The sequence below is a fragment of the Mobula hypostoma genome, chromosome 7 (assembly GCF_963921235.1).
Source record: "Mobula hypostoma chromosome 7, sMobHyp1.1, whole genome shotgun sequence".
Classification (NCBI taxonomy): Eukaryota; Metazoa; Chordata; class Chondrichthyes; order Myliobatiformes; family Myliobatidae; genus Mobula; species Mobula hypostoma.
In genome coordinates, this window is record NC_086103.1 from 4,642,812 (window position 1) to 5,796,244 (window position 1,153,433).

General features: G+C 42.8%; 1 protein-coding gene, 1 long non-coding RNA gene and 1 pseudogene across 6 annotated transcripts; 2 read left to right on the plus strand and 1 right to left on the minus strand.

Moving 5' to 3' along the window:
- Positions 1-65,864: 65,864 nt before the first annotated feature.
- Positions 65,865-65,962, plus strand: LOC134349978 (U6 spliceosomal RNA; annotated as a pseudogene).
- Positions 65,963-237,684: 171,722 nt separating this feature from the next.
- Positions 237,685-761,966, plus strand: LOC134349117 (protocadherin-1-like). 5 transcript variants are annotated; one of them, XM_063053002.1, is made up of 4 exons: positions 237,685-238,273; positions 240,044-243,055; positions 570,678-570,897; positions 757,266-761,966. In XM_063053002.1, the coding sequence occupies exons 2-4, from the start codon at positions 240,068-240,070 to the stop codon at positions 757,649-757,651; spliced, it is 3,594 nt and encodes a 1,197-aa protein (XP_062909072.1). In that variant the 5' UTR covers positions 237,685-238,273; positions 240,044-240,067; the 3' UTR covers positions 757,652-761,966. The 5 variants fall into 5 exon arrangements, 4 of the variants coding, with proteins under 4 accessions (XP_062909072.1, XP_062909071.1, XP_062909073.1 ...); XM_063053001.1 differs by lacking the exon at positions 237,685-238,273 and adding an exon at positions 238,895-239,784; XM_063053003.1 differs by lacking the exons at positions 237,685-238,273; positions 757,266-761,966 and adding exons at positions 238,897-239,784; positions 726,191-726,210.
- On the minus strand, positions 420,883-506,207 carry LOC134349118 (uncharacterized). The gene is made up of 5 exons (XR_010018592.1): positions 505,921-506,207; positions 493,910-494,047; positions 488,579-488,645; positions 466,355-466,709; positions 420,883-421,828 (listed from the first exon to the last, which is right to left on the minus strand). It is a non-coding gene; the product is annotated as an uncharacterized LOC134349118 (long non-coding RNA).
- Positions 761,967-1,153,433: the final 391,467 nt, after the last annotated feature.

Sequence of the window (1,153,433 nt, forward strand, 5' to 3'; positions counted from 1 at the left end):
TCCCTCATCCAAGTCATTAATATATATTGTAAACAACTGGGGTCCCAGCACTGAGCCTTGCGGTACCCCACTAGTCACTGCCTGCCATTCTGAAAAGGTCCCGTTTATTCCCACTCTTTGCTTCCTGTCTGCTAACCAATTCTCCACCCACACCAATACCTTACCCCCAATACCGTGTGCTTTAAGTTTGCACACTAATCTCCTGTGTGGGACCTTGTCAAAAGCCTTTTGAAAATCCAAATATACCACATCCACTGGTTCTCCCCTACCCACTCTACTAGTTACATCCTCAAAAAATTCTATGAGATTCGTCAGACATGATTTTCCTTTCACAAATCCATGCTGACTTTGTCCGATCATATCACCGCTTTCCAAATGTGCTGTTATCACATCCTTGATAACTGACTCCAGCAGTTTCCCCACCACCGACGTTAGGCTAACCGGCCTATAATTCCCCGGTTTCTCTCTCCCTCCTTTTTTAAAAAGTGGGGTTACATTAGCCACCCTCCAATCCTCAGGAACTAGTCCAGAATCTAACGAGTTTTGAAAAATTATCACTAATGCATCCACTATTTCTTGGGCTACCTCCTTAAGCACTCTAGGATGCAGACCATCTGGCCCTGGGGATTTATCTGCCTTCAATCCCTTCAATTTACCTAACACCACTTCCCTACTAACATGTATTTCGCTCAGTTCCTCCATCTCACTGGACCCTCTGTCCCCTACTATTTCTGGAAGATTATTTATGTCCTCCTTAGTGAAGACAGAACCAAAGTAATTATTCAATTGGTCTGCCATGTCCTTGCTCCCCATAATCAATTCACCTGTTTCTGTCTGCAGGGGACCTACATTTGTCTTTATCAGTTTTTTCCTTTTTACATATCTATAAAAGCTTTTACAGTCCGTTTTTATGTTCTCTGCCAGTTTTCTCTCATAATCTTTTTTCCCCTTCCTAATTAAGCCCTTTGTCCTCCTCTGCTGAACTCTGAATTTCTCCCAGTCCTCAGGTGAGCCACTTTCTCTGGCTAATTTGTATGCTACTTCTTTGGAATTGATACTATCCCTAATTTCTCTTGTCAGCCACGGGTGTACTACCTTCCTTGATTTATTCTTTTGCCAAACTGGGATGAACAATTGTTGTAGTTCATCCATGCAACCTTTAAATGCTTGCCATTGCATATCCACCGTCAATCCTTTAAGTGTCATTTGCCAGTCTATCTTAGCTAATTCACGTCTCATACCTTCAAAGTTACTCCTCTTTAAGTTCAGAACCTTTGTTTCTGAATTAACTATGTCACTCTCCATGTTAATGAAGAATTCCACCATATTATGGTCACTCTTACCCAAGGGGCCTCTCACGACAAGATCGCTAATTAACCCTTCCTCATTGCTCAAAACACAGTCCAGAATAGCCTGCTCTCTAGTTGGTTCCTCGACATGTTGGTTCAAAAAACCATCCCACATACATTCCAAGAAATCCTCTTCCTCAGCACCTTTACCAATTTGGTTCACCCAGTCTACATGTAGATTGAAGTCACCCATTATAAATTATAGACCTGTTAGCCTGACATCCGTGGTTGGGAAGTTGTTGGAGTCGACTGTTAAGGATGAGGTTACAGAGTACCTGGAGGCATATGACAAGATAGGCAGAACTCAGCATGGATTCCTTAAAGGAAAATCCTGCCTGACAAGCCTATTACAATTTTTTGAGGAAATTACCAGTAGGCTAGACAAGGGAGATGCAGTGGATGTTGTATATTTGGATTTTCAGAAGGCCTTTGACAAGGTGCCACACATGAGGCTACTTAACAAGATAAGAGCCCATGGAATTACGGGAAAGTTACATACGTGGATAGAGCGTTGGTTGATTGACAGGAAACAGAGAGTGGGAACAAAGGGATCCTATTCTGGTTGGCTGCCGGTTACCAGTGGTGTTCCGCAGGGATCAGTGTTGGGGGCCGCTTCTTTTTACATTGTACATCAACGATTTGGATTATGGAATAGATGGCTTTGTGGCTAAGTTTGCTGATGATACGAAGGTAGGTGGAGGGGCCGGTAGTGCTGAGGAAACAGAGAGTCTGCAGAGAGACTTGGATAGATTGGAAGAATGGGCAGAGAAGTGGCAAATGAAGTACAATGTTGGAAAGTGTATGGTTATGCACTTTGGCAGAAAAAATAAACGGGCAGACTATTATTTAAAAGGGGAAAGAATTCAAAGTTCTGAGATGCAACGGGACTTGGGAGTCCTCGTACAGGATACTCTTAAAGTTAACCTTCAGGTTGAGTCAGTAGTGAAGAAGGCGAATGCAATGTTGGCATTCATTTCTCGAGGAATAGAGTATAGGAGCAGGGATCTGATGTTGAGGCTCTGTAAGGCGCTGGTGAGACCTCACTTGGAGTACTGTGGGCAGTTTTGGTCTCCTTATTTAAGAAAGGATGTGCTGACGTTGGCGAGGCTACAGAGAAGGTTCACTAGAATGATTCTGGGAATGAGAAGGTTTACATATGAGTCCACTCTTGGACTGTATTCCTTGGAGTTTAGAAGAATGAGGGGAGACCTTATAGAAACATTTCGAATGTTGAAAGGCATGGACAGAGTGGATGTGGCAAAGTTGTTTCCCATGATGGGGGAGTCTCGTACGAGAGGGCATGACTTAAAGATTGAAGGGCGGCCATTCAGAACAGAAATGCGAAGAAATTTTTTTAGTCAGAGGGTGATGAATCTATGGAATTTGTTGCCACGGGCAGCAGTGGAGGCCAAGTCACTGGGTGTATTTAAGGCAGAGATTGATAGGTATCTGAGTAGCCAGGGCATCAAAGGTTATGGTGAGAAGGCGGGGGAGTGGGACTAAATGGGAGAATGGATCAGCTCATGACAAAATGGCGGAGCAGACTCGATGGGCCAAATGGCCTACTTCTGCTCCTTTGTCTTATGGTCTTATGGTTGGGGGGTGGCTGGGTTAAACAGTCAAAATGTAATTGGCAATTGGTTGTATTGAATGTAATTTGTTGGTGTTGCAATAAAAAATTAATAATAAAAAAAAGCAGTAATGAAAACCACTGTTGGTCCCAAGAAAAAAACTGAATGAACTGAAAACCATGGGCATTCTAGATGTGAAACCTCAGGATGTTATGCCAATAGTGTAAGCATGGAAAATATTTCAAAGCGGTGTTGGATTAGCGTGTAGAATTCTTATTTTTCTTGTCTCTTTCTTGAAGTTTAGCTGTTCGATATTAAATGTTATATAATCACCTGCAGTATATACATGTAATTTTTCAATAAATTTTCCAATTATTGTCGTAGATCCGATTCTGTAATTTTCTAGAAGCTTCTCAGTTTTTCTGCAGCACCTCAATAAGGCTATTTTATAGGTTAGTGTTATCAATGGAATCTTGTTTATCTTTAGTCTGCTTATGACACAACCACAACATCGTTTTCTTTCTTTGTACTTGCAACATCTCATAAACGGCCATACTCAGCAATCTTTATTCTTCGCTTCCAAAGGACCCCCGGATCAATATCACCAGTTCCAAAAGTGGCAAGTGAGCATGAGATATTAATCTTGAGGCAATCACCCTAAAAAGACATGTCAAAGTCTCAGACCGAGACCAGATAAGGTAACCTGAAGCTGAGGCTAAAGAAAGAAATTGAGACCAGATGAAAAGAGACCCAGTGTGAGGTTGGTCCTGTTCTCACACAACACTCCCATATGCGAAGATGACTAGACAGTTAAGGTGATCAGACCTTAAAATGTTGAAAGTTCAAACTAAAGTTATCATCAATGTATGCATATGTATCCATATACTAACTTGAGATTCCATAAGATCATGACACCATAAGATAAGGAAGCAGAAGTAGGCCATTCGGCCCATCGAGTCTGCTCCAACATTTAATCAAGGGCTGATCCAATTCTTTCAGTCATCCCCACTCTCCTGCCTTCACCCCACACCCTTTGATGCACTGGTTAATCAAGAACCTATCTATCTCTGCCTTAAATACACCCAATGACTTGGCCTCCAAGCTGCTCGTGGCAACAAATTCCACAGATTTACCACCGTCTAAATGAAGTATAAAGATTCATTGTCTTATGGGCATTCACAATAGAACAGAAAATACAATATAATCAATTAAAAACTACACACAAGACTGACAAACTGAATATGCTTAGAGTAAGAAGACAGACTGAGCAAATGCAAAAAAAATCATAATAATACATAAATAATAAATAATATTGAGAACATGAGTTGTAGAGTCCTTGACACAATTCATTACAATGTTTTAATCAGCAAAAAGGTAGTTATTACCAAGTTTGAAAAGTGCTGCATTATCGAATGCATTCATTCCTCACAAACGTGAGTGGTTACCTTCTGTAAGAGAGCAGAAGTTTCAGCCAGCTTGGGATGAACAAAGTAGTCAAGAATTCTGACGGCCGGTTCCCAAGCTGTATGACTCATTCACTCCAACTTTTTCAGCGTAGAACTGGTTTGCTTGTGTGAGCGCCAGTCACAGCAAGGATGCTGTTCCTTACCCTAAGCTTTTACCTCAGTTTAAAAAGGTACCTGTACTGTTAATTCAAATAACTGATCAGTTTTCAGTACCTTAAAGAAAGATGGTAGTTGTACATCCTATCCGATGATAGCAGGAACCCCTGTGTGGGGGAGTTTTTATAGGAGAATAGCCATTGCATTGATGCACAAGATCCATTCTTGTGTCCTCGGAAGTCTGGGTCCTGTCATATGAGTAAGCATCACAACTGGGGTCTTCCTTCCTTGCAGTGGGTGACCATATCTTCTTCTGTGCCTCGTCATGCCTTTCATTCTCGACAAAGTGTTGCAGAGCCACCTTCCTAGCCTTTGGATCTCACTGTTGATCCGTGGGAGCTGAACTCGCATGCTGCGACAGGCATGTCCCTATCTCACCAGGATATGAAGCCCGTTGGCTATCCCCACCGGGTTTAGCCTGCCTGTCAAAGCAACGTACCGGAGTGTGCCTGCTGTCACGTGCAAACAGCTATTGAGACAGTTAAATACTGAGACATTTTAAGAACCACTTTTCCTTGCTTTTCAATGTCAATGGAGATCCATTGAGAATGGATGCAGAAACGTTAGCTCCATCTCCCTTTCCACAGATGCAGGACAACCTTCTGGTTGTTACTAGCTTCCTCTGTTTACCCGTCTCAAAAATAAGTCTGTTCCAACAAAAGATCATTGGCCTGAAACAATAACCCTTACTCTATTTTCCTGTTGAACATATTTTTTAATTATAGAGCCATAGAGCACTACAGCACTACAGCACAGAAACAGGCTCTTTGGCCCATCTAGTCTATGCCAAACTATTATTCTGCCTCGTGCACCCAGACCATAACTCACCATAAACTCCCATCCATGGAGTTATCAAAACCTTTCTTCAGTATTGAAATTGAACCCACATCCACTGGCAGTTCATTCCATACTTTCTCCACCCTCGACTGAAGGAATTTCCCCTCATGTAACCCTAAGCATTTCACTGTTCACCCTTAACCCATGACCTCTAGTTCTAGCCTCACCCAATCTCAGTGGAAAAAGAATCTTTGCATTTAACCTATCTATATTTCTCATAATTTTTGGATATCTCTATCAAATCTCACCTCATTCTCCTATGCACCAAGAAATAAGCCCTAATCTATTCAGTTTTTCCCTATAACTCAAGTCCTTAAGTCTCAGCAACATCCTTGTAAGGTCTTTCAATTTTGTTTATATCAAATATCGATTTCATATTTCCAGCATCTGCAGTATTTTACTTAGAATTAAATTAAGGTCTATATTTTAATTCTCTGATCCTTGAATATTGAATTCTATTCCATCTATGCCAAACCTTTTTTGTTTCCATTGGAGACTCGGATTATAACCTCATCATAATACCTTTTCTATGTCTTGCAAATGCCTAATTTGCCTCATTATGTGCCTACTAATGCTAATATTAATTCAAGCATGCAACCAGTCTCAATTTATTTTAAGCATTTTTAGCAAGTGTATTTTTTTTTCCTTTTCTCCTTTGTTTGTTCACCTCTTGTAGAATCATTGGAATATATGAAATAACAGCAGGACCTGCACATAACAGCCCTTCAAGCTCTCTCCTTTATTTAATAAGGAGGCTGCTACTGCGTCTCATCCACTTTCATGTCTAATTACCTTATCTCTTCATCACATTAATATCCAAACATTGAGCAATTTCAGTCCTAGATTTACACAGCTACCAGAAATCAGAACAATCACCGGAAAGTTACGGCATAGAAGGAGGCTTTCTGCTTCAAGTTCATCAGACTCTATCCAGCTGATACGTCTCCCCTGCCTTTTTCCCTTTAACCTGTTACTCCTTTCCTTTACAAATACTGTGCTGTATTATGCAAAACTCAGAGGCATACAAATTGCTAAGGTGCCTAGAAGTTCTGCACAGTACCATAGAACCATAGAAACCATAGAAACTACAGCACAGAAACAGGCCCTTTGGCCCTTCTTGGCTGTGCCGAACCATTTTCTGCCTAGTCCCACTGACCTGCACACGGACCATATCCCTCCATACACCTCCCATCCATGTATCTGTCCAATTTATTCTTAAATGTTAAAAAAGAACCCGCATTTACCACCTCGTCTGGCAGCTCATTCCATACTCCCACCACTCTCTGTGTGAAGAAGCCCCCCCCAATGTTCCCTTTAAACTTTTCCCCCCTCACCCTTAACCCATGTCCTCTGTTTTTTTTCTCCCCTTGCCTCAGTGGAAAAAGCCTGCTTGCATTCACTCTATCTATACCCATCATAATTTTATATACCTCTATCAAATCTCCCCTCATTCTTCTACGCTCCAGGGAATAAAGCCCTAACCTATTCAACCTTTCTCTGTAACTGAGTTTCTCAAGTCCCGGCAACATCCTTGTAAACCTTCTCTGCACTCTTTCAACCTTATTTATATCCTTCCTGTAATTTGGTGACCAAAACTGAACACAATACTCCAGATTCAGCCTCACCAATGCCTTATACAACCTCATCATAACATTCCAGCTCTTATACTCAATATTTCAATTAATAAAGGCCAATGTACCAAAAGCTCTCTTTACGACCCTATCTACCTGTGACGACACTTATAGGGAATTTTGTATCTGTATTCCCAGATCCCTCTGTTCCACTGCACTCCTCAGTGCCTTACCATTAACCCTGTATGTTCTACATTGGTTTGTCCTTCCAACGTGCAATACCTCACACTTGTCAGTATTAAACTCCATCTGCCATTTTTCAGCCCATTTTTCCAGCTGGTCCAAGTCCCTCTGCAGGCTCTGAAAACCTTCCTCACTGTCTACTACACCTCCAATCTTTGTATCATCAGCAAACTTGCTGATCCAATTTACCACATTATCATCCAGATCATTGATATAGATGACAAATAACAATGGACCCAGCACTGATCCCTGTGGCATACCACTAGTCACAGGCCTCCACTCAGAGAAGCAATTCTCTACCACCACTCTTTGGCTTCTTCCATCGAGCCAATGTCTAATCCAATTTACCACCTCTCCATGTATACCTAGCAACTGAATTTTCCTAACTAACCTCCCATGCGGGACCTTGTCAAAGGCCTTACTGAAGTCCATGTAGACAATATCCACTGCCTTCCCTTCATCCACTTTCCTGGTAACCTCCTCGAAAAACTCCAACAGATTGGTCAAACATGACCTACCACGCACAAAGCCATGTTGACTCTCCCTAATAAGCCCCTGTCTATCCAAATGTTTGTAGATTCTGTCTCTTAGTACTCCCTCCAATAACTTACCTACTACTGACGTTAAACTCACCGGCCTATAATTTCCTGGATTACTTTTCGATCCTTTTTTAAACAACGGAACAACATGAGCCACTCTCCAATCCTCCGGCACTTCACCCGTAGACGCGACATTTTAAATATTTCTGCCAGGGCCCCTGCAATTTCGACACTAGTCTCCTTCAAGGTCCGAGGGAACACTCTGTCAGGTCCCGGGGATTTATCCACTTTAATTTTCCTCAAGACAGCAAGCACCTCCTCCTTTTCAATCTGTACAGTTTCCATGGTCTCACTACTTGATTCCCTCAATTCCATAGATTTCATGCCAGCTTCCTTAGTAAATACAGACGCAAAAAACCTATTTAAGATCTCCCCCATTTCCTTTGGTTCCGCACAAAGCCGACCACTCTGATCTTCAAGAGGACCAATTTTATCCCTTACAATCCTTTTGCTCTTAATATACTTGTAAAAGCTCTTTGGATTATCCTTCACTTTGACTGCCAAGTCAACCTCATGTCTTCTTTTTGCCCTCCTGATTTCTTTCTTAAGTATTTTCTTGCACTTCCAGCACTTCTGTACTGTAGTAATTTTATGCTTCGCATTGTACGATGGTGCAAAAAAAAAGAAACAAATAAATTTCATGACATTTGTGAGTAATGATAAACCTGATTCTGATATGGGTCTCTATTGTGGACGAAAGTGAGAAGGGGGCAGGGAGACGGGAATCACGGATGGGAAGAGAGGAAGGAAGATGGGTGGGAGCAGGAAGCACTAGAGAGACATTCTGTAATGATCAGTAAACCATTTGTTAGAAATCAAATGACCTTGCCTTGTGTCTCAGGATTGCATGTGTCTGTACCCACACCAAACCCTCCACCCCCGGCATTCCTTCTCTGCCTCGACATTCATGGGATTAAGCAATATTTCCCCGGAAAAGAGAAGGTTGAGAAGGATCGAACTGAAACACAGTAAGTGTCTCAGGCTAATCTGTTTCAACCTCCTCTATTCCTGTAGCAATAAATTGAGCCTCTCCTGTCAATCCACATAAGTAGAACATAGAATATTATAGTTCAGATGGGCCAGTAGATGTTCTTCAGTCCATGATGCTGTGTCAACTTTTGAATCTACTCTAGCATCAATCTAACCCTTCCCTCCCACCTAGCCCTCCATTTTTCTATCATCCTCGTGCCTAGCTAAGAGCCTTTTAAATGTCCCTAATGTATCTGTATCTACCTGGCACCATGTTCAGGCATGTAGCACTCAATGTGTGAAAAACCTACCTCTGCCATTCTCCCCAAACTTTCCTCCAATCACTTTAAAATTATGCTCGCTCTTACTAGCCATTTTCACCCTGGAAAAAAATTTCTGGCTGTCTAACCTTTAACCTTTGTTGGACCCTTCTTGGAGTATTGTCTTCAGTTCTGGTCATCTCAGTGCAAGAAGGATGTGGATACTATAGAATAGTGGTCGCCACCCTTTTTAAGCCCAACATCCCCTACCTCAGCCTTAGTGAAGGGCAAGATCGACCTACTAAATCATTTAGTCACACGCATGCAGACTGGGCAGAAAAGACCGGAAGTAACATCCCGCAACCCGGAAACAACCTCTCTTTACAAACAGCTTTCCGTAGCGGGAGTACTGCTATATGACCATTATCTTAATTAGTATTACTTATCTCTGCCACATCTGCTCCCAGGATGAGGCGTTCTGTTCCAGGACATCTCAAATGTCCTCTTTCTTTAAGGATCGTGGTTTCCCTTCTGCCGTCATCAATGATGCCCTTACGCGCATCTCCTCCATTTCCCGCACTTCAGCCCTCACCCCATCCTCCCGCCACCACAACAGGGACAGAGTTCCCCTTGTCCTCACCTGCCACCCCACCAGTCTCCGGATCCAGCACATTATCCTCCGCAACTTCCGCCACCTTCAACAGGACCCCACTACTAAGCACACCTTTCCCTCTCCACCCCCTCCACTTTCCACAGGGATCGTTCCCTCCGCAACTCCCTGGTCCACATGTCCCTCTCCACGGATCTCCCACCTGGCACTTTTCCCTGTAAGCGTAAGTGCTACACCTGTCCCTACACCTCCTCTCTTGCCACCATTCAGGGCCCCAAACAGTCCTTCCAGGTGAGGCAACACTTCACTTGTGAGTCTGTTGGGGTCATCTATTGCATCCGGTGCTCCCGGTGCGGCCTCCTCTACATCAGTGAAACCCGACACAGATTGGGGGACCGCTTCGTCGAGTACCTCCACTCCATCTGCCACATCAAACAGGATCTCCCGGTTGCCACCCACTTCAACTCTGCTTCACATTCCCATTCAGACATGTCCATACATGGCCTCCTCTACTGCCATGATGAGGCTAAACTCAGGTTGGAGGAGCAACACCTCATATACTGTCTAGGTAGTCCCCAGCCCTTGGTATAAACATTGAATTCTCCAACTTCCGGTAATTCCCTTCCCCTCCCTTCCCCTATTCCAGTTTCACTCCGCCCCCTTCCCTAGCTTCTACTCCTTCTACTACCCATTGTGCTTTCCCCTATTCCTTCCTCACCTTTCCTGCCTATCCCCACCCTGCTTCCCCTCCCCCACCCCTTTATCTTTCCCCTTACTGGTCTTTCACCTGGAACTTACCAGCCTTCTCCTTCCCACCCTCCCCCCACCTTCTTTATAGGGCCTCTGCCCCTTCCCTCTTCAGTCCTGACGAAGGGTTCCGGCCTGAAACATTGACTGATCATTTCCACGGATGCTGCCCAACCTGCTGAGTTCCTCCAGCATGTTGTGAGTGTTGCTTTGATCACAGCATCTGCAGAGTATTTTGTGTTTACTTATTTTTATAATGCTCACATTACAACACCTTTTATTCTATGTTTCAACATATTATTTTTATTTATATTTATTTTTATTTCAACATGAAAAATAAATGAATAAAAATTGACTGTTGCTTTCAGTGTGATGACTGGGGCTGAATACTTTCTGCCAGTTCCCTGAAATTTGGCTGATAACTACAGGCAGCCAGTCTGACACAATCTGTGAGGTGTCTGTTGGTAAGACAGCTCCTGTACTTAGATTTCATAATTTTCATCTGTTGCAGCACAGTGCCCTCACAAACCTTCTGACAGACTGAATATTTGAATGGACAGTTTCCTTTGTTAGACTGAATGTTGAACCTGCCACGTTTTTCAGGTATTTTGTATCTCTATAACTATAGAGAGTGCAGAAGGGATTTACAAGGATATTGTCTGGATTGGACAGCGTGCCTTATGAGAACAGGCTGAGTGAGCTTGGCCTTTTCTCCTTGGAGTGAAGGAGGATGAGAGATGACCTGATAGAGGTGTATAAGATGATGAGAGGCATTGATCGTGTGGATAGCCAGAGGCTTTTTCCCAGGGCTGAAATGGCTAACACAAGAGGGTATAGTTTTAAGGTGCTTGGAAGTAGGTATAAGGGGGATGTCAGAGGTAAGGTTTTCACACACAGAGATGGTGGGTTCATGGAATGCACTACCAGCAAAAGTGGTAGATGTGGATGCAATAGGGTCCTTTAAGAGATTCAGATAATACCTGGAGTTTAGAAAAATAGAGGGCTATACGGTAGGGAAATTCTGGGCAGCTTCTAGAGTAGATTACATGGTCGGCGCAACATTGTGCTGCAAAGGTCCTGTAATGTGCTAGAGATTTCTATGTTTCTATGTTAATTTATCAATGCCTCTTGCTATCTTCTACACTTCTATCACTACCGCTCATCTTTCTTTGCTCCAAAGAAAAAAGCCTTAGCTCACTCAGCTTATCCTCAATAGACATACTCTGAAAAATCAGACAGCAATTCTGGTAACTCTTCTCTGCACCCTCAATTAGCTTCTGTATTCTTTACATCATGAAGCAACTAGAACTAAACACAGTATTCCAAGTATGGAGAATAAACTTACTAAAATAATTTCACAGATAAAGTCAATTTATGTGTGAAATCATTTTACTAAATTTATTCTGCACCATTCTCATCTTTTCTAAAGTGTAGCAGCTCAAAGGTTCATCATTATTTCTTTAAAACTATATTCTGTAGCTTTGTTTATGAAGTCTAGGAGTCAACATACTCCATTAATCACTTTATCAAGTGGCTATGCAGCTTTCAATGATCAAAAAAAGTTCAAAGTTCAAAGTAAATTTATTGTCAAAGTAAGTATACGCTACCATATACAGCTTTGGATTTGCTTACTTTACAAAAAAAGAAATGCAATAGAATTTTATGAAAAACTGTTCATAAACAAAGACTGACAAACACCAATGTGCAAAGAAGACAAACTATGCAAATAAAATAATACTGAGAATGTGTGTTGTTAAGTGTTCTTGAATGCACATATTTTGCTGTGTCTCTCTTAACCTGAATCCCTCTCAAAATTATGGTCTTCAGTTTATATTGCCTCTCCTTAGCCTTCCTACTGAAGAGTAAAATCCTGTTGTTCTTCCCCCTGGGTTTCATCTGTCATATGTCTACCCATTACATCAGCCACTCCACATCTTCAGTTCTGAGAATTTTGAAGATTCATATCCTATTGATTGGTATTGGTATTTGCTCATTATTGTCACAGGTACTGAGATACACCTTTTCTCTTAAAACATAGAAACATAGAAAACAGGTGCAGGAGTAGGCCATTCGGCCCTTCGAGCCTGCACCGCCATTTATTATGATCATGGCTGATCATCCAACACAGAACCCGGCACCAGCCTTCCCTCCATACCCCCTGATCCCTTTAGCCACAAGGGCCATATCTAACTCCCTCTTAAATATAGCCAATGAACTGGCCTCAACTATTTCCTGTGGCAGAGAATTCCACAGATTCACCACTCTCTGTGAGAAGAAGTTTTTCCTAATCTCGGTCCTAAAAGGCTTCCCCTTTTTCCTCAAACTGTGACCCCTCGTTCTGGACTTCCCCAACATCGGGAACAATCTTCCTGCATCTAGCCTATCCAATCCTTTTAGGATTTTATACATTTCAATCAGATCCCCCCTCAATCTTCTAAATTCCAATGAGTACAAGCCTAGTTCATCCAGTCTTTCTTCATGTGAAAGTCCTGCCATCCCAGGAATCAATCTGCTGAATCTTCTTTGTACTCCCTCAATGGCATGGATGTCTTTCCTCAGATTAGGGGACCAAAACTGCACACAATACTCCAGGTGTGGTCTCACCAAGGCCTTGTACAACTGCAGTAGTACCTCCCTGCTCCTGTACTCGAATCCTCTTGCTATAAATGCCAGCATACCATTCGCCTTTTTTCACTGCCTGCTGTACCTGCATGCCCACTTTCAATGACTGGTGTATAATGACACCCAGGTCTCGTTGCACCTCCCCTTTTCCTAATCGGCCACCATTCAGATAATAATCTGTTTTCCTATTTTTGCCACCAAAGTGGATAACTTCACATTTATCCACATTAAATTGCATCTGCCATGAATTTGCCCACTCACCCAACCTATCCAAGTCACCCTGCATCCTCTTAGCATCCTCCTCACAGCTAACACTGCCACCCAGCTTCGTGTCATCCGCAAACTTGGAGATGCTGCATTCAATTCCCTCATCCAAGTCATTAATATATATTGTAAACAACTGGGGTCCCAGCACTGAGCCTTGCGGTACCCCACTAGTCACTGCCTGCCATTCTGAAAAGGTCCCGTTTATTCCCACTCTTTGCTTCCTGTCTGCTAACCAATTCTCCACCCACACCAATACCTTACCCCCAATACCGTGTGCTTTAAGTTTGCACACTAATCTCCTGTGTGGGACCTTGTCAAAAGCCTTTTGAAAATCCAAATATACCACATCCACTGGTTCTCCCCTACCCACTCTACTAGTTACATCCTCAAAAAATTCTATGAGATTCGTCAGACATGATTTTCCTTTCACAAATCCGTGCTGACTTTGTCCGATGATTTCACTGCTTTCCAAATGTGCTGTTATCACATCTTTGATAACTGGCTCCAGCAGTTTCCCCACCACTGACGTTAGGCTAACCGGTCTATAATTCCCTGGTTTCTCTCTCCCTCCTTTTTTAAAAAGTGGGGTTACATTAGCCACCCTCCAATCCTCAGGAACTAGTCCAGAATCTAACGAGTTTTGAAAAATTATCACTAATGCATCCACTATTTCTTGGGCTACTTCCTTAAGCACTCTGGGATGCAGACCATCTGGCCCTGGGGATTTACCTGCCTTTAATCCCTTCAATTTACCTAACACCACTTCCCTACTAACATGTATTTCGCTCAGTTCCTCCATCCCACTGGACCCTCTGTCCCCTACTATTTCTGGAAAATTATTTATGTCCTCCTTACTGAAGACAGAACCAAAGTAATTATTCAATTGGTCTGCCATGTCCTTGCTCCCCATAATCAATTCACCTGTTTCTGTCTGTAGGGGACCTACATTTGTCTTTACCAGTCTTTTCCTTTTTACATATCTATAAAAGCTTTTACAGTCAGTTTTTATGTTCTCTGCCAGTTTTCTCTCATAATCTTTTTTCCCCTTCCTAATTAAGCCCTTTGTCCTCCTCTGCTGAACTCTGAATTTCTCCCAGTCCTCAGGTGAGCCACTTTTTCTTGTGTTCATATTGATGAAGGTGGAGCAGTAGATATGATGTATATGGATTATAATAAGGCATTTGACAAGGTAAACTTGGTAGGTTCATTCAGACAATCAAGAGGCATGGGATCCAGGGAAACTTGGCTGCACCCCAACACTTCCTTAGCATTGTATAGCTCCTCTACTGACATAGCAATAGTAAATCCAGAGGATTCCCTGCAGCACGCTTCCCTCAATGGAAGGGCAGGTGAGGCATTATATGACATTGGTCATACTGCACTTGGAGTACTGAATCGCTTATCTGAGATACGATGTGCTGGCATTAGAGAGGATCCAGAGAAAGTTCACAAAAACGATCCTGGGAATGAAAGGGTTAGTATGTGAGGAGTGCTTGTTGGCTCTGGGTCTGTATTCGCTGGAGGTTGGAAGAACGAGGCCTAGATAGAGTGGATGTGGAGAGGATGTTTTCTACAGTGGGGCATCTAGGACCAGAGGGCACAACCTCAGAATACAAGGGTGTGCCTTTAGAACAGAGATGAGGAACTTCTTTAGTGAGAGGGTGGTGAATCTATAGAATTCACTCACCGATGGCTGTGGAGGTCAAGTCATCAGGTAGATTTAAAGCAGAGGTTGCTAGGTTGTCAAAAGGTTATACAGAGAAGGCAAGAGAATATGTTTGAGAGAGGTAATAAGTTGGCCATGATGGAATGGCGGAGCAAACACAATGGACAGAATGGCCTAATTCTGGTCTTGTGGATGATGTGAAGGTGCTCAAACCCCTCTTGTGTTGTTCAGCCCCAACAATTCTCTCCATGGTCTAACTTGCATCTGTCTATATCACTGTCATAGAGTCATAGAAAAGTACAGCCCAGAAATAGGCCCTCTGGTCCATCTAGTCCACGCTGATCCATTTAAACTGCCTACTCCCATCAACCAGAACCCTCCATACCCCTACTATCCATGTACTTATCAAAATTTCTCTTAAATGCTGAAATCCAGCTTGCATGTACCACTTGTGCTGGCAGCTCATTCCACTTTCTCACAACCCTCTGAGTGGAAAAGCTTACCCTCATGCTCCCCTTAAACTTTACACTTTTCACACTTACCCCATGAACTCTAGTTGTAGTCCCACACAATCTCAATAGAAAGAGCTTGCTTGCATTTACCCTGCCTATGCCCTTCATAATTTTGTATTACTCTATCCTCTCATTCTTCTACAAGGAATAAAGTCCGAACCTATTCGATCTTTCCTTATAACTCAAGTCCTCCTAACCCAGCAACATCCTCATAAATTTTCTTTGCACTCTTTCAACTTTCTTTACATATTTCCTGTAGGTAGGTGACCAAAACTGTGCACTATACTCCAAATTAGGCCTCACCGATGATTTAGATAACTTCAACATAACATCCCATCTCCTGTACTCAATACTTTGATTTACGAAGGCCAATGTGCCAAAAGCTTTCTTGATGACCCTATCTACCCATGGTGCCACTTTCAATGAATTATGGAGCTGTACTCTCAGATTCCTTTGTTCTACCACACTCCTCGGTGCCCTACCATTCACTGTGCAATGTCTACCCTAGTTGGTCCTACCAAAGTGCAACACCTTGCACAGTCCTCCTAATGTCCTATACTATCATGCTTTCAAATTACTGTGGTGCCAAATTTCGTACTGCCTGAAATTCAACATTCTGCTGCCTATCTCCTGAACTAGATTATTTTCAAAAAAATAGTGCTAACCCATCGCCAATCAGATAAATTATCTGTTTTCTATCTCTTATCTAATTTTGCATCTTTGTTAAAATGCCTATGGTTCTGACCATGATCCTTCATTTCTCACCTAACAAAAACTAGTTAATCTCAATTACAACATTTCGAGTTAGACTGCATTTCAATAATTTTTGAAGAAAATTCTGTTTTGGCGAACAATCTATTTGTATTATTTTTATACAGTATTATATTATATTTAAATTAGTCCATTAATATTAATTGTGAGTGCTTATTTTTAAAGTATATGTGTATTAGTTTGCGTATATCTGCACATTTTTGATTACACATATATGTGTGCATGATAGATGGGATTCAATTCCCGCTGCTCTCTGTAAGGAATTTGTACATGACAGCATAGGTTTCCTCCAGGTGCTCTGGTTTCCTCCCAAAGTCCAAAGACATCGGTAGGTTACTTGGTCATTGTGAATTGTCCCATGAATTGGCTCAGATTAAATCAGGGGTTGCTGGGCAATGTGGCTCGCAGGGCCGGAAGGGCCCATTCCACACTGGATCTCAATAAATAAATAAAAACTTCTTTATTCCACTTTAAGGGCTGACGTGTTGTGTGCTCAGAGATGGTTTTCTATCCACTATGTTATAACATGTAATTATTTGAGATACCATCACTTTCCTGTCAGCTTCAACTGTCTGGGCTCTCTCATTAACAAGGCTCTCTTTTTGTTTATTGGGCCTTTTTTTTAATTCTAGAGACTGAATGCATGAAAATCTCAGGAGGTAAACAGTTTCTGAGATACTGAAACCATCGGGTCTGGCAGCAATAATTATTCCACAGTTAAAGACACTTAGATGACATTTGTTCCCCATTCTGATGTTTGGTCTGAACAACAACTGAACCTCTTGACGGTGTCTGCATGATCTTCTGCATTGAGTTGCTGCCACATGATCGACTGATTAGAAATTTGTATTAATGAGCAGGTGTACAGGTGTACCTAATAAAGAGTGCAAAGAAACTTCAGGACATTAGTTGAGCATCAGGTCCCTTGATGAGTCAGATGGTGGCTTGATTCAAACGTGTTTTTTAACAAGTGCATCTGCTACTGAAGTTGATGCAATTGAATGGTATACATCAAATCAAATATCTCTTTTCGGTACCTTCTCGGTTATTGCCTGATTCTTCAATGCAATGCCACTGAGACTGAATACTCTTTCAGCTCAATGGAGACAAAGCTAGAATATGTTCAAAACATTTTTTGTTGGTGAATGAAGGGTTAAACAATTGCATTTCAAGAAAGTGTTTTATTTAAACTAAAGCCCCTGAATTACAATTGCAGCCGGAGGCTGATAAACAGAAGGTATTTATAATGATGTTTCAATCCCAAAGTTCACAATGTTGTGTCTTCCTTTGTCTCATGCACATGTGCACACACGCACACACACACACACACACACACACACACGCACGCACACACACACACACACGCATGTTTAAACATGAACGCACAAGCTCATACGTTGAAGCACGTGTACAAACCTATCATACAAACATCCATGTACAGATACATACATAAGTAATCACAGGAACCACACATCCTTCCACACACAGATGAGCGAGCACACATAAAAAAGCAGCCACTGAGTGTATATTTCTCTCCATATTGTCAGTGTATGGATCTGCAGTCACTGTGGGTCACTGAAAGTCCGGCTCTAGCCGTTACCATGAAAATTCTTATTAGACTCCTCTGTTAGTGCCCATTCATTTCTTTCTGCCTCTTCAGAGAACAGCAACTATGTTTCAACGGCACAATATGCAGCCAGCTGAAGCTTTTTAATGGCATGGTTTACCCGACACAGAAAATAATAATTGAAAACAAAATTTTTCTTTCAAAATTTCATCTGCCATTATTTTGCTGCAACCAATACATCAGCAATGGGAAATTCAATCAATGCATTGCTCTTCAGAACATTTTTTTCCTCATCTACCTGTAAATGAATCCTCTGTTATGATTATTCTTTTATTTTGTTCATTATGTAATGTTGGACATCAATCTAAACACCTACGTTCATTTCCCTGGCTGTGGGACAACCTGGTGTCTTGGATGGGGATTGAAGAGTGCATCACATTGGGTGATGGAAGTTACCTACAGGCCTGGGGATAGGATGGTGACCGCTGTTCCCTTTTGTTCTCATCACTTCCATGAAAGGACAGCTTTATTTATTGTAGGCAAGCAATAAAGCTCACAGCCAAGAAAACTCACCAATGACTCTCCTTCCTCAGGAGGCTAAAGAAATTCAACATGCCCCTATTGACTGTTAATCTATTTTTATTGATGCCTCATAGAACACATTCCGTCTGGACGCATAATAGCTTGGTATGGCACCTGATCTGCAAATGACCATAAGAAACTACAGAGAGAAGTGGAAGGTGTCTCCCCACTATGGACACCGTTCACATTTCTCGCTGCCTCAATAAAGCAGCCAGCAAAATCAAAGACACCACCTACCCTGCGCTGCTGTGATGCCCCAATGTGGCACTGATAATGCACTACCCACCCCCGTTCAAGCGCATTGCACCCTATTCAAAAAATCCACTGAGTGTATATTTTGCAGTGATCTGCAGCTCAGTTGTTCCATGTGATTGTCATACAAGTGTGACAAAACTGGCAAGTAGACCTCATGATCCATGACTGGTTCTTATCAAGATACCAGTGAGAAGTTCAAGTTTCTTGTCATTCAACGATATACAATGTATACAGCCAAATGAAACAACATTCATCTCCAGACCAAAGTGCAGAACACACTACATATAACTTCCATGCATAACACATAAAGTAATATTACCAGAAATAAACTAACAAAGAATAAGTTGCATATATGATGCAAGTTAAAAAGAAAACAGCATAGCGCTACTTGTACTTCATATGAGATGAGACCTGGGTGGTGGCAGGGAGTTCTGTAGTCTTACAGGCATGCAGGAAGAAACTCTTTCCCGTTCCAACAGTTCCTGTTCTAATACTATGGTTCCTCTTGCTGGATGGTAGGGTATCAAAGACATTGTGAGAGGGATCACGGAGAGTAATGTATGGATCTAGTTCTTGTAGCGCAATGACTCCCCAAGTACTAATTGTTGACTGATAACTTACACATGTGCATTCATTTGATGCTTTCACTGCAAAGTGAATACACGAAGTGAGTGCCTCTATTTATTTGATATGTAGTTGTATGGACACAGCAAACTGGCAATGAGTAGGAACCTGAGTGACAGCAGATATCACCAACTGCTCCGACAGTTACGAGGTAACAGAATTCAGAGGAAGGAAGGGAGGCAGCGAGAGGAAAGAGTGAACTGAGCCAGTCTGGAGAAGGCGGTAATGGATGTTAGAAAAGGGTGCATGAGTAACAGTGCACAGCATCAGTACGCAATGAATGGCGCATGGCTAGCAAAGCAAAAATAAAAGTAACATGACAAAGGCCTTAGTCGGGAAAGTCGATGAATTTGATACCGCTATTGAGGACTGAGAATCATATATGGAGAAGGTTGAACAGTATTGTAATGCTCATGATTTGGATGATGTCAAGAAAGTCTCCACACTTCACAGCTTAGTGGGTGCTAGAACGTACAGTCTTACGCAACTTAGTAACACCTGAAAAGCAAGCAAGCAAGATGATCAACAAAATTGTTGCAATTTTGCAAAATCACTTGAGCCCGAGACCACTTGTGACAAATGTGACATTAAAAAGTGTGTATGGAACCGGAGGAGACAGCAGAGATACTTAATGAATACTTTGCTTCAGTAATCACTATGGAAAAGGATCTTGGCGATTGTAGGGATGACTTACAGCGGTTTGAAAAGCTTGAGCATAGAGACATTAAGAAAGAGGATGTGCTGGAGCTTTTGGAAAGCATCAAGTTGGATAAGTCACCGGGACCGGATGAGATGTACCCCAGGCTACTGTGGGAGGCGAGGAAGGAGATTGCTGAGCCTCTGGCAATGATATTTGCATCATCAATGGGAACGGGAGAGGTTCCAGAGGAATCGAGGGTTGCAGATCTTGCTCCCTTATTCAAGAAAGGGAGTAGAGATAGCTCAAGAAATTATAGACCAGTGAGTTTTACCTCAGTGGTTGGTAAGTTGACGGAGAAAATCCTGAGAGGCAGGATTTATGAACATTTGGAGAGACATAATATGATTAGGAATAGTCAGCATGACTTTGTCAAGGGCAGGTCGTGCCTTATGAGCCTGATTGAATTTTTTGAGCATGTGACTAAACACATTGATGAAGGGAGAGCAGTAGATATAGTGTATATGGATTTCAGCAAGGCATTTGATAAAGTACCTTATGCAAGGTTTATTGAGAAAGTAAGGAGGCATAGGATCCAAGGGGTCATTGTTTTGTGGATCCAGAAATGGTTTGCTCACAGAAGGCAAAGAGTGGTTGTGGGCAGGTCATAATCTGCATGGAGGTCAATGACCAGTGGTCTGCCTCAGGGATCTGTTCTGGGACTCCTTCTCTTTGTGATTTTTATAAATGACCTGGATGAGGGAGTGGAGAGGGGTTAGTAATTTTGCTGATGACACAAAGGTTGGAGGTGTTGTGGATAGTGTGGAGGGCTGTCAGAGGTTACAGCAGGGCATCAATAGGATGCAAAACTGGGCTGAGAAGTGTCAGATGGAGTTCAGCTCAGATAAGTGTGAGGTGGTTCAAATAGGATAGTAGCATATAGTATTAATGTTAAGACTCTTGGCAGTTTGGAGGATCAGAGGGATCGTGGGGTACAAGTCCATAGATCACTCAAAGCCGCTGCATAGATTGACTCTGTGGTTAAGAAGGTGTACGGTGCATTGGCCTTCATCAACAGTGGGATTAAGTTTAAGAGCTGACAGGTAATGTTGCAGCTATATAGGATCATAGTCAGACCCCGCCTGGAGTACTGTGTTTATTTCTGGTCACCTCACTACAGGAAGAATGTGGAAACTATAGAAAGGATGCAGAGGAGATTTACAAGGATGTTGCCTGGATTGGGGAGCATGCCTTATGAGAATAGGTTGAGTGAATTCAGCCTTTTCTCCTTGGAGTGGTGAAGGATGAGAGATGACCTGACAGAAGTGTATAAGATGATGAGAGGCATTGATCGTGTGGATAGTCAAAGGATTTTTCCCAGGGCTGAAATGGCTAGCATGAGAGGGCACAGTTTTAAGGTGCTTGGAAGTAGGTACAGAGGAGATGTCAGGGGTAAGTTTTTTATGCACAGAGTGGTGAGTACGTGGAATGGGCTGCCTGCGACAGTGGTGGAGGTGGATACGTTAAGGTCTTTTAGAGACTCTTGGATAGGTACATGGAGTTTAGAAAAACAGAGGGCTATGGGTAACCCTAGGAAATTTCTAAAGTAAGTATATGTTCGGCACAGCATTGTGGGCTGAAGGGCCTGTATTGTGCTATAGGTTTTCTATGTTTCTAATAACTGAGAGATTTAGATTTCATAAAAGGAACCAGTCAAAGGATGAAAGCATTTCTAAATACATTGCAGAACTGCACTAACTTCCCCAATACTGTGACTTGAGAGATGGACTTTCTGATGCATTAAGTAACAGGCTTGTATGTGGCATGTATAATCAAAGCACTCAAAAGAGGCTACTGTCTGAAAGAGACCTAACCTTAGAACTGGCATTTTACCATTGCAATTTTGTTGGAGATTGCAGCAAATGATGTGTCAGAACTTTTTAAAAAAAGAGTTTGGAATGTGAAAAGCACAAAATGTCCCTGAATGGTGCAAAAAGCCAAAAATTTTATCTATGTGGTAAATCTTCCCACAATGAAAATAACTGTTGGTTCAAAGTAAAAGTTTGCAGAAAGTGTCACAGACAAGGCCACATAGAGAGAGTTTGCAAGTCAGACAAAAAGCACAACCAAAGAGAAAAACCACACAGAATCAAAAGTCTCAAATACAAAATTAAACATATGCATAAAGTGACTGAATGTGAAACTGAATCAGACAACACAGAGTCTGTTAAGGTGACCTGTTCTGCCTAGAACTGCGGAGTATTGCTGAAGCAGATTGCAAAACCATATGGATCACAACGAATGTGTCTGGTGTAAAACTGAAAATGGAGCTGGATACAGGGTCAGCTTTGTCAGTAATCTCAGAGGCTGACTACAACAGATTGTTTTCTATACTACCATTAGAAAAGACCTCAGTGATCCTAAAGACCTACACAGGTGAAAAAAAAGTATCTCCCAAAGGCAAACTGGAAGTGAAGTGAATGCACGCAGATCAGGCACAACAGTCAGAGCTTTATGTATTGAAAAGTGGAAAGCCAACACTTTTCGGACATGTGTGGTTGAGAAAATTCCAAATAGACTGGCACACAGTCAAAGCTCTCAATGAGTCATCAACAGACAACTACAGCGCAAGTGGTAGCACTAACCAGAGGCTGTCAGCTGCTTAATGCTAATGAGAATATGTTTTTGAAGGGGTGTTAGTAAACTTAAAGGTACGAAGGCCAGAATTGAACTGGATGAAGCAGCAACACCAAGATTTCATAAAGTGCATCCAGTGCCTTGTGCACTACGTCCTAAAGAGGATGCTGAACTTCAGAGGTTGGAGGCATCTGGCATTCTCTCCAACACTGAGCAGAGTGATTGGGCCATGCCCATTGTCCCAGCGATCAAGAAAAGGAAGGCTAGGGCCATTCGCATATGTGGGGACTTCAAAGTGAGCATCAACCTGTTGCTGCATACTGTGTAGTATCCCATCTCACAAATAGAAGATATATTTATGTCTTTGCAGGCAAGGAGAGGTTTTCAAAGATTGACTTGTCATAAACCTATCTGCAAATGGAGACTGAGGAGTCAAGCAGGAATTTCCTCACAATCAACACTCACAAAGAACTGTTCCAGCATAATTGTCTCCATAAGACCATAAGACAGGAACAGAACTAGGCCATTCAGCCGATTGAGTCTGCTCCACCTTCCATCCTGGCTGATCCTGGATCCCACTCAACCCCATACACCTGCCTTCTTGCCACATCCTTTGGTCAGTTAATGATCAACTGCCACCTTAAATATACGTATGGACTTGGCCTCCTCCACTGTCTGTGGTAGAGCATTCCATAGATATACTACACTCTGGCTAAAAAAAAAATTCCTCCGTACCTCCGTTCTAAAGGGTTGCCACTCAGTTTTGAGGCTGTGACTTCTAGTTCTGGATAGCCAACCATAGGAAACATACTCTTCACATCCACCCTATCTAGTCCTTTCAACATTTGGTAGGTTTCCATGAGATCCTCCCGCATTCTTCCAAATTCCAGTGAGTAAAGGCCCAAAGCTGCCAAACGCTCCTCATGTGTTAACCCCTTCATTCCTGGAATCATCTTTTTCTACCTCCTCTGGACTCTCTCCAATGACAACACATCCTTTTTGAGATATGGGGCACAAAACTGTTGACGATACTCCAAGTGCGGCATGATAAAGTCTTATAAAGGCTCCACATATTTCCTTGCTTTTATATTGTATTCCTCTTGAAATAAATGCTAACATTGCATTTGCCTTCTTTATCACAGACTCAACCTGTAAATTAACCTTGGGAGTCTTGCACGAGGTCTCCTAAATCCCTCTGCAACTCTGACATTTGAAGCTTCTCCCCATTTAGATACTAGTCCACTCTATTGTTCCTTTGACCAAAATGTATTATCATACACTTCCCAACACTGTATTCTATCTGCCACTTTTTTGCCCATTCTTCTAAGTCCTGCTGCAATTGCATTGCTTCCTCAGTGCTACCTACCCCTCCATATATCTTCGTATCATCCACAAACTTTGCCACAAAGCTATCAATTCCATTATCCAAATCATTGAAAAACAATGTGAAAAGCAGTGGTCCCAATACTGACCCCTGAGGAAAACAATGAGTCGCTGGCAGCCAACCAAAAAAGGCAACTTTTATTCCCACTCGCTGCCACCTGCTATCCACTAATCAGCCATTCTGCTATCCAAGCCAGGATATTTCCTTTAACACCCCAGGATTTTATCTTGTTAAGCAGCCTCATATTGTCACTTTATCAAAAGCCTTCTAAAATCCAGGCAAATGACATCCATTGCCTCTCCTTTGTCCACCCTGCTTGCTACTTCCTTGAAGAACTCTAACAGATCTGTCAGGCAACATTTCCCTTCACAGAAACAATGTTAACTTTGACTTATTTTATCATTAGTCTCCAAGTACCTCAAAACCTCATCCTTAATAATACACTCCAACACTTTCCCAACCACTGAGGTTAGGCTAACTGGCCTATAATTTCCTTTCTTTTGCCTTTTTCCCTTCTTAAAGACTGGTGTAACATTTGCAATCTTCCAGTCCTCTAGGACCAAGCTAGAATCAGGTGATTCTTGAAAGATCATGACCACACATTGACCTCCTGAAACCATATCTATGCTGGGAAGTGAAGAATAAACAGTTCAGCAGGTTGTCAGGTAAATCAGCAAGGAGCTTCGAGGCTGGGCGGGTAGTCCTAGCTCATGATTACCAGGAAGACAAATGGACACCCAATAGGACACATTACAGCCACCAGACTTGGCTTTCAGTGATGATCATGTCACTAACAGTAACATAACACCTGCAAAGGAGGAAGTTGTCTTTGACAAGACAATGGAGAAACCCGATGCCTCTCCATAGATCCAAAAGTGCTATCCTGAAAGAAACAGAGTGCCACCCAAAAGCTAAGTCTTTAGTATAGTGAAGTTAGTTACAGACTGTTATTGTGAAATCATGTTTACGTATTTAAATATGGCCTGTTAAAGGGAAATTGAATGTTTTGTACATGTACAGGTTTATGTTACATTAATCTAAAGGGAAGGAAGTGTAATCTATAGATCTGCTTCTATTCCTTAGCACTAATTATTGACTGATAGCTTACACGTGAGCATTGATTTGTTGCTCTCTCTGCAAAGTGAATACACGAGTTAACCACCTCCAAATGTGTGCCTTTATTTATTCACTATGTAGTTGTACAGACACAATACTGACATTGCTATGGACCCTGCATACATAGTGCTCCTGATAAATATCTCTAATGGGTGAAAGGGGGACCCCCGGTGATCCTCTCAGCAGTCTTCATAGTCCTTTGTAGGGACCTGCAGTTCGATGCCTTGCAATTCCCGTACCAGACAGTGTGCAGCGGGTCATGAGAATCTCAATGGTGTTCCTGTAAAAATTGGTTAAAATAGGTGGGTGGGGGAGACTCACTCACCAGAATTTCCTCAGAAAGTGGAGGTGCTGCAGTGCTTTGTTGACCAAAGAGATAGAGTTGAGTCTGGCTCCTTTGACATTCCCTTCTGAACTCATAAAGGCTCCCTGTATCTCACCATTTTGATTCATAGCCTAAAGCTCATCATAAGCATTGCCTGGGCCATCTCGACAGCTTTCGAGCCAGAAAGCAATAACACATATCAAGGTTTCAACTATTAGAGCATTCATAATGCCAATACATCTCCTTCGGGGCAGAAACGAACTCACCACACATGACCTGAATCCCGACCATTAACTCAGACTCACTGGTAGCCTAAACATTTTGTATGATGGTGATAGAAATATTCTGAAACCAACTGGAATAAAGATGTCAAATCTGCATACATTAAGTAAATAATAATGTTAATCATGGATTCTCGGCCCCAAGTAGCTAAAGTGGAAAGAAAAATAACTCAATAAATTCATAGTAATTTGCTTTATATTGAACACCAATGAAATTTATACAGTGACGATATTAAAAATTGTTACTTTTCCACAAACTAATATGAGAAGGGTTACTAAGCAGCATTACCTCCCCACATTCATTTGTTTGCCTAAAGCACATCAGTAAAACATTAGCCTCTGAGAAATGTGACTTAATTTTGCAAGCATCTTCCTTTTCAAAGGGATTGATATTCATTTTTATCTTAAATGAGCTCAAGGTCCACAAATTCAGACGTGTTCGTAAATGACACTGCAATCCATCAGCCACTCATTTTGGGCGCCCAGATTAGTCAGAGGCACTCAAGCAGAATGAATGACAGGAGAGCTGATGAAAGAAAACAGCCTGGTAACAGCGATGCTCTTGTTTCTAAACGTGTTTCAGGGTTCTTCCTAATCCAAGATTGATGAAAAAGGATAACTCTATTAAGGTGGAGAAGCCAGGTTAAAGGCAGCAGATCTGGCTACACAAGCAGAATGCCGTACGCAGTCTTTCACCCAAGGCAAGGCTCCCTCACAAAATAGCCCTCATGCTGAATCTCCATCAAGTGTTCAGAAAGTATCTCTAACTTTCAGCAAAATATTTTCTGTAGACTCATCGTTATCATCATCATCATCATTATGTGGCATGTCGTTTCACATGGGTGATCACCGTCTTGACCATGATTGTTCTTGGCAAGTTTCCTTCAGAAGTGGTTTGCCTTCGCCTTCTTCTGGGAAGTGTCTTTACAAGTTGGGTGACCCCAGCCATTATCAATATTTTTCAGAGATTGTCTGCCTGGTGCCGGCAGTCGCATAACCAGGATTTGTGATATGCACCAGCTGCTCATACCACCGTCCACCACCTGTTTCAAGTGACCCTGATCAGGGGCTCAGCAAGTGCTACCCCTTGCCCAAGGATGACCTGCAGGCTAGTAGAGGGAAGGAGCACCTTATACCCCCTTTGGTAGAGACGCATCCCCACCCCACCACCCATCTACAGACTAGATACTCCAATAAACTCCCAATAAACTCCAAAGTAAAAGAAAATTTGGTGGTCCGTGCAGTACTTTGTGTGTAGTTTTTTCACTGACTCTATTATATTTCTTTGTTCTACTGAATCGAGATGAAGAGGAATTTCTTTAGCCAGATAGTCATAGTCATAGTAATACTTTATTGATCCCGGGGGAAATTGGTTACCGTGAGAAAAAAAATACAACAACTAAGTTAAAAAGTTTAAGAGTAAGGAACTACGGAGCAACTGTAACCGGCTGCATGCACAACCAGCGCTTGCGCACAATCTAGATGGTGGTGGATCTGTGGAAATTCTTGCCACTGACGGCTGTAGAGGGCAATTCACTGGGTATATTTAAAGTAGAGGTTGATAGACTCTTGATTAGTTAAGACATCAAAGGCAGGAGAATGGGATTGAGAGGGATAATAAATCAGCCATGATAGAATGGCAGAGCGGACTTGATGGGCTGAATGGCCTAATTATGCTCCTATGTAGAAACATAGAAACATGTGTTGTGTGTGTGTATATATATATATATATTTGATTAAACATTCTTGTTCGTTTACATAACTCATTACGGGTTATATGCGTAAATATGTGCATTGCATATGTAGTGCACCTCACTTAAAGTTAAGACGAAGTCAGACCCACATTCTGGGACTCCATGTCTTTCTTTGAATTAATTTACTATTTTAAAGTTACAAAACATAACACCCTAACTTACTGAGAACGCCTCCAAGAAAATGAATTCCAGTGTTGGATATGGCAATAAATATGTACTTTGATAATGAATTTATTTGAAAATTTGAACTTTGACCTTTCTTGAAGGCTCAGTATTGTTGTAAGAAGAAGAAATCGAAGGTCCATGTGCCAGACCTTATTAGGGGATTGGAGATGGAGAGAGCCAGTAGCTTTAAACTCCTTGACGTTACCATTTCAGAGGATCTGTCCTGAGGCCAGCATTTAAATGGCAACACAAAGAAGGCAGAACAGCACCTTTGCTTTCTTGGAAGTTTGCATTCTTTCAGCATGTAACCAAACTTTATGGATGCACGGTAGAGGGTATTCTAACTGGTTGCATCATGATCCGGTATGGAAACACCAATGCCTAGGAACGGAAAAGTCTGCAGAAAGTGATGGATACAGCCCAGCCCATCACAGGCAAAGCCCTTCACAGTATAAGGAGCACTGCCACAAGAAAGCAGCATCCGTCATCAAAGACCGACAGCATCCGGGCCAAACTATCTTGCAAAATCCATGTAAAACCCTGGAAATGAAAATGTAGTAACACTAGTAAAAAGACCAAAAATATTTAGCAGTGCAATGCATCATAGTTCTATTTTTGCTAATGACAAGGAAGTATGTCATTCAGAGTATGCCAGCCTCACCTACACTTGGGGGCAATTACTAATTAGCCCATTAATGTACTGCCACTATATCATTGCCATTTCTGAGGAAATTGAAGTCTCAATGGTGCTGAAGTCGAAAAAGTTGAAAAGTTAATGTTACCAGGAGTGAACCTCATCAATAGTGTGCCCTGGCATAACAGATGCCACAACCAAGAACATGCACTAGTACCCCTACTTCCTCAGGAGATTGAAGAAATTAGGCATGTGCTCTTTGACCCCTACTAATTCTTATTGATGCACCATAGAAAGCATCCAAAGCTCAATGTTCAAAGTAAATTTATTATCAAAGTACATATATGTCACCATGGACACCCTGAGATTTATGTTCTTCTGGGCATACTCAACAAATCTACAGAATAATAATTATAACAGAATAAATGAAAGACTGTCCCACTAGGGCATTCAATGAGAGTGTAGAAGACAATAAACTGAGCAAGTATAAAATCAGAAACAGAATCAGGTTCATAGTGTGACGAAAGACCAAGTTGTCAGAAAATTGATGCTAATGAGAGAGGTAAGAGAGACAATGGAGCAGCATTCAGACATGTTAATGAGAGACGAGAGAGATTAACGAAAAGACACACAGTTCCGAGAATTGTCAGACCGGTTGCTTTGAACCTGAACTGTTTGAAGTTTGATGGACAGGCGATACCCCAGCAGGGGGATAAAAGGAACAGGTTCGCTAAGGCAAGACAGACACCACGAGATCACGAGATAACGAGACCCAGGAAGTGCGGTGTGCCCCCACAAGTTGGTGGAAGTTTTGGAGGTCTAGTCGCGGGAACGACCATAGACGCACAGGGTGAAAAGGTACTATCGGCGGGAACCTGGTGTGTGTGTCTGCCCTTGCCTGGGTGCCGGGTTCACCGTGGAAGAACGATTGTATCCGGAACGGAGGGGTCACAGACAGTGACCTCAAAAGACAGTAAAAGGGCTTGCCCGAAAGCTAACTGCGAGGAACATCAAAGGTCTGTTTGAATCAGAAATTTGCATATTCGCTCTCTCTCTCTCTCTCTCTCCAACGGCACAACAGCGATTACTGCGAACTGTACTCAGCTGAACTGAACTCTGCGTCACTTGAGACTGATCATTTTACCCCTAGACTGCGATAGAGCTTGATTGATTCCTATTATCCTAGTTCTGTGTACATGTGTGTTTTATCATTGCTAACCCGTTGCATTTATATTCTTACGATCAGAGTACTGTGTTACTTATTTCTTTAATAAAACTTCCTTAGTTCCAGTAATCCAGACTCCAACTAAGTGGTCCATTTCTGCTGGTTTGGCAACCCAGTTACGGGGTACGTAACAATAGTCACCGACATGTTTCATGTAATTTGTTAACCTAGCAGCAGCAGCAGTACAATGCAATTCATGATAATATAGAATGAAAAAAATATAAATAAGTAAATCAATTACAGTAAGTATATATGTATATTAAATAGATTAAAATTAGTGCAAGATCAGAAATAATAAACGGAGGTGGTGTTCAAGGGCTCAATGTTCATTTAGAGATCGTATGGCAGAGGGGAAGAAGCGGTTCCTGAATTGCTGAGTGTGTGCCTTCATGCTGCTTATCTCCTTCCTGACGATGACAATGAAAAGAGGGCATAATCAATAAGAATAAATAAGCAATAATCCAGATGCATTAAGGTTTGGTACGGCAACCGTCCTGCCCAGGAAACTGCAGAGAGTATGGACACAGCTCAGCATAACACAGGAACCAGTCTGCTCTCTATGGCCACTGACACAGTGCTTGCTGCCTTGGTAAAACAGCCAGCATAATCAAAGATCCCACCCTCCCTGAACATTCTCTCATCAGGCAGAAGTTCGAAAAGCCTGAAAACATGTTTCACCAGGCTCAATGACAGCTTGTATCTTTCTGTCATAGCATTATTAAATGGTCCCCTTGTACAACAAGGTGGACTCTTGACCTCACACGCTACCTTGTTATGACTGTGCACCTTAGTATCGGACAAGGTGTAGCATCTGTTTACTCCCCCCTGATCAGGGTCATGCGAAGCCAAGGGAGTAGGTGGTGAATGGCCGTATGAGCAGCTGGTACATATAACCATAACAATTACAGCATGGAAACAGGCCATCTCAGCCCTTCTAGCCCCTGCCTAACTCTTATTCTCACCTAGTCCCACCGACCTGCACTCAGCCCATAACCCACCATTCCTTTCCTATCCATATAGCTGTCCAATTTAACTTTAAACGACAACATCGAACCTGTCTCAACCACTTCTGCTGGAACTTCGTTCCACACAGCTACCACTCTCTGAGTAAAGAAGTTCCCCCTCATGTTACCCCTAAACTTTTGCCCTTTAACTCTCAACTCATGTCCTCTTGTTTGAATCTCCCCCCCCAATGGAAAAAGCCTATCCACGTCAACTCTATCTATCCCCCTCATAATTTTAAATACCTCTATCAAGTCCCCCCTCAGCCTTCTACGTTCCAAAGAATAAAGACCCAACTTGTTCAACCTTTCTCTGTAACTTAGGTGATGAAACCCAGGTAACATTCTAGTAAATCTTCTCTGTATTCTCTCTATGTTGTTGACATCTTTCCTATAATTCAGTGACCGAAACTGTACACAATACTCCAAATTTGGCGTCACCAATGCCTTGTACAATTTTAACATTACATCCCAACTCCTATACTCAATGCTCTGATTTATAAAGGCCAGCATACCAAAAGCTTTTTCACCACCCTATCCACATGAGATTCCACGTTCAGGGAACTATGCACCATTATTCCTAGATCCCTCTGTTCTACTGCATTCTTCAATGTCCTACCATTTACCGTGTATGTCCCGGTTATATCACAAGTCCTGGTTATGCTACCGCTGACACCAGGCAGAAAATCTCTGAAGAGTATTGATAGTGGCTGAGGTCATCCATCTTGTAAAGATACTGCCCAGAAGAAGGTAATGGCAAACCACTTCTACAGTAAAATTTGCCAAGAAGACCACAATCGCCCATGTCATGTCACACAGCATATAATGATGATGATGAATTTAAACACCAAGGGGAAACCATGAGATGAAAGTGAGAATGGGCAGACTCCACATAGTCAGGACCCAAGGTCAGTACTGAACCCTACACAAAGGTGCAGGAGGACCAATTACTGCACCATACATGATGTTCAGACAGTGTCTGAGAGCAGGATGAGCCCTGTAAGTTGGGAATCTTTTCAGAAAATGCAGAGACACTCAGTTTTCAGTGCTTTATTCGGATACAGTGATTGAGTGGATAGCCTGAGACCTTTTCCCAGGGGGGAAATGACTAAAACAAGGAGGAAAATACAGGGCGATGTCAGAGGTGCGTTTTTGACGCAGGGAGTGGCGGTTGTGTGGAACGTGCTGTTAGGGGTGGTTATAGAGGCAGATATATCACCGACACTTAAAAGGTAGGTGTATGCATTATAAGAAAATGGAGAGCTATTTGGTAAGGGAGGGTTGGATTGATGTTGGAATAGGTTAAGGGGCCAGCACAACTGTGGGCAGAAGGGCCTGTACTGTGCTGTAATAATTTACTGATGTTCTATCGCACAGTGCATTAAGTTAGAACATGGTAAAACAACAGCAATAAAAACATTGGAGCAGAATTACACCATTCGGCCCATCGAGTTTACTCCGCCACTTCATCATGGCTGATCCACTTCCCTCTGAAGCCCATTCTCTTGCTATAAAGTGTCGCAGCCACAGAAAATATGCGGTGCGGGTAAACAATAAGGCACAAGGCCTTAACAAGGTAAATTGTGAAGCTTCCAATTTATCGTACTAGGGAAATACTTTATAGCCTTATATTAGTGTGGTAGAAGCTGTCCTGGAGCCTGCTGGGATGCGCTTTCACGGTTTGTATTGTTCCATCTTATTGCAATACCTTTTGCCACAGCCCCCAAGAGATGGCTAAACTGGGGTCCCCTGACCTGAAGACTTGATTGGCTCTTCTCAAACATCCCCGCTGACAATTCAGGGAAGCTGCTTAGCACACCATGCATGTCACAAAGTTCTGGCACCGTGCTCAAACAACTGTGTTGGAAATCACCTCTGGTTAGCGATCTGAAATATAGCTTTAATATACTGAAGGCTCTTTTTTATTGCTATGTTGTTTGGAGACTGATTCACTCCATCATATCTTCCCTCTGCAGGCATTTGTTGTACAGAAAGATGATCTGCAGCCAACTTGTCAGAGTGCATCCATTGCCATTTGTCAGCCTTTCTTGGATTTGGGTCCGTTCCACAAGTAGTGTTAAGGTAGCACCATGTTAGCTTGTTAATGGGTCATAATCTCAGTTCTGAGGCAATGCATTTGCAATAATTCTCTCGGCATCGTTTATATGGGGAGATGAGTTTTCATCAGCACATAAACATATAAGATATGTAAGATCCTGAGAGATCTTGATAGTTGAAGAGGATGTTTCTCCTCAAGGGATATTCAAGAACCATTCAAAACTAAGGCATCAAAACTGAGCCATGCAAGGTCAACATTCATTTCGAGAGGACTAGAGTGTATTCAAAGATTCAAAGCTTATTTATTATCCAAGTATATATGCGGTATAAAACCCTGAGATTCATCTTTCCACAGAGACATGAAACAAAGAAAACCATGGATCCTGTTCAAGGAAAAATATCAAACCCCCGACATTAAAAAAAAAGAACACTCTAAAAAGAATGAAAAACACAGAATATGAAACAACAAACCACAAAGTTATTGGTACAGTCTAGGTATGTTCAGCTTAGTTCAGTTCAGTTCAATTTTCTGCTGTTTCGTTTGTGACTGCAGGCAACAGGGTTAATCCACCCCAATCAAAATTGCACAAAATAGCAATAAAAAAGGAGTAAACAGAGACTTAAACACATCATGACATGAACTACAAAGTCCAATCTACAAGCCACGCCAATTCAACCTTGCCCAAGACCCAAGGTTCCAGCACCATCCCCTGGCAACATCAAGCAAGAGGGAGAGAGAAAGAGACTGGTCAAATGCAGGCTGAGGGCACTTAACAGCCACTCGCCTTCTGCTCTTGTCCTCATTGATTTCAATCTTCCTCGACACTTTAATCAGAGAGATCGGCAAGAAATTAAATCGACCATGGGTTTGCACGCCATCTCAGGCTCCTTGGCCCCCAGGCTGTACACTTCACTCAGAGCCTTACCAAAGCCTCACAGTCAGCATGGGTTTGTGAAGGGCAGATCGTGTCTAACAAGCTGATAGAGTTCTTTGAGGAGGTGACCAGGCATATAGATGAGGATAGTGCAGTGGATGCGATCTATATGGATTTTAGTAAGGCATTTGACAAGGTTCCACACGGTAGGCTTATTCAGAAAGTTAGAAGGCATGGGATCCAGGGAAGTTTGGCCAGGTGGATTCAGAATTGGCTTGCCTGCAGAAGGCAGAGGGTGGTGGTGGAGGGAGAACATTCAGATTGGAGGATTGTGACTAGTGGCGTCCCACAAGGGACCTCTACTTTTCGTGATTTTTATTAACAACCTGGATGTGGGGGTAGAAGGGTGGGTTGGCAAGTTTGCAGACGACACAAAGTTTGGTGGTGTTGTAGATAGTGTAGAGGATTGTCAAAGATTGCAGAGAGACATTGATAGGATGCAGAAGTGGGCTGAGAAGTGGCAGATGGAGTTCAACCCGGAGAAGTGTGAGGTGGTACACTTTGGAAGGACAAACTCCAAGGCAGAGTACAAAGTAAATGGCAGGATACTTGGTAGTGTGGAGGAGCAGAGGGATGTCGGGGTACATGTCCACAGATCCCTGAAAGTTGCCTCACAGGTGGATAGGGTAGTTAAGAAAGCTTATGGGGTGATAGCTTTCATAAGTCGAGGGATAGAGTTTAAGAGTCGCGATGTAGTGATGCAGCTCTATAAAACTCTGGTTAGGCCACACTTGGAGTACTGTGTCCGGTTCTGGTCACCTCTCTATAGGAAGGATGTGGAAGCATTGGAAAGGGTACAGAGGAGATTTACCAGGATGTTGCCTGGTTTAGAAAGTATGCATTATGATCAGAGATTAAGGGAGCTAGGGCTTTACTCTTTGGAGAGAAGGAGGATGAGAGGAGACATGATAGAGGTGTACAAGATAATAAGAGGAATAGATAGAGTGGATAGCCAGCGCCTCTTCCCCAGGGCACCACTGCTCAATACAAGAGGACATGGCTTCAAGGTAAGGGGTGGGAAGTTCAAGGGGGATATTAGAGGAAGGTTTTTTACTCAGAGAGTGGTTGGTGCGTGGAATGCACTGCCTGAGTCAGTGGTGGAAGCAGATACACTAGTGAAGTTTAAGAGACTACTGGACAGGTATATGGAGGAATTTAAGGTGGGGGCTTATATGGGAGGCAGGGTTTGAGTGTCGGCACAACATTGTGGGCCGAAGGGCCTGTACTGTGCTGTACTATTCTATGTTCTATGTTCAAACTCACTCAGAGACAGCAAAGTGCCATATTGTTCAGTCGGCCCAAAAACACACCATCAAAATGAAAGTCATTGGTTCCAAACATAGCAATATCATATTTGAAAGAAGAAGAATAAGTAAATGAAGTAAAAGAAGTAGTTTTGTGAATTGTCAGAAGGATGTCGCCTTCAGTCGTGTTATTCACTGGTGTCATCTTCTTCAGTCTCCCAGCACGAAAATGCAAAAATACAATACTGAGACTTTTTAAGGCATTGGTCAGGCTTCAATTGGAGTATGATGAGCAGTTTTGGGTCCCTTATCTAAGAAAAGATGTGTTTGCATTGGAGAGGGTCCAGAGGAGGTTCAAGAGAATGATCAGAATTGAAAGGGTTTACATATACGTGAGGAGTTTTAAATCGTTCCGGGCCTGTACTTGCTGGAGTTTAGAAGAATGAGAGGGGATCTCATTGAAACCCACTGAATACTGAAAAGCCTAGACAGCACGGGAGTCAAGGACTAGAGGTCACAGATCAGAATACAAGGTTGTCCCTTTAGAACAAAGATGTGGAAAAATGTCTTTAACCAGAGAGTGAATCTGTGGATTTCATTGCCAGAGATGGCTGCTGAGGCCAAGTCACTGGGTATATTTAAAGCAGAGTTTGACAGGTTTTTGATTAGTTAGGACATCAAGGGTGATGGGGAGAAGACAGAAGCATGGGATTGAGTAGGATAATGTATCAGCCATGACGGAATGGTGGAGCAGACTTACGGTCTTATGGCTAATCTCCCATTTAATAAAAAAATTAGATATTTTTTATTCTCTCTCTCAGAGGGCTGTGTGTCTTTTGCATTTTCTTCCTCAAAGGGCAGAGAAAGTACATCATCTGAACATTTTTTAGAGGCAGAGGTGGCTACATTTTTGATAATTAAGAGGTCAAAGGTTACTGGGTGTTGGGTAAATGCAGAGTTGATTTTATTGAATGGAAGATATGACCCAGGCACCTCCCACTCTCCATATGTGAAAAAAATTAACTTGTATGTCTCCTTTAAACTTCGCCCCATCCACTTTCAGCTTTTGCCTCTAGAATTTGACATTTCTAGTCTGGGAAAAAGACCCTGAATTTCTACCCTCTCTATGCCCCCAGTGATTTTATATACTTCTATCAAGTCACCCCTCTGGGGCAAAGAAAACAATGTATCTTTGTAAATATTGCCTTATAAGGACTAATACATATGGAATCCCCTTTCTGGGTTCTGACTAAACTTATCATGCCTCAGCAAAGCAGCGAAAGTAATCTAAGATGTTACCAACCCAGGACATTCCCTCATCTCTACTTTCCATAGGATAGAAGATACAAAAACCTGAAAGCTCTTTCTCCAGGCTCAAGCACTGTTATCAGGCACTTGAACAGGCCACTTGTAGGATAAGATGAACTCTTGGCCTCACAATCTACCTCACTGTGATCTTGTCTTTATTGTTTTCCTGCACCACACTGTGTCGGTAGCTTTTGCATTTTCTGTATCTTTTCCAAAGCCTCCTCATTTTTCCTATAATGTGATATCCTGAACTTCGCACAGTTCTCTGGATATGGTAAAACTAAAGCTTTATACAACTGCAAAATGACTTGCCCAACTTTTTCCTGCACCAGTTAAGACAAATATGCTTTATAGCTTCATTGCTACTCTATACACTTGCGTTGGCACTTTCAGAGAGCTATGAACTCGCAACACTTCAGAAGCATTTGGGATTGTGTACAGTTGCTGATGTTAGAAATATTAGGACAGGAACTATTCTCATTATTCAATAGGAACATGGCTTCTCTGGAATGTAACTGCATATATTTGCACTTTCCTCATATTCTTTAACATTAAATTTGATCAGTCTCAGATCAGAAATCTGCATGTGGTTTAACATCAGTTGCCATTTGACAGAGGGAGTTCCAGGTTACAACTTTGTAGATGTTTGCATATAGGTATATAGAAGTCTTTTGTAACATGATGAGGGAGGGATGAGAATTCATATCGGGAAAGAAATGACCGGAAGTAAGAGATTTTAGAGGGGAGATGTTGATGGAGAGAGATCGCGGATAACAAAATAATGGAGGAATTGGTAAAGAGATTGTGTGCTTTGTGATCTTAGAGAGAGATGACCTGGGGGGAAAGTTTTTCTGGAAGGAATAGGCAACCAGGTCTGGAGGAAGCCAGGTCTGGAGGAAGCTAGAGGAGAATAAGACAAAAAGGGAGAAAATGACTTTATGGAATAATATGGAACCACATGCTGGTTATATTGGCACACGTAATACATTTTATATACAATCAGTGGCCACATTATTAGGTACACCTCTACACCTGCTCGTGAGTGCAAATATCTACTCACTGAGTCATGTAGCAGCAACACATTGCATAAAAACATGCAGACATGGTCGAAAGGTTCAGTTGTTGTTCAGGTCAAATATCAGAATGGGGAAGAAATGTGATCCAAAGAGACTTTGACTGTGAAATGATTGTGGTGCCATACATGGTTATTTAAGTATCTCAGAAACTGCTGACCTGGGATTTTCATGTACAGCTCACTAGAGTTTACAGAAAATGGTGTGAGAAATAAAAAGAAATGCAGTGAGCAGCAGATGAAGTTGTTTTGGAAGTGCAGCTGAGATTCTATGATAGAAAACTTGGCAGGTAGTCTGTGGATAACAATAACCCACAAACAGAAGTGAGATAACGAGAAGAGTAGGAAATTTGACAGACGTAGTTCAATTTCTTAGCAGATGGATCTTGGAGTTCAGGTCCATGGATCCCTCAAAGTGACCATGTAATTTGATAGTAGGTTTTTAAGAAGATGTACGGTGTGCTGGCCTTCATTAGTTTTGGGAATAAGTTCGTGGACTATGTTACATCCCTAAGAAACGCAGTTTAGACCACTCTTGGAGTATTGTGTTCAGTTCTAGTTGATTCATTTGTGTTGGGCACGTGGCCAAGTGGTTAAGGCGTTCGTCTAGTGATCTGAAGGTCACTAGTTCGAGCCTCAACTGAGGCAGCATGTTTGTGTCCTTGAGCAAGGTACCTAACCACACATTGCTCTAGTGTCTGTGAGAGGAGTGGCGCCCTACACAGACTTCCAATCTGTGCCTTGTAAGGCATGAAAATGCCCGACGCAGGCCTCTCATGGTCTGAGTCGACGTTCCCTCCCCTCCCTCCCCCAATATAGGAAGGATGTGGAAGCTTTAGAGACAGTGCTGAGCGGATTACCAGGATACTGCCTGGATTAGACAACATGTCATACATGTGACAAATCAGAATCAGGATCAGGTTTAATATCACTGACATATGCCATGAAGTTATTTTGTTCTGTAGCAGCAGTACATAGCCATACATAATAATTTCAAAATTTACAAATTACATTAAATATACATAAAAAATAAATTAACTAATTAGTACAAAAGAAGAGTGCAAAAAAAAAGAGAAATAAATAATGAAGTCGTGTACACACACAAAATGCTGGAGGAACTCAGCAGGCCAGGCAGTATCTGTAAAGAAAAGTACAGTCAAGATTTCGGACAAAGACCTTTTGTCAGAATCAGCTGTCTTACCAAAGGGTCTCAGCCTGAAACGTCGACTGTACTTTTTCCACAGATGCTGCCTGGCCTGCTGAGCTCCCCCAGCATTTTGTGTGTGTTGCTTGGAATTCCAGCATCTGCAGATTTTCTCTTGTTAATGAAGTAGATTACGTGGGTTCATTGTCCACTCAGCCATCTGACGGCAGATGTCTGAGGGGTAGAAGCTCTTCCTGAAACATTGAGTGAGTGCTTCCAGTTCCTTTCCCTCCTCCCTGATACTTTTTGAAGGTGCCCTCAGTGCTGGGGTGCTAGTGTCCATGATGGAGCTGGCTGAGTGTTCCTCTTCCTGCAACTTTTTCCATTCCTGTGCAGGACAGGAGGAAAGGATATGCAAGGCAGGGAATTCTCTCCGGAGTGTTGAAAGATGAAGGTGACTTGATAGAGGTGGATTGGTTTATGAGAGGTATAGATAGAGTAGATAGCCAGCACGTTTTTCCCAGGGCTACAGGAATACCATCTGACATCCATTTCAGGCAAGTGGAGCGAAATTTAGGGGAGATATTAGAGATAGATTTTTCTCACACAGAGAGAGGTAGGTAACTGAATGCTTTGCTGGAAGTGGTGGAGGAGGCTGCCAAAATGCTATCATTTCAGAATCTCTTAGATAGGCACATAAATGTAAGAAAAATGAAAAGGTTATGGGGTTTGTAGGAAGGAAGGGTTAGATTGATTGTCAAGTAGGTTTACGTTGGAGAACAACATTCTGGGACGAAGGGTCAAAACTGTACTATTCTGTGAGATGTTCTGTGTTTTAAATCACTGCTTCAGAGAGAAAAGAATTTGCTTTCAATGGTGAAAGGGTGACAACATGGAAAGCAATGATTATGGGCAGCAGAACAAGTGATGAAAGGGATGAACCTTCTGTTCACAATGGTTGATTTGGATATGCATGTTACTGGTTTGGAAATGGCCCAGGTGTGGGGTGAGAGACACTGAAGCAGACTGATAGTTCACAAACTTCAATGCGAACAGCGTTAAAGGGAAAATAAACAATAAAGGCTAGGCTAGATAGGGCTGTTAACTAAAACTCTCAAATGGGAAACGAAGCTTACACTGTGGCTGAAAAGAGAATCCAAACGTTAAACGAATACTGCTAGTCTTCAGAGTCAGTTGACTTGAAAGTCCAATTTCTCAGGGAAGGCCAAAAGCAAACAGGAAGTGAAGTGTTGCTGTGCTCTGTCCAAGCCTCAGCAAGCACTACAACATCAAGTATGGAGTTAAATACTATCACAATTAAATAATAATTAGCTGACACGTGCAAATTCACAGACGCAATTGCCGCATCTACTGCGCTGCCAAATGTGTAGTTGTGACAATATAATGCACAACCTATAAGTGTGTGAGACAGATGTGATGGTGATATTTTAAAAGGAATTGGATGAATGCTTGAAAAAGAAAAGAATTCTGGTGATGCAGTGAAGGAGTCCCACAGTAGGAGCGCTCCATGGTTTGGAGTTCAATTCCTGCTCTGTCTGTATGCTCACACTGTGAATGCATGGGTTTCCTCTGGGTGCTCCAGTTTCCTGCTACAGTCCAAAGATGTACTGGTTAGTCGGCTAATTGTTCATTGTCAATTGTTCTGTGATTAGGCAGATGTTAAATAGGTGGGTTGCTCTACAGTGTGATTTGTTGAGCCAGATGGGCCTGTTCTGGACTGTATCTCTAAATTTTTTTTTAAATTACAGAAGTGGAGAAATGGGAGGAACTGGAAAGAGATGGCACACATGCAGTTGCCTGGGTTGGGCTGTCTCTTCTGTAAAGCTAAGGCCATTTTGTTTCATTGCCACGTGCCACTTGGGGGCGTGGGGGGTGAGAGATTTATGCAAAAGTTAGTTCCTGGAACATCCAGCAGTCTGGGCTTAGAGACTGCAGATAATGGGATCTGGAGAACAAAATCAAACTGCTGGAGGAACTCAAAGCGTCAGGCAGTATGTGTGGAGGGAAATGAACAATCAACATTTCAGAATGAGTCCTGATGTTCTTGACCTGAAACATTAGCTATCCCTCTGACCCCACAGATGCTGCCTGGCCTGCTGAGTTCCTTCAGCAGTTTGTCAATCGCTCCTGTCTGTTCAAATCCCAACATGTGAATATAAATTCAAAATAATTAAATAAATATGGGACAAAGAGCTGTTATAGAGAAGGCCAACCATGAATCATTCAAAGATGCGCATCTGTTTCACCCACACACAGGAAATCTAATCTGAGCCAATTCATGCCTTCAGACCAAACAATAAATTGTTGTTGAGGAATCAGTGACAGGCAAGCCTCCCTAGATCAAGACCCATCACTGTGTCTCTTTGTCCTCCTCCACCCTCTCATCCTCCACTGGTCGCCCTCCTCCAGTGTGCCATTCTATCCTTCCCACCTCCCTCTTTTCACTCCATGCTCCTCTGTCCCCTCCCTACAGATATCATTGTCTTCACCCTTTTATCAAATCCATCTCCTGACACCATTCCCGCTCTCCCCCTTCTCCATCCACCTATCTGCTTCAACACCTCCCCTCACCTGGATCCCGCCTGTCACTTGCTGGGTCTTGCTCCATCCCTTCCCTCCACCTTTTTATTTGAGGGACTTTCTCCCCTCAGTTCTCCCCTCAGTTGCCAGATGAAGGGACGGGAGCTAAAATGTGAACTGTCATTTTCCCTCATAGATGCTGCCTGACCAGTAAAGTTGCTGCTGCAGTCTTGTGTTGCTTCAATTTCCAGCATCTGCAGTCTCCTGTGTCTCCAGATTAACATCTTCTCGGACTACAACTCAGCTTGTTGTCTCCTCCTCGAACTAGTTCAGCTCAGCAGATCAGTTCCTCCTCCCCCTAACAATGTTCCTACCTCCCACCATCCATCTTCATTCTCCATTGACGTGGAAGTACGATCATCCATGCTTCTCTGTCAGGGCCACTAGTGAACTCGAGTGCAGGAATCGCAGAGACATAGGCAATTCAAACAAAACAAAAGATTTATGACAGAAATTAACCAGTTAAACTAACAGGAACTCAAACAAGCTGTTCAGAATCTTGAAGAACTAGAATCAATCATGATGCACAGAATTCGGTTAAAGTTTCAAGACACAAGGACCCACAACGACTGAACAAAGAGAGGTTGGCATGCCCCCCTGAGATATACCCCAGAACATGCAGGAATTCCAGACCAATCAGATAGCACATTATCCAGAAGCAATAACCCACAAAGATAACAACTATAATGCAAGACATTGAAAATCCCATGCTAACTTGATTACCACAAATTGAATAAAAGTGATAAACACAAGGCGAGCTTAACAATCCCCATGATCCCAAACGAGACAGCTGCAACACAAAGTGAAAACTCAGAGCTACTGCAAAGACAAACAATTAGACATAAAAGTGTGAACAATGCAAGGAACATTGCATACCCACTCAGTGACACTGAGAGAATACAATTCTCACACCAACTGAAAGGCAATCTTCGCAGTCTGAGGCAACATTTCACCTGTGTGTCTGTTGCGGTCACCTACTGCATCTGATGCTCCCGGTGTGGCCTCCTGTATATCAGTGAGACCTGACGTAGATTGGGAGACTGCTTCACCGAGCACCTATGCTCTGTTCACCAGAAAAAATGAGATATCCCAGTAGCCACCCATTTTAATTTTACTTCCTATTCCCATTCCGACATATCTGTCCATGGCCTCCTCTAATGCTGTGATGAAGCCACACTCAGGTTGGAGGACCAACACCTTATATTCCAACTGGGTAGCCTTTAACCTGATGGCATGACGATCGACTCTCGAGCTTCCGGTAATGGACCCCGCCACCCTCCTTCACCATTCCCCATTCCTATTTCCCTCTCTCACTTTATCTCCTTACCTGCCCATCACCTCCCTCTGATGTTCCTCCCCCCACACTTTCTTCCATTGTCTCTGAGATTCCCTCTTTTCCAGCCCTTTATCTCTTTCACCAATTGAATTCTAAGTTCTTTCCTTCACCCCTCCCTCTCCCAGTTTCACACACCACCTTGTACTTCTTCCTCCCCTCATTCCACCTTCTGACCTCTGTGATGAGAATACACATAAAATTAAGATGTTTGCTGGCCTAGGTTAGCATCAGTGACATCAGCAAGTGGTCTGCCACCTGCCCTCAGGGGAAGGAGAGATAAGGAACAATGGAGCAGCGTCTGGAGATGTGTAATGAAGGGACGTGGGAGAGAGAGAGCTGTCTGGAGCGGCTCCCCCTTTGAACCCTGAACTGTTTGAAGTGATGGACAGGCGATACCCCAGCAGGGGGATAAAAAGGGACAGGTTCGCTAAGGCAACACACACGCCACCCGAGGTAACGAGACCCTGGAAGCGGTACGCTTCTCACGAGTCGGTGAGAGGTACCAGACAACGGCCAGGGTGGAAAGGTACGATCAGCGGGAACCCGGTGTGTGTCCGCCCTTGCCTGGGTGCCGGGTTCACTGCAGAGGATCGACCGCATCTGGAGGAGGGGTCACAGTCGGTGACCTCAGGTGACATCACCAAGGACCCGCCCAAAAGTTGCTTGTGAGCCATATCGCCGGTCTGTGTGTGAAGCCGTGTCTGAATGATCAGTTGTTCCTGTTCTATCTCTCTCTTCCCCCACGTTGTCCATTGCCATGGCAACGATTACTACGAGTTGAGTTACTAAACTGGACTGAACTTTGAGTCACTTTGAAATTTGGTCATTTACCCCTAGACAACGATAGAGCTTGATTGATGCTGTGATCTTAATTCTGTGCACATGTGTGACTATCATTGCTGAACTGTTGCATTTATTATCCTTTCGATTACTGTGTTGCTTGTTTCTTTAATAAAACTTTTAGTTCTAGTACTCCAGACTCCAACTGAGTGATCCATTTCTGCTGGTTTGGCAACCCAGTTACGGGGTACGTAACACTTCTCATCATTTTTCTCCAGTCCTGATGAGGTTCTGGGTCTGAAATGGTGAGTATTTACTCTTTTCCATAGATGCTGCCTGGCCTGCTGAGTTCCTCCAGCATTTTTTGTGTGGTACTTAAAAAACGATCTTTTCTTTTTTTGAAAAACAACCCTGGCTGTGATACTCTCTTCACATTGGCCAAAGTAACATGATGTTTCATTGTGACCTTAATTGCATAAACACATAGTAAGTTTATCAACCTAATTCTTTCCTTGTCCTTTGGTGCATTGTGAAACAAAAAATCTCCTCCAGCAGAGCTGAGGTCTTAGAACTTAGATTATGAACTCAGCGGCCAATTTATTAGGTACTTTCTGTACCTAATAAAATGCACAGTGAATATATGTTCATGGTCTTCTGCTGCAGTAACCTATCCAATGTCTTGTATGTTCAAAGATGCTCTTCTGCACACCACGATTGGAACATGTGGTTATTTCAGTCTTCCTGTCAGCTTGAACTAGTGTGGCCATTCTCCTCTGACCTCTCTCATTAACGAGGCATTTTTTTCCCACAGAACTGCTGCTGACTGAATGTTTTATGTTTTTCGCATCACTCCCTGTAAACTCTAGAACAGGGGTTCCCAACCTTTTTTATACTATTGACCAAAACCATTAAGCAAGGGGTCTGTGGCCCTAGGCTGGGAACCCTGCTCTAGAGACTGTCGTATATGAAAATCCCAGGAGATCAGCAATTTCTGAGATACTCAAACTGCCCCATCTTGTACCAACAATCATTCCATGATCAAAGTCACTTAGATCACATTTCCTCCCCATTCTGATATTTGATCTGAACAAATGACCCTCTTGACCATGTCTGCATGGTTTTATGCATTGAGTTGCTGCCACATGATTGGCTGATCAGACATTCACATTAAAGAGTAGGTGTACAGATGTACCTAATAAAGTGGCCTCTGTGTCATCATCATCACTATGCGCCTTGTCGTATGACATACTGTAGGTGTCATGGTCCAGTTTGTGAACTCCGCATTCCGGTTCACGGTCCAGTCCGTGGACTCAGGACTCCAGGTCTTCCAGCTGTCCCTCAGTTGATTGAGTTAAGCATAGGCACCTGATTCCCATCTTGAGGCTTTGAATATAAGTAGCCTTGGGGTTCAATGGGTGGGGTGCTCCTATTAAAGGAGTGCTGGGAAAATGGGAGGTTTCAGAGGGATACCTTTAGTTGGGTAGGGAATAATATGGTGAAAGAATGTGGAGAATTTGATCTGAGGATAAGTCCTTCAGTAGTTTATCCGGTTGTAGCTCCATGGAAGCTTGTATGGCCTGACATAGACTGGCATTTGTTAGAGGTAAAAAGGAAAGAAAGATATAAAACAGATTTGGTAAATGTATTTAACTGTCATGTGATGGAAAAGTATAGTGATTATACTCACATTTATACAGATGGTGCGAAGGAACCTGAAACAGGAGTGACAGGGTTTGGGGTGGTAATACCAGCAAAAGAAATTGGAATCAGCAGAAGAACATCTAATAAGTTAGGGGTGTTTACAGTGGAGATGCTGGCAGAGTTGGTTGCGTTGCAATGGGTGCAGAAAGCCAGACAAGCCAAAGCATTGATATGTTCAGATTCATCCTCAGTTCTAGCAAGTTTAAGGTCTTTTCACACAAACAGTCGGCAAGATGTACTTTATGAAGTCAATCAGTTAGTTACAAGAATTGCAAATCAGGGAGGTCAGGTAAAATTTCTATGGGTTCCAGCACATGTAGGGGTGAAGGGGAATGAGAGGGTGGATGAGTTGGCAAAGAGGGTGTTAAAGAAAGAAAATGTGGAAATGCACATTAGTATCAGTAAAGCAGAGGTTAAGTGTGTAATCTGGGAAAAAGTCAATCGAATGTGGCAAGAAAGATGGGACAGGGAGGGGAAGGGAGGCATTTATATCAAATACAAAAGCGTGTTGCAGTTACTAGGGTAGGCAATGGAAACAGAAGAGAGGAAACTGTGTGGACTAGGTTAAGGCTAGGACACTGTGCATTAAACAAAACATTGAAAATGATAGGGAAACACCAGACAGGATTGTGTGAGGAATGTCAGGAAGAGGAGTCAGTAGAACATGTAGTTTTGTGTTGCAGGAAGTATGGGATACAGAGAAAGATGATGAGAAATAAATTAAGGGAGTTGGGGATGCAGGAATTCACATTAAAAGGGTTGCTGGGCATGGGTGAGAGAGCATAAGTCCAGGTACTTTTAGTATTTTTAAGGGGTACAGGGGTTTTTTATAGAATATGACGAATAAACAGGAATAGGATACTAGGATGGTCAAAGATGGGAGGGTGAAGTGTAGGCTTGTGTATGTATGTGTGTGTATATATGTGTGTATATATATACACACACACATACACATACACACACACATACATCTTTCCCTCCCTCCCTCTCTCTGCATTCCGCAGGGATCGCTCCCTACGCAACTCCCTTGTCCATTCGTCCCCCCCCCATCTCTCCCCACTGATCTCCCTCCTGGCACTTATCCGTGTAAGCGGAACAAGTGCTACACATGCCCTTACACTTCCTCCCTTACCACCATTCAGGACCCCAAACAGTCCTTCCAGGTGAGGCAACACTTCACCTGTGAGTCGGCTGGGGTGATATACTGCGTCCGGTGCTCCCGATGTGGCCTTGTATATATTGGCGAGACCCGACGCAGACTGGGAGACCGCTTTGCTGAACATCTACGCTCTGTCCGCCAAAGAAAGCAGGATCTCCCAGTGGCCACACATTTTAATTCTATGTCCCATTCCCATTCTGATATGTCTATCCATGGCCTCCTCTACTGTAAAGATGAAGCCACACTCAGGTTGGAGGAACAACACCTTTATTCCATCTGGGTAGCCTCCAACCTGATGGCATGAACATCGACTTCTCTAACTTCCACTAAGGCCCCACCTCCCCCTCGTACCCCATCTGTTACTTATTTTTATGCACACATTCTTTCTCTCACTCTCCTTTTTCTCCCTCTGTCCCTCTGAATATACCTCTTGCCCATCCTCTGGGTCCCCCCCCACATTGTCTTTCTTCCCGGACCTCCTGTCCCATGATCCTCTCGTATCCCCTTTTGCCTATCACCTGTCCAGCTCTTGGCTCCATCCCTCCCCTTCCTGTCTTCTCCTATCATTTTGGATCTCCCCCTCCCCCTCCAACTTTCAAATCCCTTACTCACTCTTCCTTCAGTTAGTCCTGACGAAGGGTCTCGGCCTGAAACGTCGACTGCACCTCTTCCTAGAGATGCTGCCTAGCCTGCTGCGTTCACCAGCAACTTTGATGTGTGTTGTCCGGGTATTTTTAGCGTTTTTAAGGGGTACAGGGGTTTTTTATAGGATATGACGGATAAACAGGAATAGGGTAATAGGATGGTCAAAGATGGGAGGGTAAAGTGTAGGTTTGTGTGTGTGTGTGTGTGTGTGTGTGTGTGTGTATGTGTAGGGATTTAGAATATATGTCCAGTGCACATTCCGGAGCAGAGGGTGGTGGTAATGCACCATTAAGCTGGATGCCGACTGCCGTAAAACAAGATACAGATAGACAGTGTGGGGTGCTGGTTTGTTTTGTCAAGATCTCCTGGGGTGCAACCTGCTGCTGGAAGGCTAGGGTAGCCAATTGCCATCTTTAGGCTGTGTTGGGGAACCACCCCTCATGGAGCCTTGCTGTCAGTAGTTGGAGCTGTCTTTGTGGTATGGATTTGGCTGTTTCTGTAGTCAGCTGAGGTTGCTGGCTGAACTGAGACTTGGAGCTACCCCGGAGCAGAGACGGAACTGTCTGTTGTTCTTTGGTGTTGTCTCTTCTTGTCCTTGCCTCTGTAGGGTAAGTCAGGCTTTTTACTGTTGCCCTGTGGGAGGGTATCTGTCTTGTCTTTGCCTCTGTTGGGTAAGTCTGGCTGTTCTGCTGTTACCTGACAGAGGGACCTGTCCCACCTTGGTGTGGAGATGAAGTTGAGTCCCAGCTTGTCTCAGGATAAGTCCTGGCTCATGTTAGTGTCATGTTAAAGATGAGTCCTGGCTTATTGAAAGATAAGTCCCGGCTCTATGTTGATGTTCTGTTCCTAGTCTGTCTCTGAGCTCCAGGAGCCCGAGCCCCGAGGGTCCCGCAACCGAGCTCAAGACCCCAGCCCGAAGCCATGTCATGTCCTTGCCTGGTTCTGGGGTCCGAGCCCGAGGCAAGACCCAGGTTCTGGGTCCTTGACCAGTCTTGGGCTCGGAGTTGTAGCCTTGCTTCCTAGTCCTGGTCCCGCTTTCCCTAGCCCAAGTCTGCATTCTTGTCCCTTCTCCTGGTCTTAATCCTGTCACATCCCTACTCTAGTCAAGTCCGGTTCCTTGTACTTCAGTGTCTGTGTCTTGCATTTGGGTCAGTTCCCAGCACCCCATTGTGACAGGAGGTGATATTCATCTTTTGCCCATGATTGTCCGGACACATTTTTCTACAGAAGTGGTTTGCCATTGCCACCTTCTTGCCAGTGTCTTTACAAGGCAGGTGACCCCAGCGCCAGCGGGCTCAAAACCAGGACTTGTGATCTGCACTAGCTGCTTCCACAACTTCACGTGACCCTGATCAGAGGCTAAGCAGGTGCTGCACCTTGCCCAAGGGTGACGTGCAGGCTAGTGGAGGGAGGGAGTGACTTGCACCTCCTTTGGTAGAGGCCTATTTCCATCCTGCCCACCCAGTCTCTGTTAATAACTAATACGTTTAGCAGAATACAGGCCCTTTGGCCCACAATATTGTGCTGACGCTTTAATCTACCCTGAGATTAATCTGCCCCTTCCTCACCCACATAGTTCTACATTTTTTAATCATCCATCAGTTGTACCTTTTAGTTTAGGAAATTCAATATTTTTTCCATGGAATTATTTTGGGATTAGAAAGTTAATTCCCCAGTAAGATAGAGGGATGAGAGAAAGCATAACTCTCATTGTTTTCTGTATGTCCTCAGCATATTGCTGTCAAAATGCTGGATGAGGACTCTTTGACTTGTAATAAAGGCCAAGGTTACAGTTAACTTTAAAATTCAAAGCCAATCAACATTGTTCTTGACTCTTTTAAGAGATTAGTGTAACACCAGGACCTTTTGATTAAGTCTGGCTCTTTCCATTCCAAAAAAATGCACCTGTACTATCTCAAAGAGCAATTGAAATGCTCATCCACTTTCCTTCAGTTCGTCTGTGGGAAGTGAGATTTAGTGTGTGTATATTCACATCAAAGTCAAGGGTAGGAGCTGCTTGAATCTAGAGACTAATTTACCGGCTAAAACTCTTCAGCATCAAACCAAGACTCAACTTTGTGTGCACTTCCATACAATTTCACTTTACTCACCAAGATGAGAGTGAGTCATCAGCTTTGTTCCAGTTTGGTCAGTGATATAGTCCTGAGACGACACCATTAACATTGATTTCTGTTTATAGCATTGAATTAAAGTATTTCAGATACTCCAGTGGCATGAAAAGAAAAACTGAAATTTTCCCTTCACCTAGTTGCATCTATTACCTTCTAGCTTGTGCTCTTTCCTCTCCCCACACCCTCGTGTTCTGGTTTCTTCCCCTTTCCTTTCCAGTCTTGATGAAGAACCCAGCCTGAAACACTCGCTCTTTATTTGTCTCCATTGATGCTGCCTGACTTGTTCAGTTCCTCAGCATTTTTATGCATTTATTTATTGAAATACAGCACAGAATAGGCCCTTCTGGCATTGCAATCTATGCTGCCCAGCATTCCCACAATTTAATCCTAGCCTAATCCCAAGGCAATTTACAATGTCCAATTAACCTACCAAGTGGCACGTCTCTGGACTGTCAGAGAACACCAGAGCACCCGGAGGAAACACACGCGGTTGCGGGCAGTACATATGAACTCCTTATAGGCAGAGGTGGGAACTGAACCTGGGCTGCCTGAATTGTAAAGTACTGTGCTAACCACTGTGCTGATGTAGCTTTGCTCTGGATTTCCAGTATCTTCAGAATCCCTTGTGTTTACACTGAGCTAATTGCCTGATTCCATCTCAGTACTGTTCTTGATTCATGTATTTTAAGAATTAGTAACGGAATTTGTTTACAAGGGTACAGCAATTGACTTTGAGGCAAATATGGAAGGTGAACAAGCCTGAATAGTACCGGTCTGTTGCAGGCAAGGCTCATGTTTGATTCATTTCCATTGTGTTTTTGAAATGTCTCCTTGAGGACGTGCAGATGAGCCCGTGATTTGGGAGTATATGCTCCCTGTGCTTCATTTCTGTACATTGGTTTGTGGATTTAGAGCAGCAGTTAGTACTGCTGTTTTCCACAGTTCCAATGGGCCGGGTTCAACATTGACTTCAGTGCTGACTAAATGGAATTTTCATGTTCTCCATATCAATGTGTGGAATTACAAGTGCTGAGGTTTCTTCCCATGTGTCCAAATGTGCTTAACGGTAAGTAACCGGTGTAGAGGATGCTTTATTACATTTGAGTACCCCTTATCTGGAATGCTTGGGGCGAGAAGTGTTTTGGATTTTGGATTCTTTTCATTTAGGAATATATATGGAGGCAGCTTGGGATCACTATAATTTCTGACTCTGAATTTGTGCTACCAGTAGCAGTCTGTCTTACACTTGTTCAGCTATTGAACACCGACAAACAATGGCAGGTTTTCAGTCTCCGCCTACAATCTCACCTTTAGATTAAAAGGTTACATACACTGTGTTTATATTTTAGATTTATTTAGGTTTTATGTAAGGTATAAAACCAGTCAGCATTGTAGGCTTATTCTGGTGTTAGATTTTCATCAGCGATGTTCTTGGCAAACTTATCAATACATTTTTCTGCTGCTTTGTGATGAGCAGACACTGTAAGATGTTAATATAGTCATAGAAAACTACATTGCAGTAACAAGTCCTTTGGCCTATTCAGTCTGTGCTGAACTGTTTAAACTGCCTAGCGCCACTGACCTGCACCAGGACAACAGTCCCCCATACCCCGACCATCCACGTCTTTTAAATTTCTGACACCAGCCTGCTGAATATTCAGTTACCTTCAATTTTCAGTTTTTGTGAAAGTTTTTGCTTGTTTCATGATCAACATGTCGTTAAGCAGCAAATGTTCACTCTGACACTGACAAATCCACTTTTTCAATACAGTGATCTTTATTTTTCACTTTATGCAGTGTTTTTCTGGTTTTTTTATTAACTTCTGTTCATTACATATGTGAGGTCACTTTTCAGAACTGACTGTGGTGCAGAGACCAGTGAATCGCCTGTGAACCTTCCAGCGCCCTGTGAAATTGACATTATATCAGGACTCAAAAAAATTTCAGATTTTGGAATATCTTGGATTTTGGATTTTCAGATAAGGGGTACTCGACCTGTATTATATCCATTATTATTTGTATCATATTACTGTTATATGTTAAGATACAGTAAGAAGTGTTTTCCACTAAGCTTGGGTGAAACAGTAACTAGAGGTTAAGGGTAGAAGGTGAAATGTTTAAAGGGAGAGAGGTGACCTGATAAAGGTGTATAATATGATGAGAGGCATTGATCGTGTGAATAGTCAGAGGTTTTCTTGGAGGGTTGAAATGGCTAGCACGAGAAGGCATATTTTTAAGGTGTTTGGAAGTAGGTACAGAGGAAATGTCGGGGTAAGTTTTTTTTATGCAAAGAGTAGTGAGTGCGTCAAGTGGGCTCCTAGCGATGGTGGTGGAGGTGGGTACGATAGGATCTTCTAAGAGACTCCTGGATAGGTACATGGATCTTAGAAAAATAGAAGGCTATGGGTAACACTAGGTAATTTCTAAAGTAAGTACATGTTCAGCACAGCATTGTGGGCTGAAGGGCCTGTACTGTGCTGTAGTTTTTCTATGATTCGATGTTTCTATGGAACATGAGGGGAAACTTTTTTACTCAAAAGATGGTGGAAGTGTGGAATGAGCTGCAAATGGAAGTGATGGATGCGGGGTCGATTTCAACATTTAAGAGAAATTTGAATAGGTATATGAATGGGAGGATTATGGAGAGTTATGGTCTGGTTACAGGTTGATGGAACTAGGCAGATTAATAGTTTGGCATGGACTAGATGAGACAAAGGGACTGTTTCTGTGCTATAGTAGACCAAAAGACCACAAGATATAGGAGCAGAATTAAGCCATTTGGACCCTATCTCTTCATGTCCTGAGTAATCAAGAATCTCTCTCTGCCATAAATTTACATAAGCAATAGGCCTTCATAGTTGCCTGTGGCAATGAATTTCACAGATTCACCACTCTCTGGCTAAGGAAATTCCTCCTCATCTCTGCTCTGAAAGGACACCTCTTTATTCTGAGGCTGTGTCCTTTAGTCTTACACTCTCCCACTATAGGAAATATCCTCTGCTCCTCCACCTATCTTCATTCCGTCCACAAACTTGGCAGCAAAACCATCAATTCCATCATCCAAATCATTGACATAACGTAAAAAGAATCGATCTCAACACAGACCCCTGTGGAACACCATTAGACACTGGCAGACAACTAGAAAAGGCTCCCTTTATTCCTACTCTTTGACTCTCGCCAATCAACCACAGCTTTGTCCATGCTAGAATCTTTGCTGGAATACCATGGGTTCGTAGCTTGTTAACCACCCTCGTGTGTGGCATCTTGTCAAAGGCCTTCTGAAAATCCAAGTACACAACATCAACTGATTCTCCTTTGTCGATTCTGCTTGTTATTTCTTCATAGCATTCCAACAGATTTCAGACAAGATTTTCCCTTAAGGAAACCATGCTGACTATGGCTTATTTTTATCATGTGCCTCCTAGTACCCTAAGACCTCATCCTTAATAATTGACTCCACCATCTTCCCAACCAGTAAGTTCAGACTAACTAGCCTATATTTTCCTCTCCTCTGATTCACTCCCTTGAAGAGTGGAGTGCCATTTTCAACTTTCCAGTCTACCGGAATTCCAGAATCTAGTGTTTCTTGAAAGATGATTACTAATGCCTACACAATCTCCTCAGTCACTACTTTCATAACCCTAGGGTGTAGACCATCTTGTCCAGGTGACCTATCTACTTTCAGAACTTTCAATTTCCCAAAAACCTTCTCTCTAGTCATGGTAACTTCAAATAATTCATGACCACTCACTCTGGATCTTCCACCATACTGCTAGTGTCTTCCACAATGAAGACTAATGCAAAATACTTACTCAGTTTGTCTCCATGTTTTTGTCCCCCATTACTACCTCTCCAGCATCATTTTCCAGCAGTCCGTTATTCACTCTCGTCTCTCTTTTACACTTTACATATCTGAAGAAACTTTCGGTAACCTCTTAAATATTATTGGCTAGGTTATTATATTCCATCTTTACCTTAATTACTTTTTTAGTTGCCTTCTGTTTGTTTTTAAAGCTTCCCAATTTTCTAACTTCCCACTAATATTTGCTCTATTATATGCCATCTCTTTGGCTTTTATGCCGGCTTTGACTTTTCTTGTCAACCACAGTTGTCTTCTTGCTTTTAGAATACTTCTTCCTCTTTGGGATGTATATATCCTGTGTCTTCCAAATTACCTTCAGAAATTCCAGCCATAGCTGATCTGCTGTCATCCCTGCCAATGTTCTTTTCCAATCAATTCTGGCCAGTTCCCCTCTAGTGCCTCTGCAATTTCCTTTACTCCACTACAGTAGTGTTCTATGACTCTATGACTTTAAAATGACACCAGCTTGGATAGATATCTGGGTTGGCATGGAAGAAATCGGCCAAAGGGTCTGATTCATGCTGTATGACTTCAGGCAAAGTTTACTGAACCAATAGAATGAATTGCTCGAGGAGGTAGTACAAGCAGGTCCATTTTTTAAAATTGGACAGGTAGATTGATAGAAAAGAGTTATGGGCCAAGCACAGGTAAATGGGATTAAATGTAGCATCTTGGCTGGCATTGGTAAGTTTTTCTGAAGGGCCTGACACCATGCTGAAAACTCTATTAACATCTGTGAGTCTATGAAGTGGGATAAATAAAAACTTTGGTGACCTTTATTAAATAATCAGTGCAGTCAGTGAATATTTTAAGAATATGCAGATGTGGAGCTTTACTTACACCTTTTGCAGTGAAAACAATGACACATTTATCTTTTTAGAACCCTTTCATTCACCTGTGCAATGCTGCGTTCAGTTCAGTGTATTATACCTGACCACAGTCCATTTCGCAGTGAAGAAATCCTTACAAGTTCTCTCTCCATCTCACTCTGACCATTTTAGCATTTGGCTGTTACAAAGAATGTCAATATAGTGTCAAGAAATGCACCTCATTCCCTCCACTGCCTGTAGGACCACATCCCAAAGAAGTCTGGCTAGGATTAGTAAATTGAACCATGCAATGTTGATGTTGGAAGTATGGCAACACTCACAAACTGCCCAGTACAATCCTCGTTGATTTGTTTTGATGTTAATGACACATTTTACTGTCGGATTTGATGTACACATGACAAATAAAGCTCTGGGTACCCTCCAACCTGATGGAATGAATATCGATTTCTCCTTCTGATAAACAAAATCCCCCCACCCTTTCTCTATTCCCCACTCTGACCTTTCATTTCCTCTTACCTGCCTATTACTCCTCTCCTTTTTCTGTCATCCACTCTCCTCCCCCATCAAATTCTTTCATTTCCAGCCCTTGACCTTCCGCACCCACCTGTCTTTACCAATCACCTTTCAGGTAGCTTCTTTCCCCTCCGTCCACCTTTTAATTCAGGCGTCTGCCCCCTTCCTTCTCAGAGCTGAAGAAAGGTCTCAGCCTGAATCACTGATCACTGGATCTTTTCTATGGATGCTGCCTGACCTACTGATCTCCTCTAACATGTTGTGTGCTTTATTTTGAATTTCCAGCATTTGGAGTTTTTTCATGTTTGGAATCTCTATTGTTAATCTTTTCCCACTGGTATATTACAGATGGAGGAATCAGATAATTGGCCCTTGCAACCTTGTACCTTATATCCCCAGCGCTGGTGCTTTTCAAAAATAGAAGAAAATACTGAAGGAACTCAGTAGATCAAGAAAGGTCTGTGATACAGAAAAACCGAGTCAGAACTTTTCAAAGTTCAATGTCTATTTATTATCAAAATATGTATACTTCATACAACCTTGAGATTTGTCTCCCTACAGGCAGCCACAAAACAAAGAAACCCAATCGAACCCATTTTTTAAAAAAACAGTCAAACACCCAATGTGCAGAGATTTTTTTAAAAACTGTGCAAACAATAAAAGTAAACAAGTAGTATTCAGAACTGAAGTTCACAAAAGTGAGTCACAGTCATGAAGCTGGGAATCACTGTAGCTGACTCAAGAATCCATAGTTGCAGACTACAATCTCAGATCATGGAGCAGTGAGTTGAATTGGCCCATCCCTTGTCTTCAGCCCAGACAATCTGACCTTTTCAATTTGGCCCGGTGCTTAAGCAGATCAAACCTCAGGTCTTCACTCACCCTCAGGCCTGGGCTCTGCCTCATCTCTGCTTTGTCTCCAGACACCTCGCATTATTTCTGCTGCATTGAATTGCCTCCAAGTCCAGTCCAACAATGGCCATACATTGACTCATTTCTTACTCACTGACCCAGACCCTGCTGCCTCAAATTGGCCCATACAAGCCACGCCACCTTCAAGACTTCAGTTCACATTGCAAAAATGCCAGGTCCTACAGGCAGTTCAAAAGCTCCACTCTGACAGAGAAGTTGCAGGCTATTATTTGCAGTGATTGTTTACTAGAATGAAGTCTCTAGATGTTTTCTTTTTGTTTGCTGGCTGCAAATAGTCGCTGAGCTTCAGCCTATCTTACTTTCTGGTATTCTGGTTTCTCCCTCAGCAGTCATTACCTGAAAATGTTGAATGCATCCAGCATTTTCTGTTTTTTAATGAAGAAATCTCTTGTACTGCTTCATTCAAGAAGTCATAAAATCGGCCTATTTCATTCTCTCCCTCGCTGAGAATTTTGAATTAGTTTTTCGATTAGCTCTTAAGCCTGCAAGAAATCTAGCTCAGATATGGCACTTGAGAACATATCTCTTGCTTAACACTTCAATGCAATTGTTGGAAGGAGCAGTTCTGTCATGGTGGTCACCCCTCGGCTGAGCAGGTTTCTCAAACAGACAGTTTAGTTTCTTTGTGCTATTTTGAGGAAAAGGAGGGGAGTTCTCCCTGATAACAACAATTAATGAGATTTCAATTAGTTATTATTTATGTGACTTGTGGAACCTCGACTTGAAAAATTGGTTGTCCTACTATTCATTTCTGGTGCCCCACTGCTGCCATGTACTTAGCCTGGTTCCTCTCCAATGTTTTAGGGTGCCTGTTTAGAAAGTAGTTCATGTCTCCAAACCATAAAACAATGGGAGAGATGACTGCAGTCCAGTTGATTATTAGTCCAAGTTGTAAGGACTTACTCTTCAACCACATTGTTGCTCTGTTGACTAAAAGGAGCTGGTGGTAGACCTGAGGAGAGCTAAGGTACCGGTGACCCTTGTTTCCATCCAGGGGGTCAGTGTGGACATGGTGGAAGATTACAAATACCTGGGGATACGAATTGACAATAAACTGGACTGGTCAAAGAACACTGAGGCTGTCTACAAGAAGGGTCAGAGCAGTCTCTATTTCCTGAGGAGACTGAGTCCTTTAACATCCGCCGGACGATGCTGAGGATGTTCTGAGTCTGTGGTGGCCAGTGCGATCGTGTTTGCTGTTGTGTGCTGGGGCAGCAGGCTGAGGGTAGCAGACACCAACAGAATCAACAAACTCATTCGTAAAGCCAGTGATGTTGTGGGGATGGAACTGGTCTGTCTGACAATGGTGTCTGAAAAGAGGATGCTGTCCAAGTTACATGCCATCTTGGACAATGTCTCCCATCCACTACATAATGTACTGGGTGGGCACAGGAGTACATTCAGCCAGAGACTCATTCCACAGAGATGCAACACAGAGCGTCATAGGAAGTCATTCCTGCCTACGGCCATCAAACTTTACAAGTCCTCCCTTGGAGGGTCAGTCACCCTGTGCCGATAGGCTGGTCCTGGACTTATTTCCTGGCATAAATTACATATTACTATTTATGGTTTTATTACTATTTATTAATTATGGTGCAACTGTAATGAAAACCAATTTCCCTTGGGATCAATAAAGTATGACTATGACTAAAATGTTCTGCTAGCACAGCTGGGTTAAACCTCAGCAGAGAAATTTCTTTAGCTGGAGGGTGGTGGATTTGTGGAATACATTATCATGGATGATTGTGGAGGCCAAGTCACTGAATATATTTAAAGCAGAGGTTGATAGGTACTTGATTTGTAAAGGTAACAGAAGTTATGGGAAGAAGACAGGAGAATGAGGGGGTGAGGGAAAATAAATTAGTCATGATCGAATGTTGAATCAGATTTAACTGGCTGAATGGCCTAATCCTGCTTTTGTTTTATGGTCTTATGAAAAATCATCAGTGGTACCTGCTTTTTCCACAAGTTGACTCCTGAGATATGGAAAGTAAGCCATGTTAAGTACTTTGTTGAGGCCCTTTATTGTCAGGGCTGATTTTGTGTAGCTGGTAAAGGCTGTTAGAGGACCATATTATAATTGGAAGGGGAATTCTCTCATACATTTCTGTAGAGAATGTACAATGATTTGGATGCTAGCCATTGATTTGGTAAACAGACAAGGATGAGAGCGGAAAGGCTTGGAATGGTATGGGCCAAATGCAGACAAGCAGGACTAGCCCAGAAGGGAATCTTGGTCAGTATGGACAAGTTGGGCCAAAGGGCCTGTTTCCATGCTGCACAACTTTGATGCCAAGATTCGTCCAAGTCGTGGAAGGCTCGACCTAAAGCAGATGAATGGAATCAGTGCAAATAGGCACAAAGACCAGCACAGGATTACAAGGGCCAAAACTGGTTCTCTGAAGATCAGAGTGGTAATCTATGTGGGGCCAAAAGAGATGGGAGAGACTTTAAATGCAGTTTTTTTGCATCTGAATTAACTTAGGAGACAGACACAGTCTATAGATGTGTGGCAAAATAATATCAACTTCATCAACTCTATACGGATTATAGAGGAGGAGGTGCTTGCTGTCTTGATGCAGATTAGGGTAGCTAAATCCCCAGGGCTAGACCTAGTGTTCCCTCAGACACTGGGAAGCAAGTGCAAAAATTGCTGGAGCCCTAGCAGAGAAAGTGAAAACATCCTTAGTGACTGATGAGGTGCCAGAGGATTGGAAGATAGCCAATACTGTTCATTGTTTAAGACAGGCTCTAAAAATAAACCAGGGAATTATAGGCCAGTGAGCCTGACATCACTTGTGGGAAAGTTATTGGAAGGTATTATGAGGGACCGTAAATATGAATATTTGGATGGACATGGACTGATAAAGGATTATCAGCATAGCTTTGTGCGTCCAACCAATATTATAGTTTTTTTTTCCAGGAAGTTACCAGTAAAGTTGATGAAGGCAAAGCAGTGGTTCTTGTCGACACAGATGTTAACAAGGCATTGGACAAAATACCGCATGGTAGGTCAAGAATGTTAAGTCAGTTGCCATTCAAGATGAGGTAGCAAATTGGATTAGACACTGGCTTTGTGGGAGAAGCCAGAGAGCAATAGTAAATGGTTGCCTTTCTGTCTGTGACTAGTGGAGTGCCACAGGGATCGGTGCTGGGTCTGTTATTTGTCATTTATATCAATGTTCTGGATGATGTCATTATCTAGATCAGGAACCTTACAAGTGACACCAAGATTGGGAGTGTAGTGGACAATGAGGAAAACTCATAAGGCTTGCAGCAGGATCTAGAAAGCTGGAAAAAAAAGGTTGAAAAATAGCAGATGGAATTTAACGCAGACAAGTGCAAAATGTTGCACTTTGGTGGTACCAACTAGGGTACAACATATACAGTGAATGGTAGGGCACTGAGGAGTTAGTAGAACAAAGGGCTCCAGGAATACAGGACCAAAATTCATTGAAAGTGGTCTCGCATATTGATAGGGTTGTACAGAAAGCTTTTGACACATTAGCCTTCATAAATCAAAGTATTGAATTCAGGAGATGGGATGTTGTGTTGAAATTGTCTGAAACCATAAGATATAGGAGCAGGATTAGGTGTTTTGTCCTCACTAGTATAGGACTTTGGTGAAGACTGATTTAGAGTATTGTGTGTATTTTTTTATTACCTACCTTCAGGAAAGGTGTAAATCAGATTGAAAGAGTTGGGGAAAATTTACAAGGATGTTGCTAGGTCTGGAGGACCTAAGTTATATCTAAAGATTGAATAGGTTAGGACTTTATACCTTGAAATATAGAAGATTGAGATGAGATTTGATAGAGGTCATGGATTAAGGGTGAAAGCTGAAAAGTTTAAGGGGAACATATGGGGAAGCTTCTTCATTCAGAGCCGTGAGAGTAGATTGAGCTGCCAGTGCAAGTGGTGCATCGATTTCAACATTTAAGAGAAGTTTGGATAAGTATATGGATGGTGGGAGTATGGAGGGTTATAGTCCCAGTGCAAGTCGATAGGAATGGACAGTTTAAATGGCTCAGCACAGACTAGAAAGGGCAGAAAGGCCTATTTTGATGGAGACGTTGCACATATAGATGGAGATGTAATGTAAAGATTTTTACTCATATATGTGAAGGATGTAAGAAATAAAGTCAATTCAATTCAGTGTTGTAATTTTCTATGATTCTATGACTAAAGTCCAATTGCAAATTCCCCATCAACCATACACCACCTTAACTCTGAACTATTCACCATGTAATATCATAATGGTGTCCATGCTGTTGGCAGCTAAAGTCCTAAACTGCTGACTTCACACCTTATTCCAGGAATGTCTTAAAGGAGGAGAGGTGAATGAGAAGGGCAGAGTTATTTTTCTTGTAGTTTAACTTTCCTACGTTTGCTGGTATTTTTACATAAATACCTATTTCCACTTAGTGGCCACCTTATTAAGTATACCCGTATTCCAGGTTATTAATGAAAATATCTGATCAGCTAATCACGTGACAGCAGCTCAATGCATAAAAGCAGACATAGCCAAGCAGTTCAGTTGTTGTTCAAAACAAACATCAGAATGGGGAAGAAATGTGATCTAAGTTACTTTGACTGTGGAATGTTAGTTGGTGTCAGATAGGGTGGCTTGAGTATCTTAGAAACTGCTGGTCTCCTGGGATTATTATGCACAACTGTCTCTAGAGTTTAAATGGTGTGTAAAAAAAAACAACAAACATCCAGTGAAAGACAGTTTGGTGAGTGACAATGCCTTGTTTATGAGGGATGTCAGAGGAGAATGCCACACTGGTTCAAGCTGATAGGAAGTTGTCTCTAACTGAAATAACCGCACATGACAACAGTGATGTGCAGAAGAGTGTCGCTGAATACACAACACATCAAAACTTCAAGCAGATGGGCTACAGGAGCAGAAGACCATGAACATACACCCAATGGCCACTTTATTAGGTACAGGAGTTAACTCACAATGTGTCCACTGAGTGTAGATTGGAAAACTCACCAATGAAAAATTGCAGAATTGTAGCAAGAAAAGTTGAAATGAGAGTTGGAACAAAGTTTCAGCCTTATTTAGCCCCAGAGTGCACTGGGAATTGATCTGTAATATAGAGTACACCTTGGCCAGAATAACAGAATGAATGAAGAGATACAGAATGGGAATGAAATTTTGAGGGAAACATTTGAAAAAATTACAAAAAAACGAAGTAGCTTGCTGATGTTGTTTATCTATTCCAACTGAAATGTTATACAGAATGCTGAAGACTAAATACATTATATTGCTTATAGCTGTGTACCTAAACATTATTTTCACTCTTACTGAGAGAAAGCATACAAAATGAAGCATAATCTGTGAAAAATGAAATGTCTCACTGGTGTAAATTAGCTTTATGTCATCTTGTCAAAGCACAAATTTAGCTTGAAAAATGCTTCTGCAATAACTGTAACTTTGATCCCCTCTCTTCCCTTATTAACCACCTCACTTAATTGGCATACAGTACATCTCCTGATGTAAATGACTTTGTGCAAAATTTAACTTTTGCTGGCTTGCCAAAATGAAAATGAGGGGGCGATTTCGATCAGATTCAAAATATAAGATCCAAGTGGTAAGGGCTACTTCAACATTTCCCAAGAAATGTTGCTGGCTGTAAGTTAATTAACATGGAAATCACATGTAAATAATGCAAAAAGCACTGGAGGGTAATCTTCTCAGAGGAGCTATCCTCCGCATTTCCTGGAAACTATGATTCAATGGTCCCAACAAGGGGGTTGGCATTTTGTTAGCTACAGCCAAAAGCTGTCAAAAAGTATATCTCTTCACCTCCCTCTGATAAGGTTTCATTAAAAGGATTTTTCATTTAGAGAGGATGCGGTGGAGATTTACCAAGATGCTGCCTGGTTTAGAGAGCATGTCTTATGAGGATTGGTTGATCGAACTAGGGTGTTTCTCTTTGGAGGGAAGGAGGATCAGGTGTGATGATTGAGGTGTACAAGATGATAAGAGGCATAGATCAAGTGGAAAGCCAGAGACGACTTTTCTCCCAGAGTAGGAATGGCTAAATAGAGGGGACACACTTGTCAGGTGATTGGAGGAAAGCATAGGGAGGGTGTGAGAGGTAGGTTATTTTCCACAGAGTGTGTGGAATGGCCTGCCAGGAGTGGTGGTAGAGGTAGATGGTGGTTGTCTGTAATATCCAGTGATGACTGGATACCTATTCAGGAGAGTTTTTAAGGTGGAAAAACCATTGCACTGGGCAGTTTCATTCTCTTGACCTCAGAAGTCTGGGTCCAGTGGTACGAGTAGTCATCACAACTGAGGTCTTCCTTGGTGTCAGTGGATGACTTCTCCTGTGCCTCGTCATGCTGTTCACTTTCTATGGAGTGCGGCAGAACTGCCTTTCTGGCTGTTGGATCTCACTGTAGATGTCATACCTCCAGTCTGCCGGAGCTGACTTCACATGCAAGGACTGACAGGTCCCTATCTCATAAGGGTATGAGGTCTGCCAGCTACCCACACCTGGTTTAGTCCACCCGTTGAAGCGGTGTATCAGGTGGCTGTTATCACGTGAAAACAGCTACTTGCAGCCACACATGAGAGCTGAGTGTTTGGTGAGGACCAATTAGACATGACAAGTTCCTTCACCCTTCATTCCTCCCTGGACATCCAAAAAACCCCAGGAGAGGCAGATACATCAGGGACATTTAATAGACATATGAATGATAGGTACATGAATGAAAGGAAAGTGGGGGGAAATGTGGGAGGGAAGAGTTTGATGGATCTTAGAGTAGATTAAATGGTCAGCACAACATTGAAGGCTGAACTGTGTTGAACTGTTCTATGTTCCTCTTCAGGCAGGAGGGACAATAGCCTTACATACTACACCTCCAGGTTCAAGAACAGCTATTACCCAACATCAGGCTTCTGAACCAGTGTGGATAAACTCAGTCACCCTAAGTGATTGTACAAACTACTGATTCAGTTGCAATGACTCTACAACTATTGTTCTCAATATCTTTTTATTGCAGTTTGTCTTCTGTACATTAGTTATTTGTCAGTCTTTGTCTGGTTTATGTATAGTTTTTTCATAAATTCCATCGTATTTCTTTGTTCCTGTAAATGCCTGCACGAAAATGAATCACAAGGTAGAGCAATACGCACACAGTGCTGGAGGAACAGGTCAGGCAACGTGCATGGAATGGAATAAACGCTCAACATTTCAGGCTGAGCCTTTCATCAGGACTGGAAAGGAAGGGGGAAGAAGTCAGAATGCGAAGGTGGGGGAAGGGGAAGTGTACAAGCTGACAGGTGATCAGGTGAAACCAGGCGAGGGGGAAAGCGGGAATGAAGTGAGAAGCTGGGAGGTGATAAGTGGAAAAAAGTGAAGAGCGGAAGAAGAAGAAGGAATCTGATAGGAGAGGGGAGTGCACCATGGAAGAAAGGGAAGCAGGAGGGACACCAGGAGGTGATGATGGCCAAGTGAGAAAAAGAAAGGGTAAGAGGGGAGCCTGAATAGGGAATGGAAAAAGAGGGAAGGGGCAGGGAGAAATGAATGGATATTTCAAACTTATAACGTGTGCCTTCCTACATAGTTGTCCATTTTTTCTTTCATCCGTGTGCCTAACTAAATATCCTTAAAGATCCTTAATGTATCTGCCTCTACCACCAGCCCTGGCAGTATGTTCCATGTACCCATCACTTTCTGTGTAAAAATTAAAAAAAACCTACCTCTGACATCCCTATTCCACATTCTCGCAATCACCTTAAAATTATGCCCCTCATATTAGTCATTTCTATCCTGGGAAAAAGACACTGGATGTCCACTCAATCTATGCTTCTTATCATCTTGCACCCACCTCTATTTTATCCCCCTTTGATGCAAAGAAGACCGTGGGTGAGGAGAGAATTAGGATCGGCTGTGACAGCTTTCAAAATCAAGCAGCCAGTCAATCAGCAAAGTCTGACCACAGGTGATGCCCTTTAGGGGAAATCCTAAATAAGACTAAAATCATAAGTCACAGAGAGAAGAAAGCACCCCAGTGCCAAAAGAAAGCATCGAGGCAATCTGAAGTGTATTATCTGAGAGGAAATCTTGCTTTCTAGGAGCAATTATGTCCTCAACAACAGTGGCCAGGTACTGCGCTTCAGCATTAATGATAGCAGAAGAGAAATGGAACAGAATCAAAGTATAAAAAAAGGTCACCTTCCATTGCCATCACTGAGATGTTTTGAAAGGTTTTAAAATATCTTGTGAAGTTAAAACGCCAAAGCAAATTTCACAAGAACAAAGCTTCTCTGTGAGCCTGGTAGCACACTGGCTTTTTGGAGTCACATTTAGGTGTGACATGTGAATTTATTTTGTCAGAACTCTCAGATAAGGTCCAAAGTGCTTTGCTCTAATGATGTTCACTTGTTTTCTCTACGATGCACTTATTTAAAAATGGTGCATTGCGGCAATCTGTTTTACATTGCTGAGCATTTTAAATAATTTCATCATCACCATCATTACGTGCCGTGTCTTATGATGTGGGCATTCTTAATCTTCTGACCATGATTATTCTTGCAAATTTTTCTGCAGAGTAGTTTACTATTGCCTTCTTCTGGACAGTGTCTTTACAATATGGGTGACCACAGCCATTATCAATATTCTTCGGACATTGACTGACATAAGTGGTCACATAACTAGGATTATGATATGCACCAGTTGTTCATATGACCATCCACCACGTGCTCCCATTGCTTCACATGACCCTGATCGGGGGACTAAGCAGGTGCTACACTTTGTCCAAGGCTGATCTGCAGGCTAGTGAGGGGAAGAAGCACCTTATACTTTTTTTGGTAGAGATGTATCTCCACCCTGCCACCTACATACCTAAGGTCACTATGGTTAAATGTAGGAGTCTAGAAATTGGATGACATCATGCCTCTCTTATGGGCACCACACATCCCCTCGTGTATCCTAAACAATATCCTATCCAGATGCAACTGCTCTGGCCCATAACCACAAGATACTACAGAGAGCTGTGAACACAGCTCAGCACATCATGGAGACCACCCTCTCCTCGACAGTCTCTGTCTGCAACTTTTCATTGCCTCAGTAAATCAGCCAGCATAATCAAACACCCCACGCACTCTGGACATTTCCTCTCCTCCCCCCCTCCCATCAAGCAGAAGATACCAAAACTTTGAAAGTATGCTCCTCCCAACCTCAAGGACAACACATATCCACTGCCGTGGGTCTATGGAACAATTCCCAAGTACGTTAAGGGGGTGTCTCTCAAACTTATTATGGCCTTGCATTTTATTGTCTACCTGAGTTACACTTTCTCTGTAGCTGTAACAATTAATTCTGCATCCTGTTATTATTTTTCCTTGTATGCCTTCGCTGCACTGATGTTATGAAATTATCCATATGGATGGCATGCAAATGAAGTACTTCACTGAAACTTGCTACATAAGATCATAAAACTATAAGATATAGGAGCAGAATTAGGCCATTTTGCCTTGAGTCTGCTCTGCCATTTCATCATGGCTGATCCATTTTGCCTCTCAGCCTCCACAGCTGCCTGTGGCAATGAATTCCATAGATTCACCGCGGTCTGGCGAAAGAACTTACTCCTCATCTCCATTCTAAAAGGACGTCACTCTATTGTGAGGGTGTGCCCTCTGGTCCAATTAAACCAATATGCTAATTTACAACACGATTTTAATAAATGCAGGGTAAATCATGCTAGAGAATATTTATTATTAAGACCACAGACATAATATTGGACTGGGGAATTTTCGCACTCTTAAGGTCACTAGTTAGATATTGGAGCCAGAAGCTTACATTGTGCCTCTTTTTCGGGCAATACACATCCTCTGGCATTTTAAAAAGCACACTAATTTATGCATTATAGCTTGATTTGGAACCTGCTCTGTTTCCAAACCAAGTCAGGGTGGCAAGGTAGCATATCAGACAGTACAATGCTTTACAGCACCAGCAAAAAGATTGGGGTTCAATTCCTTCCACTGTCCGTAAGGAGTTTGTACATTCTCCACATGGCTCCATGGCTTTCCCCAGGGTGGTCCAGTTTCCTCCCATATTCCAAAGATCTACAGTTAGGGGTCCTGAGTTGCATGTTACATTGGCACACTTGCTGACTGCCCAGCACAATCCTCGTTAATCCTTGGACTATCATAGTAATGATAGGGGTCCATGGCATAAAAAGGTGGGGAATTCCTGCTGCATCTCCTCCAACCTTTCCTTATCTTCTCTGTAACTTCCAGTTATGTGTTTTCAATATTTCCCAGTTCAATAGCTTTATTTAATATCAGAGAAATGTATTCAGTATACATCCTGAAATTCTTGTTCTTCACAGACATCCACAAAAACAGAGGGGTGCCCCAAAGAATGAGTGACAGTAAAAATGTTAGCACCCCAAGGCCCTCCTTCACTCACCCCTCCAACAGACAAAAACATCAGTAAGGGAATGACCATCCCCCTCCCCCACTTAGTTCAGCAAAAAAGAGCATCAGCATGCTCCACCCGCCAAGAAAGCAATTGCAATGCCCCCAGGAAAGTTCATGATCTGCAGAACAAAAAAAATCTAATCATTCACCTAACAATTTGACATACCACGGGCTCTCTTTCTCTCCCTAATAAAGGGAAAAGAGATGTCATCCTTTCACAGTGAGATGGGAGACATAATAATACAACTCACTGATCTACGATGATAAAGTCAGTCATGTCGCTGTTTTTCCCAGTTCTCCAACCCAAGAATTGGCAACAAAATCCTCCCACCACTGAGAGAGAGAGAGCGTGATTCGCCAAGTACGGATCCTCCAACAGCTGATCCGCTGCTCCTGATGTTCCGTTTTCCTCCTGTGACGCTTCATTCAGCAGCACTGGCATGGAATCAGCCCATCCACAGGTGAGCTTACCTGCTAGGCTGCGTCCTTGTGATTTCAAGAGTGGTCAGTTGTGACTCCTAGGAGCCAAAGTCTGAGTATAACTCCAGGTCAGGATCTTCAACTGAATCCCATCCACCTTGAAAAGGAAAGAGAGACATCAAAAGTAGAAATTAAGCTGTGAACTTGAAGGATTCACCACTGAGGTGCCATTGTAACTCTGCCTCCACCTACATATCTTTGCTCTGAAGCATTAAGACACATTCTCCTTCCACAGATGCTGCCCAACCTGCTGAGACTTTCCAGCATTTTGTGTTTTTATTTCAGATTCACTTCATGTACCGAAATTGCAACAATAGAGAAAAGATTACCTTTGCCCCTGTGCAAGGATGATATGCAAATTCATGAAGTGTTCCATTTGGAGCACATGGTAGTGTAATGCTAGAATAGTGCCATTAATTCAGGTTCAGTTACCAGTGCGCTCTGTAAGGCATTTGTATATTCCCTCCATGACCGCGTGGGTTTCCTCCAGGTGCTCCGGTTTCTTCCAACATTCCAAAAGATGTATGGGTTAGTAGGTTAATTGGTTATATGGGTATAATTGCGTTGCTCGAGCTCGCTGGGCCAGAATGGCACATTTCTGTGGTGTATAATCTAAAATGATGTAAAAATCCAGCATTTGAAGTTTTGTTTTGAAATTCTGTTTTGCTGTTCATATGAGCAACACTGACAATATCTTAGGATCAGACCTGTGGTCAATAGCTTGTATCACACACACTTCCACTCTTATCAGCATTAAATGGAGCAGGAAACCACAACTCAGAGGGCATCTTGGAACAGATTCAAAGGAACCACACGCTCTATGTAAAAGTCAGTTCTTTCTTCACCACTTAAAGGGAGATTCAGATAACCTCTGGAGAGTTGACTGGGCAGGTTCAGAAGTGACTACAGGCCGCTGAAAGATTTCTCAGTTAACCACAGATTCCGAGATTGCTTTGTGGAGCATCTGGACTCAGTCCAAAAGGTGATTTTGATCTTCCTGCTGTATGCTTGTTTCATTCCCAATCCCTGTTTGTAGCCTCCTTCACTCACATGGTGACACCCAACCTAAACGAGAATCTATCATAAACACAATAAATTCTGCAGGTGCTGGAAATTCAAAGCAACACACAAAACATGCCAGAGGAGCACAGCAGGTCAGGCAGTGTCCATGGAAGTCAACAAATGGTGGACGTTTTGGACCAAGACCAGGACCAGAGTAGAAGGGGAAAAGACAGCAGAACAGAAGGGTGGGGAGAGGGGAAGGAGGTTAGCTAGAAGGTGATGGGTGAAACCAGGCAGGTGGGAAAGGTAAAGAGCTAGAGAGGGAGGAATCTGATCTGAGAGGAAAGTGGATCATTGGTACAAGGGAAGGAGGAGGGGCACCAGGGTGGTTAAAATTTTTTCTCCCCTTCCTCACTTCTTCTACTCTTCATTCTGGCCTCTTAACTCTTCTCAACTGCCTATCTGCTCCCTGTGGTGCCCCTCTTCATTCACTTCCTCTTATGGTCCACCCTCCTTTCCTATCCGACTCCATCTTTGGTGCATCTTGCTTATGTTGGCACATTATCGCATCGCGAAAGAGATAAAGGGAAAAGGAGAGAGAGAGAGAGAGAGAGAGAGAGAGAAAAGAGGGATAAAGAGTGAGATGGAGATTCTGTTGCAAAGGAGGGATGGATATTATCTAATCTGGACTGAAAAGTCAATTTGAGTGGAACAGGGACAAATATACCAGGCAACTGAATGTGATACTAAACAAAAGCAGCCTTTGTCCTCTTGGAAATAAAATGCCTCATGGCTTTAAAGAGTTAGGCAGCTTCCCATATTGCCCTGGTCAGTACTTTCTGTTTCTTTAAACAATATTATTTTGTTCACATGACCTTGCTGTGGACAAATTTCCCTTTAACTGCAGTTGAGCTTTCAAAGTGTTGAATAGTTTTCGAAGGCCAGTGAAATTTGTGAATAGTTATAACCCCAGTCTTTATAATAGGGTAGAGACAATAATCTGTATCTGCGAGCAAATTGGTAATGACGTTTCTCCTCCATAATTGGCAGTGCCCAATAGAAATGTCTAACTAACTGCAGCAACACTGACTCAGCATATGGACTAATATAGTGGCTCCAATATCTGAAACCATGAAATGCTTTGAGAGATTTGGCATGGCTCCCATCAGATCCAGCTCTTCAGACAACCTTGACCCACTGCAATTTGTCTACCGCCGAAACAGCTCTACAGCAGAAGCCATCTCCCTAACCCTACACATCTCCGGAGCATCTGAACAGTAAAGGCACCTACAGTCAACTATTTGTTTATTGACTACGGTTCTGCCTTTAATTTTAGTTATTCCAAGCAATCTCATCACCAAATTCTGGAACTGGAAGTCAATGCCTCCCTCTGCAACTGGATCCTTGACGTTCTAACCAACAAACCACAATCAGTAAGTATAGATAGCAACAGCTCTCCCGTGATTATTCGAAAGACTGGTACTCCACAAGGTTGAGTACTCCACACCCTACTCTATTCCCTGAACATGCAAGGCCGTGAGGCCAGACTCTGCTCCAACTCCATCTATATTCAGGAGTTCCCAACCTGAGGTCCACGGACCTCTTCCTTAATGATATAGGTCCATGGCATAAAAAGATTGGGAACACCTGGACAAGTTTGCAGATGATAAGAATGTAGTGCACTGGATCTCAAATAATGATGAGTCAGAGTACAGGAAGGAGGTAGCCAGCCTCGTGACGTGATGGCATGACAACAGCCTCTCCCTCAATGTCAACAAAACAGAAGAGTTGTTTATTGACTACAGGAAGGGAATGGTGCATATGTTCCTGTCTATAATCGGTGTTGATTTTGAGAGGGTTGAGAGATTCATGATCCTCGCGGTAAACATCACTGATAGCCAATCCTAGTCCAACCACGATATCGTGACTTAGAAAGCTCACCAAAGCCTCTACACCCTCAGAAAGCTAAACATATTTGGCATATACCATTGACTTTTGCTAGTTTTTATTGATGCACCATAGAAAGGATTCTGGTCTGGATGCTCAGTATGGCAACTACTCTACATATGACCATGAGAAAATGCATAGTTGTGGACACAGCTCAGCACACCACAGGAACTAGCCTCCCCTCTATGGACTCTGTCTACACTTCTCGCTGCCTCAGTAAAGTAGCCGGCATCATCAAAGACACCACCCAGCCTGGACATTCTCTCCTCCCACCCCCCCATCCCCCCGTTGGGCCGAAGGGACAAAAGCCTAAAAGTACGTACCGTCAGGCTCAAGGAGAGCTTCTACCCCACCATGAACAGACTCTTGAACAGGCCTCTTGTACAATGAGATAGGCTGGATAGATACATAGGCCTTCATAAATCAAAGTATTGAGTACAGGAGATGTGATATTATGTTGAAGTTGTATAGGACATTGGTGAGGCCTAATTTGGAGTATTGTGTGCAGTTTTGATCACCTACCTACAGGAAAGATGTAAATAAATTTGAGAGGGTACAGAGAAAATTTATGAGGATGTTACCTGTACGGGGAGGAGAAGATGGCGGCACGATGCAGCTCGCAGTGGCCACTCCGGTGAATGATATCTGTTATCTGTCAAGTAGGGTGCCGGCACGGAGGAAAATCTGTGAGGTTTCCGAAATGCCTGCTTCGCTGCCACTGCTACTGTGTGGTCCAGAATCTCCGGAGGGGAAGGCCCCGAGTCCTCGGCTTTGCTTGTTGCTCGGCGGCCGGGGCGGGGTCGAAGCGCTCGGCAGAGATGGTGCTCGGTGCTCGGTGTCGGAGGGCTGGTCGGAGGCTCGAAGTTTTCAGATGGACTCAGAGTTAGCTGTGGTCGGGTGCTTCCAATGCATCGGCAAGTTTGCGGCGCTTGGAGTTCAGGGCAGGGAGAGTTTCTCCCTTCTACCGTCTGCGTGAGATGATGGGGCTAACAGGACTAGAGACATTCTTTTACCGTGCCCATGGTCTGCTCTTTATCAAATTACGGTATTGTTTTGTACTGTTGTACTATATGTTATAATTATGTGGTTTTGTCAGTTTTAGTCTTGGTTTGTCCTGTATTTCTGTGATATCTTTCTGGAGGAACATTGTATCATTTTTTTAATACATGCATTTCTAAATGACAATAAACGAGGAGTGAGTGTCCTCATAATCTAATCTACTAGAGGAACTGAGTTATAAGGAAATATTGAATAGGATAAGACTTTATTCCTTGGAACGTCAGAGAATTGATAGTGGCATACAAAATTATGATGGGTATAGATAGGCTCTTTCTACTGAGGATGGGTGGGACTACACCAAAGTCATGGGTTAAGGATGAAAGGTGAAAAGTTTAAGGGGAACATCAGGGGAAACTCCTTCACTCAGACTGTCGTGAGAGTGTGGAACAAGTTGTCAGCACAAGTGGTGCGTGCGAGCTCAATTTCAATGTTTAAGAGAAGTTAGGATAGATACCTGTATGGTCGGGGTAAGGAGAGCTGTGCTTCCATTGCAGGTCAATGGGAGTAGGCAATTTAAATGGTTTGGCATGGACTAGATGGGCTGAAGACCCTGTTTCTGTACTGTACTTTTCTATGATTCGGTGACTCTTTGATTCTGACTCTATATTGGCCTTACAGTCTACCTCGTTAAGATCTTAGAAACATAGAAAACCTACAGCACAATACAATCCCTTCGGCTCATAAAGTTGTGCCGAACATGTCCCTACATTAAAAATTACCAGGGTTATCCACAGCCCTCTATTTTTCTAAGCTCCATGTACCTATCCAAAAGTCTCTTGAAAGACCCTATCATATCCACCTCCACCACCATTGCCGGCAGCCCATTCCACGTACTCACCACTCTCTGCATAAAAAACTTACCCCTGACATCTCCTCTGTACCTACTCCCCAGCACCTTAAACCTGTGCCCTCTTGTGGTAGCGATTTCAGCCCTGGGAAAAAGCCTCTGACCAGCCACATGATCAATACCTCTCATCATCTTGTACACCTTTATCAGGTCACCTCTCATCCTTCGTCGCTCCAAGGAGAAAAGGCCGTGTTCACTCAACCTGTCTTCATAAGGCATGGTCCCCAGTCCAGGCAACATCCTTGTAATTCTCCTCTGCACCATTTCTATGATTTCCACATCCTTCCTGTAGTGGGGTGATCAGAACTGAGCACAGTACTCCAAGTGGGGTCTGATAAGGGTTCTATATAGCTGCAACATTACCTCTCGCCTCATAAATTCAATTCCACAATTAATTAAGGCCAATACACTGTACGCCTTCTTAACCACAGAGTCAACCTGCACAGCTGCTTTCAGCGTCCTATGGACTCGGACCCCAAGATCAATCTGATCCTCCACGGTGCCAAGAGTGTTACCATTAATACTATATTCTGCCATCACATTTGATCTACCAAAATGAACCACTTCACACTTATCTAGGTTGAACTCCGTCTGCCACTTCTCAGCCCAGTTTTTGCATCCTATCAATGTCCCGCTACAACCTCTGACAGCCCTCCACACTATCCACAACACCCCCAACCTTTGTGTCATCAGCAAACTTACTAACCCATCTCTCCACTTCCTCATCCAGGTCATTTATAAAAATCACAAAGAGTAAGGGTCCCAGAACAGATCCCTGAGGCACTCCACTGGTGACCAACCTCCATGCAGAATAAGACCCATCGACAACCACTCTTTGCCTTCTGTGGACAAGCCAGTTCTGGATCCACAAAGCAATGTCCCCTTGGATCCCATGCCTCCTTACTTTCCCACTAAGGCTTGTGTGGAGTACCTTATCAAATGCCTTGCTGAAATCCATATACACTACATCTACTGCTCTACCTTCATCAATGTGTTTAGTCACAATCTCCAAAGATTCAATCAGGCTCGTAAGGCACGGACTGCCCTTGACAAGGCCATGCTGACTATTCCTAATCATATTATGCCTCTCCAAATGTTCATAAATCCTATCTCTCAAGATCTTCTCCATCAACTTACCAACCACTGAAGTAAGACTCACTGGTCCATAATTTCATGGGTTATCTCTACTCCCTTTCTTGAATAAGGGAACAACATCCGCAACCCTCCAATCCTCCGGAACCTCTTCCGTCCCCATTGATGATGCAAAGATCATTGCCAGAGGCTCAGCAATCTCCACTCTCACCTCCTACAGTAGCCTGGGGTACATCTCATCCGGTCCCGGCGACTTATCCAACTTGATGCTTTCCAAAAGCTCCAGCACATCCTCTTTCTTAATATCTACATGCTCAAGCTTTTCAGTCTGCTGCAAGTCAGCACTACAATCACCAAGATCCTTTTCCATAGTGAATACTGAAGTAAAGTATTCATTAAGTACCTCTGCTATTTCCTCCGGTTCCATACACACTTCCCCACTGTCACACTTGGTTGGTCCTATTCTTTCATGTCTTATCCTCTTGCTCTTCACATGCTTGTAGAATGCCTTGGGGTTTACCTTAATCCTGCCCGCCAAGGCCCGTTGCAATTTGTCAGTTTCTTTCTCTGCATTTTTTCGTTGTCATGGTCCGGTCTGTGAAGTCCGGATTCCCGTCCACCGTTCCTTATTCCAGGTTTTCTGGTTTTCCCTTTTCCTGTTGGATGCTCTAATTGAGGCAGCTGATTCACATTTTGGGCTGGCTACATAAATAGCTCTTTGATTCAGCTTCAGTTGCTGGACTGTTCCTTTCGCCTGAAGTCCGAAGCCCGAAGCCCGAAGCCAAGCCTTGCCTTGCCTTGCTGTGCCATGCCATGCCGTGCCTTGCCGTGCCGTGCCGTGCCGTCAAGTTCTATTGCTGGAGCTAGACTGGAGACTTGCTGTGTCTAGATAAGGAACTGTCTTTTGTTCTTTGGAACTGTGTCTGTGTCCATGCCTTTGCTTGGTAGGTCTGGTCATTTGCTGCTACCTTGTATTGGGAACTGTCTCTTTGTCCATGCCTTTGCTAGGTAGGTCCGGCAATTTGCTGCTACCTTGTGTTGGGAAACTGACTCTTTGTCCATGCCTTTGCTAGGTAGGTCCAGCTGTTTGCCGCTACCTAGTGTTGGGAAATGTCTCGTCATGTTCAGCATTCTGTGTATGAGTCCTGGCCCTACTTGTTCCCAAGGAGGGGTCCTGGCTCTGCGTTCCTGTCCTCCCTTGACCAAGGCTGGGCGATCCTGTTCTCCCTCGACCAAGGCTGGGCATTCCTGTTCTTGTCCTGCCCATGTGCCTCGCCCAGCCCAGGAGTACCTCACCCAGCCCGGTGCTGGAGTTCCCTTGTCCTGTCCAGGAGTCTCACGTCCAGTCCTGTAGCCACACCACGTCCTGTAGCCACATCTTGTCCTCGCCTAGATCTGGAGTCCGAGCCTGAGTCAAGACCTAGGTTCTGGGTCCCTGTCCAGTCTCCAGCTTGGAGTGCAAGCCCAGGCTCCTAGTTCCCAGTTCCTTGTCCTAGTCCCACTTTCCTAGCCAAAGTCCTAGCCCAAGTTTATGTTCCTGTCCCAGCTCCTAGTCTGAAACCTAGTCCTGTTCCTTGTACTTCAGTGTCTGTGTCTTGCGTTTGGGTCCACCTCTTAACAACCCCCCCGCCACCCCCCCCCCGCCATTATGACATTCGTAGCTTTTACACTTCATTCTGCATTGTTATTGTTTTACCTTGTTCTAATTCAATGCCATGTTTATTGATCTCAAGTCAAGTCAAGTCAAGCAACACATATCAAAGTTGCTGGTGAACGCAGCAGGCCAGGCAGCATCTCTAGGAAGAGGTACAGTCGATATTTCGGGCCGAGACCCTTCGTCAGGACTAACTGAAGGAAGAGTTAGTAAGAGATTTGAAAGTGGGAGGGGGAGGGAGAGATCCAAAATGATAGGAGAAGACAGGAGGTGGAGGGATGGAACCAAAAGCTGGACAGGTGATTGGCCAAGGGGATATGAGAGGATCATGGGACAGGAGGTCTGGGGAGAAAGACAAGGGGGGGGAACAGAGGATGGGTAAGGGGTATAGTCAGAGGGACAGAGGGAGAAAAAGGAGAGTGAGAGAATGTGTGTATAAAAATAAATAATGGATGGGGTACGAGGGGGAGGTGGGGCATTAGCGGAAGTTAGAGAAGTCGATGTTCATGCCATCAGGTTGGAGACTACCCAGACGGAATATAAGATGTTGTTTCTCCAACCTGAGTGCGGCTTCACCTTTACAGTAGAGGAGGCCGTGGATAGACATGTCAGAATGGGAATGGGATGTGGAATTAAAATGTGTGGCCACTGGGAGATCCTGCTTTCTCTGGCAGACAGAGTGTAGGTGTTCAGCAAAGCGGTCTCCCAGTCTGCGTCGGGTCTCGCCAATATATAGAAGGCCACATCGGGAGCACCGGACGCAGTATATCACCCCAGCCGACTCACAGGTGAAGTGTCGCCTCACCTGGAAGGACTGTTTGGGGCCCTGAATGGTGGTAAGGGAGGAAGTGTAAGAGCATGTGTAGCACTTGTTCCGCTTACAAGGATAAGTGCCAGGAGGGAGATCAGTGGGGAGGGATGGGGGGGACGAATGGACAAGGGAGTCGCGTAGGGAGTGATCCCTGTGGAAAGCAGAGGGGGGGGAGGGAAAGATGTGCTTAGTGGTGGGATCCCATTGGAGGTGGCGGAAGTTACGGAGAATAATATGTTGGACCCGGAGGCTGGTGGGGTGGTAGGTGAGGACCAGGGGAACCCTATTCCTAGTGGGGTGGCGGGAGGATGGGGTGAGAGCAGATGCACGTGAAATGGGGGAGATGCATTTGAGAGCAGAGTTGATAGTGGAGGAAGGGAAGCCCCTTTCTTTAAAAAAGGAAGACATCTCCCTCGTCCTGGAATGAAAAGCCTCATCCTGAGAGCAGATGCGGCGGAGACGGAGGAATTGCGAGAAGGGGATGGCATTTTTGCAAGAGACAGGGTGAGAAGAGGAATAGTCCACTCAGGTTGGAGGAACAACACCTTGTATTCCGTCTGGGTAGTCTCCAACCTGATGGCATGAACATCGACTTCTCTAACTTCCGCTAATGCCCCACCTCCCCCTCGTACCCCATCCGTTATTTATTTTTATACACACATTCTTTCTCTCACTCTCCTTTTTCTCCCTCTGTCCCTCTGACTATACCCCTTGCCCATCTTCTGTTCCCCCCCCCCCCATCTTTCTCCCCTGACCTCCTGTCCCATGATCCTCTCATATCCCTTTTGCCAATCACCTGTCCAGCTCTTGGCTCCATCCCTCCCCCTCCCCCTCCCACTTTCAAATCTCTTACTAACTCTTCCTTCAGTTAGTCCTGACGAAGGGTCTCGGCCCGAAATGTCGACTGTACCTCTTCCTAGAGATGCTGCCTGGCCTGCTGCGTTCACCAGCAACTTTGATGTGTGTTGCTTGAACTTCCAACATCTGCAGAATTCCTGTTGTTCAAGTCAAGTCAAGTCACTTTTTATTGTCATTTTGACCATAACTGTTAGTACAGTACACAGTAAAAACGAGATAACATTTTTCAGGACCATGGTTTTACATGAAACAATACAAAAACTACACTGAACTCCGTAAAAACAACACTAGACTGCAGCGCTACCCAGGACTGCATAAAAGTGCACAAAACAGTGCAGGCATTACAATAAATAATAAACAAGGCAATAGGCAAAGTAGAAGGCAGTAGGCTAGTGTCAGTCCAGGCTCTGGGTTGAGGTATCTGATGGCTTGGGGGAAGAAACTGTTACATAGTCTGGTCATGAGAGCCCGAATACTTCGGTGCCTTTTGCCAGACGGCAGGAGGGAGAAGAGTTTGTATGCAGGGTGCGTGGGGTCTTTCATAATGCTGTTTGCTTTACAGATGCAGCATATGGTGTAAATGTCTCTAATGGCGGGAAGAGAGACCCTGATGATCTTCTCAGCTGACCTCACTATCTGCTGCAGGATCTTGTGATCCAAGATGGTGCAATTTCTGAACCAGGCAGTGATGCAGCTGCTCAGGATGCTCTCAATACTTCCTCTGTAGAATGTGGTGAGGATGGGGGTTGGGAGATGCACTTTTCTCAGCCTGATCTGATCTGTATGAACAGTGTACAAAACAAAGTTTTCACTGTACCTTGGTACTGTACATGTGACAATAATGACCCAATATTCAAAACAGAGATACATATACAGACACATCCGAAGAGCAGCGCAGATTTATCTGTTTACTTAACAAACATCAAAAGCTATTCATAACAGAGGAAGCTGAACACTCACTCACTCACTATGCTACTTGGCTTACTCCCTGGCTATCAAACACACAAAAAGATCAAAGCAAACACCAAGCAAATAAGAAAGCTGAGGTAATATCTTCAATAGTATTTACCTTATTAAAGATGAAGGGTTTACAAGGGAATGGGGGGAAAAGATGCACAGCATGACTCCCAGTAATCATCAAGGATGCCTGTATTATATGAAAACCAAGAAAAACCGAAGGATGCTAGACATTTTGTGTGAAACAGAACTTGTTGAATCACAGGAGGTCAGGCATTATCTGTGGAAAGTAAAAACAGAATTAATAATTCGGGTCCAATTTAATTTCGGCCCACGACGTCACTGGCCATGAGGGCAGTAATGAAGGCCCTCCATCTCTGCAAGTATTCAGGTCTTCCTTCATCATGTCAGTAGCTTCCTTTCAGTTTTCACTAATATCAGTCATGCAATTCACCAGCTGCAGATTCAGGAACACCGTCACACTCAGATGTAGGAGGATTCTTCATTGCTGCTTCCGTAACAATTCTGTTTTACTAGTCAGGATTGTTAGTCCTGAGCTGAACCCCCAAACCTGGTGGATGGTGGACCACTCTTAGTCTGGCCTCTAGCCTTTGACCTGTTTGGTATGGGTGCCTCTATCAAGAGCCAAAGCATAGAGCCCTGACTCCAGCAACATACATTGAGGAGTGCAAGCCTCCAAAACCTACAAGTTTGCTGTCTTCTTGGAGGATTTCAGGTCCAAAGTGGATCTGTTGATCAAGTGGATAGTCAGAGGCTTTTTCCCAGGGCTGAGGATTTCAGGTCCAAAGTCCAAACAAAGTATCCCAGCAAAGGTTCTCGAATATGATGCATTGGACCATAAGACCATGACATGGACAATCTGTTAGCTGCTTCTCCATAAGACTATATGACCATTAGACATAAGAACAGAGTTAGGCCATTCAGCATATCTAGGCTGCTCTCCCATTCCATCATGGCTGATTTGTTATCCCGCTCAACCCCATTCTCCTGCCTTCTCCCAAAACCTTTGACACACTTAAGAGCCTCATTCTATTGAGGAGTATACTATCAGAATCTGTAGCTCCATCTCCAGAGGCAAACTGCTGACAGACTTCTTTTATAAACCTTCTGATTCCCGTGGTTAACTTGACTATACCTCTTCCCAAATTCAAATCACCATGTTTAGCACCAACAACCATTTCTTGTTTAAAGTCACTTAGATCACATTTCATGTCCTGGAATGGAAAGCCGCACCCTAGGAGCAAATGTGTCAGAGACAAAGGAACCAAGAAAAGGGAACGGCATTTTTAGAGGAGACAGGCTGGGAACCATTGACTGTTTGCTCATTTCCATAGATGCTGCCTGACCTGCTGAGATCCTCCAGCATTTAGTGTATGTTCCTCTGGATTTTCAGCATACAGTTATAGAAAAATACAGTACAGAAACAGGCCCTTCGGCCATCTAGTCCATGCTGACCACTTAAACTGCCTACTTCTGTTGACCTACAGCAGGACTATAGCCCTCCATTCCTCTACCATCCATATAACTATCCAAACTTTGCTTAAATGATGAAATTGAGCTCACATACACCACTTGAGCTGGTAGCTTATTCCACACTTTCATGACCCTGAGTGAAAAAGTTTGCCCTCATTTCCCCCTTAAACTTTGAACCTATGAAGTAAGCTGCAGAGAGTTGTAGACTTAGCCAGCTCCATCATGGGCACTAGCCTCCGTAATATCCAGGACATTTTCAAGGAGCGATGCCTCAGAAAGGTGGCGTCCATCATCAGCCAAGACATGCCCTCTTCTCATTGCTACCATTAGGAAGGAGGTACAGAAACCTGAAGGCACACACTCAACAGCTTCTTCCCTTCTGCCATTCGATTTCTCAATGGACATTGAACCCATGAACACTACCTCACTACTTCTTTAATTTCTGTTATTTAATAGAACTATTTAGTATATATATACTTACCGTTTATCAGTTCTATTTACATAGAAACATAGAAACATAGAAAATAGGTGCAGGAGTAGGCCATTCGGCCCTTCGAGCCTGCACCGTCATTTATTATGATCATGGCTGATCATCCAACTCAGAACCCAGCCTTCCCTCCATACCCCCTGACCCCTGTAGCCACAAGGGCCATATCTAACTCCCTCTTAAACATAGCCAATGAACTGGCCTCAACAGTTTCCTGTGGCAGAGAATTCCACAGATTCACCACTCTCTGTGTGAAGAAGTTTTTCCTAATCTCGGTCCTAAAAGGCTTCCCCTCTATCCTCAAACTGTGACCCCTCGTTCTGAACTTCCCCAACATCGGGAACAATCTTCCTGCATCTAGCCTGGTGTGGGTGGAGAATTGTTCATTCTTCATATGAAAGTCCTGCCATCCCAGGAATCAATCTGGTGAACATTCTTTGTACTCCCTCTATGGCAAAGATGTCTTTCCTCAGATTAGGGGACCAAAACTGCACACAATACTCCAGGTGTGGTCTCACCAAGGCCTTGTACAACTGCAGTAGTACCTCCCTGCTCCTGTACTCGAATCCTCTCGCTATAAATGCCAGCATACCATTCGCCTTTTTCACCACCTGCTGTACCTGCATGCCCACTTTCAATGACTGGTGTATAATGACACCCAGGTCTCGTTGCACCTCCCCTTTTCCTAATCGGCCACCATTCAGATAATAATCTGTTTTCCTATTTTTGCCACCAAAGTGGATAACTTCACATTTATCCACATTAAATTGCATCTGCCATGAGTTTGCCCACTCACCCAACCTATCCAAGTCACCCTGCATCCTCTTAGCATCCTCCTCACAGCTAACACTGCCACCCAGCTTCGTGTCATCCGCAAACTTGGGGATGCTGCATTTAATTCCTTCATCCAAGTCATTAATATATATTGTAAACAACTGGGGTCCCAGCACTGAGCCTTGCGATACCCCACTAGTCACCGCCTGCCATTCTGAAAAGGTCCCGTTTATTCCCACTCTTTGCTTCCTGTCTGCTAACCAATTCTCCACCCACACCAATACCTTACCCCCAATACCGTGTGCTTTAAGTTTGCACACTAATCTCCTGTGTGGGACCTTGTCAAAAGCCTTTTGAAAATCCAAATATACCACATCCACTGGTTCTCCCCTATCCACTCTACTGTTGTGCTGCTGCTGCAAAGTTAACAAATTTCATGACATATGCGGTAATATTAAATCTGATTCTGATTAATCCATGACTTCTGGCTGAAGTCCCATCCAACCTCAGTGGGAAAAGCGTGCTTGCATTCACCCTACCTATACCCCTCATATTTATGTATACCTTTATACTATATGCAGACTGCCTCTTGTTTACCAGAATCTTCTGTTTATAAATAAATCCGCCCTTTGCAATAATACATAAATAGTTTAAGGAAAGCCTTCTATAATGCTACACTGCTGTTCACTTATGATTTGATCACTTTGCACTAAAATGGACCTTGCTTTTTTGCTCTGATGGCGTCCTTGTAAAAATTATGTCTAATTTATGTTCAACTTATGTTGTTCCTGTGAACGCTACTTATCTGATACTAGGCGCCTGTGTTGCAGCTGTAAGGAAGTGTTTCATTGCACCCGTGCGGACATGTGCAGGTACTTGTGTTTCTGACATTAAACTTAACTTGACGTGAACCAAATAAGGGAAGTGGGGTGGGGTTTGAGGTCTGCCAGCTGTGTGTTTTCTTGTTCTGTTGAGAGCTGGTACAAACAGCCCTCCATCTGTATTGTAATAACAATGCAATCAGTCCCGCACCTTGGTTTTCACAAAGGGGAACGACAAAGGTAAAGAACCTTTCTGTCATCGTTAGCCCATCATTTGTATGATGGCTGCCTATCCTCCTTTTCAATTTGCCTGATTATTACAAATGTTAACTTTTCTGTATGATTTAATTCCTACTTGAGACCATAAGTTTAAATAGTCATACAGACATTGGGTGCTACAGCGACAAACAATCTCTTCAGCCCAACTATTATTCTGCCCAAACCAGAGGTTCCTAACATTTCTTTATGTCATACCATTAATTGAGCAGTCCATGGGACTTGGGGTGGGAACCCCTCGCCTATAACCAGTGATCAGCACCCAGACCATAGCCATTTATACATCTCCCATCTGCGTACTTTTCCAAATTCCAGCGAATGTACTTGAATCCATACATCCGTTGGAAACTCATTCCACACTTTCACCATCCTCTGAGTGAAGAAGTTCCCTCTTATGTTCCCCTTAAACATTTAAATTTTCAGCATTAACCCATGACATCTAGTTCTAGTACATGAATTTAATTAGTTAATAAAATTTAAAAAAAAACAAATGCTAGATGAACCAGGCTGGTCAGGCAGCAACGGTAGATAAAGAAGTGGAGTTAATTTCTCAGGGCCATGTCCCTTCATCAGAATTTGAAAGATTTATTTATGTGTTTGTTTGTTTGTTTATTTGATTATTTATTTGTTTGTTTATTCATATATTGGAAATCAGCGCAGAAATGGCCCTTCCAGCCCTTCAAGCCATACAGCCCAGCAACCGGGATTTAACTGTAGCCTAATCATGGGACAATTTACAATTACCAATTAATCTATCAACTGGTACATCTTTGGACTGTGGGAGGAAACTGGAGCACCTGAAGAACCCCCCGTCAGGGAGAATGTACAAATTCCTTCCAAAAAAGTGGCGGGAATTGAACTTGGGTCACTGTTGCTGGAGGTCATTGTGCAGGTACAACAGGTAATTAAGTAGGTCATGACAAGGCAGAATGAGTGAAGAGTCCACTAGTCACTAGCAGCCAACCAGAAAAGGCTCCCTTTATTCCCACTCACTGCCTCCTGTCTGTCAGCTATTCTCCTATCCATGCCAGAAGATCACTTGCAATGCCGTAAGATTATATTTTTTAAAGCAGCCTCATGTGTGGCACTTTATCAAATGCCTTCTGAAAATCAAAGTAAATGACATCCACTGCCTCTCCTTTGTCCAACCTGCTTATTACTTCCTTGAAGAACTCTAACAGATATGTCAGGCAAGATTTCCCTTACAGAAACCATGTTGACTTTGACTTATTTTATCATTAGTTTCCAAGTATCCTGAAACATCATCCTTAAAAATATACGCCAACAATTTCCCAACCACTGAGATCATACTAACTGGCCTATAGTTTCCTTCCTTTTGCTTTCCTCCCTTCTTAATGAGAGGAGAGACATTTGGAATCTTCCAGTCCTCCAGGACCATGCCGGAATCAAGTGTTCCTTTAAAGATCATGATCAATGCATCTGTTATCTCTACAGCAACCTCTCTCAGGACTCTGGGATGTAGACCATCTAGTCCGGGTGACTTATCCACATTAAATCTTTACAGTTTGCCTAGAACTTTTTCCTTTGTAATGGCAATGACACTCAATCCTGATCTCTGATGCTGACAAACCTCCAGCACATTACTAGTGTCTTTGAACATAGAACGTAGAAAAATGATAGCACATTACAGGCTGACCATGTAGCCTACTCTAGAAGCTGCCTAGAATTTCTCTTCCGCATAGCCCTCTATTTGTCTAAGTCCCATGTACCTATCTAAGAGATCCTATTGCATCCACCTCTACCACCTTCACTGGCAGTGCATTCGATGCACCCCCACTCTCTGTGTGAAAAACTTACCTCTGACATCCCCCCTGTACCTGCTTCCAAGCACCTTAAAACTAGGACCAAGGTGTGGACCACTTCAGCCCTGGAAAAATCTCTGTAACCTGCTGTAACCTCTGACAGCCCTCCACGTATTCCACAACACCCCCAACCCTATGTGTCATCAGCAAAATTACTAATCCATCCCTCCATTTCCTCATCCAGGACATTTTTAAAAATCATGAAGAGTAGGGGTCCCAGAACAGATCCCTGAGGCACACCACTGGTCATTGACCTCCATGCAGAATATGACCCGTCTGCAAACACTCTTTACCTTCTGTGGGCAAGCCAGTTCTGGATCCACAAAGCAATGTTCCCTTGGATCCCATGCCTCCTTACTTTCTCAATAAGCCTGGCGAGGGATACCTTATCAAATGCCTTGCTGAAATCCATATACACCACATCTGCTGCTCTACCTTCATCAATGTGTTTAGTCACATCCTCAAAAAGTTCATTCAGGCTTGTAAAGCACAACCTGCCTTTGACAAAGCGATGCTGACTATTCCTAATCATATTATGCCTCTCCAAATGTTCATAAATCCTGTCTCTCAGGATCTTTTTCATCAACTTACCAACCACTGAAGTAAGACTCAATGGTCTATAATTTCCTGGGCTACCTCTACTCCCTTTCATGAATAAGGGAATAACATCTGCAACCCTCCAATCCTCCGGAATCTCCTCTGTCCCCATTGGTGATGCAAAGATCATTGTCAGAGGATCAACAATCTCCTCCCTTGCCTCCCACGGTAGCCTGGGATACATCTCGTCCAGTCCCAGAGTGTTATCCAATTTGATACTTTCTAAAAGCTCCAGCACATCCTCTTTCTTAATGTCTATATGTACAACCTATTCAATCCACTGTAAATCATCCCTACAATCATCAAGATCCTTTTCCGTAGTGAATACTGCAGGAAAGTATTCATTAAATACCTCAGCTATCTCCTCCTGTTCCATACACACTTTTCCACTGTCACACTTGATTGGTCCTATTCTCTCATGTTTTATCCTCTTGCTCTTCGCATATTTGTAGAATGCCTTGGGGTTTTCTTTGATTCTGCTCATCAAGGCCTTCTCATAGCCCCTTCTGGCTCTCCTAATTTCATTCTTAAACTCCTTCCTGCTAGCCTTATAATCTTCTAGATCTCTATCATTACCTGGTTTTTTGAACCTTTCATAAGCTTTTCTTTTCTTCTTGACTAGATTTTCAATAGCCTATGTTCCCAAGTTCCTGACTAACAGCATTATATTTCCCCCTACTCCAATTAAATGTTTTCCCAAATTTCCTGCTCCTATCCCTCTCCAGCACTGTGGTAAAGGAGCTAGAGTTGTGATCACTATCTCCAAAATGCTCTCCCACCAAGGCATGTGACACTTGACCAGGTTCATTTCCCAATACTAGATCAAGTACAGCCTCTCTTCTAGTTGTCCTATCTACATATTATATCAGAAAACCTACCTGAGCACACGTAACAAACTCTACCCCATCTAAACCCCTTCCTCTATTGAGATGCTAGCCAACATTAGGAAAGTTAAAATCACCCATCACAACAACGCTATTATTATTGCACCTCTCCAAAATCTACCTCCCTATCTGCTCCTCGATGTCTCTGTTACTACTGGGGTTTCTATAAAAATCATCCATTCGAGTTATTGTCCCCTTCTTGCTTCTGACTTCCACCCACAATGACTCTGTAGACAATCCCTCCATGACTTCCTCCTTTTCTGCAGCCATGATACGATGCCTGATTAGCAGTAGCACTCCCCTACCTCTTCTGCTTCCCTCCCTGTCCTTTCTGAAACATCTGAAGTCCAGCTCACCCAGCAGCCAATCCTGCTCCTGTGTCATCCAAGTCTCTGTAATGGCCACAACATCATAGTTCCAGATATTGATCCACGCTCTAAGTTCATCCACCTTGCTCATGATAATCGTTGCATTAAAATAGACGCAACTCAAACCAACTGACTGAGTGCTTCTTTGCTCTGTCATCTGGCTATCCTTTCTCATAAACTCCCTACAATCTGTCACTGCTTTTGCGCAGACCACCCCATCCTCTGCCTCTTCACTTTGGTTCCACCCCACTGCAAATCTACTTTAAACCCTCCTCAATGGCATCAGCAAACCTCCCAGCCAGGATATTAGTTCCCCACCAGTTCAGCTGCAACCCGTCCCACTTGTACAGGTCTCTCCTTCTCCAGAAAAAGTTCCAATGATCCAAGAACTTGAAGCCCTGCCCCCTGCACCATCTCCTCAGCCACTCATTCATCTGCGCTATCTTCCTGTTCTGACTTTCTCTAGCTCGTGGCACTGGGAGTAATCTGGAGATGACCACCTTGGAGGTCCTGCCCTTCAGCCTCCTTCTGAACTCTCTAAACTTACTGTGCAGGACCTCTACACCTCTCCTGCCTATGTCATTCCTACCAACATGTACCATGACTTCCAGTTGCTCACCTTCCCCTCAAGAATATTCTGCAACTGCTCAGAGACATCCTGGACCATAGCAGCTGGGAGGCAACACACTATCCTGGCATCTCTTTTCCTGCTGGAGAATCTCCTACCTGTCCCCTAATTATCGAGTCCCCTATGACTATTGCTCTGCCTGACTTCTCCCTTCCCTTCTGATACTCAGAGCCAGCTGCGGTGTTATTGGTCTGGCTGCTGCTGCCTTGCCCAGATAGGTCATTCCCTACAGCAGTATTGAAAGAGATGTACCTTTGCTGAGGGGATTGGCCGCAGGGGACCTTGCGCTGCCTTCCTGCTCCCTTTACCTCTCTTGATGTTCACCCAGCTACTCCTGAATTTTGCACTCTTGGTGTAACCACCTGCTCGAAAGTCGTATCTATCAATCGCTCCGCTTCCTGGATGATCATAAGTTCATCCAACTCAGCTCCAGTTCTTTAATGCGGTCTTTCATGAGCTGAAGTTGGCCGCACTTCCGGCAGGTGTAGTCATCAGGGAGACTATCAGATTCCATGAATTCCAACATCTGGCTGGGGGAGCATTCCACTGTCATTTCTGCTATCCTGCCTGCATTGTTCGATGGGCAACCAATACCAACTCCTCTAACCTGTTTCTTTGGCCTCAGCCTCTTCTCATCGAAGCCTCTTGAGTCAAAGCCTGATGCTCCTACTCTCATCAATGGCCATCCTGATAGTGGCTGCCCCACCTGTCCCTTCTGTATTTTTATAATTTTGCAGTGCTCTGCTCCCAGAGCTGATTGGACCTCTGGAATGTGCAAACGCCCGTGAAGCTCTCTGTTTTTACCCCCTTCGCTACCCTGCAAATAAACTGTTCAAAGGGCACTGTTTTTGACACTGATTAGGTCTCTGGAATCATTAGGTTCACCTGCCAAAATTTTCCAGTGGTCCAATACCAACTCTTCTTTCATCCATGACTCAGTGATGCCCATAATGTCCTACCAACCAGTCTCTAATTGAGCTATAAATTTGTCCACCTTATTCTGATTGCTACGTGTATTTAAATACAGTGCCTTTAGTCCTGCATTCTTCACCCTTTTGAATTTTACCTCTGCGGTACAACATAACTCTTTGCTCTGTCTGTATTTGTACCCAATCATTGGCTTGTCATTCCTTACATTCATGTTGCAGCCATGATCTACTTGTAAACCTGCTGGGTCATCCTCAGCTCTATCATACTGGTTCCCATCCCCCTGCCATATTAGTCTAAACGACTCCCAACAGCTCTAGTAAACCTGCCCACAAGAATATTGGTCCCCCTCAGATTCAAGTGCAACCCATCCCTTTTGTACTGGTCACACCTGCCGCAGAAGAGGCCCCAATGATCCAGAAATCTGACCCCCTGCACCTGCTTCAATGCTTCACCACACATTTATCTGCCACCTCATTCTGTTCCTATCCTATCCCCACTATCTGTAATAATTCTTCCTTTTCTTGAAGAGAGCTGATTTATGCAACACTGAAAGAATCTTAGTAGTCTGCAGCTCAGAATGAAGCCGATCACATTCAGCAACTAAATTTAAAGTTTGCGCTAATCCCATTTATTTCATTATGGGCACTAGCCTCCCCAACATTGAAGGCATCTCCAAATGGCAATTTCTCCAAAAGATGGCATCCATTGTTAAAACCCCCACCACGTGCCCTCTTCTCATTTCTACAATCAGGGCAGAAGTACAGTAGCTCGAAAACACGCACTTAACATTTTATGGCAAGTTTCTTCCCCTCCAACATCAGCTTGCTGAATAGACCATGAACCCATGACAGCGCCTCACATTCTTTGCTTCCTTATTGCTCTATTTTTAAATTTTTATCTATTTTTTATAGAATATTTAATATATTGGATTGTACTGCTGCTGCAAAACAACAAATTTTTTGACATTTCAGTGATAAAGAACCTGATTCTGATTCTGTTAATGCTGGAAATGATCTCTTTTTCCTGTTTCTAATCAAGGTTCAACTCAGGACTTTGGAAGTTTCTGGTGGTGAATTCCAGACACCCACATGTGAAGTGAAATAGATTCCTTTTTTTAATTTCTCTCTAATCCTTCTACTGAATAGCATCAATTACTCATGTCTAACATCATAGATCATGAATGATTTATTTATTTGGAGATACAGAGCAGAACGGGCTCTTCCAGCTCAGTGAACTGCACCAGCCAGCATCCCACTCATTTAACCCTAGTCTAATCATTGGACAATTCAATTCAATTTACAATGACCTGCAAACTCATACGGCCGGGAACCGACCATATCGAAGTGGCAGAGCCCCAGTCCGAGAGCAAGGAACAACCGGCCATTTGGACGATTTAATTGCCAGGCCAAATTGAAATGGCCAGGATCGGAAGTGAGAGACAGGCTGGTTCTGCTGTCTACTCTGTTGGATTTGCTCGAATCTGCGGGACTGAGACAGTGGCCTGCAACTAGTGGACATCTGGATAGGCTGGTGTGGTGCCTGGCATTGTCAACTTCAATTTGGAATGCTGTTTGCTCGCTTGTATTGTTTGCACAATGGGTGTTTGACAGTCTCCTTCTGGTTCTATTGGGGTTCTTTGCTTTGTGGCTGCCTGTAAGGAGATGAATCTCAAGATTGATATACATAGATCTTTTTTTTTGAACTTTGAGCTTTGGACTGAAGGAAGAAACCAGAGCACTTGGGCAAAACACATGTGGTTCATGTGGACATGCTTACAGAAGATACCTGAATTGAACTCCAAACTCTGACACCCCGAGCTGCAATTGTGTCCGGCTAATCTCTGTGCGACTGTGTCATCCAGAAGTGTAACAGCCTGCGCCACTGTTCTTTCCAATGGAACCAAAAAACTGCAAAATGAAAGTTTAGTGTGAGTGGTGAAACTTGTAAAAGGGACCTGAATGGCCGCCTTCATGTGGAGGATGTTGGGTATATGGAGTGAGCTGCCAGAGGAACGGCTTAAATCAGGTCCATAAACGATGGTGGTGGACAGTCATGTGAGCAACTGGTGCATATCACAGGTCCTGGTTTTGCAACCAGTGATGCCAGGCAGACAATTATTGATAATGGCTGGTCACCCATCTTGTATGGATACTGCTCAGAGCAAGACAATGGCAAACTATTTCTGTAGAAAAGTTTGGCAAGAGCAATCATGGTCAAAAGATGATAATCGTCCACATCATACGACACGGCCACGTATGATGATGATGAAACAACATTCAAAAGACATATGGATAAGTACATGGAAAAGAGTGGTATGGGCCAAATGCAATCAAATGGGACAGGATGGTAGGTACCATGGTTGGGATGGATGAGTTAGGCCAAAGGGCCTGTTTCCATAAGACATAAGAACTGAATTAGGCCAGTTGACTTATCAAGTCAGCTCCACCATGCTGTTTCCATGCTGTATAACTCTAGTTACTGCCCTCTCTGCTGAGAAAGGTGGAACCTTAATTTTCATAATCTTATACAAAACCAATTCAATCCCCCTTTAAGTAATTTTTGCCCCAGATAAAGCCGTCTCAGCCTGGGCAGTATTTCCTCAAGACTAGAGTACCCCAGGCCTCACGACATCCTCATAAATTCCCACTGCACCATCTCTGAAGCCATGACAGTTTGCACTGGTAATGCTATTGTGACACTGTAATTTCCTTTGGGATCAATGGAGTATCTATCTATCTATCCTTCCCTCATTGTGATAATTGGAGCTATACATCAAACGCTGGCCATGTCCTTACTAATACTTTAGAATGTAAGACCACCTCACACTTAGGTTCCAAGACTTGCTAAGAAAGACCATAAGACCATATAAGACAGAAGAGTAGAATTAAGCCATCCAGCCACTAGAGTCTGTTCTGCTATTCCACAATGGCTGATTTATTATCCCTCTTAACTCAATTCTCCTGCCATCTTACAGTAACATTTGGCACTTTACTAATCAAGAACCTATCAACCTCCACCTTAAATATACCCATTGACTTCGTCTCCTCAGCCGTCTGTGGCAACGAATTCCAGAGATTCACCACCCTCTGGCTAAAAAAAAATACTTCCTCATCTCTATTCCAAAAGGACATATTTGTATTCTGCGGCTGTGCTGTCTGGTTATAGACTCCCCCATTATAGGAAACATCTTCTCCACATCCACTTTATAGAGGCCTTTTAATATTCAATACGTTTCAATGAGATTTTCCCTCATTCTTCTAAACCCCAGTGAGTACAGACCCAGAGCCATCAAATGCTCCTCATATGTTAACCTTTTTATTCCTGGGATCATTCTTGTGAACCTCCTCTGGACCCTCTCCAATCCTGGTGTATCATTTTTTAAATAGGCACATCCTTTCTTAGATCCATTGCCTGCACAAAGTGGGGTTGTACCCTTTTAATCAGCTTTTCTACCTGTCTCGGTTACTTCGAGGATAACGGGGCATCCACTTCGAGAGTCTCTGTCTTACATTTTTACAAGCATCAAGCATCACAGCATTTGTTGGGAATCCCTTGGTTTTTGTACTGCCAATAGAGTGGGCTTTCAAATGTGTTATCACCAAAACTGATCAAAGCACTCCAAAATAAATTCAAGAGGCCGGTGGTCTCAAAGGTTGATATTGGCATATCGTTATGGCACTCTAGTTAATAAAAGTCTTAATAATATTTCTTCTTCTACAACCACTTGCACTCCAGAGGGATGATAACTCTCCCATATTTACAATTGGATTGTGTGTGTAACATTTCTCTCCTTAATCATGAAGGAGTTCTATAAATATCATTAAAGGCCGACTGCTCTTCTGACATAATTCTGGAGGCAGACGGCAAAGACTCATATAATAACCTGCAATTTTATTTCTTCAGAATACATTTCATTTAATTTTGTTACTGTTTTTGAAGGAATACAGCATTATATTTATTCGAAGAATAGTCTTTCTAATGGAAACTATAACTTGTTCAATTCATACTTGACAGCTGATCCTTTGTCAAGTTGCTCCAGGATCATATTGCAATAATGATGGTGCAAGATAATGATAAAATAAGATTAGGATTCATTCCGTGCCCTCCACCCCCCCCCCCACCCCCCGCTTCACTTGCATTTATTCTTCAAAATGAAGAACCTCTCATATTTTAAAGATCAAAGATGCTCACACCTCTTTGAACTTTGAAAAGCTGGAATTTTACAGCAGGAATGGAGGCCGTTTGGCCCAAGCTGGCTGCTTGAAACACCAATCCAATTAGTGCCGTGTCTCAGCTCCTTCCCTCGGGGCCTGCATTTCCTTTTCCTTTTCATGTTTGCATCGAATGCCCTTTTAAAAGTAAAGATTGAATCATCTTCCTCCATCCTTTTAGATAGTGCATTCCAGACATGTTTTAAGTTGACTCTTATAAAAATAATCCCCTCATTGCCTCTCCACTACTATTAGCAATGATCTTAAATCGTTTCCCCTGTGGTTACTACTAATGCAAGCATACTCGCTGCAATATATCTAGCCCTCTGTAATTTTAATCAACACGATTAAAACTCTCATCAACTTTTGCTGCTCCACTGATAATACGATTACACTGTTGCGAAAATCGAAGTACAATAAATGCTGGAGTTACTCAACAGGTCAGACAGCATCTGTGGAGAGAGAAATTGATTAACTTTTCACATCAATGTCCTTTCATTAGAACCCAAAATTCAGAGTTCAAAGTAATTTATTACCAAATTACATATATGTCAGCACATGCTACTTTGAAATTCCTTTTCTTGCTGCCATTCACAGTAGGAAAATGAGATAAAACGGAACCAATGAGAAACTACACACAAAGACTGATTTGCAAAGTTTGTCAATCAATAAATAGGTAAATAATACTGAGAATATGAATTGTTGAGTCTATGAAAGTGAATCCATTACTTGTAGAATCAGTTCAGAGTTGAGGTGATTTAAGTTATCTGTCAGTTCATGAGCCTGATAATTGAAGGGTATTAACTGATCTTGAACTTGATGGTGTGGGGCTTACGACTCCTGTCCCTCCTTCCCGATGGCAGCAGTGAGAAGAGAATGTAATCTGGATGGTGGGAGTCCTTCTTGACAGATGGTGCTTTCTTGTGGCATTACTCATTGCAGATGTGCTCAATGGTGAAGAAGGTTTTGTCTATGATCCACCACTTTTTGTAGGATTTTCCATTCTTGGGTTCCATTCATTTCCTTTTGCATCTATTGAGACATAATTATCTACAGTATAATAGATACCAGCAACATTTGTCATTGTCTTTGCATGAAAGTCGTGTATATTGTCAGAAGCACAAGTAACGTACATGCATTGTAAGCAATCTTGCCTGAGTATCACAGGGACACAACATCATAGAAAGAGTGCTCACAAGAAACACACAGGTTGTACAAAATAATTCAAGAAAGAACAGAATGAGAACAAAAATAAAACAAAGTCCATTGTAGTGCCAAGGTAAGTGTAGGCATTCTATGTTGGCGGTGGAAGCCTGGTGCAAGTTGCTGGCTGTTCCCAGCACACCTTCGAACTGAGTTGGTCGTTGATGCAAGTGATGCATTTATAGAATATTTAATATATTGGACTGTACTGCTGCAGCAAAACAACAATTTTTTTTTGACATTTCAGTGATAAAAAACCTGATTCTGATTCTGTTAATGCTGGAAATGATCTCTTTTTCCTGTTTTTATCAAGGTTCAACTCAGGACTTTGAAAGTTCGATGGGCCAAATGGCCGACTTCTGCTCCTTTGTCTTATGGTCTTGTCTTATGCTTTGATGTTCATGACACAAATAAACCAAACTTTAAATCTTTAGTGCAAGGTGGTCATAGTGTTGCAGTACTGAGGTAGGGCTGTGCAGGTTGGATCAAGAATCAAACATTTGTGTACGCGGTCTCTTCTTTGTATGTTAAATTTAAAATGGTTTCTTTGTTATGTTAATCTTTTAAACTGCTGTGTATGTGGATTAAAATGTCTTCTATGTTATGTTAAATGGTGAGAAAGTCTCTAGCTGGAAATTTGCTTGAGTTAATACAGACAGCAGGGTGCTATTAGCCAGTGGGTGTCCATGTTATTATTTCTTGGGGTGATAACGCAGTCTCATATGACTGGGAACATGGGTTTTTGACGGAGAGTCGGACGAGAGACAGCAAGGACAACGGACGTAGGGAAGGCTCCGATCGATCACTCCGGGTGGTCCCAAGCCGCGAGTCGACAGGGTCCAGGTGGTCCCGAGGAACTTTCTGAGCTCCAGTTTGTGCACGAAGAACTTGAACTTTGATAAGTCTGGTGCCTTTTTCCATTACTTCTTTTTCTGTATCGAACTTACATTAATTTCATAGACTTAGTAATATCTATAAAGTGTACTTGGTAAAACGTACTGTGTGTGCTGGTTGATGATTCATGTTTGGGATTGATTTGAGTGACAGTGGTACAGCAACCGACCCAGCGGGAGGCGTCCAGGTGGGCACCGGGCAGGATTTCCCTTAGGTATATACAAGCAAATATAGCAGAGCTTTACATTGTGGGGGCTCGTCCGGGATTTGGATTTTCAGTAAAGCTGTAATAGTCAGTGCATTAAGTAGTGCGAAGATGGATTGAGATAATATTGTAAGCTGGTGTGAATTAGAGGACGTACCGGTGAATCAGGAAAAAAAGTGGGAAGGTACGCATGCGTGTGGACTATAGGACCCTGAACTGGCGCACTGTCCCCGAGGGTGGAAGACGCATTGGGCTGTTTAAGTGGGGCGCAGTGGTTTAGTGTATTCGATTTGAGGAGTGGGTATTACCAGATTCTGATGAGTGAGGCCGATAAAGAGAAGACAACCTTTATCTGCTTCCTGGGAATTTTCCAGTTCGAACGAATGCCCCAAAGCATATTGGGGGCCCCAGCCACCTTCCAGCGGCTCATGGAGAGGACAGTGGGGGATATGAACCTGCAGGAGGTGTTGGTGTATCTGGACGACCTGATAGTGTTTGGATCTACATTGGAGGAACATGAGGAGCAGCTGCTGAAGGTGCTGAGTCGGCTGAAGGATGAAGGGTTAAAACCTTCCCTGGATAAATGTCAGTTCTGTAAGACGTCGGTCAGCTATGTCGGACACATAATTTCGCGAAATGGAGTGGCCACTGATCCACCTAAGGTAGCCGCAGTGACCTCCTGGCCGAGACTCCAGAAGGTGAGCTCATTATGCTCATTTTTGTGGTTCTGCGGGTATTATGGCGATTCGTGAAGGGATATGCGAAAATGAGTCACCCATTGAACCAGCTGTTGTGTGGTTATCCACCTGTGGGGAGGAGGAGGAAGGGAGACCGAGGGTCGGAGGTAGGAGGATACTTGAACCCAGGGGGGGAGCCTTTTGGATTGAGGTGGGATGCTCAATGTGAGGAGGCGTTCCAATCTCTAAAAAGGTCGCTGACGCAGGCCCCAGTGTTGGCTTTTGCTGATCCCCAGAAGCCGTATGTTCTACACACTGATGCCAGTCGCGAGGGTCTGGGGGCTGTCCTGTACCAGGAACAGGGCAACGGATTGAGGCCAGTGGCGTTTGTCAGCCAGAGCTTGTTGCCATCTGAGAGAAACTATCCCACTCACAGGTTGGAGTTCCTGGTGCTGAAATGGGCGGTGGTGGACAAGTTGAGTGACAATTTATACGGGGCCAAGTTTGAGGTGAGAACTGACAACAACCCTCTCACTTATATTCTGACCTCGGCAAAGCTGGACGCTACTGGACATCGGTAGTTAGCGGCCTTGTCTGCCTATGAGTTCAGCCTGAAGAACTGGCCGGGGAGTCGGAACATCGATGCAGATGCTCTATCTCGTCGGGCACGGCTGAGGAGTGGGAGAGTGTCCCTGCCCCGGGAGTGAAGGCCATGTGTCAGTTTGCGAGCAATGCGGAAGCAGGAGCCCCGATGGGGCCGGATCGGGCCGTGGATCAGTTGGGGGCAGATGATGACGCACTACCCACTGTTTACTGTGATTTGACTGCTCTGAGGAACAGGCAGTTGCCGGAGTTGAGCCCCCAGGAAATGGCACTATCTGGTACGCGGTTAGACAGGGGGATATGGCTCAGGTGGAGAAGGCGAAGCACGCCTCCGTGCCCCCACTACTGAAGGAGTGGCTTCGGTTGAAGCTGAAGAACCAAGTCTTGTACCGGGTCACGACGCCCCCGGACCACCCCTGGCTCTGGTAGCTGGTCGTGCCTGAGAAGTATTGGAAGACTGTGCTCCAGGCACTACATGATGATTCTGGGCACTTGGGGGTGGAAAAGACCTATGGATTACTCAAGGACCGGTTTTACTGGCCCCGGATGAGGGGGGAGGTGGAAGAATACTGTAAGACATGCAGTCGCTGCCTCCGGAGGAAGACCCTGCCTGCGCGGGCGGCTCCTTTGTCCCACTTGCAGAGTGCGGGACCCATGGACCTGGTGTGTATGAATTTCCTGTCTATTGAGTCAGACACCAGCAACACCGCCAATGTCTTAGTCATCACAGATCACTACACTAGATATGCGCAGGCTTTTCCCACTAAGGACTAGAAAGCGACTACAGTGGCGAAGGTGTTATGAGAGAAGTACCTTGTTCATTATGGCCTCCCCCGATGGATCCATAGTGATCAGGGATGGGACTTTGAGAGCAGGCTTGTCCATGAATTACTGGATATGCTTGGGGTTGAAAAGTCCAGAACCACCCCCCATCACCTGCAGGATGATCCTCAGCCCGAGAGGTTTAACCGGACCCTGCTGGACATGCTCAGCACTTTGGAGACCGGACAGAAGAGTAAGTGGAGTCAGCACATTGCCCATTTGGTTCACTGTTACAATTATACTCGCAATGACGCTACGGGGGTACTCATCTTATTATCTGATGTTCGGGTGGGAAACGAGGTTGCCCATTGATCTGTGTTTTGGGACTGAAGTGGGTGAAATACCTTTGAAGCTATATCTGAAGTACGTGTCCGATATGAGGAGAGTGTTGAAAATGGCGTACGAGTTGGCTGAGGCGGCAGCCACCAAGCAGAATCAGCGGAATAAGAAGAGGTATGATCAGAGAGTAAAGTTCGCCCAGCTATTGCCGGGAGACCGAGTCCTTATCTGGAATTTAGGACTACCTGGTAAGCACAAGTTGGCAGATCGTTGGGCAGCCACCCCCTATGTGGTGGAGAGTCAGATGCCGAATCTCCCGGTTTACAGGGTGAGACCTGAGGGTGGGCAGGGGCCTGTCAAGGTACTCCATCGGAACCACCTGTTGCCTCTGGGGCGAGAGGTGCAGGTAGACCAAGAGCCCGAATGGAAGTTTACGGCTAGTACGAGGAATCTGCGAGGGCGCGGGGCAGGGGAAGAGCCCGCTGCGAAGGAGACGGGGCCGATCCCCACCCCGAAAAGGGATACGTCATCGGAAGATGATGATTCGGACGTGTGGTACCTGTTTCCGTTCGCTGATCCCTGGTGCCGGGAGAAGAGACTCTTGGCCCTTCCATCACTGAGTTAGGTGAACCGAGGGGGTTGCAGAGCCGCCTGTATTGGGGAAGAGAGGGTGGAACCAGAAACTGAGGCAGAGAGCTCACAGGTGCCGAGGTGTCCCCGTGAGGGTGAGGGTCCGACAGGTAGGCCCGGAGTGTCACCTGGGTGTCTGAACTGGAAGAGTCAGCAGAGGAAGTACAGAGGTCTCAGAGGAGTAGGCACCCCCCCCCCCCCCGGAGAGGTTGACCTATACAGCGCCGAGAGAACAGGGTGTGTGATCTCTACTGCCCTGGGAAATTATGTCACTGCTTTATGCACCTGGGTTGGGTTTTGTGTTTTGAAAGGAGCAATGCTGAACCCTGTTAACGTCATGAGGGCATGACTTTTATTTGGTGGGGGGAGAGTGTACAGGGTCTCTTCTTTGTATGTTAAATGTAAAATGGCTTCTTTGTTATGTTAATCTTTTAAACTGCTGTGTATGTGGATTAAAATGGCTTCTATGTTGTGTTAAATGCTGAGAAAGTCTCTAGCTAGAAATTTGCTTGGATTAATACAGACAGCAGCGTGCTATTAGCCAATGGGTGTCCAAGTTATTATTTCTTGGGGTGATAATGCTGTCTCATATGACTAGGAACGAGGGTTTTTGCCAGGGAGTCGGACGAGAGACGGGGAGGACGACGGACGTGGGGAAGGCTCCGATCGATCACTCCGAATGGTCCCGAGCCGCGAGTCGACAGGGTCCGGGTGGTCCTGAGCCGTGAGTCGACGGGGTCCGGGTGGTCCTGAGCCGCGAGTCGACAGGGTCCGGGTGGTCCCGAGCCGCGAGTCGACAGGGTCCGGGTGGTCCTGAGCCGCGAGTCGACAGGGTCCGGGTGGTCCTGAGCCGCGAGTCGACGGGGTCCGGGTGGTCCCGAGCTGTGAGTCGACAGGGTCCGGGTGGTCCCGAAGAACTTCCTGAGCTCCAACTTGTGCACAAAGAACTTGAACTTTGATAAGTCTGGCGCCTTTTTCCATTACTTCTTTTTCCGTATTGAACTTATATTAATTTCATAGACTTAGTAATATCTATAAAGTGTACTTGGTAAAACGTACTGTGTGTGTTACTGATGATTGATGTTTGGGACTGATTTGTGTGGCAGTGGTACGGCAACCGACCCAGCAGGAAGCATCCAGGCGGGCGCCGGGCGGGATTTCCCTTAGATATATATGAGCCAATATAGCGGAGCTTTACATTTGGAAGGAAATTCTTGATGCAGCACCACATGAAAATATTTTCAATTGTGGGGAGGGATGTGTCCATGAGATGATCTTCTGGCCTTTAGGTTTTTTGAATGGCATATTGTTGGGATTACAAGAAGGTACTAACACATACACTCAGTGGCCACTTTATTAGCAACCTCCTGTTTGGGGTCTTCTAATGCTGGAGCCCATCCACTTCAAGGTTCAATATGCTGTACATTTTGAGATGCCCTTTTGCACACCATTGTTGTAGTGCATAGTTATTTGAGTTATTGTCACCTGTCTGTCAGCTTGACTATTCTGCTCTGACCTCTCCCATTAAGAAGGCACTTGTCCACAGAACTGCCGCTAACTCGATGTTTTTTTTTTCTTACACACCATTCTCTGTAAATTCTAAAGGCTGTTGTGCACAAAAATCCCAGATCAGCAGTTTCTTAGATACTCAAACCATGGCGTCTGGCACCATCAATCATTCTAAGGTCAAAGTTACTTAGATCACATTTCATCCTCTTTCTGATGTTTGGGCTGAACAACAACTGAACCTCTTGACCATGTCTGCATGCTTTTATGCATGGAGTTGCTGCCATGTGATTGATGGATTAGATATCTGCATTAACGAGCAGGTGTACAGGTGTACCTAATAATGTGACCACTGAGTGTATTGTAAACATAGGCATCTGGGGTGAAAATGAGAAGAGAAAAAAAAATATCCACACAGCCAATCAGACCTAAAGATAATGAAACTGAAGGACAATGTTTTTGTTTTTGAAGTTGAAGCAAAATACAGGTTAAGTCACGATTTTTAGCAGTGTGGAGGAACAGAGGGAGCTTGCAGTCTATGTTCTTGGATCCCTGAAAGTTGCTGCATAAACTGATGGGGTAGTTAAGAAAGCGTATAGTGTGTTAGCCTTCATTCACAGGGGATTGAATTCAAGAACGATGAGGCAATTTTGCAGCTCTGTAAATCCCTGGTTAAATCTCTCATGGAGTATTGTGTTCAGTTCCGGTTATCTCATTATAGGAAGGTTATGGACACTTTCGAGAAGTTGCAGTGGATATTATCGAGGATACTGCTTGGAGTAGAGAACATGTCTTATGCAGATAGGTTGAATGAGCTAGGGCTTTTCTCTTTGGAGGGAAGTAGGTTGAGAAGTGACTTGATACATGAGTACAAGATGATAAGAAACATTGATCGAGTGGACAACCAGAGACTTGTTTTCCCAGGGCATAACTGGCTAAAGTGAAGGAACATAACTTTCCGGTGATTGAGGGAGGATATAGGGGAGATATCAGAGGAACTTTTTACACAGAGAGTAGTGGGTGCATGAACCATCCTGCCAGTTTGGCAGTAGGGGCAGATACTTCAGGGACATTTAAGAGACTCTTAGATAGGCACATGGATGATAGAAAATGGAGGGAAATATGGGAGGGAAGGGTAGATTGATCTTAGTGTAGGTTAAATGCTTGGCACAATATTGTGGACTGAAGGACCTGTATTATGCAGTGGTGATCTATGTTCTACAAATTTAGCCTAAAGTTTATCCTTCCACCAATTCCTAGACATATGGTGATCTGTGAGCAATCATATTTTGGGCCCGTATGATTTTGATAAATGCAAACAGCAGGTCTTGTTTCTTGCATTGCAATGAGTACACTTCAAAAGTGCTTCACCATCTGTAAAGTGTTTTAGGAAACCTCAGAATTATCAATATAATATGTGCATCTTTACTCTTGAATATAGTCTCTTTGCTCTCGAAGATATTCACAGCCAGAGTTTACAATCAATATGCAGTAATAGTGAGATCACTTATTACTGTCCATTTTACATCAAGGAGATAGAATGATAGGACAAATTGTATTGGACTAGTCTGTGGTGCTGACCTGCTCTCCACTGTACCAACCAGCACTGATCCTCGTTCTTGAGATGCAGTGTTTGAATTGAGTTTATTTCTTAATCCTTCACATGCGTGAGGAGTAAAAATCTTTACGTTTCGTCTCCATTTAAATGTGCAATGTGCAATCATAGTAGTTCGTAATAATTTATAATAAATAGAACAGTCAATGTAATATGGAATACATTCAAGTCAGCGTGAGTTAATCAGTCTGATGGCCTGGTGGAAGAAGCTGTCCCCAGAGCCTGTTGGTCTTGACTTTTATGTGTGGTTCCGCTTCCCGGATGGTAGCAGCTGGAATAGATTGTGTTTGGGATGGTTTAGATCCCCAAAGATCCAATGGGCCCTATTTACACATCTGTCCTTATAAATGTCCTGAATCATGGGAAGTTCACAACTACAGATACGCTGGCCTGTCCGCACCACTCTCTGCAGGGTCCTGCGATTGAGAGGGGTACAGTTCCCAAACCAGATAGTGATGCAGCCAGTCAGAATGCTCTCAGTTGTGCCCCTGTAGAAAGTTCTTAGGATTTGGGGGCCCATATCAAACTCCCTTAACCATCTCAGGTGAAAGAGTTGTGCCTTTTTCACTACACAGCTGGTGTGTACAGACCATGTGAGATCCTCAGTGACCATCCAAGTTGTCATATGATGCTGAACAAAGCCATTTGCCCCGTTGATGCAACACTACCTCATATAGCAATAACTTCCTGTCCCTACTGGGGCATAGCCCATCACCCACTAGCATCCTCTGTACTGGGGCTGGTCTTTCAAGTTGTCCAGATGCAGCCTCTTTTCAAAGATCCTTCCCCTCCTAGGGATAAGATCTTTGGAGTATATATTAGTGTTCCCGTAGCACTGGGTTTTTATGGGATGGGGTTGCTGGTCCCATCCCAGTTCTCCTACTTTCAAAGCCTTGCCTGGGACCATCCATAGTGGAGTAATAGGGCAATCTCATTGCCCACTAACTTTTCCCAAAACCTACTCTTCCCCACATTCCCTTCAAATTCTACCACTCTGCTGTGAGTTAAGTGCAATTCATTAACCAATTAACCAATCAAATAGCATGTCTTTGGCAACAAGCACAAAATGCTGGAGGAACTCCACAGGTCAGGTGGTATCAAAGGAGTGGAATAATAAACAGTTAAAGTTTCAGGCCAAGACCCTTCATCAGGAGTGGAAAGGAAGGAGTAAGAAGCCAGAATAAGAAGGCGGCGGAAGGGCAAGGACCACAAGCTTCAGGTGATAGGTGAAGTCTGGTGAGGGGGTAGGTTGGGGATTGGGGGTTGGGAAATGTAGTGAGAGGCTAGGGTGACAGATAAAAAAGATGCAGGGATGAAGAAGATTGAGTCTGATTGGGGAAGAAAGTGAACCACAGGAGAAAGGAAGGAGGAAGGGTGGAGCTCTAAGGGGAGATTTAGGAGTTTTAGAAGAGATCTAAGAGGAAAGTTTTCTTCTGCACAGAGGGTGGCTAACATCCAGAAAGTACTGGCAGAGGAGGAGGTGGAATGAGAGATATTTCAATAGTGATTTAATTGGGAAAGACATAGAACACTGCCTGATATGGAGGCTACATAACACAGGATTGAAAGAGGCTGCAACCTCAGCCAGCTCCATCATGACACAAGCCTCCTCACATCTGAGGACATCTTAAGAACTGTTACCGTCAGCGACATGCTCTTTTTGTATTACTACCATCAGGGAGGAGATACAGGTGCTTGAAGAATCACAATCAGTTATAAAACAGCTTCTTCCCCTCTACCATCAGATCTCTGAACAATCCATGAATACGTGAGGGCTTCCCCCCCTTTTCCTCTGTTGGGCTATTTCAGAATCAGAATCAGGCTTATTATCACTGGTATAGAAACATAGAAAATAGGTGCAGGAGTAGGCCATTTGGCCCTTCGAGCCTGCACCGCCATTCGGTATGATCATGGTTGATCATCCAACTCAGAACCCTGTACCTGCCTTCTCTCCATACCCCCTGATCCCTTTAGCCACAAGGGTCATATTTAACTTCCTCTTAAATATAGCCAATGAACTGACCTCAACTGTTTCCTGTGGCAGAGAATTCCACAGATTCACCACTCTCTGTGTGAAGAAGTTTTTCCCCATCTCAGTCCCAAAAGGCTTCCCCTTCCTCAAACTGTGACCCCTCGTTCTGGACTTCCCCAACATCAGGAACAATCGTCCTGCATCTAGCCTGTCCAATCCCTTTAGGATTTTATACATTTCAATAAGATCCCCCCTCAATCTTCTAAATTCCAGCGAGTATAAGCCTAGTCGATCCAGTCTTTAATCATATGAAACTCCTGCCATCCCAGGAATCAATCTGGTGAACCTTCTTTGTACTCCCTCTATGGCAAGGATGTCTTTCCTCAGATTAGGGGACCAAAACTGCACACAATACTCCAGGTGTGGTCTCACCATGGCCTTGTGTAACTGCAGTAGTACCTCCCTGCTCCTGTACTCGAATCCTCTTGCTATGAATGCCAGCATACCATTCGCCTTTTTCACCGCCTGCTGTACCTGCATGCCCACTTTCAATGACTGGTGTATATAATGACACCCAGGTCTCGTTGCACCTCCCCTTTTCTTAATTGGCCACCATTCAGACAATAATCTGTTTTCCTATTCTTGCCACCAAAGTAGATAACCTCACATTTATCCACATTAAATTGCATCTTCCATGAATTTTCCCACTCACCTAACCTTTCCAAGTCACCTTGCGTCCTCTTAGCATCCTCCTCACAGCTAACACTGCCACCCAGCTTCGTGTCATCCGCAGACTTGGAGATGCTGCATTTAATTCCCTCGTCTAAGTCATTAATATATATTGTAAACAACTGGGGTCCCAGCACTGAGCCTTGCGGTACCCCACTAGTCACTGCCTGCCATTCTGAAAAGGTCCTGTTTATTCCCACTCTTTGCTTCCTGTCTGCCAACTAATTCTCTATCCACATCAATACCATACCCCCAATACTGTGTGCTTTACGTTTTCACACTAATCTCCTGTGTGGGACCTTGTCAAAAGACTTTTGAAAATCCAAATATACCACATCCACTGGTTCTCCCCTATCCACTCTACTAGTTACATCCTTAAAAAATTCTATGAGATTCGTCAGACATGATTTTCCTTTCACAAATCCATGCTGACTTTGTCTGATGGTTTCACCACTTTCCAAATGTGCTGTTATCACATCTTTGATAACTGACTCTAGCATTTTCCCCACCACTGATGTCAGGCATGTAACGTGAAATTTGTTAACTTAGCAGCAGCAGTTCAATGCAATACATAATATAGAAGAAAATAATAAATAAATAAATAAATACGTACATACATTTTATTCAGTATATACCGTACATGTATATTGAATAGATTAAAATCATGCAAAAAACAGAAATACTATGTATTAAAAAAAAGTGAGCTACTGTCCAAGGATTCAATGTGCAGTTAGGAATCAGATGGCTGAGTGTGTGCCTTCAGGCTTCTGTAACTCTGATGGTAACAGTGAGAAAAGGGTATGCCCTAGGTGCTGGAGGTCTTTAACAATGGACGCTGTCTTTCTGTGACACTGCTCTCTGAAGATGTCTTGGATACTTTGTAGGCTAGTACCTAAGATGGAGCTGACTAGATTTACAACCCTCTGCAGCTTCTTTCGGTCCTGTGCAGTATCTTCCCCCACCACCCCCCCCCCCATACCAGACAGTGATGCAGTCTGTCAGAATGCTCTCCACAGTACATCTATAGAAGTTTTTGAGTGTATTTGTTGTCATACCAAATCACTTCCATCTCCTAATAAAGTACAGCTGTTGTCTTGCCTTCGTTATAACTGCATCGATATGTTGGGACCAGGTTAGGTCGTCAGAGATCTTGACGCCCAGGAACCTGAAACTGCTCACTCTCTGCACTTCTGATCCTTCTATGAGGATTGGCATGTGTTCCATTGTCTTACCCTTCCTGAAGTCCACAATCAACTCTTTCATCTTACTGACGATGAGTGCCAGGTTGTTGCTGTGGCACCACTCCTCTTATTGGCATATCTCACTTCTGTTATTTATTTATTTGTAAAGTTAGCTAATTTTTATGTCTTAATAACACATTCCATGACATACACCAATGATAATAAACCTAATTCTGATATGGTTATAATGCAGGAAAATGGAATTAGTGAAGTTGGGCAAAAAATCTGCAGGTACAGGAAGGGCTGAAGGGTGTTTTTCCATGATCAAAATAAAGATAAACCAAAATAAAAAAGCATTCACATCTGGACAAATGTGGTTGCTGTCTGTGTACCAGACTCCAGCCAACATGAAAGTGATCGTTCATATTAAAATACACCCTCCTCCTTTCTTAATGATACCAGTAAGAAAGTCTTTGACTTCAAGTACCTGGGATCAAGAATGATGAGTTTGGAGAAGGACATAAAGATACAGAAGGCGTTGGCGTGGAGGGCTATGAACGACATGAAGGAAATCTGGAAGTCGAACCTGACCAGAGGGCTTAAAAATAGGATATTCATAGCAGTCATAGAGTCCATTCTCATGTATGGATGCGAGACGTGGACACTCACCAAGACTATACGGAAGTCTCTAAGTGGTTGCTATACACGAATGCTCCAGATGGCTCTTGACGAGAGTTGGCAACAGCACATGACGAACGTCGAGCTCTATAACAACCTACCGATGCTCACCACTAAAATCGAGGCGAGAAGACTGCAACTAGCGGGGCACTGTCTACGCCACCCCAAGCTACCTGCCAGCCTAGTCATCATATGGGAGCCCAAGCACGGGAGGATGAACCCTGGGTGCCCTCCCAAGACTATGGTCAACACGCTCCTAGAAGACAGTGGCGCGGCTAATGTGGATGAACTGAACACACTGATGAGGGAGAAGGAGAAGTGGAGAGTCCATCATCGTGCCTGACGCCGACCCCCTAGGCCTGTGTCGATGTAGTAGTAGTGCTCCTTTCTCCAACAGGTCAATACGCTTCAGAGCAATTGAACAGATACACCTGTACCTGAGACCCAGAGCACAGGTGAAAGCTGGAGACACACTGACCAGCGGATGACTCGTAATTCCTTCTAGAACTGCTGGCTGTCAGTCCACTGAACTTAACCCAGCTTTTCATTTTTCACTCTGTGCCGAAATACATTTACAGTCTGCATTTACACAATTGATAGTGACTAAACTTCCAGTGGTAGGTGAAGTATTTTGTCCATCTCTGTAGGCTACCTGGTTCACAAAATGAGAGCAGTTTCTGACCAACTAACATCTATTGAACAGAAGTTGTGAAGAATTCCCAAGTTCAACTTCATCATCATTCAACTGTAGTCATGTATACAGCCAAATGAAACAACGGTCCTCTGCGTCCAAGGTGCAAAACACAGAAAGCATATCACCTAGCACACATAAATAATATTAACACAATAATATTCAGAAATAATAAAGGAAATCTGATTCCTTTGAAATTTAATTGTTGGAAAGAACTGTTTGCATTATGTCCTGACAAACATTCAGCACTTAGATGAAGAGTAATAAGACCACACAACATAGGAGCAGAATTAGGCCCATCGGCCCATCAAGTCTGCTCTCCTATTTGGTGATGGCTGATCCATTTCCCTCTCGACCCATTCTCTGTTGCCTTCTTCAACAGTAATGTACTGGTTTGGACATAATTTTCTTTACTGCATTATTTGTGCAATGTTAACTTTAATATGGAAGAAGGAAGATGGAAAAGGAAGAACACTTTCCTTCCACCTCCTTTCCTGATGAATGGTCTCGGTCTGAAATGTCAACTGTTTACTCCTCTCTGTAGATGTTGCCTGACCTGTTAAGTTCCTCTAGGTACTACACTGTCTACTTCTCTTACCTGTCAATTGTTACTGGTCTACTTCATAGTGTGTATGGTCATGTATCCACACTAATTTTCAAGAACTGATTTATACTCATCCTGTTTTATTCTTTCCAGTATCAACTTACTCCACATTCTACAGCTTACCTATACACTAGACACTATTCATCAACTTTATGTGCCATGTCATATGAAGTGGGTGTTTATGATCTCATGAACATAACTATTGTTGGCAAATTATTCCACAGAAGTGGTTTGCCATTGCCTTCTGCTGGGCAGTGTCTTTACTAGATGGGTGACCCCAGCCATTATCAATACTCTTCAGAGATTGTCTCAATGGTCACATAATGAGGACTTGCGCTATGCACCAGCTGCTCATACGACCATCCACCACCTGCTCCCACAGCTTCATGTGACCCTGATCAGGGGGCTAAATAGCTGTTACACTTTACTCAAAGGTGACTTGCAGGCTAGTGGGGAGAAGGAACACCTTACACCTCCTTTAGTAGAGATGTATCTCCACCCTACCACCCATAGAGACTATTTACAGTGGCCAATTAGTCCACCAGCCCTCATTTGCCACTATCTTTGAGCTAGCTTCCTCAAGCCATATCCAGGCATTCCTTAGATGACACAGGTAGTTTACTGGAGATGCTGAAAATGCAGAATAACACACACAAAATACTGCAGGAACTCAACAAGTCAGCCAGCATCTATGGAAAGGAATAAGAGTCTTGATGAAGGGTCTCAGCATGAAAAGTTGACTTTGCTTTCTCCTTTCCATAGATGTTGCCCGATTTCCTAATTTATCCCAGAATTTTGTGTGTATTATTTACAAGCCTCATATGAGGATGTTCTCAGTTCATAACCTAATCTGGCTCTGATGACCCTGATCCTAAGCTGTTGCCACAGGAGAGCACTGTACAATTAGAAGAATGAGGCATTCTTCTGTATCGTCTTGTAAAATAAGATATTTGAAAGGAGAAGTATATCCTGGATAATAGCTATCCCTCCAAGAACATCAGTGACACAGTCTGTCTTTTTTAATCCAGCATTTGCTGTTGGGGATCTTAGCTGTTTTCAGATTAGTTGCTGTATTTCAGAACTATGCCAGCGGCTAGACATCAAAAAATTATTTAATTGACTGCAGGTTGCTTCATGAAGTCATAAGGGTATTTGATGAAAACAATATCTTCCCTACATCTGTGTGCATGCAGGTAGCATCTTGGCCAGATCCTGGGGTGGCGTGGAAATTTGTAAATAATCAAATTTGTGCATCCGAAGACTTCCAGGTGACTTTTCAATCAAAGATTCCATGAACTGAGACTAGGCACAGCAGTGACCGACAGGAAATGATAAATTAGTGGTAGTGGGGGGTGTGGAGGGGTGAGTTAGTGGGTGGGGGCATTGATCAGCTTTACTGCTTGAGGAAAGCAACTGTTTTTGCCTCTGGTGGCCCTGATGGGGATATTACATAACTTCCTCCTTAACGGCAATGGGACAAACAGTCCATGAGCAGAGTGGGTGTGATCCTTTATGATCTTACTGGCCCTTTTCCGGCGCATTTCTGTATTCATGTGCTTGATGGTGGGTAGGCGGGTGTCCATGATGTGTTGGGCAGTTTTGAGTATCCGTTGTAACGCCTTCAGTTCAGTAGACTTCAGTCAGTCCGGATCAGGAGCAGCATCTCCAACACCATCACATTGAGCATGGGGGCCCCCCAGGGCTGTGTGCTCAGTCCACTGCTGTTCACTCTGCTGACCCACGACTGTGCTGCAACACACAGCTCGAACCACATCGTCAAGTTCGCCAATGACACAAGCATGGTAGGTCTCATCAGCAAGAACGACGAGTCAGCATACAGAGAGGAGGTTCAGTGGCTAACAGACTGGTGCAGAGCCAACAACCTGTCTCTGAATGTGAACAAAACAAAAGAGATGGTTGATGACTTCAGGAGAGCACGGAGCGACCACTCTCCACTGAACATTGGCGACTCCTCTGTTGAGATCGTTAAGAGCACCAAATTTGTTGTTGTTCACCTGGCGGAGAATCTCACCTGGTCCCTCAACACCAGCTCCATAGCAAAGAAAACCCAGCAGCGTCTTTACTTTCTGCGAAGGCTGAGAAAAGTCCATCTCCCACCCCCCATCCTCACCACATTCTACAGAGGTTGTATTGAGAGCATCCTGAGCAGCTGCATCACAGCCTGGTTCAGAAATTGCACCATCTCGAATCGCAGGACCCTGCAGCAGATAGTGAGGTCAGCCGAGAAGATCATCAGGGTCTCTCTTCCCGCCATTACAGACATTTACACCACACGCTGCACCCGTAAAGCCAACAGCATTGTGAAGGACCCCACGCACCCCTCATACAAACTCTTCTCCCTCCTGCCATCTGGCAAAAGGTACCGAAGCATTCGGGCTCTCACGACCAGACTGTGCGACATACCCAGAGACTAGACTGACATCTACATCATTTATTATTTTGTAATTTGTCCTCTACTGTGCCTATTGTTTATTATTTATTGTTCTGCCCTGCATTGTTTTGTGCACTTTATGTGGTCCTATGTAGGTCTGTAGTCTAGTGTAGTTTTTGTGTTGTCTTATGCAGTCTAGTGTGGCTTTGTGTTGTCTCACATAGTCTAGTGTAGTTTTGTGATGTTTCATGTAGAACCATAGTCCTGGAGGAACGTTGTTTCGTTTTTACTGTGTACTGTACCAGCAGTTTATGGGCAAAATGACAATAAAAAGCAACTTGACGACTTGACTTCCTGTCCATTAGAGTGCAGTTTCCATACCATGCAGGGATGCAGCTGTGTTAGCATGCTCTCTGTTGCGCATCTGTAGCTATTGTGGTGTTGCACTAACCACTCAGCTACCATGCCGGCAGCTTGTTGGGCCAGAAGAGACTGCTACCATGCTGTATCTCCAAGTTTAAAAAAAAATTAAAAGTTGGGGCCATTCTCCTTGGAGCATGGCAGGATTATGAGTCATTTTGAAGGCACGAGTGGGAAGAAGCTATTGTCTTTGATCATAGTTATATTTTTAAAAAGTAAAAGTTTACAACAAAAGCAGAAGGGAAAGTGAACTTTTACTTGTACACTTAACTAGAAATTTAACCCTAGCCAGTGGCACCAACCTTGATAGTAGCACAATACTGTCTCTGAAATTTACTCCTGTTTTGATGGAGACTATTTTTGGCAGGGCAAAGAACACTGATGTTTCTATAAAGAGTCATGTTTTCCCTTTCAACATTTACAAGCCAGCGGTGTAAACATGTTGTCAGGGAAGCATACAAAAAGCAAAAATCCACTTCCCCCTCTGATAACTGGCTTCATGGTTGTGAACTCACTTTTGTGAACTTTAGTTCTGAATGTTATTATCATGGAGTGTTGATGAAGGACTGGACCCAGGTGCAGAGGAACAGCAGGATCTCCAGGAAGAGACAAAAACAAAACGCTAGACATCGGGGTTTCAAGAGAGCCTTGGAGGAACAATTCATTCTTTCAGACACAATGACCCCACCGCCCAAGGCACTGAATGAGAGTCCTCTTTAAATAATCACAGAATGCAGGAAACATGTGCCAGCCACAATTAACTTGACAAAATTAAACTGAAAACACAAGGGCCTAACAACTCTAATTAAGATATTGATTAGTAAATACAAGTGCTCAAAAACCCAAGAAGCTCAATGCTCGATGGTAAACTGCAGGGCATATGACAGTTCCTTCCCCTCCTGCGGTTGTCACGTGACAGTCCAGGGAGCTCTTGAAGCACCAGAAGTTCCACAGCAGTTTTGAGAGGCCTGAGGCAGGTCTGAAACGTGCATGACAGAACTGGAGCTTGAGACAGCGCTGGGAAATCTGGACAGATCATACAGCACAGACACATAGCTTATGACTTCGAAACAGCATATAACTTGGAAACATAGCACATATAGCGCCAATAAAAAGTATTCACCCCCAATCTCCCTGGAAGTTTTCATGTTTTATTGTCTTATAACATTGAATCGCAGTGGATTTAATTTGGATTTTTTGACACTGATCAACAGAAAAAAAGATTCATGTCAAAGTCTCTAAAATGTGATCTAAATTAATAATAAATATAAAATACAAAATACGAGGGGTGATTGATAAGTTCGCGGACTAAGGTAGAAGAAGTCAATTTTAGAAAACCTAGCACATTTATTTTTCAACATAGTCCCCTCTTACATTTAAACACTTAGTCCAGCGGTTGTGGAGCATACGGATCCCTTCATTTTAGAAGTCGGCGTCTTGGACCTCCAGAAGTGCCCACAGCAGGGGTGATTTATAAGTTCGTGGCCTAAGGTGGAGGGAGACGATTTATTAAGGGCCAAATGGCCTACTCCTGCACTTATTTTCTATGTTTCTGCACCTATTTTCTATGTTTCTATATTAACTTCAAACTTGCTGCATTTTCATTCAAAGAGTTGAACTGCACGTGCACATAACAAGAGCTGTATAACTCATCTCCTTCCACCTCAGGCCACAAACTTATCAATCACCCCTGCTGTCGACCACTTCTGGAGGTTCAAGATGCCGACTTCTATAAAGAACGGATCCGTATGCTCCACAACATCTGGACTAAGTGTGTAAATGTAGGAGGGGACTATGTTGAAAAATAAATGTGCTTGGATTGAAGTCTGGACTGACTTGCCCACACCAGGACATTAACTCTGTTGTTTTAAGTCACTCCTGTCTAGCTTTGGCTTTATGCTGGGGGCTTCGTTTTACTGGAAGGCAAATCTTCTCCCCAGTCGCAGTTCTCTTGCAGACTGCATCAGGTTTTCCTCCAGAATTTCTCTATATTTTGCTGCATTCATTTTATCCTCTATCTTCACAAGCCTTCCAGTGAACCATCTCCACAGCATGATGTAGCCATCACCATGTTTCAGGGTAGGCATGGTGTGTTTTTGATTATGTGCAACGTTTGGCTTACACTAAACATTGAGCTTAGTCTGATGGTCAAAAAAACTCAACTGTGGATTCATCACATCACAGAACCTTCTTCCAGCTGACTTCAGAGTCTCCCATATGCCTTCTGACAAACTCTGATGAGATTTCATGTAAGTTTTTTTTTCCCCACAACAAGTTTCTCTTTGCCACTTTCCCAGAAAGTTGTGTCTGGTGAAGCACCTAGGCATCAGTTGTATGTGCAGTCATTCTCATCTCAGCCACTGAATCTTGGAACTCCTACATAGGTCCCCTTCTTGCACAGTCTCTTAGTTTTTGAGGACAACCTGCACTAAGCAGATTTACAGTTGTGCCATATTCTTTCCATTTCTTGGTGATTTATTTAACTGTACTCCAAGGGATATTCAGTGACTTGGAAATTTTCTTGCATCCATCTCCTGACTTGTGCTTTTCAACAACCTTTTTGTGGAGTTGCTTGGAGTGTTTTTTCATTTTCATAGTGTAGTTTTTGCCAGGAAACTGACTTATCAGCAGTTGGACCTTCCAGATCCAGGTGTATTTTTACTACAATCAATTGAAACACCTTGACTGCACACAGGTGATCTCCATTTAACTTCTAAATCCAGCTGTATGCACCAGTGATAATTTGATGTGTCATATTAAAGGGGGTGAATACTTGAGCAATCAATTATTTTGTGTTTTATATTTTAATTAATTTGGATCACTTTGTAGAGATCTGTTTTCACTTTGTCTTTTTCTATTTTTAGTGTCAAAAAAGCCAGATTAATTTCACTTTGATTCAATGTTGTAAAACAATAACACATGAAAACTTCCAAGAGGGTTGAATACTTTTAATAGGCACTGTAACTTGGAAACATAGCATATAACTTGTGGGGAAAAAAGCATAATATGGGAGACCTTACAAGCCTTGTTGATCCAGAGAACCTTGGAAAACGTCTTGAACTTAGACTGGAGAAACTCAGAACCTCCCCTGCATATTGGGGTTATTCTGTCATGGTGTTGTCTCAGAGGACTGGACCCAAATGTGGAGCAATAGCACAATCCCAAGGATGGGACAGGAACAAGAGGTTAGACATTGGAATACCAGCAGAGCCTCAGAGGAACGAATGAGTGACACCAAGAGATAATTCATTCTCTCCGACACAATGGCCCCACCTCAGGCACAAAACGAGAGTCCTCTTTAATAATCATAGAATGCGTGAAACATGCCAGATTAACTTGACAAGATTAAACTTAAAACACAAGGCCTTAACAACTCTAATTAAGATATTGATTAGTAAAAAGCTCAATGCTCTAAGGCAAGCCACAGGACTCATTGAGCTAACAATATTTGCTTACTTTTTACTGTTTGCGTGAATTATTCTTTTTTTTATGCATTGGGTTTTTAACATTTTTTAACAGGCTCTGTTGTGTTTCTTTGTTTTGTGGCTGCCTGTAAGGAGACAAACCTCTAGGTTGTATAGAGTATAAATACTTCGATAATAAATGCACTTTGATCTTTTGAACTTTAATCTTAACTGAAATGCCAGTTCGCTACCGTTGTTACTGCGTGATCGAGAAATCTTCTGGAGGGAATGCCTCAAAATCCCCGGCTTTGCCTGCTGTTGGCGACCGAGATTGAGGTCGAATATTTCGGTTAAAGATGGTGCTCAGTACTCAGTGTCGGAGGGCTGATCGGAGGCTCGAAGTTTTCGGACAACTCAGAGTCAGACTGTGGTCGGGCATGACAGGAAGAGTTTTCTTTCTTCTCCCGTCTGCGTGAGATGTGGGACATTTGAGAGACTTTGAACTTTTTACTGTGCCATGAACTGTTCTCATCAAGTTATGGTATTGTTGCATTGTTGTAACTATATGCTATAGAAAACATAGAAAACATAGAAAATAGGTGCAGGAGTAGGCCATTCGGCCCTTCGAACCTGCACTGCCATTTATTATGATCATGGCTGATCATCCAACTCAGAACCCCGCCCCAGCCTTCCCTCCATACCCCCTGACCCTCGTAGCCACAAGGGCCATATCTAACTCCCTCTTAAATATAGCCAATGAACTGGCCTCAACAGTTTCCTGTGGCAGAGAATTCCACAGATTCACCACTCTCTGTGTGAAGAAGTTTTTCCTAATCTCGGTCCTAAAAGGCTTCCCCTCTATCCTCAAACTATGACCCCTCGTTCTGGACTTCCCCAACATCAGAAACAATCTTCCTGCATCTAGCCTGTCCAATCCCTTTAGGATCTTATACGTTTCAATCAGATCCCCCCTCAATCTTCTAAATTCCAACGAGTACAAGCCCAATTCATCCAGTCTTTCTTCATATGAAAGTCCTGCCATCCCAGGGATCAATCTGGTGAACCTTCTTTGTACTCCCTCTATGGCAAAGATGTCTTTCCTCAGATTAGGGGACCAAAACTGCACACAATACTCCAGGTGTGGTCTCACCAAGGCCTTGTACAACTGCAGTAGTACCTCCCTGCTCCTGTACTCGAATCCTCTCGCTATAAATGCCAGCATACCATTCGCCTTTTTCACTGCCTGCTGTACCTGCATGCCCACTTTCAATGACTGGTGTATAATGACACCCAGGTCTCGTTGCACCTCCCCTTTTCCTAATCGGCCACCATTCAGATAATAATCTGTTTTCCTATTTTTGCCACCAAAGTGGATAACTTCACATTTATCCACATTGAATTGCATCTGCCATGAGTTTGCCCACTCACCCAACCTATCCAAGTCACCCTGCATCCTCTTAGCATCCTCCTCACTGCTAACACTGCCACCCAGCTTCGTGTCATCCGCAAACTTGGAGATGCTGCATTTAATTCCCTCATCCAAGTCATTAATATATATTGTAAACAACTGGGGTCCCAGCACTGAGCCTTGCGGTACCCCACTAGTCACCGCCTGCCATTCTGAAAAGGTCCCGTTTATTCCCACTCTTTGCTTCCTGTCTGCTAACCAATTCTCCACCCACACCAATACCTTACCCCCAATACCGTGTGCTTTAAGTTTGCACACTAATCTCCTGTGTGGGACCTTGTCAAAAGCCTTTTGAAAATCCAAATATACCACATCCACTGGTTCTCCCCTATCCACTCTACTAGTTAAATCCTCAAAAAATTCTATGAGATTCGTCAGACATGATTTTCCTTTCACAAATCCATGCTGACTTTGTCCGATCATTTCACCGCTTTCCAAATAATTATAATCATGTGGTTTTGTTAGTTTTTTCAGTCTTGGTTTGTCCTGTGTTTTGTGATATCACACCGGAGGAAATATTGTATCATTTCTTAATGCATGCATTACTAAATAACAATAAAAGATGACTGCGTGTCTTCATAATCTAAAAGTCAATAGAAAGGAACTAAAATGGTATAAAAAGAGAAAAGATTAATTACAAAGTTAAGCTAGCCAACAATATTAAAGAGAATACACTTTTGTTTCAGATATATAATAAGTAAAAGAGAGACTAGATTGGAAAATGATGCTGGAGAGATAGTAATAAGGGACAAGTAATGGTGGATGAAATGAATATGTATTTTGCCTCAGTATTCTCTGAGAAAGACACCAGCAGAATGCTAAAATTACGTGAACCTGGGCAGAAGTGAATGCCATTGCCATTACTAAGAAGAAAGTGCTAAGGAAATTGAAAAGCACGAAAGTAGATAATTCACCTGGACCAGATGAACTGCACCCCAGGATTCTCAAAGAGGTAGCTGAAGATATTATGAGGCATTAGCAACAATCTTTCAAGAATCATTATATTCTGGAATGATTCCTCAGGACTGGAAAATACCAAATGTCACTCCACACTTTAAGATGGGAGGGAAGCAGAAGAAAGGAAATTATAGTTCAGTTAGCCTGACCAGTGGTTGGAAGGATGTTAGAGCATATTATTAAGGATGTGGTTTCGAGGTACTTTGAGGCACATGATAAAATAGGCCAAAGTCAGCATGGTTTTTAAAAGGGAAAACTTGCCTGACAAATCTGTCTGAAATCTTTGAGGAAATAACAGGCAGGATAGGCAAAGGGGAATCAGTGGATGTTCTTTATTTGGATTTTCAGAAAGCCGTTGACAAAGTGCTGCACTTGAGGCTGCTCAACAAGGTAAAATCCCACGGTATTACGGGAAAGGTACCGGTGTGGATAGAAGACTGGCTAACCGGCAGGAGGCAAAGTGTTGGAATAAAGGGGGCCTTTTCTGGCTGGCTCTGGTTTGGTGTTGGGACAGCTACTTTTCATGTTGTATGTCAATGATTTGGACGAAGGAACTGGTGTGAAATTTGGTGAAGAAAAGGTTTTGTGACCAAGTTTGTTGGCAATATGGATATAGGTGGAGGGAAGATAGGATTGAGGAAGCAGGGTGTCTGCAGAAGAACCTAGACAGTTTGTGGGAATCGGCAGAGAAGTGACAGATTAAATGTTATATAGGGAAGTGCATGATCATGTACTTTGGCAGAAAGAACAAAGGCATGGACTTTTTTCTAAACGGGGAGCACATTCCAAATTCAGAGGTGCAAAGGGAGTTGGGAGTCTTTATGCAGGAATCCCAAAAGGTTAACTTCAAAGGTTTCAAAGGTACGTTTAATGACAGAGAAATGTATAAAATATACATCCTGAAATGCTTTTTCTTTGCAAACATCCACAAAAATAGAGAAGTGCCCCCAAGAAATGAATAATAGTTAAATCTCATTGCAACCTATTGAATATTGAAAGGTCTGGATAAAGTGATGTTTCCTTTAGTAGGGGAGTTGAAGACCAGAGAGCACAGCCTCAGAAATGAGAGATGTCAATTTAGAACAGGGATGAGGCAAACATTTCTTTAGCCACAGGGTGATGATTTGTGGAATTCATCACCACAGACGGTTATGCAGGCTAAATAATTGGGTATATTTAAGGTGGAGATTGATAGGTTGTTGATTAATCAGGGCATCAAAGGTTATAGGGAGAATAAGGTTGAGAAAAATAATAAATCAGACATGATGAAGTGGCAGATCAAACTTGGTGGGCTTATGTTCCTATGTCTTATGGTTTTACGGTCTTCTTGGGTGTGACTTGGAATGAGTCCAAGTGTGTGGATGGCAGCTGAGGACTGGAGCTTACCTGTGAATGTGGCAAAGTTTGTGGGAAGGCACAAGGACGTCAGGGAGTGGGGCAGGGGTGGAAGCAGGGCTGAGTATGTAAAATGATGGTGTCACATGGCAGGAGAGACTTCTTCATTTTCTCTCTCTCTCGCTCTCTCTCTGAAACATATAAACTCAAACACCACACACACATGCACACAAACACACATACACAGAAGATTTCACAAATATTGTGAGCAGTTTTTGGAAGCCATTTGTAAGTAAGAATATGTTGGCATTGCAGAGGTTTATGAGAATGAGCTGAATGAAAGGGTTAATGTATGAGTATCATTTGATGGCTCTGGGTCTGTATTTGCAGGAGTTTAGAAAAATGGGGCAGGTTGGGGAGGATCTAATTGAAGCTTTGATAGAGTGCTTGGGGAGAGAATGAAGGAACCTTGGACCAGAAAGCACAGCCTCAGAATAAAGGGACATCCAGTTAGAACAGAGATGAGGAGGACATTCTTTTACCAGAGGGTGGTGAACCTCAGGTGGCTGTGGAGGTCAAGTCATTGGATAGATGCTAAAAGCCGTAATTCTGCTCCTGTGTCTTATAGTCTTAAATATAGTGTCATAATGATCTTCCCAAAAATATCTCTTTTAATTCCATGCTCTACTTACAGTGTATAATTGAATCTTCAATGCATACCAATATAACATCAAGTCCCAGGAACATAAATGCTGAATAAGAATTCTTGGGTTCTAACTTATGAAATATCTTTTCTGCATCCACCTTCAACAACCCAGGTCAACTGCAGCCTCAAGGTAAACCAGTGGGTCTGTCAATCACATTTTTTCTCTTTCAAACCATTTAAAATCTTTCCAATAATATATTGATTTTCCAAGTGCCCTGATACCAGTGTCCCGGAAGATACAGACTCTGTCGCTTTCCTTCGCATTGATGTCAGACTAAATGGTGCAAATCCTTTTCCCAATTTTGATGGAACATGCTTGTCGTCATTCAACATATGGAACCACGTTGGAATCCAAGCAAGATTTAATGTATTGGAGCACACACAAATGCAGCATCTATGGAAAAAAGTACAGTCGATGTTTCGGGCCGAGACCCTTTGGCAGGAAGTAATGGAACCACAATCTCCAAAAAGTCCTTTTTAATTTTCCAAGATCTCGGTCAGCGAGTACGAGATTTCTTGAACTTTAACCCAATTATTATTGACTGAATAAAGTTCAAAGTAAATTTATTATCAGAGTACATATCTGTCGCCATATACAACCCTCAGACTCATTTGCTTGTGGACATGCTCAATAAATCCATAATAGAATGATAACCATAACAGAATCAATGAACGTGCACTTGGGTGTTCAACCAGCATGCGAAAGGCAACAAACTGTGCAAATACAAAAATAGCAAAATAATAATAATAAATAAATAAGCAATAAATATTGAGAACATGTAATGAAGAGCCCTTGAAAGTGAATCCATAGGTTGAGGGAACATTTCAATGATGATTGAGGGGTAACGATTTTTCAAACTGGTGGTGTGAGTCTTGAGGCTCCTGTACCTTTGACCTGACGGTAGCAGTGAGAAGAGAGCAATGCCTGGATGATGGGGGGTTCCTGATGATGGATGCTGCTTTCCTGCGACAGGGTTTCACACTTTAATTTCTTAAAATTCCTCACTCTCATAGATCATTGGTTCTCAATTCTTTCCAAAAATAATCTTATGTTTTCCACCACGGTGACAGATGCAAAGCATCTATTTATTTTTCTACCATTTTTGTCTTCCCCTTATAATTTTCCTGTCTTTGCATGTGAGGGGTCCATATTTACCAGAGCTAATACCTGCATTTTATATGCCACTAAATGTTTTACAATTTGTTTTCATCTCTTAGTGGTTTACTCTCTCTCCCTTAATTCCTTGACCAAATTTTACACATTTCCAAATAAGAGTATATAATGTGGAAGTGCGCAGCAAGGGGACAGGACTTTCAGCTGACACGTCTGTAACAAACATGATGCCAAATTAAGCTAAATCTCTTCGACCTGAATATGACCTCTATTTTACATTCTCTGTATATTAATATGTCTATCCAAAAGCCTCTTCAATGCCACTATCATATCTGCTTCCACCTCTAGCTCATTCCAGGACCTACTATGCTCCACGTCAAAATTTCTTATACATTTCCTTGAAGATTTCTCCCTCTCAGTTTAAATGTATGTTCACTGGTATTTGAAGTTTCAACCCTGAGAAAAAGATACTGTCTGCTTACTCTGTCTCATTTGTTCTGTACCGTGTCGTATTGATGTGGGCGATCATGGTCTTTCCATAAGCATAATTGTTCTTGCCAATTTTTTCAACAGAGGTGGCTTGCCATTGCCTTCTTCTGGGCAGTGTCCTTACAAGATGGGTGACCCCAACCATTATCAATAGTCTTCAGAGATTGTCTGCACGGCGTTAGTGGGTGCATAACCTGGGCTTGTGAGGTGAACCAGCTGCTCATATGACCAACCAGCACCTGCTCCCATGGCTTCAGGTAACCCTGACCGGGGGGCTAAGTGGTGCTGCACCTTGCCCAAGGGTGACCTGCAGGCTAGCGGAAGGAAGGAGCACCCTACACCTCCTTTAGTAGAAATGAATCTCCACCCTGCCACTCACCAGTCTATCTATGCTTCTCATTATCTTATAGACATCAATCAGATCTTTCCTCAACCTTCAATACGCAAGAGAAATCAAAGTTCAAAGTAAATTTGTTGTCAAATTAAGTAGATGGTGTCACATACTACCTTCAGCTTCATTTTTTACAGGCATTTATAAGAAAAAATAATACAATTCAATTTTAGGAAAAAATATTCAGAAGCAAAGAGCGACAAATAGTCGATATGCAAAATAAGACAAAATGTGCCAATATTGAAAAAAACTGAGAACATGAGTCTTAAGAGTGCTTGAAATTGAGTCTGTAGGTTGTAGAATCTGTTTGTAGTAGTGCTGAAGGAAGCCATCAGGAGCCTGATGGTTGTAGTGTAATAAGTTTTCCTAAACCTGTTTGTGTGTGACCTAAAGCTTCTGTGCCTCCTGTCCAAAGAACTGATCATGGACTTCAGAAAGGGTAGGATGACAGAAACACGAACCAATCCTCTTAGAGCCAACAGGAGTGGAGAGGGTAAGAAATTTCAAGTTCTTGGTCCCAACATATCAATGCAGCTATAAAGAAGGCAAGACAGTGGCTTGTTTCATTAAGATTTGAGGAGATTTGGTTTGTTACCTATGATACTTGAAAACTTCTACAGCTGTACCATGGTGAGCATTCTGACAGGCTACGTCACTGCCTGGTATGAGGAGGGAAGGGGTTACTACTGCACATGACTGAAAGAAGCTACAGAAAGTTGTTAAATTAGCTCCATACTGGCTATTAGCTTTCATATTATCCAAGACATCTTCAAGGAGTGGTGCCTCAGAAAGGCAGTGTCCATCATTAAGTATCCCCACTACACAGGACATCATGCCTTCTTCTCATTGCTACCATTAGGATGGAGGTACAGAAGCCTGAAGACACACACTCAGTGATTCATGAACAGTTTCTTCCCCTCTGCCATTCGATTCCTAAATGGGCATTGAACCCATGAACACTTCAGCACTTTTATTATTCCTGTTCTTGCACTATTTAACTATTTAATATACATATATATACTTACTGTAATTGATTTACTTATTTTTTTCTATCTCATCATGTATTGCACTGTACTGCTGCCACTATGTTAACAGATTTCACAACACATATCCGTGATCTTAAACCTGATTCTGATTCCGATAGTAGTAGCAGGAAGAGGACATGTCCTGGAGGGTGAGGGTCTTTGATGATGGACACTGCTCTCCTGTGCAGTGCCCCATACCCATGTCCATGTCAGTGGTGGGGAGAGCTTTGCTTGTGATGGACTGGGCTGTATCCACCACCTTTGTTCTGCTCCTCTGCGCAGCTCAGCTCCTCAAATCAGACAGAATCCTGATAAACATCGACTGCATCATCCTTCATCAGAATCATTATGTGCCATGTCGCCTTGACTGCACCCTCCGCAGAGCCTCAACATCCTTCCTAAAATGGAATGACCCGAAACATCAACTGTTGATTCATTCTCAGAGATGCTGCTTGAGTTCCCAGTGCTATCATGTTTGCTGTTGTGGGCTGGGGCAGCAGGCTGAGGGTAGCAGACACCAACAGAATCAACAAACTCATTCGTAAGCCCAGTGATGTTGTGGGGATGGAACTGGACTCTCTGACGGTGATGTCTGAAAAGAGGATGCTGTCTAAGTTGCATGCCATCTTGGACAATGTCTTCCATCCACTACATAATGTATTGGTTGGGCACAGGAGTACATTCAGCCGGAGACTCATTCCACCGAGATGCAACAGAGAGTGTCATAGGAAGTCATTCCTGCCTGTGGCCATCAAAATTTACAACTCCTCTCTTGGAGGGTCAGACACCCTGAGCCAATAGGCTGGTCCTGGACTTATTTCATAACTTACTGGCATAGTTTACATATTACTATTTAACTATTTATGGTTTTATTACTACTTAATTATTTATGGTGCGACTGTAACGAAAACCAATTTCCCCCGGGATCAATAAAGTATGACTATGACTATGACTATGACCAAACCAGGAGGGGCATAAATGAGGTGAATGTATACAGTTTTTATCCCAGGACTGGGGAATGAAGAACTAGGTATGGAGTGAGAAGAGGGAGGTTTATTAAGAACCTGAGGGGCAACTTCTTTACTCAGAGACTGATCTGCCTATAAAATGAGCTGCCAGAGGAAATGGTTGAAGCAGGTATATTGACAGCATTCAAAAAGCACTTGGGCAGGTGCATGGATAGAAAATGTTTCCAGCGATATAAGCCAAATGCAGGCAAATGAGTGGGAAACAATACACGCAACACGCTGGAGGAACTCAGGCAGCATCTCTGAGAATGAATCAACAGTTGATCTTTCGGGCCGAGACTTTTCACCAGGACTGGAATGGAAGGGGGAAGATGCCACAATAAGAAGGTGGAGAAGCAGAAGAAGTATAAGCTGGAACGTGAAGCCAGAAAGAAGCAGAGAGGTGATTAGTGATTAAGTTAAAGTGCTGAAGAAGTAGGAATCTGATTTGAAAGAAGAGTAGTTCATTGGAGAAAGGGAAGGGCGAAGTGATGGGCAAGCAAGGAGAAGAGTCTATTGAAGGTGTATTATATAGAAACATAGAAACATAGAAAGTAGGTGCAGGAGTAGGCCATTCGGCCCTTTGAGCCTGCACCGCCATTCTGTATGGTCATGGCTGATCATCCAACTCAGAACTCTGTACCAGCCTTCTCTCCATACCCCCTGATCCCTTTAGCCACAAGGGCCATATCTAAATCCCTCTTAAATATAGCCAATGAACTGGCCTCAACTGTTTCCTGTGGCAGAGAATTCCACAGATTCACCACTCTTTGTGTGAAGAAGTTTTTCCTAATCTCGGTCCTAAAAGGCTTCCCCTTTATCCTCAAACTGTGACCCCTCGTTCTGGACTTCCCCAACATCAGGAACAATCTTCCTGCATCTAACCTGTCCAATCCCTTTAGGATTTTATACGTTTCAATAAGATCCTCCCTCAATCTTCTAAGTTCCAACGAGTATAAGCCTAATCAATCCGATCTTTCATCATATGAAAGTCCTGCCATCCCAGGAATCAATCTGGTGAACCTTCTTTGTACTCCCTCTATGGCAAGGATGTCTTTCCTCAGAATAGGGGACCAAAACTGCACACAATACTCCAGGTGTGGTCTCACCAAGGCCTTGTACAACTGCAGTCGTACCTCCCTGCTCCTGTATCTTTTACAAGAGTCCCCAAACAGCTGAACTCTCAGGTATGTAAACCTAAACTCTAAAATTCTCTCTCTTTCTCTCTCTCTCTCTCTCTCTCTCTCTCAAGAACATGAATTATAAGGAAAGATTGAATAGGTTAAGACTTTATTCCTTGCACTGTAGATGATTAAGGGGAGATTTGATGGAGATCCATAAAACTATGAGGGGTATAGATAGGGTAAGTGCAAGCATGCTTTTTCCACTGATGTTGTGTGGGGCTACAACCAGAAGTCAAGGGTTAAGGGTGAAAGGTAAAAATTTTAAGAGGAACATGAGGGGGAACTAATTCACTCAGAGGGTCATGCGAGTGTGGAATAAGCTGTCAGCACAAGTGCTGCCTGCGACCTAGATTTCAACATTTAAGAGAAGTTTGGATAACTACATGGATAGTAGGGGTACGGAGGGCTGTGGTCCTCGTTCAGGTCAATGGGAGTAGGCTGGTTAAATGGTTTTGGCAAGGAATAGATGAGCCAAAGGACCTGTTGCTGTGCTCTACTTCTCCAGGACTCTAAGTTAAGGGATAGAAAAAGAGGAAAGAGAAAGGGGAAGGGAAAGGGAAGGGGAAAGTCAAAGGAAAGAAAAGGGGACAAGGAAGAAGAAGGAGAATGGCGAAAGGTCAGGGAAGGGGATGGGGAAAGGATGGGGAAGGGGTGGGGAATGGAGAGAGCAGGGGAAGGGGAGGGGGAAGGGAATGAGAAGAGGAAGGAACGGCCCATTTATATTATCTCCTCCTGCTTTACATGTCAAATTTTGTTTGCTGATGTTAAGGGGGGGGGTGGAGATAAAGCAAAGGAGAAGGGGAATTGAAAAAGAAGGAAAGTGGAAAGGAAAAGGGGAAAGGGGTGGAGAAGGGGAAAGGGGGGGAGTAGAAAGTAAAGGGGAAATAAAAGGGATGGGTAAGGATAGAAATTGGAATTGGAAGGAAAGAAAAGGGTGTGGGTAAGAGGAATAGGGAGGGAAAGGGAAGGGATGGTGAAAGGATCAGGAAAAGGAAGAGGAAATGATGTAGAAGGGATGAAAAAGGGATGGGGAAAGGATGAGAAAGGGATGGGGAAAGGATGAGCAAGGGACCAGGAAGGGGAAGAGTTGGGGAGGGCTGGGGAAGAGGTGAGAAAGGATGAGGAGGATGGGGAAGGAATCGGGAAGGGGGAGTATTGGAAAAGTGATGGAGAAGAGATGGGTAAGTACCTTAGGGACAGGGGTGTCAAGTGTATGGTATTCATGTGCAACATAGCGCACACAAAACTTTTATTGGCATGCACCACGCAGTTCTGCCCCTCGACTCTTTAAACCCCCCCCCATAATAAAGAGGTACATAATGATTATCTTTACTGCCAAATGAAACAGTGAGTAATATCCTTCAAACTGAGAGCAGTGAGATGCTTTCAGAGGAAATGACCCTCACCAGTTTTTTGCACCAACGAGACATTTGCGAGAACCCATTACATTGGATGATATGTTTTGAAATCCTCACAGACCTGGTCTACACGAGTATTTGGATAGTAAACTGCTATTTAGAAATGATGCTGATCTCCAGTTATCTTTTTAAAAGAGTAATATTAATAATTTTTGAACAGGTTTGCTAAAATGCTTCATTTATTCCTCTTTGTCTACGATACACTTTCTTAAAATAGTAAAATTATGAAAACACAGAAATAAGCAACAGGACTCATCTTTTTTCTTTAAAAGAAGTTCATAATTATTTGTCCTAATTCATTAATCAATAATAATCTCTGCTCAGAATTGTCATGGTATGTGAGAGAATATTTTGGAAGATTACCTGCAATATGGGCACATGGTTACAAAAGTGCTTACCGCGCTGCTTTGAATCTTTCCCTTCATTAAAGCTGCAACAAAGTTACAAGTTTTTGTTATTTTCTAGGGCTCAGTTATCATAATCCAAATATGAATTCAAGTTCATGTTCAAGTTAATCGTCATTCAACCATACAGGAATACCCATGAATACAAATGAAACAGCTTTAATCTGGGGCCAAGGTGCAAAACATAGTAACAACCGTCATGCACAGCATAAAAAACATATAACACATTCAAGATACCAAGCACATATAAGATAGCAGTAAAATACAGTCACACAAAAAACATATAGTCAAAGCCCCTGAGTCCACGAATGTTGCAACAGTCTTCAGTTGAACACAATATAGCGGAAACTGGGGGGCAGCATGGACACCCACCTCCTGCACACCAGCGGAGAGCCTGATTCCGATGCCTTCCCTGGGTGACACCGTGGTTTGAGGCCTAGTGCTCACAACAAGTGAGAACACATAGCTTCCCCACTGTTCACTAATAAACCAATGAAATGGACTTAGAAACATAGAAACATAGAAAACCTACAGCACAATACAGGCCCTTCAGCCCACAAAATTGTGCCAAACATGTCCCTACCTTAGAAATTACTAGGTTTACCCATAGCCCTCTATTTTCCTAAGCTCCATGTACCTATCCAAAAGACTCTTAAAATACCCTATCATATCCGCCTCCACCACCATTGCCGGCAGCCCATTCCACGCACTCACCACTCTCTATGTAAAAAACTTACCGCGACATCTCCTCTGACCCTACTCCCAAGCACGTTAAACCTGTGCCCTCTTATGGCAGCCATTTCAGCCCTGGGAAAAATCCTCTGATTATCCACATGATCAATGACTCTCATCATCTTGTAAACCTCTATCAGGTCCCTTCTCATCCTCCATCGCTCCAAGGAGGAAAGGCCGAGTTCACTCAACCTATTCTCATAAGGCATGCTCCCCAATCCAGGCAACATCCTTGTAAATCTCCTCTGCACTCTCTCTATGGTTTCCACATCCTTCCTGTAGTGAGATGATCAGAACTGAGCACAGTACTCCAACTGGGGTCTGACCAGGGTCCTATATAGCTGCAACGTTACCTCTCAGCTCCTAAATTCAATTCCATGATTGATGAAGGCCAATACACTGTATGCCTTCTTAACCACAGAATCAACCTGCACAACTGCTTTGAGCATCCTATGGACTCGAACTCCAAGATCCCTCTGATCCTCCACACTGCCAAGAGTCTTACCATTAATACTATATTCTGCCATCATATTTGACCTACCAAGATGAACCTCTTCACACTTGTCTGGGTCCCATCCACCACATAATGTACTGGGTGGGCACAGGAGTACATTCAGCCAGAGACTCATTCCTCCAAGATGCAGCACAGAGCGTCATAGGAAGTCATTCCTGCCTGTGGCCAGCAAACTTCACAACTCCTCCCTTGGAGGGTCAGACACCCTGAGCCAATAAGCTGGTCCTGGACATTTCATAATTTACTGCATAATTTACATATTACTATATAACTATTTATGGTTCTATTACTATTTATTATTTATGGTGCAACTGTAACGAAAACCAATTTCCCCCGGGATCAATAAAGTATGACTATGACTATGACTATGACTATTGAACTCCATCTGCCACTTCTCAGCCCAGTTTTGCATCCTATCAATGTCCCGCTGTAACCTCTGACAGCCCTCCACACTATCCACAGCACCCCCAACCTTTGTGTCATCAGCAGACTCACCCATCCCTCCACTTCCTCATCCAGGTCATTTATAAAAATCACAAAGAGTAAGGGTCTCAGAACAGATCCCTGAGGCGTACCACTGGTCACCGACCTCCATGCAGAAAATGACCCGTCTACAACCACTCTTTGCCTTCTGTGGGCAGGCCATTTCTGGTTCCACAAAGCAAGGTCCCCTTGGATCCCATGCCTCCTTACTTTCTCAATAAGCCTTGCATGGGGTACCTTGCAGCAATCCACACCAACTTCCTGTAGGGTCTTATGTTCACAAGAAAAGTAACTAAAATGGTTAACCATCTGACCAATTATGTGCTATGGAGGGCCTGCAAGTGTTGACATACTTCCAGTGCCATCATAGCACGCTCACAACTCACTGGCCCTAACCATATCTCTTTGAAATGTGGGAGGAAACCCACACAGTCACGGGGTGAACGTACAAACTCCTTACAGGCAGTGGTGGGAATTGAGCCTGGGTCACCTGTACAGTAAAGCGTGTTGGTTAGCACAACGCTAAACGTAAATAGCTGGGTTGCGGGTGGTGCAGCTTATTGGACCAGAAGAGTCTGTTCCACACTGTAACTTTAAATAAAAATCTCTGATGTTAATCTGCATCACTTTGCCATTATTCAGTTCTTGTTGACTTGCTTTATCTCCTGGTCCAGGCTTCTCCCCGTTCCAATATTCCTGTCCTTGGTTGTCCTTTGAAACAAATGACTATGGAATTGAGACATTCAGTACAGTGTGCTGACCCTCAGCCAAGATGACTCTCTTGAAGGCAGAGTCGAGGAACAATAGAGGCTCTGCTTCATTTGAAGATCTGCCTCTATATAACGATTTGACCATTTAAGTTTGGGCTGAGGAGGAATTTATTCAGAGGCCTGCCTGTCTTTGGAGCTGTTTGTTACAGAAGGCTTTGGATTGAAAATATTCAAGGCTATGTTAAACAGACTTTGGGTCCCACATTCCAAAGATATATTATTAGGGTTAGTGAGTTGTGGGCTAGCTACGATGCTGCCTGAAGAGTGACAACACTTGCGGGCTACACCCAGCACAACCTTCACTGACTTGGTTTGATGCAAGCAACGTATTTCACTGGATGATTTGGTGTATGACTGACAAATAAGGTTAATTTTTATCTTTATGGATAGGGAAGTCCTAAAACTGAACTTGAGACCAATGTTAGTTTAGCTGTGTTTTTACAGAATGGCAAAGCTGATTCAGGCATCCAGGTCTTGCCCCAGCTCCTAAGTTCATAAGACCAAAAGACATAGGAGCAGAATTAGTCTATTCAGCCCATTAAGTCTGCTCCACAATTCCATCATGGCTGAGTTATTATCACTCTCAACTCTACCTTCTCCCTGTAGCCTTTGACATTCTTACTCTTACTAATCAAGAATTTATAGATTTCATCATTCATCACCCATTGAATAAAATCATGCTCGAACACACACTGATTAAGTCAAACCACAATGCAATGTCTCTGTGAATAATTTGTGTCCCTTGACCTTAATACTGTGCAATTGTGTCTTTCCATCTTTTACTTACGAAGACTTTAAGCTTGATTTCATTATAAGGCTGTGTCCTGAAATATGTTATAATTCTAATCCTCCTAAGCTCAGTATAACTTCGAAAGCATGTCTTGCTACAATTGGCTGGGTTAAACCATGAAACTATAAGACATAGGAGCAGATTTAGGCCAGTCAGACCATCGAGTCTTCTCTGCCATTCCATCATGGTTGATTTATTTTCCCTTCCAACCCTATTTTCCTGCCTTTTTCCCATAACCCTTGACACCCTTACTAATCAAGAACCAATCAATATCTGCTTTAAATATGCCCATTGACTTGAACTCCTTGCATTCCACAGATTTACCACCCTCTAGCTAAAGAAATTCCTCTTCCTTAATTAGAGTAAACGGTAGATTTAAACACAGTACAGGACACCATAAAAGATGTTTCAGTCTATGTTTAGAATAAAGTAAATGTAGATAATTAGATATCCTGGACATTCAGTGACAAAAATAAGACAATAACACCATAAGACATAGGAGAAAAATTAGCCTTTCCAACATGGCTAATTTATTATCCCACTCAACTCCATTCTCCTGCCTTCTCCCCATATCCTTTGACATCTTGACTAATCAAGAACCTATCAACCACTGCTTTAGATTTACTCAATGACTTGGCTTCATAGCCAAATGTGGCAATGAATTCCACAGACTTACCACCCTCTGACTAAAGAAGTTCAGAATCGGAATCAGGTTTATTATCACCGGCATGTGATGTGAAATTTGTTAGCTCTTCATCTCTGTTCTCAATGGATGTCTCTCCAGATTGAGGCTGTGCCCTCTGGTCCTAGACTCACTCACTATAGGAAACATTCTCTCCATATCCACCTTTCAATATTTGAAAGGTTTCAATGAGATACCCCCTCATTCTTCTAAACTTAAAAGAGTCCATGCCCAGAGCCAACAAACACTCCTCGCCACTAAGAATCCAACCAGAAAAGGCTCTCATTATTCTCACTCGTTGCCTTCTGCTAGTCACCCAATCTTCTATTCCTACTAGTATCTTTCCTGTAATACCATGGGCGCATATCTTGTTAAGTAGCTTCATGCACAACACCTTAATGAAGGCCTTCTGAAAATCCAAGTAAACAACATCCACAAGATTGTCTATCTTACCTATTATTTCCTCAAAGAATTCCAACAAGTATGTCAGGCAAGATTTCCCCTTAAAAAATTCACGCTGACTTTGGCCTTTTTTATCATGTGCCTCCAATTACCTTGAAATCTCATCCTCAGTGATAAACTCCAACATCTTCACAACCACAGCAGTCAGGCTAACTGACCTATAACTTCCTTTCTTTTGCCTCCATCCCTTCTTAAAGAGTGGTGTGACATTTAGAATCTTCCAGTACTCCAGAACCATTCCAGAATCTAGTGATTCTTCAAAGTTCATCACTATTGCCTCTACAATCCCTTCAACTCCCACTTTTAGACCACAATCTCTTCAGCTACCTTTCAGAGCCTTGGAGTGTAGTCTTTTTGATCCAGGTAACTTCACTGCATCCAAACCTTCTATTTTCCCAAGCATCTTCTCCTTGGTAATAGCAAAAACACTCACTACCGCTACCTGACACTCTCAAATTTCTGGCATACAGCTAATATCTTCCATAAGACCATAAGACAAAGGAGCAGAAGTCGGCCATTCAGCCCACTCTTTCCTCGCTTTTACTCATCATATATTTGAAAAACTTTTGGTATCTTCTTTTATATTATTGGCTATCTTCCCTTCATTTTTTATTTCTTTCCTCATAGAATAAGCTGCAGAAAGTTGTAAACTCAGCCAGCTCCATCATGGGAATTAGGTTCCCCAGCCACCAGGGAACCTTCAAAGGCAATGCCTCAAAAAGGTGGGATCCATAATTAAGGACTGCCATCACCCAGGACGTGTCCTCTTCTCATTGTTATCATCAAGGAGGGGGTACTTTATTTCCTCTCTTTTTGCTCTGCTTATTTAATGTAATTTTCTTTTTTATATATATATACTTTTTGCAACTTACAGTTTTTATTGTTATGTATTACAATGCACTGCTGCAAAATTACAAGTTTCATGACATATGCTAGTGATACTAAACCTCATTCTGACTCTGAGCCTTTGAAGTACAGGTTAAAACTCTCTGCTCTGGAATTCTGTAGTTTGCCTAGTTTTGAATCTGTAGTACAGATTATCCAGATTAACTAATTTACAAACGTGTAAAACAGGATCTAAAATTAACTAAGATCTGTAGCTAAATAGTCTACCAATGCAAATTCTGCAATCTTAGCCAACATTTACAATTTACTGAATCTTTGGATTACTAACAGTTCTTGGAACCTTTACATGGCCAGGAAGTGTCTATATATAAAATGACGGGAGGAAGGTGATCAGGAGCAATTTCTGTGGACCTGGATATCCTGTGATCCGACAACAGTCACGTCCGCATAGTGTATGTGAATTTTGCTAACTCTTTTGTGAAGTCAGGAGTTGGCTATAGAGTCATCCCTTTCAAACTTTGGTGAGGAGGAATTTCTTCAGCAAGAGGGTGCTGTTGGGGCTAAGTTACTGGATATATTTAAAGCAGAGGTTGACTGGTTCTTGTTTAATAAAGGTGTCAAAAGTTACACAGAGAACCCAAAAGAAAGGGTTGAAAAGGAGAATAAATCAGCCATGATTGAATGGCAGAAAAGATTTGATGGACTGATTGGCCTCATTCTTCTTTTATGTCAGTGTCTTATAATAATGTCTTAGTAATGCACTGAGGGATCTCAACTAAAGTATATTAACAAAATCGAGAGTGTTCAGTTCCTTAAGGTTGTTATAGATGGGGATGGTAGTGGGATAAGTTCCCACTACCTCTTAAATGCCCCCAATGATGTGCATCTTAAATAGTCTCTAACAACTAAGTCCAGCTCCTGGGCTTCATGTGTGGCTTAGCTATTAAGTCTGGCAGAGCTGTTTCTACTGACCGGAGAAAGGGCAAAGGCAGATTACTGGTACCTTAAAACCAATGGCTTTGGGCAGATGGGTCTTGTTAGTTGTTGTTGGCAGCTATCTAGGAGAAGGAAAGCTCCAATCTCAAACCCCTGCTGCCCTGCAGCTGTACCCAGTCATGGAGAAGGCTTTGGAAGAAACCCCGAGAAAAAACCTGAGGCAGTCTTATGTTGAGTTCAATGTTGACCGGCAACTCCTGCAACGCCACTGGTGCCAAACAGGATTGGTCTCTACCATTCCCTTCAATTCATGAGCTGAGTGGAGAGGAGGAGCTTGCTGCATGGGCAATTCGTAGCTCTCCATATTATACTTCCCTGGCTTGTGTATCATGTAGACACAACATCCATGGTGACCCTAACCAATGGAACCCCTCACTGATGGAGATTTTAAATGTTTGATGGCATAAGGTCTTCAGAAAGGGTAAGATGAGGAAACACATACCAGTCCTCATCGGGGCAGCAGAAGTGAAAAGAATGAGCAATTTCAAGCTCCTGGGTCTCAATATCTCTGAGAATCTAAACTGGACCCAACATATTGATGCAACTACAAAAAAGACACAACAGTGACTACATTCCATTAGAAGTTTGTGGAGATTTTGTACGTCACCAAAGACATTCACAAATTTCTACAGATATATCATGGAGAGTATTTTAACTGACTGCATCACCGTCTGGTATGGGGGTGTGGGGGGGGGGGGGGAAGGTGAAGGTGGTGACTACTGCCCAGGATCGAAATGAGCTGCAGAGAGTTGTACACATAGTCAGCTCCATCATGAACATTAGCATCCGTAGTATCCAGGATATCTTCAATGAAAGATGGCAGCATCCATCATTAAGGACCCCCATCACCCAGGTCTTCCCTCTTCTCACTGTTATCATCAGAGAGGAGATACAGAAGACTAAAGGCGCACACTCAATAATTCAAGAACAGCTTCTTCCCTCTGTCATCTGATTTCTGGATGGGCATTGAATCCATGAACACTACCTCACAATTTTAAAATTTCTATTTTTGCACTACTTACAGACATTTTTTTCCATAATTGTGCATTATGTTGTACTGCAGCAGCCAAGACAACAAATTTCATGACATACTGTATGCTGGTGATATTAAACCTGATTCTGATTCTGACTCTGTTTAAGATGATGAAACTTGTTGCCAGTCTGTGAAACACTGAAACTGTTTGATGAACAGACATGCTGAATGGAAATGCAAGGAAATGCAGATGCTAAAATCTGTAGCAAAAAAAAATAACAAGCTACTGGAGGTACTCAGCAGTCAAGCAACATCTGCTTGGGAATGGTGGGGAGTGGTGAGGGGGTAAGAATTTGACAGTTAATGATTCTGGTCAGGGCCCTTCATCTGGACTGAAAGATAGAGGGGAGGTGCTTGAGGAGTATAAGAAGTGCAAGAAAATACTTAAGAAAGAAATCAGGAGGGCTAAAAGAAGACATGAGGTTGCCTTGGCAGTCAAAGTGAAGGATAATCCAAAGAACTTTTACAAGTATATTAAGAGCAAAAGGATTGTAAGGGATAAAATTGGTCCTCTTGAAGATCAGAGTGGTCGGCTTTGTGCGGAACCAAAGGAAATGGGGGAGATCTTAAATAGGTTTTTTGCGTCTGTATTTACTAAGGAAGCTGGCATGAAATCTATGGAATTGAGGGAATCAAGTAGTGAGACCATGGCAACTGTACAGATTGAAAAGGAGGAGGTGCTTGCTGTCTTGAGGAAAATTAAAGTGGATAAATCCCCGGGACCTGACAGAGTGTTCCCTCGGACCTTGAAGGAGACTAGTGTCGAAATTGCGGGGGCCCTGGCAGAAATATTTAAAATGTCGCTGTCTACGGGTGAAGTGCCGGAGGATTGGAGAGTAGCTCATGTTGTTCTGTTGTTTAAAAAAGGATCGAAAAGTAATCCAGGAAATTATAGGCCGGTGAGTTTAACGTCAGTAGTAGGTAAATTATTGGAGGGAGTACTAAGAGACAGAATCTACAAACATTTGGATAGACAGGGGCTTATTAGGGAGAGTCAACATGGCTTTGTGCGTGGTAGGTCATGTTAGACCAATCTGTTGGAGTTTTTCGAGGAGGTTACGAGGAAAGTGGATGAAGGGAAGGCAGTGAATATTGTCTACATGGACTTCAGTAAGGCCTTTGACAAGGTCCCGCATGGGAGGTTAGTTAGGAAAATTCAGTCGCTAGGTATACATGGAGAGGTGGTAAATTGGATTAGACATTGGCTCGATGGAAGAAGCCAGAGAGTGGTGGTAGAGAATTGCTTCTCTGAGTGGAGGCCTGTGACTAGTGGTGTGCCACAGGGATCAGTGCTGGGTCCATTGTTATTTATCATCCATATCAATGATCTGGATGATAATGTGGTAAATTGGATCAGCAAGTTTGCTGATGATACAAAGATTGGAGGTGTAGTAGACAGTGAGGAAGGTTTTCAGAGCCTGCAGAGGGACTTGGACCAGCTGGAAAAATGGGCTGAAAAATGGCAGATGGAGTTTAATACTGACAAGTGTGAGGTATTGCACATTGGAAGGACAAACCAACGTAGAACATACAGGGTTAATGGTAAGGCACTGAGGAGTGCAGTGGAACAGAGGGATCTGGGAATACAGATACAAAATTCCCTAAAAGTGTCGTCACAGGTAGATAGGGTCGTAAAGAGAGCTTTTGGTACATTGGCCTTTATTAATCGAAGTATTGAATATAAGAGCTGAAACGTTATGATGAGGTTGTATAAGGCATTGGTGAGGCCGAATCTGGAGAATTGTGTTCAGTTTTGGTCACCAAATTACAGGAAGGATATAAATAAGGTTGAAAGAGTGCAGAGAAGGTTTACAAGGATGTTGCCGGGACTTGAGAAACTCAGTTACAGAGAAAGGTTGAATAGGTTAGGACTTTATTCCCTGGAGCGTAGAAGAATGAGGGGAGATTTGATAGAGATATATAAAATTATGGTGGGTATAGATAGAGTGAATGCAAGCAGGCTTTTTCCACTGAGGCAAGGGGAGAAAAAAACCAGAGGACATGGGTTAAGGGTGAGGGGGGAAAAGTTTAAAGGGAACATTAGGGGGGGCTTCTTCACACAGAGAGTGGTGGGAGTATGGAATGAGCTGCCAGACAAGGTGGTAAATGCGGGTTCTTTTTTAACGTTTAAGAATAAATTGGACAGATACATGGATGGGAGGTGTATGGAGGGATATGGTCCGTGTGCAGGTCAGTGGGACTAGACAGAAAATGGTTCGGCACAGCCAAGAAGGGCCAAAAGGCCTGTTTCTGTGCTGTAGTTTCTATGGTTTCCATGGTTCTATGGAGATAGCTGGTGTAAATAACTGAGGGGGGTGAGGGGGCAAGAGCTGGCAGGTGGATAAGTGAATCCAGAAAAAGAGAAGTTTGAAGTTGTAGTTGAACTTGAGAGGGTAGAGCCGCAAGGTAGCAGAGGCCGAGGTTGGAGCTTTCCTTCAACTCAATGAGCAGCCAACTACAGCTCAGAAGAAGCTTGAAAGGTGGATTCAAATGGGATATTGAAGGGTTGAGAGAGCAACAGAGTTAGGCAGCTGACAGGTGGGAGAGACAAATGGCTGTAAAGAGAGGTTGTAGGCAGATGGAAAAAATAGGGGCAGGGAACCAATGGGAGGAGTTGTAGGTGATGGTCAGAGACTAGGTGGGGAAGGAGAAATAAATTGGGTGACAGGGGGCTGGGCATTGAAAGAGGGGAGAGTGTGAGATGATCTGGGTAGATCAGAAGAAGAGAGCAGGGGAGAGAGGTGGAGCAGATCACCTGAAATTGGAGAATTTAATATCCATGTGGTTGTATTGTAGACTATGCAAGTGGAATCTGAGTTGTTCTTCCAGTTTTCATTTAGTTTTTCCCTGACAGCAGAGGAGACTGAGGAGAGATATATCATTGTGGGAAAAGTACGGGGAATGAAAGTGGTGACCAAGAACCACAGAGAGCTCCAGTTGGCCATTGTGGACTACATGCATTGATGATTTCCTCAGAGGACCTGCCCTGCACCCAGCACATAAGTACAATTATGAAGAAAGCACGGCAGTGCCTCTACTTCCCTCAGAGTTTGTGAAGCCTCAGCATGGCAACTAAAACTTTGACAAACTTTTATAGGTGTGTGGTGGAGAGTATATTGACTGGCTGAATCACAGCCTTCTATGGAAACACCAATGGCCTTGAATGGAAAATCCCACAAAAAGTAGTGGATACAGCCCGGTCTATTACGGGTAAAGCCCTCCCTACCTGTGATGAACTGGGCTATATCCTCTACTTTTTAGAGGATTTTCCATTTGTGAGCATTGGTGTTTCCATACTAGGCAGTGTTGCAAGTAACCATTACAATCTCCATCATGCATCACATGGTGCACACACACTATTGACCGAACCCCAGCAACACCTTCTTCTCCACTGCGAGCAGATTCTTGAACCCACCTGAAAATCTATAATTCTTCCTCAGACTGTTTTGCTCAACTTGTAATGACATGCTTATGCAATGTTTTTATTCAGTGTGACATATACTATTATGTATAATTTCTATTATTTTAAACTTATGCAATGCACATTTGACATGTTTGTTATGTATGGTGTTGTTCCTAATTTTAAAGGCATCTATACGCTGGGTAAGTATGACTCTGACAATAAACGTGAACTTGAAGTATTTCAGTGCTGGAGCAACTCTACAACTCATGTTCTCAGTATTATTTATTTATGTATTTATTTATTATCTTTTATTTGTATTTGCACAGTTTGTCTTTTGCATGTTGGTTGTGTGTCAGTCTTTGTTTTTGTGTAGTTTCTCATTGATGCTATTGTATTTCTTTGTTCCACTGTGAATGCCTGCAAAGAAAATGAATTTCAAGGTTGTAAATGGTGATATATATACACACACACACTTTGATAATAAATTTCTTCAACTGACCATCTCAGGAAATCCTCCTTGTTATTCCTCATTTGCACTAATTCATTTTTGATTGTAAACTATAGTAATTTGTTAAGCCCATACTGTATAGCTGCCACAAAACAACAAATTTCATGAACTTTGACAGTGACAATAAAGCTTGATTCTGTTTGTCCACTGGTCCAATGAATTCATTGCTCCACCAGCCCTATGCACAGTGTCAGGAAAGTACCTGGAAGAAAGATAAAGGGTTTCTTTTCCTGTCTTCCTGTCCAGTATTCATCCCTCAGCAACCATCTTTATGGTGGATTATCTGATCATTATCATGTGGTTGTATGTTGCATCTTGCTGACTGCATGTCTTTCTGCTTTAGTTGAAAAGGGAAGGATGACGTCAAAATACTGAGATATGAAGGGTCCAGCTCAACTGAAAGTGTTTTTTTCTTCCTTTCCTTTTTTGAATCATTTACATTTACTAAACTTCTCTCCATGCAAATTGCTACCAGGTTTAACCATCTCAAATACAGTACTGTGCAAAAATCTTAGATGCATATATATGATAGGGCGCACAACTCTTTTGCATTGTACTGTATTTGTCCAAAGTGGAGCGAAGACCAGGTTTTCAAATTGAATTTATTATTGGATTCATTTCAATCTTCCATCCATCCCACAACGTAAAGAAATAAAAATCTTTGTGTTGTGACTCTCTCACAATGTACAGATAAGTGAATTTGTAAGTCTAATGGCTTGTAGAAAGAAGCTGTTCTGTAGCCTATTGGTCCTGGCTTTAATGTTGTGGTATCATTTGCCAGATGGAAGCAGCTGAAACAGTTTATGGTCGGGGTGACTGGAGTCCCCGATGATCTTCCAGGCCTTCTTTCCGCACCTGCTGCTGTAATTGTCCTCAATGGAGGGAAGTTCACATCCACAGGTGCACTGGGCTGTCTGTACAACTGTCTGAAGGGCCAACGATCAAGGTTGGTGCAGTTTCCGTACCAAGTGGTGATACAGCCAGTCAGGGTTCTCGCGCTGGTGCCCTATAGAAGGTGGTAGATCAATAAGATGTTGGCAATGGCAAGGGTGGAGCACCATGGGAGGGGTGTGGGACAGGTGGTAAGGAAGGAGCACGAGGGGTGGGGTTGGCATGGGAGCAGACACACCCAGTCCTGAGACACCAGGCAAGGCCATTTGATTCCAAACAATTTCTTTGTTGATCATTACAGAATATCTCTCTGGTGCTTCCCATTCCCTCCCCTCTCCCTTCCCATTTTCCGAACCATAATTTCTCTCTCCCTGCCCGCTTTCCACTCTTAGTCCGCAATGGAGACTCACATCAGAATCAGATTTATCATCACTCACGTGTCATGAAATGTGTTTTTTTTTGTGGCAGCGTTTCAGTACAATACATAAAATTACTGCAGTACTGTGCAAAAGTCTTAGGCACCCTAGCTATATATAGGTGCCTAAGACTTTTGCATAGTACTGCAGGTCAGATTCTGACAAAGTCATGTATGAAGTTCTTTGAGATATTTCTGAGCATCATAATAAGACACTGTGAATGAAGAGAAAAATACAAGGAAACTTCCCATAGAATGAATTCCTCAACAGAGATCACTTGCAAATCACTTTGGTGACCTGAACATCACTGCTGTGTGTCAGTCACAAGCTCAGAAAACACTCTATCAGAATGAGTAGGACTGCATCCTCAACTGTTGCCATGGTTACGGACTCTGCAAAGAAGATTGATAACGAATGAAATAATTTTACTTCCCTGGATGGGATCAGGTGAAGCACTCTTAGTGAATACAAGCAGCTCTGCTTATTTTTTTTTTAAACAGAATGAATATGGAATCTCTTCCAATTTATTTTGAGTTCAGCCTGTGTCGTGAAAGCATTGCTCTGTATAACAATGGCATCAAAGCCAGGAGAATGGAAAGCTATGGCTAAGGACAGAGACTGGGATTGTGTTCTCTGATGCGTCTACAAATAATAGCCCCAGTGCTTGCAACTCTGCGCTAGTTCCAAGAGTCCAAGATTGTGCTCAATCTCAACCTCTGACTAAGAAACACACAGAAAGTGCTGGAGGAACTCAGGAGGCTGGGCAGCATCTATGGAAAAAGAGTATAGTCGACATTTCGGGAATATAAGGAACGGAATATAAGGTGTTGTTCCACCAATGTTAGTGTGGCCTAATCACCACAGTAGAGGAGATCATGGATTGATATATCGGAATGGGCTCATTGCCACACGTTGGTGGAACAACACCTTATATTCTGTCTGGGTAGCCTCCAACCTGAGGGGATGAACATCAATTTCTCGAACTTCCAGAAATGTTCCCCCACAACTCTCCTTCACAATTCCCATGCCCTTTTCCCTCTCTCACCCTATCTCCTTGCCTGCCCATCACCTCCTTCTGATGCTCCTCCACCCTTTCTTTCTTTCATGGCCTTTTATCCTCTCCTGTTCGATTCCCCCTTCTCCAGTCTTGTGTCTCTTTTACCAATCAACTTCCCAGCTCCTTCCTTCATCCCTCCCCCTCTCCCACTTTCACCTATCACTTTGTGTTTCTCCCTCCCCTCCCCCTCCTTTTAAACCTACTCCTCATCTTTTTTTCTTCAGTTCTGCTGAAGGATTTTGGCCCAAAATTTCACCTGTACTCTTTTCTATAGATGCTGCCTGGCCTGCTGAGTTCCCCCAGCATTTTGTGTGTGTTGCATTTGAAAGATAAGGGTTGATGTCAAAGCACAAAAATGGAATTAAGTGAAATAAATATAGTGTAGGGTACTGTCGTCCACTATATTGGATAGCATGGGCATTAGTAGAGAAGGTATGATGTGTTAGCTGGGTTGACATCACTTGTCTTTTCCCTGGCACATAAAGATTGGTAACTTGCTTGGTAAGTTGGTTTATTATCGTCGCATGTACCAAGCCAGAGTGAAAAACTTTCTATTTCATGCTATCCGTACAGATCATTTCATCACATCAGTGCGATGAGATAGTAGAAGGGAAAAGTAATAACAGAATGCAAAATATTGTCTTATAGCGACAGAGAAAGTGCAGTTCTGGGAGGCAATATGGTCACAAGGTTATGACAAGGTAGACCATGAGATGAAGAATCCACCTCCTCATACAAGGGTCCATTCCATTGTCTGAAAACAGCAGGGTAAAGAGTGCCCTTGAGCATGGTGTTACGGACATTCAGGCTTTTGCCTGATGGCAGGGGAGAAAAAAGCAAATATCCAGGGTAGATGGGATCTTTGATTATGTGGGCTGCTTTACTGAGGCAGAGAGACAGAATCCATAGAGGGGAGGCTCATTTCCACGATGTACTGAGTCACAACTCTCCATCCATTCCACTTGGACACTGGTACGGAGGATGGTAATGTGATGGTAAATGTAATCAGCCATGATTGGCAGGGTGCCATTTTTCCCTCGTGTAAGATGATGGGATGTACAGATTTCATGCTTGAATTAAACCACATTGTGTGTTTCTTTCCATTGACGACCAATGAGCAACCTCTAGGAAAACAGGTTATGCCATATGTCATATGCCATATGCCTTAAGGGGAAGTGGAAGAGGCAGATATATTAGGGATATTAAGAGACTCTTAAATAGGCACATGGATGAAAGAAAAATGGAGGGCTTTGAAGGAAGGAAGTGTTAGATTGATCTTGGAGTAGCTTAAAAAAATCGGCACAACATAGTGGGCTAGAGGGCCAGTACTGTACTGTACAGTTCTACATCCTATCACTTGTGACGAGAATACACATAAAATTAAGATGTTTGCTGGCCTAGGTTAGCATCAGTGACATCAGCAAGTGGTCTGCCACCTGCCCTCAGGGGAAGGAGAGATAAGGAACAATGGAGCAGCATCTGGAGATGTGTAATGAAGGGACGGGGGAGAGAGAGCTGTCTGGAGCGGCTCCCCCCTTTGAACCTTGAACTGTTTGAAGTGATGGACAGGCGATACCCCAGCAGGGGGATAAAAAGGGACCGGTTCGCGAAGGCAGGACACACACGCCACCCGAGGTAACGAGACCCTGGAAGCGGTACGCTTCTCACGAGTCGGTGGGAAGTACCAGACAACGGCCAGGGTGGAAAGGTATGATCAGCGGGAACCCGGTGTGTGTCCGCCCTTGCCTGGGTGCCGGGTTCACTGCAGAGGATCGACCGCATCTGGAGGAGGGGTCACAGTCGGTGACCTCAGGTGACATCACCAAGGACCCGCCCAAAAGCTGTTTGTGAGCCATATCGCCGGTCTGTGAGTGAAGCCGTGTCTGAATGATCAGTTGTTCCTGTTCCCTCTCTCTCTCTCCCCCCATGTTGTCCATCGCCATGGCAACGATTACTGCGAACTGAACTACTAAACTGGACTGAACTTTGAGTCACTTTGAAATTTGGTCATTTACCCCTAGACAACGATAGAGCTTGAATGATGCTGTTATCTTAATTCTGTGCACATGTGTGTTTATCATCGCTGAACTGTTGCATTTATTATCCTTTCGATTACTGTGTTGCTTGTTTCTTTAATAAAACTTTCTTAGTTCTAGTACTCCAGACTCCAACTGAGTGATCCATTTCTGCTGGTTTGGCAACCCAGTTACGGGGTACGTAACAACGACCAATGAGCAACCTCTAGGAAAACAGGTTATGCCATATGTCATATGCCATATGCCTTAAGGGGAAGTGGAAGAGGCAGATATATTAGGGATATTAAGAGACTCTTAAATAGGCACATGGATGAAAGAAAAATGGAGGGCTTTGAAGGAAGGAAGTGTTAGATTGATCTTGGAGTAGCTTAAAAAAATCGGCACAACATAGTGGGCTAGAGGGCCGGTACTGTACTGTACAGTTCTACATCCTATCACTGCATGAAACAGACACGGATGCAACGTCATTGGGTATATTTAAAGCAGAAGTTGATAAGATCTTGATTAATCAGGCAGAAGGTACAAGTGCCTTAGGTCCCATAACAGGAGGTCAAGGAGAGATCAAAAGATGTGCATAAAATCACAGGAGAGATAGACAAGGTAAGCAGGAAGAATCAATCGAGACCTCTCTGCAGAAAGGTAAAGAATGTTATGCTCTAGAAGTTTATAATTGGTCGAAGGAGAGATAAGGGAAAACATATAGAAGACAGGAATTCATGCCTTTAAAAGAGAGAAGCATAATCCCTCATCACATTTATAAAGTACAGAGAAATACAACACAGAAACAGGCCCTTTGACCCATATCATCTATATTGACCAAGAGGTCCATCAAACTTTGACAGATTTGCCTATGAATTAGTACCAGTTCCATTATGGGCACTAACCTCCCCAGCATTGAGAATATCTTCCAAAGGTGGTAGTTGAGAAAGAGGCATCACCACTAAGAACCCTCACCATCCAGCACATGCTCTCTTCTCATTATTACCATCAAGGTAGAGGTACTAAAGATGCACACTCAACATTTTAAGAACAGCTTCTTCGCTCCCCATGCTATTTTACTCTCTTTTTTGCACTTCAGAATTATTGTTTATGTTTCTTTTTTGTAAGTTATAATATTTTTAATGTATTGTACTGCTGCTGCAAAGAATAAATTTCACGACGTACTGTCTTAGGCAGTGCACATCTCAGGTACCTAAGACTTTTGCACAGTACTGTATTGATCAACATGGGGCAGAGAGCAAGTTTATAAATCTGGCAGGAGCAAAGGATGTTGGGAATGGCAAGGGTGAGGCACCGCGGGGGAGGAGTGGGGCAGGTGACAGAGAAGGATGGCACAACTGCAGATTCACCCATCCCTGAGACACCAGGCAAGGTCACTTGATTCCAAGCAATTGGGTTATTGATCATTACAGAATGGCTCTATGCTGCTTCCTGCTCCCTCATGATTCCCCTCTCCCTGTCCCCTCCTTACTCTCGGTCCACAAAAGAGACCTGAGAGTAATCACGTTTATCATCACTCACACATGTCATGATATTTGATTTTTTTTTGTTGCAGCAGTAAAGTGCAATACACAGAATTGCTACAATACTGTGCAAACAGTCTTGGGCACCCTAACTAAACACATGCTCTTTTGCAAGGTACTGTATGTCGGTGATAATAAACCTGATTCTGATTCTGGGTTAAATAGGATTGAACTGCTGGAGTGATATAGCAAATAGAACTGCTGTGAATGGACTGCGAACTGCTGGGATGTAAGAGTAACCTAGGCAGATTCTTATTTGACTGTCGTGGACATCATGTGGTAAAAGATTATGCACTGTGCTTCTGGTAAATTTATCCATGCATCTCTGGCCAAGTCCCGAAATCTAGTGCATAATGGTATTTGCAGCATGATGGAGCAGCTCAGAAGTTGGAAAATGCACTGGTTGTGCCAAGTTAAACTAGGGGCAAGCACAATAACCACACTGAAACAATTGGAAGGAATCTGTGGGACAATGGTAAGCTGATATTTTCATTTTATGCTATTCATTTAATAATTTTCTGTCCTTTTTGTGTTTTGTATTATGAATAATTTTATATTTTTGCATTATTTTAGCTATCAAGGACATTCACACACATTCAACTTCAGTGAAAATATTGACAGCTGGTGATCCTGGGACGGGGTCTCACCAGCTGTTAGTGCAACCAGCTATTTGCGTTGTGAGAGGCCCTGAGCACCCCAGGTCCTCGCGGATATCTTAGGAGTGAGACACGTGTAGAAAGCTGAGCCTAGTAACGGATCATAAGCCACAAGGACAAGGGACCAGTTTTTATTTCATTTATTTACTAAGAGTATATATAGCGGCTATACTTCATTAGGAGTTGGAAGTGATTTGGTATGACAACAAATACACTCAAAAACTTCTATAGATGTACCGTGGAGAGCAGTCTGACAGGCTGCATCACTGTCTGGTATGGGGAGGTGGGGAAGTTACTGCACAGGACCGAAAGAAGCTGCAGAAGGTTGTAAATTTAGTCAGCTTCATCTTGGGTACTAGGCTACAAAGTACCCAGGAGATCTTTAGGGAGCAGAGTCTCAGAAAGGCAGCGTCCATTATTAAGGGCCTCCAGCACCCAGGGCATGCCCTTTTCTCACTGTTACCATCAGGTAGGAGGTACAGAAGCCTGACAGCACACACTCAGAAATTCAGGAACGGCTTCTTTCCCTCTGCCATCCGATTCCTAAATGGACATTGAATCCTTGGACATCACCTCACTTTTTTTTAATGTGTAGTATTTCTGTTTTGTGCACGATTTTAATCTATTCAATATAAGTATACTGGATAAAGTATAAGTCATTCACTGGATAAGTGAATGATATTGACTCAGTCAATTATTATTATTATTATTTTATTTTTTTCTCTTCTAGATTATGTAGTGCATCGAACTGCTGCTGCTAAGTTAACAAATTTCATGTTGCATGCCAGTGATTATAAAGCTGATTCTGAATACTTATTGAGACAAGCGTGGAATAGTCTCTTCCAGTCCTTTGAGCGATACCACCCAGATTTAACCCTAGCCTTACCACGGGACAATTAATCTACCAACTGGTACATCTTTGGATGGTAGATGGAAACCAGAGCGCCTGGAAAAAAACCCACGCAATCACGGGGAGAATGTACAAACTCCTTACAGTCAGCGGTGGAAATTGAACCCAGGTCACTGGCACTGTAAAGCGCTGTGCTAACCGTTATACTACCAGGATTCAGTTGTTTGGGAATAACCAGAAAATCGATCCCAATATTAGATATTCAATATTCAACTAGAACTAAAGGTCATGGGTCAAGAGTGAAAGGTGAAATAGTTAAGGGGAACATGAGTGGAACTTCATCACTCAGGGAGTGGTGCAAGTGAGGAACAAGCTGACAGTGGAAGTGGTGAATGCAGATATGATTCCACCATTGGATACATACATGGATGGGAGATGTGTGGAGAGCTATGGTCCAAGTGCAGGTCCATGGGACTAGACAAAATTACAGTTCAGCATGGACTAGATGGGCTGAATGAGCTGCTTCTGAGTACTAGTGCCCTAGGACGCTAAAGCCAGTCAATAATTTGATCCTTTTGGGATCTTTCTTCCCACAAATTGGCTCCTGCGCTTCATGTTATTGAAGTAACTTTTTTTTAAACATGCTTCGTTGAATATAAAATGCTTTGGAAATCATGAGGACATGAAAGACACTTTATAAAAGCATTATTCGTTAACTACCCTAACTGCAGAAAGAACAGATTAAATGGGTTTAAACATTAACACCATATTTACAGTACAACAGTTGGCAGGCCAAACTTCTAATCAACAAAGGTCCATTATCATTGCTTGCCTTCTGGCATTCTATCTCGTTCATTTATACTTGACAGTCTGTCGTGCACTTAACATAGCTCAATGGCATCATCATTTAATATTGGGAGAAAATTTGAACAGTTTATTCGCGATTGCTAATGTGTCATTTGACAATGCCGCATATTGACTCATTTCTGCGCTACATCTACATGGAGCACTGCCCCAAGAAAGCAGCATCCTTCATCCCGCAGACAACGCTCTCTTCTCACTGCTACCATTGGGAAGGACGTACCACACAACCAGGTTCAGGAGCAGTCATTACCCTTCCATTGTCAGACTCCTGAACCAGGTTGGATAACTTCACTCACCTCACTACTGAACACAACCTCTCGACTCAATTTCAATGACTCTACAACTCATGTCTCCATATTATATATTGCCTTTTTTTCATTTACACAACTTACCTTGTATTGCACATTCGTTGCTTTCCAGCCTTTGTGTGTAGTTCTTCGTCCTGCTGTGAATCCAAGAAAGTTAACTTCAGGGTAGTAGATGGTGACATATACAGTATGAGCTATGTTAATAAATTTACCTTTAACTTTGAAATTTACCTTCCTTCGGTGACCTCAGATAGCTAAAGCCTAGAGATTGGAGACTGGAGTCCTGTCCTGGAGTTGGAGGGCTCTCTGTGTGGATAGGAGGAAAGGGGCTTGTTTGCTGTTACTGTTTTGTTGCGTGTTGTGTTCTGTGTTGTTCTGCTGACCATCGTGGATACGCTATGTTAGCATTGAAATGTGTGGCAACACTTGTGGGCTGCCGCCAGCACATCCTTGGTTGTTAACAGGATTAGTGCATTTCACCATATGTTTCCATATGGTGGTTGTCCATCATGTCCGATGATGACAGGAAACCTGTGGGGAAAATGTTTTGCACAGGGGCAGTTTCACTCTCTTGACTTCAGAAGTCTTGGTTCAGTGGTACGAACAAGCGCCACAAACTGGGGTCTTCCATGGTTGCAGTGGGTGACCATGACATCATCTGTTCCTTGACATGCTCTTCGCTCTGCATAAAGTGTTGCGGTATTGCCTTCCTTGGCCATTGGATCTCACTGTAAATTCCACTGCAGTCCGCCAGAGTTGACTTTGCATGCTAGGACAGGCATGTCCCTATCTCACTGAGGTATGAGGCCCATCAGCTACCCTCACCTGGTTTAGCCTGCCCGTCAAAGTGGTGTACTGGGGTATGGCCGCCGTCTCATGCACACAACTACTTGGAGTCGCAGGTGACAGCTGAGCATCCGGGGGGGACCAAAGATGAGTGAGCTGCCCCTAAATGGACATGACAAGCCCCTTTAGCAGAGGTGCTAGCTCTTCTTGGCCACATGTTTCCAAGTACATGTGATGAGACATGCTCGCTGCTCCTGACGGAAGTTCCTTGAGCTTGAGTGATCTCTGTCTCTCCCTTGATGCAGTCGGAGCAAGGTTTAATTGCCGAGGTTTATAGATTTGGAGTCTAATTCAGGTTTATGATAGGTTCTAGTTTCTAGTTCTAGTTCTGGTCACTTTTTTTTGTTACTACTTTTGGGTGATTTTTGAATCAGAGTAGCCAGCAGATGATGAACACTGGCCTTTTGATTTTGTGTTTTCCCTCTTTTTTTTTTGTTTCCATTTGTGTGATTTGTATTTTTTAGATTGAGGGTGGGGTGTTTTTAATGTTTTCCTTTGAACAGGTTGGTTCCATGGTTATTTTCTGTTTTGTGACTGTCTGTGTGGAAGACAAATTTCAGGGTTGTACAGTACATATACACTTTAATAATAAAAGTACTTTGAATCTTTGAATCTTCAGATAAATAAATCTGAATCTGGATCTGAATCTCAGATTTCTAGACCCAGGAGCATTTGAAAACAATGGTGACCCAGCATTACACACAAACAGCTTCTTTCCCTCTGTCATCGGATTTTTGAATAATTCATGTACTCATGAACATTGTCTTTTTGTTCCTCCTTTTACAATATTTATTTATTTTTATAATTTATAGTAATTTTATGGGTCTGCACTGTACTACTGCCATGAAAAAAGCTAGATCTCACGTGATTTAAATCAATGATAGTAATTCTGATTCTCATTTCAGTTACAGAAATTCATTCTTACAGATAATATGAATCATTGTCCAAAATTTGAGAAATTGAGCAAAATTTATTCACACAGAATTAAAATCGATTACCTTCAACTCTGGTTTCTTGATTTACACACAGATCATGTGGCTTTGTGATATAGAACATTGCAGAAGGTCCTATTTTCATTGAACACATCCCAGCTGCCTCCATAAGGCAGGAGCCTCCCATAGTGGAAACATTCAGCAACCAATTGATTTAATGCAGTCATACAAAGCATGCTTTCACTCTCTCCTCACTGCTGCTATCAGGAAGAAAGTATAGGAACCTCAGATCTCACACCACCAGGTTCAGGCTCTTGAGTCAAAGGGGATAACTTCATTCAACTTCACTTGCCCCATCATTGAAGTGGACTCACAAAAGGACTCTTCATCTCACGGGATCCCACCACTAAGCATATCTTTCCCTCCCCCCCTCTCTCTGCATTCCGCAGGGATCGCTCCCTACACAACTCCCTTGTCCATTCGTCCCCCCCATCCCTCCCCACTGATCTCCCTCCTGGCACTTATCCGTGTAAGCGGAACAAGTGCTACACATGCCCTTACACTTCCTCCCTTACCACCATTCAGGGCCCCAAACAGTCCTTCCAGGTGAGGCATCACTTCACCTGTGAGTCGACTGGGGTGATATACTGCGTCCGGTGCTCCCGATGTGGCCTGTTATATATTGGTGAGACCCGACGCAGACTGGGAGACCGCTTTGCTGAACATCTACGCTCTGTCCGCCAGAGAAAGCAGGATCTCCCAGTGGCCACACATTTTAATTCCACATCCCATTCCCATTCTGACATGTCTATCCACGGCCTCCTCTACTGTAAAGATGAAGCCACACTCAGGTTGGAGGAACAACACCTTATATTCCGTATGGGTAGACTCCAACCTGATGGCATGAACATTGACTTCTCTAACTTCCGCTAGGCCCCACCTCCCCCTCGTACCCCATCTGTTACTCTTTTTTATGCACACATTCTTTCTCTCACTCTCCTTTTTCTCCCTCTGTCCCTCTGAATATACCTCTTGCCCATCCTCTGGGTCACCCCCCCCGTCTTTCTTCCCGGACCTCCTGTCCCATGATCCTCGCGTATCCCCTTCTGCCTATCACCTGTCCAGCTCTCGGCTCCATCCCTCCCCCTCCTGTCTTCTCCTATCATTTTGTATCTCCCCCTCCCCCTCCAGCTTTCAAATCCCTTACTCACTCTTCCTTCAGTTAGTCCTGACGAAGGGTCTCGGCCTGAAACGTTGACTGCGCCTCTTCCTATAGATGCTGCCTGGCCTGCTGCGTTCACCAGCAACTTTGATGTATGTTTCTCAATATTTATTGTTGCTTTGTTTATTATTATTATTATTTCTTTCTTTTTGTATTTGCAGTTTGTTTTCATTTGCACATTGGTTGAAGACCCAGTTGGTGTGGTTTTTCACTGATTCTGTTGTGGTTATTATTCTATTATGGATTTATTGAATATGCCTACAAGAAAATTAATCAGAGTTATATATGGTGAAACGTATGTAGTCTGATAATAAATTTACTTTGAACTTTGAACTTTCAGAAGCTGGACGTTCAGCCTTTTAATATGCTTGCCATTTCCGACCATACATACACTACATTAGTAGGCGGTCATCGATCACAGGGGATCATGGGTTTGTGCCTCCAGTGGACTGTGTCCTCTCCAGGGCACAAGCTTGGGCGGGAAGGTTTGAAGAACTGGCTGTTGCCCATGCAGTGGGTTCCCCCCTCCACGTCACTGATGTAGTCCAAGAGAAGGGCAAGCGCTGGTACAGTTTGGCACCAGTGTCATTGCAGAGGTTGCCAGAGTGAAGTTGTAAACAACATCAAACTGTCTTAGGGACCCTGGCTCCGGATTTCTTCCTTGGGGTTTACTCCCGAAGCCTTTCTCATGGGTGGGTATGGCCGCAAGGCAGTGGAGGTTTAAAATCAGAGTCTTCCTTCTCCTAGGCGGGCTGCTGTCCAAAGCTGATGAGCCCCACCTGCCCGAAGCAACTGGTTTTGAGGGCCCAACTTTGCCCCTTCTCTTGTCAGCAGAAATAGTTCTGTTGGGCCACACGTGAAGGTCAAGGGTTGGACTTGGTTGTCAGAGGCTGTTAGAGTCGCACACCATTTGGAGCACTTTATAGGTAGTGGGAGTTTATCCCCACGACTATCCTCAACTACGACAACCTCAGGAACCTGCAGTACATTATCAACTATATTAACGTACAATTTAAAGCCAATATTACTTCCACTTTCAGCTTTTAGGGCATAATATGCACCAGAAAAGAGAACCAGCTGGATGTTGAAAAGCAGTGACAATCCTGTTCTTCTCCTATCATCTTGGAACTTTGTTCATTGTATAACACACACAAAGTTCTGGAGGAACTCAGCAGATCAGACAGCATCAATGGAATGGAAGATACAGCTGACGTTCTGGGCTGAGTGTGGACTAGTTGTATTTGACCACATTTGGCCCATTTCCATCTAAATGCATTCATATGAAGGGAACTAGAGTATAAAAGCAAGAATGTCATTCTGAGACTTAATAAGGCATTGGCTAGACTGCACGAGGCATATAGTAAGCAGTTCTGAGCCTCTTATCTAAGAAGAGATGTGCTGGCCTTGGAGAAGGTCCAGAGGAGGTATATAAGAATGATCCCAGGAGTGAAATGGTTAATGTACAGCATGAGAAGCATTTGAGGGCTCTGGGCCGCTACTTGCTGGAGTTCAGGAAAATGAGGAGGGATCTCATTGAAACCTGTTGAAAATTGAAAGGCGAAAGTAGATAGGGTGGACATGGTGAGAATGTTTCCTATCATGGAAGAGTCAATGACAAGTGGGCACAGCCTCAGATTAGAAGGACAGAAATGAGGAGACTTTTCTTTAGCCAGAGGATGGTGAATTTGTAGAATTCATTGCAACAGACAGCTGTGGAGGCCAATTCATTGGGTGTGCTTAAAGCGGAGGTTGATAGGCTTTTGATTAGTACGGACATCAAAGATAATGGGGAGAAGGCAGGACAATGGATTTGAGAGGGATAAAAAATCAGCCATGATGAATGGTAGAGCGGACTCGATGGGCCAGATAGCCTGATTCTGCTCCTATGTACAGTATTACGATCTTGTGATCTATACCTATCCTATCCCTGTTCCTGCCCCAGTACCTTTTAAATCTTGTTACTGCTTCTGTCTCAACATTTCCGCTAACAGCTCATTCTAGATATGTATCACCATTTACATGAAAAAGTTATCCGTCGGGTTCCTTTTAAAGCTCTTCCTTCTCATCTTAAACCTATGCTCTCCACATAGAACATAGAATAGTACAGCGCAGTACAGGCTCTTCAGCCCACAATGTTGTGCCGACCCTCAAACCCTGCCTCCCATATAAGCCCCCACCTTAAATTCCTTCATGTACCTGTCTAGTAGTCTCTTAAACTTCACTAGTGTATCTGCCTCCACCACTGACTCAGGCAGTGCATTCCACGCACCAACCACTCTCTGAGTAAAAAACCCTCCTCTAATATCCCCCTTGAACTTCCCACCCCTTACCTTAAAGCCATGTCCTCTTGTATTGAGCAGTGGTGCCCTGGGGAAGAGGTGCTGGCTATCCACTCGATCTATTCCTCTTATTATCTTGTACACCAGACTTGTTAGACACGATCTGCCCTTCACAAAGCCATGCTGACTGTCCGTGATCAGACCATGATCCTCTAAATGCCCATAGATCCTATCTCTAAGAATCTTTTCCAACAGCTTTCCCATCACAGACGTAGGCTCACTGGTCTATAATTACCCGGACTATCCCTACTACCTTTTTTGAACAAAGGGACAACATTCGCCTCCCTCCAATCCTCCGGGACCATTCCCGTGGACAACGAGGACATAAAGATCCTAGTCAGAGGCTGAGCAATTTCTTCTCTCGCCTCGTAGAGCAGCCTGGGGAATATTCCGTCAGGCCCCGGGGACTTATCTATCATAATGTATTTTAACAACTCCAACACCTCCTCTCCCTTAATATCAACAAGCTCCAGAACATCAACCTCACTCGTATTGTCCTCACCATCATCAAGTTCCCTCTCATTGGTGAATACCGAAAAGAAGTATTCATTGAGGACCTTGCTCACTTCCACAGCCTCCAGGCACATCCTCCCACTTTTATCTCTAATCAGTCCTACCTTCACTTCCGTCATCCTTCTTTTCTTCACATAATTGAAGAATGCCTTGGGGTTTTCCTTTACCCTACTCGCCAAGGCCTTCTCATGCCCCCTTCTTGCTCCCCTCAGCCCCTTCTTAAGCTCCTTTCTTGCTTCCCTATATTCCTCAATAGAACCATCTGATCCTTGCTTCCTAAACCTCATGTACGTTGCCTTCTTCCACCTGACTAGATTTTCCACCTCACTTGTCACCCATGGTTCCTTCACCCTACCATTCTTTACCTTCCTCACCGTGACAAATTTATCCCTAACATCCCGCAAGAGATCTCTAAACATCGACCACATGTCCATAGTACATTTCCCTGCAAAAACATCATCCCAATTCACACCCGCAAGTTCTAGCCTTATAGCCTCATAATTTGCCCTTTCCCAATTAAAAATTTTCCTGTCCTCTCTGATTCCATTCTTTTTCCATGATAATGTTAAAGGCCAGGGAGCGGTGCTCACTGTCCCCCAGATGCTCACCCACTGAGAGATCTGTGACCTGATCCGGTTGATTACCTAGTACTAGATCTAGTATGGCATTCCCCCTAGTCGGCCTGTCCACATACTGTGACAGGAATCCGTCCTGGACACACTTAACAAACTCTGCCCCATCTAAACACTTGGAACTAATCAGGTGCCAATCAATATTAGGGAAGTTAAAGTCACCCATGATAACAACCCTGCTATTTTTACACCTTTCCAAAATCTGCCTCCCAATCTGCTCCTCTGTATTTCTGCTGCTACCAGGGGCCTATAGAATACCCCCAACAGAGTAACTGCTCCCTTCCTGTTCCTGACTTCCACCCATACTGACTCAAAAGAGGATCCCGCTACATTACCCACCCTTTCTGTAGCTGTAATAGTATCCCTGACCAGTAATGCCACCCCTCCTCCCCTTCTTCCACCCTCTCTATCCCTTTTAAAGCACTGAAATTGAGGAATATTGAGAATCCATTCCTGCCCTGGTGCCAGCCAAGTCTCTGTAATGGCCACTACATCATAATTCCATGTATGTATCCAAGCTCTCAAGTCATCACCTTTGTTCCTGATGCTTCTTGCATTGAGGTACACACATTTCAGCCCTTCTACCTTACTATATTTACACAGTTTATTCTGCTTCTCTTTCCTCAAACCCTCTCTATATGTTAGATCTGGCTTTACTCCATGCACTTCTTTCAAACTGCTCTATCGCTCTGGGTCCCATCCCCCTTGCAAATTAGTTTAAATCCTCCCGAACCATTCTAGCAAACCTACCTGCAAGAATATTGCTCCCCCTCGAGTTCAGGTGCAACCCATCCAATCTGTACAGGTCCCACCTTCCCCAGAAGAGATCCCAATGATCCAAAAATCTAAAACCCTGCTCCCTGCACCAACTTCTCAGCCATGCATTCAATTGCCATCTCCTCCCATTCTTACCACCACTGTAACATAGCACTGGCAGCAATCCTGAGAACGCCACCCTTGAGGTCCTGTTCTTCAGCCTTCTGCCTAGTTCCCAAAACTCACACTTCAGGACCTCATCCCTCTTCCTGCCTATGTCGTTGGTCCCAACATGTATCACGACTTTTGGTTGCTTTCCCTCTCGTACCAGGATGTCGTGCACCCGGTCAGAGACATCCCGGACCCTCGCACCCGGGAGGCAACAAACCATGTGGGTGTCCTTCTCACGTCCACAAAATCTCCTGTCTGCTCCCCTGACTATAGAGTCTCCAATGGGGACAGCTCTCCTCTTCTCCGTCCCACCCTTCTGCACCACCGGGTCAGACTCAGTGCCGGAGGCCCTGCCACCGTGGCTCACACCTGGTTGGTCGTCCCCGCCAACAGTATGCAGGACAGTAAACTTATTATTCAGTGGAATGTCTACAGGGGTGCTGTGCACTATCTGTCTGCTCACCTTCGCTTTCCCCCCTCTGACTGTCACCCAACGACCTGCTTCCGACAGCCTAGGTGTGACTACCTCCCTGTAGATCTCATCTATGACTGCCTCATTCTCCCTTATGAGTCGAAGGTCATCCAGCTGCTGCTCCAGATTCCTTACACGGTCTTCCAGATCACCCAGCCGTATGCACTTCTAGTCCTTGTTTTACCTGCCAAGAAGAAAAGTGGGAAATTACCTCTGCTGGGATAGTTTTCTTTAAAACTGAGTGGGGATTTAAATGAAGTGCATAAGATTATGACCACCTTGGAAAGAGTGAAGAAGAATTATTGATCGATAAGGCAGAAGGTTTGATAATTTGGGAGCACAGATCTAAATTAATTGGCAGAAGTGTTCAGAAAGAATCAATGAAAACAAGTTTTCATCCAAGAGTAGCGATGTGCCTAGCCAAAGCCATAACCAAATTTAAAATGTATTTGGATATGCATTCGAAATTAGATTGAATAGCTTTTCACGCAGCATAAATTTATTTAGAGATACAGCATGTTAACAGGCCTTTATCACCAATGAACCCATACCACCCAGTTACACACATGTGACCAATTAAACAGCTAACCTGTACATCTCTGGCATGTGGGAGGAAACCAGAACACCCATAGGAAATTCACAATGTTCATGGAGAGAACGTACAAGTTTGTAGCAACATGTAGCAAAAAAACACAGCAACACATACAGAACGCTGGAGGTACTCAGTAGGCCAGGCGGCATCCATGGAAAAGAGTAAACAGCTGATGTTTTGGGCCAAGACAGTTCCAACAGATGTTGGCAAAAGTGAACTTTGGTTAGCATTATGCTCAGCGCTGTGCTATTATGCTATGTTGACTGCTAAAATTCTTATTAGTTGGCAGCAAGTATGTGCAATGAATTATAGCCTTGGCAACATTGGTCAAATCTTTCAACTAAATCTGCTTGAGCAAAGTAGACTGCAGTGGAGTGAGTTATACCTTATTTTTCTATCTTTTGTAGATAGACACCCTAAAGAATCTCACAGCTTCTATACTCACTTTATTGCTTTCTCTTTTCACTACTATGATGCACTGATATATGGAAAGATCTGTCTGGATAGCACGCTGTTGGCCAGAAAGAACTACATAGAAACTTAGAAAACCTACAGCATAGTACAGGCCCTTCAGCCCACAAAACTGTGCCGAACATTTTCCTAGCCTAGAACTACCAAGGCTTTACCCATAGCCCTCTATTTTTCTAAAGCCATGTAGCTATCCCGGAGTCTCTTAAAAGATTTTATCGATTCCGCCTCCACCACTGCCGCCGGCAGCCCATTCCACGCACTCATCACTCTCTGCATGAAAATCTTACCCCTGACATCTCCTCTGTAGCTACTTCCAAGCACCTTAAAACTATGCCCTTTCATGCTAGCCATTTCAGCCCTGTGAAAAAGCCTCTGATGATCCACACGATCAATGCCTGTCATTATCTTGTACACCTCTATCAGGTCACCTCTCATCCTACATCGCTCCAAGGAGAAAAGGCCGAGTTCACTCAACCTATTCTCATAAGCCATCCTCCCCAATCCAAGGCAGCATCCTTATAAGTCTCCTCTGCTCCGTTTCTATGGTTTCCACGTCCTTCCCATAGTCTACAGACTACAAATCAGTGGATTGAATTGAATCAAGGAAGCAGACGGACTAACTGCCTTTGTTCTTTCTATGAGGGAGGAGGTGGAAGCTGCCACTTTATGAAGAGACGCAGTGTTCTCCATTTTGTGAGATGAAGTTGCTTGGCTTGATCAGTGTTTTAAAGTCAACACAAGGAGGCCTCAGGTAATCTGCTGAAATAGGGAACTTTTCCAAAATAAGAAGTTATTCGTGAGGTGTTCTTTAGTTAGATATAATGTGCAGGTTTGCCACTGTTGGAATCTGTATCTTCCCTGTGTTGCTGGTTGCTGATTGAACAAAAAGCCATAAATTATCGATTGTCAACACGAGGAATTCTGCAGATGCTCGAAATTCAAGCAACACACATCAAACTTGCTGGTGAACACAGCAGGCCAGGCAGCATCTCTAGGAAGAGGTACAGTCGACATTTCAGGCCGAGACCCTTCATCAGGGCTAGCTGAAAGAAGAGCTAGTAAGAGATTCGAAAGTGGGAGGGGGAAAGGGAGATCCAAAATGATAGGAGAAGACAGGAGGGGGAGGGATGGAGCCAAGAGCTGGACAGGTGATTGGCAAAAGGGATATGAGAGGATTCTGGGACAGGAGGCCCAGGGAGAAGGAAAAGGGGGAGGGGGGAAAACCCAGAGGATGGGCAAGGGGTATAGTGAGAGGGGCAGAGGGAGAAAATGGAGAGAGAGAGAAACAATGTGTGTATATAAATAAATAACGGATGGGGTACAAGGGGGAGGAGGGGCATTATCGGAAGTTAGAGAAGTCAATGTTCATGCCATCAGGTTGGAGTCTACCCAGACGGAATATAAGGTGTTGTTCCTCCAATCTGAGTGTGGCTTCATCTTTACAGAAGAGGAGGCCGTGGATAGACATATCCAAATGGGAATGGGACGTAGAATTAAAATGTGTGGCCACTGGGAGATCCTGCTTTCTCTGGCGGACAGAGCGTAGGTGCTCAACGAAACGATCTCCCAGTCTGCGACGGGTCTCGCCAATATACTATTTCTCTTCTCACCCTGTCTCTTGCAACTATTCCTCTTCTCACCCTGTCTCTTGCAAAAATGCCATCCCCTTCTCGCAATTCCTCCGTCTCCACTGCATCTGCTCTCAGGATGAGGTTTTTCATTCCAGGACGAGGGAGATGTCCTCTTTTTTTAAAGAAAGGGGCTTCCCTTCCTCCACCATCAACTCTGCTCTCAAACGCATCTCCCCCATTTCATGCTCATCTGCTCTCACTCCATCCTCCCACCACCCCACTAGGAATAGGGTTCCCCTGGTCCTCACCTACCACCCCACCAGCCTCCGGGTCCAACATATTATTCTCCGTAACTTCCGCCACCTCCGACGGGATCCCACCACTAAGCACATCTTTCCTTCCCCCCCCCATCCCTGCTTTCCACAGGGATCACTCCCTACGCAACTACCTCGTCCATTCATCCCCCCCATCCCTCCCCACTGATCTCCCTCCTGGCACTTATCCTTGTAAGCGGAACAAGTGCTACACATGCCCTTACATTTCCTCCCTTACCACCATTCAGGGCCCCAGACAGTCCTTCCAGGTGACGCAACACTTCACCGGTGAGTCAGCTGGGGTGATATACGGCGTCCGGTGCTCCTGATGTGGGCTTCTATATATTGGCAAGACCCGACGCAGACTAGGAGATCATTTGGCTGAACACCTGCGCTCTGTCCACCAGAGAAAGCAGGATCTCCCAGTGACCACACATTTTAATTCCATGTCCCATTCCCATTCTGACATGTCTATCCACGGCCTCCTCTACTGTAAAGACGAAGCCACACTCAGGTTGGAGGAACAACACCTTATATTCCGTCTGGGTAGACTCCAACCTGATGGCATGAACATTGACTTTTCAAACTTCCGTTAATACCCCACCTCCCCCTCGTACCCCATCTGTTATTTATTTATATACACACATTGTTTCTCTCTCTCTCCATTTTCTCCCTCTGCCCCTCTCACTATACCCCTTGCCCATCCTCTGGGTTTTCCCCCCCTCCCCTTTTTCTTTCTCCCTGGGCCTCCTGTCCCATGACCCTCTCATATCCCTTTTGCCAATCACCTGTCCAGCTCTTGGCTCCATCCCTCCCCCTCCTGTCTTCTCCTATCATTTTGGATCTCCCCCTCCCTCTCCCACTTTCAAATCTCTTACTAGCTCTTCTTTCAGTTAGTCCTGACAAAGGGTCTCGGCTTGAAACGTCGACTGTACCTCTTCCTAGAGATGCTGCCTGGCCTGCTGTGTTCACCAGCAACTTTGATGTGAATTATCGATTGTCACTTGCTGGGAATAGGGCAATAAATGGATTCTGGCCTGAAGCAGAGTTGACAAAAAGGTGTTAAAGGTCAAGAACATGACCTACAGCCAATGACTTTGGAATGTAACATTTGAATTGGTAAAGAATGAATATAAAAGCAGACACTTCAGGTGTGCTGCAGCAATAACTCAGTAGGAGATTCACCATTGTGGATGGAGGTGCCCCACGAACGTGAAGATTAGAAACAGGTCTATGAGAAATATGTGGCCAATAGCGGAAACTCCTTTTTAATTGGTATTATTCTTTGACTGTTCATGGAAGGTCAGGAAAACTCAGAAAGTGTACACACAGGTGCTCGGTTGTGTAAGTTCATGCGTTCTTCTGTTGAGACTTGTCGATAATTACAGATGCTCTCTTGCCTCCCTGATCATTATTACAAGGGGTGATTCTTGTAACAATGCAAACAAAAGATCTTTTCTGTACAGAGTACAGGTGACAGCAATAAACCAATAACTAATTCAACTTGCTTTGTCTTCACCGTTCTTCCCTTCTTTCAAGCATGTATCAACAAGCTAAACCATATATGGATGATGACAATGTATTCGACTCATGGATGATGTTGACAAGGTCAACAGTCCTGTTCATAGTATTTGTTTGTTTATTTATTTAGAGATACAGTGTTGAATAGGCCCTTTGAGCCTTGCCATCCAGCAAGATTTAATGCAAGCCTAATCATGGAACAATTTACAATGATCAATTAATCTAATAACCGGTACATCTTTGGACAGTGGGAGGAAACTAGAGTACCTGGAGAAAACTTACGCCTTCCACAGGGTGGATGCACAAACACCTTGCAGAGGACGCCAGTATTGAACTCTGAATTCCTATGTCCCGAGCTGTAGCAGTCACATGCTAAATGGTGTGTTACCGTGGTGTCCTGTTGTTCTCACCTTTTTTCCCTCCTGCTTCCAGCATTTGTCAATAAACTAAAACATAATTGGATGGTGACAAACACCTACTAGCCTCAGGGCTGATGTTGATGAAGTCAATAGAGTTAATGTGACTCATATTATAGCTCCTTATTGAACAACCCTGTTACTCTCATCTGCCATTGACAAGAAATAGACAACATCTCCTCCAAGAGGACCACAACCTTGTGGTAGGGTTTGGAGGCTTGCGTGTCTCAATGATCTGGACAGCTACGTTGGCTGGAGTCCGTGCTTTATGTTTTGGCTCTTGGTAAGGTCCATGCCAAACAGGCCAAAGAGTAGAGGCCAGACAAAGAGTGGTCCACCAGTCTTCCAGCATTGGGGGTTCAGCTCAGGGCTAACAACCCTAACTGGTCAAAAACAATTCTTACAGAAACAGCAATGAAGAACCCTTCTACATCTAAATATGATCATGTTCGTGAGTTTAACAGTAGTGAAAACTGAGAGGAAGTTACTGGCATGATGAACGAAGCCTTGAACAACATCAGAGATGGAGGACCTTCATTACTGCCCTAAACACCAGTGGCGTAACAGGCAGTAAGTAAATAGGGGAAAATATTCTGCATAACTTAAATATTCATACAATTTCCTCATTAAATTTGTTTCATATTTATTCAACATATAAACCAAGCCCAAGTTTTTCTTATACGGCCTTATGGTGGCATAGCACTTAGCATGACACTATCTCAGGTCAGGACGGTCAGAGTTCATTTCCAGCACGGTCTGGACGAAGTTTGTACATTCTCCCCGTGAGCACGTCGATTTCCTCCATAGTCTCTGGTTTCCTCTCATAGTCCAAATACATACTGGTTATGGAAGAGGACTGGCGAGGGAAGAGGACCGGGTCGAGACAACAGAGGCTTATGGAGAAGAGAAGTTATAAGCCGTGTCTCCCCTCTCTCATTATGGGCAATGTGAGATCGCTGGGTAATAAAATGGACGAGTTGACGGCTCTAGTCAGGAGTCAGAGAACATTTCAGGACAGCAGTGTTATGTGTTTTACTGAAACGTGGCTGCACGACGACATACCCGATCAAAACCATTCCATAGAGGGCTTCCAGACCGTCCGGGATGACCAGAATTGCACTGAGAGCAGTAAGTGTAAAGGAGGGGGGCTTGCTGTTGTGGTAAACAACAGATGGTGCAATTCTGGTCATGTTACGATCAAGGAACGTGTTTGTAGCCCGGACATGCAATTGTGGTTGTTGTGTACATTCCTCCCTCTGCCAACCCGACGTCAGCGTGTAACATCATTTACACCGTCATAGCCAGATTACAAACCCAGCACCCGAGTGCCCTCATTACCATCTCGGGCGACTTCAACCAGGTTACCATGGCTTTACTTTTTTCTTAACCAAGTTCCCTCGGGATCAATAAACTATGACTATGACTATGACTATGACTAGTAGATTAATTGATCACTGTAAATTGTCCTGTGATTAGGCTAGGGTTAAATAAGTGGGTTACTGGACGTTGCGGTGTGTTCAGCCTGAAGAGACTGCTCTGTGCTGGTTCTCCAAATAAATAAATAACTCAACAGGAATGTTCAGGTTCTGTCAGCAAATCACCTCATTACTTATCACAATAAATTTACAGCAATCCAATTTTGAATGGCTGACCCCCAAGGTTTGTTACTGAAATGAATGCATCAAGAATGCTGAGATAAAGTAATCCTTTCCATTATTTCACTGTTTTAATGATTTCCTTTAGTCTGTTCAGTAAATCAATGACTTGGTATTAAACAGTTGGCACATTATAAATATCAGTTGTTGTCAGCCCATGCAGTCCATGCAGCATCTCAGCGGATGTACACTACTGTGCAAAAAGACATACATAGTGAGTGAGGGTGCTTAAGCCTTTTGTACTCTTTTTGTTAGTGTGGACCATAGAGCGAGTTTGTAAACGTGCTGGGAGCAAAGATGTTGAGAATGGTGAGGGTGGAGTGCCACGGGAGGGGTAGGGGACAGGTTGGCAGAGGAGCAGACACACCCAGCCCTGAGTCGCCCGACAAGGTCAGTTGATTCGAAACATTTGATTTATTACCATTACAGGGTGCCTCTCTGATGCTTCCTTCCTCCTTCCCCTTTTCCCAATGATGGTTCTCCTCTCCCTGCCCCCTTCTCACTCTCAGTCCATATCAGAATCAGGTTTATCATCACTCACATACGTCATGAAATTTGTTTATTTTTGTGGCAGCAGAACAGTGCAATACATAAAATTACCACAGTACTGTGCAAAAGTCTTAGGCACCCTAGCTACATATATATATGCCTAAGACTTTTTCACAGTACTGTATATGCTGGGCCCACCATATTTATGCAATCATGACAAAAGCATGCCAGTGGCTGTACTTCAATAGTATTTTGAGGACATTGGTATGCCACAGAAGACTCTGGCAAATATCGTCAGATTTAATATGGGCAGAAGAAGGATCTAGTGCTTTCCCAGCGTATATGATGAATAAACTCTTCCTGGGCTTCTTCAAGATTAAAATTGATACCTGTACCTGGCTGGAAGCTCGAGAAGAGTTTATTCGTTAATGAGGAGAGTATTTGCACTGGTTGCATTATTGTCTGAATGATTGACTGTGTGCCTTTAGGCTCCTGTACCTCCTTCTTAATGGTAGCAATGAGAAGAGGACATGTCCCGGATGATGGGGTTTCTTAATGTTGAATGCCCCTTTTTGAGGCATCACTCCTTGAAAATGTCCAGGGTGCTGGGGAGACTAGTGCCCATCATGAAGCTGACTGAGCTTACAACTTATGCAGCTTGTTTCAATCCTGTGTAGTGCCCCAACACTAAATGGGCACTGAACCAATGAATACTACCTCACTATGTTCTTGCACTACCTTTTTAATGTAACTATTTTATATATACTGTAAATTATATCTTACTGTAAGTCACAGCTTTTTTATTACTATGTATTGCATTGTACTACTACGGCATAACAACAAATTTCACAACACATTTTTGTCTTCAATTCCTCACTGACAGCACCAGATGTCAGGACTAAACACAGACAGCACCGGAGGTCAAGACTGTAAACAGACGACACCGGAGATCAGGACTATGGACAGACAGTACCGGAGGTCAAGATTATACACAGACAGCACTGGAGGTCAGGACTAAAGACAGACAGCACTGGAGGTTAGGATTATACACAGACAGCACCGGAGGTCAGCGCTAAACGTAGACAGAACTGGAGCTCACGACTATACACAGACAGCACCAGAGGACAAGATGAAACACAGGCAGCACCAGAGGTCTAGACTAAACACAGACAGCAGTGGAGGACAGGACTAAACACAGACAGCGCTGGAGGTCAGGACTGTAAACAGACAGCACTGGAGGACAGCACTATACATAGACAGCAGCACTAAATGCTACACCACATATTTTCTGTTGCCTTTGCTCTGTATAATTGCTTACTAATATTCTATTAAAGTAATTATTATGGTTTGGTTAATATTGTTGACTCAAAAGAGGCTTAGAGTTGATCTCCGTCACCAGATTAAGTCAAGTGACTGTATAAGCATGGTGGGTGAATGCTGTGCTTATCCTACTTTCTCATAGAACAGGGGTCCACAGACCCCTTGGTTAATGATAAGCGTCCGGAGCAAAACACCTGTCCTAGAGGGTGCTGAATCTCTGCAACCCTCTGCTCTAAATGAGTGTGGAGCCTAAAGCATTGGGATATTTAAAACAGAATGAGATTGTGTTTGAAAGATGAGGGAATTCAAGCTCAATTTTATTGTCATCTGACTTTACATGTATATTCTTCGGTTGTCCATCAAAATCCGATGACGACGTCCACTCCTTTAACGGTGAGATCTTTGATGACTGTACAGTCCCATCCTGGACCCACAAGCTCTATTGCAGGTGGGACATGTATATGTGGTACTGGTGGCAACCATGGTTGCATTTCTCCTGGCTCTCTTTTGCTGTCTTCTGGTTGTTCTTTCCATCTCCAGAATACGAACCCCATCCCTACACAGCTGTCGCCAAGTGGTACGGTCAGCAGCAACCTCCTCCAGGTCCTCGGGTCTGATCTTGCACTTCCTGAAAGCATTCTTCGTCTGATCCTTGTAGTGCTTCTTCAGCCCTCCAGCTGAGCGTCGACCACGATGTAGCTGGCTGTATAACACTCTGCGGGGTAGCTGACATGGGGGCATCCTTATCATGTGCCCCAGCCACTGCAGTTGGCGCTGGATGATCATGGCCTCAATACTTCGGCAGTTGGTCTTTACAAGTATTTCAGTGTGAGGCACCCGATCACACCAGATAATTCCCAGGATGCACTGGAGGCGGCTTGTACATGTATAGAACCAAATGAAACAAGGTTGCTCCAGGTCATGGCTTACCCACAAAACATAAATCACGTAACAGCACATAAAGCAGAATATTAACACAACACAAATAAGTTAATAAAATATAACCTGAAGTGCATTTAGTGGGCAGCACAAGTAAACATGAAACAGTGGACAGCTGGTTGTCCTAGTGATGAGAGCTCGGTGGTGGCAGGAGTATTCATTAGTCTCTCAACCTGGAGAAAGAAGCCATTACCCAGACTGTCAGTCCTGTAACCCCTTCCTGAGGGTAGTGGGTCAAAGAGATTGTGGGATGGGTAGTAGGGAGCTTCAACAATGGCCCTTTATATACAATGGTCCCAGTAAATGACACAAATAGGGAGGAGGGATCCCCTATCCTCTGTAGGGTCCTGCAGTCTGATGCAACTGAGATTAAGAAGAGGAGATGAGGCCTGGAACAGTTCCACCATGACTGTTATGCTTTGTAATTCCAGAACATAAAATTATTGTAAAAGAAAAACACAGAGAATCAAGAATGTGACAATAACTTTGTTTCTATGAACATGTATGACGTGGTGTTGTAATGACGTATGCTATTTATGCACTTTTACATATCACTCCCAAGGCATTATATAAACAACGAAGAATGGTTAATCAAACAATATATTTTAAATTTTACTCAATTACTGAAATATTAAATGTACAACAATGACCATATTGAGTAACAGTGCAGTCACAAGGACCCTGCTGCCATACACCTGATCCTGCTTTCCACCATAATAAAAATGGAAATGCTTGGAATACTCAGATCATACCACAACTGTGGGAAAAGATTCAGAGTAAATGTTTCATGTCTTAGGCAGGCTGTTAATGGGAGACAAAATAAATTTGTTAATCTGCAGGGAATGTAAGGGAGGGGAGGAATGTCTCTGGTGGGGTAAAACCAGGGTGGCGATGGGTATAAGCTATAAATGAAATTATAGATTGTAAAATGTAGCACATAGAACAGTACAGCACAGTACATTTCCTTCAGCCCTCAATGTATGCCAACTTTTTAACCTACTCCAAGATCAATCTAACCCTTCCCTCCCACATAGCCCTCCATTTTGTTTTCATCCAAATGCCTTTCGAAGAGTCTGTTAAATGTCCGTAATACATTTATATATACCACCACCCCCTAGCAGCGTATTCCATCCACCCATCACCCTCTTATGTAAAAAGCCTACCTCCGATATCAACCCCACCCCCCCCATACATTCTTCCAATCACCTTAAAATTACACTCCTTGATTTGCCATTGCTGCCCTCCAGCTATTAACTCATTCTATGACTCATAATCCTTTACACCTCTATCAAGTTTAGGGTTGCCAACTTTCTCACTCCCAAATAAGGGACAAAAGTAGCAGTCAAATACGGGACACTTGTGTTTACCCTGAGAAAGACTACCATGGCGATGAAGCCTTGCGCGGGTACCTGTGAGCGCATGCGTGTCCACGCCGATGTTTTTCTACAAATCGGTTTTGGCTTTATCTTCCCGATTCTGCTTTTACTATATGTTCGTGTTATTTTAGGTTTTATGTGTTATTTGATATGATTTGGTAAGTTATTTTTTGGGTCTGGGAACGCTCAAAAATTTTTCCCATATAAATTAATGGTAATTGCTTCTTCACTTTATGCCATTTCGGCTTACGAACTGTTTCACAGGAACGCTTTACATTAACGGGGGAAATATGGGACAAGGGCAGTCCTGTATGGGACAAAACAATTTAGCCCAATATACGGAATGTCCCAGCTAATACGGGACAGTTGGCAACCCTAATCAAGATACCTCTCCTCCTCCTTTGATCCAAAGAGAAAAGCTCTGACCTGATTATCCTATTCTCAGTAGACATGCTGTCTAAACCAGACAGCTTCCCAGTGAATCTCTGCAATCTCCCTGAAGCTTCCACATCCTTCCTCGAATGAGGGCTCCAGACCTGAACAAAATTATCCGATCAACTGGTGAATGGGATTGTTGACAGATGAGAAGGGGACAGAATAATGTAGGAGTTATGAAATGAAGAGGAGGAGAACAAACAGGTTGTACTGGGAACATTTTCCACCGCGAGAGGAATACAGAGAAAAAGACGGGAAAGAATAAACTAATGTTACAAATGGTTGATTGATATTGACTGAGAAATCAAGTTACCTGAAGTTGTAGAAACCAATATTGAGTCCAAAAGGTTATAACAGCCCAGAGGCAAGATGAGGCATTTCAAAGTTCAAAGTTCAAAATAAACTTATTACCAAACTACATATATGTTACCTTGTACTACGTTGTGATTTGTTTTCTTGCAGGCACTTAAAGGAAAAATAAATGAAATAATTAGAATTTATGAAAGACTATACATATCCAGACAATGACAATACAAAGGAAGACAAAACTGCAAATAAAACATGATTCTGAAAGCATGAGTTGTAAAGTGTCCATGAAAGTGAACTTGTAGGTCGTGTAATCAGTGCAGAGTGGTGGTAACTGAAGTGTACTAAGGCAGTTCAAGGGCCTGATGATTTGGGGGCAATAATCCTTTCTGAACCCGGTGGTGTGGGACCTAACACAAGAGATTCTTCAGATGCTCGGACTCCAGAGCAACACTCACAAAATACTGGAGGAACTCAGCAGGTCTGGCAGCATCTATGGAGGGGACAAACAGTCATCAGGATGGGAAAGAAAGAGAGAAGAAGCTAGATTAATTTAGGAGACGTGAAGGAGTGCAAGCTGGCAAGTGATAGGTGAGACCAGGTGAGCACCAGGTGAGTGGGGGTAGGGGTGAAATGAGGTAAGAAACTGTGAATAAATAGAAAAAGTAAAGGCCTAAAGAAGGGAGAAAGAGAAGGAGGAAGGACACCAGAAGGAGGAGATGGGCAAGTGAGGAGAAGGGAAAGGGTATGGGGAATGGAAAAAAGAGAAAGAGGAGTGGAGAGAAATTACTGAATGTTAGAGAAATTGACATTCACGCTGTCAGGTTAGAAGCTGCCCAGGCAGAATATGTTGCTCCTTCAACTTGGGCAATGTCTCATCATGGCAGTTGAGGAGACCATGGACTGACATGTTGGAATAGGAATGGGAAATAGAATTAAAATGAGTGGCTACAGGCAAACCCCACCTGTTCTGGTGGATGAAGCGAAAGTGCTTGACGAAGTAATCTCCCAATCTACGTTGGGTCTCGGCAATGTAGAGGAGGCCTCACAGGGTGCACTGGATACAGTGGATGACCCTGAGAGATTGGCAGGTGAAGTGTTGACTTACCTGGAAGGCCTGTCTGGGGCCCTGAATGATAGTGAGGGAGAAGGTGAAGGGGAAGGCGCAGCTACTGACCTTCTCCATCTCCAGTTGCATGATGAGGAACGGTTTTCTCCTTCTGTAGTTGGCCTCATGCTTGTATTGAGCCTCATTGTATCAGTGCTGGAAGCCACAGGATTATAGGGTGGTAATGGGAGCAGAAAAGGAAAATTATAGTATTGGGCACAGTAAGCAGTACCTCACTATGGACAGAACTCAGTCTTCTGTTCATCCAGAGACAAAGATTATAAGATGATGGGAAGGGAAAAGGTTTTCACCAAATCTGCTCTTGGTTTCTCCATTGTTGAGAAGACCACATGGTAAACACTGAATGGAGTGTGTGGGACTGATAGAAGAGAATCGCTGCTCCATCTGGAAAGACTCTTTGGGTCTGAATGGTGGAATAGGAAGAGGAGAAAGGACTGAAAGGGAAAGTGCAGTCTTGATAAATGGTCTTGACCTGAAACGTCCTCTCCATTGATGCCACCTGACCTGCTGAATTCCTCTTTTACACCTTATCATTTTATCTTTATTTATTTATTTGTTTGCTTGCTTGCTTGTTTATTTATGTACTATGTATATATTCTTCTTACTGTAATTCATAGTTTTTATGATTATATATTGCAATGTACTGCTGCCATATAACAACAAATTTCATGACATGTGGCAATGATGAATAAACTCTTCTAGAGATTCCAGCCGGGTAAGGCATTGATTTCAACTGACATTTTGATGACAAACTCTACCATCTTCATCAGGGATGATGGCTGGGCATGCCTATTCCACTGGTGTATAAGTCATTGCAAATGCAGTGTTCTGCTACTGCCAATTTCTCTGGGTAACCCAAATGGATACACCTCTCGCGTTCCTTAAGGCAGGTTTACACCGTGCATCCCATCTGGCCGATATGCGCTGCTCCACATTCATAGGGAATACGTAAACGCCAACCGTCCTGATTCCCAGGTCATCTTTGACCCACATAAACTGTGATTGGAACTTCCTTACGGGCTTGTGGATGGTATTAATCTGCTATTCCTCAGGATTCTGGTGATCCTTCTAGAAACCTGATTCTGATTCTGTAACTTATGGTAATTTTTTACATCTTCCATTGTACTGCTGTCACAGAACAGCAAACTTCACAATATGTGACAGCTACAATAAACTCGATTCCGAAGCATACTTATGAAAAGTACTGGTTGTTAGTCAAAGGACCCAAGAGTCTCCCGATCACGATACCCAGTTCTATTTCAGTTGTCTATGGAGCAAGTGGATGGTCAGTCACATTTCAAGCTCTGACGCACATAACTTGCCTTACATTTCAATGGTTATCTATTGATGTGGGTGCTATAAATCATGCAACATAGTACTGGAAAGTGAAAATGGTTCTGTTAGCAAATGAAATGTATCTGGGTTAGAGATACTAAGAACATTGAAACTCATATTCTCAGTATAATTTTTATTTGCAGTTTGCCTTCTTTTGTACATTGATTGTTCTACTGTACTTAGACCATAAGACCATAAGACAAAGGAGCAGAAGTAGGTCATTCGGCCCATCGAGTCTGCTCCACCATTTTATCATGAGCTGATCCATTTTATCCTATTTAGTCCCACTGCCCCGCCTTCTCATCATAACCTTTGATGCCCTGGCTACTCAGATACATATCAATCTCTGCCTTAAAGACACCCAATGACTTGGCCTCCACTGCTGCCCGTGGCAACAAATTCCATAGATTCACCACCCTCTGACTAAAAAAATTTTTTCGCATTTCTGTTCTGAAAGGGCGCCCTTCAATCCTGAAGTCATACCCTCTCGTACTAGTCTCCCCCATCATGGGAAACAACTTTGTCACATCCACTCTATCCATGCCTTCGAAATGTTTCTATGAGGTCTCCTCTCATTCTTCTAAACTCCAAGGAATACAGTCCAAGAGCGGACAAACGTTCCTCATATGTTAACCCTCTCATTCCCGGAATCATTCTAGTGAATCTTCTCTGTACCCTCTCCAACGTCAGCACATCCTTTCTTAAATAAGGAGACCAAAACTGCCCACAGTACTCCAAGTGAGGTCTCACCAATGCCTAATAGAGCCTCAACATCACATCCCTGCTCCTATACTCTATTCCTCTAGAAATGAATGCCAACATTGCATTCGCCTTCTTCACTACCGACTCAACCTGGAGGTTAACTTTAAGGGAATTCTGTACGAGGACTCCCAAGTCCCGTTGCATCTCAGAACTTTGAATTCTTTCCCCATTTAAATAATAGTCTGCCTGTTTATTTTTTCTGCCGAAGTGCATAACCATACACTTTCCAACATTGTACTTCATTTACCACTTCTCTGCCCATTCTTCCAATCTATCCAAGTCTCTCTGCAGACTCTCCGTTTCCTCAGCACTACCGGCCCCTCCACCTATCTTCGTATCATCAGCAAACTTAGCCACAAAGCCATCTATTCCATAATCCAAATCGTTGATGTACAATGTAAAAAGAAGCGGCCCCAACACTGATCCCTGTGGAACACCACTGGTAACCGGCAGCCAACCAGAATAGGATCCCTTTTTTTTTAAATTTTATTTTTATTTGGATAAGGAGTTCACAATTATAATGTACTTTTTTCACACATATAACCTTTTCCATTTTTTTATATGTATAAAACTACAATTATTTATACATTCTTAAGTACACATTGAGATGATATAAAAGCAAAATAAACATTTAAATAGATAATTATGTACTGTGGTAAATCTAACCTATTAGGCTAAGTAATGAAATTAGTTGTTAAGAAAAATGGTAATAATAGTTTCCATACAACCCTTCTGGACCATTTCCACTGGTCCAAAATGTTGCATACAAGCCTATATACCAACCATTGTAGGTCCAAAATGTTGCATACAAGCCTATATACCAACCATTGTAGGTGTTTATATCCCAATTTGTTCGTGCTTGTTCCTGCCCGCAGACATAATTATCCAATCCCTATGTATTTATTTACTTAATTTTTTCATTTTTTTTTATCCCTTTCCCAAATCTTTCCCTTTACTTGTGTTAATTCTCTATTTTCCAAAAAAAAACAACAAACATTTAGACTAGGGGTGCTTACGTTAGCAATATTACTGTGTTGATGAGAAGAGCAATATAAATCATTAGGAGAGTCATCTAAAGTCTGCTCGCATTGGGGTTATATATTCAATCCATTTATTCCAGATTTGATAAAATGTTTCTTTTTGAGTTCTCAGGGAGTAGGTCAACTTTTCCATTTTAAATATTTCCAAGATAATTTCGTACCAATCTTCTAATGTAGGTGGTATTGGATTTAGCCATTTTCTAGTGATTGATTTCTTACTTGCCGCAAAGAGGGCCTGCAGCAACTTTATATCTTCCTTCTGTTCAAGGAACAATACATGCCCCAAATAGAGCGTCTCAAAGTTCAGAGGTATCTGGGACCTAAGTACATAGAAACATAGAAACATAGAAAATAGGTGCAGGAATAGGCCATTCGGCCCTTCCAGCCTGCACCGCCATTTATTATGATCATGGCTGATCATCCAACTCAGAACCCCGCCCCAGCCTTCCCTCCATACCCCCTGACCCCCGTAGCCACAAGGGCCATATCTAACTCCCTCTTAAATATAGCCAATGAACTGGCCTCAACTGTTTCCTGTGGCAGAGAATTCCACAGATTCACCACTCTCTGTGTGAAGAAGTTTTTCCTAATCTCGGTCCTAAAAGGCTTCCCCTCTATCCTCAAACTGTGACCCCTCGTTCTGGACTTCCCCAACATCGGGAACAATCTTCCTGCATCTAGCCTGTCCAATCCCTTTAGGATCTTATACGTTTCAATCAGATCCCCCCTCAATCTTCTAAATTCCAACGAGTACAAGCCCAGTTCATCCAGTCTTTCTTCATATGAAAATCCTGCCATCCCAGGAATCAATCTAGTGAACCTTCTTTGTACTCCCTCTATGGCAAAGATGTCTTTCATCAGATTAGGGGACCAAAACTGCACACAATACTCCAGGTGTGGTCTCACCAAGGCCTTGTACAACTGCAGTAGTACCTCCCTGCTCCTGTACTCGAATCCTCTCTCTATAAATGCCAGCATACCATTCGCCTTTTTCACCGCCTGCTGTACCTGCATGCCCACTTTCAATGACTGGTGTATAATGACACCCAGGTCTCGTTGCACCTCCCCTTTTCCTAATCGGCCACCATTCAGATAATAATCTGTTTTCCTATTTTTGCCACCAAAGTGGATAACTTCACATTTATCCACATTAAATTGCATCTGCCATGAGTTTGCCCACTCACCCAACCTATCCAAGTCACCCTGCATCCTCTTAGCATCCTCCTCACTGCTAACACTGCCGCCAAGCTTCGTGTCATCCGCAAACTTGGAGATGCTGCATTTAATTCCCTCATCCAAGTCATTAATATATATTGTAAACAACTGGGGTCCCAGCACTGAGCCTTGCGGTACCCCACTAGTCACCGCCTGCCATTCTGACAAGGTCCCGTTTATTCCCACTCTTTGCTTCCTGTCTGCTAACCAATTCTCCACCCACACCAATACCTTACCCCCAATACCATGTGCTTTAAGTTTGCACACTAATCTCCTATGTGGGACCTTGTCAAAAGCCTTTTGAAAATCCAAATATACCACATCCACTGGTTCTCCCCTATCCACTCTACTAGTTACATCCTCAAAAAATTCTATGAGATTCGTCAGACATGATTTGCCTTTCACAAATCCATGCTGACTTTGTCCGATCATTTCTCCGCTTTCCAAATGTGCTGTTATCACATCCTTGATAACTGACTCCAGTAGTTTCCCCACCACCAACGTTAGGCTAACCGGTCTATAATTCCCCGGTTTCTCTCTCCCTCCTTTTTTAAAAATTGGGGTTACATTAGCCACCCTCCAATCCTCAGGAACTAGTCCAGAATCTAACAAGTTTTGAAAAATTATCACTAATGCATCCACTATTTCTTGGGCTACTTCCTTAAGCACTCTAGGATGCAGACCATCTGGCCCTGGGGATTTATCTGCCTTCAATCCCTTCAATTTACCTAACACCACTTCCCTACTAACATGTATTTCACTCAGTTCCTCCATCTCACTGGACCCTCTGTCCCTTACTATTTCTGGAAGATTATTTATGTCCTCCTTAGTGAAGACAGAACCAAAGTAATTATTCAATTGGTCTGCCATGTCCTTGCTCCCCATAATCAATTCACCTGTTTCTGTCTGCAGGGGACCTACATTTGTCTTTACCAGTCTTTTCCTTTTTACATATCTATAAAAGCTTTTACAGTCTGTTTTTATGTTCTCTGCCAGTTTTCTCTCATAATATTTTTCCCCTTCCTAATTAAGCCCTTTGTCCTCCTCTGCTGAACTCTGAATTCCTCCCAGTCCTCAGGTGAGCCACTTTCTCTGGCTAATTTGTATGCTACTTCTTTGGAATTGATACTATCCCTAATTTCTCTTGTCAGCCACGGGTGCACTACCTTCCTTGATTTATTCTTTCGCCAAACTGGGATGAACAATTGTTGTAGTTCATCCATGCAACCTATAAATGCTTGCCATTGCATATCCACTGTCAATCCTTTAAGTGTCATTTGCCAGTCTATCTTAGCTAATTCACGTCTCATACCTTCAAAGTTCCCCTTCTTTAAGTTCAGAACCTTTGTTTCTGAATTAACTATGTCACTCTCCATATTAATGAAGAATTCCACCATATTATGGTCACTCTTACCCAAGGGGCCTCTCACGACAAGATCGCTAATTAACCCTTCCTCATTGCTCAAAACCCAGTCCAGAATACCCTGCTCTCTAGTTGGTTCCTCGACATGTTGGTTCAAAAAACCATCCCGCATACATTCCAAGAAATCCTCTTCCTCAGCACCTTTACCAATTTGGTTCACCCAGTCTACATGTAGATTGAAGTCACCCATTATAACTGCTGTTCCTTTATTGCACACATTTCTAATTTCCTGTTTAATACCATCTCCGACCTCACTACTACTGTGAGGTGGCCTGTACACAACTCCCACCAGCGTCTTCTGCCCCTTAGTGTTACGCAGCTCTACCCATATCGATTCCACATCTTCCCGGCTTATGTCCTTCCTTTCTATTGCGTTAATCTCTTCTTTAACCAGCAACGCCACCCCACCTCCCCTTCCTTCATGTCTATCCCTCCTGAATATTGAATATCCCTGAACGTTGAGCTCCCATCCCTGGTCACCCTGGAGCCATGTCTCTGTGATCCCAACTATATCATAATCATTAATAACAATCTGCACTTTCAATTCATCCACCTTATTACGAATGCTCCTTGCATTGACACATAAAGCCTTCAGGCACTCTTTTACAACTCTCTTAGCCCTTATACAATTATGTTGAAAAGTGGCCCTTTTTAATGCTTGCCCTGGATTTGTCGGCCTGCCACTTTTACTTTTCTCCTTTGTACTTTTTGCTTCTACCCTCACTTTACACCCCTCTGTCTCTCTGCACTGGTTCCCATTCCTCTGTTGTGAACCAACCTCCTCATGCCTAGCCTCTTTAATTTGATTCCCACCCCCCAACCATTCTAGTTTAAAGTCACCTCAGTAGCCCCCGCTAATCTCCCTGCCAGGATATTGGTCCCCCTAGGATTCAAGTGTAACCCGTCCTTTTTGTACAGGTCACGCCTGCCCCAGAAGAGGTCCCAATGATCCAAAAACTTGAATCCCTGCCCCCTGCTCCAATCCCTCAGCCACGCATTTATCCTCCACCTCATCGCATTCCTACTCTCACTGTCGCGTGGCACAGGCAGTAATCCCGAGATTACTACATTTGCGGTCCTTTTTCTCAACTCCCTTCTTAGCTCCCTATATTCTCTTTTCAGGACCTCATCCCTTTTCCTACCTATGTCATTGGTACCAATATGTACCACGACCTCTGGCTCCTCACCCTCCCACTTCAGGATATCTTGGACACGATCAGAAATATCCCGGACCCTGGCACCAGGGAGGCAAACTACCATCCGGGTCTCTGGACTGCGTCCACAGAATCACCTATCTGACCCCCTTACTATCGAGTCCCCTATCACAACTGCCCTCCTCTTCCTTGCCCTACCCTTCTGAGCTACAGGGCCAGACTCTGTGCCGGAGGCACGGCCACTGTCACTTCCCCCGGGTAAGCTGTCCCCCCCAACAGTACTCAAACAGGAGTACCTGTTTTTAAGGGGCACAGCCACCGGGGTACTCCCCATCACCTGACTTTTCCCCTTCCCCCTCCTAACCGTGACCCACTTGTCTGCCTCCCGTGGCCCCGGCGTGACCACCTGCCTTCCACTCCTCTCTATCACCTCCTCGCTCTCCCTGACCAGACGAAGGTCATCGAGCTGCAGCTCCAGTTCCGTAACGCGGTCCCTTAGGAGCTGCATCTCGATGCACTTGGCGCAGATGTAGACGTCCGGGAGGCTTGGAGACTCCAGGGCCTCCCACATCCGACACTGAGAACAGCAAACTGCCCTCACAGTCATAATGCCCCTCTCCTCAAATAGCAACAGAAAATGAATGTCAAACCTTCCTCGCCTCGCCCGCTTCCGCCTAAGCCCGGTGAGCCGAAGCCCTTAAGTCTTCACTCTGCTCCCGGCTCACTCCGCAGCCCGCAAACTACGCTGCCCGCTCTATGAGGCTTTGTTCCTTTTAAATCTGCCGCGCTGCACTGCCGGACGTCACACACCTGCGCAGTCCCGCCTCACAGAAAGCCGTTGGAGAAAAAAAATAACGAAAATTTCAAAAATCTCCTTAACTAATGTTCTATGAATACCTTCCCAAAATAGACTTAATTTAGGGCAATCCCAGAAAATATGAAAATGATTTGCCTCCTTGGAGCCGCACCTTCTCCAACACATCACATTTGTATCTTTATATTTTTCCTGATATGGGGTCTTGAAGTATCTTATAATGTTTTTCCAACAATGTTCTCTCCAAGTCAAAGAATTAGTCGAGGACCATTAAAAGCTGCAGATTTTCCCCCAAGCCTCCTCTGAAAGTACCAACCCCGCTTCTTTCTCCCACTTCTCTTTAATATACAGTGTATTTACATTTTTAGCATGGGAGAGTGCATTATATAGGCGAGAAACTGATTTACTAGGTATTAAACTGCAAGCCGAATTCAGAATCTTGAAAAATTCTAATTCTACTGTTGATAGGTCTGTATATCTACAACTCTGGTTAACATAGTTTCGTATTTGAAGGTACCTAAAAAAGTCATTATGTTCTAGGCCATGTTTGTCCTGCAGGATTTGGAAACTTTGTAATACTCTTTTATCTATAAATGAGAGGTAGGTTGTAAGACCTTTCTTTATCCATAGCTCAAATCTTTTATCTCCTCTGTTGGGAAGGAATTCGGTATCATATGCACACCATCTAAAGAGTTTTAGCATGTTATTAATTCCACATGAATTAACCACCTTCTGCCATACTTTTAATGTAAAATTTATCCAGGCATTATTAAATTTTTCCAACTGGGCCATCAATCCTTTGTCAGCTATTGAGACCTGAAGAGGAAAACTGTCAACTAATCCAAATTCTATTTCCTTCTATCTAGCCTTATATTCCCTATTACACCAATATAACAGAGGGGTTATCTGTGAGGCATAAAAATAATTTCTCAGGCAAGGAAGAACCATACCTCCTCTTTCCTTCCCTAACTGTAAAGTGTTATATCGAATTCTAGGTTTCCTTCCCTGCCAAATGAAGCGGGAAATCCATTTGTCCCATTCCCTGAATTGATTATCATCCACCTCCACTGGTAAAGTACGGAAAAGATATAATAACCGAGGAAGAATATTCATTTTTATAGTATTTATCCTTGAATTTAAACTTAAGAATAGGATCCCTTTATTCCCACTCCCTGCTTCCTGCCAATCAGCCAACACTCTATCCACGTATGTAACTTTCCTGTAATTCCATGGGCTCTTAACTTGTTAAGCAGCCTCATGTGTGGCACCTTGTCAAAGGCCTTCTGAAAAACCAAATATACAATATCAACTGCATCTCCCTTGTCTAGCCTACTGGTAATTTCCTCAAAAAATTGTAATAAGTTTGTCAGGCAGGATTTTCCTTTAAGGAATCCATGCTGAGTTCTGCCTATCTTGTCATATGCCTCCAGGTACTCCATAACCTCATCCTTGACAATCGACTCCAACAACTTCCCAATCACCGACGTCAAGCTAACAGGTCTATAATTTCCTTTTTGCTTCCTTTCCCCCTTCTTAAGTAGCAGAGTGACATTTGCAATCTTCCAGTCCTCCGGAACCATGCCAGAATCTATTGACTTTTGAAAGATCATCGCTAATGCCTCTGCAATCTCCACAGCTACTTCCTTCAGAACATAAGGGTGCATTCCATCTGGTCCAGGAGATTTATCGACCTTTAGCCTATTCAGCTTCCTGAGTACTTTCTCTGTCGTAATTGTGACTGCGCACACTTCTCTTCCCTGCCACCCTTGATTGTCCGGTATCCTGCTGTCTTCCTCAGTGAAGACTGATGCAAAATATTTGTTCAGTTCCTCTGCCATCTCCTCATCTCCCATTACAATTTCTCCAGTATCATTTTCTATTGGTCCTATATCTACTCTCACCTGTCTTTTACTCTTTATATACTTGAAAAAGCTTTTAGTATCCTCTTCGATATTATTTGCTAGTTTCCTTTCATAGTTAATCTTTTCTCTCTTAATGACCTTCTTGGTTTCCTTTTGTAAGGTTTTAAAGACTTCCCAATCCTCTGTCTTCCCACTAATTTTTGCTTCCTTGTATGCCCTCTCCTTAGCTTTAACTTTGGCTTTGACTTCTCTTGTCAACCACGGTTGCATCCTTTTTCCACTCGAAAATTTCTTCTTTTTTGGAAGATACCTGTCTTGCACCTTCCTCACTTCTCGCATAAACTCCAGCCACTGCTGCTCTGCCATCTCTCCCGCCAGTGTCTCTTTCCAGTCAACTTTGGCCAGTTCGTCTCTCATGCCACTGTAGTTTCCTTTACTCCACTGAAACACCGACACATCAGATTTCGGCTTCTCTTTTTCTAATTTCACAGTGAACTCAATCATGTTATGATCACTGCCTCCCAAGGGTTCCTTCACCTCAATCTCTCCAATCACCTCCGGTTCATTACACAATACCCAATCCAGTACAGCCGATCCCCTAGTGATCCCCTACTTCTTTGTTAACCTGATCTCAATTTTGTGTTATCAGCTGTGACAGAGCTAAAGATGCACTGTTGGTGTTGATGCAGGAGGAAATGTTAACTGAACAGTATTCTAGGTAGGGACAAAGCTGCGGATTGCATGCACATGGAGCACAGCCTCAAGAAAGCAGCATCCATCATCAAGTGCCCCACCATCCAGGCCATGCCCTCTGCTCGCTACTACCATCAGACAGGAGGTACATGAGCCTTAGGTCCAATATCAGGCTCCTAAATCAGCATGGATAACTTTACTCACCGAACCAATTCTACGACCTACTTTCGAAACCATAAGACCTAAGAACAGAATTAGGCCATACAACCCATTGAGTCAGTTCTGCCATTCCATCATAGTCGATTTATTTCCCTCTAAACCCCATTCTCCAGCCTTCCGCCCATAGTAGTTGACACCCTGATTATGAACCTCTGCCTTAAATGTTCCTAATGACTTGGCCTGGACAGGACTTATTGAATATGCTCACAAGAAAGTGAATCTCAGGGTTGTACATGGTGACATATATGTACTTTGATGATAAATTTACATTGAACTTTGAATCACAAGATCACAACCATCTGGCTAAAGAGATTTTTCCTCATCTCAGTTCTAAATGGACGTCCCTCTATTCTGAGGTTGTGCCCTCTGGTCCTAGCTTTCCCCACCATAGGAAACACCTCTCCATGTCCACTCTATTCAGACCTTTCAATATTCGATAGAAATATTCGATTCCAAGGACTCTTTGTAGCTCATGTTTGCAGTATATTTTTAATTGCAGTCCGTTTTGCACATTGATTGTCAGTCTTTGTCTGTTTCTGTAGTTTTTCTAAATTCTACTGTATTTCCCTATAAATGCCTGCAAGGAAATTAATATCATGGTAGTATATGATAACATGTATGTACTTCGATATTAAATTTATTTTGAACTTTGAAATCTGAAGCTGTAGTAACAGAGAATTTTTACTCCTAGTTGTTGTGTTTTCTCTACATTTTCTGCATTCTGAGACAAACTAGCTACTTAAATCTGACTAACTAACAACTGAGCTTCAATCCTGAAACGATGACACTTGTTAGGTTATCATGATGTCATTATGCTTTCTTTCTCCATCAACCAATAAGAAGAAGGCTGGAAATTCACATTCATTGAAACGTGATGATGTGACCAGTTGTCTCCTTCCTTCCAATGCTGTCCTCCTTCCATGGACAGGTCTGAGTAACTTCAATAGACCAAACAGTACAAATTTCAATCTGCCAAAAGAATTCAACGGGCTGAGCAGTAGCTGTGGGAAGAAAGACACTGCTGGAGTTTCATCTCACAATCCTGCATCATTACTATCATCAAGAGGAGGTAAGGGAGCCTGAAGACACAAACTTAAAGTTTTAGAAACAGCTTTTCCCCTCTGCTATTACATTTCTGAACGGTCCATGAACCTATCAACACGACCTCATTATCTTGCTCTCTTTTTGCACTATTTTTTATATATATCTTCTAAGTATCAAAGTAAATTTTAATATCAAAGTACATACATGTCACCCTGAGATTCATTTCCCTGTGGCAAACCTGTTGAATTGTAACTATAACAGGATCAATGAAAGATCAACCAAAGTGCAGAAGACAACAAACTGTAGAAATGTAGATATAAATAAATAGCCATAAATATTGAGAACTTGAGATAATGAGATAGAGTCCTTGAAAGTGAGCTCAATGGTTGTGAGAAAATTTCAACGATGGGGAAGTGAAATTCAGTGTAGTTACCCACTTTTGTTCAAGACCCTGATGGTTGAGGAGTAATACATGTTTTTGGACTGGAGATGTGTGTCTTGAGGTCCTTGTACCTTCTACCGAATGGCAGTGGCGAGAAGAGAGCATGACCTGGGTGGTGGGGATCTCTGATGATGGATGCTGCTTTCCTACAACAGCACTTTATGGAGATATGCTCAATGTTTGGAAGGGCTTTACCAGTGATGTACTGGGCTGAATCTATTACCTTTACTACGATTTTCCATTCAAAGGCATTGATGTTTCCAAACCAATCAATACACTCTCCACTACCCATCTATAAAAGTATGTCAAAATTTTAAATATCGTACTGAATCTCTGCAGACTCCTAAGGAAATAAAGGCTCTGCAATTTATTTTCTTCACAATTGCACTTACATGCTGGGTCCAGAACAAACCATATGAAATAGTAACAGCTAGGAATTTAAAGTTACTACCCTTTCCACCTCTGATCCTCTGATGAGAAATGGCTCTGGTCTCTCTCTAGAATTCTATAATTTTATTGTAAATTACATGATTTTTTTTATGTATTGCCCTCTACTGCTGCCAGAAGACAACACATTTCACAACATACTGTACATCAATGATAATAAGCCTAGAGTCATACTCATAGTCATACTCATTGTATTCTGTCTACAGCACAGAAACAGGCCCTTCAGCCCATATAATCTGTACTGACCTATTATTCTGCCTTAACCTATTGACCTGCACATGGACTATAGCCCTCCATACCTCTCCATCCATGTACTTATCCAAACTTATCTCAACCATTGAAATCAAAGCAGTATCCACGACCTCTGCTGACAGCTCATTCCACACTCTCACCACGCTTTGACTGCAGATGTTCTGCTTAAATATTTCACCTTTCACACTTAACCTATGATCTCTAGTTTTATCTCACCCAACCTGAGAGGAAAAAGCCTACTTGCATGTACTCTGTCTATACCCCTCAGAATTTTGTATTCTGTCTACACCCTTAGAGTTTTGTATATCTGATTCTGGTAATATCAACAGCACAATGTTTGTAAGATTTGTGTTCTAATTTTGGTATTCTCCTATAAATGAATTGAAAATGCACTCGAGTTCCACTGCATCTGTAATCCTTGAAGCAACGGTCATCTTGTCTTCAGGTGCCAAGAACCCAAGCTCTGGAAACCTCTCCTCAAATCTTGCCCCTTCTCTAACTCTTGTATTGAAGAGTTTCTTTAAAACCTACCTCACTGGCCTTACCTGTGGTTGTTTACTACAATACAATGTGGGGGTATGTCAATGAAGCCTATTGAATAGTGAAAGGTCTTGATAGAGTGGATGTGGAGAGAATGTTTCCTATGATGGGGGAGTCTAAGACCAGTGGACACAACCTCAGAATGGAGGGGTGTCCTTTTAGAATGGAGGTGAAGAGGAATTTCTTTAGCTGGAGAGTTGTGAATCTGTGGAATTAGTTGCCAAGGCACTGTGAAGGCCAAGTTATTGGATATATTCAAGGCAGAGGTTGACAGATTCTTGACTAGTCAGGGCATGAAGGGATACAGGGATAAGGCAGGAGATTGGGGCTGAGAGGAATATTGGATTAGTCACGATGAAATGGATGTGATGGGCTAAATGCCCTAATTCTGCTCCTGTATCTTATGGTCTTATTGGAATTTGAATAGTCTTATTATTGTTTACTATACTGAGATACATTATGCATTTAATGTACCGAGCCAAGAGGTAATGTTGCAGTTATATAGGACCCTGGTCAGACCCCACTTGGAGTTCTGTGCTCAGTTCTGGTCACCTCACTACAGGAAGGATGAGGAAACCACAGAAAGAGTGCAGAGGAGATTTACAAGGATGTTACCCGAATTGGAGGGCACGCCTTATGACAGTGGTCCCCAGCCACCGGGCCGCAAAACACGTGCTACCGGGCCACGAGGAAACAATATGAGTCAACTGCACCTTTCCTCATTCCCTGTCATGCCCACTGTTGAACTTGAACACACGCGAGGTCATCAGGTGGGCATTAACCTGCAACTACTCAATGAGTGAAAAACAAACCTCGCTTGAGAGTTTCTTTGGAAGAGATGGTAGGGGATATAAAAGGCCTAACGATGATGATCACGCAGAGACAGCTGAGGCCGAGACTGCAAAAAAAAAAGCTTCCTTCAACAGAAAATACGACGAGTCGTACATAAAATATGTCTTTATTGCGACCGGTGACTCGCACGGTCCAAGCCCCGTGTGTGATATGTGGAGACAAGCTGTCTAATGAGGCAATGAAGCCCTCAAAATTGCTACGGAATCTTGAGTCCAAGCACCTTGCACTTAAAGAAAAATCCGTTGAGTTTTCTGAGCGGAAAACACATGAGCAAGCGGGACAGAAGCAAGTGCTGAGAGCCACCAGCTCTACAAATGCTGCTGCTCTGAGAGCGTCGTACTTAGTGGCTGGCCGTATTGCAAAGGCTAAGAAGCCTTTCACTGTTGGTGAAGAATTGATTCTGTCTGCTGCCGAGGACATGTGCCGTGAACTGTTGGGAGAAGCTGCAGCTAACACGATGGCACAGGTTTCTCTTTCAGCTACCACAGTTTCAAGGAGAATCGATGACATAGTGGAGGACATTGAAGCACAGCTGTTGGAACGGCTTAACCAGTCTGGTTTCACTACCCGAGTCAAAGCGGTTACTCCTGAATGCCAGTCTACACACTGTGTCACACACAGGGAAATGCTGGCTAGCCAAAAAATGTCACCTGATCTTAACAGTGTATTGTGTGACGTTGTTGAAGTTACCAATCACATCAAAGCAAAAGCCCTTAACTCATGTCTGTTTGAGCAGCTTTGCGAGGAAATGGATGCAGAGCACAAACGCTTTCTCTTACACACTGAAGTCAGGTGGCTATCAAGGGGGAGAGCCCTGGCCAGGGTTGTTGAGTTAAGAGAGCAGCTACAGAGATTTCTTTCAGGAAAAAAGTCACCACTGGCAGCACACTTCAGTGACGAGGAGTGGAGAGCAAAACTCGCTTATCTGTGTGACATCTTCAACCTGCTCAATGAACTCAATTTGTCACTTCAGGGGAGAATGACAACTGTCTTCAAGTTGGCAGATAAAGTATCTGCTTTCAAAGCCAAACTGGAAATGTGGGGACGGCGAGTGTATGGGGGCATATTTGACATGTTCCCAACATTAGCTGGGATTTTTGGGGAGACTGAGGCTGCACCATCTTTCTCACAGCTGGTGGGCGATCACCTAACTTAGCTGCTGACAGAATTCGAGTGTTATTTCCCAACCGCTTATGACCCAAGATGTGCAAAGGAATGGGTCCGTGACCTATTTGTGAATGTCCCCGGTGAATCATCCATGTCAGCGCGGGAAGAAGATCAACTCCTCGAGCTTGCAAACGACAGTGGGCTGAAAAGTATGTTTGACATTAACATCTCTGCCGGCATTCTGGATCAAAGTCAAGGCTGAATATTCTGAGATAGCTGCGAAAGCACTGAAAACGTTGCTTCCATTTCCAACATCATATCTTTGCGAAGGATAATACGCGCTGTGTGTTTAATATCCAAACGTTACTTAAAATGTTATGATGCTATTGAGTTATAAGTGACTTATAACTGACTTATCACTATATTCACGGGAAGAAAATATGCGCTTTGTGTTTAATACTAAATTCGTTAGATAAACCCTTTTAGAAACAAAATTATTAACCACTTATAAGTGACTTAGTTTCACCTATTCCGTTCGTGATTAACAACCCCCCCACCACCTCCCCCCTGGGTCGGCCAGTCCGCAAAAATATTGTCAATATCAAACTGGTCCGCGGTGCAAAAAAGGTTGGGGACCCCTGCCTTATGAGAATGAGTTGAGTGAACTTGGCCTTTTCTCCTTGGAGCAACGGAGGATGAGAGGTGACCTGATAGAGATGTATAAGATGATGAGAGGCATTGATTGTGTGGATAATCAGAGGCGTCTTTCCAGGGCTGAAATGGCTAACACGAGAAGGCACAGTTTTAAGGTGCTTGGAAGTAGGTACAGAGGAGATGTCAGGGGTAAGTTTTTTATGCAGAAAGTGGTGAGTGCATGGAATGGTGCCCACGACGGTGGTGGAGGTGGATACAAAAGGGTCATTTAAGAGACTCCTGGATAGGTACATGGAGCTTAGAAAAATAGAGGGCTATGGGTAACCCGAAGTAATTTCTAAGGTTAGGACATGTTCGGCACAGCTTTGTGGGCTGAAGGGCCTGTATTGTGCTATATGTTTTCTATGTTTTCTATACAGTGACAACCTTGTCTTACATACTGTTCTTACAGATCAAATCATTACACAGTGCATTGAGGTAGAACCATTCCAATATCCCCTTACATGGCCCAGTACCACTTTCACTTTGATTAGGAATTGTCCTGAGATATTTTGCCATCTTTAAAAGGTCCCATATAAATGCGATTTATGCCTTGTAGTTGCTGTTGACTTTTCATTGAAGTTGTAAGGTTCCTCTCAGTTGTCTTTGCCATTTAGGTATGTTGGCAGTTCATAAATTAAAACAAAGATCTGCTTCATATTTTCTCCATCTTGGGTACAAAATCCATTAGTTAAAATTGCTTCTCTGCAAAGCTGGGACAACTGAATTATCTATAGCCTAGAGGGAGCAATTTGAGATATAAATTCTGAAAGTGGGTGATTTATAATCATCACTAGTAATGTAGATGTTGGCCCAGAAGTGAATAAAGCATTGGACCTTCCATGTTCCACATCTCCAAGCACAATTTCCTCTTCAATCAATAATTTTTTTCCCATTTCTCTAAAATATAAAACTCTAATTAGGCCACTCTAATTAGTTGAGTCTTTGGAGAGGGTACAAAAGTGGTTTACCAGGATGCTGCCCAGATTAGAGGGCATGTGCTAAACAAGAGTTGGGCCAAACTTAGGTTGTTTTCTATGGAGTGGCAGAGTCTAAGGGGAGATCTGATACAGGTTTATGAGATAATAAGAGGCATAGATAGAGTAGAGATATAACATCTTTTCCCACAGCTGAAATGTCTAATACCAGAGGACATGCACTTAAGGTGAGAAGAAGTCATTTCAAGGGAAATGTGAGGGGCAGGTTTTTTACACTGATGCTTGGAATGTTCTATCTGGTTAAAGGTAGAGGCAGATACGTTAGGGACTTCTAAGAGATGTTTAGATAGGCACATGAATATGAGAAAAATGGAATGATATGAACATTGTGTAGGCAGAAGGAAAGAGTTCAGTTGCCCATTTGATGACAAATGTAGTTGGTTTGGCACAACGTTGTGGGTGAAAAGCCTGTTCCTGTGTTGCACTGAAAAAAAAGAGGCGAGAGTAGACTGCTGGAAAACGATGCTGGAGAGATAGTAATGGGGGACAACAAAACAATAGATGACCTGAATAAATATTTTACATCAGTCTTCACTGTGGAAGTCATTAGCAGTATGGTAAATGTTCCATATGTCATGGGGCATGAAGTGTGTGAAGTTACCATAACTATAGAGAAGGTTCTTGGGAAACTGAAAGGTCTGCAGGGGTATAAGTCACCTGGACCAGATGGTGTACACACCAGGGTTCTGAAAGAGTTTGCTAAAGAGATTGTGAAGGCAACGGTAATGATCTTTCAAGAATCACTAGACTCTGGAATACTTCCAGAAGACTAGAAAACTACAAATGTCACTCCACACTTCCAGAATGGAGAGAGGTAGAAGGAAGAAAAATATAGTCCAGTTAGTCTGACCTCAGTGGTTGGGAAGATGTTGGAGTTGATTAATAATGATGAGGTCTCAGGATACTTGGAAGCAAATGATAAAATAGGCTGTAGTCAGCATGGTTTCATCAGAGAAAATCTTGACTGATAAATCTGTTGGAATTCTTTGAAGAAACAACAAGCAGGATAAACAAAGGCAAATCGGTTGATGTTGTGTATTTGGATTTTCAGAAGGCCTTTTAACAAGCTGCCACACATGAGGCAGCTTAACAATCTATGAATCCATGGTATTATTGGAAAGATTCTAGCATGGAGAAAGCAGTGGCTGATTGGCAGGAGACAAAGTGTAGGAATAAAGGGAGCCTTTTCTGACTGGCTGCTGGTGACTAAAGATGTTCCACAGGGGTCTGTGTTGGGACAGTTTCCTTTTACATTATATGTCAATGATTTGGATGATGGAATTGATAGCTTTGCTGCAAAGTTTTCAGACAATATGTAGATAGGTTGGGGGCATGAAGTTTTGAGGAAGAAGAGAGGCTAAAGAAGGATTTTGACAGATTAGGATACTGGGCAAAGGAATGGCAGATGGAGTATAGTGTTGAGAAATGTGCAGTCATGCACTTTGGTAGAATAAATTAAAGGGTTGACTATTTTCTAAATGGAGAAAAAATATAAAAAACTGAGGTGAAAGGGACTAATTTGCTGGTTGAGTCTGTGATAAGACAGGCAAAGGCGATGTTAGCATTCATTTCAAGAGAACTAGAATACAAAAGCAAGAATATGATGTTGAGACTTTATAAAACACTGGTGAGGCCTCATTTAGAGTTTTCTGAGCAGTTCTGGGTCCTTTATCTTAGAAAGGACATACTGAAGCTGGAAAAGCTTCAAAGGTGGTTCACAAAAATTATTTCAGGATTGAAGAGCTTGTCATATGAAAAGTGTTTGATGGCTCTGGGCTTGTATTCACTAGAATTCAGAAAAATGAGGGATGGGATTTGGGAGAAGGCAGGAGATTAGGGCTGAGAGGAAAATTGTATCTGCCATGATGAAATGGTTGAACAGACTCAATGGCTAAATGGCCTAATTCTGCTCCTATATCTTATGGTACTTTCTATGTTCTATAATGGCTGGTTTCGAGCTCAAGCATTTAATGGACTGTTTCACCTCATTGAGTTAAGGAGTTGGAACATTATGTTGAAATTGTTTAAGTCATTGGTGAGACCAACGTTGGCGTACTATGTAATGTTTTGGTCACCGTTATAGGAAAGTCATGGTTAATCTGGAATAAGTGCAGAAAAGATGTATGAGGATTTTGGCAGGACTAGAGGGCCTGAGTTATAGGGAAAGGTTGACCAGACTAGATCTTTATTCTTGGAACATAGGAAAATGAGGTGCAACCTTACAAAAGATTATGAGAGGCATAGATAGGGTGGATGATAATAGTCTTTTCTTCACGGAAGCATAGACTTGGAGCAGGGGTTCCCAACCTGTTTTATGCAATGGACCAATAGCATTAAGCAAGGGGTCTGTGGAGCCCAGGTTGGGAACCCCTGACTTAGAGAGGGGAACAATGTAAAATTGAGCTGAGAGGCAACCTCTTCATGCAGAGGGTATTGAGTAGATGGATGGAGCTGCCAGAAGACATGGTGGAGGCAAGTACAGAAGTATCATTTAAGAAGTATTTGGATATGTACATGAAGGGATGGGTTAAGAAAGATGTGGACTGAATACAGGAACTGGTGCTAAACTCGGGGCGGGGGGGGGAGGTTACTGTAATCGGCATGGAATAGTTGGGCTGAAAGCCTGTTTTGGTTCTGTATTGCTCTTAACTCTGTGACTCTGGCCCAGGTAGACAAAGGAGGGGTGCGGATGTAAATGCACACTAAGATACGAGTAGTTTCCTGTACAATGTATGGTTGCTTAGATGAATGCAAGAAGAGGAAAAGGCCACCAGGCCCCTTAAACCTGACCCACTGTTGAATACGATCATGGTTTACCTAGGCCAGCCTCAAATCCACCTCCGCAGCAGTCCCTCACAACCTTCATTCCAAGGGTGTTGTTCAATAACGTATCCAGATGATCGATTAACAGCTAGGGTAATGATACTACAATGCCGGTGATCACTAGTTGAAGTTTAATTCCCATCATCATCCATAAGGAGTTTATACATTCTCTCTGTGGCCATGAGGCTTTCGTTTGGGCGCTCTGCTTTCCTCCCACATCCCAAAAGGCACAAGGAGTAGTGTTAGTGTGTTGTAGACATGCTATGCTAGCACCAGGATTATGGCGAAATTTCCAGGCTGCCCAATACAATTTTCACTGATTGATTTGATATATATGTATAGATAGATAGCTTGAGTGCCTAAGACTTTTGCATAGATCTTATTTGTGGAGTGGAGAGCAAGCATGTAAATTTGGTGGGTGCAAAGGACATTGGAAATGGTGAGGGTGGAGCGCCGTGGGAGGTGTGTGGGACAGGAGGCAGAGGAGTGGCAGGGGTGGGGGGTGGCACGGGTGCAGACACATCCAGCCCTGAGACACCAGGCAAGATCATCTGATTCCAAACAATGGACATATTGATCATTACAGAATGTCTCTCTGGTTCTTCCTGCTCCCTCCCCTCACCCTTCCTCTTTTCCCAACCATGATTCCCCTCTCCTTCCCGCTTTCAGTTCACAATAGAGACCCACATCAGAATCAGGTTTATCATCACTCTGGCTACATATATATGCCTAAGTCATTCGTGCAGTACTGTATGTCTCTGTCAAGGGGTCCCTCATACCTCTAAGCTCCAAAGAACACAGATCCCACCTGTTCAGCCTCTCTTCATTGGTCACTCTTCTCATACTGATTATTATTGTAGTAAATTTCTTTTTGGATTGTTATTGGAATTACAACATTGTTTTTCAGATAAAAGGGCCAAAATTGTACACAGTGCTTCAGTAAAGGAATGTTTATTGAAAACTCTGCCAATATGATCCAGACCCGAGAGTGAGTAGTCTGTGCTTCTTGCTATTGGATAAAATAATTAAAAGAAAACTGTTAACCACCTAACTGTAAAAGGAAGAAGAGTACATGCATCAAAGAAATATCTTGTGTTTTTGAGGCAGCTTTAACAGTAAAATATACCAGTGCCTTTTACTGGAGTATCGTCAGACAAAAGGCCACAAAAGGGGTATTGAGGCAGAGCCAAACACTATCCACTGAGTATGACTGACTTTATGAAGTTATGATGCTTCTTCTGCTGAATTACTCTCTCAGGGTGACGAATAACTTGCTTCCATCTGGTTTTGTAGACTCTAAAGTGACCATCAGGGAGTCAGAGATACAGAATGGATGCAGGCCCTTCAGCCCATTGTATCCAGACTTGCTAAAGATGGCAGTCTGATTTTATGAATGAAATGGGTGAAGCAGATATTTTTTTTATACAACATTCCAGTAGGTTCATGGTTACCAGGACTGATTCTAAATCCAATTTAATTTAATAACTAGAACATAAACCTTGATCTGCCTAGGTGAGACTCCAACTCTACTTCTGGAGGAAAAGGTTCCATGTTAGTAATTTAACGGTGATGCTTCCTAATACCCTAAGGGTTCAATGTGGTACATTAACTCTTCAGTGAACAAAGCCAGAAAGAGGAAGATGTCTTTCTCTTCACTATAGTATTCTTCAAAGGAAAACTAAATAATGAAGTTCCAACAGTATGGGAATTCATTCGTTCATTTTGTGCCATGTCGTGTGACATGGGCGATCATGTTCTTGGCAAATTTTTCTACAGAAGTGGTTTGCCATTACACTCTTCTAAGCAGTGTCCTTACAAGACGAGTGACCCCTGCCATTATCAATACTGTTCAGAGGTTGTCTGCCTGACGTCAGTGGTCACATAACCAGCTGCTCATACGACCATCCACCTCCTCCGCCCATGTTTTCATGTGACCCTGATCAGGGGGCTAAGCAGGTGCACCACTTTGCCCAATGGTGAACTGCAGGCTAGTGGAGAGAAGGTATGCCTTACATCTCCTTTGGTAGAGATGTATCTCCACCCCACCATCCTGGAGTATGGGAGAAGAGATTAAAATTGCTCTAACAAACTGTGATATAGGCTCAATAAACCAAATGGACATTTATATGGCTTTATCTTTCTTGCAGAATTTAGTGTAGTGTGATACTTATTAAGGAGGGAAGGCATGCGATAACTTGAACATAATTTCACAGCAGGAATTAGACAGAACCAAAGTAAGTATTGTTTTTAGTTTTCAGTGATACAGTATGGTAATTGGCCCTTCTGGTCCAATGAGCCCAGGCTGGCCAATTACTTAAGAAACAAGTTCCCTTAATTGTTTTTAAAGCTCTTAATGGTCTGGGACCAGAGTACATCACAGAATCTTTTTCATTTTATAATCCTGCTCGAGCTCTCCTAGGTCTTCTTCTACCAGTCTCTTAAATTTAAACAACCTCCCTCAAAAGATACTTGGCAGGTCAGTTTTTTTGAACCACACTCCAAAACTGTAGAATTCGATATCTAAATCAATTAGGGTTAGAGACCCAGTTGACACTTTCAAACACCAGCTCAAAACTTATTTATTTAACCTTGCTTTAAATTAACATGCTTTAAATTGCCATTAACAGTGGCAACAAAATACTGTGTAGGTACAAGATGGTTCCATCTGAATTCCAGTTTCACTGGGTATCTGATTCCAACAAGACCAACTGCATCTCCATTCCATATTATTTCATAAAATGCTCCGTAAAGTCATGTGAGAAATTAAACGAGAAACATAGATACAGAGTAACACACACAAAGTGCTGGAGGAGCTCAGCAGATCAGGCAGCGTCTATGGTTAAGAATAAAGACCTGACGTTTTGGGCCAAGACTCCTCATCAGGACGAGAAAGGAAGGGGGGAGAACCCAGAATGGGAAGGCTGGGTGTCAGGGGAGGCGGGGAGGAATACAAACTAGCATGTGATAAGTGCATAAAGGTGAGGGCGAGGGTAAAACTGGGGAACATGGTTTGTGATTAAGAGTGAGATAAGCTGCATATTTTAAAATAAAAATTACCAGATCTCATTATGAGTTCCATTGACCTAATTTCCACTGATTAACAAAACACTGATATTCTAACACATAGATCCCCTTCAGCAGTAAATTTATCAAATTGACGCAAGCAAATTCTTATGAAGAAGTGCTACCAGCTACTGTCCATGGATAGCACAATAAGCCAGTGGGTTGTGAGTGTACGTTCCACCCCAATCCTCCAAATGAAAATCTAGGCCAGCTCACCACAAAAGAGTTAAAGCATCAACATGCTATCCATCACATCAGATATTACCTGAGGCTCTATCTGATTTTTTTTTTAATTGATCTCAAGGCACTGAAGCATTCCTCAGAAAGAAAATCTGTTTTTTTTTTGTTAACAAATTATGTTAATATCATGTTCACTTATTTATAACCTCAGTTGTTTAAAACAGTGTTTGACTACCGTTAATTAGGGTGCCACGGTGTCAGAGAGGTCAGCGCGATGTTATTACAGCCAGGGCCATTGGCATTCAGAGCTCATTCCCCGTGTCCTCTGTCAGCACGTTTGTATGTTCCTTCCCGTGTGCGTGTAGGTTTCCTCTGGGTGCTGCAGTTCCCTCCCACAGTCTGAAGACGTGCCAGTTGGGATGTTAATTGGTCGGTGTAAATTGTTCTGTGATTAGGCTCCAGTTAAATTGGTGATTTGCTGACCAGAAGGGCCTGTTCCTTGGTGCATCTCGGATTAAATAAATAAATTCAACAGGAATGTGCAGATTCGATCTCCTTCACTTATCAGATTCCTGCACTGGGAGCCCTTTGTGTTCCTGCTTATCTTACTCCAGCCACGACCTCCAAACTTCACACGTTCGTCTTCTCACCCTGTCCATCTGCTTCTCATTTCTCTCTCTCTTTGCCACCGCCTCGCAACTCCACCTCTCCCCTCCCCTCCACCGTGCAACTTGCCCACCATCTTATGTCCCTCCACAGTCCAGCAAACACCTCAGGGTCCTGCCTCACCACTCTCCCCTCTCCCTTTCATACTGGCCATCTCACCTCTCCACTCTCAGGCCTGAAATCTAAATTCAAGTTTATTGCAATTCAACCGTACACATGTAGACAGCCAAACAAAATAACAGTCCTCAGTGCCCAAGGTGCAAAACATAGTACATACTGTATATCATATGCATCACATAAAATAATAGTGACACAATAATATTAACAAATAAATAGGTATTCTGTCAATGTACGAGTCGACAGAAAAAACATATATGACATATAGTTAAATATACAACTGCGTTACTGCTACTGGAACCATCATAAGCAATGTGCACTGGGTGATAGCAGGGTGTTCACAGCCTGTGGGAAGAAGCTGTTACCCAGCCTGACGGTCCTTGTTCTCATTCGGTGATACTTTCTGCCTCATAGGAGGAGATCAAAGACAGTGTGGGAAAGATGAACCTGAAACATAATATGGATGCTTGACCTGAAACATCACAGTGCATGGCCTGGCCAGTAGTATAGTGGTATCAGGACTGGATTTCAAGGCGGGTGGTCCTGAGTTCGAATCCGACCTGGGAAGCAGCAGTGTCTGTGCAGAAGAAAGGCCTGGCAATCTACTTCCGTACCTTGCCATGGAAACTCTGTGGATAACTACACTGTCCATGGGGTTGGCATGAGTCGATGGTGACTCAATGCATTCAACCACAACATATATATATAGCGCAACTCCCAGAGTGTTATGGCTTGTAGATTGATAGTACAATAGTCCTCATCGCAGTCTCAGATGAACACAATCCAACTCATCTTCCACTGAGCGGATACAGGGGGCAGCATCCAAACACTGCATGACTCCAGATCTCGCCCACACCGGCCCTGGCATCCCCTTCCCTTGGCAGATGCAACAGGAGGGTCAGCTCTGTACAACAATCGAGGCCGTGCAGCTCTCCTGCCGTTGGTCTCACCTGTGAACAAGTGAACTGGACCTGCAGTGTTCTGCATTACCGATGTTCCTCCAGCAGATTGTTTGCTGCTCCAGATTCCAGTGTCTTCTCCAAAGGTGAGGAGGAGAAGATGGCGGCGCACCTGCATGTGCACAGCCCTCTGGTGAAAAATGATATCGTATCTGTTAAATAGGGGCCGAGGACAATTCTGATTTGATGGAGAATGGACGTGAAAGCACAGAGGAACATCTGGAGAAATTTCTGAAATGCCCGTTCGCTGCTGTCGTTACTGTGTGGTCGGGAATCTTTCGGAGGGTAGGCCTCAAAATTCCCGGCCTTGCCTGCTTTTGGCGACCGAGAAGGAGGTCGAATCGTTCGGACAGAGATGGCGCTCCGTACTCGGTGTCAGAGAGCTGATCAGAGCTCAAAGTTTTCGGATGACTCAGAGTCGGATTGTGGTCAGCATGGCAGGGAGAGTTTTTCTTCCTTCTCCTGTCTGCGTGAGATGTGGGACATTTGAGAAACTTTGAACTTTACTGTGCTCATGGACTTCTTCATCAAGTTATGGTATTGTTGCACTGTTGTAACTATATGTTATAATTATGTGGTTTTGTCAGTTTTTTCAGTCTTGGTCTGTCCTGTGTTTTGTGATATCACACCGGAGGAAATATTGTATCATTTCTTAATGCATGCATTACTAAATGACAATAAAAGAGGACTACTTGTCTTCATAATCTAATCTAAAAAAAAGTGAAAATCTCCAACTACGCACACACTTCCGACCTCCAGAATCAGAATCGGATCTAGGTTAAGTATCATCAGCTTATGTCGTGAAATTGGTTGATTCTGCAGCAGCAACACAATGCAATACATAATAAGAGAGGAGACAATTGTATTGCAGTAAGTAAATATATATTAAATATTTAAATTGAATAAGTAGTGAAAAAACAGAAATTTCAAAGAAGTAGTGAGGCAGTGTTCATGGACTCAATGCCCATCCAGAAATCGGATGGCAGAGGGGAAGAAGCTGTTCCTGAATCACTGAGTGTGTGCCTCCAGGCTCCTGTACCTCCTTCCTGATGGTAACAGTGAGAAGAGGGCATGACCTGGGTGATGAGGGTCCTTACTAATGGACACCACCTTTCTGAGGCATTGTTCCTTGCATTTGTCCTGGATACCAGTGGACAATTCCTCCTGTGGGCTCCACTCAGATGGTCCAATAAGATTGCCTCAATCCCTACTTGTGTCTAATGACATACAGTTTATCTCTCTCAGTGCTTTTCTTCCACTGCAGATAACATTCAATGTTGTCTCCATAGTGAAGAGTACTATTTTCAGATTTTTTGAAAGGGATGTAAAAGATGCTAGAGCAATGTAAGTTTTTTGCAGAGTAACACATACAAAATGCTGCAGGAACTCAACAGATCAGGCAACATCTATGGAAAGGAATAAGCTCCGTTTACTGCCCATTATGCCTCTGGTGTTTAGGCAGCTCTATACTCTGTCTGTGTAGAGGGACTCTTCATTACTGTTTCAGTAACAATTCTTTTTTGCCCAGTCGGAGCTGTTAGCCCTGATCTGACCCCCTGAACACGGAGGACCAGTGGATCACTCTTAGTATGGCCTCTACCCTTTGACCTTTTGGCATGGGTGACCCTACCAAGAGCCAAAGCACAAGGGCCTGACTCCAGCCAACGTCACTCTCTACATCATTGAGGCACACAAGCCTCCAAAACTAATGACAAGGTTGTGGTTCTCTTGGAGGGAAAAGGAATAAACAATCATTATTTCGAGCTAAGTCCCTACATTCGAAAGGAGTCTCTGCCTGAAGTATCGACTGTTTATTCACTTGCATAGATGCTGCCTGACTGGCTGAGTTCCTCCAGCATTTTGTGTGCATTACTCTGGATTTTCAACATCTGCAGAATTTCTTGTCTTAACATTTTTTTGCAATCAAATGATTGAGGACCATATGTGAATCAGTTGCCAGCAGCTGAGAACATATACCCAAGGCAGAATTTAATTTTCAATTTTTAATAATGCTGGAATATTGAATTGATGTTTTGTTTGGAGTATTTATTTTGATTTTTATAAAATTGTAAGTTTTCAAGGCTGCAAAAACTTAGAGGTTTGAGGGCAGGTAATTCATCAATGGCAGTCTGCCTTTGAAAGTTTTATGCAATCACTTGTTAAAATACAAAAACATAAAAATACATAAATCAATATTGTAAAGCTTAGCTCATTTAAATCATGACTTTCATTTGACAATCCCATCATATTTGTGAAAAAAAAATATTAAGTATAAATGCAGGTGTAGTATTAGAGTATAAATGGATTCTGTCATGGTTGATTTATGAATTAATTGTAATTATTAAAAATGGAAATTTTCTTCTGCATTGAGATCAACATATATCAACATTTACTGATAAAAAATCGCTTACTGTCAAAATTGATTATACACTCAGTGGCCACTTTATTAGGTACATCTGTGCACCTGCTTGTTAATGAAAATATCTAATCCGCTAATCACGTGGCCGCAACTCAATGCATAAAAGCATGAAGACATTGCCAAGAGGTTCAGTTGTTCTTCAGACCAAATTTCAGAATGGGAAGAAATGTGATCTAAGTGGCTTTGGCCTTGGAATAATTGTTGGTGCCAGATTGGGTGCTTCGAGTATGTCAAAATCCATTAATCTCCTGGGATTTTCATGCATAGCAGTCTCTAAAGTTTATAAAGAATGGTGCGAGAAACAAAGGAAACATCCAGTGAGCAGCAATTCAGGGGGCTAAAATTTCTTGTTCATAAGAGAGATCAAGAAGAGAATGACCAGAGTGGTTTAAACTGACAGGAAGGCAACAGTAACTCAAAACTGTCTGCAGAAGACTACCTTGAGGCCCTCCACTGGTCGTGGTCAACCATGGATGTTTTGTCGCAGCTGTTTAGGTGATACGCCATCCAGTACACAAGCCACAGCAGTACAATATGGAGAGCAAGCTGTTGCCCATGCAGCGGGCTCCCACTCTCCACGCAGCTGAAAGATCCAAAGGACTGATACAGTTTGGAGTTGCCGGCCAGCATTGGACTCAACTTAGGACTGCCTTAGTGTCTCCAGCTCCAGATTTTTCCTCGGGGTTTTCTCTCTTCCCCCTGAGCGTGTATAGCCTCAAGGCAGCAGAGGTTTGAGATCAGAGTTTTCCTTCTCCTAGATGAGCTGCCAACCGTGGTTGACGAGCCTCACCTGCCTGAAGTGACTGGTTTTAAGGCACCAGCAACCTGCCTCTGCCCCTTCTTCTGTCAGTAGAAAAGGTTCCTCCAGGCGTAGTAGCTTAGTACACATGAAGCCCAGGAGCTGGACTTGGCTAACTGGGAGCATTTAATAAGTAGTGGGAGCTTATCCTCACTACCACCCCCTGGCTATAACAATCTTAAGGAACAAGGAGAACATCTTTGAATGCACAATACATCTTGAAATGCATAGACCACAGAAACAGAAGACCACAAACATACACTCAGGGCCTACTCTGTTGCATACATGAAGTACCGGATAAAGTGGTCACTGGGTGTCAAATCAGATCTAGTGAGGACCTTTGACTTCCTTCCCCACATAACGTTAACAATCCAGATGGGCTTTAACAACAATCCAGCTGTTTCCTCATTACTTTAGTAGTATCATCTTTTTTTAATTCCAGATTATTTAGTTAATTAAATTTAAATTCCCCAGCTGCCATGGCACATTTGAGCTCACAGCTCTCAATTTTCAGGCCACTGGATTACCAGCCCAACAGTTTAACCACCACAAGCCTATATCCTGTCATCTTCAGGGTTCAAGACAATGAATAAATTCAGCACTCTCTGTTACAGATTTCCAGCATTCATACTTTTCAAATACCTAATTATTTGCCTGGTGAGCCTTTCTCTGGAACTGCTGTGGAATCGATACGGTCTGATGTTGGATTGAGTAGTTCTGCCACACTGTTATCAGAATGCTTGGTAATATTTGCAGCTGAAGATTGCAGTAAGTCACCAATTCCAGCAATATTTAATACCCAACAGAACAGAGTGGCAGAAGCTTCACGTTTGTTCAGTTTTGGAGCTGGTCCCTTTCAAGAGACACATCACCCTGCATATGGGGTTGCCATTCATAATAGTAACAGCTTTTGCCGGTCAGACCACTGTGAGAGAGGATGTGCTGACATTTGAGACAGACCAGAGGATTTTCACAAGGACGGCTCTGGGATTGAAAGGGTTAACACATGAGGACCATTTGATGACTCTAGGCCTTTACTAGCTAGAGTTTCGAAGAATTGGTGGAGGGTGCGGATGTGGGTGGTGGAAGGATCTCATTGAAGCCTGAATATTGAAAAGCCTAGACAGAGTGGATGTGGAGTGAACATTTCCATTTGTGCAGGAGTCTCCGGCCAGAGGGCACAGCATCAGAACTCAATGGCATTCCTTACAGGAGTTCCCAACCTGGGGTCCACGGACCCCTCCGTTAATGATAAGGCTCCGTGTATTAAAAAAGGTGGGGAATCCCTGCTAGAACAAAAGTAAGGAGGAATTTCTTTCACCAGAGGTTGGTGAATCTGTGGAATTCATTGGCACAGATGGCTGTGGAGGTCAAGCAATGAAGTATATTTAAAGCAGAGGTCGATAGTTTCTTGATGAATAAGGGTGCCAAAGGTTATTGACCATAAGACCATAAGATATAGGAGCAGAAGTAGGCCATTTGGCCCATTGAATCTGCACCACCATTCAATCATGGACTGATCCAATTCTTCCACTCATCTCCACTCCCCTGCCTTCTCCCCATATCCTTTGTTGCCCTGACTAATCAAGAACCTATCTCTCTCTGCCTTAAATGCACCCAATGACTTGGCCTCCACAGCTGCTCGTGGCAACAAATTCCACAGATTTACCACCGCCTGACTAAAGTTATTTCTCCTCATCTCAGTTCTAAAAGGATGTCCTTCAATCCTGAAGTCGTGCTCTCTTGTCCTCGATTCCCCTACCATGGGAAATAACTTTGCCATTTCTAATCTGTTCAGGCCTTTTAACATTTGGAATGTTTCTATGAGATCCCCCCTCACTCTCCTGAACTCCAGGGAATACAGCCCAAGAGCTGCCAGATGTTCCTCATATGGTAACCCTTTCATTCCTGGAAACATTCTCATGAATCTTCTCTGAACCCTCTCCAATGTCAAAGGCAGGACATTGTTATGAGGAAAAGGCAGGAGAATATGTTTGAAGGGGACTATAAATTATCCATGAGCAACTGGCAGAGCAGATTCAATAGGCTGAATGGTCTAATTCTGCTCCTATTTTTTTTACAGTATTATTATCTTCTGGGAAGAAGAAAAGAGCATTCATAGCTGCATTAAATCTCATGTATAAGAACTTAAGAAAGTAAGAGTAGAGGAAACCACTCAGCCCCTCAAGCATGTCTGTCATTCAATAGGATCATGGTTAATCAGACCTGGCCTCAACTCTGCTTCTGTGACCATGCCGTGTAATTAATTTTAACAGTTATGAATTCTTAAGCAGCTTTAGGAACAGCCTCATCCCGTTTGTCATCAGATTTCTGAACAGTCCTTGGACTTCCCTCGCTGTTCCTCTTTGCATTCTGTATTTATATTCACTGTAACCCACAGTAATATCTATGCTTTGCACTTTATTATTTCCTTCTCCCTTTTCTTTGCACAACTTATTTATTTTGTTGCTTGTAGAAATGTTATGTCTCTATGTTGTACCATTTCCACCAAACAAATATTGCATCAATTAAGTCAGTGATAATAAACCTGTTTCTGATTCAAATCCCCACCACTTTCAACCCCTTGAGCTTCCATCAGGGCGGAGAAACAGGAGCCTCAAGACCCACACTACGTGTTTACGAACAGATTCTTCCCCTCCACCATCAGATTTCTGAATAGTCTATGAACCCATGGACACAACCTCTGTTTTAAAGTTTTACTTACTTATTTACTTATTTAGTTACTTTCTTACTTACCTAGCTACCTACCTTACTATCCTGACTCCCTTAATTAACTCGCAAACAACAGGAACTCTGCAGATGCTGGAAATTCAAGCAACACACATAAAAGTTGCTGGTGAACGCAGCAGGCCAGGCAGCATCTCTAGGAAGAGCTACTGCCTGGCCTGCTGCGTTCACCAGCAACTTTTATGTGTGTTCCCTTAATTAGCTATCTACAGTAATTGTCAACTACCTTACTCAGCTCCCTACCTGACTTACTTGTTTACCTCTCTACCTCTCTACTAACATACCTACCTAAGTTCCCTAGTTTACTTACCGCCCTAACTTACCTACCATACTTACCACCCTACCTTACAAAAAGCACCCACCTACCAACATTACTTACCGACCTAGCTTATATACCTTACTTACCTACAATACTGTGCAAATTTTTTAGGCATTTTGTACTTACTTACTAAGCTAGGCTGCTTAAGACTTTTGCACAGTGCTGTATTTGTGAACATGGAGCAGAGGATGTTGGGAATGGTGAGGATGGAGTGTTGTAGGAGGGATGTGGGACAGAGAAGGGGTGCCAGGAGCGGGGGGTGGTGTGAGCGCAGACACACTCGGCCCTGAGACACCAGGAAAGGTCATTTGATTCCAAACAATTGGTTTATTGATCATTACAGAATGTCACTCTGGTGCCTCCAGCTCCCTCCCCTCTTGCTTCCCCTTTTTCCCACCATGATTCCCCTCTCCCTGTCCCCTTCCCACTCTCAGTCCACTATAGAGACCCATATCAGAATCAGGTTTATCGTCACTCACCTATAACATGATTTTTTTTGCAGCAGAAGGACAATGTAATACATAAAATTACTACAGTACTGTGCAGAAGTCTTAGGCACCCTCGCTATATATATGTGCCTAAGAGTTTTGCACAGTACTGTTCCTACCTATCTTACCTACCTTCCTAACTTACCTACCTGTCTAACTTACCTACCTTCGTAACTTACCTACCTACTTATCTTACCTACCTATCTAACTTACCCACCTTCCTAACTTACCTACCTGTCTAACTTACCTACCTTCATAACTTACCTACCTACCTATCTTACCTTCCTATCTAACTTACCTACCTCCCTAACTTACTTACCTATCTACCTTACCTACCTGTCTACCTTACCTACCTTTGTAACTTAGCTACCTACCTATCTTACCTACCTGTCTAACTTACCTACCTTCCTATCTTACCTACCTATCTAACTTACCTACCTTCGTAACTTACCTACCTACCTATCTAACTTACCTACCTTCCTAACTTACCTACCTACCTATCTTACCTACCTTCCTAACTTACCTACCTATCTAACTTACCTACATGTCTATCTTACCTACCTTTATAACTTACCTACCTACTTATTTTCATATTTTAGAGTAATTTTTATACTGTGCCACAAAACAACACATTTCATGACACATGTCAGTGACAGTACACTTTATTCTGATTGTGATTCCTTCAAAAATGTATCTACTTCCTCTTTAAGTATCACAGTGAGCCGTGTATAAAAAGCGCTTGTCCACCATATCACCTGTCATATTAGGGTGGCATGCTAGCACGGTGGTTAGTGCATTGCCTAACAGCACCAGTGACCTTCGATCAGAGTTGGGTTCCTGCTGTTGTCTGTAAGGAGTTTGTATGTTTTCCCTGTGACGCTGTGAGTGTTCTCCAGACGTGCCAGTCTCCTTCCACATTCCAAACATGTACAGTTAGCGTTAATGAGCGCGGGCATGCTATGTCAGTGCCATAGTCATGCTGACAATTGTGGGCTGTCCAACACAGTCGTCGCCGACTGGATTTGACGCAAACGATGCATTTCACAGTATGTTTCAACGTTTTAAGGTACATGTGACAAATAAAGCTAATTCGGAGGGGTGGAGCTTAGGATGATGGTGCCTAACCACAACCCCTTTGTTTCCATCTTCGGAAACAGCTCCATTTCTATCTTTGATATCTCTTTTTTCCCCTTTCAAGGTCCTTTTGAAGACCCTGACCTGCAGTTAAACGCTGACTTTGTTTCTCTGTGGAAATGGGACCCGCTCTCAGGGCCTCACAACCGGCCGCTTTTTGATATGCCAAGGACGCGATCTGGGAGACTAGTGCTCCTTCAGGGTGCCGGATTTTCATGGCTCTGGAGACGGGCTGATTCAAGGCCAGTGCCGCCGACTGATGTGTCGTGGGAGTACACGGAAGATCAGAAGCAGCAAGCTGGCTGCTGGATATATGCCCAGAGACCTGAGTTCTTTGGGCACAGAGCTTGGAAAAAACGACACAACAGACTTGTAACACCATAAACCAGTGAGTTGTTTTGTTACATCTCCCCTCTCGCTGTGAAATGGGACACCTCTTTTTCCCTTATTAGGAAGAGAGAGAGCCTGTGGTATGTCAAATTACCGGGTAAACAAGTAGTCTATTGGGTTCTGCAAGTATGTGTCTTTACTGATGCTTTGCTGCACGCTTGAGTGCTCGGTGGGGTGGGGGGGTGCCAATGCTATTGCTAGTGGGGGAGGGGAGTTCATTGCTTTGCTGCTGTTTATGCGTGGGAGGGGGAGCTGGTGGGGGCTTTGGGGTTCTAACATTTAACTGTCATTTGTTCTTTGGGGCACTCCTCTGTTTTTGCGGATGTTTGCGAAGAAAAAGAATTTCAGGATGTATATTGTATACATTTCTCTGACATTAAATATACCTATTAATCTTTAATCTTCAAATTTTCCCCCTCACCTTAAATGCATATCCTCTCATATTTCACCATGGGAAAAATGCCTACCTTAATTATGCTTCTCGAAACCTTATAAACTGAATTGGATATGGTACGGATATGGATTAATTTTGTACCCAAGCCCTGTTCTGCATAGAAAATTAACCTTTCACAGCCACCCCCAAGGAGGAAAGTAATTCTTCCTGCCAGTCCCAAATGGGCAACATTATCCTGAGACGACTTGCCTTTAGTTAAGATATACCTTAACTTATCTGTTCCACTAGCACAAACAATGAACTCAAAGCCACACACAGAATCAGATAAGAACCCAAGATACTGAAGATAAACATGCCTGGTGGATCATGTCCTCGTATAGCTTTACAGTCTCTGCATTGTAGACGATCTTCTGATGACAGTCCAGGTGTATTGCCTGATCAGACGTTGAAACTGCCTGACAGTAGCAACATGTACACAAAGGATATCATGTGACAGATCCTGTTTCAGCCAGCGTGTAAGGATAGATAGAAGTAGCAACGGGTCTTTTTCTCAGAACATCTCAAACTGACTCAAAGCAACACACACACAAACTGCTGGAGGAACTCAGCAGGCCAAGCAGCATCTATGGTAAAGAGGAAGCAGTCGACATTTTGGGCAGAGACGCTTCAGCAGGACTGGAGAAAAGAGAGAGGAGTAAGAAGGTGGGGCGAGTGGAGGAGGAAGAAGTACAAGTTGGTAGGTGATCAGTGAAACTGGAGTGGGGGGGTGAAGTAAAGAGCTAGGAAGTTGATTGTTGAAAGAGATAAAGGGCTGGAGAAGGGGGAATCTGATAGGAGAGGACAGAAGGCCATGGAAGAAAGAGAAGGACCGGGGGAGGTAATGGCAGGTAAGGAGATAAGGTGAGAGGGGGAAATGGGAATGCTGAAGGAAAGGAGGGAGCAATTACCTGAAATTAGAGTAATCGGTGTTCATTCCATCAGGTTGGAGGCTACTCAGATGGAATAAAAGGTGTTGTTCCTCCAACCTGAGTATGGCCTCATCACAGCAGTAGAGGAGGCCATGGACTTACGTGGGAACTGGAAGTAAGATTGAAATGGGTGGATACCAGGAGATCCCACTTTTTCTGTGGATGGAACGTAGATGCTCAGTGAAGTTGTCTTCCAATCTACATCAGGTCTTACCAATATACAGGAGGCCACATCTGGAGCACTGGATACAGTAGATGAACCCAACAGACTCACAAGTGAACTGTCACCTCACCTGGAGAGACTATTGGGCGACCTGAATGGTAATGAGGGAGGAAGTGTAGGGGTAGGTATGGCATTTGGTCTGCTTGCAAGGATAAGTAGCAGGAGGGAGATCAGTGGAAACGGATCAGTGGACAAAAGGACTCAAGTAGGAAGCGATCCCTGCGGAATTGTCTCCCCCTTTCCTTTGCTATACCCCATTCCTGTTTCCCTTTATCACCTTATCTCTTTACCTGCCCATCACCTCCCTCCAGTGCTCCTCGTCCTGCTCTTTCTTCCATGGCCTTCTGTCCTCTCCTATCAGATTCCCCCTTCTCCAGCCCCTTACCTCTTTCACCAATCAACTTCCCAGATCTTTACTTCACCCCCCTTCCCAGTTTCACCAATCACACACCGCCTTTTACTTCTTCCTTCGCTCCCCTTCCCTCACCTTCTCCCCTTTCTTCCCAGTCCCAGTGAAGGGTCTTGGCCTGAAGCATAGACTGTTTACTCTTTCCATAGATGGTGTTTGGCCTGCTGAGTTTCTCCTGCACTTGTCTGTTGTTTTGGTTCTCCAGCATCTAAAAGATTTCTTGTGTTTGTCAAACTGACTCAAGATTGCTTTAAGTTTTATCAGTCAGTTCCGGGTGTTTTGCACTGTGTTCCTGAAGTGAACAGGAAGGCCTGGAATCATATCCCAAGCTGAGAATAGCTTGTGCACAAATTAGCAGTGGTAATTAATCTTAAATTCAGTTCCATTGAAATAAATATAACAGAAATGTGATACGTACAAAATGCTGGAGGAATTCAGCACGTCAGACTGCAACTATGAAAATGAATAAACTGTGGATATTTCGGACCGAGACCCTTAAACAGAACTGGAAAGCAGGGGGAAGATGACGAATAAAAATATGGAAGGAAGGGAAGGAGGGCAAACTGGAATATGATAAATAATACCCTGTTGGTGGGGTTGGGGGAATGGTGTAAGAAGATGGGAGGTGATAGGTGGAAAAGGCAAAGGGCTGAAGAAGAAGGAATCTAATTGGAGAGGAGAGTGGACCATGGGAGAAAGGGAGGTAGAAGGGGCACTTGGGGGCGGTGGCAGACAGGTGACAAGAAGAGGTAAAAGGCCAGAGTGGGGAATTGATGAAGAGGGAAGTGGGGGATAAATTACTTGAAGTTGGAGAAATTAATGTTCGTGCCAAAGGTTATAGTTTTTTATAGAATTGTGAAGCTGGATTAATACATTTCCTATAATCTGACATAATAGGTATCAGAGAGCATGGAATTCTCAGGCAGATTTATTTTTGAGCGATCTGAGCATTGTTGTCAGGGCTGGTATTTATTGGCCATCAGTTATTGCCTTGAGAAGGTGGTGATGAATTGCTGCAGCTCTTTCAGTGAAGGTGCTCTCATGATACTGCCAAATGGTGGGATTGGCGGGGGAGTCAAGGACTTGAACTATGAAGGAATTGTCCTGCCTGATGGACGGAAGAGCAAATCTTATGAGGATAGGTTGAGTGAGCTAGGCCTTTTCTCTTTGGAGAAAAGGAGGATGAGATGTCACTTAATGTAAGTGTATGTAAGGGGGTTTCGACTTTTATGTTACAGCGGAGGCTAATTAAAATGGCGTCTTTGTTATGTTAATCTGAGGAATGCGGCTTTGTTGTGTTAAACGCTGAGAAAGTTTGCACTAGCAGCTTGTTTTGGTTTCGAGTGTGATAAGAAATATGTTATTAAGCAATTGGGATAGTTGTTATGGTTTTGGTCTATTTGAAGATACTGTATGTGCGGGGTTTTGGGGCAGAAGGCGGGAGAGCGAGACAGAGGATGGACAAGGTGCTGTGATATCCGCTAACGGGGTCGGACCCCGAGGAGGGCGTTTGGCGAGGAGACGGAGACGGACTCGTGTGGAGCGTCTGGTCGACCACCGTTGTTGGTCCCAGGCGGCCGGTCGAGGTGGTCCGAGGGGTCGCAGGGTGAAGAAGAAGGTCCTTGAGCTCCAACTGTTTTGCGCACGAAGAGATTGAACTTTGATAAGTGTGGCATCTTTTATTTTCCTTTTATATTTTATTCTCTATTAATTATATAGTTCCAGTAATATCTATAAACTGTAAATCATTTAATCGTATCTGGTGTATTGTCTGTTATTTGGGCGGGGTGGAGTACGTCACACAGCATCCACACAAACTATTACCCAGTTTGGCGGGGCTGAGGGCTGTTTCCCTAGACGACAGCGAGCTGAGTGACCCTGAGGGTGGCCGGGGGGGCAGGGGGGGGGTGCACTACATGTACAATATGATAAGAGGCCTTAGTTGAGTGGACAGCTAGAATCTTTTTTCAAGGGTGTAAATGGCTAATACAAGGGATCAATATTCTAAGGTGATTGGAGGAAAGTCTGAGGGGTGGTAAGCTCTTTACACAGAGGTATGCATCTTTTTTTCTTCACAAAGGCTTCAATACCTTTCATTAGCCAAAGTTCCCTGAACTTACCGGGTTTACCCTTCACTCAAACAGGAACGTGGTGCTCCTGGAATCTTGATATCACCTTTTTAAAAGCCTCCCACTTGCCTTTTAGTCTTTTTCCCTTCAAAGAAGTTCTCCCAATCAACCCCTACCAGATCCTACCTAATTCCTCCAAAATTAGCCCTGTTTCACTTCAGCATCCTAATCTGTGGACCTGTCCTATTCTTTTTAATCATTATTTTGTCCGGATGTGCTACACACAGAGCTAGAAATAACGACACGCAGTCTGTAAGTTGCACTCGAGACTAGTTTATTCAAACTTTGCAGCACTGGCTTTTACGCAGTTCCGTTCCCACCCTTTCCAGGCGGAAATGATGTCAGAGGTGCGTTACAAAATTCTCTTCCCGCGCGCGGGCTTTCTCCCCTTGCTGGTGAAGAAGAAGGCCCAGAGCCATTTTGGGGCTGGCCTCTCTGCCGACGCGCGCACCATTTTGTGAGCTGGTTCGGCTGCGTAGAAAGTGGGTCGCCACAATCTTAAAATTAATGGAATTATGGTGACTAGAGCCAAGGTGCCCCTTGACTGCCATTTCAAATACCTGCTCTAAGAGGCGATCACATTACAGCCTCCTGAGTGGTGCCCTCTATGTCCTAACTCAGGAAAATTTCTTGGACACAGTTTACAAACTCTACCCCAACCATTCACTTGACACTCTGGGTTGTCCTGTCAGTACTGGGGAAATTTGAGTCTCCCACTCACATAACCCTATTATGCTTACAACTATGAGCAATTTCTCTACACGTGATGGGCACCAGAAGTTCCCATTGATTACGTGGTGATACAGATCCACTAGAGCAGCGGTTCCCAGCCCAGGGTCCATGGACCCCTTGCTTAGTGCTGTTGGTCCACGGCATAAAAAAGCTTGGGAACCCTTGCACTGGAGTGAACCTTGCCTTATTGCTTCTAAGTTCTACCCAAATGGCCTCCGTGGACTATCCCCAGTACAACTAAGCACAAATGTTATATCATCTCTTATGAAGAAGACAGCAGTATAATCAAAGACCCCACTCCCCCCCAGACATTCCCTCTTCTCCCTTTTGCCAGGGGGCAGAAGATATAAAAACCTGAAAGCACATACCACCAGGTTCAACGATGGCTTCTATCCCACACTTATAAACTGGTTTCCTAGTACCATATAGTGGACTCTATACCTCACAATCGACCTCATTATGATCTTGTATTTACACTGCACTACACTTTCTCTAAAGCTTTTACACTTTATCGCAAATTATTATTGTTTTACAATTGATATTGTTTGGGGCAGCACCTTAATGTAGCACTTGGTGTTGAACTATTACAGTACTGGTGACCTGGATTCAATTCCACCACTGTCTGAAAGGGGTTTGTCCATTTGACCCATGACCACGTGCATTTCCTCCAGGTGCTCCAGCTTCCTACGACATTACAAAGACGTACGGGTCTTTCATCACCTGGGTGGCACAGACTTAGTGGGCCAGAAGACCCTGTTACTATGTTGTATCTTTAAATAAATATTATTGTTCTATCTCAATGCACTGTGTAATGAATTGAATGCTGAGTACAGGGCTACGGTAGGAAACTTTGTCACATGGTGTGAGCAGAATTATCTGCAGCTTGATGTGAAAAAGACTAAGGAGCTGCTGGTAGACCTGAGGAGAGCTAGGGTACCGGTGACCCCTGTTTCCATCCAAGGGGTCAGTGTGGACATGGTGGAGGATTACAAATACCTGGGGATACGAATTGACAATAAACTGGACTGGTCAAAGAACACTGAGGCTGTCTACAAGAAGAGTCAGACCCATCTCTATTTCCTGAGGAGACTGAGGTCCTTTAACATCTGCTGGACGATGCTGAGGATGTTCTATGAGTCTGTGGTGGCCAGTGCGATCGTGTTTGCTGTTGTGTGCTGGGGCAGCAGGCTGAGGGTAGCAGACACCAACAGAATCAACAAACTCATTTGTAAGGCCAGTGATGTTGTGGGGATGGAACTGGACTCTCTGACCGTGGTGTCTGAAATGAGGATGCTGTCCAAGTTGCATGCCATCTTGGACAATATCTCCCGTCCACTACATAATGTACTGGGTGGGCACAGGAGTACATTCAGCCAGAGACTCATTCCACCGAGATGCAACACAGAGCGTCATAGGAAGTCATTCCCACCTGTGGCCATCAAACTTTACAACTCCTCCCTTGGAGGGTCAGACACCCTGAGCCAACAGGCTGGTCCTGGACTTATTTCATAATTTACTGGCATAATTTACATATTACTATTTAACTATTTATGGTTTTAATACTATTTAATTATTTATGGTGCAACTGTAACGAAAACCAATTTCCCCCGGGATCAGTAAAATATGACTATGGCTATGCAAGACAACCTTTTCACTGTATCTTGGTACATGTAACAAATGGTAGTAGTGGTTAGTGCCACACTATTACCGCTTAAGGCATCAGAGTTGAATTCCTGCGTCCTCTGCAAGCAAGCTTGTATGCTCCTTCCTGTGCTTGTGAGTTTCCTCCAGGTGCTCTGGTTTCCTCCTGCAGACAAAAGTCAAAACGGTTGAAAGGTCAGTTTGTCATTGTAAATTGTTCTGTGATTAGCGGTGGGGCACTGCAGAGGATCAAAATAAGTTGTAGAACGTTGTAAACTCAGTCAGCTCCATCATGGGCACTGGCCTCCTCAGCATCTAGGACATCTTCAAGGAGTGAATGCTCAAAGAGGTGCTATCCATCATTAAGGACCCCCATCACTCAGGACATGCCCTCTTCTCATTGCTACCATCAGGAAGGAGGTACAGGAGCCTTAAGACACACAAACGCTGATTCAGGAACAGCTTCTTCCCCTCTGTCATCAGATTTCTGAATGACATGAACAGATGATCTCACTACTTCCTTTTCTGTTTTAGACTACTTATTTAATTTAATTTACTGTAATTTATAGTTTTTATTATTACTTTACAACATGGCCAAGTGGTTAAGGCATTGGACTAGTGACCTGAAGGTCATGAGTTCGAGTCCCAGCCAAGGCAACATGTGTTGTGTCCTTGAGCAAGGCACTTAATCACACCTTGCTCTGCGACAACACTGGTGCCAAGCTGTATGAGTCCTAATGCCCTTCCCTTGGACAACATTGGTGTCGTGGAGAGGGGAGACTTGCAGCATGGGCAACTGCTGGTCTTCCATACAACCTTGCCCAGGCCTGCGCCCTGGAGAGTGAAGACTTTCCAGGCACAGATCCATGGTCTGGCAAGACTAACGGATGCCTTTACTTTTACAATGTACTGCTGCATAACAAGAAATTTCATAACATATGTCAGAAATATTAAATCTGATTCTGATTGGGCATGGGTTAAAATCAGTGAGTTTTGTCTTGCTTTGCTGGAACAGCCTGTTCAATGCTATACCGCCAAATAAATAAATTAAATAATAAACCAGAACCAAGAAGGTGCAAAGGATTGCAGACTTCAAGCAGGTGCTATAGTATGCCTTTGCTAATCTTGAATATCAAAGCGTTCTCAGTGTTAAACAAATTCTTCCATTTTCACGTCCAGAGAGTACATCAGATTAGGATTTTGCTGGAACAGTAAGGATTGGGATGCAGCTCAGAAGGTGCATGAATATACAAATAGAGCTCCTGTAGTACTTCACATCAAAGCCTGGGGAGTAAGAAACAGGACACACTCCTAAGCATGGTGTGAACTGACAACATCAAAGGAAAAGGCTTTGGAATTTGGTGGATAAGATAAGATTCACCACCTAGAAGGCTTCAGAGTAAGAGCTCACTCGACAGATGGAAGTCAAAGAAGCAGAGCCTGATTGCCCTGGATGAGTTGTAAGCAATTAACAGATAAACACAATAGTTGGACTGTTAGCATCCCACTGATAACTTGGGTCTGGACAACAAGCTTTAACCTGAATGACGAGCATTCAGCTAATAAGTTTAAAGAGAAGTCATTTTCAGTATGTGAAAGGTATTCAACATTAGTTTAAAATGTCTCTGATAGAAACATTTAAAACTGCACAAGCGGGTATAAGTTATTAGGAAGTAAGAATTAATAAGCAAGTTTCAACAATACAAAGTAATCAAAAGCTACATAAAATACGAGCAACACACAAAATGCTGGAGGACCTGAGCAGGTCAGGCAGTGTCCATGGAGGGAAATGGACAGATAGATAGATATATTTTATTGATCCCGAGGGAAATTGGAATTCGTTACAGCCGCACCAACCAAGAATAGAGCATAAATATAGCAATACAAAAACCACAAACAATCAAACAACAAAATGCAAACTGTGCGAGATGGAAAATAAGTCCAGGACCAGCCTATTGGCTCAGGGTGTCTGACCCTCCACGGGAGGAACTGCAAAGTTCGATGGCCACAGGCAGGAACAGCCTCCCGTGCTGCCCAGTGTTGTATCTCGGTGGAATATGGCCGAAGTCCAACAGCAAAAAGTTCAATATCCGGTCTACAAACACATTCCTCGATCGTAATATGACCCAGATTGCACCATCTGTTGTTAACCAGAACAGTAAGCACCCAACTCCTTTACGCTTACCGCTCTCAGTGCACTTCCAGTCAGCCCGAACGGTCTGGAAGCCGTCCATGGAAAGGCTTTGATTGGGTATGTCCTCGTGCAGCCCCGTTCCAGTGAAACACATCACACTGCACTCCCAAAATGTTCTCTGACGCCTGGCTAGCGCCGTGAACTCGTCCATTTTATTACCCACCGAACTCCTCTTCTCCATAACAGTGACATTTTGGGTGGAGGCCCTTCATCATAGAAACATAGAAACATAGAGAATAGGTGCAGGAGTAGGCCATTCGACCCTTCGAGCCTGCACCGCCATTTATTATGATCATGGCTGATCATCCAACTCAGAACCCAGCCTTCCCTCCATACCCCCTGACCCCTGTAGCCACAAGGGCCATATCTAACTCCCTCTTAAATATAGCTAATGAACTGGCCTCAACAGTTTGCTGTGGCAGAGAATTCCACAGATTCACCACTCTCTGTGTGAAGAAATTTTTCCTAACCTCGGTCCTAAAAGGCTTCCCCTCTATCCTCAAACTGTGACCCCTCGTTCTAGACCTCCCCAACATCGGGAACAATCTTCCCGCATCTAGCCTGTCCAATCCCTTTAGGATCTTATACGTTTCAATCAGATCCCCCCTCAATCTTCTAAATTCCAACGAGTACAAGCCCAGTTCATCCAGTCTTTCTTCATATGAAAGACCTGCCATCCCAGGAATCAATCTGGTGAACCTTCTTTGTACTCCCTCTATGGCAAAGATGTCTTTCCTCAGATTAGGGGACCAAAACTGCACACAATACTCCAGGTGTGGTCTCACCAAGGCCTTGTACAACTGCAGTAGTACCTCCCTGCTCCTGTACTCGAATCCTCTCGCTATAAATGCCAGCATACCGTTCGCCTTTTTCACCGCCTGCTGTACCTGCATGCCCACTTTCAATGACTGGTGTATAATGACACCCAGGTCTCGTTGCACCTCCCCTTTTCCTAATCGGCCACCATTCAGATAATAATCTGTTTTCCTATTTTTGCCACCAAAGTGGATAACTTCACATTTATCCACATTAAATTGCATCTGCCATGAGTTTGCCCACTCACCCAACCTATCCAAGTCACCCTGCATCCTCTTAGCATCCTCCTCACTGCTAACACTGCCACCCAGCTTCGTGTCATCCGCAAACTTGGAGATGCTGCATTTAATTCCCTCATCCAAGTCATTAATATATATTGTAAACAACTGGGGTCCCAGCACTGAGCCTTGCGGTACCCCACTAGTCACCGCCTGCCATTCTGAAAAGGTCCCATTTATTCCCACTCTTTGCTTCCTGTCTGCTAACCAATTCTCCACCCACACCAATACCTTACCCCCAATACCGTGTGCTTTAAGTTTGCACACTAATCTCCTGTGTGGGACCTTGTCAAAAGCCTTTTGAAAATCCAAATATACCACATCCACTGGTTCTCCCCTATCCACTCTACTAGTTACATCCTCAAAAAATTCTATGAGATTCGTCAGACATGATTTTCCTTTCACAAATCCATGCTGACTTTGTCCGATCATTTCACCGCTTTCCAAATGTGCTGTTATCACATCCTTGTTAACTGACTCCAGCAGTTTCCCCACCACTGACGTTAGGCTAACCGGCCTATAATTCCCCGGTTTCTCTCTCCCTCCTTTTTTAAAAAGTGGGGTTACATTAGCCACCCTCCAATCCTCAGGAACTAGTCCAGAATCTAACGAGTTTTGAAAAATTATCACTAATGCATCCACTATTTCTTGGGCCACTTCCTTAAGCACTCTGGGATGCAGACCATCTGGCCCTGGGGATTTATCTGCCTTCAATCCCTTCAATTTACCTAACACCACTTCCCTACTAACATGTATTTCGCTCAGTTCCTCCATCTCACTGGACCCTCTGTCCCTTACTATTTCTGGAAGATTATTTATGTCCTCCTTAGTGAAGACAGAACCAAAGTAATTATTCAATTGGTCTGCCATGTCCTTGCTCCCCATAATCAATTCACCTGTTTCTGTTTGCAGGGGACCTACATTTGTCTTTATCAGTCTTTTCCTTTTTACATATCTATAAAAGCTTTTACAGTCCGTTTTTATGTTCTCTGCCAGTTTTCTCTCATAATCTTTTTTCCCCTTCCTAATTAAGCCCTTTGTCCTCCTCTGCTGAACTCTGAATTTCTCCCAGTCCTCAGGTGAGCCACTTTCTCTGGCTAATTTGTATGCTACTTCTTTGGAATTGATACTATCCCTAATTTCTCTTGACTGGAAAGATAGAGGAAAGATAGACAGTAATAAAAAGGTGGAGGGAAGGGTGGAGCAAGGTGATAGGTGGATCCAGGTGAGGGAGTTGATAGGTAGATGGGGGAGGAGGAAAGTGGGAACGATGTAAGAACTTGGGAGCTGTTATGTAGAAGTGAAAAAGGGCCGAAAAGATGGAATCTGACATGCTCATGACAGTCATCTTTGCTGAAAAGCACAGCAGTGGATGAGAAGTGCAAAACAAATATTCCTCAGCACATTAGCACTCCATTGTTGCACTAAGACGTATGACCATTTGCCAGCACAGTTGTGCTCCCACCCATCCCAGAATCACATATTTGATCTGTGATGGTATTGGATTAGGTGACTGCTATGTTCTAAACTCAAACAAAGATCATAAACCCTATCGGATATCAATAGCCACAAATACTCTCACTAAAGGGAGATTATGATGTAACTACCCAATCTTCAAAGACAGCCTGCCAATAACAACTACGAGAGTGGTGGGTCCCCTCTCCCTACCAAGGAGAAGATACTTCCAACTAACAAAATAGTTTAAAACACAGTTCATTTTTGATTAAATTCAGAACACATTCTTAAAATATATTGAAAACACACAGAAGATTTCTATCTTATAAAACACAAAGGTTTTCCAAAACTGGGGTACAAATTCTATAAGCTAAAACCACATACCCTTGAGCCACAGATGAACCAGTCATCTGTTGCAGAAATCGAAGGCAGAGGAACGGATTCTAGTCACCCGGTGCTTCTGTCATGTTTTGAAGTTCCTGGAGACCATTGCTAATAAGCCTGAGCTGCTGTCTTCATTTATACTCTTTTCTGCCACTTGGGTGACTTCACACACATTTGATTATTTTTCAGATTCCCTTTAACGCAGGCAGTCTAAAAGCTTCTGGAGACACATTTCCCAGGTACCCACCATTAATGCTGTGAAGCTAACTCTATGTGTACACAAACTACTCAGTTTAGTAATAGATCAGCTAATAATTTGCTGATTTGGTGACAGGATGCAGAACTGTACCTTCCAAACACTTTTTCCTTCTGCTATTCTGCAGGTCACCTTTAGGCAAGGTGTAGCACCTGCTTAGTCCCCTGATCAGGGTCATGTGAAGCCAGGGGAGCAGGTGGTGGATGGTCATATGAGCAGCTGGTACAGATCACAAGGCCTGGTTATGTGACCACTGATGCCAGGCAGACAATTTCTAAAGGGTACTGATAATGGCTGGGGTCATCTATCTTGTAAAGACTCTGCCCAGAAGAAGACAATGGCAAATCATTTCTGTAGAAAAAATTGCCAAGAACATTCATGGTCATGAGACCATAATTGCCTATGTCATACAACATGGCATAAAATGATGATGATAATAATTGATATGCTAAATGATAATTTTAATCTGATCTGCAAGCTTCTTTGAACTAAACAACTTATCCGGTCTTGTCTAATTTGAAACAAGTCAAATTACATAACCCATTGTCTTATACTGCTCTTCTTGAGCAATTAACCTAGGTGTTGTGGGGCCAGCATCTGCTCTATAGATAGTGCTTGTTTGCAAAGTTGTCTTTTTAACTTCAAACTGATTACTGCTTCCACTTACATTGAGAAATGCAGATTTGCTCATGTTTGTGATCACAAGCTAAACAAAAGATATTAGTTAGAAGTTTAACTTATTCAGAAACAACTCACAGCTGCTGTGTTTAGAAAGCGGAGCTTGGAAACAAAAGAGGACCCCTGGCCCAGTACAGTGAATATCTGTCACAGATCACACTTGTGTGGCAATTCAGTATGTTCTGGGTGGGGAAGATCTTTGATTATGTTGGCAGCCTTACTGAGACAGCTAGAGGTGTAAATGAAGTCCACAGAGGGGAGGCCGGTATCTGTGGTGCTCACAGCTCTCTGCAGTTACAGGCAGAGTAGCTGCCATGGCAAGCAGTGAGATGCATCCAGATAGGACGCACTCTATGGTACCTTTCTACGTGTGTTGGTATATCTGACCGAATAAACCAATCCCAAGATCTGAGTGAATCTCTTCTGCACTCTCACTACTATTACTGCCTCCTTTGTGGGTCGATTTATTTTTTATTTATCTAGAGATGCAACACAGCACAGGCCCTTCCAGCCCATTGAGGCACACTGCCATTCTGGTGCATTTGATTTAAATTTAACAATTGCAATGACCAAGTAATCTACTACCCAGTACATCTTTAGACTGGTGAGAAGAAACCAGAGAACCCGGAGGAAATCCATGTGGTCACGGAGAGAATGTACCAACTCCTTACAGACTACACTAGAACTGAACTTCAAGCTCTGATGCCCCAAGCTGTAATAGCGTTATGTTAACAGCTGCACTGCCATGGCACCCTGATAGAGTCCATGGCAAGGGAGCTGGTATACATGATATGCTGAGCTGTTTCCACAACACTCTGCAGTTTCATGTGGTCACAGGCAGAACAGTTGACATAACAGCAGTTGCCGTACACCTTGACTGACACTGTTTCCAATTCAAAGGGCTTCGTGTCACTAATCCTAAGAGAGTGTGTGATTGGACACACCATTGCCATAGCAATATGAGCTGCCATTCAGCAAATAAGGGATGGGAATATACAGAGGAGTTGACAAGGATGAATGATAAGGGTAGGGTAGTGGATATTGTCTATACGGACTTTTGTATTGAAATTGGAATTGTTTATTATTCAGAGCCTTCTACTGTAAAACCTCTTAGGAGTCTTTGGAGTTTGGGAGGAACAAGATATGGTAAGGCTAGTACACAAAATGCTGGAGGAACTGAGCAGGTCAGGCAGCATCTGCAGAGGGAAATAACTTGTCGAGATTTCAGGCCAAAACACTTCAGAACGTCCGGTGATGTGCTGAGCTGTGTCCACAACTCTCTGTAGTTTCTTTCAGTCAAGGACAGAGCCTTGTTGACTTCCTCCAGCTTTTTGTGTATGTTGCACAAGAATTCCAGCATCTTCAGATCTCTGGTGTTTAAGGCTAATCCATTGAACATTTTTCCCTTGTTGAAGTTGGTTGTGCTGTAAATGTGATACTGGAAGCAAATTCCATCTGCCCATCAGCAATGAGCAATTGCTTTTGAAAGTAGTTCTTCACTCATCAGTCTGCATCCTGAAACCTACAGTGCCGGGATCAAGCAGGTTAAAGTTCTGACCCCAGGAACACTATGGGACTGCAAATATTTCTAGCCTATTTTTCCTTTCAGTGAAGTTTGTTATATGTGTCCTGTTTTACAGTCTCCACAGGACAGCATGGTAAGTAGTGATAAGCACAACATTTTACAGTACCAGTGACACAGGTTCATTTCCCACGGCTGCCTGTCAGGGGTTTAAATATGCTCTCCGTGACCATCTGGTTTTCTTCTGGGTGCCCCGGTTTCCTCCCACAGTCATTGTAATTATCCCATGATTAGGCTAGGACTAAATCAGGGGACTGCTGGGCAGTGTGGCTCATAGTCATAGTCATATTTTATTGATCCCGAGGGAAATTGGTTTTTGTTACAGTTGCACCATAAATAATTAGATAGTAATAAAACCATAAATAATTAAATAGTAATATTTAAATTATGCCAGGAAATAGTCCAGGACCAGCCTATTGGCTCAGGGTGTCTGACCCTCCAAGGCAGGAGTTGTAAAGTTTGATGATCACAGGCAGGAATGACTTCCTATGACGCTCTGTGTTGCATCTCGGTGGAATGAGTCTCTGGCTGAATGTACTCCTGTGCCCACCCAGTACATTATGTAGTGGATGGGAGACATTGTCCAAGATGGCATGCAACTTGGACAGCATCCTCTTTTCAGACACCACCGTCAGAGAGTCCAGTTCCATCCCCACAACATCACTGACCTTACGAATGAGTTTGTTGATTCTGTTGGTGTCTGCTACCGTCAGCCTGCTGCCCCAGCACACAACAGCAGGGGCAGCAGGCTGAGGGACAGAAGAGCTGTATGTCAATAACTTTTTTTTTAATTCGCTGGCGAAAGAGCATCAAATACGCAGCAGAGTTTAAAAGGAAAATGAAAAGACTACAAAGTTCACTGATACACTTTCCTGATTAACAGATAAGAAAAGTGGGACTTTGTTCATGAAATACAAGATTTGAAAACTAGTCTGCACAAAGCTGTCCATCTCACTCTCTCTCACTCGCTGCTCCCAGAGGAAAGTGTCTGTGTACGAACAGTCTCTCTACCCCTCTCGCTCAATACTGCTGGTCTCCATGGGCCTTGCACAAGGTTTAATCGATGTGGTTTGTGGAATGAAATATGTAGTTCACACTATGATGTGTTTCTTGTTTCTAGACTTCTCTCTTTTTGTTGCTGTTGTGTGCGATTCCAATTGGGGAAGACTAGATCTCTGGCCTGCAGGAGGCAAGAGACATGGCACTGGATTGAACTGAACTGAGCTGAACTGAATATGCCTGGTCTCTTTTGATGTCTTTTTGATAGTGTTTTGCATTCTGTATTCCTTGTTTTTTTTTCTTGCCATTTGAGCAATTTGTTTTTTTGTATGTTGGGGGATTTGATGTTTTTCACTGAACAGGTTCCATCTTTTTTCTTTGTTTCTTGGCTGTCTGTGGAAGACAAATCTCTGGATTGTATACTGCATACATACTTTAATAATAAATGTACTTTGAATCTTTGATTAGTTTTATTTGTTACATGTGCTGTGCAATGAAACATCCAAACATATAGGGAAACATGTTGTTTGCCTCAAATCAAAGCAGTGAGGATTGTGCTGGGCAGCCTGTAAATGTCACCACGCTTCTGGCACTAACATAGCATGCCCGCAACTCACTACCCCTAATTGTACCGATTTGAAGTAAGGGAGGAAACTAGAGCTTCCAGAGGAAACCCACACAGTCACAAGAAGAATGTAGAAACCCTTTGCAGATATTGTCAGAAATTGACACCCAATTTGCGATCGCTGTAAAACAATACACTAACCACTGCACTGCCATGCAACTGTCTGACAAACATCTAAGCTTCAGGTTTATGTTTTGAGATTGTCCTCCCCAATTTTGAGTGCATACAGTTCCTCTAACTGCAACGATCAGAGATCTGAAGGCTTACAAAAGAAGAAGACGGCTTTACATGGAACTTCATGGCAGCTAGATTGTGTAAAGTAAGATCCCACAAACTGAAGTAAGGGTGGGTTACTGGTTCCTTAAAACCAGTCTCTGAGCAAATGGGGCTCGTCAACCATGGTCAGCAGCTCATCTAGAAGGAAAACTTTGATCACAAACCTCCACTGCCTTGCAATTATGTCCACTCATGGGGAAAGCTTTGGGACTAAATCCCGAGCGAAATATCCGAAGCTGGAGTCGCTAAGGCAGTCGTACATGGAGTTCAATGCTGACTGGCAACTCCTGCAACACCGCTGGTGCCATACTGTATCAGTCTCTGGTGTTCCTTTGGGTTAATCAAATGCATGGAGAGGGGGAGCTTGTTATATGGGCAACAGCTTGCTTTCCATATTGTACAGCCCTGGCTTGCACATCTAGACATCTAGGATGCAACACTCATAGTCGACCCTGACCAATGGAGGCCAAAGTAGGTAGGTATTGTCCACATGGGATTAGCTCAAAATACTGTGAAGGTATCTTTTACATATACTTGAGAGAATACTTGGAGTCATTTTTATCTTCTTATTCAAAGACAACACGTCTGGTAGTGTGACAGTCCCTCAAAGCTGCCTTCAGCAGTTCAGAACATGGGAAGCCCTGTTGACCTCTAGGATGCTACCTGGATTAGGGTCGGTATCTTATGAGGAAAGGTTGAGCAGGCTAAGGCTTCTCTTTTCAGAGTAAAGGAGGATGAGAGGCAACTTGTTAGAGTTTATGGTAGAGGAAGGGAAGCCCCTTTCTTTGAAAAAGGAGGACATCTCCTTCATCCTGGAATGAAAAGCCTCATCCTGAGAGCAGATGTGGTGGAGGCAGAGGAATTGACAGAAGGGGGTGGCGTTTTACAAATACAGTGAAACCCCGTTATAACGCGACCGTTTGGGTGAGAAGAGATAAGTTTTGGTGTACATGTGACAAACAATGCTAGTATTTCATCTTTTTCATTTATCTATCTCTTTACTTATTTGTGGTAAATTAAAGTAATATTTACATATTGCACTGTACTGCTATGATTAAACAACAAATTCCTGACATGCAATATATCAGTGATAATAAACCTGATCTGATTTGATTCTCTTTTCCCTCCTGATTTCTCTCTTAAGTGTGTTCTTAATCTTTTTATACACTTCATGGGATTCACTCATCCCTAACCTCTTAGGATCAATGTGGTCAGGCTGGATCTTTGCTGCTCTCATCTCTGAAGTGGAAGTTCACTCGAAAAACAGAGTATTGAGTATTCAAGTCTAGTACCCACACTCCAGACGGTTCAGGAAATGACTTCTTTCACTTCCCTTATTTCTTTTTTTTCAAATGTGCTTCTGCTGCTGTTGTAGTCTGTGGTCTACATTTTGGCGGTATGTTTTCAGGCCGATTGAGCGATTTGACGCTCTGCTATCTCTGAGGTTGTCCTGTGAGGCTTTGAATGAAGGGTCCAGCCTCGAGGCCAAGAAGCCTGGAGATGGGGCAGAAGCCCGTGATCAACTCCATCATCCACCAAGGAAGATTGAAATCATCAAGGCGAGTGTGGAGGGAAAGCGGGTGTTCAGTGCCATCTACCAGCACCTCGCTCGCTGCGGCTGGAGGAAAGGGTCTGTGTGTGATGGTCTCTCTCTCCGTCTTGCTCACCACTCCTGTAGGAAGTTCCCTGTGTCCAAATGATTTCTCTCTCCCTCGATGCTGTCGGAGGATGGTGCTGGAGTTCGGGCCTTGGGCAAGGTTTAACCAACCTGATCTGTGCATTGGACTCTGTAGTTCACATTATGATGTGCTTCTGGTTTCTGGTTGCTCCCTTTTTTGTTGTTATTTTTGGTGATTTTGAATCATAACAAACATTGAGTTGATATGAATATGCCTGGACTCTTTTGATTTGTGTTTGATATTCTGTGGTTTTCACTCTTTCTTGCCATTGGGGCCATTTGTTCCTTTTTTTGTGTGGTGGAGGGGGAGTTGTTATTTTTCTTTGAACATGTTCCATGGTTTCCTTTGTTTCATGGTGGTCTGTGGAGAAGGTGAATCTCAGGGTTGTATACTGCATACATACTTTGAAAAATGCCAGTCACTCCTGTTATTCACCATGAAGAACGGGTGATTGAGGAATGCACCAAGGGGTAGGCTGGGTCTGTTGTCACCTGTCAATCATAACACTGAGAAAGAGGCATGAAATCAAGAGGTTCAGAAACTAAAATTCAGCAGGTGCTGTCAATCTGAGGTAAAACCACAAAAGGCAGGAAATATTCAGCAAGCCAGGTGCATTTGTGGCAGAGAGGAACTTGCGTTTCAGGCCCTTGACCATTCATTGGTGTTTGTCAGTCTTAGTCTGTTTAAGATTCAAGCTTGTTTAATTCATTTCCAGTACACAAGTGTAAAGGAGAACAAAATAATTGTTACTCCAGATCCGATGCAGCACCAAAGAAAAACAAAATAAATGTAAATACATAAGATAGCTTATATACATTGATTGATTGTCTATAAAGAGATGCGAGGCACAAGAGTGACTCTGACTGGAAATGATGAAGCAGCAGTGGTTGGGGGTGTGGAGGGGTGGGTTAGTGGGTGGAGGTGTTGATCAGCTTTACTGCTTGGGGAAATTAACTATTTTGAGTCTGGTAGTCCTGGCTTGGATGCTATGAAGCCTTCTCCATGATGGGAGCAGGACAAACAGTCCATGAGCAGGGTGGATAGGATCCTTAATGAGGTTACTGGCCCTTTTCCAGCACATTTTGTTCTTACATCCTGATGGCAGGTAGGGTGATGTGTTGGACATTTTTGACTATCTATTGTGGAGCCTCCCTGTCTGCCGCAGTTCAGTTTCCGAACCGTGCTATGGTGCAACTTGTCAGGATGCTCTCTACCGCGCCTCTGTTGAAAGCTGTGATTATGGATGTGCATAGTCCAGTTCTCTTTGGCCTCCTCAGAAAGCTGTTGGTGAGGTTTCATGATTGTATGGAATATGTTCTGGGACCATGAGAGGTTCTACGAGATGTGCACTCTCAAGAGTTTGAAACTGGTCACAGTTTCCAATGGTGTGCCTCTGATGTAAAGTGGGGTGTGAGTGATGCAAGTTCTCCTGAAGTCGAGCTCTTCCACCTGTAAACACCAACAAGAAAATGAGTCTCAAGGTAACATATACAGTATATACTTTAATAAAAATTTTACTTTGAACTTTGAACTCAAAGAGGTGAAAAAATGAATAGGAGATGGTATGCCTCATGAGACCTCGGCTGACAGATTGCACAGGCATACAATCCATAGGTTTCACCTATCAACTGGCAGCTTGTACCCCCTCCCACCTCGTTCTTATTCTGGCTTCTTCCCCTTTCCTTTTCAGTCTCAGACTGAAACATTGACTGTTTATCTTGCTCCATTGATGCTTCTTAAAATGCTGGAGGGACTCAGCAGGCCGTGTGTGCGTTGCTCTGGATTTCCAGCATCTGCAGAATCTCTTCTGTATACAACCTATATCACTTTTGTAAATTGCAATATTAGAGCTTAAAAATAATTGAATGTGTGTGTGGATACAACAAGTAGAAATGCTGAAGTAAGCCTTATTCAGTTTTACATTTATTTCCACTGGTCACATCGAGTGAGGTTTTCATCATTTTTGTCGCCAGTCTGCCAATGCAACATCTCTGCAGATTCCTAAATAGAACTCAGGTTATGATAGGTAAATCCAGTGTGAGTGAAGAGGCTATTCTGTCATCATATCTACCGTGTTATTAAATGACATCATTGCTATTCCTGGGCCTTGAGTTCACTTAACGAACTGTTCCCTACACTTATTTAGGGCTTCAGCATAGTAACATGCCCAATTATACCTATTTGACCAATTAACCTGCTAAAGTGGGAGGAAAGGAGAGCACCTGGCGGAGACACAGGGAGAACATATTGTAGAAACTGCTGGCAGAAAGCGGCGAGAATTAGTCCCCAGGTCACTGGCACTGTAATAGAGTTACTCTAACCACTAAGCTAATGTGCAGCCCTGTAATCCTGTAATATCCTCACTGTCCATAGGTGTTTCCTTGTTAGTCTGAGTATATTCAACAGCCTTTGGAGGCAAAGTACAATACCAACATTGAAAAATCACTAGGATATGCACATGGATAAAGATAAAGATCAAGGTTAACTTTACCTGTCACACTGATGTCAAAACAAACAGTGTGATGTGTCATTTGTGTCAGATCAAATCAAATCAGCAAGGTTTGTGGTGGGCAGCCCACAAGCGTTGCCATACTTCTGGCGGCGACATACCCACATGGTCTTGTTCAATAGCACAGCAGGTGTGATGGACTGAATGGCCTGTTCTTCTTTCAATCCCATCTCTTTTACACTGAATTTATGAACAGGTAGCCAGTAAAAATATGAAAATTCATATCCCATCGACTTTCTTTAGGAACCTGCAGAGATTTTACATGCCCACAACACACAAACTCTAATCGCATATCTTTGGAATGAAGGAGGAAATCAGAACACCCGGAGGAAACCCATGCGGTCACGGGAAGCATATACAAATTCTATACAGACAGCAGTGGGAATTGAACCCCTGATCTGGCTGTTGTTTTAAATCATTACGCTAAACACTGCACTACCATACCCATCTGTGCAAGGTAGTCTTAGAGGGATATGGGTCAAACACATGTAAATGGGGGCAGCTGTGATGGGAATCTTGGTCAGCGTGGACGCGTTGCACTGAAAGATCTTCCTCTGAGTTATATTGCTCTATGACTATAATTATATAACTCAGAATCAGGGGTTCCCAACTGGGGTCCATGAACCTCTTGCTTAATGGTATTGGTCCATGGCACAAGTTTGAAATGTTGCAAATGTAAAAAAAATGCTGGAAGACAGGGTATCTGGGAGGCGGCGGGGGGGGGATGGGGAGAAGAGCAGAACAGGGGAGAGATTGGGGCTGCCAAGAGTTCACACCAGACAAGAATAAGTACGGATCTATTATTGTATTTTCTTGTAGATGTCTTTATGTAAATATTGGCATTTTTCTTTTCACTAGTTTTTGAAGTTTGATTTTTTTTATGCACCTAATAGTCACCCTTACACTAAAGTGTTAAGTGATGCCAGCCATTTTTTTCTTTGGTCATAACCCACATACTTGGGGAATTGCAAAAGATTGGGACATAACAAAGAAACTTTTCCTCATCTCTGAGCTGCCATCCTATCCTGAAATGATGTCCCACTGTTCGGAACCTTGAGAATTCACTGAGATCATTTCCTAGTCTTCCAACTCCAGTGAGTGTAGATCAGAATGTGTGTGTGTGTGTGTGTGTGTGTGTGTGTGTGTTTGTGTGTGTGTGTGTGTTTATTTGTGTGTGTGAGAGAGAGAGAGAATGGCAAGACTATAAGATATAGGAACAGAATTAGGTTATTTGACCCATTGAGTCTGCTCCGCCATTTCATCATGGCTGATCCATTTCCCTCTCAGCTTCAGTCTCCTGCTTTCTCCCCGTATCCTTTCATGCCCTGACAAATCAGGAATCCATCAAACTCTGCCTTAAATATACCTGATGACTTGGCCTCCACAGCCACCTGTGGGAACGAATTCACAAATTCACCACCCTCTGGAGAAATAAATTCCTCCTTATCACCGTTCTAAATGGATGTTCTGATGTTAACCATGAATATAACATTGCTATTCCTATTTTGAACTATGTACTTTATTTTTTATTATTGTAACTTATTATAACTTTTTATATCTGCACTCTACAGCTGTCACAAAACAACAAATTTAATGACTTATGTCAGTGTTAATAAACCTGATTCTAATTCTGATTCAGATATGCTGAGTACCAATGGGCAAAATGGCATTTTCAATAGCAAAAGATAAAAAGTCAATCAGCATATCACAGACACAGACTGTTCATAAAATCATTACTGATTTGATTTGATTGTAGCTGGACTGAAAACTCTACATTTCTGTCTAGTCACGGTAACCATTCCCCTTCATTTTTACCAAGTGTCTGTTGAACTAGAAGAAAGATGTTGTGGCTGCCTATAGATCTTGTCTTCATTCAAAATAATCTCTGTTTTACACCAACTGGCTAAAGGGTTTACTTTAAGTTAGGCAAAAATCTGCCTTGTTTTCCAAATGAATATCAATGCTTTCAAAGTTCAAAGTTTATTATCGAAGTATGCATATGCCTCTGTCTATTACCCTGAGATTCATTTTCTTGTACGTGTTCACGTAGAACAAAGAAATACAACAGAATCAATGAAAAACTACACACAAACACTGACAAAAACAATATATATATATAATAAGTAAATAAATAATATCGAGAACATGAGTTGTAGAGTCCTTGAAAGTGACTTCATAGGTTGTGGAATCAATTCAGTGTCGAGTGAGTGAAGTTATCCAGGCTTGTTCAGGAGCCTGATATTTGAAGGGTAATAAGTGTTCCTGAACGTGATGGTTTGGGACTTAAGACTCCTGATGGCAGCAGCGAAAAGAGAGCATGGTCTGGATGGTGGAGGTCCTTGATGATGGATGCTGCTTTCTTATGATAGCGCTATTTGCGGACGTGCTCAATTGTGGGGAGGGCTTTTCCTCTGATGGACTGCACTGCCTCCTAGTTAATCCTGCATCAGCCCTGTCTCTGGCCAGCCGTGTACAAACATCAATAGACTGAGGGTGACTAAATTCTTCCACTGATATGCAAGTGCTCCACTGGTAAATAGTTAATGCAAGACTTGGAAAATAGATATCTAGTTCAAGTTCCTGGGTGTAATCAACTCAGAGGATCTCAGTAGGAGCAGTATTGCGATCACTCGAGGCGAGTATGGTGTTCTGCGAAGGCAACGGTTCCCAGCCTGGGGTTCACTATTCCTCAGCTAATGCATAAAAAAGGTTGGGAACCCCTGTCCCAAGGGGTTATCTATTGGTTGGTCCTCAAGTGGCAGTAGAGGCCAATCCGGACCCACTTCCCCACTGTGCTCAGTAAGGAGTGTGTACATTCTCCCCGTGACCGCCTGGGTTTCATGAGGGTGCTCCGGTTGCCACCCGCAGTCCAAAGGTATAGTGTTTGGTAGGTTAATTGGTCGTTGTAAATTGTCCCATAATTAGGCCATGGTTAAATCAGGAGTTGCTGGGCAGCACGTCTTGAAGGGCCTGATCTGCACTGTATCTCAATAAATAAATAAATTAAATAAATAAAGATTCTGGCGCCGTGTGGACACGAGTGAGTGGCAGCTGTGGTTTGTGGTTTTGTCTTTTGCATTTTGCATCTGCTGCTAGCTGTCTGGTCAGGGTCTATCCAAACCAGAAACACTGGATCGACAGTTCTGTGCGGGCAGCACTTACCACGCGACACGGAGTTTACGTTGCCATTAATCAGCAGGAGCTCAAGAAATGCAACTACAATCTGCACAAAGTCATCATGGCAGCAAAACAATACAGAGACAAGATTCAGACTCAACTTTCCACCAGCAACTCTTGCAGCTTATGGAAAGGTCAACACACCATCGCAGACTTCAAAGCTCAATGCAGTGGAGTTTCCAACATCGATGTCTCTCTCCCAGAGAAGCTAAATCTTTTTTTACGCTCGATTCGACATTGCCAATACTGAGCCCCTGAGGAGACCTGCAGATGACGCGACTGGCAGCTTGGTCATCTCTGAGGCCAAAGTACGCAGGTGTTTCCAACAGGTGGACAGTCGCAAGGCCAAGGGACCGGACGGCATACCAGGGTGAATACTCAGGACGTGCGTGGCACAACTGGCAGATGTGTTTACAGACATTTTTAATCTCTCCCTCTCCCAGTGTAGACTGCCCTCCTGCTTCAAAACATTCACCATTGCTCCGGTACATAAAAAGACCAAGGTAACCTGTCTGAACGACTGGCATCCTGTTGCACTCACCTCAATAATAAGCAAATGCTTTGAGAGACCGGTCAAGGACTACAATTGCAGCATGCTGCCATCCACACTGGACCCCTTACAATTCACCTACCGACACAACCGATTGACAGACAAAACAATAGCCACAGTTCTGCACACACCATCCTTACACATCTGGAGAAGAGGGATGTTTATGTGAGAATGCTGTTCTTGGACTACAGTTCAGCATTCAACACCACAATTCCCTCCGGGCTCGACAAGAAGCTCAGAGACCTCAGCCTTCACTCTGCATTGTGTAGCTGGATCCTGGACTTCCTGTCAGAGCACCAGCAGGTGGTAAGTGTGGACTCTCTCACCTCCGACCCTCAACACAGGTGCCCCTCTGGGCTGTGTACTAAGCACCTTCCTTTACTTTCTGTATACCCATGACTGTGTCACCACCCACCGCTCCAATCTGCTAATTAGATTTGTTGATGACACTGCACTGTCTCAAATAACAATGAGGCACCCTACAGAGAAGAAGTCATCATCCTGACACAGTGGTGTCAGGAATTATAGACTAGTTACCCTGACATCAGTGGTGGGGAAGATGCTGGAGTCAATTATAAAAGGTGAAATTGTGGCATATTTGGATAGCAGTAACAGGATCTGTCCAAGTCAGCATGGATCTACAAAGGGGAAATCATGCTTGACTAATCTCTTGGAATTTTTTGAGGATGTAACTAGGAAAATGGTCAAGGATGTAGTGTACCTGGACCTTCAGAAAGCCTTTGATAAGGTCCCACATAGGAGATTAGTGGGCAAAATTAGAGCACATGGTATTGGGGGTGTTGGAAAATAGTTTGGCAGACAGGAAACAAAGAATAGGGATTAACGGGTCCCTTTCAGAATGGTAGGCAGTGACTAGTGGGGTACTGCAAGGCTTGGTGCTGGGACCGCAGCTATTTACAATATACATTAATGATTTAGATGAAGGGATTAAAAGTAACATTAGCAAATTTGTAGATGACACAAAGCTGGGTGGCAGTGTGAAATATGAGGAGGATGTTATGTGAATGCAGGGTGACTTAGATAGTTTGGGTGAGTGGGCAGATGCAGTTTAATGTAGATAAATGTGAGGTTATCCACTTTAGTGGCAAGAATAGGAAGGCAGATTATTATCTGAATGGTGTCAAGTTAGGAAAAGGGGAAGTACCACGAGATCTAGGTGTCCTTGTTCATCAGTCACTGAAAGAAAGCATGCAGGTACAGCAGGCAGTGAAGAAAGCTAATGGCATGTTGGCCTTCATAACAAGGGGAGTTTAGTATAGGAGCAAAGAGGTCCTTCTGCCGTTGTACAAGGCCCTGGTGAGACCACACCTGGAGTATTGTGTGCAGTTTTGGTCTCCAAATTTGTGGAAGGACATTCTTGCTATTGAGGGAGTGCAGCGTAGGTTCACGAGGTTAATTCCCGGGATGGCAGGTCTGTCATATGTTGAAAGATTGGAGTGACTGGGCTTGTATGCACTGAAATTTAGAAGGTTGAGAGGGGATCTGATTGAAACATATAAGATTATTAAGGGATTGGACATGCTAGAGACAGGAAACATGTTCCCGATGTTGGGGGAGTCCAGAACCAGAGGCCACGGTTTAAGAATAAGGGGGTAGGCCATTTAAAATGGAGTTGAGGGAAAACTTTTTCACCCAGAGAGTTTTGGATCTGTGGAATGCTCTGCCTCAGAAGGCAGTGGAGGCCAGTTCTCTGGATGCTTTCAAGAGAGAGTTAGGTAGAGCTCTTAAAGATAATGGAGTCAAGGGATATGGGGAGAAGGCAGGAATCGGGTACTGATTGTGGATGATCAGCCATGATCATAGTGAATGGCGGTGCTGGCTTGAAGGGTCGAGTGGCCTACTCCTTCACCTATTGTCTGTTGTTTATTGTGTATAAAACAACCTCTTGCTCAATGTCACAAAAACAAAGGAGCTGGTTGTGGATTACAGGAGGAATGGAGACAGGCCAACCCCTATTGACATCAATGGATCTGGGGTTGAGAGTGTGAACAGCTTTAAGTTCCTCAGCATAAACATCACTGAGGATTTCAAGTGGTCTGTACATACCGGCTGTATGGTGAAAAAGGCACAACAGTGCCTCTTTCATCTCAGACGGTTGAAAAAGTTTGACATGGGCCCCCAAATTCTAAGAACTTTCTATAGGGGAACAATTCAGAACACCCTGACTGGCTGCATCACAGCCTGGTATGGGAACTGTACTTCCCTCAACTGCAGAACTCTGCAAAGAGTGGTGTGGACAGCCCAATGTTTCTGTAGATGTGAACTTCCCGCTATTCAGGACATTTACAGAAAACATTGCCAAGATCTGCCTTGTCTCCCTTCTTGAATATGGTCACTACTAAAGCACCCCTGAGCTCGGAGGGCAGTTGTTCCTTTCCCAGATCGTCAGGAACAGAGAGGTGATGCAGGAATACTGGTCCACCTTCCTTGATTATCTCTGCTAGGATCCCATCAGGAGCAAAGCTTTGTTACTTTTCAGGATCCTGATGGAATCACTTACCTCTTAAATACCATTAAGATAGCACCATTCAGTGATAACTCTTTGTGTACCGCTCTGATGCGACTCATAATGTTCCCATTATTAACTACTATAACTGAAATCCACATTCACAGCCATGGCTACTTCAGTAAACAGCATCGTTTTCAGACATTTAAAAAATCTATCAATACTCAAAATCAATGAACCTTGGACAGCAGACTCAGATTGTGAGTGCTGTTCCCCTTTAAGAAAACAGAAGCAGGGATGGAGCACCAATCAACAGGTACGATTAAAATGCAGAGGCTTTACACTTACAGTCGTGACTATCCTTCTGGCAGATGTACAATCTCTGGAAAATAAACCTGAAGACACCTGAAGAAGGCAGCATCCTAATGAAGGACCTTCCCATCCAGAACATGCCCTCATCTCATCAATCACTCTCATCAGTGAGGAGGCACAGGAGCCTGAAGACCCACACTCAAAGTTTTAGGAACAGCTTCTTTCCCGCCACCGTGGAATTTCTGAATGGTCCCTGAACCCACAAACACTACCTCATTTTCAAACAAGAGAAAATCTGCAAAAGCTGGAAATCCAAGCAACACACACAAAATGCCGGAGAACTCAGCAGGTCAGGCAGCATCGATGGAAAAGAGTATTGTCGACATTTTGGGCCGAAACCCTTCAGCAGAACAACGCTACCTCATTAATCAACTTCTCTGTTATTTATTTATTTTTGTTCTTATAGTAATTTTTAAGTCATGCATGATATATCAAAGTTCAAAGTAAATTTATTATCAAAATACATACGTGTATGTCACCATACACAACTCTGAGATTCATTTTCTTGTTAGTATTCATAGTAAATACAAAGAAGCAAAAAAAAGCGATAACTATCAAGAAAATTAGATGAAGAGCCCTTGAAAGTGAGTCCATAGGTTGTGGGAACTTTCAGTATTGAGGTAAGTGAAGTTATTCTCTTTGTTCAGAATCCTGATGGTTGAAGGGTAATAACTATTCCTGAACCTTGTGGTGTGGGTCCTGAAGCTCCTGTACCTCTTTCCTAATGGCAACAGTGAGAGACTTCAATCAGGCTTGTTTGAAGGAATGTCACTGACAATAAACGCTATTCTGATTCTGATTCTATAGCCTCTGCACTGTGTCTGTCTACCTGCACTGTACTGTACGTTCCCTGTAGCTGCTACACTATGTTCTGCAGCAACATACACAAAATGCTGGAGGAACTCGGCAGGTCCAGCAAAACAGTCGACATTTCGTCCTGAGGCCCTTCTTCAGGACTGGAGAGGAAGGGGGAAGACACCGAGTAAAAAAGATGGGGGGAGGGGAAGGAGAATAGCTAGAAAGTGATAGGTGAAGCCAGGTGGGTAGGAAAGATAAGCGGCCAGAGATGAAGGAATCTGATAGGAGGAGAGAGTAGATGATAGGAGAAAGGGAAGGAGATGGGGAACCAGAGGGAAGTGATAGGCAGGTGAGAAGATTTAAGTGGCTAGGGTGGAGAATAGAAGAGGATTTTACCAGAAGCAGGAATTGATATTCGTACCATCAGGTTAGAGGCTACCCAGAAGAAATATTCTGCTTTCTGTTTTCTTTTTACCTCTTCAATATAATTATGTATGGCACGATCAATACCCAACATTTGAAATAACAGGTTTAAGTAATTCAAAACTATAAATTATTTTAAGAATCAAGAAAAAAGTGGACAAAACAATTCCTTAAAATTCTCAAAATCAATGAAAGTGTGTAAGATTAGTTAAAATAAAGGGGGAAAAAAGTAAATAGATAACTTCAAATTCAGGATGAATGTCCCTCATTCAGATGAAAGTGGATATGTTACTTACATTGCCCTTTTTTGTAAAGTCAAGTGACAGATTCCAAGTCCATCTGGGCACTCTCTTCACAACGCCAATGTTCTGTTGCTTGACTCAAGGGTGACTCCATTTGTGAAGCAGAAGATCAGTCTCACAAGGCGCCTGACCTTTTGCTCATCTTTTGCACTTGCAATTCTATGTGCAGTCACATTCTGTGCGCGGAGGGTGAGCATTGCTGGGTAGGGCAGTGTTTAATACCCATTCTTAACAGCCATTTAAAAGAGAAAAATTAATCCACTTTTATCTTACAGTTAGCAGGGCAGGAACATGGGAGTGAATGGCCTATCTCTACTTCTGTTGCCTGATGCTCATCAACATGAAAGATTAAAAGACGCCTCCACAAGACCGCAAGAAATTATAGACAGTTGTGGACACAGCTCAGTAAGTCACAGAAACCAGCCTTCCTTCCATGAACTTAGTCAATGCTTTTGACCTCCCCAGTAAAGCAGCCAACATAATCAAAGATCCTACCATCCGAGACATTCTCACTTCTCCCCTCTCCTGTCAGGCCTAAGATACAAAAACTTGAGGCTCAAGGACAGCTTCTATCCCATTGTTATCGGACTCTTGAATGGACCTCTTGTACAATAAGATGGATTCTTAGCCTCACAACCTATGATCTTGCCTATAATGCAATTCCTTGGTAGCTTTTACACTTTATTCTGCATTGCTGTTGTTTTACCTTAATATACTGTGTAATGATTTGATCTTTTTGAACAGTATGCAAGACAAGCTTTTCACTGTTTCTTAATTCATGTAACAATAATAAACTAACCATCACCAAAACAATGCACGTCAAAAGAATCTGCTTTTCCCAAAGAGTAGTGAATTTGTGGAATTCTTTACAGGAAGCAACTGAGGCAACCTCATTAAATGCATTTAAGTTCCAGTGAGATAGTTTTTTGCACAGCAAGGGAATTGAGGTCGATTGGGAAAAGGCAGGGAGGTGGGGCTGAGTCCATGCCCAGGATCAGCCATGATCTTATTGAATGGTTCGAGAGGCCAGATGGCAGACTCTTGGTGGTCCTAGTCCTTATGGTCTTATGTTCACTTGGAGAGCGCCTTGGTGTAATGTCTGACGGCATTCGAGGGAATGCAACATGTCTACAGCCCTGTTCTGAAGGCCCAGCCTCCATTTTATATTCATACATGAAGAGAAATTGTGAGGTTCATGTCAGTTTCATGATGTATGGACAATGAGCCCATAAGACATCACAGCAGAATTATGCCGTTTGGCCCATTGAGTCTGCTCAGCTATTCGAATCATGACTGATTTATTTTCCCTCTCAACCCCATTCTCCTGCCTTCTCCCCATACCTTTGATGCCCTTACTAATCAAGAGCCTATCAATCTCCACTTCAAATATTCCTCAATAACTTGGTCTCCATAGCCATCTGTGGCAATGAATTCACCACCCTGACCAAAGAAAATCCTCCTCGTCTCTGTTCTAAAGGACATCCTCATATTCTGAGGCTGTGCCCTCGGTCCCCACTATAGGAAACATCCTCTCCACATCCACTCTATGTAGGCCTTACATTATTTAATAGGTTCCAATGTGATCCTCCCTCATTCTTCCAAACTTCAGTAAGTACAGGTCCAGGGCCATAAAACACTCCTCATGTTCACAAACATAAGAGATGGTTTCATTATCACTGGTGCTGCAAATTCCAGGCCAAAGAACCTCCATTGCTCTCTGCTTAGAATCTAAGGTTAAGTTCACTGGCACTGTAAGTCAAATGCACCCCCTTATGTAATGGCTGGGACAAGATCACTTCAATGATTTGAATTGAATTGAATTGACTTCATTACTTACATCCTTCAAGTACATGAGGAGTAAAGATCTTTGTTACATCTCCATTCAAATGTGAATGGTGTAATTCATAGTAATTTATAATAAATATTATGTACAATAGGATAGTCAATATAACATAGAAATACAGTAGCGTCAGCATGAATTAAGCAGTCTGATGGCCTGGTGGAAGAAGCTGTTCTGGAGCCTGTTGGTCCTGGGTTTTTGCTGCGGCACCGTTTCCCAGATGGTAGCAGCTGGAACAGTTTGTGGTTGGGGTGACTTGGGTCTCCAGTGATACTTCGGGCCCCTTTTTGCACACCTGTCTTTCTAAAGTCCTGAATAGTGGGAAGTTCACACCTACAGGTGTGCTTGTCTGTCCACACCATTCTCGGCAGGATCCTGCAATTGAGGGAAGTACAGTTCCCATACCAGGCAGTGATTCAGCCAGTCAGGGTGCTCTCATGTAGAACATAGAATAGTACAGCACAGTACAGGCCCTTCGGCCCACAATGTTGTGCCGACCCTCAAACCCTGCCTCCCATATAACCCCCCACCTTAAATTCCTCCATATACCTGTCTAGTAGTCTCTTAAACTTCACTAGTGTATCTGCCTCCACCACTGACTCATTCCACGCACCAACCACTCTCTGAGTAAAAAACCTTTCTCTAATATCCCCCTTGAACTTCCCACCCCTTACCTTGAAGCCATGTCCTCTTGTATTGAGCAGTGGTGCCCTGGGGAAGAGGCGCTGGCTATCCACTCTATCTATTCCTCTTATTATCTTGTACACCTCTGTCATGTCTCCTCTCATCCTCCTTCTCTCCAAAGAGTAAAGCCCTAGCTCCCTTAATCATGCCGCAATAAAAAGAACTTGGGGGTCCATACCAAACTTCTTCAGTCATCTGAGGTGAAAGAGGTGTTATTGAGCCATTTTTCTTAACCACACAGCCAGTAAGTACAGACCAGGTGAAGCATGGCATGATCCCAGTGTGTCATCCAACCTGACAGGGAGAAATTCTGAGAATGTCAGAATTGCAAAGAGAAAAATGATAGAATATAAGGTAAGCAGAGCTAGGGGTGTCTGTACTTTACTTACTTACACCAACTAGTGGCCAGAATAAAAATTGTTCCTACATGAGATGAAAGGGAAGCAAAATACTGTCCATGCTGGAAATCTGAAATAAAGCAGACATGCTCAAAGCAATTGGCACGTTGGGGTACATCTGTGGAGAGAGAAATAGGATTAACTTTTCAGGCTTGTGATTGCTCATTGAATCTGCCAGACACATCATTCCATACACACGTACATCAAAGTTGTGAAAAGTAAAACAGAAAGTAGAATATAGTGTTGCAGTTACAAAGTGCAGTGCAGGCAGACAAATCAAGTGCAAGGGCCATGACGAGGTGGATTGGGAGGTGAAGAGGTCAGCTTTTAGTGCATGAGATCCTTTCGAGAATCTGATTTACTGGCTAGGAGAGCCATTTTATTGAAGTGGAAGGATTCTAATCCACCTACGGTCTTTTACTGGCTCTCCTCCATTATGTCCTGTTTAAGTTTAGAGAAAATAGGAAGTTGGACATTTGGCACATCCTTTAAATTTGAGCAAATCTGGTGACCTTTTATCCAATATTTTCATTTAATTTGATTTATTACTCTTTTAATTTTTTTTCAAAGTTTTAGATTTGATCAGAAAGTCTTTTTTTTTATCGTATCCTCAAAATGGACTGCCCAGTCCCTTTTTTTCTGTTTTTTTTAATATATAGTGTACAGTAGGGTTTTTTTTCCTTCATTTAAAACTCAATGCTTTTTCTTTTCTCTTCATAAACTGATAGGAGGAGAATTGCTACTTTCATTTTTTTAATTTATATTTTATACTATTTTAACAATATCTATGATTTTGACAACGTCTATCTTAATCTTGGTTTATATTGTTAATGATATATATATTTGAGATAATTCTCCTCTTGATTGTATTTATGCTCCTTTTAAATCAATAAAAAGATTAAGAAAGAAAAAATCTGATTATTGTTATCATTTCAGAATTATGGAGTCATACAACATAGAAACAGGCTCTTCAGCCCAATTCATTCATGCTGACCACTCATTCATATTTCCCATCCGCCTGTGTTGACACAAAGCCCTGTAGGCCTCTTCTATCCATTTACTTACCGAGATGGCTTTTAAATATTGCTATTGTGCTCGCCTCAACTATTGTTTCTGGCAGCGCGTTTCAAGTATGAAACACCCTTTTCATGAAGAACTTGATGTGGCGAGGATATTTCCTATGGTGGAGAGTATCCAGAACGAGAGAGCAGCGCCTCAAAATTGAGGGATGGCCCTTTAGAACAGAGGTAAGGAGGAATTCCTTTCGTTAGAGAGTAGTAAATCTGTGGAATGCTCTGCCACAGACTGCAGTGGACGCCAAGTCCATGCGTATATTTAAGGCGGAAGTTAATTGTTTCCTAATTGGTCAGGGCATCAAAGGATATGGCGAGAAGGTAGGTGTAAGGATTTGAGTTAGATCCAGGATCAGCCATGATGGAATGGCAGAGCAGACTCAATGTGCTGAATGGCTGAATTCTGCTCTTAGCTTTGTGGTCTAATGGTTTTATTGTCTTCATTTAGATGAGGAAGAATTTCTTTTTACAGAGGGTAATGGAAGTGTGGCATTCATTGCCACAGGTAGCAGTGGAGGCCAAGTGATTGAGTAGACAGAGAGGAGGTTGATAGGTATTTAATTAGTAAAGGTATCAAAGGTTACGGGAAGAAGGCAGGAGAATGCCGTTGAGAGGGATAATAAGTCAGCCATGATGTAATGGCAGAGCAGACGTAATGGGCCAACTGGCCTCGGCTTTTCCTACGTCTTATGGTCTTATGGTCTAACTTAGCTCGAGTTTGAGAAGAGATTTGACAGTGGTACAAAAGACCACAATAAGTTTAGACAATGGGATAAATGCGGAGAAGTTGGTCCCTCTAGTGAATGGTTCATCCCAGAGAATGCACCTGATGGACTCGGTTATAGAAGATGCTATATGAGACAATATATTTTTATGCAGTGGGTGGTTCCCAGAGGAAAAGAGAGCTTCAGTGTAATTCCATTAAAATGAAAAGAACACCCGACAATGGTGTAAACAGCCAGTATGTCAGGCAACCTCTGTGGGGAAAGAATTAATATTTCATGCAGTAACACATCTCTATACATGGCTTTTCGCTGTACCTCAGTACACCTGCTAATAATAAGCCAATTCCAATTCCTCTGTTGTTAGTTGAAGTTATTCTTGGTATTTGGTCATTGAATAGCCTGCTGCAGGATGGCCACGTCTCAGAAGACATCTTCCATGTTGGGGCTTCGCAGCCTGCAGTGCATGGACCGCTTGTTTAATGCTATTGGTGCATGGCATAAAAAAAAGGTTGTGAACCTCTGCCCAACAGTGAGTTGGCTTCAGCAAGAGCGTCGCTGGCTGCCTACAGGATGTCTGCAAGTGGGACACCAAGGTGTTGGCATCAACTATGAGTCCTGGGAGTAGAGAAACACCCTGAAACAACACCTTAAGTCTGGTGTGGTTATCTACCTGGCACGGTTGGCGAAGAAAAGTTCCTGAAAGTGACAGAAAACAAGTGGGCCCACAGAAAGGAATGCTACCCAAAAAGGCTCAATATTCAGTACAGGCATCCATATCATCACCCTGGCTTGGCTTCACCAACGAAGATTTAGGAAGGGGGCTGCCCACGTCTTCTGCAGGCTCGTTGGTGGCTGACGAGGCCAACACAGGACAGGCAGGCCCAGCCACAGCGGCTGTGAGGGAAATTCTGTTTGGGGAGGATGGTTGTAGATGTGGATGTGTCCTTCAGCCTGTGCAGTAGTATTTTAGGTGAAGTGCAGTTTTCGCGGTACTGGCCCCACCCTTTACACGCGGGGTTCATCTGCCATAGCCGAGCAAGCTGGGACAGTGACAGCGGGGTCCTCGGGTCGTAGGAGTTACGTCGGAGTGTCCTTCTCCTGGGTGGATGGCCTGACAAGGCTAACGAGCCCCGCGTGCCCGGGTTTGGATTCAGAGTTGTCCTTCTCTTAGGCTGGCTGCCAACCAAGGCTAACGAGCCCAGCCGACCCATCCAGTTATACCGCCGGATACTCGGTCGCGCCATGACGTAGCAAGCTCGGTGGAAACGGGGGGGCACCGACGGGAAGGTGTTGCTACGGATGCAGTAATGTAGGAGAGGCCGTTTGCAGTGGCCTCCTGCCTAGCAGGCCAGACAGTGACCACGCGGCGATCACCACACTGGGAAAGGAGAGGCGATGTATTGCACGTACACTTTCCCTGGGTGAGCTGGACGTCAGGCCCAGACCTCACCCGGGACCCCCCCCCCCCAGGCATTCATCTATTTTCTAAGATATTAACAGCTTCACAGTATGTGAGCTTAGTGCAGGAAAGTGTTTTTTGAAGTAAACAAAAAAAAACATGATCTTGTATTGAAAAGGCACAAGGAGCTGAATGAACTACCCCTGCTTCTGTTCTTACGTTATTGCATGAAATATTAACTCCCTCCCCACAAATGCTGCCTGACATTGAGCTTTGAGCAGAGATCACTACAGCATTGTATAGGCCCTTCAGCCTGCAATGTTGTGCTGACTTTTTAATCCACTCTAAAATCAATCCAACCCTTTTCCTCCCACATAGCCCTTCATTTTCCTTTCATCCATGTGTTTATCTAACAGTTTCTTAAACATCCTTAATGTATCTGCCTCCACCCGACCTCTGGCAGCATTTTCAAGCACTCACCACTCTCTGTGTAAAAAACCTCCTCTCACTTCCTCCTGTACTTTCCTCGAATGACCTTAGAATGATACTCCCCTCATGTTAGCCAGTTGCATCCTTCAAAAAAGTCTCTGACTGCCTACTTGATCTAAGTCTCTTACCAACTTCTATACCTCTAACAAGTCACCTCTCATCCTCCTTTGCTCCGAAGAGAAAAGCCATAGCGCGCTCAATCTGTCTTTGTGGCACGTGCTCTCTAATGCAGGTAGCATCCTGGTAGATCTCCTCTGCACCCTCTCTGACCTTCTACATCATTCCAATGTTGAGCCTGCCAGGTATGTTTGGTATTTACTGCACTGCTGGTTGTTCATTCAAAGGTCTTGATTGATTCTATTTCTCACACCCTTTAAGCAGTACTTTCCAGATGGGAAACACCCTCTGTGTAAAAATGTTTTGTCTCACGTTGCAGTGTCTACCACCCTTAGTTCATCAGATGTATCCCCTGGGATAGACTATTCAACAGAGGGAACAGCTTTACCCCATTGTCTAGACTCTCACTGTGATACAATAATGGTGTCTTTGCTGTTAGTTGCCAAAGTCCTAAACTCTTGACTTCCCACTTTATTCCAGAAATGTCTTAAAGGATGAGAAGGCAATAAAGAGAGAAGAATTATTTTCTTGTAGTTTAACTTTCCTATGTTTGCTGGTATTTTTATATGATCACCTATTTTCACTTTATTAGGTACAGCACTCTTGTTAATGCACATATTTGATTTGCCAATCATGTGGCAGCAGCTCAATGCATAAAAGTATGCAGACATGGTCAAGAAGTTCAGCTGTTGTTCAGACCAAACATCAGAATGGGGAACAGATGTGATCTAAGTGACTTTGACCATGGAATAGTTGTTGGTGCCAGACAGGGAGGTTTGAGTATCTCAGAAACAGCTGATCTCACACACAATAGTCTCTATAGTTGACAGAGAATGGTGCAAAAACAAATAATGTCCAGTGAGTGGAAACTCTGTGGGCAAAAATACCTTGTTACTGAGAGGGGTCAGAGGAGAATGACTAGACCTGGTCAATCTGGCAGGAAGGTAACCATACGCTCTGAGCATCTCTGAATGCACAACATGTTGAACCTTGAAATCAATAGGCTGCAGCTTCAAAGGACCTTTGAAGTGCATCCACACCAGGTAGGCATCAGGCCGAGTGGTCCCAGGTTGAAGTCCAGCTGGCTCCTTGCATGTTTTCCATCCATGCAGGCCTGAGTATCAAGCTGCCAACTCAGCCTCATAAAAAACAGACAAAACCACTAAAGAAACAGCAAATTTGCTGCCCGGAGCACCACAAGACATGAAAAGAAACAACAACAGTTGCTTCGGTATTTTTCTAGAAACTTCTTAGTTTTCAATAGCAGGTTTCATGACACTTGAATCTAGCTATTTTATAGGTTAATTGTTGTTATCTCTAGTCTGAGTACCAGATGACCATGACTTCTTTCTCCTTTGTTTTTTCTTTGTTCCCTTGTCTACTCTGTCTTGTTCGTAGCCCACTCTTGTAACACTCTGTAAAATGGTCATAAGCAATAAGTTTTATGCCTAATTCTTGACTTCCAGAGAGGATTGGATCACAAAATATCAGGATCCATAGATGCAATCATTGCTGTACAGATTAATTTCAGGAATAATTAGGAGAACAGATTCAGAGATGTGCAGGGATTTGGGAAGGTTATAAACCTAAAGGAAATGATACAGTGGTGACTCTTTCAGGAGAATTGAAAATAGGAATGAATATAACACTTAGAACTGGAAACATGCCAGATCATCAGTGCCAGGCAGAAAGCATTGAAGTAATGTGTAAATGGACCAAGTGTGGGTCTTCACACAGGCATAGAGCTCTGGATGACCTCAAGCTGTATGTATTCTCCCATGGCTGGCAAATAAACTCGCAGTGCAATCTTTTGAAAATTTCTCAGAAATATCAGTACAGCATCCAAATTTATACTTAATATCATCATTGCAATTTTTTTTATATAATGTGCAATTGATTAAAACAGCCAACCAATTCTGAACCTAAAATGGGTGCTAAAATCTGGGTACTCGGGAATTCTTGCCAAAGTAACAAGATTAAAATGCATAAACTCAAGAGATTATGCAGTTCCTGGAAATCCACAGCAACACACATAAGATGCTAGAGGAACTCAGCAGGTCAGGCAGCACCTGTGAAGAGGAATAAACAATTGATGTTTTGGGCTGAGACCCTTCATCAGGACTGGAAAGGGAGGGGAGAAAGAAAAAACGAGAACAGAATAAGAAGTGGGTTGGGGGTAGAGGAAGGAGTACAAGGTAGCATGTGATAGGTGAAGCCAGGTGAGCGGGAAGGTGGGTGGGTGAGGGGGATGGGTATGAGTTGAGAAGCTGGGAGGTGATAGGTGGAAGAGTTAAAGGGCTGAAGAAGAAGGGATCTGATAAGACAGGACAGTGGACCATGGAAGAAAGGGAGAGACCACAGGCAGCAGAGAGAGTGGATGGGCAGGTGAGGCGAAGAAGTTAAAAGGGGAGCCAGAACAGGAAATGGAGAATGAGAGAAGAGGGTGGGTGGAGAAATGTCCAAAAGAGAAGGTGCATGATAGGGGTGGAGGATCGGAGCAATGAATACAACCAGTGAACCCATTGTGACTAAGTCAGGGACACAACAGGCACTCATGACAAAGAGATATATTGAAGCAAAAATTGCTGGAATCAGCAGCAACACAGAAGGTGCTGGAAGCACTCAGCAGCTCTCCACCTGTAATGTTGTCTGTCCATTTCCCTCTGTAGATACAAAGTTCAAAGTAAATTTTATTATCAAAGTATATACACGTCACCATACACGGTCCTGAGATTCATAGCAACACACACAAAATGCTGGAGGAACTCAGCAGGCCAGGCAGCATCTATGGAACAGAGTAAACAGCCGACTACACTTCAACTAATTCATCTGATAAAGGGTCTCGGCCAGAAACATTGACTGTTTACTCTTTCCCATAGATGCTGCCTGATTGGCTGAGTTCCTCCAGCATTTTGTGTGTGTCGCTTTGGATGTCCAGCATCTGCAGATTTTCTCCTGCCCAATATTCACTTCCTTGCAGGCATACTCAATAAATACAAAGAGAAATAAATAATAATAAATAAATATCAACAACAAGAGATGAAGAGGCCTTGAAAGTGAGTCCATTGGTTGTGGGAACATTTCAATGATGGAGCAAGTGAAGTTGAGTTAAGTTATCCCCTTTGGTTCAAAAGCATGATGGTTGAGGGGTAGTAACTCTTCCTCAACCTGGCGCTGCGTGTCCTGAGGCTCCTGTACCTTCTTCCTGATGCTGCCTGATCCATTGAGCTTCCCCAGTGTTTTTGTGCTACACAAGTGTTGAGACATCTACTTAATCTCATTCTCCAGCCTTCTCTCCATAGACCTTTAATTCAAATATTTATTCACTTCCCATTTAAAAGCAATTATGGATTATGCTTCCACCACACTTTCTGCTGGTGCTTTCCATTTTCTGACTACTCTCTGTGCTCAAAAATAATTTAATTTTAATTCATACATGGGATGTGGGTGTTGCTGACAAGCGCAGCATTTTTTCACCCATCACTAATTTCCCTTGAGGAAGTGGTAGTGAGCAATTTAAAACACTACAGTCTGTGGGGTGAAGGATCTTCCATTGTGTTGTAAAATATCCTGACTTCTTTCTACATCCCTTTTTGCATTTAAACAACAATTCCTGCCCACTCGCTTCCAGAAAGCAACACCGGCACTGAGGACATTTCTAAATGCTTTACAGTCTGTGAAGTACTTTTGAAGTATGGTTGCAATTATAAAGTAAGGAAAGCAATTGTAATAGAAGGCAGTCATTCAATCAGCAGGGAAACAGGCCATTTGGCCCATCTGTTCTGTGCCAACCAAGATTCACATCTAAGCTAGTTGCATTTACCCATGATTAATTGATTTTCAGATTCAGATTCAGATTTACTTATCACATGTACATCAGAACACCCGGGAAGTCAGAAGGCCAGGAAGCATCTATGGAAAAGAACATACACGTATGGTCAATGTTTCAGACTGAGACCTTGGAAAAGAAGGGAGAAGGAGTCAGACTAATAAGGTGGGGGGGGGCGCGGGAGGAGGCAAGGAAGAACTACAAGGTGGCAGGTGATAGGTGAAACCGGGAAAGAGGAAGGGGGTGAGGTAAAGTCGATTGGTGAAAGAAATAAATGGCTGGAAAGTGGGGTATCTGGTAGGAGAGGAGAGTCCCTCCAGCAATTTGAGCGTGTTGCTTTGGATTTCCAGCATCTGCAGATTTTCTTATGTTTATGGCCACCCTCTGCTTGAAAGTGTTGCCCCTCTGGTTTCTATTAAGTCTCTCCCCCACACCTTAAATGCATGCCCTCTTTTTCTTTGTTCCACGACTTGAAAAACACTGTGTTTATTGATCAATTTTATATCTTTTATAAGATGTTTGAACAGAAAATTCTACAAAAGGTAGTGGATTCAGCCCAGTACTTAATGGTAAAGCCCTCCCAGCCACTGAGTGCATTTACCTGAAATGCTGTCACAGGAAAGCAGCATCAAATGAATAAAGTCCCAACCTGCTCAGCTTCTTTCCAGAAGTTAGTCCCTAGAATCCTAGCAATATCCTTGAATAAATATAAGATTCTGCAGATACTGGAAATCCAGAGTAACACACACAAAATGCTAGAGAAACTCAGCAGGTCGACAGCATCTATGGAGAGGAACAAACAGCTGACATTTCATCAGGATGAAGGATCTTGGCCCAAAACATCCTTGAATATTTGCTGTGCACTCTTTCCAGCCAAAAGCAGGGTGACCTAATGGAAAGTGAAAACAAATATTGCTGAACGATTGACTGCTGTTTGACCTGCTGAGTTTCTCCAGCATTTTGTGTTCGTTGCTCTGGATTTCCAGCATCTACATAATCTCTTTGTTGTTTTCAAAATGTGGCTCACTAATGTTTTGTACGATTGCAATGTAAAATTCCGGCCCCTATACTCATTGCTCTTATTGGTAAAGGTCAGTGTGCTAAAGGCTTTCTTCACCAGCCTGTCCAGCTGCAAAACCTTTTTCAGGGAAGTTTAGTCAGCATGTATACAGCACATTCCCACCTGCACCATTGTGATAATGTCACAACCGGGGATCTTTTTAAAAAGAAAAGTTTTTTGTCGGTTGGTATGTGGACTGTATTTTTCTCAATGTCACCTCATAGGTATGCATTGTCCTTGGATTGTTTACCTTTTAGGTCTAATTGTTTGCCTTTGCACCAGTCCTAACTTTGTCATTTGGGATCATTGGGGATTGCTAAATTCTTTGTTTTTATCACTTTCATTCAGTTTGGGATCATTTAATGAGCACGGTATTGTTAATTGTTCCGGGGTGTATTTCGGAGGGGCATGCCAACCCCTTGTTGGGTCATGTGGTTCCTTGTCAGGTGAAACTCAAACCAAGTTCTTCTGTGTATCGTCAGTGGTTTCTGTTTATCAAGATTCAGTATAGCTTGCCTGAGCTGTTGTTAGTTTTCCTAGTTAATTTTTGAAATAAACCTTTAGTTTTATTTGAATTGCCAAAGTCTACTTGATTCCTGCACTTAAGTTCACTAGTGATCCTTACAGATAACGGTTGGAGTATTTGCTTTTGTATTGTTGATAGACAGATAACATAGATACAGTAAATGCAAAGAAACACAATAGAATTAATGAAAAACTACACACAAAGCTGGACAAACACCAATGTGCAAAAGAGGACAAACTGTGCAAATACAAAAATAAATTAATAATAACAATAATAATAACTAATTAATAATATCATCAGTTGTAAGGACCTTCAAAATGAGTCCACGGGCAGTGCAATCAGCTCATTATTGAGATGAGTAAGTTATCTATGCTGGTTCAGGAAGAGTAATAATTGTTCCTGAAGCTGGTGATGTGACCTAAAGTGCCTGTACCTCCTTCTCTATGGTAGCAGCGAGAAGAGAGCATGGCCTGGATGGTGGGAGTCCTTGCCGATGGATGCTGCTTTCTTGTGGCAACGCTCTTTGTAGATATGCTCAATGGTGGAGAGGAATTTTCCTTTGATGGACTGGGCTGTATCCACTACTTTTTGTAGGGTTTTCCATTCAAAGATGTCGGTGGTTCCATACCAGGTCATGATTCAACCAGCCAGGATACTCTCCACTGTGCATCCAGAGATGTTTGTCAGAGGTGGTGTAGGTCAAGTACCAGTCTTCACTGGAAGGCAGCATTCACCACCAAGGAGACCCACTTTCCAGTACATGCCTGTCATAGTTATTATTTTACTATGGATTTATTCAGTATGCCCACAAGACAAAGAATTTCAGGGATGTACATGGTGACATATATGTACATTGATAATAAATTTATTTTGAACTTTAAACCTGATTCTGATACCACCAGTCAAGTCAAAATAAATTTCTTATCAAAATACGTATAGTATATGTAACCCTATACTACCCTGAAATTCATTTTTCTTGCAGGCATTCATAAGAAAATAAAGACATACAATAGAAGTTGTGAAAAAAAATTGTAAGTTGCAATGATGGACAAACAAGCAATGTGCAAAGGAAGACAAATTGTACATGTAAGAAAAAAGTAAATGAATAATACTGAGAACATGAGTTGCAGTCCTTGAAAGAGAGTCTAGAGGTCGTAGAGTCAATCCTGCATTGAGGTGTGTGAAGTTAGCTGGTTTAGGAGCCTGGTGGTTGTCGGGTATTAAATGGCAGGGCACACAATCAATGATTCGGAAATAATACCATCACCCCGCCCTACCACTGGGTTTCTGAACCCATGAACTTTACCTCGTTATTCATTGTTTTGCAGTTTTTTGTGATTTATTTTAATCTTGTCTTGCACTGCACTGCTGCTGAGGAACAATAAATCTCACTTCAGACATGAGTGATCACAAACCCAATTCTTATTCAGCATTTTGCATGAACACTCACTGGCCACTTTATTAGGTATCTCCTGGCGGTGACTGGGTGTATGTCCATGGCCTTCTGCTACCATAGCCCATCCACTTGAAGGTTTGAATTGTTGTTCTTCAGAGGTGCTCTTCTGCACACCACTGTTCTCACCTGTAGTTATTTGAGTTACTGTCATCTTCCTGAATCAGTCTGGCTATTCTTCTCTGACCTCTCTCATTAACAAGTCGCTTTTGCCCATAGAACTGCCATTAACTAGACGTTTTCTTGTTTCTGGCAATATTCTCTGTAAACTCCAGAGATCGCTGTGCATGAAAATCCCAGATCAGCAATTTCTGAGATGCTCGAACCACCCTGTCTGCCACCAACAATCATTCCATAGTCAAAGTCACTCAGGTCACATTTCCTGCCCAGTCTGATGTTTGATCTGAACAACAACTAAACCTCCTGACCCTGTCTGAATGCTTTTATACACTGAGTTGTTCCCACATAATTGGCTAATTAAATATTTGCATTAATATGCAAGTGTACAGGTGTACCTACTAAAGTCACCACTGACTGTAGGTGTTTAGAGACATGAACCCACGACTTCCTAAGGGAGTTATGAATGAGACCCACTCAGCTATGACATTGTATAGCGCGGTAACCACATTTTCTCTGTCATAAGCTTTTACGTGGCAATCAATAATGTACTTTATCTTCAGAAGCTAAAACTTTTATTTTGATATATGTAACCATAACCTTTCAATTTTTATTCTGAAGAAACATAGCAAAACTGCAAAGTTGCTGTTTCTTTTTAAAAGTAAAGCAGGGCCTCCCCGAACCCGCGTCAACTGCGGGAAGAACCCGAGACCTGCGAACTGCGCCTGACAGAGATGCATTGAGACATTACCACACAGTCCGAAGCTGTTTAATCACAGCGCCTCCGGTGGCTGAGTGTGGTACTGCAGTTCCTAACGTACCACTGAACCTGAATACTGCACAGTATTGTATTTGGAAACTTTCAGCGAAGGCTGTGCGAACAGGGACGTAACGAAGCACCGTAGATTAAGGTTTCGCGGACCCGGACTCTGGAGAAATTGTGGCCCGGGTCTCAGCAAAAAGCCACCACGGTGCTGTAACTACTCGCTGCCACGATACCTCATGTTGCCGAATAGCGTAGCTAACCTTTGTGTGTTTCCCCAAAATATTGGGGGCTGCATTGCAATGTGTCAAGAAGGGCAGGTGAAATGTTGCTCAACTCCCTCCGAACACGAGCAAAATCTTTAAATAGACTAAAACTTGTTTTTTCTTAGTTTCTTAGGCACATGGATGAAAGAAAAATGGTTATGCGGGAGGGAAGCTTTAGACTGATCTTAGAGCGGGTTAAAAAGTCGGCACAACATCATACGAGCCGAAGAGGTGTAGTGTACTGTTGTATATGAAACCATTAAAGGGAATATGGACTGTGGTTAAAAAAAAACGCCGTGCAACTTAAAACAGCTGAATTATTTGTTTTATAAGAGCAAATGGTCTGTAGCTGAGCGGTCATTAGATGAGTTATTGCATTAAATACAAAGTTAGTGGGGTCTCTGTCCGAAAATCGCTCATCCTCTTGCGTGGAATTTAGTTAAGGGAAGAATTTCTTGCGAGGTTGACTGTAGATGGCGTTCTCTCTCGTTAAAACGGGGTTCCTTTAAAGCTGCAACAAGTATAAACAGCTCTTGGAAAGCCGAGAGCTCCCTCGTATACAAGCACCACTCTCTCTCTCCCCCTCTCTCTCTCTCTCTCTCGCTCACTCGCTCTCTGAAGAAACCAGTAAGGTGTTCAGCGAGGAATCTCTCTCTTTCATTTGACTCAATGCATTTGTAGAGGGATCCCCGTACACTCATCCATCGCGATACACGCGAGAAGGAACCGATCGGGAGAATCTACCCGTAAAGGTTTAGATTTATTTCTGGAAAACGAGGTGGATTTTTATTTTTTTACGAAAGAATAACACAATGCGTAAACTGAGGGAAGAAACAATTTAACGGCACCGAGCTCCTGAAGTCTCTAACCAGTGGAATGCGGTAAAACAAGATTCAGTCTCTTATAATCACGTGTTGCTAGTCCGGATTTTTTAAAGATTTTTTTTCAAAAGAACTTATTAGCCTAATTTTATTTAATTTGAACCCGGATCGCTCGCATATTTAATGTGCATGCGATTTGTGTGTGTGTGTGTGTAGCATGTTTTGATCTGCTTTTGGTTCTGTCCGAAGAGTTTGTTTATTAAAAACAAGTGTGGACGTTGACTGGGTTGAATCATTTACACACACACTCACACACACACACACTCACACACCCCTCACCCCGATTACATGGAGCTGAGTTAGTTAAGGCTTGTGACGCGCAGGGCGGGCGAGGCAAAAAAAAACTGCGAGACTGATTCGCTTTCACTGGGAGGAGTGAATGCGAGGGAGGGAGAGAAGGAGAGAGAGAGAGGGTGGAAGAGAAAGAGAGAGAGAGGGTGGAAGAGAAACATTGAGGAAGCGAGCGGACAGCGCCAAGCAGAGAGAGAGAGAAAAAAACAAGCAAAACTCCCAGACCCATTGCTGCAGGCTTTCGCTTTGCTACTGACCCACTCTCTCGCCGAGGTAAGGGACATTGCAACAGAGACCCTTTAAAAAAATTCGGTTGCTTCTTTGGATAAATTATATTAATTTCAGGGACCCTGTGTTACGTGTGTTTTAAGAGTGAAAATGCACCTGTGTTTGATTAGCAAGACTGGAGGTGCATTTAAATCGTGTCTCTGCTAAAATCCGAAGCTTGGCTTTAGAGCGACTGAGTACGCGCAGTGTTTAATAGCGGAAGATCGGACTTGCTGAAAAAAATACAGTAGCTTGGTTGGAAAACCTCGGTCATTTTAAAAGAGGGAACCCGCTTCTGATTTAATAAGGACCGGATCGGGAGGAATATCTCAGATTCCCACTGATTTTATTATAATGTCTGCGCAGCTCGCTCCGTGAATGCAAGGCGTAATGTTAGCGTGGGATTTTGTGTTTAAAATGATTACAATCTATCGTCCCTACTTCCTCATTCCCATCGCCCGGCATTGCAACAGCGAAGCAATATCTCATTTTCCCTCTGCCACTGTGTGTACTCACACCGAGACTACAGCTTTGTGCGTTCTCTCTCTCTCTCTTCTATTCTTCCCTCTCCCCCTCTCCTATTCTTACTTTCCCCACCCCATACAGTCCTGGGAGATGTTAATCCCCAGCCGCCCTCCCCGAATTTGCCAGCGATGGTTTCTGCCCGCTCTGTTATCTGCATGTGCACTCTAGTGTAAGCAGACCCACAAAACCTCCCCGGCGTTTGCAAGCGGAGGGCTTTCTGAAATGGATTGTTTCAGTGAATGAGATTTTCTCAGCCGGGTCCGGAGCTTGTTGTAGAACGCGGGAGTGTCAGCTTCTTTCCTCACTGGTATCCACTTTAAGAGCCAGGCATTGCTGGAACCTTTGCGTTCGCTATTGAAATGGAGTGGTCTCGGAGCCGCATGGAACTCGGTGTATTCTCTTCAAATAAGTTGCATTGCAGTATTGATGTGAGCGATTAATTCTTGTTATAACACAGCATTTACAGGATGTAATATATAGTTTTGTTAATATTTTCAGCTGGATTTGTGAATTTGCTTTTATTCATAGTTTTTCTTTTGAAATCTCTTTCCCTCCCAACCATCACTCTTTTCCCTATACCTCACCCACCCACTCTCTCCACCTCCCTCCCTCTTTACTCCCCTATTTCTCCCCTTCCTCTCCCTTTCCCTCAACCCACCCCCTCCCACCACCCCTCCAACTTCACAGCTGGCAGCGCACTTGTTGACGCCGATGGCCCGGCCGCTCACCCCCTCCCTTCGCGGCTTGCCGCTCCTGTTGCCCCTGCTCGTCGCCCTGTACCCGGTGCCCGGCTGCGTGGCGCAGGGCTCGGTGAAGTTCACCTTCCCGGAGGAGCAGCCGCCCAACACGCTGATCGGTAACCCGGGCGAGACACTGGGTCTGGAGCGAGAGAACCGGCTATTCAAGTTGGAAATGGGCCAGCCTTACCTCCGGGTGGACGAGACGGGAGGCAACCTCTACACCACCGAGACCCCCATCGACCGCGAGCAGATGATGTGCGAGAGCCCCACCGAGTGCCAGCTAGAGTTCGAGATCTCGGTCACCGACACCTTGTACAACACTGCCACAGTGCTCGTGGAAGGCAAGATTTCGGTGCAGGACATTAACGACAACACTCCCACGTTCAGCTCTCCGGTCATCTCCATCTCCATTCCGGAACACACACCTCCGGGGACTCTGGTCAATATCCCCACGGCCAGCGACCGCGACTCCGGCACTAACGGAGTCGCCGGCTACGAACTGTTGGGCAACGAGGGACAGGGTCTGTTCAGCCTACAGGTGGCCGAGGAACATGGCGAGAAGTTGCCTCAGCTGATCGTCACCGGCTCGCTGGACAGGGAGCAACGGGACACTTACGATCTGACTGTGCGGGTGGTAGACGGGGGTCAGCCACCCCGGAGCAGTACCTCGGTGTTGCGGGTTACCGTGCTGGACATTAACGACAACGCACCCCGCTTCGAGAGGTACGCCTACCAAGGAACGGTAGAGGAGAACAGCCCCGCCGGTACCTCCATCCTGCAGGTGAGAGCTACCGATATGGACATGGGAGAGAACTCCCGCATCGAGTACACTTTCGCCCAGGCGGCGGATAATGCCCGCCGTCTACTCCGCCTGGACAAGAACACCGGCTGGATCACGGTGCAGGGACCGGTGGACCGTGAGCAATTCAGCCAATTCCGGTTCTACGTGCACGCCCGCGACAAGGGCCCCATACCCAAACAGGACAGGGCGTCGGTGGTGATCACGGTGCGGGACACTAACGACAACGCGCCGGCGATCGAAATCCGAGGCATCGGGCTGGTCACTCACCGGGACGGCGTGGCCAGCATTGACGAGGACGCGCCTGTCGACTCCCCCGTGGCTCTTGTCCAAGTTTCGGACCGCGACGAGGGGGAGAACGCGGCGGTGACTTGTATAGTGGCCGGGGACGTCCCTTTCCAGCTGAAGCCCGCCAGTGAGTCGAGCAGTGAAAAGAAGAAGAAGTTCTTTCTGCAGACCACCACCGCCCTGGACTACGAGAAGGTGCGCGAGTACCTGATCCAGATCGTGGCAGTGGATTCGGGCAACCCACCTCTTTCCAGCACCAACACTCTAAAGGTGAAGGTGGTGGATGTGAACGACAACGCGCCCAGCTTCGCGCAGAGCCGCATGCAGGTGGGAATCTTGGAGAATAACCGGCCCCCCACCTCGCTGCTGCGTGTGGAGGCCACGGACGCCGATAGCGGAAGCAACGCCGAGCTACTCTACTCCCTATATCCCGACCCGGCCATCCAGAACTTGTTCCAGATTAACCCGGACACGGGCGAGGTGAGAGCCATCTCGGTGCTGGACCGCGAGCAGAGGGAGCGCTACGAGTTCAAAGTCGCTGCCGCCGACAAGGGGACCCCTAGTCTGAAGGGGACGGCCACAGTGGTGGTCAATGTGCTGGACGAGAACGACAACGATCCCCGGTTCATGCTTAACGCCTATAACTTCTCGGTGCGGGAGAATTTGCCCCCGTCCAGTCCAGTGGGCATGGTGACGGTGACGGACCTGGACAAGGAGTCGAATGCGCGGTTCACCCTGTTCGTAGAACCGGATAATGGCGAGTTTGAGATCCAGAACGGCACGGGTACCATACTCTCTCGGATCTCCTTCGACCGGGAGCGCCAGAGCACCTACACCTTCCAGCTGAAGGCAATAGACAGCGGAATGCCCCCCAGGTCCGCCTATGTCAGTGTTATCATTAATGTTTTGGATGAAAACGACAACACACCCTTCATCACCCAACCATCCAATTCCTCCTTCCAACACATCAGTCCTCTCACCTCCATTGGCACAACAGTAGAACGAGTCAAGGCCGAAGACATGGACATTGGCCCCAATGCCAACTTGACTTATGAGATCGTTGGAGGTAATCCCTTTGACCTGTTCCGCATCTCTGCTGTCGGGAACGTGACCCTGGAGAAGGAACTCGTGCGCAGGCACTACGGGTTGCACCGGCTTGTGGTTCAGGTTAGGGATGGGGGCACGCCAGCCCGCTTCGCCACCGCTTTGGTTCACTTGTATGTCAACGACACCATGGCCAACGTTAGCCTGGTGGAAGCCCTGGTGGGCCACAGCCTCAACACTCCGCTGAACGTAGACATCGCCGGAGACCCCGAGTACGAGAAGAGCAAGCAACGGAGCAACGTCCTATTCGGAGTGATCGCTGGGATTATCGCAGTCACGCTGGTGATCGTGGTGGTGGTCCTGATCCGCTACTGTAGGCAGAAGGAAGCCAAGAGTGGATACCAGGCCGGCAAAAAGGAAACCAAGGATTTGTACACACCCAAACAGACCAATAAAAATACCAAGCACAAAGTTAAGAAAAGCAAGCCATCCAAACCCTCCAAACCTCTGGACGCCGAGGAGAGCGGCGCCCAGAGGGGATTACAATTCAACTTGATCAACGAATCGAGCACTGACAGTCCACGGATTCACCTGCCGCTGAACTGTAACCCGGGTAGCCCCGACCTAGGGAGACACTACAGGTCGAACTCTCCTCTCCCTTCCATCCAGCTGCACCCGCAGTCCCCGACTGCGGGGAAAAAGCACCAAGTCGTGCAAGACCTGCCCGCAGCCAACACCTTCGTCGGGACTGGGGACAGCAACTCTACTGGCTCGGACCAGTACTCAGATTACAGCTACAAGACCAATCCGCCGAAGTACAACAAACAGGTAGGCAGCCTTGTGTGTGCCTCTGGCACCGAATGTCCCTTCAAACATTAACGAAACCTGGCGGGAGGGGGGCGAGTTTGACTAATGTTTAAACAATGCAAGTCTCTTACCGTGTCATTAATGTGGATAACTTAAAATCTGCGTGCGATTTGTTTTTTTTAAATTATTATTTCAAGCCTTTTCATAATTGCACTGTAATGCAATGTTAAAAGCTGAAACGGTGCAGTGCGTTCTCAGAAAGCAGGCGCGTACGCCAGGATAGAACACCTCTCTCAATATTCCTCCGGAAAACCGGTACAGCCCTAGGTGGTTCGTGCGTGCACACGTCCGGCCTATAACATTACAGATTGTTAAGAGCCGGCAGATTTAAATTCCGGCTCACGCCCCTGCTTTCGAGCGCGTCACGCATTCTTATTGAAACCTACGGTATTCAGTCTGGGATTGCTTTGCCTCGTTAGTGAGATGACTTATCCCCAGTAATAACCATTATGATTCGAATTGGTCTGATGTCAGCATCTTTTCTAGAACTCGTGGTTTAGAAATGAACTTAAGCTATTCAGTTATTTTGTATTTATTATTTATTTCTGTCTGTGGCGTCCGCTCATTCGCAGATCTGTGCGCCAGTTCTCTGTATTTTTTTCAATTGAGTGTCTTTGCAGAACCGCTTTCCCCTTTAAAGGAGCCTTGTTTGGGAAAAACGTTGAAATGCTTGTTTACTTTTTTTTAATGGGGCGATATTTTTCTCGCCCTCCACTTGTGGATTCGTAGCTGCAAACAGACAGTGGTATCAACACTTCTTTAAAAATAGTATTTAGCTGATTAGTGCATTCGTTTCCATGGGTAAGAATTTGGTAGCACTTCAAATTCAATAGAAAGAACTGGCTTATTTGAAATTATGTCTTATTTCTTTGCAAAGGATAGCATTTCTTGACTGCCTTGTTTTACTTTGAAATTTCCTTCTGGTGGTGTTACAGTTCAGTTTAGCATTCAGGGTGCTTTGTTATTTATCACATAACATAGACACTCAGCCACAGTACTAAATTATAATTTCATTAGTATGTAACCCTTTCCGCAATAAATGTATAATGTAGTATCTGAATTTGGAACCTTGCCTATGCCGATCAGATTGGCTAGTTGCTTGTGTTGTTTGCTACATATTAAGTGCGTGTAATGTCAGTACTGATCCATTAGCTAGGGTTTATTGTATATGCTGGACAATTGCCAAGTGTTATATCTGTGGAGAAATCTCTGTCATGCTCACTTTCTCTCTCTCTCTCTCACTTACACATTAACTTTCACTCTCACATAAAAACACACCAACAATCTCGAAGAAGGGTCTCGCTGGAAAGGTTGACTGTTTACTCTATTCACAGATGCTGCCTGATATGCTGAGTTCCTCCAGCATTTTGTGGGTTGCAAACAGTCTTCTGTCCTTCTCTCACTCTCTCTCACTCTCTCTCACTCTCTCTCTCTCTCTCTCTGTCACTCACTCTCTCTCACTCTCTCTCTCTCTCACTCTCACTCTCTCTCTCTCTCCCTCTCTCTCATTCTCTCTCACTCTCTCTCTCACTCTCTCTCAATCTCTCTCTCTCTCTCACTCTCTTTCTGTCTCTCACTCATACATTGATATGACGCTAAATCACATTAGAAATTGTGTGTTGAACTGGGAGCAAAATTGTGTCTATAGGAAATAAAAATGAAAAAAAAACTGGGAATAATGTGTAGGTCCAGTAGTATCTGTACAGAGAAATTGAGTTAATATTTCAAATTGATGTCTGCTGACTAGAACTAAGTCAGAGAGGAAACTAGTTCTAATTCGAAGGATGGGAGAGTGATGGAGAAGTCAAATAGAATATCATTAGTAAGGCATATTATCATAAATATGTCAGTTGTCAAATATGTCAGTTGTCCCAGCCATCTCTCGCACATTCCCTCTGCAATTTAAAACTATCTTGTTTTCCTTCTTTCACAGTCCCGATGAGATGTCCTAGACCTGAAAGATTTACTCAATTTCTCATTACAAAGATGCTGTCTTGATGCATTTCCTTTTCTTTATGTTTTACTTAAGATTTCTACCATGTCTTTGTGTTAATTTATATTTCCTGTTTTAACATTAACACCTTTCTTGATTCCAAGATCTTCCCAAAGTACATTACAGTTAAGTATATTGCAGTTATTGAAGTATCTAAGAAATTTAGTCACCATGCAAATATGGCAGTTAATTTATATCCAAGGTCATGGAAACATTAGTGATGCCACAGTATGATGGGCTACAAATTGGCCAGGACAATAAGGAGAACTGGAGCTCCATTTGGGTGTCATGGGATCATTGATTTAGTTAACAGAGTGTCTGAGAGTGCACCAAGTATCTCAGCATTGTGATGGAAAGATTAGCTTTAAGAGCAGAACTTGAAATCAACTACTTCAGAGTGTGGTTGTCTCTGACTGCATAGCATGTTAATAGGTGTTGATAGAGCCTTAGAGTTTCAGTAACCTGGATTTGAGTCTGACCCTGCTCACTTTGTCGAGTTTTTACCTTCTACTTGCGGGCACATGGGTTACTCCTATGGGCGGTCCAGTTTCCTACATTATCCCAACGGTGTGCATTTTAATAGGTTGATTGGCCACTAATTCACTCCTGATGCATTGAGTGATAGACTCCATGAAAGGCATGTGGAGAGAATAAAGTGGGATTGTGGGATTGGTGTAAAATCCCATTGATGGTCAGCATGAATACAATGAAGGATCTGTTTCTTCTATACACTTAGGGTGGCATACACCTTAAAACCTATAGTGTACAAAATATGGCCAAGAAATTTCATGAGGTAAGGTCAGCTACATTTACAAGTCAAGTTAAGCTACGTTTATTATCATTCAACTATACACACATACACCGTCTAAACAGGACGTTTCTCCAAACCAGAGTTTAGATACTGTAGTATGCACAACATGCATAACATATAATAACTTATGAAAGTAAGATGAAACCTACAGATGGATGATACATAAATAAGTAAACTGAAGTGCATAAATTAAATATGGTAAGGTACAAAACAGATTAGCCAGTGACACTCTGAATGTGATGCTGCAGGGAGTTCTGAAGCCTAAAAGCCTGAGGTAAGAAACTGTTTCCCATCCTGACCATTCTTGTTCATTCCAGGCTACATTGGAGTCAAAGAGGATGCTGGATGCATGAGTGGGGTCTTTAGTAATGCTAAGGGTCTTGCAAACGCAGCACTCCTGTTAAATGTCCCCGATGGATGCCAGAGAGACCCTATGATCCTCTCAGCCGTTCACAATATATTGAGTTTTGTACTGTAATCAGAACATAAGAAGATGGATTTTGAAGATACCAGAAAAGAAAGGATTAGGAATAATTTCTAAAGCTAGAAAGTGTCTAGGCAAAAAGCACTGTTACTTTTTCTTGGGCAAAAGGGGAAGAAGCACAAGCAATGAGATCTGGGGAATGGGAAGGCGTGAGGACAATGAGAGCTGGGGAATGGGAAGGTGTGAGGACAATGAGAGAGAGGGAGAGAGTTGTGGAGAAATCTATTTGTTGGACAGTGTTTGAAGGCAAGACAGGGCTGGGGCAGGCTTGAGGTTTGAACCATATGAACCTAAATTGAGAATGGGAAACCGATGAACAAAAAATTAAATCTCACTGAGGATTGGCAAAGTATTGATGGTATTTTCTCAAGATTTAAGATTGTTTATTGTCATTCTTCAGTACACGAGTGTGAAGGAGAACAAAATGATTGTTACTCCAGACCCAGTGCAGAATAAAAAAAAACACAATCAACATAACGAAGTTGATAATAAAAAACAAATAAAAATAAATTTAAAAGCAACACAGAATTCAGGAGGTCAGACAGCATCTATGGAAGTGAATAAACAGCTGACCTTTCAGACTGAGACCCTTCTTCAGAATTATCAAATTAAAAGCAATCTTATAAAACAAAATGTACAAGTAACTGTGTGTGGATGTACATAAGATTAACTTATAGACTGATCATATGCTCATAAAGTGACACTAGGTGCAAGAGTTTCTGTCCGTAGGGTGCTTCTATAGGAAATGGTAAATTGAGTCTTGGCAAGAGGAACTCCTCTAGGTAGCAGCAGGGCAGATGAAAGCACAGTGATTTGTCAGTGTAGGTATGAATTGTGGAGTGTAAATGTAAAGTAAATGCCTGGGAGAGATGAAAAGTCTTGTGTGACTGATTGCTGCTGCTTGTGCATGGGAGATGTGCAGGGGGCTTTGGGGTCCCTTTGTTTTTTCTGTCATTCATTCTTTGGGGTTTTTCTTCTGTTTTGTGGATGTCTGTGGAGAGTAAGAATTTCAAGTTGTATACTGTATACATTCTTTGATATTAAATGGAACCATTTGAACCAATGATGTTGACATACTGGTAGTTAAATGCAGTGGAATGAAAAGGGTGCATTGTGGTGGAGGCAGATTTGACCACCCTCTGTGATGGGCAGGTGCCGGTGTGAAGATTAACTCCAGATCAAACGAGACATTGTGCTTCACATTGTCTTACATTGCTTGAGGTGGTGGGCAGTAAGTGTAAATGAGTCAGCAGTTCACTTAGATGTGTTTGCTTTTTTGTGCTGAGTTATCCAATCTCACTCACTCCCACAACCAGGTTGCTAAAATGAGCTTTACTAACGAGGAACATGGACAAGTTTTCTTTCCGTGATTGCCACCGTGATTAGCTAGGAAAGAGTATAAGGTTGAGAACAAGTTGCAATAACTCTTTTTTTGTGGATGTGTTTAATTTAGTTGTTGGGGCTCATTGTCCAGCTTTATGCATGAAAAGGTGTCGTTGGTAGGTAGTGAAAGGTCTTTGCCTCTCTGTTGGTGTAAGACCAGAAGACATACGAGCAGACTTAGCTCATTCAGCCCATTGAGTCTGCACCAACATTCTATCATGGTTGATTTATTATCCCTCTCAGTGTCATTCTTCTGCCTTCCCCTATAAGCTTTGAAGCTCTTAATAATCAAAAACCGATCAACCTCTGCTTGAAATATACCCAATGGCTTGGCCTTCACAGCCGTCTGTGGCAATGAATTCCATAGTAAACTGTTAACTGGGGCTTTTGCAAGAGGGCAAGATGTTATATCGGTAGGTCAATTTATTGTTGTCATGTGTATTGAAATATAGTGAAAAACTTGCCTTGCGCACTGTCCATACAGATCAATTCATTGCAACGTTGCAAGGTAAAACAGCAATCGAGTGTGAAGTGCAATAGTTGCAGAGCAAGTGCAATGCAGGTAGATAATGAAGTGCAAGGTCATATCAAGGTTGATTGTGAGGTCAAGAGCCCATCTAAGGAAGGGGTTCCCAACCTTTTTTATGCCATGGACTGCAACCATTAAGCAAGGTGACCGTGGAACATTCTAGGGAAACATTCAATAGTCTTAAAACAGTGGGATAGAAGCTGTCTTTGAGCCTGATGGTAATTTTTTTCAGTCGAATGTATCTTCTGTCTGATGGCAGGGAAGGAGTGGTGGGGGAGAGAGGATTTCTAAGGTGGGTAGGGTCTTTGATTATGCTGGATCCTTTACGTGAGGTTGCAAAGCTCTACAAGTCCTTTGGGATAGTTAAGGCCTAATGTCTGTGTGTCCGTGTCTGAATCCGAGCCTGCAGGAGTGTGGAGGCTGGCGAATAGGGACTGTCTTGGGGTTAGAGGACCGTGAGAGTGTGTGGCAGTGGGGGAAAGGGGCTTGTTTTGCTATTGTTGTTTGCTGTGTTTTGTTTGGTTGTGTTCTCTGTTGTTCTGCTGAGCATTATGGGTATGCTACGTTGACGCCAGAATGTGGGGTGACACTTGTGGGCTGCCTCCAGCACATCCTCAGCTGTGCTGGTTGTTAATGCAAATGACACCGTTCACTGTACGTTTCCATGGACACAAAATAATCTTGAATCTTGAAAACTGTAGCCAGAGCCGCAAAACTGAGACTGCAGTTTTTCATTCCCAAGGTTTATAAACATCAAAACTTAATGTTGAATCATAAATGATTTTTGCCTATTTGTTTAATTTTAGAATTTCATTTGAAAGCACCATATTGGCATTGCTGTGGTCATGCAATTTGTGCAACTGTTACTGGTTACTTTCTTTATACACGTGCATGGATATTGCTCTGCACACTGTTTCCACCACATTACAAATCAACCCAATGACTTGACTGTCAGGACAAACCATCAATCTTGGTTCATTAATAGCTCCAAAAAGGAACTGAATCGATATCTATTTAGAAAGAGGCTTACAGGCATCAAAAGGGCCCGGAATCTATCTGATTTGCATTGCTCGGGAAGTGAGCATTAAGTTCAGGGACCGACACAGTAGACACAGCAGTGGTTAGTTGGCAATGGCAGTGCCGGCGATCACCCACTCAGCTTCAACGCCCGTCATTCCTGTGAGAAGTTTGCGTGTTCTCATTGATCACGGGGTTCCTCTGGGTGATCCACGTGCCAAAGATGTACAGTTAGGTTTTGTGAATTGTAGACATGCTATGCTGGAGCTGGAAGCATGGCAGTGCTTGCTGGCTGCCTAGTACAATCCGCATTGCTTTGGTTTGACACAAATGACACATTTCGACATTTCTGTGCACATGTGACAAATATAGCTAATATTTCTTTAAGTATATTGAATGGCGGAAAAGGAAGTAAATGATTGATGCGGCTGTAGAAGGGGAGACCTCTTCCCATTCCTGACAGATTCAGGGGTTCCCAAGAGTCAAAACATGTTTTGCCCTGAGTTTAATATATAGACTACAAAGTTTCAGGCCTGGAGTTCAGGGTCCCATTAATGGTGAGTCTGAAGTTTAGGGTCCTGTCATTGGCAAGTCTGGAATCCAAGGCCCAGAGTTAGGGACACTGTCATCAGCTAGTCCTCGGGTTGATGTCAAAAGTCGAAGCCTGGTAGTCGAATCTCTGGCGAGTCTGCGAGACCACTGGAGAAGATGGAGGCCCACTGTCTGCCAATCCACTGGAGGTCTGCAGGCTTGTCCCGAGATTGGAGGACTGTGCGTGTGGGGGGGTTTGGGTGTGAGGAAGTGTGGGAGAGAGGGAAAGAGCTTGTTTTGCTGCTGTTGTTTTGTTGCTTGTTGTCTTCTGTGTTGTTCTGCTGAACATTGTGGGTTTGCTGTGTTGGTGCGGAAATGTGTGGCTACACTTGTGGGCTGTCCCCAGCACATCCTTAGGTTGTGTTGACTGTTAAACATAAGCAATATATTTCACTGTATGTTTCGATGTACATGTGATAAATATTCTGAAATATAAATATAAATATTCTGAATCTGAAGCTGAAACATAGAACAGTCCAACACCGTAAAAGCCTCTGCATGATGTCTTGATTCTTATATTCAGTGGCGACGATGGTAAGCACAGCATACACCACCTTTGTCATTCTTAATCACCTGTGTAGCCCTTTCAGAACTTGGACCTCAAGATCCCTCTGTGCTCTTAAGGTCCTTGCCTTTTCAAGTGATTACATTTAACCTCCCTTGATGTAAGCACCTCATACTTGCCCAGATTAAACTTTATTCACTATATCTCCACCTGTATTTGAATCTGAACTATATCCTGCTGTGTCTTTTGTTCAAAGTCCAAAGTAAATTTATTATCAAATACCTATATATCACCATATACTACCACGTGATTCATTTTCTTGCAGGCATTCACAGTAAAGCAAAAAATACAATAGAATCAATGAAAAACTACACACAAAGACGAACAAACAACCAATGTGCAAATGAAGACAAATTTTGCAAATAATTAAATAATAATGAGAACATGAGTTGTAGCATCCTTGAAAGTAGGTTGTGGAGTCAGTTCAGGGCTCAGGTGACTGAAGTTATCCGTGCTGGTTCAGAACCCTGGTGGTTGAAGGTAGTAAACGTTCCTGAACCTGGTGGTATGGGACCCAAGGCTCCTGAATCTTCTTCAAAATGGCAGCAGTTTGGATGTCAGGGGTCTTCGAAGATGGATGCTGCTTTCTTGCGGCTGTGCTCCTTGTAGACGAGCACAACGTTGGTGAGGCTTTGCCCACGATAGACTGGGTGGTGTCCACAACTTCTTCACTGTTCACAACTCCGACAACTTTTGTGACACCCACAAAGTTTAGTGGTGGGGTTTGAGGACCATTTCTGTGTGAATTTTGATTCATGCTGTTGGGCGGGGGAGTGGAAGAAGAGACATTTTATTCTGCCAGTTGTTCAGTGTTTGAGAAACCCACTTTGAAGGGTCAAGCATCTTCCCATTCAGTGGTTTGGTTTAGGGGTAACGTAAAAACATGATTAATCAGTTGAAAATCCTACCTGCAGTACTGATACTGAAGGTGAGTTAAAAGGGGTAGGCTTATTGTTGCTCTTATTCCTTTGAACAGTGCAGAAGATAACTGACTCAGTTACAGTCCAGATCTGCTAACTTTGCAACCTGAAGCCTTTGGATCACCTGATACTCTTGCTGTCGTGCTTTACAGCACACAGTGGTATATCTCTTGTCCTTCAAATGACTAACTAATTTATTGCTGTGAAAGCTGAGGAAACAAGCTGACTTCGATTCTTTTTGGGGTCTCTCTCTCTCTCTCTCTCTCCAGATGTTCGGGTAGATATGGATGAAATATTATTCTCTACATATAAACTCGATCCTAGTCAGCAATTGAGCAGTGGTGGATGCAAATATCTGCTGAGCAGCTGATTTTTCAGCGCTACAGTCAGCAAGAGTTTTTTTGTGATGATAGTGGTATCTTGTGACTTATCAGCTGGTTCTGTTGGACTATCTTTGTCTACCCTTCTTTGCCTTGACACCAGTGTCCCTTGACAGCATTGCCGATGACAGGCTGAGAGAATAAACTTGAAAGCATAGAACATGGAACAGTACAGTGGTGGAGCTGGCTACGTGTCCCACAATATCTACGCCAAACACAATGCCGAATTAAACTGAATCTTTTCAGCCTGCACCCGATCAAGTCCCTTATTGTCTATCTGCCACCCTATCATCGCACCTCTGGCAACCCATTCCAGGCACCTACCACTCTGTGGTTTAAAATGAAAATAATTTGCTGTGTGCACATCTCTTTTAAACTTACTTCCCTCCCCTTACGCTCCCCCCCACCTCCCCACTTTCATTTGAAATCTTTAAATGCACGTCCTCTGGTATTTGACCGTTCTTCAGGTCAGCATAGTAGCATAGTGATTGGCACTTCGACTTACAGTGCCAGCAGTACGATTGAAGTTCGTTTCTTGCTGGTGTCTGTGAGGAGTTTGTATGTCCCCCCTGTGATTGTGTGGATTTCCACCAGGTGCTCCGGTTGACTCCCACGTACCAAAGAAATGCAGTCAGGATTAGTGAATCCTGGGCATGCTGTGTTAGCACCAGAAGCATAGCGACATTTGTGGGCCACCCAGCACAGTTCTCGCTGATTTGATTTGACACAAATGGCACATTTTATTGCATGTTTCAACGTACATGTGACAACTAAAGCTAATCTTTAATCTACTCCAGGGAAAAAAAAAGATTCTAACTGTCTCTTATGACTCTCATAATCTTATAAGCTTCTGTCAGGTTTCCTCTCAGTCTCCGCCGTTCCAGTAAAAACAACCAAAGTTTGTTCAACCTCTCATTATAACTCATGCCATCTAATCCAGGCTGCATCCCAGTAAACCTCTTCTGTAATCTTCTTTGCGTCAACACTCGTGCTGTCTTCAAGTATTCCTTGGCAGCTTTACAGATGGCAGTTGAGGAAATAAACCTCATAGCAGTGGGCTCTGAGGTACTCACGCTCATTTGATCTGATTTTTTCATAACTCTCTGTTTAAACTCCTTATAAACAGATTATCTGATGTTCAATATCAAAGGGATGTCTTAGTGAATTTATTATCAAAGTACATATATGTCATCATATACTACCCTGAGATTCCGTTTCCAACAGGCATTCAGGAAAATAAAGAAATACAGTAGAAGTTGTGAAAACATATACATAAACGAAAATTGATGACAACCTAATAAGAAGACAAATTATGCAAATAAAACAAATAATACTGAGAGCACGAGTTGTAGAGTCTTTGAAAGTGAGTTTGTAAATTACGGAATCAGTTCAGTGTTGAGGTGAATGAAGTTATCCACACTGATTCAGGAGCCTGATGGTTGAAGGGTAATAACTGTTCCTAAGCTGGATGCTGTGGGTCCTAAGGCTCCTGTACCTCCTTCCCAATGGTAGTAGTGAGAAGAGAGCATGGACCGGATGGTGAAGATTGTTTTCTATTAACGGAGTGAGAAAGCCAAACCAGTTCTCACGTTCGTCTTGTGCTGGGATCACAGCAGGACGATACCAAATCATTAATAGAGAATCGGATATTTTAAATCTGTTACTGCACATGAGGAATATATGCCAGACTAATAGATGGTTACATTGTGCACCGTGTGTCTAATCCACCTTCTTCTGACCCCAGCTCATTGACAAGATCTCAACTGTGCTATCAATGCCCTTGGTCATCAGTATGGATTGAGGGATTCGTATGCAATGTACTGGATAGATTGCATGGAACAAAGATCATTAGATTCTGCAGAGGGACTGAGGGATTGGAAAACACCCGGTGTAATCACTTTATTCAAAGAAGGAAGGGAGACCTTGTCAGCTATAGAACAGTTAGCCTATTGCATAATATAAGAATAAGAGATGGGAGATTTGATAGAGGAATACAAAATTATGAGGGAAACAGGGTAAATGCAAGCAAGCTTTTTCCACTGAGGTTATGTGGGGCACCACTAGAGGTTAAGGGTGAAAGGTGAAAAGTTTTAAGTGAAAAATGAGGGGGAACTTGTTCATTCAGAAGGTATTGAGAGGATGGAATGAGCTGCCTGCGCAGTTGGTGGATGGGAGCTCCATTTCAACATTTAAGAGAAATTTGGGTAGTCACATGGATAGTAGGGTTATGGTCCCAGTGCAGCTCGATAGGAGTAGGCAGTTCAAATGGTTTGGCACAGACTAGATGGGCCGAATGGCTTGTTTCTGTTCTGAACTTTTCTATGACTCTATGAATCTATTTACTGTTTCTTTAATAATATGATGCCTTGATTATACAATATGCGCTATAAGAAGAGGTTGGGCAGACTAGAGTTGTTTTCTCTGAAGAGACAGAGGCTGAGGAGAGAGACCTGATAGAGGTTTGTAAGATTGAGAGGCATAGATAGACAATCAGTTATTTTTCCCAGGGGCAAAATGCCTAATACCAGAAAACATGTGTTTTAAGGAGGCAGGAAGTAAGTTCAAGGGAGATGTGTGGGGCAAGTTTTTTTCACGCAGAGGGGCGGGTGCCTGGAACGGGCTGTCAGAATGTTACTGCAGGCAAATACAACAGACACACTTAATAGGCTCTTAGATAGGCACGTGAATGTGTAGAGAATGGTGATTTGGATATTGCATAGCCAGAATGGATTAATTTAGTTAGCACTTAATTACTAGTTCAATTAGCTTGTTGCAACACCATGCATCGAATGACCTGTTCCTGCACTGTACTGTTCTACATTATATTTTTATTCAGGTTGTATTAGTTAGCACTTAATTACTAGTTCAATTAGCTTGTTGCAACACCATGCATCGAATGACCTGTTCCTGCACTGTACTGTTCTACATTATATTTTTATTCCGGTTGTATTAGTAAAACATTTGGAAGTTATCATCTGATTAAACTGGATCGGGGAATCCTGCCTGACAAATTTATAGACTTCTTTGAGGAAGGATCAGCCAGAGAGAAAAGGAATTATAATGTGATTGGATATAATGTGAAAGGCATTTGACCAGGTGCAGTACGAGAGGTTTCTCTGTAAGATAAGAGTTTGTGATGTTGGAGCTAATATGTTAGTATGAGTAAAGAATTAATTAAGTAGCAGGAAGCGTTTTTTATGGATAAGGGCTTCATTTTCAGGTTGGTGTCCTGTAACAAAAGGAGTGTCACAGAGATCACTGTTAAAATGCTGCCATTTACAATATAAATGGTTCAGAGGAATGAGCTGTAGACAGACTTGTAGATAATTTGAAAGCAGGGTGGAGGATGAGTTGTGAGGAGAATAAAGAGAGATATTGATTAAACGTACGGAAAAAATGTTGGTGAATGGAGTATGATTCAGGAAAAGGTGATGTTGTTCACTATGGAAGGAAGAATGATTTTTAAAAAACTGTTAGTTTGATGGTGAAGAAAATACAACAGAAGGGTATTTGGAGGACCTAGTATGTGAAATATAGACAGCCAATATACGAAGACCAAATTATTGCTGGCTTTTATTTCAGAATCAGAATCAAGTTTATTATCATTGACCTGTTGCGAACTTTATTGTTTTGCGGCAGCAGTACAGTGTAAGACATAAAATATACTAGGAGAGGTACGCGGACGGTAGGGATATGGAGGGCTATGGTCCCGGTGTAGGGTAATGGGAGTAGGAAGTTTAAATGGTTTCAGCATGGACTAAAAGGGCTGATGGGCCTGTTTTGTTAATGTACTTTCCTACGACTATGACTCCAAGCTATTCTTAAAACGTTCTGTGTGTGTGTGTGTGTGTGTGTGTGTGTGTTTAGGCTCCTGTACCTCCACTCTGATGGTAGCAGTCAGAAGATGGCATGTTGGGTTAGTGGGTGTCCTTAAAGACGGGTGCTGCCTTCTTGAGGCATTGCCATTTGAAGATGTCCTTGTTGGCGGGAGGCTAGTGCCCGTGGTGGAGCTGGTTTTGTTTGCAACCCTTTGCAAATTGTATTGATCCTGGGCAGTGGCCCCTTTGTACCAGACAGTGATGCAACTAGTTAGTATACTCTCTATGGCATCCGTGTAGAAACGTGGTCAAGTTTTTGATGATTTATCAAATCAAGGAGGTTGAAGTATAGAAGTCAGAACGGCTGCTGTTGAAATCACTAATGAATGCACAGCTAAAGTTGCATGTATAATTTTGGCTCTCCAAGGAAAGAGAAATTATTAGTGGAGACAATTTGGAGAAGGTTCACACTAGGATGATCCGGAATATGGAGAAGTTGTCTTATTAGCAAATATTGAATACTTTTTGCTTGCTGGAGCTTAAAAGAATAAGTGGCAACTTACTGATTCACGGAAGATTATTCAGAAACTTAACAAAAAGTCCTGGGAAAGTCCAAGACAGAATAATGAGACACCCAATCAAGGCAGAGATGAGGAGGCATTTCTCCTCATAGGGATTTGAGTCTTTGGAACTGATCCAGGATGCTGTGGTAACTGAATCCTTAAATATATTCCATGCTATGGTAGCGTAGAAGTTTACAGTTCAAAAGTTCAAAGTAAGTTTATTATCCAAATACTATATACAACCCTGAGATTCATTGTCTTGTGGGCATACTCAATAATTCCATAATAGAATGACAACCATAATAGAATCAATGAACAGTGAACGCACAAACTGGGCATTCAACCAGTGTGGAACATAACCAAACTGAAAATACAAAAGAAAAAGAAAGCTATGAATATCGAGAACATGAGATGAAGAGTCCTTGAAAGTGAATCCACAGATTGTGAGAACCTTTCATTGATGGGGCGAATGAGGTTGAGTGAATTTATCCCCTTTAGTTCAAGAGCATGATTGTTGAGGGGTAATAACTGTACCTGAACCAGGTGGTGTGAGTCCTAAGGCTTCTGTACCTTCTTCCTGATTGCAGAAGTGAGAAAAGAGCCTGACCTGGTTTGGTAGGAGTCCCTGATAATGGATGCTGCTTTCCTGCGATAGCACTTTGTATGGATGAGCTCAGTGTTGAGGAGGGCTTTATCTGTGATGGCCTGGGCTGTATCCATTACACTTTGTATGATTTTCCATTCCAGGGCATTGGTATTTCCTTACCAGGCTGAGTTGCACCCATTCAATATACTCACCACCACACATCCATAAATGTTTGTCACAATTTTCGTTGTCGTGCTGAATCTTTATAAACTGCTAAAGAAGTACAGTTACTGCCATGCTTCCTTTGTAATTGCACTTATGTGCTGGGCCCAGGCAGATCCCTTGACATGATAGCACCAAGAAATTTAAATTTGCTGACATTCTCCACTTCTGATCCTTCAGTGACCTCTGTAATCATGTGATGCTATTACAGCTCAAGGCATTCTGGAGTCCAGAGTTCATTTCTGGCACCCCCTGTAGGGAGTTTGTACATCCTCCCAGTGACCATGGGAGTTTCCTCTAGGTACTCTGGTTTCCTCCCACAATCCAAATATAGATGACGTGATCATTGTACATTGTCCTGTGACTAGGCTAGGGTTAAGTTGGTGGGTTGCTGGGTGGTGTGGCTCATTGGGCTGGAAGGGCTGTTCCACACTAAATAAAATTAAACATTAAAATGGATTTTTAATCAGTAAGATGACCAAGGATTATTTTAAGAAGGCAGGAAAGCAGATAAGGGAAGTTGGGTTAGTCATCATCTTACTGAATGTTAGAACAGGTTCAATGGGCTGAATGGCCCATTTCTGGTTCTGTTATATGGTCATAAGTTTGGGATTCTTGCACTCATGAACACTTGCATGAGATTTTAAACACTTGCATGCCATTAGCTAGCCAGCCGGTGGTGTCGTGGCATCTGCACCAGACTTTGAAGTAAATGGTCCCGGGTTTGAATCTGGCTGGCTCCTTGCTCCCTTTCCATCCGTGCTGGGTTGAGCATCGAGTTAGCAACTTGGCCTCATAAAAAAGCAGTCAAAGGTGCTGAAGGAGGCAAGGTTGCCATTCGATGTGCCACAAGGCTCAGAAAGGAACAACAGCAATGCCATTAACAGGCTAAGAGTGGATATTTCCGACCGGCCGATTGTTTTTTTTACAGAACAACAAGGCCAGTGTTGAATATTTTGTTTTAACTTGAAGCAGCCTTACCATCTGGGTGGCATGGTATCATAGTGGTTAGCAGTGCCAGTGACAGTGGTTCAAATCCTGCATCTGTCTGTAAGGAAATTCTACGTTCTCTTGGCTTTCTTCCGAGTCCTCCGGTTTCCTCCCACATTCAAAAGACTCACGCGACAGTCGGTTAGTTGGTCACATGGGTGTAATTGGATGGCATGGGCTCATTTGGCTAGAAGGGCCTGTTACCGTGCTGTATCTAAAAAGAAGTCTGGACCATTTAAATATTCTCCTTCCCTCCCCATGCGCCTTTATTTGTAAAATGGTCGCATTTCATTGGGACTGGCTGTGAATTAGCAAGTTTCTGTGTTGCTTGGCCCCTGGATGGAATCTGATAAATGGGAGGATTTGTACAATCACCAAGGTGTGCCAGTTAACAGCCTTGTACTGCAAGCACCAACTGACGATGGGATGCCAGTCCATATGGTGATGACGCTCTGGGCTTGTTCTACTAAATGTGCTGTAATATGTCGGTCTACACAACACTACAACATCTGTTCTACATAAATATACATACCTCTATCTGTGCAGAGAGAGAGAGAGAGAGAGAGAGAGAGAGAGAGATTTGTTTCTAGTGGCTGTGGCCTTTGCCTATTTGACTGGGAGGTGAAAGACCCTTTAGGACCCCTGCCTTGTTATAAGGGCTACATGTGTGTTCTTTTCTTTCAAACAATGTTCCATGGCAAATAACAGCCCGTCGGGAGTGCTGCGTAAAGGCACTCAAGCGGCAAGATTCCAGGACCTTATTGCAGCATTCCTTTTCACAAAAAAAATCTAAATGTATGTTTTAGGCTTTTATTCATTTTGGCTGTTGTGTGTCTCAGGGTCTTTGACTTTCATGTCTTCCTGCCAATTTTAATAGTGCGGTAAAGCACCAGGGGGGGAAATAATACAGATTATAGTCTGGCATCGCATCAGTGGACTCCAGTTGTACAGTGTAAGTGTAAAAGGGCAGAAGTAATAGAGTGGTGTCTGGTGTCGGCACTGCAGACTCAAAAGTGAGGTCATTTAGTGTTCCACTGCCGTATCCGAATCGCTGTACATGGCTGTGATGTCTTTATGATTCACTTGTTTTATTTGTGCATGGATGATTACAGAGTTATAGCCCCCAATTTTCTCCTCCTTCTGTCTTCTGCTCAGGGACTGGTCTACATCAACGCTTGCTGAATTTACAATGCAAGGCAGCAAATGTTCAGTTGCACGTGCCCCATCTAAAGCAAGCTTGCATTTCTCTGCATAGCCTACCTCTGCTAATAGCTGAGGAGTTTGAATAGAAATTAATCAGAGCATGAAGGCAGGAGATTGGGGCTGAGAGGGAAAATGGATCAGCCATGATGAAATGATGGAGCAGACTCGATGGGCCAAATTCTGCTCCCATATCTTACGGTCTTATGGTTTTATGAATTGAAAGATTAATCTTATTTGTCCGATGTACATTGAAACATACAGTGAAATGTGTCTTTTGGAGTCAAATCAAATCAGCAAGGATTGTGCTGGGGGCAGCCTACAAGTCTCTACATGTTTCTAGTGCCAACATAGCATGCTCACAACTCAATGACCCGCGCCATAAGGCTGTAAGACATTAGCGGAGTCGTACAGTATGCAAAGAGGTCCTTTGGCCCAGATTCATATCGAGGGCATCTGCTGGGATTGAAGGGAGAATAAAAAGAGATCACAAAATTATGGAGTGATTACCTGCCAGAGCAGGTCGCGCTCGTGAGCACTTACGTGAAACTTCCAACTTGCAATCTATTAGCAGGCTAAGACTGTCCATTTCTGACCGGGCTGATTGGTTTTTAGCAGGAGATTGAGGCCAGGCCAGTGTTGAACATGTTGTTTTAACTTGAAGCATCTCCACCATCTGGGCAGCACGGCAGCATTGTGGTTAGTGGAACGCTATTTACAACACCAGCGACCGGGGTTCAAATGCCGCCCGCCGCTGTCTGGAAGGAATTTGTGCATTCTCTGTGTGACTACATGGGTTTCCTCTGGATGCTCCAGTTCATTAACAACATTTAAAGAGCATTTGGACAGGTACTTGGATAGGAATTATTCATAGGGATGTGGACCAAAACTTGGAAAATGGGACTGGCTTTTTCGTCAGCATGGATCAGATGGACTGAAGGGCCTGATTTTGTGGTATATAACTCTATGCCTCTGTTAATGTAGGATTACTATAAGTAACAGGTTGAGGAACAGTGATTATCCTTATTCAACAGGCTCTTGAACCAGAACTTCACTTGGCTTCATTTGCCCCATCACGATCTATGTAATCACATTCATGGCCTTTTCACCTCATGTTCTCGCTATTTATTTATCATTATTATTTCTTTTCGTGTCTGCACGGTTAGTTACCTTCTGCACTCTGGTTGAACGCCTGAGTTGGGCAGTCTTTCACTGATCCTGTTATGGTTATTATTCTATAGATTTATTGAGTATGCCCAGAAGAAAATTAATCTTGGGCTTGTATATAGTGACATATATGTACTTTGATAATAAATTTACTTTGAACCCTGAAGTAGGTGCTGGTTGACCTGCATGGACTCATTAGGGAGAAGGGCCTATTTCACTCTGTGAAAAGTAGCCCATCACTTTACTGTCCCATAGCAGTTGACACCCTTTTCAATGCTAAGTCTCGCTGTTTTGACCCTACAAATATTCAACAAATCCATTTCCTTAGCACTCTGAAGCAGCGCATTCCGAAGGTTAATACAGATTTTTCTTCTCATGCTGTACTTTCCAATTTTCTCTTCTCACTAGTACCCTTTATACTCGTTCACAATAGCAGGTGCTGAAGAGGAGCCAAAAATTCTTCTCCAGAGATCCCTCGCACAGTGCTACTGCTGTGCTCACTCAGATTCCCAGTGCCTAGTCTTTGATTTAACCAACGGCCTTCCGTCATCGGCTGCGTTCTTTTAACATTCTTCCCCAGTCAAGCGGAGAGGACCTTGTGTTGCATAAACACAAGAGGTTCTGCAGGTGCTGGAAATCCAGAGCAACACACACACAATGCTGGAGGGATCCTGCTCAAGCTCTCAGGTCGTCATCTACTGGTCTCTTCAGTTTAAACCATCTCCCTCAAAAGATACTTAGCTGGTCGGCTTTTCTGAACTATGCCCCTATACTGTGGAATTCAGTACCTAAAACTATATGAGATACAGACTTGACTGACACTTTTAAACATGTCTACATCCCGGCCCCCAGCCCCCTTTAAGCACCAGTTTAAAACCTGTTTCTTTAACCTTGCATTTAACAAACATCTTTCAGTCTTTTATTTTCATGTTTATTTTTATTTATCTTTTTTTCATTTGTGCTCTTTTATCCTGTTGTAAATCACTTTGAACTGCATTGTCATATGAAAAGTGCTCTATAAATAAAGTTATTATTATCTTTATTTTTTTCTCAGCTCAAGCTGGTAAGGCAAGCACACTCATTTCTCAACTACTAGAAACTTTCGGACTATTGTAGTGGTGTTTAATCATTCTGGAGATGTACATAACATTCGCTGTGTCAGTCTAATGGTTTAATGCTATTGTGCGGTGCCTTTGGGATGATAACAGTTGTAGACATTACTATCGGGACAATCTATTCTCGGTATATTGAAAAAAGATGTATGTAAAAAGCAGTAGATCCTTTTTCAATATATACTCTGTTCATGTTCCATAGTCTTTCAATTTCCACTTTTAATTCAGCATATTTGTGGTGTTTTTCACTTTTGATTTTTCTGTAGGTTATGTGTGTTTGGAATGACTATTTCTATTAACTAAGTTGTTCTTGCTTGTTTATCTTGTAATATTCAATCCCGATGGTTATTATGGATTGTCCTATCTGTAATAATGGATCAGTCGTAATATAATTTATAGAATTCTGACTCTAAGACTGGATCAGGTTGTATTTATAGTAAGGTATGGTGTCTTTTATGAGTTTGTATTTTAAAACAAGATTTTGGGGAATGATGTTCGCCACTTGATTGACCCTGTGTAAGTATTCAGATTGAGTTAAACTACTTCAGGATTCTGGAATGTGTTGGATTGTTTCTGGTTTGTCTTGGCATTTTCTACATTTATCGTTTTGAATTTGTTGGTGTTTGATAATTTTTTTGAATTTGTGTGCTTGATAATTTTTTTTGTGTTAACTACCTGGTCCTGTATGCCACAAGTAACCTCTCTGTTTCTGGAAAAAGGTCTCCAACTCTGAGCCAGGTGTTTGATACCTCTTTGTTAACATCTACTCTGCTCAGATTGCAGAGTTGTCTTCCACTGAGGGTCATACATATTATAATTATTATTATTCTCCCTTCTTTGCCAGTCCTGATAAAGAGTCTTAGTCCAAAATATTGACTGTGTATTCATTACAACAGATGCTGCCTGATCTGCTGAGTTCCTCCAGGTTCTTGTGTTGCTCTGGGTTATCTAACAATTATATGTGATCACAACCAAGGTTAAACCATTGAAAATATGGAAGTTTATGTAGCCTCTTCCTAAAGTTAATTAAATTGACAGTCAAATTTAGAATCTGGTCCAAAATGAAACATTCTGACATTTGAAGAGGCGTTTGAATAAGTACAGAGAGGGAAAGGGTTTGAACAGTTACCGGCTGAGGATGGACAACTGGGACTAGCAGGGAGGATGCTATCGTCAGTTGGGCTGAAGGGTGAAAAGGCCTGTTTTTATGCTATATTTCTTTAACTCTAAACCCAGTTTGTTGTCTAATTAGGACCTTAGTGCATTGTGTATTTACCCTGGAGAGCTTCCGAAGAGCTGGACATTGCTACCTTCAGCATGGGTGTTTAATGAGCTAGTTGAGACATTAATTTAGCCTCCAATTTAAACTCCAGGTTCTTAAGTAAAGCTGCAGCAAATTAGTATCTCTCATGTGGTTGGATTACATCTCCAACATGCAATGAGTTGATGGCAAGTGCACGGTTTAAGTAAACAAATTTTCCTCCTCTACATGTTTGAATAATGGGTAAACATTACCCATTCATCTCTTGTACCCCGAATGACTGTGTTCAAATTCAAGACCTAGGCAAGATTCAGCTATAATTCCATAAGACACAGGAGCAGAATTAGACCATTCAGCTCATTAAGTCTGCACTGCCATCCCATCTGAGCTGATTTATTACCCTCTCAAACCCAATCTCCTGCCTCCTCCCCGTAATATTTGATGCCCTTACTAATCACAAACTTATCAACCTCCGCTCCTCTTCTAGTGAATAGAGCCGCAACTCGTCTTCATCATAGTTATATGCCCTGTCGTATGATGTGGCCGAGCATGGTCTTCCTTCTGATCGTTGCATGGGGTGAAGACATCCTTCACGCTGTTGTTCTTATTCTTTACCCATGACCATGACTGGTCTTGGCAAATTTTTCTACAGAAATGGCCTGCCATTGCCTTCTTCTGGGCAGTGTCTTTACAAGACGGGTGATCTCAGCCGTTATCAATACTCTTCGGAGATTGTCTGCCCAGTGTCAGTGGTCGCATAACCAGGACTTGTAATATGCACTGGCTGTTCATACAACCACCCAGCACCTGCTGTGATTGCTTCACGTGACCCAGGGGTGACCTGCAGGTTAGCAGAGAGAAGGAGTGCCTTTAGTAGAGACGTATCTCCACCCCGTCACCCGTGCCAACTCTTGCCCAATGTGATGACACTTGGTGAAGTCGAACGAGTTGACGTGAGTATGAACCCTGTTACTTTGCTACTCAATCCAGTCCCTGATTCCCAGCCTGTCTTTGTCAGTTTAGAGAAGTTGGTAATTCCACCAAAGCTACCAGGCAGTTTCGTCAAGTCGTCATTACTATTCCCAGGATACAAATCAGTTTTATAAATGCAGCGGCAAAATTTAGGAAGTATTTGTGCCCTGAAGGCAGCCTTATAAAGCATGACAGCAACTTGTAATTTACCCACAGGCAAAGTAGTTGCTTGTTTCCGCATTTGCTTTTTCAATGAGAAGAGAAGTGAAGGTGCAAACTCTGTATGATGGAGAGGTGCTCCAAAGCTGGGGAAGATAGTGGTGATGCGGTGATGCAGGTGGGGACACGACTGGGCAAGTGAGATGCTCAGCTTCATCAAGATAAAAGTGAAATATTTAAGGGGAATACGAGGGGGAACTTATTCTCTCAAGAGTGGTGTGAGTGTGGAACAAGCTGCCTGTGGAAGTAATGGATGTGGGTTCGATTTCAAATTTTTAAGAGAAATTTGGATAGGTACATGGAAAGGAGGGGCACAGAGGGCCATAGTCCAGGTGCAGGTTAATGTGACGAGGCAGATTATTAGTTCAGCATGGACTAGATGGGCTGAAGGGACTTATGGTGCTGTACATTCTATGACTCTAAGACTGGCGAATGCATCATACAACACTACAGCATAGAAAATCCCTTTGGCCCTTCCAGTCCATGCCAAACTGTTAGTCTGCCTAGTCCCATTTAATGTGTTCAATGTTAACAGGTGTACTTGGCTCTTAGATATTTGCTTCCATTTAAGACTACCTGGGGTAAGTACAGTATGCATACTGAGAAGAAGATCAGGGTTGCCTGCTGTACATAGAATGCTCAGTGCTAACACTCAAAATGTGGCTTGGTCTCTGATTCTATGAACTTGCTTTAACTTACTCTCTGTCTCGGTAGTTAGTTGGTCAAGCATTACAGTTGTACATCCTGCTATCCATATCTTGTCCCACCCCAATATCACAAAACCAGCCAGCTTTCTGGACCTTCGGGTGGTTGAGTTCACCAACACACTGTTGATTTTTTTTGATTTACACAGTTATACAGTAGAATAATACATCTTTCAGTGAATCAGGTGAGATTAAAGGAAGCAAAGAAAAGCAAGTCTGCTAAGTTTAGAGAGAGTGTAAGGTATGAGGCCCCAGTGTGAGTTATATGGAGATGTTAACAAAGAAAATTCATTGTCAAAGTATGTATATGTCACCAATTACTACCCTGGGATTCATTTTCTTGTAAACATTCACGGTCGACCAAAGTAATGTAATATGATCAGTGAAAAACTGCACACAAAGACTGACAACCAATGTGCAAAGGATGACAAGCTGTACAAATACAATTAAAAAATGAATAATAAACAAATAAACAATACTGAGAACATGAGTAGCAGAGTCCTGTAAAGTGAGTCCATAGCTTGTGTTCAGTGATCAGCTCAATGGTGAGGTGAGTGAAGTTATCCACACCGGTTCAGGAGTCTGATGGTTGAAGAGTAATACATGTTCCTGAATCTGGCAGTACAATCCCAGAAGCAGAATTAGGCCACTCAGCCAATCGAATCTTCTCTGCCATTCCATCATGGCTGATTTTAATATCTCTCTCAACCCCATTTTCCCAGTAACCTTTGACCCCCCCCCCCCACCCAACTAAGCAAGAGGCTATCAACCTCTGCATTAAATATACTTATTGACTTGGCCTCCATGGCAATAAATTCTACAGATCCACCACACTCTAGTTAAAAAAATCACTTCCTCATCTCTGTTCTAAATGGATTTCCCTCTATTCTGAGGCTGTGCCCTCTAGTCCTAGACTCCCTCACTATAGGAAACATTCTTTCCATATCCACTCTGTCAAGGCCTTCCAATATTCGATAGGTTTCAATGAGATCCCCCCCACCCCCCCATTCTTCTTAAGTCTAGTGAGTACAGGCTCAGAGCCATCAAAAACTCCTCATGTATTAACACCTTCATTCCCAGAATAATTTTTGTTAACTTCCTCTGGACCCTCTACAGTGGCTGCTCATAATACTCCAAGTGCAGTCTGACCAATTCTTTATGAAGACTCAGCAATACATTTTTGCTGTTATATTCTAATCCTCTCAAAATGTATGTGAACATTGCATTTGCCTTCTTTATCACCGACTCCCAAGTCTCTTTGCATCTCTGACATTTGAATTTTCTCCCCAATTAGAAAATAGTCTATGCCTTTACTCTTTCTAACAAGTGCATGGCCATGCACTTCCCTGCACTATATCCCGTCTATCAATTCTTTCCCCATTCTCCCAATCTGTCCAAGACATCTGCAGACTTCCTGCTTCTTCAACATTACCTGCCCCTCCACTGATCTTTGTATCATCTTTAAACCTGGCCACAAAGCCATCAAATCTGCCATCCAAACTGGTGACATATAATGTGAAAAAAAGTGGTCCCAATACAGATCCCTGTGGAACACCACTTATCATCAGCAGCCAACCAGAATAAGACCTCTTCATTCCCACTCCTTGCCTCTGGTCAAACAGCCAATCTTCTATGGTGTGCGACCTAAAATTCCTGTACCACCTTTGCAATGGTAGCAGTGAGCAGAGAGCATGACCTGGATGGGAGGGTCCTTGATGATGGTTGTTGCTTCCTTGTGGAAGTGCTCCTTGTAGAGGTACTCAGTGGTGGGGATGTGACAATGATGTCTTGATGAGCAAATGAGACCTGTTGGATTTATAAGGAGCATTGTACCAAAACTTTCTTTCAGTAGAGTGAGAGAATGGGACTGTGATGCGCTGGATGCCAAGCTTTTGGCATATTTGGACAATGGGTGAGTAAATTATCAGAGTTTTACCACATTGTAAAGTCTAACACCAGAAGAATTAAGTCAACAAATTATTCAAAGAGATGAGTTTAAGTTCCAGCGTTGTAGCTGGAGATTCAAAATTCAGTGAGCTGAACAGCTCTAGAATCTTACATAAGCATGCATCTCACACTTCATATCAACTAGACAAGTCTTCGCGCCCTGTCACTCATAGGCTTGTGCTAATACTACTTTGCAACCATGTGTGCTGTACGTATGGTGTTTTCTACCTTGGTTTCAGAGGAATGATGTTTTCTTTAGCTGTATACATGGGTATGGTTAAATGGCAATAAACTTGAACTTGTATTGACAGTATTTATGAAGAACACAGAACTGTGAAAGTGGCCCTGAATAATAAAAAAAATAACTGCTTTATTCATATACTTTCGGGAAAGTAACTGAACACCTTTAATTGTTCTGCCGAAAATGAAACTCTGGGTATGGAGACAGAAATAAAACAATACAGATGTTGGAAACCTGGAATAAAACAGAGAAGTAAAAATATCCAGCAGGTCAAGCAGCGTTTAAAGAGAGGGAAAATCCTTTAAGACCATAAGACTTAGGAGTAGAATTAGGCCATTTGGCTGTTTGATTCAGCTCAGCCGTTCCATTATGGTTATTTTATTATTCCTCCCTTCTCCTGCACAACCTTGGAGGCCCTTTGTTGGTCTGGCTTGACCATGGATGCTGTGTCCCAGCTGTCTACCTGATAAGCAGGCGAAGTATAAGTACCATACGGAGAGCAAGCTGTTACACATGCAGCCGACAACCCCTCTCCACCCAGCGGATGAATCCAAAGGAACAGCAGACACCAAAACAGTTTGGCACCAATGGTGTTGCGGGAGTTGCCATTCAGCATTTAACTCAATGTAGGAGTTCCTTAGGGACTCCAGCTTTGGATTTTTCCCTTGGGGTTTACTCCTGAAGTCTTCCCCATGAGTTGGTATAGCTGCAAGACAGCAGAGTTTTGAGATCAGAGTTTTCCCTCTCCTAGATGAGCTGCCAACCGTGGCTGATGAGCCCCATCTGCCCAAAGAGACTGGTGTTAACGTGCCAGTAACTCACCTTTGCCCTCCCCTTCACTTGTGAGGAAGAATGGTTCAGCCAGGCTTAGTAGCTAAGCCACACTTGAAGGCAGGAGCTGAACTTGATTGTCAGAAGCTAATTGTGATGCACGCCGTTGGGAGTATTTGATAAGTAGTGGGAGCTTATCCCCATTACCACTCTTGACTATAACAACTTTAAAGAACCCAGAACCTTCGGTGACCTTACTAGTCAAGAACCTATCAACTTCCACTTTAAATATAGCCAAGGTTAAGGTTCTGTGTGAGTCATTGACTTCTCATGGGAAATGCGGTTCTGCAAAGAGACATCAGCTAGAGACAATGTTTGTTTTTCACCGTAGAAGCTGCCTGACCATCTGGGTATTTCCAACATTACTGTTTTATTTCAGATACACCAATGTGGTAGACAGTTTACTGCCTTATAAAATATCTTAGCAAGGTACATAATCCAAGGATAAATGGGGATATGAATCAGATGCTGGCTGAGATGCCCAACTGTGAATGAAGATGCTGAGAAATTCCGTGAAATGCAGATTGATTCTCTTCTCTGTTTTTCATCATCATGGAATTTAGACTTGGTTTTACGTGTGCAGATCCTGATGGTTGGAGGAGTACCATCTGTTGCACTGGTTTCCAAATCCTAATCTTATCTGTGGGGTAAAGAAATGCCTCATTACTGGTGGATTAGCAAGCTTCCCAAGAGTGAGGAAGGAGGGGAAAAGGAAAACCCAGATAACCCTGTCCCCCAGGAGGAGAAGCAATGCACAGCACTGCACCTGTTCTATGACTTCACGCCCAGTGCCAGCTGAATCGTTTCCAAGCAACTACCTTCACCTGCATATCCCACATCCGGCTTTACGCTGGGGAAAACCAGTCATTTATGCTTCTTTTAAACTGGGTTCTTTTTTTATTCCTTTCTCCTTCTTTCTTTCTCTCTATCTTCAATTCAATTTCTTTCTCTCTCTCTCTCTCTATCTCTCTTCAATTCAATTCTCTCTATCCATCTCTCTTTCTCTATCTTGGTCTCTCTCTCTCTCTTTCTCTCCAACTTCACATCCAAGAGTGAAGTACATTATTAAATAAAACAAATGTATGATCTAGGGAAGAGTTTTAGATAGATAGATACTATATTGATCCCAAAGGAAATTACAATGTCACAGTAACATTACAAGTGCACAGATATACAAATATTAGAAGAAAATTAAGAAAGAATAAAAAATAAATAACTTAAGACAGTCTAACAGAGGGGATCATCACTATAGGCTGACTCATTTTAGATTCCAGACCTAATCAGTTCCCCTCTACCACCACTCTGCTCCGTCTAGCGGAATTAGTCCTTACTCGTAATAATTTCTCCTTTTGCTCCTCCCATTTCCTCCAAACTAAAGGTGTAGCTATGGGCACCCGTATGGGTCCTAGCTATGCCTGCCTTTTTGTTGGGTTTGTGGAACAATCTATGTTCCGTGCCTATTCTGGTATCTGTCCCCCACTTTTCCTTCGCTATATCGACGACTGCATTGGCGCTGCTTCCTGCACGCATGCAGAACTCGTTGACTTTATTAACTTTGCCTCCAACTTTCACCCTGCCCTCAAGTTTACCTGGTCTATTTCCGACACCTCTCTCCCCTTTCTAGATCTTTCTGTCTCTGTCTCAGGAGACAGCTTATCCACTGATATCTACTATAAGCCTACTGACTCTCACAGCTATCTGGACTATTCCTCTTCTCACCCTGTCTCTTGCAAAAACGCCATCCCCTTCTCGTAATTCCTCCGTCTCCGCCGCATCTGCTCTCAGGATGAGGCTTTTCATTCTAGGACGAGGGAGATGTCTTCATTTTTTAAAGAAAGGGGCTTCCCTTCCTCCACTATCAACTCTGCTCTTAAACGCATCTCCTCCATTTCACGTACATCTTCTCTCACTCCATCCTCCCACCACCCCACTAGGAATAGGGTTCCCCTGGTCCTCACCTACCACCCCACCAGCCTCCGGGTCCAACATATTATTCTCCGTAACTTCCGCCACCTCCAACGGGATCCCACCACTAAGCACATCTTTCCCTCCCCCCCCTGCATTCCGCAGGGATCGCTCCCTACACAACTCCCTTGTCCATTCGTCCCCCCCATCCCTCCCCACTGATCTCCCTCCTGGCACTTATCCGTGTAAGCGGAACAAGTGCTACACATGCCCTTACACTTCCTCCCTTACCACCATTCAGGGCCCCAAACAGTCCTTCCAGGTGAGGTATCACTTCACCTGTGAGTCGACTGGGGTGATATACTGCGTCCGGTGCTCCCGATGTGGCCTTTTATATATTGGTGAGACCCGACGCAGACTGGGAGACCGCTTTGCTGAACATCTACGCTCTGTCCGCCAGAGAAAGCAGGATCTCCCAGTGGCCACACATTTTAATTCCACATCCCATTCCCATTCTGACATGTCTATCCACGGCCTCCTCTACTGTAAAGATGAAGCCACACTCAGGTTGGAGGAACAACACCTTATATTCCGTCTGGGTAGCCTCCAACCTGATGGCATGAACATTGACTTCTCTAACTTCCGCTAGGCCCCACCTCCCCCTCGTACCCCAGCTGTTACTCATTTTTATGCACACATTCTTTCTCTCACTCTCCTTTTTCTCCCTCTGTCCCTCTGAATATACCTCTTGCCCATCCTCTGGGTCACCCCCCCCCCCCGTCTTTCTCCCTAGGCCTCCTGTCCCATGATCCTCTCGTATCCCCTTTTGCCTATCACCTGTCCAGCTCTCGGCTCTATCCCTCCCCCTCCTGTCTTCTCCTATCATTTTGCATCTCCCCCTCCCCCTCCAGCTTTCAAATCCCTTACTCACTCTTCCTTCAGTTAGTCCTGACGAAGATTCTCGGCCTGAAACGTCGACTGCGCCTCTTCCTATAGAAGCTGCTTGGCCTGCTGCGTTCACCAGCAACTTTGATGTATGTTGCTTGAATTTCCAGCATCTGCAGAATTCCTGTTGTTTTCATTTTAGAGCCTAATGGCCGAGGGTAAGAATGACCTCGTATAGCGTTCTTTGGAGCAGCACAATTGTCTTAGTCTATTACTAAAAGTGCTCCTCTGTTCAGCCAAGGTGGCATGAAGAGGGTGAGAAGCATTGTCCAGTATTGCCAGGATTTTCTGCATGGTCCTTTGTTCTACCACAGCCTCCAGTGTGTCCAGTTCGACTCCCGTAACAGCCAGCCATTCTAATCAGTTTATTGAGCCTGTTGGCATCGCGCATGTGGATGCCATTGCCCCAGCACACCACTGCGTAGGAAAATTGTACTGTTGTCAACAGACTGCTAGAACATATGAAGGAGAAGCCCACGTACTCCATAGGACCTCAGTCTCCTCAGGAAGTAAAGGCGACTCTGGCCCTTCTTATACATAGCCTCTGTGTTAGGGCTCCACTCAAATCCGTAATCCAGGTGCACTCCCAGGTACTTGTAGGTCCTCACCACATTAATGTCAATAGTAACAGGGAGACAGGGAACAAGGCAAGCTTGGTCTTCCTAAAGTCCATCACCATCTCTTTTGTCTTACTAATGTTGAGCTGCAGATGACTCAGCTTGTAGGATTTGACAAAGTCCTTCACCAGGATTCATCGTCCCATCTTTCCTTTATACACCGAACTATTGCTGAGGTATACAGGGTAAACAGGAAGGGAGCCAATGCAGTCCCCTGTGGGGCCCCAGTCTGACATGCAGCTCTGAAGCCACACAGACTGTGATCTGCCAGTCAGGTTTACAATGCAGGATACAATGGGAATGCCGATCTGCATTGAACAGAGCTTTACCCCCTGCAATGAGGGTTGCACTTGAGAAATCAGAAAAACATGATCCTCACAATGCTGCCCTGTTTATCCAGTTCAGCAGGTTCATGACAACACTGTTGACTCCAATGTGCTCCTGGTGGGCAAACTGCATTGGACTGGGGGGCTGATCTGACCAGAGGTCAGAGGTGAGCTAGGACGAGACCGAAACCGCACATGATGTTGTTTGGTGAATATTGGGACTTCAGCAGTTGGTATATGGAGGTGTGGATGATAGGTGCAGGGCAAGGAGGGAATGTAGACGTAGCCTGTGTTGTTCATCCATGTGTTGAACTGGATGGGGAGGAAGAAGGAGAAGAGGCATTGGTGCTGAGGAGGCATTGGGTGCCTCGGCACCTGGACAGGTGTGCTGAAGGGGTTGTGAAGAGGAGGGCAATTGAAGAATTGGTTCTCATTAGCCCATCCACAGCTGCATTCTGAGGCTGTACAGTTAGGCTGATTGAAGCCAGTGATGTTCTTCATGTCTCTCCACATCTCCCAAGTGCTACTCTGCCCAAGCCTGTTCCCCAACTCTCTCCTGTATTCCTCTTTACCCACCTTGATCTTCTCCTTTAGCACATGTTTCAGTTCCTCCCTCTATTTTAATCTAAAGGCTCTCTTTTTGTGGTTGAGAACAGCCTTTAGATCACTGGTGATCCATGGTTTGTTGTTAGGGAAGCCACAAACAGTCCTTGATGAAATTACAGTGTCCACACAGAAGGTGAAGTAGCCAATGATGCAATTAGTGAGTCCATTAATGTCCTCTCCATATGGTTCACAAGCACATTCCAGCAGTAAACTCAAAGCAGCCCTTCAAGGCTTTGATGGCCTTTGGAGACCATTTCTTTACTATTTTGGTGAAAGCTAGCTGATGCTGTACTTATACAAGAGCATGAGGTGAACCAGGTTGTGATCTGATCTTCCAAGTTGGGGGAAGAGTTGTGGAGCTGTATGCATCTTTAACATCTGCACACAAGAGATCCAGTGTTTTGTTTTCTCTTGTATGACACTTGACAAACTGATGGAAGGTGGGTAGGGATTGAAGTCTCCCAGTACTGCAATGAGCATATTGGAGTGTTGAATCTGGAGTCTTGCGATAGTAGTGTGTATGATGTCACACGCAGCATCGGGACTGCGTCAGGAAGGCGGAATGTAGACAACAAGCAATTTAGCGTGGTTGACCTTGTGCGGTAGATAAAACAGATACAGACTCTCAGCAAGCAGATTGATGTCTGGACTGCAGATTTGTTCTTTCACAGAAATGTGACCAGGATTGCACCATCTGTTGTTCATAAGCACAGCAAGCCCACCTCCCTTCCTCTTACAGCACTGTCGATTAACTCTGTCTGTACAATGAGAGAAAAATGAACAATATCAGCAGTAGCATTCAACTGCTGGTACAGGTGAGAGCAAAGAAGATGGTTCATGAGTAGGGATAACTGAACAACAGCCAGAACAGACAGTCTGAGCTTGGTCTGAAGGGAAGGAAAATGTATCATAAGAGAACCGGCTGCCTTGGGGATAGCTTTGAGAATGAACCTCTGGCCTAATTCTTGGCCTTTGTACCACAATTGTTCCTACAAGATTGTCAGTGCTCATAAGGCCAGGATGTCTCATCTTTTCTTGGTTGCTCAGACAGTATGTTTTATGCATTTTGCTACTAACAACTGGGTCATGTTAGAGGGAGCCTGACACCTGATCCGGGTTTGAGAGGCAAGTTATGTGCAAGAGCCCAGACATATTAAAGGAGGCAGATTTCCTCCACCTATGAAATCCTGCCATTTCACGATCTCCCAATGACCATGTGAGTTTCCTCTGGGTGCTTCAGCCTCCTCCCACCATCCAACGACGTACTGGTTGGTAGGTTATTTAGTCATTGTAAATTGTCCGGTGATTAGGTTAGGGTTAACCTGAGGGTTCATGGGTGGTGCGGCTCAAAGGGCTGGAAGGGTTGATTCAACGCTGTATCTCAATAAATACATAAAACAAATCAAATTTAATGGCACCGTGGAAGAGTTGCTTTGTAATGCACGTTGCCCACTGTGCTGCAGCCAGGAAACAACAGGCAGCAGGTGATTATGGCATTGTGCCAACTGCTTCCTGACGCTGCTCATTTCTGGACTGGCTGAATGTCTCTCAGAAAATCTCATTCTGAGAAATAGGAGCAGCAGCACAATCTTCAACAGGAAAGGTACAGGTTTAGTAAAGGCCTAAGCTTTATGACTAATAGCTAAATTGGTTTATTACTGTCACATGTACTGAGATAGAGTGGAAAAACTAGTCATAAAAAGATCAAAAGATATTTGTAACTTCCATGTTGTATTTTCTCATAGTCCCATCAACACCCTGTGAGAGTCCGCCAAGCAGTCTTACATTTTCACTCTGGCAGATATTATTATTTGTTAATTATCAAAACAGGTCATACAAAATAAATTTTACATTGTTTAAATTTAAATCCTGGAGATTAATGACTCCTAAGTGATCTTGGAGGACTGGTGAGCTGAGAGCTGTGTCATGCCTCAAGATCAGACAAAGGAGCTGGTGAGATCTAATTTGGCTCAATTTTCGTGGACTTACTGAATCACCGAGATGAGGCATGGGTTATTTAATTAATTTATTTATTGAGGTACAGCGTGAAATAGGCCCTTCTGGCCCTTCAAGCCACACCACCCAGCAATCCCCTGATTTAACCCTAGCCTAATCATGGGACAATTTACAATGACCAATTAACCTACCAGCCGATACGATACATCTTTGGACTGTGGGAGGAAAGTGAAGCACTTGGAGAAAGCCCGCACAGTCACAAGGAGTACACACAAATTCCTTACAGGCTGCAGTGGGATTTGAAACTGGGTCGCCAGTACAGTATAGTGTTGTGCTAACCGCTACGCTACCATGCCAATTTGTCATGGAGACACGAGAGACTGCGGATGCTGGAATCTGGAACAACAGCCAATATCCTGGAGGAACTCAGGTCATTGATCAGTGCCTGTTGGGGAAAAGGAACTGTCGACATCCTAATGCAGTTTTTGACCCCAAACGTCGGCAATTCCTTTCCTCCACACAATGGAGAAAATTCTACTTTGGAGTTTTTATCACATGTATATCGCAACATATAGTGATGTGTCATTTGCGTTAACAAGGTTCAAAGTGCACTTATTATCAAAGCACGTATACTATATACAACTTTGAGCTTTGTCTCCTTACAGGCAGCCACAAAACAAAGAACCCCAATAGAACTTATTAAAAAAAAAGACCGTCCAACACCCGATGTACGGGAAAAAAACAGATCATGTGAACAATAAAAGTAGACAAATAACATTCAGACAACACACATCAAAGTTGCTGGTGAACGCAGCAGGCCAGGCAGCATCTCAGAACATTCAGAACTGAAGTTCATGATAATGAGTCCACAGCTTCGAAGCCAGTCATCTGCAGCTGGTCCAGGGGGCTGTTTCAGGCCACAGCCTCAGTTCAGCGCAGAGACGAGTAAAATTCATGGGGCAGCGGGCTGAACACTGGCCCACCCCTTTCCTCTGGCCCCAGTACCCTAACCTTTTCACTCTGGCCTGGTACTTAAATAGACCAAGCCCCAGGTTGTTCACCTGTCTTGGACCTGGCGCTATTGCTTCGATACACTCTCCGGCCCGAACTCCGTTGTCGCAACTCTGTCTTGCCTCGGTTCTGCCAGTTCGAATCTCCCCCAAGTCTGCTCTGGCAATGGGCAAACATTGGCTCTCTTCCTACTCTCAAGCCTGGGCCCACTGCCTCCACTCGGCCCACATCCGCCACACAACAACCATCCGTACCTCGAGACTTCAGTTCACACCGCTAGAATACCAGGTCGTACAACCAGTTCAAAAAATGAACTCCGAGAAGGAAGTTACAGGCTATTGATCGCAGTGATCATTTCTGAGGCAATGTGTGACAAAAGAAGTAGTTAATAGTTGTGTTTTCTGCCAGCAAGTCGTCGCTGTGCTTCACCAGTGCCATCTCAAACCGGAACAGCAAACACACTCCGAGATGTGGTGAGGGCACCCGCAAGTTTCACCTCAAATTCCAACGTCAACATAGCACGCCCACTATGCTCAGCCGAGCAACACCAAACACAACAACCGACAAAACAACAGCGAAACGAGCCCCATTCCTCCCTCCCTCTCTCTCTCCCAGCCGATGTACACCGTCCTTTAACTCCTGGACAGGTCAATTACTTCAGCCTTAGCCTCCACACAGACACCAGGCCGTGACGTCCCTAGCAGACTTACAAAGATTCACAAACTCAGGCTCCTGTTTGGTCCAGTGCATTGTTTGTTGCTCGTATCTGTGATTAGCTACTTTTATTGCTACATATTTGAGAAAAAAAACTGTTCATCTCGCTTTCAGTTCTGGTCCACCACTGAAGGTGATAGTACTGAGAGTCATTGGCACGCTTGTTTGCATTTGCTTTTATTGTAACCCTAAGCAAAAACAGAATATAGTTGAAATAAAAACCATAATTGCATTCTGCAAACCAAGATCTAGGTTCAAGTCGAGATTATTGTGTTGGCTATTTCCAAAAATTATCGCCTCCCAGTTGGTGAATGGTTTGCATTAGGGGCTACCAGAATTAAATAAATAATTTAATACGTTATCAAACATTGGTAATTGATTACCAGAAGTAAATAATCAAAGCGTTATAGATTATCCTTGTGACGAAGTTTGTTGACATTACTGAGCCCAAATTCTTGTCTTCTCTTCTCCATAGAAGTGCTCTTTTAGAAGGACCATTATGATATAAGAAAGCAATACACTACCATCTTCTTGAGAATAATTGGTTGCCAGTGATGCCCATGACTAAATAATATTTCGTCGCTCTTGATTTCAATTTATACTAAATATCTTCTTCCTTTGTATCATCCATATCTCTCCATTGCCTTCATATTCATGGGTTTATCTAAAAACTTTTTAAGCTCCATCAAACTGTCTCCTTTCACTTCTGCCCCTGCTCATACCTTCCAGGCACCCACCATTCTATCTGCATAAAAAAAACACTTATATGTCACCTTTAATCATTTCACCCCGCCCATAACCTTAAAAGCATGTCCTCTGGTATGTAACAGGAATTCTGCAGATGCTGGAAATTCAAGCAACACACATCAAAGTTGCTGGTGAACGCAGCAGGCCAGGCAGCATCTCTAGGAAGAGGTACAGTCGACGCTTCGGGCTGAGACCCTTTGTCAGAACTATGGATGCTTCTTGACCTGCTGCATTCCATTGGCATTTTGTGTGTGTTACTTGAATTTCCAGCATCTGCAAATTTCCTCGTGTTTGCGAAAAAAACTGTCAGGTTTGTCCCCAGCCTCCGAAGCTTTAATTCAAAGTTCAAAGTATATTTAATATCAAAGCATCTATACCATAACAACCTTGAGATTCATCAATCCCAAGTTTGGGAGAACAAGCCAAGTTTGTTCTACCTTTCCTCTCAGCTCATACCCTCTAATCCAAGCAGTATACTTGTAAACCTCTCCTGAACTATCTGCACAGTGTCTGCGTCCTCCCTATAACAGGTCAAATAGAACTGCATTCGTTACACCAAGTGCACTCTGATTAATGTTTTCTGCTTATTGTATTGAGTATTACAGCTATATTCATTCGTTATGTGCCGTATCATATGATGTGACCATGATTGTTCTTGGCAAATTTTTCTACGGAAGTGGTTTGTCGTTCTCATCTCCTTGGCTGTGTCTTTACAAGACGGTGGACCCCAGCCATTATCAATACACCTCAGAGGTTGTCTGTCTGGTGTCAGTGGCCTAACCAGGACTAATATGCACCAGCTGCTCATATGACCATCTACCACCTGATTCCATGGCCTCGTGTGACCCAGATCTGGGGTCTAAGCAGGGGCTGCACCTTGCCCAAGGGTGACCTGCAGGTTAGCGGAGGAAAGCTGTGTCTAACATCTTACATGGAAGAGACGTATTTCCACCCCGCTACCGTACAACAGTATTATGTAATGTAAACTGAAATATAAGTGTAATTGGATATTATAGTTCTAAATATAGGTTATTTTTACTGTAATCACGTTCATTGGAAAGCTATCCTTCCTACTTTAAGAACTCATTTTTAAACCAGTGCCTCTTCTGGTACATGAGATGCTGTCGTAGCTGATCAGCCCTGAATGGCAAAGGGCCTTGTACGCTTTCTTTGTGCTGACCTGCTCTTGGTGTGGTGCGTGCCAACAGAGAAATAATCTCGCATCTGTACTCCCCGTTTTCTCAGTGTTGTAGTTCACAGCAGCCTCTGTGAAATAAAGATCACGTGAGGTTTTAAAGGTTTCAGCTCTGCCCCTTTAACAAAGCATTGCTTGTCTAATTTTAATACTAAAGCAGTCCTGTATGTCGAGTGTGTGCTTGCGATGTCCGAAATGGCTGCCTCTCATAATTATGTGGGGAAGTCCCCATCATATTGTTGGGTTAGGGAGTAGAATTTCTATTTTTCTAATTTTTCAAAGATTCAAAGTACATTTATTTTTAAAGTATGTATGTGGTATACAACCCTGAGATTTGTCGTTCCTTATAGTTTATCTTCTGCCATGTTTGCTAGTATATTCATACAGTCACCTACATTCATATAGTCATTCAGTACATTTTCCCGTTGTTATAATATAGCTGATTCTGTATTTTTCTGGAAGCTTCTGCAGGTACAAGGGCAGCACAGTAGTGTAATGGTTAGAACAACACTTTGCAGTACCAGCGAGCTGGCTTCAGTTCCTGCCATCGCCTGTAAGGAGTTTGGATGTTCTCACTGTGACCACGTGGGTTTCCTCCGGGTGCTCCGGTTTCCTCCCACAGTCCAAAGGTATACTGGATGGTAGGTCGATTGGTCATTGTAAATTGTCCCGTTATTAGGCTAGGGTTCAACTGGGGGTTTGCTGGGCACCATGGCTCAAAGGAGTGGAAGAGCCTATTCTGCGCTGTATCTAAATAAATAAAACAAAAGGAGTTTCAAGGGTTACACCACTGGGTTCGAGAGCAGTTACTACCCCTCAGCTATCAGGCTCTTGAATAAAAGGGGATAAGTACACTCACTTTCCCCATCATTAAAATATTCCCACAACCAACGATCTCACTTTAAGGACTCTATATCTCACATTCTTGTTATTTATTGCTATCTATTTATGCTTGTGTTTGCACAGCTTTTTGTCTTCTGCACGTCACTTGACCTTTCAGTAATCTTGTTATAGTTACTATTCTATAGATTTGCAGAGTATTCCTTCAGGAAAATCAATCTCACGGTCGTATATGGTGACATATATTGCTTTAATTAGAAAAAAATACTTTGAACTTTGAATTTTAAACTTTGAGCACTGACTCTGTCTGTTTTATAGGTTAATTGTTATCACTAGTTTTGATTATCTCTAGCCTGAGTATGAGATGACCCTGACCTTTTTCCCTTTGTCTCATCTTTATTTGTTCTTCATTCTTGTAACATTTAATTAGATGTCGGTAATCACAATTTCTATGCTTCATTGTTGACTTCTGAAAAACCTTGTGTCAATAAATGTAGATTAACAATTTGCAGCTTGCAATTGGAGCTCCTCTATCATAGAACATAGAACATTTGAGTATAGTACAGTCCCTTCTGCCCACGATGTTGTGTTGATCTTTAACCTACTCCAAGATCAATCTAACCCTTTCCTCCTACATTTTTCTATCCTAACACTTCACTTTCTATCGCCCATGTATGTTTTATAAATGTCCTTAATGTATCTGCCAGTACCACCACCCCTAGCACATGTCCACATCTATAGATCCCACAAAGTTGCTGTGTTAAGTTGATGTTGTTGTTAAGAAGGCATATGGTGTGTTGCAACATGCACAAAATGCTGGAGGAGCACAGCAGATCAGGCAGCATGTATGGAAATGAATAAACAGTCGATGTTTTAGGCTGAGACTCTTCTTCAGGACTGAGAAGGAAGTGGGAAGACATCAGAATAATAAGGTGGGAGGAGGGGGATTAGGCTAGCAGGAAGGTGATTGGTGAAGACTGGTGGGTGGGAACGGTCAAGGGTGTTGGACTTTGTTATTCAAGGGTATGAGTTCAAGAACAGCACTATAAAAGCCTGGTGATACAGCACTTTGATTATCCTTACAGGACTTGGAAAGCAGGTTAAGTCAAGCAGAGAAGCATAAAGTAGGGTAGGTGGTGGTGAAATGGTTAACAGGACCACATTTGGCTTTCAATGCTGAAGAATCTACATACATGAGAGAGAAGAAAAAATTGAATTGGGCAGAGATGCATAAAATCTTTTGAAGTATAAATGATCAGAACATGGAATCTCGTTCTAATTGGTTACTGCCTATTATAGTACAATCTTTAGAAAGGAGTGAACATTTTGGTCACTTGTATTTCAATGAATAAGTCTCAGATTGAGAGGTCTATTGAAAGGAACCTTTAATGAACTCGATGTTCATATGACAAACCATTTCTGAAGCCTAGCCATTAGTACAGCACCCAATTCACTAAATTTTGATTTTAACATTGAAGAGATATTTGGCTGGGAGGGGTTTCGAGGGCTATGATCCAGGAGCTGGTTGATGGGACAAGGCAGATTAATGAGGCACTGCGGATGCATAGCAGTTAGCATGACGCTATTACAGCTTGGGGCATCGCAGTTCCAAGTTTAATTCTGATGTCATCTGTAAGGAGTCCATACAGTACCCTGTGGAAAATGTAGGTTTTCTCCATGTGCTCCGGTTTCTTCTGGTTAGTGGGTTAGTTAGTTATTGTGAACTGTACTGTGATTAGGCTAGGGTTAAGTCAGGGGTTGCTGGGTGCGTGGCTCAAAGGGCCGGGAGGGCCTATTCTGCACTTTATCTCAATAAAATAAAATAAGGCAGTTCGGTGTGGACTAAATGGGCCGAAGGGCCTGTTTCAGAGCTGTAGTGTTCTAAGACCATGACTGAAACAGACCCCTCCGCCCTTCCTCTTCTTCTTATCAGTGAGTGCAAGTAGAATGAAAACCAACATCATCACAGGCACGAAGGTTTGTACAGGCAACCAGGTTCATCTAATTCCATTCACCAGAGCTTGATCTGTAGCTGCCATGCCTGGTGCTGTGGCCTTCAGTGCATTTGTTGGAACACAGAGCATGTCATCAGGAAGGCTAAAGACATGATAGCCTTTGTTGTAAGGAGTATGAGGAAAAACAGCAAGGAAAATCTCATGCATTATAACAAGGCCTGGCAAGACCCTAGATTACTGCATACAATTTTGGCCTCCACTGAGAACAGTTGTTCGAATAATAGACTGTGCGGAGAAGGTTCATTAGCTTTTTACTTAGGACAAAATGTTAATCAATTAATTTATTTAGAGATACAATGTAGAACAGGCCTCCGACCAAATGAGCCATACTGCCCAGTAACCTCGCTAATCCTAGCCTAATCACAGGTCAATTTACATTGACCAATTTACCTACCTACGGATATGTGTTTGGTCTATGGGAGGAAACCGGAGGACTCTGAGGAAACCCATGAGATCACGGAGAGAAAGTACAAACTCCTTACACATAACACCGGAAATGAAATGCAAACTCTGACGCCAAAGCTGTAACAGTGTCGCACTAACCGTCCCACTGCAGTGGCGCCCCATATTGAAATACGCTCAGTGGCCACGTTTTAGGTACACCTGCACACCTGTGTGCAAATATCTGCACAAAAAAACATGCAGAAATAGTCAAAAGGTTCAGTTTTTCAGACCAAACTTCAGACTTGGGAAGAAATGTGATCAAGGTGACATTGACAGTGTAATGACTGTTGGTGCCAGATGGGGTGGTTTGTGTATCTCAGAAACTGCTGATCTCCTGCAATTTCCATCCACACCATTCTGTAGAGTGGGGGTTTCCAACCTGGGGTTTACAGACCCCCTTGCTAAATGGTGTTGGTCCATGGCATAAAAAAAGGCTGGGAACCCCTGCTCTAGTGAATGGTGCAAGAAACAAACCGCATCCAGTGAGTGGCAGCTCTGTTGGTGGAAACAGCTTGTTATTGAAGGAGGTCAGAGGAGAATACTCACACGGGTCCAAGCTGACAGGAAGGCGACACTAACTCAGATAACCACACGTTACAACAGTGGTGTGCAGAAGAGCATCTCTGAATGCACAACCTGCCAAAACTTGAAGCAGCAGAAGACCATGAATATGTCCATAAAGTGTATGAAAAGGGCTGAGCAGGTTGTTGTATTCCCATTGGCAGAAGAATGTTGGATGATGTTATTGGAGTGCCTGAGGTTCTGAGGGAGACGAAAGGGGGACAAGCTGAGATATGTGGGAGCATGTCAAACTCACAGACAAAACTTCAATTAAATCAGGGTTGCCATGGTAGTGCAACACTATTACAGCGCCAGTAACCCAGGATAAACTCCACTCACTATCAGTTGTCCACAGAGTTTCCTTTCGGTGTTCTGGTTTCCTCCCACATTCCAAAGACGTGCAGGTTAGCAGATTAATTGGTCACATGGGGGTAATTGTGCGACCATAAGACATAGGAGTAGAATTAGGCCATTTGGCCCATCGAGTCTGCACCACCATGCAATCATGGCTGATCCTTTTGTCCCCCTCCTCAGCCCCACTCCCTGGCCTCCTCCCCGTAACCTTTGATGCCATGTCCAATCAAGAATCTGTCAAGCTCTACCTTAAATACACCCAACGACCTGGCGTCCACAGCTGCCAGTGGTAACAAATTCCACAAATTCACCACCATCAAGCTCAAGAAATTTCTCCGCACATCTAATTTAAATGGAAGCCCCTCTATCCTGAGGCTGTAGCCCCTTGTCCTAGAAAACCCTAGCACGGGAAACATCTTTTCCACATCTGCTCTGTCTAGGCCTTTCAACATTTGAAAGCTTTCAATGAGATCCCCCCTCATCCTTTTAAGTTCCAGCGAGTACAGACCCAGAGCCATCAAATGTTCCTCATATGATAACCCTTTCATTCCCAGCTTGTGAACTTTCTCTGAACCCTCTCCAATGCCAGCACATCCTTTCTCAGATGAGGAACCCAAAGCTGTTCTCAGTACTCAAGGTGAGGTCTTTCCTGCAATACCATGGGCTCTTCTTAATTTGGTAAGCAGCTTTGTGTGGCACCTTGTCAAAGGCCTTCTGAAAGTCCAAATATACAACATCCACTGCATCCCCTTTATCTATTCTACTTGTAATCTCCTCAAAGAAATCCAACAGGGTCATCAGGCAAGATTTTCCCTGAAGGAAACCATGCTGACTTTGTTGCATCTCGTCCTATGTCACCAAGTACTCCATCACCTCGTCCTTAACAATTGACTCAACATCTTCCCAACCACTGAGATCAGACTAATTGGTCTATAATTTCTTTTCTGCTGCGTTCCTCCTTTCTTTAATAGTGGAGTGACATTTGCAATTTTCTGGTCTTCTGGCACCATGCCAGAGTCTAATGATTTTTGAAAGATCATTACTAATGCCTCCACAATCTCTACCATGACCTCTTTCAGAACCCTAGGGTGTAGTTCATCTGGTTCGGGGTGACTGATGTACCTTTAGGTCTTTCGGCTTTTTGAGCACCTTCTCCCTTGTAATAGTAACTGCACTCACTTCTCTTCCCTCACACCTTTCAACATCTAGCACACTGCCAGTGTCTTTCACAGTGAAGACTGATAAAAAAGTACTCATTTAATTTGTCTGCCATCTCCTTTTCCCCCATTATTATTTCCCCGGTCTCATTTTCTAGTGGCCCTATATCCACTCTCATCTCTGTTTTATTTTTTACATATTTAAAAAAGCTTTTACTATCCACTATGATATTGTTTGCTAGCTTGCTTTCATATTCCATCTTTTCCCTGCTAATGATTCTTCTAGATGCTTTCTCTTAGAACTGAGATGCGGAGAAATTACTTTAGTCAGAGGGTGGTAAATCTGTGGAATTTGTGGCCACAAGCGGCTGTGGAGCCCAAGGCGTTGGGTATATTTAAGGCAGAGATACATAGGTTCTTGATTAGCCAGGGCATCAAAGGGTATTGGGTGAAAGCAGGGTAGTGGGATGACTGGATGAAGTGGATCAGCCCATGATTGAATGGCGGAGCAGACTCGATGGGCCGAATGTCCTACTTCTGCTCCTAAATCTTATGGTCTTATGGCGTCCAGGTTTTTAAAATCTTCCTCATCCTTTATTTTCTTGTTAATTTTTGCTTTGTTATATGCCTGTAAGGAGTTTGTACATTCTCCCTTTGACCACATTGGTTTCCTCTAGGTGCTCTGGCTTCCTCATGCATTCCGATGTCTTACATGTTGGAGTTTTTGAGTTATGGATATGCTATGTTGGAACTGAAAGCATGCTGACACTTATAGGCGGCCCTGCAAAATCCTTGCTGATTTGATTTGACGTAAAATGACGTAATTCACTGTATGTTTCGATGTACATGTGATAAATAAAGTTAATCTTTATTTTTGGAATGCTAACATTAATGCCAACAAAAGATAGAGCCCAGGTTTAATACCTTGCCTTAACAAGGTTAATTTTATAATAACAATAGGCTAGTGGTTATGTTATTAAGCTGATAATCCAGCAACTTGGGCTTTTTAACAAGCACCATGAGTTCAAATCCCACTGAGGTATTTAAATTCAGCTAATTAATTTTTTTTCTTTTTTGTATTGCTGAAGACTGTAATGATAAGCAGAAAATTAATAACAGATTCCTTTAAAATATCTAGTCTGCTCAATATGTGACTCCAGAACCACAGTGACGTGCCTGGGTCTTAACTGTCATTCAATAACAAATCGCAGTTCACTACCACCTTATTGGCGACAGTACTCTCTCAATACTTCACGAGAATCCTTCACCTGAATTACATCTGTTCGGAGAAATCTGAACCCATGACGCCAGACCAGAGCGCAACGTACCTAACCAAGGCTGAGGGAGGATTAGCGAACATTTATTTAATCAGAACTTTATATTATGAATCATTTTAAACACACTGCCCTGTAACCTTGAGAGCTGTCAAACAGCAAATTTTGAAGATTAGATATCTTTAAAATCAAATTTTTAAAGTTATATAAAAGTATAACAAAGAAAGAGCGGGGGGGGACAGGGATGTGGGCTTTGTGACGAATGGATTCTTGTATTTGTGAGAATCTGTACTTTAACAACAAAAGACCAGAGGATCAATGTGGGTTGAAAAAATAGTAGGGGTGAGAATAAAGATGTGGAAGGGAGATGGCAGTTTAACTGTTACCATGGACAGGAGAAGAGAGGAGACACAGGCATTTCAGCCAGTGTATGTATAAATCAGCCCTGATAGAATGGTGGAGCAGGCTCAATGGACCAAGTGGCCTCATTCTGCCCTATGCCTTATAGTCTTGATGTAGGCTTGAGGGGCCAAGTGGCCCAGTCATCCTTTCAATTGTAGAGATACAAGAGACTGCAGATGTTGGAATCCAAAGCAACACACAATGCACTGAAGGAACCCAACAGTTCAGCATCTGTGGTGAGAAATGGACAGTCAATATTTTGGGTCGAGAACCTTCAAAATGCTGGCTGTCCATTTAGCTCCATAGATGCTGCCTGACCTACTGAGTTCCTCCAGTGCTTTGTGTAAAGATCCTTTTCTTCTTTCGTGCTTCTGAAGTAAGTTTGCTGAAGAGAAAAATCTAAAGGATAAGAGTACCTGTATTAGTTGTGCAGCTGAAACTGTAGTCAAACTTCAATGTAACCTTATTATCAAAGTACATACATGTCACTATATACAACCCAGAGATTTGTTTTCTTGCGGACATTCACAGTAAGTACAAAGAAGCATAATAGACAGACAACGAATGTGCAAAAGACAATAAACTGAGCAAATACAAAAGGAGAAGAAAGATTAATAATAACAAAATACGCAATAAGTGTCCAGAACCTGAGATGAAGGGTCCTTGAAAGGGAGTCCATAGGTTGTGGGAGCAGTTCAGTGATGGGGTGAGTGAAGTTATCCCCTTTGGCTTAAGAGCCAGATGGTTGAGATGTAGTAACTGTTCCTGAACCTTGAGGTGTGAGTCCTGAGGTAGCAGCAAGAAGAGAATATGTCTTGGTTAGCTGGGAGAGACAGTGAATTGAAGTATTGTAATAGCTAATCTGGTTCCTGAGAGTCCGTTTGTCAACCCTCCTGGGAGACTTCTAGAGAAGACTCATGTCTTGGGTTACTTCTGATGATAAATGGAGGTTAAGACCAAAGGGATTCACAGATACCTTTGAAAGTTTTATGCTGTTCTAAAAATACTGGAGACAGGGAAGTAAAAAGTTGTGCCACGGTCGTGTTGTGGTTAGTGTGGTTCTGTTATAGTTCGGGGATTTCTGAGGTTCAGGGTTCAATTCCGGCACCGTCTGTAAGGAGTTTGCACTTTCTTGCAGTGAACTGCATAGCTTTTCTACATACTCCAGTTTCCTCTCACAGTCCTAAGACGTACGAGTTAGTAGCTTAATTGTTCCTTGTAAATTGCCCCATGCTTTGGCTTGGGATAAATTGGTAGTTTGCTAGGCAGTGCAGCTGATTGGGCCAGAAAGACCTGTTCCAAATAAAATATAAAAATACCTAACACTCACAAGATAATCATAATATATAGAGAGTCTCTAAATAAACATATATAAAAATGAAATAATCCAATTGTATAACTGATCTGTTTCCTGACTGGCCTGGACAGGATGATGGGTGACCATTGGGTAGCTTGTGGGCAAAGGGACCACAGGTGACATCTCAGGCATTCATCCAAAAATTGCAGGGCAACCCTGGACAAAGTATCTTGTGAGAATCCAGCAACGAATACCTCGTCTGTAGTTTTCAAGTCATCTGATAAATGACTCTTACGTAAGAACCCTGGTGTCAGAACAGATCTCGGTATTTCAAGCTGACACACAGCAATGGATAATGACTGTATTCTTTGTTTTTAAAATAAAAAAGATTGAGAGGTGACACATTTTATTTTGTTCCTTGAACTGCACCAAGTAAATGGAACCAATTGTTTTCAGCCATCTTACAAAGCACCTCGCTTAAAATTTGAAAATTTTTAGTTATGTAATCCCACTGTCACTAATAATGTCCTTATAATTCTAACTCCACATTCAGTTTTATACTCTGAATTTAAGAAGTCATTCTAGTCTCTGGATTTCAACATTAATCAATCTGTTTTTGTGAATTTAGCAATTAAATTAAGCATACAGTACTGTGCAAAAGTCTGGGGCATATATATATATATATATATATATATATATATATATATATAGCTAGGGTGCCTAAGACTTTTGCACAGACTGTAATAATTTTATGTATGAAACTGTACTGCTACCATAAAAAAACATATTTCATGATGTATGTGAGTGATGATAAACCTGATTCTGATATGGGTCTCTGTTGTGGACTGAGAGTGGGAAGGGGGCAGGGAGAGGGGAATCGTGGTTGGGGAAGGGGGAAGGGAGAGGGGTGGGGAAAGGGGAAGAGGGAGGGGAGGGAGCGGGAAGCACCAGGGAGAACTCCGTAACGATCAGTAAACCGGTTGTTTGGAATCAAATGACCTTGACCTTGCCTGGACAGGATGTATCTGCACCCGCGGCACCTTCTGTCCTGACGCTCCTTCTCAGCCACTTGTCCCGCACCCCTCCTGTGGTGCTCCACCCTCGCCATTCCCAACACCCACCTGGTTTACATGCTCTCTCACCGATCCACATTGATAAGTACAGTAATGTGCAAAAGTCTTAGGCACCCTAGCTATGTATTCTGTTTGTGCCTAAGACTGTATGAGCAATTGAGACAGTATTCACTCTGGTGGAGTGTGTGAGAGAGCTTGCCTTGTCTTTGTACCAGTATGCAGACATCCCACCTCTCCCGGAAGTTCCAGGAGTCTCCCGCATATTAATAGTAGCTCCCTGATGCCCGCAAATTATCTACAATGTCCCGGAAATCTTTTTTTTTGAGAGAGCGAGTGCGCGCGCGAGAGAGAGAGAGAGAGAGAGAGAGAGAGAGCGAGACAGCACCATGGCAGAGTGTTCCAAAAAAATATATAAAACACACATCACCCCAGACTACACTAAAGTGTACCCCTGCCTAATAGGGGTCAAAAATAATGACAGTGTTGCTCACTGCACTGTTTGCAACAGTGACTTTTCTATTGCCCATGGTGGGTTAAGACTGTAAAAGACATGTTGAGGTGAGTTTAACAGGTGTCATTCATTCATTAGCATAGCTAACGTTATTTAAACTAGCTGGCTAGCTGCTAAGGAGCTACTCTATTGCAGACATCCCACCTCTCCCGGAAGTTCCGGGAGTCTCCCGCAAATTGATGGTGCTCCCTCCCTGAAATGAGTTTTTGCCGGGTGGGATGTCAGAGATGAAAAAGCAGAACATTACATCTGCCTTGATAGTGAGGGATGCTCTTAACCTAAAGCAGTGTTGGGTCAGGATGTTTTTGATCCAAGGTTCTTTAGTTGTCAAGAATGAGGCATAAAGCTTGTTACTTATCGCCATTTTTATTAACGACAAGAACAAAGAATCAAGGTAAAAAGGAAGATAGGAAAGTCAGAGCCCAATGGCAAGGGGGAGAAAGGGACAAAGAGACAAAGGGCATCAATGCGATTTGGTCCTCTTATACCAGATTGCTGATAACAGCAAATTCCATTCAAATTCCAGTGCTTAAATTAACCAATAAAACAGCCCTATTCAAGTAATGTGATATTTGTTGTGTATTAATATTTTGATTGTCATGCGATAGGTTAGATTACCCTACAGATAATGTAAATATATTGTTTGATTAAGCATTCTTGTTTGTTTAAATAAATAATTATGTAAATATGTAAACTATGTGAATTGTGTACATCATGATGCTACCGCATCATATGTGACGACTTGCTAAAGTAAAAAACAAATTAAGATCCTCTTCTAGGCTTCCGTCTTTTTGCTTTAAATTAGTTTAATGTTTTGGAGTTACAATTCCCGCCTCTAAAAACTAAGAATTTTCTAGAAAGGTTCAAAGGCGACTGCAACCACTAAAAACACAGAAAATAGACAATTATAAATGTACAAACAAGCAAGTTAAGAAAGTTAAACTCCATGGAAAATAACAATTATACACTCAGTGGCCATGTTATTAGATTTCCAATATACTGTTTCAAATAAAGAGGCATCTGACTGTGCGTTCAGCGTTGCCCTTCTGAACACCGCTGTTGTAACGCGTGATTACTGGAGTTACTGTCACCTTCCCTAGACTACTAGACAGGTATATGGAGGAATTTAAGGTGGGGGTTATATGGGAGGCAGGGTCTGAGGGTCAGCACAACATTGTGGGCCGAAGGGCCTGTAATGTGCTGTACTATTCTATGTTCTATGTTCCCATCAGCTTGAATCCAATCCGGCCATTCTCCTCTGACCTCTCTCATTAACGAGGAGTTTTTGTCCACAGAACTGCCACTCATTGGAAGATTTTTTGTGCTTTGCACCATTCTTTGTAAACTCTCGACTATTGTGCCTGAAAATCCCAGGAGATTAGCAGTTTCTCAAATGCTCAATCCACCCCAATCATTCCACGGTCAAAGTCAGCTAGATCACATTTCCCCATCCTGATGTTTGGTCTGAAAAACAGCTGAACCTACATGCTTTTATGCATTGCGTTGCTGCCACAATTGGCTGATTAGATATTTGCATGAACGTGCAGGGGTACAGGTGTACCTAATAAAGTGGCCACTGAGTTTACAGTCCAATCCAACAGTGGAGAAGATATAATAAACCTCAATTAGTCAACCACAGCTGGAGCATTACGTTGGGTCCTAGGCACAACACTTTCAGGGATTGACTTGCACAGAGACTGATCCAGGACATTGCCCTCTTCTCATTTTTACCTACAAGGAGGAGGCACAGGAGCTTGATACTCAACATTTTATGAACCGCTTCCTTCCCTCTGCCGTCAGTTTTCTGAAGGAACAATGAACCCATGTACACTACCTCACTTTTTTTTTGCTCTTTTTGTGCTAATTTAATTTATTTTAAGACAAATTCCTTATTGTAATTTATATGTGTTTTATTATTATGTATTGCGATTTTATTGCTATGGCAAAACGACAAATTTCACGGCATATGCCAATGATATTAAACCCATTTCTGTAATGTTTGGATATGAATTCCATGGTGAAATCAGAGAATTTTTCATCCTCCTTCAGGATGCAGGGAGATTCAATCAGCGATACGCAAATCGACTCAGCATCTTAGCAGAGAGTATAGTTGCAGTGGCAAAAGGATTAGTAAACAGATAACACTCCTGGCAAAAGGTGCAAGGGTGGATAAGAAAAAGAAAAAAAATTGTGACCATCTAGAAGAAAAAAAATTACCTCACCTTTCTTAAATAGTTGATCGTTTATTCTTTAACAGTGATTGCTAGTTTGAGATATTTCCACAAGAGAAACCATCCTCCCTCATCCACCCAATGAAGATACCTCAAGATCTCATATATTCGTATGCAGAAACTATTAGCAACATATCTCATGTTGACATGCATCCATCCATTGGTTTATAAGTTGTCAGAAGTGCCTTGTCTCTGGTCATCCATTGGTTAAGTTACTGGGTTGGCATCCGGTACCTAGTAACTTCTGCCCTTGAACTTAAATCTCACCCTGGCAATGGACAAGCAATGAAATATGTTATTAACTTACTGTAGTTTTGAGAAAAGCATAAATGATAGCATAATGCTATTACAGCACCAGTGACCAGAGTTCAAATCTGCCTTTGTCTGGATGGAGTCCGTAAGCACGTGGGTTTCTTCCAAGTGCTCCGGTTTCCTCACACATTCCAACACGTGCGGGGTGGTAGGTTAATTGGTCACATGGGTGTAATTGGGTAACGTGGGCTCGTTGGGCCTGTATCTCTAAATCAAAGCAATCTGTTGGACAAATTCAGCACGTTGAGCAATATTTGTGTCCTGTTGCAGGGTTTCATCCTGAAATGTTGACAATTCCTTTCCCCTTGCAGATGCTGCTCAACCCTCAGAGTTCCTCCAGCAGATTGCTTGCTGCTCCAGAGTCCACCATCATGGGAATACCTTCACCAGAAGGACTTCAGTGGTTCAAGAAGGTGGCTCCTCACCACTTTCACAGGGGCAGTTAAGGATGGACAATAAACTCTGGCCTTGTTAATGATGCCCGAATCCCCCATAATCTGAACAAATAAAATTCAATATTTATTCAGTAACTTCAACATGCGTGACTAATTATCATTATTAATAACTGGCAGGTGTTCAAATTAACATTGAATAAAACAAATTGCTGATCTCAAGATGAGGTCTAAATATGGAAGAGAAAGATTGGCTTTCTTTGTCACATGTACGGTACTATGCAAAGTCTTATGTACCCGTAAAACAACCCTGTAAAGTGAAATCGCTTTCAAAAATAATGAAATGAAAAGTTTCTAAATATCAAAAAAAATTACTAGAAGGAGCAATAAACAGTAAAAAGAACAGTAAATCAAATCAATATTTGATGTGACCAGCCTTTGCCTCTAAAACTCCATTAATTCTCTTAGATACACTGTTGTGCAGTTTTATTGGAAAATTGGCTGGTAGGTTGTTCCAAGCATCTTGGAGAATTTGCCACAGTTTTTTGCAGACTTTGGCTGTCTCTGTCTTTCTAGGTAATCCCAGATAGTCTAGATGATGTTGAGATCAGGGCTGTGGAAGCCATAGCATCTGAAACTATATAAAGAATCAGAGGTGCCTAAGACTTTTGCACGGTACTGCATATCAAAATATACAGGGAGATGTGTCACTTGCATCATATCAAATCAGCGAGGGTTGTGCTGTGTAGCCCACAAATGCTTCTTATGCTAACATAGCATGCCCGCAGCCCTCTAACCCTAACCTGTATGCCTTTGGAATGTGGGAAAATACCAGAGCGTGCGGAGGAAACACACGTGGTCACAGGGAGAACAAGCAAACTCTTCACAGGCCGTGGTGGAAATTGAATCCTGATTATTGATGCTGTAAAGTGATTGTGTTAACTCTCTGCTACCCTGCCATCCCGAGCGAAAGGGAAGGAACGCTTCATGGACTTGCATGTAGGAAACACATGGTTGGACAAAATGCAACATGCACCACTCTGGTCATGATAGTCCTCAGGGACTGAACCGCTAGTGCTTTGAGATTCGTGAAGTAAGTATTTTTTTGTTAGTCTGTTCTTTCATATCCCCAAGATCACATGTCACTATTATCAAGCAGTAGAATACATCAGGGATCTTTAAGGGACTCATATTATAAGGACAAGGATGTAAGAAAATGGAAAGTTATGGGCTGTGTTGGAAGGAATGGTTAGATGTTCCTGCAGTAGGTTTATAGAGATAGGCACAACATTGTGGGCCAAGGGTTATACCACGCTGTAGTGTTCTATGTTTAACAGAGTGCTGTTTATATTTCATTACGATGACACCATGGGAACTACTGCACATACATTTAATTAGATTTATTTTGTACCTTGGAGAGCATTCTATCTGCCTGCATCACTGTCTGGTATGGAGCGGCAGGGCTACTGCACAAGATCGAAATAAGTTGCAGAGAGTTGTAAACTTAGCCAGCTCCATCATGGGGCCCAGCCTCTGTAGTATCCACGACACCTTCCAGGAGCAATGCCTCAGAAAGGCGGCGTCCGTCACCCAGGTCATGCCTTGTTCTCATTGCTACCATCTGGATGGAGGTACAGATGCGTGAAGTCACCCAGTCAATGATCCAGGAACAGCTTCTTCCCCTCTGCCATCCGATTTCTGAATGGAGATTGAACAGTTAAATTAAACAGTGTAAAAAGAGGAAAAGGAACGTAGTGAGGTAGTGCCCACTGAGCTGACTGCGTTCACAACTTTTCTGCATACTTATTTTGATCCTGTGCCTTGGTCACCTCCCCCGCCCCCACCCCCATACCAGACGGTGATGTAGCCAGTTAGAATGCACTCCACAGTCTCAAAGAGCCTTCCTGCGCTCCATTCCGTCTGCTCAACAATGAATAGTGCAGATCCCATCACCCCCCCCCCAGATAATCCAGCAGCAATATCTTGTGACGAGCTGAGTCATAACACATAGGAAGATTGCAGATTTCTTCTCATCCTTTCCCGAAGGAACTTTTAGTCTTGCTGACAGTCAGGTAATACATGGCAGGTAATGCTTTCTTGTACAATCCCTGTTAGTCCTGTATCTCTTCCTAGAGATGCTGCCTGACCTGCTGCGTTCACCAGCAACTTTGATGTGTGTTGCTTGAATTTCCAACATCTGCAGAATTCCTCGTGTTTGGTCACCACAGAGACTTCTTTATCCAAGGAGAGGAAATAATTTTTGATACTGTACTTGAATAAATGTGGGTCTATTTGCACTGCTTAATTTGATGTCATCACTGACCCTGTCTAATAAGTATTCAAGTGAACTGTCCACTTATTGACATAACTGAAGATCACTGAAGTCTGTTCTTGCAAAGTCATCCATACTTTGGCAATGGGTTATGTAAGCAGTAATTAGGGTTGGCTATTTGAAAGACTTCTTAATTGGTTTGTTATTGCCTTGGTTTTTTCAAGTCATGTATACAGATAATTTCAAATCAAGTACAAAGGGGTAATATAAAGGGAAAGCAATAAAAGAATGCAGAAGGTAGTGTTGTAGTTACAGAGAAAATGCAGTGCAGGTGGACAATGAGGCGCAAGGGCCACAACAAAATAGAAAACAAGATCAGAAGTTCACAAGATGTCTGTTCAAGAGTCTTATAACATCAGGATAGAAGCTGTTCTTGAGCCTGGTGGTAAGTGATTACAAGTTTTTTTCTAATCTTTTGCCTGAGGTAAGGTGGAAGGAGTGGAAAGATAACCAGGGTGGCTGGGGTTTTTGAAAATGTTGGCTGCTTTCTCGAGGCAGCAGGAAGTGAAGACACGGTCTATGGAGGGGAGGATGCTTTTTGTGACGGGCGGAGCATTGAGTGGAAATTTGCTATCAAAGTACATACACAGTGTGTCACCGTGTACCACCCTGAGATTGACTTTCTTGTGGGTATTTGCATAGTTACAAAGAAACACAATAAAGTCAATGCATAACTGTACACAAAGCCAAACAAATAACCAATATGTAAAAGATGACAAATTGTGCAAATACAAAACTAACAAGCAAATGAATGAATGAATTAATTAATTGATATTGAGAAATGGGTTGTGGATTCCTTGAAAGTGTACCGATAGGTTGTGGAATCATTTCACGGTTGAGGAGAGTGAAGCTAACCATGCTGGTGAGCCTGATGGTTGGAGGGTAATAACTTCCTGAACCTGGTGGTGTGGGATCTAAGGCTCCTGTATCTCCTTCCCACTGACAGTGGCAAGAAGAGAGCATGGCCTGGATGGTAGGAGCCCTTGAAGGTGGAAGCTACTTTCCTGTCCTATGCTCTATGTAGCTGTGCTCAATGGTGGGGAGGGCTTTTCCTGTGGTTTAATGCGCTGCATCCACTACATTTTCCATTGAGAATTCTTTCTTCGAATACAAGGTCACTCTCTTGGAGTCTAGATTTCGGAATAGGTAATCCACTATTTTGCAAACTAAGAATCAAAGTGTCAAAGTCTAATCGTACTTATTCTGCGACGACTCCCTCTTTCTGATTGTCTGTAGAGGTTGCGCGAAGAAGTTTCTTACACTGTAGATGTGAGTGTTGGTTCGTTTAATCCCAGTCTACGTGGTATTACTATAGGGTCATTGAAATGCAGTGAGATACACGGATAAACAGCTTCTGCAGCAGGGTTTAATGGATTGTATTAACCATTGTGGAGAAAATGGGAATGGAAATGACAGTGTTGAAACTCCCATTCAGCTGTGAAATTTAATTCAGCTGCTGCTGTAGAAAATCAGAGTTTAGACCAGGAGAATTATTGAAATCCGTGAACTGTTCCCTTCCAGACATGTTATCGCTACTTGACACAGTGCGGATGCTGGGAGCAGGATTTGCATATCTGTCACAGACTGTGCATCCCAACAGCAGCTGTCACAGTTGCATGTGATTCCATAGACTGGAGGATTTCCTACAGCGGGATGGGTAGTCCGAAGCCAGTGTTAAAATGCTCACCTACCCCAGCCTTTCAATAAAAACTTATGCACTTTAATCGGCAGATACCCGTGGTGATGGGAAACGGATAGTTGCTCTGACAATTGAACAGCTTTTCGATTATAGGCAACTGATCAATATCTGTCTTAATTTTTTAATTGATTTCTGTGTACCTTCTGTCTATGCTCTTTGTAATCATCACATCACATGTTTCACTGAGTCTCTCACCAACAATTCTTAAAGTTTACTGCTGGTTACAATGTCTAATATCAACGTAAATTTATTATCAAGGTACATATATGTCACCATATACTACCCTGAGATTCATTTTCTTGTGGGCGTAATCAATAAACCTATAGAATAATAACCATAACAGAATCAATGAAACACACAACCTGGGTGTTCAACCAGTGTACAGAAGACAACAAACTGTGAAAATGCAAAAAGAAAGAAATAATAATAGATAAATAAACAATAAGTATTGAGAACATGCAATGAAGAATCCTTAAAAGGGAGTCCTTTGGTTGTGGGAGCATTTCAACGATGGGGTAAGTGAACTTGAGTAAAGTTATCCCCTCTGGTTTAACAGTCTGATGGTTGAGGGGGTCACAAATGTTCCTGCACCTGGTGGTATGAGTTCTGACGCTCCTGTACCTTCTTCGTGATGACAGCAGTGAGAAGAGAGCATGTCCTGGGTGGTGGGTGTTTTTGATGATGGACGCTGCTTTCCTGCGACAAGGCTCCATTAGATATGCTCAGTTGTCGGAAGGGCCATATCCACTATTTTTTGTAGGATTTTCCATTCAAGAGCATCGGTGTGTCCACAACAGGATGTGATGCAGCCACTCAATATACTCTGCACTACACATCTTCAGAAGTTTGTCAAATTTTTGGATGTAATGCCTAATCTCCACAAACTCCTAAGGAAGTAGAGGTACCACCATCCTTTCTTCGTAATGGCACTTACATGCTGGGCCTGAGAAAGATCCTCTGAAATAACACCACCATGTAATTTAAGGTACAATTATGAAGACATTTTGAAATGTGATGACCCTTGTTGCCTTTATATAGAACATAGAACATTATTCCCCTCCCACCACCTTCCTTCGTCCTGTGCACCAGCCCAGAATGTCAACTGTTCATTTCCCTCCATATGTGCTGCCTGACCTGAGTTCCTCCAGCATTTTGTGTGTGTCTGTCCATTAACAATACTAAGTCAGTGGGATAGGACCCACTTCTGAGAAAAAAATTGTAGCTGGAAACTCTTCTGGTTCGCCTCAGGGACCCTGCTAATTTATGAATAGAACCCCAGGCTACCGAATAGAACGTAGAATATTACAGCACAGACAAGAGAAAATCTGTAGATGCTGGAATTCCAAGCAACACACACAAAATGCTGGAGGAACTCAGCAGGCCAGGCAGCAGCTATGGAAAAGAGTACAGTAGACGTCTCGGGTTGATGAAGGTTCTCAGCCAGAAACGTTGGTTGTTTACCCTTTTCAATAGATACTGCCTGGCCTGTTGAGTTCCTCCAACATGTTATATATATGACAGCACAGCGTAGGCCTTCAGCCATGATGTTGTGTCGACATTTTAACCTACCCTAAGATCAATCTAACTCTTCCCTCCTACTCATCCTCCATTTTCCTATCATTCATGTGCCCATCTACGATTTCCTTAAATGTTCCAAGTGTACTGTATCTGCCTCCATCACCAAGCATGATGTCCAAACGTCACACACTTCCTGTGTAAAAAAATTTATCTCTGACACCCTCTCCTTGTATTTTCCTCCAATCACCTTAAAATTATGCGGCCCTTTATTTGTCTTTCTCCCTGGGAAAGAAGTCTCTGGATGCCCACTTGATCTATGCCTCTTATCATGTTGTATGTGCACCTCTATCAAGTCACCTCTCATCCACCTTTGCTCCAAAGAGAATAGTCCTAGCTCACTCAGCCATTCCTCATGTCTTAGTCTTTAGACCAGGCAGCATATATCTTCTCTGGACCCTCCCTCAAGCTTCCATATCCTTTCTATAATGAAACGACCTGAACTGAACACAATATTCCAATGTGTTCTACCTAGAGGTTCAATATTACCTCGCAGATTGTCCCATTTAAATGAGTAACGCAAGAGATTCTGCTGATGTAGAAAATCTACAGTAACACACATAAAATGCTGGAGGAACTTAGCAGGTCAGGCATCATCTATGGAAGGGAATAAGCATACAATGTTTCAGGCCTAGATGACCTGATGGAGGGTCTTCTGGTTGTTCAGTCTCTCTTTTCACAGCTGCAGCTTGTTCTCCATGGCACAGCAAAGGGCGATCTCATGTAGTGCAGCTCCCTCTTGAATAGTGAATGGTGATCGAACTCATGAACACAAGGTTCATCACCCGGAGGTCAGATGCAAAGTTGAAACCTGTCCACTCCTGACCATGGCCAATCCAAACCTGACCCAAGCCAGAGGTTATCATTTTACTGATTTCCAGTCTGCCCTTAGCCAGATGTACAGTATAGTGTTGTGTCTTGTGCTTGTTACACATTAAGGCTCTTCCGATAAGCTTGAAGCTAACAGTAACTGTCCCAATGAAGGGTCATGGCCCGAAACGTCAACTGTTTACTCTTTTCCATAGATGCTGCCTGGCCTGCTGAGTTCCTCAGTGTGTGTTACTTTGGATTTCCAGCATCTGCAGACTTCCTCGTGTTTGTGTCTAACAGTAACTTCCCTGCTTAAATTTCAGACTACGTGCATTATCACCAACACACGATCTCTCGGCACTAACATTATTTTTTCAATTACTTGCCAAACTCGTTTTACAAGGAGTGTCTTCATAACACAGTACTGGGGCAGGTGAGCAGTGCCTGCCACGTATCCTAAAATAGATGGTTTCCTTTCGGGAAAAATACTCTTATACCTAAATCTCTGTGAGCTGGTGGGCATCGTACCTTTATGCAGTGATCTGGTGAGATACAAAAAGACTCTTTAGTTACTGAATATATTGTCACATCAGATTACTTCAGTGTGAAAATTCTCTGAGCTAGCTGCCTTGCTGATAAGGGGAGAGGTTTGTGTTCAAAATGCTCATTTCACAGATTCTTGAGGTCCCACATCAATTATAAATTATAATGTCAGGATGCATGACAGCTATCTTGCACGTCACTAGCTCCCACAAACTGCGTGGGGCAAAACCAATTAGTATTACTTTATTGATGTTGACTTGAGGGACAGCGAGAATCCAAAACACTTAGCCACTCTTTAATTTTGCTATGAAGTATACCATGGGACGTTCACCACTAGAGGGAACACAGGGGGCCCAGGCGAGGGTCTCAACCGAGAGATCGAGGGTGAGTTTTGAGGTAGGGATTTGGGTTTGAGGTGCAGTGGCAGCCAGTACTGGTGATGAAATTATTCCCTTCCGTATCAAAACCCGTCATTTTGCCCCACAGGAGGTAAGGAGATACCTGACTACCAGCGAGGTCTGAGTGAAGGAAACGGAAAGTAACTAAGGCAGCAGCAAAGGCACTGGGGTGCCATGATGGGAGAGACGGGAGCCAAAGGAACGCTGAGAGCGAGAGAAGCCGCTGATGGAAAGGTCCGAGGGGGGACACTCCCCACCTCCTCCAGCCCTCCTCCACTGTGCAGGAAGCTTTGAGAGACTTGACGAGGATCGGAACTGACCGCCGCTGTGTGTTCACAGAACTGATCATCACAGAACTGCATTTGAATGGACGGTACAGAGAAAAGGCCATCAGGTTTTGGCTTATCTATTCTGGTCTTTATGCTTCACATGAGCTGCCTCTTTCCACTGCTGTCCCGTTCCCTCACCACCTCCACTCCATCTACTCCTGGCTCCAAAATCCAGCTTCACCTTGACTGTGTCTCTGCTATTTACCTGTGGCTGCAGATTTCACCTTCTCTCAACTTCTCTGGGTAACGGATTACCTGATGGATGTATGGGTGATTCTCTCTTGTAATTATGGACTCACCTTTTTTGTCTTCACAAGTCAAGGGAACATCTACAGTTTTTGTCACTTTTAAAGAATCCTCCTCGGTTCACCCACCCCTCGTCAAATACATTTGTTTGAACACTGATATGTCTGTGTCCTGTCCCCTACAGGTGCAACTGTGCAATAAACGTGATGGCTGCGATTTTTACAAGAATGAATTTAAACTTTGCTGACACAAATCATTTGATGTTCTAGCCATGTATGGATTTTTTATTTTATTCAGACACACTTGCCTGCCATGGCTTAGATCTCACTGGAGTGCAGTTCCTTGAATTGATCACCAGTCAATAAGGACTACACGTGCTCAGCACTAAAATTTTCTGGGATATTCCTCACTGTTGTTCTTCCCCGGTATTCACCTTCACTCTGGAAAGTTTGGCTTTTGAGAACACCAGTTTTGCCTTCTTCACTTTCCCTTCACTAATTAAAATAAAATTTACTTCCATTTTGAGTACCACCCTTAGCAAGTCCAGTCCAGTCAATTCTATTTGTCGTATGCACAATTATGGTGAGCTACAGGGACAATGAAAACTTACTGACAGCAACACCTAGATTCAGACACACAGAAAACATGAGTCGTACATAACTTGTACAAGACAGTGAAGAAAAATAACTGTGCAAGAGGAGATATTCCAATCATGCAAGAGGTGTTGTGTAGCCCGTCAGTTCAGGACCTGAATGGTGTAGACACACCAACATATCTCGGAGCTTTGGAGAGCTACTCTCAAACAAAGCTTAACTTCGCACAACTTGAGCGATTGTACTGGGAGCAATTGTGTGCCCCTTATCTAAGAAAGGATGTGCTGGCATTGGAGAGGGTCCAGAGAAGGTTGAGAAGAAAGATCCCAGGAATGAAACAGTTTATGTATGAAGAGCGAATGGTGGCTCTGGGCCTGTACATGCTGGAGTACAGAAGAATTAAGAGGGATCTCATTGAAACCTATAGAGTAGTGAAAGGCCTTGATAGATTGGACCTGGAGAGGATGTTTCCAATAGTTAGGGAGTCTAGGACCAGAGAGCACAGCTTCAGAATACAAGGACATTCCTTCAGAAAGGAGATGAAGAGGAATTTCTTTAATCAGAGGGTGGTGAATTTGTGGAATTTTTTGCCACAGATGACTGTGGAAGCCAAGTCATTGGGTATATTTAAAGCAGAGATTGATAAGTTCTTGATTAGTAAGAACATCCAAAGTTATGGGGAAAAGATAGGAGAATGGGGTTGAGAGGGAAAATAAATTAGCCATGATGAAATGGTGGAGCAGATTCTATGGGTGAATGACCTAATTCTGCTCTTATGTCTTATGGTCTAATATTTCAATATTATTGGGCACTGAATGGTATAAATTTCAAGGAATCTTAAAGGAAGAAGAAAATAGGCAGAGAGGTTATGGGAGAGAATTGCAAAGTTTTGGGCTTGGACAGTTGCAGGTATGGCTTTTAACAGTGGACATATCTATTTGGATAATTGAAGGGAGCTTAAGTTATCAGTCATAGTAACCGGAGTTGAGGAGTTTTGATTTAAAGGGTTCCAATCTCATTCTGGAAGCTGGAGAATTTAAATTTAAATCATAAAACAATTTTGAAATTTAACATTTAGGCAAGAAAGCTGAACTTAGTAATAGTGATCGTGAAACTTCTGGATTCTCAAAGTCAAAGTAATTTTTTTTAACCATAGTATGTCCTGTATATGTCACCATATACTTGAGGTTCATTTTATTGCAGGCATTCACAGTAGAACAAAGAAGTGTGATAGAATCAATGAAAAACTACACACAAGGAATGACAAAAAAAATCTTCAAAGAAGACAAACTGTGCAAATACAAAAAAACCCTAAAAACATGAGTTCTCGAGTCCTTGAAAGTGGGTCCAATAAGTTCAGAGTTGAGGTGAGTGAAGTTGTCCACACTGGTTCAGGAGCCTGATGGTTGAAGGGTAATAACTGTTCCTGACCCTGATGAAGTGAGACCTATATCTGTGAAGGACATCTATCACACGTGCCTGGTGTAGCCTTATATGACTCCGGATATATTAAGTTCAAACATTGTTAATTAACCATACACATGTATACCAACATTTTGTGGCTGATTCTTAAGTACCTCCTCAGCTCAAAGAGAATTAGAAATAAACTGTATTTGCCAATAATGTTCACATCCTTATAAAAATGTAAACACACAAAATTCCGCAGATGCTGGAAATCCAGAATAACACGTACAAAGTGCTGGAGGAATTCAGCAGGTCAGGCAGCATCTATGGAGAGGAATAACAAGTCAATATTTCAGGCCAAGATCCCTCATCAGGATCGATCCTGATGAAAGGTATCAGCTCAAAATATTGACTCTTTATTCCTTTCCGTGGATGCTGCCTGACCTGCTGAATTCCTCCAGCACTTCGTGTGTGTTACACTTGGAGTCATATGTTGTGATTTCTGTGAAGATAGGTCCTTTCATTCATGCTTTCATTGACACTGGGGACTGATTTGTGTGTGGCACAGTAAAGCAAGTGCATTAAGAATTATAGAAATTGGGCTGTGATATTAGAGTCGTACAAATCATTAGTCAGATTGCGTACTTCTGGTCGCTGCACTATGTAAGTTTGTGATTAGGCTAGAGAGGGTGCAGAAAAGATTCACATGAACTTTGGCAGCTCTGGAGGTCTTGAGTTATAGGCTGGATAGGCTGGGAGTATTTTTTCTGGACGAAAGGAGGATGATGACCATATAGAAGTTTATACAATTAGGTGGGGTATGGATAGACTTGATAGTCGTTGTCTTTTTTCCAGGGTAGGGGAGTCTAAACAAAGGGGCATTGGTGAGATGGGAATAATTTAAAAAGGACCTGACCTAAGGGTAAAATTTTTCAAACAGAAAATTGTGGGTAGATGGAACAAGCTGCCAAAGGAGGTAGTAAAGGCTGGTATAGTTACAACATTTAATGGACAAGTACATAGATAGGGATTCCTAACCTTTCTTATACCATGGACCAGCACCATTAAACAAGGGGTACGTGGAGCCCAGGCTGGAATGCCTGTTGTAGAGGAATATGGGCCAAGTGCAGGCAAATGGGATAAGCATAGATAGTTTGGTCAGCATGAACAAGTTGGGCTGAAGGGTCTGTTTTTGTGCTGTGTAACTCCATGAACCTTCAAGTCTATGAGAAACACATTACCACACCAGACACCAGCATGCCACATAAGTGTTGCAGTGAGGGATTCCTTACATCAGCTCTGGATTTTGGCTCATCTCTCGATCCCTCCTGTATCTGTGTTCTCCAAGCCAGTCCATACAGCCTCATCGCCTGAAACACCTTGCAGAGAAAGGTACAGGGACAAGACTCTGAATCCTCAATTATTAATTCATCAAGCAGTGCAGAACAAGGGCTGTAGCTAAATTTCTTTGCAGTTCAAAGTTCAAATCCAAGTTGATTATCAATTGTTCAGAGATCTATTTTCTTGTGGGCATTCACAGTGGATACAGATAAACACAATAGATCCAATGAACGTCTGCACACAAACTGATGGACAAGCATCCAATATTCAAAAGATAACAAATAGTGCAAATACAAAATATTTAAAAAATAATAAATAAGTAACTAAATAATATTGAAAACATGAGTTGCAGAGTTCTTGAAAGTGAGGCCGTGGGCTGTAAAGTCATTTCTAGGTTGGGGTGAATGAAGTTATCCACTTTATTCTGATGGTTGAGGGGTATTAACTCTTCCTGATCCTGGTAGTGTGGGTCCTAAGGCTCCTGTACTTTCTTCCAGATGAGAAATGAGAAGCGAAGATTGCCTGAATGACAGGGGTTCTTGTAGATGTGCTCAATGGTGGGGGGAGGGGGGCTTTAGCTGTGATTGACTGGGTTGTATCCACTACATTTTGTTGGCTTTTCCATTCAAAGACGATCAAAGCCATTCCTCTGTGTCCTGGAGTCCCGGAACAAGGCCAATTCCCTCATTCCAGCAAGTAAAGCTCTGGATACTTAAGCGGTTACTAGATGGTAAAGCTGGGCACCTTGCTGAATGCAAATTTTTCTACATTTTCAGATGTTCCTTAAAAGAAAACTGTCAAATGTTTAATAGTGCCTCATGTGACTCGGTATCAGGTTTCATCTGATAATGATCCAATGAAATGCTTGGTGTGTTTTCCACTTTTAGAGGGACTATGCAAATACAAGTAGTTATTAATTGTGACAGTTCTTGGACTGGAGGCGTTTATTTCTGGTGGGGAGTGTGGGGGAAGACAAGAAAGGAATAAAGTGCAGTGAGATGTTAGATTTAGAACCCTAAATCAAATAATGAACGACAGATGAAGTTATGCAATTTGCTTTGGGTTAGTATATCCCAAAATGCAATTTAAGATTTATTAATGTTTCAATCAATTACTGCTGGTTTGGCTGACTATCCTAGTTTAATCTTGCTTGAGAAATATAGATAAAGGAGGTGATGGAAGGGAGCAATAATGCTGGATGATTCAGTAGGAAAGAGAATGCCAATATGTTATACTCGATAAATATCCTGCTAATAACATAATTAATATCTCAAATAGTATCTGGAATGAAGGCAGAAAAGAAGGTGTTGTTATTCCACGTGTCCTGGACAATATCCCATGCCACATCTGTGAAACAAACTTAATTTATTAGTTACTATGGAGGAGCATGTTGTTTGGAGTCAGTCGCCACATTTCCAATACACTCACTGGCCAGTTTATTAACTACTCCTGTACATTTGCTTGTTAATGCAAATATCTAATTAGCCAATCATGTAGCAGCAACTCAATGTATGTTCATGATCTTCTGCTGCAGTAGCTCATCCACTTCAAGGTTCAATGTGTTGTGTGCTCAGAGATGCTCTGCTCCACACCATTGCTGTAATGTGTGGTTATCTGAGTTACTGTCAGTTTGAACCAGTCTGGTCAGTCTCCTTTGACCGCTCTCACTAACAAGGCGTTTTTGCCCACAGAACTGCTCACTGAAAGCTTTTTGTTTTTTTGCACCATTCTCTGAAAACTCTGCAGATTGTTGTGCTTGAACAATCAGCAGTTTATGAGATACTCAAACCACCCCGTCTTATCACCAGCATTCATTCCGTGGTCAAAATCATGCCAATTACATTTCTTCCCCATTCTGGGAATGCCCGTGCCCGCATGCTTTTGTTCATTGAGTTGCTGTCAAATGATTGGCTGTTTAGCTATTTGCATTAACAAGCGGGTATACCTAATAAAGTCGCCATTGATAAGTTGTCCAACACGGATGGTGTTCCTGGATGGGACTTGCCATGTACACAAAGTAGTTATAAGGGCAGAGATTAAAGATACTGCAGAATTTAACTCACCTCCTAACTAATTGGAACACTCAAGAAGCTGGACACCATACAGTACGTAGGAACCAAGTTGATAGGCAGCCATCCACAGCCAGTCACTCACACCTCACTCCAAGAGCTGTGATGGTAGAGAAACATACATTAGGGTAATTTATGAAACTTGTAGATAGAAAAATAAGGGCTATGTAGGAGGGAAAGGTTAGATTGATCTCATATGTTAAAAGGTTGGCACAACGTCAGCCGAAGGTCCTGGTCTGTGTTGTGCTTTTCATTAATGCACAGTAGCAGTTTTTTTTAAACCATATACTGGGTGTACTGCAGCAACTCACTGTGGGGGTAGCATAGAGTTAGCACAACACTTTACTGTGCTGGCAACCCGAATTCAGTTCCCATCACTGCCTGTAAGGAGTTTGTATGTTTTTCCCGTGACCGCATGGGTTTCCTCTGGGTGCGCCGGTGTCCTCCCACAGTCCAAAGACATACCAGTTGATAGGTTCATTGGTCATTGTAAATTGTCCCATGATTAGTCTCTCATTAAGTCATGGAATTTCTGTGCGGCACAGCTGAAAAGGCCTATTCCACGCTGTATCTCAATAAATAAATAAGGTCTCCTTGGGCAGCACCTTCCAAACCCACAATCTCTACCAGATAGAAAAAGGCCAGTAAATGTACGGGACACAGCACCACCTAGAAGGTCCCCTTGTACCTACACAGGAGCTGACTCAGAAATATATTGCCGTTTATTCACCGTCTCTAGGTTGAAACCTGGAGCTCTCTCCCTAATATCATGTGGGGATATCCACGTGTCAAGGACTGCAGCAGTTCAAAACGACAGTTTGCCACCACTTTCTCAAGGGCAGCTTGCCAATTAACTTCAGTCTGTGAAACTCACATCCATTGAATGAATTCATAAAGCCTTTACATGACACATGACCAAGATCTAGTCTAGTCATCCATCATCACAATGCACCAATTACAAACAGAAGAGATTTTGCAGATGCTGGAAATCCAGAGCAAAGCACACAAAATGCTGGAGGAAATTAGCAGGTCACGCAGCAGCTATGTGCAGGAATAAACAGTGAAAGTTTTGGGCTGAGATCTTTCATCAGGACCTTACATCATAGTTTAGATGAAGTGTCTTTGCCCAAAACATGAACTGTTTATTCCACTCCATAGATGCTGCCTGACCCGCTGAGTTCCCCCAGCAATTGGTTTGTGTTGCACCAATTACAAAAACCTCTTTATCACCTAATAGAATATCAAAATACTTTTGCACAGTACTGTAGATAGAGAGGATGATTCCTGCAGTGGGAGAGTTTAGAACCAGAGGGCACATCCATTTAGAGCAGAGATGAGGAGGAATTTCTTTAGCCTGAGGATGGAGTTCATTACCACAGGTGGGTGTGGAGGACAAGCCATTGGGTATACTTAAAGAAGACTTTGAATAGTAAGGCTGTGAAAGGTTACAGGGATAATAAGTTGAGAGGGGTAATAAATCAGCCATGATGGAAAGGCACAGCAGACTCGATGGGCTGAATGGCCATGTGTTTTATAGTCTAAAAAATCATATAGAGAGTAGTTCAAATCTAGTAATGGGTGGAGGATATCAGTTACACTCAGCACATTCAAGATGCTTTGAGATGAGTTCCCTGAAATAACATTGAAGGTTGTAGACCACCTGCTGGAAACTGGGATGAATATAGACAAGTACTTTATGATGAACATAGACACGGAGAGCCGAAGTACCTGTTCTTTGTTGTATAATTCTATAACTCATTGCTCAGAGCCTCGTAATCTGCTTGGCGGATCTCTCTTTGGAATCAATAAAGGGCAGCCATACCTTGATTTGCAGAGGAGATAAGTTCCTAGTATTTGTTTCTTTGGTGAAAACTTGTAAACTGGTTGGTGAGTGTGGAATGAGCTGCCTGCGAAGTGCTGGATGTGGGGTCAATTTCAACATTTAAGAGAAATGTGGGTAGTTACATGGATGGGAGGGCACTGGAGGGCTGTCGTCTGGGTGCTGGTTGATGGTACGAGGCATAGTAATTGTTTAGCGTGGAATAGATGGTCTGAAGGTCCAGTTTCTGTACTGTGGTGTTCTATGATTATGGTTCAGATGTATTATGGGTGTTTTGGTCCATGTTTTGCAAGTTTAATTTTTAAAATTTATTTATTGAGATCCAGCGCAGAGTAGGCCCTCCCAGCCCTTCGAGCTGCACAGCCCTGCAATCCCTCAAGTTAGTCCTAGCCTAATCACGGGACCACTTACAATGACCAATTAACCTACTGACTGATACATCACTGGACCACCGTAGGAAAATGGAGCACCCAGAGGTGAAGCACGCGGTCATGGGGAAAACGTACACACAGCAGCAAGAATTGAACCCTGGTCACCTGTACTGCAAAGAGTCGTGCTCACCGCTGTGCTACCGTTTGACCCCGTGGGTGAAGAAAGGCATACTATTTGTTGCAGCGATGAATCGCTTTAACATAGAATAATTGGCATTAGAAAAAAAATGCATAAACAGAATTTGGTAAACTGGTATTGGTCCTTTACTGTCACAAGTACTGAGCCGAAGTTGTTTTGTGTGCCTACCAAACAGACCATGCCACATATCAATACATCAACAGAATAAAAGGAATACAGAAGTTATTGAGCAACAAACACAAAATGCATACTTTGATTATAAATTTACGTTGAACTTTTGAACACACGTATTTCCTCAGAGATTAGATCAGAGGTTTGGCTCATGGAAGAAAACAAATTGGAAGACAATGTGGGAGAGAATAGTCAGATCGATCTTAGCGTAGGTTAAAAGAAACACACATAAAATGCTGGAGGGACCCAGCCAGGCCAGGCTGCGACTATGGACAGGGATGGAGTCGATGTTTTGGGACAAGACCCTTCTTCAGTACTGAAAAGGAAAGAGGAAGAAGCCAGAATAAGAAGGTGGGGGAGGAGAAAGACTACAATTTGGCAAGTGATAGGTGGGAATGTAAGTTGGGGGGAATGGGAGGTGTGAAGTGAGAAGTTGGGAGGTGAGAGATGGAAGAGGTAAAGGGCTGAAGAAGAAAAGATTTGAGTGGACCAGAGGTGAAAGGAAAAGAGGAGGGGCGCCAGAGGGAGGTGATGGGCAGGTGAGGAGAAGGGAATGGGTAAGAGATGAGCCATAATGGGGAATGGAAAACAAGTGAAGAGGAAGACGGTCAAAATTACGGTAAGTTTTAGAAATCAATGTTCATGCCATCGGGTCGGAGGCTACCCAAAAGGATTATGAGGTATTGCTCCCCCAACACCTCATATTGCATCTGGATGGCCTCCCGAAAAAAAAGACACCACATACTGTATTCTGTGACCTGATTCTGATCCTGAAGTCTCCATTCTGCTCCAGTGTAGGAAGTGGGATTTGAAGGGACAGCATTCTGACATCAAGACCACCCACTGCTGATGCTCAATTCACACTCAATCTATTGTGTCTGACAGAATCTTCCACAACAGCTATCCAATTAACTATCCCCACCAGAAATGAGCTCACACCTTCAGAGAAAGCCATGGAGGTGGGGAGACATCAAAATTAAACTGCTTATGATCTAGATAGTTTGATAGCTCAGATTGAGGTGGATTGTAGTTGGTTTTTTTTGCGTGACCTTGAACAATCTGTGTTTGTAAGCTGCTGTGTGGTCTTTGTCAAGAGGGACATTTACCTCATGTACATTTCCATTTAATTTGTTTTGAGGAAAGGATTACAATCAGGTTTATTATCACAGATGTTATGAAATTTGTTGTTTTACAGCAGCAGTACAATGCAGTACATAAAAATTACTATAAATTACGATAAGAAATATGAGAAGTAAATAAATAGTGCAGAAAGAGTTAATTAGTGAGGTAACACACACGAAATGTTGGATTCAGCAGGTCAGGCAGCATATATGGAAATAAATAAGCAAATATGAGAAAGTCTATATATGCTGGAAAGCAGAACTTCTCAGTGGCCAATCATTTTAATTCCCACTCCCATTCCCATTCTGACATGTTGATCCATGGCCTCCTCTTGTGGCACAATAAGGCTACCCTCAGGGATGAGAAACAACACCTTATATTCCATCTTAGTGGCCTCCAACCTGATGGCAAGAAAATCAATTTCTCCTCCAGGTATACAAATTTGCACCCCCCCCCCCATTCCCCACACTGACCTTTCACTTTTTCTCACCTGCTTATTACTTCCCTCTGGGTCCCCTCCTTCCCTTTCTCCTCTGGTCCCCGTTCTCCTCTCCTATCAGATTCTTTCTTCTCCAGCCCTTGACCTTTTCACCTGGCTTCACCCATCACCTTCCAGCTAGTCTCTTTCCCCTCCCCCCAACTTTTTATTCTGGCATATTCCCCCTTCTTTCTCAGTCCTGAAGAGGGGTAGCGGCCCAAAATGTTGACTGATTATGCATTTCCAGAGATGCTGCCGGAACAGCTTAGTTCCTCCACCATTTTGTGAGTGTTGTTTTAGATTTCCAGCATCTGGAGAATTTCTTGTGTTCAAAATAGTGAGGTATTGTTCATAAACCTGATGGTAGAGGGGTAGAAGCTGTTCCGAAAAGATTGAACCTATGTTGCCAGACTCCTGTACATTCTCCCTGATGCTGGTAATGAGAAGAGAGTATGCCCTGGACGAGGGTCTGCAGTGATGGATGCTGGCTTCTCAAGGTACTAACTTTTGATGATGGAGAGATTAGTGGCCATGATGGAGCTGGCTGATTCGACAACCCTCTGCAGCTCTTTTCAATTCTGTGCACTAGTCTCTCAATACCTGGTGGTGATGCAACCAATCAGAATGCTGTCCACTGCGCATCTGTTGAAATGTGTTAATCCTTGGTGACATATCAAATCTCCTCCAACTGCCATTGAAGTATAGCCACTGGTGTGCCTTCTTTCTCATTGCGTCAATATATTGGGCTCAAGATAGATACTTTGAGATGTTCAAAAAGTTCAAAGTAAATTTATTATCAAACTACATATATGTCACCATATACAACTCTGAGTTTCATTTTCTTGTGGGCATACTCAACAAGTCTATAGAATAATAACCATAATAGAATCAATGACAGAACACACCAACTTGGGCACCCAACCAGAGTGCAGAAGACAGCAATCAGTGCAAATAGAAAAAGGAAGAAATAATAATAATAATAATAAATAATAAATGTAAAGAAAATTTGATGAAGTGTCATTGAAAGTGAGTCCATTGTTTGTGGGAACAATTCAATTATGGGGCAAGTGAAATTATCCCCTTTGGTTCAAGAGCCTGATGGTTGAGGGATGGTAACAAGATGGGTAACCCCAGCCATTATCAATGCACTTCAGAGATTGCCTGGCGTCAATGGTCACATAACCAGGACTTGTGATATGTACCAGCTGCATCATAAGACCATCCACCAACTGCTGGTGTGAACCTGATGGTGTGAGTCCTGAGGCTCCTGTACCTTCTTCCTGATGGCAGCAGTGAGGAGAGAGCATGACCTAGATGGTGGGGATCCCTGACGATGGATGCTGCTCTCCTGAAATAGTGTTTCATGTAGATATGCTCATTGGTGGGGAGGGCTTACCCATGATGGACTAGGCCTTGTCCACTACTTTTTGTGGGATTTTCCATTCAAGGACATTGGTACTTCCATACCAAGCTGTGATGCAGTCAGTCAATATAACTGGCAATGAGGAAGTAGAGGCTGTCTTCATAATCACACTTATGTGCTGGGCCCAGGGGAGGTCCTTTGACACCCAGGAACTTAACACTGCTTACCACTTAATGAGGACTGCTGCTCATTCTCCTGGCTCCCCTTCCAGATGTCCACAAGCAAGTGCTTGGTCTTAGTGACATTGAGTGGCAGGATGTCGATGCTTGGTCCGGATTAAACACATGCGTGCAGGCAGAGGCGCATTTGAGCTAACATTATACATTCAGTGTCCATATAAGCCTCATTCCTGGCAGGACTGCTCCTTTCCTTCCTCATCATTGTGTTCCATGTCGTGTGACATAGGCAGTCATGGTCTCATGGGCATGATTGTTCTTGGCAAAATTTGTCGACAGAAGTGGTTTGCCATTGCCTTCTTCTGGGCAGGTGACCCCAGCCATTATCAATGCACTTCAGAGATTGTCTGTCTGGTGTCAGTGGTCACAACACCAGGACTTGTGATGTGCACCGGCTGCTCATACGAGCATCCACCACCTGCTCCCGTGGCTTCACATGTCCTTGACTGAAGGGTTAAGCAGGTGCAACACTTTAGGCAAGAGAACCTGCAGTCTAGCGGTGGGAAGGAGCACCTTACTCCTCCTTGATAGACACGTATCTCCACCCCACCACCCCACTTTCCTTCGAGGCTGGTTCCTTGTTCTGGGCGGTGAATTTTCTCTGGGCTTTTTATCACATTTGTTGCGACTGCTGAAATTGATGAGACCAGTGTACTGGGACCAGAAAGGAGTCCTTTAGTCATGAGCAGCAAGTTAGTCTTGATGGATTGGTCAGGCTGGGTTACTGACCATCTGTTCATCGTTGTGTTTGGCAGAGGGGCGAGGAACAATTGTGTTAGGGTTGGCTTGTAAACAGAGCTATAAAAGTAACCCTTCTACCCCACATGTTTGTAGTTTAATAATGCTTTCAAGTAGAGATTGAAATTAGTATTTTGTAAGTCATGCAGCACAGTAACAGACTTTTCAGCCCAGTGTTTCCATGCTAACGAAGGTGTCCACCAAACTAGTCCCATTTGCCTGATTTGGCCCATCTCCTTCCAAACCCTCCTATCCATGTATTAAGCCAAATGTCTTTTAAGTGTTATCATGGTACCTACCTCAACCATTCTCTCCGGTAGCTCATTCCAAATCGCTGCTGAGGCCTCACTAGCAGTATTGTGAGCAGTTTTGGATCTGTTTTCTCAGAGAGGATGTGCGGACACTGGAGATAGTTCAAAGGAGGTTCACGAGAATTATTACAGGGTTGAAAGGAGCATTTGCCATATGTAGAGCATTGGATGGTTCTGGGCTTCAATTCAAGAGAATGAGGGGGGACTTCATTGAAATCTTTCGAATGTTGAAAGGCCCGGATAGAATGGATATGGACAGTCTGTTTCCTATGGTGGGGGAATCTAAGACCAGAGGATACAGCCTCAAAATAGAGGGGCATCCTTTTAGAATGGAGATGAGGAGGAATTTCTTTAGCCAGAGAATGTTGAATCTGTGGAATTCATTGTCACAGGCAGCTGTGGAGGCCAGGTAATCGGGTATATTTAAGGTATTTAAGTTGCCATTCCTTGAGACCTCTTATTTTATATACCGCTGTGAGGTCACCTCTCAGTTTCCTATGTTTCAAGAACTAAAGTCCAGCTTGCCCAACCTCTCCCTTATAACTTTTGAATATTTAGCAGTCAAAGGTTGCTATGTTGCCATTGGCAACACTGTGATAGGTACTGAATAGAGTCTAGGGTGGGGAGGATGACTGGACGTTCAGCAAACAGATGATCGCACAACAAAACAAAGTTATTTCACTTGGAAAACTGTTGTGCTGGAGAAACTCCCTTAAAGCAGCACACACACAAAACCGCTGGAGGCACCCTGTAAGTCAGGGAGCATTTATGGAAAGGCATAGTCAGAACGGGAAAGGAATGGGAAAGACTACAAAATGAGATGCTGGGGCAATGGGAAGGAGGATAGTTAGAAGGAGATAGCTGAATCCAGGCGGGAAGAAAAGGTACAGGGCTGGAGAGGAAGGAATCTCTTTAACGAGTGATGTAATTAGGGCTGATCAATCCAAGAAATGCAGGGCGTGGCTAAATGTTGCACAGGTAGTGTGCTTCATATCAGTTTCAGCAGCCTGAGGAACTCATGATAGCAATGTGGCCTGGTAGTGTAGAGGTTAGTGTAACACTTTACAGCACAAGCCGTGAGATCGCGGCTCAGTTTCTGCCGCAGTCTATAAGGCGTTTGTATGTTCTCCCCCCCAACTGCATTCGGTTTCCTCCCAGAGAAGGAGATAATGGTTGGTGGGTTAATTGGATTTTGTAGATTGTCCCGAGATTAGGGTAGGGTTAAGTATGGGTGCAGCTCGAAAGGCCGGGAGGACCTGTTCCGTGCAGTATCTCAATAAATGAATAAATTACCGCTTACTACCTTCAGATTCATTTTCTTGCAGGCATTTACAGGAAACGTAATTTCCCCCAGGATCAATAAAGTATGACTATGACTATGTAACAGATTATAATAACTATGCACAAAGACTGACAACAGCCAGTGTGCAAAAGAAGACAAACTGTGCAAATAGTGAGATACTGTGAGAGCATGAATTGCAATAGTGAGAGCAGGAGTTGTAAAGAGTCCTTGAATAAGAGTCTGCAGTCACAAAATCAGTTCGGAAAGTTATCCATGCCTCTTCACGAACCTGGTGGCTTTAGGTGAACGCAGCAGGCCAGGCAGCATCTATAGGAAGAGGTATAGTCAACGTTTCGAGCCGACACCCTTCGTCAGCACTAACTGGAAGAAGATATCTTTTTTTACGTGTGTTGCTTGAAATCCCAGCATCTACAGATTTCCTCGTGTGTGCGGCTTTAGGGTAATATCAGTTCCTGATTGATTACTGTAGAATGCCGGAATAATTCAAGCCAGTGGCACTGATTAATACCATTAAAATGATGTTTCTTTATAAAGAGGGAATCAATCCTAATTTTTAAGGTTTCTGCAGTTCACTATTATAATATTGGCTACAATACGTAACAAATAGAAAGTATATGGCCCCTCCCTCTACCTTTTTATTCTGGCATGTTCCCTTTTCCTTTCCAGTCCTGGAGAAGGGTTTTGGCCTGAAATGTCGATTGTTTATTCATTTCTATAGATGCTGCCTAAACTACAGAACTCCTCCAGCATTTTTGTGTCTTGCTTCGCAGAATTTCTCCTGAAAAAGGATATGGTGCAGGTCAACCCAAATGGTTTTAATTGGTTTATAAACTAATGTTAAAAAACATCAGACTTGAGGATGACATTTGTACTGCAACATTAAAGGAATTTTACACCCTTTTGCCTGCCATTTGGCCTTTATTGTTGACTTGGCTCCTGAATTAATTAGTGGCTTGCATAACTGAGGGTCTGGAGATTCTTTGTGGCATCACCTTATTGGTTTGATCCTCTGCTGCCTAGTTCACAGTGTGGAGCTTGATCAGTGACTGAATGCATTGTTCCACAGGCAAAGCGGAATGAGGTCGTGAAGTAATGAGTTTGACAGGACGTGGTTTAATTAGGTGCAAATGTGGCCCTGCTAATCTGGTTGGGGTTGTGTTCGTCCTTTGTCTGTGCAGCTTGATCCACAGAAAGGTTATGGGTTTGAGGAATCTCTGGAATGTAGCTGTCTGCATCTCTTTCATCCTTTTCATTGAAAGACATGCGTGCACACACACACACACACACACACACACACACACACACACATACACACACACAACCACAAAATGGAATACATTTTTATTAGAACAACACACACAAATTACTGGAGGAACTCAGCAGGCCAGACTGCATCTATGGAAAACAGTACAATCAACTTTTCGGGCCGAGTCCTGATAAAGATTCTCAGCCCAAACCTTTGACTGTACACTTTTCCATAGATGCGGCCTGGACTGCTGAGTTCCTTCAGTCATTTGTGTGTGTTGTTTGATTAAAAAGACTTTGCTTTGTTGTTCTGCCCACACGACAGGTGAATGAGTTGGTGCCAGCCCAGTGCCCCTAGAATACGCTGCTTTTCTTCACAGATTGGCATTATTTCCTATTTCTGAGCCAGGAAGCCGTGTGTTCAAATGTTGACTGTGAAATTTGAGCAGGTAAAGTGGGCTGTTACCTTGCCATTGCTGAGGAACACCACTCTGTTTTGAGGCTCCCTGTCATATTATATCTCCCAAAGCAGGACAAAACTCCTTCCACAGGATGATTTATTTATTTGTTCATTTATTATTGAGATACAATAAATAATAATAAATAGATGCAGTGCGGAACATGCTCTTTTGGCTCACCAGGATGCACCACCCAGCAATTCACCGAGTTAACCTCAGCCTAGTCACAGGACAATGTACCATGACCAATCAATCTACTAACTGGTACCTCTTTGGACTGTGGGAGGAAACTGGAGTAGCCAGAAGAAACCCACGTGCACACGGGAAGAACGAACAGACTCCTTACAGAGGACGCCGGAACTGAACTCCAAATGAAATCCCAACACCCGGGGCTGTGAGAGCATTACACTGCTGTGGCACCCCATGATGTCAGAAAGGCATATGGAGTGTTCGTTCCAAGTCTCTCGGTATGTTTAAAGTGGAGGTTGATAGGTTCTTGATTAGTAAGGGTGTCAAAGGTCATGGGGAGATGGCAGGAGAATGGGGTTGAGACAGAAAGTAAATCAGTCACGATTAAATGGGAGAGCAGACTCGATGGGCCGAATGGCCTAATGCTGCTGCTATATATTATAATCCTATGTTCTTGCAGTATGACAGTGATCTTTGTTACATTTTCTCAGATTCAATAAAACAACAGCTGTGATTTACTTTGATTTGAAGGCTTTTGTCAGGCATAAAGTGCCCAAGTAATTTAACTCCCCACCCTGTACTAACTTCCATCTGGCTGAGTACTGTACGACTGATAAATGAAGATTCATCTTAAGAACAATGCTCAGATTTTTGATTCTTCAGTAACAGTTTACTGCTGGACAGGTTCTGAAGTTCACGAAAATGATTCCGGGATTGGAATGCTTGTCGTAAGAGGAGCATTTGACTGTTCTGGGCCTGTATATAGGCTTTCGTTAGTCTCATGAGACCATGGATTTGCGCTTTGGAAGGTTTCCAGGGTGCAAGCCTGGGCAAGGTTGTACGGAAGACCAGCAGTTGCCCGTGCTGCAAGTCTCCCCTCTCCACGACACCAATGTTGTCTAAGGGAAGGGCATTAGGACCCATACAGCTTGGCACCGGTGTCATTGCAGAGCAATGTGTGGTTAAGTGCCTTGCTCAAGGACACACACGCTGCCTCAGCCAAAGCTCAAACTAGCAGCCTTCAGATCACTAGACGAACGCCTTAACCACTTGGCCACGCGCCAACACACTGGGCCTGTACTCACTGGAAATCAAAAGAATGAGGGGATCTCATTGAAACCCATGGAATTTTGAAACGAGTCAGTAGAGTGGATGTGGAGAGGATGTTTCCTATGGAGGGGGAGGCTAAAACCAGAGGACACAACCTCAGAACAGAGGGGTGTAGGGTTGCCAACTGTCGTGTATTAGCAGGGACATCCCATATATTGGGCTAAATTGGTTTGTCCCATATGGGACCGCCCTTGTCCTGTATTTCCCCTGCGAAGGCAGAGCGTTCCTATGAAACCTTCCATGCCAAAATGACGTAAAGCAAAGAAGCAATTACCATTAATTTATATGGGAAAAATTTTTGAGCGTTCCCAGACCCCAAAAAATAACCTACCAAATCATACCACAACACATTAAACCTAAAATAACACTAACATTTAGTAAAAGCAGGAATGATATGATAAATGCACAGCCTATATAAAGTAGAAATAATGTATGGACAGTGTAGTCGGGAAGATTAGGCCAAAACCAATTTGTAGAAAAAAATCGGCACGTACACGCATGCGCTCACAGGTAACCGCGCAAGGCTTCATGGTCATGGTAGTCTTTCTCGGGGTAAACACAAGTGTCCCGTATTTGACTGCTACTTTTGTCCCTTATTTGGGAGTGAGAAAGTTGGCAACCCTAGGGGGGTGTCCTTTTAGAATGGAGATGAGGAGGAATTTCTTGAGCCAGTAAGTTGTTAATCTGTGGAATTTTGTTGCCAAAGGCAGCGGTGAAGGCCAAGTGATTAGGTATATTTAAGAAACAGGTTGATAGATTCTTGATTAGTCAGGGCATGAAGGCAAGAGATTGGGTCAGAGAGGGAAAATGGATCAGCCATGATGAAATGGCAGAGCAGACTCGATGGGCCAAATGGCCTAATTCTACTCCTATATGGTATGGTCTGAGTGCATTAAAATCTGAGTTAGTTTCTTATTGTCATAGAGGTATGGTGTAAAATAGGTACGTGTAGCATGGTAGCAGCATAATGATATGATTACGGGGAGAACATACAAACTCCTTACAGACAGCTGTGGGAATTGAACATGAGTTGCTGGCACTGTAGTGACATTATCATGTTACGATGCCAGTGATAGTCATAGTCATACTTTATTGATCCCGAGGGAAATTGGTTTTCGTTACAGTTGCACCATAAATAATAAATAGTAATAAAACCATAAATAGTTAAATAATAATATGTAAATTATGCCAGGAAATAAGTCCAGGACCAGCCTATTGGCTCAGGGTGTCTGACCCTCCAAGGGAGGAGTTGTAAAGTTTGATGGCCACAGGCAGGAATGACTTCCTGTGACGCTCTGTGGAATGAGTCTCTGGCTGAATGTACTCCTGTGCCCACCCAGTACATTATGTAGTGGATGGGAGACATTGTCCAAGATGGCATGCAACTTGGACAGCATCCTCTTTTCAGACACCACCGTCAGAGAGTCCAGTTCCATCCCCACAACATCACTGGCCTTATGGATGAGTTTGCTGATTCTGTTGGTGTCTGCTACCCTCAGCCTTCTGCCCAGCACACAACAGCAAACATGATCGCACTGGCCACCACAGACTCGTAGAACATCCTCAGCATCGTCCGGCAGACGTTAAAGGACCTCAGTCTCCTCAGGAAATAGAGACAGCTCTGTCCCTTCTTGTAGACAGCCTCAGTGTTCTGCAGATTCATCTCCTGCTGCTGCCTGTAAGGAGTTTGCATGTTCCTCCCCGTGACCATGTCGGTTTCCTCCTGGTGTTCAGGTTTTGTCCCACATTCCACAGATGAACCAGTTGGAAGGTTAATTGGTCTTTATAAATAGTCCTGTGAATAGGATAAGGATAAATCCATGGATTGCTGGAGGATGCGGCTCGTTGGGCTGGAAGGGCCTGTTCTGTGCTGTATCTCTAAATAAACACATAAATAAATACATAAAAGTATACCGCATTGTGGTGCTTCCTTAAACTCTCAGCTGAAATCCCTGGAACATGACTTAATCTCAACCTTCTGACCTCAAGGCTAGAGTGCTACCAGCTGAAAATAATTAGCACAATGGTGGGGCAAATACCAAAATGTATTTGTCCTGACCTTGTCATAATTATCCTCAGGCTTTTTCAATGTGTCTTTCAAGTTTCAAAGTTAACTATGTTCAGAAAGTCATAAGATATAGGAGGATAATTAGGCCATTCAGCCCATCAAATGTGCTGCACAAATCATGGCTGATTTAGTATTCCTCTCAACTGCATTCTCCTGTCTTTTCCTCATAACTTTTGACACCCTGACTAATCAAGAACTCATCAACCTCTGCATAAAGCTGGTGTTCCCAAACTTAAGCAAAGGATCTGTGCACCCTGGACTGGGAACCCCTGGCTTAAAATATACACAATGGCTTTGAACGATCATTCTCAGCACAAAATACTCTGCAGATGCCGGGGTCAAAGTGACACTCACAACACGTTGGAGGAACTCAGCAGGTCGGGCAGCATCCACGGAAACGATCATTCAGCGTTTCGGGCTGGAACCCTTCGTCAGGACTGAAGAGGGAAGGGGCAGAGGCCCTATAAAGAAGGTGGGGAGGTGATAGGCAGGAAAGGTGAAGAAGGAATAGGGGAATCTTCTACAAGCCCACTGACTCTCATAACTACCTCAACTATACCTCTTCCTACCCTGCCACATGCAAAAATACCATTCCCTATTCCCAGTTCCTCCGTCTCCGCCGCATCTGCTCCCAAGATGAGGCTTTCCGTTCCAGGACATCTCAAGTGTCTTCTTTCTTTAAAGATGGTGGTTTCCCTTCTACCGTCATCAAAGATGCCCTCACCCGCATCTCCTCCATTTCTCGCACTTCGGCCCTCACCCCATCCTCCCGCCACCAGAGCAGGGGCAGAGTTCCCCTTGTCCTCACCTACCACCGCACCAGCCTCCGGATCCAGCACATTATCCCCCGCAACTTCCACCACCTTCAGCAGGACCACTGAGCACACCTTTCCCTCTCCACCCCTCTCCACTTTCTGCAGTCCCCCCGCGACTCCCTGGTCCACACGTCCCTCCCCACAGATCTCCCACCCGGCACTTATCCCTGTAAGTGTAAGTGCTACACCTGTCCCTACACCTCTTCTCTTGCCACCATTCAGGGCCCCAAACGGTCCTTCCAGGTGAGACAACACTTCACTTGTGAGTCTGTTAGGGTCATCTATTGCATCCGGTGCTCCCGGCGCGGCCTCCTCTACATCGGTGAAACCCGACACAGATTGGGGGACCGCTTCGTCGAGCACCTCCACTCCGTCCGCCACAACAGACAGGATCTCCTGGTTGCCACCCACTTCAACTCGGCTTCACATTCCCATTCGGCTATGTCCATACGTCCTCTACTACCATGATGAGGCCAAACTCAGGTTGGAGGAACAACACCTCATATACCATCTAGGTAGTCTCCAGCCCCTTGGTATTATAGGGCCTCTGCTCCTTCCCTCTTCAGTCCTGACGAAGGGTTCCGGCCCGAAACACCGACCGATCTTTTCCACGGATGCTGCCCGACCTGCTGAGTTCCTCCAGCGTGTTGTGAGAGTTAAATAATCATTCTTTCGGCCTGTCTGACATTATTTGGTAGAAGGAATATTGTCCAGTTTGGGACATAATAGGACAGGGAGCCTCAAAACAGAGGGGTGTTCCTCAGCGATAGCATGGAAGCTGTCGAGTTTAGTAGCTCAAATTTTAACACTGCCAATGTTTTGAATGCACGGCTTCCTTGATCTGAAATGGGGAGTAATGCCAGCCTGTGAAGAAAAGCAGCATATTCCAGAGGCACTGGGCTGGCACAGCAAATTCACCAGTGGTGTGGACAGAATAAGGAAGAGCAAAGTCTTTCTAATCTACAGTGCATGTCTTAAACAGCAATTACTGGCTGTATCATTAAAAGATCAGAAACAAAATTAGACTGGCCACGGTTTTGGCTCCTTTGCCATTCCAGTCAATAATTTATTTATATTTTGCACTGAGTCCTGCAGAGAATACCATTAATATCAATGGTAGCAACAAGTGGCAGGATAGCAGATCAGCACAGCGGCTTAGCATAATACTTTAGTGTCAGTGTCCAAGGTGTTGAGCCTTTTAGCTTTTAGTTGTGCTCAAAGGATGTGAATGTTTCTGCCAAGGGTGGTATTTATTGCCTATGTCTAGTTGACCTTGAGGAGCAGCTAGTAAATTGCCGTGGTGCAGATGTATTACTGGTGTCATCTCAGGACACCTTGCAGTTGGCCACATTGTTTATAGACCCAATAGCCAGCTTTACTTCCAAGCAGCCCATCCAAAGTTTAACTCCAAAGTAAATTTATTATCAAAATGCATATAAGTTACCATATACTAGCTTGAGATTCATTTTCTTGCCGGCATGTACAGTAAAATGAAGGAATACAAAATAATTTCTGAGCACAAATTTATAAAAAGAATTAATACATTAAATAGACCGACAGACAACCAATGTGCAAAGGAAGACAAATCGTGTGAATAAAAAAATATAATTAAGAATGAGTTGTAGAGTCTGAAAATGTGTTAGACAGGAATCAGAATCAGAATCAGGTTTATTATCAATGGCATGTGACATGAAATTTGTTAACTTAGCAGCAGCAGTTCAATGCAATACATAATTGGATTGAGAGGCAGGATTTATGAACATTCGGAGAGATATAATTAGGAATATTCAGCATGGCTTTGTCAAGGGCAGGTCGTGACTTATGAACCTGATGGAACTTTTTGAGGATGTGACTAAACACATTGATGAAGGAAGAGCAGTAGATGTAGTATATATGGATTTCAGCAAAGCATTTGATAAAGTACCCCATATGAGGCTTATTGCGAAAGTAAGGAGGCATGGGATCCAAGGGGACATTGCTTTGTGGATCCAGAACTGGCTTGCCCACAGAAGGCAAAGAGTGGTTGTAGACGAGTCATATTCTGCATGGAGGTCGGTGACCAGTGGTGTGCCTCAGGGATCTGTTCTGGGACCCTTACTCTTTGTGATTTTTATAAATGACCGGGATGAGGAAGTGAAGGGACAGTTTAATAAGTTTGCTGGTGACACAAAGGTTGGAGATGTTGTGGATAGTGTGGAGGGCTGTCACAGGTTACAGCGGGATATTGATAGGATGCAAGACTGGACTGAGGAGTGGCAGATGGAGTTCAACCCAGATAAGTGTGAAGTGGTTCATTTTGGTAGGTCAAATATGATGGCAGAATATAGTATTAATGGTAAGACTCTTGGCAGTGTGCAGGATCAGAGGGATCTTGGGATCCAAGTTAATAGGAAGCTCAAAGTTGCTGCGCATGTTGACTCTGAGGTTAAAAAGGCTTACGGTGTATTGTCCTTCATCAATCGTGGAATTGAATTTAGGAGCCAAGAGGTAATGTGGCAGCTACATAGGACCCTGGTCAGACCCCATTTGGAGTACTGTGCTCAGTTCTGGTCGCCTCACTGCAGGAAGGATGTGGAAACCATAGAAAGGGTGCAGAGGAGATCTACAAGGATGTTGCCTGGATTGGGGAGGATGCCTTATGAGAATAGATTGAGTGAACTTGACCTTTTCTCCTTAGAGCGACGAAGGATGTGCGGTGACCTAATAGAGGTGTATAAGATGATGAGAGGCAGTGATTGTGTGGATAGTCAGAGGCTATTTTCCAGGTCTGAAATGGTTGCCACAAGAGGGCTCAGGTTTAAGGTGCTTGGGAGTAGCTACAGAGAAGATGTCAAGGATAAGTTTTTTACGCAGAGAGTGGTGAGTGGATGGAATGGGCTGCCAGCAACGGTGGTGGAGGCAGATGCGATAGGGTCTTTTAAGAGATATTTGGATAGGTACATGGAGTTTAGAAAAATAGAGGGCTATGGGTAAGCCTAATAGTTTCTAAGCTGGGACATATTTGGCACAACTTTGTGGGCCGAAGGGTCTGTATTGTGCTGTAGGTTTTCTATGTTTCTATGTCTCTAATCTAGCAGAGAGGAAAACAAAAATAAAATTTAAAAAATAGTAATAATAAATAAGTAAATCAAATACAGTATATGTATATTGAAAAGATTTTTTTAAAAAACATGCAAAAACAGAAATACTGTATATTAAAAAAAAAGAGAGGTAGCGTCCAAAGCTTTAATGTCCATTTAGGAATCGGATGGCAGAGGGGAAGAAGCTGTTCCTGAATCACAGAGTGTGTGCCTTCAGGCTTCTGTAACTTCTACCTGATGGTAACAGTGAGAAAAGGGCATGCCTGGGATGCTGGAGGTCCTTAATAATGGACGCTGCTTTTCTGAGACACCGTTCCCTGAAGATGTCCTGGGTTCTTTGAGGGCTGTACCCAAGATGGAAATGACTAGATTTACAACCTCCTGCAACTTCTTTCGGTCCTGTGCAATAGCCCCTCCATACCAGACAGTGACGCAGCCTGTCAGAATGCTCTCCATGGTACAACTATAAAAGTTTTTGAGTGTATTTGTCGACATGCCAAATCACTTCAAACTCCTAATAAAGTATAGCCGCTGCCTTGCCTTCTTTATAAATATATCAATATGTTGGGACAAGGTTAGATCCTCAGAGATCTTGACACCCAGGAACTTGAAACTGCTCACTCTCTCCACTTCTGATCCCTCTATGAGGATTGGTGTGTGTTCCTTCATCTTACCCTTCCTGAAGTCCACAATCAGCTCTTTCGTCTTACTGACGTTGAGTGCCAGGTTGGTGCTGCAGCACCATTCCACTAGTTGGTATATCTCACTCCTGTACGCCCTCTCGTCACAACCTACAATGGGTGTATCGAGGGCAAATTTATAGATGGTATTTGAGCTATGCCTAGCCACACAGTCATGGGTATAGAGAGAATAGAGCAGTGGGCTAAGCACACACTCCTGAGTTGCACCAGAGTTGATTGTTAGTGAGAAGGAGATATTATCACCAATCTGCACAGATTGTGGTTTTCCAGTTAAGAAGTTGAGGATCCAATTGCAGAGAGTGGTACATTGGCCCAGGTTCTGCAACTTCTCAATCAGGATTGTGGGGATGATGGTATTAAATGCTGAGCTATAGTCGATGAACAACATCCTGACGTAGGTGTTTGTGTTGTCCAGGTGGTCTAAAGCCATGTGGAGAGCCATTGAGATTACATCTGCCATTAACCTATTGTGGCGATAGGCAAATTGCAATGGGTCCAGGTCCTTGCTGAGGCAGGAGTTCAGTCTAGTCATGACCAACCTCTCAAAGCATTTCATCACTGTCGATGTGAGTGCTACCGGGCGATGGTCATTAAGGCAGCCCACATTATTCTTCTTAGGCACTGGTATAATTGTTGTCTTTTTAAAACAAGTGGGAACTTCCACCTGTAGCGGTGAGAGGTTGAAAATGTCCTTGAGTACTCCCGCTAGTTGGTTGGCACAGATTTTCAAAGCCTTACCAGATACTCCATCAGGACCTTCAGCCTTGCAAGAGTTCACTCTCTTTAAAGACAGTCTAACATCGGCCTCTGAGACAGAGATCACAGGGTCATCAGGTGCAGCAGGGATCTTCACAGCTGAAGTTGTGTTATCCCTTTCAAAGCGAGCATAGAAGGCATTGAGTTCATCTGGTAGTAAAGCGTCACTGCCATTCATGCTATTGGGCTTTGCTTTGTAGGAAGTATTATCTTGCAGACCCTGCCAGAGTTGCCGTACATCTGATGTCGCCTCCAACCTCATTCAAAATTGTCTCTTGGCCCTTGAGATAGCCCTCCGCAAATCATACCAGGTTTTCTGGTACAGGCCTGGGTCACCAGACTTGAATGCCACAGATCCAGCCTTCAGCAGATGACGTACCTCCTGGTTCATCCACGGCTTTTGGTTTAGGAATGTACAATAAGTCTTTGTAGGCTCACACTCATCCACCCAGGCTGTTGCCCCAGGAGCCTGAAGGTGAAGGCACACACTCAGAGATTCAGGAACAGCTTCTTCCCCCTTGCCATCTGATTTCTGAATGGACATTGAACCCGTGAACACTACCTCACTACTTTTTTATTTCTGATATTTTGCACTACTTATTTTAACTGAACTATTTAATGGACACACACTTAATGTAACTCATTTTTTCCTCTATATTTATTTATCATGCATTTAATTGTATTGCTGCCATGGATACCCTCCACTGTGCATCTTTAGAAGTTCATTAACGTTTTTGGTGACATGTTGAATCTACACAAAAAAAAGTGCCTTCTTTGTGAGATCACTCTTGATGGTCCCAGCACAGTTTCTCTAAAACAAGGGTTCCCAACCTGACCCCTTGCCTAATGGTATTGACCCATGGTAGAAAAAAAAGAGTTGGTAACCCTTAGCACCAAAGAATTTTCACACAACATATATGTTTAGTACAACAACCAGCAGTTTCACAGTCACTATTTTCTATACTAGCAATTTATTCTGCATATTTTGAACAGAATTCAAATTTCACTGCCCTGCTCAGATTTGAATTATTCCTTTACATTGGAGTGGTCTTTGACTATTGCCTAAATTTCCTGGTGACCTTGGACACTTGCTGTTGGAAATTTCCTGTTATTTCTGTAGTGGTTTGGGGAGACCATAGACATAGGCTTTAGAACAGAAGTCTTAAATCTAGTACAAGTGCATGCTTGCATTCTTATGGCATTTCTCACCTTCCCATTGGGGAATTACTTCTTGCAGTAAGGTGTAAAACACAGCAGCAAGTTTGCATATGAACGGCACTTTGCTCATGATGATATAATCTGCTTAATGATGCTGTACAGAGGGGAAGCTATCGGCTGGAACATCCCTGTTCCTTTTTGAAGCAGTGCTCTGATTAACATCTCTGTCAAAGGGCAGCAAGGGGCAGTGGTGAATTAGCCTAGATATTTTATATTGAGGTCTCTGGAGTTGGATACTGGAAGTAAACCTTACAACTGAAAGCTGATGATGCAGCCTGCACTGAGTGCTCACAAAAATGACAGAGATGGAATTCTGTCTAAGTTACAACATCACTTTATATCTCTTCACAATTATCACCATTATGTGCCGTGTCGTATGACGTGGGCGACCGTGGTCCTTTTGATTATGATTGTTCATAACAAATTTTTCTTCAGAATTGGTTTGCCATAGCCTTTTTCGGAGCACTGTCTTTATAAGACGGGGGACCCCAGCCATTACCAATACTCTTCAGAGACAGTCTCCCTGTCATCAGTGGTCGCGTAACTGTGATATGTATCAATCTATATGCGACCATCTACCTCCTGCTCCATGGCTTCATCTGACCCCGATCAGGGCTGGGGATGGTACTAAGCAGGTGCTACACCTTGCCCAAGGGTGACCTGCAAGCTAGTGGAGGGAAGGAACACCTTATATCTCCTTTAGCAGAGACATATCTTCACCCCATCACCCATCCTTTCACTCTGATTAAAGTAAATTCAGAAGGATGCAAAATCTAGACATATTGTGATTTGTGATGGCATGTTAGTATAACGCTATTACAGTACCAGTAACCCGGGTTCATTTCCCACCACTGTACTGGAATCCCTGATAAGAGTCTTGGTCTGAAACACCGACTCTATTCCTTTCCATTGCTGCGGCCTGATTTGCTGAGCTCCTCCAGCACTTTATGTGCGTTGCTCTAGATTTATGGCATCTGCAGATTTTCTTCTGTTTGTACCTGCATGCTAGTCTTTGTGAATAATGCACTAGGTCACCCGAAGGATGGAGTTACCTTTGATGATGGCAGATCTTATTGTCTATCTCCAATCTTTCCTGAACTAAGAAGCAACTATGAATCAACCACTCCCTTAGGAATAGAGTTCCCTAGGTTGATTAATTGGATAAATTAATCAACCTGATAAAAGTCAGGTTGATTAATTGTGGCAGAACGGTAGCGTAATGCTTTACAGCACTAACGTTCCCGGTTCAATTCCCACTGCTGTCTGTAAGGAGTTTGTATGCTCTCCATGTGACCGCCTGCATTTCCTCCGGGTGCTCCCACATTCCAAAGACATGCGAGTTAATAGGTTAATTGGTCACCTGGGTGTAATTGAACAGTGTGGGCTCGTGGGCCAGAAAGGCCTGTAACTGCGGTAGCTCCAAATGAAACAAAAGTAAAGTCAGGCTGTTCGGACAATAAGATTCTTGGAGTAAGAAGAGTCGAAGTAAAAGGGAACAACAATCCAGATTTTGAAGCTGTTTATCTTCAGCAAAGGGGGATGTGGTATAACAGGAGCCAAGTTTAACTAAACTGAATTATAATTTAAAACTGTCAGCTACTTTCCGTGACTTCACTATTTGAATGAACTCAGGATGACTAAACAATACAGCATTTTCAATCATCCTAAATGGATCTGGAACTAGCCATCTAGGGAAGAATTGCTCAGTTAAGTTTCTCTTTCATATTTAGCAGCTCTGATATTTTAACCATTAGGCATCTGTACCAAGGGATATTAATGGGAATATTACTTGGATTTAAATTTGATTCTAGTTCATTGGCTACTTCCTTAATAATCCTAAACACAAAATACTCTGCAGATGCTGAGTGTTCCTTAATAATCCTGTGGTTAATTGGATATACAGTAGAGACGATTCTACCTGGCTTCATCGCAGCCTGGTATGGAGCCTCTAATGGGCAGAATCACAAGGGGCTGCAGAGGTATAGCCTCAGCCAACTCTCGCAGGCACAATCCTCCCCACTACCGAGCATGTCTTCAAGGGGCAGCACCTCAAGAAGGCGGTATCCGTCATTAAGGACCCACACCATCTTGGGCATATACTCTTAACATTACAGCCATCAGGGAGGAGGTGCAGGAACCTGAGGACCAACACTCAATGATTTGTGAACAGCTTCTTTCTCTCCTCTATTAGGTTTCTAAACCGTCTATAAACCCGTGAACACTGCCTCATAATTCAGTTTTTTTGCGTTATTTATTTACTTTTGTGATTCTTAGATTTTTATGTCTTTGTACTGCTGCTGCGAAAGGACAAATTTCAGAACCAGAAACAAATTTATTATTACTGATAGATGATGTGAAAGGTGTTGTTTTGTGGCAGCAGGATTACCATATGGCAGTGATAATAAACGTGATTCTGATTCAGATATATCCCCACTTTTCTGAAATTATTGCCAATTACATAGATTTGTCTTATCACATTGCCTGATAGGGTAACAAACCAGAATAATTATTTAAGCCTTTCCCAACTGTGGAAGTTACTGTTAGGTAAAAGTTCTGTTGTACTACTGCAGGGAATACGTCAAGTCATTATCAATAGTACCAACCCACTTGAATGATCCATAAAGTTATTCCGCCCCTGAACAGTTTGCATTGGAAGGGGAGTGTCTGGTCCAGAATGAGATTAGACGGACTTTGTCAATAGGTGCAAGAGTACATTGATACAGAATTGAACTTTATTGAGTGGGTAGCATTATTCTTTTGATATCAACCCGACAGACTGATATGCATTTATATGACATTGTCTTTAGCTAGTTTTTTCAAAGGGTTTTTTTAACAATTGAAATATCAGTTAAAATGTTTGAACTTCAAAGTTCAAAGTTCAAAGCAAATTTATTATCAAAGAACATATATGTCACCATATAATACCCCAAAATTCATTTTCTTGGGGGCATTCACAGTAGAATGAAAAAAATGCAATATTATCAATGAAAAACTACACACAAAGACAGACAAATAACCCATCTGCAGAAGAAGACAAACTGTGCAAAAAAAAAATGCTCTGAATATGAGTTGTAGAATCCTTGAAAATGAGTCCATGGGTTGTGGAATAAGTTCACAACTGAGGTGAATGGAGTTATCTACTCTTCAGTAGCTGATGATTGAACTGTTCCTGATTTTGGTGGTGTAGGACCTAAGGTTCCTCCTTGATGATGGCAGCAGTATGAAGTGAGCATGACCTGGACGATGTGGTATAGGCTTATTTCTTGAGGCAGCAATGCTTGTAGATGTGCTGAATGGTGGGGAGGGCTTTTCTTATGATGGACTGAGTTTTTCCATTCAAGGGCATTGGTGTTTCCATACTAGGCCGTGATGCAACTGGTCAGAATATATCTCCATTGTACTTCTATAGAAGTTTGTAGAAAGAAAGGAATTGCCATTGTTTCTGGATGGATGCAGGGTTTTGTCCCAAAGCATCAACAATTCCTTTCCTCCCAAAGTTGCTGCTCAGTTCCTCCAGCAGATTACTTGTGATTTGTTCTACTCAAGAACTAGCAAGGCTGCTTGAATGAATATGTTATCTGAAGACTAACTTTTCCTGATAGACAATGCAGTCTCTCAGTAGAACTCTCTCGTCCTATTGGAATAGGATGAGCCTGCAACCTCCTAACTTGACAGTGTTGCCATTGAGCCATGGGAGACGCTTCAAAAAGCTTCACATTAAAAGCAACTCCGCATAGTCTTGTACTTAGTTTAAGCTGAGAGTTCAATACAACAAAGATAGAGTGAAAGAAAAAAAAGATTAGTTTTATTTGTCCTATGTATATTGAAACCTACAGTAAAATACATCATTTTTGTCAAATCAAATGTGCAAGGATTGTGCTGGGCAGCCTGTAAGTGTCGCCAAGCTTCTGGCACCAACATAACATGCCCACTACTCACTAACTCTAGCCATACGTTTGGTAACGTCGGCAGAAACCAGAGCACCCAGAGGCAACCCCTGCAGCCACAGCAAGAATATGCAAATTCCTTACGTACAGTGGCAGGAATTGTACTCCAATCTTACAGCTAATGTTGTAGAGCACTGCACTAACTGCTACACTATCGTGCTGCCCTGCAAAGTCAAAAGTAGTATATTTAGATAGACCTTATATGGTTCCATCACGATGATGTAAAGTGTGCCAAGTTCATTCTGTGCTCAGTCCAAGATTTTGACTTGTACATCAATTAAAAGTAAGCAATGGATTTATATTTTCACTAGTTGAAAAACTTTGAACATTCTCTGGAAAACTTGGAACATTCTCTATGTAACTGTCACTGTTTTTCAAAAGTAATAAATTAGCCAAGAAAGATTTGGGACTTCCGAAGATCATGACCAATTACCTGGCCAAGAAAAATTTGGGACATCTGACGATCATGGCCAAACACTTTTAACCTGAATTTCTTTTATGCTTGAGTTGCCTCTTTCATTCTCACTTTCAAGAGGACCTAGCAAGAGCACAATAAAGTGAAGGCCAAGTTCTTCAATTTGACATTGAATAGGACAAAGTTGCATAGTGGATAGCATAATCCTATCACAACGCCAGTGATCCGGGTTCAATTTCTGATGCTGTCTGTAAGGGGTATGTTTTCACCATGACCATGTGGGTTTTCTCTGGATGCTCCAGTCTTCTCCCACATTCCAGAGATGGACAGGTTGGTAGGTTACTTGGAGTACTGCGCTCAATTCTGGTCACCACACTACAGGAAGGATGTGGAAACCACAGAAAGGGTGCAGAGGAGATTGACAAGGATGTTGCCTCGATTGGGGAGCTTCCCTAAGAGAATAGGTTGAGTGAACTTTGCCCTTTCTCCTTGGAGCAACAGAGGATGAGAGGTGACCTGACAGAGGTGTACAAGATGATGAGAGGCATTGATCGTGTGGATAGTCAGAGGCTTTTTCCCAGGGCTGAAATGGCTAGCACAAGAGAGCATAGTTTTAAGGTGCTTGGAAGTAGGTACAGAGGAGATGTCAGGGGTAAGTTTTTTATGCAGAGAGTGGTGAGCACATGGAATGGGCTGCCGGCAGTGGTGGTGGAGGTGGAAACGATAGAGTCTTTTAAGAGACTCCTGGATAGGTAAATGGAGCTTAGAAAAATAGAGGGCTCTGAGTAAGTTTAGGTAGTTCTAAGGTAAAGAAACGTTCGGCACAACTTTTTAGGCTGGAGGGTTTGTATTGTGCTGTAAGTTTTCTATGTTTCTATGTTAATTGGTCACATGGGTGTAATTGGGCGGTGTGGGCTCATTGGGGCGGAAGAACCTGTTCTCGCACTGTTTCCAAATAATAAATAAAAAAACAATCTGAATTTATGTTGCCTCTTTACTATGATAAAATCTCAAGAGACTTCAAAGTTTAGTCCAAAATAATCAAAGTATATATATGTCACCATATGCAACCCTCCTCGTAGGCATACTCAATAAATCCATAATAGAATAATAACACAATAGAATTAATGAAAGACTGCAGAGGAGAATTGATAAAGTAGAATTGTTTCTGAGCTACATAAGGAGGTGTTGAGGGTAATTATGGTCCTGGTGCACTGCATATGTTACTAGAATACTAACTCTGAAGTTAAGGATAACATTCAGGGGACTGAGTTCAAATCTTGCGATGCCATCAGTGTAGATTACTTTCAGTTGATAATCTTTACTTTACTTTATTGTTGCCAACCAATTGATACTAGAATGTACAATCATCACAGCGATATTTGATTCTCTACTTCGCACTTCCTGAAGTACAAATTGGTAGTAAATAATAAAAATTTAAGTTATAAATCATAAATAGAAAATAGAAAAGGGAAAGTAAGGTAGTGCAAAAATCTGAGAGGCAGGTCCGGATATTTGGAGGGTATGGCCCAGATCCATTCAGCAGTCTTATCACAGTTGGAAAGAAGCTGTTCCCAAATCTGGCCATACGAGTCTTCAAGCTCCTGAGCCTTCTCCCGGATGGAAGAGGAACGAAAGGTGTGTTGGCTGAGTGGGTTGTGTCCTTGATTATCCTGGCAGCACTGCTCCGACAGCGTGCGGTGTAAAGTGAGTCCAAGGATGGAAGATTGGTTTGTCTGATGTGCTGCACCGTGTTCACAATCTTCTGCAGCTTCTTCCGGTCTTGGACAGGACAACTTCCATACCAGGTTGTGATGCACCCTAAAAAATGCTTTCTACGGTGCATCTATAAAAATTAGTGAGGGTTTTAGGGGACAGGCCAAATTTCTTTAGCTTTCTCAGGAGGTAAAGGTGCTGGTGGGCCTTCTTGGCAGTGGACTCTGCTTGGTTGGACCAAGTCAGGTCATTTGTGATATTGATTTGTGATAATCTTGAGTGCTTTTGATGGAAAGAACTGCTGTTCTTCATAAGAATGACCACAAAACTATTGGATTGCTGGAAAAGCTTATCTGCTTTGCTAATGTTCTTTGGGGTTGCAAATATGCCATCCTCATTAGATGGCATAATGCTACAGAACACTACAGCATAGATCCTTTCACCCATCCATTCTGTGCTGAAATGTTAGTCTTTCCAGTCCCATCCACCCACACCTGGGCCAAAGCCCACCATCACCCTCCAGTCCTTATACTTACCCAAATCTCTCTTAAATGTTGAAATCAAACCTGCATTCACTGCTTCCACTGGCAGCTTGTTCCAAACTCGCACCACCTTTGCATGGAATTTTCCCTCATGTTCCCCTCAATCCTTTCACTTTTTAGCTTTAACCTATAACGTCTAGTTCTAGTCTCACCCAACCTCAGTCGGTTAAGACAAGAAAATCTGCAGATGCTGGAAATCCAAGCAACACACACAAAATGCTGGAGGAACTCTGCAGGTCAGGCAGCATCTATAGAAAAGAGTAAACAGGCGACATTTCAGGCCGAGACCCTTCATCGGTACTGGTGAAGGGTCTCGGTCTGAAATGCTGACTGTTTACTCTTTTCCATAGATGCTGCCTGACCTGCTGAATTCATCCAGCATTTCATGTGTTCCTCAGTGGAAAACTCTTGCTTCTATTAAACCTATGCATACTCCTCATTGTTTTGTATACCTGTATCAAATCTCCCCTCATTCTCCTACACTCCAGGGAATAGGCTTAATCTATTCAATCTTTCCTTATAACTTAGGTTCTCCAGTCCCGGCAACATCCTTGTAATTTTTCTCTGTACATTTTCAGTCCTATTGATACCTTTCCTGTAAGTAGGTCATCACAAATGTGCACACAGTACTCCAAATGTGGAAGGGGGGATGTACCCATGATGGGTTTAGGAGAGGAGTATCAGATTTACACAGTATTGGTAAAAAAAAAAGCTTCAAAGGTTAGAATCAGAGCACAATCAGGTGATAGGTTAGGTTGTGGTATGAGAATGCCAAGTAGGGGTTCTCAACTTTTTTTATGTCATGGACCCCTGCCATTAACTGAGGAGTCCTCTGTCCCCAGTTTGGGAACTCCTGATGCCAAGTCTGTGTATGTGTATGTATATGTATGTTTGTGTTTGTGTATGCGTATGCGTGTATAATTATGGGACAATTTACAATGACCAATGAACCTACTGACCGGTACATCTTTGGACTGTGGGAGGAAACCAGAGCACCCGGAGGAAAGACGGAGAAAAACGTGTGTGTGGTGTATAGTGTGTAGCTGTATGCCTGGTGGTATTTTTAGGGTGTTTGTGTTTATGTACAATTGTTGGTGTATGTGTGATAATGTATTTCTTCAGGGTGTGTGTGTTGTGTCTAGTGCGATGTGTACACCTTTAATGTGTGTGCTTGTGAGAGAAGAGAAGAAAGTGAAAGAGGATTGTACACAAGCATTTACTACTTTTATCTGGTGTCTCTTATAGACCTATTTTTAATTTGTTCCGTTCACATGGTTACCTGGGCAACCACAGGCAAATTAACTGATTAAACCTTGCTTGTTCAGGCAATTAGACTTTATCATGTATTTATTTCAAATCTAGTTCAGAGGTAAAAAAAAAGCAGCTTGCAATCCTATTAACTTGCAGACACTATTTATAAACAGGGATGGGGAAAACTTCTTCAGATTGACAGATGAAGGGACATTAAAACTGTTACTGCTCCTGTATTTTCTCCTTGACTAGAGCTTTGCACGACGACCCCCAGTGAATGGGGCAAATTTAGCAAATGGAACTTGCCTGTAAATGTCAAGCGAGCTGTCAGGGGTACTCATGTCATGCAATAGGTTGTTAAGGCTTCAGCTTCGATGTTAGTGCCAGTGTGTCAAGGTTAGCAGAACTCCAAAGAGACATCCAAACACAAGAGATTCTGGTTGTTCTCCCTATTTAGTTGAAAAATGTTTCCTCACCCATGCAAGGAGACATCATCAGTGCGCTGTTGATTCTGGTGTGTCCTCTGAATGCTTGGCCTTTATATACAGTCGACCTTCACTAATCCGACTACCTGTAATCCGGTTCCTTCGATTATCCGGCACTGATTTCAAATTTTCCACGCAACTGTAATTTCAAAATTTCCCGGGCCAGCGTACCAATCTGCCGCGGTTATGCTAGATCTGTTCACATGTTGGCACGCTCTTGTAAGCACAGACAGGCGATTCCTGCTTGTTTTTCTGCATTTATTAATAGCATTGGCTCTTTTTTTTAGCCCCAATTATGGCCCCAGTGAGTAAAAGAAATGCACCTCATGCTGTGAAGAGAAAACACCGCACATTATCCATTAAAGATAAGGTTGAACTCTTGAAAAAAACTGGACTGTGGTGTATCGGTGAGAGGTTTGTCCGAGTGTTACAACATTGGCTCTTCCACAGTGTACGATATAAAGAAACAGAAAGAAAAACTGCTACATTTTTTTGCTGATAGTGGCTCAAAGAAACAGATGTGTGTAAGAAAAACAATGAAAGATGGAAGAAGTTTAGAACTAGATAAAGTGCTGACAACGTGGTTTAATCTTCATGTAAGTGAAGGTGAGCTATCTGGAGATCTGGTGAAGGAACAAGCAACTTTTCTGTATAAGTTAATTCCTATACATTTACATTTACCTGTACTCTTTATTTTATCTGTGCCTGTGCAGTATATTACTTTATTAACATTTCACTTGCTACTCATTTAATATTTCTGTTTCATTATTATCTGATTTGTACTGATTTACATGATATTTTAAAGGTATGATGAGGCGGTTAGCTATTGCTTAATGTGATCCTTCTGTAGTTCGGCATTTTTACTAATCCGGCACTCCTCAGGTCCCAGTGGTGCCGGATTAGTGAAGGTCGACCTGTACTTTTCAATCAGCGATTGGCCGTCATTTCAGAAACTTAGTTGTGATGTGAGGAGGAAATCTCATTGCTGATTGGCAGTGTGGCAGACTTTGTGCATCGTGGTCTGGAATTTTGCCCACATCGGCTCAAAACTAGGATCAAGCATTTGCAGGGCACAGCAGAATCAACAGTGCTCTGACAATGCCACCGCACATGGTGACGGGACTTTTGCAAGTAAATTGCCAAGATCAGAGAACAACTCACCACATTCTGCAGACGCTGAAAATCCAGCGTAACGCACACAAGGTGCTGGAGGAACTCAGCAGGTCAGGCAACATCTATGGAAAAGATTAGAGTCAACGTTTCGGGCTGAGACCCTACATCATTACTCCACCAAATTTATTATTCTGAGCTGAACTATTATTCTGCCTAGTCCCACTGACTTGAAACTGGGCCCATGAATATAAACATTTCACCTTTCACCCTTAACCCATGCATAGGACCAGGATTTGGCTGTTCAGCTGATTCAGTCTGCTCTGCCATTCCAACCTGCCTGTTATGTAAAGCCTGATTTATACTTCTGCGTTAACTGGACGCCATAACCTATGCAAGTGACTTATGCGCGTTGTCAGCATTTATACTTGCGCGTTGGTGTGTCTGTGTCAGTCTGCAATTCGTGCAAGTCACGCATGCGTACACACCTGCCCGTGCAAGTCTTCATGGTCATGGTAGTCTTTCCCGGGGTAAACAAGAAGCGAGCGAGCATCTTTTTTCGTAAAAGCGAAATATGTCCTCCATAATTTTGGAGTTCTGTAAAGCTTTATGGAAAGCATTGCAGCCAGAGTTCCTTCCCTGCCCCTCAGTCACCCAATGGGAAGCTATTGCAGCGTAGGATGAAATGCGATGCTACCAAGTGGACCAATCACAGCTGTTGCGTTCTGCGTTGCTGCAACGCGCGGTTACATTTTGGGGGAGGTGCGCATTGCAGCAACGCAGGCTCTGGCGTAGGGATCTGCGTCGACTTTGCATAGGGTTTGTGGTGACGCAGTTCTTAGGGTGTCGCGTTGATGCAGAAGTATAAATCAGGCTTTACCCCCTCTATTTCATTCTCCTGCTTTCTTCCCATAACCTTTGATGCCCTTACTAATCAAGAACTTATCATTATTGATTTTAAGTGTACAGTTCTGTGCAAAAGTCTTAGGCACATATATATATAGCTAGGGTGCCCAAGAATTTTGCATGGTACTGTAGTAATCTTAAGTATTGCACTGTACTGCTGCTGCAAAAAAAAACAAATTTCATCACATATGTGACTGATGGTAAACCTGATTCTGATATAGGTCTGTGTTGTGGACAGAGAGCGGGAAGAGGGCAGGGAGAGGGGCATTGTGGTGGGGAACAAGAAGCATTAGAGAGACATTCTGTAAAAGTCAGTGAGCGAATTGTTTGGAATCAAATTACCTTGTCTGGTGTTTCAGAGCTGGGTGTGTCTGCACCCGTGCCTCTCTCCCCACCCCACCCCACCCCACCCCTGCCACCTGGCCCAAACCCCTCCTCTGGTGCCCCAACCTCACCATTCCCAACATCCTTTACTCCTGTCGGATTTACAAATTCACTCTCTGCTGCACATTGACAAAGACAGTACTGTGCAAAAGTCTTAGGCACCCAGACTATATATAGATACGCATCGAAGAATTTTGCACAGTATTGTACCAGATGACTTGGCCTCTACTGCTGTCTATGGCAATGAATTCAGAGATTTTCCACCCTCTAAAAAAAGACTGCGTGCATTTACCCTGTCTATATCCCACATCTCTTGTGTACCTGGTGAGCTAAATTCTGTTACTGTGTGTAGTAGACTGCAGATATAATTTTTTGGTTTTTTTTGTCTGAAAGGGCAAAAGAAGGGCAGGATTTGTGGAACATGTTTCATTCATTCAACCCGATGTATGTGTAGGTGAATCTGTCATTTAGGTTTGGTAGGGTATGACATTTTTCAAAACGCTGTGACGTAGTGCTATGGAAGCCTTATGAGTAAGAATTTCACCCTCCGCAGGATTTAAAGGAGTCTACAAGCGCACCAGAGTAAAGCAGCCAGTATAATCAAAAACCCTACCCACCCCAGACATTCTGTTTCCTCCCCCCCTCCCATCAGGCAAAAGTTATAACCACTTGAAAGCATATACCTGGCAGCCCAGTTGAATCGGGAACAAGAGAGGAGGCGACTCACCGGCCCTTCAGTGAGATTTTAAAAAGGAGTCACTGAGTCGTGGCTGAAAGAAGATTATAGTTGGGGGCTTAACATCCAAGGATACACATTGTATCGAGTGTGTACCTGGTATCTGGTATCCATGTAAAAGAATTCATGGAATAAGTGCCGTCGCTGAGGATGGGAGACCAAAGTAGTTTTAGTTTATTGGCAAGCATAGGGTTAAAAATCAATAAAACACCACAGATGCTGTAAACCTGAGAATAAAACAGAAAATTCTAGAGACACAAGAGATTCTGCAAATCTGAAAACATTGAGCAATGCATACAAAATGCTAGAGGGACTCAACAGGTCAGGCAGCATCTATGCAGGGGAATAAACAGTTGATGTTTTGGGCTGAGACCTTTAATCCTGATAAAAGATTTCTGCCTGAGGCATCGACTGTTTATTCCCCTCCTTAGGAAAATCTGGAACTGGTCAGCAGTTGGGGCAGTGTCTGGAAAGAGAAGCAGAGTTCAAAGTTCAATGTTGAGGCTTTAGATCAGAACCTTGGAGAGAGGAAAAAATAGGGTCATTAGTTTAAGTAACTGGTAGAGAGATTAGAGGGAAGAAGAGGAAAAGGTTTATAACCCAGAAGGTGCCAAGATTCTGTAACTCAATGGACTCATGGACTGAATAGCTGATTTATGTATTTGTAATCCTTTGTAAATATTACTTGTAAAGTGTCCATATGTGCATCAAAACACAAGTGTACTGATTATTAAAACAAATCCTACAAAATGTGCAATCTGTTTATAATGTGTTTTTAATGTTTTATTCCTACCCTTGTGTTGAACACATAGAACAAAGAACAGAGAAATCAGGCCCTTCAGCCCACAAAGTTGTGCCGACCATGTAACCTACTCTAGAAACTGCCTAGAAATTCCCTACCACATACCCCTCTATTTTTCTAAGCTCTATGTACCTATCTAAGAGGCTCCTAAAAGACCCTATTGTATCTGCTTCCACCACTACCTCCGCCAGCAGTGTTTAAATAAGTTATTTGCTTTCAGCCACATCACAAAAGTGGCGTTTTTGAGAAATAACATTCTTACACTCAATGGCCACTGCTTTAGGTACACCTGTACACCAGCTCATTAACGGAAATATCTAATTTACCAATACTACGGCAGCAGCTCAATGCATCAAAGCGAGCAGACATGGTCAAGAAATTCAATTGTTGTTCAGACCAAACATCAGAATGGGGGAAGAAATGTAAACTGGATGACTTTGACTGTGGAATGATTGCTGGTGCCAGATGGGGTGGTCTGAGTATCTTAGAAACTGCTGGGATTTTCACACACAGCAGTCTCTGGAGCTTACAGAGAATGGAGTAAAAAACAACAAGGTATATAAAAAACATCCAGTGAGCAGCAGTTCTGTGGGCAAAGATGCCTTGTTAGTGAAAGGTTAGAACATAATAGACAGACTGGTTCATGCTGACTGGAAGGTGACAGTAACTCAAATAATCATGCACTACTGTCAAGCATTACAAGTGTTGTGTGCAGAATAGTATCTCTGAACCTTGAAGCAGCAGATGACCGTGAACTTACACTCTGTCACCACTTTATTAGGTATGGAAGGCACCTAATAAATGACCACTGTGTGCATGTCAGATTTGTGTGTGTAAGTTACACTATCCAGTCACTTATCTAAGCTACTAAGGCAAATTATTGGTAAGTTTTACCCAAACAAAATTCTGTGGTGTTGTGTTTGAAGGTTTGTTGAAGTGGAACCTACTGTGTGTTGGGCCAGAACTGGAGCAATGGTATCTTTTTCAGTTCTATTGTCTGTTTTTCATTGGAAGTCAGCAATACTCCCTCGGAAGATGAGTTCAATTTTCTAGCCTTTATTTTGCAATAGTGCTTTCGAAGACAGATGTTGAAAGAGGAATTGCTATCAAAGAAGGTTTGTTACTGCTTATCAGTTTTAGTTATACCTGCTCTCTGCACTTTTGGGTCAGTGGTGGAAGTCCAGTTGTGCAGTTTCCTAACAATGAGGGCTTTATGACCACTAGATTCAGTCAACGCTGCGTCATGACTTCATTGGCAGGAATAGGATCAATGTCAAGGTTCAAGGTTCAGGGTTGTTTAATGTCATTTCTAGTACACAAGTATAAAGGAGAACTAAATTATTTATTTATTTACCTATTGAGATACAGCGCAGAATGAGCTCTTCCGGGCCTATTGATTCCCTGATTTAATCCTAACCTAATCAGAGGACAATTTACAATGACCAACCAGTACATCTCTGGACTGTGGGAGGAAACCAGAACATTCAGAGGAAACCCACACGGTCATGGGGAGGACGTACAAACTCTTCACAGGTCAACACTCACAACACGCTGGAGGAACTCAGCAGGTCGGGCAGCATCCGTGGAAAAGATTGGTCGACGTTTCGGGCCGGAACCCTTCTTCAGGACTGAAGAGGGAAGGGGCAGAGGCCCTATAAAGAAGGTGGGGGGAGGGTGGGAAGGAGAAGGCTGGTAGTTTCCAGGTGAAAAACCAGGAAAGGGAAAGATAAAGGGGTGGGGGAGGGGAAGCAGGGAGAGGATAGGCAGGAAAGGTGAAGAAGGAATAGGGGAAAACACAATGGGTAGTAGAAGGAGGCGGAACCATGAGGGAGGTGATAGGCAGCTGGGGGAGGGGACAGAGTGACATAGGGATAGGGGAAGGGAGGGGGAGGGAATTACCGGAAGTTGGAGAATTCTATGTTCATACCAAGGGGCTGGGAGACTACCTAGACGGTATATGAGGTGTTGCTCCTTCAACCTGAGTTTAGCCTCATCATGGCAGTAGAGGAGGCCATGTATGGACATATCTGAATGGGAGTGTGAAGCAGAGTTGAAGTGGGTGGCTTCTGGGAGATCCTGTCTGTTGTGGCGGACGGAGCGGTCCCCCAATCTGCGTCGGGTTTCACTGCTGTAGAGGAGGCCGCACTGGGAGCACCGGATGCAATGGATGACCCCAACAGACTCACAAGTGAAGAGCAGGTAGTGGTGGGAATTCAAGCAACATACATTAAAGTTGCTGGTGAACGCAGCAGGCCAAGCAGCATCTGTAGGAAGAGGTGCAGTCGACATTTCAGGCCGAGACCCTTCGTCAGTGGTGGGAATTGTTGCTCTGGATCCAATGCAGCTCAAAAATAAAGCACAATAAGACAAAAAACAGAATAATAAAAAATGTCAAAATAAATATCAATACAGAAAGCGTCAAAGTAACTTTATTATTGAAGTGTGTGTATGGTACCATTTACTACCCTGAGATTCATTTTCTTGCAGGCATTCACAGTAGAACAGAGAAATGCAATAGAATCGATGAAAAACTACACACGATGACTGGCTAACAACCAATGTGCAAAAAAAAAAGACAAAATGTGCAATTAAGAATAAATAAGTACTTAAAAATAGTACTGAGAAGATGAATCATACAGTAGAGCCCTTGAAAGTGAGCCAATTTATTGGGGATCAATTTCTCCTCCCTCACAGATTCTGAGGGAAAATTGTTACCCATTTGTAAAAAAAAACACCTCAGCTCCTCAGCACCTCAAACAAAAATGCCAAAGTTCCTTTGACTTGGTGGCTGTAACATATCGGTAGTACAGTATTCAGCAGCCGTGCAAAGTGCTTCAGTCCGCTGGGAGCAAGATGCAGAATTGCATTACAATGGGAGCACACTGCTGTAACAGACGGGCTCAGTGCCAGCAGTTCCTCACTTGCCCTTATCTTTAACCTAACCTGCTGCTTAAAGTAAACCACGAAACTGGCATTAAGACATCCAGATGCCTCAGAACATCTTTAACCTGTCAGTTAAGTGCTGTTCTGAAATGTGCCTGGTGTTGCAATGCAGGAAACAAGGCAGGTAATCTGCACACAGCAACTCCCATGATTGACGCTGTGGTAAATAATGAGCAACATAGGCAGAATGCTGGAGGAACTCATCAGGCCAGGCGGCTTCTCTGGAAATGAATAAACATAAGTGAGCAATTTCAAAATCCTGAGTGTCAACATCTCTGAGGATCTATCCTGGCCCAGTGACAAAGAAGACACACAACAACGACTATCTTTCATTTGGAGTTTGTGGAGCTTTGGTATGTCACCAAAGACAATCGCAAATTTCTACAGATGTACCGTGGAGAGCATTCTAACTGGCTACGTCGCCGTCTGGTATGTGGGGGAGTGGGGGGTGGGGGAGGTGTTACTACTGCTCAGGATCGAAGTAAACTGCAGAAAGTTGTGAATAGTCATTCCATCGTGGGCACTAGGCTCCATAGATTCCAGGACATCTTCAAGGAGCGATTCCTTAAAAACGTGTCATCTATCAGTAAGGGCCCGCACCAGTCAGGACATGCCCTGTTCTCATTGCTACCATCAGGAAGGAGGTACAGGAGCCTGAAGACACTCACTCAGCGATTCAGGAACGGCTTCTTCCCCTCTGCCATCGGATTTCATTAAACGCATGAACACAACCTCGCTACTTTTTTAACACTGCTTATTTAACTTAAGTATTATATATAATTCACAGTTTATATTATTAGGTATTGTGTTGTATTGTTGTCGCAAAAAGCAACAACTTTCATCACATATGCCGGTGATATTAAACCTGATTCTGATTCGGACATTGGGTCGAGCCCCTTCATCAGGACCGCTGCTCGACCTGCTGAGTTCCTCCCGCCCTCTTCAGCGTGTTGTTCAAGATTCAAGATTGTTTACTCAGTACACAAGTGTAAAGAAGAACAAAATGATTGTTACTTCTGATCCGATGCAGCATAAGAAACACAATAATCATTGAAAAAAGCTCGCAGTGATATAAATAAAAAAGAATCCTAAAAAACACAAACGCAAGCTGTTGAGTGTGGCCGTAAATACATGAGGTTTCCAGCATCTGCAGGATCTCTTACGTTTGTGGTAAATAATAGATTTTTTCAGGAGTGATCTATCTTGTTTTGAGGATAAATATTGACCAGTTAAGCAAATCCCTTTCTTTGAACTAATACATGGATTATCCTTTATCACCTGATCAGAGACCAGGTTGGCTGCAGTTTGAAATTCAGTGAAATAATGGCAGTGTCATGCTTCCTCAGTTCCATGCCAAGATTGTCAGCCTGTATTTTTGGTGGTGGGATATTAGATATCTTGAGATCTCATGCAAGTTCTTTTTTAAACTGAATCCTTTTGGGGGGGTTTTGCTTTAGTAGGGTTTTCCACTTCAATGCAATTTACAGAGTTTGGGTGAGCTTGGATTGTTTTCTCTGCAGTTTGGAAAACTATTAAAGTCAGAGGCATTGTAGGTAATCAGAGCAACACACATAAAATGCTGGAGGAACTTAGCGGGTCAGGGAGCTTCGATGGAATTGAATAAACTGTTGACATTTTGGGCTGAGACCCGTTGTCAGGACTGGGAAGGAAAGGGGAAGAAAAGCCAGAATAAGAAGGTGGGGTAGGGAAAGGAACACAATCTATAAGGTGATAAGTTAAACCAGGTAGGTGGGGAGGGGGATAAAATAACAAACTGGAAGATGATAGGTGGAAAAGCTAAAGATGGAGAAAAATGAATCTGATAGGAGAGGAGGTTGGACCATGAGAGAAAGGGAAAGAGGAGGGGCACTAGGCAGAGGTGACAGGGAGGTGAGGAGAAGAGAAGTGGCAAGAGGGGGGCCAGACTGGGGAACTGAAGAAGAGGGAAGGTGCTGGAGAAAGTGAAATTACTGAAGTTAGAGAAATCAATATTCATGCCATCAGGTTGGAGGCTACCCAGACAGAAATCAGGTGTTGCTCCTACAACCTGAGAGTGGCTTCATCGTGGTTGTAGAGGAGGCCATCGACAAGCATGACAGGATGGGAATAGGAATTAGAATTAAAAGGGTTGGCCACCTGGAAATCCTGCTTTTGGTGGACTTCAGATAATTCGAGTCTTCTTTTCCTAGGATGGAAATGGCAAATACTAGAAGGTATTGTTTTAAGGTGAGAGGGGGAATATTTAAAGATAGTTTTTGAGGCAAGTCTTTTTCACACTGAGAGTGGTATGTGGCTGGAACATGCTCTAAATGAGGTAGTGCAATAGTTAAGAGGCATTTAAATTTAAAGTTCAAAGCAAATTTATTATCAAAGTACATATCACCATATGCAACAGTGAGATTAATCTTCTTGTGGGCATAATCAATAAATCTATAGAATAAAAACCATAACAGCATCAATGACGATCATGTGAACAGGCAGGGAATGGAGGGGTAAACTGAATGAAGGCAGATATGTAGCTTAAAGTTGGCAGAATGGAAAACAGAGAGAAGGTGGACCGAAAGGACTGTTTATATATTGTACTGTTCTGTGCGGTGCCATCCAGTCTTAGTCTAGTAGCTACTTAATTTATGGCTCTGTGTAAGCCACATGTTAGTGATTTTTCTGAACTGTGACACCACACTATGGTCCGGGAGCAGATTGGTGGGAGTCAGTAGTTTAAATAGTTTGGCACAGACTAGATGGGCAGAAGTGCCTGTTTCTGTGCTGAACATTTCTATGACTTATGACCCTAAAAGAGGGACAAGATGAACTACACATCCATGCCACTATCAGAGAGAGGACGATCATTGCAGATGAGTAACTAATATGGTAGGAAGGTGGGAGGGATGGAGAGAAATGGACTGGACACTGCCAATTCTGGAAATCAAACGCTGACTCAGTCTTCCAACTCTGAAACATAAAACTCATTTTATCTCCCAGCTGTTCACCAAGAAATCCAAATTAACATTAAAGCATACTTTATGCACGGAGCAGGTTTTAGTATCCGATTATAAAAAGATAAATGTAAGCCTTACGGGAGGTTTTAACTTTCTGATCTGGCTTTTGTTAAATGTTGCGAATCAGCTCAAATTTGAATCAACATCTCAGGATTTACTTCAAGCTGGCAGCATGCCAGAATTTTATTTCCTAATTGTGTATTTTTAAAAAATATATTGGGTGATAATAGCACAGCTGGAATGCTGTGGCAGAGAGAGATTGAACAAGTCGTACGTTCTGAAACAGGAGAAAATAGGATTTGTTTCCTTGCAGTTCACTTTCGTTGCTGTAGGTTCAAGTCATTTACTTTCTGTGGGCTCTCGTCATTCAGGCTTTGCAATGCTTAGTATTAAAACAGTGAAAGATTTTCATGTCACTAGCATAGAGTAATGCAGTACAGAAATGAATTCTTCTGCCCAACTCCTCCATGCCAACAAGGTCCTAGTGCGAGGGGTGAGCCGGTGCTACAATTTAAACACTGGCCTGGATGGATTGAAAAGGCTGGGTGTTGGGGACCAGAGGAGAGTTTTACTTGCCGCTCTGTGACATTTACTCTGCTCTCCGCGGCGCTGAGGCTGTGGCCGACTCCAGCTACACAAGGCTTCGTGATGATTTGCCCTACCGTGTGATAACTGAGGCTGAGTTAAAGTTAGAGTTTGGCTTATCAGGCCGGTCCTTATGCCGGTTTCCGTGGTGTGAAGCGACTCAGAGTACGAGACTCCCCCCCACCCCCGGATAGGACACAAGGTTAATCACCAGCATTTTGGTGGTGCCCATTTTCAGCTGGGTGGACTGGAAGCAGTGTGTGGTTAAGTGCCTTGCTCAAGGATACAACACGCTGCCTCAGCTGGGGCTCGAACTCACGACCTTCAGATCACTAGTCCAACACCTTAACCACTTGGCCATGCACCACACAACTGAAACTGAGGCTGTGGCTTACTCTGGCTGCTCCAGGCTCTGTGATGATTTGCCCCGCTGTGTGATGATCTAAGGCTGAGGCTCTGTGATGAACTGAGGCTGAGGCTGTGGCCTACTCTGGCTGCTCCAGGTTTCATGTCTACGGTCTCACTTTCATTTTGAATGCTGGTGCTCTCTTTTTTTGTTTGCATGATTTGTGTTTTTTTTTCCTCTCTCTGTGTATTGGGTGTTTTTAGTTTTTTTTAATGGGTACTTTTGAACTTCTTGTTTTGTGGCTGACTCTAAGGAGATGAATCTCAAGGTTGTATAATTTATAATTAATATGATAATAAGTGTACTCTCACACCATTCCCGTTTCCCCTGACTTTCCACTTAACTTACCCTTCTCACCTGGAATCATCCATCATCTGCCAGCTCGAGCTCCTCCTCCTCCCATTCCTCCCCTCTTCAATTCTGCTTTCTGCCCCCTTCCTTTCCAGCCCAGAGGAAGGCTCTTGGCCCGAAATGTTGACTGCTTATTTCCCTCTGTAGATGCCGTCTGACCTGCTGAGTTCCTCCAGCATTTTGTGTACATTGCTCCATTATTATCACTAAGTCAGTGAGGTAAAGTGCTTCTCCAAGAAAGATTTTGGCTGGCAACTCTCCTGATTCATCTCAGAGACATCAGTGACTTATGACGGGAACTCAAGATTACTGGATAACATAGGGTAAAGTCTCTCAGCTATTATGCAAGTAATTTGGTTGACAAATCATCAGAGAAGCGGCATCTTCTGTCATCACGTGTTGGATCGTAGGATTCACCATTCAATTTTACTCGCTGGCTGTGACGTGTGGTGAGGGGAAATTGTATGAATATAATATTTTCAGTCTTCCTCGGGACATGCATGACTGGCCCAGTTATATCAGACTATTCAGAGTGGAAAACCAGAATCAGGCTTATTGTCACATATGATGTAAAATTTGTGGTTTTATGGTCGCGGTACAGTGCAAGACAGAACAGTACTAGAAGATACAAATTAGATGGACAGGTTGATAGATAAATAGATACATCCAGGAATGTACAAGATCCCTTAAAATTCTACTGCCTGCATTGCCCACTAGGAGTCTGTCGGCTGAAGGGTTTCTAAGTTAGGAGCTGTAACCTGGATCCATAGGTGGAGTGGTAAATAGTTAAATCAGTAAGCTTGTTGCAATTCTTGGTTTAAACCTCTTGTTATAAGTTACCACAGCTTTTGTGCTGAAGCTATAAAGTAGTCATTTGAAACTTTGGACCCCATATGTCCTAAGTTTAATTTTCCCAGATAATCTAAGGCAGCTCTGCTTATGTAAATTTTATTTATTTATTTATTGAGATATAGCTTGGAATAGGTCTACATCCTTTCGAGCCACACTGCCCAGCAATCCCCTGATTTAATCCGAGCCAAATCACAGGACAATTTACAATGACCAATTTACCTACCTACTGGTACATCTTTGGACTGAGTGAGGAAACTGGAGCTCTGGAGGAAGCCCACGAGGTCACGGGGAAAACGTACAAACTGCTTACAGGCAGCAGCAGGACTTGAACCTGAGTCGCCTGTACTGTAAAGAGTTGTGCTAACCACTGCACGACTGTGGTGCCCGTGGGTCTGTACTCCATAGAAATTCTTTGTAAACCACCAAAAATGGGCTGAAAGAATGGAGAGTTAGCTTGGGATACCAGAGAAGTCACCTACTGTCTGTCCTGGCTGGGATTAATAATGTGGCAGATGTGTTATGAGAACATCATATCCTCTTCAGAACGTGCTGATTTTGGCATTGATTTGTGGTAGAACTGATGACCACCATGCTCCATCTGAAGAACAATTCTTTGGGTTTGGAGGTTGTTGGAGGTTTCCCATTGCTCAGTTTCAAACCTTTACTCTGTCCTAATTTCCAGTTTTATTAGCCGCAACGTCGGTGAGTGTCTCCTCATCGGCTAAGGGGCAGAGCCCTGGCTTCTAGTTCCTCATTTCATATGTTACCCATCCTGATTCACACCGCATCCTATTCACTAGACTGTAAGAACATAAGACATGGGAGCAGTATTCAGATATCCCACCCTGCAAAAACTCATTTCAGGGAGGTAGCACCATCGATTTGCGGGAGACTCCCGGAACTTCCGGGAGAGGTGGGATGTCTGCAATAGAGTATCTCCATAGCAGCTAGCCAGCTAGTTTAAATAACGTTAGCTTTGCTAATGAATGAATGATACCAGTTAAACTCACCTCAACGTGTCTTTTACAGTCTTAACCCACCATGGGCAATAGAAAAATCACTGTTGCAAACAGTGCAGTGAGCAACACTGTCATTATTTTTGACCCCTATTAGGCAGGGGTACACTTTAGTGTAGTCTGGGGTGACGTACGTTTTATATTTTCTTTTTTTTTGGAACACTCTGCCATGGCGCGCTCTCACACTCTCTCTCTCTCTCTCTCTCTCTCTCTCGTGTTCTCTCTTGCTCTCTCTCTCTCGCTCGCTCTCAAAAAAATCGATTTCCAGGATATTGTATATAATTTGTGGGCATCAGGGAGCCACTATCAATATGCAGGAGAGTCCCGGAACTTCCGGGAGAGGTGAGATGTCTGAGTATTATCCACTCGGCCCATCCAGTCTGCTCCAACATTCCATCATAGCTGATTTATTATCCCTCTCAACACCATTCTCCTGCCTTCTCCCCTTAACCTTTGACACTTTACTATTCAAGATCTCATCAGCCTCTGCTTTAAATATATTCAATGACTTGGCCTCCACAGGTGCCTGTGGTAATATATTCCACAGATTCATCACCTTCTAAAGAAATTCCTCCTTATTTTTGTTCTAAAGGGTAGTCCTTGTATTCTGAGGCTATGCTTTCTGATTTTCGACACTCCTTCCATAAGAAAACATTATCCCTGCATCCACAATATTTCGGTCTTTCAATATTCAAGACATTTCAAGGAGATCCCCTGTCAGTCTTCAATACTCCAGCGAGTACAGGTGTTCCTGTTTACCTCCTCTGGACCCTCTCCACTGCCAGCACGTTGTTTTTTGGATAAGGGGCCCAAAACTGTTCACAATATTCACCTCTCTGGCTTTTGAATTCACCACACTTCCATTTTCATCTGGTTCCACTTCTCACTTGCCAGTTCATGCTCCTTCCCCTCCCCCACTCTCACCTTCTTCCCCATTCCTTTCCAGTCCCGATGAAGGATCTCATTCCAAAACGTTGACTGTTTATTCCTTTCCATGGATTCTGCCTGAACTGCTGAGTTACTCCAGCATTTTGTGTGTGTTGCTCTGGATTTCCAGCAGAATCTCTTGTGATCATTTTTTTAATTTCCCTCTCAAATTCTCCATGGGCACTGATCTCTGTCTATCTCTACACCCACCTCCAACATTATAATCCTCCAAGAGAGATATGCTCCTCTAATATCAATCCATTGATAATCCCTGCATTTAATTGCTCCCCCATTTGGGGTTATTCCTCTATTGCCAATCTCTGGAATTTAAACATCTTGCTGCTTCATCTCTCTTTTCCTCTTTTATGAGGTTTCTTACAGTCTTCCAACTCTCAGTTACCTGCCCTATTCTGCAGGGAATTGTTAAATTGTATATATGACAACGTTCTGATCGTCAAGATTCAAGATAGTTTAATGTCAATTCTAATACTTTGGTATAAAGGGGAACAAAATAATTGTTGCTTTGGATCTGATGCAGCACAATAAGAGTAAGAACACAATAATAAATAAAAAATAAATTAAAAAAACACAAGATACCTTATCTACACAGAGTGATTGTATGTCCGTAAAGTGACGTTAGGCACAGGATTGTCTGTACACAAGGTGACTGACAGGGAATGATAAATTAGTGATGGTAGGGTTAGTGGTTTGGTAAGTTAGTGAGTGGAGGTGTTGATCGCCCTTATTGGAAGAGCTGATGGATTGTGCAACATTTTTTTAAGCTGCAGCAGTTGGTGTAGGTTTTATTTCCATATTTGGCCAGGATTGTTGCAATCATTTTCTGACCTGCTGAAATCTGAATCCTATATCCATTTCCCTTCATTGTCATCCAGACTTCATCACTGTATGGAGAACACGGAATTCAGTTCACTGTTTGTTCAGGAACGTTTTATTTGCGATTCACAGTCCTTGCTAAATTTCTCATTGAAAGTAATCAAATATTGACGACTAGAATACAAAAGTGACGATGTAATGCTGAGGGTTTGTAAGGCATTGGTCAGACTGCTCTTGAAGTTCTGTGTGAAGTTTTGGGCACCTTGTCGAAGAAAAGATGTTCTGGCATTGGAGAGGGTCCAAAGGAGATTCACATGAATGATCCCTGGAGTGAAAGAGTTAACATACCAGGAGTGTTTAATGGCTCTACGCCTGTACGCCTGTACGCCTGGTTCAGAAGAATGAGGGGAGCTTTCATTGAAACCTATTAAATGTTGAAAGGCCTGGATAGAGTGTACGTGGAGAGGAAGTTTTCTAAAGTGGGGGAGTCTAAAATCAGATGGCACAGCCTCAGAATAGAAGGATGCCCCTGTAGATTGGAGAAGAGGGGGAACTTCTTTGGCCAGAGGATAAGTCTTTGGGTATATTTAAAGCAGAGGTTGATAGGGAAAATAAATCAGCCATGATGGAATATTGAAGCAGATTTGATGGGAAGAATGGCCTGATTCTTATAGTCTCCCTGACATTACACACAGCTCCCTTCTCCATACCTTGTCTAGACTCAAGGCAACAGTTTTTCATGTGCACGAGGTAACAAGCTTTACTTGCATGCTCTCAGTTGCTGCTGAAGTTTACAATGTCAAGTTCATGGTTAAAAAAAGATCATTGGCATGATGGCAAAACAACACACCCACTGATGTGAACCAGAATTTCCAGTCAAATGCTTTGTTCGCTGTGAAAATTTGGCAGGAAATTTGCTCCAGGGCTTGTACACTTGAAGTTCAAATAAATAATGGCGTAATGTTGCACAAAAAAGGGCTAGAGAGAGCCCCAGCAGAAATCGACACAGATTGATGGAAATTTAAGTGTTCATTGGATCCTGTGTTCTTGTAAATTGGACTATAGTGGCTGCTGAATTGGGTGTTGCAGCCAGTTCTGCTTCAGGGTCATGATGATAAAGGTAATCAAAAAGTTCAGTGGCTTTCAACTCAGTTCTCTGTTCTCTGAACGTGTTGTTGCAGGTCACTGGCTGAAAACTGGAAAGCTAGACTGAGGCCAAGGCCTCAAGGCTGAAATAGAGTGGACATTTCCTATAGTGGAGGAGTCTCGGACCAGCAGGCACAGCCTCAGAATAGAGGGACATCCTTTAAGAGCAGAGATTAGGAGAATTTATTTATTTATTTTTCTGTTTGTTTGTTTATTTATTATTATTATTTATTTTGTATTTGCACAGTTTGATTTCTTTTGCACACCTAGTGGGTGTAGTTATTCATTGATCCTGTCATTATTATTAGTTACTTTATACTTCATTGTCGCCAAACAATTGATACCAGAATGTACAATCATCACAGTGATATTTGATTCTGCGCCTCCCGCTCCCTGGATTACAAATCGATAGTAAATATTAAACGTTTAAATTACAAATCATAAATAGAAAATAGAAAAATGGAAAGTAAGGTAGTGCAAAGAAACTGAGAGGCAGGTCCGGATATTTGGAGGGTACGGCCCAGATCTGGGTCAGGACCCGTTCAGCAGTCTTATCACAGTTGGAAAGAAGCTGTTCCCAAATCTGGCCGTACGAGTCTTCAAGCTCCTGAACCTTCTCCCGGAGGGAAGAGGGACAAAATGTGTGTTGGCTGGGTGGGTTGTGTCCTGGATTATCCTGGCAGCACTGCTCCGACAGCGTGCGGTGTAGAGTGAGTCCAAGGATGGAAGACTGGTGTTTGTGATGTGCTGCGCCGTGTTCACGATCTTCACGATATTTATTATATTATGGATTTATTGAGTCTGCCTACAAGAAAAAGAATCTCGGGATTGTATATGGAGACATATTAAACTTTGAATTTCGTTAGCCAGAGGATGATGAATCGGTGGAATTCATTGCCACAGATGGTTGTGGAGGTCAAGTCATTGCGTATATTTAAAGTGGAGGTTATTGATTAGCTGCAGCGAGAGGGCAGGCGAATAGAGTTGAGAAGGATAATAAATCAGCCATGGTGGAATGTCAGAGCAGATTCGATGGGATAAACGGCCTAATTCTGCTCCTATATCTTATAAGATGTAGGAGCAGGATAAGTCCATTTAGCTCATCATTTTTTTGTGGATGATATTTTTTCTTCACACTTGCATTCTCCTGCCTTCTCCAGTAACCCTTAAACTCCTTAACAATGAAGAGCCTATCAGTCTCTGTTTTAAATGCATCCAGTGACTTGGCCTCCACAGCCAGTGGGATGGGAATTCCACAGATTCACCATCCTCTGTCTTAAGAAATACTTCCGTATCTCAGCTCTATAGGAGTACTCTTTATTCTGAGATTGTGCCTTCAGATGTTTGACTCTTCAACTAATGGAAACATTGTCTTTACATCCACTCTATCCAGGCCTTTCAATATTTGAATATCAAATGACTGGAGTAGATTGGTGTCCATTCAGGAATAGGTAATCTGGTTTGGCAAACATGCCCTCTTGCTAAAGGCAAAAGTAATTCAGATATTCAATATTACTATAATATTTTTGCATTTTCTACAGTTATTTTAAACCTTTTCCTTTTAAGATCACATGGATGCATTTACAGATCTTAAAGTTTTGATTTAAGTCAGAGAACTTGGGAGACAAAGTGACGCAGCAGACTTTAACACTGTAATCAGTGAGTTGTTTGCTTTTCTTGGTCTCCCTTCTCACTGTGAAAGGGGGACAGCTCTCTGTCCCATTATTAGGGAGAGGAAGAGCCTGTGGCATGTCGAGTTACTGGATGAATGATTAGCTTTTGTTGTACTGCTGATCACGGTTTCTCTTGGGGGCTTTGCTATTGCTTGCTTGGTGGGTGCTTTTTTTTGTTGAAGTAAGTGGGGCAGGAGGTTGTTGCCTTATTGCTGCTTGTGTGGGGGGATTTGGGATTTGAACATTTTTACTGTCATTCGTTCTTTGGCGCAATCTTCTGTTTTCATGGAGGTCTACAAAGAACAAGAATTTCAGGTTGTATATTATATACATTCTCTGATACTAAAAGAGCTATTGAACTATTGATTTGTCACATGTATTGTGAATTAAAACATTGAAACATAGAGTGAAATGTGTAGTTTGCATCAACGACCAACGCAGTCCGAGAATGTGCTGGGGGCAGCCCACAAGTAGGAGAAAATCTGCAGTTGCTGGAAATCCAGAGCAACAGACACAAAATGCTGGAGAAACTTGGCAGGTCAGGCAGCACCTGTGGAAATGTTTCAGGCTGAGACCCCATTAGTCCTGATGAAGGATCTCATCCTGAAACATTGGTTGTTTACTCTTTCCCATGGATGCTGCCTGGCCTGCTGAGTTCCTCCAGAATTTTGCATGTGATACAGCAGCTCACAATTATTGGCGTGCTTCTGGCACCAGCATAGCATGCCCACAACCCGTTAACCCTGACCTGTACATCGTTCGAGTGTGGGAAGAAACCAGAGAATTCAAAGGAAACCAGTTTGATCATGGGGAGAACAAACAAACTGCTTACAGACAGCAGCAGGAACTGAACCCCAATCTTCTGATCACTGGCATGTAAAACAATGTGTTAATGTTATGCTACAGTGCCACAATTATCCGTTGCTAGAAACATTTCATCTCAGTGTAGCATTGGTTGGAACCCTCTCTCTGGGCGTTGCTGGAACACCTTCCGGGATGATTTTGAGGTTGTTATTTATCTTTTTCTCCAGCCTGTGCTGAGGTGTACCTCAAAAATTTGTCTTTTCAGGAGTAGAAAGTTTGCAATGAATTTTAATGCTTTCTGCAACATTGACATGGTCCAAAACTACTTACATTAAATGACATGCTGGTATGGTCAATTTCTGTTCTACTTCACTTTGGTTTTAGACTTCTGGGATACACTAATTGGCCACTTTATTAGGTACACCTGTACAAATATCTAATCTGCCAATCGTGTGGCAACAACTCGAGGCATAAAAGCGCACAGACGTGGTCAGGATATTCAGTTGTTACTCAGACCAAACATCAGAATGGGGAAGAAATGCAATCAAAGTCACTGTCAGTAGTAAATGGTAGTTGGTGCCAGATGGGGTGCTTTGAGTATCGCAGAAATTGTTGGTCTCCTGGGTTTTTCACATATAACAGTCTCTAGAGTTTATTGAGAATGGTGCAAAAGCAAAAAAAAAACTGTGTCAGTTCTGAGGGTAAAATGCCATGTTAACAAGGGAAGTCAGAGGAGAATAGACAGACTGCTTCCAGTTGACAGGAAGATGACAGTAACTCAGTAACCACACGTTACAACAGTGGTATACAGAAGAACATCTCTGAATGTGCAACATGTCGAGCTTTGTAGTGGCAGCAGAAGCTCATGACCACTTAACGTACACTCAGTCGACAGTTTATTAGGTACAGGTGGTAACTAATAAAGTGACCACTGAATGTAAACAAGATCCCATGAATAGCAATGGCTGAAATAAACATTAGCGAATTACTTTTGAACAAAAGGGGATAACGTCACTCTTCTTCACTTGTCCCATCACTGAAAGGTTCCCATAACCAATGGGCTCACTTTGAAGGACTCTCATATTTTTGATATTTATTTATTATTATTTATTTCTCTTTCATTGATTCTGTTATTGTTATTATTCTACAGATTTATTGAGTAAATGAATCTCATGGGTTGTATATGCTGACATATATGTACTTTGGTAATAAATTTACTTTGAACTTTATGTAATTGAAGGTTAAATGTTGGTCATGACATCTGGATGGACTTCATTTTCCTTTCTCTGTGATAATGCAATGTAACTGGTACGTCAACTTAATGCACCATGCAAAAGATGGCTGTGCTAAAATGTGCAGCACCAAGTGACCCTGGGTGGGAATTCACATGCTGGCCAGAGTCCAAACTAGTCAGCGACAGTTTTTCTTTAATGATCTTCTTTAACATCAACAAAGCAGACATTAGAATCTATGCCAAAAAAATGTTTTCCGGCTTGTCATAGTCTTGTACAGCACAGAAGGAAGCCCCTCGTGCTATTGTACCACTATGAAAGAGGCTTCCCCATGGTTATACTCCCCTTTTCTTTTCCCTCAGCACAGCATACATTTCCTTGTAGTAGATTCTTCAACTGTTCTAGCTCAATGGATCCATCATTGAGGATACCCCACCCCCCATCACCTAGGATATGCCCTCTTCTCATTGCTACCATCAGGATGCAGAGTGGAGGTACAGGAGTCTGAAGGCACACACTGAGAAATTCAGAAATTCTTCCCCTTTGCCATCCGATTATGAATGGACGTTGAACCTGTGAACACTATCTCACTACTTTTTTTTTATTTTTGCACCATTTATTTGATTTACCATTTTAAATATATATACCTACTGTAATTTGCAGTTTATTATTGTGTATTGCAATGTACTGCTGCCACATAACAACAAGTTTCACAACATATGCCAGTGATGTTAAACCTGATTCGGATTCTGGATAAAACCCTTACACTAAGTGAGAAAATTAGTGATCCTAATCTCACTTCCCAAAAGTGAATTTGCAGATTTATTGGCACTGATTTAAATGATGTGGAATTTGTTATTTTGCTTTGGCAGTACAGTGAAAAGACAAAAACAAACTATAAACGACAAAATTGCACACAATGGCCACTTTATTACTTTTGTTCATTCGAGCAAATATCTAATCAGCCAATGCATAAAAGCATACAGACATGGTCAAGAGGTTCCGTTGTTGATCAGGCCAAACAAACATCAGACTAGGGAAGAAATATGATTTAAGTGATTTTGACTGTTGTATGATAGTTGGCGCCAGACGGGGTGGTTTGAGTATCTCAGAATCTGCTGATCTCCTGGGATTTTCACACACATCAGCCTTTAGAGTTTACAGAGAATGGCGTGATAAACAGAAAAAAAAACATCCAGTGACCATGAAATGTGTGGGTAAAGACACTTTCTTAATGAAATAGATCAGAAGAGAATGGCCAAACTTGTTCAAGCTGATAGGAAGACCACAGTAACTCAATAACCATGTGTTACAAAAAGTGATGTGCAGAACAGCAACTCTGAATGCACAATATTGTACCTTGAAAATCCTAAAGAAAGTACTAGAAACAGCCCAGTGGTTAAAGCCCTTGCCCACTATTGAGCACATCTACATGAAACACTGTTACAGGAAAGCAGCATTCTTCATCAAGGACCCCCACCACCCAGGGCATGGTCTCTTATCACTGCTGCCATCATCAGGAAGAAGACGCAAGAGCCTCAGGACTCACACCACCACAAGCAGGAACAGTTAATACTCCTCAACCATCAGCCTCGTGAACCAAATGCATATCATTAATCAACTTTATTTGCCCCATCATTGAAATGTTCCCACAACCTACGGACTCACATTCAAGAACTCTTCATTTCATGTTCTCAATACTTATTGCTTATATATTATTATTATTATTGTTATTATTATTATCATTATCATTTCTTGTTGTATTTGCATTTTTGTTGTCTACTGCATACTGGTTGAACACACAAGTTGGGGCCATCTTTCATTGATTCTATTATGGTTATTATTCTATGATGGTTTTATTGAGTATGTCTGCAAGGAAATATGGTGATATATATGTACTTTGATAATAAATTTCCTTTGAACTTTGAATGGGTCTCTTTTGCCACAAAAACATGAATTTATCGACCAGATCACTTTAACTGTGTTAAAAAAAAACACTTCAAAGGATTGGAACGGAGGAATGTGGATCATGTGCAGACACTTGGGTTATTTCAATTTGACATTATGATTGACAAAGACATTATAGTTTGAAGAACTTGTTCCTATGCTGTACCCTATATGCTTCCAATATGCCTAATTAATCAAAAATAGCTGAGCCTCGTGAAGACATAATGGAGAAAATGGTTAAAGTGTGGGTCCGACAGATCATTTTTAAGGAAGGATGAGGTGTTTTGGAAGAAATTTCTGGAGCTAATGGCCTCATCATTGAACTAAATAACATCATAAAGTTTGGAACTCAGCCTGCTGCATCATGGTCCCTGTCCTCCCCAGCACTGAGGACATCTTCAAAGGCGATGCCTCAAAAAGGCGGCATCCATCATTAAGGACCCCCATCACCCAGAAATGCTACCATGAAGGAGGAGGTATATGAGCCTAAAGACACTTAATATTTTAGGAAACAACATACATCAAAGTTGCTGGTGAACGCAGCAGGCCAAGCAGCATCTATAGAAAGAGGTGCAGTCGACGTTTCAGGCCGAGACCCTTCGTCAGGACTTAGGGTTAGTCCTTAGTCCTGACGAAGGGTCTCGGCCTGAAACGTCGACTGCACCTCTTTCTATAGATGCTGCTTGGCCTGCTGCGTTCACCAGCAACTTTGATGTATGTTGCTTGAATTTCCAGCATCTGCAGAATTCCTGTTGTTTGCGTGATATTTTAGGAACAGCTTCTTCCCCCCCATCATCAGATCTCTGAATGGACAATGAACCCATGAACACAATCTCATAATTGTCTTTCTTTTTTTGTTCTCTTTCTGTGCTATGTATTTAGTTATTTTTTAAATAAATAAATATTATAATTTATAGTTTTTGAAATTATGTATTGCAATGTACTGCTGTTGCAAACAACAAATTTCACAACATATGCCAGTGATATTAAACCAGATTTTGATTCAGATTCTGAGCTGAAGGGAAGGTTGCCAATTGTACTGCAATTAAAACCAGTCCTGAACAAGGGTCCGCACTCTGATACATCAGGGGCCGGAGGTTGTAAATCTGAAGAAGATTAGAGACCATGGTAATATTGGAAAAGGAGAAAAAAATATCAGATGTGAGGAGATTGCTTACCCAGAGCCAAGTTAGGTCAACAAGTGCGGGATGATGAGTAATCTGAACATAGTCTGCACTGGAACATGAGCTGCGGAGTTTAAATAACAAGTTCAGTTTTTGAACGGTGGAATGAGGGAGAGATCAACAGTGGACTAATCGTGAGCAAGAGCAACCTAAGTTTTGCTATTCACTGTCAGCAGATTTCACGGCGCTTTTCATATTGATTGACTGTGTTCATCTGTCCAAAGCGACCAGCGCCCGTGACGAAAGTGTGCACTGTTTGCAAGTTCCAAAGCAGCAGGACATTAAGCGTTTCTTTCTCTGCAACCCCTCCAATCCTTCACCTGCTGTGACCTGGAAATACAAAACCAGCAGGTTCAGCCAAAGACCAATGCAGGAAGTCTGCTCTTAAGTTTTAGAGTAGACGGACAGTATCTGGTCTTTTTTCCCCCCAGGGTTGAAATGTCTAATACCAGAGAATATACATTTAACGTGAGAGGGGTAACTTTAAAGGATATGTGAGGATCAAATTTTTGTGGTGGGTGCCTGAAATATGTGACCTGGGGTGATGATAGAGGCATTTTAGTTACGTTCAGATGGGCAGAAGAATGTGAGGAAAATAGAGCAATATGGTCATTGTGTAAGCAGAAGAGATTCATTTATTGAACTATTTGTTTACTAATTTAGTCGGTTTACACTAGGATGGTCTAAGAACATAGAACAGATCATTACATTACAGGCCCTTCGGCCCACGATGTTGTGTTGACTCTTTAACCTACTCTAAAATCAACCTAACTCTTAATAGACCTCCACTTTTCTATCATCCATGTGCGCATCTAAGAGTTTCTTAAGAGTCCTTAATGTAACTGTCTCTACCACCACCCGTAACAGGACATTCCATGCATCCACTGCTCACTTTCTGACAAAAACCTACCTCTGACATTGCCCCCTTTACGTTCCTCCAATCACCTCAAAAATTATATCCTTGTCATAGTTGCCCTGGTAAAAATGTCTATGGTTATCCACTCAGTAAAGTCATGGGCCATTCTGACCTGGATTGTAATGATCCCTCAACATCAATGGATTGGCATTTTTTTTAAAGATTGTGACCTTCTGACTTCAAGGCAGGAACACAATGATCTGGACAATATCAAACCGTGAGGTAAAGGAGTTATTGGGATTCATAATCAGAATCAGGTTAATTATCACTGATAAATGTTGTGATTTTTTTTGTTTTGTGACAGCTGTATGATACAGCACGTAAAAAATCACTAGTTGCAAAACAAATAAATTAGTATATAATGCAAAAGATGAATAATGAGGTAGAGTTCATAGGTTCATGGGCCATTTAGAAATCTGATGTAAGAGAGAGAGAAGCTCTTCCTAAAACATTAAGTGGAGTTCTCCAGGCTCCTACACCTCCTCCCTGATGGTAGTAAAAGAAGTATGTATGTCTCAGGTGGTGGGGATCTTTTATGATGGATTCTGCCTTCTTGAGGCTCTGCCTGTTGAAGATGTCCTCAGTGGTGGGGAGGGCTGCACCCATGATGGAGCGAGCTGTGTCTATAATCCTCCGCAGCCTCTTTCAATCCCGTTCATTGGATCCTCCATACCGCACTGTGATGCAACCAGTCCGAATACTCTTGACTGCACATCTGTAGAATTTTGTAAGAGTCTTTGATGATCTACTGAAGCTCTTCAAACTTCTAACGAGGTATAGAGGTTGATGGACCTTCTTTGTAATTGCACTTATGTGTTGGGCCTGGGATAGTTCTCCTGTGTCAGTGGGATCTTTCCGTCTGCGCTTGGATTTCTGTGTGTCATTGGTGGTAACCTCGCAATAGGTACCTTAAAAGAGATCACATGAACACATGAATTTCTGGCTCAAGTCAAAATGGTTTGGCATCTCTGGAGTTAATGAAAACCCAGTGCCAAGTTCATCAGCGGGGGAGAAATGCATTCCTAGCTTGGTGTCCCACGGGTGGTGTTGTAAGCTTGCACGGGGTGAGCTGAAGCATAAAAAATCAGCTTGTATTAGGCCAGTCGGGTAAATCATTGTGGTTTGATACGCGATGTAGACGTTGGCGCCTGTGGCAATGCCATCCATTTCAATGAACTCAACTGATTAGTACCTTCATTCAGAAAAGGTCATTGTTTGGATTAATTATTTAATTATCGGGGGTGTGTAAGGCACAGATTACTTAAACCAGCTACAGTCTCTCCCATTGAAAATCCAGTTAAATAAACAACTATTTTGGTTCACACATATACAGACACACACACACACACACACACACACACACACACACACACAGAGACACACACACACAGACACACACACACAGACACACACACACACACACACACACACAGACACACACACACAGTGGCCACTTTATTAAATTCACCTGGTCACTTGCTTGTTAATGCAAATATCTGATCTGCCAATCATGTGGCAGCTTCCAAATGCATAAAAGCATGCAGATATAGTCAAGTGGTTGAGTTGTTGTTCAGATCAAACATCAGAATGGAGGACAAATGTGATCTGATTGACTTTGATCATGCAATGATTGTTGCTGCCAGACAGGGTGGTTTGAGTATCTTAGGAAACTGCTGTTCTCCTGGGAATTTCATGCACAACAGTATCTAGAGTTTACAGAGAATGGTGCAAAATACCAAAAAAGGAACATCCAGTGAGTGGTAGTTCTGTGGGCAAAAATGACATATTAATGACAAAGGGCAGAGGAGAATGGCCAGACTGGTTCAAGCTGACAGGAAACCGACAGTAATTCAGATAACTATGCGTTACAACAGTGTGTTGAAGAGCATCTCTGAATGTGCAGCACCTCTAACCTTGAAATGGATGGGCTACTGCAGAAGACCTGGAACGTACACTCAACAGCCACTTTATTAGATGCAGGAGGTCACTAATGAAGTGGCCACTGAGTGTGTATTGCAAACTAGTCCACGAAGTCTGAAATACTTCCAGGTAAAATTAGATTTGCTAAGTAAGATGAGCTATAGTTTTAAAAAACCTGGGTTATATTTTTAACAATGTGCATTTGTTCAAATTTCAAAATAAAATTATCATCAAAGTATATATACTGTGTCTCACCATACACTGGATTCAATTTTTTTGCAGGCATTTACAGATAAATTAAACAAATACAATGGAAATATGAAAAAAACAGACACAAGACTGACACACAATTCATGTGCAAAAGAAGAGAGATTTTGCAAAAACAAAAATATAACACTGAAAATATGAGTAGTAAAAAAGTGAGTCTATGGATTGTAGAAATATTTAAGAGAAATTAAGCATGCTGGGTCAGGAGCCCAGTGGTTGTACAGACTTATGGGACCAGCATAATGGAATACTCTCCACTAGCATAAAACTTGAAAGAAGCTCAACTCCTTAGAGGTCAATAAGCTCTCTTGACTGGCACTGTACACATTCGCTCCCCCATCACTGTGGCACCGTGGATGCAGCGTGTGCTATCTACAAACTGCACTGCATTGTCTCCTCACTTACTGTTGTATATTCAATATTTCAGTGGTATTTGAGTAATATTAGAAATATATTGTTTGATTAAGCATTCTTGTTCATTTAAATCTTGTTCATTATGGGTTATATGTATAAATATGTGAATTGCATACATCATCACCCTACCACGTGACACGTGCGCGGCTTGCTCAAAGTAAACATGAAATTTGACTTCATTTTGGTCTCCCGTGTCTTCCTTTCAAATAAGTTTACAATTTTGAAATGACAAAATATAACAGTTACTGTATGTTCCGGACCCGCATCCTCCCTTATTGAGCGGGACAATGACTTCAGGTGAATGGCAACACCCATGAAAGCTCATACCTTCTGGAATGAGAAAATTATTGCTGGTCCCTCATTGGCAGTGGGGATAAGATTTGGATCTCTCTACTTAACAGCCCTAGGGGGAGTGCTCAAAGAGATAATTCATCCCTTACTTCTCAAGCGCAGAAGAAATACACATATCTGTAAGTTCTGGCCTTCAGAAATGTCCTGTTGAAAAAAAAACAATGAAAATGGAAATTATCATGTAACTAGGCTTTTTTTTTACTGAGAATGGGTGAAACTAGAACTAAAGGTCATTGGTTTAGGGTGAAAGTTGAAATGTTTAAGGGGACCCTGAGGGGGAGCATCTTCATTCAGGTTGGTGCAAGTGTGGAATGAGTTGCCAGCAGAAATAGTGGATGTGGGTTCGATTGTAACCAATAAGAAAAATTTGTGTAAATACATAGGTGGGAAAGGTATGGAGGGCTACGGTCTGGGTGCAGGTGATGGGACGAGGCAGAGTAACAGTTCAACAGGAATTAGATGGGCCGATGTGCCTGATTCTGCGCTATGACTCTATGGCTCTGATGATCAAGCCTGACCATGTGAGAACATGTCAGGCCGGATGAGCAGAAGGCTGATCAAAGCATTGTGATGGGCAGAAGCATTGTTTGGGTGCACAACTGTAGTGTAGCGGATTAGCACAAAGCTCCTACAGCTCAGGGTGGTTCCGGAGTTTGGAGTTCAATTCCAGCACTGTTCTGAAAGGAGTCTCTGCACGTCCTCTCTGTGGAATGCATGGATTTTGACAAGTGCTGCGAATTCTTTCCACAGTACAAAGACATACCGGGTACGTTAATTGGTCATTGTAAATCATCCCATGTTAGAGTTAGGGTTAATCAGGTTTGTCGGGGGTTGCTGGGGTGGTATGATCTCGAAGGACTGAAAGGACCTGCTCTACACTGTATCACTGAAATAAAATAAAATATTAAAAATTACTTTTCTACTATTTTAAAGGGGAAAAGGAAGTCTTTAACAGAGGACATTTCACTGCTGGGGAGTTGAAACTGACAAGCTTACATTGTGCTGACAGACTGAGGAAAATAGTTAGTTTTCAGAATAACTCCATCATTTTTAATGAGAGAAATAGAAAGACACATATTATAGTTTGCTAAAATTGAACTGTCGTTAAATTTATACAACTATAAAGATGACTTTGACTCATTAGACACATGTCGTATTATATAGATGAGAATTGTGAATATCAGACATCCCACCCGCAAAAACTCATTTCAGGCAGGTAGCAACCCCGCCCCTCGCAACCCCATATCCCCCACCCCCGTCGACCTCCAAGGGTGTATGTAATACTTTGTTTAGTGATTTTGTCTAATCTGTAAACCAAGTTGGGTATATGCAAAAAATGTGCCATTAAAACATATATTATATTATCATGTTTATTCTATTACAACTTTAAGCAAGTCTACAGGGAGTTTGGCCTCATCATGTAGGACATCAATAGCGTAGCTCCTTGGCAGCTAGCCAGCTAGTTCAAATCAGGGGTCCTGACCTTTTTTGCACTGGTTTAATATTGACAATATTCTTGTGGACCGACCGACTGGTGGGTGGGGGTGGGGGTGGGTGTTAATCACGACCAGGATATAGGTGATAAGTCAATTATAAGTCACTTGTAAGTGGCTCATACACTCAATTTCGTTTCTAAAGGGGTTTATCTAACGAATTTAATATTAAACACACAGCGCATATTTTCCTTGCATGAATGTAGTGATAAGTCAATTACTGTATAACAGTGGTCCCAAACTTCTGGGCCGCGAAGAATGCAGCGGTACAGTGGTGGCCGGAACGCACCCAGCACATCTTTAAGAAAAAAGCTGAAATAAACAAGCTAATTGATCAGGTGCTGCCCGGCACGTAAATGTCGGCCCAGATCAGAGACAACGCAATCGGCAATCGCCTCTGATCTGGGCTGACATTTACATGCTGGGCAGCACCTAATTAATTAGCTAGTTTATTTCGGCTTTTTTCTTAAAGATGTGCTGGGTGCTTTCCGGCCACCGCTGTATTTTTCGAGGCCCGGAGGTTGGGGTCCACTGAATTATAAGTCACTTATAAGTTAAAAGCATCATAATATTTTAAGTAACATTTGGATATTAAACACACAGTGCATGTTTTCCTCGTATGAACATATAAAATCATTACAACACACCAATATCGCTGAATCAGTGGGAGCCCTGGGCTTGTTTCCCTGCAACAAGACAGTCCTATCGAGGGGGATGGGAGACAGCGATACTCGAAGGGGGTTCCTTATGTCCAGTCTATTCTGCAATTTAGTTTTCGTTGCATTCATTGCAGAAAACTCCGCTTCGCAGAAAAATGTTGGAAATGGAAGCAACATTTTCAGTGCTTTCGTGGCTATCTCAGGATATTCAGCCTTGACTTTGATCCAGAATGCCGGCAGAGATGTTATGTCAAACATGCTTTTCAGCCCGCCATCATTTGCAAGCTCGGGGAGTTGATCTTTTTCCCGCGCTGACATGGATGATTCACCGGGGACATTCACATATGGGTCACCGACCCATTCCTTTGCACATCTTGGGTCACTGATGACCTCGCGTGCATTAAAATTCAACAGTGCGTGACAGGGAATGAGGAAAGGTGCAGCTGACTCATATCGTTTCATGTCACCAAATCATATTGTTTCCTCGTGGCCCAGTGGTTGGGGACCACTCTTAGCACGAACAGAGACCAATCAGGATGCTCGCTCTCCCTCTCCCTCTCAAAAAAAATCGATGTCCGGGATATTGTATATAATTTCCGGGTGTCAGGGAGCCACTATCAATATGCGGGAGTCTCCTGGAACTTCCGGGAGAGGTGGGATGTCTGGAATATAGACTTTTTCAGTGCAGAAGGCTCCAAATAAATTTTAAGGGATGAGAGAAAAAGATATGAATTTGCTCAAGGTCCTCAACAGTTCCAACTAAAGACCTCGGACATGAGATGCAAACTCTTTCTCTTTCTACAGATGCTGTATAACTTCCTTAGTGTTTCTGGCTGTTCTTCCAAATTAGTTAATGCAACTTCTTTTTTAAAAAAATGACGTGTTTTTTTAAGCTCTGTGCAACTTTGCATTACTGCTTCTTGTTCTGGATAGTACTTGAATCCGTGTGGAGGGAAAGGAGTGTGTATTAGTGCATGGGTATATCTCTGTGGTGCCTTACTATAAGGGCCTGTATTGTGCTGTAGGTTTTTCTATGTTTAATGTATATGAAACTTAAATGAGTAGCAGTAAAGTTGGTTCTTCACGCAAATGATTTGGGAAGGTCAAAGTTCAAAGTAAATTTATTGTCGCAGTATGTATGTCACTATTTAATACCTTTAGATTAATTTTCTTATAGGCATTCACAATAGAATCAATGAAAAAAATATACACTAGGACTGACAAACAACCAATGTGCAAAAGTACTAAGAACATGAGCTGTCAAGTCCTTGAGAGTAAGTCCATAGGTGGTGAAATCAGTTCAGAGTTGAGGTGAGTGAAGTTCAGAACTAGTAACTGTTCCTGAAGCTGGTGGCAGCAGTGAGCAGAGAGCGTGGCCTGGATGAGTGGATTTACGATATCCCAAGTTAAATGATCCCCTTTTAAGGAAGATTTTAAGAGGAAACATTTAACCCATAAACACATCAATAAGTAGTTTTTATGTTGTAACCCTATTTAAATGTTTAGGCTAGTTTCTGTTAGCTGTCGCAGTCTTTATGTCTCCAAAGTCTTCGTACTTTATGAGGCCAGCATGTGCACAATATAACTCTTTAACTCTTTCACACCTTAATTTAAAATGACTGTCATTTTTTTTCATCAGTTTCTAAACACTGCTAAGATATCACCAGAATTGGCTGTCCTCCAGCCTAGAGCAATGGTAATAGACATTGAGGAGACACAACAGGATTTACAGCTCCTTATTAACTTGAAACACTCTAGTGCAGACATGAGTTTCACTTGTACTCTACAGCACAGATGATGCTTGCTCAGATTTGCTGCAGGATTGTCAATCTGAATTTATGAAAGTTTGGATTCCTAAAACATTTTCCAGGCAACCTTTTCTTTTGAGAATGTTGACCAGGGCCACCGTGATGAATATACCACTGGGGGAAATGCAGTCTTTTTTTAAGTTATTTTGGTCCAGATGTTTTCCCAGTAGGGGTGTAACACTCTGCCTGTGAGATCTCGTATCCCACCTCCTTCCCACTCATCATATTGACAGCCTTTAGAGATTTCACTTTGCCATACATCCTAGAGTCAATTGCTGCTCCGAAGATCGGGACATACAGCTATGATAACAGAACACTGGCAGGCAGAGATCAGTAGCATTGTTAAGATTTAGAATGTTACTACCCTACTTGATCTTTCCCCACTCTGCTAAGTTACTGAATAAAGTTTGCTGGAAATCTGACATGAAAAACAAAACCTTTGAAAAGCTATAACAACTTAAGGACTCTCAACATCTGAGACATGCCCTCTTATCATTACTACCATCAAGGAGGAGGTATAGGAGCCCGAAGACACACATTTATTGTCTTAGGAGCAGTTTATTTCCCTCCACCATTACATTTTTAAACAGTCCATGAACCCATGAATACTACTTCACTATTTTCTCTTTTATATTTCCTTTAATTGTAACTTTCAGTTATTTGTTTATGTTTTGTACTGTATTGCTGCCACAAAACAACAAAATTCACGATATATAGTTCTGTGCAGAAGTCATATATATATATATATGTATGTTGGCGCGTGGCCAAGTGGTTAAGGCATTCGTCTAGTATTTGAAGGTTGCCAGTTCGAGCCTTGGCTGAGGCAGCGTGTTATGTCCTTGAGCAAGGCACTTAATCACACATTGCTCTGCGACGACACTGGTGCCAAGCTGTATGGGTCCTAATGCCCTTCCCTTGGACAACATCGGTGGCGTGGAGAGGGGAGACTTGCAACATGGGCAACTGCTGGTCTTCTATACAACCCTGCCCAGGCCTGCGCCCTGGAAACCTTCCAAGGTGCAAATCCATGGTCTCATGAGACTAACGGATGCCTATTATTAATATATATATATATATATAAGCTAGGATGCCTAAGCCTTTCCCAAGCCTTTTTTATAGTACTATATTTGTCAACGTGGAGTGGAGAGTGAGTTTGTAAATCTGGTGGGAGCAAAGGAGGTTGGGAATGTCAAGAGTGGAGCGCTGCGGGAGGGTGTCAGACAGTTTGCAGAGAAGTAGTGCTCGGGGCGGGGGGGGGGGGGAATTGCACGGGTGCAGACACACACAGCCCTGAGACAACAGGTAATGGTCATTTGATTCCAAACAATTGGTTCATTGATCATTACAGGATGTCTCCCGGGCGCCTCCTGCTCCCTTCCCCTTTTCCTTTCCCTGCTCTCTTTCCCTTCTCCTTTTCCCAACCATGATTCCCTTCTCCCTGACCCCCTTCCCACTCTTAGTCCACAATAGTGATCCACATCAGAATCAGGTTTATTACTCACATATGTCATGGATTTTTTTTTGCAAAAGTACAGTACAATACATAAAATTACTAGCATACTTTTCAAAGTAAATTTACTTTGACCTTTGAGCTTTTGAACACATTTATAGTATTGTGCAAAAGTCTTAGACACCCTAGCTACATATATATGCCTAAGACTTTTGTACAGTACTGTAGGTTTGTTCAAAAGTTCAAAGTTTGAAGTAAAACTTATTATCAAACTACGAGGGTGATTGACAAGTTTGTGGCCTAAGGAAGGAGTCAATTTTAGAAAACCTAGCACATTTATTTTTCAACATAGTCACCTCCTACATTTACACACTTAGTCCAGCGGTCGTAGAGCATACGGATCTTGGACCTCCAGAAAGTGTCCACAGCAGGGGTGATTGATAAGTTCATGGCCTAAGGTAGAAGGAGATGAGCTTTACAGCTCTCGTTACGTGCACATACAGTTCAGCTCTTTGAGTGATTATGCAGAAAGTTTGAAGTTAATAACTCATCAGGGGTGATTCATACGTTCGTGGCCTAAGGTAGAAGGAGATGAGTTATTAACTTCAAACTTTCTGCATAATCACTCAAAGAGATGACCAGCATGTGCGTGTAACGAGAGCTGTATAACTCATCTCCTTCTACCTTAGGCCACTAACTTATCAATCACCCCTGCTGTGGACATTTTCTGGAGGTCCAAGATCCGTATGCTCCACAACCGCTGGACTAATTGTGTAAATGTAAGAGGGGACTATGTTGAAAAATAAATGTGCAAGGTTTTCTAAAATTGACTCCTTCTACCTTAGGCCACAAACTTATCAATCACCCCTCGTGTGAATATGTCACCATATTTGACCATGAGATTCATTTTCTTGCAGGCATTCACAGTGTTGTATAGTGAAGAAATCCAATGAAATCAATGAAAAGCTAGAGACAAAGACAAACAACCAATGTGCAAAAGAAGACAAACTGCAAATACAAAAAAAAGGAATAATTATATTTATTTATTCATTTTATTTAGAAACATAAAAACCCTACAGCACAATACAGGCCCTTCGGCCCACAATGCTGTGCCAAACAAGAACTTGCTTTAGAAATTGCCTAGGGTTACCCATAGCCCTCTATTTTTCTAGGCTTCATGTACTAGAGATACAGAGGGGAATAGGCCCTTCTGGCACCTCAAGCCACTCGGGCCAGCAACCCTCCGATTAACCGTAACCCACTCGTGGACCAATTAGTCTGCTTGGCATGTCTTTGGACTGTGGGAGGAAACCAAAGGACTAGGGGAAAACCCACGCATACGGATTTACGGAGACTCCTTACATAGGACGCTGGGATTAAACTCCAAACTCTTGATGCCCAGAGTTATAATAGGGAAAGGGGAGCGCAGTCCTCAAGAAAACTTACAGAGAATGGTGAGAGAAACAAGAAACATACAATGAGCATCTGTTCTATGGGTGAATATGTCTCGTTAATGAGAGAGGTCAGAGGAGAATGGTCACACAGTTTCAAGCTGACAAGAAGGCGACAGTAACTTAAATAACCACGTGTTACGACAGTGGTGTGAAGAAGAGCATCTCTGAATCGTCAACACGTCGAACCTTATGGTGAATGGGCTACAGCAGCAGAAGATCATGAACATACACACAATGGCAGGAGGTATTGAATAAAATGGCCACTGAGTGTATGCCTCTGATATTGACTCTCCTATTCTTCTGACACTTTGAGACGGCATGGATTAAAGAGCAAGAGGGAGCAGATGAAAATTCACCTCCCCCAACCTCCACTGGGTATATATCTTTTCTGTTTCATTCGCAGCTAATCTTGGCCTCTTAGTATTTAGGTTATGCATAATCAGTGATTCAATGAGTAGGTCACGCAGGAACTAATGACATTTAAAAGGGCTTGAATGAACCTTTCACCTGCTTTAACGTTTTCATTAAACACGTTATTAGGAAATAAATGTTTTTTTTCACTCTCTGAAAATGAGTTGGGCGAAAGAAAGCCCTTAAACGTTGGTAGTGATTGGAATATTAAAGAAGTAATTAGCAGTTCTGAGATCCCATTCATTGTTTAGGCAATTTGATGCTGGTTCTATCCGAATAAAAAAGAGGGGGTTGTGAGAGAAAACTTACAATATAAGCTATTAACATTAAAATGCATCATCTGTAGCTCCGACTACATTGAAATCAGGGTGCAAGTACCACCTACAAAAAAGTAGTGGTTATGGCTCTCAGTCCATCATGGCTAAAGGCCTCCCCACCATTGAGAACATCTGCACGGATTACTGTCGTAGGAAAACAGCCTCCATTATCAGGGACGCCTACCATGCTCTCTTCTCACTGCTGCCAACAGGAAGGAGCTACAGGAGCCTCAGAACACACACAACAGGGTTCAGGAATACTTATTCCCCCTCAACTGTCAAGCTCTTGAACCAGAGGGGATAACTTCAACATCACTGAACTGTTCCCACAACCAATGGACTTGCTTTCAAGGACTCTTCATCACATGTTCTCAGTTTTTATTGTTATTATTATTTTCCTTTTTTGTATTTGCACAGTTTGTAGCCTCTTGCACACTGGTTGTTTGTCCGTCCTGTTGGGTATGGGCTTTCATTGATTCTATTGTGCTTCTTGGATTTACTGTGAATGCCCACAAGAAAAAGAAATTCGGGTCCATATCACATGGTTGTATATGGTGACATGTATGTACTTTGATAATAAAATTTACTTCAAACTTTGAACCTTCAAAAACTATCATTCGAATGTGTCAGTGATTGCAGTTCACAGTGGGTATGTTGCTTTGACATGTTTTTCCCTGTGCTTTCCAGTTCTCTCGGCAGAGCTGACTAACTGAGGGAAAACCAAGAAAAAAACTGCAGGTGCTGGAAATATAAAATAAAAAGAGAAAGTTACAGACACATGCAGAAAGTTAAAGATTGCATTTGGAAAGAGACAGAATTAAGCTTTCAGAGTGAAAACCCTTCAACAGCAATAAAATAAAATAAATAAACAGAAGAATCTGCAGATGTTGGAAATCTAGAGCAACACACAAAAAGCTGAAAGAACTCCACGGGTCAATCTTGGGTCTAAAGCCGAAATGTCAATTCTTTGTTCCTTTCCATAGATGCTGCCTGGCTGCTGAGTTCCTCCAGCTTTGATGTGTGATACTTAAAATGAAAGGTAGTTTTGACTTGAAGGGAAAACATCAGGCTGATGGGAATGACAACAGAAACCTCTGTGACACCAATATCGCCATGAGGATGAGTTACAGGGGAGTCACCTGATCAAATGGGATAACAAGGAGGGTTAATACAGATGGAGATGTGGGATATCTGGCTAATAGCAAAGTATACACTGCAGGTTGAGCTGTAAGATCACATGAGCACCACTGCTCAATACAAGAGGACATGGCTTTAAGGTAAGGGGTGGGAAGTTCAAGGGGGATATTAGAGGAAGCTTTTTTTACTCAGAGAGTGGTTGGTGCATGGTTCATTCATAAGGCCGGTGATGTGGTGGGGATGGAACTGGACTCTCTCATGGTGGTGTCTGAAAAGAGGATGCTGTCTAAGTTGCATGCCATCTTGGACAATGTCTCCCATCCACTACATAATGTACTGGGTGGGCACAGGAGTACATTCAGCCAGAGACTCATTCCACAGAGATGCAACACAGAGCGTCATAGGAAGTCATTCCTGCCTGTGGCCATCAAACTTTACAACTCCTCCCTTGGAGGGTCAGACACCCTGAGCCAATAGGCTGGTCCTGGACTTATTTCATAATTTACTGGCATAATTTGCATATTACTATTTAACTATTTATGGTTCTATTACTATTTATTATTTATGGAGCAACTGTAACGAAAACCAATTTCCCCCGGGGTTAATAAAGTATGACTATGACTATGACTATGACTATGAATGCACTGCCTGAGTCAGTGGTGGAGGCAGATACACTCGTGAAGTTTAAGAGACTACTAGACAGGTATGTGGAGGAATTTAAGGTGGGGGCTTATATGGGAGGCAGGGTTTGAGGGTCAGCACAACATTGTGGGCCGAAGGGCCTGTACTGTGCTGTACTATTCTATGTTCTATGTTCTATAGTACAGATGGATAACCATTCTCTCCTCTCGCCACTGCCATCGGGCGGAAGATACAGGAGCCTTCAATCCCACACCATAAGGTTCCGGATCAGTTATGACACCTCAACCATCAGGTTCCTGAACTAGAGTGGATAACTTCACTCACCTTGACACTGAAGTGAATCCATAACTATGGGCTCACTTTCATCTACTCTTCATCTCACATTGTCAATGTCATTTATTTATTATTTTGTTTTTAGCTTTGTACTTGCCCAATATGTCATTATTTCCACTTTGGTTGTTTGTCCATCTTTATTAGTGTGCAGTTTTTCATTGATTCTGTTGTGTTTCTTTGTATCTACTGGGAATGCCCACAAGAAAATGTATCTCAGGGTTATATATGGTGTCATATTCATAGCTTGATAATAATTTTACTTTACTTTGAACTTTGACTTACAACAGAAACAACTAGTTTCAACAGAACTGAGGGACTCCAACAGTGTTAGCATTGCCCTCAAAGGCATCATTCTCTGAATGGAGATACAGTCGTGTGTGATGAGACTGTCAGTCCTTTGACTGGTCCATCTTTAAGACAGACATATAAATGTTTGAGGCAGTGATCCAGAATAATAATAAGTGCTACTTCATAGCCTTGAGGTCAACTTTTTTATTTTCTTGAATTACACTTCGCCAATTGTCTTGTCCATCAAGCGAGCTTCAACCTCTTGTACTGAATGCAAAATAAACAGTTTTGTCTCTTTCTTCTTCAGCCTTCAATCCACCCTACTGCCCCCTCAATTCCATTTAGTTTATCCTTGAAAGAAAGAGCTTGCATTCCCAAGGCCACCAGGTGTTCCAAAAAGTTTCATAACCAGCTATTACTAGAAATGGACAAAGAATTACAGGGAAATATTTTTCTCACCCAGAGAATGGTAAAGGTCTTGAACTTGAAAGGGGTGATGAAGGCAGAAATACTCATCTCATTTACGTAATCAGTTTGATTACAACAGGAAAGGAGGCCATTTTATCCATCTTCAAAAGGTGGTATCTCGACGCAAATTCGATCATCAAGGACCTTCACCATTTGGGACATGCTCTCTCCTCATTTCTACCATCAGGGCGGAGGTACAGAAGCCTGAAGACGCACGCAGTTTTAGGAACAGCTTTTTCCCCTCCAACATCAGATTTCTGAATGGAGAATGAATCCATGAATACCACCTCACTATTTGCTCTTTTTTGTACTGATGTATTTTTTATATTTGTTAATGTACTGCACAGTATTGCTGCCATGAAACAACAAATTTCACAACATCCAGTACAGTGCAAACGTCTTGGGCCCATATATATAACAAGGGTGCCTAAGACTTTTGCATAATACTGTATTTGTCAACATGATGTGGGTTTGTACATCTGGGAGCAAAGGATGTTGGGAATGGTGAGCGGGTAGCACCGCGGGAGGAGCGTGAGACAGGTGGCAGAGAAGGAGAGCCGGGGCAGTGGTGACGTGGGTGCAGACACACCCAGTTGGTCTATTGATCATTACAGAATGCCTCTCTGGTGTTTCCTACTCCCTCCCCTCTTCCTTCCCCTTCCCCAACCATGATTCCCCTCTCCCTGCCCCCTGCCTGCTCTCAGTGCACAACTGAGACCCATATCAGAATCACTTGAGTTATAAAAGAGTCATAGAAAAGTACAACACAGAAATAGGCCTTTTGGCCCATCTAGTCTCTGCCAAACCATTTGAACTGCCTACTCTGATCAACCTGCACAGGGACTACAGCCCTACCATCCATGTACCTATCCAAACTTCTCCTAAACTTTAACATTGAGCTCCCTTGCACCAATTATGTGGGCAGCTTGTTCCACACTCTCACAACCCTCTAAATGAAGAAGGTGCCCTTCATTTTCCACAAAACTTTTCACCTTTCACCTTTAACCAATGGCCTCTAGTGGTAGCCCCATTTAACCTCAGTGGAAAAAGCCTGCTTGCATTTACCCTATTTCCCTCATAATTTTGTATTCCTCTATCAAATCTCCCATCTCTTATTCTTATATTATGCAATAAGCTAACTGTTCTATAGCTGACAAGGTCTCCCTTTTTTGAATAAAGCTATTACATTGGATGTTTTCCAATCCCTCAGTACCTCTCCAGAATCTAATGATCTTTGGTCCATGCAATCTATCCAGTACATTGCATACGAATCTCTCAATCCATACTGATGACCAAGGGCATTGATAGCACAGTTGAGCTCTTGTCAATGAGCTGGAGTCAGAAGAAGGTGGATTAGACACACGGTGCACAATGTAACCATCTATTAGATGGCAAATTTTTCTCATGTGCATTTGCCAATGACAGATTTAAAATACCCGATTCTCTATAATGATTTGGTATCCTCCTCCCATGATCCCAGCACAACATGAAAATTGGCTTGGCTTTCTCACTGTGTTAATAGAGAACAATACCCACTCCTCACCATCCAGTCCATGCTCCCTTCTCACTACTATCTTTGGGAAGGAGGTACAGGACCCTTAGGCCCTACACCACCAAGTTCTGGAACAGTTATTACCCTCACCCATCGGGGTCCTGAACCAGTGTGGACAACGTCACTCACCTCAACACTGAACTGATTCCACAACCTACAGACTCACTTGCAAGAACTCTGCAACTCATGTTCTTGGTATTGTATTATTTTTACTTGTATCAGGTTTGTCATCACTCACTCATATCATGAAAAGGCCTACCCTTACCTGTACGCCTTTGGATTGTGGGAGGAAACTGAGGAAACACACAGGCTCATGCAGAGAAAGTACAACCTACTTACAGGGGGCAGTGGGAACTAAACCTTGGTCACTGAGGTGTTGTAGTAATCACAATACTGTAACAAGCTGACAGAGGAAATGCTCAAGGGTAACTTTTATGTCACTGTTAAAAGATTAGTAAATGGTTCCCTAGTATGATAAAATGGGCTCTTGACCTCACCATCTACCTCAATATAATCTTGCACCTGTCTGCTTTCCCAAACTTTTTTCACAGTTTTGGTCACTTACTTACAAGAAAGATGTAAATAAGGTTGAAAGAGTATGGAGAAAATTTACAAGGATGTTGCCAGGACTGGAGGACCTGAATGATAAGGAATGATTGAATCGGTTACAACATTATTCCTTGGAACATAAAAGATTGAGAGGAGATTTGATAGAGGTAATTGAAATTATGAGGGGTATGGACAGGTTAAATGCAAGCAGGCTCCTTTCACTGTGGTTGGGTGTGACTACAACCAGAGGTCATATGTTAAGGGTGAAGTATGAGAAGTTTAAGGGGAATATGAAGGGAAAGTTCTTCACTCAGAGGGTTGTGAGAGGATGGAACAAGCAGCTAGCACAAGTGGAACAGACGAGCTCGATATCAACGTTTAAGAGAAATTTTGATAGGAGTATGAAGGGTTATGGTCTCACTGCAGGGCAATGGATGGTTTAGCATAGACTGGATGGGCTGAATGGTATGAATGGTTTAGCATAGACTGGATGGGCTGAATGGCCTGTTTCTGTGCTATACTTTTCTCTGACACTATGTTTCTAACTGTATTTTGCTGTAGCTCTTACCCTCTGTTCTGCATTGTTAGTGTTCTACCTTGCTCTACTTCAAAACCCTGTTTAATTATTTGATCTTTATGTACAGTATTCACCTCGGTACACATGACAAAAATAAACAAATTCTAATTCCAATTCCATTACAGCAGGTATACATTTAAAAGTCATTTGGACAGGTACGTGACTAAAATAAAAACTTTAGAGCGATAATGGTGAAATGTTGAAAAATGGTTTGGCTCAGTTAGTTATCTTGGTTGACACAGATGAGTTGGTCTCATTTCTATGCCATTTAACACGATGAATCAAAATCAGAATCAGGTTTAACATCACCAGCGTATGTCATGAAATTTGTTAACTATGTGGCAGCAGTACAAGATTCAAGATTCAAAGATTCAAAAAACTTTATTGTCATTCTAACTGTACATCAGCTCTGCAGGGCAGAATGAGACAGCGTTTCTCAGGAGCAGTGCAATCATAATATAACAAACGCAACACTAAATAATAAACATAACAATAAATAGTAAAACACAACAGCCACATGTCAGTTAAAATCAAGTTATAAGTGTCCAGTGCAAGTTAAAAGTGTCCAAAGCAGAGTCAGATAGAGCAGCTATTTAGCAGTCTGACTGCCTGTGGGAGGAAGCTGTTTAGTAGCCTTGTGGTTTTAGTTTTGATGCTCCTGTAACGTTTGTCTGATGGCAGAAGAACAAACAGTTCATGGAGAGGGTGTGAGGGGTGTTTTCTGATGTACCGTCTTCGGGAAGCATCGACTCTGAAAGAGGTCTTGGACAGAAGGTAGGGAGACCCCAATAACCTTCTCTGCTCCCCTAATCACCCTCTGCAAGGCTGTTTTGTTGACAACACTGCAGCTGGAGTACCAGGTTGTGATGCTAAAGGTCAGCACACTCTCAACCACGCCTCTGTAGAATGTAGTTAAGATGCAATGCAATACATTAAAAATAGAAAAACATGAATTATATTTTTAAAATAGTTAAATAAGTATGGCAAAAATGGAAATAGTAGTGAGGGAGTGTTCATGGGTTCAATGTCCATTCAGAAATTGGATGACAGAGTGGAAGAAGCTGTTCCTGAATCATTGAGTGTGTCCCTTCAGACACCATACCTCCTTCCTGATGGTAGCAATGAGAACAAGGCATGACCTGGGTGATGGGGGTGCTTAATGAGGCCTTGACGATGTCCTGGAGGCTGACTAAGTTTACAACTCTCTGCAGCTTATTTCAATCCTGTGCAGTAGCTACTCCCCCACCCCCTACAGTGATGCAGCCAGTAAGAATGCTATGGCGATGCTCTGAGACTCTATGGGATCTACAGAACCACAGAATGAAGCAAAAGAAATTACGCCAACTGGTTCACCATGCCTGTGCTTGTTTTTTTTCAGAACAATCTACCTAATTAGTTTCAATCCTCTGGCCATTCCTGTAAATATTGTCACAGGGTTGATATATCACTCACACCTCATGCAGCCGCACACTGCATTCTAGGTAATTCTGGGCTGTTGGCTCTTCTAATTGCTGCTGAAGTCAGCCTTCCTGAATGTAAACACTAAGGACGACTTGTTCTCTGTGATAGTTGCAAAGAATATTTCAACAAAATATAGCCAAATAGGTGAAAGAGTTGTGAATTTATGCCCAGAAATAGCTTTGAAATTAAAATAAAACTCAAAAACCAGATTTAAAATCTGGGTGCCACAGTAGCATAGCAGTTAGTACAGTACTATTATAGCTCGGGGCGTCAGCGTTTGGAGTTCATTTCTGACACCGTCTGTAGGAGTTTCAAAGTTCAAGGTAAATTTTTATCAAAGTACATATATGTCACCATATACAAACCTGAGATATATTTTCTTGTGGGCATACTTAATAAATCAATAATAGAATAATAATCACAATAGATTCAATGAAAGCCTGCACCAACTTGGACATTCAATCAGTGCTCAAAAAACAACAAACTGTGCAAATACAGAAAGAAAGAAATAATAATAATAAAAAATTAAGCAATAAATGTTGAGAACATGCGAAGAAGAGTCCTTGAAAGTGAATCCACAGGTTGTGGGAACATCTTAATGATGGGCCAAGTGAAGTGAAGTGTACTACATTCTCCCCATGATACACACGAGTTTCCTCTGGTTTCCCGCCACATTCCAAAGATGTGCCGGTAAGTAGGCTGTTAGTTGGTCATCGTAAATGAACCAGCAATTAGGTTAGGGTTAAATAGGTGAGATTGCTGGCAGCACAGCTCTTTGGGCCAGAAGTACCTGTTCTGCACTGTATCTCTAAATAAAGTTTAATAATCTCATCACTGACAGAAGCCGGAATAAGGAGGCTGGAGGAGGGGGGTGGGTGCAGAAGTTGGGAGGTGATAGGTGAGACCACGTGGTGAGGGGAGAGATGGATCGGCTGGGAGTGTGAAAGTGAAGAGCTGGTAGGTGATGTGTGGAAGAGGTAATGAGCAGAAGAAGAAGGGATCTGAGAGGAGAGGGCAGTGGAATAAACAGAAGGAGTTGGGAAACTGGAGTAAGATGATGGACTGGTCATGAGGGTGGAGGAGGAGAAGATGGTGATCACCAACTGCTGCACCCCACCACTCATTGGGATTGGTCAGCGCAAAATAGTCCCACATTATGGGAACTAGCCTCTTGGCATATGGACAAAATCATTGCAAAAAAGATGTCATTATTTATTTATTTAGACACGCCGTGTGAAACGGGCCCTTTGAGCCCAGCGAGCCGCGCCAGCCAGTGACCCACTTATTTAACACTAGCCTGATCAGGGACCAATTACAATGACCAGTTAACCCACTAGCTGGTTGGTCTTTGTACTGCTGGGCACCCCGGAGGAAACCCTCGCGCATACAAGATGGAATGTACAATATTAATTACGGAGGATTGAACTCTGAACTCCAACGCCCCGAACTGCAGTAGCGTTGCACTAACCACTACACTAGCATGATGCCCCTTCCTGCATCATGGAAACTGGCCCTTTGGCACATGGACAAAAATATTACAAAAATACTTCATTATGATAAATGGCCCATTGATTTTTATTTCTTTCACTCGTCACTAATTAAAGAATTCTTGCAGATTCATCTTCAGGCTTCAGATCAGTCCTGGATTCTGGCCAGTCGTACTGGGTCCCGTTTACGTCTACAACTTTTCATTTCATGATAGGACTTGGTGATTGACTGGAGCTTGCTTTTTTTCTATTTTATATTCCAATTACTTAATGAATGAAAATAATCTTGGATATAGCGCTCGTGCAAGCTTAGGTATGGAACAGTGAATTTGGAGAATTGAGGTATTTGCAAAGCTCAGCCATTTAAAAGGTTTAATGTAATTAGGCTGCATAAACTTGGGTTGTTTCCTCTGAAGCGGCGAAGGCTTCAGGGAGATCCAATAGAGGTTTGTAAGATTATGGGAGGCATAGAAACAGACAAACAGCATCTTTTTTCCCCCAGGGTTGAAATGTCTGATATCAAAGGGGCATGCATTTAAGTTGAGAGGGCGGTGTTCTTTGTATTATTTATTGTTTATTTTTGTACTGCGTATAGTTTGCTTTCTTCCACACATTGGTTGCTTTCAGTCTTAGTGTGCAGCTTTTCTATAGTATTGCTTTGTCCTACTGTGAATAAAGGGAGAGAAAGTGGAGAGGAAAAAGAAGAAAATAAAGTAAGTGGGATAGAGAATAAGGAGGAAAAAAAGATGAGAGAAAATGGGAAAGAGCAGACAGAGTGCCACAGTAGTACAGCAGTTGGCAGAACGCTATTACAGTCCAGAGCTTGTTTGGAGTTCAATTCTGTGTTGCTTGTATGAAAATTTATGTGTTCTTCCCATGACCGCATGGGTTTCCTCTGGGTGTTCCAGTTCCGTCTCACAGTCCAAAGAGGTACCAGTTAGCAGAATAATCGATCGTTGTAAATTGTCCTGTGATTAAGCCAGTGTTAAATAGGAGAGTTGCTGTGTGGCATGGCTCGTTGGGCCAGAAGGGCCTGTTCTGTGCTGTATCTCTAAATAATTCAGTATGTATGTATGTACAAATAAATAAATAAATAGATAGATAGATAGATAGATAGATAGCTGGATGGATGGATGGATGGATGGATGGATAGATAGATGGATGGATGAATGGATGGATGGATAGATAGATAGATAGATAGATAGATAGATAGATGGATGGATGGATGGATGGATGGATGGATGGATGGATGGATAGATAGATGGATAGATAGGCAGGCATGAACAAAATGGACCAACTAGCTTCCTTCTGTAGTTTAATTTTTGATGATTTTGTTGAGTCAAAGTGGTATGTAAATATGTGTTGCTAAGTCTCTGCGGAGTGCAGGAGAGTCAGTGGAGCATTAGATGAAATATTCCCTTTGTTCGGTTTGCTAATATTGCATGCAATCACCGAAATTAACCTCAAAATAATGCAGATGGAGGACTAGCAAATGGAAATTAATGACCAGGAAATTGAAAACAGATACCATTTGAGGTTTTGTTTGCTCATTCTGATGAGTATATAGATTTATCATCTAGGATGCAAAGAACAGTCTTAAAAACATGTAGGTTCATTCAAAGTTAATGATTACAGTTGGAGAAATGGAACAGCCAAGCAGTTTAAAGCTTTCAGGGATTGAAAGGCTTCTCGTATGAGGAGAGTTTTAAGGCTCTGGGCCTGTACTCAGTGAAATTAAGAAGAGTGGTGGGGTGGGGGCATGGTGGATCTCATTGAAACCAGTTGAAAGTGAAAGGCCTCAATAGAGTGGATGAGGAGAGGTTGTTTTCTATAGGGGCGAGTCAAGAACCTGAGTGCACAGCCTTAGAAGAGAGAGGTATCCATTTAGCATGGCGATTAGGAGGATTTTCTTTAAGCACAGACTGGTGAATCTGTGGGATTCATTGCCACAGGTGGTTGTGGAGCCCAAGTCATTGGGTATCTTTAAGGTAGAGGTTGATAGGTTCTTGATTAGTCAGGGCATGAAGGGATATGAGGAGAAGGGAAGAGGTTGGGGCTGAGACAGAAATGGATCAACCATGATGAAATGGTGGAGCAGACTCGATGGGCCAATGATTTATGGTTTCTATTTATTTTTAAATAAAGTAATACTAGTTTGAGATTTGGCGAAACAGCAACATGGATCTCACATGAAACCGATAATGGTGTGATGGCCCAAAGTCCTCCTTCCACAATGCTGCAGTTCTGAGGTGTTATAATCAAAATGCTTCATCTCAGATGGAGGTAAAGTATATTATGGTTCTATATTAAAGTACAAATGTGCCTAGACAATCTTTATTCATCATAGAACTTAAACACAATAGAATTTGTGAAAAATCATACATAAATGAAGACTGACAGACAACGTGAAAAAGAAGACAAATTGTGCCAATAGAGAAAAAAATAATACTGAGAACATGAGTTATAAAGAGTCTTTGATAGAGAGTCTCTGGGTTGTGGAATCAATTCAGATGATAATGATGTCTCAGTAATGATATCTTGAAATTTCATCCCATGCACAATGCTATATAATTGAAACATGAAGCATTCGAATGATCTCCAGTTTAATTTTAGTAATGTAAATGTTAGCGTTTGGACAAGGAGGTGCAATTGCTCAATGTAAGAGAAATTGGTTTAGATGCCATTGTATGTTAGCCAATCAAAAGCATCAGGCACAGCAACGCAACTAGTGTGTTCGGCAGAGGATGTAAATAAGTATAGCAGCAAGCGTGTCTGGATACAATTCTACACAGTGTTGGTGTGCAAGAGACCAGAAATGCTGGAATCTGGAGCAAAACTAAACTCCTGGAAGAACTCAGTGGATCAAACAGCCTCTGAAGAAGCAAAAGAATGGATGACTTTGCAGGTCAAGGCCCTTACCTCAGGACTGGATACAGGATCTCAATCATAACATCTATAATCTTCCACAGATGCTGCGTGGTCCCCAAGTCCATCCAGCAGTTTGTTTCAGCACCAAGAATCTCTTTGATGTCTTCCCTCTTCCTTCTCATTCCTGAAGTTGGTTCTGGGCCCGAAACGTCGACTGTTAACTCTTTTCCATAGATGCTGCCTGACCTGCTGAGATCCCCAGCATTTTATGTGTGTTGCTCTGGATTTCCAGCATCTGCAGACTTTCTCATGTTTATCTCTTTGATTTGATACGAGTCACAATCACCAGATCTCAGTTGACTCAAACGAATGGTTGTTACCACAAAGCATTTTCAGAGGTGGAATTACAGATTTTGAAGGGATGATCAGGATCGTAAACATCGGACTTTGTGCAAGAAATCATAAGTGTCACAGAGGGTTCACCACAGCAAGGCTTCTTCATGGCAGGATTATGGGATGGTATCTGCAGAGTGAAATGTACCATGGAAGTGGTCACTTAAGAAAAGATGTGCTGGCATTGGAGGGAGTCCAGAGGAACTACAGAAGAATGCTCCTGAGAAGAGAAGGGATGATTTATGAGGAGTGTTTGATGGTTCTAGACATGTACTCGCTGAAGTTTAGAAGAATGAGTGGGGGGATGATCTCATGGAAAACTATCGAATATTGGAAGGCCTAGATATAATGGACATTAAGAGGCTCTTTCCAATAATGGGAGGAGTCTAGGAGCAGAGGACACAACCTCAGATTACAAGGACATCCCTCCAGAAGAGAGAATGAAGTATCTTGATTATTAAGGGTGCAAAGGTTGTGAGGGAAGGTAAGGGAATAGGGTTGAGAGGGATAATAAATCAGCCATGATCGAATGGCAGAATTGACATGTTGGGCCGATGGCCAAATTCTGACCCTGTGTCTTATGGTCTTATAGTCATACACTGAGGGCAGTGGATCACTAGGAAGATTGCTCTCAGTATATGGTTTTGCCTTCTGTAGTCACACTGGGGACTTGGATTGCATTGTTTATAATTGGCTGCACATTCACTGAGAGTTATTGAGCCCTACAGCACAGAAGCAGGCCATTTGACTCATCCAGTTGGTACTCTGCCTCATCCCTCCTACCTGAACCCAGCCCCTAGCCATCCATGCCTCACTCATCCAAGTACCTCTCTAACTTACTTCAAACTCACAATCAAACCCACATCTACCACTTCCACTGGTAGTTCACTCACAGTCACACCACCCTCTGAGTGGAGAAGTTTCCCCTCAGGTTTCCCTTCAATATTTCACATTTCACCCTAAACCTTGGACCTCTAGTTCTCATCTCACCCAGCCTGAGGAGTTAAAGCCTGCATGTGTTTGCCCAATTTACATCCCTCTTAATTCCACACACCTTTATAAGATCTCCCCTCATTGTCCTGCGCTACAGGGAAGATTCTCTTATTCAAGCCTTCCCTGTAACTCAGGCTCGCAAGTCCCCGGCAGCATCCATGTAAATTTCCCCTGCACTTGCCTAAGGTGAGGAGAGTCATTTGGGGTTTCCAGTGTTGCAACATAAATGTCGGGAAGGGTTTGGAGTCGCGTTTAAGATTCAGTATTCAAAGTACACGTATTTTCAAAGTATGTACACTGTGTACAACCCTGAAATTTGTCTTTCCCACAGACAGTCTTGAAACAGAAGAACCATAGAACCAATCTGTTCAAAGTAAAACATCAAACATCAAACCCTCCTCCCCAGCCCTTCATGCAAAAATAAACCGCACAAGTGGCAACAGAAAAAAAAGAGCAAAAAACACAGAATATAAAACACAAAATTAAAAGGCTTATTTCACTACAGTTCAGCTCAGTGTTCATTGTCTGCAGGCTGGTGTGATTCGAAAATCGCCCAAAAGTACTACAGAAGAATGACCAGAACTAGAACTAGAAACTAGAGCACATCATAAAAACTGAATTAGAGTCCAAATCTTCAATCTGCATTGATTAACTGACCACAGCAGTGAAATCCTGTCAGGAAAATGACATTGTTTGGTCTATTGGTGATGAGTGGGGCGTTCATAATTACTGGTTGAAATTCCTCCAATGGATATCTGTAGGTTTGATCTAGTTTCATCGCCTTAGTATAAGACTTGTTTCTGACTTTGATGTTAAACTGCGTCATCCAATGAGTGCTATTTTCCCAACTGTGCCACACGGACCTGACATTCAGCGAACTGAGCCGTGATCTTTACTGATGCAAAATATTTCTTGAAATCTAATTACGTGCTTCCACCTGCAAGCTCTTACAATGCTGTTTTTTTACATTAAAAAAATAGACCGCTGATTTTCTACTCTGTTCATATTCTTTTGTTTAAACAGACCTTGAAATGAAATTTGTGCTCAATGGGGGTGGGAGAGGTTACAGGAACAATAAATGTTATTAGTTTATTCCTTTCACAGTACCTCACTTTTCTCTTGGTTGATTGGGCTCTTTTATTTGCCTGCTAGCATCGGCACAACATTGTGGGCCGAAGTGCCTGTACGACGCTGCACTCACTGATCAGTTTTATTTGGTACCCCTGTACATCTGCTGGTTTATGCAACTATCTAATCAGCCAATGAAGCGGCAGCAACTCAATGTAGGAAAAAACATGCGGAGGTTCAGTTGTTGCTCAGTCCAAACATCAGAATGGGGAAGAAATGTGCTTGAAGTGACTTTGACCATGGAATGATTGTTGGTGCCAGACTGGGTGGTTTGAGTATCTTAGAAGCTGATGATCTCCTGGGATTGTCACGCTCAACAGTCTTTAAGCTTCACAGAGGAATGTGTGAAAAACTTAAAACATATGGTGAGCAGTAGTTCTCTGGGTGGAAATGCTTTGTTAATGAGAGAGGTCAGAAGAGAATGGCCACACTGGTTCAAGCTGAGAGGAAGGTAAATAACCACACGTTACAACAGTGGTGTGCAGAAGAGTATCTCTGAATGCACAACGCATTGAACTTTGAACTGGATGGGCTTACAGCCACAAAAAACCACAAGCATACAAAATGCAATGGCCACTTTATTAAGTACCTCCTGTACCTAATAAGCTATCCACTGAGTCTAAATGTCTTTGGTTAAAGAAGGAAACCAAAGCAGCATGCTGTTCTCCAGGTCTATCCTCACAAAGACTTCCTACTTTTGTAGTTCAACCCGCAGCAATAAATGGTAGCCACATTGCAAATCTGCAACAGTGAGAAGTGAGCGTTAGAGCATTCATAAAAGGAAATTTAATTCAACTACTGTTGGTTCAACATGGAACTTTATTATCACCGAGGAATGTTGAGGATTATATACTTATTCATTCATTTAGAGATGCAGTCCTTCTGGACCAACGAGCCTTACCAACCAGCAATCAATGTATTTAACACAATTCATGGGACAAATTACAATGTCTGATTAACCTAGTAACTGGTACGTCTTTGGTCTGTAGGGAGAAAACCAGACCTCCTGGAGGAACTGAATCCATGAACACTACCTTACTACTTTTTTTATTTCCACTTTGCACTACTTATTTAACTGTTCGTATATATACTTACTGTAATTTATATTTTTCTATTATTATTATTATGCATTGTTCTGCTGCTGCAAAAGTCAGCAAATGTCATGGCATAAGCCAGTGATATCAAACCTGATTGTGATTCTGATTCAGGGGGAAAACAAGTAAACTCCATTCCAGACGGCACCCGAAATGAATTCCGAACTCTGGAACGCCCTCAGCTGAAATAGTGTTGCGCTATCTTCATATTACTACCTTTTGACCAGTATTTTATGTGGGACATTAATAGGGACCTGTTTTGGTCTGGCAGAGTAGATGCAACACTGAGAGCAGAGATTGAAAAGATGTCTCTTAATTGGGCCACAGTCGAATGCTTGATTTCTCCAAGTGATTTACTTTTCACAGCTTAACCCAATTATCTGGTTCCCACCACACCAGTGACAGACTACTGCTGGACCAGAGCATTATCCATTTCCTGACATGTCCTTCTTTCTGACACCCTTAATTAAATCGGAACTTTTTCCAATTCTCCTCCTGCAGTCTTCGTGAAAATTGGATAGAAGATAACAACGCACATATACTGTGACATTAAGCGCAGGTCAAAGAACAGGTGTTGCTTCTTTGGTGTTCATCTCACCTCCTGACACCTCAAGACCTTCCATTGTTTATAAGGCACAAGTCAAGAACGTGATGGAATATTCCTCAATTGTCTGGATGAATGCAGCTCCCACATCAGATTCTTGAGAGCTTTTCATTGGACCTGGGCATACAAGTACTTATCTATATGACAATAAACTTGACTGTGACACTGTTAGACAAAACATTCCACTTGACTGGCAGTGCATTTACTTGCCTAAGCTATTCTGACACCATCAAACATGGGAACTAGCTTCAAGTACTTTTGACTGAAATATCTTAATGCCATTTAAAATAAAACCAATAAAATAAAAGAAAATAAACATAATATTATAAATTAACAAAGGCTTTGAAAGGAATGTCAAAAACACTAACCTTAATCCCTTGTCACTGTTGGCTTAGTGACACAATGGATAGCATGCTAGACTTCTATTCATGCGTGATCAAGTAATTCAAAGATTGATGGTTCAAGTCCCACCAGAGGCTTTAGACTTACTGGGATGCTCTTTGCATTAATGAGGGTTTCTTATGAAGATAGGCAGAGCGAGCTAGGGTTTATCTCTTTGGAGTGGAAAGTATGAGAGGTGACTTGACAAGGGTGTATAGTGTAATAAGAGGCAATTACAGTACTGTGCAAAAGTCTGAGGCCCTTATTTACCTGTATGGCTAGAGTGCTTAAGACTCTTGCACAGTACTGCATCCCCCAATAAAACTAATTTTGTGACATATGTGAGTGATGATAAACCTGATTCAGATATGGGTCTCTGTTGTGTACTGAGAGTGGGAAGGGAGCAGGGAGAGTGGAATCATGGTTGGGAAAAGAGGAAGGGAAAGGGGAGGAAGCAGGAAGCACCCAGAGAAATATTCTGTAATAATCAATAATCCAATTGTTTGGAATCAACTAACCTTGCCTGGTGTCTCAGAGCTGGATGAGCCTGCACCCTGGCCACCTCCTGCCATGGCACTCCTCGGCCACCTGTTCCTCTCCCCTCCCATGGTGCTCCACCTTCATCATTCCCAACATCCTTTGTTTGTGCTAGATTTGCAAACTCAATCTCTGCTCCATGTTGACAAATACAGCACAGTGCAAAAGCCTTAGGCACCCTGGCTATATTGTAGATATAGGCAAGAGGTTTAGTTTTTGTTCAGACCAGACACCAGAATGGGGAATAACTTTAGTCTAAGTGACTTTTGTTGTATCTGTGCACAACTACATATCAATTAAGTAAAAGCACACACGTGGAAGATGGCTTTAAAAGGTGCATTCACATTGCAGTGACAGTGAGAGAGAACTATGTGCATGAACAGACAACAGATCAATACTTAGTGTTGGGGGGGGCGTTATTGCTCTAAAAGAAATAGAACCATACATTACATTTTCTCCCCCTTTAGATTAATGCAACATAAAACTGTATATGTACAAAACATTCAATTTCCCTCTGACAGACCATATTCAAATAAACATGATTTCACAATAACAGTCCATAATTACTTCACTATACTAAAGGTTCAGTCTTTTGGGTGGTGCTCGGTTTCTTTCAGGGTAGTTCCTCTGGACCAGTGAAGTAGCATTGGATTTGGTAGGTGTCTTGTCTTCCATTAGACTTCCTGTCCAATCGCAAAGCTCCTTGCTGATTCATTTGGCAACTGGCTGAACTGTTTATTCTGCACTTCCTTCCATCAGACATCCCACCCTGCAAAAACTCATTTAGATAGATAGATAGATAGATAGATATACTTTATTGATCCCAAGGGAAATTGGGTTTCGTTACAGCTGCACCAACCAAGAACAGAGCATACATATAGCAATACAAAAACCACAAACAATCAAACAACAAAATGCAAACTATGCCAGATGGAAAATAAGTCCAGGACCAGTCTATTGGCTCAGGGTGTCTGACCCTCCACGGAGGAGCTGCAAGTTCGATGGCCACAGGCAGGAACGACCTCCCGTGCTGCCCTGTGTTGTATCTCGGTGGAATATGGCCAAAGTCCAGCAGCAAAAAGTTCAATATCCAGTCTACAAACACGTTCCTCGATCGTAATATGACCCGGATTGCACCATCTGTTGTTAACCAGAACAGTAAACACCCAAATCCTTTACGCTTACCGCTCTCAGTGCACTTCTGGTCAGCCCGAACGGTCTGGAAGCCGTCCATGGAGAAGTTTTGATCGGGTATGTCCTCGTGCAGCCCCATTCCAGTGAAGCACATAACACTGCACTCCCGAAATGTTCTCTGACACCTGGCTAGCGCCGTGAACTCGTCCATTTTATTACCCACCGACCTCCTCTTCTCCATAAGTCTCTGTTGTCTCAACCTGGTCCTCTTTCCTCGCCTTTGTGATCCCCCTCTGCATCCTCTGTGTGTTTTCCTCCAGATTTCAGTGATATATGTATTATGGCTACACTGTGGTCCGGTCAGAGGTTATTTCGTTTGTGGACAATCAGCCAGTTTACAATAAACTTGAACTTGAAGATACAGAACTTCTAAATCACTCATGCTGTTCTGATTAACAACATTTCAGGGAGGTCTCAACCGGAAGTCTCAACCTCACAGCAGTCTGTGTCAATGAATTTGTTAATTTTGCAAGACATCAGATCCACAAGTGTTTTGTGAGACAGCTGACTTCTGAATTCTGTCTTAATGTGCCATGTTCACAATAGCTGCTGTCTTGGTTGATGAGCAGGCATAGTTTTCTGCTATTTCTGAATCAGGAAACAGTTTCCTGAATAGCTTGCCTGTGTGCTGACACACCTGGAATGTCAGGTTATGCTCAATGATGAAAGATGTAAAGTACACTTCAGCTCTAGTGGCCTTCTCTGTCAGACTTTGGTTTTCTGCTGAAAAGAACTGTGAAATACTTGAGCAGCCTTCCCTGTGATTAGCCTCCCTAATATGTTGTGGTCCCTAAAAGAAATAAAAGCATAAGATGTATCCTTATTACAGGTGTGCGCCACTTAACATCCATTTGGACAACGTCCGATAGCATATACGTCCGTAGTCACACAAACACACACACACACACTGCCTGCAATAGTCAGGATCAGAACTTACTTTTTTACATCGAAATGGGAGATTTTAAATGAGTGATTTAGAAATTCTGTATCTTCAAGTTTAAGTTTATTGTCACCTGGCTGATTGTCCACAAATGAAACCACCTCTGTCCGTACCACGGTGTAGCCACAATACATATATCACGCACACCACATAAAACAATATATTACCATATTATTGAATAAAGTGTAATTCAAAATGCATATGAAGTGTGCAGCACAGGTAAACAGTTCGCTGTCCTAATGTCGAGACCTCGGTGGGGGCCGGGTATTTATTAAAATCAGTTTTTCTTCTGAAAATGGCTGCGCTTAAACCCAGCCCATCGTGGACTTCGATGTATCTGTAAGTGGAAGTGTTTCAGGAAAAAAAACCCAAAGAATTTGCTTGCTGCGAGCGCATAATAAAGATGTCTTAGTGGACGATTTTGGAATTTCACTCCGATTTAAACTCCGCTGTAGTCCCCTTTAAGACACCAACGCACCCCGCCCGTATAGGACAGTCAGGTTGTCACCACCAGTCTTGGGAATTTCTTTGCCAGGCTTTTGTACTTCATCACCGATAGTTGTCCGAATGATTTCATCATCATTACAGACAGCAGTAACTGAACTGATGGACTATGGAAGAAAGAGAGACGTTGACTGCAAAGCCCGCCCGCAGAGAAAACTGATAGTTCTACTTAGCACAAAGAGAGATCAAGCAGGATTCATTCATTTTCTTTCTTTCTTTTTTTCCCTCTCCCTCTCCCTTTCCCTCTCTAAAAAATCGATTTCCGGGATATTGTATATAATTTGCGGGCATCAGGGAGCCGCTATCGATACGCAGGAGACTCCCGGAACTCGCGGGAGAGGTGTGATGTCTGCTCTATTAAACTGTTTTCAGAACGTCTATGCGAGATCTCAGATTCCTATTCATGAATATGAACAGAGTTTGATTTGTCTTTGCGTGAACAGAGTTCCGAAACAAAAGTTGCTGGGTAGTGAGGAGCTGACTTGAAATGTCTGATGCCATTTTCCTTCATGATCAGTTGGAATTCCTCTGATGTATATTGTCGTCCATTGTCTCTCACAATTTGTTCTGTTAAGCCATTTCTGGCGAAGATGGTCCTCAGGGCGGAGACAATTTTTGCTGAGATGGGTGACTTCATTGGTATCGCCTCTGGCCACTTCGAATAATCATCCTCAGCAATCAGAAAAATGGAGTCCATGAATAGCCCAATATAGTCAATATGTACTCTTTGTCATGGTGAAGACAGCCACTCCCACAGGTGTAACGATTCCTGTGGGGATGTATTTTAAACTTCTTGCATCCTGAACAGCTTTTGGCCAGGTCTCCAATGTGTTTATCTATTCCTGACCACCACACATAGTTCCGGGCGAGATTCTTCAACTTGACTGTAACCAATGCCTTTACTTCCTGAGTTGACCCACCAGCGCCTTTACTTCCTGAGAAAGCTAAAGAAATTTGGCCTGTCCCCTAAAACCTTCACTAATTTTTATAGATGCACTGTAGAAAGCATTCTTCTGGTATGGAAGTTGTCCTGTCCTAGACCGGAAGAAGCTGCAGAAGATCGTGAACACGGCGCAGCACATCACACAAACCAATCTTCCGTCCTTGGACTCACTTTACACCGCACGCTGTCAGAGCAGTGCTGCCAAGATAATCAAGGACACGACCCACCCAGCCAACACACTTTCAGCCCTCTTCCCTCCAGGAGAAGGCTCAGGAGCTTGAAGACTCGTATGGCCAGATTTGGGAACAGCTTCTTTCCAACTGTGATAAGGCTGCTAAACAGATCCTGACCCGGATCTGGGCCGTACCCTCCAAATATCCGGACCTGCCTCTCGTTTTTTTTTGCTCTACCTTACTTTTTATTTTCTATTTTCTATTTATGATTTATAATTTAAATTTTTAGTATTTACTATCGATTTGTAATCCAGGGAGCGGGAAGCGCAGAATCAAATATCACTGTGATGATTATACGTTCTAGTATCAATTGTTTGGCAACAATAAAGTAAAGTAAATGTCTTTCATGCAGATTTTCTAACACTCTGGTATGCACTTTAGAGGGAACCGCAACACAAGATCCACACATCAGTGTTCTTTGACATGCTGACAGTTGTTCTCATCTCACTGAGAAATCTGGAAACATAGAGTTATCATGAGCTGGCCATTTCTGCATGATGATTTCATAGACTTCTGACAATGTCGGGTCATTCCTTGTTTCCCTTTGTAGTTTGGAATTTGTTACTGGCCACTGGTCCATCAATGGAACACTTCTGTTGAGTCACAGTATGAAGATGTTTCTTCTTCAGTTGCGAATAGTGGAAGACCTGACAAACCATCAGTGTTGCTGTGTTGTTTGGCACCTTTGAACTCTGATTCTGTTTTGCATTTGCTCAGTTTTATGTTTGAGACTTTTCACTCGGTTAGGTCTTTTGTTTGCCTTGCACATTCTCTCTATGAGGCCTTGTCTGTAATACTTTCTGCAGACTTTTTCTTTGAACCAACTGTCATTTGCATCATGGGAGGATTTGCCACATTGACAATTTTGGCTTTTTGTACCATTCAGGGACATTTGGTGCACTTCACATTCTAATCTCCTTTTCTGTAGCTCTGCTGCATCCTTTATGGTGGTCTCTAATGATTTTGCAATGATGAATGTCCATTCTAACGTTAGGTCTCTTTCTGTCAGTAGCCTCATTTGAGTGCCTTGACTATGCATGCTACATACAAGCCTGTCACTTAATGCATCAGAAACTCCATCTCTAAAGCCACAGTACTGGGAAAGTTTGCACAGTTCTGCAATGAGAAAAGACTTTCATATTTTGATAGGCTCTTTTTGTAAAATCTAAATCTCTCAGCTATTACTGAAAGTTTAGGGCTCAAGTGATTTTGTAAAACTGTAACAATTTCATCAAACGTGTTGTTTGCTGGCTTTTCAGGGGTTACCAGGTTGCATAAGAAAATCTGCATCCTTGCGCCCATTAAGCTAAGAAGTGCAGGGGATTTCTTTTGATTCCCCATGTTGCCCGCAATTACAATACAGTTCAACCCTCTCGGTATATGACCCCCAGCCGTCATTGGTGCTATCAACTTCGTCAGTTTTCCAGACTGAAACTATCACCACATTATTTTCAGTTTAAATTCAGCACGTTTTTCACTGTTACTGTGCACTGTACTAGCGTCAATGGCAGCCTTCTCTGTACTGTTTAACTCTCGCTGTTCTGTCGCATATTCATGCCATTACTGTTGGTGTAGTTTGTGATATTTTCTAACATTCAGGTTCGTACTCATTGCCAATTTGTTGTGTCTGTGCACAACTACACACACACACATATATATAAAATAAAAGGACGCACGGGGGAGAAGGCTTTAACTGGTGTATTTACATTGCAATGAGTTCAATATGAGCTAAAGGGTGGGGGTCATTGTTCCCAAGGAAATAGATCCAAACATTGCAACTTTGATGATGGAATGATTATTGGTGCAAGACGGGATGGTGTGAGTATCTCAAAGACTGCTGATCTTCTAGAATTTTTACACACAACGGTCTCTTAAGTTTACAGAGAATAGCGCGATTAGCAAAGAACGACTAGTGAACAGCGGTTCTGTGAGCGAAATGCCTTGCTAATGAGAGAAGTCCGAGGAAAATGGCCAGACTGGTTTAAGCTGACAGTAACTCAAATAACTTTGCATTCAAACTGGAGTGTTCTGAAGAGCATCTCTGAACACACAGCACGTTGGGCTACAGCAGCAGGAAATCGCAACAGTTTTCAGTCCTGTTGCCATTTTATTGAATACAGTTTTATACATAATAAAGTGGCCACTGAGTGTATATTGGTTGTCTTCTTTTGCTGTATCTCTGAACGCACATGTCGAACTTTGCAGTGGATGGGCTACAGCAGCAGAAGACCACGGATATACAAACAGTGGCCACTCTATGAGCTGCAGGAGGTACTTAATAAAGTGGCCACAGAGGGTGTGTGTTTCTAGCCAGATAAATGCTTATTTCATCTATACCCTTGAACTGAATGGCTTTCTCTGTTGCAATGGCCTAATTCTGCTTTTATGTCTTATGGTCCACATGGTTATTGAGGTTGGACAAGAGCTGGCCTATGAGTCTGGAATCACAAGCAAATCAGCCCTGTAAGGACAGTAGTGAAGGAAATAGGCCTTATCATTAAAAAAATTCATAAAATATTTAAATAAATGTATTTAAGTTCTTTAGATGTCATTAGCAGATTTGAACCCCTGCCTCTGCGTAACGTCAGTGCTGCTAATCCAGTAACTAAATCAATACGCTGCTGGACTCTACAATCCTAAAGGACTTGACACAATCACAGTCTGTTGCAATTTGGTGCTGAGCCACATTAAATGATATTAGCCCTGGCAATGAAAGCCTGGTAAATATGGTGGGTTTAAAAGTTGCCTTAAGTGACAAAAAAGCGATCGAGGGAAACAATTTCAACATACATCTGAAATCACGATGGCTAATCGAAAGAAAGATACAGGAATTTTTAAAAACTTAATTTTATTTAGAGATGCACAGCGATGGGCCCTTCTGACCCAACGGGCCCAATTACATACGTGTGACCAATTAACCTGCGGACTCTTTGGAATGTGGGAGGAAACTGGAGCACCAGAAGAAATCCCCTGTGGTCAGGAGGGGAACGTACAAAGGGAAGGTTTGGAGGAGAAGTCCATCACTGACTAGGGTCAACAAATCTGTCTATAAAGATAAGACACCTAATGTCCTCGAAAGAAGGAATCAGAGAGAGAAAAAACAAACTGAGTAGTGGTGCAAATGACAAGGACCAAGCCACATCCAGTATAAAAGTCAAAAGCAGTTTGAAACAACTTTTATTATCTTTCAACTGAGTGCTGAAAGAGAGCATTAAATTGTGAATATTAATCTTGTTTGGCAGGAGTGTACGGCAGCTAATTTCTGCAGTGTTTGAACTGAGACAGACATCATAGTCATCCAGGTTTGCAGAGTAATCTCCAGCACCTAATAGCACATGGCATTTTACACACCACAGCTTTCTCTTCCATGCATCACCATGGCTTGCTCGAGTCACCGGCTCCACCTTCTGCATTTCAGCTTTTGTTGTCGTGTTCTCTGTACACTGTCCTTCTGACTGACTCACTGTTGAATCCTTTGTTTTTGTGCTGGAGATGTAAGACAGCACAGTAGTTCAGTAGTTTAGAACAGTTGATATGGGAATTGCAAGGCATCTGACCACAAGACCCTACAAAGGATTGTGAGAATGGCTGACTGGATCACCCTGGTCTCTCTTTCACTCATCTGAAATATTTATCAGGATTGCTGTGAACGCTGGGCCCTTAGCATTGTCATCGATCCCTCCCATTCATCCCACTTTGACCTCCAACCACTAGGCAAGAGATACCATAGCAAGAGAACATAAACTGATAGGATAGAAAACAACTTCCACCCACCGGCTGTAAGACTACTAAACTCCCAGCCACCACCCGGGTCTCATCGTCTATGAAGAGCCAGCAGCGTTATACAGTTAAGGCAACACACATCAAAGTTGCTGGTGAATGCAGCAGGCCAGGCAGCATCTCAGCCGGAGATGAGATGATGCTGCCTGGCCTGCTGCGTTCACCAGCAACTTTGATGTGTGTTGCTTGAATTTTCAGCATCTGCAGAATTTCTCGTGTTAGCGTTATACAGTTTACTTTTTAACGTATGTGGTAAACTTATGCTAAATGTCAATCTTCTGGACTATATTTTATCATGTGTTAATTCATTTGTGGTAATGTAACTGTATGTGTTGTGCGTGAGTGATACGTACTGTGTGTGAACCTTGGTCAGGAGGAACGTAGTTTCGTTTGGTAGACATGTACAGGATACTGTTGAATGACAGTAAACTTGAATTTGAACCTGCTCACTTTACAACACCAGTGATCTCCAGTTGGGGTTCAATTCCCACCACTGTCTGTCAGGAGTACATACGTTCTTCCCATGTGGATTTCGTGTGGGTGCAGTGGTCCTCCTGCACCCCACCACCCCATTCCTGATGCAGGATTTTATTCTGAAATGTTGACAGTTCTCTTCCTAACACAAATACTGCTTGACCTACTGAGTTCCTCCAACAGATTATCTGTTACTGTCATAAAGACTCTCTGTCCGGCCTGTGCTAGTCGTGACTTCAGACTTGGAAGACCCACCATTCAAAGTCATTGGGCAATGAATTCCTGCCTTGTCAGATAATAAATGTTGGGGCTTTGGTCAAATGGATGAAAAAGAAACCTGTGAAATGAAACTCAACAGGAACTTTTATTTTCCAAAGTCTACCTTACTACATTGGATAAAAAAGTTCTGAAAAGTTAACATTTGAGGACACATTTTTAACCACAGCATGGTAGAGTAGCAGTTAGTACAATTGTTTAAGGAACATCTGCAGGCATTCTGACCTCTGCAAGGGACTGGCAGCTGTTGGTGGACCTCGAAGGGCAGCTGAAGTTCCCCAACCATATCGCAGCCACCACCCTGTGACCAGACATTGTCCTAGTGTCTGAGTCTGCTAAGCAAGTGGTGCTGCTGGAGCTGACAGTCCCATGGGAAGATAGCTTGGAAGAGGCCTTTGAAAGGAAGCTCTCCAAGTACACAGGACTGGTCAGCAACTGTCAGCAGGCTGGATGGAAAGCGAGGTATCTCCCAGTGGAGGTTGGTTGTAGGGGATTCATAGCCCGTTCTTTAGTTAGAGCCTTCAGCATTTTGGGCATCGAGGGAGAGAGGAAGAGGAGAGCCATCTGCAGTACCACCGATGCGGCAGAGAGGGCGTCAAGATGGCTGTGGCTCAAAAGAGGGGAGCCATGGAGTCATAAGCAGCTAGCCACCTGGACACAAGCTGGGGTCTGATCAGCCCCGGCTGGGTCACCTGGAGGAGGTTGTATGATGTCGAAAGACGCGAAACACCCGATGATTCCAGGAACATCACTGAAGATGTGTCCGGAAGCATCAATAAATGTATGTACACAGCAGTTTAGTGACAATGATCATCGAACAGCGTTCAATCCCCACTGCTGTCTCTAAGACGTTTGTATGTTCTTTCAATGATGACATGCTTCCTCTGGGTTCTCCATTTTCCTGAAGATGGGTTTGGGAGTAGTGGGTGCTGGAAGCACAATCCTCGGACTATGTTGATTATTGACACAAAACCACATATTTCACTGTTTGCTTTGATGTTCCAATGTATAAATGACAAATAAAGCTAATCTTTATTTTTCTTTAGAAGTGTCAAAAATAGGCAAATGTGGTTAGACTGCAAGAAGCAAAATGCTGATGTGGTTTATAGTCAGTGAAGCTTAATGGAGTGGCAGGATTTGAACAACTGATGTTGATTGAATATTAATCTGCATTTCATAGTAATCCTGTTGAATGAAAAGTTTATTTTCAGTCAGTAATGGCTATTTTTTATGAGCTTAGTCATGGAGATTTGTATGAAAAAAATAGAAAAATGATTAAGTTCTGCAAACAATTAACATATTTCAATAGCGGGGAGTTATGACACTGAAATTTTAACACAATTTCTCTTTGGATAGTTGCTGCATGATTTGCTGAGCATTACCAAAATATTCTGTTTTTTTTTCATTTCTCAAGCAAATTGTACTTGTATGCTTTATTACAAACAAGATTTTGTGAATGATTGTGGAATTTGAGACTATGAAGAATTGGCAGAGAAGAGTTGAGGTCTGGGACAGATGTTGCAGTGCAGAGAATATTTAGGACTTGGGGACAAAGTTTGAAGAAAAGGTTGGACAGGTGAGGATTTCTCTCCTTGCAGTGTAGAAGACTGAGTGCTGACCTTATAGAGGCGTGTGAAATCATCGGGGACATAGATAGGATGAATGTGCATAGTCCTTTTCCCAGGATTGGTGAATCAAGTACTATACAGCACAGGGTTAAGATGACAGAGGGAAATTTAATTGGGATTTTCAGGGGTGACTTTTAAATGGGGATTGAGTTTCCAGAAAAAGGTGCTTGAATCAGTTACAATAACAGCTTCTAGACATCTACATGGTGAGTAAAGTTTTAGATGGCTCTGGACCAAATGCGTTCTATTTTGCTGTGCTCTGTTTCGTGCTGCCAAGCGTTGGAGGCATGTTATAGTGGGGCTAGAATGTACAGTGATACTTGTGTGCTGTCCTCAGCACATCCCTCAGTTGTGTTGGTTGATAATGCAAATGACACATTTCAGTGAACAGCTCGATGTACATGTGATAAATAAATCTGAATGTGAAGCAGGGCCAGCTTGGATGGGTATCTCGTTCAGTTCTTTCCATGCTGTATTGCTCTATGACTGTATGACAGTGATTATATTGACAGACTTAAGGGTTCAGCTGGTCAACCCTTGCACCCATTTGATGATAATCACAAATTAATCTGTTTTAACCACTTCTGTAGAAATATTCGTCAAGAACAATCAGAATCAAAATCAGGTTTAATATCACCGGCATAGGTCATGACATTTGTTAACTTTGCGGCAGCAGTACAATGCAATACCTGACCAAAAGTTTTCCATGGAGGGCTTCCAGATCGTTCGGGCTGACCGGAAGTGCACTGAGAGCGGTAAGCATAAAGAAGTTGGGGGCTTGCTGTTCTGCTTAACAACGGATGGTGCAATCCGGGTCATATTATGACCGAAGAACGTGTTTGTAGACCAGATATTGAACTTTTTACTGTTGGACTCCGGCCATATTCCACCGAGATACAACACTGGGCGTCACGGGAGATTGTTCCTGCCTGTGGCCATCGAACTTTGCAGCTCCGCCCGTGGAGGGTCAGACACCCTGAGCCAATAGGCTGGTCCTGGACTTATTTCCATCTGGCATTGTTTGCATATTGTTGTTTGATTGTTTGTGGTTTTTGTATTGCTATATTTATGCTCTATTCTTGGTTGGTGCAGCTGTAACGAAACTCAAATTCCCTCGGGATCAATAAAGTATATCTATCTATCTATATGATATGTTACGTACCCCGTAACTGGGTTGCCAAACCAGCAGAAATGGATCACTCAGTTGGACTCTGGACTACTAGAACTAAGAAAGTTTTATTAAAGAAACAAGCAACACAGTACTCTAATCAAAAGGATAATAAATGCAACAGTTCAGCAATGATAAACACACACGTACACAGAATTAAGATAACAGGATCAATCAAGCTCTATCGTCATCTAGACCAGTTTCAAAGTGACGCAAAGTTCAGTTCAATTGAATTCAGTTCAGTTCGCAGTAATCACTGCCGTGGGAGATGGACAGTGGGGGGAAGGAGAGAGAGAGCAAAACGAGTGAATATTCAAACGGCTTCCACACAGACCTTCGATATTCTTCGCAGTCAGCTTTCGGGCGAGCCCTTTGTGATGTCTTCTGAGGTCACCGACCGTGACCCCTCCGTTTCCAGATACGATCGTTTCTCTGCGGTGAACCTGGCACCCAGGCAAGGGCGGACACACACCAGGTTCCCGCTGATTGTGCCTTTCCACCCTGTGCGTCTATGGCTTGGTCCCGCGACCAACCTTCCAAAACTTCCCACTGACTTGTGGGAGATGCACCGCTTCCAGGGTCTCGTTACCTCGGGGTGTCATGTGTGTCTTGCCTTAGCAAACCTGTCCCTTTTTATCCCCCTGCTGGGGTATCGCCTGTCCATCACTTCAAACAGTTCAGGGTTCAAAGGGGGAGCCGATCTTGACAGCTCTCTCCTTCTGTTACTCTCTCTCCCGTCCCTTCATTAACATCTCCAAATGCTGCTCCATTGTTTTCCTTATCTCTCTTTCTCCTGAAGACAGGTGGCAGACCAACTGCTGATCCCACTGGTGCCAGCACGGGACAGCTAACATCTTAATCTATGTGTATTCTCGTCACAGATAATATTGAAGTAAATGTCTGTGAAGTACAGTAAGTATATATAGATGTATATTAAATAGTTAAATTAAATAAGTTGTGCAGAAGCAGAAATAAAAAGTAGTGAGGTAGTGTTCATGGGATCAATGTCCATTCATAAATCAGATAGCAGAGAGGAAGAAGCTGTTCCTGAATCACTGAGTGTTTTCCTGATGGTAACAGTGAGCAGAGGGAATGTTGTGTGTGATGGGGGTCCTTAATGATGGAAACTGCCTTTTTGAGGCACTGCTCCTTGAATGTGTCTTGGATACTACGGAGGCTAATGCCCATAGTGGAGCTGCCTAATTTTACACCTCTGCAGCTTACCTCGATGCTGTGCTATAGCCCCCACATCATGGTCAAAGACAATGATCACCCACATTATACGACATGGCACATGATGGTGATGAATCTGTTTTAGGTGTTGTCAGAGTGGGTGTGAGTCATGCGAGTTCTCTTGACGGCGATAAACATCTCCTTTGTTTTATTGACATAGAGGAAAAGGTTATTTGCCTGGCACCAGTCCTCGAGCTCTTCCACCTCCTCTCTATTAGCCATTACAAGGTGATTGGTGATGAGTCTCACCACTGTGATTGCTCGGGTGTTTGGCCATTTTTACTGCATATCTGGGCGTCTTTTGGGCCTGTTTTTGGTGTTTTATTTGGAATGCTGCATCTCCAGCGCTGTAGCACAGACTTCGTACTAGAATTGCAAGCCTACATAAGTGTGGTCCATGTCCACCGAGTTGTATTACAACACATATCAATCTGAGTGTGGGATCTGATCAGCCAAGAAATCAAACAGAACAACAAAGAGGGAGGCCAGCTTTAACGGGAGGAAGTGTCCTATTTTTAGCTCATTCTTCTTCATTTTCAATTGCCAGTTTAGTCTCAACGTGTGCTCTATTACGTGCCAGATGTTACACTTAAAGCTAAAAGGGAACTTTTAAAGAGAAGCAATCCAGTCTTTAATCCTCAGGGCATTAAATATACAAGAAAGTTACTGATCTCTGCTACGCTGCAATAATCGACACACACATTTGTGCTATGAAGAAGAGCATAATAATGTCCTTAAAGGGGCAGGTGCTTGCATTCTCTGCAAACAAACAAACTGCTGGACTAATTCTAGATATAAGGCAGGATCTGTGGGTGTGAAATGGACAGTCAATAATTCAGATCCAGACCCTTTAAAGATTAGCTTTGTTTGTCACACGTACATAGAAACATACAACAAATTGCATCATTTTACGTCAAATCACATCAGCGAGGATTGTTCTGAGCAGGCTGCAAGTGTCGCCATGCTTCCACCGCCAACATAGTACAGGGGTACAGTAGCGTACAGGAGATGGGATTGATGTTGAAGTTGTATATGACATTGGTGAGGTCTAATTTGGAGTACTGTGTGCAGATTTGATCACCTACCGACAGGAAAGATGTAAATCTTGGGAGGAAGGAGAAGAAGGCAGCGTGACGCGTGCGCGCAGCTCTCCGGTGAAAATGATATTGTTTCTGTTAAATTGGGGCTGTGGACAATTCTGATTTGATGAAGACAGACATGAAAGCACAGAGGAATTTCTGAAACGCCGGTTCGCTGCTGCTGTTACTGGGCGATCGAGAATCTTCCGGAGGGAAGGCCCCAAAATCCCTGGCTTTACCTGCTGCTGGCGACTGAGGCTGAGGTTGAATCATTCGGATAGAGATGGTGCTCGGTACTTTCGGTACTTGGTGTCGGAGGGCTGATCGGAGGCTCGATGTTTTCGGACGACTCAGAGTCGGACTGTGATCAGGCATGGCAGGGAGAGTTTTCTTCCTTCTCCCGTCTGTGTGAGATGTGGGACATTCGAGAGACTTTGAACTTTTTTACTGTGTCGTGGCCTGTTCTTCATCAAGTTATGGTATTGTTGCACTGTTGTAACTATATGTTATAATTATGTGGTTTTTGTTAGTTTTTCAGTCTCGGTTTGTCCTGTGTTTTTGTGGTATCACACTGGAGGAATATTGTATCATTTCTTAATGCATGCATTACTAAATAACAATAAAAGAGAACTGCGTGTCCTCATAATCTAATCTAATATGGTTAAAAGAGTACAGAGGAAACTTACAAGGAGGTTGCTGGGTCTGGAGAACCTGAGTTATAAGGAAAGATTGAATAGGTAAAGACTGTATTCTTTAGAATAAAGAAGATTGAGAGGAGATTTCATAGAGCTATACCTACAAAATTTTGAGGGTTTAGATACAGTAAAAGCAAGCAGACTTTTTCCACTGAGGTTGGGTATGACTATAACTAAAGGTCACGGGTTAAGGGTGAAAGCTGAAAAGTTTAAGGGGAATGTGAGAGGAAACTTCTTCACTCAGAGTGTTGTGAGAGTGTGGAACGAGCTGCCAGTGCAAATGGTGCATGTGAGCATGATTTCAATGTTGTTATTATTATTATTATTATTATTATTATTATTATGATTATGAGGACACGCAGTCCCCTTTTATTGTCATTTAGTAATGCATGCATTAAGAAATGATAAAATGTTTTTCCAGAATGATATCACGAAAACACATGACAAACCGACTTAAAAACTAACAAAAACCACATAATTATAACATATAGTTACAACAGTGCAAAGCAATACCATAATTTGATAAGAACAGAATATGGCACAGTAAAAGTCTCAAAGTCTCTCGAAAGTCCCATCATCTCACACAGACGGTGAACCTCCAGCGCCGCCAACTTGCCGATGCAGCATCCTGGAAGCATCCGACCACAGTCCGACTCCGAATCCGTCCGAAAACTCTGAGCCTCCGACCACCTTTTCAACACCGAGCACCGAGCACCATCTCTGCCGAGCGCTTCAACCTCTGCCCCGGCAACAGGCGATCCGCAAAGCCGAGGATTTGGGGCCTTCGTCTTCGGGGATTCTCGATCGCACAGTAGCAGCAGCGGTGAAACAGGCATTTCAGAAGTTACTCCGGATGTTCCTCTGCGCTTCTCACAGCTGTCTCCATCAAATCCGGATTGTGCACGGCCCCCTAGTTACATATAATCGATACTCATTCAGAACAGCCACGCATGCTGCGTTGCGCCACCATCTTCTCCTCCCACAATGTTTAAGAGAAGTTTGGAGAGGTACATAGGTGGTCCTGGGGCAGGTCAATGGAAGCAGGTAGTTTAACTGATTTGGCATGGATGAGATGGGCTGAAGGGCCTGTTTCTGTGGTATACTTTTCTATGAATTTATAGCTCCATAGCAAGACTATGACTTACTAGCCCTAACCTTGTGCTAATGTTGGAATGTGGAAGGAAACCCACACAGTCACAAGAAGAACATACAAACTCCTGAAGGACAGCAGTGGGAATTGAAGCCCGAGCAGTGATCAGTGATACTGTAAAGTGATATGCTAACTGCTGCACTTCTATGTCATTTCTGGCCTGAAGGGGGAGATAGCTGGTATGAGGAGGAGATGGGAAATAGTGGGGTAAGAGATAGTAATCGGTCGGTGGATTCAGATGACGGGGCACTTGCCAGCTCTTTTCCCTTCCCTCCCTTGCCTCTTTATACTGTCCGGATGAAGGGTCTCGGCCCAAAATGCCAACAGTCCATGAGTTCCTCCAGCAGATTGTTTGTTGCTGCAGGTTCCGGTACCTGCAGACTCTTCTCTCTCTCTCTCTCTTTGACTCCTGTATTGTGACCATGTGGGTTAGCTCCAAGCACTCTAGTTTCATTCCACATTTAAAAAATGTAAGGGTTAGGCTTAGTGAGTTGTGGGCATGCTATCTTGGTACCAGAAGTGTGGTAACTCTTGCAGGCTGCACAGCACGATACTTGCTGATTTGATTTGATGTAAATGACACATTTCACTGTGTGTTTTGATGCACATGTGACAAGTAAAGCTAATCTTTCTTTCAGAGTACAGAGATACAAAATTAAAAACAAGATAATATACAGCACTGTGCAAAAGTCTAAGGCATATGTATAGCTACACTGCCAAAGAATCTTCAACAGTACAGTAGTAATTTATGTATTGCACTGTACTGCTGCAAAAAATAAATTATGACATATGTGAGTGATGATAAACCTGATTCTGATATGGGTCTCTATTGTGGACTGAGAGTGGGAAGGGGACAGAGAGAGGGGAATCATGGTTGGGGAAAGGGGAAGGGAGTGGGGAGAGAGAGGGGAGAGGATGGGGAGAGAGTGGGGAGAGAGAGGGGAGAGAGTGGGGAGAGAGTGAGGAGAGAGTGAGGAGAGAGTGGGGAGAGAGAGGGGAGAGAGTGGGGAGAGAGAGAGGAGAGAGTGGGAAGCACCAGAGAGATATTCTGCAATGTTCAGTAACCAATTGTATGGAATCAAACGCACAGCTCAGTTTGTCTGCAGCCGCACCACCCCCCAACCCTGGTACTTCTCCTTCGCCACCATTCAATCCTACACTCCTCCCTTGGCACACGACCCTCGTCATTCCCAACATCTTTTGCTCTTGCCAGAGTTGCAAACTTGCTCTCCGCTCCACATTGACAAATACAGTGCTGTTCAAATGTCTAAGGCACCCTAGCTACATATTTGTACAGAACTATACATCACAAAATGCTGGAGGAACTCAACAGGTCAGGCAGCATCTGTGGATGAAAAATTAAATGTTGGCAATTTCAGCCTGCTTCGATAAACGTGTCCTGTCAAAGACATCAGATCCCATCCTGCACGATCAAGTGATGTTATTATAATTATGAGTAATTCTGAATCTCATGTTTAATGAACCCCCCTCTTGACTACATTTTAATTAGATTCCAAATTGCACAGTGGAATGGTTTTTTGTTTTAGAGCAATAGGTCACTCTTTCTGCTGCCACGGAGTATGGCCTGTGTCAGTCACAAGAGTTCCTTCTCAGCAGCTCTCTCAAGTTATTTAACTGGAAGTGTGGTCCTCAAGGATCTGGCTTTTTTTTTTGTGTGATCCATGGGTTGGGTTTCTCTACCTTAATTATTTCCCTTGTCTCTATAATTAGTTTCGCTCAGCATCAGAAATCATTGCTGAGAGGAAGAAGGGGAATTAATTGGGTTTGGAAAGGTATCTGAGTGTCCTAGAGAGATCTGAGAGAGTTGATGATGAAATTACAATCTTTAACCCTTACCGTACTTCATCTCTCTTTCCTGAGCCTTGGGATTGGAATTATTGTTTACAATAGTATGAGGGGTATAGATAGGGTAAATACAAGCAGGCTTCTTCCACTGAGATTGGGTGGGACTAAACCAGAGGTCATGGGTTAAGGGTGAAAGGTGAAAAGTTTAAAGGGAATATGAAGGGAAATTTCTTCACTTAGAGAGAGGTGAGAGTGTGGAATGAACTGGAAGCACAAGTGATCCATGCGAGCTGGATTACAATGTTTAAGAGAAGCTTGGATAGGTAGGGATATGGAGGGCTATGGTCCCGGTGCCAGTCAAAGGGACAAGGCAGTTTAAATATTTTTGTCATTGACTAGATGGGCTGAAGGGCCTATTCCTGTGCTGTACTTTTCTTTTATTGGTCACATGTACAGCGGAAAGTTTAAAGGTGACCTTGCATTCTGGACAGGCAGTTTAGTCCCCGGCACAGTGCATTGAGATAATACACGGTAAAACAATAACAGAATGCATGTCAGTCCATGTCTTCTTCTGTCATGAAGAGAACACTCTCAGGTTGGAAGAGCAACACCTCATTATCCATCTAGGTGTCTTCCAACCTGATGCCATGAACATCGATTACTCCAAGTTCTGGTAATTTTCCCCCCCTCATACTTGTCTCTTCTTCAATTCTCCACTTTGGCTTCTGAACTCTTATGCTCGCTTGCCTATCACCTCCTCCTGGTGCCTTTCCTCGTTCCTTTTCTCCCATGGTACTCTCTCCTCTCCTATCAGATTCTTTCCTCTCCAGCCCTTTACCTTTCCCACCCACCTGACTTTCACCTATCACCTTCCAGCTATTCTCCTTCCCTTCCCCCCATCTTTTTATTCTGGCATCTTTCCCCTTGATTTACAATCCTGAAGAATAGTCTCAGCTTGAAACTTCGACAATTTATTCATCTCTTTAGATTCTACCTGACCTGCTGAGTTTCTCCAGCATTTTGTGTTTATTGCTCTGGATTTCCAGCATCTGCAGGATTTTTTGTGTTTACGAGTTAGTAAGTTAATTGGTCACGTCGGTGTAATTGGGCACTGAGGGTTCGTTGGGTCAGAAGGGCCCGTTACCATGCTGTATCTCTAAATAAATTAATTAAAAAAATAATTCCTGTATCTTTCTCCTGACTGGCAATCATGATTTCGGATATACGTTGAAATTATTTACCTCAGTGTTTTCCTTTATGTATATTTAAGGCAGGGGTCGATGGATTCTTGATTAGTCAGGGCATGAAGGGATACGGGGAGAAGGAAGAAGATTGGGGCTGAGAAGAACAATGGATCAGCCACGATGAAATGGTGGAGCAGACTCCATGGGCCAAGCGGCCTAATTCTGCTCCTATATCCTATTGTTTTATGGCCTTAATCCCTCTTTTGTCATTTAAAGAAACCTTTAAAACCTGCTATTTTTCCGGGTTTTCATTGCCTGTGCTAATACCTCTTAATGTAGCCCAATAGTAGTAGCAGCAGTGCGATCGCTCGAGTGGAGTATGCTGTCCTCCAAGGAGGTTGTCTGTTGGTGGGTTCCCAGTTCACTGTAGTGGCTGATCGAGGATCGAGGATTCTGCTGCTGTGTGGGCACAAGTCGTGACTGTGGTTATTGATGGGTCATTTGGTTGTTCAGTCACTCTTACACAGCTGCCACTTATTCTCTGCAGCAAAACCTGCAGGTCCAAACAAAACTTGGGTATAGAGCAGTCAGGCTTTCTACTTTACTCTGTGAAGCTGAATCACAGATTACCTACAGTATGCATCTGAAAGCCCTGGAACAATACCACCAAATATCCTTTTGAAAGATTTTGAAGGTCATTTGTAATAACTGACTGCAGCGTACCAGAGGAGACCAACATGAACGACATCTCCACCGCGATAAAGCAACACCATCTCCAACGGATGGGTCATGTCATTCCGATACCTAACTCACTCCTCCCCAAACAGATCCTTTACTCCCAATGACAGGGAGGCAATCAGGCAAAAGATTATAGCAAGGTAGATTGCGAGGTCAAGCATCCATTTTATTATACCAGGGAGCCATTATCATACTAGGGATTGTATTGGTAAGAATTTTTTTTGTAATTCTGTTCAACATTTTGATTGCTATCTGCCATTTGGTACAAATAATTAATTAATAGCAGGGAAGATCTTTACCAATATGTGCTGGAGGAAGTTTCCATTATGACCTTCAAGAGGGAATTGGCTAAATCCATATCAGACTGGGCTCTTGACTGATGAGAGGAGTAACCGTTCAGTCCAGAACTACAAACATTTCTGGTCTCTGTCTTTAATCTTGAGGAAGAGACAGGGGACAGAGAAGGGGCAGTTACTGGAAGTTGGACCATTCAATCTGTTGCAGACTACCCAAGTGGAAGATAAGTTACACACACAAATGATGGAGGAACTCAGCAGGCCGGGCAGCATCTATGGACAAGAGTAAACAGTCGACATTTCAGGCTGAGGCTCTTCATCAGAACTGGAGAAAAATGATGAAGTCTGAGTAAGGAGGTGGGGGGAGGGGAGGGCAGGAAGAAATACAGGGTAGGGCAGCAGAGATCACAGAGAGGGAGTTTAAATTTTCCCTTCGACGGGAGTTGGGTGAAACCCTCTCTCACTGCTCCCTCTCTGTGATCTCTGCTGCCCTACCTTGTATTTCTTCCTCCCCTCCCCCCACCTTCTTACTCAGACTTCATCTTTTTTCTCCAGTTCTGATGAAAGGCCTCAGCCTGAAATGTCGACTGTTTACTCTTTTCCATAGATACTGCCCGGCCTGCTGAGTTCCTCCAGCACTTTCTGGCTGTTGCTTGGATCTCCAGCATCTGCAGATTTTCTCTTGTTTGTGAGTGAGATATAAGTTATGTATTTGTGTTATGCCTCCAAATATAACTTTAGTGCAGTCTTCTAACTGGATTCTGTCCATGGTCTTACTCCTGGGGCACGTCGTCTGCTGCACTCTCGGGTCAGACAGTGAGGTTGTCAAATCATTTAAAATTCAAGATTCAAGATTCAAATTTGTTTATTATCATTCATCGGTCCCTGAGCATAAACGAGAACAAAATAATTTTTATTCTGGATCTGATGCAGCTTAAAAAATGCAATAAACATGAAGAACACAGTAAAACACAATAAAATGAGTAAGTAAGATTAGCTTGTATATAGACTGATGACACTAGGTACAGGAGTTTCTGTACATAAGGTGAATCCAACCAGAAGTGTGAAGAAGTGGTAATGGGGGAGTGTGGTGGGTTAGGTTACTGGGTGGGGGTATTGATCATCATGGCTTGGGGGAAAGTAACTGTTTTTGAGTCCGGTGTGCCTGGCGTGGATGCTCTGTAGTCTCTTCGCTGGTGGGAGCGGGGCAAACGGTCCATGAGGAAGGTTGGTGGGATTCTTCATGATAATGCTGGCCTTTTTCCATTTGCACGTGCTTAAGAAAAGCTAAGTACATTTCAATGAGCCAACTAAATCAAATTGTGTGGTTCTCCTGACAGCCATTTCTTCCTGCTGACTACTGTGCTAAACCAGTTTACCACCACACCCAGAGGCAGGCTAAGGACAGAGCTGTTCTCATTGTTAACGACGGACTCATCCCATATTTACACTAACTGACTCACTTCTGCATACGTTTATAGAACAGAGAAGTGTGTATGTATTTAAATAAACCGTTTCACCAACTCCAGACAATCGGTTATACTCTGCAGCCACCTGTAGATCTCTGGTTACTGTTGCCAAGTGGGGAAGTGCATCAGCCAGCCTGTGGGCATTTGGCTGCCATGATCTTGCCTACCATGGATTCTATTCCTCAAGCAACAGAAACACTCATAATACTGGAGGAACTCAGCAGGCCAGGCAGCTTCTATAGAGGGGAATAATCATAATGATTTCTGCCCCATTTCTTTCTAGTCTTGATTAAGGAGCTTGACCCAAAATGTCAAATGTTTATCCTTCCCCATAGCTGCTACCTGACCTGCCGAGTTTTCCCAGCATTTTCGTGTGTGTTTCTCTAAATTTCCAGTACCCGCAGAATATCTTGTGTCTTCCACTTCTCATGGGTGGTGGTTCCAATGAGGGTAACTGACATCCTTCCCTAAAATGATGCTTCCTGATCCCTTCTGTGCAATGGAGTGAGCCAATAGGATAGTCATCACCCTTAACTGTTTGTTCCATAGAGAAGATGGAGTTTCTGGATTGGAGCTAGTATTACAAAGTCTAAAAAGTTCAAAGGACATTTATTATCAAAGTATGTGTACATTATACAACACTGACATTCAGAATCCAAACTCGCAATGTGCAAAAGAAAAACAAATCGTGCAAGCAATAAAAGTAAGCAAATAGCATTTGGAATGACAGTGCGTTCTCAGGCACAAAGTGTGGGACAGCCAGCGCAGGCCGCGGCCTCAGCCTCAGAGCAGCGAACAGCAGAGTAAAAATCATGGAGAAGAGAGCAGAACCAGCCCGACCCTCGCCTCTGGTCTCAAACCCTGCCTTTTCAATCCATCTGGCCCGGTGTTTAAATCGTCCAAATATGGTCATTCCTTGCTCTAAGAACAGGGTCCTGTCACATCGATACACTCTGGCCTTGATAGTTGGTTTACTAATATCACATGTACTGAGCATCCCATCACATCAGTACATTGAGGTAGAACAAAGGGAAAAGCCACATGGGAAAGCAGAATAAAATGTTACAGTTGCTGAGAAAGTGCAGGCGATAAGATTCAGGAACCATGACAAGGTAGATTATGAAATCAAAAGTCCATCTTAATGTACGAGAGGTCCATTTGATAGTCTTATAACAGCAGGATAGAAGGTGTCTTTAAGCCTGGTGGTATATACTTTCAGGATTTTGTGTCTTCTGCTTGATAGGAGAGGGTAGAAGGGAGGATGTCCAGAGTGATGGGGGTCTTTGATTATGTTAGCTTCCTCACTGAGGCTGTGAGAAGTGTAGGAAGAATCCTTGGAGGAGTGTGTTGGTTTCCATGATGCGCTGTGCTGTGTCCACAACCCACAGATATAACTATAAGACCGTAAGACATAGGAGCAGATAGGGCCATTCAGTCCAAGTCTGCTCCGCCATAACATACTGATAAGAACAATCCAGAAACTGCTAATGGTAAAGAATCTGCAAATGAAAGTATAATGTCCGATGTATATTATCAGCCAAATCTCTAATTTACACAAGAAAGCTTTAGAGTCAATAAGAGCAGCACAGAAACAGGCCTTTCAGCCCATTGAAGCCATGCTGACATCCATTAACTGTTAATTAGTAGCCAGTTACTTATCAATCCGTGCACCTTTGGGATATAGGAAGAACCCCAAACGGCCAGAGGAAGCCTGTAAACTGATAGAGAAAACATGCAAACTCCACACAGTCATCAGCACCAGATGTCAGGATTGAACCCAGGTCTTTGGAGATGTGAGGCTGTGCTCACAAGCTTTAATTCCAGAATATGAAAGCTTTATTTACTGGCTTTCCATGCTTTATGAAATGACTTAATGAGATTCAAAGCCTCCACACGCCAAGTGGCAACTAAGCTGTGAGGTGCATGAATAATTTTACTCACGCTTTGCAGTAGTAGGAGAAATTTAACCAAAATATATGATACATAGCTATCATTTGTTCATTATGTGCCATTTTGTATGATGTGGGCGATTCATGACCGTGATTTTTCTTGGCTAATTTTTCTACAGAAGTGGTTTGCCAATGCCTTCTTCTGGGCAGTGTTTTTACAAGACTGATGACCCCAGCCATTATCAATACTGTTTGGAGATTGTTCATCTGGTGTCAGTTGTCGCATAACCAGGACTTATGATATGCACCCGCTGCTCATACGACCATGCATCAGCTGCTCCTATGGCTTCATGTGACCCTGATCAGAGGTGCAAAGCAGGTGCTGCACCTAGCTATCTACAGGCTAGCGACGGGAAGGGGTACCTTGTAACTCCTTTGGTAGAGATGTATCTCCACCCTGCCACAGATACATAATTATAAAAAGCCTTTTAATTATTGGATTGATTGTATTGATCGGTGCATTTTTTGGGAGTGAGATTAATCAGAATTTAATGGAGTAACTAGACTGTGCAACTAGTCAGAGTGTAGTATGGTGAAGAGTTGCCAATGCTGGAGTGTAGATCTGAAGCTATTGACTCCAAGATGCTTAACAATTATTGCCTCATTGTTCTCATTTATAGTACTGTACATTCCGTTGATTATATTTTCGTGAATGGTGATTGGTTTATTGTGACAGTTATGGCATTATTTATCTTGCAAATAAGAGGAAGATTGTCAGGAAGAACAGGAGCCTTAAGTCCCACACTACCAGGTTCAAGAACAATTACAGTAGTTTAAATGTCTTAGGAACATATATATAGCCAGAGTGCCTTAGACTTTTGCACAGTACTGTAGTAATTTTATGTATTACACTGTACTGTTGCCACAATAAAAAACAAATTTCACGTCATATGTGAGTGATGATAAACCTGATTCTGATATGGGTCTCCATTGTGGATTGAGAGTGGGAAGGGGACAGGGAGAGGAGAATCATGGTTGGGAAGAGGGGAAGGGAGAGGGGAGGGAAGGGGAAGCACCAGAGAGACATCCTGTGATGATCAAGAAATTAATTGTTTGGAATGAAGTGGGCTTGCTTGTATTCTCAGGGCTGGGTGTGTCCGCACCCACACCACCACCCCTCCCCGCCCTGGCACGCCTTCTCTGCTGCCTGTCTCATACCCCTCCTCCGGAACTCCACCCACACCGTTCCCAACATCCTCTGCTCCTGCCAGATTTATAAACTCGCTCTCCATTCCACATTGATAAATGCAATACTGTGTAAAACTTTGAAACCCTTCAGGTATTTATATGTGCCCAAGACTTGCACAGTATTTTATTACTGTTCAACCTTCAGGCTCCTGAGCCAATGTGGTTAACAACACTCTCCCCAACGGTGAATCATTCCGCAATCTAAAGACTCACTTTCAAGGACTCAACAACTCATATTCTCAGTATTATTTACTTACTTTATTTTATTATTTTTATGATTTGTCTTTTGCACATTGGTTGCTTGTTGGTGTTTGCTTATGTATAATTTTTCATAAATTCTGTTGTATTTTATTTTCCTATGAATGCCTACAAGAAAATGAATCTCAAGTTATTTAGTACATGATAATAAACATATTCCGCTTTGAGCTTCATTTTCTTGCATGCCTTGATAAATTTATTTTGATTTTGACTTTGAAAATGTCATGCATGCGTAAATATGGATCCCTCAGTCTCCTGGGCTTTGGAGAGGCAAATAATGGCAAGTGAAGAGTTGAAATTACCTGCACCAGTTCTAGCTTCCAGCGCAATTCAAATAGATGTTCTTGATTTACCTTTCACATTTTCTAAACTATTTACTCAATTGTGTTTAAAAGGTATTCTAGGTTTGAAAGTTACCTCATGGAGCTGCACTTTGTCAACTAAAGCAGGGTGGGGTCTTCATTTTGAAGCAGAGGGAGGGGTCCTTCATTTTGAAACTTGATATTGAAAGGCTGGCTGGCTCCCAAGATCTGATTTTATAATTTATGTTTGTATGTTAGAGCAGTGTGTTACATTCTTTGGGGAAATATTAGACTGAAGCCCAAGTTGCTCAGTTAATCAAGTCACCTTGAATGGATACCTCAACTCTGCATTGTCTCGGGACCATGATTGCCTACGTCATACAACACGGCAGCATCGAAACGTTCAGTGAAGTGCATTCTTTGCATCAACAACCACAATAGTCTGAGGACGTGCTGGAGGCGGCCCGAAAGTGTGTCTGTGCTTCGGGCACCTGTAGGAGATCAGAGGGATAGGTTGTCAGGGTAACTTGGCAATTAGTGTGACACTATTACAGCTCTGGGTATTCTGGAGTTTGGTTTTCCAGTTCTGGTGCCATCTGTAAGGATTTTGTGCATTCCCCCTGTGAACCGTGTAAATTTCCTCCAGGTGCTCCAGTTTCCTCCCGCAGTCCAAAGACTATCCGCTTAGTCAGCCAATCGGTCATTGTAAGCTGTCTTGCGATTAGGGCAGGGTTAAGTAAGTAGATTGCTGGGCAGTGTGGCTCGTTGGGCTGAAAGGCCTCTTTTGCACTGCACCTACCAATAAATAAATCGTGGGCAGGTGAGGAGACGAGAAGTGCTGAGAGCGAAACCAGAATGAGGAATAGAAAAAGAGGTTACCAGAATTTAGAGAAACCAAAGGTCATTTCATCAGGTTGGAGGTTATGCAGATGGACCTAAATTTGTTATACTGTCTGGTGAAAAACTGCACCTTAACCTTTTAAAACATTTGAGATGCTTATGTATCTTCCTAGTGGTTGCCTCTATATACTGTGCCAGCACAGATCATCGTATAATACCCAGGAACTTAACTCTCCCAGATCACAATTCCTCCTCTGTATCAGGTCCCTACAGTGCCCAATCTCCAACCCTTTGGAACGTCCTGAACACATACACACTCTTCTGTCTATAGTCTTCTCAAAGGGGCCTTGTGATTCTTTCCCCTCAAAGGACAGAAGTTGGGAAGTGCTGGATATTTTTTGTACTGCTTTCTGACCTCTTTAAAGCTTCCCCCTTTGTCAGCAAGGGCAAGGGTCAGAGGTGACATCTTACAATTTGCATTGAGCTCGCTGGAACTGATCAATGGCAATTAGCTGCACATGCAGACTGTGAATGAACAGGGCAAAGGAATGAAGCATCCATTGAAGGAAATTATGGCATAAATGCCCTCCTCATTGAGAAGGTGATGGATGTTGCAAGAGGTGATTAGAGGCAACCAGTCCGTACTAAATGACACAATTGACTAGCCAGATCTTGTGTGTAGGAGTGTTTCATCCCAACCCCCAACCTTGGCTGTGGCTGTTATTTTCCCCCACTTCACTGTCTGCAGGAGTCTGTGAGGAAAGTTCACACTGAGAGCAAAAAACAGAGAGCAACAGACAGCAAACTACAGAGTCTTCACCTAATTATTTGCAAAGATGCTTTACGGGGTTAATGATGAAATCATTGATTTTGTTACAATCGGTGTTCCAGTTCTATACTACCATGGTCAGGTGAGAAAAAATATATTCTTTCTGTGGTAATAATCAACAGCCATTAAGAAGTTAAGGCATTCATGATCTAAAAGAAACTGAATGACAGCTGCCCGTGCTAGTCACAGTCATAGTCATACTTTATTGATCCTGGGGGAAATTTGGTTTTCGTTACAGTTGCACCATAAATGATAAATAGTAATAAAACCATAAATAGTTAAATAGTAATATGTAAATTATGCCAGGAAATAAGTCCAGGACCAGCCTATCGGCTCAGGGTGTCTGACCCTCCAAGGGAGGAGTTGTAAAGTTTGATGGCCACAGGCAGGAATGACTTCCTATGACACTCTGTGTTGCATCTTGGTAGAATGAGTCTCAGGCTGAATGTACTCCTGTGCCCACCCAGTACATTATGTAGTGGATGGGAGACATTGTCCAAGATGGCATGCAACTTGGACAGCATCCTCTCTTCAGACGCCACCGTCAGAGAGTCCAGTTCCATCCCCACAACATCACTGGCCTTACTAATGAGTTTGTTGATTCTGTTGGTGTCTGCTACCCTCAGCCTGCTGCCCTAGCACACAACAGCAAACATGATAGCACTGGCCACCACAGACTCATAGAATATCCTCAGCATCGTCCGGCAGATGTTAAAGGACCTCAGTCTCCTCAGGAAATAGAGACGGCTCTGACCCTTCTTGTAGACAGCCTCAGTGTTCTTTGACCAGTCCAGTTTATTGTCAATTCGTATCCCCAGGTATTTGTAATCCTCCACCATGTCCACCCCAGTAAAGGTAAAAATAGGATGATTTGGCAAATGCAGGGGACAGGGGTTCAAGTATCTGTATCATTGGGATCTCTGCTGGGGAAAGTATGAGTTGTAACAAAGGGACGGATTAAACCTGAACCCTAGGGGGATCATTATCCTTGTGGGCAGTTCCGTTAGAACTGATGGCGGGAGGGGTTTAGGCTAACTTGGCAGGGGGATGGAAACCAGAGTGATCGGGCTAAGGATGGGGCGGTGGGTATACAACTAGATGAGGTGTGTAGTGAGGCTTGGAGGAAGACAGGCAGATGATAGGGCAAAATTGCAGTCAGTGGGATGAGTTGCAGTGTAAGATAGAGACAAAATCGAAAAGGGTGACGAATGCAAGTCTGAAAGTATTATATTTGAATGCACGCTGTATAGGGAAAAGGGTAAGTGATCTTGTAGTGCAGTTGGAGATATGATGTTGTGGCATTACTGAGTCCTAGCTGAAAGACAATCATAGTTGGGATCCAAGGATAACATCCAAAGGTAACATTATGTTGAAAGGGCAGACAGATAGGCAGAGGTGGTGGGGTGGTTCAGTTGGTATAAATTGAAATCATAGCCATAGAAAGAGTTGACAAAGGATCAGAAGATGTAAAATCCTTGTCGGTAAAGTGGGTAAAGAAACTACAAGGGTAGAATGACTTTGTTGGGAGTTACATACAGGCCTTCAAACAGTAGGATGTGGTCTACAAATTACAATGGGAGATAGAAGAGACCGTAAAAACTCTAACATTTTGATAGTCAAGGAGACTTTCAATATGTAGGTTGATGGGAAAATCATGTTAGTGCTGGATTCAAAGAGAGGGAATTTATAGAATGCCAATGAAATGGCTTTTTTGAGCAGCTTGTGGTGGAGACCATTAGAGGATCAAATGTTGTAATGAAGTGGATTTGATTAGGAAGCTTAAGATAAAGGAACCCTTAGAAGACAGTGATCATAATATGATAGAATTCACTGCAATTTGAGAGGGAGAAGCTCAAGTCAGATGTATCCGTATTACAGTGGGATAAAGGAAATTATAGAGGCATGACAGAGGAGCTGGCCAAAGTTTATTGGAAGGAGAATCTAGCAGGGATGATGGCAGAATAGCAATGGCTGGAGTTTCTGGGAGCAATTCAGAAAGTACAGGACAGATACATCCCAAAGAAGTATTCTGAAGACAGAATGATTGAACTGTGACTGACAAGGGAAGTCAAAGCCAACATAAAAGCCAAAGAGAGAGCATAAAATAGAACAAAAATTGGTGTGAAGTTAGAGGATTTTGAAGCTTTTAAAAACCAACAGAAGACAACTAAAAAGCTATAAGGAAGGAGAAAATTAGATATGAAGGTAAGCTAGCCAATAACATCACTGAGGATATAAGGAGTAAAAGAGAGTTGACAGTAGGTAGGCATGCTGGAAAATGAGGCTGGAGAGGTCGTGATGGAGGACATGGAAATGGCAGAAGAACTGAATAAGTATTTTGCATCAGTCTTCACTGAGAAGGCACTAACAATATGCTTGAAGTGCAAGAATGTTAGGCAGCAGAAGTGAGTGCAGTGGCTATTACTAGTAAGAAGGTGCTTGGGAAACTGGAAGGTCTGAAGGTAGATAGGTCACCTGGACCAGATGATCTACACCACAGAGTTCAGAAAGAGGTAGCTGACAAGACTATGGAGGCATTAGTAATAATCTTTTAAGAATTATTGGATGCTGACATGGTTCTGGAAGACTGAAAAATTGCAAATGTCACCGCACTCTTCAAGAAGAGAGGGAGGCAGAGGAAAAGAAATTATAGGCCAGTTAGCCTGACATCAATAGTTGGGAAGATGCTGGAGTTGATTGTTGAGGATGAAGTCAGCATGTTTCCCGTAAGGGAAAATATTGCCTGGCAAATGTGTTGGAATTATTTGTGGAAATTACAAGCAGTATAGACAAAGGAGGGTGGAAATGGTATACTTGGATATTCAGATAGCCTTTGTCAAGGTGCTGCACATGAGATTGCTTAACAAGGTAATAGCCAATGGTGTTACAGAAAAGATGGTGACATAGATAGAACATTGACTGATTGGTAGGAGGCAAAGAGTGGGAATAAAGGAAATGTTTTCTGGTTGGCAGCTGGCAACTAGTGGTAATCCACAGGGGTCTGTGTTGGGACCACTTCTTTTTACAGGTAGGTCAATTATTTGATAACGGAATTGAATGCTTTGTGACCAAGTTTGCAGATGATACAAAGTAAGTGGAGGGGCAGGTTGTTTTGAGGAAGTAGAGAGACTACAGAAGAATTGAGACAGATTAGGAGAGTGGGCAAAGAAGTGGCAGATGGAATACAATGTCGGGAAGTGTACAGTCATGCATTTTGGTACAAGGAATAAAAGCATAGACCAATTTTAAAATGGGGAAAAAATTCAAAAATCTGAGGCACAAAAGGACATAGAAGACCTCATGCAAGATTCACTAAATGTTAGTTTGCAGGTTGAGTCAGTTGTGAGGAAGGCAAATGCAATGCTAGCATTCATTTTGAGAGGACTGAAATATTAAAGCAGGGATGTAATGCTGAGGGTTTATAAAGTACTGTTGAGGCCTCAGTTGGAGTATTATGAGCAGTTTTTGGCCCCTTATCTAAGAAAAGATGCGTTCACACTGGAGAGAGTTCAGAGGAGATTCACAACAATGATTCCAGGAATGAAAGAGTTAATGTATGAGGAGTGTTTGATGGCTCTGAGCCTGTACTCTGTGGAGTTCAGAAGAGTGAGGGAGGTGGATCCCATTGAACCCTATTGAATGTTGAAAGGCCTAAATAAAGTGGATATGGAGAAGATGTTTCCTTTGGGGGGGGGTCTAAGGCTAGGGGACACAGCCTCAGAATAGCGGGACATCCATTTAGAACAGAGAAAAGGAGGAATTTCTTAGCCAGAGAGCAGTGAATCTGTGGAATTCATTGTCTCAGATGGCTGTGGACGCCATCTCACTGGGTGCATTTAAAGCAGAGAGAGGTTCCTGATTAGTCAGGGCGTGAAATGTTACTGGGAAAAGGCAGAAGAATGGGGTTGAAAGGGAAATGGATCAGCCACGAGGAAATGACAGAGCAGACTTGTTGGGATGAATGGTCTAATTCTGCTCCTATCTCTTACGGGCTTATGGTCCTTAAATTGAAGGAAATATGGTCCAAGGCAGAATTAGAATTCAGTCCATTTGCTGTGGGCATATGTGCTTTTTTCCAATTTATTCTCTATGCTTGACTGTGCAATAACATGCGCTGTGGTGACACAGTGAGCTTGGTACCTGCCGCCTTTTCTCCCTGGTATCAATACTGGCTGACAGTCTGGGAACGACTGTGCTTAACTAGGTATGATTAAGTACAGGAGCAACAGTCAAGATTCACACCAGTACTGCTTGCATGGAGAGCTGGCAATTAATTAAAACTGGTTAGTTTGACAGCTTGGCTCTGTGTTACATAGCTTTACATAACTAAACTTACGTTGCCAGCCCTCCTCAAAGGAGACCACCTACATCTATCCTGATGCATTTCTTTGATGACTAGGTTAGCGTCCCCTCTTGTTTCCATCTCCAGCCCATTTCATAGGCACAGTTAAAACTTCCTTCCCACTCTCTCCCTTCCCTTCCCCCCTCTCTCTCTCTCCCCCTCCATCTCCTTCCCTCCCCACTGTGTGACCCCTCTTTTCCTGTCTCCCTTCCCCTCTCTTCCTCTCTCCCCTCCTTCTCCTGTGTACTCCCTCACTCACCCTCTTTCCCTGTCTCCCTCCCCCTCACTTCCCCTAAACCCCTTCTTCCTTTATCCCCCTCCCTTCTCGTCAAACTACCCCATCCCTCTCCCTTTCCCTACCCCTCCATCTCCCTCCTCTCTCTTTTCCCACCACCTCCCTTCCTCTTCCCTATCCTCTCCCCGTTCCTACAGTTGTTCTTTCTCTCCCTGCCCCTCTTCCCCCTTATTCTCCCCATCCCATTCCCTCATTACCCTCACCCGTCCCTCTACCCCTCACCCTCCCCATACCACCTCACTTCTACCCAATCCCCATCTCTCCCCACCCCCTCCTCCCCGTATCTTCCTCTATAACTCTCTTGCAGCCCAGCTCCAGCACATTTCATCGACACAGTTGTCACTTAGCACTTGGTGAGAATAAATTTGTCAGTGAGTAGAGTGGGACAGAGTCTGTGGAGTCTGGGAAAGACAGTTCCCATCATTCAGTCAACCGGGAATGGCGAGGCACTCAGAGTCTCTGATTAAAGGTAGCAATCACGAAGTGCCTTTCCATTTAGAAAGCCAGCAGGTTTAAAACTGAAGAGTTTTTTTTCTGATACTTGACAAAATTTATTAGCTCAGGTGTTGAGGAGCAATTGGAGAGGGAGTCCCAAGAACAGCCAACATTAATCTGTGGAGATTAAAACTGTTCGTTTCCACGGATGCTGCCCAACCTGCTGAGTTCCTCCAGCGTGTTGTGTGTGTTGCCTTGACCCCAGCATCTGCAGAGTATTTTGTAATTTGTGTTGTGTCCTGGTGTACTGCCTTGTTAGAAGCTGAGCAGTTTATGTTGGCACAGCAATATCCCAAATGGCACAATGAATAAGTTTTTCACATACAGTACTGTGCAAAAGTCTAAGGCACATGTACAGTATGTAGCTCGAGTGCCTACGAATTTTGCACAGTACTGTATATTGGTTAAAGTAGGAAGGTGGTTGGGAAACAGAAATAAGAGTACAGGTGTCCCCCGCTTTTCGAACTTTCGCTTTACGAAACCTCACTGTTACGAAAAAAATCAGCGCGCAAAAAAATCAGCGCGCGATAAAAGGCAGCGCACGCCCCGAGCAACCGCTCTCTCCCGGATTCAGAACTGCATTGCTTAAACATTTTGCATTGAGCAGCCGTTAGCAAGATGAGTTCTAACATGTCGGAAAAGCCTGAAAGAGCTCGTAAGGGTGTTACACTTAGCATAAAACTAGACATAATTAAGTGTTTCGATCGTGGTGAACGAAACAAGGACAAAGTGAATTTGGCTTGTGGAAGCTGACAAAGCTGATGTTTAAGAGGTTTTGGCATCCCATGACCAAGAACTGATAGATAAAGAGCTGATACAATTGGAAGAGGAAAGGATAACAATCGAAACTGAATGCAGTAGCGAAAGTGAAGCAACTTCGTGAGATTTTCGCTGCAATGATAAAGTACGACTTTAATTTTGAAAGGGTACGTAGGTTTAGGTGATACTTGCAAGATGGTTTGAGTGCTTACAAAGAACTGTATGATAGAAAAATGCACGAGGCTCAGCAGTCAAGCAAGCCTTCCACATCAGCCACAGCAGATGACGAACCTCGACCTTTGACATCGAGGCGGGCAGTCATAGGAGAAGATGAGCTGCCTGCCCTGATCGACGATGAAATGACACCCCCGTGTCCCACCACCCCAACCCCCGAGCCACGGACAGATAATGTACCGATTCGTGGAGAATGCAACGGTAGCCGGGAGGCACACAGCACGTCTTTAAGAAAAAAGCTGAAATAAACATGCTAATTAATTAGGTGCCGCCTGTCATGTAATTGTCAGCCCAGATCAGAGGCGATGCAATCGGCAATCGCCTCTGATCTGCGCCGACATTTACGTGCCGGGCAGCACCTAATTAATTAACATGCTTATTTTGGCTTTTTTCTTAAAGATGTGCTGTGTGTCTCCCGGCTACCCCTGCGTTCTTTGCGACAATGTTATCGGGTCGGCGGCCCGGAGGATGGGGGCCACTGCACCACCGCAACCTGCGACGACTCAGTATAACACACCTTCATCAGTGTGCTCGGTGCTGTCTTCCCAATTCCGGTGATACTACATTGTAGATACATTATTTCAACTTTATATAGGCTGTGTATTTTTGCGTATTATTTGGTAGATTTGGCAGCTTCATAGTTTAAAGGTTACTGGAGAGCGTGCTTAAGCCAACAGCGCTTGCGTGAGATTTTCTGCCGAGAGTGCTTGCGTGAGATTTTCGCTACGGAGATCTGTGCAGGCAATTGTTGTAGAGAAGTATTTCTACTTTATATAGGCTGTGTATTTATCATATCATTCTTGCTTTTACTATATGTAACTGTTATTTTAGGTTTTATGTGTTATTTGGCATGATTTGGTAGGTTATTTTTGGGTCTGCGAACGCTCACAAAATTTTCCCATATAAATAAATGGTAATTGTTTCTTCGCTTTATGACATTCCGGCTTACAAACCGTTTCATAGGAATGCTCTACCTTTGGATGGTGGGGGAAACCTGTACTTAGCTTTGTTTTAGCTCAGTAGTATTAAGTGTTCTTTGGTAACTGGAAAGGCATAGTATACAGTACTGTGCCAAAGTCATAGGCAGATATATATTCATAGGGACACTACTATAGTAATTTTTTTGTATTGCACTGTACTGTCACCACAAAACAAAACCAAATTTCATAACATATTTGAGTGATGATAAACCTGATTCGGATATGCGTCTCTCTTGTGGACTGAGAGCGGTAAGGGAGCAGGGAGAGGGAAATAATGTTTGAGAAAATGGAAATGCGGAAGGGTAGGAGAGAGAAGGACCAGAGAGACATTCTGTAATGATCAATAAACCAATTGTTTGGAATCAAATGACCTTGCCTGGTGTCACAGGACTGGGTGTGTCTGTACCAGTACCACCCCCTGCCCCTGGCACCCCTTCTTTGCCATCTGTCATACACCCATCCCAGGGTGCTCCACTCTTGCCATTCCCAACATCCTTTGCTCCCTCCAGGCTTACAAACCAGCTCTGTGCTCCACGTTGTCAAATACAGTGCTATGCAAAAGTCTTAGGTACCCGAGGTATATATGTATGCCTAAGACAGTACATGTTGATGTTTTTTCTCTGATTGAAGGTCACAATTTCCCAGGACCCCGGTGAACTCAGACATGAAATTGAAGGCAGGGTTTATGGGCCTAGAGTCAGATGGAATCAGGCCCTTCACTGTAACTGAGCCATGCTGACCAAGATTTCAAACCGAGCTAGTCCAGAGCAGGGCTTCCTAACCATTTCTATGCCACGGACTCCTACCATTAACCGACAAGTCAGTGGACCCCAGGTTGGGATTCCCTGCAATGAACTTTCTCCATCCATGAAGCTGTCTAAGTTTTTTTTCACACAGTGACTGGGTGATATCTGGAATGCATTGCCAGAGGGTGAGGTGGAACCAGATATAATTACTATGTTTGAGGTATATTGAGGCAGGTACTTAAAAAGACAAGACTTAAGAAGGGTTGGGACCTAATGGGGTGAATGGAATTAGTGTAAATGGACAGAAGAAGAATGTGGTGGGCCAAAGGGATAATTACTGTGCCGAAGGCTCTCTGACTCTATGATACTCGTGTGGTCCACAGGGAGAGCATGCAAACTCCACGTGGGGAGCACCAGAGATTGAGTGCAGCCTATACAATAGCAGCTCACTATGTGGCCTTACTTATAAAGCAATTATTGTTTTAGCAATTATCTGATTGTTATTCTGACATGGCATGTAAAGAGTTTATACGTCATCCTCATGAATGCATGGGATTCCTCTGAGTGCTCCAGGTTCCTCCCTCAAGGCATTCAGATTAGTAAATTAATTGTGAGGGTTAAATCAGTGGATTGTTAGACAGTGTGACTCACTGGGTGGAAAGGTTCTGATCTGTGCATTATCTCGAAATAGATAAAAAATAAAATCAAGAATCAGGATCATTATCACTGATATATGTCATGAAATTTGTTGTGCAATACAAAAACTATAAATTAAATTTGGGAAATGAACCTGGTCAGGTGTCAGGTCTCTCAGTGTGAGAGCATTTTGGAGATAGTGATTACAATTCTATCTCTTTTACCATAGCATTGGAGAGGGATAGATGCAGACATGTTAGGAAAGCGTTTAATTGGAGTAAGGGGAAATATGAAGCTATCAGGCAGGAACTTGGAATCATAAATTGGAAGCAGATGTTCTCAGGGTAATGTACGGCAGAAATGTGACAAATGCTCAGGATGTGGTGATCTACATAGGTATGTTCCAATGAGACAGGAAAACGATGGTAGTGTACAGGAACCATGGTGTACAAAGGCCATTGAAAATCTAACCAAGAAGAAAAGAAAAGCTTATGAAAGGTTCAAAAAACCAGGTAATGATAGAAATCTAGAAAATTATCTTTCTCTCTGGCTATCCGTCCCATAGGATAATGATGGTTCCTTTCAGTCAGTTAGTGGGGTGGTACCCCACTCCTCAGAAAGGAACAGCGTGTGCGTGAGCGGATTTTAGGTGAATAGGGGGTTGCACAGGTCCAGACCCACCCTCTCGACATCCCCTCCCGGATGCAGCGGCATGGTGGGGTCCAAGAGAGCTGGGGGGAGTTCTGTTGTGGTGAATGGCCAGACCAAGCTTCGATGTAAAGGATGCCCTTTTCGCGCTTCACGGCACGTGTTTGCAAGATGGCCGATGACCCTACGAGAGGGTTCATCCGCCCTTTGATCGGTCTTGTTTATTGTCCTGCAGGGTGTCTAGCCACCCTCCTCACCAGGCAAACCTGGTGGGGGAGCCGGTTTAGTCACTGGTCGGACCCCACTTGGAGTACTGTGCTCAGTTCTGGTCACCTCACTACAGGAAGGATGTGGAAACAATAGAAAGAGTTCAGAGGAGATTTACAAGGATGTTGCCTGGACTGGGGAGCATGCCTTATGAGAATAGGTTGAGTGAATTTGGCCTTTTCTCCTTGGAGCGATGGAGGGTGAGAGGTGACCTAATACAGGTGTCCCCTGCTTTTCGAATGTTCACTTTACAAAACCTCACTGTTACAAAAGACCTACATTAGTACCCTGTTTTCACTTTCAGAAGGTGTTTTCACTGTTACGAAGAAAGGCAGCGCGCGATAAAAAAATCAGCGCACGAAAAAATCAACACGCGATAAAAGGCAGCGCGCGTCCCGAGCAGCCGCTCCCCCCTGGATTCTCGCCAGCATTGCTTAAACACGTGCCTGTGAGCAGCCGTTAGCAAGATGAGTTCTGAGGTATTGGAAAAGCCTAAAAGAGCTCGTAAGGGTGTTACACTTAGCATAAAACTAGACATAATTAAGTGTTTCGATCGTGGTGAACGAAACAAGGACAAAGTGAGTTTGGCTTGTGGAAGCTGACAAAGCTGATGTTTAAGAGGTTTTGGCATCCCATGACCAAGAACTGATAGATAAAGAGCTGATACAATTGGAAGAGGAAAGGATAACAATCGAAACTGAATGCAGAAAGTGAAGCAACTGCGTGAGATTTTGGCTGCAATGATAAAGTACGACTTTAATTTTGAAAGGGTACATAGGTGTAGGGGATATTTGCAGGAGGGTTTGAATCCTTACAAACAACTGTACGATAGAAAAATGTGCGAGGCTCAGCAGTCAAGCAAGCCTTCCACATCAGCCACAGCAGATGACAAACCTCGATCTTCGACATCGAGGCGGGCAGTCATAGGAGAAGAAGAGCTGCCTGCCCTGAACGACGATGAGATGACACCCCCATGTCCCACCACCTCAACCCCCGGGCCCTGGACAGATACTGTACCGATTTGCGGAGAATGCAGCGGTAGCCGGGAGGCACACAGCACATCTTTAAGAAAAAAGCCGAAATAAACAAGCTAATTAATTAGGTGCCACTGGCACATAATTGTCGGCCCAGATCAGTGCCGATTTCTGATTGCATCGCCTCTGATCTGCGCCGACATTTACGTGTCAACGGCATCTAATTAGTTAACATGTTTATTTTGGCTTTTTTCTTAAAGATGTGCTGTGTGCCTCCCGGCTACTGCTGCGTGCTTCGCGGCAATGTATCAGTCGGTAGCCTGGAGGGTGGGGCCACTGCACCACCCAACCTGCGACGACTCAGTCTAACACACCATCATCAGTTTGCTCGGCAAGCTGTCTTCCCGATTCCGGTAAGTGATACTACACTGTAGATACATTATTTCTACTTTATATAGGCTGCGTATTTTTACGTGTTATTTGGTAGATTTGGCAGCCTCATAGCTTAAAGGTTACTGGAGAGCGCGTTTATGCCAACAGTGCTTGGGTGAGATTTTCTGCCGAGAGTGCTTGCGTGAGATTTTTACAATGGCGATCTGTGCAGGCAATCATTGTAGAGAAGTATTCCTACTTTATATAGGCTGTGTATTTACCATATCATTCCTGCTTTTACTATATGTTACTGTTTTTTAGGTTTTATGTGTTATTTGTCATGATTTGGTAGGTTATTTTTGGGTCTGCGAATGCTCACAAAATTTTCCCATATAAATAAATGGTAATTGCTTCTTCGCTTTACGACATTTCGGTTTACGAACCATTTCATTGGAATGCTCTACCTTCGGATGGCGGGGGAAACCTGTAGAGGTGTATAAGATGATGAGAGGCATTGATCATGTGGATAGTCAGAAGTTTTTTCCCAGGGCTGAAATGGCTTACATGAGAGGACACAGTTTTAAAGTGCTTGGAAGTAGGTACAGAGGAGATGTCAGGGCTAAGTTTTTTTATGCAGAGAGTGGTGAGTGCAGGGAATGGGCTGCCGGCAACAGTGGTGGAGGCAAATACAAGTAGGGTCTTTTAAGAGACTCCTGGATAGGTACATGGAGCTTAAAAAAGTAGAGGAGCTGTGGGTAAACCTAGGTCATTTCTAAAGTAAGTTCTTGTTTGGCACAGCATTGTGGGCCAAAGGGCCTATATTGTGCTGTAGGATTTCTATGTTTCTATTACAACAGCAATTTATATAAAAGGATATATAATTAGTACAAAAAGAGGAAAATAGTGAGGTAGTGTTCATGGGTTCATTGGCGGTTCAGAAACCTGATGACAGAGGAGAACTAAATGTCCCCAAAACATTGTGTCTCCAGGCCCCAGCCTGAGGGTGGTAATGAGAAGAGGGCATGTCAACCAAATACAAGCCAAGAACAACCAATTAGGATCTGGATATAAAAAGCAACACACACAAAATGTGGAGGGAACTCAGCAGGGCAGGCAGCATCTATGGAAATGAATAAACAGTCAACTTTTCAATGGAAAGGAAGTGGGAAGACAGCAGAATAAAAGAGGTGAAGGGAGGGGAAGAAGGATAGCTCGAACGTGATAGGTGGAGCCAGGTGGGTGGGAATACCTACCCATCTGATATCAAATATAAAATCTTTTTTGGATATAAAATATTTGTCATCATTGGTTCAATAACAATAGTCTTACTGAGATTAAAGTGTGTTTATTTTCCTTTCCTTGAACTTCTATGAATGTGCACGAAATCTTATAATTTTGCATTTACATATCTTAAGTTTTATATGTAAGGTACAGTAACAACACTACTTAGAAATGATGCTATTTTCAATAGGTACATTTAATGTCAAAGAAATGTATACAATATACATTCTGAAATTCTTTTTCTTCACAAATATCCATGAAAACAGAGGAGTGCCCCAAAGAATGACTGACAGTTAAATGTTAGAACCCCAAAGCCCCCCCCGAACTCCCCCCTCCCATGCATAAACAGCAGCAAAGCAACTACCACCCCTCCCCCACTAGCAGAAAATCATCGGCGCCCCCCCACCAGGCACTCAAGTGTGCAGCAAAGCATCAATAAAGACAAAAACTTGCAGTACCCCAAAGACTATTCATTCACCTGGTAATTTGACATACCACAACCTCTTTCACTCTCTAATAAGGGAAAAAAAGGTGTCCCTGTTTCACAGCGAGAGGGGAGACATAACAAAACAACTCGCTGATTTATGCTGCTAAAAGTCTGTTGTGTCGCTTTTTTCAAGCTCTGTGCCCAAAGAACTCAGGCCTCTGGGCACATAGCCAGCAGCCAGCTTGCTGCTTCAGAACTTCCGTGTACTCCCACAACACATCAGTCGGTGGCACCAGCTTTGGATCAGCCCGTTTCCAGGGCCACGAAAATCCGGCACCTTGAAGGCGCATTAGTCTTCCAGGCCACGTCCTTGGCATATCGAAAAGCGGTCAGTTCTGAGGCCCTGAAAGGGGGTCCCATTTCCAAAAAGAAACAAAGTCAGAGTGTAACTCCAGGTCAGGGTCTTCAAAAGAACCTTGAAAGAGAAAACAAAGAGATATCAATGGTTGAAATCGAGCTGTTTCTGAAGATGGAAACAAAGGAATTGCCATTAGGGACCATCATCCTAAGCTCCACCCAATTGTCTTTTAAAAAGATTAATATTAATTATTTTTGAACAATTTTCTAAACTGTTTTATTTATTTCAATCTGTTTGTTTTATAATCAGAACCAGAATCAGGTTTAATATCACCAGTATATGCCATGAAATTTGTTGTCTTTGTGGCAGCAATACAATGCAATACATAATAATAGAGAAAAAAACATGAATTACAGAGAGTGTGTGTATATATATATATGTATATACACACACACACACACACACACACATATATATATACTGGTATTTAGGGCAGCATTGAAGGTCCCCCATCTCTGATGGTGTGTTCAGGGCTTCCTTCATCATGTCAGTAGCTTCCACTCAATTTTCATTCCAGTCAGTCACGCAATTCCCGATGGAGACTCAGAAACACTATCGCACTCAGATGAAGAAGGATGTTTCCGTAACAATTTTGCTTTACCAGTCAGGGTTGTTAGCCTTGAGCTGAACCCCCAAACCTGGAGGACCGGTGGACCACTCTTAGTCTGGCCTCTACCCTTTGACCTGTTTGGCATGGGTGACCCTACCAAGAGCCAAAGCTTAATGTCTGAGTCATTGAGGCACGCAAAACTCCAAACCACAAGAAGCTGCTCTTGGAGGAGATATATAATAAATAGTTAAATTAAATAAGTAGTCTGTTATGAAATGACTATTCTGAAATTGGTTGGCAGAGGGGAAGAACCTGTTCCTGAATTGTTGAGTGGGTGTCTTTAGGCTCTGTACTTTTTTCCTGATGGTATCAATGAGAACAAGGCATGACCTGGGTGATGGGGGTCCTTAATGATGGACACCACCTTTTTGAGGCATTGCTCCTTGAAGATGACAAGCAGAATTGTATTAACAGTTAAAGAATGAATGAGTAAGGCTGATCAATAGTCCACCCACTAAGCCACACCTCCACACCCCTCACCACCACCATGCCATCAAAGACTCAAAGACATACAGTATATACAGAAAGGCTCTGAAAAAGAGCCAGTAACGTCATGAAGGATACCACCAACCTTGCTCATGGACTGTTTGTCCCACTCCCATCAGCGAGGAAGCTATGTAGCATCCATGCCAGGACCACCAGACACAAAAACTTTTCCCAGCAAAAAGGCTGATTAACACCTCCACTTTATGGGCATAAAATTAATCTATGCCTATAAGCTACTGTATGTATTTATATTTATTGTACTTTATTATTGTGTTTTTTATCTCATTGTGTTTTTTTAAGCTGTATCATTCTGGAGTAACAATTATTTCATTCTCCTTTACATGGAAAGAACATTAAACAATCTTAAAGTAAGCACCAGGAGTCATTTTTTTTCTTAAAAATGGTCCATAATTATTATTAATAATTCAGTAATCACTGATAATCTTTGCTCAAAATTACCATGGCATGCAAGGGAATTTTTTTTAGATTATCACCAATTTGGGCAGACACTTTCAAAAAGGTTTGCCCCCACTATATTTAGGGAATGATAATGCACATAACTAAATTGCCTGTTCCCATCAACATCTTACCTTCTGAGCCAGAAGCAAATGTTGCAAATGTTCATGGCAAATTAAGATGTTCCAACTAACGGGCACCTTGCTATCAACCACAGTGTCCTCCAGTCCTGTACACGATAATTAGTCATCCATTTTAATTCTGTGATAAAATGTAAATCTTGCAAAGCTATGCAGATGAAATATAAACCAGCTTTTTAGTTGGATTTTGCTTTTTTTTAACTGAATGTGGTGGGAAGCTGTGTATATTTTTTGAATCGTAATGATGTTGGCAAGTTGCCCAGAAACTCAACAACAAACATCCAAAGGCAATTTCTTATGCTAATACAGTGTCATTTGTACATTTCGGGGGAGGAATGAGCATTTGTTAATACGGGTGGTTTCCCACCAATCTATCTTCTACTTAGAATTGGTTCCATAAGACCATATGGCAAAGGAGCAGAATTAGGCGATTCGGCCTACCAAGTGTCTGCTCCACCATTCCGTCATGGCTGATTTATTGTCTGTCTCAACCCCATCCTCCTGCCTTCTCACCATAATCTTTGATGCCCTAACTCATCAAGAACCTGTCATCTCTGCTTTATACCCATGGACTTGGCCTTCACAGCCATCTGTGGCAATGAATTCCACAGATTCACCATCCCCTGGCTGCTGCAATTGGGAAGGAGCTATAGGGCCTTAGGTCCCAAACAACCACACGTTCAGGAAGAGTTATCACCCCTCAACCATCAGGCTACTGAACCAGTGCGGATAACTTCACTCACCACAACACTGAACTGATTCCACAACCTGTGGGCTCAGTTTCAAGGACTCTGCTACTCATGTTCTCAGTTAGTTAGCTAGTTATTTATTTATTTATTTAATTTACAGAGTTTGTCTTCCTTTATCCTCTTGCACATTGATTGCTTGTCAGTCTTTCTTTGTGTGGAGTTTTTCAGTGATGGTGTTGTATTTCTTTGCTTTACTGTGAATCCCTGCAAGAAAATGAATCTCATAGCATATGATATTGTTTGGTAATAAAGTCAGGAGATTAGGACTGAGGGAAAATAGGCCAGCCATGATGAAGTGATAGAGCAGACTCGATGGGCCAAATGGCCTACTTCTGCTCCTATATCTTATGGTCTTATGGCTTAACTTTGAACTGTGATTCTCTGATTGTACATAATGCTGGAAATTATATAAAGAAGAGGTCAGTGAATGGAAAATGGGAGCGGGGAATAAAGAACAAGGTCACGGAAAGATTTATACAAATTCCATTTTATTGTAAAGAAACATTTAGCCTGTAAGAAGTGTTTAATATCTGTCCAATCCGGTGGTATCGTGGTATAAGATAACATTAAATCCAGTAAGCAGATTACAGGGAGTATGTGTAACGTTTGGTTCTGATTTGTGAAGAACAGATTAGCACTGATTTAATGATGCTTCACTGATTTGAAGAACAGATTTCAGATTTCAGGGGATAAAGCTTGCCGACAGCAGTCACTGTAAATCAGTTAAGAGAGAGGAGAAAAAGTCCCATTAAACACACAAAAAACTGGTACTGCTCAGCTTCTGAAGATTGGGATCACAAGGATGTTGTAGACTTTTCTGTGTGGACAGTGCCTTAAGACGGGATATGCCCTCAATTACAACTGCCAGTATTTGGTCAGTCAAATGTTAACATTCCACAAGGGGAAAATCTGTGACAGGTCCTCCAATGAGCCTTCTGCCATCTGCAAATAACTTGGAGAATGCATGAATTTACTGGTGTATTCCTGGTTGTCAGTGCAGGTCATGCCACTGTTTGAGGAAGGCGTTCTTTGTGGACTTCGCATTGCCAATTTATAGAAACAATAGCAACACACAAAACATGCTGGAGAAACTCAGCAGGTCAGGCAGGATCTATGGACAGGAATAGATAGTTGATGTTTTGGACTGAGACCCTTCATCAGGACTGGAAAAAAAAAAGGAAGATGCCAGAACAAGAAGTTGGGGGCGGGAGATGACAACAAGCCGGAAGGTGATACGTGAAGTCAGGTGGGTGAGGGAGGGTGGATGAAGTAAGAAGCTGGGAGGCGATAGGTGGAAAAGGTAAAGGGCTGGAGAAGAAGCTGGGAGGTGATAGGTGGAAAAGGTAAAGGGCTGGAGAAAAAGGAACTTGACAGTAGAGGAGAGTGGACTATGGGAGAAAAGGAAGGAGAGGAACTAGGGGGAGGTGCTCTCTTGTGTTTATAGAAACAAGAGATTCTGCAGATGCTGGAAGTCTTGAGCAACAGACACAGGATGCTGGAGGACCTCAGCAAGTCAGGCAGCATCTATGAAGGGGAATAAGGAGCGGTTCAGTCTCACTGGTCTACAGTAATATTTTACTGCTTCATCTACAACACCTTCTGTTCCTTTCTGTTATCTGTCTTCTAAAGCCTCGTATTCATGTGCAGGGCAATGTAGAGCAAGGTTTTGCAATGCAGTTAACACAGGCATACATTGACAAAACCATTCCCACGTCATCTCTTTTCATGTAACAGGGTCATACACTTATAGATTAGCACAGTACAGAAACAGAGCACTTGGCCCAACTCATCCATGCTGACCACATGACCATCAAAGCAGGAGACTGCAGACTAGCAGACACTGCAATCAGAAACAAGAAACAATAAGATACCCTCTTGGCCTCACAATCTCCCTTGCTATGAACTTACACTTTAAAATTTACCTACTCTGCACTTTTTCAGTAACTTTTACTCTTTATTCGGCATTATTACTCTATTATCTTGTTCCAGCTGAACACACTGTGTAATGATTTGATCTGTATAAACGCGAGTCCTTCACTATATCTTGGTATACTGTATGTGACACTTCTGCAGAGATCGTCACCTTGTCATGATGGGGAGGCTTGTGAGTTCCCAAGATCTCAAAAGCGATGCTGTCTGGAGTTTAGGCTCCTGGTAGGGCCACCTGTGGTGGTAGGTCAAGAGGGAGTTTCCAGACAAAGAGAGATCCAACCAAAATCTCAACGGTGACACTGGTGGAAGATGATGACACATCACAATTGCAGTGAAAGCAATGGAAGGCTACAGTAGTGAAGTGTTTTCATTCCATGCCAGTGGACCATGACCCTGATCTGCTAGGAAATATGTGGTTGCTGATCGTGCATCTGCCTCCCCATGTTATATATGATCATGCACAGGGATTCTTCCTGAAGGACAACCCCTTAGGATAACACCATAATTGACACAAGTGATCACACTACTAATTATAGAAACATAGAAAACCTACAGCACAATACATGCACTTCGGCCCACAATGCTGTGCTGAACATGTACTTACTATAGAAATTATCTCAGGTTACCCATAGCCCTTTATTTATCTAAGCGACATGTACCTATCCAGAAGTCTCTTAAAGGACCCTATTGTATCCGCCCCCACCACCGTCGCTGGCAGCTTATTCCACGTACTCACCACTCTGAGTAAAAAACTTACCCCTGATGTCCCCTCTGTACCTACTTCCAAGCACATTAAAACTGTGCCCTCTCGTGTTAGCCATTTTAGCCCTGGGAAAAAGCCTCTGACTATCCACACAATCAATGCCTCTCATCATCTTATACACCTCTATCAGGTCACCTCTCATCCTCCGTTGCACCAAGGAGAAAAGGCCAAGTTCATTCAACCTATTCTTGTAAGGCATGCTCCCCGATTCAGCCAACATCCTTGTAAATTTCCTCTGTACCATTTCTATAGATTTCTATATCCTTCCTATAGTGACATAACCAGAACTGAGCATATTTCTCCAAGTGGGGTCTGACCAGGGTCCTATAAAACTCTACCATTACCTCTCTTGGCTCTTGAACTCAATCCCACGGTTGATGAAGGCCAATGCATTATATGGCTTCTTAACCACACAATCAAACTGCGCAGCAGCTTTGAGTGTCCCATGGACACGGACTCCAAGATCCCTCTGATCCTCCACACTACCAAGAGTCTTACCATTAATACTATATTCTGCCATCATATTTGACCTACCAAAATGAACCACCTCACACTAATCTGGTTTGAACTCCATCTGCCACTTCTCAGCTCAGTCTTGCATCCATCGATTTCCTGCTACAACCTCTGACAGCCCTCCACGCTATCCACAACAACCCCAACCTTTGTGTCATCAGCAAATTTACTAACCCATCGCTCCACTTCCTCATCCAGGTCATTTATAAACATCATGAAGAGAATAAATCCCTGAGGCAGACCACTAGTCCCCAACCTCTGTGCGGAATACGATCCGTGTACAACTACTCTTTGACTTCTGTGGGAAAGCCAGTTGTAGATCCACAAAGCAAGGTCCCTTTGGCTCCCATGCCTCCTTACTTTCTCAATAAGCCTTGCAAGGGGTACCTTATCAAATGCCTTGCTGAAATCCATATACACTACATCTACTGCTCTATTTTCATCAATGTGTTTAGTCACATCCTCAAAAAATTCAATCAGGCTCGTAAGGCACTATTAGGCCATACAAAAGGTCTTCGTACGGTCTTTGAGAAAGCCACGCAGACTATTCATAATCATATTATGTCTCTCCAAATGTTTAAAATCCTTCTTCTCAGGATCTTCTCCATCACTTACCAACCATTGAGGTAAGACTCACTGGTCTATAATGTCCTAGGCTATGTCTGCTCCCTTTCTTGAATAGGGGAACAACATCTTCAACCCTCGAATCGTCCGGAACCTTTTCTGTCCCCATTGACGATGCAAATATCATTGCCAGAGGCTCAGCAATCTCCTCCCTCACTTCCCACATTAGCCTGGGGTATATCTTGTCCGGTCCTGGTGACTTATCCAACTTGATGCTTTCCAAAAGCTCCAGCACATCTTCTTTCTCAATGTCCATATGCTCAAGCTTTACAGTCTGCTGCAAGTCATCCCTACAATTGCCAAGATCCTTTTCCGTAGTGAATACTGAAGCAAAGTATTCATTAAGTACCTCTGCTATCTCATCTGAATCCATACACGCTTTTCCACTGTCACACTTTATTGGTCCTATTCTCTCGCGTCTTATCCTCTTGCTCTTCACGTACTTGTAGAATGCCTTGGGATTTTCCTTAATCCTGCTCGCAAGGCCTTCTCATGGCTCCTTCTGTCTCTACTAGCCTTATAGTTTTCCAGATCCCTATCGTTACCTACATTTTTGAACCTTTTGTAAGCTTTTCTTTTCTTCTTGACTAGATTTTCAACAGCCTTTGTACACCATGGTTCCTGTACCTTACCATCATTGCCCTGTGTCTTTGGAACGTACTTATGCAGAACACCACGCAAATTGGCCCAAAACATTTGCCACATTTCTGCCGTACATTTCCCTGAGAACATCTGTTCCCATTTGACTCTTCCAAGTTTCTGCCTGATAGCTTCATATTTCCCTTTACTCCAATTACATGCTTCCCTAACTTGTCTGTTCCTATCCCTCTCCAAAGCTGTGCTAAAGGAGACAGAATTATGATCACTATCTCCAAAATGCTCTCCCATTGAGAGACCTGACACCTGACTAGGTTCATTTCCGAATACCAGATCAGGTACAGCCTCACCACGGTTCCTGTACCCTACCATAACTTCTCTGTCTCCTTGGAACATACCTATGCAGAACTCCACACAAATATTCCCTGAACATTTGCCACATTTCTTCCATACTTTCCCTGAGAACATCTGTTCCCAATTTAAGCTTACAATTTCCTGCCTGATAGCCTCATAATTCCCCTTACTCCAATTAAACACTTTTCTTACTTGTCTGTTCCTATCTCTCTCCAATGCTATTATAAAGGAGATAGAATTATGACCACTATCTCCAAAATGCTCTCCCTCTATGAGATCTGACACCTGACCAGGTTCATTTCCCAATACCAAATCAAGTATGGTCTCTCCTCTTCTAGGCTTATCTATATATTATGACCCTATCTCCAAAATGCTCTCCCTCTATGAGATCTGCGCCATCCAAGTACTGATCCATGCTCTAAGCTCATCCGCTTTGTTCACAATACTCCTTGCGTTAAAATGGACACATTTCAAACCATCCGTCTGAGCGCATCCCTTCTCTATCACCTGCCTCTCCTCCCTCACACACTGCCTCCAAGCTTTCTCTATTTGTGAGCCAACTGCCTCTTCCCCAGTCTCTTTAGTTTGGTTCCCACCCCCCAACAATTCTAGTTTAAATTCTCCCCAGTAGCGTTAGCAAACCTCCCTGCCAGGATATTGGTCCCCCTGGGATTCAAGTTCAACCTGTTCTTTTTGTACAGGTCGCATCTGCCCCAAAAGAGGTCCCAGTGATCCAGAAATCCGAATCCCCCCGGGCCGGCTGGTGGCGCAATGACATCAGCACCAGACTCTGGAATGGAGGTTCCCAGGTTCGAACCCAGTTGGGTCCGCTCCCAAGTATACTTTCCATCCGTGCCAGGTTGAGTGACGAGGTCGCAGCTCAACCTCTTAAAATAAAGGGAAAGATACTGTGAAATGTCTGTGTGAGGAGTGGCACTCCACACAGTCTCTCTCTCTCTCTCGCTCCGCGCCTTGTAAAGGCATGAAAACGACATCGTCCTGCCAACATCGCACATGCACGGACGCACGCACGCACGAACACAGACGCACATGCATCCACATGCCAAAGATAAAGAAATCTGAATCCCTGCCCCCTGCTCCAATCTCTCAGCCACACATTTATCCTCCACCTCATTCTATTCCTATACTCACTGTTGCGTGGTACAGGCAGTAATCCTGAGATTCACCAGAGAACTCTGGAAGCTGAGTCATTGAAAACATTCACAATTGAGAAGGTCAGATTTCTAGACACTTGGGAAGCAAGAAGTTAAGGGAACAAGGCAAGAAAGTAAATGCTAAGACCAAAGGTTTCTCCTTTTGAATGACTTGCCGGAATGGAGTCACTTATGAGCCAGGCTGTTTTTTTTTAACAATAATTCACTCATTTCAAGGTCCCCACCACCAATGTTGCTTTTTTATGAACCAAACACAGGTTCCCTAGCAACCATGGAGTTATTAGAATACCAGCCTGCAGCTCTCCAATATATGGTTTTAACCACTCCTCTGCTCTCCCTTCCCCTGCAGGATGTGTGATCTACCTGAGGTAATTTGCTTCAGAATTCTTAATTTATTTTGTAGATTAAGCACATCGAAAAAGAAAGATATTAGTTTCCTAACTGTGCATAACCCGGGAGATGTTTCTCTGTTGTCCTCTTCATGGCAAGTTATTAATTTAATCTAGTTTGACACAGCCACTGATTTAGCAAAATAATGAATGTTTGTTTCTCTGCTCTTGTCTGTGTTCCAGTCATTAGCAGATTTCTCTGGCAATGAGCTTTTTTGAACTCTTGAGTCAGTGGAACGGAAATTAATGCTCATTTGGATAATGTGACTATCTGAGGCACGATCTGGTTGGTGTTTATCCCACACACAGAGCTGTGAGGGAAGAGACGTTACACAGCCCTAAAGAGATCTTTGCGGGCTCCAATTTTACAGGAGAGGAAACCGAATCAGCCTTAATATTATTGGCATAGTCATGAAAATTGTTGTTATGCGGCAGCAGTATATTATAGTACATAATAACAAAAAAAACTCAATACTGGAAGCAGTATATATATTATGGGTGGGAATAAACAGTCAACATTTTGGACCAAGACCCTTCATCAGGAATGGAAAGGAAGAGGGAAGGAGTCAGTCTGACCTGCTGAGTTCCACCAGCACATGTGGTATTGCTCTAGATTTCCAGCATCTGCGGTACTTCTTGTGTCTATATAATTAAGTAAATTGTGCAAAAAGAAAAACAAATAGTGAGGTAGTGATCATGGGCTCAACATCCATTCAGAAATCGGATGGCAGAGGGGAAGAAGCTGTTCCTGAATTGTTGAGTGTGTGCCTTCAGGCTCCTGTACCTCCTTCCTGATGGTAGAAATGAGAAGAGGGCATGTCCTTGGTGATGAGGGTCCTGAATGATGGATGCCACCTTTTTGAGGCATTGCTCCTTGAAGGTGTCCTGGATCTGGGCAGGCTGGTGTCCACGATGGAGCTGACTGAGTTTACAACTGTATACAGCTTATTTTGATCCTGTGCTGTGCCCTGTCCCCCATACCTGATGGTGATGCAGCCAGTTATAATGCTCTCTACAGTATGGCTGTAGAAATTTGTGAGTGTCTTTGGTGACATACCAAATCTCCTCAAACCCCTAATGAAATATAGCTACTGTTGTGCCTTCTTTCTAACTGCATCAATATGTTGGAAAAAAGAATACCCTTTCCTTTCCAATTTGCTTCATTTAATGATATCAGATGTTGACCGTACTTCAGAGGAAAATTACTAAATTAAATTGATTTTTGCCAAAGTCACAGGTTGTTCAGAGAGGAATATTCCTTGATGTACACAAACAACATAGCATTTCGCACAATGCTATTACAGAACCAGAGACCTGGGTTCAACTCCCACCGCTGTCTGTAAGGAGTTTGCATGTTCTCCCTGTGACCATGTTGGTTCCCTCCAGGTGCTCTGGTTTCCTCCCACATTCCAAAGAATGTGGTTAATAGGTTAATTGGTTACACGGGTGTAACTGTGTGTCGTCGTTAGGTGGCATCTGGAATTTCCAGTGCTCCACAGATGGCTGCTGGCCTGCTTTCTTGACCGTTGGACCATTAATTGGTCTCTTCCGCTCAATCCGCCATGGCCAGACTTCACATGCTGGGATAGGCAGATCCCCTACCTCACCGAGGGTCGACGACCCGTCGGCTACCCTCACCTGGTTTGGCCCATCTGCTTAGACGGTTTACCGGGGTGTGGCCGTTGTGTGTGTTACAGGTATTTGAAGCCACAGGTAAGAGCTGAGCACCAGTTGAAAAGCAAAGGTGGACAAGCTGCCCTGAAAAGGGCGTGGCAGACTCCCCCACCAGAAATGCTACCCCTCCCTAGACACCCCATACACAGCTCAATTTATGCTTATTGTCTTTTTTTATGTTGCTTTGGATCTGGAGGAACAATCATTTCATTCTCCTTTACACCCATGTACTGAAAAATGAGAATAAACAATCTTGAACCTTAAATCTATGCAAAGTTCCATTTGGGTGCTGTTGGTGTGGAGTTTGCATGTTTTCCCAGTGACTGGATGAGATCCCTTTGGGTATGCAATCAACCTTCGTCTCAAAGAGTTATGAGTTGGTATGTCAAATGGTGGCAGTAAATTGCCTCTAGTTAGTGGGGATTGGTAGACTCTAGAGAGTTGGGAAGTAAAACTAAGGAGCGATGTAGGTTAAATGAGTGCTTCATGATTGGCGCAGACTTGTGTGCTGAAGGACCTGTCTGTATGCTGCACCTCTCTATGATGGAAAAGGAAGTGACACATTTTATCATGCAGCCTCCCCAGCTTGGATTCCTCTTCAGTGTCCATGACAACACTGGAGAGGCCTAGCATTTCAGTTGAATAAAATGACTGTCAACTTCAAAATAGTTAATAACTGTTTGCTCCTGTCATGTTGCCCCACATTATTCCAAAATCTCACGTGAAAAGCGGCTGCTTTTTTCAGAATAGTTAATAACTGTTTGCTCCTGTCATGTTGCCCCACATTATTCCAAAATCTCACTTGAAAAGTGGTTGGTAAGTTGATGGAAAAAATCTTGAGAGGCAGGATTTATGAACATTTAGAGAGGCATAATATGATTAGGAATAGTCAGCATGACTTTTCAAAGACAGGTTGTGCTTTACGCACCTGTTTGAAATTTTTGCGGATGTGACTAAACATGTTGATGAAGGTAGAGCAGTAGATGTAGTGTATATGGATTTCAGCAAGGCATTTGATAAGGTAACCCATGCAAGGGTTGTTGAGAAAGTAAGGATGCAAGGGATCCATGTGGACCTTGCTTTATGGATCCAGAATTGGCTTACTCACAGAAGGCAAAGAGTGGTTGTAGACGGGTCATATTCCACATGGAGGTCGGTGACAAGTGGTGTGCCTCAGGGATCTGTTTGGGGACCCCTTCTCTTATGATTTTTATAAATTACCTGGTTGAGGAAGTGGAGGGATGGGTTAGTAAATTTGCAGATGACACAAAGGTTGGAGGTGTTGTGGATAGTGTGGAGGGCTGTCAGAGGTTACAGCAGGACATCAATAGGATGCGAAACTGGGCTGAGAAGTGGCAGATGGAGTTCAACCCAGGTAAGTGTGAGGTGGTTTTTTTGGTAGGTCAAATATGATGGCAGAGTATAGTATTAATGGTAAGACACCATAGGCCACTCAAATCCGCTGTGCAGGTTGACTGTATGGTTAAGAAGGCATACGGTGCATTGGCCTTCATCAACCGTGGGATTGAATTCAAGAGCCAAGAGAGGTAATGTTACAGCTTTATAGAACCCTGGAGTACTGTGCTCATTTCTGGTCACCTCACGACAGGAAGGATATAGAAACTATAGAAAGGGTGTAGAGGAGATTTGCAAGGATGTTGCCTGGATTGGGGAGCATGCCTTATGAGAATAGGTTGAGTGAACTCAGCCTATTCTCCCTGGGGTGATGGAGGATGAGAGGTGACCTGACAGAGGTGTATAAGATGATGAGAGGCATGGATCGTGTAGATAGTCAGAGGCTTTTTCCGATGGCTGAGGCTAACACGAGAGGGCACAGTTTTCAGGTGCTTGGAAGTAGGTACAGAGGAAATGTCAGGGCTAAGTTTTTTGCGCAGAGAGTGGTGAGTGCGTGGAATGGGCTGCCAGTGATGGTCGTGGAGGCAGATATGATAGGGTCTTTTAAGAGACTCCTGGATAGGTACATGGAACTTAGAAAAATAGAGGGCTATGGGTAACCGTAGGGAATTTCTAAAGTAAGTACATGTTCAGCACAGCATAATGGGCCGAAGAGTCTGTATTGTGTAGGTTTTCTATGTTTCCGTGCTTGTGGTGTCAGTTTGATGCTATGACATCTCAGTCGATACGAGGCCTGCCTGGGGCCTGGACAAGGCCCAAGGATAGAAGCTTCCAGTGTAGTCTCAAAATTTGGACAGCTCATTCAGCATTATGTGAAGCTTTTTTTTAAAAAAAGATTCAAAGCCCATGGGAGTCAAGTGATTTCTTTGTCATGTGCCATCTAGAAATAATTAACGAAACCGCTCGAGCTGTAGTTTTGGTGGATAATCCCACTAGCCAAATAACAACTGCTACAAAACAGACATGAAATAAAGTGCTGACAGTTTACTTTAAATAAAAGGGACTCCCAGTGCCATTGATCGGAATGATAGAACCAACATTATCTGTCCCCAGACGATGAAGTTGAGCAGCTTTTTGACAACTGACGTGACAGACCAATGATGACTCTTTGCGAGGTGTGCCACTCAAACAAAACAGTACAAGCTGGAGACTGTCTATTCTCCCTGCCATAGCACTCTCGTTTGCTGGAAAGCAACTGGGTTCTGCTCTTTGAGCCCAGACCATCGTGCAAACCACCCTGCCCTCCATGGACACCGTTACACTTCCCGCTGCCTCGCGAAAGTAGATAACACAATCAAGGTGTCACGGTGCACCCTTGCAAGATGAAACACTGGTGCGGAGGAACAGCAGATACTTTCTGTCACGGTGGTCACTGGCAGAAAATCTACCCAGGAGCGGAGGACGGCAGAGTCTGTCACAGTGAGCTCTGACTAAGACTCAGCCCCGGAGCGGAGGAACAATGGACTCCCCTTGAAGAAGTGGAAACAAGAATTTAGACGTAGGAATACAAAAAGAACATGGGAAGCATGACTGAGTGACACAGCGAGACAAATCATTCTCAACAAACACAGTGGAAATCCACAACAAGACTCCCCTTTAAATAATCATGGAATATAGGAAACACATGCCAGTTACAATTAACTTGACAAGATTAAACCGAAAGCACCTGGGCTTTACAGCTCTAACAATTAGTTATTAAAGGTGCTTGAGAAACCCTGAATCCCAATTCTCTATGACAAACCTCAGAGGCCTTCAGGGCTCATGACACCGGACCTCATCCACCCCAAACATTTTCTCTTCTTTCCCCCTCCCATCGAGCAGAAGGTGCAAAAGCCTTTGAGTATGTACCAACAGACTCAAGGACAGCTTCTGCCCACTGTTATCAGACTCACGAATGGATCTCCATATACAAAAGTGGAACTTTTGAATACATGATCTTGCAGCTTGCTTGGTAATACCCCTGGCATTTTATTTGTTTACCCAGACATCCCACCTCTCCCGCAAGTTCCGGGAGTCTCCCACATATTAATAGTGGCTCCCTGATGCCCTCAAATTATATACAATATCACGGAAATTAATTTTTTTGAGAGTGAGCGAACAAGAGAAAGCAAGCAAGAGAGCAAGAGAACGGGAGAGAAAGCAAGCGAGAGCGTGAGGGAGTGCGCGAGCGACCACGAGAGAGAGGGAGAGCGAGAGCGCGCCATGGCAGAGTGTTCCAAAAAATATATAAAACGTACGTCACCCCAGACTACACTAAAGTGTACCCCTGCCTAATAAGGGTCAAAAATAATGACAGTGTTGCTTGCTGCACTGTTTGCAACAGTGACTTTTCTATTGCCCATGGTGGGTTAAGACTGTAAAAGACATGTTGGGGTGAGTTTAACTGGTATCATTCATTCATTAGCATAGCTAACGTTATTTAAACTAGCTGGCTGGCTGCTTGCTAAGGAGCTACTCTATTGCAGACATCCCACCTCTCCCGGAAGTCTCCTGCAAATTGATGGTGCTACCTCCCTGAAATCAGTTTTTGCAGGGTGGGATGTCTGGTTTACCAGTACTGCACATTCTCTGGAAACGCAACACTATATATAACACAAGAAATTCTGCGGATGCTGGAAATCCAGAGCAACACACACAAAATGCTGGAGGAACTCGGCAGGTGAGATAGCATCTATTAACCAATTTTCCCCGGGATCAATAAAGTATGACTATGACTATGATACTACTATGACCATCTATGGAAATGAATAGACAGTCAACATTTCAGGCCAAAACTCTTCTTCAGGACTAGAAAGGAAGGTGGGGGGTGGGGGAAAGGAGACTAGACAGAAGGTGATAGGAGAAGCAAGGTGGGCTGGAGAAGAGGGAATCTGATAGGAGAGGAGGGTGGACCATAGAAGAAAGGAAAAGGGAAGGGGAAGGGGAAGGGGGGGCGGGACCCAGGGGAAGTGATAAGCAGGTGAGAAAGAGATAAACGGCCAGAGTGGGGAATAGAAGAAGAGGGGAGGGGGAGGGAAACACTTTTATACAGGAAGAAGAAATTGTTATTTATGCCATCTGGTTGGAGGCTACCTAGAAAAAATATAAAGTTTTGCTCCTCTGCCTTAAGAGTGGCCTAATCTTGGCACAAGAGGAGCCCATGGATTGACATATCAGAAGGAGAAGGGGAAGGGGAGTTGGCCACTGGGAATTCTGCTTTTGGCAGATGGAATGGAGGTGCTTGACAAAGCAGTCCCCCAATTTGTGACAGGTCTCTCCACTTTGGGAGCTCAAGAACACTGTGTGTGGGTGGGTTGAAGGAACAGGGCTTGTTTTGCTGTTGTTTTGTCTTGTGTTGTTCTGCCGAGCATGGTGGGTATGCTATATTGGTGTTGGAAAGTGTGGCAACACTTGTGGGCTGCCCTCTCCACACCCTCGAGTATGACAGTTGTTAATGCAAATGACACATTTCCCTGTAAGTTCCCATGTACATGTGATATACAAACTTGATTCTTGAAATTTGAACTATGTTCTTCATTCTGTTTTCTTTTTCTGCCTCAGTGTAATTGATCTTTCTAGATGGCATGCAAAACAAAAAAAAATCACTGTACATCTGTACACTAGTGACATTTACAAGACTTAGATAGGCAGATGGATGAAAGAGAAATGGAGGGTGTGTGCTAAGGAGGAAGGAAGACTTAGACTGATTATGGAGTAGGTTAGTTGGAGAAGTTTGGCACAACATTGCAAACCAAAGGGTCTATTCTATGCTGTACTGCTCTATGTCCAATATGACATTATTAATGAACAACTGGCAAAGGTTTGGCTTAGTGTGACTTCTTTCATTGAATTATGGAATAGAAAGAGATAAATCATGTTTATCAAAGCTAAAAAGGCTATACTGTACTTCAAATTCCTACTTCATTTCCCAGAATGTTGGTACCTGCAGGTAGGGTTTAAATGTAATGGACATATTTTGCCTCCATTATTTTCCAAACCCTATCACCTCTCCAGAGGTGAATATACTTCCCTGAACTCCCTTTATCTCCTTTTAACATTCATCCTAACAATGTGCCCCCATTACTGATCTCTCTAATCAATGTTACGGGTTCTTCCAAGTCAACCTAAACAAACAAAAGCATTTTATTACTTTTGCAAACACGAGGAAATCTGCAGATGCTGGAAATACAAGCAACACACACAAAATGCAAACCAGTCCTGACGAAGGGTCTCGGCCTGAAACGCCAACTGTGCTTCTTCCTATGGATGCTGCCTGGCCTGCTGCGTTCCACCAGCATTTTGTGTGTGTTGCATTTTATTACTTTATTTTCTCTGGCTACATTTTCCCTCTTCACCAAACAAATCAAGCCCAGACTAACCAATCCCCTCTCATAACTAATTGCCTCCATCCTAAACAACATCTGAATTATTTCTGATTCCTCAGAAGTACAAAATATCTCAAAACTCTGCAGCCTTTGAAATAATTTTTGACATGTTTCTGTGTGGGAAATTGGAGCACAAGGATTTCAAAAATATTTTGGAATTAATGGTATGGGTTAAGATACAAGCATTAGTCACTTTGCTTTTCTTTCTTCTCTACTAAGTGGGCACATATGTTTAAGGTCTAATTTGGAAGACTGTTCATGCACTGAAGTTATATTGGAGGTGACAAACTGTGCTGGAGCATTGATCACCAAAATTCAAGCCTGTAATCTTCTGACTCAGAGGTAGAAATGGTAATCTTGAGTTGTTTTAGCTTTACCGAGGAGACAGGTGGGTGTTTGAATCAAATGGAGCCTGAGGGACATCTGAGACGTTTATCATCCAACCCGCTTGGGCATTGATCTTCAGTGATCAAATTGATCAAATGCCTCACCAAGGCGAATAAAAAAGGTGGTCAAGGAGACATACTGTCTGAAATAGATGTTATTCTTCCTTCTCTTTCTCCTGTTCTTTGTCTCATTTGTTGGTTTCAGTGCAATTCAATGAGTTGTTAAACAGGAAATTTTCTCTTGAAAGCAATGGAGGAAGGGATGTCCCAGAATGCACCACCTTAGCAACAGTGCTCTATTAAATCAATAAAACCTGCACTTCTTAATTAAGGTCTTTCAGTATTCCTAAAAAAGCCTTGTAAAACTTGTTTCCATGCCAACCATATGAACTTTATTTCAGGTGTCCTTCTCTAGTGAGAGGAGTTAAACAGCAAAGTTTGGAATTCTGGTAATGTTCATCAACTTATTTTAATTTATTTATTTTGTGATATAGCACTGAGTAGGCCCTTCTCATCCTTCGAGCCATGTCACCCCAGCAACTCCCTATTAACCTAACCTAATCACAGGACAATTTACAATGACCAACTAACCTGTCCAGTATGTCTTTAGACTGTGGGAAGAAACCGGAGCACCTGCAGAAAACCCATGCATCCCACAGGGAGGTTGTACAGAGTTCCTTACAGATGGCACCAGAATTGAACTCCAAACTGCAACATCCCATGCTTTAGAAACTTCGCAGTAACCACTATACTACCGTGGAACTTGTAGAAATCTCTGGCAGAAAGCTCATTTTATGTATGCTATCGTTGCTGAGGCTTCTAGTCAATATTCAAAATAATTACTTTAAAATGCACTCAGTAACTAATAAAATCATCACTGAGTGCATTTGTGTGGTCTTCTACTGCTGTAGCTCATCCACCTCAAGGCTTGACGTATTCAGAGATGTTCTTCTGCACAGCACTGTTGCAGTGTGTGGTTATTTGAGTTACTGTTGCCTTCCCATTAGCTTGAACAAGTCTGGCCATTCTCTTCTGAGCTCTCTCAACACCAAGGCATTTTTTTCCCCACTACCACTTACAGGATGTCTTTTTGCTTTTTAGTACTGTTCTCTGTAAACTCTAGAGACTGTTGTGTGTGAAAACCTCAGAAGATCAGGGTACTCAACCACCCCGTCTGGTACCAGCAATCATTCCAAAGTGACTTAGATCACATTTCTTCCCCATTCTGATGTTTGGTCTGAACAACAACTGATCCTCTTGATCATGCTGCTTTTATATATTGAGTTGCTGGAACATGATTGGCTGATTAGATATTGGCTTTAACAAGCAGGTGTACAGATGTACCTCATGTAGTGCCCTCTGAGAGTAGATCACATTAATTTGGTTCATCAATTTAAAGATAGATTGAACTGGCTATTATAATAAATTTGGTAGCTTTAGAGATGGTGCAGTAGATGTACCAGCTTACTGCCTGGATGAGTTCTAATGAAGGATCACAGTCCAAAGCATCGACTATTTGCTCCCTCCATTGATAATGGCTGACTTGTTGAGTTCCTCCTGCATTTTATGTGTTTTGCTCAATACTTTCAGCATCTACAGAATGTCTTGTGTTCTGGATTGGAGTACATGTCTTATGAGGAAAGATTGAGCAAGCTAGGGCTTTTCTCTTTGCATTGAAGGAGGATAAGAAGTGACCTGATATAGGTCCGTAAGATTATGAGAGGCACATATAGAGTGCATAGACTGCCTTTATCCCAAAAGAGCAATGGCCAACGCCAGAAACCATCAATGGAGTGGAGGAGAGCAAAGGGAAGATGTCAACAGTAGGTTTCTACTCAAGGAGTGATGGCTGCTTGGAATGCATTCCTGGAGGTGGTGGTAAAGGCAGATACACTTGGGACATTTAAGAGACCCTTCGACAGGTACATGGATGTTAAAAAAAATAGTTTATGGGCTATGTAGGAGGGAAGAACTTGATTACTGAGTGGGTTTATATAGGTTGGCATAACATTGTAAGCTGAAGGACCAGTTCTGTGTTGTACCGTTCTATGTAATATGTAAATTTGTCATGCTAGGATGAAGCTCTTTATCCAGAGTGAAACTCATTGCCACACCTGGTGTTCTCAGTAAGTGGGAGAACCTGCTGTTTAATGATAATAGACAGATTGTTCTGCATTGCACATCACAAATTCTGTTACTGAAAATCAACAATATGTGGCCAGAAAAATATTCCAGGAAGCAACTGCAACACTTTCAAAAGATGTTTTCCGCAACCAAGAGATTTGACACCATAAGGGAATCTCATTAGCGTTGTTTTTGCGTATGTTACAAACTTCCTGAGCCACAGGGTGTTTGACTAATGACTGGTGGATATTCTGAGGAGTGTTATGCCATTGACCGGAGTCTTTGGCCATTCTGTGGTTGTGTCAGTTTATGTGACCTGTCCCCTGTGATCTATAATTTAATTTAATTTTCATTTGGAGATACAACAAGATAACTGGCCCTTCTGGCCCGATGAGCCCTTGCTGTCCTATTGCCCAATTAACCTGGTAACCCGTATGTCTTTGGAATGTGGGAGGAAACCAGAGCACCCGGAGGAAATCCATGTCGCCATGTGGTGAACGTGCAAACTCCTTACAAACAGCGGTGGGAATTGAACCCTGGTCAGTGGTGATGTAGGGCGATGCAAGGCAATGCACTAACCACTGCACTACTGTGCTGCCCTTAAAGTACACAGGTGGATAATTGCTGTTGCCAGTGAGAGATATATGAGAAGGTGGGTTCGTTTTGGGTTATGGGCCCAGCATGCTTTTGCTGCATCACTGTGCCACTAAATCTTGTCTGTGGACATTTCCTGAAGAATATAGCTGATGATGGTATTTACTGATTATATACCAGTACAAAGCAAATGTCTGAGGCACATACTGTATATGTAGCTAGGATGCCTAAGACTTTTGCACAGTACTGTCTTTGTCAACGAAGAGTGCAAGTTTGTAAATATGGCAGGAGCAAAGGATGTTGGGAATGGTGAGGATGGGGCACCACAGGATGGGTGTCGGACAGGTGGCAGAGAAGGAGTGCCAGGAGTGGGGGAGTGGTACAGATGCAAACAGAGCCAACCCTGAGAAACCAGGCAAGGTCATTTGAATTCAAACAATTCGTTTATTGATCAATACAGAATGTCTCGCTGGTGCTTCCTGCTCCCTCCCCTCTCCCTTCCCCTTTCTCCCCAACCATAATTCCCCTTTCCCTGCCCCCTTCCCACTCTCAGTCCACAATAGACAGCCATATCAGAATCAGGCTTTTCATTATTCATGTATGTCATCAAGTTTGTTTTTTTTTGTGCCAGCAGTACATTATAATACATAAAATTACGACAGTACTGTGCAAAAGTCTCAGGCACCCTGGCTATATAAATGTGCCTAATATATATAGGCTGATTACTGTATGGAACTCTGTCTTGTTATGTATCCAAAGAATACACAGGCATTTTATTTATCAATGCTGTTTATGATTTGTGAAGTATGCTACCTTTACAATAGGGTGCTAAGTTCAGAGCTAACATACAAGCAATGCTACAAACAAAAGGTATTTTATTGGAAAAATGATCATAAGTCGGCATAGTAAGAGCAATAAAAAATGCTGGGGGAAATCAGCAGGTCGGGATAGTCCAGGTGAACCAGTCTAACTTCACAGAAAAGATCTCTAAATTTCCACTTCCCTCTACAGATTCTGCCTGACTTGCCCTGTTCTTTCAGCGGATTGTTCACTTTGCTCTGGATTCCAGCATGACTTGAACTCATTTGCTTATTATGATTTGGAAGGTGGCCTTTCAGCCCACTGAGTTTCAGCTAAGCCTCAACAAAGCCCCTCAGTCCTACTGTGCACCTCACCTTCCTCAATTACACTTGTGTATGGTGTTCCCTCTGAGGTGTGCGCACGCACAAAGGAATTTAAACTGCACGCAGAACATTGTCACGATCGTATACAATCGCATTTCCTTTTCCAGTTTCTGATGCAGATGGTGTTGACAATGTGGAGCTTGCGATGATTTGTCTGCATATTTTAGAACTGGCTTATTTATACAGTTTTTATTGAAGAAATTATTCAGTGCACACATGTTGTTGTCACCGGGCAAACAAATTGCACAGCATAAGATTTTTGCGCACACTGGTCATTATAAATCAGAGGGAACATTGCCTGTGTACCCAATGATCTTGCACGTGATCGATGGGCATAGATATCCATCCAACCACACTAGGGCTAGTTTACGGTTGCTATTAAACTCTTAGCATGTCTTAGGATTATAGAAGGAAACTGGAGCAGCCAGAGTTGCTGCTGCACAGTACCTACAACCTTAATCTGATCCTGATCTCAGGTGCTGTCGATGCGGAGTTTCCCTGCAATCCGATTCCGCATCGACAGCACTTGACATCGGGATCAGATGAAGGTTGTAGGTACTGTGCTGTAGCAACATAACCATTGTGCCATTTTGATAACTCGTTGCATGACCTCTATGCAAATAAGGACCAGGCAAATATTTTCACTGTCAAATCCAGTCGTGGCAATATCCATGCTAATTTCTTAGAAGTATTTTTGGAAGAGGCCTTTGAAAGGAAGCTCTCCAAGTACGCAGGACTGGTCAGCAACTGTCAGCAGGCTGGATGGAGAGCGAGGTGTCTCCCGGTGGAGGTTGGTTGTAGGGGATTCGTAGCCCATTCTTTAGTTAGAGCCTTCAGCAATTTGGGCATCGAGGGAGAGAGGAAGAGGATAGCCATCTGCAGTACCACCGATGTGGCAGAGAGGGCCTCAAGATGGCTGTGACTCAAAAGAGGGGAGCCATGGAGTCATAAGTAGCTAGCCATCTGGACACAAGCTGGGGTCTGATCAGCCCCGGCTGGGTCACCTGGAGAAGCATCAATAGATGTATGTACACTACTGACTGCAGTATTCAATAGTGTTTGGGAGATGCTTGGAGAGGTAAAATTAGTTTTCTTGAAGAAGTGTTTGCTTTTTGAATCAGCAAATTTGCAGATGATATCAAGCTTGAGGGCATTGTGGACAGCAAAGAAGACTATCAAAGCTTGCAGCAAGATCTAGACCAGCTGGAAAATGGGTTGAAAGATAGCAAATGGAATTTAATGCAAACATGTGTGAGGTGTTGCACTTCTGGAGGACAACCCAGGGTAGAACTTACATAGTGAGCAGTACAGCACTGACAAGTGTGGTAGAGGAAGGATCTAGAAATACAGATCCATAATTTCTTGAAAGTGGCATCACAGGTAGATAGGGTTGTAAAGAAAGGTTTTGGCATACTGGCCTTCATAAATTATTCTATAGAGTGCAGGAGTTAAGATGTTATGTTGAAGTTGTAAAAGATGTTCGTGAGGCCTAAATTGGAGCATTGTGTGCAGACCTGTTCACCTATCTACAGGAAAGATATCAAAAAGATTGAAAGAGTTGAGAGAAAATTTACAAGCATGATGCCGGGACTTGAGTTATATAGACAGGCTGCATAGGTTAGAACTTTATTCCCTAGAGGGTAAGAGAATGAGGGGAGACTTGATAGAAGTATATAAAATTATGATGAGTGTAGATAGGGTAAGTACCAGCAACTGTTTTCCACTGAGGTTGGGTGAGACCTACAGGTCATGGGTTAAGAGTGAAGTGTGAAATGTTGAAGAGGAGTATGAGGGAGAACTTCATCACCGAGAGGGTGTTGAGGGTATGAAATGAGCTACCAGCAGAAGTGGTGGATTCATTTTCAATTTAAACATTTAAGAGAAATTTGCATAGGTATTTGAATGGGAAGGGTTTGAAAGGATATGGTGCAGTTGCAGATCAGCTCAGAGTGGACTAGATGGGCCAAAAAAGCCTATTTCTGTTCTGTATAACTCCATGACTATGGCATTCTTGGATCTTGCTGGGCAAATTGTTATCATTTCTCGCTAATGACCTTTGCGGAAGAAAACTTAGTTCCAAGTACCTTATGAACGTCCTAGTTCTGTTCAGGGAGCAATCAAGGGTTAGCTCCCTGCTTTCACCTTACTGTTTTCCACAAAAAAATTAAGAATAACTGAGAGCTTACTGAAAGCACAAGTACAGGATGTGTAAAGACCTGTCCGCACCTCGCTGGAATTTATAACACTGACGGTTTTACAAAAGGGTGTTTGTCTCCTGCATCTCAGTTGACAGTGTAATCACACAGGTACAGTTGCTGGAGTATTTTCACTTCACTGTTACTGGTTGAAACCTGGTCAACATGGTCATTTAGTTGTAAGGTAATATCTGAACACAGTGAAGCTCTGTGTCTGTCTGATTATGAGGCGGCACGGTAGCATAGTGGGTAGCAGAATGCCTTATTGTACCGGGAACCTGGGTTCAATTCCCACCACTGCCTGCAAGGAATTTGTACATTCTGCCCGTTATCTGGGTGCTTTGGTTTTCTCCTACATTCCAAAGATGTACCGGTTAGTAGGTTAATTGGTCATTGTAAATTGTACCGTGATAAGACTAGGGTTAAGTTGGGGATTGCTGAGAGGTGTGGCTGATTGGGCCAGAAGAACCTAATTAAATTAAATAAATAAACAGTAGATGGGTGAGGTGAGAGCAAATTCAACATCAAAAGAATTACTTAATTATGTTGTGAAGTTTATTGTTTTGCTGCAGCAGCACAATGCAGAACCTTAAGTTAAAAACTAAATTCATACTGCAAAAAGAACTGAGGCTCATTGTCCATTCATCAAATTCTGACAGCTGAGGGGAAGAGCCTGTTCCTAAAATGTTGAGTGTGTGACCTCGGACTCCTGGACCTCTTCCCTGATAGTAGTGATCAGAAGAAGGCCTGTCGTGGGTGGTGAGGGCCATTCATGGTGGAACCTGCCTTGTTAACTGCTTGGACCATTCAGAGATCTCATGGCAGGGGGGAAGAAGCTAGTCCTAAAATTGCTGAGTGTGGGCATTGAGGATATAGAGGATTCGTGGCATTTCATGGGTGCATAAAACTCCACTGTCATCACATGAACCTAACTCCTTCGTTCAGCAAAGTCGGCAAGATACTTGACAGTCAGCTAAAGTTCTGGATCATTGATCCAGAGAAAAATCTGACCCAAGATGATAGCCTGGAATTTTAGATTCAAGTAATTAAAAAAATCTGGAATTTCAAAAGAAAATTCATTTCATTTACAATAATCATGAAAGGATCTGTGTTTTCATAACTGTATACTTTCTTCAGGTGAGAAAATCTGCCATATCTATTTATTTATTTTATTTAGAGATACAATGCAGTAACTAGTCCTTCTGGCCTAATGAACCCTATTATACCCATGTGACTAATTAACCAACTGACCCGTATGTCTTTGGAATGTGGGAGGGAACAGAAGCATACGGAAGGAACTCATGCAGTCACAGGAAGTACGTACAAAATCCTTACAGAAAGCAGCGTGAATTGAACCCGAGTTGCTGCTGCTGTAAAGCGATACGCTAATCATTATGATACCGCCATGTCACAACTAATCAACCTGCCTTAGTCTATTCCTAAGGAAGAGATTGGCTTATAATTACTTCTTAGTTCAGGAACAATTGGAGATGGACAATAAAATCTGCCACCATCAAAGATAACTACATGCTTCGGATGATCCTTTGCGTGAGTATCTAGGAAAATGAGGAAGGTGCAGGATAGATGCATTCCAAAAATGAAGAAATAATCAAATGGCAAAATAGTACAACTGTGGCTGATGAGGGAAGTCAAAGCTAACGTAAAAGCAAAAGAGAGTGCATACAACAAAGCAAAACTTAGTGGGAAGATAGAGGGTGGGAAACTTTTAAAAACCTACAGAGAGCATCTAATAGAATCATTAGGAGGGAAAAGATGAAATATGAAAGCAAGCTAGCAAGCAATATCAAACCTGATAGTAAAAGCTTTTACAAGTATGTAAAAAATATAAGAGAGATTAGAGTGGATAAAGGACCACTAGAAAATGCCGCCGGAGAAATAACAACGGGGGACAAGGAGATGGCAGATGAACTAAATGAGTATTTTGCATCAGTCTTCATTGTGAAAAACACTTGCCAGATGTTGAAGGGTGTGAGGGAAGAGAAGTGAGTGCAGCTAATATTACAAGGGGGAAGGTGCTCAAAAAGCTGAAAGATGTAGGGTTACATAAGTCATCCAGCCCAAATGAACTGCACCCTAGGATTCTGAAAGAGGTAGCAGTACAGATTGTGGAGGCATTAGTTGTAATCTTTCAAAAATCATTGGACTCTGGCATGGTGCCAGAGGACTGGAAAATTGTAAAAGTCAGGTAGGCTGCAGAAGGACTTATACAGATTAGGAGAATGGACAAGAAACTGGTGAATGAAATACAAAGTTGGAAAATGAATGGTCATGCTCTTTGGTGGGTAGGATTAAATGTGTGCACTACTTTCTAAATGGGGAGAAATTCCAAAAACCTGAGAGGCAAAGGGACTTGAGAGCCCTTGTGCAGACCACCCTAAAAATTAACTTGCAGGTAGAGATCGTGGTGAGGAAGGCAAATGCAACGTTAGCATTCATTTCAAGAGATCTAGAATGCAAGAGCAAGGATGTGATGCTCAAGTTTTATAAGGCATGGGTGTGGCCTCACCTTGAGTATTGTGAACAGTTGTGGACTCTTCATCTAAGAAAAGATGTGCTGGCATTGGAGAGAGTTCAGAGGAGGTTCACAAGGATGATTCTGGTCATCATATGAGGAACGTTTGATAACTCTGGGTCTGAACTCGCTGGAATTTAGAAGGATGAGGGGAGGATCTCATTGAAACCTTTTGAACGTTGAAAGCCCTAGACAGAGTAGATGTGGAAAGGATATTTCCCATGGTAAGGCAGTCTAGGACAAGGGGGCACATTCTCAGGATAGACGGGGTCCATTTAAATAGAGAAGCAGAGAAATTTCTTTAACCAGAGAGTGGTGAATTTGTGGAATTTGTTACCACAGGCATCTGTGGAGGACATGTCATTGGGTGTATTTAATGCAGAGCTTGATAGGTTCTTGATTGGACATGGGATCAAAGGTTACAGGGAAACGACCAGAGAAGCTGAGTTGAGGAGGGGAAAAAAGGATCAGCAATGATTGAATGACGGAGCAGACTCGAGGGGCCAAATGGCCTAATTCTGCTCTTATGCCTTATGATCTAATGGTCTTATCGACCGAGTTCATTATTCACAAAGGGCCTGGATACAGGTACAAACTCAAGAAATTCTAAACATGCTGGAAATCCGGAGTAACACACGCAAAATGCTGGAAGAACTCAGCATCCATGGAAAGGAATAACAAGTTGACGTTTCAGGCCAAGACCTTACCAGAGATTCTGGTACAACCTGAATAGGCATGCCATCAGGCTCATACAGAACTTCTAACCCTCCATTATAAGACAATTGAATGGTCACTTCGTTACTATGATGGGCACTTGACCTCCCAATCTATCTCGTTATGACATTACGCTTTATTGTTTGCCTGCACTGCACTTTCTCTGGAACTGATGCTTTATTCTATATTCTGTTAGTCATTGTATTATTTATTTGTTGACTGATTTATTTATTTGGAGGTAGAGGCATTGATCATGTGGATAGTCAAAGGCTTTTCCCCAGGACTGAAATGGCTAGCACGAGAGGGCATCGTCTTAAGGTGCTTGGAAGTAGGTACAGTGGAGACATCAGGGGTAAGTTTTTTACTCAGAGAGTGGAGAGTGCGTGGAATGGGCTGCCGAAGGCGGTGGTGGTGGCGGAAATGATAGGGTCTTTTAAGAGACTTCTGGATAGGTACATGGAGCTTAGAAAAATAAAGGGCTATGGGTAAGCCTAGGTAGTTCTAAGGTAAGGACATGTTCGGCACAGCTTTGTGGGCCGAAGGGCCAGTATTGTGCTGCAGGTTTTCTATGTTTCTATGTTTCTAGAGCATTGTAACAGGACCTTCTGACCCAATAAGCCCATGCTGCTCAATTTCATGTGTCCAATTAACGTTTTGGACATCTTTGACATGCAGGTGGAAACTGGATCTCCTGGAGGAAACTGACACGATCACAGGAAGAATGTACAAACTCCTTACAGACAGTGGTGGGAATTGAACCCCTTTCACTGCGGCTGTAATGCGTTACATTAGCTGCTACACTACAATCCTAACTGCCCACCTACTGTGCTGTCTGATTGTTTTCCCTTCATATACTCGTGTAATGAAATGATTTGTATGGAAAGCATGCAAAAAGAAAGTTTTGCACTGTACTTCAGTACTTGTGACAATAATAAACCAACTTACCAATTTAATTAAGGAAGTTCATACAAGGTTAGTGGTTATTTCTGGCGAATTGAATACAGATGTAGAGACGTTTCACTTTAAATTATATAGGAGGTCATCAGGCACTATTGCATCGGTCTTCTTACCCCTTACTTAAGGAAGATTATTACATTGGAAGCAGTCCAGAGAAGTTTGACTAGAATGATATCTGGAATGTGTGGGTTGTTTTATCAGAAAAAGTTGGCTACAATTGGTATTTGCGGGAATTTAGAAAAGTCAGAGGGATTTAACTGAAACATATAAGATTATGTTGGATCTTATAAATATGTAGAGGGGACTTCCTCTTGAGGGCAAATCCTGAAATAAGGGTCACTGTTCAAAAATAAGTCATCATTCATTTAAGACAGATGAGATTTTTTTCTATCTCTCTCAGAGGATTCTGAGTCTTTGGAACTCTCTTCCTCAAAGGGAAATGAAAGTAGTATCTATGAATATTTTTAAGGCAGATTTATATAAAATTCTTGATTAACAAGGGAGTGAAAGGTTTTCTGCAAAGATAGACTGCAAAGTGGAATCGAGATTAGAATCAAATCAAGCTTGAAGTTGTTGAATGGCGAGGCAGGTTTGAGGAGCTGAAAATCTGATTGGAAAAAGCTGCAGAGAGTTGCAGACTCCCTCATGGGCATTAGCCTGCTCAGCATCAAGGTCATCTTCAAAAGGAGATGCCCCCAAAAAGGCGACATCCGTCATTAAGGACCAACAACACCCAGGACATGCCCAGCTACTTCCGCTGCTGTTTCAAGGTTTGACATGTTGTGTGCTCAGAAGTGCTTTGAACATGAACTTTGAAGTCCTTACAGAAAGCATCAGAACTGAATTCCAAACTCCAAACTCCAGGAACGAATGGGTTAACATATGAGGAGCATTTGATGGCTCTAAGCCTGTACTTGTTGGAGTTTCAAGAAGATGGGGGGGGGATCTCTTTGAGACTGATTGAATACTAAAAGGCCTATAGTGGGGGAGTCGAGAAACAGAGGGCAGAGCCTCAGAATAAAAGGATTTCCCTTTAAAACAGAAATGAGGAGCCATTTCTTTCACTGGAGCATGGTCAATCTGTAGAATTCATTGCTCCTGACAGATAAGGAGGCCAAATCATTGAGTATATTTAAAGCAGAGGATGATTGTTTCTTAATTAGTAAGGGTGTGAAATGTTATGGGGAAATGGGGTTGAGAAGGAAAATAAATCAGCCATGATGGAATGGCAGAGTAGATTCGATGGGCGAATGGCCTAATTCTGCACTTATGCATGATGTTGTTATGGTCTTTCCTCCCACATAAAATCACTCTGTCCCTTCCTTTCCACATAAACCTTTCCTCCCAGGTATAATCCTATGTCTTACAGTTTTATGGTCTTCCACTTTTCTGCCTGCCTGGATCAGGTCACATTTGGGTTGTGTTGCTTTCTTTGTAGCTTGGCGGCCATGATAAGACTTACAGATTAGCCTTGTTTATCACTCATGTTGCACGTTGAATACAGGAACGCTGAACAGTACAAGGAATGCATGTTTTCCTCAGTCCACAGACTTGCTTCAGCAACTTACAACATAAACTGCTTTAGTTATCTGGTTAATAACGCAAAGCCTGTGTATTTGCTAAACTACCTGACAGAGCCTTTCTTACTGTGATTAGCTTGTTTGCAAAGGACTTTTGCACACCAAAGTCCAGAAAAAATGCTTTGCAATCTCCAGTTCCAGAGAAGATAAAATACTTGGGAGTGTTAAAATGGAGTTTTGCAGCAGAATTGATAAATAACTATAAGACCATAAGACATACTAAGAGGAGAATTGGTCCATTTGGCCCATCAGGTCTGCTCCCATCATGCTGATTTATTATACGACATTACCTCACTACTTTTTTTTTCTACACGATTTATTTTAACTTAACTATTTATCCTTACTGTAACTCAGTTTTTTTTTCTTCTATTGCATTGCGCTGCTGCTGTAAAGTTTTCAAATTTCACAATATATGCCGGTGATATTAAACCTCATTCCAATTTTGATTTTCTCCACCCCATTCTCCTGACCTTTCCTCATAATCTTTGACACCCTGACAAGTCAAGAACTTATCAACGCCTGCTTTAAGTAGATCCAGTACTTTGGCCTCCAAAGCCACCCGTGGCAACAAATTCCACAGATTCACCACCTTCTTGCTAAAGAAATTCCTCCTCATCTCTGTTCTAAAGGGACGTCCTTGTCCTTGACCTATAATGTGCTGGGGGATTTCAGCAAGTCAGGCAGCATCTATGAAGGGAAATAGACAGTCGCCATTTCGAGCCGAGACCGTTCATCAGGACTGTTTCTACATCGGAAATGCCGCCTCTTATTTCCCTCCACAGATGCTGCCTGACTTGCTGAGTTCCTTAGTATCTTTGTCTATGTTGCTCACGATTTGCTGCATCTGCAGAATCCCTTGTGTTGACAGACGGCCCACAGCTTGAAGAGAATTTCTGTCAGGTGTTAGCAAGCTTTTCTATATATGCCAACTAGTGGAGTGGTGCTGCAGCAACAACCTTGCACTCAATGTCAGTAAGACGAAAGAGCTGATTGTGGACTTCAGGAAGGGTAAGACGAAGGAACACATACCAATCCTCATAGAGGGATCAGAAGTGGAGAGAGTGAGCAGTTTCAAGTTCCTGGGTGTCAAGATCTCTGAGGACCTAACCTGGTCCCAGCATATTGTTGCAGCTGTAAAGAAGGCAAGACAGCGACTCTACTTCATTAGGAGTTTGAAGAGATTTGGTATGTCAACAAAAACACTCAAAAACTTCTATAGCTGTACCATGGAGAGCATTCAGACAGGCTGCATCACTCTCTGGTATGGAGGGGCTACTGCACAGGAACGAAAGAAGCTACAGAAGGTTGGAAATTTAATCGGCTCCATCTTGGGTACTAGCCTACAAAGTACTCAGGAGATCTTCAAGCAGCAGTGTGTCAGAAAGGCAGTATCCATTATTAAGGACCCCCAGCATCCAGGGCATGCCTTTTTCTCACTGTTACCATCAGGGAGGAGGTACAGAAGCCTGAAGGCACACACTCAGCAATTCAGGAACAGCTTCTTCCCCTCTGCCATCCGATTCCTAAATGGACATTGAACCCTTGAACAATACCTCACATTTTTAATATATATTATTTCTGTTTTTTGCACGATTTAAAATCTATTCAATACACGAATACTGTAATTTATTTATCTATTATTACATTATTTTGTTTTCTTCTATACTGCATTGAACTTCTGCTGCTAAGTTAACAAATTCCATGAATCATGCCGGTGATAATAAACCTGATTCTGATTCTGATCCTGATGTAGCTAGGGTGCTTAAGACTTTTGCACAGTACGCTAGTAATTCTATGCATTGCACTGTACTGCTGTTGCAAAACAAAAAAAATGACATAGGTGAGTGATGGTAGACCTGATTCTGATATGAGAGTGGGGAAGGGGCAGGGGAGGGGAGTCATGGTTGGGAGAAGAGGAAAGGAGAGAGGAGGGAGCAGGAAGCACCGAGAGGCATTCTGTAATGATCAATAAACCAGTTGTTTGGAATCAAATGACTTTGCCTGCTGTCTGAGAACTAGGTGTGTCTGCAACCGTGACAACTCTCACCCCTAGCACTCCTTCTCTGCCTCCTGTCCCAAGTTGGTCCCACAGGCCTCCACTCCTGCCATTCCCAACATACTTTTTCTCCCACCAGATTTACAAACTCGCTCTCCAATCCACGTTGACAAATACAGCATGGTGCAAAAATCTTAGGTATCCTAGCTATATATGTACTCTCTGTGCCTAAGACTTTTTGAACAGTACTGTATGATGTGACACGTGCTGTTTTGCAGCAGAAGAACAGTGTAACAATATATAAAACTAGTATAGTCACTAAATAAATAGTGTGAAATAATGGGGCAATATTTATCCATTCTGGCACAATTTTGAAATCTGAATGTGGAGGGGAAGAAGCTGCTCCAGGGTCATTGAAAGTGGGTCTTCCATCTCCCTGGCCTCCTCCATGAGGGCAGAAAATATAAACAGGAACAGAAAATTGACAAGGATCTTGCTGGTCTGGAGCACCTGATTTATAAGGAAAGATTGAATAGGTTAGGACTTTATTCCGAAGAATGTGGAAGATTGAGAGGAGATTTGATACAGGTATACAAAATTATGAGCGGTATAGATAGGGTAAATGCAAGTAGGGTTTTTCCGTTGAGGTTGGATGAGACTATAATCAGAGGACATGGGTTAAAGGTGCATGCAAGCTCGATTTCATCATTTAAGCAAAGGTTGGATTGGTACATGGATGGTAGGGGTATGGAGTGCTATGGTACCAGTGCAAGTCAATGGGACTAGGCAGTTCAAATGGTTTTGGCATGGACTAGATGGGCCAAAGGGCCTGTTTCTGTGCCATACTTTTCTATGACTGTATTAGGCTCGAGGACAGCTTCTACCTTTGTGGAGAAGTAGGATACTGTGAACAAGAGAAAATCTGCAGATGCTGAAAATCCAAACAACGCACAGAAAAAGCTGGAGGAACTCAGCTTTTTCTCCAGTCCTGCCGAAGGGTCTCGGCCCGAAACGTCAACTGTAGTTTTTTCTATAGATGCTACCTGGCCTGCTGAGTTCCTCCAGCATTTTGTGTTTATCAGAAGGATATTGTGAGCAGTTTTGGACTTCATATTTAAGAAAGTACTTGTAGAGTACTTTGCGCAGTTTATGATCATGCTAAGAGTTTCAGGATTTACAAAGGTAGAGGGGAGAGCAGAGTCAGCAATAGCAGATAGGAATTCTCATACAAGAGGCAGGCCCAGGCTTGACAGTAAGGTCCCCTAGACAAATCGGTCTCTGAGCTCATATAATTTAAACTTGGCACTTGCCTGATACACAAGAGAGCTGCCTGTTAACACGGATCTATAACCCAGCAAGATGACTGACATTAAACACAGGAGATTCTGCAGGTGCTGGAAATCCAAGGCAACTCACACAAAATGCTGAAGGAACTCAGCAGGTCAGGCGGCATCTATGGAAATGAATAAATAGTCAACTTTTCAGGCCGAGACCCTTCTTCAGGAAGCACCGATCATTCATTTCCATAGATGCTGCCTGAACTGCTGAGCTCCTCCAGCACTATCTGTGCTTTGCTTAAGATGACAGACCTTCAGGGAGCTCCGGCAGTAAGGGAGGGAGCCTGTTATAGAAATAAGTGCTGACTTTTCTTTGTGGAAATACACAAATAAAAACCAAGCGTTATGGAGTCCTTCTGCATCCACCCCCGATCTACTACTATGATCTTAGAATAGCTGAAAAATCAGAGCGATTAATTATCATCAGTGAATCTTGCACAAATGCAGATAGCTTGTGCAGGCAACACCCAGTGTTGAGAGCTTTGAGAATCTTTATGTCACAAAGCAGGCCATTCGGTCCATTAAGTTTACTTGGTTCCACATACAACAGACCCACAGCCAGTCAGTCTTGCTCCCATATTCCACAACCAATGGACTCACTTCGAAGAACTCTACAACTCATGTTCTCAGGTTTGCTTATTTGTTTACTTATTATTTGTTCAGTTTGTTTTCTTTTGCACACTGGCTGTTAGACAGTACTTCTTTGTGTGTAGTTTTATTAATTGATTTTATTGTATTTCCCTGTTCTACTGTGAATGCCTGCAAGAAAATTAATGTCAAGGTAGTATATGGTGACACATAAATTTACTCTGAACTTTGAATATTCATTCCTCACACATATATACAGAATGATGTTACTGGCACTATTCCGACACCATGAAGGATCCCGCCCACCCTGCTCATGGACTGCTTGTCCCACTCCCTACGTAGCATCAACACCAGGACCACCAGACTCAAAAACAGTTACTTTCCCCAAGCAGTGAGTCTGATCAACACACCCACCCACGAACCTACCCCCTCCCCAGCACTGCTTTATCATTTCCTTATATACAGACACTCCCGTGCCTAGTGTCAGTTCTTTAAGTTTGTTATAGCTGGGAGTCATGGGTGGGATAAGTTTCCACTAACTATTAAGTGCTTCCAACGGCATGCGTCTCAAAGAGCCTCTGACAACCAGCTGCAACTCATGGCCTTTATGTGTGCCTTGGCTACTTAGCCCAGTGGAACTATTTCTACTGACAGGCGAAGGGGCAATGGTGGGTTTGTGGCACCTTAACACCAGTTGCTTTGGACAGATGAGGCTCATCAGCTGCAGTTGGCAGCTCATCTAGGAGAAGAAAAACTCTGACATCCAATGCATTGTGGCTCTACCCGCTTGTGGGGAAAGTTTTGGGAGTAAATCCTGAGGAAAAATCTGGAGCTGGAATACTTAAGGCAATCTGACTGGCAACTGCTGCATGGGCAACAACTTGCTCTAAATATTATACTGCCCTAGCTTACATACTGGCTTGTGTATCACATAGACAACTGGCACGCAACATCCATAGTCAACCCTAAACAATGGAGGGCCTCTCTGTGCCTAGCATCACTTTATGGACATACAATCAATCTTTGAATATAAGCTATCTTACGTATTTATATTTATTAACTTTTGAAAATTATTGTATTCTTTATCTTATTGTGAATATTTTTTGTGCTGCATCGGATCCAGAGTAACAACTCCCTCCACTGGCTGTAAGGAGTTTGTACGTTCTCCCCATAACCACGTGGGTTTTCTCTGGTGCTCCAGTTTCCTCCCACAATCCAAAGACCTTTGGTGGGTTAGTTGATCCTTGTAAATTGTCCCATGATTAGGCTGGGGGTGGAGGGTGGTTGCTGTGCCACATGGCTCGAAGGGCTGTAAGGGCCTACCCTGTGCTGTATCACAATAAATAAATAAATTTGTTCTCCTTTACTCAATCTTGAATCTCTGAAAACTCAAACACTTTTATTATTTCCATGTTGTCATTTGGTGTCCATTTGCTTCCTTTCTGGGGGGTTTGTCCAAGAACATGAAGAGATGTTGCATTTTATTTCGCCCGGAGCTAATCTCTTCTTAGCCATGGAGTCATACAGCACAGAAACTGATCTTTCAACCCACCGTGTCCATATCAACGATTGCACGCATCTATGCTAATCCCATTGACCTGCTTTAGGTCCAAAGCCTTTCATGGTTCAAGTGTTTATCCAGATGCCTCAATGCTTCTTAGCCAATGTTTCAGAAGGCTGTAATATGATGACGCGCTCTTATATCCTGTCACGCAGCCGGCGAGAGCAAGCACTCCACGTGCCAGCCTACTCGCAAGCACCATTCCTTTGCTAATAATCACACCATGACCCCAAGATATTTGTATTCTACGTGGTTGTTGTTGCAAATATTATTTTTGGCTCAGGGAGCAATGACATTACTCAAGCAAGATGGCTTGCATGTAGCTTGTGGTTAGGCGAACTACAATGGAGTTAATAGAGCTATATCGTTGTATTTCATGAAAAAAGGATGTGCAGTCAGTGCTCACTTTATTAGATACAAGAACAACTCATAAAGTGACCACTGATTGTATTTCTGTTTGTACATGGTCATCTGCTGATGTAGCCCATTCACTTCCTGGTTTGATATACTGTGTGTTCAGAGATGCTGCCCTGCACTGTTGTAACTCATGGTTATTTAAGATACTGCTGTCTTCTTGTCAGTTTGAACCAGACTGGTCATTCTCCTCTGAACTCTCTCATTAATAAGGCACTTTCACCCACAGAACTGCTACTCACTGGATGCTTTTTTAAAATTGTTTTTCACACCATCCTCTGTAAATTTGAGAGACTGTGCATGAAGATCCCAGGAAATCATCAGTTTCTCAGATACTCAAACCACTCCATCTGGCACCAACAATCATCCCACGGTCAAAGTCTCTTGATTCAAATTTCTTCCCTATTCGGATGTTTGGTCTGAACAATAACTGAACCTCTGGACCATGTCTGCATGCTTTTATGCATTGAGTTGCTGCCACATAATTGGCTGATTAGAAATTTGCATTAGCAAGCAAGTGTATGGTGTACCTAATAAAGTGGCCACTGAGTATATATCCTATCACATAGCTGATAAGAGCAAGCATACCACATGCTCACTACCATTCAGGGCCCCAGTCAGTCCTTCCAGGTGAGGGCTGGGGTGATATACTGCGTCCAGTGCTCCCGATGTGGCCTTCTATATATTGGCAAGACCCGATGCTGACTGGGAGATCGTTTCACTGAACACCTACGCTCTGTCCGCCAGAGAAAGCAGGATCTCCCAGTGGCCACACATTTTAATTCCACATCCCATTCCCATTCTGACATGTCTATCCACGGCCTCCTCTACTGTAAAGATGAAGCCACACTCAGGTTGGAGGAACAACACCTTTATTCCATCTGGGTAGCCTCCAACCTGATGGCGTGAACATTGGCTTCTCCAACTTCTGCTAATGCCGCACCTCCCCCTCGTACCCCATCTGTTATTTATTTATATGCACACATTCTTTCTCTCTCTCTCCTTTTTCTCCCACTGTCCCTCTGACTATATCCCTTGCTCATCCTTTGGGTTTTCTCCCCCTCCCCCTTTTCCTTCTCCCTGGGCCTCCTGTCCCATGATCCTCTCATATCCCTTTTGCCAATCACCTGTCCAGCTCTTGGCTCCATCCCCCCCCCCCCGTCTTCTCCTATCATTTTGGATCTCCCCCTCCCCCTCCCACTTTCAAATCTCTTACTCACTCTTCCTTCAGTTAGTCCTGACGAAGGGTCTCGGCCCGAAACGTCGACTGTACCTCTTCCTAGAGATGCTGCCTGGCCTGCTGCGTTCACCAGCAACTTTTATGTGTATACCACATGCTCGCCGCCTTTTATGAACTTTTCCTATGCTGATAAACATAATGACTCCAGATGGTTTTATTCTGCAACATTGTAGTTTTAAATATTATTTTTGGCTCAGGGAACAATTGTTATTACTCATGCAAGATTCCTTGTTTGTAGTCTATGGTTAGGCAAACTGCACTGGAGTTAATAGAGTTATACAATTGTACGCAATCGAGGAGAATGTATAGAGATTGCTCCTAAATCATTGGCAGAAATTCTCAGTATGTTCCATGCCATTTCTGGAGAAATCCCTCTACACTATGCATGCACGTTGCAAGCACACCTGGGGCATAATGATGCTTTCACCTGCTGCATGCCCAGTACCATTGTTCAGTGATATCTGGACCCCCAGTGTGGTTTATCCTCTCTGCTGAGTTCTGAAATTATAACAGAAATCATCGGGGATATGCTCAGAAGGCGAATGAAAAATCCCAAAAGGTATTTATAAACAGCCTGACTCACCAAGCAAGTGGGTTTGCACCAAAAGCCCTCCATCTAATAATGGAGGATGCACAGTAACATTGCTTTCAAATTCAGATAAACTGAATCTCCTCACCGAAACACAAATTAAAGCACCTTTCCTGTCAAAGTCTATTGTTTGTAGCTATGATACTGTGGTAGGACTCAAGTTAGTTGTACTCATGTTGTTAATGTGCCTTTAATTTATAATTTAGAGTTGCAGCACGGAACAGTCTTCTCTGTCCAAAGAGCCACACTGACCAGCAGCCTGCCTGTTTAACACTAGCCTAGTCGAAAGAGAGCTTGTAATGAATAATTAACTTACAAACTGTTATGTCTTTGGACTGTGGGAGGAAGCTGGTGCACCCACAGGAAGCCCATGCAGTTCATGGGTGGAACATTCAGATGGTGCTGGAATTGAACTCTAAACTCTGCAATGCCCCAAGCTGTATTAGCATAGCACTAACTGCTGCACTACTGTAGTGCTCTTTGTCCTCTCCATTTTCTCTCCTTACATTCGGTCCTTCCTTCTCTCCAGCCTTATTCATGTTCACTGTATTTCTCCCTCAATTTTCTCCTCCTTGCATTTTTCCTTCCCTCCTCTCTCCCAGTGATTAAAGATCAATTTTCAATGTAACTTTTATTGTCTAGGTACATACAGTCTATGTCAGCAAGTACTAACCTGAGATTCATTTTCTTGCAGGCATTCACAGGGACTAGAGGACCCGAGTCACAAGGGAAGTTTGAATAGGTTAGAACTTTATTCCTTGGAATGTGGAGGACTGAGGGGAGATTTGAAAGAGGTATACACAATTATGAGGATATAGATAGGGTGAATGCAAGCAGGTTATTTCCACTGAGGTTGGATGGGACTACAACTAGAGGTCACGGGTTAAAATTGAAAGGTGAAAAGTTTAAGAGAAACATGAAGGAAGCTTCTTCACTCAGATGATCGTGAGAATGTGGAACAAGCTCTTAACACAAGTGGAGCATGCAAGGTTGATTTCAATGTTTAAGAGGAGCTTGAATAAGTACATGGATGGTAGGGGTATGGAGAGCTATGGTCCCGGTGTTGTGGTATGGGAATAGGCAGTTTTGGTGGTTTGGCACAGATTAGATGGGCTGAAGGGCCTGTTTCTGTGCTGTATTTTTCTATGAGACCTTATGACTCTAACAATGAAATACAATGGAATCAATGAAAAACTACGTACACAGACTGACAAGCCACCAATATGCTAAAGAAAACGAACTTTGAAAATACAAAAAAAATAATACTGAGAACATGAGTTGTAGAGTCCTTGAAAGTGAGGCCATAGGTTGTGTTCAGTGATCAGTTCAGTGTTGTGGTGGGTGAAGATTTCCATGCTGGTTCGCCCCCTGCCTCCTTTTCCCCTTTCCTCTTTCCTTGCTGCATTCTTTCTTTTGTTTTCCCAGAGCACCCTTATCTTTGGAAATCTTGTCTGCCCACCTTTGTTATGGGGGCCTGCAGGTCTCAGTTCCTTTGTGCTTTTCAATACTCTTATTATGGCTTTGCACTTTGGTAGGTTAGTTTGAATTTCCCACCTGCCCGGCTATTCTTTTGAACTGGCTGATAGTCTCTCAAAGTGCTCCCCTACTGTTTCACACACAAACACTTGAAGGATTAATGGCCTTTCTGACCTTTGTAGCACAGTTACTGTCACATAGTGCAATTATTCACTGAGCCATCTCTCAGGATTGTATCTTTACACTGCACAGACTAGTGTAACTGTGGCTAATCAGAATGTCAAGTGGTTTACTAGCCCCCATAACGACATTATGGATTAATATATTCTGCCTTTATTGCCAATGCAAGATTTACTACCAAATGTTCCGGTTGAAAATCAGATACAGTATCTAACCTTACCTTCAGTATTGTATCCACAAAATTAGACATGTTATGGAAAATCTGTAATGTTCAAACTGGAGTCACAGTTCTTAGTAAAGCTTAGATCATAAGATATAAGAGCAGAATTAGGCCATTTGGCCCATCGAGTCTGCTCTTCCATTTCATCATGGCAATCCATTTCTCTTTCAGCCCCAATCTTCTGTTTTCTCACTGTACCCCTTCATTCCCGACTAAATCAAGAATATATCAACTTATGCCTTAAATATACCCAAAGACATGGCCTCCACAGTAGCCCGTGGCAACAAATTCTGCAAATTCACTATCCTCTGATGGAAGAAATTCTTCCTCATTTCTATTCTGAATGGACATTACTCTATTCCAAGGCTGTGTCCTCTTATCTTAGACTCCCCCACTGTAGGTCACATCCTCTCCTCATCTACTCTTCAACATTCAATGAGATCTCCCCTCATTCTTCTGAATTCCAATGAGTACAGGCCCAAAGCCATCAAACACTTATCGTATGATCAGCCTTTCAATTCTTGAATCACCTTTGGACCCCCTCCAGTGTCAACACATCCTTTCTTCGATAAGTGGCCTGAAACTGCTCACAATACTCGAAGAACACAAACAACAGGAATTCTGCAGATGCTGGAAATTCAAGCAACACACATCAAAGTTGCTGGTGAACGCAGCAGGCCAGGCAGCATCTCTAGGAAGAGGTACAGTCGACGTTTCAGGCTGAGACCCTTCGTCAGGATTAACTGAAGGAAGAGTTAGTAAGAGATTTGAAAGTGGGAGGGGGAGGGGGAGATCCAAAATGATAGGAGAAGATAAATGTGAAGTTATCCACTTTGGTGGCAAAACTAGGAAAACAGATTATTATCTGAATGGTGGCCGATTAGGAAAAGGGGAGGTGCAACAAGACCTGGGTGTCATTATACACCAGTCATTGAAAGTGGGCATGCAGGTACAGCAGGCGGTGAAAAAGGCGAATGGTATGCTGGCATTTATAGCGAGAGGATTCGAGTACAGGAGCAGGGAGGTACTACTGCAGTTGTACAAGGCCTTGGTGAGACCACACCTGGAGTATTGTGCGCAGTTTTGGTCCCCTAATCTGAGGAAAGACATCCTTGCCATAGAGGGAGTACAAAGAAGGTTCACCAGATTGATTCCTGGGATGGCAGGACTTTCATATGAAGAAAGACAGGATGAACTGGGCTTGTACTCGTTGGAATTTAGAAGATTGAGGGGGGATCTGATTGAAACGTATAAAATCCTAAAGGGATTGGACAGGCTAGATGCAGGAAGATTGTTCCGGATGTTGGGGAAGTCCAGAATGAGGGGCCACAGTTTGAGGATAGAGGGGAAGCCTTTTAGGACCGAGATTAGGAAAAACTTCTTCACACAGAGTGGTGAATCTGTGGAATTCTCTGCCACAGGAAACAGTTGAGGCCAGTTCATTGGCTGTGTTTAAGAGGGAGTTAGATATGGCCCGTGTGGCTACGGGGGTCAGGGGGTATGGAGGGAAGGCTGGGGCGGGGTTCTGAGTTGGATGATCAGCCATGATCATAATAAATGGCGGTGCAGGCTCGAAGGGCCGAATGGCCTACTTCTGCACCTATTTTCTATGTTTCTAAGACAGGAGGGGGAGGGATGGAGCCAAGAGCTGGTCAGGTGATTGGCAAAGGGGATATGAGAGGATCATGGGACAGGAGGTCCGGGGAGAAAGACGGTGGGGGGGAACCAGAGGATGGGCAAGGGATATAGTCAGAGTGACAGAGGGAGAAAAAGGAGAGTGAGAGAAAGAATGTGTGTATATAAATGAATAACGGATGGGGTACGAGGGGGAGGTGGGGCATTAGCGGAAGTTAGAGAAGTCGATGTTCATGATCTGGTCCGACAGTTACGTGCTGGGTGGCACCTAATGAATTAGCATGTTTACTTTGGCTTTTTTCTTAAAGATGTGCTGTGTGTCTCCCGGCTACCGCTGCATTCTCCGCGAATCGGTATCTGTCCGCAGCCTGAGGGTTGGGGTGGTGGGACACTGGGGTGTCATCTGTTTCCATTAGAGCAGGCAGCTCATCTTCTCCTATGACTGCCCGCCTCGATATCAAAGGTCGAGGTTCATCGTCTGCTGTGGCTGATGGGAAAGGCTTGCTTGACTGCTGAGCCTCGCGCATATTTTTATCATACAGTTCTTTGTAAGGACTCAAAACATCCTGCAAATATCACCTAAACCTACGTACCATTTCAAAATTAAAGTCATACTTTATCATTGCAGCGAAAATCTCACGCAGTTGCTTTGCATTCAGTTCGCTACTGCATTTGGTTTCAATTGTTATCCTTTCCTCTTTCAATTGCTTCAGCTCTTCATCTATCAGTTCTTGGTCATGCAATGCCAAAACTTCTTCAACATCATCTTCGTCAGCTTCCACAAGCCAAAATCACTTTTTCCTTACTTCATTCACCACGATCGAAACACTTAATTATGTCTAGTTTTACACTAAGTGTGACATACTTACGAGCTCTTTTAGGCTTTTCCCATACCTTAGAACTCATCTTGCTAATGGCTGCTCACAGGCACGTGTTTAAGCAATGCTGGCGAGAATGCCGTTCCGAATCCGGGGGAAACCGGCTGCTCGGGGCTCGCTCTGATTTTTATCGTGCACTGCTTTTTTTTCGTGCGCTGATTTTTTTCGTAACAGTGAAAACACCTTCTGTTAGCAAAAACAGGGTACTAATGTAGGTCTTTTGTAACAGTGAGGTTTCGTAAAGCGAACTTTCAAAAAGGGGGGACACCTGTATGTGTCCATGTACGTGTGAATCTGAATCTGAGGTCAAGAGAAGGTAAATGGCCAGAAGGAAAGGAAGAGCTAGAAATGGGAGAAGGGGTCATCAGATGGGGGAAATGGTCTCCGTGTCAAATAATAGAGGCAGTGATGCTGAGCTCAACAGCGTGATCAGCCCAGAATTATCTACGCTGTTACAGTATCATGGAAATCATTTATTTCCACCAAACGTTTGCCTCCTCCGTTGTAGCAAGTTGGGTTCTTCCATCGTTTGCTACTCCAGCATTCATGGATGTGCTTTTAGTTACTTCATTAAATGGGGACGAGTAGTGATGTTAGTCTCCTCAGCAAATCCTACTTCCTGATAGAAATGAAAGCAAAACATCATTGTGTTTTCTTTTATACTTCAACTTGCAATAAAAGTCATGTTTTTATCAATGGGACTGGAGATACTGGACAAGTCAAGTCGATATAGACAACTTATAATGGTTTATTGTACTTGAATTGTTTGTTCTACATAAATATCCCCAGAGACTATCTACTTGTATTCTTTCCGAATGATAAAGGAACCTTTAAAAATTCAGTAAACTGAGATGAACTTTTATTATTTTGAACTTCTGAACTGTTGCTTAGAACACATAAAATAAAGCCTCTTTAGTTTGCATGAAAATGGTTGTCAGTTGTGTGCAATTTGCTTTTGAGTTAAAGGAATTAATTCCATTATTACAGATTGATCATTTTGGTTTTAAAGTTTAAACTATGCCATAAACGTCCGTTAATCAATCAAATCCTTTGTACAACACTAGTTTCCAGGAGCACTTTTCTCGTCACACCTTGACAATACCCCTAATTGTTTCAGAGAAATTTACTACCCGAAGATAAAATGATTGTTAGTATGACAGGAAGATTCCGTGGGTGTCACAAAGAGCAGGTACCCACAGAAACGTGTGGAGATATAGAAATTTTTCATCTCAATATAGCAACACAAAGTGTGAAATTATTTAGCTGTTCGGCATCTTGATTATAAAGAAGCAAAGTAACCTGTCAATAATTTTGACTATTTATCCCATATCTTGAGAGGCAGTATAAACTAGCCAGCAGTGCTTTGTCATGAGAAAAAAAAGTGGAGTATCTCTATCCAGCATTTGCAAATTTCCTCTTGAGAATTAGTCTTATCACCCAGTGTAGCAATAGGCCGACTAGTTATACTAGAAAACATTCACATTTTCATGAAGAGCAAAGAATAGGAGGTTTCCCTCCTATCAGATTCCTTCCTTTCTGGGGCTTGACCTTCACCTATCAGCTTCCAACTAACATCAGCTTTCCCTTTCCCTACCTTTTTCATTCTGGCATCTTCCCCCTCCTTCTCAGTCCTAAAGAAGTGTCTTAGCATGATTTTTTGCTCACTTCCATGGATGCTGCCTGACCTGTTGAGTTCCTCCAGCATCTTGCATGTTGCTTTGGTCTCAATAGAGAATATCTGTGCATGAAGGCTGAACCAAGGGCAGCCTTCACATGGTCCTTGACAGATCAGGGTCAGGGTCACTTCACTGCTGAGGCTTCTTTCCTGTGGCTCTCCTGGTTCTCAACAAAACTCTCAACTGTAATACCCTCACTGTTCCTGCACAAGGTCCATTAAAAAATTCTTTCTTGTTCTCCTTGTTCTGCTTAGTTTGTTCATACAGTGCTGCGCAGAAGTCTGAGGCACATATATACATATAGCTAGGATGCCCGAGACTTTTGCACAGTACTCTATTTGTCAATGTAGAGCAGGAGTGAGTTTGTAAATCTGGTTGAAGCAAACGATGTTGGGATTGGCAAGGGTGGAGCAGTGCGGGAGGAGGGTAGGACAGATGGCAGGGAAAGAGTGCCAGGATTGGGTGCAGGCTCACCCAGCCTTCGAGACACCAGGTAAGGTCATTTGAATCCAAACAATTGATTTATTGATTATTACAGAATATCTCTCTCTGGTGCTTCCCGCTCCCTTCCATCTCCTTTCCCCCTTTCCCAACTGCAATTCCCCTCTCCCTTCCCCCCTTTTAGTCCACAATAGAAGCCTATATCAGAATCAGGTTTAACATCGCTCACACATGTCATGAAATTTTGTTTGTTTTTGCTGCAGCAGTACAGTGCAATGCATAAAATTACTATAGTGCTGTGCAAAAAGTCTTAAGCACCCTAGCTTTTCCAGAGTACTGTATGTTCACATTTATTTAAGTTTGTTTATTGATGTTTGCGCATGTTCTGCTAATCGTTGATTGCTCATGGCTGCTTGCACTATTGTCTTGTAAATTGTTGGTCCTGTGTTTGATGCTTGGCACTGAACCACAATCAATTCTGCTACGTTTCACATACTGGCAATAAAGTCATTCTGATTCCACTGCCTTCATTGCCATTGTGATGTGTCATCATTTTCTGCTAGCTCCACTGTTGAGATCTTGGTTGGATTTCTTTTTGTCTGTAACCTCTCCCTTAACCCTGTCACCAGGAGCTAAACTCCAGATAGCATTGCTCTCGGTATCTCAGGAATTCACAAGCCTCTCCACCATATCAAGGTGATGATCCAGGGTGCTACTGTCTCTGAATTACTCAAAAACCCTAAGGTCACCTTTTCATAACAGATTTGGGATCCTGAACTCAACTTTATTTTGCAAGTTTAGTTTTTTAAAATCCTGAACATGACCCTCGGAAGCCTGCCAGTGCACTAATGTTAAACCAAAGACATAGGAACGACGCAAGACCATACGACACAGGAACGACGTAAGACCATACGACACAGGAACGACGTAAGACCATACGACATAGGAATGACGTAAGACCATACGACATAGGAACAGAATCGGGCCATTCCATCCTTGCTGATTTATTATCTCTCTCTCAACGCCATTCTCTCTTTGACACCCTTAACAATTACAAACCTATCAACCCTTGTATCAAATATACCCAATACCTTGCCCTCCGCAGCCATCCGTGGCAATGAATTCTACAGATTCACCTCTCTCTGGCTAAAGAAATTCCTCCTCATCTCTGTTCTAAAGGGTTGTTGTTCTTTTCTGAAGCTGCGCCCTTTTGGTCCTAGGAATGCACTGAGTAAGAGTGCATTGAGGTAGAACAAGGTAATCAATAACAGAATGCTGAACACTGGGCACCAGGGTGGTGTAATGATTAGTGTGACACTAATAGATCAATAGTTCAATAGTTCCATTTAATATCAGTGAATGTATATAATATAGTGTACAACCTGAAATTCTTGGTCTTCGCAGTCATGCACGAAAACAGAAGAGTACCCCAAAGAATAAGTGACAGTAAACATGTTGAAACCCCTAAGGTATCCTTCTCACCCTTCCCACACACAAACAACAGCAAAGCATCAACCCTCCCCCTCTCCTTCCCCACTTATTTCAGCAGGAAGCATCAGCACACATCACCCACCAAGTATGCAATAGAGAGATCACGATCTGTAGTGCAGAAAAACGAGTCGTTCACCGAATAATTCGACATGCCCTAGGCTCTCTCTGTCCATAATAAAGGGGCAAAGAGGTGTCACTCAGTGAGAGGGGAGACCACCAAAAACAAAGCAACTCATTGACTACGGTGTTAAAGTCTGTCGCATAGCTGTTTTTGAGTTCTCTGATTTGAGAATCGGCAGCAAACTTTCCCCCACCAATTGAGAGAGAGAGTTTTAACTTTTAAATCTCTTACTAGCTCTTTCTTCAGTTAGTCCTGACGAAGAGTCTCGGCCTGAAACGTCGACTGTACCTCTTCCTAGAGATGCTGCCTGGCCTGCTGCATTCACCAGCAACTTTGATGTGTGTTTTGAGAGAGAGAGAGAGAGAGAGTGGTTTGCTGAGTGTAGAGAGCTCCAACAGATGATCTGCTGCTCCCAGCATTCCGTTTTCTCCTGTGATGCTTCAGTTGGCACCACCGGCATAGAAATGCCTCATCCACAGGTCTGCAGGCCTCGGAAACCCGAAGGCGTGCTCACCTTCCAGGCCGTGTCCTGGGGCTATCAAGACACGCGGCTGCAAGTCACGGGCACTGACAGAACTCATCCACCCTTGAAAAGAGAGAAAAGGAGACATAAAAGATAGAATTTAAGCTGTTTCCACAGAGGAGCTCAAAGAAGCTGCTCTTTAGTGCCATTATACCTCTGGGCATCAGAGTTCATTTCTGCTGTTCTCCGTAAACAAATTTGTATAATCCTTCCCGAGTTTGTGTGGATTACCTCTAGGTGCCCCTATTTCCTCCATAGTCCAAAGTTGTACTGGTTGTTATATTAATTGTTCACAATATATAGAACATAGAATAGTACAGCACAGTACGAGCCCTTCGGCCCACAATGTTGTGCCGACCCTCAAACCCTGCCTCTCATATTGTGATTAGGTTAGGGTTAAATTGGTGGGTTGCTAGGTGGCATGGCTCAAAGAGCCAGAAGGGCCTTTTCCATACTGTATCTCAAAATGTTGAGGCTCTATAAGGCACTGGTAGGACCTCACTTGGAGTACTCTGTGCAGTTTTGGGCTCCTTATTTAAGAAAGGATGTGCTGACGTTGGAGAGGGTTCAGAGTAGATTCACTAGAATGATTCCGGGAATGAGAGGGTTAACATGTGAGGAACATTTGACCGCCCTTGGACTGTATTACTTGGAGTTTAGAAGAATGAGGGGGGACCTCATAGAAACATTTCGACTGTTGAAAGGCATGGACAGAGTGGATGTGGCAAAGTTGTTTCCCATGGTGGTGGAGTCTAGTACGAGAGGGCATGACTTAAGGATTGAAGGGCACCCATTCGGAACAGAGGTGCGAAGAAATATTTTCAGCCAGAGGGTGGTGAGTCTATGGAATTTGTTGCCACGGGCAGCAGTGGAGGTCAAGTCATTGGGTGTATTTAAGGCAGAGATTGATAGGTATCTGAGTAGCCAGGGCATCAAAGATTATGGTGAGAAGGTGGGGGAGTGGGACTAAATGGGAGAATGGATCAGCTCATGATAAAGTGGCGGAGCAGACTCGATGGGCCGAATGGCCAACTTCTGCTCCTTTGTCTTATGGTCTTATGAAATAAATAAATAAATAGATCTGAATGAACTGTATTCAAGACAAAATTTTCACTGTATCTTGGTACATGTGACAATAATAAACCAATACTAATGCCCTATCATTACAGTAAATGCTGACAGGGCTTTCCCCCCAATAAGAACCATGGAATCTCATAGTTCATACTTGGAAATGTCTTCCTCGATATAAGGATAGCGTAGCGATTAGTGCAACACTATTCAGGCTTGGGGTGTAGGAGTTCAATTCCATGCCATCTGTAAGAAGTTTGTACATTCTCCCTGTGACGATGTGGGTTTTCTCTGGGTGCTCTGGTTTCCTCCCACAGTGTAAAGACATACCGGTTAGCAGGTTAATTAGTTAGTGTAAATTGTCCTTTGTTAAAATGGTGGGCTGCTGGGCAGCGCAGCTTGTTAGGCCAAAGGGCCTGTTCGGTGCTGCATCTCAAAATGAATAAAATACCACTTATGTAAGTGAAGCAGTGGGAGTTCTGGCATCCTTTGCAATCTTTAATTTCCAACCTTGCATCAGAGAAACAGTTTTTTGTAAGAGTTTGCCTCTGGATATAAAATGATGAATGGTTGAACTAACATACATCAGCTGCTGTGTAGATATGTTTGAAAAAGGAAGAGGCAACAAGAACAATTGTCATAATCACAGCAAACCAGAGATAGCTGTGTAAGGAAAACCATTAAATCAGAGGACTGCTTGCAAAGTGATGAATTAAAATTGCTGTCGCTAATTGATTTTTTTCCAAAACAAATCTTAATGCAAATCAAAGGTTCGAAATATTTGTATGTTTCTAGTTATTGTCCAAGTTTGTGTGGATTGTGCCTATTCCTGTGGTTTGTGTTCAATGTAATTCCAGTTTTAACTACACTCCAGTTGGGGCTTGATATGATTTAGCTTCACTGCTAATGCATGGTTTGCTGATTACAGAAACAACCTCCAATGCAAATTAATATGCACGGGCAAACACCCGTTAACATTGCCATGATGACAAAACTATAATTCTTAAGCCATGGAGATAAGGAGATATGTTTGGCCGGTATCCTGGGCAGACCCACTGCATGAAAATAGTGGTATCAGCATCTGCAATCAAGAGGCAGATGCATCACCTTCAAAGTAAATTACAAAGTTCAAAACAAATTCATTATCAAAGTACATGTATGTCACCAATACTACCCTGATATTCGTTGTCTTGCAGGCACTCACAGTAGAACAAAGAAATACAATATAATCAATGGAACAACTATACACAAAGACTGATAAACAGCCAATATGCAAAAGGAGACAAACTGTGCAAATACAATAATAAATAATTTAGCAAACAAACAAACAAATCAATAAATAATTCTGAGAATATGAGTTGTAGAAACTTTGAAAGTGATTGATGAAGCAAGATGTTTGCGGAATCGGTTCAGAGTTGAGGTGACTGACGTTAACTGTGTTGGTTCAGGAGCCTGGTGGTTGAAGGACACTTCATTGAAAGACAACCCACTGAAAGTGCAAGGCTTCTGGAGAAGTTTTATTTGACGGTGCCTGCTGCTGTTGTTCCTTTCCATGCCTCGTGCCAGATCGTACGGCAACTTTGCCCTTTCTTTTGCATTTTTTTCTGTTTTTTGCGAGGACAAGTTGTAGCTCAACCCTCAACCTAGCACAGATGGAAAGCGTGCAATGAGCTAGCTAGATTTGTGCCCTGGACCACTCACTTTAAGGTCTGCTGCGGATGCCACTACGCTGCTGGCTGGCTGGATTGTGCTTAGATTGCTCCAAGTGAAAATTCTCAACCCAAAACATAGACTATTCAATTCCCTCTGCCGATGCTGTTTGACCCACTGCAGTCCTCCATCTGCAATCTCAAGTGTCTCCTCTCAGGCTCAGGTCAATAAAGATCGCAATTATGCCAGTACTTACTTAGTTACTGCCCATTACATGGCTGGCATTTAGGGCAGCAATAAAGTTCCTCCATCCCTGGTGGTGTTCACAGATCCCTTCATTGTGTGAGTAGCTTCCGGTCAGGTATCACTACCGTCAATCATGCTAGCCCCAGCTGTAGACTCAGGAATACCGTCACACTCAGATGTAGAGGGTTCTTCATTGCTGCTTCTGTAACAATTCTGTTCTACCAATCAGCGTTGTTAGCCCTGAGCTGAACTCGCAAGCCTAGAGGACCGGTGGACCACTCTGAATCTGGCCTCTACCCTTTGACCTGTTTGGCATGGGTGGCCATACCAGGAGCCAAAGCACAATGCCCTGACTTTAGCCCACATTGCTCTCCAGTTCAGTGAAGCATGCAAGCCTCCAAACCCCACAACAAGGTTGTGGTCCTCTTGGAGGTATAATGCCAGAAATTATGTTTATCTCCTATGGGGCACAGAAGTGTCCACTTAGATTAGAACATAAGAACATAAGAAATAGGAGCAGGAGTCGGCCATCCGACCCATCGAGCCTGCCCCGCCATTCAATAAGATCATGGTTGATCTGTCCGTAAACTCAGCTCCATCTACCTGCCTTTTCCCCATAACCCTTAATTCCATTACTATGTAAAAACCTATCTAACTGGTTCTTAAATATATTTAGTGAGGAAGCCTCAACTGCTTCCCTGGGCAGAGAATTCCACAGATTCACCACTCTCTGTGGGAAAAACAGTTTCTCCTCATCTCCATCCTAAATCTTCTCCCCTGAATCTTTAGGCAATGACCCCTAGTTCTAATCTCACCTACCAATGGGAACAACTTTCCTACTTCTATCTTATCTATCCCTTTCAAAATTCTGTATGTTTCTATAAGATCCCCTCTCATTCTTCTGAACTCCAGGGAGTATAGTCCCAGGCAACTCAATGTCTCCTCATAGGTAAACCCCTTCATCCCTGGAATCAACCTGGTGAACCTCCTCTGTACTGCCTCCAAAGCCAGTATATCCTTCCTCAAGTATGGAGACCAGAACTGCACACAGTACTCCAGGTGCGGCCCCACCAGTACCCTGTATAGTTGTAGCATGACCTCCCTACTCTTGAATTCAATCCCTCTAGCAATGAATGCCAACATTCCATTTGCCTTCTTAATAACCTGTTGTACCTGCAAGCCAACTTTTGCGATTCATGAACAAGCACTCCCAAGCCCCTCTGCACAACAGCATGCTGCAATCTTTCACCATTTAAATAATAATCTGCTCTTCTATTATTCCTTCCAAAGTGGATGATCTCGCATTTACCAACATTATATTCCATCTGCCAGACCTTGGCCCACTCACTTAACCTATCTATATCCCTCTGCAGACTCTCCACATCCTCTGTACAATTTGCTTTTCCACTCAGTTTAGTGTCATCAGCAAATTTTGCTACGTTACACCCAGTCCCCACTTCCAGATCATCAATGTAAATAGTAAACAGCTGCGGGCCCAGCACCGACCCCTGCAGCACACCAATCACCACTGACTGCCAACCGGAGAAACACCCATTTATACCAACTCTCTGCCTTCTATCGGTTAACCAATCCACTATCCATGCCAATACACTTCCTCTGACTCCATGCATCCATATCTTATTTATAAGTCTCTTGTGCGGCACCTTATCGAACGCTTTCTGGAAATCCAAGTATGCAACATCCACCTGTTCCCCTCTATCCACTACACTCATTATGTCCTCAAAGAACTCCAGTAAGTTTGTCAAACAGGACCTGCCCATTCCAAATTCATGCTGCGTCTGTCTAATGGAACCACTCGTTCCTAAATGTTTCGCTATTTCTTCCTTAATGACAGCTTCAAGCATTTTCCTGACTACAGACATTAAGCTAACTGTCCTATAGTTGCCCGTCTTTTGGCTACATCCTTTTTTAAAAAGTGGTGTGACATTTGCTGTCCTCCTATCCGCTGGGACATGCCTAGAGTCTAGGGAGTTTTGATAAATGATTGCCAACCCGTCTACTATAACCTCCGCCAAATCCCTCAGCACCCTGGGATGTATCCATCAGGACCAGGAGACTTATCTACCTTTAGGACCTCTAGTTTGCTCATTACTATCTCTTTAGTGACAGTGAATCTATCAAGGTCCTCACCTCCCATTTCGTCCATAACATCCTTCTTTGGCATATTAGAGGTGTCCTCCACCGTGAAGACCGACACAAAATAGTCGTTCAATAGTCTTCTGCTTTATATATTTATAAAACTTTTGCTACCTGTTTTTATATTTTGTGCTAATTTACTTTAATACTCTTCTTCCCCTTCCTTATTTCTTGTTTAGTTGTTCTCTGTTGCTTTTTAAAGTTTTCCCAATCCTCCAGTCTCCCACTACTCTTTGCAACTTTGTACACATGAGCTTTTAATTTGATACTATCTTTTATTTCCTTAGTTATCCAAGGCTGGCTCTCCCCACACTTACTGTCCTTACTTTTGACAGGAATATACTTTTGTTGAGCACTGTGAAAAATCTCTTTGAAAGTATTCCACTGTTCTTCAACTGTCCTGCCAAATAGCCTATGCTCCCAATCCACATTAGCGAACTCCTCCCTCATCCCGTTGTAGTCTCCCTTGTTCAAGCATAATACACTAGTTTTAGATCTAGCTATTTCATCCTCCATCTGAATGTGAAATTCAATCATACTATGATCACTCTTTCCAAGAGGATCCCTGACTACAAGATCATTAATCTTACCTGTCTCATTGCACATGACTAAGATAATATTTTCCCTTGTAGGTTCACTAACATGCTGCTCAAGAAAGCCATCATGGATGCATTCTATGAAGTCCTCCTCAAGACTTCCCTGACCAACCTGATTCACCCAATCTATGTGGAAGTTAAAATCCCCCATGACAACTGTCGTTCCGTTCTTACAAGCCTCAGTTATTTCTTGGTTAATCGCCTCTGCCACTGCAATATTTTTAATAGGTGGCCTACAGACAACTCCCACCAGTGATTTTTTTCCCTTTACTATTCTTAATCTCTACCCAGATGGATTATGTGCTTAATGAATGAGCTTCACCAACCAGGTCCTGTAACTTCAGGAAGAGAAGTTCAGGAGGCTGAATACATATTATGAGTTAGTTATTAAGATCTTCTCTTTTATATATTAAGATGAGTTCTATATGAAGATTTTTCTCTTTTTCTTTTGGGGATTTTTTTGTTTATATATATATATTTTCTTTTTATTTCTTTTTTATGACTAATTTCATTATGAGTTTGGAAGTCTATTATTCCTATGTTGCTTAAAATCCTTTTTGTTTATGCTGATTAAGATTATTCCAATCTCTTTGTACCAACCTTGTTATTGAGTTTATAATTTTGAAAATTAATAAAAAGATTTAAAAAGGAAGAAAGATCTTAATCCCCTGAAGATCTGCAGTCTCCATCCCTATATACTTGATTCCAGCAAAATAAAATTGAGCAATTTCAAATGAATTCAAAATATGCATTGAGCAGCAACATGAAAAATTCTGTGAAAGAATTCTTGTTCCCCTCTTTTCATGACTACCATCAAGGAGGAGGTACAGGAATCTGAAGACCCATACTCAATGGTGTAGGGACATTTTCTTCCCCTTGCCATCAGATTTCCAAATGGCCAATGAACCCATGAATACTACCTCACCATATTTGCTCTCATTTAGCACAATTTATGTAATTTATAGTGCTGTATATTTTATGTATTGCTCAGTACTGTTGCCACAAAAAAACAAATTTAATGACATATGTCAGAGATAATATTCCTGATCCTGATTCTGATTCTGAAAGGATGCATCTGAACATGTCTCAACTGGACCAAAATGACAGAACATAATTTACAGCCATTAACATTTATTCTCACACCCACTCGTGCACATGGACTCACTTAGAAACACGCTTCAGGAAGAAGGGCAGCTTTGCATTTAACCCTGCAAACAAGTCCCGGGGAAAAAGTTTACAAATTTTAAAAGTTTGCAAATAACTTATTTTCAGTTGTGATATTAACAGGTTGAGCAGATAGAGAGGACAGTGGATCAAGTAGAGATATAAAAATCAATCAGATGACATCTGCTTTCCTGTGTTGTTTAACCATCTGTCCATTTAACATCAGTGAAGGTGTCTTTGATTAAGATCTCACACCAGAAGGATAAACATTATTTTGCGTTATATATAGTAAAATAGCATCAGTTATCATTTTAAGCTTTAATAGAATTGAATTTTCCAAAGAAAGCCTCATTTTTTAAAGGAATATATATATATATTTCTTGAGATATGTATGCATGTGTATATATACACACACACCCAGTGGATTCTGGTTAATTGAGGCACGTTGGGACCAGTACATTTTGGCCCAGTTAAGTGGCCACCCCAGTTAGTTGAAGTTTCATCAAAATACTTAAAGGTATAAAAAAGATTAACTAGCATTTAACTGAGTAGCAAATTGTGTATTTAAATTAAATATAGAACAAATTAGAACACTGCCAATACTACTACAGTTCTGTATTATTTCCTAATGAAATTAGTTCCACTGGAATTCAACCAGTGTACGCTGCTGTGTCCTTTTGATTGATTGTAAATGGACAAACTCTGTGAAGATGCCTACTGCAGACTGCCTTCACACAATGCCTTCAATGATTGCATCCTCCAAGTCTTCATTTTCATGGCAACATTCAAGATAATTGTCAATCGCTTTCAAATTCTTCGTTGATCCTAGCTTGTTAAAGTAGTGAAATCATGGCATTTTCACTCCAGGCCGTTTATGGCATCTCTAAACCTGAATATTTGAAATGGAAGTCAGCAAAACAGATTGAAATTGTCTTACTGCTTATTTCACAGCAACTATCAGTGATAAAAATCACTGCATCTTGAACACAAACACACACAACTAACTCTATTTTAAAACTGTTCGCTCTAAGCATGGTGTAGTGTCTAACTGCCACACAAGTGCGCACAACTGATACTAGTTAGAAACTTTTCTCCTGCCTCATTAAACACATAGTGTCCCAAGTAAACAAAGGAATTCTGAGCTATTTTCTTTGTTAGTTTTTGTTCTTTGAGAGCTGTCCCAAATAAGCGGCTGTTGGCCGTTCTGATTAACCGACGACACAATTAGCAGGAATCCACTGTGTATGTACGTATATATGTGTGTGTGTGTGTGTGTGTGTGTGTGTGTGTGTGTGTATATATATATACACACACACACACATATATATATGTACACACACATACATATACTGTATAAACACACAGACACATACACACATTCATATGTATACACACACACACACACACAGATATATATAGATAGATGGATATATATATACACACACACACCCACATGGTACTGTGCAAATACAGTAGGTGCATACTGTACATAGAGCTAGACTTTTGCACAGTAATATGTTTGTCAAGGTAGACCAGAGAGCAAGGTTGTAATTCTTGTGGAAGCAGCCGATGTTGGGAATGGCGGGATGGCAAGGGTGCAGGGCCGTGGAAGGTGTGAGACAGGTGGCACAGGGAGGACTGCCACTGCAGTGGTTGCCACTTGTGCAGACATGCGCTGCCCTGAGTCACAAAGCAAGGTAATTTGATTCCAAATAATAAGTTTATTGTTTATTACAGAATGTCTCTCTAGTACTTCCCGCTCCCTCCCCTCTGCCTTTTCCTTTTCCCAACCATGATTCCCCTCTCCCTTCCCCTTTTCCCAACCACGATTCCCCTCTCCCTGTCCCCTTCCCACTCTCTGTCCACAACAGAATCAGGTTTATCATCACTCACATATGCCATTAATTATTTATGTTTTTGCAGCAACAGCACAGTGCAATACATAAAATTGCTACAGTACTGTGTACCCCAGCTATATACTGTATATGTGCCTTAGTCTTTTGCACAGTACCACACGTGAACATTTTTTTCTATCTCTGTACTCCAAAAGAAAGAGTAAATACTTCTGCACAGTACTGTATATATATATTTATATGTATTGCTGGATCGTGGATGAAAGGTCTTGACCTGACACAACATTGACTGTGTACGTGCTATGCAGCCTGACCCACTGAGTTCCCCGAACTCTTTGGGTGATGCTCCAGACTGCATCATCTGTAGTCCCTCATGCTGCCAAGATTAACCCCTTCTTTGGTTTTTAGTTTTTGTCTCACCAGAACATCATCTGTAGTCCCTCATGCTGCCAAGATTAACCCCTTCTTTGGTTTTTAGTTTTTGTCTCACCAGAATTGGGAACATTGGCGCATTTGCAGAACATTGTGGGCATGCTATCTTGGCACCGGAATGTGTGTCAACACTTGTGGGCTGCCCTCAGAGCTTCCTTAAACTGTGTTGGTTGTTAATGTAAATGACACATTTTACTGTATGTTCCAATGTACATGTGATATATAAACAAATCTGAATCTGCTTCTTTCAATGGCAACGTTACTTCTGTCTGCATCAACCAGCCCCCCATCCCAATGCTTATAGATTCTAACTTTCTCATTCCCCTTGCTCAAGTGTATTACCCCATCAGTGGCGACATTAAATGAATGAAAGAGCCTGTGTTTGCATAATTGTTTCTCCTTTACTCAAAGCTCAGTCAAGGGACCCTTTGGCACATCACCACAGTCACCATGGTGACAGTTGCAACACCATCTTTAATGTCACTTGGATCCATTCTATGTTTGATTGCACCATTCTGTTTGAACATCCATTCATCACATTCATGTCCATATTGCAGGATTATGAATATTTTCCCAAACCATTGTTTCACAGAAGAGGAAAAATTGAAACCTCTTTGCTTGAATATTCATCAATGGCTAGATTTTCACATTATACTGTTCTTCTGAAATAAATTCCACTGGTGCTAGTAGAATGCATTTTGGAAGTGCATAAAAATGTACTGAAGATGCTTTGTACATTGAACATTCTGCCCTTCAGCCCACAATGTTGTGACTACCTTTTAAGCTAACCTATGATCAATCAAAGTTCAAAGTAAATTTATTATCAATGTATATACCTGTACACGTCACCATATATACATAACCCTGAGATTCACTTTCTTGCAGGCATACTCAATAAATACATAATAGAATCAATGAAAGACCATACCAACATGGGCATTTAACCAGTGTTTAAAAAATAGCTAACTTTGCAAATATAAAAAGAAAAAATAATAATAATAATAATAGTAAATAGACAATAAATATAAGGAAGATGAGATGAGGCATCCTTGGAAGTGAGTCCATAGACTGTCGGAACATTTCAATCGTGGGGCATGTGAAATTGAGTGAAGTTATCAATTTGGTCAGAAGCCTGATGTCTGGTGGTGTGATTCCCGGGGCTCCTGTGCCTTCTTACTGATGATAGCAGTAAGAAGAGAGTATGGGGGGGTTCCTGATGATGGATGCTTCTTTCCTGCAACAACATATTGTGTAGGTGTGCTCAATAGTAGGGAGGGCTTTACCCGTGATGGACTGGGCCATATCTACTAAGTTTTGTGGGATTTTCCATTCGTGGGCATTGGTGTTTCCATACTGTGCTATGATGCAGCCAGTCAAAGTACTCTCCAATGCACACCTACAGAAGTTTGTGAAAGTTTTCGATGTCATTCTGAATCTATGTAATCTCTTAAGCAAGTAGAGGCACTGTCATGCTTCCTTCATAATTGCACTTGCGTACCAGGCCCAGGACAAGTCCTCTGAAATAATAACGTGGCAGAATTTAAAGAATTTCCACCTCTGATTTTCCAATGAGGACCGGCTCATGGACATCGGAAGTCAATAATCAACTCCTTGGTCTTGCTAACATTGAGTAAAAGGGTGTTATGACACAACTCGACCTGATTTTCAATATCCCTCCTATATGCTGATTCATCACTTCCCTGGATGCAGCCAACGACAGAAGTGTTATCAGTAAACTTGAATAAGGCCTTGGAGCTGAGCTCAGCCACACATTTATAAGTGTAAACCAGTGGAACAGAGGGTTAAGCATACAGCCTTGCAGTACCTCTGTGCTATTGGAGATTCTGGGCGATATGTTGTTGCCAATCCAAACTGATTGGATTCTGCAAGTGAGGAATTCTAGGATCCAGTTGTACAAGCAGGTATTGAGACCAAGATCTTGAAGCTTATTGATTAATTTTGATGAGCCTGTGGTATTGAATGCCAAGCTGTAGTCGATAAAGAGCATTCTGATGTCTGTATCTTTACTGTCCTGATGTCGTAGGGTTGAATGAAGAGCCAGCGAGATGGTATCTGCTGTCTGGAGGTTGGTGAACAGTGGTATCCAACAGGGATCTGTTTTGTGAAGTGTGCTTTTTGGGATTTTCTATAAATAATTTGGATGAGGAGGTGGAAGGGTGGGTTAGTAAGTTTGCAGATGACATGAAGGTTGGTGGACTTGTGGATATTGTGGAGAGCTGTAGTTTGCAATAGGACATTGACAGGATGCATAGCTGGGGTGAGAAGTGGCAACTGGATCTCAACCAAGAAAAGTATGAAGTGATTCATTTTGAAAGGTTGAATTTGAAGGCAGAATACGGGGTTAATGGCAGGATCCTTGGCAGTGTGGAAGAACAGAGGAATCTTGGGGTCCAGGTCATTGATCCTTCAAAGAAGTTGCAAAGGTCAATAGGGTTGATATGTTGAAGACAGATGAGGACTGCAGCAGTGAAGGATCCCCAGTTGTCATGCACTCTACGCCACGGGACCCTGTCACTGATCTGTCAAGGGTCGTGTGGTGACCTCCCATGCATCAGCCTCCCCAGTCTAATCAAAATCATACACAGGCATCTCCATTAAGTGGACCCACCCTAAATACCAGTTATATTGATCCCAGATTGGCCATCTCAACCATCTAACATCCCACCAATAGACAGCCCCTCTTGAGAACATTAAGTAATCACACTACAACTACCAGAGATTGAAGTCATGATGAAAGCAAATAAGAGGAATGGCATTGACAGAGGGTCACTACCATCATCTAAACATCGATATTGAAGTACTTTTATTAGCCACAGAGTCTGACTACAGCTGATCAAAGTAGCTTAATTGTATGAAGCTCGATGCATGAGAAACAGTTAACAAATCTCTTGAATACTATTTCTATAGTTTCAAACTTCTACATTTCATCTGTGGTACTTGCTGTGATCTGCTCCACAGGTTTATGGAGCAAGATCTTAGATAACTATTTGTCTGAGGAATGGAAATTAACATCAGATGGACCTCTGAAAATGCAGAGTGGAGCATTCACTCTCCCATCCGCATATAATTCACAGAGGCAAACACTGTAATTTACAGTTCAACTCTTGTTCTGGATGGAAGAAAGAGAAGGTGATGGGAATACTCAGAATGTTGGGCAGCATCTGTGGAGGGGGAAGCAGTCATAGTGTTATAGTACAGAAGCAGACCCTTTGGCCCATATAGTCCACATTGAACCATTGAAGCTGCCTACTCCTATCAACCTGCACCTGGACCTTAGCCATCCGTACCCCTCCCAACCATTTAAATCCAAACTTCTCTTAAATGTTGAAATCAAGCTCACATCCACCATTTGCACTGGCAGCTCGTTCCACTCTCACAGCCCTCTGAGTGAAGAAGTTCTCCCTCATGTTCCTCTTAAACATTTCACCTTTAACTCATGACCTCCAGTTGTAGCCCCACTAAACCTCGGTGGAAACAATTGAGTGGAGCTCGTGTTTTAGTCGGTGACCCAACATCGAAAGGGTCACCAACCTGGGAAGTTTGATGTTCAAAGTTCAAAGTGAATTTATTATCAAAGTACATATGTGTCACCAGATGCTACCCTGAGATTAATTTTCCTGTGGGAATTTCACAGTAGATGCAAAGAAACACAATAGGATTATTGAGGATCATTAACCTGAAGAATTGGCTGGATCTCCCTCTCCACAATCCACTGAGTGTCTCAGGCACTCTTTGTTTTTACTGATCTCTGTTCCTAGTGATACACAACATGCTAGAGCCGGGGTTCCCAACCTGGGGTCCTTGAACCCTAGCTTAACGATATTGGTCCATGGCGTAAAAAAGGTTGAGGAACTCAGTGGGTCAGGCAGCATCTGTGGAATGAAATCACGAGTCAACAGCTTTGGTGGAGATCCTTCATCTGGACTCAATATGTCAACTGTTTATTTTACTCCACAGATGCTCCTGATCCACTGAGTTCCTCCATCATCTTGTGTGCAGCTCCAGCCTCTCGTGTCACTGCCTTCTAGTGTTATTTCAAATTTAAGCATCTTCAGTAATTTGCTTTTCTTATGCGTGATATTTGGCTGTCATTGCAGAATGCGGAGGTACAACTGAGGTGCCAGAGATCATTTCAGTCCATCTAGGGGCCTGTTCTGGTCTAACCATCTTGAAGTGCCACTATAATTGGTAGCGCAGTAGTTAGCGCAGTGCTATTACAGCTCGGCTTATTCAGAGTTTAATTCCGGTGCTGTTCTGTAAGGAATTCCCCATGGAATGCATGAGTACTCTCTGGGTCCACTATAGTCCAAAAACATACCAGGTAGGTTAATTGGTCATTGTAAATTGTCCTGTGATTAGGTTAGGGTTAGTCAGAGTTGTGGGTTTGCTGGGGCGGTGTGGCTCAAACGACCGGAAGGGCCTATTCCACTCCGAATCACAAAATAAAACAAATCATAAAAGATCAATTGCTTTTCTGCAGGACTAGTCACAGAAACAACAAGTCTCACAAATCTTTTCCCATCAGCCTTGCTTTCTTTTGAAAGCCTCTCGGCTTGTTGACACTCTTCCACCTTGCTGAGATTTCTCCAGGAGTCTGTCTCAGATCTGAGAGCGTTTTACCTGAGTTAGATTCTCCGTGATGTTTTGTCATTCCTTTCGGCTTGCTGGCACCTGGTACTGAGCTGTTAAATGTCCAATTTAGTTCTGGCTTTATTTTTCTGCGAGTTCTCAGTTATTCTGTGTGAAGTAAACTGCTGAGTGAAAGTGGTTTTCTGACAGATTTCTACGATTTTCTTCCTTGTTTACCTACTTTGTCAAGTGAAGACAGGGAACTGCTCTCTGCAAAGTGAGATAATTTCAGCTGCGGTCTCAGGATGTTGCTCACACAGATGCTCTTGTGATTGCTTGTGGTGGTGAGAGAGGGGCACAGGTGCAATAAAAATCTTGCAGCAACCTCTTAGGCAAATAGCATCAGATGCACAATATTCACTAAAAAAGCAAACCTTCAAAATTATATAAGATAGAACATAACAAGAATAAAAATATTAAAGTCCCTATCAATGCAAAGTGGTCAAATATCAGTCAGACCAAAGAACTGATTGTGGACTTCAGAAGGGGTAAGTGGAGGGAACACACACCAGTTATCACAGAGGGACGTGAAGTGGAAAGAGTGAGCAATTTCAAGTTCCTGGGTGTTAACATCTCTGAGGATCTAACCTGAGCCCAACATATTGATGCAGCTAGAAAGAAGGCAAGACAGCAGCTATGTTTCATTAGAGGTTTGAGGAGATGTGGTATGTCACCAAAGACACTCACCAATTTCTATAGATGTACCATGGAGAGCATTCTAACTGGCTGCATCATTGTCTGGTGGGACAGGGCAGGCTGCTGCACAGAATCGAAACAAGCTTCAGAGAGCTGGAAACATAGCCAGGTCCATCATGGGCACTAGCCCCCATGTTATCTAGGACATCTTCAAGGAGCGATGCCTCAGAAAGGTGGCATACATCATTAAGGACCCCCATCATCCAGGTTACGCCTTGTTCTCATTGCACCAGCAGGAAGGAGGTACAGAAGCCTAAAGCACACACTCAACAATTCAGTAACAGCTTCTTCCCCTCTGCCATCCAATTTCTGAAAGAACACTGAACCGATGAACACTACCTTGCTACCTCTCTATTTTTATTTTTGTTGTACTTAATATATATATTTACTGTAGTTCACAGTTTTTTTCTCTATTATTATGTATTGCGATGTACTGCTGCTGCAAAGACAAATTTCATGACATATACCGGTGATATTAAACCTGATTCTGATTCTGATTCATAGTGTTGATATACTGAGGCATAGTTCCGATTAGGTATAGCAGTCCTGATCAGGATTGTACAGGCTGGTTCAAGATACAAATGGTAGGAGAGAAGCAGCACGATGACATAAAGTAGAAGAGAGGGAGGAAATTCAGACCATATTGCTAGGACTGAAGATGGAAACTTGCGATTTCTTTTTGCTCTAATGCCTAGTTTGTCAGTCTTTTTCCCTTCGCTGTCTTGTAGAATTTATGCATAATTTGTGTCCTGCATGTTCCCTAAATCTACGTGCCTCCTGATGCTTAAGTTGAGCACAGGTACGGTGAGATACCCTTTCAGGCCTAGACCCTTCTTCAGAACAAGGACTATTAGGATGGGGAACATCTTCTTCCCCTCAGGCTGTGTGACAAATGAACTCCTTGACACCACGCAGGTCTCACCATGTAAGATGCGCCAGGGGGGTTATTCTCTTTACTTTTGAACTTGCGTCGTAAATGCACCTTAATATTTATTAATTTATTTGTGGTGCTGTTACCTTTGTATTGTGTGTGAGTTACGTACACAGTCTACCGAGTGGCCTCATTCTGTCCCTTTAATCTCTGGCACTATTTCCCAACACCTCCCCCCTCGGAATCCCTCAGCCTTACTCGAGGCACGTTCACATTCAGCTGTCACATGTTTCCATTATCAGAGCGTTATTTACTACACAAGCAGTTCCATTTAAGCCTGGATGGAAATACAATGTGAAACCATGCAGCAGTGATGTGTTTTCCACCTATTTTTTTCTCTCTCTCTCTCTATGTTTTGTGTTTGGAATGGAGTAGTTGACTTACTCAGCCTTTTGTTTCCTGTCTGCTTGTCAGACGGAAGGAACAGGAGACACATTAAGCAATTGTTTTGCTCTGCATTAAATTCTCGCTGCTGCTGAGCCCCTAGACCCACATTTGCCTGCATTGGCATATTGTGCCAAAAGCTAATTTTAATTGGCTCATGTCAAGAAGTTACTCATCCGTCTATTATCCTGATGCAAGTTGTCTGTGTTATCACTGCTTACTAGTCTTCTATCTACCACTGTTCCAGTTACTAAACCATCTACAGCTACTTACTAAATCTTCTCAGTGTCCGTTTAGAATCATAAAGTCATACCATGGGGCACGATAGTAGTGTAGCTGTCGGTGCGACATTGTTACAGGTTGAGACATTGGAGTTCAGAGTTTAATTCCAAGGTTCTCTGCAAGAAGCTGGAAAATTCTTCCCGTGTGTGTGTGTGTGTGTGGGTTTCCTCCCACAATCCAAAGACGTAACGATTAGTAGGTTAATTGGTCATTGTAAATTGTTTTGTGATTAGGCTAGGGTGAAATACCTGCATTGCTGGGCAGTGTAGGCTTTGGGCCAGAAGAGCCAGTTCTGCACTGTATCTCCAAATTAAAAAAAAAGAAATACTGACTCCTCAAAATACTTCTCAGTGTCCACTTACAGCCATAGAGTCATACTTCATAGAACCACGCCCAAAAGACCAACTGGTCCATATCAGCCAAGGAGGGTCATTCAAGCTCATCCCATTTGCAAATGTTTGGCCAATCCATGTACCTGTCCATTTAGTACAGTCTATGTTTCGGGGTGAGAACCTTTGGCAGGACTGGAGAAGAAACAATGAGGAGTAGATATAAAAGATGGGGAAGGGAGAGGGAAACACAAGGTGATAGGTGAAACCGAGAAGGGGAAGGGATGAAGTAAAGAGCTGGGAAGTTGTTTGGTGAAAGAGATACAGGGCTGGAGAACGGGGAATCTGATGGGAGAGGACGGAAGGCCATGGAAGAAAGAAAAGGGGGAGGAGCACCAGAGGGAGGTGATGGGCAGGTAAGGAGATAAGGTGAGAGAAGGAAATGGAAATGGGGAATTGTGAAGTGGGGGGTTTCAAGAAATCAATGTTTATGCTATCAGGCTGGAGGCTACCCAGATGGACTACACGATGTTGCTCTTCAAACCTAAGTGTGGCCTCATTGCGACAGTAGAGGTAGCCATGGACTGACATGTCAGAGTGGGAATGAGAAGTGGCCACTTTTTCTGGCGGACAGAGCAAAGGTGATCCTGTAATTAGGCTAGGATTAAGTAGGGGGGAAAGCGGCACTGTGTGGCTCAAAGGGCTGTAAAGACCTATTCTGCACTGTATCTGAATAAATAAATGACAGGCCTTTCAAACCAGTCAGCCACACAATGGAACTGTCATGATCCTGCTTGAACAATGTACTCAATTTCCACTGTCCAAGTACCTATTGATATAAGGGGATGAACTGGCATTGCCTTGGCCAGGGCTACAGAGGGTAAATTGAAATCTATCCTCAACTCATTGAGTCAACTGTTGTTTATCCTTGACAATGGAGTCTAGTAAAGTTGGCAGAATAGAACTGCTTGACAAAAAAGAATCTTGGTCTGCAAAGACATTGTGATCATTTTTCTAAATATTGGCACAATCAATTTGCCAGTGTCTCCACATAAGAAATTAAGGGCTTTTACTGTTTGTCGTTAACCCTATGTTGGTAAAGCAACACACCATTTCGCAGAAGCTTACAACTCAGTGCTAAGACCTCTTGATAATCAATTGTAATGAACCTACAGTACCATGCAAAAGTCTTGGGCAAATGTAAAATGTATTCTGTAAAGCGAAGATGCATTCAAAAATTATGAATTGAAAAGTTTCTAAATGTTAAAAAAAATATTAGCAAGAGCAGTAAACAGTAAAAAACTAAATCAATATTTGCTGTGTCCATTCTTTGCCTTTAAAACTGCATTAATTCTCTCAGGCACACTGTCGTGCGGTTTTGTAAGAAAATCGGCTGATCAGCTGTTCAAAGCATCTTGGAGAACTTGCCACAGTTCAGATCAAGGCTCTGTGGAGGCCATATCATCTGAAACTGTATAAATGATCAAGTGTGCCTGAGACTTCTGCACAGTCTGTGGACATGGTTAAAGGAACACTGTGCACCTTAGCCATATATATATATATATAAAAAAGACTTTTTGCACAGTGCTGTATAAGCTTCAAAATGCATACATAAGTTCCAAAGTGCCTAAACAAGTGGGCATACCCTTGAGGTGAGAAGGGAAATAGTTAAAGGAAATCTGAAGAGCAAGTATTTCAGACACAGTTGGAGGATTTATGGAATGGGGTATTAGAGGAATTGGTGGAGGTAGGAACAATTACAATGTTTAAAAGTTATTTGGGCAGGTACTTGGATAGGAAATATAAGCAAGCTTATGTATTTACTGTGTGTTCATTGCATTTTTTATTATTGTGTTCTTTAATTTATTGTGTTTTTTTTGTGCTGTATTGGATCCAGAGTAGAAACCATAGAAACCATAGAAAAACTACAGCACAGAAACAGGCCTTTTGGCCCTTCTTGGCTGTGCCGAACTATTTTCTGCCTAGTCCCACTGACCTGCACACGAACCATATCCCTCCATACACCTCCCATCCATGTATCTGTCCAATTTATTCTTAAATGTTAGAAAAGAACCCTCATTTACCATCTCATCTGGCAGCTCATTCCATACTCCCACCACTCTCTGTGTGAAGAAGCCCCCCCTAATGTTCCAATTATTTCATTCTCCTTTACAATTACATACTGGAAATGACATTAAACAACCTTGAATATTGAAGGATTTAAGGGAAATGGGCCAACTGCAGGCAAATGGAATGAACTTAAGTAGGTACTTTGGTCAGCATGGAAGAGTTGGGCCAAATGGCCTGTTTGTCTGGTGTGTAACTTTATGACTCATAGTGTCAACTGCTGAAAGCCGAGGTTTCCAAATCGGAAAAGAATCAAGTTTAATATCATCGGCATATGTTTTGAAATTTCTTGTCTTTGCAGCAGCAATACAAGGCAATACATAATAATAGAGAATAAAATCTACAGAGGCTAGTGTCCATTTTGGAGCTGATTAAGTTTACAACTCTCCTACAGCTTATGTCGATCCTGTGCAGTAGCCGCTACCCCCCACCACCACCACCACCCCCAGACCAGACCAAACAGGCAAAGCCAGCAAGCTCCGTTCCATAGAGGGTTCAAAACCATCATTTGTTCCCAGATTGAACTTGGAGCTGAGAATGATAATATGGCTCAATCACATTCTCATCTTCACTGTTAGTTCCTGAACATGCAAATTGGAAGCAGAAAGCACAGCTCATTTTATGATCTTTCCAAGATTGTGCTGGAGATATACGGTGACATTTTGCACACAACTAACAACACTACAAACTATTCTACCAAATGTACTTTTTCTGCACAATGATCATTGCAACCTTCAGCCTGTAATTTCCCTTTGGGAGGTGTGCTTTTGAACCATCTGTATGAATTTAATTTATTTTATTTCTTACATCCTTCATATACATGAGGAGTAAAAATCTTTACATTACATCTCTGACTAAATGTGCAATGTGCAATTTATAGTGATTTATAATAAATAGTATGTACAACAGGACAGTCAATATAGCATAGAAATACAATTGTATTAGCGTGAATTAATCAGCCTGATGGTCTGGTGGAAGAAGCTGTCCCGGAGCCTGTTAGCCCTGGTTTTTATGCTGTGGTACCGTTTCCCGGATGGCAGCAGCTGGAACAGTTTGTGGTTGGGGTGACTCGGGTCCCCAATGACCCTTCAGACTCTTTTTACACACTTGTCTCTGTAAATGTCCTGAATAGTGGGAAGTTCACATCTATAGATGCACTGGCCTGTCCACACTATTCTCTGCAGAGTCCTGCGATTGAGGGAGGTACAGTTCCCATACCAGGCAGTGATGCACTCAGTCAGGATGCTCTCAATTGTGCCCCTATAGAAAGTCCTTAGGATCTGGGGACTCAAGGCAAACTTCTTCAACCGTCTGAGGTGAAAAAGATGCTGTTGTGCTTTTATTCACCACACAGCTGGTGTGTACAGACCACGTGAGATCCTCAGTGATGTGTATGCTACGGAACTTAAAGTTGTTCACCCTCTGAACTCCAGATCCATTGATGTCTATAGGGGTTATCCCATCTCCATTCCTCCTGTAATCCACAACCAGCTCCTTTGTTTTTGAGACATTGAGGGAGAGGTTGTTTTTTGACACCACTGTGTCAGAGAGATGACTTCTTCTCTGTAGGCTGTTTCATTATTATTTGAGATAAGGCCAAGCAATGTAGTAACGTCACAAATTTAATTAGCAGATTGGAGCTGTGGGTGGTGACACAGTCATGGGTATACAGAGAGTAAAGGAAGGGGCTTAGGACACAGTCCTTGGGGGGCTCCTGTGTTGAGGATCAGAGGGGCAGAGGTGAGGGAGCCCACTCTTACCAGCTGCTGGCGATCTGACAGGAAGTCCAGGATCCAGCTGCAGAAGGCAGGGTGAAGGCCGAGGTCTCTGAGCCTCTTGTCAAGCCTGGAGGGAATTATGGTGTTGAATGCTGAACTGTAGTCCAAGAACAGTATCCTCACATAAGCATTCCTTTTCTCCAGACGTGTATGGATGGTGTGTAGAGTAATGGCTATTGTGTCATCTTTCGCTCGGTTGTGTCCGTGGGCAAATTGTAGGGGGTCTAGTGTGGATGGTAGCATGCTGCAGATGTAGTCCTTGACCAGCTACACCAAAAACCTGGAGTTTTTGTGGTATCCTGAGGTACTTGGCGAACCGGACTCTCAAGAATGCAGGTACTGCTGTGATGGATATAGCAGGAGCAGACTTTGGGCCGGACTGGGACTTCGGGCTGGATTGAAGCGAAGGTGCCTGGCCCCAAGAGTGGAAAATGAACTGATGTTTAGCAAACTTAAGTTTAAAAAAATTAAGTTGTCAAGATTGATGGTGAAGGACAAACCGCTGTTCAACTCACTGCAGTGGGAAGGCATCAGCTCCATGGCTGTGGTTGGACCAGCTGCAGCATTAAACTGGCTCTGTGGCTGTGAGCTTATTTTCGGGGACTCTGAGGTTCATGTTTGGTGCATTATTTGTTTACTTTTTATTTGTTTGCATGATTTATTATTTCTTTTTTCACTCATGGGATGTTTGACTGCCTTTGTGGTGTGGGTTTTCTTGTGATTTCTATTGTGTTTCTTTGTATTATGGCTGCCTGCAAGACGATGAATCTTAAGGTTGTACATGGTATACATACTCTGATAATATATATATACTTTGAGCTTTGAACTTTGAACTTTCCTTCCTCTTTCCTTCCCGCTCCCAATATGAATCACTTGTTGCCCGCAAATGGAGCTCAGAAGCTAAAACAGCCCACAGTCAATGCAACACACACAAAATGCTGGAGAAACTCAGCAGGTTAGGCAACAGCTATGGAGGGAAATAAACAGGGTGCGTGTGTTGCTCATGATTTCCAGCATATGCATGATTTGTCCCTCTCAGTGCATTTATATCAACTGGCTTGCTCGAGACGTCAAATGGATACAAAGGTATTGCAGATTAGAGAATTAATACCTACCACAGGGTCTTTGCATGCTATGATTTACTTCCTCCCTTTGCTTAGGAATTATTGGATTGTTGGTAAAACTTTAAAAGTGATCCTCAGTTTTGACCTTGAAAATCGAGCTCTTAGGAAAACAATGTACAATTTTAAACCCTTAATCACTCGAGGTATTTGCTTGGTGGATAATTTCAGTTATTAAGTTTACAATTCATTAATTATGGTTTTGATAACATATTTATGTGAAGCTGGACCAAAGTGGAATTCAATGAACTCACGATATGTGAACACACTGGACTTCAAGCTGGAGCCTGAACAAGAGAATTAAGATTTCAGTTTTAATCCCATCGGCTGCGAAGTTTAATTTCAAATGATTAAAGTGTCTAGATTAATAATGTAGCTGCAATGGCGACCACCAGGAAACAATTGGATTGTTGTGTGAGACATCTGGTTGACTAATACTCCTCAGGGAAGTAAATCTGGTGTCCTTACCTGCTCCGGCCTGCGTGTGACCCCAGACCCACCAGCTTTGCTGAATCTAAGTTGTCTCTTCTATGTCCTGTGAGTGAATAAGTAAACACAAGTATTACAAGGAATGTTCTGGTTGTCTTTTATTCTAGGTTAACCATTGGAATATCTGGTCTTTAACACTTCTCTTGTAATGCGCTCAAATTGACTGCTGAGTTTTCCCACATTATATTGTGGTTGATCCTGAAACCTCATATATGTGTTCGGAAGAAAGAGACGCTAATTAAATCAACGTTAACCTGAGCTTCACCCTATCACAGACACTCCCTTTGTCCTATCCAACTCTCACAACAACTTCTCTGTAACTTATAATTATATTTTATCTCTCTCGAGCAGCACACACAAATTGCTGGAGTGTCTCAGCAGGTTAGGCAGCATCTATGGAGGAAAATAGGCTGAGGTCCATCAACATGACGAGGATCTCTCTTTCCCAGTTTAGTATATATTGAGATAAAGTGCGGAATAGGCCCTTTCAGCCGTTCAATTCATGCCGCCCAGAAATCCTCCAATTTAATCGTAGCCTAATCACCGGACAATATACAATAACCAATTAACCTACCAACCGGTATGTCTTTGGGCTGCTGGAGGAAACTGGAGAACTTAGAAACTGCTTGCAGACAGTGATGGAAATTCAACGCGGGTCATTGGTACTGTAAAGTGTTGTGCTAACCATTAAGCTACCATGCCGTCCCATCCGTTTACTTATTCATTATGTATTTATTTATCTGTTTGTTTATTCTTACTGTAACTCGCAAAATATTTTATGTATTGCATGTACTGCTGACATATGTCAGTGACAGTAAACTTGATTCTGATTCATGGTCCTGACTTTTAAATATATTGATGTTTCTTCAATGTCATTGGTCTGAACTGTAGGACTCCCTCCAATTAGTACAACATTTAAGATCAGGTTGGATAGATTTTTGCATAGTCAGGGGATTAAGAGATATGGGGAAAAGACAGGTAAATGGAGATGAGCCAATGGCCTGATCAGCCATGATCTTATTGAATGGTGGAGCAGGCTCGACGGGCCACATGGCCTACTCCTGCACCTATTTCTTAATTTCTTATGTTCTTATGTACTGTGGAACACACAAGAGTCTGCAGGAGCTGGAATTTCCAGAGACTGTGGGTGTATCATCAAATGCGGAACCACAGTGAAGGCAGCCCCACACAATCAGTGCAGCTCCGGATGGGAAATAACTGCCTTGCTGTTCAAGGAACTTGAGTGTGAACTGATCTCTCGTGCTTTCTAGCACTAGTCTGATCTCCATTGGTTTCCTGTCTTCCAGCCACATCTTCCAGTGGGAGGTTTAGCCACTGCAACTGACTCCTTGGTGTTGCTGTATTGCAAAAAGATAGTGGGAAGTTTACTAGGTGTGTGTGTGAGAGCAAATAAGATAAAGCGCTGTAGTGAAGCAAGGAATGGGTCATCCGTTCATCAAAGGCTTCTCAGAAAACTTTCTATAGAAATACTGAAAACTGCTGATTAAATAGATGACTGTTAATAAATTTAAAAATAACAAGGGAATAATTGAAAGCATAGAAACACATCAAAGTTCAAAGTAAATGTATCATCAAAGTACATATATATAACCAGATACAACCCTGAGATTCATTTTCTTGTGGGCATACTCAATAAATCCATAATAGAACAATAACCATAACCGAATTGGTGAAAGACCGTACCCACTTGGGCTTTCAACCAGTGTGCAAAAGGCAACAAACTGCAAATTACAAAAGGAAATAAATGATGATAATAAATAAATAAGCAGTAAATATCAAGAACACCAGATGAAAGTGAAAGTGAGTCCATAGGTTGTGAGAACATTTCAGTGATGGGGCAATTGAAGTTGAGTGAAGTTATCCACTTTGGTTTAAGAGCCTGATGGGTTGAGGGGTAATCAATGTTTCTGAATCTGGTGATCTGAGCCAGCGATCATGTTTGCTGTTGTGTGCTGGGGCAGCAGGCTGAGGGTAGCAGAAACCAACAGAATCAACAAACTCATTCGTAAGGCCAGTGATGTTGTGGGGATGGAACCGGACTCTCTCACGGTGGTGTCTGAAAAGAGGATGCTGTCCAAGTTGCATGCCATCTTGGACATTGTCTCCCATCCACTACATAATGTACTGGTTGGGCACAGGAGTACATTCAGCCAGAGTCTCATTCCACCGAGATGCAACACAGAGCCCCACAGGAAGTCATTCCTGCCTGTGGCCATCAAACTTTACAACTCCTCCCTTGGAGGGTCAGACACCCTGAGCCGATAGGCTGGTCCTGGACTTATTTCCTGGCATAATTTACATATTACTATTTAAATATTTATGGTTTTATTACTATTTAATTATTTATGGTGCAACTGTAATGAAAACCAATTTCCCCCGAGATCAATAAAGTATGACTATGACTATGACTATAATCAAATAATTACAACATCAAAAAGTAAAAAAAAGTAGCTGCATTCTTCCTTAGAATAAGAAACATGTTAGCATAGCGATTAGTAAAGTTCAAAGTAAATTTATTATTAAAGTATACATGTGTCAGCATATACAACCTGAGATTCATTTATTTGCTGGCATTCACAGGGAGTACAAGAAACACAATAGAACTAGTCCACACCCAACAGGACAGAAAACAAACTGTGCAAATACAAAGGAGATAATACTATTTCAGAACGAGTGACCAACTCAAAACATACAGTAAGGTGCGTTGTTTGCGTTAACAACCAACACACCCACTGATGTGCTGGGGGCAGTCCCCAAGTGTCGCCAAACACACCGGTGCCAACGTAGCTTGGCCACAATCCCTATTCCTCCCTCCCACCTAAATAGCATGCATATGCACAGCCCTTCAAGTCCAGGACAGACCGTCTTTGGTCTCCAGCCTCTGGTGGACTGGACTCACAGACGTTGGGCCTTTGACTTCCCCAGCCTCACAGCAATTTACAGACCTGGGGTTCCAGCAATCTGGCCCCCACTTCTGGAATTCTAATTCACGTTTGGGCTTCAGTCTTCGATATCGATCCCAGGACTTGCCAATATGATAAATGCGGATCCTGGATGAGGACCCGGAACACTAAGCCACAATCTCCAGATTTGCCGATTACACAAATCTCAGCATTAGGCCTCGAACTCCATAGTTGCTGATGATGGGACCCCGAACACTAGGCCTCGAACACCAGTCTTGCTGATTCTGACATAAACCTAGCATATGTCTTGAATTTTGCTGCCTTGTGGAAGCTGTACTCTGCAAGATGTAAAAATTACTATAATTTACAAAAATAAATAAATACTCTAAAGAAGAATAATGAAATAGTGTCCATGGACTATTCAGAAATCTGAGGGCGGGTAATTTCACACCTCTCATTGAGTCTGGACTTGAGAGCAAGCCAGTGTGTCTGAGCTTTCTTGTTTTGGAGTGGTTCTACAACAGCATTGTTCAGTTCATTGGCTTCCCGGCTCAGGGCTTGTTGCTGGGAACCCACATGGACTGAGAGCAAACTGAAGTGTTGAGCAGAGTGGCGTTGAAACTCGGGCCTTCTCTCACTGCTGTGGCTGGATGACTCAGCGCCAGCAATCCTGAAACACAGTGCAGCTCAGGAACAGGCCCTTCGACCTCCAATGTTGTGCCAAACCAATTAAAATAACAGTAAAGTGCGCAACTAAGTTAATCTCTTCTGCCTACACAATGTCCATTTTCCTCACATTCAAGTGTCTATCAAAACGCCTCTTAAAAAATCTCTAATGTATCTGACTCTACCACCTGCCCAGGCAACACATTCCAAGCAGCCACCACTCTCTGTATAAAAAAACTTCCCTCACACATTTCCTTTCAACTTGCCCCCTCTCAACTTAAATGCATGTCCACTGGTATTAGACATTACAACCCTGGGAAGAAGATTCTGTCTGTATCGATGGCTCTCATAATCTTATAAACCTCTACCAGATCCCTCCCCCACCCCCAGACTCTGCTGTTCCAGAGGAATCTATCCAGATTTGTCCAAATACCAAAGAGAAAAATAATAATAATAATAATAATAAGATATGCAATAATCAAGAAAACTAAGAGCCCTTGAGAGTGAGTCTAAATGTTGTGGGAACATTTCAGTGAGGGGATGAATGACATTGAGTGACGTTATCTCCTCTGGTTCAAGAATCTGATGGTTGAAAGGTAATGACTGTTCTGGATCTGGTGATGTGAGTCCTGGGGCTCCCTTAGCTTTTCCCTGATGGCAGCAGTGAAACGGGAGCATGTCCTGGGTGGTGGGGGTCCTTTACGATGGATGCTGCTTACCTGTGACAGTGCTCAGTGATGGGATAGACTGGGCTGTGTCCACTACTTTTTGTTTTTGTAGGATTTTCCATTCAGGGGCATTGCTGTTTCCATACCAGGCTGTGATGCAGCCAGTCAATATTCTCTCCATCACAACTCTATTGAACTTTGTCAAATAATTCTGCTACTGGAGAGGGAGGGGCCAGATTGGGTGAGGAATTCCATCAACTATTGTAGTGATATACCACGCTAGGGGGCCACGTGAGTGACAGTAGTGATATGCTGATGCATATGAATGCTATGGAACAGTACTGAAAGCATTCTCTATCAGTGTAAAGTATGAAAAAGCGTTCAGTGGTATATTCTTAAAAGCATAAAACCATAAGATATAGGAGCAGATTTAAGCCATTTGGCCCATTGAGTCTGCCCTGCCATTTTATCATGACTAAACAATTTACTGCGTCCGGTGCTCCCAATGTGGCCTTTTATATATTGGCGAGACCCGATGCAGACTGCAAGACTGCTTTGCTGAACATCTACGCTCTGTCTGCCAGAGAAAGCAGGATCTCCCAGTGGCCACACATTTTAATTCCACAACCCATTCCCATTCTGACATGTCTATCCACGGCCTCCTCTACTGTAAAGATGAAGCCGCACTCAGGTTGGAGGAACAACACCTTATATTCCGTCTGGCTAGCCTCCAACCTGATGGCATGAACATCGACTTCTCTAACTTCCGCTAACGCCCCACCTCCCCCTCATACCCCATCTGTTACTTATTTTTATACACACATTCTTTCTCTCACTCTCCTTTTTCTCCCTCTGTCCCTCTGAATATACCACTTGCCCATCCTCTGGGTCCCCCCCCTTGTCTTTCTTCCCGGACCTCCTGTCCCATGATCCTCTCGTATCCCCTTTTGCCTATCACCTGTCCAGCTCTTGGCTCTATCCCTCCCCCTCCTGTCTTCTCCTATCATTTTGCATCTCCCCCTCCCCCTCCAGCTTTCAAATCCCTTACTCACTCTTCCTTCAGTTAGTCCTGACGAAGGGTCTCGGCCCGAAACGTCGACTGCGCCTCTTCCTATAGATGCTGCTTGGCCTGCTGCGTTCACCAGCAACTTTGATGTGTGTTGCTTGAATTTCCAGCATCTGCAGAATTCCTGTTGTTTGCAATTTTGTAAATAATTGTTTTTTTAAAATTATGAATAAATTTTATTTTGATTGAAAAAAGTTGCATCATTAAGTATTAAACATAGAGTAAATGTGATTGAAGTTGATTTTTTCCCCATAATTAACCAGACAACCCATTGGAGTAAACGGGGGAATGATGTTGCTACGTAATAACCATAATGAGAATGTGAAGGTGCATGGTTAACAAAATGGTACGTTTATTTGCAGCAGGGAGTTAGCAAGTGAGTTGGATTTGTATGACGCACGGCAAATGAGCTAAATCATTGTTGAGAGAGTCAATTTGCTCAGTAAATGTGGTCTGTTTAAAGAGTGAAGCTCCTATTCAACAGCTCCCAATTATAGCAAGGCTGATCCTTGTAAAAAATGTTGTGAGTGGGGGATGGTTACACAGACAACCTGTATAAAATCATCAAGCATTTTCATCCACAGCAGAAAGGTTAGCAGGTGTGCATTGATTCCTCTCTATCATGGGTCTCTGTTGGTCACAGTCGACCATGGAAGTTGTGTCCTAGCTATGTAAATATACAAGATTGTACAGTATAATACGGAGAGCAAGCTGTTGCTCTTGTAGCAAGCTCCCCCTGGCCATGCATCTGATAAACCCAAAGGTTTGGTATCAGCAGCATCGCAGGAGTTGCCGGTCAGTGTTGAACTCAACATAGGACTGCCTTAGGAACTCCAGCTCTGGATTTTTCCCTTTGGGTTTACTCCCACAGCATCCTCCTTGTGTGGGTATAGCTGTGAGGCAGCAGGTGTTTCAGATCGGAGTTTTCCTTCTCCTAGATGAGCTGCCAGCCATGGCTGACGAACATCTTCTGCCCAAAGCGACTGGTTTTAGGCACCAGTAACTCACCATTTCCCTTCCTCCAACGCACATGAAAGTTGCTGATGAACACAACAGGCCAGGCAGCATCTCTAGCTCGTAAGAGAATTACTGGCTCTTCTTTCAGTTAGTCCTGACGAAGGATCTCGGCCCGAAACGTTGACTGTACCTCTTCCTAGAGATGCTGCCTGGCCTGCTTTTATGTGTGTTGCTTGAAATTCCAGCACCTGCAGATTTCCTCGTGTTTGCGTTTTCCCATCCTCCTGTCAGTAGAAACGGTTCTGCCATGCATGGTAGCTAAGTCACACATGAAGGCCAGGATCTGGACTTGGTGTCAGAGGCTATTTGAGGAGCACACCATTGGGAGCATTTCATAGGCGGTGGGAGTTTGATCTCATTACCACCTCCGGCTATGACAACCTTAGGGAACCCTTCTATCCTGGACATCTTTAACATTGTCATTATATGTAACCTGAAAATCGTATCATGAAGGGTCTCAACCTGAAATGTCTACGGTTCATCTCCCTCCACAGATGCTGCCTGATCTGCTGAGTTCATCCAGCATTTTGATTCTTGCTCCAGAGTCCAGCATCCGTCGTCTCTAGTGAGATCCTCATTATCTTTTGTGACGACCTCCACCATCAGAGAGGAGATACGGGAGCATGAAGACACACACTCAGCAATTTAGGAACAGCTTCTTCCCTGCTGCCATCAGATTTCTGAATGGACAATGAACTGATGAACACTAACTCACTATTTTGCTTTATTTTTTCATTATTTATTTAATTTTAAATTTCTTATTGTAACCTATAGTCATATTTTCTATGTATTACAGTGCAGTGCTGCTGAAAAACAAAAAATAATCACTACATTTACAGTACTGTCCAAAAGTCTTAGGCACATATGTATGGCCAGGGTGCCTAGGAATTTTGCACAGTACTGTAGTAATTTATGTATTGCACTGTACAGCTGCCACAAAAAAAAACAAATTTCATGACACGTGTGAGTGATAATTAATCTGATTCTGATATGGGCCTCCATTGTGGACTGAGAGTGGGAAGGGGGCAAGGAGAGGGGAATCATGATTGGGAAAAGAAGAAGGGAGAGGGGAGGGAGTGGGAAGCACCAGAGAGAGATTCTGTAATGACCAATAATCCAATTGCTTGGAATCAAATGAACTTGCCTGGTGTCTCAGAGCTGGGTGGGTCCGTACCCTGGCCACCCACCGTCACCACCCCCCCCCCACCTCATCCCGATCCTGGCACTCTTTCTCTGCCGCCTGTCCCAGTCCCCAGCAGTGGCGCTCCAGCTGAACCGTTCCAAACATGCTCTGCTCCCACCAGATTTATAAGCTCTCTCTCCGCTCCACCTCGACAAGCACCCAGTACTCTGCCAAAGTCTTAGTCATCATAGCTGTATACATGCGCTTAAGACTTTTGCAGAGTACTGTATTAAATGCAAGAAATTCTGCAGATACTGAAAATCCAGAGCAACATACACAACATGCTGGAGGAACTCAGCAGGTCAGGAGAGCAGAAATTTATGCAAAGGAATTTAAAAAAAGTCGACATTTTGGGCCGAGACACTTCATCAGGACTGATGCTGCGATAGATGCCACCTGAGCTGCTGAATTTCTCCAGCATTTTTGTGTTTGTTATTCTTTTTGCAGCAATGGCTCTATAAATTGCAAGACAGACAAACCCGAGTTATGTAAAATTAAAAGTATTGCACAACACAAATAGCATATCAATATCATAAACAAATTGCTGGAGGAACTCAGCAGGTCGGGCAGCACCTATGTCGGTGTTTTGGGCAAAAATCCTTCTTCAGGACTGGAAGGGAAGAGGGAAGATGCCAAACTAAAAAGGTGGGGGGAAGGGGTAGGAGATAAGCGAAGCCAGGTGTGTAGGAAGGATAAAAGGCTGGAGAGGAGGGAATCCGATAGGACAGCAGAGTGGACCATCGGTGAAAGGGAAGGAGGAGGGAATCTGGGGGAGGTGAGAGTCGGGTGAGAAGTGGTAAGAGGCCAGATTGAGGAATAGAAGAAGAAGGGAAGGGGAGGGAATTTTTTTTACTTGGAAAAAGAAATCGATATACAGTACATGCCATCAGGTTGGAGGCTACCCAGGCAAATATCAGGCGTTACTTCTCCACCCTGAAGCGGGCTCATCTTGGCATACGAGGAGGCCATGGGCTGACATGTTGGAACGGGAATCATTGTAATTAACATAATTGCAGGGAAATATAGACTGAAGTAGAATTAGAGATTCACAGTGCATAGATTAATAAAAGACTGAACACACTGTTGCTATCCAGGTTTTTTTTTACAAAAGCAAAAATTAAATTACTAGTGCAGTAGGTAAAAATTCATTTATGAAAGCCCATGTTATTACGTGAACAAATTAATTCCCAAATCTAAGTGTTCTGGTGGAATGAAAATCCTTTCTACACGTTACAACATGTCTTGGAGTGTTCAGCTCTTTATTTCCCAGGACATCTTAAGCTATGGGACTGCTCTTTAGCTTTACCGCAGGAGTGGGGTTATTGAAGGTGCCGAGCCATAGAAGCTTTCCACAACCCTTCCCTCACATCAGTAACTACTGTCTACACCGCTGGCCAATGTTAAGCAGGCATGGGCCAGTATACCTCTCTCTGTCCAGACGCAAAGAGCCCTGTAATATTACACTGCTTGGCATCTTGATATATACCCTCTGATGGGACGTATGCAGAAAAGGGACTTGCTAAGGTTATAGAGACAGACAGCTTGGAAACAGGCCATTCAACCCATTCACATTAATCTGAGTTTTTTATTCTCCTCAAATTCTCATTAACATCTCCATCTTCTCACTGCCACCATCAGAAAGGAAGTACAGATGCCCTGGGACCAACACTACCAGGTTCAGGAACAGGAACACTTCAAGCATCAGGCTGCTGAACCAGAGTGGATATCTTCACTCATCTCAACTCTAAACTGATTACACAACCTATGAACTCACTGTCAAAGACTCTGCAACTCACGTTTTCAATAGTTGCTTCTTGTTCTTCTTCTTATTTCCTTTTTGTAATTGCACAATTTGTTATCTTTTGTATATTGTCATTATAGTTTGTTGTGTGCAGTTTTTTAATTGATTCTATTGTGTTTCTTTGTGTTTACTGTGAATACCTACAAAAGAATTAATTTCAGGGTTGTACAGTATATGGTGACATATAAGTACTTCGATGATAAATTTACTTTGAACTTCAAACTCCAGCTAGATTGTACAAAAGCTAATTTAGAATTGCCAATTAACATTTTGTTGGGATTTTGGAGAAAGCTGAATCACCTGACTGAAGCTCGCACAGTCACGGGGAAGAACGTGCAATCTCTGCACATGCAACATTGGCGGTCTGGATTCAACCCAGATTTCTACTGGTGTGGAGCAGAGGCTCTACAAGTTATGACAGTGTTACACAAAATAACCCTTGTTAGCTGGCGATCGAAGGCTATAGAATATGCTTGGTGCTACACTGAGAGTTTCAAGGTCTGAGTTTCTTTCCCAGATGTCAGGGGTAAAAAACAGAACCTGCATTTGTGTAGCAATATTCAAAATCCCTCGGTTCCAAGGTTTCAGGTTGCGACGAAGAGCCTCGGTCCAAAACGTCAACGGTTTATTCCTTTCCATAGATGCTTCCTGACCTGATGAGATAGATCCTCCAGCATTTTGTGTGGGCCGGTAATTCACTTTTATGTTGTGCTGTCCCTGCAATGCACTGAATTTAAAAAACCATTTTCAATCTTATCTAATCACTATCAGAACAAAATTTCCTTCCTAGTCTGTTGTGTGATGCCTGCCAGGATTTGCCTCTGAATATTGATATTTTGCCCAGCTTTCTCAATCCACATCTTTGCTGATGCATATAAATTATAGTGTGGTTCTTCTTAATTAGTTTTCTATTTAATGATCTGGATATAATTTCAGTAATTGCTATTATGCAGTGTAACTAGTTAATAGTTCCACACCCTAACCTTACTGTTTGCAGTCACTGAGTATTATAGATTAATAATGTGTCCATGTCTCTGTAAACGTCGATCTGCATTGAGTGTATTTGCATGTGCATCTGTGTGTTTGTTTGCGTGTGTCTGAGTGAGTCCAAAAGTGTGCATCTGTTTCATGTTCATATCTGTGTGTGTGTGTGTGTGTGTGTGTGAGAGTAACTGAATGCCTATGTGTGTGTGAGAGAAAGAGAGAGTGGGGGGGATGGAGAGAGAGGGAGAGTGAGGGAAGGAGGGAGAGAGAAGTGGGGGAGAGACGGAAGGGGGAGGGGAGTGCGAGGGAGAGAGAGAAGAGAGAAGAAAGGGGGGAGGGAGGGAGGGGGGAGAGAGAGAGAGCATAGGGGCATTAGATGCCTCAGCTTTTTCAGCATTTCACTGTGGCTGTTCACTGATTGTAAGTATAAGTCAGCCGCTGAAGGGAATGGTACTTGTTGTCATTTGAAGACACTCCATTGTGTACGTGGCACTAATTGTCAGGGCACCATCACTGAAGTTGCCCCATTCTGCCCTGGAGATCATGCTTTGATAGTGAGACCTTTGAAGGTTTAAAATAAATCATTTGTGTGACAACTTCATTATTACACAGAATATTATTGAGGAACAATCCAAGACTAAATAAGGAAAAAATACTAATTCTAGTTAGAAGTGTTATTGTGTGGGAGAGAGATGTTATAACACACATCATACTTACAAGGAGCGCTGTCTCAAGAAAGCAGCATCCGTCATCAAGGACCCTGTTATTCAGGTCATGCTCTTTTCTTGCTACAACCACTGGCCAGGAGGTAAAGCAGCCTTAGGTCCCACACTATTAGATTCAGGAACAGTTGTTACCCTACAACCTCCTGAACCAGGGTAGATAACTTCACTCACCTCGACACTGAACTGATTGCACAACCAACAGACTCACTGTCATAAACTCTACGAACTCATCTTCTCAGTGTTAATCATTACTTGCAAAGAAACTGTCTTCTTTTGCACATTGTTTTGTCAGACTTTCTTAAGTATAAATTTTCATATATTCTATTGTATTTCTTTATTTGTCCTGTAAATGCGTCTGCAAGCAAATGAATTTCTAGGTAACATATACATAATTTGATAATAAATTTACTTTGACATTGATTTTGACATCTTATTGACCCCGCTTCCTGAGGCCCTGCCACCGAGGTTAGACCATCTAACCCCTTGAGACTGTTCTGTAATTTACCACACTGATCTGCACTCCTCATCATTAGTCATGCCATGGGGCATTATGGCAGGTAGTGTAGTGGTTAGCCCAACGCTTTACAGTACAGGCGACCTGTGTTCAATTTTTTTCTCCTTTATTTTGCTCCCTTATTGCACTAATTATTTAATTTTATATATACATATATCTATAGCACATTTTAAAATCATCAAAGTACATATATGTCACCATCTATAACCCTTTCTTGCAGGCATACACAGTAAATCCAAGAAATACAATAGAATCAATGAAAGACCACACCACACCTATCAGGTCATATTAACAACTAAAGTGCAAAAGACAACAAGCAGTGCAAAGACAAATCATTATAAATAAAGAAAAAATATCTAAAACGTGAGATGAATTGTCCTTGAAAGTAAGTCCATAGATTGTGCAACAGCTGAATCAGAATCAGATTGATTATTGCTGTCATAGGTCGTAAAATTTGCTATTTTGTGGCAGGCATCACGATAAAATATAAATTATAGTGCAAAAGAGTAATAGCAAGGTAGTGTTCATGGGTTCGTGGACTGTTCAGATATCTGATGGTGGTGGAGAAGAAGCTGTTCTTAAAAAGTTGAGTGTAGGTCTTCAGGTTCCTGAACCTCCTCCCTGATGGTATTAATGAGAAGAGGGCATACCTTGGGTGGTGAGGGTCTTTCATATTGGATGCTGCCTTCCTGAGGCACCTTTGGAAGGTGTCCTCGATGGCTGGCAGGCTTGTGGCTGTGATGGAGTTGGCAGAAGCCTCTTATAATCCTGTGCATTGGTGCCTCAGTACCAGGAGGTGTTACAATCTGTTAGAATGTGGAAATTTGCTCGAATTTTTGGTGATATACTAATTCTTCTCAATCTTCTGATGTAGTGAAACTGCTGGCATGCCTTCCTTTGTGACTGCACCAACAGGACGGGCCCAAGGTAGACACCAATAGAAATCAAGACTCAGTAGTTAGATTTCTTCTGCTGTTAGAGATGGCAATTACTTGGCACATTCATCATATATCTGTTAGCTTCTACATATTGCCTCATGTTGTCTCGGTCTTGCTACATGCAGCAGCATTATAATTCAGAGCAGATGGACAAGGGTCAGCATATTAGCACGTCATCTGAAGGGTGACATTTCCTTCAGTACAGTGCTGGAGGTTCATTTAGAATTAATATGCTTCCGTCCTGGATTGCGGATGACTTGACCCTATAAACTTCTGAATAAATAGAAACAATTGGACCCGTCAGTCAAGGACCTCAGTTTGCCACTTACAGCTTTTTAATGGAGACTTTAGCTCCTGTTAGAGGGAATTAAACTTGCATGTGTATCATGTGGACTCCACTTATCTCTGTTGAGAGTATTACATTTCCTTCATCCAGGTAAATGCAATAGTCTGCAAAAACAGCAGGGCATCCTAGTTTCTCAGAGATTCTTAGAAATACTACTAATAATTACACCACTTGTGGGAAAGTCTGTGGTTTGACATCCCGGAGTCTTGTGAAAGCTGCACTCAGGGGAGATTTATTTTCTAGCTCCGTGCCAGTATTCCGAGTGGCTCACACCCCCTCTCTGCATTGAAGTTTTTTGGGTAACTTTGACAATATTTTTGAGTGAGGAAGGAACGATTTTGCAATCTTAAGTCATCCCTCATTTATCACATACAATAGCGCATAGCTATCATGGAAATGCGGCCAATTCACTAAGGGTCAGTGCCTGCAAATGGTCATGGAATAAATTACTGGATAAACCTTTTAGTCATGTGGTTGGACACAGCTTCCTTTGAGTTATAGAGAGTACAACACAGAACAGGCCTTCTGACCATTCTCTCCCACACTGACCTTCTGGCGCGAATGTCATTTACCTACACTAGAACAAAGTTCATGTTCAACTTTAATTGTCATTCAATCACACATAAGTACCCATAAATGCAGCCGAACAACACAGATTCAGAATCTAAATCAGGTGTATTTTTGAAATACATCACAAAATTTGTTACTTTGCAGCAGCAGTAGAGTGAAAAAGCATAAAATTAATGTAAGTTACAAAAATATATAACTAGTTTGAAAGATGAATAGCTTCTGCATTTGATGATATGGCAATATGACAAAGACTCCTGTATATGATAATCAATTCGACTTTTACTGTGATCTGCTCTGAAGATAAAAAATATCTTTATTTGATTGCACAAACTGCTGTCGTACCATACCAGCCATATTCCAACTGTCAATAACTTCCTTGGTGGAAAAAAACCTTACCAGCTCCTCTCCACAGTTCACTTCAACTTTCTTCTTAAAACAGTGCCCTTTTCAATTTCATATCTCATGTCACGGGATGGTAACACTGGCGTGGGCATCAAAGCTGTGGAACCCTTTACTTATACCATGGAAGGTAAACAGAAATCTGAACTAAAAACTCACTTTAAATTAGCTCCTCTAGCAGTACAATACTCGCCATTTATTGAATTGGGAGCACCCTTGCTCAGTTTTGTGCTTCGATCTTTGGAGTGGGACATGTGCCGATAACCTTTGAACCCAATTGCATGGCAGCGTGCCTAATTGAGTTTAGATGTTGTCGGGGTCACTGGTGTGGAATTTGGAGTGATTTTGTTGCAGGGATAGGAAGCAGTAGTGGAGGATGAACTGAGCCCTGTGTAGTAGTGCAAAGCAACTGCATCAGAAATTATATTTCTTTTCAGTGTAATTTTCTGTCAAATATCAACTTCGTTTGATGTTCTTCAGTTGGTTTATGCTCAAATAAGCTGCAGTTTGCATCAATCACCAAATAAATCCCCTCCCTTTGAACATTATATTGAAGATTAATTGCGCCTGTGTAAATCATACTTTTTCCCTGAAAACCTATTATGTAAAATTTAATTATAATCAAGTGGTAAGTGGATTATTCTGTGAACTAAGAAAAAAACAGACTCAGTGATTTTTCCTTTGAAACTTCCTTTGGTTTGAGACCATTAAGGTTCTTGACGTCACTCTGTTTCTAAGCTGAGTTATCAGAGATGGAACAAAAGCATTTGCTAATATTTGCTGCAGTTTTAGCTACTTTTCTGTCTCCACTAAATGAATATTGCATTTTTCCTTGTTTTATAAAATTTGAATTGAATTGGGACAATTTGTCCTCACTCATTTCCTCCCCCCTCCCACACCCCCACCCCCAGCATGTACAGCACTTGCATTTTGTGGAAAGGCAAAGCTGAAGGTGAGAGATTGTTAGTCAGCTCCTTCGCAACTTGACAGCTCGATCGCACTGACCGATCTCGCCCTCATGACTAACCCACAACATTTAAACTTCTGATCCTGATGCACTTTAAATAGCTGAGCATGAATCAGATGGGCTGAAAGGCCCATTTTTGCGTCATACTTTTCTATGACTCTAAGGTATCAAAATATTCATGGAAGTGTAGAGGACAGCGTATCACATTATAGCACCATTGATCACAATCAGGAGTTCAGTTCCGGATGCCTTTTCTGAATTCAATTTTCAGTATGTAGGTGTCAGATACTGAAAATGTGGGACTTAAAAGGTGATTTCCCCAAAAAGGGGCATCCATCATAAAGGACCCCCCCGCCCCCGCCCATCACTCAATACATTCCCTCCTCTCATTGCTACCAGGACTTAGACAAATTGGAAGAAAGAGCAAAATAGTGGCAGGTGGAATACAGTGTTGGGAAATGTATGATAATGTATTTTGGTTAAAGGAACAATAGTCGGACTATTATCTAAATGGAGAGAAGATTCAAACATCAGAGGTGCAGAGGGACTGAGGAGTCCACGTGCAAGACGCCCAGAAGGTTAATTTGCAGTTTGAGCCTGTGGTAAAGAAGGCAAGTATAATGTTGGCCTTTATTTCAGGGGGAATAGAATATAAAAGCAAAGAGATAATGCTGAGGCTTTATAGTCAGGCTGCACTTGGAGTATTGTCAACAATTTTGGGCCCCATACCTCAGAAAGGATGTGTAGTCATTGCAGATAGTCCAGTGGAGGTTCAAGACGATGATTTCAGGAATGAAGGGGTTAACATATGAGGAGTGTTTGGCAGCTTTGGGCCTGTACTCACTGGAATTTAGAAGAATGCGGGGAGATCTCATTGAAACCTACTGAACGTTGAAAGGACTAGATAGGGTGGATATGGAGAGGATGTTTCCTGTGGTGGGAGTATCCAGGACCAGAGGGCACAGACTGAAAATTGAGGTGACCCTTTAGAACAGAGGCAAGGAGGATTTTTTTTAGCCAGAGAGCAGTAAATCTGTGGAATGCTCTACCACAGACTGCGGTGGAGGCCAAGTTTATGTGTATATTTTAGGCAGAAGTTGATTGTTTCCTGATCAGTCAGGGCATCAAAGGGTATGGATAGAAGGCAGGTGTATGAGGTTGAGTGGGATTGGGGATCAGCCATGATTGAATGGCGGAGCAGACTCGATGGGCTGAATGGACTAATTCTGCTCCCATGTCTTCCGGTCTTGTGGTGTTATCAAGGAAGAGGTACAGGAGCCTGAAGACACACACACACACAACATTTTAGAAACAGCTTCTTCCCCTCCACCATCAGATTTCTGAATGGACAAAGAACCCATAAACACTACCTCACTGTTTTGTTTTTATTTTGCTCTCTTCTTGTAATACTCACTTAATTTAATTCATATATACTGTATGTTTTTTCATCATAATTTATAGTTTTTTAAAATTATTATGTATTTCAATATACAGTACTGCTGCCACAAAACAACATATTTCACGACATATGCCAGTGATATTAAACCTGAGTCTGACTCAGCTCAGCAGCATAGCAGTGAGCGTAACGCTGGGTTTCAATTCCTGCTGCTGTACACTCTCCCTGTAAGCACGTCAGTTTCCTACACGTGCTCTGGTTTCCCTCCACGTTCCAGAGGTGTACAGATTAGAGTTCGTAAATTGTGGGCATTCTATGTTGGCGCCAGAGGCATGGTGACACTTGCCCTGAGGTCATTAGCGGATTGTGATGGCTATTGATGCAATGGACACATTTCACTGTATACTTTGATGTACGTGTGACAAGTAAAGCTAATCTTTATATTCTTAATTTTACCTTTATATTCCTGAAGGACCTCCGGCTTCCAACTGAGAGTAGATGGGATTTGGATTTAACATCATATCCCTTTTAGCTTGTCCTCCTTCCTCTCCTCCCACCTTCTTATTCTGGTATCTTTTCCCCTTTCCTTTCCAGTCCTGAAGAAAAGTCTTGGCCCAAAACATCGAGTGTTTGGTTCATTTCCACAGATGCTGCCTGACCTGCAGAGTTCCTCCAGCAATGTGTATGTGCTGCTCTGAAATTCCAGCATCCACAGAACTGCTCCTATATATCTGAATGATGGCAGTTCTGACAGGGCAGCACTTCCCAGCTCAAACATTGTGTTCTGAGGTGAGAGTGCAGTCATAAGACCCCAGGCCTGTGGCTGACCAGTGCAGCCATGCCCATCGCAGAATGGGCTTAGCCGTGCTGTGTTGGATCCTGATATTTCTGTGATCCAAAGGTTCTTCAGAAGTTTAGAATGAGTCCCAAATTTATAGCTTACAATAATTTATTAAATGTTACAAGAGCAGAAAATAAACAAGAAAAAGAAGCCGAGAGAATTTTTAAAAAGACAAAGGAAAAAGCGGTCTAAAATAAGCAGAATTCTCATAACGTGGCATCTGCTACTAAGAAGTTGCCAGGAAAATACAGAAGCAACTGTACTCTGGAAAACTCACTGAACAATTACATCTACATTGGTAACAGCCAGTACTTACCTATTTTATTTATTTAACAATACAGCATGGAGTAGGCACTTCGAGCCACACTGCCCCAGCAACTCTGACAAATCGGAATCCTGGTGCTCCATATAGACACTTATAACCTATGCAAAGGGTGCCTAAGACTTTTGCATCGTACTGTGTTTGTCAACATGGGGTGGAGAGTGAGTTTGTCAATCTGGCTGGAGCAAAGGATGTTGGGAGGTGAGGATGGAGTGCTGTGAACAGACGGCGGAGAAGTAGCATCAGGAGTGGGAGCTGGTGTGGGTGCAGACACACCCAGCTCAAAGACACCAGGGCATTGCTGGAATTTTCTTTCTTAACAGGGTTTAACAGAGCATAAAGAGTGGTTGCAAAGTTCTGAAGGAGTTTGCTAACCGCGGGCAAGAATAGCAAATGTTTAATGGAAAGCTTAAAAATGTACTTTGCCTTTTTCAATCTTTCAAGAGAGAATATTTTCACCATGATGTTGAAAACATTCTCTCGAAAGATTAAAAAAGTATAGAACAAAATAATTGTTACTCCAGATCCAATGCAGCACCAAAAAAACACACACGCAGAATGAGACAAAGAACACTGTAATAAAAAGAACAAATAAATATACTGTAAATACATAAGATTGCTTATAATCATGCATTGATAGTCTGTCCATAACCTGATGCCAGGCACAAGAGCATTTGTATTCCGGGATGGAATTTTCCAGTCATGGAGCGCGATGGGATGAATTGGGCTTGTTTTCCTTGGAGCAGAAGTTGTGCGTGTATTGGGTTCACTGTCCGCAAAGCCTGAGACTCAGAAGGAGATTTTAAGCCCTATCCGATATAGATGTACAGGAGCATCAAAACTAAAACCACAAGGCTACTAAACAGCTTCCTCCCACAGGCAGTCAGACTGCTAAATAGCTGCTCTACCTGACTCTGCTTTGGACACTCTTAACCTGAACTGGACACTTATAACTTGATTTTAACTGACATGTGGCTGTTGTGTTTTACTATTTATTGTTATGTTTATTATTTAGTGTTGCATTTGTTATGCTATGATTGCACTGCCTCTGAGGAACACGGTCTCATTCTGCCCTGCAGAGCTGATGTATGGTTAGAATGACAATAAAATTTTTTGAATCTTTGAATCTTTGAATTGAATATCTATATGTACCTTCACTATAGGAAGATTATACTGCATCTACAACTGTTCGAAGACTGGCTTATTTCCGTCTGGTCCCTGTGGCGATATCTAGCTGTCACTACTCACTTCTTGAGTGGTGGATCCAGCCCTCTTTGCCAAGCAGGTGATACTTCGAGCTAATAAAGTAGATTAAACACAGTTGATGTTACTTTTAATGGTACACATTTAAATATAGACTAATGGTTATTTAACAAGATATAAAACTCACACTATATTGCTGATTTTTTTGAAGATTTTAGAATTAAAACTGCCACTGGCCCAAATTGATCACTTTGTTTATCAACTTGATTTGGACTTGCACTCTCCTAGAAATGAGAGATCCCAGGACTCTTCGGAGTGAAATGTGTTTGACAGTGGGATAACAAATCAAGGTGCAAGGGGCTAAATGGTGCCATGATGCTCCCTATGTAACCTCGTCAGACGTTCAGTGTAAATGGAGGAGCCCAGTCAGCTTGACAGGCTTCTCCTTGGACCCGAGGACTGTCGGGCTGCCTTTATGTGCATTGTGGGTGGTTCAGTCATTTATTCAAGAAGGCCAAATAGCAGTCAAGAGGGAAGGCCTTGCTGACAGATCAGTCGGAGAACAGTTTCTAGGTTATGAACTGGGAGACAATCAGAAGCTCATCAAGAGGCAAGGCTGAATGACTTATTATCAAGTTGTGGCGGTGTACGTGCCACGGATACTTCAATCTCCTTTCAGTTCCATTCCGGCACAAATTGAAGTTTAGTGGAGTGCTCTTTGGCACTTTGCACTGTATCTTCCTTCTCAGTTACCTGACTACTCAGGGAATTGAGTGTCCATTAATCCTTGTCGGCAGTCTTCTCGAGCTCATTTCAAAGGCATCACTCACTGTTGTTCCATGAACTAGTAACACGTAGTTCCATTTCAGCTGTTTCAGCCCTCCTATTTAAGCACGTTAAAGCAACCCATCATTACAACGGCTCTCAAAGCTCTCATCCCTTTGTGACCTTCAGCAGCCTGCTGTTGGATTGGGGTGCTGAATAGTTATTTTTCTTGAAGTTTAACTTTCCTATGTTTGCCTGTATCTTTATTACCCATCTGCATATTATAGGTGTACAGTTTTGCACCTTTATATATAGCTAAAGTGCCTAAGACATTTGCAGTAATTTTATGTTTTACACTGTACTGCTGCCACATTTGTGAGTGATGATAAACCTGATTCTGACCTGGGTCTCTGTTGTGGACTGAGAGTGGGAAGGGGGCAGGGAGAGGGGAATCATGGTTGGGAAAAGGGGGAAGGAAGAAGGGAGGGAGCAGGAAGCACCAGAGAGGCATTCTGTAATGATCAATACACCAAGTGCTTGGAATCAAATTACCTTGTCTGGTTTCTCAGGGCTGGGTATTCTGCACCCACACCCCCACAACCTCTGCTAACTCTCCCACACCTCTCCCATGGCACTCCACCCTTGTCATTCCCAACATCCTTTGTTCTTGCCAGATTTACAAACACACTCTCCAGTTCATTTGAAAAAAAAGTACTGTGCAAAAAGTCTGAGGCTACCTCCCCCACTCCTCTCTCTCTCTCTATCTCTCTCTCTTTCTCTCTCTCTCTCTCTCTCTCTCTCTATATATATATATATATATAATTTTGTTCTTTACTTATTGCATCTTTCAAGAGAATGCTTTCAAAATCATGGTGGAAAAATTCTCTCGTGAATGATTAAAACTGTGAAGTACAGTTGGAAGCTTTCCATTAAACATTTGCTATTCTTGCCTGCGGTTAGTAAACTCTTTCATAACTTTGCAACCAGTCTTTATGTTCTGTTAAAGCCTGTTAAGAAAAAAATTTCAGCAATGCACTTGATTGTTCATGTCATACTGTTCATTCAGTATTCTTACAAGAGACTGAAGATTTGCCCAGGCAAAATGAGCACATTGCACTGTTAACCTATGACCTTTACCTCTCATCTCACACAACCTGATTGCATTTGGAAAACGCCTGCTTGCATTTACGAACATAGCCCTCCTGATTCAAGACCACAAGACTATAAGACATAGGAGCAGAATTAGGCCATTTGGCCCATCGAATCTGCTCCACCATTCAATCATGGCTGATCTTTTTTTTCTGTCTCTTCCTCAACCCCAGTTCCCAGCCTTCTCCTCGTAACCTTTGATGCCATGTCCAATCAAGAACCTATCAATCTCTGCCTTAAATACACTCAACGGCCTGGCCTCCACAGCTGCATGTGACAACAAATTCCACAAATTCACCACCCTTTGGCTAAAGAAATTGCTCCTCATCTCTGTTTTAAAGGGTGCCCCTCTATCCTGAGCCTGTGCCCTCTTGTCCTACACTCTCCCACCATAGGAAACATCTTTTCCACATCTACTCTGTCTGGGCCTTTCAACATTGGAAAGGTTTCAATGAGATTTCACCTCATCCATCTGAATTCCAGCGAGTACAGACCCAGAGCCATCAAATGTTCCTCATATGATAACCCTTTCATTTCAGGAATCATCCTTGTGAACCTCCTCTGGTCCCTCTCCAATGCCCAAAACTGTTCACAATACTCAAGGTGAGGCCTCACCAGTGCCTTACGAAACCTCAGCATCTCATTGCTTCAAGATTGTTTAATGCCATTTCCAGTACACAGCTGTAAAGGAGAACGAAGTAATTGTTACTCAGGGTCTGATGCAGCTCAAAAAAAAACATAATGAGATAAAGAACACAGTAATAAACAATACAAATTAAGTATAAATGTAAAAGATAGCTTATATACAATACTGTGCAGAAGTTTTAGGCACATATATATAGCTCAGGTGCTTCAGACTTTTGCACAGTAATTTTACATATTGTGCAGTACTGCTGCCGTAAAAAAAATTTCAAGATACTGTATATGAGAGTAATGATAAACCTGATTCTGATATGAGTCTCTATTGTGGACTGAGAGTGGGAAGGAGGCAGGGAAAAGGAAATCATAGTTGGGAGAAGAGGAAGGGAAAGAGGAGGGAGCGGGAAGCACCAGAGAGACATTATGCAATGATCAATAAACCAGTTGTTTGCAGTCAAATGACCTTGCCTCATGTTTCAGGGCTGCGTGTGTCTGCATCCATACCACCCCCTGCCCCAAGTACTCTTTCTCTGTCACCGCTCCCACAACCCTCCCACAGAGCTCCACCCTCACCAGTCCTGGCATCCTTTCTCCCTCCAGATTGACGAACTTGCACCCCACTCCATCTTGACAAATAGAGTACTGTTTAAAAGTTTTAGGCACCCTAGCTGTACATATGTTGAGGTGTTGGCCTTGGACATAGACCGAGCAGGCACCTAGTCCGTGTCAAACTATTATTCTGTGATTTATTCAGTTGTCTAAGTCTAAGCTTCCCAGCTGACTTGGAGGAATTTGAACTGAACTCTCCAGATCAATGACCCAGGTCTCCATGTATTGCCTGAGCAACTTAACAATTATTCCACTGGTTGAATATGCAGCCAGCTTTCAACATCCTCCTTTGCCTATGAATTGGGGTGAACTCTGGCAAAGCCACTAGGAACATGACTGCACCCCAATATCCCCTGGATTAATACCTGGAGGAAGGGCAAAGAAATGTCCAAATGATGCCGTGAAATAAGTGCATTCATTATGGGGTTTGCAAACTGATTCTTGATCGGTGCTGACATACTGCCAAGCTGACTGCCTCTGAAGTAAATATAAAACCATGATGTGGCGTTAATCTCATTATTCAAGGAGAGTGAGTGGCTGTGTATTTGCCTCAGGCATTTTCTAATGAGAGGGATTCACTGGATAGAAGCTCAGAGGCATTTTGCATCAGAACATTTGTGCAAGGGATAAAAGGCCAACAGTAAGGACAAACACTTCAATCGACAAAGCAGAGAAATGTATTTATTTATTTGGAGATACAGTGCAGAACAGGCCATCCAGCAACTCACCTATTTAACACTAGCCTAATGACAGGACAATTTACAATGACCAATTAACCTACTAACTTGTACGTCTTTGGTCTGTGCAAGGAAACCGGAACATCTGGAAAAAACTCACGTGGCAAACTCCTTACAGGCGGCGCCGGAATTGAACTCTGAACTCTTGACGCCATGAGTGGTAATAGCATTGCATTAACCAGTATGTTACTGTGGTAATCTACAGTACTGTGCAAATGTCTGTATATATAGCTAGGGTGCCTAAGACTTTTGCACAGTACTATATTTGTCAACGTGGAGCAGAGAGCGAGTTTGTAAATGTGGCGGGAGCAAAAGATGTTGGGAATGGTGAGGTGTATGGGACAGGTGGCAGAGAAGGAGTGCTGGGGCAGGGGTGGTGTGGGTACAGACACACCCAGCCCTGAGACACCAGGCAAGGTCATTTGATTCCAAACAATAAGTTTATTGATCATTACAGAATGTCTGTCCGGTGCTTCCCGCTCCCTGTTCGTTACAGTTTATATGTATAAATACGTGAATTGCATATGTCATTACACTACCATGTGTTACACATGCACCTCGCATAAAGTAAACTCATAGTTAGACATTTTGAAGGTACAAAACATACTGTAACAGGTAATGGCTAATGTAAGAGGAGATATGTACTTTTAAGGTGATTGGAGGAAAATTTAGTGGGAATGTCAGTGGTAGGTTTTTTTGCACGAGAGTTGTGGATGCATGGAATGCACTTCTGGGATTGGAGCTCGAAGCAGACATACAAAAGGACATTGAGGAGACTCTTAGATAGGTACATGGATGAAAGTGAACTGGCGAGCTATGTGGAAGGGAAAGGTTAGATCAATCTTACCACAGATTAAAACGTCACACAACATCACAGGCCAAAGACTGTACTGTTCTATTTTCTAAATGAGACCATTTGCCCATTGTGTCTCAAACAGCTCTGTGCAAGAGCAGTTCGCTTGTTCCATATCCCACCCCAAGCTACCCTCCTGCTCCAATGAACTGCATATCCACAATGGTTAGTCAGCAATGGGATGTCAGTGAATCATTTTCCCAGGATAGAAATGTTAAATAGAAGAGGGGATAACTTTCAGGCAAGAGGGGTAAAGTTTAAAGGGGTAGAATTTAGCACAGTGTGCTGGGTGCCTGGAACACGTTGCCAGGGATGATGGTTAAGGAGACACAACAATGGCACTTTAAAGGTGTAGGCACATTGAACAAGCAGGGAATAGAAGGTTATGGATCATGTGCAGGCAGATAGGTCTCGTTCTACTTGGCATCACGGTTAGCTCAGAGTCTGTGAGCCAGGTTCCTGTTCTACACTGTTCTATGTTCTATACGTTTATCCAATTCCTCCCTGGCAACAAACAGTATTAGTGGTCTATGTTAGAATCAGAATCAGGTTTATTATCATCGGCATGTGACGTGAAATTTATTAGCTTAGCAACAGCAGTTCAATGCAACACATAATCTAGCAGAGAGAAAATAATAATAATAATAATAAATAAAATAAAACATAATAATAAATAAACAAGTAAATCAATTACATATATTGAATAGATTAAAAATGTGCAAAAACAGAAATACTGTATATTAAAAAAAGTGAGGTAGTATCCAAAGCTTCCATGTCCATTTAGGAATTGGATGACAGAGGGGAAGAAGCTGTTCCTGAATCGCTGAGTGTGTGCCTTCAGGCTTCTGTAACTCCTACCTGATGGTAACAGTGAGAAAAGGGCACGCCCTGGGTGCTGGACGTCCTTAATAATGGACGCTGCCTTTCTGAGACACTGCTCTCTAAAGATGTCCTGGGTACTTTGTAGGCTAGTGCCCAAGATGGAGCTGACTAGATTTACGACCTTCTGCAGCTTCTTTCGATCCTGTGTAGTAGCCCCTCCATACCAGAGAGTGATGCAGCCTGTCAGAATGCTCTCCATGGTGCAACTATAGAACTATAGCGAGCTAGTGTAATGTCTGTATAGAAGTCTGATGGCAGTGAGGAAGAAGCTTTTCCTAAAATATTGACTGTGTTTTTAGGTTTCTGAACCTTCTCCTTGATGATAACATCGAGAAGAAGGCATGTCCTGTGTGATGGGGTCCTTAATGACAGATGCTGTCCTTTTTGAGGCATCACCATTTGAAGATGCCCCTTGATGCTGGGGATGCTAGTGGCCACAATGGAGCTGGCTGGGTTTGCAGTTCTCTGCAGCTTTTGTTGGCATCTGTATCCATCACATCTGCCAACATCTTACCTAAGATTCAGACCAGATTATATGTAAGAAAGTTTTCCCTCTTGTTAACTAGTTAATTCATTTCCTTCCCCTTTTATGTCTTACTAGTGACCTCTAATCTTGACCTCATCGTCAATGGGAACATCCCCTGTCCAGATCCATCATCATTTTATGTATTTCTCTCAGTTCTCCCTTCAGTTATCTCCAAAACAAACAACAGTCCGAGCCTCACTAATCTGTCCTTTTAACTGCAGTCTGTCATCCCAGGCAATATTCTCATCAAGCTTTTCTGGTCCCCGTCTAAAAGCTTCACATTCTTCCTATAATGGGGTGACTGGAATTGAACACAATATTCCAGTTGAGGCCGGATCAGTGTCATAAATTGCTGTGTCATTTCCTTATTTTTATGCCCTGTGCTTCTATAAATAATGCTCAGAACTGTGAATACTTTATTAATTGTTTTCTCAACCTGCACTGCCACTTTCACTTACTTGTGTACCCAGCTCATGAATCCCAGCAAAACTGTATTTCTCCCTTCTCCTTCTCACACTTCCACTCTTTTCACTCCCCTATTTTCCTTGGGTCTCCTATCTATTCTCTCCCTCTCTAACTTTCTCTCTATCTTTCTCTCTATCTCTCCCTCTCTCCTCTTTACCCTTTTCTCCCCACCTCCGCCTCTCTCCCCCTCTCTCTCCCCTCCTCTCTCCTTCCCTCCCCCCCCCCGAAGGACAACTTTACCCACCATATACTGTACATTTACATGTATTAGGAATTTGCTGTGTTCAGTGGTTCAGGTTGTGACATGTGACAAAACCTTTAACAATTATAGAGAATAAAGATTTCTATAAAAATAATGTTATAGGTTAAACTATGAATATGAAATAAGATCTGCATAAATACCAGCATGTACTTACAAAGTAAACATCACGACAAAAAGGTTCAAAGTGTTCACAGTGCAACAGAGAGGAGGTCTATTACTGAGGTAATAGACAGAGGGGAGGTGGGAACGGTAATCATAGTGTTTGATCAGATGAACTCTCTGGGGGAAGAACCATTTAAGATGGCATAATAGCCTGAAAGTGCTTTCCAGAAGGAGTCTTTTAGAAAAGGCAGTTTGTGAGGTGGGTAGCACCCTGTAAACTTTCTTTACCTTCTCTCTTTCCTTCCTCTCTCCATTCTCATTGCCCTCCTTTTCTCTTTCATTCTCTCTCGCTCACCCACACTCAAATCTTTCTCTCCCAACCCCACTGCCTTTTACATTAGATTAGATTATATTAGTTTTATTTGTTACGTGTACACCAAACCATTGAACATGCAGCAAAATGCGTCATTTTGTCTCCATGACCTGCGCAACCCAAGAACATGCTGGGAGCAGCCCGCAAGCGTTGATTTCCTGCTGGCCCCAACAGAGCATATTCGCAACTGACTAATCCTAACCTGGAATGTGTCAGGAAACCCATGCAGTCACAGGAAAAGCATACAATTTCTCTACAGACAGCAACAGGGATCGAACCCCGTTTACAGATCGTTGATGCTGTAAAGTGAATGTGCTTACTGCTACCCTACAGTGCCACCCCTTACAAACTTTGTGTCACTGTGGTTCAGGGAGAAGTGAATCATTCTAACTGTGACTTCCATCAGTGCTGCCAGTTCACTCTGGTCTGAGCAAATCTCGAAAGATTAGTCATGCTAAACTGGAGATTGTCTTTTATTGAAGAATTGTTGCTTTTAAGACATGCCAAGACTATTTCTCTCAAATCTCTTGACACACATTCTAAGAGCGTGATTCCAGCATTGCACAAATCACATTGCACAATCTTTTTTTGAATTCCATAGTCATTTTTGTGTGTTGTGAGTATCATCTGGGGAACAGTCTCTGCTGGGATTTGGCAGTGACTCCTAATAGGCCTATAGACTCATGCTGGGATGTTTTAGTAGGCTCTGCAGGAGCTACTGGTTTTTGTTGGGTTCTGAAGGAGCTGCAGGTTTATGTTGGGATCTTGCAATGAGTGCTACAGGATCTCTAGGCTAGAGTTGGGATTTTGCAATAGGTTCTGCAGAAATTGCTGGTTTGAGTTGGGATTTTGCAGGAGACTTTGCTGAAGAAGCAGAGTGGAGCTGGGATTCAGAAGTTGATGATGGACATGTCAGGGATTTGTTAAGGAGCTCTGTTGGAGCAGCCACAACTTTGTGGATGGTTCTGATGGGTGTACAAGCCTATGTTCATATGAGTACAACATGTACTGGCATCTGACGACTAAAAAAAAACTTTGTGAAATAATCATTTAGCTTGTCTTTAAAGAATGGTGTGAAGCAACCTTACCAGTACCTAGTACCTGAAATCTGAAATTGTTTCACAAGACTAGCACGTTGCTACAAAATTTCTCTTTCAACATTTGGTTGAGTCATTACATTTAATTTCGCTGCTGTGGACATGTCTCAGAAGGAAAACTTTTGAAACCAAACACAGAATTTATCGTTGTCGACTGGTAACTCTCAATATGTGTATGTTAACTAATGATAAAATGAACGACTTGCATTTATTAAAGCATCTTTCTTGACTTCAAAATGTTTTAATGTGTTTCACAATAAAGAGGTAGCCAACGCTGGAACGTCAGCAACAAGCAATGGACTGGAGGAACTCAGTGGGTCAGCCAGTATCTAATGATGAAAATGGAATCAGAATACAGTTTACTATCACTGATGTATGGTGTGAAATGGGTTATTTTCATGGCAGCAGCATAGACATAGAATATACTCTAAGTCAGTGGTTCCCAACCACTGGCCCGCGGACTGGTACTGGGCCGCAAAGCATGTGCTATCGGGCCGTGAGGAAACGATATGATTTGGTGATATGAAAGGATATGAGTCAGCTGCACCCCTCCTCATTCCCTGTCACGCACTGTTGAGCTTGAACATCCCCTCCCCCCCCGTCGGCTGGTCCGCAAGAATATTGTCAATATTAAACCGGTCCGCGGTGGTTGGGGATCCCTGGTCTAAGTTACAAGAAGAAATCTATATCTAAAAAAAATGTAGAGCAAAAAGTAGTGAGCCAGGGTTCATGGGTTCTTTGCCCATTCAGAAATCTGATGGTGAAGGGAAAAAGGCTGTTGCTGAAATACTGACTGTGTATCTTCAGGGCTCTGCCGCTCCTCCCTGATGGTAGTAATGAGAAGAGGGGATGTCTTGGGTGGTGGGGTTCATCCACGAAAGTTGCTGCCTTTTTGAGGCACCGCTTTTCGAAGTTGATGGTGGACAGACTCTTGCCCATGATGAAGTTGGCTGAGTTTACAACCCTCAGTAGCTTTTTCCGATTCTGTGCCGTGGCCCCTCTAGATTTCTGGTAGACAATAAGGTGCTAGGTTGTGAAGGCAAGAGTCTATCTCCCCCACTATCTGAGGCTGTGCCCTCTGGTCTTAGACTTCCCCTCTGCAGAAAACATTCTTTCCACATCCACTCTATGTAGGCCTTTCAAATATTTGATAGGTTTCAATGAGAACCCCCCCCACACACACACACACTTATTTTTCTAAACTCCAGGCCCAGAGCCATCAAATGCGCCTCATACATTAATCCTTTCGTTCCTGAAATCATTTTCATGAATCCCCTTGAGACTCTCTCTAATAGCTGAACATATTTTCCGAGATAGGGGGCCCAACTCCCAAGTATGGTCTGACCTGTGCTCTATAAAGCCTCAGCTCTCTTGTGGGTGCACAGTATATCCTAATCCAGTTTTCCTTTCTTCTGTGGATCTGAGTAATTGATTGACTACAGTTCAGGAACTGTAAAAATTCACCTGTATTAGAACCAGGAGCCGAGCGAGGCCATTCGGCCCGTCACCATGGCTGCTCACTCTCAACCCTACATTGTGTTTGTAAATTACCTACATCTCTAACAACAGTATCCTTTGTCTTCAATCTGACCATCCGCAGAACCTTTCACGTTCGACTTTTGCTTATTAAGCCACGATGACTGTGAGAAAGATCTAATCTACACAGAGAAGAGATTAGTTAAATCCTGCACAAAAATAAGGCGATAAAGAACATCACATTGATGGAGATACCGGAGGGTTGGGGAAGGAAATGATAATTTCAGACTGAAACCAACCATGCAACCAAACATCTGAGCGTTCTCATGGATGTGATGAGGTCACACCTTGGAAGATTTACACAGGCAGGCAAACAGCGTGATTGAGCCACAGCCATTAACCCGCTTTATAGGGGTCAGTTCCAAAAGACACCGCAATTGACGAAGGCCCTTTCAACTCTGCAGAAACAAATGAAGCACTAACACTTGACAGTGGTTCTGTTTTATCTTTATTAGCTGCAAGAGGGTAGAAAATACATTGCCAGGCAGACTGGGTCTGCCACTGATTACACATTACACATCTGTCAAGTAATGCTAGACATTTTCCTGCATGAACATCGCTAGGTTCTAATGACAAACTGTTGACACGGTTTCACACTGAGCCCACACTTTTGACGCAGGCCATTCCATCTCTACTGGTCTGTGCAAGCTCAATAGTTTTCCCTACAAAGACGCTTTTTACTTGATATTGCAGAATCAAATGAAAAAAAAAACTTCAGATACTGGGACTGTAAAGGAAATATAGAAATGCATGGAAATGCTGAGCAGGTCAGGCCATCTTTTGGGAAAGAGGAAAGTTTTAGGTCGACGATCCTTAGCCAGAATAGATACTATCAAACCTTTTGACTATTTTTAATATGTTCAATGATACTGTACAAAATAAAATAGACACTATATATATATAGGGAGAGAGAGAAAGGAGGAAAAAAGAAAGAAAGAAAAAGGGTGTCTAAGTACTGCATTTTCCAAAGTGGAGCAGAGAGTGTGTTTGTAAATCTGGCGGGAACAAAGGATGTTGGAATGGTGCGGGTAGAGTACCATGGGAGGGGCATGGGACAGTTGTCAGAGAAAGAGTGCTGGAAACAGAGGTTGGCACGGTTTCCTTGTTATAATTTGTTTTGACCCTTCTTGAGATAGTGCTTCCTGAATAAGTCAATGTTGTTCGCAGTATAACAAACTATTGCTATGAGTCCTGGTCCCCATTCCCAACTGCAACTCTTTGGCTAGGATTAGTCTACTCCTCTTCATACCAACAGCTTCATGTATCTGCAGCACAGTCAGAACACTGTTTTTTCATCAGAGACGCTAGGAAATGAAGTCCATTACACATGGGAGTAGAATCAGACTATTTGACTCATCGAGCCTTTTCCACCATTCCATCATGGCTGATTCATTATCCCTCTCAACTCTATTCTCCTGCCTTTTCTCCAGAATCTCTGAAGCCCTGACTAATGAATGACCTGTCACCTTCCACTTCCAATGACTTGACCTCCAAAATCTTCTATGTGAATAACTTCCACAGATTTCACCACCCTCTGGCCGAAGAAATTCCTCCTCATCTCTGATCTAAAGGGATGGCATTAGAATCTGAGTCTATTCCTTCCGATCCTAGACTCCTTCGCTATAGGAAACATCCTCTCCATGTGTACTCTGTCTGGGCATTTCAATATTTGACAGGTTTCAATGAGATCCTCCCTCATTCTTCTAATCTCTTGTGAGTGCAGGCCAAGGGCCATCAAACACTCCTCAAACGTTAAGTAATGATATACAGGGGAGGCACGATAGCGCAGCAGTTAGCCTGACACTGTTACAGCTCAGGGCTTTCTGGAGTTTGGAGTTCAATTCCAGCATCATTCTGTAAGGAGTCTCTGTACAACTCCCCATGGAATGTGTGCTCGAAGGGCTGGAACGACCTATTCACTAGGTAAATAAATAAATCTAAAGCAATAATATTGTTGACAAATTTAATAGCAAATTTATTTTTGGATCTTTACTAAAATGATTATTTTGCTTTTTACAAGTCAAGCTTCATCTATTGTTTTCCAGGGTTGCAGCTGCAAAGCTCTGGAATGGCTCAGATATTCAATAATTCCAGCAGAAAGCAAACTGCTGGTGGAACTTAGCTGCTGAGGCAGGAGGTCAAACAAACTAGTGGTGGAACTCAGCTGGTCAGACAGCAGGTTAAAACCACAACTGCAATGTCTGTCAGCAGGTTAAACACACTACTGGTGGAACTCTGATGGCGAGAGAGCAGGTCAAACACACTATTAGTAGACCTCCACAGCTGGAGAAAATGGATCAGTCCTCCCCACTGAAGCAGACTGACCCACTGAGTTCCTCTGGTAGGTTGTTTTTGTCTTGTCCCAGACTCCAGCATCCACAGTATCTTGTATCTTCATTCAACATCTCCATCCTTCGTAACAGTAATTCAAATTGTCACCTCACATCTTTCTCAAAAGCGCTCAATTGTAACCCAAACCATCACAAATAGTGACTCAATGGTTCATGACTTTTGGGTTAATGACAAAGGGTTGAAACCCTAATCCCCAAATCCAGGTTATAATTCATTACAAATCAGGAGAGTGTGCCAGGGTTCAGGGTGTTGCCTTTACAATGAGAATTTAAACTTCAGCTCGATGAAGTGGAAAGCATATCGACTGGCTGCCTGGTTTGGAAACACTAAAGCTCTTGAATGCAAAATCCTACAAAAAGTAAGGGATATGGTCCAGTCCACCACAGATAATGTCCTCCCACCATTGAACACATCTACGTGAAATGCAGGAAAGCAGCATCCATCATCAGGGTCCCCCGCAACCCAGGACATGCTTTTTTCTTGTGGCAACATTCCAGAAGAAGGTACAGGATCTTCAGTGCTCACACCACCAGTTTCAGGAACAGTTATTACCCTCCTTGAACCAAAGGGGATAACTTCAGTTACTTTCACTTCATTATTGAAATGTTTCCATAACCTACTTTCAAGGACTCTTCATCACATGTTCTCAATATTGATTGCTTGTTTGTTTGTTTGTTTGTTTATTTATTTATTTATTTATTTATTTATTTATTATTTCTTAACTTTTGTATTTGCACAGTTTGTGCCTTTTGCACACTGGTCGAATGCCCACGTTGGTGTGATCTTTCATTGATGCTATTATGGATTTATTATGTCTGCACGAGCATAAATCTCAGGGTTATATATGGTGATGTTTATGTACTTCGATAATAAATTTGCTTTGAACTTTGATCTTAGAATGAAGGGCCTTAATTGAACCATCAATTCCAAAATCAGAATCAGTTTTAGGTTTATTATCACTGACATATGTCCTGAAATTTATTGTTTTGTGGGGCCAATACAGTGCAAGACATTAAATTTTATTATAAGTTACGGTATCAAATCAAATCATTCAGAAGAGGAATAATGAGATAGTGGTGATGGGTTAATGGTCATTCAGAAATCTGATGGTCAAGAGGAAGAAACTGTTGCTAAAATGACAAGTATGCATCTTCAGACTCATGTCCCTCGTCCCTGATGATAGAAAGAGCTGGCTTCTGGCTTCCTGAGGCTATGCCTTTTGAAGAACTTCTGAATGGTGGGGATGGTTATGTGTATAACCATCTACAGCATCATCTGGTTCAGTGGATTGGAGCCCACAGTGATGCAACCTGTCAGAATGCTCCCCAACATACATCTGTAGAAATTGGCTAGTCTTTGGTGACCAAGTGTCCTCAAACTGGTAACAACATGTATCAGCTGGAATGCTGTCTTCATGATAGAATCAATGTTTAGACCAGGATGGAACAATTTCCCTCCACAGATGCTGTCTGACCCATTGGCTTCCCCCACCCTTTGTTGCTTCAGACTCCAGTGGCTATTGGGTCAGATCTTCCCAGTAAGAACACAAGACCATAGATATAGGAGCAAACCTAGGCCATTTGGCCCATTGAGTCTGCTCTGCTATTTCATCATGGCTGATCCATTTCCCGCTTAGCTCCAATCTCCTGTCTTCTCTCTCTGTAACCCCTTATGCCCTGACTAATGAAGAATCTATCTACTATACCTCTGCCTGAAATATACCGAATGACTTGGCTTCCACTGCCACCTGTGGCAGTGAATTCCACAGAGTCACCACTCTCTGGCTAATGAAATTCCTCCTCATCTCCTTTCTAAATGATTGTCCTTCTATTCTGGCCTGTGCCTTCTGGTCTTAGACCCCCCGCCCCCGCCACTGTAGAGGCCTTTCAACATTTGATAGACTTCAGTGAGATTCCCCCCCATTCTTCTGAATTCCAGTGAGTACAGGCCCAGAGCCATCAAACAGTTGCTCATATGATAACACTTTCAATCCCAGAATCATTTTTGTGAACCTCTTTTTCTTAGATAAGGGGCCCAAAACTGCTCCAAATACTCCAAGTGAGGCCTCATTAGTGCCTTATAAAGCCCCAATGTTACATCATTGCTGTGATATTCTAGTCCACTTCAAATCCACCAACTCAACTTGCAAATTACCCTTTAGGACTTCCAAGTCCTTTTGCACCTCAGATTTTTGAATTTTTTCTCCATTTATAAAATAGTCTACTCATTTATGTATTAAATACAAGCCCTCTTGGTTAGTGGGTAAGCCCTATCCGAATGCAGTGTATACCACTGACATGTTCGGGCTTTGTCAGTGACATTTCCCAAAGAAATGAGAAGTCAGCACATGGGAATGAATCACCATTATCATATCTCATGGAATCTTTACTTGGGAAATTGGCATTCATCACCCAACATCATTGTTGCCTAATAGATTCATGATTATGTTCAGAAAGCAGATGGCAGTAGTCCAAGGTGACAGTTCATCACCCATTATCCTAGGCAGATAAGGAATGAGTAATAAATCGGTCTTACACACAATACTGTTTTTATAGTTAGTACATTCATTTCAGAGCCATTTCAGGGAACAGTTTAACGGTCACCAAAGATCAAGTTAATTGCCATCTGACTCTACATATATACAACCAAATGAAACAACTTTCCTGCTGACCACAGTGCCCTCATAAAACATACAGTACTGTGCAAAAGTCTTAGGCACCCTAGCTATATATACAGTATGTATTGCACTGTACTGATACCACACAAAAAAAAACAAATTTCATGACATATGGTGATAAACCTGATTCTGATATCGGTCTCTATTGTGGACAAAGTAGGAAATGGGCAAGGAGAGGGGAATCATGGTTGGGAAAAGGGCGGCGGGGCGGGGGGGGGCAACACCAGAGAGACATGCTGTAATAATCAATAATCTAATTGTTTGGAATCAAGTGACCTTGCCTGGTCTCTCAGGGCTTTGGTATGTCTGCACCGGTACCACACACTGCCCCCGGCACTCTCTCTCTGCCACTTCTCCCATACCCCTCCCACAGCACTCCACTCTCAGCATTCCCAACATCCTTCGCTCCTGCCAGACTTGCAAACTCGCTTTCTCCTCCACATTGACAAATACAGTACTGTCTGCACCCTAGTTGCATATATGTGCCCAAGACTTTTGCGTAGTACTGTACATCACACACAGCACACAAAACAAATTATTACCACAAATAAGTTAATTAAATACAACACAAAATGAATGTAGTGTGCAGCACAGGTGAATAAAGTTGGTCCTTGATCATTGATCCTTGTCTGAGCCCAGTTTGTAACCAAGTTATTAAACTACCTGTGTATCAGATGGTGACGTTGGAAACATTCAGAACATGTGAGTGTGATGGTTGTCATAGGAACGTTGATGATGTCAATGATGGAAGTAAGAAAGATTACTTATTACATGGAAACATATGTGGAGGTGCTGTCAGGCAGGATAGCCTGGGGCAGTTGTAATCAATTGAGATTTTTGAAGTGAGACCACCAGAGACACCTCAGCTTACTACAGATGAGATAAGAGTATACTCAAAAACGATTCAGGCTTCTATAGTTCAAAGGTTCATAGTTACATTTAATATCAAAGTATGTACTCAGAAACATAATTAGGTTTAATATCACCAGCATGCGTAGTGAAATTTGTTAACTTTGTGGCAGCAGTACAATGTAATACATGATAATATAAGAAAGAAAACTGTGAATTACAAAGAGAAAAAAATATATCAAATATTTAAATAAGTAGTGCAAAAACATGAATTTTAAAAAAAGTAGTGGGTAGTGAGGATCTCTGGTGATGGATGCTGCTTTCCTATGACAGTGTTTCATGCAGATGTGCTCAATGGTTAGGAGGGATATATTGGATTACCTGTGATATATTGGACCAAATCCACTACGTTTTGTAAGGATTTTCTAATCAAAGGCATTGGTGCATAAGCTCTTCTCGGGCTTCTAGCTCGGTATAGGTATCAATTTTGACCGTTGTCTCGATGACCATCTCTGCCGTCTTCATCAGGGATGATGATTAAGCACGTCTAGGCAATGGTGTTTCTATACCAGGCTGTGATGTAGCTAGTCAATACACTCTCCACTACACATTTATAGAAGTTTCTCAAAGTTGACATTCCAAATCTCTGCAGACTCCTAAGGAAGTGAAGGCACTGCTGTGCTTTCTTTGCAATTGCATTTTCTGCTGGGTCTGAAATAGTGACACCCAGGAATTTAAAGTTGCTGACCTTCTCCATCTCTTATCCTCTGTTGAGGACTGGCTCTTGGACCTCTGGTTTCCCAATCCTGAAGTCCACTATCAGTTCCTTGGTCTTGCCGACATTGAGTGTGAGGTTGTTGTTGTGACACCACTCAGCCGGATTTTCAACCTCCCTCCCGTACACTGACTCATCACCACCTTTGAGTCGGCCCACAACGGTGGCGTCTTCAGCAAACTTGAATGTGCTGTTGGAACTGTGCTTAGCCACACAGTCACAAGTGTAAAGCGAGTAGAGCAGGGGCTAAGCACACAGCCCTGTGGTGCACCTGTGCTGATGAAGATCATGGAGGAGCGTTTTCTGCTGATCCAAGCTCCATTCTTTGTTATTATTGGTGACTTCAACACATACAATAAAACGTGTTGCTTGCATCAATGACCGTACACAGCTCCAGTTTCCTCCCACATTCCAAAGACGCATGGGATAGGATTAGCATGTTGTGGGCAGGCTACGTTGGCACTGGAAGCTTGGTGACACTTGCAGGTTTCCCCCAGCACATCCCTAATACAAGTCACGCATTTTACTGTATTTTTTGATGTTTCAGTGTACATGTGACAAATGTATCTGATCTTTAATATAATCTTTGGGGAAACAGGGAAATTAATAGATCAACTGCAGGCAGATGGGAGTAGTTTGAATTGGCATCATGGTTGGCACAAACAGTGTTCGCTGAATGGCTTGTTGCTGTGCTGTACCCATTCTACATTCTATACCCATTAACTCTTCCTTTATTTTTCTGTCTCAATCATCCATTTACAGCCCCCCAATTAACCTAACAGCATCTCTTTGACTTTGAACATAGAATATACAGTGCTGATCTTTTAACCCACCTTAACATCAATCTAACCCTTCCCTCCTACATAACCTTCTATGTGCCAACCTAAGAGTCTCTAATATGTCCCTAATGTGTCCTCCACCACCCTTGGCAGGGTGATCCATGGCTTGTGGGAGAAAACAGAGTACCCGGTGGAAGCCCACGTGGTGTCGGAGAGGACCTGCAGACTTCACCCAGACAGCACCCCCTGGTGCTGAGGGGTAGCAGCGCAAACTGCAGCACCACAGTGACGTCCACAGAATTAGGCCATTCAGTGCACTTCTGGAAAGAAACGGTCTCTTCGGCTGAGCACGTAATGATGCAAAGATGTGATGCAGGGGCTTTATTAAGCATTGGTCAGACCACGTCTGTGAGCAGTTGTAGGTCCCGTATCTAAGAAAGGATATGCTGGCATTGTAGGGGATGCAGTGGAGGTTTACAAGAATGATCCCAGGAATGAAAGGGTTAATGTATGAGGAGCGTTTGATGGTTTTGGGCCTGTACACACTGGAGCTTAAATGAACAAGGTGAGATCTCATTGAAACCCGTGAAATATTGAAAGACCTAGATAGAGTGGATTTGGAGGGTATGTTTCCTATCATGGGCGAGTCTAGGTCCAGATGCTACAGCCTCATAATACAGAGACATCCCCTTTTGGAACAGTGATGAGGAGACTCTTTTTTAACCTGAGGGTGGTGAATCTGTGGAATTTGTAGCCACAGAATTTTGGGGAGGCCAAGTCATTGAGTTTGTTTAAAGCAGAATTCAATAGATTCTCGGTTAGTATGAGCATCAAAGGTTACGGAAAAAAGGCAGTAGAACAGGTTTGACAGTGAAAATAAATTAGGTATAATCGAACGGTGAAGCAGACTCAGTGGGCGGAATTGCTGCTCTGTCTTCTGTTGGGTGGTGTGGTAGAGATATGTCTACTAAAGGAGATGTAGGTCATCCCTGGGCAAAGTGTGGAACCCGCTTAGCACCCCTCCCCCAATCAGGGTCACGGGAAGCCATGGGCGCAGCTGGTGGGTGGTCGTATGAGCACTGGTGCAGATGACAAGTCCTGGTTATTCCACCACTGATGCCAGACAGACGATCTCTGAAGAAAATTAATAATGGCTGGGATCACCCGTCTTGTAAAGACACTGTCCAGAAGAAGGCAATGGCAAACCACTTCTGTAGAAAAATTTGCCACGGTTATGGAAAGACCATTATCGCCCACGTCATATGACACAGAACATAATGATGATGATGATGATGATGATAATGTTGTCTTATGGTCTTATGTCCAAGCTGACACTTGCATTTATACTAGTTCTGCATACTCTCTTTCCCCTATTACTAGAAGAGCATAGCTCAGGGTGGAATTAGCATTAATGCTCAGGTGGGCAGTAATGATAGAGTAACAGTGAAACCTGTTTTACACATAGAAATATGGAGAAGTGGTTCTTTTGCAGCCCTGATGAATGTAATTTTTAGATCGCAAACACGAAGAAATCTGCAGATGCTGGAATTTCAAGCAACACACACAAAAAATGCTGGTGAACGCAGCAGGCCAGGCAGCATCTATAGGAAGAGGTACAGTTGATGTTTCGGGCCGAGACCCTTCGTCAGGGCTAACTGAAAGAAGAGACTAGTCCTGACGAAGGGCCTCGGCCTGAAACATCGACTGTACCTCTTCCTATAGATGCTGCCTGGCCTGCTGCGTTCACCAGCATTTTTTGTGTGTAATTTTTAGATGTTCCTCTGTTTTGTTGATTGTATATGCAAATGAACAGAGCTGGCATTATAAAAAGAACATTGTTCACTGAAGTCAGCAGCTCTCAATGAATCTGTGGTTTCCAGGTACAGGCTTTCAAGAGTGTAATGAGTGGATTTCCTTTTCACAGATGCTTGTATTCACTAGATTTCTGAAAAAAGAGGGATGACCTCATCAAAACCTGTCGAACGGTGGAAGACCCTAAAGGAGTAGATGTGGAGAGGATGTTTCCAATGGTTGGAGAGTCTAAGACAAGAGGACACAGCCTCAAAATAGAGGGGCGTCCTTTTAGAACAGAGATGAGGAGGGATTACTTTAGACAGAGAGTGGCGAATCTGTGGAATTCTTTGCCACAGGCAGCTGTGGAGGCCAAGTCTTTTTGTATATTTAAGGCAGAGGTTGATAGATTCTTGACTGGTCAGGATGTGAAGGGATACAGGGATTGGGGCTGAGAGGAAAATTGGACCAACCATGATGAAATGACGGAGCAGACTTGGTGGGCCAAGTGGCCTAAATCTGCTCCTATATCTTATGGTCTGATGTCCTTAAGTCGATTTTGTCCATAAAGTTGGAGAATGGACAAAAAACACTTGAGATGATAACCATACCTCTCCAGTATTGTGATGAATAGCCATCAACAGCATATAAGATAAGAAAGATGAATTGTTAACAGGAGGTAGATAGAGAGAGAGAGAGGAGAGAGAGAGAGGGAGAGAGAAAAAAATTACTTCTGCTCCTTGTATGGATGAAAATTTGTATGCAGTTCAGATATTTGAATTTAATGATATTAATCAAAGCTCACTCATATGCAATGATGTCTGTAAATCGGGTACATAAGCACAAGAGGTTCTGAAGATGCTGAAAGTCTAGAACAACACACTGAAAATCCTGGAGGACCAATGCTGGTCCGGCAGCATCTCAGGAGGGGAATAAACAGTCAGCATTTCAAACCGAGAGTCCTGATGAATGGTCTTGGCCCAGAACTGTTTATTTCCCTCAGTAGATGCTGCCCAACTTGCTGAGTTCCTCCAGCATTTTGTGTGTTCCTTTGTGAGGTGCTTGGAACCCAGGGACAGCCTGTACAGGAATGCATCAAGACTCATACCATGTAACCCAAACTAATTCTTAAACGTAGAGTACAGTTTGGGGTTGGCTCAGCTTTAATAGTATGCAACCTTGTACAATGGTCACCAACTATGACAGAGTTACTGCCCTATGTTCCTAACTCTGATCAGGCTCTGAGGAGGACCCAATTTTACATTGACCATAGCGGCATCTACTTTCACTGGCAAAAATCCACAAGGATTGGCCTGGTCAAAGTTTAAAGTGAATTTATTATCAATGTGTATACCATATACAATTTTGAGATTCATTTTCATGTGGGCATTCACAGTAAATACAAGAAACACAATAGAATCAATCAAACGTTGAATCATCAGGATGGACAAACAACCAATGTGTGAAGGATCCAAACTACGCAAATACAAAAAGAAAAAAATATAAATAATAATATTAATAATAAGTAATAAATATCAAGAACATGAGATGAAGAATCCTTGAAAGTGAGTCCATTGGTTGTGGAAACAGTTCCGTGATGGGATGAGAGGAGTAAATGAAGCTAGCCCCTCTGTTGCTGGACAGCGAGATTGTTTTGGGGCTGTTGCAGAATGCATCTTTTCTTCACTGGCCAATAGACAGATTGATCACTCTCACCACAAACCGAAAGCTTGGGTAATCCACATCAAACCTCTTCCCACCCTCCAAGGAGAATGAGGGGAGATTTGATAGGGGTATACAAAATTATGAGGTGTATAAATAGGGTTAAAGCAAACATGCTTTCTCCACTGCATCTGAGTGAGGCTACAATGAGAGATCAAAGGTTAAGGGTTAAAGATGAAATAATTAAGGAGAAGCTGAGGGAGAACTTCTTCACTCAGAGGGTGGTGCGATTGTGGAATGAGCTGCCAGCTGAAAAGTTGGATGCAGGTTTGATTACAACATTTAAAAGACTTTTGGTTAAGTACATGGATGGTAAGGGGATGAATGGCTATGGAACATGTGTGGGTCGATGAGACTTGGTAGAATAAGTAACAGTTCAACATAGACTAAATGGGTTGAAGTGCCTGTTTTTGTACTGTAGTTCTCTATGAGACTCGTTAACTCCAGGGTAACTGGTTCAAGGACTGGTGGTCATTTTAAATAGACTGTAGAAGGGATTTAAAATGTTGGTATCGTGGGAAGGAAGGACATCAGTCACGGATAGATGAGATTGTAGACTAAATACAGGCAACTGAAATAGAGTGTTTTGTTCTAGGATGAAAAAAGAGAGTCTAAATGACATTGGCATGAGCAACACACACAAAATGCTGGAGGAACTCAGCAGGCCAGGCAGCACCTATGGAAAAAGTACAGTTGACATTTTGGGGCAAGACCCTTCGGCAGGGCTGGTGAAAAAACAATGAGCGGTAGATAAAAGGTGGGGGAGGGGAGAGAGAAACACAAGGTGATAGGTGAAACCGGGAGGGGAAGGGATGAAGTAAAGAGCTGGAAAGCTGATTGGTGAAAGAGATACAGGGCTGGAGAAGGGGGAGTCCGATAGGAGAGAACAGAAGGCCATGGAAGAAAGAAAAGGGGGGAGGAGCACCAGAGAGAGGTGATGGTCAGGTAAGGGGATAAGGTGAGAGAGGGAAAAGAGAATGGGGAATGGTGAAGAGAGAGTATTACCGGAAGTTCAAGAAATTGATGTTCACGCCATCAGTTTGGATGCTACCCAGACGGAATATAAGGCGACACTTCACCTATGAGTCTGTTGGGGTCAGATACTATGTATGGTGCTCCTGGTGTGGCCTCTGACGTAGACTGGGAGAGTGTTTCGCCGAGCACCTACACTCTGTCTGCCAGAAAAAGCCGAGTATCCCAGTGGCCACCTATTTTAATTCCACTTCCTATTCCCATTCCGATATGTCAACACCTTGTATTCTGTCTGGGAAGCCTCCAACCTGATGGCATGAACATCAATTTCTTGAACTTCCAGTAATGCCCCCCCGCCCGACCCCTTCATCATTCCCCATCCCCTTGTTCCCTCTCTCACCTTATCTCCCTGCCTGCCCATCACCTCCCTCTGGTGCTCCTTCCCCCTTTTCTTTCTTCCATGGCCTTCTGTCCTCTCCTATCAGACTCCCCCTTCTCCAGCCCTGTATTTCTTTTACCAATCAATTTTCCATCTTTTTACTTTATCCCTCCCCCTCCCAGTTTCACCTATCAGCTTGTTTCTCTCTCCCCTCCCCCACCTTTTAAATCTACTCATCTTTTTCACTTCAGTCCTGCCAAAGGGTCTCGGCCCGGCACGTCTACTGTACTCTTTTCCATCGATGCTGCCTGGCCTGCTGAGTTCTTCCAGCATTTTGTGTGTGTTACTAGGATTTCCAGCATCTGCAGATTTTCTCTTGTTTGTGACGTTGGCACGAGAGCGGGTCATGTGAAGAGCGGCAACCAGGAATGCATGTGACAAGGTTAGATAACTAGGGGACCAGGTATTTAGGAGAGTCAGTAATCAGGAGAATGGATAACTAGGAAAGCAGGTGACTGGAAGAGTAGCTATGAAGAGAGTAGGCAATGAAGAGAATAGATAATTAAAAAGGGAGTGTAACCAGGAGAGAGGGTAACAAGAAGAATGGTACTAGGAAAGCAGGGAATGAGGAGAATGGGTACTCATGGGTGTTTGTAACTAAGAGAGCAGTTAGCTTGGAGAGTGGGTAATCCAAAGCAAAAAGACATATATTAATTAGCAACAAGGGAGTTGAAAATTTGTTTGAGATACAGAAACCTGAAGGCACACACTCAGCGATTCAGGAACAGCTTCTTCCCCTCTGTCATCCGATTTCTGAACGGACATTGAGCCCATGACTACTACCTCACTAATATTTTTAAATTTCTGTTTTTGCACTACTTCTTTAAATTTAACTGTTTAATACACGCGCGTACACACACACACACACACACACACACACACACACACACACACAGACATATCCACACACACACACACACACACACACACACACAGACAGACATATCCACACACACACAGACACACACATACACACATATATATATATCCACACACACTAGCTGTAATTATTTTTGTCCATGTTAATCATGTACTACTGCCACAAAGTTAACAAACTTCACGATATATGCCAGTGATATTAAACCTGATTCTGATTCACTGAATTGTCATAATAAAGAATGCAAGTGCCTAAATGAATATTGCTACCAGTTTTATGGCAACTTTCCAAAGGGAATGGGATCTTGATTTGAAAAGGGAAATATGAGAGAATGAATTAGTTAGCGCTTGTTCTGGTGCTCCTCCCCCTACTTTCTTCCATGGTCTCTACCCTCTCCTCAGAGATTTCCCCTTCTCCAGCCCTTTATCTCTTTCACCAGTCAACTTCCCAGCTGTTTACTTCACTCTTCCCCCTCTCCTGGTTTCACCTACCACCTTGTACCACCTCCCTCTCCTTCCACCACCGCCCCCCTTACTCTGAATTCCCATCTTCTTTTTCCAGTCCTGATGAAGGGTCTCGGCCCAAAACATCCACTGTTCACTCTTTCCCACAGATGCTGCCTGACCTGCTGAGTTCCTCCAGTGACTGTGTGTGTCACTTTGGATTTCCGGCATCTGCAGATGTTCCAATGTTTGGGTCAGTTATGAGTCGGTGCAGGCCCAGGTGGCTTGAATGGGCTTCTTGGCTGTGAACGATTCAGTTACTTTAACAACTATCAAATTCCCAAAAAGTAAGCAGCTGTGCAGAAATTACAGAAAAGTTAAATTTGAAGCATGGCAGATTGCAGTTTAAACAATTAAAAGTGAATCCATCACTGCTGTTCAGTAAAATGAATCATTAATTTCAATAGTGGTTCCTGCCAGGAGTAACAAGGTGTGAATTTTGCAAATGGGATTTTAGGCTGGAGAAAAGTGTCAGCTACTGGGGTTAAACCAATGAACAGCAGGTAGTAATATTTATTTGCATGTTTGCAGTTATTAAATTCTGATTTCCAAAGGTGAAAATTAACTCAAGATGTGAGAGCCAAGGATTTGGAGTTTCCATGAAAGCTTGCTTTCCTACAGTACTTGATTTGATTTTGTGGCTGAACCATAGCTTTTTTTAACCATGAGAACCTACATGAGGGGGTGCCACAACGATGTAGCTTCAGATCTCCTGCCCCACAGCTCTGGCATCGCAGGTTCCATCCTGACCTCTAGTGCCATCTGTGTGAAGCCTCCACATTCACCCTGTCACTGGTATGGTGGCTCCAATGTCTAGGATCTCAAGAAGCAACAGAATGTTGCAGACTCAACCAGCCCCATCTCGGGCACAACTCTTCTTACCATCAACGGCATCTTTGAAAGGAGGCAGCCTCCATCATTGAGGACTTTCACTACCCAGGATATGCCCTCTTCCCATCTCTCCCACTGGGGCGGAGGTACAGGAGCCTGAAGATCCACACACAATGATTCAGAAACAGTTTCTTCCCCTTCACGATTAAATTCAGATTTCCGGATTAAAATTTGTACAAGGAAACATAGTGTGAGATGCACCATTTGTGAGATACACCAAGGAGGCGCTGGGGGCAGACCACAAGTGTCTCTACAAATTCTGGCGCCAACATAGGATGCCACTGTGCTCGGTAGAGCAACATAGAACACAGCAGGCAACAAAACGGCAAGGCAAGTTCCCTTCCTCCTTCTAAATCAGAAATCAGGTTTCTGAATCCGTGGACACTACCACATCATTCCTTTATTTAGCACTATTAATTTAATCCTGTAATTTACATTAATTTTATGTCTGTGCTGTACAGCTGTAATAAAACAACATTTTAAAGCCTCTTCAAAGCCCATTGTACGGCCAGATTGAAAATGTCAGGGTGCCGTGAGGAGAGGGACGGGCTGGTGTTCAGCTCAGTGCTCTGAGTGTTTACTCGTCTCTGCGCTGAGTTGGGGTTGTGGCCTACAGCTGCCGGGCTCCTGAATTGGCTGCGGTGATGACTGATCTGTGGCCGTCTGGACTCACTTTCATGGACTTCAGTTGTGAATGTTATTTGTTTACTTCTATTGTTTGTGCAATTTGTTTTTCTTCTGCACATTGGGTGTTCAGCAGTTTTCTTTTACCGGGTCCTACTGGGTTTTCTTTTGTGGCTGGCGGTAAAGAGATGAATCGCAAGGTTGTATATTGTGTACATACTTAGATAATAAATGAATTTTGAACTTTGATTTTCATATCATTAGACAAAAGTAATAGTAAATCTGATCTGATTCTTAGTGCCTGCTCCCTCTCTGTTTTGCATTCTCCCCATTCCCCCACAACCCCCACAACATTTCAAAGACGCACGGGGTTGGTGGGTAAATTGGTTGATGTAAGTCACTGCTCGTGCATTGGTGAGTGGTTCAATTGCCCGGAAAGGGGAAGAGGTAGTTACTGAGGGAATCAGCGGGGGGAATGAAATATTGCAGTGTTGCGATAGTGTAACAGTTAGCATAAGGCTTTACAACGCAGCTGTAAGATCAGGGTTCAATTCCCATGGCTGTCTGTAAGGAGTTGATACGTTCTCCCCATGACTGCATGGGTTTTGTCCGGGTGCTCCAGTTTCCTTTCGCTTTCCAAAGACGAACGTGTTAGGATCAGTAAGTTGTGGCCGTGTTATGTTGAGGCCAGAAGCACGGCAGAACTCGTGGGCTGTCTCCCAGCACATTCTTGTGCAAACTGCATTTCACAGTACGTTACAATCATTTGATGTACTTGTGACCAATAAATCTAATCTATTTACCCTACCACAGTGGCGTGGTGGATAGCATGGCACTATTACAGCTCGACAGGTACGTGTTGGTTAGCAGGTCAATTGCTTGTTGTAAATTGTCCCATGATTAAGATAGGGTTAAATCAGTGAGTTGCTGGCCGTGTAGCTCAAAGGGCCAGATGGACCTATTCTGCACTGTATACTAGTCTTAAGGGGTTAAATGGCCAGGTTCTATGTTGTGAGGAGGCTGGGGATATTTAGCAGTGTCTGCATGGCAATATATCATAACGATGAAGGGATTCGAGGTTGAAACCAGTAAGCTTCCTTTGTCACTCACTCCCTATTGCGGGGGAGTGCTCTCCCACTCAATAGCTGAAGCTGCCAGTAGTACCACTTCAAAGCCCATTGTACGGAATTTTGCTTGGATTTATAGGGTCTGCGAATCTCAAAGGTTCTGTGCGCTGCAGTGACCTGAGTTCATATCAGAGCGCCGGAGCAGTTTTACACACTGCCGTAGACTGCCTCAGAGGCACAGCACCCCTCCTTCCCCCTCCCCGATCCCATCAGTCAAAACCTCACTGTGCTGACCGGAATACTTCCTTTCAAGTGGGCAGCATGGGTCGTGTGGGCATCTCGTTCCACCGCTCCCTCCTCGCTGCAGGAGTAAACAATGGCACTGGCAGTGAGTTTTCTTTTGTTGTCTTCTTCGTGGCACTGGAAGGGATCTGGGAGTGATTGCTTGTCTGGACAAAGACATGCAGTAGAGTTATGCCACACAGTATATATGCAGGCAGCATGGCAGTGCAGCAGTTAACATAGTGTATCACAGCTCAAGTGGCACAGGATCAATTCTGCTGCACTCTGCAAGGAGTTTGTATGCTCTACCTGAGTTTGCTCCAGGTTCTCCAGTTCCTCCCACATTCTGAAGACGTAAGGGTTAGAGGGCGGCACTTTTAAAGTGGTATCATCATCATCACACAAAATGCTGGAGGAATACAGCAGGTCAGGCAGCATCTAGGGAAAGGAGTACAATCAACATTTCGGGCCGCAACGTCAACTGTACTTTTTTCCATTGATGCTGCCTGGCCTGTTGAGTTCCTCCAGCATTTTGTGTGTGTTGTTCAGATTTCCAGCATCTGCAGATTTTCTCTTGTTCATCATCATCATTATGTGCTGTGGCGTAGATGATCATGGCCTTGTGACCATGATTGTTCTTGGCAAATTTTTCTCCAGAAGTGGTTTCCCATTACCTTCTTCTGGGCAGTGTCTTTACAAGATGGGTGACCCCAGCCATTATCAATACTCTTCAGAGATTGTCTGCCTGGTGTCAGAGGTTGCATAACTGGGACTTGTGATCTGCACCAGCTGCTCATACGACCATCCACCACCTGCTCCCGTGGCCTCATGTGACCCTGATCAGGTGGGGGGGGGCACTAAACCCTGCCCTCACCAAGGGTGACCTACCGGCTAGCGGAGGGAAGGAGTGTCTTAAGGCTGATTTATACTTCTGCGTCAGATCAACGCTGTAGGTATGGCGTAGCCGCAAACCCTATGCAGGGCCTACACAGATCCCTCCACTGTAGCCTGACGCGCACCTCTCCCAAAATGCAACTACGCGTCGCGACAACGCAGAACGCAACAGCTGTGATTGGTCCGCTTGGTAGCATCGCATTTCCTCCTACGCTGCAATAGCTTCCCATTGGGCGACTGAAGGGCAGGGAAGGAACTCTGGCTGCAATGCTTTCCATAAAGCTCCACAGACCTCCGAAGTTATGGAGGACACATTTCGCTTCTACGAAAAAAGATGCTCGCTTTAAACTTGTTTACCCCGAGGAAGACTAGCATGACCATGAAGCCTTGCACGGGCAGGTGTGTGCGCATGCACGACGTGCCTGAATTGCAGAGCGACGCAGACACACCAACGCACAAGTATAGATGCTCACAACGCACATAGGTGACTTGCATTGGTTACGGCGTCCATTTAACGAGTATAAATCAGCCTTTACACCTCCTTTGGTAGAGACATATCTCCACCCTGCCACTGAATAGGTATAGTTAGGGTAAAAGCAAGCAGGCCTTTTCCACTGAGGTTGGCTGTGACAAGAGCTAGAGGTCATGTGTTAAGGGAAAAATGTGAAATATTTATGGCGAACATGAAGGGGATCTTCTTCTCTCAGAGGGTGTGACAGTCTAGAATAAGCTGCCAGTAGAAGTGGAAGAGGCAGTTTAAGGGTGTGCTTTACTACATTCTAAGTTAATTGATTGTTTTCTGTACCTTCTCTGGTACTGTCAGTAACATTTTTGCCAAGATTTTCCAGTGGTGCAGGAGAAATCAAATGCAGCGTTGATTGTAGCAATGTACTTGGCTGATGCAAGTTAACTAGTCAACTATTTGTAGCTCTTTGCAGAGACACACCATGTCGAATGAACTCCTTGCTCTGTTAAGAGTCCAGTCATTCTTGCTGCATTTTAAATAAATACAGTGGCCAGTCTACTGGGTGCTTCTGCGCCTAATAATGTGGCCACTGAGTATATGTTTGTGGTCTTCTTCTGCTGTTGTCCATTTATTCAAGATTTGTAGTGTTGAGTGTTCAGAGATACTCCTCCGAACACTATTGTGATTATTTGAATTACAGTCGCCTTCCTGTCAGCTTGAACCAGTCTGGTCATTCTCCTCTAACCTCTCTCATTAAAAAGGTATTCTTACCCACAGAACTGATCTCCCTCATTAGCTAGGCATTTTTGTCCATGAACTGTAACTCAATGATTTTTTTATTGTTTTTCACACCACTCTAAACTCTAGAGGCTGTTGTGTTTGAAAATCACAGGAGATCAGCAGTTTCAGAGAAACTCAAACCACCCTGTCTGGTTCCAGCAATCATTCCATGGTCAAAGTCACTTAGATCACATTTCATCCCCATTCTGATGTTTGATCTGAACAACAACTGAACCCCTTGACCATGCCTGCATGCTTGACTATAAGTTGCTGCCACGTGATGACTGATTTGCATTAAAAGCAGGTGTACAGGTGTACTTAATAAAGTGACCACTGAATGTAATTGTGTTACACATTTCAGAGCTCTGGGTCTTCAGTAGGGCTTCAACTTGCCCTTTGTTTTGATTTCTAACTATATCCTTTTCCATGCAAACAGGAGGAATTCTGCAGATGCTGGAAATTCAAGCAACACACATCAAAGTTGCTGGTGAACGCAACAGGTCAGGCAGCATCTGTAGGAAGAGGTACAGTCGACGTTTCAGGCCTGACGAAGGGTCCCGGCCTGAAACGTCGACTGTACCTCTTCCTAGAGATGCTGTCTGACATGCTGCGTTCACCAGCAACTTTGATGTGTGTTGCTTGTATATCCTTTTCCACTTTTTTTCCAATAACTGAGGAGATGTAACCTCATTGACCCAGGCTCCCACACGTTCTCTCGCTCTCAGAATCCGAGCCAGTCCACAGCGTTCTAAGATCAGCATACTACCAGTTCCAACCTCTTCCACATGAGGAGAGGATGCCCTCTCCTCCACCACCGTAGTGCGCCTTTGGGCAGCAAGATGCTTAATTAGAACATATAACAGAACAGTGGAACTCTTTGGTTCTTGTGCTGACCCTTTAACCTATGGAATTGATGGCTTTGTGGCAAAGTTTGCAGATGATATGAAGATAGGAGGAGTGGTAGGTTGTGCTGGGGAAGCAATGCGATTGCAGTAGGGCTTAGACAAATTGGAAGAATGGGCAGAAAAGTGGCAGATGGAATACACTGTTAGGAAATACATGATAATGCGTTTTGGTAAAAGGAATAATAGTGCAAACTATTATTTAAATAGGGAGAAAATTCAAACCTCAGAGGCGTAGAGGGACTTAGGAGTCCAGCTGCAAGACTCCCAGAAGGTTAATTTACAGGTTGAGTCATGAAGGAAAATTTCAAGGGGAATAGAATATAAAAGCAAGGAGATAATGCTGAGCCATTACAAGACATTAGTCAGGCTGCACTTGGAGTATTGTCAACAGTTTTGGACCCCATATCTCAGAAAGGATGTGTTGTCATTGGAGAGAGTCCAGAGGAGGTTCATGATGATGATTACGAGAATGAAGGGGTTAAGACATGAGGAACATTTGTCAGCCTTGTGCCTATACTCACTGGAATTTAGAAGAATGCAGGGGGACCTCTGGTACATACTAAGTGTTGAAAGAACTAGACAAGGTGGATGTGGAGGGGATGTTTCCTGTGGTGGGTGTATCCAGAACAGGTTGCCCAGCCTCAGAATTGAGGGTCAACCCTTTAGAACAGAGGTGAGGGGGATTTTTTTTTTTAGCCAGAGAATAGTGAATTAGTAGAATGATCTGCTATGATTTCCTCCGCAATCTAATTGTAAATTTTTGGTACTTTTTTTTTCCTGCTGGTGGTTTGATGTTTATCTTTAGAAGCTTTTGTATGATGTATGGCTCCGGGGTTGAACACCTAATGGGGTTTTTTTTCTCACTTTTTCTTGCTTAGTAGAGTTTTTTTTCCCTCTTTTTTAATCACCAAAATTTTTTCAATCTTTATAATAATGCTTTTTTTTCTTGAGACATTGTAAGTGTTGCTTACTTCAATGTACTCCTGTAAATTTTGGATAATAGTAATAATAATAATAATAAAAAGATTTGGAAGAATGATCTGCTACAAACTACAGTGGAATCTGTGCATATATTTAAAGCGGAAGTTTCCTGATCGGTCAGGACTCAAAGGGTATGGCGAGAGGGCGGTTGTATGAGGATTAGCTATGATGGAATGGCAGAGTAGACTCTTATGGTTTTATGGTCTCACTCCAAGGTCAATCTAACACTTCCCTCCCACATAACCTTCATTTTCCTTTCATACACGTTGCTATCTAAGAGCTCCTTAAGTGTCCCTAATGTATCTGCATCTACCACCACCCGAGGCAAGTGTGTTCCACACACCCACCACTCTCTGGGAAAAACTTAACCCTGACATCCTCCCTCTGCTTTCCTCCAATCACCTTAAAATTATGCCCTCTCATATTCGCCATTTCTGTCCTGTAAATGTAGATGATGGCTGTCCAGTCCATCTACGCCTCTTATCATCTTGAAACACCTTAATTCTTGAAATATTTCCTTTAAACAGCCTCAATCTTTAAAGACCATAAGACATAGGAATGAATTTGGCCATTGGGCCTATCGAATCTGCTCTGTTATTTTATCATTATTATTGCTCTCAACCCCATTCTGTTGCCCGTAACCTTTGACACCTTAATTAATCAAGTACCTATCACCCTCCACTTTAAAGACCCAGTGACTTGGCCTCCACAACCAGCATGTCGATGAATTCCACAGATTCACCACCCTCTAGCTGAACAAATTTCTCCTCATCTTTTGTACTAAATGGAGGTCCCTCTATTCTGAGGCTTTGCCCCCTGGTTGTGGACTCCTCCGCTATAGGAAACATACTCTACATCCGCTCCTTCTAGGCCGCTCAATATCCGCTAGGTTTCAATAAGATCGCCTCTCATTCTTCTGAACACCAGCGAGTACGGGCACAGAACCATCAACCTCCTCATACATTAACCCTTTCCTTTCCGGATTCATTCCCGTGAACATCCTCTGCAGTACCAGCACCTCCTTTCTTAGATAAGGGGCCCAACATTGTTTACAGTGCTACAAGTGCATTCTGAACAATGCCTAATAAACGTTCTCAAAATGAATGCTAACATTACATTTGCTGTCCTTACCACAGACTCAAACTGCAAGTTCATCTTTAGGGAATCCTGCACGAGAGCTGTCAAGTCCCTTTGCATCTCTGATTTCTGAATTTTCTCTCTGTTCAGAAAATTGTCGACACCTTTATTTCTTCTACTTAAACTCATGACCATATACCTAAACTTAAAATCTACTGTTTGACTAAGCTGGGCTAATATGAAGCTTAGTCAAATTTTGTCCATGACTGTATATTCATGGTTCAAGATTGCTTAATGTCATTTCCTGCACACAAGTGTAAGGAGAACAAAATAATTGTAAGTCTGGATCTGATGCAGCGCAAACCCCCCCCCCCCACAAAAGATAAAGGACACAATAATCATTAAAAAAAACCCAATAAATATATATATACATAAGATAGCTTAAAGTATATACATAGATTGATTGTATGCCCATAAAGGAATGATAGGCTGTCTATAAGGTGATTGATAGGAAATAATAAAGTGGTGGTGTGTGAGTGGGTGAAGGTGTTAATCAGTCTCACTGCTTGGGGAAGTAATCAAGTCAAGTCACTATTTATTGTCATTTCAACCATAACCGCTGGTACAGAACATAATAAAAACGAGGCAATGTTTTCCAGGACCATGATGCTACATGAAACAATACAAAAACTACACTGAACTACGTAAGAAAAAACACAAAAACTACACTAGACTACAGTCCTATCCAGGACTGCATCAAGTGCACAAAACAGTGCAGGCACTACAATAAATAATAATAAATAATAAACAAGACAGTAGGCACAGTAGAGGGCAGTAGGTTGGTGTCAAGCCACGCTCTGGGTATTGAGGAATCTGATGGCTTGGGGGAAGGAACTGTTACATAGTCTGGTCGTGAGAACCCGAATGCTTCGGTGCCTTTTTCCAGATGGCAGGAGGGAGAAGAGTTTATATGAGGAGTGCGTGGGGTCCTTCATAATGCTGTTTGCTTTGCGGATGCAGCGTGTGGTGTAAATGTCTGTGATGGCGGGAAGAGAGACCCCGATGACCTTCTCAGCTGACCTCACTATCCGCTGCAGGGTCTTGCAATCCGAGATGGTGCAATTTCCGAACCAGGCCGTGATGCAGCTGCTCAGGATGCTCTCAATACATCCTCTGTAGAGTGTGTTGAGGATGCGGGGTGGGAGATGGACTTTTCTCAGCCTTCGCAGAAAGTAGAGACGCTGCTGGTCTTTCTTTGCTATGGAGCTGGTGTTGAGGGACCAGGTGAGATTCTCTGCCAGCTGAACACCAAGAAATTTGGTGCTCTTAACGATCTCAACAGAGGAGTCGTCGATGTTCAACGGAGAGTGGTTGTTCCGTGTCCTCCTGAAGTCAACAACCATCTCTTTTGTTTTGTTTACATTCAGAGACAGGTTGTTGGCTCTGCACCAGTCCATTAGCCACTGCACCTCCTCTCTGTATGCTGACTCATCATTCTTGCTGATGAGACCCACCACGGTCGTGTCAAGTAGCTACTTTTGAGTCTGATGGTCCTGGCATGGATGCTACATAGTCTCCTCTCTGATGGGAGTGGGACAAACAGTCCATGATCAGGGTGTGTGAGAACCTTCATGATGTCACTGGCTCTTTTCCAGCATCCTTCTGTATATGTGTCCCTGATGACAGGTAGGCTGGTGCCGGTGATGCGTTGGGCAGTTTTGATTATCTGCTGGCGAGTGTTCCTGTCCCTGCAGTGCAGTTTCAGTGCAAAGCAGTAATGTAGTTGGTTAGGATGCTCTCTACTACTCGTTTGTAAAATGATGTGAGCATAGCTGTGTAAACACCAGCTTAGAAGTGCTATAATTTTTTTCATATATTAAATGAACCAATCTACAAATCAAATATGTTAATATTTTAAGCGCAAAGATCTTGAATTTATCCCTCTACACTAAGAAGAAATGGGAAAAAAAAGGCCACCTAGAGCTTTATTTTTATTTAGGCTTCCAGCTTAAAATGGCGCTATTGAAGATGGGCTTGCTGGCAGTTCATAAAGCAAGAAATACAACTAAAAGCTTCATTAATAACACTTTTTCTGTGGAAAATTGTGGTGAATGACTATTGCAAGCATTGAAGAGGTGAGCAAAGGCGAGTCTGACTCTAGGGTCAAGGCAAGCAAACCAAAGTTGGACAGAGGTCAAAGCATGTTTGAGACAGAGATGGAGTGAGTGGAGTGGAGGAGTTTCGGAGCCCGTCCACCTTAAACCCGGAGCAAGGTCTGGTCGATCTAAGTGCCGGGTCGATTTGGAAAGATCAGGTATGGGCCGGAACTTGGTAGTGAAGTCCAGGCCCAGATCGTATCAATACGGCTGGGTCAGATGGATTGGAAAGGCCGGGTGTTGGGACCAGAGGCGAGGGCCAGGCTGACTCTGTTCACCACCCTGTGTCATTTACTCTGCTCTTTGTGGCACTGAGGCTGAGGTTGTGAGTATGTTCCAGCTGCTCCAGCCTTTATGTCTATGGACTCATTTTCATTCCGAATGCTGTTGCTTTCATTGTACAATTTGTCAATTTGTGTGTTTTTTTTCTCTCTCCTTGCATTGGGTGTTCGTTGGACTTTTCTTAAATGGTTTCTTTTGGTATTCTTGTTTGGTGGCTGCCTGTAAGGAGACGAGTCTCAAGGTTGCATAATTTATACATACTTTGATAATAAATGTGTTTTGAACATTGAAGTGCAGTATGGTTGCAGGCTGTTCTGGCCCAACATGTTGCAATGGAATGCGGTGAACCCAAACGCAGGACACAGACACGGAGGGAGAGTAATCTAAAGTGTTGATTAAGTTACAGGGAAGGCCGGGGAGCGAGGATTAGGCAGAGGAAAGCTGAGGAGCGAGGAAGGCTTGGCCGGGGATTGAATCCTGATCGCTCCGGTGGGAATGCGGCGTTTAACCACCGAGCCAACGGAGAGTGTAGGCAGGCGGCGGAATGAGGCAGAGCAGGGATGCAGAGCAGGGTGCGAGCGTGGCTTGAGGAGAACAGCAGGCAGATAGATGAATGGGAAGGCAGGCAGCATGCAGTGCTCCTATTAACACGGAGAGACAGAGTTAACACAGGCAAACAGCGCAGAACCTGGAATACATAATTCTTAGTAGTCGAGAGACAGGGTTAATACCGGAAAACAGCGCAGGAACAGAACCTAGAATACACAATTCTAAACGGTTGAGAGACAGAGTTAACACAGGCAAACAGCACGGAACAGAACTCAGAATACACAATTCTAAGCGGCCGAGAGACGGGGTTAACACTGGCAAACAGCACGGAAACAGAATTTAGAATACACAATTCTAAACGGTCAAGAGATAGAATTAACACTGGCAAACAGCACGGGAACAGAACTTAGAATACACAATTCTAAGTGGTCGAGAGACAGAGTTAACACTGGCAAACAGCACGGAACAGAACTCAGAATACACAATTCTAAGCGGCTGAGAGACGGGGTTAACACTGGCAAACAGCACGGAAACAGAACTTAGAATACACAATTCTAAACGGTCAAGAGATAGAATTAACACTGGCAAACAGCACGGGAACAGAACTTAGAATACACAATTCTAAGTGGTCGAGAGACAGAGTTAACACTGGCAAACAGCACGGGAACAGAACTTAGAATACACAATTCTAAACAGTTGAGAGACAGAATTAACACAGGCAAAAAGCGCGGGTGAACGGAGGAGCAGGAGGCAAGCAAAACTTTTCTTGACGCAGGGCGTTGCTGGAGCTGTATGGCAAACAGGAGACAGGCGGCAGGCGGCAGGCAACACTTATCTTGACAGGGAGCGTAGAAAGGCAGCGGGCAGACGATACTTTTCCTAACACAGAGAGATGGAGTAAACCTTGGTACTGAAGTAAACTTAGAATACTTATCTTGACACGGAGAGACGAGGTAAACCTCAGTAGTGAAGTGTAGCTTAGGATACACCATTCCAAGTGGCTGGGAACGTGAATTACCATACTGGCTGAACCAACGGTCTGGCAACGAGTGGATGCAAAGCCGGGGATTTTATGCAGCAGGTTTAGAAGAGAACCAGATGTCGCAAACAAGGAGCCCAGGAGAACATGGGATAAAGGGAATTAGGATAATAAGAGGAATTAACGGTCGGAACCGTGACACAACACGCCTGCTCCGCCCCATACCCCCCCCCCCCCCAGTAGTGGGCAGAGAAGGGTATCGGGAATATGGACTGTATGTGTCAATGGTTTATTGCTCAGTAACTCGGTCTGAAGACGATACATGGGTCATGGTCAAAACCAGAAGTGTGGTGGAGTCACTTTGTTTAAATCATTGAAATCCAAATGTGAATAGAAAATAACAATTTACTGATGTCATTGAAAGACTACTGTGAAATAATGCCTTGCAATGGTCCTGAATATTTGAAAGCCTTATTTCCCACAGACGTTTATTGTCCAACGTGGCAGAAGCCATTAACTTTGTTAAAGCAGGAAATTAAGGTCCCAAGGTGCTATGTGCAGGTCAAGTGCAGAAAAATAGCAATCCATGGCCAATTTCCACTATTTATGCGCCTTTCTTGCCTTCAGCGCGTCTAGTCTGGAGATGAAGTAGGAAGCTAGCCTTTCCCATGTCTGTAGCAACTCACAATGGCTACATTGGAAATCTGGGAACTGAGCTGATATTGAGAGCTGTAAGCATACTGGAAAAACAAAAAACAGTGGATACAGGCAGTCCATCACAGGAAAAGCACTCCCCGCCTTTGAGCACATCTAAGAGGAGCATAGCCACAAGACAGTAGCATTCATTGTCAATGACCCCCACCATCCCGGCCATCTTCTCATCTCGCTGCTACCACCAGGAAGGAGATACAGGAGTCTTAGGTCCCGCACCACCAGGTTCAGGAATTGTTTTTACCCTTCAACCATTCGGCTCTTGTAGCTGAAGTTCAAGAAGTTACCTTAGATAACCACTCACCTCAACAGTGAACAGATTCCACACTTAAGGATTCACTACAAGGACTTTAAACTTACATTCTCGGTATTATTATTGACTTATTGTTGTTATTAATCTTATTTCTTCTCATTTCAAGCTGGTAAAATCTGAGGTACAGGCACAGCCAACCACATTCATTTCTCAATTGCTACAAACCTCAGGGTCTCGGCCCAAAACGTTGACTTTTTTCTCTTTTTCATAGATCCTGCCTGACCTGCTGAGTTCCTCCAGCAGTTTGTGCGTGTTTCTTTGAATTTCCAGCATCTGCAGATTTTCTCATGTTTCTAATTGATGCTATTGTGTAATGACTTTGGGATGATAGATTATTATGTTATTATTATGATTATTATTACTTTTTTTTGTATTTGCATAGTTTGCCTTCTTTTGTACATTGTTTGTTAGTCTGTATGTGTGGTTTTTCACTGATTCTATTGTATTTCTTTGTTCTACTGTGAATGCTTGTAGGAAAATGAATCTCCCGGTAGAATATGGTAACACATATGTACTTTGATAATAAATTTATTTGAATTTTGAAGAAAATGCCTCAAGAACTCAGCAAGTTAGGCAGCATCTATGGAAGGAAATAATTAACCCAAAACATTGGCAGCTTATTCGACCCCCCCGCTCCCCGTGCCCCCCCACATATATCCTATAGACGCTGTCTGACCTGTTGAATTCCTCCAGCATTTTGTGTATGTTGCTCAAGGTTTCCAACAGCTGCCAAATCTCTTGTATCCAGGGTGAGGGAACCTGGTGAGTGGTACAGTGTAGGAACTGGGGCTCTGGTGAGTGGAAAAGGATCATGGGAACTCGGCATCTTGTGAATGGAAATGCAGGGACCAGGACCCTGCTGAGCGACTGGGAAAACTGAAGGTTGTTTTGGTTTACTCAGAATCAAAGTATATTTATTGTCAAAATGCATACATATCCCCCTATACAACCCTGAGATTCATTTTCTTGTGGGCATACTCAATAATCCATCATAGAATATGAACCATAATTGAATCAATGAAAGAACCCCTAACTAAGGAATTCAATCAGAGTGCAGAAGACAACAAGCTGTGCAAATACAAAAAGAAGAAATGACAAAAATAAATCTATAAGTAATAAATATCGAGAACATGAGGCGAAGAGTCCTTGAAAGTGGTCCAGGGGTTGTGAGAATATTTCAGTGATGGGGCAAGTGAAGTTGAGTGAACCTCTGCTTCAAAAGCCTGATGGTTGAGGGGTAATACCTCTTCCTGACCCTGGTAGTGTGAGTTCTAAGGCTCCTGTACCTTCTTCCTGACGGCAGCAGCGAGAGGAGAGCATGTGCTGGGTGGTGGGTGTCCCTGATGGTTGATGCTGCCTTACTACGACAGTGTTTAGTGTAGATGTGCTCAATGGTAGGGAGGGCATTACACTTGATAGACAAGGCCAAATCCACTACATTTTGTAGAATCAGAGTAATAAGCAGGCTTATTATCACCGGCATACATCACAGAATTATATTGCTTTGTAACATCGGTACAGTGCAAGACAAACAAATTTCTTTCACTATCAATTAAAATAAAATGAATTAATAGTGCTAAAAGAGGATTAGTGAGGAAGTGTACATGGACTGTTCAGAAATCAGGTGACAGAGTGTGTGTTCTCAGGCTCCTGTACCTCCTGAGTCTGAGTCATGTCATCCGCAGAAATTCTCTGATGACTCAGCAATAGTTGGGTTATAAATGGAGGACAGGAGGATAAATACAGAGCCCTGGTGGAGGACTTTATCAAATGGTGCAAGCTGGATAATCTACAGGTCAACATGAGTAAGACAAAGAAGATGTTGATGGACTTTTGGAAGACTAAGCCTACACTGCTCCCTGTTACTATTGATGTGGATGCGTTGAGGACCTACAAGTACCTGGGGGTGCACCTGGGTGACCGACTTGAGTGGAGATTGTGTAGAAGAAGGGCCAGAGTCGCCTCTACTTCCTGAGGAGACTGAGGTCCTTCTGAGTTTGCAGACCTCTTCTTCACATGTTGCCAGTACAATCTTCTATGCAGTGGTGTGCTGGGCAATGGCGTCAACAGGCTCAATAAACCGACTGGAAAGTCTCGCTCTGTTATAGGAGTCAAACTGGACACACTGGAGGCTGTAGTAGAACAAAGGACCCTACAGAAAATCCTGACAATTCTGGACAATGTTCCTCACCCTCTGCATGCCACCTTGGCTGAACAGAGGAGCATTTTTAGTGATAGACTAAGACAACTGTACTGCTCCAAAGAGTGCGATAGGAGGTCATTTTTACCCTTGGCCATTAGGCTCTATAATGAGTCAACCTATAGCCGGGGATGTGATGACCCCTCTTGTTAGTCTGTTTGTGGTAAATTATTCTTTCAATTTTTCTAATATTTATATCTGTGCACATGTAATGCTACTGTGACACTGTAATTTCCTTTGGGATCAATAAAGTACCTATCTATCTATCTGCTTCCTGATGGTAGTGATGTAGCAGGAAACAATTAAAAACCTTGCTTTGCATCCAGTGCATTACTACATTGAGGTAATACAAAAGGAAGAACAATAGAAACTTGCAGAATAAAGTGTTACAGTTACATAAAAAAGTGCATTGCAGCTAGACAATAATGGGCAACACCATGAGTAGGTAGACTGAGAGATCAAATCACCAGATGGGCAGTCATAGATACTTTTTATGAGGCGTCAGCTTTATCTGCACATTTGCTTCAAGGTAAGTTTATTTTCACAGTATGTATATGTTACCATATTCCAGCTGAAATTCATTTTGTTGTGGGCATTCATAGTAGAATAGAGAAATAAAACAGAATCAATGAACAACTACACACAAAGACTGACAAACAACTAATGTGCAAAAGAAGACAAACTTCGCAAATACAAAAAATATAATCAATCGATAAACAAACAAGCTAAAAACATTTGTAGAGTCCTAGAAAGTGTTTCCATAGGTTGTGGAATCAGTTCAGTGTTGAGGTGAGTGAAGTTATCCATGCTGGTTCAGAAGTCTGATGGATAACTGATCTTGCTCCTGGTGCTGTGGAACCCAAGGCTCCTGTTCCTCCTTTCCGATGTACTTCATTTCCTCGTTTCGCAAGAGTCAAACCCTCAAGATTTCTAGATTCAACAGATAGCAGAATTTTGGCGTTTTCCTGTATATTGGTCAGTCTATAGGAAAGAACACATGGTACTTGACAAAAGTGCTTTGGGAACTTTCTCATAACGTAACATGTCACTTCAGACAATGTAACTATGAAGAATGAGCCTCCTCCATCCTTGCGGGGCAGGGGCGGGATTTGAACCCATAGCCTTCTGAGTGCAATGCCAACTAACCCACTGTCTCAATGCCAATTCACACTTTCACATTATGGGCTCTAGTCAGCATAAGTATAGCTTCACCTGCTGCAGACAATCTCATCAGGACTGTTTGAGTCTCTAATGCAGAACTGCCCAAGGGGAAAATATGATATTGGTGTAATTTTACCCTCCATTGGAATACGCTAATTACTGTTGTGACTAACTGTATATACATACTTCCCTTTATACACTGCAGTATTATCATGACCTGCTTCAGGAGGACTGAGTATTGTTTATGACTGTTTTAAGGCAGGAATGCAATGAATGAAGTTAATAAGATGCTTGTTTAAAAAAAACAATGTGAGCTTTTCAATTCAATCATTAGACCACCAATGTTCCTCACAGCATACTGAAATTAGCCAGGATTTACTAACATTGCCCTGTCAAACTGGGTCTGACCTGGAGAACAACTGAAGGTTTATACTACACTCAGTGGCCACTTTATTTGGTACATCCAAACACCTGCTCATTAATGCAAATATCTAGTCAGCCAATCGTGTGGCAGCGACTCAATGCATAAAAGTATGCAGACATGGTCAAGAGGTTCAGTTGTTGTTCAGACCAAATATCACTTTCTTATTACCCATTATGCTGCTGGTGTTTGGAACAGCAATGAAAGTCTTCTATCTCTGTCTGTCCAAATAATCGTTCACAGATGTAGAACAGATTGCTGTTTCCATAACAATACTTTTGACCAGTCAGCAGTATTAGCCCTGAACTGAAACCCCTGCACCCACCCCCCCCCCCACAAACCTGGAGGACTACCATTAGTCTAACCTCTACCCTTTTACCTGTTTGGCATGGGTGATCCTACCAAGAGCCAAAGACAAGCCATTGACTCCAGCCACCATAGCTCTCCGGGTCATTGAGACACATAAGCCTCCAACCCCTACAACAAGGCTGTGGTCCTCTTGGAGGACCAAACATCAGAATGGGAAAGAAATTTGATCTAAGTGACTGTGACCGTGAAATGATTGTTGGTGCCAGATGGGGTGCTTTAAAAAGAATGAAGCCAAATGCAAAAAAAAATTCAGTGAGTGGCAGTTCTGTGGGCAAAAGTACCTTGTTAATGAGAGAGGTCAGAGGAGAATGGCCAGGCTGATTCAAGCTGACAGGAAGGTGACAGTAACTCAACTAACCACACATGACAACAATGGTATGCAGAAGAACATCTCTGAATACACAACACATTGAGCCTTGAAGTGGATAGACTACAGCTGCAAAAGACCATGAATGTACACTCAGTGACCACTTTATTAGGTACAGAAGGATACAAAAAGCCCTTTCTTCATGTACAGAAGTGATTTTTAGTACTGGTAGTTTACTATGGTGCACTTGAAATCTCTTTTTTTTAAGCCCTGAAGAAGGGTTTCGGCCCGAAATGTTGACTATACTTTTTTCGTAGATACTGCCTGACCTGCTGTGTTCCTCCAGCATTTTGTGTGCCTTGCTCTCTTTCTTTTTGTTTTTCTGTGTTTCACACCCTCTTCAACATCTTCAATGGCAAATGTCTCCTTTTTCCAATTGTACAAATGACACTGATTATTCCCCCTGTTAGACTTCAGTTCATCAATTAAAGGCTGTACTTATTAAAAATGTGGCATGTTAGCATAGTGGTTTAGCACAGTGCTTTACAGCGCCAACAAACACCGACAGGATTCAATTACTGCCACTCTCTGTAAATCATCTCCCCGTGACCGCATGGGATTGCTCTGGGTGCTTTGAAGAATGTTGAAGAGAATAAGGTCAAACTCAAAACTGGATGCACAAGAGACGCAGATGCTGGAATCTGGAGAAACAAATAACCCGTTGGAAGAACTCAGTGGGTCAAACATGATCTGTGTGTAGGGAGGGAGGGGAGGAATTATTACGATTCTTCATCAGGAGAACTAAAGAATAAGAACAACATAATGAGTGCTTGATGGTTGGTGTGATTTCATTGGTGGAAGGGTCTGTTTCTGTGCAGATTACTCCATCACTCTATGAATTAAATATAGGCAAATTTCATCCCCGGATGTTTTTACAGCAATCCAGATGTTTGTGATCGTGTTGTTCTCATTTCGTTTTACTTCAAGTGCCAGACTTTAATTTGAATTTAAATTGCACATCTGCTATGAAGGATGTGAACTCAGGTCTCTGGATTGTTAACCCAGCCCGCTGGATCACTCATCCAATTTCTGCGCTACCATCGCACCAGATCAGGCACATGTAATAGGAAGAGCAGTGGAACAGACACAGCCTTCTTCGGAACACTGCTAGTACAGAGGGCTTGGTGTCCATGCTGATTCCTTCTACACTGAGTGGGCAATTTACTGGGTACATATGTACACAGGCTTATTAATGCAAATAGCTAATCAGCCAATCATGTGGCAGTGTTTCAATGTATAAAAGCATACAGGCATGGTCAAGAGATTCATTTGTGTTCAGATCAAACACTAGAATGGGAAAAAATGTGATCTGGGTGACTTTGACTGTGGAGTGTTTGTTGGTGCCAGATGGGGTAGTTTGAGTATCTCAGAAACTGCTGATCTCCTGGGATTTTCATGCACAACAGTCTCCAGAATTTACAGAGCATGTGTGAAAAAACAAAACATCCAGTATGCGGTACTTCTGTGGGTGAAAGTCCCCTGTGAATGAGAGAAGTCAGAGAGAATGGCCAGACTGGTTTAGGCTGATAAGAAGGCAACACTAACTCAAATAACCATTACTTTTACATTGCCACTGTGGTTTACTCTGTGCGGTGTGAATCCATGTACAGTAATCTCACTCACTGGTGAGGCTATTCTCAGTTTAATGTTGAAACACTGTTTCTCCTGCCTCTCTCCCCCAGTCTGCCTTTCTACACTTGCACCTCCCCCCTCTCTCCAACTGCCTGCTCCCTGACCTGCTGAGATCGTCCAGCATTATATGTGTGTTGCTCTGGATTTCCGGTTTACGAGGAATTTGTTGTGTTTATAACTTGCCTTTGTATTTCATGTTTTCCTCTCTCACTCCCTTATTTCTTTTCTCTCTTGTTTTCTGCCTATATTTCTATCATTTCACTCTTCTCATTCCTTGTTCTCTCTCTTCTTCTCTCTTCTATTTTTCTCTCTCTCTTTAGAAGAAACAAAAGCCTAAAACCTGTCCCACCAGGCACAAGAACAACATCTGTTAAAAGGGTACTGAATTTTGCCCTTTCAATAGACTGATCATATGATCATGACCACACAATCTACTGCCTCATGATTTTGCGCCTGATTGTCTGCCTGTGCCACATTTTCTCTGCAAAATATGTTACTGTGCAAAGTCTTAGACACATATATATATAATTAGGGTGCCTAAGTCTTTTGCACAGTACTGTATTTGTCAATGTGGAGTAGAGAGCAAGTTTGGAAATCTGGCAGGAGCAAAGGATGTTGGGAATGGTGAGGTGGAATGCCACGGAAAGGGTGTGAGACGGGTGGCGGAGGAGGAGTGCCGGGGCAGTGGGTTGGCACAGGTGCAGCCACACCTAGCCTTAAATCACCAGGCAAGGTCATTTGATTCCAAACAATTGGTTTATTGATCACTACAGGACGTCTCTCAGGTGATCCCTGCTCCCTCCCTTCTCCCTTCCCCCTTTCCCAACCATGATTCCCCTCTTCCTGATCCTTTCCAACCCTCAGTCCACAATAGAGACCCATATCAGAATCAGGTTTATCATCACTCAGATGTCATGAAATTTTTTTTTATTTTACAGTAGTAGTACCGTGCAATACATAAAATTACTATAGTACTGTGCAAAAGTCTTAGGCAACTTAAAAAAATGGAGGGCTATGTAGGAGGGAAGGGATAGGTTGATCTTAGAGTAGTTGTAAAGGTCAGCACAACATCGTGGGCCGAATGGCCTATACTGTATGTTCCAGTTCTATGTTTATTCTGCATTCAATTATTGTCTTCCCTTGTACTACTGCAATGCACTGTACAAAGTATGTTTTCACTGTACATTGGGACATGTAACAATAATAAACTGATTTATCACTTTAGCCTTTCTTCTTTTTTTCTTCTATTTTACTCACTCTTTCCTCTATTTCTCTGTCTTCCTTCTCTTTTTATGTCACTCTCTCTGTCCCTGCGTTCTCCACCTCTTTCACTGTGTCCCCCCTTCTGCTTTCAAGATACCGCAGGCAATGCTGTTGGGTTCATTGTCCCGAAAGGAAGCATTTCCTATGCAGAGCAGATGTTTAACAATTCACTTTGAGATTCCTAAAAAAAACTTTTTTATTTTAATATCCTTCTTACTGAGCGTGTGCTAACTTCTTGGATGGATGCCAATAAAAATCTGTCATGTTTCTTGCTTGGGCGCGTCACCAGACAATGATGCCATTTGAATGCAATTTTTATTTTAGTTTCAGTTTTCGAGCTCCCACATGCATGCTGACTCCTTTCCTTTAATAAGAAATACTTCATAGAAATAGGTACTGTGTGATGTGACTTTGCTTTACACCTGGAGCTGAACAGTCATACCCGTCATTGGCTCCCGCAGGGTAGGTGCGCACTTCGTTCCCTGCCTCGTATGAATGAGTGTGTATATTGCAGAACAAGTGGGATTTATTTCCTTTGGAAACAGAGGACTTGACATTCGCTGTCTAATTTTATCAAGAGTATGGAGGACAGCCACAAAACCAGGCTACTCATATCATGGGAGAGGACAGCAGAGTTTAATAGTGAAGAGGGAAGTCAGGCAGAGAACTTTATCCTGCAGGCCAGCTGAATTCAGAAACAGAGCAATAAACAATCTGAGGAAGTCAGCTGGTTAAGCAGCATCTCGGGGGGGCGGGGGTGAATGATAGGGGGAGAAAAACTGTTGACATTTTGAGTCAAAGTCCTGCATTGGATCAGATGCTGCTCAACCTGCTGAGGTCCTCCAAAAGGTTTCTTGTTCCACTCAACACAAAGATGCACTGTCTTCTGTCTCAGACTGAAGGGACACTTCACATCACACACAGGGGACTTATCCACTTTTAGGTATGTTAAGATATTAATACATTAAGACCGTAGGAGCAGGGTTAGTTCATTAGCGCATCGGGTCCTCTCTGCCACTCCCTGATGGCTGATCTATCTTCCCTCTGAACTCCCGTTCTCCTGCCTTCTCCTCGTAACCTTTGATGCCCTTACTAATCAAGGGCATCGACGTTGGCTTTAAATACACTCAATAACTTGGCGCCACAGCCATCTGTGACAATGAATTCCACAGATATCTTGCCTGATAACTAAAGAAACCCCTGCTCAACAATGCCTGTTTGTTCCTCTCGACATAAAGCTACCTTCTAGTCTCAAACTAGATGGATAGGTTTCCCACCTTTGAGCAAAATTTTGGATGACTTCAGAATCAGAATCAGGTTTATTGTCACCAGCATGTGACGTGACGTGAAATTTGTTAACTTAGCAGCAGCAGTTCAATGCAATACATAATCTAGCAGAGAGAGAGAAAAAATAATAATAAATAAAATAAAACATAATATTAAATAAATCAATTACGTATATTGAATAGGTTTTTTAAAATGTGCAAAATCAGAAATACTGTATATTAAAAAACTGAGGTAGTGTCCAAAGCTTCAATGGCCATTTAGGAATTGGATGGCAGAGGGGAAGAAGCTGTTCCTGAATCCTGAATTTTCTAACTTGTGTTAATTTCTCCGCCTCCCCCCACCCCTTTTTCCATTCCCCATTCTGGCTCCCCTCTCACGCCTTCTCTTCTCACCTGCTCTTCACCTTCCTTTGGGGCCTCTCCTGCTTTGTCCCTTGGTCTGCTCTTCTCTCCTATCAGATTCCTCCTTCTTCAGCCCTTTCGCTCTTCTATATATCAGCCACCAGCTTCTCACCACCCCGCACTCCCCCCACCCATGCGGGCTTCCTCCAGGTGCTCCAGCTTCCTCCCATGTTCCAAAGAAGTACAGGTTTGGGTTGGTAAATTGTGAGCAGGCTCAGAGGGTCATGAGAATGTGGAACGATCTGCCAGCACAAGTGGTGCACGCGAGCTCGATTCCAACATTTAATCAAAGTTTGGATAGGTACATGGATGGAAGTGATATGGAAGGCTATGGCCCCGGCGCATGTCGATGGGACTAACCAGTTTAAATGTTTCAACATGGACTAGATGGGCTGAATGGCCTGTTTCTGTGCTGTACTTTCTATGACTCTATGCTGAGAGTGACGTCAGATCCACTTGTAGACACAGGAAGCAGTACTTAAAAGATTAACAAATGTGTTCACTATATATTTAAATATCTTTGCAGCTGTGAGCTGCTATTGAGGAATTATTTACTGACCTGCCCTCACTTGCAAATTGGCACCTATTGAAGAGAGTGAGTTCAACAGTATTTTATTTCTAACCACATATAGGTGTAGCCTCCATGGAGTAGCTCATAACTGACGGTTATCAGACCAGTCAATGAGCAATGGTTCTGTCAGTCAGACTGAGGCTGCTCCACCTTACCCAATCATATGTGATTAACGGTCTGAAAATTGGTGTGTCATTGATGTTGCAATAATTCCACAAGAATACCAGGTTTGCAAACACTTTTCCCTACATTACCTTAAGCTCATCACCTCTGCTGGGGGATAGGCTGCCACCAGCAGCTCACCAGAGTCCTCTCCTTGGCCTAGTCCTTCAATCCCTCCCCAGGTGTAGCCCACCTTCATTGTGTTGAAGGTCTTTCCTTTCCCAGGGGCAAGGCCTTTGGTGCCTCTATTGGTGTTTCTGTACCTCTGGGGTTTTACAGGATGGGTGGCTAGCCCCGTGCTCAAACCTCCTACTTTCCCATCCTGACTCGGGACTGCTCATGGTGGAGTTCCTTTTCTTGGAGTGAATTATTACTTGGAATATGGTTGTTGCGGTTGGGACAGGTGCTTTGTGTCTGTCCCTCATCTGAGCTGTAAATTGTGAATGGACTTTCTTTCTGGAAATTGCCATTACGTTTGCATTGACTACTGTGTTCTTTAGATCACGTTTCTTCCCTATTCTGATGTTTGGTTTGAACAACAATTGAACCTCTTGACCATGTCTGCATGCTTTTATGCATTGAGTTGCTGCCACATGATTCGCCGATTAGATATTTTAAATACAAGCAGTTCTGCAGTTGCTGGAAATCCAAAGCAACACACACAAAATGCTGAAGGAACTCTGCAGGTCAGGCAGCATCTATGGAAATGAATGAACAGTCAACATTTCAGGCTGAGACCCTTCCTCAGGACTAGAAAGGAAGGGGGGAGACACCAGAATAAAAAAGATGGGGGAGGGGAAGGAGGCTAGCTGGAAGGTGATAGGGAAGCCAGATGGGTGAGCATTAATGAACAGGTGTACAGGTGTACCAAAAAAAGTGGCCACTCAGTGGAAATGCAGGTTCCAACTTTCCTAGCACCAAGAATATTCCAGAATGGGCTCATTGTGCTGTAATAAATAAATAAAATACAATTTCCAGCTTCTGCAAAATCTCTTTTATCTCCATTGTTGGATTTGAGGCAGCTTTGAACCACAGAGCTCTTTGCAAAGGAGTGAGAGATTAGAGGTGTGAAAGAGAGCTGAAGGGATTGAACAGCTCAAGTGGGTTTATTACCTTCCTACTAATATTTCCCTTTTCACTTCGCCTGATCCGCCACTCCGAAGATGACACCTTTGATTGAATATAAAAGCAAGGATGTAATTTTGGAGCTTTGTAAGTCACTTGGAGAATTTTGAGCAGTTTGGGGTTCCTGATTTTAGAAAGGGTGTGCTGACACTGGAGATGGTTTAGAAGAGGTTCATGAGGATGATTCCGGGACTGAAAGGGTTACCATCTGAGGACCGATTGATGGCTGTGGGCCTGGAATTCAGAAGAATGGGGGGGGGGGGTCTCATTGAAACCTATTGACTGCCTCGATAGAGTGGAGGTGGTGAGGATGTTTTCTTGATGGGGCGCATTTAGGGCCGGAGGACACAGCCTCAGAATAGAGGGATGTCCATTTAGATCAGAGATGAGGAGGAATTTCTTCAGCCAGAGAGTGAATCTGTGGAATTCATTGCCATAGGCAACTGTGGAGGCTAAATCTTTGGGTACGTTTAAGCAAGGGGTTGATAGATTATTGATTAGTTTTTATGTATATTTAAGGCAGAGGCTGATAGTTTCTTGAATGGTCAGGGAATGAAGGGTTACAGGGAGAAGACTGATTTGAGCTGAGAGGAAAATGGATCTGCTGTGATGAAATGGCGGAGCAGACTTGATAGGTCTGTCAATTTTCTTCCACCACCCTTTGAGGAAGAGAGTTTCAGAGGCTCACAACTGTTCTTCAGGTTAATGGGTGAACCTTCATTGATAAACAATGACTCCTGGTTCTAGTATGAACTACATGGGGAAACATCCTCTCCAATTCACACAGAATGCTGGAGGATCTCAGCAAGTCAGGCAGCATCTACGTAGAGGAATAAACACTTAACTTTTCAGTCCTCAGGGCGAGGTTCTCAGCCTGAAATGTTGACTCTTTATTCCACTCCATATATGCTGCCTGGTGTATTGAGTTCTCCCAGCATTTTCTGTGAGTTGTTCAAGATTACCAGTATCTGCCGAGTCTCTTATGTTTATGATCCGTTCCAATTCACCCTGTCAAGGCCCAACAGAATCATTCAAGTCACCCCCCACCCCTCAGTCCGTACAAGCCTGGCCTCTTCATACATTGACACACCCATTCAAAGTTCAAAGTGCATTTATTATCAAAGTATGTGTACAGTATTAAATCTTGAGATTCGTCCCCTAACAGACAGCTACAAAATAAAGAAACGCCAAAGAACCCATAAAAAAAGACTGTTAAATACCCCAATGAGCAGAGAAAAAAGATCATGCAAACAGTAACCACCAGCAAAAAGACTTTTGTGTATGATATTCATAATCATTTACCAGAAAAAGAGTTATTAACAAAATATTTAGTTGTTTTCCTTGTTTCATCAGCCACCAGCCAGAAGTCAGTGAGATTCACCAGTGCCAACTTAAACCCATCATCATCAGCATCATCATCATTATGTACCATGTCAGAAGATGGTACAATTGGGGTCTTCCATCTGCCTTTAATAAGAGAAGTTCTAATAAGCTCTTTGAAACTTTTGCCTGTCCATCCTTGATGTAACTCATGAATGTCACGCGCTGTTGACCGCCCACAATAGGTTTCATATCTCTGAACTGCCTCGAGCACCTTGAAACCTTCCCTAGATAAGCTGACCAATGTTGTAGTCATTACACTGGATGAGGTCTCCCCAATGCCTTTTAAAATATTCATCTTTAAGTGAACCATGATAATGAATATTGAATAGTATAGAGTTGCAGTGTGAAAAGGAAACCTTGCAGTCAATCAGAAATTCTCTCTACGGGAACAAGATTATCAATCATTCTCCTACTCTTTATCTAAAGCTTTGTGCTTTTTGCACCCTGCAGTATTTACATTGTTCTCTTTTTAAGAGCCACTGTTGTATTTGTCTGCACTACCCCTTCAGGCAGAGATTTCCCCTAGACTTTCAGTGTTTTGAAGTGACTCGTTGCTGTTTCAGTCAGTGCCACTCCCATCTCCCCTCAAGCCTCAAGTGTACCTCTGTTACTGCTGACAATTACCCTTTCATACCTTTCTTACCAGACACAACTAGCCTTCAATGTTATTTTTCACCTGTAGGGACAGGAGAATAGAGTCCACTTCCCCCGACAGAGGTATTAATCCTATGTTATGCTTCCAGCCACATCACGTAACTCATTGCGAAATGGTGTTACACTGATTATGAACTCATGTTGAGATTCAGATCACTTATCAGTATCACCTCTATGATTACTAATCTCCACTTGGAGTACTGTGCTCAGTTCTGTTCGCCTCACTAGAGGAAGGACGTAGAAACTATAGAAAGGGTGCAGAGGAGATTGATAAGGATGTTGCCTGGGTTGGGGAGCATGCCTTATGAGAATAGGTTGAGTGAACTCGACCTTTCCTCCTTGGAGTGACAGAGGATGAGAGGGGACCTGGTAAAGGTGTACAAGATAATGAGAGGCATTGATCATGTGGATAGTCAGAGGCTTTTCCCCAGGGCTGAAATGGCTGGCACGAGAGGGCATTGTTTTAAGGTGCTTGGAAGCAGGTACAGAGGAGATGTCAGGGGTAAGTTTTTTACGCAGAGAGTGGTGAGTGCATGGAATAGGCTGCCGGCAGCGGTGGTGAAGGCGAAAATGATAGGGTCTTTTAAGAGACCCCTGGATGGCGACATGGAACTTACAAAAATAGAGGGCTATGGGTAAAGCCTAGGTAGTTCTAGGGTAGGGACATGTTTGGCACAGCTTTGTGGACCAAAGGGCCTGTATTGTGCTGTAGGTTTTCTATATTTCTATGTTTCTATGTCCTTAACGCTGCCTAATTGTTACTGAGTTCTTCAAACAAGCCTTTCCTGCCTGAGGGTTTGATCTTTGTAAAATGTTCAGGTTCAGATTTAGATTTAGTTCAGATTTAGATTTAGGTTCAGATTCAAATTCAGATTCAGATTCAGATTTAGATTTAGATTTAGATTTAGATTTAGATTCAGATTCAGATTCAGATTCAGATTTAGATTTAGATTTAGATTTAGATTTAGATTTAGATTCAGATTCAGATTCATTTATCTAACGTATGTGCCTAGCTATTAAAAAAAATAAAATTCCTCCGGTTTTACCCTCGGATGTCTCCGTGGCTCTTTTAATTCATACCACGAATCTGAGCATTTCACCGTTTGCCAAGTCCCAAAACCTTCCGCCTCTCAATGTGCACAAGCCTTTAATGTACACATTTTCTCTGTTTCCACTCGATCAAAACCCTTCATAATTTTACTGACTTTTGTTAGGTCACCCTTCAACTTCAAGTTCCAAGGGAATGCGAGGTTCTGTCTCATTTCTGATATTGTAGATTATCACTGCATCTTCTCCAGCCTCTTCTAAATCAATTATGAAACCAAAGGATTTCTCTGAGAAGAAAGAAAAATAATTTTAATCCTGGATATTCTCTCTTTTCTCTCCCTGCCCCATTAGGCAGGAGGTACAAAAACTTGAAAGCACATACCAGCAGGCTTAAAGACAGCTTCTATCCATAATTGAATGTTCCTTTACATGATAAGATGGTTTTTTGACCATACAATCCATTATGGCCCTCGTACCTTATTATCTGCCTGCACTGCATTTTCTCTGTAACTCTCAAACTTTATCCGGCATTCTGTCATTGCTTTTCCTTTTTCTACATTGCATTGTTTAATAAGATCATCTGAATGGAAAACTAGCAAACTTTGTCACTGTACCTCAGTTCAAGTGACAATATTAAACCAATTGCAAATCTGATTACAATATGGTGACTGGAACCAGATGCAATATGTCAAGTTTAGTGTAAATTAGGCGGATTCTGCACAACTTGCCTACTTTTCTATTGTGTCCCTCCAGAAATACACACTCACACTTTGTCTGCGGCTTTGTCCTCTGGTAATGCTAACCTGTGCAACAATGTGGAGAATAATGAAAACCGGAAAGAAGGGAAAGGAAAGAAAGAAAGAGAGAGAGAAAGAAAGAAAAGAAAGAAAGGCAGACAGGAAGGAAGGAAGAAAAGTAGGCAGAGTTATCTCGAAGCTCATCATCAACATGGTTATCTTGATTATACCTCTGCTCACCCTATTTCCTGTAAAAATGATATTCCCTTTTCTCAGTTTCTTTGCCTCATTCGGATCTGTTGCCAGGATGTGGCTTTCCATTCCAGGATATGAGAAGTCTTCCTTCTTTAAAGAAACAGGGTTTCCCTCCCTTTTCTTTTGATGCTGCCCTCACCTGTATCTACTCCATTTCCCGTACGTCCACATTCACCCTATCTTCCTGCTGCCGTAATAGTGATGGTGCCTCTTGTCCTTGCCTACCACCCCATCAGCCTCTGTACCCAACATATTATCCTCCACAACTTCTGCCATTTCCAAAAGGATCCTACCACTAAACATATTTTCACTACACTCTCCACTTTCTGCAGGGATGGCTCCCCCCTTGGTTCCCTTGTCCCTTTATCACTGCCCACTAATCTCCCTCCTGGCACTTAACCCTGTAAGCGGCCTGACTGCTACACCTGCCCATACACCTCCTTCCTCACCTCCATCTAGGGCCCCAGGCAATCTTTCCAGGTGAGGTAACACTTCACCAGCGATTCTGCTGGTGTCGTCTCTTATGTCTGATGCTCCCGATGTGGACTCTCTCCATTGGTGAGACGCGTCGTAAATTGGGGGACCACTTCGATGAGCATTTCCACACCATCTGCCACAAGTGGGACTTCCCAATGGTCAAATATTTTAATTCAGATTTCCATTCCCGTTCAGACATGTCGATCCATGGCCTCCTCATGTGCTAAGATGAACCCTCGCTCAGGGTGGAGGAGCAATACGCTATACTCCATCTGTATACTCTTTAACCTGATGGCATGTGTATTGGTTTCTCTTTTCATTGAACAAATTTCCCCCCACTTCCTCTATTCCACACTCTGACCTTTTACCTCTTCTCACCTGCCTTTTACTTCCATTTTTGTTCTCTCCTCCTGCCCTTCCTCCTATTGTCCACTCTCCTCTCCTAGCAGATTCTGTCTTCTTCAGCCCTTGACCTTTCCCGCCCACCTAGCTGCACCTATCACCTTCTATCTAGCCTTCTTCCCCTCCCCCTACTTTTATTCTTGCATCTTCCCCCTTCCTTCTCAGTCATGAAGAAGGGTCTCACTCTGAAACGTCAACTGTTTACTCTTTTCCATAGATGCTGGCTGGCCTGCTGGGTCTCTCCAGCATTTCGTATGTGTTGATTTGGATTTCCAGCTTCTGTGGAGTTTCTCATGTTTTTGGTTTAGGACTCCTTTCGGGATATCTCAGCATCTTACATCGCAGTGCTTAAATTTCTTCTCAGACATGATCTATATTGTAATGTAGCACAGCAGAGAGGAAGAGAGTTGGAATGCAGCAGATCCCCTCAGAGCAATGTGATGAAAACTAAATAATTCATCTGGTGATCTTGCTTGAGATTAAAGTCTGGCCAGGAGAATTTGGATATGTCTTTTTTGAAACAGTCCCATTGGTCCTTTTAGAACTCTTGAGAGTGCCGATGATACTTTCAAGTCTTAGCTTCAAGCCCCGGGTAGGGAGAGATGTTGATTTCCCTCTGTCTATGTAGCTCCAAGGTGCATTGTCCACAGGTCTGTTGCCTACAGTGTATGTGTCCATAAGTAGTTAACTGGTTTGTATGGTTTTTCATTGCATTCTTTCATGAACGGACAGTGAACCCATGAATATTTTGTCAGTCATTTTTACCCTCTCTCTTTGGCACTGCTTATTTTCTTTACTTATTATTGTGATTTATAGACTTTATACTATGTGTTGCAATGTACTGCCACAAACCTAAAAAAATCACAACATAGGCCGGTGATATTCAACCCGATTCTGATTCTGAAATTGCTGGGAATAGCGAGATATGGGTCGAATGCATCAGGAGGGACTTCATTTAAATCAGCATCGTGTTTGGTGAAAGCAACATTGTACGGTGTATGTCTACACTCAATAGCCACTTTAATGTCTCCCTCCTGTACCTAATAAAGTGGCCACTGAGTGCACATTTGTGATCTTTTGCTGCTGTAACTCATCCACTTCAAGGTTCAATGTGCATTCGATATGCTCCACTGTTGTAATTATCTTATCTTCCTGTCAGCTTGAACCAATCTGGCCATTCTCCTTTGACCTCTCATTAACAAGGCATTTTTACCCACAGAACTGCTGCTCACTGGATGTTTTTTTTTGTTTTTCACACCATTATCTGCAAAGTCTCGAGACTGTTGTGTGTGAAAAATCCCAGGAGATCAGCAGTTTCTGAGATACTCAAACCACCCCATCTGGCACCAGCAATCATTTCCGGCATCAACATAGCCATGCCCAAACTTACGAACCTTAACCCTAATAGGTACATTTTAGTAATAAGGGAGGAAACTGGAGTACCTGGGGGAAACCCACACGGTCACGGGGAGAACATGCAAACTCAGATCGGTGATCGCTGTCCCTGTAAAGTGTTGCATTAACCACTGCACTACCGTGCCACCCCATGTAAGTGCTATGTGTATGAGCAGTGTGACCTTTGGATGAGTCCTCATTCTGAGCTCTTGCCAGCTTACTCAGGTGAATATTAAACATCTCAGTTGACAGAAAACAGAGGAGGAGCAGGGGTATTCACCCTATCCTGGCCAGCAATTCTCTTTCAACCAGCACCACTGAGCCAATTAACTCATTCATTATGTTCACTGTTCACGAGATCGTGCTGAGTACAAATGTCTAATCACTGTCGTGGCAGACAGCACATCTTCAAAACAAATTCATTTGCCACAAAATCCCTTGATAACCTGAGAGGCATTAAAAGGAGCCAATTATAATCTCTTGCTTAAGTTCTTTTTTTTGTCTCTCTTCTTCTCTCTACTTCTTTCTCATTTCACCACCCTTCTCATCATCCCTGCCACAGAATTATGAAATAAAAAGACAGAACATAGAACACTTTAGCACACTAAAGACTCTTTGGCCCACAATGTTGTGCTTATAGTCATAGCATTGTACATATCTTGCATTTACCTAGTGTTACATACCCCGTAACTGGGTTGCCAAACCAGCGGAAATGGATCACTCAGTTGGAGTCTGGATTACTAGAACTAAGAAAGTTTTATTAAAGAAACAAGCAACACAGTACTCTAATCAAAAGGATAAAAAATGCAACAGTTCAGCAATGATAAACACACATGTGCACAGAATTAAGATAACAGGATCAATCAAGCTCTATCGTTGTCTAGGGGTAAATGACCAGTTTCAAAGTGATGCAAAGTTCAGTTCAATTTAGTTCAGTTCAGTTTGCAGTAATCGCTGCCGTGGCGATGGACAGTGGGGGGAAGGAGAGAGAGAGCAAAACGAATGAATATTCAAGGCTTCCACACAGACCTTAGCAGTCAGCTTTCGGGTGAGTCCTTTGTGATGTCATCTGAGGTCACCGACCGTGACCCCTCCGTTTCCAGATACGGTCGTTTCTCTGTGGTGAACCCAGCACCCAGGCAAGGGTGGACACACACCAGGTTCCCACCGATCGTGCCTTTCCACCCTGAGCGTCTATGGCTTGATCCCACGATCAGCCGTCCAAGAACTTCCCACCGACTTGTGAGAGGCGCACCGCTTCCAGGGTCTCGTTACCTCGGGTGTCGTGTGTGTGTCCTGCCTTAGCGAACCTGTCCCTTTTTATCCCCCTGCTGGGGTATCGCCTGTCCATCACTTCAAACAGTTCAGGGTTCGAAGGGGGAGCCGATCTTGACAGCTCTCCTTCCCCTTCATTACACATCTCCAATGCTGCTCCATTGTTTTCCTTATCTCTCTCTCTCCTGAAGACAGGTGGTAGACCAACTGTTGATTCCACTGGTGCCAGCCCAAGACAGCTAACATCTTCATCGATGTGTATTCTTGTCACACTAGCACCTGAGGGAACGTTGTCCTCCATTTTGCACCTAGAAGAGGACAGTTGTAAAGGCTTGGGACTCTTCACTCTGTATAGTTAGTCATTGGCACACTTGAGCCAGAGACTGTTCAAGGTTTATAAAATCAGAGAGACTGGGAGTCAAGGAGCAATGTAGACAAGCATGGGAAGAGCTTAAATACAAGAGCTGGTGCAAGAAGCCGCAGGGTCTGTTTCTGCTCCAGTTTGTAATGTTCCCATTTTCCTGCCGAGAGAGCAGCAAGAAAGGTCAATCACCAGATTCCAACGTCTACAGTCGCTTGTGTTTCTGCTGTAGAAATACGTTGTTGTTGATGCTGTCTTCTTGGACATTTTGTATTGCTATTTCCTTGAAAATACAACAGTCAACTTCTTCTTCTTCTTCCTGAGCACATCACCCGTACTGTGGCATAGGTGGCTAGCAGCAGTCTGCCAGAGTTCCCTGTTCAGGCCCAAGGGTGGGTCAGCTCTGTGGCTTCTGTTTTTACCTCACAGATTCATACGTCTTCCAGGTGAAGATCCTTCGTCTCCCAGGGATAAGGTTTATGAAGCTTCTGTTGGTGTTTCTGTAGTTCTGGGTTTTTACAGGGTGGATTTGCTAAGCCCATGCCCAAATCTCCTCCTTTTGCAAACTGGCTTGGGTAGAGTTACAACAGTCAACAATTGGGTAAGTTTTGCCAGCTAGTGTTTTGAACTACAATCTATCAGGCCTTGAATCTTCAGTGAGTTGCAGATTTCTGGCTAGACACTGTCCAATGGGGAAGTCCAATACTCACTGGGTGATAAGCAGCACCTATTGCTTATTGGACTCCACACACAGAGCTGTGCAATGGGGTCCAGTCTGCATGGCATTCCCTGGCCTTCCTCTGGGGCTATTCTCTTTCTTATCCCGTTCCATCTGGATCTAACTGACTTGCAATGGGATCAAAGTGTAAGGGTGGTGTCCTGGTTATCATACCGCTAAAGCAGTGTCAGTGACCCAGGTTCAGTTCCCTGCCACTGGCTGTAAGAAGTTTGTACATTCTCCCCATGACCACGTGGGTTTCCTCCGGGTGCTCCAGTTTCCTCCCACATTCCAAAGACGTATGGGTTAGAAGGTTTATGGCACATTGGTGTAATTGTGCAGCAGGGGCTCATTGGGTTAATGCTATATCTCTGAATAAAAACAAATTAAAAAATAAAGCTTTCCAATCAGAATCTACAGGTGCATATTTGAATCAGAATCAGGTTTAACATCACCAGCATATGTCATGAAATTTGTTAACTTTGCGGCAGCAGTATAATGGAATACATAATAATAGAGAGGAAAAACTGTGAATTATAGTATTGTGTGTGTATAATAGGTAAATTAAATAAATAGTACAAAAAATGGAAATAAAAAAGCAGTGAGGTAGTGTTCATGGGTTCAATGTCCATTCAGAAATCAGATGACAGAGGGAAGAAGCTGTTCCTGACTCGTTGGGTGTGTGCCTTCAGGATCCTGTACCTCTCTCCTGATGGCAGCAGTGAGAAGAGACCATGTCCTGGGTGATGAGGGTCCTTAGTGATGGATGCCACCTTTTTTGAGGCATTGCTCCTTGAGGATCTCCTGGATACCATGAAGGCTAGTCCCCATCCTGGAGCTGACTAACCTTACGTCTCTCTGCAGCTTAATTCATTCTGGTGCAGTAACACCCCACCCCTTTACCAGACGGTGATGCAACCAGTTAGAATGCTCTCCGTGGTACCTCCATAGAAATTTGCCAGTGTTTTAGGTGACATGCCAAATTTCCTCAAGCTCCTAGTGAAATATAGCCACTGTCATGCCTTCTTTGTAGCTGCACTGATATGTCGGCCCCAGAATGGATCCTCACAGATGTTGACATCTAGGAACTTGAAATTGCTCACTCTTAAAATTATTCTACTTCAATTTATCCATAACTTTTTTCAATTTCTTTTGTGTTTTAATTAACTTCATCTTTAAAATCATTTACAAAAATTGTAATCATTTTAAAGTATCAATGAATAATATATAATATACTTTAAAAACTGTTTAAATCCATGATGTCTTTGACAGAAGTTAAAACCCTGCCCTCTTTTGACAAGCAGCTGTCAGAGTCATTTCAAGGGTGGGGCTTATACACTGCACTGCCAGGAGTCAATGGACTAGACTGATACGTGAAGGGGGGCAGTGAGGTGTGTTCTATGCATCTGTCCTAGGTGGATAGGCGGTGGGTCTGAGCCCAGTGAGACTCTCTTACCTCCTTAAGGGCATCACCTCTCTTTAAGATCATTTCCTGCACGTCCAGGCTTCTGTGTTGCCTTTAGTATCAACACCAAAGGTGAGAGGGCAAGCACTTAGCATCTGCACTGTCATTCTGCACAAGCCAATCTGACTGCGGCACTTAGTCAGTGAAACCTAAAACCTCCTCTTCAGAAGATAAGTGGGACCCAAACAGCCTCTAATGAAGTCTGGGGAATGAGTTGATGGGAAAAGGGGAGCCGTAAAGTGATTTTCCACGTGCACATTTATGACGGGTGAACCTGACCCTTCGGATAAATGGAACTCACGTTGCATTAGCTGATGCAAAGCAAGGATTTTTGAGTGCCAAGTTCCAAGTCTCTGGAAAGCAAGGTTGAGCTTTTAATTGATATTGGATTGGCAGCTCATTCAACAGGGTCACGCAAAGCAGTTCCTCTGCTACATCCTGTACATACTAAGTAATTATCCAGTACTTTTAGACTATTTCTCTCCACAGTGAGTTCCTCATTGATGGAAAGTGGGTGCACTAATTACTATGGGATGCATACTGTGCTGTCATCTTAATCACTGACACCTTTGCTCTTTCTAGGGGCCAGAGATGTCAACTTGGTGGGACCAGCTGTCAGTGTTCCGTTTCTGTTTTGTTCTTTAATATCTTTTCTCTTGCCCATTAAAGACTATTTCACACATCACAGAAAGCCTTGATGTGTCTACTGGTGCAGTAATGAGTCTGTCACTGCTGAAACCCACTCTCAGCCCTCAAAAGCATCTCCTTTCCAGGTGATCTCATTATTCACCCCTGTTTTTTTGGGACCTGCAAGATAAATTTGGATATTAAGAGAATTAAAGAGTCATAGATTAGTACAGCACAGAAACAGGCCTTTTGACCCATCTGATCCAAGCTGGTCTTGTTTGCCTGCATTTGACCCATAACTCTTTAACCCTTTCCTATCCATGTAACTGCCCAAGTCTCTTTTACATGTACCTACATGAACCACTCCCATGCACTCAGCCCAGTGAGGCTTTCTAATCAACTTTAAGAGCATTTCCTGCATCTCCAGGTTGGGAAGTACAGGGAAGTGGGGTGGATTATGAGTCTGCAGATGTTGGAAATCTGGAGCAACACACACAAAATGCTGGAGGGACTCAGTAGGTCAGGCAGCATCGATGGAAAGGAATAAAGTCGACATTTCAGGTTAATACTCTTCTTTAGGACTGGAAAGGAAGGCGGGAAGCCACCAGAATTAAAAGGTGGTGGCAGGGGAAGCAGGCTAGTTAGAAGGTGATAGCTGAAGCCAGGTGGGTTGGAAAGATAAAGGGCTGGAGAGGAAGGAATCTGATAGGAGAGGAGAGTGGACGATAGGAGAAAGGACAGGAGGAGGGGACCCAGGGGAGGTGATAGGCAGGTGAGGAGAGGTAAAGGGTCAAAGTGGGGAATAGAAAAGGGGACTGGAAGGGAGTTTTTTTTTTCCAGAAGGAGAATTCAATATTCATGCCATCAGGTTGGAAGTTACCCGAGCAGAATGTAAGGTGTTGCCCCTCCACCTCAGTGGCCTCATTGTGGCACATGAGGAGACCATGGATAGACGTGTCGGAACGGGTATGGGAATCATAATTAAAATGTTTGGTCACGGGGAAGTTTTGCGTTTGGCGGATGGAGTGGAGATGCTCGATAAATCGATAGATAGAGCAAAAGAGGAAGAGCGAGGTGGTGTTCCTTGGTTCATGACATGAAGGGCTGAATAGCCTGTTTTAGTTTTGGCTTCCGACATTCTTATGTTGATGAAAAGATTATCATGAATTCTCTGTGTGACACTGAGAAATCTTTGTGAGAGGTGACCATAGTATTGTGTTACCTTAGACCTGCGAGTTATGCCAAACCTTAGCTGTCTGTAGCAGGGCTACAGCACAGTCTCCATCTCCTGAAATCATTCAAAGTCAAGCCGATTATCATTACACAATACCTGTGTGCACAGGAGCAACGAAAAACTTACTCACAGCAGCATCACAGACACAGCACCACATCCGCAGCATTCACAGGAAGAACAGAACACAGTCCTTACTTGAAAGAAAACAATTTGAACAAAAGCAGGAAGATCATTTTAGTGCATAAAACTTCAAATTAATTTCTGAACTGTTTGACATCTCCTTATCCTTTCAAAAAGAATGGTTTCCAGTGCAGTCCTTTATTTTCAGCCTAAACTGTATTGATGTGAAACACAACAAAAATCAAATGAATGACTGTGCTCATTATCACATGAAGTTTCAAATCTTCAAAGAGGATATTTCTGCGGAGCAGCTGACATCTGCACTGACCTTACATTATTTAGCTATTTTAGCATGGATTAGGCCCTTCTGGCCCTTCAAGCAATGCCGCACCAGCAACCTCTGCTTAACCCTCACCTAATCAGGAGACCATTTACAATGACCGATTAACCTGCCCTGTATATCTTTGGAGTGTGGGAAGGAACCGGAGGACCGGGAGAAAGCCCACACATTCCACAGGGAGGATTGCAGAGACTCCCTGCGGAACAGTGTCGGAATCGAACTTCAAACTCTGAAACACCAAGCTACTGCTTATGTGGAAGCGTAAATAAACTAAAACTATCGATTTGTACTCCAGGGAGCGCGAAGCGCAGAATCAAATATCGCTGTGATGATTGTACATTCTAGTATCAATTGTTTGGCGACAATAAGGTATAAAGAATAAAGTATAAAGACTATCCTTTCACACTTTCTCTGCATGACACTTGAGATAACTATTTGAGCATTTTATGAAACTTTTATTTCATTGAGATACAGTGCAAAATAGGCGCTATCAGCCCTTCGAGTTCTGCGACCCTGCAACCCCCGATTTAACCCTAGTCTAATCACGGGACAATTTACAATGACCAATTAATCTACCAACTGGTACACCTTTGGACTGTGGGAGGAAACCGGATCACCCACAGGAAACACACGCAGTCATAGGGAGGACGTATAAACCCCTGAGGGGAAAGAGGGTCACTTGGAGGAAACAGTTGGCACGTGCAAGCTTGATTTCAACATTTAATCGAAGTTTGGATAGGTACATGGATGGTAGGGGTATGGAGGGCTATGGTCCCAGTGCAGGTCGATGGGAGTAGGTAGTTATATTGTTTCGGCATGGACTAAATGGGCTGAAGGGCCTGTTTCTGTGCTGCACTTCTCTATGACTCCGTGACTGCTTACAGGCAGCAACAGGAATTGAACCTGTATCGCTGGTACTGTAGACCATTGTGCTAACCACTATGCTACTGTGCTGCAGTTGTATCTCCCTCCACATAAAGGCCTAATTTCCTGGCAGTTTCCAGAATTTTCTATACTCATTTCGGATTAAAATCATGTCTCTTAAAAGCAAGAAGCAGACACAGGAGAATGGAGTTGCTGGGATCCGGAGCAAAAAGATAAACCACTGGAGAAATTCAGTGGGTCTGGCAGCAAATGTGGAAGGAAGTAGACAGCTGACCTTTTGGATTGAAACCCTTCAGCCAGAGTTCCTCCAGCAGCTCATTTTTTGTTCACTAGAAAGAAAGTTGATAAGAAATTGGGAGGCAATAGTTTTGGAACTGATTGGATTGTTCTGGAGAATGGGCAGCAGGGTAGCGTAGTGGCTGGCACAACACTGTACAGTACAGGCGATCTGGGTTCAATTCCCACCACTGCCTGTAAGGGGTCTGTACGTTCTCCCCATGACCCTGTGGGTTTCCTCCGGGTGCTCTGGTTTCCTCCCACAGGCCAAAGATATTCCGGTTGGTAGGTTAATTGGTCATTGTAAATTGTCCTGTGGTTAGGCTGGAATTAAATAGGGGTGTTACTGAGCGTTGTGGCTCAAATAGCCTATTCTGTGCAGTATCTCAATCAATCAATCAATCAATAAATAAATAAATAAACAAAGGAGTGAATATTTCAATCCGCTGATGGTGCTATAACGGTTCAGTAAAAATATTCCATAAATCATGGCATTGACAGTGTTTGCCACTATGCTGAAAGACAGATTTTTGCATTGGACACAGCGTTACCAGATGACAAAGTAATTTAAACAGAGGTGCAGTGTTGTACCGACTGTGACATTAATCAAATACACTGGCAAAGTTAAACCAAAATATTTCAGGGAATGCATGTTCAATGAATTGAATGGACCAATAAACCTGATGTCATTCCCTACTGCCTCTGGCAACAGTAATATATTCCTGATGATTCTTGCCAATTTCTTCAAATGCACTACAGAAATCATCCCATCCAGATGCATCACAGCTTGGTATGGCAACTGTTCTGCCTATGACTGCAGGAAATTGCAGAGAGCTGTGAACACAGCCCAGTCCATCACTCAAACCAGCAACCCCTCCATTCACCCTGTCTAGATTTCCCACTGCCTCGGGAAAGCAGTCAACATAATCAAAGACCATGTCCAGCTCAGGTATTTTTTCTTCTCCCCTCTTCTGTCAAACAGAAGATTCAGAAGTTTACAGACTCAGGGGACAGCTGGATATCCTCCCAGTTATGAGATTCTTGAATAGAGCTCTCCTGCACTAAAAGATGAACTCTTGATCTCCCAGTCTACCTCACTGTGGCCCTTGCTCTCTATTTGTCTGCTTGCACCGCACTTTCTCCTTAACTGCAACACTACAATCAGAACCTCCTGTACCTAATAATGTGGCCACTGAGTGTGTGTTTGTGGTCTTTTGCTGCTGTAGCCCATCCATTTCAGATTTCAATGTGTTGTCTATTCAGAGGTGCTCTTCTGCACAACACGTTGCAACATATACTCTAGTTATGTGAGTTTCTGTCTCCTTCCTGTCAGCTTGAACCGGTTTGGCCATTCTCCTCTGACCTCTCTCATTAACAAGGCATTTCCCCCCAAAGAACTGCCAGTCACTGGATGTTTTTTTTTGTTTATCGCACTATTCTCTGTAAACTCTAGAGACTGTTGTGCATGAAAATCCCAAATAATCAGCAGTTTCTGAGATACTCAAACCACGCATCTGGCACCAACAATCATTCCATGGCCAAGGTTACTTAGATCACATTTCTTCCTCATTCTGATGTTTGGTTTGAATAACGATTTAACCTCTTGACCACGTTTGCAGGCTTTTATGCATTGTGCTGCTGCCACACGTTTGGCTGCTTAGATATTTGCATTAACAAGCAGGTGTACAGGTATATCTAATAAGATTGATAGATAGATAGATATACTTTATTGATCCCGAGGGAAATTGGGTTTCGTTACAGCCGCACCAACCAAGAATAGAGCATAAATATAGCAATACAAAAACCACAAACAATCAAAGAACAAAATGCAAACTATGCCAGATGGAAAATAAGTCCAGGACCAGTCTATTGGCTCAGGGTGTCTGACCCTCCACGGGAGGAGCTGCAAGTTCGATGGCCACAGGCAGGAACAACATCCCGTGCCGCCCAGTGTTGTATCTCGGTGGAATATGGCCGAAGTCCAACAGTAAAAAGTTCAATATCCGGTCTACAAACACGTTCCTCGATCGTAATATGACCCGGATTGCACTAAATGTATATTCTGCATTCTGTTTCCATTTTGTACTATCTTAAGGTATTTATGCATGGGATGATTCATCTGGTTGTCAAACATTGTATTATGCTTTTCATTGTATTATGCCACAATAATAGACAGATATACAATAATAATTATAAATCAGAGAGCCCAACCAGCAGACCCGCTGACCCTATTCTTTGCTTCCTTGACAGCTTCCACATAGAAGAGTGACCTTCTCGACAGCCAACCAATCACAGGACCTCCAAGATCCCTCCCAGCACAGTTACTATGACAGTGGGCTTGAGGAATCAGAAACGCCAAGCAGCAAGTCATCCTCTGGGCCACGGCTGGGACCGCTTGCGCTGCCTGAGGACCACTACGAGCGCACCACTCCTGACGGCAGCATCGGAGAAATGGAGCACCCAGAAAATGGTAACTTCCATTTCTACTTTCTCAGGGACTGACAGGCCGTTCATGCCCAGTGCATTGTGGGAGACCTTCACCATATGGACTGGAGTAGCTGAAGGAAAAATTGTCTGGTAAATGCCAGGGCCCCCCTGAACACAAAGTGCAAAGGAGATCTTGGGTCCAATTCTATAGCTTCCTGAAAGCGGCAGCACAAGTAGATGAGGTGGTAAGGAAGGCCTAAGGCTTCATCTGTCAGGACATTCAATATAAGTGTCAGAAAGACAAGTTGCAGCAGTATAAAACTTCAGTTATACCAACATTTGGAGTGTTGTCTGCCGCTCTGTTCACCCCATTACAGGAAAGATGTGGAGGCTTTGAAGAGGATGCTGAAGAAGCTAATCAGTATGCTAGGTGGATGAGTGTATTAGTTACTGTATAAAGAGAGGCTTGTATTGTTTTCTCTGGAGGGTTGGAGCCAGACGGGAGTGGGCAAGGGGCAAGGATTAAGGGAAAGAACATGAGGAAATATTAGACAGTGACCCCACAGTGATGACCACTTTGTCCATTCTGTCTGAGCTAACATCTGCCCAGTCGTGACGCTAGTGAGAGACTGGAACCTATAGCATACAACAAAGCAAGCAAATATAAGAGACGCTTACTTGTTTTAACTAAAATTATCTGTGGTCCCTTTCTGTTGATTTCTGGAGGTGGTATGCAGAATACAGGCCGCCCTTGAGTAATGAGCAGGTTCTAATTTTGCCGATGGCCATAAATTGATTTTGTCCATAAAAATTTACTTGAATACATCCAGTATATTGATATGGACTGATAAGATAGAACAATTACCAAAGACAGAACCAAAGGAGTTCTGCCACAGGTCAGACTTCTCAGTAATATCATCGTTTGTATGTGGAAGTGTTGGGTGTTTGTAACCTAGAGACAGACTATATCTGAAACATCGTTCAAAAGCATACAGTGCGATTTCCACAATCTCTTATTTGTGTGTGTGTGTGTGTGTTGTATCTACTGATAAAAGATGAGTTTGCTGTGTACGTATGCACACATATGTATATGTGAAAAGTGATTACTGGTATTTCTGGTGCAAGCTTGTGCAGGTTATTTATACATAAAGTGAGCAAAACACACAAAATGCTGGAGGAACTCAGCAAGTTAGGCAGCATCTACAGAGGGAAATAAACAGTCAACGTTTCAGGCCCCCTTTCTTTCTAGTCTGGATGAAGGATGATGCCCCGAAATGTTGACTATTGCTTTCCTTCCACAGATGCTGCCCGACCTGCTGAGTTCCTCCAGGGTTGTGTGTGTGTGTTACTCTCGATTTCCAGCATCTGTACAATTTCCTGTGTCCCTTATACATAAAGTGAGTTTTGGTACCCAGTTGTATGTTTTCACACACATGTGTGCCACAGTTGTGAGTCCATATGTGTGTGTGCGCGAGTGTGTGTGTTTTCAGCTAACTGAATTTCAATTTTAAAATGTAGACGAGTTTGTTTGAATGAAAGGAAGTCTTTCCTTCTCACTGGACGTTGAATCAAGTCAGATCTTTTCCTGAGCCATAGATTTAGCATGACTGCCTCTTCCAGTGCAGGTGTACAGACAGGAACAAAAACAATACAGCTCATAGGCGCAATCTCTGCATTACACACTAGCTAATTGCAGCTGATTATATGTGCGATTGTTCCAGGATTATTAAAAGGTTTAGACTCTCTGGTCTCATTGTCAAGGCCAGCTGATTCCCACAATTGGAGTTGTTTTTTAACTGTTTTGTTTCATTTCCATTCTATTCTTTATCCTCCCCATCATTCACCAATTCTCCCATACCTCTCACCCCTCACCCATCCATTCCCAGGCAGACATCAATTGTTTTAAAGTTACAATTCATTTGAGAGCGTCCAACTCTAAACAAGGATCCAAATCCTTGACCCCTTCCTTTTCCCTCAGCCTTTGCAGTGGGGCTATTTTAAAAGTTATTGTTGCTGTGTTTGGTTTTTATGTTATTTCTCACCAGTTTTTTCTCCCCCATCCTTTTCACTCCACAATCTCTCAGCATTAGCTGGAATCTCTGGCACTCTTCACTATTCTGGCCCTGTGAAGTGTGAGTACGGACAGCTGTTTAGGCTGCAGCATGTACGCACACATACGGCCACTGGAGACACACCTGCCAGCATGCACATGTTCAGCTTTTCACCCACACACTCACATACATGCACAGACGCATCACACGCACACCAGCAAAATCATGATGAAGACGTGCTAAAAAACATATGGATATGCACACATTGACATTCATCTGAAAGCACACACATGCAAACATACAGACTCTCTCTCTATCTCTCTCTCTCTCACACACACACACACACAGTCAGCCTCACAGTCTCACACAGCACACACACATATATACGTACACATATAGACACACAGTCTTGCAGTACACACACACACACACACACACACACACACACACACACACACACACACACACACCTGAGCTGACATAATCTCTCTTTCTCTCACAAATGCAGAGAAGCACATGTGTAGCCTCACACACAATCTCACACAGTCTCATACACAAACATGTACTATACAGTCATACAAATACACATGTACACAGACACAAATGATCTGTATGGATGGCAGACAAAACAGTTTTTCATTGTACAGTGGTGCAGTACTGTGCAGAAGTGTAAGGCAACTAGGGTGCCCAAGATTTGTGCACAGTATTGTAGTAATTTTATGTACTGCACTGTACTGCTGCCACAATAAAAAACACATTTAATGACATGTAAGTGATGATAAACCTGATTCTGATATGGGTCTCTATTGTGGACTGAGAGTGGGAAGGGGGCAGGAAGAGGGGAATTATGTTTGGAAAAAGGGGAAGGGGAAGGGATAGGGGAGGGATCAGGAAGCACCAGAGAGACATACTGTAATCATCAATAAACCAATTGTTTGGAATCAAATTACCTTGCCTGGTATTTCAGGGCTAGGTGTGTCTGCATTCTCACCACCAAACCCCCTCCTCTTCCCCTGCCTCCAGCATCCCTTCTCTGCCACCTGTCCCACACCCCTCCCACAGTGCTGCACCCTCGTCATTCCCAACATCTTTTGCTCCCACCACATTTACAAACTCTTTCTCTGTTCTTTGTTGACAAATACAGTACTGTGCAAAAGTTTTAGGCACTCTAGCTATACACGAGTGCCTTATAGAGCCTCAATATCACATCCCTGCTCTTATATTCTATACCTCTAGAAATGAATGTCAACATTGCATTCTCTTTCTTCACAACCAACTCAACCTGGAGGTTAACCGTTAGGGTATCTTGCACAAGGACTCCCAAGTCCCTTTGCAACTGTGCATTTTGAATTCTCTCCCCATCTAAATAATCATCTGCTCGTTTATTTCTTCCACCAAAGTGCATGACCATACACTTTCCAACATTGTATTTCAGTTGCTGGTCAAAGTTCAAAGTAATGTTTTTATTAAAGTACATAAATGTCACCATACACTGCCATGAGTTTCATTTTCTTGCAGGCATTCCTAGTAGATACAAAGAAAAACAATGGTATCAATGAGAAACTGCACACAATGACAGATGATCAATGTGCAAAAGATAGCAAATTATCCAAGTAGAAAATAAATCAAAATAATAATAATAAGAAGAAGAAATAATAAGAAAAATATGAGTTGTAGAGTCCTAGAAAGTGGGTCCATAGGTTGTGGAATCAGTTCAGTGTTGGGGTGATTTATCCACTCTGGTTCAGAAGCCTCACGTTAACCAGGTGAGATCCATTCCCTGCAGGTAGACAATAAGATGAAAAGGTCACCATGAGGGAGATTGGGAGATCAAGAGTTCATCTTCATCATAAAAGAAGTTCATTCAAGGGTCTGATAACAGCAAGATGGAAGCTGCCCGTGAGCCTGCTAATACGTGCTTTCAAGCTTTAATATCTTCTACCCGATGGGGGAGGAAGGGAAGGGTTTTTGATGATGTTGGCTGCTTCTCCAAAGCAGCAGGAAATGTGGACAATAGGGGTAGAGATGAGTTTATATGATTTGTTGAGTTGTGTCTTTTATAGGGAAGTTGAGTGTATGGGAAAGCATATGACTCTATTCGGTCGATGAAGCACACACAAGATTCTGGAAGAACTCAGCAGACATGGAGAGAAATAAACAGTGAACATTTCAGGCTGAGGTCCTTTATCAAGATTGATACAGCATCTCGGCTCGAAACATTGACTGTTTATTCCTCTCCGTTCATGTTGCTTGGCCTGCTGAATTCCTCCAGCATATTATGTGTGTTACTCTGGATTTGCAGCATCTGCAGAATCTCTTGAGTTTAGTTAATAAAGTGTAGGAGGAGGTCTAAATGAAGTAAACTTTGCATTTCGATGATTTGGTGTGTTGAGTGGTTAATAGTGTTCAACACTCTGAGGAAAACCCTCTGCTCACTGCAATTTTTCTTCTACCCACATGAGATGGCAGACGGGTCCTGGGTTGAACATCTTGGCTTGAAAGGTAGCATCTTTGGCACGGCACTTCTTCCTCTGTGCAGCACTGGAGAAGAGGGCCAGAGGGTTAGTTCTGTGCCATAGTGCCATGGAGAGCCAGTGTTTTACTTCCCTTAACCTGAGTAGAGTGTAATGTAACCTCTGGGAAAAGACAGTGCAAGGGTGTCCAAGTGGACTCACTGTGTTGTGGTGCACAGTAAATAGCACACAGATATTTGACAGGAGGCCTTTGCAGTCCTTTCAGTGTTTGCCAGCAATAATCTATCGCTCCAGTGTTGATGGTGCATCTCGCTAGCAATTCTCCTTGCCTCCCCTTCTTGTTATATAGTTACCATGTAACATGTCAGAATGATTTTGATTCTGTGTGGTCTGTGTACTGCACTCTGAGTGTTGCCTTGAGCTGTCTGTGGTTCAGTAATGCTCCCGCATGCTCTAATTTAATATTTGATGGTTTTTGCCAGCTTGGTTGTCACGGGAGGATTTGATATTGTTTGTGACTGTGTTGGTCACTCTTGCAGTGGCTCCTGAGGTAATTCTCAAGGAAGTAATCAGGATGTAGAGTGCATCTGGCATGTTAAGCATGCCAGCGGAGTCGTGGGGAAAGCGATTCAGCTCCTCTTGGTGACAGCTTCATGCAGACGCGTGATGTTACTGTTTTGAGCAAACTCAAGCCGACCGAGAAGATGGCAGGTACTGACTGTTACCTGCGGTGAGCTACCTGCTTGCAGTGAGCACCAGCCGAGGCAGTGGCACAGCTCGCATTTTTGTGCCTCATAGTGCCAAAGACCTATGAGGGGCACAGACAGGCACAGACAGGGTGAATGTACTCAGTCTTTATCCCAGGATTGGGGAATCGAGATCCAGACGGCATGTTATGTTGAACTTGCATCAGATGTAGAAGAGTCCAAATTTGGAGTATTGTGTGCATTTCTGGTCACCTACCTACAGAAAAGATATCAATAAGCATTGGAAGTGTATGGTGAAAATCTACAAGGATGTTGCAAAGATTTGAGGACCTGATTGATTGGGAAAGGTTAGGACTTCATTCCCTGGAGCATAGGAGAATGAGGGGAGATTTGATAAAGGTATACAAAATTATGAGGGGTATAGAATGGATAAGTGCCTGCAGACTTTTTCCACTGAGGTTGGGTAAAATGAGAACTAGAGGTCATAGGTTAGGGGTGTAAGTTGAAATATTTAAGAGGAACCTGAAGAAGAACTTCTACACTCAGCAAGTGGTATGAGTATGGAATGAGTTACTGGCAGAACTGCTGGATGTGGGATTGCTTTCGACATTTAAGAGAAATTTGGATAGTTACATGGATGTGAAGTTTATGGAGGGCTATGGTCCAGGCGCGGGTCGATGGGACTAAGCAAAATAATAGCATGACATGGACTAGATGGGCTGAAGAGCCTGTTTCTGTGCTAGAATGTCCCGTGACTCTATAAGTTTAAGGAGGAAGGGGACAGATTTATTAGGAACTTGAGGGGCAACCTTTTTTTCACAAAGTGTGCTGTCCATGTGGGATGAGCTGCTGAGGAAGTGATTGAGGCAAATAAAATGACAATCTCTAAAAGACAATTAGACGGGTACACGGATGCACTCAGTCTTGTTTCAACGGTTGGGCATTCAAGATCTAAACGGTTCAGCTTTAAGGAGAGAGGGGACAGATTTAAAAAGGGGCAACTTTTTACTCAAAGTTCAAAGTAAATTTATTTTCAAAGTGCACATATGCCACCATTTACAATCCTGAGATTTGTTTTCTTGCGGGCGAAATCAGTAAATCCAAGAAACATAATAGAATCAATTAAAGGCTGTACAAAACAGAATGGACCACCAGCCGATGTGCAAAATACAACGAACCGTGCCAATACAAAAGGAAAAAAATGACAGTAGTAAGGTTGGTGTTTATGTGGAATGAGCTGCCAAAGGAAATAGTTGAAGGAGATACACTATGGACTTTTAAAAAGACAGGTACAAAATTGCAAACGAGAAAATCTGCAGATTTCGGCAGGACTGGAGAAAAAAAAAAGATGGGTAGATTTAAAAGGTAGGGGAGGGGAGAGAGAAACACAAGGTGATAGGTGAGGCTGGGAGGGGGAGGGGTGAAGTAAAGAGCTGGGAAGTTGATTGATGAAAGAGATACAGGGCTGGAGAAGGGGGAGTCTGATAGGAGAGAACAGAAGGCCATGGAAGAAAGGAAAGACGGGAGGAGCACCAGAGAGAGGTGATGGGCAGGCAAGGAGATAAGGTGAGAGAGGGAACAAGGGGATGGGGAATGGTGAAGGAGTAGAGGAGGGCATTACCCTGAAGTTCGAGAAATTGATGTTCATGCCATCAGGTTGGAGTCTACCCAGACGGAATATAAAGTGTTGTTCCTTCAACCTGAGGATGGCCTCATCACAACAGTAGAGGAGGCATGGATTGACATATTGGAATGGGAATGGGAAGTGAAATTAAAATGGATGGCCACTGGAAGATCCCACTTCTACTGGCGGACAGAGCACAGGTACTCAGTGAAGCAGTCTCCCGACCTACGTCAGGTCTCATCAACATACAGGGTGCCACACCAGGAGCACAGAATGACCCCAACAGACTCACAGGTGAAGTGCTGCCTCACCTGGAAGGAGTGTTTAGGGCCCTGAATGATAGTGAGGGAGGAAGTGTAGGGGCAGGTGTAGAACTTGTTCCCCTTGTAAGTGTAAGTGCGTGGAGGGAGATCAGTGGGGACGGACGAATGGACAAGTGAGATTAGGGAGCGATCTCTGCAGAAAGCAGAAAGAGAGAGGGAGGAGGGAAAGATGTGCTTGGTGGTGGGATCCCATTGGGGATAGTTGAAGTTCCAGAGAATTACGTGCTGGATGCAGAGGCTGATGGGGTTGTAAGTGAGGACAAGAGGAACCCTGTCTCTGGTAGGGTGGCAGGAGGATGGGGTAAGAGCAGACGTGCATGAAATGGAAGAGGTGTGGTTGAGGGCAGCATTGATGGTGGAGGAAGGGAAGACCCTTTCATTGAAAACGGAGGACATCTCCTTCATTCTGGAATGAAAAGCCTCATCCTGAGATTGAAATGTCAATAAGGTTATGGACCAAAAGGCTTGCAGATAAGTCCAAATGGTTAGGAGCTAAATACTGGCAAATGGGTTTGCTTGGATGAGGCATCTTGGTCAACATGGAACAGTTATGACAAAGGAACTGTTTCTGTTCTGTATGACTCAGCGACTCTCTGATTCTGTGATCCGGATTCAATTCTGACCATCTGTGGTGAGTTTGCACGTTCTCCCTCCTCGCTGTGAGTTTCTTCAGGCTTTTGTTTCCTCTCACATCCCATAACTCTGTGAGTTGTTATGTTAATTGGCCCTATGGTGTAGCTATGTGGTAGAATGCAGGGAAAATTCAGGGTACACCTGCTGGGAGGGAGCATTATTAATATCAACATTTAGAGATCCAGGTAAGTAAAGCAGTAACTTTATGTCCAGTTTCAAGTTTAAGTTTATTGTCATTCAACCACGTACATGTATACCACCAAATGACACAATGTTCCTCCAGACTAAGGCACACAACACAGTACATACAAGTCACACACAACACATAAAGTAATATTACCACAAATACGTTAACAAGTCATAAAATATATTCAAGAAGACTGACTTTTTGCAGAAGATGCATTTACAACACAAGTTAAAAAGTAAACAGTATAGTGCTACTGTTGCGTCATAAGTGATGAGACCTGGATGGTGGCTGAAAGTTCAATAGTCTCACAGCCTGGGGAAGAGGATGTTTCCCATCCTAACAGTACTTGTCCTAATGCTACAGTACCTCCTACTTGAGGGCAGGGAGTCAAATGGATTATGGGATGGATAGTTGGGATCCTTGACGATGTGAAGGCCCCGCATTCCATAAGACATAGGATTAGAATTAGGCCATTTGGTTCATCATGGCTGATCCATTTTCCTCTCAGCCCCAATCTTCTGCCTTCTCCCCGTATCCCTTCATGTCCTGATCAATCAAGAACCTATCAATCACTGCCTTAAATATACATAAAGACTTCACATCCACAGCTGTCTGTAGCAACAAATTCCACAAATTCACCACTCTTTGGCTAAAGAAATTCCTCCTCGTCTCCATTCTAAAAGTATGCTACTCTATTCTAAGGCTATGTCCATTGTACTAGACTCCCCGCCACAGGAAATGCCCTCTCCACATCCACTGTATGAAGACCTTCCACCATTCAATAGGTTTCAATGAGGTCACCCCTCATTCTTCTGAATTCTAGTGAATAAAGGCCTTGAGCCATCAAACGCTCTTCATTTGACAAGCCGTTCAATCCTGGAATCTTTTTTGTGAACCTTCTTTGAGTACTCCTGGCAAATATTTTGGATGAGTGGAAGGGAAACCTTGATTTTACTTGACTTGAAGTGCAACTTTTACTGAGGAATTCCAAGGAAATTTTTGGCCAGGATCTTGGCCACTGTCTTCTGAGCCCCGTCAGTGGGTAATGTGCCTTTCTCTGTGCAACACCATAATGAAATAATGAGTCATTGCATTCTGTGTTCAACTCTGATGTGAAGCTCCTCGAGAGAGAATTCACTAATAAGATTCAAATATCATCATCTGCTCCATGCTGGCACTGGGGAAGAGCGGTGGGAAGCCAGCTTAGCTTTAATACGCCTGTGAATTATTTATTGGAAGTTAAAGTCCATTGATTGTTGTGGAACACAAACGGCAGAGATTTGGTTAGTTTTCAGAAAGATAATGACTATAGATTGCTGCTTTAGTAATGAGTTTTTGATGCCATCTGTGCATTGGGTAGTTGTGGAATCACATTGCACAGGAAGAGGCCATATGGCCCATCGGGAACATGCCAGCTCTTTGAAAGAACTCACCAATTAGTCACATTTACTACACTCTTTTCTGATATCTCCATGAATGCTTTTACATCTCAAGCACTTTTTCAGCTCCTAATTACTGATAATGATGAATGGATCTGCTCTCATTGCCCTAACAGCCAATGTGTTCAAGATCTGAACTTGTAGCATGTTAGACATTATAGACAGGAGCATCAGTGGTCATCAGTTTAGTTGTCCGCGGAATCTTGCAACCAGAGAATGATTGACCTCATACAGTTGAATCTAGGTACATCGGTGATTGCTCAGAGAGCTATTGAGAGGTGACAGCGCAAAGCCTCTTGTTAGACAACTTATGAATTATGATTATGAGGACATGCAGTCCCCTTTTATTGTCATTTAGTAATGCATGCATTAAGAAATGATACAATGTTTTTCCAGAATGATATCACGAAAACACATGGCAAACCGACCTAAAAACTTACAAAAACCACATAATTATAACATATAGTTACAACAGTGCAAAGCAATACCATAATTTGATAAGAACAGACCATGGCACAGTAAAGTCTCAAAGTCGCTCGAAAGTCCCATCATCTCACGCAGACGGTGAACCTCCAGCGCCGCCAACTTGCCGATGCAGCATCCTGGAAGCATCCGACCACAGTCCGACTCCGAGTCCGTCCGAAAACTCCGAGCCTCCGACCGCCTCTTTGACACCGAGCACCGAGCACCATCTCTGCCGAGCGCTTCAACCCCAGCCCTGGCAACAGGCAACAGGCAAAGCCAAGGATTTGGGTCCTTTGTCTCCGGAGATTCTCGATCGCACAGTAGCAGCGGCAGCGAAGCGGGCATTTCAGAAGTTACTCCAGATGTTCCTCTGCGCTTCTCACGGCTGTCTCCATCAAATCCGGATTGTGCACGGCCCCCTAGTTACACAAATATGATATTCATTCAGAACAGCCGCGCGCACTGCGTCGTGCCGCCATCTTCTCCTCCCTCCACGTCCAATTTAACAAATTGGCATCTGCAGTAACCTTGTGAGGAGAGCCTAGAATTAGAATCAGAATCAGATTTATTATCACTGATATATGTCACAAAATTTGTTGTTCTGTTGCAGCAGTACATAGAAATGACTTTAAGTTAGGTGCTATGGTAGCATTGCGGTTAGCGTGACTCTGTTACGGCCCAGGGCGTTCCAGGGTTCGGAGTTCTATTCCAGCACCATCGGTAAGGAGTTTGTACATTCCCCCCATGACCACGTGGGTTTCCTCTGGGTGCTCTGGTTTCCTCCCACAGTCTAAAGACATAGCGGTTAGTAGGTTAATTAGTCATTGTAGATTCTCTTATGATTAGACAGGTTGCTGGATGGTGCAGCTCATAGGGCTGGAAGGGCCTGTTCCACACTGTATCTCTAAATAAAGTAAATAACTAAAAAGTTACAATAAGAAATACATGAAAAAATAAATAAGTATTGAAAAATTGAGCAAAATAGTGAGGCAGAGGGTAAGAAGCTGTTACTGAAACACTGCTTTTGTGCCTTCAGACCCCTGTATCTCCTCCCTGACGGTAGCAATGAGCAGAGGCCATGACCTGGGAAGGGAGGACCTCAATGATGGATGCCATCCTTTGAAGAGTTCCTGTATGTGGGGAGGCTAGTGCACATGATGGAACTGGCTGAGTTCATAACCCTCTGCAGCATTTTCAGACCCTGAGCATTGGCACCCCCCAGTTAGAATGTTCTCCACAGTACGTCTGTAGAAATTCACTGGAGCTCTTTCTCGGGTTTAATATATATCTATCCTTTTCCCTATTGGACACAGGTCAATGCGAAACACAATTCTGATTTTGGAACACTATTTGGAAGCTTAATAATGCACTATATTAGGTTATGCAATTACTTTGCTTCAAGTTTAATAGAATAAGAAGAATCATCATTCCTCGTGTAGAGTCGAGTTTTTCTTTCATTCCAGATATTTCAAACACATAACATGAAGCATTTCAGAAGAAGTGAAATCAATAATGAACACAAGTGACTCGGCAGATGCTGGAAATCTTAAGGAAACACACACACACACACACACACACACACACACACACACACACACACAGATGACTGGAGGAACTCAGCAGGTCGGGCAGCATCTATGGAGGGGAAAAATTCCCCTCTACAGATGCTGCCTGAAATCAATAGAGTCATAGAAAAGTGTAGCTGAAAAACAGGCCCTTCAGCCCATCTAGTCTGTGCCAAACCATTTAAGCTGTCCTCTCCCATTGACCTGCACCGGGACCGTAGCTCTCCATATCCCCATCCATGTACCTCACCAAATTTCTCTTAAATATTGAAACTGAACCCGCATCTACCACTTTCCTCAGGCAGCTCACTGCACACGGTCACCACTCTTTGAGTGAAGAAGCTTCCCCTCATGTTCCCCTTAAACATTTCACATCTCACCCTTGACAGATGACCTCTGGCTCTAGTTGCACACAACCTCAGTGGGTCCTGAAGAAAGGACTCAACCTTAACCATGACCGTTTATTCATTTCCGTAGATGCTGCCTGACCAGCTGAGTTCCTCCAGCATTTTCTGTGTGCTGCTCAGTGGAATAAAACTGCCTGCATTTTTCCTGTCTTTACTCCTCATAATGATGTATATCTCTACTGTCTCCCCTCATTCTCCTACCTTTCAGGGAATATGGTCGTAAACTGTTCAACTTTTCCCTATAACTCAAGTACTCAAGTCCTGGCAACATCCCTGTGAAATTTCTCTTCAATTTTTGTGTTATGTGTATCTAATCATGTGGCTCTGAGACATCTTGAGTGCAAGAAGGATGAGACTGCGCAGGCGCGTGACGTAGACAGGACAGCGCAGAGAGTTTAAAAAGGAGACCACCCTATACAACGGGCAGTGGAGTGGATGACAGCAGAGTGTAGGGCTTTGGCTCAACGGGCTTACATGGTAATGGGAAGAGGCGAGAGCGAGGCACCAAATCTTTTTTCCCCCTTGGCGAATGGGCCCGGACAGACACAGGAACAGCAGGGCTCTCACAGCTAACGGTACGAGCTAACGGTTTAAAAAGTTTGTGTGTTTGGTGAGGTAAGTGGGTGAGTAAACTTATTTTTCCCTGTTTCTTCCTGTAGAATTAGGTAGCATGTCTGCAGGGTCAGTGCTTTGTTCAGGGTGTCAGATGAGGGAATAATGGGAGACCTCCAGTCTCCCTGATGGCCACATCTGCGCCAGCTGCACCGAGATGCAGCTCCTCAGAGACCGTGTTAGGGATCTGGAGCTGCAGCTTGATGACCTACTGCTTATTAGGGAAAGTGAAGAGGTGATAGACAGGAGCTACAGGGAGGTAGTCATCCCTAGGCTACAGGGATTAGAAAACTGGGTGAATGTCAGGAGAGGGAAGGAAAATGCCCGGATAGTGGAGCGCACACCTGTGGCTGCCCCCCTCAGCAACAAGTATCTCGTTTTGGATGCTGTTGAGGGGGATGACCTGACAGGGGACACCCACGGTGACCGGGTGTCTGGCACTGTTGTGCAAGAGGGGAAGAGGGAGAAGAGGAATGCGGTAGTCATAGGGGATTCCATAGTCAGAGGAACGGACAGGAGATTCTGTGAGCCTGATAAAGATACCCGCATGGTGTATTGCCTCCCAGGTGCCAGGGTTTACAGGATGTCTCGGATTGGGTCCAGAATATTCTGAAGGGAGAGGGTGAGCAGTCTGTTGTCTTGGTACATGTTGGTACCAATGACATAGATAGGAAAATGGAGGAGGTCCTCAAGAGAGATTTCCGGGAGTTAGGAAGGAAGCTGAGAAGCAGGACCCCCAGGGTAGTAATCTCAGTATTACTACCTGTGCCATGTGCTAGCGAGGGCAAGAATAGTAGGATCAGGTAGATGAATGCGTGGCTGAGAGACTGGTGCAGGGGGCAGGGCTTCAGATTCTTGGATCATTGGGATCTCTTCTAGGGAAGTATAACCTGTTCAAAAAGGACAGGTTACACCTGAACGCGAAAGGGACCAATATTCTGGCGGGAAGGTTTAATAGAGCTGTTAGGGAGGGTTTAAACTAATTTGGGAGGGGGATGAGAACCGGAATGATAGAGTGGAGGAGGGGGAAAACAGAAATAAATCTAAGATAGTGAGCAGTAAAGATGGCAGGAAGAACAGGCAGGTGATGGGGCAAATTTCTAGCCATTGGGATGAGTTGCAGTGCAATCAAAGCAAAAAGTACCAAATACTGGACTTAAGTGTTATACTTAAATGCATGCAGCATAAGGAATAAGGTGGATGATCTTGTCGTACAGCTACAGATTGGCAGGTATGATATTGTGGCCACCACTAAAGGATGCATGTCTCTGGGAGCTGAACGTCCAAGGATACACGGTGTATCAGAAGGATAGGAAAGTAGGCAGAGGGGGAGGCGTGGCTTTATTGGTAAGAAATGATATCAAATCATTAGAAAGAGGTGAGATAGGATCGGAAGGTGCAGAATCTTTATGGGTTGAGCTAAGAAATCGCAGGGGTAAAAGGACCTTGATGGCAGTTATATACAGGCCTCCTACAGCTGAAGTGATATGGACTACAAATTACAACAGGAAATAGAAAAGGCTTGTTAGAAGGACAGTGTTATGATCATTGTGGGGGATTTTAACATGCAAGTGGATTGGGAAAATCAGATCAGCACTGGATCTCAAGAGACAGAATTTGTAGAATGTCTATGAGTTGACTTTTTAGAACAGCTTATTGTTGAGCCCACTAAGGGATCGGCTGTACTGGATTGGGTATTGTGTAATGAACCGGAGGTGATTAGAGAGATTGAGGTGAAGGAACCCTTAGGAGGCAGTGATCATAACATGATTGAGTTCACTGTGAAATTTGAGAAAGAGAAGCCGAAATCCGATGTGTCGGTATTTCATGGAGTAAAGGAAATTATAGTGGCATGAGAAAGGAACTGGCTAAAGTTGACTGGAAAAGGGCACTAGCGGGAAGGATGGCAGAGCAGCAGTGGCTGGAGTATATGCGAGAAGTGAGGAAGGTGCAAGGCAGATATATTCCAAAAAAGAAGAAATTTTCGAATGGAAAAAGGATGCAACTGTAGCTGACAAGAGAAATCAAAGCCAAAGTTAAAGCAAAGGAGAAGGCATACAAAGAAGCAAAAATTAGTGGGAAGACAGCGGATTGGGAAGTTTTTAAAAGCTTACAAAAGGAAACTAAGAAGGTCATTAAGAAGGAAAAGATGAACTATGAAATGAAGCTAGCAAATAATATCAAAGAGGATACTAAAAGCTTTTTCAAATATGTAAAGAGGAAAAGACAGGGTGAGAGTAGATATAGGACCAATAGAAAATGATGCTGTAATGGGAGATAAGGAGATGGCGAAGGAACTGAATAAGTATTTTGCATCAGTCTTCACTGAGGAAGACATCAGCAGTATAACGGACGCTCAGGGGTGTTAGGGAAGAGAAGTGTGCGCAGTCATGATTATGACAGAGAAAGTACTCAGGAAGCTGAATAGTCTAAGGGTAGATAAGTCTCCCGGACCAGATGGAATGCATCCTCATGTTCTGAAGGAAGTAGCTGTGGAGATTGTGGAGGCATTAGCAATGATCTTTCAAAAGTCAATAGATTCTGGCATGGTTCTGGAGGACTGGAAGATTGCAAATGTCATTCCACTATTTAAGAATGGGGCAAGGAAGCAAAAATGAAATTATAGACTTGTTAGCTTGATGTCGTTGGTTGAGAAGTTGTTGGAGTCGATGTCAAGGATGAGGTTACGGAGTACCTGGAGGCACATGACAGGATAGGCAGAACTCAGCATGGTTTCCTTAAAGGAAAATCCTGTCTGACAAACCTATTGCAATTTTTTGAGGAAATTACAAGTAGGCTAGACAAGGGAGATGCAGTGGATGTTGTGTATTTGGATTTTTGACAAGGTGCCACATATGAGGCTGCTAAACAAGATAAGAGCCCATGGAATTATGAGAAAGTTACATACGTGGATAGAGCGTTGGCTGATTGGCAGGAAACAGAGAGTGGGAATAAAGGGATCCTATTCTGGTTGGCTGCCGGTTACCAGTGGTGTTCCACAGGGGTCCGTGTTGGGGCCGCTTATTTATGTTGTACGTCAATGATTTGGATTATGAGATGGATGACTTTGTGGTTAAGTTTGCTGATGATACAAAGATAGGTGGAGGGGCCGGTACTGCTGAGGAAACAGAGAGTCTGCAGAGAGACTTGGATAGATTGGGCGAATGGGCAAAGAAGTAGCAAATGAAATACAATGTTAGAAAGTGTATGGTTATGCACTTTAGGGAAGAAATAAATGGGCAGACTATTATTCAAATGGGGAGAGAATTCAAAGTTCTGAGATGCAACAGGATTTGGGAGTCCTCGTGCAGGATACCCTTAAGGTTAACCTCCAGGTTGAGTCAGTGGTGAAGAAGGCAAATGCAATGTTGGCATTCATTTCTAGAGGAATAGAGTATAGGAACAGGGGTGTGATGTTGCGGCTCTATGAGGCACTAGTAAGACCTCACTTGGAATACTGTGTGCAGTTTTGGGCTCCTTATTTAAGAAAGGATGTGCTGACGTTGGAGAGGGTTCAGAGAAGATTCACTAGAATGATTCCGGGAATGAGAGGGTTAACATATGAGGAATGTTTGACCACTCTTGGACTGTACTCCTTGGAGTTTTGAAGAGTGAGGGGGGACCTTATAGTAACATTTCGAATGTTGAAAGGCATGGACAGAGTGGATGTGGCAATGTTGTTTCCCGTGGTGGGGGGGTCTAGTACGAGAGGCATGACTTAAGGATTGAAGGTCGCCCATTCAGAACAGAGATGCGAAGAAATTTTTTTAGCCAGAGGGTGGTGAATTTGTTGCCACGGGCCGCAGTGGAGGTCAAGTCTTTGGGTGTATTTAAGGCAGAGATTGATAGGTATCTGAGTAGCCAGGGCATCAAAGGTTATGGTGAGAAGGCGGGGGAGTGGGACTAAATGGGAGAATGGATCATCTCATGATAAAATGGTGGAGCAGACTCGATGGGCCGAATGGCCGACTTCTGCTCCTTTGTCTTATGGTCTTATGTCAACACTATTAACATAGAAAGTAAAAATAACTGAGCCAAAATCAGAGATGGATGACTAGCAGAGGTGGCCAGATATCAGCCAAACAAAAAAGAAAGAGCAAATTCCCTAATATTTGAGAATATTGAGTTCAGAAGACTGAAATGAAGCCAGATGGAAGATGTACTGTTGTTCCTCAAATTTGCATTGGGCCTTGTTGTAACTGCAGGAAACCACAAAGAGATTAGGGTGGAATATCCAATGTCCTCCTACACTTTCCTTTTGCTCGTGACAGATTTCAGCTACTTCAGCACTGCCAGCTTTGCCTTCACCAGCCAAAGCCTTAAGCCTTGAAGTTCCCAACCCAAATCTTTCTTAAATCTCTTCCCCTCGCCTTAAGGCTCCCTCATTGACATTTGGTCTAACAGCTCATTAAATGTCTCAGTATCAATTTTCTCTCTCCTGACAAGCATCCTGGGATATTTTGCTCTGTTAGCTGAATTATGGAAGTGTAAGCTGTTGTCACTCAGATGAGATATGATCTGGTAAATAGAAGAACATCTTCCTTACATGTCTCGGTCTTTCTCAGGAGCGGTGTGAAACATGTTTCGGGTTCCAAACCCAGCAGATGAATTGACCCATTGTTGACTCACCGAGCAGTGAAATGGCCACTTGTTTGCTATTGTCAGCTTCTGACCCCGTGGCCATGTCCTACTTCAGTTTTGGATGAGGGATTCCAATTGTTTTCCTGAAGCCCCAGGACGATCACCCATCTTATGTCCGACATTGGCAGCCTGCCATGGATGTTAAGAGCCCGTTATTGTTGATCGTGTGGCCCAGGTGTGACTTTTCAGCTTCAGATTACAGTGTTTGCTCAAATCCTGATCAATCTCTGTACAACGACAGGCCACTTTAAATCCACTTGACTGCTAAAGATCGAAGCTAAGTCTCATGCAGGTGGCTAGTATCATTTTGATCCCAGCCACTGGTTGGGCTCAAAACACGAGGCGTATAGCTAGAGTAAGTAGAAGCAGACTTTTTCCACTGAGGTTTGGTGAGACTGGAACTAGGGGACTTAGATTTGGAGGGAACAGCAAAATAGTTAAGGGGAACCTATGGGGAAATTCTTTACTCAGAAGCTGGTATGATTGTGGGACAAGCTGCCAAAGGAAGGAGTGGATGCGGTTTCTCAGCAACATATAACAGAATTAGGATAAGTAAATCGATGGGACGCTGTAGTCCTTATGTGGGTCGATGAGACTAGGCAGAATAACAGTTCAGTATGGATTAGATGGGCTGTTTATATGCCTGTAGTGTAACATGACTCTGATATTGGCTCAACATTTGCTGAGTCTGCAAGTTCCCCTTTGGCCACCGGGGGTTTCTTCAAGTGTTCCGGTCTAGTCCCACTTTGGAAAATAAATTAGCAGTGTGGTAGATTAATTGTCTTGTAAATTGCCCCTGGTGCACAGATAGTCACATTCAGTAGAAGAGGAATGAGGGGAGGATCAAATGGGAGTAAATGGGTGACACAGGAGGCTGTAGATGTTGGAATCTGAAGCAGTACAGGAACTTGGCAGGTCAGGCAGCATCTGTGGAGGGAAATAGATAGTTGACGTTTTGAATCAAGACCCTTCATTTGGATTGATGAAAGGTCCTTGCCGAAAATCCTGACTGCCCCATTTCCCTCTGTAGATGCTGCCTGTACCTCTGTGTTTCTCTAACAACTTGAGCCGAAGTTGGTGTTTGATGGTTGGCATGAACTTGGTGGGTCAAAGGGCTTGTTTCTGTGTCATATGTCTCAATGGCCCTTTGTGGTTCTTACTGTTATCTATCCATTCATGAGGTATGAGCATTGTCGGTAAGACTAGAATTTAATGTCCATCTCCATTTCATCATCATCATCGTCATCATCAGGTACCATACCCAGTTTGAGCTTTGATTGCCATAGCCCACAAACTCCTGTTTCGAGTAAAGTGAATCAATTCATTGGTATTCATTTCCAGTTCTCTGGCTACTGTCTCCATCATCATTTGTCTTTGCCTTCCTTTTGCTTTCTTCCCTTCAATCTTTCCCATAATTACTGTGCATTCTAACTCCTCTTTCCTAATCACATGTCCAATGAAGTTACGTTGCCTTTTCATGATCTCATACATTATTTCTCTTTTAGTGCTTGCTCTGTTCATGGTATCCTCGTTAGATATTCGTTTTGTCCATGATATTAACCACATCTCTGCTGATTCAATTCATTTCCTCATGTTACTAGATATTGTGCAACATTCTGATCCATATAACATAAATGGATAAATGTAACATCTCAGTACTCTGAGGCGGGTTGTCATGCCTAGTTTAGTGTTAGTCAGTAAACTCTTCATTCTCAAAAAGGTGTCTTTTGCCATCCCTATTCTTCTTTTGATGTTCATGTCGCACCTGCCATCTGATGTCACCCAGCTTCCTAAGTAGCAAAAGTTCTGTACTTGTTTAATGTCTTCCCCATTTATTTTCAGCCTGCAGATAGGACTCTCCTTCTTTTTGGATCTCACCATACATTCTGTCTCTTTGCAATTGATAGATAGACCCATTTTTGCACTTTCTTCAACAACTATATCAATTAAGTCTTGCAGTTCTTCCTCCGTACTTGCAATTAACACAGTGTCATCTGCATATCTGAAATTATTGATGTTTTCACCGCGAACTTAGATTCCCAAGATGTCTCTTATTTTTTGTAATCGTTTCACTAAAACAAATCAGGGGAGAAAACACACCCTTGTCTAACGCCTCTCTTGATTTTCGTAAACTGACTCACTTCTCCATGTATTCTTACAGCGGCAGTTTGTTCCCAGTGCAGATTTCTGATTAGGTGGAGGTCTTTCGAATCTAGATCTAGAGTTTCCTGTAATATTTCAAATTATCCATTGAACATCTCCATTTGCCCTTAAGAAAGCTGGTAAGTTCTCTTCTTAGCCGTTGTAGTTCATTTCATGTAGGTACCTCACAGTGCTGTTGAGTTGGCACTTCTAAGGTTTAGGTATGGTGGCAATGTGGTAGTTATTGTGTGAACGAGAATATACCTGTGGTGGCACTTCCATGTGTCTTCAGGGTTTGGATCAGTTGCTAGTGGCAGCACAGTAGCACAGCAGTTAGTGCAATGCTTTGACAGCCCCAGCAAGCTGGGTTCAGTTCCACTGCTGTCTTATGGAGTTTGAACATTCTCCCTGTGATCGCGTGGGTTTCCTCCCCATTCTAACGACGTATGGGTCCGTAGGTTAATTGGTTGGGCCTGTTACTGTGCTGAATCTCTAAATAAAAAATAAACTCTCAGTGTGTTACCATAGCTCTTCTTGCAGATGGTGCACGCCACCGCTGATGGAGAGAGTGACTGTGTATGGTCTGAGACAGTAGCAAAGAGTGGGATATGCTGTCAAGGCTCTTGAGTGTTATTGGAGCTCCTCTCAACCAAGCAAGCCGAGAGACTTCACCACGTTCCTATCATGTGTCATATAGATAATGGAAAGCTTTGGGGCGTTATTCACTACAGGGTTCCCACAATCTGAAGTAACATTTTTAATAGTGATTCTCAGGGTGCTGATAGTGGGGATTCATTGATGTTAACGATCAAGGAAAAGCTTCCCCTTGTTGAAAATGATAACTGCCATGGAATAAATGTCAATTTGTGACTCAAGTGTCTTTCTTAGCTTTTGCATTTATTTCCAGATTGTGACAATATCTGTGGGACATCATTTTCTTTGCTGTAGGAGTTAAGCAAGCCAATTTTCCATGCTTTTATACTTGTGTGTACCATTAATAAAAAGGTAAATCATAAGCTTGCTAGATCTGAATGGACTTCTGTGTTGGAATCTACAGTACTGTGCTATATACACACACACACACACACACACACAAACCGTGTATGTATATATATATATATATCTCTAAGACTTTTCTTTTCTATACATATATAAAAGAGAGAGAGAGAGCAAGAGTGCCTAAGACTTCTGCACAGTGCCGTAGTAATTTTATAGATTGCACTGTGCCACTGCCACAAAAAACAAATTTCATGACATATGTGAGTGATGATAAACCTGATTCTGATATGGGTCTCTATTGTGGACTGAGAGGGGAAGGGGGCAGGCTGAGGGGAAATCATGATTGGGAAAAGGGGGAGGGAGAGGGGTGGGAACCGGAATCACCAGAGAGACATTCTGTAATGATCAATAAGCCGATTGTTTGGAATCAAGTGACCTTGCCTGGTGTCTCAGGGCTGGGTGGGTGTGTCTGCGCCCGTGCTACACACGCTCTGCCCTTGCACTCTTTCTCTGCCACCTGTTTCTCACCCATCCTGTGGTGGTCCACCTTTCCTTTCCAGCGTCTTTTGCTCCCACCAGGCTTACAAACTCACTGTTCACTCCACGATGACAAATACAGTACTGTGCAAAATTCTTAGGCACCCTAGCTATATATATGTGCCTAAGACGTTTGTACAGTTCTGTACCTACCAAGAGAACCTGATGTAGAGAACCTTCTTACTCCTTGGAGGCAAGCTAGCTCATCTCCTGACCTCTAGTGTTTCGTAATTAATTTTCTTTGTCAATCTTGATCTAAACTGAAAGGTTATGCTGCACTATCTTGTGATGTAACTACTTAAACGACCTTTAATCCTGAGGAGATCGACTGAAATTTTAATTGTTTTTTGCCCAGTCTCTATAAAGAACACTCCATTACCTCTCCATTCCTTTCCTTTGCTATTTTTGCTTGTGATTTCATGATGCTTTCCTGCCATTGACCCAGACTTTGTCTCAATAGCAATTTATATTTACCTATCACCTTGTCAGCCTCTGAGAAGTGGCAGGGTGTTGGACAGAGGTTACACATTCTTGGCTGTGAGCACTACCGACAATTCCAGTATTCAATGTCCTTTCCTAATTGTTCAGTTATAGCAGTTCAGTGAGTTTGCTAGGGCACTTAAGAATAGTCAATGATATTACCAAAGCAAACTAAAACATCAAAAGTTGAAATCCAGATAGCAAAGCCTCTCTAAATTGAACAAAAAGGAGGGAAATTCCTGCCATCAATGAATCTACTATTTGTGATCGCAGGTCATCATTAGTTGCTTGAAAGCCTATAAATTCTCATGTTTCATATTTCCCTTCGACGTCAATGACCACCTAGCCCACAGAGCTTATGCTATCACTCAGAGCGGTTCCATCAATCCCAAACCCCATTCAGAACAGCACTGTAACTGGCCCTTTGACACACAATGTTGTGCAGAACTAAATATTCCCTTCTGCCTGCACATAAACCAGACACTTCTATATTCTCCATATTTATGAGCCTATCTAAGAGCCTCTTAAATGCCTCTATTATATCTGTCTCCACCAACACCCCGGCAGCACATTCCAGTCACCCTCCACTGTCTGTTCCACACATCTCCCTTGAATTTACCCCTTTATGCCTTAAATGCATGCCTTCTAGTTTTAGAATTTTTGACCTTCAGAACAAGCTACTCACTGCTGATAGTCGGGATGACTCTCATAATTTTATAAACGTTTATTCCCTGTAAGGTATTCCCGACAACATCATACTTAACACAATTATACAACTGCAAACCAAATCAAACCACAGATGCTTGAATCAAAGTCAAAGACAAAGTACATTTATTTTAGAATTACGTATATGTCACCTTATACTATCCTGAGATTCATTTTCTTGCAAGCATTAACAATAGAAATACAATAAAATCAGTGGAAAAAGTACACACAGTCAAAGACAGACATTCTGTGCAATTACAAAAAAAAACAACAAATAATAATATAAGTAAATAAATAATGGTGAGAACAGTAATTGTAGAGTCCTTGAAAGTGACATCACCGGTTGTGTTCAGTGATCAGTTCAGTGTTGAGGTGAGTGAAGCTATCCACACTGGTTCAGGAGCTTGATGAGGCTCCTGTACCTCCTTCCCAAAGGCAGCAGCAAGAAGAGAACTTGGCCTGGATGGTGGTTGTCCTTGATTATTGATGCTACTTTCCTGAAACAGTGTGGTTTGTAGTGGCACTCACATGTTGGACCCAGGATAGAGCTGTTGAAATGATAACATTGAGGAATTTAATGTTGCTGACCCTCTCCACCTCTGCTCCCGCGATGAGGACTGGCTCATGGACGTCCGGTTTCCTCCTCCTGCAGTCAATAATCAGCTCATTGGCCTTGTTGATATTGAGTAAGAGGTTGTTGTTGTGGCGCTATTCAGCCAGATTTTCAATCTCCCTCTTATATGTTGTCATCATCAGTGACAGTGGTGTCGTCAGCAAACTTAGATTTGGCCAACGAGAGTGACGTTGTCAGCAAAGTTAAACATAGCACCTGAGCTGTGCTTAGCCTCATAGTCATATGTACGTGGCCAAGTGGTTAAGGCATTCGTCTAGTGATCTGAAGGTCGCTAGTTCAAGCCCCAGCCGTGACAGTGTGTTCGTGTCCCTGAGCAAGGCACTTAACCACACATTGTTCTCGTGTCTGTGCGAGGAGTGGCGCCCCACACAGACTTCCGATCTGCACGTTATAAGGCATGAAAATGCCCGATGCAGGCCTCTCATGGTCTGAGTCGACGTTCCCTCCCCCCCCATATGTACAAAGTGAGTAGAGCAGGAGGCTAAGTACCCAACCTGGTTCAAAGTGCATTTCTTATCAAGGTATGTTTACATTATACAACCTTGATCTGGCTCCTTACAGGCAGCCACAAAATGAGAACTCCAAAAGACCCAACAAAAGGAAGAAAATCTACAAACACCCAATGCATCGAGGGAAAACAAAACAAATTGTCCAAACAATTAAAGTAAACAAGTAGTATTCTGAACAAAGTGATTCCGTAGACACGAGGCCTGGGGCAGTCAGAGCAGGCCTCAGCCCAGCGCAGAGCCGCGTAAACGTCAGAGAGCCCTCAGACACAGTTGAGCATAGGGCTGAGTAAATATCAGGAAATCCTCAGACATGAAACCCAGAGCATCCGGAGTTAATCCCAACCTCAGCCTCAGTTCAGTGCACCTGTGCTAATGGTGATTGTGGAGGAGACGTTGACGGCAATCCGAACTGACTGAGGTCTAAGGATCTTTTTTTTTAACACGTCTCAGGCTGGCCATGTCAGGAATCCATTTTTTTTGCTGCCCTACTGCATAAGGGCAGTGCAATATCAAGTTTCATTTGGTATTTGCATTTATTTTTTTTTCAGCCGCCATCATCATTTTGCATGGCCTATAATGCAGCTCCACTAATCAGACCCTGTGACCCGATACTATTTCTCCCTCTCACCCCGTTGCTGACTTCTCCTGTTAAGTGGATCTGCTGCTGAAGCAGAAAGTTAATGCCATTCATGGAATGGGAGCATGTATTTCTCAGCTTTCCTTTAATTATTTCTCATTTTGTGTCTTTTCATTACCATCTTCCCAGCCAGCGGAAGCATGAGATCAAATCACAATTGACCTCATGAACTCTTCTCAATCTTGAACACTTCTATCGGGTTACCCCTAATCTTCTCGGTGATACAAGACCTCGAGGCTCTCAAACCACTCTTCAGAATGTGACCCTTGCTACAGTGTACCTTTCCCATTGATTTCATTTCCCTTTTCTATAATCGAGTGCCTCAACTGTACACCAAGCAGCTGAATTGAATTCTTACATGTGTTCATAGTTAACTCTTCGTACCCTGGAATTATAAGACCCACTCGATCTCATTGAAAGTGCCATTTAGGTACTCAATTCCCCATCAGGCAGCACGGTAGTGCAATCGCTCTTCAGCGACAGCAAACACCAATCAATGTTTGATCCTCACCGCTATCTCTTTGTACATCCTTCCTGTATCCCTGTGGGTTTCCCTTGGGTGCTCCGGTTTCCTCCGGCATTCCAAGAGAGTTGTGGTCCTGCTATGTTGGCATCGGAAGCAAGGTGACACCCAAGGGCTGCCCCCAGCGCAATCCTCAGACAGCGTTGGCTTTTGACACGAAACAACACGTTTCACTGTACACATGACAACTAAAGTTAATCAATTTTATTTTCTTTAATCAATCACATCAGCACTGAATCTCTTTTAACTGTTACTTCAGCAGTGCAACCAAATTATGAAAACTCTCCTCATAAAAATTGCTCTGCTTGCTTCCGAGCCTAAAGTCCATAGACCCTTCAGTTAATGATCGGGGTCCATGGCATAAAAAATGTTTGGGAGCCCCTGCTTTAGAGAGTCACTGAATCAGGCAGCACAGAGCCAGGCCATTTGGCCCATTGTGCTCATGCTGAACATTCCATTAAGTGCAAAACTATGCCAAGATGTTTTTCCCTCCCACTATCAGATTTCTGCATGGGCAATGAATCCACTAACACTACCTCACTACTTTTTCTCTCTATTTTCACTGCGTTCTTAATTTAATTTAACTTAATTTAACTAGGGGACATTGCCTCAATATTCAGGGGAGAAGATTTAGGATGGAGATGAGGAGAAACTGTTTTTCCTAGAGAGTGGTGAATCTGTGGAATTCTCTGCCCAGGGAAGCAGTTGAGGCTGCTTCACTAAATATATTTAAGATACAGTTGGATAGGTTTTTACATAGTAAGAGAATTAAGGGTTCTGGGGAAAAGGCAGGTAGATGGAGCTGAGTTTACGGGCAGATCAGCCATGATCTTATTGAATGACGGGGCAGGCTCGATGGGCTGGATGGCCTACTCCTGCTCCTATTTCTTATGTTCTTATGTTTTCTGTTAGTGGATTACGTTTGGACTCGGTCCCCCTGATTATTGACCCGGCTGCCACGAGAAACGGCTTCTTCTCGTTTATCTTGTCTGAACCAAGCATGGTTTTGATCACCACAGTTTCAAAGATATACCACCCAGTATATCTATGTATACCAATCAGCCAGGATCAAATGGTGGAGCAGACTGAACGGGACAAATGGCCTAATTCTGCTCCTAAGGCTTATGTTACAACTGCAGAGTCGCTGTAAGATTGGCAACTCCCACGGTTTCTGTTTGGACTCTGGCAGTGACATGTCCTGTAAATCGATGCCGTATGGGTGTTATCGGCAAGAACAAGCAGTTTTCAGCAGTCCGTAGATGAACGTACACATGTACACTTTCTAGCTTGACTTCCCCTGAGCGGACACTGTCGGGCAGCACTGATGGATTAGACAGAAAGAGATTAGGGAGATAGAGATTAGCTTTATTTATCACACGCACATCAGAATATCGAAACGTCCAGTAAAATGCATTGTTTGCATCAACTACCAACGCAGTCCGATGATGCGCTGGGGCAGCCTGCAAGTGACACCTTGCTTTCAGCTTCAACATAGCATGCCCACAACGCACTAACCCAAAACGTATGTCTTTGGAACATGGGAGGAACCTGGAGCACCTGGAGGAAGCTCTCGGAGTCACAAGGAGAATGTACAAACTCCTCACAGTCCGCAGCAGGAATTGAACCCAGTCTGACAGCTGGAACTGCATTCCAAATCAGAATTGGGATCAGGTTTCATATCACCGGCATATGCCATGTAATTTGTTATTTATAGCAGCAGTAGACTGAAGTACGTAATCATTTAAAAGCACTACAAATTACACTATGTAAAATTAAATTAAGTAAGTTGTGCAAAAAGAGAGAAAATATAGTGAGGTAGTGTTAATGGGTTCATTGTCCATGCAGAAATCTGATAGTGGGAAGGAAAAGGATATTCCTGAAATGTTGAATGTGTGTCGTCAGGCTCCTGTACCTCCTCCTTGATGGTAGCGAGGAGAAGAGAGCATGTTTTGGGTGATGGGGGTCATTAAAGATGGATGCTGCCTTGTTGAGGAATCACCTTTGAAGATGTCCTGCATGCTGGGGAGGCTGGTGCCCACGATGGAACTGGCTGAGTTTGCAACTCACTTACTGCAGCCTTTTCTGATCATGTGCAGTGGCCCTTCCATGCCAGATGCTGATGCAGCCAGTCAGAGTGCTGTCCCCGGTACATCTGCAGACATTTGCAAGAGTCCTTGGTGACATACCAAGTCTCCTCACACTCCTAATGAAATATAGCCCCTGTCATGCCTTCTTCGTAATTGCATCTATATGTCGGACCCAGGATGGATGAACCTTACAGCTAGCACTGCAAAGATAATTTTCTCTGGTCACAGGGAGAATATACAAAACTCTTTACAGACAGCAATCTTTCTGATTACTTTTGCTGTAAAATGGTACACCAACACCTACGCTATGCAGATAATGTCTGGATCACGTTACGGGAGTACCTGCCTGCACCACCTACTCAGTCAGTCTGTTCCAGGTTCTAATGGAGGTGGATATAAATCTTGGACTTTTAACAAAATATATTTGAATCTTATTTTAATGATCATATTACTTTAATTATTTATTTTAGTCACAAGATTATTTTATTAATTACTTTGATTTTTGAAAATGTTTTTAAAATATCCGTGCGATGGATTGGGCATCACTGAAATTTCCAGCATTAATTGTCCTTCCCTAATTTCCGCCAAGCTAAGGAGTTAGTTGTCATGTTGCCTTGACCATTATTGGGTCTAGTCTAAACAAGGGTGCAGGCTGATGGAACTAGGCAGTTGAAATGGTTCAGCATGGACTGGATGGGCCAAAGGTCCTTTTTATGCTATAAATTTTTATGATCCAGAACTCTAGACCAGGGGTTCCCAACTTTTTTTTTTATGGCACAGAGCCTTACCATTAGCTAAGGGGTCCATGGAGCCCAGGTTGGGAACCTCTGCTCTGGACCATATAAGAATGACAGACTTCTCGCCATGAAAGGCATTAGTAGACCAGATAAATTTAATGGTTTAACAATCACCATTAAAAAGCGCATAAAACATTGCAAAACAGGACCAGGCCCTTCAACGTAGGTGACAGTAGTACTGATGCGATCACTCGAGCCAAGTATGATGTTCTCCTGAGGGGTTGTCTATTGATGGATCCTTAGGTGACTGTGGAGGCACAACAGAGGTCGTTCTAATGTAGTGCAGCTCCTTCTTGAACAGATTTCCTCCACATGTGTCTGTTGAGTGCAGTATCTTCCCAGATTTTAGATGTAATGTTGAATTTCTTCAGGCTGATTTTGATATTGTCTTTGAAACTCCTTATGGCTCATAAAAGCTCTCCTAATTTCCAGATTTATGTTGTTATGTAAATTTAAATTCTCCATCTGCTGTGGTAGGAATTGAACGTGCCTCTGGATTCAGACCTCTGGTTACCAGGCAAGAGCAATTTTATTTTATTGCGTTGAATAAGGCCACTTATCCCAGTATACCTGTGCCAGGAAAAGAAAACAAAAAAATTATTCTAGTTAATGGTCAAGGGAGCAGAGTGGTTAAATTACTGGAGCAGCATATTAGGATGTTAGTTCAAATCTCAGCACAGCAACTGAGAAATTTAAATTCAACTAATAGTTTATTCTGGAACAACAGTTTTAAGGAAACTGCTGGATTGTTACAAATGCCCTCCTGATCAATCAGTGGTTGTCAAAAATTAGAGAGCAGTGGTTAAGGTGAGATTTAAAGGGGATCTCAGGAATAGGTTTTTCAGATAAAGTCTAAGAATTAAGATAAAAATTAGCTTTATTTGTCACAATTGCATTGAAACATCGAGACATAAAGTGAAATGTGTCGTTTGCATCAAAGACCAACACAGCCCACAAGTATTGCTTTGCTTAAGGTGCCAATTTAGCATGCCACAACTAACTAATCCTAATCTGTATGTCTTTGGAATGTGCAAAGAAACTCAGGGTATCACAGGGAGAACATACAACCTCCCTACAGACAGTGGCAGGAATCACAGCTAGGCTGTAGGGAATGTTGGAACTGATTTGAAGGGCTGAATGATCTAGCTATTCTCCTGTTATTTTATGTTTCTCTGTTAGATAAGCCTCCACTGGCCACTCAGATATGAAATCTAAAGACTTGCTATTCTCTGGGTGAAGAAATTTCTTCTCTTTATCCTGAATGAGTGGCCCCTGGTTCTAAACGACCCTGCATCTCCTCTCTTAATCTCTGTGAGACGTATCTATATTCCACTCACTGTTTCTTTCTGTACTGTGGTTCTGCCTCGAGTCTAACCAACCCTTAATCGGGAAGGTGATGCTTCAGGCAGATCCTTTATACAGAACTATGAAGTCTTTGTTGCACTCTGCATTGGCTGTGGAGTTTGTGCTTGTGACATCAATGAACTGCAGTCGATATTGTAAATACCAACAGCCTGAGCCCTTACAGTTGTGGTTAATTATTCAGATTTACTGCCGAACATGATGGAAACAAGGCTCTTTTCTTTATTGCCACTCGGTGGTAAGTGGTCACGAACAGCATCCTCAAAGGGGAGTTGGACACAATGTTGTTAAAAAGGAACAACAACCTGCAATTAATGAGGACTGCATAACAACACTGTAGATGCAAAAAGCTGAAGCTTCTGGAAATGATTGTGCAATGGATAGGATGTATGGAGATATAAACAGAGAGAATAGATAAGTCATCAGCAGTGCTATGCCATTTTATAAATTTCTTCCCCTAGGCAGTTAATCTGACCAGCCATTCTAATTAATCCCACCCACTCCCCTCTATCTATAACCCCCAACACTGCACTGTGCTGTGAAATCTTTAAACCACTTTTTATAATGCTGTTTACATTGCAAATACATACTGGTATTTATGTAATTTACATGGGGCAGAGCGGTTTACACTGCCAGCGAGAAAAGTTCAATTCCCACTGCTGCCTGTAAGGTGTTTGTACATTCTCCCTGTGACTGCGTGGGTTTCCTCTGGATCCTGCAACCTCTCACAGTACAAAGACGTACCAGTTGGTGGGTTAAATTGTAAATTGTCTCATGATTAGGCTAGGGTTAAACTAAGTGTTAGATGGCCGGTGGTGTCGTGGCAGTAGTACTGGAATTTGAAGCAAATGTCTGGGGTTTGAATCCGGCAAGCCCCTTTTACGCTTTCCACCCATGCTGGGTTGAACATCGAGCTAGCAACTCGGCCTCAAAAAAAAACAGATAAATGTTAGGGATGTGCTACAATGCATGAAATGGGAACAACAAAAATTAGCGGTTGCTGGGTGGTACAGCTCGAAGGGCTGGAAGGGCCTACTCCATATTGTATTGCAATAAATAAAAATAAATAAATTTTATTCCATATCTATACTTTAACCTCTAGTTTTACGAGTAGATATAATTACCTTTTCTTTACAATTGATGAATGCTGTTTTTTTGTTGCATATCGCACCCTGACCAACACACCAGCAAATGACAAATACGTGTAAATGTATATGGAAAATAAAGTTGATTCTTGATCCTTGATGAGGGATCAATATTTTCTGCCATGGGGCAAATAAATGCACAGTGGTAGCGTAGTGGTGAGTGTGACACTGTCACAGAAAGGAGTATTTCAGAGCTCAGTTCCAGCACCGTCTGTAAGGAGGTTGCGAGGCTTCCCCATGACCTCGTGGGCTTCCTCCAGTTGCTCCGATTTCCTCCAGATGCTGCTGTTTCCTCCCACAGTCCAAAGACGTACCAGTTAGTAGGTTAATTCATCATTGTCACCTGTCCTGTGGTTAGGGTGGTGTTAATGGGGTTGTCAGGGGGTGCTGGGCAATGCAGCCGGAAGGGGTAGAAGGACCTGTTCTGAGCTCTATTTCTAAATACACACAGTACTGCGTAAAAGTGTTAGGTACATATATATAGTCATAGTCATACTTTATTGATCCCGGGGGAAATTGGTTTTTGTTACAGTTGCACCATAAATAATATAGTAATTGAACCATAAATAGTTAAATAGTAGTATGTAAATTATGCCAGTAAATTATGATATAAGTCCAGGACCAGCCTATTGGCTCAGGGTGTCTGACCCTCCAAGGGAGGAGTTGTAAAGTTTGATGGCCACAGGCAGGAATGACTTCCTATGATGCTCTGTGTTGCATCTTGGTGGAATGAGTCTCTGGCTGAATGTACTCCTGTGCCCACCCAGTACATTATGTAGTGGGTGGGAGACATTGTCCAAGATGGCATGCAACTTGGACAGCATCCTCTTTCAGACACCACCATCAGAGAGTCCAGTTCCATCCCCACAACATCACTGGCCTTACGGATGAGTTTGTTGATCCTGTTGATGTCTGCTACCCTCAGCCTGCTGCCCCAGCACACAACAGCAAACATGATAGCACTGGCCACCACAGACTCGTAGAACATCCTCAGCATCGTCCGGCAGATGTTAAAGGACCTCAGTCTCCTCAGGAAATAGAGACGGCTCTGACCCTTCTTGTAGACAGCCTCAGTGTTCTTTGACCAGTCCAGTTTATTGTCAATTCGTACCCCCAGGTATTTGTAATCCTGCACCATGTCCACACTGACCCCCTGGATGGAAACAGGGGTCACCAGTACCTTAGCTCTCCTCAGGTCTACCACCAGCTCCTTAGTCTTTTTCACATTAAGCTGCAGATAATTCTGCTCACACCATGTGACAAAGTTTCCTACCGTAGCCCTGTACTCAGCCTCATCTGCCTTGCTGATGCATCCAACTATGGCAGAGTGATCCGAAAACTTCTGAAGATGACAAGACTCTGTGCAGTAGTTGAAGTCCGAGGTGTAAATGGTGAAGAGAAAGGGAGACAAGACAGTCCCCTGTGGAGCTCCAGTGCTGCTGATCACTCTGTCAGACACACAGTGTTGCAAGTACATGTACTGTGGTCTGCCCGTCAGGTAGTCAAGAATCCATGACACCAGGGAAGCATCCACCTGCATCGCTGTCAGCTTCTCCCCCACCAGAGCAGGGCGGATGGTGTTGAATGCACTGAAGAAGTCAAAAAATATGACCCTCACAGTGCTCGCTGGCTTGTCCAGATGGGCGTAGATACGATTCAGCAGGTAGACTATGGCATCCTCAACTCCTAGTCGGGGCTGGTAGGCGAACTGGAGGGGATCTAAGTGTGGCCTGACCATTGGCCGGAGCAGCTCCAGAACAAGTCTCTCCAGGATCTTCATGATGTGGGAGGTCAATGCCACCGGTCTGTAGTCATTGAGGCCGCTGGGGCGTGGCGTCTTCGGCACAGGGACGAGGCAGGATGTCTTCCACAGTACAGGAACCCTCCGGAGCCTCAGACTCAGGTTGTATACATGGCAAAGTACTCCACATAGCTGAGGGGCACAGGCTTTGAGCACCCTGGTACTGACACCAACCGGTCCTGCAGCCTTGCTTGGGTTGAGACATTTCAGCTGTCTTCTCACCTGTTCAGCTGTGAAGCCCACCGTGGTGGTTTCGTGTGGGGAAGGGGTATACTCATATGAGCAGGGTGGGGGACTATGAGGAGGGTTAGGAGGGGAGAGTGGAATATGTGTTGGTTGGGGGCCGACAACAGATGGCTCATGCGGAGGATGGGCAGGGGCCACAATGTCAAATCTGTTAAAGAACAGGTTAAGTTCATTGGCCCTGTCCACACTGCCTTCAGCTCCTCTGTTGCAAGTTTGCCGGAACCCAGTGATGGTCCTCATCCCCCTCCAGACCTATAGTTTTAGGTACACACACACACACACACACACACACACAGACACACACACACACACACACACACACACACACACACACACACACACACACACACACACACGCACACACAGACACACACACAGACACACACACACACACACACACACACACACACACACACACACACATATATATAGCTAGGGTGCCTCAGACTTTCGCACTTTTGTAATTTTTATTTATTGTACTCTACTGCTGCTGCAAAAAAACACAAATTTCTTGTCATATGTGAGTGATGATAAACCTGATTCTGATATGGGTCTCTTTTGTGGACTGAGAGCGGGAATGGGGCAGGGAGAGGAGAGTCATGTTTGGGAAAAGGAGAAGGGAGAGGGAAGGGAACAGAAAGCACCAGGGAGACATTTTGTAATGATTAGTAAACCAATTGTTTGGAATCAAATGACCTTGCCTGGTGTCTCACGGCTGGGTCTGTCTGTACATGCGCCAACCCCCTACACTCCGACCCTGGCACCCTTCTCTGCCACCTGTCCCACACCCCTCCCATGGTGCTCCACCCTCACTATTCCCAAAACCCTTTGCTCCTGCGAGATTTACACCCTCGCTCTCCACTCCATGTTGACAAGTGCAGGACTGTGCAAAAGTCTTAAACACCCTAGCTATACATATGTGCCTTCAATTTTTGCAGAATACTGTAAATTCAAAGAAAATTTATGACCAAAGTATGTATATATCACTGTACACAACTTGGAAATTCATTTCTGTGTGGGCATTCTCAGTAGAATAAAAATACCATTGAAACAATGAAAGACTACGCACAAGACTGACAACCAATGCGCAAAAGAAGACAAACTGTACAAATATAAAATAAATAATAAGTAGATAGATGAATGGATAGATAGATAGATTGATAGATAGAACTGGGGACATGAGTTATAGAGTCCTTGAAAGGACGTCCATAGGTTGTGGATTGTTACCATCTTCTGGCTGAAAGAGAATCTCCATCAGAGGTATTACATTGGTTTGAATTCAAGAACCAAGCTTCCATTTCATTTGTCACTTTGCTGTTGAATTGGTCTGTGACAGAGCTGTGCTGTGACTGATTTAGCCTTATCATCAGTGCAATGGTGTTCTACGAAATCCGCCAACAACAGTATGAGTTGGAGGACTGGATTAATGGGAAAAAAAGCTCGAGAAACGTGAGTTCCATTCTTCAAAGGTCATGAGCGTCCTGGTGTTTCTAAAATAGAAAGGGGGACAGAGGAAGTAAATCGAAATGCTTGCACTCAGATGAACAGCGCGAAGAGTCCAGGTATGGCTGTGGCCAAGCCTGTTTATGTGACAACAACTGCACAGGTATGGTACTTCATATTACCAAACGTACCTATTTCAATGGAGTGCTGACGAGCAGAATTGCCCACACACTCAGTGGCCACTCAGTCTATGTTGATGATCTTCTGCTGCTGTCGCCCATTCACTTCAAAGTTTGACATGTTGTTTGTTCAGAGACGCTCTTCTGCACACCACTGTTGTAACACATGATCATTTCAGTTACAATCAACTTCCCGTCAGCTTGAACCAGCCTGCCCATTCTCCTTTGATCTCTCTCCTTCACAAGGCTTTCTCGCCCACAAAACTGCCACTCACTGGATGCTTTTTTTTTATATTTTCACACCATTCTCTGTAAATTCCAGAGACTGTTTTGTGAAACTCCAAGGAGATCAGCAGTTTCTGAGATACTCCAGCCACTCCGTCTGGCACCAGCAGTGATTCCATGATCAAAGTCACTTAGATCACATCTCTTACCCATTCAGATGTTTGGTCTGAATGACAACTGAACCTCTTGACTGTGTTTGCATGATGTTGTGCATTGATTTGCTGCCACGTGAATGGCTGACTAGATATTTGTACTAACGAGCAGGTAGACAAGAGGGACTTTATAATGGAGCCATTGAGTGTAATGCTACATAATGACTTGTCAGATATCCAGAAGTAGGGTCACAGAGAGAGGGAGATGACAGGAGCATCTAAATGGAAAAAAAAAGATGTTTAATATGAAATATGGGGTGTTAGAACAATGTGGCTTTATTTTTAACCATGATAGCCTGCTTACAATCACTATAGCAGATTGAAGTACAAAAATCTCCAGACAGACTTGTACATATTAACAAAGAAAACTTTAGAATAACAAATCCCATGGTGATTCACACGAGTGTTATCAGTTTATATTGCACAGAAGCATGAGGTGGCTCGAACAGCACTCAAATATGTCGATTTGAAGGAGTGTCTTATCTTTGTAATGCCCCAAATACATTCTTTCCTCATTCTTTGCCCTACAGGAAATTTGTTAAGAGTTGTTTCATTGCACAGAAACTTGTCCTCATGCTTCCCGGGACATCTCTGTGTGACACAACAGTTACACCCACAACTTATGATAAAGAAGATGGGGTAGGGGGGCCAGAGCCTCAGCTAGAAGCTGAGGAATTTCTTCAGTCAGAGAGCGGTGAATCTGCAGAATTCATTGCCATGGATGGCTGTGCAGGCCAGATCATTGGATATATTCAAGGCAGGGGCTGATCGATTCTTGATTAGTCTGGTCATGAAGGGTTAAGGTGAGACAGCAGGCGATAGTGGCTAAGAGGGAAATGAATCAGCCATGACAAAATGGGAGAGCAGACTTGATGGGCCAAATGACCTAATTCTCTTCCTATATTGTAAGGCTTAATGGTCTGTTTTTTTTTTCTGTGCTGTATATCCCATATAATCCTATAAAAGTCTTAAAATACTTCAGTATAACACACAAAATCGGAAGGAACTCAGCGTCTATGGAGAGGAATAAACAGTCAGTGCTTTAGGATGGTCTTAACCCGAACCCGTATGGTCATCAAAGATCTCACCGTCAAAGGAGTGGACTTCGTCATCAGATTTCGATGGACAACTGAAGAAGAACCCAAACCATCAACTGTTTATTCTCCTCCATAAATGCTGCTGAACTGCTCAATTCCTCCAGGTTTTTTGGATATTGCTCTGGACTTCTAGCATTCGTGGATTCTCTTGTGTTTAAAATCTTTCAGTGATGTCTGGTGAGAGCTAAACCCTTTCAGTGAGAGATAAGATAGAGTGCACAGCCAACTCCTGTCTCCCAGGGTGGCAATGGCCAATACGGGAGGACGTAGGACGTCCATTTAAGATGAAAGGTGGAAAGTTTGGGGGGGGGGGGGTGAAGAAGTTAGTGTTCTTTACTCAGAGAGTGGTGGGAGCCTCAGATTTAAAAGGGACATTTAAGAGACACTTACATAGCACATGGATGTAAGAACAATGGAGGGTTATAGGTGATGTAGGAAGGAAGGGTTAGTTTGATGGGCTATATAAAGCAATAGATTTATGTTGGTAGGTACAACATCATGCGTCAAAGGGCCAGCTCTGGGCTGTATTGTTCTATGTTTATATTCTGTGTCCTTTGCTCTGTGTTGTATGTTGTATGTTCTAATGTTCTGTGTTCTATGTTGCTGGCGATTTTTTTGTCCTTCAGGCAAGCCTGGTGGAAACATAGAACAGAACATGGAACAAAATTGTTGACAGCAGGATCCTACAAACTGCCGTGAGATAGGAGATCAGAATACCTATTGGTGACACGGGCTGAGGTGAATATTAGCTGAGAAATCAGAAACCGCCCTGCTCTACTTCTGATACTTCCTGCACCAGAGACTGGCGTTCAAAGTTGACCACCGAGTGTGTTGAGTTTGCATGCTCTCCCTGTGAATGTGTTAGTGCACTGGTTTCCTTCTATATGTGCTGATTGTGAGGTTTATTGACTGGGGTAAATTGTCCCTAATGCAGGCAAGAATCATGGAGTTCTCATGGTCACGTGAGAGAAAATAGGTTGCAGGAAATAAATGGGGGATTAGATATTGTTGGGTTTTGGGGACTTGAGTTGTAAGGAAAGATTGAATAGGTTAGGACTTTATTCCTTGGAGAAGATTGAGGGGAGATTTGATAGAGGTATAGAAAACTATGCGGAATATAAATAGGGAACGTACAGGAAGGCTTTCTCCACTGAGGTTGGGTAGGATTACAATTAGAGGCCATCCGTGGGTTAAGGATGAAAGGTGAAATGTTTAAGGCAAACATGAAGGGAAACTTCAGTTCGCAGTGGGCTGTGAGAGTATGGAATGAGCTGCCAGGGCAAGTGGTGCATGCAAGATTGATTTCAACCTTTAAACGCAGTTTGGATAGGTATGTAGATGGCAGGGGTATGGAGGACTATGGTCTGGATGCAGCTCAATGGGACTAGGCTGTTTAAATGGTTCAGCACAGGCTCGATGGGCCAAAGGGTCTGTTTCAGTGCTGAACTTTTCTATGACTATGACTCCATGTGTTTTGAGCCACCACAGACTCGATGGGCTGAATATCCTTCTAGTCCTTTTAAGAATCAAATAAAATAAAAGTAACATTAATGAACTGACTGGCTTTCAAGAGTCACGTTCAGACTTCTTTACAATAAAGCTTCTGGGTTCTACAGATAAAGTGACCGGCATCTACTGTAACAGTCCAGCCTACATTTTATCCTTCTCCTCTGACAGCGGAGTCCTCCAGTCCTCAGCACTTTCTGAAAGGAGTCAGATGTATGATATTGAAACCAACAATTTGGAACAGTATTTGCTTAGAAGCTGGGTTTTAGTATTGCGATGCTGCGTATTCAAATCTCAATCTGGAGTGGTGCCAACAGGCAGAGAGAGGTTATTTTACATTCCTCTGGCACCTCCACAGTGACACAGAACAGTAAAGTTCCTATCGTATCACTCTGCTGCTCCTCGCCTCTTTCATATCCCATCCGATTTAAAATTCACGACTTGTCAAATTCAGCATTTACAGCCCCACTCCCAATGCATTACAAAAATAAGCTGGTGAGCAATTGCACAGAAGAGGTCTCGGAAAAGAGAGGGTTAGAGTGAAGGAGTGAAAGAAGGGGAATTCTAGAACTCCGCTCAGAATAGATGCCAGTGATGAAAGTTGGGAGCATTTCGTATCAGAATCAGAAACACAGGTGATTCTGCAGATGCTGGAAATCCAGAGTAACACACAAAAAATAATGGGGGATCTCAGCAGGTCAGCAGCATTTGATGGAACAAAATGAAGAGTCAATGCTAAAGAAATTACTCTTCATCTCTGCTGCTCTCTGTCTTGTTGGCCTTTTTGCTCAAGATTTCCAGCATCTGCAGGATCTCTTCTGTCTCTGTTTTGCTGCTCTGCTGCGAAGAGTCTTCAAGGTATGTCCACCCTGAGCAAGGTTTCCTTCTCTTTTCTACCGGAGCTCTGTGAGACCCTGTCTTACTGCTGTCCAACTGATTTTTCTTCTGCTCATCACTCATTGGCCATGTGTGCATCCAGCAACGTTCCCTTAAACTTTCCTTACAGCTGTGTGGACAACATCCAACATCCAGCATCAACGTCCACCATCACTGCTCTGAGCAGGAAATTTTTGCATGGCTTGAAAACTGTACGGCACTTTAAATGTTTTTTTAATATGCATACTATGAATATTTAGAATAAAAATTTTAAAAATCACATATCTTTGATTTTATTTATTGAATGAAATGTATAATAAATTACATTATACAAAGAAAACCTTTCACATTTTGTAGCTTTTTCCTGTCTATCTTCACAATAAATCCATTGTCTTTGAACTCTATCCAGATTAATTTTGCATCCAGATGAAAGATATGTCATAATCCTCATTAGATCATTCACAATGTTGCACTTCTAGTCTGTTTCTGGATTTTGTTTGAAATTATAAGACTGAATCCATGTTCTCAGTCTGCACTAGAAGCTTGAAATGTTCCAACAATGTCAAGAAGAGATAGTTCTTCAAGTTTTTCATTCCTAAGCACATTGTTCAATATATCAATGAACATCTAATAGAACCAGTCATAATTTTCTCAGAAACTACAAGTTTGAAATCACAGTATTGCCATGATTTTTTTTAGTATTAACATTATATATAAAAAAAATCCAGCTGTGTAGCAACAAAGGCTATGTGTGTGGGAGCATTTCAGTTACTGTGCGGCCATGCAGCCACACAGTTTAGAGGGAACAGTGCCGCTCTGATACAGCTACAAAGAGCGCTGCCACAAGTGTCCACTATCAAGGATCTTCACCACTTCACCATCAGAGCTATGCTTGCTGCGAGCCATCCAGTGTGGATAACTTGATTCTTCTTGTTGTTACCATCAGGAAAGGAGGTACAGGAGATTTAAGTCCCACACGACCAGCTTCAGGAACAGTTATTACCCCTCAACCATCAGGCTCCTGAATCAGTGTGGATAACTTGATTCAACTCAACTCTGAACTGATTCCACAACCTATGGACTCACTTTCAAGGACTCTAAAATTCATGTTCTCAATATTATTTATTTATTTGTTTGTTTGTTTGTTTGTTTATTTATTAGCACTTGTTTCTTTTTGTATTTCCCCAGTTTGTCTTCTTTTGCACATTGTTGCTTGTCAGTTTCTGTTTGTGTGTAGTTTTTCATTGACTCTGTTGTATTTATATGTTCTACTGCAAATGCCTGCAAGAAAATGAATCTCAGGGTAATATTTGGTGACATGCAGGTACTTTGATAATAACTTTACTTTGAACTTTGAACTTCTGAGGGTCCTGATGGAGGATCCCAACCCAAGACGTTGACTGTTTACTACCCTCACTGCTTCCCCTCCGTGATTTCTACTTCTCTCTGACTCTTCGACCATGTACTCATGCAGACTGAGTCCTGACAAAGGGTCTCAGCCTGAAACGTCAACTGCTTCTTCCTTTCCAATGACGCTGCCTGACAGTGAGTTCCACCAGCACCTTGTGTGTGTATCAGAATCAGAATTAGGAATCAGGTTTATTATCACTGGCATACGTCATATTTGCTGTGTAGCAGCAGCAGTGTGTCACAGCATATAAAATGTACTACAAGTTACCTTAAGAATATATAAAAAATAAATTGTGCAAAAAGAGGACAAAATGAGAGCAATATCGTGACATTTGTTGCAGGAGTGGTATCTCTTTTTCCCTCACTAGTGAGAGAGAGCCTGTCTGAGACGTTGAAGTGCTGGGACGGACTCTAGGTCATGGTCTCTTTGAGAGCTTTGCTATTGCTTGCATGGTGGAGTGGTGGGGAGGGTGTTGGTGCTTTTGCTGGAGCAAGTGTGGGGAGGGTTGATGTTTTGCTGTGGCTTCTGCATGGGAGGGGGAGGGACTTTGGGGTTCTAATGTTTCTGCAGTTCATTATTTGGGTTTTTTTTCTGTTTCACAGATAGCTGCAAAGAGTAAGAATTTTAGATTGTATACTGTATGCATTATCTGATCTTAAATTTACCCATTGAATCATTGAACGCATTGTTCATGTGTTCATGCACCATTCAGGAGTCTGAACGGCAGGGGGCAAGAAGCTGTACCTAAAAAAATCTGGCTCCCATGCTTCCTCCCTGTGATGGAGTAATGAGAAATGGTCATGTCTTAGGTGGTGAGAGTCCTTCATGGTGGATGGCACCTTCTTGAAGCATTGCCTTCAGGACTGGAAGAGATTAATAATGGTACATACAGCATGGGTATATTTGCAATGTATTCATGCAAAGTTGATTTGAATATTCTTTATGCTAACTGATCTCTGCCCCAGAAGGCAGTGGAGGCCAAGTCTCTGGATGCTTTCAAGAAAGAGATGGATAGAGCTCTTAAAGATAGCAGAATCAAAGGTTATGGGGATAAGGCAGGAACTGGATACTGATTGTGGATGATCAGCCATGATCACAGTGAATGGCGGTGCTGGCTCGAAGGGCCAAATGGCCTACTCCTGCACCTATTGTCTATTGTCTATATTGTCTATTAAATTGTTCTGTCATGTCATTTATTTTAGCAGGGACTATACTTAGCCTTGTTCCTCTGAAAGCTGTCATGCAACTCTTTTGAATGGAAATTGTGATCAAAACTGAACAGCAACCCCTCTTTTATTTCATTCACATAACAATGTGGGTGTTCATGTACTCCACTTACAATGCACCGCATTTGTGAAGCACCATTCACAATGTCCTAAAGCTCCCATGCAGCCATTTATTCTCACAAGATGTGAGTTTTATTGGTAAGCCAGTTCAGTGACATATGATATTTCTTGTGCATGCTGACCTCCACCCTGCAGAAACATACAATTAAAAAATACTTAGTTTGTTGACTGAATTCTGATTTTGAGGAGGTGAATTAATAATATCAAATGGACCACCAAGCTTCTCTGAAGGGTCCCTTCAGTCTGTTTTGTTTGACAAGTAGAACCCATCAATTCAGCTAATTATGTCAATGCTCCACCCTTGGGTAGAACCAAAAATTCCAGAGGATATGAGTCGGGAGCTAGAAGCCTGAAGGTTGAAGACCGAAGCTAAAGGCCTGAAGGAGTCACGAGGGCCTGGGTCAGAGATCTGTGCAGGTCTGGAAGTCGAGGCCCGAAGGCCAAACTAGTGATCAACGAGTACTGGGGCGAAGTTGGAAGCTTGATGTCTGAAAGTCTGGGGCCAAGGGCTGGTGGCCTGGAGATGGGCCTGTCCTGAGGTTGGAGACCTGCTTGTGTGTGTGAAGGGGTGGGTGGGAGGGTAGGAAAGGGGCAGTTGTTGTCTTGCTTTGTTACTGTTATCGTTGCTTGTGTTGTTCTGTTGCACATTGTCGACATGCTATGATAGCACCGGAATGTGTGGTGACACTTGGGGGCTGCCCCCAGTGCATCTTTGAGTTCTGGGAGCAGCCTGCAAAACATCACATTTCACTCTATGCTTTGAGGTACATGTATAATTTTTAAGTATAGTTAAATTGAGGCATTGATGGTGTGGATAGTCAGAGGCATTTTTCCAGGGCTGGAATGGCTAGCACGAGGGCACGGTTTTAAGGTGCTTGGAAGTAGGTTCAGAGGAGATGTCAGGGGTAAGTTTTTTACGCAGAAGGGTGAGTGCGTGGAATGGACTGCTGGTGACGGTGATGGAGGTGGATATGATAGGGTCTTTTAAGAGACTTCTGGACAGGTATTTGGAGCTCAGAAAAATAGAGGGCTATGGGTAACCCTAGGTAATCTCTCAGGTAAGGACATGTTTGGCACAGCTTTGTTGGCCGAAAGGCCTGTATTGTGTTGTAGGTTTTCTATGTTCTATGTTACGTCTAAATCTAATTGTGACAGCAGAGGGTCGGGGAAGAGCTTTCAGCAGAATTACATCAATGTCACTTTCAACTTTGATAGTGACTGTTTTGTGATCTCTCCCCCCATCAATACTTTTTTATCATTCTACCAATGGCACAGAGGCTGAAGTTCTGCATCTCAATAGCAACAAAGACAATGCCAAGCATTTCCATGGCACCAGTAGGGCAGATAAAAAATCTTTGCAGGAGCCTTGTCGAGCAAAAATTGATCTTGGGCCATGTTAGGGATTGTAGGGCGGATGATCTAAAGGACTAGGTTTTAAGGAGAAGTGAGCTGGTGAGGAGGAGAGACTTAGGGAGGGAATTCCTTGGCAGCTGACATCTCCTGCCATTTTGACAGAGCCTAACTATAAGAACAGTGACGGTCAATGTGTCAGAGACAGGAGTTGTTGCTGTGGATAGAATTCCCTTCTTTGAAAGCCACGGTGCGGACATTGAGCTCTGAATGCAGAACTAGCAATGATGTAGCCAAGGACAGCAGAAGGAATGAATGAGCTCTCTTGTCAACCCATGGCATGTGCTACACAATTTGGCTGTTGGCCAGGACTGATACAGGGTAGCCCAGTGAAACATCAATGAAAAACACCAGCAGCAGGAGATGGGAAAAGAAAAAAAGTTAAGAATGAATTGGTTCTCGAATGTTATGCTCTCAGTGAACAGCTCCCCCTGTGGTCTGGTTGAGGAGAGAACCACAGAGGCTACACAACACACTCATAATACTGGAGGAACTCAGTAGGTCAGGCAGCATCTATGGAGTGAATAAACAGTGAACGTTTCAGGCCAAACCCTTCATCAGGACTGAGACGGAACGGGGGAAGATGCCAAACTAAAGCGGTGGGGGGAGGGGAATAAATAAATAGAAAGATATTAAAGCCCATTATTGAGGAGATTTTGGGGTACTTGGAGGCACTTGATAAAATACGTTGAAGTCAGCATGGTATCTTTCAGATGAAATCTTACCTGTTGGAATTCCTTGGCTTCAAAGTTTATGGGGTGAAATCAGGAGAATGGAGTTGAGAGGGAAAAGAAACATTTTTGAATGGCAGAGCAGATCTGATGGGCCGAATGGCCTTTTCCTGCCCTGGTGTCTTATGACTGTATAAAAGACTTTCCCTTATACAAGCTGCTCACTAACTTACAGTGGTACAGGGGTGCAGCTGATAGAATCGGAATCAGAAACAGGTTTATTGTTACCGGCATGTGTCGTGAAATGTGTTAACTTCACAGCAGCAGTTCAATGCAATATATAGTATAGAAGAAAGAAAAAAGAAAATTAATAATGATAATAAATAAGTAAATCAATTACAGTATGCATATATTGAATAGATTAAAAATCATGCAAAAAACTGAAATAATATATATTAAAAAAGTGAGGTAGTGTCCAAAGATTCAATGTCCATGTAGGAATGGGATGGCAGAGGGGAAGAAGCTGTTCCTGAATCGCTGAGTGTGTGCCTTCAGGCTTCTGTACCTCCTACCTGATGGTAACAGTGAGAAAAGGGCATGTCCTGGGTACTGGAGGTCCTTAATAATGGACGCTGCCTTTCTGAGACGCCACTCCTTGAAGACGTCCTAGGTGCTTTGTAGGCTAATACTCAAGATGGAGCTGACTAAATTTACAACCCTCTGCAGCTTCTTTCGTTCTTGTGCAGCAGCCCCTCCATACCAGACAGTGAGGCAGCCTGTCAGAATGCTGTCCACGGTACACCTACAGAAGTTTTTCACCAGAGAGGCATTCTGTAAGCACGTCTCCATCATAAGCCTTGTGACTCAGGTTTGTTCCTGACCGCCAGTGTAGAGTTTGGACGCTATCCCTGTTATCGCAGGGGCTCATGCAAGGGTTCTGGTTTCATGCGCATCTGAAGATGTACAGGTTGTAGGCTGTTCAGCAATACTACATTATTCCCCAGTATATACAGTACTGTGAAAAAGTCTTAGGTATATATATTTATATGTATAGCAGGGGTGCCTAAGACTTTTGCAAAGTACTGTAGTGATTTTATACATTTCACTGTACTACTGCCACAAAAAAAACACATTTTGTGACATACATGAATAATGATAAACCTGATTCTGATATGGGTCTCTATTGTGGACTGGAGTGGGAAGGGCACAGGGAGAGGGGAATTGTGGTTGGGAAAAGGGGAAGGGACAGGGGAGGAAGCAGGAAGCACCAGAGAGATATTCTGTAATGATCAATAAACCAAATGTCACCATCCGCCCTGGCACTCCTTTTCTGCCACCTGGCCCACTTCCCTCCCGTGGCACTCCATTCTCACCATTCCCAACATCCTTTTCTCCCACAAGATTTACAAACTCACTCTCTGCTCCACATTGACAAACAAAGTACTGTGCAAAAGTCTTGGGCACCCTAGCTTTATATATGTGTCTAAGACTTTTGAGCGGTACCGTATGGAGAGGAATAAACAATCAACATATCAGACTGAGGCCCTTCATCAGGACTGGAAAGGTAGGGGGCTGAAGTCTGAAAAGGAAGTTGGGAGGAGGGGCAGGAGTTGAAGCTGGCAGGTGATAGGTGAAGCCAGGTGAGGAGGAAGGTGGGTGGATGGGGAATGGTAGTTGGAGTGAGAAGCTGGGAGGTGATAGGCAAAAAAGTTAATGGGTGGAAGAAAAAGACATTGATATGAGAGGAGGGTGCTCCATGAAAAAAAGGGAAGGAGGAGGGTCATCAGAGAGAGATGATGGGCAGTTGAGGAGAATAGAAGGGGTATGAGGGGATCATGTTTTACTGGGCATTAGTTGAAGAGTGCCCCCAGCCTTTTAGGGTGCTCCAGGCTATCCAAAAGGAAAGTGGCAGAGAGAATCCTGGGCGTGTATGTGTGGCTGACCTCCGTGACCAAGCGTTGATTTAGTTAGTGTAGGGTGATCAATCTGTGTCTAGCTGGGGCCTAATTATTTCACCCTCTGCTGAAAGATTTATTTTATTTACTTATTTGTGGTGGTGGTTTCCATCGTTTCCAATGATGACAGGAAACCTGTGCAGGAGGGTTTTTAAAGTGGAAAAGGTTTTGCACTTCGGCAGTTCCAATTTTTGAACTCGGAAGCCCAGATCCAGTGGTACAAGCAGTCGTTTCAAACTGGGGGTGGTTGCAGTAGATGACCATGACATCTTCTGCGCCTCAACATGGCCTTCACTCTCCACAAAGCCTTTCACAACTGGCTGTTGAATCTCACTAAAGATCTCGCCAGAGCTGACTTGGCATGCTAGGGCAGGCATGTCCTTACATTACCGGGGTATGAGGCCCATTGGCTACCCTCACCAGGTTCAGCCCACCTGTCAAAGCGGTGTACTGGGGTGTGGCTGCTATCACATGCAAACAGCTACTTGGAGGCACTGCTGAGAGCCGAGTGTCCAGGTGGGACCAAAGGTGAGTGAGCTGCCCCAGAACAGACAAACAAGCCCCTTCACTAGAGGTGCTACTCCCCCCGAACACCCCGCACACCTCAATGTTTCAATGTTTTGTTTTATATACTGTGTGTGATACACGTTTTGAGGTGCACCGTGGCCTGGAAGAACATTTTATATATGTACAGTCTGATGACAATAAAATTGAATTTGAGCTTGAGATATCATGCTTTGAAGTCTGTGTTCCCTCGACAATCATGTCATGTTCATCTGACTACGATTCATTCAGCAAGTCTCGAAAAGAACCAAACCCTACAAAAGGCTCAACACACACAAAATTCTGGAGGAACAGGCAGCATCTATGGAGGAAAATAAACAGCCAACGTTTCTGCCTGAGACCCGTCCTGATGAAATTCCTCTAGCATTTTGTGCATGTGTCGCACGTGTGAAAGGAATTGTTGTCATTTTGGGCGGAAACATTACATCACACCTACAGATTCTGCTCCACATACTCCAGCAGACTGTTGTTTCACATTTCAACATCTTCTGGTTCTTGTGTCTCCAGCTGACCATGACTAGATTTAGTTTTTCACAATGTTGGTTGAATGTTGATCAGGAAATTGGTGGGAGAATGTACCTGCTCTTTAGTGTTGAAACCATGGGTTCACTTACACTCATCTTCCCTTTCTTATCACTACTACCATCAGGCGGTAGGTACAGAAGTCGTAGGTTCCACGCCACCAGGTTCAGGAAAAGCTATCGTCCTACAACCATTGCCTCCTGGACTGGTGTGGACAGCTTCACTTGCCTCAGTGTTGAACAGGCTCCACAACTGTAGACTCACGTTCGGGGACTCTGCAGCTCATGTTTGTTTATGTTTTTAAAGTGCTTGTATGATTTATCTTCTTTTACACATTGACAAAAGAGATGGTTGTTGACTTCAGGAGAGCACGGAGCGACCACTCTCTGCTGAACATTGATGGGTCCTCCGTTGAGAGTGTTAAGAGCACCAAATTTCTTGGTGTTCACCTGGCAGAGAATCTCACCTGGTCCCTCAACACCAGCTCCATAGCCCAACAACATCTCTACTTTCTGCGAAGGCTGAGAAAAGTCCATCTCCCACCCCCCATCCTCACCACACTCTACAGAGGTTGTATTGAGAGCATCCTGAGCAGCTGCATCACTGCCTTGTTCGGGAATTGCACCGTCTCGGATCACAAGACCCTGCAGCGGATAGTGAGGTCAGCTGAGAAGATCATCGGGGACCATCTTCCCGCCATTACAGACATTTACACCACACGCTGCACCTGCAAAGCAAACAGTATTGTGAAGGACACCACGCACTCCTCATACAAACTCTTCTCCCTCCTGCCATCTGGCAAAAGGTACCGAAGCATTCGGGCTCTCACGACCAGACTGGGCAACAGTTTCTTTCCCCCAAGCCATCACATTCCTTAATACCCGGAGTCTAGACTGACATCTGCATCATTTATTGTTATATTGTAATTTTCATTCATAAGATCAGTGATGTTGTGGGGATGGAACTGGACTCTCTGACGGTGGTGTCTGAAAAGAGGATGCTGTCCAAGTTGCATACCATCTTGGACAATGTCTCCCATTCACTACATAAGGTACTGGTTGGGCACAGGAGTACATTCAGACTCATTCCACTGAGATGCAACACAGAGCGTCATAGGAAGTCATTCCTGCCTGTGACCATCAAACTTTACAATTCTTCCCTTGGAGGGTCAGACACCCTGAGCCAATAGGCTGGTCCTGGACTTATTTCCTGGCATAATTTACATATTACTATGTAACTATTTATGGTTTTATTACTATTTAATTATTTATGGTGCAACTGTAACGAAAACCAGTTTCCCCTGGGATCAATAAAGTATGACTATGACTATGGCTATGATTATGTCCTCTACTGTGCCCATTCTCTTGCTTATTATTTATTGTACTGCCCTGCACTGTTTTGTGCACTTTATGTAGTCCTGTGAAGGTCTGCAGTCTAGTGTAGTTTTGTGTTGTTTCACATAGTCTAATGTAGTTTTATGTTGTCTCATGTAGTCTAGTGTAGATTTGTGTTGTTTCATGTAGCACCATGGTCCTGGAGGAACGTTGTTTCGTTTTTACTGTGTACTGTACCAGCAGCTTATGGTCGAAATGACAGCAAAAAGCGACTTGACTTGAATGTTTGTCGGTCTTTCTTAGGTGTGGTTTTTCATGGATTCTATTGTATTTATTTATTTTCCTGCGGTGCTGCAAGAAAATGAATTTGAAGGTTTCATATGTTATAAATACTTCGACAATAAATTAACTTTGTCCTTTGAACTTATTTATTTATTGCCATACATCACAGAACAGCCCCTTCGAGCCACACTGTCCAGCAATCCCCCAATTTAACCCTAGCCTAATCATGGGACAATTTACAATGACCAATTAACTTAGCAACTGGTACGTCTTTGGACTGTGGGAGGAGACCTGAGCACCTGGAAGAAACCCACGCGGTCACAGGGAGAACGTGCGAACTCCTTACAGGCAGTGACGGGAATTGAAGCTGGGTCGCTTGTGCTGTAAAACATTGTGCTGATCACTATGCTACCGTGACACCCCGATGAACCTTGAAGGTAGATGTGACAAGGCTTGAACACCTCAGTCAAGGTTGGCAGCTTCAGTTGTCCTACATTCTCTCGGTATGTGTGATCGGCGGTTGGTGTCAGACTTCGTCTTGTTTCTGCAGAGTTGTCCTCGCTTTCATTAGTTGGTGAGGTAATCTCAGTGTGTGTCTACTAGAGTGAGACACAGAGAGAGCTTCTTTATTTTTTTCTTTGAGATACTTTGTCAGATAGCAGTGAAGTGACATCCAGGTATTGTGAAATGTTCAAACTCAATGTCTGCTTGAAATACGACCTTTTGCAGGCATGTTTGTTCTCCATGGCAACAGCTCTAACCTTTTTTTTGCACATCAGTCATCCCATATCAGTGAGGTTTTCTGATTAATTTACAGCATGATGGGAAACGGACGGATGAAGCATTTTATTGACAGGTCCGAAGGTTCAGTTTTGGGCTGATAGGGGGTCTCTGCTGTCTGTGTGTGAAAGGCTGCACGGTGTTAGGAGAGGGAAGATTCGTGTTTATGTCAAGTCTGTTCTGTTCAGAAAAGGTACAGAGTTTCTAAAAAAAAATGTGAACGAGGATGAGAGGCAACTTGATAGAGGTGTACAAGGTAATAAGAGACATAGATCGAGTGGACAGCCAAAGACTTCTTTTCTCAAGGCAGAAGTGGCTAATTCAAGGCGGGGGTGGGAGGTTGGTGGGCTTGAATTTAAGGTTATTGAAGGAAAGTATAGGGGGAATGTCAGAGGTAGGTTCGTTACACAGAGAGTGGCAAGTGCATGGAACGTTCTGCTGGGGGTGGCAGTGGAGGCAGATATATTAGGGGCATTTACTCTGAGATAGGCACATGGATGAGAGAAAAATGGAGGGCTACGTAAGACGGGTTAGTCTGATCTTAGAACAGGTTAAAATGTCAGCATAATATTACTATACTATGTTCTTTGAAGAGTAGGCAGTGTAGGACCAAGCCCAAATCAATCAATAACGGTTTGTTGCCCACCAGTGGCTCTGTCTGTCTGTCTGTCCCTCTCTCTCTGTCTCTCTCTCGCTCTCTCTCTGTCTTTCTCCCTCCCGACCTCTGTTACTCTTCACTCTCTCTCATTCTCTGACCCCTTCAATATCTCTCTCTCTCTATCTCTCTCCCTCTATCTATCTCTCTCCCCCCCCCCACACACACACACAAACACACACCTTCATTTCTCTTCCTGTTTCACATTACCTTGTGACCCCAGGTTCACTGTTGAACATATTTCTGACGCAGAAGATTGCCCCCATGGCTTTTTGCTTTGTTGAGGCACCTGTGGCTGGTGTTAAGTGTGGATTCTGAACTTTTGACAGTGTTATGATACTGAATTTCTGCACGTCTCTCTGAGACACAGGAGATTCTGCACATCTTGTGCAAATTGCTCAAATTGCTGGAGGGACTCAGCAATCTGACAGCACCTGTAGAGGGAAATAAACAGTCCATGTTTCGGGCCAAGACCCTTCATCAGGAGTGGAGAGGAAGGGGGCAGACGGTAGAACAAGAATGTAGGGGAGGGGAAGGAGGACAAACTGACAGGTAATAGGTGAGACCAGGTGAGGGGTAAGTGGGTTTATCTTTCAACATACCTTTTTCTCTCTCTCTCTGTCGGTCTGTCTGTCTCTGAACTTATGCCTTTCCACCCTTTCCACATGCTCCGCGTGTGTGTGTGTGTATATGCACACACACACACACACACACACACACACACACACACATGGAAGGATGTTTTTTTCCCTCATTGTAAGGACATTGTCCAAGTCTCTACATTTGTGTGTATTTTATGACAGGTATCTCCCTAGGCCTACCCACATGTTTCTTCATTACACAGTGGATTCCAGTTCATTGGGACACATAGAGACCTTCTGGCCCAATTAAGTAGCTGAACCAATTAGTTGAAGTTTCATGGAAATAGTTAAAAAACTATTAAAAAAGACAAACTGCCGTTTAACTGAGTAACAAGTTATGCATTTAAATAAAACCGAGAGCAATTTAGAACACTGCAGTACTATGAAACAGGGTATTACAGGTGGCCCCCGTTTTCCGAACGTTCGCTTTACGACATCTTGCTGTTATGAAAGATCTACATTAGTTACGTGTTTTCGCTAACAGAAGGTGTTTTCACTAAGGCAGCGTGCGCCTGAACAGCCAAGCTGCTCCCCCGGAACTGCTTTCTAGCCGGCATTGCTTAAACACGTGTTTTATCTTGATTTATTTTGTGCATCTATTAGCAAGATGAGTTCTAAGGTATCAAAAAAACCTAAGAGAGCTCGTAAGGGTGTTACACTTAACGTGAAACTAGACATAATTAAGTCCATGCCTGCGTCCACCATTCGCACTATACGCAGAGAGAAAGAATTTTGAAAGCTGCCGATGTTACTGTTGGTTCTGCTCATAGCAAAATGGTCTCTCTTAGTCAGCATCCAATAATGGATAAAATGGAAAGTCTATTGCTTGCAACATGCATAAAAGTTGCTGGTGAATGCAGCAGGCCAGGCAGCATCTCTAGGAAGAGGTACAGTCGATGTTTCGGGCCAAGACCCTTCGTCAGGACTAACTGAAAGAAGAGCTAGTAGGAGATTTGAAAGTGGGAGGGGGAGGGGGAGATCTGAAATGATAGGAGAAGACAGGAGGGGGAGGGATGGAGCCAAGAGCTGGACAGGTGATTGGCAAAAGGGATATGAGAGGATCCTGGGACAGGATTGATGGGTGTACAAAGCGTGGTGTTCCATTAAGTTTTCTTATACTTAAGGAGAAATCAGTCAGTCTTTTTAATAAGCTGAAACAGAAAGCACTGGACGATGGTGATAAAAGTGTTGCGAAAGTGGAATTTAAAGGTAGTCATGGGTGGTTTGATCGTTTCTGAGGCGAGGGCAGCTTCATAGTTTAAGCAGTTGTCCCCACCCTCCGGGCCGCGGACTGATACATTGCCGTGAAGAATGCAGTGGTGCAATGGTAGTCGAGACGCACCCAGCGCATTTTTAAGAAAAAAGCTGAAATAAACAAGCTAATTAATCAGGTGCCACTCAGCACGTAAAGGTCGGCCCAGATCAGAGGTGATTGCCGATTGCATCAGCTGGTTATTCGTATAAGCAAGTGTTTAACTGTGACGGAACTGCAATTTATTGGAGTCTTCCTGATTCCGGTAAGTGAAGCTATACTGTACATACATTATTTCTACCTTATATAAGCTGTGTATTTTTACGTGTTATTGGTATGATTTGGCAGCTTCATTGCTTAAAGGTTACTGGAGAGAGTGTTTCTGCCGAGAGCGCTTCCGCGAGATTTTCGCTGCACTAGACAGTGCTGCAGAAAAGTATTTCTACTTTATATCTTTATATAGGCTGTGTATTTATCATATCATTCCTACTTTTACTATATGTTACTGTTATTTTAGGTTTTCTGTGTTATTTGGCATGATTTCGTAGGTTATTTTTTGGGTCTGGGAACGCTGAAAAAATTTTGCCATATTAATAAATAGTAATTGCTTATTCACTTTACGACATTCTGGCTTATGAACCGTTTCATAGGAACGTTGTACCTTCAGATAGTGGGGGATACCTGTAGTTCGTATTGGCTACTTACAGAGGAGTTCATCGAGTGCATGCTGGCATAATACTCGATTGGTAAACATTCTTAGCCCCTAAATAACTGAGGTTTAACATTTTTCCCAATAACCAGCAATTTATTATCAGTTCCTGACATATTTGAAAAACACAGCACAGTTTTGTGATCCATTGTTTTCTTTGAACCTGATAATTTTGCGTGTTTGTAGCAAAGGGAGCTGTCTGGTGTGGCACCATGATCCGCATTGCAGATATCATCTGCACAAAATTTTTGAAGCAAGTTGGGTACTTTTGTAGATTTTCATGTTTCTGCATTTACAGCATCAGCACTACCTTTCTCAGCATGTGATTTCTTGAACTTAATGAACAATCAACTTTAAAACCTTCATGATCCAGCTTCTTAGCTAGTGCCTCAGACATTTTTCTTTAACGTTGGTCCACTGCCACATACACCTCGTCCAGTTACAATGGAAAACCATTGACTGAGGTCCTCTTCAATATCCGGATCCTTTCCTTCACGTTTTTGTTTTTGGGATGTACACCCTATCCTCGTTATATGCATCTTCAGACTATGCGGATTCACAGTTACGCGAGGAACCTATTTCCATCAACGTCTCGTTATATGCGTCCAAAACTCAAAGTTATGCGAGGAGCACTGCCTTCCCACCAATACAAGTCACGTGCGCACACTTCACAGTCTCACTTCTGGGACGAGAAGCACCGCTTTCCCGCCAATACAAGTTAGGTGCGCGCACCTCACAATTTCACTCCCGCCACTCTCGCGTTGGTTTTGGCAAGGTGTGGATACGCGATCTTAAACTTCTGTTGGTTTTACCTACGGTGCAGTGATTTTGTGCTTGAAATATGTAATTATGCCTCCTAAGCGTCCAATGTCATGTCTCAGCCGAGCCGCAGAGAACCACTTTAACACTTGAAAAAAAATTGAAAATTATAAACAGCGCAGTATCAGCTGAAGGTAACATAGCTCTCGGACGCTACTGTTGGGAACAGAATCTTGCCTTTAAAGTTCTTTTGTTGCTTGACAATGCGCCAGCCCATCCTAAACATTCGGACAGCATTCATCCTAACGTAACAGTGCGTTTCCTGCCACCTAACACAACATCGCTGATTCAACCACTCGACCGGTGTGATCCACATTCAAGGCGTACGTATTTTTTTTAACGGCGAGCTATCTCTCAGATGCTGCAAGCAACAGGCGATTTTGAAAATCCCGGGAGTTTACCAACGGTGAGGGAATGGTGGAAGTCGGAACACTTGGCACAAATGGCGATGGACATGGACCCACGTTTAGAACGGAGTCAGCATTTCAGTCGTTCCCTGCCGTCAACCCTTCTTCCCTACAAGCAAATTTAAAACAAAATGCTGCCAAGCAAACAACCCTTACCACTTTAAGCAAATCGCTGTAATCTTCTGCTGCTGGCAGTTCTAAGAGTTCTGTGAGTCTTCCTTCACCCCTTGCTGTGCTTGATATTATCCTGACGACCACAACCATCCACCTTATCCATGTAAAGCTGCCTGACACCACAACAACCACTCATCTGCTGGAGTGAACACACCTGCCACTGTTGGTGAGTACTGTACACCAGAGGATGTTAACTTTATATGATTTATTACATTGAATATTACCTTAAATTGATTGAATATAATACAAATGTTGTCTTGTAGTACTGCTTTTGTGTCATATTGGTATAATAATGTGAATAAATTACGGATAAAACATATTTAGGAAGCCCTCTGGAACGCATCCTTATTTTCTCCATTTAAATAATTATTCACATTATGGGTCAACTTCGAGGAACGTATCCCTCGCATATAACAAGGATAGGGTGTACCTTGTTGTCCTTCGTGTAATGCCCCCAGCCTTTTAGGGTGCTCCAGGCTATCCAAAAGGAAAGTGGCAGAGAGAATCCTGGGCGTGTATGTGTGGCTGACCTCCGTGACCAAGCGTTGATTTAGTTAGTGTAGGGTGATCAATCTGTGTCTAGCTGGGGCCTAATTATTTCACCCTCTGCTGAAAGATTTATTTTATTTACTTATTTGTGGTGGTGGTTTCCATCGTTTCCAATGATGACAGGAAACCTGTGCAGGAGGGTTTTTAAAGTGGAAAAGGTTTTGCACTTCGGCAGTTCCAATTTTTGAACTCGGAAGCCCAGATCCAGTGGTACAAGCAGTCGTTTCAAACTGGGGGTGGTTGCAGTAGATGACCATGACATCTTCTGCGCCTCAACATGGCCTTCACTCTCCACAAAGCCTTTCACAACTGGCTGTTGAATCTCACTAAAGATCTCGCCAGAGCTGACTTGGCATGCTAGGGCAGGCATGTCCTTACATTACCGGGGTATGAGGCCCATTGGCTACCCTCACCAGGTTCAGCCCACCTGTCAAAGCGGTGTACTGGGGTGTGGCTGCTATCACATGCAAACAGCTACTTGGAGGCACTGCTGAGAGCCGAGTGTCCAGGTGGGACCAAAGGTGAGTGAGCTGCCCCAGAACAGACAAACAAGCCCCTTCACTAGAGGTGCTACTCCCCCCGAACACCCCGCACACCTCAATGTTTCAATGTTTTGTTTTATATACTGTGTGTGATACACGTTTTGAGGTGCACCGTGGCCTGGAAGAACATTTTATATATGTACAGTCTGATGACAATAAAATTGAATTTGAGCTTGAGATATCATGCTTTGAAGTCTGTGTTCCCTCGACAATCATGTCATGTTCATCTGACTACGATTCATTCAGCAAGTCTCGAAAAGAACCAAACCCTACAAAAGGCTCAACACACACAAAATTCTGGAGGAACAGGCAGCATCTATGGAGGAAAATAAACAGCCAACGTTTCTGCCTGAGACCCGTCCTGATGAAATTCCTCTAGCATTTTGTGCATGTGTCGCACGTGTGAAAGGAATTGTTGTCATTTTGGGCGGAAACATTACATCACACCTACAGATTCTGCTCCACATACTCCAGCAGACTGTTGTTTCACATTTCAACATCTTCTGGTTCTTGTGTCTCCAGCTGACCATGACTAGATTTAGTTTTTCACAATGTTGGTTGAATGTTGATCAGGAAATTGGTGGGAGAATGTACCTGCTCTTTAGTGTTGAAACCATGGGTTCACTTACACTCATCTTCCCTTTCTTATCACTACTACCATCAGGCGGTAGGTACAGAAGTCGTAGGTTCCACGCCACCAGGTTCAGGAAAAGCTATCGTCCTACAACCATTGCCTCCTGGACTGGTGTGGACAGCTTCACTTGCCTCAGTGTTGAACAGGCTCCACAACTGTAGACTCACGTTCGGGGACTCTGCAGCTCATGTTTGTTTATGTTTTTAAAGTGCTTGTATGATTTATCTTCTTTTACACATTGACAAAAGAGATGGTTGTTGACTTCAGGAGAGCACGGAGCGACCACTCTCTGCTGAACATTGATGGGTCCTCCGTTGAGAGTGTTAAGAGCACCAAATTTCTTGGTGTTCACCTGGCAGAGAATCTCACCTGGTCCCTCAACACCAGCTCCATAGCCCAACAACATCTCTACTTTCTGCGAAGGCTGAGAAAAGTCCATCTCCCACCCCCCATCCTCACCACACTCTACAGAGGTTGTATTGAGAGCATCCTGAGCAGCTGCATCACTGCCTTGTTCGGGAATTGCACCGTCTCGGATCACAAGACCCTGCAGCGGATAGTGAGGTCAGCTGAGAAGATCATCGGGGACCATCTTCCCGCCATTACAGACATTTACACCACACGCTGCACCTGCAAAGCAAACAGTATTGTGAAGGACACCACGCACTCCTCATACAAACTCTTCTCCCTCCTGCCATCTGGCAAAAGGTACCGAAGCATTCGGGCTCTCACGACCAGACTGGGCAACAGTTTCTTTCCCCCAAGCCATCACATTCCTTAATACCCGGAGTCTAGACTGACATCTGCATCATTTATTGTTATATTGTAATTTTCATTCATAAGATCAGTGATGTTGTGGGGATGGAACTGGACTCTCTGACGGTGGTGTCTGAAAAGAGGATGCTGTCCAAGTTGCATACCATCTTGGACAATGTCTCCCATTCACTACATAAGGTACTGGTTGGGCACAGGAGTACATTCAGACTCATTCCACTGAGATGCAACACAGAGCGTCATAGGAAGTCATTCCTGCCTGTGACCATCAAACTTTACAATTCTTCCCTTGGAGGGTCAGACACCCTGAGCCAATAGGCTGGTCCTGGACTTATTTCCTGGCATAATTTACATATTACTATGTAACTATTTATGGTTTTATTACTATTTAATTATTTATGGTGCAACTGTAACGAAAACCAGTTTCCCCTGGGATCAATAAAGTATGACTATGACTATGGCTATGATTATGTCCTCTACTGTGCCCATTCTCTTGCTTATTATTTATTGTACTGCCCTGCACTGTTTTGTGCACTTTATGTAGTCCTGTGAAGGTCTGCAGTCTAGTGTAGTTTTGTGTTGTTTCACATAGTCTAATGTAGTTTTATGTTGTCTCATGTAGTCTAGTGTAGATTTGTGTTGTTTCATGTAGCACCATGGTCCTGGAGGAACGTTGTTTCGTTTTTACTGTGTACTGTACCAGCAGCTTATGGTCGAAATGACAGCAAAAAGCGACTTGACTTGAATGTTTGTCGGTCTTTCTTAGGTGTGGTTTTTCATGGATTCTATTGTATTTATTTATTTTCCTGCGGTGCTGCAAGAAAATGAATTTGAAGGTTTCATATGTTATAAATACTTCGACAATAAATTAACTTTGTCCTTTGAACTTATTTATTTATTGCCATACATCACAGAACAGCCCCTTCGAGCCACACTGTCCAGCAATCCCCCAATTTAACCCTAGCCTAATCATGGGACAATTTACAATGACCAATTAACTTAGCAACTGGTACGTCTTTGGACTGTGGGAGGAGACCTGAGCACCTGGAAGAAACCCACGCGGTCACAGGGAGAACGTGCGAACTCCTTACAGGCAGTGACGGGAATTGAAGCTGGGTCGCTTGTGCTGTAAAACATTGTGCTGATCACTATGCTACCGTGACACCCCGATGAACCTTGAAGGTAGATGTGACAAGGCTTGAACACCTCAGTCAAGGTTGGCAGCTTCAGTTGTCCTACATTCTCTCGGTATGTGTGATCGGCGGTTGGTGTCAGACTTCGTCTTGTTTCTGCAGAGTTGTCCTCGCTTTCATTAGTTGGTGAGGTAATCTCAGTGTGTGTCTACTAGAGTGAGACACAGAGAGAGCTTCTTTATTTTTTTCTTTGAGATACTTTGTCAGATAGCAGTGAAGTGACATCCAGGTATTGTGAAATGTTCAAACTCAATGTCTGCTTGAAATACGACCTTTTGCAGGCATGTTTGTTCTCCATGGCAACAGCTCTAACCTTTTTTTTGCACATCAGTCATCCCATATCAGTGAGGTTTTCTGATTAATTTACAGCATGATGGGAAACGGACGGATGAAGCATTTTATTGACAGGTCCGAAGGTTCAGTTTTGGGCTGATAGGGGGTCTCTGCTGTCTGTGTGTGAAAGGCTGCACGGTGTTAGGAGAGGGAAGATTCGTGTTTATGTCAAGTCTGTTCTGTTCAGAAAAGGTACAGAGTTTCTAAAAAAAAATGTGAACGAGGATGAGAGGCAACTTGATAGAGGTGTACAAGGTAATAAGAGACATAGATCGAGTGGACAGCCAAAGACTTCTTTTCTCAAGGCAGAAGTGGCTAATTCAAGGCGGGGGTGGGAGGTTGGTGGGCTTGAATTTAAGGTTATTGAAGGAAAGTATAGGGGGAATGTCAGAGGTAGGTTCGTTACACAGAGAGTGGCAAGTGCATGGAACGTTCTGCTGGGGGTGGCAGTGGAGGCAGATATATTAGGGGCATTTACTCTGAGATAGGCACATGGATGAGAGAAAAATGGAGGGCTACGTAAGACGGGTTAGTCTGATCTTAGAACAGGTTAAAATGTCAGCATAATATTACTATACTATGTTCTTTGAAGAGTAGGCAGTGTAGGACCAAGCCCAAATCAATCAATAACGGTTTGTTGCCCACCAGTGGCTCTGTCTGTCTGTCTGTCCCTCTCTCTCTGTCTCTCTCTCGCTCTCTCTCTGTCTTTCTCCCTCCCGACCTCTGTTACTCTTCACTCTCTCTCATTCTCTGACCCCTTCAATATCTCTCTCTCTCTATCTCTCTCCCTCTATCTATCTCTCTCCCCCCCCCCACACACACACACAAACACACACCTTCATTTCTCTTCCTGTTTCACATTACCTTGTGACCCCAGGTTCACTGTTGAACATATTTCTGACGCAGAAGATTGCCCCCATGGCTTTTTGCTTTGTTGAGGCACCTGTGGCTGGTGTTAAGTGTGGATTCTGAACTTTTGACAGTGTTATGATACTGAATTTCTGCACGTCTCTCTGAGACACAGGAGATTCTGCACATCTTGTGCAAATTGCTCAAATTGCTGGAGGGACTCAGCAATCTGACAGCACCTGTAGAGGGAAATAAACAGTCCATGTTTCGGGCCAAGACCCTTCATCAGGAGTGGAGAGGAAGGGGGCAGACGGTAGAACAAGAATGTAGGGGAGGGGAAGGAGGACAAACTGACAGGTAATAGGTGAGACCAGGTGAGGGGTAAGTGGGTTTATCTTTCAACATACCTTTTTCTCTCTCTCTCTGTCGGTCTGTCTGTCTCTGAACTTATGCCTTTCCACCCTTTCCACATGCTCCGCGTGTGTGTGTGTGTATATGCACACACACACACACACACACACACACACACACACACATGGAAGGATGTTTTTTTCCCTCATTGTAAGGACATTGTCCAAGTCTCTACATTTGTGTGTATTTTATGACAGGTATCTCCCTAGGCCTACCCACATGTTTCTTCATTACACAGTGGATTCCAGTTCATTGGGACACATAGAGACCTTCTGGCCCAATTAAGTAGCTGAACCAATTAGTTGAAGTTTCATGGAAATAGTTAAAAAACTATTAAAAAAGACAAACTGCCGTTTAACTGAGTAACAAGTTATGCATTTAAATAAAACCGAGAGCAATTTAGAACACTGCAGTACTATGAAACAGGGTATTACAGGTGGCCCCCGTTTTCCGAACGTTCGCTTTACGACATCTTGCTGTTATGAAAGATCTACATTAGTTACGTGTTTTCGCTAACAGAAGGTGTTTTCACTAAGGCAGCGTGCGCCTGAACAGCCAAGCTGCTCCCCCGGAACTGCTTTCTAGCCGGCATTGCTTAAACACGTGTTTTATCTTGATTTATTTTGTGCATCTATTAGCAAGATGAGTTCTAAGGTATCAAAAAAACCTAAGAGAGCTCGTAAGGGTGTTACACTTAACGTGAAACTAGACATAATTAAGTCCATGCCTGCGTCCACCATTCGCACTATACGCAGAGAGAAAGAATTTTGAAAGCTGCCGATGTTACTGTTGGTTCTGCTCATAGCAAAATGGTCTCTCTTAGTCAGCATCCAATAATGGATAAAATGGAAAGTCTATTGCTTGCAACATGCATAAAAGTTGCTGGTGAATGCAGCAGGCCAGGCAGCATCTCTAGGAAGAGGTACAGTCGATGTTTCGGGCCAAGACCCTTCGTCAGGACTAACTGAAAGAAGAGCTAGTAGGAGATTTGAAAGTGGGAGGGGGAGGGGGAGATCTGAAATGATAGGAGAAGACAGGAGGGGGAGGGATGGAGCCAAGAGCTGGACAGGTGATTGGCAAAAGGGATATGAGAGGATCCTGGGACAGGATTGATGGGTGTACAAAGCGTGGTGTTCCATTAAGTTTTCTTATACTTAAGGAGAAATCAGTCAGTCTTTTTAATAAGCTGAAACAGAAAGCACTGGACGATGGTGATAAAAGTGTTGCGAAAGTGGAATTTAAAGGTAGTCATGGGTGGTTTGATCGTTTCTGAGGCGAGGGCAGCTTCATAGTTTAAGCAGTTGTCCCCACCCTCCGGGCCGCGGACTGATACATTGCCGTGAAGAATGCAGTGGTGCAATGGTAGTCGAGACGCACCCAGCGCATTTTTAAGAAAAAAGCTGAAATAAACAAGCTAATTAATCAGGTGCCACTCAGCACGTAAAGGTCGGCCCAGATCAGAGGTGATTGCCGATTGCATCAGCTGGTTATTCGTATAAGCAAGTGTTTAACTGTGACGGAACTGCAATTTATTGGAGTCTTCCTGATTCCGGTAAGTGAAGCTATACTGTACATACATTATTTCTACCTTATATAAGCTGTGTATTTTTACGTGTTATTGGTATGATTTGGCAGCTTCATTGCTTAAAGGTTACTGGAGAGAGTGTTTCTGCCGAGAGCGCTTCCGCGAGATTTTCGCTGCACTAGACAGTGCTGCAGAAAAGTATTTCTACTTTATATCTTTATATAGGCTGTGTATTTATCATATCATTCCTACTTTTACTATATGTTACTGTTATTTTAGGTTTTCTGTGTTATTTGGCATGATTTCGTAGGTTATTTTTTGGGTCTGGGAACGCTGAAAAAATTTTGCCATATTAATAAATAGTAATTGCTTATTCACTTTACGACATTCTGGCTTATGAACCGTTTCATAGGAACGTTGTACCTTCAGATAGTGGGGGATACCTGTAGTTCGTATTGGCTACTTACAGAGGAGTTCATCGAGTGCATGCTGGCATAATACTCGATTGGTAAACATTCTTAGCCCCTAAATAACTGAGGTTTAACATTTTTCCCAATAACCAGCAATTTATTATCAGTTCCTGACATATTTGAAAAACACAGCACAGTTTTGTGATCCATTGTTTTCTTTGAACCTGATAATTTTGCGTGTTTGTAGCAAAGGGAGCTGTCTGGTGTGGCACCATGATCCGCATTGCAGATATCATCTGCACAAAATTTTTGAAGCAAGTTGGGTACTTTTGTAGATTTTCATGTTTCTGCATTTACAGCATCAGCACTACCTTTCTCAGCATGTGATTTCTTGAACTTAATGAACAATCAACTTTAAAACCTTCATGATCCAGCTTCTTAGCTAGTGCCTCAGACATTTTTCTTTAACGTTGGTCCACTGCCACATACACCTCGTCCAGTTACAATGGAAAACCATTGACTGAGGTCCTCTTCAATATCCGGATCCTTTCCTTCACGTTTTTGTTTTTGGGATGTACACCCTATCCTCGTTATATGCATCTTCAGACTATGCGGATTCACAGTTACGCGAGGAACCTATTTCCATCAACGTCTCGTTATATGCGTCCAAAACTCAAAGTTATGCGAGGAGCACTGCCTTCCCACCAATACAAGTCACGTGCGCACACTTCACAGTCTCACTTCTGGGACGAGAAGCACCGCTTTCCCGCCAATACAAGTTAGGTGCGCGCACCTCACAATTTCACTCCCGCCACTCTCGCGTTGGTTTTGGCAAGGTGTGGATACGCGATCTTAAACTTCTGTTGGTTTTACCTACGGTGCAGTGATTTTGTGCTTGAAATATGTAATTATGCCTCCTAAGCGTCCAATGTCATGTCTCAGCCGAGCCGCAGAGAACCACTTTAACACTTGAAAAAAAATTGAAAATTATAAACAGCGCAGTATCAGCTGAAGGTAACATAGCTCTCGGACGCTACTGTTGGGAACAGAATCTTGCCTTTAAAGTTCTTTTGTTGCTTGACAATGCGCCAGCCCATCCTAAACATTCGGACAGCATTCATCCTAACGTAACAGTGCGTTTCCTGCCACCTAACACAACATCGCTGATTCAACCACTCGACCGGTGTGATCCACATTCAAGGCGTACGTATTTTTTTTAACGGCGAGCTATCTCTCAGATGCTGCAAGCAACAGGCGATTTTGAAAATCCCGGGAGTTTACCAACGGTGAGGGAATGGTGGAAGTCGGAACACTTGGCACAAATGGCGATGGACATGGACCCACGTTTAGAACGGAGTCAGCATTTCAGTCGTTCCCTGCCGTCAACCCTTCTTCCCTACAAGCAAATTTAAAACAAAATGCTGCCAAGCAAACAACCCTTACCACTTTAAGCAAATCGCTGTAATCTTCTGCTGCTGGCAGTTCTAAGAGTTCTGTGAGTCTTCCTTCACCCCTTGCTGTGCTTGATATTATCCTGACGACCACAACCATCCACCTTATCCATGTAAAGCTGCCTGACACCACAACAACCACTCATCTGCTGGAGTGAACACACCTGCCACTGTTGGTGAGTACTGTACACCAGAGGATGTTAACTTTATATGATTTATTACATTGAATATTACCTTAAATTGATTGAATATAATACAAATGTTGTCTTGTAGTACTGCTTTTGTGTCATATTGGTATAATAATGTGAATAAATTACGGATAAAACATATTTAGGAAGCCCTCTGGAACGCATCCTTATTTTCTCCATTTAAATAATTATTCACATTATGGGTCAACTTCGAGGAACGTATCCCTCGCATATAACAAGGATAGGGTGTACCTTGTTGTCCTTCGTGTAATGCCTATTCTTCTCACAGTTTATCTCGCTGATACATCAAGTGTGCAATTGTAGATTTCAGCACCCCAGTTATCCTTGCCAACTGACGATGAGTGGTGTTAGGCAGATAGCTTTTAATTTGGTCCAGTAAGGTAACATGTTTGGTTAGTGTCAATATTTTCATAGTAAGCATCTCAAATTTTTAAAAAAAGTCAAAACATAAAAAAACCCAAAATGATCAAAAATCACTACTCTTTGAATTGACATCCATTGGCCCAGCTGGATAATTATAACAAAAGCACACACAACTGTTCACTTGAAGCATGGTTAGTGTCTAATGGCCACACAAGTGCATGTGACTGACTGTTTTCTGCCCCAATTAAACAGCAGACTGTCCCAAATAAATGAAGGAAATCCTGACTATTTTCTTGATTTACAAACATGAGAAAATCTGCAGATGCAGGAAATCCAAAGCAACAATGCTGGATGAACTCAATGGGTCAGGCAGTTGTTATGGAAAGGAATAAACAGTCGACATTTCAGGCAGAGACCCTTCTTCAGGACATCCAGTGGCCAATTTGTTTTGGTACCTCCTGTACCTAATAAAGTGGCCACTCTGTGTATGTTATGGCCTTCCCCTCCTGCAGCCCATCCACTTCAAGATTCGATGTGTTGTGCAATCAAAGATGTTCTTCTGCACGCGTGGTTATTTGAGTTATTGTCACCTTTCCGTCAGCTTGAACCAGCCTAGCCAGCTAACGATGGTTTGTTTTAGGCAAGTAACTTTTAATTTTGTCCAGTAAAGTAATTTTTTTGTCTAACATGAAATATTTTTGTGTTAAGGGTCTCAAAAATGTTTAAGTCAAAATAACAAACAACAAAATTATCAAAAATCACTGTTCTTTGAATTGACATCCATTGGCCCAAATGTATAGTTTACCACAAGCACATGCAAGTGACCATCACGAGTGCACATGATTGACCATCTCTTGCTCCAATTAAGTGGTAGAGTGTCTCAAATAAATGAAGGGAATCCCGGCTACTTTCTCAATGTGCTTTTGTTCTTTACGAGTTTGCCCAAATAAGGTTCTGCCCTGATTAACCAATGGCCCAATTAACTAGAATCCATTGTATGTCTCTTTCACTCTCTCCCCTTCCCTCAGAGATGTATTTTGGATTTTAGAGGGAAAAGTAGACATGGTATTAAAACAAGAATGTTGTCCTTGGGAGCAAAGTCAGCAATGACAGTAAATGGTAGGCAACACTAAAGGGACTGAATGGCTTGCTTCTGTTCATGTTCTTCTCCTTCTATGTGGCTCTCTTTCTCTGTACAGCTCAGTTCTCTATGTGTGTTTATCTCTCTCCATCCTTATACTCCTCTCACACGCCTCACAAACGTCCTACTTTTCCAGATGACCTTTATCAATCTTGCAGTGCTAAGAGGCACAGATTTCAGGTGGAGGGGAGGCTATCTTTGGTGTGCAGAATTACATGAATTGTGAAGGACACACAGTGGCCGCTTTATTAGGTACAGGAGTGGAACCAAGTGTGGTCCTCTGCAGCTGTAGTCCGTCCACTCCAAGGTCTGACACGCTGTGTCTTCTGCACACTGCTGTTGTAATGTAGGGTTACTGTTGGCTTCCTGTCTGCTTGAACAGGATGGCCAATCTCCTCTAACTTCGCATATTAACAAGGTATTTTCACCCACAGAACTGCTGCTCACAGGATCTTTCTTTTTGTTTTTTGTACCATTGTCTATAAATTCCTGACTGCAGTACGTAAAAATCTCAGCAGATCAATTGTGTCTGAGACACTCAAACCACTTCCTCCGGCACCAACAATTATTCCATGGTCAAAGTAACTTAGATCACATTTCTTCCCCATTCTGATGTTTGGTCTGAATGACAATGGAACCTCTTGACCATGTCTGCATGCCTTTATGCATTGAGATACTGCCACGCGAAGGGCTGATTAGATATTTGCAGTAACCGGCAGGTGTACTGATGTACCTAATAAAGTGAGACCAACATATCTTTTTCAGCACACCTTTAAGAATTAAGAGCCTTGATAGATCAGTAGCCTTAGGCTGTGTTGGGCACTGCATGTTCTTTGAGAGAGTCTCACAGCACTCACTACCAACAGGTGTAGTCTTGTTCAAAGAGTCTGACGTACCTGAGAAACATGAAGCTGAAATTGCACACGTTTAGACAGATATTTATTGTGGGATAATGCCAGAAGAATTAGAAGTGGTGAGGGCCGGGATATCTTGTGCTTAACCAAGACAGGATCGGCATTGCAGAGTGGTTATTGTGCTGTCGGTCTATTGAACTGAGAGGCAGCAAGACAGGGAAGCAATAAACTGGAGCAAACAACGCAAACATTATACACCTTTGAAGGCACAGTGAAACAAAAAGTTAATCTTTGCCCAGTTTCTTAACACTCCCAGGCTATTGTAAAGCACCTGACTAATTTTTGAACAATACACATACGTTGGAGCTCAGTTGGTTGATAAGACCTAAGACAATAATACTTAGGAGCAGCATTAGGCTACTGGCCCATCGGGCCCATTCTGCCACTCCATTATGGCTGATATATGATCCCTCTCGACCCCATTCTCCTGCCTTCTCCGCAAAACCTTTGACACCTTTACTAATCAAAGGCCTATCAACCTCTGCTTTAAAGATACCCATTGACCTGGCCTCCACAGCTCTCTGTGGCAATGAATTCCACAGATTCAGCACTCTCTGGCAAAATAAATTCCTCCTCATCTCTGTTCTAAGTGGACGTTTTTGTATACTGAGGCTTTGCCCTCTGGTACTAGACTCCCTCACTAAAGGAAATATCCTTTCCACGTTTACTCTGTCTAGGCCTTTTGATAGGCTTCAATGTGATTTCTTCGCCCACCCTCATTTTTCTCGACTCCTGTGACTAGAGGCCCAGAGCCATCAATGTTACTCGTATTTTAACCCTTTCAGGCAGGATTTGTGGAGGAAGACAGACAGCTTAGGTTTCAGGTCAAGACCCTTCATCTGGAATGAAATATGGAGGACAGGCAACCAGGATAGAAAGGTGGAGTGGGGGTTGAAGCAGCAACTGGCTCATGATAGGTAGATACAATTGGGGAAGGGATGAGTTTGAAGTTTGGTCACTGCTGGAACTTGGCACTCATAAACTGGCTGCATTAAGGGTGACAACTCTACAATTACAGATTTGATTTTTATTTATCAATAAACTCAGTATCAACAAATCACATTTAAGTTCATTAAATTTTCCAAGGCAGTTCACACTGACCGGATGTGATGTTGGAGGAGAAATTTAATTTATGCACTGCAACAAAATAATAAATAATAAACAACTACATGAACAAATAAATAAATATACAAATAAATAATTTTTTTTTGGATAAAGCTTGGAAAAAGAGAAAAGATTTAAAGAAAAGAAAATTTTAAAAATGCATATGACAGAAATCTGAAACAAAATCGGAAAATGCTAAATACTTTCAGCATGTAAGGCAGCATCTGTGGAAAAAGAAATAGTTAATGCTTTGGGTCCCTGATCTTTCTTTGGACTAGGAAAAGACTTTAAAGAGGAGTGCCTTCGAGGAAGTGAATTAATTAAAACATACAAAATTCATGAGGGTTATGATGAAGACAATTTTGTCATTGCTGAGGCATCAAATAGGGGCCACAGTCCCAAAGTAAAGGGCTTCTCATTCATCAGAAAGCTGAGGAGAATCATTTTTAACCAGAAGGCTGTAATACAGAATCATCTTTATCCTGCAGAGAATCAGAAGCACCAGTTTTCTAGGAATGCACATAGTGGAAGATTCAACTTGATTCTCAACACTACTTTATTAGTCAGGAAAGCAAAGCAGCACCTCCACTTCCTGAGGAGATTGATTGAAGTGAGACTTCCCTACCCCCTGCCTCCCCACCCCGATTCTAACCAATTTTTACAGGAGAGCCATTGGGAGTGTCTTCACCAGCTGCATCACCATTTACTGTAGGAATTGCAAGGCATCTGATCACAAGACCTTATAAAGGATTGCAAGGACTGCCGAGAAGAAAATTGGGGTCTCTGTTCCACCCATCCGAGATATATAGCGGGAGCACTGCGCACGATTGGCCCTTAGCATTGTCAAGGATCCCTCCCACCCATCAAACAATTTCTTTGACCCCCTACCATCAGGCAGGAGGAACTTCGACGTGAGAACAACAGCTTTTTCCCCCAAGCCGTAGAAAGAAGAAGAAGAAAGTCCTGAACTCCGAGTGGAGTCATCGGGATGCTGTCAGGACGGCGTTTTTTTAGCAGGCTTTCTTCTTTTTACGAGGCCGAGTTGCTTGCTCAGAACTCAACCCAGCACAGATGGAAAGCGTGCAAGGGAGCCAGCTGGGTTTGAACTTGAGAGCCTTTGGTCCGAAGTCCAGCGCTAATGCCACTATGCCACCAGCCATAAGATGAATGAAATTTCTCCCTCTACCCAGGTCTCATCACGTATAATGCACCAGCAGCATTATACTGCTAACTTTTTAACTTGTGCAGAAATGCATCTTTTGCTAATCTTCTGGAACATAATTTTATTTTTTGATAATTCATTTGTGATATGTGATGTGTGTGAGTTATAAGTTCTCTGGTCCAGAGAAAAACTGTTTCATTTTGTGGTATACACGTATAAAGATAAATGATAATAAATCTTTAAGTCTTTGGAAAACTGTGAGGATTAAGTTTCAGATGTGAGATTATTGAAGTCTTACTGTACTTTCTTATATCATTGTGTGGGCAATTCACTGCCAATGTGTGTCACTAGACTGTCATACAGCCTTTGCTGCACAACAATCTTTTTTCTGCACAATCTATAGACCTTATAAATTTAATTATATTTCAGCTGCAAATAGCTTTCTTGATATAAAATTGAGTGTTGCTTAGTTTACATGTACATTTTGACCATTGAATTCGTGTCATAACACATAAAAATGTGAAATGGTCCGTGGTTTTTGGAACTGCTTCTGGAAATGAAGTAACTTAGAATCTGAAGTACTGATTGTAACATGCCTGTGTATACAAGGATAAGAATATTAAGAGTAAGGTATTTCCCAAGCTAAAATACGATACTCAAATCAGGTTATTGGATGTGCAGGATAGGTTGCATGTTAGGACACAGGTAGGAAGGGTGTGCTTGGCTCAGGTTTATTTGGAGAAAATGACAGCTCAGCCTGTAATAGCCAATTAGTGTGAGAACAACTTGCATGTACATGGTTCCTGAATCTTCAGGTCGAAAACTATACTCAGCAGCCAATGAATTACTGTTCAGTCATTACAAGTTGAGTTTAACATGCACACAATTTACTTAACCCTAATCTGAATTTGGGATGTCAATTTATACATCAACAGATCTTTAAAATAATCTGTTCATATTGTTATGTTAATATTATTTTATGTTCTATCTGTGATATATGTACAGTGTTTTGCACACTGTTCCTAGAGGAACATTGTTTTATTTTAGTGCTTGCAGTTGAATGATAATGAATTTGAACTTGAATCTGGAGAACCAGGAGGAAGCCCACACAGCTGTGGGGAGAATGTACAAATTTCTGGCAGACAGTGGCTGGAATTGAACCCTGATCGCTGATCACTTGTGCTGTGAAGCAGTGCACTAACCACTATACTAACATGTCAGTCTGTCACGCTGTCATATGCATTGCTACGGTGAAAAGATTCATACACAAACACAGAACATTAAATATCTATTACAGAAAACTGTGAAGAAAAAGACTATAAAATATATTAGTGTCATAGAATCATAGAATACTACAGCATAGAGACAAACCCTTCAGCCTTCTAGCCCATGCCAATCTATTAATCTGCCTACTCCCATCAACGTGCACCTGGACCATAGCCCTCCATACCCCTCTCATCCATGTACCTATCCAAATTTCTCTTACATCAAAGTTCAACTTAAACTCAAAATTTCGAAGTAAGTTTAGTCTGAAAGTACATATATATCACCGTATACAACCCTGAGGTTCATTTTCTTGTGGGCATACCCAATAGATGCAATAACCATAATAGAATCAATGAAAGGCTGCACCAACAGGACAACCAGTGTGTAAAAGACAACAAATCATGCAAATGCAAAAAGGAAGAAAAAATAATAATAAATAAGCAATGATTATTGAGAACCTGAGATAGGGAGTCCTTGAAAGTGAGTCCATAGGTTGTGGGAACATTTCAATGATGGGTTAAGTGAGCTTGAGTGAAGTTATCTCCTTTGTTTCAACAGCCTGATGGGTGAGGGGTAATAGATATTCCTGAACCTGGTGGTGTGAGTTCTGAGGCTCCTGTACCTTCTCTCTGGTGGCAGCAGTGAGAAGAGAGCACCGCCGAGGTGGAGTGGGTCCCTGGTGATGGTTGCTGCTTCCCTGTGACAATGCTTTGAGTAGAAGTGCTCAATGGTGGCGAGGGCTTTACCCGTGATGGGCTGGGCCGTAGCTGCTTCTTTTTGTAGGATTCTCCGTTCAAACACATAAACGTTGAGATCGAACCCACATCCACTGTTTCTGCTGGTACTCACCGGCAGTAGAACAGTACAAGACATTAAAAAAATGCTGTAAGTTAAAATAAAAACAAACAAATACATAAAATTATTAAGTGATTATAATAATAATTATTAAAATTATTTGCTTGTTGCGTCCAGGACGGCTTCCTAAATCAATATGTAGATAGTTGAACTAGAGGAAGGTCTGTATTGGATCTAGTGTTGTGTAATGGGCCGGGACAGGTGACCGATCTTTCAGTGGGTGAGCAGATAAGAGCAGTGACCACAACTCCTTTAAGTTCCTCCGAGCTCCTCCGAAAGTCCACAATACTCCTTTCCAACCTAATTCAATGGTTATTGGTAGTTAGTTTATAATTGTCATGTTTACAGTGAAAACATTTGTTTCATATGCCATCCAAACAGAGCATTCCAAACAAAAGTATAAAAAGTAGAAAGGGAAAAGCAATTACAAAATTCAAAAATAACAATACACAGAATAAACCTTTTATACACCTCATGCACACTCAGCCTCTTAAAAATAATTAATTTGGTCTGTTGTCAAAAATGGCAACTGCAAAGGAACTTCTCTTTTCTCTTCAATTTTTAAATGGATGTCTGTCACCAAGGAGCCAAACAAATTTGACGGTCCTAGATTAATTCCACCCTAAAATTAACTCTGTCTATTTCCCCAGCATTGCAGATGCACACCAGATATCAGTATTGGGCGAGTTGTTTGTCTTTGGGGCTGTCCCACATTGTTGCTTAGCAAACAATTGTAGTCAACTAAAGCAACACACGTAAAAGTTGCTGGTGAACGCAGCAGACCAGGCAGCATCTCCAAAAAGGGGTACAGTTGACGTTTCAGGCCAAGACCTTTCGTCAGGACTAACTAAAGCCAGTTTATCGCACAGTGATTGCCCTTGGGTTTTCCCCAAATAGGATTGACCTCCAGGTACATTCAAAGAGGAATGCAGACCGATGTCCTTTGAAGGAAGTGGATTGGCTGCCAACATGCCAACAGTTAGACAGATGTCCTATCAAAAGAGGCTAGACAGTTTGGATGTGTATTCCTTGTAGGTGAATGAATGGTGGCTTATTCAAATGTATGGGATCCTAAGGGAGCTTGAACAAGGTAGATGTTGAGATGCTTTCACTCATGAGACAGTGATGATCAAGAAGTCATAATTACAATTGAAGAGCATACAGACACAAGGGACTATACATAATGGAATATGGAGCAAAGTAGATCAGGTATATGGATGGAAGTGACCCCCATTTCCAAATTAAAATGATGGATAAAGGATAAAGAAGGGGTTGTGGAGAGAATCTTCTTTTATGTGGACAGAAGCAGTGATCTGGAATTCCTTGGTCTGATCAATGTGTCCCTAATGCAGGGTTTTGATCCAAAATATCGTCAATTCCTTTCCCCTCACCCACCGCCAACCTACGGAGAACCTCCAGTGGATTGTTGCTGCATATAATTGTCTCTCTTCTTAGAGGAGATCTCCATAATTCTCTGTCAAGAAGGGTGATTGAGGTCAGATGCATAGATACAATTCACATGGTGATAGAGAAATGAAACATTGAGGAATCTAAGAAGAGGAACTGTCACAGAATAGGAGCTAAGACCAATGTATGCCCACAATGAAAATACTGTGTGGTTGATTTGGTTTAAGGGTCATGGTGTTCTACTCCTGTTCTTGTTCTTGCTCATGTAATCTCAGGCAGATAAGGTCCAAGTCTGTAAATTAGTAGTAATCCAATTGTCCTTCGTCTTTACAGATCCTCAAGTTTTATTTATTTAGTTATTGAGAGACAGCTCAGAACAGACCCTTCTGGCCTTTCAAGACACACCGTTTAGTAATTCCCCTAGTCAAATCACAAGACAATTTACAATTATAAAAGGGAATAGAAGACCTTGGACTAATGCTGGGAAAAGGGATAGGTAGCCAGCATAAACAAGATGGGCTGAATGGTCTCTTTCTCCAAGCATCTACTGGAATTAGTGAAAAGGCACATGGATTCTTAGCCTCACAATCTACCTCATTATGATCTTGCACTTTACTGTTTGCTTGTATTGCGCATTTCCTGTAGCCTTTGCACTTAAGACTACATTGTTATTGTTGTACCTCGATGCACTGTGCGTGGGTAGGTGTGAGGGAGGGACTGGGTTTGCTTTGCTGTTGTTGTTTTGTTATTTGTTGTGTTCTTCATTGTTCTGCTGAGTATTGTGGGCATGACGTGTTGGAGCCGGAATCTGTGGCGATACTTGTGGGCAGTCCCCAGCATATCCCTGGCATGTTTAGCCAGTAGGTAGTGGATCTGTGGAATTCTTTGCCACAGATAGCTCTGGAGGCCAGGTCATTGGGTGTATTTAAAGTGGAGGTTGATAGGTTCTTGATTACTCAGGGTGTGAAAGGTAACGGGGAAAAGGCAGGAGAATGGGCCTGCGAGGGAAATGAATCAGATATGATGGGATGGTGGAGCAGGATTTGATAGGCTGAATGGCCAAATTCTGGCACTATGTCTTATTATGTTGATTGTTAACACAAATAACACATTTCACTGCATGTTTCAAAGGTTCAAAGAGTTTCAAAGATTGAAAGGTTCATTTTATTATTAAAATGCGTATGCAGAATACAACTCTTGAGATCTGTGTCTTCTCCAGATTGCCAAAGAATGCAGAAAACCATATAAGTAGTTGAAAGAAAGACATCAATCCCCGTACCACACGAACAGAAAACAAAAATTCAATAACCTCAACCACCCATCCCCTCCCTCGCACAAAAACTAAAAGATCATCCAAACCCCCAGTCCACCAATCAGCACAAAAGAATGGGCGAAAACACGAAAAAAAACATAGAACTGAAAGAGGCCAATATGAACAACAGTTAGTTTGAACTACAATCCAATCCATAAATCTCTGAATTTCAATAACATCTCTGAGAGCATTGGGCAGAGACTTGAACCAACGACCCCTCTGCAGAAGGCAACACGAACCAGCAGCCTCTCCGAGAACAGCTTACTCTCCTCCACATTTGCCTCAATGTTTCAATCTTGCTCAATGCTTTAATTGGTGAATAATATAATCGATCACAGCCCCTCATCTTGTCTCTGAGCTTCTCCTCAGTGTAGCTCGTGCTCGCATTTCTCTCCTGGAGTTTCCTTGGGGACAGCAGGGCGCGAGCTCACTCGATCAAACTACAGACTTTAAGTCACAGGTTCCAACAGTTTCAAAAACAAAATTAAGATAAAAAGAATAAGTGGAAGATGTAGAAAAACTGAGATGATTAACTATCTGGAAGATGTCCCCCGAGGAATCGATGCTCGCTGGCACCATCTTGACCAATGTACATCTTTGATGTGCACCTGATAAATAGATCTGAATCTTGAATCTTGAATCTTGACTATATTTAAAGTTATTAATAAAGGGAATAGAAGGGGGTTTGAAGAGAAACCTCGCTTATGTGGTATTGTTATCGCTGCTGGCTTATTATCACATGTACCAAGATATAGTGAAATGCTTGTCTTGCGTATTGTTAGCGCATTTACAGTGCCAGTGACCTGGGTTCACTTGCTCCACTCTCTGTAAGGATACTGTACGCGCTCTCCGTGACCGCATTGGGTTTCCGCCGGGCGTTCCAGCTACCTCCCACATTCCAAAGACGTGTGGGTTAGGACACTAATTGGTGACATGGGTGCAATTGGGCCAGGAGGGTCTGTTAATAGGTTGCATCTAAATTATTCCATTTGTGCTTCACGCTCTGTGAGGAGATGTTGCCACTCAGATCCCTTTTCAATCTAAGACCTCTCACCTTAAATTCTCCTGGTGAGCTGCATGGGTTTCTTCCAGCTGCTCCATTTTCCTCCCACATTCCAAAGCCGTACAGGTTAGTAGGTTAATTGGTCACATGGGTGTAACTGGGCAGCGCAGGCTTGTTAGGCCGGAAGGGCCTGTTACCGTGCTGTATCTCTAAATAAAATAAATTATGGGATACGAGTGGGAGGTGGGTTTAATGAAATACTCTACTTTGGGTCGGGTTAGATTCAATAGGCTGAATTGCCCCTTACTGTGCTTTACGATCCATATTTTCTCCTAAAGTAATTTAAAACCCATTTCAGGACTTCTCTCTCTTGCCTTCCGTATAGAGGACAATCCTAGCCTTTTCATTTTGTTTCCTTATATCAAAAAATTATCTCAATAACAGAATTAAATATGCATTTTTAAAACTAAGCTGATTAAATTTAGGACGCGTGTTCCATAATTGACAACTAATGAACATCTGTATTTCTCTGCCCTCCAAACGGCCCTGATTAACACTAAGGGGCTTGTCAAGGATGTGTACAATGAAACTGTTTAATTCAAACAGAGAGCACAGACCCGCGAATCCAGTCTGGCAGTCAATGATATGATTAGCAGTTTACATGATTGCAGTGAACAGGATAACTTACACTCAACAAACTACTTTCCAAAGTGCTCCCCAAGAACTTGGGAGATGGATAATTATAATGATTCTCCTAAATACAAATCACAGTCAGTTTTTAAACCCTTGTCTATCTAATTTTCATTGTGCAAGTAGAAATGGTACACAATACATTGTGTGTAACGGTATCAACAAGCCCAACAGGTTTTAATACATAGAGCCAACTCTCACAGAAACAGATCCCTCTACTCATTATTAGCTATCAATCATCCTTCTACACTAATCCAAGATTGAAAATTCAAGATTATTTATTGTCATTTTTCAGCACATGAGTGCAAAGGAGAACAAAATGTTTGCAACTCCATCTCTGATGCAGCATAAGAAAACACAATAAGCATAGATATTACAATAATAAAAAAAACACAATGAATATATATATATGAACAAGAGAAAATCTGCAGATGCTGGAAATCCAGAGCAACACACACAAAATGCTAGAGGAACTCAGCAGGTCGGGCAGCATCGATGGAAATTAATAAACTGTGAACTGTTCGGCCGAGATCCTTCTTCAGGATATAGTGACCACTTTGTTAGGCACCTTCTGTGCCCAATAAAGTAGCCATTGATTAAATGCTTGTGGTATGGTGGTAGCCCATCCATTTCAAGGTTCAAAGTGTTGTACATTCAGAGATGCTCTTCGGCACACCACTGTTGTAATACATGGTTATTTGAGTTACAGTTGCCTCCTGGTCAACATGAACCAGTCTGGCCATTTCCCTCTATCCTCTCTCATTAACAAGGCGTATTTGCCCACAGTACTGCCGCTCACTGGATTTCTTTTTGTTTTTTGCACCATTCTCTAAAAACCGTTGTGTGTACAATACCAGGAGATCAGCAGTTTCTGATAAACTCAAACCACCCTGTCTGGCACCAACAATCATTCCACAATCAAAGTCACTTTTCTTCCCCATTCTGATGTATGTTCTGAACAACAACAAAACCTCTTACCACATCTGCATGCTTTTGTGCAGTGAATTGCTTTCACATGATCAGCTGATTAAATATTTGCATTAACAAGCAGGTGTATTTGTTTGGATTCGCATCACAGTCAGTGAAGAGACCTTGGGCCCAAAGGTCTGTTCCTGTTTTGTGCTATTCTACAGTACTGTGCAAAAGTCATATAGCTGCATTGCCTCAGATTTTTACACAGTAGTGTAGTAATTTTATGTACTGCACTGTACATCTGTCTCCAAATAAAAAATCAAATTTCATGACATATCTGAGTGATGATAAACCTGATTCTGATATGGGTCTCTGTTGTGGACTGAGAGTGGGAAGGGGGAAAGGAGAGGGGAGAGAACGGGAAGCATTAGAGAGACATTCTGTAATGATCAATAAACTGTTTAGAATCAAATGACATTGCCTGGTCTCTCAGGGCTGGGTGTGTCTGCTTCCTACACCACCCACCCACCTCACTCCCCCCCCCCCACCAGGCACTCCTTACTTGGCACCTGTCCCACACCCCTTCCTGCAATGCTCCTCCCTTGCCATTCCCAACATCCTTTACTCCTGTCAGATTTCAAACTTGCTCTCCGTTTCACGTTGACAAACACAGTAGGCACCCTAGCTGTATATATGTGCCTCAGACTTGTGCACAGTATTGTATATCAAGTTACTATCACGGTCTCTATGGGCCGAATTGTCACCTTTCGTGCCTTGGAAATTCTACATTCACAAGACAGAGCCTTGTATGCGTTGTGAAGCCTGGCCATGTGGAATGGTTCTGAACTGCAATCTGTAGAGCAGTATCTTATCTCCGGCAGGACAGGTCGGTAGCTGTAGCTCCATTATGTTGAAAAATAAATTAAAGTTGCAGAAGTGATTGATGATGAGAAATTGTTTGAGAGTTTTTTTCGAGGTCCCTAGTTATGCAAAATATTTCACTCTTAAAATAGCCTTTGCAGGTTTCAATGCTGGCCTTATTTCAAACTCCTGACATCTTTAATCTATCCACTTTAATCCAGTAAGAATCAATAACGTCTTATTGATTTAGGTAGAATTTTATTGTTTTAGATCATGTCCACTGAGGTAGTGTTTTCATTGCTCATTGTTTTCTCTAATCCTGCCAGGTGAAGTATATTTCCAGCAATGGCCAGTGACTGGTTCTTGAAGCCAATGGCAGGATCCCACAGATTGCAGTGTCTGCTGCTGTGGTCGTTAATATCCCTGGGCTAGTATAATATGCTATAGTATTCAGTGACAATACCTTACAAGTTTTGATGGTCAACAGTCAAATCCTTGTGGGCCCCAGCAACCAGAGACATTACCCCACAGGCACTATTGGTTAGTAGTGAGATGTTTTAGGCCCTGGTGGACAACAGCAGATCTCAGTGACAGGTGCTACCTTTATACACCTATCACTTTATGTAGTTGAGGCCAAACAATGGCTAGTTAAGCATCACAATAATTCCATTAATTCCTGTTTCTCTTTTTCTCTCCTCTCCTATCAAATGCCTTTTTTGTCAACCATTTTCCACTTTTTCCACCTGTCACCTTCCAGCTTTTCACTTCATCCCCCCTCCCCCACCCATTCAGCTTCCTCCTCACCGAGTTTCAGCTATTACCTGCCAGCTTGTACTCCTCCTCCTCCTGTCCCCCCTTCTTATTCTCACTTCTGCCCCCTTTTCTTTCTGACAGTCACATAATCACAGAATACTACAGCACAGAAACAGGCCATCTAGTCTGCGCCGAACTGTTTTTTCTGCCTAATCCCATCGACCTGCAGGTGTTGACCATAGTCCTCCATATACCGATCCCAGCCATGTACCAATCCAAACTTGTCCTAAATGTTGCAATTGAATTGTCATTCACCACTTCTGCTGGCAGCTCATTCCATACTTGCACGACCCTCTGTGTGTATAAATTCCCCCTCAAGTTCCCTTTAAATATTTCATCTTTCACCCTAAACCTATGACCTCTAGTTCTAGTCTCATGTGACATCAAGGGGAAAAACCTACTTGCATTTCCCTTTCCATATCCCTCATAAATTTGTATACGTCTGTCAAACCTCTCCTCATTCTCCTATGTTCAAGGAGTAACGACCTAACCTATTCAACCTTTCCCTATAACTCAGGTCCTCAAGTTCTGGCAACATCCTTGTAAATTTTCTCTGTACTCTTGCAATCGTACTGATAAAGGTTCTTGATCCAAAGCGTTGACTGCTTGTTTCTTTCCATGGACGTGACCTGACCTGCTGTGTTCCTATGGCATTTTGTGTCTCTGTTGCTCTAGATTTCCAGCATCTGCAACATCTCTTGTTTTTAATTCTTTTGGTGCAGATGCATACTTTTATAGCAGATTTCAATGATCAATCCCCATTGCAGAAGCCCCAGCTAGTTTGCCTTTCACTGACCTAGGGCCGCTAAGGAAAATGTGTTGACACAATGGAACGGCTAGTAGAGTTACTACTTTATAGCTTCGGCAACTTGACTTCAATGCTGACCTTTGGTGCTATGCAGAGTTCACATGCTCTCCCTATGACCACATCTGATATGTGGGCCATCTGGAATCTGGAAAAGCTGGTCAGGATGTTAGGGACGGAAGAAAGTGCCCCTGGGTTGCAGGAATGGAGCATTCCCCAGGCAGTAAAGCTGATCAACACTTCCACCCACTAACCCTTTCACATCACCCCCACTGCTTTATTATTTCCTGTCAGAGTTTGCTTGTATACAGACACTGCTGTGCCCAATATCACTTAATGGACATACAATCAATCCATATATATAAGCTATCTTACGTATTTATGTTTATTATGCCTTTTGTGCTGAATTGGATCCAGAATAACAATTATTTTGTTCTCCCAATCTATTGAAAGTGACATTAAACAATCCTGAATATTGAATCTGGATACCATCCTGGACTCAATGGGCAGAGCGGCCTGTTTTTATCTATTGTCTCAAATGTATTGTCGCTTGGACAACATCCTTGAATGCCACTTCCTTTATGAATATGATGCATTTATTTGGAGGCTCGATTAAAAATGACAAAGACTTCCACTTGCACAGTACTCCCTGACCCCAAGATGTTCCAAACAGGCCTACAGCCAGGAAGAACGGCTCAAAGTTTTGCCATGGTTGGGAAAGAGGGATCCAGTTGCACACAGAATGTTCCCATGTCAAATAAATGAAGAAATAAACTGATTTGATGCAATTAATTGAGAGATAAATGATGGACTAGATATCAAGAGTAGTCTCAACGTGAAATTTAGATACATCTTAGTGAAGATTATCATCTAATCTTAAGGTTAAGAGAGAGACTAGCATTATTTTTCACAGTACAATGAATATTGTAAAATGTACCATTTGTGTCAGATCACAGTGCAGCACTATAACATCGTGGTTAGTGACCATACAAGCAAGCCAGGTACAATTCCTGCCACTGTCTACAAGGAGCTTGTACGTTCTCCCTGTGACCAGATGGGGTTCCTCCTGGTGCTCTGGTTTCCTCCCACAGTCCAAAGACGTACCTGTTGGTAGGTTAGTTGGTCATTGTAAATTGTCCCATGATTAAATCAGGGGATTACTGGGCAGTGTGGCCTACTCCGTGCTGTGGGCGGCAGGGCTTGAGGGGCCTGAGGGGCCAGTCCCATGCTGTATCTCAATGAGCAATAAATAATAAATCAGTGAGAATTGTGCTGCCCACAATTCGCTGAACTGAACCGTACTCCTTAGGACCGTGGGAGGACAAGGAGCACTCAGAGGAAACCCACACAGTCACGGGTAAAACATACCAACCCCTTATGGAAAGCAGCAGGAATTGAACCCCTATCTTACAGATGTCTGCTGTAAAGCATTGCACTATCTGCTACACTACCTTGCCACCCAACATATTCTGATTTGGAACTTTCTTTTTTTTTGTAATTTATTTTTTTATTGAAGTTCTTCATCAAACAAAACTTTCCATAAGAGGTATTTCAGATACTGTACATATATATCATATAATCATATTTGTCACAAATCTCCACATAATATTTATCTGAGGTATACACTTACAGAAAGGGGAGGAAAGAAATAATGAAGCAACACACATCAAAGTTGCTGGTGAACGCAGCAGGCCAGGCAGCATCTATAGGAAGAGGCGCAGTCGATGTTTCAGGCCGAGACCCTTCGTCTTCCTAGAGATGCTGCCTGGCCTGCTGCGTTCACCAGCAACTTTGATGTGTGTTGCTTGAATTTCCAGCATCTGCAGAATTCCTGTTGTTTGCGTTTGAAAGAAATAATGAATTCACAGCTATCATGAGTTACAATCCTGAACCTCACCCACTGCAGTACAAAGAAGCCTCTGCCATAGCAGGAAATGATGTAATGATATACATGCAATGGTCACTTTATTGGGTACACCTGGTGTTAAAGCAACTACCTAATCAGCCAGTCATGTGGCAGCAATTCATGCAGACATGGTCAAGAGGTTCGGTTGTTGTTCAAACCAAACATTATGTAGCCCCCCTGGCCAGCCTCAGGGTCGCTCAGCTCGCTGTTGTCTAGGGAAACAGCCCTCAGCCCCGCCAAAATGGGTAATAGTTTGTGTGGATGCTGTGTGACGTACCCCACCCTGCCCAAATAACAGACAATACACCAGATACAATTAAATGATTTACAGTTTATAGATATTACTGGAACTATATAATTAATAGAGAATAAAATATAAAAGGAAAATAAAAGGCACCCCGCTTATCAAAGTTCAATCTCTTCGTGCACAAACAGTTGGAGCTCAGGACCCTTCTTCTTCACCCTACGATCCCTCGGACCACCTCGACCGGCCGCCTGGGACCAACAACGATGGTCGACCAGACGCTTGACACGAGTCCGTCTCCATCTCCTCTCCTCGCCGAACGCCCTGCTCGGCGTCCGACCCCGTTGGCGGACTCACAGCACCTGGTTCATCCTCTGTCTCTCTCTCCCGCCTTCTCCCCCAAAACTCCACGCATACAAATCTTCAGATACACCAAAAACATAACAACTATCCCAATTGGTTCATACATTTTCGTATCACACTCTAACCCAAAACAAGCTGCTAGCGCAAGAACTTTCTCCGCGTTTAACGTAACAAAGAAGCCATTTTAATTAGCCTACGCAGTAACATAAAAGAAGAAACCCCCTTACAATTATAATGGGGTAAGAATGTGATCCGAGTGACTTTGATTGATAGTTGATGCCAGGTGGGTTGATTTGAGTATCTCAAAATATGCTGATCTCCTGGGGTTTTCACAACAATGTGTAGAGTTTACAGAGAATGGTGTGAAAAACTAAAAAGCATCCATTGAGCGGCAGTTCTGTAGGCAAAGTTGCTTTTTCATTGAGAGAGGTCAGAGGAGAACGGCCAGACTGGTTCAAGCAGACAGGAAGGTCACAGTAACCCAGATAAATGTGCTTTACAAGAGTGGTGTACAGAAGAGCATACCAGAACACACAACATATCAAACCTTGAAATGGATGGACTAAGACAGCAGAAGACTACAACCATATACTCAGTGGCCACTTTGTTAGGTACAGAAGGTATATGTCTATGAATGTATATTTATTGTGTTTTTTGTGCTTTTCTATTATTGTGTTGTCTATACTTATTGTATCTTTTTATGCTGCAGTGGAAGACTACACAGTTTTCCACTACTGTACCTAGTAAAATGGCCAGTGAGTGCAGTGAGAGAGCTTACTGAAAGATCACGGGTCGAAGCTTGCATGGTGTGTAAATGCATTGATGGAGTCTACAAGGTTTCAGGAAACTTTATCCATCCTGCTCTTTGCACTGCAGGGCAAGGCATTGGGAAATGACTCATCTTAGGTAGCCTTGGGAGAGGAAGTTTAGTCACGACTGCTTGAAATGTATCAAGGACTAGTTGACACAGGTTATGTGAACAAGTTCATAGTCGTCAGATATCCACCAGCAAGAACATGCTTCCTGAAGCATGGCTTTGGACTCAGTAATGATTATGAGGTCAGAATTGCAGGAGTCCAGAAATTTGATTCATCATGTCCCACACTGGCTTATAGGAGAGCAGGACATCCTCAAATTGGCATGCAGCCAGACACGCAAGCATCTTAGTCTCTGTTTTCTGCAGAAAAATTCTGTGGAGACAAGTTCATTGTTGAACCTGGTTTCCTTGGCGATGGTCTTACAAGGCCCTAGCTTAGGGAGTCTGGCTGTCCCATTGCAAGTGACAGATACACGCCACCGGGGAACTAAGGAATGATTTGAAATAAAGGAAGCTTAGGGAGATTTACAGCAAGAAAGAGGCCAGAATCCAAGTCAAAAGAAATAAAGGAGACAGCTACACTGGGATTATGTACTGTGAGTGCGCTTCACAAAACACTTCTTACAGTTTTTTTTTGCAAGACAGTTGGCACGTAATGTCAAGAAGGAATTGCTTTAATAATGAGTCAATACCAATGTTCAGTAGATTAATCCTTTTTGGAAAGAGTAAGAAATGATAAATATACATTAAGTGTTAAGTTGGCACAACTCTTTTTTCCCCTCTCTATCACTTCTGTTAAGAAGCCATGCCTTTCCAGGAACAGCCCAGCGGGCAATCTATATCAACTGCTTCACATCAGGGTTCATCAGGGTTGGGGTTTGCCACTATGGTGTGCATCACAGTCTGATCTCATCCTATTTCTCCATTCAGCTCCACCCCGTGCCTTCATGGAATTTGACCAAGAATTGGGAGCCCTTGCTGGCCTTCCTGGTGGTGTGCGTTTTGTGTCTGAATCAGATGGTCTAAGATGTCAGGCGCATCACTTGATTGCGGGGTGCTGAAGCAACACAGAATAAAAACATGTTGGAGGAACTCAGTGGGTCAAGCAGCATCTATGGAGGGATACGGACAGTCGACATTTCGGGTCGAGACCCTTCATGGGAATTGCAGTATAGATGAATGGCATCGACCTGAAATATTAACACTCATTTCCCTCTTGTCATTGCTACTATCAAGGAGGAGGTACAGGAGTGTGAAGGCACACACACAATGATTCAGGAACAGTTTCTTCCCCTCTGTCCTCAGATTTCCAAATGGACAATGAACCCATGAACACTACCTCATTATTTTTCTGTTTTCTTTTTATTTTGTTCACTTCTTGTACTGCTTATTTAATTTATATATATACTTATTATAATTTATAGTTATTTTATTATTATGTACTGCTGCTGCAAAACAACAAATTTCACGACATACGCCGGTGATGTGAAACCTGATTCAGGTTCTGAGATGCTGCCTGGCATGCTGAGCTCCCCCAGCAGTGTTTTTTTGTGTTGCTCCTGTGTCTCTCTCTGTCTGTTTTGTGCAGGATACTTCCCTAGTACAGTCGTGAAGGGGTGGTAAACGCCACTGTGTGCTGCTTTTTCCATAAAGTATGCGATATAGAGCAGGGTAATGTAGCGGTTAGTGTAATGCTTTATAGCACCCAGCAATCAGAGCTGGAGGTCATTTCCCACTGCTGTCCTGCAAGGATTTTGTGCGCTCCCCCTGTGACCACATGGGTTTCCTCTGGGTGCTCCGGTTTCCTCCTACATTCTTACAGGAAAGATGTACGGGTTCGGGTGTGTAAGTTGTGGGCATGCTATGTTGACGCTGGGAGCATTGGTGACATTTGAGTTCTTCCCCAGCACGTCCTCAGATAGTGTTGATTGTTGATGGAAACGATGCATTTGTCTGTATGACTCAATGTTTCAATGTACATGTGACATATAAAGCTTATCTTCAAAAAATCTTTAAGATGTTAAACCAGGGACCCTGACTGCCTTCTCAAGTAGACATAAATACCATAAGACCATAAGATATAGGAGCAGAATTAGCCCATTTGGCTCAGTGAGTCTGCTCCAGCATTTAATTATGGCTGATTTATTATCCCTCTCAACCCCATTCTCCTGCCTTCTCCCCGTAACTTTTGACACCCTTACTAATTAAGAGCATCAATATCTGTTTTAATAACACCCAATGACTTTACCTCCACAGCTGTATGTGGCAATGAATTCCACGAATTTGCCAGCTCTGGCTAAGGAAATTCCTCCTCACCTCTGTTCTAAAGGGGCATCCTTGAATTCTAAGGCTGTGCCATTTGGTCCTAGATTCCTCCACTATAGGAAATATCCTCTCCATGTCCACTCTATCTAGGCCTTGATATCTATCTTGATAGATTTCAATGAGATCCTCCCCCACCCCACCTATTCTTCTAAAGTCCAGTGAGTACTGGCGCAGAGCCATCAAACACTCCTCATATATTAACCCTTTCATTCCTGTGAAACTCCTCTGGACCTTTTCCAACTAAAGATATCACTCATAAAGATTGCATGGTGTTAATTCAAAACAGAACAGGGGAGATAAACCTGAATACCCTGGAGAATCTTTATCCATCACACAGCATCTAAAAACCAGATTACTGCTGACTATGACAAGTCATGGTGTCTTACGGACAGCTCCACTGTTGATTGTGAGACACGGCGACTGGCAAAAAGTCTGATGTGTTTCCTACCTTACAGCTGTGACTGCACTTAAGAAATACCTCGCTGGCTGCAAAGCAAATTGTTTTCTTGAATCATCTTAGAACTAAGATGTGCAAGAGGCTTTTTGATTCTACACGGGGTTAAGGGACCGGCAGTTATTAGTGGCTATATTGGGAACTGTCGCACAATCCTTCTGAATCCAAAGTAATGGAGCTGCAGTGTGAAAGCAGCTTATGTGACCTAAGATATCAGCCCTGTGCACTTTAATAGATAATGGCGTGCTGTAGAGAGTGATTACCATTTAGATGGGATAGATCTGGGAATCAAAAGGTCGAAGGAGGCATTATCAGAGGGCTTTTAGTATTAAACAAATTATTCCCTTTTACACAAATGCATTGGAAATGGTAAATTTCTGAAGACACACTCTGAACATTTTAGGAACAGCTTCTTCCCCCTGCCATCAGATTTCTGAATGGAACATGAACCCATGCACACTACTTCATTAATTTTTGCACTATTATTTAACTTATCTTTGGAAAAGATGTATTTCTTAATGCAATTAATATTCTGCATTACAATGTATTGCTGCTGAAGAGACAATCAACGTTTCAGGAACAGCTTCTTCCCCTTAGCCATCAGATTTCTGAAAGGACAATGAAACTATGAATACTTCAGTTTTTGTTTGCCTCTCTTTTTGGCACTACTTAATTATTTATATACATACATTGTAACTTATAGTTTCTATTTCTATGTATTGCATTATACTGCTGCCACAGTACAACAAATGTCATGACATATGCCAGTGATATTAAACCTGTTTCTGAAATCCAAATTTTTCTTTGGAAATATTAAATGAGCATTCCTGCTTGTTTTCTCTCCCCATGCATCTGAAGTAGCGGTCTCTCAGTGTTACACTGGCACTTGCTAAGCACCTGAGTTCTCTTTGTGTGAACTGTTTTGTCAGGCTCAGCAGGCTATTCAACCTCTGCAAAGCAGGAGGAAAAGACACTCATCCCAGTAGGTTAAGGATCGAGAAATCAAGTATCAATTTTACTCATCCTCTACGTTTACATGTATCAGGAATTTCCTTTGGTGTATTGGTCAGGGAGTGACATGCAACAACAAACAACAAATTTCACAATTATAGAAAATAAAAACAATATATAAAAAGAAGAAATAATATATATAATAGCTCGGTTGGATAAAGGGTAGTACAGGGCACAGTGCTTCGTGTAATCCTATCACAGTGCCACCAATCGGGGTTCAATTCTCACCGCTGTCTGTAAGAAGTTTGTACGTTCTCCCTGAAACCGCTTGGGTTTCCTCCGAGTGTTCCGACTTCCTCCCACAGTCCAAGGGAGTACAGGTCAGTACAAAGGTATATTGGTCACATGGGTGTAATTGGGCAGCATGGGATCGTGGGGCCGGAAGAGCCTGTTACTGTGTTGTATCTCTAAATTTAAAAAAAAATCAATATATTCTCTTTGCATGTACCAGACACAAGATTTGATAAGGATCAATGCTTCTGAAATTCAGTTCCTTTGAAGTAAATGAAACTAGTTTTTGGAATGGGAGGTCAATACATGTTCCATATAGACACTTTTCAAACCCTCTGTATCTTTTACCTCATTCTTTCGTGGCTAACTTCCTAGTTATTTCCCCTCCTTCCCTTTATATATAGTTGGGATACCTAAGGCAGCGAAGATCTGAAGAAGTTGCTTGATATCAAGGCCCAATGCTGCTTAACTTTTCTAATGTTGGCCAGAGCTCACTGCCACTCATTCTGACAGCTTCTCCTCATTCTCCTGAAGCAGTGACAGTACCCTGGTTGAGATCTGTTGCCTCGGTATATGTGTGGGCCAGATGTTTTTCTGTTGTTCTGCTCAGCATGTGTACTGTACCAAGATATTGAGACATTTCGGCAAAGTTCCGTTGATTAATATGTGGGGTGTTGACTTTACCTTGGGGGAAGATAAGCAACAGTGCACCGGTAAGTGAACAAGCAATAAAAGGCTTCTTAAATGGATGACTGTGGAGTGAGAAGTGGATGTTTAAACACACATCGGGTGATTGTTATCAGATTCAGGCTTAATATCTCCAACATTTTGCTAAAATTAGGGGACATAGCCTCAAGATTCAGTAGGGGTAGATTTAGGAAGGAGATGAGGAGGAATGGCTTTTCCTAGAGAGTAGTGAATCTGTGAAATTCTCTGTCCAGTTAAGCAACCTCAATAAATATGTTTAAGACAAGGTTAGATAAATTTTTGCATAGTAGGGGAATTAAGGGTTATAGGGAAAAGGCAAGTAGGTGGAGATGAGTCCATGGGCAGATCAGCCATGATCTTATTGAATGGTGGAGTAGGCTCAACGGGCAAGATGGCCGACTCCTGCTCTTATTTCTCATGATCTTATGTTCTTGTTATGAAATTTGTTGTTTTTGCAGTAACTATACATTGCAATACAAGAAGTAAATACAAAAACTGTGCATTACAGTAAGTATACATAAAATAGTTAAATACGTAATGCAAAAAAGTAGTGAGGAAGTGTTTCATGGGTTCAATGTTCTTCCAGATATCAGATGGCAGAAGGAAAAACGCTGTTCCCGAATCATTGAGTGTGTGCTAGGGTGCCTTAGACTTTTGCACTGTACTGTATTGGTCAATGTGGAGCGGAGAGGCAAGTTTGTACATCTGGTGGAAGCAAAGGATGTAGGGAATGGTGAGGGTAGAGCGCAGGTAGGTGTGGGCCAGGTGGCAGACATATCCAGATCTGAGAAACCAGGCAAGATCATTTGTTTCAACCAATTGGTTTAATGATCATTACAGGATGTCTCTCTGGTGCTTCCCACTCCCTCCCCGCACCCTTCCCCTTTTCCCAACTATGATTCCCCTCTCTCTGCCCCCTTCCCACCCTCAGTCTACAACAGAGACCCATATCAGAATTAGGTTTATCATCACTCATATATGCCATGATTTTTTTTGCGGCAGCAATACAGTATAATACATAAAATTACTACAGCACTGTGCAAAAGTCTTAGGTATCCGAGCTATGTACATGTGCCTAAGACTTTTGCGCAGTACTGTACCACTGTACAGAAAAAAACTGTTTTGCATGGCATCCATACATATTATTTCATTAGATCAATGCATTGAGGTTGTAAAGTGAAACTGTTTAACATATAAAGGAATGCAGAATATAGCACTGGAGTTACAGGGAACGTACAGTGTATGCGAACAAGGTGCAAGGGCCATAACAAAGCCCGAAGGTCAAACCAGTGATTGGCATCCTGTGGTGAAATCGGAAGTTCGAAGCCCAGTCTCTGTGAGTCTGTGAATATGGAGACAATGACTGGACACCCTGAGGTAGCCTGAGCCGGGGTTGGAGGTCTCTCTGGGTGCATGAGAGGGAGCATGGGGAAGGGTGGAATGAGTGGCTGCAGAGGTGCAAGGCAGAGGGAAAGGGGACGTTTTCCTGCTATTGTTTTGATTTGCCATCGTTGATCCTGGTTGTATTGTTCTGCAGAACATTATGGGCATGTTAAGCTGTCGCTGGGATGTTTGGCAACACCGGGCCCTGCCCGCAACACATCCTTGTAAACACAGTGGGCACATTTCACTGTATGTTTCGATGCACCTGTGATAAATAAATCTGAAACTGAAGCAATCCATTTTACTGCACTCGGTAAAATCCATTATCCTTTTGCAGCAGGGTAGTAGCTATCCCTGGTGGTGGTGCTTGGTACTTTGTTTGTTCAGTGGGAGGCGGGTAAAGAGAGAATAACCAGAGTGGGGGGAGGGGTCTTTGTCTACGTTGGCTGCATTCCTGAAGGTGAGTATGTTGAGGTAGGAGACACTCGCCCTAAAGAAACAGCAGGCGATTCATCAGACGTGCAGTTCACAGAACAGGAAATCAGATGAAAGATTAGCTTGTCACCTGAAGAGCGAAACATCAAAACATACAGTGAAATACACCATTTTGTGTCAAAGCAAATCAGTGAGGATGGTTCTGCCCGCAATTGTTGCCACACTTCCGGTGCCAACATAGTATGCCCACAACTGCAACCCTAACCTGTATGTCTCGGGAACATGGGAGAAAACTGACATGGGGTGAGCATACAAGCTCCTTACTGACAGCAGTGGGAATTGAACGCTGGCTGGTGACTGCTGGCAATGTAAGCAATGTGCTAACCACTACTCTTTTGTGCTGCCCTAAAGCGGTTCTTATTTGTCAGTAAGCCACACAAACTCAAAGGAATCTGATAAAAAGAAATCATGCCTGATCCTACATTACCTATCCAAAATATCATGCTCAACCTACACTCTGTCCGCCAGAGAAAGCAGGATCTCCCAGTGGCCACACATTTTAATTCCACATCCCATTCCCATTCTGACATGTCTATCCACGGCCTCCTCTACTGTCAAGATGAAGCCACACTCAGGTTGGAGGAACAACACCTTATATTCCGTCTGGGTAGCCTCCAACCTGATGGCATGAACATCGACTTCTCTAACTTCCGTTAATGCCTCACCTCCACTTCGTACCCCATCCCTTATTTATTTATTTGTTTGTTTGTTTGTTTTTTGTTTATTTATTTATTTATTTTCCCCTTCTCTCCCCCCGCTCTCTTTTTTCTCTCGTTGTCCCTCTAACAATAACTTCTTGCCTGCTCTCCATCTTCCTCTGGTGATCCTCTCCCCCTTTCTTTCTCCCTGGGCCTCCCATCCCATGATCCTCTCCCTTCTCCAGCCTTGTATCCCTTTTGCCAATCACCTGTCCAGCTCTTGGCTCCATCCCTCCCCCTCCTGTCTTCTCCTATCATTTCGCATCTCCCCCTCCCCCTCCCACTTTCAAATCTCTTACTAGCTCTTCTTTCAGTTAGTCCTGACGAAGGGTCTCAGTCCGAAACGTCGACTCTACCTCTTCCTAGAGATGCTGCCTGGCCTGCTGCGTTCCACCAGCATTTTGTGTGTGTGTTGCTTGAATTTCCAGCATCTGCAGATTTCCTCGTGTATGCTCAACAATAGATTCCTTTCATTGCTAAAGTTCAATGTTCAAAGTTCAAAGTGTATTTATTATCAAAGTATGTATACATTATACGACCTTGAGATCTGTCTCCTTATAGGCTGCCACAAAGCAAAGAAAGCCAATAGAAACCATCAAGAAAAAGAAAACCGTCAAACACCTAACGTGCTGAGAGAGAAAAAAAACAAGTTGTGCAAGCAATAAAAGCAAAATCCAGAAGGCATTCAGCAACTTTCCCTGGACTCTGATGATTGAATTTAATTCCTCTTTAATCCGGCTTCTTTACCCTACTCCGTCAACATAAGACCAGCTCTCCATGCAGAGAAAGGATGGTCTTTGTACGCAAACAGGGAGAAGACAGGAGCTCATAGACCTCTTTTCATCCTCCTATGATCAATAATCAGTTCTCTGGTTTCGTTGATCTTGAGTGAGAAGTTGTTGTTTTGTCACCACCCAGGTAGATTTTTTGTTTCCCTCTTATATGCTGGTTAGACACCACCTTTGATTTGACCAGAAACAGTGGTGTCGCAGAAAACTTGAACATGGCATTGGAGCTGTGCTTTCCCACACAGTCATAAGTGTACAGCGAGTAGAGAACTAGGCTAAGCACACAGCTTTGTGGTGCACCTGTGTTGATAGTAATTGTTGAGGAGATGTTGTTCCCAATCCAAACTGACTAGGGTCTGCAAGTGATCTTTGGCAGTCCACCTGATCTTGTAAACCTTTATCAAGCTATTTCCTTCTTTGCTCCAAAGAGAAAAACCCTAGCCCACTTAACCTATCCTCATAAGACATGATCTCCAGTCTAGGCAGCATCCATGTAAATCTCTGTTGCACTCTTCTGATGTGATAAACTGGGCAGTGTTAAGTGGAAGAGATAAAAAGCTGAAGAAGAAGACATCTGATAGCAGAGGGCATTGGACCATGGGAAAAAAGGGAAGAAGGACGGGAACAAGAGGGAGGTGACAGGCATGTGGGGAAAAGAGAAGGGGTAAGACTGAGATCAAAATGGGAATGGAAAAAGAGTGAAGGAAAAGGGGGAAAGAGAGATTACTGGAAGATAGAGAAATCAATGTTCATACCATTAGGTTGGAGGCTATCCATACAGAATGTGAGGTGTTGCTCCTCCAACCTGAATTTGGCCTCATCATCAACTAATGACTGTAACAGTCAAACTTCACCAAATTTCACCCATAAAGTTGACAGTTTATTTCCCTCCATAGATGTTGCCCGACCTGCTGAGTTCCTCCAGCATTTTGTGTATATTTTCAAGATTTCCAGCATCTGCAGGATCTTCTTTGTTAGCGCACAGCAAGATCCCACAATTAACTAATAACTTGATAATGGGTCTGAAACTCTCCTGCACAGTACAGTGTATTTGCTTTGCAAATGAAGTTTATCCAAAACATAATGGGGAACAGAGTGATTGGCACCTTGGTGCACGTCTCACACGCAAGTAAGTTCAAAAGTTCAAAAGTTTATCATCAAGTATCAAAGAGAGAGTGCAGAGATTCATTTTCTTGCAGGCATTCATAGTAAATACAAAAACACACTAGAATGAACAAAAAACTGGAGACTACAGAGACAGACAAACAATCAATGTACAAGCACCAACAAACCGTGCAAATACAAAAAGAAAAAAATAGTAATAAATATTGAGAACACAAGTTGCAGGATCCTTAAAAATGAGTCCATAGGTTATAGAATCAGTTCAGTGTCGGGGCGAGACCAGCTATCCACTCTGGTTCAAGAGTCTGATGGTTGAGGTGTAATAATCTATCGCGGTTTATCAAAGTATTAAATGGTGTGCTCAATCTGTGTAAACTTTTAAGAAAGCAGAGGTGCTGCCGTGCCTTCTTTGTAATGATGAACACAGGACAGAACCTCTGAAGTAATAACACTGGGGCGATTAAAGCTGCTGACTTTCTTCACCTCTGATCCCCTGACAGGACTGGCACATGGACCTCCGGTTTCATCCTCCTGTAGTCAAGTCTTCCCGTAGTAAATGGAAATTAGATTTGATCTTCAGTGTAACTTCCAGGCAAGCATGGTGATGGTAGTCTTGGTTCATATTTATGCAACTTGTTTTGCTCATTCAATGACTCATTAACATCACAAAGCAGAAATTAATGGGAGGAATGAAGATCAGTTTGGTATCAAAGAGAACTATGAATTATCTGGTCTATTGCGATCAAGTCCAAGACCTTGAACTTTCTACAAGAGAGTTGTCATGAAATATTTGGCTTGATTTTGTTTATGCCTCCATCCTGCCCTTCAACACTAAATTCAGCATCACCTCACTACCTTCCTACCACTCCTTCCTGAGATCTCCTTCCCTCCCAAGATAGCAGAGCAAAGATGACTTGCTGAATGGTGAAGCAGTGACATGGGGCCGAACGGCCAATTCCTGCTTCTGTTTCTTTTTCTCCACATATGTAAGTCTCTGGTTAGACCACACTTGGAGTGTTGAGTTCATTTTCAGTCACCTCATTATGCAAAGGATGTGGAAGCTTTAGAGAGGGTGCAGAAGAGATTTACCAGGATGCTGCTTGGGTTTGAGAGTGCGTGTTATGAAGAAAGATAGAGCAAGTTGGGACTTTTCTCTTCAGAGGTGACTTGATAGAGATGTACACGATGTACACGATCTATAAAACTCTGGTTAGGCCACACTTGGACTACTGTGTCCTGATCTGCTTGCCTCACTATTGAAAGGATGTGGAAGCACTGGAAAGGGTACAGAGGAGATTTACCAGTTTGCTGCCTGGTTTAGAAAGTATGCATTATGATCAGAGATTAAGGGAGCTGGGGCTTTACTCTTTGGCGAGATGGAGGATGAGAGGAGACATGATAGAGGTGTACAAGATAATAAGAGGAATAGATAGAGTGGATAGCCAGCGCCTCTTCCCCAGGGCACCACTGCTCAATACAAGAGGACATGGCTTTAAGGTAAGGGGTGGGAAGTTCAAGGGGGATATTAGAGGAAGGTTTTTTACTCAGAGAGGGGTTGGTGTGTGGAATGCACTGCCTGAGTCAGTGGTGGAGGCAGATACACTAGTGAAGTTTAAGAGACTACTAGACAGGTATATGGAGGAATTTAAGGTGCGGGGTTATATGGGAGGCAGGGTTTGAGGGTCGGCACAACATTGTGGGGAAGGGCCTGTACTGTACTGTTCTATGTAAATGGCATAGATAGAGTGGACAACCAGCGCCTTTTTCCTAGGATGGCAATGGCTATACAAGGGGGCATAATTTTAAGTTGATTGGCAGAAAGTGTAGGGGAATGTCAGAGGTGGGTTTGTTACACAGAGAGTGGTAAGTGTGTGGAATGCATTGCCAGGGACGTTTAATCTCAGGGTTGGCACGGTAGCGTAGTGGTTAGCACAACACTTTACAGTGCAGGTGACCTGGGTTCAATTCCCACCGGAGCCTGTAAGGAGTTTGAACATTCTCCCCATGACTGTGTGGGTTTCCTCTGAGTACCACAATCCAACGATGTACCAATTGCGAAGTTAATTGGTCATTGAACTGTAAATTGTCCTGCGATTAGGCTAAAATTAGATTGGGAGATTGCTGGGCAGCATGGTTCGATGGCCAGAAAGGCCTATTCCATGCTGTATCTCAATGGATGAAAGAAAAATGTATGAAGGAATGATTAGGTGCGTATCAGGATAGGATGTTTTCCATGGTCCCCACATTTCAATGCTCTCTTCAATTTGTGCTTTCAACTTTGAACTTCATATTATTGCAGTCCAGTCTGATACAAAATATTGCTCAAGATTATTTATAATTCTCCTTAACTCAAGCAAGATTAGGTCCCTTACCTTCCTGACTGGATAATCACCTGCATCTGAGTAAACAACCTGATGAAACTGTTTCACTCCCTCTTTCGTCAATGACGACACTTCCAAGAGTAAAACTCCTCCTCATTATTGGGTAGGAAGTTGTAAGTAGGGTTATGTGCTTTTGCAGTGGGATCTCCGCCCACCACGCTCTGACTCAGAGTGTAGTCAACATTTGACAGTAATAACACAGCCTTACATTCTGACCCCCCATTTCTTACCCCAACTTGCAAACTCTCTGCAAGATTTTTTCAGTGTGCGTTCAGGCATGGTGTGTGGGAGCTGCAGGTGTGTGGTATTGCATATGACATTATTACTGAATATGCTTGAGAGCATCTGTCTGTGAAATGTTGTGATTATTATAAGGCACCAATTCTTCTGCCTTGTTTACAGTTCCTAAATTATCAGTTACAATCTTGGATTAGCTGCAGCCATTGGTGAAGCCCTGCCTACGTACTGCAGATGGGGGAAGGATGTATGTCCCTTCCTGTAAAATCAGTACTTTTTGCATATTCTATTTAAGGAGGTTACAGTTTTGGTGTCTTAAAAATTTGCCAACACTATCCTGATGTTTATTTCAGCCCCACACCAAGGTGTAAAGAGGGAGACAGATTCAAGAAGAGGACTTTTTTTTAATGATACTGCATATCATAATGGGACCTGCAGGCCCCAAGTTCTCAAATCCATCTTGCCAGTGAAGGTGGGCAACATTTGAGCCAGCCTTGTTAGGTCCTTGTAAATAAGCTAATCAGGAAGAGGCAATTGAGGGCATCAAATAGGGAGAATGCCTGTTCTGTAGATCTGAGTCTTTGTTGGGCCATTCTCCCCCTTCAGCTAGTCACATTGAACAATCATCTTATATAGATTGGTTCCTTAACTCCGTTCACTTTGCTTGATAACCTTTCGTTTGGGCAGCACAGTGGGCAGGGCTGCTGCCTCTTTGCGCCAGAGACCCAGCTTCAATTCCCACCTCCGGTGCAGCCTGTGCTGAGCTTGTGTGACCGCGTGAATCTTCCTCAGGTTCTCTGGGTTTTCTCCAGATGCACCGGTTTCCTCCCACAATCCAACGAGAGCTAGTAGGTTAAATGGTCACGTGGTTGCATTTGGGCATCAGAACATTCAATGAGATGTGTCAACGACCAACACAGTCTGAGGATATACTGGGGGCAGGCTGCAGGTATTGCCACGCTTCTGGCAACAACGTAGCATGCCCACAATTTACTGACCCTAATCCATACATCTTTGGAATGTGGCAGGAAACCAGATCACCCAGAGTAAACCCACACCATCACGGGAAGAACGTACAACTTACAGGTAACAATGGGAATTGACCCTCGATCTGTGGTTACAGGGGCGGTAATGCAATGCATTAACTGTTACGGTACCGTGCAGTTATTTACAATTTATAGTTTGCAATTGCTCTTTTACTTATGTTATCCTGTAGAGAAAAGAGGTGAGGCCTCACTGCAGTGAATAGGGTGATATTTATGCACCGCTTCTCTGCTGCACCAGTGGGTCATCTCTGGTCATAGCAGCTGCCAAATAGAGCGTGTCAATTGTATATTTATACACATTACTTCAATGGACCAAACGGCAGAGTTTTTCTTCTGCTAGGTCATTTTAAGTTGATTCAAAGTGATGGTTGTAGTAAAGATGGGTAATGGACTCCATCAGTCCATCACCATAAAATCTCTGATACTAAACTCTTCAGGCACAGCTGAGTCAATTCAAATGTTTTCTGCTGGAAGTCGTGGGATCTCTAACAGCAACACACAAGTATGGTGAATTACATCTCCCATTGAGCCCTCAGTAAGCTGAGGCTGTAGACTTAAGCATCTTAAGATGCTTAAAAGTGTTTTATAGCCAATAAAGCAAGTCATAGCCAGTTTCTGGTGTCTTCCCCTTCTCTCCAGACCTGAAGAAGGATCTTAGCCTGAAACATCGACTGTTCATTCCCATGGACGCTACTTGACCTGTTGAGTTCCTCCAGCATTTTGTGAGCATTGCTTTGGATCTCCAGCATCTGCAGAATTTCTTGTGTATATTTATAGCCCATAAATTATTTTTGTCAGGTTAAAGAACACATCGTCAAATTCATGAAGAACTGTTCTTATTTCAGGACTTTCTTCAATCAACTTGGAGTATTGTGTGCTGTTCCAGTCACTTACCTACAGGAAAGATATCAATCAAATTCAAAGAGGGCAGAGAAAGTTTACAAGAATTTTGCCAGGACTTGAGGATCTGAATTATTGGGAAAAATTGAATGATTTAGGACTTTATTCCCTAGAGTGCAGGAGAATAAGTGGAGATTTGATATACAAAATTATGAGAGGTGTAAATAAACAAGCAGGCTTTTTCCACTAAAGTTTGGATGAGACTTCAGCTAGATGTTATGGGTTAAGGGTGAAATGTGAAATGTTCAAGGGGAAGATGAGTTTCCCTCATATTTATCTTCTTCACTCAGAGCATGGTGAGAGAGTGGAATGAGCTGCCAGCAGAAGTGGTGGATGTGGGTTTGATTTAAACACTTAAGAGAAACTTGGATAGGCAACGGACGGGAGGGGTATGATCCAAGTGGAGGTCGACGGGACTAGGCAGACTAATAATGTGGCACAGACTACATGGGCCGAAATTCCTGCTTTGTGCAGTAGTGCTCTATGGCTCTGTAACTTGTGCTTTGTTTCTAACTATTCACCAGTTTCATTCATTGTTATCAAAGAAGTGTTACAAGGCTTTTTAAAATTGTCTCAGAGTATAATATACAGATCACCAGGCACCATACCCTTTTACCTGTTTTAACTCAGGTATAGAGCTAAAGGTGTATATTTGACCCCTCTGCCATCTCCATATCTTCAGCCGCCCCTCCCTCCTCTAGTTTCCCAATTTGCTTTGGAGATGATACCAGGTTTCAGGGCGGTGGCCTATATAATATCCTCGATTCAGGCCTGGTATTAATTGCAGAATGAACTTCAAAAATCGCAAAGAATTGAACTGTGGTAATTATACTGTACATACTTTTATTAATTCTGGTAGCTTGCAAACATCAGGAGGTATAATCATATTAGGGGTGAGGAAAGCTTGAGGTACATTAAAAATTTATTGATCGATAATTAAAAACAGTAGATGCAGGAAATCTGAAATTTAAAAAAACCATCAAAATGTCGAAAGACTCAGCAGGTGAAGCAGCAGTTACTGTTTCAGATCAAAGACCCTTCATCACCTTACCTTATTTTCTCACATTTCCACTTCTGATGAAGGGTCTGTGTCCTGAAACATTATCTCTGTTTCTCTATTCACAGATGAGAAGATTTCCAATTGTTCCAACATTTTCAGTTTTTAATAAAAACCTTTTATTAAAGATTTTAGACTATAAGACATGAGGCACAGGAGCAGAAGTATGCCACTTGGCCCATCAAGTCTGCTCCATTATTCATTCAAAGCTGATCCTTTTTCTCCCCTCCTCAGTTCCACTCCCCAGCCTTCTCCCCGTAACCTTTGGTGCCATGTCCAATCAAGAACCTGACAAGCTCTGCCTTAAATACACCCAATGACTTGTCCTCCATAGCTGCCTGTGGTAATAAATTCCACAAATTCACCACCCTCTGGCTGAGGAAATTTCTCCGCATTTCTGTTTTAAATGGACACCCCTCTATTCTGAGGCTGTGTCCTCTTGACTCCCCCACCATAGGAAACATCCTTTCCACATCTACTCTGTCTAGGCCTTTCAACATTTGAAAGGTTTCAATGAAATCCCCTCTCATCCTTCTAAATTCCAGCAAGTATAGACCCAGAGCCATCAAATGCTTCTTGTATGATAACCCTTTCTTACCTAAAATCATTGTTGTGAACCTCCTCTGGACCCTCTCCAATGCCAGCACAGCTTTTCTTAGATAAGGAGCCCAAAACTGTTCACAATACTGAAGTTGAGGCCTCACCAGTGCCTTATAAAGCCTCAGCATCACATCCCTGCTCTTGTATTCTAGACCTCTTGAAATGAATGCTAATTTTAAAAAGTTCAAAGTTCAAAGTAAACTTATTATCAAAGTACATATGTGTCTGCATATACTGCCCTTTGATTCATTTTCTTGTTGGGCATTCACAGTAGAATCAATGAAAAACCACAAACAAAACTGACAAACAACCAATGTGCGAAAGAAGAAAATGATGCAAATACAATAAACCTAATGATAATAAATGTAATGTTGAGAACATTAAAATATTTAAATAACAGTATATCTTTTTTTTTGGTACACTTCTCTTAGTGGAATGTGGTGAAGTGCTTCAGTTCTGATTCACAGGGTCAGATACAGAAACAGGTGATTCTGGGATGTGGGCCTGCCTGGCTCGCTAAGAGGGAGGTGAGAGATCCCAGGAACAGCTGATGTGGGAGGAGTAAACAGAAGTGAGTTGAGATGTGAGCGGTTGATTATAGCGTCATAGAGCATACGATTTGTGCAGTGTTGCAGGTACATCAAATACAGAACAGTACAACACCCTTTGGACCAAAATGTCTGTGCTGAACACAATACCAACTTAAACTAAATCTCTTCTGCATTCATGAAAGCAGCATCCATTATCAAGGAACCCCATCATCCAGGCCATGATCTCTTCTCGCTACCACCATCAGTAATAAAGTACAGGAGTATTAGGTCTCTCACCACCAGGCTCCGGAACCAGAGTGGACAATTTCACTCACCACAACACTGATTAATGAACGTTACTGTGGGCATACACAATAAATTCATAATAGAATAATAACTATAATAGAATCAATGCAAGAATACACCAATTGGGTGTTCAACCAGTGTGGAAAAGACAACAAATGGTAAATTTAAATAAATAAATAAACAAACAAACAAACAAACAAGCAAGCAATAAATATTGAGAACATGAGCTGAAAGTGAGTCCATAGGTTGTGGGAACACTTCAGTAATGAGGCAAGTGAAGTTGAGTGAAGCTACACACTTTGGTTCAAGAGCCTGGTGGTTGAGTAGTAATAACTATTCCTGAACCTGGTGGTGTGAGTCCTGAGGTTTCTGTACTTTTTTCCTGATGGCAGCAGTGAGAGGAAAGCATGGCTTGGGTGGTCGGTGTCTCTGATGATGGATGCTGATTTCCTGCGGTAACGTTCCACGTAGATGTGCTCAATGATGAAAAGGGCTTTACTGTGATGGACTGGGTCGTACCAACTACAGTATTTCTTGCAGCATTTTCTGTTCAAGTGCATTGGCGATTCTATACCAGGCTATCATGCAGCCAATCAATATACTCCTCACCACACATCCAAAAGTTTGTCAAAGTTTTAGCTATTATACCAATCTTTACAAACTCCTAAGGAAATTTCTATATGCACTTAGAACTCATGTTTTCAGTACTATTTATATAATATTATTTCTTGTATTTGCAGTTTGACTTCTCTTGCACATTGCTTGTTTGTCAAAAGTCAGAAAGTCAAAGTAAAATTTATTATCAGAGTACGTACATGTCACCATCTACAACCCTGAGATTCTTTTTCTACTTAGCAAATCCATGGAATAGCAATTGTAAACAGGACCAATAGACAACGAACTGTGCAAATGCAGATATAAATAAATAGCAATAAATAACAAGCATGAAATAACAAGGTAAGGGAGTTTTTAAATGAGTGTAGTTATCCCCTCTATTTCAAGAGCCTGATGGTTGAGGGGTAATAACTATTCTTGCATCTGGTGGTGTGAGTCCTGAGGCACCTGTACTTTCTAACTGATGGCAACAGTGAGGAAAGAGCATGGCCTGGGTAGTGATTATCTTTGTTAATGGATGCTGCATTTCTACGGCAATGTTGTCAGTCTTTATGTGTAGTTTTTTGATTATTTGATTGTATTTCTTTGTTCTACTGTGATTGCCCACAAGAAAATGAATATCAAGGTAGAATTTGGTGACATTGATAATAAATTTACTTTGAACTTTGTACTTTGATCCATATCCCTCCATTCACTGCATATTCATCTGAACGCCAGTGTTGTATACTGTTGGAGTCAAGATTTTGTTATATTCTTTGATGAGTGAGAACTGGGTTTTCTCTCATGAACACTTGTCAGTTTCATTGCATTGTTATCCTGTAACCTATTGGCTCTTTCTTCTCTGTTCAGAAGCCCAATTTTTACACACACACGCAATTTAAGATTAGTTGAGTGTTATTTTTCCTTGTTTAGCTAATACTGAAAATATATTGATTTCAGTTGCTACTTGTTGCTATTTATCTGTGAGCAGTTACCTATGCATCCATAACTCAACAACGTTATACATGAAGATCCAGACTTTTAGATTGTCTGTTGTCATCCTTCAGTGCATGTGTAAAGTAGAACAAGGTGATTGTTACTCCCAATCTGATGGAGCATAAAAAACCACAATTAGCATAAAGAGCATAATAATAGTAAAAAATACAATAAATGTACTGGAAATACACAGGACAGCTTATATACAGAGATTGATTGTAGGTGCAAATGATGAGAGGAGTGTCTGTACATAAGGGGATAGACAGGAAATGACGACGTAGTGGTGGTGGGGGGTGTGGAGGGGTGGGTTAGGGGTAGAGGTGTGAATCAGCCTTACTGCTTGGGGAAATTGACCGTTTTTGTGTCTGGTGGTTTTGGCATGGATGCTACATAGCTTCCTCGCAGATGGGAGTGGGACAAACAGTCCATGAGCAGGGTAGGTGGAATCCTTCATGATCTCACTGGCCTTCTCCCAACACTTTTCTGTATATGTGTCCTTGGTGGCAGGTAGGATGGTGATGTCAATGCACTGGGAAGTTTTAACTACCCTTCGTTGTGCCTCCTAATGTGGTGACAATTATAAGAGTATAGAAACAAGTTATTTTATAAAAGGAGATGAAGGATAATTGCATCTGATACATGCAGAGACTGTGGTCTACATTTTCACTCTGCTCTTTTGATTAATATTTGATTCCAGGGCTTTAATCTTGTGAATTTATTTACTGTGATTGATCAGTAAGAAACTGAAGTGAACTGAACTCCTAAATGCATTTGCTCACACAAGTGAGACCTGATTCGCTGATTGACCTCTCATGTGAAGTCCCATTCCTGAGACTTGAATACAGAACAGTAGATCAAAATTATGAGGGGTGGTGACAAGATGACCAGAGCCTTTTTCCAAGAGTGGAAATGTCGAATACGAGAGTGCAGAATTCTAGTTTGAGAGGGAGGGGGGAGGTTTAAAGGATATTTAGGAGGCAAGTTTTTCACACAGAGAGATTTAAGATTTAAAGTTTCATTTTATTTGTCACATGTACACTGAAATATCGAAGCACAGAGAGAAATGTGTCATTTGCATCAACGACCATTATACTCCGAATACTTGCTGGGGGCAGCTTGCAAGTGTTGCCGTTATTCTGCTGCCCACATACTGTAGCGTGCCCACAACTTAATAACTGTAACTCTTAGCTCTTGGGAATGTGGGAGGAAGCCAGAGAACCCGAGGTAAACCCACACAGCTATCAAGGAACCATACAGACGGTGGCGGGAATTAAACCTGGAACGTTGATTGCTGGCACTACAGTAGTTTTACACAAACTACTACGCCTCTGTGCCCTGCTTTAAGCCACCAGCACAGGTGGTGGAAGCATATTTAATAGTAATGCTCCAGAATGATTTTGAGAGATGCATGCATAGGCAGGGAATAGAGAGATATAGACTATATGCAGACAGATGACATTAGCTTAACCTGGCATCCTTATTGGCACAGACATCATTGGCCAAACAACCAGTTCACGTACTGTACTGCTGTGTGGTCTGTTAATGCCCCAAACACACGACACAGTTCAATGTGCCTCTTAAAAGGAATGCTGTCCATCTCCCTCTTTTTCAATCCATCTACAGTACTGTGCAAAAGTCTTAGGCACATATACATAGCTAGGGTGCCCAAGACTTTTGCACAGTACGGTATTTGTCAATGTGGAGCATAGAGGAGTTTGTAAATCTGGAGGGAGCAATGAATATAGGGAATGGTGAGGGTGGAGTACCATGGGAGGGGGTGTGACAGGTGGCAGAAAAGGAGCGCTGGGGCTAGGGGTGGTGCAGATGTAGACACAGCCAACCCTGAGACAACGGGCAAGGTTATTTCATCCAAACAATTGGTTATTGATCATTGCAGAATGCCTCTCTGGTAATTCTCCCTCCTTCCCCTTTTCCCATCCACGACAGCCCCCTCCCTGCCCCCTTCCCACTCCCGGTCCACAATAGAGACCCTTATCAGTATCAGGTTTATCATCACTCACGCATGAAATGAAATTTGTTTTTTTGCAGCAGTACAATGCAATACATACAATACTGCCAGTACTGCGCAGAAGTCTTGGGCACCCTAGCTATATTCTTATGCCTGAGACTTTTGCACAGCATTATATACTGTCTTTGATTTGACTGGAAGAAGGTTTCTGATTTCTCAGCTATATTCACCTCAGCCCATGTCACCACTGGGTTATCTGGTCATCTATCTCAGGGCAGTTTGTAGGATCCTGCTGCTGACAAATAGGCTGCTGTGTATCCTAACAGCAAAGCAATAATTCCAGCCCTCTCGCTGGCCTCAGTCCAAGGCTGGAACAGATTGTGTGCTGCCATGGCATCCTAATTGGCTCTAACATGACCTTCTAAATCCATATGTTTTCCATCATGGTAACACCTGCTGTCCCTTTGAAATGTTGTCCATCTCCACCCTGGCACTAAAGCACTTGCCCAAGCTTCTATTACCTGCAGGCTTATAGTTCTTGTCAAATATCACCCGTTTTCCCTTCTCCGTGCACTCAACCTCAGTGTGTTGTTTGCCCGCCCTACACTTTCTCTGTAGCTTTTACACATTATTCTGTGTTGTTACCTTGTTCTACCTCAATGTACTGAGATCTGTATGAAAAGCATACATAACAGGCTTTTCACTGTATCTTGCTACATTGGTCAATAATAAACCAATTCCAGTATCAATACCAATTTCCAATGCCCGAAGCTTTAATTTCCACCTAACCGCATTCATACACTCCCTTTCGGTTTGCTGGATGGGTTTAAACTTTCAATGTTATCGCAATCAAGCAATTTCCATCACTACGCCTCCTTGGCTGTCCTCCTCTGAATTCCATTCACTGGAGGCTCTACATCACAATTTGAAAGTTAAAAGTCGAGTCTATTGTCATTTCCACAAGTCTGCGCTGAAAGGTATCTTCTCCCAGCCAGCATTGAGCAGGAGGTAGTGAAGCCTACAGTCCCACACCACCAGGTTCAAGAACAGCTACTTCCCTTCAATCACTTAGCTCTTAAACCAACCGGCAGTAGTTTCCCCAAAGAAAAGAAATAAAACCAACATGGTGTACCTTCAATGAAAATCTTTCTTGCAGTAGTTTCACAGGCACAAAGCATCAGAGGCACAATATTAATCAGAAAAACATAAATTAAACATACTTTATACAAGAGGAACCTGAAGGGGAGCTTCGTCACTTAGAGGGTGGTTTGAGTGCAGAACAAAGTGGAAGATGTGGGTTCAGTTGTCACATTTGAGACTTTTGGATAGGTACATGGATAGGAAGGGTATGGAGGGACATGGTTCAGCTGCAGGTGGATGGGCTAGGTAGAAGACAAGAATGCTATGGAGTAGATGGACTGAAGGTCTTGTTTCTGTGTTGTAGTACTCCATACCTATATGCTCCTTCCTAGCGTGTCGCACCAGACAGTCAGCCATTCTTGTTTGGCGCGTAGTGTCAGGATTGGTCTCCTTTCAGATTAACCGGGTCACGATATGCACGTAGCTAAATGATAATCAGAAAGAACACAATCATTGCAAGAAAAAAGTCAATTTTAGTGCAACATGGTCTAAGTGGTCACAGTGTTGCTAGACTGAGGTAGTGATTAGGCTTTTGCCAGCTGGTTTAAGAGCTGAGTGATTAAAAGTGAGGTACCATTCATGAACCTGGTGGTGAGACAACCCTGCTGAAACCTGGAGGAAAACACACAGAAGATGCAGAGGGGGATCACAAAGTCAAGGAAAGAGGACCGGTTCAAGACAACAGAGACTTATGGAGAAGAGGAGTTCGGTGGGTAATAAAATGGATGAGTTCACGGCGCTAGCCAGGCGTCAGAGAACATTTCGGGAGTGCAGTGTGATGTGTTTCCCTGGAATGGAGCTGCACGAGGACATACCCGATCAAAACTTTTCCATGGAGGCTTCCAGACCGTTCGGGCTGATCGGAAGTACACTGAGATCGGTAAGCATAAAGGAGTTAGCTGCTTACTGTTCTGGTTAACAACCGATGGTGCAATCTAGGTCATATTATGATCGAGGAACGTGTTTGTAGACCGGATATTGAACTTTTTACTGTTGGACTTCGGCCATATTCCACAGAGATACAACACTGGGAGGTCGTTCCTGCCTGTGGCCATCGAACTTGCAGCTCCTCCCGTGGAGAGTCAGACACCCTGAGCCAATAGACTGGCCCTGGACTTATTTTCCATATGGCATAGTTTGCATTTTGTTGTTTGATTGTTTGTGGTTTTTGTATTGCTACATTTATGCTCTATTCTTGGTTGGTACGGCTGTAATGAAACCCAATTTCCCTCGGGATCAATAAAGTACATCTATCTATCTATCTATGTGAGGAACTTCTAGGTTCTGTATCTCCTGCTCCGCGGTAGCTGGGAGAAGAGCGTATGGTCCACATGGTGCGTCTCTTCATTGATTGTTGTTCTCTTCTTGACGTAGGGCCACTTATAGATACTTCGTGGTTGGAGGGCTGTGTCCATGATAGAGATAGCCATACAGTGGTAAATCAGTGGAATTCATTGCCACAGATGGTGGTGGAGGCAATTCTTTGGGTATATTTAAAGCAGAGATGATAGGTTCTTGATTAGTGAGGGTGTTAAAGGTTATGAGGAAAAGGCAGGGAATGTGGTTGAGAGAGATAATAAATCAGGAGTGGTAGAGCAGATTCGATGGTAGAGCAGATTTGATCAGCATCAAAAGGCCCGATTCTACTCCAGCGTCTATGTTCTTATGTTCTCATGGTCTAATGTGCAATTTAAATTGACCTCATGGTCAGTGTAAATGTTGTAGGCTAAAGGGCCTGTACTTGTTCTGTATTGTTCTCTGTTTTATGTCCTAAATTGTGGAGATGCATTTAAATGCAAGGTGGATAACTGTCTTAATTTCCTGTTTATCAATAGCTTTGTCTCACTGTTACTTCATCTCTGGGTGCTTTGAGCATAATTGAGCAACCTCGCACCTACTCACAATATAAATGCATAAAAATTTGAAAGAATTTCAGTGCTGATTAAAGTTTCTTATAACAATTGTACAGTCATACAATCCCATCAGAACTTGACCTAAAAAAGACATCCACACTGAGAATATTGAAAAGTGGTGATTAAAGTGGTAGCGTACAATCAATTACCAAAACGAGACAGTAGAGGTCCATGTAATTCATAGTTGTTTAATTTTTGCCCATTTATTTTTGTTACCGTTTGTGTGATTTGTTATATTTTAGGTGTAAGGGGATGGGGAGTGTTTAAAGTTTTTTGCTCCTTTGAATGGGTCCCATAGTTCTTTGTTTTGTGACTGTCTGTGAGAAGACAAATCTCAAGGTTGTGTGTTGCATGCATACTTTGATAATAAATGTATGTTGAATCATTTGAATCAATTGGTTAACAATTCAGAATCAGAATCAGGTTTATTATCACTGGCATATGTCGTGGAATTTGTTGTTTTGTAGCAGCAGTAACACTGCAGGACATAAAATTACAATAAATTACAAAAAAAAGTAAATAGAGCAAAAGAGGAACAAAAGAGTATAAACAATCAATATGCAGTGCAAAAAGAGAACAAGATAGTGTGGTAGTGTTCACGGGTGCATGGACCGTTCAGAAATCTGAAGGCGGAGGGGAAGATGCTGTTCCTAAAATGTTCAGAGTGAGTCTTCAGGAATTTACCATTTCCAATGAATTAGTGTAAAATACAATAATTTATTAAGTTCCAAAAACCCTCTGATGATGCCTTCTTCGAGCCTTTGATTCCCAGATCTATCCTATCTAAATGCTAATCACTTTCTGAGTGTGAGTATTCAGTCTCCTGTACTTCCCGAATGGGAGTAACAAGAAGAGGCGTGGGACCTGTGCGATAGATACTAAGGAACTGCCTCTTGGTGGTTGAGTGAGTTGTACTTGTGATGGAGCTGGCTGAGTCGATGACTCATTTATCTAATAATAATAATAAAATTATATTATGACTGATCAGTTATTACAGATAGGACACTTACAGATTGGATAACCATCTAGATATAATAATACAGGATAAACAAGCAAGGACAACTTACTTGATAGATGTTGCAATTCCAAACACATATAACGTACAGAAATCAATAAGTGAAAAAAAAACAGAAATATGCTGAATTAAAAGAGGAAATTGAAAGACTTTGGAACACGAATAAGGTATACATTCTCCTGATAGCAATATCTACAACTGGAATCATTTCAAAGACACTACATAATGGTATTAAACAATTAGGGCTACACAGTAATATCTATGTAAATCTCCAGAAAGCCACAATACTAAACACCACTAGAATAGTGCGAAAGTTTGTAGCAATTGAGAAATTAGTGTGTTTGGCTATGCACGTATCCCAGGTTTTAGCAGCTTGAGCTGAGAAAAAAATAAATAATAATAATAATCAAAACTGTGCCTTACTATAAATACAAGCCTGATCCAGTTGTAGAGTCAGAATCCCACAAATTATTCATTATTACAGATAGGTCAATCCATAATAACTGTCCAGATATAGTAATACAGGATATCCAAGCAAGGACAACTTACTTAATAGATATCGCCACTCCAAACATACATAACATACAGACATCTTTCAGAGAAAACCATCAGAAATATGATGAATTAAAAGAGGAAATTGAAAGACTATGGAATATGAACAGGGAATACATTGTCCTGACAGTAATATCTACAACTGGTATCATTTCAAATTAACTAGACAGTGGCATTAAACAATTAAGCCTGCACAGTAATATTTATGTAAATACTAAACAACACTGGATAGTCTGAAAATTCCTAGCAATTGAGAAATGAGTGTGCTTGGGTATTCCCATAGCTCAGGTTTTGCCAGCTTGAGCTGAGAAAAAAAAAGAAAAAAAAAGAACAATACCTGTTAGAGTGGTCCCCAACCACCAGGCCGCAAAGCATGTGCTACCGGACTGCGAGAAAATTATATGATTTGGAGATATGAAACAATATGAGTCAGCTGCACTTTTCCTTATTCCCTGTCACGCCCACTGTTGAACTTGTACGCACACGAGATCATCAGTCGGTCATTAACCTACAACTAATCGGTGAGTAAAAAACAAACATCGCTTGAGAGTTCCTTTGGAAGAGGTGGTAGGGGACATAAAAGTACTAACGATGATGATAACGCAGAGACAGCTGAGGCCGAGACTGCAAAAAAAAAGAAAGCTTCCTTCAACAGAAAATACAATGAGTTGTACATAAAATATGACTTTAATGCAACCGGTGACTCGCACGCTCCAAGCCCCCTGTGTGTGATATGTGGAGACAAGCTGTCTGATGAGGCAATGAAGCCCTCAAAACTGTTTCGGCACCTTGAGTCCAAGCACCCTGCACTTAAAGACAAACCCGCTGAGTTTTTGAGTGGAAAAAACGTGAGCAAGTGGGACAGAAGCAAATGCTGAGAGCTACCACCTCTACAAATGCTGCTGCTCTGAGAGCATCGTACTTAGTGGCTGGCCGTATTTCTATGGCTAAGAAGCCTTTCATTGTTGGTGAAGAATTGATTCTGCCTGCTGCCAAGGGCATGTGCCGTGAACTGTTGGGAGAAGCTGCAGCTAACACGATGGCACAGGTTTCTCTTTCAGCTACCACAGTTTCAAGGAGAATTGATGACATAGCAGAGGACATCGAAGCACAGCTGTTGGAACGGCTTGAAGAGTCACCATGATATGCTGTCCAGGTCGACGAGGTCTACCAATGTCGACAACAAGGTAACACTGCTAGTTTATATGCGATATATATTTCAAGACGACGTGCAGGAGGATATGTTGTGTGCACTGCCGCTGCCAACAAACACAACTGGGGCAGAACTACTCAAGTCTTTGAATGACTACATGTCAGGCAAACTGGACTGGTCATTCTGTGTTGGAATATGCACAGACCAGGCTGCAGCTATGACTGGACGGCTGTCTGGTATCACTACCCGAGTCAAAGCGGTTGCTCCTGAATGCCAGTCTACACACTGTGTCACACACAGGGAAATGCTGGCAGCTGAAAAATGTCACCCGATCTTAACAGCGTATTGAGTGACATTGTTGGAGTTAGCAATCATGTCAAAGCAAAACCCCCTTAACTCATGTCTGTTTGAGCAGCTTTGCGAGGAAATGGATGCAGAGCACAAACGCCTTCTCTTTCACACTGAAGTCAGGTGGCTATCAAGGGGGAGAGACCTGGCCAGGGTTTTTGAGTTAAGAGAGCAGCTACAGAGATTTCTTTCGGGAAAAAAGTCACCACTGGCAGCAGACTTCAGTGATGAGGAGTGGATAGCAAAACTCGCTTATCTGTGTGACATCTTCAACCTGCTCAATGAACTCAATTTGTCACTTCAGGGGAGAATGACAACTGTCTTCAAGTTGGCAGATAAAGTGTCTGCTTTCAAAGCCAAACTGGAACTGTGGGGACGGCGAGTGGACAGGGGCATATTTGACATGTTCCTAACATTAGCTGGGATTTTGGGAGAGACTGAGGCTGCACTGTCCTTCTCACAGCTGGTGTGTGATCACCTATCTTCACTGTCGACAGAATTCGAGCATTACTTCCCAACCGTAAATGACCCAAGACGTGCAAAGGAATGGGTCCGTGACCCATTTGTGAATGTCCCTGGTGAATCATCCATGTCAGCGCAGGAAGAAGATCAACTCCTCGAGCTTACAAATGACGGCGGGCTGAAAAGTATGTTTGACATAACATCTCTGCCGGCATTCTGGATCAAAGTCAAGGCTGAATATCCTGAGATAGCCACGAAAGCACTGAAAACGTTGCTTCTATTTCCAACATCATATCTCTGTGAAGTGGGATTTTCTGCAATGAATATTAGTGTGTTGCAATGATTTTATATATCCATACGAGGAAAATATGCACTGTGTGTTTAATATCCAAACATTACTTAAAATGTTATGATGTTATTGACTTATAAGTGACTTTAAATTGACTTATCACTATATTCATGCAAGGAAAATATGCACAGTGTGTTTAATATTAAATTTGTTAGATAAACAAAATTTAGAAATGAAATTGAGTGTATTAGCCACTTATAATGGACTTATAGTTGACTTATCACCTATATTTAGGTCATGAGTAACAACCGCCCCCCCTCCCCCCCATCGGCCAGTCCGCAAGAATATTGTCAATATTAAACTGGTCCGCGGTGCAAAAAAGGTTGGGGACCCCTGATCTAACATACAAAAGATTGTAAAAGATTCTGGAAAACTTCATGAAGTAGTAGAAATTCATAAAAAGATAATAAAAGGAGCAGAATTAGGCCATACAGTGGGTCTTTGGAGCCTTCTCCACGAATGAGTGTGAATGTATCCTCTTATTCCATCGTCCTGCCTGGTCGCTAAAACCCCTGATTTCCCGATAGTCTGAAATCCTATCTATCAGAGATTTGACATTCAGTAACTCAGTCTCTAGTCCATGGGGATGTGTGCTTCAAAGGTTTCCACGTATGTGAGAAACAGAAAGCCTTGGTCACCATCTCCATCCTACCCAGTGACTGTCCCTTTTTCTAGAGCACCCCACTAGAGAAGATATGCTCTGCATATTTACTCCAGCAAACCTCCTCAGAATCTTATACATTTTGAAAAGGTCACCTTTAAGTCTGAAGGCCTTATCTGCTTAATCTTCTTTGTACCTGGGATCAATCTAACTCAAGTAAGAGCAATCATTTTTACAACACTTTTAATGTAATATAACTGTCCCAAGGTGTTTCAGGGAAAAGTTAACAGATTAAAATCAGAGACCAGATTGCAGGGCTAATGACTGGGGGATCTATCAAAGCGGCACAGTTTTAGTAACATTTAAAACAAGCGAGAGCTCTGAGAGGGGATGCCAGCTCTTAAGAGTGATGGGAGGGCCAAGGACAGCCAGAATACTCAGGACGTCAGAACAGGGGGAGCACGGATTTTCCAAACGTAGGTGTACCTGAGTCCCTCTCTAACTATACAGTAAATAACCTGAGTAATTAGATTGGCAGTATATTAATCACTAGGTGAGTTGTGTCAGGGATCCTGTAGTGTTAGGATCATAGAATCATAGAGCACTATAGCATAGAAGAAGGCCGCCTTGGGTCATCTAGTCCATGCCAACCTGGTCTTCTGCCAAGTCCAATCGCCTTCACCCAGACCAGTGTCCCCCATGTCTCTCTTATCCATATACCTATCCAATGTTCTCTTAAAAGCTACAAGGGAACCTGTTTCTACCATTTCCAATGGCAGCTCATTCCACAGTTGTGCCACCCTCTGAGTGAAGAAGCTTCCCTTTGTACTCCCTTTAAATATTTCAACATTCATCCTAAACCTATGAACTCCATTTCCAGTCGCACTCAATCTGACGGGGATAAAAACCTGCCTGCTTTCAGCACACACAGTATATCAGCTTTAATATCATTGACACACTGTGCGTTGTGAAATTTGTCCTGATGAATGGGTAGCTCACACAAAATGCTGGAGGAACTCAGCAGGTCACAGTAAAATTACTGTCTTATTATAAATAAATAAATAATGCAAAGGAGGAAGAGTGAGGTAGTGTCCGCAGATTCATCGATTGTTCAGAAATCTGGTGACAGAGGAGAAGAAGCTGTTCCGAAGATGTTGTGTGTGCATCTTCAAGCTCTTATACCTCGCCCCTATAACCATATAACAATCACAGCACGGAAACAGGCCATCTCGGCCCTTCTAGTCCATGATGGTAGGAAATAGAAGAGGACAGGTTCTAGGTGATGAGGATCCCCACAATCAATACCCCACATCATTTTGTGTACCTCTATAAGATCTCCCCTCATTCTCCTGTGCTCCCAGGAATGTTCCTTTTCTTTCACACTCCAACTCCTCCCCTAAACTTTTTATATTTTTGCATGTGCTTCCAAAGTGGATTCCATCCGAAGGCAAATAGATAATTCAGTTCCTTTTGAAGGCCAGCTGATCAAAGAATCTTGTATTGAATGTTTTCTCCCTACAGGCATCAGGAATAGATAGAGAAACATCTAATTGACTATTTTTTCCCTCTGGCTTTCTTCTTTTCATCTTTGATTCTCACCCTGCCCTATTAACATTTTAAAGCGACATGGTGATAGAAAGGTTCACACCTTATCTCTGCTGTCTGTGTGTGTGTGATGAAGTCTGTCTCTCACTGTGTTTTGATTTGGAGGCATTGATGCGCCATCGCTGGTAGCTTGCAGACTGGATGGTGCAACAGAGGGTAGTTTGCTCAATATTGTGGGGTCCAGCAAGACCCAGTTTCAATTTTTTAAATAGGAAATGATAAGAACATAATCATAAGAACACAAGAAATAGGAGCAGGAGTAGGCCATCTGGCCTGTCAAGCTTGCTCTGCCGTTCAATAAGATCATGGCTGATCTGGCCGTGGACTCATCTCCACCCACCAGACTTTTCCCCATAACCCTTAATTCCCCTACTATGCAAAAATCTATCCAACCTTGTCTTAAATCAGTGGTCCCCAACCACCGGGCCGCAAAGCATGAGCTACCAGGCCGCGAGGAAACAATATGATTTGGCGATATGAAACGATATGAGTCAGCTGCACCTTTCCTCGTTCCCTGTCACACCCACTGTTGAACTTCAACAAACCCACCACCAACCCCGCCCCCTGTCGGCCGGTCCGCAAGAATATTATCAATATTAAACCGGTCCTCAGTGCAAAAAGGTTGGGGACCCCTGTCTTAAATATATTTACTGAGTTAGCCCCCACCGCTTCATTGTGCAAAGAATTCTACAGATATGCTACTCTCTGGGAAAAGCAGTTCCTCCTTATCGCCATCCTAAATCTACTTCCCGAATCTTGAGGCTATGTCCGTGTCTTCTATACTCAGTAGCCGCCTTTTTAGGTGCCTCCTGTAGCTAATAACGTGGCCACTGAGTGAATGCTGTGGTCTTCTGCTGCAGTAACCCATCCACTTCAAGATTCTATGTGTTGTGGGTTCAGAGATGCTGTTCTACACATCACTATCAGCTTGAATCAATCTGGCCATTCTCCTCTAACCTTTCTCATGAACAGTGCATTTTCACCCGCAGAACTGCGGCTCACTCAATGTTTTGTTTTGTTTCTTGCACCATTTTCTGTCATCTCTAGAGACTGTTATGTGTGAAAATCCAAGGAGATCAGCAGTTTCTGACATATTCAAACCACCCATTCTGGCACCCACAGTCATTCACAGTTCCAAGTGCATTTATTATCTAAAATATGTATAAATTATACAACCTTGAGATTCCTCTCCTTTTAGGCAGCCACAAAACAAATCCCAGGAGATCAGTTGGTTTTGAAATACTCAAACCACCCTGTGTCCACAACCTATCCAGTCTCTCCTCACAACTGAAACATTCTATCCGCGGCAACATCCTAGTCATTTTCGTCTGCACGCTCTACAGTAGAATCACATCTTATAAAGTAATACCAAAACCCCTTTGCACGTATATTCTGTGTCTAGGGTAATGCAATCAAGCTTACTAATGCCCACTTCAGTTGTTCTACCACCTTACAGATCTATACTTTATACTTCATTGTCGCCAAACAATTGATACTAGAGCCTACAATCATCACAGCGATATTTGATTCTGCTCTTTGTGCTCCCTGGAGTGCAAATGGTCTATGGTCTTGTCCATCAAGGTCACCCTGTGTAACATTTCGTGAAACGATTTGGACTGTTGCCACTCACGTAGCCTCCTGGGGCGGTACAATTCTACAATAACTGAGGGGCTTCCCACCCAACACGACCATTTCCTGTCCAGTAATGGCAGAGCCTGATACTGTGGTCCTCCCCCACCAAGCCCCGGTGGTGGCTGCATCAAGTTTCAGTGTGCCCCTCACAATGTAATCTTGCAGGCTGGAATATACCAGTCAGCAGCTCTCCTCCACAGATATCTCGATGAGTTGGCAGATAAACAGCAGCCAGGGATAGATACTTCACATCAGGTCCTGGAGATCTTATCCACCTTGAGGCCTGCTAAGACATTAATATCATAAGACCATAAGATATAGGAGCAAAACTAGGCCATTCGGTCCATCAAGCCTGCTCTGCCTTCCATCATGACTGATTTATTATCCCTCTCAACCCCAGTCTTTTGCCTTCTTCCCATAGCCTTTGCCACCCTATCAAGAAGCTTTTAACCTTTGCATTAAATATATCCAATGACTTGGCTTCCACAGACATTTATGCTAAGGAATTCCACAGATTCACCACCTTCCGGCTAAAATAAATCCTTCTCGACTCTGTTCTAAAGAGCAGTCCTTGTATTCTGAGGCTGTGCCCTCTGATCTTAGACTCCCCCACTATAGGAAACATCCTCCTTACATCCGATCTATCCAGGCTTTTTAATATTCAATATTGAACACCCTCCTTTATAATGACAACATGGTCTGGAGTATTATCATCCCTGCCCTAAAATGGACAAGTGCAATGACTTTCTCATTAGTAATTGCCCCCTTCACATTTCTCTGTGTGCATCTCTCTTAAATCACACCACTCTCTCATCTTTCTGTCTCATTTTTTTCTCTCTCACTCTGTGCACTCTATAGACTGTTACCTCACTGTAGTCAAATACTGAAATATCAGACTCATGCTGTCAACTAGACTGGTAAACATGAATGATCCAAAGTCTCAGGATGTCCATGCAAAGCTCCTTGCTGGAGGCTATCCTACACAGTTCGAATCTTATGACAGCCAGCTCCCAGTGTTTGCTGCTTGAATTCTGACATAGCATGGCTATTGAGACCTGTCACCCTGTGTGTACAGAGAAGATGGAAGATGCAAGCAAGGAAAATTCTCCTCCTACCCTGAGGGTGATGAGAATGTGGATCTTGCTTGCACTGGGATGGGGAAAGGAGTGCTGCTGACTGGCACGTTCCAGGCTACAGGAGTATGAGCGGAGGGATGCCCTGAAGCTTGGTGCAGCCACCGCAAGGGCTCGGTGGGGAAGGAACTCAATGTAGGGTTCTTCTGCAATTGGACAGAGAGGGACTGGGTTGGGTGAGGAAGCTCCTCAATCATTGTAATAGTATACCACATGAATGGCCACAGTCTTATTGGTTTTAATGAATGTAATAGCACAGGACGGGCTGGTGATATGTCTCAACCAAAGGAGGTGTAAGGCACTCCTTCCCTCCACTGGCCTGCAAGTGGTCACCCTTGTGTAAGATGTGGCACCTGCTTAGACCCACAATCAGGGTCACTTGAAGCCAACGGAGCAGGTGTGGATGGTCGTATGAGCATCTGGTACCTATCACAAGTCCTGATTGATCTTAGAATAGGTTAAAAGGTCAGCACAACATTATGGGCCGAAGGCCCTCTACTACTCTGCAGTACTGTGCAAAAGTACTGTGTATCAGCAGGGTGCCTAGTGCTTTTGCACAGTACATTATTTGTCAATGTGGAGCAGAGAGCGAGTTGGTCAATCTGGTGGGAGCAAACAAGGTTGGGAACGGTGAGGTGAAGCGCCATGGGAGGGGTGTGGGACAAGTGGCATGGAGGGAGTGCCAGGACAGGGGGTGGTGTGGTTGCAGACTCACCCATCCCAGAGACACCAGGCAAGGTCATTTGATTCCAAACAATTGGTTCATCGATCATTACAGAATGTCCCTCTGGTGCTTCCCACTCCCTTCTCCCTTCTCCCTGCCCCCTTCCCACTCTCAGTCCACAATAGAGACCCATATCAAAATCAGGTTTAGCATCACTCATGTATCTCATGGAATGTGTTTTTTTAAATTTTTGCGGCAGCAGTACCGTGCAATACATAAAATTACTACAGTACTGTGCAAAAGCCTTAGTCACCCCGGCTATAAAATGTGCCTAAGATTTGTACAGTATATCATATGTCGTGCGGGGCTGTGCATTAGTAGCAACACCTATTCTCAGGGGCTGATACATCCTATTGTAGGAATGTTTCCCATGTCGCCCTGCGCAGTGTTTGTCTTTGAAACCCAGTAAGAGGTCTAGAATGCAAGAGCAGGGATGTGATGCTGAGGCTTTATAAGACACTGTGAACAGTTTTGGGCTCCTCATCTAAGAAAAGATGTGCTGGCACTGGAGAGGGTTCAGAGGAGGTTCATGGAGATGATTCCAGGAATGAAAGGGTTATCATACGAAGAATATTTGATGGCTCTGGGTCTGTACTCACTGAAATTCAGAAGGATGAGGGGGGATCTCATTGAAATCTTTTGAATGTTGGAAGGCCTAGACAGAGTAGATGTGGAAAAGATGTTTCCAATGGTGGGAGAGTCTAGGACAAGAGGGCACAGCCTCAGGGTAGAGGGGCACCCTTTCAAAACAGAGATGCGGAGAAATCTCTTTAGCCAAAGGGTAGCGAATCTGTGGAATTTGTTGCCATGTAGCCGTGGAGCTGTGCAGCGTATATAAGGTAGAGTTTGATAGATTCTTGATCGGTAGGGCGTGAGGGGATATGGGGAGAAGGCAGGAGACTGGGACTGAGAAGGAAATGGATCAGCCATGATGAAAAGGTAGAACAGACTCGATGGACCAAATAGCTTCATTCTGTTCCTATATCTTTTGGTCTTATGGTTTTATGTTGTTAACCTGTTGATATTTGTGGGAGTTTTTTATTCACAAGTTTCCTGCTGCATTTCCTGCTTAACAAAAGAAGTGTGTTCATCTGTCTATAAATCACATCATGTCAAGTAAGGCTCTGCTGTTTAATATACATAACCAGTCTCCAGTAAACAGGGAACTGACTGATTGGGAAATGCTGCAGTAAAACTGACACCATGTATCTCTACTGTCAGTGCTTATTGGAGACCTGAATTTGTACTCAGTGTCTGTGAGAGAGAGTGTCAGGACCTAGTGGTGTTAACATGTTGTATTCCAAAAAGGATTGTAAAATTAGCTTTACTTGTCACATGCACATTGAAACATATGGTGAAATGTGCCATTTTACTCAAGTCAAATTAACAAGGATTTTGCCGGGGCAGCCCGCAAGAGTTCTCATGCTTCGGCTGCCAACATAGCACGCCCACAGCTCATAAACCTTAATCATACTTTCTTTGGAATATGGGAGGAAATCAGAGCAGCTGGGGGAAATACAGACTGGATGGGGAGAATGTACAAAGTCCTTACAGAAAGCAGCGGGAATTGAACCTCTGTCGTGCAGCGGGTGCTAATCACTATGGTTACCTGTACCACACTCGTTCACATTTCAATCAAGTGCTTTTACATGGCTCCCAGTCCGCGGCATGCGTTAATGCGGTCTTTCTGAAACTACCTTGGATTCATCACTTCTCCCCTGCTGTGCCAATCATCCACATCATAATCAGTCTGAGCATAAAGCTCTGAGTTATTTGGATTGTTCTGTATTCAAGGGGGTAAGGATGCAGCTCGGAAGTGCATGTTTATGAGCTGAGATTTTCCAAGCTGTTCTGGATTGCTGATGCTCCAATGATGTAGAAGCAGTAATGAGCCCCAATCAGTTCGCATACATTTCTACAAAACCTCAAAACAGGGCAATTTCAATGTAAGATCTCTCCAAAATACAACTCTTGCTTATTACTGAGTGAATTGGCCTGTAAACATTCTACAGCTAACAATGAATGGAGGTGTCAATTAATTTATACGATTTATGATTTCTTCTCCATATAAACATAAACATAGTGCATTACCTACATTTATTACATCATAAAAATGATGTTCACTCATACCTCATTGTTACGGTTTGTATCTTCAATCTATTAAATTAATTCACGGGAGGCACGAGGATCCAGGAATACGATATAGTTCAATTTTATTTTAAGCGAGTCAGGCTCGTATCACGTGGTAGCATGATGACGTATTCAATTAATACATTTTAACATATCACATGTATTTAATTATTTAAATGAACAAGAATGCTTAACTGAAGAATATATATACAAGATTACTCTAATATTATTGGAATATTAAATACACAATACTCATTATGATTGGGCACGCTATTGTCTCCCTGTAGTGCACTGCACTTTCTCTACAGCTGTTGCAAATCTGCATTCTGTTATTGTTTGAACTTGTTCTACGTCAATGCAAGACGAGCTTTACATTATACCTCAGCACGTGTGGCAATGATAAACCAGTTCGAATGCCAATGCCAAGTCCAATGTGATGGAGTAGAGCCTGCAGGTGGGATTCCATTCTTCCACTCACCATCCACTCCACCTCTGAAAAAATTCTGCCTAGATTGCATGGCTAACCACAAAACAGAGCTAGTATTTGGGCCTCTGTCAGTTCTAGAACCAGGGAACACCTCCGATCTGAGTCCTGATTGAGATGTATGTTGAATTCAAGATCTAAGTGTGGATGCAGGCTATCAAACTTTAATACTGGTGTGCAATGCTTTGGGGTATAATTTTGTCACAGTTCAACAGTACTGATGAGTACAGATCTGCTATTGCATACCATTGAGGTATACTCATGGATGTGGACGTATCAAACTTTAACACTGGGGTACAGTACTGATGGGCAATGTTCCCACTAATTTGTAATGACCAATGCGTGTAAAAATCTTATGCTGTGCAATTTTTTTGCCCGGTGACAACATCTACGCACTGCATAATTCCTTCAATAAAAACAGTATAAATAAGCTAGTTCTAAAATCTGTATACAAATCATTGCAAACTCCTCATTGTCAACACCATCTGCATCAGAAACCGGAAAAAGAAATGTGATTGTGTACAATCGTGAAATATACTTAACATGCTGACGAGGTAGAGGGTGACATCCTTTGTGCGCTAGTAGAAAAAGATGAGTGCACATCCTTTAGAGTGAATATTGCTGATGGGCAATATATCATTCATGTCAAATAATTTGGAGACAGTTCTGGTAGGTACACCAGAGTACTGCACCTACAGAAGCAGATACTCAGTCTGTTAATATAAAAGCAAGGATGACATGCTGAGGCTTTATAAGGCATTGGTTAAACTGCACTTGGAGTATTGTGAGCAGTTTTCTGCCTGTTGTCTAAGGAAGGATTTGCTAGCATTGGAGAGGGTCCAGAGGAGATCACTAGAATAAATCTGGGAATGAAAGGGTTAATATATGGGTCAGACCTATTAGTTCTGGATCTGTACTCAGTGGGGTGAAGAAGAATGGGGGGGGGTGGGGAATCTCATTGAACTGTATCAAATATTGAAAGGCCTAGATAGACTGGATATGGAAAGGATGTTTCCAATAGTGTGGGAGTCCAGGACCAGAGAGCACTGGCTCAGATTAGAAGGATGTCCCTTTGGAATAGAGATGAGAAGAGATTTCTTTATCCAATAGTTGGTGAATTTGTGGAATTCATTGCCGTAGACAGCAGTGGAAGCCAAGTCATTGGGGATATTTAAAGCGGAGCTTGATAGGCTCTTGATTAGTAAGGGTGTCAAAGGTTACGAGGAGAAGGCAGGAGAATGGGGTTGAGAGGGATAATCAATGAACCATAATGGAATGGTGGAGAAAACTTGATGGGCTAAATGACCAAATTCTGTTCCCATGTCTTGTGGTCTTATGGTATTAACAGTGGGGTATACAATAGAGATGCATCCAGATATTTTGTGCAACATTGAGGCACTGTACCTTTCCATTTCCTCACCTCTCACTACAAATGTAACCTTATGCAGCTTGATAACCTTCTGAGGTCTTTGTTCTCCTTTAATCTTAACCTTTTGATCAGTCCCAGCCTTAAATAATTCCCCCCATTGTTAGCTATATCTTTAGTTGGCTAACTCTGGAATACCCTCCTATAACTACTGAACTTTCTGCCTTCATATCCACCTTACTGAGCAAACTGTTGCTCATCTGCTTTTTCCCTTTTACTTTGGTAATGTTTCAATGAACTACTGTGTAAATATAAGCAACCAAAGGTTTTGTTGAATATTTTTTGTGTATGGCTGCATTTAGCCAGTGCAACACTCACAACATGCTGGAGGAACTCAGCAGGTCAGGCAGCATCCATGGAAAAGATCAGTCGACGTTTCGGGCCGGACGAAGGGTTCTGGCCCGAAACGTCGACTGATCTTTTCCATGGATGCTGCCCGACCTGCTGAGTTCCTCTAGCATGTTGTAAGTGTTGCTTTGACCCCAGCATCCGCAGATTATTTTGTGTCTACCCATTGCAGTCTCATCATAGCTCATCTCTACAGATCATTCTCCCAAGGGTGACATCTAGTGATATCCAGATGGATTTTATAATATTGAAAAAAATTAGTCATTTATGTCAGTAAAATGGATAGCCAAGGGTCCAACTGCCTGTCTCTTTCCCTTTGTTCTGCCAATTACTTCATTAGTAAAATAATTCCACTTTTGTTTGGAAGGTTATTGTTAATTCTGATATAAAGTTCAAAGTAAATTTATTATCCAAGTACATATACAGCCCTGAGGTTCATTTTCTTGCATTCATACTCAATAAATCCATAATAGAAAAAAGAGATAGTGCTTTCCCGGCATATATGGCAATTGTAAACAAGGTGGGAGAGCAGAAACCTGATTGGATGAAGACTAACCAACGAGGAGCGACAGACTACGGGTATAAATACCACCAAACTAGACATGCCTAGGCATCATCTCTGATGAAGATGGCAGAGTTAGTCATCGAAACATCAGTTATAATCAATACCCGTACTCGTCTGGAAGCCCGATAAGAGTTGATAAATCCATAATAGATTAATAATCATAAAAGAATCAGTGATAAATAAGCACTAAATATTGAAAACATGAGATGAAGAGTCCTTGAAAGTAAGTCCATAGGTTGTGGGGACAGTTCAGTGATTGAGCATGTGAATTTGAGTGAAGTTATCCCCACTGGTTCAAGAGTCTGATGGTTGAGTGGTAATAACTGTTCCTGAAGCTTGGGCTCCTCTACCCTCTTCCTGATGGCAGTAGTAAGAAGAGATCCACACTAGAATAGTCTGAAAGCTCCTAGCAATTGAGAAGTGAGTGTGCTTCACTAAGTCCGTACCTCAGGTTTTATCAGCTTGAGCTGAGGAAAAGATAAAAATACAACTCTAATAATAATATATAAATAAGCAATAAATATTGATAAAATGAGATAAAGAGTCCTTGAAAGTGAGTCCATAGGTTGTGAGAACATTTCAGTGATGGGGTAAATGAAGTTGAATCATCCCTTTCAGTTAATCCATTCCGGGATCTTTTTTCATCTCTTACATCTGTCTGCAGTTTCTCAATTATTTTCACTCTATGTTTGAGATAACCATCTCTCTTGGCAATGGAATTAATTGTGTTATTTCTTATTCTCAAACAGTTTAGTTGAAAACCTTGAACATGGTAGCTCCCATTGTTCCAAAGAGAGTAATATTGATTTCCCTACCTCCTCCTGGGAAATGTTCGGGTAGATCTGCTGCACAGCTACACAAGGTCCTGTGTTAGTTACATCCAGATGGCTTTTAAAATACAGACAAGAATGCAATTGGTCACTGTGTTAGTGAAATGGATAGACAAGGGCCCAACTCCATGTCCTTTTCCCTTTGTTCAACAAATTATTTCTAATTAAAATATTTCCCTTTTGTTTGGAGAGTTATTATTAACTTAGTTTCAACATCCCTTTCAGTCAATGCATTCTAAGACTTAATAAAACACTTTCTTCATCTCTCCCATCTGTCCACAGTTGGTCAGTCGACAGTCAGTTTTTATTAGGTACACCTGTAGACCTGCCCATTAATGCAAATATCAACTCAGTGAAGCATGTGGCAACAACTCAATGCATAAAAGCATGCAGATACAGTCAGGATGTTCAGTTGTTCAGACCAAACATTAGAATGGGGAAGGGATGTGATCTAACTGATTTTGATTATGGAGTGATTTGTTGGTACCAAAGGGGGTGGTTTGAATATCTCAGAAACTGCTGATCTCCTGGGATTTTCACGCACAATAGTCTCTAGGGTTTACAGAGAATGGTGCGAAAAACAAAACAAAAATCCAGTGAGCGGCAGTTCTGTGGGTGAAAACACCTTGTTAATGAGACAGGTCAGAGGAGAACGGCCAGACTGGTTCAAGCTGACAGGAAGGCAACATTAACTCAAGTAACCACACATGACAACAGTGGTGTGCAGAAGAGCATCTCTGAATGCACCACACGTCAAACCTTGAAGTGGATGGGCTACAGCAACAGAAAACCATGATCCTACACTCTGTGGCAAATTTATTAGGTACAAGAAGTTCCTGATAAAGTAGCCACTGGGTGTGTGTTTGAGATAACGAGCTCTCTTGCCAATGGAATTGGTTCTTTCTTGTTTCTTCTTTGCAAATATTTCACTTAAACACCTCAAACTGTCCTGGGCCCAGCACGTAACTGCAATTACGAAGAAAACTCTATACTTTCTTAAGAGTGTGCATAGATTTAGCGTGGCATTTAAAAAATTGACAAACTTCTATGGATGTGTAGTGGATCATGTACTGACTGACTGCACCACAGCTTGGTATGAAAAGACCAATTCCTTTGAATGGAAAATGCTGCAAAAAATAGTGAATATGACCTAGTCTGTCATGAGTGAAGTTCTCCACATTATTGACCACATGTTCATGGAGCATTGTTGCAGGAAAGCAGCATTCATCATTAGGGACCCCCACCTCACCCAGGCCATACTCTTTTCTCACTGCTGCCATCAGGACAAAGGTACTGGAACCACAGTAATCACACCACCAGGTTCAGGAACAGTTAACAACCTCAACCATCAGGCTCTTGAACCAAAAGGGGATAACTTCATTTGCCCCATCATTAAAATGTTCTCACAACTTATAGGTTCACTTTCAAGGACTCTTCATCTCATGTTCTTGATATTTATTGTTGTTTATTTTTCATCATTTCTTTCTTTTAATACTTACATAGTTTGTTGTCTTTTGTACACTGGTTGGAATGCTCAACTTGGTGCGGTCTCTCATTGATTCTATTATGGTTATTATTTTATTATGGATTTATTGAGTATACCTGCAAGAATATTGTACACGTTGACATAGAAACATAGAAACATAGAAAATAGGTGCAGGAGTAGGCCATTCGGCCCTTTGAGCCTGCACCGCCATTTATTATGATCATGGCTGATCATCCAACTCAGAACCCTGTACCAACCTTCCCCCCATACCCCCTGACCCCTGTAGCCACAAGGGCCATATCTAACTCCCTCTTAAACATAGCCAATGAACTGGCCTCAACAGTTTGCTGTGGCAGAGAATTCCACAGATTCACCACTCTCTGTGTGAAGAAGTTTTTCCTAATCTCGGTCCTAAAAGGCTTCCCCTCTATCCTCAAACTGTGACCCCTCGTTCTGGACTTCCCCAACATCGGGAACAATCTTCCTGCATCTAGCCTGTCCAATCCCTTTAGGATCTTATACGTTTCAATCAGATCCCCCCTCAATCTTCTAAATTCCAACGCGTACAAGCCCAGTTCATCCAGTCTTTCTTCATATGAAAGACCTGCCATCCCAGGAATCAATCTGGTGAACCTTCTTTGTACTCCCTCTATGGCAAAGATGTCTTTCCTCAGATTAGGGGACCAAAACTGCACACAATACTCCAGGTGTGGTCTCACCAAGGCCTTGTACAACTGCAGTAGTACCTCCCTGCTCCTGTACTCGAATCCTCTCGCTATAAATGCCAGCATACCATTCGCCTTTTTCACCGCCTGCTGTACCTGCATGCCCACTTTCAATGACTGGTGTATAATGACACCCAGGTCTCGTTGCACCTCCCCTTTTCCTAATCGGCCACCATTCAGATAATAATCTGTTTTCCTATTTTTGCCACCAAAGTGGATAACTTCGCATTTATCCACATTAAATTGCATCTGCCATGAGTTTGCCCACTCACCCAACCTATCCAAGTCACCCTGCATCCTCTTAGCATCCTCCTCACTGCTAACACTGCCACCCAGCTTCGTGTCATCCGCAAATTTGGAGATGCTGCATTTAATTCCCTCATCCAAGTCATTAATATATATTGTAAACAACTGGGGTCCCAGCACTGAGCCTTGCGGTACCCCACTAGTCACCGCCTGCCATTCTGAAAAGGTCCCGTTTATTCCCACTCTTTGCTTCCTGTCTGCTAACCAATTCTCCACCCACACCAATACCTTACCCCCAATACCGTGTGCTTTAAGTTTGCACACTAATCTCCTGTGTGGGACCTTGTCAAAAGTCTTTTGAAAATCCAAATATACCACATCCACTGGTTCTCCCCTATCCACTCTACTAGTTACATCCTCAAAAAATTCTATGAGATTCGTCAGACATGATTTTCCTTTCACAAATCCATGCTGACTTTGTCCGATCATTTCACCGCTTTCCAAATGTGCTGTTATCACATCCTTGATAACTGACTCCAGCAGTTTCCCCACCACCGACGTTAGGCTAACCGGTCTATAATTCCCCGGTTTCTCTCTCCCTCCTTTTTTAAAAAGTGGGGTTACATTAGCCACCCTCCAATCCTCAGGAACTAGTCCAGAATCTAACGAGTTTTGAAAAAATATCACTAATGCATCCACTATTTCTTGGGCTACTTCCTTAAGCACTCTAGGACCATCTGGCCCTGGGGATTTATCTGCCTTCAATCCCTTCAATTTACCTAACACCACTTCCCTACTAACATGTATTTCACTCAGTTCCTCCATCTCACTGGACCCTCTGTCCCCTACTATTTCTGGAAGATTATTTATGTCCTCCTTAGTGAAGACAGAACCAAAGTAATTATTCAATTGGTCTGCCATGTCCTTGCTCCCCATAATCAATTCACCTGTTTCTGTCTGCAGGGGACCTACATTTGTCTTTACCAGTCTTTTCCTTTTTACATATCTATAAAAGCTTTTACAGTCCGTTTTTATGTTCCCTGCCAGTTTTCTCTCATAATCTTTTTTCCCCTTCCTAATTAAGCCCTTTGTCCTCCTCTACTGAACTCTGAATTTCTCCCAGTCCTCAGGTGAGCCACTTTCTCTGGCTAATTTGTATGCTTCTTCTTTGGAATTGATACTATCCCTAATTTCTCTTGTCAGCCACGGGTGCACTACCTTCCTTGATTTATTCTTTTGCCAAACTGGGATGAACAATTGTTGTAGTTCATCCATGCAACCTTTAAATGCTTGCCATTGCATATCCACCGTCAATCCATTAAGTGTCATTTGCCAGTCTATCTTAGCTAATTCACGTCTCATACCTTCAAAATTACCCCTCTTTAAGTTCAGAACCTTTGTTTCTGAATTAACTATGTCACTCTCCATCTTAATGAAGAATTCCACCATATTATGGTCACTCTTACCCAAGGGGCCTCTCACAACAAGATCACTAATTAACCCTTCCTCATTGCTCAAAACCCAGTCCAGAATAGCCTGCTCTCTAGTTGGTTCCTCGACATGTTGGTTCAAAAAACCATCCCGCATACATTCCAAGAAATCCTCTTCCTCAGCACCTTTACCAATTTGGTTCACCCAGTCTACATGTAGATTGAAGTCACCCATTATAACTGCTGTTCCTTTATTGCACACATTTCTAATTTCCTATTTAATACCATCTCCGACCTCACTACTACTGTTAGGTGGCCTGTACACAACTCCCACCAGCGTCTTCTGCCCCTTAGTGTTACGCAGCTCTACCCATATCGATTCCACATCTTCCCGGCTTATGTCCTTCCTTTCTATTGCGTTAATCTCTTCTTTAACCAGCAACGCCACCCCACCTCCCCTTCCTTCATGTCTATCCCTCCTGAATATTGAATATCCCTGAATGTTGAGCTCCCATCCTTGGTCACCCTGGAGCCATGTCTCTGTGATCCCAACTATATCATAATCATTAATAACAATCTGCACTTTCAATTCATCCACCTTATTACAAATGCTCCTTGCATTGACACACAAAGCCTTCAGGCGTTCTTTTACAACTCTCTTAGCCCTTATACAATTATGTTGAAAAGTGGCCCTTTTTAATGCTTGCCCTGGATTTGTCGGCCTGCCACTTTTACTTTTCTCCTTAGTTCTTTTTGCTTCTACCCTCACTTTACACCCCTCTGTCTCTCTGCACTGGTTCCCATCCCCCTGTTGTGAACTAACCTCATCACGCCTAGCCTCTTTAATTTGCTTCCCACCCCCCAACCATTCTAGTTTAAAGTCACCTCAGTAGCCCCCGCTAATCTCCCTGCCAGGATATTGGTCCCCCTAGGATTCAAGTGTAACCTGTCCTTTTTGTACAGGTCACGCCTGCGCCAAAAGAGGTCCCAATGATCCAAAAACTTGAATCCCTACCCCCCACTCCAATCCCTCAGCCACGCATTTATCCTCCACCTCATCGCATTCCTACTCTCACTGTCGCGTGGCACAGGCAGTAATCCCGAGATTACTACCTTTGCGGTCCTTTTTCTCAACTCCCTTCCTAGCTCCCTATATTCTCCTTTCAGGACCTCATCCCTTTTCCTACCTATGTCATTGGTACCTATATGTACCACGACCTCTGGCTCCTCACCCTCCCACTTCAGGATATCTTGGACACGATCAGAAATATCCCGGACCCTGGCACCAGGGAGGCAAACTACCATCCGGGTCTCTGGACTGCGTCCACAGAATCGCCTATCTGACCCCCTTACTATTGAGTCCCCTATCACAACTGCCCTCCTCTTCCTTGCCCTACCCTTCTGAGCTACAGGGCCAGACTCTGTGCCGGAGGCACGGCCACTGTCGCTTCCCCCGGGTAAGCTGTTCCCCCCAACAGTACTCAAACAGGAGTACCTGTTGTTAAGGGGCACAGCCACTGGGGTACTCCCTATTACCTGACTTTTCCCCTTCCCCCTCCTAACCGTGACCCACTTGTCTGCCTCCTGTTTCCCCGGCGTGACCACCTGCCTGCAACTCCTCTCTATCACCTCCTCACTCTCCCTGACCAGACGAAGGTCATCGAGCTGCAGCTCCAGTTCCGTAATGCGGTCCCTTAGGAGCTGCATCTCGATGCACTTGGCGCAGATGTAGACGTCCGGGAGGCTTGGAGACTCCAGGGCCTCCCACATCTGACACCGAGAACAGCAAACTGCCCTCACACTCATACTGCTCCTCTCCTCAAATAACAACAGAAAATGAATGCCAAACCTTCCTCGCCTCGCTCGTTTCCACCTAAGCCCATTGAGCCGAAGCCCTTAAGTCTTCACTCTGCTCCCGGCTCACCCCGCCACCTGCAAACTACGCTGCCCGCTCTTTGAGGCTTTGTTCCTTTTAAATCTGCCGCACTGCACTGCCCGACGTCACACGCCTGCGCAGTCCAGCCTCTCAGAACACCGTTGGAGAAAAAAAATAACGAAAATTTCAAAAATGTCTTTCTCGGCACTCCCACTCAGACTCTCAGACTCCTTCGTCGAATCAAACCCGAAGCAGGATGTCTGCCCTTTTAAATCTGCCGCGTTGCACTGCCCGATGTCACATGCCTGCACAGTCCCGCCTCTCAGAACGCTGTTTATACTTTGATAATAAATTTGCTTTGAACTTTGAATATGTTAATTTCCATTGCTCCAAGGAGAATAATATCCATTTCTTCACCTCCTCCTGGGCACGATTTTGGTAAATCTGCTTCATAGCTACAAGGTCCAGAACTCCTCCAAAACTAGTACCTTGCAAAGGCAGCTGCATAACATCCTTGCTTTGTAATCTGTCCCTCTATTGATAAGCCTAAATATCAGGTATGAATTTTTTATCAACCTTATCAATTTGTCCTGTCACTTTTAGCCCAACTACAACCAATTCAGCACACACTAGAGATCAAAACTATCTGTTTTTTTTCTCAGTTTGTTTGACTCAGCAGGACTTAATGCGACTGAGACCTGAAGAGAGTGTTGCATAGGGGATTCTAATAGAAGAATACCTCAGTAAAAATTGAATAAGAATGCACTGTGTGCAATGCTATCTCTTCATTTCGATTCAGTCCCTCAGGGAGATAGCATGTAATATCTCTCCCTTTTGTTCATTTTCATTCTGCTGCCACACAATATGTTGAGAAGGTCTTTTCACCTCTGGGTCCAAGCAAGTAATAACAAAAAAAAAATTCTGCCAGAAAATCCAAAGAGGGAAAGAGTAAATTTTAGCATCAAAGAGTTGTAAAAGTAAAGGAGACCATTCAGCCCTTTGTGCCTGTCACAACTCTACTATAGAGTACAGAAATTGATGGAGAACAGCAGGGTAGTTCACTCAATTTGCCACATTTGTTACTGAAAATCCCATCCGTGCCTTTCTGGTTCTTTCAATGTGCTCTATCCTGCTTTTTTCAAACAACATATTAATGCAATCATGAAAAAGGCACGCCGGTGGCTATATTTCATTGGGATTTTGAGGAAATTTAGTATGTCACCAAATACTCTATCAAATTTCTGGAGATGTACCATGGAGAGCATTCTAATTTCTTGAATCACCTTTTGCTGTGGAGGGGCCAATGTGCAGGCTCAGCTAGCTTAATCATGAGCACTTGTCTCCCCAACATTGGAAACATCTTCAAAAGGCCATGCCTGAGAAAGGTGGCATTCCTCAGTAAGAACCCCACCACTTAGGATGTGCCTTGTTCTCATTACCAGTCACGGAGGACGTACGGGAGCCTGAGAACACATGCTCAATGTTTTAGCAACGGCTTCTTCTCCTTCACCATCTGATTTACATTATGTGTATTTTGTGTGTGTGTGTGTGTGTATATTTATATATAAATATATATACTGAAAATATTACTGTAACAGTACATTTTATATAATATATAATATACTGCTGCTGCAAAACAACAAATTTCATGATAGATATGATGCATATCAGTTAAAAAATAAACCTGATTCTTTTTTTCGCGTGTCCATGCATGCGTGTGTGATGTTGGTGGGACAATGTCTTTTTCGTGCCTTTACAAGGTGTGGAGTGAGAGAGAGGGACTGTGTGGCACGCCACTCCTCACACGGACATTTCGCAGTATTTTTCCCTTTATTTTACGAGGTCGAGTTGCGATCTCGTCACTCAACCCGGCATGGATGGAAAGCGTACGCGGGAGTGGCCCCGACTGGGTTCGAACCTGGGAACCTTCGTTCTGGAGCCCAGAGCTGATGTCATTGCGCCACCAGTTGGCCCAATAAACCTGATTCTGATTCATATTTATTTCCCATAAATTTGAGTTACAGTTACAGAGTTACACAGGACAGAAAGGGGCCCTTCATCCCAACTCATTTATGCCAACCACGTTGCCTATCTGAGCTGGTCCAATTTGCCCGAAATTTGCTTATATCCCTCTTTTCTATCCAGCTAACTGTCTAGAAGTCTTTTAAGTCTTTTAACTTTTGGGATTGTCCATGCAACTAATGCTTCCACTGGCTGCTTATTCAATATACCTACCACCCTCTGTGTGAAGAAATTTGCCCATCAGATTAGGTTAAAAGGTTGGCACAACATCACGGGCTGAAGGGCCATTTCTGTGCTGTAACATTCAATGTGAGAATATGCCTTCAGCTGGAAACTCTGAATCTCTTTCCTCCTCTAGGGCACTCTTTAAAACTAGATCTAATTGAGCAAGCTTGTGTATTTTTTTCAGATCCATTCTCACTTTGTATTTGATAATGTTCCACTTTGTCTCACTTGATAATGTCTCACTTTGTATTTGATGATGTACCTTGACAAACTTTTGCCTCATTTTCAGCACAACATAAATGCTCGTTACATAAGTTCAAGATCAAGTTTAATTGCCATTCAACCACACATGAATACCCATAAATACAGCCAAATGAAACAGTGTTACTATGGGGCCAAGGAGCAAAACACAATACCAACAGTCATACACAGCATAAGGCACATACAGCACATATAGGATATCAGTAAAGTACAGTTACACAAAAAAATATAGTCCAAGTAAATGAGTCCATGAATGTTGCACCAGTTTGTAGTCACAATACAGCTTGTCTTCTGCCAAGTGAACACTGGGGACAGCACTGACTCCAGCCTAGACGCCATGCTACACCACCTGTGGCACTCCGGTGTAGTGCCTGACTCTGATGGCTCCCCCTGGAAGGCTGCAAACAGGCGACACCATGGCTTGAGGCCTAGTCCTTGCTCCAACCAAGGCAACACAGCTCCTACTCCGTCCCCCTGCGCCATTCACCAGTAAAACAATGAATTGGACTTTCACCACTGCCCTGCAGGTCTTGTGATCACAAGAAAAGTGACTTAAGAAGATCACTTGCTGTTAGACTGCACTCCTCCTTCACACACCCACACCTCTCTGTTGCAGCCAGCATCACACTCCGCACCAAGTCCAGCTCCTCCAGTTTCCCTGTCAATGAGTAGCTCACTGGTGGGGTAGACCTTCAGTACGTTAAGTTCTTAATGTCCGTCAGGGTCTTGTGCTCTTAAAAATTATGTGTAAAAAAAAACCATAACACCTTTGGTTGACCCTGTAAAAGCCACTGCACCCGAAGGTACCACTACCTTCCTTGAACGTTTACTATTTTTATGGTGATCATTTTAGCTGTAATTATGTCAAATGGCAGGACAGTCTTGAGGGACCAAATGGCCTACTTCTGTTCCTAATGCAGTTTTGGTTTTATATATGATTTTAGGAGAGATTCTTTGCCTAAGTATCTACCTTTTGAGGCAATGTGGTAGTGTCATGGTGAGTATCACACTTTAGAGTGCCAGTGACCAGGGTTTTGGAGTGAGAATTATTTTGCTGCATCTATCTATGGAAACCTATTGTTGTTCACCTTAATTACCACCCACCAATGCTTTGATGAATGAAAGGATTTCGCCGCTCTCCAAATTGTGCTGATTGTTTTCCATTCGTCAGACTCTTCTGGGATCAGAAGTTTGACTTTCAGCTTCTGGACCTTCCAATTTCTGGTCTTCCTGAAGGTGACAGTCATTCAGATCACACTGGTCCGTTATTAAAAGGTCGAGGGTGTGCTGTTGGTAGCCAAAGAGGAAGGATGTCTAGGGCTGGATTGCTCTAAACCAGGTGAATTGTCATGGTGATGATTATTACTGAGGCAGCACACACAAAATTCTGGAGAAACTCAGCAGGCCAGGCAGCAACTAGGAGAAAAGTGCAATCGATGATTTGGGCCAGACTGGCAAAGGGTTTCAGCCCGAACGTCAACTGTACTCTTTTCCTAGATGCTGCCTGGCCTGTTGAGTTCCTCCAGCATTTTGTGTGTGTTGCTCAGACTTCTAGCATCTGCAGATTTTCTCTTGTTTGTGATTATTACTGAGGATAACATTCCTAGGACCAGAGGGCACAGCCTCAGAATTCAAGGGTGTCCCTTTAGAACAGAGAAGAGGAGGAATTTCTTCTCCCAGAGGGTGGTAAATCTGTGGAATTCATTGCCACCGATGGCTGTGGAGGCCAAGTCACTGGGTACATATAGTGTATATAACTCAGAGGCTGATAGGTTCTTTATCAGCAAGAGTGCGAAAGGTTATGTAGAGAAGGCAGGAGAATGCCATGATGGAATGCTGGAGCAGACCCGATGGTTCAAACAGAGGCAGTGAAAGTTGCCAATCGTAAGACCATAAAACATAGGAACAGAGTTAAGTTTTATGGTCTTACAGTCTTAAGATACAATTGCAGAGTTGGTGTAAGATTGGCAACTTCCACTACTTCTCACGACACGCTGGAGGAACTCAGCAGGTCCGGCAGCATCCGTGGAAACGATGAGTCGGCGTTTCGGGCCGGAACCCTTCGTCAGGACTGAAATGTCGACTCATCGTTTCCACAGATGCTGCCGGACCTGCTGAGTTCCTCCAGCGTGTTGTGAGTGTTGCTTTGAACCCAGCATCTGCAGATTACTTTGTGTTTACGTTCCACTACTTCTGTTTGGACTCTGGCAGTGTTGTTGTCATCTTGATAATGTGGTTGAAGTCAACAGCCAGACTGAATGGTGTTGGCTGCACCTACTTATCAGATGGACTTAGATTTAGATTTAAGTTTAGATTTATTTATTTATTAATTAATCAGATGTACATGGATACACACAGTGAAATGTGTTCAAGTTCAAATTTAATTGTCATTCAACCACTTACTGATATACAGATCGATGGAACGGCATTTCTCTGGAGTAAAGATGAAAAACGCAACCCGTACAGCCACACATTTACAACCAGCACATACAGTTACCACAGCAAGTACAGTCACACAGAACACTCAATACATAGTTACAACAGCACATACGGTCACACACAGCACCCAGCGCATACAGTTGCAGTCACAAACAACAACCAACACATAGTCACAACAGCACGTATAGTCACACACAACACTCAGGACATACAGTTACAACAGCACGTACAGCAACAAAAAATACCGTTTGTATGTTAGCACAAGTCCCAGAGTGGCATGGCCTTTGCATTAACAACATGCACAATCTGAAGATATGCAGGGGTCAGCCTGCATGTCACAGAGGCATAAAAAAATATACTACAGAAACAGACCCTTCTGCCCATCTAGTCTGTGCCGAACCATGTGTCGCCAGACATTCCAACGTTCAACAACATTCAACAGAGCAATACGCAGATGGAGGGAAAGTCAAAAGAGGTCGTGATAACACGGATAGTGTGTGGGACTGAAACTATTGCTTTTGTGAAGGAATAACTCTCAACCAAATGCGAGGCTGGATGGGTTTATAGGCCTGTTTACTCATTAATTCTGAGTATTGTTGCAGTCTTGCTGTTTATCTATGATCTATCCATTAATCTCCATCTATTTATCTCCAATCTATCTTTCGCTTTTCTCTATTGGTCTTGGTATTGGTTTATTATTCTCACGTGTACCGAGAAACAGCAAAAAGTCTTTGCATGCCATGCATACAAATCATGCCGTATATAATTACATCGAGGTAGCGAAATGGAAACAGAATACAGAATATCATCTTGCAGTTACAGAGAAAGTACACTGCAGGTCATAGAACTGAGATTTAAAAGGGCAGAACGATTATAACAAATTTAATGAATTGTTCTGTAAAAGCCATCTTGCAAAGATTTGCCATCCTGAGGTGCAGGTGTAGGGCTGTCATGTACCTCACGTCCATTTTAGTACCCCACTTTTCTTTCCATTCCTATACCTTTTCTCTCTCCTTTGCTCTCTCCCCCTCTCTCCCCCATCTCCCTCTCTTCCTCCCTGTCCCTCCCTTCCCCCCCCCAGCATCCTTTTCTGAGTCACAGATTCAGAGAGCACTGTAGCACAGAAGCAAGCCCCTTGACCCCTCTAGTTGTTCAACCCACGCCTGGACCATCACCCTCCATAACCCTTCCCCCCATATGCTTATCCGTACTTCTTTTAAGAGATGCGTTCGAGCCCGAATCCACCAATTCTGCTGGCAGTCCATTCCACCCTCTAAGCTCCCCGACAAACTCTCTTTAAATATCTCACCTTTCATCCCTAACCTGTGACCTCCAGTCCGCATCTCACTCAATCTCAGTGGAAAAGCCCCCTACCTATACCCTCGATAACTTTATATACCTGTGTCAAATCACCCTGTGCCCCAGGGAATACAGACGTAACGGTTATTACCCTTCAACCATCGGGCTCCTGAGCCAGTGTGGATAGCTTCACTCCGCTCAACAATTAACTGATCCTGCAGTCTTTGAACTCACTTTCAAGGACTCATGCTCTCAGTATTATTTATTTTTTATTTGCACAATTTGTCTTCTTTTGCACATTGGTTGTTTATCAGTCTTTGGGCATAGTTTTTCATAAATTCTATTATATTCCTTTATTTTCCTGTAAATGCCCACAAGAAGATGAACCTCAGTGCTGTATATGGTGACATATGTTGTTTGATAATAAATTTACTTTGACTTTGACTTTAACCTGTTGAACCTTCCCAGTCAACCATTCTTCTCTCCCCCTATCACCATGGATTGTAGTTTCGAGCTGAGTCATTCCACAGCATGACCCCGGCAGTGCGAGAACTGATCATATCAATGCGGTATCTGATTCCTGTAGAGTGTGTTGATTCTAATGAGTCTGGACAGCCTCCATATACTTCATTCTGTCCGTGCAGCACAGCACTGCACTGAGCAATTCTGCTTGCATCCTAATCAGCTTGAGAGCGTGTTGAATGGAAGAGGCCTATTCATCAAAGCTTGCTGCAGAATTAATAGGCTTTGCTAATTCAGGAGGGAGAATTCTTTACATAAACAGGGAAGGTATCAATCAGCTTGAAAGAGTGCAGAGAATATTTACAAGGATGTTGCCGGGACTTGGGGACCTGGGCTACTGGGAATGATGGAATAGTTTAGGGCCTTATTCTCTGAAGTGCAGTAGAATGAAAGGGAGATTTGATAGAAGTAGACAATTATTATGTGGGGTATAGACAGGGTAAGTGCAGACAGGCTTTTTCCACTGAGGTTGGGTGAAACTAAAACTAGAGGCCATGGGTTTAGGGTCAAAGGTGCAATATTCAAAGGGGATTTTTTTCACTCACAGGGTGGCGTTGGTGTTGGAAAGATGGCAGTGGAAGTGGGAGCTGCAGATTCAGATGTAACATTTAATACAAGTTTGTATAGGTACATGGGCGGGAGGGGTAAGGAGGATCACGGTGTGGGTGCAGGTCGCTGAGACTGGACAGGGCTGCAGTGCTCTCTGACTCTATAATGGGAGATACTGGATTAGTAGTCAGGGTGCATCAGGCAGTTTTCTTACTTGAGGCCAGCCTATCTCTCCTGGTTCCCTCAACCCTGTCTGGAAGTGAGTAGGGTATGACTGGTTAGTTATCATAATTGAACTTCAGACCTGTATCACCAGTAATCTGCTCATCGCTCTCCAATGCTGAAAGGCAAAGAAATTACTTAAAATTCTCAGCATGTCAGGCCTTATCTTTTCTGATATGAGATGCAGCTTTTTCACCTTTAGCTAGAAATGGGGGCTGATAGAAATGAGAGGGAACAGATTTTGAGAGCAAAAAGTTTTTGCCTTCAGATGTAACCACCCAGGCATGTAGAACATTCCAAGCTGCTCCACAGCTTAAAGATAAAGACGAAAGATTAGCTTTATTTTTCATACGGACATTGAAACATACAGTGAAATTCATCGCTTGCATCAAGAATGTGCAGGGGGCCCGCCACAAATGTCCCCACACTTCCGACGCCAACATACAGTGCCCAAGACTTACTAACCCTAACTTATATGTCTTTGGAAATGTGGTAGTAAAACTGAGCACCCAGAGGAAACCCACATGGTCACAGGAGAACGTACAAACTCTTCACAGAGAGCGGCAAGAATTGAACCCGTTCTTATAGCTGACACTGTGGAGCGTTTCACTACCATACCACCTTCATAATTTTGGGTATATTTAAGGCAGAGGTTGATAGGTTCCTGATTAGTCAGGGCAGGAAGGGATACGGGGAGAAGGCAGAAGACTGGGGCTAAGAGGAAAATGGATCAGCCATGATGAAATGGCAGAGCAGACTCGATGGCCAAATGGCCTACTTCTGGTATCTTATGGTCCTATGGTCTTTTGCCGGTTCAGCAGAAGCATCATTGAGTTATAGATTATATCACTTATTGACTCTGCACCACCCATCCAGCAGCTAATTTTGCACCAGCCTTCTCCTACATTCTTCTCAGCTGTCTCCACCACTGATTATACCCTTCATCCCCCTAATGGGAACAATGTGTGATGCCTACTTAATCAACCAACCCCAATATTGTTGAGCTGTGTGAGGAAACCAGAGGAGCCACAGGAAACCCAGGAGGAGCGTGGAGATTCCACACAGGCCACACCGGGTATCAGAACTTGGTTCACTGGATCTGCTTTGGGTGATTGCTTCGTCTGTCTTGTTGTGCTTGGAAGCCAAAGGCTGAATTGAAGTAGAGTGCAAATCATAAAGACGAGATTCTGCAGATGCTGGAAGCACACAGCAACACACACAGAATCCTGGAGGAATTCGGCAGGTCAGACAGCATCTATGGAGCACAATAAAGAGTCAATGTATTAAGCAGAGGCCTTCATCAGGACTGGAAACACAAGGAGGAAGAAGTCAGAATAACAATATCGAGGGAGGGGAAGAAGTACAAGCTGACAGATGATAGGTGGGACCAGAGGAAGAGGTAAAGAGCTGATGAAGAAAACAAAATCTAATAGGAGAGAACAGTGGCCCATTGAAGAAAGAGGAGGAGGGGAAGCAAAAGGATATGATGGGCAGGTGAAGAAAAGAGAAGGGGTGTGAGGGGAACCGGAATGGGAAATTTAAAAAGAGAGAAGGGAGAGGGGGGGATAAATTATCAGAAGTTGGAGAAATCAATGTTTATGCTATCAGGTTGGACGTTACCCTGATGGAATTTGAGGTGTTGCTCCTCCAAACTGAACTGGGCCTCATCATGGCAGTATAGAAGGCCAAGGAGAGACATGTTAGAATGGGAATGGGAAGTTGAATTGAAACTTCTATACTGCCGGAAGATACTGCTATTTGCAGAATGAAGGTGCTTGATGAAGTGGTCCCTCAGTGTACATCAGGTCTCACCAACGTAGAGGGGGCCAAACCATAAGCACCAGATACCTGGTGTCACCTATCACCTACCAGCCTGAACTTCTTCCTTTCCCCCATCTGCGTAATTTGGCTTCTTCTCCCGTCCTGATGACGGGTCTCGGCCTGAAATGTTAACTCTTTACATTCCCCTTCATAGATGCTACCTGACCTGCTGAGTCCTACCAGCACTTTGTGTGTGGAACAGAATGCAAAGTATTGATAGCTCAACAGGAGTGTGCTCGATCAACAGTCGATAAAACTTGCCTTGTCAATGTTTCCCATGAATACTGGTACAAAACACATCGATATGGAGCTGAGAACTGCCCTCTACGTAACAAAGATTAATTAGATTCAGGATTGTTTATTGTTATTCTTCAGTATATAAGTAGAATCAGAATTGGATTTAATATCACTGACATGTCGTGAAATTTGATTGTGACAGCAGTACAGTGCAATACATAATAATTTTTTAAAAATTTTAAATTACAATAAGAAATATATACTTATAAAAATTAAATAAAATCTGCAGTGCAAAAAGAGAACAAAAACAAGAAAAATAGAATAGTGAGGTAGTGTTTATGGATTAATTGTCCATTCAGAAATCTATCAAATCTCTTACTATCTCTTCTTTCAGTTAGTCCTGATGAAGGGTCTCGGCCCGAAACGTCAACTGTACTTCTTCCTATAGATGCTGCCTGGCCTGCTGTGTTCACCAGCATTTTTTATGTGTGTTGCTTGAAATTCCCAGCATCTGCAGATTTCCTTGTGTTTGCAGAGGGAAAGAAGTTGTTCCTGAAATCTTGAGTGTGTGCCTTCAGGATCCTGTACCTCCTCCCTGATGGTAGCAATGAGAAGAGGGCGTGTCTTGGGTGATGGGGATATGAAGGAGAACGAAATGCTCGTTACTCTAAATCTGATACTGCATAAAAACACAATAAACATGAAGAACACAATAAAAACATTAAATATAAATATGTAAGACAAGTTTATATACACAGACTGTTTGTACCTACATAAGGTAATGCTAGGTACAGGAGTATCTGTACATAAGGAGACTCTCATAGGAAGTGATAACTAGTGGTGATGAGGTGGATTAGTGAGTGGTGGTGTTGATCGGCCTCACTGCTTGAGGAAAGTAACTGTTTTTGAGTCTGGTTGACCTGGTGTTGATGCTACATAGCCTCCTCCCTAATGGAAGTGGGACAAGCAGTCCATAAGCAGGGTGGGTGGGATCCATCATGATGTTACTGGCACTTTTCCGGCACCTTTCTGTACATACAGTATGCCCTTGACGACAGGTAGGCTGGTGCTGCTGATGCACCAGGACATAGAGCACTCCTGCTAGTTTCTACATAGCAGGTGAACTGGTGGAGATACAATGCACTAATCTTTCGAGGAATATTCTGCCGTCATTTCTCAGTCAAGCCAAGCAAAATGTTTGTAATCTAAATGCGGGGAAATTATAATTGGCCTTGTGGCATAGGGTGCTCAAAGATAAAAGATTTGCTTTATTTGTCACATGTACATTGGATTATCAAAATATGCTTTGCATCAGTGACCAATGCAGGTTGTGCTGGGGGCAACAACATAACAGGTTCACAGCTCACTAACCCTGAACCATACATCTTTGAAATGTGGGAGGAAGCGGAGGCACCCAGAAGAAACTGGAGCAGTCACAGGGAGAACGTACAAACTCCCGACAGGCAGAAATGAAAATTGAGCCCCGATCAGTGATCGCTGCTGCTGTATAGTGATCGCACTAAACACTATGCTACCATGCTGCTGGTTGGTCTTTCACTTGCCAGCAACAGGGTGTCTGTGATCTCTCATTTGTTTGGAAAACTGGTGTATCAACATCTGGTTAAAAGGAGATTGGAGGCACAATTTATGATGGTTACTCAGCCATGATGGAATGGTGTAGATATATTGAGTTCAACAGTTGGGTTGGTACGTTGAAGTTGTATAAGTAGATACTGAGGTCTAATTTGGAGCATGGTACGCAGTTCAGGTCACCTACCTATAGGAAAGATATCAATAAAATTGAAAGCGAGTGGAGAAATGTTACAAGGATGTTGCTGGGACTTGAGATCTGTGTTATAGGGAATGGTTGAAAAGGTTCAGACTTTATTCCCTGGAGTGTAGGAGAATGAGGGGAGATTTGATAGAGGTGTACAAAATTATGAAGGGTGTAGAAAGGGTAAATGCAAGCAGGCTTTTTCCACTGAGGTTGGCTGAGACTAGAACTAGGAGTCATAGGTTAAAGATGAAATGTTTAAGGGGAATATAAGGCGGGAGGTTCAACTCAGAGGGTGGTGAGAGTAGGATAGAGCTGCCAGTGGAAATGATGGATGTGGGTTTGACTTCAACATTTAAGAAAAATTTGGATAGGTACGTGGATGGAAGTGTTATGGAGACTATGATTTGGGTGCAGGGCAATGGGATTAGGCAGCATAATATTTTGGCATGGATGAGATAGGACAAAGGGCCTGTTACTTTGCTATGTGCTGTTCTACGACTCTGTTCTTCACAAAGAGAGCACACAGTCTGATGCCTGTTGTGTGTTGAATAAGCTGACCTCATCATTGACCATCTCAGCAAATGGGAGACTATTCATTACTGAAGCAGGTCTCACTACGTTCCAAAACACAGTCGAGCCAATAAAGTATTTCTAAAAGTGTCATCATACTTGCAGTGTAAGGAATGTGTCAGCCAACTGGCAAAGAACTCTCACAAAAAGAAAGTGATAATCACATAATTTTTTTGTGAGTGTTGGTTGAGAAATAAACATTGGTGGTGAACACCTTCTTCATTGCATCAGGGGCTTCACAGCCACTGTTCTGCAATGCCAGAGACCTGGGTTCGTTGCTGACCTTGTGTGCTGTTTGCACGTCCTCTCTGCCATTGAGTGCGTTTCCCTCAGGTACTCCTCCAGATCCTTCCCACAGCCCAAAGTCGTAAAGGTGGGCCTGATAACTTGCAGATTTAGGTTATGCGGGTGAGTGAGTGCTGAGCGAAAAGTTGATGAAAATGTAGAGTAAGCAATTAATAGTATTAATGTAGAATTGTCATAAATGGGTAGTTGATTTTCTGTGTAGATGTTGGTCTGGAAGGCTGGTATTAATGGGATATCTCTCTGTGACTATCTTGCACTCTCTAGGGCTGTCACATTCTTGCTGAAATATGCGACAAGACCTGTGTATGGTACACTATCTGTGTCCTACCAGTGTTTTATGCAGTTCTTGCATGACATCCCTGCTCTTGAATTCAACTCGAAAGGCCAATCATGGAAAACATCCAATACATCTTCTTAACCATCTTATCTACCTGTCTGACCTTCAGGGATCTGTGGAGAGAAGAGGGGAAAATAGTTGTGATGTTATAAAGAATGACTGAGCAGGAGCTGAAATATAATGCCATTCAATTGGCAAGAGTTCATTTCGATACCACTCTACGTACGTGATATACATTTCTTCTTGGTGACCGATGACATGGAGATAACCACAGCATTACTGGAGGTTTGGTCAATTTGCCGGTTCAGTAGGTATGACTTCCAATAGCTGTCTATACAATTTTGTCTCTACTTCTTAGTAAAGCAGACAGTATAATCAAAGACCTTATCCAGCCCAGACCTACTGTCTCTCTCTCTTCGATAAGTCTGAAAGCACATGCCACCAGGCTCAAAGACAACTTCCATCCCACAGACCATAGGGCACAGGAGAAAAATTAGGCTATTCGGCCCATAGTTGTTGCACTTTACTCTGCATTCTGTTGTTGTTTTACCTTGTATTATCACACTGCACAGTGATAATGTTTGATTTGTATGAACAGTACGCAAGACAGACTTTTCACTGTGCTTTAGTACATGTGACAATAATAAATCAATTCCAATTCCAATAGACTATTTTGTGTGGATCCTGATCAGCAAAAAAAAATAGCAATCTGAGCATCCCTACTCCCATTTGGATAAACAAGACAGCACTATGAAGATCATGTTTTTTGATTTCTCAACTGCCTTCAATACCATACATTTTCAATGGAGAAAAGCTCCATTCAATGCAGGTTGGCACTTCCCTTGTATCTGAGATAATGGGCTACCCGAATGGCAGACCACATTTGTGCAGCTTCAGAGCTGTGTGTCAGACATGGCTATAAGCAGCACTGGAACCCCACAGGGAACTGTATTGTCTCCCTTCCTCTGTACCCTGTATACCTCAGACTTTAGTTACCACACTGAATCATGTCATCTGCAGAACTCTCTGATAACACAGCAATAGTTGGGTATAGAAAGGGAGGACAGGAGGATGAATACAAAGTACTGGTGGAGGATTTTGTCAAATGGTGCAAGCTGAACCATCTGCAACTCAACACTAGTAAGACAAAGGAGATGGTGATGGGCTTTAGGAAGAAGCCTGCACTGCTCCCTCTTGCTATTGATGGTGAGAACGTGGATGTGCTGAGGACTGACAAGTACCTGTGGGTGTACCTGGATGGTGAACTTGAGTGGAGCACCAACAAAGAGGGTCTGTATAAAAGGGGCCAGAGTTGCTTCTACTTTCCAAGGAGACAGAAATCTTTACCAATATTAGGTTAGATTAGATTCAACTTTATTGTTATTGTGCCGAGTACAGATACAAAACCAATGAAATGCAGTTAACATCTGACCAGAAACGCAAAGAATAGTGTTATTTACCAAATAACTGCAAATAAAAAATAAGTGCTACAGCACACAAATATAAAAGTACTGAGACAGTACAATATGGGTGCAATACTGCTTAGCGCTGTGATGTGAGGTTCAGGAGGGTCACAGCCTCAGGGAAGAAGCTCTTCCTGTGCCTGCTGGTGCGGGAGCAGAGGCTCCTGTAGTGCCTACCGGATGGGAGGAGAGTAAAAGGTCCATGGTCAGGGTGAGATGCATCCTTGATAATACTTTTCGCCCTGCCCAGGCAGCGTTTATGGTAGATGTTCTCAATGGTGGGCAATTGGGTGCCGACAATCTTGATACACACTCCACTACAGCTCCGTTGATGTAGATGGGGATGTGAGTGTGGCTCCTGGCATGCCTGAAGCCCACAATGATCTCCTTGGTCTCCTAAGTGTTAAGGGCCAGATTGTGGTCAGCACACCACATGGCCAGGTGCTGGACCTCGTCCCTGTAGGCCGTCTCGTCATCCCCTCTGATCAGGCCAACCACTGTGGTGTCATCTGCGAACTTGATTATGGAGTTAGAACCATGTACAGGAACACAGTCATTGGTGAAAAGGGAGTACAGAAGAGGGCTCAGCACACAGCCTTGAGGCACGCCGGTGTTCAGGGTAAGAGTGGAGGAGGACAGGTTGTCTAACTTAACTGATTGGGGTCTGTTAGTCAGAAAGTCCAAGGTCCAATTGCAGAGGGATGAGCTGATACCAAGCGGTGAAGTTTGGTGATCAGCTTGGAGGGGATCACGGTATTGAATGCCGAACTAAAGTCAATGAACAGCATTCTGACGTACGAGTTGGGGCTGTCCAGGTGGGTCAGGGCAGAGTGAAGTGCCGTGGAGATGGCATCCTCTCTCTGTTGACCTGTTGGTACGGTAGGTGAATTGATGGGGGTCCAGGGCAGTGGGCAGACAGGATTTCAGATGTGATAGAACCAGTCTCTCAAAGCACTTTGCAGTGATGGGGGTGAGTGCAACTGGACTGAAGTCATTCAGGCCCGTGGCAGTGGAATGCTTCGGCACTGGCACGATGGTGGCGATCTTGAAGCTTGTGGGGGCAACTGCCTGGGCCAGGGACAGATTAAAAATGTCCGTGAAGACCCCGGCCAACTGTCCTGCACAGACTCTGAGCACACGGCCAGGTTTTCCATCCGGACCAGCTGCCTTCCGTACATTCACCCTGCTCAGGGTGGCGCAAATATCGAAGGTGGAAAGTGAGAGAGGAAGTTCACCAGGTGGGAGATCCGCTTTGAGGATGACCTCCTTGTTCTCTTGGTCAAAGCGAGGGTAGAAGTAATTGAGCTCATCAGGGAGGGAAGCAGAGCAGGAAGGGGGCACAGTGCTAGGTGGTTTGAAGTCTGTAATGACCTGTATGCCATGCCACATGCACCGGGGGTTCGAGGAGTTGAAATGCTCCTCAATATGCAGGCCTCTCCTTGACATATTTCTACCAGTTTGTGTTGCCAGTATAATCTTATTTCTGGTGGTGTGCTGGGGCAATGGCATCAACATGGATGATGCCATCAGGCTCAATAAACTGATTAGAAAGGCTGGCTCTGTTATAGGAGTCAAACTGGACACAATGGAGGCTGTGGTAGAACAAAGCACCATACGGAAAATCCTGGTAACTCTAGACAATGTTTCTCATCCTCTGCATGCCACCTTGGCTGAACAGAGGAGCACTTTTGTGATCGACTAAGTGAAGTGCTGCTCCAAAGAGTACTGTATGAGGTCATTCTTACCCTCAGCTAGTAGGTTCAATAATGAGTCAACCTAAAGCCAGGAAAGTGATAACCCCCCTGTGTTAGACTGTTTGTGGTAACTTATTTTTCATTCTTTCTTACTTCTCTTCTAATATTTGTATACCTGTGCACGTGTAATGCTACTGTGACACTGCTCTATCCTTTGGGATCAATAAAGTATTTATCTATCTATCTGGAGATCCTACAAATGATAATAAAAATGATAAAATTCCATCATTGAGGACGGACACCCCTCGCCAAGAACATGCCCTCTTCTCATTGCCACCATCAAGGAGGACATACAGGAGCCTGAAGACACTAACACTCCATTACCAGACTTCAGAATTCTGAATGGACAATCAACCCAAATAAGCTACCTCACAATTTTTTAAGGTTTTTTTTAAAACTCTTTTTACAGTACTTACTTAATTTAATTTTTCTTATACATATTACAATTTGTAGTTTTTTTTAATTATTATGTATTGCAACAAATTTCACGACATATGTCAGTGTAATTAAACCTGATTCTGATTGTGAAATGTGTGTTCAGTGGTGAAGGAATGGCTGCAGTACCTATGCTTTGCCATAAGTGGCCCTCGGTGAGCATAAAAGCATTTTATACCGCGGAATCAAAGACATTCATTGTGAAGAAGTAATCTTTTCAATCCTTTGCTCCAAGCCACCTGAAGAAGGACTACTTGACACAAGAGACTGCAGATGCTAGAATCAGCAGAAACAAGCAAGATGCAGGAGGAACTCAGTAGGTCAGGCAGCCTCTGTGGGGGAATTAAGAGGATCTTCACAAAGACAAATGCTACCTGACTCCTGAGTTACCTCAGCATCTTGTTTGATACTGAGATTAACCCCGTTTCCCACTTTTATAACTAAAGTACCTGACCTGCTCACTGTGTAACATAGAACACAGAATAGTACAGCACAGAAACCAGCCCTTCAGCCCATGATGCCTGTGCTGATCATGATGCTAAATTAAATTCAACCCCTTCTGACTGTACATGGCCCAAGTCCCTCTGTGACCCACGGTTTCATGCGATCATGTAGAAACTCCCTCAACACTGCAATTCTACCTCCTTCCACCTGGCAGCCACTGACCACTCTTTGCGTTAAAAAAAAACTTTGTTCTGCACATGTCCCTCCTCTTACCTCAAATGTAGGTCCCTCTTTTATTTAATATTTTTGGGGAAAATGGTTCAGACTATAGAGCATAAGACACAAGAGCAGAATTAGTCCATTTGGCCTATCGAGTCTGCCCTACCATTCCATCGTGGCTGATTTATTATCTCTTTCAACCCCATTCTCATGCCTTCTCCCATACCCTTTGATGTCCTGACTAATCACGGAACCAGCAACCTCTGTTTTACATATACCAAATGACTCCACAGCCGTCTGTAGCAGTGAATTCCACAGATTCACTACCCTCTGGCTAGAGAAATCCCTCCTCATCTCTGCTCGAAATGCAACTCCCTCTATTCTGAGAGTATCTATCTATACTTCTCATATTTTTATAAACTTCTATCAGGCCACTGATGCTCCAGAGAAATCAACCAAAATTTGTCTAATCTCTCTTTCATGTTCATATTCTCCAATCGAGCTCACACCCTCTACTCACTATATAGCTCATCTTTTCCATCTGGACACCTTGAGGCCTATTTTACTTGGTATCAAATCCCCCCAATTTTAAATAACTTGTTCTTTCTTTCTGTTTCTATAGGGACTGGTCATTGCTCAAGTTCAAGTTTATTGTCATCTGAGTGTACACATATATAATCAAATGAACAACATTCCTCCAGACCACAGTGCACCCCCACAGCATATGTCACACACAGCACATACTTGACCACAAATAAGTTAATAAAATATCATTCAAATTGCATGCAGTGCACAACACAGGTAAACAGTAAACAGCTCACTGTCCTAGTGACGAGACCTCGGTGATGCCAGGGTATTCATTAGTCTCACAGCCTGAGGGAAGAGGCTGTTACCCAGTCTGGCAGTCCTAGTCCTGATGCTGCTGTACCTCTGTCCTGATGGTAGTGGGTCAAAGAGGTGGTGGGATGAGTGGTAGGGATCCTCAACAAAGCTTCAGGCTCTTCATGTACCACACACTCCTGGTTCATTTGTTCATTTGTGCAGTTTCGTCTGACATGGTCTTTCCGTGACCATAACTGCTCTTGGCTAACCAGCTGAGTGTTTCTAGCAATTCCTTTTTCAATTTATTTACCTAGTATCTTCATTTTGTTTTGATGTTTCCACATTCTCATCTCTCTTTGATCAAAGAAATCCACTGGGGAAGTCAGATGCCCGTTGTCTGCCAGTCTGGAGGCCAGAGGCATGGAGGCCTGTGCTGGGTTTGGACGATAGTCTGTGTGTGTGAGTGGGAGGGATAAAATTTTGAGGCTTGTTTTTCTGTTTTTGTTGTGTTGTTTTGTGTTGTTCTGCTGAGCATTGTGAAGTGCTATGTTGATGCCGGAATGTGTGGCAACATTGTCATCGGCACATCTTCAGGTTGTGTTGGTTAGCACAAACCATCCATTTCAGTGTACGTTTTGATGTGCATGTTTTAAACAAATGAATCTGAATCTGAAAGAAGTTTCTTCTGAATTTCCCACTAGATTTCTTAATGACTCTCTTACATTAATGGCATCCATGTTAGGCTCCCACCTACAAGTCGACACTCTCTGTGTCCACTTTATCTAAGACCCCTCATAACTTCAAACCCCTATCAGAACCTTCACCTGCCATCTTTTCTCAAGAGAAGAGACCCTGTCTCTTCTTCTTAGCCATTTTTTTTAGAGCCCAGATGAAGGATCTCCATTTTCCTTCATGGAAAGTCAACTCTCCATTTTCCTTCACAGATACTGCTTAGCTTTCTGAGTTCCTCCAGTGCTCTTTGTATGTTGTCCCAGATTGAAACATCCAGCCCTTCCAAAGGGAATGATTATAAAAGATTCCTCTTTTTGCTGATACACAGTAAACCTACACAGCTTGCACAGCAGATGAGGAGAGGTGAAATGGATAGGATGTTGTTGAGCAGACCTTCATACTGATAAGAATTGCTCTGTCTGATATGATGAGAGTCTATAAGCTTATCTCCATGTTAATGCTTCAGGGGATCAGATCACTGCATGACTGCACTGCAAATAACGTGGTTTCTGAAACTTGTCCAAAAATCGGCAACTTAAAATTCAGCTTAAGTGACTGCTTTCGATGCTTGGGCTAGGCTATATCATTTCTGTTTACAGAAGCACAAGAGACTGCAGATGTTGGAGTCTGGAGCAAAAAAACAATTAGCTGGAAGAACTCAGCATCTTGAGCTGAACCTGCGTAGCGGGAGGATTTGTCAATGATTCAAGTCCTGATGCAGGGTTTCGGAGAACTTAGAACATAGAATTACAAGTCCTTTGGACCATGATATTGCCCTTATGTTGATCAATCTAACCTTGGGATTCCCAACCTCTTTGATGCCATGGACCCTTACCATTAACCGAGGAGTCAGTGGAACCCTTGATCTAACCTTTCCCTTCCATATTGCTCTCAATTTTTCTGTCACCCATGTGCCTAATGTATCTGCCTCTACTACCACCCTCTGCAGCACATTCCATGCATCTACCCCTCTCTGTATTAAGCCCTACTGTAATTTTGACATCCCCCTATACTTTCCTCCGATCATCTTCAGATTAGATTATGAGTGACATGGTAGCGTAGTAGTTAGCGTGACGCTATTAGGCATCGGGATTCAATCCCGGCATACTCCGCATGTCCTTCCCACGCAATGCGTTGCTCTCCTCCAGGAGCAGCAGTTTCCTCCCACAGAGGTATTGTGTGGGTTAATTGGTCATTGGTCATCGTCCTGTGATTAGGCTAGAATTAAATTGGGATTTTCGGGTATTTCTTGGTGTTGCGGTTCGAAGGGAGGGAAGGGCCTATTCCCTGCTGTATCTCTAAATAAAAATAAAAAAATAAAATTACTGCCCCTATGTATTGGCCATTTCCGTCCTGGCAAAAGGTCTCTGGCTGTCCACTCAACACTCAACAGCCACTTTCAACTGGAAACATTAACAATGCCTTTCCCCACTCTTCGACCTGCTTAGTTCTCCAGCAGAGTGTTCCTCGTTAATGTTGATGTTGCTTTATGCTCCAATCAATACAGATGATCACACACGAATAAATTCTGCAATGCCTCCAGGAAGAGAGTGGCAGAATGCTGTGAAATTAACTGGTCCAATATCATCCAATCGAAAAAGGATATGGCCACCTCAATACTCATTTGGTTACGTTACTCTCTCCCCTTCATCTCCCACTACTGCCCACATCCTTTACATCACCCATTAACTTCTGGGGCCACATTAGTGCAGCAATTAGCAAAATGGTGCTACAGCTCAAGGAGTTGGAGTTCCGTCTGTTGCCATCTGTAAGGAGTCTGTACGTTCTTCGCGTGGCTGCTTGTGTTTCCTCTGAGTGATCTGGTTTCCCCCCACAGTCTACGGATATACAGGTTTGTAGGTTGATTGGTCATTGTAAATTGTCGGATGGTTAGGGTAGGGTTAAATAGGTGGGTTGCTGGCTGGCGCGTTGGGTCAGAACAGCCTGTTCCACACCGTTTCTCTAAATAAAATCAAACTTGCCTTTATTTCTTCTGGTGAATGGGTAAATTGTGACATTTTCTGAGGGAGTGAAAATCTTTGTTTGCCAGGCTATCCTTTTCTTTACAATGGTGCAATGAGGTAGTCCAAGCAAAAGCAAGAACAGAATGCCGAATAAAGTGTTACGTTTACAGAGAAAGTGCAGCGCAGGCAGGTAATAAGGTGCAAGGGCCACGACGGGTAGATTATGTGGTCCAGAGGCGCGGTTTGTGAATTAGACTCGTTTCTGGAGGACTGCAGTTTTTATAATCTGTGTTCCTGGTTTCTGGTTACTCCTGTTTTTTTATTGTTGTTCTGCGCAATTTTGATTGGGGTGGACTAGCTCAGTGGATTGCCATCAACAAACAGCACGGCACTAAATTGAACTGAACGGAACTAAGCTGAATATTCCCAGACTGTTTCAAGGACGCGGCCGTTTGATGTTTAATATTCTGTGTGTTAATAGCTCGTTTTTTGCCACTTGCATAATTTGTTCTTTTTTTTGCACATTATGCGTTTGATGTTTTCTTTGAGCGGAGTCCATTGTGTTTCTTTGTTTTGTGGCTGTCTGTGGTGAAGATGAATCTGAGTTGTGTACTGCGTCGATACTTTGATCATAAATGTACTTAGAATCTTTGAACGTTCAATAACAGAAGCTGTCCTTGAACCTAGTGCTATGTGCTTTCAGACTTTTGTATCTTCTGCCTGATGGGAGAGGATAGAAGATAGAATGTTTGGGGTGAGTAAGATTTTTAATTATGCTGGCTGGTGTACTGAGGTAGTGAGAAGTGTAGACAGTCTTAAATGGCCAATGCTTTACCCTGAGAATGCACACATTAATTCTGGCCTCTCATACCCGAGGTACAAGACTGTCGTTGCCCATCCTAACAATCCATTGCAGTGTTCCATAATTTTTGACATCCCTTCTGGAGAATAAAGCCTTTTTCTCCCTGCACTGAAGCTCTCTGAACCTTCTAGTCCATTTAATGCCTCTTTGCAGCTCCCAGGTATAAAGCAGTTAACGCCAAGAACGTTGATAGATATGTTCCCTTTCCAACCACAGCTCCGGGTGGTCAAGAGGCCAATTGGAGCTCTGCGACAACGGACTGTTCCCTGCTTCATTTCACTATAGATAAATATATGATTAAAAATAACCCCATGGGCCAGTTTCTCATGTCACAATTTATTTCCGCCTTCCCCAATGTCGATCCGGTGCTATATTAGGCGCACTATCCCAAGGCTGAGAAAAATTACTCAGCAAGAACTGTTGCATTTCTGCCATGTCTTTAATACCCAGGGAATTTCGTAGAATTTCAGAGCATTCCAGCTCCTCCATGGACTCTGTATATATCTCTCACTGCTTCAAGAAGGCAGCCAGAATAATTGAAGACCCCTCCCATCCCGGACATTCTATCTTTGTGTAGAAAATACAACAGCCTCAAACTATGTACCACCAAGCTGAAGGACAGCTTCTACCTCACCGTTATATTAAATAATCCCCCAGAAGGAAAAGTTAGACTCTTGACCTCAGAGTCTGCCTTGTTGTGATCTGGCACCTTATTGTTTACCTGCACTGTTCCTTCGCTGTAGCTATTGCACTTTATTCTGTTATTGACCTACCTCAATGATGGCAGGGTGGAGATACGTCTCTACCAAAGGAGGTGTAAGGTGCTCCTTCCCTCTGCTAGCCTGAAGTCACCCTTGGGCAAAGTGTAGCATAGATCAGAGTTATGTGAAACCATGGGAGAAGGTGGTGGATGGTCATATGAGCAACTGGTGCTGGTTACGTGACCACTGACGCCAGGCAGACAATCTCTGAAGAGTATTGATAACGACTGGGGTCACCCATTTTGTAAAGACACTTTCCAGAAGAAGACAATGGCAAACCACTTCTGGAGAAACAATTTGCCAAGAACAATCATGGTCATGGAAAGACCACGATCATCCATGTCAATGCAACACGGCATGTAATATTGATGATGAGACCTCAATGAACTGTATGAAGGGTATTCAAAGACAAGCTATTCACTGCATCTTGGTACATGTGACAATAACATTTCTATCGAATTCCAATTAATTGATGATGTGATTCAGCATGGAAACAAGCCCTTCCTCCCAACTCATCCATCCCAACCAAAGTGCCCACCTGAGCTGAATCTATTTGCCTGCATTTGACATGTATCTCTCTGAAATCTCCCTATTCACCTCTTCAAATATCTTTTAAATCAGGGATTCCCAAATAAATGTTGAATTGTACCCGCCTATTTTGTTTGTAGGGTTGTTTGACGAGCCTGGAGGTTAGGCCGCGAGGTCACCTGTCGTGGTGACATCATCAGTGCGCAATTGAGTGCTGTTTCTGCTGAGTGCTCATATATTTATTGGTCCAACTCATTCTGATTGGTTGGCTGTCGCTCTGCCCGTTAGTCTCCACAGGGTCCAAACCAACCAGATAGCTGAGTGATGTCAGGGGGCCCATATCCCTTGTTAATGGTCAATGTGAGTGTTTTTTTCTTGACTGTTCACGGCTCACCCCTTGGCCCCAATTCCTGCCTCCACCACCTCCTCTGCTAGCTAATTCTGTAGACTCCCCCAACATTATATCCTTCCAGATCTTACTCCTCTTCCCTTAAACCCATGTCTTTCAGTTTCATACTACACTGGGAAAAGAAACTCTGTCTATCCCATATAAACCTCAGTAAGGTTACCACTGAGCATCTTGCACTCCAAGAGAAACAATCTCAGTTAATCCTTTTCACTCAAGCCCTGCAGACTAGGCAGCATTCCCATGAACCTTTGCTGCACACTCTCGAGCTTAATAACATCTGAACCGCAGTATGGTGTCCAGAACTGCACGTTCTTCTCCTACCGTTGCTGAACCATCAAGTTATACAACCGTAACATGATGTCCCAACAACTGTGCTCAGTGCCACAGCTGATGAGGGTAAATAAACCAGATGCCTTCTTCACTAATCTACCTGTGTTGCCAATTTGCTACACTAGTTGTATGTCAGACTTTGCATGTAGTTTTTCATTTATTCTATTGTACTTTGTTCTATTGTGAATACCTGCAGGAAAATAAATCTCAGGCATGTATATAAGACCATAAGACAAAGGAGCAGAAGTTGGCCATTCGGCCCATCAAGTCTGCTCCGCCATTTTATCATGAGCTGATCCATTCTCCCATTTAGTTCCACTCCCCTGCCTTCTCACCGTAACCTTTGATGCCCTGGCTACTCAGATACCTATCAATCTCTGCCTTAAATACACCCAATGACTTGGCCTCCACTGCTGCCCATGGCAACAAGTTCCATAGATTCACCACCCTCTGACTAAAAAAATTTCTTCGCATTTCTGTTCTGAATGGGTGCCCTTCAATCCTTAAGTCATGCCCTCTCGTACTAGACTCCCCCATCATGGGAAACAACTTTGCCAGCCACATCCACTCTGTCCATGCCTTTCAATATTCGAAATGTTTCTATGAGGTCTCCCCTCATTCTTCTAAACTCCAAGGAATACAGTCCAAGAGCGGACAAACGTTCCTCATATGTTAACCCTCTCATTCCCGGAATCATTCTAGTGAATCTTCTTGGTACCCTCTCCAATGTCAGCACATCCTTTCTTAAATAAGGAGACCAAAACTGCCCACAGTACTCCAAATGGGGTCTCACCAGCGCCTTAAAGAGCCTCAACATCACATCCCTGCTCCTATACTCTATTCCTCTGGAAAGGAATGCCAACATTGTATTCGCCTTCTTCACCACCGACTCAACCTGGAGGATAACCTTAAGGGTATCCTGTACGAGGACTCCTAAGTCCCGTTGCATCTCAGAACTTTGAATTCTTTCCCCATTTAAATAATAGTCTGCCCGTTTATTTCTTCTGCCAAAGTGCATAACCATACACCTTCCAACATTGTATTTCATTTGCCACTTCTTTGCCCATTCTTCCAATGCTTTTACAGAAATCTGCTAATATGAACTAGCATAGCAATGGAAATCTTAACCAGAGTATTACCTTGACAAATACCATACTGTGCAAAAGTTTTAGGCTCAAATATACTACTAAGGTGATGAAGACTTTTGCATAGCTCTTTATTTTGATAAAAAATTTACTCTGAACTTTGAACCTCCGGAGAACTATGGACTTTCCCCCAAGGTTGCTGTTCAATAACACTGCTCAGGGCCCTACCATTCACTGTACATATCGTGGCTTGGTTTAACCTCTCAAAATATTTCACCTCTTACTTGTCTGCATTAAATTCCATTCACCACTTCTTTACCCACTCACCCTAAATGACCCATATCCTGTTGTAACTTTAGACAACCTTCTTTGCTCTTCATTATGGCACCATTTAGGCATCGTTTGCAAACTTATAAATTTGCAAACATGGCATCTGCATTCCCTGTCAAATCGTATATATAAATAATATGACGAGCAATAAAGTATCCATCAAAAATTGCTGTGTATACCAGCTTCCAATATGAAAAGCAACTCTCCAATACCACCCCTCTGCCTTCTTCCACCATGCCAATTTTTTATATCCAAATTGCTATTTCTAGTGTTCTAAATTCTGGGCCAACCTAACATATCAAATTCCTGGCTAGGGTACATGAAGCCAACATCTACAAATCTGCCTTATCAATCATGTTTTGAACATAAAGTTTAAACTTCTAAATTTGAGATATTAGTGTACTGTGGCCAACATATGTTACAAACCAGATCAGGAACTGACACACATTCATATTTCCTCAAGGAGGTGATTTTTCCCATCAAGTCGATACTGGCTGAGAGGGCAACCATACTGCCCACTATTTTTCTTATAACCCATTGTACAGTACCAAGGGTTGCATGGTAGTGTAGCCGTTAGCACCTTACTGTCCCATCTGCAAGACTAGGGTTCAATCCCTTTCACTGTCTAATCTCCCAGTGAACATGTAGCTTTTTTCCAGGTGCTCCAGTTTCCTCCCAGATTCAAAAGAAATACGTATGAGTTAGAGTTCGTAAATTGTGGCCATGCTATGTTGGCGCTGGAAGCATGGTGATACTTGTAGCCTTCCTCTAGCACATCTTGGACTGTGCTGATTGTTGATGTACTGTATGTTTTGATGTTTAGAGAAACATGTGAGAAATTAAGCCAATATTTATCTTTAAACCATTGTCCCTACATCCCATCAACTCAGCTAGATTTTACAACTCAAAGTTCAAATAAATGTATTATCAAAGTACTAGTATGTCACCATATACAACCTTGAGATTCATATTCTTGTGGGCTTTCACAGTAAATACAAAAGAAATATAATGGAATCAATGGAAAACCATACATGACAAACACAAACATTCACTGTGCAAATACAAAACAGGAAAAAAGGATATTAATTTTTTTAAAAAGCAGTAAATAATGAGAACACCAGTTGTAGAGGCCGTAAAAGGTAGTCCATGGGATGTGGACTCACCTTCTGCACAATTTACACTGGCTAATTAACCTCCCAATGCACATTTTGATAGGATGTGGGTGGAAACCAGAGCATCAAGAGGAAACCCATTCAGTCACTGACACAGAGGTTAAGTACAGGGCTACTGTACGAAACTTTGTCACATCATGTGAGCAGAATTATCTGCAGCTTAATGTGATAAAGACTAAGGAGCTGGTGGTAGAACTGAGGAGAGCTAAGGTACCGGTGACCCCTGTTTCCATCCAGGGGGTCAGTGTGGACATGGTGGAGGATTACAAATACCTGGGCATACGAATTGACAACAAACTGGACTGGTCAAAGAACACTGAGGCTGTCTACAAGAAGGGTCAGAGCCGTCTCTATTTCCTGAGGAAACTGAGGTCCTTTAACATCTGCTGGACGATGCTGAGGATGTTCTACGAGTCTGTGGTGGCCAGTGCGATCATGTTTGCTGTTATGTGCTGGGGCAGCAGGCTGAGGGTGGCAGACACCAACAGAATCAACAAACTCATTCGTAAGGCCAGTGATGTTGTGGGGATGGAACTGGACTCTCTGACGGTGGTGTCTAAAAAGAGGATGCTGTCCAAGTTGCATGCCATCTTGGACAATGTCTCCCATCCACTACATAATATACTGGTTGGGCACAGGAGTACATTCAGCCGGAGACTCATACCACCGAGATGCAGCACAGAGCGTCATAGGAAGTCATTCCTGCCTGTGGCCATCAAACTTTACAACTCCTCCCTTGGAGGGTCAGACACCCTGAGCCAATAGGCTGGTCCTGGACGTATTTCCTGGCATAATTTACATATTACTATTTAACTATTTATGGTTTTATTACTGTTTAATATTTATGGTGCAACTGTATCGAAAACCAGTTTCCCCCAGGATCAATAAAGTATGACTATGACTATGACTATCACACTGGGAGGACAAGCAAACTCCACATGTACAGCACCTGAAGTCGGGACTGGATTGATGTTGATGAGGTTATGATGGAGCTACTCTACTGAACCACACTGGTCACTCTTCATGACTGCTTCATGGAAACAAAAATGATCCTGTTATCAGGTTAGATGTGTCATTACCCCTACAGATCATCAACAAATTAGCATTAGATTCTTGGGTGGGGATATAGACTACCAGAAAAGCCCACTCAAGAATGACCTTCTCCAGGAGACGAATGCAAATAAGCAGCAGACATTTCTATAGGAAAGGCATTAATAAGATCAAAAGTGTGTAGGGGAAATCTACAGGGGATCTGTTATAGTGAAAAGTTGAATAAATTAGGCCTTCATTCCTGGAAAGTAGAAGATTGAGAGGTATACAAAATTATGAGGGATATAGATAGGGCCAGCCAGTGGCATCAGCACAGGACTTCAAGGCGGATGGTTCTGAGTTTGAATCCAGCCGGGTTAAACCTGGGCAGCAGCAGTATCTGTGCAGAAGAAAGACCTGGTAATCTACTTCAGCATTATCAACTACACTATCCATGAGGTCGCCTTGAGTCGATGGCGACTCGGTGACACTCAACAACAACATAGACAGGATAAATGCAACAACCTGGCCCTTAACACCCAGAAGACCAAGGAGATCATTGTGGACTTCAGGCATGACAGGAGCCACACTCACGTCCCCATCTACATCAACGGAGCTGTAGTGGAGCGTGTATCAAGCTTCAAATTCCTTGGTGTCCACATTTCCGAGGATCTCACCTGGTCCCTGAACTCCTCCATCCTGATCAAAAAGGTGCAACAGCACCTTTATTCCCTGAGGAGCATCAAGAAAGCTCACCTCTGTCCTAGGATACTGACGGACGTTTACTGCTGTACCATTGAGAGCATACCCACCAACTGCATCTCAGTGTGGTATGGCAATTGTCCCGTATCGGACTGCAAAGCACTCCAGCGTGTGGTGAAAACTGCCTAGCGGATTATTGGCACCCAATTGCCCACCATTGAGAACATCTACCATAAACGCTGCCTGGGCAGGGCGAAAAGCATTATCAAGGAAGCATCTCACCCTAACCATGGACTTTTTACTCTCTTCTCATCCGGTAGGCGCTACAGGAGCCTCCATTCCCACACCAGCAGGCACAGGAAGAGCTTCTTCCCGGAGGCTGTGACCCTGCTGAACCTCACATCACAGCGCTAAGCAGTATTGCATCTATACTGTACTGTCTCAGTACTTTTATATTTGTGTGCTGTAGCACTTACTTATTATTCACAGTTATTTTGTAAATAACACTATTCTTTGCATTTCTGGTTAAATGCTAACCGCATTTCATTGGCTCTGTATCTGTATCAGTCAATGGGACTAGGCAGAGTAATAGTTTGGCACAGACTAGATGGGTCAAAGGTCCTGATTCTGCGCTGTGGTGTTCTATGACTCTATGACATCAAAAATGAATACTGTTTTTAAAACTTCTCCCAGGTGTGTATATTATTCAATGTGTGTGACGGCAGCAATATTCTTAAACCCAGTAGGGGAGATTGTTAGTTTGAAATGAAATTGATTTTAAAATGGTTGCTATTTTCAGATCTGACACCTCACAGCATTCCATTATATAAGCTATCTTTTCTTATAATCATTGTACTTTATCATGCTCCTGTTTGAAATGCAGCATCTTGGTAGACTTCTAAAATTGACATAAAATGCCAATTCCTTCAATCAAATGTAATTTTCAAGATAGAATTGGACTTTGATCTGCTCTGTAATGAAATTGAATTCACTAAAATTATTGTATTTGAAGACCAGTCCTTCGTTTCGTCTCTGTCTTAATTCTCTTTCATTCTCATTCTCTCTTTTTCTCTTTCCTTTTATCTGAAACCTTAACTATCGTTCTCTCCATCTGACAGCCTCTCTCACCCAAAAAAAAAGCTTCTGCAGGAACTCAACATCATGGTGGGAGATGGACAGTCAATGTTTTAGGTGGATCTGGTGACAGTTCTCGACCCAAAATTTTGACTGGTCATTTCTCTCCGCTGATAGACATAGACATAGAACAATACAGCATAGAAATAGGCCCTTTGGCCCACAATGTTGTTCCGAACCAGCTAAAAAGCTCCTCTAAAAGAACCTCCAAAACCTCCTACCCAAACGTATCCTTCCATAGTCTTCATATTCATGTGCCTATTTAAAAGTCTCTTAAAAATCTCTAATGTATTTGCCTCTACCATCATTTCAGGCAAAGTACTCCAGGCATCGACCACTCTCAGAGTATAGAACACCTCTCACATCCTCCTTGAACCTACCCTCTCTCACTGTCAATGCATGCCCTCTGGCATGAAGCATTTCTACCCTGGGAAAACGATATTCCCTTACTCCATCTTTGCCTCTCATAATCTTCTAAACCTCTATCAGATTGTCCCTGAGCCTCCACCACACCAGAGAAAACTATCCAAGTTTATCCGCCTCTCCTGATAGCACATACCCTCCAAACCAGGCAAGCCTGTTCTGCACCCTCTCCAAAGCCTCAGCACTCTTACTGTAATGGGTCCAGGACCAGGACTGTATGCAATACTCCAGATGTGGCCTATCCATTATTCCATAAAGTTGCAACATAACCTCTTGACTTTCACATTCAATACCTCAACTAATAAAAGCAAGCATTCCATAGGTCTTCTTAACCACCCTTTTGACCTGTGTAGCCACTTTCAAGGAGCTATGAACTTGGACCCCAAGATATCTCTGCTCAGTACTGTCTCCTTGCATTTGTCCTACCAAGGTGCAACAGATCACAAATGCTGCCTGACCCACTGAGTTCATCCCAAGGTTCCATGTGCTTCAATTTCTACCTTCTACTATCTCTTCTGTCATTTTCTACATATCTACCTCTTATCCTCTTAATCACCTAACTTCATCTCCCTCTCACTCTCTTTCTCATTCTTTCCCACCCACTCTCTTCTCAGTTTCTCTTGATTATACTTTTTCTGCTGATTCTATCACTCTCTCTCTCATTCCACTGCTTTTTCTCTATCCCTCTCTCAAATTGCCAAGTACATTTATCATAAAAATATGTCACTGTATACAACCCTGTGACTGCGTAATCAACTTGCTTCTCTCATGCATTTTCTCAATCAGAACTGCATGGTTATAAATCACTGTTTCAGAGTTTAACGTTCAAAGTAAGCTTATTATCAAAGTATGCTACTGTATACAACCCTGAGATTGTATAATTGTCGAGGGAGTGGCTGGGGGGGGGGGTGTGGAATGCCACAGTAGCATAGTGGTACCACGATGTTTTACAGTATCAGTGACCTGGGTTCAATTCCTGCCACTGCCTGCAAGGAGTTTATACGTTCTCCCCATGACCCTGTGCGTAGGTTTCCTCCAGGTGCTCGGGTTTCCTCTCACAGTCCAAAGATTGCCAGTTAGTAGGTTAATTGGTCATTATCAATTGTCCTGTAATTAGGTTAGGGTTAAACTGGGAGCTGCTGGCTGGTGCGGCTCGAAGGGCTGGAAGGGCCTATTCCACACTGCGTTTCAATAAATAAATATATTCGGTATGTCACCACATAGGCATCCATTAGTCTCATGAGATCATAGATTTGCGCCTCGGAAGGTTTCCAGGGTGCAGGCCTGGGTAAAGTTGTATGGAACACTGGCAGTTGCCCATGCTGCAAGTCTCCCCTCTCCACGTCACCGATGTTGTCCAAGGGAAAGGCACTAGGGCCGATACAGCTTGGCACCGGTGTCATCACAGAGCAATGTGTGGTTAAGTGCCTTGCTCAAGGACACAACACGCTGCCTCAGCTGAGGCTCAAACTAGCGACCTTCAGATCACTAGACTGACACCTTAACCACTTGGCCACAGTGCCAACACATACTACTCTGAGTCACCATATACTAATCTGAGATTCACTTTCTTGCAGGCATTCACAGTAGATCAAAGAAATACACTAGAATCAATTAAAAACTACACACAAAGACTGACAAACAACCAATATGCAAAAGACAAACTGAGCAAATGCAATCGATGGATGGATGATGAAAACATGAGTTATAGGTCCTTGAAAATGAGTACATTGGTTCAGTGTTGAGGTGAGTGAAGTTATCCACGCTGATTGGATAAAAGTTCCTGAACCTAGTGGTGTGCTCTCTTACTGGAATTCATTGGATCAGTGTGCACAGATCCTATTTCATACAGTTCTCAAGGTTAATGAATAACAAAATCATTGTCACATTTTCTCTAATCACTTGAGACTTTCCAGTATCTGTCACTCTACATCTAGTGTCCTGATCAGCTGGAGTCTAATTGAAACATTTAGAAAAAAGTACAGAAGCTGCTAGAAATCTGAAAGAGAAACAGAAAGCTCTGGAAATACTTAGCGGGTCAGGCAGCATTCATAGAGATAAACAGACAATGCTTCAGATCTGTGACCTTTTGGCAAAACGGATTCCTTATAGATCGAAGGATAAACCAGGAGCTCTGGCCTCAGACTGACAGAATAGCCTTTGGCAATCACACAGGCTCAGACTATAATTCAGAGCAATAGACTAACACAATAGAGATGAGGCATTCAGTCCTTCGATTTTGACCTGGATCTTTTGAAGAGGCATTGAGTAATAGAGTATAGAAGCAGACCCTTCAGACCAACTTGTCCATGCTGACTATGGTGCCCATCAGACTCATCCCATTAGCCCAGGTTTGGGCCACATCCCTCTAAACCCTCCCCTATCCATGCACTTATCCAAATGTTATTTAAATGCTGTTGAAGATCTAACTTACTTTTTCCCACATACCTTTGTGTTTTTTTGTGGGTTTTTTTGGTTCAGGTATTTTTCCAATCCACTTTTGAACATTTCACTTGAACTTATTTTCATTGCCTTGTGAGAAACTGCGATCCCTTCCCTAGTTCCCGGAATCTTTTTCCCTGTTGTTCTCCATCCTCTAGCCTTTTGAACCAGTTTTTTTTAAAAACTCAAAAGTGATCTTTAAAACTACAAGGAGAACCCCTGACACTTTGATCCCCAGTGACCTTTCTGCCTAATTGGAAGAGTTAGGCTGCTGGAGTTATTTTCAGGCACTTACAGTTGAAAGCCAATTGCACTCATTTTCTGTCAGCAAACCTTTTAGCTAAAAAAGATGTTACCATCCCTGTGGGACAGCTTTTTCCTTGGATCTGAATCTGGAGTAGTGCATCTGAAACTCTTCTAATCAATTTAAGTGGCTCAGAAGTATTTATTGTCATCATCTTTGACTTAATAAGTGGAAACAGAACACTTGTGTTTGAGACACAGAGGTGGGATTTCTGAATGAGGTTGTATGTAGGTTAGTTGGTTTGGGGCTTGAAGCAGAATATTGTCGTTAAAGGTTCGTAGTTCACTTATGGTTGGGACCTGCTTGTCTTCATCTTTTCATTTCACAATCTCAATATTTATTGCTTATTTGTTTATTGTTTCCTTCTTTTTGTATTTGCAGATTGATCTTGCACACTGGTTGAGTGCCCAGGTCGGTGTGGTCTTTCATTGATGCTCTTGCGGTTATTATTCTATTACGGATTTATTGAGTATGCCCACAAGAAAATGACTCTCAGGGTTGTATCTGGTGACATATATGCACTTTGATAATAAATTTTCTTTAAACTTTGATATAAAATGTGTATCTTAGAGCCTGTCTACCCTCTCAAGTAAATGAGAAAGAGTGAAGACCACTACAGCATAGAAAAAGGCCCTTTGGTCCAAATAGTCTGTGCCAAACACTTAATCTGCCTTGTTCTATCAACCCGCACCTGGACCGTAGCCCTCTGTATGCCTCCTGTCTATATCTTATGGAACCCGTATCCATCACAGCCCATCACACAGTCATACCACTCGGCAAGTGAAGAAGTTCCTCCTCAAGTTGCCTTTAAACATTTCGTCTTAACCTCTAGTTCCGGTCTCAACCAACCTCAGTGGAAAAATTGCCTGCTTGCACCTACCCTATCTATGCCCCTCATAATTTTATCTACTACCTTGTTGAGATGGTGCTGTCCATGGTGGGGAGTGCTGCACGCAGGATGGAACAGGGAGTGTGCACTACCCTGTACAGTCCCTTGAGTGTTGAACTTCCCACTGCAAGCCATGAAGAAACCAGTCCCAGCCAGGATACCTCCTACAGTGCATCTGTAGAAGATTGAGTGTTTCATGATGTGTCACATTGACACCTGAAGCTTCTGCAGTGTAGCAGCTTAGAGGGCAGTCAAGTGCCTGGACTTTACCTGAAGAGACAGAAGTATACAAGTAATAATTATGTTTCCCCATCCTATAGTCATGTCTAGTGCAAGTTCATTCACATATTTGCATGCAAACTATCTTCCAAGCAGCTGTTAAGAAGTTGCAAACATTTTGTGTATTATTTTGATATAAGGTACGGTCCATCTATGGGAGATCTGATAGAGGTTTATAAGATAATGAGAGGCATAGACAGAATGGACAGACAATACCTTTTTCCCAGGGTTGAAATGTCTAAAACCAGGTGGCAAGCATTTAAAGTGAGAGAGGTAATTCCAAAGGAGATGTGAGGGGCAAGCATTTTACTCAGTGAGTGGGGAGTGTCTGGAATACACTGCCTGGGGTGGTGGTTGAGGCAGAGACATTAAACTTTTAGGAGACGTGTAGAAAGTTTCATGAATATGAGGAAAATGGAGTGATATGGACAATAAGTAGGCAGAAGCAATTAGTTGGCCATTTGATTACAAAATTAACTGGTTTGGCACTTTGCTGTGGGCCAGAGGGTCTGTTCCTGTGCTGTACTCTTCTACGTTCTATATTCTATCCACAGAAACTGATAGGTTGTTACAGTTTCACTTTCCTGCTAATAGATTTGGATGTTTATTTAGCATGAAGCAGCAATTAGATGCTCTTCTGGAGAATGATGAAATGAAGCTCTAGATTAATGTGTGCTGCATGATGCGCCTATTGGACAAATTGATTGTTCCAAAACGCTAGCGAGAATCTGTAATCAGCTTTCAGGATGGCGCTTGTCTGACTTGAGAATTGCAGGCCCACTGGTTGCCATGGTGATCTCCCTGCACAATACTGGACTGGGTGTGCATCTAGAGTGGTCACAACGCATATAGTTTGAAAAAATATATATAGTAGTGTGGCTATTGTTTTTCAGTCTGTGCCTCTCCCTGTACCGGAGGTGGAACAGCTCTACTGATGTAAACTTCCGTGAGCAAACTTGCAATGAGGGATCTGATGGCCTGCAGAGTCAGGATAAGTTAAATACAACCTTACAATTTCTGCTCAAGAATTTACATTTTCTGCTCATGTTACAAACACCTTCACTATCCTTCCATCTACAACTTCCTATTCTTTGTGCATGATCTCGTCAGATCTGCATGTTACATCGCATGTTGCAATGCCTTCTGCTTGTCTCATCACACATTCTGCTTACGACATCACACATTTGCTCTTGACATCACAGGTTTGCTCATGACATCATACTTTCTGCTTGTGACATCACACTTTCTGCTCAAGATATCACACGTTTCTCTTGTGATGTCCAGACCCCGGTGACATCAGTAGTGTGGAATACTGTGAGTCTAGTTCACTGAATCATTGGCGAGACCATCAGCGGGAGGGGGAGGAGCTGAGCTGCGTGTCCTCGGCTGTGCACGGACCAGCCCCTCATGCTGCCGGATTGCCACTTGCAACTGCCCAGGGGAAGAGACGCTTGTGACGGTGTAGCACGGCATGAGGCCATGCTGATATGTGGGGCTAGCTGCTCTGGTTCGTGCAGCCCTCCAGTGTTCATCTGGAGAAAGACAAGCTGGAGTGCTTTCACCTGCGGCTGCAAACTAGCACGTGAGGATCGGACTGCTTACCAACAATATCCCATGCACCATCAGCCCACAGGACATGACACTCAGGGACTTGAACTATATTATTTTTGACTATATGTTTACTGCTATCATAATTATATGGCCGGCAGTGGAGGTCAAGTCATTGGGGGTATTTAAAGCAGAGATTGATAGGTATCTGAGTAGCCAGGGCATCAAGGGTTATGGTGAGAAGGCGGAGGAGTGGGACTAAATGGGAGAATAGATCAGCTCATGATAAAATGGCGGAACAGACTCGATGGGCCGAATGTCCAACTTCTGCTCCTTTGTCTTATGGTCTTATATGTACTATATGACTCTTGTGCTGTGTACGACTGTTATTACTGTGTTTTGTACCTTAGTTCCGGCGGAATGTTTTTTTGTTTGGCTGCATTCATGTATGGTTGAATGACAATTAAATTTGAACTTGAGCTTTCTGCTTACGGCATCATTCATTCCGTTCATGACATCAGACTTTCTGTTCATGACATCTGCTGAAGTTTTGATTCATTCTCACTAAAAGGATCAGCAAAGTTCCAGCCTCAGTCACCACTTCCATCATCTCTCTCTCACCTATTGCCTGCCAGGTCCTACCACAGCCCTGCCACTTACCTCTTTATAGTGGCTATCTCTCTTTTATCTCTAACTGAATGGGCTTAACCCAAAACGTCGAGTTCATCTCTCTCTACGGACTCTGCCTCACCTGCTGAATTCCTCCAGCACTTTTTGTTGCCCTGGATTCCAGCTGCTGCAGTCTCTTGCGCCTCCTAAATGTTCTACTTATGGGTTGGAATGTGAATGGGCAGCACGGTAGTGAAGCAGTTAGCAAAACACTTTACAGTTCCAGTGATCTGGGTTCATTTCCCGCCTCTGCCTGTAAGGGGGTTTGTATGTTCTCCCCGTGACGGCATGGGTTTCCTCCGGCTGGTCCTGCTTCCTCCCACGTTTCAAATATGTACCGACTGGTAGGTTTGTAAATTATCCCGTGATTAAGCTAGGATTAAATCAGGGGATTGTCGGGTTTGCATGGCTCAAAGCGCCAGAAGGGCCTATTCCCAAGCATCCCACCTCTCCCGGAAGTTCCGGGAGTCTCCTGCATATTGATAGAGGCTCCCTAACGCCCGGAAGTTATGTACAATATCCTGGAAATCGATTTTTTTGAGAAAGAAAGGGAGAACGAGAGCGAGAACGAGAGCAAGAGCAAGCATCCTGATTGGTCTCTCTTCGTGCTAAGTAGACCTATCAGTTTTCTCTGTGGGCAGGCTTTACAGTCGACCTCAAAAATAATGACAGTGTTGCTCGCTGCACTGTTTGCAATGGTGACTTTTCTATTGCCAATGGTGGGTTAAAATGTAAAAGACACGTTGAGGTGAGTTTAACAGGTGTCATTCGGTCATTAGCATAGCTAACGTTATTTAAACTAGCTAGCTGGCTGCTAAGGAGCTACTCTATTGATGTCCTACGTGATGAGGCCAAACTCCCTGTAGACTTGCTTAAAGTTGTAATAGAATAAACATGATAGGCATCCGTTAGTCTCATGAGACCATGGATTTGCGCCTTGGAAGGTTTCCAGGGCGCAGGCCTGGGCAAGGTTGTATAGAAGACCAGCAGTTGCCCATACTGCAAGTCTCCCTTCTCCATGCCACCAATGTTGTCCAAGGGAAGGGCATTAGGACCCATACAGCTTGGCACCAGTGTCGTCGCAGAGCAATGTGTGGTTAAGTGCCTTGCTCAAGGACACACACGCTGCCTCAGCCAAGGCTCGAACTAGCGACCTTCAAATCACTAGACGAATGCCTTAAACACTTGGCCATGTGCCAACACAACATGATAATATGATATAATATAATATATGTACATATTTTAATGTCACATTTTCTGCAAATACCCAACTTGGTTTACAGATTAGACAAAATCACTAAACAAAGTATTACATACTCTCTTGGAGGTCGACTGGGGGGGGGGGAAGATATGGGGTTGCAGGGGGCGGGGGTGCTACCTCCCTGAAATGAGTTTTTGCAGAGTGGGATGTCTGTATTCCACACTGTGTCTCAATAAATAAATAAATAAACCCAGTCTCTTGCTTGCTAGCTATGGATGACAGAGTGGAATGCAAACAACACTCAGAAGTGATGGGGAGGATCTACAGAGGATACAGGGAATGTGTTGCATTGGTTTAGCTTCCTTCAAAATCAATCAAGTAAAGTAGAATAGGGACTAGTTCATTAATATTAGTAAAGGTGGGCAGTCTTTGCAGGTCTCAGCAGATGTGAACTAAATTTAGGATTGCAACATTCTTAATAATAGGAGAAAGAACACCGAAAACTTTACCAAGATCAGGGAGAACTGATTTTGGGGGTGTGTATTCTGACCTGCCTGGATCTGCCCAGATAAACCTGCAACTGGATGGCTCCTGAGCAGAGTCTGTAGTACAACATTCAGAACACTAAACCTCAGGATCCCTCCATTGCCCTACTATACGGGAATAAAACGCACTATGTCTGCATTAAGCCAAAGATGTTACATTCAAACTTGGACGTCTGAATGCTGTCAGGAAAGGGAGAGATCAGCTCTCGGGAGAAAGACAAGTAGGATTTTTGTTTTGAGTTAAATAAAGAATTATTTAAGCCTTTAATTATTGAAGATGCATACTCAATGTCCCAGGAACAGCTTAGAGTCATAGAGTCATTGAACACTACAGCATGGAAACAGGCTGTTCAGCCCTTCTTGTTCATGTCAAACCATTAATCTGCCTAGTCACATCGACTCCACCCTGAACATAGCTCTCCATATCTCTTCCATCCATGTATCTATCGAAATTTCTCTTAGCTGTTGAAATTCACCCTGCATCCACCACTTCCACTGGCAGCTCATTCCACACTCTCACATCTCTCTTAGTTCTAGTCTCACCCAACCTCAGTGGAAAAAGTCTGTTTGCATTTACTCTATCTATACCCACTCCTAATTTTGTATACTTCTGTCAAATCTCCCCTCAATCTCTACATTCTAGAGAATGAAGTCTTAACCTATTCAACCTTACCCTAAAACTCAGATCGTCAAGTCCAAGAAACATACTTGCAAATTTTCTCTGCACTCTTTCAATCTTATTTAAATCTTTCCTGTAGGTAGGTGACCAATATACTCCAAATTAGGCTTCACCAATGTCTTTTACAATTTCAACATAACCGCAAATCCTATACTGAATTCATTGATTTATGAAGGCCAACATGCCAAAAACTTTCATTACAGCCATATCTACCTGTGACACCACTTTCAATGAATTATGGACCTACAGTTCCAGATACCTTTGTTCTACCACACTCCTCAGAGCCCTACCATTCACCATGTACAACTTACCCTGGTTGCTCCTTCCAAAGCACAACAGCTCACACTTGTCTGTATTAAATTTCATCTGCCATTTTACAGTCCATTTCAGCAGTAGGTCTAGATCCTGTTTTAATCTTTGATAGTCTTTCTCGCTGTCCACTACATCCCCATACGTAGCATCATTTGCAAATTTGTTGATCCGGTTTAACACATTATCATCGAGATCATTGATATTGATGGCAGAAAAACAACCCAGCACTGATCCCTGCAGTATGCCACTCGTCACAGGTCTCCAGTCCGAGCAGCAACTTTCTACTACCACTTTCTGGCTTCTCCACAAAGCTATGGTCTTATTTAATATTGCCTCATCTTCAATGCTGAGCGACTGAACCTTCTTGACCAACTTCCCATGCAGGACCTTGTCAAAGACCTTACTAAATTCCATGTAGACAACATCCACTGCCTTCCTTGGTAACTTTCTTGAAAAACTCTATAAAATTAAGTTATCATGACTTACCACACAAAAAGCCATGTTAACAATCCCTAACCATTCTCTGTCTATCTAAATACTTATATATCCAGACACTGAGAATAATTTCGAATAGCTTCCTCACCACTGAAGGTCACTGGCCTATAATTTCCTGACTTATGCAATTTCTGCACTAGCCTACGTCCTGCCTGATGATAGCTGCAACGAGATGGCATATGAAGATACTCAGGTTAAATTAAACCTTTATTACAAATCATAAAATGAGAATATTCAGATGTTATCAACTTGACTCTCAAGGCCAATATGGCCAATTTATAAAATAAAATTGCTTTTAAAACCTTCAAACCAAATGCCTTAATGCTTTTGTGTCTTACTAGCATTTGTTTCCAATTCCTTTTCAACCATAATCCATAAGTCATTGGAGCAGAATTAGGTTAGTTAGCCCATCATGTCTGCTCTTTAATTCCACCACAGATGGTTTATTATCCTCTCAATCCATTCTTCTGTCTTCTCCCCATAACCTTTGGCACCCTTATTAAATAGAGCCTATCAAACTACGTTTTAAATGCCTTGGCCTCTACAGATTCACCACCATCAGGCTAAAGAAATTCCTCCTCATCTCTGTTCTAAAAGCATGTCCTTCTATTCTGATTCTGTGCCTCTGGTCCAAGACTCCCCTTCTATAGGAAACATTCTCTCCATGTCCACTTTATCTCAGCTTTTCAACATTTGACAGGTTTCAAAGAGCTTCCAACACCACCATTCCTTTTAACTCCAGCGGGTGCAGGCCCAGGTCCATCAAAATGCTCCTCATATGTTAACTATTTCATTCCTGGGATCATTCTCATGAACTTCCTATGGACCCTCTCCTAAAACTGTTCACAATGTTCCGTGTGGTCTGACCAATGCCTTATAAAGCCTCAGCATTATATCCTTGCTTTATATTCTAGTCCTCTCAAAATGAATGCTAACATTGCATTTGCCTTCAACCTGCAAATTAGCCTTTAGGGAATCTTGCACAGGGATTCCCTAGTCCCTTTGTACCTCTGAGTTCAGAATTTTTTCCCCATTTGGAAAATAGTGTTTACCTTTATTCCTTCTGCTGGTGATTGGGTGATTTCACATGAATTTTCAAGGCAATTCCAGTGCAGATTCAAAGATTACTACCCATCGATTTTGATGTATTGCAATCTGTTTCATGAAAGGGGATGACAGCAGTCAGTCTGGGGAGAAGAAATGGCATCTTGAACCAGCGGGGATAACTTCATTCATCTTCACTTGCCCCATCACTGAACTGTTTTTACAACCTATGGACTCACTTTCAAGGACACTTCATCTCATGTTCTCAATACGTATTGCTTATTCATTTGCTATTATTATTTCTTCTTTATTTTTGTATTTGCACAGTTTGCTGTCTTTTGCACATTGGTTGTCCACTTGGTGGCTACGGTCTTTCATTGATTCTATTGTGGTTATTGGATTTATTGAGCATGCCTGGAAGAAAGTGAATCTCAGGGTTTTATGTGGTGACATATACTTTTTGTACTTTGATAATAAATTTACTTTGATCTTTGAACTTTCAAAGTTCATTTTCCTCTCCTCCATTCTTAAGAAGGGAAGACGATCTAGCCCATTGAGCCTGTAGTGCTGTCCTTGGCTGCTCTGTGACCTACTTCCTGCCTTTTACCCCATATCCCTTGTTAACTGCAACCTATCAATTCCAAGTTTAAAATTAACAATTGACCTACATTAAGTGCCTTCCGCATTAGAGAATTACAAAGTCCCACCCCTACTCTTTGTGTGGAAACGTTAACTCCACTCCTCTAAAGCCCGGTTTCAATCATTAGACTTACTCTTCAGCAGAAATATTTATTTTCCTTTCTTATCTCTTCTGAAAGCTCAGTCATAGGTGTGAACAGTACCAATATTCTGTGCTGGCCCAACTACGTTGACATTATCGCTAAGAAAACTCACCAATGCTTCTACTTCTTCAGGAGGATAAAGAAATGTCAAGTCACATTTATTGTCATTTAACTATATACATTTATACCTTCACTGTAGTATACATAATACATATATAACACAATAACTTAAGAAAATAAGGATGAAATCTACTGATGGATTACACATAAACAAACTAAAATGCATAAATTAAATATTGTAAGGTACAGAACAGATCAACCAGTGACACAATGAATGCAGTGTGGCAGAGTATTCAGAAGCCTAATGACCTCAGGGAAGAAACTGTTTTGCATCCTGTCCCTATTGACCATAAAAAAGCATTCTCTTTGAATGCATCACAGCTTGTATGGCAACAGCTCTGCATGTGATGCGAGAAACTGCAGAGAGTTGAGGACAAAGCTCAGCACATCACAGGACCCAGCTTCCTCTCTATGGACTCTTGTCTATACTTCCCGATGCCTTAGTAAAGCAGCCAGCATAATCAAAGACCACATCCGCCCCAGACATTCTCTCCTCTCCCCTCTCCCATCAGGTAGAAGATACAAATTCCTGAAAGCACATAACCCGCCAGGGTTAAGGGCAATTTCTACCCCACTCTTATCAGACCCTTGACGGACAACTTGTACGATAAGGTGGAGCCTTCACCTTACAATCTACCTTGTTATGATCTTGCACTTTATCGCTTACCTGCATTGCACTTTTTGAGTAGCTTTTACATTTTATTCTGCATTGTTATTGTTTTACCTTGATCTACCTTAAGTCTCTGTGTAATGATTTGATCTGTATAAATACATTGGAAACTTTTCACTCTATCTTGGGACATGACAATAATAAAAGAATTCCGATAGAACTTATTCCTTAAGATGTTGGACAATAAATTCTTAGTTTGTTTTTGTGAAGTCAGGCAGATGTTAAATCCGTTTGATTCCAGTGATTGCACAATGAGTTAGTTTGTCGCATTGAGGTTGCCGTGATTTTTGTCTTTTTATTCCGCGACTCTCTAGCCGTGATCTTTGTCTTTTTGTTCCACAACGCTCTATTCTGATACACTCTGTGCTGTTTATGCACAGTTAAGTACCTAATAATGTGGCCATAGGAGCGGAAACTAGTTTGGTCTTCTGCTGCTGTAGCCCATCCACTTCAGGGTTTGACAGGTTGTGCTTTCAGAGATGCTCTTCTGCACACCACTGTTGTAATGCGTGGCTATTTGCATTACTGTCAGCTCGAAACAGTCTGGCCATTCTACTCAGAACTCTTTCATTAACAAGGTTTTTTCACCCACAGAACTTGCATTCACTGGGTGGTTTTTGTTTTCCGCACAATTCTCTATAAACTCGACAGAATAGTGTGCGTGAACATCCCAGGTGATCAGCAGTTTCAGAGATACTCAAACCACCCCATGAGGCAACAACAATTATTCCATGGTCAACGTCTCCGGTATCACATTTCTACCCCATTCTGATGTTTGGTCTGAACAACGACTGAACCTCTTGACCATGTCTACAGGCTTTTATGCATTGAGTTGCTGCCACATGAAAGGCACATTAGACACTTGCATTAACGAGCAGACCACTGAATGTACAGCTACATACAGCTGTGGTTCTGAAATCTAAAGGAATAACAGAGAATCTGTTGTATTTATTGCATTTATAAAGCATGTTTTGCTTCATAAGGGTCCCAACGCTTGAAGATTATGAAGCACCTATGAATTGTAACCACCATTTCTGTAAACTGAGTATACCTTGCAGACAAATTGCTAGCATTCAATCCTAAATAGTTTGATGATGGTTTAAGTATTAATTATTGGTTAGCACAGGCACAGCTGGGTACATGATAATGAAAGGCCCCACCTGTAGGATATGATGGAGTAGGTTTGCAGCATAGCTAGGGGCAGAGACTGGTCGCATGCTACCAGGTTCAGCAACAATTTTTACCTTTCAACTATCAGGCTCCTGAACCTGTGTGGATAACTTCACTCACCCCAGCGTTAATCATTGAACTCAACCAATGGACTCGCTTTCAAGGACTCTGAAACTTGTGTTTTTAGTATTATTTATTTACTTATTTATTATTATTATTATTAGACCATAAGACCAGAAGACATAGGAGCAGAATTAGGCACTTGGCGTATCATGTTTGGTCAGCCATTCAATTTTAGCTGATCCTATTTCCTCCCCTCAGCCCCAGTCCCTGGCCTTCTTCCCATAACCTTTGTTCCAATCAAGAAGCTATTATTCTCTGCCTTAAATACACCCAACGACCTGGCCTCCACAGCTGCCTGTAGTTACAAATTTCACAAATTCACCACCCTCTGGCTAAAGAAATTTCTTTGCATATCTGTTTTAAATAATTGTCTGTCTATCCTGAGGCTGAACACTTTTGTCCTAAATTCCCCCGCCATGGCAAACAACCTTTCCACATCTACCGTCTAGGCTAGTGGTCACCAACCGGTCGATCTTTGAAACTTTCCCAGTAGATCCCAAAAAAAAGAAAAATAAATAAATACACAAATACTGTTGTAATGTAAGCATTATAAAAATAAGTAATACTAATTAGGATAATGGTAATATAGCAATACTCCAGCTACTGAAAGCTGTAAAGAGAGATTGTTTCCGGGTTGCGGGGTTTCAGTTCCGTTCTTTCTGCCCAGTGTGCATGTGTATAGCACCCCCACCATGCAACGCGGTAGAAAAGACCGGAAGTAAAACCCCACAACCCAGAAGCAACTTCTCTTTACAAACAGCTTTCCATAGCTGCATAGTGGGAGTATTGCTATATTACCATTATCCTAATTTGTATTAACTTATCTTTATGATGTTCACATTACAACACTTCTCCCCCTTTAAATTCCAACATTCCCCAAATGTAAAAGAACTGAGAAACAAAAAACAGTAGTGTCATTATCTTGCGTACCTCTGAAACTTATATTAGTGTCTCAGTAACAGCTTACCAATACAAAACACCTGAAAAACGTGGCAGATTCAACATTCAGTCTAACAAAGGAAACTGTCCATTCAAATGTTCAGTCTGTCAGGAGGTTTGTGAGGGCGCTGTGCTGCAACAGATGAAAATTATGAAATCTAAGTACAGGAGCTGTCTTACTGACAGACATCTCAGAGACTGTCTCAAACTGGCTGTCTGTAGTTATGAGCCAAATTTCAGCCCCAGTCATCACACTGAGTGGAACAGTCAATTTTTATCCATTTATTTTTCGTGTTGAAATCAAATTAAATAATGAAATATAGAATTAAAGGTGTAATGTGACCATTATAAAAATAAGTAATACTAATTAAGATAATGATAATATAGCAATACTCCCGCTACGGAAAGCCGTTTGTAAAGAGAGGTTGTTTCCTGGTTGCGAGGTTTTACTTCCGATCTTTTCTGCCTAGTGCGCATGCGTGTGACTAAACGATTTAGTAGGTCAATCTTGCCTTTCACTAAGGCCAAGGTAGGGGATCTTGGGCATAAAAAGGTTGACGACCAGTAGAGTAGGCCTTTCCACATTTGAAAGGTTTCAATGAGATCTCCCCTCATCCTTCTAAATTCCAGTATGATAACCCTATCATTCTCGGACTCTCCTTGTGAACCACCTCTGAACCCTCTCCAATGCCAACACATTTTTTCTTAGATGGGGAGCCCAAAACTGATCACAGTACTCAGAGAGAAACCTCGCCAGTGCCTTATAAACCTTAGCATCACATCCTTGATCTTGTATTCTAGACCTCTTGAAATGAATGCTGTCATTGCATTTGCCTTCAGCCTGACTCAACCTGCAAGTTAACCTTAAGGATGTCTTCACAAGGACTCCCAGTCCATTTGCATCTCAGATCTTTGGATTTTCTCCCAGTTTACAAAATAGTCTGTGCATTTCTTTCTTCTACCAAAATGCATGACCATGTATTTTCCAACACTGTATTTCATTTGCCACTTCCTTGCCCATTCTGCTCATCTGTCTAAGTTCTTCTGTAGCCTACCTGTTTCCTCAACACAACCTACCCCTCCACCAATCTTCATATTATCTGCAAACTTGGCAACAAAGTCATCTATTCCATCATCTAAATAATTGATACACAGCATAAAAAGAAATGCTCCCAAAACTGGCCCCTGAGGAACATCGCTATTCACAGGCAGCCAACCGGAAAAGGATCCTTTTATTCCCACACTCTGTGTCCTACCAATCAGTCAATGCTCTAACTGAGCCAGTAATACCATGGGCTCTTAACTTGGTAAGCAGCCTCATGTGTGGCACCTTGCCAAAGGCTTTCTGAAAGTCCAAATATACAATATCCATTGCATCCCCTTTATCTATCCTACTTGAAACTTCCTTAAAGAAATCCAACAGGTTTGCCAGGCAAGATCTTTCCTTAAGGAAACCATAAACAAGAGAAAATCTGCAGATGCTGGAGGTTTGAGCAGCACATACAAAATACTGGAGAAACTCAGCAGGCCAGGCAGCATCTATGGAGAAAAAGTACAGTTGGCATTTCGGGCCAGTCCTGCCGAAGGGTTTTGACCCGAAACGTCAACTGTACTTTTTTTTCTATAGACGAGTTCCTCCAGCATTTTGTGTGTGTGTTGCTTAAGGAAACCATACTGACTTTGTCCTATCTTGTCCTATGTCTCCAAGTACTCCATAACCTCATCCTTAACAACTGACACCATCATCTTCTCAGCCACTAAGGTCAGGCTAACTAGTCAATAATTTCCTTTCTGCTTCCTTCCTCCTTTCTTAAAGAGTGAGTTGATATTTTCAATTTTTCAGTCCTCTTGCACCATGCCACAGACCAGAGATTTGTTTCTTTTTGTATTTGTCTTTGTGTGTAGTTTTCATTGATTCTATTGTACTTTGTTCTACTGTGGTGCCTGCAAGAAAATTAATCTCAGCGTAGTATTTGGTGACATATACATATTTTCATAATAAATTTACTTTGATCTTTGAACACATAATTAAAATCAGTTGCAGTCTTAATACTTCTGGCATATGTCATGAAATTTCCTGTTTTTTGGCAGTAGTACTTTGCAATACATAATAATAAAAACTATAAATAACAATAAGTATATATATTTTTAAATACTTAAATATGTAGTGCAAAAAGAGGAAAAATAATTGTAAGGTAGTGTTTATGGGTTCATTGACCATTCTGAAATCTGATGGTGTAGGGAAAGAAGCTGTTCCTGAAACACTGAGTGTGTCCTGAAACACTGAGACTCCTGTGCCTCCTCCTTGATGGCCGAAATGAGAAGAGAGACATGTGTTAAATGATGGGGGTCCTTAGTGATGGATGCAGTTCGGAAAAGCTTTGAATAGTACCTTGGACTCAATGCTGAATTGAATAATTCGATTCCACCCGCTCCTCTGGCCACATGTCCCACACTCCTTGTGCTCCTCATGAATTAGTGAAGACTGAAAAACAAACATGAGGAAAAATGTCTTTGAACCTGAGTCGGGGGATAATTTCTATCCACTCGAGGGAGCACAGCACACCTTGATTTAACGTCATATCTAAAAACAATACAGCAGTCTATGCTATACTGAGAGTGTCAGGCTGGATTTGTGTGACCAGGGATCTACAGTGGGATTTGAACCCACAAACTTATGCCTCGTTGAGGTGTGCGTGAGGCCCACAGAGACACAGCTGGCTCATGTAGAGGGACAGGAGTCTGCTGTTATGTGGACAGATTCTCCCAGAGGCAATTGTGATGCCTAATGCTTTTACTACAGAGAAATCTGACAACAGAGGCAACTGTGAAAGGGCTATGTATTTGCCTTAGCCAAGAACAAGCCAAAATGTGAATATCTTCGAGACAACACTTTGTGAGGGACAGAAACTACCAACAGGAAGATGTTTCAGGAACATCAGGACTAGGACTGTCAGACTGGGTAACAGCTACTTCCCTCAGGCTGTGAGACTAATGAATACCCTGCCACCACCGAGGTCTTGTCACTAGGAGTTTATTGTTTACTGTTTACCTGTGCTGTGCACTACATGCATTTTTAAATTGTACAGAATGGTGCAAATGTCTTGGGCATATATATATAGATAGACATAGATAGATAGATATAGCTAGGGTACCTAGGACTTTTGTACAGTACTCCAGTAATTTTGTGTATTGCACTGTACTGCTGACACACAAAAGAAAACAAATTTCATGACATGTGTGAACGATGATAAACCTGATTCTGATATGTGTCTCTTTTGTGGACCAAGAGTGGGAAGGGAGCAGGGCGAGGAGAATGATGTTTGGGAAAAGAAGGGAGAGGGGAGGGAGTGGGAAGCAAAGTTCAAAGTAAATCTATTATCTAAGTACGTGAACGTCATCATAAACATCCCTGAGAATACATTCTGTAATCAATAAGTCACTTGTTTGGATTCAAATGACCTTCCCTGTGTCTCAGGGCTGGGTGTGTCTTCACCTGTTGCACTCCTTCTCTGCCACTTGTCCCACACCCGTCTTGCAGCACACCACCCTCGCCATTCCCTACACCCGTCGCTCCCAACAAACTTATAAACTTGCTCTTCGCTCCACGTTGACAAATATAGTACTGTGCAAAAGTTTTAGGCACCCTTGCTATATATATATATATATATTATATATGTGCCCAAGACTTTTGTACCGTACTGTATATTAGTTATAATAGGACGATGTTTGGGAAACAGAAATAAGAGTACATACAAACAAGAGAAACCTGCAAATGATGGAAATCCGAGCAACACACACAAAATGCTGGCGGAACTCAGCAGGCCAGGCAGAATCTATGGGAAAAAGTACAATTGACGTTTCGGGCTGTAACCGTTCAGCAGAAACCCTTATACAATACTGTACTTAATTAACTTATTTGTGGTAATATTTTGTTTTATTTGTTGTATGTATATGTCTTGTGGTGACCATGGTCCAGAGGAATGTTGTTTCATTTGGTTGTGTGTACAATACTGTGCAAAAGTCCTAGGCATGCTTGCTATACAGTATATGTATGTGTCTAAGACTTTTATACAGTACTGTGGGGACAGTCGGATGACAAGACACTTGAATTTGAACTTGAATTTGAAACAAGACTTCAAAGCTTGTCAATGATTTAGCATGTTATCTTTCTGATTGCAACCTTACTGGCCAGAGGTTGTGGTATGTCATTAATGGAATTAATGCTATATTCTTGATATATGACCTTGGGCTTGAACCTGTCTGATGAACCTCATAAAGCGGAGTTGCTGAAGGAGCTTCAGAATTAGCTGTCTTGAGGTGGCATGGCACTTAACCACGAGATAGCAATAAGCTTGAAGGAATGCACAGAAAATTAACAAGAATGTTGCTAGGACTTGAGTCATAGGGGAAGTTTGAACAGGTTAGGACTTTCTTCCCTGGCGTGCATGAGAATGAGAGGAGATCTTTCAGAGGTATATAAAATTATGAGTGGTGAATGCTCGCAGGATTATTCCTGTCAGATTGGGTGAGACTGGAACTAGAGGTCGTAAGTTGAGCATGAAAGACGAAATGTTTAAAGGGAATCTGGGGCGAGATTTCTTCACTCAAAGGGTTGGGGCCAGTGTGTAATGAGTTGCCAGCAGAAGTGGTTGATGCGGATTCAAATGTTACATTTAAGAGAAATTTGGATATGGATGAGGGAGATATGGAGGGTTATGGTCCAGGTGCAGTAGATGGAATTAATCAGAAGATCAGGTTTGCATGAACTAGATGGGTTGAAGGGTCTGTTTCTGTCCACAGTAAGTCCATTGTAGTGTAAAGTGGTCACAGTCCTGCTATATTTGAAGTAGTAATGAGGGTTGTGCAGGTTGATTCAATAAGTGAATGGTTGAAAGGAATAGCCTTCTCGAGGCAGCACCTCATATAAATATTAACACTGGTGATGAGGGATGTATTGGGCTGAGTCCACTATCGTCTGCAGCTTCATATTCAAATTGCCATCCCGGACCACGATGAACAAGTCAGGATACTTTCAGCAGTGCTTCCCTGGAAGCTTGTTCAAGTGTTAAATGACACGCCGAACTTTCTAAAAAAGTTGGGACATTGGTTTGCCTTCCTTGCGACTGCATTTGGTTCACGTTCAAGCTCAGTCTCAAGGTTATTGTCATTCAACCATTCAGTATGGAGCAATATCTCATGCACATATACATAGCTCGGGTGCTTAAGATTTTTGCACAGTACTGCTGCTGCTGCAAAAAGGGTCAAATTTCATGACATATGTGAGTGATGATAAACCTGATTCTGATATGGGTCTCTATTGTGGACTGAGAGCGGGAAGGAGGCAGGGAAAGGAGAATAATGATTTGGAAAAGGAGAAGGTAAAAGACAGGGAGTGGGAAGCACCAAAGAAACAATCTGTAATGACCAATAAATCAATAGTTTGGAATCAAATGACCTTGCCTGGTGTCTCAGGATGGGTGAGTCTGCAATCACACCACCACCCTAGCACTCCTTCTCTGCCCCTGTCCAACACCCCTCCATCGTTTCTCCACCCTCGCCATTGCCAACATCCTTTGCTCATGCCAGATTTACAAACTTGCTCCCTGCTCCACCTTGACAAATACAGTACCGTGCAAAAGTCTTAGGCACCCTGGCTACAGTATATATCTGTGCTTACGACTCTTGCATTGTGAAACAACGATCCTCTGCACAACATAGTACATATATCTCACACACAGCACAAAGTAATATTACCACAAAAAATTAACAAATAATAAATATATTACAGAAGATTGACATTTAGCATAAAGTGCACTTACAACACAAGTTAAAAAGTAAACGGCGTAACACTAGTAGAGTTAGTGGGACCAGAATAGATCATCCGATATGTTAACACTCAGGAATTTTAAGATGCTGACTTTCTCCACCACTGATCCCCCAATACACTGTAGAGTGGTGCAGGTTCACCCTCCTGCCCCTTCCTGGAGATGAACTAGGGAAGGGGAAAGTTTGCGTATGGGATAAGCTCCAGCAATATCCAATTTCATGTAAACCAATCTAGATATTGTGTGAATGTCACAAGTGCTATTTTGACCATTCTTCACACAAAGTCAGCTGCGGTTTTATTTGTCTATCTAAGCACTTCCAGTGATGGGAATCTCATAAAGTGGCAAAGAGTCTTTTCAGAACTGATCCAATTTCCATAAAATCAGGAATCATATTAGAGAGCACTTAAAGGTGTCAATGTACATGTGTGTCTCTTCAAATACCTCTTTGTAATTGTATCTGGTTCACTGCAGCTGTAATGTGCAGTCTTATGAACAAAAGACCCATATATAAATTCTCTCTTATAGATAAACTCATTGCCTCTGTTAGCATCCCTGAGAACGTGTGCACCTTCCCTATAGAAGAAATGTTATCTTGACATCGGTTTAAAACTCTTGACAAGGAGATTATTCATCACACTGGCGCCATCTTTGACACTGAGATGTACTTCCAACTACACTGTCATCATAACCGCGTTTTAATCTCCATTGTCATCTGTGCCTTTGTTAACTCAAGGCTTTACAATTCTAACATGTTGCGAGTAGTTGAAGGGTGGAAGTTCAAAGTTCAAGGTATATTCATTATCAAATGTATATGTCATCATATGCTACCCTGAGATTTATTTCCTTGCAGGCATTCACAGTAGAACAAATAAATACAATGGAATTAATGAAAGATACACGCAAACATGACCGACAGCCAATGTGCAAAAGAAGACAATCTGTGCAAACACAGAAAAAAACAAATATCAGAATCAGTAAATAAATAAATAGACAAATGAATGGATGGATAAATAAATAGATAAATGAACAAACAAACAAATAAATAAGTCTGAGGACATGAGTTGTCGAGTCCCTGAAGGTGAGTCCGTAGGTTTCAAAGGTACATTTAATGTCAGGGAAATGTATACAATATACATCCTGAAATGCTTTTTCTTCACAACCATCCACAAAAACAGAGGAGTGCCCCAAAGAATGAATGACAGTTACATGTTAGAACCCCAACTTCCCTCCTTCCCGCGTGTAAACGACAGCGAGCAACAATCCCCACTTCCCCCACTGGCAAAAGAAACCCATCAGCACCCCACCACTGAGCACTCAAACCCGCAGCAATGACACAGACTTGCCGTATCCCAAAGACTACTCATTCACCCAGTATTCGACATACCACAGACTCTCTCTCTCCCCAATAAGATGTCTCCGTTTCACAGCGAGAGGGGAGGCATAACAAAACAACTCGCTGGTTTATGAAGTTAAAAGCCTGTTGCGTCGTTTTTTCCGAGCTCTGTGCCCAAAGATCTCAGGTCTCTGGCCAGACAGCTGTAGATCTTCTGACTCCCACGACACACCGAGCTCGTTCCAGGGCACCGGCCTGCAATCCGCCCACCTCCAGAGCCACAAGATCTCGGACCTACGAAGGCGAGCGAAGCTGTTAGGAAGTGCCCTTGGCATACTGAATAACGGTCCGTCGTGAAACCCCGAGAGTGGGTCCCATTCCCCAGAGAACTGAAATCAGGGTGTAACTCCAGGTCAGGATCTTCAAAAGAACCTGAAACAGAAAAATAGCGATATTAAAGATAGAAATACAGTTGTTTCCAAAGATGCAAACAAAGGAGCCACCGTTAGGCACCATTGACTCTCCTAAGCTACTACTCCAGGAATCAGTTCAGTGTTACGGTGAGTGAAGTTATCCAATCTGGTTCAGGAGCCTGATGGTTGAAGGGTAATATCTGTTCTTGATCTTGGTGGTGTAGAGCCTAAAGGCTCCTGTACCTTCTTCTCTATGGTAGCAGCAAGAAGAGAGCATGGCCTGGATGGTGGGGTCCTTGATGATGGATGCTGCTTTCTTGTGGCAGCGCACTTTGTAGATGTGCCCAATGCTGGAGAGAGAGCTTTCCCTGTGGTGGACTGGACTGCATCCATTACTTTTGCAGGCTTTTCCACACCTTTGATGTGGAGGGGATGCTCACTGAGGCTCAGCCCACAAATTGTCGTGCCTTTGAGCTGAACAAATTAACTGAATGTTAGATTGATCTTGGATCAGGTTAAAAGGTTGGCACAACACCATGGGCTGCAGGGCCTGTACTGTGCTGTAGTGTTCGATGTTCTATGTTAAATGCATTGCACTGCTTCACTGCTTGCCCTTGCGTATAAAGAGAGAGGACATAAAAAATGATTTTAACATTGCTCATATCATGCCACAAAGTTGGTTTGTGTATGAACAACATAACTATTAGCTTGGCAGAATTGCATGGATACTCACCTCTTCTACTGCCCATGCATGAGGAGGAATTTCTTTAGTCACGTGTGTGGTAAATTTGTGGAACTCATTGCCATAGACAGCTGTGGAGACCAAGTCACTGGGTATATAATGGCTTTATAAGCTACTGGTCAGACTACACTTGGAGTATTGTGAATGGTGTTGGCTCCCTTTGCTAAGAAAGGATATGCTGGCATTGGAGAGGGGGCAAAGGATGTTCACGAGAACGATCACAGAAATAGAAAGATTTATGTATAGGGAGTGTTTGTTGTGCTGGGCCTATACTTGTTGGAGTTTAGAAGAATGCGGGCAATGTCATTGAAACCTAGTGACTGTTGAAAGGCATAGATAGAGTGAAAAGTGGGAAGAATGTTTTATATAGAGGGGGAGTCTAGAACCTGGAGGCACTACCTCAAAATAGAGAGACGTTATTTTAGAACAGAGAAGAAGTAAAATTTCTTTAGCCAGAGGGTGGTGAATCTGTGGAATTCATTGCCACAGGCAACTGTGGAGGCCAAGTCACTGGGTAAATTTAAAGCTGAACTTGATAGGTTCTTGTTTAGTAAGGGGATCAAAGGTTACAGGGAGAATGCAGGAGAATGGGGTTGAGAGGAATAATAAATCAGCCATGATGGAATGGCAGAGCAGACTCTATGGGCCAAGTGGCCTAATTCTGCTCTGATGTTTTATGGACCCTTTTGGTCTATACTTAAAGCAGAACTTGACAGGTTTTTGGTTAGTAAGGGACATGAAAACTTGCTGTTAGTAAAGTAGAATTGGAGAACTTTATTTAGATTATAAGATCAGATCGTTGAGGCTTGTTTCCCATAGATCAAAGGAGGCAGAAGAGTGACCTGAGGGAGGCATGTAAAATGCTGAGAGGCCTAGGCAGAATCCTTTACTCACAGTTGGAGTGATAAAAATAAGAGAACGTTGTGTAAGATGAAAGAGAAGAGTTTAAACGAGATTTAAATGAGGGATAAGTTTTTCCATTGAGAATCAAAATCATAGGAAAGTACAGACAGAAACAGGTGCTTTGCCCCACCTAGACCATGCTGAACCAGTTAAATTGCCTGCTACCTTCGACCTGTACTGGCACCATAACCCTACCATAGCCCTACCATCCATGTACCTTTCCAAACTTCTCTTAAGTATTGAGATCAAGCACACTTGCACCAATTGCACTGGCCCCTCATTCTGCACTCTCACCACCCTCTGAGAGTGATTGATATCCAGAACACATTGCCATAGGAGGTGGTGAATTCAGATGCCATTACTATCTTTAAGAGGCATTTAGACAAGGACTTAAGTAGGCAAGCAATGAAAGGATATGGACTTGATGCAGGGAAAAAAGGTTTAGTGTGGGCAAGCAAAATGGTTAGCATAAGCAACATGGGTCACCGGGCCTGCCTCTGTATTGGATGACTTGAAGACTCTAGATACTCAATTGCCTGATCAACTGGGTGTAAGAATCTACTGGCATTTGGCAAAGCTAATTAGGATCCCAGTGACCTCCTCAGTAGTTTATTATCTTGACCGACAATGTTGAAAGTAGCTGATTGGTCATTCAGTTCATTGTAAAATGAGATGCTGGAAATCTGGACCAACACACACAAGATGCTGGAGGAACGCAGCAGGTCAGGCAGCAGCTATGGAGAAGAATATACAATCAATATTTCAGTCTGAGACACTTCATCAGGACTGGAAAGGAAGGGGGATGAAGCCAGAATAAAATGTGTGGGGGGGTGGTGGAAGGGGATGGAGCATAAGCTGGTAACGAGTCAAGCGAGCAACAGAGATTACAGAGGATACCAGTGAGAGAGGGTTTCACCGAACTCCCATCAAAGAGAAGATTTAAACTTTTCAAGGTGGGCACACCTCAAAAAGACTTCACAGTGGAGCAACAAGTTATAAACACAGGTTCTGCAAATGATGGAAATCTCAAGCTCACCTACCTTTTTTTTATTCCAGCTTCATTCCCCCTTCCTTTCCAGTCCTGATAAAGAGTCTCGGCCCAAAACATCAACTGTTTATACTTTTCCATAGAGGCTGCCTGACCAGCATTTTGTATGTTTGCTCTGGATTTCCAGCATCTGCAGAATTTCTCATATTTATGATTAACTGTTTATTCCTCTCTATCGATTCATTGTGGCTTTCAGGAACTTACTGGATGCAAGTTGCTTCCGTTTTTTTGCCCGCACATAATGTCAGTGAGCACAAATGTAATTCATTAACTTTTAAACTCTAGAACTCAGTATCAGTGCGAGTCAAACCTGCTCTTGCAATGACACGTGTACCCAGTTAAAGATGCTATGGAAAAGCACATTGTCAATGGCATGACAAAGAGAAGGTACTTAGTCCCCCTCTGTTTGTTGGTTCTCTGTACAATGTTCTACACATTACTACTCCTTTGGTCTGGCCAAAACCTGCTGGTCTGCCAGCTCATCGAGTTGTCCATGGAGGAATGCTGCCGACTGGCACATTCCAAGCTGTAAGGGTATGTGCTGACGAACACACTAAAGCTTGGTGCAGCCACTGCAAAGGTCCCATGGGGAAGGATCACAGCATAGGGTTCTCCTGCTGCTGGAAAGAAGGGGGATGGGTTGGGTGAGGAAGCCCCTCAATTATTGTAGTAGTGTTTCACCTCAGGGGTGAATGGCACATGAGTGGCAATAGTCCTATTGGTTTTAAGGAATGCAACAGATATGACATAATGCATTGACTACAAATGTAAGGCATTGCATGGTTTATTGTAATTAATTATTCTTATTACAATAAAGTTTATTTTGATACTAAGAAAATGCAGATCCCTCAGCCAGGGTCATCAGTTCTTGACCCTCATTTATGAAATGATGCCTTAAACAGAACTTCATGGAGGTCTACGTGAAAAAGAAACAGTAAACAGAAGGCTGCTACTCCTTAGCGCCTGGAGTTAATGTCGATAATAATCAGATGTCTCTGTCAGCCAAACTCCCTCCAAGTCACTGTTGTCTCTTTTTGTGGTGTGAAGTAAATGGCAAATCAATAAGCAGTGATTATAGGGTCTTCATTGTCTCCTTGGTTACGGGCCTAGTACATGTGGCTTGTGTTTGCAGTTTTTATCACTGGTTGCAGACCGGTTGTTAAAGGTGATTGATAATTACTAATTTCTCATCAGCAGCTGTCACTTGTTGACACAACCCTTATCTCTGCTCTGTCACAAATCTCTCTGGTCATATTTTAGATTTACTCATGGGATATGGGCATCGTTGGCAAGATCGACATTTATTGCCCATGAAAAGATGGTGATTGCTACCTTCTTGAACCATTCAGATTTTATTACAATAGCAGGGAGACCATTCAAAGTCAAAGTAAATTTATTATCAAATTTATATGTCACCATATACCTTAAGATTCATTTTCTTGCAAGCCTTTACTGGAAAATAATGAAATATTATAGAATCTATGAAAATCCGGACATAAACAAGGACTGGCATACATCCAATGTGCAAAAGAAGATAAATCGTGCAAATAACAATAAACAAGTAAATAAATAATACTGAGAACATGAGTTGTAGAGACCCTGAGATTGAGTCGATAGGTTGTGGAGTTATCTCAGTGTTGAGTGTCAGTTTAGTGCTGAGGTGAGTGAAGTTAACCAGTTCAGGAGCCTGATGATTATAGGGTAATAACTGTTCCTGAACCTGGTTGTATGGGATCTAAGGCTCCTGTGCCCCTGTGAGAAGAGAGCGTGGCCTGGGTAATGGGGGTCCTTGATGACAGATAATGCTTTCTTGTGGCAGTGCTCCTTGTAGATATGCTCAATATGGGAAGGACTTCTCCTGTGAAGGGCTGTATCCATCAATTTTTAAGCCCATTAAGTCTATACCTAAGTCAGGAATTCCTTTTTTTATGGCATGGACCAATGCCATTAATCAAGGCGTCCATTGATACCAGGCTGGGAACTCCTGACATAGGTGAAGATAATTCCAGGCGTTGTTGGAGAGGGACTCAGGCGATTGAGATACACTGGTGAGGAAGGACCAACAATACATTTCCTAGTTAGTGTGAAGTGCAACTTGGAGGGGAACCTGCAGGCTTTTTGAGGGGGATAGCTTTTACGTCATCCTCACACCCCCATCCACCCACCTTCTCCTTCAGTTGGTCTCACTTATCACCTGCCAACTTATACTGTTTTCACTCCCCCCCCCCACCCCACCCGCCACCTTCTGATTCTGGCTTCTGCCCCCTTCTTTTCCAGTCCTGATGAATTTGCTTTTTGCAGCAGCAACAGTACAGTGCAATACCTAAAATTACTACAGTACTGTGCTATAGTCCTAAGTAAACTAGCTATATATACACGCCTAAGACTTTTCCACAGTACTGTACACTATCTCACAATTTTCTTTCTTTTTTCTTGCTCTCTTTTGGCACAACTCATTTAATTCATTTTAATGTATATTTTCTTATTGTAATTTATAGGTTTATTATTATATATTACACTGTGCTGCTGCCACACAAAAATTGAATTTCACGACATATGATATTCAATCTGATTCTGATTCTGATTTTGCTTCTATATAATGACTTATAGTTTTATAAAAACAGTATAAATCCTCATTTTATGATCCCTGCTTTTGACTTGTTTTAATTGATGGATTTTATGATTACTTTCCTTGAAGAGATTTTAAAATTGAAAATGAGAAGAGACCAGACTAGACTTTCACCATCACTGGATTAATTGATGAGCAAATTGTACATCAAGCAATTATTATTTAATGATTTGCTATTAAGTCAGTATTACTTATAACCGCTAACAAATTGCAAGTAAGTTAGAAAAAAATTATTTTGGATTTGAAATATTTAATTCAGTTGACAGTGATTGTTCTTGACTGAGGTCAAGGCCTGCTGGACACACACTGCAGGCCATGCAGCATCCACAGAGACGAAAGCAGAGTTAACACTTCAGGTTCATGAACTCATGTCAGAACCATTTGCTGCAGAAGGACCACTGACCTGAAACACTGCCTCTCACTCTCACCAGTTCCAGCACTTTATATGCCTTAACTTAGTATTACTTACAAACTAAGGTCACTTTGCGGTCGCTGAAGAGCTCGGTGTAGTCACTGTTGTAGCAGTGGAGAAACAACATCCAATTTATTCACTCACAAATAATAATGCATTGTGAGTGATATTGATTGTTAGCTTTCAGATCTTCTAATTTAAATTTCCAATATCTGTAGTGTTATTTATTTAGAGGCACAGCACAGAATAGGTCCTTCAGCCCTTTGAGCCACTGCCCAGCAATCCTCGACAACCAGAACAGCCCAATTATTGATCCAGTGACAGAAGAGATATGTACTCATTCCCAACATGAACTGGCACTTCATACTGAGGGTATTCAGGGTTTCAGGAGCAGATAGTCTATGAGAAGTTAGGTGCAGGCACAAGGCTGCAGATGCTGAGATCTGGAGCAATGCCTGAAAAGCTGGAAGAACTCCATGGATCATGCAGTATCTGTGGTTGGAGATGAACAAAACCCTCCATCTCGACTGGAAGGAGAAAGGGGAGGTGGTTTAAAAAGGTGAAGGGAAGACTTGGACCAAGAGCTGGCATGTGATATGTTGAAGTGACAAAGGACTGAAGATGATGGAATCTGATATTAAAGGAAGATGGAGCATGAGAAAAAAACAGATTTCATGACATACGTGAGTGGTGATTAAAAACTTGATTCTGATGTGGGTCTGTACTGTGGATTGAGAGTGCGATGGGGTCAGGGAGAGGAGAATTATGTTTGGAAAAAGGGGAAGGGAAAGAGGAGGGTGCGGGAAGCACCAGAGAGACATTCTGTGATGATCAATAAACTAATTGTTTGGAATCTAATCACCTTGCCTGGTTTCTCAGGGCTGGGTGTTCCTGCATCCATGCCACCCACAGCCCCCGGCACTCCTTCCCTCCCACCTGTCTCACACCCCTCCCACAGCGCTCCGCACTCGCCATGCCCAACACTCTTTGCTCCTGGCAGATCTACAAACTTGCTCTCTGCTTCACATTGACAACTACAGTACTGTGTAAAAGTCTTAGGTTTGCTAGGGATATATATGTGCCCAAGACTTTTGTACAGTACTGTATTTATATTCATTATGTTTTATTTTATTACAGGTTTCCCCCGCCATCCGGAGGTAGAGCATTCCTATGAAACAGTTCATAAGCTGGAATGTCGTAAAGCGAAGAAGCGATTACCATTTATTTATATGGGAAAATTTTGTGAGCATTCGCAGACCCAAAAAATAACCTACCAAATCATGCCAAATAACACAGAAAACCTAAAATAACAGTAACATATAGTAAAAGCAGGAATGATATGATAAATACACAGCTTATATAAAGTAGAAATACTTTTCCACAATTATTGCCTGAACAACTGTTCTCCGTAGCGAAAATCCCACGCGAGCGCCGTCGGCAAAAACACGGCGCAAGCTCTCTCCAGTAATCTTTAAGCTGTGAAGCTGCCAAATCATACCAAATAACACGTAAAAATACACAGCCGATATAAAGTAGAAATAATGTATGTACAGTGTAGTATCACTTACCGGAATTGGGACAGTGCGGAGCACACTGATGGAGGTGTGTCTTCAGAGTTTGGGTGGTGCAGTGGCTCCCACCCTCCAGGCAGCGAACCAATACTGATCCGCGAAGCATGCAGCGGTAGCTGGGAGGCACACAGCACATCTTTAAGAAAAAATTGAAATAAACATGCTAATTAATTAGGTGCCGCCCGGAACGTAAATGTCAGCCCAGATCAGTGCCGATTGCCGATTGCATCGCTTCTGATCTGGACCGACAAATATGTGTCGGCAGCATCTAATTAATTGGCATGTTTATTTCGGCTTTTTTCTTAAAGATGTGCTGTGTGTCTCCCAGCTACTGCTGCATTCTCCGCGAATCGGTATCTGTCCGTGGCCTGGGGGTTGGGGTGGTGGGACACTGGGGTGTCATCTCGTCGTCTGTTTCCATTAGAGCAGGCAGCTCATCTTCTCCTATCTCTGTCGGCCTTGATGTTGAAGGTCGAGGTTCGTCGTCTGCTGTGGCTGATGTGGAAGGCTTGCTTGACTGCTGAGCCTCGCACATTTTTCTATCATACAGTTTTTTTAAGCACTCAAACCATCCTGCAAATATGCCCTAAAGCTACGTACCCTTTCAAAATTAAAGTCGTACTTTGTCATTACTCACTCGGTTTCGATTGTTACCCTTTCCTCTTCCAATTGCATCAGCTCTTCATCTATCAGTTCTTGGTCATGGGATGCCAAAACCTCTTCAACATCATCTTCATCAACTTCCACAAGCCAAACGCACTTAGTTCTTACTTCGTTCACCACAATCAAAAAGCTTAATTATGTCTAGTTTTACGCTAAGTTTAACACCCTTACGAGCTCTTTCAGGCTTTTCCGATACCATAGAACTCACCTTGCTAACGGCTGCTCAGAGGTACATGTTTAAGCAATGCTGGCGAGATTGCAGTTCCGAATCCGGGGGAGTGCGGCTGCTCGGGGTGCGCGCTGCCTTTTATCACACACTGCCTTTTATCGCGCGCTGCCTTTTTCGTAACAGTGAATACACCTTCTGTTAGCGAAAACAGGGTACTAATGTAGGTCTTTCGTAACAGTGAGGTTTTGTAAAGCAAACGTTCAAAATGCGGGGGACACCCGTATTGTGTTCTTTAACTTAATGTGTTTTGATATGCTGCACAGATCTGGAACAACAACTATTTTGTTCCTCCTTTCACTTGTGTAATTGAATAGTGAATCTGAATCTGAAATCTGTGATCCCTACCACCAAGTAAGAGTTGTCCTTATAGATTGGATAACGCAATTAAAGGTTTTTATTTTCCAATGCTGGATAGGTGTTTAAGGTAGAAAAGCAATCGCCAGGGGATACAGCTAAAGCAGAACTCAGTAGATTGCTTCTCGGTGCAGGGTCAGTCCGTGAACGGATTTCGTATACAATCCTTTTCCTCTCACTTTTCCAGCCTGAAGTGCCAAGGCTCATCCATTAATAATGGATGTGTGGGCAGAGAGCCAGGAGGTGTCTGGCATGAGTTTAACTTCATGTCACCATCAAGCCAGTGCCATTATGTAAGAACATTGCTGAGCACTCCTTCTTTTCTGAGCTCTCTGTTTCTTTTATCACCATTTACCATTCCTATCTGTATGATAGTTCTCGTGCTCCCATTGACAGATGTCAGTCTGCAATTTACTCGCCGATCTGAGCGTGTATTTTTCTGAGAATTGCAATGAATTACTAATCTAGGAAATGCTTCATCGGGACCCTGACATCAGTGTTCAAAGGTCATCTCATCATTGGGAGATAAAATTGCTGATTGCATACAAAAGATGTGGATCCGGTTATCATTTCGACATTTACCTTGTGTCAGAGCAATAGAATCAGAATGAGAAACAGGATCAGGTCTATTTTCACTGGCATTTGTCATGAAATGTGTTGCTTTGTGGCAGTAGTACATTACAATACATAAAATTTATTCTTATAGATAAGTACGTGCAGTACTGTGCAAAAGTCTTAGGCACATGCATATAGCTAGGGTGCCTAAGACTTTTGCACAGTACTGTAGTAATTTTATGCATTGCATTGTACTGCTGCTGCAAAAAAAAACAATTATCACAACAACAGGAATTCTGCAGATGCTGGAAATTCAAGCAACACACATCAAAGTTGCTGGTGAACGCAGCAGGCCAGGCAGCATCTCTAGGAAGAGGTACAGTCGACGTTTCAGGCCGAGACCCTTCGTCAGGACTAACTGAAGGAAGAGTGAGTAAGGGATTTGAAAGTTGGAGGGGGAGGGGGAGATCCAAAATGATAGGAGAAGACAGGAGGGGGAGGGATGGAGCCAAGAGCTGGACAGGTGATTGGCAAAGGGGATACGAGAGGATCATGGGACAGGAGGTCCGGGGAGAAAGACATGGGAGGGGGGAGCCCAGAGGATGGGCAAGGGGTATAGTCAGAGGGACAGAGGGAGAAAAAGGAGAGTGAGAGAAAGAATGTGTGTATAAAAATAAATAACGGATGGGGTACGAGGGGGAGGTGGGGCATTAGCGGAAGTTAGAGAAGTCAATGTTCATGCCATCAGGTTGGAGGCTACCCAGACGGAATATAAGGTGTTGTTCCTCCAACCTGAGTGTAGCATGTGGGTATATATTGTGGACTGAGAGTGAGAAGAGGAATCATGGTTAGGAAAATGGGAAGCGAGAGGGAAGTGAGCAGAAAGCACCAGAGAAACATTATGTAATGATCAATAGTTTGGAATCAAATAACCTTCATTTCATGTGCCTGCACCCAGCCACCCCCACACCAGCACTCCTTCTCTGCCACCTGTCCCACACCTCTCCTGCAGGGCCCCACCCTCGCCATTCCCAATATCCTTTGCTCCCATCAGATTTAAAACTCACTCTCCGCTCTATCTTGACAAATATAGTACTGTGCAAAAGTCCTAGGCACCCTAGTTGTGTATCTGTGCCTAAGACTTTTGCCTTTTACATATTTGTAGGTCGTGAAATTTGTAGCTTTGTGGCAGCAGTACATTGAAATACATATATATTATTTTAAATTTCTAATAAATAGATACATAGATAATAACTTTTTAATAGAGCACTTTTCATACAGACAATGTTATTCAAAGTGCTTTGCAATGGGATAAAGTGCAAACATGAAAATAAAAAGATGTTTGTTGAAAGCAAGGTTAAATAAGTAGGTTTTGAGCTGGTGTTTAGAAGTGTCAACTGAGTCTGCATCTCTCATCGCTTTAGCTACTGAGTTCCACAGTTCAGGAGCGTAGTTCAGAAAGGCTGACCTGCCAATTATTTTTTGGAGAGAGATTGTTTAAATTTAAGAGACTGGCGGACAAGACTTGAGAGCTTGAGCAGGGTTATAAAACAAAAGCGATTTTGTGATGCACTCCGGTCTCAGAACATTGGGTGCTTTAAAAACAAGAAAATTAAATGATACAGAAAGCCAATGCAGAGTAGTTAGGACTGGAGTGATACACTCTCTCATCCTGGTTTTAATTGAAAGCCTAGATAGGTCATAGTCATAGTCATAGTTTATTGATCCTGGGGGAAATTGGTTTTCGTTACAGTTGCACCATAAATAATAAATAGTAATAGAAATAGTAATAATAATATTACTATTAGTAAATAGTAAATAGTATTAGTCATAGAAATAATAAATAGTAATAGAATAGTAATAGAAAATAGTAATAAATAGTTAAATAGTAATATGTAAATTATGCCAGTAAATTATGAAATAAGTCCAGGACCAGCCTATCGGCTCAGGGTGTAGGATAGATGGATAGATAGATAAAGTAAATAAATAATGTATAAGAGCAGTAATGAGGTAATGTCCGTGTGTTCATGGACCATTCAGAAATATATTAGTAGAGAGGAATAAGCTGTTGCTAAAACATCGGGTGGACTTCTTCAGGCCCCTATACCTCCTCCATGATGGTAGTCATGGGAAGCATACAGGTCCCAGATGGTGAGAGTCCTTAATGACGGATGCCAAGTTCCTGCCGCACCGCCTTTTGAAGATTTAGTTGTGAGGGAGGGTTATGCCTGTTATGGAGCAAGCTGAGCCTTACAAACATTTGGCGGTCGGCATGGTAATGGAATGGTGAGTGCAATGTTATTACAATGCCAATAACCTGGGTTCAATTTCTGCCGCTGTCTGTAAGAAGCTTGCACATTCTCCCCATGATCGGGTGGGTTTCCTCCGGGTGCTCTGATTTCCTCCCACAACCCAAACAAATACAGCTTAGTAGGTTAATTGGTCATATGCTATAACTGGGTGGCACGGCCTCGTTGGGCCGGATGGGCCTGCTATCCTGCAGTATCTCTAAATGAAATAGATAACCTTCTATAACCTTTTCCATCCTGTCCATTGAAGCCTCCAGACTCGGCAGTGACGCAACTGTTCAGAAAGCTCTCCACCATAAGTCTACTGATATTTGCAAGAGTCTTCAAGACCAGAAACTATTGCTGAAGATTCAGAAACAGTTATTACCCTCAGCCATCAGGACTCCTGAGTCAGTGGGACAACTTCACGCAACTTCACTTGCCCCATCACTGAACTATTCCCACAGCCTGTGGACTCACTATCAAGGGTTCTTCACCCCATGTTCTTGATTTCTATTATTTATTTATTTACTTATTTTTTTTATTATTATTATTATTATTATTTTCTTTTGCATCTGCACAGGTTGTTGCCTTTTAAACATTGGCTGTTCATCCATTTTGTTGGGTGTGGTCTTTTATTAATTCTATTATGTTTTTGGGGATTTACTCTGAATGCCCACCAGAAAATAATGTCAGGGTTGTATATGGTGACATATATGTACTTTGATAATACATTTACTTTGAACTTTGAGGGCTCTTAATGGTGGATTCAGCAGTGATGGTTGAGGCAGATCCATTAGGGACATTTAAAAGACTCTTAGGTACATGGATAAAAGAAAAGTAGTGCACTTTGTGGCTGAAAGGGATAGATTGACTGTGGAGTATGTTAAAATATTATCACAACATTGTGGGCCGAAGGGCCTGTACTGTGCTTTTCCACGTTCTGTATTCTGTGCTGCATGACTCTATGACTGTATATTAAAGTAATGCTCTTATTTCCCTTTATATATGCCGATGTAGATCTTCGACCACTGCCTGACGTGGCTATGACGGGGAACTGCACAAGGGATTGCACAGAGTTTGGCCATTCAGATACCTGTTGGATGCCAGGTCAACCATCCCCCAACAGGAAGCAGAAAAATGTTCCCAAACTGTCCACTTTTGTGCCTTATGAAGAACGGGGGAGCCAGGATCGTCTGACCAATGGGAGCCCTCGGATCCCTGAGGACCGTAATGCCAAGATGGCCAACATCCGCTTCATACCGACGCATAGTGCCTTCCCCGGTTCAAACCACGAGCCCAGCAAGGATTCGACTCTGGAAGAAATTCCACTCACCCAACCCCCTGACTACCAACAGGCCCCCGGGCCTGCCCCCCAGAATTCCAAGCGTGAGATTTATCTCTAGGGAGCAATGGAGCCAGCTCTGTGCCTGTTTGAAGCCGTTTCAGCTAAGTGGAAGTGCAAGAGTTAAAGAGGTAGATGAGCGCAGGGGGAAACATTCGGAGAAGCAAAGAAACAAAGGCTTTATTGTCTGCACTACAATTCGAAGGAAAATTAAATTTTTCAAAGAATGGATGGGATTGAAATGGTGTGTTGTCCAGGGATTTCCATAACGTTGGCACAGCCTTGACCCCCACCCAGCACCAACAACAGAGACAAAATGCAGGCAGAACAGTGGTCAAAACTCAAGCATGGTGCTGTTTACCCCAATCGTTTCCATTGCTGCCAAACTTCTTAACTGCATGCAGTCAGATCATTTATTTTTAATTATGGGTTTGTGCGTGTGTGTGTGTGTGTGTGTGTGTGTGTGTGTGTGAGAGAGAGTGTGTGTGTGTGTGTGTGCGCGCGTGCGTACACATGAGGTCACTCACGCACGTGCTCGTGTGTAAAAGCCTGCATGATTGTGTGTATATTCATGTGTGATCAGTACATGTATGAGACTGTGTTTGTGAGAGAGTGTGTGCATGATTGAGTGTGTGCTTGGTACTGTATGAGTGTGCTTGTGTGTTCACGTATGTGTGTGCATACACAGTTGTGTGTGTGTGTGTGTGTGTAAGCGTGAGTATTTGATACACGGGCAGAAGTGCTCATGTGCTTGCGTGTGTGCCTATATGACTGTGCTTGTGTATGTGTGTTTGCTACACGTATGGAGTGTGTGTGTGTGTGTGTTTCAGTGGTATGCATCGCCCTATGTGAGTGGGGAGCCTGTGTGTTTGTGTGCGTGTATATTGATAGGACGTGAGGGGGCCGAAGACATAAACCAGATGACATACATGGACACGTGGACACACATGTAGTTTTAAATGTGGCATCTCAGTGCATGGAAAACTTATCTGACATAATGCTGGCCCTTGCTATGGTGACCAATCGATGCAGTGGTACAGGAGGGTTGCTGTACATTTGTGGAAAAATGACTTTCAGTTAAAATATGAATTGCATCTCAGACAGTTCCAGGTTGGAGAGCTAAAATCAGCTCCATCATTCCTGCTTCTCAGCTGATTTCAACAAACCCATCTTAAGCTATAAAGATTTGTTTCCTCGTGTAAACAGTTTTAAAGGTACTGATGGAAAAGCCATCTTGAAACTGTAACAACTGTGAGAAACTTTTAGTGAGCCATGCTGGTGAATGAGCATTGAAAATAGCACCAGTAAATCCTGACCTTTATCTGTTCCACCGTTCACAGTGTTCTCACATAATTTGTTTTGTTTTGGGAAGTGGAACTGTTTCACTTTTGGTATCTTGTATGGAGGTTGTGGTTTCTATCACTACATCGCTTAGGATCAGACCTTTGAAAAGTGGACATGTACATCACCTTGTCGTGTCAGAGGTCCCCTGGGATGAAAGTGACTGCAAGTAATGTTGGCTCCTGTGGAAGATGAGCACAAGGGGACAACGGAGATACTTCACCCCTTTCTGAGCTCAGAACTCAGGATCTGAGGCCAAAACCAGAGCCTCACTGGAAATGGCAGCTTTTCACAGGAGATCCTGACATATTGTAAAGCATTACACATACAAAAGTTCCTACCCTAATTGATTTGAAGTGTGTGCTTATGCATCTTTCAGTGTCAGTGTCCCTGTGACTAGATATGTGCTCTGTGAATGGATATGGTTGTGTGTATTTGAATGTGCCTGTCACTTTGGTTGTGTGTGGTTGTAAGCGAATCTATGCCTTGCTGGGTGTATGCATCTGCGGGTGCTCATGTGAGTCTCTGTAGTCCTTTTTGAGTGGTTGTGTGCAGTTGTCTGCATGGGTGGGTGTGTGGGTGTGTTAGTAGATGGGTGCCTGTATCTGTAGGGGAAATGTGGTTGTGTGTGTGTGTGTGTGTGTGTGAGGGAGAGTTTGTGTGTGTATGTGTGTTTGTGTCTCTAGACATGTGTATCTGTGAATTCCCTTCTCACAATGAGGTGAGGAGGCATTAACCTCTTGAGGGAATAGTAGAGTGTGCAGATGTTTGGCTTTTGCTAGGTGTCACATGACCATGGATGCAGTAATGGTTCCCAAGCCCAGATGGACAAGTAGAGTTACATTACTCTAGATGTTTCTATTAGGGCATTGAACACGGTGCCTCCTTAAATCAAAACAAATAATAGATTCTTCTGATCCGAAGGCTGGGTGACCTCCCACCAATGCATTGGTTATGTGATTGGGCAGCTGACTTTGGTGCAGTGATGACACACCAGGGTCTACTCGTTGGATGGTAGTGAACACTTTTACTCATCCAGCCAGCCAACGCAAAACCCCATCAAAATTCATCAAGCCTACTTGATTACCCACTTGGAGCTGGACACCTTATGGCATTTTGAACTCATTTTATAACCATTTATGGAACAGAGCTTTGCAGCCTACTATTTTCATTTAGCTTTTTGGTTCAATGGCCCACTGATCCTCCTCTAATTATTGTTTCTACTGCTGTCATTGTCTGCAGTTATATCGCACTTTCTAGTTGTACCCACTTCACGACTTGTGAAACTCGATTCAGATAGACAGCGGTGTATATATAAAAAATGTTATGTTAGCATGATTAATGCTCAGTTTTCATGATAAAAAATTTGCATTTTTTTTGTGTGTGTATGTGTGCGTGTGTTGGCATTTGTTCTCGTTCCATTATCTGTGGCAGAATCCTGATGATTTGATGAACAGGTTGGGTCTAGGATTACCCCCCTCCTGGGTTTGTGACCGAAGTGAAGCAGGTTTTATCTTTGTGCCTTGATAAATGAAAAGCGGGGAGATGTGAGTCAGAATATACAGGCAGAGGGGGTGATGGGGGGGGGCGCAATTTGACTCATCCAAGTTTTCTTACTGTGTCCTGCAATGCATTCACACATGTATGGTTCATTGGTCAGGACCAAGGGTCTACGCTGAGGAAAAATGTTGGTGTATTAAAGTTAATGGATGCCTTGGCATTGTATGATAGACCTTGAATCCATCCAATTTACACTGGAATGTCTCAAAAAGGATCTCTCTTTTTTTCTCAGATCAAGTAATTTGCTTGATGCTCTTGGCATAACAGGATTAAGAGAGCCTATGGATGTGGCATTGAAGGCAGGAGGATTAGTGGTCATACTTCCAGGGCTCTGCACCTCCAGTTCTCAGGAATTAGTGGAGGTGTTACCCTAGGAAAGGTCTCCTTGATGCCTGTCTGCTTTGGGCTTCTCAGCTCCCCACATTCACGGGGTTGACCTGTAGTCAAGGATCAAGCTGGAGTAACAATTGGAAGAATCTTGGATAAATCTCACCATCGTCCTTCAATCTGAAATCAATGCTGAAAAATTTAGGAAGATTGAACATTGAGGAGACTTGAGGTGAAATGCTAAAGGTGCCTTTTAGTATGATTAAGATACAGTTTAACTGATGAAGAAGTATTTTGGAATCAGACAAATTACAGGTACAATCAAAAAGATAAAGACACCCCAACCATGAACATACAGGTACCAAAAAAAAATCCCCAAAATGTGTTGAGGTGGCAGAACAACTTTGTGGTATCTGAACAGGCCACTTCTCACGCATTTATAGGCAGAAGTAGTTGATGCATTTTTTTTTTGTTTGTGTTTCATCCTAAGGAAACAGATACAGCGGTAGACTATGTATGTATTTTATAAAAGTATTGTGTCGCGATGTAGCTTGCCCTGTGATACCCTGGACCAGAACTACAGTGGCACACGCATCTGTAGGAGGACCAGTACTTTCAGTGAGTCTATAGTATAGATCCTGTTAGCACCCTGATAAGAGTCCCCACAACACTGGGGAACGGGTGGAGAGCGGAAACCCAGAGTCCATGAGATTTGTCTAGGAACAAGCAGCTGATTGCTGTTTAGATGATTTGAACTTCAATGTTGGTTCTATTTATATAATTAATTTAATTGCTTGTATGCCATGTTTTTTGTACAGTTTTATGTACATGTAAATGTCGCTTTTATATAAAAACAATCAGCAAATGGAAGTATGTTACTATTTTTAGATGGATTAAATGTATAATCTGGACCATATTGTTAAGGGTGTTTGGAAACACGTAATGCTTCACTAGTTAATCCACTGGCTTCCTCTGTTACTTATTGAGATTTGCGTGGGCAGTGAGCACCTCCTCTTGGTTTATATCTTTTTTTTTCTCCTATGTTAAGCATGTAAACAAATTCTTGGCCCTCATTTGCTGAGCCATCAACAGAGAGAAAACACAATCATTGTAATTATTCCTTCCTTGAAGCTTTACAATAAAATGGAAAAATGATAAATCTGTTGTCTTTGAGACTCTCTCTCCATTCAGGAGGTTTCTGGGATTTCTGAGGAGTTGGATTCTGCTAGGGAAGGGTAGCCATATGTTATCGAATAGGGTCATAGACCAGCAGAGCAAGGAAACAGGACATTCTGCTCAAACGGTCCTAAACTATCCCATTCGCACGCATTTATACTCCTAACCTTTCCTCCTGTCCATTAACCTGTCCAAGTGTCTTTTAAATGTTATACACAAAACATTGGAGCAGCTGGACATTTACAGTACAAAGTTGCCTACACCAATGCTAATGGTCACATTGGGTTTGATTTTATATCAGTGGGTAATGGTGAAATATAAGCTGATTAAGTTTTCATATTGTTTGTGTGCATGCTGATTTACTGCACTCCCGCTCTGTGTGTCTGTCTGAGGACTGGACACACACACACACACACACACACACACACACACACACACACACACTCACACACACACACACACACACACACACACACTCACACTCACACACACACGCACACGCAAACACATTTCTGCCTCTGTAGACCATCTACTTCAAGATTCGACATGTTGTGCATTCAGAGATACCCTTCTGCACAACAATGTGTAATGTGTGCTTATAAGACCATAAGATATAGGAGCAAGGAGCAAAATTAGGCCATTTGGCCCATCAAGTCTGCACCACCATTTCATTATAGTTGATCTATTTTCCCTCTCAGCCCCAATCTCCTGCCTTCTCTCTGTATCACTTCATATCCTGATTAATCAAGGATCTATCAACTTCTGCTTTAAATATGCCCAATGACTTGGCCTCCACAGCTGCCTGTGGCAACTAGTTCAACAGATTCACCACCCTCTGGATAAAGAAATTCCTCCTTATCTATTTTCTAAAAGGACACCTCCCCCTCTATTCTGAGGTGGTGTCCTCCGGTCTTAAGAGATATCTCCCTCCCATAGGAAACATTTTCACTGTATCCACTCTATTGAGACCTTTCAAGATTCGATGTTTCAATGAGGTCACCCCTCATTCATCCGAATTCCAGTGAACACTGGCTCAGAGCCATCAAATGCTTCTCATATGACAAGCCTTTCAATTCTGGAATCATTCTCATGAACCTCCTTTGAACCCTCTCCAATGTCAGCACATCCATTTGTAGATAAAGGGCCCATCTTACTCCAAGTAATTCCTCAACAGTGTGTTATAAAGCCTCAACATTACATCTTTGTTTTTATATTCTAGTCCTCTGAAAATGAATGCTAACATCACATTTGCCTTCCTTACCACCAACTCAATCTATAAATTAACATTTTGGGAATCCTGCACGAGGACTCCCAAGTCCCTTTGTACCTCAGATTTTTAAATATTCTCATCATTTAGAAAATATTCTACCTTTTTATTTCTTCTACCAAATCGCAAGACCATGTACTTCCCGACACAGAATTCCATCTGCCATTTCTTTACCCATTCTCCTAATCTGCCTAAGTTCCACTGTAGCCTCTCTGCTTCCTCAAAACGACTTGCCCCACTGCCTATCTTTATATTGTCCAAGACTCGACTAGAAAGCCATCAATTCTGTCATCTAAGTCATTGACACATAACATAAAAAGAAGTGGTCCCAACTCAGACCTCTTTGGAACACCACAAGTCACCAGAAAAGGTTCCCTTTATTCCCACTCTTTGTCTCTGACAATCAGACAATGCTTCATCCATGTTTGTATTTTTTCTTTAATACCATGGGTTCTTAACTTGTTAAGCAGGCTCATGTGTGGAACCTTGTTAAAGGCCTTCTGATAATCCAAGAACACAACACCAACCAATTTTCCTTTGTTTATTCCACTTGTTCTTTCTTCAAAGAATTCCAACAGATTTGTTAGGCAAGATTTTCCCTGAATGAAACCATGCTGACAATGGTTTATTTTATCATGTGCCTCCATGTACCCCCAAACCATATCTTTAACAATTAACTCCAACATCTTTCCAACCATTGAGGTCAGACTAACTGGCCTATAATTTTCTTTCTTTTGCTTCTCTTCTTTCTTGAAGAATGGAGTGACGTTTGCAATTTTCCATTCATCTGGAACCATGCCAGAATCAATTGATTCTTCAAAGATCATTAATAGTGCCTCCAGAATCTCTTCAGCCACCTCTTTTAGAGCCCTGGAATGTATACCATCTGGTCCAGGTTCATTTATCTACCTTCAGACTATTTAGTTTCCCAAGCACCTTCTCCCCAGTAATGGCAAATTCATACACATCTGCCCATTGACACTCTTGAGCTTCTGGCATACGGCTAGTGCCTTCCACAATGAAGAGTGATTCAAAGTACATCTACCATTCCTTTGTCCCCCATTACTACTGCTCCAGTATCATTATCCAGGGGTCCACTATCTATTCTTGCCTCTTTCTTACAACGTTTGTACCTGAAGAAACTTTTGGTGTCCCCTTTAATATTATTTACTAGCTTACCTTCTTATTCCATGTTTTCCTTCTGTATGACTTTTATTGTTGCCTTCTGTTGGTTTTAAAAGCTTGTCAATCCTCTAATTTCATATTAATTTTTGCTCTATTATATGCCCCCTCCTTAGCTTTTATGTTGGCTTTGGCTTTGACATCTCTTGACAGCCACGGTTGAATTATCCTGCCTTTAGAATACTTTGTCCTCTTTGGGATGTATATATCCTGCACCTTCAGAACTGCTCCCAGAAGTTCCAGCCATTGCAGTTGTGCCACCATCCCTGCCAGTGTTCTTTTCCAATCAATTTTGGCCAGCTCTTCTCTCATTCCTTTGTAATTCCCTTTACCCTACTGTAATACCGATACATTTGACTTTAGCTTCTTCTTCACAAATTGCAGGGTGAATTTGATCATATTATAATCATTTACCCCTGAGAGTTCATTTATCTTAAGCTCTCTTATCAATTCCAGTTCATTTCACAACACCCAGTCCAGAATAACTGATCCGCTAGTGGACTCAAGCATGAGCTGCTCTAAAAAGCAATCTTGTAGGCATTTTAGAAATTTCCCCTCTTTCAATCCAGCACAAACCAGATTTTCCCAATCTATCTGCATATTGAAAACCCCCATAACTATTGTAACATTGCCCTTTTGGCATGCATTTTCTATCTCCTATTGTAATTTGTAGACGATATCTTTACCACTGTTTGGGGTTCTGTATATACCACTCAGGGTCTTTTTACCCTTGGAGTTCCTTAACTCTACCCACAACAATTCAACATCTTCTGACTCTATGTCATCTCCTTCTCATGATTTGATTTCATTTATTATCAACAGAGCCATACCATCGCCTCTGCCTACCTACCTGTCCTTCTGATACAATGTGTATCCTTGGATGTTAAGCTCCCAGTTATAATCTTTTATCAGTCACAATTCCGTGATACGCACAGCGTCATACATGCCATCTGTAACTGTGCTACAAGTTACATAGAAACATAGAAAATAGGTGCAGGAGTAGGCCATTCGGCCCTTCGAGCCTGCATCGCCATTCAGCATGATCATGGCTGATCATCCACCTCAGAACCCTGTACCTGCCTTCTCTCCATACCCCCTGATCCCTTTAGCCACAAGGGCCATATCTAACTCCCTCTTAAATAGAGCCAATGAACTGGCCTCAACTGTTTCCTGTGGCAGAGAATTCCACAGATTCACCACTCTCTGTGTGAAGAAGTTTTTCCTCATAGAAGTTCATCTACCTTATTCTGTATACTGCAGACATTCAATTAGTAGGGAAATGGTGTTAGGTAAATTGAAGGGATTAAAGGCAGATATATCCCCAGGGCCAGATAGTCTGCATCCCAGAGTGCTTAAGGAAGTAGCCCAAGAAATAGTGGATGCATTAGTGATAAGTTTTCAAAACTCGTTAGATTCTGGACTAGTTCCTGAGGATTGGAGGGTGGCTAATGTAACCCCACTTTTTAAAAAAGGAGGGAGAGAGAAACCGGGGAATTATAGACCGGTTAGCCTAACGTCGGTGGTGGGGAAACTGCTGGAGTCAGTTATCAAAGATGTGATAACAGCACATTTGGAAAGCGGTGAAATGATCGGACAAAGTCAGCATGGATTTGTGAAAGGAAAATCATGTCTGACGAATCTCATAGAATTTTTTGAGGATGTAACTAGTAGAGTGGATAGGGGAGAACCAGTGGATGTGGTATATTTGGATTTTCAAAAGGCTTTTGACAAGGTCCCACACAGGAGATTAGTGTGCAAACTTAAAGCACACGGTATTGGGGGTAAGGTATTGATGTGGATGGAGAATTGGGTAGCAGACAGGAAGCAAAGAGTGGGAATAAATGGGACCTTTTCAGAATGGCAGGCAGTGACTAGTGGGGTAACGCAAGGCTCAGTGCTGGGACCCCAGTTGTTTACAATATATATTAATGACTTGGATGAGGGAATTAAATGCAGCATCTCTAAGTTTGCGGATGACAGGAAGCTGGGCGGCAGTGTTAGCTGTGAGGAGGATGCTAAGAGGATGCAGGGTGACTTGGATAGGTTGGGTGAGTGGGCAAATTCATGGCAGATGCAATTTAATGTGGATAAATGTGAAGTTATCCACTTTGGTGGCAAAAATAGGAAAACAGATTATTAGCTGAATGGTGGCCGTTTAGGAAAAGGGGAGGTGCAACGAGACCTGGGTATCATTATACACCAGTCATTGAAAGTGGGCATGCAGGTACAGCAGGCGGTGAAAAAGGCGAATGGTATGCTGGCATTTATAGCGAGAGGATTCGAGTACAGGAGCAGGGACGTACTACTGCAGTTGTACAAGGTCTTGGTGAGACCACACCTGGGGTATTGTGTGCAGGTTTTGTCCCCTAATCTGAGGAAAGACATCTTTGCCATAGAGGGAGTACAAAGAAGGTTCACCAGATTGATTCCTGGGATGGCAGGACTTTCATAGGAAGAAAGACTGGATGAACTAGGCTTATACTCGTTGGAATTTAGAAGATTGAGGGGGGTTCTGATTGAAAGATATAAAATCCCAAAGGGATTGGACAGGCTAGATGCAGGAAGATTGTTCCCGATGTTGGGGAAGTCCAGAACGAGGGGTCACAGTTTGAGGATAAGGGGGAAGCCTTTTAGGACTGAGATTAGGAAAAACTTCTTCACACAGAGAGTGGTGAATCTGTGGAATTCTCTGCCACAGGAAACAGTTGAGGCCAGTTCATTGGCTATATTTAAGAGGGAGTTAGATATGGCCCTTGTGGCTACGGGGATCAGGGGGTATGGAGGGAAGGCTGGTGCAGGGTTCTGAGTTGGATGATGAGCCATGATCATAATAAATGGCGGTGCAGGCTCGAAGGGCCAAATGGCCTACTCCTGCACCTATTTTCTATGTTTCTATGTTTCTATAACACCTTCAGAATTGCGTCCACCATTTTCGATTTTGTCCGGTTATTTGAGTTACTGTCACCTTCTTGTCAGCTTGAACCAGTCTGAGAATTCTCCTCTGACCTCTCTCATTAACAAAGCATTTTTTTGCCCACAGAACTGCCACTCACTGGATATTTGTTTGCTTTTCACAACATTCTCTGTAAACTCTAGGAACTGTTGTGCGTGAAAATCCCAGAAGATAAGTAGTTTCTGAGATACTCAAACCACACTATCTGGCACCAACAATTATTCCACGGTCAAGTTCACCTACATGACATGGTCCCCATTCTGATGTTCAGTCAGAAGAACAACTAAACCTTTTGACCAGGACTGCATGTTTTTATGCAATGAGTTGTGACGACATGAATGGCTGATTAGATATCTGCAGGTGTACAGGTGTACTGATTAAATCGGCCACTGAGTATATATTCACATTGATGAAAGGCTGGGTATGTATATATGTATACACACACACACTCACACTCACACTTACACTCACTCCATAATTGGGCCAGAATAGGGAGGACTTCCCAGTGACCTGACCCAAATTTACTTCTCAATAAACATAACGAAAATATCAAATGTTGATTGACACATTACTGTTGCTGAGAGCTTAAAATTCTCATTTCCTGCAAATGGGTTAACAGATAAATATTGGGCGGAGTGTTTCAGGAATTCCTGAGAATGTGACTGTTGTTATGGGAATGCCAGTTTATTGTTTTCGTTGGGACAGCTCTAATTCAGAAGCAACCGTTTAAATCAGGTTTGCTCTGGGATTGTGTCACAAAGCGGAGAAAGGGGATGCTTGTAGAATAAGTTTATGAAGAATTACTAAAACATTATGCCTTTTACCTCATGGTGGAGACTATGGAAAGGTGGCAGGAGGGGCTGGTGTTTTATCTGTGAGCATGAGCACCAATTTCTGCCCCTTAATCTATACCATATTCTCGTTTCAATTGTCTCAGTTATTCTTAGTCATAGATCATCGTCATAGAATACTACAGCACAGAAACAGTCTCTTTGTCCCATCCAGTCTGTACTGAACAAGTTCCCCGAACCTGCACTGGGGCCATAGTCCTCCATACCCCATCCATCCATGTACTTATCCAAATTTCTCTTAAATTTTGAAACCAAACTCTCAACGATCACTTCCACTTGCAGCTTGCTCCACATTCTCACCCCCTCTGAGTGGAAAAGATTCCCCCTCATGTTCCCCTTAGAGATTTAACCTTTCGCCCTTAACCCATGACCTCTAGTTCTAGTCTCACCCAGCCTCAGAGGACAAGGCTTACTAACATTTGCCCTATCTATACGCTTAATAACTTCTGTCAATTCTCTTACGCTCCAGGGAATAAAGTACTAATCTATTCAACCTTTCTCTGTAACTAAGGTCCTCAAGTCCCATGTTGTTTAGTACAGTTTTTTCTAGGAATATGAGTATCATTGGCATCATTACCCAAAATCTGCATTCCCCAGAGCAGCTAGTGTATTGGGCCACTTCAGTGGGTAGGTAGGAGTCAACCACATTACTACAAGCATGGAATCACCCATAGCTTTCACTGGGGACAGATGGTAGGAGGACTTCCTTGGATAACCTCAATAATGCAGTAAGCACATAAGATTCACAGTCATTACCATAAGACTATCAGACATTGGAGCAGAATTAAGCCATTCAGCCCACTGAGTTTGCTTGCTTGCTACTTTTTTAACACACCACTCACAGACTATAGTAATCACATACATTTTTTTAGTGGGGCAGCACAGTAGCGTAATGCCTTACAGCGCAAGCTGTAAGATCAGGGATTGATTCCCACCAGCTTCTGTAAGGAGTTTGTACGTTTTACCCATGACCACGTTGATTTCCTCCAGGTGCTCTTGTTTTCTCCCTTCTGCCAAAGACATACAGGTTAATGTTAGTGAGTTTTGGGCATGCTATATTGGCGGTGGCAACGTGGCAACACGTGCAGGCTGCCCCTAGCTCATCCCTAACGCAAGCGACACAATTCACCAAATCTTTTGATGTACATGTGACAGCTATTTTCTTATTCCAGAATTATTTTTTCACTGAATTTAAACTCTTCTATTTCCATCTTCAGATCATGTGCCCAGGCCTCTGAATTTCGAGATCATTATACAAGTACTCTGTACTCTCCACCCATTGTAGAGAGATCACTATCTAAATCAAAAGTATCCCAGCTGTTTAAAGTCATTGAGTCAAGGAGTAATACCAGATGGGAACAGGCCTTTGACCAAATTATATCCATGCCAATTAAAATGCCCATCTAAATTAGTCCCATTTACTTGCATTTGTCCCAAGTCCCTCTAAACCAGGGGTTCCCAACCTTTTCTATGACATGAACTCCTATCATTAATTAATTCAAAGGTTCAAAGGTTCATTTACTATTAAAGTATACAACTCGGAAATTTTTCTTCTCCAGATAGCCATGAAACCAAGAAAGAAAAGAAAGGCAGCAACCAACAAATGCCCCCATCTGCACAAAACAAAAGAACAAAAACAGAACAGGCACATCAACCCTAAATCCTCCATCCCCACACACAAAAAAAAACGAGAAAGATCAGGCAAGAAACACTGAAAACAAAAAAGCCATAAGTCTGAAAAGAAGTCCACAGTCGAAGTCCACATCCAAAACGCAGAAAACCTGGGCAATATTCCCCCTCTCCATAGCAAAGTGATCTCACCAGCAATAAAAAGGAATAAAAAGGATAAAAAGGATTCAATAAACAATAAAGTTCTATTTATTGAGATACAGCACAGAAAAAGCTCTTCCAGCCCTTCAATCTGTACTGCCTAGCAACCCCTGATTTAACCCGGACTTAATTACGAGACAATTTACAATGACCAATTAACCTATCAACTAGTACTTCGCAAAGTCGCAAATGGAACGGTTGTGAGTGGTGGTAAAAATCTTCTGAAGTGTATATACTTCAATGCTAGGAGTATTGCGGGGAAGGCGGACGGGTTGAGGGCGTGGATTGACACGTGGAATTATGACGTTATAGCAATTAGTGAAACCTGGCTACAGGAGGGGCAGGACTGGCAGCTTAATATTCCAGGGTTCCGATGTTTCAGATATGATAGAGGCAGAGGAATGAAAGGTGGGGGGTAGCATTGCTTGTCAGGGAAAATGTTACAGCAGTGCTCAGGCAGGACAGATTAGAGGGCTTGTCTACTGAGTTCTTTTGGGTGGAGCTGAGAAACAGGAAAGGTATGGCCACGTTAGTGGGGTTGTATTATAGACCACCCAACCGCCAGTGAGAGTTGGAGGAGCAAATCTGCAGAGAGATAGCAGGCAACTGCAGGAAACATAAAGTTGTGGTGGTAGGGGATTTTAATTTTCCGTATATTGATTGGGACTCCCATACTGTTAGGGGTCTAGATGGTTTAGAGTTTGTAAAATGTGTTCAGGAAAGTTTTCTAAATCAATATATAGAGGTACCAAATAGAGGGGATGCAATATTGGATCTCCTGTTAGGAAACGAGTTAGGACAAGTGATGGAAGTGTGTGTAGGGGAGCACTTTGGTTCCAGTGATCATAACACCATTAGTTTCAACTTGATCATGGACAGGGATAATTCTGGTCCGAGGGTTGAGGTTCTGAACTGGAAGAAGGCCAAATTTGAAGAAATGAGAAAGGATCTAAAAAGCGAGGATTGGGACAGGTTGTTCTATGGCAAAGGATGTGATCAGTAAGTGGGAAACCTTCAAAGGAGAAATTTTGAGAGTGCAGAGGTGTATGTTCCTGTCAGGATTAAAGGCCAAGTGAATAGGAATAAGGAACCTTGGTTCTCAAGGGATATTGCAACTCTGATACAGTAGAAGAGAGAGTTGTATGACATGTATGGGAAACAGGGAGTAAATAAGGTGCTTGAGGAGTATAAAAAGTGCAAGAAAATTCTTAAGAAAGAAATCAGGAGGGCTAAAAGAAGACATGAGGTTGCCTTGGCAGTCAAGGGGAAGGATAATCCAAAGAGCTTTTACAGGTATATTAAGAGTAAAAGGATTGTAAGGGATAAAATTGGTCCTTTTGAAGATCAGAATGGTTGGCAATGTGCGGAACCAAAAGAAAAGGGGGAGATCTTAAATGGGTTTTTTGCATCTGTATTTACTAAGGAAACTGGCATGAAGTCTATGGAATTAAGGGAAACAAGTAGTGAGATCATGGAAAATGTACATGTTGAAAAGGAGGAGGTGCTTGCTATCTTGAGGCAAATTAAAGTGGATAAATCCCCAGGACCTGACAGGGTATTCCCTCAGACCTTGAAGGAGACTAGTGTTGAAATTGCAGCATCCCTGGCAGATATATTTAAAATGTCAGTGTCTACGCGTGAGGTGCCAGAGGATTGGAGAGAGGCTTAAGTTGTTCCGTTGTTTTAAAAAGGATCGAAAAGTAATCCGGGAAATTATAGGCCAGTAAATTTGACGTCGGTAGTGGGTAAGTTATTGGAGGGAGTACTAAGAGACAGAATCTACAAGCATTTGGATAGACAGGGACTTATTAGGGAGAGTCAACATGGCTTTGTGCGTGGTAGGTCATGTTTGACTAACCTGTTGGAGTTTTTCGAGGAGGTTACCAGGAAAGTGGATGAAGGGAAGGCAGTGGATGTTGTCTACATGGATTTCAGTAAGGCCTTTGACAAGGTCCCGCATGGGAGGTTAGTTAAAATTCAGTCGCTAGGTATACATGGAGAGGTGGTAAATTGGATTAGACATTGGCTCAATGGAAGAAGCCAAAGAGTGCTAGTAGGGAATTGCTTCTCAGAGTGGAGGCCTGTGACTAGTGGTATGTCACAGGGATCAGTGCTGGGTCCATTGTTATTTGTCATCTATATCAATGATCTGGATGATAATGTGGTAAATTGGATCAGCAAATTTGCTGATGATACAAAGATTTGAGATGTAGTAGACAGTGAGTAAGGTTTTCAGAGCCTGCAGAGGGACTTGGATCAGCTGGAAAAATGGGCTGAAAAATGGCAGATGGAGTTTAATACAGACAAGTGTGAGGTATTGCACTTTGGAAGGACAAACCAAGGTAGAACATACAGGGTAAATGGTAAGTCACTGAGGAGTGCCGTAGAACAGAGGGATCTGGGAATACAGATACAAAATTCCTTAAAAGTGACATCACAGGTAGATAGGTTCGTAAAGAGAGCTTTTGGTACATTGGCCTTTATTAATCAAAGTATTGAGTATAAGAGCTGGAATGTTATGATGAGGTTGTATAAGGCATTGGTGAGGCCGTATCTGGAGGATTGTGTTCAGTTTTGGTCACCAAATTATAGTTAGGATATTCAGAAGTTTGAAAGAGTGCAGAGAAGATTTACAAGGATGTTGCTGGGACTTGAGAAACTCAGTTACAGAGAAAGGTTAAATAGGTTAGGACTTTATTCCCTGGAGCGCAGAAGAATGAGGGGAGATTTGATAGAGGTATATAAAATTATGATGGGTATAGATAGAGTGAATGCAAGCAGGCTTTTCCACTGAGGCAAGGGGAGAAAAAAACTAGAGGACATGGGTTAAGGGTGAGGGGGGAAAAGTTTAAAGGGAACATTGCGGGGGGGCTTCTTCACAAAGAGAGTGGTGGAAGTATGGAATGAGCTGCCAGACGAGGTGGTAAATGCGGGTTCTTTTTTAACATTTAAGAATAGATAAGACAGATACATGGATGGGAGGTGTATGGAGGGATATGGTCCGTGTGCAGGTCAGTGGGACTAGGCAGAAAATGGTTCGGCACAGCCAAGAAGGGCCAGAAGGCCTGTTTCTGGGCTGTAGTTTTTCTATGGTTTCTATGGTTTCTTTGGATGTGAGAAGAAATTGGTGCACCTGGAGGAAACCCACGTAGTCACAGGGAGAATGTATAAATTCCTTACAAGCTGCAACAGGAAGCTCTAAACGTTTTGTATCCATGCCCTGTTCAAATGTCCTTTAAATGTTATTATTGTACCTGCCTCAACTGCGTATTGTGCAGCATGGTGGCGTAGCAGTTAGCATAATGCAATCACAGTGCCAGCAACCTCGGTTTCACTCTGCTGCTGTCTGTAAGGAATTTGTACAGACCCCTCCCCTCATGACCCTATGGGTTTCTTCTGATTGCTCCAGTTTCCTTGCACAGTCTAAAGACACAAGAGTTAGAATTAGTGAGTTGTGGGCATGTTATGTCGGTGCTGGAAGCATAGCGATACCGGCGGACTTCCCCCAGCATGATCCTCGTTGGGTTTTTAACTGTTCTTTCAGCTTTCCTTACTGCCTTAGCTGAGGGTGTCCTATCAGGTCCTAAACTGTACGAGGCATTCAAGAGGCAGTCAGATCCAGCCCAAGCCATTGTTTACACAGCGTTTTTCTCGGAGCGTGATCTCAGCTGATTGGCAGCTTCCTCTTGAATCCTGTTTGCTTTTACTTAGTGGCTTTCTTACACTGTTTGAACAAGGCAAGTCATGAGTGAATGAACACTCATCTCCTGACAGCTTATAAACTAAAGCAAGTAGCACACGTGTATTTAATTCAGTTAACACCAGAGAGATACGGTACATTTTTGCAACACCATCATAACATGACCACTGAAGCAGATGTGCATGGTAACTCCGCATTTGCGTTCTGAGGTCCTTCAGGGCAAAATAAGCAACGATTCAATGGTGTTTGTGACTGTAAAAATCAACAGAGGAAAATGAAGCACTGATTCCCAATATTTAATATAATAACTTGAATATGTTTTGCAGCAGAGTTTAACTTGAGCAAAGAATGCAAGACAGTACAGCACAGGAACAGGCCCTTTGGCCCACAATATTATGTTAGCAATTAAATGCCAAGCTAAACAGATCCATTCTGCCTGCACATTGTCTGTATCCTTCCGTTTCCTGTGTATTCATGTGCCCATCCATAAGCTTCTTGAACACCTCTGTTGTAATTCTCTCCACCACCACCAGAGTCAGCACATTATACGTGCCCTTTACTCCAAGTAAAACTCTAGCCCCGCATATCTCCTTTGATATCCCACCAGGGGAAAAGGTTATTGGTTGCCTACTCTATCTTTGCCTCTAATAATCTGTAAAGAGCAAAATGGATCAAAGGAGACTATGGAACAAAATTAAGACCGTAAGACCATAAGGCCATAAGACAAAGGACCAGAAGTAGGCCATTCGGCCCATCGAGTCTGCTCCACCATTTTATCATGAGCTGATCCATTTTCTCCTATTTAGTCCCACTCCCCTGTCTTCTCACCACAACCTTTGATGCCCTGGCTACTCAGATACCTATCAATCTCTGCCTTAAATACACCCAATGACTTGGCCTCCACTGCTGCCCGTGGCAACAAATTCCATAGATTCACCACCCTCTGACTAAAAAAATTTCTTCGCATTTCTGTTCTGAAAGGGCGCCCTTCAATCCTTAAGTCATGTCCTCTCGTACTAGACTCCCCCATCATGGGAAACAACTTTGCCACATCCACTCTATCCATGCCTTTTAAATTAAGCCATGCAGTCCATCGGATGTGCTCCACCATTTCATAAGGGCTGATACATTTCCCTCCTGCCTTCTCCCCACAACCTTTTAAGCCACGTGTCCTCAAGAATGAATCAACCTCTGCCTTAAATATACCTGGTGACTTGATCTGTTCAACCGCCTGTGGTAACAAATTCCACAGAATCACCTCCCTCCTGCTAAAGAAGTTCTTCCTCTCCATTCTTAATGGACGCCATCTATTCCTTGGCTGTGTCTTCTGGTCTAACACTCCCCTAGCATCAACAGGAAAATCCTCTCCAATCCTACTCTACTGAGGCCTTTCAACATTCAAAAGGTTTTGGAGAGATCCTCCCTTCTTTTTTGTGAATTCCAGAGAGTAGTGGCCCATAGCCATCAAACGCTCATCTTTTGATAAGCCTTTCAATCCTGGAATCATTTTCATGAACCTCCTTTGAACCCTCGCCAATGTCAGCACGTCCTTTCTAAGATAAGGAGCCCAAAACTGCTCACGTTACTCCAAGTGAAGTCTCACCAATACCTTATAAAGCCTCTGCATTGCATCCTTGTTTTTATATTCTAGTCCTCTCGAAAAGAATGTTAACATTGCATTTGCCTCTATCAGATCTCCTCTTCTCAGCTTCTGCTGCTCCAGAGAAAATAATCCAAGTTTGTCCAACCACAAACAAGAGGAAATCTGCAGATGCTGGAAAACCAAGCAACACACAGAAAGTGTTGAAGGAACTCAGCAAGCTAGGCAGCATCTATAGAAAAGAGTACAGTCAACGATTTGGGCAGAATCCTTCAGCAGTCCAATACAGTACGTCATTGGTACTCTTTTCCAAAGATACTGCCTGGCCTGGCCTGCTGTGTTCCTCCAGAACTTTGTGTGTGTTACAAGTTTGTCCCACCTCTCCTTTTAGCACACACTTCTCTCTCTGTCACTCTCACAATAGCTCCTTGCCTGCTCCCCATCTTCCTCTGGTGCTCCCCTCCCCCTTTCTTTCTCCCTAGGCCTCCCCATGATCTTCTCCCTTATTTAGCCTTGTATTCCTTTTGCCAATCAACTTTCCAGCTCTTAGCTTTATCCCTCCCCCTCCTGTCTTCTCCTATCATTTTGGATCTCCCCCTCCCCTTCCACTTTCAAATCTCTTACTATCTCTTCTTTCATTTAGTCCTGACAAAGGGTCTTGGCCCGAAATGTCATCTGTGCTTCGTCCTATGTTTGCTCTCTGGCCTGCTGCGTTCCAGCAGCATGTTATGTGTGTTACTAGAAATATTTGTTGTTTTGTGGCAGCGGTACAGGGCAAGACCTAAAAATCATGATGGGTCACAAAACATAAGTAAATAATTCAAAAGGGGAATATCAAGGTAGTATTCATGTGTTCATGAACTGTTCAGACCGTAAGTCATAGAAACAGAATTAGGCCATTTGGCCCATCGAGTCTCCTTTTTCATTCCATCATGGCTGATTTATTATCCCTCTCAACCCCATTCTTCTGCTTTCTCCCTATAATCTTTGATGTACTTATTAATCTAGAGTTTATCAAATCTGCATTAAGTATACCCAATGAAATCTGATGGCAGTGGGGAAGAAGCTGTTGTTAAAACTTGAGGTGAGAATGCAAGCTTCAGGATCAGAACCAGATCACCCATGATATAGTTAAGAGATGGAGCGGCTTTGTGAGGCCAAGTCCCCTCCTGCTCTTAATTCAATTGCAATAAAATAGAATTTCAGAAGCAGTGTATTCATGTGGATACTAATCTATTTCATGGTTGATGCTCCTTCATCTTAATCTAAGGTGTCCATGTCAACATCAAACGCCACTGGAAACAGGCTAACATTCACCCTGTGGCATCACGCTGTGCATTCAATGGCAGCTCCGTTTCACCTGCCTGACTGCAGGTTGAGCTGCTTCCCCGTCACCTTTTAAGGACCGAATTTGAGAGAACACAGCGTGCAAGGCAGTATTTCAACAGGACCCGGCAAATTCAGAAGAAAGGAGCAAAGATACTGTGGAAGGCTATGGGAGATTAGTCACAAGAAAGCAGAGACCAGCAGGGTATAGTTTTAATAGAACATTCTTGCAGAAAGAAAAGGCCAAGCTTCAGATTGTTCAATTGCTCTCAGCAAATATATAAGTTATAAAATTAACTGATGATACAGGAGACTCCTTGGTTCAATAGACTATGGCGGTTCTTTGATTTGAAAAACTACCATGTGCCCTGAATCTTCTGCATCTTGTAGGGGGTGGAACAGTAGCCTAGTCGATAGCATAATGCTACAACAGCGCTAGCGACTTTGGTTCAATTCCCACCGCTGTTTGTACATTCTCCCCGTGACCGCATGGTTTCCTCGAGATGCTTCAGTTCCCTCCCACATCCCAAAAGGTATACAGGATAGGAAGTTGATGAGTTGCATGGGGGTAATTGTGTGACGTGGGCTCGTTGGACTGTAAGGGCCTGATACTGTGCTGTATCTCTAAAATAAATAAAAAATAAAGATAATAAATTGCTGTTAGCCAGCTTGGTTCAGTTCTGTTCAATACTTTTCCCTCTATTATTCAATTTTTTTTGAAAGGTATTACTCAATTCATTTCTGTCACTTTTTCAGGCTGTGCATTCTGGATCAAATAACTCAGAGCATTAATTGAAAAATAAATCTATAATTTTATTTTATTTGCCAGATAATTTGTGGGAATGCCAAACAGACTAGAATGAGTACCTGATCTTTGCTATTCTTATTAATTGATCCTTGCAGAATCCTGATGTGAGCCCCATGCGTATATTTCAAATTGATAAATGTTGTTCCCAATGAAGCTCCGTCTTTTAACACTGGCTGGGAAATTAATTTTTCATAGTGTTTTTAAAACAGAAATACATGCTCCTCTGATGTACCTGCTGGTAAATTCATTGCTCTGTGGTTGAGGAATCTACTCCGAATGCTTTACAGTATGTGCTTCTCAATGTTTCAGAAACAGCTTCTTCCCGTCCACCATCAGATTGCTGAATGGACAATGAACCCATGAAGACTACCTCACTATTTTTCCCCTCTCTTTTTGCACCACTTAGTTAATTTAATTTTCTTTTTTATATACATTTCTTATTATAATTTATAGCTTTTATTATTATGCATTGTAATGTACTGCTGTTACAAAATAACATAATTTAGAGCATATGCCACTGATATTTAAACTGATTCTGATCCTGTGAGGATGAAAGGATGATAGAAAGTACAGAGGTGAACAGGTGTAGAATCTGACTTCACCGCAACTCCGCAGAAAAACACTGAGGTTATGTTATTATTTAATTGGCTGAATTTATCTGGAGCTTAATTGGTATTGAACAGCTCACACTCAATGTTTTAGGAATGGATTCTACCACTCTACCATCAGATTTCTCAATGGTCCAGGACCCCATGAACACTACTTCACTGTTCAAGACACATCAAAGTTGCTGGTGAACGCAGCAGGCCAGGCAGCATCTCCAGGAAGAGGTACAGTCGACGTTTCGGGCTGGGACCTTTCGTCAGGCCTAACTGAAAGAAGAGCTAGTAAGAGATTTGAAAGTGGGAGGGGGAGGGGGAGATCCAAAATGATAGGGGAAGACAGGAGGGGGAGGGATGGAGCCAAGAGCTGGACAGGCGATTGGCAAAAGGGATATGAGAGGGTCATGGGACAGGAGGCCCAGGGAGAAAGAAAGGGGGAAGGGGGAAGAAATCCAGAGGATGGGCAAGGAGTATAGTGAGAGGGACAGAGGGAGAAAAAGGAGAGAGAGAAAAAGAATGTGTGTATATAAATAAATTACAGATGGGGTACGAGGGGGAGGTGGGGCATTAGCGGAAGTTTGAGAAGTCAATGTTCATGCCATCAGGTGTTCATGTTTTTAAATTCACTACTTCACTATTCCTCTTTTGCATTATTTATCTTCTTACAGTATCTATCAACCCATCCACCTATCTATATCTATATATATCAGTCTATATTTATGTATATATAGTTATAGATATAGATATATAGTGAGGATGTCAAAGACTTTTGCACTGTAATACATTTGTCAATGTGGAGTGGAGAGCAAGTTTGTAAACCTGGCAGGAGCAAAGGGAGTTGGGAATGGGAAGGGTGGAGTGCCACAGGAGGGGTGTGGAGTAGATGGCAGAGAAGGAGTGCTGGGGTGGTGGTTGGTGCGGAAAGCAGATACACCCGGCCCTGAAACACCAGGCAAGGGCATTTGATTCTGAACAATTAGTTTATTGATCATTACAGAATGTCCCTCTGGTGCTTCTACTTTCCTCCCCTCTCCCTTCTCCTTTCCCCAACCATGATTCCCCTCTCCCTGCCTCTTTTCCACTCTCAGTCCACAATAGAGACCCATATCAGAATCAGGTTTATCATCACTCACATATGTCATGATTTTTTTTGCAGCCGTAGTATAGTGCAATTCATGAAATTACTACAATACTCTGCAAAAGTGTTTGGCAGCCAAGTTAGATAGGTGTGCCTAAGATTTTTGCAGAGTACTATATGTACTTATCTGTCAACCTATTCATTTATAAACATTAACTTTTATGTCAATCACTGTCCTGCTGCCACTAAACAACAAATTTGACAATGTACTGTATATCCATGATAATAAATCTTAGTCTTGCCAATTATCATTGCACCATAGAAAGCATTCTGTCTGGATGCATAATATCTTTGTAAGGCAACTATTTTGCACATGAATTCATTGCTTTGCAGCAGCACTATAGTGCAGAGGGATAAAATTACTGCAAATAATAAAAATAAATAGTGCAATTAAAAACTGAGGTAGTGTTCATGGGTTCATGGTCTGTTCAGAGGGGAAGAAGCCATTCCTGAATCATTGAATGCAGGTCTTCAGGCTCCTGTACCTCCTCCCGAATGGTAGCAAATAGAACTGCATTCTATTTTTCAATAGTGGTGTTACATTTGCAGGAAATCATAAACACAAAGGATTCTGCAGATGCTGGAAATCCAGAGTAACACACACAAAATGCTGAAGGAACTCAGTGGATCAGGCAACAGCTAAGGAGAGGAATATATAGTCAATGTTTCAAGCTGAAACCCTGTCCTGATGAAGGGTCTTGACCCGAAACAGTTTCTTCTTCTTCATAGATGCTACCTGACCTGCTGAGATCCTTCAGCACTTTGTGTGTGTTACATGTGTAGTTTTACAAATCTCTGGAACTTCGGAGTTCAGGTACTCTTGCAACTAATATGTGCATTGTTTTTTGCAGCTAATTTCAACCTAGGATGTAAACCATCAGATGCAAGAGTTGATATTCCAGAAGGGATCAAAATATGTACATAACCTGAGATTCATTTTCTCGCGGGCATACTCGATAAATCCACAATAGAATAACAACCATAAAACAATCAATGAATGTTGAATCAACTTCAACATTCAACTAGTATGCAAAAGGCAACAAACTGTGCAAATACGAAAAGAAATAATGATTGTAAATAAATAAGCAATAAATATCAAGAACATGAGATGAAGAGTCCTTGAAATTGAGTCCATAAGTTGTGGGAACATTTTAATGATGGGTCAAGTGAAATTGCGTAAAGTTATCCCCTTTGGTTCAAGAGCCTGATGGTTGAGGGGCAGTAACTGTTCCTGAATCTGGTGGTGTGAATTCTGAGGCTCCTGTACATTCTTCCTGATGGCAGCAGTGGTAGTGAGCATGTCCTGGGTGGTGGGGGTCACTGATCCACTGACAGCATCTCATGTAGATGTGCTCAAAGGTGGGGAGGGCTTTACCTGTGATGGACTGGGCCATATCCACTACTTTTTCAAGCAGTCCACATTCAAGGGCATTGGTGTTTCCATAATAGGCTGTGATATAGCCGGTCAATAATAAGAAAAATGAGTTTCCTAAATACTAATGAAAACTTGAAATTAAAAAAAATCAATCCCCACATTTAATTTGCTATTTAGCTTTGTATAATTAAAATATACCCCTCAAATTCCTTTTAAATCTTTCCCCTCTCACCTGAAAGCTATGTTTTCTTGTTCTTGACACCAAAACTCTGGAAAGAGATTGAACACATGCACCCTGTTTTTTTGTAGATTATGAAGACATGTAGTCCTCTTTTATTGTCAGTTAGTAATGCATGCATTAAGAAATGATACAATATTTCCTCCGGTGTGATATCACAAAACACAGGACAGACCAAGACTGAAAAAACTAACAAAACCACATAATTATAACATATAGTTACAACAGTGCAACAATACCATAACTTGATAAAGAAGTCCATGAGCACAGTAAAAGTTCAAAGTTTCTCAAATGTTCCACATCTCACGCAGACGGGAGAAGGAAGAAAAACTCTCCCTGCCATACCCGACCACGGTCCGACTCTGAGTCATCCGAAAACTTCGAGCTCTGATCAGCTCTCCAACATCGAGTACTGAGCTCCATTTCTGTCCGAACGATTCGATCTCAATCTCGGTCGCCAACAGCAGTCAAGGCTAGGGATTTTGAGGCCTTCCCTCTGGAAGATTCCTGACCACGCAGTAACAACAGCAGCGAACTGGCGTTTCAGAAATTTCTCCAGAGGAAATTATACCACAGACCAACACCCTTAAACAAGGGATCCATGTCCCCCAGGCTGGGAACTCCTGATCTAGGAACTGTGTTGCGCATGAAAATGCCAGGAGATCAGCGGTTTCTGAGAGACTCAGACTATCCCATCTGGCATTCTACAGTCAAAGTCACTTTGATCACATTTCTTCCCCATTCTGGGGTTTGGTCTGACACAAGTGAACCTCTTGACCGTGTCTGTATGTCTTTATGCATTAGGTTCCAGCCACATGATTGGCTACTTAGATATTTGCATTAAGGAACACTTGCACAGGTGTACCTAATAAAGAGGTCACTGAGTGCACGAACATTTGGCTTCTATTTTAATCTCCTCATGCTTCATTTATGTTTCTTTACAACATTTTGGCCATTTCAGCAATTTAATAAGCTTCACAGCTGCTGGCTAAGGCAATGTGTGAAGAAACATCTTTTTTTTAATGAAAGCACCAATTAGCCTTCACTTCACCAGTTTTATTTTAAACAAAATGGATGAATTGTTGAAACATTGCTTTATCAATTTAAGTTCTTCTGGACTTCTTAGCCAATGGACAGTGAATCTGTGAAATTCATTGACACAGGTGGCTGTGGAGGCCAAGTCATTTGGTAAATTTAAGCCAGGAGATTGGGGCTGAGAGGGAAATGGATCAGCCATGATGAAATAGTGGGGCAGACATGATGGGCCAAATGGTCTTATGGTCTTTTGGTCTAATGGACTCCAAGTGCACAAAAATACAATTGGCACTTGACGTTAATTTGCCCAATTTCAATGGTCAAATTTTCAAAGGGAATTTCATTCTCATCCTGATGAAACTCTGCTGTTGGTTTTATTATTCACATGACTTCAGTTCTAACATGCTGACTGGAAAATGTTCAGCCTTGCCAGCAAACTGATTTTAACAACCCCGCCCCCCCAAACTATCCTCAGATGGCCACATCTTGACATTAGCTGCCAGGAAATGAGGGACTGAGTTCTAGGAAGAGGTTGGGCAGCTTAGGACTTCATTCCTTACAATGTAGGAGACTGAGAGGTGACCTTCTAGAAATACACACAAGATGCTGGAAGAACTCAGCAGGCCAGGCAGCATCTCTGGAAAAGAAGTAAACAGTTGATGTTTCAGGCCAAGACGCTTCATCAGGACTGGTTATTATTCCTGATGAAGGGTCTCAGGCCAAAACGTCAACTGTTTACTCTTTTCCAGAGATGATGCCTGGCTTATAGGATCCTCCAGTATCTTATGTATATTCCTTTGACTTACAACATCTGTAGATTTGCTTTTTTTGGTGATCTTATAGATGTGTACAAGAAGATGAGGAGCACCAACAGGAAGAATGCAGGTGATCTTTTTCCAGAGTTGGGTATCAAGAACTAGAGCTTTGGCTTTAAAGATATTAGCTTCATTTGTCACATGTACATCAAAATATATCAAAACATATAAAACTGGGGGACCACTTCATCAAATACCTCTGCCCCATGCTCCAAGCGGGACTTCCCGTGGCCAAACATTTTAATTCCAATTCACATTCCCATTCCCATTCCAAAATATTGGTCCATGGCTTCCTCTTGTACCAAGTGAGGGCACCCTCGGGGTGAAGCAGTAACGCCTTACATTCCGTCAGAGTAGCCTCCAATCTGATAGCACGAATGTTGATTTTTCTTTCCAGTGGATAAATTACTTCCTCAGGGTCTGCTTCTTCTTCTTCCCTTCGTCCTGTTGACCACTGTCCTCTCCTACTAGCCCTTTTCTTCTCCAGCTCTTGACCCTTCCAACCCACCTGGCTTCACATCTCACCTTCCAGCTGGTTTCCATTCAGAAGCAAAATTTTTGTCACATTTACTGATGATTGTTTGCTTCATTTAACCTCTTTGACTTTCTGATTCTTGTTCAGTTACACTGGTTAGGGTTTCTCCCTCCCTCATGTTCCCACTGCTCTTCGACCACATTCTTACTAAGATCTCACCAATCAGAATCAGGCTTAATATCACTGGCATATGTCGTGAAATTAGTTACTTGAGCAGCAGCAGTACAATGCAATATATTATAATATAGGAAAATAAAGTAAATCAATTACAGTAAGTGTGTGTGTATGTATATATATATGTTAAATTGTAAAATTAAAAATAGGGCAAAGTTTTCATGGTTTCAATGTCTATTTGGGAATTGGTTGGCAAAGGGGAAGAAGCTGTTCCTGAATCACTGAATGTGTGCCTGCAGGCTTTTGTACCTCTTTACTGATGGTAACAATGTGAGGCCGGCATGCCTGGGTGGTGGGGATCCTTGATGATGGATGCCGTCTTTCTGAGGCACCACTCCTTGAGGATGTCTTGGATACTATGAAGACTGGCACCCAAACGGGGGCTGACTAATCTTACAACTTTATGTAGCTTATTTCTATCTTTTGCAGTAGCAACACCCCCCTATACCAGACTGTGATGCTCTCCACAGTACATCTGTAGTTTTCAAACGTTTTAGGTGACAAACTAAATCTCCTCAAACTCCTAATGAAATGTAACTGCTTCCTTCCTTTTTGTAACATTTTATTGTATTTCCCTTTTTCTGTAAATGCCCGCAAGACATGATCCTCAGTTTAGTATCTGGTAACATATATGTACTTCGATAATAAATATAAACATAGAACATAGAACATAGAATAGTACAGCACAGTACAGGCCCTTCGGCCTACAATGTTGTGCCGACCCTCAAACCCTGCCTCCCATATAACCCCCAACTTTAAATTCCTCCATATACCTGTCTAGTAGTCTCTTAAACTTCACTAGTGTATCTGCCTCCACCACTAACTCAGGCAGTGCATTCCACGCACCAACCACTCTCTGAGTAAAAAACCTTCCTCTAATATCTCCCTTGAATGTCCCACCCCTTATCTTAAAGCCATGTCCTCTTGTATTGAGAAGTGGTGCTCTGGGGAAGAGGCGCTGGCTATCCACTCTATCTATTCCTCTTAATATCTTGTACACCTCTATCATGTCTCCTCTCATCCTCCTTCTCTCCAAAGAGTAAAGCCCTAGCTCCCTTAATCTCTGATCATAATGCATACTCTCTAAACCAGACAGCATCCTGGTAAATCTCCTCTGTATACTTGAACTTTGAACTCTGCCCTCAGTCCTGTTGCAAGATCTCAAACCGAATCATCGACCAGCACTCTGCCTCTACAAATGCTGCTTAGTTTGCTGAGTTCCTCACTCTGCAATTAGAATCCTATCCTGCAATGTTGTGCCGACCTGTTAACCTACTCTAAGATCAATCTAACTCTTTCCTCCTACATAACCCTTCAATTTTCTATCTAAGAGTTTCTTCAATGCCCCTAATGTATTTGCCTCCACCACCACTTCTAGCAGAGTTTTCCACATGCCCACCTCTCTGTGTGTAAAAAAAACTTCCCTGTGACATCCTTTTCTTAAAAGTTCAAGTGCAAATTCAAGTTTATTGTCATCTGACTGCACATATATACAACCAAACAAAACAATTTTCCACCAGATCACGGTGTACCCACAAAACGTATATCACGTACAGCACATAATGATGGTAAAGATCACAGTGATGGTAAGGTATTCATTAGTCTTGGAGCCTAAGGGAAGAAGCTGTTATTCGGTCTGGCAGTCCCAGTACTGATGATCTTGTATCTCCGCCCTGACAGTCGAAGATCAAAGAGATTGTGGGATAAGTGGTAGTGATCCTCACGAATACATTGGGCCCTTTGTCTACAACACTTCCACTAATTGTCACACATACAAGGGGAGGGAAACCGCAGTGGTCCTCTCAACCCCCTCATATTAGAGTTTTCTGCCCTGGGAAAAAGTCTCTGGGTGTCCACCTTATCTATGCCTTATATTATCTAGTACATCTCTGTCAGGTTACCTCTTATACCCCTTTGTTCCAAAAAGAATAGTCCCAGCCCAACACAGCATATCTTCCTAAGATTTGTTCTCTAATTCAGGTATCAACTTGGTAAATCTCCACTGTAACTTTTCTACAGCTTACACATTTTGTTGAGGTTTCAGATCAAAACCTGACATCAGGCATCAGGACATCCTGATACACGGTGTTCGGTCTGGAACATCAACATTTCCTTTTCTGCCATTGATGCTGCTTGACATGTAGGACCGCTCCGGCAGATTGTTGCTATAATTGTAAGATTATGGCTCAAAAACTTCTAAAGATGTACAGTACTGTGGAGAACATTCTGATAGTCTGCCTCACCTTCTGGCAGGGGTGGTGAGCTACTGCACAGGATCAAAATACGCTTCAGAAAGTTGTAAAATTAGTCAGCTGCATCTTGGGTACTAACTTCCATAGTAACCAAGACATCTTCAAGGAACAGTACCTTAGAAAGGTAGTGTCCATTATCAAAGATGCCCATCACCCAGGATATACCCTCTTATCTTTGTCACTGACAGGAAGGAGGTACAGAAGCCTAAAGGCACACACTCAGGGATTCAGAAACAGCTCTTCCCCTTCTCCATCTGATTCCTAAATGGACATTGAATCCATGAACATTACCTCACTATTATTATTTGTTTCTGCACTGTATTTAACTGTCTAATATACATATACCCACTTGCTGTAATTGATTTACTTTTTTTTCTATATTATCACGTATTGCATTGCACTGCTGCCACTAAGTTAACAAATTTTGTGGCATATGCCGGTGATACTAAACCTGATTCGGATTCCACTTTGCTAGTTGCCATAATCCACTGGCCTTCCTATATTTGGTTGTTCCAAGCACTTGGAAAGCACTGTATAAATGTTACCTTTATTTCTTTCTAACAAAACAGTGCCTGGGGTATCAAACCTGCACCTTCTACTGCCTGGGGCTGAATACATCAGCAGTTAGTGTGATTAGTTACTCTCAAAAGCCGTGCCTGTAACTAGAAAGCAGGCAGGTAAAGAGCACAGTGATCTCTCGCTGCTTCATGTTTGCTGTTAAAATCTTCCCCAATCAAGGGTGATTTGTTAACATGGATAAACCCTTTACACAAAAGACAATTGATTCAAAAGACAATTGATTTACACAAATTTTAAGACAATGATTTAGCAACAGTAATTCCCCTTTGTCATCAAATTTCTAAACGATCGATAAATCCATAAATAGGTGGGACCACCGCAAAGTGACACTGGAGAGATACCCTCCAATGGACATAATAAATGGTGAACAAACAATATATTAATAATAATAACCATTTAATTTCATATATTAAAATGCAGCCTCAAAGTGACTTACATAGATTGTAGGAATTAATCAATCTAGTGATAAAAATATGAGGCAAAATTAAAAATCATAAATAGACAAAAACATTATGCAAAATAAAATATAATCAAATATCTAAATTATATAAATCTAATCAACATTAACAGACATTAAGTAATCCTATAATAGGCCAAATTTTAAAAGTAAATTTTTATGAGTGTTTTCAAATGTTCCACAGTCCTAGCCTGGTGTATATCAGTTGGTAGACTCTTCCAGATTTACCCTTCATATTTCTAAGATTGATACTTTTTATTGCTACAAATAAAAAAAATTTAGTTTATTTTTTCCTTACTTAGTTTAAGGAAACTCAAACTCCTCCATCCTGTAATGCTAGTAAGACTTCGGACCGGAGAGTTTTGCATCAGTCTTCACTGTGGAAGATACTAGCAGTATGCCAGAAATTCAAGAGTGTAAGTGAGCAGAAGTGAATGTAGTTGCTATTGCTGAGGAGAAGCTGCTTAGAAAGCTGAAAGGTCTGAAGGTAGACAAGTCACCTGCACGAGATGGACTACACCGCAGGGTTCTTAATGAGGTATTTGAAAATATTGTAGAGGCATTGATAATGATCTTTCAAGAATCACTAGATTCTGAAATCATTCCGGAGGACTGGAAAATTGCAAATGTCGCTCCACTCTTTAAGAAAGAATGAAGGGAGAAGAAGGGAAATTAAAAGCCAGTTAGCCTGACATTAGTGCTTGGGAAGATGTTGGAGTCTATTATCAAGGATGAGGTTTTGGGGTGCACATGACAAAATAGGCCAAAGTCAGCATGCTATCCTTAAGGGGAAATCTTGCCTGACAAATCTGTTGGAATTCTTTGATGAAATAACAGGCAGGATAGACAAAGGAGAGGCAGTGGATGTCGTTTTCTTGGATTTTCAGAAGGCTGTTGATAAGGTGAGATAGAAGATTGGCTGACTGGCAGGAGGCGAATGGGAATAAAGGGAGCCTATTCGGGTTTGCTGCTGATGACTAGTGGTGTTCCACAGGAATAGTGTTGAGACCACTTCCTTTCACGTTATATGTCAATGATTTGAATGATGGAATAGATTACTTTCTCGCCAAGTTTGCAGATGATGCAAAGATAGGTGGAGGGGCAGGTAGTGTTGTTGAAGCAGAGAGTCTGCAAAAGTACTTAGACAGATTAGGAGAATGGGCAAAGAAGTGGCAGATGGAATACTGTGTTAGAAAGTGCATGGTCATGCACTTCGGTAGAATAAATAAAGGCATAGACTATTTCCTAAATGGGAATTAAATCAAAAAATCAGAGGTGAAAAGTGACTTAGAAGACCTTGTGCAGGATTCTCTAAAGTTTAATTTGCAGGTTGAGTAGGTGGTGAGGAAGGCAAATGCAATGTTAGCATTCACTTCAGAGGACTAGAATATAAGAGCAAAGATGTAGTATTGAGGGTTTTTAAGACATTGGCCGGTCCGTACACTTCCCTACACTATGTCTCATCAGCTCCTTCTTTGGTCATTCTCCTAATCTGTCTCAGTACTTCTGCAGACTGGGGCACCTTGCCTAAGAAAAGGTGTGCTGGCAGTGGAGAAGGCCCAGAGGAAGTTCATGAGAATGGGAATGATAAAAGAGTTAACATATGAGGAGAGTTTGATGGCTCCGGGGCCTGTACTTTAGAGCAGTGATTCTCAACCATTTTTTGGCCACGGCCCCCTTAGGATCTCTTCCCAGGTTCCAGGACCCTCCCCCCACCCCTGCCTTTCAAACAGGGATACAACATCAACAGATAGACAGAAAATCATTTATTATTGAACACCAAGAAAACTTGAACATTCCGACATACTGGGCAAAACTTGAAAAAAGACTGTATGAAATTAAACATCTATCAGGCCTAATGCAATCCTTGAGCTTCGTGCTTTTCTGCAAGTTTTATGAAAACGGGCTCCAAATTAGACCTTGACAGTCAGAGTGTTGTGCAGAGTTGTTGTGATATCAATTCTGTTCCTGGATTTTGTCAAGGAAACTACCTTGCAGAATCTGCTCTCAACCAAATAAGTTGCGGAAAAGGCAATAAAAAATCCTTGGGCTTTTTCCCCCAGTGTTATAAATTTATTCGGCAGATCACTCATGATCCAAAAAGCTTTTTGAAACTGACTGAACTGACGACGTGCAGTTATATCATTCTGAAGATCAATCAAACTCCCTTGAATTTCTGCCTCAACTTGGGTGGGTTGTACTTCAAATGGATTCAAAATCCAATCCGGGATACCGAGGTTTAACAGGCTATTAAATCTTTCTTGCATATCCTTGTGTATCTGCTTGAGATGCTTCATATAAACGGTAAGGTCATCGTCCTTCAGTGCCTCTGCGATCACCTTCAGGTTTGGAAATTGTAAAAATTCCGTTCCGTATTGTGGCAATAGACTTCAAGTTTCTTAAGGAAAGAAACAATGGCTTCCTTACAATCTACGAGGTTTCTGTTTTTTCCCTGTAAGGTCTTGTTTAACAAATTAAATTTCTGAAAGATATTTGCCAGATAAAATATGTCCGCCTTAGCATCAACGAGTCTTTCTCCATGCTCTTTATCAGACATGAAGGAAACTGTGGTGACCCAGATCATAACAAAATGTTGAAGACAGTTTCCCGTTGTTATCTTGTAAAGTAGTTTCGTCTAATTGTCAAGAGAATTTCTTGGATTGAAATGAACTGACCAATCCCTCTTCAATGTTCCATGACATCTCATCGATTCTTCTGGCAACAGTAGAATTACTCAAAGGAATTGCCTGAATTGTTTCTTTGGCACTCAAATTCATGACATCAGATATTATTATGGACACTGAAGGCAGGATAAACGACTCAACAATGTTGTGAGGATTTCCAGTTTTAGCAATCAGTTTACTAATTTTGTATGATGCAACAAGACCCTTCTCTAATTCCTGTGACGTTTGAGTAAGCATTTGTTTCAGCGTTGGCCTTCTCTCAAAATTATCTGGAAGGTTTTTGAAGAAATCTAAGTGTTTATCCTTCTTCTCTGGATGCGAGGTATCCAAATGTTTTTTTCCAATTTGCTTGGCCTCATGCTTTCATTTGACAATGTAGTCATGCAGTTCAAACACAAGGGCAAAGATGGGCTTTGTGGAGATGCAATGAAACCATACGATAAGTATTCCACTGAATACTGCCGACACCTTTTTTTCGCCAAGGAACTCATGGGTAGAATTATTTCTGAAAATAATCAGCGCGCGAAATACAGATACATTACTGACAAAAAATGCTGTCACCCGGAGCCAGGGATTTTTTTTTTCATATGCAGTAATAAACACTTCTCACAACCTACCTTAATGTATAATATATCCAAACACATATACTTTAAAGTTACTAGGATAAAAAAGGCCTAGCAAGACACGTTGATCTTCGGAGAATGAAATATGGCGATAATAGACGCGAGAACCCTTGATTGAATACGTTGACCCGCTGCAGTCTGATTTGCGACTGACTCTGAAGTGAGGCTGTGTGGGAGGAGCTTAAGCAATGAATTTACCAGGTGTGCCCAATTCAGATGGTGTGTTGGAAAGATATTATAAATAGGAGAGAAACTATTGACGCCAATGAAGGTTGCTGCTTGGGTATTTCATCGGTTCAGTTACCAGGGCCCCCATAAACCCTTGGGGCTCCCCTTCTCACAGTTTTCAGTCGATGGCCCCCTTCAAATGTGCCAGGGCCCCCATTGAGAATGGCTGCTTTAGAGGAATGAGGAGGGGATCTCATAGAATCCTATCAAATATTGAATGGCCTCGATAGCGTGGATATGTGCAGGATGTTTCCCATAGTGGGTGAATGTAAGACCACAGAGTACAGCTTCAGAGTTGGGGACATCCATTTAGAACAGAGATGAGGAGAAATTTCTTTAGCCAGAGGGTGGCGAATCTGTGGAATTGTTTGTCACAGACAGCTGTGGAGGCCAAGTCATTGGGTATATTTAAAGCAGAGGTCGATAGATTCTTGGTTAGTCAGGGCATCAAACAACAGAAGGCAGGAGAATGTGAGTAAAACAGATAAGCAATCAGCCATGATGGAATGGCGGAACAGACTTGATGGGCCAAATAGCCTAATTCTGCTCTTATGTCTTTTGGCCTTATAAACTCTATTACACTGTCAATTTATTTATTTATTTACGTATTTATTTATTTTAACCCCATCATGGGCACTCACCTCCCCATGATCGAGGACACCTTCAAAAGACAATAACTCAGGAAGGCGGCAACTATCATGAAGAACCCTCAGCATTCAGGATATGTCCTCTTCTCACTAATACCATCAAGGAGGAAGTACAGGAGCCTGGGACCCACACTCATGTTTAAGGTCAAGTGTCACTACATTTGGACATGGCCCAAGTGCAGAGCGAGAGACACTGAAGCAAGTCAATAGTTCACAGAGCTTAATGCCAACACAGTTAGAAGGAAAAGAAAACAATAAACGCTAGGCCAAACAGAGCCATTAACTACAACTTTCAAATGGAAAACGAAGCCAACACTGTGGCTGAAAGGAATTGCTCAAGTCTCGATAGCTCTACAACAAAAAGAATGGAGTTAAATACAGTCAAAATTACATAATAATTAGCTGACACATGCATTTTCACGAGCGCAATTGCCATATCTGCTGCACTGCTGAATCTGTGGTTGTGACGTCAAGTGTCTATAAGTATATACAAACGTTTGTACAACCAAACAAAACAACTCCCCTCTCAGGACCATGGTGCACCCATAAAACATTCATCACACACAGCACATAAAACAGAATATTACATAAACAAATTAACAAAATATAATTCAAAATGCATGTAGTGTGCACCACATAGTCTTGCAAGACCATGGATCTGTGCTTGCAAAGTCTTCACTCTCCAGGGTGCAGGCCTGGGCAAGGTTGTATGGAAGACTAGCAGTTGCCCATGCTGCAAGTCTCCCCTCTCCACGACACCGATGTTGTCCAAGGGAAGGGCATCAGGACCCATACAGCTCGGCACCAGTGTCGTTGCAGAGTAATGTGTGATTAAGTGCCTTGCTCAAGGACACAACACGCTCCCTCGGCTCAAACTCACGACCTTCAGATCGCTAGTCGAACGCCTTAACCACTTGGCCGCGTGTCCACACACCACAGGTAAACAGTAAACTGTAAACAGCAAACAGCTCACTGTCTCAGTGATGAGACCTTGATGGTTGCAGGGTATTCATTAGTCTCACAGCCTGAGAGAAGAAGCTGTTACCCGGTTTGGCTTCTGTACCTCCTTCCTGACAGAAATGGGTCAAAGGGATGCATCAGGCCCTTTGCCTACTATGCTCCCAGTAAATATCACAAATATTGGTTATCCTCTTGGTGTTTTTTATGAGCCTTTGTAGGGTCTTGCATGTGCTGTTTTGCAGCTTCTATACCGCACATTGATGCAGCCAGGTAGGACACTCTTGATGGTGCTTCTGTAGGAAATTGTTAGAATGTGGCCAAGGAGCCTTGCCCACCTCAGTCTCCTCAGAAAGGGTAGATGCTGCTGTGCCTTCTTGACTAATGAGGGGGTGTTGTGGGTCTAGGATATATATGGAGCTTAGAAAAATAGAGGGCTATGGGTAACCCCAGGTAATTTCTAAAATAAGTAAATGTTTGGTACGGCATTGTGGGCTGAAGCGCCTGCATTGTGCTGTAGGTTTTCTATGTTTCTATGATAGATCATCCATTATGTGTACACAAAGAAACTTTGAGCTCTTCACTCTCTCCAAGGCAGTGGCATTGATGCGCAATGGAGAATGGTTGAACTGCACCTCAGTGTGTTAGGAATAGCTTCTTCCCCTTTGCCACCATATTTCTGAAAGGTCCATAAACCTCTTCGTTATCTTGCTCTCTTTTTCCATCACTTCTGTATTTTTCATACTCCTTAGTGTAACCATTGTAAACACTGTCGGGGGAAAGCTGCATCCATCATCAGAGACCACCACCACCCAGGCCATGCTCCCTTCTCACTGCTGCCATAAGGAAAAAGGTACAGGACCCTCATGACTCACACTCCCAGGTTCAGGAACAGTTATTACCCCTCAACCACCAGACTCTTGAACCAGAGGTGATAATTCCACTCAACATCACTTGTCCCATCACTGAACAGTTCCCACAACATATAGACTAACTTTCAAGGACTTTTTATCTCATGTTCTTGACATCTATTGCTTATTTATTTATTGTTACTATTTCTTTATTTTTCTTTTGTATTTACACAATTAGTTGTCTTTTGCATAAGTTTGTATGTCCCATTCTTTTGCATACTGGGCAAAAAGTTTCCTCTTAAGTTCCTATTAAGTTTCTCTCCTCTCACCCTAAATGTATAATACACACAAAATGCTGGTGAACACAGCAGGCCAGGCAGCATGTATAGGAAGAGGTACAGTTGACGTGCCTGGCCTGCTGCATTCACCACTAAATTTATGATCTTTAGTTCTAGATTCCCCAACCCCTTGGAAAAAACTATGGGCATTGACCCTGTCTATGCCCGTTATGACTTTATACACCACTAGAAGAACTGTCTCATTCTCCTGTGCTCCTTGAACCTGTCCCAATTTCCCAAGCCACTCAACATCTTTCCATATCTCAATCCATTGAGTCCCATCATTCTTTCCAGCTTACTAGCATTTTCCCTACAGCAGGATAACTGAAACTCAGCACAGTGTGTTATGCCACCCAGCTCACTGGGGAAATACCAGCAAACCTGTCTCTGCAGAACCTTCCAAAGGTACTGGCTGAATAAAGTGTACCAACGTCAGCATTGGTAGTGTGAGCTCTAATGATCAGGAAACATTATATGCATACACAATGTCAGACACCCAGAACAGGCACTGTATATGGAACCCTGTCAGAGCTGGACAGAGCAACCAATTCAAGCTAACATAGTAACAAGTTCAAGTTTAATTATCATTCAACCATATATGAATACAGCAAAATGAAGCAACATTACTCTGGAACCAAGGTGTAAAACACAGTACAGTTACATAGAGTACAAGGTTCACATAGCACATATAAGATAGCAGTAAAGTACAGTCATACACAAAACAAATAGTCCAAGTCCCTGAGTCCATGAATGTTGCAGCAGTCTGCAGTTGAACACAATACATCTAGTCTTCTGCTGAGTGATCACGAGAGGCCAGCACCGACTGGAATATGGATACAGCGGCACTCTGGTGGAGTGCATCAACTCCAATGCCTCTCTCCTTGGTGGCTGAAAACAGGCGACACTGCCATTTGAGGCCAAGTCCTTGCTCTGACCGAAGCTGTACAGATCCACTGATGTCCACCAATAAATCTGTGAATCAGACTTGCAGCATTCCACATTACCAATGCCCAGCAGGGTCTTGCGATCATAGGAAAAGCGAGTAAGGTGATCCCTCGCTGTTACACTGCATACTGCCTTTGTGCACACCTATGCCTGTCTGACGCAGGCAGCAGCATGATCTACATCAAGTCCAGCAACCTCAGGATATTAAGGCATCAAAAACTGTCCCCTAGGAGCAAGACAAGCGATGTGGTAGCCCAGTCAGAGCACACAGCGGAGATTATGTAAAGCAATGCGAAGCATGCAGAAAATTGCGCAAAAATCAAGCTGAACCTCTCTGTCCCACAGAATTCCCAAAGTTTCTATGGAAAATTGCAGCCACGCATATATTCAAGCTGAAAAAAGACCTTCTCACTGTGGATTACTACTCAGGAATGTTGAGGTGTCCGAGCTATTGTCTACATCCTCAACAGCAGTTATACAACACCTGAAAGCTGTATTCACTTACCATCAAATACCGGAGACATTTGTGTCAGACAATGGTCCACAATTCAGCTGCTCGGTATTCAAGTTCTTTGCTAAGAACTATGAGTTTGAACACCAGACAAGCAGTCCATGGTACTCGCAGGCAAATGGAGAAGTGGAAAGAGCAGTGCATGCTGTTAAGGCAAAATGCCCCTACAAAGTCCTGACGAAGGGTCTCGGCCTGAAACGTCGACTGCGCCTCTTCCTATAGATGCTGCTTGGCCTGCTGCGTTCACCAGCAACTTTGATGTATGTTGCCTACAAAGGACTGTTAGCTTATTGCTTTACACCTCTTGCGAATGGCTACAGACCATCAGAGCTGTCATTGGCCAGAGACTGAGAACAAGCCTGCCTGCTCTTCCTTCCCTTCTCCAGCCTCACTTAATGGACTTAGAAAAAGTGAGACATTTTGAGACAACACAGTGTGAGAAAACAAAGAGCATACATGATCTCAGACAGACAGCTAAATCTGTGTCGCCGCTCAGGAGTGGTGAAGCTGTTAGGGTTTCACCAAAGGAACAATAGTCTGGCAGCATTGCTTGTGATCAGAACACCAAAGTCAGGCAGAACAGGCGTGCACTCCTGTGCCTTGAAAGTCCACAAAAGGTAAAGGAAGAAATAGAGTGGGCTGATCCTTATAACAAGGACCACTTACCCAAGGTGGATGCACCTGTTCAAGAACCTACTTCTGCTCCAACACTTCCAGGAGCCTATACCAGATGGAGTTATTTATCTGTCCCACCACAGAGATATACTCCATAGCGTAATAACTTAGGGAAGGTGACTAGAGAGGCAGAGTATTCCTACCACTTTGCCAGAGTTTTCAGGTAGTCTACGCTGACCTCTAGATTTAGTGTTCTACTGTTGGAAACACTTCACAAGTTGAGTCTATTCTTAAACAAAAATTGGTGAAAAAAGGAGGAAAACACAGAGAGCATTAAAAACAAAGAGAAAGACAGATATAATATTGGCAATTCTTTTTTATGCAAAGACAGAGAGAGACTGTTTTAAACAAAGAGAAAGATAGTTATAATGTTGGTAATTCCTTTTCATCTTTACGTAAGGAGCATTAGTTACTTGCTATGGGTAAAGTGAACAGAATTGTTCAATTTCAGTGACTATAATTTCAACACAGACAAGAAGTACATACCCAACTTTTCAATTTTCAAGAAGAGGCGATTTTGTGGCTAATCCTATGCCACTCAGTTAGACACTCCCACATGGGAGGAGTTCACATATTGTACAAGCTGTGCTATCAATAAAATTCAGCTGAATGGCCTGCATACTGCCGTGCTGGTGCGTGCTCTGCGCTCTCCCTCAATATTGAACAGAACACTGGGCATGCTATATTGGTGCTGGAATCAGTGGTGACACTTGTGGGCTGCCTCCAGCACATTCCTAGCCTGTGTTGGTTTAAATTTATAGAATGAATTTCACTTTGCATTTCCATGTTTTGTGATAATTAAATGAACCTGAATTTGAATCATTTCCTGCCCCACTTGTGGTAAAGTACATGGTTTCCACATTGGCTGCACCAAATTCCTTAAGGCCCTCAGAAATGAAGGGAGAGCAAAAGTGAATACGCACAGGAATATGCTAAGGATGGATATGGACATGAGCAGGCAAGAAGGATGAGGTAAAGAAGGAAGGTTAGTTTTATTTGTCAAACATCTGATAGTACACGTCACACAACCTCTCATTATCACAGAACACATTCTGCACGGTCAACAAAAGCTCACCAATGCCTCTAGTTTCTGAGAAGGTTGAGAAGAGCTGGAGTTTGCACATCCATACTCACATCTTTCTACAGATGCACAGTGGAGAGCATCTTAACAAACTGCATCACTACTTGGTATGGAAGTTGCACTGCAGTGGACTGGAAGGCTCTGCAACAGTAGTAAAAACTGTCGAACACATCACTGACACCAGCCTTCCCACTATCAAGGACATGCAATATATACAAAAAGGTGCCATAACGGGGCCAGTAACATCATGAAAGATCTCACCCACCCTCCTCATGGACTATTTGCCCCACTTCCATCAAGGAGGAGGCTACGTAGTATCCACACCAGGACAACCAGACTCAAAAACCTTCTCCCAAAGCAGTAAGGCTTATCAACACCTCCACTGCTACTCAAATATTTCCTGTCATTCACCTTATGTACAGCCTACTGTCATTGTATGACCATACAAACATACGATCAATCTACGCATGTAAGCTATTTTATGTATTTATATTTATTGTGTTTTTATTATTCTTGTGTTCTTTATCTTTTATGGGTTTTTTTGTGCTAATGGGATCCAGAGTAACAATTACTTTGTTCTCTTTCACACTTGCGTACAGGAAATGACACTGTACGACCTTGAGTCGTGAAACATTGAAACAAAGAGTGAAACGTGTCATTTGCCCCAACAACCAGCAGAGTCCAAGGGTTGTGCGAGAGGCAGCCTGAATGTGTTTCCATGCTCCTGGTGCCAACGCAGCATGCCCACAGCTTAATAGCATGGGCCTTTGGAGTGTGGGAGGGAACCGGAGAACTCAGGTCTCAGTGCCATTGGTTCGGTACAACATCATGCATCATTAAATGCAGCATCTCCAAGTTTGCGGATGACACGAGGCTGGGCGGCAGTGTTAGCAGTGAGGAGGATGCTAAGAGGATGCAGGGTGACTCTGATAGGTTGGGTGAGTGGGCAAACTCATGGCAGATGCAATTTAATGTGGATAAATGTGAAGTTATCCACTTTGGTGGTAAAAATAGGAAAACAGATTATTATCTGAATGGTGGCCGATTAAGAAAAGGGGAGGTGCAACGAGACCTGGGTGTCATTATACACCAGTCATTGAAAGTGGGCATGCAGGTACAGCAGGCGGTGAAAAAGGCGAATGGTATGCTGGCATTTATAGCGAGAGGATTCGAGTACAGGAGCAGGGACGTACTACTGCAGTTGTACAAGGCCTTGGTGAGACCACACCTGGAGTATTGTGTGCAGTTTTGGTCCCCTAATCTGAGGAAAGACATCCTTGCCATAGAGGGAGTACAAAGAAGGTTCACCAGATTGATTCCTGGGATGGCAGGACTTTCATATGAAGAAAGACTGGATGAACTGGGCTTGTACTCGTTGGAATTTAGAAGATTGAGGGGGGATCTGATTGAAACGTATAAAATCCTAAAGGGATTGGACAGGCTAGATGCAGGAAGATTGTTCCCAATGTTGGGGAAGTCCAGAACAAGGGGTCACAGTTTGAGGATAAAGGGGAAGCCTTTTAGGACCGAGATTAGGAAAAACTTCTTCACACAGAGAGTGGTGAATCTGTGGAATTCTCTGCCACAGGAAACAGTTGAGGCCAGTTCATTGGCTATATTTAAGAGGGAGTTAGATATGGCCCTTTTGGCTACAGGAATTAGGGGGTATGGAGGGAAGGCTGGGGCGGGGTTCTGAGTTGGATGATCAGCCATGATCATAATAAATGGTGGTGCAGGCTCAAAGGGCCGAATGGCCTACTCCTGTACCTATTTTCTATGTTTCTATGTTTCTATGTTTCTATATCATTGGACCTGTTCCTGTGCTATTGAATGTTCTATGTACTATGAGTTATCTTCATTTCTGTCGGATCATGAAGAATATGAAAGGACATTTCTAGGGCAAGATACGAGGTGCTGGGGGACTCAAAGGATCAAGGAGCATCAGCGGAGGGAAAGTAACAGTCGGTGTTCGGTTTGGGACCCCACCTCGACTGTATATGAGACCCCATCCCCACTGTGTGCGTTGGGAGGGGGAGAGGTTCGAATGGATTAGAGCTATTTACCTGCACTCCGTTTTGTCTCAACTCCTCTGGGATTCAGTTTGCCAGTGCTTTTTATTTTTGTAATAGTTCAGTGACGTCACCTGTGAAAACCTCAATACTATTTGTACTTTCTGAGAGCTTATACATTGCCTTCCTATAGCAGAGCATGCAGTACTTTCATTTTGGCCTTAGCAATGTCTTGTACAGCTGTAACACAATGTCCCAACTCCTGTACTCAATATCCTGGCTGATGAAGGTAAGCGTGAGAGAAAGCTGACTTGTTGGCATTTTATTCTCCTCTTTTCTCATTTAGGTGTGAAATTGCTTTGCAGAGCAGAAAATCTGTCGGAGAACTTACATTTAAAAAGGAATGGGGTAGAAAATCTGAAGGCACTGTAGCAAAGCAATGTCTGACAAACTTGGCATTGTACAACACAGAGACATATTCGACTGGTGGTTGAGAATCCAAGAAATAAATTGGTTCATTATTGGCACATACACTCAGTAGCCACTTTATTGGGTACATCTGTACAGCCTCACATTAATCTAAATATCTAATCAGCTAATCATGTAGTAGCAATTCAGTGCATTAAAGTATGCAATAGGTTCAGTTGTTGTTCAGGCCAAACATCAGAATGTGAAGGAAATGTGATATAAGTGACTTTGAGCTCGGAATGATTGTTGGTGCTAGATGGGGTGGTTTGAGTATAAGACCATAAGATATAGGGGCAGAATTAGGTTATTTGACCGATCTAGTCTGCCCCGCCATTTCATTATGGCTGATCCATTTTTCCTCTCAACCCTAATCTTCTGCCATCTCCTTGTATGCCTTCATAACCTGAACAATCAAGAATCCAACAAGCTCTGCCTTAAATATACAGAAAGACATAGCCTCCGCAGTTGCCCCTGGCAAAGAATTCCACAGATTTACCTCTGTGGCTCAAGAAATTCCTCCTGAGCTCTGTTCTAAAAGGATGCCCCTCTATTCTCAAGCTGTGTCGTCTGGCCTTAGACTCTCTCACCATAGAAACATATGGTTCAATGGTTCTCCACATCTGCTCTAACAGGGCCTTTCACCATTCATGAGGTCACCCTTCATTCTTCTGAATTCTGGTGAATACAGGCCCAGAGCCATCAAACGTTCTTCATATGACAAAGCATTCAATCCTGGAATCATTTTCGTGAACCTCATTTGAACCCTCTCCAGTTTCAGCACATCCTTCTAAGTAAGGGGCCCAAAATTGCTCACAATACTCCATGAGGCCTCACTACTAAATCCTTGCTTATATAACTTATAAAATCCTTGTTTTTATATTCTAGTCCCCTTGAAGTGATTGCTAACATTGCATTTGTCTTCCTCACCACAGACTCAACCTGCAAATTAATCTTTAGGGAATCGTGCACAAGGACTCCCAAGTCCCTTTGGAATTCAGTTTTTTTTTTGTATTTTCTCTTGGTTCTTGATCCTGCAAAATATTCCGCATAGAATTTAGACTCTCCACTTAGAATATTGTCAACCCTTACATTTCTTCTACCAAAGTGCATGACCATACACTTCCGGACACTGTATTCCATCTGTCATTTCTTTGCCCATTTTCCTAATCTGTCTCAGTCCTTCTGTAGCCTCTCTACTTCATCAAAACTACCTGCACCTCCATCTATCTTCATATCGCCTGCACCTTTGCAACAAATCCATCAATTCCTTCATCCAAATCATTGACCTATATAGTAAAAAGAATTGGTCCCATCCCAGACCCCTGTGAAACACCACTAGTCACCAGCAGCCAACCAGAAAAGGCTTCCTTTATTCCCATTCTTTGCGTCCTGCCAATCTCAGAAGCTGCTGAATTGCTGGGATTTTCACACAGAACAGCCTCTAGACTTTACAGAGAATGGTGCAAAAAGCCAAAAAAGAAACAACAACATCCAGTGAGCAGTAGTTCTGTGGGTGAAAAAACCTTGTTAATGAGAGAGGTCAGATGAGAATAGCCAGACTGGTTCAAGATGATAGGGACGTGACAGTAACTCAAATAATCATGCATTACAACAGTGGTGTGCAGAAGAGCATCTCTGAATGTACAGCTCATTGAACCTTGAAGTGGATGGGCTACAGCAGCAGACGACCACACTGGCTTTCAATCCCGTACCTAATAAAGTGGCTACTGAATATCTATCAAGGTACAGTGAAAAAAAAATCTATGCCTTCCGTACTGAACATTTCATCACATCAATGGGTTGACGCAGTACAAGTGAAACAAACAAAAGAAGAAGGAGGAGAGGTGATTTGATAGAGGTATACAAGATGGTAAGATGCAATGAATGAGTCGTGAGTTAGAGGCTGCTTCCCAGATTGGAAGTGACTAACTCCTGAGGCATAATTTTCAGGTGATTGGAGAAAGCTTTTTCAGAGGTGTTTTTTTTTACACAGAGAGTGGTAGATACATGCAACACCTTGCCAGGGGTGGTGGTAGGGGCAGATATATTAGAGTTGTTTAGAAGTCTCTTAGATCGGAAAATGCATGACAGAAAAACTGTACGACTATGTTGGAGGAGAGGGTTAGATTGATCTTGCAGTAGGTTAAAAGGTGGGCACAAAGTCATAGGCTGAACGAACAGTACAGTTCTATGCTCTAATGCAGATCTAATACGTCACAGAAACAGCGAATGTGTAATGCAGACAGACAATAAGGTGCAAAGTTACAAAAAATAAATTATGAGGTTAAGAATCCATTTTATCATACTAACGAAGTGTTCTATAGTCCTATAACAGTGGGATAGAAGCTGTCTTTGAGATTACTGGTGTGTTCTGTCAGACTTTTGTATCTTCTGCTCAGTGAGAGGGGTGGGAGAAAGGATGTGTGGGTTTGATGGGGTCATTGATTATGTTGGTCACTTTACCGAGGCAGCGAGAAGTGTAGACAGAGTCCAGGGAAACTTAAAGAAATATTCTCAAGGAGGGAAGATGTAATGAGGGAGTTACAGTTTTGGATATTTGTTTATTTGTTTATTTGGATATTTGGATATCAGTTTTCTCCATATAATCAACCCACTTTTTTCATTGTTGGGGTTGATTGTAATTAACAGTGTGCTAAACACATTAGAATGGGTGGCATGGGAGCTTTCTAGTTCGCACTATGGTTTACAGAGCCAACCATAAGATCGGGATTCAATTTCCACCACTGTCTGTAAGGATTTTGTACATTATCCCCGTGATCGCTTGTATTTTCTCGAGCTGCTCTGGTTTCGTCATACATTCTGAAGACGTATGGGTTAGGGTTAGTGAGTCATAGACATGTTATGTTTGCACTGGAAGTGTAGAGACATTTGTGGGCTGCCTGCAGCACATCCTCGGACTGTGCTGGTCATTTATGCAAAAGATGCATTTCACGGATGTTTTGCTGTGCATGTGAAATAAAGTTAATCTTTAAATGTTGATTCTTGTTATAGGTGAAGACTAATATTATATCTATCCACATCCAGAGGTCCATGAGCCAGTCCTCATCGGAGGATCAGAAGTAAATAGGGTTAGCAACTTTAAATTCCTCACTATTATTTCAGAGGAACTGTCCTGGGCCCAGCGTGTACTGTACGCGCAATTACAAAGAAAGCATGGCAGTGCCTTTACTTTCTTAGAAGTTTGTGGAGATACGGCATGACATCCAAAACTTTGACAAACTTCCAAGATGTGTAGCGGAGAGTATGTTGACTGGCTACATCGCAGCTTGGTATGGCAACACCAATGCCCCGAATGGAAAATCCTGCAAAAAAATAGTGGATATATTCCAGACCATCAGGGATAACATTGTTCAAACTATTGAGCACATCTATACAAAGCACTGTTGCAGCAAAGTAGCATCCATCATCAGGGATCCCACCACCCAGGACGTGTTCTCTTCTTGCTGTTGCCATCAGGAAAAAGGTACACGAGCTTCAGGACTCACACCACCAGCTTCAGGGACGGTTACTACATCTCAACCATCAAGCTCTTGAACCAAAGAGGTAACTTCATTCAATGTCAATTGCCTCATCAATTAACTATTCCCACAACCAGTAGACTCACTTTCAAGGACCTCATCTCAAGTTCTTGATATTTATTGCTTATTTATTTATTATTACAATTTCTACTATTTATAATTGCACAGTTTGTTCTTTTGTACTCAGCTTGAACGTCCTTGTTGGTGTGGTCTTTCATTGATTCTGATATAGTTATTAATCTATAGGTTTATTGAATATGCTCACCAGAAAATGAAACTCAGAGTTGTATATGGTGACATACGTATATGTTCTTTGACAATAAGTTTACTTTGACTTTGACATCCTATTTACAGGCAGCTTCTTGTTGCCACATGTACCCAATCTTTCCCAGGTCAATGAGTTGTTACATTTTGGTGTGAAGTGAGTTTGAAGAAGATTCTTCCTCTTGTGTGTTGTGTGCACACCCTTTCTTTCCACCAAGAATGCGGAATGTGCACAAAGTCAACGATCTCAACTCAGGTAGCCACAGTACAGAACAACAAGTGGCTATAAACACCTAATAAAGTGGCCACTGAGTGTAAATTCATGGTCTTCTGCTGCATAGCCCATCCACCTCAAGGTTCAATATATTGTGTGTTCAAAGGTGTTCTTCCGTACAACACTGTTGTGTCCCATCTGCCAAAATTCGATCCGTATCCCTCCACTTGCTGTATGTTCGTTTGCCTGTCTAAATGCTGCTTTGATATGTACAGCATGTCCTCTGAATGGTCCAAAGGTATGGAAGGCAACTGCTCCAAAGTGAACTAATTTCAAAATCGATGATCAATGGCCACATTGTTAGGTATTTCCTGAAGCTAACAATGTGGCCATTGTGTGCATGTACGTGGTCTTCTGCTGCTGTAGCTAATCCACTTCAAAGTTTGATTCAAAGTTATTTTTATGCACATCACTGTTGTAATGCATATTTATCTGAGTTACTATCATCTTCCGTCCAATTGAACTACTCTGGCCATTCTCCTCTGACAAGGTGTTTTTACCCTCAGGACTGCTGCTTGCTAGTTGCTTTTTGTTTTTCACAACATTCTTTGTAAACTCTAGAGACTATCGTGCGTGAAAATTCCAGGAGATGAGACAATCAAACTACTCAGTCTGGCACTAACAATCATTCAACGGTTAAAGTCACTTAGGTCACATTTCTTCACATTTCTGATGTCTGTTCTGAACAACAACTGAACCCTCTGACCAAGTCTGCATGTTTTTTATACATTGTGTTACTGTCACGTGATTGGCTGATTAGATACTTGCATCAGTGAGCAGGTGTAAGCTGTACCTTATAAAGTGGCACTGAGTTACATGTATTAGGAATTTACTGTGGCGTGTTGGTGTGGCATGCAACGAAAAACAATAACATTCAACAACTATAAAGAATAAGGAATTGTATAAAATTAAAGTTGGAGGTTAAGTATGGATATGGAATGAAATGTGCATAAATACATAAATACCAGCATGTATTTATTATGTAAACAGCATTAAAAATGGTTTAATGTTTACAGCACTGTGTAGTGACTGAGGTAATAGATGGAGGTGGGGGGTGCTAACTGGAATAGTTAATCAAAGTAACATCTTGGGGGGGACCTTTTAAAGTGGTGTGTTTTTTGTTTTAATAGCTCTGTATCACTTTCCAGAAGTGAGCTTTTGGAAAAGGCAGCTGGGTAGTGTTGACAATGATTTTTTCCTGCCAGCTTCTTTGTCCTGGACACATACAAGACCTGTGGTGACAGTAGACTCCAGCCACAGGAGCAGGAATAGGTAATTAGAGCCTTCAGGCCTCGCCCACCATTTGCTGTGATCATGACTTGCCTCAACTCCTCCATTCTGAGATTTCTCCATACCCCTCTATTCCATGATTCCAATTGATTTGAGCCAATTTGAATTTGCATCATAACTATCCTGTAACATCTTCAAAAAGTAATTTCTTGACTTTTGCAGACTACTGTGTGTGTAATATAAACTGAGAAAGGAGCAAAAGATGATTGGATGTCTAATGGAAGACTGATTAGTTGTCAACCGGCCAAGCTTAATCTGTGTGTAGATTTTCATAACACCAAATCTTTCCCTAAGGCAAGATTGTCTACTGCCCCAGACTTCTTCTCAAAGAGCTCCTATGGATCAACGATAGCTCCTATTCCAGTTCTCTGGAGAATGAAGTGACTGATGAAATTAGTGTGGAAGCAGTAAACAGAAAATGTCAGCTATATTCAACAAGTTAAGTAATAAATACAGAAAGAAACAGTTTGACTCATCACATATCTTATTCAGAACCAGCCTGTCAGTTATCTCTCTGAACTTCCCATGTGGGATTAGTCAACAACTCGTGATGATCCATTTGGTGCTTCAAATGGCAACCATCGTGAGTGTTCATGCAGCAACTCTGGACTTACACGAGTATGAAAAAGAGGCCTTTGATGCTTGCCCAGATGTGACACTCTTGAGCATCCTCAAGGATGATAATTCCCTTAGGGTACTTCAATGCTGGTTGGGACTTCAACCTTTGGAAGTTTACCATATGAAAGGAAGGCATTGGCAACATCCACTGAAGTGGACTACTTCTTCTCACCTTCTCTGCTGAGCACAGTCTCATCATCACAAACACTGTCTTCTGTCAGGAAAAAACAAACTCAAAGCATTTTGAATGCACCCCCAATCTAAACAATGACATCTTATCGACTATGTCATTTTCTGAGATAGGAACCCCTGTGTATCACAAAGGCCATGATTGGCACAAATCTTCACCTGATTTACTCCACCAGACCCATGAAAAAGAGTAGGATTGAAGATAAGCGGACTAGGCCATGACCAAAGCTTGGGAGGCTACTTGATTTGGATGAAAGATTACGAACCTCCACAGATGCTGCCTGGTCTGCTGAGGTTTTGAGGAATTTTGCTGTTTTATATATTCCATGAATATTGGTGTTTACTCTGCCACCACAGAAAAGAGGGTGATTAGCAACATTTTCCATTACTTCATGAAGGTTTCCTTAATTGAGTCTGACTGCGCAACATTAAAGCAATCATGACAACTTCTGCATGCGCTGTGATTAAGTGAACAATGAAACACAGTCATGGAAATTGTTTTGTAACTATTTAACTAGACTTATTAATTTTCTATGCAGCTGCCTGTATGACTGTAGAGTCTTTGACTGTACAGTCTTTTTCCTGCTGAAAAAGAAAATGTCTGGAAAGAGAATATAAGCAATAAATTCTTCCTAAGAGAAACTATTTCTCCCTACTCTTAAGGTGACTCCTCTATTTCATTCAACTTTCTCAAAATGATTTTGTAACAAGTGGATAGTACTGGCTAAGCTAGTGATCATTGGTGTCCTTCATTTTTCCTTCAGCAGTGAATCTTGCTAGAGCATTTTAGAGGACAGTCAGAGTTCAATGCATTACACGTGTTCAGTTCAGGCAATATTGCCTTCCTTCATTCCTTCATGGAAACACCAATGCCCTTGAATGGAAAATCCTACAAAAAGTAATGGATACGACCCAGTCCATCATGAGTAAAGCCCTCCCCACCATTAAGCACATCAACATGGAGCATATTTACATCCATCATCAAGAACACCCCTCATCCATGTCATACTCTCTTCTCACTGCGGCCATTGGGAAGAAGGTATGGGAACCTCAGGACCTACAGCACCAGGTTCAGGAGCAGTTATTACCTCTCAACCATCAAGCTTTTGAACCAGTGAGGAAAACATCACTCAACTTCACTTGCCCCATCACTGAACTGTTCCCACAATGTATGGGCTAACTTTCAAAATTCTTCATATCATGCTCTTGATATTTATTGCTTATTTATGTATTATTATATATTTTTTTCTTTTGTATTTGCACAGTTTGCTACCTTTAGTGCATTGGCAGTTTGTCTGTCCTGTTGGGTGTGATCTTTCATTGATCCTATTGTGTGTCTTGGATTTGGTGAGTATGCCCGCAAGAAAACGAATCTCATGGTTGAATATGGTGACATATATGTTCTTTGATAATAAATTATTCCAAGCTATAGTCATACAGTCATCATCATCTGCACCATTATGTGCAGTGTTGTATGGTGTTGTTTCCATAGCCATGATTGTTCTTGGCAAATTATTCTGCAGAAATGTTTTGCTATTGCCTTCTTCTGGGCAGCATCTTTACAGGATGGGTGACCCCAGCCTTTATCAATACTCTTCAGAGATTGTCTGCCTGGCTTCAGTGGTTGCATAGCCAGGACTTATGATGTGCACCAACTGCTCATACGACCACCCATCACCTGCTCCCATGGCTTATGATTATGAGGACACGCAGTCCCCTTTTATTGTCATTTAGTAATGCATGCATTAAGAAATGATAAAATGTTTTTCCAGAATGATATCACGAAAAACACATGACAAACCGACTTAAAAACTAACAAAAACAACGTAATTATATAATATAGTTACAACAGTGCAAAGTAATACCGTAATTTGATAAGAACTGACCGTGGCACAGTAAAAGTCTCAAAGTCGCTCGAAAGTCCCATCATCTCATGCAGACGGTAAACCTTCAGCACCGCCAACTTGCTGATGCAGCATCCCAGAAGCATCCGACCACAGTCCGACTCCGAGTCCGTCCGAAAAACTCCGAGCCTCCGACCACCTATTCGACACCGAGCACCGAGCACCATCTCTGCCGAGCGCTTCAACCCCGACCCCGGCAACAGGTGATATGCAAAGCTGAGGATTTAGGGCCTTCGTCTCCAGAGATTCTCGATCGCACAGTAGCAGCGGCAGCGAAACAGGCATTTCAGAAGTTACTCCAGATGTTCCTCTGCACTTCTCACGGCTGTCTCTATCAAATCTGGATTGTGCACAGCTCCCTAGTTACACATACGATATCATTCGGAACGGCCATGCGCGCTGTGTCATGTGATCATGACTGTGGCAAGCAGATGTTACTCCTGGTCTAAGGATGACCTGCAGGCTCGCAGATCGAAGGACTGCCTTATACCTCCTTCGGTAGAGACGTATCTGCACCTCGCCATACGGAGTCTTACATTACAGTGCAGAAATAGACTCTTCAACCATCATACTCATTCTGATATTTTGCCTGTCTTCTAAGTCTTGTCTATTGAAATGTCTAAATGCCTCTTAAACATAAAAGGTGTTCAGACAAATGCTTGGTATGGTGGCGTAGTGCTTAGCACAATGCATTATAGTGCCATTGACCTGGCTTAAATTCCTGATGCTGACTGAAAGGAGTCTACACATTCTCCCTGTGAGCGTGTACATTTCCTCCGAGTTCTCTGGTTTCCTCCCACAGGACGGTAGGTCAATTGGTCATTGTAAGTTGTCCCATGATTAGGCTAGGGTTAAGTTGAGGCTTGCCGCATGGCTCAAAGGGCTGGAAGAGCATATTCTGTTTCGTAGCTCAATAAATAAATAGAATCTATACCAGAGTTAGAACGTATGCCATGTTGTACACTAAAGTTCTGCGGTCTGAAATGTGGGGGGGGGGGCAATCAAAATAACTCAATTGAATGAATATAACACTTTGATAAAGGGAAATCCAAAGGAAGCAAATTTGACAAAGGTTTGCATGAAGAGATACTATGATTTCATAGAAGCCACAGTTGAGTATGTGTGTGCCAAGGTGCAATGAAAAATCAACACAGGCACAAAGGATAAGATAAGCAGAACTTATGAGAAAACATAAACATGAATTATATGCAATTTTTAGAAGAAAGAGCATAATTACAAGAACACAATTAGAACAAAGAACAATAAAATCAATTTCAGTGCAAACTGATTAAGTGGTCATAGTGTTGCTAAACCAATCACGGAATAGTCACGGGAAAGAGGAGGTTGTTCAAATGATAATCTCACCCTTTTGCTGCAGCCTTGCAAATTTTTCATCACTCGCCCTGCACCTAATTGCCTTTTGAAGGCCACAATAGAACCTCTGTCTACAGGCATTGTATTCCAGTTCCCTACCACAGACTGTGCAACGTAAAGAAAGGCTCATGTCACGATTAATTCTTCTTATTCATTTTATACTGATGAATTCTAATCCTTGAACCTCTCCACCAAGGGGAACAGCTTCCAGTTCCTCCTCTATCTGAACTCTCATCATTGTACAAATGTGACCGAAAGTTTGATTGAAGTATAAGTTCTCATCTTCAAAAGGCAATGACTCAAAAAGGCAGCATCTGTCATTAAGGACCCTATCACCCACGACATGCCCTCTTCACATTGCTACCATCAGGAGGGAGGTACAGGAGCCTGAAGGCACGTAGTAAATGTTTCAGGAACAGCTTCTTACCCTCTACAATCAGATCTCTGAATAATCAATGAACCCATGTACACTAACATTTCGTTGTGCTCTTTTTTGCATTACTTATTTAGAAATCTATCTAACTATCTACCTATATACAGTGGCATGCAAAAGTTTGGGCACCCCGGTCAAAATTTCTGTTACTGTGAATAGCTAAGCGAGTAAAAGATGAACTGATTTCCAAAAGGCATAAAATTAAATATGGCACATTTCTTTAATATTTTAAGCAAGAAAACTTTTTTATTTCCATCTTTTACAGTTTCAAACTAACAAAAAAGGAAAAGGGCCCAAAGCAAAAGTTTGGGCACCCTGCATAGCAGTACTTAGTAACACCCCCTTTGGCAAATATCACAGTTTGTAAACGCTTTTTGTAGCCAGCTAAGAGTCTTTCAATTCTTGCCTGGGGGATTTTCACCCATTCATCCTTGCAAAAGGCTTCTAGTTCTGTGAGATTCTTGGGCCGTCTTGCATGCACTGCTTTTTTGAGGTCTATCCACAGATTTTCACTGATGTTTAGGTCGGGGGACTGTGAGAGCCATGGCAAAACCTTCAGCTTACTCCTCTTGAGGTAGTCCATTGTGGATTTTGAGGTGTGTTTAGGTTCATTATCCTGTTGTAGAAGCCATCCTCTTTTCATCTTCGGCTTTTTTACAGATGGTGTGATGTTTGTTTCCAGAATTTGCTGGTATTTAATTGAACTCATTCTTCCCTCTACCAGTAAAAGTTCTATTCAAAAGGTTCAAAGAAACATCTAAATAAGCCTGATGCATTTTGGAAACAAGTCCTGTGGACTGATGAAGTTAAAATAGAACTTTTTGGCAGCAATGAGCAAAGGTATGTTTGGAGAAAAAAGGGTGCAGAATTTCGTGAAAAGAGCCCCTCTCCAACTGTTAAGCACGGGGGTGGATCGATTATGTTTTGGGCTTGTGTTGCAGCCAGTGGTATGGGGAATATTTACTGGTAGAGGGAAGAATGAATTCAATTAAATACCTTTTGGAGGCAAACATCACACCGTCTGTAAAAAAGTCGAAGATGAAAAGAGGATGGCTTCTACAACAGGATAATGAACCTAAACAGTCCTCAAAGTCCGCAATTGACTACCTCAAGGGGTGCAAGCTGAAGGTTTTGCCATGGCCCTCACAGTCCCCTGACCTAAACATCATTGAGAATCTGTGGATAGAACTCAAAAGAGCAGTACATGCAAGACGGCCCAAGAATCTCACAGAACTAGAAGACTTTTGCAAGGAAGGATGGGCAAAAATCCCCCAAACAAGGATTGAAAGACTCTTAGCCGGCTACAGAAAGTGTTTACAAGCTGTCATACTTGCCAAAGGGGGTGTTACTAAGTACTGACCATGCAGGGTGCCCAAACTTTTGCTTCAGGACCTTTTCCTTTTTTGTTATTTTGAAACTGTAAAAGATGGAAATAAAAAAGTTTTCTTGCTTAAAATATTAAAGAAATGTGTCATCTTTAACTTTATGCCTTGTTGGAAATCAGTTCATCTTTTACTCGCTTAGCTATTCACAGTAACAGAAATTTTGACCAGGGGTGCCCAAACTTTTGCATGCCACTGTGTGTGTATATATATATATATATATATACACACACACCAGGGAGACATTCTGAAATGATCAATAAACCAATTACTTGGAATCAGATGATCTTGCCTGGTGTCTCTGGGCTGCGTGCATCTGCACCCATACCCCTGGCACTCCCTCTGCCACTTTTGCTATTACTATTTATTATTTATGGTGCTACTGTAACAAAAACCAATTTCCCACGGGATCAATAAAGTATGACTATGACTATGACTTGCCCCACACGACACCCCTCCTGTGATGCTCCACTCTCGCTGTTCCCAACATCCTTCGCTCCCAGATTTACAAACTTACTCTCTGCTCCATGTTGACAAATACAGAACTGTGGCAAAGTCTTGGGTACCCTAGCTGTATACTGTATATGTGTCACAGACATTTGCACATTACTGTATGTCATGATATTAAAAAAGATTTTGATATTGCTGTTAGAGGTGAAGAGACTGCATATGATGAATAAGAACACTTCTGTTAACTGGAAGCATTATTTTTGGAGAAAACATCACACCTGCAACTGGGCTCAGAGTGTTGCAGTCACAAAAGCACTTTATCTGTGTCGTATCTTTGGTGATTTCAGCTCTTGAGTCACAGAAGGCTCTGCAAAATGATTTATTCAATAGATTGTAAAACCTCGGTCCATTACAGCTGTAACACGGGCACTCAAATTGGTTGCTCATTTGTGGGCGATTAACATCACATTAATACTGCACATTACCTTTTATTTCTGTTTGGTTACATCTGCTTCTAACACAGCAGAATTACAATGTGAAATTCTTTCTTACAACAAATTGAATAACTAACCAGACAAAATGTGTTTGCTTTCTTTTCTTTAAAGTTTTATGAACATGGTGATTTATCAAGCCGGGTGTAAATGATACTGAGAAAGATGAAGCAAGCCATAAATTTACTGATTGTTTATGTCGATTGTTGGTCCCTGTGTTAAGACAAGTCCTTTGACTGAGAGACTATGTTCAGAGACGGTTCTGTAACAGCAAAGGCCTTGCATTATGGCCAGTACAACCCTCTCTAAATTGTAAATTGGTTTATCATTGTCACATGTACTGAGATACATGTGGGCATGTGGCCAAGTGGTTAAGGCATTCGACTAGCGATCTGAAGGTCGTGAGTTTGAACCCCAGCTGAGGCAGCCTGTTCTGTCCTTGAGCAAGGCACTTAATCACGCATTGCTCTGCGACGACACTGGTGCCAAGCTGTATGGGTCCTAATACCCTTCGCTTGGACAACATTGGTGTCGTGGAGAGGGGAGACTTGCAGCATGGGCAACTGCTGGTCTTCCATACAACCTTTCACAGGCCTACGCCCTGGAGAGTGAAGACTTTCCTGGCACAGATCCATGGTCTCGCAAGACTAATGGATGCCTTTTACTGAGATACAGTGGCAATCCGATGTTCAACAACATTTCACCAATTAAAGCGACAAGGGAGAATGTAACATCGAGGCAAATGTGGAAGTTGGGAGATCGTTCAGGTGCTTCAGCACTTTGCAGTCTCTGAGAGAATGCAGAATATAGTGTTACACATACAGAAAAAATGCAATGCAGACAGACAACAAGGTCTGATTACGAGGTCAAGAAGCCATTTTATCATAAAAGTTTTCTGCCCAGAAGTCTGAAAACAGCAGAATAGAAACTGTTCTCGAGCCTGGTGGTATGGGCTTTCAGTTTTTTGTGTGTCTGCGTTTGTGTCTGTGTGTGAAAGTTCTGAGCACCTTAGATACACATATGGGCATAAGGATTTTGCACAATACTGTATATGTGTGTGTGTGTGTGTGTGTGTGTGTGTGTGTGTGTGTGTGTCCGTGCATGCGAGTAGTGCAAAAGGAGAGCAAGAATAGTGAATTTGTCTTCATAGAGACCGTACAGAAATCTGGTGACAGCGGGAAGAAGCTGTTTCCATAATACTGAGTGTTCCTGTAACATTCAAGTCATTACACAGAATAAATTATTACACAATGCATTGGGGTAGAACAAGGTAAAACAATAACAATGCAGGATGAAGTGTAAAAGCTACTGAAAAAATGCAGTGTAGTTAAGTAATAAAGTGCAAATCATCACAATGTAGATTGTGAATCAGTCCTGACGAAGGGTCTCGGCCTGAAACGTCGACTGCACCTCTTCCTATAGATGCTGCTTGGCCTGCTGCGTTCACCAGCAACTTTGATGTATGTTGCTTGAATTTCCAGCATCTGCAGAATTCCTGTTGTTTGTGAATCAAGAGTCCATTTTGAGGTCCATTCATGAGTTTGATAACAGTGGGATAGAAGCTGTGCTTGAGCCTCACGGTATGTACTTTCAGACTTCTTTACCTTCGCCCCAATGGTAGAGGATGTCTGGGGTGGGTGGTGTCTTTGATTATGCTGGCTACAGAGAGAAAAAAAACAGCACAAACATGCACTAATCACCCAATAAATCTGCATTTACATAGTAACCACTATGTCTTTGGACTGTGGGAGGAAACCAGAGCACCCAAAGGAAACCCACGAACACGTGTAAAAGATCGTACAAACTTGCTGACAGAGAATGCTGGAAATGAACTCCGAACTCCGACGCCCTGAGCCTTTGAGCGAATGTGCTGACCTTCTTGGCCTGTGGAAGGTGGCACTTTGTGACTCTCTTCAGCAGAACCTTATATCACTTCCACTTCAATCTTCCCTGGATCAACAGCTGAAATGATCACATAACTCTCCGATATTCTCCCGTATATCCCTTGCTGAAATTAGGTGATTTAGGTGTACACTTCCAATTTCATCTCCTATTTTTGCAAGATGCTTTTTTATCCCACATACTTCAATATCCTGTTTCCAAGCGATGGATTTGTTCGGAGGTGTTAATACATAAGCTCAATCATGTTGTTTAAATTGTATCTCCATTTGACTCCTCTTTTACTCTTCCTTCAAGATTTGGCTGAACTAAGCTCAATCCTGTATTGAGTCTTCAATGCATTAGTAACACAGCAGTGGTATGTTGTGGCATGGTATGTAATTTAGCAAGTGGTTTACTTATCAATATCTCATGGTTAAATTCCAGCACCCTTGATGCATTAGTTTCTCCACCGCTTCTTCGAGAATTCTTATTGATCTCTTTGTAGCTACATCAAGATTCAAGATTCAAGGTTGTTTAACGTCATTTCCTGTACACAAGTGTAAAGGAGAACGAAATAATTGCTCCTCCGGATCTGATGCAGCAAAAAAAAACACAATAAGATAAAGAATGCAATAATAATAAAAAAATTAATAAATATAAATACATCAGATAGCTTATTTGCATGGATTGATTGTATGTCCATAAAGTGACACTAGGCACAGAAGTGCTTGTATGTAAGGAGACTCTGACAGGAAATGATAAAATACTGGTGGTTGGAAGAGTGGGTGAGTGGGTGGAGGTATTGATCAGCCTTACTGCTTGCGGAAAGTAACTGTTTGGAGTCTGGTGGTTGGTTCTGGTATGGATGCTACATAGCCTATTCACTGATGGGTGTGGGACGAGCAGTCCATGAGTATCAAGTCAAGTCAAGTCAAGTCACTTTTATTGTCGTTTTGACCATAACTGCTGGTAAAGTACACAGTAAAAACGAGACAACATTTTTCAAGACTATGGTGCTACATGAAATAATTCAAAAACTACACTGAACTACGTAAAACAACATAAAACACAAAAACTACACTAGACTACAGACCTACCCAGGACTGCATAAATTACACAGGACAGTGCAGGCATTACAATAAAGCAGAGGGCAGTAGAATGGCTTGGGGGAAAATTGTTACATAAATAAACAGCTGAATGGCAGCGTACGGGATTCTGTCTGTTTCTGTACTCCCGCTGAGTATTTCGTTGGAGTCCGATGTAGTCCAATTTAATGTCCATTGGAGAGCAGAATGGACGGGAGACCCGGCTGGCTAGGGCTTGCTTTTTTCCTGGCACGGACTCCTGCCCGCTCGCCTCGCTGCCACTTCCTCGCACACCGTTTACAACGTTTCCAGCTCCGGCCATCGGCATCAAGCGACTCTGAGGACTGCGGGCCCAATTCCCTCAGCAAGCGGACAATGGGGAGCAGAATGGACGGGAGAGCCAGCTGGTTAGGGCTTACTTTTCTCCTGGCATGGACTCCCATGCTGGAAGCCAGAGAAGAAAATAGTAAACAAGCTGATGGAGGAATTCAGCACACCAGAAAATGTCTCTATAGAGACAGGAGTAATGCAGATTGAGATCATTTATTTGCCTTTTTTTGAAAACTCACAGATTGTACACCTGTGTGCTGCCATCAGATTTCTGAACGGTCCATGAAACAGTGAACACGACCTCGGTATTTATCTTTTAGGCTACTTATTACTTTTTGCAACTTATCTTAATTGTTATGTCTCTCATGTTCTGTTGTCACAAAATAACAAATTTCAATGCATGTGTCATTGTTAATAAACCTGATTTGGATTTTAGAGTCATGGAGGACAGCTGTGCAGAAACAGGACCTTCAGCTCATTCATTCCACGCTGACCTGATCTTCTGCCTCGTCTCAACTACCTGCACCCCAGACCATGTTCCTCCAGACCTCTCTCTTCCATTCTATAGAAATACAGAAAACCTACTGCACAATACAGGCCTTTCAGCCCACAAAGTCATGCCAAATATGTCCCTACCTTAGAAATTACTAGGCTTATCCATAGCCCTCTATTTTTCTAAGCTCCATGTACCTATCCAAAAGTCTCTTAAAAGACCTTATCGTATCCGCCTCCACCACTGTTGCCAGCAGCTCATTCCACGCACTCACCACTCTCTGCGTAAAAAACGTACCCCTGACATCTCCTTTGTACCTACTCCCCAGCACCTTAAACCTGTGTCCTCTTGTGGCAACCATTTCAGCCTTGGGAAAAATCCTCTGACTATCCACACGTTCAATGCCTCTCATCATCTTATACACCTGTATCAGGTCACCTCTCATCCTCCGTCGCTCCAAGGAGAAAAGGCCGAGTTCACTCAACCTATTCTCATAAGGCATGCCCCACAATCCAGGCAACATCCTTGTAAATCTCCTTTGCACCCTTTCTATGGCTTCCACATCCTTCCTGTAGTGAGGCGACCAGAACTGAGCAAATACTCCAAGTGGGGTCTGACCAGGGTCCTATATAGCTGCAATATTACCTCTCGGATACTAAATACAATTCCATGATTAATGAAGGGCAATACACCATACACCTGCTTAACCACGGCATCAACCTGCGCAGTGGCTTTGAGCTTCCTATGGACTCGGACCCAAGATTCCTCTGATCCTCCACACTGCCAAGAGTCTTACCATTAATACTATATTCTGTCATCATATCTGACCTACCAAGATGAACCACTTCACACTTATCTGGGTTGAACTCCATCTGCCACTTCTCAACTCAGTTTTGCATCCTATCATAGACGTAGACATAGGCATGCTTCATCGATCCCGAGGGAAATTGGGTTTTGTTACAGCTGCACCAACCAAGAATAGAGCATAAATATAGTAATACAAAACCACAAACAATCAAACAAAAATATGCAAGGTATGCCAGATGGAAATAAGTCCAGGACCAGTCCATTGGCTCAGGGTGTCTGACCCTCCATGGTAGGAGCTGCAAAGTTCGATGGCCACAGGCAGGAACAACCTGCTGTAACCTCTGACAGCTCTCCACACTATCCACGACACATCCAACCTTTGTGTCATCAGTAAACTTACTAACCCATCCCTCCACTTCCTCATCCAGGTCATTATAAAAATCATGAAGAGTAAGGGTCCCAGAACAGATCCCTGAGACACTCCACTGGTGACTGACCTCCATGCAGAATGTGACCCATCTACAGCCACTCTTTGCCTTCTGTGGGCAAGCCAGTTCTGGATCCACAAAGCAATGTCCCCTTGGATCCCATGCCTCCTTACTTTCTCAATAAGCCTTGCATGGGGTACCTAATTAAATGCCTTGCTGAAATCCATATACACTACATCTACTGCTCTACCTTCATCAATATGTTTAGTCACATCCTCAAATAGTTCAATTAGGCTCGTAAGGCACGACCTGCCCTTGACAAAGCCATGCTGACTATTTCTAATCATATTATACCTCTCCAAATGTTCATAAATCCTGCCTCTCAGGATCTTCTCCATCAACTTACCAACCACTGAGGTACTACTCACTGGTCTATAATTTTCTGGACTATCTGTGCTCCCTTTCTTGAATAAAGGAACAACATCTGCAACCCTCCAATCCTCCGGAACCTCTCCCGTCCCCATTGATGATGCAAAGATCATCACCAGAGGCTTAGCAATCTCCTCCCTCGCCTCCCACAGTAGCCTGGGGTACATCTCATCTGGTCCCGGCAACTTATCCAACTTGATGCTTTCCAAAAGCTCCAGCACATCCTCTTTCTTAATATCTACATGCTCAAGCTTTTCAGTCTGCTGCAAGTCATCACTACAATCACCAACATCCTTTTCCATAGTGAATACTGAAGTAAAATAATCATTAAGTACCTCTGCTATTTCCTCCGGTTCCATGCATAGTTTCCCACTGTCACACTTGATAGGTCCTATTCTTTCACGTCTTATCCTCTTGCTCTTCACATACTTGTAGAATGCCTTGGGGTTTTCCTTAATCCTGCCCACCTAGGCCTTCTCATAGCCCCTTCTGGCTCTCCTAATTTCCTTCTTAAGCTTCTTCTTATTAGCCTTATAATCTTCTAGATCTCTAACATTACCCATCTCTCTGAACCTTTTGTAAGCTTTTCTTTTCTTCTTGACTAGATTTATTACAGCCTTTGTACACTATGGTTCCTGTACCCTATCATAACTTCTCTGTCTCATTGGAACGTACCTGTGCAGTACTCCACACAAATATCCCGTGAACATTTGCCACATTTCTTCCATACTTTTCCCTGAGAACATCTGTTTCCAATTTAAGCTTCAAATTTCTTGCCTGATAGCCTCATAATTCCCCTTACTCCAATTAAATGCTTTTCTAACTTGTCTGTTCCTATCTCTCTCCAATGCTATTGTAAAGGAGATAGACTTATGATCACTAACTCCAAAATGCTCTCCCACTTAGAGATCTGACTATCTATAAAATCTTCTCTTAAACCAACACCAACCTCTTCTGCTGACAACTCATTCCACACATGCCACACCCTCTGAGTGAAGAAGTTATGCCTCATATTCTTCTTGAATATTTCACCTTATACTCTAAACCAGCGGTTCCCGACCATTATTATGTCATGGACCAATGCCTCTGTGAACATTGTGAACCCCTGTGAACCCCTAATCTAATCTGATGACCTCCAGCTCTAGATTTTGATATACCACCATTTCCTCAGATCCTTATCTAATAAACAAAACCGCCTAAAAATAAACTGCAGACACCGAAAATATGAAACGAAATAGAAAATGCCACCAATGCTGTCCAGCAGCTCAGACAGAATCCGAGGAAAGAAAGACATTTAATGTTTAAAGTCAAGGCCTGACGGTTGCCTATAAAAAGTATTCACTACCCTTGGAAGTTTTCATGTATTGTTTTACAATATTGAATCACAATGGATTTAACTTGGCTATTTTGACACTGATCAACAGAAAAAGACTTCAGTGTCAAAGTGAAGACAGATCTTTACAAAGTGATCTAAATTAACTACAAGTATAAAGCACAAAATAATTGATTGCTTAACTATTCACTCCCCCTTTGACCAAATCATCACTGGTAAAGACAATTGGTCTTAGAAGTCACATAATTCGTTAAATTGAGATCTGTTTTTGTGGACCTGTGTGCAGTCAAGGTGTTTCAACTGATTGTAGTAAAAATGCATCTGTATCTGGAAGGTGCAACTGCTGGTGAGTCAGTATCCTGGCAAATACTATGCCATAAAGGCAAAAAAACACTCCAAGCAAATCCACAAAAAGATTATTGAAAAGCACAAGTCAGGAGATAGATACAGGAAAATTTCAAAGTCACTGAATATCTCTTAGATACAATTATCAAGAAATGGAGGAAATATGGTACAGCTGTAAGTCTGCTTAGAGCAGGCCTTAGTCAAAATCTGAATGACCGTGAAGAAGGGGACTAGTGAGGGAGGCCACCAAGAGACTTATGACAACTCTGGAGGAGTTACAAGCTTCAATGGCTGAGATGGGAGAGAGTGTGATCCAACAACAGTTACCCAGCTGCTTCAGCAGTCGCAGCTTTATGGGAGAGTGGCAAAGAGAAAGCCACTGTTGAAAAAAAACGCACACAAAATCTCAGCTAAAGTTTGCAGAAGGCAAATGGGGGACTCTGAAGTCAGCTGGAAGAAGGTTCTATGGTCTGATGAAACCAAAATTGAGGTATTGGCCATCAGACTAAACGCTATGTTTGGTGTAAGCGAAATACTGCACACCATCAAAAGTGCACCATCCTTACTGGCTACATCATGCTGCGGGAATGCTTCACTGCACCAGGCCCTGGAAGGCTTGTGAAGGTAGAGGGTAAAATGAATGTAGCAAAAGCAGGGAAATCCCGAGGGTAAACCTGAAGCAGTCTGCAAGAGAATTGCAACTTGGGAGAAGCTTTGTTTTTTAGCAAGACAATGACGCCAAGCATAAAGCCAAAGCTACACAGGACTGGCTTAAAAACAACAAAGTTCATGTCCTGGTATGGCCAAGTCAGAGTCCAGACCTCAATCCAATTGAGAATTTGTGGCTGGACTTGAAAAAGGCTGTTGACTCACGACCCCAATGCAATCTGAAAAAAAATTGTAGTGTCCTGATGTGCAAAGCTGTTAGGGACCTATCCACACAAACTCAAAGCTGTAATTGCTGCCAAAGGTGCATCTATGAAATATTGACTGAAGGGCATGAATGCTTATGTAATCAATTATTTTGTGTTTTATATTTGTAATTAATTTATACCAATTTGTAGAGATCTGCTTTCACTTTGACATGAGTCTTTTCTCTCTCATACACATTTCTTGCAATATTTTCAGGTTAGACATTTCTTACAAAAATATATTTTTACGTTTCCATACATGCAGGAATCTGATTTTGTTGGATACTATTTTGAGTATGAATCCTTTACTGAGAGGTTCCATTGGTAGAATTTATAATTTATTTTTACTACAAAAAGATAACCTCTCACTAAAGATTAAACAAGATTGGGAGAGAGAACTTAATATGACTTTTGTTAATGAAGATTAGTTGTGAGTTCTGAAAATGGTTAATTCTTCTTCGATATCTGCCAATCATTGTTTAATTCAACTAAAAATTGTTCACCGTTATTATTTAACAAAGGAGAGGCTATCCAAAATATTTCCTAATATAGACAACTATTGTGATAGGTGTAAAAGTGAAATAGCTACTTCATCACATATGTTCTGGTCATGTTCCTCATTGAAATCTTTTTTGGAAATCTTTATTTTCTACAATTTCTGAAGCTTTGAAAATTAATTTACAACCTAATACATTGACTGTTCTATTTGGAATAGTTCCGCATCATATTCAGGGTATTTCATTTTCGAACCAACATGTAATTGCATTCGTTACATCGTTGGCAAGAAGGGCTATTTTATTGAAGTGGAAAGATACTTCTGCCCCTACACTAATTCAATGCTTTTCCCAAGTAATGTTATGCCTTATTTTGGAAAAAATTAGAAGTAGAACTTTTGATCCCCGATTCGATTTTGAGAGAAGGTGGGGCTCTTTTGCCAAATATTATCATTTAATTTGAATTAATTTATATGGTTTCCTTCCAATTTTATGTTATATAAATGTGATTTGGCGGTTGTTGTTTTTCCTTCTTTTATATATATAGATGATTGTAAGACGTATTGCTCCGGGAGTTGGTTCCTAATGGGTTTTTTTTCTTTTGTAGTTAGTGGTTTATTTTAGTTAGTTGGGGTTCTCTTTTTCCCTTCTTTTTCTTATATAATTTTTTTTCATTAGAATGTATGTTTTTTTCTTCAGCCTTATTAATTATATATATACTAATTGTTGAACTTTTGTATTTTATAGCTGTAGATTATATTTCAATAAAAAGATTTTGAAAATTAAAATGAAAATGAATCTTCTTCTTTTTGATCAGTGTCAAAAAAGCCAAATTAAATCCACTGTGATTCAATGTTGTAAAACAATAAAACATGAAAACTTCCAAATGGGGGTGAATTCTTTTTACATGCACTATACCCTATACCTTTGATACCAGAATATTCTACATGAAGCTTCTAAAATTTGTCTTAACACACTTAATGTGCAACTTTGAACTTCGATTAAGCCCTCCCTCCCTCTCGACTTGAAATGCTGACATAGGAAAGAGGCATCCATCATCAGGGATCCCCACCACCCAGGTCATGCTCTCTTCTCACTGCTGCCATCAGGAAGAAGGTTCAAGAACCTCAGGACTCACATCATCAGGCTCAGAAACAATTATCAGGCTCTTGAACAAAAGTGGATAATTTCACTCAACTTTACTTGCCCTGTCATTGAAATATTCCCACAACAAACAGACTCACTTTCAAGGACTCTTCATTTCATGTTCTCAATATTTATTGCTATTTATTTATACTTACATTTGCATAGTGTGTTGTCTTCTGCACTCTGGGTGAACGCCCTTGTTCGACAATCTTTCATTGATTCTGTTATGGTTTTCTCTCCTGGAGATTTATTGATTATGCCTACATGAAAATGAATCTCAGGATTGTATGTGGTGACAGATATGTATTCTGATAGTAAATTTTACTTTGAGCTTCTTGATTTAGCACAACTTTGTAAAATTTAACAACTTCTCTCTTCAGTTATACAAAGAACATAGAAGAGGATAGCACAGAAACAGTCCATAGGCTCTGTACCAACAAGAGCTGATTTTTGACTACGGGGGGTGGGGGGGGGGGGAGGAGGTCGAACATTCACCAGTACACACTTGAGGATTGGTGGCAACTTTAAATTCCTGGTTGTAAAAAGATTGGATAACCTGTCCTGCTCCTCGCACATAGATTCATTCATAAGGAAGGCGTGCCAATATCTTTATTTTCTACGGAGGTTAACAAGCTTCAGCATGTCATCAAACTCTCACACAAACGTCTATAGATGTATTGCTGTAACTATCCTGACTAGTTACGTCAGCCTGGGACATCATTTTGAATGCTTCGGAAAACAAGGCGCTGTGGAAAGTAATGAATGGACTTACTCAATATATCACAGGCACATTCCTCCCCCGACTGGTAATATCAAATCAGCCAATCATGTGGCAGCAACTCAATGCATAAAAACACTCAGAAATGTTGAAGAGGTTCATCTGATGTTCAGAACAAACATCAGAATGGGGAAGAAATGTGATCTAAGTGACTATGACCTTGGAATGATTGTTGATGCCAGACAGGGTGGTTTGATAGATCTCAGAAATTTCTGCTCTCCCGGGGTTTTCTTTCACAATAGTCTCTAGTGTTTACAGAGAAAAACAAACAAAAAATGCAGTGAGCAGCAGTTCTGTAGGTGAAAACCCTTTGTTAATGAGAGAGCTCAGGGAGATCGGGCAGTCTGTTTCAAGCTGACAGGAAGTCGACAGTAATTCAAATAACCACACGTTACACCAGTAGTGCTGTGAACAGCATCACTGAATGTACAACACATCGAACTTGAAGTGGATGGGCTACCGCAGCAGAAGACCACTGGCATACACAGTGCCTACTTTATTAGGTTACTCCTGGACCTAATAAAATGGATAGCAAGTGTATCCCTCACCTCAACATACACTGTACCAAGCTAGACGTTATTCCAATTCTTGCAACAGTACCAGCCCCTTTAATCAGTTCCTGAAAAGATTTAGATCATGTTTAATTATCATTCAACAAAACATGAATACCCAATGAATATGACCAAACAAAACGATATTACTCCAGGGCCAAGGTGCAAAACTCATTACCAACAGTCATACAGAGCACAAGGCACATATAAGACCATAAGACCATAAGATCTATGAGCAGAATTAGGCCATTTGGCTTATCTAGTCTGCTCTGCCATTTTATCATGGCTGCTTTAATTTTCCTCTCAGCCACAATCTCCTGCTTTCACCCAGTATCCCTTATGCCCTGACAAATCAAGAACCCATCAACCTCTGCCTAAAATATTTATAGATTTGGCCTTCACAGCTGCCTGTGGCAAAGGATTACCCTGATTCACCACCACTCTATCTAAAGAAATTCCTTATTATTTCCATTCTAAAAGGACTCCCCTCTATTTTGAAGGTATGTCCTCTGGTCTTAGACTCCCTCACCATAGAAAACATCCTCTCCACATCCACCCTTCCATCATTTGATAGGTTTCAATGAGATCACCTCTCATTCTTCTGAATCCTAGTGAATAGAGGCCCAGAGCCATCAAACGCTAATAATATGACAAGCCATTCTTCCTGGAATCATTGTCGTGATCCTACTTTGAACCCTCTCCAGTTTCAGCACATCCTTTCTAAGAAAAGGGCCCAAACCTGCTCACAATACTCCAAGTAAGGCCTGACCAGTGCTTTATAAAGTTTCAACATCACATCCTTGTTTTTATATTCTAGTCCTCTCGAAATGAATGCTAACATTGCATTTACCTTCCTCACCACAGACTTAACCTGCAAATTAACCATTAGGGAATCCTGCACAAGGACTCCCAAGTTCCTTTGCAACTCAATTTTTTTGTATTTTCTCTCCATTTAGAAAATAGTCAACACGTTCATTTCTTCTACGAAAGTGCATGACCATACGTTTCCTGAACTGTATTCCATCTGCCATTTCTTTGCCCATTCTCCTAATCTGCCTAAGACCTTCTGTGGCCTCTCTACTTCCTCAAAGCTATCTGCCTCTCCACCTACCTTCATATCGTCTGCAAATTTTGCAACAAATTTCGTCATCTAAATCATTGACACAAAGATAAGCGGTCCCAACACAAACCCCTGTGGAACACCACTAGTCACAGGTAGCCAGTCAGAAAAGGCTCCCTTTATTCCCACTCTTTGCCTCCTGCCAATCAGCCACTGCCTTATCCATGCTAGAATCTTTCCTGTAATACCATGGGTTCGTAGCTTGTTAAGCAGCCTCATGTGTAGCACCTTGTCAAAGGCCTTCTGAAAATCCAAGTACACAACATCAACTGATTCCCCTTTGTCTATCCTGCTTGTTGTTTCTTCAAAGAATTCCAACAGATTTGTCAGACAAGATCTTCCCTTGAGGAAACCATGCTGAGTACAGCTTAATTTATCATGTGTCTCCTAGTAACCTGAAACCTCATCCTTAATAATTGACTCCAACATCTTCCCAGCCACTGAAGTTAGACTAACTGGCTTATAATTTCCTTTCTTCTGCCTCTCTCCTTTCTTGCAGAGTGGAGTGACATTTGCAATTTTCCAGTCTTCCGGAACCATTCCAGAATCTCGTGACTTTTGAAAGACTATTACCTATGCCTCCACAATCTCTTTCAGAATTCTGGGGTGTACACCGTCTGGTCCAGGTGACTTATCTATTTTCAGCTTCTCTCTAGTTATGATAACTTCACAGACTTCATGCCCCCTGACAGGAACTTCCAACATACTGCAAGTGTCTTGCACAGTGAAAATTGATGCAAAATACTTATTCAGTTCATTGCTATTTTGTTGTCCTCCAATACTACCTCTCCAGCATTCATTTGCAGTAGCCTGATATTCACTCTTTCCTCTCTTTTACACTTCTTGCATCGGAAGAAACTTTTGGTATCCTCTTTAATATTATTGGCTAGCTTACTTTCATATTCCATTTTTACCTTCTTAATGACTTTTTTCATTGCCTTCTGTTGGTTTTTAAAAGCTTCCCAATCCTCTAACTTCCCACTAATTTTTGCTCTATTATATGCTCTCCTTTTGGCTTTTATGCTGGCTTTGACTTCTCTTTTAGCCATAGTTGTGTAATCTTTCCTTTAGAATACTTCTTCCTCTTTGGGATGTACATATCCTGTGCCTTCCAAATTGCTTCCAGAAATATTAGCCATTGCTGCTCTGCTGTCATCCCTGCCAGTGCTCTTTTCCAACCAATTCTGGCCAACTCCTCCCTAATGGCTCTGTAATTCCCTTTACTCAATTGTAATACTGATACTTCCGACTTTTAGCTTCTCCTTCTCAAATTTCAGGTGAATTTGATCACATTATGATAACTTGTCCCTAAGGGTTCTTTACCTGAAGCTCTCTAATCAATTCTGGTTCATTGAACAAAACCCAGTTCAAAATACCTGATCCTCTCTTGGGTTCAACCACGAGCTGCTCCAAAAAGCTATCTTGTAGGCACACTAGAAGGTCCTCTTCCTGTAATCCAGCACCAACCCAATTTTCCCAAACTACATGCATATTGAAATACCCCATAACTATTGTAACATTTCCCTTTTGGCATGTATTTTCTATCTCCCTTTGTAATTTGTAGGTCACAACCTTACTACTGTCTGGTGTTAATATACAACTCTCATTAGGGTCTTTTTAACCTTGCAGTCCCTTAGCTCTATCCACAATGATTCAACATGTTCCAACCCTCTGCCACTTCTTTCTAATGATTTGATTTATTTTTTTTTACCAACAGAGCAACGCCGCCCCCTCTGCCTTCCTACTTATCCATTTGATACGATGTGTATCCTTGGACATTGAGCTCCCAGCTATAACCTTCAGCCACGATTCAGTGATGCCTACAACAACATACCAGCCAATGTGCAAATGCGCTGCAAGTTCATCTGCCTTATTCTGTATACTGTGCCTTCAGCCCTGTATTCATCTTTTTTGATTTTGTCCTCCTTTTATGTTGCAACTCATCCCATTGACTGCAATTTTGCCCTATCAACAGCTTCTCCTCACTACCCATTGTCTCTGTTTGTAAACCCGCTACCTCATCTTCGCCACTACCAGATTTCCTACCATACCTCTTGCACTTAAATATTGGCAACTCAGAACACAAGTTGCACCATGCTCAACCTTTTGATTCCTAACTTTATCCGAAGTCTTCCCAACATCTGCCTCCAAAGCCTCTCCACTAACTGTTCTGGCATTTCCGTATTCGAATTGGGCTTTCTACATTATATGGATGACTGCACATCCGTGGTTGTACAGTGCCATGGGATGTCTGAGAAAGAAAGGGAAGGCTCCATAAAAATGCAGTTCTCTTCATTTTAGGTGACAATAAGGGATTGTAGTTTGTATCTTCCTGCTTCATTTTCATCAACAGCACAATTCATTGGAGGGAAGAAAACTAGCAATCTATTTATGAAGCATGCTTGTATTTAGAATACTGCCTGGAGGCAGTGGAAATTATGAAGAAGAATTACGTCTGGACATTGAGCAGTGATGTTAATGCGGGCCCCCGCGGGGCCAAAAGGCTCACAATGATGTTCCTGTCTTGATAGCAACTGTATCTTGGAGCGTGTTTACAGCAGCAACATTGAATTTACATCATAATATATTGATCTGATATCCTGTGTTCAAACAACAGCATTGCAAGCCACCCCAAGGCAGACTGGTTACATATTGGATTGCATCAAGCTCTGTACAGCTTCCCTCATTCTGGTTTGTGGCCAGAGAATGAATTATAATTTGACTCGGTGCTGCAATCATTGGATTGCTTTCCAGTTGGAACTGTTTTTGTCAATCTCTCTTTAGTCTTGAATCTGACTTCTGCATCTTATAGAGTCATACAGCATTGAAACAGACCTTTCGGCACAACTCATCCATACTGACCAAGACGACCTGCAATCTACACACTTGGAGTGGGTGACTTGCCAAAGCAGCCAGTTCACTTGGCAATCTCCAGCAGCACTTTCTCTTTGCTCAGTAAACATGGACTTCACTGGTAAGACCCAAATATCAAAGGTTCAATGTATCTATGCAGTATACAATCCTAAGGTTCATCTTTTCCACAGACAGCCACGAAAACAAAGAAAACCATGGAATTTGTTTAAAGAAAAACATCCAAACCTCTGCTACCCCGCCTCACATGCAAAATAATCAAATTTATGCAAATAACAACCAAAGAAAAAGCAAAAAACAAATAATATAAAGTACAACGAAAAGAGCAATGATCCAGGCATATTTCAGTTCTGCTCATTGTTCTTTATCTGCAGAGCGTCACGATTTAACCAATTTTCCCCGGGATCAATAAAGTATGACTATGACTATGACTATGATTCAAAAGTGCTCAAAATAGCAACAAAAAAAGGAGTGACCAAAAACCAGAACACATCATAACGTGAACTACAGAGTCCAATCCACAAAATACAGCAATAAATCCCAGAAATCCAACGCCATCGACCATGCCAACGCAGAAACCTTCCTTCAGGTCCATCGAAAGAGACAGACAGAGAGAGAGATAGACCTTGTTCTCCCTCAAAATTATTGCATAGCTGGATTTATTCTTTAAATTGAGTGGCTTCCTGAGCCAATGCAAAGTCAACAATATTGCTAATTCGTAAAACAAACTGTATTCTAATTGTATTCTATTACAGTCTGCTCATCATTAATAATGAAAGTAAGGGGCAACAGATGTTGGGATCTGTAGCAACAAGCAAGATGCTGAGGAGCTCACAAACACGGAGAATACAACAGATTGAATTGAAAAATTGGTTTATTATTGTCACGTACACAGAGGTACAGTGAAAAACCTGTTTTGCATACCGTTCATACAGATCAATTCATTGGAACACTGAGGCCTCCGTTGGTCAGGGTCGACCATGGATGTTGTGGTTAGTTGAATTCCTGTCACCTTCCCCTCAGCTTGAACCAGTTTGGCCATTCTCCTCTGACCTCTCTCATTAATAAAGAATTTTCACACACAGAGCTGCCACTCACTCTTTCATTTCTCATACCCTTCTCTGTAAACTTTAGAGAATGTTGTGCATGAAAATCCGAGTAGTTTCTGATATAATCAAACCACTTTGCCTGGCACCAATAATCATTCCACAGTCAAAGTCAGTTACATCGTGTTTCTTCTGCTGTTAGGTATCAACAACTAATCTTCTCGACCATATCTGCATGTCTTTATACATTGAGCTGCTGCCCCATGATCCTCTGATTGGATATTTGCATTAACCGGTGGGTGTACAGGTGTAGCCATTAAGGTGGCTAACTGAGTGCATGTTAAAAATCATTAAATTAAATAAGCAGGCAAAAAGTGAGCAAAAGTAGTCATACTTTTAGTAATCATAAACTGGTTCGTAGTCTATTCAGAAATCAGATAGTGGAGGGAAAGAAAATGTTCCGAAAAATTCTAGTCACTTCCGGACATTGGAAGAGAAAGAAATCAGTACTGAAAGCTGAGCTCTGCACGCTGCAAGATGAGGTGTGAGCAAAGTGATTTATCCTTTGGGATACCTCAGACCCTTTTGAACTGCTGCCGGTAGTTATAAGGTTTAATCCCACCACTTCCAGCAACCAATTAGTCACAAATTGCTTGGTGTTCCTTTTTTTTGATTCCTCCAGGGAGATCCAGTACAATACCCTCAAGTAAATTTTTCAATCACGATTTTCAACATAATAACCACTCTCCTGGAGATTTTCTAATTTTTTTTGTAATTAGGAGATTTGTTGAACTTTTTATCTTAATTGGATTTGAAGGTCTGCTGTTTGGTGCTGAAATAAGTTATTATTCTCGTATAATTTTCACAGTTGTCGCGCTTGAATGAACTTGGCTTTGAAATTTGGGATTCTCTCTGTTACAAGGCTAGTTTTGTTTAAAGCTATTAAAGCATGAACAGTTTTCTTTAGGGTACCATTAGGACAGTTGTCACGTAAGTCTTGCACCTGATTCAGAAAGTACTGCTGAAAGTTGAGTCAGTGGTAAGGCCCTTGTCTCTGAGTTAATATGGAGTTGGATCTGGCCACATGACCATCTTCACTCCATGGTAACATTATTAGGTGCACCAAATAAATACACTTTCACAATCGTGCAAATCCCTAGTCAGACAATCATGTGGTAGTAACTCAATGCATATCAGCATACAGAAATATTTAGGAGGTTCAGTTGTTGTTCAGACCAAACATCAGAATGGGGAAGAAATGTGATGTAAGAGTCTTTGACTGTGGAATGATTGTTGGAGCCAGAACACACAGCAGTCTAGGGTTTGCAGAGAATGGTGTGAAAAACAAAACCATCCAGGAAGTGGCAGTCCATCAAGAGAGGTAAAATTAAGAGTCTGAGATTGTGGCAGAACTACTGAGAAATGGGCGTGAAAGAAGTATTTGGTTTAGAATTCCAGTAGCTGTGGGGAAGAACAGATAAAAGGTCCTCTCCCAGATGGAAGAAGAAAGAAAGTGGAATGGCTAGGATGGTAGGCATCTTTGGTGGCAGGGTTATTCCTTCTGAGACAACGTCCCTTAAAGATTGATTGTTCAAAGTTCAAAGTACATTTATTATCAAAGTACCTATACAGTATACAACCCTGAGATTTGTCTTCCCCACAGGCAGTCACAAAACAAAAAAGAACGATCGAACCAACCTACCAAATGAAAACACATCAAGCATCAAACCTCCCTCCCATGTGAGGAAAAATTTGTGCAAACAGAAACAAAAAATGCTCAAAAACACAAAATATAAAAACATAAAATCAAGAGGCATATTTCTGTACAGATTGGGTGGCAGAAGGGATGAGGCGGTGATAGACTGAGATGAGTTTACCACTGTGACCACTCGTCCACTTATTCCACTGTTTTTACGTGGCTCCTCTGTTCTCCTGTTGGTGCCAAACAGAATTTTGTTTCTCTAGTTCCAGCAGTCCCTGGCCATGAATCCCAAGAGCCAACGAGGAAGATTCATGTTTTCAAAAAAAGGTTTTGGGAACATTGATGTTGAAATTTTTGATCCTTGTGCAACTCAAAGGTTTGATACAGGAGCCCGATGTTGGCTGTATGGACTCATCAGAGGTGGCTGTATGTTATTATGTCATAGAGTCACTGAGTACTACAGAACAGAAACACACCCTTTGTCCCACCTGCTCCAGGCCAACTTGACCTTCTGTCTAGTCCATCTACCTGCACCTGGATCATATCCCTTCAAATTTCTCCTATCCATGTACCTATCCTAATTTTTCTTAAATGTTGCAATTGAACCCATATCAAACACTTCTACTGACAGCTCATTCCACAGTCAAAGTACCTTCCAAATGAAGATGATTCCTCACTGATTCCCCCTTAAATATTCTACTTTTCACTCTAAAAGCAAGAATATAAAATAGAATATAAAAACAAGGATGTAATGTTGAAATTTTATAAAGCACTGGTGAGACATCACTTGGAGTATTGTGAGCAGTTCTGGGCCCTTCACCTTAGAAAAAATGTGCTGAAACTGGAGAGGGTTTAAAGGAGGTTCACAAAAATGATTCCAGGATTGAATGGCTTGTCATATGAAGAGCATTTGATGGCTCTGGGCCTGTATTCACTGGAATTCAGAGAAATGATGGGTGACATCGTAAAAACCTATCAAATGGTGAATGGCCTCAGAATAGAGGGGAGTCCTTTTAGTATGGAGATGAGGAGGAATATCTTTAGCCAAAGAGTGGTGAATCTGTGGAATTCTTCACCACAGGCAGCCATGGAAGCCAAGTCTTTATATATATTTAAGGCAGAGGCTGATAGTTTCTTGATTGGTCAGGGTATGAAGGGATATGAGGGAAGGCAAGAAATTGTGCCTGAGAGGAAAATTGGATCAACTATGATGAATTGGTGGAGCAGACTCGATGGGCCAAAGGGCCTAATTCTGCTCCTATAACTAAAGGAGCAAATTTATGGCCTCTAGTTCTACTCCCTTCCCAAAGACCATAAATCCTACAATGAATACCTGTAACCTGAGGAATAATTAGAAATTCTTAACCTAAAATCCATTACTTCCCAGTAATACCTATAATAAGGGTACCATGGTAGTGGTTAGCATTACACGATTACAGCTCGAGACCTCCCAGAGTTCGGAGTTCAATTCTGGTGCCAAGTGTCCATATTTAGATCTCCCCCTGAAATGTGTGAGTTTCCTCCAGGTGCTTCGGTTTCCTCCCACAGTCCAATGTGTACTGGTCAGTAAATGAATTGGTCATTGTACATTGCCCTGTGATTCCGGTCAAGATGGCAGCTGCGTATAATACTCCTTCGGTTGACGTCTTCTGTATCAACCATGAAACCATTTATTTAATTTCTTCTTCTTGTTTTACATCTTTTAAAAAATTCTGAATGCGTTTCTGGAACTGCTGGAGCCTGCGATTTCTAGTTTAGAGATCGATAGGGTGATGCAGCGCATTGTTGTCTCCGAGGAGACTCCGGGAAGCAGCATGCGTGAAGCTTGAGGTGAAGAAACTGTGAGACAGGGTGCAAGCCGATTGTGGGCTCCATTTCATTAACTAAAGCTTCCATTATTCTCCAATGAAAGCAATGAGTAAGACTGAAACATCGAGGCGAATGTGGAAGGCCTTCTGATTGTTGGTGGGATCACTCTGTTGCTGAAGAAGGAGCCTGTGTGGCCTATCGCTGTACTCAAAGTCTCTCCCTTTTGATAATGCTGCTGAATGTTACCGAGGTTTCAGCAGATGTTTTTTGGACTTTGGACTATGGATTTTTGTTTTCACTCTTATGGTTTTTATATTCTGCATTTCTGCAATTCTTTTTCATTGTTTCTTTTGTGTGGGGGAGGGGGATTTAGGGGTCAATATACTTGTTGCATTTTGTGCATGGGAGGGGGTTTTAAGGGATTGATGATTGCATTGGTAGGTTTACCGTTTCTCTCAGAATTGACTTTGATAGTTCTTCTTTGTTTCGTGGCCATCTGGAAAAGAAGAACCTAGAGTTGTATATTACATAATAAATAAAACTTTAAATCTTTGAAATTTTGATCAGGTGAATAGGTGAGATGCTGAGTGGTACAGCTCATTGGAGCAGAAGAGCCTGCTCAGTGCTGTAACCCTAAATAAAAATAAAAATGAAAAATAATCTGAGGTAAAATTAGAGCTTTTTATCTCAAATGTAATCTGAAGGGGAAAGTCGATTCCCAGGGCACAAATCTACTCTCATCCTGTCAGTTTATCTTTCTGGTGTCAACAATAAAATGGCTGTCAGCAATTGCATTGTGTAACTTGTCCATCATTATGACTAAAATGTCACATGACTGTTCCATTCTTATCAATCAGCAGGAATGAAGTCAGCACCTCTTTAATAATGTACAAGCTCATAAAGTATCTCATCCTTTTGTCCCTTCATGCTAATATATGTTCTGTGTCAAATGCAAGCCAAATTCTATGAAAAGGCAAGACAAATCACAAGAGGTGGGCATCAATCATAAACTCAAGTGCCAACAAGACATTCATTATCATAATCAATAACAACTTTTATCTCTGAAGAGATATCTTCCTTTTGGGAATTTTTTTTTTGGTCCTCTGTCTCTCTTTGTTCTTTGTGAAGCAAAATGGTATGCCAACAATTGATTGTCAGGGTGGGAAGGGATGGTACCTACAGCTGAGGTTATAGCAACTGGGAAGACAAATGGGAATGGTAGTGTAAATAAACGTTCACAGAACAATTTAGCACAAATGCGTTAATCCCTCACATGGGACCTGTAGAAGTAATAATTCCTCCTGAGCACTTTAAAATTGTCAGCTCTTTGCCAAATCTCATTAATAAAAGCTGGGAAAGATTTTATGAAGCATTGCTCAGATGTACAATACTGTGCAAAAGTCTTAGTCACTAGTAATTTTATGTTTTGCACTGTTCTGTTGCTGCCACTGCAAAATAAAACCAAATTTCATGACACGGGTGAGTGATGATAAATCTGATTCTGATATGGGTCTCTGTTGTGGACTGAGAGTGAGAAGGGGACAGGGAGAGGGGAATCATGGTTGGGAAAGGGGGAAGGAAGAGGGGAGAGAATGGGGAGCACCAGAGAGATCAATAAACCAATTGTTTGGAACAAGTGACCTTGTTTGGGACTGAGGGCTGTGTCACCAGCACTCTACTCACCCCACCCCACCCCATGATCATAGGATCAGAGCAAATTACAACACAGAAGAAGGCCATTCTTGCCCTTTGTGTCTATACTACTCAAAGGTGGACATTAGTTACTCCCACTTCTCAGCACTTGGTCTGTATTCCTGCAGATTGTAGTCCTTCACATGATCATCCAGGTACGTTTTCCAGGCAGGAAAGGTTTCACCTGACATTGTCTTCAAGTAGTGAGGTCTACGACCTTAAATGATTTACTTATTTTATTTAAAAGATCCAGCGTGGAGTAGATCCTTCCAGCTCAATGAACCTCACCACACAGCAGCCCACCTATTTAACCCTAGTTTAAACACAGGACACTTTACAACGACCGATTAAATCACTAACCAATATCTTTTTGGACTCTGGGTGGAAACCGCAGTACCCGGAGGAAACCTATGCACTCATGGGAAGAACAAAGAAGCTTCTTACAGAGGACACTGGTATTGAACTCCGAACTCTGACACCCTGAGTTGTAATAGCGTCATACTAACCGTATTCAACCGTGGTACCCCAAGCATTCCTCAAATCCTTTCTTACCCTGTCACCAACTGATGTAAATAAAATTACTGACCGCTCTGCTAATGGAGATACAGCCTTTGTCTTTAACCTGTCTAAGATTCCCATCAGAATCAGAATCAATGGCTGTATCAAGACTGTGGAAATGAGGATGACTTCTACCATGACCCCCAAACTTTCCTCTCCTTGGAAGCTGGTTGCGTCTGTGTTTGAGCCATTCAAGTTCCTTGGGACTACCATGACAAATACATTGAAATGGAACAAGCGCATTCGGCTCATTACAGGGAAAGTCCAACAGAGATTATTCCTCCACAAGCTTAGGAAACAGAGCATTTCCTGATGAATTTTAACTTAGCCATGAATGAAAATATTGTAACCACCTTTATCTCTATCTGGTTTCCCACCACCTTCTCTCTCTCCAAGTCCAGGCTGCAGCGAGTTGTCCACTCAATGGAGAAGATCATTGGGAGCCATCTACTGACATTAAAAGACCTGCTCATTGCAGAGCAAAGAAAAGAGCTGGAAAAATTACTGCTGACTCCACCCACCTTAGTCGTCACCTATTCACCAAATTACCATCAGGGAAACACTGCAAGTCCATCACCACCAGGACTACATGTTGGCATTCATAGCAAGAGGATTCGAGTACAGGAGCAGGGAGGTTCTACTGCAGTTGTATAAGGCCTTGGTGAGACCACACCTGGAGTATTGTGTGCAGTTTTGGTCCCCTAATCTGAGGAAAGACATTCTTGTCATAGAGGGAGTACAAAGAAGGTTCACCAGATTGATTCCTGGGATGGCAGACCTTTCATATGATGAAAGATTGGATTGACTAGGCTTATACTCACTGGAATTTAGAAGATTGAGGGGGGATCTTATTGAAACGTATAAAATTCTAAAGGGATTGGACAGGTTAGATACAGGAAGATTGTTCCCGATGTTGGGGAAGTCCAGAATGAGGGGTCACAGTTTAAGGATAAAGGGGTAGCCTTTTAGGACCAAGATGAGGAAAAACTTCTTCACACAGAGAGTGGTGAATCTGTGGAATTCTCTGCCACAGGAAACAGTTGAGGCCAGTTCATTGGCTATATTTAAGAGGGAGTTAGATATGGCCCTTGTGGCTAAAGGGATCAGGGGGTATGGAGAGAAGGCAGGTACAGGGTTCTGAGTTGGATGATCAGTCATGTTCATACTGAATGGCGGTGCAGGCTCAAAGGGCCGAATGGCCTACTCCTGCACCTATTTTCTATGTTTCTATGTTTCTATAGATTGGATGAGAGAGGTCGGACCCCAAGATCCCTCTGAACCTCCATGCTGCCAAGAGTCTTACCATTAATACTATACTCTGTCATCATATTTGACCTACCAAAATGAACCACCTCACACTTATCCGTGTTGAACTCCATCTGCCACTTCTCAGCCCAGTTTTGCATCCTGTCAATGTCCTGCTGTAACCTCTGACAGCTGTCCACACTATCCACAACACCACCAACCTTTGTGTCATCAGCAAATTTACTAACCCATCCCTCCACTTCCTCATCCAGGTCATTTATAAAAATCACGAGGAGTAAGGGTTCCAGAACAGATCCCCGAGGCACACCATGCAGAATATAAGAGGAGGAGGAGAAGATGGCAGCGCGACACAGTGCGTGCAGCCTCTCCGGTGATGAATATCTGTTATTTATCAAGTAGGATGCTGTGCACAATTCTGATTTGATGGAGGCAGAGGTGAGAGCACGGAGGAACATCTGGTGAAACTTCTGAAAAGCCTGTTTCGCTGTCGCCGCCACTGTGCGATTGAGAATCTCCGGAGGGGAAGGCCCCGAATGCTCGGCTTTGCTCGGTCTGCCCTGTCCTGTGTTTCTGTGATATTATACTGGAGGAACATTGTATCATTTTTTAATGCATGCATTTCTAAATGACAATAAACGAGGACTGAGAGTCCTCATAACCTAATAATCTAACCCATCTACAACCACTCTTTGCCTTCTGTGGGCAAGCCAGCTCTGGATCCACAAAACAAGGTCCCCTTGGATCCCATGTCTCCTTACTTTCTCAATAAACCTTGAGTGGGGTACCTTATCAAACGCCTCACTGAAATCCATATACACTACATCTATTGCTCTACCTTCATCAATGTGTTTAGTCACATCCTCAAAAAATTCGATCAGGCTCGTAAGGCACAACTTGCCTTTGACAAAGCTGTGCTGACTGTTCCTAATCACACTATGCCTCTCAAACTGTTCATAAATCCTGCCTTCAGATCTTTTCCATCAATTTACCAACCACTGAAGTAAGACTCACTGGTCTTTAATTTCCTGGGCTATCTCTACTCCCTTTCTTGAATAAGGGAACAACATCTGCAACCCTCCAATCCTCCAGAACATCTCCCGTCCCCACTGATGATGCAAAGGTCATTGCCAGAGGCTCAGCAATCTGCCCCCTCGCTTCCCACAGTAGCCTGGAGTATATCACATCCGGTTCGAGTGACTTATCCAGCTTGATGCTTTCCAAAACCTTCAGCATATCCTCTTTCTTAATGTCTATATGCTCAAGCTTTACAGTCCGCTGTGAGTCATCCTTACAATCCCCAAGATCCTTTTCCGTAGTGAATATTCAAGCAAAGTAGTCATTAAGTACCTCCGCTACCCCCTCCGGTTCCATTCACACTTGATTGGTCCTATTCTGTCACATCTTATCCTGTTGCTCTTCACATACTTGTAGAATGTCTTGGGGTTTTCCTTAATCCTGCTCTCCAAGGCCTTCTCATGGCCCTTTCTGGCTCTCTTAATTTCATTCTTAAGCTCCTTCCTGCTAGCCTTATAATCTTCTAGATTTCTATCATTACCTAGTTTTTTGAACCTTTCATAAGCTTTTCTTTTCTTCTTCACTAGATTCTCAACTGCCTTTGTACACCACGGTTCTTGTACCCTACTATCCATTCCTTGTGTCTTTGGAACATACCTATGTAGAACACCACACAAATATCCCCTGAACATTTGCTACATTTCTGCTGTACATTTCCCTGAGAACATCTGTTTCCAATTTATGCTTCTAAGTTTCTGCCTGATAGCTTCATATTTCCCCTTACTCCAATTAAAAATTTTCCTAACTTGTCTGTTCCTATCCCTCTTCAATGCTATGGTAAAGGAGATAGAATTGTGATCACTGTCTCCAAGGTGATCTCCCACTAAGAGACCTGACACTGACCCGATTCATTTCCCAATACCAGACCAAGTACAGCCTCTCCTCTCGTGGGCTTATCTACATACTGTGTCAGGAAACCTTCCTGAACACGCCTAACAAACTCCACCCCATCTAAACCCCTTGAAAATTTCATGACGTATGCCTGTGATATTGAACCTGATTCTTAATTTTTAAAATATTTCTCCACATCTCCATCAACACCTCCTAATTTTGAGTACTTGACCACACTCGGAGTAAACTCCCAGCAGAATACACACCAGCTACTTTCTTTGGGTATGGGAGGAAGCTCAAGAAAAAACCCAAACAATGACAGGGAGAACTTGCAAGCTCCACACAGACAGCAACTGAGGTCTGGATCAAACCCATTTCTCTGGTGCTGTAAGCCAGTGGATCTCTCCTATTCTACTGTGTTGCCTAGATTCAACACTGAGCATTGGGATTTCCAGCATCTGGATTTTATTTTTAATTTTCAGGCATTTGTAACTGATTAGCTGTTGAATCTTAAGAACACAGTCATGACCCTATCCGCCAGCTTCATGTTGTTAAAGGAATAAACAGAAGCGATGTTAAATAGACTGGTGACTTGATGATGCCAATTTCACATTACTTTGCAGACATGAACTACCCCGAATATGACTTCACACTGGCTTCAAATTTGTTGTTCAAAAATCCCACCGGGATAGCTGTACTCATCTGGAACAAATTCTGAAGAAATTCTAGCAGATGAACTGTAAATCTAGTGGGATTTTGCAGTGGTTACAGTGTGGAGTGGTTAAATGGAGCATGGTGCTTTTATATTTAATGTCAATTCTGCTTTACTATTCATTTCATCCTTAACTTTGTGCGGTGGATAAAATCTCTCGAGGATTTTTGTTTCCTTAACCCAGATCTTTGTAATCAACTGCTTGATTATATTCACTTCCTGATACCATAAGACCAGCAGCACCTTCCCTGTCAAGTCTTCACAGAATATTAAAGTTTATTAATTACCTCTTCACTTTCTATGGACCACCGATGAAAAGGCTAATCTGTACAAACTTTAGACCTTAAGGTCATAAGTCACAGGAGCAGAATTAGGCCATTCAGCCTATTGAGTATTCTGCACCATTCCACCGTGGCTGATTTCTTACCCTCTCAACCCCATTCTCCTGTTTTCTCCTTGTAACCTTTGGCACCTTTACTAATCAAGAACCTATTCACCTCTGCTTTGAGTACACCAACCACTTGTTCGAGATGTCTACAGCCACCCCAAATTTGAAGCCGGTGCGAAGTCATATTCAGGGTAGATCATGTCTGCTCAATAATGTGAAACAGGCAACATCAAGTTGGCGACCTATTTGTCAGCTCTCCTGTTTATTCCTTTAACAACATGAAGCTCTGAATACACCCAATGAATTGCACAAATTCACCACCCTCTAGCTATAAAAAAGAAAGGGTAAGATGAGGGAACGTGAACCAATCCTCATAGAGAGATCAGAAGTGGAGAGAGTGAGCAATTTCAAATTCCTGGGTGTCCAGATCTCTGAGGAGCTAACCTGGTCCCAACATATCGGTGTAGCTATAAAGAAGGGAAGACGGCGGCTATATTTCATTAGGAGTTTGAGGAGATTTAGTTTGTCACGTGAAACACTCAAAAACCTCTGCAGATGTACCATGGTGAGCATTCTGACAGGGTGCATCACTCTCTGGTATGTTGTGGGGGGACTACTGCACCGGATTGAAAGAAGCTACAGAAACTTTTTAAATTAGTCAGCTCCATCTTTAGTACGAGCCTCCATAGTATCGGAGACATCTTCAAGGACAGGAGCCTCAGAAATGCAATGTCCGTCATGAAGGACCATCATCACCCAGGACATGCTCTCTTCTCATTGTCAGGACGGAGGTACAGAAACCTGAAGCCATACACTCAGTGAATTCAGGAACAGCTTCTTCCCCTTTGCCATCCGATTCCTAAATGGACATCAAACCAAAGAACACTATTTCACTTGTATAACTTCTGTTTTTTGCACTATTTTTAGTTTAACTATTTAATATACATATATATACTTATTGTAATTGATTTACTTTTTTTCTATATTATTATGGATTGCATTGTACTGCTGCCAGTAAGTTAAAAAAATTCATGACAAATGGCGATAATATTAAACCTGATTCTGATTCTGAGAAGTTCCTCCTCACCTCCGTTCTAAAGAGACGTTCTTCTATTCTGAGGCAGTGCCCTCTAGTCCTACACTCCACCACTACTGGAAACATCCTCATCACATCCACTCCATCTGTTTTAGGTCTTTCAATATTCAACAGGGTTTCAATGCCATCCCTCTCATTCTTCTAAACTCCAGCAAGTACAGGCCCAGACTTACTGAATGCTCGTCATGCATTAACATTTTCATTCCCGGGTCATTCTTGTGAACCTTCTCTGCACCGTCTCCAATACCTTGTAGATGCCTTAACTTATATCAACCACCATCTATCATTAGAGGCAATTTACTTAAAGCTTGTTAAGCTACTGATCCATATATCTTAGGTATATGGGAAGAAACCCATGCACTCACTGCGAGAAAGATCAAGGATCAATATACATTAAGGATTTGCTGTAACACACTCAAAATGCTGGAGGAGCTCAGTAGGACAGGCAGCATCTATGGAAAGAAATAAACAGTTGACATTTTAGGTTGAGGTCCTTCATCAGAGTACGATGCAGGGTCACAGGCCAAAACGTCGGCTGTACTATGTGATATGAGGAAGTGCTGTGGGCTGTTCTGACAGAAACGTGGGTCCAGGACAACATCCATCTACAGACAATGACATCTAGGGACTTGGGCTATGTTATTATTTTTTAATCCTATCTTTTTTTCTAACAATGGTTTACTGCTATTATAATTATATGTGGTACATGTGCCCGGTGCTGTTTGTGACTGTTGGTTCTGTATTTTGCAAATTGGACCCAGAGGAATGAATGCTGTTTCACTTGCCTGTATTTATGTGTATTGTTAAATGACAACTAAACTCGAACTTGGACTTACTTGTGGCTGAAATGTCAGCTATCTGTTTGACTCTAAAGATGCTGCATCACCTACTGGCTTCCCCTGGCAGTTTGTTCCACAAAAATTTTACAAAGACGATTTGATGGCTCTGGGCTTGCTCTCACTGAAGTTCATAAGAATGAATGGAGGATCTCATTGAAATGTACTAAATATTGAAAGGCCTAGATCAAGTGGACATGGAGAGAATAGAACATAGAACTTGAATAGTACAGCACATTACAGGCCCTTCGGCCCACAATGTCGTGCTGACCCTCAAACCCTGCATCTCATATAACCCCCCCATCTTAAATTCCTCCATATGCCTGTCTAGTAGACTCTTAAACTTCACGAGTGTATCTGCCTCCACCACTGACTCAGGCAGTGCATTCCATGCACCAACCGCTCACTGAATAAAAAACCTTCCTCTAATATCCCCCTTGAACTTCCCACCCCTTACCTTAAAGCCATGTCCTCTTGTATTGAGTAGTGGTGCCCTGGGGAAGAGGCGCTGGCTATCCACTCTATCTATTCCTCTTATTATCTTGTACTCCTCTATCATGTCTCCTCTCATCCTCCTTCTCTCCAAAGAGTAAAGCCCCAGCTCCCTTAATCTCTGATCATAATCCATACACTCTAAACCATGCAGCATCCTGGTAAATCTCCTCTGTACCCTTTCCAATGCTTCCACCTCCTTCCTATGGTGAGGCGACCAGAAGTGGACACAGTACTCCAAGTGTGGCCTAACCAGAGTTTTATAGAGCTGCATCATTACCTCACGACTCTTAAACTCTATCCTTCGACTTATGAAAGCTAACACCCCATAAGCTTTCTTAACTACCCTATCTACCTGTGAGGCAAATTTCAGGCATCTGTGGACACGTACCCCCAGATCCCTCTGCTCCTCCACACTACCAAGTATCCTGCCATTTACTTTGTACTCTCCCTTGGAGTTGTCCTTCCAAAGTGTACCACCCCACACTTCTCCGGGTTGTACTCCATCTGCCACTTCTCAGCCCACTTCTGCATCCTATCAATGTCTCTCTGCAATCTTCGACAATCCTCTACACTATCTACAACACCACCAACCTTTGAGTCATCTGCAAACTTGCCAACCCACCCTTCTACCCCCACATCCAGGTCGTTAATAAAAATCACAATAAGTAGAGGTCCCAGAACAGATCCTTGTGGGACACCACTAGTCACAAGCCTCCAATCTGAATGTACTCCCTCCACTACGACCCTCTGCCTTCTGCAGGCAAGTCAATTCTGAATCCACCTGGCCAAACTTCCCTGGATCCCATGCCTTCTGACTTTCTGAATTAGCCTACCATGTGGAACCTTGTCAAATGCCTACTAAAATCCATATAGATCACATCCACTGCACTACCCTCATCTATATGCCTTGTCACCACCTCAAAGAACTCTATCAGGCTTGTTAGACACGATCTGCCCTTCACAAAGCCATGCTGACTGTCCCTGATCAGACCATGATTCTCTAAATGCCCATAGATCCTACCTCTAAGAATCTTTTCCAACAGCTTTCCCATATGAATGCTTCCATTATTCAGACAATCTAAGAGGGCACAGCCTTAAAATAGAAGTCCATTCCTTCAAATCAGAGGTAAGGGGAATTTCTTTAGCCAGATAGTGATGAATCTGAGGAATTCATTGCCACATACAGCTATGGAGGTCAAGTCATGGTGTACATTTACAGCAGATTCATAGGTTCTTGATTCATACAGCCATTACAGGGAAAATGCAGGAGAATGGGATTGAGAGGGATAATAAATCAGCCATGACTAAATTGTGAACCAAACTTGATGGGCTGAATGGCCTAATTCTGCTCCTGAATCTTATGGTCTTAAGGTCTAAAGTTTGCACAAAATGGATTTATCATCAGTGGTGCAAAGAAGGCTAAGAGGATTTAATAAGCTGTAATATTCAGCGATGATTTGACAGGGAAGGTACAGAGAGACTGTTTTTCTTCACTGTGGGTTCTCAAACTTGGGAATATTGTTTAAGAGCAAAGCACAATCTAGTTATTATGGAGGCACAGAGGAATTTATTTTTTTCTAGAGGAGTGAATCTTTGGATCTTTCTACCTCACAGAGTATGAAGGCAATGCCTATTCAAGGTTAGGACAGTGGGTCTATGGTCTAAAGTGGAGTCAGATACTCTCAGTGGCTAGTTTATTAGGTACATCTGTACACCACATATGCTCATTAATACAAATATCTAATCAGCCAATCAGCAACTCAAGGCACTAAAGCATGTAGACGTGGTCAAGAGGTTCAGTTCTTGTTCAGACCAAACATTGGAATGGGATCTTTGACTGTGGAGTAATTGTTGATGCCAGATGGGGTGGTCTGAGTATCTCAGAAACTGCTGATCTTCTAGGATTTTCATGCACAACAGTGAATGATGTAAAAGAAAAACTCATCCAATGAGCGGCAGTGAAAACGCTTTGTTGATGAACGAGATCTGAGGAGAATGGCCAGACTGGTTCGAGCTGACGGGAAGGTGACAGCAACTCAAATAGTGGTGTGCAGAGGAAAATCTCCGTTTGCACAACATTTTGAATCTTGAAGTGGATGACCTACTGAAGCAGAAGACCATGAACATACACTCAGTGGTTATTCAGTAAAGGGATTACCTAATAAAGTGACCACTGTGCATCAATGAGGGAACAGGCAACTGAGGCCAAAATCATGATATCATCATGCTGCTGGCAGAAGAGGTTTGAGGCAGGAGCATGGCCTATTTGGATTCCCATATCTTACATTTTTGTCTATCCTGTTCAAATCAAGTTACCTCGACATAATCTTCCTTGTAGCAAACCTGTCAAATCTTGCAGAGCAATATTCCCCATCTCAGGCACTGGATCAATGGGATTACAATGTTCACGGCGTCCTAGGGTGAGTTCTAAGTAGCTGTTAAGAGACCAATTAACCCCATACGGGCAATGTTTGCGGCAATACGTCAGAGGACAATTAAGACAATTACAGTTTAACAATTTAACCACATTTTACCAGACTTGAGTAAATTGGTGAATCAGAAATAAATACAGAAAGTACTAAAATACTCTTAAACAGCTCAGAATGCAGTAGTAGAGAGAGCAAAAAACAAATTTAGCATTTCAGGAAGCAATCACGAGTTCTGAAATTGTGTTATATTAGTACTGGTATTGATTATTGTCACCTGTACCAAGATGCAATGTAACACTGAAACATGAGAGATTCTGCAGATGCTGAAAATCTTGAGCAACATACAGAAAATGCTGGAGGAACACAGCAAGTCAGGCAGCGTCGCTGGAGGGAAATAAACAGTCAGCGTTTCGGGCCTAGAAGCTTCATCAGGACACTGTAAAGCTTACAGATCAAATCATTACAATACAGCACAAGGTAAAACAATAACAATGCAGAATAATGTATAAAGAAAGTGCAGTGCAGATGGGCGATTATAAGGAGGTAGATTGTGAGATCAAGAGTCCATTTTATCATACAAGAGATCCACACAGGAGACAGAATGAGACAGAAGCTGCCCTTGAGCCCAGTGCTATGTGCTTTCAGGCTTTTGTCTTTTCAGCCAGGAGGGGGCAGAAAACAGAATTTCTGGGGTGGGTGGGGTCCTTGATCATGTTGGCTGTTTTAACGAGGCAGAGAGAATTGTAGCCAGAGTCCATGGAGGGGAGGTTAGTTATCTTGATGCACTGAGGTGTGTCCACAAATTAGGTACAGAGGAGATGTCAGGGGTAAGTTTTTTACGCAGAGAGTGGTGAGTGCGTGGAATGGGCTGCCGGCAATGGTGGTGGATACAATATGGTCTTTTAAGAGACTCCTAGATAGGCACACGGAGCTTAAGAAAATAGAGGGCTATGTGTAATCCTAAGTAATTTCTAAAGTAAGTACATGTTCGGCACAGCATTATGAGCCAAAGGGCCTGTATTGTGCTGTAGGTTTTCTATGTTTTTAAATTCCTGCAGTTTCTTGTGGTCATATGCAGAGCAGTTGCCACACTGAAACTTTATCAGACCATAAGACCATAAGACAAAGGAGCAGAATTAGGCTAGTTTATTATCCCTCTAAACCCCATTCTGCTACCTTCTCCCCATAACCTTTGATGCTACGACTAATCAAACTCCATTTTACATATACCCAATGACTTAGATTCTACAGATATCTGTGGCAATGAATTCCACAGATTCACCACTCTCTGGCTAAGTAAATTCCTCATCTCTATTCTAAATGGACTTCTCTCCATTCTGACTCTGTGCCCTCTGGTTCTAGACTCCCCACTGTAGGAAACACCCTCTCCGCATCCACTCTGTTTTGGTTTTACAATATTCAATAAGATTCAAAGAGGTTCCCCCTCATTCTTCTAAACTCCTTCATCAAGACTAGAAAGGAAGGGGGCAGAAGCCAAAGTAAGAAGGTGGGAGGAGGGAAAGACACATAAACTGACAGGAAATAGGTGAGACCAGGTGAGGGGGAAAGGTAGATGGGTGGGGTAGGGGGATGAAATGAGAAGCTGGGAAGTGATATGTGGAAAAAGGTAAAGGACTGAAGAAGGAATCTGGTAGGAGAAGAGACTGGACCATGGAAGAAAGGGAAGGAGGAGGCAAATTAGAGGGAGGTGGTGAACAGGTGAGGAGAACAGAAGTGTTAAGAGAGTAACCAGAATAGGGAATGGAAGGAGAGAGATGGAAGGTAAATTATGAAGTTGGAACAATTTATGTTCATTGGGTAACATATGAGAGAAGTACGAGGGAATAGAAATAATCCCATGTTTTACTCTCTCCATATTCTAAGCAACTCCACCCAAAATTTCACTTGTCACTTACACTCTAGGGGCAATGGGGTGGCGGGGTGCAGATACGTTTCTACCTAATGAGATGTAACATGCTCTTTCCCTCTGCTAGCCTGCAGGTCACCCTTGAGCAAGGTGTATTACCTGCTTAGCCACACACCCCCACCCTCGATCAGGGTCATGTGAAGTCATGGGTGCAGGTGGTGGATGGTTGTATGAGCAGCTGGTGCACATCACAAGTCCTGGTTACGTTACCACTGACACCAAGCAGACAATCTCTGGGGAGTATTGATAATGGTTGTGTTCGCCTATCTTGTAAAGACACTGCCCAGAAGTAGGCAATGGCAAACCACTTCTGTGAAAAAATTTGCCAAGAACAATCATGATCATGGAAAGACCATGATCGTCCTTGTCATATGACATGCACATAATGAACAAATAAATTATAAACACAAGATATCGTGTTGATAATGGAGGTCTGTCAGTGTAATCTACTCCTGGTACGGCCTCCTTTGCATCGATGAGACCTAACGAGGATTGGGGGATCACTTTGCCAAGCACCTTCTGTCTGTAGCAAGAGGCATGATTTCCTTTTAGCTACCCATTTCAATTCGACTTCCCATACCCATTCTGGCATGTTTGCCCAAGGCTTCACCTACTGCCAAGGTGATGCCAAACTCATGTTGGAGGAGCAACACCTCATATTCTGTTTGGGTAGCCTCCATCCTGATGGCATGAACATCGATTTCCCCAACTTCTGGTCATTTTCCCCTTCCCCTCTCTCCTTACACCTTGTCTTACCACCACCTTTTCATTCTGGCTTCTGGGCTCTTCCTCATGAAGGGCCTTGGCTTGAGATGTTGATTATCTATTCACTTCTATAGATGATACCTGATGTACTGAGATCCTTTGTGTTTGTTGCTTTATTGACCAATTACCATTTCAATGTGCATTCACAGAAACATAGAAACATAGAAACATAGAAAATAGGTGCAGGAGTAGGCCATTCGGCCCTTCGAGCCTGCACCGCCATTTATTATGATCATGGCTGATCATCCAACTCAGAACCCCGCCCCAGCCTTCCCTCCATACCCCCTGAGCCCCGTAGCCACAAGGGCCATATCTAACTCCCTCTTAAATATAGCCAATGAACTGGCCTCAACTGTTTCCTGTGGCAGAGAATTCCACAGATTCACCACTCTCTGTGTGAAGAAGTTTTTCCTAATCTCGGTCCTAAAAGGCTTCCCCTCTATCCTCAAACTGTGACCCCTCGTTCTGGACTTCCCCAACATCGGGAACAATCTTCCTGCATCTAGCCTGTCCAATCCCTTTAGGATCTTATACGTTTCAATCAGATCCCCCCTCAATCTTCTAAATTCCAACGAGTACAAGCCCAGTTCATCCAGTCTTTCTTCATATGAAAGTCCCGCCATCCCAGGAATCAATCTGGTGAACCTTCTTTGTACTCCCTCCATGGCAAAGATGTCTTTCCTCAGATTAGGGGACCAAAACTGCACACAATACTCCAGGTGTGGTCTCACCAAGGCCTTGTACAACTGCAGTAGTACGTCCCTGCTCCTGTACTCGAATCCTCTCGCTATAAATGCCAGCATACCATTCGCCTTTTTCACCGCCTGCTGTACCTGCATGCCCACTTTCAATGACTGGTGTATAATGACACCCAGGTCTCGTTGCACCTCCCCTTTTCCTAATCGGCCTTTGTCCTCCTCTGCTGAACTCTGAATTTCTCCCAGTCCTCAGGTGAGCCACTGGTATTCCTTGGTATGCATTCCTTGGTTTGTGGGAGGAAATAAAAGGGCTTTGGGGGATACAAAGCCGCAAGGAAGATACACAGACCAAACCTGATGTCAGGGTGAATTTCATAAAGAAAGAGAAGTAAAACTTCATATGTAAGAATCCAATACCAGGAGCTATCTGCTTGAGTGGAGCAAAGTCAAGGAGAGATGACATAGATACGGTACTGTGCAAACCTTCAAGAGGGCCACAACCTTGTCATGGTTTGGAGGCTTATGTACCTTAATCACCCAGAGAGCTATGTTGGCTGTAGTCAAGGCATTGTGCTTTCATTCTTCGTAGGGTCACCCATGCTAAACAGGCCAATGGATAGAGACTAGACAAAGAGTGGTCCAACTGTCCTCCAGGTTCGGGGATTCAGCTCAGGGCTAACAACCCTGAATGGTAAAGGAAAATTGCTATGGAAATGGCAATGAAGAATCCTTCTACATCTGAGTGCGATGGTATTCTGAAGTCTCCACCCAGGACTTGCATGACTGACAGTAGTGAAAAACAACAGGAAGCTACTGACAACATGAAAGAAGCCCTGAACATCGCCAGAGATGGAGGATCTTCATTGATGCCCTAGATGCCAGCGGTGTAATGGGCAGTAACACATTGTGCAAAAGACTTAGGCACATATATATAGCTTGTGATCCTGAGACTTTTTCATAGCCCTGCATTTGTCAACACACGGCAGAGAGCGAGTTTGTAAAGTTGGCGGAAGCAAAAGATGCTGGGAATGGCGAGGGTGGAGCGCCGTGGGAGGAGTGTGGGGCAGGTGGCAGAGAAGGACTGCTGGTTCAAGTGCAGACTCACACAGGCCTAACACATCAGATAAGATCAATTGATTCTAAAAACTGGTTTATTGATCTTTACAGAATGTCTCTCTGGTTCTTCTGACTCCTTCCCTCTCACTTCCCCTTTTCTCAACCATGATTCCCCTTTCCCTGTGCCCTTCCCACTCTCAGTCCACAATAGAGACCCATATCCAAATCAAGTTTATCATCACTCACATAGCATAGTATTTTTTTTACACAGCAAGCGGTGGGTCCTTGGATCTCGCTGCTGAGGGTGGTGGTAGAGACTTTACAAAAGACACATTTAAGAAACTCTTTGAGATACACGCATAGATACAAGAAACATTGAGGGTTATAAAACATGGAGCAGGCTGTAACTCTTTCCTAACGGTATTGGGTCAAAGGAATTGTGGGATGGGTGACAGGGATCATCAACAAGGGCCTGAAGCATCAGAACGAGGAGAGCCAGACTGAGTAACAGCTTTTTCCCTCAGGCTGTGAGACTAATGAATACCCTGCACCATCAACGTCTCATCATTAGGATAGCGAGCTGTTTACTGTTTACCTGTTCTGCACACTACGCGCATTTGTATTGTCTTTTATGAACTTACTTATGGCAATATTTTGTTTTATGTGCCATATGTTTTATGGGTGCACTATGTTCCGGAGGAACATCATTTCGTTTAGTTGTATATCTGTACAATAAACTTGAGCTTGACTTGAAATAGACCATAGAATGTTACAACACAGTACTGGCCCTTCAGTCCATAATGTTGTACTGACCTTTTAACCTACTCAAAGGTCAATCTAACACTTCTGTTCCATATAATCCTCAAATTTTCTATCATTTTTTTCCCCACTGTGCGCTGTGTAGGAGGGAAGAGTCAGATTGATCATGGAGTATGCTGTTTTGTAACTTTAAAACATTAAATTTACTCAAATGAAGTTGGGAGCCTGGGAATATGGGTCTAACTTCAAGTTTATTCTATGCAAGGTGTGTACATATCACGTGCTAGCATGGTGACGTATGCAATTAATGTATTTTCTCATATAACCTGTATTTGCTTGTAGGTTTTCACAAAAAGATGTGAGGCATTTCAAGTTTAAGAAAACCGCAACAACATATTTATTGAAAGCCAAAACTTGAACACAAAGCACGCTAAAAGTCCCTTATGTAATTACGTCATCTTGTGAGGCCAGCCTCTTAAAGTGAACCGCAACGCAATGTTGGTTGTTGTGAATTATGTACGTTTAAACAAACAAGAATACATAATCAAATAAGATTTAAATAAACCCTGCAGAAATATAACTGAAATATTAAATACTCAACAGAGTAAGTTTGTATAGTCATACTGCGCCTGGCTCGCTGGGTTCCACTGGCATTTTGTGTGCATTGCTTTTGTGGCCAATCAACTTTCCAACCTACATGCTTTGGCGTGTGGGAGAAAACAGGAGGGCTTTGAGCTTGGGGAGGATGGGGGGAACCTATGCGGACAGGAAGAATGTCTATCACCCTCCTTACCAGGATCCACCTGTCCATCTACACATGTTCAATATTTTATGTTTTATGCTGCTGAACGAAGGAGAGAGGATAAGGATTGTAGGATTGGGGAGCATAGTCTAACGTGGAATCAGGTCTTTCATTAGGGTCAATCTGCACATGGGTCAATAGAGCTTTGGACCTCTTCTGTAAATGACAAATGATAACAATTCATTTTTTCCTTCTAAATCTAAAAATGATGGATATTGATAACGATGTTTCTATAAATTTTGCATCAAATCTCGGTAAGCTATAAAACTTAACGTCTCCATCACAGATGGAGACACAAGGGAGTGCAAATGCCAGGAATCTGGGCCAACACAGAAGGATAGCCAGGTGACTACACATTGAGGAAATGGAAGTCATCCAAAAAATGATGGGTAGATCTATATGGAAAACCATGGTCACCAAAGTCCTTGTCGGATATGGTACCTAGACAGACAGACAGAAGTGACAATTACAGAATCAATAAGAGAGGTAGAATTAAGAGATGTGAAAGAGGAGATTAGTTCAGAAGTCTGACAGAAGTGGGAAAGAAGCCATTCTTGACTCTCGTCATCTGGGGTTTCTAGCTCCTTCCTGTACCTTCTCCAAGAAGGCAGAAGAGAAGATAGGGGATGACCAGAGTTTTTTGTTGTTGCTTTATTTCACATGCAGGAGTTGAGACTGGAGGCTTCTCAATGTAAAGAACTCTCAGCTTGATTCAGCCAACGCCTCAAGAATCTGTTAAAGTTTGTGTTCAGTCACTTCACGTTACCTGGTCTTTAGATGAATGAACTTTCTTTGCTCATTTGTGTTTCCACCCCAGGCACAGTAGGTTGAGTTTAAGCCTGTCTTCTTGCACTTTCCTCTACGGAAATAAAATATTAATTGTCCTTTCCTTTACTGCTGCTGTTTCTCTGTCCTGCAATCCATGCAGGAGAGATGATCGACAGCTTCAATTCCCTTTGCAACCACGTCTCCAGCAAGCTCACCTGGACCCTTTACACTGAAGAAAGTTCATTAGTGCATTTACTTTCTTTGGCATCTGCCATTGTCCATTATGTTCACAATGGGTTTGGCAAACTTCTGCAGATGCATTATAGAAAGTATCCTTACAGGTTGCATCTCAGCCTGGTATGGCAATTGCTCTGTTCTGAACTGACAGAACCAATAGAAAGTGGTAAACACTGCCCAGTCTATCAGCTGCCATCAATTCCCTCCATCCCATCCACCTTCTCAGTGTATGGTTTGGAGGAAAGCAAATGGAGATGTCAGAGATAGCAAAAATCCTACTATACCAAGGGCTCCAACACTGGCTTCTGTGGCATATGATCCACCAGTGGAGATTCAGAATGGAGTGAGATCCATTCCCTATCTCCATTTGTGAATGTGATCTGTGATCTCCACATCACTAGTACCAGCCTACCCGTCATCAACTAGCACAGTATATAAAAATGGATAGTAAAAGTTTTTTATAATTATATAAAGTGGAAAAGGGTAGCTAACGTGAACATGGGTGCTTTGGAGGACGAGAAGGGAGAATTGATATTGGTTATGAGGAAATGACAGAGGCTTTGAATGACTATTTTATGTTGGTCTTCACGGTGGGGGACATGCTTATCATGCCAAAGAGAGATGTTATGGATGCGATGGGAGGTGAGGACCTCAATACAATAGCTATCACTAAAGAGGTAGTGCTGAGCAAACTTGTGGGCCTGAAGACAGATAAGTCCCTGGTCCTGTTGGAATGCATCCCAGGGTACTGAAAGAAATGGCAGAAACTATAGCAGAGGATTTAGTGATAATTTATTAAAATTCTCTGGACCCTGGGCATGTCCCGATAGATTCAAAGACTGAAAATATCACACCACTGTTCAACAAAAGATGTAGGCAAAAGTCAGGTAACTATAGGCCAGTTAGTGTAACATCTGAAGATGGTAAAATGCTTGAAGCTATCGTTAAAGAAGAAACAGCAAGGCATCTGGAAAGAAATGGATTCATCAGGCAGACGCAGCGTGGATTCAGCAAAGGGAGGTCATGTTTGAAAAAGTTACTGGACTTCTATGAGAATATAATGAGCACAGTGGATAGAGGGGAACAGATGGACATCATTTACTTGGATTTCCAGAAGGCGTTTAATAAGGTGCCACATAAAAAACTTAACTGTAAGTTCAAGATGCATAAGGTTGGGGGTCATGTATTAGCATAGAGAGAAAATTGGTTAACCAATAGAAAGCAGAGGGTTGAGAACCATGGGTGTTACTCTGGTTGGCAATCAGTGGTGAGTGGTGTGTCGCAGGGGTCAGTGCTGGGCCAGCAACCGTTCACGATAAACACTAACAATCTGGAAGAGGGGACCAAGTGTAGTGTATCTAAGTTTGCTGATGACACTAAATTAAGTGAAAAAGCAAATTGTGCAGAGGATGTGGAGAGTCTGCAGAGAGATATAGATAGGTTAATTGAGTGGGCAAACATCTGGCAAATGGAATACATTGTTGGTAAATGTGAGGTCATCCACTTTGGAAGAAAAAAACGGAAAAGCAGATTATTAGTTAAATGGTAAAAAATTGCAGCATGCTGCTGTACAGAGGGACTTGGGAGTGCTTGTTCATGAATTACAAAAGGTTGGTTTGCAGATGCAGCAGGCTATCAAGAAGGGAGATGGAATGTTGGCCTTCATTGCTAGAGGGATTGAATTTAAGAGCAGGGAGGTCATGCTGTAACTGTACAGGGTACTGGTGAGGCCACATCTGGAGTACTGCGTGCAGTTCTGGTCTCCTTACTTGAGGAAGGATATACTGGCTTTGGAGGCAGTGCAGAGGAGGTTCACCAGGTTGATTCTAGAGATGAGGGGGCTAGACTATGAGGAGTGATTGAGTCACCTGCGACTGTACTCGCTGGAATTCAGAAGAATGAGAGGAGATCTTATAGAAACATAGTAAATTATGAACAGGATATATAAGATAGAGGCAGGAAAGCCGTTTCCATTGGAAGGTGAGAACTGTGGGGCATAGCCTCAAGATTCAGGGGAGTAGAATTAGGATGGAGATGAGGAGGAGCTGCTTTTCCCAGAGAGTGGTGAATCTATGGAATTCTCTGCCCAATGAAGCAGTGGAAGCTACCTCAGTAAATATATTTAAGACAAGGATTAAGGATTATGGGGAAAAGGCAGGTAGGTGGAGATGAGTTCATGGCCAAATCAGCCATGAACTTATTGAGTAGCGGAGCAGGCTCAATGGGCCAAATGGCCGACTCCTGCTCCTATTTCTGATGTTCTTTTGTTTATTAAGTACATATATACAGAAAGGTGCCAGAAAAAGGCCAGTAACATCATGAAGGATCCCATCCACCCTTCTCATGGACTGTTTGCCCCTGACCCATCAGGGAGGAAGCTACGTAGCATCCATGCCAGAAACACCAGACTCGAAAACAATTACCTTCCCCAAGCAGTAAGCATGACCAACATCTCCACCGACTAACCCACCCCTCTTCACCATCAGCCACCACTACTTTATCATTTCCTGTCAGTCACCTTCTGTACAGACACTGCTGTGCCTAGCAACATTGTATGGACATACAATCAATTTATGTATATAAACTATCTTATGTATCACTGTATATTTGTAGTGTTTCTTTTTTATCATTGTTATTGTGTTCTTTATCTCTTGTGCTGCATCGGATCCAGAGTAACAATTATTTTGTTCTCCTTTACATTTGTGTACAAGAAATGACATTAAACAATCACGAATCATAAATCTGGCACTGAGTCAACACAGAAACAAATCAGTGAAGATCTCCCAGTCTGAATGTCGGCACTGAATTGTTCCTGTACTATCACTCTGGGTCACATGGTCTTTCTCCATTGTCACAATATTTAGCGCCGGAGCTATAGCAGCCAGTATTTTTATGCTTTTTTTTAATTTAAAGAGTTAACAAAATACACGTGAACTAAGATGTTAACTGTCCTGTGCTATCACCAGTGGGATCATCAGTTGATCTGCCACCTGTCTTCAGGAGTTTCGGCCTGCTTATGATCAAGACTCCCTCGAGGGAGGGAGGGAAAATATTGCCCTGTCTTTTGTCCCAGCAGCATTGGTCCACAGGTCACACTGGCTCTGGATCTGAACATTGACTTCTCTAACTTCCGCTAATGCCCCACCTCCCCCTCGTACCCCATCCGTTATTTATTTTTATACACACATTCTTTCTTTCTCTCACTCTCCTTTTTCTCCCTCTGTCCCTCTGACTATACCCCTTGCCCATCCTCTAGGTTCCCCCGCCCCCCCCCTTGTCTTTCTCCCTGGACCTCCTGTCCCATGATCCTCTCATATCCCTTTTGTCAATCACCTGTCCAGTTCTTGGCTCCATCCCTCCCCCTCCTGTCTTCTCCTATCATTTTGGATCTCCCCCTCCCCCTCCCACTTTCAAATCTTACTAATTCTTCCTTCAGTTAGTCCTGACGAAGGGTCTCGGCCTGAAACGTCGACTGTACCTCTTCCTAGAGATGCTGCCTGGCCAGCTGCGTTCACCAGCACTTTGATGTGTGTTGCCTGGATCAAGAGGTGTGACCTGTGGATCAGTGCTGCTGGGACACAAACCAGGAACTGATCAACCCTGGCTGGGCTGCCTGGGTGAGGGTGACTTATGTTGAGAGACTGAATGACCCTCAGATTGCATCACTGGTGATGTCTTCCAGTGCATCCGAAGATGTATCTCAGCATCAGAGATCCAATGGGCCCATGCTGCCCAGTTACACCCATGTGACCAATTAACCTACTAACCTGTACTTCTTTGCAATGTGGGAGAAAAGCGGAGCAACAACCCATGTGGTCACAAGGAGAATGTACAAACTCCTTACGGACAGAAGTGGGAACTGAACCCGTGTCTCCAGCAGTGTAACAACATTATGATAACTGCTACGCTGTCATGCCACCCGAAAATAAATATTATCACAGCATTATCAACTGAGCACCATAACTCATTGGTCACGGATAATGGGAAATCATTATTATCTTAAACTTCCAGTTTAACCATCCATAAAGTCACAAGATGTACGGATAAGGTGCAGAGCAATTTAATACGTTGTCCAGTGTGAAACACTAATTGCTCCGGTTATGTTAACCTTGGCTTAGTATTGGGTCATTATTCCTGTAGTTTTGAGAACCTAATATCTATTACTGCTTGCTGTAGATGTGGCATATTGTGAATGGTATATAATTACTGCACAGTAGTCACACATGTACATAAATTGAATGCCATTTATTATAGAATTAATGTTGTAACACCAATGACAATTGCATTTCGCTTTGATTTGCATGTGATTTGTCTTTGATACAGGAAATCTATATTTATTTTTCCCTCTCTATTGTGAAGATAACTATAGATAACAAACACCAGGAGAATTTCTTTTGTCAAAGAAAGACTGGCATTGTTATGATCTGTGGAAATCCAAGTGTATTATAAAGCCAAGAAAGAACTTTTGTGATGTTATCACTCTAATTATTAATGAAAAGAAACATCAGTCAATTTGCACATATCATGATCCCACAAATAACAACCAGGGAATTTGTTTTAATGATCTCATTTAAGAGGCCGGTATCAACCAGAATACCTGGTCTTCTTTCACATAGTCCCAAAGAACCTCTTAAAAAAGGCTGAGAATATAAATATTTGTTTTTATCGGCAGTATTACTGCATTGGCGAAGTCCTCAGACAGCCAATATCTTTTTACCAGGGTTGAAGTGTCTAATACTGGACGGCAAGTATTTAAGATGAGCCATGGAATCATAGAGCATTGAAAAAGTCTCTTCAGCCCATCTGGTATATACCAAACAATTATTCTGTCTAGTCCGATCAACCAGCACCTGGACCATAGCTTCCATACTCCTCCAAAGCACATACTTATCCAAGCTTCTCTTCAATATTGTAGTCTCCACAATGTCCACAACCGCACATTCAGATGTGGAGATGAGAGGAATGAAGTACGAAGAAGATGGATGAGGCAAGAGTTTCAAATGGAGAATGGTGGAGGCCTAGAATGTGTTGACTGGGATGGAATTAGAGGCAGATAGTGTTGGGGTGCTTAAGAGTGTCTTAGGTACATGAATGCATGAACTGGGTGCTACGGTAGCATCATGGTTAGCGCAACACTATTAAAGCTCAGGGCATCAAAGATTGGAGTTCAGTCTCGATGTACCCTGTACATCCTCCCCGTGGAATGCTTGGGTTTTCCTCTGGGTGCTTCAGCTTCCAACTATAGACCGGATAGGTTAATTGGTAATTGTAAATAATGATGTGATTGGGTTAGGGTTGCTGGGCAGCATGGCTCGAAGGGCCACAACCTTAATAGAACGGTACTATCCATGGGCAGAAACTGAGATGAAAAAGGAGAACGACTTCTATTTATATAATGCCTTTCACCATGCTTATTCCAGATTTATGTATCTGAATGAATTAATTAATGTGGTGCAGCACTCTGCAAAAGGCTTAAGCATATAGATATAGTTAGGGTGCCCAAGACTTTTGCACAGTACTGTATTTATCAATGTGGAGCAGAGAGCGAGTTTGTAAATCTGGTGGGAGCAAAAGATGTTGGGAACGGTGAAAGTAGAGTGTTGCGGGAGGGGTGTGGAACAGATGGCAGAGAATTATTACAATATGTGCAAAAGACTTAGTCATCCTCACTATAATATATAATATGCCTAAGACTTTTGCACAGTGCTGTATGGTCTTAACATTGTGGAGTGAAGGGCCTGACCTTTCCAGTGCTGTCATTCTGTGTTCAACCCTCCACACTATTAGCCAACATCTTACCTTCAGTGTTTGGAGGGTACTCAGATGGAAGAATTGTGAAGGTATGGATGTAATCTTCCACCAAAGAAGTCCCTGGTTTCAACTCCATCACTGCAATAGACCACCTCTATAGCAGGGGACCTGGACTATTTTTATGCCATGGAGCAAGGGCTTTGTGGACCCCAGACTGGGAGCCCCTGATCTACACAATCCACCCACATGTAGCTCACCTCATCCACAAGTAGAAGATACCCAATAATAACACCATTGCATGCAGTTCTGCTCACTTACCTACAGGAACGATGTCAATAAGATTGAAAGAACGCACAGAAAATTTACAAGGATGTTGCCAGGACTTGAGGACCTAAGTTGTAGGGAAAGGTTGAATAGGTTAGAGCATTATTCTCCAGAGTGTAGGAGAATGAGGGGAGATTTGATAGAGGTATACAAAATTATGAGTATAGATTGAATAAATGCAAGCCATCTTTTTCCATTGAGGTCGGGTGAGATTAGAACTGGAGGTCATAGGTTAAAGGTGAAAGGTGAAATATTTAAGGGGAACATGAGGGTGTTGTGAGTGTGGAACGAGCTGCCTGAGGAACTGCTGGATGTGGGGTTGATTTCAATATTTAACAGAACTTTGGATGGGGTAGGAGTGTTGTGGATGGCTGTAGTCCAGGTGCAGGTCGATGAGGCTAGCTTGAATAATCCTTTGGCACAGACTAGATGGGTTGAAGATCCTGTTTCCATACATAGTCCTCTATGATTCTTTGACTCTAGGACTCACATGAGCAATTCTGGCCATGGGTCTTAATTGATGAATATGCAGTACTATGCAAAAGTCTTAGGCTAGTGTGCAGTAATAATTTAATGAATTGCACTGTACTGCTTCCAATAAAAAAAAAAATTCATGAAGGGGACAGGAAGAGGGAATCATGGTTGGGAAAAGGAGGAGGGAAGGGGAAGGGAAGGGACCCAGCGTGATGGGCCACGCTGCCCATCAATACCCGATTAACTTTAGCCTAATCGTAGGACAGTTTACAGTATCCAATTAACCCACTAATCGGTACATTTTTGGACGGTGGGAGGAAACAGGAGCATCCAGAGGAAACCAACGCATTCCATGGGGATAACCCACAGACGCCTTACTGATGACGTTGGAACTGAAGTCCGAACTCCAATGTCCCGAGCTGTAAAAGCATTGTGTGCGAGCCACTACGGTACCATGGCATGATTACCAAGGCACGGGAGACCAGGGATGTTAGAATTAGCAACAACAATCTTCTGGAGGATCTCAGCGATCTTGCAAAGAGTGAGATGGGAAAGGAAATGTTAATGTTTCAAGGTGAAACCCAACATCAGGACTGAGCGTGGACAGATAAAATAGCCAATGTGAGGAGGAGGTGGGGAGTGACGAGATGGGGTCAGGAGGTGATTGGTGGATCGAGGAGGCTGCCAGAAGAAGTGGATGATGAGGCAGGGATGATGGTATTGCGGGTAATGTAATTGGTGTTAGATGACACTTATAGTTCATAATAGAAATAGTTCCACATAATAAACAAATTAAATATGGAGGAATTTAAGGTGGGGGGTTATATATGGGAGGAAGGGTTTAAGGGTCGACACAACGCTGTGGGCCGAAGGGCCTGTACTGTGCTGTACTATTCTATGTTCTATCTTCTAAATATTGTCATTGAGTTGCTGCGTTCACTTTAAAGAGACAGCGTCTGCCGTAATGATGTCAGCGTAAAGTGACTGTATTTGTTTTACTTGTAATAGAAGTAAAGGAATGCAGCCTTTGTTATGCACATAAAATGACTCTTGCATGCTTTATTCAAAAAATCCTACAGTATCATTTAAGAAGCCCTTGGATAGGAAAATAGAAGAGAGGGGCCTGCAGGGACATGGCTGAAGACAGGAAATTGGGGCAAGTTGAGCGGGCACCGTGATCAGCATGGGCTTGTTGGGCCTGCATGTTATTGCTCTCTGACTCCATGACTCTCTCTAGTCTTTAGATTTTGTTGGTTTTGGCTTATTTGACAAGTCTATGTAAAATTCCTATCTGGCCCATGACTACAATCAGCATAACCTCTTCCTCTTCATCACAATAAGGACTTGTGCCTCATGTCACTTTCTTTGTTTATCCCTAGGTGAGACCATAGACCATAAGACCACACAACATAGCAGCAGAATTAGGTATTTCAGTCCATCGAGTCTGCTCCATCATTTTATCACGGCTGATCCATTTCCCTCTCAGTCCCATTCCCCTGCCTTCTCTCCATAACCTTTCACATCATGATTAATCAAGAACCTAGCAACCTCTGGCTTAAATACACCCAATGACCTGCTGCCACAGTCAGCTGTGGCTACAAGTTCCACAGATTCGCCAACTTCTACCGAAAGAAATTCCTCTTCATCTCTGTTCTAAATGGGCATCCCCCAATTTAGAGGCTGTGTCCTCTGATCATAGAACTCCCCACCATAGGAAACATCCTCTCCACATCCACACTATTGAGGCCTTTCAATATTTCATAGGTTTCAATGAGATTTTCCCTGATTCTTCTGAATTCCAGTGAGTACAGGCCCAGAACCATCAAATGCTCCTCATAGGATAAACTATTCAATCCCAGAATTAATTTTGTGAAACTCTTTTCAACCCTCTCCAAAGTCAGCACACCTTTTCTTAGTTAAGGGGCCCAAAACTGCCCACAATACTCCAAGTGAGATCTGACTTACTGAGCAAAACATTCTTGTTTTTTTTTATTCTAGCCTTCTCAAAATGAATGCTAACATTCCATTCTCCCCCTCACCACTGACTCAACCTGTAAGTTAAGCTTTGGGGAATCCTGCACGAGCACTCCCAAATCACTTTGCACTTAAGATTCTTGATTTCTTTTCCCATTTAGAAGTTAGTCTATGCTTTTATTGCTTCTGCAAAGTGCATAACCATATACTTCCCAACTCTGTATTCTATTTACCGCTTCCTAGCCCATTCACCCAATATGTTTAAGCCCTTCTGCAGGCTCTATGTTTTCTCAATACTACCTGCCCCTCCATCTATCTTTGTATCACCCACAAATTTGGCCATAAAGCCATCAATTCCATCATCCAAATCATTGACATACAACATTATAAGACGTGTTCCCTACACTAACCCCTGCGGAACACCACTAGTTACCAGAAAAAGGCTCCCTTTATTCCCACTCTTTGCCTCCTTTCAATCAGTCAATGCTCTATCCATGCTAGTATATTTCCTATAATACCATGATCTCCTAACTTGCTAAGCAGCCTCATGTGTGACACCTTGTCAAAGGCCCTCTGAAAATCCAAGTATACAACATCCATTGATTCTCCTTTGTCTATCCCACTTGTTATTTCCTTCAAGAATTCCAACAGATTTGTCAGTCAAGATTTTCCCTTAAAGAAACAATGTTGTCTTTGGCCTACAAGTACCCCAAAACCTCATCCTTAAAAATCAACTCCAAGATCTTCCCAGCCTCTATGGTCAGGCTAATTTCCTTTCTTCTGCCTCCCTCCCTTCTTGAAGTGTGGAGCGACTTTTGCAATTTCCCAGTCCTCTGGAACCACACCAGAATCTACTGTTTCTTGAAAGATCATTACTAATTTCTGTGTCTTCTGAATTGCTCCCAGAAGCTCCAGCCACTGCTGCACTGCTGTCATCCCTACTAGTGTCCCCTTGCAGTCATCTTTGGCCAGCTCCTCTCTCATACCTCTGTAATTTCCTATATTTCACTGAAATACTGACTTCATCTTCTCCCTCTCAAACTGTAGGGTGAATTCTATCATAGTATGATCACAGTCTCCTAATTGTTCCTTTACCTAAGCTCCCTAATCATATCCAATTCAGTACACAGCATCCAATCCAAAATTGCTGATCCCCTTGTGGGCTGAACCACAAGTAGCTCTAATAATCTTGTAGGCATTCTACAAATACTCTCCTTTGGGATACCAACCTAATTTTCCCAATCTATTTGCATATTGAATTCCATTGTGACTATCATAACATTGTTCTTTTGACAAGCCATTTCTACCTCCCATTTTAATTTGTAACCCACATCCTGGCTACTGTTTGGAGGCCGGTATATAACTCTCGTCAGGGTATTTTACCCTTGTGGTTTCTTAACTCGACCCACAAGGATTCTGCATCTTCTTATCATATGTCACCTCTTTCTGAGGATTTGATTTCATTTTTTACCAATGGAGTCACATCACACCTCTGCCTACTTGCAATATAATGTGTATCCTTGAATATTAAGCTCCCAACTATAATCTTCCTTCAGCCATGACTCATTGTTGCTCACAATGTCATACCTGCCAATCTCTAACTGTGCTACAAGATTATCTATCGTATTCCATAAACTGTGTGCATTCAAATATAAAACCTTTAATCCTATATCCAACACCCTTTTCAATTTCTTTCTGCTTTTACATTGCAACTCATCCTCTTGACTGCAAAATTTTGCCCTATCTTCAGCCTCTCCTCCCTGACAGTTTCCCTACACATTGCCTCTGGTTGTAAAGCAACAGCTGTATCATCAGCTCGATCACTCTGGTTCCCATTCCCCTGCCAAATTAGTCTAAACCTTCCCAAACAACTCTAGCCAACTTGATAGAAAGGATATTGTTCTCCTTCGGGTTCTGGTTAGCTGGCTCCTTTTGTACAGATCATACCTGTCCCAGTGCAGATCCCAATGATTTAGAAAACTGAAACCCTGCCCCCTGCACCAGTTCCTCAGCCACACTTTCTTCTGTCAAATCATCCTATTCTTACCCTTACTGGCACATGATGCAGGCAGCAATCCAGAGATTACTAGTTCAGATTTCAGTCCCAGTGTCCTCTGTAAGGAGTTTTTATGTCCTCCTCGTGGAATGCCTGAGTTTCCTCTGGGGGCTTCAGTTCAGAATCAGAATCAGGTTTATTATCACTGGCATGTGACGTGAAATTTGTTAACATAGTAGCAGCAGTTCAATGCAAAACATAATATAGAAGGAAAAAAATATATAATAACAATAAATAAGTAAGTAAATCAATTACAGTATATGTATATTGAATGGACTAAAAATCATGCAAAAAACAGATATCATATATATTAAAAAAGTGAGGTAGTGTCCGAGGGTTCAATGTCCTTTGAGGAATCAGATGGCAGAGGGGAAGAAGCTGTTCCTGAATCGCTGAGTGTGTGCATTCAGGCTTCTGTACCTCCTACCTGATGGTAACAGTGAGAAAAGGGCATGCCCTGGGTGCTAGAGGTCCTTAATGATGCTAACACTTAATAATGGATGCAGCCTTTCTGAGACATTGCTCCTTGAAGATGTCCATGATACTTTGTAGGCTAGTACCCAAGCTGGGGCCGACTAAATTTACAACACTCTGGTCCTGTCAGTAGCCCCTCTCCTCCATACCAGACAGTGATGCAGCCTGTCAGAATGTTCTCCATGGTACATCAATAGAGGTTTTTGAGTGTATTTGTTGACATTCCAAATCACTTCAAACTCCTAATGAAGTACAGTTACTGTCTTGCTTTCTTTATAACTTCATTGATATGTCGTCCCCCCCATCCCTCCCCACTGATCTCCCTCCTGGCACTTATCCGTGTAAGCGGAACAAGTGCTACACATGCCCTTACACTTCCTCCCTTACCACCATTCAGGGCCCCAAACAGTCCTTCCAGGTGAGGCGACACTTCACCTGTGAGTCGGCTGGGGTGATATACTGCGTCCGGTGCTCCCGATGTGGCCTTTTATATATTGGCGAGACCCGACGCAGACTGGGAGACTGCTTTGCTGAACACCTACGCTCTGTCCACCAGAGAAAGCAGGATCTCCCAGTGGCCACACATTTTAATTCCACATCCCATTCCCATTCTGACATGTCTATCCATGGCCTCCTCTACTGTAAAGATGAAGCCACACTCAGGTTGGAGGAACAACACCTTATATTCCGTCTGGGTAGCCTCCAACCTGATGGCATGAACATCGACTTCTCTAACTTCCACTAATGCCCCACCTCCCCCTCGTACCCCATCTGTTATTTATTTTTATACACACATTCTTTCTCCCACTCTCCTTTTTCTCCCTCTGTCCCTCTGACTATACCCCTTGCCCATCCTCTGGGTTCCCCCACTCCTTGTCTTTCTTCCCGGACCTCCTGTCCCACGATCCTCTCGTATCCCTTTACCAATCACCTGTCCAGCTCTTAGCTCCATCCCTCCCCCTCCTGTCTTCTCCTATCATTTTGGATCTCCCCCTCCCCCTCCAACTTTCAAATCTCTTACTCACTCTTCCTTCAGTTAGTCCTGACGAAGGGTCTCGGCCTGAAACGTCGACTGTACCTCTTCCTAGAGATGCTGCCTGGCCTGCTGCGTTCACCAGCAACTTTGATGTGTGTTGCTTCAATATGTTGGTACCAGGTTAGATCTTCAGAGATCTTGACACTCAGGAACTTGAAACTGCTCACTCTCTCTACTTCTGATCCCTCTATATTGGTACGTTCTCCTTCATCTTACCCTTCTGGAAGTCCACGATTAGCTCTTTTGTCTTACTGATGTTGAGTGCCAAGTTGTTGCTGTGACACCACTCCACTAGTTGGCATATCTCACTCCTGTATGCCCTCTCGTCACCAGCTGAGATTCTACCAACAATGGTTGTATCATCAGCAAATTTATAGATAGTATTTGAGCTACGCTTAGCCACACAGAATATAAAGAGTAGAGCAGTGTGTTAAGCACACAGCCCTGAGGTGCACCAGTGTTGACCGTCAGCGAGGAGGAAATGTTATCACCAATCCGCACAGATTCTGGTCTTCCAGTTAGGAAGTCGAGGATCCAATTGCAGAGAGAGGTACAGAGGCCCAGGTTCTGCAACTTCTCGGTCAGGATTGTGGGAATGATGGTATTAAGTGCTGAGCTATAGTCGATGAACAGCATCCTGACATAGGTGTTTGTGTTGTCCAGGTGGTCTAAAGCCGTGTGGAGAGCCACTCAGATTGCATCTGCCATTGACCTATTGTGGTGATAGGCAAGTTGCAATGGGTCCAGGTCCTTGCTGAGGCAGGAGTTCAGTCTAGTCATGCCCAACCTCTCAAAGCATTTCATCACTGTAGATGTGCTACCGGGCGATAGTCATTAAGGCAGCTCACATTATTCTTCTTAGGCAGAGGTATAATTGTTGCCTTTTTAAAGCAAGTAGGAACTTCCGCCTGCAGCAGTGAGAGGTTGAAAATGTCCTTGAATACTCCTGCCAGTTGGTAGGCATAAGTTTTCAGAGCCTTACCAGGTACTCCATCAGGACCTTCCACCTTGCAAGAGTTCACTCTCTTTAAAGACAGCCGAACATCGGCCTCTGAGACAGAGATCACAGGGTCATCAGGTGCAGCAGGGATCTTCACAGCTGTAGTTATATTCTCCTTTACAAAGCGGGCACGGAGGGCGTTGAGTTTGCTCACACAGTCCAAAAAGGTATCGCCTAGTAGATTCATTGGTGATTGTAATTTAGCCATTGATTAGGTAATGGTAAAATTGGTGGGTTTTTAGGCAGCGTGGTTCAAAGGGCTGGAAGGGCCTTTTCCGTTCTGTTTCTCTAATTGAGTAAACCATTTCCAGCCAGGTCAGGCCACTTGTTGGACTAGAGTAACTTCAGGCCACAGATTGCTCCTTTCATCAGGCAATAGTTCCCAGCCGACACCTAAATCTGATGATACACTATCCAAGTAGATATTCATGTTATGTCTTCCCTCATTTTGGAAGCTGGGATGTATTTGTGTTTATAGATAGTCCACGGCAACTATTCAACATCCATAGAATATTGTTCATAGGACAAGATTGGGTCAACTACAAATTTTAATTGTTTTAGTATATAGAGTGAGGTAGGTTTTTAGTGGAAACATATCAGAGTACTACTGATATGAGGCAGTCAATATATCAATAATCGTTTAGATTAACTTTATTTGTCAGATGCACATTAAAACGTACAGTAAAATGCATGTTGGGGGGGATGACTTACCTGGGACTAGCTGCAGTAGCCGGATCTCTGGCACTGAGTCTGGCTCTGCAGTGCAGAAGGGAGGGGGGAAAAGAGGAGAGCGGTAGTGATAGGGGACTCGATAGTTAGAGGTGCAGATAGGAGGTTCTGTGGTCGTGACAGAGAATCCAGGATGGTTTGTTGCCTCCCAGGTGCCAGGGTCAAGGATGTCTCTGATGGATTGCATGACATTCTGAAGTGGGAGGGTGACCAGCCAGATGTCGTGGTGCACATAGGCACCAATGACATAGCAAGGAAGCGTGAAGAGGTCCTGGACAGTAAGTATAGAGAGCTTGGTAGGAAGTTGAAAAGCAGGACCTCCAGGGTGGTAATCTCAGGATTGCTACCTGTGCTAGGTGCCAGTGAGGGTAGGAATAGGATGCTCTGGAGGAGGAACAAGTGGCTGAGGAACTGGTGTAGGGGGCAGGGTTTCAGATTTCAGGATCATTGGGACCTCTTCTGGGGCAGGTGGGACCTGTACAAGAGAGACGGGTTACACTTGAACCACAGGGGGACCAATATCCTTTCAGGGAGGCTTGTTAGTGCTATTGGGGAGGCTTTAAACTAGATTTGCAGGGGGATGGGAACCAGAGTGCCAGAGCTGACAGTGTGGCTGGGGTGAAAATAAATGATGTTGAAAGTTTAAGCAAATCAGTTGATAGAAAGGTTGTGAGTGGTGGTAAAAATCTTCTGAGGCGTATGTATTTCAATGCTAGGAGTATTGCGGGGAAGGCGGATGAGTTGAGGGCGTGGATTGACACGTGGAATTATGATGTTGTAGCAATTAGTGAAACTTGGCTACAGGAGGGGCAGGACTGGCAGCTTAATATTCCAGGGTTCCGATGTTTCAGATGTGATCGAGGCAGAGGAATGAAAAGCGGGGGAGTAGCATTGCTTGTTAGGGAAAATATTACAGCAGTGCTCAGGCAGGACAGATTAGAGGGCTTGTCTACTGAGTCCTTATGGGTGGAGCTGAGAAACAGGAAAGGTATGGCCACATTAGTGGGATTGTATTACAGACCACCCAATAGTCAACGAGACTTTGAAGAGCAAATCTGCAGAGAGATAGCAGACAACGGCAGGAAACATAAAGTTGTGGTGGTAGGGGATTTTAATTTTCCATACATTGATTGGGACTCCCATACTGTTAGGGGTCTAGATGGTTTAGAGTTTGTAAAATGTGTTCAGGAAAGTTTTCTAAATCAGTATATAGAGGGACCAACTAGCGGGGATGCAATATTGGATCTCCTATTAGAAAACGAATTAGGGCAAGTGACGGAAGTCTGTGTAGGGGAGCACTTTGGTTCCAGTGATCATAACGCCATTAGTTTCAATTTGATCATGGACAAGGATAGATCTGGTCCTAGGGTTGAGGTTCTGAACTGGAGGAAGGCCAAATTTGAAGAAATGAGAAAGGATCTGAAAAGCGTGGATTGGGACAGGTTGTTCTCTGGCAAAGATGTGATTGGTAGGTGGGAAGCCTTCAAAGGGGAAATTTTGAGAGTGCAGAGTTTGTATGTTCCTGTCAGGAATAAAGGCAAATTGAATAGGAATAAGGAACCTTGGTTCTCAAGGGATATTGCAACTCTGATAAAGAAGAAGAGGAAGTTGTATGAAATGTATAGGAAACAGTGGGTAAATCAGGTGCTTGAGGAGTATAAGAAGTGCAAGAAAATACTTAAGAAAGAAATCAGGAGGGCAAAAAGAAGACATGAGGTTGCCTTGGCAGTCAAAGTGAAGGATAATCCAAAGAGCTTTTACAAGTATATTAAGAGCAAAAGGATTGTAAGGGATAAAATTGGTCCTCTTGAAGATCAGAGTGGTCGGCTTTGTGCGGAATCAAAGGAAATGGGGGAGATCTTAAATAGGTTTTTTGCGTCTGTATTTACTAAGGAAGCTGGCATGAAATCTATGGAATTGAGGGAATCAAGTAGTGAGACCATGGCAACTGTACAGATTGAAAAGGAGGAGGTGCTTGCTGTCTTGAGGAAAATTAAAGTGGATAAATCCCCGGGACCTGACAGGGTGTTCCCTCGGACCTTGAAGGAGACTAGTGTTGAAATTGCGGGGGCCCTGGCAGAAATATTTAAAATGTCGCTGTCTACGGGTGAAGTGCCGGAGGATTGGAGAGTGGCTCATGTTGTTCCGTTGTTTAGAAAGGGATCGAAAATTAATCCGGGAAATTATAGGCCAGTGAGTTTAACGTCAGTAGTAGGTAAGTTATTGGAGGGAGTACTAAGAGACAGAATCTACAAGCATTTGGATAGACAGGGGCTTATTAGGGAGAGTCAACATGGCTTTGTGCGTGGTAGGTCATGTTTGACCAATCTGTTGGAGTTTTTCGAGGAGGTTACCAGGAAAGTGGATGAAGGGAAGGCAGTGGATATTGTCTACATGGACTTCAGTAAGGCCTTTGACAAGGTCCCGCACGGGAGGTTAGTTAGGAAAATTCAGTTGCTAGGTATACATGGAGAGGTGGTAAATTGGATTGGACATTGGCTCGATGGAAGAAGCCAGAGAGTGGTGGTAGAAAACTGCTTCTCTGAGTGGAAGCCTGTGACTAGTGGTGTGCCACAGGGATCAGTGCTGGGTCCATTGTTATTTGTCATCTATATCAATGATCTAGATGATAATGTGGTAAATTGGATCAGCAAGTTTGCTGATGATACAAAGATTGGAGGTGTAGTAGACAGTGAGGAAGGTTTTCAGAGCCTGCAGAGGGACTTGGACCAGCTGGAAAAATGGGCTGAAAAATGGCAGATGGAGTTTAATACTGACAAGTGTGAGGTATTGCACGTTGGAAGGACAAACCAACGTAGAACATACAGGGTTAATGGTAAGGCACTGAGGAGTGCAGTGGAACAGAGGGATCTGGGAATACAGATACAAAATTCCCTAAAAGTGGCATCACAGGTAGATAGGGTCGTAAAGAGAACTTTTGGTACATTGGCCTTTATTAATCGTAGTACTGAGTATAAGAGCTGAAATGTTATGATGAGGTTGTTTAAGGCATTGGTGAGGCCGAATCTGGAGTATTGTGTTCAGTTTTGGTCACCAAATTACAGGAAGGATATAAATAAGGTTGAAAGAGTGCAGAGAAGGTTTACAAGGATGTTGCCGGGACTTGAGAAACTCAGTTACAGAGAAAGGTTGAATTGGTTAGGACTTTATTTCCTGGAGCGTAGAAGAATGAGGGGAGATTTGATAGAGGTATATAAAATTATGATGGGTATAGATAGAGTGAATGCAAGCAAGCTTTTTCCACTGAGGGAAGGGGAGAAAAAAACCAGAGGACATGGGTTAAGGGTGAGGGGGGAAAAGTTTAAAGGGAACATTAGGGGGGGCTTCTTCACACAGAGAGTGGTGGGAGTATGGAATGAGCTGCCAGACGAGGTGGTAAATGCGGGTTCTTTTTTAACATTTAAGAATAAATTGGACAGATACATGGATGGGAGGTGTATGGAGGGATATGGTCCGTCTGCAGGTCAGTGGGACTAGGCAGAAAATGGTTCGCAACAGCCAAGAAGGGCCAAAGGGCCTGTTTCCGTGCTGTAGTTTCTATGGTTCTATGGTTCATTGTTTGCATTAAATAAAAACACCAAGGATTGTGCTGGCAGATGGGAAGTGTCACTAAGCTTTTGGCCTAAACATAGCATTTCTACAACTCACTAACCTTAACTGTGCCAGGTCTGTACAGGCAGGCATCTCCCATTCTCCATCTAGCTAGCAGAAGTGAACTACCACTTGTTTCCAACTCATCGCCTGCAGCCTGTTTAAAGCCAGCTCTCAGCTACAGTCATCGAACCAGGTGGCCCAAGTAGTTGCTCCAAGCCTTCAGTTTCCTTACTTCCCGTTGTGTTTACTATGTGTTCTTTCATGTTTCATGGTTCCCTCGTGACTTGCTGTTTTGCAATTTGCGAGCGAAGTAATGCTTACTGCTAAATTGCCTTCGCTGCTCAGATTTTGGGTCAAGCCTCCTCTCCATTTCCTGACAAACTGTTCGTCTTTGGAATGTGGTGAGAAACTGATGCACCCAGAGGAATCCCATGTGGTTACAGGCAGCAGTGGGAACTGAGCCCTGATCTTTCGTCTGGTGCTGTTATAGTGATACATTAACCACTTCACTACCAGTATATAACTAATAACACCAAAAATAAATGTAACAGGATAATAAATAAGTACGACACAGGTGGTGGTAGAGGCAGATACATTAGGGACGTTTAAGAATATCTTAGATAGGCACATGATGAAAGGAGAACAGAGGTCTATGTGGGAGGAAAGGGTAAGATTGATCTTAGAGTAGGTTGAAATTTCCGAGCAATGTTTCAAGCTGAATGGTCTTGCTGTACTGTTGTATGTTCGATGTTGTACTGCAGGAAAATTGCCTTGAGGAGGGACAAGGGGAACATAAGAAAAGGAAATATTCCTGTAGTTAAAGGATGCCTTCCTTCAGACAGCGCTGCCCCTGGAGACAAGCACAGGAACAAGTCGAGACACTAATCTGTCAACAGAAACGATAGTCAGTTGTCATGCTGGAATCCAAGATATCAAAGACGGCAGGAGGGATGTTTCAATGGTAACTACTAAAAGGGAATCAAGAAGAATAGAGTCTGCAATTCCATTATTAAGTTCAGTGGAGAGGGACTATTAGAAAGAACTAGTATCAGTCCCATGGGTCATATGGCCTCGTTTTGTTCTCTCTAAGCAGCTATGATTCTTTTAGACAGAGATTAGATGTACATTTCTTGTGGCACCTATTCCCACAGCAACAATACCAACCCTGCTTCTTTCTTACTTACATTGTTCTATGAGTTGAAGAACTGACAGGCATCTCCAATAGCTTGACAACGCTAAATAAAACTTAAAGGCCATTTAAATCTTGCTGGGCCATCTAAATGATTGCAAATATTCAACCACTGACAAACTTCTCCCACAGCGATCATGCACAAGTTACTCTCCATCGGCTCCCGTCAGGAATTTAGTGCCTGTTGACTGAGGTGTGAGCAGGGATTACTGGAGACACTCTGTGAGAGAGGGGAGAGAAACTGATCTAAAAGAACAGCTCGATGGGCAGACAAAATCTATTGTCCAGATGAAAGGTCTCAATCTGAGACATTGTCCATTTCCCTCCTGACCTGTTGAGTTTCTGCAGCGGCTTTTACTTTCCAGTTAATGACCCAGTTTCAGTACTGATACATTAACTCTATCACCCCCTCCCCAAATGCTGCCTGACCTGCTGAATATTCCTGGCAGTTTCAGTTTTATTTCAAGTTTCCATAATCTGCATTTTTAAAAATGTCTCTATCATGCACTCTGTTGTATTGAACCCTCCAAATGCCAACAAAATATGGGATTTGTTTAACCAAAGAGAGGAGGGTTTCATAATTTGGAAGACAGTATGATATTCCTAATGCAAATTAGGATTTGCTGATGAAAGCTATCAAGTCATGTGGAGCTAAATATATTACAGTATTGGTGTTCACTTTTTTGGTATTATTGAATCTATGCTGGCTCCTAAGGTAGCCCCATAAATCCTGTTTCCCCACTTATTGCCTTGCAACCTATTCTCTCTCAAAGTTCAAAGTAAATTTTATTATCAGAGCACATATATGTCACCGCATACAACCCTGAGATTAATTTTCTTGTCGGCATACTCGGCAAATCTATAGAATAATAACTATAACAGGATCAATGAAAGATCAGCTAGAGTGCAGAAAACAACAAACTGTGTAAATGCAAATATAAATAAATAGTAATACATAAGGACATGAAATCACAAGATAAGGAGTCCTTAAAGTGAGATCATTGGTTGTGGGAACATCTCAATAGATGGACAAGTGAGTGTAGTTATCCCCTTTCGTTCAAGAGCCTGCTGGTTGAGGGGTAGCAACTGTTCCTGAAGCTGGTGGTACAAGTGCTGAAACTATTTTACCTTCAACCTGATGGCAGCAGTGAGAAAAGAGCATGGCCTGGGTGGTGAGGATCTCTGATGATGGATGCTGTTTTCTTATGGCAACAATTCATGTAGATGTGCTCAGTGGTTGGGCGGGCTTTACCCCTGTTGCTCTGGGCCAAATCCACTCCCTTTTGTAGGATTTTCTGTTCAAAGGCATTGGTGCTTCCATATCAGGCCTTGATGCAGCCAGTCAATGCACTCTTCAGTACACATCTATCGAAGTTTGTTACATGTCTATCAATTCCCCCCTCCTCCACTTCTCCCACCACCCATCTAAACTTAACCTACCAACCAGCGTGTGTATAGAATTTAGGAGACAGCCATATTAGGGAAGAATGTGGGAGAAATTCATGTGATTGCTAGAAGAAAGTAGATAGATATATAGATAGATAGATATACTTTATTAATCCCGAAGGAAATTGGGTTTCGTTATAGCTGCACCAACCAAGAATAGAGCATAAATATAACAATACAAAACCACAAACAATCAAACAACAATATGCAAACTATGCCAGATGGAAATTAGTCCAGGACCAGCCTATTGGCTCAGGGTGTCTGACCCTCCACGGGAGGAGCTGCAAAGTTCGATGGCCACAGGCAGGAACAACCTCCCATGACACCCAGTGTTGTATCTCGGTGGAATATGGCCGGAGTTCAACAGCAAAAAGTTCAATATCTGGGCTACAAACACGTTCCTTGATCGTAATATGACCAGGATTGCACCATCTGTTGTTTACCACAACAGCAAGCCCCTCTCCTTTACACTTACTGCTCTCAGTGCACTTCCGGTCAGCCCGAACGGTCTGGAAGCCCACTATGGAAATGTTTTGGTCGAGTACGTCCTCGTGCAGCCATGTTTCAGTAAAACACATAACACTGCACTCCCGAAATGTTCTCTGACCCCTGGCTAGCGCAGTCAACTAGAAATCGGGGGTCAATTCCAGCCTCTGTAGGCATGGAAATTTTGCGTTCTCCCCATGTCCACATGAAGTTTCTCAAGGTGCTCCAGTTTCCTCCCACTTTCCTAGGATGTATGGGTTAGGGTTAGAGTCATTAAGTTGTGAGCGTGCTATGTTGGCACCAGAGGCACCACAACACTTGCCCCCTAGCACGTCCTCAGCCAATGCTGCAAAGGACACATTTCACTGTACGTTTTGACGTTTCGGTTTACAAACAATAGCTCTGGTGGTCAAGATCAAACCAACAGGAGCTGGTATAAAATGGCATTAACTGTTTTACTCCCTGAGGGATTTAGGTTGCAAAGTTAAACTGCACAAACCCTATAACTCTTACAACTCCAAACCTTCAAGGGAATCTCCCTGAGGTCATGTAGGATACACAGCTACTGCTGTCTGTTATTTCCAGCTTTCTGGTAATGTTTCTTAGGACTGTGCTGTGGGGATAGAGTTCGAGGAGACCCAGTGTTGTAGAACAGTGGTATAGTTACAAAGTGGGACGGTGTATGATTTTAAAGATACTTCTGATCGAGGAAGGTGTTATAAACCACCAACTGAAACAAATCCTCCAACTTTGAAGGAGCGTCATTCTGACAGAGCTTCCTGAGCAATAGCAAAGGGGAACTCAAAAGAGGAATCAAATAAGCCTTCAATAAATATAATAAATATATTTCAATAAGTTTCAATAGGTACAGTTACTGTCAGAGAAATATAGACAATATACGTCCTGAAATTCTTTTCCTTTGCAAACATCCACAAAAACAGAGGAGTGTCCCAAAGAATGAATGAGAGTTAAATGTTAGAACCGCCAAAAGCACCCCCAGCTCCCCTCCCATGCACAAGCCACAGCCAAGTGATGACCCCCCCCTCTCCCACCAGCAATAAGCATCTGCACTCTCCACTAAGCACTCGAGGGTGCAGCAAAGCATCAATAAAGACACAGATCTGCAGTATCCCAAAGACTACTCGTTCACCCAGTAATTCGACATATCACAGGCTCTCTCTCACTAAGAAGGGAAAATGAGGTGTCCCCGTTTCACATCAAGAGGGGAGACATAACAAAAAACTCGCTGATTTAAGGTGTTAAAAGTCTGTGGCGTCACTTTTTCCGAGCTCTGTGCCCAAAGAACTCGGGTCTCTGGGCACACAGCCAAGCAGCCAGCTTTCTGCTTTTGATCTTCCGTGTACTCCCACGACGCATCAGGTGGCGACACTGGCCTTGAATCTGCCCACCTCCAGAGCCAAGAAAATCCAACACCCTGAAGGTGCACTGGTCGTCCAGGCTGCGTCCTTGGCATATTGAAAAGGGGCTGGTCGTGAGGTCTTGAGAGTGGGTCCCATTTCCAAAAAGAACCAAAGTCAGCATGAAACTCCAGGTCAGAATCCTCAAAAGAACACTGGAAAGGAAAAAAAAAGAGATATTAAAGACAGAAATAGAGCTTTTTCCGAAGATGCGAGCAGAGGAGTTGCTGTTAGGTATCATCAACCTAAGCTCTGCCTTCTTCTATTTAAAGTTCAGATTGATAGGTTTTTGATTAGTAAGCGTGTCACAGGTTACAGGGAAAAGGCTGGAGAATAATTTTAAGAGGGACATTAAATCAGCCATAATGAAATGGAGAAGCAGACTCAATGAGCCAAATGGCCTAATTCTGCTCCTATACCTTATGGACTTACGGTCTTCTAACCTAGAGGAGGAAAAAAACGGCAGTCTGATCGCACCTCATTCTACAATTGTGGCACTTCAGAAGATAGAACATGGACCATAAAACTATGAACATACTGTAGAATACAGAAATGTGCAGCACAGTATAGTCTCTTCAGCCATTGATGTTAAGTCAAAATTTTAAGCTATTCTGAGATTAATCTCCCACATAGCTCTCTATTTCTCTTCTACCCATGTGCCAATCTTTGAGTCTGTTAAACCTCCCTAATGTATCTGCCTCAGCCTTCATCCCTGGCCGGGCATCCCACACACGCACCACACTCTGTGTAAAGAACCTTCTATGATATCTCCAATCACCTGACTCAATATTGCTCACAAACTGTGTGGACAATTTCCTTATCATGTATGAATGGCCCTCCATCGGTCAAGGTTGACCATGGATGTTGTGTCCTAACTGTCCAGGTACGCAAGCCAGGGCAGTACAATATGGAGAGTTAGCTGATGCCCTCTCCGCACACGTGCTGAACGGCGCAGACCGACATAGCTTGGCATCAGCAGCATCGCAGGAGTCAGCACTGAACTCAACACAGGACTGCCTTAGGGATTTTTACTGTGGGGTTTACTCCCAAAGCCTTCCTCATGGGTTGGTATAGCCACAAGGCAGTGAAGGCTTGAGATCAGCGTTTTCATTCTCCTAGATGAGCTGCCTACTAAGGCTGATAAGCCACATCTTCCTGAAACATGAGGAATTCTGCAGATGCTGGAAATTCAAGCAACACACTTCAAAGTTGCTGGTGAACGCAGCGGGCCAGGCAGCATCTCCAGGAAGAGGTACAGTTGACGTTTCAGGCCGAGACCCTTCGTCAGGATTAACTGCAGGAAGAGCTAGTAAGAGACTTGAAAAAGGGGTCTCTTACTAGCTCTTCCTTCAGTTAGTCCTGACGAAGGGTCTCGGCCTGAAACGTTGACTGCACCTCTTCCTGGAGATGCTGCCTGGCCTGCTGCGTTCACCAGCATCTTCCTGAAACATTTGTTTTTAAGGTGCCAGTAACCTGCCTTTGCCGCTTCTCCTGCCAGTAGAAACAGTTCTGCTCGGCTTTGTAACTAGACCAGATGTGAAGGCCAGGAGCTGGACTTGGTTGTCAGAGGCTATTTGAGATGCACGCCACCGGAAGCATTTAATAGGTAGTGGGAGCTTATCCACACTACTATCCTCTGCTATAACAACCTGAAGGAACCGTGTAGTAACACCAATTTCTGACATATAAAAAAAAGTTTTATGCATTGTTACGGTCTCATACAAAATTAATCTGAGTGGAAGTGCAGCCAGGTTATACCCTGTGGTACCTCCTATGCTACTTTGTGCAGGACATTATTTTACTTCAAAATACTTTAAGTGCCTGGAAGGCCGGAGGCAGACACATAATGCATTTTGGATTAAATAAATCAGACTTTGATTTCTTTTCAGAAAGTTACTTTGTTCCAGCCAGAATGAAAGCAAAACAGGCTCCCACTCATGTTTATGCACAGCCTCCGCGTGATTATGTCACCAAAAAGACAGGAACAAAATTATCATTCTGGACACCTTGTTTAATTCAAGTTTGAGTGGAAAAAGTCTATGATTTGTCTTTCAGCACAGTTAGACATTTCTGGGCACTCAGTGTACACAGAGTAGGCAGAACTGAAGTAGCTCTAGGCTATTCATATTACAGACTGGAGCAGAATTAGTGTAAACAGGCTGTTGGAGTTTAAAAGAATGAGGGGTGGATCTCATTGAAACCTATCAAATATTGTAAAGCTTAGATAGAGTGGATGTGGAGAGGATGATTCCTGTTGTGGGGGAATCTAGGACCAGATGCCACAGCCTCAGATAAGAGGGAATCCTTTCATTACAGAGATGAGGAGGAATTTCTTTATCCTGAGAATGGAGAATCTGTGGAATTCATTGCCACATACAGCCGTAGAGGCCAAGTCATGAGGTATATTTAAAGTGGAGGTTGGTAAGTGCTTGATTAATCAGGATGTCTAAGGTTATGGGGAGAAGGAAAGAGAATGGGGTTGAGAGTAAAGGCTGATTTATACTTGTGCCTACGCAAGTGGGCTACACAGTTGGGGGCATTTATGCTTGTGCATTTGTGTGAATGTGTCGCGCTGCAATTCACCACCAAAATGCTAGTTGGCGGTGGGGTTTCTATGCCACTGTGTTGAGTTTCATCGTGTTGAAACTCAACACGAAGAAACTCAAACTTCAAACAATGGCGACTGAAACTGAAGGGGGGTGAATTTTCTGTGCTTGTCCGGCCACTGAGAGACATGGACGAGGAAATGCATTTCAGATATTTTTGGATGTCAGCAGGTAGATTTGACAATTTGGTTCATCATCTCCAACCATTAATATCGCATCAGTGTACGCACAGTATACTCAAGAGACTGGCAACCACCATTCGAGTTTTAGCTTCAGGTGGAAGTCAACAGGCTGTAGCAGCTAGCTACAAACTGGCGTCAAGCACAGGGTCCTCCATAATTTTGGAGGTCTGTAAAGCTTTATGGAAAGTATCGCAGCTAGAGTCCCTTCCCTGCCCTTCAGTCGCCCAATGGGAAGCTATTGCAGCGTATGAGGAAATGCGATGCTACCAAGCGGACCAATCACAGTTGTTGCGTAATTACATTTTGGGAGAGGTGCGCATTGGGCTACGGCGTAGGGTTTGCGTACAGTACAGCGTAGGGTGCGCCACTACGCCGTACCTACGGCGTCCATTTGACGCATAAGTATAAATCAGCGATGATGGAATGGCGGAGCCGTCTCGAAGGGCCGAAGAGGGACAGTCCTGCACAGGCCTCATTACAGCCTTGTATGGGAACGACAACACCTTTGAAACCATAGAAGCCATAGAAAAACTACAGCACAGAAACAGGCCTTTTGGCCCTTCTTGGCTGTGCCGAACCATTTTCTGCCTAGTCCCACTGACCTGCACACGGACCATATCCCTCCATACACCTCCCATCCATGTATCTGTCCAATTTATTCTTAAATGTTAAAAAAGAACCCGCACTTACCACCTCATCTGGCAGCTCATTCCATACTCCCACCACTCTCTGTGTGAAGAAGCCCCCCCTAATGTTCCCTTTAAACTTTTCCCCCCTCACCCTTAACCCATGTCCTCTTTTTTTTTCTCCCCTTGCCTCAGTGGAAAAAGCTTGCTTGCATTCATTCTATCTATACCCATCATAATTTTATATACCTCTATCAAATCTCCCCTCATTCTTCTACGCTCCAGGGAATGAAGTCCTAAGCTATTCAACCTTTCTCTGTAACTGAGTTTCTCAAGTCCTGGCAATATCCTTGTAAACCTTCTCTGCACTCTTTCAACCTTATTTATATCCTTCCTGTAATTTGGTGACCAAAATTGAACACAATACTTGAGATTCGGCTTCACCAATGCCTTATACAACCTCATCATAACACTCCAGCTCTTATACTCAATACTTCGATTAATAAATACTTTGAATGGAAAATCTGACAAAAGTAGTGGATTTGGCCAAGTACATCATGAGTAAAACCCTCCCAACCACTGAGCATTCCTACATGGAGCGCTGTCACAGAAAAGCAGCATCCATTATCAAAGATCCTCACCAGCCAGGCCATGCTCTCTTGTTACTGCTGCCATCAAGTAGAGGGTACAGGTGCCTCAGGATTCGCACCACCAGGTTCAAGAACAGTTACTACGCCTCAAACATCAGGGTCTAGAATGAAAGGGAATAACTACACTCATTTAAGAACTCTTTCATCTTGTTATGCATTGCTATTTATTTATAGCTACATTTGCACAGTTTGATGTCCATTGATCCTACTGTTCTATAGATTTGCTAAGTATGAGGTACATTTATGTACTTTGATAATAAATATTACTTTGAACTTTGATCGTGTGAACCAGCTTCTCCTCTGAAGCACCTTCAATAACTCCAAAAGGCTGAAGTAGGGTAAATACTGAAAGGCTTTTATTCGCTCTACAATACGACTTCCATGCTGAGTGTCTGCCCCTGGACTGAGGGAGAGGGGCAAGGCGAAATCACCTTTATTCAAAGGTCTGTGGGAGGAGCCACAGGGGCAGTCAGCAGAGGAGCGTGTCCAGACAGGTAACCCAGTTACAACATATATATGGTTTACCACATCCTCCAGGGACTCTGTTTACATTTCTCACTACCTCAGTGAAACTCCTAGAATAATCAAAGACCTCTCCCACCTCAGACATTCTCTCTCCTCCCGTTTCCCATCAGGCAGAAGGTACAAAAGCCGGAAAGCACATACAACTAAGCTTAAGGTCAGTTTTTACCTTTCTGTTATTAGACTATTGATGATTTGCCTTCAGAATGAGAATCAAAGTCAGGTTTAAAATCATCGGCACGTGTTGGCATCTGTACCTCCTTCCTGATCGTAGCAATGAGAACAGGGCATGACCTGGGTGATAGGGATCCTTAATGATGGGTGCCGCCTTTCTGAGGCATCGATCCATGAAGGTGTCCTGCATACTACGGAGGCTAGTGCCCACGATGGAGCTGGCTGAGTTTACAGTTCTCTTCAGCTTACTTCGATCCTGTGCAGTAGCCACCCCTCCCACACCAGACTGTGATGCAGTCAGTTAAAATGCTCCCCACGGAACATCTGCAGAAATTTGTGAGGGTCTTCAGTGACAAACCAAATCTTCTCAAACTCCTAATGAAATATAGCTGTAGTTGGGCTTTCTTTGTAGCTGCTTCAATGTGTCAGGCCCAGGATGGATCCTAGAGATATTGAGACCCAGGAACTTGAAGTTGCTCACTCTTTCCACTTCTGATTCCTCCATGAGGACTGGTGTCTGTTCCCTCATCTTGCCCTTTCTGAAGTCCTCAATAATTTCTTCGGCATTGTGATACTGCTCAACGGGCATAATAATCTTACTAGTCCAATAAAATGGACTTTTAATCTCACAATTAACCTCATTATAATTGTAAAACCCTGGTTCGCATTTTCACTGCTATGCTGTAGGTATTTCATTTAGCAGTTCTGTAAGAGCAGTCTGTTCTGCTTTCAGCCTATTTGGGTTATTGTTGAAGATAAGGGTTGCTAGGGAATGTGTGTCATTCAATTAGGGCGGTTGGTCTTGAGTTTTTTTTGTTCGGCTGGGAGATGAAAAGAGAAGACGCTGGGTAGGATTCAACCCGATGGGGAGATGATGATCCGATGAAGTCAGGCTCTGCAATCGACTGAAGATCAGTGAATTGAGCTCCAGCTGGCACACATTTTAATTATAATGGGTCCTTCTTTTTTCTTCTTTCTTTTCTTTACTAATACTTCAGTCAAGTTAAGATGCATAAATACAATTCCCTTAATTGATGCAGTGTGCTGTCTGTTGTTTCTTGGCATTGAGTAGTAACAGGGTAGCAGATTACGCAACATCCACACAAACTGGGGTTTGGCGTGGGAGAGCCGTCTCTGACGCACCGGTTTGGCGGGACTGGGATGTGTATTCCCTAGATTTATGCAGCCAAGGAAACCAGTGGGGTCTCATAATCTTCCACCTTATTATCTATCTGCACTGCAGCTTCTCTGTACTGGTTACATGAACCTGCATTCTTTTCTTGCTTTACCTTGAGTACCTCAACGCACTGTGAAATGTTTTGATCTGTATAAACAGCTTGTAATACAGTCTTTTCACTGTACTTGTGTACATGTGATAAGAATAAACCAATCCCAATTTTCCTGAACTACTTCTTCGTAAGAATGCCATAAGACATCTTTATATCCATCCAGGAGATCAGGGAGAATGTCAGGTTGAAGATGCAAGTGCTCACGGTCTCATAAAATTAAAAAAATGTAGAAAACATCACTGAGGCCACATTTTGAGGATTGTGTGCAGTTTTGGTTACCCTCTCATAGGATAATCATCAAAGAGCTGATAATTGCTTACAGGAGGAAGAAGCTGGAGGTCCATGAGACAGTCTTCATTAGGGGATCAGAGGTTGAGAGGGTCAGTAACTTTAAATCCCTTGGTGATAACACATCAGAGGGTCTGTCCTGGATCCAGCACATACATGACAGCACCTATTGGGTGGCACGGTAGCATAGAGGTTAGCACAATGCTTTACAGTACAGGTGACGCAGGTTCAATTCTCACTGCTGCCTGTCGGGGTTTGCATATTCTCCCTGAGACTATGTCGGTTTCCTCCGGGTGCTCTGGTTTCCTCTCACAGTCCAAAGACGTACCAGTTCATCAGTTAATTGGTCATTGTAAACTGTCTAGTGATTAGCCTAGGATTAAACTGGGGGGCGGGGGTTTGTTGGGCTGGCCTATTCCACGCAGTCCTCAATTAATTAAAAAATTACAGTACGGGTGACCCAGGTTCAATTCCTGCCACTGCCCGTCAGGAGTTTGTATATTTTCCCTGTAACTGCCTGGGCTTTCTTTACAACCCTATCTACCTGTGACACCACTTTCATGGAATTATGGACCTATATTCCCAGATCTCTTTGTTTTACCACACTCTTCAGAGCCCTGCCGTTCACCATGTAAGACCTGCCCTGGTTGGCCCTACCAAAGTGCAATTCAGTGCACTTGTCTGCATTGAATTCTTTCTGCTATCTTTCAGTTCATTTTTCAGCTGACGCAGATCCCTCTGAAAGTCATGACAACCTTCCTCACTGTCCACTGCACCCTGTCTGCTAGCATATCTTCATGCCTTCTTTTAACCCTCCCTATTTCTTTCTTGTGTTCTCTTGCATTTCTGATACTCCATAAGTACCTTATTTGTTCCTACTTGCTGCACCTGTTATAGCTTTCTTCTCTTAACCAAGGCCTCAATATCTCAAGATTCCCTACACTTGTACCACACACAAAATGAAGAGTCCTGATGAAAGATCTTAGCCTAAGATGTCGACTGTTTACTCTTTTTCGAGATGCTGCCTGGCTTGCTGAGTTCCTCCAGCATTTTGTGCACGTTGCTTTGATTTCCAGCATCTGCAGGATTTTTCTTGTTTGTGATTCTGTACACCTGTTATCTTTCCCTTTTATTCTGACAGGCACATACATGCTTTGTACTTCAACATTTCCCCTTTGAAGCCCTCCAACTTAACAAGTGCACCTTTGACAGAAAACAGCCTGGCTCAATCTACAATTGCCAGACCATTTCTGATACCATGCTGTATCTCAATAAATAAATAATAAAATCAATCATGATGGAATAGTGGATCAGACTCAGTGGGCCTAATTCCACTCCTATGTCTTATAGTCCTAACCTCACAGTAACACTTGCTCTTTTGTCAGTTAAAGGAGAGTGCTTGGATCATGACATATTGAGAAACCCTCAGGGTAAAACCAAAGAGAAATGTAAGGAAATATTCCAAAAAATGCTGTCAGATGATTAAACTGTCAAGAACGTCCCTGATTTTTCACTGAATGACTTCATATGTTTGCACAGTATTACAGTTGGAATCTTTAGAGAGGGTCCAAGCACGTCCCTTCAGTTTTTGTCTTCTGCTGTTGTGGTAACGTCAGAGCTGATCCCTGCAAACTAAACCCATGCTCCTGAAGGGGATTACTCTTTCATCAAGGCTGCCATTGTTGGACAGAACAGGCAGATTTGTCTGCATTTCAATCGCTTCAGTGTAAAGGTCAGAATTTAACAAACTGTTCACTGACATTTCGGTGCAATATGCCAGGTTACAAAAAACAAGTTTGGTAGACTACGATGCATCCTCTGGCACTTTAATCCACATTTTGCTTGTTTCAGTCATAGTTGACAATGCAGGAAATTTGCGAGAATGCTTTGATTTTAAAAGTTCTCATTCTTGTATCTAAATGACTTCCCATCTCCCTGTTCCCTCCAACACTTTGAAATGTCTATAGAACATAGAACATAGAACATAGAACATAGAATAGTACAGCACAACACAGGCCCTTCGGCCCACAATGTTGTGCTGACCATCAAACCCTGCCTCCCATATAACCCACACCTTAAATTCCTCCATATACCTGTCTAGTAGTCTCTTAAACTTCACTAGTGTATCTGCCTCCACCACTGACTCACGCAGTGCATTTCACGCACCAACCACTCTCTGAGTAAAAAACCCTTCCTCTAATATCCCCCTTGAACTTCCCACCCCTTATCTTAAAGCCATGTCCTCTTGTATTGAGCAGTGGTGCCCTGGGGAAGAGGCTCTGGCTGTCCCCTCTATCTATTCCTCTTAATATTTTGTACACCTCTATCATGTCTCCTCTCATCCTCCTTCTCTCCGAAGAGTAAAGCCCTAGCTCCCTTAATCTCTGATCATAATGCATACTCTCTAACCCAGGCAGCATCCTGGTAAATCTCCTCTGTACCCTTTCCAATGCTTCCTCATCTTTCCTATAGTGAGGCGACCAGAACTGGACACAGTACTCCAAGTGTGGCCTAACCAGAGTTTTATAGAGCTGCATCATTACCTCGCGACTCTTAAGCCCTTATCCCTCAATTTATGAAAGCTAACACCCCATAAGCTTTCTTAACTACCCTATCCACCTGTGAGGCAACTTTCAGGGATCTGTGGACATGTACCCCAGGACCCGCTGCTCCTCCACACTACCAAGTATCCTGCCATTTACTTTGTACTCTGCCTTGGAGTTTGTCCTTCCAAAGTGTACCACCTCACACTTCTCCAGGTTGAACTCCATCTGCCACTTCTCAGCCCACTTCTTCATCCTATCAATGTCTCTCTGTAATCTTTGACAATCCCCTACACTATCTACAACACCACCAACCTTTGTGTCGTCTGCAAACTTGCCAACCCACCCTTCTACCCCCACATCCAGGTTGTTAATAAAAACCATGAGAAGTAGAGGTCCCAGAACTAATTCTTGTGGGACACCAATAGTCACAACCCTCCAATCCAAATGTACTCCTTCCACCACTACCCTTTGCTTTCTGCAGGCAAGCCAATTCTGAATCTACCAGGCCAAACTTCCCAGGATCCCATGCCTTCTGACTTTCTGAATAAGCCTACTGTGTGGAACCTTGTCAAATGCCTTACTAAAATCCATATAGATCACATCCACTGCACTACCCTCTTCTATATGCCTGGTCACCTCGTCAAAGAACTCTGTCAGGCTTGTTAGACACGATCTGTCCTTCACAAAGCCATGATGACTGTCCCTGATCAGACCATAATTTTCTAAATGCCCATCTCTAAGAATCTTTTCCGATAGCTTTCCTACCACAGACGTAAGGCTCACTGGCCTATAATTACCCAGACTATCCTTACTAACTTTTTTGAACAAAGGGACAACATTCGCCTCCCTCCAATCCTTCAGTACCATTCCCGTAGACAACGAGGACATAAAGATCCTAGCCAGAGGCTCAGCAATCTCTTCCCTCACCTCGTGGAGCAGCCTGGAGAATATTCCATCAGGCCACGGGGATTTATCCATCCTAATGTATTTTAACAATTCCAGCACCTCCTCTCCCTTAATATCTACATTCTCCAGAACATCAACCTCACTCATATTGTCCTCATCGTCATCAAGTTCCCTCTCATTGGTGAATACTGAAGAAAAGTATTCATTGATGACCTCGCTCACTTCCACAGCCTCCAGGCACATCTTCCCACCTTTATCTCTAATCGGTCCTACCTTCACTCCTGTCATCCTTTTTTTCTTCACATAATTGAAGAATGCCTTGGGGTTTTCCTTTACCCTACTTGCCAAGGCCTTCTCATGCCCCCTTCTTGCTCTTCTCAGCCCCTTCTTAAGCTCCTTTCTTGCTATCCTATATTCCTCAATAGACCCATCCAATCCTTGCTTCCTAAACCTCATGCATGCTGCCTTCTTCCACCTGACTAGATTTTCCACTTCACTTGTCATCCATGGTTCCTTCACCCTACCATTCTTTATCTTCCTCACCTGGACAAATTTATCCTTAACATCCTGCAACATCGACCACATGTCCATAGTACACTTCCCTGCAAAAATATCATCCCAATTCACACCCGCAAGTTCTAGCCTTATAGCCTCATAATTTACCCTTCTTTAATTAAAAATTTTCCTGTCCTCTCTGATTCTATCCTTTTCCATGATAATGCTAAAGGCCAGGGAGTGGTGGTCACTGTCCCCCAGATGCTCACCCACTGAGAGATCTGTGACCTGACCTGGTTCATTACCTAGTACTAGATCTAGTATGGCATTCCCCCAGTCGGCCTGTCAACTTACTGTGACAGGAATCTGTCCTGGACACACTTAACAAATTTTGCCCCATCTAAACCCTTGGAACTAATCAGGTGCCAATCAATATTAGGGAAGTTAAAGTCATCCATGATAACAACCCAGTTATTTTTGCACTTTTCCAAAATCTACCTCCCAATCTGCTCCTCGTTATCTCTGCTGCTACCAGTCTGTCAGTACTTCTCCAGTTTCAATACCTCAAGCACATCTGCTTTTTTAATACAAACAAGAGAAGATCTGCAATTATTGGAAATTGGAGCAACACACACAAAATGCTGAAGGAACTCAGCAGGCCAGGCAGCATCTATGGAAAAAAGTGCAGTCGATGGTCTCGATGCTGCCTGGCTTGATGAGTTCCTCCAGCATCTGTGTGATTTTTTTATTCTGCTGTAATTCTGTAATTCTGCAGATGGTTGGAGCACCAGATACAGTAGATGACCTCAACAGACTCAGAGATGAAGTGTCGCCTCACCTGGAAGGACTGTTTGGGGCCTGAATGGTAGTGAGAAAGGAAGTATAGTGGTACGTGTGGATAAGTGCTCGGAGGGAGATCAGTGGGGAGAGATGAATAATTGCGACGGGAGCGATTCCTATGGAAAGCAGAAAGTGGAGAGGAGGGAAAGCTGTGCTTGGCGATGGAATCCCATTGAAGACGGCGGAATTTCTGGAGAATTATGTGCTGGACACAGAGGCTGGGGGTGGTAGGTGAGAATAAGACAATCTCTACCCCCGGTGGGGTAGTAGGAGGATGGAGTGAGGGCAGACATGTGTGAAATGAAAGAGATGTGGTTGAGGGCAGTGTTGATGGTAGAGGAAGGGAAGCATCTTTTTTTGAAGAAGGAAGACGTATTCTTGTATCTGGTGTTCCTGATGTGGCCTCCTCCGTGAGACCCAGCGTAGATTGGGAGATAGCTCCACCTAGCACCTAGGTTCTGTCCGCCAGAATTCTTCATTCCAGATGTAAGGAGTTGTCCTCCTTCTCCATACATGACTCCCTTGTCCATTCGTCACTCTCCACTGATCTCCCTCTTGGCACTTATCCTTACAAACAGAACAATTGCTACAGCTGCCCCTGTGACACTTCACCTGTGAGTCTGTTGGGGTTCATTTACTGTGTCTAGTGCTCCCAGTGTAGCCTCCTGTATATTGTTGAGACCTGACGTAGATTGGGAGACCACTTCACCAAGCACCTACACTCTGTTTGCCAGAAAAAGGGGATCTCCCAGCGGCCAGAAAAAGGGGATCTCCCAGCGGCCACCCATTTTAATTCCACTTCTCATTCCCATTCCAATATGTCAGCTCACAGCCTCCTCTTCTATCGCAATGAAGCCACACTCAGGTTGGAGGAGCAACACCTCATATTCCATCTGGATAGTCTCCAACCTGATGATATGAATATTGATTTCTGAAACTTCCGGTAATGCCCCCGCCCCACCTCCACCTCACCGTACCCCATTTCTATTTCTGTATCTCACCTTATCTGCTTACCTGCCCTTCACCTCCCTCTGGTGCTTTTTCCCCTTCCTTTTCTTCTATGGCCTTCTGTCCTCTCTTATCAGATTCCCCCTTCTCCAGCACTTTATCTCTTTCATGAATTGACTTCCCAGCTCTTTACTTCACCCCTCCCGGTTTCTCCTATCACTACCTTGCATTTCTTCTTCCCATCCTCCCACCTTGTTACCCTGACTTCTCATCTTTTTTCCCCAGTTCTGATGATGACGCTTGATGTGAAACATCCACTGCTCACTCTTTCCCATAGATGCTGACTGGCCGGCTGTGTTCCTCCAGAATTTTTTTGTGTGCTGCTTGGATTTCCAGCATCTGCAGGTTTTCTATTGTCAGCGTCTTTACAAGATGGGTGACCCCAGCCATTATCAATGTTCTTCAGGGATTATGTACTTGCGTTAGTCGTCGCATAGCCAGGACATGTGATACGCACCAGCAGCTCATACAACCATCTACCACCTGCCCCATAGCTTCATGTGACCCTGATGAGGGGGTTAAGCAGGTGCTACACCCTACCCAAGGGAGATCTGTAGGTTAACTGAGGTAAACCTCATATTTTTCTCATATTCCCCATATTCTAGATTTGTGTGCAATTCTAGTCATCATACCAAATTAAGAAAATGGTAAATTCTTCATATGCTATGGTGATTTAACTGCGCACAACACCCCAGGAATGATCTATCTATTGATTTGCAAATTTGTAATAAAACCTCCCAACTTTTCTGTTCTGCTCCCAAACCTATGAAAACAAGTATGCCCAATGCTTTCTTTAAAGCAGAGGTTGAAAAGTTCTTGATAAATAAGGATGTCAAATGCAATGGAAAATGCAGGAGAATGGGCTGAGTGGGATTATAAATCAGCCACGAAAGAATGGTGGAGCAGATTTGATGGAGCAAATCACCTAGGTCTGCTTTTACTTCTTATGGTCGTACGATCTTTACAACCTGACATAGTCATAGTCATAGTCATAGTCATACTTTATTGATCCCGAGGGAAATTGGTTTTCATTACAGCTGCACCATAAATAATAAATAGTAATAGAACCATAAATAGTTAAGTAGTAATATGTAAATTATGCTAGTAAATTATGAAATAAGTCCAGGACCAGCCTATTGGCTCAGGGTGTCTGACCCTCCAAGGAAGAAGTTGTAAAGTTTGATGGCCACAGGCAGGAATGACTTCCTATGACGCTCTGTGCTGCATCTCAGTGGAATGAGACTCTGGCGGAATGTACTCCTGTGCCCAACCAGTACATTATGTAGTGGATGGGAGACATTGACCAAGATGGCAGGCAAATTTGTTATACCACTTTCAGGGAACTATGGACATGAACCCCAGCGTCCCTCTAATCATCATTCATTAGTGCCCTATTAATATTGGCTGTCAATGGACATGTGAGCCCTTGAATTTATCAATTCCTTTTTAATAGAAATGATCCCATGGAATTCTAACATTAAGGAGATTTTGAGAAGGCGATCTTATTTTGCATGCCTCATTTTAGTATTTGGTTTAATCACAAACTGGTATAAATTAATTGGTAATTAATTGTCTGTGAAAATATTTATTTACACTCATTAACAGAGATTTCAGAAGTCACATTTAATAGTTGTGCTACTTCACATCAAATCCTCATGGAACTCTGAAGTTGTCAAAAAATTCAGGGACGTCCTCAGCTTCACACATTCAACCAGCAGGACAGAAAATGCGTATTTGCAAAGTATCCAGATCCGTGTTCTGTGTTGTCTCATATTGTCACTTTGGAACATGACATTTCTGCTTCATTTCACACATTCTCTGCTATTTAACTGTTTTTTTCTGCGTGATCGCTTGCATTCAATGGAAGGCTTTATTTGTGGACGTATTTAGAAAAAATGACAGGTTTCATTTTTGTTTATGATGTTTATAATGAAGCACAAATCATATAATGATGCAAAGTAGAAAGCAAGTGCACAGACCATTCTGCCTTTTCAGAATCAGAATCAGGTTTATTATCACCGACATACGTTGCGAACTATTTATTTGTTTGCTTGTTTGTTTATTTATTTATTGAGATACAGCACGGAATAGGCCTTTCCAGAACTTTGAGCCCCACTGCTCAGCAATTCCCCGATTTAATCCAAGACTAATCACAGGACAATTTCCAATGACAAACTAACCTATCAATGCGCACAAAATGCTGGAGGAACTCGGCAGGTCAGGCAGCAAACTGGAAAAGAGTAAACAGTCAACACTTTGGGCCAAGACCCTTCATCAGGACTGCTAAGAAAGATGAGAAGTCAAAATGACAACTGTTTACTCTTTTCTATGGATGTTACCTGGCCTGCTGAATTCCTCCAGCACTTTGTGTGCATTGCTTTCGGATTTCCAGCTTCTGCCAATCTTCTCATGTTTGTGAACTTACCAATCTTCATTTCTTTAGACTGTGAGAGGAAACCAATGCGCTCATGGGGAGAACATACGAATTCCTTACAGGCATCACAAGAATTGAACTTGGGTCGCTGGTGCTGTAAAGCATCATGCTAACCACTACACTACCCTGGCACCTCACAACACGTTCAACCTTGAAGTGAAGTGTATTTGTGGTAGCAGTGCAGTGCAATACATAAAAACCTATAAATTACAATAGGAAATATATATATATATAGTATATAAATATGTTATGCAAAAAGAGAGAAAAAATAATGAGATCATGTTCATGGGTTGGTTCATAGTCCATTCAAAAACCTGATGGTGGAGGGGAAAAAGCTGTACGTAAAATGTTGAGTGTATGTCTTCAAGCTCTTGTACTGATGAGAAGAGGGCATGTCCTGGGTGGTATAGGGGTCCTGAATGATGGAAGCTTCCATTTTGAGGCTTCGCCTTTTGATGATGTCCTTGATGCTGGGGAGCCTAATGCCCAAGATGGAGATTCCTAAGTTTGTAACCCTCTGCAGATTTTTCCAGTCTTGTGCAGTAAAAGAGACATTCAACTCCCTGTTAGTGGACATGTTTTGTTGGTGCTGAAATGTGTGGTGACACTTGCAGTCTGCCACCAGCTCCTCTTAGGCTGAGCAAGTTGTGAATGCAGCCAACGCATTTCACTGTACATTCAGTGGCCACTTTATTAGCTGAGGTGGTACCTAATAAAGTGGACACTGAGCGAGTGTTTGTGATCTTCCGCTGCTGTAGTCCATCCACTTCAAGGTTCGATGTGTTGTGCATTCAGAGATGCTCTTCTGCACACCACTGTTATAGTGCATATCTACCTGAATTACTGTCACCTTGAGCCATTCTGGCCATTCTTCTCTGTCTGCTTTCATTCACGAGGCATTTTCACCCTCAGATCTACCATTCACTGGATATTTTTAGCTTTTCGATCAATTCTCTGGAAACTCCAGAGACTGTTATGCATGAAAATCCCAGGAGACCAGCAGTTTCTGGGATACTCAAACCGACCCTTCTGGTACCAACAATCATTCCATGGTTAGTCACTTAGATCACATTTCTTCCCCATTCTGATGCGTGGTTTGAACAACTGAACCTCTTGACTATGTCTGTATGCTTTTGTGCATTGAGTTGCTGTCACATGATTGGCTGATTTGATATATGTAATAACAAGCATGTGTACAAGGCAAGGTGCACCTAATAAAGTGGCCACTGACTGTATGTTTTGATGTACATGTGATAATTAATTAAATGAATGAATCAAAATGAATCATTTTATCCCTGTCTCATCTTGAAATATTTGCTTACTTCTATTTTGAAAGTTATTTTTAAATCTGTTCAGCACAGCACATTCTAGATCATAGCCAGTTGCTGCATCAGTTACCTTCTCCCAATATTGCCTGTAGTGATTTTGACAATTACCTTAAATCTGTGCTAATGACAGTTAACACTCTGGTCAATGAGATGAATGTCATACTTAAAGTGCATTTGCAATGCTTGCGAAAATCTTACAAGAGATCCAATTACATCTAAAGAGGGGAAATGGACCCACCAGTGATGTGCTTGAGTTTATTTCCGTCATTAAGGATACCCAGCACCTTTGTGCCCTCTTCCTATTTCTTCCATATTAAGTTTACTCATGACACCATTCGTGGAATCGAAGGTGCTGACAAATTGGCATATAAGAGAGAGATTATAAATCTGATGGAGTGGAGCCACAACAATAACCTTTCACTCAAACGTCGACAAAACAAAAGATGTTTATTGATTACAGGAGGATGAAATTGGGGCTCATTAGGTCATTCGGACGTGGAGACAGTTCATATTTCTTGGCTGCTATCTTCCTGTACCTATTTCCCTATAGCAGCAGTGAGAAGAGAGCATGGCCCATGAAGTCCTTAATGATGGATGCTGCTGGCTTGCGACAATGCTCCTTGTTGAAGTGCTCAGGTAAACTGCTCCCTCTATCTTTTCTCTCTCCTGATCTTCTTGCACTCATGCTATGCCCCGTCACCCTGTTCTTTTCCCTCACCTATGATCCCAACCCATCTCCTTTTTACACTAGTTATTTCCTCTCAAACTTTCAGTCAGGCTAAATGGTCTTGACCCAAAATGTCAACAGTTCATTTCCCAGCACAGATTCTACCTGAGCCGCAGTGTTCTCCAGCATCTTGTTCTCCTGCTCTCTCTGTCTTACAGTTGCATCACTGCTACTTCTTTTTGCCGACCATCCAAAATTTCTCGCCCGTCTTCAGGTTAGAAACCATAGAAACCATAGAAAAACTACAGCACAGGAACAGGCCCTTTGGCCCTTCTTGGTTGTGCCGAACCATTTTCTGCCTAGTCCAACTGACCGGCACACGGACCATATCCCTCCATACACCTCCCATCCATGTATCTGTACAATTTATTTTTAAATGTTAAAAAAGAACCCACATTTACCACCTCGTCTGGCAGCTCATTCCATACTCCTACCACTCTCTGTGTGAAGAAGCTCCCCCTAATGTTCCCTTTAAACTTTTCCCCCCTCACCCTTAACCCATGTCTTCTGGTTTTTTTCTCCCCTTGCCTCAGTGGAAAAAGCCTGCTTGCATTCACTCTATCGATACCCATCATAATTTTATATACCTCTATCAAATCTCCCCTCATTCTTCTACGCTCCAGGGAATAAAGTCCTAACCTATTCAACCTTTCTCTGTAACTGAGTTTCTCAAGTCCCGACAATATACTTGTAAACCTTCTCTGCACTCTTTCAACCTTATTAATATCCTTCCTGTAACTTGGTGACCAAAACTGAACACAATACTCCAGATTCGGCCTCACCAATGTCTTATACAACCTCACTATAACATTCCAGCTCTTATACTCAATACTTTGATTAATAAAGGCCAATGTACCAAAAGCTCTCTTTACGACCCTATCTACCTGTGATGCCACTTTTAGGGAATTTTGTATCTGTATTCCCAGATCCCTCTGTTCTACTGCACTCCTCAGTGCCTTACCATTTACCCTGTATTTTCTACCATGGTATGTCCTTCCAAAGTGCAATACCTCACACTTGTCTGTATTAAACTCCATCTGCCATTTTTCAGCCCATTTTTCCAGCTGGCCCAAGTCCCTCTGCAAGCTTTGAAAACCTTCCTCACTGTCCACTACACCTTCAATCTTTGTATCATCAGCAAATTTGCTGATCCAGTTTACCACATTATCATCCAGATCATTGATATAGATGACAAATAACAATGGACCCAGCACTGATCCCTGTGGCACACCACTAGTCACAGGCCTCCACTCTGAGAAGGAATTCTCTACTACCACTCTTTGGCTTCTTCCATTGAGCCAATGTCTAATCCAATTTACCACCTCTCTACGTATACCTAGCGACTGAATTTTCCTAACTAACCTCCCATGCGGGACCTTCTCAAAGGCCTTACTGAAGGCCATGTAGACAACATCCACTGCCTTCCCTTCATCCACTTTGCTGGTAACCTCCCGAAAAACTCCAATAGATTGGTCAAACATGACCTGCCATGTACAAAGCCACGTTGACTCTCCCTATTAAGTCCCTATCTATCCAAATGCTTGTAGATTCTGTCTCTTAGTACGCCTTCCAATAACTTTCCCACCACCAACGTCAAACATACCGGCCTATAATTTCCCGGAGTACTTCTCGATCCCTTTTTAAGCAACGGAAGAACATGAGCCACTCTCCGATCCTCCAGCACCTCACCGGTAGACACCGACATTTTAAACATATCTGCCAGGGCCCCTGCAATTTCAACACTAGTCTCCTTCAAGGTCCGAGGGAATACCCTGTCAGGTCCTGGGGGTTTATCCACTTTAATTTGCCTCAAGATAGCAAGCACCTCCTCCTTTTCAATCTGTACAGTTTTCCTGATCTCACTACTAGTTTCCCTTAATTCCATAGACTTCATGCCAGTTTCCTGAGTAAATACAGATTGTTTCACAGCCACGGACATCTATATAAACTTTTCCAGCATTAATTTTTTCTCCCTAGTAGTTGTTCCCTCAGGCTGGGTCTTAGTACCATAAATAATCCAGTCTCTGATGAGGAGTCCTTCAAAGCTATAAAACTGCAATGATTTGATAGCACTGTTAATTTAATTGAGGAGGTGTCAATGGATTCTCCCTGCCCCAAGTTTTTATATTGAGATACAGTGAGGAATAAGCCCTCCCAGCCACTCGAGCCCCGCCACTCAGCAATCCCCCGATACAACCTTAGCCTAATCATGGGACAATTTACAATGGCCAATTAACCTCCCAATCGGTACATCTTTGGACTTTGGGAGAACTCAGAGGAAACCCACGTGGTCATGGGGAGAACGTATAAACTTCTTATAGGCAGCAGCGGGAATTGAACCCCGGTTGCTGGTACTATAATGCATTGTACGAGGGGTGATTGATAAGTTCGTGGTCTAAGGTAGAAGGAAATGAGTAATTAACTTCAAACTTTCTGCATTTTCACTCAAAGAGTTGAAATGCACATGCATGTAACGAGAGCTGTATAACTCATCTCCTTCTACCTTAGGCCACAAACTTATTAATCACCCCTGTTGTGGACCACCTGGAGGTCCAAGATGCTCTCGTTACATGCACGTGCAGTTCAACTCTTTGAGTAATAATGCAGAAAGTTTGAAATTAATAACTCATCTCCTTCTACCTTAGGCCACGAACTTATCAATCTCCGCTGCTGTGGACCACTTCTGCAAAGAAGGGATCCGTATGCTCCACGACCGCTGGGCTAAGTGTGTACATGTAGGAGGGGATTATGTTGGAAAATAAATGTGCTAGGTTTTCTAAAATTGACTCTTTCTACCATAGGCCACGAACTTATCAATCACCCCTCGTACTACCGCTACGTCTACTGTGCTGCCCTTCTCTAGTTGTGAGTGAAGAAGTAGTGACACTCAACTGATTCATTTCCATGAGCGTTACAATGTGCTTCCAATGCATTCTCCAGGGTTCCAGTGGGGGGCTTTATGGTACAAGGCAGTTCTCTTCCCTTGTGACCAATGGGATAAAAGATTACTTTAACTTTTATTTCTTTCCATCTATCAGAACATCAGATTCAGATTTAGATTAGCTTATTGTCATATAAATCAGGGTAAAATGAGATTCCCTGCTTGTGTGAGTCTCACAGAGTAAACAGAATACATGGCAATAATAAATACAGCTGTGAACAGAATAACAAGCACAAAACAACAGAATGGTTCAGTCATGCACACAAAATGTTGGATGAACTCAGCACATCAGACAATATCTATAGAGGGGGACAAACAGGAGGCATCTTGGCTAGAAAGGATAGGGTAAGAAGCCAGAATAAGAAAGTGGGAAGACAGGGGAAGGAGTACAAGCTGGCAGGCGATAGGTGAATGGTTCAGTTTGAAGGATTGTCATCAGGTTTCTGAAAGATCAATTACAGCTCAGCATTCAAAACCATCATCACCCTCAAAGCTAACCAATAAACTCTGAGACCATGACCTCAATACCTCCTTGTGCAATTGAATCCTGAATTTCCTCACTTGTAGACCCCAATCAGTTCAGATTGGCGACAACAGCTCCTCCACAATCTCCACTAGCACAGGTGAGGCTCAAGGCTGTGTGCTTAGTCCCCTGCTCTATTAGCACTATGACCGTGTGGCTAAGCACAGCTGCAAGGCCACATTCAAGTTTACTGATGACCACTGGCGTGGGCCGAATCAAAGTGGTGATGAAACAGCATGTAGGAGGGAGATTGAAAATCTGACTGAGTGGTGTCTTAACAACAACTTCTCAGTCAATGTCAGCAAGACCAAGAACTGGTTACAGACTCCAGGAGAAGGAAATCAGAGGTTTACGAGCCAGTCATTACTAGAGCTACTATTCTATAGATTTAAAAGTTGCTGGTGAATGCAGCAGGCCAGGCAGCATCTCTAGGAAGAGATACAGTCGACGTTTCGGGCCGAGACCCTGATGAAGGGTCTCGGCCCGAAATGTCAACTGAACCTCTTCCTAGAGATGCTACCTGGCCTGCTGCATTCATCAGCAACTTTCATGCATGTTGCTTGAAATTCCAGCATCTGCAGATTTCCTCGTGTTTGCGATTCTATAGATTTGTTGAGTATGTCCAAAAAAAAAGAATTTCAGGGTTGAGTATGGTGATATTATGTACTTTGATAATAAAATTTACTTTGAACTGTGAACCCGTGACACTACCTAGCTATTCCTCTTTTTTACAACTCTATATTTGTTATTTTCACAATTGTCTTTGCACTGTACTGCTGATGCAAAGCAACAATTTCACATCATATAAGTCAGTGATGATAAATCTGATTCTGATTCTGAAGAAATGGTTAAGTGTCAAGAATGGAATAACCGAAAATGGTAGGATTAAGAGTTTGAGAATGTGTCAGCACCACCGGGAAGGGGTTGCAAAAGGGATGATACATTAAGAAGTCTGACAGCAGTTGGGAAGGAACTGCTCTTAAGTCTGTTCATCGTAGCTTCAAGGTCCAATGTAAATCAGTGGTCACTTTATGAGCTATGTCCTGTACCAAATCAAGAGGCCACTGAGTGTATTTTGTGGTCTTCTGCTGTTATAGGCTATCTACTTCAAGGTTCGATGTGCTGTGCATTCAGAGATGCACTTTTGCACACTGCTCTTATAAGACATAATTATTTGAGATACCACAAACCTTCCAGAGAGCTTGAACCAGTCTGGCCATTCTTCTTTAATCTATCTCATTAACAAGGCATTTTTGCCCACAGAGGTACTGCTCACTTTTTGTTTTTGACACCATTCTCTGTAAACTCCAGGGATTGTTGTGTGTGAAAATTCCCAGGAGATCCCAGCTTCTGAGATACTCAAATCACCGTGCCTGGCACCAACAATCATTCCACAGTCAAAGTCACTTAGGTCACATTTCTTCTTTATTCTGCTCTTTGGTCTGAACAACAAATGAATCTCTTGAACATTTCTGCATGCTTTAATGCATTGAGTTGCTGCCACGTGATTGGTCAAATAGATATTTACATTAACGAGCAGGTGTACAGGTGAATCTAATCAAATGGCCACTGAGTATATGTAGATGGTTCCATACACTGCACTATCCTGAGATTCAGTTTCTTGCAGTCGTTTACAGGAAGAAAATAAATACAGTAGAATTTATTGTAAAACTATACATAAATTATATAGCAAGGAGCTCTTCAAGTTGCTAGCAACACTCACAACATGCTGGAGGAACTCAGCAGGTCGGGCAGCATCCATGGAAACGATGGGGCCCCCCACCTTCTTTAAAGGGCCTCTGTCCCTTCCCTCTTCAGTCCTGACGAAGGGCTCCGGCCCAAAACATTGACTGATCATTTCCACGGATGCTGCCCGACCTGCTGAGTTCCTCCAGTGTGTTGTCAGTGTTGCTTTGACCCCAGCATCTGCAGATTATTTTGTGTCTTCAAATTGCTGTTGTCACGGTGTGCGTTGACGATGACTGAGCTCAGGTGAGGAGGAATGACAGACTCTCAAGTAGAGACAGAAACAAGAGATCATACACAGGAATTGCAATAGAACATCAGTGGCTCGACCGAGGACATCACGAGACAAATCATTCTCAGTAAAATGACCCCGCAATAAACCCTAATCAGGAGTCCACTTTAAATAATCATAGTATCTGGAAAACCCGTGACAGTCAAAATAATCTTGACAAGATTAAAGCACAAGGGATTAATGACTCTAGATAAGGCAACAATTAACAAATACAGGGGACTAGGAGCCCAACAATCTTTGGCTCGCTGCACAGGCCTGCTGAGTTCTTTTCTAAGAGTGTAGAAGAGTAAAGAGAATGGCCAGGGTTGCAGGCATCCTTGATGATACTATTAGCCTTCCTGATGCAACTCACTGTGAAGGTGGACCAGATGGAAGGAAGTGACAAACCCATGATGGACAGGGCTGTGTTCTCCACCCTCTGCATGTTCTTTCTAGCTTCTCTCCGAAGCGACACTAAGCATGTACAGGCTGATACAGTGTGCCAGTAAGAAAGTGGTCAGAGCAATCAGTACAAACAGGTGAAAGTAGTAATGCTGCCAACAGAAAGATGACGGTAAGAAATGTAAAATAATACATGCATGTTATCTCAGTTGGAGGCTCATTCCTCAATTCTGGGCATTGAATTAGAATTTCATAATTTCATTAACAGACGCTTCTGACAATGTCTCTTGCTATCGTTATCTCATTTTCTCTCCAGGATACCACAGGATTGCTGGTTATTTGAATATAAAAGCCAAGATGTTTTATTTATACAGTACCAGGAATTATGTTGTGCAAAATAGCACCTTTTTCAGTGACACACTCTACAAATTCAATGAGGGTGAGGAGAGACACAACACTGATATATTTGAAACATGCAACGTGTCAACATCCCTGAAGATCTATCCTGGGCCCACATATTGATGCAATTACAAAACAGATATATCAGCGGCTAAAGTTAATTTGGAGTTTGAGATTTGGTATGTCAGTAAATGCGCACCCTCTGATATGAAGATCCGAAAAAATTTTAAAGGGTTGCAAAATCAACCTCAGCATCAAGGATACCTTCAAAAGACAGTGCCTCCAAAAGGCAGCATCCATCATTAACGACCCCATCACCCAGGATGTGCTCTCTTCTTATTTCTACCATCAAGGAGGAGGTACAAGAGCCTGAAGACACACACTCAGTGTCTTAGGAACAGCTTCTTCCTCGCCACTATTAGATGTCTGAACAGATAATGAACCAACCCATGGAAATTATTTCATTTCTTTGCATTGTTTTTGCACTAGTTATTTAATTAAATTTTTATATACTGGATACTATATATATACTTTTTTTTCTTATTGTAATTTTATAATGTTTTGCATTGTACTGCTGTCTCAAATGACAAATGTCATTGATATTAAATCTGATTCTGATTTACTTTCATTAGAAGGTTAAGGACATTCAGCATATGAACAAGCAAATTTCTACAGATATACTATTGAAAGCGTCGTAACTGGTTACATCATGGTCTGATACACCAAATAGTTGTTCCTTTCCATGGCTAGTACTGGAGCAATTTGTTGGGCATGGGTAAATCCGTAGAGTTGTTGACACCCAGGAACATGAAATTGCTCGTCCCTTCCAGTCCTGATACCTTGTCATTTCTGTGATACTACTCAAATGGCTGAAATATCTTGCTCTTGTACGCCTTCTCGTCACCAGCTGAAATTCTACCAACAATAGTTGTAATGTCAGCAAATTCATATATTTCATTTAAGCTGTGCCTAGCCACATAGACATGGAGTAGAAAGAGTAGAGCAGCAAGCTAAGCACACAACCCTGAGGCAGGGGCGGCGCTAAGGTGGTGCTAGATGGTGCTGTAGCCCCAGCAGAAATTGCAATAGCACCAGCGTAACACCACTAAGAAATTAACTGAAATTTCACACACAAATTGCAGCTGCTTTGCTTTCTCTGTATAGTTTTGAATACAGCTTGTTTCTCCAGTTGATCTAGTGAAACAACGTCCCCAATTACCATAGCACCCACGCAGCAATAAAGTTATAAACTCTGTCAGATCCACTCTACACTTCGCTCGTTGTCAATGTCTTGCCGTTGCTGTCCTCAGATCAGTGAAGCTGATCGAAGGTGGTGATGTCACTCACTCTCACTCATGAGAGAGATTGATAGTATACGTTCAGACGCAGATCCACGGTCTCGCGAGACTAACAGATGCCACACACACACACACACACACACACACACACACACACACACACACACACACACACACACACACAAAAAAAAAAAAAAAAAAAAAAAAAACACACACACACACACACACACACACACACACACACACACACACACACTTTTACAAGCTAGTGTGACCCTGGCACGTGCATTACTTTGCCCGGCGTGAAAAATAGATCGATTTTTAGTGAGAAAACGACATCATCCAGAGGAATCAGTGATGTCTCAGCCTGAGCATGTCTTAATTGAAAGTGACATGCAGAAAGAAATAAGTGAGGATGAGGATGATAGCAGTTCATCGAAGGGGTGTGAGGGTGAAGTAGAGGAACAAGAAATGGAGCGGGATTCAGAAGAGAATGTAGATGAAGCTGCTCTTAGTGCTAGTGGGAATACTGTTAGCGATGTTAGCCAGCAGCCTGAGGAAGGACCCCATTGGCCAGCATTGATAAGGTACCCTTCGCAACAGATTGGTGATCAGCAAAGGAGTTTTATTCGTGGCTGGTTTGACTGACTGGAATATTCAATCACGAAAGATACTACGTTCTGCTTCGCATGCAGGCATTTCCTGTGTGGAGGACATGGGTTCCATTCTGAGTCTACCTTCACTGTCACCAGTTATCGCAACTGGCGGAAAGCTACAACAGCTTTCATAACCCACCATGTAAGTGCAGCTCATAAGTTTGCTATGGCGACATGGGCTGAATTCAGATTGAGAAAACAAGATGGTTCAAGATTGGGAAATATGTTTGACCAAGAAAATCGTGAGTATATGAGAGCAGTGGTTGAGTCTCTAGCAAGGACAGACAGTGAATGACACAGTGGAATTTCTAGCTCCAATGAGACCCTGCCGCAAATCATTTATAGATTTATACAAACTAACCTGCATAACACTGACTCTACCTGTGACATCTGCCTCATGCAAACGGAGTTTCTCTTGCCTCAGACACCTCAAAAAACTACCTAAGGAATAGCAGCGGCGACGCTTGGAACAGCAACTTGGCCCTGTTGGCCATAAACAGCCGAAGGACCAGGCACTTGACATCCAGAAAATCATTGATGATTTCACCACCAATCACAACAGACGGATTGTGCTTCTCTGTAAACATCAATGGTGAGTGCAATGGATTTTTTTAAAATTTGGGCCGAGACTAATGCTGATTACTATTATTATTTTGTGGTGGATACCCCATAGTCCTTACGTTTCCTGCAAATTCTAAAATATTACATTTACTGCTATTAAGCCTACTAGTTTTGCTTAGACTTCCAAGTGGTGATTCTGTTGATTTTTGTTTTAAATTCAGTAGTCGAACTAATTGAGGTATTGCATGGTCAGAGTACGATTTGTCCAACTACTGGTAAAGCCTTGCATCTGTTGTTTGCCTTATTTGACTTTAATAACGGTGTATCTTTTGGCATTGTCTGTCGATGTTATGCAAATAGCAGTGGACATTGTGGGTTAGTGTTGTGTTTTTCAGTTGAACAGCACGCATTTGACACTGATTGTGGGATTGGTGCGTGATTCACATTGTGCGCTGTGAGTCGGATGCTCTGTTGGTTTGTTTGTTGATGCTCTGTGTAGCCTGGGTTGTCTCCGATGCTGTTGACATTGTCACAGTTCACTTCTATATTACATTTATCAATTGCTGTTGCTTGTGAATCAACAGAGGCATTTATAGTAGGCACATGATGCTTGAAACTGACTTTTGAATGCCACGCGTCTGGTCTTGCGAATACGTATTAGCATAGGGTACTTCCCTCAGCACCATCACTGAATAATTCAGCCCCACTGTAGCACCAGCAAGAAAAAATCTCTGGTGCCACCACTGCCCTGAGGTGTGGCAGTGTTATCAGCGAATGGAGTTGTTATTTCCAATCAGCATGGTCTGTGGTCTTCCTGTGAAGAAGGCAAGAATTCAGTTGCAGAGAAAAGTACAGAGGCCCAGGTTATGGAGCTTTTTGATCAGACCTGGAGGAATGATTGTATTAAATGCTGAGCTGTAGTCAAAAAACAGCAGCCTGACAAAAGTATTAATATTGTCCAGGTGATCTAAGGCAGTGTGAAGAGCAAATGTGATTGCATCCACCATAGACTTATTGTGGTGATAGGCAAACTGCAGCAGGTCCAGCTACTTGCTGAGGAAGAAGTTGGTTCTGGACATAACTGGATCCCCGACTTTGGGAGCTTAAGTTAAAAGAACCCTTTGGAGACAGTGATCACAATATGATTTAGTTCAACTTAAAATTTGATAGGAAGTCTGACGTAGCAGTATTTCAGTGGAGTAAAGGAAATTGCAGTGGTATGAGAGAGGAGTCAGCCAAAGTAAGTTGGAAGGAGATGCTGGCAGGGATGTCACCCAAGCAGCAATGGCGTGCGTTTCTGGGAAAAATGAGGAAGGTGCAGGATAAATGTATTCCAAAAATGAAGATGCAGGATAGATGCATTCCAAAAATGAAGAAATTTTCAAATGGCAATATAGTACAGCAATGTGTGGTTGACAAGGGAAGTCAAAGCTAGTGTAAAAGCATAAGTGAGGGCATACAACAAACCAAAAAATAGCAGAAAGATGGAGGATTGTGAAGCTTTTAAAAAACCTTCAGAGACCATCTAAAAGGATTATTTGGAGGGAAATGAAAAGATTGGAAAACAAGCTAGCAAATTATATCAAAATGGATAATAAAAGTTCTTTCAAAATGAGGCCGGAGAAATAACAATGGGGAACAAGGAGATGGCAGATGAACTAATTGAGTATTTTGCATCATTCTTCACTGTGGAAGACAGAATCTGGAAAGGCCAGGTGTTGAAGGCTGTGAGGGAAGAGAAGTGAGTGCAGTTACTATTATAAGGGAGAAGGTGCTCAGAAAGTTGAAAGACTGAAAGGTACATGTCAGCTGGACCAGATGAACTGCACCCAAGGGATATGAAAGAAGTAGTGATAGAAATTGTGGAGACATTAGTAATAATCTTTCAAAAATCATTGGAATCTGACATGGTGCCAGAGGACTGGAAAATTGCAAATGTCACTCCACTCTTTAAGAAAGGAGGAAGGCAGCAGAAAGGATATTATCAACCAGTTAGCCTGACCTCAGTGATTGGGAAAATGTTGGAGTCAATTGTTGAGGATGGGGTTATGGAGTACTTTGTGACACGGGGCAAGACAGGACAAAGTCAGCAAGGTTTCCTTCAGGGAAAATCTTGCCTGACAAACCTATTGGCATTCTTTGAGGTGATTACAAGTTGGATAGATAAAGGGGATGTAGTGGATATTGTATATTTGGACTTTCAGAAGGCCTTTGAAAAGCTGCTACACATGAGGCTGCACACCAAGTTAAGAACCCATGGTATAACAGGAAATTTACTGGCATGGTTAGAGCATTGGCTGATTGGTAGGAGGCAGCGTGTGGGAATAAAAGGATCGTTTTTTAGTAGGCTGCTATTGACTAGTGATGTTCTGCAGGGGTCGGTGTTGGGACCGCTTCTTTTTATGCTGTATGTCAATGATTTAGGTGTTGGAATAGATGACTTTGTTGCCCAGTTTGCAGGTGATATGAAGATTGGTGGAGCGATAGGTAGTATTGAGGAAACAGGTAGGCTGCAGAAGGACTTAGACAGATTAGGAGAATGGGCAAGAAATTGGCAAATAAAATACAATGTTTGAAAATGTATGGTCATGCACTTTGGTCGTAGAAATAAATGTGCCGACTATTTTCTAAATGGAGAGAAAATATAAAAATCTGAGAGGCAGCATGACTTGGGAGTCCTAAAGGCTAACTTGCAGGTAGAGTAGGTGGTGTGGGAGGCAAATGCAATAGTAGCATTCATTTCAAGATGTCTAGAATACAAGAGCAGGGATGAGATGCTGAAGCTTAATAAGGCAGTGGTGAGCCCTCGCCTCGAGTATTGTGAACTGTTTTGGGCTCATTATCTATGAAAAGATGTGTTGGTATTGCAGACGGTTCAGAGGAGGTTCACAAGGATGATTCTAGGAATGAAAAGGTTAACATATGAGGAATGTTTGAAGGCTCTGGACCTGTATTTGCTGCAATTTGGAAAGATAAAGGGAGGATCTCATTGAAACCTCTTGAATGTTGAAAGGACTAGACAGAGTAGATGAGGAAAGGATGGAGGAGTCTAGGGCAAGATGACACAGCCTCAGTACTGAGGATCATCCATTTAAAACAGAGATGTGAATAAATTTCTTTAGCTAGAGGGTGGTGGATTTGTGGAATTTGTTACCACAAGCAGCTGTGGAGGCCAGGTCATTGGGTGTATTTAAGGCAGAGATTGATAGGTTCTTGATTAGACACAGCATCAAGAATTTCCCCAGGAGAAAGCTGGGGAGAGGGGCCAAGGGTGGGAGAAAAGGATCAGCCATGATTGAATGGTATAGCAGACTTGATGAGCCAAATGGCTTAATTCAGCTCCTATGTGTTATGGTCTTGTGGTCTTATAGCCAACCGCTCAAAGCACTTCATCACTGTAGACGTGACTGCTGCTGGATGATAATTGTTAAGGAAGCTTACCTAGATCTTCTTGGGCACTGGTATAATTGTTCCCCTTTTGAAGCATGTGGGATTGTAGCAATGGGATATTGAAAATATCTTTGAAAACACCTGCCAGTCGGTTAGCACAGGTTTTCAGAGCCCTACTGGGTACACAATCAGTGTCTGTTGACTTGCAATGATCCACCCTCTTGAAAGATGATCTGACTTCAGCCTCAGAGATCACAGTGTCACCGGGTGCTACAGGGACCCTCATTGCTCCCTTCAAAGTGAGCATAGAAGGCTTTGAGCTCATCCAGGAGTGAAGCATCACTGCCATTCATGATGTGTTCACTGGTCCCAACGGGAGAAATGCCGGGACTATGGATAATTCACAGAAATGGAACCTAGCCACCACCTGGGAAGGACTTTACTTGGCATTCACACATTCATCCCTTGAAGGACTGATCGCAAGTTACCTAGTTGTTGTCTTTTGGTTGGAGTTAGCTATGCATACTGTAGGTTGGTTGCTGGGTCTCTCACAGACTAGACCCCAAATTGGAGGGAAAGGGTGTTGAATGCTGGAAAAGGTGCTGATAAATGAAAGTACTACATCATTCATAGTGGACATACTTTTTTGTGCATTCCAGATTTGAAAATCTTAATCAAAGGAAAATAGTCAAACACTTATAATAATGTTCATTTCATACCTCTTGGCCATGGAATTGTTATTTAACAGTAAAAGTGACAAACGTTCTGTTCTGTTCAGCTGGCTGTGATACATGCAGTGGTCAGCAAGAATTGTGCTAATAAAACGCAGGGAAGTGTGCTGAACAGAGCAGAGTTTAAAATTGGCAAGTCTTTGAACAGTGACGTGATCACCAGAGCAGGAGGAATCGACTGGCGTTGGGCAGCAGGACAGCCAAGGTCAAAGACGTTTACTGTCATCTGTAGAAACATGTGTATGCACAGATGCATTGAAAAACTTCACAGCCACGTAAATAAAACAATACTTTTGTAAGAAAGAGTACAATTAGCATGAAACAAAATGTCCTTTTTAGTAAAAGTGATCATGTAGATTGCTGGGTGGAAATCCGTCTCTATCAGAGGAGTCACAGGAGGAGTAAGGCATGCCTTCCCTCCGCTAGCCTTCGGGTCACCCTTGGGCAAGGTGTAGCACCTGCTTCACCCGCCCGATCAGGGTCACATGAAGTCACGGGAGCAGGTTGTGGATGGTCGTATGAGCAGCTGGTGCATATCACAAGCCCTGGTTATGAGACCTCTGACACCAGGCAGACATTCCCTGAAAAGTATTGATAATGGCTGCGGTCATTCGTCTTATAAAACAGTGCCTAGAGAAGGCAATGACAAACCACTTCTGGATAACAAAGCAATGGGAATAGCAGCATTAGTGGGGGAGGGTCTTCCCTACAGACAGCGATCCCTCACAGATTAGGGACAGACGGAAGACCATGTCCACCCATGTCATACGACATGACACATAATGATGATGATGACCAAAGGGGTTATTGTGTGACTAAACTCAAGTGATTCGGTTCTGTGCAAATTTGTTCAAGAATTAAAAGACTGAAAGGATGTAGCTGTTCTTGAACCTGGTGGTGTTGGACTTCAGGCCTATGTACCTCCTGCCCAATGGCACTGCAGAATGATGGCATGGCTTAGATGGTGAGGATCTTTAATGAGGGATGTCACCTTCTTGAAGCAGCACCTCCTACCACTTGCATTGGTCAGCCACTGATGGGTGTAATTCTGCATTTGTTTATCTTGGCATAAGTTTTCCACAGGTAAAAAATAAACAATCCATTTACAGGAGGTTCAACGGGCTGTATGGTCAATTCTTCTCCTGTTTCTTGCAAAAGTATGAAGTAGGAAAAGGGCCCACCCCAGAGATAACTATGTAGAAGATGGATGAGGATGTATTAATGACAATCCTCTGGCTATTATTGGACAATATAAGAAGTTGGTAACACTCACAGGAATGGATCAGGAAAGAAAATGGCAATGGAAGTTCCAATAGGAATAGAGTCGAAGAGTCATAGAGGGATATGGAATGGATCCAGGACTGGAACTGGAACTGGAAATGGAATTGGTTAATTATTGTCACATGTACTGAGATAGAGTGCCAAGCTTGTGTTGCATACTGGTGATACAGATCACATTATTACACAACATATTGAGGATTGACCATCAACTGCAAGAAGACCAAATGCATGGTTGTCACTAAGAAAAGAGAAATACAGAAATGCGAATTGAATTTGGGAAACAAAAAAATTAAACAAACATATAAGTTCAATTACTTAGGGAGCATGATAACATCTGATGGTAGGGCTGAGGTTGAAGTTAAAAGGAGTATTGGAATTTCTAAATGCACCTTTGGGCACCTGAGCAAGATACTTGAGAATAATATCATTTCTATAGGTATGGAACTCAAGTTTGTTGTGGTGCTACGTTCATTCCACACAAACATATGGAAGCGAATGGTGTACAATCTCAAAGCAAAGTGAGGGAAGAATTGAAGCAGCAGAAATGTGTTTTTTGAGAAGATTGATGAGAATTTTGTGGAAGGACAGAGTAATAAATGAGGAAGTGTTTTGAAAAGCCGGAATAAAAGGCAAGATTATATCATCAATCAGGAAACGGCAGCTGGAATTTCTGGGACATGTACAGAGGAAAGGGAAGCTCGAACATCTAGCAGTAATGGGAAAAATTGATGGAAGAAAAAGTTGCAGTTGACAGCACATGACATTTATGAGTTACGTCAAGGGATGGACAGGCAAAAGCTCTGAAGAGTGTTTTAGATTTTCTCAGATTAAAGCCTACATCATATTATATGGCAAATAATGATCATGATAATGATTGAGTTAGAACAATGCAGAATAATGTGTAATAGCTACAAAGAAAGTGAAATAGACAATAAGGTACAAGATTATAATGAGATAGATTGTGAGATCAAGAGTCCATGTTATCTCTTCAGCCCAACTTGTCCATGCCAATCAAGATGCTCATATGTGTCAGCTCATCCTATTTGCCCATGTTTTAGCCATAAATATTCTAAAATTTTCTTATTCATGTTATAGTCCAATTGCCTTTTGAATATTTTAATGTACCAGCCTCAACCACTTATGGCAGCTTATTCCTTATATGTACCACTCTCCTTGTGGAGAAGTTGCACTTCAAAACCCTTTTGAAGCTTTCCCCTCTTACCTTAAATTTATGCCTTCTAGCTTTTAATTCACTTTACTTTGGAATAATTTGGCAGATGCTGGAAATCCAAAGCAACATACACAAAATGTTGCAGGAACTAACAGGTCAGGCAGTATGAATGAACAGTCAACCTTTTGGGCCAAGACCCTTCATCAGGACTGAAAGGGAAGGGGCGGGGGTGATGAAGCCAGAGTAAGAAGGTGGGTGAGTACAAACTAGAAAGTGATAGATGAGAGCAGATGGGTGGGGGAGGAGTGATGAAATATGAAGCTGGGAGATGATAACGTGGAAAAGGTAATGGGCTGGAGAAGAAGGAATCAGATAGGAGAGGAGAGGGACCATGGGAGAAAGGGCAAGAGCAGGGGTATCTGGGAGGTGATTGGCAGATGAGGAGAAGAGAAGAGGTAAGTGCGGAGGTGGGTGCAAAGTGGGAAATTAAAGAAGAGTGTGGGGGGTTGGGGAAATTGTCAGAAGTTCAAGTAATCAATGTTCAATTATTCAATTTAATCTTCTGATTCACTGCTACTATCTTTATTAAGCTGACACCAGAGGCACCAGAGGCATCCTACAAAGTCTTCTCACAGGAAATAATAATTGAAAGCTGCTTTCTATCAACTTAATCATTGAGATGCAGTCACAGAATGGGAAAAGTTCTGTGATCTCCTGCTCCACATAAGAAATTTGCTAGCTACTTTCTATTTCAACCCTATAGAGCAAGAGAACTGGCAAATCACTGTCAATTCCATATCTTAAATTCTCTCCATATTTCTATTCCACCTACGTGATAAAACAAATGCCTTCAATCTCAATTCCGTTCTCTTTGATGCTGTGACATTCCGTACTACCAATTGTTGTGATCCATAATAATTATCCATTGGCCCAATTTCCATGTCACGTCTTTCACGTGACAGGGTATCTAATTAAAATCTACCGGATATTGAAAGGCCTACGCGTGTTGAATCTGCAGGGGTCTATGGTGGGACCACATCTTTTCACAGGACAGCTTCTTTCTGCGAGTTATTAGATTTATAAATTCGCATGTCTGTGCATTGCAACTGAGTCATAACGCAAAGATTTTACCCCCTCACTTTGTAGGATGGATGTAAGATTTAGATAAATTCAAATTCAAATCAAAACAGTTATACCTCAAGGCTGCATGCTGAGCCCTCTGCTCTACTCCCCTATGCACATTGAAAAATGGACTGACAAATGGCAGATGGAATTCAATGCATTTAGGTGTGGAATATTGCACTTTGGGACAACAAACCACAGTAGGACGTATATGGAGAGTGATAGGCACTGAGGAATGTAGAACAAAAGGATCTAGGAATACTGCTCCATAAAGCACTATTGCTTTATGGAGCATAAATACTGGCGATGATCTTTACATCATGAATAGGGATGGGAGAGGTTCTGGAGGATTGGAGGATTGCATATGTTGCTCCTTTATTCCAGAGAGGGAGTAGAGATAGCCCAGGAAATTATGGACCAGTGAGTCTTAATTCAATGGTTGGGAAGTTGATGGAAAAGATCCTGAGAGACAGGATTTATGAACACTTGGAGAAGGCATAATATGATTAGGAATACTCAGCATGGCTTTGTCAAAGGCAGGTCGTGCCTTATGAGCCTGATTGAATTCTTTGAGGATGTGACTAAACACATTGATGAAGGTAGCGCAGTAGATGTAGTGCATATGGATTTCAGCAAGGCATTTGATAAGGTACCCCATTCCAAGGCTTATTGAGAAAGTAAGGAAGCATGGGATGCAAGGGGACATTGCTTTATGGATCCAGGATTGGCTTGCTCACAGAAGGCGAAGAGTGGTTGTAGACAGGTCATCTTCTGCATGGAGGCCGGTGACCAGTGGTGTGCCTCAGGGATCTGTTCTGGGACCCCTTCTCTTCGTGATTTTAATAAATGACCTGGATGAGGAAGTGGAGGGATGGGTTAGTAAATTTGCTGATGACGCAAAGGTTGGGGGTGTTGTGGATAGTGTGGAGGGCTGTCAGAGTTTACAGCGGGACATTGATAGGATGCAAAACTGGGCTGAGAAGTGGCAGATGGAGTTCAATCCAGATAAGTGTGAGGTGGTTCACTTTTGGTAGGTCAAATATGATGGCAAAATATCGTATTAATGGTAAGACTCTTGGGAGTGCGGAGGATCAGAGGGGTCTTGGGGTCTGAGTCCATAGGACACTCAAAGCTGCTACGCAGGTTGACTGTGTGGTTAAGAAGGTATACGGTGTATAGGCCTTCATCAACTGTGGGATTGAGTTTAAAAGCTGAGAGGTAATGTTACAGCTATATAGGACCCTAGTCAGACCCCACTTGGAGTACTGTGCTCAGTTCTGGTCATCTCACTACAGGAAGGATGTGGGAACTATAGAGATGGCGCAGAGGAGATTTACAAAGATGTTGCCTGGATTGGGGAGCATGCCTTATGAGAATAGGTTGAGTGAACTCGGCCTTTTCTCCTTGGAGCAGTGGAGGATGAGAGGTGAACTGATGGAGGTGTATAAAATTCACCATGTGGATAGTCAGAGGCTTTTTTCCCAGGGCTAAAATGGCTAACATGAGAGGGCACAATTTTACGGTTCTTGGAAGTAGGTACAGAGGAGATGCCAGGAGTAAGTTTTTTACACAGGGAGTGGTGAATGCGTGGAATGGGCTGCCAGCAACGATGGTGGAGGTGGATATGAGACTCCTGAACAGGTAGATGAAGCTTAGAAAAATAGAGGGCTATGGGTAACCCTAGGTAACTTCTAAAGTAAGTACATGTTTTGCACAGCATTGTGGGCTGAAGGGCCTGTATTGTGCTGCAGGTTTTTTATGATTCTGAAGTGGCAACATAGGTAGATAAGAGAGCTTTTGGGCACAGGAGTATATTCAGCTAGAGACTCATTCCACCGAGATGCAACACAGAGCGTCATAGGAAGTCATTCCTGCCTGTGGCCGTCAAACTTTACAACTCCTCCCTTGGAGGGTCAGACATCCCGAGCCAATAGGCTGGTCCTGGACTTATTTCCTAGCATAATTTACATATTCCTATTTAACTATTTATGGTTTTATTATTACTATTTAATTATTTATGGTGCAACTGTAACGAATACCAATTTCCCCTGGGATCAATAAAGTATGACTATGACTATTTTGGCACATTGGCTTTCATAACTCAGATTACTGAGTACAGGAATTGAGATATTATTGTGGAAGTTGTATAAGAGTTTGGTAAGGCTAAATTTAGAGTATTGTATGCATTTCTGGTCACCTACATACAGGGAAAGATATCAATACTTAGAAAGAATATGGAGTAAATTTCCAAGGATGTTCCTGGGACTTGAGGACCTGAGTTGTAGGGAAAGGTTGAATAGGTTAGTATTTATTCTCTGGAATGTAGAAGAATGAGGGGAGATTTGATAGAGAATTATGAGAGGTATAGATACGGTAAATACAAGCTGGCTTTCTCCACTGAGTTTGAATGAGACTAGAACTGAGGAATTGTTTAAGGATGCAAGGTGAAATATTTAAGGGGATTATGAGGGGGAAATTCCAACTCCAGGAGAGGTGAACCCAAGACTTGTAGACATGAGGCCTTTGACTTCCCGAGTGGACTTGCAGGCTAACCATAAGTCCACTACAGAAAGTAAAAGTTCTAGAATTATGGAGTTGTTCAGCATAAGAAGAACACCTTCAGCCCACCACACTTGTGTCAATCACTATCACATCTACACCTGAATTAATTCCCTATTCCTCCATGCTCTACCCATTCAAGTACCTGTGGACAGACATGTTAGTGTGAGAATGGGAAATTGAGTTAAAATAGCAGGTCAGCGGGAGATCCTTGCTGGTACAACAGATGGAATGGTGGTACTTGACAGAGCAGTCTCCCAGCCCGTGATGTGGAGGAGTCCACAGCAGAACCACCAGATGCAATAAGTAATATTCTCTCTTCTTCCCCCATCCCTCCCATCAGCAGGAGGTACTAAAGACTGAAGGCACATACCAGCAGGCTCAGGGACTGATTGTACTCCACTATTTAATGGTCCTATTGTGCAATAAGATGGACTGCTAACCTTACAAACAAACTCATCATGAGCTTTTACCTTATTGTCTGTGTATACTGCACTTTTTCTGCAACTGTAACACTTTATTCTGTAATTTGTTATTGGCAGATCTACATGGAGTGTTAGATGAGAACATAAGAACATAAGAAATAGGAGCAGGAGTCGGCCATGTGGCCCATCGAGCCTGCCCCACCATTCAATAAGATCATGGCTGATCTGTCGATAAACTCAGCTCCATCTACCTGCCTTTTCCCCATAACCCTTAATTCCCCTACTATGTAAAAATTTATCTAACTGTATCTTCAATATATTTAGTGAAGAAGCCTCAACTACTTCCCTGGGCAGAGAATTCCATAGATTCACCACTCTCTGGGAAAAACAGTTTCTCCTCATCTCTGTTCTAAGTCTTCTCCCCTGAACCTTAAGGCAATGTTCCCTAGTTCTAGTCTCACCCATCAATGGAAACAACCTTCTTACTTCTATCTTGTCTATCCCTTTCAACATTTTGTATGATTCTATAAGATCCCCTCTCATTCTTCTGAACTCCAGAGAGTATAGTCCCTGGTGACTCAATCTCTCCTCATAGGTCAACCTCCTCATCCCTGGAATCAACCTGGTGAACCTTGTGACGAGAATACACATAGATGCTAGCTGTCCTGTGGGATCAGCAGTTGGTCTGCCACCTGTCCTCAGGGGAAGGAGAGATAAGGAACAATGAAGCAGCATCTGGAGATGTGTAATGAAGGGACGGGAGAGAGAGCTGTCTAGAGCGGCTCCCCCTTTGAACCCTGAACTGTTTGAAGTGATGGACAGGCGATTTGGAGATGTGTAATGAAGGGACGGGAGAGAGAGCTGTCTGGAGCGGCTCCCCCTTTGAACCCTGAACTGTTTGAAGTGATGGACAGGCGATACCCCAGCAGGGGGATAAAAAGGGACAGGTTCGCTAAGGCAGGACAAACACACGACACCCAAGGTAACGAGACCCTGGAAGCGGTGCGCCTCTCACGAGTCGGTGGGAAGTACCGGACCTTAAATGCACAGGGTGGAAAGGTACGATCAGCGGGAACCCAGTGTGTGTCCACCCTCACTTGGGTGCCGGGTTCACTGCAGAGGATCGACCGCATCTGGAGGAGGGGTCACAGTCGGTGACCTCAGGTGACATCACAAAGGACCTGCCCGGAAAGCTGCTTGTGAGCAATATCGCCGGTCTGTGAGTGGAAGCCGTTTCTGAATGATCAGTCGTTCCCGTTCTCTCTCTCTCCCTCCCTCCACGTTGTCCATCGCCATGGCAACGATTACTGCGAACTGAACTAAACCAAACTGGACTTTGTGTCACTTTGAAATTGGTCATTTACCCCTGGACAACGATAGAGCTTGATTGATGCTGTTATCTTAATTCTGTGCACATGTGTGTTTATCATTGCTGAACTGTTGCATTTATTATCCTTTCGACTACTGTGTTGCTTGTTTCTTTAATAAAACTTTCTTAGTTCTGGTAATCCAGACTCCAACTGAGTGATCCATTTCTGCTGGTTTGGCAACCCAGTTACGGGGTACGTAACAACCTCCTCTGCGCTGCCTCCAAAGCCAATACATCCTTCCTCAACTATGGAGACCAGAACTGCACACAGCACTCCAGATGCGGCCTCACCAATACCCTGTATAGTTGCAGTATGACCTCCCTGCTCTTGAATTCAATCCCTTTAGCAACATTCAGTTTGCCTTCTTAATAACCTGTTGTATCTGCAAGCCAACATTTTGCAATTCATGCACAAGGACTCCTAAGTCCTTCTGCACAACAGCATGCTGCAATCTTTCACCATTTAAATAATGATCTGCTCTTCTATTATTCCTTCCAAAGTGGATGATCTCGCATTTACCATGGTTGTATTCCATCTGCCAGACCATGGCCCATTCACTTAACCTATCTATGTCCTTCTGTAGGCTCTCCACATCCTCTCTACAATTTGTTTTTCCACTCAGTTTAGTGTCATCTGCAAATTTTGCTATGCTGCACCCAGTCCCCACTTCCAAATCATCAGTGTAAATGGTAAACAGCTGCGGGCCCAGCACCGACCCCTGCGGCACCCCACTCACCACTGACTGCCAACCGGAGAAACACCCATTTATACCAACTCACTGCCTGCTATTGGTTAACCAATCCACAATCCATACCAATCCACTTCCTCCGACTCCATGCATCTGTAACTTATCTATAAGTCTCTTGTGCGGCACCTTATTGAACCCCTTCTGAAAATCCAGATATACAACATCCACCTGTTCCTCTCTATCTACTGCACTCATTATGTCCTCAATTATTATGTTGATAATGTGTTGATGCAGGAAAGCAGCATCCATCACCAAGGACCCCTACCACCCAGGTCACGCTCTCTTCTCACTGCGGTCATCATTGAAATGTTCCCAGAACCTATAGACTCACTTTCATGACTCTTCATCTCATGTTCTTGATATTTATTGCTTATTTATTTATTATTATTATTTCTTTCTTTTTGCATTTGTATCGTTTGTTGTTTTTTACACACAGGTTGAATACCCAACTAGTGCAGCCTTTTATTGATTCCATTATGGTTATTACCCTATTATAGATTTATTGAGTATACCCGAAAAAAATTGATCTCAGGCTTGTATATAGTGACATATAAGTACTTAGATAATAAATTTACTTTCAACTCTGAACTTTGAACTTTGGGCTGTCGGAGGAAACCTTCACAGAAACCATGTTGACTTTGACTTATTTTATCATTAGACTCCAAGTACCCCAAAACGTCATCCTTAATAATAGACTCCAACACTTTCCCAACCACTGAGGTTTGGCTAACTGGCCTATAATTTCTTTTCTTTTGCTTTCCTTCCTTCTGAAAGAGTGGAGTGAAATTTGCAATTTTCCAGTCCCCTGGAATCATGCCAGAATCATGATTCTTAAAAGATCATGACCAATGTATCCATTATCTTCTCAGCATCCTCTCTCAGAACTCTGGAACGCAGTTCAGCTTGCCTTGCACTTCTTCCTTTGTAATGGCAATGGCACTTACTCCTGCTTCCTGACACTCAGAGACCTTGGCACACTATTAGTGTCTTCCATGATGAAGACTGATGCAAAATACCCATTAAGTTCATATGCTATTTATTTTTCCCCTATGACTGCCTCATCAGCATCATTTTCTCATGGTCCAATATCAACTTTCACCTCCCTTTTACTCCTTGTATTATTGAAAAAACTTTTAATATCCTGCTTTCTATTATTGGCTATTTTGCCCTTACATTTAATCTTTTCCCTTCTTATAGTTTTCTTTTAGTTTCTTTCTTTTGGATTTTAAAGCCTCCAATTTATCCAACTTCCCACTCACTTCAGCTACCTTATATGCCCTATCCTTGGCTTTTATGCAGTCCTTAACATCTCTTGTCAGCCACGATTTCTTATAACTGCCATTTGATAACTTCTTTTCCTGTGGGACATATTTATCCTGCATCTTGTGAACTATTCCCAGAAACTTCAGGCACCTCCGCTCTGCCATCATCCACGCCAGTATCCCTCTCCAATCCACCAGGGCAAGTTCCTTTCTCAAGCCTCTGTAATTCCCTTTATTCCATTCGATACTGATACATGTGACTTATGCTCATCCCTCTCAAATTGCAGTATAAATTCAATCATATTATGATCACGGCCTCCTAAGGGTTTCTTTACATTAAGCTCCCTAATGTGATCTGGGTTATTAAACAACACCCAATCTGAGATAGCCTTGCCCCTAGTAAGCTCACGCACAAGCTGATCTATATATAATAATGATTATGATTATGAGGACACACAGTCCCCTTTTATTGTCATTTAGTAATGCATGCATTAAGAAATGATAAAAAGTTTTTCCAGAATGATATCACGAAAAACACATGACAAAACTAACAAAAACCACATAATTATAACATATAGTTACAACAGTGCAAAGCAATACCATAATTTGATAAGAACAGACCATGGCACAGTAAAAGTCTCAAAGTCTCTCAAAAGTCCCATCATCTCACACAGACGGTGAACCTCCAGCGCCGCCAACTTGCTGGTGCAGCATCCCAGAAGCATCCGACCACAGTCCGGCTCTGAGTCCGTCCGAAAAACTCCGAGCCTCCGACCACCTATTCGACACCGAGCGCCGAGCACCATCTCTGCCGAGCGCTTCGACCCCATCCCCGGCAACAGGTGATACGCAAAGCTGAGGATTTGGGGCCTTCGTCTCCAGAGATTCTTGATTGCACAGTAGCAGCGGCAGCGAAACAGGCATTTCAGAAGTTACTCCAGATGTTCCTCTGCACTTCTCACGGCTGTCTCTATCAAATCTGGATTGTGCACGGCCCCTAGTTACACATATTAATATTCATTCAGAACAGTCGCTTGCGCTGCCATCTTCTCCTCCCTCCTATAAAGCTGTCTTGTAAGCATTCAACAAATTCCTTCTCTTGCGATCTTTCACCAACCCAATTTTCCCAATCCCTTTGCATGTAGGAGCCCTCCATTACAATTGTGACATTACCCTTATTACATGTCTTTTCCTGCTCCCTTTGCAATCTCAAACCCACATCTTGGCTATTATTTGGAGGTCAATTTCTAATTGTGCCATGAGTTCTCGCACATTATTCCAAATGCTACACACATTTAAATACAACACCTTAACTCCTGCATTCTTTGCCCTTTTGAATTTTACCTCTGTGGTACAATTTAACTCTTTGCTCTTTTTGCATTTGAAACCAATCATTGGCTTGTTCTTCTTTACATTCATGTTACACCCATCATTTACTTGTAAACCTGCCAGCTCATCCTCAGCTCTATCATACTGGTTCCCATCCCTCTGCCATGTTACTTTAGACCACTCCCAACAGCTCTAGTAAATCTGTCCGCAATAATATTGGTCCCTCTCGGATTCAAGTGCAACACATCCCTTTTGTGCAGGTCTCACCTACCTTGAAGAGGTCCCAGTGATCCAGAAATCTGAATCCCTGCCCTCTGCTCCAATTCTGCAGCCACACATTTATCTACCACCTCATTCTATTCCTATCCTCACTGTCATGTGGCACAGGCAGCAATCCCGACATTACCACCCTTGAGGTCCTGCTTCTAAGCTTCCTTCCTAACTCGTGAATTCTGTTTTCTGGACCTCCTCCCTTTTTCTTCCAATGTTGTTGGTACCAATATGTACCACGACTTCTGGCTCACCCTCCCTTTACAGGATATTGTGGACGCATTAAGAAACATTGCAGATACTGACACCTGGGAGGCAAACTACCATTCATATTTCTTTTTCACATCCACAGAGTCACCTATCTGTCCCCCTGACTGTAGAGTCCCCTATTACTGCTGCCATCCACTTCATTTCCTACCTTTCTGAGTCACAGGGCCAGACTCAATGCCAAAGGCATGGGTGCTGTTGCTTCCCCCAGGTAGGTCGTTTCCCCCACACCCCACCAGTAGTACTCAAAATGAAGTACATTACTGAGGGGGATGGCCACAGAGGTTCTCTCCACTGTCTGGTATTCTCTCTTCCCTCTCCTGAAAGTCACTCATTTATTTGTCTCCTGTAGACTTGGGGTGACTGTCTTTTGCCAAGAGTCACTATGTCATTTCCATAAGATCATAAGACCATAAGATATAGGAGCAGAATTAGGCTATTTGTTCCATCAAGTCTACTCCGCAATATCATCATAGCTGATTTATTTTTCCTTTTAGCCCTTATCTCCTGCTTTCCTCCCTCACACCCCCGCCATATCCCTTCATGCCCCGTCCAATCAAGAATCTATCAAATTCTGCCTTAAATATACATAAGGACTTGACTTCCATAGCTGCCCGTGGTAATGAATTCCACAGATTCACCACTCTCTGGTTGAAGAAATTCCTTTTCATCTCTGTTCTAGAAAATATCCTGAGGCTGTGTCCTCTGGTCTTAGGCCCCCTCCACCATAGGAGATATCCTCCCCACATCCACTTCATCAAGGCCTTTTACCATTTGATAGGTTTCAATTAGTTCACCCCTCATTCTTCTGAATTCCAGTGAATACAGGTCCAGAGCCATCAAACGCTCTTCATATGACAAGCCTTTCAATCCTGGAATCATTTTCATGAACCTCCTTTGAACCATTTCAAGTTTCTGCACATCCATTTTAAGATAAGGTGCCCAAAGCTGCTCACAGTACTCCAAGTGAGGCCTCACCAGTGCTTTATAAAGTCTCCACATTACATCCCTGCTTTTATATTCTAGTCCTCTTGAAATGAATGCTAACATTGCATTTGCCTTCCTCACCACAGACTCAACCTGCAAATTAACCTTTGGGGAATCTTGCACAAGGTCTCCTAAGTCCATTTGTGCTTCAGATTTTTGTATTTTCTCTCCATTTAGAAAATAGTCAACTGTTTCAGTTCTTCTACCTAAGTGCATGACCATACACTTCCCAAAACTACATTCCATCTGCCACTTCTTTGCCATTCTCCTAATCTGTCTAAGTCCTTCTGTAGCCTGTTTTCTTCCTCAAAACTACCTGCCCATCCACCTATCTTTGTATCATCTGCAAATTTTGTAAAAAAAGGCATCCGTCCCATCATCCAAATCATTGACGTATAACATAAATAGAATCAGTTCCAACACAGACCCCTGCAGAACACCACTAGTCATCGGCAACCAACCAGAAAAGGCTTTCTTTATTCCCACTCTTTGTCTCCTGCCAATCAGCCACAGCTGTATCCATGCTAGAATCTTTCCTGTAATACCATGGGCTCATAGCCTGTTAAGCAGCCTCATGTGTGGCACATTGTCAAAGGCCTTTTGAAAATCCAAGTACACAACATCATCTGATTCCCCTTTGTCTATCCTGCTTGTTATTTCTTCAAAGAATTCCAACAGATTTGTCAGGCAAGATTTTCCCTTGAGGAAACCATGCACATTTTTTTATCATTTCCTGTCAGAGTCACCTTATGTTCAGATACTTCTGCACCAAGCTTCATTTTATGTACATACTATCAGGCTATATATATATATATCAGATAATCATATGTACTTATGGGCACATGCAACAGTTTCTTGTAGATTGTGTTTTATAGGATTGCTTTTATATTTATATTTATTACCTTTTTATGCTTTTTTTTATTCTGCACCAGATCTGGAGTAACAATCATTTTGTTCTTCTTTACACTTGTGTGCTGAAGAATGACAATAAACAATCTTGAGTTGCAAAATGCAGCTACAATTGTCTGAGGCTGTGTCCTCTGATCTTAGATCCCTCCACCATAAGAGACATCCTCTCCACATCCACTTCAACAAGTCCTTTTACCATTTGATAGGTTCCAATTAGTTCACACCTCATTCTTCTGAATTCTGGCGAACACAGGTCCAGAGCCATCAAACGCTCTTCATATGACAAGCCATTCATTCCTGTTTCTAATTTCACTGCCTGCTTTGATGGTCTGATGTATACGTGAAAATAAAGCTAAATTTAAATCAAAATCAAACTATATTTTTTATCAAAGTATGTATACAGTATATGTCCCCGAGATTTGTCTACCCACAGACAGCCACAAAACAGTAACAACCATAGAACCCTTTCAAAGAAAAACCGGCTTCTTGATCTTGAGGCCGCATGCCTCACTGGACACCCTCAGAGATAACAAAGTACCAGATCGCTCAATTGGTCCCAAAAAAAACACCACCAAAATGCAGATCGCAGGCAGCAGCAGTAGTAGAATCACAGTTAAAAGAAAAATAAGATGTAAAGGAAGTGAAAGAAATAGTTTTGTGAACAGTCTGGAGGATGTTGGTCTTGGTCTCCTTTTTTTGCAGGCGCCACCTTCTTCTGGTGACCTCAGATATCACTGGCTCAGCCTGCTTTTATTGTCCAACCACAGTGGTCTCTTATCTGAAGAGTTAACCACAGTGGTAGGACTGAAGGCACATACCATTCAAACTAAATAAAGACTGCAGGTTACCTTTCCTGAGGGTTTATTTTTGGGAATTAGCTAAGTTGTATAACAATTCAGTTGTTTTTTTGGTCACCATTATCAGTGTTTTTTCTAAGAGGTGGAGGGCATGATTTGAGCCTGTAGTGCTTTGCTGGCTGCTCATTGTGTGGAACCTACTCTCTGCATCGCACTACAGGGGCTACAAAGAAAGGGGCCAGCAGGTCTGAGTAAGCCTCCAGATGGCTATGGATAAGAGGTGTGATGGACCAATGCTGCTTGGACACAAGCCAGGGCCTGATCAACTCGGGCTGGGTCGACAGGACGAGACATTGAAACCCAACGACCCGAGGTTACGTCACTGATGGTGGGCCCCAGCACATCCCAGGATGTATCTCAACATCGTACGTGGGCAGAAAAATTTGGATTTGAGCTTGTATTTCTCCATCAGCAATTTAACAATTCTTGTGATTGGCCAAGTAGTTAATCCACTTTCTCATCACGCAAAGCGAAATATCTAAATCATAATATCAAATAACAATTATATTTATACAAGAAATCATTTGGACTCGAAATTTTATCCAGAAGAGATGTAAGTCAATTTGGAAATTTTACAGACTGGACATTAAGAAAACCTCACTCCTTAACCTGTTGTACATAATAATTCATATGTGTATAAAATCTAATGATGTCAGCATCATATATGAACTATCTTGCTATTAAGCAGCTTGAAGAATATACCCTAATTTTGCGGTTACAGATAACACCATAAGATATTCAAAGGTTCAAATATTCTGTTAGTTTTTTGTGTGAGAGAGGGGTTTGGGGGTTTGATGCTATTGTCTTTTTTTTCTGTGAGGGAGGAGGTTGAGGGATTTGATGTTATTGTCACTGTTTTTTTGTGAGGGAGGAGGTTGAGGGATTTGATGTTATTGTCACTGTTTTTCTGTGAGGGAGGAGGTTGAGGGATTTGATGTTATTGTCGCTTTTTTTTGCGAGGGAGGTTTTTTTTTTGGTTTTTGATGTTCCAGCTGCTGTTTTCAACGAGGGTGATCTGCTCACTTTTGAGCTGGGAGGGTGGTGGGGGTGGGTGGGGTTTGCCATTTTTTTGTTCTTTTTTGTGCCAGTGGGGGGTGGAGTTGAGAAGGAAGAGGGAAGATGCCAGAATAAAAAGATGGAGGGAAGGGAAGGAGGCTCGCTGAAAGGTGATAGGGGCAGCCAGGTGGGTGGGAAAGTTCAACAGCTGGAGAAGAAAGAATCTTGTAGGAGAGGAGAGTGGACCATAGGAGAAAGGGAAGGAAGAGGGGGCCTATGAGGAAGTAAATGGCAGATGAGAAGAAATGAAAGGTTAGAGTGGGGAATAGAGAAAGAGGGTAGAATCTATTACCAATTTTCCATAATTTTACCAGTCTCCCCTCTCTGTATCTCTTGTGGAAGGATTGAACTTTCCTGGTGAGTCCAGAAGCCACCCACTGCAACTCTGCTTCACATTCCCATTCAGATATGTCCATACATGGCCTCCTCTACTGCCATGATGAGGCTAAACTCAGGTTGGAGGAGCAACACCTCATATACCGTCTAGGTAGCCTCCAGCCCCTTGGTATGAACGTAGAATTCTCCAACTTCTGGTAATTCCCTCCCCCTCCCTTCCCCTATCCCTATGTCACTCTGCCCCCTCCCCCAGCTGCCTCATGGTTCCGCCTCCTTCTACTACCCATTGTGTTTTCCCCTATTCCTTCTTCACCTTTCCTGCCTATCACCTTCCTGCTTCTCCTCCCCCCTTTATCTTTTCCAGGTGAAAAACCAGGAACCTACTAGCCTTCTCCTTCCCACCCTCCCCCCACCATCTTTATAGGGCCTCCGCCCCTTCCCTCTTCAGTCCTGACGAAGGGTTCCGGCCCGAAACGTTGACCGATCTTTTCCACGGATGCTGCCCAACCTGCTGAGTTCCTCCAGCATGTTGTGAGTGTTGCTTTGACCCCAGCATCTGCAGATTATTTTGTGTTTAGAATCCAGTGAGGTTGGGGTATATGAAGAATTTACAGATTTGGCCGTGGATGAGACAGAATTACTGACTGTTGCCCTTTGACTCTTTTGCCTGAAGACATCCAGTATTTATTGGCATCAGTCTTAGCTTTTGGCTCAGGCCTGGGGGAGGAGCAGTTAAACATTAATGAAAATAAGACCTCAAACACTTATTTGTAAATTGCATTCAGTAACAGTGAGTCTAAGGAGAGAAGAATCTATTTAATTCACTCATTGGAGATTAAATAGCGAACAATATCCATCTGTGGAGGATAACAAAATCTCATTATTCCCTTCCACTGACAAAGACCAGTTAATTTGATGTTTCCCGTAAATTAACATTCCAAAAGTCTATTGTCCACAAAGGAAACTTAATTAACTGTCCTTCCAAACTTCGCATTCTCAATAGGACAGTGTGCAGCCTTTAGTGAATGTTTTTAAATGACTTCTAATTTGAGGTTCCTTGCACATCTCACTCTGTAAACACACTGAGGCACTGGTCCGTGGGGAATAGGAAGATTCCACGTTTGAAGCCAACTCCAGCTTCGTTCCCTGAATCTGAGCCAAAGCTTTCGACTTAATTAAAAAGAGCTAATGTCACTGCAAGTCTACTTTTCTGTTGACAGAAATGAAATAATACTGAAGAATATCAGCGATATTGTACTTTAATGGTGATCAGAATCTCCTGAAAGATTTACGGCTTCTATAGCATGTTATTGTTGTCACGTAAAATACTTGGTGGTAATTCAGACACTGCAAGCAATGTGGCAATGAGAAGATCAGAATAAGAATCAAATCAGATTTATTACCACTGTCATATCATGGCACATAGATGAAATAAAAATGGAGGACTATGTGGAAGGCTATGTGGACATAGCCTCAAGATTCGGGAGAGTAGATTTAGGACAGAGATAAGAAGGAACTGCTATTCCCAGAGAATCCATGGAATTCTCTGCCCAATGAAGCAGTGGAGGCTACCTCAGTAAATATATTTAAGACAAGGTTGGAAAGATTTTTGCATAGTTGGGAAGTTCAGGGTTATAAGGAAAAGGCTAGCAGTTGGAGATGAGTCCATGGCTAGATCAACCATTATCTTATTGAATGGCAGAGTAGGCTTGATGGGCCTACTTCTGTTCCTATTTCTTATGTTCTTACATTCATGTTAGATTAATCTTGGATTAGGTTAAAGGGTCAGCACAATATTGTGGGTTGAAGCACCTGTATCGAGCTGTACTGTTCTGTGTTCTATGTCTTAGATCAAAGTTCAAAGAAATTTTTAATCAAAAGACAGCTATGTCATCAAACTCTATAGATTAATAACCATAACAGAACCAAAAAAAGACCACACCAACTTGGGCATTCAACCAGTGGCAAAAGACGACAATCTGTGCAAATACAAAAAGAAAGAAATAAGAATAATAAATCAGAAAGCAATAAATATCAAGAATATGAGATGAGGAGTTCTTGAAAGTGAATCTATAGGTTGTGGGAACATTTCAATGATGGGTGATGGAGCAAGTGAATTTGAGTGAAGTTATCCCGTTTGGTTCAAGAGCCTGATGGCTGAGGGGTAGGAACTGCTCCTGAACCTGGTGGTGTGAGTCCTGAGTCTCCTGTACCTTTTTCCTGATGGCAGCAGTGAGAAGAGAGCGTGACCTGGGTGGTGGGGGTCTCTGATGATGGATGCTGTTTTCATGTGACAGCATTTCATGTAGATGTGCTGAATGGTGAGGAGGGCTTTACCTGTGATGGACTTGGCCATATCCACTACTTTAAGTATTTTATGATGCAAAATGTTGTTAATTTGTAGCAAGAGTATATTGCAAAAACTAAAAAATTATTATAAAATACTCTAAGAAAGTCTGCTTGTATTTACCCTGTCTGTACCTCTCATATTTGTATGCAAAACTAGGAGTATAGGTAGGGTAAATGCACACAGGCTTTTTACACTGAGGATGGGTGCAACTAGAGGTCATGATTTAAGAGGGAAAGGTGAAATATTTAGGGAGAATATGAGGGGGAACTTCTTCGCTCAGAAAGTGATGCAAGTGTGGAACAAGCTGCCACCAGAAGTGACGGATGCGGGTTTGACTTTAATAGTGAATAGAAATTTGGATAAGTACGTGGATGGGAGCAGTGTGGAAGGCCATGATCTAGGTGCAGCTTGATGAGACTTGGTAGATTAATAGTTTGGCATGGGCACGATGGGCTGAACGACCTGTTTCTAGGCTGTCTGTTTTTACTGTTAGTGAAATCCACCAGAGCGACATGCAGTAGGTAGCATAGAAGTCTTTATTTGGCACACACAAGCTGACTACATTTGGATTCACTCCAGAGAGAGACTCCCTGACCCAACATTACATTACATTATTATATGTTAAAGATTAAAGGTAAAAACAGGATAATTTCTATAGTTACACTGCATTTATAATGCTTCCATTGAGTTACATATAATTTTCAAATACCTAGATCTTCACAACAGCACACTCAAAATGAGTGTTAATCACAGTCTCTGAGCTACATTGATGAATATGCAGACATCTTAGGTCAATGGGGCATTTTCTGGTCTGCAATTAAACCCAAAATGCATCCTCAGGAGAATCATTGTTGTGAGCTGCATTTTAAATTCGATCTACAGTCCACATTCAGATCGAAAGACTGTTTGCTATTAAAAGTAGCATTTGCTATATTCTAAATCTTTAGAATGCACCCTAACACTGTCATGTTCTATGCAAAAATATGACAAATAGTGCAATGAAAAGGAATATTGATGTCATGTTCATGGGTTAATGGAAGGGTCAGAATAACTGGTAGCAGAGGGGAAGAAGCTGTTCCTGGATTGTTGAATCCAATACCTTTAAGCTCCTGAACGTACTCCCTAATGGTAGTAATGAGAAAATGCATAAACCAGGTGATGCTTAAAATCTTATTTAGATGATGATGCAACAGGAAGAACTTCCCTGTGTGTTATTTGAAAGCACATCATGATGGCTTCACAGAGAACCATTTTATCATATCTTGCAGTGTACAAGACATTGGTGAGACCATACTTAGCCCAACTTGTCCATGCTGACTATAGTGCCCACTAAGCTAGTGCCACTTGTTTGCTTTCAGTTTTCCAATCTGTTAGGTCCATGTACTGATCTACACAAAACGCTGCAGGTGAGGCAGCATCTCTGCATCTCTGGATCAGAATAAATGGTCAATGTTTCGGGCCAAGACCCTCCATCAGATCAAACTCAATATGTTGAAAGGAATAAACCTTTCCACAGATGCTGCCTGACCTGCTGAATTCCTCCTGCATGTTGAGTGTGTGACTCTGGATTCCAGCATCTGCAGATTTTCCTGTGTTTATCGTATACCGATAATATGACTTCTGAAATTTGTTATTGTACAATACTAAATATATATATTTAAGAGATAGGGTGTCTAAGACTTTTGCACTACACTGTATTTGTCAATGTGGAGCAGACAGTGTGGCAGCAATACAGTGTAATACATAAAATTACTAACATATTGTGTAAAAGCCTTAGGCACTCCAGCTATACGCATGTGCCTCAGGCTACGTCCACACCAGACCGGATAATTTTGAAAATGCTGGTTTCTCGTAAAAAAGACAGGCGTCCACACTAGGCATTTTTGAAAATATCTCTGTCTACATTAAAACGGATATTTGGGCGAATCTCCTCCCACTGGGCATTCGCAGGACACACAGAAAACAAGCGAAGAGGAAACGGTATACTTGGTGCGCGTTTGTCCAGTTACAGACTAGAAAAAATTAAAAGGAAATTGCCAAACGAAAGACTTGGTGCGCGTTTGTCCAGAAACATTTCCTACAGCCATAGTCTCTTCACCGATGAAAGGGACAACAGCTACAATTAAATGCGATAAGGCTTGTTACTGAGCAAAAGTGAAATTTGCTGTTACCTCATTTGTTTGCCTTTACTTTAGCCATGTCTTTGTGTATTATTTTGCTGTATTTAACATGTGCAATAAAACGGGTTACTGGGCAAAAGTGACAATTGCATCTATTGAATGTTTGCACAAGCAATGCATTAACAAAGCACCTTGTTAAATGTATAAAACATGCCTGCATCAGTGTTATCTTGTATTTCCATACAATGTTGCATTAGGCTGTTACTCATCTAAGGCGGGAGGAGGAGATAGCAGCGCAGCACGCACACACAGCCCTCCGGTGAAAATGATATCGTATCCATTAAATAGGGGCCGTGGACAATTCTGATTTGATGGAGACAGACGTGAAAGCACGGAGGAACATCTGGAGAAGTTTCCAAAACACAGGTTTGCTGCCGCTGTTACTGGGCGATTGAGAATCTTCCGAGGGAAGGCCCCAAAATCCCTGGCTTTGCCTGCTGCTGGCAACCGAGATTGAGGTCGAATCGTTTGGATAGAGATGCTGCTCGGTACTCGGTGTCAGAGAGCTGATCGGAGGCTCGAAGTTTTCGGACGACTCAGAGTCGGACCGTAGTCGGGTATGGCAGGGAGAGTTTTTCTTCCTTCTCCCGTCTGCGTGAGATGTGGGACATTTGAGAGACTTCGAACTTTTTACTGTGCTCATGGACTGTTCTTCATCAAGTTATGGTATTGTTGCACTGTTGTAACTATATGTTATAATTATGCGGTTTTGTTAGATTTTCCAGTCTTGGTCTGTCCTGTGTGTGGTGATATCACACCGGAGGAAATATTGTATAATTTCTTAATGCATGCATTATTAAATGACAATAAAAGAGGACTGTGTGTCTTCATAATCTATTGTCAGATATTGTTGTGGTGTTGGAGGTTGCGTTCAAGAAAACAATGAGATGCCGCGCTGCCGCCACCATTTGTTCCGGCACGTCATGACAGCGGTTTTAAAAATAGCCGGTTACCCCATACACACTACGCTGGATATTAGGCGTTTTCAGATTTAATCACTCTGTAGAGTATTTCTGAAAAGCTCCGTTTTCGGGGGAGGAAAATGCCGTTTCAATGTGGACGGAGGGTCAAAGTGAAGAGAAAAAGCTTTGGTTATGGATTTATCCGGTCCAGTGTGGGTGTAGCCTAAGACTATTGCTCAGAACTGTATCTGCCTCATCCATTTTCTTTACAACTCATTCCACATACACAATACCCTCTGCATGGAGAAGTTGCCCCTCAAATCCCTTTTAAATCTTTCTCATCTCCCCTTAGACCTATGTCCTGTTGTTCCTGATTCCCCAGACATGGGAATATGCACTTGGAATATTGTACACAGTTTTTATCCACTTGTTGTTGGAAACACATCATTAAACTGGAAAGAGTGAAGACAAGATTACAAGGATGTTGCCATGATTTAAAGGCCTGAGCTACAGGGAGAAGTAATTCCATTATTACTTTATTCCTTGGAGCACAGAAGTGCACTACCACAAGAAAGCAGCATCCATCATCAAGGACCTCACCATTTAGGCCATGGTCTTTTCTCACTGCTGCCATTGGGAAGGAGGCACAGGAGTCTAAGATTCATGGCTGTGGACTCACTTTCGTGAACTTCACTTCTGAATGTTATTTGATTACTTTTATTGTTCTTTTTTCTGCACATTGGTGCTTGACAGTCTTTTTGTAATGTTTTTTTTGGGGGGGTTCTTGTTTTGTGGCTATCTGTAATGAGACAAACCTCAAGGCTGGATGTAGTACATGTACTTTGATAATACGCATACTTTGAAGTTAAGTCCCACTCCAACAGGTTCAGGATCAGTTGTTACCCTTCAACCATCAGGCTTCTGAAGCAGCATGGATAACTTCATTCACTTCAAGCCTGAAGTGATTCCACTGCCTATTAATTCATTTTCAAGGACTCTACAAAACACGTTATCAGTACTTATTTCTGTATGTATGTATTTATTTATTTATTTTAAAATTCCTATTTAGAGTTACAGTGCAGAACAGGCTATTTTGGCCTAACGAACTGTGCTGCCCAGCGACCCACCTATTTAACCCTAGCCTAATCACAGACGACAAACGACAAACTAACCTACTAACTGGTATGGCTTTGGAATGTGGGAGGAAACCAGAGCACCTAGAGGAAACTCATGTGCTCACGGGGAGGAACGTACAAACCCTTCACAGGCAGTGCGTAATTGAACTCAGCACTAACCATAACACTACATTGGTGCTTTATTATTATCATCAATAATAACTTTGTATTTGTACAGATTGTCTTTGTTTGCACATTGATTGGTTATCAGTACTTGTGAGTAGGTTTTCATTGATTCTATTGTAATTCTTTACTCTACTGTGAAGACTGCAAGAAAATGAGTCTCTGGGTAGTATATGGTGGCATATACACATTTTGATAAATTTACTTTGAACTTTGAACTTTGATTTGAGTTAGCAACAAAACCATTTAGAACAATTATTATTACAACTAACCAACATTGCAGTTTACAATATCGAGAGCTGATTCCAGACTGTCTAATGTGTCAGCTGAATTTGACGTTCCAAGAGATAAGTTTTCATTTCATTCTCTAACCTTTCAGACACAGACTTCTTGGTTACAAGCATGGAATTAATTTGACGTATGGTGTGCAGCAGCTGTAAAGACACCATCATCACTAGAGACTGTAATATCTCCGCCAATGAATGCACAGCTTCACTCTTGACAGTAACTTTTGACCAAGATAAGATTTCGTCAAACTCAGAGCATCTCAAAGGGATGAACAACTAATTTTTATCTTTCAAAAATAGGCTAGCTTCATAATAAGTATAAGCACAAATGAAGAAACATTACAAAACTTCTACATTCGTGGTCATACATTCAATAATGTTAACTTTTCTTTTTCAGTCTCTCCCATCCAACCTTCTTCCCATCAGGCAGCAAATAAAAAAAGCCTAAAAGCACTCATTACTAGGCTCAAGGATAGCTTCTATCCTGCTGTTATAAAACTATTGAACAGTCCCCCAGTACGATAAGATGGACTCTTGACCTCACTATTATTAAGACCAGCTTCTTTCCCTCCATCATCAGATTTTACGAACAGCTTCTGCTCCTCTGCCATCAGATCTTAGTAAAAGCTCTTCCCCTCCACCATCAGATTTTAGGAACAGTTTCTTTCCTTACACCATCAGATTTTAGGATCAGTTCTCCTCTGCTATCACCTTCCGAATGGGCAACGAAGCACCCCTGGACACTACCTCACTGTTTTTTGTTTTCTTTTTGAACGGCACTGTACTGCTATGCAAAACAACAATTTCACGACGTGTCAGTTGTATTAAACTTTTGATTCTGATTCTGATTCCAATTATGTCATGACCTTGCTCCTTATTGTCTACTTAAACTGCACTTTCTCTGTAAGACTTTGTTCTGTGCTCTATTTTTGTTTTCCTTTCTACTACTTCTATGCACTGACGTAATGATTTGAGCTGTATGAACAGTATATAAGACAGGATTTTCACTGTATCATCATACATGTGACAAACTAAACCAATTTAGCAATTTACCAATTACAGCACTCTCACTTGGGTCCAACTCAGCTAACACGTAATTTCAATGTTTCCCCAACCAACCCAGATCCTTCGTTTGTGTTTGTGGAAGGAACCTAGGCAATGGTCCCTCCCCACCAAGTCTTTGCATTGGCTGCACCCAAGTCAAGGCAACTGAACTGCAAGAGACGATTTTGACGCCAGAGACTCTGCAGTCATGTGGTGTGCAGCAAACTCCAAAAAGAACAGCAAACTGTTTAGGACCAGATAATTTCTGACTTGGAGTACTGTGATCAGTTTTAGTCCCCTTATTTAGAAAGGATGTGTTTGCATTGGGGAGGGTCCAGAGAAGGTTCATGAGAATGACCCTGGGTATGAAAGGGTTAATGTATGAGGAGCGCTTGATGATTCTGGGCTGGTACTCGCCAGAGTTTTGAAGAATGAGCAGGGGTATTATTTAACTCTGTCAAATATTGAAAGGCCTAGATAGAGTGGATGTGGAAAGATGAAGAGGAATTTCTTTAGTTAGTTTGTGGTCTATCTCTGAAATCTGTGATACAGACAGCAATGGAGGCCAAGTCATTGGATGTATTTAAAGCAGCAGTTGGTTGGTTTTTGATTAGTGAGGGCATCAAAGGTTATGACGAGAAGACTGGAAAATGGGGATTGAGAGGGATGGTAAATCAGCCATTATGGAATGGCAGGGCAGACGCGATGGGCCGAATTACCTAATTCTACACTTGTATATCCTTATGATTGAGAGTTTAGCATTGGCCAGGCAACTGAGAATAGATGCTCTGTTTCTTTTTAGTAATACTGGGGAACCTTATGCAATGCATTGAGCAAGCAGACAAGGAGTCAGTTTAATGGCTTATCTCCAGCATTCAATATTGTGTTCATGTCTGTGGTGGGGTGTGAACACAGAAATTAGTCTCAGGGTGGGTGGTTTTCCACTGAGGCACAATTAAAGCAATGGTAAGTGGGTGACAGAGACTTGAGGCTCTTGCTCTTTCTCCAACAGCTGACGGTAATTAGTTGGAGCACAGTTCATGGCCCTCAGCCAATTAGAGATCTTATTGCCACTCATTTGTTTCCTTTTGTATCAGTTTATGAGAAGGACAAAGTCCGCTCAGGCGGCCAGCTGACACAATGACAAGTGTGTTCTGCAGCCTAGTCCAATCCTCTGGAATTCCTGAAACATTGAGGAAAAAACGGGCCTTGGGAACATTCAGGATAACAGCTGCTCCCCTGTGCCAAACTGCTGAAGCTGATACAAATGAGTTTGAATAGCATTCTCTACCAATGAAGTCAGTGAAACTCATTACTGGTCCAAATGACGAATGCTGCCTTGTGTAAGTGATCCAATTGACTGTCCTTGTTCTCATCAAAGCCTAACTTCAATGTAATTTCTTGTCATTGGAGCAAGTGGGGCTCAATAAAATTTTTAAAATGCAGCTGCTGGAATTCTGCAATGAAAACAAAGAAACAATGGTGATGCAAGAGATTCTGCAAATTCAAACTTCAAAGTCAATTTATTATCAAAGTACAAATGTGTCACTATGCACAACCCTGAGATTTGTTTTCTTCTGGAGTTACACAGTAAATTCAAGAAATACTATAGAATCATTGAAAGACCACACCCAACAGGATGGACAAAAAACAATGTGCAAAAGATAAGCTGTCCAAATAAAACAAAGCAATAAATATCGAGAATGTGAGATGGAGAGTCTTTGAAAACGGATCTATAGATTGTGGGGACAATTCATATGGGGCAAGTGAAGATGAGTGAAGTTATCCCTTTTGGTTCAAGAGCCTGATTGTTAAGGGGTCATAACTGTTCCCGAACCTGGTGGTGTGGATCCTGAGGATCTTGTACCTTCTTTCTGATATCACCAGTGAGCAGAGAGCATGGCGTGGGTGGTGGGGGTCCCTGATGTTGGATTCTGATTTCCTGTGACAGTATTCCATGTAGATATGCTTTACTCATTGTGGACTGGGCTGTATTGACTACTTATGGCTGGATTTTCCATTCAAGGGCATTGGCGTTGGTGTTTCCATACCAGGCAGTGATGCAGACAGCAAATTTCTAAAGAAATTTGTCAAAATTTTAGATGACATGCTGAACCTTTGCAAACTTCTAAGGAAGTAGAAACTCTGCTATGCTTACTTTATAATGGCACTTACGTGCTGTGCCCAGGACAGATCTTCTAAAAAGATAACACCAAGGAGTTTAAAATTGCTGAACCTCAACCTCTAATCTCCCAGTGAGGACTGGCTCATGGATCTCTGGTTTCCTCCTCCTGAAGTCACTAATCAGCTCCTTGGTCTTGCTGACATTCAATAAGAAGTTGTTGTTATGACACCACTCAGATTTTCAATCTTCCTCCTTTATGCTGATTTGTCACCACATTTGATTCAGCTGCGACAGTGGTGTCATCAGCAAACTTGAATATGGCATTGGAGCTGAGCTTAGCCACACAGTTATAATTATCATGTGAGTAGAGCAGGAATTAAACATACAGCTTTGTGGTGTGCCTGTGCTGATGGAAATTGGGCGGAAATGTTATTGCCAGTCTGAACTGATTAGGATCTGCAAGTGAGGAAATGAAGGATCCAGTTGAACAAGGAGGTATCAAAGGCAAGGTCTTGAAGCTTATTGATTGGTTTTAAGGGGATGACAGTATTGAATACCAAACTGTAGTCAACAAAGAATCTCCTGATGTACTGAATGCATCTATGTTGTCCGGATACCCAGGTTAGAGTGCAGAGCCAATGAAATGTCATCGGTTGTGCTGGTAGGCAAACTGCAGCAGGTCCAAGTCACTTCTCAAGCAGGAGTTGATATGTCTTATCACCAACCTCTCAAAGCACTTCATCACGGTGGATGTAAGTGCTACTGGACGATAGTCACTGAGGCAGGTTACCACATTCATTTTAGGCACCGGTATAATTAAAGCCTGCTTGAAGCAGGTGGGTATCTCAGACTGCTGAAGCCAGAGATTAAAGATATCAGTGAACACTCCAGCTAGTTGATCAGCATAGGTCTTTAGTACCCAGCCAGGTACTCCATCTGGCTGAGATGCTTTCCAGAATGGTGCTCTCATGTCAACCTCAGGGACTGAACTCACAGGTTCATCAGGGCCTTCAGAGCCTGTGAAATTTCCTCCAAGTTTTGATGGTCATAGCGAGCAAAGAAGGCATTGAGCTCATCTGGGAGTGAAGCTCTATTATCACCGCTTATGTCACTTGATTTCTCTTTATAAGCATTCAAAAACTGGAAATTTTGAGTAACACACACAAAATGCTGTAGGAACTCAGAAAGTCAGGCAGCATCTATGAAGGGGAATAAACAGTTGACACTTAGGACAAGACTTCTATCAGAACCATGCACTTTCATGAAGTTGTCCCCCTTTCTGCCATCAGCAATGTTGGTATTGTACATATTTAAGCAGAATTCCCCAACATTTCCATTGCCTTAAGACTGCTTAGCCATCAGCATTCTCTGCTTTGGATTCGTTGCAGTGGTACCAGGTGGAGATGAAGTTGATATGAGAAGTACTGTGTCTTCCACATCTGACGCAGAAGGTATTTTGTGAGGTGCTCTACTCCCCTCATTTTTTCCTCAGTAACCTCACTGAACCATTGTTGTTCTTTCCTCCCGCCTTGTCACCTTGTCGTGCATTGTGGGGCATTTCTTGCCATTACCTCAGCATTTGTCTGTCTTTTACGAATCAGAATCAGATTTATTATCACCATCATGTGTCATGAAATTCTTTAACTTAGCAGCAGCAGTTCAATGCAATACATAATATAGAAGAAAAAAAGTAAAAATAAATAATTAAGTAAATCAATTGCAGTATATATGTATTGAATAGAGGCTGAGTTGCTAGCTTTGCACTCAACTGATCAGAGATGGAAAGCACGCAAGAAGCTGGCCGGATTCCAACCCAGGACCATTCGCCTCGAAGTCCAGTGCCGATGCATCTACACCACTGCCTGGCATATTAACACTGTTCCTATTGACTTTATTGCATTCTGTTACTAAGATGCATTAAGGACCATCACAGTGCTCATTAATTTGATTTGATGCATTTCACTCGTTGTTTCAATGTACACTTGACAAATAAAGCTAATTTTTTTTTAATCTAATCGCAATTTACCCTTCCCAGTGAGAAATGCAAACTCAGAGCAGCATCTGGTCCACAAGACAGCATCTCTGACAAGTTAGCAATCCATATATACTGTGAAGGAGCGTATGTTTGTGGTCTTCTGCTGCTGTAGTCATCCACTTCAGCTTTGATGCGTTGTACATTCAGAAATGCTCTTCTGCACACTGCTGTTTCAGCACTCGGTTATCTGTCAGCTTGAACCATTCTGGCCATTCTCTTCTGAACATAAACAAGGCATTTTCACCCACAGAACTGCTGCTCTCGAGATGTTGTTTAATTTTGGTTTTTACTTCATTCCCTGTAAACTCTAGAGATTGTTGTACCTGAAAATCCTATCAGATCAGCAGTTTCTGAGATATTCTCTCAAACCACCCTATCTGGCAGCAACAGTCAGTCCACGGTCATAGTCACTTTTCTTCCCCATTCTGTTATTTGGCCCAAATGACAATTGAACCTTTTGACCACGTCTGTATACTTTTATGCATAGAGTTGCTGCTACATGATTCACTGATTAGATATTTCCATTAACTGGCAGGGGTACAGGTGTATCTATTAAAATAGCTGCTGAGTTTAATTGTCATCAGTAATTTTATTCCAAATAGGTGTGCAACCCATGTTATTTCATTGGATGGCAATGGTCGTGTTTATCTAACACAGCAGAAGTTTTGATCAAGACTCTGTGGGTATTGTTACATCACAGAGCATTTTCTCAGAAACAGTGAAACATCAGGCTAATTAAACGTTTGTGTTACTTCTCTTCACATAGTACCACCTCAGAACAAACTACGGTTTAACAACCACTCTCAAAGACAGCTCCTCCTGTGGTGCAGCACAACTCAATATCGTGACAGAATTTGAATCAGAAATAGATGCGAACATACAATAAAGCTGAAAATGCTGCGTGTACTCAGCAGGTCAGTCAGCCTCCATGGAGAGAGAATGTTAAAGATTCGGGTCGGTGGTCTTTCATCAGAATTGGTTCTTTTGATCTGTAATATTAATTATGAGTGGTATAGTTGTAGAGACAGTGCAAAGATGGCAGCTTCGAGATATATCTCTACCAAAGGAGGTGTAAGACATTGCTTCCCTGCAGGTCATCCTTAGGCCAAGTGTAGCACCCGCTTAGCCCCCCCGAACAGGGCCGCATGAAGCCATAGGAGTAGGTGGTGGATGTGAGTATGAGCAGCTGGTGCATATCACAAGTCCTGGTTATGTGACCATTGACTCCAGGCAGACAATCTCTGAAGAAGATGGGGTCACCCGTCTTGTAGACACTTCCAGAAGAAGGCAACTGTAAACCACTCCTTTAGAAAAATTTGCCTTTCATGGAAAGACCAACATCGTCTATGTCAAACGACATGGAACATACCGAATAAACAAATGCTAATGAGCTTTTTCCACTGAGGTTCAGTGAGACGACAACTTGAGGTCATGAATAAAGGGTGAAAGGGTGAAAGTGTGGAACAAGCTGGCAAAGGAAGTGATGGATGCATGTTCAATGACAACATTTAAGAGAAGTTTCGATAAGTTCATATGCAAGAGAGGTAGAGAGAGCAAAGGTCCAGGTGCAGGTCAGTGGAACTAGGCAGGACAACAGTTTGGCATTGGCTAGATGGGCCAAAGGGCCTGTTTCTATGCTGTTGTGCTCTCCAACTCTCATTCTGTTTCTTTTACCAGAGATGCTGTCTAGACATTTTATTAATTTAATTTTGGGATATTGCTAATGTTGACAAGACTAGCATTTGCTGTCCATTGTTGTACTGCCCTTGAGAACATGGTGATAGTTGTCTTTGTGAACCACTGCAGTTCTTTTGGGTTAGATGGTTATCATTCTATTGAGATGGGTTCTCCAAGATTTAGACTGTAACAATGAAGGAATAGCATAGATTTCCAGTCAGGATGGTGTGTAACACAGAGGGAGAACAACTGCTGTTGTGAAGTGTCATCATCTTCCACAAGCTCCACCGGTGAGGTCTTAGTTGGATTGCTGTTTGTCTGGAACCTCCCATTTGATCTTACTCCCATGAGTGACACTACCAGGAGCTAAGCCTGAAAGAACACTCTCAGGATTTCAGGGAATCACAAGCCTCCCAACCATGACAAGATGACAACACTCGGAGAGGTGGTTTGAGAAACTATTTGTGAAGAACCTTTTATACCTGGTGCACTCTACAGTCATCGTGTACTGCTGGTAGTGAGTTTGAATGCTTAAAGTTGTGGATGGTACAACAATTATATGGGTGGCTTCAATCTGGATGACAATGGGATGACTTAAGTGTTGCTAGAGCTGTCCTCATTCAAGCAAGTGGTCAGGATACAATTAATATGCCTCTCTTTTGATCTGAAGGATGTGAGAAGGCTGTGGGTGTGAAGAGGTATCCCATAGGACACGAAGTTTCTGATCTGAATTATTAGCCACAGTATTTAGAAACACAGCCGAGAAGCTGGGTATCCTTTTTCAAGATTCAAAGTGCATTTATTATCAAAGAATGTATAAATTATACAACCTTGAGATTTGCCTGCTTACAAGCAGTTACAATGCAAGAAACCCAAATGAATCTAATTAAAAATAAAGAACAACATCCAATGGGCAGAGAATTAGAAACAATACACACCACGCAAATAATATATACTGGGCGTTGTATATAGAATGTTGATGCCAGGAGTCTCAACATTGCCTTTGAAAGTTGCCTGGTGTTTCTGTAATGGAATCTTTTACTTAGAAACATAGAAAACCTACAGCACAATACAGTACAGGCCCTTCGGCCCACAGGGTTGTGCCGATCATGTCCCTACCTTAGAAATTACTAGGCTTACCCATAGCCCTTTATTTTACTAAGCTCCATGTACCTATCCAGGAGTCTCTTAAAAGACCCAATCATGTCTGCCTCCACCACTGTTGCTGGCAGCCCATTCCACACACTCACCACTTTCTGAGTAAAAAAACTTAACCCTGACATCTCCTCTGTACCTCAACCACGAGGAATTCTGCAGATGCTGGAAATTCAAGCAACACACATCAAAGTTGCTGGTGAACTCAGCAGGCCAGGCAGCATCTCTAGGAAGAGGTACAGTCAACGTTTCAGGCCGAAACCCTTCATCAGGACGAAGGGTCTTGGCCTGAAACATCAACTGTACCTCTTCCTAGAGATGATGCCTGGCCTGCTGTGCTCTCCTCTGTACCTACTCCCCAGCACCTTAAACCTGTGTCCTTTTGTGGCAATCATTTCAGCCCTGGGGAAAAAAGCCTCTGACTATCCACACGATCAATTTTTTTACTTATTTAGAGAAACAGTGCAGAACAGGTCCTTCTGGCCTAATGAACCATACCACCCAGCAACCCGTCTTTTTAACCCCAGCTTAATCACAAGACAAATGACAGTGACTCGTTAACCTTCTAACCACATGACTTTGGAGTCTGGAAGGAAACCAGAGCATCCAGAAGATTTTTTCTTGATGTTTAATTTTGCTACGCTTGCTTGCATTTTCATATAATTACCTGTAAACAGTACATGTAATTATTAAGTGATATTTTCACTAATTACTTGTCCTGGTGAAAGTTCTAAATGATGGATGCTGCCTTTCGAAGTTGCCTTTGGAGGCTAGTGCCCATGATGGAGATTTATGAGCTTACAGCCCTCTGCAGCTTTTACTGATTCTGTGATATTATTATAATTTAAGATTTTTTTTGTTCATTGGTGCTTTGGGATATTTAATATTCACCTGAACAGGTAAAGAGCACCTGGCTATGTGTACAGAGACAAGCTGCTCTGTCAACATCCCACTAATTAATTAAGGTGTTACAATGTGTTGTAGCTTCAAGTCCCAGAACCAATGGACTAGTGATACAAAGGAGGCAAGCTAGTTGCAAAAGATAAAATTACCTGAATAATTTTTTTTGATGCAATACAAAGTTGCACGTTGAATTTTGAAAGTATTTACTCTGTGTAATAACTTCTAAAGAAACTGATCTGATCAGATCAGAAAAAGAAATTGTAATGAAATATTCTGCACTTACAATCATGTTTGATCAGATCAGTTCCCTGCGATGGCAAAGGCTTTGCCTCTTGCTGTCGTCTGAAGCACCACTGAAATGATTTAAGTGGTAGCTGTGTCAAACCTCTCATCAGGACCAACAGCCATTTTCAGACTGAATGCATAAATCTTCCCCTATGTCGTAGTAAATGGGGAAAGAAGGCATACTTAGTAATAAAGTACACTTAGTGGCCAGTTCATTAAGTACAGTTGTTCACATGCTCTTTAATGCAAATATTGAATCAGCCAATCATTGTCAATGATCCCTCCCATCTATCCGGCAATCTCTTTGACCCCCTACTATTAGGAAAGAGGTACCATAGCATTTGGATAGGAATGGAGAGTTTGAGAAACAGCTTCTTCTCCCAGGCTGTGAGACTACAGAACTCCCTGCCACCACCCAGGTCTCATCATGTATGAAGCACCAGTTGTGTTATACTGTATATGCATCTTATTATTTGTTAATGTGCTTATGATAATATTACTTTATTTATTTATTTACTTATTGAGATACGGCGAGGAGTGCTCCTTTCCGGTCCTTCGAGCCATGTCGCCCAGTAACCCCCAATTTAATCTTAACCTGACAATTTACAATGATCAATTAAACTACCAACTGGTGCATCTTTGGAATGTGGGAGGAAACTGGAGCCCTGGAGGAAACCCACACGCTCACGGGGAGAACGTACAAACTCCTTAGAGGCAATAGTGGGAATTGAATCCGGATTACCTGTACCACTCCACGATTCAGGAGGGAATTGGGGATTGGAGGTGAAATTGAATCACTTTGGGAACACATTCCTTGGGATTTCTTCTCCATGAGTATCAGCCAATAAGACGGAAACACTGTTAGTGGCTATTAGATGGAGACAGAGCTGATCTGAAGCATTTTAAATATTTATCAGTTTCTCATTTCCACACAGATGAATAACATAGAAATGCTAATGAGTTGTGTGCATTTTTGTGTGAGTTATGGGTATCGAGATACAGTCATAGAGAAATGCAGCTTAGAATGAGTTCCTTGGCCCATAAATTTCACGGGAACTAATTTTATTTCCTACACACTTCCATCAACTCCCCACAGATTCTACCACTCACCTACAGACCACAGGAAAGTTAAAATGGTCAATTAACCTACCAAAATTGCACTCAATATTAGTAAGACCAAGTACTCCACCCACGCTAGCAGTCACCTATTCACCAGGGAGATGATACAAGTCCATCACCACCAGGACTACACGTCATTTCCAAAGCTTCTTGCCTGCAGCTAGTCAGCTTCTCAACAACATTCACTCAGTATAATACCCTAACTGTTCCTGCACGATATCCTTTAAATGGTCTTTCCTGCTCATTTTGTTCTGTTGATAATTGTTTAATCTGCTAAGTGGCATGGTAACGTAGTGGTTAGCACACCTCTTTACATTACCAAAGACCTGGGTTCAATTCCTGTCTGCTTCCTGTATGGAGTTTGTATGTTCTCCCGATGGGTTTCCTCCACGTGCAGCAGTTTCCTCCCACAGTCCAAAGACGTGTTTGTTGGTAGGTTAGTTGGTCCTTGCAAATTGTCCCATGATTAGACTCGGATGAAACTGGGGGTTGCTGGGCAGCACAGCTCAAGGGGCTGTAAAGGCCTATTCTGCTCTGGGTCTCAATAAAAAAAATGTTCACATTTATTTAAGTTTGATTATTGACATCTGCACATTTGACTGTTCTGCTAATTGTTGATTGCTCGTGGCCACTTGCATTATTGTCTTGTAAATTGTTGGCTGCTATTTTGTTGTCTGTTATGGTGTTGTTCTGTGATTTATGCCTGGCACCAAACCACCATCATTTCTGGTATGTTTTCCCACTGACAATAAAGTGATTCTGATTCTGTATTCAGGAAGTGGAAATCAGGAAGAAATACACTCATTCACGTTGCGAGGTCAGCAGTGGAAAAGGTCCCGATGAAGGGTCTCAGCCTGAAACATCAACTGTTTAGTCCACTCTAGAGATGCTGCCTGACCTGCTGACTTGCTCCAGCATTTTATGTGTGTGCTGCTCTGGATTTCAAAGTTCAAAGTAAAATTAATTACCAGAGTAGATACATGTCACCACGTACAACTCTGAGATTCTTATTCCGGCTTGGATTTCCAACACCTGCAGAATCTCTTGTGTTTGCGTGTTGCATTTTGGGAGATCGAACGCAAGAGCAAAGGAAACAATTAACGGCAGAATCCTAAAAGATGTCTGATACTCCTTCCCAAACCCCTCCTGCAGCACTCCACCCACACCATTCTCAACATCCTTTGCTCCCGCCAGATTTACAAACTTGCTCTCCACTCCACTTTGACAAATGCAGTACTGTGCAAAAGTCTTAGACACCCTATCTATATATATATATATTTGTGTGTGTGCCTAAGACTTTTACAAGGTACTGTACAACAAAATATACAGTGAAAGGTGTTTTTTGCGTCAAATCAGCAAGAATTGGACTGTGGGGAGCCTGCAAATGTCACCACCCTTCCTGTGCCAACATAGAATGCCCACAGCTCACTAACCCTTCCTGTGTCAACATCGAATGCCCACAGCCCTTCCTGTGCCAACATAGAATGCCCACAGCTCACTAATCCTTGCCGTAGGTCTTTGGAATGACGGAAGAACCTGGAGCAGCCAGAGATACCCACACCCTCACAGGGAGAATGTACAGTCTCTGTACAGACAGCCATGGGTATTAAACCTCCATCACTGGTCACTAGTGCGGTAAAGCATTATGCTAACCGCTATTCTAGTCTCCCACCCCAGAGCTCATTATCTACAATGAGAAGATGGACAAACTTGGATTTTTTTCCCCTCTGGAGAACTAACGGCCGAGGGGAGATCTAATAGAAGTTTGTACAATTATGTGAGGCATAGTTAGCGCAGATATTTAGAATCTTTATCCAGAGTAGGATTGTCATATACAAGAGGTAGAAAGTTTAAAGGGGATATGTGGGACAAGTTTTTCATCCTGAGAGTGTTAGGTGGCCAGGGGTTGCAGTCAGACAGGTACAATCGAGGCATTCAAGAAGGCACATGTTTATGCACGGATGGAGGCATTGCATCATGTGCAATAAGAAGGTATTGGTTTAATTTGGAACATACTTCATTGGCCGAAGTCCCATTCCGGTACTGGACTGTATGATGTTCTGTGTTTTCCACTTCTATTCCTATGTTGTCTTGACCATTTGTACACACACAATATGCTGGAGGAACTCAGCAGGTGAACTAGGTGAATAAATTTTGTGCCGAGACCTTTCATCAGGACTTCATGATGGAAGGCTTGGGCCTGAACTGTCAACACTTTATTCCTTTCCATAGGTGCTGCCCAGCTTGTTGAGTTCCTCCTGCATTTTCAATTCAATTCAAGTTTAGTTGTCATTCAACCATACCTGAATGCTCATGAATGAAGACAAATGAAACAATGTTACTCGGGACCAAGGTGCAAAACCCAGAACTAACAATCACACACAGCACAAAGCACACATAACACGTATAAGATAGAAAGATACAGCCACTCAATAAATGAGTCCAAACTCACTTTGTATGTTTTATTCCAGATTTCCATCATCTGCAGATGCTCTTATGTTTAACGTTTGATGAGCTGGTCTAATTATGAACTCAAGACCTGAAGTAAGAATTAAAAAGCACAAGCATCTGATTTAAAACTGAGTCACACTAATTCTAAAAGAATGAAGTTGGCAGCCTGCCATGATGCTGATCTGAAGACAGTCTAAGTACAAATATGATATTCAAATAGAACTGAGAAAATTTAATGTGCCAACACACTTGGGTATAGAATTTAGCCCATGGTCTTTTACTTAGTAAAAGCACTGAATTATTAAGTATGGTTAAAGTTTAACAGATGATATTTCAATGAGAATAAGATTTATGCTTGAGTGAGTACTAATGAGTGATGATACATGTACATCATTGTTAAATATTGACATTCTGAGTGATATGGAACTGCATACGAAATGTGGAGGATGTTAAATCCCAATGAGAAAATGAAACAAAAATTAATCTGAATGAGAGCTAATGAGTTCAGCCGATGCCGCCGTGATTGACGATCTTTGCACTCTCCTCCACGCACATCTATTCCTCTCTTCTTCATCCCACCGTATGTTCATACACTAAAACTGGAGTAGGAAATTCAGCTATCATTCAGTTAATTCGTGACTGATTTATTCATCTACTTGCTCACATTTGTTCATTATTCCTTGGTACTGATTGGCAGGGTGGAGATTCGCCTCTACCAAGATTGATGTAGGGTGCTCTTTACATCTGCTAACCTGCAGGTCACCCTTGGGCAAGGTGTAATGCCCGCTTAACACCTGGATAAGCACCACAGAAGCAGGTGGTGGATGGCCATATGAGCATTAGTGCATAACACAGGTCCTGGTTATACAACCACTGACGCCGGCCAGACAATCTCTGAAGAAAATTGTTAATGGCTGGAGTCACCCTTCTTGTTAAGACACTGCCCAGAAGAAGGCAATAGCAAACCTCTTCCGCAGAAAACTTTGCCAAGGAAAATCATGGTGAATGATTATGATCATCTGCATCATACAACACAGCACATAATGACGATGATGATCTTGGTATGACGCATTAACTCAGAACTCCAAAATTCTGCCCAATATCAAGAGGATGGAAATGGAACAAGCAGAAGTAAGCACAGAAAAGTTGGACTTGTCGGATACTGATACTTTTTCCACCCAAAGGTTCTTCAGAAATCAGAAATGAGGCATAAAACTTATTTTATTTAAGGTTACAGGAGTGGAAAATAAAAAAGAAAGAGGAGCCAAGGGAGTAAAGAAAAGGAAAAGAGTCAGTGGCAGTCATCTCAAACTCAAACTGGAGATAATAAAAATTCCAATAATAACAATTAACCAGATTCAAGTAGTGTGACACTTGTTACTGAAAACTAAGAATTTTCTAGAAAAATACAAAAGGAATTCTACCATAATTGCTGGAAATTTCACTGAACAATTACATGTGCATAGTGATTAGACAAAAATAAGAGCAAGCATGAGAAAGTGAAAAGACAGGGAAAATAACAACTGTGCACACCAATCTAACAAGCTTAATGCCCTGTTTCCATGCTGTATAACTCTATGACTCTTTTGGTTGCAGGAAAAAATTTCAGATTTCTACAATTATTTTAATAATATTTTTCTGACTTTCCTCATGGAAAGCAGAATTTTAACATTATGTTCCCTCACTTCACTAGTGGAGATGTCTTCTCTTCTGTTCTTTTATAGTAGGAATGCTCTAAATCTAGGAAGAGATAAGGGAGATATCTTAAGGAGGTGAAACTGTGAGGAATTTGATGAGATTTGTTGGAGCAAGCGGATATGTAATTTAGTTATCAGATGTTACGGCCTTAAAATAATTAGCTTAAAAAGTAGAAAGAGAATGAGTATTGAGGGTTGTATATTCAGGGTGGACTATCATCTGGACTACAAACAAAGTGAACCTATTAGACTCCAAAATAAATTTCAGATGATAATTGGACATGATGGAGGCGTGTAGTGTTGTGTGGAAACACGTGTCCATTCGTTATGTGCCGTGCCATAGAATATCATGGTCTTTCTATGACCATGATTGTTCTTGGCAAATTTTTCTACAGAAGTGTTTCCCTTTGGGTTCTTTAGGGCAGCGTCTCTACAAGACGGGTGACCCCAGCCATTATCAATATTCTTCCGAGATTGTCTGCCTGGCATCAGTAGTAACATAACCAGGACTTGTGACATGCACCAGCTGCTCCTATGGCATCATGTGACCCTGATCAGGGGGCTGAGGAAGTGCTATACCTTGTCCAAGGGAAACACAAAGATGGTGGAAAAATTAGGACAGTTCTTCCAAAGGGTTAATTAGGATAGCTCCTCCAAAGTATGGACATGATGGGCCAAATGTCCTCCTTGAATGGCAGAGTGCTGAATCACACTGCGAGATTTTTTACAGCATCTTCAAACCTTACTTTGCAATCATTCAGCACAAAGAAAGAGAATTGTGCTCAAACTGAAGTGTGGGGGTGATAGAAAATTAAGCACCTTCCAGCTTTCAGCACCCAAGATCAGTAGGAGGCAATGCGAAGTCAGGTCTGGGGTACTTCGAAATTTATTATCTAATGCTTGTGCTAAGTACACATGCAGTAGTGTGTGGAAGTTGTTTCCTCTCCTAGGAAACTCAGTTCCATTAACATCAGCACATTTGAATTTTAGCAATGGGGTTAAATACACAAGCTTTGTTAGAGTGACACACACACAGAATGCTGAGGGATCTCAGCAGTTCAGGCAGTATCTATGGAAGCTAATCAACAGCCAGCGTTTTGGGCCGACACCCTTCTTCAGGACTGGAAAGGAAGGGTGAAGAAGCCAAAATAAGAAGCTGGTGGGAGAGGAGGAATACAAACTAGAAGGTGATAGGTAAAGCCAGGTGGGTGGGGGAAGGGGATGAAGTAAGAAGCTGGGATGTGATAGGTGGAAAAGGTAATGGGCCGAAGAAGAAGGAATCTTAAAGGAGAGGAGAGTGGACCATGGGTGAAAGGAGGAGGGGCACCAAAGGGAGGTGATAGGCAGATGAGATCAGAAGTGTTAAGAAGGGGAACAGAATGAGGAATTGAAGAAGAGGGAACGGGGAGGAGGAAAAATTACCAGCAGTTGGAGAAATCTATTCTCAATATTGTTTTGAAATGAACATTTATTTCAAGCAACCAAGAATTTTGATCCCGTTGTCATCTTTCCACACTTTAAGTGAAAGAGATTGAGAGTGACTCCTGATGACATTGGTATGAAATTCCATTTTGTTTTCCTTACTATTGTTGATGCCTGACCAGCTAACTATTTCTAATTTATTTTTCTTCAGTTAGGGAGAAATTAGAGCAAGTTAGCTGAAAGGGTGCAGAGGAGCTGTAGATGGATAGATAGATAGATATACTTTATTGATCCCGAGGGAAGTTGTGTTTCGTTACAGCGGCACCAACCAAGAATAGAGCATAAATATAGCAATACAAAAACCACAAACAATCAAACAACAAAATGCAAACAATGCCAGATGGAAAATAAGTCCAGGACCAGTCTATTGGCTCAGGGTGTCTGACCCTCCACAGGAGGAGCTGCAAGTTCAATGGCCACAGGCAGGAACGACCTCCCGTACCGCCCAGTGTTGTATCTCGGTGGAATATGGCCGAAGTCCAACAGTAAGAAGTTCAATATCCGGTCTACAAACACGTTCCTCAATCGTAATATGACCCGGATTGCACCATCCGTTGTTAACCAGAACAGTAAGCGCCCAACTCCTCTACGCTTACCGCTCTCAGTGCACTTCCGGTCAGCCCGAACGGTCTGGAAGCCGTCTATGGAGAAGTTTTGATTGGGTATGTCCTCGTGCAGCCCCGTTCCAGGGAAACACATAACACTGCACTCCCGAAATGTTCTCTGACGCCTGGCTAGCGCCGTTACAAGGATGTTGTCAGGACTTGAGGGACTGAGTTATGGAGAGAGTTTGAGCAGGTTGGGACTTTACGCATTGGAACATGGGAGAATGATAGTGATATTATAGAGGACTATAAAATCACAAGGGGAATAGATAGGACGAATGTGCACAGTGTCTTCCCTGGAGCTGCAGAATCAAGAACTAGAGGAGCATTGAGGAGGTGAGAGGAGAGAGAATTAACAGTAGTCTAAAGAGCAACATTTTCATGCTGAGAATGGTCCACTGTTAGAAAATGACGGGACTAATTTAGACAGAAATTATGATCACTATGGGTCATTTGTGCCAAAGTGCTTCTTTCTGTGCAATATGACTGCATGACTCTGTGATTAACATGGTTGCATTTTAACTGCCGCCTCAGTTCAGGGATGAGTAAGAATGAGCACTAAATATTGGCAATGTTTGCAGTCATTAATTGAGTAAAAAAAGAAGTAATCCCTTTGAAAATACTGATTATTTCTGTTTCTAGCATTTGTGTAGGCTTTAGGTTCCAGATCAAGAATTGAATTGAAAGTACACATGGACTAAGACGTTACCTGTCCTGCGATATCACCAGTGGGATCATCGGTCATAATAAGGCTCTGAGAAATAAAAGATCTTTCCTCACATCACCAATGTATCATTTGCCTATTATTTTCCCTCATTGCCTGAAATGGTGACTGCATATACTTCTTCATAGATTCTGCATGACCTGCTGAATTCCTCCAGTATCTTGTGTGTGTTGCTCTGGATTTCTAGCATCTGCAGAATGTCTTCCATTTTGTATACCACTTTACTATCACTTGTGGCATCCACTCCGGGCATCTTGCATGTGAGGAGCAACGGCAGGGAGCTGCACAGTCTCAGTCACGGTGAGGGCCAGGCCCCAGGCTGTGATGTTGCCTGCTTACAGCTGCCCAGGAGAGAAGCGTCAGAGTCAGTGTGCTTCACCAGTCAGTGTGATGTGGTGTCCAAGCAGGAATTGGTGTTTGCCATATTGAGTTTGACTGCAGACTGCTGCAATATTCATGGACTATAAGACCATAAGACCATAAGACAAAGGAGCAGAAATTGGCCATTTGGCCCATCGAGTCTGCTCCAAGTGAGGTCTCACCAGCGCCTTATAGAGCCTTAACATCGCATCCCTGCTCCTATACTCTATTCCGCTAGAAATGAATGCCAACATTGCACTCTGGGTCTTGTACTATTTTTTTTGTGTGTGGCTGTAATTTACTGAATCTTTTATGTGCTAGATGTGTCTTGTGCTGTGAATGACTGCTGGTGCTATGTTTCATCCCTTGGCCCTGGAGTAACGCTGTTTCATTTAGCTGTATTCGCGGGTACAGTATTCATGTATGGCTGAATGAGAAGTAAACTGGAACTTAAACTGACATCTCTCTTATAGCAGGGAAACCAAAACTGAACACAACACTCCAACTATGGCATTGGTTAAGAACATACAAGAGGCACTATTAGTAAGTTTGCAGATGATACAAAAATAACTGGTATATTGGACAATAAAGAAGGCAATCAAAAATTGCAGTGGGGCTCTGATCAGCTGAGTAAGTTTAACTCTTCAGTGCAAGGTGCTGAATTTTGGAACATCAAACCCGAGCAGGTCGTTTGCAATGGCAGGTGGGGCCCTGCAGTGTGCTGCGGAACAGAAGGATCCTGGAGTACAGAAACATTGTTCCCTGAAAGTTATGTCACTGGTACCCAGGGTAGTGAAGAAGACTTTTAACATTCAGGGCCTTCAGCAGTCAGGGCATTGGCTATGAAAATTGGAGGTCACCAGACAGTTGTACAAGCCACACCTGGAGCATCGTGTTCAGATTTGGTTGCCCTCCCAGAGGAAGAATGTTGTTAACTGGAAAGACTGCAGAAAACACACACCAAACCTCATCAAGTGATCAGGAGTGGAAAGGGTGAGCAGTTTCAGGTTCCTGGGTGCCAACATCTCTGAAGATCTATCCTGGGTCCAACACGTAATTACAAAGAAAGTGTAGCAGTGGCTATATTTCATTAGGACTTTGAGGAGACTTGGCATGTCACAAATTACTACAAAGGTATCATGGAGAGCAATCTAACTGGTTGCGTCACCGTCTGGTACGGAGGGGCCACTGCACGGGGATTAGAAAAAGTTGTAAACTCAGCCAGCTCCATCATGGGCACCAGCATGTCCAGCATCCAGGACACCTTCGAAAGATGATGCCTCAAAAAGGTGGCATATATCATTAAGGACCCCCATCACCCAGGACATGCCCTTTTCTTAGTATTGCCATCAGAGAGGAGGTACAGGAGCCTGAAGAAACACACTCAATATTTTAGGAACAGCTCCTTCCCCCCTGTTAACAGCTTTATAAATGGACAATGAACCAACCCAGGAACACGACTGCGTTAGTTTTGCTCTCTTTTTGCACTAATTAATTTAAAATTGTAATATATTTATTGTTTATTTAGAGATACAGTGCAGAATTAACTCTTCAGTACTTTGAATTGAACTGCCCAGCAACCCCTAACAACCCCAATTTAACTCTAACCTCATCACAGCACAATTTACAATGACCAATTAACCTACCCAGTATGTCTTTAAACCGTGGGAGGAAACCAGTGCATCTGGGGAAAACCCATGCATTCCATGGGGAGGACGTACTGAGATTCCTTACAGAGGTCGCCGGGACTGAACTCCAAACTTCGAAGATCTGAACTGTAATTGTGTCACACTATATTATATTGTAAATAACAGACTTTTAATGCTTTGCAAGGTACAGCTGCCACAAAATAAAAAAATATCACGGCATCAGTCAGTGATATACAATCAGATTCTCATACCAATGCTTTGAATAGAAAATCTACAAAATTCCCCGTGGAATAGATTTGGTCCAGTGCATCACAGGTAGTGGTTGTGCCCAGCCATTGAGCATATCTGCATGAAACATTGTCGCAGGAAAGCAGCATCCATTATCAGAGATCCCCACCACCCAGGTCATACTCTCTTCCCTCTGCTGCCATCAGGTAGAAGGTACAAGAGCCTCAGGACTCACCACCAAGTTCAAGGAGAATTACTGTCCCTCAAATATCAGACTCTGGAATAAAAGGGGATAATTACACTCACCGGCACCATTATTGAAATATTCCCACAACCATTATCTCATTTTAAGGACTTTTTATCTCAATTTCTCATTATTTATTGCTATTTATTTAATTTTGTATTTGCATAGTTTGTTGTCTTCTGCACTCTGGTTGATCTTTCATTGATCCTGTTACAGTTACTATTCTATAGATTTGCTGAGTATGCCCACAGGAAAAATGATTCTCCGGGTTATATATGGTGACATACATTTACCTTGATAATAAAATTTACTTTGACCTTTAGAAATAAAAATGAGCATCAATATACTCTGTATAACACTTATGGAATCATTAAGCTCATGAGCATACTTCTTACTTATTTTATGATACTCTTCAGAACTTTTCATCAGACCTATAAACCAACTTTTCACTCATCTTATGAACCAATTTTTCACTTAAAGCACCTTTAAAAGTTACCATTCAGTCCCCTACTTTGAACTTTGATATAGTTGACACAGATTCAATGGGTCAAGGATGGCCTTTTGCCAGCCACATCTCTCTGTGACTTGATAATCCTTATGACTATCACTTGCCCCTGGGTATGAACAGCTTGAAAACCCTGCTTTATTTTTATTGCTAGAAAAGTGAGTGTGAGATGAGTTTGCTTGTGGGAGAAGATTGCGATGCAGGAGTTAAACGTAAGGGAACTGCAGCGTGACTATGAAACTATTAAAATGTGCTAGTGAGGTACTACAGTTTATGCAGCACTCACTCATTGTGATATTGATGGAATGATCCTTGTTCTGTTGTTCAGAAGCTTTGATATTGAGAAGATGGAGCTTGAGAATCATAATAAACTGTAAATCACACAATGCAGACACTGCCTGCATGTTTGCAGAATGGCTCATGAATGTGCACTTACACCTCTCTAAAGTGATTTACTGAGTGCTCAGAACTCCACTGTCAAACCATTAAAGCAAAGCCAGACTCTGACTATTAAATAAAACCCACATCAGAAATTTAAACCTACATTTTTCTCCTTCTCTGTCTCTCTGACTCCCACTAGAAGTTCTGAATCAGACAAGCAGGACAGGTGACAATGGCATGCCTGGGTGATGAGCCATGTGGTCTTCACATGTGGGAATTGATAATGAATATTGGCCTGCTATTCCACCACAGGGGCATCACACTACCCTATCCTTTCTATAATGCTGATCTGTAACCATTTTCTAACACCAAGAACATACAATCAGAATCAGAATCAGGTTTAGTATCACTGACATGTGACGAGAAATGTCCAGGACCAGAGGCCACAGCCTCAGAATACAAAGATGTCCCTTTAGGATGGAGATAAAGAGGATTTTTTTTTTACCCAGAAGGTGGTGAATCTGTGGAGTTTATTGCTACAGATGGCTGCGGAGACCAAGTCATCGTGCATATTTAAAGCAGAGATTGACAGGTTCTTAATTAGTAAGGGCTTCACAGGTTTCGGGGAGAAGGCAGGAGAATGGGATTGAGAAGGAAAATAAATTAGTCATGATGGAATGGCAGAGGAGTTTTGATGGGTGAATGGTCTGATTCTGACTCTCTGTCTTATGCTCTAAATGTGTTGTTTTGTAGCAGCAGTTCAGTGCAAAAACATAAATTGCTAAAAACTGGAAGAGCAGTCTTCACGAGCAGAACAGCCTAATTCTACTCCAATGTCTATCGCCTGTTGAAGACATCCTCAGTGCTGGGGAGACTAGTGCTCATGATCAAGCTGGTTGAGCTTGAAACCCTGTAGAGCTATTTCTGATCGTGTGCAGTAGCCCCTCTGTACTAGGCAGTGGTGCAACTAGTTTAGAATGCTGGCGGTAGATACGAGACTCCTGTGTGATGGATGCCTCTCTCTTGATGGACCATTTCTTGAAGATGTTGTCAGTGGTGGGGTGGGTTGTGTGGCTGATCAAGCTGGTACTCATTCTCAGTACCCTGCATCAAATGAGAGGAAGGGTGTTTTTGTGTGTGATACCCTGTTTCCTAATGTCCATTTTCGAACACTTAGAGCACAGAATCAAAAACCAATTTATTATCGCTTGCATCTGGCATGAGATTTGTTGATTTGTAGCAGCAGTACAATGTAAAGATATAAAACTGCTGTTGTTCATTTGTTCCATGCCATGTCGTATGACGTGGGAGGTCATGGTCTTTCTACAACCATGATTGTCCTTGGCAAATTTTCTGCAAAGGTGGTTTGCCATTTTCTTCTTCCGGACAGTGTCTTTATGAGACGGATGACCCTAGCCTTTATCAATATTCTTCAGAGATTGTCTGCCTGGCATCAGTGATAGCATAACCAGGACTTGTGATATGCACCAGATGCTCGTATGACCATCCACTGCCTGCTCCCGTGGCTTCATGTGATCCTGACCAGGGGGCTAAGCAGGTGCTACATCTTTCCCAATAGCGACCTGCAGGTTAGCGGAGGGAAGGAGCACCTTACACCTCCTTTGGTAGAGATATATCTCCATCCTTCCACCCACAAAAAAATACTATAAACTGCAAAATAAATAAATACTTGAGAAAGTGGAGTAACAAGAAATATTCACAGGTTCATGGGCTGTTCATGGAGGGGAAATGTTGTCCCTTATCATTGAACCTGGATCTTCAGGCTCCTGTACCTAGTAGTAGCAGTAGAGTGACTTAGTACCTAGGTGATAGTAATGATAGGAGGGAATGTCCCAGATGGCGAGGGTCCTTCATGATAGGTGCCACATTCATGAGGCACTGCTTCTCGAAGATGTTGTTGATGGTAGGGATGTTTGTGTCTGTGATGGAGCTGGAATTCATTCTCAGTCTCCTCACCAAATGAATAGCAGAGTGTTTTTCAGTGTGATACTTTGTTTTCTAAAGTCCTGGGAACAAAGATGAGTTCATGCAGTTATCTTTAAAGTCACGCACCATCTTCATTTGAACTTGCACTACTCTTCCAATCTTGGTACTTTTCTTGTCAATGTTAGGGCACACTCTGTGAGCAGTTTCATTGTAGGAGCTCATTCCCCACAGGGAACACAGAGTTTGCAGAAAGAGGCACAATCCTGTTTTCTCAGAATGCTAACCTTGCATCCTGGAGTTACTTCATTGGAAGAATAACTTTCATTAAAGGGGAGCAAAGAGAAATTGAAATCTAGGCTGATTTTTATCTCTGGGCCAGATATCGAACAGAACAGGGAGCAGATTTACTCTACAAAAACGTAAACACAAAATTCAGGCCAGACACCACTTGTAGGTTTTACACGATGCATGGCCCTGTCATTAAGTTTGATGGTATAATTTTTAGAATTTGAAAGGATCATTTTCCAGATGTGCCCCCTATTGGTTATCCATCAATCAAATATGAAAACAAAATGATATACCTTTTATTACATGTTAATTCTGAGGAACTTTGTAGAAATTAGTTACTGAATTTTCCAGTCCCTATATACTTCCATCCCCCATCAGGAAGGTCTCAAAGTTCTACGCTTCTTTTTGGATTTTTCTTTTTATTTAACCAGACTTAATCAGTTCCCCTCTACCACCACTCTGCTCCGTCTAGTGGAATTAGTCCTTACTCTTAATAATTTCTCCTTTGACTCCTCTCACTTCCTCCAAACTAAAGGTGTAGCTATGGGCACCCATATGGGTCCCAGCTATGCCTGCCTTTTTGTTGGCTTTGTGGAACAATCTATGTTCCGTGCCTATTCTAGTATCTGTCCCCCACTTTTCCTTCGCTACATCGACGACTGCATTGGCGCTGCTTCCTGCACGCATGCAGAGCTCGTTGACTTTATTAACTTTGCCTCCAACTTTCACCCTGCCCTCAAGTTTAGCTGGTCCATTTCCGACACCTCCCTCCACTTTCGAGATCTTTCTGTCTCTGTCTCTGGAGACAGCTTATCCACTGATGTCTACTATAAGCCTACTGACTCTCACAGCTATCTGGACTATTCCTCTTCTCACCCTGTCTCTTGCAAAAACGCCATCCCCTTCTCGCAATTCCTCCGTCTCCACCGCATCTGCTCTCAGGATGAGGCTTTTCATTCTAGGACGAGGGAGATGTCTTCCTTTTTTAAAGAAAGGGGCTTCCTTTCCTCCACTATCAACTCTGCTCTTAAACGCATCTCCCCCATTTCACGTACATTTGCTCTCACTCCATCCTCCCACCACCCCACTAGGAATAGGGTTCCCCTGGTCCTCACCTACCACACCACCAGCCTCCGGGTCCAACATACTATTCTCCGTAACTTCCGCCACCTCCAACGGGATCCCACCACTAAGCACATCTTTCCCTCCCCCACTCTCTCTGCATTCCGCAGGGATTGCTCCCTACGCAAATCCATTGTCCATTCGTCCCCCCCCATCCCTCCCCACTGATCTCCCTCCTGGCACTTATCCGTGTAAGCGGAACAAGTGCTACACATGCCCTTACACTTCCTCCCTTACCACCATTCAGGGCCCCAAACAGTCCTTCCAGGTGAGGCAACACTTCACGTGTGAGTCGGCTGGGGTGATATACTGCGTCCGGTGCTCCCGATATGGCCTTTTATATATCTGCGAGACCCGACGCAGACTGGGAGACCGCTTTGCTGAACATCTACGCTCTGTCCGCCAGAGAAAGCAGGATCTCCCAGTGGCCACACATTTTAATTCCACATCCCATTCCCATTCTGACATGTCTATCCACGGCCTCCTCTACTGTAAAGATGAAGCCACACTCAGGTTGGAGGAATAACACCTTATATTCCGTCTGGGTAGCCTCCAACCTGATGGCATGAACATTGACTTCTCTAACTTCCGCTAGGCCCCACCTCCCCCTCGTACCCCATCTGTTACTCATTTTTATGCACACATTCTTTCTCTCACTCTCCTTTTTCTCCCTCTGTCCCTCTGAATATACCTCTTGCCCATCCTCTGGGTCACCCCCCCTTGTCTTTCTTCCCGGACCTCCTGTCCCATGATCCTCTCGTATCCCCTTTTGCCTATCACCTGTCCAGCTCTTGGCTCTATCCCTCCCCCTCCTGTCTTCTCCTATCATTTTGCATCTCCCCCTCCCCCTCCAGTTTTCAAATCCCTTACTAACTCTTCCTTCAGTTAGTCCTGACGAAGGGTCTCGGTCTGAAACGTCGACTGCGCCTCTTCCTAGAGATGCTGCCTGGCCTGCTGAGTTCACCAGCAACTTTGATAAAGTGTGTTGTTGAATTTTCTACCTTCTTGTGGTGACATGAATCTTTGTAAAGTTTCATTGTTTGTGAACTGCTTTGGAAGTTCAATGTTAAAAGTTGAAAGTAAATTTATTATCGAAGTACATATACAGTATGTCACCATATACAACCCTGAGATTCATTTTCTTGCCAGCATACTCAATAAATCTACAGAATAATAACCACAACAAAATCAATGAAAGACCGCACCAATGTGGGCATTTAACCAGTGTGCAAAAGACAACAAACTGTGAAAATACAAAAAGAAAGAAATAATAATAATAATAAATAAATGAACAATAAGTATCGGGAAATGAGATGAAGAGGACTTGAAAGTGAATCCATTCGTCAGTGATGGGGGTTCGATTCCCAATAGTGTCTGTAAGGATTTTGTATGATCTTCCTGTGACCACGTGGGTTTCCACCAAGTGCTCCAGTTTCCTCCCACATTCCTAAGACATAGAGTTAGGGTAATAGTTACTAAGTTGTGGACATGCTGTGTTGTTAGCAGAAGTGTGGTGACACTTGTGGACTGCCCTCAGACCATTCCTCACTGTTTTGACTTGATGAAAACGATGAATTTCACTGCACGTTTTGACGTTTCAATGCACATGTGACAAATACAGCTAATCTTTACCTTTGTAATTAGCAACATTGAAAAAAAGTGACACCATGGCATGAGGGTGTGGTCTGCACAACAACCGAGGCAGCTCAGCTCCCCCACCACTGATCTTCCCAAAGAACCAGGCAACACACTCTTCAAAAAGATGGTGGTGGAAACAGGTATGGTAATTATATTTAAGAAGTACTTAGGCAGAGACTTAAGTAAGCAGGAGATAGAAGGAGATAGACCAAATGCAGGAGGATGAGATTGGTGCAGATGAACAGTATAAATAATTAATACCCTGTACTGGGTCAACCATATTGATGTCATGGAAAAGAAAGCTCACCAAGCCTCTACTTCCTCAGTGGGATAATGAAATCCAGCATGCCCCCGTGGACCTTTACCATATTTTGTTGATGCACCATAGGAGCATTCTATCTGGATGCATAACAGATTGGTAAGGCAGCTACTCTGGCTGTGACCGCAAGAAACTGCAGACAGTTCTCAGCACACCACAGAAAACATCTTCCCCTCCATGGACTGTCTACACTTCTCTCAGTAAATAAGCCTACATAATCCAAGATTCTACCCACCCCAGACATTCTCTCCTCCCCCATCAGGCAGAAGATCCAAAGGTCTAGAAGTATGTACAACCAGGCTCATGGACACATTCTATCCCATTGCTAACCGACACTTGAGATGACTCCTGCTCATTAAGATGGACTTCTGATCTTATAGTATGATCCCGGAATTATGATCCTGCAATTAATTCTTTACCTGCACTGAAATTTCTCTTGTAGCTCTTACATTTTATTCTATGTTATAGTTTTAGCTTATTGTAGCTCAGTGCACTGTGTAATGATTTGATCTGTATAAACGGCACATAAGACAAGTTTTCCACTGTATCTTGGTAGAGATTGGAAATGCCAGGGAGTCAGGTCCCAAGGCAAGGGACAGACTAGTTCAGTTCACTACTCCGCAGTGTTTACTCAGCCCTGTACTGCAGTCTGGTTCTGGGACTCTCTTTGTGGACTTCAGTTCAGAATGCTATTTGCTTGCAGTTATTGTTTGCCTGATTTGATTTGTGTTTTTTTTCTCTGCACATTGGGGTGTTTGATGGTCTTTCATATGGGTTCTTTTGGGTGTCTTTATTTTGAGTCTGCCTGTTAGGAGATGAAGTTCAAGGTTGCATAAATTGTACAAACTTTGATAATAAACGTACATTGAGCTTTGCACATGTGACAAAAATAAATCAATACCAATATCAATAGAAAGGTGGTCAGCATGGTCATGATGGGTTGAAAGGCCTGCTTCTGTGACTCAATGAATGGCCACTGAGGTCATCATTTCACTCAGGAGCAGGAGCGTGCAGTGCATCGGATTCAGTTGCTATATTTAACGTGCAGGTTGGTAGGTTCTTAGTAAGGGTGTCAAAGGTTATGGGGAGAAGACAGGAGAATGGGCTTGTCAAGGGTAACAAATCAGCCATGATGGAATTCAGCAGACTCAATGGTTCAAATGGTCTAAATCTGCTTCGACATCTTATGGTCTTATGGATAGCTTAGTGGTTAGCACAACACTCTACTGTACAGGTGACCCAGTTTCAATGCCCGCCACTGCCTGTAAGCAGTTTGTACAACGTGGGTTTCCTCCAGGTGCTCCGGTTTCCTCCCACGGTTCAAACACACACCAGCTGGTAGGTTAATTTGTCATTGTAAATAGTCCCATGATTCGGGGAATAGCTGGGTGGCGTGACTCAAAGAGTTGGAAGGGCTTATTCTGCACTGCATCACAATAAATAAAATAAGCAAACAATGGTTGCAAGCGTGGCGGGGTGGAAATCCATCCCTACCAAAGGAAGTGTAAGGCGCTCTTCCCCTCCAGCAGTCTGCAGGTCACCCTTGGGCAAGGTGTAGCACCTGCTTTGCCACCCAGTCAGGGTCACATGAAACCATGGGAGCTGGTGGTGGATGGTCGTATAAGCAGCTGGTGCAAATCACAGTCCCGGTTATGCGACCACTGATGCCAGGCAGACAATCTCTGAAGAGTATTGATAGTGGCTGGGTTCACTCATCTTGTAAAGACAGTCTCCAGAAGAAGGCAATGGCAAATGACTTCTGTAGAAAAATTTGCCAAGAACAATCACGGTTATGGAAAGACCACGATCGCCCACGCCACACAACCCGCCACAAAACGAATGAATGCGCAAACGGGTATTTGCATTGACTGACATCTCCTGCCACTCTGTTGAACACAGTGAAATATTCTTTAAACTGACAGTGGGCCATAATCTAAGAGTTTATAGTGACAGCAGAATGCTTTTTAACATGATCAGCACCATTAGATGAAGTAATACACTTTCTCAACGTAGCGATATCCGCTGTGTATACACTCAGGTAGAAGGGTGCTCAATCATTGACATAAAGTCTTATGTTTCTGACTATGGATCAATAGTCCAACCAACAGGGTCCGCAATGCCAATAGGTTTTCCTGCAGGATATATTTCATTTTGGAGAGATGTTAAACTGATTGATTTCCTAAAAGGAGCAAACGGTTGTCAATGAAGATTGAGAGGAGTGTGCAATTGAATCTTAAATCTGATGATTTGCAATCTGACACGTACCTTGTAATCTTATCTTTCAAATCAGCCCCACTCTGAAGGAAAGGGGATCCTATAATTTGAGCTGAAAGAGGGAAATCTTTAATGCCAAGATATTCACAACGACTAGTTACCATCTTCGTCAGTGCTACATCTCTTTAAGATCATAAATATTAAAGACAAAATCCTTATGTTGCAGCTTTATAAAACTCTAGTTAGGCTGCATCTGGAGTATTGCATACATATCTGGTCGCTACACCATTGGAAGGATCTTGGGGATTTGGAGAGAATGCAGAGGAGGTTCAGTAGGATATTGCATGGTCAGAGGGAGTAATTTCAATGGAGATGTGAAGGGCAAGTTTTTACACAGGATGTGGTGGGTGCCCAGAATGTGCTGCTTGAGGTGGTGGTAGAATCAGAAATATTAAAGGCTTTTAAGAGATGGCAATTGAAGAAAATGAAGAAAATGGAAGGATATGGGCAATGTTTAGGCAGACGGGATTAGTTTAGTTAGCCATTGGATTACTAATTTAATTGGTTCAGCACGACATTTTAGAGTGTAGGGCCTATTCCTGCTGTACTGGTCTATGCTCTAAACCCATTTGACGTAGGAGCAGAATTAGCCCAATTGGCCCATTGAGTCAGCTCTACCATTCCATTATGGCTGATTTTTATCCCTCTCAACCTCATTCTCCTGGCTTCTCCCCGTAACATTTTACACTCTTGCTAATCAAGAACCTATCAACCACAGCTTTAAATGACTTGACCTCCACAGAGGTCCGTGACAATGAATTCCACAGGTTCACCACCTACAAGTGAAATAAATTCTTCCTCATCTCTGTTCTAAAGGAACATCCTTGTATTCTGAGGGAGTACTCTCTAGTTCTAGACTCCTCGGATAGTGGAAGCATCGTCTCCATGTCCACTCTATCTGGGTGTTTGTGTATGATGGTATGGTAGATAAATTAATATCACCCAGGTTCCCTCATTATTTTTGATCCAGACAAGGTCAAAACCATTTAAAATGGCCATGGTAAATTAACTTCAAGTAGTAGATTTTTGGAATTAGAAGGTTGGTATTAATCCTTTCTGTTTTTTAAAGAAAATAAAACACATCATCCTTACCTGGTTCGACTTGTAAGAGTCTCAGATCTACAGCAGTATGGGTGAGGCTGATTAAGAACTAAAATGGCAGTCAAAGAATTCATTTCAGAAGGCAATCTAAGTCAATAAATAAAAGTGACACCCACATTGCATTGCAAAGTGAATAAACAAATGTAGGAAAAAAACATATCTGCTCTAAGCTAAAATACGAATAACCGAAGAAGTTGTAGAACTAAATTGCCTGAATCTTTCCCCTTTGTAAGAACTCAGCCTGCAATTGTAAATAATTGAGAATCATTTTTGAAAATCACATTCTCCAGAATTCCAAGTTCTTCCTCCATTACAATTCAACCCTTGCAGTGCACAGTGAGTGTCTGTAGCTGTCTGTCCAATTTCATTCAGTTTAGCCTAAGTTTAGTTGCTGCAACCTTCCATTTTAGAGTAACACAGACAAAATCAAAGGTTCAAAAGTCCATTCATTATCAAAGTATATATGCAATATACAACTCTGAGGTCTGTCTTCTCCAGATAGACGCAAAACAAAGGGAGCCATGGAAGTCATTCAAAGAAAAACATCAAACGCACGCCCTGCACAATAAAAGAAAGGAAACACAATCAACCACCAACTCCTCCTCCTTCCACATACAAATGGTGAAAGAACCCCATTTTTCAGCTCATGGTGATTTACCTGCGACAGTCATTCTTCATCCAAATAGTTTAGTCAGTCATAATAAAGTAAAACTTAGCCTTCGTTTGCCCAGCTGCCCAACAGATTACCAGCCTACACACCAAGGACATATATACATAAAGGTGCTGGAAAAAGGCTAGTAACATCATGAGTGATCCCACCCACTGTTTGTCCCTCTCCTCTCAGGGAGGAAGCTACGTAGCATCCATGCCAGGACCAACAGACACAAAAAAAGTTACTTTTCCCAAGCAGTAAGGCTGATCCACACCACAACCCTCTAATCCATCCCTCCACAGCCTCAACCTCCAACTACTTTATTATTTCCTGTCAGTCACCTTGAGTACAGATATTCCTATTCCTAGCATCACTTTATGGACATAGAATCAGTCTATCTACATTAGCTATCTAACTTATTTCACTTTTTTATGTTTGTTGTTATTGCTATTGTGTTTTTACCATACTGTGTTTTTTTGTGCTGCATCGAATCCAGAGTAACAATTATTTCATTCTCCTTTACACTTGTATATTGGAAATGACATTAATAATTTGGAATCTTCAACACGTTCCCCATTAACATTAATATGAGAAAATCTGCAGATGCTCAATCGCGAATCTTGAATTTGACATACCATTTTCTCAACAGAGTTCAATTTTGTCCTGATGCAGAGTTTTGACCTGAAACATCAGCAATTTTCAACGCCTTGTATGCCACTTTGATTTAATCTACTTTCAGTCTCAATCACTGCAATTCCTGATATCCAAATGGATGGCAGGGTGGAGATACGTCTCCACCAAAGGAGGTGTAAGGTGCTCATTCCTTTTACTAGCCTGCAGGTCACCCTTGGGCAAGGTGTAGCACCTGCTTAGCCCCCTGATCAGGGTCACATGAAACCATAGGAGCAGGTGGTGGATGGTAGTATGAGCAGCTGTTGCAGATCACAAGTCCTGGTTATACAACCACTGACGTCAGGCAGATAATCTCTGAAGCCAAGCAGATAATCTCTAAAACTGAGTCACTCATCTTGTAAAGACACTGCTCAGAAGCATACAATGGCAAGCCACTTCTGTAGAAAAATTTGCCAAGAATGATCATGAGCATGGAGAGACCAAGATCGCCCATGTCGTATGACATGGCACAGAACAAATGAACAAATCTGTAATGTATGAATCTATGTCTCTTAGAGCAATAACTCCTATTAGCTCTACGTATGGACTGATAACTTACCTATGTACATTGATCTCTTGTCTATGCATGCACATTGATCTGATCTCTCTCTCTCTCTCTCTCTCTCTCTCTTTCTGCAACGTGAATACACCAGTTAAAGCCATCTCCTATGTGTGTGCTTTTAATTAATTGATAAGTAATTTTACACAGACACAACAAATTGATGATGAGTATGAACTTGAATGTCAGAGAATATCACCAACTCTACTGACAGTTACAGGATGAGGCAATGAGAGGAAAGAGTTAAACTGTATCGAGAAAGCCATCATGGACGCATGAAGAACTACACGGAACACAGTTGAAGACATACATCTAACAAAGTGAAAGTGAAAATAACGTGGTGATGGCTTTAGTCATGAAAGTTGATGAATTTGACAGTGCTAATGAAGACTGGGAATTGTATATTGAAACTGCATTGTAATGTGAACGATGTGGACGAGGAAAAGAAAGTCTCCACGCTTCTTAGTTTAATGGGTGCTAAAATGTACAGGCTCTTATGTAACTTAGAAACTCCTGAAAAGCCAGCAAGCAAGGCATTTAATGAAATTGTTGCAATTTTACACAATCTCTTGAGCCTTAAACTGCTGGTGATATCTGAGAGATTTAGGTTTCTCAAAAGGAGACAATCAAAGGATGGAAGTTTTTTTGAATATGCAGAACTGTGCAAAGTTTCCCAGTACTGTGACTTCAGAGATGGACTTTCTAATGCGTTAAGGGACAGGCTTGTATATACTGTGTATAGTCAAAGCACTTAAAAGAGTCTACTGTCCAAAAGTGACCTAACCTTAGAACAGGTATTAACCATTTCAATATCTGCAAAGCATGCAGCAGAACTACAAATAAAAGAGCTTAGAATGTGAAATGCCCAAAAAGCCCCTGAATGGCGCAAAAAGGCAAAAATGTTATTGATGTGACAAATCCTCCCAAAATGCAAATGACTGTTTGTTTCAAAGAAAGTGTCGCAGCCAAGGCCACATAGAGAAAGTATGTAAGGCAGACAAAAAGCACAGCCTAGTGAAAACTCTCAAACACAAAACTAAGCAAATGCATAAAGTTACTGAATATAAAACAGAATCAAGTAACATAGAATCTGACAAAGGGGAACTGTCATGCCTAGAACTGCGTAGTATTACTGAAGCAAATTGCAATATAATATGGATCACAATAGATGTGTCTGGCATAAAACTGAAAATGGAGCTGGATACTGTGGCAGCATTGTCTATAATTCTAGAGGCTGACTACAACAGCCTGTTTTCTAAGATACCATTAGAGAAGACCTCAGTGATGTTAAAGACCTACCAAGCAAAAAAGTGTCTCCCAAAGGCAAAGTGAAAATGAGTGTGCTGTATGGAGTCCAAACACAGCAGTTGGAGCTTTATGTATTGAAAAGTGAGGGGCCAGCACTTTTCAGACATGAATGGTTCAGAGAAGTCCAAGTAGACTGGCACTCAATCAAAGCTCTCAATATGTCATCAACAAACAACTGTAGCCAAAATGGTAGCAATAACCAGACACTGTAACACCTGCTTAATGCTAATGAGAATGTGTCTGAGAGGGATATTGGTAAACTCAAAGACATTAAGGCCAGAATTGGACTGGATGAAACAACAACATAAAGATTTCGTAAAGCAGATCCACTGCCTTACACATTACATGTATATCCCAAAGTGGATGCTGAACCTCAGAGCTTGAAGGTGTCTGACATCCTCTCCAAGTCTGAGTGGAGCGATTGGGCCACACACATTGTCCTTGTGATCAAGAAAGGGAAGGCCAGAATCTTTTGCATATGTGAGGATTTCAAAGGGAGCATCAACCCGGTGCTATGAACTGTGCAGTATCCTCTGCATTGGAGCCGTTTTGTCACACACTATGAAAGATGGATCTGAACATCCGATTGCATTTGCTTCAAAATCACGGACGAGTGTAGAACACAACTACACACAGATTGACCAAGAGACCCTAAGCCTCGTATGGGGAATAAAGAAGTTCTACCACTACCTCTACAGACAAAAGTTTGTGCTAGTGACAGTTCACCAGACCCTTGTGTCCATCTTCAACCCCAGGAAGGAAATTCCAATGATGCCAGTTATCCAGTTACAATGTTGGGGACTGTTTCTAGGAACCCACTATTATGACATAGAGTTCAAAGGTACCAAGCAACATAGCAACACTGATGGCTTGTCACATCTTCCATTACTGGCAACTGAAGAAGAGAAGTTTTCATACTGTGACCCAGCAGAAGGGTTCCACATGGTGTTGGTGGACTAGGTGCTGGCAACAAATTCTGAAATACAAAGAGAAACAAGGAATGACCTGACATTGTCAACAGTTGGTCTTAACAGTGAGATAAGACCAACTGTTGGTATGTCAAAGAACATTGATGTGTGGATCTCGTGCTGTGGTTCCCTCTCAACTGCTCACCAGAGTGTTAGAGAATCTACATGAAGGACACCTTGCTGCAGTCAAGATGAAGAGTCTCACCTGGAGCTACGTGTGTGAATGGATATACCAATGAAGTCAATTACATCAGAAAAAGTCTGTTTCCACACTGAGGTCTATCTTTTCCAGAAATGGCTTACCTGGACAAATTGTGAATGACAACGGACCACAATACACGGCAGAGGAGTTCGGACTATTTATGAAGAAAAATGCCTTCAGACATTTCAAGTCAGCTCCTCACCACTCAGCAATGAATGGGTTAGCTGAAAGATTTATCCACACCTTCACAAAGTCCGTTAAAGCTATGGACAAGGAGGATATTTCTCTACAGCACAAGGTGGACAATTTCCTTTTTGTATATTGGAATTCTGTTCATGCGATGACAAATCAAACACCTGCAATGCTGTTCATGAGCAGGAATCTGAGATCTCGCAGAGACATCCTGAAACCAGATCTATGGAGGGAATTGCAGAATAATCAGTTCAGCCAGTTGCCAAGTGAAGCAGCAAGGAGCTTCAAGATTGAACAGTAAGTCCAAGTGCGTGATTACTGACAAGTGGCCACTCTATAGGATAGCTACAAGAACTGGACCACTGATGTACACAGTGGATATTGGAGATTATACATGAAGACGTCATGTGGAACAGATACTGGATTCTCAACCTGAGTCAAATGCATCTAATATGATGGGCATATTACAGTCACCAGACCTAGCTCTCTGTGATGACCATGCCACTAACAGAAACGTGACACTGCCAACCGAGAATATTGTCTTTGACAGGACACTTGCCTAACTTGATGCCACTCCACAGGTCCGGAGGTAGTACGAGAACATTGTCTTTCACAAGACACCTGCCAAACCTAATGTTACTCCACAGGTTCAAAGGGACTATCCTGAAAGAAACACAGCTTCACCCAAAAGACTGAATCTTTCTTATAGTGAAGTTAGTTATAGACTGTTACCTTGAAAGCATCTTTACTTGGCTATGGTTTGTGAAAGGGAAATTGAATGTTTTGTACATATATAATTTTATGTTACATTAATCTAAAGGAGCAGAAAGTATAACGTATGGATCTATTTCCTTTATAGCAACAACTCCTCTTAACACCACGTATGAACTGATAACTACGCACATTGATCTGTTATCTACGCATATAAATTGTTCTGATCTCATTCTCTCTTTGTTGCTGCAATGTGAATACACCATTTAAAGCCGTTTCCTGCATGTCTGCTTTTATTTTAATTCATATGCAGTTGCATAGACACAACAGAATTGTTGTCCTAAACTTATCGCAATCAAGTTTAATATCACTCCTTAAATGATGTGAAGTTTGTCGTTTTGTTGCAGCAGTACTTTACAAAGACATGAAATTACTATAAATTACAAAATAAATAAAGTTCAAAGTTCAGAATAAATTTATTTTCAAAGTACACATAGGTCACCATATACCACCTTGAGATTCAATTACTTGCAGGCATTCACTATACAAAGAAATACAATAGAGTCAAGGAAAAACCACACACAAGGTCTGACAAGTAGCCAATGTGTGAAGAAGACGAACTGTGCAAATAAACAAAGCAATAAGTATGTAAGTAATTAAGATTGAGAGCATGAGTACTCCTGGGTGTCAGCATTTCTGAGGATCTAGCCTGGATCCAACATATCATTGAAGCTACAAAAAAGGCACAACAGTGGTTATATTTCATTAGGAGTTTGAGAAGATTTGGTATGTCACCAAAAACTCTTGCAAAATTCTACAGATGCAGAGAGCTTTCTAATTGGCTGCATCACCAGCTGGTGTAGTGGGGCTACTGCACAGGATCAAAGTAAGTTGCAGAGAGTTATAAACTTAGCCAACTCCGCCATGGGCACCAGCTTCCATATTATTCAGGACATCTTCAAGAAGCAAATCCTCAAAAAATGTGGCATCCATCATCAAGGACCCCCCCATCACCCATGACATGCCTTCTTTTCATTATTACCATTAGGGAGGAGGTACAGAAGCCTGGAGGCACATATTCAACAATTCAGGAACAGCTTCTTCCCCACTGCCAAACGATTCCTGAAATGGACATAGAACCCACCTCAGTACAATCTTTACTTCTATTTTTCCACTACTTATTTAATTTAACTATTTTCTATATATATATATACTGTAATTCAGGTTGTTTTAAAATTATTATGTATTGCACAGCTGCTGCAAAGACAACAATCAACAAATTTCCCGACATCTGCCGGTGACATTAAACCTGATTCTGATTTTGATTCTGAGTTGTAGAGCCCTTGAAAGTGAACCTGTAGGTTTTGGAATTAGTTCAGAGTTGAAGTCAGCAAAGGTATCCACGCTGGGTCTTAAGCATAGTGGTTGAACGGTAGTAACTGTTCCTGAAAGTGTAAGAAACAAGGGAAAAACGAGCTGTGTTCATGGGCTGATGGACTGTTCAGAAATCTGTTGGCAGAGGGGAAACTGAATTGTTGAATGTAGGTCTTCAGGCAACTGCATCTCCTGCCTGATGGCAGCAACGAGAAGAGGGTATGTCCCGGATGGTGAGGATCCTTAATGAATGGTTAACGAATTCAGTCTTGATTGTGCTCAATGACTGATCAACCACATCTCTCTGGGGTAGGTAATTCCAGTGATTTATAATTGAGTAAAGTAATTTCCCGTGGTCTCATTCCCATATGGACTCTTATCTGTATATTCTGCCATTTGATTCCAACTTCTCAGCCTGACATGGACGTTTCCTAACCTTTGTTTTGTGAGAAGTTACATTCCTCTGAACAGTTGTTTTGATCATGTTGCATTATTTCAAACACCAAAGACAGGTACCTGCTCTTTAATGCCAATATCTGATCAGCCAATCATGTGGCAGCAACTCAGCGCCCTCCGTTTTTCTGTCATCCATGTGCTCAGTTTCTTAAATGTCTGTAATGTATCTACCTCTACCATCACACCACAGCATTCTACACACACATCATTTCCTGTGTAAAAAAACTTACCTCTGACATCTACCCAATTAATTTCTCCAATCACCTTAGATTCATGCCACCTTCTATTAGCCATTTCCATGCAGGGAAAAAGACTTTGGCTCTCTACTTGATCTATGGCTCATTGATGGAGACAGCCTTGAGAAGCACAGAGGAACATCTGGAGAAACTTCTGAAATGCCCGGTTCGCTGCCGCTGCTACTGTGCGATCGAGAATCTCCGGTGGGAAGGCCCCAAATCCTCGGCTTTGCCTGCTGCTGGCAGCCAGGGCTGGGGTCGAAGCGCTCGGTAGAGATGGTGCTCGGTGCTCGGTGTTGGAGGGCTGGTCGGAGGCTTAAAGTTTTTGGACGGATTCAGAGTCGGACTGTGCTCAGGCATGGCAGGGAGAGTTTTCTTCTTTCTCCTGTCTGCGTGAGATCATGGGACTTTCGAGAGACTTTGAACTTTTTTTTACCATGCCCATGGCCTGTTCTTCATCAAGTTACGGTATTGCTTGTACTGTTGTAACTATATGTTATAATTATGTGATTTTTGTCAGTTTTTCAGTCTTGGTCTGTCCTGTGTTTCTGTGATATCACACCGGAGGAATATTGTATCATTTCTTAATGCATGCATTACTAAATGACAATAAAAGAGGACTGCGTGTCCTCATAATCTAATCATCTTGTATGCCTTTAACAAGCCATCTATCATTCTCATGTGTTCCAAAGAGAAAAGCCCTTGCTCGCTCTACCTGTCTTGGTTGGAGTTGAATAGTCATACAGTCATAGAGCTCTACAGCAGAAAACAGGCTCTTCAACCTATCTAGTCTGTGTTGACCTATTATTCAACTTAGTCCCAACGACTTGCACCCAGACCATAACCATCTATGCTACTCTCATCCATGTACCTATCCAAAATTCTGTCTAATGTTGATCTATACAGCCAGCATCCACCACTTGTTTTTCACTCTCAGCACCCTCTGAGTAAAGAAGTTCTCCCTCATGTATGTTCCCATAAATGTTTCACCTTTCAACCTAACTCATGATCTCCAGTTCTAATCTCATCCAACCTCAGTGGAAAAGAAGACTGCTTGCATTCACCCTGTCTACACCCTTCAATATTGTGTTCCAATTCAATGGACATTCAGCTAAGCTACGTTGATTAATGTTCATTTGCAGATTTCACTAACTGCGAATGATTTTTATCTTCATCTTGAGCCCATCACTCTTACTGGAGCATTGGCCACTGCGAGCAGCTCACCAGTGCCCTCAGTTAATCAGGCTTGTGGCTTCCGTTTTCACTACACAACTTCAGATGTGTTCAGAATCAGGTTGAATATCACTGGCTTATTTTGTAAAATTTGTTGTCTTTGTGGCAGTTGTACAATGGTTCTATAGTAATAGAAAACATATGTGAATTACTATAGGTATATACGTATTTAAAAAGATCAGTTAAATAAGTAGTGCAAAATTTAAAAAAAAACAAAATAATAAGGTAGTGCCCATAAATGTGAGGTTATTCACTTTGGTGGCAAGAACAGGAAAGCAGATTACTATTTGAATGGTGTCAAGTTAGGAAAAGGGGAAGTACAATGAGATCTTGGTGTCCTTGTTCGTCAGTCACTGAAAGAAAGCACGCAGGTACAGCAGGCAGTGAAGAAAGCTAATGGCATGTTGGCCTTCATAACAAGGGGACTTGAGTATAGGAGCAAAGAGGTCCTTCTGCAGTTGAAAAAGTCCTGGTGAGACCACACCTGGAGTATTGTGTGCAGTTTTAGTCTCCAAATTTGAGGAAGAATATTCTTGCTATTGAGGGAGTGCAGCGGAGGTTCACGAGGTTAATTCCTGGGATGGCGGTACTGTCATATGTTGAAACATCGGAGCGACTGGGGTTGTATACACTGGAATTTAGAAGGATGAGAGGGGATCTGATTGAAATATATAAGATAATTAAGGGATTGGACACGCTAGAGGCAGGAAATATGTTCCCGATGTTGGGGGAGTCCAGAACCAGAGGCCACAATTTGAGAATAAGGGGTAGGTCATTTAGAACGGTGTTGAGGAAAAGCTTTTTCACCCGGAGAATTGTGGATCTGTGGAATGCTCTGCCCCAGAAGGCAGTGGAGGCCAACTCTCTGGATGCTTTCAAGAAAGAGTTAGATAGAGCTCTTAATGATAGCGGAGTCAAGGGATGATCAGCCATAATCACAGTGAATGGCGGTGCTGGCTCAAAGGGCCGAATGGCCTACTCCTGCGCCTATTGTCTATTGTCTATTGTTCAATGTCTGTTCCAAAATCAGATGGCAGAGGGGAGGAACCTGCCCCTGAATCACTGAGTGTGTGCTCTCAGGCTTCTGTACCTCTCACCTGATGCTCGCAAGGAAAGCAAGGCATGACCAAGGCATGATGGGCTCATTAATAAAGGCTGATTTACACTTCTGCGTCAAATGGACGCTGTAACCTACTCAAGTGGTCTAAGCGCGTTGTGAGCATCTATACTTGTGCGTTGGTGTGTCTGCGTCGCTCTGCAATTCAGGCACGTCACGCATGCGCACACACCTGCCCGTGCAAGGCTTCATGGTCATGGTAGTCTTCCTCGGGGTAAACAAGTTTAAAGCAAGCTTCTTTTTTCGTAAAAGCGAAACGTGTCCTCCATAATTTTGGAGGTCTATAAAGCTTTACGGAAAGCATTGCAGTCAGAGTTCCTTCCCTGACCTTCAGTCGCCCAATGGCAAGCTATTGTAGCGTAGGAGGAAATGCGATGCTACCAGGCAGACCGATCACAGTTGTTGCCGTCTGTTTTGCCGCGATGCGTTGTTACATTTTGGGAGAAGTGCGCATCAGGCTACAGTGTAGGGATCTGTGTAGGCCCTGCATAGGGTTCGTGGCTACACCGTACCTACGGCGTCGATTTGACGCAGAAGTATAAATCAACCTTAAGTCATTACTCCTCAAAGATGTCCTGGATAGTGCGGAGGCTAGTGCCCATCAGGGAGCTGACTAAGCTTACAACTCTTTGCAGGTTATTTAGATCCTGTATGGTAGCACCATCCCCACCCCAGACCATACCAGATGGCGATGCAGCCAGTTACAATACTCTCCATGGTATCTCTGTAGAAGTTTGCAAAGATCCTTCCTCTCTTAGGGAGGAGGTCTTTGGAGCTTCTGTTGGCATTTCCATAGCCCAGGGTTTATATCAGATGGAGTTGCTAACCCTTTGTCTTTATATGAGATGGAGTTGCTAACCCCTTCATCTTTACATGAGATGGAGTTGCTAGCCCCCCTGGGTTTATATGAGATGGGGTTGCTAGCCCCCCGGGTTTATATGAGATGGGGTTGCTAGCCCCCCTGGGTTTTCATGAGATGGGGCTGCTAGCCCCCCTGGGTTTATATGAGATGGGGTTGCTAGCCCCCCGGGTTTATATGAGATGGGGTTGCTAGCCCCCCTGGGTTTATATTAGATGGAGTTGCTAGCCCCCCTGGGTTTATATGAGATGGGGTTGCTAGCCCCCCTGGGTTTATATTAGATGGAGTTGCTAGCCCTCCTGGGTTTATATGAGATGGGGTTGCTAGCCCCCCTGGGTTTATATGAGATGGGGTTGCTAGCCCCCCTGGGTTTATATCAGATGGAGTTGCTAGCCCCCCTGGGTTTATATGAGATGGGGTTGCTAGCCCCCATGGGTTTATATCAGATGGAGTTGCTAGCCCCCCTGGGTTTATATGAGATGGGGTTGCTAGCCCCCCTGGGTTTATATTAGATGGAATTGCTAGCACCCCTGGGTTTATATGAGATGGAGTTGCTAGCCCCCCTGGGTTTATATGAGATGGAGTTGCTAGCCCCCCTGGGTTTACATTAGATGGAGTTGCTAGCCCCCCTGGGTTTATATTAGATGGGGTTGCTAGCCCCCCTGGGTTTACATGAGATGGAGTTGCTAGCCCCCCTGGGTTTACATGAGATGGAGTTGCTAGCCCCCCTGGGTTTATATTAGATGGGGTTGCTAGCCCCCCTGGGTTTATATGAGATGGGGTTGCTCGCCCCCCTGGGTTTATATCAGATGGGGTTGCTAGCCCCCCTGGGTTTATATGAGATGGGGTTGCTAGCCCCCCTGGGTTTATATCAGATGGAGTTGCTAGCCCCCCTGGGTTTATATGAGATGGGGTTGCTAGCCCCCCTGGGTTTATATTAGATGGAGTTGCTAGCCCCCCTGGGTTTATATGAGATGGGGTTGCTAGCCCCCCTGGGTTTATATGAGATGGAGTTGCTAGCCCCCCTGGGTTTATATCAGATCGGGTTGCTAGCCCCCCTGGGTTTATATGAGATGGGGTTGCTAGCCCCCCTGGGTTTACATGAGATGGGGTTGCTCGCCCCCCTGGGTTTATATGAGATGGGGTTGCTAGCCCCCCTGGGTTTATATGAGATGGAGTTGCTAGCCCCCCTGGGTTTATATCAGATCGGGTTGCTAGCCCCCCTGGGTTTATATGAGATGGGGTTGCTAGCCCCCCTGGGTTTACATGAGATGGGGTTGCTCGCCCCCCTGGGTTTATATGAGATGGGGTTGCTAGCCCCCCTGGGTTTATATGAGATGGGGTTGCTAGCCCCCCTGGGTTTATATGAGATGGGGTTGCTAGCCCCCCTGGGTTTATATGAGATGGGGTTGCTAGCCCCCCTGGGTTTATATGAGATGGGGTTGCTAGCCCCTTGCCCAAGTTTTCTATTTTTGCAGCCACGCCTGAGACCATTCTTGGTAGAGTTTTGAGTGAAACTCATACCCCTGTGTAAAATATATTAAAAAATAAATGCTGGAAATAATCAGCAGGTCAGGCAGCGTCCGCTGCGAGGTAAACTGTGTGAATGCTTCAGGTGAATAATCTTCCAGCAGTAAACTACTGAATTCCAATGGAGTCCTGGTAGAAAATCATTGAACAGACATTAACTCTCCGCAGCTGATACTTGACCTGTAGAGTGTTTTAAATTCAGTTCTTTGAATTCAGATTTCCTGCCCGTGCAATGCCTTCAGCCATAAACCAAGTCCCGTGGAGTGCAATAACTCATTATAGTGACACTTTATAGCAGGTAAATGTGAACTTTGATTCTTGATGTGGTGATGTCGAAGAGCGACTATGAATAAAATTTTAATTGTTGGGCCTTCATGGGTTTCAAGCAGCTTTTCTCTGCTAACTAGAAACAATATGGAAGCACACTGTAGAAGGTGTGTGGGAGACACTAATGGACAAGCGTCATTCCTGGAGAGAGTGAACAGTGTGGGGAAATTGGAAAGAGAAAGAAGGGGGAAGGAGAAAGAAGAGGGAAGGAGAAAGAAGGGGAAGGAGAAAAGAGAAGTAGGCAGTGGGTGTGAATTTCAGGGAGAAAATTAGGGAACATGTCTAAGGTTAAGAAACTAAAGGAAGAAGAAGATGAGGGCAGGAGGTTGAAAGTGTGAGTGTTGAGAGAAGGATTTAGAGAACTACAGCATCTAAGCAGGCCCTTTGGCCCATCTAGTCCATGGCAAACTATTATTCTGCTTTGTCCCATTGACCCACACCTGGACTATAGCCCTCCTCACCCCTCCTATCTAAACTTCTCTTATATGTTACAGTTGAACCTACATCCATCAGTTCTGCTGGTAGCTTGTTTCACATTTGCACCACACTCTGAGTGAAATAGCACGCCTTCAGGTTCCCCTTAATTAGAGTCACAGAGTTATGGAACTGAAACAGACCATATGCTCCATCTAATTCATGCTGAACTGTTATTATGTCTAGTCCCATCAACCTGCCCCTGGAATGTAGCTCTCCATAGTCCTCCCGTCCAAACTTCTCTTAGTGTTGAAACTGAACCCATATTCAACACTTCCTCTGGCAGGAGGGCAAGAAACAAAATCCATGTGCGTGTGTGTGTGTGTGTGTTTGTTTATGTGTGCTTTCCAATCCACGTGTGTGCGCTACCTCTAGATTTTGGTTTTGAATCACCCCGGCTCTCTTTGCCATTGGAGCAAGCATTTGTTTTGTCAAGTCCACGTGGCAGCTGCTATGTAACGACCACTCCAGATTAAAAGAAAATCACGCACAGGCAATTTTCACTCCCCAGAGCTGGAATGGTAGCAAGTTCATCCTCAGCCCGAAGAAACTAGCTAATTAGCAGAAGCAATGAACTACAAACTAGCAGCAATGCCAGAAACAGATCGTCAGAGTCTGTTGATACCAAAGGAGATAGCAAACAACACAAAGAAGAACTTATGTGTAGTAAATCTATTGCTTCTGCACTTTTTCCTTGGAAGGTCAAAACATTCTTTTCTGCTTCTTTATGTTTTAGGATTACCAGCCATGAATGGTAAAGTGTATTGACCTGAAGAGATAGGGAGCCATAGATTCATTAAATGAGATTAAATGTACAGCACAGACCCAGCCACTTCAGTCTAAGCTATTCTTGGCAAAATTTTTAAACCATAAGACCATATGACATAGGAGCATAATTAGGCTATTTGAACCATTGAGTCTGTTTCACCATTCCATCATAGCAGATTAAGACTCGTACGGCCAGATTTAGGAACAGCTTCTTTCCAACTGTGATAAGACTGCTGAACGGATCCTGACCCAGATCTGGGCTGTACCCTCCAAATATCCGGACCTGCCTCTCGGTTTTTTTGCACTACCTTACTTCCCATTTTTCTATTTTTTTATTTATGATTTATAATTTAAAATTTTAATATTTACTAATGTTTACTATTTTTAGTATTTTTAATATTTAATATTTGTAATTCAGGGAGCAGGAAGCGCAGAATCAAATATCGTTGTGATGATTGTACTTCTAGTATCAATTGTTTGGCGACAATTATCCCTCTTGACCCCATTCTCTTGCCTTCTCCCCAAAAACTTTGATGCCGCATGTGAATCAAGAACCTATCAACTTCCACTTTAAATATACCCAATGAGTTTGCCTTCATGGCCAAATATGGCAATGAATTCCACAGATTCACCACCAGCTGGCTGAAGAAATCCTTCTCATCTCCGTTGTAAAGGGACGTGCTTCTAATCTGAGGTTGTGTCCTCTGCTCATAGACTGCCACACTATCATAACATCCTCTCCACATCCACTTTCAACACCTTTCAATAGTTAGTAGGTTTTAATGATATTCCTCCTTCATTCTTTAAAACTCCAGTGAGTACAGGCTCGGAGCCATCAAATGCTTCTCATACAATAAACCTTCCATTCCAGGATATGTTTTGTGAATCTCTTCTAGACCCTCTCCAGTGCCAGCACATCCTATCTTAGATAAGGGGCCCAAAAGTGCTCACAATACTCCAGGTACGGTCTGACCAATGCCTTTTAAAGCCTCAGGTAAGGAGGCAGCATGCCACATCCAGGGACCAACCAAAGGCGCTTTGTCTTTTTTAAATGTCTTTTTTTATGATTGTAGGACAATGCCAGACACTAAGAACTTTAAGTACTGCAGGTCTACCACATCAGCGAATTGCTCGTTGGTGGAAGAACTGGAGAGGCCGGACTTGGTGAAAAAGCTGTTGCTGCCTGTTACAGAAATGCACTGGAGTCGGGTCACGGAGGCACTGTGCAGCCTACCAGCAAGTGATGGTCTTGGACATTTCTCTTGTGATCGCAAGACCCTGTCGGATATTGGCAATGTCAAGTACTGCAAGTCTGGTTCACTGGTTTATTGGTGTGACCGACGGCAGGGGAGCTGTGTAGCCTCGGTTGTAACAAGGACTAGGCCTTATGCCAGGAGCTTGCCTGTTGCAGCAGTCCAGGAGAGGTGACGCCGGAGGTGGTGCAGCACGACATCGTTGCTGGATTGGGGACTATATGTGACTGTATGTTCACTGCTATTTTATATGTGTTATATGACACCGAGGCTGTATTCAGGGGCACTCATGTATGGCTGAGTGGTAAGTGAACTTGAGCTTGAACAGTTAGTCCTGACGAAGGGTCTCGGCCTGAAACGTCGACTGCACCTCTCCCTATAGATGCTGCTTGGCCTGCTGCGTTCACCAGCAACTTTGATGTGTGTTGCTTGAGCTTGAACAGATTACCTTCTTGTTCATCGATACTATTTTCTGTTTGTCCACGTCAATTCCGTTCCTTGCCAATTTAAGAATGTCTAAGTACCTGATTCCAGCACCACCTGTTTCCTCTTAAATGTCCTTTAAAACTCCTTCCCCTCACCTTTAATATATGCCATCTTGTTTTGAGAACCCTGCATCTATGAACAATCCTATAGAAGTTATTGATTGCTTGAAGTTTGCCCAGTCTTTTGGCAGTGACTGTAATGTTAGTCTTGCTCGGTACTACTATGTCAACTCAGGCCTAGGGGGCTGGCATCGGGCACGATGATGGACTCTTCACTTCTCCCTCTCCCTCATCAGTGTGTTCAGTTCATCTACATCAGCCGTGCTGTTGTCTTCTAGGAGTGTGTTGACCATAGTCTTGGGAGGGTGCCCAGGGTTCATCCTCCTGTGCTTGGGCTCCCATATGATGACTAGGCTGGCAGGTAGCTCGGGGTGGCGTAGACAGTGCCCCGTTAGTTGCAGTCTTCTCGCCTCGATTTTAGTCGTGAGCATCGGTAAGTCGTCATAGAGCTCAACGTTCATCATGTGCTGTTGCCAACTCACGTCAAGAGCCATCCGGAACATTCGTGTATAGCAACCATTTAGAGACTGCCATATAATCTTGGTGAGTGTCCACATCTCGTATCCGTCTGTGAGAATGGACTCTGTGACTGCTATGAAAATCCTCTTTTTAAGACCTCCGGTCAGGTTCGACTTTCAGACTTCCTTCATGTCGTTCATAGCCCTCCACGCCAGCGCCTTCCGTATCTTTATGTCCTTCTCCGAACTCATCATTCTTGATCCGAGGTACTTGTAGTCAAAGACTTTCTTAATGATATCATTCTTTACGGTCTTGAGAGTACCTTCATTGCAGTTAAACACCATGTACCCTGTCTTTTTAGCGTTTAGGTGAAGTCCAACTTTATTGCACTCAATTCCCACTTTTGTCAGTAGCTGCTGTGCTTCCTCCATCTGATCAGAGAGCGGGACTATGTCATCTGCAAAATCGAGATCTGTGAGCGTAACTGGTCTGACCCTTTTGCTTTGTCCTGGTTTTATGATAAAACCAAGCTTGTCATCATGTTTGGTAGCTTGACGCAGAGCGTAATCAAGTACAATTATAAAGATGTAGGGTGCCAGGGTGTCTCCTTGCAGCACACCAGCTAGGAGCTCGAACACTATGATGACAGACAACCCTTTCCAGGACTAGATGGATTCCCACATCAATGTAAATACAACCTATTTTTCTCAGATCCATCTCCTTCCTCCCTGTTGGACTATATTATGGATGTTATCTCGATGGACACTGAAATGGTGGAATTATTTGCCACCAGAGATTATGATTGTTAAAGGTACACATGGTACCTAATAAACTGGCCACTGAGTGTTTGTTCACGGTCTTTTGCAGCTGTAGCCCATCCACATTCAGAGATGCTCTTCTGTACACCACTGTTGTAACGTGTGGTTATCTGAGTTACTGCCGTCCTCCTGTCTGATTGAACCAGTCTGGCTATTCTCCTTTGATCTCTGTCATTCACAAGGCATTTTCACCCACAGAACGGTCACTCGCTGGATGTTTTTTGTTTATCACACCATCCTCTGTAAACTCTGGAGACTGTTCTGTATGAAAATCCCAAGAGACCAGCATTTTCTGAGATACTCATGCCACCCCATCTGGCACCAACTATCATTCCACAGTCAAAGTCACTTAGAGCACATTTCTACCCTATTCTGGAGTTTGGTCTGAACCACAACAGAAACCACTCTACCATGCCTGCATGCCTTTATGCATTGAGTTGCTGCCACATGATTGGCTGATTAAATATTTGCATTAGCAACGAGGTATACAGGTGTACCTAATAAAGTGGCCACTGAATGTATTATGAATACTATCTCGATGGCCACTGTGATGGTGCAATTCTTTACCAAAGAAGTTGCGAGCGGCAAATTGCTAGAAGTATTTAATAGATTAATATGATTATGATTATGATTATGATTATAAGGACACACAGTCCCCTTTTATTGTCATTTAGTAATGCATGCATTAAGAAATGATAAAAATGTTTTTCCAGAATGATATCACAAAAACACGTCAAACCGATTTAAATACTAACAAAAACCACATAATTGTAACATATAGTTACAACAGTGCAAAGCAATACCGTAATTTGATAAGAACAGACCATGGCACAGTAAAAGTCTCAAAGTCTCTCGAAAGTCCCATCATCTCACGCAGACGGTAAACCCCCAGCGCCGCAAACTTGCCAATGCAACATCCCGGAAGCATCCGACCACAGTCCTACTTGAGTCCGTCCGAGAAACTCCGAGCGTCCGACCACCTCCTGACACCGATGCACCGAGCACCATCCCTGCCAAGCGTTTTGACCCTGGCCCTGGCAACAGGTGATATTCAAAGCTGAGGATTTGGGGCCTACATCTCTGGAGATTCTCGATCGCACAGTAGCAGCAGCAGCGAAGCAGGCATTTCAGAAGTTGCTCCAGATATTCCTCTGCGCTTTCACGGCTGTCCCCATCAAATTCGGATTAATGCACGGCACCCTAGTTGAATAGATATTGCTTGATTAGACTGCAAAATTGTTATTTTCTTTGCAGCTTTACTTGAATACTTGAATGCCTGCTAGTATTTTATATAACACCTATACACAGGTAATGTTTAGTATGCTTCCTAGTGCTCTCAGTATGTATATGAGATTGTTCAGTGTGTGTCCTCGTGGTTAGGGCTGTATGATTCTAGAGCTTCTTTGCCATTGTATTATTTGAATTGTGCCTCTATGATTGGTTAACACTTATCTACAAATTTGAATGCAACGTTAGTAATCTATGGTATAAAAAGAACTGGACATGATGCTGCACCATCATTTTAGTCTTAGTTCTTAGCTACTAGAATTCTGCAGCTCTACATTTCCAATTCTCATTTGAGCTTCTTAAGACGATTGTGAAGCAAACAGTTTCATGACTCTTTCCTGACTTCCAAAAGAACCTTGAATCAAGAGCAGCAGAATCCAACAATATTTAGACCCAAACAGAAACACTGACTGCCCATCACACTGCTGGCGTTTAGGGCAGCAATGAAGGTCCTCCATCTCTGTCTGTATAGGATTCTTCATTGCAGTTTCTATAACAATTGTTTTTTGACCAGTCTGGGTCATTAGCCCTGAGATGAACCCCAAATTTGGAGGACCGGTGGAGCACTCTTAGTCTGGCCTCTACCCTTTGACCTGTTTGGCAAGGGTGATCCTCCCAAGGGCCAAAGCTCAAGGCTCTGACTCCAGCTCTCCAGGTCATTGAGGCACACAAGCTTCTAAACACTATAACAAGGTTGTGGTTCTCTTGGAGGAATAGGAAACAAAGATATGGCAAATTGGTAAATTAATAAAATAATAATAATAATAACTTATTTACAGAGAACTATTCATACAAACCATGTAAATCAATGTGCTTTACAATGGGATAAAGTAAAAACATGAAAATAAAAGAACAAAAGATGTTAGTTAAAGATACTAGTTGAAATAAATAACCTGCTCAATTAGTGTATTATTGCCATATGTAGTGAGGCATGGTGAAAAACTTTGCGTGTCCTCCATACTGATCCCTTTCATTACATCAATGCATTGAGATCGTACAAGGGAAAACAATAACAGAATGCAGAATAAAGTGTTGCAGTTACAGAGAAAGTGCAGTGCAGGCAGACAAATTTCAAGTCTAAAATGTGGTGTATTGTGAGGTCAAGTGTCCATCTTAACCTGCTAGGGGTCTGTTTAATAGAAGCAGTCCTTGAGTTGGGGAGAAAAGAGAATATTCGCAGTAGGTAGGGTCTGCTGTATCAAGGCAGTGAGAAGTGTGGACAGACTCAATGGTTTCTGTGATGTGCTGAGCTACTATGTTACTGTGGCACCCAATGCTGCAGAAACCCAGCAATGACCCAAGGACCTTTAGATCATCAGTCTAATAATTGTCCAACTGAGCTATTTCAGTTCTATGAAGAGTATGTAAGACAAGTTTTACACTGTATCTTGGTATATGTGACAAGCTCTGTTGTGTTTGACTGAACATTTCAATCGACTGAAGAGACTGGTCTATACATAGAGTGTGATTGTATTTCTATATGTGTTTGTTATTTTGTATATGCAAGGACTAGACCTCAGGCTGCAGTATCGCCTGTTTACAGGAGACAGCATTGGAGCTGGTGTGCTCCACTGGGGGCTGTGAAGAGTGGCATGTAGGCTGGAGTCAGTGCTGCCCCTCAGAATTCACCCAGCAGAAGACAAGCTCTATTGTGGTCAACTGTAGATTGATGCCTTGAGTTTGGACTGTTTTATTGTGTGGCTGTGGCACCAATATGCACTTCCTATCTTGTACGTGCTGTGTGTTTAGCACCTTAGCCTTGGAGTAATGCTGTCTTCTCTGGTTATATTTGTGAGTATTCATGTATGGCTGAATGACATTTAAACCTGAATTGAATTGAATTGAATAAACCAATACCAATACCAATTCCAATCATAGCTTTCCAAATCCTCTAGCAATTGCCAACTCTCCCAACTAATTCTGGATACATCTCTCTCTGGTCATCTGTCCAGTTTGGACATCTATCTGAATTGGGGAGTAGCTTCTTAATAGTCATTGCAAGTTTCTGGAGGAAGTGCTTCGTAAAGTCCAACTAGAGATTAAATTGAATGATCCTTCCCAGCATGCCATAGGATTAATAGATCGGTATGAAAAAAATCCATTCCATCGCAGCCTCTAATGTGTTGACCAGAGAGATACTGCATGTCAGAATTTTATAATGATATTCATACTCCTGTTGCTTGAGCAGAGTAATCAGCTTTGTCTCAACAGGCCTGCATAGCCTCCAACTGAGCTGTAGTTCACACTGGCAAATAAACAAAGAGTCTCTTCAGCTCAGGAGTGTAGCTCGAGGCAAATTCCTCAACCCTGACTCCCTTGGGAATTCAGGAGTTCAGGCAGGAACTGATTGCTGTCAGCAAGGAGAAAGGTATATTGTGGTCTGACAAGCAAACGGTAGATGCCTGGGGAGCTGCATTAGGGTACTGCATTCAGCTCTGTTCGCCTCATTATCAGAAGGATGTGGAGGCTTTAGAGAGGGTGCAAGGTAAACTTAACCAGAAAGCTGCCTTGTCTGGAGGATAAATGCTATGAGGAGAGGTTGAACAAGCTCGGGCTGTTTTCTGTCGAGAGGCTGAGGCTGAGGGGAGATTTGATAGCTGTTTTCATCAAAATAAGCTTTAATCACAATAAAAATATCTACAGGAATAAACCATGCAATGCATTTTCATTCTTACATTCATAGTCAATACTTTAAGTTGTGTTCTGTTGCATTCTTTCTTGTCATGGTGGAGAGATTCTTTATTTTATTATTTCATGCTCTCATTATTGTTGCTATTTATTTATATTTACATTTACACAGTTTGTGGTCTTCTATGCTCTACCTGATCTTTCATTGATCTTGTTATAGTTACTGTTCTGCAGATTTGCGGAGTACACCCGTGGGGGGGGGGAATATCTATGGGTTGTACGTGCTGACATTTATGTACTCGAATAATAAAACTTACTTTGAACTTTGTGAGCACCTAAGATCCGGAGAGTGAAGTTGAGCAGAGTTTAGCTCCTGATAGGGTCACCCATGACAGATGGGTTAAGGGGGAAGCCCCAGGCACAGAGAGATCCAACCAACTTCTCAACAGTGGAGCCGGTGGAAGATGATGAGACATCACAACATTAATGAAGATGGAAAAAGGCTGCAACGGTGAAGGGTCCCCAGCTGTCTTGCACTCCCATGCCACTGGACCCTGACCCTGATCTGCTAAGGACTGTGTGGTTGCTGCCAGTGTATCCGCCTCCCCGCATTAAACAAAGTTACATATATGTGTTCTCCATGGGGGGAATCCACCCATTCTCCATTACATTCCTTAGAACTAATAGGATTGCTGCCACTCACGGAGCACCATGTAGCAGTCCGCTACGATAATTGAGGTTTCCTCACCCAACCCGGCCCCTCCCTGAGCAGTAGCAGAAGAACCCTATGCTGTGGTCCTCCCACACCAAGCCCTTGTGGTGGCTGCTCCAAGCTTGCAACGTGCCAATCAGAAGGATTCCACTGTTGATATCTCGATTAGTTGGCAAATAGCTTATAAAATTATGCAAAGCGTAGATAGTCAGCCAGTATCTTTTTTCCCCAAGACTGAAATGCCTAATTTCAGAGGGCACGCATGTGGGGTGAAGGGGGGAAAGTGCAAGCTGACGTGAGGGGCAAGTTTTTGCACAAAGAGTGTTGGGGCCCTGGAATGCACTGCCAGTGCAGTAGTTAAGAGACTCTTGGATAAGCACACCAATATGCAGATAAGTGACGAGCATGGTCAATGTACGAGGAAACGGGATCAGATTAACGAGGAATCATTGGTTTGATTAATTCAGCACAACATCGCAGGCCAAATGGCCGGTCCTTTTGAATGCTGCCTGGATTAGAGGGAATGCATTATAACGAGAAGTTGGACAAACTATGGCTGTTTTCTCTGGAGTGCCGGTGGCTGAGGGAAAATCTGATAGAGGTTAATAAGATTATTGGAGGCATTGACAGAGTAGACAGACTGTACCTTTTTCCCAAGAGTAAAAATGTCTAATACCAGAGTGCATGCATTTGAGGTGAGAGGAAGAAATTTCAAAGGAGATTTGAGGAGCAAATTTTTTTACACAGGGGGTAGAAGGCACTGCCTGGGGAGATGGTAGAGGCAGAAACCTGAGAGACATTGCAAAAGTGTTTAGATAGGCACATGGATGTGAGGAAAATTGGAGGATATGGACATTGTGTTGGCAGAAGAGATTAGTTTAGTTAGCCATTTGATAACCAATTTAATTGGTTTGACACAACACTGGGGCCAGAAAGCCTGTTCCTGTGCTGTGCTGCTACATGTTCCATGTCCTGTGCCATTGAATTCTAATGTAACTCACCCCCTAGAGCAGGGGTTACCAATCTTTCTTATGCCATGGACCAATACTATTATACAAAGGGCTGTTGGACCCCAGGTTGGGAATCTGTGCCCCACAGCATGTTTCACCATTCCTAGGTTTTGTAGAATTATTATGTCATAGCAAGAGACAATTCAGCTCATCAAGATCATGTTGGCAAATTGTATAAATTCCTTGTAGACAGCGGTAAGAATTGAACCCTTATCAGTGATCGCAGGTGTCGTTAAGCATTGCACTAACCGTGACACTACGGTGTCATGTAACTAAAAGTTAATAGGTAAATGATGCCAAGCATCATAGATAATTCAATCTGCAAAACTAGAGTGAACTGGAGAGAGAGAGAGAAAAAGAAGAGTCTTAAAAAAGATTGTTTTAAACATAATGTTACAATATTTATTATAATAACATGATGTAGTTTAGTTTAATACAAAGGGAAACAGGTGTAACATAAATACAAAGTCATTTTTATTCACCTAACTAGCAGTTAAATCAATTTCCTGATTTTAAATGACTTTCAGAGCCTCTTTCAATTCAGTATTGGGGCGTGGTAGCCATTTCTTCAATCAGTTCATAAATTAAACATTTTAAAGTATAGTAATCAGCTTTCTTGAGCACAAAAGAAAGCCCTGGTTCATCTGAGGACCACCCTGTTTAAAAGAAACACATTAGACTGAAGAGAATGGCTGTTATAGGTGAGACAGGCTCTTGCCCTGTTTGCAAAAACAGCCCCAAAAGATAACAAGAACACTGGATATGATCAATACCTGCAATTTTTGCGCTGGCACAGGCCCCAGTCTTCAGTGGAGGATCAGAGCTGGAGAGGGTCAGCAATTTTAAATTCCTTGGTGTTGTTATTTTGGGGAACCTGTCCTGGTAAGTGCAATTACGGAGAAAGCATTGCAGCACTTCCATTTCCTCAGGAGTTTGAGGAGATTCACATGACATCTAAAACTTTGACAAACTTCTATAGGTGTGTTGTGGAGAGTATATTGACTGTATGCATCACAGCCTGGAATGGAAACACCAGTGCCCTTGAAAGTAAAATCCTACAAAAAGTAACGGATATGGCTCAGTCCATCACGGATAAAGCCCTCCCAAACACCGAGTACATCTATTCTGTATGAATTGCTGTTGCAGGAAAGCAGCATCCATCACAGGGACCCCCACCATCTAGGACATACTCCCTTCTCGCTGCTGCCATCAGGAAGAAGGTACAAGAGCCTCAGGATTCACATCACCAGATTCAGGAACAGTTATTACCCCTCAAACATCAGGCTTTTAAATGAAAGGGGATAACTTCACTTAACTTCACTTGCCCCATTATTGAAATCTTCCCACAGTCAATGAACTCACCTTCAAGGACTCTTCATCTCATGTTCTCGATATTTATTGCTTATTATTTTATACTATTGTTTCTTCTTTTTGTACTTGCACTGTTTGCTGTTTTCTGCACTCTTCCTGAATGCCCAAGTTTAGAGGCTTTTCCAATGGCTCTATTATGATTATTATGCTACAGATTTACTGAGTGTGCCCACAAGAAAATGAATCTCAGAGTTGAATATGATGACATATATGTGCTTTGAGAATAAAATTTACTTTGAACTTTGAACTTTAATTTTGAAGGAGTTTGTGAAAGTTAGGGATGTGATTTTGGGGCTCTATAAGGCCCTCGTGAGACCACACTTGGAGTATTGTGTGCAGTTTTGGGCTCCTTATTTTAAAAAGGGTATACTGATGTTGGAGAGGATTCAGAGAAGGTTCACAAGAATGATTCCAGGAATGAAAGGATTACCGTATGAGGAATGTCTGGCAGCTCTTGGGCTGTGTTCCTTGGAGTTCAGGAGAATGAAGGGGGATCTCATAGAGAGATTCCAAATGTTAAGAGGCCTGAACAGATCAGATATGGCGAAGTTATTTCCCACGGTAGAGGATTCTAGGACAAGAGGGCATGACTTCAGGATTGAAGGATGTCCTTTTAGAACTGAGATGTGGAGAAATTACTTTAGTCAGAGGGTGGTAAATCTGTGGAATTTGTTGCCATGAGCGGCTGTGGAGGCCAAGTCATTAGGTGCATTTAAGGCAAAGATAGTTAGGTTCTTGATTAGCCAGGGCATCAAAGGGTATGGGGAGAAGGCAGAGGAGTGAGGATGACTGGAAGAATTGGATCAGCCCATGATTGAATGGCAGAGCAGACTGAATGGGCCGAATGGCCTACTTCTGCTCCTGTATCTTATGGTATATGGTCCCATGAAAGTAAAAAAAATCTGGTCAATGCCAGTTATATCTGTGAATATTCACCAGCTGCAATTACTTTTTTCTGTTATTTAGCAATCCTCTGATCACAAAAATACCTCAGCCTAACTTTACTGTTATTGATCAATAGGTTATATATTTTATATAACAATTTTCTTTCTCTTCTTATCAATGCAAATGGGGTGATCAATGGTGCAGAGGAACAGCCCATTAATGTAGTGAATTGGAGAAGGCACAGAGGAGATTCACTATGAATCTCGTCATCGTCGTGGCTATCCCTCGAGGTCGAGGATGATGGTCTTCGTCCTGTTGATCTACTTATGGGCTCTCAAGTGGCTTATGAATCTATCTGGGATAGAATAGAGCACAGAACATAGAACATTATAGAACAATACAAAATCATAAAATGAGAAAGTCTGCTGATGCTGGAAATCTAATGCAAAACACACAAAATGCTGGAGGAACCCAATAGGCCCATGATGTTGTCCTGGTCTCTACCATACTCCAAGAACAATCAAACCCTTCCCTCCCATATTGCCCTCCATTTCTTTTTCATCCATGTGTCTATCTAATAATCATTTAAATGTCCCTAGCAATGCACACACTTAGCCGGTCAGACAGCATCTATGAAAAGGAATAGATAGTCGACATTTCGGGCCAAGACCCTCTGTCAAGCAGAACCTATGGAAATGAATAAACAATCGACATTTTGGGCCGACAGCCTTCTTCATAAGAGCATAAGGTACAGAAGTAGAATTAGGCCACTTGTCCTATTGAGTCTGTTGCACCATTTCATCATGGCTAATCCATTTTTCCCTCTCAGCCCCAGTCTCCTGCCTTCCCCCCCTCTGCCATAGCCCGTAATGCTCTGACCAACCAAGAATCCATCTTATCAGGCAGCATCTATGGAAATGAATGGAAAGTCCTGTAGAAGTGTCTCAGCCCAAAACGTCGACTATCTGTTAATATCCATAGATGCCGTTTGACCTGCTGAGTTCCTCCAGCATTTTGTGTGTGTTGATTTTTATTTCCAGCATCTGCAGATTTTCTTATGTTTATGAAATGTCCTTAATTGATCTGTGGCTGCCACTACCCCAATATGCATTCCATGCACTTACCACTGTCCGTAAAAAGCACTCCACTGATATCCCCTTTCTACTTTGCTCCAATCATGGAGTCTCGTATTTACAGTTACTGCCCTGGGAGAAGGCCATAGGCAAACCAAATACCAAATTTACAGAGCAAATTTTCCTTGGATCCTGCGCATCCTGGCTTTCTTGGCGAGAACTGGAAAGTATCAGTGGAGAAGTAATTGGGTAAGCTGGGTTTGATTTCCTTGAAGCATACTGTAGGAGACTAAAAGAGGACATGATTGAGACGTACAAAATTATGACAGGCACAGATATCCTAATGGTAAAAATGTTTCCACCTTGGCAGAGATATTTAATACCAGAGGGCATTTGTTTCTGAAAAGAGGATGCTGTCCAAGTTGCATGCCATCTTGGACAATGTCTCCCATCCACTACATAATGTATTGGTTGGGCACAGGAGTACGTTCAGCCAGAGACTCATTCCACTGAGATGCAACACTGAGCGTCATAGGAAATCATTCCTGCCTGTGGCCATCAAACTTTACCACTCCTCCCTTGGAGGGTCAGACACCCTGAGCCAATAGGTTGGTCCTGGACTTATTTCCTGGCATAAATTACATATTACTACTTAACTATTTATGATTTTATTACTATTTAATTATTTATGGTGCAACTGTAACGAAAACCAATTTCCCCCGGGATCAATAAAGTATGACTATGACTATGACTATGACTTTACAAGCCCAGGTCCAGAGGGCACAGCCTCAGAACAAAAGGGTGTTCCTTCAGAACAGAGATCATGAGGAATTTCTTTAGCCAGCAGGTGGTGAATCTGTGGACTTCATCGTTACAGACAGCTATGCAGACCAAGTCATAGGGTATACTTAAAGCAGAGGTTGATAGGTTCTTGATTAGTAAGAGTATCTAAGATTACAAGTAAAAGGCAGGAGTTGGGGGTTGAGAGGGAAAATAAATCAGCCAAGATGAAATGACAGAGCAGACTTGGTGGCCAAATGGCTTAATTCTGTTCCTATGTCTTATGGTCTTATGGTCCTGATTATTCAGGGCGTGAAAGGTGACGGGGGAAAGGCAGGAGAATGGGGCTGAAAGGGAAAATATAAGTCAGCCATGATCAAACCGTGGGCCAGACTTTATCAGCTAAATAGCCTAATTCTGCAATTATATCTTAAGATCTTATGGTCTTTAACGTGAAGAATAAGAGGGAATCTGAAGATTTTTTTTTCACCCAGTGGGTGGTTGTAATCAAAACACATTGTCCGAGAAGGTAGCGGAAGCAGGCACTTCTATAACGTTTAACAAGCGTCTGGTTAACCATTTGAATTATTGAGGCAGACTAAAGATCAAGTAGTGATAAAAAGGATTAGTACAGAGAGTCAGTGGAGACATAGAGGAACCAAAGAGCCTGTTCTGTTTTAATGCTTTTTGACACTATGATTCCAAATTAAATAAGGCTATTCAGCCCTTGAGCCTGTGTCAGATAATGTCTTATTTATGACCTAAATGCTTAAAGCACCTTGTTATTTCCCTTAAACATTTGTTAAGCAAGAATCTAGGTTTCCTATTAGCAATTGACCTTGCATAAATCGCCTCTCCCCTGTATCAGTCCGGAACAAGCCAAGTGCAGTAAAACTCACAGTTCTGTTATATATCATCCTTTATCATTTTATTCCATCTGACTACCCTTTAGCAAGAGAAGAAGTATTTAAATGCCTTTTGTGCTGGGATCCTTCTAACACTATTATGGAAAAGAGCCTATATTTAGAGATTGTCTCATAGGCTCTCATTGAATGAATAGTGATGACGGCTATTGACTGTTATCCTGACAATGGGTAGTCTGTACATTTTCAATGTTTCCTGCTAATGCGCTCTGGCATGCTGACTGTGTCTAATGGTTAAAATGCCAGTGGGCAACCATCCCATTAGCCGACTGACCAGAGGCATGGAGCGAAGCAGGCCACACAGAACAAATGAAGGGAACCCTGGGGCTCCTCACATACTCAGCGAGCCCACTGCAGAACAACACCATTGTGCACTGAGTGAAAAGGCTTATATTACCACAGAAAGGAAGGAGATAAAAGAAATACAAGCAAAATTTGCAAACACGGCTGTCAAAATGCTCCACACAAAAAGAAGCAACACTCTAGTTCTCGAAAAAAACGCATTCTGCTTTGTTTCAATTAAAGCATTCTTTTGAATCTCAAAATGTTAATACAGTCAACGGAGGACAAACATTCACCTTATCCTAGCCCACATCAGGTAATTTTCCCTGAACTACATTGTGAATAATCATCCCTGTATTGTATAGATTTTAACACACCAAAATTACTTGCTATTCATTCTCTCCAATTATATCGAGCCCTTGTGTGCTGAATGACTTCTCATTCTCTTCATTCCACTGAAGTCTGGCTCTGTGCTCTATATGATTCCATTGTACTGAACCACTTTCCATTCACTGCCAGATGAAATAAGAAAAAAATGGATTTTAATTATGGACCTTTGAACCCACGTTGAGATTTATTATTTTTCTGGTCCATATTCTCCATTCACCCTGGTGAGTTTTATTTGGACCAACATTTCTTTTACATTTTGTTCTTTTGTCAGTCTTTTTTTATGTACAGTTTTTCATAAATTCTTTACAGTATTTCTTAAATTTTCTGTAAAAGGCTGCAAGATAAAAATATAATCTTGAGGAGGTATCCATTACTTCCAAGAGGACCCCAACCTTGCTATGGTTGGAGGCTTGCCTGCCTCATTGCCCCAGAGAACTATGCTGCCCAGAGATAAGGCCTTATGTTTTGGCTCTTGGTAGAGTCACCCATGTCAACCAAGTCAAAGTGTAGAGACCAGACCTGAAATCCTCCAAAAGGACAACAGGTTTTGGAGGCTTGCATTCGTCAGTGACCTATGTTAGCTGGATTCAAGGTTTTATGCTTTGGCACTTGGTAGGGTCACCCATGTCAAATAGGTCAAAGGCTAGAGGCCAGACTAAGAGTCGTCCAATGGTCCTCCAGGTTCAGGGGTTCAGCTCAAGGTGAAAAACACTGACTGGTAAAACAAAATTGTTACAGAAACAGCAATGAAGAGTCCTTCTACATCTGAGTGTGACGGTATTCCTGAGTCTCCAACCGTGACTTGCATGGCTGACAGTAGTGAAAATTGAGAGGAAGCTATTGTTACGATGAAGGAAGACCTGAACACTGCCAAGACCAAGACCAAAGCTGGCCAAGGGCAGGCAGTGATGGAGGACCTTCATTGCAGCCAGTGGTGTATGGGCAGTAAAGTGGCGACCCACTTTCCAGCGCGCTCGAACCGGCTCACAAAAACGGCGCGCAGCGGCAGAGAGGCCGGCCCCAAAAAGGGCACCAGGCCATCTTCACCAGCAGGGGGAAAATCCCGTGCGCGGAAAGGGTCTGCGAATATGCATTCCCCACTGCAGTCCCGCCCGGGGAGGGCGGGAACGGGAAGGCTTTAAAGGAGGCCGGGAAGTTTGAATAAATCTCTTTTATCGCAACTACAACTCACTGACTACGTGTCATTATTCTAGCGCTGTGTGTAGCACACCACTACATTTGGTGACCCCGATGACCCAAACGATATTTGGACCAGAGATGACCGACGCTGCATCTGTTCACGCAGTTTCGTTAAAACTGCCAAGCTTCTGGATGCTGCAACCTTGCCTACGGTTTGAACAAGCAGAAGCCCAATTACACATTTGGCAGATAACCTCGGAGTCCACTCGCTACTACTACGTGGTGAGCTCCCTCGACCAGGAGACAGCTGCATAAGTTGAGGAGTTTATACAGTCGCCCCCGGAGGACGGCAAATACACAGCATTCAAAGCCCTGCTCATAAGGACTTCTGGACTCTCGCGGCATGAGCGAGCTGCCCGCTTACTGCACCTGGATGGTTTGGGAGACAGGCTGCCGTCGGCATTAATGAGCGAAATGCTGGCCCTGGCTGAAGGACACAAACCCTGCCTCATGTTTGAGCAGGCATTTCTAGAGCAACTGCCCGAGCATTTGGATAGACAGGGACTTATTAGGGAGAGTCAACATGGCTTTGTGCGTGGTAGGTCATGTTTGACCAATCTATTGGAGTTTTTCAAGGAGGTTACCAGGAAAGTGGATGAAGGGAAGGCAGTGGATATTGTCTACATGGATTTCAGTAAGGCCTTTGACAAGGTCCCGCATGGGAGGTTAGTTAGGAAAATTCAGTCGTTAGGTATACATGGAGAGGTGGTAAACTGGATCAGACATTGGCTCAATGGAAGAAGCCAAAGAGTGGTAGTAGAGAATTGCTTCTCCGAGTGGAGGCCTGTGACTAGTGGTGTGCCACAGGGATCAGTGCTGGGTCCATTGTTATTTGTCATCTATATCAATGATCTGGATGATAATGTGGTAAATTGGATCAGCAAGTTTGCTGATGATACAAAGATTGGAGGTGTAGTAGACAGTGAGGAAGGTTTTCAGAGCCTGCAGAGGGACTTGGACCAGCTGGAAAAATGGGTTGAAAAATGACGGATGGAGTTTAATGCAGACAAGTGTGAGGTATTGCACGTTGGAAGGACAAACCAAGGTAGAACATATAGGGTTAATGGTAAGGCACTGAGGAGTGCAGTGGAACAGAGGGATCTGGGAATACAGATACAAAATTCCCTAAAAGTGGCGTCACAGGTAGATAGGGTCGTAAAGAGAGCTTTTGGTACATTGGCCTTTATTAATCAAAGTATTGAGTATAAGAGCTGGAATGTTATGATGAGGTTGTATAAGGCATTGGTGAGGCTGAATCTGGAGTATTGTGTTCAGTTTTGGTCATCAAATTCCAGGAAGGATATAAATAAGTTTGAAAGAGTGCAGAGAAGGTTTACAAGGATGTTGCCGGGACTTGAGAAACTGAGTTACAGAGAAAGGTTGAATAGGTTAGGACTTTATTCCCTGGAGCGTAGAAGAATGAGGGGAGATTTGATAGAGGTATATAAAATTATGATGGGTATAGATAGAATGCAAGCAGGCTTTTTCCACTGAGGCAAGGGGAAAAAAAAACCAGAGGACATGGGTTAAGGGTGAGGGGGGAAAAGTTTAAAGGGAACATTACGGGGGGCTTCTTCACACAGAGAGTGGTGGGAGTATGGAATGAGCTGCCAGACGAGGTGGTAAATGTGGGTTCTTTGTTAACATTTAAGAATAAATTGGACAGATACATGGATGGGAGGTGTATGGAGGGATATAGTCCGTGTGCAGGTCAGTGGGACTAGGCAGAAAATGGTTCGGCACAACCAAGAAGGGTCAAAAGGCATGTTTCTGTGCTGTAGTTTCTATGGTTTCTATGGTTTCTATGCTGCTGTCCAACGCAGATTTCAGCGACCCCCGGAAGGTGGCAGCCCGGGCAGATGTGCTGTGGAAGGCCAGGAAGGACAGAGGGACATCCATCGCACAGATCACCAAGCCGCGTGCCCAATGGCAGTCCAGACCAGGCCCGGCAGCAGAGCCTACAAAACCCAGCGACAGGAGTGAGGAGCCCAACGAACAATGGTGCTTCTACCACCAGCAGTGGGGCTCATAGGCACGCCGCTGTAGACCGCCCTGCAAATTCCCGGGAAACACCAGGACCAGCTGCCGCTGATGGCTACGGTGGCTGGCCATCAGGACAGCCTCCTGTATGTCTGAAACAAGCAGTCGGGACACCGCTTTTTGGTTGACACCGGAGCGGAGATCAGCGTTTTACCTCCAACGAGTTACGACACCCGCAACAGAGAACCGGGACCCACCCTGAGGGCCGCTAATGGCAGCACAATACGAACCTCGGCACCCGCACAGTGCGGCTACAGTTCAGCTCCAGCTGGTTCACGTGGGACTTCACACTGGGCGCCGTGGCCCAACCACTCCTGAGGGCGGATTTTCTGCAAGTTCACAGCCTGCTGGTTGACTTGTAAGGGAAGCGACTAGTCCACGTCAAGACTTTTCAACGTTCTCCATCGTTGCCAGCCCCACACCTGGACTCCATCACGCTGGCAACTTGGCTTCACCCAGGGTCCTGGCAGATTTCCCATCAGTTCTGATACCGCAGTTCACGAATGAATTCGGCCTTACAATCAACCCAGCCAAATGCCAGTTCAGACTCGACACCATTGACTTCCTGGGCCACAGGATTACTAAAGACGGGGCAACCCCGCTGCCCGCCAAGGTAGACGCAGTCCGCCACTTCCCCTGACCCAACACAACCAAAGGCCTGCAGCAATTTGTGGGTATGGTGAACTTCTACCACCATTTCCTTCCCTCAGCAGCCCGAATCACGCACCCCCTGTTCACTCTGATATCGGATAAGGGCAAGGACATTACCTGGGACGAAGAGGCCGCAGCCGCTTTCGTTAGAACCAAAGAAGCCTTGGCAAACGCCGCGATGCTAGTGCACCTCAGAACGGACGTTCCTACTGCCCTCACGGTGGACGCATCCAACACAGCGGTCGGTGGATTGCTGGAACAACTCATCGAGGGTCGCTGGCAACCCCTGGCGTTCTTCAGCAAACACCTACGACCACCAGAACTCAAATACAGTGCTTTCGAACGGGAGCTATTGGCACTATACCTGGCGATCCGGCATTTCAGGTACTTCTTAGAAGGTAGGCCCTTCACCGCGTTCACAGACCACAAACCGCTTACCTTTGCGTTCACTAAGGTGTCCGACCCCTGGTCGTCCTGCCAGCAGCGACATCTGTCCTACATCTCCGAGTACACGACGGACATCCGGCATGTCTCGGGAAAGGACAACGTTGTGGCGGACGCACTTTCCAGACCTACCATACAGGCCCTGTCCCAGGGGGTGGACTGTGCAGCGCTGGCAGAGGCACAGCAGGCAGACACTGAGATCCCCAGTTACAGGACTGCAGTCTCAGTTTTGCAGCTCCAAGACCTCCCCGTAGGCCCAGGTGAGGGGACCCTACTGTGTGACGTAGCTACCGGCCAACCCCGCCCCGTCGTCCCGGCAGCCTGGCGCCGGCGGGTTTTCAACTCCATTCACAACTTAGCGCACCCCTCCATCAGGACAACCGTCTGGCTGGTCTCCAATAGGTTCGTTTGGCATGATCTTCGTAAACAGGTCAGTGAATGGGCCAAAACGTGTATGCAGTGCCAAACGGCCAAGGTGCAGTGGCACACCAAGGCTCCACCGCAGCGGTTCGAACCCACCCACCGGAGGTTCGACCACATTCATGTGGATATCGTGGGGCCCCTGCCAGTGTCACGAGGAGCGCAGTACCTCCTAACTATGATAGACCGGTTCACCAGATGCCCAGAGGCAGTCCCACTCACCGACACCACCTCCAAATCCTGCGCCCGAGCACTGATTGCAACCTGGGTAGCTCGCTTCGGGGTACCGGCCTACATGACCTCCGACAGGGGCGCCCAGTTCACCTCCAGCCTGTGGTCAGCTATGGCCAACCTTTTAGGAACACAGCTACACCACACAACTGCCTACCACCCACAGTCGAACGGACCAGTGGAGCGCTTCCACTGTCACCTGAAGTCGGCTCTCATGGCCCGCCTGAAAGGGCCTAACTGGGAGGACGAGCTTCCCTGGGTCCTGCTCGGAATCCGCACGGCACCCAAAGAGGATCTACACACCTCGTCGGCCAAGTTGGTGTACGGCGCACCCCTGGTAGTCCCAGGGGAGTTCATACCGGCCCCAAGGGGGCAAAAGGAGGAACCCGCAGCAGTCCTGGACAGACTACCTGAGAGGCTCGGTAACCTGGCCCCCATACCCACTTCACAGCACGGACAGAGCCTGACCTGCGTACCCAAAGACCTGCAGAACTGTAAGTTTCTTTTTGTATGACGGGGTGGACACCGGGCACCGCTACAGCGGCCCTACGAGGGGCCGTTTAAGGTGAATCAGGAACAATGGGTCCACGTTCGTGCTGGACATTAGGGGGAGAGAGGAGGTTTTCACAGTGGACTGACTCAAACTGGCCCATGTGGACTTGACGCAGCCGGTCCGGGCTCAGGCACCGCAGTGCAGAGGCAGACCTCCCAAACAGAGGCCGATCCAGACTGTGGACGCTGGGGATGTATCGCCGGTTCTGGGGGGGTGGGGGGTTATGTGGCGACCCACTTTCCAGCGCACTCAAACCGGCTCACAAAAACGGCGCACGCCGGCAGAGAGGCCGGCCCCAAAAAGGGCGCCAGGCCATCTTCACCAGCAGGGGGAAAATCCTGCGCGCGGAAAGGGTCTGGGAATATGCATTCCCCACAGCAGTCCTGCCCAGGGAGGGCGGGAACAGGAAGGCTTTAAAGGAGGCTGCGAAGTTTGAATAAATCTTTTTTATCGCAACTCCAACTCACCGACTACGTGTCGTTATTCTAGCGCCGTGTGTAGCACACCGCTACGTGGTAACATATACACTTATTGGCCAGTTTACACTTATTGGGGTGCCACAGTAGTGTAGCAGTTAATACAGTGCTATTTTAACTCAGTGTTAATTTCCAGTGTCCTCTGTAAGCAAGTTTGTACATTCTTTCCATGTATGCATGGGTTTCCTCTGGGTGCTCCAGTTTTCCAAAGACATGCTGGTTAGTAGGTTAATTGGTCATTGTAAATCATCCTGTGATTAGGACAACTGTAGCTGTGATTTGCAGATGGAGCTTAATACAGACAAGTGTGAGGTGTTGCACTTTGGGAGAGCAAACCTGACCTGTGATAAGTGGTAGGGCACTGAGGAGTGCAGTAAAACAGAGGGCACTGGGAATACAGATCCTTAATTTCTTGTAAGTGGCATCACAGGTAAATAGGGTCGTAAAGAAAACTTTTGGCAAATTGGCCTTCATAAATCAATGTATTGGGTACAGAAGTTGGGATGTTATGTTGAAATTGTAAAAGACATTGGTGAGGCCTTACAATATTTGGAGTATTGTGTGCAGTCTGGTCACCTTACGTACTTGAAAGATATCAATAAGATTGAAAGAGTGCAGAGAAAATTTACACAGATGATGATGGGAATTGAGGACTTGAGTTATAGGGAAAGGTTAGTACTTCATTTCCTAGAACATAGGAGACTGAGGTATTCCTCTATTTGATAGAGGTATTCAAAATATGAGGGGTATAGAAATTGTAAAAACAAGCAGGCTTTTTTCACTGAGGTAAGGTAAAGCTACAACTAGAGATCATGAGTTGAGAGTGAAACGTGAAATGTTTAAGGGCAATATGAGGGCGATCTTCTTCACGTAGAGGGTGGTGAGAGTGTGGAATGAGCTGCTAGTGCAAGTGGTGGATGTGGATTCAATTTCAACACTGAAGAGAAATTTGGAAAGCTACAGGAACAGTGTGTTGTCCTGGCCGGTGGTGTAGTGGCATCAGCACTGGACTTCAAGCCAAATGGTCCCAAGTTCAAATCCGGCCCGCTCCTTGCATGCTTCCCATCCATGCACCGTTGGGCATCAAGCCAGCAACTCGGCTAGAAATAACAAAACAGTCAAAGGGCAAAAAATGCTACCCGATGCGTCACAACACAGGAGTGGTGTGATGGACTATGGTCCGGGTGCAGGTCGATGGAACTAAGTAGATTCATGGTTCGGCACAGGCTGGATGGGCCAAAGGGCCTACTTCTAAGCCTAGCGTTAAATAAGTAGGTTGCTGGGCATTGTGGCTAGTTGGACTGGAAGGGTCTGTTCCACACTGTAGCTCACAATAAATAAAGTTAGTCATCTTTACTCCTGTGTTCAAGTCCCCTCATAATGAAATTTGTCCAAATAAAAATTGTAAATATTAAACACACTCAGCAGTTAAAGGGAAAGAGTTAACTCTGCAGACTGAAAACTGCAGACTGAAAACTGCAGAGTCACAAAGCCCCCTAACAGATTGCTGTACCCTCAGGATGGTTTTTGGTCCCTTCTAAAATCAGTACTTCAGAAAGGTTGCAGATTCTGGAACAACAAACAAGATGCTGGAGGAACCCAGCAGGTCAGGCAGCATTTGTGGAGGGAAATGGACAGCTGCTGATTCAGGATGATACTTTCCATCCAGGTTGCAAGACGGAGGAGAGATAGTTAGTATAAAGAAAGGGTGGATCAGGAGTAGACAAGTGATAGGTGGATCTAGCCAAGGAAGGATGATAGGCAGATGCAGGAGTGAAGAGTGGAAATATTGACAAAGGCAGGGAGTTGATAGGTGGATCCAGATGAGAAGGGATGATAGGCAGTTGGAGGAATGAAGAATGGAAATATTGGCAGAGGCAGGGAGATGATAGCTGAAGGTGACAAAAGGCAAAATGTTTTTCTGAACATTTTGCCATCTAGCAGTACCATGGTTTTCTCAGTCCAACAAAAAGGGACAGTTTAAAACAAGATAAGGCAAGTAAGAAACTGTATAGGCTTTTTTCAAGAAGGAAGAAAGAGAATCGATGCATCAACACTCCTTCCAATAGTTGAAGAATACATCATTTCTGGTATATATTCTAAGTGGCCACTTAATTATGTACAACTGTATGCCTAATAATAGTACAAATATCTAATCAGGCAATCCTGTGACAGCAACTCAGTTCATAAGCACATGCAGACATGATCAAGAGATTCTGGTGTTGCTCAGACCAAACTTCAGAATGGGAAGGAAATGTGATCTGAGTGAGTTTGACTGTGAAATGATTGCCGGTGTCAGACAGTTTGAGTTCCTCAGAAACTGCTGATCTTCTAGGATCTTCATACACAACAGTCTACAGAGTTTTCAGAGAATCGTGCGCAATGCGAAAAAAAAAGAATCACAAGCAGCAGTTCTGTGGATTAATAAGTCTTGTTAATGAGAGCGGTCAGAGGAGAATGGCCAAACTGGTTCAAGCTGACAGTAACTCAAATAAGCATGCATTACAACAGTGGTGTGCAGAAGAGCATCTCTGAATGCATAACATTTCTAACCTTGAAATAGATGGGATACAGCACCATAAACATACAGCACTAATAAAGTGGCTACTGAGTGTAGTTGGTGAATAAACTACAGTGTATGCGGAGGTGGTACATGCTTCTGTGCTGTGGTAGGATCCCAAAGTGACATGCAGAAACCCGAGTCAATACGGTAATCAGGTATCATTTGAATCCTGCCAAGACAGCTGGGGAATTTAAACTCTCTGAGATAGTAAATAAAAAAGAAATCATCAATGCTGGAAATTTGAAATAGAAAATAGGATGCCCCTTAATGCATCAGGCAGTATATGTAAAAAAAAACAACCGTTAGCATTTCAACTCAATAATCTATCAAATATAAGGGAATCTGCAAGTAGTGGTGTCACTGACCTAAAAAAAAATCAACTCTGCTTCTCTCTCCTAGGTGCTGCCTGACCTGCTGATTTTTTTTAGAATTACAGGCCTTTCAGCCAATCTTGTCCATGCCAAACTATTATTTTGCATAGTACCATTAACCTGTACCTGGACCATAGACCTCCATACCCCTCCCATCAATGTACCTACCCAAATTTCTCTTAAATGCAGAAATCAAATCCATATCCACCACTTCCAAAGGCAACTCACTTTCTCTTTTGAATGGTGACCACAAAACAAATAGACCGGTCTAAAAACAAAAATATCCTTTGTGGAAGGAGATCTACCCTCTTAATTGTGACCCTAGACCCACACAAAAATCATTTTATGTCAATGGGTTTCCAAAATAGTCTGACAAAGTACAAGAGACTTTGTAGATGGAATGGGATGCTGTAAGGAATGATTTTTTTTTTACTATTTGGCTGTAACATCAGATTGTTAATGAAGAAAAGCAAGTTCTGCAAGCAATTTTGGAACATTATCAAAAGGCAAAACTAAAACACTTACAAATTTTAATAGAAGTGCCAGAGGAAGCATAGGGACCAGCTGCATCGCCAATGTGTACAAGTCCCTGGTGAGGCCTCACTTGGCGCATTGTGAGCAGCTTTGGGTCCCTTATCTGGGAAAGGATGTGCTGACATTGGGGGGGGGGGTTCACAAAAATGATTCTGGGATTGAAAGGCGTATCATATGAAGAGTGTTTGTTGGCTCTGGGCCTGTACTCATTGGAATTCAGAAGAATGGTGGGGGGTAAGGAGAGATCTCATTGAAACCTATCGAATGTTGAAACATCTTGATAAAGTGGATGTGGAGAAGTTGTTTCCTATGGTGGGGAGTCTAAGACCAGAGAAAATAGCCTCAGAATAGAAGGATGTTCATTTAGAATGGAGGTGAGGAGGAATTTCTTTAGTCAGAGAGTGGTGAATCTGTGGAATTCATTGCCACAGGTGGCTGTGGAGGACAAGTCATAGGGTCAGATAGAAGTTGATAGATTCCTGATTAGTCAGGGCATGAAGAGATACGGGGAGAAGGCAGGAGATTGGGGCTGAGAGGGAAATGGATCAGCCATGATGAAATGGCAGAGCAGACTCGATGGGTCAAATGGCCTAATTCTGCTCCTACTGTATATCATACGGTCTTATTTTTAATTGTTTTGCCAAAGAACTCAAGAAATTGCGGAATTGTGAATGCAGCCCAGTCCATCATGCAAATCAGCCTCCCCTCCGCTAACTTTAACAACGCTTCCCATTGCCTCAGGAGAGAAGAATGATTCTGGGATTGAAACACTTCCCATTGCCTCTTCATATGATACAACTTTCAATCCCGGAATAATTTTTATGAACCCTCTCCAATGTCAGCACCTCCTTTCTCAGATAAGGGGCCTAAAGCTCCACCCCAGTCATTTCTCTTTTCCTTCCTTCCACCGGTCTAAAGTTACAAAAGCCTGACAGCACCAATTACCCGACACAAGGTCACTGGGAAAATGAACCTTTGAATTCTTGATCTCCCAATCTACCTTGCCGTGTCCCTTGAACAGTGCCATACTCTGCATTGCGTACTTCTTTATTACCTTGATATTATTATATATGGAATGATTTCTTTGGATGGCACGCAAAGCAAAAAGCTTTTCACTGTACCTTGGTACACGTGACAATATATATATATATGCCATCATTGGGCACCATGGTACTGCAGCAGTTACTGCGACGCTATGACATCTCAGGCCATCAGACTTTGCTATTCATTTCCGGCATCCTCTGTAAGGGGTCTGTTTGTCTTCCCCTTGAACGTGTAGGTTTTCTCCGGCTGTTCCAGTGTCCTCCCACGGCTCGCAGGTTAATTGGTCATTGTAAATTGTCCCGTGATTGCTGGTTGTCTGTCGTATCCAATGACGACAGGAAACTTGTGTGAGAGAGATTTTAAAGTGCAGAACCCATTGCAATGGGACATTTCCACTCCACACAAGTCGAGGTTGTCACAACTGGGGTCCTGCTTGGTTGCAGTGGATCACATGACTTCCACTGTGCCTCATCATGCCCTTCGGTCTCCATGGAGAATTGCAGAACTGCCTTCCAGGCTATTGGATCTCACCGCAGATCCCATCCACCTCATCTGCAGGAGCTGAATTCATGTGCTAGGACAGGCATGTCCCCCTCTCACTGGGGTATGAGGTCTGCCAGATACCCTCACCTGGCTTAGCCCACCTGTTGAAGCAGTGTGCTGGGGTGTGGACACTGTCATATGCAAACGGCTACCTGAAGCCACAGGTGGGAGCTGCGTGTCTGGTGTCTGGTGGAGACCAAACGTGAGTGACTTGCCCCAGACTGGACACGACACACCCTGTCACTAGAGGTACAACCACTCCCTCAGCACTCCATTCGCTCCTGTCTTGCGATTAGGCCAGGGTTAATGGGGAGTTGGCGGTATTGTTCTTTGGGCTAGAAGGATATGTTCCGCACTATATCTACAAATAAAATAAATTTAAAAAATAAAGCAATAAACCAATACCAATTAAAAGAATTCTTAGAGCATGACAGACATTTGAATCGCACAGACAGTACGTATTTCTTCCCTTTGCTCTGTCCTGATGGCTTAGCAATAAAAACAAACATTAGACGATCTGTCAGATCTAGGCCCACATCATCACTTAATGTTTTATGCGGAGGTAATGGATGAGATATAACATCGTGTTCTTCATTGCAGCAATAACTGATTGATGTGAAGCTAAAAAAGCGGCAATTGCAACAATGAAATGTTCCGTCCCCAGATCACTTCAAATAGAGCATTCCTGTTAGTAAGAATGTTAAAGGATCTATAAATAACTCTGATAAATCCCAAAAGAGCCAACTCTCAGTGGGATTTCTCAATTACACTTCTCTGTCAGACTTGACAAGTAACTTCAGCCTTGAGCTTTGGTGAAATCTTCTTCTTCTTTACTCCCTTACTGTCATGGGAGAGATTCCCTTCTATTGATGGACTTGACGATTCAAGATTCAAGATTGTTTGATGTCATTTCCAGTACACAAGTGTAAAGGAGAATGAAATAATTGTTACTCCAGATCTAGTGCAGCACAAATAAAAACAGAAGAAGATAAAGAATGCAATGTTAATATAAAAGTACACAATAAATACTAGTACATAAGATAGATTATATACATAGATTGACTGCATGTCCAGAAAGTGATGCTCCACAAGAGTGCCTATACATAAGGTGACTGACACAAAAGGATAAGGTAGTGGTGGTGGGGGTGTGTGGGAGGGATGGGTTAGCAGGTTGATCAGCCTTACTTCTTGGGAAAAGTAACGGTTTTGGAGTTTGGTGGTCCTGGCATGGATGTTACGTAGCCTCCTCCCTGGTGGGAGTGGGACAAGCAGTCCATGAGCAGGGTGGGTGGGACCCTTCATGATGCTACTGAAGGATCCCAAACATGGTAAGGGCAGCACAGTAGTGCAGTAGTTAGCACAATGCATCACAGCGCAGGTGACCCGGGTTCAATTCCTGGTGCTGCCTGTAAGGAGTTTGTACGTTCTCCCCGTGACCCCGTGGATTTCCTCCAGGTGCTCTGGTTTCCTCCCACAATCCAAAGATACACCATTTGGTAGGTTAATTGGTCATTGTAAATTGTCCCACGGTGAGGGTAGGGTTAAATTGGGGGATTGTTGGGTAGTGTGGCTCGAAGGGTCAGAAGGGCCTATTCAAAGCTGTGTCTCGATAAATCACTGGCCCTTTTCTGGCACCTTTCTGTACATATGTCTTTAATGATAGGTAGGCTGCTACTAAACCTAAAAATTTTCTTTAATACATTTGACAACATGATTGAAAATCTGCAATTATATTAAAAAACTCAAAGAACTACAAGTTGAAAATTAGGCTATGTCGATCAGTTAGATTTATAGCATGGAATAAGGCATTAAATGTTCAAAATTCAAAGTAAATTTATTATCAAAGTGTTACCATATACTATGTAAGATTAATTTTCTTGCAGGGATTGACAGGGATGGGTGGCGAGGTGGAGATACATCTCTACCGAAGGAGGTGTACAGTGTGTGGTGCTCCTTCCCTCTGCTAGCCCACAGATCACCCTGAGGCAAGGTGTAGCACCTGCATAGCCTCCCGATCAGAGCCATGTGAAGCCACGGGAACAGGTGGTGAATGGTAGTATGAGAAGGCGATAAGACTCACAGACAACCAATGTGCAAAAGAAGTCAAATTATTCAAAAAATATTGAGAATGCTGACATTTTGGGCCAAACTCCTTCATCAGAACTGCTGAGTTCCTCCAGCATTTGTAAGTGTTGCTCTGGATTTCCAGCATCTGCAGTATCCATTGTGTTTATGACAAATAAATGAATTTGAATCTGATTCTAATGGTTGGTGATGATGGTAACAAAGATTGTCTTTCTCAGTGACACGTGCAAAAGTCTTATATATATAGCAAGGGTGCCAAAAACTTTTACATAGTACTCTATTTGTCAGCATAGAGCAGGGAGCAAGTTTGCAAATCTGACGGGAACAAAGGATGTTGGAAAAGGCGAGGATGGAGCGTAGTGGGAAGGGTGGCAGGGAAGGAGAGCCAAAGGCTGTGTGTTGGTGCAGGTGCAGACACTCTCAGCCCTGAGACACCAGGCAAGGTCATTTGATTCCAAACAATTGGTTTATTGATCATTATAAAATGTCTCTCTGGTGCTTCCCGCTCCCTCCCCTCTCCCTTCCCCTTTTCCCAACCATGATAACCCTCTCTCTGCCCCCTTCCCACTGTCAGTCCACAATAGAGACTCATATCAGAATCAGGTTTATCATCACTCACATATGCCATGAAATTTGTTTCCTTTTGCGGCAGCCGTACTGTGCAATACATAAAATTACTACAGTTCTGTGCAAAAGGTCTCCGGCACCCTAGCTAATATATGTATGTGCGTCTAAGACAGTACTATATAAGCCGTACATTAAATGCAAAAATACAGCTTTTCATCAATGAACAGATTTAAAATTCACCAGCTGTGATGGATCATGTGCTGTGATTACGCTATATCAGTACCATAGCCTCTAGGTTATTGCTCCCCAGACCAAACTTGCCTTGGATCAGAGACTAGACCTCTGAATTAATCCCCGTCAGCAACATTGTTATGAAGCTCCTTTTCACCATGCTGTGCTTGTTAAATGAAATGGAGTCATTTTCTCTGGGCTGTCTCCTCTCCTTATGATAATGTCACCCACCAAAATATAAACAAATGTTGTCTCTTGTTTTATGCAGGAATTCAATCTTTGCTCTGCTGTCATTTTGCATGTCGACCCATTTTTCTTACTGATGTGCCTCCCTATAAACTGCCCTGTGAAAATAATGTTTTATAAACTTACATCGCTCACCTGTATCAATCATACCTGCATATTTGTCAGAAGTTTTATATGCAGCACTGTGGTATGATTTCATAAAGAAAATGGCTTCAACGCATTATCCCAACCAATGGCTTATGGTTGTTGCTGAGGATCGAGGCCTGGGGGGTCAAACCAGAAGTCCAGAAGATGAGGCCCATTGGCTAGATCCTTGGGGCTGCAGATCTCCACGAGTCTGAGTCTGAATTTGAGTCTGCCAGAGTCTGGAAGCTGAAGAAGACAGACTGTCCTTGGGGTTAGAGGACTATGTATGTGTTTGTGTGGCTTGACCTGCTGTTGTGTTCTGTGTCGTTCTGCTGAGCATTGTGGGTATGCTACCTTGATGCCGGGATGTGTGGCAATACTTGCAGGCTGCCCCCAGCACATTCTCCAGAGTATTGATTGTTGATGCAAGCAATGTATTTCACCGTAAGTTTCAATGTACATGTGATAAATAAACTTGAATCTTGAATCTCGAAAATCTAAAGGATGTTCTCAAAGACGAGATCCTGAACTACTAGTGCATAGAAAGCTATGGACCAAATGCTGATAGTCCACGTAGATCATAAAATCCAGGAGATTCACAGCCATTAGTATTATTATTTCCTAGTGTAATATCTGGTTAAGAACATGTTTTATTGTGTTGCTATAATTACCCAACACTGTGAGCAAAGCACCCGACTACCTAGCAGTGAACTCCAACTTTTATCTGCACGTTATAGACTGGTTTAAATGTAATGGGCCCTTTTTCTGTTAACTGTTGGTTAAAGTTGAAATATTTGTCAATGTACTCCCACTTTAATTTTATGCTGGTGTAAGTTCCTTATTTCCTGGTGAAGGATAACTTTTGCATGGGGCAGTGTTTTTACAGCGTTCACCATAATTTTCATTCCCTCAACGGAACATTCCAACTTTCCTGTTTGGTTGAACCCGAATCATTCCGACCTGAGACGTGTATTGCATATTGGAGATGGCCGTCTCACCATTGCCCATACATTGATGAGTCATGTGGCTGTTATCCAGAGATAGCTAACCAGCCTAATTTGTCATGAGCCATGGTGAGAGGGTTATACTTATCATTCCAAAGCCATTGAATATGCAAAATTCAGAATTCAGTTTGAGATTTGAATCCATCTCCCAATTGTTAGTCCTAACATTTACATTTAAATAATTCAATACAGTGCATTATAGACTAAATCCCTGGTTCAATTGGATCAACAGACACAAACGTGAGAGGAACTCACCCGGTCAGGCAGAAAAATGGACAGTCAACATCTCAGGTCAAGACATTATGTCAGGACTGGGGAAAAAGAAAGAGAGGGGATGCTATAAAGAGGTGGGGGTGAGAGGTGAAGCAAGAGCTGACTTGATTTGATCAGGGTGAGAAGCAGGTGAGGGATCAGTGCAAAGTGTTGTTGCTGTAAGCACAGCTTCGATATATTGAGTTTTATTGTCACACAATACAGAAATAAGCCCTGCTTCCCAGCAGGTCAGCTTTTAACCCATATCCCTCTAACCATTCCGATCCATGTACCTGTCTAACGGTCTAAAGGTTTATCAGTAAATATACTTAAGACAAGGTTGGATAGATTTTTGCATAGTCGGGGAATCAAGGATTATGGGGAAAAGGCAGGTAGGTGGAGATGAATCCATGGCCAGATCATCCATGATCTTACTGAATGGCGGAACAGGCATGACAGGGCAGATGGCCTACTTCTGCTCGTAGTTCTTATGTTCTTATGTTCTAATAACATCAAGAGATACAGTTAGCAATAAATACTGGTGTGGATGTTGACTACAATGTATGTGATGTCAGGGAGGGGTAGCACCTCCGGTGGAGGGGTTTGTTGTGTCCATCCCTGCAGAGCCCCCTCACCTTTGATCCCCAGTAGACACTCAGCTCTCATCCGTGGCTCCAAGTAGCTGTTTGCATGTGACAGCTGCCACACGCTAATTCATAGCTTCGACAAGTAAGCAAAATCATGTGAGGGCAGCAGGTGGCCTTCTACCCCCGTGAGATAGGAACAGCCCTGTACTAGAATGCAAAGCCAGCTCCAGCGGACTGGGCAGATGAGATCTACAGTGAGATCCAATGGGCCAGGAATGTGGTACTGCCAATGCCTACAGTGGTGTAGACATGACAGTACAGTGGTGTAGTGGTTAGCATAACACTTTTAAGGTGCCAGTAACCTGGTTCAATTCCCACCTCTCTCTCTGAGGAGCTTGTACATTCTCCTGGTAAATGTATGTATTTAGCCCAAGCGGCTTCCGCTTCCTCCCATGTTCCAAAGGCATATGGGTCATTAGGTTAAGTGGTCAAATGGATGTAATTGGGTGACTAGGCCTATTGGGCCAGAAGGGCTAGTTGTGCCTCCAAGTGAAAATGAACTGAGTGGATTCTGGTTATTTGGGCCATCGGTAAATTGGGACAGCTGCTTATTAGGGATGTTGTAGTGTGGATGAAATCACTGGAGAGACAGAGTCACTGGTAGACACAAAGCACCTTCTTTATTTGACAACACAAGGTACAGCAAGCATCATACGGATGGAGATGCTAGCCCAATGTGGGCTTAATATTTATGTGCTAAACACAAAGGCAATTGCTACTTAAAAAGTTATAGACAATGCATAGACAATGCTTCCTATTGAAGCTACATGCAAAATATCACACCACCTAACTCCATCCTTTCCTTCCAACGCCAACATGTATGGGCTGGTATCCACAGCCTTTAGGAATGCAATTAAATCCACAATACATTTATTTGGCACTTTACGTGCTAACATAGAAGACAATTGATATTTATAATGTGTAGATAATACTGTTTTAAAAAAACTACAGCATCTGGTCAAACTACCGCGCCAGAAGCATCTGGTATTCACACCCTTTTAGAAAGCACATTGTTATGGACTCAATCCACAGCACTTTGTCAAATAGTCAAATAGAAGTCTGGTGGCCAAAGTCATTTAAGTGTAAACAAATCATCTACCCAAAAAAACTCATTCTAACAAGGGACAACTCTTAAAGAACAAAACTAATCACGAAAATAGGCAAGACTCCATTCACTTATTTGGCAAACTATACCACTTAATTGGGATAGAAGTCATGTTGCCAAACATTTGCTAATTAGTGTCAGTCACGTGCACTTGTGCCCGTTAGTCTCTGCACTGTGCTTAGAGTGAACAGTTTTTAATAACATGCCATGGAGTCACAGGGAGAATGTGTAAGCTCCGTATAGGCGATGGTGGGATTTACAGAATCTGCAGGTTTTATATTGATTTTCGTTAGGTTGGGGGCTAAGCCACAGATGAAGTTATCTACAATACATTTCTGTGGTTACTTATCAATACTGAATTTCAGCCACCATTGATATGTCCTTTTGTCCTCACTATCCCGCACCAATTGACTCAGGAACTTGAGACTTACTTGTTCTCTGGATTTTTCAATCCTACTCTAGAATGCTTGAACTGAAATGTGAACTCTTTTTATTCTTTCCACAGATGTCATCTTGCCTGCTTGGTGCTTCCAACAATCTCTGCCTTCATTTCGACAGAATTTGAACTCAAGTTTCAGGAAGAAGTAGTGAGGCAAAGACTTGAGGAGATAGGAATGACAGAGCAAGTTAAAGGAGGAGAAAATGATGGCAGGATTGATGGAGGGAATTCCAATTTGTTTTGCCAAGGAATAATTTCAAATAAAATCATAACTTTAAAATAATAGAATAGAATAGAAAATGATTCAATAGAATGGAATGGAAAAAACAGAATGGAGCGGAAATTTATTGCCATTGCTCTAGACAATGAGATTGCGCTGCTAATCCAGTTTGTGCAAAACAGATATCGGCAATGCATGCGGTATGGCTTAATTTGAAATTTTCCAATATTTACACGCAATAAGTGACACCAATAGTCCACAATACCGGCATGCCAGTATGTAGCATAATTCAGCTGTGCAAAAGCCCGCGGGAAAAAGCTGTTTTTCATTCTGACTGTCTTGGTTAAGGTGTTGGTCTATCTCCTACCAGATGGCAGGAGATTGAGCAGACAGTGTCCGGGATGGGATGGGTCTTCAATCATGTTATGAGCACGCCGTAGGCATTGAGAGTAGTAGATTGTATTTGTAGATTGCTTCCTTTTTTGTAGCTAATACTCTTTTAAGCTCAATTAATCACTCACTATTGACTGAATTCAATTGTTTGGAATAAGTTTATCTTGGTCACTAATTGCATTTAATGATTATCAGTTTAAACTCCCTGTTCTTTTTCACCCATTTGAAAATCTGGTTGACTCGCTTTGTTGCAGCCAATGGACAATTTTCTTTCAACAAATATCCTTGACCCAACATGTTATTACCAGGTCAGTTTGTCAGCTGACAGTGCACAAAAATCTCTGAGGTTTCCTTAAGTAAGAATAAATTGACAAAATTCCTACTCTGTTCAAATTCCTCTATCAACCATCTTTATGAATAATCTCTTCTCAGTCTTCCAGATGGGTACAGGTATTGATTTCAGCCGATCTTACAATGACAAACTCTGACATCTTCATCAGAGATGATACCTAGGCACATCTAGTTCAGTGGTATATATACTCACGTCTTCCATCTCTCCTGATTGGTTAGTCCTCAACCAATCAGGTTTCCAGTGTCCGACCTTTTTGAAAAATCATATTTCAGTTCTTACTTAGAGTGAGACCTTCGTCTTTGCTAAAATTCTTATTCTCTTATCTTATTTCAATGGCTTCCTTCACCAATCTTTTTTAACCTTTATATTTAAATTCCAATAGTATACTGAAAATACAAGAGAAAATCTGCAGATGCTGGAAAACAATATACTGACAACTTAATCTGGGGCCGCTTGTATGTCCTCTTGTAGCGGTTCAGGGTTGAAACACTCTATGAACGTTGGGCACCACCTGCCAACATCTGATCCTGGCCAAATGCTATGGTTACCTCATCGAGTAACTGTAGAGAGAACCCTGCTGTATGATGCAAGTAAAATGTATTACCTTGTGGCAGCAGCACAGTGTGAGACATTAAAAATTGATATAACTTACAATAAGATAAACAAAAATTAATAAAATGAAGACATATAAATAAAATATATATAGATATTCGAAGTTCAAAGTACACACTGTATTATAAAAGCTTGTATACATTATACAACCCTGAAATTCGTTTCCTTACTGGCAGCCCCAAAAGAAAGAAATCCCAAAGAACCCATAAAATGAAGATGGTTAAATATCCAATGCACAGAGAGAGAAAAAAATCGTGTAAACAAATAAAGTGAATAGCATTCAGAACTAGAATTAATGAAAGACACGAAGTCAGGCATCACTGCAGCTGAGCAGGCCACAGCCTCAGTTCAGCGCAGAGCTGAGTAAACACTGCGAAGCAGCGAGCAGAACCGAGCAGATTTATACGTGAAGAAAAGATAAATAAAAATAAAATAAGTAAGTACAAAAGAGGAATAGCGAGGTAGTGTTCATGGATTCTTGGTCCATTCAGAATCCCGATGGCGGAGGCGAAGAAGCTGTCGCTAAAGTGATGAGTTTGGGCCTTGTACCACATCTCTGGTGGGAGTAACGAGATGAAGACCTGTCCCAGATTGCGAGAGGTCTTAAAGATGGATTCCACCTTCTTAAGACTCCACCTCTTGAAGAAGCCCTCGATAGCAGGTAGAATTGAGTCCATGGTGGAGCTAGTTGCATCCGTAATGCTCTACAGCTCGTTTTGATTCTGTGCATTGGAACTTTTGATGCTTTGATCAATTACTTGATGTTCTACACAGTTAATCCTTCACTTCACTCCTGTCATGTCTTTTCCTTCCAGGGGTTAATCCAGTGTGGAATGTCATTACTGAGTCTGCTTCCAACACTTTGCCAGGTAGTGTGTTCTAGATTAGCACATCCCTCAGAAGTACTGGATATCCCCCTACTCCAATATTTCAAGTGTAGACTTTAAGCCTGTTCTGTCATTCAATAAGAGTGTGGTTGATCTAGTGTCAACCTTAGCTCCACTTTCCTGTCTGTGACTTATAATCCTTCCCCTATCAATCAAATATATGCCCATCGCAATCCTGAAGACACTTTAATGACACAGCCTTCAGAAAACTCTGGGATGGACAATCACAAAGATTCCTAGCCTGATCCTTAAATCTGTATCTTAAGTGAGTCCACAGTCTGAAATACCATCATCATCATTATGTGCTGTGTCGTATTACATGGTCAAGTATGATCTTCCTTTGATCATAATTATTCTTGGTAAATTTTCCTACCAGTGGTTTGTCATTGCCCTCTTCTACAGTTTCTTTACAAGAAGGCTGGCCCCAGCCATTATCAATGCTCTTTGAAGATTGTCCGGTGTCAGTGGTCGCATAACCAGTCCTTGTGATATGGACCAGCTGCTTACAGTATATCACAGTCCACCACCTGCTCCCACGGCTTCATATGACGTTGAACTGGGGGCTAAACAGATGCTCCACCTTGTCCAAAGGTGACCTGCAGGCTAGCAGAGGGAAGGAGCGCCTTACATATCTTTTAGTGAAGACGTCTCTTCATCCTGCCATCCAAGTCTGAAATACACTATCTTTAGCTTAGGTGGATTGGTAATCAAGGTAGCCAGAAGTTAATATTTAAATAACCAAGAGATGTTTGCCTTAAGAGGACGTTCTAGAACTGAGAGATTATTCTAGATTCTCTTCTCAAGAGAAACAGCTCTTCAGCATCTAAATTTTACCTCCTGGTCACCCTGGTTACCACTTAAATTAAAAATAGTATTTTGATGAATGGGAAACAGTATAGTAACAACCTATGCACCACCTCACTTACTTTTTAACTCTTTAGCCAGTTTTGAGCCACTGTTGCCACTATCTCTTTAATTCTATCAGTTTGAATTTTAGGAACACAATGAGTCTTTGTAATGGACCTGGCTAAGTGTCCAACATTCTGCAGCCTCTCACATAGCTGTACAGTGGAGCTTCCCTACCAGGCTGCCGTGCAACCAGTTAGAACACTCTCCACTATGCACCTATAGCAATCTGCAGGAGTCTTTGGTGACGTACTGAATTTCTTCAAACTTCTAATGAATAAGAGCCACTTGTGTGCTCTCTTTGCATCAATGTGTTGGGCCCAGGACAGTTCCCCTGAGGCATCAATGCCCAAGGACCTGAAACTGCTCACCGTTTTCAATGATCATTATCATGATTGACAAGTGTGTCTTCTCCTGATGTCCTCTTCCTGAAGTCCACAATCAATTCCTTGGTCTTGCTGATGGTGAGTGTGATGTTGTTGTGTTACCATTCGGCCAACTGATCTATCTCACTCCTGCACACCTCCTTGTCACCATCTGATAATCTACCAGTGAGAGTGGTTTCATCAGCAAATTTATAGATGGTGTTTGAGTTGTGCTTAACCACACATCTGTTGTACAGTACATGGAGATGAGGAGGAATTTCTTCTCTCAGAGGTTTATGAACCTTTGTAATTATTTACCCAGAAAACTCTAGGGATGTGTTCATAAAACCATAAGAACATAAGACATAGGAACAGAATTAGGCCATTCAGCCCATCTAGTCTGTTTCAGCATTCTATTATGGCTGATCCTGGATCCCACTCAATACCATACACCTGACCTCTCGCCATGTACTTTGATGCCCTGACTGATCAGGAAACTATCAACTTCCACTTTAAATATAGCCCTGGACTTTACTTTATTGTTGCCAAACAATTGATACTAGAGCGTAAGTCATCGCAGCGGTATTTGATTCTGCGCTTCACGCTCCCTGGAGTACAAATCGATAGTAAATAGTAAAAATTATAAATCATAAATAGAAAATAGAAAAGGGAAAGTAAGGTAGTGCAAAAAACGGAGAGGCAGGTCCAGATATTTGGAGGGTACGACCCAGATCCGGGTCAGGATCCGTTCAGCAGTCTTATCACAGTTGGAAAGAAGCTGTTCCCAAATCTGGCCTCCAATCACAGTCTGTCACAGAGCATTCCACAGATTTACTACTTTCTGACTAAAATTATTGCTCCTTAACTCTGTTCTAAAAAGTTGCCCCTCAATTTTGAGCTGTGCCCTCTAGTTCTGGATACTCCTACCATAGGATGCATCTTCTCCACATCCACCTTATCTAGTCCTTTCAAAATTCGATAGGTTTCAATGAGATCCCCCCGCATTCTTCTAATTTCCAGTGAGTACAGGCCCAAAGCCACCAAGCACTCCTCATAACTGCTTCATTCCCTGAATCACTCTCATGAACCTCCTCAGGACTCTCTCCAATTCCAACACATCCTTTCTGAGAGAAGGGTCCCAGAACTGTTGACAATACTCCAGGTGCAGCCTGACTAGTGTCTTATAAAGCCTCAGCATTATCTCCTTGCTTTTATATTCTATTCCCCTTGAAATAAATGCCAACATTGCATTTGCCTTCTTTACCAAAGACTCAACTTGTAAATCCTGTCACTTTGCACTTTCGATGTTTGAATGTTCCCCTCATTTAGATAATAATACGCATTTTTGTTCCTTTTACCAAAATGCATGATCATACATGTCCCAACATTGTATTCCATCTGCCACTTTTTTACCCATTCTTCCAATTTGTCCAAGTCCTGAATTGCTTCCTCAGCACTACCTACCCCTCCACCTATCTTCATATCATCAGCAAACTTTGCCACAAAGCCATCATATCCATTATCCAAATCATTGACGAACAATGTGAAGAATAGCAGCCCCAATACTGATCCCTGAGGAACTCTACTAGTCATTAGCAGTCAACCAGAAAAGGGCCCCTTTATTCCCACTCACTGCCTCCTGCCTGTCAGCCATTCCTCTATCCATGCCAGTATATTTCCTGTAACAGCATTGGATTTTATCTTGTTAAACAGCCTCATGTGTGGCACCTTATCAAATGCCTTTTGAAAATCCAAGTAAATGATATCCACTGCCTCTCCTTTGTACACCCTGCTGGTTACTTCCTTGAAGAACTCTAACAGATTTGTCAGCCAAAATTTCCCTTCAGAGAAACCATGCTGACTTTAATAATTTTTTCATAAGTCTCCAAGTTCCCTGAAACCTCATCCTTAATATTAGACTCCAACATTTTCCCAACCACTGAGGTTAGGTTAATTGGCCTTTAATTTCCTTTCTTATGCCTTACTTCCTTCTTCAAGACTGTTTAATCTATCATCCTCTGGTTGAAGAACATCCTCTTCATCTCAGTTTCAAAAGGACATCCCTTTGTTCCGCAGCTGTGTCCTTGGATCCTAGACTCTCTGCTAAGAACCTTTCTATATACAGTCTATCCAGGCTTTTCAACATTAGGAAATATTCTGAAGATATACAATATAGGAAATATTAATTTCAACAGCAACCAGTCTTCAAATCTGAATGTGGATGGTAAATTGAGTTTAAAATACAACTCAGAGCAATGGTTTTCCTGGAGCCACAGACTGGATTTGATTGCAAACCAGGAAACACCAACTCAGGTAGAGAGATAGATTGATAGATACTTCATTGATCCGAAAAGAAATTATGATGTCACAGTAGCATTACATGTGCACAGATATACACATATACAAATATTAGAAGATACATAATAAAGAATAAAAAAATAAGTTACCTCAGCTGTCTAACAGCAGGAGTCATCACATCCCCGGCTATAGTTTAACTCACTATAGAGCCTAATGGCCGAGGGTAAGAATGACCTCATATCGGACCCTTTGGAGCAGCACAGTTGTCTTAGTGCATTGCTAAAAGTGCTCCTCTGTTCAACCAAGGTGGCATGCCGAGGGCAAGAAACATTGTCCAGAATTGCCAGGATTTTCCTCAGATTTTTCACTTGAGATGTCTGCATATGCATGAATGCAGCTCAGAGACAGAGGTGATTGACACTCATTTTGGGTGTGTTGGTGTGAAGATGTAGACATCTGAAATTATGTGCAACTCAAAGGAAACATTGTGAATGCATAGTAACTATAGAAATTGTTCTGTTGTTAACTTTGTTCTTTAACATATAGAATATGATGTAATATTGGGACAGGAGGCCTCTTCTTCCAAGAGTGTCTCCAGAATGATGCCTGCTTCTTGTGCAGAATAAATATCACCAACTTCAGAGTCTCCGGTGACTTTGATCACAGTCATGACGACAGTACCCTATCACTCCAAAGAGATCTCCTCACATTCATCTGAGTTAAATAATGTTCTGTTTTGTATTTTAATTTTCATCACCTTCCATCTTTTGTTGTTGGATTCTTTATGCTATTGCTCTATTCTTATCCTGAAAATAACCAACCCACAAAACAACTGGGAATGTTTTCATTTTTTTGACAGCAGAGATAGTTTTTCAGCTGTTATCTGGTAATGTGATGATTTGTGTATCAGTAAGCCAGCACAATTCTAGAGAAGAAGATCCAAAGAAACACGTGAACATACAGAGATAACGAATCAATTATCAAACCAACCACGTTTCTGTACATCCTAACAGAAGGCAATTCAGTCTATTGATGTAATGATGGCTCACAGAGAAATTTTACTTCTTCAGTATTTTCCCTCATAACCTGCTCTCCATACATTCCCATTCACTGACCCCTAGCCCACGCAAGAGGCAATTTACAGTGGCCAATTAATCTGCTGGAACTACACATTTGTGGGATGTGGAAGGAAACTGAAACACCTAGAGGAAACCTATACAGTCACAGTGAGAAAAAAAGTTCAAAGTTCAAGTTTATTACCAAAGTTCATATATGTTACTATCTCCTACCCTGAGATTCATTTTCCTACAGGCATTCACAGTAGATACAAATAAATACAATGGAATCAATGAAAAAACACACACACAGACTGACAAACAACCAATGTGAAAAAGAAGACAAACTGCATATACAAAAGAAACAAGTAATAAATAATACTGAGAACATAAGCTGTAGAGACCTTGAAAGTGAGTCCATAGGTTGTTGAATCAGTTCAGTGTTGAGGTGAGCGAAGTTATCCACACTGGTTCAGGAACCTAATAGTTGTAGGGTAATAACTGTTCCTAAATCTAGTGGTGTAGGACCTAATTCTCCTGTACTTCCTCTCTGATGGCAAGATCAAGAAGAGAGCATGGCCTAAACAGTGGTGGAAACTTGATGATGGAAGCCGGTGTTTAGTAGCAGCGCCCCTTGTAGATGCACTCAATGGTTGCAAGGGCTTTGCTTGTGATGGAATGGGCTAAATGATAGAATGCGTATCTCCCCAAAGACAACACCAGAGTTCAGGATGGAATTTGTGTTGCTGAAGTAATAAAACTTTTTACTGCACCACTGCTGCCTACAATGCATTCCAACACCTGACTGTACATGCAGTGCTCATATTTATTTTAGATTTGCTTAGAGATACAGCATGGAAACAGGTCCTTCTGGGTCAATGGTCCCATGCCACCCAATTACACCCTTGTGATCAATTAAACTATCGTCTCTGCCACCTCACTTTTAAATGACCACCTCTGTTTCTTGAAACTGTACGTGCTAGTTCAAGATTTTCCCATGAACCTTCCCTAGAATGTAGAAGATTGAGGGAGATTTGATAGAGGTATACAAAATTATTAGGGGTATAGATAGGGTAAATACAAGCTGGCTTTTTCCATTGCGGTCAGGTGAGAATACAATGAGAGGTCATGGGTTAATGGTGAAAGGTGAAATGTTTAAGGGGAAAATGAACAGAAACTTTTTCACTCAGAGGGTGGTGAAAGTATGGAATGAGCTGCCAGTGCAAGTGGTGGCTGCGATTTAGATTTCACCATTTAAGAGGTTTGGTTATGTACATGGATAGTAGGGGTATGGAGAGCTATAGTCCCAGTGCAGATTGATGGGAGTAGTGGTTGGCATGCACTAGATGGGCTGAAGGGACTGTTTTTGTGCTGTACTTTTCTATGATTCTGTAACTCTAACAACATGAAGAATTTGATGAGTTGAATAATATTTCTCTATGCTCCTAAAATTCTATGATTTCCTTTTTTAAATAAAGTTGGGTTTTAGATTAGATTAGATTTTGAGGACACTTAGTCCTTGTTTATTGTCATTTAGTAAAGCATGCATTAAGAAATGATACAATGTTCCTCCAGCATGATATCACAGAAATACAAGACAAACCAAGACTAAAGCTGACAACGACCACATAATTATAACATATAGTTACAACAGTACAAAGCAATATCGTAATTTGATGGAGAGCAGAGCATGGGCACGGTAAAAAAAAAGTCTTAAAGTCCCGATAGCCCCATCATCTCATGCAGACGGTAGAAGGAAGAAAAACTCTCCCTGCCATGAACCTCCAGCGCTGCAAACTTGCTGATGCAGCACCCTGGAAGCACCCAACCACAGCTGACTCTGAGTCCGTCCGAAAACCTCGAGCCTCCGACCAGCCCTCCAACACCAAGCACTGAGCACCATCTCTGCCGAGCGCTTCGACCCTGGCCCCGGCCGCCAAACCATAGGCAGAGCCAAGGATTTGGGGCCTTCCCCTCCGGAGATTCTGGATCACACAGTAGCAGCCGCAGCGAAACAGGCATTCCAGAAGTCTCTCCAGGTGTTCCTCCGTCATTTAATAAGATCTTATTTGTGTTCTAATAAGATGATTGAATTTCTGAATTTCAGAAGTAGTCTTTGGCACATTCATATCCTCTACAATATTGAACTTCAAAGTTCAAAATTCAAAGTAAGTTTATTATCAAAGTACATATATGTCACCATCTACTACCTTGACCTTACTTACTGCCCGTTACACCTGCTGGTGGTTAGGACAGCAATGAAGGTCCTCCATATTTGTCCTTGGTATTGGTGACGTTCAGGGCTTCCTTCATTGAGCTAGTAGCTTTCTCTTGGTTTTCACTGCTGTCAGCCGTGGAAGTTCCGGGTGAGGGCTCAGGAATACCATTGCACACAGATGTAGAAGGTTTCTTCACTCCTGTTTCCATAACAGTTTTGCATTACTCCAAGCTGCACCCCTGAACCTGGAGGACCGGTAGACCACTCTTGGTTTGGCGTCTATCCTTTGACTTGTTTGCATGGGTGACCTTACCACAAGCTGAAGCACGAAGCTCTCACTCCAGCCAGCATGATTCTCTGGGTTATTGAGGCACGCAAGCTCCAAACCATGACAAGCTTGTGGTTCTCTTGGAGGATAATGTGACTTCAGATTAATTTTATTACAAGCATTTATAGGAAAATTAGGAAAAGCAGTAGAATTTATGAATAAGTATACAGTACTGTAAAACTATACTAAAAAAATTAACCACAGTCACTGTCTATGGAATTTGTATGCTCTCACCATGAGAGTTTAGATTTCCTCTGAGTGCATGTATTTCCTCCCACATTCCAAAAACGTTAGGGTTAGGGTTAGTGATGTAAGCTTGCTTGCTTGCTTGTTTGTTTGTTTGTTTGTTTGTTTATTTGCTTGTTTATCTATCTATTTATTTACTTATTTATTGAGATACAGTGCGGAATAGGCTTTTCTGGTCCTTCGAGCCGCACTGCCCAGGAACCCCTGATCTAACCCCAGGCTAATCAGGGGATCAATTATCCTACTAATCAGTCTTTGGACCGTGGGAGGAAACTGAAGCACCTGGAGGAAACCCACACGGTCACAGGGAGATTGTACAAGCTTCATCCAGGCACTGGTGGGAATTGAACCCAGCCCCCTGGTACTGTTGTGCGAACCACTATGCTACCGTGGGCATGCTATATTGGCACTGGAAGCATGGTGACACTTCTGGTCTGCTACCAGCCTTTTTTCAGATTGTGCTGGTCATTGGTGCTAACAATGCATTTCACTGTATGTCTTGATGGTTCAAGTAAAGCTTATCTTTAACAAAAAGGATATAACAGAATATCACAGTTTTAGAAGTATGTAAAGAACAATACTTACAACCAAGAGAAAAAAAGAACAAAAAAAATATAACTTTATAATACTACAATGTGCAAAATACCTCCTTTATTTCCATACCATGTACTTGATGTGAATTGCAAGTGTCACCCACCTCTAGCAGTGCGAATATACATTTATTTAAATACCTTTGCGAACTTTCTCTCCGGAGAGTCCCTTGCCATTACTGCACTTCCATTAGGCAGGATTAACCTGTCATTCAATTGCTCTTTTAAAATATTTCAATTGTTCCTAAAGACACACGAGAATTTAAGTGATAAGAAGACAAAAAAGCTGATGAAACACATTACTATGTCTTCTCCTTGATCTTAAAGATACTTGCAGTACATTTATCCTGTGTTACAGAAGTGACTATACTTCTAAAGGGCACACTGCTGCTTTCTCAAGTGCTTTCAAAGTTTCAGGCAAATTTATTATCAAAGTACATATATGCATGTCACCAAATGAGATTCATTTTCTTGCTGGCATTCACAGTAGAATGAAGAAATATACCAGAATCAATGAAAAACTACAAGTACCCCACGTGCAAAAGAAGGCAAATTGTGCAAATACTAAAAAGAACTCAACCTGTCATTAAATCAATAAATTAATGAATAAATAAATAAATAATCAAACAAGCAGCTAGATAGACCACACTGAAAGCATGAGTTATAGAGTCCTTGAAAGTGTGGAATCAGTTCAGCATTGAGATGAGTGAAGTTATCCACACTGGTTCAGGAGCCTGATGGTTGAAGGGTAATACCTGTTCCTAAACCTGGTGGTGTGTGACCTATGGTTCATGTACCTCCCTCCTACTGGCGGCAGTGAGAGGAGAGCATGGCCTGGATGGGGCATTCTCAAGTCACTAAAGGCACAGACAAATATTTTTATTTGGTTTATTCTTCTCACATGTACTGAGATATAGTGAAAAGCTTGTCTTTTTTTCAGAGAAAGTGCAATGTAGGTAAACAATAAGGTGCAAAATGATAACAAGATAGAATGTCAAGAGTACAACTTATTTCACAAGGGAACAATTTAATAATCTTATAGGATGGAAGCTGTTCTTGAGCTTGGAGGTACATACTTCCAGGTTTTTTTTCTCCTGCCCGATGGGGATATGGGAGAAGAGAGAATGCCAGAGTGGGTGGAATCTGCATTATGCCGGCTGCTTTACTGATGTAGTGAGAGGACTAGAAGGAGTTTGGCAATGGTGACTTGCATTTATAGAAGAATTTCAGCAAGTTCTCTTTCCATAGAGCTGCTTAATATTTCTTTTTTTTAAACCTGAGCTAGTGCTTCCAGCATTTTCTGTTTATTTTTGCTCAGTCTGCTTACATTTCTTGCAATCATGCTGTGGGTTTTCAGTAAAATGCTCCATGCTCATGGTGGGTGTTGTGGATGTGTGTTAAGTAAAACCTTGACTGCTACCTTAAGAGAGAGAGATCAGAGCAAATGATCCGAAGTTTGGTTCAACAGATAGATTTCGGATGTGACCTATTCTGGGAGTTTCGTGACACCTTACACCTCATTTGGCAGAGATGTATCTCCACCCCACCACCCAGGTTAGAGACACAGCTGCCAAAAATAGAGTGGTTACATTCATGGACACATAAAGGTAAATTTTGGAGAACTGTTGAGACCCAGGAGCGAGGAAGGACCAGAGGAAATGTCAGAGGGAGACAGTGTTAAGCCATGAAGATATTTAAAAACATGCCATTGAATTTTAAAATACAGCCAATCCTGGATCAAGAAAATGAGTCTCTGGGTTGTATGTGGTGACATTCTATCTATGTATTTGATAATAACGTTTAATTTGAACTTTGAAATTTTGAACTACATGTGTATCTCCTTCGGTACATTTTAAAAGGAGGTGATTACTGTCTGTGATCGAACAGTGCTAATCTCCAATGAAGCAGCGATAAATATGCACGGAGTAATAGAGTTGTAGAACGCGGAAGCAGGCTCTTCAGCCCAACACATTAATGCCGACCAACATATCTGAACGAGCTTGTCCCATTTGTCTTGGTTTGGCCTATATCCTTCTAAATCCTCTTTATGCAGTCTTTTAAACATTGCAGTTCCTTTATCTTTTAAACGTCGCAGTTCTTGTATGTCTTAAACATTGCAGTTTTACCCATCTCAATAACTCCTTCATTTACATTGTGAGATAAACCTGTCACCCGCTGAGCGAAAAAGTTGCCCCTGTGCCCCTTTTTAAATGCTTAGCCCTTTCACCTTAAACCAATGTCTTTGCATTTTATGCTTCTGTACTCTGGGCGAAAGACTGAGGCAGTTGACCATTTCTATATTCATTATGATTTTATACATCAACACGCGCCAGGTTTCTGCTTATGGAATACAGCTCGGCATTGCATACCATGGTCCCCTTAGTCCAAAAGCTTTTCTCCACATTCCTCTCTGCAGCTTTAATGTTGTGGCACTTTGTACTCCAAGTTCAAAGTTCAAATATATTTATTATCAAAGTACACATGTGTCACTATATACAACCCTGAGATTCATTTTCCTGTGGGCATACTCAATAAATCTGTAGAATAATAACCATAACAGAAACAGTGAGAGTCCACACCAACGTGGGTCTTCAACCAGTGGGCAATAGGGAACAAATTGTGCAAATACAAAAAGAAAGAAAGAATAATAACTAAATAAATATGCATCATTAGTGCAGCTATGAATACTGGCAGGGCCGGGGCCCCTGGGCTGGAGGCCCTAATGGGCCCCTGCCGACACTGTAAAATGCTGCTGTACCAAGCAAAAAAAGAGACAAGAACGAGAACAAAGGTCGTACTGGTCTAAATATCAAAGCTGTGGACCAAGACATTGGTTTAGTATGTTACGTACCCCGTAACTGGGTTGCCAAACCAGCAGAAATGGATCACTCAGTTGGAGTCTGGAGTACTAGAACTAAGAAAGTTTTATTAAAGAAACAAGCAACACAGTAATCAAAAGGATAATAAATGCAACAATTCAACAATGATAACCACACATGTGCACAGAATTAAGATAACAGCATCAATCAAGCTCTATCGTTGTCTAGGGGTAAATGACCAATTTCAAAATGACTCAAAGTTCAGTCCAGTTTGTAGTTCAGTTCGCAGTAATCGTTGTCATGGCGATGGACAAGGTGGGGAAGAGAGACATAGAATAGGAACAACTCATCATTCAGTACAGCTTCACTCACAGACCAGCGAGATGGCTCACAAACAGCTTTTGGGCAGGTCCTTGGTGATGTCACCTGAGGTCACCGACTGTGACCCCTCCTCCAGATGCGGTCGATCCTCTGCAGTGAACCCGGCACCCAGGCAAGGGCGGACACACACCGGGTTCCCGCTGATCGTACCTTTCCACCCTTGTCGTTGTCTGGGACTTCTCACCCACTCGTGAGAAGCGCACCGCTTCCAGGGTCTCGTTACCTCGGGTGGCGTGTGTGTCTGTCTTAGCGAACCTGTCCCTTTTTATCCCCCTGCTGGGGTATCGCCTGTCCATCACTTCAAACAGTTCAGGGTTCAAAGGGGGGAGCCGCTCCAGACAGCTCTTCCTCCCACATCCCTTCATTACACATCTCCAGACGCTGCTCCATTGTTCCTTATCTCTCCTTCCCCTGAGGGCAGGTGGCAGACCAACTGCTGATGCCACTGATGCTAGCCCAGGCCAGCAAACATCTTAATTTTATGTGTATTCTCGTAACACTTCCCCCCTTTAAGGATTTTTACCGGGAGGTAAAAATTACAAACATGACTACATTATCTGATACATACACAATATACATCTTTAACAGTTATTTAGCTAATACAGAGAATTTGAAGCTGTCAACACCTTGACAGACAGTCATCACATTTTCTGTTCCTTTTACACGTGTTATTAATAATCCCTTAGACCAGGCTCCAACTCAGCAAACTTCATAGTGGCCAAAAACACTGATGAATTGCGACCAATGTAACCTCTCATTTGGTTTTGTCCCGGACCACAATAACAAGGGTCGTCCCATTCCGACTCAGTTTTCTCTCGCAAGGGCTTAGTAGGAGGGGGACGGGTATTGACCGCAGAGTTATTGCAAAACTTCCTGCAGTACCCCACCATCTCCAAGAGCCTTCTGAGGGCCCTCTTGTCTGTCGGGGTGGGGAGGTCAGCGATAGCCTGCACTGCAGCTTGCATCGCTGCTAGCTGCCCCTGTGTCACCACAATTCCCAGGTAGGTGACTCTCGTGTGGCCGAATTCATTTTTTTCAAGGTTCACTATCAGACTGGCTTCAGACAGCCGTATTAAATTGCCAATACACACCTCTGTGGTCATCAGCCCTTTAGTCACTGAATTACTCGAAAAATATGGGTGTTGTTTACTTGGCTGCCCTATTGTAACAGACATAACCCAACGTCCTAGTTCTTTGCATTTCCTCGGGACAATCAAACACATGGGTGCGAGTCGTTTAATTACTCCTTCGGGGATTAAGGGAGAGACCTTATCAGTAGACCTGGCCAAAACAATAGCCTTCTCCCATCTGACCGATCCCATCCTAATCTTTTCAAAATGGTTTTTTCCTCTTATCAAGGGGCCCCTAGCATCATTGATTTCCACGCTAACACCGACTAGGTTTGTTAGCATATCAAAAGCCGGTGACCGTCTCAGTTCGCGTCGGTCATGATCAATAACATTCTTCCCCCTGGGCAGCCGGTAAATCTCTTTCATGATTCCACCAACTGTTTCCTCCAGCACCGCAAAATGTCCACCGGGGGGTACCTCGTGGGCCATGTTAAAAACCTCATCCCCATAACTCTTTTGCACCACCCCCCACTCCTCATCTGCGGATGCTGTACTTGATTTCCCTTTCTTCCTTAGCACTTCCTCATCCGCACAATAGCTTGTCAAGGCTGTGTCAGAGAGAGCGGTCTCGGCAAAAACCATCAGCCCCTCGTCTCGCTCCTGCGTCTGCACAAATTCTTTCCTGGCTACTGCTACGTCCGTCCCAGCTCCCTCACTACCTCTTATCTCACTACACCCTGTCTCATACAAGGTTGGCAGAAATGTTTCAGCCAAATTCACCATCGCGGGCGGGGCCTCCATGCTGGCAGGCTGACCCGTCAATCTCACGACTGGGAACACGATTCCTCCGGCGATGTCATTACCGAGCAAGACTTCCACGTCTTTCATCGGTAATTCGGACCTCACCCCGATCGTGACTAGTCCAGAGACCAGGTTGCTCTGTAAATGTATCTGGTGCAAAGGGACTGACTCTGTCCCTTCCCCAACACCTTTGACCTCTACCTCCCCAGTCTGGGTCTCTGAGCTAAACTCTAATACACTCTTCAGTATTAGTGATTGACACGCTCCCGTGTCTCTCCAGATCCGCACTGGAACTGGTTTTAACCTCTTTTTCACTGACATCAGTCCGGCCGAGATAAACCTCTCGCGCCCTTCCTGGACTTTTTCAGACCTGTCCTTCCCTAGCGGTTCGCTTAACAGCTCAATACAGCCATTCAAAATTTCCGCTTTTCCTTTCCCCGTCTCCTTCCTTGGGGCAAAGCACCTGGACGCAAAGTGTCCGACTTTCCCACAATTATAACAGACGACCCCAGGAGACTTCCTACCAGACTGCTCCCGGTCTACCTTATCCTTTTCACTAGTCCCCGGCTTACTTTCTGACTTTTCCGGTGGACTCTCCCCGCCGTCCTGACTACCCTTCTGGTAGCCTTTACTCGGGGCAAACTTCATTTTATGCGTCAACGCATACTCATCCGCTAACTTAGCAGTTGCGGCTAACGTGGCTGCCTCTTTCTCATCGAGGTAGGGTCTCATACCCTCAGGGACACAACCTTTAAACTGCTCAATCAGGATCAGCTGTAGCAGTCTGTCATAATCCCCCTCTACCCCCTTCGAGGCGCACCAACGTTCACAATATGTTTGCATCTCACGAGCAAACTCCAAATACGTGCGGTCCCACCGCTTCCTCGCATTCCGGAACCTCTGCCGGTATGCCTCCGGGACCAACTCATAAATCCTGAGGATGGCCTCCTTCACCACCTCATACTTCTGGGCATCTTCCGCGGATAAAGCTGAGTAAGCTTGTTGGGCTTTCCCTTTCAGTACACTCTGAAGTAAGACAACCCACTTATCCCTCGGCCAGTCCTGACTTATAGCTACTTTTTCGAAGTGGAGAAAGTACCGATCCATATCGGTATCGTCAAATGGGGGAACCAGCCTAACCTCCTGGGTCGCCCGGAACCCTCCACCTTGGTTCGGCACGAGCCCCTGCTCGGCCCTTATCTTTAACTTCTCCAGCTCAAATTCCCTTTCCCTCTGTTTCTCCTCTCTCTCCAACTGTCTGTCCCTCTCTCTCTCTTCTCTCTCCAACTGTCTGTCCCTCTCCTGCCTTTCTACCTCTCTCTCTTTCTCCTGCCTTTCTAACTCTCTCTCTTTCTCCTGCCTTTCTAACTCTCTCTCTTTCTCCTGCCTTTCTAACTCTCTCTCTTTCTCCTGCCTTTCTAACTGCCGTACCCGGAACTCGTGCTCGAGTCTCAGTTTTTCAAGCTGTACCTGTACCGCGTCTCCAGCAGGTTTTTCAATAGACACCACCCCCAGCTCACCTTGGGGAAACACACCTTTAGATACATAGTGCTCTACAATAGCTCTGTGTATCTCCTCTCTCCTCATTGTCGACTTCACCTTAGCAAGATTCACCCGTTTTGCCACAGCTATCAATTCCGATTTCCTGGCATCCTCTAATGCCTCCAAGGTCGGCGCCTTTATAAATTCCTCAACCTCCATTTCTGCTGTTTGTCTTTTCTTTCTTTCGGGAATTTTAACCCAATCAATTTACTCCGTCCCAAATTTAGCGTTCGAAATCGCGGACGAGAACCCCACTTATGTTACGTACCCCGTAACTGGGTTGCCAAACCAGCAGAAATGGATCACTCAGTTGGAGTCTGGAGTACTAGAACTAAGAAAGTTTTATTAAAGAAACAAGCAACACAGTAATCAAAAGGATAATAAATGCAACAATTCAACAATGATAACCACACATGTGCACAGAATTAAGATAACAGCATCAATCAAGCTCTATCGTTGTCTAGGGGTAAATGACCAATTTCAAAATGACTCAAAGTTCAGTCCAGTTTGTAGTTCAGTTCGCAGTAATCATTGTCATGGCGATGGACAAGGTGGGGAAGAGAGACATAGAATAGGAACAACTCATCATTCAGCACAGCTTCACTCACAGACCAGCGAGATGGCTCACAAACAGCTTTTGGGCAGGTCCTTGGTGATGTCACCTGAGGTCACCGACTGTGACCCCTCCTCCAGATGCGGTCGATCCTCTGCAGTGAACCCGGCACCCAGGCAAGGGCGGACACACACCGGGTTCCCGCTGATCGTACCTTTCCACCCTTGTCGTTGTCTGGGACTTCTCACCCACTCGTGAGAAGCGCACCGCTTCCAGGGTCTCGTTACCTCGGGTGGCGTGTGTGTCTGTCTTAGCGAACCTGTCCCTTTTTATCCCCCTGCTGGGGTATCGCCTGTCCATCACTTCAAACAGTTCAGGGTTCAAAGGGGGGAGCCGCTCCAGACAGCTCTTCCTCCCACATCCCTTCATTACACATCTCCAGACGCTGCTCCATTGTTCCTTATCTCTCCTTCCCCTGAGGGCAGGTGGCAGACCAACTGCTGATGCCACTGATGCTAGCCCAGGCCAGCAAACATCTTAATTTTATGTGTATTCTCGTAACAAGTACAATATGTAGGCTATAAACTTACAGGCCTTAAGAGGGAGGACAGAAAGTAATGCAGATTCTTAGTTTGAAGGGCAGCATCTAAAGCATCTAAAAATTGACCTAGGCTTAGATCTCTGACAGAACTCAATCGCTCATGAACTCAATAAACTCTTCACATGTTTTAGGTGAAAGATATGAAGGCGTGCCTGATCCTGCATTTCCAAATTTCTGTATGTGCGCCTTCAAAAACGGGTCAAACTCATTTATTACCTCTAGAATGCCCATGTAGTTGCCGTTATCAGGCCTGCCAAATATATCACTGGAGCCTCGGATAGACCAAAAACTTCACAACCACCAACACTCTTCTCAATACGTCGGTCCAGTAGACACACTCTGGGTGACTCGAACTGTTTTTGCAGTTCTGTATCTATTCTTCCGCTGTCAGACGCTAGTGTAACGTAGGTCAGTATCGTTTTCCTCTGGTGTTCACTATTTTTGTGCTCTCCTGTGCGCTCAGCGGCATGTTTCCAGTGGCTAAAGCCAGTTTCGAAGATGGACTGACAGTTACCATCACTGAAGATGCGGCATGCAAAACAAGACACACAGCCGGTGGAGGGGGAATATAAGAGCCATTGCCTTGATATGTACTCACCATTCACGAGCTTGTGTTTGAAGTGAAATTTGGAGGAAAAAACGCCTCTGCTGTTTGTATACTCGTTCCAAAGCTTTGATATCCACATCCTTATTCTGGCAGGACTCCGGCCCCTTCTTAGCCCAGTGTGCTCGGACTGAACCATCTAACGTTTCCTTTCCCCAGCGAGCAGGATCAGTGCTGTAAGGATCCTCAGTAGCGGTAACATTAACATTAATGGCGGCCCGACTTGGTTGTTCGGAGGCCTCTGTGGTCGGGAATCCCAAAGTCATGCTGTCTGCCTCTTCAACGTTAGCTGCTGACTGTGGCAAGGATGGTGGTCCTGTGCTAACGCTGGTGCTAGCGCTAGCTGTTGAACAAGTCTCCTTTTGTCCACCGGTCTCAGACTGTGACAAGAGCGATGGTACTGCTGCATCATCGAGAACAGGTTTAAAAAATTCTGTCAATTTCAATGGCTTTTTTAATGCTTCTTTCTCACGGTCCTCTTTTTCTTGTTTCTTTTTTCTTTTATGTGCTCCATTCTCGTATTTTTTTTGTCCGCCATGATGATCGTTACCTATCTAGGGCCCCTCTGCAGCTCTGGTCCCTGGGCTGCAGCCCAGCCTAGCCCTGCCTAAAGTCCGGCCCTGAATACTGGGATTGGCCAGGAAGGCCATCTGTGTTCTTAGTAAATGAAAGATTTAAGATTCAGGGCTCGAGATTCAAGATTCAAGATTGCTTCATGTCATTTCCAGTACACAAGTGTAAAGAAAATGAAGTTACTCTGGATTCGATGTAGCACAAAGAAAAAGCACAATAATGCAAAGATCTCAATAATAATAAAAATCACATTAAATATAAATAGATATGTTAACTTTTATACATAAATTGCATGTATAAAGTTAGAAAAAGGGGTGTCTGTACAGAAGGTGTCTGAGAGGAAATGATAAAGTAGTGGTCGTTGGGGGTGTGGAGGTGTTGATCAGCCTTACTGCTTAGGGAAAGTAACGGATTTTGAATCTGATTGTCCTGGTGTAGACGCAGACTCTCCTACTTGTAGGTAGTTGGAAAAAGGAAGCTTAAAGCCTATAATCTACTCTTGATCTTGATTCTTATGTTCTTATTTTAATGCTTTTGTTAAAATAGCTGCGTGGCAATGAATGTGTTGACACATTTTTTGCTAACATTGCAAGTGAAGCTGTAGGCCAGCTGCCTCTCTGAGCATAATCTATGGCCCTGTGCACAACACAACAGATGTAAATCTGATATAGAATTGGTTTCCCAGCCTTGAATATATTTGCAGTTACTCAGTCATGTCGCACTAGACTTCGCATCACTGTTTAAAAAAATAACTTCTATGCACAAATGATAGGGAAAGTGCAGACCTGCTGACGCATTGTGCCTGCGGGTACTGTCAGTCAGAAAACACATTGCATCAAACAACAGAAGGAATGGAGTCAAGACTAGGGCATTCAGCTTCTTGTACTGCATGCTCAACACTTTGTTAGTGACACACATAAAAGTTGCTGGTGAACGCAGCAGGCCAGGCAGCATCTCTAGGAAGAGGTGCAGTCGACGTTTCAGGCCGAGACCCTTCGTCTTCCTAGAGATGCTGCCTGGCCTGCTGCGTTCACCAGCAACTTTTATGTGTGTTGCTTGAATTTCCAGCATCTGCAGAATTCCTGTTGTTTACTTTGTGAGTGATCCTGTTTATTGGAGGGAAGTGAGTGAGTGTGTGTGTGTGTGTGTGTGTGTGTGTGTGTGTGTGTATGCGTGTGTGCGTGTGTGTGTATGGGATGGTATCAACAGAGAAGGAGGGGGATAAACGGGGTATAAAGCCACAAACAAGGGAAAATTTGCAGATGCTGGAAATTCAAGCAACACACATAAAATACTAGAGGAACTCAGCAGGCCAGGCAGCATCTATGGCCAAAAAGTACAGTTGACGTTTGGGCTGAGACCCTTCCTGCTGAAGGGTCACACCCTGAAACATCAACTGGACTCTTCCCATAGATACTGCCTGGCCTGCTGAGTTCCTCCAGCATTATGTGTATAAAGCCACTATCTCTCCTAAAAATAAATCTCATCATTAACTATTAGTTCACTCTAAAGTCAACATAAAGGCAGCCTACATAATCAAAGACCTTTCTCACCTTGTACATTCCCTCTTCTTCCACCTCCCATTGGACAGAAGATACAAAAGTCCAAAATAACATATCACCACATTCAAAGAGAGATGATATCCTGTTGTTGTAAGACTATTGAATGGATTTTAGTGAGGAGCCAGCTCACCCACTTCTGGTCCCCTCCAGACACTCGGCTCTCGCCTATGGCTCCAGGTAGCTGTACGTATGCAACAGCAGCCACATCACAGTACACCACTTCGACAGGCTGGCTAAGCCAGTTGAGGTTAGCTGGCACGCCTCATACCCCAGTGAGGTAAGGGTGAGATCTACAGAGAGATCTACCTGCCAAGTTAGCAGTTCAGCAAATCTTCGTGGAGAGCGAAAGGTATGACAAAGTCATGTCATCCACTGCAACCGTTTGTCATCGTCATCGTGACTATCCCCTGAGGTCGAGGATGATGGTCTTCGTTCTGAAGAAGTGGCCCACAGAGCGAAGACACCTGTGCGTGTATTTGTTTAGCATAGCTCCAGACGGCATTGCTCTCGGGATCACAGGACCACATAAGCCTCTCCACCGCGACAAGGTGACAATCCACAGAGAAGACCAGTTTGTAACGCTTGTTCGTAGCACTGGACACAGACTTTCCAGGTGGAGAGGGCGCATCTTGCCCAGTGCCTTGACTTTTCCACTTAAAAAACACTCCCGCACAGCTCTCCTGTTATTATTGGATTTGACAGCAAACTGGGATGCTGACTTCATATGTTCAGTGATTCATGTTTTCCTGGACTGTTTTTGTTTATTTGAGAGATTTGTGGATGAACATTACAAAGTCATGGTTATGCTTATTGTCGTATGCACATTGTCACTGAAAAACCTATAGCAATATCACGGGTACATAGCATTCACAAGAGAAGCACAATTTATACACGATTTTTACAAGAAAGAGCGCATTTACAATAAATAAAACAAGGTTTTTTTTGTGGTCAAAGTGATCCTAGTGATTCAGGTTGTGCTATCTGGTTCAATAAGCAAATGGTTGAAGGGACTTCTAAGTATCTACTACCCAAAGGTAGCTGTGAGAAGATGACATGGCCTGGATGGTGGGGATTTTTGATGATGGATGTTGCTTCATGTAGAAACACCTTTCTTAGATAGTAACAAAGGGATACCCTTGATGCATAGCTAGCATTCTGTTTGGATGTATAATGGTTTGGTATGACAATTGCTCTGCAAGTGACCACAAGAAACTGCAGATAGTTCTCAACACAGCTCAGCACATCACAGAAACCAACTTCCACTAATGGAACTCTGTCTATACTTCTCACTGCCTCAAAGCTGCAAACATAATCAAAGACCCCATCCATCCTAAATATTCTTTCTTCTCCACACTTTCATCAGGCCATAAATACAAAAGCCTGAAAGCACACTGCCAGGCTTAATGAGAGCTCTAACTCATTGTCATTAACCTCTTGAACGTACATCATGTATGATGAGATCTCACAATTTATCTTGTTGTGGTCATGCACCTTATTGTTTACCTACACTGCACTCTTTCAGTAGCTTCCCACTTTATTCTGCATTGTTATTGCTTTACCGTGTTCTTGCTCAATGCAATGTGTGTAGTGATTTGATCTGTATGTTCAGTGTGCAAGGCTTGCTATTCACAGGTGACAATAATAAACCATTGCAATGCAAACAGAGACCACTACGCTCTGTAGATTCTTACATTCCTTTAATAAGACTGAGAACCCTCACAGAACTCTCTGTGATAGAACACAGTCATCTTTGTGCCTTACCATCCACGCTAAAGAGAAGTAACTCTTGCCATAATGGTCCAGACAGTTAAAGCCTTTGATAGTTGAAGCCAAACCTCACCCAGTTCACCTCTGGTGAAACGACACTCAGTGGATATTGTATAAGGTAGATTCTGTACCTAATAAAATGGCCGCTGAGTGTATGTTCATGGTCTTCTGTTGCTGGAGCCCATCTACTTCAAGGTTCGATGTGACTTGTGTTCAGAGATGCTCTTCTGCAATATCACTGTTGGAAAACATGGATATTTGAGTTACTGTCACCTTCCTGTCAGCTTGAACCAGTCTGACCATTCTCCTCTGACCTCTCATTAAAAAAGGTGTTTTCACCCACAGAACTGCCACTTACTGAATGTATGTGCCTACTGAGGGTACTTCAAAGTAAGTTCATTAACAAGGTAAATTGTAAACACTGGCCAGCCCATGTATATATACACAATTATATCTTCGCCATCATTATGTGTCATGTTGAATGATGTAGGCGATCATGATCTCATGTCAATAATTTTTGACACGACTGGTTTGCCATTGCATTCTGGGCAAAGTCTTTGCAAGGTGAGTGACCCAGCCATTATCATTACTCTTCAGAGATTTTCTGCCTGGTGTCAGTGATTGTATAACCAGGACACGCGATATGCACGAGCCGTCCATACCTTTTTTAATGGCTTCACATGACTCCAACTGGGGATTAAGCAGGTGTTACACCTTGTCCAAGGGTGACCTGCAGGCTAGAGGAGGGATGGAAAACTTCACACCTCCTTTGGTAGAGATGTATCTCCATCCCTATATATAGTGCAAAAAACGAAGGAAAAAATACTGAGATAGTGTTCATCAGTTCATTGTCCATTCAGAAATCTGATGGTGGAGGAGAAGAAGCTGTTCCTGAAACATTTCTTCTGTCACATCTCATCCTTAAAGAGAGAGAGCCTGCATATTTTTTCTTTGGTTGAGAATTCTGAAGACTCATCACTGGCTGGATGAAGAATTATCTTCTCTATACTAACTGGATAAAGAACACTTTATGCTGAGACTGCACTCTTTGGTTCCAGATATCCCATTTAGGGATAATGACAACTCAACAAATCCCCAATCAATTACTGTAAGAATTTTATATATTGAAAAGACATCATCCACTTTGAGACAGTCCTCAAGTACATCATTGTTTCTGAGAGAATGTGCTTTACTGGGAGCTTGTTGGAATTATACATGAATTCCCTGAGGCAAGTACTGATCATTCATTACATGAGAAAAGTTAGAGCATGTCTTTGTGTTAATTTACAACTGATCTCAAAATGAACAAATGAACTCCTACGGATCTTTACCAGACTAAACCCACACTGTAGCTTGCAGTCTGAAGCCTGAAGTATTTTCATTCATGTGCATGCAAACACACATACACACACACAGAGGACAGAGGTGGGTGCATATATAAAATTCTGTGCAAAAGTCTTAGGCACGTATATATAGCTTGGGTTACACAGTACTATATTTGTCAATGTGGAGCAGAGAGTGAGTTTGTAAATTTGAAGGGAGCAAAGGATGTTGAGAATGGTGAGTGTGGAGCGTGCAGTTACAGTGTGGAACAGCTGGTACAGGAGTGTCAGGAACACGGGGTGGCAAGGGTGCAGACACACCCAGTCCTGAGACACCAAACAAGGTCATTTGATTCCAAACAGTCTGTTTATTGATGGTGCTTCCTGCTTCTTCCACTCCCCCTTCCCCTTTTCCCAACGATGAATCCTCTCTTCTTGCCCCCTTCCCACTCCCAGTTCACAATAGAGACCCATATCAGAATCAGGTTTATCATCACTCACATACGTCATGAAATTTGTTGTTTTTGTGGCAACAGTACAGTGCAATACCTAAAATTATGACAGTATTATGCAAAGGTCTTAGACACCCTAGCTATGTACTGTATATGTGTCTAAAATTTTTGCACAGTCCTATATATCAAAACATAGAAGCATGCTTACACTCTTACACATTCATATAAACAGACACACTCAAGTAAATATATGCATACATGTTTATATACACAAACAAACATGCATGCACATACACATTTAATTACACACACACACACACACACACACACACACACACACACACAAATGTTCTGTCTACACTTCTCACTGCCTCGAGTAAACACCCTCCCACATCAGTTCCAACTCAATTATTCTCTGTCCTCTCCTCTCCAGTGCAGAAGATATAGAAGGTTGAGAGCATGTACAAATTTGAGGGGAAATTGTAAGAATGTGGAATTCAAGTAGAACAAGTATAAATGGGTGGTCGCCAGGCAGTGCGATGAAGAGACTGTTTAGACATTAAGACCATAAGACATAGGAGCAAAATTAGGCCATTTGGCCATCGAGTCTGTTCTTCCATTTCATCATGGCTGATCTATTTCCCTCACAACCCCATTCTCCTGCCTTCTCCCCATACCCCTTCATGCCCTTACTAATCAAGAATCTATCAACCTCTTCCTTAAATATATCCAATGACTTGGCCTTCACAGCTGCCAGTGGCAACAGATTCACCACTCTGGCTAAAGAAATCCCTCTGTTCTGAGGCTGTGTCCTCTGCTCATAGTCTCCCCACCATAGGAAACATCCTCTCCACATCCACTCTATCAAGGTTCTTCAACACTCAATGTGATCCCCTGCCTCATTCTTCTAAATTCCAATGAGTACAGGCCCAGAGCCATCAAATGCTCCTCATATGATAAACCTTTCAATCCCAGAATCATTTTCGTAAACTCCTCTAATATCCTTTCTTGCATAAGGGGCCTAAAACTGCTCACAATACTCCAAATGAGGCCTCACAAGTGCCTTATAAAGCCTCAACATTACATCCTTGCTTTTGTGTTCTAGTCCTTTCAAAATGAATGCTAATTTCTGTGCTATTTCTCTTTACAACTGTATTTTATGGTCCTGATGCAGGGAAATGGAAATAGTGCAGTTGGGCAAGAAGGTCAATCAAGACATTGTGTGGTGAAGGGCCTGTTTTCTTTTTTTTGGCGCGTGCCTGCGTTCGTGCGAGTCTGTGCGTGCGTGCGTCCGTGATGATGTCCTTTTCATGGCTGTTACAAGGCGCGGAGCAAGAGAGAGACTGTGTGGAGTGCCACTCCTCACACAGATATTTTGGCAGTATTTTTCCCTTTATTTTACAAGGTCAAGTTGCAATCTCGACACTCAACCCGGCACAGATGGAAAGCGTACTCAGGAGCGGACTCGACTGGTTTCCAACCCGGGAACCTCCGCTCCCGGCTCCGGCGCCGATGTCATTACGCCACCAGTCAGCCCGAAGGGCCTGTTTTCAGGCTGTACAACCTGATGACCTGCTGTAGTTGATGTGCATCTCCTGACCTACCACCGCCTACTTAGTCCTCATGTCCTTCCTAATTCAGGGACTAATAGCAATGGATTCAAAACGCCAGTCTCAGTGCTCTCCACAACATATGAACAAGTTAAGAAAAAGATGTCTTCTTTCCATTGGGTTATTAGATTGTTGGATCATTTATCTTCATAACTCTACACAACAAGCTAGTTGCATACAGATCAACCTAGAATATTTTACTTCCATTCTGTCACTCTGGAGCTGAATATAAATGCACTTCTTACAGGACAAAGAGCATTTCAAATTCATGATCACTTCAGAAAAGACTGTGATCCTTATTGCATTTGTTGTGGCAGCTGAGGACGTGGAACTGTTTTAAATCTGGTTTGTGAATGTAAACTTCAAAAAGGAGGTGCAACTCACTGGAAATTCGGAAGGCCTAGTGAGCAGCCTGAGGCCTGTTGGGTCCATCAGGCTTGATCACATGTCAGGCTGCATGCCATATCCTGTACACAGTACATTGCTTTCAGTGTCCTTGTGAACAGTCTCCTGTGACTGACAGTAAGCTTAGTCATAGCGAGCTGTTTCTCTAATAAAGATGAGTTGGAGACAGAGAGGTTAGTAGCATGGTGTCATTACAACAATCTGAACATCAACAAAAGAGCTGTTCATTGACTTCAGAAAGGAGTGCTCCTGTCTACATCAATGGTGTTGAGGTTGAAAGCTTCAGATTTCTAGGAGTGAATATCACCAAAGGCCTGTCCTGATCTACCCATATTGATGTTATGGCTAAGGAAGCTCACCAAAGCCTCTACGAGCCCTGTTATGAGGAAGTAGGTTCACGGGTTTGGTAAGCGAAACACAAAGACACTGGTAATGAATAAGCACAATAATCTTGCAACACAGGGGACAGCAGAGCTTTGCTTTGACCACCAGAACAGGAAGGAACCATCACGCATCCCATGTCTCCTGATGATTCTTTGGTCTCAGTACCTGAAGACGATGTGCTGGTTGCTTTGAAGAGAGTAAATCCAAGGAAAGCATCCGGTCTGGACAGAGCACCTGGCCAGGTATTGAAGACCTGTGCTGACCAACTGGCTGATGAATTCATGGATATCTTCAACCTCTCGCTCCAGCAATATGTGGTTCTCACCTGCTTCAAGCAGGCTTCAATCACACCGCTGCCCAAGAAGATCATGGTAACCTGCCTCAGTGAGGAGAGAGAAACCAGAGGTCCATATGCCAGTAATCATTGGAGGATCAAAGGTGGAAAGGGTCAGTAACTTTAAATGCCAAGGTGTCATTATCTCAGAGGACCTGTCCTGGACCCATCATATTGTGAAAAAAGCACGACAGCACCTCTACTTCCTCAGGAGTCTGCGGGGATTCAACATGTCATGAGAAACCTTGGCAAACTTCTATAGATGTGAGCTGGATGGTGTGCTGACTAGCTGCAGTATTGCCCTAGTATGGGAACAGCAATACCTTTGAGTGGAAAATCCTACAAATGGAAATGGATTTGCCCAGAAAAGCCCTCCCAGCCATTGTGCACATCTACATGAAACATTGTCGTAGAAAAGCAGCATCCATCATCAAATATCCTCACCACCCAGGCTATGCTCTTTTCTCACTGCTGCCATCAGGTAGAAGGTACAAATGCCTTAGTACATGCACCACCAGGTTCAAGAACCATTATGACCCCTCAACCATCAGGCTCTTGAACAAAAGGGAGATAATGACACTCATTCTTTTTCTGGTGTTCCCAGAAACAATGGTCTCACTTTAAGGATCCGTGCTCATTATTTATTGCTATTTATTTATATTTTCACAGTTAGTTGTTCATTGATCCTGTTTACAGTTACCATTCTATAGATTTGCTAAGTATGCCTGCAGAAAAAAGAATCTCAATGTTGTATGCAGTGACATATATGTACTCTGATAATAAATTATACTTTTACTTACTTTAATCATTTATTTACAGACAAATAGTAAAATGTTTGACCAAACACCTAAGCCACCCTAAGTTACACAAGCTTTGATACTAAGCATTCAGTAACACTTCAAAAGCAACAGGTACCTAGTTAAGTCTCCCCAAGTTACACAACTACAAAAGTAAACATTCAACTAACTGATACTTTGCCAAGTGTGCGTATGGACCATCTTAAATCTGCAGTGTACTTTCCCAAAGGTCCTTCAACACTGGTCATGACCTCAGTGTGAAAACGAGTGCCCGGAGACAAAGAAAAGCCCCTGAGGCACCTGGAACCGAACACTGTTGCCATGGCACACACGGCAACCAATGGGAAAGAGCTGCTGCATTCTTCAAATGGGCCAATTGATGACCAGCACGATAGCAGTGACTTTCAACCGACCAGTAAGCTAACCCTTCACATTGCAATGTCCCCATTGACTTACCAATTTTTATCAATGTACCATAGAATGAACATAAGAACATATGCAATAGAGCAGGAGTAGGCCATCTGGCCCATTGATCGTACTCGACCATTCAATAAAATCAGGGCTGATCTGGCCATAGACTCAACTCTACGTATCTGCCTTTTCTTCATAACCCTTAATTCCCCTACTGTGCACGTTATTTGTATGAATCATGGCTTGGTATAACAACTACTCTGCAGGTCACTGCAAGGAATTGTTGCACTCAGTTCATAGATCCCCCCATCAGTTTGATGGTGAGTCTCTGGGAGCAACCTGTATCACACAGAGCTTCGTGCTATGAGGCTATTAATTTTCATATAAGTCCATGCTCCCTTACAACATTAAGATGGAAATACGATAAGATGGGCTTCTGGCCTCACAATCTACCTCATTATGATCTCTGGGTGGTGGGGTGGAGATACATCTCTACCACAGTGAGTGCAAGGCACTCTTTCCCTCCTCTAGCCTTTCCCTCCGCTATCCTGCAGGTCACCCTTGGGCAAGGTGTAGCACCTGCTTAGCCCCCCAATCAGGGGAACTTAAATCCGGGGGAGCAGCTGGTGGATGGCCATATGAGCAGCTGGTTTTGCAACTACTGACACCAGGCAAACAATCTCTGAAGAGTATTGATAATGGCTGAGGTCACTCATCTTATAAAGACACTGCCCAGAAGAAGGCAATGGCAAACTACCTCTGTCGAAAAACTTTCCAAGAACCATGATCGCCCATGTCATATGACACAGCACATAATGATGATATGATCTTGCAATTTCATAGATTCATAGGTTCAATTATTATCAAGTATGTATGCACATACAGTACAACTTAAAATTTGTGTCTCTCCATAAAAACAAGAAAGAATATGACAGTCATTCCTCAATACAAAAACGAATGGCATCCCAACCACCAAACCCCGAAAAACTCCTCTCCCCCCCAAATCCACCCCCCTTCCCCCACACAAAACAGAACAGGAACATCCATGACCCCCCGAAGAAAACAACCCCTTTCCCCACACAAAATACTAACAGAACTTCAATCTCCAAACACCCTCCCCTTGCACAACAAAATGGAAAATGAACGGATGATAAAAAACACAGAACATAAAAACCATGTCTGAAAAAGTCCACAGTCCATAAATACAATGTCCAATCCATAAATACAGATCCATGATACCATCTGACAATATGACTGACATTTATTGAGAGAGAGGGACAGCACACAAGGCAGAGAGGCTTACCCGCCTGTGTGTGGGTATGAAAGACAAACTTTCACTGTATCTTGGCACATGTGACAATTATAAACCAAAAGCAAATAAACTGAAACACAAAAGGCAGACACTCAGCCCATTGATTCTTGCTGGCTGACAAAGCAATGCTAACCCTTTCTAATTTTTCCTCTAAGCAATGACTGAAAATGGAGATCTCATGGCCATGATTTTCACGCAGAGGTTAGTGAGTATATAGAATAACAGACATCCCACCCTGCAAAAACTCATTTCAGGGAGGTAGCACCCCCACCCCCCGCAGCCCCATATTCCCCCCCCCAACCCCATATGCCGCCCCCCCCCCCCCGTCGACCTTCAAGGGTGTATGTAATACTTTGTTTAGTGATTTTGTCTCATCTGTAAACCAAGTTGGGTATATGCAGCAAATCTGACATTAAAATATGTACCTTTATTATCATGTTTATTCTATTACAACTTTAAGCAAGTCTACAGGGAGTTTGGCCTCATCACGTAGGACATCAGTAGCATAACTCCTTGGCAGCTAGCCAGCTAGTTTAAATCAGGGGTCCCAAAACTTTTTTTGCACCACGGACCGGTTTAATATTGACAATATTCTAGCAGACTGGCCAACCCGGGGTGGGGGGGGTGTCAAACGCGACTGGAATATAGGTGATAAGTCAACTATATGTCACTTATAAGTGGCTAATACAGTCAATTTTGTTTCTAAAGCGGTTTATCTAACGAATTTAATATTAAACACACAGCGCATATTTTCCTCGCTTGAATGTAGTGATAAGTCAATTATAACAGTGGTCCCAAACCTCCGGGCTGCGAAGAATGCAGCGGTACAGCGGTAGCCAGAACACACCCAGCACATCTTTAAGAAAAAAGTCAAAATAAACAAGCTAATTGACCAGGTGCTGCCCGCCACGTAAATGTCGGCCCAGATCAGAGACGACGCAATCAGCAATCGCCTCTGATCTGGGCTGACATTTACGTGCCGGGTGGCACCTAATCAATTAGCTTGCTTATTTTGGCTTTTTTCTTAAAGATGTGCTGGGTGCGTTCCAGCCACCGCTGTATTCTTCGCGGCCAGAGGTTGGGGACCACTGAATTATAAGTCACTTATAAGTCAATAGCATCATAACATTTTAAGTAACGCTTGGATATTAAACACACAGAGCATATTTTCCTCGCATGAATATAGTGGTAAGTCAATTATAAGTCACTGGAATGTCAATATCATCATAACATTTTACGTAACGTTTGGATATTAAATATACAGCGCATATTTTCTCGTATGAACATATAAAATCATTGCAACACACCAGTATCGCTGAATCAGTGGGAGCTTGGGCTTGTTTCCCTGCAACAAGACGGTCCCATCGAAGGGTGATGGGAGACAGTGATACTCGAAGGGGGTTCCTTATGTCCAGTCTATTCCGCAATGTAGTTTTCATTGCATTCATTGCAGAAAACTCCACTTCGCAGAAATATGTTGGAAATGGAAGCAATGTTTTCAGTGCTTTCGTGGCTATCTCAGGATATTCAGCCTTGACTTTGATCCAGAATGCCGGCAGAGATGTTATGTCAAACATACTTTTCAGCCCGCCGTCATTTGCAATCTCGAGGAGTTGATCTTTTTCCCGCGCTGACATGGATGATTCACCAGGGACATTCACAAATGAGTCATGGACCCATTCCTTTGCACGTCTTGGGTCATTTGCATCTTGGGTCATTGAAGACCACGCGTGCGTTAAAATTCAACAGTGCGTGACAGGGAATGAGGAAAGGTGCAGCTGACTCATATCGTTTCATATCGCCAAATCAACACTCTTAGCACGAAGAGAGACCAATCAGGATGCTCACTCTGCCTCTCAAAAAAATCTATTTCCGGGATATTGTATATAATTTCCGGGCGTCAGGGAGCCACTATCGATATGCGGGAGAGGCGGGATGTCTGGAATAAGAAGGTGGTAGAGGAGAAGTGCTCCATTGGTTCGAGCATGGATGTTGAATCCTAGCTGTCTACATTTGATATGCAAGCTAGGGTAGTACAATATGGAGAGCTACTGTAGATATGGCCCAGGCAGCAACTCCCCCTCTCCAGACAGCTGACGAATCCAAAGGAACTGCAGAGACTGATACAGTTTGCAGGAGTTGCCGGTTAGCGTTAAGCTCAACGTAGGACTGCCTTAGGGACTCCAGGTTTGGATTTTTCCTTGTCGTTTACTTCCAACGTCTTTCCCATAAGCATAGCCACAAGGTAGTGGAGATTTGAGATCAGAGTTTTCCTTCTCCTAGATGAGCAGCTTCCAAGGCTGATGAGCATTTAAAAGGCAATGAGAGCTTATCCCCACTAACTCCTACACACACTCCCCACCCTGGCTATGAGAACCTTAAGGAACTTGATAGAGGCAGGTATGATTATAATGTTTAAAAAGTATTTGAATCAGACAGGCTAAACCAAATGCAGGAAAATGCCGTTAGCTTAGAAAGAAATCCTGGTAAAACCAAAGACCATAAGATATTGGAGCAGAATTAAGCCATATGGTCCATCAGGGGTGCTCTGCCATTCCGTCATGACTGATTTACTATCCCTCTCAACCCCATTCTCCTACCTTCTCCCCATCACTTTTGATGCCCCGACAAATCAAGAACCTATCAACCTCTCCTTTAAATACACCCAATGGCTTGACTTCCACAGCTATCCATGGCAATAAATTCCACAAATTCACCACCCTCTGGTTATTCCTTCTCATACTCTTCTCATTGAGGAATGTCGCTCTATTTTGACATTCTGCCCTCTGGACCTAGACTCTCCTACCACAGGAAACATTCTCTCCACATCCACTCCATCTGGCCTTTTCATATTCGATAGGTTTCAAAGATAGGTTTCTAAACTCAAGGGAATACAAGCCCAGAGCCATCAAATGGCATATATGATGGCATATAATGAAGGAAACTTTCCAACACTGTCAGACTGGCCTTTAATTCACTCTCGGTAAATCAGTGATTATTCCTGTCCTTTGTAAATTCAGGAGGCACAGCTCATAGACAATGAATGCATGTTGAATTATATTTTATTAACTTATTTGTGGTTATAATTATTTTGATGTGTTGTATGTGATACATGTTTTGTGGGTCCGGAGGAACGTTATTTCGTTTGGTTGTAGACATGTACAGTCAGATGACAATAAACTTGAACTTGAACTTAAATGACCTGAATATCCTGAGAGCAAAACCACAAAAAAAATCAAAGATAAAATTTCAATACCTGAAGAGTTTAGTGTGTACTCTACGTATGAATAGAAGATCTAATGCAGGAGTTAATCCTTAAGATATGAGAGCAGAATTAGGCCATTCAGCCCATCGAGTCAGGTCACTATGCAGTCATGGCTGAATTTTTTTCAACCCCCGTTCTCACACCTCCTCCTTGTAGTCCTTAATCCCCTTACCAGTCAGGAACCTATTAACCTCTGTGTTACAGGGAAGCAGGTTTGTGGATTTGGTGAGTGGCATGGCACAGAAAACACTGATTACGAGCAAGCATGTTAACCATTTATTTACAGACAAAAAGTAAAACACTGAACCAAATAGCTAAGTCAGACAAGTACACATCTAAGCCTCCCTGCATTACAAGAATTATGACACTAAACATTCAGTAGGTATGTCTTTTAGCCTCCCCAATTTACACAACTACAAAACGAAACATTCAACAAAATAAGTCTGCATGTGGGCCCTCCTATATCTGCAGCACACATTCCCAATGGCTCTGCAGCGCTGGTTGTGACTTCAGCCTGAAGATGAACCGCCAGTAAAGTAAAGACCGAGTCTTTTGCACGTGCTATTCTTAACCCCCTGAAGCAGCCTGAACCAGAAACCGGTGCCTTGGCACAAAAGACAACCAATTGGGAAGAGGAGCTACATCCTTCGAACAGGCCTATCAATGACCGGCACGGGAGAAACAGCTTTTGACCGGCAAGTAAGTTAACCCTTCACATGTCACTCTACCTTAAATATACTGAATGACTTGGTCTCCATAGCCGTCAGTGGCAATGAAATGCCACAGATTCATCAGCCTCTGACTGAAGAAATACCTCTTCCTCTCAGCTCTCCAGTTGTTCTGAGTCTGTGCCCTCGGATCATAGACTCTCCTACTAATAAAATCTTCCCCACATTCACTCTGTCCAGGCCTTTCATCATCCTAAGTATTTTTATCTTTGATTTCATAGCTTTATTGTTAACCATCCTGTTACAACTCTTTTGTCCAGAAGAAAATGTGAACCTTCACTCATTCCCTCCCCCACAAACAGAGACCTGCAATAAAGCCATAGTTCACCTCTGGAAATAGCACACTGGGATCCTTTGCATTCAACAACCTTGCATCTGTGGGGCATCACTGTAGTGTTATTGTTATCAAGGCACTTTTACACCTCGTGGCATCGGAGTTCAGAGCTCAGCTCGTAAGGATTTTTCTTGTTCTCCCTGTGTACGCGTAGTGAAGCACTTTCAATAACTCCAAAAGACTGAGGTTAGGTAAAATACTGAAAGGCTTTTATTTGCTGTACAATACGACCTCCATGGTGTGTGTCTGCCCCCGGACTGAGGGGGAGGGGCAAGGCGAAACACCTTTATTCAGGGTTCTGTGGGAGGAGCCACAGGGGCAGTCAGCAGAGGGGCGTGTCCAGACAGGTAACCCAGTTACAACATATATATGGTTTACCACACGTAGGGTTTCTCTGGGTGCTCCGGTTTCTTCCCACACTCCAAAGGCGACCAGTTAGTAAATTGGTCATTGTAAATTGTTCCATGATTAGGCTAGGGTTAAACCTGTTGTGGTTAAAGCAATGCTATTGTAGCTTAGTTTGTTCTGGAGTTCAGAGTTCAACACCAGCCCCGTTCTGTAAGGAGTCTTTGTACGGTCTCCCCGTGGAATGTGTAGGTTTTCTCTGGGTCCTCCTGCAGTCCAAAGACATACAGGGAAGGTTAACTGGTCGTTGTAAATTGTACTGTGATATGATTTTGTCAGGGGTTGCTGGTGAGGCCTGTCTCAGGGGGCTGAAAGGGCCTACTCCCCGATGTAGCCATAAAAAAAAAATGTTAGTTGCTGGGTGGCAAGAGAAGTAGATAAGACCTTGATTTAACTTCCTATCTGAAAGATGGCACCTCTGTTAGTAGCACATTCAGGATTCACATGAAACAAGTTGCAAGATATCAGTCAAAATGATGTGTGTCTTTCCTTGGCATTCATAACAAGCACCAATGCATTCAAAACATGCTGCTGCACTGTATGTGAAGCATTTGAGTGTTCTCTGAGTGATGAAGTGCGATAATATGTAAACACAAAACTTCATTTTAGAATCAAGTGAACCTTTGACACAAAAGTACCAAGGAGAGTTGAGGAATACTCTAAAATCAGCTTTTAAGTAGATCCTTTAGATGCTTGTGATAGGCTCAGTGTTGTATAATATTACTGTATGCCATGGAACTGTGGCTAACTTGCCTGAGGAAAGATTAAATACTTATGGGAATAATGCACTTCACTAGCTTTGAAGATGACACACTAGTTTCTTTCCAATTTCTTTTTCCGCGTTCTTTTAACATTTAGTAGGATGCAAAAGTTAGCCTCAATTTCTGGGTGACATTATTGAGGACATTTTCCATGGATGAACTAACTCTATTGCATTTCCAATCTTGCAAAGTTTTTTTCTTATTACTTGGAGATACAACACGGAACAGGCCCTTCTGTCCCGACGAGCTGCACCGCCCAGGAACACACCTATTTAACCCTAGCCTAACAGAATTCAGAAGAATGGGAAATGACCTCATTGAAACCTATAGAATGTTGAAAAGCCTCGACAGAGTGCTTGTGGAGAGGACATTTCCTATAGTGGTGGAGCCTAAGACTGAAGTATACAACCTCAGAATGGAAGGATGGGTGTCCTTTTAAAATGGAGATGCGGAAGAATTTTTTTAGCTAGGGAGTGGTGAATCTGTGGAACTTGTTGCCACAGGTGGCTATGGGGGGCAAGTCATTGGGTATGCTTAAGGCAGAGATTGATAGATAACTAATTAGTCAGGGCATGAAGTGACACTGGGAGAAGGCAGAAGATTGAGGCGAGAGAGAAAATGGCTCAGCTATGACGAAATGTCAGAGCAGACATGATGGGCCAAATGGCCTAATTCTGTCCTATATCTTATGGTCTTATGGTGTAATCGCGGGACAATTTACAATGACCAATTAACCTACTAACCGGTACGTCTTTGGAATGTCAGAGGAAACCTGAGCGCCCGGAGGAAACTTGCGTGTTCACGGGAAGGATGTACAGACTTCCTACAGACACCCTGAGATGCAATAGCGTCACACTAAGTGCTGTGCTATGTGGTGCCTCTCAATGCCTGAAGTCAACTCAGGGTTAGGTTTTAAATTTACTGTTCATCTTTCAGGATTTATTCAGGTTCAAAATAAATCAGTTTTTACTTGCATCTAGTAATCTAGAATCAGATTCATATTTATTTATCACTTGTTCATATGAAATGCGTCATTTGCGGTAAAAATCAGTGCACCCAAGGATGTACTGGGGCAGCCTGTGAGTGCTCTGCAAAACACCACAGAACACAACTACTACTGCACAACAAACCCCCTTCCTTCCAAAGTGGCACACACAAAATTCTGGGGGGAAGTCAGCAGGTCTCGACGTAAGATCTCAGCCTGAAATGTTAACTGTTTATTCCTCTCTGTAGATGCTGCCTGACCTGCTGAGTTCCTCCAGCATTTTGCGTGTGCTGCTCTGGATTCCCAGCATCAGCAGAATCTCTTGCATTTACCCCTTTCACCCCTTTGACCCACTCAGACACACAAACAGTGTTCCAAACCCAGGACAGGCCTCCAGGCCTCCAATCTACAGTCTCCAACCTTCAGCCAATGGGCTTCAACTTCCAGACTTCCGATTGACCTTTGGGCTTCCAGTATTCTATCGACAACCAGACTGGCCAGTGACAGGGACCCTGAACACCATGAGTGCTGACTTACACCACCCTGTGCTTCCTGCTCGTACAGACATTTGATCCTCCTTCAATCATCATTTTCCGAAGTTTAAAACATTGTCAAGTAGCAGTCGCAGCGAGAAGTGCCGGAAGCAGAAGGAATAGCAACATTTTGGAGGCAATTTAGACAGGGGACCATGTACAAGCAGCTGGGTTAGTTTGAATTTGTATCGTAGTCGACACAGACACAGTGGGGCTAAGGTACTGAGTCCAGTACTATGCGATGTAGCATAGTTCGATGGTTCTTCCTGCATTGATTAGCTTTATTGATTAGCTTTATTTGTCAGATGTATGTACATCAAAACATCCAGTGAAATGCACCATTGGCAAAAGAAAATAGTACTGGACCAGGACTGCCAGACTGGATCAAAGCTTCCTCCCTCAGGCAGTGAGACTAATGAATACCCAGCTACCACTGAGGTCTTGCCACTAGGACAGTGACCTGTTTATTGTTTACCTGTGCTGTACGCTAATTGAATCTTGAATTATATTTTATCAACTTACTGTATTTGTGTAATATTTTTGTTAATGTGTTGTGTGTGATTAATGAGTTCGTCAGTCTCCACGCAGCTAACAGGAGTCACCTGCAACTTGTTTCAAAATCATCACCGGCAGCCTATGTAAACCCAGCACTCATCCACAATACTTGTTTGGCGGTAATGCACCATTAAGCTGGATGCCAACCGCCGTAAAACAAGGTACAGACAGACAGACAATACTTGTTCACTCATTGAACCAGACCTGCCTCATCTATTTGCTCCTAGCCTTCTGTTGCCTTGTGTCAGTTCTCTCTTGTTTTGTGATTACTCATGCCTTAATATTTTGTTCAAAATTCAAAGTAATTTTATTATCAAGCTACATATGTCACCGTATACAACTCTTGAGATTTTTGTTTGTGGCCATACTCAATAAACCTGTAATAGAATAATAACCGTAATATAAGGTGACACCAACTGGGTGTTCAACTGCATAAATGCAATGCGAAAGAAATAATAATAATAAATAAATAAATAAGCAATAAATATTGAGAACATGAGATGAAGTCCTTGAAAGTGAGTCCGTAAGTTGTGGAAATATTTCATTGATGGGGCAGGTGAAGTTGTCATCTTTTAGAAACATAGAAACATAGAAACATAGAAAACCTACAACACAATACAGGCCCTGCAGCCCACAATGCTGTGCCGAACAGGTACTTACTTTAGAAATTACCTAGGGTTACCCATAGCCCTCTATTTTCCTAAGCTTCATTTACCTATCCAAGAGTCTCTTAAAAGACCCTATTGTATCAGCCTCAACCACCGTCACTGACAGCCCATTCCACGTACTCACCACTCTCTGCGTAAAAAACTTACCCCGACATCCCCTCTGTACCTACTTCCAAGCACCTTAAAACTGTGCCCTCTTGTGTTAGCCATTTCAGCCTGGGGTAAAGCCTTTGACTGTCCGCATGATCAATGCCTTTCATTATCTTATGCACCTCTATCGGGTCACCTCTTATCCTTTTGATCAAAAGCCTGATGGTTGAGTAGTAATAACTGTTCCTGAAACTGATGGTGTGAGTCCTGAGGCCCCTGTACCTTCTACCTGATGGCAGCAAGGCTTATATGATGGGGGTCATTGATGGTGGATGTTGTTCCCTGCGATAGTGCTCCGTGTAGATGAGCTCAGTGGTGCGGAGGGCTTTACCCATGATGAACTGGATTGTATACACTATTTATGGTAGGATTTTCCATTCAAGGGCATTGGTGTTTCCATACTAGGCCATCATGCAGCCTGTCAATATACTCTCCACTACACATCTATAGAAATTTGTTGAAGTTTTAGATGTCATGCCAAATTTTTGTAAACTCCTGTTTGGCCCAGGACAGGTGCTCTGAAATGATAACACTGAGGAATTTAAAATTGCTGATCCTCTCCATCTCCATTCTTCCAATGAGGACTGGGTCATTGATCTCTGGTTTCCTCCTCCTGAAATCAATAATCAGCTCCTTGATCTTGCTGACATTGAGTAAGTACTTCTTGTTGTGGTACCACTCAGCCGGATTTTCAATCTCCCTCTTTATCTGCCACCTTTGATTAGGCTATCAATATTATCAGTAAGCTTGAATATGATACCAGAGCTATGCTTCACCACACAGTCATAATTGTACACCGAGTACAGCAGGCAGCTAAGCACACAGCTTTGTGGTGCAACTGTGCTGATGGAGATTGTTAAGGAGATGTTGTTGCCAATCCAAACTGACTGGGGTCTACAATGTGACGAAAAACCAAGTTATCAGAAGATTGATGCTAATGAGAGAGATAAGTGAGACAATGGAGAAACCTTCAAAATGTTAATGAGAGAGGAAAGAGAGATAACGGAAAGAGACACCAGTCTGAGTATTGACAGACAGATTGCTTTGAACCTGAACTGTTTGAAGTTTGATGGACAGGCGATACCCCAGCAGGGGGATAAAAGGAACAAGCCACATCACAAGATCACGAGATAACGAGACCCTGGAAGAGCGGTGTGCCCCCACAAGTTGGTAAGAGTTTGGAGTTCTGGTCGCGGGACCGACCATAGATGCACAGGGTGAAAAGGTACGATCGGCGGGAACCTGGTGTGTGTGTCCGCCCTTGCCTGGGTGCCGGGTTCACCATGGAAGAACGGTCATATCCGGAACGGAGGGGTCACAGTCGGTGACCACAGAAGACATAAAAGGGTTCGCCCAAAAGCTAACTGTGAAGAATAAAGGTCTATGTGAATCAGAATTTGCATTCTCTCTCTCTCTCTCTCCAACGGCACAACAGCGATTACTGCGAACTGTACTAAGCTGAACTGAACTCTGCGTCACTTGAGACTGATCATTTTACCCCTAGACTGCGATAGAGCTTGTTTGATTCCTATTACCCCAGTTCTGTGTACATGTGTGTTTTATCATTGCTAACCTGTTGCATTTATATCCTTACGATTAGAGTACTGTGTTACTTATTTCTTTAATAAAACTTCCTTAGTTCCAGTAATCAAGACTCCAACTAAGTGGTCCACTTCTGCCGGTTTGGCAACCCAGTTACGGGGTACGTAACAACAAGTAAGCAAATCGAGGATCCAATTACTCAAGGAGGTACTGTTTAGTTTTGAGGAGACAATAGTATTGAATGCTGAGCTGTGGTTGATAAAGAATATCCTGCTGCCCAGATATTCCAGGGTCTGTTTCTTCGTGTTCAGAGAGAGATGGATGCCTGGAAAACACTGCCAGGACTAATATTGGTGTTAATTTATTATTGTCACACGTACCAATATGCAGTGAAATATAAACACAAGAGATTCTGCAAATGCTGGAAATCCAGAGTAAAACATACAAAATGTATGTATTTGGCACATAATGACCTCCCATCTCCATCATCCAAAGTCAATGGTATGGTTGGAATTCTACTGAATTGAATTTGAATTGAAGTTAAATCTTCCATCCTTCTCACAATGTAAGGGAGTAAAACTCATTGTGTTATGATTCAGTCGCAATGTACAGTCGCTATGACGTGTGAATTCATAGGACTAATGGCTTATAGAAAGAAGCTGTCTCATAGCCTGTTGGTCCTGGCTTTAATGTTGCAGTACCATTTGCCAGACAGAAACGGCTTATGTTTGGGGTGACTGGGGTCTCTGATGATCTTCCAGGCCTTCTTTACACACCTGCTTCTGTAAATGTCCTCAGTGGAGGGAAATTTACATCCACAGGTATGCTGGGCTGTCCATACCACTTTCTGCAGTGCCCACCGATCAAGGTTGGTATAGCTCCTGTAGCAGGTGGTGATACAACCAGTCGGGATGCTCTCAAATGGTGCCCCTGTAGAAGGTCTTGAGGATCTGGGGGCTCATGCCAATCTTACTCAGTTGCCTGAGGTGAAAGAGAGTCTGTTGAACTTCTTTTTGCCACACAGCCGGTGTACTGTCCAGGTTAGATCTTCAGTGATCAATGTTTCACCAATGTTTCTGTGACCGGGGCTGCAGGGGATTAGCCTATACAGCTTCACCAGAGCCCTTTTGGCTAGCCTTACCCCTTTCCACCTCTTACCACAGTGACGTAATGTTGGTCTTTGAGAGGCAAAAAGCTAGTCTTACATTGTGTTTATACAGATCAAGTTATTACACTGTGCATTGAAGTAGAATAAGGCAAAACCATAACAATGCAGAATAATAAAGCTACTGAAAGCGTGCAGTGCAGGTAAATACTAAAGTGTAAGATCATAATGAGGTAAACTGTGAGCCCAAGAGTCCATCTGGCTGTGTACCCATCTTTATGTCGTAAGAGAGTAGAAACAATAAGACATGGGCACAGAAAGAGGTCAGCCTGTCAATCCTGCTTCACATTCCACCCTGGCTGATTTATTATCCCTCTCAACCCCATTCTCCTGCCTTTTGACAATAACCTTTAACACCCTGACTAATCAAGAAACTATCAGCCTCCAATTTAAATATACCCAAAGGCTCACCTTCCTCAACTGTCTGTGGCAATGAGTTCTACAAATTCACCACTCTCTGGCTAAAGAAATTCTTCCTCATCTCTGTTCTAAAGGGACAACCTTGTATCCTGTATCAGCATGGATTTGTATGTAAATGAATAGCTGCTAGCTCAAGTCTCTGAGCTATTCACGATGTTCCCAGGGATACACAGCAAGACATGTATCAAACTAATGCTGGTCAACTATAAACTGAGTGGAACGTGCCCTTAGGTTTGCCTGAAACACGCTGGTATTTCATAACAATGTTGTCAATTGTCGTATAATGCAAACTAGAACTCTCGAACCTCTAGGACATTATACAGCAAGATACACAGAAGCAGGGTGTAGCCATTTCCACCAGTCTAAGGACAGAGGCCACAATTTAGGACCTTCCTCGTACTTCACATTGTTGGTTGTCTGTCATGTCCAATGATGACAGGAGACCTGTGCGGGAGAGTTGTTTAAGTGGAAAAGTCATTGCGAACAGTTCCACTCTTTCAACCTCAGAAAGCTGGGTCCAATGGTAGGAGTAGTTGTCACAAATTGGGGTCTTCCTTAGTTTCAGTGGATGACCATGACTTCTTCTGTGGATTGTCATGTCCTCTACTCTTCAGGAAGCGTTGCATATCTGTCTTCCTGGTCAATGGATCTCACTTCCACCCAGTCTGTTGGAGCTGATTTTACATGCTAGGATAGGCATGTCCCTTTCTCACCAGGGTATGAGGCCCTCCACCTACCCTCCGCTGGTTTTGCCCACATATCAAAGCAATGTATTGAGACATGGCAGCTGTCGCATGTGAACAGTTACTTGGAGCCACAGGTGAGAGCAGAGTCTCCAGTGGGGATCAAATATGAGTGAGTTGCCCTGGAATGGACACTACAAGCCCCTTCACCAGAGATACTACCCCTCTCTGGACACCCAAAACACCCAACACTACACACTAATTAGTTGGAAACTGTGTCAAAACTCCAAAAACCTGAAGTGTTCATGTTAATTGCAATAACACAACTTCTGAAACTGTGACTTGAATGCTCTGTATTATCCATGTGAATTTTTAATAAAAAAATTAAAATGAAAGAAAAAAGAAACAACATTTGGGTTGTTTCAGCATTCCAATGTGCAGGTGCTGACGCTAGCGACTAGTTGACCTGCCAAGCAGAATCTATGCCTTGTCCCGTACAGAACTGCTGATCACAAGGAAATATGTTCCAGCCCTTCAGTTGTTTCATAATAACCGTTGTTTCTGTTTATAGACTTGGTGGGAGAAAGCACTCCTGCAACATTTCCTATATAAAGTGATAAAAATTATTTCATTAAACTTCAGAAACACTGCAAAAATTAACGGATACCAGACCATCACAGAAAAAAGCTCTCCCCCAACACTGAACACATCTGCAAGGAGCGCTGTCACAAGAAAGCAGCATCCATCATCAAGGACCCCACCATTCAGGACATCTCTCTTCTTGCTTCTGTATTTCTTTGTCCTACTGTGAATGCCTGCATGAAAATCAATCTCCAGGTACTATATGTGGCATATTACATATCTACTTTGATAATAAATTTATTTTGAACTTTGACATTGTGTTTGAGCCAACAACATTTAAAAACTGTCCAAATCGTGCAGTATGGTAGCATAACTTCATTACAGTGCTAGCAACCAAGGTCCAATTCCACTGTTGTCTGTAAGGGTATTGTACATTCTCCCCTTGACCACATGAGTTTTTACCTGGGTGCTCTGGTTTCCTCCCACATTACAAAGACGTATGGATTTTTTGGCTAATTGGCCTCATGGAGAAAAGTAAACTGCGTGGATTCATGATGTCAAAAGGGCCTGTTACCGTGCTATATCTCTAATCGTTCCTTGAAGATGTCCTGGATATTATGGAGGCCAGTGCCCATGATGGAGCTGACGGAGAGAGAGATTCTAAGCCACATCTTCTGATACAAGCAGACACTCATTTAAAGCGAGAGGGGGCTAAGATCAAAGGAGATGTGTAATGCAAGAATGTTGCATCGAATAATGGGTATCTGGAATCTGCTTCTAGGCATGGAGATGGAGGTAAATACCACAGAGTTGTTCAAGAGGCTCTTACAATAGATTGGTACATGAATGTGCAGGAAACAGAAGAGGATGGACATAAAACCATGAGACATAGGAGCAGAATTAGACCATTCAGTGAATTGAGTCTGCTCTGCCATTGCATCATGACCGATCCCAGATCCCATTCAACCCCATACACCTGCCCTCTCACTATATCCCTTGATGCCCCAATCAATCAAGAATCTATCAACTTCCGCTTGAAATATAACCACAGGCTTAGCCTCCACCGCAGTCTGTGGCAAAGCATTCCACCGATTCACTACTCTCTGACTACAAGAAATCCTGCTTACTTCTGTTCTAAAAGGTTGACCCTCAATTTTAAGACTGTGCTCTCTAGATCTGGATACCCCCACCATAGGAATCATCCTCTCCACATCCACCTTATTTAGTCCTTTCAACATTTAGTAGGTTTCAATGAGATCCTCCTGCATTCTTCTAAATTCCAGTGAATACAGGCCCAAAGCTACCAAATGCTCCTCATATGTTAACCCCTTCATTCCCGGAACCATACTCATGAATGTTCTCTGTACTCTCTCCAATGACAATACACCCTTTCTGAGATAAGGATCCAAAACTGTTGACAATACTCCAAATGTAGCCAGACTAGTGTCTTTTAAAGCTTCAGCATTATCTCCTTGTTTTTGTATTCTATTTCCCTTGAAATAAATGCCAACATTGCATTTCCCTTCTTTACCACAGACTCAACCTGTGAATTAACCTTCTGGGAGTCTTGCATGAGTACTTCTAAGTTCCTTTGCATCTCTGATGTTTGAACCTTCTCCCCATTTGAGTAATAGTCTGCACTATTATTCCTTTTACCAAAATGCATTATCATATATTTCCCAACACTGTATTCAATCTACCACTTTTTGCCTATTCTTCCAATTTGTCTAAGTCCTGCTGCAAATTCTTTGCTTCCTCAGCACTACCTACCCCTCCACCTACCTTCATATCATTGGCAAATTTTGTTACAAAGCCATCAATTCCACTACCTAAGTTATTGACAGACAATGTGAAAAGTAGCAGCCCCAATATTGACCACTGAGGATTACCACTCGCTGCCTTCTGCCTGTCAGCCATTCCTCTATCCATGCCAGTATCTCTCCTATAACATCATAGGATTTTGTCTTGTTAAGCAGCCTGTGTAAGGCACCTTATCAAATGCCTTCTGAAAATCTACGTGAATGACATCCACTACATCACCTTTGTCCATCCTGTTCGTTATTTCCTCAAAGAATTCTAACAGATTTGTCAGAGAAGGTTCCCTTTACAGAAAGCATGCTGACTTTGACTTATTTCATCATTAGTTTCCAAGTACCCAGAAAGCTCGTCCTTAATAATGGACTCCAACTCTAGCCCAACCACTGAAGCTAGGTTGGTCAATAATTTCTTCTCTTCTGTCTTCCTCCCTTCTTAAAAAGTGGAATTACATCTGCAATTTTCCAGTCCTCCAGGACCATACCAGAATCAAGTGATTCTTGAAAGATCATGACAAATACATTTGTTATCTTTTCAGCAACATTTCTTAGGGCTCTGGATGTAGTCTGTCTAGTCCATGTGACTTATCCACCTTTAGACCTTTCAGTTTGCCTAGCACATTTTCCTTTGTAATATCAATGGCGCTCACTCCTGCTCCCTGACACTCATGGACCTCTGGCATACAGCTAGTGTCTTCCAAAGTAATGACTGAAGCAAAATACTTATTAAGTTCATTAACCATTTCTTTGTCCCCTACTTCTTCATTTTCCAGTGGTCCAACATCAACTCTCACCTCCCTTTTATTTTTTATATAACTGAAAAAAAAGGTTTAGTATCCTGTTTTATATTATCAGCTAGTTTGCCCTCATATGTCATCTTTCCCCTTCTTAAGACTTTTATTTGACTTTTATTCCATTTTAAAAGCTTCACAATCATTCAACTTCCAACTCACTTTTGGTACCTTATATGTCTTTTACTTGGCTTTTATGCAGTCCGTCACTTCCCTTGTCAACCATGGTTGTATACCCCTACCTTTTGAGAACTTCTTCCACTGTGGGACATATCTATACTGCACCTTGTGAACTATTCCCACAAACTTCAGCCATCTGTGTTCTGCCATCATCCCTGCCAGTATCCCCCTCCAATCTACCTGGGCAAGCTCCTCTGTCATGCCTTTGTAATTCCCATTATTCCATTGTATTGGTGGAATGGATTAGCTCAGTTGGGTATTTGATTATTAGTTTAACAGTTTGGCACAACTTTGTGGCTTGTTCTATGTTTTATGTCAAACACGAGAAAATCTGCAGATACTGGAAATCCAAGACAACACATACAAAATTCTGGAGAAGCTTGGAGGTTAGGTAGCATTTATGGAAAAGAGTAAACAGTTGACATTTCTGACTGAGACCATTCATCAGGATTAATAATATTCTCTGTTCTAGGTTCTATGTTTTCTGTTCTATGTTCGATGTTGTTTGGGTGGCACAGTAGAGTAGTGGTTCGCACAATACTCTACAGTACAGGTGACCTGAGTTCAATTCCCATTGGTGCCTGTAAGGAGTTTGTACGTTCTCTCCATGATCAGGTAGGTTTCCTCCAGGTGTTGAGGTTTCCTCTCACAGTCCAAAGACCTATTGTTGGTAGGTTAACCGGTCATTGTAAATTGTCCTGTGATTGGGTCAGGATGAAATTGTGGATTGTCAGGTGGCATGGCTAGAAAGGTCGGAAGGGCCTACTCCACACTGTATCTCAATAAATTAAAAAAATGTCCTTGCAGCAGAATCACAGACAACAGGCAGAACAGTTTCCTAGAACAGAACCTCTCTGCCTTCTATCCTGAAAGCAGCAAGCTAGAAGTTTGAAACCACCCATTAACCTCGCATAACCTTATCGTTCTCTGCATGACAGCTAAGATAACCAGGAGTGATGGTTTTCCAGTTGAGTTGTACTTGTCCCTGTAGGGCTCTTTGGGATCCACCTGCTGGAAGTGCACATCTTTGTGTCTCTACACGGCAGGAAGCTAGTCCATAGGAAGGACAATCCTCACCCTCATCTACAGCAGAACACTGGTGACCCATATTTCTGCTTATAAGATGATGAGAGGTATAGAGTGGTACCTTTCTCCTGGAGTCAAAATGCTTAACACTACAGAACATGCATTTAATTGAGTTCAAAGTTCAAAGGAGATGTGCAGCACAAATTTCTTTACTGGAGGATGGTTGGAACACACTGCTGCATCGGTCTTAGAAGCAAATATGATAGTGGTGTTTAAAAGACTCTCAGATGGGCACACGAATCTGCAGAGAGTAGAGAGATAATGGACAATGTGCAGCCAGAAAAAAATTAGTTTAATTAGGCATCATTATCTTAATTAGTTTGGCACAATTTCATGGGCTGAAGGGCCAATATTGTTGTATTGTTTGGTGTTCTGTTCAGTGTGAATTACAAAATTCTCTGCAGTGTTGTTGCCAACCAAGTCAATTCTGCTCTGAACTTTAGAAGGGCAGCATGGTGCCTTAGTAGTTAGTGCAGTCGCTTTACAGCACAGAGATCAGCCACTGGGGTTTAACTCCCACTGCTGTCCGAAAGAAACTGATGCATTCTCCCCTTAACTGCGTGGCATTCCTCTGGGTGCTCCAGTTTCCTCCCACACTCCCAAGGGATATGGTTAGGGTTAGTCAGTTGTGTAGGATAGTCAGTTGTGTAGGGATAGTCAGTTGTGTAGGGTTAGTCAGTTGTGTAGGGATAGTCAGTTGTGTAGGGACAATCAGTTGTGTAGGGATAGTCAGTTGTGTAGGGATAGTCAGTTGTGTAGGGTTAGTCAGTTGTGTAGGGATAGTCAGTTGTGTAGGGTTAGTCAGTTGTGTAGGGATAGTCAGTTGTATAGGGTTAGTCAGTTGTGTAGGATAGTCAGTTGTGTAGCATAGTCAGTTGTGTAGGGATAGTCAGTTGTATAGGATAGTCAGTTGTGTAGGGTTAGTCAGTTGTGTAGGGATAGTCAGTTGTGTAGGATAGTCAGTTGTGTAGGGATAGTCAGTTGTGTAGGGTTAGTCAGTTGTGTAGGGATAGTCAGTTGTGTAGGGTTAGTCAGTTGTGTAGGATAGTCAGTTGTGTAGGGATAGTCAGTTGTGTAGGGTTAGTCAGTTGTGTAGGGATAGTCAGTTGTGTAGGGCTAGTCAGTTGTGTAGGGATAGTCAGTTGTGTAGGGATAATCAGTTGTGTAGGGATAGTCAGTTGTGTAGGGTTAATCAGTTGTGTAGGGTTAGTCAGTTGTGTAGGGATAGTCAGTTGTATAGGGTTAGTCAGTTGTGTAGGATAGTCAGTTGTGTAGCATAGTCAGTTGTGTAGGGATAGTCAGTTGTGTAGGATAGTCAGTTGTGTAGGGTTAGTCAGTTGTGTAGGGATAGTCAGTTGTGTAGGGATAGTCAGTTGTGTAGGGTTAGTCAGTTGTGTAGGGATAGTCAGTTGTGTAGGATAGTCAGTTGTGTAGGGATAGTCAGTTGTGTAGGATAGTCAGTTGTGTAGGGATAGTCAGTTGTGTAGGGTTAGTCAGTTGTGTAGGGATAGTCAGTTGTGTAGGATAGTCAGTTGTGTAGGGATAGTCAGTTGTGTAGGGTTAGTCAGTTGTGTAGGGATAGTCAGTTGTATAGGGTTAGTCAGTTGTGTAGGATAGTCAGTTGTGTAGGGATAATCAGTTGTGTAGGGTTAGTCAGTTGTGTAGGGTTAGTCAGTTGTGTTGGGTTAGTCAGTTGTATAGGGTTAGTCAGTTGTGTAGGATAGTCAGTTGTGTAGGGATAGTCAGTTGTATAGGGTTAGTCAGTTGTGTAGGGTTAGTCAGTTGTGTAGGGATAATCAGTTGTGTAGGGTTAGTCAGTTGTGTAGGGTTAGTCAGTTGTGTAGGATAGTCAGTTGTGTAGGGATAGTCAGTTGTATAGGGTTAGTCAATTGTGTAGGGTTAGTCAGTTGTGTAGGGATAGTCAGTTGTATAGGGTTAGTCAGTTGAGTAGGGATAGTCAGTTGCATAAGGTTAGTCAGTTGTGTACGGATAGTCAGTTGTGTAGGATAGTCAGTTGTGTAGGGTTAGTCAGTTGTGTAGGGATAGTCAGTTGTGTAGGGTTAGTCAGTTGTGTAGGGATAGTCAGTTGTGTAGGATAGTCAGTTGTGTAGGGATAGTCAGTTGTGTAGGATAGTCAGTTGTGTAGGGATAGTCAGTTGTGTAGGGTTAGTCAGTTGTGTAGGGATAGTCAGTTGTGTAGGATAGTCAGTTGTGTAGGGATAGTCAGTTGTATAGGGTTAGTCAGTTGTGTAGGATAGTCAGTTGTGTAGGGATAATCAGTTGTGTAGGGTTAGTCAGTTGTGTAGGGTTAGTCAGTTGTGTTGGGTTAGTCAGTTGTATAGGGTTAGTCAGTTGTGTAGGATAGTCAGTTGTGTAGGGATAGTCAGTTGTATAGGGTTAGTCAGTTGTGTAGGGTTAGTCAGTTGTGTAGGGATAATCAGTTGTGTAGGGTTAGTCAGTTGTGTAGGGTTAGTCAGTTGTGTAGGATAGTCAGTTGTGTAGGGATAGTCAGTTGTATAGGGTTAGTCAATTGTGTAGGGTTAGTCAGTTGTGTAGGGATAGTCAGTTGTATAGGGTTAGTCAGTTGAGTAGGGATAGTCAGTTGCATAAGGTTAGTCAGTTGTGTACGGATAGTCAGTTGTGTAGGATAGTCAGTTGTGTAGGGTTAGTCAGTTGTGTAGGGATAGTCAGTTGTGTAGGATGGTCAGTTGTGTAGGGTTAGTCAGTTGAGTAGGATAGTCAGTTGTGTAGGATAGTCAGTTGTGGAATGCTATGTTCGTATTGGAATTGCGACAACACTTGCAGGCGGTCCCCAGCACAATCCTCACTGATTTGATCTGACTCGAACGACAGTTGACAAATAAGGGTAATCTTTAAGATCTGCTGAACAACATGTGCTCTGCACCCAGTAGGAAGACCACAGCGAGCCTTGTGCTATTCAGGGATACCATCACCTGATGTAGGGGGAATGAAGGAGATGATTATTGCAGACTCTTGCTGAATCACAGGGAGAACACCCCAAACTCGGAACATAATTTTGTTCCTGTCTTCCTTTTCCCAAAAGTTAGCTTCATAAATTTTGATGTACTTTGCTTTAGTTAAACCCTTTCAAAACCAAATAGAATCAGCTCCTAACAAAACATAAACTGAAAGTCACATTGATAGTTTAAAATCAGTGTTATTAAATTTGTAGAAACACTGACTTGCCAGCTAAAGTCTCTATGCCTGGCTGTAGGGATATTAAGCACATTAGTGTAACAATTCTCAGATACTGTTTACACAGAAAAACAGTAGTTGGTTCTTATTTTTAAACGTAGCTTATCAACTGACAAGTTTTTTTTTGCATTAACCGTATAGTTAGTTACATTTGCTCCACAATAAAACACAATGGAAATAAACACCCCAATTACCATTTAATTTGATATATTTAATTAAATTAGCCAGCAGATCCCCTCCATGAACTCTAGAACATAGAACATGGAGCATTACAGCACAGTTCAGTCCCTTCAGGCCCACGTGTGTTGGGCACGCGGCCAAATGGTTAAGGTGTTCGTCTGGTGATTTGAAGGTCGCTAGTTCGAGTCTCAGCTGTGGCAGTGTGTTTTGTGTCCCTGAGCAAGGCACTTAGTCACACATTGCTCTAGTGTCTGTGCGAGGGGTGGCGCCCCACACAGACTTTCAATCTGCGCCTTGTAAGGCATGAAAATGCCCGACGCAGGCCTCTCATGGTCTGAGTCAGCGTTCCCCCTCAGTCCCTTCAGCCCAAGATTTAACCTACGCCAAGATCAATCTAACCCATCCCTCCTGCATAGATGCCACCCCACCCCCCCACATTTTTCTGTCAGTCATGTGCCTATCTGAAGAGCTTCTTACACACTTCTAATGTAAGTGCCTTTACCACCACCCCAGCAGGATGTTCTTTGCCTCTTATCATCCTGTACAGATCTATCAAGCCACCTCCCATCCACCTTCGCACCAAAGACATAAGTCCTAGGCTCTTTCAAATTATGCTCATAAGACATGCCCTCCAATCCAGGCAGCATCCTGGTAAATCTCCTCTGCACCGTCTCTAAAGTTTTCACATCCTACCTATAATGAGGCAACCAGAGCTGAACACAACACTCCAAGTGTGGTCTAACCAGGGTTTCACAGAGCTGCAACATTACCTCGCAACGCACCATGTGCCTTCTTAACAACCTTATCAACTTGCACAACAAATTTCAGGAACTATATTAAAGGCTGCATAGCCTCAAGGTCTCAAATAACTAACTTTTCTTTTCCCCATGTGCCTAGGACAGAACAATATTAGAATCTTGCCAGTGATGTTCAGAAGAGGGAAGCAGAAAGCTGGCTGGATCTAAAAAGCAGTTCCGTGCCAGTTCACATTTACGGGGGCATCATTCTGAGTCCTCATTGCTTACTGCTCCCACAGAGATTTTGGGTGATCAGTCTTAGATAGTTCATGCAAAATGTCACAGTGTCAATTGTTCATTTTGTTAAACATTTTTTACTAAAACAAAGCATGCGGCTCCCCATTCATCCACAATGAACGTGAGTCACATCAGCAAGTGCCACGTCCTCCACAATAATGTAATTTTTCCTTCTTTCTCTCCCCCCCTCACCTTTTTATTCTGGCATCTTCCTCCTTCCTTTCCAGTCCTGAAGAATGTTCTCAGCCCGAAACACCAACAGTTTCTTCATTTCTATAGATACTGCCTGACCTGCTCAGTTCTTCCAGCTTTTTGAGTGCGTTGATTTGGATCTCCAGCATCTGCAGAATCTCTTGTATTTACAATGTCATTGTCTCTTAAGTCTCAGGATAAGCATTGTATAAAAGGATTACTGTATTAATATATCTGTCTGATTCATCAGGAAGTCAGTATTACCTAATAGTTCAAGCATATGTTGTGACAATTATGATACTCAGTTAAAGTCAAACTCTACAGTCATTAAAAATATGTTGTACCATGCACAGCATATCTGATGAAAATGTCAAGATCGGTGTCATTAATTAGGTCACTGGAGCCTCTCTAAACATTTTTCATCTTGCTGATGTGACTCACGTTCATTAGATATTCAAGCTCTGTATGCAATATTAATGGCTTTCTAAGCGGGATATAATGTGAATGCTGAACTGGAAAGCATACCTACTGTAGGGATTTCACCAGTCAAGTGACTCCCTATAACCACCTGAATAGTTTTCTTGTACTCCTGGAGTGGGAGCGTCAAGAGACTAATCGGCCATTAGGCATGGTTGTATAAATAATACCCCTACTTAGAGCACTGCATTTGGTTTAGAACACCACAGACAAGCAGATATGTTAGTTATGGACAAAATCTCATGAGATTTTATCAAGCTATGAGCAGACCATTGTTTCAACTCCGGTTATCGTTCCTGTTAAGTTACTATTCTATAGATTTGCTGAGTATACCCACAGGAAAAAGAATCTCGAGTTGTATATGGTATATGTACTTTGATAGTAAAATTTACTTTGAACTTTGAACTTTGGACCTTATTGATGTAAAGCATCTGTTTCCACTACCACCCACCATAGCCCATTCAGGCACCTGCTACCCCATGTAAAAAAATCCTTTTAAACTTGCCCCTCTTACCTGAGCAACACACACAAAATGCTAGAGAAACTCAGCAGGCCAGGTAGCATCCATGGAAAGAGTACAGTGGACATGAGACCCTTAAGGACTTGAAAAACATGTCCTCTTCTATTTTACACTTCTAACATAAGGTGAAAAGATTTTCCCTGTCTAGTTCATCCACCCCTCTTATAATTTTATAAGCATCTGTCAGACACGTAGAAGTTCAAATGCCAAAATGCCCCAGTTCAAATTCATCAGATTTGGAATGATGTTCATTATCACTGACATATAAAAACACAGAAACATTGAAACCTACAGCACAATACAGGCTCTTCGGCCCACAATGCTGTGTTGAACATGTACTTACTTTCAAAATTACCTAGGATTACCCATAGCCCTCTATTTTTCTAAGCTCCACGTACCTATCCAGGAGTGTCTTAAAAGACCCTATTGTATCCACCTCCTTCACTGTCACCGGCAGCCCATTCCACACACTCACCACTTAAAAAACTTACTCCTGACATCTCTTCTGTACCTGCTTCCAAGCATCTTAAAACTGTGCCCTCTCATGTTAGCCATTTCAGCCCTGGGAAAAAGCCTCTGACTATCCACACGATCAATGCTTCTCATCATCTTGTACAGCATATGTCATGAAATTTGTTGTTTTGTGGAAGCTGTCTGTGCGAGAGGGGTAAAAATTCACAATAACTAACTAGATAAATAAATAATTAGATAGATATGAATGAATGCAACACACAAAATGCTGGAGGAACTCAGCAGGTCAGACAGTATCTATCGAAATGAACAAACGTTTCAGGGTGAGACCCTTCTTCGGGACTGGAAAGGAAGGAGGAAGACACCAGAATAAAAAGGCAGGGAGGAAGGGAAGGAATGAGTGAATGCAGGGAAGAGTAAATAGTATTAATAATGCAATTGCAAAGTTATTCTGTAAACATTCAGGCTCATGTACTTCCTCCCCAATGGTAGTAATGTAATGGGAAGGGATCATATCCTGGATGGAGAGGGTTCCTAACAATGGATACTGCCTTCTTGAGGCTTCATTGTTTGATAACGTCCTGAATCATGGAGAGGGCTTTTATTTTTCTATTTGTATTTAGAGACAATGCACAGCAGCAGGCCCTTCAGGCCCAATGAACTCACGCTGCCCAATTACAACCACCTGGCTACCCATACAGCTTTGGAATGTGGGAAACTGGAGCACCCAGAGGAAATCCGCGTGCTCAGAGAGAGGATGTAAAGACAATGGCGGGATTGAACTTGGCGTCGTTGGTGATGTAGTAATATTAAGCCAACAGTTTTGCTACTATACCACCCTGTTCTGCCTGTGATGAAGCTGTCTGTGCCTTTAATCCTCTGCAACCTCTTTTGCTCCTGTGTATTGGAGCCTTCAAACCAGACAAGGATGCAACCAATTAGAATGCCTTCCACCATACACTAATTTAAACTTGCAAGGTCTTTGGTTACGTATCAGATCTCCTCATACTCTCGATGAAGTAGAGCCACTAGAGCTCCCTTTTCATTACTACCCCACTCCCTCTCCACTTTTGGTAGAAATCATTCCTTCCCTGATTTCCTTGTCTGTTTGTCCTTCCCCAATAATCTCCCTCCTGGCACTTACCCTGTAAGTGGCCTAAGTGATACACCTGCTTATTCACCTCCTCCCTCACCTCCACTCAAAGACCCAAAGAGTCCTTTAGTTGAGGCAACACTTCACTTGCAAGCCTGCTGGAGCTGTCTACCGCGTCCAGTGCTCCCGATGCTGCCTCCTCTACAGTGGTGAGATAGGTCGCAGATTGGGGGAGCAGTTTTATCAGGCATCTCTACTCCAACTGCCAAAAGCAAAACTTCCCGTTCGCCAGATATTTTAATTCCCATTCCCATTCCTGTTCCCATTTGTCGGCCCATGGCCTCCGCTCGTGCCATGATGAGGCCATCCTCAGGGTGGAGGAGCAACACCTTATATTCCATCTGGGTCGCTTCCAACCTGTTGGCATGAATATTGATTTTTCCTTCTGGTAATTTTTCCCTCCCCCTTCCCTCTTCCCCCTTCCATCTTCCCCCTTCCCTCTTTTTCTGTTCCCCACTCTGTCCTTTTGCCTCCTCTCACCTGCCTATCACTTCTATCTGGGTCCCCTCCTCCTTCCCTTTCTCCTATGGTCTACTTCCCTCTCCTATCATATTCCTTCCTCTCTAGCCCTATTCTTTTCCTACCCACCTGGCTTCACCTACCACATTCTAGCCACCCTCTTTCCCCTCCCCCCACATTTCTACTCTGACATCTTCCCCCTTCCTTTTCAGTGCTGAAGGATTTCAGCCTGAAATGTGGGCAGTTTATTCATTTCTATAGATGCTGCCTCACTTGCTGAGTTTCTCCAGCATGTTGTGTGTGTTACTTATTATTACATTGACGTGTTGGGTCCAGAACAGATCCTGTAAGATGCTGTTGCCCAGGAACTTGAAGCTGCTCACCGTTTCCACCCCTGTCCCCCTCAATGATGTGTGTTCTCCCAAACTCCCCTTCCTGAAGTCCACAATAAACTCCCTAGTCTTACTGGCATGGAGTGCAATGTTGTCGCGACACCACTCAGCCCGACGATTTATCTCTCTCCTCTAGTCTGCTTATCACTCAGTTACATTATGTAAGACCTTGTCACCACACAAGGTATCGCTACTCTGCTTTGAAATAATCTTAGCCTTCCAAATCCAAAATGGGATTTGCATGGTTGTTATTACTGGGAACAGCATGATCTTGATGGCCTGAATGGTGTCTTGCTATGATATAATAATTCTACAAAGCCCTGGAATGGTGGAACATTCCCTTGAGCAGGGGCTCCCAACCGGGGGGAGGGGGTCACAGACCCTTCAGTTAATAGTAAGGGCCCATGGCATAAAAATGTTGGGAACCTCTGCTCTAGGGACTGAGGTACATTTGGCATAGAAGTGTACAATATAGGCCAGGTCTTTTGGCGCACACTGTTGTGCTGAATTAATCAAACCAATGAGTCCTAATTAATCTAATCCCTATGATGGAGCTGATTGAGTTTACAACCCTCTTCAGCCTCTTTCGATCCTGTGCACTGGGATATCCATTCCAGGAGGTACTGTGACTACTCAGAATGCTCTCACTGTACCGTACATCTATAGAAATTGGCTGAAGTCTTTGATGAAATATCGTCTTGTATTTGTGTCATAAGTTGTTCCAGTTCTTTGATTTGTGAAACTCACTGAGTGAAAAGCTCTGTATGATGGTGCATCTTGTGCTACCCCAATGATTTTCCTGTTAATTCAGCTTGATGTACGCAGTGCTAAAAGACATCTGTTAGCGACCTTCCAAATCTGAAATACCAGCACATTTCAATTGAAGTTTTTCCTGAAATACCAACTGCCGGATTGCTGTGATCTACCAGTAATGTTTTGCCATTTATTAATAGCACGCCAGCCTCAGAAAAGGTTAAGCCGGATCGAGATCACACTTCTCACATTGCGTCAAACGTTAGTGATCAGACGGGAACCAGGCTTCACCCGGTGGCTGCAGCACCATATTTCTTGCCTGCCACAGATTATAGCATTGCGCAGGGCTTGAAACTAAACCTGACATTGACAGAGTGTGTGAGAGTCTCCAGCACATAATTTGGCTGACTGATTCCTTTTGAGAGAGAGGTGGTTGGTTGTCAACATTATTGGTAGCACTGACAACGAAAGCCTGGTTCAGGCATTTCACTTGGTTCATTGATGCATTGCTTAACTGGGCCGGGCAGATGTACAAATGAATACATGCTTACAAGTCATTTTTTCCCTCTAAGAGCAGGTTGTCCAAGAAAACTTCTTAGCTAATGAATTAATTTTGCAGTGCATTCACTGGTATTAGTAAAAAACTTAATAGTCAAAGCAAGGTTGTAAACAGTGAGTTATAAATCAGAAAATCAGCGTTTTGTTAACATTCAGAGGGTGAATTCTCCAACGTCTCTGCCTCCTGATCCAGAGTTGCTCCACAGCAAGCTAACCCAGCGAATCAAGTCTGGTCAAGTTTATTGTCACTTAACTATATACACTTATATCGTCAAATGAGATATTTCTCCAAACCAGGGTGTAAAGCATAACACATAAAAACGTATGAAAGTAAGGATGAAATCTACAGATGGATTATACATAAATAAACAAACTAAAGTGCATAAATTAAATATTGTAAGGTCTAGAACAGAACAGTGACACTTTGAATGCAGTGCTGCAGGGAGTTCAGAAGCCTAATGGCCTGAGGAAAGAAATTGTTTCCCCTCCGAACCATTCTTGTTTTTATACATCGGAGTCTCCTGTCTGATGGTAGAAAGTTAAAGAGGATGCTGGATGGATAGGTGGGATCCTTGATAAAATTAAGGGCCCTGCATACACAACGCTCCTGATAAATGTCCCTATGGGAGGTAGGGAGACCCCTATGGTCCTCTCAGCTGTTCTCACAGTCCGTTGTAGAGACTTCTGTCTGATGCCCAGCTGCTCCCATACCAGATGGAGATGCAGGTACTGTACCTTACAGTATCTGTCAGTGGATTATGAACTTCCAGACAGGAAGGCTGGGCTCATACTTTCCGATAAGCTCTCCCCAGGGCTGTGTTCTTTCACCCCTACTGCTCTTACTTTATACAAATGATTGTCCCTCCACAGACAAATCCATTATTATCCTAAAGTTCATTAAAATCCTGTAGTTGGTCTCATCTCTAATAATGATGTGACCTGCTATCAAAGAGAGATAGACCATCTTACAGCATGGTGTGCCTGTAACAACTTATATCTTAATGCTGTCAAGATAGTGGAAATGAGGATTGATTTCAACTGGCAACTCCTCCTCCCCCCTTGGAAATCAATGATCAGGCTGAATCTGTGGTTGAGTCATTCAACTTCCTGGGGACTACCATTACCAATGCATTGAAATGGGACAAGCAGGTTATGCTTATCAGAAGGAAGGTCCAGCAGAGGTTCTTCCTACACCTGCTTAATAAACTAAACATCTCAGGGCACGTCGTGATGAATTTGCACTCAGTCATCATTGAGAATGTTGTGACCATCTCTGTCATTGTTTGGTTTCCCGCCACCTCCTCCTTCTCTAAATCCAGGTTGCAGAGAGTGGTCTACTTGGTGGAGAAGATCATTGGCTGTCAGATCATTGGCTGACATTAAAAGACTTGTTCATCACCAGAGTGAAGAAAAGAGTTGAAAAAATTACTGTTGACCCCACCCATCCTAGCAGTAACCTATTCACCAGGGAGATGCTACAAGTCCATCACCACTAGGACTACATGACACCTCCGAAGTTTCTTTCCTGTAGCTATCCAGATTCTCCATAAAACTCACTCAGGCATAATACCCTAAACTGTCCTCGCACAATATTTGTCAAATGGTGTTTCTGTTATGAGACGCTCCCAACCACACCAGCTGCTGGAATTTAGACACTCAAACTCTCGGAAGTACGGATAGCTGACATGGCCTATTTAAGGGTTTAGGATGATCCCACCAATAGGTGATCATGTTTTGAGTGTCAAGAATTGAGTATTTAAGGAACACCCTAATTGGTTTGGTGCTCAATCGTAAGCTACTCGTGATATAGCCCATAATTTGTTTCCAGCTCGAACCCAGTCTGATACCGTGTCCCGAACCTTGCTTTGGCTATCCCAGCACTGGGTCCAATTCATCATCATCAAGGACTCTCATCACACTTTCTTGCTTTCTTTGTTCTGTTGATAATTATTGAGTCTGTTCATATGTTCACAATTATTTAAGTTTGTTGACATTTGCACGTTACTGTTCTACTAATTGCTGATTGCTTATGACTGTTTGCACTATTGTCTTGTAAATTGTTGGTTGCTATTGTGTTGTCTGTTATGGTGTTGTCCTGTGTCTGGCACGAACCACGAAAAATTTGGGTATGTTTCACATACTGGCAATAAAATTATTCTAATTCTGATTCTCATAAGTAATCTTCAACATTCAGCTTTATTTTATATTATACAATAGACAACCTTAAATCCTTACTCCCTTGCAGACATCCATGAAACAGAAGAAAAATTCCAAAGAATGAATGACAGGAAAATGTTAGAACCACAAAGACACCCCCCTTCCCTCCCCCACACATAAGCAGCAGCAAAGCATCAACACTCCCCTCAGCTGCCTCAGCAAAAGCATCGGCCCACCACCTGCCATGCAAACAGTACCAAACCGCCAAATGAGACCATGATCATTAACGAGCTGGCCTACAGGGAAGAAGTCATCTCTCTGACACAGTGGTGTCAAGAAAACAACCTCTCTCTCAATATCGCAAAAACAAAGGAGCCAGTTGTGGGTTACAAGAGGAATGGAGATGGGCTAACCCCTATTGATATCAATGGATCTGGGGTTCAGAGGGTAAACAGCTTCAAGTTCCTCAGCATCCACAACACTGAGGACCTGGTCTGTACACACCAGCTGTGTGGTGAAAAAGACACGACAGCGCCTCTTTCACCTCAGGTGTTGAGGAAGTTTGGTATGGGCCCCCAGATCCCAAGAACTTTCTACAGGGGTACAATTGAGAGCATCCTAACTGGCTGCATCACTGCCTGGTATGGGAACTGTTCCTCCCTTAATAGCAGGACTCTGCAGAGAGTAGTGCAGACAGCCCGGCACATCTGTAGTTGTGAACTTCCCATGATTCAGGACATTTATAAGGACAGGTGTGTCATAAGGACCCGTAAAATCATTGGGGACCCAAGCCATCCCAAACACAATCTTTTCCAGTTGCTACTATCCGGGAAATGGTACTGCAGCATAAAAGCCAGGACCAACAGGCTCCATGACAGCTTCTTCCACCAGGCCATCAGACTGATGAACTCATACTGATTTTAGTGTACTCTATATTACATTGACTGTTCTATTTATTATAAATTACTAAGATTGTATATTTCACATTTAAGTGGCGACGTAACGTAAAGATTTTTACTCCACATGTATGTGAAGGATGTAAGAAATAAAGTCAATTCAATTCAATTCAGTCTAGAGTCCATCAAAAAACTTTGTTCACCCCAACAGTTCAACATTGAACAGGCTCTCTCTTACCAACAAGGGAGAAAGAGGTGTCACTCCTGCCACAGTGAGAGGGGATTCCAACAGCTCACTGTTTCGATGTAACAATCCACTTTTTTTCAAGTTTCTCTGACTTGAGAACCTGCAGCAAACCCCCTCTCACCATTGAGAGAGAGAGAGAGAGAGAGAGTGAATACTTGAGGGCAGAGGCCTCACCTACTGCACCTACTGTCTGGATACATCTTTGGAATGTAGGAGGAACCTGGAGCATCTGGAGGAAACACAAGTGACCATGGGTGAATGTACACTTTTTACAGACAGTGATAGGGATTGGACCCTGGTCACTGGCACTGTAATACAATCAGATTTATTATAGAGACAAGAGATTCTATGGATGTTGGAAATCCAGAACAACACACACAAAATGCTGGAGGAACACAGCAAGTCATGCAGCATCTACGGAGAGGAATCACATTTGTTATCGACAATATGAGTGCAAAATAAGAAAGATTTAGTGTTCATGAATTCATGGAATGTTCGGGAATCTGATGGTGGAGGGATGGAAGCTGTTCCTAAAGTATTGAGTGTATATCTTCAGGCACCTTCTCTCTGATGGCAGTAATATGCAGAGGACATGTCCTGGATGGTGAGAGTTCTGAAACTACTTCTTTTCCCTCTTATCAGATATTACTGCCTACCTGATAAGCTAAGTTTTTGATTATCTGTCGTGTACCTCCTGAGGTAATTCAGAATAATATTTAGTTTAGTAACTCCATTCTGTGGCACGTTGAGATGAAAAGCAGTGCTCAGAAGCTGGCTGCACCACAGCTTTCCCTCTCTCAGTGATGCAAAGGCAGGTAGCTGTCCACTGGCTGCATAGGTGGGCATGAAAGATTAATGATGCTCTCGGCGTTTGGGAGTTCTAGAATGACAATGAGTTGTGTATCCTTTTTCCCAAGACTAATTAGCCCTAATTGAAGATCTGTTGGCTCTCTCAGGACCCCTTCACTCCTAGGATTGTATGTCTTACATTTGCTTGTAAAGACATTGAGACAACAAAACCCATTGATCTGTTAGAGAATGTACATGGATACCTATCTCAATATGTTCCTTGTGAAACACTGTGCTTTCTTCACTCACCAAGCCATATCAGAACATAGAAAAGTATAGCACAATACATGCCCTTCGACCCACGATTTTCTGCAACCATTTAACCTATCTGTACCACATAGTCTTCCATTTTCCCTTCATCCATGTGACTAAGCTTCTCTTAAATGTCCCCAATGGACCTGTCTCTAGCAACTCTGACAGTGTGTTCCATACACTTGACAATTTCTGTGTAAATAACTACCTCTGACAGACTCCCTATACTTTCTGCCAATCACCTTAAAATTAGCCATTGCTGCCCTGAGGAAAATTCTCTGGTTATCCACCCGATCTGTGCCTCTTCATCGACATCATTATGTGCCATATCATATGATGTGGGTGATGAATAGTCTTTTCATGACCATGATTGTTTTTGGCAATTTTTTTCTACAGAAGTAGTTTGCCATTGCCTTTTTCTGGGCAGTATCTTTACAAGAGAGGTGACCCCAGCCATCATAAATACTCTTCTCCTGTCTGCCTTCAGTCAGTGGTCAGATAATCAGGATTTGTGATATGCACCAGTTGCTCATACAGCTATCCACCACCTGCTCCCATGGCTTCATGTGACCCTGATCAGGGGGCAAAGCAGATGCTACACCTTGTCCAAGGGTGACTTGCAGGCCAGCAAAGGGAAGGATAAGCGTACACCTCCTTTGGTAGAGACATATTTCCATCCTGTCTCCCACTATGTCTCTAATCACCTTATAGCAATAGGGGCATGAGTTGGTGAAGCATGATGTTGACCAGAAGGAGATATTATTTCTGCTTTCTGCTTTCTGCTTGTATAGGTAAACTGTACAAACCTTTTTGCATAGGAAGGATCGAAGAATATGTTGGAAGAACTCAATGGGCCAAGTTTGGTGGGGGTTGTGGTAAGAAAGGAATTGCTGACATTTCAGATTGCAATCCTGCATCAGAACTCTGTTCCAGATTCCAGCATACAAGAATGCAATCTCTTGTGCCTCTCTTATTTGATCTCCCCGCTGTAACAATTGATTCCTGGGTGAGCTGAGAGGAGAGTTTCAGGGTGTTTATTTGCAATTCTTGAAAGTAGCATTAGTGGGACAGCATTGTCTAAGGCCTTTTATGAGGGGTGATTGATAAGTTCGTGGCCTATGGTAGAAGGAGTCAATTTTAGAAAACCTAGCACTTATATTTTTCAACATAGTCCCCTCCTATATTTACACACTTAGTTCAGCAGTCATGGAGCATACGGATCTTAGACCTCCAGGAAGTGTCCATAGCATGGGTGATTGATAAGTTTGTGGCCTAAGGTAGAAGAAGATGAATTATACAGCTCTCGTTACATGCACATGCTGGTCATCTCTTTGAGTGATTATGCAGAAAGTTTGAGATTAATAACTCATCAGTTAATAACTCATCAGGGGTGATTAATAAGTTCGTGACCTAAGGTAGAAGGAGATGAGTTATTAACTTCAAACTTTCTGCATTATCACTCAAACTAGAACTGCATATGCATGTCATGTAATGCATGTAATGACTAACAAGAGCTGTATAACTCATCTCACAGAACATAGAACATAGAACACAGCACAGTACCGGCCCTTCGGCCTACAATGTTGTGCCGACCCTCAAACCCTGCCTCCCATATAAGCCCCAAATTTAAATTCCTTCATGTACCTGTCCAGTAGTCTCTTAAACTTCACTAGTGTATCTGCCTCCACCATTGACTCGGGCAGCACATTCCACGCACCGACCACTTTCTGAGTTAAAAACCTTCCTCTAATATCCCCCTTGAACTTCCCACCCCTTACCTTAAAGCCATGTCCTCTTGTATTGAGCAGTGGTGCCCTGGGGAAGAGGCGCTGGCTATCCACTCTATCTATTCCTCTTATTATCTTGTACACCTCTATCATGTCTCCTCTCATCCTCCTTCTCTCCAAAGAGTAAAGCCCTAGCTCCCTTAATCTCTGATCATAATCCATACACTCTAAACCAGGCAACATCCTGGTAAATCTCCTCTGTACTCTTTCCAATGCTTCCACATCCTTCCTATAGTGAGGTGACCAGAACTGGACACAGTACTCCAAGTGTGGCCAAACCAAAGCTTTATAGAGCTGCATCATTACATCGTGACTCTTAAATTCTATCCCTCGACTCATAAAAGCTAACACCCCATAAGCTTTCTTAACTACCCTATCCACCTGTGATGCAACTTTCAGGGATCTGTGGACATGTAGCCCCAGATCCCTCTGCTTCTTCACCCTACCAAGTATCCTGCCATTTACTTTGTACTCTGCCTTGGAGTTTGTCCTTCCAAAGTGTATCACCTCACACTTCTCTGGGTTGAACTCCATCTGCCACTTCTCAGCCCCCTTCTGCATCCTGTCAATGTCTCTCTGCAATCTTCGACAATCCTCTACACTATCTACAACACCATCAACCTTTGTGTCATCTGCAAACTTGCCAACCCACCCTTCTACCCCCACATCCAGGTTGTTAATAAAAATCACGAAAAGTAGAGGTCCCAGAACAGATCCTTGTGGGACACCACTAGTCACAGTTCTCCAATCTGAATGTACTCCCCTCTGCCTTCTGCAGGCAAGCCAATTCTGAATCCACCTGGCCAAACTTCCCTGGATCCCATGCCTTCTGACTTTCTGAATAAGCCCACCATGTGGAACCTTGTCAAATGCCTTACTAAAATCCATATAGATATCCACTGCACTACCCTCATCTATATGCCTGGTCACCTCCTCAAAAAACTCTATCAGGCTTGTTAGACACGATCTGCCCTTCACAAAGCCATGCTGACTGTCCCTGATCAGACCATGATTCTCTAAATGCCCATAGATCCTATCTCTAAGAATCTTTTCCAACAGCTTTCTCACCACAGACGTAAGGCTCACTGGTCTATATTACCCGGTCTATCCCTACTAACTTTTTTGAACAAGGGGACAACATTCGCTTCCCTCCAATCCTCCGGTACCATACCCGTTGACAACGAGGACATAAAGATCCTAGCCAGAGGCTCAGCAATCTCTTCCCTTGCCTCGTGGAGCAGCCTGGGGAATATTCCATCAGGCCCCGGGGACTTATCTGTCCTAATGTATTTTAACAACTCCAATACCTCCTCTCCCTTAAAATCAACATGCTCCAGAACATCAACTTCACTCATATTGTCCTCACCATCATCAAGTTCCCGTTCATTGGTGAATACTGAAGAGAAGTATTCATTGAGGACCTCGCTCACTTCCACAGCCTCCAGGCACATCTTCCCACCTTTATCTCTAATCGGTCCTACCTTCACTCCTGTCATCCTTTTTTCCTTCACATAATTCAAGAATGCCTTGGGGTTTTCCTTTACCCTACTTGATAAGACCTTCTCATGCCCCCTTCTTGCTCTTCTCAGCACCTTCTTAAGCTCCTTTCTTGCTTCCCTATATTCTTCAATAGACCCATCTGATCCTTGCTTCCTAAACCTCATGTATGCTGCCGTCTTCCACCTGACTAGATTTTCCACCTCACTTGTCACCCATGGTTCCTTCACCCTGCTATTATTTATCTTCCTCACCGGGACAAATTTATCCCTAAATCCCTAATTTATCTTATTCTACCTTAGGCCACAAACTTAACAATCATCCCTGCTGTGGGCACTTTCTGGAGGTCCAAGAACCATATGCTCCACGACCGCTGGACTAAGTGTGTAAAAGAAGGAGGGGACTATGTTGAAAAATAAAAGTGCTAGGTTTCCTAAAATTGACTCCTTCTACCTTAGGCCACGAACTTATCAATCACCCCTCATATCTTCCTGGCTGGATTGGGGTGGCATGATAATACAATGGTTAGTCTAATGCTGTACAGTACCAATGATCCGGGTTCAAGTCCCACTGCTGTCCATAAGGAGCTTGTATGTTCTCCATGTGAGTGCGTGAGTTTCCTCCTGGTGCTCTGGTTTGCTCCAGACTCCCAACATGAATGGGTTAATAGATTAATTGATCACATGGGTGTAACTAGGAGGCATGGGCTTGTTAGGCTGGGAGGTCTACACCGTGCTGTATCTCTGAATAATAACCCACAGTTTCAGCATATTAAAGACAGGGTTGAACAATGTTCTCCCCACTCAGATGATTATGGTGATACTTGGGATTTCTCTTCTGTAGAGGGCTATGGATGTTCAATCGCTGCCTGAATTCAAGACGCTGAGAGATTTCAAGATTCAAGATTGTTTATTGTCATTCTTCAGCGCACACATGAAAAGGATAACAATGTGATAGTTACATCAGATCTGTTCACTTTGGCAGACATCCATGTTCTGTGGGTGCTGTGGTGAAGATACGACTCTACCAAACAAGGTTCTCTTTCCATCCACTATCGTGCACATCACCTTTGGGCAAGGTGTCGCACCTGCTTTGTCCCCAGGTCAGGGTTAAGTGAAGCCATGGGAGCAGGTGGTTGATGGTTATATGAGCAGCTGATCCATATCACAATTCCTGGTGATGTGACCATTGATGCCAGGTAGACAATCTCTGAAGAGTATTGTAATGGCTGGGTTCACCCATCGTGTAAAGGCAGCCCAGAAAAAGACAATGACAAACCACTTCTGCTGAAAAACTTGTCAAGAGTGACCATCGTCAAGACCATGAATCCCCACTTCCTTCAACACAGCACATAATGATAATGATAATATTTTCTATGAATCTATATCTTGTTCATTATGATAACTTCAAATCATGTTTATTTTCATTTGCACAAGGACATGAGTGCACGAGTACAATGAAAAAACTACTTTCAGCAACATATTGGGAACATAGCATTGGAGATGTGATATGCACAAGGAAAGCATAAATTATAAAACTATATGCAAGAAAAGACACAATTAGAACCAAAACAATAACGTAAGTCATTGTAATGCAAAGTGATCATAATGTTGCTCTACTGTGGCAATGGTTAGGGTTGTGTAGATTGGATGAAGAGCTAAGTGGTGTGGGATTCAACATTCCTTACCTCCTGCCTGATGGTAGGTGTGAGATGGTGTGACCTGGATGGTAGGGATCTTTGATGATAGATGTTGGCTTCTTGAGTTAGCGCCTCCTATCAAGAGAGGTGATGTGACCAGGAAGTATTAGGCTGAGTCCACTGCATCTACAGCCTTTTGTATGTTTCTGACATAGTAGTATTTCCACCACAGAATATAACCAAGAGAAAGAAGGGCATTCTTCCTTTCTGTGCTGTCCTCCAGAAGATATGCGGATCAGAAATAATATCTTCTCTTTGCTGACAATCAACACACTGCATCTCAAGGATGCGTACTTAGCCTACTGTTCTACTCTCTCTACACCCATAACTCTGTAGCTGGGCACAGGTCAAACCTCATCTATAAACGACCCACAGTTCAAATGACACCGATGGATGGCCCACTGCACAGGATTAGAAATAGCTGTAGAGGTTTGAAAACGCACCCAGATCTATCATGGGCACTAGCCTCTTCAGCTTTGAGGATAACTTCAAAAGGCAATCCCTCAAGAAGGGAGCATTCATCGTTAAGGACCCCTATCAACCAGGACATGCTGTCCCCTCGTTGCTTCCATCAGAGAGAAGGTACAGGGGCCTGAAGACCCACACTCAACATTTTAAGAGCAGCTTGTTTCCTTCTGCCATCAGATTTCTGAGCAGACAGGGAGCATCCTTCGTGTACGTCGTGTGTGGCAGTTGTGTTGTGTACTCCGAATTGTTATTGGAGTTTTCTACTTTTCTCTCTACTTCTGTCAGGGGGTTTCATCTCTTATGTTACTGCCTAGGCTAATTAAAATGGCTTCTTTGTTATGTTGTACTTGGGAATGTTTCTTTGTAATGTTAAACGCTGAGAAAGTTCTTGCGCTGGCAGATTGTTTTGGATTATCTACTGGTAAGAGGACAAACGAACCAATTGGGATAGTTATGTTTTTGGTGTATCTGAAGATATTGTATGCGCAGGGTTTTGAGGGGAGAAGGTGAGAGAGAGAGAGACAGAGGATGGACCAGGTCCTGTAAGTCTGCTAACGGGGTTGGACCCCAAGGAGGACGTTCGGCGAGGAGAGGAGACGGAGACAGACTCGTGTGGAGCGTCTGGTCGACCACCATTTTTGGTCCCAGGCAGCAGGTCGAGGTGGTCCGAGGGGTCGCAGGGTGAAGAAGAAGAGTCCTGAGCTCCAACTGTTTGTGCACGAAGAGATTGAACTTTGATAAGTGTGGCGCCTTTTATTTTCCTTTTGTATATTATTCTGTATTAATTATATAGTTCCAGTAATATCTATAAACTGTAAATCATTTAATCGTATCTGGTGTATTGTCTGTTATTAGGCGGGGTGGGGTACATCACACAGCATCCACACAAACTGATTACCCAGTTTGGCGGGGCTGAGGACTGTTTCCCTAGACGACAGCGAGCCGAGCGACCAGGGTGGCCGGGGGGGGGGTTACACTTCTTTCTACACTTCTCATACAAGAAACTGAATGATCAACTGACTCTTTTAAACATCAGAAAGTTGGCATTCAGTCATATTGTGTGGCCTTCCTTCCATTGGAACCCCCTGCTCGCATGATGCATGGGAGGTTCATTCACCACACTGACATTAGCGAGGAAGCGTCGCCAGAGCTGAGGGAGAAGAGCCAGAGTTTTGGTTAGATAAAGACAGTTTGCAAATTGGTTGCCTGGCATACTCCTGGCCAATGTACAGTCCCTGGGTCAATAAGCTCTGTGAATCTCCTACCAATGGGAAACAACTCACTGTAACATCTTATGCTTTCCTGAAACCTGGTTGTCAGAGGAGATACCAGACAAAGCCATCGAGCCCATCAGGTTCTCTGTGTTCCGAGTGGACAGATCTAAAGACCTCTCTGGGAAAAGTAAAGGTTGGGCAGTATGTTTGATGGTGAACAATGCTGGTGTGACCCAGGTAGCGCGCACACCCTCAAATCCTTTTGCTCCCCTGATCTGGAGTACCTTCTGCTGCTATGTCGACCTTTCTGGCTGCCTAGAGAATTCACGTTTGTTATTATTACAGCTGTTTTCATCCCACAATGGGCCGATAGCAACCTGTTTCTCAATGAACTTTGCAAAACCATCAATATCCATTACACCACACACCCAGGGGCTGCTTTCATCATCACTGGGGAACTTAACCAAACGTCGTTGACCAGAGCTTACCCGGAGTTTTGCCAACACATTGAGGTGAGCACACGGGAAGGAAGCCTAGTCGACCACTGCTTCTCTCCCTTCCGCACAGCCTACAAAGCATTTCTCTGCCCTCCATTTGGAGAGGCAAATCATTCCTCCAACTTGCTCCTGCCCTCCTTCAAGCAGAAGCTGAAACAGGAAGTGGCCATAGTGTAAACTATCCACAGCTGGTCCAGCCATTCAGATTCAATGTTACAAGACTGCTTTGTAACATTGAGTGGTATCTCCATCTGAGAACATCTCTAGGTACATGGAGGTGGTCACAAGTTTGATTCGGAAGTGCATTAAAGACTTTGTTGCCCAAAAATCAGTCTGGGTTTACCCAAACCAGAAGCTTTAAGTAAATAGTTCAGTGCAAGTTGCTCTCAGCGCGAGGGAAAGAGCCTTCGCCTCCAGAGACCAACAAGAGCTCAAGAGATGCCACTATGATTTACGTAGAACCATCAAGGTGGAAAAACAACAACATAAGAACAAAATCCAGTCACAACTCAGTGACAACGACAACGTAAGGCAAGGACTGCACAGAGTTCAAGGGGAAATGTCCCAGTACAGCCAACATTGGTGCCTCACTCCCGGACAAGCTAAATGTTTTTTATGATCGATTCGAGGTTGATAAGACTGAACTCTTGAGCAGAGCCATCGATGAGACCTGCTCCTCGGTCATCTCCGAGGCTGAGGTAAGTAGAACATTCCAACGTTTCAATAGCCACCAGGCAGCGACGCAGGACAGCATCCCAGGGTTGGTCCTTGAAGTGCGTGCGGAACAACTGGCTGCTGTGTTTACAGACTTTTTTTTCCTGTCCCAGTGTGTGGTGCCCTCCTATTTCAAATCACCAATCATTGTCCTTGTACATAAGAAAACCAAGGTAGCATGCCTGAACGATCGGCGCCCTGTCGCATTCACTTCAATTGTAAGCAAATGCTTTGAGAGGCTGGTTAAAGACTACATCTGCAGCATGCTACCAACCACACTGGACCCACTGCAATTCGCCTACAGATGGAACCGGTCTACTGATGACACCAGAGCCACAGCACTACACACCATCCTCACTCACCTGGAGAAGAGGGATGCACACATTAGAATGTTGTTCCCAGACTACAGTTCAGCATTCAACACCATAATTCCCTCCAAACTTGACATGAAGTTCAGAGACCTCAGCCTGCACCCCACCTTCTGCAGCTGGAATCTAGACTTCCTATCGGATCGCTGGCAGGTGGTAAGGATGGGCTCCCTCACCTCTGTCCCTCTGACCCTCAACACAGGTGCCCCCCAAAGTTGTGTCTTGAGCACCCCCTCTACTCCCTTTACACCTACGACTGCTGCCTCACACAGCTCCAATCTACTGATCAAATTTGCAGATGACACCACATTAATCAGCCTTATTTCTAGTGGTGACCAGACAGCCTACAGAGGAGAGGTTAACACCCTGACACAGTGGTGCCAAGATAACACCCTCTCCCTCAATGTCCAAAAAACAAAAGAGCTCATCATGGATTACAGGAGGAACGGAGACAGGCTCACCCCGATCAACGTCAATGGGAAGGTAGATGAAAAGGTGAGTAGTTTCATGTTCCTCGGTATACAAATCACCAAAGATCTCACATGAACTGTAAGCACTGGCTGTGTGGCAAAAAAAAAACACAACAGTATCTCTTCCACCTCAGGAGACTGAAGAGGTTTGGCATGAGCCCCCAAATTCTCAAGACCTTCTACAGGGGCACCATTGAGAGCATCCTGACTGGCTGTATCACCACCTGGTATGGGTTCTGCACCACACTTGATCGCTGGGCACTGCAGAGAGTGGTATGAACTGCCCAGTACATCTCTGGATGTGAACTTCCCTCTATTGAGGACATTTACAGCAATAGGCATGTAAAGAAGGCCTGGAAGATCATCAGGGACACCAGTCACCCCAAACATAAACAGTTTCAGCTGCTTCCGTCTGGTAAATAGTACTGGAGCGTTAAAGCCAGGACTAACAGGCCATGGGATATCTTCTTTCTACAAGCTATTAGACTTATAAATTCACATGTCTGTACACTGCGACAGAGTCATAACACTAAGATTTTTACTCCCTTACATTGTGGGACGGATGTAAGACCTAAATTCAAATTCAAACTCATGAACACTACCTCATTATTTTTTGCTCTTTTTACAGTATTTATTTAATTTATTTAAAAATATTTCTCATTGAAATTTATTGTTTTTTATATACAGTATTGCACTATACTGCTGCTGAAAAACAAATTTCATGACATATCTGTATGTCTGTGATATTAAACTGGGCTCTGATTCTGAAATGCCACAACATCTAAAATCATCTCTCTGTAATTATAGATACCAGGGGAGGGGAATTATATGCTCAGGAAAACCTTTGTTATGTCAAGCTGAAAAAGCCCCATGAAGTGAAAAGATTACGAGAACAAATTGCCTTCAACTGACATAGATGTACTCAGGAGGCCAGTCAGCTTGTTACATTATCACAATGATTTCATCCGGGCAGCAGGAATCCCTCGTTGACCCCGGTCTGCGAATGGGAAGAAAAGTCAGATCTCTAAACATAAAGTCTTCAGGTATGACTGACTGACAGTCTTAATAGATCTCATTTACCTCTCAGTAGGCTTTATCCCTCCTATATTGCATCCGTAATCAAACTCACCAGCCCTCCCCTACACTCCTTGCAGTAACAATGACAAATTGAAACTGTAACTGTACGTGATGCCGTCCAGTTATCCATCCTTATCCTTTATACATCGGGGAGGAGATCTGTTACAGACAATGCCACATCCTTTCTATGCTCTACATAGCAGGTACCTTCAGTGGCCACATTATTAGATATCTTACTGCAGCGAGTACCCAACCACCGGACCGCGGACCAGTACTGGGCCGTGAGAAAATGATACGAGTCAGCTGCACCTTTCTTCATTCCCTGTCACGCACGGTTGAACGTGAACATAGGGTTGCCAACTGTCCCGTATTTGCTGGGACATCCTGTGTATTGGGCTAAATTGATTTGTCCCGTATTTCCCCCGCTAAGGTAGAGCATTCCTATGAAACTTCTCGTGCCGAAATGGCGTAAAGCGAAGAAGCAATTACCATTAATTTTTATGGGAAAAATTTTTGAGCATTCCCAGACCCAAAAAATAACCTAACAAATCATACCAAATAACTCATAAAACAGAAAATAAATAACACTAACATATAGTAAAAGCAAGAATGATACGATAAATACACAGCCTATATAAAGTAGAAATAATGTACGTACAGTGTAGTAGGGAAGATGAAGACAAAATCGATTTATGGGGAAAAAATTGGCACGTACGTGCAGGCACATCACGCATGCGCACAAAGGTGCCAGTGTAAGGCTTCATGGTCATGGTAGTCTTTCCTGGGGTAAAGTGTCCCGGGATTTGACTGCTACTTTTGTCCCTTATCTGGGAGTGAGAAAGTTGGCAACCCCAACTGTAAAAGACATGTTGAGGTGAGTTTAACCCCACTTGAACAACCGCACCCTGCCCCCCCACCAGTCGGCTGGTCCACAAGAATATTGTCAATATTAAACCAGTCTGCGGTGCAAAAAAGGTTGGGGACCCCTGCCATACTGTACCTAATAAAGTGCCCATCGAGTGTACAGTCATAGTCTGCTGCTGTAGCCCGTCTACTTCAAAGTTTATAGCGCTGTGCATTTAGAGACACTCTTCTGCACACCGCTTTTGTAATGCATGGGTTACTTGAGTTATTGTATTCTTCCTGTCAGCTTGAATCTTTTTTTTACACATTTAAGGCAACAATAAAGGTCCTCTGTCTCTGTCTGTCCACACCATCACACACAGGTATAGAAATATTCTTCATTGCTGTTTCTGTAACAACTTTTTTTGACCAGTTAGGGTTGTTAGCCCTGAGCTGAAACCCTGAACGTGGAGGACTGGTGGACCACTCTTAATCTGGCCTCTACCCTTTGACCTGTTTGGTGTGGGTGACCCCACCAAGAGCCAAAGAAAAAGAGCTTTGACCAGCGACTAATCTAGCACCGGAAGTTTTGAGAGGAGGGGACTTCAGGAGGTCCACTGCCCAAGTAATAAAGGCAGCAGCGGGTCACAATAGCGAAAAAGAGCTTTCACCAGTGACCAGTCGGCATTTGGGATTGATTAGCAAAAGTAAATTAGTGCAGGGTAAACACAGCAGCCATTGTCGCAGCAGCTGTTATCCGAGTGGACAGAATCAGAGTGAGGCTTTAGCTCCTCAAGGCTTCCGCAAAGAGAGGCTTCCATCAGAGAAAGCAAAGGAAAGAAAAGCTCAAGGTTAAGTTTTTTTTTCTCTCCCTTCTTTATATCTGCTCAGCTAGGACAGCAGAGATGCCAGACAGGATAGTTGAATGCTCCATGCGAGATGCAGGAAGGCAGGGAGACCTCCAGTGTCCATGATGACAACAACTGCTAGAAATGCATCCAACTGCAGCTTCTAACAATCCACATTAAGGAATTTTGGAGCTGGAACTGGATGATCATTCGGGAGGCTGAGGGATGATAGAAAGGACACATAGAGAAGTAGTTACACCCAAGGTGCAGGACGCAGGAAACTGAGTGACAGTCAAGAAATGGAAAGGGGTTTAGGAGCAAGTGCAGAGTACCCCTCTGTCCATCCCCCACAACAGCAGGTATATCACTGTCAATATTGTCAGGGGGTGGTGCACGGTGAATAATCTAACAGAGGAAAGTCACAGTGGTCGGGTCTCTGGCACTGAGTCTGCCTCTGTGACTTAGAAGGAAAGTGAGGAGAAGACGAACGCTGTGGTGAGAGGGGATTCATTAGTTAAGGGAATGGACAGGAGGTTCTTTGGGGGAAGAATGAAATTCCCGAATGGTATGTTGCTTCTCGGGTGCCGGGGGCGGGATATCTCCGATCAAGTCCTCAGCATTCTTAAGTGGGAGAGTGAACAGCCAAAGGTTGTGATCCATTTAGGTACCAATGATATGGGTAGGATGAGTGACAAAGTTCTGCAAAGGGAGCTCAGAGAATTAGGTGTTAAGTTAAAGGGCAGGACCTCCAGGGTTGTGATTTCAGGATTTCTACCTTTGCCATGCACTGGTGAGGCCAGAATATAGGAAGATTATACAGTTTAATACATGGCTATAGAGCTGGAGTAGGAGGGAGGGCATAAGATGTTTAGATCATTGGTCTCTTTTCTAGGGAAGGTTGGACTTGTACAGAAGAGACAGTTTACCCCTGAACTGGAGGGAGACTAATATCCTTGGGGGAAGGCTCATTAATACTGCATGGTGGAATTTAAACGAGAGTCGCAGGGGGATGGGAACAAGAATGCCAAAGCAGTTAGTGGAGAAGTTGTGGAGGCAGATGTTGGTAAGACCTCTGACAAAGTTAGGAATCAAAAGGTTGAGCATGGTGCAACTAGGGCCCTAAGCTGCATATATTTCAATACAAGAAGTATCGTAGGAAAGTTGGACGATAGTGATGAAGGTGAGGTAGATGGTTTACAAACAGAGGCAATGTGTAGTGAAGAAAGTCTTTTGATAGGCAAAATTGCAGTCAACAGGATGAGTTGCAACATAAAAGGTAGACAAAATCGAAAAGGGTGAGCACGGGTCTGAAGGTGTTGTATCTGAATGCACGCAGTATATGGAATAACTAGAAGCACTAGTAGCGCAATTGCAGATTGTCAGGTATGATGTTGTAGGCATCACTGAACCATGGCCAAAAGAAGATTATTAGTTGGGAGCTTAATGTCCAAAGATACACATTGTACTGAAAGGACAGGCAGGAAGGCAGAGGGGGGCTGCATTGCTCTGTTGGTAAATAATTAAATCAAATCACTAGAAAGAGGTGACATAGAGTTGGGAGGTGTTGAATCATTGTGTATAGAACTAAGGAACTGCAAGGGTAAAAGTACCCCGATGGGAGTTGTATATACAACCTCAAACAGTAGTCAATATGTGGCTTACAAATTACAATGGGAGATGGAAAATTCATGCCAAAAGGGCAATGTTACAATAGTCATAAACTCTAGGGACTGTTCAGTATGAAAATCTCAGGAGATCAGCAGTTTCTGAGATACACAGACTACCCTGTCTGGAACCAAAATTCATTCCACGGTCAAAGACACAGACCACATTTCTTCCCTGTTCTGATGTTTGATCTGAAGAACAATTGAACCACAAGCATGTCTGCCTGCTTTTATACTTTGAGTTGCTGTCACATAATTGGCTGATTGGACATTTGCATTAATGAGCAGGTGTTAATAAAGTAATAACTGTGTGTAGATAGGGCATAGAAAGTTTTCTCTGGTCCTCCAGTGTAGAGGAACTGAGGGATCTTGAGGTCCATGCTCATAAATCCCTCAAAATAGCCACTTAAGTTATAGGGTTATTAAGAAGGCATATGGAATGGTGGCCTTCATTAGTTTGAGATTGTGTTCAAGAGCCATGAGATAATCTTGCATCTCTGTGAAACCCTGGCTAGTGCACACTTGGAATATTCAGTTCAGGTCTCCTCATTATAGGAGGACGTGCAAGCTTTACAGAGGGTGCAGAAGAGATTTACCAGGATGCTGCCTGGATTGGAGAGCATGTCTTATAAAGATAGTTTGAGCGAGCTAGGAAGTGAAAGAGGATGAGAGGAGTCTTGATAGAGATGTACAAGATGATAAATGGTATAGATCAAGTGAATAGCCAGAGATTTTTTTTTCTCAGTGAGAAAAGGGGCTAATATGAGGGGGCAATTTTGAAGTGATCGGAGGAAATTACAGGGTGGATGATAGAGGTAAGATATTTACAAAGAGAGTTGTGGGTGTTTGTAAACACCTGCCAAATGTGGTGGTGGAGGCAAATACATCAAGGACATTAAAGAAACTCTTAGATAGGTATATGAACAACAGAAACAAATGGAGGGTTATATAGGAGGAAAGAGTTGGATTGAATTTAGCATAGGCTAAAAGGTTGGTGCAACATTGTTGACCAAAGGGCCTGTTCACTGTTGTGATGTTCTATGCTTTGAAATGGAAAGAGGTCAAAAGGTGTCATGCCGGGGGCAGCCCACAAGTGTCACTGCATTAAAGTGCCAACACAATGTGCTCACAATGATTGGCAGAACAATACAGAAAACAACAAGTAACGCCCTGTTAAGGTGGTGCCTGCGATATATGGAGATGTTTCTCGCTCAGCTCACAGAATTACTAGATATTCTATTGGATATACTTTGAACTATGATCTCTGCAGTCTTTAGCCTGTAGACTCACAGTCAGGGACTCCGCAGTTCATGTTCTTTGTATTGTTCACTTTTTGCATTACTTGCACGATTTGTTCCTTTTTGCACATCAGATGTTTGCCGGTCGTTGTTGTGAATGTTTCTTTCCATTGTGACTGCCTGCAAGAAGATGAATATCAAGGCTGTACATGACATACATACTTTGATAATAAATTTATTTGAACTTTGAACTTTGAAAACAACAACAGCAAAACAAATTGCTTTCCCCTCTCACCAACGCACCGACACAGTTCCCTAAACCCAAGATAAGCCCTCTTCTTCAACCTCCAGTCTTTAGCAGGCTCAGATTCTGACTAACTGAAGCACCTTCAATAATTCCAAAAGACTGAAGTAGGGTAAATACTGAAAGGCTTTTATTGGCGGTAAAATACGACTTCCATGGTGAGTGTCTGCCCCCGGACTGAGGGGGAGGGGCAAGGCGAAATCACCTTTATTCAGGGGTCTGTGGGAGGAGCCACAGAGGCAGTCAGCAGAGGGGCGTGTCCGAACAGTTAACCCAGTTACAACATATATATGGTTTACCACACTAATGCTCAGAGATTTAGATAAAATATTGCAAAAGACCATGAATATACATGCAGAGGCCGCTTTATTCACTACAAGAGGTCTCGAATAAAGTGGCCATTGAGAGCACAGTGGAGATAACCACCAGCAAAGGAGGAATGGTTCACTCTCTGTCTCTCCTTCTGCCTCTGCTGTTGCCTTCATTCTCTTCTGGAAATAACATTTCTCAATATGTTACTGAGGTCCATGTTCACTTGGGGAAATATCTGTGGAAAAGGTTTGATATTCACTGTCGTTGCGAACACAAAAGCTGTAGGTTATTCATCACAGAACAAAGAAATGTAATAAGACATTGATTACTGACGTTCTTCTGCCACATCAAGGATAATTAAATCACCAGATATGATTTATCACTGGAGGTGTTTAACAAATTGTTGCACACATGAATCATGCAATGCTCCTAATTATTTGAAATTGCCAGGAGTATAAAACACAAACACAAACACATCTGTGTGGAGCCTTTGGTATCAAACCGAAAGGAAAACCAATGGTTAAGGCGTTCATCCAGTTATCTCAAGGTCGCTAGTTCAAGCCTCAACTGTGGCAACGTGTTTGTGCCCTTGAGCAAGGCACTTAATGACACATTGCTCCAGTCTGTGTGAGGAGTGGCGCCCCACACAGACTTCCAATCTGCGCCTTGTAAGGCATGAAGATGCCCGACGCAGGCCTCTCATGGTCTGAGTCGATGTTCCCCATCAAGCCCAGGTAGACCCACCTGGAATGGATAGCTTGAACACGTCACTGGTTTTAGCTTCCCACCCAACCTCCAGCTCTGACTGGTTCACCAGGGTCCAATGAACTGGTGATCCAAGAAACTGTGAATAGATTCTTCAGTACCTAAGCACAAAAAAAAATTCCTCCTAGTAACAGAGTTGTCGACTGTAGCTTCAGGAACTCATTAATAATTAATTCACAGGATGCGCAATTATCGGCAAAGCCATAATTTTGTTGATTCTTCTATAGGATATGGATGTCACTGACAATGCCAACATTATTTCCCAACTCTAACTCGACAACTCACGTTCTCAGTTTCATCCATCCATTCAGTCAACTATTTATTTATTTATTTATCTAGCAGCTTGTTTTTGGATTTACACTGTGTGTCCACCTTTATTTGTGTGTCGTTTTTCATAGATTTTATGGTAAAGCTTTGTTCTACTGTGAATGCATACAAGAAAATGAATCTCAGAGCAGTATATGGTGACATATTTGTACCTTGACAAAAAATCTACTTTGATCTTGGAACTCGGCACCCACCACGTTGGTGAGTATAGAATCACAAGACCAGAAAGGTTTGTACGTTATCTTAAAGAAGTTTTGCAATATAAAATCTATTTTCTCTTGTAGTTTCAAGTTCCCAATGAAACTGGATATGTTCTTTGCCTTAACTCTGAATGTGCAAGCTGTTGAAATATGACCTTTCTCTTGGCACACCTGGTTGTTCTAAACTGACAAGGTTATGGTGAGTGGTGACCTTTGTTTTGGAATAGAACTAGACTCAGCAGTAAAAGGTGGACTCAGCTTTATAGCCATAGACTATGCTTCTGGTCTTAAACCACCTATAAATCTAAAAATTGGTGAATTGGTTTATCGTTGTCATAAGTTCAAAGTTACAGTGAAAATCTCACCTTACATACCATTCAAAGAGATCAATTCATTACAGGAATACATTGAGGTAGTGCAAGGTGAGCCAATAAAAGAGTGCAGAATGAAGTGGTACGTTTACAGAGAAAGTGTAGGGCTGGTAGACAATAAGGTGCAGTTTTATAACAAGGTAGATTGTGAAGTCAAATCCATTCTATTGCAGTAGGAGACCATTCAAATGCCTTATTACACTGGGATAGAAACTGTCCCTGAGCCTGGAGGTATATGCTTTCAGGCTTTTATATCTTCTACCCAATGGGAGTGGGGAGAAGGGAGAATGTCTGGGGTGGGTGAGGTCTTTGTTTATGTTGGAACACTAACTGAGGCTGGTTTCTGTGATGCGCCGAGCTGTGTCCACAACCCTCTGCAGTTTCATGCAGTTACGTGCAGAGCAGTGCCGTATCAAGCCAAAATGCTTCCAGAAAGGAGACTTTCTATAATCTAGTGATAAAAAAATAGTGCAGGTCAAAGAGGACATGCCAAATTTCTTAAGGCTTCTAAGGAAGTAGGGGTGTTGGTGCATTTTCGTGATGTTCGCTTGAAGGAACTTGAAGGTCACAACCCTCTCGACCTCAGGAACATTGAATAAAGAGTGCAATCCCTTCTGCACAGCACCAGCTCTTTTGTTTTGATGACATTGAGGGAAATGTTGCTGTCATGTCACTATCACCAGGCACTCAGTCTCCCTTCTGTAATCTGAATCATTCTTGTTGAGATACAGCTCACTATCGTCGCATCATTGGCAAACTTACAGATGGAGATAGGTTAAGGTGTGTATATGCAGTAGAGTAGGGGTCTGAGGAAGCAGCCTTGTGAGGCACTGATCTTGATGATGATTGTGGTGATGTTATTGTTGTTTCTCCTCACAGACTGCAGTCTGATGGTCAAGAAGTCAGAAATCCATTTACAAAGGGAGGTGTTACCACTCAGGGTCAAGAGTTTTGTGATGAATTTGCTGGGAACTATAGTACTGAGGGCTGAACTGTAGCCAATAAGCAATAGTCTGATATAGGGATCTTTACTGTCCAGTTGCTCCAGAGACCAGTGTAGAGCCAAGGAGAAGGCGTGTGCCATGGACCTGTTTTGGAGGTAGGCAAATTTCAATGGGTCAATGTCTGGGAAGCTGGTGTTAATGCAGGGAGCAAAAGTACAATGTAAAGATAAGTTCTTTAATGAAGGAATGGACTCACTAACTGCCTCACCACATCACAAACTTACTGTTTTTGGCTATACACAAGAAGCGCTGGAAGAACTCAGCAGGTCGGGCAGCATATATGGAGGGGAATCAACAATTAACATTTCAGGCCAAACCCTTCATCAGGACTGGAAAGGAAGAGGGGAAATGCCAGAATGGAAAATGTGGTTTGAGCGGAAGATAGACCAGCTAGAAGGTATGTGTGAAAAGGAAATAAGGAGCAATATGCCGGTATGCTGGGAGGTGATAGGTGGAAAAGGCAAAAGGCTGAAAAGTAAGGAATCTAAAAGGGGAAGAGAGTGGACCATCAGAGAAAGGGAAGGAGGAGGGTCACCAGAGGAAGTGATGAGCAGATGATGAGAGAAGATAAGAAAGAGGCAGTGTGGGGAATAGAAGAAGAAGAAGAAGAAGAAAGGAGGATGAAAAAAATGCTGGAAGAAGTTTTTGACTATGTCTGGATTCAATTAATTTTTCAGCTCTTCAGATTTGCCTTGTATGTTTGGAGCAGATCTGTCAGCATCTGGTTCATTCTCCACTGGGGTCATTGTTTTCGCTGTTTGTATGTCATGCCATTTTGGTTGTCACAATAAATTTATCATCTTTTCAACCTCCATAGCATGGTTTCCATGAATGAATATATCACACATTCCATAAAACAAGCTGAATGGTTGTCAGATCGAATTGTACATGCTAAATCTCCCAGTGTTGTTAGTTGGGAAAAAATGTCTCGTCTCATCTCATTGATGACATGATCCAGTCATAAGTCAGAGCCTCTCAACCCACGGAAGGCTGCTGGACCAGACAATATTCCGGGCGGAGTGCTCAGAGGATGTGCAGACCCGCGAGCAGAGATTCTAACTGACTTTTTCAACATCTCCCTGAGCAGTGCCGTCTTCCAATGTGCTTCAAGGCCACCACCATCGTCCCTGTGCCGAAGAAGTCTTCAGTGTCCTGCCTTAACGACTACCATCCCATTGCACTCACAGCCATCATCACAAAGTGTTTCGAGAGGCTGGTCATGAGGCACATGAAGACCCTGCTGACCCCCTCACTGTCCCCCTGCAGTTCACGTACTGTCCCAACTGTTCAACAGACGACGCCATTGCCATCACCTTCCACCTGGTCCTAACCCACCTGGACAAAAAAGACACGTACGTTCAAATGCTATTCATAGACTTCAGTTCAGCATTCAACACAATCATTCCTCAGAAACTGTTTGGAAAGTCGAGCCTACTGGGCCTGAACACCTCCCTCTGCAACTGGATCCTAGACTTCCTGACTGGGAGACCTCAGTCAGTCCGGATCGAGAGCAGCATCTCCAACACCATCACACTGAACACGGGGGCCCCCCAGGGCTGTGTGCTCAGTCCACTGCTGTTCACTCTGCTGACCCACGACTGTGCTGCAACACACAGCTCGAACCACATCATCAAGTTCGCCGATGACACGACCGTGGTGGGTCTCATCAGCAAGAACGATGAGTCAGCATACAGAGAGGAGGTGCAGTGGCTAACGGACTGGTGCACAGCCAACAACCTGTCTCTGAATGTGAACAAAACAAAAGAGATGGTTGTTGACTTCAGGAGGACACGGAACAACCACTCTCCACTGAACATCAACGACTCCTCTGTAGAGATCATTAAGAGCACCAAATTTCTTGGTGATCACCTGGCAGAGAATCTCATCTGGTCCCTCAACACCAGCTCCATAGCAAAGAAAGCCCAGCAGCGTCTCTACTTTCTGTGAAGGCTGAGAAAAGTCCATCTCCCACCCCACATCCTCACCACATTCTACAGAGGTTGTATTGAGAGCATCCTGAGCAGCTGCATCACGGCCTGGTTCGGAAATTGCACCATCTCGGATTGCAAGACCCTGCAGCGGATAGTGAGGTCAGCTGAGAAGGTCATCGGGGTCTCTCTTCCCGCCATTACAGACATTTACACCACACGCTGCATCCGCAAAGCAAGCAGCATTATGAAGGACCCCACACACCCCTCAACAAACTTTTCTCCCTCCTGCCATCTGGCAAAAGGCACCAAAGCATTCGGACTGTCACAACCAAACTATGCAACAGTTTCTTCCCCCAAGCCATCAGATTCCTCAATACCTGGAGCCTGGACTGACACCTACCTACTGCTCTCTACTGTGCCTATTGTCTCGTTTTTTATTTATTGTAATGCCTGCACTGTTTTGTGCACTTTATGCAGTCTTGGGTAGGTCTGTAGTCTAGTGTAGTTTTTGTGTTGTTTTACGTAGTTCAGCATAGTTTTTGTATTGTTTCATGTAGCACCATGGCCCTGAAAAACGTTGTCTCATTTTTATTGTGTACTGTACCAGCAGTTATGGTCGAAATGACAATAAAAAGTGACTTGACTTGATTTGATTTCTTCTGTGACCTGTGATGTTGGACACTTCCGTCAGTATACTTGGAAGTCTTGGATGAAGAAGATGCCATGAGTGATGGCAGGAAAATGCGCAAACATCAGATTTGGTGCTGTAAGTACACCAAGCATTAAGATCTTTCAACAATGTCAAAGGAAAAGAGACAAAGGTGACTGCAGATGCTGGATTCTATAGCAATCAAGCAACACCTGTGGAATGAAAGTTTGGTAAAAAGTTCAAGGTCAAGACCTGTTTTGAGACAAAAGTATGGACAACTGTTTAGGTCCTGACACAAAGTCTCAGTGCAAAACGTCAATAAACCCTTTGTCTCTGCTTGACCTGCTGAGATCCTCCATCACATTGTATCTTTTTAAATAATGTTAAAGAATAACTGCCTGCTCCCATCGCCAAAATTGTTACTTCTGTATTAAAGAGCTGTTTCAGGTCTCCGTCTTTGGCGGGAGGAGAAGAAGGCAGTGCAACGCAGCACGCACAGCCTCTCCGGTGAAATTATATCATATTTGTTAAATAGGGTACTGTGCACAATTCTGATTTGATGGAGACAGCTGTGAGAATCATGGAGAAACATCTGGCGAAACTTCTGAAATGCCCGGTTCGCTGCCATTGCTACTGTGCGATTGAGAATCTCCGGAGGGAAGGCACAAAATCCTTAGCTTTGCCTGCTGCTGGCAGCCGGGTCTGGGGTCGAAGCACTCGGCAGAGATGGTGCTCGGTGCTTGGTGTCAAAGGGTTGGTCGGACTGTGGTCGGGCATGGCAGGGAGAGTTTTCTTCCTTCTCCTGTCTGCGTGAGATGTGAGACTTTCGAGAGACTTTGAACTTTTTTTACCATGCCCATGGCCTGTTCTTCATCAAGCTACGGTATTGCTTGCACTGTTGTAACTGTATGTTATAATTATGTGGGTTTTGTCAGTTTTTCGGTCTTGGTCTGTCCTGTATTTCTGTGATATCACACCGGAGGAATATTGTATCATTTCTTAATGCATGGATTACTAAATGACAATGAAAGAGGACTGCATGTCCTCATAATCTAATGCAAAAGTAACAAGGCACAACAGGGCAAGCACTCGCAGTGTTAACATTTTGGAAGACTTGCCCTGGGCCCAGCACATAAGGACAATTAAAAAGAGAGCATGGCAGTGCCTCTACTTCCTTAGGAAATTGCAAAGCTTTGGCACGGTGTTTAGAACTCTGACAAATTTCTATAGATGTGCAGTGGAGAGTATATTGACTGGCTGCATCATAGCCTGGTATAGAATCACCAATAACCTTGAACAGAAGAACCATAAAAAACAATGGTTACAGCCCAGTCCATCACATGCAAAGTCCCCCTTACCATTGAACACATCTACATGGAGTGCTGTCATAGAAAGCACACCCATCATCAGGGAACCCCACCATCCAGACCATACTCTCTTCTCACTGCTGCCACCAAGAAGGAGGTACAGGAGCCTCAGGATCTACACCACCTAGTTCTTGAACTAGAGGAGATAACTTCACTCAATTTCATTCACCCCATCACTGATCTGTTTCCACAACCTTTAGACTTACTTTCAATGAGATTTCATCTCATGTTCTCGATATTTATTGCTTATTTACTTATTATTATTATTGTATATTTTTTTCTGCTCACACTGATAAAACCTAAGGTACAGACATAGCCAAGCACACTCATTTGTCAATTGCTATGAACTTTTGGACTACTCTAGTGGTGTTTAGTATTGTGGCTTTCTGAAGATTTACATATATACTGTTGTGCAGGCTTGATTGTTTAATGCTATTGTGCGATGACATTAGAATGATAGCAGTTGTAGATATTACTATCAGGACAATGTATGCCTTGTTCATGTTCCCAATTCTTTCAATTTTGTTTTTTATTTTAGCATATTTTTGGCGTTTTTGTATCTTATGTGTGTTTAGAATGGTGTGTTACATACCTCGTGGGTATCTTATGGACATAATGTAATTGAGTGTCTTGAGAGCATGATGTAGTGTTCTTGTGGAGGTCACAGGATGTGATTTTCCTGCCAGTGTGAGGTCACATGATGACCTGTTCTCAATAGGTAAATAATGGGAAACCCCTGTTGTTACACAGGGTTTTTTTTTAGTTCATCAGTTACTCCATTATGCTGCGTATTTGTCTCATGACGCAGTTTCATTTTAAAACGGAGTTTTACTTTCTATTTTAAGGCGCAAAGATTGGTGCTGGCAGTTTCACCAATCGCTGCCAGGTTTGTGTGTTGCATCTATAATTTTTCCTTTACAGTAGTATTGGAGAGTACTAAAGTATGGGAACCTGAAGGATTGAATAAAGTTGGAGTCATTCGGCGGTTTTATAAAGGATCGACCTTATTGGGTCTTCATTCAGAAATAGTGACATGCATCTGAGATAACTCCTGCAAGAGTGGGGAAGTTGTGCAGTGTTCACTCGCCAGGAAAAGGTCAGTTCCTTTAAGCCATTTTATTTCTTTCATCGTGAATCCTTTGAAGAATCAGCAGTAACGTCACGTCTTTGAAGAAATCTGTTTCCAGAGAAGTCTCTCCTTATTGACTGTGTAAATCACTTGGACTTTCGAATTTACCACTTTAAGAACTGTATTTGAATTTACCACTTTAAGAACTGTTCCAGAGTTGCCGTATAGCAATTAACTTCCAGTTAAGTTAGTCGTTTGAATATTTTTCCTGCTATTGTTGTACAGAGTTTAATAAATGTTTGTTTATAAAACCTGACTCAATTATACATTCATTGTTGCTGATTACGTAACAGGTGATATTTATTAAGTAAGTTGTTATTGCTTGTTTATCCTGTATTATATCCGGATGGTTATTATGGATTCTCCTATCTGGAATAACAATTAGTCATAATTTAATTTGTGATACCCTGACTCCAAAACTGGATCAGGTTTGTATTTATAGTAAGTTATGGTTTCCTTTATGAGTTCTAATTTTAAAGCAGGACCGCTTCCATGAAGCTATTATGGCTAGGGACGCTGGCGTTGGATGCTGTCTGTAAGAAGTTTGTACGTTCTTCCTGTAAGCAAATGCTTTTCTTTTGGATGCTCCAGTTTACTCCTACAGTCCAAAGGCATACTGGTTAACGTCAAAGTTCTAAGTTCAAAGTACATCTATTATCAAAGTGGGGTGCATGGAGTGTCAGGGAGGGGTAGCACCTCTGGTGGGGGAACATGTTGCATCCTTTTCAAGGCAGTTAGTCCACCTTTGGTCCCCACCTGGCACTCAGTTCTCACCTGTGGCTCCCCGTAGCTGTTTGCATGCGACAGTGGCCACACCCCAGGCAACGGCTTCGACAAGCCAGCTAAACCAGGTGAGGGTAACCGATGGGTCTCAAACCCTCGGTGAGATGGGGGTTGTCTATCCCAGCATGTGAAGACAGACTCCAGCGGATTGAGCGGATGAGACCAATGGATGGTCCAATGGTCAAGAAGGCAGTCTCTGCAAGCATCGTGGAACGTGTAGAGCAGGACAAGACACAGAAGACATCCTGGTCATCCACTGCGCCTAGTCCCATCTTGACTCTGTCTTACCACTGGATCCAGATGGGAATTGGGAAGAGAGAGTGAGGCTGACACTGCGCAACTCTCCCTTACTGAAATCCAAATTGAGTGGACTTCCGGTAGAGCTCATGGAGTGAAGTTGTGTTCTTGACTTGCTCCATTACCTCTGAGTTTTTCTTCTTATGATCAGCTATATTTTAAATAACCATTAAGGCATCGACTTTTACAATATTTTGAAATAAATTGGGCTCTTTGATAATCGGATGCGTTTAAGGTCTGCTATGTCTAAGAATGGAAAAAACGGGAAGGACGGCAAACCTCCGGTTAGACCGAAAGGTACCGATTTTCCTCCGACTGAACCACCGGTGACTTTGAAAGCTATATCGGAGCTAATTCGCGAGGAAATTTCAACTAGTTTCCAGAAAATTGCCGATTCAATCGAGAAGACACAGATATCTATTACGGAACATCAGTCGGCTATATCTGATCTTCAAAAATCCACGCAACAAAGTAAGCTTAAGATAGAGAAAATCGAAGAAACAATTAATGTAATGAAGAAGAAACTTGACTTTCTGACCTTTAAAAACTCTGACTTAGAATCCAGAATGCGACGGCAGAATCTTCGAATGATTGGGGTGCGCGAAGCTGTTGAATCTGATAACCCTATGAAGTATTTTTCTCAACTTTTAAAAGATGCATTTCCTACTGTATTTCCTGACCAACCACCGCTATTGGATCGTGTTCACAGAGTTCCATCATACTCGCCTAAGTTAGATAAACCTCGACATGTCATCTTACGTTTTCATTACTTTCAAGCGCAAGGAGAAACTGTTTCGTTTCGTTCGATCTAAAGGTTACATTGATTTTTTGGATCTTAAGTTCCGATTCGTGGAGGATTTCAGTAAACCAATTCGGGATCAACGGGTTCGTTACAGATCTGTGATCTCGGAACTCTACAAGATGGATTTAAAACCAGCGCTGTTTTACCCTGCACGTCTAAGGATTCGTACGTTGGATGGAGCCCTCCGTTTTTTTGAATCTCCATCGGATGCCCAGAGTTATCTGGATCAATTTTCACCTTCAACATCTTAATCGTAATTTTTAACTATCTCCGTTGATCGGAGGTTGTGAATTTGTCAGTTTTAATTTTTTTTTGCCCTACATGGGCAGAAAAGTTTATTTTTGATTATTTAATATAGTTGCTAAACTTTCTTTTTAACTGCGTCCTTTCTTTCTTTTTCCCAGGGGATTCTGGGTGGTTATTTCCTCACCGTCATTTTACGTATTTCCTTTGTGGCCTTAAATTTTGTAGTTTTTAAATCTATTTTGTTTTGTAGGTTTTCATAACTAGTTTATGTTAATAATCTCATTTTTTTTGTTTTGTTTACTCATGGGTCTGGGGTTTGTTGCGGTTTTTTTTATATTTTCTGGCTTTTATTCTGTTATATTATGTGTTTGTTTTAATTGAGTTACTTTTTTTTATTCTTTTACTGTTTTATAATTAGCTGATCTTTTTTATATTTACACTTTTTTTAGGGAGCGTATACCGGAAGTCATGGGGGTAGTTTTAGTGCTTGCTTCTTTCCGGCTTGTCTGCGTTAGATTTAGCCTTGGAGTCATGGGGTGGGGGGTGGTGGGAGGGGCTTCACGTTTTAGTTTCCTTCTTCTTGGGCTAACTACACTATTGAAGTATTGGTTGCGTTCTTCTTCCCGGTATCTCTTATTTGTTCTGTTCCCTTTCCGGGTTCATGGGTCGAGCCTATCGTCAATCCTCCTTGTTGCGGGTTGACTTTAGGGTTTATGGAGTCTATTATTAATTTTGTCTCCTGGAATACTAATGGTCTTAATCATCCTATTAAAAGGAAAAAAGTTTTTAAAGTGTTCCGGAGACTTAAAGCACAAATTTTATTTTTACAAGAGACCCATGTGCGGAGGGGGGACAGACTACGTTTTTTTAAATTCTGGAAGGAACAACAGTTTCATTCGAACTTCAATGCTAAGATTCGAGGCGTCTCTGTTTTTATAGACTCCTCAGTTACCTTTATACAACATGGTATTATTTCTGATCTGAATGGTAGATTTCTATTGGTTAGTGGTCTACTATTTAATAAAAAGGTAGTTTTGGTTAATGTTTATGCTCCTAATATGGACTGTCCAGAATTTTATAAATCATTATTCAATCAGTTCCCGAATTTGAATGAGTTTTCATTGATCTGGGGCGGAGATCTTAATACCTGTTTATCTCCAGCTTTGGACCGTTCGGCTCCTCTACGGACCTTAGCTAATAAATCTGCAACTTTGATTAATTCATTCCTCTCTGATTCTGGGTCGACGGACATTTGGCGTTTTTTGCATCCTCAGGAAAAAGATTTTTCTTTTTTTTCACATGTTCACCATTCCTATTCAAGAATTGATTATTTCTTTATTGACTCTCGTCTTATTTCTTCAGTGATTAAATGTGATTATGACTCTATAACCATTTCGGATCATGCTCCACTTAAGCTTTCTATTAAAATTCAGGCCAATACACAAAATAATGGACAATGGCGTTTTAATTCGCTATTGCTTCAGGACTCGGACTTTGTTAACTTTATAAATGAACAGATTGATCTTTTTTTTACAATCAACTATACAGAGGATATTTCTGTCAACATTCTTTGGGATACTTTTAAAGCTTATATTCGTAGTCAGATTATCTCGTATTCTGCTGCTTTGAGGAAGAAGCTGAAGCAGGAGGATTTGGTAATTGTGGACAAGATTAAGGAAATTGTTAAGAAATATGTTACAGCTCCCTCTGAGGAGTTATATAAACAAAGAACTGAACTTCAAATGGAACACAGTTTATTACTTTCGTCCTCGATTGTAAACCAATTAAAGAAAACAAGAAGTGAATTTTATGTACACAGTGACAAAATTGGCAAACTGTTGGCTAATCAATTGAAGTCTAATTATGCTAAATCTCAAATTAATCAGATTTAAAACCAAAATGATCGACTGATACTTGATCATGCGGGGATTAATCATACCTTCTGTGATTTTTATTCTTCCTTATATCAATCAGAGTCTCCTCGAGACTCTAAATATATGAATGATTTTTTAGATAACCTAGACTTCCCTGAGATTTCACAGGATATGTCTTCTATGTTAGATACTCCCATTACCATGGATGAGATTAAGAATGTTATTTCCTCTATGAATTTGGGGAAAGCTCCTGGCCCTGATGGGTTTACCGTAGAATTTTATAAATGTTTTGCACCTTCATTAATCCCTTGGTTCTGTAGGGTTTTTGAGGCTTCATTAAAACTTGGTAAACTTCCTGAATCTTTTAATAGAGCATCAATCTCTCTAATATTAAAGAAGGATAAAGATCCTGCTCAATGTGCATCTTATAGACCAATATCTTTATTAAATGTTGATTCTAAAGTTTTCTCTAAGCTATTAGCAAACAGATTAGAAAAAGTACTTTCTTTTATTATTTCGGAAGACCAAACAGGTTTTATTAAAGGTCGTTACTCTTTTTATAATATACGCACACTGTTAAATATCCGGGGCAGATAGCCTCTTTAACTCATATGTTTTGGTCTTGTCCTACTCTGGAAACTTTTTGGAGAGACATTTTTAATATTATCTCAAAGGTATTGAATATAGATATCTCTCCTCATCCTATTACTGCTATCTTTGGACTACCTAAAATTTCTAGTAATCTCTCCCCTTCAGCCCGTAGAATGATTGCATTTCTTACTTTAATGGCGAAAAGATGTATCTTACAACATTGGAAAGAGCTTAATGCTCCAACTACCTTTTTCTGGTTTTCTCAGACAATATTATGCTTGAATTTGGAGAAAATTAGAAGCAATCTTTATGATTCCTCACTTAAATTTGAACAGACCTGGAGATCTTTTATTCAATATTTTCATTTAATGTATTTTTTTTCTCCTCTTTTTTTGCTCTATATTTATATACCCTTCTTGTTTTTTTTTACTGTTTTTAATAGAGGTCGGGATTGAGGACGTGATTTTAAATTTTTTAACTCTGTTTGGTTCCAAGTTAGCCCATTGCTTTGCTTTGCTTTTAGTTAGTTGCATGGTGGGTTTTGTTGGGTTTTTTTCTCCTTTTCCCTATTGATATATATATATAAAAATTAGTATACTATTATGTTACCTTGGTACGTTATGTTTAAACTACATTGTTTGTATCTTTTTTTGGATTAACATCTCCTGTAATTTTATTATATTCTAACACTGTATTAGTGCCTATATGGCTTACATTTTTGTATACTTATTCAATAAAAAGATTAAAAAAAAAGAAAAAGAAATCCAAATTGTGCGCTAGTCTCGATCAATGGTGTCGAGGTCTTCATCAACAACGGCGATAGACGAACATGGATTATCAAAGTACATACACATTATACAACCTTGAGATTTGTCTACTTACAGGCAGATACAAAACAAGAAACCCAATTTACAGAGAGAGTGAAAAAAACCAAATTGTGTAAACAATAAAAGCAAGCAAACAGCATTCAGAATGAAAGTGAGTCCATAAGCACAAACCCTGGAGCAGCCGATGCAGGCCCACAGCCTCCAGTCTCAGTTCATCACACAGCAAAGCAAGACACCATGGAGCTGCAGACACGAAGTCTGGAGCAGCTGGTGCTGGCTCAAAGCCTCAATGCAGCGAAAAGCAGAGCAAATATCCTGGAGCAGCAGTGAGCAGAACCGACCTGACCCGACCCTCGTCTCCAGACCCGATACCCTGCCTTTACTATCCATCTGGCTCAGCGTATTAATTGTCCAAACATCAGGTCGTTCCTCACTCTAGGATCCGGGCCTGGAAAGTGCCGTCACGTTTCAGTCCAGACCTGACCTTTCCAAATCGGCCTGTCACTTATATCGATCAGACCTTGCTTTTGGTTTGGGTGGATGGGCACCAAAACTTCTCCACTCCATCTCCGACTACCTCTCGGACACGCCTCAACCTCGCTCACACATGGACGCGTCAGCCCTCAAGTCAGCCTTGCTTCCCTTGCCTCTTCATTGTCTGTGGTGATCGTTTACCTTATTTCTTTTACACACAGAAAAAATGTTGTTAATAAAGTACTTAGTTGTAATTTTTGCTTTGAGAACAACCAGCAAGTTGTCGCCTGCCTTCAGCAGCACCATCTTAAACCGGTTAGTAGGTTAATCGGTCATTGTAAATAGTCCTCTGATTAAGCTTGGAGTAAGTTGGTGGGTTACTGGGTGGTGTGGTTCATTGGGCTGGTTAGGGTTGTTCCGCACTAAGTAAGTAAGTAAGTAAGAAAATAAATAAACATTGTGGGCTGAAGGTTCTGTACTATGCTGCAATGTTTTTTCTGTGTTTTTCTGTTCTGCATTCTATGAAACCATTTCCCAGTTCTGACGAAAAGTTATTGATCTGAAACTCCACCTCTGTTACTTCCACTTAACCTGCTGAATGCTTCCACTAAACTCTGTCTCATGTTGCATTGACTGATTTGTTATCAGCTAGCAGAGACACAATGGGTCAAATGCCTTTCTCATCTGTACTAATTTCCTTTGTCTCTATAACACAGGCCTGTGGTAATAACCCTGCAAATGTCTCTTTGAATGCAGCAATGAGCTAAGTCTTAATAATGTGAATATATCTTCACCTCTGCTTGTTTAATGTCAATGTCCAGATTGTTTAAAGTAATTTCCAGTACACAAGTGTAAAGAAGAGCGAAATAATTGTTTCTCTAGATCCAATGCAGCTCAAAACAAATCACAATAAGATAAAGAACACAATAAATAAAAATACCTAAGATAGCTTCTATACATAGATTGATGGTACTGTATGTCCATAGAGTGATTCTAGGCAAAGAAGGGTCTGTACAAAAGGTGAATGACAGGAAATGATAAAGCAGTGATGGTGGAGGTGTTGGTCAGTCTTACTGCTTGGGGAAAGTAACTGTTTTGGGGTCTGGTGGTCCTGGTGTGGATACTAGGTAGTCTTCTCCCTGAAGGGAGTGGGAGGGACGAACAGTCCATCAGCAGGGTATGTGGGACTTTCATGATGTTACTGGCCCTTTTCTGGCACCTTTCTCTGTATATGGCCTTGATGTCAGATGGGCTGGTGTCAGAGATGTGTTGGGCCGTCTTGACGACTTGTTGTAGTGCCTTCCTGTCCACCGCAGTGCATCTTCTGTACCACAATCGTTTCCACAATGTAAAACTCAAACGTGTTCAGGTTTCAGTGCATTCTGAACGATTGGTGGTGTTTCACCCACTCTAATCAATGGTTTCAAGGAGTTTGCAGATAGTTTTTCCTTACACTCTTAATAAACATTTAAAGCATGTCCTTTAACTTCATTGTGGATTCAACAGCATACAAACTGCACATAATCATCTCTGACAGATTGCAAAGAAACAGTACTTCAACCGGCCTGAGGCAGCCATCAGATATTTTAACTATTAATTTTGGCTAAATTAATCTTTCAATTTATTGCTTGCAATGTGAGGCAGCCATTCTAATTAATTTTCTTTGGTGATGTGCTGCATGCAACTTTCCATTTATAACTTCAAAGGCTCCCTGGCACAAATGTTAGTTTTCCAATTTATGCCTTTTAACTGTATCGGACCAGTAGTTCTGTCCCTCCTGCTCAGAAACCGAAACAGAATCTTTTATAGATGGAACATGGAGCGTATTCAACCTGGTAAGGAAACACCATTGCCCGTCAATGGAAAAGCTTACAAAAAGTACCGGATATGGCCCAGGCACTCACTAGAAAATCCCTTCCCTCCATTGAGCACATTTACCAAGTAAGCAGCATCCATCATAAGGACCCACATCATCCAGGCCATCTTCTCTTCTCGATGCTGCCATCAGGAGGAAGGTACAGGAGCCTTAGTCCACATGCTATCAGGTTCAGCAACAGCTACTACACTTCAACCATCAGGCTCCTGACCAGTGTGGCCATCTTCTCTCATGTCAGCATTGAACAGATAACACAGGCCTATGGACTCAACTTCAAAGACTCTACAGCTTTCAATATTATTTATGTGTTGTATTTGCACAATGTATCTTCTTTGCCACATTGAGTTTGTTTGCTCATAGTGTGGTTGTTTTTGTGTAGTTACTTTGTGTATAGTTTCTCATTGATTCTCTTGTGTTTCTTTGTATCTACTGTGAATACCGGCAAGAAAATGAATCTCGGGGTTGGATATGGTAACATATATGTACATAATTTGATAATAACTTTACATTGAATTTTAAACTTTGTACTTCGAAACAAAGCATAAATGGGAAGTTGCAATATTTGGAACGACAAAGGATTCAAGTTCAAAAGGACACTTCAAACATTAGAAATGATTATAGGTGATCTTTTTCTTTAATCACTTTTTCCCTCACACCAACACCTCACTGTCAGGGCCAATAGTCAACTAGGAAATAGACTACAGAACAGTACAGCACAAGAAGAGGTTCTTCAACCTGCAAAGTTGTGCTGAACTAATTAAACTAGTAACTAGTAATTAAACTGCCTCACTAAACTAATCCCTTCTGTCAACAGAACGTCCATATCAAAGGCTAAAGTTTATCAACTTTATTCGCCATATACAGTACATTATGATGATTATGAAGACATGTAGTCCTCTTTTATTGTCATTTAGTAATGCATGCCTTAAGAAATGATACATTATTTCCTCCGGTGTGATATCACAAAACACAGGACAGACCAAGACTGAAAAAACTGACAAAACCACATAATTATAACATATAGTTACAAACAGTGTAACAATACCATAACTTGATGAAGAAGTCCGTGAGCACAGTAAAGTTCAAAGTCTCTCAAATGTCCCACATCTCACGCAGACGGGAGAAGGAAGAAAAACTCTCCCTGCTTTGCCGACCACAGTCCTACTCTGAGTCATCCGAAAACTTCGAACGCTGATCAGCTTTCCGACACCGAGTACTGAGTGCCATCTCTGTCCGAACGATTCGACCTCCTTCTCGGTCACCAAAATCAGACAAGGCCGGGAATTTTGAGGCCTACCTCCGAAAGATTATCGACCACACAGTAACAACAGCAGCGAACGGGCGTTTCAGAGATTTCTCCAGATGTTCCTCGGTGCTTTCACGTCCATTCTCCATCAAATCAGAATTGTCCACAGCCCCTATTTAACAGATACGATATCATTTTTCACCAGAGGGCTGTGCACATGCAGGCGCGCCGCCATCTTCTCCTCCCGCCATTTACCCAGCCATGACACACATGGCAAGGACATTTGATTCCAAGCAATTGTTTTATTGATCATCATAGAATGTCTTTCTGGTGCTTCCCAATCCCTCATTTTCCCCTTCCCCATTTCATTTCCCAGCCATGATTTCCCTCTCCCTGTACCCTCCCATTCTCAGTCCACAATAGAGACCCATATCAGAATCAGGTTTATCAGCATTCATGTATGTCATGAAATTTGTTTTTTTTTTGCGGCAGCAGTATAGTGCAATACATAAAATTACTGCAGTACTGCGTTTTTATGTTCCTACTGTGCAAAAGTCTTAGACATATGTGTTATATATACCCGAGTGGTGATTGATAAGTTCATGGTCTAAGGTAGAAGGAGTCAATTTTAGAAAACCTAGCACATTTATTTTTCAACATAATTCCCTCCTCCACATACACACTTAGTCTAGCGGTCATGGAGCATACGAATCCCTTCTTTGTAGAAGTGGTCCACAGCAGGGGTGATTGATAACATTGTGGCCTAAGGTAGAAGGGGATGAGTTATACAGCTCTCGTTACATGCACGTGCAGTTCAACTCTTTGAGTGATTATGCAGAAAGTTTGAAGTTAATAACTTATCTCCTTCTACTTTAGGCCACAAACTTACCAATCACCCTGCTGTGGACCACTTTCTGGAAGTCCAAGATGCTGACTTCTACAAAGAAGGGATCTGTATGCTCCACAACTGGGCTAAGTGTGTAAATGTAGGAAAAATAAATGTGCTAGGCTTTCTAAAATCGACTCCTTCTACCTTAGAGCACGAACTTATCAATCACCCCTCCGTATATGCCTAAGACTTGCACAGTGCTGTATATAAGAATCTTATACATAAATGCCTCTATCAATGAGAGGTGACCTCATGGAAACCTATTGAATGTTAAAAGATCCTGATAAAGTGGATGTGGAGAGGTTGTTTCCTATGGTGGGGGAGTCTAAAACTAGAGGACATAGCCTCAGTCAGGACATGAAGGGATATGGGAAGAAAGCAGGAGATTGGGGCTGAGAGGGAGAATGGATCAGTCATGATGAAATGGCGAAGCATACTCGAAGGGCAAAGTTGTCTAATTCTGCTCCTATATCTTATGGTTTTATGACATTTGCCTCCACTACAACCCTTGCAGTTCATTCCAGGCACCTATCATTCTCTGTGAAAACATAATTGACCCACCCATCTCCTTAGCATTTAGCCCCTCTCACCTTAACTACTTTATCAACTATTTAATCATATTAAACACAAAACAATCACAAATGAAGGAAAGACTCATCAAGTTGAGCAACATCTGTTGAAAGAAAAACAACATGACATGCTTCAACTTTTTAAAAACTTTACTTTTACAGCAATTCATCCATGGTCATCACATTGAATAACACACGAAATGCTGGATGAAAGCAGCAGGTCAGGCAGCATCTATGGAGGGAAATAAACAGTTGACATTTTGGGCTTAGACCCTTCATTATCAGCCAAATATATCAACTGTTCATTTCCCTCCACAGATGCAGCCTCAATTGCTGAGTTCCTCCAGCACTTTGAGTGTGTGAGATGGAGCACACTAACAGGCACCTTTAACCAAACGAGCCTGCACTATCCAATTACACCCATGTGATTAATTAACTTACTAACTCCTTAGAATGTGGAGGAAACCCATAGGGTCACAGGGAGAACGTACAAACTCCTTACTGACAGCGGTGGAAATTGAACCTACATCATTGGCGCTGTTACAGCTTTAAGCCAACCATTACACTACAATGTTGCTGAAGATTTACACCACCTGTAGAATTGAGTCAGTACATAGCCTCCTCTTGTGCCAAGATGAGGCCACTCTCGAGTTGGAGTAGCAACATCGTATATTCCATTGGGCAGCCTCTAACCTGATGGCATGAATATCAGTTTCTCCTTCCAGTGAAATAATTTCCATCCTCACCTTCCTCTATTCTTCACTCTGACCTTTTGCCTCTTCTCACCTGCCTATTACTTCCCCCGGGTCCCCTCCTCCTTCCCTTGCCCCTGTGGTCTACTCTACTCTCCAGTCAGATTCCTTCTTCTCCAGCCATTGACCTTTCCCACCCACCTGTCTTCACCTATTACTGTCCAGCTAGTCTCCTTCCCCACGCCCCACCTTTTTATTCCAGTGTCTTCCCCCTTCCCTTTCAATCCTGAAGAAGGAACTCAGCCCGAAATGTTGACTGTTAATTCATTTCCATAGATGCTGCCTGATCTGCTGAGTTCTTCTAGTGTTTTGTGTGTGTTGCTTTGGATTCACAGCATCTTTAGAATTTCTCATGTTTATGTTCTGTAGAATCTCTTATGTGGATAATGGTCACATTCCCCACACACAATTCAGGGAATTTGCAGCAAAAAATAATATTCTGGAGGAACTCAGTGAGTTAGGCTGAAGCTGTGGATGGAAATGGACAGTTGAAATATTTGGTTGAGACCCATCATCTGGACTGCGAGAGTAGAGGGCAGATGAAGAAGTGAGCCAGCGGGATTGGGCAAGTGCTGGCAATGGATAGTTGGATGCAAGTGATTTGGGTTTAATTGTCAGGTGGAACCAGGGTGGAGAGGAATGGATCGAGACAGCGGCAGAGCCTGGGAGCTGATAGGTGGAGGTGACAAAAAGGTGTAGGGTAATGGAACGTGAAGGAGAAGGAAGGTGAAGCATGGAACCAAGTAAGTGAGGTGAGAAGAGCAGACAGGAGCAATGGGAAGTGGGGACCCATTGGGAGTTGTGTGTGAAGGGTGGGCAGATGCAGTAGATGAAGAGGGGAAAGATTTGGGTGAAATGGGGGCTGGTGGGAGAAAACCCGAATCGCTGACTGTTTATTCCTCTCAATTAATATATGAGTTGCATTTTTATAGCTTATTGTTTATTTCAACAGGACTTCTCCCCTCAAATTACCTGATTTAGTTCAGCTTTATCATTTGTCACTTTGAGATTTGAGCGTAGGACTGCCATGTTCCCTTTAATTTTGTGATATAATGTTTAACAATTCATGGAAGGTCGCCCAGTTAATTCATTCCTTTCTAAGGTAAATCATTTAATTCAAGGGAATGTCAATATTCTCAACAACCTAACATGTACTAATTGACTCTCGTGTGTATAAGCTCTTAATAAGCTATTCAATTTTTAAGAGATATTTGATCAAAATATCTATGTGCAATTATGAATAAGGCATGTGGATTGAAATATTAAAACGGGTTAAAATATCAGCTTAGCTCCTATATAAGTTATAATAAATTTACGCTGAAGTGTCATTTTTAAATGGGGTGACATGAAAGTGTGTCATTAAACTTGTGAAGGTGAAGAGGCAAGTTGTTATGAAGGAGCACATGCATATTCCATAAACAGATACAGGACACAAAACCCCCCCAAAATCTTCAATCTATACAAATCATCTATACAAAATACAAACTGTGCAAACGCAAAAAAGATAGAAAAAATAAATAATAATAATAAACAAATAAACAATAAATATTGAGAACATGAGATGAAGTCTTTGAAAGTGAGTCTAAAGGATGTGGAAATATTTCAGTGATGGGGCAAGTGAAGCTGAGTGAAGTTGTTCCCTTTGGTTCATGATGGTTGAAGGGTAATAACTGTTCAAGAACCTGGTGATGTGAGTGTTGATGCTCCTGTAGCTTCTTCCTGATGGCAGCAGCAAGAAGAGAGCATGGCCAGGCTTCTCGGGGTTCCCGTTAGGGAAGCTGCTTTCCTGCAACAACACTCGTGTAGATGTGCTGAATGGTGGTGGATAGGAGGAGGGGCTTTAACCATGATGGATTGGCTGTAAAAATAACTTTTGTAGGATTTTCTGCTTAAGGGCGTTGGTGTTTCCATACCAGGCTGTCCTGTCCATCACACATTAGAAGTTTGTCAGAGCTTTATGTTTTCTTGGCAAATTACTGGAGGGGTTTGCCATTTCCTTCTCCAGACAAAGAAGGGAAGGACCTTACAGAAGCAGGAGGCATCAAAAAGAGATGGCAGGAATACACAGAAGAATTGTACAAGGAAGATCCCAACAGCAAAGACACCTGCAATGACTCCCTAATCGATCTAGAGCTGGACATTCTGGAAAGTGAAGTTGAACGGCTGATAGAAAACATTGCAAATAATAAGGCTGTAGGATGCGACAGGATTCCAGTTGAATCGTTTAAAACTTTAAAAGGTGATGCTGTAAAACTGTTGCATGTAATGTGCTAGCAGATCTGGAAAACTCAACAACGGCCTTTAGACTGGTAAAGATCAGTTTATATCCCAATTCCCAAGAAAGTAAATGTAAAGGAATGTTCAAATTGCCAAACAATTTCACTAATTTCACATGCTAGCAAGGTAGATCATGCAAGCAAGACTCCAGCAATATATGGAACGAGAACTGCCAGATGTAATAATCTGGTTTTAGAAGAGGCAGGGGCACCAGAGACCAAATTGCAAACCTACGCTGGATAATGGAGAAATCGAGGAAATTCCAGAGAAGTATTTATCTATGTTCTATTGATTACTCTAAAGCCTTTGACAGTGTGGACCATAATAAACTATGGTAAATCCTTAAAGAAGTGGGGATTCCTTCACATCTGATCTGCCTTATGAAGAACTTGTAAAATGATCAAGAAGCAACAGTTAGAACTGAATGAGGCTGCAAAGCGGTCACCCTACTTATTTAATCTATATGCTGAACACATCATGAGGAATGCTAGTCTAGAAGACTCAAAGGTTGGAATCAAAATTACTGGATGAAATATTAACAAGCTCAAATATGCAGATGATATGACTCTAATGGCTGAGAGTGAGGAGGATCTGAGGAAGCTTCTAATCAAAGTGAAAGAAGAAAGTGCAAAAGCTGGCTTGTTGCTCGATATTAAGAAAACCAAGATTATGTCGACCAACCCTACTAACTCCATGGTAATAAACGAAAAGGAAGTGGAAGCAATGATGAATTTTGTCTTCCTCGATTCAAAGATTCTATAGATGGTAACTGCAGCCATGAAATTAAACGGCACTTACTTCTGGGAAGGGCAGCAATGGTAAATTTAGATAAAATACAGAACAGCAGAGACATAACATTATCTATGAAGATCTGTAGAGTCAAGTCTATGGTATTTCCATTGGTAATGTATGGCTGTGAGAGCTGGACTATTAGTAAGGCTGAATACAAAAGAGTCGACGTCTTTGAACTTGGATGCTGGAGGGAAGTGTTAAGAGTTCATTGGACAGCAAGAAGATCCAACAAGTCAACACTTGAAGAAATACAGCCAGACTGCTCACTAGGAGGCTTAATTAGGAGATAAAAGCTCAAATATTTTGGTCACATCATGAAAAGACAGGATTCCTTGGAGAAGACCCTTGTGTTAGCTAAAAGAGGAAGAAGATGACAGAGGCCACGATGGATAAATAATATTACTCAGACAATGCGTATGACCTTGGGAGATCTTAGAGAGTCAGTTTCCAACAAGAAGGCTTGGTGTATAAGAGTCCAAGAAGTCACGAAGAATTGAACTCGACTTAACGACTGAACACCGACAAAGTTTTAGATGTCATGCCAAATCTTTGCAAACTTCTAATTAAAAACTTATTTCTGCATACCTCAACTCAGTTTTATTCCCTCTGGTCCAATACCTTCCTATCTATGTCCATGACATTTCACATGCTCCTGATCTTTTCAACGATTTTGAGTTTCCTGTCTCTGATCATTTTATTTTCAATATGGATGTCCAGTCCCTATACACCCCCATCCCCCACCAGGAAGGGCTTTGGGGTTCTAACACTTAACTGTTATTCATTCTTTGGGGCACTCCCCTGTTTTCGTGGATAGTTGTGAAGAAAAGGATTCTCAGGATGTATATTGTATACATTTCTCTGACATTAAATGTACCTTTGAAACCTTTGGAATATAGCTGACCGGAGATGTAGTGGCTTCTGCAGTGGTCTTTGAGGCAAGAGGATCCCAGGTTCAAACCCAGCCGCCTCTTTGCACACTTTCCATCCGTGCCGGGGTGAATGTCGAGTGAGCAACTTGACCTCGTAAAACACAGAGAAAATGCTGAGGAAATGGCAAAGGTTACCACTCGATGTGCATAAGGTGTGGAGAGGGACAACGATAACAATGCATCGAGGTGTACAGTGAAAAGCATCATTTCTGTCAATGAGCAACACAGACTGAAGATTGTGCTGGGGGCTGCCCACAAGTGCTGCCACCCTTCCGGCCCCAACATATCGCATACCCACACCTCACTAACTCTAGCAGAACCATGTGCCTTTGGAATGTGGGAGGAAACCAGAGCACGCTGACAAAATCCACATAATCACAAATTGAACATACAAACTCCTTACAGAGAGTGGCGGGAGTGAATCATGATCAGTGATCGCTGGCACTGTAGAGAGTGAAGCTAACTGCCACACTACCATGGCCACCCAAGGTGGGCAGAAGGGAAAACAATAACAGAATACGGAACATAGTGTTAGTTTAATATTGTGTCACATGCGTTGAGCATCATCATCATCATCACCACCGTCATCATTATGTGCCGTGTCGTATGATGTGGGTGATCATTGTTCTTGGCAATTTTTTCCACAGAAGTGGCTTGCCATTGGGTTCTTCTGGGCAGTGTCTTTACAAGACGGATGATCCTAACCATTATCAATACACTTCAGAGATTGTCTGTCTGGTGTCAGTGGTCGCATAACCAGGACTTGACATATGCATCAGCTGCTCACATGACCATCCACCACCTGCTCCTATGGTTGCACGTGACCTTGAACTGCGGGCTAAGTGATGCAATATGTGACCTATTGTCTCAGCTTGCTCCTGCCCCACCGAACTCGTTTCTGCATACCTCGACACGGTTTTATCCCCCCTTGTTCAAACCCTTCCAACCTATGTTCGTGACACTCTCACGCTCTTAAACTTTTCAATGATTTTAAGTTCCCTGGCCCCCACCGCTTTATTTTCACCATGGATGTCCAGTCCCTATATACTTCCATCCCCCATCAGGAAGGTCTCAAAGCTCTACGCTTCTTTTTGGATTCCAGACCTAATCAGTTCCCCTCTACCACCACTCTGCTCCGTCTAGCGGAATTGGTCCTTACTCTTAATAATTTCTCCTTTGGCTCCTCCCACTTCCTCCAAACTAAAGGTGTAGCTATAGGCACCCGTATGGGTCCTAGCTATGCCTGCCTTTTTGTTGGCTTTGTGGAACAATCTATGTTCCGTGCCTATTCTGGTATCTGTCCCCCACTTTTCCTTCGCTACATTGACGACTGCATTGGCGCTGCTTCCTGCACACATGCAGAACTCGTTGACTTTATTAACTTTGCCTCCAACTTTCACCCTGCCCTCAAGTTTACCTGGTCCATTTCCGACACCTCCCTCCCCTTTCTAGATCTTTCTGTCTCTGTCTCTGGAGACAGCTTATCCACTGATGTCTACTATAAGCCTACTGACTCTTACAGCTATCTGGACTATTCCTCTTCTCACCCTGTCTCTTGCAAAAACACCATCCCCTTCTCGCAACTCCTCCGTCTCCGCTGCATCTGCTCTCAGGATGAGGCTATTCATTCTAGGACGAGGGAGATGTCTTCCTTTTTTAAAGAAAGGGGCTTCCCTTCCTCCACTATCAATTCTGCTCTTAAATGTATCTCCCCCATTTCACGTACATCTGCTCTCACTCCATCCTCCCGCTACCCCACTAGGAATAGGGTTCCCCTGGTCCTCACCTACCACCCCACCAGCCTCCGGGTCCAACATATTATTCTCCGTAACTTCCGCCCCCTCCAACGGGATCCCACCACTAAGCACATCTTTCCCTCGCGCCCCCCCCTGCATTCCGCAGGGATCGCTCCCTATGCAACTCCCTTGTTCATTCGTCCCCCCCATCCCTCCCCACTGATCTCCCTCCTGGCACTTATCCATGTAAGCAGAACAAGTGCTACACATGCCCTTACACTTCCTCCCTTACCATCATTCAGTGCCCCAAACAGTCCTTCCAGGTGAGGCAACACTTCACCTGTGAGTCAACACTTCACCTGTGAGTCGGCTGGGGTGATATACTGCGTCCAGTGCTCCCGATGTGGCCTTTTGTATATTGGGGAGACTTGACGCGGACTGGGAGACCGCTTTGCTGAACATCTACGCTCAGTCCGCCAGAGAAAGCAGGATCTCCCAGTGGCCACATATTTTAATTCCACATCCCATTCCCATTCTGACATGTCTATCCACGGCCTCCTCTACTGTAAAGATGAAGCCACACTCAGGTTGGAGGAACAACACCTTATATTCCGTCTGGGTAGCCTCCAACCTGATGGCATGAACATCGACTTCTCTAACTTCCGCTAATGCTCAACCTCCCCCTCGTACCCCATTTGTTACTTATTTTTATGCACACATTCTTTCTCTCACTCTCCATTTTCTTCCTCTGTCCCTCTGAATATACCCCTTGCCCATCCTGTGGGTCCCCCCCCCCCCGGCTTTCTTCCCGGACCTCCCGTCCCATGATCCTCTCGTATCCCTTTTGCCTATCACCTGTCCAGCTCTTGGCTTCATCGCTCCCCCTCCAACTTTCAAATCCCTTACTCACTCTTCCTTCAGTTAGTCCTGACGAAGGGTCTCGGCCTGAAACGTCGACTGCACCTCTTCCTACAGATGCTGCCTGGCCTGCTGCGTTCACCAGCAACTTATATGTGTGTTGCTTGAATTTTCAGCATCTGCAGAATTCCTGTTGTTTGCAATATGTGAAATTACTATGTTCTGGGCAAAAGTCAAAACTATATATATGTGCCCTTTTGCACATTATAGTATACTGTATCATTATGCGTTTATCTTTATTGTACAGCAGGTCCAATCAGGAGTCTGATAACAGTGGGATAGAAGCTGTCTTGAACCTGATGGAGAATGCTTTCAGGCTTTTGTATGGTCTGGCCAAAGGTTTACAGAATTAATTGCAACCTGATGCATGAATAGAGTTCTGAGGTTTGTATTCATGGATCAGTTAACCAGAGACCCAAAAAAATGTGTGAGACAGTGCATCCAAATATCATTACCCTCCCATCCACAAGACACCCCCACCATCCGCATGACATCCCCACCCTCCACACGATCAAATAGACTGCCAGCGCTCAGGAGGAAACAGCACATCATTGAATCCTAGGAGTTTAGATTCAATGGTCTATGAAGTACACGTTGGCTAAAAGTGGGTTATTGAGGTTGATGTTCCAGATCTTGGTCTGTTTTTCAGCAGCTGTGACCCTTCAAGTTTGCGTGACAAGGTGGAGATATGCCTCTACCAAAGGAGGTGTAAGGCACTTCTTCCTTCTGCTGGCCTGAAGGCCACCCTTGGGCAAGGTGTACACATGCTGAGCCTCCCCGATAAGGATCACATGAAGCCATGGGAACAGGTAGTGGATGAGCAACTGGTGCATATCACAAGTCCTGGTTATGTGACCACTGACACCAGGCAGACAATCCCTGAAGTGCATTGATGATGGCTGAGGTCACAGTCATCATTTTTTTTTATTTTGAGGCAGCAGAAAACCGCAAGACATAAAAAATTACTGTAAGTTACAAAATAAATAGTGCAAAAGATGAATAATGAGATCATATCCATGGGTCCATGTTCATTTCCTGTTCAGAGATCAGATGGTGCGGGAGGAAATGCTCTTCTTAAAAAATTGAGTGTGGGTCTTCAGGCTCCGGTACCTCTTCCCCGACGGTCGTAAAAGAAGAGGGCGTACTTCCCCGATGGTCGTAAAAGAAGAGAAAAGGGGTTTTGAGGGATAAAGGGCAACTACAGGAAAATAGAACTGGAAATGATAGATGGGAATCTTGGTCAGCATGGACCAGTTGGACTGATGGGTCAGTTTCAGTGCTTTCTGACAACCTCGAAATCTTGAGCCAATTAACAAACCCAATGCACTCCATTATTATTCTCACTGCTAAGGTAAGTAGGCTCTTCTTCTTCATCTTACCTAGATTACTAGAGACCTTATGACCATAAGACTATAAGACCATATGGTTCAAAATTAGGCCATTTGGCCTATCAAGTCATCTCTGCCATTTCATCATGGTTGATCCATTTTCCCTTTCAGTGCCAGTCTCCTGCCTTCCTCTCCCATATCCAGACAAGAATCTATCAGCCTCTGCCTGAAATATACCCAATGACTTGGCCACCATTGCCACCTGTGGCAACGAATTCCACAGATTCCCCACTCTCTGGCTAAAGAAATTCGTCCTCATCTCATTTCTAAAAGGACGCCCCTCTATCTTGAGGCTGTGACTTCAGGTCTTAGTCTCTCCCAACGTAGGAAACCTTATAATAATAGGCATCTGTTGGTCTCATTGACCATGGATTTGCGCCTTGGAAAGTTTCCAGGGTGCAGGCCTGGGCAACGTTGTATGGAAGACCAGCAGTTGCCATGCTGCAAGTCTCCCCTCTCCACGACACCGATGTTGTCCAAGGGAAGGGCATTAGGAACCAAACAGCTTGGCACCGTTGTCGTCGCAGAGCAATGTGTGGTTAAATGCCTTGCTCAAGGTCACACACGCTCGAACTAGCAACCTTCAAATCACTAGACAAACGCCTTAACCACTTGGCCATGCGCAAACACAGGAAACTTTGTACACCTCGATTAAATCCCTCCAGCCTTCCTTCTTCCAAAGAAAGCAACTCAGAGCAGCAGATCAAGAGGAGCAAGTGAGATTTGAAATGCATAGGATTGGAAGGGGTTGGGGGATGGGCAGATGAATATTATTTCCCGTTACATACTTTCCATGCAAAATGCTGGAGAAATTCAGTAGGCCAGGCAGCATCTGTGGAAAAGAGTACAGTCGACATTTTAGGACATTTCAGCCCTGCTGAGGAGTCTTGGTTTGAAATGTCAACTGTACTCTTTTCCATAGATGCTGCCTGCTCTACTGAGTTCCTCCAGCATTTTGCGTGTGTTGCTTGGATTTCCAGCATCTGCAGATTTTCTTTTGTACATGTTTTCCATAACCATTATTAGCATGAGAAAGTGCAATTTCAATTCAGCTGTTCTTGCTCGTGATAAACTAGTTGTTTGATCTAAGAACTCATCTTTGCATAATCAAGCTGCAATTTTCTTATAATCATTATGTATTATTCAATCTTTATGTTTAATTTTTTCCCCTCTTTAATCATTTTGTGTCCATTTGGATGAACTAATAAGCATTAAATATTAAAACACAATTTTGGATTGCCCCTCAGAAGGACTCTTTGTCCTCCATCCCATCAGTATAGATGTGTTGTAATAGAGGTTGTTAATGGCCGGAACACAGTTTATTTATGGATGAATCGAGATTATTAATTGCTTTTCTTAATGTTTGAGCCTAAATAGATGTAAGGGATTTATTTAAACCTTAGGCTGATAGCGAGTGCATAATGGTGTTTTTCTCCTTCAGTTGAATGGTTATCTTTCTTTTTCAAGTCACGGAGCTAATCTTACAATGTGTACAATAATTAAAATAATACAGATGGTCACTCCCTATGTGGGAAAGGTAGATACTGTTAAAGGGCTGTTTGAAGGAAGCCTGACTAACAGCCAGACAAAACTTTTTAAAGACCTGTAGGTTTCTTGTTACAACTAAGCAAGTGCTTGAATCCTAGTATAAATTTCTGTAAAGACCATGAGATAGAGGAGCTGAATTAGGTTATTTGGCCCATCGAGTTTGTTCTGCTATTTCACCATGGCTGATTTACTTATTTATTTATTGAGATACAGTGCGGAACAGGCCCTCCGGCCCTTCAAGCCATGGCATCCAGCAATCACCACCCCCCACCCCCGAATTAATCCTACCTTAATCACGGGACAATTTACAATGGCAGATTAACCAATCAACCGGCACGTCTTTGGAGGAAACCCATGCGGTCACGGGGAGAACATGCATATTCCTTACAGGCAGTAGTGGGAATTGAACCCAGGTCCCTGGTATTGTAAAGCATTGCACTAACCACTACGCTACCATCTCAAACCCATTCTCTCGCCTTCTCCTTGTAATCTTTGACACCCTGACTACTCAGGAACCTATCAACCTTCATTTTAAGTATGTCCAATGACTTGTCCTCCACAGTTCCCTGTGACAATAAATTCCACAGATTTACTACTCTTTTGCTAAAGAAATTCTTCCTCATCGCTGTTCTAAATGGATGCCTCTTTTTCCTGAGGCTGTGCCCTTTGGTCAAAGACTCCTCCACTGTAGGAAATATTCTCTCCACATCCACTCTATCCAGACCTTTTCATATTCAGTAGGTTTCAATGAGAACCCTCTCATTCTTCTAAACTCCAACATTTACAGGCCCAGAGCCATCAAATGCACCTCATATGTTAAGGAGGTCTTATGTTAAAATGAGGTCTTATAGTCTGTATATATTAATTGACGTGGCTACCTTTGGAAAGGCCAATAGTTATTACCCATCAATAACTATGTGCTGAAGTGAAGAGATTGCTAAGCCAATTCAGAGAACAGTTCAGTGTCAAAAATCTTCATGAGTCTGTTACAATGCTTACATGGATAAGGTATTTTAGCTGTAGGTCTTAATTAAGTTATTATGTGTGTACATAATAAAGGACTTCTGTTCCCAGTGGGTGATGTGATAGTTCACCCGGAACCGGAAATTACATTGATGAGCTGGTCACACGTGGTTAGTGCTGAACTGAAGCCATTTCTGTAAATAAAATGTTCTTACATTTACCCATGCTGTTTGTTTTTATTAAGAGCAAGTATGACATGGTTTCAGAAGTCAGCATGAGGTTTAAACACAGAGGGTAATTGAGTAGATTACGTGACTAAGAAAGAGATGCAAGTGATGGAGAGGTCAAACGGGCAGCAAGCCAAGTGAGCACATAGTTCCTGAATTAACCAAGAGAGACTGAGAGTTGTCATCATGGATAACCAAAGTCCTCCCACACCTGTACAGTTTACTGCCAATCTGACTAACATCTGCAAGTGCCTCAAACAGCTATTCTATATATATATATATATATAGCAACTAACAGAGCGGAAGGGACTTGCAAAATTGAAAGCATCTGTTTTTCTTCATGTAATTGGTGAAGATGCTTTGGACATCTATAACAGTTGTCAAAATCATGAGAAAGTCTTTACATTGGACACTCTGAAGACAAAATTTGAGGAGTATATTGCATCCGGTAAAAACATTACTTTTGAGAGGTATAATATTTCTTCCTATGAGCAGAAGCAAGGTGTTAGCTTTGACCAATACCTAGCGGAGCTTCACATACTGAATAAGTCCTATGAGTTTGGAGGTTTGAGAGACTCACCAGTTAGAGACAGAATAGTTTGCAGAATCGTTGATAATGGACTCAGAGAAAGATTGCTCTGTGAAAAAGATTTGACATGGAAAAAGGCTGTGGATATGTGTAGGACAGCAGAGACCACATGAGCACAAGCCAAGGAGCTGCACAGGACAGACACAACAGTGCATGCTGTGAAAGGGGCAGAGAACAAGGCGTTTCCCAAAGCAATGGCAAAGCAAAATGAAGGTTCAAACAGCAAATGCAGTAATGTGGAGGTAGGCACATTCCAAAGATAAGTCCTGCTTATGGAAAGTCCGCAATAATTGTGAGAAGAAGATTCATTTTACAAAGTGCTGCAAAGCTGGGGCTACCAAAAGAAAGGTGTGTATGCTTGCTGAGGAAATGGAGGAGGTCTTTGTAGATTCGTACAGACGATTGGTGCTGGTAAGATGGAATGGATTGTTCCAGTGACTGTGAATGAGACAGTAATTCATTCAAGATTGACACTGGAGCCCAGGTAAATCTATTATCCCTGGATGATTACAAGACTGACAAAGTAAAGAGCAAGATTTTCCCAGTGAAGTTAAAGGTGACAGGCTACATTGGAAAAACATTTCAGTAAAAGGAGGTTGTACAGTAAACACAAAATAATCTGCAGATGCTGGGGTCAAAGCAATACTCACAACACGCTGGAGGAACTCAGCAGGTCAGGCAGCATCCGCGGAAAAGATCGGTCGATGTTTCGGGCCAGAACCCTTCGTCAGGACTGTAGGGGGAAGGGGCAGGAACCCTATAAAGAAGGTGGGGGGAGGGTGGGAAGGAGAAGTCTGGTAGGTTCCAGGTGAAAAACCAGTGAGGGGAAAGATAAAGGGGTGGGGGAAAGGAGGCAGGGAGGTGAAGAAAGAATAGGGGAAAACACAATGGGTGATCGGAGGAGGCGGAACCAAGAGGGAGGTGGTAGGCAGCTGGGGGAGGGGGCAGAGTGACATAGGGATAGGGGAAGGGAGGGGGAGTGAATTACCGGAAGTTGGAGAATTCTATGTTCATACCAAGGGGCTGGAGACTACCTAGACGGTATATGAGGTGTTGCTCCTCCAACCTGAGTTTAGCCTCATCATGGCAGTAGATGGGAATTGAACCCCGATCTTGCATCTAGCTGCTGTAAGGCAAAGGGCTAACCGCTATGCTACCATTCTGCTTCAAATGCTACTGTGCTAGCCCAGCAGAAATTTGCATTCAGATCATTAAGCCATTTTACTAGATATTAATCGAGTAACATTAACAATAAATTATCATACACCAGAAACAGGCCAGCTAGTTCTGATAACAGCAAAGGACAGAAGTTAAGCAAAATTTTGCTGTAACTCCTAAACAATAACTGCAGATCCACCTCATATGTAGAAGAGGTTCAGGTTTGACATCTATCCTGAAGGATTTCACATTAACATCTAGTTCGGTAAAGGATTTGCAGCCTGGAGAAAGTAGGGATAGACAAAATTAGGGAATTCAAGTTCACGTTATTTGCCACTCAACCATACAGTTAAATGAAAGCATTTCTTTGGCACCAAAGTGTGAAACATAGTACATACAGTCACACACCGTACATAACACATATAGCTACGGTACAACATTCAATTGCAAAATAATATTAGGAATTCTTGGTTGCAAGTCTAGACTAGGTTATATCACCAGAAAAGCATGACATGAAGCACTTTCATGTGGAAGATCTCAGGGAAAAAAAAACTTTTGATAACATTTAAAGTACAGTGTTGAGACCCAGGATGTTTAGGCTATTTAAAATAACCACCATTTATCATTGTCACATCTATTGTTGTGTGCGAGCAAAGCATTTCCATATCTCCTGCTCTGACAATAACTACAGAGTTATTACAGCACTGAGTTTTATTAGAGTGTCCTTAGCTATAAATACACTATGAGGTATTCTGTATGTTTTCTTCACACAGCCGCAATCTAGGAATAATCATCTTCGGCATCCTAAACTGAACAAGATGTGCCAATTTTTCATCAGGATATATTTTCGGCTAATGAAGTGCTTTATCATGTACGTATAGAAGTGTGCTGTGTGCTGTGTGCTACTTTAGCAAAAGCACATATTTTTTGCTTATTTTGTGTTGAAGAGCAAAATACCAAAGGGCAATAACTTACTTCACTGTGAATCCAAAGAACATTTTACAGAAACTTGAGTTAAAGACCCAACAGAGCGACGAGGAATTTTAATTATCTTCATTTTACGGCAGGGTCAACACTTTTTGCCCAGGCTCATCTACCTTTGACATGACTGTTGTGCTTGCTATTCCACAGGGCCTTTGAGATCCATCCACATTAACAGATTGGGAGTTGTGTAGAGTGAAGGCTGGGTATGGAAGGCAGATTTCTCCTATCCTTAAATAATTAATTGTTTCAAATAAACTGGTTGAATCAAAGAGAGTTTCTTTGTGTCCAGCATTTTCTTGCTTACCGTAACTAGACAGCATGGTTTGGGGAAATATTGAATGTTATCCACCAATCTTGTATCTGAAAGTCAAAGTCAAGTTTATTGCCATATGCACACTTGCATGTATGCACAGGTGCAAACTCACCTCAACTCTGAACTTATTTTATAACCTGTGGACTCACTTTCAAGGACTCTACAACTCAGGCACTTGATTATTTATCTATCTATTATTTATTTATTTATTTCTCTACTCACTTATTCATCTATCTATCTACATATCTGCCTATCAATCTATCTACTTACCTATCTATTTAGCTACTTATTTACTCATTCATTCATCATTCTATTTATTTATATATTTGTGTGTGTGTGTGTGTGTGTGTGTGTGTGTAAAATTATTTTGCATGGTTTGTCATCTTTTTCACATTGGTTTCTTGTCAGTCTGTCTATGTGTAGCTTTTCATTTATTCTATTGCATTTCTTTGATCTACTGTGAATGCCTGCAAAAAATGAACCTCAGGGTTGTATATAGTGACATATGCATATGTTGATAATAATTTACTTTGGACTTTGAACTCTGAGGTGTAATGAATAGCTTACTCACAGGCACATAGCATTATGTAAACAGAATTCACAAGCCAACCATAAATTAAAAATTAATTATACACATTGGTTAAAAGAAGTAAAAAAACAATTGGAATCAAAACAGTACATTTTATAGTCATAGTGTTGATAAACTGTGGTGTTGATCAGGATTTTGCCAGCTGGTTCATGAACTGATGGTTGAAGGGAAGTTACTGTTCTTAAGCCTGGTGGTGTGGGACTTCATGCATTTGTATCTGCTGCCTGATGACAGCAAGGAAAATACATGCATGTTGGTTGGTAGGGTACGTTGATGTTGGATGTTGCCTTCTTGAGGCATTGCCTCTTGTGAAGTTCACTACTCTCTGAGGCTTCTTACAGCTTCTTTTTGCTGGAGTTTAGATGAGTGAAAGGGACTTGGTTGATCCAGTGATGTTAAAAGACACACAATTGGTCTCCAGTTCTACGTGGTGTGCAGTGTTGTGTGATGTGTGGTGGTGATGGTGTAGCACTCTGAGAGTTACTAGAATTGGAGGGAGCCAGGCCAACAGGTGTTTTGAGAACTGCCTTAAGAACCTTAAAATTTGTCAGACAGTGAACAAGTAAAGACCAGCCCTTCAGAACCAAAGCTCTTCCCAGCATTGAGCACATTTATAAGGAGCATTGCCACATGAAAGCAGCACCATCATTAAGGACATCTCTTCTACGATTGGGCATGACATACAGGAGCATTAGTTCGGCATCACCAGGTTCAGGAACAGCTATTACCCTACAACCGTCAGTGTCCTAAACTGACATGGATAACTTCTCTCAGCTCAAAACTGAACTGTTTCCACAACCTTCAAACAGATAGTCAGAGACTCAACAATTCATTTTCTCAGCATGATTTATTTATTTACTTGCTTTAATTAGCACAATTCATCTTAATTTCTATGTTGGTTGTTTGTAAGTCTTTATTTTTGTATGATTTTAAATAAATTCTATGGCTTTTTAAAAAATTTTCCTGTAGATGCCTGTAAAAGAATGAATGACAAGGTAGTATATGACATATACTGTACGTACTTTGATAAGAAATTTACTTGACTTTGACATGGTGCTGATTAATGAAAGAAGGCTCAGTTGAGCTACAGTGCAGTTGTTAATTTGTTAATATTATTTTGCAACTGTATGTGCTGGATCAAAACTAGATGCAGTAGTCACTTTATTTGGTACCTCCTGTATCTAATAAAGTGGCCACTGAGTGTGTGTTTGTGGTCATCGGCTGCTGTAGCCCATCCACTTCAAAGTTTGAAGTGTTGTGCATTCAGAGAAGCTCTTCTGCACACCACTGTTGTAATGTGTGGTTATTTGAGTTACTGTTGCCTTCCTGTCAGTTTGAACCATTCTGGTTATTCTCTATTGACCTCTCTCATTAACAAAGTGTTTTCACCCACAGAACTGCTGCTCACCAGATTTATTTTTGGTATTCGCACCATTCTCTGTAAACTCTAAAGATTGTAGTATATGAAAATCCCAGGACACCAGTATTTTCTGAGATACTCAAACTACCCTATCTGGCACCAAGAATCCTTCCACAATCAAATTAACTTAGATCCTAGCTGAACCTCTTGACAGTATCGGCATGCTTCTATACATTGAGCTGCTGCCACGTTATTGGCTAATTAGATATTTGCATTAATGAGCGGGTGTACCGAGGTACCTAATAAACTTACTACTGAGTCTCTATGTGCTGTGGGTGACTTTGTGTACTGTGTTTTGCACCTTGACCTCAGAGGAATGATTTGTCGCTTAGTTATATACATGTGAATGGTTGAATAATAATGAACGTGAACTTGAACTTGAGTTGCAGCAATTTGTAAGAACTCAAGATAATGGTGGTGGAACATACAGGCGAACCAATATAGTCAACACAAGCACTGTGGAATGGAATACTTAAGGTTGCAGCGCAGTTGCTTTTTCTCGGACCTTTCAAGGTTCGATAACGTACCAAACTATGGTCTCCGTCAAGATTGCAGCTCAGATCTAGTTACTGTTTAGGTTTCTTTTAGGTTTGTAGGGATAGCTTTGGGGACAGGGCAGGGAGCCTTATGTCTTATACCATCAAGTGCAGGAACAGTTATTACCCTTCAACCAGTACGCTCCTGAACGATTGTGGATAACTTCACTATTCACTGAACTAATTCTGCAACCTATGGATTCACTTTCAAGGACTCTGCAACTCACATGTAATTTATTTACAATTTATTAATTGTAAACTTTTTTTTTGTCTTTGTGCAGTTTGTCTTCTTTTGCATATTAGTTGCTTGTCAGCCTTTGTGTGTGGTTTTTCACTGATTCCATTGTATTTCTTCATTCCTCTGTGAATGCCTACAAGAAGATGAATCTTAGGGTAGAACATTGAAATTTGATTTACTTAGGGGTCAGGTTATGGTATAGGGATAGAGATATGGGGGAATCATAGGACAGGCTAGTGTCTAAGTCTAAGTCTAAGCCTCTGCCTAATGCTTGATGGCCAGCAGTATGATATGACCAGAGTTCAAGACTGAGTTTTCAGGATCCCATCATCAGTGATCCAGCTGTTTGAAGTCTGGGATTTGGGCCCTTCTAAGGGTCCTCATTTGTCATCATCTGTGAGTCCTGGGTTGGTACCAAAGACCGAAGCCTGAAAGTCAATCAGAGGTCCAGACCAAAGCCTGAAGGCCAATTGGGGATCTAGATCAAAGCCTAAAGACCAATCAGAGGCTGAGTTCAAAGCCTTAAAGCCAATCAGAGGTCCAGATTAAAGCCCGAACACCAATCAGAGTCCCAGATCGAAGCCTAAAGGCCAATCAGAGGACAGATCAAAGCTGAAGACCAATCAGAAGTCCAGATCAAAGCCTGAAAGCCAATCAGAGGTCTCAATCAAAGCCTGAAAGCCAATTAGAGGCCCAGATCGAAGCCTAAGGCCAATCAGAGGTCCAGATAGAAGCCTGAAGGCCAATAAGAGGCTCAGATCAAAGACTGAAGGACAATCAGAGGTCCACATCTAAGTCTGAAAGCCAATCAGAGGTCTAGATTTAAGCCTGAAGACCAATCAGAGGCCCAGATCAAAGCCTAAAGGGCAATCAGAGATGCAGATCGGAGCTTGAAGGACAATCAGCGATCCAGATTAAAGTTTGAAGTTCATCTGGAAGTTCAGTGGAGCACCGATGGCTGGAGCACCAAGTTTGCAAAACTCTGCAAGTCTGCTGAGGAGGTCAGGGCCCAGTGTCTCTGAATCCACTAGTCCACTGGAGGCTAGAGGCCAATGAGGACCTTTCTTGGAGTTGGAGGACTGTGTGTGTGGTTGGAGTGGAGTGAGTGAGAAACACACCATCTCACCCTGGTCGCTCTGATACTTGGTATGCCCCATTTTGTTGTGTTATGTGTTATTCTGCTGAGCATTGTGGGCATGCTATGTTGCTGCCGGAATCTGTTACAGAGAGATACGTCAATTGCGTTAACAATCAACACACACTAGGACGTGCACATTCTCTGTACGTTTAAAAAAATCTTTATTTTAGAGATTGAGTGCAGTAACAGGCCCTTCTGGCTCTATGAGCCCACACTATCCAATTACACCCATGTGACCAATAAACCTACTGACCTGTACGTCTTTGGAATGTGGGAGGAAACCGGGGCACCCAGAGGAAATCTACACAGTCACAGGGAGAACCTACAGACACCTTCTAGGCTGTGGTGGGAATTGAACCTGGGTCACTGGCACTGCAATACCATTATGGCAACACATATTTTTATACACATGATAAATAATTCTGAGTCTGAATTTGATTTGTGCAAATTAGCTGCTGCATTGTCTAAACTACAAAAAAAAATGTGAGTGCCCTTCAGGAAGGGTACAGTATCTTAGCCGTCAAATTATTGGACTGGAAGCCAGTATTCTGGACCACTGATCCAGGGACGTGACTTCAAATCCCCCCAGTGACAGCTTGGGAATTTAAATGCAATTCATTAAATAAGACTGGGATTATAGCAAGCCTCAGTAATGGTGACCACAAAGAGACAGGATTATAAAATCACATCTGGTTCACTAATGTCCTTCATGGAAAGAAACCTGTCACCCATGTCGGATCTAACACATGAATCACAGAAACAAAACTTAGCAGGCAAGTCCTGCAAGTTAAAAAGCCAAATGTTACGTTGACCTTGACTGCATAAGGGTTGAAGTCTAGGAATTGGGAGGTTTTGCTGCTGTTGTAACAGTTCAAAGTTCACAACTTCTGAGTGCGAAGTAAACGTATTATCAAAGTACATTTATGTCACCATGTACTACCCTGAGATTTATTTTCTTGCAGGCATTTATAGTAAGTAGAATGGAACACAATAGGTCCATTGAAAAACTGCACACATACAAAGATGGACAAACAAACAATATGCAAAAAACAGCAAATTGTGAAAATGCAGTACAATGAGAAAAACGAATTAAGAATAACAATAATAAGACTAAACACCACTAGAAGAGCCCACAAGTTCCTAGCAATTGAAAAATAAGGGTGCTTGGCTATGCTCATACCTCACATTTAACCAGCTTGAGCTGAGAAAAAAATCAAAAATAATGATAATAAATATTGAGAACATGAGTTATAGAGTCCTTAAAAGTGAGTCCATAGGTTGTGGAGTCAGTTCAGTTTTATGAAGTTCAGTTGAATGAAGTTCAGGAGTCTGACGGTTGAGAGGTAATAACTACTCCTGAACCAGACGGAGTCTCCTGTACCTCCATCCTCATGGCAGCAGTGAGAAGAGAGTGTAGCTCAGATGCTGGGGGACTTGATGAAGGATGCAGCTTCCCTGTGACAATGCTCCTCGAGGATATGCTCAATGGTGAGGAGGGCTCAGTAGTGTACAGGGTCTTGGTAAGACCACCCCTGCGCACAGTTTTGGTCCCCTCACCTTTATGATGGCATTAGAAGCAGCACTGTAGTATAACACTACTTCCCCTTCCGGTAAAAAAAAACCCTCCCCCTACCCTCTTCTTCTATTCCCCACTCTAGAATTTTACCTCTTCTCACCTGCCTACCACTCCATCCTTGGTCCTCTCCTCCTTCTCTTTCCCTTTTGGTCCACTCTCCACTCCTATCAGATTCCTTCCTCTCCAGCCCTTTACCTTTCCTACCCACCTGGATTCTAGCTATCTGCCTTCCTCTCCTGCCATCTTTTTAGTCTGGCATCCTAACTCTTCCATTCCAATCTTTAAGAAGGGTCTTGGCCCAAAATATCGACAATTTATTCATTTCCACAGATGCTGCCTGACTTGCTGAGTTCCTCCAGCATCTTGTGTGTGTTGCTTTGGATTTCCAGCATCTGCAGAATCTCTTGTGCTTATATCATCACATCAACTGGACAACGGGAAGAAGTAGCAGCTGATGGTGAATTTTTACACCCCAATAAATCTTGGAATTCTATGTGGGTTAAAAAAGTTGTAATTTATCCAATCTTCAATTCAATTTAATCTCAGTAACTGTCTTTAATGTCAGGGCAAATAATGATGGTGATGTTAATTCCTACTTTCACTATTAGATCATTTCTTTAAATACCGGTGCTCATTGCCTGCATCTGTGGTCTCTTATGTTGCATTGAAATGTAGCCTTGTTAAAAGTATCTGTTTTAGTTTTACAGGCAAAATGCTGGATGAACTCAGCAGGTCTGGCAGCATCTATGGAAATGAACAAACAATGTTTTGATTCCAGACCCTTCATCAGGACTGGAAAGGAAAGGAAGGGGGAAGAAGCCAGAATAAAAAGGTGGAGGGAGGGGAAGGAGGACAAGCTTGAAGGTGATAGGTGAAGACAAGTGGGTGGGGGAAGGGAGGGGATGAAGTAAGAAACTGGAAGGTGATAGGTGGGAAAGGTAAAGGGCTGAAGAAGAAGGAATCTGATAGGAGAGGCGAATGATAGGACGGAGAAAGGAAAGGCGAGGGACACCAGAGGGAGGTGATAGGCAGGAGAAGAGTAAAGGTAAAATGAGTGCCAGATTGTGTAATTGAAGAAAAGGGAAGGAGGGAGTTGGAAAAATTATCAGAAGTTGGAGGAAGCAATGTTCATGTCATCAGGTTTGAGGCTGGAATACAAGGTGTTGCTCCTCCAACCAGAGAACGGCTTCATCATGGCAGTAGAGGAGGACATGGACCAACATGTCAGAATGGGAATGGAGATTGGAAGAGAAATGACTGGCCACTGGGAAACCCTGCTTTTTGCAGATGGAGTGAAGGTGATCAACAATGTGATCTCCCAGTCTATGGCGGGTGTCACCAGTGTAGAGGAGGCCGCATCAGGAGCACCAGAAACACTGAATGACCTGAACAGATTTGCTGGTGAAATGTTGCCTCACCTGGAAGGACTACTTGGGGTGCTAAATGAAAGTGAGGGAGGTGGTGAATGGGCAGGTATAGATCTTTATCTGTTTGCAGGGATACGTGGCAAAAGGGAAATTAGAGGGGAGAGACAAATGGACAAGAGAATCACAGAGGGAGTGATCCCTATGAAAAGCAGAGAGTAGGGGAGGTGGGGAGAGGTAAAGATCTGTTTGGTGGTAGAGTCCCTTTGAGGATGAAGATGATGAAAGTTGCAGAGTTTTGGGTTTGCTCTGCACCGACATCATAGTGTAATTTCTAAGTTACAGCCCTGCAGATAAAGCTACACATTGAGAGGTAAACTTTTGAGATGCACTGAGGGCTGGCCTACTAGTATAGTGAGACAGTGTTACAGCACCAGCGACTTGGGTTCAATTCCTGCCGCTGTCTGTAAGGAGTTTGTACAGTCTACCTGTGACCATATGGGTTTCCTCTGGGTGTTCCAGCTCTGAAGATGTATGTGTTAGTAGCTTACTTAGTCACATGGATGTAATTGGGTGACACGGGCTCAGTGCTGTATCTCTGAATAAATAAATAGATCAAAATTCACAGTTAAAAGTCAATTTATTATCAAAGTACATATATGTCACCATTTACAAGCCTGAGATTCATTTTCTTGCAGGCATGCTCAATAAATCCATAATGGAAAGACTGCATCAACTATGTGTCCAGTCAAATTGCAAAGGATAAGAAACTTTGCAAAAGCATAAAGAAAGAAAAAAAACTAAGTAATAAATATCAAAAACATGAGATGAAGAGTCCTTATAAAATAATAAAATGGATAAATACTTAGAAAGATGAATAAATAAATAAATCTTTTCATCTTTTGACCTATCGTAACCTAATCAACTGCACTTTTTTCCACCAGTGATTTATTTTCCAAAGTCTTTGAGTAATCTGCTTTTACCTTTACAGGTGAACATCATAGAAATACAGAGGTATGTTATCGATTGTCCAATAAGTACTGACATTGGTGTTAGCCTGAGCATTTGTTAACGCTGCCCTCAGTCATATTTTATTTTAATAGATTCCTGGTTTATAGAGAAAACTGGCAGTCCAGGAGGTTGTAAGCTTCAGGACTGAATAAAGAAGGGACATCTTGATATCCTCTTTATGCTTGTCTGAAACTGTTGTGTCATGTACAGGGGCTTCTCCTGCATTGATACCTGCCCTATATCAGGATGCTGACAGCAACAGTAAAGCAACTATGAGCTTGTGTAGTTGATTCTAACAGTGTGTAATTGTCTTTTATTACAGTGTACAGAGCTCTGACAGAGTAAGATCTGAACACTCTGAGTAGGGGCAAAATGGGATAGCAAAGGTTAGCATTGCACACCCAGGACCTAAGTTTGTGGGTTCAGGTCTCATCGTGATAGGTAATCAAGGGTGAAGGTTGGAACTGTAATTGTGATTGGTTTATTATTGTCATTGTATTATTATTATTATTACTGAGGTACATGAAAAACTTGCTTTGCATACTGGTTCATAGAGATCAGTTCATTAGGTAGAACAAGGTAAACCTATAACAATTCAGAATAAAGTGTAACAGAACATGGATCATAAAACAATCCAGCACAGTACAGATTCTTCAGCCCCCGATGTTGTGCCGGCCTTTTAACCTACTCTAAGATCAGGCTAACCCTTTCCTCTTACATAGCCCTCCATTTCTCTACCATCTTTGTGGCTACTTAAGAGTTTCTTAAATGCCCCTACCACTGCTACCTAGCAGTGTACCCTATGTATCCTCTACTCTCTCTGTAAAGAACTTACCTCTGACATCCCCCCTATACTTCCCTCCAGTCAACTTAAAATTCCACTGCTGATCCCTTGATGAGGACTGGTACATGACTTCCCCTTCCTGATGTCCACAATCAATTCCTTGGGCTCAGAGTGCAAAGTTATTGTTGCAAAACCACTCAACCAGCCAATCGGTTTCATTGCTGTATGCTTTCTCGTCACCATCTGAGATGCTGCCAACCGCAGTTGTGTCATTCACAAATTCATAGATGGTGTTTGAGCTGTGCCCAGTCGGAAAGGCTGTGTTTATTTCCTGGATTACAAGAGGCTGAGCAGTGAACTTAGATTTTTTTTAAATTATGAAGGACCTGGATAGAATAGAGCAGAGAACGTATAACATAAAACATAGAACATAGAACATAGAATATTACAGCACAGCACAGGCCCTTCGGCCTACGATGTTGTGCTGACCTTTTAACGTAATCTGAGATCACTCTAACCCTTTCCTCCTACATATCCTATATTTTCATTCATGTTCCTTTCTGTGAGTTACTTCAATGCTCCTAACATATCTCTATCACCACCCCTGGCAGAGCATTCCAAACACCCATCACTCTCTGTGGAAAGAACTTGCCTCTGACATCCCTCTTATACTTTCCTCTGTCACCTTAAAACTCCACTTTTGATGCCTCAATGAATACTGATGGGTGTTCTCCCAACTTCCTCTTCCTGAAGTCCACAATAAGTTCCGTGGTTTTACTGACGTTGAGTGCAAGGTTGTTGTTGCAGCACCACTCTCAACCAGCCGATCTATTTCACTCCTTCTTGTCGCCACAGTTGACACAACTGCCAACCACAGCTGTGTCATTGGCAAATTCATAGATGGCATTTGAGCTGTACCTAGGTTGAGTTTGTTTTCTGGATTATAGGAGGACAAGGGGTGACCATATAGAGGCTTTTTAAATTATGAGAGGCCGAGATAGGGTGGATCATCTTTTTATTCCCACCAGGGCAGGGAGTTGTGAATTAGACAGCAGAGGGTTAAAGTGAGAGTAGATAAAAGAGAATTGAACTGTAAGTTTTTCACACAGATGCTTATTATCTGGAATGAGTTGCCTGAGGAATATTAGAGGAAGATGCAATTACAATGTTTAAAAGGCTTTTGGACAAGTACTTGGAAAGCGAAGGGGAAGATGGTTATGGACCATAAGAACATAAGACATAGGACATAGGAGCAGAATAATGTCATTTGGCCAATTGAGTCTGCTCTGCCATTCCAACATGGCTGATATATTATCTCTTTCAACCTTATTCTTCTTACTTCTCCTCATAGCTTTTCATGCCTTGTCTAACCAAGAAACTATCAACCTCTGCTTTAAATATACCCAATGACTTGGCCTCTACAGCCATCTGAGGCAATGAATTCCACAGTTTCACGCCCTCTAGCTAAAGAAATTCCTCCTGATCTCTTTTCTAAAGGAATATCGTTTTATTCTGAGGTTGTTCTCTCTGGCTCTAGACTCACCTACTGTAGGAAACATCCTCTGTACATCCACTGTAACTAGACCTTTCAATATTTGATAGTTTTCAATGAGATCCGCCACTCATTATTCAAAACTCCATCAAGTACAGGATCAGAGCCATCAAATGCTCCCTTTTATTTCCGGAATGATTTTCGTGAACCTCCTCCTCCAATGCCAACACGTCATTGCATAGACAAGGGGCCCAAAACCGCTCACAAACTCCAAGTGTTGTTCGACCAATGCCCTGTAAAGCTTCAACATTATATCCTTGCTTTTTGATACTAGCCCTCTTAAAATGAATGCTAACATTGCATTTGCCTTCCTTACCACTGAATCAATTTGCAAATTAACCTTTAGGGAATCTTGCACAAGGACTCTGAAGTCCCTTTGCACCTAAATTTTGTATTTTTTCCTCACTTACAAAATAGTATATACTTTTTTTTAACCAAAGAGCATGATCATGTACTTCCCTGCATTATATTCCATCTCTCACTACTTCAACTATTCTCCAGTTTATCAAAGTACTTCTGCAGACTCTCTACTTGTCTCTCCTGCCCCTCCATTTACTTCTTATCGTCCACAGACTTGGCCACAAAACCGTCAATGTCATCATCCACATCGTGACATATAATATGAGAAGGAATGGTCCCAATACTGACTCCTACAGAATACCACTAGTCACCAGCAGCTAAGTAGAATAGGCTGCCTTTAATCCCATTCATTGCTTCCTGCCCATCAGCCAGTCTGTTATCCATGTTACTATCTTTCCTGTAATACCATGAGCTCTTATCTTGCTCAGCAGCCTCGTGTGTGGCACTTTGTCAAAGGCCTTTTGAAAATCAAAGTGAACAACATCCACTGACTCTTCTTTGTTTATCCTGTCTGTTAATTTCTTCAAAGAACTCCAACAGATTTGTGAGGCAAGATTTCCCAATAAGTTAACCATGCTGACTTTGGCCTACTTTATCATATGGCTCCAAGTATCTTGAAAACTTATCCTTAAGAATGGACTCCAACATCTTCCCAACTGCTGAAGCCAGATCAATTGGCAAATAATTTACTTTCTTCTGCCTCCCTCCCTTCTTACAGAGTGAGCGGGACGCTTGCTTCAGAACCTTTCCAGATGATAGTGATTCTTGAATGGTGATTAATAATGCCTCCACAATCCCTTCAGATACTACTTTCAAAACACTGGGGCATATTTCATCTGGCCGAGGTGACTTATCTACTTTCAGATCATTCGGCTTCCCAAGCACTTTCTCCTGAATAATAGCAATAACATTCACTTGTGATCTCTGGCACACTTGCATTTCTGGCAAGCTGCTACTATCTTCCACCATGAAGAATGATGCAAAATACTTACTAATTTTTTCTGCCATTTCTTTGTCCCCCATTACTAACTCTCCAGTGTCATTTTCCCATGGTCCAAAAAGTTACTCTCGTCTCTCTTTACTCTTTATATATCTAAAAAAATTGGTATCCTCCTTTATATTTGTAGTAACTTCTACCTTGAAAAAGACACACTCGACAACTTCATGCGAAAGAAAACAACTTTATTTCGAACTTCAAAACCGTTATGTATATACAGAGGCTTTTTACAACCTATACGGCAGGGCGGGAACTATATACAAAGACTACCGGAAGTAAAAAGAACGGAAGTAAAACCTCCCATTATCCTAATTAGTATTAACGTACTTTTAATAATGCTCACATTACAACACTTCTCCCCCTTTAAAATCCAACATCCCCAAATGTAAAAAACTAGGAAATAAAAACAGTGGTATTATTAACTTGCATACCCCTGAAAACTTATACTAGTATCTCAGCAACAGTTTACCAATACAAAACATCTGGAAAATGTGACAGATTCAACATTCAATCTAACATCAACAAAAAAAAAGAACTGTCCCGTCAAAGATTCAGTCTGTCAGGAGGTTTACGAGTGCGCTGTGATCTGCGCACTACCCCCAGTGACCCAGCAGCCAACGCTAATGAGGGTGTTTTGGGTGGATCTGGTTTTGGGGGCATAAGAGGGGTCTGTGTGTCTGTGTAAGAATGTCCATCCTCCTTGGGGGACCTCAACCCCTCTGCCACTGTCTCGCCCTCTGGCAAAGTCACTGGTGGACATGCTTCCACAGTAGTCTGTCTCACAAATGGAAACTCCATGGAACTGTCTGCCTCTGAGCCGGTATCATGACGCAGGTGCACCTGGTCCTGATGTCTGCGGAAAATACGCCCATCAGTCAGCTTAACAACATAGGAGACGGGACCACTCTGCTTAAGAATAACCCCAGGCAGCCATTGCTGATTGTTCCTCACATAGACACTGTCATCCGGTTTTAACTGCCTCTCTCGCACATGTTGATCATGTCCCTCCTTCTGCTTTTCCTGCTTTCTCTCCACTTTCGCCTTCATGTCTGCGTGCAGCAGGTCCAATCTTGACTTGGGCCTACGCCCCATCAGCATCTCTGCTGGAGTGCGGGCAGTCGTAGTCTGTGGCATGAGGCGGTATTTAAACAGGAAACGTGAAAGCCTCATGCTGAGGGAGTCCCCTGTCATCCGCTTTAGCCTGCCTTCACTGTCTGAACAGCCCGCTCAGACAAACCATTGGAGGCTGGGTGGAAAGGGGCCGTCCGAATGTGATGAATGCCATTCTGCTGCATGAACTCACTGAACAGCTCACTGGTGAACGTCGGGCCATTATCAGTGACCAGAGTGTCAGGCAACCCGTGGACTGCAAACACTTGCCTGAGTTTGTCTATGGTTGAGGGAGCTGTGATGTTGCTCATGATGTGAGCTTCGATCCATTTAGAATGCACATCTACCATTACAAGAAACATCTGCCCCATAAAAGGGCCAGCAAAGTCCAAATGTAGCCTAAACCAGGGGTGGTCTGGCCACTTCCATGGGTGCAAAGGAGCTGGAGGTGGCATATTCTGATTAGTCTGGCATTGCGTGCATGATTTTACCTTGTTCTCCTGGTCCTGATCCACTCTTGGCCACCAAATGTAGGATCTTGCAAGGCTTTTCATTTGAGACACTCCTGGATGAGTCTCATGAATTTCCTCCACAATCTGTAAACGGCCAGGGTGAGGCAGGATGACCCTCGCCCCCCCCCCCCAGAGAATGCAGCCATTCTGCAGACTGAGTTCTATCTTGCATTTGGCATAAGGCCTCAGTTCCTCTCTTTCCACAACTCTGGGCCAACTTTGTAAAAGAAAAGTCTTGATTTGGGACAGGACTGGGTCCCTCTCTGTCCACTGCTTGATCTGGGTTGCCTTTATAGGTGTCTCTGACAGCCTCTCCAATGAAAACACAGTCTCTGGAGGCACATATATAGTAACAGGTGTCTCAGGTAAAGGTATTCGACTCAGTGCATCAGCATTTACATTATCCCCACTCGCTCTGTACACTATAATGTACTGGTAGGCTGACAATGTAAGAGCCCAACGCTGTATCTTGGCTGAGGCTAGCAGTGGGATGCATCTCGTTTCACTGAACAGGCTCATCAGTGGTTTATGGTCCATATAAATTGTAAATACGCATCCATAAAGGTACTGATAAAAGCGTTTGACCGCAAAAGCAATGGTCAGACCTTCTTTGTCTAGCTTCTCAACAGCTGTCAGGGTACGTGAAGCAAAACCAATAGGCTTCTCTGAACGGTCCTCCATTACATGCGAGAGAACTGCCTCGACTCCATAGGGCGAGGCACCGCATGCAAGGGTGTTCTCCTTGTCTGGGTCATAGTGAACAAGCAACTTCACTGAGTAGAGGAGTTCTTTCACTTCCTTGAAAGCTTTCTCCTGCTCTTCACCCCATTGCCACTTAGTGTCAATGTGAAGCAGCTTATAGAGTGGGGTCAAAACCCTTGAGAGATCAGAAAGAAACTTGCCATAATAATTCACCATGTCCAAAAATGATCTGAGTTCCGTTACTGTCTTAGGCTTTGGGGACTCCTTAATAGCTCTCACTTTGTCCTCCACAGGGCAAAGCCCCTCCGCTGTGATCTTGTGTCCCAGGTAAGTCACACTCGATGCCAGGAACACACATTTTCCACGTTTCAACCGTAGCCCTGCGTCTGAGAGCCTCTTCAGCACCCGTTCTAAATTAACCAGATGCTCCACCTCCGTAGCCCCCCTGATCAAAATATCACCAAGGTACACTGCTACGTGCGGAATCCCCTGCAGCGAAGTGTCCATTGTCCTTTGGAAAATGGCAGGGCTGGACGCCACTCCAAACACCAGGTGATTGTACTTGAATAATCCCTTGTGCGTATTAATTGTGACGCACTCCTTTGAATCCTCGTCGAGCAGCAGCTGTTGGTAGGCATGGCTCATGTCCAGCTTTGTGAACAGCTTACCCCCGACAGGGTCGCAAACAGGTCATCCACCCGTGGCAATGGGTACTCCTCCAGCCTAGAGATCTGAATCACCGTAAGCTTATAATCCCCACATATCCTCACCATTTTGTCTGCTTTCAAAATTGGAACAATGGGAGCTGCCCACCTTGAAAACTGGACGGGCTCAATAATGCTCAGCCTCTGTAAACATTCCAGCTCCTTCTCGACTTTGCCTTTCATGGCATTGGGCACTGACCTGGGATTAAAAAAACATGGTGTAGCCTCAGGGTTGACATGGAGTTTCACTGTCACACCCTTCAGCATTCTTAGCTCGTCCCTGAAAACGTCACTGTACCGCTGCAGAATGTCCTCTATTGTGTGTACATACTTAATTTCATGCCAGTTTAGCTGGATTTTGCGAAGCCAATCGCGACCCAAAAGACTGGATCCCCTGCCCTTAGCTATCACTAGCCTGGCTTCAGCTTTCTGACCCCCGGCTGAAATGTCCACATATAACATCCCTAAATGAGGTATAGGCTGCCCTGTATAGGTCCTAAGTTTGAGCTTTGACGGTCTAATGGGAGGCAGGTTGGACCCCCATGTCCTCCTGTAGGTCTCCTCACTAATGACCGATGCAGTAGCCCCTGAATCAATCTCAAACTTAGTGTCCTTTCCCCTGACAATGACTGTGGCATAATATGGTTCAGGTGGTTCCTCATCTGTTTCCACTCCAAACATGTTGTAGGCACACACTGCCTCTTCATCTGCATCTTCTAGATGGTGTGTGGCTGCCTGAGTCTGTAGAGCTTTCCCCTGCCCAGGCTTAATCTTACCCTTTGAACCTCTGCACTTTTTAGCTAAATGTCCCTTTTTGCTACAAGCATGGCAGACAGTGTCTTTGAATTTGTAATCATTTGCATAGTGCGTCCCTCCACACTGGAAACATTCCACCCGCGTTGCCTGTTTACCAGTCTCCCTCCTGACTTGGTGCACTGCCGCCGACTGTGACCCCCCCATGTCCTTTCTGAATATTCTTGACATTATTAGCAGCCATCTCCATGCCTTGGGCTACCTCTAAGGTTTTCTTGAAAGTCAGTGGTGAGGTTTCCCCTAACAGGCGGCGTTGTATGTCGTCATTAATAATGCCGCATACCAATCTATCACAGAGCATGTCTTCCAACACCGCTCTGAAATCACAATCCTCCGATAGCTGCTGAAGCTCGGCCACAAAATTGGCCACAGACTGACCTGGCTTCCTGAAGTGGCTGTGAAACTTACACCATTGGACTATCACAGAAGGTTTCGGATTGTAGTGGTTCCCCACGAGCTTGACCAGTTTGTCATATGGAATGTCCCCCGGTTTCCGCGGTGTGGCTAAATTCCTTATTAGCTTGTAAGTCTTTGCCCCACAGGCATTCAGGAGAATAAAGCACTTCTTAGCCTCCTCAGTAATTCCATTAGCACAGAAAAAGTGTCCCAACCTTTCCTCATACTCCGGCCAGTCCTCATTTCCTTCCAGAAACTCACTGATAGTTCCAAACGTCGCTATCTGAAATGCGAAGCTCCCGTTCGAAAACGTGCCGACATGTCCACAAAACCAGTTTACCTCGTTGCCAAAAGTATGTAGTAACTCCTACCTTGAAAAAGGCACACTCAACAACTTCATGCCAAAGAAAACAACTTTATCTTGAACTTCAAAACCGGTATGTATATACAGAGGCTTTTTACAACCCGTACGGCTTGGCGGGAACTATGTACAAAGCCCACTGGAAGTAAAAAGAATGGAATTAAAACTCCCCATTATCCTAATTTGTATTAACTTACTTTTAATAATGCTCACATTACAACAATATTATTGTTTAGCTTATCTTCATATTTAATCTTTTCTCTCCTTATGACTTATTTTGTTGCCTTCTTTTGGTTTTTGAAAGCTTCCCAATTGTTACATACCCCGTGGGTATCTTGTGACTGTCCTATGAGCATAAAATAATGGTCTTGTGGAGGTCACATGATGTAATTTTCCTGCCAGTGTGAGGTCACATGATGACCTGTTCTCAACAGGTATAAAGGAGACCTCTAGTGTGACGCAGTTAGTTTCAGTTGAGTTGTTGTTCGCTTCGTTAGCTACTCCATTATGCTGTGTATTTGCCTCATGATGCAGTTTCATTTTAAAGAGGAGTTTTACTCTCTATTGTAAGGTAAAATAGTTGTGCTGGCAGTTTCACCAATCGCTGCCAGCTTTGTTGGTGTATTTTTGATTTACATTTACAGTAGTATTGGAGAGTGAAGACCTTATTAAAGGATGGGAACCTGAAGGATCGGAATAAAGTTGGAGTCGTTCAGCAGTTTTATAGAGGATCGACCTTATCGAGCATCCATTCAGAAGTGGTGACCTGTATCTAAGATAACTCCTGCAAGAGCAGGGAAGTTTGTGCAGTGTCCCCTCGCCAGGAAAAAATCAGTTCCTTTAAGCAGTATTATTTCCTTCGTCGTGAATCCTTTGGACAGAATCAGCAGTGACATCACGTTTTCAAAGAAATCCATTTCCAGAGAAGTTTCTCCTTATTGACTGTGTAAATCACTTGGTCTTTCGAATTTACCATTTTAAGACTGGGTTCGAATTTACCACTTTAAGAACTGTTTTCGCATTTACCCTTTTAATAACAGTTCCAGAATTGCCATAGAGCAGTTAACTTCCGGTTAAGTTAGTCGTTTGAATACTTCTCGCTATTGTTGAGCAGAGTTTAATAAATGTTTGTTTGTTTTTAATAAAACCTGCCTCAATTGATAATTCATTGTTGCCGATCACATGACACAATCCACTAACTTCCCACTAATTTTTTGCTATACCATATGCCCTCTGTTTCACTTTTATGCTGTCCTTGATTTCCCTTGTCAGCCATGGTTGCCTCATCTGCCCTCTAGAATACTTCATCTTTGAGAAGCATCTATCCTGTGCCTTAGAAATTGTCTCCAGAAACTCCAGCCATTTCTATTTTCCCATCATCCCTGCTAGTGTCCCCTTCCAATCAACTTTGAGCTGCTCCTCTCTCATGCCTCTGTAATTCTTTTCACTCCACTGTAATACTGATACAACTGACTTCTATTTCTCCAACTGCAGGAAGAATTTTATTATATTACGATCGCTGTCTAACGCAGGAAAAGGTGATTAGTATTAACAGACATCATGGATGAGGTGGGCAGAAAGGGTTTGTATAGATTATGATTCTACGATTCGATGGCCTTTTTTCTGATTTTTTGCAGTTTTGACTATCAGCTAAAATGGCAATGAAATATTGACACAAACATTCAGTGTTGGGAATCATAATTATTGGTAATAACTAAATTAAGATCCAGTCTTCCAGAAATAAAGCTTGGACCCAATTTAATGGGACATTGTAATTCTGTCTCATTGAAATTACAGAGGGGAAGACAATACTCCTGGGAAGGCATGGTAGTGTAATGGTCAGCACAATGCTTTACAGTACAAGCAACCCAGGTTCATTTCCCACTGCCGCCTATAGGTACATTCTCCCAGTGATTACATCCATTTCCTCTGGTTGCTCTGCTTTCCTCTCTCAGTCCAAAGGTATACTTGTTGGTAGGTTAATTGGTCATTATAAATTGTCCCGTGATTAGAAACATAGAAACATAGAAAATAGGTGCAGGAGTAGGCCATTCGGCCCTTCGAGCCTGCACCGCCATTTATTATGATCATGGCTGATCATCCAACTCAGAACCCAGCCTTCCCTCCATACCCCCTGACCCCTGTAGCCACAAGGGCCATATCTAACTTCCTTTTAAACATAGCTAATGAACTGGCCTCAAAAGTTTGCTGTGGCAGAGAATTCCACAGATTCACCACTCTCTGTGTGAAGAAGTTTTTCCTAATCTCGGTCCTAAAAGGCTTCCCCTCTATCCTCAAACTGTGACCCCTCGTTCTAGACCTCCCCAACATCGGGAACAATCCTCCCGCATCTAGCCTGTCCAATCCCTTTAGGATCTTATACGTTTCAATCAGATCCCCCCTCAATCTTCTAAATTCCAACGAGTACAAGCCCAGTTCATCCAGTCTTTCTTCATATGAAAGACCTGCCATCCCAGGAATCAATCTGGTGAACCTTCTTTGTACTCCCTCTATGGCAAAGATGTCTTTCCTCAGATTAGGGGACCAAAACTGCACACAATACTCCAGGTGTGGTCTCACCAAGAACATAGAACATAGAATAGTACAGCACAGTACAGGCCCTTCGGCCCACAATGTTGTGCTGACCCTCAAACCCTGCCTCCCATATAACCCCCCAACTTAAATTCCTCCATATACCTGTCCAGTCGTCTCTTAAACTTCACTAGTGTATCTGCCTCCACCACTGACTCAGGCAGTGCATTCCACGCACCAACCGCTCTCTGAGTAAAAAACCTTCCCCTGATATCCCCCTTGAACTTCCCACCCCTTACCTTAAAGCCATGTCCTCTTGTATTGAGCAGTGGTGCCCCGGGGAAGGGGCGCTGGCTATCCACTCTATCTATTCCTCTTATTATCTTGTACACCTCTATCATGTCTCCTCTCATCCTCCTTCTCTCCAAAGAGTAAAGCCCTAGCTTCCTTAATCTCTGGGATTAAATTTATGGTTGCTAGTCAGCACAGCTGAAAGGACTGAAAGGGCCTTTTCTGCATAATATGTCAATAAATAAGTAAATAAATCAGCCATGATGAAATGGTGGAGAAGACTCGACAGGCCAAATGGCATAATACTGCTCCTTTGGTCATATGGTCTTTTGGTCAAAACCCAGAAAATCCCCAAAACGTTGTGACTCATTAAAACTGAGCCACACAGAAGGCGTAACTTGGAAATGTAAAAGTCTTTATTCACAAGAGTTGACTCATGGCCAAGTGGTTAAGGCATTGGTCTAGTGATCTGAAAGTCGCTACTTCGAGACTCAGCTGAGGTAGCGTGTTGTGTTCTTGAGCAAGTCACTTAACCATACATTGCTTTGCAATGACACCGGTGCCAAGCTGTATCGGCCCTAGTGCCCTTCCCTTGGACAAATCGGTGGCGTGGAGAGGGGACTTGCAGCATGGACAACTGCCGGTCTTCCATACAACCTTGTCCAAGCCTGCGCCCTGGAAATCTTCCAAGGCGCAAATCCATGGTCTCATGAGACTAACGGATGCCTGTGTTGTATTCGCAAGAGCAAGGCTCTAGGAGAGAAAATACAAGAGAATTTCACTCTCCTTACATAATATTTTATACTTCTTCAACACAAAGCTAGCAATAAACAAATAATTACAGTTTCAATTGCAATAATCACCTATTTAACTTCAACCAGAAGGCATGCACTTAAGGGAAGAGAGACCAAGTTCAAAGCAGATGTGAGACTATAAAACTCCAAGACAAAAGAGCAGAATTAGGCTATCTGGTCCATCGAGTCTGTGCCATCGTTTCATCAATTTCCTTTTCAGCACATTTTCTGCCTTCTCCCCATATCCCTTCATGCCCTGACCAATCAAAACTCTTATTAATCTCTGCCTTAAATATACCATAAGACCAGAAGACCCTAAGATATAGGAGCAGAATTAGGTCATTTGGACCGTCAAGTCTTCTCTGCCATTTCATCACAGCTGATCCAAGTCCCTTTGTATCTCAGTTTTTATATTTTCTCTCCATTTATGAAATAGTCAACCCTTTCATTTCTTCTACCAAGATGTATGGCCATATACATCCTGACACTGTACTCTATCTGCCATTTCTTCTACCAAAGTGGATGACCACACACATCCTGATACTGTACTCTATCTGCCATTTCTTTGCCCATTTTCCTAATCTAAGTCTTTCTGTACACTCTACATCCTCAGAACTACCTCCCCCTCCATTTATCCTCGTATTGTCTACAGACGTTACAACAAAGTCATCAATTCCATCATCCAAATCATTGACTTGTAACGGGAATCGGTCCCAACACAGATCCCTGTGGAGCACCACTGGTCACTGACAGCCAGTCAGAAAATGTTCTGTTTATTCTCACTCTTTGCCTCCAGTCAATCAGCCACTGCTATATCCATGCTAGATTTTCTCCTGTAATACCATGGGCTCATAGCTTGTTAAACAGCCTCATATGTGATACTTTGTTAAAGGCCTTCTGAAAATCCAAGTACACAGCATCAACAGATTCTCATTTGACTATCCTGCTTGTTACTTCTTCACATAATTCCAACAGATTTGTCAGGCAAGATTTTCCCTTGAGGATATCATACTTACCTCGGCCTATGTTATCATGAACCTCCAAGTCCCCTAAGGCTTCTTCCTTAATAATTGACTCCAAAATCTTCCCAACCACTGAGATTAGACTAACTAGCCTGTAGTTTCTTTTCTTCTGCCTCTCTCCCTTCCTGAAGAGTGGAGTGAAATTTGTAATCTTACAAGTCTTTCAGAACCATTCCTGAATCTAATGATTCTTGAAAGATCATTACTAGTGCCTCCACAATCTCTTCAGCCACCTCTTTCTGAACTCTGGGGCATACATCACCTGGTCCAGTTGACTTATCTACCTTCATACTTTTCAGTTCCCCAAGAACCTTCTCTCTAGTTATGGTAACTTCACGCACTTCATAACCGCTGACCCCTGAAACTTCCTCCATACTGCTAGTGCCTTCCACCATATTGATGAGAGAAAGTTTGCTGCCGATTCTTGATTCAGGGAACTCGAAATAAAAAGGGACACTGCAGACTGTAACATTGAAACAGCGAATTCATTGGTCTCCCCTCTCACTGTGGAAGGAGTGATACCTCTCTCCCCCTTGTTAGTGAGAGAGAGGGCGAGTCTGTGGCATGCAGAACTGCATCTCAGCATCTTTTCCATCAACTTACCAACCACTGAAGTAAGACTCACTGGTCTATAGTTTCCTGGGCCATCTCTGCTCCCTTTCTTGAATAAGGGAACAACATCGGCAACACTCCAATCCTCTGGAACCTCTCCCGTCCCCATTATTGATGCAAAGATCATCACCAGAAGCCCAGCAATCTCCTCCCTCACCTGCCACAGTAGCCTGGGGTACATCTCATCCGGTCCTGGAGACTTACCCAACCTGATGCTTTCCAAAAGCTCCAGCACATCCTCTTTCTTAATGTCTATATGCTCAAGCTTTTCAATCCACTGTAACCCATCCCTACCATCCCCAAGATCATTTTCCACTGTCACACTTGATTGGTCCTATTCTCTCATGTCTTATCCTCTTGGTTTTCACATACTTGTAGAAAGCATCGGGGTTACTTGAACCCTGCTCACCAAGGTCTTCTCATGGCCCCTTCTGGAGCTTAAGAATGAAATTACATTCTTAAACTCCTTCCTGCTAGCCTTATAATCTTCTAGATGTCTATCATTACCTAGTTTTTTGAACCTTTCATCAGCTTTTCTTTTCTTCTTGACCAGATTTTCAACTGCTTTTGTCCACCACGGTTCCTGTACCCTACCATCCTTTTTCTGTCTCATCGGAATGCACTTATTGTTATAGTCATATTTTATTGATCCTGGGGAAATTTGTTTTCGTTACAGTTGCACCATAAATAATAAATAGTAATAGAACTATAAACAGTTAAATAGTAATATGTAAATTATGCCAGTAAATTATGAAATAAGTCCAGGACCAGCCTATTGGCTCAGGGTGTCTGACCCTCCAAGGGAGGAGTTGTAAAGTTTGATGGCCACAGGCAGGAATGACTTCCTATGACGTTCTGTGCTGCATCTCGGAGGAATGAGTCTCTGGCTGAATGTACTCCTGTGCCCACCCAGTACATTACGTAGTGGATGGGAGACATTGACCATTGACTTAGACAGCATCCTCTTTTCAGACACCACTGTCAGAGAGTCCAGTTCCATCCCCACAACATCACTGGCCTTACGAATAAGTTTATTGATTCTGTTGGTGTCTGCTACCCTCAGCCTGCTGCCCCAGCACACAACAGCAAACATGATCACACTGGCCACCACAGACTCGTGGAACATCCTCAGCATCGTCCGGCAGATGTTAAGGGACCTCAGTCTCCTCAGGAAATAGAGACGGCTCTGACCCTTCTTATAGACAGCCTCAGTGTTCTTAGACCAGTCCAGTTTATTGTCAATTCTTATGCAGAACAGCGCGCAAATATCCCCTGAGCATTTGCCACATTTCTGCCGTACGTTTCCCTGAGAACATCTTTTATGCTTCCAAGTTGCTGCCTGTTAGCTTCATTTTTCCCCGTTACTCCAATTAAACACTTTCGTAAGTTACCTGTTCCTATCCCTCTGCAATGCTATGATAAAGGAGATAGAATTGTGATCACTATCTCCAAAATGCTCTCACACTGAGAAGTCTGACACCTAAGTGTTAATGCTTTTGCAGCTACTTGTGTGTTGGAAGGCGAAAGGTGGGCTTTGGGATTCTTACCTTTTTGTGTCATTCATTCTTAGGCATTTTTCTTCTGTTCTGTGGAGATTAAGAATTTCAGGTCGTATATTGTATACATTCTCTGATATTAAATGGAACCACAGAACATGTACATATATATATATATATATATACACACACATACACACATATATAGTCACATATATATACATATATATACACATACACACACACACACACACACACACACACACACACACACATATATATAAATTAAGTAAATAGGGTAAAACACAAAAAAAGAGAAAGAAAATTAGTAAGGTAGGGTTCACGGGTTCAATGTCCATTCAGAAATCCGATGGCAGAGGGGGAAAAAATGTTCCAGAAACTTCGTGTGTGTGTCTCAAGGCTCCTGTGCCTCCCCCTTAATGATGGATGCCACTTTTTTGAGACATCACATTTTGAAGGTGTCTTCGATGCTGAGGCTGTTCATGCCCATAACGGAACTGACTTAGCTTACAACTTTCTGCAACTGTATCCAATCCTGTGCAGTGATACTGGGGCAGAATCAGAATGCCCCACTAAATTGTGTACAGGTTTTATTTCTTAAACACTGGTCCTTATTTTAATTAATCCATAATTATGTTATCAACAATAACTCCAGAATGATACATAACAATCAGAATATCCTCTTAACCACAAGAAATTCTGTAGAAGCTGGAAATTCAAAGCAGCATACAGAAACTGCTGGAGGAACTCAATATGTCAAGCAGCATCAATGGAGAGGAATAAATAACCAACATTGTGGACCAAGACACTTCTCCAGGACTGAAAGGGAAGGGGAAAGACACCAGAATAAAAAGGTAACACACATCAAAGTTTCTGGTGAACGCAGCAGGCCAGGCAGCATCTCTAGGAAGAGGTACAATCGACGTTTCAGGCCGCGACCCTTCGTCAGGAAGGTGTTGGGTTAGGAGAAGGAGGATGGCTAGAAGGTGAAAGGTGAGTAGTTCATGGGAGAAGGCGAAGGAGGAAGAGACCCAGTGGGAGCTGATAGGCAGGTGATAAGAGGTAAGAGGCCAGAGTGGGGAATAAAAGAGGAGTCAAAGGGGACGGAATTATGTTTTTGAAAAAAGAAGAAATCGATATTCATGCTATCAGATTGAAAGCTACCCAGGCAGAATATAAGGTGCTGTTCCTCCACCCTGAGGGTGACCCCATCGTGGCACAAGAGACCGTGGATCAACATGTTGGAAAGGAAACGGGATTCGGAATTAATATGCTTGACCACCAGGAAGTTTTGCTTTTGGAGGATGGAGCGGAGGTGCTCGACGAAGTGGTCACCCAATTTACAATTCGTGTCACCACTGTAGAGGAGGCTACATCAGGAGCATGGTACACAATAAACAGCCCCAGAAGATTCACAGGTGAAGTGCTGCCTTACTTGGACCCTGAATAGAGGTGAAAGAGGAGATGAATGGGCAATTGTAGCACTTTTGCTACTTGCAGGGATAGGTTGTGAGATGGAGATTAGTGGGGAGGGTCGAATAGACAAGGGAGACACACAGGGAGCAATCCCTGTGGAAAGCAGAGAGGTGGGGGAAGGGTATAGCTATGTTTAGTTGCATGATCCCTTTGGAGACCCTGTTAGCTTGCTGGGAGCACAGAAAACGTCAGAAGGATCGCAGTACGAAAGACCAAGTCATGCACTTCCCACAACCTCCAAACAAACCGTGGGAAATGTGCTGTTTACTTGCTGTGTTCAAGAGCAGTTGCAAATCTGGATCTTGTATGGGAGACAGAGCCTTTTCCTGCGACTGGGAAAAGCCGCATGAACTGATTTCACGTGATGCATCCCACAGTGAGTGAAAAAATTCTTATTTTAGTCGCACAGTTACTTTGAATTCCCATGGACAACTTTCCATTTGGCTGAATATCAACAGCTGACTGGGCTACTTGCCTGGAATGCTGTGCATCAACTGAGCTAAAAAATATTCAGCTCCCCGTTGACCTCTTGAGGACATAGCTTGTTCAATGTGTTTAATGCATTATGCAGTTTGGGAATACTTAAGTGCCTTTTGTCTTCTTGCTGCTGCCATCAGGAAAGACGTACAGGAGCCTCAGGAATCACACCATCAAGTTCAGAAACAATTATTACCCCTTAACCATCAAGCTCTGGAAACAAGGAGGATGACTTCACTGAACTTCGCTCACACCATCACTGAATTGTTCCCACAACTAATGGATTCACTTTCAAGGACACTTCATCTAATGGTCTCAGTATTTATTTATTTATTATTGTATATTTTTCTTCTTTCTTTTTGTATTTGCAGAGATTGTAGTCATTTGAACATCAGTTGTTTATCCGTCCTGTTGGGCGCGGTTTTTCATTGATTCTGTTGTGTTTCTAGTATTTACTATGATTTCCCACAAGAAAATGAATCTTAGCGTTGTATATGGTGGCATACATGCACTTTGAAAATAAATTTTCTTTGAACTTAGCAGCAGCAGTTCAATGCAATACATAATAAATACATGCAATACATAATATGTAATACATAAAAAAACACAAAATAAAATAATAAATCAATCAATCAATAAATAAATACATACATACGTACATAGGTTGTACAATTACAGTGTATGCATATTGAATAAATTAAAAATCGTACAATAAAACAAAAATACTATTCATTAAAAAATAAGTGAGGTCATGTCCAAGGGTTCAATGTCCATTTAGGAATCAGATGGCAGAGGGGAAGAAGCTGTTCCTGAATCGCTGAGTGTGTGCCTTTAGGCTTCTGTACCTCCTACCTGTTGATAACAGTGAGAAAAGGGCATGCCCTGGGTGCTGGAGATCCTTAATAACGGACACTGCCCTTCTGAGACGTCGCTCCTTGAAGATGTCCTGGGTACTTTGTAGGCCAGTACCCAAGGTGGAGGCAACTAAATTTACAACCCTCTGCAGCTTCTTTCAGTCCTGTGCAGTAGCCCCTCCACACCAGACAGTGATGCAGCCTGTTAGAATGCTCTCCACAGTACATCTATAGAAGTTTAGAAGTTTTTGAGTGTATTTGTTGACGTACCAAATCTCTTCAAACTCCTAATGAAATATAGCCACTGTTTTGCCTCCTTTATAACTGCATCGATATGTTGGGACCAGGTTAGATCCTCAGAGATCTTAACACACAGGAACTTGAAACTGCTCACTGTCTCCACTTCTGATCCTTCTATGGGGACTGTTATGTGTTCCTTCATTTTACCCTTCCTGAAGTCCACAATCAACTCTTCTGTCTTACTGACGTTGACTACCAGGTTGTTGCTGCAGCACCACTCCACTAGTTGGCATATCTCACTCCGGTACGCTCTCTCATCACCACCTGAGATTCTATCAAACATAGATGAGTATTTAAGCTATGCTTAGTCACACAGTTATGGGTATAGAGAGAGTAGAGCAGTGGGCTAAGCACACACTCCTGAGGTGCACAAGTGTTGATTGTCAGCAAGGAGGAGATATTATCACCAATCCACACAGGTCGTTGTCTTCTGGTTAGGAAGTCAAGGATCCAATTGCAGAGGGAGGTACAGAGGCCCAGGTTCTGCAACTTCTCAATCAGGATTGTGGGAATGATGGTATTAAATGCTGAGTTGTAGTCGGTGAACAGCATCTCCATTTAGGTGTTTGTGTTGTCCAGGTGGTCTAAAGCTATGTGGAGAGCCATTGAGATTGTATCTGCTGTTGACCTGTTGGGGCGGTAGGCAAATTGTAATGGGTTCAGGTGCTTGCTGAGGCAGGAGCTCATTCTAGTTATGACCAACCTCTCAAATCACTGTAGATGTGATTGCTTCCGGGTGATAATCATTAAAGCAGCTCACATAATTCTTCTTAGGCAGTGGTATAATTTTTGCCATTTTTGAAGCAAGTGGGAATTTCTGCCCGTAGCAGTGAGAGGTTGAAAATATCCTTGAATACTTCCGCTAGTTGGTTGGCACAGGTTTTCAGAGCCTTACCAGGTACTCCATCGGGACCTTCTGCCTTGCGAGGGTTCACTCTCTTTAAAGACAGCCTAACATCAGCCTCTGAGACAGAGATCACAGGGTCATCAGGTGCAGCAGGGATCTTCACAGCTGAAGTTGTGTTCTCCCTTTCAAGGTGGGCATAGAAGGCATTGAGTTCATCTGATAGTGAAGCATCACTGCCATTCATGCTATTGGGTTTCGATCTGTAGGAAGTAATGTCTTGCAGACCCTGCCAGAGTTGTTGTGCATCCGATGTTGCCTCCAACCATGTTCAGTAAGGTTCTCGACCCTAAATGTCAACTCATTATTTCTTTCTATAGGTGCTGCCAAACCTGCTGAGTTCCTCCTGGATTTTGTATTTGTTACTCAGGATGATGAACATCGATTTCTCTGACTTCCTGTAAATAACCCCCACTCCTGCTCCTGTCTATTTTCCATTCCCCATCCTGCTTCTCCTCTTACCCCTTCTCTTCTCACCTGCCCATCACTTCCCTCTGGCTTACTCCTTCTTCCCATCCTTTCATGGTCCACTGTTCTCTCCTATCAGATTCTTTCTTCTTCAGCCCTTTAACTTTTCTACCTATCTTTCTTTTTCAATCTTTTTATTAGTTTCATAAAATATAAACATAACATAATAGTAGTACAAAGTTATTGGGAATACATTCTTATAATTAACATGAGTAATTATAAAACCAAAAAATACTTGATTGACAAAACTCCCAATCATATAGGATACCAATGAACAAAGAAGGGTTTTCTTTGGGTTCGGTTTTAGGGATTTCCTTTCATTCTTTCTAAACTGTTTAAACAAATGAATAATCCAATGGCTAAGCATGCTTTTCATATATGGTTTCAATTTCGAAAATTTTTTGGGTTGAGTCAATTTATTTTAGCAAGTCCTATTATATCTAATTTCTTTTTCCAACCTTCCACTATGGATCAAGCTTACTTTGATTGGAAATCAACGGTATAGTACGATTTTGTGATTTCTTTTTGGATAATTGTTTTATGTCCTTTGATCAGCTATCTAATAAATATAATTTACCCAGATCTCACTTTTTTAGATATCTACAGGTTAGAAACTTCTTAATTACTGTTTCTCCTAATTTTCCACACATATATCCCATGGATACTTTGGAAAAAAATTTAGATTTAAATCTTTCTCAGAAAGGTGTTGTAGCAATTATTTATAATATAATTACAAATTTATGTCCTGATGTATCTAATAAAATTAAAACTGATTGGGAAAGAGAGCTTAAGATTATTATACCGATTGAAAAATGGGAAAAAATTCTTCAATTGGTTAATTCATCTTCTATATGTGCTAAACATGCATTAACACAGTTTAAAGTAGTGCACAGGGCTCGTATGTCCAAAGATAAATTATCTCGTTATTACTCTCATATAAATCTTATATGTGATAGATGTCATTCCGAGATAACTTTTCTACCTATCACCTCGCAGCTTCTCACTTCATCTCCCCTCCCCCTCCCACTTACCTTCTCCTTGCTGACTCCACCTACCACCTGCCAGCTGGTGCTCCCTCCGCTCCCTCCACCCTTCTTCTCCTTCCTTTCTAATCCTGGTCCAAAACTTTGACTGTTCATTCCTTTCTTTACACGCTGTCTGACCTGCTGAGTTCCTCCAGCATTTTGTATATGCAGAATCATTTTTTGTTGTGTATTTAATATTTCAATAATATTTGAGCAATTGTATATTTATATTGGTCCATTAAACATTCATTCCTGTTTGCTTAAATAACTAATTTCAAGTTATATGTATAAATACGTTAATTGCACATGTCACCACGCTACCAAGTGATACGTGCTCTCCTCGGTTAAAGTAAACTCCTAGTTAGACCCATATTTTTGGACTCTTATGTTTGAATCAGTTTAATATGTTGAAGTTGCAAAACATAACGCTTGTGTTTATATTAATGGTTTTGTTGCAACAGGATGCAAAGTGAATATCACTGTTCACAGAAAGAAAAAACAGTTTCCAGGACCCTGTAAAATTTACAGCAGCGTACACTCAATGGCCACTTTATTAGGTACACCCGTACACTTGCTCGATAATTCAAAATTTGAACCAGCCAATCATGTGGCAGCAATTCAATGCATAGAAGCATTCAGACATGGTCAAGAGGTTCAGTTGTTGTTCAGAACAAACATCAGAATGGGGAGGTCATATGATCTGAATGATTTTGACTATGGAACATGTGTCTTCAGGCTTCTGTACTACATCCTTAATAGTAGTAAGAAGAAGAGGGCATGTCCTGGGTAATGGGTGCCCTGAATGACGGATGCTGCCTCTTTCTCTCACTAGCTGCTGTTAGGGGAAAGTGCAGGAGTCTTGGGATCCACATTGCCAGGATTGATGGGTGAGGGTGTGGACTCATTATGGAGGACGTTGAGGTTCATGTTGCCAGTGTTCCTGGATTCTGGTTACTCATTGTTTTAGTTGACTTTTGAGCGGTTTGATCGGGCCGATCGATGTGGACTGGCGTGCTTCGGTGAAGAATGGCCCTGCAGCCTGCAGTGGGCTAGCATTGCTAAACTGAACTAAACTGAATACCAGTGGACTCCTGGTTTGATGCCTGTGATTCCATGTGTTGTTCAGTCACTTTTACCTGTTTGCACAATTGGTTCTTTTTTTTCCACGTTGGGTGTTTGATGTTTTCTTCAGCAGGTTCCACGGAGTTCCTTTGTCTCGTGGTTGTCTGCAGGAAGACAAATCTCAGACTTGCATTCTGTATATATTCTTTGATAATAAGTGTACTTTGAATCCTTAAGTATATCATTGATAGTGGGTAAGCTGCTGTCAGTGATGCGTTTTGACTACCTGCTTTAGAGCCTTCCTGTTCATTGCAGTGCAGTTTCTGTACCAAGCAGTGGTGCACATTGTTAGGATGCTTTCTACTGCGAATGTGCAGAATGACATGAGTGTGGACATGCAAAATCCAGATCTCTCCAGTCTCCTCAGAATGCAGAGTTGCTGGTGAGGTTTGGTAACAGTATAGGATGAGTTCTCGGAGGTTTTATGTGGTGTGCGCTCCCAAGATTGCTTACAGTTTCCATCACTGTGTCACCAATATAAAGGGCAGGCGCGAGTGGTGTGAGTTCTCTTGAAGTCAGAAACTTTCTCCCTTGTCTTCTTGACATTAAGGAAGAGGTGATATACCTGGCACCAGGCCTTGAGCTCTTCCAACACCTCTCTGTAGGCCAAGTCATCGCTGTTGGTAACGAGTCCTGCCACTCTCACGTCAAGGGCGAACTCGACAATGTGCTTGCTTGGGTGTTTGGCTGTGCAATCATATACAAGCAGAGTGTGCAGCAACAGGGCTCAGCACACAGCTCTGAGGGGAATCCCTGTTGAAGATAATGGGGAGTTAGGAGTGGCTGGGCATTCTGACTATCTGGCGTCTGTTGGCTAGGAAGTCCAACACCAAGTTGTACAGTGGTGTATTTAGACCAAGGAGTAGGAGTTTGTTCACCAAGATCTGTGGGAAAATAATGCTGAATGCTGAACTGAAATTTGCATAATTGGATAAATTTGGGCTGTTTCCTTGAGAGTGGTGGGAGCTGGGGGACACCTGTCAAAAATTTATCAGGTTGTAAGAGGCTCAGATAGATAACTGGTATCTTTTCTGAGAGTCAAAATGTCAAATATTGGAGGCAATGCATTTAAGATAAGTTCAAAACAGAAGTGCGGGACAGAGTCTTTACAGAGTGGTGGTTGCCTGGAATGCAATGACAGGTGTGGCCGAGGGTGGAAATATGATAGAGGCATTTAAAAGACTCCGAGATAGGCACAAGGATGTGCAGGGATATGGCAAGTGTCTTTAACTTGGATTTTAGTTTCTCGTTTAAATAGTTCTGCACAAAGCCCATGGGTCAAAGGGTCTGTTCCTGTTTTATATTCTATGTTCTATTTCAAGCTTTGACAGAGGGTCTCAGACCTGAAGTTTTAACTGTTTCTCTTTTTACAAACACTGTCTAACCTGCTAAATGTTTCCAATATTTACTGTTGTTACTGAACCTAGTTAAACATAATTTAGCATCTCAAATCTCTTCAAATCATGAATTTTCCATCTAAATATAGAGATTTTCCTTTATATAATCTGTTCCTAATGACAGCATAGATTTAGAGAAACTATAAAAAGATATGAATGTGTTTCAGCTATTCAAATTGCAGAAAAATAATAGAGCCAAAGCATAATTAATTTATTGTGGCGCACTGGGATATTATCTGTGATGACATAAATGGTTTTAAAATATTGTATCATTCTTGATGGCTTCACTTTAGTTTGTACTTTGTACTTTTTTTGTATGTACCTAGAAATACTTAAAGTGGCAAATGGCTTTCCAAGGCAGACTGAAACACTGGGGAATGAAAATTCCTCTACCCGGAATCTTATTAGCAAATGTACAACAAGATTGAGGACCTAAGGGCATTTGCTGCATTGGAGGGAAATGAGGAATTGCTGTGTTCTGTATTTTGCAGAGATGTGGCTCACTCTGGACACATTGATAAGACCTGAAGGCTTCCTGATACTTAGGATGTGTTGTGTGTTTGATATTTCAATAATATTTGAGTAATCTTGCATATATATTGTTTTATTAAGAATTTTCATTTGTTTAAATAATTAATTATGGATTATATAGAAACATAGAGAATAGGTGCAGGAGTAGGCCATTCGGCCCTTCGAGCCTGCACTGCCATTTATTATGATCATGGCTGATCATCCAACTCAGAACCCCGCCCCAGCCTTCCCTCCATACCCCCTGACCCCTGTAGCCACAAGGGCCATATCTAACTCCCTCTTAAACATAGCCAATGAACTGGCCTCAACAGTTTGCTGTGGCAGAGAATTCCACAGATTCACCACTCTCTGTGTGAAGAAGTTTTTCCTAATCTCGGTCCTAAAAGGCTTCCCCTCTATCCTCAAACTGTGACCCCTCGTTCTGGACTTCCCCAACATCGGGAACAATCTTCCTGCATCTAGCCTGTCCAATCCCTTTAGGATCTTATACGTTTCAATCAGATCCCCCCTCAATCTTCTAAATTCCAACGAGTACAAGCCCAGTTCATCCAGTCTTTCTTCATATGAAAGTCCTGCCATCCCAGGAATCAATCTGCTGAACCTTCTTTGTACTTCCTCTATGGCAAAGATGTCTTTCCTCAGATTAGGGGACCAAAACTACACACAATACTCCAGGTGTGGTCTCACCAAGGCCTTGTACAACTGCAGTAGTACCTCCCTGCTCCTGTACTCGAATCCTCTCGCTATAAATGCCAGCATACCATTCGCCTTTTTCACCGCCTGCTGTACCTGCATGCCCACTTTCAATGACTGGTGTATAATGACACCCAGGTCTCGTTGCACCTCCCCTTTTCCTAATCGGCCACCATTCAGATAATAATCTCTTTTCCTGTTTTCCTATTTTCCTATTTTTGCCACCAAAATAATCTGTTTTCCTATTTTTGCCACCAAAATAATCTGTTATTGTTTACATAACATATATTGTTACATATATATTGTTTACATATGTCATCATGCTACGAAATGATATGCGAGTACCTTGCTTAAGGTAAAGACAAAAATATACCTGCATTTCCAACTCCCATGTCTTCTTTTGAATTAATCTAAAGTTTAGAAGTTACAAAACAACAGAATGGACCAGAGTTCTGATTCGGAGAAGGCAGAAGGTGGGGGTCTGTGTGGTGCTTGGACACAGCAGTCCTGTCACACTCTTCATCCTCCAACCTGGAACATCAAATAATTAAGTGCTGATTGTCCTACTTACTAAGAGAGTCCTCCATGATCCTGACCACAGAATACCTACCACCAGAAGCTGACATTCTTCAGGCACTTGAGATTTTGAATGCTGCCATCTCCAAACAAGAAATAGACCATCCCAACATATCTTAAATAATAATCAAGGACTTCAATCAGGCTTGTTTGAAGAAATCTCTGCCCAAATATCATCATTCTGTAACCTGCAGCACGAGGGGTCCCAATGCATTTGACCACTGATATACCACGATTAGGAATGCCTGTCATTTCATGGCTAGATTGCATTTTGGCAAATCTAAATGCTTGTCTGCCCTCCTCCTACCTGCATGCAGGCAGAGGCTAAAGAGCAAGGCTTCAGAGATTAGAACCACAAAGGGAAGCAGAGGAGCGGCAGTGGGATTGCTTCGAGTCAGTGGACTGGGCCATGCTCACCAACACGTCAGAGCATCTGAATGAATACACCACAGTTGTCATGGACATTTGTGAAAACAGTCGTAGACAAGTATCTTCCCACAAAGTCATTCACAGTCTTCCCCAAACAGAAGCCCTGTGTTGTGGTGTGGATGAAATCAACGGAGAGACAGAGTCACTGGTAGATACAAAGCAGCTTCTTTATTCGACACAACAAGGTGCAGCAGGCATCATACGGATGGAGACGCTTTCGGTAGAAAGGTCTGCTAGCCCAATGTGGGCTTGATATTTATATGCTAAACACAAAAGGCAATCGCTACCTACAAAGTTATAGACAATGCATAGACAATGCTTCCTTTTGAAACTACAAAACATCACACCTTCTGACTTCATCCTTTCCTCCTGACGCCAGCATATCTGGGTTGGTACTCAGAGCCTTTAGGAGTGCAAGTCAAATCCACCATACACTTATTTGGTATTTTACGTGCTAACATAGAGGACAATTAATATTTTTAAAGTATAGATAACATTGTCTTCAAAATTACAGCATCTGGTTAAACTGCGGTGTCAGCAGCATATGGTATTCACAGCTGTTAGGAAGTGCATTGTTATGAGCTCAATCCACAGTACTTTGTCAGACAGAAGACTGGTGACAAGCCATTTAAGTGTAAATGAATCATCTACCCAAAAATTTACTCTAACACCCTGGATGGACCATGAGAATCACAATCTATTGAAGGCCACATCAGTGACATTGAGGTCTGGTGACCAAGTAAAGTGCAAGAGGTCCTGTTATGATCTCCAGGAAACTAACTCAGGTGAGAAGTAGCAATTCTGAATCAAACTTGAATCACTGAACGATGGTCAACAGCAGCGGCAAGACTTGAATGCTACTACCTCATATAAAAGGAAATCACGAGGCACAGGTGACTAAAATGCTTTGCTTTCAGATGAGCTCAATACCTTCTATGCCCACTTTGACCTGTCAAGGTCCAGAGGAACCTTTACAAACTCTCACAGCCCCCATTGACCCTGTGATTTCAGTCTCAGAGACCGATATGAGAGCATGCTCCAGGAGGGAGATCCCATGGAAAGCATCCTGCCTAGATGGGGGTACCTGGCCAAGTGGTAAATACCTGCGCTGATCAACTGGCTGGAGTATTCACCAATATCTTCAGCCTCTCACTTCGGCAGTCTGACGTACCCATCTACTTCAAGCAGGCTTCAATTATACTGGTGCCTAAGAAGAAAGTCGGAACTTGTCTCAATAACTATTGTCTAGTAACACTTTCATCCACAGTGAAGAAGTGGAATGGGGCCTGCTCTGCCATTCCATCATAGCTGAACTATTATCCTCCTTAACCCCATTCTCCTGCCATCTCCCCATTACCCTTGCCACGCTGACTAATTAAGAACCTATCAATATTTATATTACTCTACAATGTCATGTGGTCAATGTAGGCACATATGTTAAAAATATATATGTGAACCTGTATAAGAGGGCATAACTTGGGTGGTGGATGTCTACTTCTGATCCCTGCATTTATTTCAGATCAAATGCATCTGCTGTGTTTTATTTTTGGATGCTGTCTGACTGTTTGATCTGCTTTGTGTACAATGTTTTATTTATTTATTGGGGTACAGCATGGAATAGTCCCTTCCAGCCCTTTGAGCTGCGACATCCAGCAAACCCACACAGCTTAATCATGGAGCGATTTACAGTGACCTGTTAACCTACTCACTGGTACATCTTTGGACTACAGGGGAAAATGGGAGCATGCAGAGAAAAACCACTCACAACAAGCTGGAGGAACTCAGCAGGTCGGGCAGCATCCGTGGAAAAGATCGGTCGATGTTTCGGGCCGGAACCCTTTGTCAGGATTGAAGAGGGAAGGGGCAGAGGCCCTATAAGGAAGGTGGGGGGAGCGTGGGAAGGAGAAGGCAGGTAGATTCCAGGTGAAAAACCAGTAAGAGGGAAGATAAAGAGATGGGGGAGGGGAAGCAGGGAGGTGATAGGCAGGAAAGGTGAAGAAAGAATAGGGGAAAACACAATGGGTAGTAGGAGGAGGCGGAACCAAGCAGGAGGTGATAGGCAGCTGGGGGAGGGGGCAGAGTGACATAGGGATAGGGGAAGGGAGGGGGAGGGAATTACCGGAAGTTGGAGAATTCTATGTTCATACCAAAGGGCTGGAGACTACCTAGACAGTATATGAGGTGTTGCTCCTCCAACCTGAGTTTAACCTCATCATGGCAGTAGAGGAGGCCATGTATGGACATATCTGAATGGGAGTGGGAAGCAGAGTTGAAGTGGGTGGCTTCTGGGAGAAGAAAATCCATGCATTCCACAGCATGAAAGGACAGACTTCTTACAGATGACATTGGAATTAAACCCCAAACTCCAATGCCCCAAGCAGTAATAGTGTCACGCTAACTGCCTTGCCACCATTTTCTGTATGTGTATTATCTATTGCTGTAAAGACAGGGTTTACGTAGCATTGAGGACATGTTGCCTGGGGCATTTTGAGGATGTTTAAGTGTACACTATACTTGTTGTCTGTATGGGACAGTACAAAGATGTTGCTCAAACCTAACAGTAGTAGTGAGGTCGGAGATGGTATTAAACAGGAAATTAGAAATGTGTGCAATAAAGGAACAGCAGTTATAATGGGTGACTTCAATCTACATGTAGACTGGGTGAACCAAATTGGTAAAGGTGCTGAGGAAGAGGATTTCTTGGAATGTATGCGGGATGGTTTTTTGAACCAACATGTGGAGGAACCAACTAGAGAGCAGGCTATTCTGGACTGGGTTTTGAGCAATGAGGAAGGGTTAATTAGCAATCTTGTCGTGAGAGGCCCCTTGGGTAAGAGTGACCGTAATATGGTGGAATTCTTCATTAAGATGGAGAGTGACATAGTTAATTCAGAAACAAAGGTTCTGAACTTAAAGAGGGGTAACTTTGAAGGTATGAGACGTGAATTAGCTAAGATAGACTGACAAATGACACTTAAAGGATTGACGGTGGATATGCAATGGCAAGCATTTAAAGGTTGCATGGATGAACTACAACAATTGTTCATCCCAGTTTGGCAAAAGAATAAATCAAGGAAGGTAGTGCACCCGTGGCTGACAAGAGAAATTAGGGATAGTATCAATTCCAAAGAAGAAGCATACAAATTAGCCAGAGAAAGTGGCTCACCTGAGGTCTGGGAGAAATTCAGAGTTCAGCAGAGGAGGACAAAGGGCTTAATTAGTAAGGGGAAAAAAGATTATGAGAGAAAACTGGCAGGGAACATAAAAACGGACTGTAAAAGCTTTTATAGATATGTAAAAAGGAAAAGACTGGTAAAGACAAATGTAGGTCCCCTGCAGACAGAAACAGGTGAATTGATTATGGGGAGCAAGGACATGGCAGACCTATTGAATAATTACTTTGGTTCTGTCTTCACTAAGGAGGACATAAATAATCTTCCAGAAATAGTAAGGGACAGAGGGTCCAGTGAGATGGAGGAACTGAGCGAAATACATGTTAGTAGGGAAGTGGTGTTAGGTAAATTGAAGGGATTGAAGGCAGATAAATCCCCAGGGCCAGATGGTCTGCATCCTGGAGTGCTTAAGGAAGTAGCCCAAGAAATAGTGGATGCATTAGTGATAATTTTTCAAAACTCGTTAGATTCTGGACTAGTTCCTGAGGATTGGAGGGTGGCTAATGTAACCCCACTTTTTAAAAAAGGAGGGAGAGAGAAACCGGGGAATTATAGACCGGTTAGCCTAACGTCGGTGGTGGGGAAACTGCTGGAGTCAGTTATCAAGGATGTGATAACAGCACATTTGGAAAGCGGTGAAATGATCATACAAAGTCAGCATGGATTTGTGAAAGGAAAATCATGTCTGACGAATCTCATAGAATTTTTTGAGGATGTAACTAGTAGAGTGGATAGGGGAGAACCAGTGGATGTGGTATATTTGGATTTTCAAAAGGCTTTTGACAAGGTCCCACACAGGAGATTAGTGTGCAAACTTAAAGCACACGGTATTGGGGGTAAGGTATTGGTGTGGGTGGAGAATTGGTTAGCAGACAGGAAGCAAAGAGTGGGAATAAACGGGACCTTTTCAGAATGGCAGGCGGTGACTAGTCGGGTACAGCAAGGCTCAGTGCTGGGACCCCAGTTGTTTACAATATATATTAATGACTTGGATGAGGGAATTAAATGCAGCATCTCCAAGTTTGCGGATGACACGAAGCTGGGTGGCAGTGCTAGCAGTGAGGAGGATGCTAAGAGGATGCAGGGTGACTTGGATAGGTTGGGTGAGTGGGCAAATTCATGGCAGATGCAATTTAATGTGGATAAATGTGAAGTTATCCACTTTGGTGGGAAAAATAGGAAAACAGATTATTATCTGAATGGTGGCCGATTAGGAAAAAGGAAGGTGCAACAATACCTGGGTGTCATTATACACCAGTCATTGAAAGTGGGCATGCAGGTACAGCAGGCGGTGAGAAAGGCGAATGGTATGCTGGCATTTATAGCGACAGGATTCGAGTACAGGAGCAGGGAGGTACTACTGCAGTTGTACAAGGCCTTGGTGAGACCACACCTGGAGTATTGTGTGTAGTTTTGGTCCCCTAATCTGAGGAAAGACATCCTTGCCATAGAGGGAGTACAAAGAAGGTTCAGCAGATTGATTCCTGGGATGGCAGGACTTTCATATGAAGAAAGACTGGATGAACTGGGCTTGTACTAGTTAGAATTTAGAAGATTGAGGGGAGATCTGATTGAAACGTATAAGATCCTAAAGGGATTGGACAGGCTAGATGCAGGAAGATTGTTCCTGATGTTGGGGAAGTCCAGAACGAGGGGCCACAGTTTGAGGATAGAGGGGAAGCCTTTTAGGACCGAGATTAGGAAAAACTTCTTCACACAGAGAGTGGTGAATCTGTGGAATTCTCTGCCACAGGAAACAGTTGAGGCCAGTTCATTGGCTATATTTAAGAGGGAGTTAGATATGGCCCTTGTGGCAACGGGGGTCAGGGGGTATAGAGGGAAGGCTGGAGCGGGGTTCTGAGTTGGATGATCAGCCATGATCATAATAAATGGCAGTGCAGGCTCGAAGGGCCGAATGGCCTACTCCTGCACCTATTTTCTATGTTTCTATGTTTCTAAACCCAACACATATCTACTCACATAATTTATAAACTCTCTTTCAAACACTCTTCATCACCTGTTCTCAATGTTCATTGCTTTTTTATTTAATATTATTATTTTGCATTTTTTGTTTATTATTTATTTGCTGCAAATGCCTGTAAGGAAATGAATTACAGGGTTGTATATAGTTACAGATATGTATTCTGACAATAAGTTTACATTGAACTATGAACTTTGAGCTCATCTACACTGTCAACACACAGACATGCTCCATTCATGAAGCCTTTGCTCGACAAAGCATCAAAGAAGACATTACACTTCGTGGTCACTTTATTACGTACACCTGTACACCTGCTCAATAATGCAAATATCTAACAAGCCAATCATGTGGTAGCAACCTAATGCACGAAAGCACGGAGATGTGGTCAAGAGGTTCCCTCGTTGTTCAAACCCAACATCAGCATGGGGAAGATATGTGATCTAAGTGATCTAATTGTGGAATTTCATGCACAGCACTGTCCGGAGTTTACAAGGAATGGTGCGGAAAACTAAAAGCACATTCAGTGAGTGGCAGATCTGTGGGCAAAACAAAAACTCTTGTTACTGCGAGAGATTAGAGGAGAATGGCCAGAGTGGTTCAAGCTGCCAAGAAGGCGAACCTTGAAATGACACATACACAATGCTGGAGGAATTCAGCAGATCAGGCAGCGTCAGTAGAAAGGAATAATCAATCGACATTTCCGGCTGAGATCATTCATGAATTCTCCATAGGTGCTGCCTGACATGTTGACTTCATCCAGCATTTTGTGTCTGTGTGTGTTACTCTGGATTTCCAGCATCTGCAGAATCTCTTCTGTTTATGAATCTTGAAGTGAACGGGCTAAAGCTGCAGAAGGCCACCGTCATATACTTAGTGGCCACTTTATTAGGTACAGTAGGTACCTAATAAATTGGCCTCTGAGTGTATACTACGGGGGGGGGCGGGGGGAGGAGAGACGCGAAGGTGCTGTGAACATTCATCGCATTTTCTATTTGAACTGGAAAGTGAAAGAAACGAAAACTGTTTTGCAACAGGTTCCTGATTCAGGTCTTTATTCAGGTTGAATGGATTGCATGTGAGTGCCCATTGTGTGAGACACAGCAGCAGGTAACTGCAAGCTCGCAATCAGTATTCAAAGAAGCAGGAAGCACCTGTCTCCCTGTACTCTCCAATGAATTAGCCTTTCCCAATTTACATGCATCTCTGTGAATACACGGAGGATATGGTACACCTGAACAATAATGGGAACAGAGACTAAATCTACTTCCACTCCTGTTCACACACAATCACACGACCCTGAAGTTCCCACAGTCAATCACAATACACGTTTCGCATTGATTGTCCTTTCAAGAAGATTACTCTGAAGGTAAGGTTTCAATTGTGGTCAACAATCTGTTGGGCACTTCCGGCATTCTTTTGTCATTACTATGTTCATTTTTTGTTTCAGAAACGACTGTGACCTGCAGTTCACAGTCTCTCTCTCTTTCTCTCATTTGCTCACTCTGTCTTTCTCTCTCTTTCATTCTTTCTCTTTCTCCCTCTCCACTCCCTCTCCCTCACACTCTCACTCTTTCCCTCTCCATCCCTCCATCTCATTTACTCTTGCCCTCTCTTTTTCTCACTCTCTCCCTCCCCGTCTCCCCCTTTCTCTCTGTCTCTCTCCTTCTCTCTCCCCACCTCTCTCTTCTACCTGCCTTCTTGTTCCCTACCCTCTGTATCTTCCTCCTTCTCTGTCACAGACACACTAACACCAACATACTGCTGAAGGCCAACACGTACAGAGTCTCCATCATGATAAAGCAACGCCAACTCCGATGGATAGGTCGTGTCACCGGGTACCCAAGTCATATCTCCACAAACAGATCCAGCTGGAGGAAGGTCAGGTCTGCAGAGTATGAGCTATGAAGAAAGATTAAAATAATTAAATACTTTTATCCTAAGTAATTCTTTACACAGTGAGTTGTGAACACATAGAACTACCTCGTTGTGTAGTTGAGAGTTGTACCTCAGAGACTTTCAAATCTATTTCAACACATTATGTTGCATAGGAATTTGGCAAGCATTGTTGGACTGAATGACCTGTTCTTGTCAAAAAATTTCTAATGTTCTAATTTCACTATATGCTTCGATAAATCTGAATTTGAAGTAAGAGAATTGAATAAAACAGGCAGCATTAAAAGCAAAATATGCGGAAAGACGGCAAGGAGGTTGAGAATTCCAAAGCAAAATAGATGGTAATTTTTGGTTGACGTGGACCAGTTGGATTGAAGAGCCTGTTTCTCTACTGTGCTGGCAATGACATAAAGATGCAAAGGGTTAAAATGCTCAGAAGATGAGGCAGGATATGTGGAGGTAGATACAGAACACCACCTTATAAGGTCATGAGGTCATACAGCACAGAAACAAGCTCCTCAGCCCAACGTCCATACAGACTCAAGTGTCCATCTCAGCTGGTTCCATTTACCTTCATTTGACCCAAATCCTCTGAACCTTTCCTATCCATGTGCCTGTCTAAGCTGCTTTTGAATGTTATGTAATGACCCAAATATAATTAGAAAGCTTAAGGTAACCCCTAGGAGACATGATCATAATATGATAGAATTCAGCCTGCATTTTGAGAGATGTATCAGTATTACAGTGGAGTAAAGAGAATTAAAGGGGCATGAGAGAGGAGATGGCCAAAATAGATTGGAAAGGGTCACTAGCAGGGACAATGGCAGAACAACAATGGCTGGTGTTTATGGGGGATATTCAGAAGGCGCAGAAAAGATACATTCCAAAAATGAAGAAGCCTTCTACATGGAGGATAAGGCAACTGTGGCTGACAAGGGAAGTCAAAGACAGCATAAAAGCAAAAGAGAGGGCATATAATTGATGTGATGTATATGGACTTCTGAAAATCATTGGATCAGAAGCCAATATTAGTTTTGTTACCCTGATTGAAGAATGTAGAGCAGAGTCTGTAGGAGCATAGGAAAAGGATTAATTAAGTTAGAAGAGACTGAGATTAGTAGCAAAAGGTTGTGTTTCATATTGGAACAAAGTGTACAATGGAGTTTCTCAGAGGTCAGTTATAGAACCATAGCTTCTCTTAACATACATGCTAATGGTCTGGACCTGAGTGAAGAGGGCACAATTATCAAATTTGCAGGTGGCACAGAACTTGGAGAACTTGAATGATGAAAACAAAGATAATAGTCTTAAAGTCAGACACGAGATTCTGCAGATGCTGGAAATCTTGAGTAACACACACACACACAATGCTGAAAGAACTCAGCAAGTCAAGCAGCATCTATAGAGGGGAATAACATTTAGAGCTAAGAATCTTCTTCAGGACAGCGAAGGAAGGGGACAGACACAAGAATAAGAAGGTGTGTGGGGAGGGGAGGGATGCTGCACAAGACACAAATTTGGTGGGGCAAGTTCAGGCAGAATCTATACGCCTACCAGAACAGTTAGGTTTGTGGATCTTGGATTTGAAGTAGAAACAAGGGGTAGGCGAACTAAGAGGTTGAAGGCAGGAGATGGAGATCTTCAGAGGCAATGAGGCTGGTGATGGTGCAGAAGACAATGGCTTGATGCTTCCTAGTGGGACTGTGATTAAGGGATAAGAAAGGGGTGGTGTTTCAGAGCTGCTGTCTGGCCTCAGAAAGGTAGGCGTCAGTCTGCCAGACTACAGCAGCACCAGCCTTGTCTATGGGTTTGATGTTGGGATTGGTGTGGAGAGAGTGGAGAGCAGTGAATTCAAATGAGGTGACGTTAGAATAGGTAAGTGGAATGGTATAGACAAGATTGTTGACGTCTGATTAGTGATCAAAGTTCAAATTTCAAAGTATATGAATTATCAAGGCATACAACCTTGAGATATGTCTTCTTGCAGGCAGCCACAAAACAAAGAAACACCATAGAACTTATTTCAAGAAAAGTCCCACAAAACAAGACCATCAACTATGTGAAAAAAGAGCAAATTACACAACAACGTAAAGTGAACAAATAACGCAAAAAATATTAAACATCCCCCCAAAAAAACAGCAGAAACAACACAAGTGAGTTCACAGCTTCAAGCTGCCAAGGTAAGTGAAGCTGGTCTAGGAGCCAGTGGCCAGGGCCACAGAAACTGAATCAGTCAGTTCAGTGCTGTGTTGATGGCTACAGCTGCAGAACCAGTTCCGTACCAAAGTGCCTCAGTAAAATTACACAAATAGCAAAGCTCGTTCATCACTGAGGACATCAAACATCAAACCACAGCCAAAAATGAGTCCACATCCATGAGCCACTGAGACAATCAAACCTTGCAGAAGGGAACCCATGACTCCTACATCTTCCAGTGCCAGCAACAAGATGGAGACTGCCAATTGCCAGTGACCGAAGATAGCAGTCTTTAAGGCAAAGTGAGTAAAGAGAGGGCCGATGAAGTTTGATGCTGAGAAATGAGAAGTGGTACATTTTGGTAGAAGGAATGAGAAGAAGTAATATAAATCAGAGGACACTCTTCTGAATGGGTTCAGATTCAGATTCATTTTCCATTTATTTATCACATGGAACGAAATGCTTTGCTTGCATAACTACCAACAACAAACACAAACTAAGGATGTTCTGGAGGCAACACTCAATGTTGCCACACATTCCAGTGGAAACATGGCAATACTCAGCAACACCACAACAAAAAGAACAGCAGCAAAGCAGGCTGCTTTCCCTCCCTCCCACCCACACACTCACAAACATAGACAAGTATCCAATCCTGGGTCTCTGATCACCAGTTCTTGGCCCAGAACTGTTAGGCACACAGATGCCTCCAACCACCCAGTCACTGGCCTAGACTCACATGTTTCAAAGATCTTCAACTTCCAGACACGCCAACCCAGGGGGCTTTGACCTTTAGGCCTTGACCTCCAACCAGACTTGCTGACTTCAATCTTCAACCTTCAGACTTCGAGATGAGCAGAGAGAAATGGAGTAAATGTAGGTGATTTATCATAAAACTGCCCTGGTAGCATAGCATGTAAAGCAATGCTATTACAGCTCGTGTGTCCCGGAGTTTGGAGTTTAATTCCGCAGCTAGGGTGCAAAAGACTGTTGCAAGGCAATGGAGGTTTGAGTTCAGAGTTTTCTGTGCTGTATCTCTAAATAAAAATAAATGAATAAGTGAGAGGACAGGTTGATAAAGCGGTCAGGAAAAACATACGGATCCTTGGATTTATAGTGTGGAAGAAGTATTAGTGGATTACTATCTTGCAAATACACAGTGTTACATCAGTCAAATGCATTGCCAAGCATTTAGTGCACTTAACATGAGCAGCAGAATAAAACTGTCACATTGCACACTTAACACTTTTAGTTCCAGCCAGATAAATAGAAACTTAAACACTACAATCTCTCCCAGGAGCAAAGAGTTCCATTATGTTAACCGAGGTGGTCGTTATTTCACAATATGGTTATGTTGTTTTTGTACATAATTAATGTTAGGCTAATATTTTATTTATTTTGTTAACATTTAAAAAAAAAGATATAGATTTACAGTACTGAGCAAAAGTGTTAGGCATTTATATACTGTATATCTAGGGTGCCTAAGACTTTTGCACAATATTGTATTTGTCAATGTGGAGAGCGTGTTTGTAAATCTGGTGGGAACAAAGGATATTGGGAATGGTGAGGGTGGAGCACTCGGGAGAGGTATGGGACAGGTGGCAGAGAAGGAGTTCCTGGGACTGGGAGGGAGGGGGAAGGGTGATGATGGATATGCAGACACAACTGGCCCTGAAACACCAGGCAACATCAATTGATCCCAAACAGTTGGTTTATTGATCATTACAGAAGGTCTCGCTGATGCTTCTCGCTCCTTCCCTTCTCCCTTCGTCTTTTCCCATCCATGATTCCCCTCTCCCTGCCCACTTCCACCTCTCAGGGTGACTCATATCAGAATCAGGTTTATCATCAGTCATGTATGTCAAAGAATTTGTTTTGTGGCAGCAGTAGTTTTGCAATTACTACAGTACTGTGCAAAAGTCTCAGGCACACGTATATAGCTAGTATGCCAAAGATATATATATATATATATTTATTAAAATCAATTTCAGCTGAAGTGAGTTTGGAACTGTAGGCTTGTCCTCAGTGTCATGTGAAAGGCTACAATTCTAGCACAGGGGTCAGACACAGGCAGCAGGTCTGATCCGCAACAGAATTGTAATCAGCTTTATTATCACTGACAAATGTCATGAAATCTGTTCTTTTGTGGCAGCAGTACAGTGCAAGACATAAAAAATTAATGTTAAATTACAATAACAACTCAATAGATATATAATGTGAAAGAAGAATAGTGATGTTGTGTTCATGGGTTCATGGACCATTCAGAAATCCAATGGCAGAGGAGAAGAAGCTATTCCTAAAACATTGAGTGTGAGTCTTAAGGCTTATATTCCTCCTCCCTGATGGTAGTAACTATAGGAGGATATGTCCCAGATGGTGAGGATACTTTTTAAGGCACAGTCTTTTAAAAATTGTATAGATGGTGCGGAGAATCGAGTACGTGCTTCTCAATGTAATGGAAAAGCAGATAAAGGTAGAAGAGCAACACACATCCAAGTTGCTGGTGAACGCAGCAGGCCAGGCAGCATCTCTAGGAAGAGGTATAGTCGACGTTTCGGGCCGAGACCCTTCGTCAGGACTAACTAAAGGAAGAGCTAGTGAGAGATTTGGTAGAAAGGTAGAAGAGATTGAAGATTAACTTCTTTTGTCAGGTGGGTATTGAAATATTGGGACATACAGTGAAGTGCATCAATTGTGTCAATAGTCACCAAAGTCCGAGGATGTGCTGGGGACAGCCCACAAGTGTTGCCAGGCTTACTGCACAGCACAGCTTTCCCGCAATGTACTGATCTCCTATTTGGAATGTGGAAGGAAAATGGGATTAGAAACGTAGAAACATAGAAAAACTACAGCACAATACAGGCCCTTTGGCCCAAAAAGTTGTGCCGAACATATCCTTACCTTAGAAATTACTAGGCTTACCTATAGCCCTCTATTTCTCTAAGCTTCATGTACCTATCCAAAAGTCTCTTAAAAGACCCTATCGTATCTGCCTCCACTACCGTTGCCAGCAGCCCATTCCACGCACTCACCACTCTTTGAGTAAAAAACTTACTCCTGACATCTGATCTGTACCTACTCCCCAGCACCTTAAACCTGTGCCCTCTTGTGGCAACCATTTCAGCCCTGGGAAAAAGCCTCTGACTATCCACACGATCAATGCCTCTCATCATCTTATACACCTCTATCAGGTCACCCCTCATCCTTCGTTGCTCCAAGGAGAAAAGACCGAGTTCAGTCACCTTATTCTCATAAGGCATGCTCCCCAATCGAGGCAACATCCTTGTAAAATTCTTGAATTGAATTGAATTGACATGATTACTTACATTGTTCATATACACGAGGAGTAAAAATCATTATGTTACGTCTCCATCTAAATGTGCAATGTGAAACGTATAGTAATTTGTAATAAATAGTATGTACAACAGGACAATCAGTGTAACATAGAAATACAATTGTATCAGCATGAATTAATCAGTCTGATGGCCTGGTGGAAAAAGCTGTCCCGGAGCCTGTTGGTCCTGGCTTTTATACTGTGGTACCGTTTCCTGGATGGTAGCAGCTGGAACAGTTTGTGGTTGGGGTAACCCGGGTCTCCAATGATCATTCAGGCCCTTTTTACACATCTGTCTTCCTAAATGTCCTGAATAGTGGGAAGTTCACATCTACAGATGTGCTGGGCTGTCTGCACCATTCTCTGCAGAGTCCTGCGATAAGGGAGGTACAGTTCCCATACCAGGTAGTGATGCAGCCAGTCAGGATACTCTCACTTGTGCCCCTGTAAAAAGTTCTTAGGATTTGAGGGTTTATGCCAAATTTCTTCAACCATCTGAGGTGAAAGAGGCGCTGTTGTTCCCTTTTCACCACACAGCCGATATGTACAGACCACGTGAGATCCTCAGTGATGTGTATACCGAGGAACTTAAATCTGTTCACCCTCTCAACCCCAGATCTATTGATGTCAATGGGGTTAGTCTGTCTCCATTCCTCCTGTGGTCCACAACCAGCTCCTTTGTTTTTGCGACATTGAGAGAGAGGACATCTTTTTGACACCACTGTGTCAGGGTGATGACTCCTTCTCTGTATGTGGCCTCATTATTCTTTGAGATTAGGCCAATCAGTGTAGTGTGAGCAGCAAATTTAATTAGCAGATTGCAGCTGTGGGTGGTGACACACTTCTGGGTGTACAGAGAGTAAAGGAGGGGGCTTAGGACACAGCCCTGAGGGGCACCTGTGTTGAGCTTTCAGAGGAAACCCATGCTGAAGCAGGGAGCAAACTGTCTGTTATAGACAGTGGCAGGATTGAATCCTGTTGAGATTTTTATTTCAGTCAATCATTTTACCTGAAGATACAGCGTGGGAGAGGTTCGTCCTTCCCTTCAAGCCGTGCCGCCCAGCATCCCACCTATTTATCCCTAGCCTAATCACAGGACAATTTACAATAACCAATT

What these genes read in the sequence shown, in the direction of transcription:
- LOC134349117 (XM_063053001.1), top strand. Translation starts at nt 239,716, where the DNA reads ATGGAGTGGTCTCGGAGCCGCATGGAACTCGGTGTATTCTCTTCAAAT. An exon ending in AGTTGCATTGCAGTATTGAT is followed by an intron (nt 239,785 to 240,043) that starts GTGAGCGATTAA and finishes CCAACTTCACAG; the next exon opens with CTGGCAGCGCACTTGTTGAC. An exon ending in AATGGAGCACCCAGAAAATG is followed by an intron (nt 570,898 to 757,265) that starts GTAACTTCCATT and finishes ATGCCGATGTAG; the next exon opens with ATCTTCGACCACTGCCTGAC.